Source organism: Symphalangus syndactylus, chromosome 19 (assembly GCF_028878055.3).
Source record: "Symphalangus syndactylus isolate Jambi chromosome 19, NHGRI_mSymSyn1-v2.1_pri, whole genome shotgun sequence".
Classification (NCBI taxonomy): Eukaryota; Metazoa; Chordata; class Mammalia; order Primates; family Hylobatidae; genus Symphalangus; species Symphalangus syndactylus.
In genome coordinates this window covers 12,012,459-12,957,742 of record NC_072434.2, presented here as the reverse complement: position 1 = coordinate 12,957,742, position 945,284 = coordinate 12,012,459, and the positions used below count along the sequence as shown (strand labels likewise).

Genomic DNA, 945,284 nt, shown 5'->3' with positions numbered 1-945,284 from the left:
GCTGGATTCTCTGTGAATCTGCTGTGATTCTGGGGGCTGCCGGATTCCTGAATTGTTCGTTGCTCAATTAAACTCCTTTAAATTTAATTCGGTTGAAATCTTTCTTTTATCAGCCTTCCTGACTCTCCCTAGACTGGTTCGTTAACCCTTTTTCCTGTCTTTTCTCTTGATATTAGGAGTTACTTTGTTTGTAAAAGGTTACATCTATAACATTTCTTTTTTTGGTAGAGACAGGGTTTCGCCATGTTGCCCAGGGTGGTCTCAAATTCTTGAGGTCAAGCAATCCGCCTGCCTCAGCCTCCCAAAGTGCTGGGATTACAGACATGGGCCACGGTGCTCAGCCAAACCTATGACATTTCTATATTGATTCAGTGTATTACTATGTATGGTTTACAATACTGACTGACTTGCAGAGTGGCTTGAGCCTCTGTGCCGCAGCTCTGACTACTGGATGAATGAAAAGTACTAAAAAAAAAATTGCCTTCTTAGGAACTCCATGTAACTGGTGACTTTTCTACTTAAAATAACATCAATGAAAATCTAGCATTATAAAAAGACAAGGTGGGTAGACCTGGTTTCCCCTAATATGGTAATGAGGCCTACCATTAACCAAGTAGAGAAGGCCTGCTGGGGCCTTTCTCAAGGATCTAGGGGTGTCTTCACCCTAGCCTTGCACCTCCAGAATCTTCCTCCTTCCCCTCCTCCATACGTCAGCTGTCTAAGTGCCATCCACTCCTCTCCAGGAACAGGGACATTAATCTATCACACTCCAAGAACCCCAAAATAAAAGCCTCAGAAGCAAGTTTTCCTTTGATCTTCTCTTGTCCTGTTGTCTCTCGGTTCCATTCTCCCCTGAACCTAGCCATAAAGCTGGAATCCCTCTTCCCCAAGGCAGGTCATAGAAACCAGAAACCCTCTTCCCCAAAGCTAGCCATAAAACCTAAATATATTACTCAGTTTTCCCTCCATCTTTCTATGTAAAGACTGACCACAAAGAAATTATCTGACCTACCTTGTTTAAGTATAGGTCATAAGACCCCATTTTTTTTTTTTTTTTTTTTTTGAGACGGAGTCTCGCTCTGTCGCCCAGGCTGGAGTGTAGTGGCGCGATCTCGGCTCACTGCAAGCTCCGCCTCCCGGGTTCACGCCATTCTCCTGCCTCAGCCTCTCCGAGTAGCTGGGACTACAGGCGCCCGCCACCGCGCCCGGCTAATTTTTTGTATTTTTAGTAGAGACGGGGTTTCACCGTGGTCTCGATCTCCTGACCTCGTGATCCGCCCGCCTCGGCCTCCCAAAGTGCTGGGATTACAAGCGTGAGACACCGCGCCCAACCAAGACCCCATTCTAGAGAGGGATCTGCCAAACACGCAGGAGGAGGAATGCATGATCAGGGAGATCAAGAAGAATCTAGACAGACAGGCCTTGCTGGGTTTCCCCAATCAGTCTATTAGCATTAGATCAGACCCTTTTTGTCCAATCATATTTCTACATGGCGGTTCATACTTTGTGAAATCTAAGCATAACCGTGGACAATTTCCCCTGTATCTTTGGGTCTTCAATCTGAAGGCCCCCATGTATTCACGTTAAATAAATGTGTACACGTTTTCTCCCATTAATCAGTCTGCCTCATATCAGTAATTTTCAGTGCACCCCCCACCCCCCCTCCAGGGGACCAAGGCCTTGGTGCCTACATCGCCAAGACTTGGTTTTGATAAGTGAAGAGAAGGTTTGACATTTTCTCCTTCAACAAAGCCTGGCTTTCCAGACTGTTCTCTCATTCAGGATGCCAAAATAAAATAAAAATTGACAGTCAGAACTGAGCAATGACTGTTGTTCTAGCTGTTATCTACCATCTCTATAAAGCAATGAAATACTGATTCAGTGAGTGAAGGCAATGAAGCTTTAAGAAAAATCTTAAACTGCATTGGCTTAAATTTTTAAAAATTATTATATTTGTTACAAATGTACAAAAAATTAATTTTAAATAAGAATTAAGGAATTTTAAATTATTTCCCACTACTGATAAGAGAGAAGAGAAAGACATTTTCATACATTGTGTTCACACACTGCTGGCGTTTGCATTAATTTACTAAGTATACTCAAAGGTCCAAGTAGATGTCTGCTTTAAGTTGTAACCTGCTCCTCTCTGCTCAGCTCTACCTAACCCCCTCCTCTCTTTTCCTGAAAATTAAAAGAAGTGACAATAGAAAGCAATTTCCTCAACACGGAGAATTTTTGAGAAAGAAGAAATCAATGAGCTGTTTTCTCCTCTCTAAATAAGTTAGATTATAAATGGATTTGGACATATCAAGGGCATAACTTTCTCTTTCCAACTATTATGTTTTGAGATTTAGGATAGCTTATTTATTGCATTTATATCAATCAATATGTTGTTACGAAATTTAGAGATTCCTTTTAAAGTTGGCAATCTTGGTAGTTTTTTTTTAACCTATTAATTCAGTGAATTTCTAACTTACTGTAAATGTTGATGCTTAAGGTCTTAAAGGTCTATATTTACATAGAATATCTTGATTCCAATTTTCTGTTCTTCTAGCAGAAGATTTGCATGTGGAAAATGTTGCATTTCCATCTAGATCTACCCTACATGCCTAGTGGAAGAAATTTTTTCCTTTCATACCTCTTACAATGAAATTTTAAGAAGCCAAAAAAGGGAGGCTTCTGATTAAATACAACAGATTGAATACACATGTTTGCCTCCATTTCCTTCCACAACCTCATTAACATGAAAGTAAAAAGATTACCTAAAAGACATAAACCCATAAAGGCAATGACAAAGAAAGAAGAGATGACAGCACAACATGATAGAATTTATAGATGCATACATAAGTGGGAAGTTACTTACTAGATAAAAGAAAGTTGCAACTTTAAGCTGACCGTAAGGCAAAGGGAGGTGGTCTAGAAACAAGAGGATTTTACAGAATCCCAGAAAAGCTCAAAAATCATAGGTATCACATACCTCGAGATGCTGATCAGGTGGGGTTAAAAACAGAAGGGTGGAGTGTAGTGGCTCACGCTTGTAATCCTAGAAATTTGGGAAGCCGAAAGCAGGCGGATCACCTCGCCTCAGGTCAGGAGTTTGAAACCAGCCTGGCCAACATGGTGAAACCCCATCTCTACTAAAAATACAAAGATTAGCTGGGCAAGGCCAGACACGGTTGTTCATGCCTGTAATCCTAGCACTTTGGGAAGCCAAGGCGGGCAGATTGCCTGAGCTCAGGAGATTGAGACCAGCCTAGGCAGCATGGCAAAACCCCACCTCTACTAAAACTACAAAAAATTAGCCAGGCATAGTGGTGTGCACCTGTAGTCCCAGCTACTCAGGAGGCTGAGGCAGGAGAATGACTTGAACCTGGGAGGCAGAGGTTGCAGTGAGCCGAGATCACGCCACAGTACTCCAGCCCGGGCGACAGAGCAAGACTCTGTCTCAAAATAAATAAATAAATAAATACAAACAGGATAGGGTCAATCTATATAGGAAATAGAATCCCCAGATCCCCTCTTTCACCCCAAATAATGACTACCCTTTTCCCACCCCAGTATAAGACTGGATTGCTCTCTGAAGAAGCTGCACCATAATGGCTCAGGTCATAGGACATCAGGAAGTGGAAGACAGGGATATCTTACTAAAAATGAAAATCTACATATGAAAGGTGAGAATATCATCGCCCTTTTTGACATAGCTCCCAAGAATGCTGGCATGCAGGCTGATACTAACATAGGAGTTAAAAATAAATTATTTAGGCAGATAGTGAGTGTACAGGGGTCCTCGGTAAGTTTTTTCTCTTAATAAAAAGCAGCCCCCAAACCATTTCTTTTCTAACAGAAAGCCGCCTAAAAAGCCAACCTGCAAGCATAAATAAGCAAGCTGGAAGCTTGCATAGATGAATGCCAGCAGCTATACTAAAAGCCAGGTACACCCAATATGGCAATTCCTCCTCCCTTCTCTTGGTCGCTATGCATGTGGGTGTCATGGAGCTGGCCACGTGAAGAACCCCATTTACATAATAAAAGATTAAGGTGGGATGGCTAGTTTCTTCTTGGGCTATGTAAATGGCACATCTGGTCAAACCAATCCCCTGGGCCCTATATAAATCAGATACCACCTCCTCAAGCCTCCCTATATAACCTACTGCTTCCTGCCAAGGGTGGGGTTTTTCCATTCAGAGCCCTTCCTCTGCACAGGGGAGCTGTTGTCTTCTTTCCTGCCTATTAAACTTTCCGCTCCTTAACCCACTCTATGTGTGTGTGTCTGTGTCATTAATCCTCTCGACACGAGATGATGAACCTCGGGTATTTCCCCAGACAACAAAGCAGCTTTGATACCTCCAAGTGGATTGGAAGATTTCTGTCTGGGTCAGTTGACCAACCCAAGAAGAAAGATTCACAGACACTCACGTCAGAGGGCACTATGACACTGTCCAGCCCAGCCACGCTGTGATGGTGGTCATCGCTCCATAAGCCCTCACCACTCACACAAATGTTCCATCCAGCTTTTTAGTGCCTCATTCTGAAATTAAATATGCAATAATGGAGAAAGATTGTGAAATAAAATTAAGTTAATCTCCTAGGGGGGACAAAAGACAGAGATGGAAAATGGGAGATAAAACTTAGAAAATTAGAGAATCATGGTAGACTATCCATATAACAGGAATTCCAGAAAGAAGGAGCAGGGAAAATGAAGGGAGGGTGTTTTTAAAGAAATAATTCAAGGGAATGTCCTAAATCCAGTGACATAAGTTTTCAGATTATGCCCAGCACGACACCAAAACACATATGAAAACCATGCCAAGACACATCATGAAATTTTGGAACCCCTAAAATAAAGAGAAGACCCTAAAGGCCTTGAAATTTTTTAAAATATCATGTACAATGGATTAGAACTCTGATTAGCATCAAATTACTCAATACCTAACAACGGAAACTAGAAAAAATTTAACAGTGTTCAAGATTCAGAGGGAAATTATTTTCAACCCAGAATTGTCTACCGGGCCAAGCATTCAATTAAACAAAGGGATAGAATAAAGACATTTTCAGATGTGCAAAGTATATCAGTGAGATTCCAGTTAGTATTCTGATACAGGGAAAATTTAATATGAAGAATTATTACTTAGTAAAAAAATGATTTTTTGAGAGAGGGTCTCACTCTGTTGCCCAAGCTGGAATGCAGTGGTGGGATCACAGGTCACTGCAGCCTCAACCTCCCAGGCTCAAGTGATCCTCCCACCTCAGCCTCCCAAGTAGCTTGGACTACAGTCATAAGCCACTGCACCTGGCTAATTTTTTTATTTTTTGTCAAGATGGGGTCTCCCTATGTTGGACAGGCTGGCCTCAAACTTCTGAGCTCAAGTGATGCTCCCACCTTGGCCTCCCAAAGGAGGCTGGAATTACAGGCATGAATCACCATGCTTAGCTAGTAAAAGATGATTAATTACTAAAAGATGTAAAATAAAGCCCTAAAGAAGACAGGAGGCCAGGTGCGGTGGCTCACGCTTGTAATCCCAGCACTTTGGGAGGCCGAGGCGGGCGGATCACGAGGTCAGGAGATCGAGACCACGGTGAAACCCCATCTCTACTAAAAAAAAAAATACAAAAAATTAGCCGGGCGTGGTGGCGGGCGCCTGTAGTCCCAGCTACTCGGAGAGGCTGAGGCAGGAGAATGGCGTGAACCCGGGAGGCGGAGCTTGCAGTGAGCCGAGATTGCGCCACTGCACTCCAGCCTGGGCGACAGAGCAAGACTCCGTCTCGAAAAAAAAAAAAAAAAAAGAAGACAGGAATACCAACTCTAGGGAATGACTACTTCCTTTAAGGCTGAGACAAAGTACCCATAATCAAGGAAGAAATAAGCTCAGGGGCCTGTAAAGGCTGAGATTCAGACCTCATTGTAGAGGGTGTGGCTGAGGTCCATGTAATAGTGGAGAAGTTCACTGGGGTACCATGGACCAAAGCTAGTCCATAGGAAGCTGTCCACTGGGGTGTGCCAACAAGAGCCAGTGTGCAGGAGCCCACCCGCTAAAGGAAGCTAGGGCTGGCTCATAAGAAGTAGCCTGCTGGAGAGCTGGAGGAACTTACTGGAAGTTGAGTGGAGAAACTTGTTTGAAGGCAAGTGCCACTGAGCCCCCTGCACATCTGTTGCAACTGCATATGAGAACTTGGAAGAGAAGCCCTTTTATCTGCCATGGCTTGCAGTGTTTTTCCAGGGCCCTCTGTTGACAAAGCCTAACATTGCTCCAGCTGGCAAAGGAGAAATGTTTATAGGGTCCAGTATCATAAAGAAGTACAATAGAGCTGAGATGCAATAAATCAATAACTGGTACACAAAGTCTCAGAAAATCTACTTCCTTTGTGCCTTTCCCTGGAAAGTAACTCAAAAATGATCCACCAAAAGGAAGTAAACTAGGAAAGAATAATATATGAGATCCAAGAAACGAGAGATAGAGGATCCCAAGAACGAGGAAGAGTGAATCCCAGGATGATGACAATGGAAGATCCAGGATGACAGTGGATGCAGCAGGACCAGTGAGCAACCAGTATCTCTGACTGGAGCAAGAAAAGAGATGACTCCAGGAGGGATGACTCAAAAGAGACTGTGTGTGTGTGTGCACGCACGTGTGTGTGCAGAAGGAAGAAATGGAGTAGGGAGGAGGAGGAGGGAAAAGAAGAAAGAGCAGGAGAAATAAAAAAGGAAGAAAAGAAAAAAGAATATGTTTGAACACGTTGAAAGGAGTTTTATGCTCTATCAGTGAATTAATGATAGATACCTAGAAAATGAAGTGAACAAGAAACTGACAATTATTAACCCCAGAAGAAAAAAGGGTTTTACAAAAAAATATATAATTGTAGTTCACTACATGTCTCATTGTGAAAAATATTTACACAGTGTTAAAAATTCGATGAATATTCAACTGATCAAAAATCATGATACAACTATATTAGGAAGATGAAGTGAGAATAGGAGAACAATCGGGAGGTAGAAGAGAACGGAAGCCTCATCTTACCTAGCAGGAAGACAATAATAGATGATAACCAACATGTAAAAATATAAGAAAGTAACATTACAAAAATGTTATTTAAAAACATGAAGGTGACTACCAAAAGAAAGACCAAAATGTGTCCTACGTGGTTGTTTCTGGATAGCAGTAATTGAGGGTAAGGTGAAGTGGGATGGAAATTGTTGGTTTAAGATATAAGAATTATAGAATTTAAACATTTTTAACTATGCATATGGATATCTTCAATAAAAATTGAGGAAAAATAAGAAGAGAATTTATTTCTTAAGTTTGAATTGGAACTTAGGTCTGCGTTAAACACATTTCTTTAATTTATTTCAATTAAAGATTGGTCCAAGGGCATACTTCCCTGCTTTGGACATATTCTCAGAAGCATAAAGTCTTTGGCAGTAAGGATGCTCCCCCCAAATTATGTGAGGAGCAAAATCACAGTGTGCCAGGGGGAGTGAGAAACTACAGTGTAAGCATGGCCTGTCTCTAGAGGAGAGAGTCAATTTTATCCAAGGGTAATCGCGGAAAGCTTCTTTTCTTGTCTTAGAAAACATATCAGGCCAGGTGCTGTGGTGCATGCCTGTAATCCCAGCATTTTGGGAAGTTGAGGTGGATGGATCGCTTGAGCCCAGGAGTTCAAACCAGCCTGGCCAACCTGGTGAAACCCTGTCTCTACCAAAACAAACTAACAAACAAACAAAAGAAAACCAAAAATTAGCTGGGAGTGGTGGTGCATGCCTGTAGTCCCAGCTACTCCAGAGGCTAAGGTGGGAGGATTGCTTGAGCCTGGGGAGGTTGAGGCTGCAATGAGCCATGATCATGCCACAGCACTCCAGCCTGGGCAACAGAGTGAGACTCTGTCTAAAAAAAAAAAAAAAAAGAAAGAAAGAAAAAGAAAAAGATAAAAAAGGATAAAAAAAAGAAAACGTATCTAGGTTATGGAAGACAGTGGGGCTTTAAAGAAGGAAAGAAATTTGGATTAATTTTGCTGCTAAATTAATGGTTACACTGACATCAGAACTTTTCAGATGTTGCTTCCTCTCAAGAAGTACAAGCCCCTCTAGCTTTTCACAGGTATATTACCTTCCAATTCGGTTCTTCAAGTATGTGTGGAACACTTAATGTATGTGTTATGGGTTGAATTGTGTTCCCCCAATATTTATATGTTAAAGTCTCAACCCCGAGTATCTCAGAATGCGACCTTCTTTAGAAATAAGTTCGTGGCAGATATAATTAGTTAAGATGAAGTCTTCAGGATGGACCCTAATTCAATAATACTGGTGTCTTTACAAAAAGGGAAAATTTGGACACACACACACGACAATGCTATGGGAAGTTGAAGACAAAGATGAAGGCAGGGATGGAGATGATGCTTCTACAAGCCAAGGAACACCAGGGATCGCCTGCAAATCACCGGAAACTAAGGGAATGGTAGGGAACAGCCTCTTCCTCACAGTCCTTGGAAGAAACCAACCCTGCCAACACCTTGCTCTCAGGCTTCTAGCCTCCAGACCATGAAACAATACATTTCTGTTATTTAAGCCACCTAGTTTGTAGTACTTCATTATAGCAGCCCCAGAAAACTAATACGATGTTTAATGTGCTTTTTCTATTAAGTGGTGGTCTAGTCCCCAGATTTTCTTTTTGTTGTAAATATTATCCAGAGAGTCAATGTACTTATAAATGTCTTCTCAACATATTTATATCATCAATTGAATTAAATTCTTCTTTTGAGCTACGTTTGTATAGTTATGAATGAAAAGTTGGGAGAGATAGCAGAGAAAGAAAATGTGATTATTGATTTCTTTAGACTGAATAAATAAATTTACTTTTCTGTCAGAGGGTGGAAGGGATCAGACTAAGACTTTCCAGTTGCATTCCTTATTTGATTTTCTAACTAATTCAAGTCCTTTCAGTTTAGATTTGGTTTGTGTGTTTTCTTAAAAGACGAGTGAATGCACATAGTTGTGTATGCATTCCTTAGATCTATATACTGTAAGGCAAGAACATTTCCATTTAAAACGTTCCTTGCAGTAGGGCCCAGTGGCTCACGCCTGTAATCACAGCACTTTGGGAGGCTGAGGTGGGCAGATTACTTGAGGCCAGGAGTTCGAGACCAACCTGGCCAACATGGTGAAACCTCACTTCTACTAAAAATAGAGAAATTAGCCAGGTGTAGTGGTGCTCACCTGTGATCCCAGCTACTTGGGAGGCTAAGGCATGAGAATCACTTGAACCTGGGAGGCAGAGATTGCAGTGAGTTGAGATCATGCCACTGTACTCCAACCTGGGCAACAGAGTGAGACTGTCTCAAAAAATAACAAGAAAAAGAAGAAAAAGCAAATTGTTCCCTGCTGGCAAACTACTGAAGGTCTGAACTAGATGACACTGTCCTAAAACCTATGTATTACACAGAAGTTCAATTGATTTAGGGATCTGTAAAAACAAATAGCATTGACAATTTTTACCTAACACAGATGTTTTAATCAATGGTGTGTATGTGTCTTGACGCACAATTAACCACAAATGTCTCCAGAAGATACATGCTATTTCAATATGCACATTGCAAGTATCTCTAGATAAGGACCTGAAAAAGTCCTATTGTTCTTCAACTTATTAAGAACTTCAATTCTGGCACTTCATGCATTCATAGTAGAATTGAGAATCGTGATATAGCTATGCTGATAATTCAAGTTAAAAACACATTTTCTTTGATTATCTGGATGTTGCAGGCAAATGTAAGAACTTATTAGCATGAATTATTATCCGGAGAATTGGCTCAATTTTCCATTTCACTTTGCTCATGCAAGCATGGTCTAAATCACTGAGTGAGAAATATTCTTAGCAATGAACTGCATTTAAAACTCTGGTTAAAAGTCATTTTTATCTAATGGCAAAACGTAACAAATAAAATAACAGTGATTTCTTATACTTACAGGGTTGACACTGGTGAGATGTCACCATCAGGGATTTGATGGAGATTACAAAATTTAGAACTCATGAGTCCTAGTTCAGTGTTCTTTCCACTACTTCAAGGTTCTTTTTTTTTTTTTTTTTTGAGACAGGGAGTACAGTGGTGCCATCAAAATTCATTGCAGCCTCGGCCTTCTGGGCTCAAGCGATCCTCCTACCTCAGCCTCACAAGTAGCTGGGACTACAGGCACACACCACCACTCCTGGCTAATTTTTTAAAATTAATTTTTTGTAGACACGGGGTCTCACTTTCTTGCCCAGGCTGTACTTCAGGGGTTCTTCCCCTTTTATGTGCCATGAGCCTCCTTAGGAATTGGCAGAAGCATTTTGACACCTTCTTAGAAAAATGTTTTCAAATGTATTTCTAAAACATCATATAGGATTATAAAGAAAACCAATTATATTAAAATGTAATTATCAAAATGTTTTAAAATTTGTGACACGTAGTACATGTGCCTCTTTATTAACATATTAAATATCAAGATACAGTAGCAAATCTAATAAATGTCATAATTTCAAAGTAGTGACAAGTATAAACAATAATTCAAGGTGTTTACAACAATTGTGATGTGCAAATAACTGTGATTTCTGTTGGTAACAAAGTCACTGATATTGCTACATATAAGACATTGGGAGTTACCAGTAACCAGTAATCCAAACAGGATGTGGCATTAGAGTTTTGAATTGAGATAATTATTTAATTAATTAACTAATTTTTTGAGACAGAGTCTTGCTCCTTTGCCCAGGCTGGAGTGCAGTGGCATGATCTTGGGTCACTGCAGCTCAGCCTCCCAGGTTCAAGTGATTCTCCTGCCTCAGCCTCCAGAGTAGCTGGGATTACAGGCATGTGCCACCATGCCCAGCTAATTTTTGTATTTTTAGTAGAGACAGGGTTTCACCCGGTCTGGAACTCCTGGCCTCAGGTGATCCCCCTGCCTTGGCCTCCCAAAGTGCTGGGATTACAGGTGTGAGCCACTGCCCCTGGCCGAGATAATTATTTAATCAGTTGTTGGGTTCTTATGAATGAGACTAAGACCTTGGAGTAGCTCGACATTAAACCAGGTGTAGGGGCAGAGGGGTGCTGTCATTGAAAGGTCTAAAACCCAATCTGAGTTATATGCATCCCAGAGCCAGGAAGTCTCTATAAGTTATATTGCAATGACATTCATTCATTCAACAATTACCTTCTGGGAACCAGGAATTGAGTGGACACTTACTCAGCAACTTGGTCCTATCTTCCGATATTCGAAAGCCAGTCATAAAAAATCCAGAGATCAATGGGAAACAAAATTGCATTAATTCGAGAAAAAGCTATTCATCTTGATTGGATTGGGTTTCAAGACAGGAACATATATCTTACATCTTGCCATTCCCCTGGTTCTCTCAGTAATCTTGGCCCATTCCCTTTTGTGTGTGTGTGCCAAAATATTTTTATAGACTTTATGTTTTTAGAACAGTTTTAAGTTTACAGAAAAATTGAGAAGATAGTACAGAGAGTTCTCATACCCCCTACACTCAATTTTCCTTATTAATATCTTACATTAGTATGGTACATTTGTTACACTTAATGAACTAATATTTATACATTATGATTGAAGTCCGTACTTTATCCAGATTTTTTAGTTTTCACTGAATGTCTTTTTTTCTGTCCCAGGGATGCCACATTACTGTCATCCTGCCTCGTTAGACTCTTAGACTTGACTGTGACAATTTCTCAGATTTTCCTTGTTTTTGTTGACCTTGACTGTTTGAAGGAGGACTGGTCAGGTATTTTGTAGAATGTCTCTCAATTGGGATTTGTTTGATGTTTTTGTCATGATTAGACTGAAGTTATGGGTTTTGGGGAGGACTATCGCAGAAGTAAGATTCTATTTTCAAGACCTCATATCAAGGATACAAGCTATCAACTTGAGTGTGGATGATGACCTTAAGTTATCACTGTTGATGATCAAGTGACTGAGGTAGTGTTTGTCTGGACCCCCTGCAAATTCACTTTTTACATTTATGTAATTAACTGTTAAAGAGAAAATAATTCTCAGTACACATGATAACCTCATCCTTTACAGAATCATAGGTCTAGAAGAGATTTTGACAGATTAGTTGGTCCAGTCTCTTGTCCCTGTATTCAAGCCACCCTGCACAGATGAGTTTGTGGTAGGCCTATTTTTAAAGATAAAAGTGGCTGGGCATGGTAACTCATGCCTGTAATCCTAATACTTTGGGAGGCTGAGGCAGGCAGATCACTCGAGCCCAGGAGTTTGAGACCAGTGTGGGCAACATAGTGAAACCCCGTCTCTACAAAAAATACAAAAATTGGCCGGGTGAGGTGGAGTGCAACTGTGGTCCTAAATACTCAGGAGACAGAAGTGGGAGGATGACCTGAGCCCAGGAGGTCAAGGCTGCGATGAGCTGTGATTGAGCCACTGCACTCCAGCCTGGGTGACAGTGAGACTCTGTCTCAAAATAATAATAATAATAATAAATATAGAAAGGGAAAGGGACTCCACAGTGAAAGAATTCTGAACTCTTGACAAATGAGGTTCTCTGGCTCAATCAATCAATAAATATGCAATGTAGAGTGTTGGAACCATATGCAAGCTGCTTCGATATCTGTGTAACTCCAAGGCACTTATACCATCTTAAATCATTTCTGAAACAAGGTGGTGTACGAGTGAAGATACAAATAATTGAAAAAAAGGCAGTATAACACAGTGGGAATCAGTACGAAAAAAAGGGCGGTTATAAGCACAGCTTTTGGACTCATAAGGTCTAAATTTACATCCCAGGTCCGCTGAATGAAGGCATGCCACTTTAGGCAAGTCACTAAGGCCTTTCTGAGCCTCAGTCTCCTTAGCTATAAAATGGGGATAATCGTACCCATTATTAAAAGTTGTGCAAGTCAAATAACATATCGAAAGCATCCGACACATAGTAGCTCCTCAATACATTGTAGCTATTGTTATTAAACAGGGAATAATTATATGACCCCGTAATCATTATATTACACGGTATCATAATAGTTATATGGCACTGTAAATTAAATGGAGTGCGTTTTAGAAGGGCTTTCTGCTGAAGGAATACACATTGTGGATCTTTCTCCTTAGTTTCTTCCTGCTTCCCAGCTTCCTCCACTCCCTACTTTCTCCCTTGTTTGGTCTCGGATTTCATTACCTCCTCCCTGTTCTCTTAGTGGCTGATGCCTTCAAACCATTCCCCACTGCCAAGCCGTTTTGTTACACTGGCATTTGTCAAGCAGCTGAGTTTCTTAGTGACTGATAAGAACCACTTCTCCCCCAGGTAGTCAGGGATAGGCAGCGAGCTGGCAAGAGTGGAGAAAACGTTTCTGTGTACAGGACTTGGATTCCTGCGTTTGTTTGTTTTGTTTTGAGTGGTTGCTTTGCTGATCCTATTACTGTGAAGGGTAATGATATTTGGGAATGAAAGTCTATGAATAAGTAATGATAATAGAAGTAAGACCCAGAACTGTGGGATAGAAAGCTTGCGTTAAAAATAGTCTGTCATTTTCCACTCTGCCTACTAAGACTTTCCCTAGACTGAAAGACACAGATCGTGCTTCCACGAGCTGAGCCAACACAGCATGGCGGGAGTCAATCCACAACGCAAAGAAAACCGTACTCCCAAGCAAAGCAACTTTCTGTTGTGGTCAAAGCTCATCCACTGGATTTCTCTGATGTAGGCAATGAAACTTTTTCCCCCAAAGCCTGGTAACCCGAGTTAAAAATGTAAAATGTATTGATTTTAGAATGGAAACTACAAAATGAGAACACATTAGGCTTTGCTCTGAGAACTTTATGGTTCTTGAGACAGTTATTCTTAGTTATTTGATTCAATTAAAACACAGATATAAGCAAGGTGAACCATAAGGAAATATGATAAGAGACTTCAGCTCAGGATGAAAGTGTAAACCATAGCATCAGAGGCATCATGCATGTCATTATCTAGAAGGCTGGTCAAACTGAGGTCCTGCAGCAGCCTCAGCACAAACGGCTGCCAAACCTCGATTCTAGTGAACTAAGAGAAAACAGACAGTGAGGCAAGCAAGGACTTTGTACTCAGAGTATTCTCCAGTTCAGGAAGCCCAGATCCTAGGAGTGCAAGCCAAGACATTACAACCGATATGAGGAATTGCTCTGGTGCCAATCGTGGCCTCAGATTTATTGCTTTAATGGCTAAGGTCACAGGCTAAAGCATTCTCTAGATTCTGCTGTTGAATACAGACACTACTGCCCCTCCTGTCTCCCCACCATCAAACACCAGGAGTCTGGTAGGGCAGAACTGCACAAATGGGAAACACCCATCAAATGCAGCAGGAATATTAACTTCACTAGGAAGCCTTTATATGCCATTACTTTAGAAAGGATTCCTTGTTAGTCCTACCATTAAACAATTAAATTGTCAGAGATGAATTCTGTGCATGTGTGTGCAGAGCTTGCCTCTGTGTGCAGGATGTGTAATTTCCCACTCAGGTGATGTCTGCTGCAGGTTGTCTTTCTGTCTTTCTCTCTCTCTCTCTCTCTCTCTCTGTCCCTCTCCCACCCCAATTGTATGCTTTTCCCTTTACATTGTTGAAAATAAATACATCTTCCTGATGGTATAAGCAGTTTTTGTTATGAACTTTGATATGCCTACACATTTTATACTACACAGAAAGTAGTAATATAAAATGAAATGTTCAGAAATTAATTTGTCTCCAGGTATTTCTCGGCCAGAACATGATTCCTTAGTTCCCCTCTCCTGACACTAGTTATTGATACAGCCAGTTTACCCTACATGCATTCTAAACACGGATGTTATATCAAAAAACTCTAAACCAAGTCAAGGCTAATGCCTACAAATAGGAAGAATGATGAGCAAATACTGTTTCCCTTATATTTTCATCCTAATTAGAAATTTATGCCTTCATAATACTGGCTTACTTATCCGAGTTCCCTATTGTAAAATGTTTGACCTAGGGAAATCAATGCTTGTGACAAGTACACACATTTCACTTAAACCCAGTAATAATTATTTTAGTCAAGAAAAAGCACACTACCTAAAATAAATTTAACTATATTTAATTCACATAATTAGGGCCACACTTAAATCTCTACACTTTCTTATATAGCTCGTATTTTTACTTAATTGGAATATATTCTTACCCTTGTCAATTACCAAAACTTTTCTTTGAGGTTTTATAATCTTTTAAAAATGCTAAAAAGAAAATAGACTAGCTATGCACTAAGATGAAAAGACTTTTAGAAATTCCATATGTATAAAGTGAAGGGGCCAGGTGCAGTGGCTCACATCTGTAATCCCAATTCTTTGGGAGTCCAAGGGAGTAGGATTACTTGAGTCCAGGAGTTTAAGGTTACAGTGAGCTGTGATCCCACTGTTACATTCCAGCCCAGGTGACAGAGTGAGACCCTGTCTCTAAAAAAATTAAAATAATTAATAATTAATAATTTAAAAAAATAAGGTGAAGAGTAAGCTTAAGAAAATACTCCAATATCTGCAAATCCTCCAGCTCCTAAGAAAACCATGTTGGATTAATTCTGTATGTGCCAGTGCAACTATTAGTCACTTAATAAATGCTCCTTGATTTTGATGACATCACAGTATCACGAATATATCCCATGAACGAATATTAAGCCTCATAAAATGTTTAGCTTATCTTTTTTATAATAATGTACAGAAGGGGCAAATAGAGAAGGAAAGGAGTCTTGAAATCAGATTATGAGTAGCTTCAGTTTCTCTCCAGACTGCCCGTTTTTTGGATCTCGTTTTCTTTGGCTTATGATACAGTTTGAATATACCCCCTCTGAATCTTATGATGAAATGTGACTCTCAATGTTGGGAGTGGGGCAGATTCCTCATGAATGACTTGGTGCCATCCTCATGGTAAAGAGTGAGTTCTCAGTCTGTGAATTCATGTGAGAGCTAGTTATTTAAAAGAGCCTGGCACCCCTCCCCTCTCTCTTGTTTCCTTTCTCTCTATGTGATACAGTTTCCTCCTTTGCCTTCCACCATGATTGTAAGCTCCCTGAGGCCCTCACCAGAAGCAGATGCTGGCACCATGCTTCTTGTATAGCCTGCAGAACTGTGAGCCAAATAAACCTCTCTTCTTCATAAGTTTGCCCAGCCACAGGTATCCTTTCATAGCAACACAAATAGACGAACACAGCTTATATCTGTTAGATGTTAGAACGACATCTCTTTACAAATAATTGGTATGGGCCAGGTGTGGTGACTCATACCTGTAATCCCAGCACTTTGGACCAGCACTTTGGGAGCGGGAGGATCACTGGAGGCCAGGAGTTTGAGACCAGCCTGGGAAACAAAGCAAGACCTCCATCTTTACAAAAAATAAAACAATAGCCAGGAGTTGTGGTGTGTGTGTGTGTGTGTGTAGTCCCAGCTACTCAGGAGGCTGAGGTGGGAGGATTGCTTGAGCCAAGGAGTTCAAAGCTGCAGTGAGTTTTGCTCACTCTATTGCACTCCAACCTGGGCAACAGAGTGACACCCTAATTCTAATTTTTTTCAATTAAAAAAGGATTGATATGTTTACTGAAACCACTCCTATCTATTTACTAATATAGGTTTTCCAAAATATTACCTTGAGCAAGGGACTCTCTCTCTATACATACACATACATATATAAATATATAGTGATTTCCATTCAGAAATAATACTCATTAGCTTGTATTACATCTGAAATCATGTCATTAGTTATTAATTGCTTTGATTAAAGTTTTTGTAGCATTGTGAGACTCCTATTAAAATACAAATGTCCCTGAGAGAGATAACACTCCAAGCTCACTGTCAATGATTTACATCTTTTCAGGAATTATTGCAGGATTATTTATGAAATATCAAATCTCTTTCCATCTGTGATGGCAAATAAGTAAATTCAGCCACATGAGGAAGTCCAGCACATAACTACTTCTGTGTCATGATATCAGGGTAGTTAGAAGAGACTGCCTGCTACCCAAACTCCACCATCCCTTCTCAAATTTTTTATTTTAAATTTTAGCCAAAAGGGTCTTTGTATACTATTAAATACAGATATTCCTGAAAGAAGTCACACATTAAGCCCAAAATGTTATTTTTTTCATCTCCGAACAAATGTATTTATCAGATTCTTCAAGATGCTGACCCAAATCCTTTACTGTTTAATTCTCTGAAATGTCTTCAATAATTTTATGAAGTCCTAAGACTTCAACTTTTATGTTTATTAAAATAATCACAAATTTTTGTAATTTGCTCCCATATTATGTCCACACCTACATTGGAGTATTCGCTAACTAGTGGACATCCCTGTCTACACTTCATACTCAAAATACCCAGAACCAACACATGCTATTCTCTTCATACCTGCTTCTCATTTGTTACGGGTTTACTTAGCCACACAGTAGTAGTAGCGTCACTCAAGTAGTAATGTCAGAGTCATCTTTCCTTCTTCTCTTCCCCACAGTCAGTGATTACATCCTGAGGATTCCAATTCAGTGATACCTCGCACTTGAAGGGGCTCTCATTCAGAGGCCCCCATCTCATGCAGACCTTCACTTTTCCTCCCTAGACTGCCAAAAGAGCTTCTTACTCATAATTCCCAGCACCGCTCCCCACTGCACATTACTCTTCCTAAAGCTTAGCTTCAATCATATCATTCTCCAGTTTGAAAACTTTAATGTTCCCCATTGCTTATTAAATTCAGATCAAACTCATCTTGCTTTTCAGTGTATATTATGATACACTGAATTATGTATATTCCTAATACAATATTAATAGCATATATTATGATACACTGTATTATGTAATATCATACACTGTATTATCATACACAATATTATGATACACTTTTACTTTCATGTACCCACTAGTAAAACCGGAACACTCACTCCTCTCAAAGATTCCCTTTGCTTTCCAGCCTACGTGCCTTTCCTCAAATTGTTTCCTCCACATTTCACCCATTCCCCATTTCCAGCCATTGAGAGCTACCTATCTTCAAGGTCAACTTCAGGTTTTACTTTCTTCACTACATCTTTCCGGCTCTCCCCTCTGGATGTGATCGTCTCATCGTGGAATTCCCGTGGCCACTGCTGTTTCCCGACTTACTAAATAGTGCCATCATGCCTATGCTTGTCTTATGCTACTCACTGTATTGACAACCCATAAGTCTAGGAATAGTGTCTTATTAATCTCTACTTCACCTGCAGTGCCTAGATCTATTCTTGCATGTAAAATGCACATTATTATTGAAGTATTTTTGAATGAGTTTTGAAGGAGGATAAGGAAGAAAGTGGAGGAACTCTGAAAGGGTAGCTATGCCAAGAAACGATATCCTAGGCTCCTGGAGAGCAATTTTACACACTTTGCTGTCTTGTATAAGACTGTGGCTTAGCACAAGCATCTTGACAATGAAGAAAATCTGTGTTGGGGGCAAGGCAGGCTGGTCCAGGGCACCAGCATCCACATGGATAAAATCTAGTACTGGGACTCTCAGGTAGGGAGGGCAGCATGAAACCACTGGGTCTGGGGAATCTTGGTAGTATCTTCAGGTCCTGGAAAGCTGCGGGGCAGATGGCAACTGTAGGCCAGAGGATTCTGGGAGGCAAATGAGGTAATAAAACTAACTGCCTGTTTAACCATTCTACATACACTAGATTAGACTAGCACTATTTTAGCCTTGTTTGGGTTCTGTATATATGTGAAACTGTCAGTCAGTTGTTCAATCGATCATTATATATTTATTGAGGGCTTTCAGTATGCCAAGGACTTGCACTGTGCTAGGTGCTGAAAATATGGGGGCTAACAAAAAAGACAAAAATCCCTCCCCTTGTGGACATTACTTTGTAGTGGAGGAAGAGAAGTGATAAATTGAACACATGCATAATAGATTAGAAGGTGATCTTTATTTTGGCGCGGTGGCTCACGCTTGTAATCCCAGCACTTTGGGAGGCTGAGGCGGGCGGATCACGAGGTCAGGAGATCGAGACCACGGTGAAACCCCGTCTCTACTAAAAAAATACAAAAAATTAGCCGGGCGTGGTGGCGGGCGCCTGTAGTCCCAGCTACTCGGAGAGGCTGAGGCAGGAGAATGGCGTGAACCCGGGAGGCGGAGCTTGCAGTGAGCCGAGATTGCGCCACTGCACTCCAGCCTGGGTGACAGAGCTAGACTCTGTCTCAAAAAAAAAAAAAAAAAAAAAAAAAAGGTGATCTTTATTTTATCCTCTGCATGAAAATCAAGCAGGCTACAAAGGTGAAGTGTTAGAATTTCAAGCATAGTGGTCAGGGCTTATTAAGAAGATGATACTTGAGCTGGGATGTGGAAGAGGTGAACATGTATCTGTGCAGCTATCTGAGGAAAGAGCACCAAAGGAAGAGGGAATAGCCCGTGCAAATGTCCCAAGGAGAGCAAGGCTGGCTGTTAGAGGAACAGAAAGGAGGCCAGAGTGGCTGGAGTTGTTGGAGGCAGAGTGAGATCAGAGAAATAAAGAAAGACTTCTAGTCTTTGTAGGCTATTACAAGAACATGGCTTTTACTTTGAAATGGGGAGCTCTAGGAAGAGCCTTGGCAAAAATGGACACCATTGCTGTTGACCTGAGATTGAACTAGAAAGAGGGCCAAAGATGTAAGCAGGGAGACCAGTTAGGAGGTCATTGTCATATCCTAGGCAGAAGATCATGATGAAAGCATGGACCAGAAAGGTGGTGGTAGAGATAATGAGAAGTGATCAGAGTCAAGAAATTTTTTTTTTTTTTTTTTGAGATGGAGTCTCGCTCTGTCACCCAGCCTGGAGTGCAGTGGTGCGATCTTGGCTCACTGCAACCTCCGCCTCCCAGGTTCAAGGGGTTCTCCTGACTCAGCCTCCCAAGTAGCTGGGACAACAGGCGCGTGCCACCACGCCTGACTACTTTTCTTTTTGTACTTTTAGTAGAGAGGGGGTTTCACCGTGTTAGCCAGGATGGTCTCAATCTCCTGACCTCGTGATTCACCCCCATTGGTCTCCCAAAGTGCTGGGATTACAGGCATGAGCCACCGAGCCTGGCCGAGTCAAGAAAAAATTTAAAGGTAGCCTCTCAAGGACTTTCTGATGTATTAGATAAAGGAGATGAAGGAAAAAAAAAATCAATGATGACTCTAAGGATTTTTGTCAGAGCAAGTAGAAAAATACTGTTGTTTATTGATGGAGACTATTAAAGATGGCATAGGTTGGGAAAGCAGAGATAATAGGGGTTGAGTTTTGGGTCTGTAAAGCTTGTGATACCCATTAGGCATCTACACGGAGTCTGGAAGTCAGGAGAGAGTCTGGGCTACAGATATGAATTTGGGAGTCATCAGAATATAGAGAGTTTTGAAGGCAAGAGACTAGATGAGATCCGCAAGAGAGTGGCTGTAGAGAAGAGACAAGGTGCAAGGACTGAGCTTGAGGAAACCCAGCATCCAGAGGTCCTAGATAAGAGAGGGAACCAGCAAAGGAGACTGAGAAGCAACAACCAGTGAGGCAGGAGGCAAACCAGGTGGATGTGTTGTCCCAGGAGCCAAGATAAAGGCGTTTGAAGGAGGAGGGAGTGGGCAGCTGGGTCAAATGCTGCTTAAGGGTCAAGTTAGATGCAAAACAGCCTTTGGATTTAACAATGTGGAGGTCACTGGTGACATTGACCAGAACAGTTTCAATGGAGTGATCAGATAAGAAAGCCTCAGTGGAAAAGGTTTGAGAATAGAAGAGGAATTGGGTGCAGATGCTTCTTTTTGCCATAAAAAAAATGTTTTTTTTTGTTGTTGTTGTTGTTTGTTTTTTTGATGGATTCTTGCTCTGTTGCAACCAGGCTGGAGTGCAGTGGTGCGATCTTGGCTCACTGCAACCTCTGCCTCCTGGGTTCAAGCTATTCTCCTGCCTCAGCCTCCTGAGTAGCTAGGATTACAGGCGCCTGCCACCATGCTCAGCTAATTTTTTGTATTTTTAGTAGAGGCGGGGCTTCACCGTGTTGGTCAGGCTGGTCTCAAACTCCTGACCTCAGGAGATCCACCCGCCTTGGCCGCCCAAAGTGCTGGGATTATAGGCGTGAGCCTCCGCGCCCGGCCAAAAATGGACTATTTTTTTAAGCCAGTAATTTTAACTTTCAATTAATCCAAATGGGTATTGTGTCCACAGCAATCCGAATAAGTCAAATTTTACTTGTGAAATCTCCCTATCAGACAAATGACAAAAAGGTTTTGTGAAATCGGTTTCAGCAATTTTAAGTCTGAAAGTCTCTTTGTTAAACAAAGGAAAACAACCACTGCCTTCAGCAGATTTGCAGCTCAAAGTATTATAAGTTTTATAATCAAACTTCTATTTGGAACTTCACACACACACCCCCCCCCCAAAATGATGACATCATAGTTCTCAATTAAATATTGTACCTCATTATAAATAACATTTACTCATTCCAAATTTTTCATTATTGATTTATAGTTAGTTCTTTTTTCATGCCATAGCTACCACATACTCACCTTAAATTTGTAATGAGGTTTCTCATTCCACAGACATTTGTCTGCCTCTTGTACTTGTAGACACAGGTTCATGTTGTCAACAGTTGGGTATTGAATCTCAAAAAACATTAAGCTTGGGATTAAAGGTAGGGCAGGGAAAGCTGTCAGTAAAACATGCTAACCTAATGTATCTGATGAGGACAGGGTCTAGTTCATACTCAGAACTGCAAGGATGCTGTGAAGTACAATGATTTGATACTTGTGATATCATTTTGTTGTAACATTAAAGCCAAGAGTCTTCTCCACCCAAGGGCAATGCCAGTTTCCCAGAAGCCTCATTTCTTAGAGCCAAAGCTCCAAAGATACCAGTGCACCCATGCTGATAACTTAGTCTCATGTTATTTCTCAATTTTATGCTTAATTTGCTTCTTTTGGTTTTATGTATTTTGACACAGCCAAGTGTACATGGGGATTTCCCCATAGTCCTTTAAATGCTATAAAACTTTAATATAGGGAGATAAAAACCATAATAAGCCGTGCCTCCTAGCCCTCACATTTAGTTCTTTGAGTTTGACAATAACCAGTTTTAGATATTTGGAAATTTGGATTTCTACGTACTTGCACTGCTTTAAACGCCCTTGTGCCTTTCCTAACCCTCCTCTCCCACCCAGATGAAAATTATACTCTACTCTTAACCTGGACATGCAACTTCCCTTGACTGCACAAAATGGCATCTTTACAATTCTTAAATTATCATCATAATGGCCTACATCATGCATGAGCCAATGCAATTTAATATGGTTCAGAATAAAGCTAAGATGGATGCCCAATTCCCAATTTTAGGCACGCAACCCTGGAATGTCTTTTGGAAAAAATGAAATAATGCTCTTGGTAGGCTGTTGGGTTCATCTGTTTTAAGCATAATTGCCATCTCTCAGCTTCCTAATACCCTTAAAACCTCTGAGAGTCTTTAACGTACAAAGTTCAACAAAAACACCTTCAAAACAGATTAGTTATAATTATGTTTAATATTGGTTTGCTGCTTTATTGAATAATCTACATTTGCTTTTAAAAAAAGGAAATTCACTTAACTGCATGTCAGTCACCCAAGTTTTAAGTGTACAAATGAAATGGAAAACATTTATTACACAAATTTAATTACAATTCTAAGAAATAAACATGCAAATTAGATAGGGTTCAATTTGCAGATGCTAATCCTCATCCTTGATCTTGTTCCTTCTTCCCTTGATTTTCAGTCTGTGCGTCTTCTTGATTCCTAGGGAGCCAGGCAGCCAGAGGTTTGGTTTTTCACAGTCGGAGGATCACTGTTTTAAAGAAGTGTTATATTTAGCACATCTGGCATAGTGGCAGTAAACAAACATTATATAGTCTTTGTAACACTTTTGTGCAGGTGCCTTCTCCCGATTTTGTTAGGTCTATGCCTTCCAAGCCTCTGCCTTCATTACACCTGAAATGACCCATCTCGACTATGGAGGGGTCCCTAGACAGAAGTTATGAATTAATGTTTTTAAAAACTAAACTCTGATTGAGGCCACTATAGGAGAAAATTACTATTTGCAACATATTCTGATTCCAAGGCTTAAATTACATTCTCTTGAGCAAGGACAATCTCTTGTATTACTTTTTATTTCCTGGAGGTTTTCCCTGGAGGCTCCCCACCCAGAAAGAGTTGCCAATTCAAGTTGCAGCAGGACCAAGGTTGCTTTTTTTTTTTTTTTTTTTTTTTAATACGTACGCAGCTCAGGAGGGAAACGGGCGGGGGCGGGCGGCGAGGGAGAATAACTGTTTGGTCCTGCAAAGACATCTGTTTCTCATCTCCGTTTGCTGTGGCAAAGGAGAAGAAAGTCTTTTGCAAAGGGTGGGAAAGGCACAGATTTTTTTTTTAATCACAGGCACACACAACAACAACAAAACTAAACCAAATTTAAAAAGACAAGATATCTCGGAAGGTTGCAGAGTGAATACATTATTCGGCTGGAGCCAAGCCCCCAGGGCTAGGGCGGGAGCCCGAGAGCGCGTGGGGTCTGGGCTGCGGGCTGGAACTGGGCCCGCGTGTCCCCGGGCACCGGGAGGGGAGGGGAGGAGAAGGAGGAGGGAGGGCGGGAAGGAGGGAAGGAGGCAGGGGGCGGGCTGGGGTGGGGGTGCGGGAAAGGCGCCCCGTGTGCAGCCTGAGGAGCGGCGGCGGCGGCGGGAGCAGAGGGAGGGAGGGAGAGCGGGCGCGCTTGTCATGTTCCCTCTCTCACCCTGGGGGCATCCTGCAGAACCTCTCCTCGGAAATCCACGGGGAAATGGCAAACAGGATTGACGGGTTTCACACGCTCCTCGCTAGACAGAGCCGCTCATTACCATAACCGTCTGCAGCGACGGCGGCGCAGCGCCCCAGTCGCGGCGGCGGGACCTGCCGGGACCCTCGCCCGCCGCGCACCCGCAGTCACCGCCGAGCGGGCGGCCGGGCCGGGACCGGCGAGTGTGCACCGGCGGCCAGGCTGGCGCCGAGCCCAGAGCGGACCAGCAGCAGCTCAAGCGCTGCGGCCGCCGCCTCCCCGCTGACCCCGCGGTAAGAGCCGGGCTGGGCGCGGGCCGCGGGGGCGGGAGGGCCAGGCCGGGTGGAGGGCGAGGGTCCCCCCCGGGGCTCCTGCCCTCGCAGACGGGCACCCACGCGGCCTCCCGCGCGCCCTCTTGGCACCAGGGCTGTGCCGAGTTCACCGAGTGGACTCGCAGCGGCCGGAGCGAGGTCGGGGCGGCGTAGGGACCAAGGCACAGCTGGGCGCGGAGGCGGCGCGGGCTTTTCCCTGGGCCAGCGTGCGCCGCGGCGCCTTCACCAGGGCGGGAACTGCCGCCTCCTCTAGGGCTGCTCGGGCTGCCACCCGCGCGCACCGAGACAACTCCAGGGGCGGGTGGGGTCAGAAGCTCTGGTGAGACCTCGTGGTCCTCGGTGGCCGCTTAGTCCCTCATCGTAGGGGACCGGGGTGAGTAGGAGGGGTGCCCCCAGGTCCGAATGCCGCGGCGCTTGGCAGGTGGGGAGAGAGGGGTTGTGGATGTCAGGAGCGCGCGTTTGCAAGAAAAAGGAATTGATGCAGTAGCTGACACCTTCTGTCCCCCGCCACCTCCACCCCCGCACCCTCCTCCCAGGCAGCAGAGCCGCGCTGCGGGCGGCGGCGGCTCCTCTGTCCTCAGCTCACCTCCCCGGCGGGCTGAGGCTGCTGCCCGCCTGGTCCACGCCTCCGCCTCTCTCTTCCCTTCCTCCCCTCCCGCCTCTTCGGCCCTAGCAACTTTCCGAGTGCCCAGCTGTGGTCGCAGAAGCAGGGAATAGGCGTCCTCGCCGCCAGGTCCCACGGGCGCAGGGCGCTCCCGCAACCGCGGGCTTCCAGCGGGTTTGGCCGGCAAGGGAGGGAGGGAGGGAGGGCCCGGCCGACATCTGCTGCGGGCTGGAGCGTGGGGGCCCGGGCCAGCCCCGCCAGAGCCCTGCCAGCCGCTGTGAGTCATTTCCTTGGAATCCTACCTTTGGTGTTTATTTCCCTTAGAAGGAAACTTGGTTTAAAAAAAAAAAAAAAAAAAAAAAAAGGATAAGACATAAAGAATAATAATAGCTCTTATTCTTCAGAAGAGGCACACGGCTCTGGCACCGTAGAAAGACAACTTGCCTTTGTTCCCGGACACTTGGGGTGTTGTTTACTTTCTCCTGCGGCCAGCGGCCGACAGAGCGCTACTGGCTGCCCCGGGAGGGGCTGAGGGCTGCGGCACCGACACCCCGGGGGTGTGTCTGTGCGGGAGCCAGGATGTGGTTGGTGGCAGCCGCCCGCCTTCAAGAGGTCGGCCCTCCAAACCTCGGACCCCACCCCTGCAACCGCCACACACACACACACCTTGGGCACCAGGGCTCGGACATCGGAGCACCCCTTCGTGCTCTTTAGGCCCAGCACCTGCAGCCCCAACCACAGAACCCAGCTTCAAGCTCTTGGCCTCGCGGGGCTGCAGCTGAGAAATGTACTTCCCAGGGCAGACAGGTGTACTGCAGGAAGGGCAGAAAAGCGACATCTGTTTGTTTAGAAGGGTTGAAGGATTTTGTTCCGCCCATCCAGTCCCTTCCACTACCACCACCAGGAGCCGGAGAAGCTATTGAGACAATTTGGGGACAATGTGGAGGTCAGGGGCTTGATGCCATTTAAGATTGGCAGCATCGATCGGGGGTGGAAATAGCCCTTTACTTCCCTGCTTTCCAGTGCTGGAATCAGACTGCTAACTGCTATAATGATCTTAATCAAATGCTCTCCAATTTTCAATGACAGATGGAAGAAGAGGTGAGCAAAGAATGACCTGGAGCCCCTTGTTAGATTCAAGGTGCCGCTGAATTCATAGCTACCCTGTTTTGTGTGCCAGCCACTCCTATTAGCATCATAATTGCTTCGAGGAAAGAACAAGCCCAACTCATCTGGAAAGAAACAAATTGTATAGAAATTCTGGTAACTTTACTACGAACATTTGCTGGAAAAGCTTGGCATTCTAGCCCTCAGCCTTCTGGGGATGCTGGACGTGTCATTCCACGACATCCACCTGGGTGTCAAAACAGACATTCAGGAGCCTGAGGATGAAGGGTTAGGGCTTTTTTTTTTTTTTTTTTTTTATCTTTTAAAGCCATGCATAGACAAAACACACTCTAACATCCTGCTGTTGAATCCATCACCTCTGATCTTAGAAAATAAATTTTGCCATAATTTATATCCTTTTCTTTATTTAATGTTAATAGAACATAAATTTGTGGACTTCAACTGCTGACGTCAGTAGCAGAATTATAAATCTCATCAGACAGAGAATTATGACAGTTTAGATCTCTACATATAGTATGAAGAAAGATTCATGTTAAGCATTTGTGCTTAACACTGCCCTGTCCAATTTTTCATGAACATTCAACTTGCCTTCTTAATTTGTTAACATCCAGTGTAAGTTTTAAATAGACGAGGAAGACTCAATTGCAAAATCTCCTCCCCGCTCCCAAATAATCCCAACTCATTCATGTTTTATTCAGATTTACATAAATCACTTGCAGAACTCAGCCTCTCTAGTTTAGGGTTTTGTGTGTAACAGTTCTCAATTTAAAAAAGAAAAAACTTACTAAAATTAGATATTGTGAACAAAATAATAGCCAAGATAAATACTGTTATGCCATGTTTCAAGTTCACGTGCATAATAGGATCTCATATGCTGGAAATAATACTGACAAATAGAAACACTGAAATCCCTCACAACCAAAAAAGCTACTACCAAAAAGTTATTAAAATATAAAGAAACTCTGACAAACATAAAACAGCACAGGGCCCATATAATGTCCTGTTAAACAAAAGTAATTGCTGCCAGGGGCCTGCAAATGTTTTTCTTTCTTAAGGGGCGTGAGTTTGTCAACCTGCTTTTGTTTACATGAAATAAAAGTCTGCATAGGCAAAAGGCTTGGATCTTATTTCCATGATCTAACACAAAAGTGAGTGTAAGCTTCAAACTAGAAAATGTTGATTCTCTCAATAAGAAAGGGCTGCTGACTGTTGAAAAGCTGTAATTCATGTGCTCTTGGCAATAGTATTTCCTGATATGATTGTCTCTTAGAATAGGTTAAGAAACTGGACCATTTCATGAGAGTCTTCCAGGGAATAAATCATCATGAAGTTTGATACCCTACTTGGATGAGGAGTTTGAGAAGTGACAGACAGAAGGGCTTAATTTGTTAAATCAATGTAGGCTAAATTTCTTTGCTGATGACTCAAAGAGAAAAATAAATGACATGTCCCATCGTTTCTTTATAAAGATTTAATCGAACCTTTCTTTTGCCCACTTGTCTTAAGGTTTACTAATACATCCTTACTGATGTCTCTTTGGAAAGCATCTTAAAAGAGAACGGGGAGGTGTTTTAGCAGCCCAAACCAGCTGAGTCCTAATTCTCTCCACTGACCTGTACACCTTCCCTGTCTGTCAAAAGGTCTTGCTTCATTATTCACTGTGGTTGGGACAGAATTTGAGACCTCAGAGAGAAGACTGGGTGAAAGGTAGAGTCACTGCTGCCAAGAGCTGCTCTTTTAGCCAGAAGGACATTGTCACTTTAATGATGCTACTTCGCCTTACCCTGGTGTTTTTCCTCCTTTTCCTTGGAAGTGGACCCTTGTTATAGCATGTAGGTAATACTAGTCTCCCACGAGACTATGGTAGATTCACTCTTTCCCAGAAACATTACAAGCTGTATAATTTGGAAAAGAAAGCAAGAACTGGGCCCTTAGTTTATATTTGAAAGACAATCAATCTTCAGAAAGCCTGACATCACTTGTGTGACAGTTCTTGAAGCCACAGAGTGAGATAGTGGGGGCTTGGGTCTCCTAAAGGGATTGGCAGTTAAGGAGGCACTGAGGTTGCGCTACTGTCACCACTGGTCTATGGCTGCTAGGTCTCTTTACCTTCGTATCAGACTCTCCTCTCCCTTGAACTTACTCTTGACCCTACCTTGAGACCTGCAAAGGGCCAGTGAAGACACAGAGCTCCCATGAAAGCGGCCCCACTGCCTGAGCTATGGAGGGGCCCAGGAAGCCTCACAGAGCAGAGAGGCTCCCGTCTCCCTGCAGGCCCAAGGGAGAAGGGCGTGAACTGGAGAGAAGGGCAGTGATGTGTTGCCTCTTGGAAAGTTCCTGCTCTGTGTCTGGGCTTTGCAGTGTAAAGAGTTGTTGGCTGCCTCTGGCCCCAGAGCCTGGCTCCTGTTTAATATTCTGCCTGCTCCGTTGATGTTGTGCTTGGCTCCTGTGGGACTGCAACTCACGGCTTGAAACTGGAGCCAATTTTCTGTCTTCATCTCGCAGTGTTTTGACTGGAGGCAGATCCAGTTCAGGCCGATCAGGGCTGGTGGAAACAACTACCAAGTGTCTCTCTGTCTGCTTTGCTTTGGGAGAAGAAAGTGGAGGGAGCCCCAGCATGTTGTAGAGGAACTGGCCTGCGGAAACGAGAGGAGGAGGGTGCAGGGGGCAGCGGAACAGACCGAACCTCAGAGCATCAGTTGGAATTACGGTGGATATTTCTGCTTCCCCTGCCCTTTTCTTTTGATTGATTAGTGGATTTCATCAAAGGAGACTCCCGGGGGATTGACTAGAGAATTGATTTTGCCTTATTAATAGAAAGGAAGCGCAAGGGTTTTGGCTTCTTAGCAGTACATTTTCTTTGGAAGGTCCGGAGGAAAATGTGTTTAGGAGGCAAAGCAGCTGTCTAGAAGAGGGCTGAGGGGAATCTGAGAACAATAAGAAATGGGGTTTTAAAGATCCGCCCATGAAATGCAGATTGCTGAACACAGAGGCTGAGCTAATAGCAGCTAGAGGGTTTGCTGAGGTTTTCTTTGAAAAAATAATAAAATGTTTCAGGGTGAAGGGGAGGGCCAAGAAATAAGTTTCCCAAAGCAAAGAAATGAAGATGCCAAGGCCGTCCCTTGGCTTGCTCTTGATTAGGGCTGTTTTCTTCATTCTTGTTTTTTTTTTTTTTTTTTTTTCTTTTCAGATCTGAGGCTGTCAGAGATGACTCTGGTTCTGTCCATGAATAGATTCTGCGAGCCCATTGTCTCGGAAGGAGCTGCTGAAATTGCTGGGTACCAAACACTATGGGAGGCTGACAGCTACGGAGGCCCAAGCCCCCCAGGGCCAGCACAGGCTTCTTTGCAGGGAGACCGGGGAGCTGGTCCCCCACTGGCAGGTATTGCCCTTGACCCGCGCCCACCCCCCCACCCCTCGCTGCCCTTTGCAGCCAGCCTGGTGGACAGGAGGTGGTGTCTGGGGTGCCCCTCTGAGCCAGGAGAGCTAAAGCTCCAGGGAATTCCCGGGCTGCCTGTGTGCCTCTCATAAGTGAGTCCAGAGCTCCAGAGAGAGGACCAGAGGTGATATTTAAATTGCATTCAAACCTGTGTCTACCCATGCTGCTTTTTGAATATAAGTCATGTGTCTGTATTTTTAAGAGAGCCAAACCAGATATTGAAACTCTGAGTTTGGGTTTTGGTTTTCTACCCTGTGGAACTGTATAGTTCTCTCACAACTATGAAAGCTCTGGTGGGCTCAACAATGACACCTTTATCCCATGAGATATAAAGGAATCTGCACTTTGGGCCAGCAGCTATGAGCCTCTTTTCTTTATTAACCCATTTATGCCCAGTGTTCCATTATTGGAACGCTAAGCTTGTGGAAGTTATTTATATCCTATTGCTCAAGGTCATCACCAAGGTCTGACTTTTCAAACACAAAAAAATTTGCAACCTATGGCATAAATGGGTAAAGCACATAATTGATTTTAGGATTGTAGGAAAAAAATTGAAAGCCAAGAAAATAGAAGTATGTTCTTCCTGATTCTTTCTTCTTATAGTTTAAGTTCCTTTGGATTTTTGTGCAGTATTAGCTATTTTTAAAAGAAACTAAAATATAAAACAAGTACTCAATGACGTCTGTTTTGCTAAAAAAGATTAAAAACCGTGGTCTTCATGGTTGGCATACTACATTTTGGAGAGTGAAAAGAACATTAGTTACCCAAAATTTTAATTCAAATTTTAAAAATTTGATTTTGTATTTTAAAAAAAAGTGATGTTATAATCCCAATGTGCAGATAACCATTTGTTCACTAACCTAAAGCCAATAATATTTTAAAGTTGTTTGGTTATCAGTGGTTACAGTTAAAAATGTATACATTTGAACAGTGTGCTATGTTGTCATGAATTTAATTAAACAATTTAAATAAATACTAATACATTTTAGAGAAATTACACTCCTCCCCTTTATGAATGTTGCAGTTTCCTTTTGCATAGAATTAAGATTCTGCATGTTTATTAAATGCTAAAATATGTGATTTTCCTCTATAATTGCCTAGAAATCTTTTCCTAGCTTGGGTCACAGGATTCCATATGATAGCAACTATTAAGACAAATGTTTATTTTTAATCACCACATGTACAGACAAATATGTAGCCAAGTTATCCTCTAGAAGGAAAGGAAACGAAAGTATTTTGTTTGGAGAACCTCTGGCAAACCGCATGTCATTTGTCATATCTGATTTATTACCACAGGATCACATTACAGGGGAATTTCAAATCCTATAACAACATCCAAGATCACATACTTTAAGAGGAAGTATGTGGAAGAAGAGGATTTTCATCCACCACTCAGCAGCTGTAGCCATAAAGTATGTTTTTTTAATAGTCATTATTTTTATTAAGAGTTTAAGATCCTTAGTAACAGTTGCTTGATCCACTTCCAGGAATTAAATTGTTTCACCCAAGCAATGAAAATGAGCCACTTCTCAGTGGAGCCTCATTAATTGTTGTCACTTTTTTGGGTCCTGTGTTATTTTTCACAAGTACTTGAAGAAAAAGCTGGCAAGAGCTCTTCTACCCAGAAATGTCAAAATTATGTAATCCAAGGAATTTTTTTTAACGTATGATTTAATATTTCTCAGACTGTGTTTCGGGTTATGGTTCTTCCGCACTTTTGTGTGTGGGGAAATGCACTTGTTCTTTCCTATCGTGTTCTCCCCAGTCTGAGTTCTGGCTCCTGCAGCCAATGCTACTTCCGTGTGTGTCCACATGGGGGTGGTTACACAGGGCTTTTCCTGACCTCTTATGGGTAGACTCATCATCCTTGAATGTGTGTATACAAGTAGAAATATGCACTTCACTGGACATTGGTTACATATAAGTTTGTTGAAACGTAGACTTCATTTCCAAGGAAAGACCAAAGCTAACTTTTTTGTAGGTATAGTTAAAAAAATAACAAGATGGGGAAATTGCATAGAGTTATGAATCTGGGCATCTAAGCTTTTGAAATATCAGTTCATTTTTCTTTAGAGTTACCTTCCTTCAATAACTATCTGCTGATTTAATCGAGGCAGGTATAACCACAGACCATAGTTGTCTGAAATGCAGAGAGGATTTTCAATTCATCTTCCTCTCTGTCTCCTCTTGCCTTCCCCGTCTGCCACCTCATCCTTTAGATGTTGCTTTTACCTTGCTCATGAAAAGATGTTGCTTTTACCTTGCTCACCAAAGCAGAATGCATTGGTAGGCACTGGGCTTTTCCCTGCATGTGTAGTCCCTGCCTTTGGTCAGTATGGGCTGGTTTAGTTCACAGCTCCTCAGGTTATGCTGCCAGTTTGCTTTTTTGATGACCTGGAATAACTGGTCCCCAGGACACAAGCAGTTTATTTCCTTTTTCGTTTCTGTGTTGTGGTTGTAGCAGTTTCCCAGTTGCTACTGGATTTGCACCAACCATCACATAGTGACAGTGCCACACAGCTCAGGAGTGAGCCCCTCATTTCCTCTCGGCATCTCGTCTCCCACTCAGCTCCACAAGGAAGCCTACTTTGGTCCTTCAACTGACAGATTCTGTCAGGGTCTGAGCCTCATTCATTAGTGTGTCCTCTTATCAAGCAAGAATAATTGGAAATATGAAACCCAAAGGATTAAAAGAGGGACAGCATTAAAAGCCAAATCTCATGCTCCTTGTTGGCTAGACCAGGGTTTGAAGTATATTCATTATGACTTGCATTTTGGCATCATTTTAAAAACATGTATTGATGTACAATATATGAGTTATGTGTCTGTGTGTGTGTATTTGTATAGACACACATAAAAAAGTACAAGTATCACAGTACAGCTTGATGAATTTAATGAGGTCAGCATACCCATGTAACTAACATCCAGGTCAAGAACCAAAACATAACCAGCAACCAGAATCTTCCTTCTGCCTGCTTCTAACACTACCCCTCGCCCCGCTCACCCCAACTCTGAAAGTACCTCCTCTCCTGACTTCTAATAGCTTAGATTAGTTTTGTGTTTCAGCATCTTCCTTACTGGGCCATAATAGATCAAACCACCTGAACTGTCCCTCCTGAGGTCTGCCCTGTGGCTCGATTTCCTAGTGCTTGACCACACCAGTGAGTCAGGAAGTGGGTGGGTGCTCCAGCCAAGTGAGGAAAGGGAATATCAGCAGAATGGGGGACAGCCTCTCTAAATGAACCCTGGGGAACAAGACCACAACCTGCCCAGACCCAGACAGTGCCAAGAAAGAAGTATGCTGTGATGATGTTTTCATATAGTCCATTTTCTAAGCTTTCTCTCTTCCTTTTTTTGTTTTTTTTTTTTCTTTTTTTTTTTTGGTTTGTAGACCATCTCAATTTTTGAGGAACGAGCCCACATCCTTTATATGTCCTTAGAAAAGCTAAAGTTTATCGATGATCCTGAAGTGTACCTCCGAAGATCTGTCCTTATAAACAATTTGATGAAAAGGATCCATGGAGAAATTATCATGCAGAATAACTGGTGCTTCCCTGCCTGCTCTTTCAATGGCACCTCCGCCCAAGAGTGGTTTATGGCTCAAGACTGCCCTTACCGAAAACGACCACGGATGGCCAAAGAGGAATGTGAAAAGTTTCATGCCTGCTGCTTTTACCAAGAATGTGGTGGCCACTACCTAAATTTACCCCTTTCTGTCAATGCTAATGTTGGAAGTGCCTCCACTGCTGCCTCCTCTCCCTCTGCCTCTTCTTCCTCATCCTCCTCTTCCTCTCCCCCTTTGCCTTTACCGAGTTGTTCCCACCACGTGGATTTTGATGTAGGTAATGCACCTATTTACAAGAGTGATGGCCAGATACCTGCCAATGAAATCTTTGTCACTAATGTCAGATCACTTGGTGTTCAGGAAAAGGCCAAATTAAATGATGAGAAAGCAAATAATGACACCAACAGAGATGGTGGCCCCCTCAGCCATGAACCCGTGGGAAATGACCTTGCTTTTGAGTGCAAAGGCCAATTTTATGATTATTTTGAGACTGGATATAACGAAAGAAACAGTGTAAATGAATCTTGGAAAAAGTCCTTACGGAAAAAGGAGGCTTCACCACCAAATAACAAACTGTGCTGCAGCAAAGGAAGTAAAATATGAGCCATCTTCTCACCGAACTTTGAAGCATGCACAGCATGATCAGTTAGCTCTCATAAATTTTATTTTGAATGGATTTTGTAGTTTTGTACAACAGATAAAGTTATGCCATGAACATGTCATGTCGTTTTAATGCCTGGAGAGCAGATTGCATAAAACATCTGTATGGTAGGCATCAGCGAGCTTCTTATAAATGTGGTGATTTTTATCAAGGAAATGATTGACTTAATGCTTAAAAGTATATCATAGTTTTCTTACAGAAAAGATCAGTAGATTAAATTGGGGGACAGTGTGCCCTTGCAATATTTCCATTGCCCCCCAAGGAGCCTGTCACTAGCTAAGAAATTTCTACATGTTTGCCAATTAATTAGGGAGTTATTTGGTAAGCAAATCAATATAACCAGCAAAGATACCTGCTTCTTCTATATGATACAATATTTTTTTTAAATAAAAGACTGAAGACAGGGAGCAAGATGAAATGGCTTAATGGTGCTGTTAAGTATTTGTACCTAACAGTCTTGTGTGACAGATGAAAATAGGATGTAACATAATGAAGCACACCTGTCTAGGGGCAGCAATCAACGGTCTTACACAGAGAGGGTATTCCCTGCAAGTTTCTGGCTTGCCTGTGATGGGTGATGAGGCTTTTAGAGGGGTGTTATACAGGGCGATTTTTGGTGCCTTACTTTATCTTAATTTTTGCCAATGTGAAAATTAAGGATAAATCAGAGTCACAGCAGGGATTTAACAAACAGGACAAAAAAAAAAAACACAGGGTGGATCAATATGGTTTGGAAACTGTTAACTTTGAACTATTGTGTTCAGCTTTTGATTCGACATCTCTATTCTTCCTTTATTTTTGATGCCCAATTGCTTTTGGATTCGGCGTTTTTTCAATAAGGATGGAGGAAATGAGAGAGAGAGCTGTTAGAAAGCAGCACGGGCTGCTCGAGCTTTTCTATGGCAACTGTATGTTGCTGGGGTTGGGGTTTTCTGGGTTTTGGGTTGTTTTGTTTTGTTTTCTTGTCCAATGAAGTTCACGAACCAGTGGCATGCATTATACTTTTCTCTGTTTTGCATCATTTCACTTGTTTAGATTATAAAAGCATGTGGGTTTTTATATATGAACTTTGCTGTTGATTAAGAAGCACAATGTTAATAAATGATGTGGTGATCAATAAGGTTTATCTTAAAGAATGTAAAGACTTTAGTTTTTTGAAAGTTATTTTGGAGAAATGGGACTTAATCTACAATAGTTATTATGTATTTGGTCTACATTTTCCAAATAATATCTTTAACTTGTACATTTGAAAAGTGTTCAGAGTGGCCCTCCTACCGTCCTTCCTTCCACTCCAACCAACTCTTCCTGCTAAACTGTATTCCAGTTTCCAAGTTTACTAATTGACTTGGGCCTGTTTAAATAATACTTCACAGAAACCAAATGCCAAATGGAGGAAATAAGTAAGCCCTCCCAGTTTCTCCAAGATAAAGCTTTTTTTTATTATTGCTATTAATATTAAATATAGGTCTCATTCATACAGTGTATGAGTAGGATCATTTGGACAATTGTCCACAAGGACCAGTTTTTAAAACATTTTCTTGTGTTATAGTTAAATAGTCTAGTAATGTTTTGTCCTTTATTTTCAGTATTTGATAAACATTTGATGTTCAAAATTTAGCTAATAGATGCTTGTATATGAATGTGTTGTAATAAAGTGAGGTTTTCTTGATATATATTTATTAAGATGATAAAAATTCGTTAAGTTTTTTTAAATTTTAATGGCTATTGGCTATGTTTCTCTGTTCCATTATTCTCTCTCCTTTAAAAAACTCAAAACATCTAGAAACTGTAGTGGATAGTGGCCACACAGGAGTTTTCTAAATTAAAGAGTATTTTAAAATGCCAATCTGACAGGTGTTTTAGAATGATCCTAGTTTGTAAGTTTAAGTTTCTATTGATTAAGAAGCACAATGTTAATAGATGATGTGGTGATCAAGAAGGTTATGTCTGAAAGAATGTAAAGATTTTCCTTTCTGGAGTGTCTCTGAAAAAAATTGTACAACATGAAGCCGTAAATACTGAGTCTTCGCTGATTGCATTATGAAATGTCAAACTGTGAAGATGACCCATATGTAAACGGTTATAACAGCTACAGATTATTGCTAGTAGCATTCCATACAATTCTGTATTAATGTTCTTAGGAGCTAATATTTGATAAAGGGGGAAAGCTAGTTAAAAACTAATTAATTTGTCAAATGTAGCATTCTTATTATGAGTGTAATACTCATGGAGATTTAAATATGAATGAAAGGACTTATCCTTCTGCTTTTTAAAAGCCCCAGCATTACTAGGTAGTGTTTTTCTTGATGGCCAAAGCTGTAAAATGACAAAGTTGGTGATTTTCAGCAGCACTCACCTAAGCTGTGAGCGCCTGCACCTGTTCGGTAGAACCCACTAGAATCACTTCTCTGCAGGATAAGTGATGCCTTTGAATCCAGCAGCATAAAAATCTGTTCTTTTTAGTCATCAAGTTTTTGTTTCCAAGATATTTCTAGCATTGCAAAAAAATTTTCTTCACCAAATACTAATTCCTAAACACCCATCCAAACTACAAAAATTCTCTTGTTAGTAGGCAAGAGTGCTAGGACTTCCTGTGTTCACCTCCCATGCACCCAGCATTGTCTTTTATGCATGAGATATTCCATTAGATTTTCCTAGAGTGGCCAGGACACCCTTCATAGTAAGTTAAATCTCTTAACTGGATTCTATAGTTTTATCTCGAGCAACTTGGAAGAGCTAAGACATCCTCCACCCACACTGCTGTCTACGCGCCTGGATGCCGCACCTTCTCTCATTGCTGTGCTCTGCTTTAAGGAAAATCTGATATGACAGAATCAAGACTATTAAAAGATAAATGAGGGGAAATCTTCATTTAAGAAAGTTGCCTTGCTCCCCAAGAGTGCCTTTAATTGCTATTCCCCTAGGCATCTGGCTGCATATCATTAATGAAATCATTAACCTTTGTCTCTGGTCCTTCCTTTCTAAAAATGGCAGATTATAGAAGGTGGTCTGGCGAAGGGATTTTCAAAGGGCAAAAGTCTCATCATCATCTTTCCACTCAAAATCCTATTATTCTACACTTCACTTTGCAGGGGTCCTAGGGACAGGATTGCAGGGACAGGATTGCAGGGACAGGGGACACGGGAGGAAGAGAGAAAAATTCAAAACCAGCAGATGCCACTATCTGGCAATGGATTGAAAATTAGGGGAAAGCATCTTCGGCATGATCTTTTATGAAGACAACAGAAATTTAGAACATTTCACATGCTACTTTGTTAAATGGTGAAGCAAGTGAATGAAAGTATTTATTTTTAGAGCTCATAGTTAACTCCATCAAGACACGGCCACCCACCCCTCCAGTTATGAACTTGTATTACAGCTCCACTTGGTGACTTCCTTTCTGTGTATCAGGAGCAGAGCAGAGGACAACTTGTAGAAGACATGATCATTAAGAGACATCCACTTCGCAACAAGTATGAGACAAGGATACAAGGATTCCTATGTGATGCAGCTAGGTTTTTATATCCTTCTAACCAATGGTGAGCAGGAGACTTTTTTGGAAATAATTAGTCATGAAATTCCATTTTTCTGACAGCCCCTTAAATCTGAAGTTATTTCATTTGTAGTTAAGGTTATCACATCCCTGCCAGTTTTACTAGATCTTTTCAGAGACAGGCATTCAGCATGGCATTAGTAATGATGGTTTAAACTAGATGCAGAACTGTCCCATGAAGAGAAGAATGATATCAGTGTTTAAATAATAAAAGAAGAGACAATGTGTGGTCTGTAGTGATTCATTTTAAGATTGCTGTATTTTGATTTTGTGGTTTAAAATAAATGCATTAAGGATCTTTTAAGTTACTACAAGATGCCTGTCTGTTGCTTTCTCACCTATAGTGCCTAAGCAAGCTATATTCTCTTGACATGGCTAAAATGTCTCAATTCTATGTGGTATAGCTACACAACCTGGGGTGAAAGAGTTACTAGCTTGGAGATTATTTCCCAGCCTTGGGTACCTGCCATATTTGAGCTGGGAGAACTCACTTAGGAAAAGCACTTGCAAAGATGTAAGTTATGAACACTTGAATCTCGCATCCTGCCATAAAGTGCATCAGCAAGTGAGTTTAATAAAACATGCTGTTTAAAATAGTCTGTAATTTCCTGTTTCTGCATTTCCCTTCAGTATCTGTGACAGGCTGAAGAACGATGACTAAACGAAGGGAATTTACACAAGCTAGTCTGGTGGTGTTTGCAAACCACCGCCATGAGCTTCATCTTCTTTGGTAAACAATCCGCTGGTGGGCTGTCTATGGTTGGTTTCTTTTCCTTGTTGTTGATCCGATTTGTTAACTTTGAAAATGCAAACTACTTATTCACAGTGTGGAAACACCTGCTTTTGACCACAATGAAACTGATAGAATGTATGGGGATGTATTAGTTGTTTCTCATGAAATTTCTTATATTTCTCAACCCCATTTCTATGACTCTTCTCTTGATTTAAAAATACAAAAATCTAATAAAATCTTGTGGGGAGGACCTACATATAAAAGAACTTGCAGAGATGTAAGTTATGATCTTGCTTTCTGCCAAGATCTCCAAGACAATAGGCAAATATCAGAACTTTGGGGGAAAGGGATCTAACATACCCTAGTCTTGTGCTGTGCAGACCAGCCTGGCCTTCAGCAGGCATTACCTCTTTCCAGATCTTTCCATGGAAGCAGCTGAGTCCAGGCATCAGGCATGTGATTCTCCACTGCCTCCTCTGGTCAGCACACACATGAACCCATCTTTGATACTTCTAGACACAGTGCTTTTTCTTCAGATACCCTCCAAAGTGACTGCAATGAACTAAGCTCATATGTGGTAAAACCCTGGTATCCTTTCAATCAAGAGATGAGTAAATGTCTCTGAAATACACTTGGCACAGCACTCAGATATCTATACCATCTTCAAAACTCACAACATCCCTGTGTGCACAATAAGGAAAAGATAAAGAATGACAGGCTATGCAAGGGATTTGGGCAAAAGGTTGGGGAGTTGATCTCTGGTCCAGTACACTGAAGGAAATCTGAGAAATATAGTGCTCCCTGGACACTGCAGAGTGAATCCACTCTCTTTAAGGAAAAGTCTAAAGACTGCAAGGGAAAGAAGACAGAATTTTTTGTTTCTTTGTCAAACCTCTTTAGGAAAACAGAAAAAAACATTTCAGGGACTAAAGGATTGTTTTAAATGTTTTTTGCAGAAAGAGAGAAATGGCTTGTCTGCCCTTTCTGGAGCTGGGAGGGGTTCTCCTTGTTCTCCATGTCCTTAGATGCTGTGCTTTTCAATAAACCCACCAAACAGTGTTTGTGAACAGGTATGGTCATCAGCCCAAGAAATCTCTCTCCTGTTCAGTTTAGGCACAGAGGTTGTGGGTTTCTCACAAGACTGGAGTATAGCAGAGGGTTAAGAGAAGGAGGTTTGGAGTTAGACTGCCTGGATGAAAATCTCAGCTCTGCCAGGGTAGCTGTGCAAGCTTGGCCTTGGCCAACAAACCACTTTACCTCCTAGTGCCTCAGTTTACTCATCTGTAAAATGGAGCAGCACACATTATCCACCTCATCAGGTTGTCAGGATTAAAGGTTTTAATATCAGGGAAGTGACTCAACATTGCCTGGGTGTACATTATGGGTTTGCAATAAACAAGCCTCCATGACTTCTCCATTACTGTCCTTGAATGCCCTGCAGGTGGAACCCAACCATGCCAGATCCTCTTTTGGTGGAAAGTATTCAGCCTCTTTGGTTCTGTACAGCAAGCTTGAAGTTAAACAGGGGGATGGTATGAAACCTGGGGTCCCAGGGCCGTTAGCTATGAAAGTCGTCATTGGTGTCCTTGAGATATGTTTAAATATTTAAAATACCAAATCATAAAATCTTCTGAAAGTGGTTGCACAGGCTAACCCCACATCAGATTTCCTTACCTTTGGCTGGAATTAAATCAGCTCCAGGCTATCACAAACTGAGAAGAAACTCTGACTGGGAAAACAAAGGCATTATCCTTAATAAATACAATTTCTTTGTCAGACAGAATCTTTCAGAACATTGGCTATGTGAAGGGAATAAGAGGTGTCCCTTACAAATGGAAAGATTAAAAACCACTAACCTCTGACTCATCTCCAGGATTTGCCAAAGTTCAAGTTTATTCGGTTGTTGTATTGAATAATTTTCTTAAACCTAGTTTTTACTCAGAAAAAGTACACTATTAAGTTAGGAAAAAAAAGAGGGGGGGCAGGCATGGCAGCTCATGCCTGCTGGTAATCCCAGCACTTTGGGAGGCCAAGGTGGATGGATCACTTGAGGTTAAGAGTTCAAGACCGGCCTGGTCAACATGGTGAAACCCCGTGTCTACTAAAAATACAAAAGTTAACCGGGCATGTGTGGTGGGGGGCACCTTTAATCCCAGCTACTTGGGAGGCCAATGTAGGAGAATTGCTTGAACCTGGGAGGCAGAGGTTGCAGTGAGCCTAGATTGATCCACTGCACTCCAGCCTGGATGAGGAAGTGAGACTGTCTCCAAAAAAAAAAAAAAAAAAAAAAGGCTGGAGGGGGGCAGGGGAGATAATTTAGACCAAACATTATTCCTTGTGCTCCTGTACCTGATAATTTTGGAGGCCAAAGCAGAATTGTCTGGATAACCATAACCAAGGACATAACCTATTATAAAAATAACTGGGATACAGTTTCCATGTGTAAGGTCAACTAGAGGTTGGTTATCCCTATTTCAAATTCTTGTCCCTTCTGTTTTGCCATTAAACTCAGAAACCAACTGATAATTTCAAAATAGAATTCCATTTACAAAATTACATTCCGTCTCTCTATTTTTGAAGAGTATATATTTTTCCATAAGGTGAGGTTCATTTGTAGTAGGCTTGCTGATGGGTAGGTCCTGAAATGAGAACAAAACTGAACCATATGGCTTGAGAATGAGAAATGGGCAACAGAGTATAATGAGAGCAAATGCAGTGTTGTACCATGGGGGGTCCCAGGACTTCTCTGCAAGTGGCTTCCCTCCTATCTGACTGGGCTAGGATCTCCTGATTGGCAACATTAGTTGCCATTTGAGCCAGCTGAGAGAGGCAGTGGGAAGCCAGGACACCTCAGCCTGCCCAGGGAGGTCTAGGCTGGCCATCTGTAAACCTTTGTCCTCTCAGAGTTTGGAAAACCAGCAGCTGGAGTAGATATTTTTATTTTCCAATCAGTAGGATTTTAACCAGTTAAGATGATCAATTAGAATTCTCAACCAGCCCAATCTTGACCTAGCTGGTTTTAGGCAAGATGACTTAATGCACAAGGGACATCTCTATCTAGAGATGGTATTGGTCCCTGCACAGAAAGAACTCTTAAAGAAATTCTGGGGCCATTTATCCATCTGGGTGTTTTAAGTGATGAATAAAGAAATACATACTAGGAAGAATCCTGGGATGGAATTTGTACAAATTAATTGATTTCTAACACTTATTATAGATCCAACAAAGCTTAACTCAGTCTTTTAAAAATATCCTGTTAGGCCAGGCATGATGGTGCACACCTTAATCCCAGCACTTTGGGAGGCTGAGGCAGGGGGATCGCTTGAAACCGGGAGGTGGAGGTTGCAGTGAGCCTGCAGTCCCAGCCGCTCTGGAATCGCTTGAACCCCAGAGGCAGAGGTTGCAGTGAGCTGAGATTGTGCCACTGCACTATAGCCTGGGTGACAGAGCAAAGAGCAAGAATCTGTCAAAAAAAAAAAAAAAAGAAGAGGAAAGCAAAAAGAAAGAAAGAAGAAGAAAAAGAAAAGGAAATTGTAACTCTTCATTTATTTGCTTAGAGTCAATCTATTGTATTGATTTCTGGTCAAATGACTGCTGTTTCTTAACCACAAGATTACAACCAACTCAGTGGAGAGAACTAGATTAGGAGTTAGGAAACAGATTCTTTCCCAGGTCTGCCACTCACTAGCAGTCTAACCATGAACAAGCCCCTTCACTTCTCTGGATCTTGATTTTCCATCTGTCAAATGATGAGGCTGGATTCAAAGGGCCTCTAAAAGATTGTTCCCTTCTGACCCTCTCTTCTGATTCTAACAATTCCTGATTCTAACAATCAGGGATCTTTCTGAAGATGTTCACTTGAGTTTTCTGCATGTCACCCTTTCCTTTCCTTCCCCAGAATGCCTTTTTTCCCTCCCAGTGAAACTGAGAAACTGCTTCTGGATCTTTCTTTAAGAATACATCTCTGAGTTTTCCTGTCCCAAATGATTGTTTTCTGCATATGGCGGCTAATCTATTGTCTTCTGTAATATACATTCCTCTAGATAGGCCATGCTTCCCCATTCTCACTGCAGTTCCTCTGCCCCTCCCCCTGGAGTGCTCCTGCCCCCGCTTCCTTTAGCCGATGAGCTCCACACACCCGGAGCCAGCCAGGCACAACGCGGCTCCCCCTGGCACAAGACTGTCCTCGCCTTCAAGCAACCAGCCTGCCTGCACCATGCAGGCAGGAGATCCGTGAACCCTCTTCTCTCTCATTCTTATGCGTAATAAAATAGCGGACTTTCCCCCTTCTTTTTATGAAGACAGTTCTTGCAGCTGTGACTATAACTGTTTTTTTTTTTAAATACCAGCCAAGATTATGGTCCCATAACCCAATTAGTGTCATTTGGTTGTGGTCCAAGGGCTTCCCCTGCGCGAGTTTTAATTTGGGGATCCCCGGAGGCTGCACTCCACATCTGTAGCCGGCCTGTTCTTCCTCTCCCCTTATTTGCTCGAGGTTTATGGGAGGATTAGCTGTGTGGTCTGGGAGGCGGCTGCTTCTCTTTCATCCTCTCGGCTCTCGAGCTGCGGAGGAGCCTTTTACTTTTCATCAAGCCCTGGCACCTGGAGGGCGGGCAGCCCGGGCGACTGGAATGAATCAGAGGATGCCCTGCAGGCCCCGGGGGGCGCGGCCCTGCAAGCATGGGGGAGGGGAGGACGGAGGAAAGGCTGCTTATTGGGCTGCTCAGCACCCGGCCAGGCTGTGCTGTGCTGTGCTGGGACGGCGAGGGGGTGGTGAGGAGGGCAGCCGCAGTGTGAGGTGGCCCCCCCCGCCCCGCCCCCACTCCCTGGCTGGCGAGGGCTGGCAAGGGCTCCGGGCGCTCATTGTGCAGGCAGCTGGCACCAGCTGGGAAGGGAAATTAGCATAACAAAGAGCCGGAGCGAGCGCGGCGCGGCCCGGCGGGGGCTCTGCCGAGCGCCCGGGGCTCGGAGGAGCCGCGCTGTCAGCGGCTGTGGCGCGCTTGGGCCTCCTGACCTGAGACCCTCGGAGCGGCGGGGCCCGGCCCCCAGCGGGCGCGCTCTGTCTGGGTTCCGGCCGCAGGACTCGCCCGGAGAATGCAGTGGGTGTGGGTGTGTCCGGGACAGCGTGAATGGGAGTGGGTGTGTGTGTTCGGGTGAGTGTGGGTGCCCCTGTGTCCCAGCGTGCGTGTAACCGTGTCCCTGGGCGTGGGAATGCGGGTGTGAAGGGGTCACCTGCACACGGGTGGGGACCCGGCAGTCCTCTTCCCTTCCACCCCAGGAAGGCCTCTTTGTTTATTTCTTTCCCGAGACCGCAGTCGTTCTTCAGTCACCGGTTCTCAATCCTGACTGCACCTCGGAGCCTCCTTCGGGAGCTTTTACAAAACCCTCAGGCCTGAGCCCTACCCCAGAGGCTCGCGACGAACTGGACTCTGCTGAGGCCCCCAGAGGATGTTTCTTCAAACGTCCGCGTGGATTCCGACATGCAGCTTGGTTGGGAACCGCTGAGTACCCCCCCCCACCCCCCACCGTCCCCAGCTCTGCTGCCGACCCTGGACGCCAGCGAGCGCCAAGGAAACCGGGGCCGGCTGGGCCTCGGGTTTAGGGCCTTGAAGCTTAGCCTTCGCCTTCACTGGTTAAGGTCAAGTGCACATTCCCCCGACACTGGCCCTGGGTCTTAGGCTACCGACTGGGCAACTTCACCTCCATTATTGCATCTAAGCCTTACAGCAGCCCCGTGGGAAAAAAAGCTGTCGTGAAACGAAGCTCAGTTGAGTGTCACAAAAGGTCACAAAGCTAGGTATTCGACCCACCGAATTGGAGTCCAGGGCTATGGGACTCCAAAGTCCACGTTTTTTCCATTGTAATATTTAAAAAATAAAAATTAAACAACTAAATCAAAAACCACCGCTGCTTTTCAAGTGCTGCCAAGACCTCAAGCTGACCAGGTCCCTGGAAAAACCCTGGGAGGACTCTGGAGGAGGAGGGGTTAGGGTGTAGCAAGACTCCTGACCCCAGAAGGTAGATACGGCCTAGACGACGTCACTGGAAAATGCCCGGGGCGTCTTCTCTCCAGCAACCTTCTGCACCGCCTTCCACCTGGGTAGTCTCCCTCCCCGTCCGGGCCCTTCCAGGCTCCAGCTCCCCACCCCCTCCCTACAGGAAGGAAATGTGACAGCACAAGCCCTTAGCCGTCACCCAGGAGCTGTCAGCAGCTGCGCAGCCCGGGGCGGGAGAGAGTACCGCGGTCAGAGACCCGCGGACCCAGGGACCCGGAGACCGGGGAGCTGCACCACCGCGTTCCGGGGCCCGCGCCTGGGCTTCGCCTCGCTGCACCGCGCCTGCTTGCTCCTAACGGGAGACCAGAGTCTCCGAGTCTCCTCAACAGCTTAGCGACAGGAGTCTCTTGCCTCAGCTGCCTAAGCAGTCCTCCTGGAGAGGGAGGAAAGGTAGATGAAATGAGCTCTGGGCTCTGCCAGCCCCAGACTCCCCCTCTGCCCAGAGGTGTGGGTTTCCACGAGTGCAGGCTCCAACCAGCGCCTTAGCATCACCAAGCTCCAGAGGGTCCTGGGCTTCTGAGGCCACCCAGGCCCACCCACCCTTCTCACAGCAGGGGAGATAAAGGTCCAGGGAGGTGAAGTGACTGGAGGTTTCATGGCCTCCTGACTGCCTGCCCAGCTTTACTCTGGCTGCCCCAGACGCTTTAACAGGCAAACCCGTCAGTGCTTACTTACCGGGGACATTTTCTACAGAGAGAACCTCAGTGCTGGGGAAAGGAGCAACTATAGGCTTGCAGGCAGCATTTGCCCACAAGGTGCCCTGGAGAGAGGGAGAAGTTGGAAACCCTGGGCCCCCAGCCTGAGCGCTACCCAGTTTGAGTTTCTGGGGCCTGATGGGGCTGGTGGTGGCTGCTGTTGTTATTATTAAGAGTTCAGAATTCTCGTAGTTTCTAACAACTGTGTTCATTCTCAATAAATGGTTTTCTTAATAATCGTTTTAATTAGCAAAAAGGCTGTCTTATTAAAGCTAATTAAAGGCAATTTGGGAACCTTATTTTCATACAATCATAAAATTAGAGAAACAAGAGTCAGGAGAAATGGGAAAAGTCTCAGCCTTTCTGCAGAGGGGGCAGGGAGGAGCTAGGGAGAACCTACCTCCAAGCCAGGCATGCAGAATGCCAGTGCCCAAGGGGGTGGACTGGAGCTCCTAAATTTGGGTGTGGCCTCAGGCAGTGCTGGCGACCACCTGCTGGGAGGGATACTCTGTTCACATCCTCCAACTGGAGTCTCAGAGTCACCTCAACTCCTCCCTCTGCTCTCACACAATTAGTCAATTCTCTCCCTCTAGCTATCTTTACATTGAAAAAGAAGGTGCCACTATTGCACCTCTGCCATTGCACCTGGCAGCCATAACCTAGGTGGTTTGGCATCCATCAGGTGCCTTAGCATCACCAAGCTCCAAAGGGGCCCAGGCTTCTGAGCACCCAGGGTTTAATCCACCCTTCTCACAGCAGGGGAGATTAAGGTCCATGGAGGTGAAGTCCACAGCCTCAGCCCTGCCCAGGGTGCCCCCTAAGTCCCCAAGCATTTCCACTCCATCCATTCTGTAGCTGATCATCCTAAATCACCAGGCAAACAGGAATACTTTACCTCCCAGGTTTCACTTTCAATGCCCTCCAGACCTCAGCCCAGGCTACATGCCCAGCCCCACCTTCTGCTCCCTGGGGGAAACCTTCTGCTCCAGCCACGTCTGTCCTCTCAATGTCCTCTCCTGCTGACCTGCAACTTTTCACCTCCCAGCCTTCACTCCTGCTTTTCCCTTAGCCTGGGATAACCTCTCCATGCCCCCACTTATACAAAGAGTAACTTGCCCTCAAGGCCAATTCAAGGTCCATATTTTGTGTGAAGCCTTCCAGGGCTACTATAGATCTGTTCTGTGATACATAAAATGTGATATTCCCCCTCTCTAGAATTACTTTTCAACTAGAATCATAGTTTTGGGGGAGATTTTTTTTTTTGAAGGCATTATAAAGTAGAAAGTAAACATGGGCTTTGGAATCAGAGAGCTTAGTTACAATCCTGGCTTCCTATAACTTTGTGACCTTGAGTAAATGTCTTGACTTCTCTAAGCGCAGGTTTCTTCATGATTAAAATGTGGCTAAAGACACCTATAACTAAGTTATTGGGATGGTGTATGTAAGTCACTTTACATAATGCCAAGCACACAATATGAATAGCTCTGGGATCCTTGTCCTTGCTGATGTGGGGGAATAGCTTAGGGTGACAATTTCTTGTTGTATGAGCAAGTCCTCCAGAAAAAGAGAGCACCCAGTCAAAGGATAGATTCCGTGGCTATCTGAACTTCCACCGCACTCATCCCTAGGATTCTAGTACCTCAGTACGCACCCCCATTCCTTCTCTCCAGGGTCCCTTCCAAATCCTAGGAAGGGGCTCTACCCTCAGGTCCATGGGATAGTGGTTTATGGGCACATACTTACTACAAGTGTCTAGTGTCAGAACTCTACACAAGAGAGACACTAAACATGGGGTTAGCTCCTTGCCTTCTTGTTTTAAGTTTCCCAATCTCCATCCTCAGTAGGCTTCCCTGTAAATCACCCATTCTGGCAGGAATCTAACAGTCTATAAGCGCTCTCCAATAAATTCTACCATAGCATCAGGAATTCTTGCCTGTCCTTAAAAATGCAGCTTTGTGCATACATAGATTTTTTTGTACAGCAGGCTTTGTCCCTCTCCTTATCTGTTGCTTAGGCCATGGGACAATGGGTGGCCATGAATCTGCAGGGGGCTCCCCTTCCATCCTCTCCTGAACATCCTCTGGATGAAACAACCATAGCAAAATTGACCTGGGAGGAAGAGCAATGAGCGCATTGACGAAATACTAGTGTTTAGCTGCCTAGTCTCAAAGCAATTGTTTAAGTAGGGGCCTCAGCCATGCTAATAGCTATTATCATAGGACTTTGTGTCTATTAATGTCTCCTCAGCAGAAAGAAATGCAAACTTATGACATTCTGATTGTGATAAGCAGCACACTTTCACCTATGAGGGGCTGTAATCGAAGCAAAAGTGCCTCACAAATTAACTAGCAGTCCCCCACACATCAAGCACAGAGTATATTGTATCTATCATAGGTAAGAAAGGGACTTAGTTCTCGTCCTGGAGCATCAGTGGCTGTGTCAGCCCCACCACAGCTTCTGATGGGACTGGAGCTACACTGACATGTATGATTAAAGCTCCATGTTACACCGCAGTGGCTGAGTTTTCAAGGAGATGGAGGAAACCTCACAGGACCCCTGGGGCAGGACACAACACTGCTCCTGAGAACATTCCTTTTAAAAAAGTTGTCACGAAATCCAATTAACCAGCTGGAAGGCCATCGTGGGCAGGCCTCCTCGGGGTTAATAAATAATAGAATATGCCCTACATTGGAAGGGGCATCTCTCTTTTCTAAGCTTGCAGGCTGTGACAAGGGCTCCTGGCAGGAAGAAACATGTACTACCACCACGTCCTGGTCCCTAAAACTTCAGTGAGTCCAGCAGTGAAGGTCCCCTAGACAGATGCCCAGAGTCCTGGGGGTACTTTTCCCCTTCCCTACACCATGAGCCACAAATTCATCAACCCAGCCCCAGGTGTGAGGGAATGAGGGGCCCTGTCTTGAGAGAACAGAGCATTAGAATGGGGTCAGGAGCTTTAGTTCTAGCTCCAGGTCAGTCTCATTGTCAGGCAAGCTGTTCAGAGGCTCCTGTTCCCAGCTGAACAAGACTGATGGTAGAGAAGACTTCAAAGTGGGCACAGCAGGCTCTCTCTCACTGGGCCCCTCTCCGTGGCTGATCCCCCTGTGGGGAACACTTTACTTTTGTTAGGCCAGCACTGCTCAATAAAAATACAATGCCAATCATGAATGCCATTTTCAATTTTCTAGTAGTCACATTAAAAAAAAATTCATTAAAAAAACAGTGACATTAATTTTAATAATAAAGGCTGGGCATGGTGGCTCACACCTATAATCCCAGCACTTTGGGAGGCTGAGGCTGGAGAATCACTTGAGCCCAGGAGTTCGAGACCAAACTGGGCAACACAGGGAGACCTTGTCTCTACTAAAAATTAAAAATTAGCCAGGTGTGGTGTTGCACATCTGTAGTTCCAGCTATGCAAGGAGGCTAAGCAGGGAGGACCTTTTGAGCCCAGGAGGTCGAGGCTGCAGTGAGTTATGATTGTACCACTGCACTTTTTTTTTAATTTTTTTTTTTAATAGAGACAAGGTCTCACTGTGTTGCCCAGGCTGGTCTTGAACTCCTGGACTCAAGCAATCCTCTTGCCTCAGCCTCCCAAAGTGCTGGAATTATAGGCATGAGCCACCACACCCAGTCCCTTAATTTTTAAAAAAGAAAGTTTTAAATTATAAAACATTTAAATAATATATTTTATTTAACCCAAATATATACAAATTATTGTCATTTCAACATGTAATCAATATAAACATTTTGAATGAGATATTTTACATTCTTTTTTGTCTTGTACTAAGTCTGAAATCTGGTGCCTAGTTTACAAGGACAACACATATCAATTAGGACAAGACACATTTCAGTGCTCAATAGCCACGTACTGCTAGTGGCAACCATATTGGACAAGTCAAGGCCTGGATCTCTGTGATCCCTTGTACAGGGAATCATGCAGCTCCCTTCTGGCTCACAACCACATCCCCTCTCCTCTGGGCCCTCTGGGCACCATTAGCCCATCCCCCTAGTTCAAGACTGTGGAAGGCCTGGGAAAGGCAATGGAAGCTGCCATCACTCCCAGGGACTGCTCAGTGAAAACTCCCCGGCACCAGGGGTCAACATTTTGGGGCTGGCTGGCTCTGGTCTACACCCTCCTGCATCATCCCCACGGCCCAGAGAGGGTTGTGTGGGGCTATCCTAGAGTGGCAGAGTCAAGGACGGGGCAGGCAGGTTGGGGGAGAGGAGGAGCTGCAGACAGTAGCTCCAGTAGTTCCTGGAGTGGTGAGGGCTTTAGTTAGAAGCAGATCGAGGAGCCTTTAATCCTCTCTGTTACCAGAGAGGAAAATGTGGGTGGCAAGTAAAGTCTTGTCAGGGAAAATACTGGCAGGAAGTTGAGCCACATGCCCGAGTAATCGCAGACTCCACCGCTCTCCTTTGATGTAGCACCTCGGTGCCATGCAGGCCAGGCCAGGCCTGTGACAGACAGGCCCTTCCTGGGCGATTGTGACTGTGTGTGTATGTGTGTGAGTGTGTATCCTGGCTCCTTCTCAAGCTGCAGGTGCCTGTCTCTGCATGCCCTCAATCTCACTGCATCCCAAGGCGAATGAGTCCTAGGTTCATGTTTTCTGAACCTCACATTTAGACATGTGGCCTAAGAAATTAGGAGTGTCACAGAGTGGACCACAGGCTTGGACAGATGACACTGTACTCACCATGCCCGTCCTACCTCCCTGACTGCTCTCTGCTACCTTGTGGAATAGCAGTGGATGAACGAGCACGTGACTGTTCCAAACACTGGGCAGGCTCGGTCAGCATGCTGAGTAGAAGAGGGCGCTGCAGAGAGCAAAGAGCTGCAGTGGAAGTGCTGTTTATGGGCCTGGAACAGTGGAACAGGATGAAGGCTCAAAGAGGTCCCATGGGAGGGTGAGAGTCACCCATTTGTAAGAGACAACATTACTAGGGTCCAGTTCTCAGGCCCATGTGTGGTACCAGGAACTCTGCCAGCTCTAGCCTGATGTTGCCACAATCCCTCAGGCTTTAGAAAGGGGAAAGGGAGCTGGCTGACTGATCACTCTTATACAACACTTTACAGTTTACAAAAAACTTTCACCTCAATTACGGTGTAATTCTCCCCACAATTCTATAGTGTTGGCAGGACAGGTATTGTTATCCTTATTTTATAGGTGAGAAAACTGTGGCTCAATGAAGGGAAACACTCTTTCCAGGAGCAGAGCCAAGATCAGCAGGCAGGCTTTTTCACAGAGCTCTCCAGAATCATTGCTCAAGCTGACCTTAGAGCAGGGCTCTTATAATTTGGGGGTCATAGATCCCTTTGGGAGTCTGATTAAAAAAAAAAAGCTTTGAATCCTCTTACTGAATAATAGATTTTAAACAGTCCATGACCCCCTTGAAATTTTACAGAGAATATTGTCTGTACAGTTTTTAGGGGGAGGGACTGGGGATGAAGGAAAAAGATCAGATTTTTTTTTTTTTTAAGGAGTCTTGCTCGTTGCCCAGGCTGGAGTGCAGTGGCACAATCTCAGTTCACCACAGCCTCTGCTTCCTGGGTTCAAGTGATTCTTCTGCCTCAGCCTCCCGAGTAGCTGGCATCACAGGCATGCACTGCCATGCCCGGCTAATTTTTATATTCTTAGTAGAGATGGGGTTTCGCCATGTTGGCCAGGCTGGTCTCAAACTCCTGACCTCAAGCAGTCCACCTGCCTCGGCCCTCCAAAGTGCTGGGATTACAGGTGTGTGCCACTACACCTGGCCAAAGAACAGATTTTTTTTTTTTTTTTCTAGTCAGAGTCTCACTTTGTCACCTGGACTGGAGTGCAGTGGAGTGATCTCAGCTCATTTCAACCTCTGCCTCCTGGGTTCAAGCAATTCTCCTGCCTCAGCCTCCCAAGCAGCTGGGACTACAGGCACCCACTGCCAGTCCTGGCTAATTTTATTTATTTATTCTTTTGTATTTTAGTAGAGACGGGGTTTCACTGTGTTGCCCAGGCTGGTCTCAAACTCCCGAGCTCAGGCAATCTGCCCGCCTCGGCCTCCCAAAGTGCTAGGATTACAGGCGTGAGCCCCCCCACCTGGCCCAAAGATCAGATTTTTAAGGAAGTCAATGACACCCAAAAGGTTAAGAATTTGTGATCTAGACCAACCTCTTCATTTGACAGATGAGGTAAATGAAGCCCAAAGATGGCCAGTGATTTGCCCAGGACTGCACTAGCCTCAGAGCAGAAGTGGGACTTCAAATCTGAGTCAGTCTGCCCTTTCACTATACACCAATTATAATGAGGTTTACAGATGCCTGAGCTGCTCCTGGCTCCAGGGAGCCCTAGCTTGGGAAACACCAAGCCCCTACACAATGAGATCCAGATTAAGAATGGATGTGTCATCCCAGCTCCACCGCTAGCCAGCTGCACAATAATCCCACACTCTCTGCACATCATTTTACCTTCCAGAGCAGCATTTTACCTTCCAGAGAGAAGCATTCGCTGACCTCCCACTTCTGAGGAACAATATGAGGAAGCAAGGACATGAAATGTGATGGAGCTCCAGAGATGGGGCAGGGGAAGGGAGGAAGAGGAAAGAACAGAAGACAGCAAGTGGATGTTCAAAGAGGCTGGGGCTGGGCACTGGATAGACAGGATGGCTTTGTTTTATGCAGCTGTTTCATCCTTTGGGGCTAAATTTCCCCATCCCTCACACTGTAGGTAACGGGTCTCCTCAAACTTTGCCCTTACATCCTCTGAATTGATCAGGGTCCTTCTTTGTAAAACAAAGCAAATATAAAAACCTGGAATCCTCCCCATCTGGTTTAAGCATGAGGGGATTCAGTAAGGATATTAAGAGGACTGAAAAACAGACTAGAGTCTGGGCTTCCAGGATGACTCCCAGAGCCACACTGCAGATCTGGCTGCCAGGGGAGCAGCTGCCTCCGTCAGGAGCAGGAAGTTGCCAGTTCTAACCCACTCTGTGCCTGCTGTGATCTGGTGCCAGCAAAAAGGGAGGACCCCTTCCTGCCATGTCCCTGTCCCTAGGTAACTCTGTTCGGAGACAAAGATTAGCTCAGATTGGTGCGACTAGCACCCCTAGCAGCAAAGGAAATGAAAAAATAAGGGCAGTTTTCTTTTGTTTTAATTTTCGTTGGAAAGGTAGAATGCATCCTTGAAAGACTATCAAAATATCAAGAGGGTGTTGAAAACATTTGGGCAGCCATGAATACGTCTATGATAGTGCCCCTTGAGATGCTGGGGACATAGTCCCAGGACACTTGCTATAACAACTGTATTTTGAGGTCTCTCATTTTAACTTAATTTTTTTTTTGAGACGGTGTCTCACTCTGTCACCCAGGCTGGAGTGCAGTGGTGTGATCATGGCTCACTGCAGCCTGGACCTCCTAGGCTCAAGCAATCCTCCTACCTCAGCCTCCCAAGTAGCTGGGACTGCAGGCATATGCCACGACACTTGGCTAATTTTAAAATTTTTTTTGTAGAGATGGGGTTTCACCATGTTACCCAGGCTAGTTTCAAACTCCCAGTCTCAAGGGATCCTCCTGCCTCAGCCCCCTAAAGTGCTGGGATTACAGGCATGAGCCCCACACCTGGCCTAATTTCAACAAATTTTTTAAAAATTCATTGACTTCTGTATTGTATGTGTATATATCTCTTATCATCTATCTAGAAATATATATATACACATACACATATATACTATTTATAAGCACACATTGTATACATACATGTTTTATTTACCTTAATAATCACAGTTCTCTAAAAATCAAGTAGAATAGGGGTGTTGAGGAGAATATTTGAAGCTAATCCTTCAGTTTCTCATAACCCTCAGCTACACACACACACACACACAGGCCCTTAAAGATCTTAGAAGGGAGGGAGGCAAAATGTCCTGGTTTATCTGGAACAGGCCTGGTTTATGCCTATGAGCCCAGCATAATGATTAATAACACACCTACCCTCTCCAAAGTCCTCATTTAAATGATAAATTATATAGTCGTCTAAATCTTGAGGGACACCTGACAGTCCCTGGCTTCTGGGATGTGCTGACAGAAACGAAATTGCAACCTGACTCAGCCAGCCCTTGGGGAAAACTAGGTGGTCAGCTGATTTGTCTTTATCCTCCTATTTTGAGAGGTCGGACCTCCAGGCCCTACCTCACCACCCCCAGCCAGTTGAACTGGGGCCTCTGGGGACATGGGCTCCTAAGTCCTGTCCCCTAAGAATCAAGAATGCATAATCACAGATGCTCACACACAGGCTATGGTCCTAGCCAAGCCACAGCCATCTTATTGCTCAAAACTTTCCTCCTCTAGGAACCATCCCTAACACTGATCCACTGTAAATATAAGTCCTTTAGTATATGATGTCCCCACATTGCATAAAACTCACTGAACCTGCTTACATGCCAATTCTGTATGAGTTTGATTATTTCGTTTACTACAGTCCTGCCTTTCCCACCAGACTAGGGATCCCAGGGTTAGGGGCTATCTACTAGGTATCCCCAAGTGCAGGACTGAGTTCTTCCCCCTCAAACCAGGGGTCTCTAATGGCAGGAACCAGTCTCCCCTATCAGATGAAGCTCCCAAGGACAGGAGTCCTGTAACCTGGAAGACAATCATGTCATCTTCTCCTTACTTCTGCCTTTGCCTTCAGTGCCCAACTTAGGTCCAAGGGAAAGTGTAGGTATGGATCTTGTTCTCCTAACTACCCTGCACCTGGGCTGGGTGAAGGGGTGAGATTTGTTCCTGTGACTCCCTTTCAGAGCAGTTCTGATTTTTCCAGTCAGCCTGGGCCTCCAGGCTGCAGAGCGGACTGACTTATGCTTAATGAAGCGCATTCTCCATCTGTGGTCTGCCCCTCCTGGCAGGTCCAGCTGCCTGGGGCCTGGCTTTGGGGGAAGCAGTAAAGAAGTTCCCTCATCTCAGGCCGCCCCCCACTACAGACACACCAGGGGATCCACTCCCCCAGGCCAGCCCCACCCCACCCATGTTAGGCTAATGAGATCCAGACCCCACACCAGAGCTGTCCTGATTGGGTTGACCTATTTAATTAAAACAGCAGCTTCCAAAAACGGAGGTTCTGCTCCAAGGCTCTGCCCGTGGCCTCAAAGACAGACTCTGGCTGTCTCTGGCCAGCTTGGACTTTGGCACTTCTTCTCAGACCCTGACTTTCTTCTCTCCCTCCCTCCTTCCTTCTCCTCATTTTTCCAACATCTGTGTCCAGAAAGGAAGAAAAACCGTGTTTGGACTGGCCTCCTTCCATCCGTCATTTTTTTCCGCTTTCAAACGTCTTGTCTAAAGCGGAGTCAGTTACATAAACATTCCACCTCTTTCCATAAATTGGCCGCAGTTACCGAACAATAGCGTTACTGTGCAGGGGAAGAGGGAGCTCAAGGCCACACCCCACAAGTGCTGGTCCCCCAGCCAAATAGAACCAGAGACTCATTCTTTGAAAGAACCAAAGAGGAAATCCAGAATCTTCAGGCGAGACCTTTTCTGTTGTGCTTGGAGTGTTTCCTTTACCAAAGCCCCTCTCTGCTCTGCCCTCCCGGCAGCCATCTTCCATCTCTTAACTTCAAGCTGTTTGAACGGATGCCCAATTTCTGATTTTTCCTTAACTGCCTGAGAGTGTGTGTCACTGTGTGTCCCTGTCCTGAGGGCAGAGTATGCGGATGATGGAGTTGGTGGTGGTGCTGATGTGTGCCTGTGTATGTGTGCATGTGTGTGCATGTGTGTCTTTTGGCAAGATTTTTGGAGGCACGCCCTCAAGATTTTGTTGCCTTTTCTTAAATAGAAACAGTTAGACCTCACTAATTCAGACCAGTTGGAGAAAAGTCCACAGGGGAAAAAAAGTCTGACTTAACAGAACACAGTTCTTCTTAGGCCCTCTCCCTTCTCCCAAGTGCATCCAGTTACTGGAACTGGACTAACCACATTGGCAGATACAGTTTTGCCAGACTTGCTCCATGAATAGGTAAAGACCACTTTTTCCATTATCTTGAGCACCTAATTAAATGTGTGGGCCACTCAAGGTGTGAAAATGCGTTGTTGTTTTTTCTCTTAGTAGGTCAGATATCTTCAACATTTATATAGTACTTCTCATTGGCTTAGTGAACTGTCTTCTTAGCCAGACTGTATGCTCTTTAAGGACAAGTTCTATATCTGAATCCATTCACTATCCAGTGCCTATTGTAGCTCCAAGCACATAGTAAGTGTGCAAAATAAATGTTGAATAGCAGATGGATGGATGAATGGATGGATAAATGGATGGATAGATGAAATTAGTGAAGTGGGAATAGAGGGGTGGAGAAAGAGCCTTGGCAGGGGAAGTTTGAAGGAAGCTTCTATTGACCTCCTTCTGATGAGGAGCAGAAGTAGCAGAGAGCAATGTTAGAGCAAGAGCAAGTAACTGACAGCATTGCCATCAGCTCTCACAGCAAGTGGCAGGAGAAGGGGGAGGCAGAGATGGTTGGAGCTGGGGCTGTGAGAAGTGGGGCTGGGAAGTGAGTGGTAAAGCAGGAGTAGGAAGGCTGTGATTGAATGGGGTTGGTGGGAAGATGTAATTGTGTGAATGGGTCTGTGAGCAGCTCTGGCGCTGGAGGCAGATGTGGGTGTGGTAAAAAGAGATTCGTCTGCTATGGGTAAACTAAGTTGAAAAGGTACTGTATCAGTTAAGCTGCTTTTGGCTGCAAGTAATAGAAAATTTAGTTCAGTTGGCTTATACTAGTCATTCTCAACTGGGGGCAATTTTACTCCCCCAGGGACATTTCACAAGGTCTGAAGACATTTGTGGTTGTCACAACTGGGATGCAGGGGGTGGTCGTACTGCTATCTAGTGGGTAGTGGCCAGCGAAGCTTCTCAACCTACTGCAATGCACAGGACCACACGCAATGCACAGCTGCCCACAACAAAGTATTATGTGGCCCAAAGTGTCAGTGGTGATGTTGAGAAACCCCGGCTTAAACCAATAAGAAACAATTTATTGTTCCATACAACAAGCCGTTTCAAGGGTGGTCATTTTATGTGTTCATTGAGGAGGTGGGTTCTCCCCACCAGTAGCCTTTGCCTCTGCCATGTATTGGGACTTTGTTCCCTCAGGGCCACGAGAGGCTACAGTGGCTCCAAGTATCACATCCTCACCCAAGAGCATCTTCCTGTCCCTTTATAAAACTCAAATTCCCTTCATGTCTCACTAGCCTTGTGTTCCATACCTATTCCTCAATCAATCCTGGGCGAGGGGATTGCCATGATTAATTTAATTGACATCCCTCACCCGTTATCCCCACAGTGACACTGGGGTGTGGAATGTGAAACATGAAGAAAATTCATATTCTGTTAAAAAGAAAATGTATCTTCTGGAGAAAGAAGAGGGTGCTGTGTAGTTCACAACGGCTCTCCCCAGCGTATTGGGTTCATGAAACTGAGAAATGCGGTCCTGGGCCTCAAGGCTGGAACTTGCTGCTCTGTTACTCACTTTGGATTCACACCTTCGTTCATTCATTCCATAAGCAATAGATATTTATGGAATGCCTCTGCATGGTGCAAGGGACATAACAGACGTGTGGTTCCTGCCAACCTGGAGCTTTCAGTCTTGTAAGGGAGACACTAATCAAATAGTCTCATGGATGATGTGCAATTAAAGACAGAGATAGGCTGGGATTTAAAAGCACATGGAACAGTGACAGTATATTACAGAAGACTTTACAAAGAAGGTGAGGGAGAGTCAGGAAGGGTTTCCTTGGTTGAGCTAAGATCTGAAGAATGTATGAAAATTAGCTTGGTAAAAGACAGGGGGCAGAGGAGATTTCCCGAGGATAGTGACCATGTCTGCACATCCCTCTGTGGGGAGGAGCTCAATGCAATCCAGGAACTGTCACAGTGGAGTGCAGAGCAGAGGTCCAGGGGAGGACAGCAGGGATTTTGAGAGATTAGGCAAGGGCCGAATCTCACAGGGTTTGCTCATGTTAAGGATTTTTGTCTTGGTCTTACGAGCAAGGAAAATTCATTCAGGTGTCCCAAACAAGGATCTTTTTTTTTTTTTTTAAGTGTTTAAAGTTTGTAATTCCTAGTAGAAAAACATTATCTGAACGAATACCCTAATGGCAAACCACTGTTACATGCTTCAGCTGTATTGGGGGAGAGGGGTAGGGATTATCTTCAAAGCACCCCAGCTCTCTTGATGAGAAGGTCAGCAGTACACTGGTTTGTATCATCGCGACATCCATAAGGTGATGTAGGTTGCTTTCCCTTCAGCAAGGGCTTTATTTATCAGAAGGGCATTAAGCTTGACCTCCAAATTTGGCTGACAATTTACTGATGAGATTCATAAACTTTGGGTTGTTCTGGTATTGTGACATATTTGCTGGGTGCCAAGCCACATCCTGGAAGGCTGCCACAACTTCTGGATCCTGCATGGCTGCAAGAACCTCTGGATCACCAAGAATTTCATTAATTCCAGGCATTCTGGCCATTCATTCCAGGCGTGCCCCCTCCCATTCCAGGCATTCCTCTGGGAAAATTACCAGGCATTCCCCCAGGAAAGCCACCTGGAAAAGAGACATACTGAGCTCCTGACTGTCGTCTGGCTTCTTCCTCCCTCTGGGCGCTCTCTTGCTCTTCTGGAGCCTTCTTAACTCTGTATTCTTTCTTTGCTCTCTCGCTCTTCACGTTTTCGCTCATACTTTCTCCAATGTTCTGCAATTGTCGGTGCCCTAGGTTGAACTTTTAGCATTGCACTAACATCTTCATCATAATCCAAATTACAGGCAAGAGCAAGATCATGGGCTGCTTCTTCCCAGTGGCCTAGAAGTCTGTGTGCTTTCCGGCCGGGCGCGGTGGCTCACGCCTGTAATCCCAGCACTTAGGGAGGCCGAGTAGGGCGGATCACGAGGTGAGGAGATCGAGACCATCCTGGCTAACACGGTGAAACCCCGTCTCTACTTAAAATACAAAAAATTAGCCGGGCATGGTGGCGGGTGCCTGTAGTCCCAGCTACTTGGGAGGCTGAGGCAGGAGAATGGCATGAACCCGAGAGGCGGAGCTTGCAACGAACAGAGATTGCGCCACTGCACTCCAGCCTGGGTGACAGAGCGAGACTCCGTCTCAAAAAAAAAAAAAAAAAAAAAAAATTAGCCCGGCCTGGTGGCAGGCGCCTGTAGTCTCAGCTATTCCGGAGGCTCAGGCAGGAGAATGGCGTGAACCCGGGAGGCGGAGCTTGCAGTGAGCCGAGATTGCGCCACTGCACTCCAGCCTGGGCTACAAAGCAAGACTCCGTCTCAAAAAAAAAAAAAAAAAGAAGTTTGTGTGCTTTCCCTCGCCAGTTGTAAGGCTGAGCTGAATCAGGATTTATTTCAATGGCTGTGTCACAGTCTCAGATGGCAGCATTTGGCTTCTGTAATTTGACGAAGACACTGGCCCTCTTGGCATACAAAATGGCCAAGCAAGGATTCAGCTTGATGGCATCTGTGAATAAGTGAATGGCTTTCTGCAGTTTACCATCATTTAGGGCTCAATAGCAGCCGCTTTCTTATCATTTGCCTGATCCATCATCTCCTCTGTTATCTCTGCATTTTCATCTCCCATTTCTTGAGGGGCATCAGTGTCTGGTTCAATCACACCTTCATTATCAATTTCTAGATCACTTTCCTCACTTGATGGTTCATCTGCCTTTAAGTCTTTCTCCGCCTTCTTACTATCAGGTTTTTCTTCCTTGGTATTTTCTTCTGATTTAGCTTTCTGAGTAGCAGGTGGTACTTTACCCCCCATGCTCTCCACCCACTCCCTCAGGAAGCGCATTTCCTTGGTGTATGGAACATTCGAATCCTGCTTACACATTTTCACAAAGGCTCAAAGTTCATTCACTTTGTGGGGGTCCATGGTCAGGAGGTGGTGGGTGAAGCTGAGGGGCTGCAGCCTGGTTCCAGGCTCTGGCTCCGCGTGACCGCGCAGAAAGGGCTTTTTTTTTTTTTTTTTGAGACAGAGTCTCGCTCTATCACTCAGGCTGGAGTACAATGGCGTGATCTCGGCTCACTGCAGCCTCCACCTCTCAGGTTCAAGCAATTCTCCTGCCTTAGCCTCTCGAGTAGCTGGGATTACACGCACATGCCACCACTTCCAACTAATTTCCAAATAAGGATCATTTTGATTGCAGTGTGAAGAACAAAGTGGAGAGAAGCAGACTAGATTTGGGAAGACAAGAAACTACTACAGCGGTGCAGGCAGGTGAGGTGTGATGGTGGGTTGGATCAGGGCGATGGTGGGGATGTAGAAAGGTTGTGAGATTTAAGATACATTTCGCCAGACACGGTGGCTCAGGCCTGTAGTCCCAGCACTTTAGGAGGCCATGGTAGGTAGACTGCTTGAGGCCAGGAGTTTGAGACCAGCCTGGCCAACATGGCAAAACCCTGTCTCTACTAAAAATACAAAAATTAGCCAGGTGTGGTGGCACGTACCTGTAATCCCAGCTACTGGGGAGGCTGAGGCAGGAGAATTGCTTGAACCTGGGAGGTGAAGGTTGCAGTGAGCTGAGATCATGCCACTGCACTCCAGCCTGGGTGACATAGCGAGATCCTGTCTCAATTAAAAAAAAAAAAAAAAAAAAAAGAGGCCAGGTGCGGTGGCTCACGCCTGTAATCCCAGCACTTTAGGAGGCCGAGGTGGGTGGATCACGAGGTCAGGAGACAGAGACTATACTGGCTAACACCGTGAAACCCCGCCTCTACTAAAAATACAAAAAAATTAGCTGGGCTTGGTGGCGGGCGCCTGTAATCCCAGCTACTTGGGAGGCTAAGGCAGGAGAATGGCAAACCCGGGAGGCGGAGCTTGCAGTGAGCTGAGATCATGCCGCTCCAGCCTGGGCAACAGAGCGAGACTCTGTCTCAAATAAAAAAAAAGAGAGAGACATTTAAAAGGTAAAATTGACCAAATTTATTGATGGATTTCTTGTGGACCAGTGGGGAAAAGAAAGGATTAAGGACAGATTCCTAAATTTCTGGATTCAGAAAATGGTTGGAAGGTAGAGCCATTTATTAAGAAAGAAAACAGTGGAAAAGGATCACACCTCTGGGAAAATTAGGGTTTCGCGATGGTGAGATCACAGCTCCTTTGAGGCATCCAAGTGGAGATGCTGAGCAGGCAATTGGATATATGGATCCAGAGATCAAAGGAGAAGAGTGTGTTGGAAATATACATTTAGAGAATATCGGCATACAGATGGTATAGTGGGTGTCCATCACCAAGTAACAAATTACCTCAACACTTGGTGACTTCAAACAACAGCCATTTATTATCTCTTATGGTTTTGTTATATTGAGACTTGGGACAGTGCATGGAGGGGATGACTTTGTTCTACAGTGTCTGAGGTCTTAGCTGGGAGACTCAATGGCTGGGATCTGAAACTATATATTTTTTTCTTTCTTTTATTTTATTTATTTTTTTATTTTTTTGAGACAGAGTCTCGCTCTGTCGCCCAGGCTGGAGTGCAGTGGTGCAATCTCGGCTCACTGCAAGCTCTGTCTCCTGGGTTCAAGTGATTGGTTCTTCAGCCTCAGCCTCCCAAGTAGCTGGGACTACAGGTGCCTGCCAGCATGCCCAGCTAATTTTCTGTGTTTTTAGTAGAGATGGGGTTTCACCATATTGGCCAGGCTGGTCTTGAACTCCTGACCTCGTGATCTGCCCGCCTTGGCCTCCCAAACTGCTGGGATTACAGGCACGAGCCACTGCACCTGGCCTATATGATATTAATGTTGGCTGCTGGCTGAGAGCTTAGCTGGAGTCGTTGGCTGCCAACACCCACATGTGGCCTCTCTACATGGCCTGGGCTTCCTTACCACAGGATGGATTGCTTCTAAAATCAAGAAACCCAAGAGAGAGATCCAGGTGGGAGCTGAATTCTTCATATGACCTAACCTCCAAAGTCATACAGCGTTACTTCCATTTGACCAAAGAAGTCATAAGCTGCCAGGAAGATTCAAGGAGAGGAAACTTAGACCCTACTTCTTGGTGGAAGAGTGTCAGTTATGTTTTAAGAAGAGTATGTGGGATGGGATAAATATATAGGTGTGGCCACTCTTGGACAATACTATGAGCCACAGATGCTACTTAAAGGTAATGAATAAGGTGTCCCAAAGAAAAACAATATGGATGAGAAGAGGAGAGTGCCTAGGATGGAGGTTTGGAGTCATCTTACATGTCAGGATAAAGAAGAAGAGTCTAAAAAAAAAAAGGCAGAGAAGAAGCAGACAGGGAGTAGAAGGGAAACCAGAGTGCATGGCGTCACAGAAGCCGTGGAAAGAAAGTTCACTCATTTATCCACTGAGTATTTATCAGGCACTTATACCAGACTGTTCTAGGTTCTAGGACTGTAGTAATGAATGCAAAGTTCCTTGACTTCATGATTTTCACAGTCTAGAAGGGAACTAGCCAATTAGTTGAAGACTGAAACAAAATGTGCCTTGGACATAGTCATGTGAAGGTCAATGGTGATCTTCATGAAAATGGCTTTTATAAGAAATGGGGACTAAGCATGATGGCTCATGCCTATAATCCCAGCACTTTGGGAGGCTGAGGCAGGAGGATTGCTTGAGCCCAGGAGTTTGAGATCAGCCTGGGCAACATAGCAAGACCACATCTCTACAAAAAGTAACAAAAAATTAGCCAGGCATGGTGATGTGTGCCTGTGGTCCCAGCTAGTTGGGAGTCTGAAGCAGGAGGACAGCTTGAGCCTTGGAGGTTGAGGCCATAGTGAGCAGAGATCACGCCACTGCACTCCAGCCTGGATGACAAAGTGAGACCCTGTCTCAAAAAAAGAAAAGAAAAGAAATGGAACAGAAGCCAGATTGGGTGAGTTGAGGAATCAGTTGGAGCTGGGGAGTATAAAAAATGGATTGGGGAAGTAAAGGCAGCTGTGGGGCTCTGAGGATAAAGATAAAACCCCTGACAGGGCATTTCCTCTTCTCTGTAGCATGTCCTATTATCAGGCTGCATTGGAAGGGGCTAAAGCCCCACTGTGACTGGCAAGGGACCCGCATCATTTTTTTCTGCTGCTCCACTCAGCATTGTTCAGGAGTAACCAAGAATGTGCTGCCTTGTGCAGTTCCAGCCTCCAACCCTTAGTCACAGCTCTGTCATCTCCCGTATCTTCATGGATTCTTTCCTGGATTGTTTCTTCATTGCTGCTAAACTCCATCCTGAGCTTGCAGCCCAGATTCTAGCCACATTGATCTCCTCCCAAGCTATGCCTGAAGTCCCCTCCTTCCTTCCATCTATCTCTTTCACTATTTGAGTTCCACTTCAAAACTCCTTCTCCATGAAGAAGGACCCACGCCAGCCCTCATGGATGCTCTTACCCACTGAAGGCTGTGCTGAGCTCAGCTGTGCACCATGCACGGTTCTGGCTGGCCTGTGACGTTTGTGTCTTAATCTCCCACACCACAGGTAACTTATTTGAAAGCAGACCAGGGTGGAGATGTTTCCTATGTCTTCACAGTGTCCCCGAGGCAAGCTCGATATTGGACTAAGTAAATAGCAGGGGCCCAATATCTGTTGCATCTGTTGAATGACTTGATGCAGAGCCTACCTGAGCCCTCCCGCACTTGCCCCAGACGACCTGCCCTGTGAGCCTGTAGCAGTAGCTGAATCCAGGATAGGAATGGGGGCTGCTTTTCTCAAGACTCTGCTTGCAGAGCTCCTGGGGAATAAACAGCAGGAGAGGCCCTCTCTCTACTCAAGAATCTGAGTTCAATCTGGAGATAGAGGAAGAGGGTTATAGTTCCCCGTCCCCATAAGCACCCCCAGATAAATCAAAGAGAACACACCAGCCCATAGGAGTAGCTGAACAAGCCCATGTAGGTATGGCAAATAGATACAGAATAAAAGACTGACTGAGGCAGGATGATCTTCTCTGGTAGAGTTTTCTCCAAGTGAAAGGTCTTAAGCTTGATGTGGGAGACATACAAATGCCACCTGTTAGCCATACCACCTTGTACAAATCACATAAACCCCTCTGAGCCTCCGTTTTCCAACTTTTTTTTTTTTAGAAACTGAGTCTCGCTGTGTTACCTTGGCTGGACTACAGTGGTGGACTCACTGCAGCCTCAAAATCCTAGGCTAAAGGGATCCTCCTGCTCAGCCTCCTGAGTTGCTGGATTACAGATGAGCCACCGTGTCCAGCTCCCAAGTTTTCTTTAAAATTGGAATAATAATACCCACCACAGGCTGGACATGGCAGCTCACACCTGTAATCCCAGCACATTGGGAGGCTGAGGAGAGAGGATTGCTTGAACCCAAGAGTTTGAGATCAGCCCAGGGAACAAAGTGAGACTCTGTCTTTACAAATAATAATAACAATCATCATAATGATAATAATAATACCTACCACATAGAATTGCTAGGAGAAGTAAATGGGATAATGTACAGTTGGTCCTGTTAGTTGTGACCTCTGTATTTGCAAATTTGCCTACTCACTAAAATGTATTTGTAACCCTCAAATCAATATTTACAGCGTTTTGGGGGTCATTTGCAGACATGCACAGAGCAGCGGAAATTCTAATCACGTTCCCATCTGAGGCTGGACAAGGCATGCTCTTCCTTCTTCTTTCAGCCCTCATGCTGTAAACAAATGCCCTTTTTGCAGTCTATTTAGTGCCATGGTTTTGGCATTTTTTTGTGCTTTTTCTTGGTGATTTCACTGTTTAAAATGGTCCCCAGGCATAGTGCTGAAGTGGTGTCTCCCGCTGCTAAGCACAAGAAGACTATGATGAGATTTACTGAGGAAAGAAGTGTGTTAGATAAGCTTTGTTCAGGCTGAAATGATAGTGTTGTGGGCTGTGAGTTCAATGTTAATGAATCAATGGTACATACTTCATGGAAACTCATTAAACCAGGCTAGGTATTGATTGGTTAATGAAAATGTTCTGAGCAGAGGTTCGAGGTCTGCAGTGATTTTGTAGGGCATAAGTACCCTAAGTAATGAGAATGGACGGTATGTAGAGGTGCCTATGCAGTGCACGGTGTAGATGAGGCGCATTCAGAAGTGCTGACTCCTGATCTCGCTGAGAAGGTGGCAGAAAGCACTCCAGGCAGTTTCTTGCCATGGTTGTTCGTGCTTTGCCGGGAATTTGGATCCTGTAAGAGTCAAACAATTTTTGCTCATAAGTTTCTGTCCCTTTGCATCCATTGAGGTACAGAGGTAAAAAAAAAAAAAAGTTTCTGTCTTATTTTTCTTGTGTCCTGTGGGCACCTCATGTTTCTGCCCCAGACAGGGAGCTTAGGCAGGGGCTGAGGCTCCAAAAGGACTATGTCTCTTGCCTTCTGTGTGTTTTCTACCCTCCTTCTTGTTTGACACCCAGAGGTCCCAACTATCTTGTGTTTCAGTGGTTACTTTCACTGTGGTTGGTCCTGGGGTGGGTGGAGGAGCAAAAGCCCTGTCTGGATCCATGTTCCCCTGCAGGGTGACAGAGAGGTCTCTAAGCCCCAGCCATGGGGGAAAATGTGGGGGCGGGGGAAGGGGGACCCTGACCACCAGCTTTCCCCCCATAGGAAAGGCCCTCCCTATTGGGCTACTGTCTTTTCCCAGGTGGGGACGAAAGCAGCAAGAACTAAGAAAAAGGACGAGAGGTTTTCTCCACACGTGGGTCTGATTAGATTCTCATTCCTGAGGCTCTCTGGGCTTGAACACTTTCTCTCCAGGAAGCCACACAGCCAGTTAGAGAAAATCTGCAAAACTTCACTGAGGCCAGGCTTCAGGAGGCAGCCCCGGGTGGGATGGAAGAGACGGGAGGGCTGTGGGCACTTGATCTTTATCACAGCCCTCAGCCTCCCGGCCTCCTGCCAGCTCCCATAGCCCCTGGCCAGGATCCTCCAAGAATTCAGAGGCTGAGGATTGTGTTACCTTCTGAATTCTATTAGCATAGGCCAGCTGGGGGTGGGGACGGGGGGGGGGGGCTGGCTAGGGCTTACCTGGGGAGTCGTTTGGTGCCAAGCAGGCGCCTTGGGTCGCTTGTTTCTGCCTTTCCAGCTTTGATTCCCCCTTTGCCCTCATTCTCTCACGTTCTCTGCAGGGAAGGACATGAATTGTGTATATGTTAATATAAACAAAAAAAGATAGGGGTTTTTCAGATGTTCATAGGGAAGAGAAGTTAACGATGATACTAATAACAGCAAAACTATGTGCCAGACACTGTTCTAATTGCTTATATGTATACAGTCCTGCATTGTTTAACAAAGGGGGTATGTTCTGAGAAATGTGTCATTAGGCGATTTCATTGTTAAGCGATTTCACCATTGTGTAAACATCACAGAGTGTACTTGCACAAACCTAGACGGTAGAGCCTACTACACACCTAGGCTGCATGGTATAGCCTATCTCTCTTAGGCTACAAACCTGTACAGAATGTTACTGTACTGAATACCATAGGCAATTGTAACACAGGTAATGGTAAGTTCTAGAATGCCACAGGCAATGGTAAGTGTTTTTTGTATGTAAACTTATCTAAACATAGAAAAGGTATAGTAAAAATACGGTATAAAAGATGAAAGATGGTAGACCTGTATAGGGCACTCACTGTGAAAGGAGCTTGCAGGCCTGGAAGTTGCTCTGGGTGGGTCAGTGAGTGAGTGGTGAGTGAATGTGAGGGCCTAAGACTGTGCACTACTGTTGACTTTATAACACTGTACACCTAGGTTGCAATAAATTTATAAACAATATTTTTCTTTCATCAATAACAAATTAACCTTAGCTTACTGTACTTTTTTACCTAATAAACTTTGAAAAATTTTAAAACATTTTTGACTCCTTTGTATTAACAAAGGACACAGCAAGAAGGTGTCATCTATGGTGAAAGGGACCTCACTGGACACTGAATTTTCTGGAGACTTGATCATGGACTTCCTACCCTCCAGAACTGTGAGAAATAAATATTTGGTCTCGATAAGCCACCCAGCTTGTGGTGTTTTGTTATAGCAGCCCAAACAGACTGAGACAGTGTCTGTGTCCTAATCTCCTTTTATTATAAGGACACCTGTCATGTTGCATTAGGGCCTACCCATATGATCTCATTTTAAATGACCCTTTTAAAGACCCTGTCTCCAAATGGTGCCATTCTAAGGTACTAGGGGACAGGGCCATAACACATAAATTTCTGGGGAATACGAGTCAACCCACAACAATCCCATTTACAGAAAAGATAACAGAGACACTGAGAGGCCAAGTAATTGGCCCATGGTCACACAGCAATTTGATTGCCTGACTTCAAAGCCCATGTTGCTGCATGTATTAGTAGTTCATTCCTGTTTATTGTTGAATAGTATTCTATTGGATGCATACAGTGTTTTCTTCTTATGCGTTAATTTTTAAATTTTTTTTATTTTTTGGAAATGGAGTTTCACTCTTATCATCCAGGCTGGAGTGCAATGGTGTGATCTCAGCTCACTGCAACCTCTACCTCCCAGGTTCAAGCAATTCTTCTGCCTCAGCCTCCCAAATACCTGGGATTATAGGTATGTACCACCACATCCGGATAATTTTTGTATCATTAGTAGAGATGGGGTTTCACCATGTTGGCCAGGCTGGTCTTGCACTCCTAACCTCAGGTGATCTACCCACCTCAGCCTCCCAAAGTTCTGGGATTACTGGTGTGCACCACCTCACGCCCAGCCATGCATTTTTAAATTGATGAACATTTGTGTTATTTCCAGGCTATTAGGAATAAAGTCACTGTGAGCATTATTATACCAGTCTTTTTGTGGCTGTAACTCTAATTTCTCTTGCCTAAATACCTAGGAGTCTAATTGCTGAGTGATAGAATAGGTGAAACATTTAACTTTGTAAGAAACCGCCAAACAGTTTTCCAAAGTGCTTATTCTATTTTCACTTGTATCAGCAATGTATGAGATATCTGGTTGTTCCTTGTCATCATCAACATGGAGTTGTTTTTCCCTTTGCTATTGAGTTGTATGAGTTCGTGTGTGTGTGTGTGTGTGTGTGTGTGTGTGATCCTTTGTTGAAGAGATTGATTTCCGGTATGATGATTTGGGAAGCTCCAGTGAAAATGATGAAAATCATTTTTTTAAAACCCCAAACAGTTAAAGGCTCTGGAAACATGCCTAAGGGCATACAGCAAAAGAAAAAATATCTATTAAAGAAAATCTACTAAATCTGGTAAGAAAAATGATAATCTATTGTATATGAACAACTGTTTCTTTGCAGAAATTGACAAGTGAATTCTCAAATTCATAAGGATTTGCAGAGGACCCAGAATAGCTATAACAATCTTGAGAAAGAATCTTGGCTGGGTGTGGTGGCTCACACCTGTAATCCCAGCACTTTGAGAGACTGAGGTGGCAGGTCAAAAAAAAAATACAGGTCACAAAGACTTTGCTGCTAAAACAGGCTGTGGTAAAGAAGCCAGGCAAAACCCACCAAAACCAAGATGGCAATAAAAGTGACCTCTGGTCATCCTCATTGCTCATTATACGCTAATTATAATGCATTTTAATGCTAAAAGACACTCCTCCCAGCACCATAACAGTTTACAAATGCCATGGCAACATCAGGAAGTTACCCTATATGGTCTAAAAAGGGTAGAAACCTTCAGTTTTGGGACTTGCCTACCCCTTTCCCTGAAAACTCATGAATAATCCACCCCTTGTTTAGCATATAATCAAGAAATAACCATAAAAATAGCCAACCAGCAGCTCTCAGGGCTTCTCTGCCTATGGAGTAGCCATTCTTTATTCCTTTAATTTCCTAATCAACTTGCTTTCATTTTACTCTATGGATTTGCCTCAAATTGTTTCTTGCACAAGATCCAAGAATGCTCTCTTGGGGTCTAGATCAGGACCCCTTTCCTGTAACACAGGATGAGTGTTCTCCCCTCTCTCTGTGGGACGAGGGCCCAGCTGAGTACTGTTCCTAGAGGGAAGTAAGGAAACCAAGGATTTTCCTTAGGGAAATGGCCCAAACACCTTGTGGACCATAACCAAATGTTGCTAAGTACAGTCTGATGGTACTTACAGAACCTGATAAAGGGTTTCACTAGCTAAGGAATTATTTTGGTTCCACCCATGGTGGATACAATAGAAGTAACCCTGTTGTGATTGGCAGTCCCAAGGGGGCCTTGTGTCTTTGGATGGAATTTATAGATGGCTCTTTGCTGACCAGAGTTCATCATAATGGGTAGGGGAGGGGCTTAGTGCATAAGACTGGCGTTGGTTGAGTCTTTGAACCAGTGAAATTGCTTCCTTTAGATGTGGGAGCCTGACAACGAAAATTAGTGACTGAAGCATAAGTTTCAAATCATCAAGGCTTATTAAGCCAGCTTGAGGGTGCGCCCAGGAAAAATGAGAGTCACAGACACATCTGCAGCTCTTTTTTTCCAAAGAGGTTCTCAGGAGGTTTGATATTTATACATTTTCCTTAAAAAAGGAATGGGAGCAGTGAGAGGAATGACTACATATTTGTCAGACTTTAGTTAGTGCCCAGGAAATCTACATTTTACATAATTAAATGTGAACATTTGAAGAGAAGAGGAATAGAGGAAGCAGATGTCTCAGAGAAGGGTGAAGAAGTGACTAATCTCATCTTGTCTTTGTTCTATACCTGGGAAGATAAGTTAGTCATTGACATTATCAGCGTGGAGTCTTTTGAAAGGGCTGGTTTCTGTGTAGCCCTTAGGGAAGAAAGCCTAATGGCAGTTATCAAGGGAGCAGATGTAATGAGATATGTCCAACCTTCTATAGCATCATGGCCAGGACTCAGCTTCCAAGGTTTCTCTGGGGTCCCCTTGGCCAAGAGGGGATCACTTCAGTCAGTTAGGGCCTTGGAATTTTATTTTTTATTTTTCAGGTCTCAGTAAGGCAACCTGGGGAAGAGTCATTCCCCACCTGGAGATTCCCGAAGACACATGTTAGATATAAGTGAGGCTTGGTGAGAAGGGAGGATGACAGGAGTCTTGGGGACATGCCTGACATCATTTTTCCTACTCTGAACTTGTCCATGTGAGGAAGCACCCAAGGACCAACACTGAGATGATATCTGCCTTTAGGTCCCTCAGCTCAGATCCACGGCGGAGGCAGAATTAATTAAGGTGTGAGTTGGTGACTCCCTCCCCACATTTCCCCATCATCCTGTCTCTCCTTTGCCCAAAACAAAGCCCTCTTTTAAAGGCTAGGAGCTTCTGCTACTATGAGAATGCAAGAGAAGAAAGGAAGAAACCAGTCAGGCAGGCAGTTAGGGTGGGTCCTCAGTTAAATTCTTTCAAACAAAAGAACAGCCTGAAAAATCAAGCTGCAGGCACAGATAAGGAAATTTGCACAGGAGGTCTTGCCTAAGACATTCCCACAGCTGCACAGATAAGAACAACAGCACAGGTGACTTGCCCAGATGTGCTTGCAGTGGAAAATTCCGTCCTTTAACACATGCATGTAAGGGGAACAAAACAATATGGAGTAACTCAAGCTAAGGGCCCCCATGCGCATTAGGAGAATGAGGTGGAGCTACCAGAAATTTGCATCTTATGTAAATGAGATGCCTAGCCCTTATCGGTTTCTTATAAAAGGCTTTGTATTCAACTATAAAAATGGCAACCCATTCGGGACCCCTCTCTGCTGTGGAGAGCTTTCTTCTTTCTCTTATTAAACTTTCACTCCAACCTCATCCTTTGTGTTCATGCTCCTTAATTCTCTTGGTTGTGAGACAAAGAACTTGGGGTGATACCTCACAATGAGAGACTGCTACATTGTGGTATATTGCTGAGACTGTAACAAAAGCAGCCTTTGCTTACTACATATTTCATCAAGAGGAACGTACATATTTATTATAAGGTTTTTACTTTTAAGGACTGAATCCCAGTATCATGTCTCTGCTCAGTGCTACAGGAAAGCAAGTGGCATCCAGGCAGAGCCTGTGGAGATCTATCACTGTGGGGCCAATTTAACCTGCAGTAAAGAGGCTTGTGCATTTGAGCTTTATAGTAACAGCCTTCAAATGCTAGTTCCATGTCCATGGAACACAAATGACCATGTGTCTGAGAAAGAGTTTGGGCATGCAATGTAGCAGCTTCATGTGAGGGATTGTATTTGTCAAACTAAGGCAGCCTAAACCGTTGGAACTTACGCTTGATGTAAGGGAGTTGATGATGTAGGCAGGGGAGACAACCCAGAGAGTTCATCTGTAGTCCACAGACCTCCTAAAGCATCCATAAGTGGAGCTCTGTCTCAATATAATTGTTTTCCTAGGTAATCCTATACATTTTATTTTAGGTATTTAAAGACACTATTCAGAGAAGGGGTCCATAGGCTTCACTAGTTTGTCAAAGTCATCTATGGCACCAAAAAGACTCAAAGAATAAGAACCTAGTACCTCTTTCTCCTTTCTCCTCTCTTTTCCCTTTTCTTTTCTCCATCTCCTTTCTCAGTTTTTATAGCAGGGCAATTATAAGACAAAAAAGCCCACTGTTACTAACACTGATCCCTCTTCACAGCATACTTTTGATATGTTTGTTTAAAAATCTACATTCCTATCAGGAGAGGAATGGGGAAAGACAAAGGAGATGACCTAATTTTTAGTTTCTAGTGAGGAAGGGATCCATTGTGTGGTTTATTTATACCCAGTTCCCTCCAGAAAAGCCTTGGGACAAATATAAACATTTCAACGTATGTAAACCTATGTTTTAGGCATTAAACAGCAGGAGAGAGAGCAGGGAGTGATCCTGGGGTGCTTGCACAGACCTTGCTCAGCTGTGGAAATCAGCATTAGCATTTGGCTCTATTCCAAAAAGCTCCTTCATCACCTTCAGAGCATATCTCAGAATCTAATAATAATTTAAGTGAGTATTTTTGTCAAATTTTAAAAGCGTGGCACGTTCTGTCCTTTAATATCTTCCCTCAGAAAAGGTAAGCTGCTAATAAGTCTCAATGGTAATGGATGGAATCATTAATCAAGAGGAAGAAAGTTTTTTAATAGTCATTTGACTTAATTCGTCTTAATTTGTCTCCAAAATATTTTCCTGGAGAGGAATTGGACAATTCAAGTCTTTTTTTGATCATCAGCATTGATAAGGCTTTGGTACTCAGGTAGTAGTGGGGTCATTGTAGGAAACTTCCAGCTTCCAATTCTTTACGTAGTTTTGTTTTTTTGAATGTTGGTCAAAAACAAGATGGTGCAACTTTATCAGACATTTTCAGAAATCAATAGGAATCAAAATTCCATTACAATCCCCAAATATGTATTAGTCCTACAGCAGACACAATTCATTGCCCACTCCCCATAGCCATTTTTCCTTCCCTTTCCCTCCATTCCTTTCCCTGGGCACATGATTACCCAGCTAAAGACCACGTTTCCAGCCTCTTTTGCAGCACGAGATGGACACATAACTAAGTCTTGGCCAGTGAGATGTGAGCAGAAGTGGTATGTGTACTTTCTAGGTCATTCCTTTAGCAAAAGAATGTGTCCACTCTCACCTTTCTTCCCTTCCCATGAGCTGGAAGGTAGGAGTTATGGCAGGAGCTGGAGTAGACTGGGAGGTGAAGCCCCATGCTGAGAATGGCATGGCAACAAGGTAGAAGAAACCTGGCTGTCCTACAAGATAGAAGAAGCCTGAATCTCCAACACTACAGAACCACCATACCAACCCTAAACCATCTACTCATTCTTTTATGTAAGAGAAATATGCTTTGTTAGAGACACCCTTATTTTGGCCTTTGGTATAGTAGCTAAATCTGTACCTAACCCATGTTGGTCTCAGTCACACTTCTTCTTACCCCTAGTTACTCTTATTCTCTTCTGGGCTCCATTTCATTTTGTTGGCCAACCTCTGATATTTTGCTATCATGATCCGTTGCCAAAGCTGTTGCAGGCGAGCGAGGAGTACCTGGGCCAGTGGTGCAGGGTTAAAATAATTTACCAAGACAGTTGTAGATAATAACAAAAGACAGATTTATTAGAGAAAGTAGGAAAATACGTTGCAAGGAGGCAATGGGCAGCCAGCAGAAGAGAAGCTAACCGCCAGGAAACAGGCTTGCTGGAGATTCTATACAAGAGTGTTTATGCTGTCTGTTGAAGAGGGCTTTGTGCAGTTCTGATAACACCAAGGTTGCAGTGAGCTATAATAGCTTGCAGGTGTCTGGTGATAGTTGGACGCAGGAAGATTGTGAGTTATTTGCGCAGGATGGCTATGTGTCCTGGACCATGAAGAAATGAAGACTTATAGTTTATCTGCTTCTTTTCTTTTTTCTTTTTTTTTGAGATGCAGCCTCGCTCTGTTGCCCAGGCTGGAGTGCAGTGGCATGATCTCAGCTCACTGCAACCTCTGCCTCCCAGGTTCAAGCAATTCTCCTGTCTCAGCCTCCCGAGTAGCTGGGATTGCAGGCACACACCATGACGCCCGGCTGATTTTTGTATTTTTAGTAGAGACGGGGTTCACCATATTGGCCAGGCTGGTCTCGAACTCCTGACCTCAGGTGATCCACCCGCCTCAGACTCCCACAGTGCTGGAATTACAGGTGTGAGTCACCACACCCGGCCGTTTATCTGCTTTCTCTCTTTGCTTTCCCTTGGTCCTGCCAGCCTAACTCTGTTTCTCTAATTAGGACTCCACAAAAGCTTCCTCAGTCACTTGCCCTTCCTGCAGCTTATATGACTTCCTCATCCAATCGCTGCTCCACATCTCATTCTCAATTCTCCACCATGGCCTACCTCTAGATAATCTGTGATCTCTGACTTCTGCAAAGGATTCATAGAGATAAAGCAACAAAAGCTGCCAATATTTATTTTAACACTTAACACATGCCAGTTTCTATTCTAAACTAATTATGTGTTAATGTAATGTCTAAACTAATTACATCTCATTTTAACCTTTCACCAGCCCTTCGAGGTAAGTAGTTTTATTCCCTCCATTTTGAAGATGAAGAATCTGAGGCACAGACAGGTGAGGGGATGCCCTTCCCACTCATCCTGACAGCGGTCCTGACTCCAGAAACCCTAAACAGAGAAAAGCAAGATCAGAAAAGTCTGTGAACGAGGCAGGTGAATTGCTTGAGGCCAGGAGTTTGAGAGCAGCCTGTGCAACATGATAGCACTATGTTTCCACAATAAATTTAAAATCTAGCCTGGCATGGTGGGCACGCCTGTAGTCCCAGCTACTCAGGAGGCTGAGGTTGGGAGGATCCCCTGGGCCCAGCAGTTTGGAGCTACTATGAGCTATAATCACACCATTGCACTCCAGCCTGAGTGACCCTGTCTCAGAAACAACAAAAGAAGAAAGAAGGAAGGAAGGAAGGAAGGAAGGAAGGAAGGAAGGAAGGAAGGATGGGAGGGAGGGAGGGAGGGAGGGAGGGAAGAGAGGAAGAAAGAAAAGTCTTTGAGGTCACTGAAGAGTATGACGGCCTGGCTATCTATGACCAGCAGCAGCTGCTGGGTGGTGGAGACAGGCTGAGCAGTTTTGGGGGACTCCTGCATCTCTAGTTCTCAAGAAACGGCACAACTTTTGTTGGGGTTCTGCTCTCTCTCCCTCGCTCCCAAACACACAGAATTCCATGGTTGTTTTAAATGGTGTTCTCCCCAGTGATTCCCTCAGAATCCTCCAATTCCTATCCTTGGGCTCTCTCCATTTTATGTTTGTTTGTTTGTTTTTTCCTTTGTCGAGCTTTCTGCTTAATTAGAACCACATAATAGCAGAAAGCGACTTACCAAGCCAGACCCCAGAGAACCCTACAAGTTGGAACTGGGTCTCTCCTCTCAGCCTGGGGACGACTGTGTCTCTCTTCCCCATCAGGCACACTGACCAACTGAAAGAAACTCAGTGTGGTCACAGAGAAGGCAATCTGGAGTAAAAGATGCTTATTTAAAATGGAAAATTCTTTCTCTCTCATCCTTCCTTTTTTTTACTGAAAATGTCTCTCTCTGTCCCTTGCTCCCTCCTGCAGCTTCAGAAAGGGTGACATGTGATCACGTTAATTGAGTTGTAATTCCTCCTCCTGTTAAAGTGGGTTGTTAATTGTTCATGGGAGAGTTTAATGCTATTGTACTAGGGATGTCACAGATAGTTCTTCCTTCTTCACACCAGTATGTAGTCCATGCTACATGTCAGCTGTATTGTCATTATTCTGCCAAATGGATGAAAAGGTTGCAGTGGTTATGGTCAATTGGCACTCAGCATCTAGTCCGCCTTCCCAGATAGCATTTCCTCCTGAGGTCAGGAGTTCAAGACCAGCCTGGCCAACATGGTGAAACCCCGTCTCTACTAAAAAACACAAAAATTAGTCGGTGGTGGTGTGGTTGAGGATGCCTGTAATCCCAGCTACTCCGGAGGCTGAGGCAGGGAGAATTGCTTGAATCCGGGAGGTAGAGGTCGCAGTGAACCAAGGTCACACCACTGCACTCCAGCCTGGGTGACAATGAGACTCTGTCTCAAAAAAAAAAAAAAAAAAAGTAATGGGAAAAACCGCAATTACTTTTGCACCAACCTAATATATTGACTGTTTATTTTAACCTCTTTAAAACAAAAACATAACTCGTCTTCATTTTCCTCCCCAAACATTTGTTTCCATGAGGGCAAGAGCCTTTTCGATTTTGCTTACTGCTGTATTTCCAGCAACTAAAATAGACTCTTGCACATAGCTGGGCTCAATCATTATTATTTGAATGTTGAATATACCTTTTTAAAAGATTTTCTGGGCTGGGCATGGTGGCTCATGCCTGTAATCCCAGCACTCTGGGAGGCTGAGGCAGGCGGATCACGAGATCAAGATATCTGCAGCAGCCTGGCCAACATGGTGAAACCCCGTCTCTACTAAAAATACAAAAATTAGCTGGGCATGGTGGCAGGTGCCTGTAATCCCAGCTACTTGGGAGGCTGAGGCAGGAGAATCACTTGAACCCAGGAGGCAAAAGTTGCAGTGAGCCAAGATCGTGCCCTTGCACTCCAGCCTGGGAGACAAGAGCGAGACTTCGTCTCAAAAAAAAAAAAGAGATTTTCTTAGCCAAGCCCAGTGGCTCATGTCTGCGATCCCAGCATTTTGGGAGGCTGGGGCAGGAGGATTGCTTGAGGCCAGGCATTTGAGACCAGCCTGAGCAACATAGTAAGACCCCTATCTCTACAAATTTTTTTTTTTAAAATTAACCAGGCATGTTGGCATGTGCCTGTAGTCCTAGCTACTCAAGAGACTGAGGCAGGAGGATAGCTTGAGCCCAGTGGTTCAAGGTTGTAGTGAGCTATGATTGCACCACTGCCCTCCATCCAGCCTGAGTGACACAGCAAGACTCTGTCTCTAAAAAATAAAAAAAGATCCTTCTGGCTAACGTGTGAAGGATAGGCTATGGGGTGCAAGATGGCAAGCAAGGTGGCTACAGTAATCCAGGTGGGCAGGTGAGAGATGGTGGTGGCTTGGATTAAGGGTCTTTGGTGGAAGTGATAAGAAGTAGTCTGATTTGGGATCTCCTTAGAATGGAAACCAGTCAAGACCTGCCAATGGATAGGCCATGGAGTGTGAGGGGAAAAAAAGGAATCAAGAATGACTCCTAAATCTACTGCTAGAGCAATTGGAGGAATCATGGTCCATTTACGGGAACTCTCGGCATAGGGACAGCCCAGGCAGCAGCCTAGGCAGGTGTGTACATGGCCGGTTCAAGGAAGAGCAAGGAGGCCAGTGAGCAGTGAGCCAGAAAAGGCAGGAGCTGAGGACAGAGAGGTGTTTGGCACAGATCATGAGGATCTCATCAAGGAAGGTGAAGACAGTTGATGTTCTGAGTGATGGGAAGCTCTTGGAGGTACAAACGGCAAGTGTTCTAACATACGATCACATTTGCATTTTTAAAGGATGACTCGGGCTGCTTGTGTAGAAAATCGACCACAGAAATGAAGAAATAAAAATGGAGAGACTGGTTAGAGCTATAGCAGGGGAGCAGGTAAGTGACAGTGGTGGCTTGGACCAGGTTGGTGGCTGGGGCGGGGATGAGACCAGTGAGATCATGTCTGCTTTGGAAACATGCCAAGCTCATTCCCTCCTCCTGGACCCTTCCGCGGTTGTTCTTACCAACTGGGCTGCACTTCACTCACTATTCCAGCTCATGCAGGTCTCTCTCCAGTTATCACCTCCTCAGAGGCCTTCCGTGAGGAAGCTCCCCTTTAACGTGGTACCTGGTGCCTCCTCTCTCACTCCCCTTTCTTTGCTTTATTTTACTCATACTCTGTATCATCCACTGTTTTTATATTTTATTGATGTATTTTTATCATCAACTTCCCTGACTAAAAGGTCAACTCCATGAGGACAGAGGCTTTGTTGTACCCACTGCTGCATCACCAGCCTCTAGGTCCGTGTCTGCAAACAGGTATTTGTTGAATATAAACGAAGCACTTAGGTAGGTGCTGGGAAGATTTTCTTTATATGACAAAGGGTTTCATATGGAAATATTCAGTGTAAACATGACTAAAGGACAGGGAATAGTCAAACTATGTTAAGGAACATGCTATGTTAGGGAACTTTCTACATAGAAAAACTTTTTTTTTTTTTTTTTTTTTGGAGACAGGGTCTCACTCTGTCACCCAGGCTAAAGTGCAGTGATGCGATCGTGGCTCACTGCAGCCTCCACCTCCAGGGCTCAAGTGATCCTCTTGCCTCAGCCTCCTGAGTACTGGGATTACAGGCATGCACCACTACGCCCAGCTAATTTTGTTCATTTTTGATAGAGACAATGTCTCACTATGTTGCCTAGGCTGGTCTCAAACTCCTGGCCTCAAGCGATTCTCCCACTTTGGCATCCCAAAGTGCTGGGATTACAGGCATGAGCCACTGGGCCCAGCCTACACAGGGGAACTTCTCATTGACATACAGTCAACGGGTGAGGGGCATAGCAGCAGGTCGATTCTTATGTGTGTGAGTACTCTCTTGCACCAAGATACAGGTCTAAATAAAAAAAAATTAGTTATTTTTAATAAAAATCCTGGTTCATCATTTAAAAAATAGAACTTCTGGGGGGTGTAATTCCTGTTAAAAAAAAAAAAAAGGAGCACGTATTCACAATATAGATCTTTACACAAACACACGCATTGAGCAAATACATGTTGTCTTATTAATTTGAATGCAGCCTTTTCTCCCTATTTCCTTTTCTGTGGTCAGCCCTAGCCCCATTTTCTTCCCACCATAACATCTTGAATATGGAGTATACTTTTCCCTTTTTTATGTAATTCTGTATAGAATATATACCTATACACATACCCAGGGGGAATGCTGTTTATTGTTTTACAATGTGGGATCATTTATACACCTTTTCTCTCCTCATCTCAACACCACCTCATAGAAACTCCTCCAAGCTATCTGGCATACTCTGATTTTCCATGTTCATTGGTAACATACTATGCCATGGTGTGGACGTGTAATAATGTGTTCAGCTTTTCCCTCTTGGAAGGCAATCCTCTGTTTCCTGGCTTTTGCTCCAATGAACTATGCCATAACACCCATCTTTGAAATGCACAGTTTCAGAGCAGGAGGTGAAGTTGGATGCTCTTTCATTCAATCCCACAGTTTTACAGTTAAGATAAATAAGGATCAGAAAAGTAAAAGAACATGTCCAAGGTCACACAGCTATTTGCTTGGTGCTTTGTAAAAATTTGAATAGCTATTATTTCACATGGTCTTCACAAGCAGGGCAAGTATTATCATGTCAACCTTAAAAGTGGAGAAACTGAAGTCAAAGAGACCAATTGCTTTGATTTTATTGCCAGTGAGGGCTAAAGCTAGGGCTTAAAGCCAGGACTTTCTGATTCCTGATCCTCAGTAGCTTCTTTCGCTCCTATGTTGATGGAAACCATTAACTCAAACTTCTACAGGGCAGCCTTCTGTTAATATATTCTAGACATCAACTGTACACCAAGCCTGAAAAAAAAAAGTCATTAAGAGAATGACACAGTGTGGAAGTGTGGATTTGCCCATAATTCACAGCATACTTTCCTTACCTATTAGAATAAATGATAGTTGAGGTTGTTAAAAACAGTCTCTAAAATTAAATAGATTAAATTGTGAGTGCTGGCTCTGCCACTAACTCTGCAACCTTCAGCAGATTACCCAGCATCCCTAAAACCCAGTTTCCTCATCTATAACCAAGGATATAATTGCACTGCACCTACCTTCTCGGGTATTGTTAGAATTAGATGCCACAGGTGTAATAGCAATTAGGATAGTAGGCTCTTGATAAAGATTAGCTATTATTTTGGATGCTGTAATTCTTAGGTCTCACCCAACTGAACCGGTAGATATCTTTGATATCTTTCCTTCTTCACTCTTGTCTAGGACAGGGAAAGCCTTTCTTATCTTCAGGTCCAGGGCAGTTCGATATCCTTGCTGGTTACTTTGTTATTTCCTCATACGTGTAGGGTTAGAGTGGGGAAGACCTTGAGAGTTGTCTCTCTTAGCATTGTACATCGGCTACAGTGGAGGGGAATCTGTCCCCAAAAACGGCAGAGTGGGAATATTCTGACCCTTCTGAGCACGCCTGACAGTGTGAGCCATGGAGAATGCAGACATTTTTCAGCAACAGAACATAACTGTCAATGGATGTGTTACAGCTATTTTAGTGATTTCTCCCCTCCTGGAGAAAAGCCATTTTCAAGCCCATTGCTTGCAATGCATCAAGTGATGAAATACAGATAACAAATTGTGCATTTGTTTGGCTTCATGCTTATTACACCCCCGGTTCTGGAAAGCATTGCACTTAGCCCCTTAATAATCCCTCTCCTGAGATCAATTACTAGGATTTATCTGGTTCCTCAAGCATAAAAGTGTTTTATTGTTTTTACTTTTGCTCCAAGTGAAGTGTGAGTGGGTAGGCCAGGTTTAAAGGGACTGTCCCAGGCAAGAATGTGAAGCTGGGATCATTGGCCCTGCTTTTACTGTCTACCAGGTCCTCATGACCAGGAAAGGGGGGAATATTTGGAAGCCACTTCCCTGGGGAGGCACCAGGTCCAGATGTCCTCATCTCTGGCTATTTGCACGTACATAGAACACAGGTCTGCAGGTGCCTAGGAAGGTGGGTGCTGCTCCAGGGGAGAGGCTGGAAAGCAGAACCAAGTTACCCTCTCAGACAAAATCGTTTTTCCTCTAGAGTTTCACTGTAATCCAAACCAGTTGAACATTTGAGAAGAACTGGGTACCATGAAAAGGGGTAATGGAATTAGCTTTCATGTTTTTCCAGGACTCTAAACCATATTTCCTGTCACAACTGTACATTATTAATACAAGGCATCTGTTAGCGCAGAACTGCCTGAAAATGTGCACCCAAAAACCTTACATCTGGTTTCAATAATTTATTTCTGACATTTGTAGTTGGTGGTGGTGGGGAGTGGGGGGAGGATGGGAAAAAAGGGGGAATTAAAGCAAGATGTTGCCTTTAACCCATCAGAAGCTCCTGTTGGAGCCGAAAGCTGGAGTTCTTAACGTGGTTTCTGCATTAGGTAATATAATTATATTAATTTAGCAGCAAATAGCAAGACTCCAGGCCTGGTGGGTGTGGGTGTCCGCTCGCTTTTATCCTGCCTTCTCTGGCTGCAGCAATTAGCTTCCTCTTGCGAAGGGGATTAGGAGGACCACCCCTCAGCAGTGGGGGTTGGGGGGCTCTCTCAGAGCTGTCAGGTGTCATTCGGCTTACCCAGCCCCCCCTCCCCACCATTCCCCGCCCCTGCAATTAACTCCCTCTCCTGCTTTGCCAGCCCCTCACCCGCGCAGAGACAAAGAGGCCTGTTCCCGAGGTGTCCGACCTCCTGCCCCCTTGGCGGGCCCCGCCCGGGTTCCTCCAGCAGGAATCGCCCCAGGCGCTGGGAGCCAGAGCTGGCGGGGTCTGACACCCGCCCCAGACTTTCCACGATCAGGTTTCAGCTCGACTAACGAGGGGGAAAGAAAGAACGCGCGACTTACGCGGGCCGGAGCCGCGCGGGGGCCGGGGGGGAAACGCCGGCCTGGTCTGGGTGGGAGGGGACGCGAAGAGGCTCCGGGCTCGGCCAGTGTCTGCCCCGGGACTGGGCCCTGGGACTAGGCGGGGCACAGGTGTCCCAGGAGGGGGCGCCCTGACGTAACGCGAACGGGCCACCTGTCCCTCCCACGCCTGCGCTGCCACCCGCCCTGCTCCGCCATCGCCTCCGCCATCGCCTCCCCCAAAGTGCCCCGGGTCCTCCGAGACGTCGTCGTCCGAGATGTTCTGCGGGAGGAACGTCTGCTAAAGCCGGTCCTCGAGTCCCGCCCCGCCTCAGGAGGGGCAGCGCCCGGATTGTCTTAAGTGCAACACTTGCCAAAAGGGGCTCTTTGGGATTGGGGACTTTTTTTCCTAAGCAACGGACGTACCTTTCTAGACTCACCAACTTAGAAACACAGGTTTTCTGTTTGTTTCATTATTAGACCTTCAAAGATCATCACGTCCCACAGCCTCCTCCTTTTCCAGATGAGGGGACTGAAAATCAGAAAGATTTTGCCTTTTGCTCAAGGTCACACAGCTCAAGTTCACTGTGCGGCTGGGACTAGAGGGTCCGAATATTCTGCAGCTATGAAATGAAAAAAATAAGTTTGGCTGGAGGGTGGAGGGCATCCAGGTCTGTCCTGGCCAGCCGGCGGGGAGGCTCAGCCCAGGGTTCAGATTTTCCTGGAGCCAGTCCACCAGCGGTCAGGCCACATGTGAGTAATAAAGAATTGAGTGTTGTGTACTTTAGGCTGGTCTCCCTCTTCCTGGCCCCCTTCCCCGGCCTTAACTTCCTTTTGGAGTCCCTACTGACTTCTGGGTGTCCACCATGGGCCCTGTTGGAAAAATTTCAGCTCCATCCCAGAATAAAAGGAATGAAAACCTGGGGAAAGGAGCCAAGGAGGAAAAGCCACAAATACGCATCTGGCCGAGGTAGAGGGAGCAGCTCCAAGAGCCTGCAGAGATGCACTGTGACTGCTGTTTGCAGAGGTTCAGCTTCCAGAGGCTCCAATGCCCTCCTGGGTCCTGCTCCTGAGAAATCAGAGCAGGCAAGAGAGAAGACCCATGTTCCCCACCGAATTTTTCCTGCCGCCAAGTCCTTCAGGTTTCTGCAGACCGTGGGGAAGAGCAAGAACTATGCAGTCAGACAAGAGGTAGATGGAATTCCAACTCCCCAACCCATTAGATGGGGCCTTGAGTAAGTGACTCAACCTCTCTAAGCCTCAGTTTCTTTGCCTGTTACATGAGGGGAACAACAGGACCATTATGAGGACTTATATAACGTGTACTATATAAAGCACTTAACACAGTTCTTGTACCTAGGGCTACATTGTAACTTTTATGGGTTTTAGGCATTTTGGCCTTTGTGGCCATGAGCCCTTCATCAAAAACAAAAATTAAAAAATACAAAAATATTTTATGGCTGCATTTGTATAAAGATGAACATAATAATATTATGTAGTAAAGCATTTTTTTTTTTTTTTTTGAAATGGAGTCTTGCTCTGTGACCCAGGCTGGAATGCAGTGGCACGATCTTGGCTCACTGAAACCTCTGCCTACTGGGTTCAAGCGATTCTCCTGCCTCAGCCTCCTGAGTAGCTGGGATTACAGGCGCCTGCCACCATGCCTGGCTAATTTTTGTGTTTTTAGTAGAGACGGGGTTTCACCATGTTGGCCAGGCTGCTCTCGAACTCCTGGCCTGAAGTGATCTACCTGCCTTGGCTTCCCAAAGTGCTGGGATTACAGGCTTGAGCCACCGTGCCCGGCCAGTACTAAAGCATTTTTTAATCTAAAAATATTATATATTGTTTTGTTTCTACAAAGAAATTAAAACATTTTCACGGGCCCCCAAAAGCACTGTGGGCCCTTGGCACTGTGCCTAATGGATGTCAGCCCTGCTTGTCTCCCAGCTCAGGATCTGCTTTTAGGGTAGCCCAAACAAAGACATAGGGGCATGTCTATGATGTGTGAGGAGCCACAGCAAAGAGACAACTGAGAGAAGAGTGTAATGAGTGAGGGTGAGGGGAAGGAGGAGAGAAATAGCTTTCATAAACTCAGCCTCCTCCCAATCCTCTCGCCATCACATGCGGTTGCTGTTGCAGCCCTCCCTGCAGGATCTGTCAGGACCGCGCTTCCCGTATGTTAGGTCTGCCCTCTGCACCATGGGCCCTCTATCTCCACTCCCTCTGCTCATACCCAGGCAGGTAGGTAGTGTAAAGCCTACCTTCCTCTATAGGCTCCTCTCAGTAGTTCCTCTTCACAAATGGGCATTTGTCCAGCCAGGATTCTAGTCCCTCTTGCCAGGGGGGAGATCCCAGGCTTTGGGGCAACATTGCCGTAGCCTCCTGAGCCCCACGTGTGGAATATCTGGCCATGCCTTCCCACCCACTTTTCTCCTCAGGGCAGGCCCACCTCTGGGGTACTTTTCAACTGCAGAGAGCCTCAGAAAGAGTGGACATGAGAGAAAAAGGCGCTCTCCTGCAAGATATGAGCTTTTCTTTCATCTGAAGTCACAGGGCTGGGTCATACAGTCAGTCCCTGGGGGCACATAGCTCTTAGGATTCGCTCCTAGCTACCAGGCAACTGGCAGAGACTAAACAGCTTATGTTTCTAAAGAGGGATTGGCTGGTGTTTATCAAAGACTGATGTGTGGGCTCCAGCGGCCTCTCCAGACAGTGGCTGAGGCCTGTCCTGTGCTCTGGGAAAGCAGGAAGTCCCCGGCTGGGCTGGGGCTTGCTGGCTTTGCAGGAGCACTGGCAGGATCTGAGGAAAGCATTCCTCACAAATGTCTCCTTCAGAGGCTGGTGGATTCCTTAACAGCTAATTAGTGAGAAGTCGCTACCGTGATGGGGGCTGACCTAGGCCTTCCTCCACCTCCTCCTTGGGGTCGAGACCCCAGGAGAGACCAGCAATGCTTTACCATGGCCGTATTTCCTCCCCGAAGTCAATGCTTTCTTTAGGAATCATCTCTTCAGTTTAAGCCTTTTCTCAGAAACCAGCTTTTCTCTGACAAGTTTGCAGCTCAAAAGGAACTGGCTCCTCTTACTGTTGAAATCGGGCACATCTGGAAGCAGTAAACTTTTCAACAGGCTGAGGGGGAAGAAAAGATGTCTTGTAGGGGACGGATTCACCTCTGGGACTAATTATTCTTTGTATATCACCCGTCACATTTACCATCTTCGTCAGAGCAAAAAGACAATAAGTGATCTCATTAAATCCCAGAAAGATGCTTCTCCCCTTCAAGGAGAACCTCCTCTCAACACCCTGTCCTCTGACAAGGGCCATGTCACTGAGGTTGGCACAGGGGCCTGGGAATCAGGGATGGGTGGGGCAGAGGCGCTTCCAAATGCTTTTCCTCATTTGAATATAGTGTCTGTGTTTTCTATTGCTGGAAATATCCTTGTGGGTCTGAAATCAAAGTCTTCTCTGGCCACGTTTTCCCCAGACGTAGGCTCCCTCTGGAAAGATAGAAATGAGGGGGGATCGGTTGTGGGGTTAAAAAAAAATCATTTTGGGGGAATTCTGAACCAGCTCTTCTTCTCCCTTCTTCCTATCAAAAACTCATCCTGTGGCCAGCTGCGTTGGCTCACACCTGTAATCCCAGCACTTTCAGAGGCTGACGCAAGAGGATTGCTTGAGCTCAAGAGTTCAAGACTAGCCTGGGCAACATGGTGAAACCCTGTCTCTCCAAAAAAATACAAAAATTAGCCAGGCATGTTGCACATGCCTGTAGTCTGAGCTACTTGGGAGGCTGAAGTGGAAGCATTGCTTGAGCCTAGGAGGTTGAGGCTGCAGTGAGGCGAGATTGTGCCACTGCACTCCAGACTGGGTGACAGAGTGAGACCCTGTCTCAAAAACAAACAAATGAAACATCCTGGTAAAAAGACCAGAGAAAACACTGAGTCAGATTCTTCCAGGGCTGGGTGACAGTTGTATGAACCCCCTATTAACCCCAGTGAGTAAGGCATCAAGTTCAAGAGGCTGAAGATGAGACCCAGAGGCAGCAAGTGAGACACGGGGTTTTATTAGAAGCTTCCATACAGGGGGGCATTGGGCTCGACAACATAATCAAGTGGCCTAGTGGCAGTGGGCTGGGCAGGAAAACAGCAGCGTCTGGGGGTGTTACAATGCTCTTTTAGCCCTGCCATATGGGGATGGCTTAACTGTTAAACAGCTGAGTGAAGAGTCAGTATGACAGCCTTTTTGGCTTCCTGCATCCAGTGCATCCCGAATTCTCGTCCAGTGTCCAGGAAGAATCAGGTCACACAGACTTGAAGGATGGTGAATGTGGGGATTTTACTGAGTGATAGAGATGGCACTCAGTGGGATGGGGAGCTGGGGAGGGGATGGAATGGGAAGATGACCTTCCTCTGGAGTTTAGGCATCCTGCGGCCAGTCTCCTCTCCAACTGCTCCCAGCTGAGCTCTCGACATTCAGACGCTTTGTCTGTTCTCCCCTTCTCTGCCGTGCTGCCCTGCTGCTCTTCTGCTTGTGGAGCCTGGCGTTTGAGGTTTTTAAGGGTACAGAATGGGGGATGTAGTGGGCCAGGGTGGTTTTGGAAAACACTTGGGCAGGAGAACAGGGATAACTATTCTCATTTAGGGCCATGGTTTCCAGGCTTGAGGGTGGGGCCTTTGCCAGGTAACCACCCTCTTCTACCCAGTATTTCCCTGCCTCCTGTCTGTATCAGTAACACTTTTATAAGTAATATTCCATTTACTCTTTGGAATGAAGAATCTTCTTACAAGTAAGGAGGTAGCTCAGGCTCTGAGAGGTTAAGCAATTTATCTAATATTTCTTAGTGAGTAAGCCAAGATTTGAACCCAAGAATTCCAAAGCCACAACCTAAACTTTTCCATCTCATCATAGCCTGTTACAAAATCATTGTAAAGACTGAGTCTATTTCAAGTATTTTTAATTTCTTGATCACATTTGAGGTAACTGTTCATAGGGTTTTTCAGAGGCAGTTTTATGGTTTTGTGGAATCTGGTTAATGAACAGATAAGACTGTTTTGTACAGAGCAACATCTATTTCCATGCTGGTAATATCCTTGGGTACTTAGAAGCATGCCACATAGATTGAACGTGCCTTCTCTGGTCTTAACTACCCTTTCAATTACCTTTTTTTTAAAACAAGTTTAAAAAAAAGTGGGCCGGGCGCGGTGGCTCACGCTTGTAATCCCAGCACTTTGGGAGGCCGAGGCGGGCGGATCACGAGGTCAGGAGATCGAGACCACGGTGAAACCCCGTCTCTACTAAAAATACAAAAAATTAGCCGGGCGTGGTGGTGGGCGCCTGTAGTCCCAGCTACTCGGAGAGGCTGAGGCAGGAGAATGGCATGAACCCGGGAGGCGGAGCTTGCAGTGAGCCGAGATTGCGCCACTGCACTCCAGCCTGGGCGACAGAGCGAGACTCCGTCTCAAAAAAAAGAAAAAAAAAAAAGTAAAAAGACCCAACCCTTTCTTCAAAGGTCAAACTGATTGAGTTTTGATTTAGCTGAGCCTGAATCAATGAGTTTACTGTGTGTGCAGATTCCCAGTCCACATCACTGCCATAATGCCCAACTAAGCTTTTTCAGTCAAAGAAAAGGCATCTGCTTGCATTGTAAGTACTAGTTGTTGATGACAAAAAAAAAAAAACATTGTATGCCTCAGGCCGTATCTATGAAAAAAAAAAAAAAAAAAAAAACTCTTCCCCGAATCTGTCCTCAGATCCTTTTTAAATGCAAGTTGAGACGAGAGGTTTCCAAGCTGGCTGGGACCAAGAACAATGCCCTGTAGCTGTGGGTGTGGGAGTGGGTGCGGCTTGTCATCCGGCAGCTTTTGAAGAGGTGTCAAAAAAAGGCCATTTTGAAATAAGTGCTCCAGTTACTTAAAAGAGGGCAGCGCCTAGGTCAGAAATGTCCAGAGATCTCCTTGAAAAAAGAAAAGGGGGGAAAACAGCTTTCCTAGCTGGGAAGCAGAGCTGATATTCTCCCATGCGTGAACCCCTTTCCCAGAGGTGTTTCTGGGAGCACCGAGATCAAATTACAAAACCATTTTCTGCCTCACAATTACTCAGTTTTTTTTTTCTTTCTTTCTTTTTTGAAATACGGTCTAACTCTGTCACCCAGGCTGGAGTGCAGTGGCGTGATCTTAGCTCACCGCAGCCTCCACCTCCAGGGCTCAAGCGATCCTCCCACCTCAGCCTCCCCAGTAGCTGGGACCACAGGCACAGGCCATTATGCCTGGCTACTTTTTGTATTTTTGGTAGAAATGGGGTTTTACCATGTTGGCCAGGCTAGTCTTGAACTCTGGGGCTCAAGTGATCCACCTGCCTCGGCCTCCCAAAGTGCTGGGAGTATGGGCGTGAGCCACCATGCCTGGCCTTAGTTGGGGTTTTAACTGGCAAAACTTTCTTCTTTCAAAGTCCAGTGCTCGACTGATTTTCCCCTTTCCTCGTTGTCTGGCAGGGATGGCAGTGGGGAATTTGAGGTGCTGCAGAAGAGTGAGCCGAGGGTGCTTGTATCTTAGATCACATGCCATAACCAGGAAATATTTTTAGAAATCCAGAAAAAAAAAATCTCCTGGGCGAATGGTTTCGATTTTGTGCTGTTTGGGGAAAGTGGCTCATCAGAGTAAATGCCTCTTTCTCTGATGCCTTAAGTATCCTCCCTGCCTCAGATGAGCAGGTTATTAAGGTAATGTTACCCTTTATTGCTGAAAAGCAGTGTAAATAGACACCCAGACTACAGAGATTACCTGCTTTCAAACTGCAGAAATGAGACACTTTCTCTTACAATTTCCGTTTTCACCAAATAGCATACCTTGTTTACTTGGGGGAAATAGTCGCCTTCTTATAATGACCACACCCATTTGCTCAGATGGAAGAAGCTGGCAAAGTAAGTGCTGTTATTATCTGGGCAAATCTTTGAGAGTTTTCTTCCTCATCCTGTGTTGTTCTGCTGTGAGCTTACTGCCTTCCCTTCATTCAGTCACATGCAGAAGGTACTGCCCCTTCTGCTCCCCACAAGGGTCAAGGAACTCCCAGTCCTAGGATGGAGGGTGTCTCTTGACTGATGGGGATAGGGGTAGGGGTGAGAATCATTTCAGGACCATCTGATACTGACAGAGGAGACCCATCCTGCTGCCCTTGGAGAGCTCTCAGCTGATGAAGGAACAGCCCTGACTTGAGGAAATTTACACACACACATGCACGCATAGACACATACGTATATACATTTACACATGTACATATGTGCACATATATACACATACATTTCCACCAAATATTATATATTAATATATTTTTTCTCAGAACACATAGAGAAAACTAGCATTTGATGAATAACACTGAGACTAAGAGACAGCATAATTAGTATTTGTTGACCCAAACTATGGAGTTAGTGCTGGGGAAAAGAGATCTTAAAAGGAGGGGGTGCAGTGAGCCGAGATTGCGCCACTGCACTCCAGCCCGGGCGACAGAGCGAGACTCTGTCTCAAAAAAAAAAAAAAAAAAAAAAAAAGGAGGGGGTGTCCCTCCATGTAGAGTGAGTCAGTGTGACCTAGGTATACTCCGAGTGCTTAATATTAGCCTAGGAAAGAATAGCAGAGACTCCTCCTGCTGCTTCCCGACAGGGATTTCTTTATAACCAAAGCACAATAGCTTTACCCAGCCCACTGTAACAGGATAAACAAGTTTGATGTAACTTCCAAATCTATTTTCTATTGTAAGTTCGTTTATTGAATAAAATAGCAATTCAACATGTTTGCAAATCATGGTGTTGTTAGATGCCAACGCTGGCAGAGATTCATGTGTTTACTATACAGCTCGCCCAGTTAGGCTGTGCTACTCAGCAGAGCAGCAATGTGGAATTCCAAACAGCTGCAAGTAGTAAGTGGAAAGCGATTCTCGCTAATCATCCAGGAGGTTATGTGGCATGGTGGAAACTGGTTCCAGACAACAACTTGAGTGTAGAGTCAGGACTTGGAAGCGGCTCCTGGATATTTGCTTTTTGGACTGATACAAAGAGCGAAGTGGTGACGTGATCTTGCACACTTGCATTTAGTATTCTCTAAATGTGAACCTGAATTTGTTTTACATTAGAAAACCCCTTTTCAACCGTTTTTGGGCCTGGTTCCCAGCATCTGAGGAAAATGCACAAAAGCAAAGATGTGGTTCACTTATGGGGGAAAATGGGAAAGCTACCTCCTCACACTTCTCCAAAGGATTTAAAAATTCTTCTGAGGGTGTGTGTGTTTTTTTAAAATCTATGTTGAATGTAGAATTAACTTATATCCATTCAGCAAAAGAAAAGTTGATCTTGGTTTCTCAGTAAAAGCACATTTTCAAGATATCGATGTGGAATCAGGGGCTTTGGAAGTGGTCTACCAAGAAGTATACCTCATCTGTGAGTATCCCTGCCCAAGCTGGCCACTCTAAAACTCAAGATTTCCTAGGTCTACCATCACCTTTTGCCGTGCAATGATCCCCAGCCCTGTTCCTCCCTGTCCTGGCTAGAGCTTAGAATGGGCTTTGGAAGCCCAGGCTAGAGGCTGCATTTCTCTCCCATCAAGAATGGGAGATGAAGACCCTCTGCTGCTGCTTTTTGCCTACGGCTAGAGCACTAAGAACATGGCCTCCAAGCTGGCTGCCAGGTACACAAGTAGCCAGGATCTCTGCTAGGTCCCTTCTTTCCTGGTCTTTGGCATCCGAGGTAGACCTGGCCTGTGTTCCAGCCGCCTAGCTGCTTGCTGCCAGCTCAGTTTCCCAGGACCTGGGCCTGATCCCAGTCTCACGCCTCACATGGAGCTGGCTGGTTCCTGTTAGCATTTCAGTCTACCCCTAATGGCGAACATCGTTGCTGCCAAGAACTCATGAAACTGGATTCGCATTTGGCCCCTTCTGATCAGACTCTTCTGGACCACTTTGCCTGCTTGGAAACAGGCGGCAGTTATGCCACGTCCCTTGGACTTGTCTATGGCTGCTCAGGGAAGGGCTGCGTCTGGTCCGTATGTTCTGATTCGTGATATTCCCTCCCCCCAGCCTGTAGTGCAACTGGCTTCAATCTGGAATTCTAGGTAATGCTAACCCCTCTTTTGGAGTAGCTCCTTATAGCTATGATCCGTGCTGAACAAAATAATCTTATCAAGTGCAGAGGCTTTCAGAGAATGTTATCTACCTTTCAAAGTAAAGTTCTCAAGAACATTCTAGAAGATCACATGTTTTGTTTTTTCTCCACAGCCTAGCTCAAGGAATAGGAGATTTGACAGATTTATGATAAGGCCTTTTTCAAATGCATTGATCTGGCTAGCTTTGGTCTTCAAAAGAATGTTCTGAGGCCGGTCTTATCAGACACGGCTACACAAATGGGTTAGTTGTTGCAAATGGTCCACCAGCTGACCATAGAGGAAAATAATTAGCCAAGTCTTTAGTTATGCCTCAGAGTGAACTTTTTTTTTTCTTTTTTAAGATAGGTTCTCATGCCTGTCGCCCAGGCTGGAGTGCAGTGGCACAACCTGGGCTCACTGCAGCCTCGACCTCCCGGGCTCAGGTGATTCTCCCACCTCAGCCTCCACAGGTGCAGGCCACCATGCTTGGCTAATTTTTTGTAATCTTCTTAGTAGAGATGGGGGTTTCGCTATGTTCCCCAGGCTGGTCTCGAACTCCTGGACTCAGGCGACCCACCCGCCTCCACCCGCTACAGTGCTGGAATTACAGGCATGAGCCACTGTGTCCGGCCTCAGAGTGTACTTTTACTGAAGCTATTTTCAGTGGGCACTGTTGGGGTCACACTGGTGTGAGGCGAGAGTGAGCCATGTGCCAGCCTCTGTCCCTGGCCCACAGAGTCACCCTGATAGCTGTGTGCTGCCACAGGGACTGCTGCAGCCTCAGGATGGTCTATGCTGTGGGGAGGGCCTGCAGGACTGGGGTCTTTCTGACCTGGAATGAATGTAGAGCATAGGTGGACCTATTTCCTGCTGCCAGATTTAAGAAGTTTGCCACAGAAAATGAGGCCTTGGCCTTTGTCAGGAAATCTGCAAGCCCAGAAGGTTCAGAAGGGCAGAAAAATAAACATGTACAAGAATCACAAACGAAAGCCGGCAAGGGACTCCGTGAGCCACTGAATGGAGATGGAGATGAAAGTGCAGAGTCTTGTGCAAAGCCTGTGAAGCAAATCACAGAGCCGGCGCCTCGAGTGAGCAGAGACATTTTCTTACATCGGAGGCTTTGTCGTCGTCTACACTGATGGCTGCTGCTCCAGTAACAGGTGGAGGAGAGCACTAGTGGGAACTGACGTTTACTGGGGGCCAGGCCATCCTTTAAATGTAGGCATTAGACTTCCTGGGTGACAGACAAACCAAAGAGCAGAAAATCATGCAGCCTGCAGCACCATTGAACAAGCAAAGGCTGAAAACATCAATAAATTGGTTCTGTACACAGATAGTATGTTTGCTATAAATGGTATAACTAACTGGGTTCAAGGTAGGAAGAGGAACAGGTGGAAGACAAGTACAGGGAAAGAGGTGACAAACAAAGAGGACTTTGCGGCACTGGAGAAGCTCAGTCAAGGCATGGACATTCAGTGGATATTTGTTCCTGGTCATCCAGGGTTTATTGGCAATGAAGAAGCTGATAGATTAGCAAGAGGAGCTAAACATTCTGAAGACTAAGCAAAGGGACTTTATTACTTGGGAACAGTTGAGCCAGTGGCAGTTTTGCTACTTTTGCTTACTGGTACGGAAAAGAGACTGCAGGCTGGACCATTGCAGTGGATGGGCAGATGTGGCTTTCACACTGAATCATGGTGGCACGGTGGCATTCTGTGATACATTTTGATAAAAAGTGGTTAAATATATAATAAATTGAACATCTCCTGAGATTTAAGAATTATGTGAGATTTCAGCATTATGCTTACTAGGTTTGACACTTTTCTTGCTTATTTAATTGCAATCTGGTTTAAAATGCTACAGGTTTGATTTTTTTTTTTTTTGAGACGGAGTCTTGCTCTGTTGCCCGGGCTGGAATGCAGTGGCACAATCTCAGCTCACTGCAACCTCCGCCTACCTCAGCCTCTCAAGTAGCTGCGACTACAGGCACGTGCCACCACGCCCGACTAATTTTTGTATTTTTAGTAGAGATGGGGTTTCACCATGTTGGCCAGACTGGTCTCAAACTCCTGACCTCAAGTGATCCACCCACCTCAGCCTCCCAAAGTGCTGGGATTATAGGTGTGAGCCACCATGCCCGGCCCACAGCTTTGATTTTGATAAGAAATAAAAAAAACATTGGTTAAAAGATGCAGGTCAGAAGTCTAGAAATATTCTGAAAGCATCCATTTATCTTCCAGTTCACAGACTTGAGTCTCCTGCTTTTACAGGCGACTTGTGCCTGTGGGCACATTAGAGACAGATGCAGCCCAGGACCTGGCAGGGCTGCTCAGCAGAGAGGATGTGAGCTGGTCTCAGCCTCACGTGCCTGCCTGCTGGGCACTGACATAATAGGTGAAGCCTGCACACAGGCGACCCTGGCTGCTAGGCCACCCTCTAGGAACAGTTACAACTTGTAAAGACCAAGATGAATAAATAAATCTTTCCAAAATTTCTTTGGCTCTTTTGTTGAAAACTGTGCACTTAAAAAAAGTTTGACATGATCATTTATTTAGTTTTAAACCTTTTTATCATAAAATAAAAACATACAGGAAGACAGACACACAGACATAGACATACACACACACATACACACACACACTATTTTCGTTGCGACTTCTACCTAGAAGAAAATCCTTATTGATCTGTATGTTATGAAGGCTAGTGGCATTCAAAACTGTTAGCCGCTAATTTTTATTTATTAATGGAAACTTAATTTTTAAAAACATCCCATATTATTTTTTTCTTTTTCTTTTTCTTTTTTTTTTTTGAGACGGAGTCTCGCTCTGTTGCCCAGGCTGGAGTGCAGTGGCATAATTTTGGCTCACTGAAACCTCCGTCTCCCAGGTTCAAGCGATTCTCCTGCCTCAGCCTCCAGAGTAGCTGGGATTATAGATGTGTGCCACCACGCCGAGCTAATTTTTGTACTTTTAGTAGCGGAATTTCACCGTGTTGGCCAGGCAAACTCCTGGCCTCATGTGATCCATCCGCCTCAGCCTCTCATAGTGCTGGGATTACAGGCGTGAGCCACCGCACCTGGCCAAAACCTCCCTTTTTAAAAAACCAATAATAATCTGTTAATCTAAATGCATACAGAAACACAACTTACGAGTTGGCCATTTTTTTCTTGCTATGGAAAATTAGATAACAACTACTGAACAAGCTCACAAATAGTAACTTGGAAATATACTTAAAACAGAGGTACATATGATCGTTTACTACTATTTTGCTTATTTCCAATAGATAGAATCACTATAAATGTCCCACATTAAGATTTGTGTTTGTTCATTTCCGGTGTGTCCAAAAGGAATAAAACAGTATTCCCAAACATTTAATATTTTAATTGTTTTGTTATTTTCAATGGGTTTTAGAAATAAATCACTTACTCTAGCCTCATCCGTTAGTAAAAACTTATTACTGCTTCAAATCATCTTTTGGCTAGATTGTATATACAAATAAATAGGTAATTCATTGAAAATCTACTCGGTACATGTTGCCAGGCTTAGTCAAGGGAGCCCTAAAGCAGAGGTGTTTGAGACCTCTCCATTAAGCTATGAAGACCTTTTTGTTAGTTACAAAACTCCTCTTATTGTAGGTAAAACAGGTGAAATAGTGGCTGATGTTGAGTCGGTGGTAGAAGGCCCAGACCCTGCTGTGAGCCACTCCTCCGGTCTCAAGGGTCTCCTCAGAATACCTAGACCACTATGGAGCACAGTTTGAAAACATGGCCTATTAGATGAGGTGTAATTTCAACCTTAGTGTTTCTTGGGTACCAAAGGGGGTCACCTTAGTAGTGGTAACCCATGCCAGGCACCGTGGTGGAACCTGTAATCCCAGCACTTTAGGAGGCTGAAGTGGGTGAATCTCTTGAGTCTAGGAGTTTGAGACCAGCCTGGGAAACATGGCAAAATCTCATCTCTACAAAAAATACAAAATTAAATAAATAGTAATAACCCAAGTTTTATTGACTCTTCTTACCACATGCTCAACTAGGACCTTCTATTTGTTTCAACAAAGTTCCATCCAGACTTCATAGAGGATGTCTCACATGTCCTTATGAATGGTGACCATGTTATTATAGTCAACACACAGATTCCTCTAGGCTCATCCCTCTTCTCTGGCCTCAGCCCCATCCAAGTTTGCTGTCCACAAAACCTCTTGAGATGACTCTCCATTGCCCCAGCTTCTGGCCACCACAATCAGAATTTCAACATCCAAGCCAACTAAATCCAGAGGCCAAAGTTTCTAATCCATGAGGGCCAGAACAGCACTATGTCCTGGCCCATCTGTCCGGCAACCTGTGTCATGCGGGTCCCTCAGGAAAGTAAGAATGATACTCTTGCCTCAGGCCTCACTGAGTCCCTCACAAAGACCAATAGTATAGCTTTAGCTCACAGCCCCTTTTCTACCAGGCTCAGACACCAAACTGAGGTGCCAGGTATGGAACAAATCTGACTTTGGCCTTTCATTTTTACCTCCAACCAGATGGCCACCAAACCTCCTCCCTTCTGTTTCTACTCCATATAGCAAACCTACAAACTGACTATTCTTGTCCATCCACCAGTTTAGGTCCATTCTCTGACATGTTTAAATCTCCATTTGGGCTTAAAGTGGAATTAATTCATCAGATGACATTATTCTAAGCAAGTTTGATATCAGCTGTCTTGTTTGCCTTAGATTGACACCATTGACTGCTTTATGCCGTGGCTCTGAGCCCAGCCCTGGAGTGCCATGGGCTTAATGGAGAGATTTGCTCAGGACATGAGACAGCTTCAGCATATGCACCAATATCTTTGGCCCTCGGAATGAATGTGTTATCCAAAGGGTGGCTACTGTCTTTACTAGATTTCCTGGAAAATTACGAAGAAAAACAAACAAACAAACCACAAAAACTATTTCCTGATTTTTCCAGCAACTCTGACTAGTTTTGAGTAGGTTGTTTTTATTTCTTCCTTTGGGGAACAAATTAAAGTTGTGTGTTTATTTCTGCAACATTGAGAAACACAAAAAGAAAGTCTCCCAAAAGGATGATCCTCTTTCCCATTCCAGATATTTGCCAACAACCACATGAAAGGAAAAATATGCTTGAAGACATTGCATTATGCAACAGATTTGGGTTATAATATTACTTATAATTCCAATTCTATTTTAAATTCATTTAAGTTGTGACTCCCCAGTCCCCTGCACCATCCAAAGTCATTTAAAGACCTAGGTGGGCTGGGCATGGTGGCTCATGCCTGTAATCCCAGCACTTTGGGAGGCCAAGGTGGGTGGATTGCTTGAACCCAGGAGTTTGAGACTAGCCTGGGCAACCTGGGGAGAAACCCTGTCTCTAAAAAAATGATAAAATTAGCCAGGTATGGTGGCATGCACCTGTAGTCTCAGCTACTCAGGAGGCTAAGGTGGGTGAATTACTTGAGCCCAAGAGGTCAAGGCTTCTGCGAACCGAGACTGCGCCACTGTAATCCAGCCTCGGCAACAGAACGAGACCCTGTCTCAAAAAACAAACAAACAAACAAAAAACAAAAAAAAACCTAGATGATAAATAAATAATCATACTGATAACAGCCTCTCATATTACCAGAGAGAACACGATTCTAATAAAAGCCAGTCATGACCACACTCAACATCTAGGATGGGGAAAAACTGTTGTGTTCTTTTCCCATTGGTTCTCCTTTTGGTCATATGAAGATAGCTTTAGGGCATTTGGAAGGCCTGTCTTGAGAACTTCTCAAGGCTGGTTTTAGTTAGAGGCACTTAGAGTACAACATTTTTAGATTTTTCCAAGAGGACCATCTCTAAGCAATCTTTCGCCTGCCAATAGCAACAGCATCTCATAACCATGATGTACTACTGTGCTCAAAGAATGCTTCCCTCTTCAAGGTAACAAAAGAATAGAACAAAGGCAGTTGAAGGAATTGAGACATATAAATGTATTGGTTTCCTACAGCTGCAGTAACAAAGTACCAAAAACTTAGTAGCTTAAAACAACAGAAATTTATTCTCTCACAGTTCTGGAGTCACACGTCCAAAATCAAGGTGCTAGCAGAGTTTGTTCTTTCTGGAGGCACTGAGGGAAAAGCTGTTCCGTGCCTCTCTCCTGGCTTCTGGTGGCTGCAGGCACTCCTTGGGTTTCCTTGGTTTGTACATATATCACCCCAATCTCTGTCTTCACATTGTCTTCTTCTCCATGTGTCTTCTTCCTCCACTCTTCGCCCCTCGCTTTCCCTCCCCTCTCCTCTTCTCCCCTCCCTTCCTCTCCTTTCCTTTCCTCTCTTCTTCACTCCTCTTCTTCTCAAGACACTTGCCATTGGATATAGGCTGATCCTAAAAAACATAATCTCATCTCAAGATCCTTAATTAATTACATCTGCAGAGATCCATTTGAAAAATAAGGGGATTCGAGACCAGCCTGGGCAACATGGTGAAACCCCATCTCTACAAAAAATACAAAAAATTAGCCAGGTGTGGTGGCGTGCACCTGTAGTCCCAGCTACCCAGGAGGCTGTGGTGGGAGAATCACCTGAGCCTAGGAGGTTGAGGCTGCAGTGAGCCATGATTGTGCTACTGCACTCCAGCCTGGGTGATAGAGTGAGACCCTGTCTCAAAAAAATAAATAAATAAATAACATTTAAAAATAAATATAAAAGTAAGGGCATATTCACAGATTCTATATCTTTTTTGGGAGGGGGATGGTGGCACCATTCAACCACCATAACATGTAAAGGTAAAGTCAAGTAAATCCAAGTGAAAAAGGCAACAAACATGTCTATAATCCTTTAAGAAGAGATAAAATGACTGGAATTATGAACTGGGGATCAAGATATTGCGTTATATAGTCTTAGTTCTGTCAATGGTGACTCTGGGATACTGGGCAAGACCTTCTCCTTTGCAGGCCTGGTATCTGCATTTATAAAATGAGAGGATGGATTAAATTAGCTTGAAAGTATGTTCCAGCTCTGGTGTTCCATGATTCCATATGAACACCCATTCTCCCAGTTCTCACATGTGCTTATGTGCACACATGGGTGCAAGTCATACCCCACCCTCTTGCAGATCAAGCCAGCCACCTCCCAAACCCAAATGTGATTTCCACACTGAATCTATAATCTATGCTTTCTTATGTGGGGCATCTGGGAGCTGGCTTCCATTGTGTCATGTTTGACTTGGCTGGAGAAATAAATTTGGCAGTGCTTAGAAATGCCACACCTTTATATTATGAGTTTTTCCACAATCTTCTTGGTGTCCAGGACTTGTGATCACTTTTCTTTCTCATTTTCCAATTGCGTATTTCAGCTTGTGGTCTTCAGCCTGCCCACCGCTGTTTCTGCTGCAGGACCGGCCCCCGTGTCAGATGATTGTCCTGGCACTGGCAGATGACCTAAGTAGGTAATAAACAGATAAAGAAGAGAGACTTGGAAATTCTATGGCATCAGTTCGTATGGAACTTTTGATGGTAAAATGACCACATGCCGGAAATTACACTGCAACTCTACTCCAGAAAATCTGTGTGGCATCTAATTTCGGTGGATTAATTGAGTCTTACTATCCCATACTTCATGTGAGGGCTGTGCAAAGGAAGGGTATAGTCATGGAATCGTAGAATGACAGAGCTGGAGAAACTGTACACTTTTTTTTCTGTGTACAGTGTATATGCATTTTTCTACTTAGGTTCCATGAGAGTACGGAGTGTTGTTCACAGTTCTCTCCTCAGCACCTAGCCCAGGGTGTGGCAGGTAGTAGGCACTCGTCAAATTTCTGATTATGAATGAAAATGAATGCAAATCAGATTCTTAGAAGGGTTCAGATCTCATGCAACGTCCTCATTTCTGATTCATTTTCAGTAGCCAGAAACGTTAGTAGGCTAACACTTCAGTTTCTCTGCTAAATAATTGATGAATTAAAAAGGACTAAAAATATCAAGAGAATTCTCCTATAAGGTGGAGCTCTGCACTCCTTCCACTGTGGGCATTAAAGATAGCCCTTCAACTTACCTGCTTTGTAAATTTAGGCATTTTTAACATTGGGTTTTCTTAAACTTCTGTCTCTGCCTCCCCATTCTCCCCACTGGGCACCTCCCCACCGCCCCCCATCCCTGCCATGTGGGCGCGCGCAAACACACACACACACACACACACACAGCCACACACACACACACACACACACACACACACACACACACACACACAGTGGCGGGGGGGTGGTCTCATCTCTCCTTGCCACCAGCCTGGCACCTATGGAAACAAACGAGGTCTTGTGCAGCCACCTAGTGGTGTCTCTTCACCCCTGCAGTTCCCCATGGCTTCTAAAGGAAATAACAGAGGGCACTGGGAGGCACTGAGATACTTTGAAGACAGCCCATTTCTCAAGGCATCTGGGACCGCACCCAGAGGTGAGCCGCAGGGAAACAAGGAGAGCGAGCTCAGGGCGTGCCCGGCTCCGGCCGCTGCCTCACTTCCTCGGGGGGTCAGCGGCCAAAGGCGGTGGGCGTGAGGCCAGACGACCCTGCACCACCCGAAGGAAGTGATGTCATGGTCTCCTTCTCCGAGAAGCCTTTGACACGGAGGGCGGGGACGGGGGGATAGGAATGAGTGCCAGGGTAGGACAGACAGTCCTTGTTCCATGGGAAGCGTCGGGCTTTGAGAGACTTGTTTCATAAACATGCCTTGCCTCAGTGTTGAACCCTCCATTCGAGTTCCTTCACAGAATTGTCCCTTGGGACCAAGAAACTGTTGTGATTGCGGAGGACACAGAAAAGGGTCAGCCAAGCAGTGATCAGAGAACAGGGGCAGGCAGAACTCAACAGCCGCTGGGCAGTGGGGTTTAAATGAACAGCCATAACATTGAACGAGGCTCCTAGGAACTCCTAAGGACTCTGGAACCTTTCCACGGGGCCTTCAACCTTCACAGGTCCCGGGGTGCTGAGCCCAAGAAGGAGATGGAAGTCAAAGACCAGCACGATCAGACACACACCTTTCTTCTCATTCCATACACCACCCTGCAGTACCACCGTGAGTGCTATCATCCCGCGAGCACCTTGCCTTTGAGGATTTGACCAGTTTTCATCTGAGTAGTAATGTATCCGATGTCCACTGGCTCCTTCCTTTACCCATGGACAGTTCTGTGTAAGCCTTTCTCATCTGCCTACAACGTCTGCCTATAAATTATTAGGTTTCTCCATTTAAAATAAACGGAATTTTCCCTCAAGCCTGCGATCCATACTCACCCACAGCCACACTCCTCACTGGTGTCTCCAAAGAGCAGTTTATCCTGACCACTCTGTTCTGACCCCATTCCCATCTGGCTTCTGTCCTAACCGTGACGGAAATTGCCCTTTTGGAGGTTGCTCATGACTTTCTAGTTGCCAAATCCAAAGGCTTCATTAATAATAGCATGTCAGTTTTGATATTTTATACAGTCACAGCTCCTGGTGTTTGAGGATGTAACTTAATTTTCCTAGAACTGACTTCAAATCAGTAACTCAACCTCCAATGTCTGTGGTCTTCCTAATTCAAGATAAATGCAGCCCTATCTGTTTTTTATCTTTTGTTTTACAGAGATGGAATCTTGCTCTGTCACCCAGGCGGGAGTGCAGTGGCACGATCATAGCTCACTGTAGCCTCCTGGGCACAAGGGATCCTCCTGCCTCAGCCTCCCAAGTAGTTGGGATTACAGATGTATGCCACCACACTTGGATAATTTTTAAATTTTTTTTGTAGAGACAGGAGTCTCGCCTTGTTGCCCAGACTGCTCTCAAACTCCTCGGCTCAAGCAATCCTCCCACCTCAGCCTCCCAAGTGCTGGGACTACAGGTGTGAGCCACCACACCAGGCACCCATTCTGTTTTTATTTTTATTTTAAATCTTTATTTTCATCTAACTTGTTTTTGAAATGTACCATCAGACCCATTCTGATTTTTTTTTTTTTTTTTTTTGAGACAGGCTCTTGCCCTGTGACCCATGCTAGAGTACAGTGGCTTGATCTCAGCTCACTGCAACCTCTGCCTCCTGGGCTCAAACAATTATCCCTTCTAAGCCTCCCGAGTAGCTGAGACTACAGGCGCACACCACGAAACCTGGCTAATTTTTTGTATTTTTAGTAGAGACAGGGTTTCGGCATGTTGCCCAGGCTGGTCTTGAAGTCCTGGACTCAAGCAACCCACTCAGCCTCCCAAAATGCTGGGGTTAAAGGTGTGAGCCACCACACCCAGCCCCATTCTGTTTTAAAACAGAATTAAAACATAATCTTTGAGTAGCGAATCGGAAGTTCCCTCCCCTTATTCCCCGATATTTTTTCAGTCTTTGTAGCTGCAGGGGGCATGTGTCTGTGGGGCAGGGTTCATGCATCATGTTGGTGTGGGGAGAAAAGCAGCATCTGGCCCATCATGACATTCTGTCTACAACAGTTTCCACTGATTGGTGACTCTTGCAACTTGGTCTCATTGTCCTGAGCCAGCACTAGTTTCTGATGGCCAAGTTTCCACTGTCACCTCCCTTTGCCTACATCCTTATGGTCCAGACTGCAGCTCCTTTGGATCATTTTGGCTTGTCCAGGGCCTCGTCTGCGTCCCTTTTGGTGGCCATAGAAACTTTTCAGAATTTTCCCCAGCCTTGCCAAGATGCAAGGGGTTTCTGTGCGGCCACCCTAGATCATGGCTGCTCTGTTCTTCTGATGCCATTCTGGATGTGGAAATTCTCCCAGGAACTATGATTCTCCCTGGTACATTCTGAGAGGAGAGACACATGTGTCCTCTGCTATGGAGAATCTCTGGTGATGTACGAATTTCTTTGACTATGACCATAATAGAAAATGCGTTTTATATCACGGCTGAGCACATGTACACATCACACATGAAACAACAACTTCACGAAACAACGTTGCCTTTACCTCGCAACAAACTCTGGGATTTCCTAGTCCATTGTATTTTGTTTCTTTTAATGCTGGTTTTATCCCGATAAACCAATTTTATGATGCAAGAGGTCTCAGCCCACAGTTTAAAAAATATTGCCTTGATAGTGGGTTTACTTGGTTTCAGAGGGTGGGCTCTGGGCTCCATACCAAAACTTAGGAAGCAGCTACACACTTGTTTTGTTCTTTCTCAAAATGCACAGCTTTCAGAATCAAAGAAAGTCCTGCCTCTCAAGCTGTTGTCTCTACTATGGGTTTAAAATAAATCCATTCAGACATTCAACAGATTTTTTCTTCTCAGCTTTATCTACTTTCTGTCTGAGAACAATGTGTATGGAATATGACAGAATGATAAAGAAAAGAGTAATGGCTATAAAGAAGCACAAGGGAAAAAAACCTCAGTTAATATTCCCAAATATACCTGTAATCCCAGCACTTTGGGAGGCCGAGGTAGGTGGATCATTTGAAGTCAGGAGCTGGAGACCAGCCTGGCCAGCGTGGTGAAACGCCATTTCTACTAAAAATACAAAAATTAGCCGGGCATGGTGGGAGGTACCTGTAATCCTGGCTACTTGGGAGGCTGAGGCATGAGAATCACTTGAACCTGGGAGGTGGAGGTTGCAGTGAGCTGAGCTTGCACCAGTGCACTCCAGCCTGGGCGACAGAGCAAGACTTAGTCTCAAAAAAAGAAATAAAGATAAATAAAATAAAAAACCAAGCATTACATATTCTATTGGTAATAGTAATAGTAACTAATTACGATTGAGTATGTATTATGGGCCAGGCATGATGCTTAGCATTTCATGTTTATTATTTCAGTTAATCCTTATACCATCCCTATGATATGGTACAAATATTATCCCCATTTTATAAAAAGGAAGTTAAGGCTAACTAAATTTGACTCTTTCTCTGCCCTTTACATCCAGAGACCATTTCTCATGTCTGTTAGTTTCTTTGTTCTAGCCCTACCTCTATAAAATTAGGGATGAAAACTAGACCATCTCTCTCAGCTCAGAAAGAGTCCAGCAACCTTTCAAAGGCAAGGCTGCTTTCTACTAAGTTGGAAAAGTGATGGTCTTGCTGCACAGGCCTGCAGCTTGACCTGCACCCATCCCTCCTGCTGCTCTTAGCCATTCTCTATCTAGGGCTTTCTATGGCCTAAAACTCAAGATCATCCAGAATCTTCTTCCATCCAGAAGGGATTAGGAGTCCTTCCTTCTTCTTAGCAACCTGCAGATCCTCAGAGGAAATGACCACGGTAACTTCCCTTTATCTTTTCTAAAACCCACATCTATAAAAGGGAGAAAGATGTCTCAAGAATGCAAACAAAACATAACTATAAACTTGAATTTTCTCTTTTGATTTGGTGAGTTCCTTCTTTATCCAGCAAATATTAATATTTATTGAAGATGTACTAGGCACAGTTCTAGGTGCTACTGGAGATCTGGTGATGAACAAGACAGATCAAATTCTTCCCCTTCTGAAATTTACACTCTATAGGGGCTGGTTTCTGGGGAGGGCAGACACTGACTGGAGGTTTTCAGCTTTCTTTTAAGTCACATTTCCTAGTAAGAAATGTGTCTTGCACAGCAATGTAGTATATTCCTTCTCCCTTCTGCCCCCACACAATAGAATCAAAGTTTTGTAGAACACTTGCTCTTATTAAATATAAAAACTAAAAACATAAAGTTAATATTGCCTTATTAATACTTGAATGCAGCCGGGTGTGGCGACTCATATCTGTAATCCTAGGACTGTGGGAGGCTAAGTCAGGCGGATTGCTTGAGCCAAGGAGTTTGACACCAGCCTGGGCAACATAATGAGACCCTGTCTCTAAAAAAAATTAAACAAAGTTAGCCAGGCTTGGTGGCATGTGCCTGTGGTCCCAGCTACTCAGGTGGCTGAGGTAGGAGGAGTGCTTGAACCTGGGAGGTTAAGGCTGCAGTGAGGTATGATGTTGCTACTGCACTCCAGCCTGGGCGACAGAGTGAGACCTCATCTCAAAACAAAAAAACAAAAAACAAAAAACTTGAATGTAGCATAAGAAAAATTTCCCAAACAAGCAATACAAAAATAAGAGTCAGGCAAGATTGTATTTAATGCACTAGGAGTACTTGTCTGCTTCTAAGTTTATTCCAGTCCAGAACATACAAGGATAATTCTCACTGTGCATACATTCATGCGCCTGTTTCTTTCTCTCCTTTGTTTTAATTGGTTTTAAAAGTTGGAAATCTTTGTTCATACAAATAGGTAATTGTGAATGGTGATAATAAAGACGCATTCTTTTTGCCTAGGAATGGAGATTCTTCTTTAATCTTACCCTATAATTATGATTCATTTAATGTCTTGTGATTTCATTTCTTGTTTCACCATGTTGGCCAGGTTGGTCTCGAACTCCTGGCCTCAAGTGATCCACCTGCCTCGGCCTCTGTAAATTTTGGGATTACAGGTGTGAGCCATTGTGCTTGGCCCATCATAGTCTTTTATTAGCTGTCTTAATCTTGCTCATAACAATTGGATGCAGTATTTCTTACAGTGTTCACAATTCCTAATAAAAGTCCAGTGATGTGTTCTCATGTTTTCTATTTTATTCTAATTGTTTATTATACTCTGTTTCATTTTGTTAAAAAATAAGTAAAAAAAATTAAATGTAGTTGTGACCCATTAAGTTTATTTTACAACCTACTAGGCTATTATGTCTTCCAAATAGTCTGAATAATGCTGACATAAATAATAAATATATAAACAAATGAGGGAAGTTCAGAGAGTGGCAAGTGCTATAGGAAAATAGAAAAGAGGCCAGGCGCGGTGGCTCACGCTTGTAATCCCAGCACTTTGGGAGCCTGAGGCGGGCGGATCACGTGGTCAGGAGATCGAGACCATGGTGAAACCCCGTCTCTACTAAAAATACAAAAAATTAGCCGGGCCTGGTGGCGGACGCCTGTGGTCCCAGCTACTCGGAGAGGCTGAGGCAGGAGAATGGCGTGAACCCAGGAGGCGGAGCTTGCAGTGAGCCGAGATCGCGCCACTGCACTCCAGCCTGGGTGACAGAGCGAGACTCAGTCTCAATAAAAAAAAAAAAAAAAAAAAAAAAGGAAAATAGAAAAGAATAATGTGATAGAAGAGTGAGTAACTGGGCAGAGATTAATTTTGCCAGGGATTGAATTTACCCTAGATAGGAAAGGTTCTCGGAGGAGATGATAATGAACTGCACTCTGCATAGTTTAGGGTACTGATATGAGTCTGTTCTTTGGCATTTATGAGTAGTTTGAACTATATCATTTTAATTGTACTTGTGATTTGCCTGTTGTTTTGTGTATATCTGGTGAATCCCCAGCTAGACTGCAACTTCCTGCAGGAGAAATCTTTTCTCCCGTTTTTTAAAATCTCCCCCAATACTCAGTTTTGTGCTGTGTGTAAAGTTGGTGCTAGACAAATGCTAGTTCAATGTTGATTATTGAAAATCACAATAAACCAGGGTGGATATTCTTATAGGTGGAGAAGACAAAAGCCTGTGCCAGGTGGTCAGGGTTGGGTAGATCCCTGAATCCTTCAAAATAGCTCGTGATTGCTCCTTGAGTGTGCATCTTCATAATTAGAAATTCACTCCTTTGTCTTAAAGCCTTTATCAAGGAAGTCTTAGCAACCATTTATGCCTCTGTTGAATAAGTATAATTCTATGGCTGAGTCATGGCTGAACTTAAAAGGAGGATTGGCCTGGTTAATCCCTCCTAAGCACCAGTTTTGCTGTCTAGAGAGTTGCTACCAGGTACTCAGGTCTGCCTGTCTGGATGGGAGGCCCGAGTGGAATACTTAGATTCCACTAACTGAGAGAGTCGGAGAGAAAACACACCCAGTGCAGGTGCCTGATTAATGACTTATGATTAAAATAATAGTATAGAGAGGGACTGACCATTAATTACTCACATTTACATACTAATTTTGGTATTTTTGCTTTTAAGGAAATACAATACCAAGGCACAAGTTGGTTCCCTCCTTTAAACCTCAATTATCATAATTTTGCTCTATTTATTCTATTTCTGGTTTGCTTCTAAACGCCAGGGAGGACTCTCTTTGGCTTTGCTTGTAGTCAGAACTGAAGCGTTTCAAGCCAAGGCATGTCCGGTCATGTCTCGCCTCAGGGCTGGCTGCTCTGGCTCCAAGTCGGGAAGATCCAGAGGCCTTACTGCTCCAAGACAAGCAGAGATCTTCAAAGTTCAGACACTTCTGCCTGTGTGTGAAGCATTAAAGGTGGGGGAGAATCTCCCTCTTCTCCCTCTCCTCCCATCTACACTCTCCCCAACCCAACTTTTCTCCTAGTGTTTAGACTTTGACGTTGGTTTACTCCATTGATCTTATTTCTCATTTCCAAAAGGAACTTAGTTTCCTACCATCCATTCCTTTTACTCCAATTCCTGGCATTTAAAAGATGTTTATGCTTTTTAACAAGTGATATTGGGAAAGTTGGATCACCATATGCAAAAGATTGAAGCTGGACCCTTACCTAACACCAAATACAAAAATTAACTTGAAATGGATGAAACCCCTATCATAAGAATTAAATTTATAAAATTTTCAGAGGAAAATATAGGAAAAAAGCTTCATGACATTGGTTTCTTGGATATGACATTAAAAATACCAGCAACTGGCCAGGCATGATGGCTCATGCCTGTAATCTCAGCACTTTGGGAGGCCAAGGTGGGAGGATCACTTGAGCTCAGTAGTTCGAGACCAGCCTGGGCAACATAGTGAGGCCTCCTCTCTACTAAAGATAAAAACAATTAGCCAGGCGTGGTGGCACATCCTGATAGTCCCAGGTACTTGGGAGGCTAAGGCAGGAGGACACTTGAGCCCTGGAGATGGAGGCTGCAGTGAGCTATGAATGGGCCATTGCATTACAGCCTTGGTGACAGAGTGAGGCCCTGTTTCAAAAAACAAAATAAAAACAAAAACAAAAAACCAGCAACAAAAGAAAAAATGGTTAAATTAGACTTCACCAAAACTAAAATGTCTGTGCATGAAGGGACACAATCAGCAGAATGAAAAGACAACCCACAGGATGGGAGAACGTATTTGCAAATCATATATTTGATGAGGGATTAATATCCAGAATGTACAAAGAACTCCTACAACTTAACAAGAAAACAAAAAATACAGTTTAAAAAATGGGCATAGGACTTGATTAGACAGTTCTCCAGAGAAGGTACCTAAATGACCAGTAAGCATATGAAAAGATGATCAACATCACTAATCATTAGGGAAATGCAAATTAAAACTATAAGGAGATGCTACCTCATACTGATTAGAATGGCTAGTATAAAAACAAATAAAAAAAACAAGTGTTGGTGAGGATATGGATTGCACTGCTGATGGGAATGTAAAATGGCACAGCCTCTATGGAAAATAGTATGGCAATTCTTCGTAAAATTAAAAACAGAATTACCATATGATTCAGCAATTTCACTTCTGGGTATATACTCAAAAGAATCGAATGCAGGGTCTTAAAGAGATGTTTGTATATCCGTGTTCATGGCAGCATTATTCACAACAGCCAAAAGAAGAAAGCAACTCAAGATTCCATATATAGATAAATGGAAAAAATGTGTGACATACATACAATGGAATATTATCAGTTTTAAAAAGGAAGGAAATTCTGACATGTGTTGGCTTAAAAAAATCACACATTTTTTATACATTTAGAAAGGAGACTTTATTTCTTATAAAGGGTTACATCCTGCAGGGTGGCTATCTGACAGGCTGAGAAGTGTATCCTCTGGTTTTTTAAAGCCATTCAGCCACTCTTATGTCTTTTGATTGGAGAATTTAGTTCATTTACATTCAATGTTGTAATTGATAAGTAAGGACTTACTCCTGCTATTTTGTTATTTGTTTATGGTTGTTTTGTGGTCTTCTCTTCCTTCTTTCCTTCCTTCCTTCCTGTCTTCCTTTTAGTGAAGGTGATTTTCTCTGGTGGTTATGTTTTAATTTCTTGCTTTTTATTTTTTGTGTATCTGTTGTATGTTTTTGATTCGAGGCTACCATGAGGCTTGAAAATTACATCTTATAACCCATTATTTTAAACTGATGACAACTTAACACTGAGTGCGTAAACAAACAAGCAAACAAAGAGAAAACTAATGAAAACTACATTTTAACTTGCTTACCCCACTTTTTAACTTTTTTGTTGTTTCTATTTATATCTTATTGTATTGTTTATGTCTTGAAAAGTTGTGGTAGCTATTATTTTTAATTGCTTCCTCTTTTAGTTTTTTTACTCAAGATATGAGTAGTTTACACACCACAATTACTGTGTTAAAATATGCTGTGTTTTTCTGTGTATGTGCTATTACCAGTGAGTTCTGCACCTTCAGATGATTTCTTATTGCTCATTAATGTCCTTTTCTTTCAGATTGAAGAACTCCCTTTGGCATTTCTTGTACACGGCTGGTGTTGATGAAATCCTTCAGCTTCTGTTTGTCTGGAAATGTCTTTATTTCTCTTTTATGTTTGAAGGATATGGTTTGCTGAATAGACTATTCTAAGATAAATTTTTTTTCCTTCAGCACTTTAAACATGTCATGCCACTGTCTCTTGGCCTGTAAGGTTTCCCCTGAAAAGTCTGCTGCCAGACGTGTTGGTGCTCCATTGTACGGCTTTTTTTTTTTTTTTTTTTTTTTTTTTTTTTTTTTTTTTTGAGACATAGTCTCATTCTGTTGCCCAGGCTGGAGTGATGCAATCTCAGCTCACTGCAACCTCTGCCAACCAGGTTTAAGTGATTCTCCTGCCTCAGCCTCCCGAGTAGCTGGGATTACAGGCACCCACTACCACACCTGGCTAATTTTGTATTTTTAGTAGAGACAGGGTTTCACCATGTTGGTCAGGCTAGTCTCAAACTCCTGACCTCAGGTGATCCACCTGCCTCAGCCTCCCAAACTGTTGGGATTACAGGCGTGAGCCACTGTGCCCGGCCGGGATCCTTTCTTTATCCTTGACCCTTGGGAGTTTGATTATTTAATGTCTTGAGGTAGTCTTATTTAGGTTAAATCTGCTTGGTGTTTTATAACCTTCTTCTACTTAGATATTGATATATTTCTCTAGGTTTGGGAAGTTCTCTGTTATTATCCCTTTGAATAAAATTTCTACCCCTATCTCTTTCTCAACCTCCTCTTTAAGGCCAATAACTCTCAGATTTGCCTTTTGAGGCTATTTTCTAGATCTTGTAGGTGTACTTCATTTTTTAAAATTATTTTTTCTTTTGTCTCCTCCCACTGTGTATTTTCAAATAGCCTGCCTTCAAGCTCACTAATTCTTTCTTCTACTTGATCAATTCTGCTGTTAAAGGACTCAGATGCATTCTTCAGCATATCAATTGCATTTTTCAGCTCCAGAATTTCGGGCTTAATTCTTTTCAATTATTTCAATTGCTTCATTAAATTTACCTGATAGGATTCTGAATTCCTTCTCCTGTTTTCTTGAATTTCATTGAGTTTCTTCAAAAGAGCTATTTTGAATTCTCTGTCTGAAAGGTCACTCTGGGATTGATGCCTTATTTAGTTTGTTTGGTGATGTCATGTTTTCCTGGATGGTCTTGATGTTTGTGAATGTGTGTCAGTGTCTGGGCATTGAAGAGTTAGGTATTGATTGTAGTCTTCACAGTGTGGGTTTGTTTGTACTCATCCTTCTTGGGAAGGCTTTCCAGGCATTCAAAGGGACTTAGGTGTTGTGATCTTAGTTTTGGGTCACTGCCATCATATCTGCATTAGGGGGCACCCCAAGCCCAGGAATGCTATGGCTCTTGCAGACTCAGAGGTACCACCTTAGTGGTCTTGCATAAGATCTGAAAGAATCTTTCCCCAGCTGCTGCTGGAGGATGAGGGAGGGTTAGCGTCTGCAATCCAAGACTGTCTTCTCTACGCTTTTCAGTGCCTCTTTCAGTGATATGAAGTTAAAACCTGGTACTGCAATGGCCCACTTGATCTTTGGTTCTTATTAAGGTGTTTTTTGTTGATAGTTGTTCATTTTGTTGTTCTTGAAGGGAGGACAATTGGTGGAGGTTTCTATTTGGCCATCTTGCCCTACCTCCCTTAGATTTTGATAAATTTTAAGGGTTTTCATATTGCCAAATTGCTTACCCAACTAAACATTGTGTGTGAGTGCTATCACATAGCACCCATGCCAGGCTGTAATGTTATTTATTAATTTTTTGCCAACTTAATGTGTGAAAATTGTGTGTTCTTGTTTCTTTTTTTTTTTTTTTGAGATGGAGTTTTTTGAGGCTGGAGTGCAGTGGCACGATCTCGGATCACTGCAACCTCTGCCTCCCGGGTTCATGCCATTCTCCTGCCTCAGCCTCCCGAGTAGCTGGGACTACAGATGCCCGCCACGACGCCCAGCTAATTTTGTTTTTGTATTTTTAGTAGAGACGGGGTTTCACCACGTTAGCCAGGATGGTCTCGATCTCCTGACCTTGTGATCCACCCGCCTTGGCCTCCCAAAGTGCTGGTACAGGCATGAGCCACTGTGCCTGGCCATGTTCTTGTTTTACTATGCATTTCATTGAGCTTTTTGCAATATATTTTTGTTTTCTAATTTTATTTCCCTCCTCCTTTTTCTAGTGGGTTGTCTATAAATGTGTCTTGCTCATCTATAATTGATTTCTAATGTTTTCTTATTGATTGTATTAACTCTATATATAATTTTAAAATTAACACTTTGCAAATTTCTTGCAAATACCCCAGTCTATTGCTTATCTTTAAATTTTGGCTATTATGGCCAAGCGGGGTGGCTCACGCCTGTAATCCCAGCCCTTTGGGAGGCTGAGGCAGGTGCATCACTTGAGGCCAGGAGTTCGAGACCAGCCTGGCCAACAAGGCAAAACCCTGTCTCTACTAAATAGCCAGGTGTGGTGGCTGGTGCATGCCTGTAATCCCAGCCACTCAGGTGGCTAAGGGACGAGAATTGCTTGAATCTGCAGCGAGCTGAGATCATGCCACTGTGCTCAGCCTGGATGACAGACTGAGACTGTCTCTAATATATATATATACACACACATAAATTTTTGCTATTTTTATTTGATGTTTCTGATTGCCTGTGTTTAAATCTACCTTTATCTCCTTTGTGTTCGCCGGTGAATTTAAAGTGCATATATAGATAGGGGTTAAATGTAAATTACACTAAACCTATATTAACAACAGCGTCTTTTAGAAATAATGTAGGAGCTGTTATCACATCCCTGTCCCTGAGTTTGACACTACCTGAGTTGAGTTCTTATTCAGCCACTCCCTCTGCCAAACCCTTGGATCTAGAGTTGCCAGATAAAATACCCAGTTAAGTTTGATTTTCAGATACCCAGGATGTAAATTTGAATTTCAAATATACAATTTTTTTTTTTTTTGGTAGAGATGGAGTTTCATCATGTTGGCCATGCTGGTCTTGAACTCCTGGATTCAAGTTATCTGCTCACCTTGACCTCCCCAAGTGCTGGGATTACAAGCTTCCTGTAAGTACTTAAAAAAAAAAATAAGTATATCCCAAATATTGCATGGGTCATAGTGATACTATAAAGTTACATATTGTTCACCTGAAATTATTTACTTATTTTTTTGAGACAGAGTCCGGCTCAGTCACCCAGGTTGGAGTACAGTGGTGCAATCTGAGCTCACTGCAACCTCTGCCGCCCGGGTTCAAGCGATTCTCTGCCTCAGCCTCCCAAGTGGCCGGGATTACAGGCGCAGGCCACCACACCCGGCTAATTTTTGTATTTTTAGTAGAGACGGGGTCTCACCATGTTGGCCAGGCTGGTCTCAAACTCCTGGCCTCAAGTGATCCTCCTGCTACGACTCCTAAAGTGCTGAGATTACAGGCGTGGGCCACTGCGCCCAGCCTGAAATTCAATTTTAATTGAGTATGCTGTATTTTTTTATTTGCTAAATCTGGCATTCCTATTTGGGGCTAGTTTACTAACACCTGCTTACTGAACACTATCCAGCACTAGGTTTTGGGGTGAGTGGGTTGGGGGGAAGCAGAAAGAAAAGATAGCTCCGACTCTTGGAGAGTTCATACTCTGGTTTCCTGGAGAATTCTACAATCGTTAAAATAATCCTCTCGACCATTACAATGACTGCTAGATGAAATTTCTGAGAGCACAGGCTTCCGAGTTTCCCTGCTGCCTAGGGCAGAGTTATCCACCTTCACCTTATCATAGAATCACCTGAGACGCCCCTGCCATGGACAGTCTGATTCATTTGGTTTGGGGAGGGATCCAGAAGCCCGAGGTTTTAACGAGAGCCAGGTGATTCTGCTGAGATAAGTCTGGAGAACTCTGGCAAGCCTGTCTCTTGGCTCAGGCTTGGAGGCCTCCGAGCAGCAACATCGTCCCAGTTACACCCGGTTGGCGCATCTCCAGATCTTCCACTCTTTTGACAACGCAATCAAAATCTTCGTACCCATTTTGCGGTAGTGATCTCTGTAAGTTGCTTTACATTTCATGAAGTTTATTCTATTTGATCTTCACTCTAATTTACAAAGAAAAGCAGGGAAGTTTACTTCTGTTTTACAGAGGTGTACAGGAGCCTCACAGGGGCTAAGTTCACATAGTAAGCCCTCGAAGCTGCCAGGGCTGCAAAGCCCTCCCTCTTTCCACCGCACCGAACTACCTCCTTTCGCCTACAAAACGTAGGTGGGGACCACTGGTGTTGGAATGACGGCCCACCTCGAGTTTCAGGTGACTTCCACTCTGCAATTAACTTGCAGGCAGCCCCAGACCTGCAATGAACACACGGGTGGGGGAGAGATATGCACGCCAGGGTCAGTGGGAACCAACAGCCGCGGGGTGAGCGGGGCTAGTGGCCCCGGGCCGCCGGCGGGGCAAATGCAGTTCAGAAAGGCAGGCCGCGCTCTGGCCCGTCTTCCTGCAGCAGCACGGCCTGCTCGCCACCGCCCCGGGAGCGCCGCGGGTTCCCGAGTCCGGGCGCGGAGGGCGCGCGGGCACGGTGGCAGGGGCGTGCTCGGAGGACGCGCGCTGGGCTGCTCCTCCAAAGGGCAGCTCCGGGGGAAAGAGGGTGGCGTCCCGGGGAAGCCCGCAGCCGCCGCCGATGTCGCTGGGACTCGGAAGTGCCGAAAGAGGGGTGTTGGGAACTCGCGGCGCGCGTGAACGTTGCCGTCGCCGCCGCCCGGGACAGCCCGGAGGTTGGTAACTGGTGACCGTAGGGGGTCCTGGGGAGGTTAGATGCTGAATTTTCTGCGTCAGTTTACTCTGTTAAAAAAAAAAAAAAAAATGCACAAAACGCTTTCCGTTTCCTACCCAGTTCCCGTGTGCGCGCCCGAGGGCGGGACAGAGGAAGTTCCCGGTCGGGCGAAGGAGACAAAAGCGGCGGGGGCCGCGCGTGCAGTGCGCCCGGGCAAAGGCGGGGATCTAGGCGCCGAGACAAGTCCGCGCACGGCCCTGCCCGCGTCCTCTCTCCTTGGCTTCGTCCCCAGCTTCCGGCACTGCTGCGGGGAGTTGCGAACTCTGGTCCTCTTGGCAGTATCGGCGGTGCGCCTGCCTGCCTGCTGTGACTCCAGGGACTCTAAAGTTAGAGACTTCCTTTGCGTTCTATCTTCAGGACTCAGTTTCCTTCCTCTATTCTGAGTCTAACCTTCAGGTGGCAGGTCTTCATGCGGAAAAACCCTCCCCCTAATCCTCACCAGAGGTACTTTACGGGTAGCATTGGTATTAAGAAATGTGCTGCTACCTGTGTACATTGCTCTTGGATCAGGGTTGTAGGGCTGGGGCATTTGGCATCCTCAGAGGTTTGCATTATGTGGGAGTGAGACATTGCTTCTCTCTGTTTTTGTTGTTGTTTGTGTTTTTGAGGCGGAGTTTCGCTCTGGTCGCCCAGGCTGGAGTGCAATGGCACAATCTCAGCTCACTGCAACCTCAGCATCCCGGTTTCAAGCGATTCTCCAGCCTTGCCTCCTGAATAGCTGGGATTACAGGCATGCGCCACCACGCCCAGCTGATTTTGTATTTTTAGTAGAGACGGGGGTCTCACCATGTTGGCCAGGCTGGTCTCGAATTCCTGACCTCGGGTGATCTGTCCGCCTCGGCCTCCCAAAGTGCTGGGATTACAGGCGTGAGCCACCGCGCCTGGCATCTCATTCATTCTCAAAGGTAAGGACCTATTTCAATGTGATTAAGTGCTATGGGAACGCAAGGAGAGGAGAGGGAAGGCTTCATTGAAGAGGCGGTAGTTCATTGAAGGAGACTTTGAGGAATGATTTTTTTCCCCCTTCCATTCCTCATGTTCCATTTTCCCTGTGATTTTTCTCCCTCCTTTCTCGTTGCCAGTCAGTCCCTAATTGTGATTAAGTGTTTGATAAGGACAGCTCTGACCTGAGAGATTCAATTAATGTTAATTTAAGGAGACTATGTGCTTGTTAGGTGCTTTAGATACATTATTTCTAAACCTGACAGTAACTGGGAAAGATAAGTGTTGTTATCTCTCTTCACAGTGGGATAGAGAAAGCCTTGGAGGGGAGCCAAAGCCACAAACTAGTACATGTCAGGGCCGGGTTTTGGACTCCTCTTTTGGATCAACGCCTGTGCTTTATCTACTGTTTGCTTTGCCCCCTCCTTGGAAGTAGGTTAGATGGATGAACTTAGGGTGAAAGTCAATTCTCTGGAGGGAGCAGCCATTTTTGTGGGTGGCCAGATGTTGGTGGGAGCTCTGTAGGTAGCATCAGGAACTTGCGAGCATGGGCCTTACCTGCACCCGCTGCTTCCAGCTCAGGACCTGGCCCAGGGGGAAGTGTTCCCTAAAGCAGTGGTCCCCAGCCTTTTTGGCACCAAGGACCGGTTTCACGGAAAATAATTTTTTCATGGACTGGGGGAGGGGGGATGGTTTTGGGATAATTCAAGCACGTTACATTTATTTTATTTATTTGTTTTGAGACAGAGTCTCGCTGGGTCACCCAGGCTGGAGTGCAGTGGCACGATACCGGCTCACTGCAACCTCCACCTCCCGGAATCAAGCAATTCTCGTGCCTCAGCCTCCAGAGTAGCTTACAGGAGTGCGACACCACATCTGGCTAACTTTCGTATTTTTAGTAGAGACAGGATTTCACCATGTCAACCAGGCTGGTCTCAAATTCCTGAGCCCGAACTCCTGAGCTCAAGCCATCCTCTCCTTGGCCTCCCAAAGTGCTGGGATTACAGGTGTGAATCACCATGCCCCACCTGCATTACATTTATTGTGGACTTTATTTCTATGATTATTACATTGTAATATATAATGAATACAACTCACCGTAGAGTGGAATCAGTGGGACCCCCGAGCTTGTTTTCCTGTAACTAGGCAGTCCCATCTAGGGGTGTTGGTAGACATTGACACCCAAAGTGTGTGTGCTTATGTCCAGTCTACTTCATAGTCTCATTTTGGTTGCTGTCACTGCAGAAGACCCTGCTTCACAAAGATAGGATGTTTGAAACGGAAGCAGGCTTTCTGGTGCTTTTGTGGCAATTTCAGGATATTTTGCAAGTTGGTCCCCTTCTAGCATAGACAAAGTCAATTCACGTGGCTTATTCACAAATGGGTCTAGGATCCTTCCCAGTTCGGGGGTCTTTTGTAGTTGGCAAGTAATGCTCAAACTCTTTTGAAAGTTGACACAGGTGATCATGCACCAGCTGGGAGAGAGAAGGCCCTGGCTTAGTCTCTTTCAAAATCTCTGCTAATGTTTGAAACGCGTCAGAAATCCCAGTGTTCACTTGTCGCCGCAATAACTCCAGTTTGGTTTTGAGTGCAGCCACTTATCTGCTGACTTGAACACAGTTCTCACCTGAAGGGACAGATGGAGTTTGTTGAGGAGGTAAGCAAGTAAGCAAGTTTTGCAACCCCTTCTGTGAAATGTGCTGCCAGTGGTGACTATTTTTCTAGAAGAAATCTCTGGAGTGGCCCTTATAACTCAAACTCCGGCCAGTGATCTATCTTTAGAAAGCCATACCACTTCTATGTATAAAAGATGTGTGTGCTCTATGTCCATCTCACAGAGCTGTGTGAACAGATGTGAGTTAAGGGCATGTACTTTAATGTAGTTGATAATTTTCATCACATCCTGCAAAATGTTAAGTTCAGGTGACATTTTTTGGCTAGCCAACACTTCTCTATGGATGTCACAGTGCATAGACTCACATTCAGAAGTGATCTCTTTGACCCGAGTAGTGAAACCAGTCGTAGCAGTCACTTTGCCCAAGCACATACTACCCAAAATGACCAATTCGGTTTTTCTGATAGGTAATCATTCAAAGACTTGAATAGTTGTGCAGCTGTGTGTTGGTTAGCAACAAAAGTGCAAGTGACATATCCTCGTGCACCTAACATCCTCATGTATATCCTCCTGAAAACTGTATCACACAGAAACAAGCATTGTTGCCTTGTCAACACTGGTAGACTAGTCAACCCGGATTGCATACTGCGGTGACTCATTAATCCTCTCTAACAATTGTGCCTCAATGTCCTCTGCTATTTCAATTCGCCTAGTTATGCTGCTAGAGAAGAACACATGCCACCTTTTGAACTGCAGCCTCTCCTAAAAGTTCAGAACAAATGTCCTTAGGAGGAGGCAGGACGAACTCTTCACCAATAGTAAAGGGCTTCTTAGCTTTAGTAATATGGTTAGCCACTAAGAATGATACTCTCATTGCAGACACATTTGATGAAATGGTAGCCTTCAATAATTGCTTCTGTTATTTCTGCTTATGTTTTTTCTTTTGATAAACTCCAAAGGCTTGTCTTTTAATGCAGGGTGCTTGGTCTCCATGTAGTGAAGCAGTTTTGAAGGTTTCATGCCTTCATTGGATAGCCAGTAGCTCGTATTATACAAAGTGGGCTTGGAGAATGTAAATACAGCTTTCTTTTTGTTGGCAGTCTTAGAGTCTTCTGTCTCATCATTGGGTCTTTCCCCCTTTTCAAAGAAGCTTACCAGTGATATTTGTTTTTTACTCATTTCGGCTAGGGTTAGCTTGTGGGCTTACTAAAACTGTGACTGAGACAAATGTGCAGTGCAGGAAACAGGCACACCTGGAAGTGGTAAATAATGGGTGGGCCATGAGTGGACTAAAATAAGTGTTGGATTCTGACTTAAAGCCTGCCCACAGATGCAGCTGTACAGTGGAAGTACATCAACTCACTTGCCACTATAAAGCCTGCCACCAGGCAGCATTAAGCTACTTGTTATTTGACACTCACTGATAGGATTTTGATATGAGTCTGCAAGCAATTGATTTATTATGGTCTCTGTATAGTCAAACCTGTCTGTGAATGCTAATTTGTATTTGCAGCCACTCCCCAGTGCTAGCATCACTTGTAGTCCCAACTACTTGGGAGGCTGAGGAGGAAGGATCACTTGAGCCCAGGAGGTCAAGGCTGCAGTGAGCTATGATCAGGCCACTGCACTCTAGCCTGCATGACAGAGTGAGACCCTGTCTCTTAAACAATAAAAATAAAATGAAAAAACTAAAAAAGCTCCAAATGTATGAGTATATGTACTTTATTAATGCAGTAAGTAACAAAATTCAGTACAGTAGCAAGTAACTCCTGTAATTTCAAAGTAGTGATGCCCATGTAAATGGTATTTTGTAGTATTTTCAAAAGCTACACAGTATTATGAAAGTATCTGACTTTTATTGGTGACAGTCATCAGAGCTGCTCTTGTTACTATGATTTTTTTTTTCGAGACAGTGTCTCACTGTGTCACACAGGATAGAGTGCAGTGGCATGATCTCGGCTCACTGCAACCTTCACCTCCCGAGTTCAAGCAATTCTCATGCCTCACCCACCCCAGTAGCTGGGATTACAGATGTTCACCACCGTGCCTGGCTAATTTTGTAGTTTTAGTAGAGACAGGGTTTCGCCATGTTGGCCAGGCTGGTCTTGAACTCCTGGCCTGAAGTGATCTGCCCACCTCGGCTTCCCAAAGTGCTGGAATTACAGGTGTGAGCCATTACATCTGGCTGGAACTGCTCTTACTACTGTGACTCGTTGTCCACATCTATAATCCAATGAAATGCTAATTTTCAGCCAGAAATTCATGAAAATAAAGATATTTGAGCTCATGTCCCCCTGAATTCTCTCTATGGACACCTTGGGAGTGGAGGGCTGGGGATCCTGGGTTACATACAACCCTACTTCGTGGTTGTTTTTCATCTAAGTACTTGCTGGCCACCTTAGCGTATCACTTTTTTTTTTTTTTTTGAGAAAGGGTCTTGCTCTGTCTCCCAGGCTGGATCACAGCTCACTGCAGCCTCAACTTCCCAGGCTCCCACCTCAGCCTGCTGAGCAGCTGGGACTACTGGCATGCAACACCATTCCTGGCTAATTTTTGTATTTTTAGTAGAGAAGGGATTTTGCCATGTTGCCCAGGCTGGTCTCAAACTCCTGGGCTCAAGTGATCTGCCCACGTCAGCCTCCCAAAGTGGTGGGATTACAGGCATCAGCCACCACACCTGGCCTGTTAGTGCATTACTGATAGCAGTTTCCTTCTCCTTCAGTTAGTGTTCCCCTTAGCCCGGGTTCACAGTTGTTTCTGTTTGATGAAAGCTTTTGAGAGGGGATTGCTGGATTATTTATATAATCTACCTGCCCTGCTCCTTCTGTAGGTAATATGGTTGGAGAATATTCCTGAAATAGTGGATGTATGTCATGTAGTGTATACACCCTACCTTTTTTTTTTTTTTTTTTTTTTTTTTGGCGAATAGAAATGAACCTTAGTGGTAAATGATGTTATTAGTGTCAGGGGAGAAAAATGAACTACTATCACATATCCCACAGACAGAAGCTCTTAAGATGTTATGAACAATTTCATGGTAATACATTTGAAAATTTAGATGAAATTGACAAGTTTTTCCAATAAAATGTATTACCAAAGAGACAAAAACTAGAAAAAATGAGTAGTCGTATACCTACCAAAGACATTGAATTTGTAGTTGAAAACCTTTCCATAGCAAAATTTTCAGGCCCAGATGGCTTTCCTAGTGAAACTTCCAAACATTTAAGAAAATTAAAGGGGAACCACGTTCCGGTTGCATTTATGAGGCCAGCACAACTTGTTACTAAAAATTGATAAGGATATTACAAGAAAATTATAGGCCAAATGCTCATACAGACACGTAAGTCTTAAATATGGTAAGTCAAATCTAGCAATCTATAAAAAGGATAATAAATCATGACCAAGTTGGATTTATTTCAGGAATGTAAACTTTGGCTAACACTACAAAAGTCAACAAATGCAATTTAACACCATACATGAAGTAAAGGAGAAAAAGCATTTGATACAATTCAGCACCCATTCATGATAAAAAAAAAAAAAAAAACTCTTTGCAAGCTGGAGCATTGAGAGAAATTAGATTTAAAATAACAGAGGGTACGGTATTGCTCTGCAAATCTATAGATTAGGGCCAATCCCAATCAAAATCCTGGCAAATTGTTTTCTTCAAAAATAGGTGATAAGCTGATTGTAAAATTTATTTGAAAATTCTAGACAGTCTTAAGAGCAAAATTGGAGGACCTAAGCTACTAGATCAATATGTAGTCATGTTAGTGTGGTATTGCATAAAGCTACACAGATTATGGAACTGAGAATCCATAAACAGGCTTATACATCTGTGGTCTTTTGATTTATGACAGAGGCAACACTGCAGGGCAGTGGAGAGAAGATGGTCTTCTCAGTAAATGACGCTGGGTCGATTGACTATCCACATGGACAGAACGAATCTAGATCATGTACCTCATCTCATATACAAAAATTAATCAAGATAACAACATACACCTAAATGTGAACGCTAAAACAAAGCACCTGGAAGAAAGCAAAGTAAAATATCTTTATGACCTAGGGACAAGGTTTTTTGAATAGGCCACAAAAAGCGCTAATTGGTACAGTAATAAGAATGAACAAATTATTGCCTCACATAACAACATGGATGAATCTTGTGACACAAAGCTGAGCAAAACCAAGATAGATGTAAAAGAGTCAATGCAATGTGATTCCATTGATGTGAAGTTCAAAACCAGACAACTAAATAAACCGTGATGGTAGAGGTTAGGCTAGTGGTCATCTTTGATGGAGTTAGTGACTAGGAAAGGGCAGAAGGGGCTTCTGAGGCATTCTTTTGTTTTTTGGAGACAGGATCTCGCTCTGTCACCCAGGCTGGAGTGCAGTGGTGTGATCTCAGCTCACTGCAACCTCCCTGACCCGGGCTCAAGCGAGCCTGTCACCGCAGCCCACCTGAGTAGCTGGGACTACAGGCATGCACCCACCACCATGCCTGGCTAATTTTTTTTTTTTTTTTTAGAGACGGGGTCTTACCATGTTGCCCAGGCTGGTCTTGAACCCCTAGGCTCAAGCAGTCTGCCCATCTCCTCCTCTCAAAGTGCTAGACTTACAGATGTGAGCCACTGCCTCTGGCCTGGCATGCAGTTTTTATCTCAGTGACAATTACTTGGTAATTACATAAGGCTTTCCACTTCTTGAAAGCCCCAAGGGCTGGGCATGATGGCTCATTCCTGTAATCCCAGCACTTTGGGAGGCTGAGGAGGGAGGATCCCTTGAGGCCAGGAGTTTGAGATCAGCCTGGACAACATAGCAAGATCCTGTCTCTAAACAAAACAAGACTAAAAAATTAGCAGGGTGTGGTGATGCGAGCCTGCAATCCCAGCTACTCCTGAAGCTAAGGCAGGAGGATCTCTTGAGCCCAGGAATTTGAGGCTGCAATGAGCTATGATCATGCATGCCATGCACTGCAGTCTGGGTGACAGAGTGAGACCCTGTTTAAGAAAAAAATAAGAAAAAGGAAGCCTTAAGGTTTTTTCTTCATTTAAGTATATTTTAATAAAGTTTACTTAAAATCTTGTAAAAAGTTAGGTTTGTTCTGATGCTCCCAGGCTGGGGAGTGTAAGATGTGGTGGGCACGAGCCTCGCTGATTAAAAAGGCTTAAAATAGGTTGAGAATTTTCAGGGGAAAGAATGCAATATCACATCAGTAGCTTTTTTTTTGAATTAGGAACTTATATAATTGACTCCCTTTTGCCAATCTTTAATGGCAGAGATCTGGCTTAAGGGAATTTCATATAAAAAGACTTAGAGTTATGTTTGATTATAAGATTGATATCAGTGTGGGGGGAAATTTAAAAAGCTAAGGGAGTATTAAGTAGAAATTTTTGTTTTCAGATTGAATTTTCTTCCAATTTAAGTTTTGAAAGTTTATGACCACTGGATTAACTTTTCTTCCAATTTATTTTAAAAGTTTATGACCACTGGATTAAAAAACAATCTGTTTTCTATAAATCCTTTCAGTTAGACACTTTCCTCCCATAAGGCCATGAACTAACTGAGGGCAGGGATGGCATATGAGTTTCCTATTGGACCTGTACTAAATTAACACAAAATCAGTGGCTTAAAACAACACACATTTGTTACCTTATGTCAGAAGTCCAAAATGGGTCAGCAAGGTTCATTTGTTCTGGAGGTTCTAGGGAAGAATCTTTTTGTTGTCTTGCCTTTTCCAGCCTCTAGATGCCTCTTAGATTCCTTCATCCAGGAGCCCTTCCTCCATCTTCCAAGCATACCACGCTAACCTCTGCCTCCACCATCACCTCACATTTCCTCTCTGTCTCTGACCCTTCTGTCTCCCTCCTGTAAGGAACTTTGTGATTACTTTGGGCCCACCCAGATAATCCAGGCTAATCTCTCAATCAAAAAATCCTTAATCACATTGGCAAAATCCCTTTTGCTGTGTAAGGCAACATATTCACGGTTCCAGGGATCAGGACATGGACACTTCTAGGGGACCCATCTTTGGTGGACCCCACAGAGGGGATCCTTATATTTTGTCTTCACAAAGAGCACAGTTCCTGGTTGTCAGTAGAAGTTCATTTGTATTTGTTGAATGAAGACATGGGTCTAAGATTTCATTATTTGAGTGCAGTTTCTGAAAGAAAAGTGATGGTCTTGTCCTCCTCTCACTGACACAACTGGAGCTTTGGGTTCAATTTTAGGTAAATGTACTATACAGAGACAACTGACAGAAAGGCAGAGGATCTGGGGACAGGCCTGGTGGCTCACGCTTGTAATCCCAGCACTTTGGAAGGCGTAGGTGGGAAAATCACTTGAGCCCAAGAGTTCGAGACCAGCCTGGGCAACATAGTGAGACCACCCCCATTTCTTAAAAAAAGAAAAGGGTGTGGTGGCTTTTGTCTACAGTCCCAGCTACTCGGGAGGCTGAGATGGAAGGACTGCTTGAGCCCGGGAAGTTGAGGCTGCAGTGAGCCAAGATTGTGCCACTGCATTCCAGCCTGAACAACAGAGAGTGAGACCTTGTTTCAAAAAGGAACCTGGAACCAAGTCATTGAAGTAATGTTTGAAGGAATCACAGATGTTGGTCTGGAAGAGGGTTTGGATGGAGTAGATGGCATTAATTATCTTTAAACATTTGAAGCAGTATTATTGGAAAGAATAAAAAAGCCTTTTTAAGCATACTCAATAATAGTAATAGCATTAAAAACAACAAAGATAAGCATTTCAGAGTTTACTATGCCTAAGGCACTGTTTTATTATTTTATAAATTCACTTAATCCTCATATCAGTCTTCTGAGGTTTGCTATTACTGTGTTTTACAGATAAGGAAATTGAGGCTCAGAGAGGTTATGCACCTTGTCCTAGGTCACACAACCATGAAGCAGCAAAGCTGGAATTCAATCTTTGGCATTCTGACTCCAGAGCCACCCGTGAAACCATATCACACTATGCTGTCTCCATGCCTTTAGTTCCAAAAGGTAGAAAGGACTGGTGGCAGAAGAAATCCACCCCTGTATTTTTTAGAAATACAGGGGTAGATTTCAAGGGAAACACAACAATCAGAACTGCTAGCCAGGCATAGTGGTGTGCACCTGGGAGGCTGAGGCAGGAGGATCACTTGAGCCCAGGAGTTAGAGCTGTTTGGAGCTGCAGTGAGCTATGATCATGCCACTGCATTCCAGCCTGGGTGACAGAGTGGGACCCTGTCTCAAAACAAAAACAACAACAAAAGCAAGAACTGCTTAGGAACAGAGTTTCTCTGCCTTGTAATGTTACTGGAAATGGTCAAGTAGGCTGTTATAAAAGGAATTCCCAAACTGGCTGGAGATGAGACCAAATGGCAACAGAGACCCCACTGATTTTGAAATTCTGATTTGGGAACATAATTTTTTTTCATTACATATGTAAGAAGGTAGGGAACAACCTTTGTGACATTTTATGTAATAAAGATCCATTGTGAAAGGTAGCTTTTCAACTAATTTTCCAGATTTTATTGATTAGTAACTATTTATAATATACCTGGTATGCTAGATGTGTCCCCACCCCTTTCTAAGGTACCCTTGCTGCTCCTCCCATAAAGAAGTATGGTCTGTTTTCTCCTCCTCCTTGAATCCGGGCTGGTCTTTGGACTTGCTTTGACCAATAAAGTGTTCTGTGAACTCTGGAGCCTGGTCCTTAAGGGATGTTGCACCTCTTGCTTCTGTTCTTTTGGAACTCCGAAGCCCCACTGCTGTGAAAAAGCCAAGTCTAGCCTACCAGAGGAGGAGCCCTGGCCTGGAGGAGAAGGGAGGTGACTTGTGTGAGCTGGTGCCAAATGCCAGACATGTGCATGAGGTCATCGTGGCCCCCTCCAGCCCCAATGGAGTTGTGGGATGACAAAAGTCACATGAGTGACCCCAGGAGGGACATGAACAGAACTGTCCAGACTGTCATCCCACAAAATCCTTAAAAAGAATAAATGTTCATTGTTCTAAGGCACCACATGTTGTGATGGTTTCTTATACAGCAGTACATAACTGAGACATAATATGTTGGTGTGGATGTGGAAGTAGTGGGTATATATTTTAAAGTATTCTGTAATTAGACTTTTCTCCCCACTCCAGTGCACCTCTTCCAGTCTATCTAGTCATTCTTCTGTGTTGGTGAAACCTTTCTGGGTTTGGAGAAGTGTTTTCCTCTTAGTATTATGTGGGTTGAAGAATAAGTCTTTGTAAGACTCTTAAATGGGGACCGGGCACAGTGGCTCACGCCTGTAATTCCAGCAGTTTGGGAGGCTGAGGCGGGAGAATCACTTGAGGCCAGGAGTTCAAGACCAGCCTGGGCAACATGGCAAAACCCAGTCTCTACTAAAAACACAAAAATTAGTGGGGCAGCACACTTTGGCCTGGGGAACAGAGCAAGACTCTGTCTCAGAAAAAAAAAAGAAGACTCAAGTGGGGTTTGGAGAGAATTGTGATATGGGAATCTGGACTTGGTGGTTTTCTTGGAGAAAATCATGTAATTTAGAGTGTACAAAATGGAGTTCAGTTTCATGAAAATTGGACCCTGGAAAAGGCACAAGTCTCATACCACTTTTTTGAATATGCTAGAATATGGCACTACTATTTCATTTTCTTTAAAGCCGTTGTCATTTCAGTGGGTGTGTGCTTCTTTCACTTTTATTACTTGTGGTTTCCAGAGTGCTCATTTCTTCCTAAATTTAGAGCTATTTCAATTTTACTCTTATCTCTGCAAAACTGCTAACTTTCCCCTCTTATTTCCAAGGTAAATCGGTTTGGTTTAGTTTGCCTTTTTCAGTAAATCTTTTAAGGAATGTGTACGTGAGTTAGATGTTTCATGTGTTTTTTCATTGCATTTCATTGATTTAAATTTTTTTCATCATAGAGAGTGTCTAATGTTATGCATAACGTTTAAAAATTCTATTACATTTAGACCACTTATATTACCTTCTAGCTTACCTAATGGATTGATTTCATTATAGATTTTGGAAAAAATGAATCCAGTACACTCTGTAAGAATAGCGAGGTGGCCGAGGGAAGGCTCTGGAGTTAGACTTAGTGGGTTTGAATCTAAGCTTTGCCGCTTACCAGCTGTGTGATTTAGGGCAGGTTTCTTATCCTTTCTGGGTCTTGGTTTCCTCTTGTGTTAAGTGAGGTTATCAGACGCACCAACCTCAAAAGTTTGTTATGAAGATTAAGTGAGATAGTACTTGCAAAGTGCCTTTCAGCACAGGAAATCTGTAAATAGTACTTGTTATAGTACAGCTATTACTGAAGCATAAGAAAACTCAGTAGAGGGAAATCTTCATTTAGGACATTAAGCAGTGAGTCAGTAGAAGTGATGATGGTGATGCTGGTATGGAGGGATTGTTCGCTTAATTATGAGAGCTGTCTTGTTAAAGTCCTCTGGTGCATGTGAGTATTGGGTTATAGCCCCGTTAGTGCTTGATATCAAGATTTAAAAGCAGAAAAAATTTAAAATGGAAGTGTTGGAATCCATTAGTTGCCTGCATCAGAAGTAAAGCTAAAGTACTTTTGAAATGGTGTTGGAAGTTGCTGGGGGAAAAGCATCTTGCAGCCGTTATGTTTATGTATGTTTCAGGCTTTGGCAAGGTGAGCTGTACTTTTCTTCCAAGATCGAGGTACAGGATTTCTGCCTGTATGACAGCGGGGGTTGGGAATTTTGGTTCTAATTTTTGCTCCATTGCTGGCTTCTCTGTCCGTGGGCAGATCGCTGCTTCTTCCTGAGCAGGATTCTGATTCCTGAAAGAGACCTAAAAACTTAGCCCTCCTGAGAGGATCAGAGTAGATGGCATCTTTGAAAGCGGGTGGGGTGTTAAATCCCAAAGTAAATGCAAATGTAAGTAGCTCCAGTATAGAAAAAGTTCTGTTAGCTGAGAGATTCTTGCCATTTTACGGCTAAGATTTTATTCTGTGGCCCTCTTGAGTTCTATAATTCCCAGATAAATATATTTTTTGAAATATTCAACTTCGGGGTGTTTGTACCCAATTTGGAGGTGGAGAAAGCTCCCTATTACTCCAGTCTGAATTCCCTCCCTCTGATTCCAGAGAAAACTTTGCTATGATTTCCTTTAACATCTAGTATTAAATGCATGTTCTATCACTTTGTCCTCACTTGCCTCAAAATTCTCACTCTTTTCAACAACATTTAGCTTCAAGATCCTGTTGTTTTAAAGCTTTGGAGTTGCTGTTTTATCTTCTTCATCTTCCTCTTTTTTCCCCCTACCAACTTCTGGACTAGTTTGATGCCAGGGACAACTTAATTTTTCCCCATCTGTGTGGCTTGGTTCCAGCACTCTCTCCACTTTCACTAAGTGCCTAAATCATCAACCTCCCTGCCTCTTGGGTCTACCACAGCATCAAGGGGCTGCTTTGTAGAGCTTCATTCGAATAATTTTATGTACTGGCTTGCGAGCCTGAGGTTTCTGCAGGAAATAAAATTTAAACATGAAATCATATGTTTTAAGACGCCTTACCACTTAGCTCCTGTTCTCCCTTCCCTGAACCATCCACACTTTCTCTTCTTTACAGTTCTGACCAGTATTCCCACACTGGGGAAGTGTTCTTAGACACATCTCACCATCACACATCCCTACAACCCGCCTTCACTCTTACATATCTATAGTGCAGTCTCGTTTGTGTAGATTAATCAGGTAGACTGCTACTGAAACCCAGGCTGTGTCCCTATAAATTGGCTGTTTTCTATAGAAACGATGCCGTAAGTGGTGATGACTTTTCTAGGTTATCTCACAGCTACCCACTTAGCTGATAATGTTGGTGCAGGACTGACTGCATGAAAACAGAAGAGAAGCATCACTTACACATTTGAGTAAGAACCTCCTTGATTTCAGCCTGACAGCTCTGCCTAAAGAGGGACATGCTTGTTTGGAGCATGAGAAATGGGAACTTGATAATTTTCTGAGAGAGTTTTTGGGAACCTCTAAGGGCCTGGACATTTTAAACAGGTTCCAGTTATATTCCCAAATATACAGTTTTCCTTTTCTTTTACATCGTGTCATAAATCCCTTAAGACATGTCTACTCTGATTTACTTTCTGGCTGCACAGCTGAAATAAACAGGGAAAACAAAGTAGGGAAATAATCTTCCTGAGATAAGGGGCAAGTGTTGAAGGCCAAAAGAATGAGGGTCGTAATCAACTCAGCATACCACTAGAGGCTGTATGAGTAAACAGCAAACTTTCTCATGAAAGCAGGTTGTTGGCAAACTGACAAACTGTGTCTGCCTCTCAGAAGGAATGCTGGGGGCAGTCACAACCCAGGCACAGTGTTTCTTGTGATTAGGCAACTCTGAAGCCTGTTAGCAATAACGTGAACCTGTGATCAATCAAGCAGCTGACCAATCATTACCACCTCCTCCCTGCTCTTTCTACCCAATAAAAACAAAGGGCTGTAGAAGCTCGAGGTTGCTGCCTTGGCTTGCTAGAAGCAGGGAGCTCTCTTCTTCTTCCCCTGGCCTCTTCCTTTAAAATAGTTACTTCTGTTTTAAGTTTTCATTTCTGCCTTCATCCTCTTTCGTTTAGTCTCCTAATGACGGTCTCAAATAGTAACCATGGCAGTCAGCTACAGGCAAGAGTTGAAAAGAGAGGTGTGAGGAAGACAGGTCTGTTAAGGAGGATGGGTGAGTGTCTGTGTGGTGGTGGTGTTTCGAGGTGGCATTCGTGTAATGGAGAGGTGAAAATGAAAGTGGAAAGTACTGCCTATCATTCCCTTGGGAGTAACAGCTAGGTGGTGAGGAAGAGGCACCAGCCTGAAAGCTTGCAGGTGGCCCCCGGTGATACTTGGCTTGCTGTCCAGGGTGGCTTTGGATTGGGCGTCAGAAGAGGAATGAGACATTAATGAAATCCCTGGGGATGCCAACCTCCTGAAAGAGGTCCATAGGCAGGTAGGATGGGCACACCCCAGGAAGGTCAGCCAGATTTCTTTGATTCAGGGAGAATATCAGGTTCAGGGCTAGGTAGGCTCCTCGTGAATGAAATTCACTAACTAGTAACTGCTAATGTTTGTTGAGTGCTTATTCACTGCCAGGCCCTGGGCTAAGCATTTTACATTTAACCTCTTCAACAACCCTATGAGAAAACATCTGGGAGGCTGTTATCTACCCAAGTTCCTCAACCAATAAATGACAGAGCCTGGGACCCTCCCTGCACCCGCCCACCCCTCCTCCCCGAACCCCACAGGTGGGTTTGGTGCCAGAATGTATCGCTGTGCTGTCAGGTGGAGACTATTTGGTTCAATCCCTAAATTTTGGGGGTGAGAGGACAGCTAGTTTCGCTGCTTAGTTATCTGCTGTTTCGCTGCTAGTTACTATGTATCTTTGTGTATATATCTACAAAACATAGAGCATTGTTGAAACTATGTTATTGTCTCTTTATACCACTGAGTAGAAGAAAATGGAGTTTCTGCTGGGGCCACTGTCTGTGGAGTTGGCACATTCTCGCAATGTCTGCAGGGGTTTTCTCTGGGTACGCGGTTTCCTCCCACATCCCACAGCTGTGCGCGTTAGGTGAACTGGCGTGTCTAAATGGTCCCAGTGTGTGAGTGTAACCAAGTACCCTATTAAGTTTTTCTGTGATGGCATCGAATGCCTGTTGATGTTCATCTGTCCAAGGCAGGGGGCTCTGAATCTAGTCCCTTTTAAAGGCCTCATAAAGTGGCTTAGCCATCAACCCCAAATTTGGAATTCAAATTCAACAAAAGCCAGACATTCCTAGGAATCCCTGCAATTGCCTCCCATTTTGGGGAGCCTTTGGGGCCACTGTTATCTGCTTTCAGTAGGGCCTTTAGGGCTCCTTCAGCCTGAAGTCGAGGTTCAGAGACTAGACCTTGAAACAGTACAGGCACCTGTGAAAATCTCCCCTACCAGGAGATGGCTTCGAGGCTACAGTTAATTTACAACCCAGCTGAGCCCCAGCTGTTGCCAGCCCTTTCACAGGATGGAGCAACAATTCAAGACGAGTCATCAGAACAAGTCATGCCGGCCTGCACTGCCTCACCCCATGCCACAACTTGCTTCCCCTTCTTAAACCTTTGCTTGGAAATTTGAAGTGGTTCCATTAAGGCAAGAGTATAGACCGTCTTCCCCATTGCTAGCTTTGGTCTGTAATAAAGTCACTTTCTTTCTACCATACCTCTATCTTGCTAATTTGTTTTGCAAGTGGTGAGCAGCTGAACCTGTGTTTGGTAACGAGTGTGGGGTGTGAGTATGAGTGGGTTCTGCGCTGGGATGGCATCCTGTCCAGGGCTGGTTCCTGCCTTGCATCCTGAGCTGCTGGAATGGGCTCCAGCTACCGGAGACCCTAAATTGGAACAAGTGGGGTGGAAAATGAATGAATGAATACAAATTAATAAAAATTTGTAAAGTCTACGATAATCATACAAATGCATGACAAAAAAAATGTGGTATGAAAGCGCTCAGTGAGCCTACCCTAATTGTAAATGTTTTGAACTGCATGGTGGCAGGAGGTGCTCCTTATAATTTTTGCTTTGCAAACATTTTATTCCTTGGTTTAACCCACCACCACTACAACTGCCATCACTTGCTGATTCACCATACTTGGGTAAATAATGATCTCACCTGTGCTTATTAATCTTTAAGTGTATGTATAGCTCATGTTTATTTCAGTGTTTACTATTAGAAGTGTTTTGGTCTTTATTTAGATGTTTGATGTTTTTGTGACCAGAAATATGCAGTAGGAACTTACTTTTTGCTTATATCAATTAGCCTATGGTAAAATTAGTAGCATTATACATTGTTTTGTTTAAAGTTACAATTTTCAAGACCCTACTGGTGATGTTCAATAAGGACTCACTGTACAATCCAGCTAAGAGCAGCACTAAGCTGGGTGCAGTGGCTCACACCTGTAATCCCAGCACTTTGGGAGGCCACGGTGGGCAGATCTCCTGAGCTCAGGAGTTTGAGACCAACATGGGCAACAACAACAACAACAAACTAGCCTGGCATTGTGGTGCATGCCTGTAATCCCAGCTACTTAGGAGGCTGAGGCAGGAGAATTGCTTGAGCCTGGGAAGTTGAGACTGCAGCGAGCTGAGATCATGCCACTGTACTCCTGCTTGGGCAACAGAGCAAGACCCTGTCTCCAGGAAGAAGAAGAAAAAAAGCAGCACCAAAATGAAAAATTATTAAACTGAATTTTCTAGTTCCCTTAGGATTAAATCCTTAATGCAGGAGGATTGTCTCAGATAGAATGTCCCTGAAAAGCATCTAATGGCAGGCCTTCTAAAACTTTCATTCAGTCCACAAGATCATTTGTGTTCAAATTTGTCACCCATTTAGGAGATCAGCTTTTTGCTAATCGGATTCTTCATGAGGCAAAGAGGTCATCCGATGTAATACCAACATCTTTTGACAGGCGAGACATTAAATTATAACCAAGAAGTTAAAATTACCTTCCCACCAAAGGGAAGACTACCAAATTCCTGAAAAGTTCCAGAAAGGAGTCTTGTTATTCTAAAGATGAAAGTATTTAAAAATAAATTGTGAGTAGAAATGGATAAAGCTAGAAGTAGTTCTGAAAAATAGTAAGGAACTTGAGAAAGTGTTGTTGAAATACTAGGGCTTAGGCTTGCGTTTTAAAGCATGATTGATTGCTTCTGATCTCTTAGGTTGCAGGAAAAGTCCAGACCAAACTTTCTGGGTGACTTTTAGGTAATGAAATGGGGCACTCTGGGTGCAAGACCGCTTATTTCTGAAATCGTGGTTTATCAAGGCTGAAGTTTATTTCCCTTCCTGCTCTGTCTCTCAGTGACCTGAAGAAAGGAGTTTGTGTGTGCGGCAGATTCTAAGCCAGGCTCTAAGTCTGAGTAACTGTACACTGGCGTTAATGGGATTGGCCATGGCAGAGTGGAGGGGCAGGGGCCTGGGTCCAAAGACTTGGCTTGGAGCCTTGGCTCAGTTGTTTACTTATTTGTTTACTCATTTATTTAGACAAAAATTGTACATATTTATGGTGTACAATGTGATGTCTAGCTATACATTGTGAGATGATTAAATCAAGGTAATTAACATACCCATCACCTTACCTGCTTATCATTTTATGGTGGGAACATTTAAGATCTACTCTTAGCACTTTTCAAGAATATAATACATTATTGTTAACTATAATCGCCATGCTGTATAATAGATCCTTAGAATTTATTCATCCTGTCCAACATCTTTTAACATCTTCCTGCCTTCTCCTCGAGCCCCTGGCAACCACCACTTCTGTGCGTTTGACTTTTTTTAGATTTCACATATAAGTGAAATCATGCAGTATTTGCTTTTTTGCTCTGGCTTAGTTATTTCTGGCTCTGTGACCTCATCACATTTGTCATCTATAAAATGCCTGCCTCCCCTGTTCCACTTCCACCTACTTCACCAGGCTGTTGTGAAAACAAAATGAGATAATGTGTGAATTCTGGGTTTTGGCATTACTGTCACATGTTAGAAATAGTTGGTGGGGTTGGTGGGGGGATGCTACTTAAAGTTTTGCTCTTATTTTGGCATCCACAATGAGACATACTTGAGAGGTTTAAGTAAAGCAGTAAAGGCCATAAATGGGTTTAAATTTAGTGAACTCCTTGTTACTTGGAACATTTGGAATAATTTAATTTGCTGAATTTTAGGACCTAACTTTCCCATACCTTCTCTATTACTTAGAATATGGTCATGGCTGCCATGATGGAGAGATCTAGAATAGGAGAGGCTTAAACAACCTAGAAATGCATTTCTCTTTCTTGTAACAGTCTAGATCTAAGTAGTCTGGGGCACTTTGGGGCTTGGGGGTGGTACGTGGATTTGGGGACTGAGAGGCCTCTGTCTTGTCCATGTGGCTTTCACCTCTTCATCCACAGAGGCTGTTCCAATTCTGTTCAACGGGAAACGGAGGGAAAGAAAGAGATGGCCACAGCCATGTCCCTTCACTCGCACCCTTTTGAATGGAGCTATTCAGGTGTCCACACTTAGCTACAGTATAGTGTTGGTGTCCAGAGGAAATTTTAATTGACGTGTAAGAAGAGAGACTGAATTCTGAAAAGGGGTAGTGAGGGGTGGTGGGTAACAAGCAGTGTCTGTCACAGATGCCTGTGGTTATGTCATTAACTGCCCTTTAAGAAATGTACAGATGAGGCCTGGCACAGTGGCTTGTGCCTATAAACCCAGCTACTCAGGAAGCTGAGGTGGGAGGATCATTTGAGGCCAGGAAATCAAGATCAGCCTGGGCAACATAGACCCTGTCTCCAAAAATACATAAAGTAAGTGCATAGATGCATGGCAGACAGACAGGTTTATAGTATTCCATTATGATAATCAACTACAGGATGGCACTTGATTTCTTATATATATTTTTTGAGGCAAGGTCTCACTCTGTCACCCAGGTTGGAGTGCAGTGAGACAATCTCGGCTCACTGCAACCTCAACCTCTTGGATTCGAGCAATTCTCCTGCCTCAGCCTCCTGAGTAGCTGGGATTACAGGCAAGCGCCACCATGCCTGGCTAATTCTTTTATTTTTAGTGGAGATGGGTTTTGCTGTGTCGGCCAGGCTGGTCTCGAACTCCTGGCCCCAAGTGATCCACCTGCCTTGGCCTCCCAAAGTGATGGGGTAACAGGTGTGTGCCACCATGCCCAGCTGATTTTAAGTTTTTATTTTATTATTACTTTTAGAGAGGGGATCTGGCTATGTTGCCCAGGCTGGTCTCGAACTCCTGGCCTCAAGTGATCCTCCCATCTTGGCCTCCCGAATTGTTGGGATTACAGGCATGAGCCACCATGCCTGGCCTATAGTATGATACTTGAAAGGGACAACAAGGATGGTGAACCTGTTGATTTAGAGGTTTGGATACTCTTTGTGCTTTTCAGACTTTTTGAAGCCATTTATTATTCACAGAGCACCTGGTAGTCCCTTCTTGCTACATCCCAGGCACTGTGCTAGGGGCTGGTGAGTCAGAGATCATGGTCCCTGCTATCTGAGGGTCCACTCCATGGAAGAGACAGGTATATTATGCGATGGGTAGAGAACTGCCTGATGTATACTCTGATGGGAGGCTGTGGGAACTCCTAGGAAAAGACCTGACCCCTTTGACAGGCAGGATGCACGTGTGTGGTTTATGTATGCGTGTGTGTGTGTGTGTGTCTTGGATGCAGGATGGAGTAAGGTCACAGGGAGGAGGGGGCTTGATTGGGGTTACATCTGTATCACCTTGAATAGTGATGGGTCTCCGGGAGTGTGAACTAACTGAATTGATGTTTAGATGCTGTCCTCTAGTGTCATGTTCGTGGCTTAATGTTTTGTCTCTGTTTCTCAGAAACTCTCAGCGTAGGCATCGGGAACCTTCGTGCCAAGGAGCCATGCTGCCCCGATGGGAACTGGCACTTTACCTACTTGCCTCACTAGGCTTCCACTTCTATTCCTTCTATGAAGTTTACAAAGTCTCCAGAGGTAAGGCCCCAAGCTTTTCAGACCTGCTATCAAACAAGGAAACTCCTGTCAAAAAGAGGAGCAGAGGTGGAAGATTCAAGATGATCATCCAATAGTGTCAAGATGATGTGGGCCTTTATTTGCTTCCCCCTGTCTTGGATAGTTTGAATCAGTGACCTGAGTCCATGAAGTTTTCTACCCTAATCCTAGGTCTTTTAGGTGATGCTGTGGCTTGACTTCTATAATTGGTGGGTTTGATTCAAAGGCTATTGAAGGCCGTGGAGGGGATTTGCATTCCGAATTCAAAGTAAACTCTTAAATTTCTCTTTCGTCATTACTCCTCTCAGACATATTAGACCTGGGCTCGTTTTGTCTTCTTGTTCTGTCATTTTTAGTGTGTTGCCTTTGTCTGAGTGTTGGAGATAAATCATCATCAGGTCACATTCCAGCCCAAAGGAAGGGGAATGGGGGCCCTCCTTTATTTTAGCGGCAGTTTGGCAAGGAGCACTAGTCACTCCTGCTCACACCCAATTGGCCAGCACTGAGTCCCACGGGCACAGCTGGGAGGCTGGGAAATAATCTTTAGTTTGGTGGCTATGTGCGACCTAAAACTATTTTTTTTTTTTTTTTGAGACCTAGTTTCGCTCTTGTCGTCCAGGCTAGAGTGCAATGGCACAATCTCGGCTCACTGCAAGCTCTGCCTCCTGGATTCAAGCAATTGTCCTACCTCAGCCTCCTGAGTAGCTGAGATTTCAGGTGCCCACCACCATGCCCGGCTAATTTTTGTATTTTTAGTGGAGACGTGGTTTCACCATGTTGGCCAGGCTGGTCTCAAACTCCTGACCTCAGGTGATCCTCCTGCCTCAGCCTCCCAAAGTGCTGGGATTACAGGCATGAGCCACTGCACCCTGCAGCTGGGACTGCAGGAGTGCACCACCATGCCTGGCTTTAAAACTACTTTTAAAAAATAAAGTATATTCAAAATGGGAGGTGTCTGTTCTTACACCAATATCATAATGTCTTCATTACCGTAGCTTTACAGTAAGTCTGAAAGTTGGATAGGAGTCTTCTGTTATTTGTGTTGTCTATTCTGGGTCTTTTGCCTGTCTGTATAAACTTTAGAGTCAATTTGTTGATATCTACAAAATAACTTTAGCCGTAAAATAAAGATGTTTATAGCAGCTTTATTCATAATTACTAACAATTGGAAGCAATCAAGATGTCATTAAGCAGGCAAATGGATTAATAAGCTGTGGTACAGTCAGACAATGGAATTTGCCAGGATTTTCATTGTGGTTGCATTGAATCTATAGATTAAGTTGGGAAGAACTGACATCTTGACAATATTGAGTCTTCCTATCCATGAACATGGACTATCTCTCCATTTATTTAGTTCTTTGATTTCTTTCATTAGAGTTTTATTGTTTTCCTGATATAGATCTTATACATATTTTGTTAGATTTATAGCTGAGTATTTCATTTTTTGGGTGACAATGTAAATGATACTGTTTTAAATTTCAAATTCTACTTATTTCGTTGCTGATATATAGGAAAGCAATTGACTTTGGTATAGCAATGTTGTTATTATTGCTTATTAATTCCAGGAGTTTTTCTGTCAGTTCTTTCAGATTTTCTACGTAGGTAATCATGGCGTCTGCAAAGATGATTTTATTTCTTCCTTCTCAATCTTATATACCTTTTCTTTTTTGTTGTTATTGTATTGCATTAATTAGGGTTTCCAGTACAATGTTGAAAAAGAGATGAGAGGGAATATCCTTGCCTTATTCCTAATTTAACTGGGGAAACTTCTAGTTTCTCACCATTAAGCATGACATTAGCTGTGGGTTTTTTATGGATGCTTTTTATCTAGTTAAGGAAGTTCCCCTCTATTCCTAGTTTCTTGAGAGCTTTTGTTATGAATGACTGTATTAGTTAGGGTTCTCCAGGGAAATAGAATCAACAGGCTACATATAGATATAAAAGGAAGTTTATTACAAGGAATTGGCCCACACAATTAAAGAGGCTGAGAAGTTCCATGATATTCTGTCTGCAAGCTGTAGACCTGTGAAAGCCAGTGGTGCAATTCAGTTCAAGTCCAAAGGCCTGAGAACTGGATTAGCTTATGATGTAAATCCCAGTCTGAGGGCAGGAGAAGATGAGCCGAGATGGTCTAGCTCAAGCAGTAGCCAGAAATAAGAGTGAATTCTTCCTTCCTCCTCCTTTTGTTCTATTTAGACCCTCAATGGATTGGATGGTGCCCACCTGCATTAAAGAGGTCAATCTACTGTATCTGATTCAAATGCTTCTCTCATCAAGAAACACCCTCACAGACACCTAGAAATAGTGTTTAATCTAGGCACTCTTTGGCCTGGTCAAGTTGACACATAGCGCTAACCAACACAATGGATGTTGAATTTTGTCAAGTGTTCTTTCTGCATCTCTTGATCAGTTTATTCTTCTTTAGCCTGTTGATGTGTTGGATTACATGATTTTTGTGTTCTGTGAGATTTTGACTTTAATATACCTGGACTGGACTCAGCTGGCATTTCTCCTGTTTCATGTATTGTCAGCTGAGGCTGCAGTCATCTGGTGGCTTGACTGGGCCCACTCATCCAGGGTAGCTCACTCACATGGCTGGCAGTTGGTGCTGGCTTTCAGCTGAGAGCTCAGCTAGGGACTGTCAAGTGGAGTACTATGGTCCTCTCTAAATGGCTTCATGTGGCTTACATTTCTTACATTTATAACAGGGCAGCTGGGTTCCAGCTGTTGCACGTGCAGCCTGGGAAGTTATACAGGTCACTTCTGCCTCATTTATTGGTCAAAGCAAATCACAGGGCCAGTCCAGATTGAAGGGGAGGAAAGACTGCAACTTTTTACAGGTGGAACAGCCTGTAGAGGAAGAGTCTGATGGCAGCCACCTCTGGAGTTTCTCTTCTATAATGGGTGTTATACTTCTTTACCCACATGAGGACACTGAGGCTTAAAAGTATTACTTGTCCAAGGTCATATATTTAATAATAGAAATAATAGAGCTGAAGCTTAAACCTAGGACTGTACAACTCTACTTCTTGTGTTGTGGTAGCTTCTGGGAACAGGGCGAGGGGTTCCTTTGTGGATGGTACAAAACTTTTCTGCACCTTAACCTGTCCAAATGCTGTCATGCTGTGCGTCTTGCTGACCACTCCCTAGCCTGAAGCTTCTTTAATCCTTAATGACTTTCCTTTTATTGTCAGTGCTGAAGTGTTTCTCAGGCCATTCCCAAGAAATATCTTCCTCAAATGCTTTTGCCAGTTTAGCTCACGGGAGCCAGATCCCCATGCCATGCCTAAGTGTGTTCAACTGATGCAATGTTGAGCCTTCTTGGTTGCACATCTCACTTTCTAATTCAGGAAAAAGTGCTACTTACCCACATTGTAGAAGTAGGTCACTGGAAAAATTGTCTCTACTCTGAACTTTTTTTAGGGCATTTGTGTCTGGGCAAACGTGCTGCCTAGAATAGACTAGAGGCTCCAAGTGTATTTGTTAAGTGAAATGTCTCTGGTGGGCATCTGCGTGGCTACTCTCCTTGGGCACAGAGCAGGCATCTCATTCACTGCTGTCTCTATCAGCAGTAGTGGGGTTGTCATGTGGTTGGGGACAGCAGACTGATTTTAACAGCCTTAGTCAAATGGAATCTCTCAGCAAATCCACAGCAGGGACTCAACAGAATACCCCTTCTTCCCCCCAACTCTACCAAATTAGAATATCTTGAAGTCATATGGAAATATTTGGGGTGGTGATAGTGATCCGCTATGCTGACTGACCTCGCCCCTAGTGCTCTGCAGTACTGTGGCTAATCCACAGCTATTGCATTAGGTTGGTGTCTTATGGTTTAGTAGACATAAAACTTTTTATGTCTCTGTTTACTTTTCTTTTTTTTTTTTTTTTAAATAAGTGATGGAGTCTTGCTCTGTCGCCCAGGCTGGAGTACAGTGGCGCAATCTCAGCTCACTGCAACCTCTGCCTCCCGGGTTGAAGCAATTCTCCTGTCTCAGCCTCCTGAGTAGCTGGGACTACAGGTGCATGCCACCATGCCTGGCTAATTTTTGTATTTTTAGTAAAGACAGGGTTTCACCATGTTAGCCAGGCTGGTCTCGAATTCCTGACCTGGGGTAATCCACTCCCCCCAGCCTCTCAAAGTGCTGGGATTACAGGCATGAGCCACCATGCCCGGCCCCTCTCTGTTTACATTTAATGTGAAAATGCAATGTGCCATGCATCAGAAGGCTTGTGTGATAGGCCTTGAACGAATTGATGCCTCTGCCTAAGAGAATGCCATATATTTTTCTGGCCATGTCAATTTAATACAGTATTCAGAATAAAAACTATTGAATTCCCATCATTGAAAATCCTGGTGATAGAAGGAAGTCACCTATTTTTTTTTTTTTTTTTTTTTTAAAGCACTTGGGAGGGGAAGTCTTTGACTCTTTCAGTTTACCACCTATTTGTTCTTATTTAAATGTTTTATTTCTTCTTGTACCCATTTTGACATTTTATAGCTTTCTAGGAATCTATATACTTTATGTAGGTTTTCAGTTTGATTGGTATATTGTGGTTCTTAACTCTTATTAAAATATTTTTTGTTGTTTCATTATTTTATATTTTATCTGCATCATCTTCACTCCCTTCATTTCCTCTTTCCACTTCTCCCTCTCTTCTATTTTTTTTTTCTTTCTTTGATCAACGGTGCCAGAGATCTTATTAATCTTTTCAGCATTTGGCTTTATTTTCTCAGTTGTTTCTTTTTGTTTTCTAACTCATTGATTTTTGCCCTTATCTCATTATTTCCTTCCTTATTGTTTCTTTAGGTTTGGTCTGTTCCTTTTTATTTCAATGTCACGAGATGAATGCTTAGCTCATTTACTTTGTAAAGAATGTGTTTGGATTGTTGATTGTTTTTCTCAGAAAGATTTCTAGAAGAGGAATTATAGAGTAAAACCACACAACCATTTTTCAGGTGCTTAATAGACATACCCAGGCTGCTCTCAGGAAGGCTGTGCCAGTTAACGCTTCCAAAGGAGGAGATCCATTTTTCTCTACTACTCTCAGCAAGTTGAGTGCTCTTCAATCCATCTCAAGTGTATTTAGTATATGATGTGATATTTTTTCACAAATAGATAACTAAACATTGTGTCTTTTTTTTGGAGACAGAATCTTGCTCTGTTATCCAGGCTGGAGTGCAGTGGCACGATCTCTGCTCACTGTAACCTCCGCCTCCTGGATTCAAGCAATTCTCATGCCTCTCCTTCCCGAGTAGCTGGGATTACAGGTGTGCACCACCACACCCTGCTAATTTTTGTATTTTTAGTAGAGATGGGGTTTCGCCATGTTAGGCTGGTCTCCAACTCCTTGGCCTCCCAAAGTGCTGGGATTACTGGTGATTATGATAATTATAATGCAATCTTGATCATGTACTGAATTCTGTTGTTAAAATTTAAAATTTATTTTTTATTTTATAAAAAGAGAGACAAGATCTCTCTATGTTGCTCAGACTGGTCTCAAACTCCTGGACTCAAGCAATCTTCCTGCCTTGGCCTCCCAAAGTGCTGAGATAACAGATATGAACAAGGGTGCCTGGCCTCACATATTAAATTCTTATATTCTATTTAATTGATTTCTCAATCAATTCTTACATCAATATTGTGCTGTTTTAATTATTTTTGATTTATAAAATGCTTAAGTATCTGGAGTAAGTTATTAGTTATTGGTTCTTTGTTTTCAGATCTTTCTTAGGCTATTCTTACTGGCTTATTCTTCCAGATATATATTTGAAATTGGCTACTTTCAAAAAATCATTAGGGTTTTAATTAGAATTGTAATAAACTTATAAATTACTTTGTAAATAATTGATATTTTTATAATGTGTCTTTCTATCCAAGAATATATTTTTTCTTTGCTTACTCAAAATCTTTCATCACTTCCCTTAATGAAGGTTTGTGATTGTCTTCATAATAGATTCTGCTAAAACTTAAGATTATTTCTGAGTCTTTTCCTTTCTCCTTTTGTGACTGGGATATTTTCCAAATTTTCCAGCTGATTATTTCTGATTTACACTAAAGGTATTTATTTTGGTTTATTTTATATTTCAGCAATTTATTGAATTCTCTTATGTTCCATTGGCTTCATTTTCCTTGTTCTTCTATTTAGATAATACCATCCACAGATAATGATAGTAGTTTTGCTTCATTTGTTTTTGCTTTGCTAGGACATCTAGAACAATACAATAGTTGAATGTTATCCTGTTTTAATTCTGACTTTAATGGAAATCTCTGTATAGTGAAAGGTTGAATAAGCTTTACTTACTTGTTTTTAAAAACTCATGTTAAGGAATCCTAGCCCCTTTAAATTGGCAATAAGTGTTGAATTTTATTTGTTTTTAAAGTACCTATTCCTTTTTTGACCTATTGATATGATATTTTAAAATCATCAGTTTTCCAGAGGCAAGCCATATGGATTCATTCCTACTACAAACCTACCATGACCATGGTGTTTTTAAACATACTGCTTTTTTCCCTAGGGTTAAAAAAAATATGGATTTCTAAATGAGAGTGATTGGCCTGTAATTTTGTTTTGTCACATCCCCAAATTTCAATCTTAATATTCTGTTAGCTTTATAAAACAACTGGAGATGATTCAATTTTTAAACATATTATGGAACTGTTAAAGTAGTATATGAAATGTTTGCATCAGTGTCTGATGTTATTCACTTCTAAGTTTGTCCAGGCATGAAGTCTCTTTGGGAGTAGATTCATTGAAAACTTTTCAGTACCTTTCAGGGTTATTGGTATGTTTTCATTCTTAAGTCAGTTTGAGCAATTCATATTTTTCTATGTCATTATTATTTTTGAGACAGTGTCTCATTCTGTTGCTCAGGCTGGAGTGTAGTGGCTCAATCCTAGCTCACTGCAAACTCAAGTGCCTGGGCTCAGGTGATCCCCCAATCTCAGCCTTCTAAGTAGCTAGGACTACAGGCACACACTACCACATACTTGCACACTTGCTTGGCCTTTTTTTTTTTTTTTTTTTTTTTTTTTTTTTTTGGAGACAGGGTCTTGCTATGTTGCTCAGGCTGGTCTTAAACCCCTGGCCTCAAGCCAAATCCCAAAGTCCTGGGATTATAGGCATGAGCCACTATGCCTGGCCTGTGAAAATTATTTTCTAATGAAAAGCAGCTACCCTAGAACCTTCTGATTTTATAGAGCCCAGGCACATCTTCTTTTATGAAGCAGCTATGTTCCTGAAAAGTTTCATATTAATAACGTTTTTATAAATGAAATTGTGCTTCCCGTTGATTTGCGTTTTCATGTCACAGGCTTTTTTTTTCATTTTTTAAATATTCAGTGATATATCTATATTTAATGTTTCTTTAAATAAACTCTAGCACCAGGGAGCCCTCATATTTAAAGAGCCTTTGCTTTTTATGGTGCAAAGTATTTATTTGAATCACTACTCCCTATTTCTTTGTTTTTATATAGTTGTTCTTAAAGTGGGATACAGCTAGTATAGCTGAACACATTCATCTTCTACCTTTTGTTTATTTCTGTATAAACCTGTGGCCTTCATTATTACTAAGCTCGATTTATGAAGAAAGGATACAGAACCTCATTTATAGATTAGTTCTCTTTTACATTCTTCATGCAACGTGCTAACCTCTCATGGGCCATGGGCTTTGTTAGGAAGTAATTTTTCCCACTGACTTTTGTGATTAGAGGAACGTGGTTGCAAGATGATCAGTAACTCTGGAGAACCCAGTCCAGGGTGGGAAAACAAAGGCCACTGGTCCTGTCCTTGAACAGGTGTCCTTGCTCTTGGAACCAGGTGAGCTGACTGAGTATGGCTGGGGCCACCAGGGCCCCTTCAGTTAACAGGGCTTTGTGAAAAGACCCAATTGCACTTCTCCTGTAGGAGCCAGGAACTGAACAGCCTGTCTTGAAGCATTAACAGTGAGTGTTATGGAACAGCCAAGGCTCCAAACATTCTGTCTGGTGATGCTTCACATTATATTTGGCTGTGGTTTCCATTGTTATCTATGGCCAGGGTCTTAGGAAACAGTTGAATCACTGTCTTCCTATTGGAATGGATTCCCAAGTCTTGTAGCCTATCCCTTCCTCCTTGCACTGGCATTTTCCTCCTGGGTTAACACTGGTCCTTCAGGTAGGTGTTGGGGGTTCAGGAGCACTACCTCAAAACATGGCACCTTGGCATTTGAGAAAACAGCAGAAGCAGGAAAGTTACTCCCAACCTTTCTCCCCTGAAGCAGGTCATAAAACCCTCATGTGAGAGGTGCCTTCTCTATACACAAAAGAAGGGAACATCCTTATCTCAGAAGATGAAGGATCACACAGAAGAAATAGGTCTTGCTAAGTTCCCCTCAGTTTATTACCATTAGAACATACTCACTTTCTCCAAATCTATTTCTCCATGACTGTCCAATCTTCATCAAACCTAGCATTAAAATATACAAATTTGGCTGGGCACGGTGGCTCATGCCTGTAATCCCAGCACTTTGGGAGGCCGAGGCGGGTGGATAATGAGGTCAGGAGATCGAGACCATTCTGGCTAACACGGTGAAACCCCGTCTCTACTAAAAATACAAAAATTAGCCAGGTGTGGTGGCGGGCACCTGTAGTCCCAGCTACTCGGGAGGCTGAGGCAGGAGAATGGCTTGAACCCGGGAGGTGGAGCTTGCAGGGAGCCGAGATCACACCACTGCACTCCAGCCTGGGTGACAGAGCGAGACTCCGTCTCAAAAAATAAAATACAATAAAAATTTAGCCGTTTCTTTGAGTCTTCATTTCCTTATGAAGGCTCCTGTATCATGTAAAACTTACATTAAATGCATTTGTATGCTCTTCTCTTGTTAATGTGCCTTTTGTTATAGGGGCCTCAGTCATGAACCTAAGAAAGTTAGAGGAAAAATATTTTCTTATCCTTACATAGGAGAGTGTTGGCTTCCAGATAATCTGCTTTCTTAAGACTTCTAATAAGCCTCCCACAATGACATGGGGCAGAGCCTGGGCTAGAGGGCATTTTGTGGGCAAACCCTAGTGTTAGACTCCATAGCTCTTCATTCCTTCTGCTTCTCACCTGGTGCTCCATGTCAGACCCCTGAACATGCACAGAGCTTATGGCTTACTCTTGGCTTGAGAGTTTCCATTTCAGTCCAGGCTGCTTCTACTTCTCCCAGAAGCTCTAAAGTTTTCCATGCAAATTACACTCCTGGTGGTCTGCCCCTGCAGACTCAGAATTTCTCAGGTGAGTGGCAGCTGAGCAGCCCCATTTGGGAGTTTTGAAGCACATTTATGCAGTGTCTTCTTTTAAATCCATTGACATATCTGATTTGCTTTTCCTTGGGTTATTTCTAAGTCACTTTTTTATTCCTCAAGTGGAAATTGGAAGAGGAAAGAAGGAGCCCCTAGGCCTCCAGAGTGTCATGAAAAGCCGCCCCCTTTCTGCAGGATAGTCTGCAGATGAATATTTGAGAGTTGCTTACTGCTAAATTCTCCTATCATTAGAAGCCCGTCTTTTCTGTGCCCCCCTTCCCATTCTCAATGACTACCACAGTCTATTGTACTCATGGCTTCCTGGAGAAATAATCAGTAGGAGCTGATTGGAGTTTTGCCAGTGCATAGAAACAGCGGGGCACGTGCCCCGTGACTGGGTGTGCTGCTCCCTGGCAGTGGCTTGTGTAAGACTAGAGTGTGTGTGTGTATGTTTTCTTCTGATTATTGCCCTCTTACTACACACACACCAGAATTAATTTCCCATCAAAATGCTGAGAGTGAAAAGAGGTAGGTTAGTTAGAGGTTTTAAGTAAATGGTTTACCACCACAGCTCATTGGCAGCGATTAAAATGCAAATCCTCTCACTCAGTAGGTAGGATGGAGCTTTGATGTATCCTTTTGTGGAAGGGAAGAATCAACAGCTGACGTGGTAATCAGGACTCATCAGCAGAAATTGCTTCATTTCTACGCTCTCAGGCAGTTTTGTGGAGCACTGAATTTGGGGAAATAGAACCAGGGCACTGGAAGAAAGAGCGGGTTCTGCCAGTCAGTCCTATGTGATGGGGAGAGAATTCCCAGGCACAGAAGGCTTCTTTTCTGTTTGTAGCAGCCTCTTGCTTGACTGTATTTGACTTAGGATAAAAACTCCAGTTCTGCTCAAAGAATGAAGGTCTGAGGTCTCTCCATAAGAATCAAACTGCCTGTGCAAAAATTATAAATATAACTGCCTTTGTAGGAGTAACAAATTAGTCATAAGATTAGAAATTATGGCTTAGGAGTTATGTAGCTAGAGGCCACAAGATTCCAAACTATCCCAATTGCTCCTAGGAATAACATCACTATTGTAAAACCTAAGATTGGTGCTTGAGATATTCTGCAGACCCTGTACTGGAGAGATCAGCTGGTGCCACCCAGATCGATGAACTGGCTCATTTGGTCTTGTGGCTCCCACTCAGGAACAGACTCAGTACAGCAGGACAGCTTTGACTCCCTATGATTTCATCTCCGACCTGACCAATCAGCCCTGGCCCTCTACCTGCCAAATTATCCTTAAAAAACCCCAGTCTCACAAGGTCAGGAGTTCGAGACCAGCCTGACCAACATGGTGAAACCCCGTCTCTACTAAAAATACGAAAATTAGCTGGGCGTAGTGGTGCACAACTGTGATCCCAGCTACTTGAGAGTCTGAGGCAGAAGAATCACTTGCACCCAGGAGGCGGAGGTTGTAGTGAGCCGAGATCGCACCACTGTACTCCAACCTGGGTGACAGAGTGAGACTTCTGTGGGGGGAAAAAAAAACCCAGTCTCCGAATTTTCAGGAGACTGATTTCGGTAATAATAAAACTCCCATCTGACATTTAGGCAGCTCTGCATGAATTAAATTTGTCTATTGCAATTCCTCTGTCTTGATAAATCCGCTGTATCTGGGCAGTGGGCCGAATGAACCCAAAGGGCGGTTACCAGAAGGTATAATCAGAAATTCTGACGGTTATTGCAGCTTGTGGAAAGATGTCCTGCCACAGGTTCTCCTGTATCAACTACATTCTGCAGCTGGGATTTTCAGCTAACTTAAGACAATTTGAAAACAGTGAGTTCCAAACAGGTCATGAATGGATTTAAGTTACAATTTAAAATTTATGTCAGGGAGCATTTGTGTCAAGAAATGAGACAAAGATGATTTATATGAATTCTCCAAAACATGAGGAAAGGTTTTTTTTTTTTGATATGAAGTTTCACTCTTGTTGCCCAGGCTGGAGTGCAATGGTATGATCTAGGCTCACCGCAACTTCTGCCTCCCAGGTTCAAGCGATTCTCCTGCCTCAGCCTCCTGAGTAGCTGGGATTACAGGCGCCTGCCACCATGCCCAGCTAATTTTGTATTTTTAGTAGAGATGGGGTTTTTCCATATTGGCCAGGATGGTCTTGAACTCCTGACCTCAGGTGATCTGCCCGCCTTGGCCTCCCAAAGTGCTGGGATTACAGGCGTGAGCCGCCACGCCTGGCCGAGGACAGATTTTTGGTCTAGAACTATGCTGTCCAATGTTGTACTCGTGGGCCACATCTGGATAGGGAGCATTTGAAATGTGGCCAGGCCAAATTGAGGTGTGCTATAAAGATGACATGTAAATAGGATTATAAAGAAAAAGGGAATGTAAAATAACTCATATAACTGTTTAATGTTGATTCTTATATTGAAATACAATTTTGGATATATTGGAATAAATAATATAGCAAAATTAACTTCACTTTTTTTTTTTCTACTTTGTGGCTATTAGAAACGTTAAAATTTTAAGTGTGGTTCGTGTTCTATTTCTGTTGGACAGCACTAGGCAAGATTTCATTATAATTGTCTTGTCTGCTGTGGGGTTCCTTTCTCCCACTAGAGGGAGATATGTTCCTGCCCCAGGAAATCTGAGGCTAGTGTGTAAATGCCGCTGCTTTTGAATGAACTCTTAAGCTGTTTTTTTTTTGGTGCTTCTTAAGTTTTTGCTTTGTTTTAATCCCACGTAACTCTGATGTTTCTAAAGGTTGCAGTTTGTGTGAAGGTAAAGCCAAAACAGAAGAGGGAAGAGGCAGAAAGTTTTTCTACCCTCTTTGCCTTAATGAATTCAGAGGTTTCTGTTACTTCTTTGTTGGATCACAGTAACTTGTCATTTGCTTGCCAATTGTTCCTTTGGACTTGAGTCTGTGTGTCTGTGTGCAGTGCAACACGCAAATAGGTGCATGCACACACACACAATGTGGTCTTGCGTGCAGCTGTCACAGAGAGGACCAGTGCCCTACTGCAATCACACACCTCCGTGGCACGCCCAGATCACTTGGAGTGCACTGTGGCTGGGGCTCCTGGAGGTGTGCCGTGTGTACCCTGGGCCGATGTGCAAGCCCGTCTCTTTTCTGTTGTTCCTAAATGTTGCCTGTGGTCTAATGCTTGGCTTACTGTTTGCATCTAGTGTTTGTGAATCTGCCCCTTGATCTTACTCTGAAACCAGCATTATTTCATGATTATATTTTAGTGACAGCACTCTCTCCTGGGTTTCCTTCTGGATAGCTCCTTTTCGGTTTCTTGAGGTTTTTATACTTTTGTTGATCTGATAAGCGTTAATATTTCCCTGTTCTTGTCTATGTACTCTTTGTCCTTTTTTGGGGGGGGAATCTCAGCCATTCTGGTGGTTTTGTCCCACCCTTATACTGAGAACTTGTAAGTCTTTATCTCCAGCTTAGAGCATTCCTTTGAGCTCCACCCACACCCATGCAGCTGCCTACAGGACATCGCACAGACCTCAGCATCGGCCCCCACAGCATTCCTTCCTGCATCATGGCACTCATCAGCACCATCATAGTTTCTTATTCTGTGTTTGTCTATCTTCGCCAGTATGCAGTAAGCCCCAGGAAGACAAAAGCCACGCCAGTCTGGTTCCATTTCGTTCCTAGTATCTTGTACTGTGTCTGGTTACTGTACATCGTCAAGAAGTGTTTGCAGATTTTATCTTTTGTTTCAAATCAACTGTATTGTTTACTTATAAACATGCTCACTACCATTATATGACTATTTTATTATATTTTGTTAGCATTATATCATGGTGGATCCAATCACCATAGTTTTGTGGCATAGTCTGTGTCAGAATTTCTTTTTCTTTTCTTTTTTTTTTTTTTGAGATGGAGTCTTGCTCTTGTTCCCAGGCTGGAGTGCGATGGCGCAATCTTGGCTCACTGCAACCTCTGCCTCCCGGTTGAAGCAATTCTCCTGCCTCATTCTCCTGACTGTGCCACCACACCTGGCTAATTTTTGTTATTTTTAGTAGAGACGGGGTTTCACCATGTTGGTCAGGCTGATCTCAAACTCCTGAACCTGTAATCTGCCCGCCTCGGCCTCCCAAAGTGTTGGGATTACAGGCGTGAGCCACCATGCCCGGCCCAAAATTTCTAACAGCGTGTGCACGTGGGCTATTTGCAGTAACCCTTCCCATGTTTTCCTGTGTTGGAAACTCTTCTCCCTTGCTGTCTCCTTTTGTGACCCTTATTACAAGCCAAGTTTCCATCAGTGGCTCTACATATTTCCAGGAACTTAGGTCACAGAACACTGGAAAGCAAGGTCAAGGAGTGTGGTATGTTTCCGTGCCTGCAGCTTAGTCCACTGGCTGCTTTTCCAGGACATAGTCCAATTCTTTCAGTGCTTCAGCTCTTCAGCCAACTCAGTTTTGTTTAGATTTGTGACTAACGAAGACTTTTTTTTTTTTTTTTTTTGGTCAGAACATGAAGAGGAGCTGGACCAGGAATTTGAGCTGGAGACTGACACTTTATTTGGAGGATTAAAGAAGGTACAAAGTGGGTGGATAATAAATCTCAGTTTTCAAACCTGATTTCAATATTTCACATCACATTTGTATTTGGAGTCGATCCAGGTATCGGATTCAGCAATCTGGAATGAAGCGCCCCTTCTGCTGTAAAGGTGTGAGTGTGCTGTGTTGGGGAAGGCATTCCCAGGGTCTCTATCTTCTTGTCCCCTGTTCTCTTCTGAAGATACCAGAAATGTGATTAACCTTATCATTTAGGACAGTTTTCACTTTTGTAAAGCTCAGAAACTTCCTTCTTGACCTAGCCAGATCCATCAGAATCACATGCAGCCCCTGGACACTCCTATACCGACTGCTGGCAGCTGTAGGAACATCTTCCTTCCGGCCTCTGAGTGTCCCTGGCTGTCCACGCTGCTGCAGAGTGTGCTGGGAATTCACATCCCTTGTCCCTCTGGTAGGGCGGTGCCAGGGGGCTGGCTCACTTGTCTTCAGCAGCAGCTCATTTTGTCTACTTTGGTAGCAGGCAGAGTGGCCACTGTTCTTTCACATACCCATGTCTTTCTAGATGTGACCAGTAGCACTTTGTGCTAGCGTATATATTCTGGGTAGGTACCAGACCCTTCTGTTCCAGTTGAGAGATGCCTGACTACTTTCTTCTCCCACCAGAACCCCTGTCCCTTTGAGGCTGGGGTTCTTCTCATTCTTCTCCATTCAGTTTCTCAGGACTCCATTTCAGCTACGACTTGGACCGTAGGGGGTCCAGGGCCCAGCTCATGGTGTGGGCTTCGGGTCAAGGCTAATTATGGGCTGCATATTTGTTTTTCTAAGTATTTTTATATGTTTTTTAAAATGTTATCAGAGCATTTTTTTTGTTTTGTTTTCTATTTTTACTTTATGTAATATACCAAATAGATTATAAATTCAATCAGCCTTTTGTGGGCTGGCTTGGGACATAAAAGACACCTTGCGTTCCAGGTTCTGAACACTCTGCTTGCAAATGAACTTTTGCAAAACAGTTCATTTCCATGTTGGGTATTGCCTGTACTAATATTTTTCTACTATTGAAAGTTGCAGATCTTGCTTGAATTGTAACAAATGTAGCTCAATTTCCATTTTGATTTGCTAGGGTAGCCGTTCCTCTCTCCCAACTCTGTACAGAGCCATGTGTAAGATACAAGGCCCATGTTTGTGTGGAACTGGGAAGAGCATCCTGCCCTGCATGGGGTGCCATTCTTGGCTTTTGTTGCTCTACCCACCAGATACTTCCATGAAAACTTAGATGTAAATTGAATTTTCATCCATGGCATCCATTTCTAGATGTTTCTTATTTAAATAAACCCTTTTTAGGATTGTTAGTAAGAATGTAATGTGGGTAGTATTGTGCCCACTTCAGAGATAGGAAATTTGGGAAGCTTTGTTACAAAGTGGAATTTGAGATGAAATAGGAGGTCGCCTTTCTGAGTGTTTTGAATCTACTCTTTACGAATGTAACACTAGCGGATGTCTTACAGCAGAAAAAAAGATGATTTTTTTTTTCCTTTTAGAGTTAAAATTCAAGCATTTTAGATAATATTGGAAATAGAGAATTATTTGCCGGGGCAAAAATAAGCAGACACATTTGAAAGACTTTTAGCTGCAGAGGAACAATGGTGAGGCAGCGTGAGAAAGTGAACACAGGGTCAGGCCCCAACAAGTTTTGGAGCTGCCACAGATTTCATTATCAAGGGCAGCCTCAGCCCAGCCATGCGTTGCTACTTCTAGACAAAGGGGCTTTGTCTTCACTGACTTCCCGGCTCCTGTCACTTCACTGAGTCAAGCCCAGCTGCTTGACTCCCTGTAGAGGCTCCAGAGCCCTGGAGAGATGACCCCTTCTCAGTGCTCTCCACAACAGCTCTCATAACAGGGCTGCGCTCGGGAGTGTTGTTGCTCAGGCCAGTTCTGCCTTCACAGAAAAGTCCACGTGGCGCAGACACACATACTCTGGGAGCTCCGAGGATTCCGTCTTTTGCCATCCCGACAAATCTGTCTGTCCATCCCTCTGTCTGACTATCCATTCATCTACCAGTGCTCTGAGCACCTCTCATCTTCTCATCTCTCTACTTCTCATCACCTTGCATGTGGGGTGGGTGGTTTGGAGCCTTAGAATTTATGGAGGAAATGATGAGTCCTGGTGGATATCCGGCAGATGAAGGACATTGATATGGGTCCTTAGGATCAAGACATTCCTTGCTGAATATTTCTTTTCTCAGAGGCTGTAGGAAGTGGCAAGCACATGCTATTTTGGTCCAAATTCTAATCAAAAGAAGATATTAGGTGTGACTAGAAATCATGACCTTTAGAAGAAAGCTTATGTTTTCTGACCAGCCCATCCCTTGAATGTTAGTCTGCAGATGGGTTGGTAAACCTCAGTACTGCTGACTTTTTTTTTTTTTTTTTTTTTTTGGAGACAGAGTCTCCCTCTGTTGCCCAGGCTGGAGTGCAGTGGTGTGATTTTGGCTCACTGCAATCTCTGCCTCCTGGGTTCAAGTGATTCTCCCGCCTCAGCTTCCTGAGTAGCTGGGATTACAGGTGCCTGCCACCACACCCAGCTAATTTTTTTTTATTTTTAGTAGAGATGGGGTTTCGCCATGTTAGCCATGCTGGTCTCAAACTGCCGACCTCAGGTGATCCACCAGCGTTGGCCTCCCAAAATACTGGGATTACAGGTGTGGGCCACCATGCCCAGCTGACATTTTATTTTGTTGAGATAGGGTCTCGCTCTGTAACCCAGGCTGGAGTACAGTGGCACAATCTTGGCTCACTGCAACCTGCATTTCTCAGGTTGCCTCAGTCTCTCGAGTAGCTGGGATTACAGGCACACACCACCACGCCTGGCCAATTTTTGTATTTTTAATAGAGATGAGGTTTCACCACGTTGGCTAGGCTGGTCTCCAACTCCTGACTTCAAGTGATCCACCTGCATCGCCCTCTCAAAGTGCTGGCATTACAAGCGTGAGCCACCATGCCTGGCCACACATTTTATTAAAAAAAAAATTTTTTTTTTTAAGAGATGGGATCCCGCTCTGTCACCCAGGCTGGAGAACAGTGGTTGTAATCATAGCTCACTGGAGACTTGAACTCCTGGGGTCAAACGATCCTTCTGCCTCAGCCTCTTGAGTAGCTGGGACTACAGACATGCACCACCATACCTGGCTGATTTTTAATATTTTGTAGAGATGGGATCTCACTATATTACCCCGGTTGGTCTTGAACTCCTAGCCTCATCCTTCCAAAGCACTGGGGTTACAGGTGTGAGCTATGCTGCCTGGCCACTACTGACATTGTAGATCAGATGGCTGTTGTGGGGAGCTGCTCTGGACATTGTACCATGCTTAGCAGAGTCCCTGGACTCTACCTAGTAGATGCTAGCAGCATTTCCTGCCCTAAGCCTTAACAATTTCAAAAAGTGGGCTGGGTGTGGTGGCTCACTCCTGTAATCCCAGCACTTTGGAAGGCTACGACCAGCAGATCACTTGAGGTCAGGAGTAGCCTGGCCAACATGATGAAACCCCACGTCTACTAAAAATACAAAAATTACAGCCAGGTGTGTGCCTGTAATCCCAGCTACTCCAGGGACTGAGGCATGAGAATTGCTTGAACCCGGGAGGTGGAGGTTGCAGTGAGCTGAGATCGTGCCACTGTACTCTGCACTCCAGCCTGGGTGTCAGAGTGAGACCCTGTCTCTAAAAATAAAAACAAAAACAAACAATTAAAAAAGTCTCCATGCATTGCCAAATGCCCCCAGGAGGCAAAAATCATCCCCTTTTAAGAGCAGCTGGTCTATAGCAATATTTAAGGGCTCTTAAATGACCACTGCCTTGATCATGCCGATTTGCCATTCTTACCTTTGCTCATCCTGTTCCTCTTCTGGATTGGGGCTCACACCTTCCCTGTCCAGCCCTCACTCAGACTTCAGATCATAGCTGGCTCCCTGTCACGGAAGCATTGCCTGAACCTCAAGCTGGGCTTTGGTGCTCATAGTTCCTGACACTTCCCTGCCTCTCTCTTAAGTAATACTTCCTTCCACAAATACAGCTTTCAATGAGAGTGTCTCTGTGCTCAAGTCCATATAGAGTGCTGGGGATAGTGGTGAACCAGACAGACAACGTTCCTATGCTAGTTTCTCCTACTAGGGACAGGCTGACTGCAAACAAATGAACAGTGGCCACAGATTGAGCTAAATGCCATGAAGGCAGTAAACAGGGTGATAGGATAGCACTGTTCTGGATGAAATCGTGCACCCTATTATGACAAATTTATTTGTAGAATTTTATTTGGTGTTGTCCTTTCTCACTTAGATTGTGGGTCCCACAAAAGCAGGGCTGGGGTTTAATCATTTATGTATCTTCAATGCCTGGGGCAGAGTCAGTATTTTATTGAATTTAACTGCAGGAAAGAGTGAAGTGCCAGGTTGCAGCATGGAGGTGTGAAATACATTGGTCCTACGTGCCTCTAGATAGCTGTGTAGGTAAGTGGGCTAAGTGGGACAGTGTGTAGAGTCAGAGTAGGGAGACACCATTCTGGGCACAAAAAAATCACAAACTGCTTCTGGGAGAAGGGGGCTGACCTTCACCTGAGCTCCAGAGAATGGGTAGGATTTGGCGAGATCATCAGTAGAGGAGACGCTGTTCCAGTGGTGTTGCTATGGTTAGAAAAGGGAAGAACATATTAGGGAAATGGTGACTCAAAGTGAAGCTTCACTTAGGCCAGTGAAAGGGAGCTGGACCTGACTGTAGTCCTCCAATTTTTGATGATGTTCAGGTTTGGAGGATTACAGCCCCAATGAAGAATGCTTTTGAGCTTTGTCATTTCTTTGAGGGTAACGCTGATTGCACTTGCCGAGACAACAGATGTGGTGTGGGTGCTTGTGTAGGTGCGGCTGTCAAGGGCTGTTCAGACTCCATATGCTTTGGTTTTTGCATCCTTTTTTGTAATGTTTGCTCTTCCAGGCTGTCAGGGTGAAAGCGCCCCTGCACCCCCGACCCCCCACAGGCTCCAGTGTGCTGTGCTAGAATGGGGCGAACACAGCCTTGCTGGGTTCTGGAGTGATCTGTCGTTGTATTTGCCAGTCCCTTTCTCTTTCTTCTTGCTGATCTTCTCTCTAGTGATGCCAGGGCAATAGGGGAAATATTTCAGTGCCCACGTTGCTTGCTCGATGAAGTAAACATGTTTCTAGACAGTAGTATCTGAACCAAACTGATACAAATGAAGTTCTATGTCAGGTATATTGTCATTAATTCTTTTCCTTTAGGATTCAAGATCATAAATACTTGGCATAATGGAAAGAGCACAGGTTTGGAGTTAGATGGGCTTGAGTTCAAGTTTGGCTTTGCTACCTCTGAGAAAATAATTTACCTCCTTTTTAAAAAAATGTATGTATTTTTTTGAGATAGGCTAAAGTACAGTGGCATGATCTTGGCTGTAACCTCTGCCTCCCAGGTTCAAGTGATTCTCTTGCCTCAGCCTCCTGAGTAGCTGGGGTTACAGGCGTGTGCCACCACACTCAGCTAGTTTTTGTATTTTTAGTAGAGATGGTGTTTCGCCATGTCGGCCAGGCTGGTCTCGAACTCCTGGCCTCAAGTGATCCACCCATCTCGGCCTTCCAAAGTGCAGGGATTACAGGCATGAGCCACTGTGCCTGGCTTCATTTACCTCCTTTTAGCCTCAGTTTTATTACCTGGAACGTGGGAATACAAGGTTATGGAGAAAGAGGGTGATGGACAGAAAACACCCAGCATGCTTGTACTTAGTACAGAATAGATGCACAATACCTGTTATTGTGGTTATTGTTAATTTTTTCTTCCATGGATGAATAATTCCTTGCTTTAGCATTAAGAATTATTGATTCTCGGTCAGGTGCGGTGGCTCATGCCTGTAATCCCAGCACTTTGGGAGGCTGAGGTGGGCGGATCACCTGAGGTCAGGAGTTCGCAACCAGTCTGGCCAACGTGGTGAAACTCTGTCTCTACTAAAAATACAAAAATTAGCTGGGTGTGGTGGCGGGTGCCTATAATCCCAGCTACTTGGGAGGCTGAGGCAAGAGAATCGCTTGAACCCGGGAGGTGGAGGTTGCAGTGAGCCGAGCCTGCGCCGTTGCACTCCAGCCTGGGCAACAAGAGAGAAACTCTGTTTCAAAAAAAAAAAAGAATTGCTGATTCTCCCTCTGTAGCAAGGAGATAATGTTCTACAGAGAGACATTTACATGTAGAGGGGGACTGCTGTTGAAAAGAGCTCTCAAAATCCTAATGCATTATGAAGAGTGTTACAAGTAATCAATTCTGTTCTTTCCTGAGGACACATTTTCCCATGACAGGTTTCTGAAATTGGGGCAGACCTCTAAATAAGCTGTTCTTTCAGAAGTAAAATCAGAGAGGACTTTCCATTGCCTGTGAGGAGGCTTAGGAAGAAGAGACAGAGGCAGACAGGGGAGCTTAAATATGAATGACTGTGAACATAGAGAAAGAGGTACTTCTATAAAGACACAGTTCTTAGCTACTCATGCTTTGCCCATGAAGATTTTTAAGATTTGGCTTATTTATAAATGCCTCTGTATTTTAATACTTCAACAACATTCCATTTTGACTCATTTAACAAATGAGTTAAATGCGCACCTGCTGTATAAGCAGCTTTCAGGCCACGTACCAGGGATGCTGTGACATTCCAGGCTCAGTCTCTGTCCTAAGTGGGCTCTGAAGTTTGGGGGAAGGTGATGATGTGACAGTGAGCTGGTGGTGCAACAGCCACTGGGGCTTGTAGAGACAGAGGGTGCAGAGAACCCGACCGGCAGGGACTGAAGGGAGGTGATGACTGGGAGACGGGAAAGGTAGGTGAAGGGAATAGCATGCTTGACGACCTGGATTTGAGTGAAATAAATTTGGCTTGGCTGGAAGGTTGAGTTGTGAGGAGGGCAAATGACTCAAGATAGGCAGGGGATAGATCATAAAAGCCATGAAGTGCCATATGCGGAGTCTGGACTTTATCCAGAGGGTAGTGGTCAGTCATTGAAGGGTTTCAGGTGCCATTTCTTCTGTGGACTTTCTGGAGCCCTCTGACTGATTTTCCTGCCTTGCCCTGTCTCTCTCTTCTTTCTCTTTTCTCTCTCCACACACACATATACACACACACTCTTGATCTGTTAGTTTGGCAGAGCTAAACCCTTGATTCTACCTTCACCTTATTTTTCTCCTAGCTTCTTCAATGACTTTTCTTTTTTTTTCTCCATGCAGAGTCTCACTGTGTCACCCAGGCTGGAGTGCAGTGCATGATCTTGGCTCACTGCAACCTCTGCCTCCTGGGTTCAAGCGATTCTCCTGCCTCAGCCTCCCAAGTAGCTGGGACTACAGGTGCCCGTCACCATGCCTGGCTAATTTTTATATTTTTAGTAGAGATGGAGTTTTACTATGTTGGCTAGGCTGGTCTTGAACTCCTGACCTCATGATCCACCCATCTTGGCCCCTCAAAGTGCTGGGATTACAGGCGTGAGCCACTGCATCTGGCCTTCAAGGACCTTTTTAATGAAACAAATAATATTTCCCATGAACTACTAGATAGAAGAGAGAGAACAGAGCAGGATAGCTGGTGGCTAAGAATTAATAAGCAAATTTGATGTTCATCCATTCACATTGCAGATGCTATTTTTTTTTTTTTTTTGGAGACGGAGTCTCACTCTGTCACTCAGGCTGGAGTGCAGTGACGTGATCTCAGCTCACTGCAACCTCCGCCTCCCGGGTTCAAGTGATTCTCTTGCCTCAGCCTCCTAAGTAGCTGGGACTACAGGTGCGTGCCACCACGCCCAGCTAAGTTTTTGTATTTTTAGTAGAGACAGGGTTTCACCATGTTGGCTAGGATGGTCTTGATCTGACCTTGTGATCCACCCGCCTTGGCCTCCCAAAGTGCTGGGATTACAGGCATGAGCCACCACACCTGGTTGCAGATCCTATTTTTACATGAGGCAGAGAGCTACAATTCCTATTCCTGTTCTCCCCAGGAAATCACTAGCATCTTACGTTTTTCCTACCTGTCCGCAAATTTACATGTCAGGAAGAAAATCTAGCATGGATGAGACTATACCAAAGGTCATGTACTGATGGGTAAAGAGCCGGCATTCTTTGTGTTCACAAGAAGGAAGCAAACCTGACCTTCCATCGCTAATCATGGGTATTTTTTCTTATTTATTTTTTTGAGACAGAGTCTCACTCTGTTGCCTGCGTTAGAGTGGGGTGGCACAACCACAGTTCACTGTAACCTCTGCCTCCCAAGTTCAAGCGATTCTCGTGCCTCAGCCTCCCAAGTAGCAGGGCCTACAGGCATGTGCCACCATACTTGGCTAACTTTTTGTATTTTTAGTAGAGACAGGTTTTCAACATGATGGCTAGGCTGGCCTCAAACTCCTGGCCTCAAGTGATCCACCTGCCTTGGCTTCCCAAAGTGCTGGGATTACAGGTGTGAGCCACCCCGCCTGGCCTAATCCATAGGTTTCTTGCTCCTGCCATTTTGGAGACTCTTCAACCCACATTCTTTGTCTGGAGGGGCTGGCATGGAACACAGGAATCTGTCTCTGCTAAGCAAGCCTCTCTGGGAAGGGGAAAAACTGTATAAAATCTAATTTTCTGTTAAGACAGGCTGAACATTCACACACACAGCCAAATCACTTATTAATCTGCTCCCATCAGATGGAGGGAGGCAGAGAGATGACAGACATGCTGGAATAATCTTTGAGGGGCTGCGGCTTAATGAAAATGAGTTAAGGCCTAACCTCTGTAAACTCACCAGAGTTTACACACATGAAACAAAGCAAACATTGCCAAGAGATCAGTGTTCCTTCATAAGAAGTCCCCAACCCCAGTGGGCATATTCACCTCAATTCAGCAAACATTATCAAGAGTCTACTAATGTTTGAGGGAGTTCGATGCAAAGATGAAGACATTCCCACTGTGGAGAATGGTGAGAAATTTCTCAGTCACAAACCAGTCAGTTTACAAGTCAGTGGTTACTACCTGCTTTCTGATCTGGGTTGTGATAATGCTGTGGGTTAAGGAAGTAAGAGGCATTATTTCTCTACTCAACAAGTTTATACTCTATTTGAGAATTCCAGGAGGACACCCCTCACTTTGATATGGCTGATGTGTGAAGTATTTAACAAGGGCCAGGGCTGTACACAGCCAGGACAATTGGCCCTGCTCGTGGGTCCTGCCTGAAAGCTGGCCCCGGCATGCCATTTAACAAAGTGTTTCCATATGTATGATTGTCCCTAGTCGGTGTAGCCAAAAATTACTGGGAGAGTTTCTAGCCTTGGAATGATCAGAGAAGACTCTCTGGAATAGGTGGATTGGAGCTGAGTCTTGAATAGAAGTACTATGTTTTGAACTGACCCAAGCCTATTTTGTTGTTTGACAAAAATAAAGTTCTTTGGTTTTACTCTTGGTAACTTCTGTCATTTGGAGGTGGATAGGAGTTAAATGACTTCTCTCCTACAACCTTGCCACCAAGTGGTATGTTAAACAGTGAAGGTGTCTAACTCTGAATTCTCCTACAAGTACAAACATTCATTAGGTAGGGAGGTACAAAACCCATCATTGAACTTGTTCCTGAAAGCTTGTGAAGCCTCTACGGTCTGTCTTTAGGTACTCCAACTTGCATCTTGCATGAAAGTTCCTTCTGAGGCTGGTGCAATTCTATTCTGCTGGCTGAAGCAGTTACCCTTCTAGTCTGATTAGAGGATAGAGCCTTATTAAAGCAAAGGACACAGACCAAGAGAGTGTTAGACTTTCAGTGCTTTGGGTGCTGGGCTCAAGGGAAGTGTTTTTTGTTTTTTGTTTTTTTTTTAGATGGGGTCTCTCTCTTGGCCAGGCTGGAGTGTAGTGGTGCCAGCACCGTAGCCCCCAGAATAGCTGGGACTGTGAGCATGTGCCACCATATCCAGCTAAGTTTTAAAATTTTTGTACAGACAGGGTCTTGCCCAGGCTTGTCTCAAACTCCTGGCCTTAAGCAGTCCTCCTGTCACGGCCCCCCAAACTGTTAGGATTACAGGTGTGAGCCACCACACCCAGACTAATTTATTTATTTATTTTTTAAAGACAGGGTCCTGCTCTGTCATCCAGGCTGGAGTGCAGTGGCATGATCATAGCTCACTGTAACCTCTAACTCCTGGGCTCAAGTGATCCTTCTGGCTCAGCCTCCCAAAGTGTTGGGATTACAGGCGTGAGCCACTGTACCTGGCCTCAAGGGATTCTTACATGCTTCATTATTACAAGGGTATCAGAGCCTGAAAAAAATTTCAATCCATCACATATTGAGCACCATGCTTTTCATTACTAAAATATTTATTTCTAACATTCCTTGTGCTAGTAAACTTTCAGGTGCAGCTTTAGGTACCATGTTGGAATTATTTGAATTGTAGTCATGTCTGGGAGTAGATTTCTGATTAGAATCCTTCAAATGCTAACTCACTCTTTCTGGACTCCTCATTTGGATACTTTCAATGTCAAGAACTGTCCTGAGAGGTGGATTAAAGTTAATTTACATACAAACATATAAGGGCTGTAACAGGATTCAGAATTATATAAGTGCCATAACAAGACTCAGAGAGAAAGGGGGACGGGATTATTCCAGCCTAGGGCAGGTTGAATAGTGGCGGGATCTGAAATTTGGGGGGAGGTATGGGGAAGTGGGAAGGAGGGAAAACATTTCCTTCTCTCAGTACATTTCCTAAAAGTGGTGCCTGTCAGCATTCTTAAAAAGGTTATTACCTTTTAAAATCATGACATGACAGTTGATAAGCCTTTGTTAAAAAGAAATTAAGCAGCAGCAGCAAGGTAAGAGCGAGATCACAGGGGCACGTGGGAGATGTAAAGTGGGGTGTCTTTGTGTGGGGAACTGACTGATGCCACTTTCAGGGATGACAATACCTGCCGAAAAGTTCGAGATGGGTGAAGGTTTGTTGTTCCATCATGATTTTGCTCCCAGGTTTGATGAAAGCAAATCTCAGGTCAAATTCTATCTGGCATGTGTACATTTATTAAACACTTACTAGGCAAGCAGTGGAAACCAGTTTACACCAAGCTGATCAGTGGAATTGGTGGAGTCCTTTAAGGAGCTTGCATCACCACCTTGCATTGAATTTTTTACTCGGTAGATAATAGAACATTATCTAGGGGAGGATGGATTTGGGGCTTTTTTGCAGACAGGCAACCAGAAATTTTCCAACCATGTGACTGAATTTAGGATTTTAAAAGGCCATCACTTAAGGGGGAGTCTCTCTAAACTGTCTAGCCAGTCTTGTGTCTTCAATGTTAAAGTTGCTAATTAACAAGTCAGATATCACCAGGGAAAGTTACGCAGACTTTTATCGTGCAAATATTTGTTGCTTTGAAATAGAAAACAAGAGTTAACCGTGGGCTTGAAAAAGCTATTTTACGCGTTTAATAAACAGCAATAATGATATGAACACCAACGATGAAACAGTAGAACTTTCACTACGAAGTTTCCTCATGAAATCTCTCTTTGTAAAACATAGAGCACCTTGCTAAAGCAAGGTATCAAAAAATTAGGTGAAAACTGATTTGTTTTTCTCCACGGAAATCTTTAGTAAAAGGCGAAAGATTTGTTCGATCTGAAGAGAAACCAGTTGAATGCTGTGCAGTAGTTTAACTCATTATTGTAGTAACTGCACCTCCTAGTACACCGATGGTGCCTACAGTTCGCACCAAAAGAATTACTGCCTACAGTTTGCACAAAAAGAGTTCTTTAATATTCCCATAGCTAGAAATGTTCAGTCAAAAGAAATATTCTTTTAAGCTTTAAAGAATTTACTATGTGCAGGGTACTATGGGTATGCAAATGAGATGTTGAGTCATCACCTTGAGATTCCACACCTTGTTATTCACCGGGTGCCTTTGGTGCTACCACTAGGGGGCGAAGTAGAGGACATGCTAGCTGGGTTCTAAATCCCATCCTGGGTTAGCCACAGAAACTCGTTTTAGCCCTTTTTCTATAATGGGACTTGGAGTACGATTTGTTATCTTTAGCATCATCTTATTTTGAAACAATTACACATTTACAGGAAGTTGCAGCAATAGGACAGAGAGGCCTTGTGTACCTCTACCCAGCTTCCCCAGTGGGGAATCTTTTTTTTTTTTTTCCCTCAACTTTTAATTTTAGATTCCAGGGGTACATGTGCAAGTTTATTACCTGGGTATATTGTGTGACGCTGAGGTTGAGGGTATGAATGATCTTGTCACCCAGGTACTGAGCACAGTACCCAATAGTTAGTGTTTCAGCCCTTGCCAGTCCTCCCTCCCACCCCCCAGCAGCTCCTGGTGTCTGTTGTTGCCAACAGGAGGACCTGATGGTTAGCTCCCCAGTGCGGACTCCTCCACAGTGAACTCAAACTCAGGAACTTGACATTAGTACAACCCACAGACTTTAATCAGATTTCACCTGTTTTGCAGGCACTTATTTGTGTATATGTATATAGTTATATGTGGTTTTATCACATGTGTAGATTCTTGTAAACACCAACATGATAAAGATACAGAACCTTGAAGAGCTACTCTGTGCTGCCTCTTTGATGGCCATACTCACCCTCCTCTTCTTCATCTCTAATTCCTGAAAAACCACAATGCTTTTTAATATATATGTATATGTGTATATACATACACACATTTAGGATTCTTGTATCTTATTGGTGAGAAGATATTTTTATCATTCTGCAATGACCCTTTTTGACCCTGGTGATTTTCTTTCTCTGAAGTCTACTTTATCTGCCATTGATAGAGCCACTCCCACTTTCTTTTGATTCATATACGTATGCCATAACATTTTTCATGTTTTAACTTTCCACCTCCCCATTTCATTATATTTAAAGTGAATTCCTGTGGACAGTCTAGAGTTGGGTCATTTTTCTAGCAATCGATTCTGCCAAACTCTGTCTTCTAATTGCTGTATTTAATTTATTGGGGTTTATTCAGCTTCCTGAATTTGTAAGTTGATGCTTTTTGCCAAATTTGGGGATTTTTTTTTTTTGCCATTATTTCTTTGAACATATTTTTAACCTCATTTTTTTTTCTTCTTTCCTTCTGGAAAATTTAATGACACCAATGTCAGATCTTTTGTTCTTATATCAAGGGTCTCTGAGGCTGTATTTTTTGTCAGTTTTCTCTCTTGTTCAGATTGGGTGATTTTTATTGACCTATCCTTAGGTTCAATAATTAAAAAAATAAAAACAACTCACTGTCATCCAGGCTGGAGTGCAGCGGCACAATCTTGGCTCACTGCAATCTCTGCCTCCCAAGTTCAAACGATTCTTCTCAGCCTCCTAAGAAGCTGGGATTACAGGCATGTACCACCATGCCCAGCTAATTTTTTTTGTGTATTTTTACTAGATAGGGGGTTTTGCCATGTTGGCCAGGCTGGCCTGGAACTCCTGGCCTCAAGTGATCTGCCTGCCTCGGCCTCCCAAAGTTCTGGGATTACAGGCATGAGCCACCATGCCCGGCTCAATAATTCTTATGTAATCTACTTTTGCTATTAAGCCCATCTAGTAAGTTATATTAAGTATAATATTGCATTAATGTAAATATTATTTATATCAACATTTACTTAATACTTAATTTTGTTTTGCTTATTGTCGTTCCTTAGGCCCTGAGCTCTGTAGCCAGTCTGCTCTTTTCACCATTCACAATCTCCTTACATTTATTTTATATATTACATCCAAGGATTTTAGCTGTCGTTAGTGGAGGGATAGGGATAAATGTGTGTACTATATCTTGCCTGAAAGCAGAAGTCTCTGTGTTTTAGTTTGTGTTTTAAAGTAAGTCTTAGGTATCATAAATAAGATGAGTTATTTTATTAATACACAAATCGGTTTCTGAAGAGAGATGGTGGAAGCAATGGACAGTGGGGGAAGGACGGGGCAGTGTGCCCTAAGGATGTGGTGATCCTTGGTGTCGTTCTTGTCTGTCACTATTCCCAGTCTCCCAGGCCCCTGGGCTGCCTGTGATGGCTGGTGGGTTCAGGGGTGCTCTGGGTGGGGAGGTGTCTCTTGGACAGCTTGGGCAGCTAATGGGCAAAGGGGACAGATGTAAAGATGTATGGGGGAACTCTTCAACATAGCTCTGCTCACCTGTTTCCCTGGTCTTTCAGGCAGTGTGTAAAGTAGAAAGGTGGTAGCTGGGATTATGGAGGGTTCCCTTCTTCTTCCCCTAGATAGATGGCAAAAGTGTTAGTTCTCCCTTTTTCTCTCTGAGATCACACTTTCTTTAATTGGCCTTCTGCCCTGGGGGCCTCCAACGTTTTGGGACTCCATGTGGAGTTCCAGTTTGCTATGTTTGCCCACTGCAGAGATGTTCTGTACAAATCAGTTTTCTTGCGTATGTGAAGACTTCCGAAGTAGAAAGTAAGTTCTCTGAGTGTGAGGATCATTTTAGGGGCTGTGGCCCCCAACAGGCTGGGGATCTTTTTTCCTTCCACGTTATTGTGACTCACTTTGTCTTTTTGATATTCTGAGAAAGTGACACTAATGGTATGTGTGATTTATTAGCATAGTTTGAAGTTGAGGAATCATGATTCTGTGTAATTTGTTCTCTAGTCATCTCATTCTATTACTTTTTTTTTTATCATGATCTCCAATTTGTTTATCACCTATTTTCATTGTTTATAGCTCTTTTTTCCCTATACCGTGTAGAAAATAGTGTTTTTCCAATTTGAGAGATGTGGGGAAAATAATACAGTTTTGTGCCTTCAACTTCACCCTGAAATTTAATGTTTCTTTTTAAGCATTTGATTCCTTCTTTGCTGGCTTCAGGAGGAAAGGAAAGGTGGGAATATGGCATAGACAGAGCAGGGAGACAGAATCTATTCAAGTTAGACCGAATAAACTCTGCAGTGTTGCTCTCCTGCGTAATCCAAAGTGACTTCTGAGAAACAGGTCGGTAGGTAGAGTTGTGACCGGAGGATGTTACTGAGTTTAGGTTGGCAGTTGGGCTGAAGATACGCAAAATAACTTACCCATGTTAATTAGGTCCTCTTGATGTAATTAAACCCTCTTAAGAGGCTTTCTCTTTTCTTCTTCCACAAAACACCTCCCCTTTACCATTTTACACTGGACCAACTTGCCTGGCTTCTGTGGCAAGGGGCAATGAAGAGGCTGGGAATGGTACGCGGTAGAACAGGGCAGCCTGTGCCTGTTCTGTTGGCAGTGTCCCTGCCCTTGCAAGCATCTTCACCTGTGCAGGAGGGTGAAGATGTTTCAGCAGGGACTTTGTTATTTACAGAAAAAAAAGGTTTTATTAGTGGAAGCATTTTATCTTTAAGAAAGTATTGATTGAGAGAGAGTGTTGTCTCTGGAAATTGTAAGCAGTAAAATGATTTAGTTCAAATTCTTTTAGAAATAGAAAAGCAGCTGTTGAAGGAAAAAGAAAACTCTTCCAGTAATTGCTCAATGAATCATTAGCCTGAGTTCATTCGGAGAGCAGTGCCTCTTTTGTGCAGAATTCTTACAAAATTAGACCCCTTTTGTGTTTCTTGTCTGGAGATTTACGGGCCATTAAGGTCAGTTTGCTGCCTTTGAATGTGCAGGGAAACATTTATGATTTCAAGAACCTTATAAAGGTTTTCCCTGATCTCAGATAAGTCTCACTCAGTGTAATTAGATATTATATATAGTCTCAAAGTAAACAATAAGCAAATAATGCTATTTAGGAAATAGGTACACAAACATGTATAGTATTTCTGTAGTATTTTATTTTTACAACTTGCTAGATATGAGGATAAGGAAAATAGTAAATATATTCAGCTCTATACTGTTTGCTCTGAAGGAAAAAGAGGTATAATAATGAAAAATGTAAACTGGTTGGTAAGGTAGGTCATTTCCTTGTTTTTCTTTAAAAATCGATATACAATAGTTGTATAAATTTTTGGAGTACATGTCATACTTTGATACCTCTATACAATGTGTAATGATTAAATAAAAGTAATTGGGATATCTATCACCTGAAACATTTATCTTTATTTTTTTGTATAGAGAACATTACATATCTTTTGGTTTTGAAATACATAAATGCATTTGTGACTGTATTCTAACAGTCACTGCCTTCATTACCTAGTTCTTGAGCATTCATGGGGTTGACCTAGCTGGTGTTTTCTTCCATTTAATTTTCCTCCGTTGAATAGGCTTATTTCAGACTAGTTTTCTTCAAAGTGAACTGTTTTCATAATGCTTTTGTTATAAAGTTAGAGCTGGATTCCAATCAGAGGAAACATTTCTTCCGTAGTACGTTAGTCATGGTTCCATTGCAGACAACAGAATCTATTGCAGTTATTCTGAAGAGAGAATTATTGCAGGGATTTAAAGACATTTGAGAATAATAGGAAGCCTGTAGGAGCAGGCACTAAGTGAGCTACCAGAAACAGTTCCAAGAGCCACTGTACACAACATCTGCTGCCACATAGCTCCTGGGCTTGAGAACCTGGGGTTCTGGTGCCACATCTGACAGCTTCAGCATCTCTGAACTGACTGGACCCCAGAATCTCCAGCATGGCTGCTGCAGAACAGCCAAAGGGCCTCTGCCACCATTTTCTTCAGAAGTCTCACAGACCATACATTGTTTCTTTACTCTTAGAGTCATAGTGTTTGTATTTGTTCATCAGAAGCTCAGCCATTTTTAGACCTGCCAGCTACAGGGAATTCTGGGATATGTAGTTTTCAACCTTCTAACCTGTAATGTGTAGGAAGTCATGCTAGAGAGGAGTAAATAGTCGTGGTTGAATTAATCGGCAGTACCTGCTGTACAAGCAGATGTTTTCTTCTTAGGAATAGGTTAAGATGGTTGCTTTCCCGAATGCTGAAGTTCCTTTTTGTTAAACATGGGCTCACTTCTTTTCAGTCCACAGTCTCTAGAACTTTCTTCTTTCCTTTTTTTGGACTGGGTTTGGGATCTTGAACAGCTGAACTCTTATATTTTAACTATGAGTGCTTCTAGCTGTTTCAGGATATGCAGCTTGAAAACTCCTGGAGTTGTGTTTCTGGGCCTATCAAAGTAAAATCGAGTTTGTTGTTTGTTCGTTTATTTATATATTTACTGAACAAACAAGGACATAGTACTTCATACATTCTTGGCTGTATTCCAAGTGTTCTCCATACTTTAGTTTATGTGTTTCTTATAAATATGAAATGGGTGCTCTATTGTAATACTGCTGTACTTTGGCCATGTGTTGAGAGTCAGTAATTGATTTTTCAGAGAGTGGGCCTTGAGTTGGTCAGGATAATCTGCAGAGCAGATCATCCACTGGAACTATTCTGTGAGCTTATATTTTCTCCCTGCCTGGGGTTATAAAGGCATTCTAAGGCAGATACCAGGTTCTCCACTTTTGGTGTCTCTTCTTCCCCTTTCCCAGTAGACTGTGCTGATACCAGGTTCCTAAAAATAGTTTGACTCATTGTATAATCATTCAAATTTTTCAAATTTTTATTGAGCATCTAATATGTTCTGTTTATTGAAGAATACAATGCTTAATATATATGTAGACCCTGTCGGAAAGGGTCACAGTATAGTGGAGAGACAGCTTTCCCTGTCGGAAAGCTCACAGTATAGTGGAGAGACAGCTCAGTAACCTGTAATTAAAGCACAGTGGGGGCTGGGCCTGGTGGCTCACGCCTGTAATCCCAGCACTTTGGGAGGCTGAGGAGGGTGGATCACTTGCAGTCAGGAGTTCAAGATCAGCCTGGCCAACGTGGTGAAACCCTGTCTCTACTAAAAATACAAAAATTAGTTGGGCGTGGCAGTGTGCACCCGTAGTTCCAACTTCTTGGGAGCTGAAGCAGGAGAATCACTTGGACTCAGGAGGTGGAGGTTGCAGTGAGCCGAGATCGTGCCACTGCACTCCAGCCTGGGCAACAGAGCAAGACTCTGTCTCAAAAAATAAATAAATAAAATGAAATTTAAAAAAGCACAATGGGATAAGTTGCTTTGATACAGGTAACCATAGTGGCATATTGTGGAAGCATAGGCAAGGGACACTGAGTCCAGGCTGAATGGATGGATTAGGAAAGGCTTCCTGGGAGAAGGCTTGCCTGAGCTGAGACCCGAAAGGTATGTCCTCATTCACATGATGCTTCAGTGATGGTTTTTCCAAATAGAGGGAGCAAAGTGTGGGAGGCCTAGCTGCATGAATGTGGTGCTGTGGGGTCAGAGGGGTCAATGCAGTTGTAATGTGGGATGGTGGGGGCAGTGAAGGTTAGGTACAATGATGGAAGGGTAGACAGGGGGACAGGGCCATTTTATGAAGAACTGCATGAGTCTCACTGAGAAGTTTCTCTGGAATGCTAAGGGGAGCACATGAAGAATATTAAGTGGGGGAAATAACATGATCAAATATGCTTTTAAAAATATTACTTTGGTGCTGTGTAGGGGGCATGGAATGGAAGGAATAAAGCTAAATGGGTAGAAGTGAGTAGAGAACAGTCTGCAGAATTGAAGTAGGTCTAGCATATAGTACGGGGAGGAAAACGATTTTGCAGTAACTCCAAGACTTTCCTGGATAACAAAGCCTAATTGATGTGCTGTGATATAGTATATGAAGCAGCATATACTAGATGCTTAATAAAATTTCTTGAAAGATTTGAATGATTATACATGGGTCATTTAAAAAAAATTTTTACTTTTATTTTTTTGAGACAGAGTCTTGCTCTGTTACCTTGGTTGGAGTGCAGTGACATATCTCGGTTCACTGCAACCTCCACCTCCCAGGTTCAAATGATTTTCATGTCTCAGCCTCCTGAGTAGCTGAGATTGTAAGTATGCACCAGCACTCCCAGCTAACATTTGCATTTTTAGTAGAGACGGGGTTTCACTATGTTGGCCAGGCTGGTCGCGAGCTCCTGGCCTCAAGCTATCCACCCACCTTAGCTTTCCAAAGTGCTGGGATTACAGGCATGAGCCACTGCACCTGGCCTCAAATCGTTTTTAAGCCTCATCCATGGCCTTTCTTAGACTGTGCTTCATTTGTAGACGTAAACTTCTGAGCCGATAGCAAACTATCTGCAAATACCATCCATAGGCATAATAAAACAGTGCTCCTGACCCCCATCTCACTAGGAGATAAACAGCGGAATTATTCAGCAGGTCTTGGACTGATTACAAAAAAATCCAAAAAGACTCCAAAAACAGTGGGACCTGGGATCTGGGTTGAAGAACTAGCGGACTGAGCTAACTGATGTGGCTATAGGGTGAATTTCTCTCATTCACTTAGGGCGTCTCGGTGAGTACCTTGGCACTTGGCTTGGTACTTTACATTTTAGTCTGTTGACCAGGCCTTATTAGCTATGTGTTTGTGTTGTTTTCAGCTGGAGAATAGTCCTCAGTTTTCTGGAGAATGCAAGAGAAAGCACAGAACCAGAATTTTAGCCATCTCTTGTGATAACAACACAGTACTCCAGCTAAGAGGCTGAGAGTGAGTTGTGATCTGGCAAGGTTTAAGGGCGATGAGAATTCAAGGCTAGAAGGAGGAAAGATTTGCTCAGTGGTGAGTTGCTAGGGCAAGTCCTCATTTGCCAGGAATTTTTTCTTATAACTTTCTTCCCTAGCGACATAGGGGTGTGAGAAGAGGGGACGACCCCGTCTCCACGGGTGGTTGACAAGCACTTTCTTAGTATTTCTTTCCTTCAGCCTGGAAAATAACTGTCTTTCCCATTTTCTGAAAGGAATCTTAGACATTGTGCTAGTGGAGCCCTTCATTTTACACACAAGGATATTCAATCCCAGATAGTTAAGTGACTTTTCCAAGTTTAAACAGAGGGAGGAATGTGACAAGTACTAGATGGGCTGATTTTTTGGCTCCGTTCCTGCTCCCCGCCATTTTAAAGGCTTACTGAATGTTGGGCATCTAGGAGACGGATTTAAGTCAAAGTTCTTGCTCTCAGAGAGCTCTATTTTTCCCTCCAGAGAGAAAATACGTGAATAAAAGTGATATAATAAATATGCCATAATAAAAGTTCTAGAATTGAGATGTGGATGACAGAGAAGGGAGTGCAATGAGGTCCACCTGGGAGGTAGGGATGGGAAAGCTTCACTTTGGAGCTGACATTTGAATTGTATCATTTAGTGAGTATTCTGTGCAAGTCACTGGGCTGGCTTTGTGGTTATGGGGCATTAATGAGGTGCACTCTAGGTTGGAGATTGTCTAGTCAAATAGTGTTGTAGGGCAAAGGGGTGGAAAGGGCAGAAAGTCCAGGTACAGGGACAGGCATGAGTAGAAACATCTCAGAAAAGGGTTTCCTCCTTGGCTTCAGACAGGCCTAGGTTTGAAACCCGGCTCTGCCCCTTACTAGGTTTGGACAAATAATCTGCTTTCTCTGACCTCCAGTTAACTCATTTGTAACACGGAGTTAAAAAACAGAACTACTCAAAAAAGAAAAAAGAAAAAATGAGCTTCAGGCCGGGCATGGTGGCTTATGCCTGTAATCCCAGCACTTTGGGAGGCTGAGGCTGGTGGATCTCTTGAGGTCAGAAGTTCGAGACCAGCCTGGCCAATGTGGTGAAACCCCATCTCTACTAAAACTACAAAAATTAGCCAGGTGTGGTGGTATGCACCTGTAGTCCCAGCTATTTGGGAGGCTGAGGCACGAGAATCACTTGAGCCTGGGAGGCAGAGATTGCAGTGAGCCGAGGTTGTGCCACTGCACTCCAGCCTGGGCAACAGAGCAAGACTGTCTCAAAAAGAGCTTCGAATCACTGACGAAATAAAAAGAAAAAGCCCCAAAACTTATTTATTTCAACTACTTGACATTCTGGAAAAAGTAAAATATGGAGACAGTAAAAAGATCATTGTTTGCCAGGGATTGAGGGGGCAGGGTCAGGGTGGGAGGGATGAAGAGGTAGAGTACAGAGGATTTTTAGGGCAGTGAAACTATTTCATATGATATGATAATGGTGGATATGTGTTTTTATACATTTGTCCAAACCCATAGAATATGCAACATCAAGAGTGAACCCAAATGTAAACTATGGACTTTGGGGTATCAATGTAGGTTCACCAATTGGAACAAATATATTACTGTGGTGGGGGATGCTGATGGAGAGGGGTTAAGGGGTCTATGGGAACTCTCTGTACATTGCGCTTAATTCTTCTGTGAACTGAAAACTCTCTAAAAGATAAGGTCTATTAAACAAATGAGCTACTTTAAAGATTGTTATGAGGTTGTAATTAGAAAACACATACTCGAATGTTCATCAGTGACTGGGAAGAAAGGACAGGTCTGTCAGTTTCACTGACATATGAAGTTGAGTTGCAGCACTGTTACCCCTCTCACTTTGCAGTGGGTTTTTAGTGTGTTTTCATTATGGGGTGTGGTGGTCTTGGTGCTGGGGGTCTTCCCATTTAGACTTTGAGCCCCTCTTGGTGCCTAGAGTAGAACTCCGCTGTGGGTAGGAAAAGAGGCAGTTACAAACACTAGGCCCAGACCCTTTCCTTTGTTAAGAAAGGAAAAAGTGTTTTGCTAGGAAGTTAGAGTTACTATTTAAGAAACCCAGAACAATCATGTCTCTCAGAGTCCTTAGTATTGCCTGGTAGCAGAATGCAAGCCTTGGAATAAACAACCACAGTTGTTAACTTGTTCAGTGAATTCCGAACTCTGGGTGCCCAGAGCTTTGAATGGTGAACAGGAGGATGACTGCTTTGTTGGTGAGTGTTAGGTAGCAGCTTTGGAGTGTGTGCCCTCCCTGCCTGGGAATGGTACGGGGTGGGCTGAGCTGTTAAGGATTCTGTGAGTTTATGAACATTCAGCTGTAGGAAGGCATAATCAGTCATGTAGACTGGTCCCCAGGCTGGTAGTGTCACATCACCTGGAAGCTTGTTAGAAATGCAGAATCCCAGGTCCCACCCTTGATTGACTGCATCAGAATCTGCATTTTAGCAAGATACATAGGTGGCTTGTGTCCACCTTGAGGTTGGCTGTGGGTGACTTCTCCTTGGAGTACAGCCTCCCTGCTTCCATGGAGAAGCCTGCCTAGTTCTGCCTGGCTGGGATTTAGCCCCAGTTTATATCTGACCCCCCCTTAGAGTGCCAAAGAAGAGGTTCCTAATTGACTAATAACCATGGAGTCAAGAAAGAAGATGGGGGAAGGGACAGAACATGATGTTGTTCCTGATTTCAGGCTTTCGTGTGTGCCTTGAAATGTGTGACTGAGCTCAGAGTCTATAAAGCTTTTGCTTCAAGAAGCAGTGAGTCAATATTTTTCTTACCCAAATCATTAAACATCATCTTGACCTATTCATTGGCCCAGCTTTTCTGTTTGGTCATTTCCCTTAGGTAACTTTTTTAAATAGGGAAGAATAGACATGAGAGAGACATTTTTATTTCCTTTAAATGAATGTTTTCTGTAATAATTAGCGGTGAAAGGCCATGTGTAATTTTTGTTGATGGGATTTTACCAGCAGAGTTTTCAGGAGTCCTGGACTTTCTAGTGGAATAGAAAGTCTTCTATGTTTTGTTGTATTATATCCTTTTTTCCCCCCTAAAAAATGAAACTTGGAGAAGTTTTGAGGCATAGGTAAGCTTGGGGTCATGAATTCTAAATGTAATTCTAAGTGTTCAAAAATGTTATATTTAAAAAGCTCAAAATTTTTTTTTTTTTTGAGTTTGTATTAAAAAATGTCTTGGCTTTTGGTGTCTTTTTAGCTGTATCCCTGTTATATAAAAGTGGTATTTTACTAGCATGGCCTCATCACATGACCTTTGAACTTATTTATGTTTAGTTAATTGACTCTGGCTAATTTGGAAATCTCTAGCTGGGGAAATAAGCTGTGGATCAGGGATCAGGAGCCAGGTTAAAGCTTTGAGTTCTCTTCTGTGCTGCCTGGCTGTGTGTTGGTGGGCATGTCCCAGACTCTGGTGTAGTCATCTCTAAATGGAAACAATTCAACTAGATACATGATTTCCAGCAAGGGACAGGGGCTTTATGAGCAGGTCATGTATCAGGATCTGGGGTGTGGGGAGCATGTGTAATTTGAGAATGCACAGTATTGTATTTCCCTATTTGAAGAAATGGGAAAACTTTTTTTAAATGAGTGGCACAAAGTAAAGCACGATACAGTCTTGGTTGGTGGTTTACAAGGGATGGGAAGCACATGGGTCTAGCAGTTAGTAGCGGGTACTGCTGTTTAATGAGTACTGTGTGCTGTTATAAACTTTTAATGTACGTGTGCTCTTATTTAAGCCTCAAAAATCCCTGTAAGGTAAGTACTATTGTCATATGAAGAAACAGAACAGAAAGGTTAAGAATCATGTTCAAGGTCATCACAGCAAGTGTGTGAGTAGATCTGGGCTCTGGACCCAAACCAAACCTCCAGTCTTAGCTACCTTGCGCTCCTAGTCTGTTATGAATCAAGATCAATTTTATGTGTATCTTACCTTCTGCAAAAAAAAGTTTTATTTGTATGCAACTGGTATGACATTACCCCACAATCTTAGGTACACCAAAAAAATCACACTTTTCTTCAAATCCAATTAAGAGAGGCTTCAAGTTCCACTTGCAGAGATTGGTAAGGGGTTCGATATCAGTGGTCATTGCAGGAGTCCTTTTCCAGGCACACATTTTGGTTAGAAAATTCTGAGACCTCAAATCCCCCTCCATCCTCGTGGTGCTGAGCTGTTCACTGGCCAAGCCTGCATTGCCTGTTTCAGGGTGACTGATGACAGTGTGCATCTCTCCATGCTCCTCTTGGCCTCCGTGGTCCCTTCTGGGGCTCCTAAGGCCATGATTTTGAGGCGCTGGTTCCTAAGCATCCACATATCCACTCTTGTCCGAGGTTTCTACCTACTCCTGCTGGGGAGCTTCATAGATGTGGAATCTGGTACCGATGCAGACACAGAATGCCACATGGACACAGAGCTTCTTGGGGGGAAGGGAAATGTACGTTTCATTCTTTTATTATAAATTTATATGAAATTAATTTCTCTGACAAATTACTCTGTGTGTAAATGGCAACAAGACTCAGAATGACTGACTTTAAGCCATTTTATTAGTGTCCAATTTACATTTCTCTTCTTAGTGAAAACATTTAGTTGTCTAAACTGGGATAGCCTCAATTCATTACTTGTACTATCCCTGTGACCTTGGGTAAATGAATTGAGTTCCTTAAGTCTCTGTTTCATCTTTTGCAAAATGGAAATAATAATAGCATCTATACTTTAGAAGGCCCTGGGAGATCAGCTATAACAAAGACACTGAGTTGTAGAAAGTCCGAGGTGCATTTGAGGAATGGCAATGACAATGATTCTGTTAGGTTGGTGCAAAAGTAATTGCAGTTTTTGCCATTACTAATAGCAAGCTGGAGGGGAGTGTACAGGAAGGTGGGGAAAGGCTAGAAGTGTGTAAATCCTGTTTTACAGAGTTTGGACTCACACTGGCCTTCTTTCCAGTTTTATTACCTGGAGTTTGTGTTCTGACTCAGACGTGTACTGAAATCCCTCTGATAAACTATTTTGTCCTATTTAGGATGCGACCGACTTTGAGTGGAGCTTCTGGATGGAATGGGGGAAGCAGTGGCTGGTGTGGCTTCTCCTTGGCCACATGGTAGTGTCTCAAATGGCCACACTGCTGGCAAGAAAGGTATGATTATATGTGTTGTTACTTTTTAAGTGTGTTTTTCCTTTGCTTCTTGTGAAGAAAGAATCCAAGCTAGGAATCAGAAGACATGGATATTAGCACTGGGAGCCTGGAAAAAATGATAAAGTTGTTAACAATCAATATAACATTTAAGATAAAAGTTCATAGTTCATATCCTGCACTTACTTTCTCCAACTTATTTTCAGACATTGAACATAAAGGTTGTAGTGTAAAGCTAACCATGGAGGGTGGTGGTGGTCTTTAAGATCACTTCTAATCAAATGATCAAAAAGTTGCCTGTGGTTGAGAATCTAGATGAGTTCACTTTCAAATTCAGAAGAAAGGTGATGATTTACTTAAGAAGTGGGAATAATTTTAGTGTCAAGTAGTTTATGCTGCTGTCGCTGTTTTAGATGGGAAGTCCAGTAGCATTTTGCTCTTGCCTTGGGCTGGCTTAGAGAATGAGAGATTCTTCAACGTGGTTATTTGAAAACTACTTTTATATGAGGCAGGATTGAGACCCTCTTCACAGGTCTAGCTACCAAGGGACCTGATATACTGCCAGGAGGATCTTTCTGTCACCTGGGGGCCAGGGGATTGCCCAGAGGCCTCTGATAAATACTTCTTGCTTGCTATAGATTCCTGATGGAGGAAAAAGTCTGTGCTTGGAAATTTACCGAATAAAGGCAAGGCACAACCAAAATCTGATCTGGAAGTCAACTAGGAAAAATGTTTTGGTTCTCAGAGGTTCCTGCAGGTGATAAAACTGAAGTAGAAGAGAAACAGAAACCTCTGGAGATTGAGACCAGAAAGTGAGATGCAGAAACAGGATGTCCTGTGGTTAGAGACGTGCACCTAACTTGTGCCAGTTCTGACTCTTTCCTGAAAAGTGGTGTTTCCTGGGCTTGCTTCTCACCCTGGAAGATAGGAAATCCCAACAGCATATTAACTTCCTCTTAAATATGTACTGATTTTTTTTTTGTACTCAAGTGGCTGCTGAACTGGCAAAATCCAAAATATTAGACGTTGTCATATCTGAATATATCTTAAAATTTCATATAACTTTATGAGCAGACCTAATAATTTTTTTTGTTCCTAAGCTAGTAATAAACATATCTACCTCAGCCCTCATTAATGGTTTTCTTTTCTCCCACAAATTTCTGTTTAGTTTTTTTATCCCCAAGAATTCAAAATTTCTGGAAATTTAACATTTTAATTCATAACAAAGTTTTCCCATCCATGTGTAAATGACTTACTACCATAAGTCTCAGTTTCCCCGTATGTAAAATGAATAGCTTCATACCTGTTTTTCTTTACCTCTGTGAGGGGAAGATGATATACTTTGAGGATTGTACTAAGTTAATTGCGTAGTGGAAGAGTGCTAGACATTGTATTACTCATGTTTGGTCCTTGGTTTGATTAGCTTTCTAACCTGAGCAAAAGTTTTCACTGCATCTTCATTTATGGTCTTAGTGCATTTTTGTTGCTTATAACAGAATACATAAAACTGAATAATTTTATAAAGAAGATGAACTTATTTAGTAATTTATAAAGAAAAGGAATTTATACAGTTATAGAGGCTGGGAAGTCCAGGTCACCACATCTGGTGAGGGCCTTCTTGCTGACATCTCTGCAGTCCTGAGGCAGTGCAGGAGATCACGTGGTGAGCATGATAGCTCAGGTCTCTTTTCCTCTTCTTATAAAGCCACCAGTCCCACTCCCGTGATAACTCATTAATTCATGATATGGTTTGGCTCTGTGTCCCTACCCAAATCTCATGTCAAATTGTAATCCCCACGTCTTGCAGGAGGAGCCTGGTGGGAGGTGACTGAATCATAGGGGCAGACTTCCCCCTTATTGTTCTCCTGATAGAGTTCTTATGAGAGCTGGTTGTTTGAAAGTCTAGCACTCCCCGCTTTGCTCATTCTGTCTTCTGCTCTGCCGTGGTAAGATATGCTTGCTTCCCCTTTGCTTTCTGGCATGATTGTAAGTTTTCTGAGGCCTTCTAGTCATGCTTCCTGTTAAGTCTGTGGAAGTGTGAGTTAATGAAACCTTTTCTTCATAACTTACCTAGTCTCAGGTAGTTCTTTATAGCAGTGTGTAAACAGACTAATACAACCTATGAATGAATTAATCCATTAATGAGGGCAGAGCCCTCATGATCCAATTGCCTATTAAAGGCTGTACCTCACAATATTGCCACATTGGGGATTAAATTTCAGCACCAGTTTTGGAGGGGACAAACATTCAAACCATAGCAGTTGTCCTCTGTAAAATAGGATCAATAAGATAGTATTAGTTTTTTTTCTCCCTTTAAAATATGATGAGCTTCATTGGTTAGACATTTCATCCTTAAAAGTAAAGATGAAACATGGAAAAGTGGGACAAAGAGAAAGCATAAAAGAAATGGTTGAAGTAAGTTTAAATATGTCAGTCATTACAATCAACATAAGTGGATTCTCAAAAAAGATGAAGATTGTCAGACTAGATGAAAAAAAGAAAGAGAAATAAAGGAAAACAATAACCAAAACAGAGCTCAGAGAGGCTCTTCTTAGCTAGATATCCTTAAAACAGAAGGACACATAATTTGAAAGTAAAAGGTATGAAAAGATATTCCAGGCAAATATTAAACCCCCTCTCCCTCTGACAAACTACTGGTGCAGTTTTATTGATAGTGGCAAAGAGCATTACTAGTGACAAAGAGGGCTGCTGTTTAATGATAAAGAATTCATTTCCTATTAGGAAGATATTAAAACTCTGTTTATTTGCTTCAAAATATATAGAGCAAAAAGTGATCATAAACATAAAGATAGGTCTATTATTGTAGGGGGAGATTTTTTTCTTTCAATAGTTTTTGGGGTACAGGTGGTTTTTGGTTACATGGATAAATCTTCAGTGGTGATTTATGAAATTTTAGTGTACCTGTCACCCAAGCAGTGTATACTGTAGCCAATATGTAGTCTTTTATTCCTCACCCCCACAACCTTTCCCTCCAAAGCCCCAAAGTCTTTTCATTCTTATGAGTTTTATACATTCTTATACATTCTTATGCCTTTGCATCTTCATAGCTTAGCTCCTACTTATAAATGAGAACATAGGCTGTTTGGTTTTCCATTCCTGAGTTACTTCACTTAGAACAACAGCCTCCAGCTCCAACCAAGTTGCTGCAAACGACATTATTTCATTCCTCTTTATGACTGGGTAGTATTCCATGGTGTATATATACCACATTTTCTTTATCCACTCATTGGTTGATGGGCACTTAGATTGGTTCCATATCTTTGCAATTGCAAATTGTGCTGCTATAAACATGCAAGTGCATGTGCCTTTTTCATGTAATGACTTCTTTTCCTTTGGGTAGATACCCAGTAGTGGGATTGCTGGATCAAATGGTAGATCCACTTTTAGTTCCTTAAGGAATTCCTATACTGTTTTCTATAGTGGTTGTACTAATTTACACTTCTACTGGTAGTGTGAAAGTGTTCCCTTTTTACCACATTTACACCAATATCTATTGTTTTTTGACTTTTAATTATGGATTAATAATTATGGAAATTAAGTTGAAAAGCAAAAACAAGAACTACTTTTGTGAAACTAGAAAGTATACATATACTTACCTCATAATAATTTTCAAGATGAATTAAGGAGTTAAAATGAAAATCAAAAGTATTAAACTTTTAGAAAATATGACATAGAATATTGATGTTGGCACAGAGAAAGATTTTTTTATACAAGACACAAAGTGCATATTATAGAGGAAAACACTGATAAATTTAACTACATTAAAATTAAAAACTTTTTATCTAATGACACAATAGAAAAGTGGAAAGGCAAGTCACTAGTGAAGAAGTAATTTGCAAACTGACAAAGGATTGGCATATGGAATAAAGAGATTTCATAAAAAAGGCAAAATCACTCAATAGAAAAATGGTACAAGATATGAAGAGGAATTTGTAGAAGAGGAAACATAAATGATGAATAAACATATGAAAAGATGTTAAATTCATTAGTAATCAAACAAATGCATTTTAAAACTACAATAAGATAACATTTTATGCTTTCTAGTTTGGCAAAAACAAAACAAAAATCCCCTGATGATATCAGTGTTAGCTGCCTGAACTCATACAGAAAGGGTGTTGAATATACATTGGTATAACTACTTAGTAACACATTATGTAGTAAAGCCAAAGAGGGGCCTACCCTACAGCCACCAGTGCTATGTGACTTTTTTTTTCCCTTTACAGACACGATCTCATTGTGTTGCCCAGGCTGGAGTGCAGTGGTGTAATCATGGCTCACTGTAACCTCCAACTCCTGGGTTCAAGCAATCCTCCTGCCTCAGCTCCTGAGTAGCTTGGACTATAATAGGCTGTGACACCACACCTGGCTAATTTTAAAAACTTTTTGTAGAGACGAGATCTAGCTGTATTGCCCAGACTGGTCTTGAACTCTTGGCCTCAACTGATCCTCCCATTTCAGCGTCCCAAAGTGCTGGGATTACAGGCATGAGCTACTGCACCTGGCCAGATATTTCATATATTTTTAACTGAACACCTGGAAGAATGAAATGATGGGCAGAAGGAACGGTGGGAGTTGCCCTGGGGACACTGTGTTTTTCATCTGTCCTCCCCACGTCTCTGGGCCATACACATCAGGACCCACATGGCCTCCTCTGATGGGTCTCCTTTGCCTCTCACCCTTGTTCTTGTTCCTCCTTGTTTGCTTCCTGTAGATCAGTGTTTCTTAAATTTTTTTCAGTATTGTCCCCAAGGCACCTTTCTAGATAATTTCTTTCCCTGATCATCTCTCCTCCTCTGTGAAATTTTAATACTACAGATATCCTGTATATATCTCTTCATGTACTGTGCGTATGTCTGTGCTTTACGCATAAGGAGTAAGGTTTTCTTGCCCCCAATAACCAACAAGTAACCTAAAACTTAGATAAAATATAGTACTAATCTTCTACAAATGTTAAATTATTAAAAAATAATAGAGATGGAATCTTGCTGGTCTCAAACTCCTAGCTTCAAGCGATCCTCCCACCTCTGCTTTACAAAGTGCTGGGATTACAGGCGTGAGCCACCATGCCCAGTCATCCCTAATTTTAATTTCCATTCTATCCTTAGGTCTAGCCTACAAAATCTGCCCCACCCCACCTCGTTTGGAGGAGATACAACCCTTGTTGAGAATGTGTGATTGAGATTAATAACCTGTTCCTGATTAGATGCCCCTCCCTCTTTCCAAAACTCCTCCACGTTCAGCTCCTGTTTTCCATCTGACATTGGCAGAAATCTAGCTATATTAGGATATAGATGTCCCTTCATTTAATTTGCTTGTACTTTTGAGTTCTTGCTCCTCCTCTCATGGGAGGCAGCATTTGGTGTGGTTAAGAGCACTAGGGTCAATCCCTGCATTGCCACTCTCAAGCTGTGTAACCTTAAACAAGTTCCTGAATATCTCTAAGGCTATTTCCACAGTTGTGCAAGCAGGATGGCACTGCTGGCTTCGTGGAGTTGTGGAGAGGGTCTGATAATCAAATGTTTTTCAGGGTTATGCTTGCACATGAGGACAGCCGGATAGATGGTGTCTGCTGCTGTCATCTGCTGGCATTTGCTCCTGGGAGCAGTTTATGGTGTTCAAGAATGGAGGTGACTGTCTTGAGATTCTAAAATCCTCAAGGGCATAGGCCATGTCTAGCATCCGTACCAATGTTCCCATACTGATGGTCTTTTCAAGCTTGTCTTGGGTCCTGGGGGAAAGGATTGAGAAGCACAGCCCCTTCCCTTGGGGAGTCACAGTTGAGTGGGAAGTTAGGAAAGCAAATACGGCTCACTCTTCTGTACCTGATGTGGTTGGCTGGGCACGTTACGATGGGAGAAGGTGTGGGCCTCACCTACCATTCTGGTTTCAGGGCAGGCCTCTGAGAAGGTGGCTTTTGAGCTGTGGCTTGAAGGAAATGGAGTTTACTTATTTCAGCTTCCCACACCTTGTCACCAGGCAGGGGTGGACAGGTGGACTAGTCTTTTTCTCTGCAGAGCACATCTTATCCAATGTCAGTAGGAGGTATTCTTTTGCATTTTTCTTGGAATGAGGCAGAGTGAGCACTGAGTCATCTCCCTCTGTATGTGCCTCTCTCATCCTCTGGGTGACCACAGGTTTGATTTGTGAGACAGCTGGTGGGCCGGGTTCTGCCTGTGGCTGGGGCACAGTGCTTTCTTTGTCTGAGTTTGCTTGGCCCTTACATAAGTATGAACCACAGCGTTGGCCTCATTAGCTCTCTGCTTTCACCACCTGGACTAAGTGTTCCAGATGGCCTTAATTCGGGTAGTTGTTTTTGGTACTTACTCGGGGTGGAAGATTTAGGCTGCACTTGTCCTTTTTTTTTTCTCCCCATTCTCTGAGGCATCCTAAACTATAGGCAACACTACGCAGGGACAGGCTTTAGCAATTCTTGCTGTTATAGCCTTAAGCCCTGAAGGATTCTAGCCTTCTCCTTTATCTACTATCTAATCTCGTCTCTTCCTTGGCTCATTCCACCTCCTCCCATGGAGAAGTGACAGGTTATTTTTATTTTCAAAAGCATGATCTATCTTTTTTTGCCATGGTAAGAAATAAAACTTTCCACTGAGTTCCTTGGCTCAGTTAAACACCCTTTCCCTGGATAAGGCTCTCTCTTTGGGTTTTGGTGAGACTTCATCAGGAGCCAGTGCCCTTGGAGGGAAGGCTGAATCATGGCTCTGAGCTTTGCCTGTGCCTTTGTTATGATTGGATTGGATGTCGCGGGTCAGACAGTTGCCTCCTTTCATGAACGCCAACTGTGGCCTCACCACCACCTGAGACATTGTGTTCTCTGCCCTCAGAACCAAAAAATACCCCTGTGTGAACTTTTTGAGAAGACTGGCCTGGTGTAGGGCTGAGGGTGGGTGCTGTTGCTAACCACAGAGCCGGGTTCTCACTGTGCCTCTCACGGGAGAACCCACATCATTAGCAACTGGCTGACAGGCTGAGCTCATCAGGCGCAGGATACGCAAAGGGCCGAGAAGCCTGACCCATGGAGCTGAGTGAGATGAGTTAACCAACCTCTGGAAGGCTGCAGGGAGCAGGGCTCTTTTCCAGGACATTCCCAAATCCATGCACCGAATAGAAATCTCATGTGCTAATGATTTTCCTGGAATCAGCCCCTTCTACCTCCATCAGTGCATGTCTAAGGAGGGATGAAATTCCTTTTATATGGGCCTGCTGGCCTTTGCTCCCAGGAAATGGGATGCAGTTGTTCAGACTCTGGGATGGGTGGGTTGTATTTTTCTGTTTGGGGAGATTATATATACATATGTATGTATATATAATACATATATATTTCAGTGGCAGCTGCTATTGATTATGTAGTATGAAATAAATTATGTCATACATAAGATTATTGATTGATTCCCTTTCTTATTTCCCAAATAATGCTCCCATTGAGTGGTTTCTTGGCAGATGTGCAAAAAGAATTAATAGGCAGGGACGTCTGATAATGTTGCCAACAGGAATTCTGACCAAGGCTCTACACTTTCACTCCTCCCTACAGAGGTAAACTCTAAGGAGGGAACGCACTCAGGCACATCCTGTTATCACTTGGCACCCTTGGCACAGAATGAGCTGAAGTAGAAACAGATGGTGTGAGAAGGGGCATTGTCTGGCAGTTTTTCCTGACTCCTTATGAAGAAGGTTTTAAGAGTATGCATTTCAAAAGAAAGGAGGGCAAATCTGTAGTCTTTTCTTAGGGGCATTGATTCCATCCTTGGAGCTCTGCCAGCTCAACTGGTTATTCTCCCGGGAGACGGCTGGGGTGATGGATAGAAACCTCTATAACAGGAATCCACTTTCCTGGATTGGTACCTATGCCCCATCAGTTGTTAACTGTTGGAGATTTTCCCCCAACAGCAGTGGAGTTGTTAAGAGATGCTGTGAGTGGCAAACAGGTGATAGGCAGTGAGATGTGAAATGTCTCTCTTCCATTCTACCTACATTAGCAAAACAGCCATTGTTTCTAAGGGGTTAAGTAGGACAAGTAGAGACTTTGGAAGACAGTAGGTTTTCACATTATTGGGCTCCAAAGCCCACATTTTAGTGCTGTTTTCTTGTTTATTCTTAGTCATGATCACAAGGTTAAATCCCAAGACTTGGGAAAGCGTATCCATCTACCCAGCTATCCATCCATGCAGCTGTTCTCTCCATCCTTCCATCCGATAGTTATGAAACACGTGATAATATGCTAGGCACTGTGCTAGCTTCTGGGCTCACATTACTATAATCTAAACAAGGCGGGAGTTTAGCCTGTTAAGGAGACTATCAAGTAGAGTCAGACTCCATTTTGAGAGTGGTTCAGTGCAGACCCAGGGAGCAGAGGGGAAGGATGCCTGCTTAAGTCAACCAGGGTTAGTAAGATCTATGTCTCATCAAAAAGGCCGTAGCGTTCAGTCTGGCTTTGTCTCCACTGCTATAAAAATAGAGTATACTTTCTTATTTTTCATCAGACTTTTAAACACTTGCCCTCTTCCCCTGCTTTCTGTTTCATCTCCTATTAGAAATGGAAGAACCTGGAATAAAGAGCATTAAGGGAGGGTCAGAGTAGTTCGGTGGGGCTGTCATCCTGTGCTCCAGCAAACTCATCTCAAGGTTCAGGTCACTCGTGCTTTGATACCTTTTAAAAGAACATGATAAATTCAAATTAAAACCACAATGAGATGTCATTACACACTTACCAGAATGGCTCAGATAGAACATAGTAACAGCATCAAATGCTGGCAAGGATGTGAATAAACTGGATCACACATGCATTGCTGGCAGGAAAGTATAATGCTACAGCCATACTAGAAAACTGTTTTATAGTTTAATATAGAACTAAATATGCAACTACCTTGCACCCCAGCAAGTGTGCTCTTGGGCATTTATCCGAGATAAACGAAAACTTATTTTATTTATTTATTTATTTTTTTGAGATGGAGTCTCGCTCTGTCACCCAGGCTGGAGTGCAGTGGCGCGATCTCGGCTCACTGCAAGCTCCGCCTCCCGAGTTCACGCCATTCTTCTGCCTCAGCCTCTCCGAGTAGCTGGGACTACAGGCGCCCACCACCACGCCTGGCTAATTTTTTGTGTTTTTAGTAGAGATGGGGTTTCACCGTGGTCTTGATCTCCTGACCTCGTGATCCGCCCGCCTTGGCCTCCCAAAGTGCTGGGATTACAAGCGTGAGCCACCGCGCCCAGTCGAAAACTTATTTTTACACAAAAATCTATACATGTATGTTTGCATAAGTTTTATTTGTACTAGCCCCAAATTGCAAGCATTCCAGATAGCCTCCAGTAGGTAAATGGCTAACAAGCTGTGGTATACCCACATCATGGAACACTACTCAGCAGTGAAAAGGAGCAAACCATTGATACAGCAACTTGGATGAATCTGCAGGAAATTACGCTGAGTGAAAAAAGCCAATCTTTGAAATGGAGAAGAGGTTACTCGTTGTCAAGATTAGGGATGGGGGCGATCAGAGGAGTGGGAAGGAGGTAAATGTGGTATAAAATGGCAACACGAGGAATCCTTGTGGTGATGGAGCTGTTCTGCGTTTTTACTGTGGTAGATACCAAACCTATACGTGTGATAAAATTGTATAGAACTAAACACACACATAAATTAATACAAGTGAAACTAGGGAAATCTGAATAAGTTTGGTGCATTGCAGCAACATCAATATCCTGGTTGTGATATTTGTGGTTTTAAAAACTGTGCCATAGGAAGAAACTGGGTAAAGTATACAAGGGATGTCTCTTGTATGTATATGTGAATACAACTATCTCAAAAATCTGAGAACATTATATAAAAGTTGTATGCAATTGGAATCTATAAATCAGAAACATCACAATCCAATATTGAGGCCATGTTTTACTTATACACTTTATGTAATCAATGTGATTCTTTGTGTCTTCTTTCAAATAACAAGTAATTCCCAATCATCTTCATAATTTGAACCTTGTAATTTAAATGAATTGGGCTATTTTGGTGTTTTAGGTGGGTTTTTAAACGTGAGTTTGATGTACAGTACGTGTGTGACCAAATCTTGTATGTCTGCTCTTATTACCCTGAGAACTTGGGGAAAACAAATCTGAAAGCCTTTCTAGTGATGAGTCAGAAGTGTTGTTTTGGAACAAAATGCAACACATTTTATTTTTTTATTTTTGAAAAGTTAAAAAAAATTCTGGCCTGGTTGATGTCAGAGGCTTAATACTGATAGTTAAGCATTTTTACTTAAGAGAGAAAAAAGTTGATAAATACATAAGCACATTTGGAGTAGAGATGGATGGGACAAGGCTATTCTTAGGCCTTTGCTTATGAAACCGGCCTTTGAAATGCTTAGAAAAAGCTCTTCTGCTGCCCAGAGAAGCAGGCCGTCCATGCTGCTGCTCACCCTGCTGGGCCATGTCACCCTTTTGTCTTAGAACCCTCTTCATAGTGCTTGAGATCTAGGTATGTGCATGGGAGGGATCGTGGTTGGGCAGCTGTGCCCTAAGGGCTATCTCTATAATGGGGACCGCCCTGCCGTGATGCCAGCTGGATTGCAAGACGTGGGAGGCTGATTCTGCTCTAGCAGGATTTTATTTATTTGTTTATTACTTATTTTGAGATGGAGTTTTACTCTTGTCTCCCAGGCTGGAGCGCAATGGCGCGATCTTGGCTCACCGTAACCTCTACCTCCCAGGTTCAAGTGATTCTCCTCTTGCAGGATTTTAATGGTGTTTTGGGGATAGGATTCATTCCAATGGCATTTTTATAGACAAAGTATGAAAATCAACATTTTAGTGGGATTCTAATCTATACAACAGTTTTGTGTAGGTGATTCTTTTTGCGTTATTCACGTCTTTTCATTGCCTGTGCATCATGAATGTATATAGTAGAGCTGCTTGTACTTGGGGAGAATCAGTGGGTAATATTAAGATGGGTAGATAACATGAGGCTCATGTGAGAGCGTGTCCTGTGATGTCTTAGAACAGTATTAAGTGTCGTCTGCCTGTACTGTTTAGCAGTAGGGAAACAGTGGGGGATGAATATGGGACGAATTTGTCTGCTCCAAGGTGGCTTTGGAGACCACTGTTAAATTCATCATAGCCTCTCAAGTAAAGGGGGTTTACACAGCACTATCAAGTATTTCCTGAAGGTTCTTTCAGCATTTTCCAAGTTGAAGCAGCTTCAGTCTGTGGTAAGTTCCCAAATGAATCCCAGCAAACAGGCTTTTTCCAAATGGATCAAACAGCACTTAATAAAAACTTAACTGTGTCTATGTATGTAGCCACACATGCACAAAAAAGAATTCCATTGGTAAATGCTGTAGGTCATGTTGGAAAAGAACCCCCTTTTTTTCATTTGTTAAAACTACCTCTTAAAATAGTCTTTGGCGATGTATTCCTTATAATTGGACTCTGCCCAGAGGTGAGGGTTTGAAGCAAATTTATGTGGCTGTTTTCCGTGGGTAGTAGGATGGAAAAATAGTAAAAATGAACTTCACATTTCTCTAGTTTTCTTGGAACTTAAAAATGGCTGATCTAGTCTCATATTTAAAATGTTCTCTTGAGCTAGAGTATAGGTTTGGGAAAGAATGGTAGGTAGGCAATATTTGGAAAGAGTTAGCATCAAAGCACGGGATTTGCAATTTACACTCCACACCTGTCTTGCCCTGAAAAAAGTCTTTGTTTCCACAAGAAGACCTAAGGTCAGGCACTTCTCACTTTTCAATTCGGTGTGTTCCAGGGATCCACATTTTAAAAGGCATGCCCGTGAGACATCACATTTCTCTATGGGAATAACAACTGTATTTGTAGAGTCCTTCCGGTGTATCCACCCCATGAAGGAGATACTGTTATTATTCCAGTTTTGTTTTGTTTTTGAGATGGAGTCTTGCTCTGTTGCCCAGGCTGGAGTGCAATGGTGAGATCTCGGCTCACAGCAACCTCTGCCTCCTGAGTTCCAGGGATTCTCCTGCCTCAACCTCTAGGGTATTGGGATTACAGTCACCTATCGTACCTGGCTAATTTTTGTATTTTTAGTAGAGATGGGGTTTTGCCATGTTGGTCAGGCTGGTCTTGAACTCCTGACCTCAGGTGATGCACCCGCCTCGGCCTCCCAAAGTGCTGGGATATCCCAGTTTTATATATGAAGAAATGAATCCACAGAGATGGAGTCATTTGCCTCAGGTCACACAGATAGTTATGAGACACAAGCATTTGAATTTAAGCAGTTAGACTTCAAAGCTTGAATCATTAAACCACAATAATACCTTGCATCTCAAAGTTAAAACGTTGTGGTTTTTAAGGATTTCCCCATCAGGTCTGACCCAGGTTATATCACAAGGCAAAGACATGTTAATTCATCTACTTATTCAATGTGATAACTATAAATTACTTGATGATTAGATACAAATCTGTGATTCTCCTAAAATGGGAATAAATGTATCAATCAGGTAGACTATGCAAAGTCCTCAATAGCTCATAAAGCAGGTAAGATGCAATTTTTCTATGACATAAATTTGACTAATCAATATGCAAAAAATAAAAAATGTAAAAAAACCCTACATATTTAAAATCTCTGGCTTAGACTTTGGAAAGTCTTTTGTGGTTTGGATGGCCCAGTTTTCTTCATAAGTCTTACTGGAAATGTGTACTAATACTTTCTCTCACCTTCAGTTCTGAAGGATGGTGTATGTAGGATGTGGTCCAGTTGGCAGTTTTCCAGCTGTCTTCTGGCTTCCATTGTGTCTGTTGAAAGTCAATCCAATATCTTATTGTTGTGTGACCCAGGGGTCTGGGTGGCTTTGGTTGAAGGCAGGAGAGTGGTTACTTGCTTCTGAGTGGAGCTGATGGGACTTTGGGGGTTAATGTGGAAAGTCCCTCTGAATTTTGTTTGTCTGTGTTGTACCAAAGTTCCCAGGGCAGTGATAAGAGTTTCTTTATTGGGTAATTAAACGTGATCCTCTTACATGTAGAACCTTCGATATCAATTCCATGAGCTCACTTCTCTTTATTTTCCTCCCTCCCCTCTCCCTCCCTGTCTCTCTCTGGATGGGCCCCACCCTGTCTGCAGCACAGACCGTGGATTCTCATGCTGTATGGGATGTGGGCCTGCTGGTGTGTGCTGGGGACCCCTGGTGTGGCCATGGTTTTGCTCCATACCACCATCTCTTTCTGCGTGGCCCAGTTCCGGTCTCAGCTCCTGACGTGGCTCTGTTCTCTCCTCCTCCTCTCCACACTGAGGCTGCAGGGTGTGGAGGAAGTTAAGGTAAGTGTTTTCTGGTTACCATTGGGAATCCAGAGAAGGCCCCTTTGGCTTTGCCTTGATCCCAGTAGACACCTTGGTTTTTAGACAAGAGATGATTTTAGAACCGTGATGGGGCTCCCCATAGTGGCCGTACAGGGTTGCTACATGTGAACCCTAGTGGTGCACTCTGCAATCCTATCATTTCTGGCTGTGTTAGCCCTGTGAGATTGCCCAGGGCTGGCCCTGTACCATCTCTCCCAGTTTGGGTGGGCATGTGGGGTGCCAGATGTCACAGGGCCAGAGGGTCAGGAACAAAGAGAGAAGAAACAAACAGATGGTTTACTAAAAATCGTCTGGAGAGTGCCCTACAATTTATAGGGAACGCACATGTCACTCAACTCATCTGATGGCCACAATGGCCCTGTGGTGGTAAGTCAGGTCTTTTTCTTCTTCCTAGTTGATGGAACAGATTTATTTATTCATTTATTGAGACGGAGTCTTGCTCTGTCACCCAGGGCTGAAGTGCAGTGGGGCGATCTTGGCTCACTGCAACCTCCACCTCCTGGGTTCAAGCGATTCTTGTGCCTCAGTCAACCGAGTAGCTGGGATTACAGGTACCTGCCACCATACCCAGTTAATTTTTATATTTTTAATAGAGATGGGGTTTCACCATGTTGGCCGGGCTGGCCTCAAACTCCTGGCTTCATGTGATCTGCCCGCATTGGCCTCCCAAAGTGCTGGGATTACAGGTGTGAGCCATTGTGCCCGGCCAGGAACAGATTTATTATCTACTCATGTGACCCGGTGGAAGCTCTTTCAATTTAGATAGTGAAAACAAAGTGTTTAGCCCCAAAGGGCACAGACCCAGCTTTCATTTTTGTAAACCCAGAGGCACTTTGACAGACTCAACCACCTATCCATTGTTTGTGCTAATAGAGGAGGACACTGGGCTCAAACCACGCTGCTTTCTGGCTTTTGTTTGCATTAGTAAAATCTTATTTTGTAGGCACTTACCTTTTAGCTTTATTTTTTTCTTAGTCACAGTAACAATGCATTTTTACTTTGAGTGCCCATCAGACTTGACCCAGAGAATGGTGAATGACAGAGAGACTGCCTTCCAAGTTGAGGAGTTGTGCTGTGCCTTGCTGAGGCGATGATACCTATCAGCAAATTCTTCTTGCACTGATTTTCCGATTTCTGTTGTGTGTTCCCTGAGCATCCCCTGGACAGCTCTGGACTATCTGTTTATGTCTTTGCTAACTGGAATGACCTAGCCCTGCTTATGCAAATGAAGCTTAGGCCCCTCAGGCTATCTCAGGCCCACTCAGGCTCTGTGAGGTTCCTTCTCTCACTTGTCTGTTGAATACACCCTTTACATGTTCAATTTGGAGCTGCCAAGGTCTGTGGCTGCAGGGGAGTAAAGGCAGAGTCTGTGTGGAACTCTCAACCATCCAGAAGTGGGAGCTTTCTTTTAAGGGGAAATGCATGGCAAGAAGAACACAAGTCCAAGGCCCCAGCTCCAGGGTCTGGTTCTGGGCACTCAGCTTCAGAGCCCTTCACCTTCGGGGTCAGTCGACTCTGAGAACAGCCAGCCTGAGAGATGCGCAGCTTGGAAAACATAGGGGGTCATATGCCCAGGGCAGGACCGTTGGTGTTTCCCACCTTCATCGACCTTCTCCTTCCTAGCCGGGTTCCCAAACACTGCCCAACTGGCAGGAGCTGTTATTTTGAGTCAGGCCTATCTGCTTACCTTTGCCCTTTGCACATTTACATATGTTTATGCCGTCTCTTGGAACCAACCTTCTCATTATCCCTGTCCATCGGATTCTCTTTCAAAGTACAGCTTAGACGTCAGTCTCTAAAGGTAAGAAATAAGAGGGCCACAGAAAAACAGATCAGTTAGTGTCCCATACTGCTCTGAGAGCTGCTGGCTCTTACAAACTGGGACACAATAAAACGGTAGCATGTAAGTGACCAGGCGTCACATAGAGCTTTGGGGACACTGCACACACCTATCCCTTTCTCTAACCCCCTAGGATCTCCATAGGCACATTCAAAATCTTGGACAGTGTTGGATATTCTTTCTTCAATGATTGTGGGACTGGAACTCCCGTGGTATCTTTTTTTATTCATTCATTCAGTCACTCATTCATTGATCCAGGTGACGGCACTTAGCATTCACATGCCCTGCATCAACACAGCGATGGGAAGGAACATGATGGGAAATGTGAGATGGATGACCTGGTTCCTAGTCTCTTCTATTCCCCATCTCTTCCTACTCTGAAGCTGGAGCAGTCGTTTAACCTCTGAGCCTCAATCTCATCATTTGGAAAATGGAATAATAAATCCTCTTCCTTCCTCATGGGATTGTTCTGAGAGTCAAACCGGATAATCTATGTTAAGTGATTTTGTGAAAATTGTAGCATTTTGAAAGTTCAAGTATTTTTTGCTGTTTTTAGTCTGCCTTAATTTTTCTCACTCTCATTAATGATGTGGAGCTGATATTTTAAGCACATATGTGAAAATCTGGACTTACGAGAGTATATCAGATAATCACTCCATTTTAATGAAAGATACTTCCCAGAATGATTAGGCAACCATTTAAGCAAGTGTGCTTAAAAACAGATTTACAGTAAAAATAGAAACAAGCTCATACCTAACTTTTTGGGGACCTGGCAAGTGTACAAACAGAATCTAATTTCATTTATCATTTATTTGGGGACAATTAGCATCAGTTATGGATGTTGGAGGTGAATAAATATTCATTTGTTCTGCAAATTTTACAGTGATGTGAAAAACACTGAGGAAGGAGATCATATGATTAGAAACTAGCTGGGTTTCCATGCTTTTGCACATGTGGTTCTCCTGATATGATTATCCTCTTTCCCCTTGGTGGCTGCTAAAGTCTTGTACAAGACGTAGAAACTGTGTTCAGTGGTTGGTTTTTCTGTGTACAGCTTTAAGAGACCCTGATGGATCAAATTAATTACTTTCTCCTTTGACCTAAGTTCTATTTCTTGTATGTATTTCCATAAATAGTTTTTCTCACTAAATGTGTTTTTGGAACACATGGAAAATACAGAAAAATATAGAAATTAGAAAATACTTCATGATTTTACTCCCCGATATTAACATTTTATTGTATTTCCTTCTCATTTTTTGTTCCATGCATATTTTTGCACAGGTTGTTTCTTGTTTCATGCTCTATTATAATTGCATTTTTACACATCTATGTCCTGTATGAGAATTTAACATATTGATGGCAGGGACTGTTGTTTTTTCTTTTGAATATTTCTCTGTAAAGCTTATTTGACAAATGCTACTCAACTAAATGTAGAGCCAGACTGATAACAAAAGAGCAAAAAGAAAAATACATTGAAGACAGAAATCCCATGGGACATTTTAAGCCCCTCTTTGTTATCTGAATTGTTGAAGAAGCTGTCAAAGTATCCACTGGATGTAGCTAATCTGCACCTTATGTCCTGGATGGATCTGATACATGCGTAACTGGGAAAACCTTCGTTATGTTGTGTCAGACCTAATGCTAAGTTTACATTAGAGATGTCCTTTTTCCTACTGCTCGTTAACTGCTTGCTTTGATTACCAATGAGATTTACCTGGTGTTCATTGGTTCTCGATTGCCTTTTATGGCACAGCCGCTCTGCCTGAAGAAGAGGTCGCCTTCCCAGAGTCCCCTGGGATTCTCAGATGAAGGTGGCCCTGCTGGCCAGCACCTGCGGTGGGACTGGATGATGTCCCTGCTGGCCACTCAAAGGTTGTTCTCTCCTTTTGATTTTGTAGAGAAGGTGGTACAAGACAGAAAACGAGTACTACCTGCTGCAGTTCACGCTGACCGTTCGCTGCCTCTACTACACCAGCTTCAGCCTGGAGCTCTGCTGGCAGCAGCTGCCTGCTGCATCGACCTCCTATTCCTTTCCCTGGATGCTGGCCTATGTCTTTTATTATCCAGTCTTACACAACGGGCCCATCCTCAGTTGCCCGGATTTCATCAAACAGGTAGAGCCTGCTGGGGATGGGATTGGGATTCTGTAGCTTAAGCCTTTGTCGCTGTTGCTCTGATCTTCTCTGACTCTTGAGCCATTTCGTTCAGAGGTGCCCACAGATTTACAACACATACTATTAGTTCTCATGAGGTGTTTTTGTAATAGATGAAATAGATATGAGAAATAAGCCTTTAAAATAAAGTTTGACCCATCAGATATGTCACCTCTAGGGGGTCCCACCTTGATTTTCAGTGAACTCTGGCAACCAGGATTAATGAGTGGGGCACAATGAGGAGTCTGGGAGTTGGTATCCACTGTGGCGAAGTCCCAAGGAAAGGAAAGGAAAAATGTGATTATGATGCTATTACTTGAAGGAATAGAAAAGGAAACTGTCGAAGCTGTTGCTTGGCAAGCAATATGTTTCCTTTTATATTCACGAGCTGCTGAAGAAATAGTCTTGCCATAGCCTGGGAGCTGTTCAGGGTGACCTAGATGTGAAAACAGTGGCGTTGACTTCAAGTTCGAAGGCAATGGTGTGTGTTCAGGTCTGGACCCCGCCTTTGTGCCCAGGCCCCTCGCCTGCCTTCCTCGGACGGCATCCTTGTCTGAAATGCCATGTTAAGCTACCTTTGTTGTTCCCCCCACTTCACTTTTCCCCCTTGTTTAGAACTTCCTTTTTTTTCCTGCCTCCTCAACCTACATCTAGTTTCGTGGAACATAATTGTTAAGTTAATTCACCTAAGGAATTAGTCATTGACAATGCCTAAAACCGTGTTTCTCAAGGGATATTCTATCCCCCACCAACAAAACAATCCTCATAGAGAAGAGAATAACATGTATGTGCATACACACACGTGCATGCACACGCAGGACACATACCCACACATCCACACACCTGGAAGGGCAGGGCAAGCAGCAGTGTTGCACATTTCTGGGCAGCAACATGAAAGTTGCTCCCTGAAAAAGGAGGGTTCTTAGAAATCTTATTTTGTCCTCAAAGTTCCACTGAATTATGCATTGTATTCAAGAATATATTTTTGCTTTATAACAATAACATAATGTTCTAAAATTTCCAGTGAAAGTATGTAACTTTTTATATCTCTAGAAATCTGTAAGTGAAATTGATATTCTAGACATATGTTTAGTCTATGGTTTCTCATACCTCGGTTTGGGATCATTCTTTTGTCATGAAGGAATTTAAAATCTGCATTTAAAATTGTGTTTAAAATTATTGTGTAAAAGAGATGGTTTAATGACGGCAGCTGATCTTCTAACTCGATGATTTGCAAAGTGTGGTTCCCGGACCAGCAGCATCAGTATTGCCAGAGAACTTGTTAGAAATACAAATTCTCAGGTCCTCTCCAACCTCCTGAATCAGAACCTCTAGGGATAAAGCCCAGGAAGGTGGTTTAACAGGCCCTCCAGGAAGAGGGTGCGAGTAAAGGTAGCGTGGGCACAGCATAGGGTGGGTTCCTCTCTTTTACAATCTGCTTACCTTTGTGAACTTTTGAATTCTTCTCAGTTTGCCAGCCACTAACTTTTGGACCAAACATCCACGCACAGACATCCCCTCTCCTGAGGATGGCTGGTAATTTTCAGGGAAACATAAACTAAATCCATTAGGAGGAAACAGATTATTTTCCTAACTTCCTCTTATATATAAGTTTTGCCCTGTATGCTCTGTACTTTGTTATTATGCAAAATAATTGTTTCTGTTATTTCTCATCTCCTTTTTCTTCTTTTTTTGAGACAGTCTTACTCTGTCACCCAGGCTGGAGTGCAGTGGTGCAATCTCAGCTTACTGCAACCTCCACCTCCTGGGTTCAAGTGATTCCTGTGTCTGAGCCTCCTGAGTAGCTGGATTACAGGCATGCGCCAGCAAGTCCAGCTAAATTTTTGTATTTTTAGTAGAGACCGGATTTTGCTGTGTTTCCCAGGCCTGTCTCTGACTCCTGAGGTCAGGCAATCTGCCCTCAGCCTCCCAAAGTGCTAGGATTACGGGCTCGAGCCTGGCCTCCCTTTTCAAATTGTGCCTTTTAGGGTCTAGTAAGAATATTAGAGGCCTCTAGCAGGGTCCTGTGTCACACAGAGGCATGCTTGAAGATTATTTCCCACCTAAATCCTTAGCCAAGGGCTCTCATTCTCTTGAGTCTCAGTCTGGGGAAGTGAAGGGGCAGGTTGCTTCCTACAGGGGCTAGGTATAGACACTCTGGGTTTTATCCATCTCTTTTCCTTCCTCTCTCTCTCTCTCTTTTTTAACCCCTTCCAAAACAATAGCAGTTGCTGACAGCGGGGAACTCGAAAGGGCAAATTAAAACCTCTATGTTTGGGGGAGTATTCATAGAATAGTCATTCTAGAAAAGGATAAGTGTTCAGTAAGATATAGGGCAAATTTAAAAAGCCAGGAGTTTTCTGCACTTGCTGAAGGTGGCTGTGGGAAACTTCCCTTCTGTCAGGGAGGGGGCTTTAAAGGGGGCTTGTAGTGAAAGGGTTCTTTCAGAGAAGCCAAGAAGGAAAAGGCTGGGAGGTGGGGAAAGAAAGCTAGTTGGAAGAACTTGTAAGTAAGATTTGCTTTGAATGAATGCTTGAATGAATGCATGCATGAAATGCCTTCAGCTATAAGGATTGGAAATATTGAAATGCATGGTTCTTAGACTGGCAGGTCAATGCTTAAAAATAACGTAGAGCAGGAGAATGACGCTGTACCACCAGGGGGCAGCAGTGCCCCATTGTGGAAACCAACCCCAGCGGGAAATCTTCACCCAGTGTCTGCAAACTCCAAAAGATCAAATGACAATGTTAGTTTTAGGCATACCCCTGGAGAATGTGTCTTCCACCCAATTTACATACACAAAATGAGGGAGGTATAGAAGAGGTGTCTTCTGCAATGTAAAGCATGTGAAATTTGCATAATTAGTCACGAACAGGTAAAAATTTTCCTCTGTGCCTTAACTTGAAAGCTATTTCTGGTGGCATTTAGAGTTTTAGGAACATGGGCTTGATTTGTTTTTCTCTCATGCTTCTGTGCAACTCGGATACCAAGTCAGCGGTGAGGCAGGGATCCTGGGGGACTTAGGGAAGGGAAGGACATGGTGTTTACTTGCTTAGCCTGGAGGCTGGGGCCACGACGTCTTGAAGAGGTTGACTGGTGTGGTGTGCACACTGGGGAGAAGAGCAGCCTTAGTGTGGTGGGCCAGGGACTCTTCCTTGCTGGGCACTGTGCTCTCCCACCTTAGAGAAGCCAGTGGTCAAATAGGGAATTTGGCATGGAGGTTAAGAGCAAAAGTCCTGGAGCCCACCCTCCAGGGTTCGAATCCCTGCTGTGCTTCGGTTTGAGAGTGCTTGCTGAGTTATTTACCTTACTTATGCCTCAGTCTTATCAGTGAAATGGGAAGAATAATAGTGCCTCCCTCAGGATTGCTGTGAGGATTAAATGATTGTGTATAGGTAATGTGGTTTGACAGGTTAATACTATAAAGTGTTAATTCCTACTCCTATTATTATTATTATTATTATTTGAGACAGTGTCTGGCTCAGTTGCCCAGGCTGGAGTGCAGTGGCACAACTTTAGCTCACTGCAACCTCCACCTCCTGGTATCAAGTGATTCTTGTGCCTCAGCCTCCCAAGTAGCTGGAATTATAGGCGTACACCAACACATCCAGCTAATTTTTGTATTTTTAGTGGAGATGGGGTTTCACCATGTTGGCCAGGCTGGTCTCGAACTCCTGACCTCAGGTGATCTGCCCACCTCGGCCTCCTAAAGTGCTGGGGTTACAGGTGTGAGCCACCATGCTTGGCCTCTTACTTTTATTATTGTGATGATTGGCCAGAAAGCAAGTGTAATTCTAGGGTAGTTAAGGTCAGAAGTGAGATCCTGGGTATCCAGTCTGGTAGGCAGGCACAGCAGCAGAGGACTCTGGGCCATGGCCATGCTTGGGCTCAGAAGAGGCCAGTGTGCTGGTTCCATCTGTTTGAAGAGAGACCCAGGCAGTTGCTGCAGGAAAGGGATGGGGGCAGTCCAAGAGTTGCTGGGACTGGCAAGAGCTATGTAAGGCAGTCAATGTCCCAGAGGCTTTGTTTAGTACTTGGCATGGGCTCTGGTTCTCAGAGTACCTGGAATCATGCTAATTGTAATAAAATATACTAGCTGATCATTTAGTCTGAGCCACGCTTTATATATTCTAACTTAAAATGTTTGAGATGGTCTCACTCTGACACCCAGGTTGGAGTGCAATGGTGCAATCATAGCTCACTGTAGCTTTGGCCTCCTGAGCTCAAGTGATCCTCCCACCTCAGCCTCCTGAGTAGCTAGGACTATAGGTATGCATCACCACACCTGGCTAATTTTTTAAAAATACATTTCTAGAGATGAGGTCTCGCTATGTTGCCCAGGCTGGTCTCAAACTCCTGGCCTCAAGTGATCCTCTTGCTTCGGCCTCCCAAAGTGCTGGGATTACAGGCACACACCATTGTGCCTGGCCATTCTAGCTTGTTTAATCCTCACAACCTATGAGAGAGATACTGTCATGACCACTTTACAGACAGGGAAACAGAGGCAAAGAGAGGCTGTTACAATGCAGATAGAGTGAAGGGAATCAAGACATGAGCCTTGTTGCGCTGACTTGGTGTGTGAGAGGAGTTAGAGGGGGATGGAGTGTGGCCTAGTGGACATGAGGGTCTGGAGGCTCAAGCAGGCTGGACAAGTACCAGCCTTGGTGGCAGCAACACCTGCAGGCCCCACTTGCTGTTCTGGGAGAGCTCACTGGATGTCACTGGCCTTGGTCTGGATGGCTAGGGGGTGGGAGTATTGTGGGTCTGATTAGGGAATGATTTGTTAGGAGTAGGCGTATGGTCTCTGACCAGTATAAAGGAATACAACAACTGCCACAAGGCCTGCTAGACCCAAGCAGAGAGAAGCCAATAAGTTAGTGGCCCAGGTGGCCCAGTTGAATATCTGCCTCTGGGGAGGGCTTTTGTTTGGTGCTCACAAACATACGTATTATTCGTGTGTGAAGAAAAAGAACCTTTCATCTTTGAGAACTGTCATCTTTAATCATCAGAATATATTTGGAAGAAAGAGAAAGGCATAGCTATTCCTTTTTATGCAATTTGCATGAAATGAGGTTTTAAAATATGATGCATTTTGAAGTGCACTTTGCAGGTGAGTTAATGTGTATTTTTTAGTGATGCCTGAACTTCACAATTTCCATGGTGGCAGTTTCCAGTGGTCTAAAGGTTTGGCAGTCCCCAAGGTTTGAAATGTCTTAAATGAAGTACTTCGCATGCAGGCAAGAGAGCCGCCCTGCACATTAGATAGTCTATATATGGTTTGTCTGTTCTTCCTGCTGTGTCGACAAGGGACAAATTTTGGATTATTTTATTTATTTATTTTTTTTGAGACAGAGTCTCACTCTGTCGCCCGGGCTGGAGTGCAGTGCTGCAATCTCGGCTCACTGCAACCTCCACCTCCCGGGTTCACGTCATTCTCCTGCCTCAGCCTCCCAAGTAGCTGGGACTACAGGTGCCTGCCACCACGCCCAGCTAATTTTTTTGCATTTTTTAGTAGAGACGAGGTTTCACCGTGTTAGCCAGAATGGTCTCGATCTCCTGACCTCGTGATCCACCTGCCTTGGCCTCCCAAAGTGCTGGGATTACAGACGTGAGCCACCATGCCCGGCCGGATTTTTTAAACAAAAGACAGTCAACTAGATTGCAGGTGTAAATGGACTGTAATAATGATATGACTCTAAAGAAAGATGAAAAACCTTTTGTTATTTTTTTTTTAAGTAAAAGCAAATAGAAGGAAAGTTGGATTGTTTTTCTTTTGCTGTGTTGTTTACTTGTAAAGTATTTTTTTTTTTTAGATGGAGTCTTGCTCTGTCACCCAGGCTAGAGTGCGGTGGCTCGATCTCAGCTCACTGCAACCTCCACCTCCCAGGTTCAAGTGATTTTCTTGCCTCAGCCTCCTGAGTAGCTGAGATTACAGGTGCGTGCCACCACACATGGCTAATTTTTGTATTTTTAGTAGAGACAGGGTTTGACAATGTTGGCCAGGCTGGTCTTGAACTCCTGACCTCAAGTGATCCGCCTGCCTTGGCCTCCGTAAGTGCTGGGATTACAGGCATGAGCCACCATGCCCGGCTTATTTGTGCAATTAATAAACATTTCCGTTGCTTGGAGCAAGGAGGCAGTTAGCACCAGAAAAGGAATATTGCAGAGAAAAGTCTAGCCCTTTTGGTCCTGTAGTGACATGTAATTATGCCTTATTAAACCTGGTAGGGAAGTTTTAGCTTGTGAAAAGTAGGTAAGTCATTATTAGGAAGCCAATGCATGACAAAATGTACCTCATGATTTTTCTTAATTACAGATATTTGTGTCATTTTAGAATGCACATGTTTGAGGAGGGAAAGGAGGCCTTTGAATTGACCTTGAAACGTGATTGCCTGGAGCTGAGAGGTGATTGGGTGTCAGCGGTATTTTCTTGATTATCTTGGGGGCTGTTGGTTCTGGCCTCCTCCTGGCTCCCTTCCAGTCCGGCTGCTGTCTCTCCACTCCCTGGGATGGGGCTCCATACCAACCGCTGCTTGGAGGCCCGAGGTACAGTCCTGGCCTTCAGGGAACCTGAGCTTGGGATAGGTTATGCTGAAGAGCCTGTAGGCCATATGCACAGTTGGACTTATATAGAAACTGTAGACATTTGCCTGTATGAAGATTATCTGCTGTCAACACTACTTTTGAGGCCATTACCACATTCAGCTAGAAGACTTGCTTCTCTCCAAGAGTTTGAGCAGGTTGGGCCCAGTGATTTACACCTATAATCCCAGTGCTTTGGGAGGCTGAGGTAGGAGGATCACTTGAGGCCAGGAGTTCGAGACCAGCCTGGGCAACATGGTGAAACTCAGCTCTACAAAAAATAAAAAAAAAATCAGCCAGGCGTGGTGGTACATGCCTGTTGTCCCAGCTACTGGGGAAGCTGAGGCAGGAGGATCGCTTGAGCCCAGGAGATCAAGGCTACCATGAGGGAGGGTCACATCATTGCATTCTAGCCTCGGCAATAGAGTGACACCCTGGGTCATAAGAGAGTCTGGGTGCCAGGAAGGACCTGTCCATTGGTCTAGAGTGATTTTGCTGCCTCTACATGTCTTAATCTTGGTGTGAACTCCTCTAGCCTCTACAGACTAATGGATAGTATGTGTCTTAGTCCATTCAGACTGCTATAACAAAATACCATAAACTGGATGGCTTCTAAGCATCAGAAATTTATTTCTCACAGTTCTAGAGGCTGGGAAGTCCAAGATCAAGACACTGGCAGATTTGATGTCTGGTAAGGGCCTGCTTCCTGGTTCACAGGATCGTACCTGTCACTGTGTGCTTTTGTGGTGGAAGGGGTCTGACTCTTCGGTGTCTCTTTTATAAGGGTGCTATTCCCAACCATGAAGAATGCCCTCATGACCTAATTACTTCCTAAAGGCACCATCTCCTAGTACCATTACCTTGGGGGTTAGGATTTCAACATAGGAATTTTTGGAGGGATGTAAACATTCAGTTAATAACATTCTGCCCCTGCCCCCTGAAAATTAATGTCCTCCTTACATGCAAAATACACTCATTCCATCCTAATAGCCCCAATAGTATTAACTTGTTCCAGTACCAACTCAAGTGTCTGAAATCCAAAGTCTTATTTAAATATCATCTAAGTCAGATAGATGTGTGTGATACTCAAGGTATGATTCGTCCTTACCCAAATTCCCCTTCAGCTGTGAGCCTGTGAAATCAAGCTCTGTGCACCCAAATACAATGGCGAGATGGGCATAGGATGGACACTCCAATTCCAAAAGGTAGAAGTCGGAGAGAAGAAAGGAGTAAAAGCTCCTGAGGAAGTCCAAAACCTTAAGGCTCAGGAATCATCATTTTTGGCTCATTACTCTGCCTTCCAGGCCCACTAGGGTGGAAGTTTCACCTTCTAGACACACTGGGGTGCCTTCTGGACACATGGTGGCAGGGAGGGAGTTGCGCCTCCTGTAGATCACCTAGGCCAGAATCTTTTTTTTTTGAGATGAAGTCTCGCTGTGTCGCCCAGGCTGGAGTGCAGTGGCGCAATCTTGGCTCACTGCAAGCTCCGCCTCCCAGGTTCACGCCATTCTCCTGCCTCAGCCTCTCCGAGTAGCTGGGACTACAGGCGCCCGCCACCACACCAGCTAATTTTTTCTATTTTTAGTAGAGACGGGGTTTCACCGTGGTCTCGATCTCCTGACCTCGTGATCCGCCCGCCTCGGCCTCCCAAAGTGCTGGGATTACAAGCGTGAGCCACAGCGCCTGGCCAGGGCCAGAATCTTGAGCTGGTGGCTCTACTGGTCTGGGGTCATCACAGCAGTGCTACTCTCATGGCTCTGCTGGGCCCTGCCTCTGTGCAGTTCTTTGTCTGGGCCCCATGGCTCTCTAGGCATTGTTAGAAATCAAGGCGGAGGCAGCCACACCCTCTCACAGTTTTGCTGGTTGCAGTGCCAACTACACTGCACTGGGGCCCACAGTAGCCACCCTTGGGGCAGCCAAGGAGTGTGGTGACAGGGAGTGGGGAGCAGAGCCCACAATGTGAGGCAGGACTGGGCAGTGACAGCCCCTCCTTTGCATCTGCAATTGCTCTGTCCCCCAGGCCTTTGCACTCTGGCCTGTGATGATGGTGGCAGCAGAGAGGGTCAAAATATTCACAATATTTAATATTACATTACTTTTTCTCTGACTGAAAAGAACCAATTTTAACTGTAAAATGTTAAACTAAAATCTCACCATCCAAAGATTACCACTGTTGACATTTGGTGTATATCTTTCCAGCCTTTCATTATTTGATGCACATTGAACAAAAATAGTTTTCATGACTGAATTCCCTTTGTGATCACTCTTCTATTGCCTTGGACAGGAGGTCCTGGCTTCTGTTTAAACAGCTGACTAACCTTATCAGGTGGTTGTTTGGCCACATTCTCGATGTTCTCTCCTGAACAGGCTTTCTCATTCTTGACAGTATGGAAAGGCTGAGAGTTTTCCAAATCTTTAAGTTCTGCTTCCCTTTTGATTAACAATTTTGTCTTTAACTCACTTTTCTCCTCTGCTGTTTTACTATAAACAGTCAAGAGGAGCCAAGTTGCACCTTCAACACTTTGGTTAGAAATGGCTTTAGCTAAATATCCAATTTCATTACTCACAAATTCTGCCTTCCACAAAACACTAGGATATGAGCACAATTCAGCCAAGTTCTTTGCTGGTTCATAACAGGATTGCTTTTCATTCAGTTTTCAATACCATGTTTCTCTTGTCTAAGAAATCATCAGATTGGCCTTTACCATGCATATTTCCACCAACATTCTGTTCACTGCTGCTCAGCTATTCTCTAAGAATATTGAGGCTTTCTCTACAGCTCTTCTCCTTTCCTTCTGAGCCCTCGCCAAAATTTCCCTTAAAGATCCATTTACAGCAATGTATACTTCTTAAAGCATGCACCTGCAAACTCTTCCAGCTTCTATCCATTACCCCTTCCACACTACTTGCATATTTTTGGATATTTGTTACAGCAGCACTCCCACTCTTGGTACTGATTTTCTGCCGTAGTCCATTTGAGCTGCTGTAACAAAATACTATAAACTGGTTGGCTTATAAGCAACATAAACGTATTGCTTACAGTTCTGGAGTCTGGGAATTCCATGATCAGTGAGCTGGCAGATTCAGTGTCTGGTGAGGGCCTGCTTCCTTGTTCATAGATTGGCACCTTCTCACTGTCTTCACGTGGTAGAAGGAACTAGCTAACTCTCTGAGGTTTCCTTGATGACAGCACTAATCCTAATCATGAAGGCTCTGCTCTCATGACCTAATCTCTTCTCAAAGACCCCACCTCCTAGTACCATCTCCTTGGGGGTTAGGATTTCAACATGTGAATTTCAGGGGGGCACAAACATGCAGACCTTAGCAGTGTGTTTGTAATTGTGTCTTTTGCTAGTGGTTATTAGGTCAAAATGAACTTGCTGGACCTAATGAGAGCTGGAAAAGGGTTGAGAATGAACCAAGAATAACTCAGTACATAGCTACCAAAAAAAAAAAAAATCTAAGAGTGAAGGGGGAAGGAAAGGAGAAATAAAAGTCTAGCATGAAACATGGAGAAGAATACTCACTGATAGAGGATGCTGGGCTTCCTGGCAGAAGTTCTGATGCCAGGCATTTGGAGAAGCAGGATGAAGAAACAGAGGTCTTGAGTACATTTTCCTCACTAACAGAGAGGGCCCAAATATTCGCAATATTGTAAGGTCACATTACTTTTTCTCTGATTTAAAAAAGAACCAATTTGGCTGGGCACGGTGGCTCACACCTGTAATCTCAGCGCTTTGGGAGGCTGAGGTGGGCGGATCACTGGAGGTCAGGAGTTTGAGACCAGACTGGCCAATGTGGAGAAACCCCGTCTCTACTACAAATACAAAAAATAGCCAGGGTGGTGGTACGTGCCTGTAATCCCAGCTACTTGGGAGGCTAAGGCACAGGAATCGCTTGAACCCAGGAGGCAGAGGTTGGGGTGAGCTGAGATTGTGCCACTGCACTCCAACCTAGGTGACAGACTGAAACTGTGTCTTAAAAAAATTTTTTTTTTAATTGTCAAAAATAACTAAACTCTCACCATCCAAAGATGACCACTTTTGACATTTGGTGTATATCTTTCCAGCCTTGGATTATTTTATGCACATTGAATAAAAATAGTTTTCATGACTATATAATATTGAGGTACACACATGCATTTAACCAACACCCTAGTGTTGGACATTTGGGTTATTTCCTTTTAACTTCTCATCTATTAACATAAATGTGAATGATCTGGCAGGTAGGTGTTTCTGCACTGAGGATTTAGTGATTGACTGGCTTGTAACAGATCTGCTGCCATAGACTTCGTAGGGTCTCTCAGAGCATGCATGCTTGAGGTAAGGATTCAAATGAAAACCATCCTCAGTTTATGCCCAGAAAGGGGTCTGCCTGGAGTCACTAGTGCATCTGTAATTGCAGTTAGGTGTGATCAATACAAGTCTGCAAATACCCAAGGATACCCAATCTTCCTTCTTGGAGAACTCAAGTTCTGCTTCCTGTCAACACTAACCAGATGAATTATCCAAAGCAGTTACTGTTGTTTCTTAACAATGCAGATTGGTATGGCTGCATAAAATATCTTCCTGAAGTGAACTGAGGGAAACAAAAGGCAAAAGGGAAAATCCTGTTAGTTTTACCAATTTTTTCCTTTTTTTTTTTTTGAGATAGAGTCTCTCTTTGTCACCCAGGGTGGAGTGCAGTGGTACAGTCTTGGCTCATTGCAATTTCTGCCTCCCGGGTTAAAATGATTCTCCTGCCTCAGCCTCCTGAGTAGCTGGGATAACAGGTGTGTGCCACCACATTCAGCTAATTTTTGTATTTTTAATAGAGACAGGGTTTCACCATGTCGGCCAGGCTGGTCTCGAACTCCTGACCTCAGGTAATCCACCTGCCTCCGCCTCCCAAAGTACTGGGATTATAGATGTGAGCCACTGTACCCAGCCTAATTTACATTTTAAAAGTTAAACCAACAAGCTTTCCTGGGCATAGTTAACCAAGCAGATGGCAAAAGGGAGAAAGCTGTTTGTGTAGATGATTGTAATGCCAATGAGCCGACCAAAATTTCTTAGCCTGGCTTCTTGTTGTGGGAGGACAGTTTGAGAGACTGGAAGAATGTATGTTAGAAAATGGAATAAAAATAAATCCCCTGCTGTGTAGCTCTCTCTTCCCCGCTGGGGGCAGTGCCTGCCACTCTCCTGGCTGCAGCACCCTGATGATGGAGGAGAGGGAAGCTAAGGAGGTACCTCACAGAATGGGCCTTTATGTCATGAGCCCTGATAGTCAAATGCTAAATCAAGCTCATTTCCTCTACCGGCTAATGTGTGCAGATGCAGCTTGACATTTAGCGTTAGTCTGTCCTCTGCATTTCAAGGGAGCTTTCAGTTTAATAAAATCTTGTCATTGTGAGATCCAGAAAACTTACTGCTCTCTCTCGTTTTTCTGTATTTGTTTAGTGGTATAAGGCTGAATGAAATTGAATTCACTTCAAATTTTCCAGCATGTTTACGAATTCTAGAATCTATGTGTTTTAAGTTATTGTGCATCTCTAAACAACAGGCAGTGAGGTGAGACCACAGAACTGGGCTTTAAAAATTTTCGTCTGTGTTATCCACTGTATTGAGTATGCCCTCAGTAGCTTCTATCTGTATCTATGAATAATCAAAACATCCCTCTCTTGCCTTTGGTGTTTGGTTCTGAGCTGTCTCCTAATGCTGCCCTGTAGCTGGTTGTCTGGGATGCCACATGGGAAGGATGGGAAGACACACATGGAGGCGGTTAATGATAGATATTAACTACCAAGTATCCAGTGCTTCTTGTATGCCTGTTGCTGTACTTAGTACTTCACATACTTCATCATATTTAATCATCACAACAATGTTTTTTACTTTAGGAGGAAACCCAGACTCTGAAAGGTTAAGTAACTTGCTCAGGGTCACACAGCTGTGTAGTTTGTGGTAGAATTTGATCTTGATCCTCTGACTCTAAAGTCCATTTTTTAAAGAAGAAAATTCCGTTTACAACAGCATCAAAAAGAACAAAATATTTAGGACTAACTTTAATCAAAGAAGTACATGACTTGTACACTGAACACTATACACATTGCTGAAAGAAATTTAAAGAAGACCTGATAAATGGAAAAACAGCCTGAGTTTATGGAGTGAAACTCAATATTGTTTTGGTGGCAAAACTACCCAAAGTGACTTATTTTAGTTTAGTTTAGTTTTGTTTTTTAGACAGTCTTGCTGTGTCGCCCAGGCTAGAATGCAGTGGCGTGATCTTGGCTCACTGCAACCTCCGCCTCCCAGGTTCAAGCCATTCTCCTGCCTCAGCCTCTTGAGTAGCTGGGATTACAGGCATGTGCCACACCATGCCCAGCTAATTTTTGTAGTTTTAGTAGAGATGGGGTTTCACCATATTGGCCAGGCTGGTCTCAAACTCCTGACCTCAGGTGATCCGCCCACCTGGGCCTCCCAAAGTCCTGGGATTATAGGTGTGAGCCACCATGCCCCACCTTATTTTACGTTTTCTAAAGTCTGTATTCTTAACTATTATGCTCTGCTGCCTACTAAGCAAGAGACTGTTCCGCATACTGTCTGCTATGTTTCAAAAAACAACTCAGAAAATGACATGCCCACACATCATTCTCCCTTGCTCTCAGCCCATCTTTTTCTCTTTCTCTTCTACCAGTCCTGTGTCTCCTGTGACTGGGACCTGCTTTTGCCAGCCTCAGACATGCGTAGGTGATGGAGGAATTCAGGCAGGGTGGCACCTGTAGCCCAAAGAAACTCCAAATTCCCAGTAGGGAAAATACACCGAGTGCTGCCCTCCCTGCTTGGGTTTTTCCAGGGCTGATGCTGGAGTGGAGGGATCAGTGCAGAACGTGTCTTTGGTTCTTGGCACTAGGCTAGCTTGTTGACCCCCATCCCCCTTTCTTATTTTGAGACAGTGTTCAAGCTGAAATATGATTCTTCCACCCAAGAACATTGAGTGTTCCCAAGACAAACCAAACCAACCGTCTGTCAGCTGGCATAGCAATAATATTTGTGGGAAGTTTATGAAAAAATCTTATCTAGGGGACTGTTTTAGAAATCAAGGCACCATCTAATGACCTCTTTTTGTTTCCACTTTAGATGCAGCAGCAGCAGCATGACTCCCTGAAGGCCAGCCTGTGTGTCCTGGCCCTGGGGCTGGGCCGCCTTCTTTGCTGGTGGTGGCTGGCCGAGCTGATGGCTCACCTGATGTACGTGCACGCCATCTACAGCAGCATCCCCCTCCTGGAGACTGTCTCTTGTTGGACCTTAGGTAATTGTGGGAATCACCAACAGTGGGATGAGCCCCAATAGTCCAACAGTTAGCATCAGAGTGTAGCTGGAGTGGGGGTGAGCAGGGGTGCAGGTGCCTAGAGCAAACCCTCTTTATTATTATTTTTTAACCTACTCCTCTTGTGGCCAAGATTATGCATGTGAGAAGTGGTTGACGTAGTTGATGGAAGTGAGGGCTGTGCTTGTCGTCTAGGAACCAAGAATGGTGGCATTCTCCTCTGTAAGGGGATCCTACTGTGAGCTTAGCTGGGTCCACATCTTCACAGTGTGGCCAACACTGTGTTTAGCAGTAGAAGGCAGGAGTTGCTGGGGGCAGCTTTGAGTTCATTCTAAGAAGGAATGCTGCTCCAAGATTGAGTTGTTCCACAGTCTTCCTTGTTCTTTGTGCATAAGATATTAAAGAATATGAGGCTGGATGTGGTGGCTCATGTCTGTAATCCAGGCACTTTGGGAAGCTGAAGCAGGCAGATCACTTGAGGTCAGGAGTTTGAGACCAGCCTGGCCAAGATGGTGAAATCATGTCTCTACTAAAAATACAAAAATTAGCTGGGTGTGGTGAGAGACACCTGTAATCCCAGCTACTCGAGAGGCTGAGGCAGGAGAATCACTTGAATCTGGGAGGCAGAGTTTGCAGTAAGCCAAGATCATGCCACCACACTCCAGTCTGGGTGACAAAGCGTGACTCTGTCTCAAAAAAAGAATGAGTTTCAGGATCACACAGCCGTAGGTTTGAGTTTCAGCTTCACCAATGACTGGTGGGTAACCTTGGCAGTTTACTTAACCTCTGAGCTCCAGCACCCTCATCTGTAAAATAGAGAGACTTAGCTTTGTGGAATAATAGGAGGATATTAGGCAGTGCTGCACATTGAGGGTGTACCTCATACAGTGTCTGGGGGATAGAATAAGTGGCGTGTGTATATTTCCCTCTGTAGATCCCCTTTTCTTATCGACCCTTTCCTGTGTGTCTGCCAGGGAGGTGGCATGGAAGTCTTACTTCCTCAGCAGGGCTAGTCTCCAGTATAGGGTTTGTCTGTGGAGAAACCACTGTTCTTTATTCCTCTGGCCAAAACAGTAGAGCCCACGCCCTTTTCTGAATAAAATCTCTTCACTTCCTTGTTCTCTGTCCTTTTGAGGACTCCCGCAGTGGCTGACTTCTGCCTGTGCTCTGACCTCCAGCTCTGTACTCCAGCAAGAGTACAAGCCCGACTCCCTCCTTATCTGTTTAACATTTCATAGATCTCCTTAAACAAATCTTGATTGTTCTTGGTGTCACACGTACTTAATCAGAATGTTTCCAAGGAAGAAACCTTTAAGATTGAAAAAATGCTAAGCTAGTTTAATGATAGTCTCTTTCTTCCAAACAAAATTTTTTATAGTTTGGGGTTGCTAATATTGTAAGGTTTTAATGATACAATTAGACAAGCAGAATATGATTAAATGATAGCTTATACTAAGTCAGATCCCAGTTGTAAGTGATATAAACTAAGGGACTGTTTCAGCTTGAGGGTTTTTAAACTAAAAGCAATGGAAGACACAACTCAAAATGGGGCTTAAACAATAAGGAAGTTACTCCGTATAACAATGATACTTAAGATCAGCACTAGGGGTAGTAAATTATGTGACTCTGATGTCACCAACACACCTTTTGTATGTCTACCATTCAGCTTAAGAACTAACCAGAATCGTAGAAGCCCTTAGTTTGTACTGCTAATCCCATCAGCCTCTATTACCCTCTCTGAAAAGATAACCTGAATATTGTATTTATCCTTTTCTTCTTTTTCGTTGTACTTTTACCACAGTTAAATCCTTAAAATTGCATATATTAACACCTCTTCGTAGGCATAGATTCATACTTGGTATGTATGTTCTGTGACTTGGTTTTCTTGTTTAACATTATGTTTTTGAGAAGCATTCACGTTAATACATGTAACTAGGTACCACTTATTTTCACCACTGTATAGCATTCCAGTGTATCCATATACAAGAAGTTATTTGTCTATTCTACATATATGAGGACATTTGAGTTTTTTACAGGGTTTTGCTATTCCATATGATGCCATTTCTGTGTCTCTTGGAGCTCATGTTTAAGGGTTTCCCTGTAGGGCCGTAACTTTCAAACTCTTTGGCACATTACCCACAGTAAGAAATACATTTTGCGTTACAGGTGTGTGCATGAGTGTATGCATGTCTGTGTGTGTGTGTAAACTCTCACAAAGCCATACTTTATCTTGAACCACCTGCAATGAATACTGACTGATATTTTCGGTTCCATATTATTCTGTTTTAAAATATTGGTTCGAAATCTCTGAATTGGGTGAGTCACTATCCAGAGTTTGTCAAACATTGCTCAAATATATATGTATTTTGAAATAAGTGTTGTGGATAGTATATTTGTTCAGATTTATAAGAATTATTTTTTAATTTGGCTAAACCAATTTATGCTCTTCTTGGCAGTGTGTTTCCATTGTCTGAAATTCTCACCAACACTTGATACTACTCAAAGCAATTTATAGATTTAATACAATCCCTATCAAAATACCAGTGACATTCTTCACAGAAATAGAAAAAAGAAAACCTAAAATTTGTGTGGAACCACAAAAGATCCTGAATAGCCAAAGCAATCTGAGCAAAAAGAACAAAGCTAGAGTCAGAACACTGCCAGACCTCAAAATATACTACAAAGCTATAGTAACCAAAACATCATGGTACTGGCATAAAAACAGGCACATAGATCAATATAAAAGAATAGAGAACCCAGAAATTAATTCACATATCCTTTAATTTTGACAATCTGGTGGGTGTGAATTTTATCTCATAGTTTTAATTTGCCTTTCCTTGGTTACTAATAAATTTGAGCATCTTTTCATAGGCTTAAAGGACTTTGGTATATCATTTCTTAATTATTTTTGAGACAGTCCCACTCTGTCACCCAGGCTGAAGTACAGTGGGGCGATCTCAACTCACTGCAACCTCCACTTCCTGAGTTGAAGCAATTCTATGCCTCAGCCTCCCAAGTAGCTGGGATTACAGGCATGCACCACCATGCCCAGCTAATTTTTGTATTTTTAGTAGAGACAGGGTTTCACTGTGTTGGCCAGGCTGGTCTCCAACTCCTGACCTCAAGTGATCCACCCACCTTGGCCTCCCAAATTGCTGGGATTACAGGTATGAGCCACTGTGCCTGGCCTGGTATATAATTTCTAATGAAATAACTGTTAACTTTTGCCTATTTTTCTAATGGGATTTCTATCTTTTTCTTATGGATTCATAAAATTTATATTATTTAAAAAAGTCATGTGTAGTTGCAAATATTGACATCTTTTGGTTTGTGGTTTGACTTCTAATGTTTTTATGTTGTTTTTTGACAACATAAAAGGCTTTATTTTAATGTAGTTGCGTTTAGTCATTTTTATTTATCATTTTTACTTTTTTGGGTCTTTCAAAAATAATTATCTCCTACTCCAAGATGATAAAAATATTCTCCATTTTCTTCTAAAGCTTTTAAAGTTAAAAAAAATCTTTGGTTATTGTGTACATTTGCATCATATACTGATAAAATATAAACCATCCAAAATAATTTTTTAAATTGACAAATAATAATTGTACATACTATGGGGTACATAGTGATGTTTTGATACATACAATGTGTGGTGATCAGATCAGGGTAATTAGCATATCCATCATCACAAATAGTTATCATTTCTTTGTGTTGGGAACATTCAGTATTTTCCTTCTAGCTATTTGAAACTATGTGATATATTATTAACTCTAGTCATCCTACAGTGCTATAGAACATGAGAACTTATTCCTTCTACCTACTGTAATTTTGTATCTCTTAACAAATCTCTCCCTATCCCTCCGTTTCCAGCTTCTAGTATTTTCTCTTCTGGTTTTTCACTTCTGTATGAACATTTATTAGCTTCCACCTATGAGTGAGAACATGTGGTGTTAACTCTCTGTTTCTAGCTTATTTCTGTTAACAGAATGTCCCCCAGTTCCATCTTCGTTGCCTCAAACGACGAAATTTCATTCTTTTTTATGGTGGCATGGTATTCCATGGTGTAAAAATACCACATTTTCTTTTTTTTTTTTGAGACAGAGTCTCGCTCCATCGCCCAGGCTGGAGTGCAGTGGCATGACCTCAGCTTACTGCAACCTCCACCTCTTGGTTTCAAGTGATTCTCTTGCTTCAGTCTCCTGAGTAGCTGGGATTACAGGTGCCCGCCACCCCACCTAGTTAATTTTTATATTTTTAGTAGAGACGGGGTTTCACCATGTTGGCCAGGCTGGTCTCGAACTCCTGACCTAAAGTGATCTGCTTGCCTCGGCCTCCCAAAGTGCTGGGATTACAGGCACAAGCCACCGCGCCCGGCTTTAAATACCACATTTTCTTTATCCATTTATCTGTTGTTGGACACCTAGGTTGATTACATATCTTGGCTGTTGTGAATAGTGCTACAGTAAACATGGGGTATAGATGTCTCTTGAATACAGCGATCTCCTTTTTGTTGGATAAATTCACAGTAGTGGGATTGCTGGATCATATGGTAGTTCCATTTGTAGTTTTTTGAAGGACTTCCATACTGTTCCCCATAGTGGCTATACTAGTTTGCATTCCCACCAACAATGTGTAAGAATTCACTTTTCTCTGCATCCTCATCACCATTTGTTTTTTTTTTTTTTGGCCATTTTCATAATAGTCATCCTAACTCTGGGGTGAGATGATATCTCATTGTGGTTCTGATTTGCATTTCCCTGATGATTAGTGATATTGAGCTTTTCACATATTTGTTGACCATTTCTTTTGAGAAAATATCTGTTCAGATCATTAGCCCATTTTAAAATCAGATTGTTTTGTTTGCTGTTAAGATGTCTGAGTTCCTTGTATATTCTGGATATTAATCCCCTGTTGGATAAGTAGTTTGCAAATATTTTCTCCTATTCTGTAAGTTGTCTTTTCACTCTGTTGTTTCCTTTGCTTTGCAGAAGCTTTTTAGTTTGATATATCCCATTTGTTTGTTTTTGTTTTTGTTGCCTGTGCTTTAGAAGTCTTATTTATAAAATCTTTCCCTGATCAGTGTCCTGATGGATTCTCCCAATGCTTTCTTCTAGTATTTTTATTGCTTCAGGCATACACGTAGGTCTTTGATCCCTTTTGAGGGTGAGAGGTGGGGGTCTGGTTCCATTCTTCTGCATATGGGTATCCAGTTTTCTCAGTACCATTTGTTGAACAAACTGTCCTTTCCTTAATGAGTGTTTTTGGCATCTTTGTCAAAAATCAATTGGCTGTAGATATGTGGATTAATTCTGGGTTCTCTATTCTTTTGTATTGATCTACATGCCTGTTTCTATGCAAGTACCATGCTGTTTTGGTTACTACAGTTTTGTAGTATGTTTTGAGGTCTGGCAGTGTTCTGACTCCAGCTTTGTTCTTTTTGCTCAGAATTGCTTTGGCTAGTCAGGATCTTTTGCGGTTCCACACAAATTTTAGGTTTTTGTTTTTTTTTTTTCTATTTCTGTGAAGAATGTTACTGGTATTTTGATAGGAATTGTATCAAATCTATAAATTGCATTGAGTAGTATTGTCATTTTAACAATATTCTTTCAATCCATGAGCATGGGATGTTTTTCCATTTGTTTGTATCCTCTTCAATGTTCGTATTTCTTTCGTCAGCATTTTGCAGTTTTCCTTGTGAAGGTCTTCACCTCCTTAGTTAAATTTACTCCTAGTTATTTTACCTTTTTGTAGCTATTGGAAATGGGATTGCCTTCTTGATTTCTTTAGTTCACTGTTTGTGTATACTGATCTTTGTATAATTGTACCCTGCACCTTTACTGAATTTGTTTATCAATTCAAATAGTTTTTTTGGTAGAGTCTTTAGGTTTTTCTTTTTCTTTTTTTTTAACTCTTTAAGTTCAGGGGTATGTGTGCAGGTTTATTACATAGGTAAATTTGTGCCATGGGTTTTTTTTTTGTACAGATTATTTCATCACCCAGCTATTAAGCCGAGTACTCATTAGTTATTTTTCCTGATCTTCTCCCTCCTCCCACCCTCCACCCCATGATAGGCCCCAGTGCATGTTGTTCCCTTCTATGCCTCCAGCTCCAACCATGTCCCTGCAAAGGACATTATATTGTTCTTTTTTACAGCTGCTTAGTGTTCCATGGTGTATATGTACCACATTTTCTTTATCCAGGCTATCATTGATGGGCATTTAGGTTGATTCCATGTTTTTGCTATTGTGAATAGTGTTGCAATGAACATACACGAGTGTGTCTTTGTAATAGCACTATTTATATTCCTCTCAGTATATACTCAGTAATGGGATTGCTGGGTCAAATGGTATTTCTGTCTTTAGGTCTTTCAGGAATTGCCACACTGTCTTCTATAATGGTTGACCTAATTTACACTCTTACCAACAGTGTATAAGTGTCCCTTTTTCTCCACAACCTAGCCAGCATCTGTTATTTTTGGACTTTTTAATAACAGCCATTCTGACAGGTATGAGATGGGATCTCATTGTGGTTTTGATTTGCATTTCTCTAATGATCAGTGATGCTGAGCTTTTTTTTCGCATGATTTTTGGCCACATGTATGTCTTCTTTTGAAAAGTCTGTTTATGTCCTTTGCCCATTACTTAATGAGATTGTTTATTTTTTCTTGTAAATTTGTTTAAGTTCTTTGAGATGCTAGACATTAGACCTTTGCCAAATGCATAGTTTGCAAAAGTTTTCTCCCATTTTGTAGGTTGTCTGTTTACTCTGTTGATAGTTTGTTTTGCTGTGCAGAAGCTCTTTAATTAGATCCCATTTGTCAATTTTGCTTTTGTTGCAATTGCTTTTGGCCTCTTCGTCATGAAGTCTTTGCCCTGCCTGTGTCCCAAATGGTATTGCCTAGATTGTCTTCCAGGGTTTTTATAGTTTTGGGTTTTACATTTATGTCTTTAATTGATCTTGGGTTAATTTTTGTATGTGCTATAAAGAAGGGGTCCAGTTTTAGTCTTCTGCATATGGCTAGCCAGGTACCCAGCACCATTTATTGAATAGGGAATTATTTCCCCATTGCTTGTTTTTGCCAGATGTGTTGAAGTTCATATAGTTGTACGTGTGTGGCCTTATTTCTGGGTTCTCTATTCTGTTTCATCAGTCTGTGTGTCGGTTTCTGTATCAGTATCATGCTGTTTTGGTTAATATAGCCCTTTAGTGTTGTTTGAAGTTGGGTAGGGTGATGCCTCCAGCTTTGTTCTTTTTGCTTAGGATTGCCTTGGATATATGGGCTCTTCTTTGGTTCCATATGAATTTTAAAATAGTTTTTTCTAGTTCTGTGAGAAGAATGTCAATGGTAGTTTAATAGGAATAGCACTGAATCTATAAATTGCTTTGAGCAGTATGGCCATTTTCACAATATTGATTCTTCCCATCCATGAGCATGGAATGTTCTTCCATTTGTTTTGTATCATCTCTGGTTTCTTTGAGCAGTGGGTTGTAGTTATCCTTGTAGCTATCTTTCACTTCTCTAGTTAGCTGCATTGCTAGGTATTTTATTCTTTTTGTGGCAGTTGTGAATGGTAGTTTGTTGCTGATTTGGCTCTCAGCTTGACTGTTGTTGGTATATAGGTATGCTAATGATTTTTGCACATTGATTTTGTATCCTGAGACTTTGCTGAAGTTGCTTATCAGCTTATGAAGCTTTCGGGCTGAGACGATGGCATTCTCTCAACATGGATCATGTCACCTACAAACAGGGGTAGTTTTACTTCTTCTCTTCCCATTTGGATACACTTTATTTCTTTCTCTTGCTTAATTGCCCCAGCCAGAACTTCCAATACTATGTTGAATAGGAGTGGTAAGAGAGGGCATCCTTATCTTATACCAGTTTTCAAGGGGATGCTTCCAGCATTCGCCCGTTCAGTGTGATGTTGGCTGTAGGTTTGTCATAGATGGCTTTTATTCTTTTGAGGTATGTTCCTTTAATACCTCATTTATTGAGAGTTTTTAACCATGAATGGATGTTGTATTTTATTGAAAGCTTTTTCTGCATCTATTGAGATAATCATGTGGTTTTTGTCTTTATTTCTGTTTTTGTAATTAATTACATTTATTGATTTGCACATGTTGAGTCAACCTTGCATCCCAGGGATAAAGCCTACTTGATTGTGGTGAATAAGCTTTTTAGTGTGGTGGTGGATTCAGTTTGCCAGTATTTTGTTGAGTATTTTTGCACTGATGTGCACAAGGATATTGGCCTGAAGTTTTCTTTTTTGTATTTCTGCCAGGTTTTGGTATCAGGATGATGCTGGCCTCATAGAATGAGTTAGGTAGGAATCTCTCCTCCTCAATTTTTTGGAATAGTTTCAGTAGGAATGATACCAGCTCTTTTTTGTACATCTGGTAGAATTCAGCTGTGAATCCATCTGGTCCTGGGCTTTTTTTGGTTGGTGAGTTATTTATTACTGCCTCAATTTCAGAGCTTCTTATTGTTCTGTTTAGGAATTCAGTTCTTTTCCTGGTTCAGTCTTGGGAGGGTGTATGTGTCCTGGAAATGATAACTGTCTTCTAGATTTTCTAGTTTGACATATTAATAATATTCTCTGATGGTTGTTTGTACTTCTGTGGGGTCAGTGGTTATATCCGCCTTGTTTCTTATTGTGTTCATTTGAATCTTCTCTCTTTATTAGTCTAGCTAGTGGTCTATTTTATTAATTTTTTTTAAAACCAGTTCCTGGATTCACTGACCTTTCAAGTCTCTAATCCCTTCAATGCAGCTCTGATTTTGGCTATTTCTTGTCTTCTGCTACCTTTGGGATTGGTTTGTTCTTGATTCTCTAGTTCTTTTAGTTTTGGTGTTAGGTTATTAACTTGAGATCTTTCTAACTTTTTTGTGGGCATTTAGTGCTATAACTTTACCTCTTAACATTGCCTTAGCCATGTCCCAGAGACTCTGGTATGTTGTATTTTTATTCTGGTTAGTTTGAAAGAACTTGCTAATTTTTGCCTTAATTTCATCATTTACCCAAAAGTCATTCAGGAGCAGGTCATTCAATTTCCATGTAATTATATGGTTTTGAGTGAATTTCTTAGCCTTGATTTGTAATTTGATAGTGCTGTGGTCCAAGAGACTGTGTTATGATTTCAGTTCTTTTGCATTTGCTGAGGAGTGTTTTCCGATTATGTGATTGATTTTAGAGTATGTGCCATGTGGTGATGAGAAGAATGTATATTCTGTTGTTTTTGGGTGGAAAGTTCTGCAGATATCTATCAGGTCCGTTTGATCTAGTGCTGAGTTCAGGTCCTAAATATCTTTAATTTTCTGTCTAGATGATCTGTCTAATATTGTCAGCGGTGTGTTAGTCTCCCACTATTATGGGGAAGTCTAAGTCTCTCTGAAGGTCTCTAAGAACTTGTTTTATGAATCTGGGTGCTCCTGTGTTGGGTGCATATATATTTAGGACAGTTAGATTTTCTTGTTGAGTTGAATCCCTTACCATAATGTAATGCCCATCATTGTCTTTTTTGAACTTCGTTGGTTTAAAGTCTGTTTTGTCAGAAATGAGGATTACAATCCTTGCTTTTTTCTGTTTTTCATTTCCGTCCATCCACAGTTTTACAGTGGAAGCATTGTATTGTCTACCCAGAGATCACTACTGATAAACTCTTAATGCTTGTCCTTCCATATCGTTTTTTCCTATAGTTCTTTATACACACATTTATGTTTTCCTCCAAATGAGCTTATACTATATGTATATATACATATATATAATTTTGTAGTCTAAGATTCATTTTAGTTAAATGATCTCTATCCTTTCACATTACTAAATTTTCATTCTTGTTTGATACCCAGACAGTAATCAAATTTTACTAAGGTCCTTTATATCTGCTTTGGCCAAGCTGGTATCCAATCTAGGACTACACATTGGATCTAGTTGTTTTGTTCCTTAAGTCTGTCTTATTTAGCACCATCCCTTTTTATGACACCAGCTTGTTGAAGGGACCAGGCCAGTTGTCTTACAGAATGTTCTGCCACCTGGCTTCTTATAATGTCATGTAGCATATTCCTTTATCCCTTCTGTTTCTTATAAACTAAAAGTTAAATAAAAAAGCTTCATGGGCCAGGTGTGGTGACTCATGCCTATAATCCCAGCACTTTGGGGAGGCTAAGGCGAGTGGATGGCCTGAGTCCAGGAGTTTGAGACCAGCCTGGGCAAGATGGCAAAACCCCATTTCTACGGAAAATACAAAAATTAGCCAGGGTGGTAGTGTGTGCCAGTAGTGCCAGCTACTCAGGAGGCTGAGATGGGTGAATCACTTGAGCCCAAGGCTGCAGTGAGCTATGATCGCACCACTGCACTCCAGCAGCCTGGGCAACAGAGTGAGACTCTGTCCCCCGCTCCTCCCCACCCACCCTTCCTCCCCCTGGCAAAAGAAAAAGCTTCATAGATTTAAGAGGTTAATTATTTTTAGCTACAATACCTATCATATCACCTATGAAGTCATAAGGTGATACTTAAACTTTTCCCCAATTCTTATGAGAAATTTTAAATATCTAGAATGTTTGAAGGAATTATATAACAAGCACAATGGATCCACCATGTAGATCCAACAGTTGTTAATTTTTGCCCCCAAGTAACATTCTCCTACCTAACTACAATTACATATCACACTTGATAATAGTACTTTTCTAATATCTAGTCTATCTTCACATTTTCCTAGTTGTCTCCAAATATATTTTAAAGCTATTTTGTCAACCCAGAATCAGCCAAATGCATCATTTGGTTTCATGTCTATTAGTCTACTTTGATCTAGAATAGTTCAACCATGTTTTAAAATGATATGACTTTTTGAGGAGTCCAGACCTATTGTCTTATAGAATGTCCCACACACTGGATTTGACTTTTTAAAATTGTGTTATTCTTAAATTTGTTCTTCTATCCCATCTGTTTCTGTAAATTGAAAGTTAGATCTAGATCCTCTAGAGTCCTGATTTAATAAAACAATTTTTTTTTCAAAAATAACTTCATATAGAATGCCGTATGCTTTATATTGTATCTGTGGGATGTTTATAATGTCAGGTGGTCCCCTCTGTTTGCATCGCTAAGTCAAATCACTTGCGTATGGTGGTGGTGCCCGATCTCTCCCTTGTAAAGGTACATTTATCACTTTGCAATTAGCAAGCAACATGTGAGGTGTTAATTCAGTGCTATCTGAATATCTTCTTCCCCAATAACCTGGAAAATAGTGAATAGTTTTAACATTTTTTGGTGAAACTTGCTTGAATCAGTTTTTTGAGTGGGAGTTTGAAATGCTGATTTTCCAAATCTATCATTATGCTTGCATTTGATAGCTGGCATTCTTCTGTAAAGAAGACTTTTCCATCATAAACTGGAGCTGAATACAGTTTCTCATAAAAAGCCAGGGCGAATGTGTAATCGTTCCTCTTTAAACATCATTTTATAGAATAAGGAGTTCAGTGAAATATTCTCCTTCAATAGTAGTGTCAAATAATTTCATATTTTACAATTCAATGTAGTAATTTTCCTTTTGGATGCTAAAATTGTCCCAAATTTGGTCAAGCTGGCTTCTGTGTTCTCTTGATTAGCCTTTATTTGCCTCTGTTTCCTTAGTTTCTGGAACTGAAAGATATCCCAGTGCTCACCTTTTATTTTCTTTAGCCCTGTATTGGAATCAGCCAAATCCTCAAAGGATCCTTGGTTCCTTTTAGTGGGGGAATTATATTTAGGAACCAAGATCCGAGTCTGTCCATTACTATGGGGGTGTTATTGTTCGGAGGCTTGAAAACTTCCAGGGAGTAGACCTGGGGAATATGGTTTTATAAAAACATGAGTTTTATAAAATGTGAGTTCATACTGAGATTTTAAATTCAGATTTAACATTACTATGTTTTTTCTTAGCAACTTTGATTTTATACTTGTACCTTTTCTCTTTATTAATGAAGATCATAGTTTCTAATTACATGAGCATATTATTTGTGGTGACACTATGAGTAGTTTCAAAATTATAATGCTCAACATTTTGACAAAAAATCACTGACATTTAAGAATCATTTCAGTTCTTTTTTCTCTTAGAATAGAGGTATACTGAGTGCTCTGTATTCAAAAGCCATTTGAAATAATGCTTTTTAATGTGTGTTCATATTACTGATTTGATATTTGGTTAAATTCTTCTAATTTTGAATTTGCTTTTTGTCTTTTTGATTTATCAGTCCTATTTTTTATATTTATAAGTTCTCTTTGATGCTTTTTTGTATCTGTGAGGTCTTATAGTTTCTTTTCCTTGCATATTCTTTCAAGTTTACTTCTTATGTTTTCAAACATGATAAACATATTTATCTTATATTCTATAGCTGGTAATTCTACATCTGCAATCTTTGTTAGTCTGATTATCCATTTTACTTCTGTCAGTTCTCACCCATATTTTGGGATGTTTGATTGTGAGCCCATGTTAATTGCTGCTTTGTCCTTGGGAATTCTTTGGTGTCTGTGTTTGGAATACATTCATCCAGAGAACATTTAGGTTTATTTCTGCCAGGTGCTTGAAGTTATTACCAACATAGTGCCACTTAAATTTCTGGCTTGGGGTTTTGAGGGGACACACAGGCAATGGGAATTTGGGGTTTTGGAAATCTGGATTTATGTGGGCTGTCACTCTAACCTCCTGCGTGTATGGGCTCCCAGGACTGCCACCTGTCCCCACATGTGGCTTGTGGAAAGCAAAGCCTAGGTCTTTGCAGCCTGGCAGTTTCTACCAGGGTAAAGACATGCACGACCACTCACCTATTTTTCTGCTCTTGCTTCATATATATATTTTTGGTCTCCAAGGACTTTTCCAAACAGCTCAAGTATATATTTGAAAAAGATGCTTTCACATATTTCATTTAGCATTTCTTAGGTGTTCTCCACTGGCATGATTTTCAAGATGGGACAGTCTGTTATATTGCCAGAAATGGAAATTCCACTATCCCTGTTTTTAAGAAGGAAGAAATCTCACAAGAAGCATCTCCAGCAGCTTCCCCCTTTATGTACCTTGTAGCCATAACTGCATCATCTGGGTCATATGGCCATATTATAATCATCCCATGATTAGTTGTAACCAGGAATTTCTTCCAGGTTACTATGGGGAAGAGGTTGGACACTGGAATGAAATTCCCTTTCCAATGGCAAGGATTGGGGGAAGAGAGTTGTTTGGGAGGCAGCCAGTACTTTGTATTAGAGCAACTACTTCTGAATACAAAGTAGCAGTGTAGTGTTTCAAATTGGAAAATTTGAAAAGTAGTATAATAGGCAGCCAAGAAAATAGAAGACTTAAATGTTATAATTGTTTTATTCCACTCTTAATTAATTTGAGGCTTATGATTTGTAGAGTGACCAAATATCCCATTTTGCAGTCCTATATCTGTTCTCCCGATACCATTATTAATAGTTCCTTTCATTCTCAAAAGTGTCCCTGAAAAGTGAGCATCCATGGATTTTGGTATCTGTAGGGGTTCTGGGAACCAATTCCCCAGGGATACAGAGAACAACTATATAGTTAGATGCGACTGGAGCTCAGGAATGGGATTGGCGATGGAGACAGGTACATGGAAACTGTTGCACACATGTGATAACTGAGGCCACAAAAGTGAAAGGACTTCTTTGAAAAATGTGTAGAATGAGAATAAACGAGGCCAAATATAGAACTTTAGGGAATGCTAAAGTTTAAGAGGTGAGCCGAAAAAAAGGAGTCAGTAACGAATGAGAAGGAATGTTAATAAACAAAGGAGGAAGCCAATGGTTTTGTGAAGGTTGCAAGAAGAAAGCTCAATTTATCAGAGGTTGAAAAGAGGCTGCATAAGAGCGGATTTAAGGGAGTCTTTCATTTTGGCAAATGAGAGGTCATAGTTGACTTTGATCGTGGTTGATGTTGTTCATTTTGGGGGACTAAAGACCAGGGTTACAGAATAAATCAAAGGTGAAAAAATAGAGGCAGAAGCTAATATGCTGCTTTAGTTGTGTTAAGTGATGACTTAACTGCCATGTAGTCTCAGATGGCCTTGCTGTCACATAGCCCAGTGGGTCCTGACTGCATCTTTTTTCCTTCTGGTGGACTTGCCATCTCCAGGCTGCTCCTCAGGGTCTCCGTCTCTCCAGGCTGCCATGGTGCGGAGTATAGCATGGCAAACACCCCCTTTCTTTCCAGCACATGGGCACCTTCAGCTTCGAGGTTTTGGTGCTAATCCTTCTTGAGATGTTCAGAAAGATAAAATAAGCATAAAGGCATGTGGGCTTTGGGCCCTGGTGGCAGCCTCTGATTTCCTTCTGAACTCATACAGAGATACTGTAATTTTTTTATTCTGTCACTTTTAACCTCTCGATGGTAGGGCTCTCCTTCCACGATGGCCCTTTTTTCCATCCAAAAGTTGTAGTTAAGTGTGAGGCAGCAGCACAGACAGTAAAAGATGCCTCTTTGTCTTACATGGAAGAAGAAATACAACAGATCCTTCATCTCTAAATCTCAGGACTGGGTAGCATTCCACCCTGTCCAGGAATGACCGCCTCTGAACACCACAAGCTGAGTGAGAGCTGCTTTAGAGATGCGCCTATGCCACTGCCTCTGGGGTCGTTCTCCTGCAACACTCACAGCACAGGTGCTTAATGTGTACTTCACGTGCAGGTTCAGGTGAAGTAAAATTTCACAGGGATTCTGCCTGGCAATTGATGTCAGATTGGTGTTAGTGTGAGCAGCCAGATATCCAGATGAGTGATTGATGCAAGATTTTGCATAAGGCAGCAAAGGGAAATCATGCATCGTACATTATTGTTCCGAAAAGGGATCGCTGCAAAATTAACAGAAATAGAGAATATAAATAGAGGTTGTTTCTCGTGGGATTGATTTGATGTGGTTAATCAAAGGAGAGAGATATTCACATACTCCATGGAAGGTGTTCAATCCTCTCCTGGTGGGGGTGGAAAAAGCAGTGGTGGCTGCTTGTCTGTCAGGGCTCCGTTGCTACTCACTGTGATTGAGAGGACATTGGGAGCTCCATGGCAACAGGGCGACATTTGTCTTTCTTTCATTTCCCTTAATCCTCTCCTGGAGATATCAAAGTAAAATTTTCTTCCCATTTATTTTTCTCTCTTTTCAGGGTGATGTTGATGATGATTATTAATTTTAACCTTCTCCTTCAATTTCTAGTGAGGGTTAGAGCTGCTGTAATCAGGCTCTCAGGTGGAGGCCAGGCTCCAGGAAGATCTGCTCCCTGAGCACTGCCCGGGCAGGGCATTGGGCTGTGGATGTTGTCCACACCGGCGTTGTGCCAGTCTACATGGGGTTACCTCTGCCTCTGCTGTGGCTGGCCCAGCACCTGCATTAGACATATCTTACTGGAAGGATAGAACTTTAGAGAACACTAATATTTGACAGGTAGATAGAAAAAGAGGGCCATCAATGAATCAGAAGGAATATTAATGAGGAAGTAAACAAGTGTCTTGTGAAGGTTTAAAAAAGAAGGAGGTGCCCAATTTATCAGAAATTGAAGAGAGGCCAAGTAAGAGGGGACTGAAGAGAGTCTGTTGCAGTTTTGGCAAATGAGTCATGATTGACTTTGGTCATGGTTGCCACTGTTCATTTTGGGGAATATAGACCAGGGTTGAAGAATAATCAGACGTGAGAAAATAGATGTAGTTTGGGGGAAATTTTAAATGTTTCTGCTTTCAGTAACTAAAAGCAATCAGAAACTAGTGGGAAATGTGATAATGATTATAGCTTTCTGAAGGCCAGTGGGAGGCTGAATTCTCTTAATACGCAGGAATGTTCAGGAAGACGATACTGAGCAGCTCCTTTCCATGTCTGCTGAGTTCAAACAAGGTTTAAGTTTAAGCAAGGAAATGTTATTAGATATAGTCCTCAAGTGGTATACCACAGACTGAACACCTTCAGGAAGACACACACTATCTCTTATACAGCTGAAAATACACACATCTCTTTCCCCAAGTAGCTATTCAAGTCCAGGCTCTCAGCGGGCTCAAGGGAGTGTCCACATCTCCTGAAGTTTGGTCATAATGTTAATATCCTACAACTGTGGGCTCAGTTGTAGAGTTAGCTACCATTGACACACTTTATATTAAATAGAAGGGGAAAGAGATGGGAATGAAGAGAAATATTAGTTAAAATTTACATGTAAATGCATTACACAGAAAATAAGAAAATATAGGTAATGGTTTAGAGCTAATTTTTGTTTTTCATTAAGGAAACTTTTTAACTTTTAAAATGGATATATAATGTACATATTTTGGGGGTATATGTGATAATTTGATAGATTCATATAATCAGAGTAATTGAGATCTCCATTGCCTTATTTACCTTTTTAAATGCTAGGAACGTTTGAATTATTTTCTTGCTGTTTTGAAATGTACAGTCAATTAATGTTAACTATAGTTACCTTGTTGATCTATTGAACAGCAGGTCTTCTGTCTTCTAAGTGTATATGTGTACCCATTAATCGACCTATCTTCATCCTCTCCTCCTGCTTACCCTTCCCAGCCTCTGGTAAATCACCAATCTACTCTATCTTGATGAGATTCACTTTTATATCTCTGACATGTGAATGAGAACATGGAATGTTTATCTTTTTGTGCTTGGCTTATTTCGCTTAACATAATGACCTCCAGTTCCATTCATATTTCTATAAATGATAGAATTTCATTCTTTTTTATGGCTGAATAATATTCCACTGTGTATATATTTCAATTTTTTAACTCCATTAATGGACATTTAGGTTGATTTCATATTTTGGTTATTGTGAATAATGCTGCAATATACATGGGGAGTACAGATATTGCTTTGACCTGTTGATTTCCTTTCTATGGGGTGTATATCTAGTAGTGGAATTGCTGAATCATATGGTGGTTCTATTTTTGTTTTTTGGGGGGAGTTTTTATACTGTTTTTCATAGTGGCTGTAGTAATTTACATTCCCACCAGCAGTGTATGAGGTTTCCCCTTTCTTTACATCTTCACCAGCATCTGTTATTTTTTTGATAAAAGCCGTCCTAACTGGGGTGAGACGATATCGCATTGTGGCTTTGATTTGCATTTCTGTAATGATTAGTTGCGTTGAGCACTTTTTCATATATTTTTTGGCCATTTATGTCATTTTTTGAGAAATTTCTTTTAGGTGTTTTGTCCATTTTTAAATTGGATTCTTTCTTTTTTTGCTGTCAAGTTGTTTGAGCTCCTTGTATATTCTGGTTATTAATCTTTTGTTAGATAGTCCGTAAATATTTTCTCCCATTCTGTGGGGTGTCTCTTCACTTTGTTGATTGTTTCTTTTGCTGTGCAGAAACTTTTTAGCTTGATGTAATCCATTTATCTATTTTTCGTTTTGTTGCCTGTGGTTTTGAGGCCTCTCCTAGAATCTTTGCCCTGGAGTATTTTCCCAATGTTTTCTTCTAGCAGTTTCATAGTTTCAGGTCTTGGATGTAAGTCTTTAGTGTGATTTGAATTAATTTTTGTATATGGTGAGAGGTAGAGGTCTAATTTTGTTCTTCTGCATGTGGTTATCCAGTTTTCCCAGCACCATTTATTGAAGAGAGTGCCCTTTGCCTATTGTATGTTCTTGGCACCCTTGCTGAAAATGAGTTCACTGTGTATGCATGGATTTATATCTGGGTTCTCTATCCTATTGCATTGATCTGTATTTCTTTTTTTAAATGCCAGTACCATATTGATTTGGTTTCTATAGCTTTGCAGTATATTTTGAAGTCAGATAGTGTGCTACCTTCAACTTCGTTCTTTTTGCTCAGGGTTGCTTTGGCTATTCGGGGTCTTCTGTAGTTCCATGTGAGTTTTAGGATTGTTTTTTCTGTTTCTGTGAAGACTGTCATTGGTATTTTGATGGGGATAGAGCAATTACTGTGCCTGATCAGGGGGTTTGTGACTTTCCCCTTCATTCCGTGTTCTTTTTGTCTTCAGTTAGTACTTCTGCTGTTGGGGTTCTTAACTCTGGTGTGATCCAAATTTTAATTCTTCACAGGTCTAAGCCATCGCAAGTCCTGCTGTTGTCTTCCATTAACCAGTAGACATGGCAATACTAGGTGATACCCCACAAAATCCCCCAAGTTTCATTTATATTCCTCCTGCCTCCATTGTGTAGGAGTAACTCAATTTCCCTTTGACAGTAAGGGTTAGGCCTCCCAGCTTGTACTATAACTCCTCTTTCACTTGTTCTTCTAGTTCCATGAGGAACCCCGAATGGCTGGGTGATAGTAGGTTTTGATTTGATAGAATCATTGTTTTGTCCCCTGGTGGAAGCACTTCTTTGCTGTGTGATAAGACCTCTAACCAAGCACATCACAGAGTTGCAGGGATGGGAAGAGGATATCTTAGGAGTAGGTTAAGAGGTGTAATAGTGAGGTGCCACTCCCTCTTCCATTCTTTGAATACTGACTCTACATATTTAGGTTATGGGTAAGAGCACCATATGGAGTTTGCTGGCTCAGAGCACGTTCTATATCCCATGGGATAGAATCACAACATCACATGATGATGTATATGGGAATCTTTGATAGACTATTCTGTAAGGCTAACTGCTTTCGAATGATGGGATAAGACTAGTGAATCCCATAGCCCATCATCTGACTTCATTTGCTACGAAGTGAGGTCATTAGACAAAAGTGATGTTATGTCTGATAACATGACAGTGACTAAGATTGTCAGTACGTCCATGGATGGTGAAACTGGCAGACACGTCGGTGAATTTGGAAAGTAGATTCACATCGAGAATAAGGAACGACTCTGTGGCCCCTCCAAAACAGAAGCGGTCTAGTGTAATCAGCCTGATACCAGAATATGGAAGGTCATAGAAAACCGGCAAATTAGGGACTCAGCTGTGCTAGTAGCCAGGTTAATCTTGGTGAGAGGCTGTCCACATTGTTGATCCTGTGCAAAGCTTTCATTGCTGGCATTGCGGCTACTTTGGTCATGAGCCCATTGGAACGGCTGTGGAAAGAGGCTGGCTGATGTGCAGAGGCTGTGCCACCTTGTTTTTTAGACTGCCGGGCCCTTTTGTTGAGTATTTACGTGGGTCACAAATATCTCCACTGGGCTCATTTTGAGGTGTTCATTTATATGCCTCTTCCCTGATTTAAATGCCTCCTTATTAACATTTATCCAATAGAATTCCTTCCACAATCCTAACTATCCCAGGAAACTATTGGACACTCCCATGAATCAGTTTTAGATTCTTACAGACGAATTGGCCAGTGGCATGTACCACTTGAAATTCCACCCATTGTGAGGCTTTTTCCTTGTTTGCTCTCCTTTGGGGCCATCTCACATGTAAGGTTGCAGCTGTTCATTTCTAGCAGATTGCATCATAACATGGGGAGCCATCAGTGAACAGAGCTCAGTTTCCCCTCCTCTACCAAGTCCTCTTGGGACTTTAGGTGTGGGATGAGAGAAGGATAGCCATATAGCAGGAGTCAGCATATTGGGAGGAAGAGTTCTCTTTTCCTGCGACTTATTTGTGACTTCAGGATTCTCCGTGTTTGTGTGTGTGTGTGTGTGTGTGTATACACATGTGTATGTATCCATTGATAATGGAATGCTTCCTGATATTGTGGCTAGGTGGATCAGATAACTCTAGTTGATAATGGACCACTCAGGTAACATGGTTCTCTGGTGTCCTGTGGTCAGGGATAGCTCACCTGGTGAATGAGTTAGAGTGGCATGCACAGTTACGTATATATAACCTCCAAATTCCGAAGAGGTCTACCAAAGCTGTGCCTCTTTCTTGTGGAGGAGTGGCATAAGGTAGACCAGCTTGTCCTTTACTTGTATCTTGAACTCCCAGAAACTGCTCTGAAGTGATATACCCATGTATATATATGTATGTTTATTTCTGATATGCTCATACTTATTAAGGCATCTGGTATACCTGCCACTCCTAATTTTGTAGGTCCTATTGGCATGCTGTATTCATGATTTTTCTTATGGTTATTTGGCTTTCTATTTTAGAGTCTTTAGATCTGTGAACTGACTCAGGTCTGGAAATTGGGTAAATGATCATAGTGGCTTAAGTTAAGCCTTGTTCACTGAGACTAGATTATTTGCCAGTTATATAATGACAATAAAAATAACAGTAGTGGAAATGATAGCTAGCATATATTGAGCACTTAATCTGTGCCAAACACTGCTTTAAGAGCTTTATATTAGCCTATGTAATTCTCACAGCAGCCCTATGAGCAGATAGAGTCGTATCGCTATTTTACAGTGAGGAAATGGAGACACAGAGAGGTTCAACTTGAGTATCTGTCTAAGGTCTGTGGACCTCATGATCAGTTGCCCTTCTCCAAAAATCCCAGTGAATCAGAGCATCTGACCACCAGGAAGGCCATGTGGCTTACTCTGGTCATCATGCCCATGTCACCTTGGGGTTAAGTGGCATTATTTAGTCTATTACTTAAGGGGTTTGGTGTCCGCATTGAAATAAAGAATTTCATTGTCTCTTAACAGCATCTTCAGCCCACAGAGAATGGCCTTGGCAACACATTTCTGAGATGCTTGTGCTCCCCTCACTAATGTATTTATTTCTCAAATTCTCAGTGAAGGGAGTGTCTTCTGAGCTCTCTTGGGGGCATAATTAGGGAGTGGGCTAGCAGGTCACACATGATAAATCCACTCTGACATTCTTATCTCCTGAAATCATTCTATTACTTCCTCTATTGACTTCCCAAAGAATTTCTGGCATCTCAGCCCCATACATATGGGCAGCTGTGGTGTCTGGGTTTCCAAACTCATACAGTCAGCTCCACTCCCAGCTGTTGCAGCTGGCATGTGGAATCCTGACTTGCTGGTAAGTGTGCTCATATCGATCATTACACCCCATCTATTTAGTCTTCTCCTCTCCATCTAGATTCCTGAGAACCCATTCCCACATATATAGGTCAGAGTTTTGCCAATGCAAAGTAGAAAAACCTTGCGGTTCTTTTGGAGTGAAAGCCTTGTAACAGGCCTCTTGGGCATGCTGGGGCTCATTTCTAGACAGTGAGGCATGATGAGCAGGAGAGATGAAGAAAATCTGCTTCTCTTGCAAAGTAATTCCTTCATGAGACTTCATTAAAAGAGTCTTCAGGTAAGGCCAGATCAGCCTCACCTGAAAGCCTTACACAGGGAAAAAGGGGCTGTCGCTGCTGATAAGTGATGCTCCCTGAGGTTTGGGGACTTGGGCTTTTCTTAATCACCTTAAATCTCCGTTTTAGATTTTAGGAGTTTCACTCTTTGTAGATTGGTAGCCCAGTCTATAGATACCTTGCAAGGGTGAGAATGCAGCTGACATTGTAATTTAATAAAGCTAAGGATAAAACTTCTTAAGGGGTTTTTTGTTTATTGAGCCTGCTGACTACAAGAGATAAGAGATGGTTTTTAGCAGAGGCCGAGAAGGTCCCTGGGTTTCAGTCCATACCCTAAGCTGAGAATTTAGGAATTGGAGCCTGTCATTCTCCTCTTACTCTCATTCTTTAAGCTCTCCTTGGCAGCCTACACCATATTTCTTGGAATTAAAGACATCATGCCTTTAGTAGTTGTAAGTTGGGTTCCCCAGGGAGGCTAGTTTGCAGGTGTTTATTAGGGTGTTCTCTCGAGATTAATTCCTGTGGGAGGAAAGGTTCGGAAGGAGGGCCTGGCAGAGGGAGGAGCCAATTGTGACGCAGTCTTCATGGAAGCTCCAGTCGATTCTGTAGGGAGTTCTGCAGGTTGGGTCATTCTTCGGAGTGGTCCCAAGCAGAGTGAGGAGGCTAAGCCTTTCTACCCCCATGGCAATCAGTCCTTGGATGTAGCCCGCCCCAGAAAGGCTTGGGCGAGGTAGCTTTCCTGAGTGGACACAATCCCCAGTGGAGGTCATCCCCAGCTGAGAGTTTCTGCTGGTCACTTCCCATCAGCTGGGACAGTGAGTCCTTCATTGCTTAAGGAAATCTGGGCAGTGCATCATAGTATTCCCCATTCTAGTGTTTTGTGGAAGTGTCTACTCGGTCACCTAGTCTTGGCTTCAGTGGTTGCTTCTTTCCAGGTGACTCCAGACAGTCATTTGATGAACAATTTCAACACTGTGTACCTGGAGCTTCCAGAGTCTCACTGTTGATTAGTAGCTGGATTTTCACTGCCTTCAGCTCCAAAGCATCAAGACAGCCAAATCTAGGTTCCCTAGTTTTTCCTGAGTGTCTGATGCCGACAGGTACTGAGTATCAGTTTCTTGAACCTATTAGTTTCTTCCTTGGAAGTAGGAGAAACAAACTTTGGATGATTTATGCAGAAAATAAGATTCATTAAAAGGAAAACGAGTAGCTCATACAATCACAGGGCTCTGAACTCAGAGGACTGAATCCAGGCTATGCAGCCAGGACTCAAACCCGACAATATGCCACAGTCTGTGAGGATGCCACCCCCGCCTAGTGTAACTTGAACTAGCCACTGCATGCTGCCACTAATGTCACTGCCACTAGAGTGTGCTTGTCTAGTGGACAGGGCCTATTCAAAGTGCAGAGGAACCTGCGGGGGCTGTGTGATCTGGATGGAGGGTAAGGAATGAGGAACAGGAGAGGGACTGTGGTCAAGTTTCACAAATGCCCATGTTGATTTTAGACAGCAGCAGCTTGTTGAATGGCTTGAGAATCTGAGTTGCAAATGAGGCCTCTTGGGAGTTACATAGGAAATCTGAAGCCTGCTAGGCCCAGAGGGACAGAAAGCTCAGTAATTGTTTTTATAGAGGTACTGGTCTGAATGTCAAGTGTCTTTGCCAAAAGAGACCTTGCTCGCTTTTCCAATCAATCTTTCTCTGCACCCTCTGGCTGTCAAGTTGTTACCTAAGTGAGTTTTTTGGTGGTTATTCTGTAAATATGATACTTTTTCAAATTATTTGCATTTTAATGTCAGTGAAAGTCAAGCTTGTCTTTAGATTTTGACAAAGATAGCCCCATGGCTCACCAAAGATATTAGTTCAAATTGTTCTTTTTAATAGTATAGTGATAATAGTAACATATTTTCGTCACCATGAAAGTGGAAATGATTGGTCATTGGAAAAAGTATTTGTTCATTGACATCTTCTCAAATTTGTAATTAAGGGCAACAAATAATCTGCTAAACATTTTAACGTGCAATAAATATATAAACAGATATACACATGTAAACATATGTGTATATGTATACATATGTACACACACACACACACACACACACACATTTTTAAATAGAGACTGGGTGTCACTATTTTGCCCAGGCTGGCCTCAAACTCCTGGATTTGAGCAATCCTTCCACCTCAGCCTCCCAAAGTGCTGAGATTACAGACGTGAACCACCGTGCCCAGCCGATATATAACACACAAACGAGGTGTTTTTTTTTTTTTCTTCTGAGAGAGAGTCTCACTCTGTTGCCCAGGCTGGAGTGCAATGGCACGATCTCGGCTCACTGCAACCTCCATCTCCTGGGTTCAAGTGATTCTCCTGCCTTAGCCTCCTGAGTAGCTGGGATTATAGGCATGCACCACCACACCCAGCTAAGTTTTGTATTTTTAGTAGAGACGGGGTTTCACCATGTTGGTCAGGCTGGTCTTGAACTCCTGACTGTGTGATCCGCCTGCCTCGGCCTCCCAAAGTGCTGGGATTACAGGCGTGAGCTACTGTGCCCAACCAACACACAAATGAGTTTTAAACAATGGTCACTTGTTGACTAGTGAGCATAATAGTGCAGAGAATATAAAATAGAATTGTGCTAGTATCTCTCCCTAACCTCCTCTGCCTTTACTGTTTGCCTTCTGCATTTTGTCCAGATAATTTACAAGGATTTGCAAGCCCTGTGTTCTTTACAGACTATTTTTTTTTTTCCTTTTAAAAGGTCACCTTGGCTTCAGAGCTTACAACCTACTTTGAAAGCTTACTGTATTATGAACTTTTCCTCTTGTGGTGAAATAATCTTTTAAATTTCATTCTTTTAGAGTATATTTTTTACTAGTTTTAAGGTATTCCTTTCTATGGCTTTACTGTAATTTAGTTAACCAATTCTCTGTTGTTGATTATTTAAAATTTTGCCTCATTATAAATAATGCTTTAGTGAACATATTTACATAACCCTTTTTAAATTCACCTGGGATGATTTCCTCAGGGTAATTTCCTAGGTCAAAGGCTTTTGCAACTCATTGCCAAACCAGACTTTAGGAGGGTAGTGTCGTTTTTCTTTCTTGACATCAGCAGTGTTTGAGAGAGGTTGTTGGTGGTGGACTGATATTTGTTAATGCAATTGATTTCTATTTAGAAGGCTAGACATCTCCTGCCACCTGCCCCAGCCTTCTCTATTTTCTGGATTCTCCTTCCCTGCTATCCTCTTAGGGTGCTCGTGAACATTCCTTTGCTCTTGGGCAGTTACAGGCTCTGTCTGTGAGTATGGAGCAAGCTGCGGTCAGGGGCCATCTAAGCAGCCAACTGTGGGAAGAGCACAAAGGGCGGAGCCTGTGGGAGATGCTCTTGTCGGGTGTGCGAGGCATGGAACTCTGGCCCCGTCCCCAGCCTTTTGGAACTGAGCTTTCCCAAAAGACAACTGGGGCCTCAGGGGAGCATTGCAGGGCTTCTTGGACGTCAGATTGCCTGAATATTGAGGTTATGAACCTACCGCTTATATATATGAGTTTTTAGATAGGACAAACTTTTCTTCTTGCAAGACTATTGTGTTTGAAGTCTTTCAAATGTGTCCTTCCCATTTATGGAAAAAATACTGTATTAATCAAGACACCCATCACTGGATGCTAGGAATAATGGGACGATCGGGACTTAGGGATTGTGGGGTGTAAAACTTGTTCTGCAATGGTGTAACCTTGTTAAAAAGCAGAATATTTCTGCAGTTGTGTGCTGGCTTTTCACTGAGCTTAGAATAAAGCCAGTCTGATCCTCCTTAACACCATGTGGTCCGGCACCTTCCTCCGTGACTCATCTCCTCCCAGCTTTGCCCCGGCCTCTGTGCTCCAGCACTCTGAGCTTCCTGCCCATCTTCAGACACAGCAAGCATGGTGCCACCACAGGGCGCTTTTATGAGCTGTTCCTTCATATTAGAATACTCTTGCCTTTCGTCATCATATGACTTCCTGTCATTCCCATCTCTGCTTAAATGTCATTGCCCCAAAGAAGCTGTCCTTAGTGACCCAAACAGAAACAGACAACCACCGTTCTACATCACCGGATTTTCTTCTCTGCGTAGGACTCATTGCCATCTGAAATTTTCCTCATTTGTCTGCCTTCCCTCCCTGAGTCTATGTTCCATGGACGTAGGGACCATAGTGAACTTGTTCGTCATGGTGTCCCCACTGCCTGAAACAGTAGATAGCTAATAATTGACACTCCATAAATATTTGTTGAATATATGAGTAGTGCAGTTGGTCAGGCTAAACCCCTTTATAGGTTGTTAAAAACAAGTATCTTCAATAGACTCATTTGGGGTCTGAAGGTCTGAACTTTAGTCTTAACCCGATATCCACTAATTCTGTGACATTGGAAAAACCACTTGTCATCTCTGAATCTCAGTGTCCTTATCTGTAAAATAAGAATCATAGTACTTACACAGAGAACCTCATACGGTGGTTGAGAGGAATAGCTGTGACAGTAGATGTGCAAGCTGTCTGTAAGCTTTTCAACAAATGGACATTGTCTCTACCTGTTTATTAGAAGTAATTACAGGAGACTACCATAGGGTGCTTCTAAAGCTTGGGAAAAGAGAAAATACAGCCCACTACAGAGAGAAGACTTTTATATCAGTGCACGATGGATTAGAAACATGTATTTTGGTGGGCACTTGATTGAGGATAATTTAATTGGAGGCTTTAATCATACCCTTGGAAAGATTCTGCCGATCAGAAAGGGAGTTGGTTTAGTCAGAATTAGACAAGGAAACATCCAGAAGGAAAATCCTGACAATTCCCAGTGAAGCATTGGCTGGGGAAAGATGCCCTGGTTCAGCAATTTGCTTTGTCGTGTCAGGTGGCAGAATATGCCTGCGGAGGAGACAGATGCCTCTATCTTTCAGAGCTTGAAGTCGCTGAAGGTCCAGGTTCTTGAACCAGGGCCAGTGCCCTGGCCCTGATTTCTTTCTCACCAAGCACTCTCTGAGTGCATAATTTGACTTCTTATGTGGCTGACTTAGAGAAGATACGAGGCCCCACATTCTGGTAACATAGATCTGTCTCCATGAGCTGGGTTAACGTGTGTCTACCCCTGGACACAGATCTGTCTCAGGGTGCTGACAGATGAGGCTCCTGACCCACAAAGCGGAGGACCCAGACCCTGGCTGAGGTGACTGTCAGTGTATAGCCACCTTGAAGGGGATGTGGCTGGGTGACCAGCTGCCTCGATCAGGGACTCCCACTCAGTAGCATAACTTTCCATCTGCAGTGTGGTCATAGTTTAATTTGACAGTTTATTGGTTAGAGGTTTTTTTTTTTTTTTTTTTTTTTTGAGATGGAGTCTCGCTCTGTCACTCAGCCTGTAATGCAGTGGCTCAATCTCAGTGCAGCCTCTGCCTTCCTGGTTCAAGTGATTCTTCTGGCTCAGCTGCCTGAGTAGCTGGGACTACAGGCGCCTGCCACCATGCCCGGCTAATTTTCGTATTTTTAGTAGAAATAGGGTTTCACCATGTTGGCCAGGCTGGTCTTGAACTCCTGACCTCAGGTGATCTGCCCACCTCAGTCTCCCAAAGTGTTGGGATTACAGACGTGAGCCACTGCACCCAGCAATTAAGAGATTCTTAAATGTAATTGATATTTTGTGTGTGCATATGAGGGTTTATCAGTCTTAGTTTAATAGTTTAGGGTAGACATACTAGAAGGGGCCAGGAGGGGGCAGTAAAAGATAGCTAGTCATTTAAACAATTCAAATTAGACCAAATTAGCCTAATATTCAGCCTCTCCAGGGCAATTTACAAAGTATTGAGATTGGAGGAGGCAGGATGGGTGTTGGTTCTAGACCAGAGAGAGACAGTCTACCAAAGTAGCCGTTCTCATCCCAGCTTTCATGATTTCCATGAATCTTACTTTAAACTGTTTTTCATTAAATTTTCCTGTGAAATTAAAAAAATTCTCAACTTACTCTAGTTTTCAGATTTTATGTAGAACATGTTTTTATATATAGGCTGTAGGTTGGATTGTCAGTGGATTTCAGCAGTGAGGGTCTCCCAGCCCCTTAATTTCTAGATAAGGTGGATCTGACTCTCTATTCCCTAGATGAAGCGGGGCTCAGTGCTGTCCTGACACATTTACTCCTACGCTGCTTCCGTCTCTCATCTCGTGCATACATGGAATTGGTTCTGTTTGGGGATCATATCGCTGTCCCCACTGAACATCACCCTGGCTATCATGTGGCATTTGGCTATTTTTCTTAATTTGTACACACACACCATGCATGACACACACAACCATCAACAAAAATCTATTTAGATGCAGCATGTGTTAGAGGACTTTAATAAAGGTGTGGGAGACAATTCCACAGGCAGCTTAAAATTGGTGGTCGGACCTCCCGGGTCCCTCTGCCATGTCTGAAACTCAGACTCTGGCCTCTGGCCATGCTGTTCTGTCTTCTCTGTCTAGCTCCTTTTTCTGCCTTTTCCCCCTTTAGGAACAAAGCTCATCCTCTACTTTTTTTTTTTCTTTTTTTCTAAACAGACCAATCTTTCTAAAACACAAAATAAATCATATAATTTTCTTATTTGATTTCCCAGGTCTTCTACTATAAAGTTGTGCTTCGTAGCTGACGAGTGTGACCCTTTCTGATCATGCCTTTCCCGTCGCTGCAGTTGCATCACCATTCCTGTCTACGCTTTTTCCTCCCCAGCTGCGCTGGGTGGTTCACTGCTTCATGCTTTTTCTATGCCATTGCTTCAGGTGTTCTTTACCTAGTTAATTCCTCTAAAACATCTCACTTCTGAGCGGCTTCCCCTGAGCCCTCAGGTTTAGAGGGCGCCTCCCTCTGCTCCTTCATGACTGTAATGAATTAGTTTTCATTGGGAGAGAGAAGCTGAGTGTTCCAGTCCTGAACTGTCACTAATTTTGTGACACAGGGCATATTAAGGGAGGCTAGACATGCTAGATGATTGTGAGTTAAGTGCTAACCTTCCTCAAATGTAACTGTGATCATTGAAAAAGTGATGGTCATTTAATTCACATCAGTTCATCAAAGTTTCATTAGGTCTCCATAAAGAAATTTCTACTCACTAATTCGCTGTCTAAATGTTGGGTGCCAGGTACTGTGTGGGGCCACAGGTACAGAGAGGAAGTGGAGATTTCCAGAGGGAGGATGAATCCACAGTTCTGGGATTTGGGGGAAATAATCAAAGTTAGCGATACGTATTTGGGATTCAACAGTGAGAATATGGGCTTGGCGTGGTGGCTCACGCCTGTTATCCCTGCACTTTGGGAGGCCGAGGTGGGTGGATCACAAGGTCAGGAGTTCAAAGCCAGCCTGGCCAACATGGTGAAGCCCCATCTCTACTAAAAATACAAAAATTAGCAGGGCATGATGGTGGATGCCTGTAATTCCAGCTACTTGGGAGGCTGAGGGAGGAGAATTGCTTCAACTCAGGAGGCAGAGGTTGCAGTGAGCCAAGATCGCACCACTGCACTCCAGCCTGGGCGACAGAGCAAGACTGCGTCTCGGGTGGGCAGGAAACAGTGAGAATATGGCCATTAAAGCTATTGGGAATGGTGCCACCTGGGGAAAATGTATGGAAGCTCTGCATAGATCACTGGAGCCTTGGATACATCCTGCTTTTCAAACATTTCTTCTGTGAAAGGGAAGATGTTCTGAGTGCAACTTTCCTATTCTGAAGGATTAAAAAATTATTTTATATCTTTTTTAAATTTTTTTTGAGAAGCAGTCTTGCTCTGTTGCCCAGGCTGTAGTGCAGTGGCATGAGCTACCGCACCTGGCCATATCTTTTATAATTGGTACGTTGTAAATCATTTTTTTTTACATAGCCCAAGGAGTGTAACAATAGCAGAGGGCACATTTTATAGTGAATCTACATATTAAATAAATATATAGATAAAATGTACAAACAGCTTTCCCCTGGAATGCTAGCAAATTTGAAAATTAGCTGAGGATTTATCTTTTGAGGGAGCTTTGATAACTGGCAGTAACGTTTTTTCTCTTCTACTCCTTACACTATGGAATAGGGTGGTGGTAAGTTTTGTCAAAAGTGCGGGCAGATCACAAGATCAGGAGATCGAGACCATCCTGGCTAACACGGTGAAACCTCATCTCTACTAAAAATACAAAAAAAATTAGCCGGGCGTGGTGGCGGGCACCTGTAGTCCCAGCTACTTGGGAGGCTGAGGCAGGAGAATGGCGTGAACCCGGGAGGTGGAGCTTGTAGTGATCCGAGATCATGCCACTGTGCTCCAGCCTGGGGGACAGAGCGAGACTCCATCTCCAAAAAAAAAAAAAAAAAAGTTGTTGCATTATTTGTGGAAGTATTTTTAGCAGAACTCTGCAGAGCAGCTTGGAGCTTGGTTTCTCTGGTAGGGAGTATGAGATTGGGTCTGGGTGACCGCTGATCTTCGCTCTCAGACTAGCAGAGCATTGTTTCTTCACAGTTAAGTTGTGCTTATCAAAATGATAGCAGTCTTTAGCTAATAAAATGAAAGGTCACTTCTGTGGCACAAGATTTCTCTTTGAAATTCCCTGCATGTTCTTTTTTGGATAACTCAGTGATGAATGTCAGAATGAATTTGGAACATTACCTTTGAAATTCTGCCACAGAACAAACTGAGCGAGAAAGGTGACTTTTTTCTTTTCTATACCTGAAAATCGGAAAATATTAATGAAATTAGTATTTGGAAAATTAAAACAACAGAAAGGTAATCCCTATTTTTCCCAGAAAGCTGCTATTTACACTTTGAAATACCTTTTTATATTTATATTTGTTTGTTTAGAGACAGGGTTTCACCCTGTTACCTAGGCTGAGGTGCAGTGGTACGATCATAGCTCACTACAGCCTTGAACTCTTGGGATCAGGTGATCCTCCCACCTCAGCCTCCCAAGTAGCTGTGACTATGGGCATGCATTACCATGCCTGGCTAATTTTTAAATTTTTTATAGAGACACAGTTTTGCTTTGTTGCCCAGGCTGGTCTCCAACTCTTGGTCTCCAGTGATCTTCCTGGCTCAGCCTCCCGAAACATGATACATCTTTTAAAACATGGGTAAACAAAGTAGGGTGTGGAACTTGTAACTCAGATCTCTAAAACTTGACTGGGCATAATTTTCTAGTACTTGTTTTATATAGAGATTTCAGGTCTCTGGCTCAGATACTAAACAGAATCTTTCAAGGAGAGGCTAGGATTCTCTGTGATTATTATCCCAGAAGGTGTTTAGGACCAGACAAATTTCAGAAGCGCTGTTGTAATTGCTAAAGATCACCATGGGGCATCTTGTTACAGAACGATATTCTTCTTCATAGGCTGCCAATTCCCAGCGATCTAAGGACTGATAAGCTAATTCATTATTCTGATCCTTGGCATTCTCCCCCTTCTCCCTCCCATAATTCCCTCTCCATTTTTCTATTTTTCATGCTTTCTATGCTCAAAGGCTGAGCAAGAAGGTGGGATTGTGCTGAGATAAGCCCATTTTGCTCATTGCCCCCTGCACAAGCATTCAATTGGTGGTGAGGAGGAAGTTGAATATTCAGTGTTCAGGTGGGGGCTCTCAATGCCTCCCCTTTTAGAATATTGCATTCTGGAAAGTTAAAAGCATAATGTAGAATTAACCCTAATGTATTCATCAACCAGGTTCAACAATTATCAACTCCTGGCCAGTTTTCTTTCATCTGTACTCTCGTATTGTTTTGAAGCAAATCCCAGATATCTTATTATCTATGAATATTTCAGTAGTATTTCTAAAAGATAAGAACTGTTACATTCTTTTGAACTTCAGAATCTTCTAAGAAAACAGAACATGGCAGAGTGGAGCTATACCCTAACTAGGCAGAGCCTAGGATTAAGGGGAGCAAAGACAGTGACTTGAGGTTTTTCTTTAAAAGAGCTCCAAGAGGTAACATTTCTTCAATTCATTATTGAATGGTGCTTCTCTATGGTAAATCCATGGTAAATCCAGGTATATGAGTTTATGGGAGAAAAGAGAGCTTTGGCAAGGGATTTGAAAGTGAGCGAGGAGATAGAAAAGTGAAAATAATTGAAAGTTGGTTGTTCTTACATGGCAAAGTTTATAATAAAGCTTTGTGGAATGTACATTAGAGTCCTTTTTGAAAGACTTAATTGTTCGCTGGTTGGAGATTAAAAACCTGTCTAAGTAATCAGAGTTTTTTAGCTCAGTGTTTAAGTACCAACTGTTGTTGAAATAATGCCTGTGCACCTATGTAAATGGTAATGAAATGCCAGCAAAGTTATCCATTTGCTTTTTCTCATTCTACAACATAACAGTGAGAGGAAAGGGATAAGACATTTGACATCTGATCTTTGTTTTGAAAGCTGGGGAGACAAACATATATCAGTTAGCATAAGATTCCCTTCTTTTTCCACTCTTTTGAGGCATTAAACATTCTAAGGTTTGTTAAGATACAGTAGAAAAATTTTTTTATAAATTTACTCCTTGGATTAGAATCCTGAGGTTATTTAAAATTAATGCAGTGTGAACCTAAAGCTACTCTGGGATTTACTACTCTGGAACTTGACTGTTCAATTACAGATATTCTATGTAGTGTGAAGATAATTTCATGGTGCATGCTTGCAGAATGGAAGAGATGTCTGCTTCGTGTGCTGTTATAAATATGTACTGAAATGTAGCAAGTTGCAGCACAGTTATTTAAAATACCACCTATTCCCTGCCTTCCCTTTCCCCCTTTCTCGCCTTCCCCCATAGTCCCCTCAGAATACCATGATCTTTGTTCATTCTTAACTAACTCATTATTGTGCTGAGGTAACTTGGTGTACAGAGAACTTCTTAGATGCAGAAAATAGTTGTATGTTTCTTTTAAGCCAAGTTGACATATGGAAATCTGAATTTGCTGGATACTTGAGGGGGGCAATTATTTGCTTTCTAAAGGGATTCTTTACTTTTTTGAAGGATTTGCAATAGAATCCTTTAATTAGCAGTTAATTTCCAATTCATTCTACACATAGATTTTACAGAGCACTTCTTTTAGGCAAAGTGAGTGATGGACTGTATTAGTTTGTTTTCACGCAGCTGATAAAGACATACCCGAAACTGGCAACAAAAAGAAGTTTAATTGGACTTACAGTTTCACATGGCTGGGGAGGCCTCAGAATCACAGTGGGAGGTGAAAGGTACTTCTTATGTGGAGGTGACAAGAGAGAAATGAGTAAGAAGCAAAAGCAGAAACCTCTGATAAACCCATCAGATCTCGTGAGACTTACTGTCACCGAGAATAGCATGGGAAAGACTGGCCCCCATAACTGGGTGTAACTGGGCAGGATGTCCAAGTGGTTTTCTCACATGGCTGGCCATTGAGGCTGCTGTCAGCTGGGAGCTCAGCTGATGCTGTTCACCAGAACATCTTCATTTGGCCACTCTGTGTGGCTGGGGCTTCTTTATATAACAGCTGGGTTCTAAGAGGTAGTGTTCAAAGATTGAGCATTCCAAGGGGTGGTGGAAGGTGCCAGGCCAATGGCAGACCACGCTTGGAATTAGAACAGCATCACTTCTTCTGTATCTGTTGGTCCTAGGACCTGCCCAGATTTACTCTTGATGGGGGAGTGGCAAGGTCACATTGCAGAAGACCATATGGGATGAAAGATACAGTTGCAGCCGTTGTTGGGAAGTCATTCTGTCATACTTCCTAAGTTAATATAAAGTTTATTTTTATGCCTATTTTTTGTTGACTCTTGCTAGGGCATAAGCCCCATGAAAGCAGGAGTACCCACTGATGCATTCCAAGCACCTAGAACCATGCTTGGCACATATGTACGCAATGAATGTTTGTTAAATGTTCAATGAATGGTGTCTGTTCCTCTGTGTTTAGGTTGTTGCCTGTCCTCGGGGTGTGGGTATTAATCTCATTCCTAATTTACATTCTTTTCTCTTTTAACAGACCGTAACACTCTATAAGGGCTGTTATCATGCCTTTTTATTCACCACCATATTGCTCAGTGCCTGGCAAGGAGCTGATGTTCAATAACTGTATGTTAATGAATGAGATGAGACCATATTTGAGCTGGGATCTGAAGGATACGTAGTATTTTGCCAACAAAAGAAGGAGGGGTAGAGCACAAAGGCAGAAGAAAATACTGTGTGGCAAAAGAGAAGGATAAATGAGACTGCAGTGAAACTATGAGTCCCGTGAAGCTAGGTCCCACCCGATTTGACCTCTAGTCTATTTCTCATAGGACATAACTGGTGATTCCATTAGTCATACCCTCTGCACATGCTTGTTGAATGAATGAATGTCAAAGGAGTGTGTAGTACATGAACTCATATATGGCTTTCTTTGTGGGGAAGCAGTTGGGTTAGATAAAATCAATCATAACTCTTGCTAATTGAGAAAATCTTATACATACAAACCCAGAAATATTTGTTAAAGTATTGAAAAATAGTAAAATGTAATATTTTTGAGCATAATGAAAGCTAGTTCAATTTGTCATATAACTTGTAATCAGAGTAGAGTCATTTATAGTCTTATGTTGCCTTCCTGCCCATTGTATGCCCAAGGGAATGCAGCAAAATATTTAGGGTCAACTCTGAAACTTAGACCAAATCTTAAAAGGGAAAGAAACTAATTTTTTGGTCAAGGGGAAAGAAGAATGAGCCATGCATTTTTCTTTTTTCTTTTTTGAGACAGAGTCTCACCCTGTCAGCAGGCTGGAGTGCAGTGGCACGATCTTGGCTCGCTGCAATCTCCGCCTCCCAGGTTCAAGCGATTCCCCTGCCTCAGCCTCCTGAGTAGCTGGGACTACAAGCATGCGCCACCACACCCGACGAATTTTTTGTGTTTACTTAGTAGAGATGGGGCTTCACCATGTTGGCCAGGATGGTCTCGATCTCCTGGCCTCGTGGTCTGCCCGCCTCAGCCTCCCAAAGTGCTGGGACTACAGGCGTGAGCCACCGCACCTGGCCGAGCCATGCATTTTTCAAAGGGATAATGAAAATCAACAGCAAGACAGCAGAGTAGTGAAATCCATGGTACAAACACAATTTTTAAAGAAAATTAACACAAATTATTATTTGTAATTTAATCTTTAAATTTAATAATCCTTTAAAAATCATGTGTCTTTTCTATAAGCTTGTAAACCAGATATTAAAATTTCAAGGAAAAAAATCTATTTAAGCCTTTCATATCTTAAGCCATAAGAAATAGTCAGTGACAGGAAAATAGAGCACTTGTATGACTTCTTGCGCTTTCCATTCACGTAGCGGTTAAAAAAAAAACCCAAAATCAAGCCCAATTACCTTATCTTTAGTTATATTTAGCAGTAGAGTTTATTAAACATCTATGCAAGATCAATCTTTTCCTTCGCCCAGTTCTGTATGAAAGTACTAACAAATAGTGAATATTTTGTGCAAATAGTGACTCATAAAAACGTAGACTCAGCCATAGATTTTAATTTATATGCCTTGGATCTGACAACTGTACAAAAATAATGTGAAAAATAAAGCAATACTTGAGACATGAAGCAAGCCATTTCTCCTGATCTGGCATCGTGTTAGCAGGGAGGAGAAGTCTGTGATGCTTCCTCTACACAAGAGCTTGGCACGGCCTTAACCATGCATAGTCTTCCATAGGTCCATTGATGCCTTCAGTTCTTCAGGTGGATCATTCTCAGCTCGGGAAGCATTGTGCCCTTTAATCAGTCATTCTTACTTATATGTCCTGCCATCTCTAGTTGTGGAATTTTTCTGGCTAGAGCCTAGTGGTTCATTTTGCATGAGTTGTGAGCCTCCCTCATTGCCATCTCAGCCAGTGAAACTGATTTATCACCCAGAGTGATCACATGCCCTTCAAGTATTTTATGATAGTATTGCTAGGACATATGTCTGACTTCTTGCTGAACATGTGTTGTATACCTATATTCATGTGTATATATACATATATATTAACACACACACATATCAGATTTTTTCCTGACTCTTATCAGGCACATCCAAGAATGCTGAAAGTTTATTCCCAGCCCTTCCAGCAGGTATGACTGTAGTCTGATTTCCAAAAGTCTGAAGAACCTGTTTGATCACTTCTGAATGGGAAAGAGACCCAGCGGTTCCTGGGGGTTTCTCCTTGTAGGATGTATGGCTTTCACATTTGAACCACCATCTGCCATCACCCAAACTGTATATTCAGAAAGTGGCTTATGTTTTTCTTCTGGCACCAGGGTTACCATTTATAGCCACACACTCAATAATAGTGACATTCTTTCAAAGATCCTAGTGTATCATCAAGTAGGTCAGACAGTGGTATTTTCTGCTAGCACTTCTCTGAAGCTTGGTTATTTCCTTCAGAATATCCCAGAAGATAACCTGGTCTGCCACACCAACATGTCCTGCAGTAATTTTCTGCACAGTGGTGAGGGCAGTCTTGAGGTGAGAGAGCATGTGGCCATTTATCATCTTCCCTGGAGGTTCCTTCTGGGCTTGGCCTGTGGCCTTCTCCTTGTGGGCACTGCTCTGGTGGACCCACTGCCTCCTTACCCCACTAGACTTCAGGCCTTCATGTGAGTTTTCCTTTTTTTTTTTTTTTTTTTAAAGAGCTTTATTGGAAGATAGCTCACATGCCATAAAATCCACCCATTTAAAGTGTATATAGTTCAGTGACTTTTAGTATATTCACAGATAAGATTCACCTATCACCACCACCAGTTTTAGAATATTTTCATTGCCTTCAAAAGAAATCCTGCCTTTCATTCATTGCTGCCCTGTCTCCCCAAGAAACCGCTAATCTATTTTGTCTCTATAGATTTCCCTATTCTGGGCTTTCATATGAATGGAATAATACAATATGTGGTATTTTGTGACTGGCTTGTTTCACTTAGCTTCATGTTTTCAGGGTTCATCCACATTGTGGCATTTGTCAGTATTTCATTCCTTTTTATGGTGGGAAGTTACTCTGTTGTACGGACAGACCACATTGTGTCTATCCATTCATCTGTTGACGGATGTTTAGGTGGTCTCCTCTTTTGGCTGTTGCGAATAATGCTGCTGTGTACACTGGGGTACAAGTTTTTGTGTGAACATTTCATTTCTCTTGGGTGTATAACAAGGAGTGGGATTGCTGGGTCATATGTAACGCTGCTTAATCATTTGGGGAACCACCAGATTGTTTTCCAAAGCAGCTGCCTAGCTCTACACTCCCAGCAGCTGTGCCTGGTGGTTCCAGTTTCTCCATATCTTCATCAACACTTGCTGATCTGACTTTTCGATTCTAGTTATCCTAATGGGTGTAGACTCATGTAGGTTTTCTTTTTTAACTGTTAAATTTTGTGGGTGCATAGTAGATGTATATATGTATGAGGTACGTGAGATACAGCAAACAGGCATATGATGCATAATAATTGATACAGGCATTCAGTGTATAATAATCACATCAGGGTAAATAGGGTATCTGTTACCTCAAGCATTTATCTTTTGTGTTACAAATAACCCAATTGTATTCTTCTAGTTATTTTAAAATGTGTAATTAATTATTGACTAAAGTTACCCTGTTATTCGGTCAAATACTAGATCTTATTCTTTTTTTTTTTTTTGTACCCATTATCACATAGATTTCAAAAGATTTTGGGAAGGATTTTCCCCTTTGTAATAGTTTTTTAATGCAATGTACACATTTTGGGCATTCTCTTTCCTAGCATCTGCAAAAGCATGACTCCTAAGAGGTCCTCTTGCCTGTCACAATAATGAAATTTCATTATTTGTTAACCAAAAAATTTCATTGAATAAAACCAATGTGGGATACTTTTGTAAAATGTGTGTGTTGAAGGGAGGAAGGGGTGGGGGGAGAAGCGGGGCAGTTGGCATAGCTCCTGGGGTGTTGGTCTCCTCCAGGAAACTGCTGTGACTCTCATCCGTGTGTCTGGCCTGTTTGCCTTTCAGGAGGACTGGCGTTAGCCCAGGTGCTCTTTTTCTACGTGAAGTACTTGGTGCTCTTTGGCGTGCCGGCTCTGCTCATGCGCCTGGATGGACTGACTCCGCCCGCCCTCCCTCGCTGCGTGAGCACCATGTTCAGTTTCACCGGGATGTGGAGGTCAGGCGCTGGGATTGCTAAAGTTGGTCAGGCGTGTCCAGTGGGAGGAGCAAGGCTGGGCCGGCCTCAAAGGGTTCGGGCTACTATCCTCTCCCTGTCTCTCGCTCAAGCTGCTTTTGGCATCCATTTCTTCATCCTAGTAACAGGATGACTAACCACGCTTTCTGGGTCTCTCACAATTACGATTAGTCTATGTAGATAGGTGAGATAAGAAAGTTTCTGAGTCTGTGTACCGATGCGCAAAGGGTTATGTTTGAAGTGGTTTCTTACTAACTTGGGAAAGGCTACTGTAACTTGATTTTTTAATTGCTTTCTCTTTTTCTTGAAAATGACATCAGTATATGTGAAACTGTTAAGAAAAATAGACTCAGGGCCGGGCGTGGTGGCTCACGCCTGTAATCCCAGCACTTTCGGAGGCTGAGGTGGGCGGATCACAAGGTCATGAGATCGAGACCATGGTGAAACCCCGTCTCTACTAAAAATACAAAAAATTAGCCGGGCGTGATGGCGGTCGCCTGTAGTCCCAGCTACTCGGGAGGCTGAGGCAGGAGAATGGCGTGAACCCGGGAGGCGGAGCTTGCAGTGAGCCGAGATTGAGCCACTGCACTCAGACCTGGGCAACAGAGCCAGACTCCGTCTCAAAAAAAAAAAAAAAAAAAAATAGACTCAGGATAATAGTATTGCAGTATGCTATTTACTAAATCTCTCTGTTTCATTTTTCTTATCTCTTAAACAGTAGTAAAGATAATCCCTGTCTCCAGGAGTTGTTTTGAAGATTAAATAACCTAATGCATGTAGAGCAGGTGGTATATAATAGATATTTACCAACGTTAGCTTTAACGCTTGTGTTATTCCTGTGCTCAGTGGACATGATAGACACTTTTTTTCTGAACTTTTCTTACTTTTCTAGATTTTGACCGATAGGCTTATGGTTGGTGTGGAGTCTTTTTTTCCTTAGTTCTCCTGCCATTTCAGATTGTTGTTTTCAACGTGATAGACTTGTTGCTGTGTTCCTCTTATCACTTCCAGAGTGTAACAAGTGACAGGATTGAGTTTGCAGTTGAAAACCTAAGGGAAGAACCTCAGGGTCAGCACTGGCACAACCATGGGAGTCGGTGCCTTATTCATGTGGCTCGTTCCTTTTTATTTTTTAATTTTTGAGACAAGTTCTCGCTATGTTTCCCAGGCTAGTCTCAAACTCTGGGCTAGATCCTTCTGCCTCAGCCCCCCAGTAGCTGGGATCACAGGCTTATTCATTCTTAAATTTCATTTCTGTAGACAAAAAAACCAAGACACAGGTAGGGGAAGAGCTCAATAAATACTGCCATATCTAATGTTGCCATTCAAAAGGAGGTAGGTAGCACTCAACCTCCTGATTTTTCATAGTAACTTATTACAGATGCTGAATTTATCAAAGCCTCTCTAAATACATTTTATTTTTGGTCCAGTTTGCTTCTTGGAGTAAGAAATTTCATATGGTGATTGCAAGGAATGTTGAGTAGTTACTCTGATTTGTCCTTACTTCATCAAATATCACAGGTTGCCCTGTTTTCATGGCAAGATTGGGGAATGTTGGCAAAGAGGTGCTCTCTAACTAGAAGGCCAGGGAGTGGTTTTTGTTGAAAAGGTGACCCTGGTTGGAAGGCTCTGTTAACTTTTGATGTACTCATCAAAGTCACTTACTGAGTCAATGGGTTGGGACCCAGCATGATTTGGGAACATGTCACAAGTGTCTGGTGTGAACCTTGCACAGTCCCTCTGCCTACTCAGTGTGAATGCTTGTACTCTTGAATTTCTTGGGAAGCACATACCCCTAAAAGGCTTCTCCCTTATTGGCTGGCATGATAAAACCATAACTCCCTGGCGTGCTTACTGGTTTCTGGGTCCATGTCCATAAATACCAACCCATTGTGTCACCAGAGGCTGTTTCGGCAGTTGACTATATTTCATACTCAAAATGGTTGTCTTGTCCTTTATTTTAATAATTTTTTTTTGTCCAAGGAAGACCTTCAGTTCTATATCAACCACAGAGGTGGAGAGAACATGTCTGTCAAGACCTTTGTCACTGTCTTGATTACAACTAGACTCATATAGTTGAGACCCCAGGCTGCTGAAACAGTCTCTCCTCTACCTCATTTAAGACAAATGTGGACAAAACAGTAGTAATGAAAAGTTAATCTGAGGAGGAAGCTCTGGGGTGACCCCTTGGAGTGATGTCATTCTAAAAAGAAGTGTTTCTGAGGGCATGTGACAAAGTAACGAAGAGGGCCTTTCCTGGGAGTGACCTAGACTTTTATCCTAGCTTCTTTAGCATGCATAGATGTAGGTTTTCCTCTCCACATTTTTAGGTTTCTTGAAGGATTTTCCAGGCTACTAATTATACTTAGAAACACACGGGTCTTTGTACAGAATGGCCATTCCATACTAAGAAGTTAAATTTAGGTATGGAGATGAACTTTTTCTGAGGCAGTGTACAATGTAAGACTCAAGTAGTTTTTTAATTGAAAAAAAATAGAATAACAATTAGAGTGTCTCTTTTGTGTGATTTGCAGATGCTCCTTTACTAGTAGGAGGTGGTTGACCATGTTTCATGTTCAGTATCTGGTGGCATAACCCTGACACTGGTCCTGGTCTCATTCTCTGACTTCTCTCTTTAAGAATGCTTGTTAAAGGAAACTAGGTTTTGAACTTGTAATTTCTATTAACAGCTAACCTTACTTTTTCTGGGCCATCTGTTGAAGTATCGCTGCAGACAGGGAATGGCTCTCTTCCTAGATTTAGGTTTGAGACTAATTTAATCATGAGCAGATGTGAACGCTGGTGATGCAAATTATTCTGCTGGGTCATGTCAGCTATTCACATGGTGACATAAAGGGCGTGGTGGATGGGAAGTAGAGGGAAGAAACGTAAAAACAATCTCCAGAGATGACTTAATGGTTACCTGAACTTCTCAAAGATCTACGCTGAATGAGGTTTAGAACTGCTGACAGAGGAATATTTAGCCCCCCCTCCCCCACCATTTTAATGGAGCCATACCCTCCTGAACACTGTGCTGACTGATTGCATCATCTTTCAGCCTACTTAGCATTGAGAGACTTGAAGTCAGCAGCCTGCCATATCAGAGGAATATGAGCTCTACATCATAGAACAGATAAAATTGGCCATTACCCAGAGAGATAATCTTCCGTGCCATGCTAGTTCAAATTGACTGTGAAAAATTGCAATTCACCAAGAAGGCCCAAAGCTGAAAGTTAGGACCTGATGGGTTTGTTTTTCTTTCCTCTTAAGTCTTCTCTTTCATATAATTTCTGCTCAGATTATTTACAGATATAACAAGACTCCAAGGAGTATATGTATTCCTGCTTGCATGATTTTTCTGGGGTCTTATGGACCTGAGGAATTGATAATTTTCTGCTTAATTTTTGGATTTCACATTTTAATTTAGATGGGCTGAGATCTGTAATGAGCATTTTTTGCCAGGAGTCATTAAAGATGACGTTGCATGCCTAAGGCTCCAAATTAGAGATCTGATCCTATTTTCGTGATTTGATTTCTAGCTGTGGAAGCCAAGCGATAGAATTTCCCATGGTGGCTGGTGAGTTATGGGTCAGTGTCAATTATTTCAGGAATCCTGCACAGCTTGCCCTCTGCATTTCTTGAATTATGATGCTTTCAGGTGTTCGGAGGCAAACTCATGTATCATTGGTTATCCCAGGGGGATGTGGGTGCTGTTGGTGGCTGCTAGACCTTAATATATAGGAGTATCTTTAGGCTGAGAATGAGGAGGAATCTGAGCACTTTCTTTTAGTGAGGCATTGATTGCATGGGCTTTTAGGTCAATAGAAGAATTTAGGTCCCTAGGTAGAGAGTTGGTCCAGCATGTTAGATGATAAATCAGCTCTACAAACTGCTGGCTTTGCATTAGTACTGCCTTTGAATCATGCTTAGCCACCAGTTGCAGGGCAGGATGGTGGGCCTGGAGTTGGTAAAGTATATTATCATGTCTACTGGCATTGTTGGGTAGAAAGCTGGAATAGGGTGAGCATAAAGAAGAAAAGGTCAAATAGGTGCTGTTAATAAAAGACTGCTTTTTTTGGCAGCAGTCTAGTGACTGAGAGCTGGCTACCTACTAGTTATGTGACTTTGGACAAATAATTTAAATTCTCTGGGCCAATCTTTTCATCTCTAATACGAGGAGAATACTACTACTTTGCCTCATAGGCATGCTGTGAGGATTGAGCGAGCCTGGCGTATAGGTCCTCAGGAAGTGGTAGTTTCTTAGCACTTTTTTTTTTTGCTTGAAAATCAAACAAAGCTAGAGGTGACTGAGAGGTCCTCCTGCTAATGGGCCGGGTAGGGAGGCAGTGAGCAGTGATGGGACTGGCTGATGAAAGGCTCAATTTCAGCTCTGCACCGGAGATGTGATGATTCAGAGATAAGAGACTATGGTGGAAGCAGTATGGGCTGGACCTTCAGAGGAGGGGCCTTGGTCTTGTCATTTTTGTCTGTTTCCTTATGTGAGAGGAGGACTGAGGAGTCGGATGAAAAGACTAGGAACAGCATCTTGTCACTAGACGATGCCTGTGTTCCCCTGTCCTTGTCTATTAGCCCCAGCCACAGTGAAGGGAGATGACCACCAGGATCCCTGTGCTAAAGTACATCCACCCCCACAAATCTCCTTATTCCTCAGTTTCTTGAGGCGTTAAAATGGGGCTGATCATAGTACTCATCTCACTGGATTGTTGTAAGGGTTAGGTAAGATCATGTACTAAAGCACTCGTCACACTGCAGGCATGCCGCAGAGATACCAAAATATAAATGATTAACGGATCATTACATAATTATATAAATAATGATTAATAATCATTACAAATAGAGTAAAATTTATACCATTTGTTCGTTTGTGGTTTTATTTATGAGACAGTGTCTCACTCTGTCACCCAGGCTGGAATGCAGTTGTGTGATTATAGCTCATAGCAGCCTCTACCTCCTGGTCTCAGGTGATCCTCCTGCCTCAGCTTCCCAAGTAGCTGTGACCACAGGCACACACCACCATACACAGCTAATGTTTTTTTTAAAGTTCTGGGATACATGTGCTGAATGTGCAGGGTTGTTATATAGGTATACATGTGCCGTGGTGGGTTCCTGCACCTATCAACCCGTCATCTAGGTTTTAAGCTCCACATGCATTAGGTATTTGTCCTAATACTCTCCCTCCCCTTTCCCCCCACACCTGGCTAATTTTTAAATTTTTTGTAGAGGAAGGGTCTCTACTGTTTTGGCCAGACTGGTCTTGAACTCCTGGCCTCAAGCAATCCTCTCACCTTGGCCTTCCAAAGTGCTGGGATTACAGGCATGAGACACTGTGCCCAGCCCCACCATTCGTTTTTTTTTTTAATTTCTCAGAGAAGAAAGACCTGATAGGGTGCTAAGTGTTGAAGTAGATGGAAGGCAGAAGAGGTGAGTGACAAAAGGTGAAAGCCATGGATTTCAAATTAGACGCATGGGAGTGCCCTGAATCTGCCCCAGTATGACCTCTCCCTCACCCCTCACAGAGCTCTTATTCATTCACATAGCTTTGCAAGCAGTTTCCAGCCACTAGACATTTATATTACCTCATATTTTGGGTACCTACCTTATTCAACCCCTCTCTCATAGTCCCATCTCAACAAACCCAAACATATTTTCTTTCCTGTAATATTCATATTTTAAAATCCCCTTACCTTTTCCTTCAAACATAGACTTCCATAGATCAAAGTGGAAAGGGACTATCAAGTTAAAGCAAATTTTACAAACCATCATTATGTTTTGCTTCCTGGATTTATTTGTGCTTCACAGATAGTGTGTCCTCTCCATTTTCTCCCTGTGTGGAAGATTTTTTTTGGGTGCCTTTGCTACTGACAAGCTCTTGGATGACTTTTAGAGTAAGAAGCAATCTGCTGTAAGAAGCACCAGACATTTTCAGATGGAAGGTGTTGATCACCAGTCACCAGGACATAGTGTTTGAGGCCACAGATCTAGTGCCTGAACTGCCTGGGTTTGAATCCTGGCTTCACTACTTATTAACTGATGACCTCTCTGTGCCTTCATTTCCTTCTCTGTAAGATGGAGATACTATAAAGGGTATCCAATTCCTAATGGAGCTGGAACCCTGTACCTTTCATGGTAATAGTCACACTCTACTTGGTTGCAACCTACCAGCCTATAAGCCCTTTGAAGGCAGTGATCATGTCTTATTCTTGTTTAATGCTGTAACCCTATCACCCTCCTCAGTGCCCCGTATTCAGTGGAAAGCTATGCTGAGTGGACAGGTGGTCACTCTTCTGAAATGTTGATCACCAGGTCTTAAGAGCAAGATTTCCAAGTATTTAGGTCTGGCAGCTGAGCGGCTTCTCTCTGCAGCATGCGGTGACATGTGGCTGTAGGTATACCATACCATGACTGCTGTTGATACTCCACTGTCATCTCCCTGTGTTTCTCATTAAGTATGAATACATGACATGCCAACATATCACATCTGCCACAATTTCTTTGAGAATGACTTTGCCTTGTAAGGAATCTAGAAAGAAGAATGTTTGCCTTTCTTACTTTATTACTGTCATTATTTTATCAGATGTTGTGCCACATCCTAGACAAGAGATGAGGGAGAAAGTTACAAATGTAAAGGAAGAAAAAGGGATTCAATTCAGACTTGGCTAGGAGAGAGAAGTTTGGCAACTGTTTATCTTTAGGGGTAGGATTTTTCTGAGGGAGGTGCTGAAAGGATATATCCTAATGCCTTACAGAGGAAGATGAGGAACTGGATGCAAGACTGGGAGAGAAGCCCTTCTAAAACACATCCTCAGAATAGCCCAAACTCTAATAATAATAATCGTAGTAATAACAGCAATAGCAGCAGCAGCAGTGCGAAGAACACATAATGCTTACATTCTGCCAGGACAGTTATTTTTAAACAGTGTTTTAAATTCATTTAAAATAACATTAAGCCCATTAGATGTTAATATAACTTTTTTTCTGATAAAGTGACTGTTTTCCAATATCAAATAATTTAGTGAGAAGTTTTTTTGCAGATTTAAACAAAATTCTCCTAGCAATTTTCAATGCATCGTTGTTTACTTTGGTCACCGTATCGTATGACAGATCTCTTGAGTTTACTCCTCTCCTTCTAACTGAAATTTTGTATCCTATGAAGTAGTTACTATAATTACAGGTAATCTAGAGAAATGGACAAATATTAAGAACAAGTTTAATTCATCTAAAATATTCACCGCCTTTGGAAAGTAAAATGATCTGATTCTGTAATAAGATCAGATAACATCTCAAAATCAATTAGAAGGTACTTGAGCTATTACAGCTTTGAAAATGTGTGTCCCTGCGTTTGTGCACGCACACACACTCAAGTATAATTTATTCAGAAAAAAATTCCTCCCACACGGCTTGTTCGCACTTCTGCAAGGACAGTTCTAATTTCTTTTATCTATTCAATGTATTTAATCTTTACAAAACCCCTGTGAAGTAGGTGCTATTATTTTTGCCACTCTACAGATGATGAAACTGAGGCATAGAGAGGTTGAGTAACTCTCTTTAGATCACACAGCAAGTGAGTGGTGGAGCTGGGATTTGAATCCAAGCACACGGCTCTTGAGTCTGTGCTCTTGAACACTCCCTCTTACTGTCTCTCTAGTGAAATGGAACTGAAGCAGATTTCTCCTTTCGTGGTCTGGAGTGTGGGGCTTGTGGGACAGGATCTGGAATTTCGGGGTACCTGAGAATGACTATGGCTTACGTACTGACTCCCTAGAAAGGGAAATGGTTCAGGGAGTGATGGGAGGGGTTCAGTCTGTGTCACAGTTGATGAAAATAAACTTTGTAAAATATTTAAAGAGGTTTATTCTGAGCCAAATATGAATGACCAGCACCCAAGACACAGTCTCAAGAGGTCCTGAGAACCTGTGTTCATTAGGTTATAGCTTGGTTTTATACCTCAAGGAGATATAACACATCAGTGAATGCACGTGAGTTATACATTGGTTTGGTCTGGAAAGGGAGGACAACTTGAAGTGGGGGCTTACAGGTCGCAGGTGGATTTCAAGATTTTCTGATTAACAATTGGGAAAAGAGTTATTATCTAAAGACCTAGAATCGATAGAAAGGAATGTCTGGGTTAAGAGAAGGGGTTGTAGAGACCAAGGTTCTTATTATGTAGATGAAGTGGCTGCTCTTAGAGGCAATAGATGGCAAATATTTCCTCTTCAGACCTTTAAAAGGTGCTCAACTCTCAGCCAATCTCTTCAAGATCAGAAAAGGACCTGGAAAGGGAAGGGATTCTCTACAGAATGTAAATTTCCCCCGCAACAGACAGCTTTGCAGGGTCATTTCAAACTATGTCAAAGAGATATATTCTAGGGTAAAATACTTTAGTTTCCTTCAGGGCCTGCTATCCGTCATGTAATGCTATACTGGAGTCGGGTTGGAATTTGGTATCTTATTGCCACAAAGAGTCTGTTTTGTCTTAAGATCTCTGTTTTAATGTTAATGCTGGTCAGTTGTGCCTGAATTTTGAAGGGAAGAGAGTATAATGAGGCATGTTCAACCCCTTCTTCCCATGATGGCCTGAACTAGTTTTTCAGGTCTGCTTTTGTAATCCCCTTAGCCAAGAGGAGGGGTCCATGGTCCATTCACTTGGTTGGGGTGCTCAGAGTTTTGTTTTCGGTTTACAGCACCGAGAGGGAAGGGATGGGGAGAAAGGGAGTCACCAGTTTAACCTGAGTCACTGACTGGGTGAATGGTATGGGGCCGCTGGGGGCTTCTGTTCTTACCTTACATCCTTGTATTACAAAGAGCAATCCAGAAACAGCTGCCCTGATGGAGGAAGGAAGTGGAGGCTTTACCTGGTGCCCACAAAGACTTAATTTGACTTAATTTCTCCTGCCAGTTTCTCTTCCTGCATCTCCTTTCCCACAGCCACCTTGATGACTGTCCTCTTCTTCTCTTCCTTTATCTCACTTCATGCTGGGTCAGGTCTTCTTTGCCAATGAAAAAGGAGAATTGTCTGTCCTACATCTGCTGGTCTTCAAGCCTCTGGGTCTCCTACCTCTACCTTATTTCTAATTCAGACATCCCTTCAGCAAAGTAGTGTTGCTTTTTGCCCCCACCTCAGTTCTGAGGACTGAGTGCAACCTTCTATTTCTCTTAAATATTTACAGAATATTTGGATATGTGAATTTCACATTTATATGCAATTAAGTCTCATTCTTTTCCTGTATAATTTCTGCCTTTAGTCATCAGCTGAGAATGACCTACACTCCATCTAAAATTTATTTTTACATAGGGCAGAAATTCCTAATATGGGGATCCACAAGCCACTGAATCAGTTTTTCTTTAGCTTTTAGAAAGACTACCCCCCATAGAATCCCTGCCTCCTAGCATGGGGGCTGGCACATAGTAGGCACTTAACAAACCGATATTTTCTAAGTGAAAGAATGCATGATCCTTCACTATTCCCACTCCTTTGAGAAAGAGATAAATAATAGTTATTTATTTTCCGAGACAGGCTCTCTCTCTGTTGCCCAGGCTAGAGTGCAGTGGTGCCACCACGGCTCACAGCAACCGCCACCTTCTGGGCTCAGGTGGTCTTCCTGCCTCAGCCGCCTGAGTAGCTGGGACTATAGATGTGCACCACCACGCTTGGCAAATTGAATTTTTGAAATATAGGTTTAACTTAATTTTTTATTTCCAGTGGTTAACCTACCAGCCTAAGTGCATTCATGGTGATCATAAAATGCCATCTTTTGCCGTAGTCTGTACTTCCTGTGTTGACGTGAGACTTTCTGGGCCCATCCTCCAGCAGCATGCATTCCAGGTTTCGTGTTTCTTCAAAATGTAAACGTTTCCATTTTTGTGTGTATTGAAAGACTCAGCATTAGAATCCAAGAAGGAGTTTGTGTTTCTTTATTGAGTCAAGTGGATAAGAGTGCGTCTGACGAAGAAGGAAAGGTGGTCAACTTGGCCCGGTTGGAGTCCAGACTTCTTTTCTTCCTAACCTGGCCTCACCCCAGGTGTTTTTTGTTTGTTTGTTTGTTTTTGAGACAGGGTCTTGCTCTGTCACTAAGGTTGGAGTGCAGTGGCTCAATCAGGGATTACTGCAGCCTCAACTTCCCAGGCTCAAGTGATCTTCCTGCCTCAGCCCCCTAAGTAGTTGGGATTACAGGTGTGGACCACCACACCTAGCTATTTTTTTTTTTTTTTTTAATTTTAGTAGAGACGAGGTCTCACTGTGTTGCCCACACTAGTCTCGAACTCCTGAGTGCAAGCAATCCACCTGCCTTAGCCTCCCAAAGTGTTGGGATTACAGGTGTGAGCCACTGTGCCGAGCTCACCCCAGTTCTTATTAACTAGGCAGACCCTTTTGAGTCCTGACCAGGCCCTGGCAAGGCTGTGTACTTTGTGATAAGCTTACCTTGCCATCCATCATGGTGTACCTTATCCTGGTTTTCTGGCCTTCATCCCTCTACCTTTAATGCAGGAACTTCTGGATCTCTTCTTGCACAGGGGTTGCTGAGGAAGACTTAGCAGTGCCAGCCAAGCCACGTCCTTCACTCTGCCTAACTACATTTATTGTGATATGATCATCCTGTGTTTTTGTGGGATGCATCTTGCAAGAGTGGTCTACCAGAGTCCTAACCAGGAAGTAAAGCCAAAGCCTCTCTGATTGGGTTTTTCCCTCCACCTACATGACAGACTTCCCTTTCAGGATGCCATGGGGTGACCTGAGGGCAGGGGAAGCTACAACATGGGACTGAATAATTTCATCCTCTTCTTTCTCTTTCTTTTTCTTCCCATGGTTCACTGTGTCACAAGGGATTGGTTTTTTGTTTCCTCTCCCTATTCTCTCTTGATGACATATTCTTCTTTAGGGAAGGAAGCCTTGTGGCCCAGCCCTTGTAGGGCGAATGGTGTATTCTTTTTTTATGGAGGAAAATAAGTTTTGACTCATTAGATTTGATTCTGAATTTGTGAGCAGCCAGACAACCACTAGGAATGAGGGATGGCTGAGAACAAAATTCATTGTTTTAGTTAAAAAAAAAAAAATCCCTGTTAGAATTAACTTATTTATTCTTGTGTAATTATATTGTTAAGTAAGGATTTAGATATTATCATCAATGAGAATCAGAGACACTGACATGTCCCAGATCACAGAGCTAGTATGTGCTAACTGCGTTTAAATCCTAATCCTCTTAATAAGGTTTTGAACCATAAGTGTGTTTGCTCATAGAGGAGCGTGTGAAAATTTGCATATTCTGTAGCACTGTGGGTGAATAGGTTTCTTCTTCCTGTTATACCAAGAAGAAAGGCAGAAGTTTTCTTATCCATTTTGTGAGTCCTGAGATTGCAGACGATTACAGCTACAGACAACATTTGTTTTGTGTTGCTGTGCAGACCTACTCTCATCTTTATTCTAATCCACCTGTCTGTACAGACATTCAAAGACTTTCTCTTGGTATACTAACAAATTCTCTGATACTGTCTAACTTCTTACCTAATGAACAAGATGAATACTTTGTCTTCTGCTAAGAACCATAAACTGTAATTACCTGCAGGGTAAAAGTTAAGACAAATTCTCTGGTTGTCATGCTTGCAAACAATGCTTTATTCTTTAGCATGGTATGTAAGCCTGGCTTCAACCTTCTATTCGAAATTCCTCTCACTCACCTTACTGGCAGTAGTGCAGAACAAGTCTTCATTCCTCAGTCCAGCCTGTGCAGCTCTCTTACAAACCTCCATGACTTGGGTGCTGGCTTTTTAGTACCATAGGGCACACTCTCTGGACCCTTCTTATATCAGGCAAAATACCACTGAACTTCCGGAGGCCGGGGACTGCTATACCTTACTGTTTTGTATTTGATATTTTGCTTTAACACAGCCAGTGTTTTGGCATTTTAGCAAGAGCCTTGCATTAGATTCTTGGGGTCCTAAGTAGGATCTGAGGAACAGCCACATCAGTTTCTCCTGAGAGATTGTTAGAAATTTACGATCTTGGCTGCCAACTAAAACCCATGGAATCAGAATCTGCTTTTCAGCAAGATCTCCTATGAACAGTGTATGCATATTAACATTTGAGAGTCACTGGGCCAGATGACTTCTCAGGACTTCTCCTCCCTGACATGCCACGGCTCTATAGACTGCCTGGATGATGGCCATGAGTAACTGTAAATATGTTTGAATATTCAACATCTTACATTCACATGGGTCACAGGGACCAGGACCCTGAAGAACTTAAATGGGAGTTTTTACTGACTTTACCAGGGGATGGGACCACAAAAGGACTGAAGAGATAGGTGACAACAAACTTGTTGACCAGCTCTAAGGCAGGGAGGGTGCTGGAGGGCAGTTCTTTGGAGGAGGTAAGGAATCAGGGAAGCTCGACTTACAGGTGCTCAAACCATATAAAGGCAACTGATCTACAGCCACAAAAACTTGGGAAGAATGAGTTGCCCCATTTGTTGTCACAGGATGCATTTGGCCTCCAATTCATTTTCCCATATATGACTTCTCCCCTTCTCTGCCCTCTTCCCACTGTTTCCCTAGAGTTGCTTTTTGTGTGTAAGAAGCCCACAGGGGAGGGACTCTGCCATTCAGGAAGAAATGCCCAGTTCCTGGTTTCTGCCTGAGTCCTGTAGGCATCCTTCTGTGGATTTTAGAGGATTGCCTACCTGATCTCCATTGCAGGGAGGGATCTAGTTTCCTGTGAGACTATTTACGTAGGAGAGCTGACCCACCAGACTTCTGGAAAGCATCATCAGGGGCATGCCCTTACTGTTGAAATAGAGATGACAAGTTCAAGTAGGCATTCCATTTCTGGGAAATTTGCTAGCTGCAGACTACAGAGGATTTGCTAAGAAGTTAGTTAAAATATACATCATGGGTATCCTACAGGTGGCGCCTGGGTTGTGATTAGTGAGTGATTGGGAGGCAGTCAGGCAAGGTTGCTTGCTGCATTATTTTAATCGAGGTTCTTCAGCTGGGAGTGGGGAACAGGGTTGTCATTAGGAGACTAAGGGAAATGGACTTGCAGAGGCTTGGTAATAGGGGCAGTAGCTCAGATCTTATGACACATTGTCATCATAACGTAAATCTGCAAATAATACTTGTCTAGTTGGCGGCTGACTTAATTGGTAGCAGTAATTGTCATAGCAATATATTTCCAAGATTACTTATATTTATGTCGCAGTTGGGATTAGGTACCCTTCTTGCAGTCTGGTTTTAATGAAAAAACTGAGAGCTAAGATCTTAGGTTCCCCAGGATTTCTCAAGTGAGTTCCTACTAGAGTGGGATGTGGTGTATTTGAGACAGATGTATTTCCTCCTGAGTTGTGTGGTCACTCACTCCAATGGGATTGGTCCAGAGGGAAATTCAAGGGACTGGTTTTATATGTTATGTTTTTTGTGTGTTTCATTTTCTATTAGATAGCAGATTTAATTTTCCAAAAGTTTTTAGCAAGATCGTCTGCCAATATTTGCCTTTGGCTCAAACATGATCGACTAAAATGTGGCCTAGGTACCTCCCTTCCTCAAGGTTGTTGGTTGCGAGAGTCCTATCAGTAGAACCAAGAAACTGGACTAGCCCCTTTCCTGGTTTGAGTAAAGACTTCAGTTAGAGTTATATGTGGAATTTGGCTGTGGTCCTTGGCTCTTGGGATGGTGAAATAGGAGGGTGAGGGGCCGAATCTCTGGAATCTGAGAAAATCTTTAGCAGCCTAAGGGTTCTAGGTCTCTTGCCTGTGCTTCAGAGGAGAGGGAAGGATGTTAGGTGAGGTGGAGAGTGATTCTCTCCCACTCTGTGAAAGCATCTTCCTAGTGGAGCCTTGACCACAAGGGACTCTTTGGCCCTTTTCCAGAATAATGTAGGCAGAAAGGAATTTTCCTTATGACAAGTAGGGACAGGACCTGCCCTCGAGAAATCTATGCAGGCTGTTCTTGTGTGAGTTTGTCATATATGCACCTCAAAAGTGCTGTTTATCCAATCTTAGATGGATACTCTGGAACTGCTGGCCCCGAGGAATGTGTCATGAAATATTTTTCTGGTGCTGGGAAGCATTTTTCTGGACCCCTTCCCCCCATAATGAGAGACAAGCATCTGGGAGAGGGTTTGCAGAGTGGTAGCATCTGTGTCATGCCATCTGACCCGTGTGGGCTTAAAGTGTGATCTGTTGGCTGTGTATTCTGACCACTGAGTAGCTGGTGGAGGTGCCAGCAGCAGGAGTAGCAAACAATTTGTCAGCTGTTCCCGGGCAAGTTTTATCAGCGTCGCACTGAATAGAGTGTCCGCTATCATATGACCTTTCCCCAAATTATTCTGTAACTTCATATTTGATTCTTGAATGGTCTAGATTATTCTCACCAATACTTTGCTTACAGACTATTTAGACTTGTTCTAGAGCCTCTCTGAATGAATTGTACCTGAAAGTCCAAATTCTCTTTGGTCAAGGAGTATTTATTGAGCACCTACTATGGGCCAACCATTGACAAATGGATATGATACAGAGCTGAATAGAGGAGTCCCTGCCCTCAGGGAGTTAATACTGACAAGTAATGTGTCGCAAGACAGGCATTGACCATCACTGAGTCTCTATAGCCCCTGAATGTTTAAAAACATTTCCACATCTATTGTCTCATTTGTTGCTTCAATAGATTAGTCAGAGAAGACCTTGTTTTTGTTATCTCCATTTTATTGATGAGAAAAATAAAAGCTTAGGTTAAATGATTTGCCCTGAGAGGAGAGTGGCAGACCTGAGACAACACCATGTCACCTCCCAATAGCATGTCCTAGTTTCCTTGATGTTGGTTTCTGTAACAGTTTACCAGTGATTAGCTTTAAACTGTCATGTCTTTAAAATGTAAATATTGTGGTCAGTGGACACCTTGAAAACTAAATGAAATTACACTAATTCCCTGAAAGTAAGTGAAATAAATTGTTTTGTTTGAATAATTGTATGTCACTTCGACATAAAGTTGTTGGAAAAGCAGAGCAACATTTTAATTCATTTAAAAAGCATTTAAGGGAGTTATGTAATGATGCAGTGTAGAGAATAGAGCATGAGCTTTGGGGTCCGGCAGACTTGGAGTCACATCCTGTCCTTACTAGATCTGTCACCTTGGTCAAGGTATTTAACTTATCTAAGCCTTAGTTTCTCTACCTGTTAATGGGCTAATGATGCCTACCTGCTGGGGCGAAGGTGAGAATTTAATCTTTCTGTATAAATTAAGGTTCATGTTCTGTTTGTTACTGGACATTCAGGCATTAAAGGTGTGTGTGGGTATGTGTGTCTTTTGACTAAACGGACACAATATGAATTACATAGCTATTGGAAGTTCATCTGGGGTAGAACAAGGGGTAGTCACCCTCCAGGGTTACTGACACCAAGGTCCAAAGTGTGCTGGAGGTGAATCAGGATTGAGAGAGACCTCACCTCTGTATTGAAATCCCATGGACAGACTGCAAGCTGAGGAGTCAAAGTTGAGCCAGCAATTAACCCATTTATGCCTGAGGTTGCAATTTTTTGAATATTTGCAATCAGACCTCGGCGATGACATTGAGCAGTAGGATATAAGTAACTCCCACATGCTTTGCATTCCAGTAATGGAACACTAGGCATAAATAGTTGCCAGGGAAGACCTGGAGCTGCAGCTATTGATACGTAATGAAGCTGCTGCTTACATGGGCAACTCTATGGAGCTTATTCCAGGAGGCACAACACCAGGGATTTTAGTTACTAAGGATTAATGCAAATATGATGGTGCTTGGCACCCCCCATTTCTGTTTGGAGCCCGTTATATCCTGCACCCCTTGCTGTCTTGTACTTTCCATCTACAGTCTGCCTCTAGAAACCTGGCAGCTCTCTACCTGGGTTCAGTTTCAGAGCCTGCAGATAAACTTTGTTCCCCATCCAGCCTCTGCTTCCCTTTAGGCTCAGCTGACCTCTCCCTGATAGCTCCCCTCCAGGACAGAGTCCCCACCTTATTCCTTTATTTTCCTGGATACACTCATGTGGGACTTATCCTCTAGGAAGGCACTTGTCAGATCTCTGCTTCAGGGGAGGCTGTGACTCCATGCATCTATTCATTCACTGATCGAACAAATATTTGTTGAGTGCCTATTATGTGCCAGCAACTGTGCTTTGTGCTGGGGATATAGCAGTGAACAAAACAGGCAAAAGCACATACGCTCACATAGCTTACTCTCCAGCTGGCAAGACAGATAATTAACCTAATAAATAAGCGAATGATATGGTGTGTTAGGACGTGATAAATGCTATGGCAAAAATAGAGCAGGGTGAGGGGGACTTGGAGTTCTGGGGGAAGGGTTGCAGTATACAGTCAATATCACTTTAGGAACACTGAATTAGTGACCACTGGGCCATTGCTTCTAGGGGAAATACAGGGTTAGGTTCCTGCTAGCCTCTGGTTACAACCTTCTCATCAACTGATAATACATAACTTTGTTTTTTTTAGTGTTTCTGCTTAAAAGATGCCTTCTTTACCATATGTAGTCAATTCATTCACATTGAACTCACAGCCAACAGCACCATAACTTGTGCTTGAATAAAGCTTTTCTAACACTTGTGTTTCCTCCCTAAGACTCATTACAGCCTTCCAGTACTTAGCAACGCTAGACAGCACTTCATTACTGTGCTTGGGGGTCACTTTTAGCAATGAAATCGCCAAAAACCCAAAAATGTGAAAAACATGGCACTCAATAGGTGGCAGAAAGGATACTCGTAGTATGAGAGCTAAAGCATGGAGGCGGCATGGGCCTTGTCGGATCTCATCCAGCTGAGGTCCTCAGCAGCACTTCAGACCTCACTGGGTGATGTACATATTTTGCTGCACGGAACTTGTCTGTGAATGGCCACAAAAGTGCCTCAAGTATTGATTTTGAGGTTACAAATAAATTTTAGTGAGGTGAATTTGCAAATACACAATTTTGTGAATAACGAGGATCGAGTGTCAATGAATGATCAGCGTAGGCCTCATTGAGAAGGTGATATCTGATGAAGACTTGGAGGAGATTATGGGAGTCATGTGGGTATTTGGAGAAGTGTTCCAGGAAGAAGGTACAGCCCAGTGCCAGAGGTGTGCCCAAAGTGCTCAAGGAATAGCAAGAAGGCCAGTGTGGCTGTCATGGAATGTGGAGTGACCAGGAGAGTGGCAGGAGATGAGGGTGGGGGAGTGGACTTTGTAAACGATAGTGCATCCTTTGGTTTGTATCTGAGTTAGATGGGGAGATGTGGAAGGGTTTTGAGATAAGAAGTTTTACAGCACTGTACTGTGTTGAGGCAGAAGCAGTAAACCAGTTAAGAGAGTGCCGGCAGTAATCTATAGCCAAGCCTAGATGTCATCATCTGCTCACCACTAAAAAGAACTCTTTCGCACCTCCCAGTCCCCAAATCACTCCCAGATCACAAATAGAGCACAGTTCTTATAACTCAGCCACCTTTTTGGAGCATCTCAAGGAGAGTTAAACTGTGGGATTACAGTACCTGCTGCTGCTGGTGTCTATCTGAAAATGTGCTGCCACTGGAAAATGAACTAATTGAAGCTTTAGTTTCTCTAATGCAATTTTGCACTTTGCACTATTGGCCTTACAAGTTCAAATTATTTAAACACAGGGTGCCAGTAATTAGATAGAAGAATACTCCCTTCATTGTTTGCCTGGATAAAAGGTACGTATGCTTCCTTGCTAAGTTTCAGCTTTCTTTTTTAAAACCATGATCCCAGCCCTTGAAAGCCACATCTCACTCACCTTCACTGGGAAGGGGAATGTGGCTAAATAGATTGCCTGCATGAAGATATTTGTATCCAAAGTATAGAGTGGAAATAATTCATGTCACGTTGCTGTACTGCTATAATGAATACAGAATATACTTTCGGTAATGCATTATTAAAGGCATGCACAGCAGAGCTTCCGTGTATACAGTTTGAGTGTGAGCTTATTAGCATTTCAGGTTGATACCTCTTTAAGATTTAATTAGATTCCAGGCTTCAATCGATTTATTAAATGAATTTCTGGCTGCTTAAAAAGTGTAATGTGTTCATGACAGTAGCTTTTCATCACTCTCTTCTCATTTCCTCATGCACTCAAGCAAATCTCAGCTTCCGTCTTGGATTCAAAGCCAGAGATTATTTTCCAAAGATACTATGCTGTATAAACGTAGCCTCTTTTGTGCTTGGGGATATTAGGGCCTTGGAGAGAGTTATTTTTTATCCACATTGTCTGACATGAATGCATCTCTTGTAGATTTACCACCAGTAAATGTAACTAATGCATAATAATAGCACTATCTTCTGTTTCAGTGGCCCTTTGTCACTGTGACTCTTTCTACTATTCTTTTGGCACAAAATTCACAAACTTTTATTTCTGTTGCCATGGGGAGAGTGTTGGGACTATTCAAATAGTGGGAAATTAAATGGCATGCATCAAATCATGGTAGTGATTTGCAAGACAAGCTAGAGAGCTAGACCATAAAGTGCATAATTTCATGATGTTCTGCATTTGTTTAGAAGAGTAGAGAGAACACTTCTCTGAGCCCAGCAAGCATCCTAACCTTGCCTCTGTCATTGCGTGCATGCACACCCTTAAGTCAGCCCCTGGCTATGATTGCCTCATCTTTGAAATGGGGCCCCTGGTATCTTGTCATTGGAAGGCAGGGGAGAGGTCTGATCTAGTTTCAGCAGTTCCTTCCAGCTTTAGGTTCTGTGTATTTGTGGGGTAAGGGAGGGTGATGTGAAAATAGATTAGTTTCTATTTATGTCTAATAGCTATCATCTAAATAAATAAAGCCTGAAATGCAAAGTGGAAGAAGTGATATAATTTATTTGATATATTTTTAATTTTTGAATGAACTAGGGCCTCAGATTAAGGTCAGTTGTGTCCAGCTCAGTTAAGGAAGTTATTTTTATTATATGGACTGTTTATCTCCTCACGGGTTACATTTTTGAAAGTTCAGTTGGAAAGGAAATTAAAGACCTATCAACCAAGGTAGAATAATATAAGTATAAATCCATTTCTATACTATAAATCTTTCTATAAGGATAAATTGATTTTTGCCACAGAGCAAAAGCTGTGGTCAAAATGCTGTGAATTCGCAATTCAGGGAAAAAAATACTGGTTAAGAAGCAGAGCCCAGAGGCAAAGTGGGATTGTGACTGATTGACAGGCACAACTTCAAGGACAATGCTGGTTTCATTTTTTGCAAGCCTCAACATGGGCTAGGTTATGTAAGAGGCCTGTGAAATTTTAAAAACTGATTTTCCACCTGCAGATTATTCATGTAAGGAATTCTAAACCCTGTTATTAACCCCAAGCCTGATTTCTCACATAGAAGAGAGTGGAAAAATGCCTGACTGACATGTAGTTGGAGTTCTAGGATCTTCTTTAATCTGGAAAATGTCCGTAGCCTTTTTTTGTCTTTTATGACATTAAAGAGTATAGTTATCCCTTATTTAATAGAACACTCATAATTTTGAAGTATCCTCATGATGAGATTGATATTATGCATTCTGAGCAGGAATACTACATAAGAAGTATTATATCCTTGTCAGGGTATGTCATCTGGAGGGACACCTTGTCCAGCGCTGCCCATTAGAGATGTTAATTTTCATCATCCTGAAGAATGAATTTTGTCTGATTTATCCACTGTTACCATAGCTACTTTTTTTTTTTTGGCCTTGCAGCTAATAAGCAATATATGGAAGATACTTGAAGACCATGCAAATACTCTGATCTTTGTCAAAATGTCCCCTTAGACTTAGTGTTATGGGTTATTTTTGCCTGAGCCAGTTTTACCCTGATGGTTGCAGAATGATTTTCTGACTTTGGCACTTACCAGTGGCACTAGGCATTCTTTTGAAAACATGAGCTCCTTCCCCCAATTCGTTTCTATATTTATTTTCTATATGGATGTGCTACTTCCCTGTGTTTCAGTAGTTTACAATTCATTACTTAGTTATGTATTTATTTTTCGGTGCTCACATTGTCTCAGTCTTAGCCAATGGCAGCCCCATCAACCTGCTTCTCAGTCCTTGGACATGCCCAAATGGGATTTGAGAAGCATACCTTATATTAATAAACTCTGCCCTGCCAATCACCTTTTTTCCCTCTGTGGTCCCTAAAGTATCCATACATAAATTCAGGGTCATTGCTGGCTATGTGCAGAGTAAGACGAGGTATGGGCTAGAGGTTTATGGGGTCTCTTTGCTCCTCACTGAACCTAAACTTGAACCTCAGTGTCTTGCCTCGTGTTGAGTGGCTACCAGAAGAACAAGAGAGAGAAGACAGTACATGAGAATATGAATGAGGAAAGAGAAAGAACAAAGAGCTCAGGCCTCCCCTTCCCCCATGTAGGAGTGGGCTCAAGACCTAGATGGGAGTGAGAATAAGAACACATCTGTATACCTGACTTTTTAACACGCCAGCTCCTCCTCCTAGGATATGCAGCACACAGTGCTACAGTCGGATCACTCTGAGGCAAGTCCTCCTCTCTGTAGACTCAGGGTCAGCCGCCATGGACTTCTTCACTAGTCAGCCCTGGTCAGAGCTATAGCCTTCTTTTTTGTTCTTCACAGTTGCTTAAGAACAGGACCCATTTCATCTCTTCCTTGGGTGCTCCCAGCAGAACTGACACACAGACCTCTCCCACCAGCAACTCCACAGGTCCTGGGGCTGCTTGGATCATGAGGTCTCTATATTAGTCAGTTTTCACACTGCTGATAAAGACATACCTGAGACTGGGTAAATTATGAAGAAAGAGGTTTAAGGACGTAAGTTCCATGTGGGTGGGGAGGCCTCACAATCATGGTGGAAGGTAAGGAGGAGCAAGTCATGTCTTACATGGATGGCAGCAAACAAAGAGAGAATGAGAACCAAGCAAAACAGCCTCCCCTTATCAAACCATCAGATCTCGTGAGACTCAGTCACCACCATAAGAACAGTATAGGGGAAACTGCCCTCATGATTCAATTTTCTCCCACCGGGTCCCTCCCACAATATGTGGGAATTATGGGAGTACTGAGATTTGGGTGGAGACACAGCTAAACCATGTCGGTCTCAGACTGTATGCCCTGTGTTGTCTTGTGTTTCCAAAGGGCATCTGATAGGTTGTAATATTGGGCCTCAATTTCCTTTAAGCTAAGAGAAGGAATAGGATTAGGATCTTTAAGATCGTCTTCAACTTCAAAACTCTCTAATTCTGAAAATTGAGGCAGGAATTGTACGTGCTTGAGTTAGTATTCTCATATATTTGCCCTTATCACCCTAAAGTTCTGCTATTGTGTCTAGCAAAATAGGCACTTTTCATAGGTTTTCTTCTTTAATAACTTCTTACCACTTCCCTAAATGATCCCTTTTGATGGAAGTGTAATCAGGGTGTTAATTAATATATTTGCTAGCTATAATATATGGACATAAAAACAAAGTATTCTTACAAAAAGGAAATGAATTTCTGTAACAGCCTAGTAAAGGGCATATTTTTGAATTCCTCCTAAGACTACATTAAGCGAATGCTTACCCATAATGAAGCCACTCCAATCAGCTTCTCATTTCTTTTTCATTCATTTTGAAGGATTGTTCTTGAGCTGCTGAAAGTGCTACTCACATTATTAATAATTAGAGCTTTTGTCTAGATGCTGGGTCCCCTTTTCAAGTATTCTGACCATCTGCAGCTCTGTGTACTTACCTGCTAGCCACAGGTAGGACTGATCAAGCTTGTGTTCTTTTGAGTGGACAGAGTCCACACCCAGACCTTCAGTGTAGGGGGAAGCACAGTGTTTCCTATACATCAAGCTAACTTCTAAGGTGGTTTATTAATAAGGGACTTGCCCCCAGTATTGACAGTTCATGTCTAATAGTACCTTTTCTGTAGTTTGTATACTTACAAAGTCAGGGGCTTCTAAAAACTCAACAATCGAGCCTTCATCTCAGGAATCACTGTCATCTAAGATCAAGCCTCTTGATTATCTTCTTATTGGCTTGGGCAATAGGCAGGCAAGTGTCCTCTCCCCTCTGTCAATAAATCCTGCACAGGCTGTTAGCCTAAGGGAAAGCTTGATTTGCTGATTATACTGTGGCTTTGAAAGCTGCTTCTGCTCTCTGAAGAATGTGAAAAGGAGGGATAATGAAGTCCCCAGTCACTCTCAACTTAGAGCCATATAATTATTTTAAATTGTTTTCATTGTCTGTTCTTCATACCTGTGATGTGGTTTTTCAGATTTCACTCCTAAGATGTCCAGATCTTGTTGTAGAGGCGTAGGCAGTAGGAGAGGACGGGCAGGAACGAGTGCTGCCAGGCCACGCATCTGTGTGGCTGTGCAAAGAGCTTAGGATTAGCTCAGATAGCAGAGCAGCAGATATGTGGGCACAGTGAGGAGCTCACGAGCAAAGGTGAGGACAAAGGGATTGCAGAACCATAAGGATATGGTTTAAGGGAGGCTATTCTCAGAATAAGTCAATACTCAAAAATAATAAAAGTAACTAAGAGGTTTTTCTTTTAGCTATGGAAGAGCATAAACATGGTCTCCTGCAGAGCCCCACAATATCTATTTGAGCTCCTCCGTGGACTTCACAGAGAATGGTCTTCAGAGGCATCCAGTTGAAAGACAAGGGTTAGTAGTATTCTGAAGGGAAGTTCACAGTGGTTGCTTCAGAGTCCCATTCTCTTCCATTTGTTTTGACAGCCAGGAAGCACATGCATGTTTTAATAAGTGTTGCTGGTATGACACTGAGAGGTATGGATAATGAATGGCTTGGAAGAATGATCCAGAGATGCTGGTGAAGGGGTTTAGAAGATGTTGCTCCAAAATATGCCACTTTGGCATATTATTTTAAGCTAAAAGAAACTGTGAGGACCAGCCAACATAGGAAATGCTCTTTTACCTTTCCCTCAGCTGCCTAAAATAAAGTATAAATTTCCCCTTTTATAAAGAAAATTTACATTTATGAAGGAAATGCTCATTAATGTTCATTAGTAAAGGCATCTGTAGCAGGAAGAAAGCTACCAAGAGACAGCTTTTATCACCTAAGGGACTTTAATCTGCATACCAAGGCAACCTTTATTCACCATCCATTTCCTCTTCTCACCTTCCCATAATTTGCCTTCACCACCCCTCAGAAGCACCAAACCCCTATTCTTCTCTGTAGCTCAGATGATATATTAGTTTCAGTCATCTGGCTGCTTCCTCGTGGGATTCCCATGCATCTGTACGTAATTAAAATTATTTTTCCTCTGTTAATCTGTCTTATGTCAATTTGTAGACCAAAGATCCAGAAGGGTGGAAGGAAGCAATTTTTTTTTCCCTCTACACTGGAGAATTTGATGCACAGCACAGCAATTTATAACACAGAAGGAAAACCTATAAAGGTCACGTGGCTCTTCTTTCCCCTGCATATTTGCATCACAGATTCCCTCATCTCCTTCAAGTCTTGATTCACATATCACCTTCAAAGTGAGGCTTACCTGTACCATTCTGTTTAAAACTTCAACTGACATCCCCACTCACCCCCTCACTCTCCACTTTTTAGTTTTTGCTCTAGCACTTGACCATCCCCTAACACATGATATGCTCTAGTTATTTATTATACACATAATGGGGGTGAATTGTTGATTGTCTGCCTTTCCCTGTTGGAACAGAAGTTCCATGAGAATGAAGATGTTTTCCCGTTTTATTCACTGATGTACATCAACAGCTCAAACAATGCCTAGCACCTAGTGGCTGTTCAATGATTATTCATTCGATGAATAAATGAATGAAATAAGAGGTAAAATATGGCCAGGAATGGTGGCTAATGCCTATAATCCTAGCACTTTGGGAGGCCAAGGTGGGAGGATCGCTTGAGCCTGGAAGTTTGAGAGCAGCCTGGGCAATACAGTGAGACCTTGTCTCTACAGAAAATTTAAAAATGAGTAGAGCCTGGTGGTACACACCTGTAGTCCTAGCTACTCAGGAGGCTGAGGTGGGAGGATCATTTGAGCCTCTGAGGCAGAGATCACAGTGAGCTAACTGTGGCACTGCACTCCAGCCTGGACAACAGAGTGAGACCTCGTCTCACAAAAAGAAAAATAAGGTAAAACATTCACAGACATAGCAAAGAAGCCAAAATGGGGACCTGGAGGGAACTCATTCTTCAGGTTTTGCTTAAGTGAAAAAGGAACTTTCCATACTAAAAAGTGGACAACAGAAGCAATGCTTTGCTGAATGGTTCATGACAAATTCTATTAATTGAAAAGTCTTAAGTAATGTTCTTTCTACCTGTATGTGTTCATTCAAGATTCCAGCTCATTGATACAAAGTCATTATTTTGATATCATTCATTTAGGGTACAACTTTATTTAAATGCAGTGCACGTTATTTCTTTAAAATGTGCTGATTTGTAAAATATCGTGTTGTTAGTAAATAGTTCTCTGCTGTCCCTAAAGAGCTAGGAAGTGGGGATTAGGGAGTGGGGAGATTAAATTGGAGGGAAGAGAGTTGAAGAAAGTAACTGGAGACAGGGCTAAGCTGGGATTCTTTAGGAGGAGTGACAGAAAAGTCATTCTGAGGCTGTCAGCTTAATGCCATAATTGCCTTACATAATTTAATACATAAATGCTGAATAAACACCAGTTAAAGCCTTTATGAGAGAGAAGCAGGCTAATCCGAGGATCTTACTTTGTGCACCTTGACTTGTGGTCATAATTGTCCCCACGTTGTTATTATTTTTGCAGCCTCCTCCGAGTAGCTTGTCAGTTGCCCTTGACCAGGGCCTCTTTTGGTCATGTTCTCTTTCTATTCTATAGCAACTGGCATTTGGTGTTGTCCTGGTAACCATCAACTTCTATGTTTGCACTTCTTATTTGGAGCTTGAAAAGCTGAGGTTGTAGGTTAGGCTTCCTACAAGCTGACCATCTGTGAATCTGGGAAAACGGCCCATGACCTTCTTAAGCAGAGCACCTACCTTTGGATACATGCCTTTAGTGAAAGAGGAGCTCAGGAGAATCTGCAGATGCTCACTCTGTATCACTTCCAGGTATGCATCCCCCACGGCCCACAGTCCCAGTCCTTTGTGAAGGCCATAACATCATTTATGATTATTTCAGATCAGTTGAGTGGGCTTGTCTGTGGGAGGCATAGTCCTCAATGATTCTTTTACATCTTGACATAGAGCAGCTATTGACTGCTGAGATATAGAAGGAAGCAAAGAATTTAGTGAGCCCATTTGAGTAAAAAAGAAAAAGTAACTGTAAAATTCCTCAATTGTTTTTAGATCTGTTAACCAGTAGTACCATGGCCTCTGGATTAGCCCAAGTTTGGCATCTGAGCTTTGCTCCCTGATGTCTGATGAAGTGGTCTGGACTCCAGGCTCATAGGCTGCCAAGGCCTTCAAGTCATGGAGGGGGACCAAGTAATGGTGTAGAAGAGGGGAGAGAAAGACGTTTGATAAATCATGGAATAACTCTGGCCTTTAACACATTCTAAAGAGAGGAAAGGTATTTCTGAGTGTCTCATACATTTCTGCCACCAGCTATCTTCTCTACCAGAAATAACGACCACACATGGATATGAATGGAGTGATGTCTCTACTGATTTCCTTGGTTCTCCCCATTTGAAGTTGAAATGCCCTTACTTAGACTTGGTTCCTGGGAGAATTCTCTAGGGGAGAGGGACAGGAAAGCTGAAGCTCAAAAATCAAACCTAAACATTTTCATGTTCACCCAAGAGGTGATATTGATATTCTGGCCAAATCAAACACCTTAGCAAACTTCCCAGGTTTGAAATCCCCGTGTGTCCTCAGGCAAATGAGATTATTGAGATTATTAATCAAAACTAATGTTTTCACAAAGGGAACAAAAGACATACCTGCTGACCTGGTGGTGGCATCACACCAGAACTTGAAATTGAAGCCTGCGGCATTTAACCTGGGTGTCATGTCTTACTTTTCGTCAAATGTAAACTCAGTAATAGGAAAAGAGACTTTCACTCAAGTGAAAGTTTTCTGCTAAGAAAAACATTCCAAAGTAGAGATTTTTACTTACGATGTAGAAAAATGTTTCAACTGTGAAATTGCAAAAACATTCTTTTACACCAGAAGACAAAAATAACACATTGTAAGGAGCATAGGAAAAAAAATCCATATGGAAAAAGTTGAAACAGCCAATATGTGTTTAAGAGTCTCCATTATGCAGCCATCTCACATAAACTGTCTGAAGACACCATTTTTGTGAGACACACACATGGAGAGAGAGAGAGAGAGAGGGAGTGTGTGTGTGTGTGTGTGTGTGTGTGTGTCTATCTGTCTCCTGGATTGAAAGTGGGAAGAAATGGTGGAGGGGCAGTGATTTATGTGCTGCTAAGTCCTCTGAGACCCTAGTCAGTGTGGTTCAAGCCTGATTCAGGCCTCTCAGGCTGACCTTTGTAGGCCCATCACCATCTCTCGGAACTGGCCTCCCACCTCACTCTTGAGCCCTCTCCCTCTGTGCTGTCACAAATGCCAGAGTGAAATTTTTCTAGAAGGTAAATAAGTCTCTATGCAGTCATTGCTCTGCCTAACACCGGTGGCTCCCTAGTGCCTTAGGATAAACTGCAAACTCCTATGAGGAGCAAGTTCAGAGAGCTGGTGGGAAGGCAGTGGTTACGGCTTTGAGCCATGAAACTGTACTTCCTGGGTTAGGACCTTGTTCATCTACTTACCAGCGGAGAACCCTTGGGCAAGTTATTTATTTCTTTGGTTTTCAGCTTAATAGTACAACCTTGATAGTGTTGTTGAGAGGATTAAATGAGTTCTAACACATACTAAACACCTAATAAAGATTCACTTTTATTGTGATTACTTATATTGTGCTCCCAGTTTGCTTCTGCCCCTATTCCTTCAGTCATACCCAGCTACTTGCAGAGCTCTTCCCTACTGGCATTCAACTAATGGACCATATTTCTTTCTGTCTGTATTAGTTTTTTTGTTTGTTTGTTTTTTTGAGTCTCACTCTGTCGTTTTTTTTGGAGTGTCACTCTGTCGTCCATGGTGGAGGGCAGTGGCCCGATCTCAGCTCACTGCAACCTCCGCCTCCTGGGTTCAAGCAATTCTCCTGCCTCAGCCTACCAAGTAGCTGGGACTACAGATGCACACCATCACGCTTGGATAATTTTTGTATTTTTAGTAGAGACAGGATTTTACCATGTTGGCTACACTGGTCCTGAACTCCTTACCTCAGGCAATCTGCCCGCCTTGGCCTCCCAAAGTGCTGGGATTACAGGAGTGAGCCACTGCACCTGGCCCTGTATTTAGTTCCTATAGGCTACTTTCTCTGCCTAGAATGTCATCACACACACGTACCCACCTGCATCCTCTACATTCATCTTCTACATCCTCCCACTAACTCTTCCTTAACCTTCAAAGTTCAGCTTAGGTCAAGACTCTTTTACTCTGAACAGCCTACCAGATACCACTCTATCTTAGAGGCTCCTGTAGCTCCAGTTCATCTTTCTCTCCTACCATTTATGACACAGCACAATAATGGTCTGTTTATTTGTAGTTCTTCTTCCAGTAAACATTCTCTCACTCCCCAAGCCCCATGAAAGAGGGATTATATCTTGATCATTTCTATATGTCTCCTACCTGTATATTGTGCGCTCGTAAATGCTGCATGCATGAATGGATGGTTAGATAGGGGGAGGCATGGATGAGTGAAGACACTTTGAGAGATACTACCAAATTAGAATGTGTCTAATGTGGTTGTCATGGTTAGGGGTTTGGAAACCTATTTGATTAAGAAATAGGTCAAATATTTGAGAAATACCCATGCTCTGTGAAAGAAGGCATGGGTAGGAGAGGGTTTACAGAGCTGTCTTTGGATATATAAATGGCTAGAGTGTACATTTACTTACTCTGTATTGTTTAACATGGCAGAACCATGACCAAGACTGGGATGAAAGATACAGGCCAGTCTCAGCTCAAAATAAGGAATATAATTTTAATAAAGGGATTTCGTTTTAGTAGCAACTAGCTAGGTTATAGCAAAACTGTGCACCGAAAGAAAGCTAGACTAAATGATCTCTGAATTCTACTCTGTGCATTAGTTTTTGTCTTCTTCCTGTCAGTGGATGGGTTGAGATGCCAAAGGTCTTATCACCCTTTTGGGATCTAATTTCTTAGAGGGCTACTGGGCTCCAATTCTTAAATAGTTCCCTTTTCCCTTTTCAGCCTGTGCACCCTCATTTTTCTACAAATGCCTTCAAAGTTTACAGAATATCAGCAGTTGAAAGGATCAAGTACCTTGATTCTAGTTCAGCCAACCATCTGAATATTTGGTTTCCTTTATAACACCCTACACAATGCTAAGTTTGCAACTTCTAGTCATCCAAGCAGAGACAGTAAAAAAGCAGGGAGATCTATGGGTCTTATGGTAGTCAAGATTTTCCAGAGAAACAGAATCAATAGGTTGCACTCACATGTATGTATGTGCATGTATATATACATACATTTTTATATATTTATTCATTTTAAATAGTTGGCAAATCCAAACTCTGCAGGGCAGGCTGGCAGACTAAAGAGCCAGGGAAGAGTTGATGTTCTACTTTTGAGTCAAAGGTGGTTTGCAGACAGAATCTCTTCCTCCTTGGGGCCCTCGGTCTTTTCTCTTAAGGCCTTCAACTGATTGAATAAGGCCCACCCACATTATGGAGGGTAATCTGCTTTATTCTAGGTCTACTGATTTAAATGTTCATCATATTTTGAAAATACCTTACCTGCAACATTTATACTGGTGTTTGACCAAACAACTGGTACCATAGCCTAGACTAGTTGACACATAAAATTAATCATCCCAGGTCTGGAGTATGAGAGAGAGGTCAAAGCTAGAAATACAAATTTGGGAGTCTTGAGCATATAGGTAGCAGTTAAAACCTTGAGACTGGGTTCTGAGGTTGCCAAAATGATCTAGTGACAGGAAACTTCTCAAGGCGGCCCATTTGGTTACAGTCATAATTGAACTGAAATCCACCTGAAAACCCTGTTTTCTGGTTCATTACTTACCCATATTAAACTTACCAGTTCCTTGCATCACCCCCTCAAATGGTATTCTTTCACATCCCCACCTCAGCCTGGTTGTTATCATCAGACATGTCTTTCTTTGTCAATCTGTCTTTAAAGTAGGCACCTTGAAATTGAGGGTGACCTTCCAGGTGTGGTCTGATGAACACAAGACATGCTCAATTCTTTGTTCTTCTAATGAAGCAGATAAATATTAGAATTTGGTTGGAGGGAGAGGGGTTAGAATACTGTTGGTTCATTGAGCTCACTCTTGGCTTAAAGGCTAAATCTCAATCTGCTTCTGCAACATCACCTTGCCTCTATCCTACATGTGCAGTGCTTTATAGTACATAGTAAAGACTTGGGCTGCTCCTCTGAGTGAAGTGGGGAACAATTTGTAGCATTAAGTAGAGGAGTGATGTGTCTTGGGTCTTTAAAGGATCATTCTGGCTGCTCTGTTGAGAATGGCTTTTTGGGAGCAAGGGGAACCTTTTAGGAGGCTATTGAAGTGGAAGTGGTGAGAAGTCATCAGATTCTGGATATATCTCAAAGTAGAGCTAACAGGCTGTGCTGATGGATTGGACGTCAGGGTTACAGAGTCAAGTATGACTGCAGGGTTTTTAGCCTCAGCTGCTGATAGGATGGAGTTGCCATCAACTGAGATAGGGAAGGCTACCAGAGGAGGAGATGCAAGTGGGGAGATCAGGAGTTCAGTCTGAAATAGCTTTTTTTTTTTTTTTTTTTTGAGGCAGAGTTTGCTCTTTTAAATCTTGGCTCACTGCAACCTCTGCCTTCCAGGTTCAAGTGATTCTCCTGCCTCAGCCTTCCGAGTAGCTGGGATTACAGGTGTGTACACCACCATGCCTGGCTAATTTTTTATTTTTGGTAGAGAAAGGGTCTCACCATGTTGGCCAGGCTGGTCTCGAACTCCTGACCTCAGGTGATCTGCCTGCCTCGGCCTCCCAAAGTGCTGGGATTACAGGCATGAGCCACGGTGCCTGGTGTGAAATTGCTTTTTGACATCCGAGTAGAGTTATTTACAAAGTAAGGAGATGTATGGCTCTGGACTGCAGGAAAGAGGCCTGAGCTGGAACTCCCAATTTGGGAGCCTTTAGCATAGGTAGCACTTAAAACCCAGAGACTGGGTGATACGACTGTCAAGGGCATGAGTACACAGAGGAGAGAAGAGGACCAAGGACCAGTGAGCCCTGGCTCTCCAGCAGTGAGAGGCTGGAATCAGCAAAGGCACCTGAGAAGGAGCAGCCAGTGAGTTACCAGGAAAACCAAGAGAACGTGGGGTCCTGGGGACTCAGTGAAAATCAAGGAGGATATCTATGTAATAGATTACAAACTTTATATATAGTATAGAATATTTTATACATCTGTAATGTATAATACATGCTTAATATGTATTTTCCATAAGGATTTTATATAAATTATAATATATTACAAATTTATATAGTAGATGACTTCTGGGGAAATACGGCAAAGGTGGCTTAGTGGAAAGGGCACCAGGAATCAGAAGGCCTGAGGGCTGAGCTCAGTTCTGTTGGTCTTAGTTCTTTAACTTTAGGCATGTTAAATAGCCTTTTTCAAGTAACATTTTTGACTCATCGGGAAAGCAGAGATTTTAATCCTTTCTTTACTCTCAGTTATTGCAAGAATCAATTGAAGTAACAGATATGGATATGGTTTGTTAGCAATAAAGATCCTGTCCTCCCTCCTTCTCCCTCTCTTTCTCTATGTATGTGTAAATGTATATGTATGTGTATAAGGAATTCCAGATATTTGTTATATTATTAATGCCTACTGGACCATTCAGATTATGACCTATTGTAGGTCATAATCATTTTAGTGGGTTTCAGGCAACATTTGAAAATGGAATAAGACCGAGCGTGGTGGCTCACGCCTGTAATCCCAGTGCTTTGGGTGGCCCTGGCGGGCAGATCGCCTGATGTCAGGAGTTCAAGACCAGCCTGGCCAACATGGTGAAACCCCATCTCTGCTAAAGATACAAAAGCCAGACGGGTATGGTGGTGCATGCCTGTAATCCCAGCTACTTGGGAGTCTGAGGCAGGAGAATCACTTGAACCTAGGAGGCAGAGGTTGCAGTGAACCGAGATCACATCGCGGCATTCCAGCCTGGGCAACAGAGTCAGACTCTGTCTCAAAAAAGAAAATGGAATACAAAATATCAGTATTCATGGGTTAGAGAGAGTAAAGGTAATTACAGTTTTTTTTTAAAGAATATTTTTAGCTTTAAACTTGTGTTAGTTATCAAATTACTCCCACACTTAGTAGTTTAAAACAATAAGCATTTGTTATTTAGAGGGGTGAGGTATCTGTGAGCTGCTTAGCTGGGTGGTTTGATTCAGGTGGAAGACAAGCTGTCAGCCAGGGCCACAGTCATCTGAAGGCCTCGCTGGGCAGATCCTCTTCCAGGCCTATGCTTGTGGCTGTTGGCAGGAGGCCTCAGCATCTTACCACATAGGCCTTTCCTTAGGGCTACTCACGACGTCTTTGCTGGTTTCTACCAGAACACATGACCTAAGACAGAGAACAAGAGAGTGCCCCCAAGACAGAAGATGCAGTATCAGATCAAAAGTAATCAACTCTGTTATGATTCTCTTCTCTTCTGTTAGTCACATCTAGCGATCCTGGTACAGTGCGAGAGGGACTTTACAAGAGTGTAAAGGTCGAGAGGTGAGGATTGTCCAGGGCCACCATGGAGACTGGTCATCACAACTTCTATAACTGGGTTGAGTTATACATCTTTAAATGTAGGTCATGTGAGAAAGTGTTTAAGAAACAGTGCTGTACAGTGTCTAATACTGTGCACCATTAGGCAGAGGTGTACGTTAGCTAGCAGAAGCCCATTTAGGAAGCTCTGCTGTTGATGCTCCCTACACCCATGGTTAATTACCTGTGACTTTAAGATCATGGATATGAACACCAGTGACTTTTACAGTGAAGCAAGATAATGGAAGTCTTATGGGGCTATGGGGGACTGTCCTTAAGTAAATTGAGCCTGTACTAATGTCCTTTCAGAATCCTTCTGTTTGATTTCTGTAGTTCTACACCTTTTACCTATCTGGTCATCTGCCAAGTATATCTGTTGGTGGTGGGTTCTCACTTCAAATCTGTGGCCATATTTTATGCACAACTGTGTGGCTTGTTTCTTATAGAATACATTACAGGGGTTTGTGATAGCAGTTATACTTTCAGCTGATCTTTCTGCCTGTTTATTCTTCTTATGAGTGTGGTCTGAGTAATGAGCTTATGGAAAATTCTACCTGGAGATAAATGGGGTATAATTAAACTTTTATATTTTGAGAATAGGGATTATTAGAAACATAAAGGTATGCCCTACTTAAAGGAATCTTGTAGAATAATTACAGACATGATTTGTATAATTTGATATATTCCCTGGTGTGAAAACAAATCTGTTTTAGCTCTCCTAGCCAATATTTTTTGTGTTGACTAGTGTAAATGACTGAAAAAGAACAAATTATTTTCGAAGTGCTAATAGATCCTAAGCAGGCTAGAAGTCTCTAGTTAAACAGTTAAAAGACCAGTAGAAAACACAACACAAAGTAAAAACATATGGCCTCGGGTTCTTAACTTGAAACTGTGACAGTTCAAACTGGAGTCATTGCTTGATATAAAGTGAGCCCTACTAATTAATTGGAAAGGAACTATTCTACAAGAAAGTTTGTTGGTTTGATGTTGACCGTTTGCTCTTCAACACACTCCTACTACTTGTCAGCCCTGCAGCCACAGGTCTTCTCTGGCTTAAGATTTTACACCTGAGGGCTTCTCTCCATCTTCCAGTCACAGTGGAGGATTGGAGGATGTGCTGTTTTCGGTGGGCTCGCAGGTCTGTAGAGGCCCATTCGTTCTCGAAGAGTTGCTACTGCTAGAATGCTGGGCTGACTCTAATTTTTTTTTTTTTTTTTTTTTTTGAGATGGAGTCTCGCTCTGTTGCCCAGGCTGGAGTGCAGTGGCACAATCTCGGCTCACTGCAACCTCCACCTCCCTCGTTCAAGCAATTCTCCTGCCTCAGCCTCCAGAGTAGCTGGGACTACAGGCGTGCACCATCACTCCCAGCTAATTTTTATATTTTTAGTAGAGACTAATGTTGGCCAGGATGGTCTCGATCTCTTGATCTTGTGATCTGCCTGCCTCAGCCTCCCAAAATGCTGGGATTACAGGCATGAGCCACTGAGCCTGGCCATAATTTTTTATTTATGTACCAGTTGACCCCCTAAGCTATCAGCTTCTGTGGTCAGGGACTGTCCATCCCTGTACCTGACAGCATTTGGCTCATGGGAGAAGCTCAGTAAATGTAAAGAAATTACATTTTTTATTCTCTTGCATGGATTTATGTCCAGAAGAACAAGGTTTGGGGTACAATATGCAAATGATACTACTTTTCTTAGTGTTTCTATTAAATGTAGTAGATTTTAATTTTCCTTGAAGTATGTGAAACGTAAAAATTTAAATGTTGAGACAACAATATGATTCTTACTTCTTGAATTAAGATTGATTTTTAAAAATCTATTAAAAATCCCTATAGCATTTTTGGTAACATTCAGTGGGAGAGGAATTTAGTTTTTATAACACAGATAGGGACTACTGGTAGCTTGAGTGAGCAGGTTGAGAACTACTCAGCTAGAGAACACTGAAGGCCCTTTTATGTTCTCACCTGTGCATATCCCTGAAGACCTGGCAACATTATCAGTCAGCTTTATGAAGTGACTTCTTCTCTGTCCAGAATGCTGTCTGAGCAATGGGTGGCTATGAAGGTGCTGTAGGCCTGGCCCACTCACCCAGCTTTAGTATTAATTATAACTAGGAAAAACAAAAGCAACTGTTGGCATAGTGGATTATGAAAGGCCAGACACTCTTTTGTATGTATTGCTTCTTGGCCTTGCAGTCTGTTTTTTTTTTGAGACAGAGTCTTGCTCTGTGGCCAGGCTAGAGTGCAGTGGCGTGATCTCAGCTCACTGCAAACTCCATCTCCTGGGTTCAAGTGATTCTCCTGCCTCAGCCTCCTGAGTATCTGGGATTATAGGTGCCCACCACCATGCCTGGCTAATTTTGTATTTTTAGTAGAGACCAGGTTTCACCATGTTGGCCAGGATGGTCTCAATCTCTTGACCTCGTGATCTGCCCGTCTCAGCCTCTCGAAGTGCTGGGATTACAGGCATGAACCACCATGCCCAGCCCTTGAAGTTTATTTTTATTTTTCCTTGCTGCCTCTGCTGTGCGAATCAGCCCATGTCCTGCTTAGTCCTGAGAAGACTATCTGTGTCATGCTGCCTTGAACCTCAAGCCTTTGTTCCAGATTCATTGCATCACTTATATTTCCTCCACCAGACTGAATGCTGTGACAGAGCACTGCAGAACTCCATCCTCATCCGTGTCCGTCTGGTCTCTGCTTCCCATTCCCCACACCTGCCTATGCTGCATTGTGATGTTGACGGTTGAAAAATTGTGGCTCCTTAATTTTTTTCTTCTGGACTTCAATAAAAATAATTTGATGGAAAGCTATGGAAGTGTCCGGGTGTCATGGCTCACGCCTGTAATCCCAGCACTTTGGGAGGCCAAGGTGGGCAGATCACTTGAGGCCAGGAATTCCAGACCAGCCTGGCCAACATGGTGAAACCCCATCTCTACTACAAATATAAAAAAATTAGCTGGGCATGGTGGTGCATGCCTGTAGTCCCAGCTACTCGGGAGGCTGAAGCATGAGGATCCATGGAACCCAGGAGTTGAGGGTTGCAGTGGGCTGGGATTGTGCTACTGCACTCCAACCTGGGTGACAAAGCGAGACTCTGTCTCAAAAAAAAAAAAAAAAAAGAGAAATTTATGGAAGGGAAAATAGTCATATTCACTTAGATTAGCTCAGCCACTTAAGTGAAAGAGATGCCCAAGGAGACACTTAGACCTTTTGCTGGTAATTAGTAAGTCTAGGAGAGGCAGCTGCAAAGACTAGGAGAGCTTGTTGTTTTAAAACCCTGAAACTCTACTTATATCTTAGTCAAGTAGGGAATAAATAACCAAATAGGAATTCTTAAGGCTCTGATATATCATGAGCATGAGAATAAAACTGAGAAAGGAAAGGACACAAATTAGTGAGAATGAGAATGACAATAGTGTCAAATATATTTTCAAAATTTGTAAGTATCATTTTTAGATATAATGACTTGTCTTTTGAGTCTTGGTTATGGCAAAAAGACTTTTGTTTCAATATAAAAAGAGGGAAAGCCTGTGTACCTCATTCCAGTCAAGCAACTTTTCAAAGCAGCTGGCTTTGGGTTACTAATAGGTGAAAGGCCAAATGTTCAACTATTCTAAGAAGTGAAACTAGATCCTTGAAGGGATCATGCGATGGCAATTTTTCAAACCATAATGAACAGATTCATCAAACACATCATGAATAATCACTTGTTGTGATGATGTATTCACAAACTGCTGAAGGGTAGAATGAGGTTTTAATAAGATAACTGATTATAAAAATATACATGCAGGGAAGATGCTCAGCTTTTAAGATTGTATTAATAATAGCCTTATATTAGTTTTGTGTTGAATTCTTGTGACCTGCTGGCACCTTTTTGGTAAGTATTGACTCATTTAATTACCCAGCTCCCCGAAGTCAACCCTTAGAAGCCTAACCTAATTTCTTTTGTTTCTTGAAGCTCTGGGTATCTTGGGTTCAGTTTACTCTATAAGCAGATGCTGAAGCTGGTGTCTGTATGTAAGTTTTGGGGCATCATGGAGAGGAGGTGTAAGTCATATATCCTTGTTCTCTGTTTGGCGATACTCAGTAGTGTGGTTGTCAAGGGCAACCTGGGCAGAAAGATCAGCAGGGCTCTGTGGTTCCATTAGGGATGTAGACTTCTCTCCTCTTAATCTTGCTGCTTTTGGTTGCCTTCTGGGCATCATTACTGAAGTGCTGCTTGGAAGAAAGAAGAGAACATTTGTCACCATCTCCTGTGGCCCTGGAGCCAGCTCCCCTTATCAGTCACCAACTCAAGTGATGTTCTGTGGGGACTGTTGCCAGTTGGCTTCCACAGTGAGGATCCCGAACACTATGGAATTGACATGTTACCGGGAAGGACCTCCCACACCAGGCTGTCCAACTTCTTGTGCTTCAAAGCCCAGCTAGAGCATCAGCTCCTCTGGGAAGCCCTTCCTGCACCCCTCTCCTGCCCTCCCCCATGCTGGTAAAATGTAAACACCCGCTCAAGAGCTCTCACAGCACCTCATGCTTATCTCTTCTTTGGCATTTGTCCCTTTGTTCCAGATTCATTGCATCACTTATATTTCCTCCACCAGACTGAATGCTGGAGGACCACACTCTGCTTTGTTCAGTTTTATTTTTCTAGCCTCTAATGCCATGCCTGGCACATAGTAGGCACTCTAAATATTCACTAAATGGAATTCTTTGCCATTCTTATTTTGGCCCGTAGACTCTGTTGCCCCAACCTCTGCCCTTTGCAGATGCTTGATCTCTCCTGGCACATCTGTTTCTGTCCTATCTCCTGCCCTTTCTCCCTTTTGCCCCAGCCGCTTTGCCCTGTTTCATCGGTTGCATTGGAGTTTGGGCAGGAAAATAGAAACCACTCAAGATATTTTTGGTGGCAAGGGTTAACTACAGGGAAGTGGAGGCACACAAAATTCATAGAGGGGTGGTGGAGTGGAGGGTCAGAAGGCTGTTGGAAGCTGCTGCTGCTGATCTTGGCTGCCTGCAGCACCAAAGTGGGGTCTCGAGTCCCTCACTGCAGAAGCAGCTAGCGAAACCCATGTCTGCGGTCTGCTGACGTCCACAGTCCTGTCCCCAGCTGCTCCTGGGGAAAAATGGCTTTTCTTGCTTTTTTCCCTTCAGTTTTTATGAGAGTGACTCTCATTGGGAGAACTGAATCAGAAGTCAGCTGAAAAGGGAATCTGGGAAGTGCTAGTTTATAGGCATTTCACCTCTGAGGTACAGGCCAGTGCTTAGAAGGAAGGAAAATCCACACACAGAAACTGGCCTATCGAGAACACTGCCTTGCTTCATCTGAGACCTTCTCCCTGAGCTGCCCACCCCCACCCTTTCTCTTAAACAAAGCTCTGCCCATCTTATTGGATGCTTTAATTTTGTTAATATGTGGGAACCCTCATCCTTAGTCCTATTCCAGCAATTAGCAACCCCTCTGCCTATATTTTAGATATCCTCTATTCTTCTTAAGAATTAAATCCTTCCAGCCAGGCACGGTGGCTCACGCCTGTAATCCCAGCACTTTGGGAGGCCGAGGCGGGTGGATCACGAGGTCAGGAGATAGAGACCATCCTGGCTAACACGGTAAAACCCCATTTCTACTAAAAATACAAAAAATTAGCCGGGAGTGGTGGTGGGCGCCTGTAGTCCCAGCTACTTGGGAGGCTGAGGCAGGAGAATGGCGTGAACCCAGGAGGCAGAGCTCGCAGTGAGCCGAGATCGTGCCACTGCCCTCCAGCCTGGGTGAAAGAGCAAGACTCTGTGTCAAAAAAAAAAAAAAACAAAAAACAAAAAAAAAAAAAAAAGAAATCTCTCCTAGTCCAGAAATTATAAGCATAATCTTTTGAAAAGTATATCTCATTTAATTTATAGTACATATGTCATTTGAAAATCGCTGAATTTTTAGTGAGGCAATCTGAGTTTAAGTTAAAATCAGGTCCCTTATTGGCCACATAATTGTAGGAAAATCCTTGAATCATGCATTCATGTATTTACATATTTATCAGGCTTGTACTAAGTGCTAAGAGCCAGGCTCTGTTAGGTACCATTGGCTGTTAAATGCTTGTAATATACGAGCCCTATTTTCCTTATAGTTTGTTAAGAAATGTTTGTGATGGTGCTTTGTAAATTTAAAGTTCTGCTGAAGTACTAATTATTATTTTCTTAATAGATAACAACTTATAAATTCATGTTTAGAATTACTTCTTTAACAGAATTTATTGTAGTTATAATATGTCAGCAAAGTGGTATCATGGTCATATTAAGGCACAACACCTGGAGTGAATCAGCCTCAATTTTTTTTTTCTTTCTTGCTGTCTATATACTTAAGATTTAATTTAGCTTATACTGTATACTCAATATACTATCTATATACTGAAGATTTTTTTTTTTTTTTTGAGACAGTCTCCCTCTGTCACCCAGGCTGGAGTGCAGTGGCACAATCCTGGCCCACTGCAACCTCCGCCTCCTGGGTTCAGGTGATTCTCCTGCCTCAGCCTCCCGAGTAGCTAGGACTACAGGCATGTGCCGTGACACCCAGCTAATTTTTGTATTTTTGGTAGAGACAGGGTTTCGCCATGTTGGCCAGGCTGGTCTCGAACTCCTGGCCTAAAGTGATTTGCCCACTTTGGCCTCCCAAAGTGCTGGGATTACAGGCATGAGCCACTGTGTATTCAAGATTTAATTTTACTTAGACTGACTGCCTTGCCCATGCTCCTAGCAAGGCAGGGATGAGGTTTAATTGCCCTACTAGAACAGGACACAGTAGGTGAGAGGTAAGTCCCCAAAGGAAGCCAGGCTTTCCCTCAGAACCAACAAGCAAAGAAGCAAAACCAACAAATGTCCACATGAAACTCCTATCTACTTTTCTCTCATCTGATGACTTTGCTTTATACTCTTGAAAATTTTCCCTCCACCAAATCACTGCCATTTGCATTCATCTTCTTCTGAATTTTCCGTACCTATCACCTGGTACAATGGAAGACTTTCCCCCAAATGAACAAAAACGACCTTGTTTGTTTCATCTTTGTTTGGTGACTATGGTTCCTCTTTTCCTTCAGGATATAACTCTTCCTCATTAGAGTTATCCATACCGGGTAGTGTCCTCCTCTCCTTCTCATCCTCACTTCACTTGGCTCTAGTCTGGCTTCCATTTCCACCACTCAGTGAAACTACTCCTCAAAGTTGCCAGTGACCTTTCATTTGACAAATGTGTCTAATAGACATGTTTACATGAAATAAAAAGCAAGATGAATTTAGACCCTTATACTCACCCCACGCACAAAAATTAACTCAAAATAGATCATGAACTTTAAGTGCTAAACTATGAAACTTCTAGAAGAAAACATAGAAAAATGTCAAGATCTTGGGTTAAGCAAAGATGTCTTAGATATAACACCAAAAGCATGATCCACAATAGGAAAAAAATCAGTTGGATTTTTGAAATTCAAAACTTTTGTGCTTCAAAGATATTTTCAGAAAATGAAAAGATAAGCTATAGGTTGAGAGAAAATATTTGCAAATTACACATCCAATAAAGGACTTGTTTCCAGAATACTCACAAGGGTAGGAACTTTCTCGTTCATTGCTGTATCCTAAGCTTCTCTTGTAGCTCTATTGAACATCTAGAAAGTACTCGATAAGCATTTCCTGGATAATTATAGCATTAACATAGTTTGGAGAATACTCTGTTAGGATTCGTAATGACGTCTAAGGAGGAGAGAAAACCATCTTGAAAATTCGTAGAATGTTTTTGAAGCATTTGTACCTACTACATTTATTCCCTTTTCTGCTCTTGGTATCATTGTATCCATGCCACAGTTAAGAAAACAGAGCTATGGAGGGATTAACTTTTTGCCTGTGGTCAAATGCTGTTACGTGGTGGAGCCAGAATCCAGGTCTCGAATTTCTAATTCTACATTCAGTGCATCATGATTTCCACTGCTGTTGGGGAAATGTCTTCACTCCTGAGCTGATGATGCCTGGGACTGGTGCCTTCTCACCTTTCCTTCAGCAGTGTGAAATGCCCAGATCTCAAGCTTGTGGGCTATTTTCCCAGACCCTCCTTCCTGATGATCTGATGGCAGACACACTTGTCTGATCCATAAGAGCATGTCATGTGATAACTCAGGACTGTTACCACATTTTCACCCTGTTTGTTCTGAGGAGTTTGTCCTCCCAGGGCTTGTTTTCTACTTTTCCATCAGACCTTGGTATTTCACAAAACGTGTTTGACTGCCAACTGTGATCGTGCTAGTCTAAGTGTCTAAGTTTATTTTCACTTCACTTCTCACTATGTTCCCAGCGTAGCTTTTTATTCTTTTTTTGAGATGGAGTCTCGCTCTGTTGCCTAGGCTGGAGTGCAGCTGTGTGATCTCGACTCCAACAACCACCTCCTGGGTCGAAGCGATTGTCCTGCCTCAGTCTCCCAAGTAGCTGGGATTGCAGGTACCCACCACTACACCTGGCTAATTTTTGTATTTTTAGTAGAGACGGGGTTTCACCATGTTGGCCAGGCTGTTCTTGAACTCCTGACCTCAGGTGATTCACCCGCCTCGGCCTCCCAAAGTGCTGGGATTACAGGCATGAACCACCATGCCTGGCCCAGCTTTTTATTCTTGACTGTGAGCAGGTTGAGACATAGGTTAACAGATGGAGCTGAAGATGGTATGATATGGTGCCAGTTACTATATGATGTCATCAGGAAGCCTATTCTAAGAATTGTGCCTCGGGCATCCTTAGAAAATAAAGATGTTGCTTGAGACTGAGAGGAGGGCAGCACTGGGACACTTTGAACAAAAAGCTGGGGTCTAGGGGGCCTGGTCGATCAGCCTCAACTCCGCTGTTTGTTGTATTTCAATTATTTCATATTCCTTATTTTCTGCTTCCGAATTAGTCAAGTGAGGAGGAGGTTAGGGCAGTACACTTTCAGGTCTTGTCTGCTCTCCAAAATTGGGTTAGGTAGGCCAGCTGGAACTAATCAGGGCTTCTTGAGTCTAGGTATAAACTGTATCACCCTAGCTATGTGCTTTGGTTTTTACCCCCAGCTGTGCAAATTAGTTTTCAAACTTCCCATGCAGGAATGTAAAGGCTGAACTCAGGCAGCCTATTAATAGGATAAACAAGTCTAGCGATAAAAGACTGAAGATTGAAAATGGAAGAGGTGGAGGCAAGGATTGACAGCTAAATTTTGGTACATTGTCTACATGCTGCCCTGCCTGTGTCATGCTAAGTGGCCATGACAACAGTGGTTCTAAAACATACCTCAGTTGTATGGTATTTGCCACTCCTGGCCATAGTCTGTTGCTGTTTTTATCCCTAGCTCCCACCCAGCCAAGATTAGCCTGGGAGGAAGGACAGGACCCCAAAGGGCAGGCAGCCTGTTAGAGCAGAACAAGTCCTGGAACCGGCCATGGGTTCTGGTCTGAGTTCTGCCATGGACACGGTATGTGGGCCCCACCCCTCCTCCATCAAAGGAGCAGTTCTAAGCTAGGTGATATATAAACCTCTGTGCTCTGTGAGTAAACATGGGCAGCACCACTTTGTCAGGCCCAACAAGCCTAATTTTGATGCACTGTGAGGCTCTAATGAGTACAGCAGTCATAATCATCATAAATAAACCGCCAGGGCTGCCACGGATGTGTTAGCCCAGGCACAGTCTACTAATTTGCTGATGGTAATCAGACAGGAGCTGCTGCTGTGGGAGGGAGCATTCATACTTAGAGATGCTGCCTGAAAGTGTCTGAAACACGAACTTGGAAGCTTGAGGCTTAAAGGAATCTTAAAGGTCATCCATTCCAATTTTTTTATCTCAAGCTGAAATCTGCCTCCCCATGACTGCTATCAGTTGATGTGCAGACAGCAAAACTTGCATATCATACACACAAGATTTTCTATTTTTAATTTCTGGAAGGAGCTAAGAATAATATGTACAGGATCCATGTTCCTTATGTCTCATGAGGAAATCCTGGTTTTCTGTGGGCTGGTTAGCTGTGAGACTATTTCCTTAAAAGGTGATAAGAATGATTGTGCTACAGTTTCATCACTATCTTATTTCAGAAGAGAACCCCTATTTTTATCTGTGGGTATTTATTTTATGCACTCACATAAAATAATCAGTGTATTAAATAACTACTTTTGAGCCTCTTCTGTCTGCAGTGTATGATGCTAAGTGCCAGAGCAGACAGAAGCATTGGTACCTTATTACAGGCCTGTCATTCACACATTGCTTCACTCAATGACATTTATTGCTTTCCGGCAGGCTCTGGTTCTTGTCCTTATGAAGTTTTTGGTCTGTTGTGGGAGAGAATGATTGATTAGTTATCAATCACAGTGCATTGAAATTATTGTTGACTTTGCCATCCCTTTGGGCTCTATTCTCCCTGAAGCAGAGGTTACGTGCTGTGCATTACTGAATTTCCAGTATCTAGCACAGAATGGGCACATAGTCAATATTTGTTAAGTGAGTCTATGGTTGAATATATGAAGGAAAAAGCACAGGCATTGGTGTCTGCTCTGAGCTAGATCCTGACTCAGCATTTACTAGCCATGAGACTGGGAATAAAGACACAAGCCTTCATAAAATAGGACCTATTTCACAGAGTTGTTGTGAAGATTAAAAGTTGAGAATATACAGAGTGCTTAGCCCAGTGTTTGGCATCTACTTCTAAGAAAACAATGTGTATTCTTTCCTACTGTAGCTCCTTAAGGTGCTTTTCCCATCTGTATACAAAAACTAAGAAAACATTTTTTTCTTTATCTTTTTTTTTTTTTTTTTTTTGAGACGGAGTCTCGCTCTGTCGCCCAGGCTGGAGTGCAGTGGTGCAGTCTTGGCTTACTGTAACCTCCGCCTCCCTGGTTCAAGTGATTCTCCTGCCTCAGCCTCCCTAGCAGCTGGGATTACAGGCGCCCACCACCATGCCTGGCTAATTTTTGTATTTTTAGTAGAAATAGGGTTTCACCATTTTGGCCGGGCTGGTCTTGAACTCTTGACCTTGTGATCTACCTGCCTTGGCCTCCCAAAGTGCTGGGATTACAGGCGTGAGCCACCGCACCTGGCCATGAGACTATATTTCTAGAGTTCATTGGATTGCTAGTGTTTTGAAATTAAAGATGGCCCCACAGGGGAGGCCCCAGCCCTGAACTCTTTGGAAGGAGCATGAGTTAGGTTTACCATAGTAAAGAGGAAATCCATACTGTACATTTCAAAATCACTGGTGGAGTAAATTTCATATATTCTCATGACAAAAAAATTTGAGGTGATGGATATGTTAATTAGCTTGATTTAATCATTCCACATTATGTTCAAAAATCATAGCATGGCCGGGCATGGTGGCTCACGCCTGTAATCCCAGCACTTTGGGAGGCCGAGGCCAGTTGATCACAAGGTCAGGAGATCAAGACCATTCTGGCTAACACGGTGAAACCCCGTCTCTACTAAAAATACGAAAAATTAGCCAGGTATAGTGGCATGCACCTGTAATCCCAGCTGCTCGGGAGGCTGAGGCAGGAGAATTGCTTGAACCTGGGAGGTGGAGGTTGTAGCAAGCCAAGATCATGCCACTGCACTCCAGCCTGGGTGACAGAGTGAGACTCCTTCTCAAAAAAAAAAAAAAAAAAAAAAAAAAAAATCCTAGCATCACTTTGTACCCCATAAATATATACAACTATAATTTGTCAATATGTAATAATAATGATAATGAAAGAATGATCTCATGATTCTGAAGAAGCTGCAAAAGGCCACAAATTCTGGTAACATGGGGCTAGACCTCTGGTTGGGTGGACCACAGTTTTCTTTTGGATACAGTCACTTTCTCATATGATACTTAAAATTACTAAGGTAATGATGAAATAGCTTATTTTTAAAATATCACATAAATTTAAATAACAGTTTATAGTTTTAAATATGTTTGGTTTACTTTTTTCTAATGGGAACAGGATGAAAGGTATATACATTCCTTAAGCCAAACCTTTAGCGTCGTATTAAATATGTTGCCTGACTTATTGGTGGTGGAGTTGGTAAGGTTATAATGGCTCTTATGAAGAGCAGCTTTATGGACCACTTCATTCTCCAGCCAGTAAGATAGCTATCATTGGTTTTATCATGTGGTCTTGATTTTCATTTTATATAGCTTACTCATTTACAGCTCAAAAACAAAATATGAGGAAAAACTAATCAGAGTTATAGAAATTAGATTCTGATTTTAGGATGCACTGTTAATTTCTCTCTATATACAGAAAACATGAACTTGTTTATTTTTCTTTTGCAAGGAGTGTGCTTTTTGTCTTTCGTTTTTAAAATGTTGAAATAATCTTAAATTCATAAACATTAGAAGCACAGTACATGTAACGTTTTCCCCCTGAATTATTTGAGATTAGGTTGTGGACATGAAGCATCATCACCCTGAATACTTCAGCGTATGCTTCTAAGGACACTTTTCTATGTATTAGGTTAGTGCAAAAGTAATTGCAGGTTTTGTCATTACTTTTAAAGGCAAAGACCACATGCAATTATTTGTTGCACCAACTGAATAACTGCACTATGCAGACTGAATATCCCTTACTTGAAATGCTGGGGACCAGAAATCAGTGTTTTGGATTTTGAGCTTTACAGATTTTGGAATATTTGCAATTATACTAGATGAGCATCTCAAATTTAAAAATCCAAAATCCGAAGGTGCTCCCATGAGCATTTTTATGAGTGTCTCATTGGTGCTCAAAAAGTTTTAGATTTTGGAGCATTTCAGATTTCAGATTTCAGATTTTTGGATTTGGGATACTCAGCCCTCTAATAACCAAACTCAGGAAGTTAAGCTTGGTGCATTCCTACCATTTATTCCTCAAAACCAAGGTACTGTTCCCTGGGTGGGGGCGGGTGGGGGGGTCTTCTGGCTAATGGAGACTGTCTGGGCTTAGGTGTTAGCTTTACCCCTAACTAACAATCACTTAACCTCTCTATGCTTCTGTTTCTTCCTCTGTGGTGCAGATGATAATAGTATCTATCTACCTCATAGGGTTATTGCAAAAATAATTGTGTGTATGTGTGTAGAATGGAAGAGTGCCTGGCACATGCTAAGCACTGTGTGTGTGTGTGCTGGCTTTTACTATTAACATCCCCCCTTCTCCACTCTGTGTGCGCTGCACTGGGCCTGCATGTTGAGAAACTATAACCCTTTACTCTCCCCTAGCCTCGCCTTTCTTTCTCACGTGATCCAAGGAAGGTGAGAGGCAGCATTAAATTAAAGCTTGCGTATATTCTACCCATATCTTGTAGTCATTGCAAAGGCTCTTATATTAGAGGTGATTTTTTAAAAACCTGCTCTTTGTCCCTGCTCTTTAAAAAACCTGCTCTTTGTCTGGAGCTAGAATTAGTTCTTAGATACATTCATCCTTTCATGCATTGGGTATCTACACAGAATTGTCACTGGAAAGTATTTTCAAAGCCCTAAGATGTGCTTTGCAATGGAAATCTTTCAGGGCTATAAGAATGGATAATTTCCTGGCTATTAGTTGAATAAGAAAGACACATTTTGCCTTTCAGAGATTGTTATATTTTATAATGCAAAAATGGTTTCAAATATATTTAGTTTTTAAATATTCAGTAGGTGGTATGCTAAAGCTTAGTGTCCTTAGCTAGGCCTCATGTTACAAGTAGAGGAGGAGATGGGAGAGGGAATTGGTTGGCTGGCCACCCTTTCTATGAGGAAGGGCACCTGGAAATGGAAAGAAATGAATTGACTACCACATCATCCCCTGGAGGCAATGGCTAGGTTGAATGAGAATGATAGTGTTGGCAAGAGTTGGGTGAACCTTATTTTTTAAAACTGATAGCCATCTAGACACAAAAGGACTAATACCATACAACTCCGCTTATGTGAACTTCCATCACTTTCCAGAGCCTGGCTAGCTGAGACCGAGGAGGTGGGCGGCACCTGGGGAGAAGAAGCAGGTGGGCTTCCCTGGAGCAGGGCAGCCATGCTGGGAGAAGCAGAAATGAGGTGGAAGCTTTTAACATGAGCAGTCATTTTCAATTTGTAATAATGAAAGGCAGTGAGAACGCTGCTTTTAGTGGGGTGCTTGGGAAGAGCAAGTAATTAATGTGTTTTAGGGTTCAGTTTGATTTCCAGCTTTGTTTTCTACTGGCTGTCAACTCCGGGGATACCAGTACCTGCCTCACTGGCATGTATATATGAGCACAAAACACAGTACTTGCCACATTCTAAACAATAAATATAATTTCTCATTGTTACCAGGTTTTTCATTACTGTTTCAGCATCTTCCTCCTACCCCACTATATACTGTGGATCTCTTCCATGTCTTCCATGATTTCTTCCATGTCTGCTTTGTCCTGTGATTCCTGGAATAGAGTCTATTGCTCTGTGTCGCTAATGTAATTGAAAAGGCTCTACAAGCTTTGGATGAGTGAAGGAAGCTGACATCTTTGTTTTAATCTACACATACTTCTACCTCCCATGTTATAGATCTGGCAACCTTAAAATTGCTGTCTGTGGTGTGGATATTTATTTATGGGGCTGAGCAAAGTAGCCTTGGCTTTGGTTGAGAGAAGGGATTGTTTCTATTTTTTAAAAATTTGTGTTAAATATAATTTTAGGAAGAACTTAGCATCTTATCCAGGTCAGTGTAAAATCAAATGAAACACGTCAGCTCTCCCTATAGGTAGATCTCTCCTTAGAGAAGAGCTCTGTGCAGAAGACTTATGAATAAATGGAATTTATATATCTCGAATCCCGTTTTTCCTGAATTATGTAATTATTTTAGGTCAGTGCTGTAGTAAATGAGGTCTGTCATGTTTTGGCTTTGAGTTTCTTTATTCTCACCTATGCTGTGTCCATTGTCTGTAAACAGATACTTAATCACATAAAAGAATCTTGCCATTTAAAGGTGTCCCACAGGGAATCTTAGTGTCAGTAATCACCTGTCGAATGTCAGGTGGCGAAGTACCAGGCATGATGGGATGTTCCAGGGATGAGTCAAGGGTGGAGCTGGAAGCTAGGGACAGGCAGGGTCTGGACAGTCAGACCCTCCTCGAGGGTGAATTCCCGTGTCCATTACCCCTTGTCTGAAAGGGACAGAATTAACTCAGGCCCTACTCAGTCAGATGGCCAACCCAAGAGGCGAGACTGGTGGGTGGGATGCAACCACCACCCTTTAGGTGTTGGGAGCAGTGATTCTGCCTGGGGGACTATATCATCATGATTCTGGCCGCCTGGTCTTTTTTTTTTTTTTTTTTTTTTTTTTTTTTTTTTTTTTTAAGATGGAATCTCGCTCTGTCGCCCAGGCTGGAGTGCAGTGGCGCGATCTCGGCTCACTACAAGCTCCGCCTCCTGGGTTCATGCCATTCTCCTGCCTCAGCCTCCCGAGTGACTGGGACTTCACTGGCCGCCTGGTCTTTTTACTCACAGTCCAACCCAAAGGGAGAGAAGGGCACTAGCTACATGATCAGAGGTTCAGGTGGAACAAGCATGCTAGTTAGAGAAACCAAGGCAGTGTCATTTATATGGACTGTACCAGTTTGGTGGTGTCAGGAAAAGGCTGTGACTTAAAGGTTCTGCCATAGCCCAGCGCTATGGGATGCCTGGTGTGAGGCTCAAGCACAATGTCAGGCTCCCCAGGTAGTGCATGGAGTTGCAGCTCTTCCAATCCCCTGCTCAGGGCAGACCCAGAGATGGGACAGGGTTCTCTCAGGTGGAAAGCTCCAGGGACTACAACAAGGTGGGGCTTGGAAGGCCAAGGTTGACGCTCCACTGACTGCCACACCAGCCTCTCCCCGCCCCACCCCCTCACCTTCTTCGCTTTGGCTTGTGTGGTGTTGTGCTTTTGAAACATATTTCAGGCTGAGTGCAGTGGCTCACACCTGTAATCCCAGCACTTTGGGAGGCTGAGGTGGGAGGATTGCTTGAGCCCATGAGTTTGAGACCACCCTGGGCAATACAGACCATGTCTCTACTAAAAAAGTTAAATATTAGCCAGGCGTGGTGATGCATACCTGTAGTCACAGCTACTCTGGGGGCTGAGGTGGGAGGGTTGGTTTAACCCAGGGGGTCGAGGCTGCAGTAAGTGTGATCGCACCGCTGCACTTCAGCCTGGGTGACAAAGCAAGACCTTGTCTCAAAAAAAAAAAAAAAAAACCCACATATATGTGTGTGTGTGTGTGTGTGTGTGTGTGTATACATATATATATTTTAAGTGAACATCTGAGACACGAATATTACAAACAGACTCCTATATTGGAAAAGTGGAAGGTACCTGGGAGATCCACTCTCATGGCATATATTTCTAGAGAGAGCTTACACTTGCTGAGACACTTACGCTACTAGAGAGCAGTGTTTCTGCACCAGAATTTCCTGGAGAGCTTGTTAAGTTTAATTGCTGGGCTCCATCCCCAGAATTTTGGAATTGGTATGTCTGAGGTGGGGCCTGAGAAGCTGCGATTCCAACAAGTTCCCAGGAATGCTGCTGTTCCAGCAGCCACATCTTGAGAACTACTGTGGTGGAGCAACCCATTTAGTCACACTATGAATTTAAATTATAAATGTAGTTGTCTAGTCTACCATTACTATAAATATCTTTTATTGATATGCTTGTCTATGTCTCCTTTGAACAGGTATTTTGATGTTGGACTGCATAATTTCTTAATCAGGTAAGCCAATAATTTTTATTCTCGGTAACATTGAATAACGTGTCTATTACGAAAGACTGAAATGGAAAATCCTTGCTAAATATCTTGATAAATAATGCACTTATGTATATATATACTTGTCAAGAAAACATTGTTAACACTGTGGTTTTTTGTGTTTCCCAGAATCACACAGTTAAACAATTAAAGAAATCAATGTTTAAAGAGGCTTATTTCTGAAGTGATAGTTACCTAAGATCTCGACAAGTATAATACCAACTACTAGGCTGCTGGGAAAACTAATTGAAAAATTAGGAGTGCCAGCTCATATTCAGACATTAAACAACCCCCTTAACCAATTTTCTCTCCACTGAATTTAATCTTTTTAAGTGGAATCTTCCAGTTGCTTTATAGTTGTGAAGATACAACCTTGTTCATAATTGAAAGAGATTACAGATGGCAGTTTATATCCTAGTTTATTGATGACTTTTACCAGAGTTGGCTTATGGGACATATTAATTTCAAATATCCGTTAAACCTAACAGAGGTTAAATGGAAATAGACCAGCATATTAATCATAGTTTTAACAATATGCATATTTTGTCTGCTATCAACTTTGCTGTGTTTTCTAAATGTATTAATATTGAGCAAGTATTACTCTAATACTGGTAAATAATGATCCTTAAAATGCTTGTCAAAAATATTGAGGGAAGCAGAAATGGTTGCCGAAAGACTGCAGGCTAAAGATGACAAGGAAACCAGAAATTATGTAGAGCGATTTGCTTTCTGCAAGTATGTATCTCTAAATGCGAGTTAATTCTGACTAATAGCCTGATAATGAACAGTCTGTAGACTCCATGTGACTTTTGGGTAAGTGTTATGGTGGTTCTGTTCTCTACAATGCATGGCCATCTCCCTATTGGTAAGATGCTCTTTGAGAGGAAGGGTACATAATTGACATCACCTTTATCCCCACCAAAAACCACATTTCCTCCACACTGGATATGGTGATGTTCTGAGTGAGGCCACGCATACCTTGTCCTCTTTGACCTCTTTTCCAAGGATCATCCAAGTCTGCACAGTGAAATCTCCTTGGCCTCCCCCATACTCTAGGAATATGGATGGTCCTGGCTTTCTCCAGGATCCAGACACAGATAGTAGTGTGTGAACTGCTGTCTTTGACACAGCAAGGATAAATACATTTCAGCGGGAAGGACAAAGAACCGGCAGTCATGGGAAAGCAGGCATGAACATTCCATATTTGAACTGATCAGAAGAATCTGTCTGGATGTATTAATACTTCAGGGAGTAGTTCGAGTTTTTTATTTAATGTCTTTGGTGCTTTGTACAACTCCCATTGTACTGTTCCCTGAATGCCTTGTAGTGGATGCAAGTTTGTACTCTTCTTATTTTTTCTAGTAAATTTCTTGAGGTCAGGGATCATGTCTTAGTCACCTATCAATGATTAGATTCAGAAACTTGTATAGGATCAACCTTCAACAAACATTGGGGCTAGGAGGGAATGAATGGGATGAGACAGAAAGGACAAGGGAGGTGAGGCAGGTTGAGAGAAAGCTGTACAGTCATTTATTCAGCAAATAACTTAAGCCTACCATGTGCCACTTACTTGGATATGTCTGGGAATGCTGTCACTTGCAAAAACAGACATTTGATTTGAAGCTTTCCATGTGTTTATCCCTTGCCAGGCTTGTAGTTAGAGCGAGCAGTGGTCTGCCTCTGCGATCTCTCCTCTCTTTCCTTCTTCTGGGCTCCAAACATTCCTCCTATGTTTGGGTTTGGAGGAAGGAGAGGGAGTGGTCAAGTGTCTCTAATGTGACTGAGACTGGGATCCCCTTGCTCTGGCAGGAGGCCCTTTTGGGCAGGTGCTGGAAGATGCTCTAACTGGTCACCTTAACCAGTGTTCTGTGAAGCGAGCGGAACTGGGAGGGTAAGGCTTCTCTCTACCCTGCCGTGCTGTCTTCTGTGTTTCCTTTCCCTCATTCAGGTAGAGGGCAAAGCAAATCAGCAGGTTTATTGCTTATCCAAATGGGGAATGAGAAGTCAGTTTTGCAGGCATCTCTAGCCTTTGGGAGTAGGTCTCTTTCTCTCCCATCACATGACAGTGTGCCCCAATAAGCAAGCATCTTAATGACTCCAAGTTGTCTCTTCATCTTTCCTCTTCCCAGCTTGGGAGTAAGGGGTAGAGTTGTTAAAGACGGTGGCTGGGAGCAGAGTCAGTTCTCCATCTCACAGTAATCCCAGAATGGGGTGGATCTCACCTCTTTATTTGCAGCTCTCTTCAGAAAGTGAGTATTTTCAGGCCGGGCACAGTGGCTCACGCCTGTAATCCCAGCACTTTGGGAGGCCGAGGCAGGTGGATCATGAGGTCAGGAGATCGAGACCATCCTGGCTAACACAGTGAAACCCTGTCTCTACTAAAAATACAAAAAATTAGCCGGGTATGGTAGCGGGCTCCTGTAGTCCCAGCTACTCGGGAGGCTGAGGCAGGAGAATGGCATGAACCTGGGAGGCAGAGCTTGCAATGAGCTGAGATTGCGCCATTGCACTCCAGCCTGGGCAATACAGCGAGACTAGGTCTCAAAAAAAAAAAAAAGTATTTTCATATTTTCAGCCAGGTGCAGTGGCTTATGCCTGTAATCCCAGAACTTTGGGAGGCCAAGGAAGGCAGATCACTTGAAGCCAAGAGTTCGAGGCCAGCCTGGGCATATGAGAAAAAAAATCCTGCCTCTACTAAAAATACAAAAATTAGCCAGGCGTGGTGACACACACCTGTAATCACAGCTACTTGGGTGGCTAAGGCATGAGGATCACTTGAACCCAGAAGGCCAAAGCTGCAGTGAGCCGAGATGGGGCCACTATACTCCAGCCTGGGTGACAGAGTGAGACTCTGTCTCAAAAGAAAAAGAAAAAGAATAAAAAAAGATATTTTCTGCTCCCAGCTTGGGAGGGAAGTCAAACCTGATGGGACCCAGCACCATTTATGACTGGACACCTTAGTAAGAACTGTTTCCCTTGTATAATGACCCTGAAGCTAGGTTGAAGAGGGTGGGGGCATGGTGGGGTTAGCAGTGAGGGAATGGCAGCAACAGCTCCTTTAAGAAGATAAGCTGTGAAGGGGAGGAAAGAAAGACAGGGCAGCTGGTGGAGAGGGTGGGTAGAGTGGGTATTTTTTTCTTTTTAATGGGATGAACTCTTGTATTTAGCCACCAGAAGGTCTTAAGTGTCCTTTAGACTTAGAGAAAGCAGTTTCATTTAGGTGGAGAGAAGTAGAGCTTGATTCCTAGGGGGAGTGAGTGGTCCCTTAGTAACCTCAGAGAGCAATGGCATTTTCTTGTAAATATATCATTAGAGAAGACCTTAGAGGGTTGGAAGTGTGAGAGGGATGGTACTTAAGGAATCCTTCTCACTCTACAATGGCCAAGAGAAGAAAATATACTTCCCTTTGTAAAAGAGCAAATGTGGGAGAAATTGTCATACGTTCCCCACACCCCCTCAAGATTAACTACGTTTATTAGCTCCAACAAGCTCTTAATGTGCAGTTTGGTTTGTCAGACTGTATTGAATGCTTAGTGTTTGGCGTTAAAAAAAAAAAAAAAGCTGCAGCATGCCTGAAATTAATCAGCTGCATCTTTTAAATTGATGGAAGTCATGTCAACTTCTCTGGAATGACGTAGATTTCCACAAAGCTAAGGGCCCTATCTTTGATCTCAGACTAGGCATTTGCAAGGAGGGACATGCTTCCTTTTAAGCCTTGGAGTGCTCCACTGAGCCATGGGGCAGGAAAGAGCTGTCACATTTAATGAAATGTGGGTATTTTTGGTATTAGTGTTTTGTGATGACTGTGGGAAAATTCAGTGAGCTCAGTCCTGCATCTTATAGAAATCATGGACAGAAGCAGCAATCACAACTCACCTAGGAATGGCCTCAGAAGAGGCCTACTGGCTGGAGTTCTTAATGTGACACTGCACAAGAAAAGGTGACCAACCTGGGGAAAGAGATTACAGAATAAAAATCTCTGTTTCATTATAGATAACAGGGCGGCTTGTTTAAATTTAGCTTAGTTTAGCTTTGGCAAGAAAGTAAGTGATTTTGGTTTGATTCTTGCTGACTGAGGCATTTTTCTTTCCTTTTTCTTTCTTCTTTTATCTTTGAATAGATATGGGGTTTTGCCATGTTTCCCAGACTGGTCTTGAACTCGTGAGCTCAAGCGATCCTCCCACCTTGGCCTCCCACGGTGCTGGGATTACAGGCATGAGCTACTGCACCTGGCCAGCACTTTTCATCTTACTCAGAATTGTAGCCAACACTGTCTCTTTTAAGACAAAGGTGTACATGTGGTCTCACTTATATGTGGAATCTAAAAAAAATGAACTCATAGAAACAGTAGAATGGTAGCTACCAAGGTCTGGGAGTGGGGACTGAAGAAATGTCAAGGAATACACAATTTCAATTAGAGAGGAGAAGGAAGTTCAAGAGCTCTGTTGTATAATAGGGTGACAATAGCTAATAATGATGTATTCTTGAAAATTGCTAAGAGAGGAGATTTTAGCCTTTCTCACCACAAAAAGTATATGAAGAAATGCATGTCTTAATTAGCTTGATTTATCCATTTCGCAGTGTAAACGTATTTCAAAACATGTTGTACACCATAAATATATACCATTTTTGTCAGTTAAAAAATAATATTTTAAAAAAGATGAATGACACTTGTTTTGTTGCCTCCCCCACCTCTGACTGCTCCTGTCTGACCTCCTCAGATGGGGCAGTAGTTTTCAGTGGAGCAGGATAACGTCATGACTTTAAAAAAAATTGACACACTGTATTTATATTTATGGGGTACAATTTGATGTTTTGATGTATATATGTTGTATAACGATCAAATCAGGATAGTTAACATATCTGTCATCTCATACATTTATTATTTGTGGTGAGAACATCCAAAAGCCTCTCTTCTAACTATTTGGTAATATACAATACCTTACTGTTAACCATTGTCACTCTACTGTGCAATTGAACACCAGAACTTACTCTTCCTATCTAATTGAAACTTTGTACCCCTTGACCAGCCTCTCCCTATCCTCCTCTCTCTACCCATCTATGGTAGCGACTGTTTTATTCTCTGTTACTGTGTTATGAATTTTTTTAAGCTTCCACATATCAGTGAGATCATGTGGTATTTGTCTTTGTATGTCTGGATCTTCTCAGTTAACATGACGTCCTCTAGATCCATCCATGTTGTCATAAATAACAGGATTTCATTCTTTTTTATGGCTGCGTAATACTCCATTGTGTTGCCAAAATCAAATAAAATATAGAGATGAATCTCTAAATTTAAAACATTTTATTTGGCCCCAGGCACAGTGGCTTACACCTGTAATCCCAGCACTTTGGGAGGCCAAAGTAGATAGATCAATTGAGGCCAGGAGTTTGAGACCAGCCTGGCCAACATGGCGAAATCCCATCTCTACTGAAAATACAAATATTAGCCAGGTGTGGTAGTGCATGCCTATAATCCTAGCTACTTGAGAGGCTGAGGCATGAGAATCTTTTGAACCTGGGAGGCAGAGGTTGCAGTGAGCTGAGATCATACTACTGCACTCCAGCCCTGGGTGGCAGAGCAAGACACTGTCTCAAAAACAAACATTTGGGAAGCAAGAAGTTTCAATTCAGGGCATACATACAGACCAGGTGGTCTTCGGTATGTCCAGAGAACAAATAGAAAGTTGGGAGTTTTATTAGAAAGAGAAATGTTATGTATTGTTTTGAAAGAAAGCTCGTTGGCACTAGAGAGGCTTTTGAGAGTTGGTAAGCTCTGATTGGTGACTGATGATGGTAAATAAAACCAGTGTTAGAGTCTTGGGAGGTCATTTCAGCAGCTACTGGGTAAAACTGGTCTTAGGGTTACAGCAGGCTGTTTCAGCACCTGAGCTTGTGGAACATTTAACTCTTGGAGCAGGTGCTATGTGTCCCAAGTGCTTTTCTTCCCTGGCCCCTCAACTCTGATTTAGTTGGGTATGACAAGAGTGACCCAATTTGTATAATTAACTTTCACAGTGTGTACATGCCACATTTTCTCTGTGCATCTGTTGTTGGACACTTGAGTTGATTCCATCTCTTGGCTGTTGTCAATAGTGCTGCAGTAAACATGGGAGTGCAGATATTTCTTCAATATACTGATGTTCTTTCCTCTGGACATACACCCAGTAGTGGGATTGCAGGATCATACAATAGTTTGGTTCTGAAGTTTTTGAGGAACCTCCAAACTGTTTTCCAAAGTGGCTGTACTAATTTACATTGTCACCAACAGTGTGCGGTGTAAAGGGTTCCTTTATCTGCACATCCTTGCCAATAATTTTGTTTGCATTTTTTTTTTTTTTTTTTTTTTTTTGAGGCAGGGTCTCCCTCTGTCACCCAGGCTGGAGTGCAGTGGCATGATCATGGCTTACTGCAGCCTCAACCTCCTGGACTCAAGCAGTCTGCCTACCTTAGCCTCCTGGTAGCTGGGGCTACAGGCATGTACCACCATGCCCAGCAATTTTTTTTTTTTTTTTTTTTTGTAGAGACAGGGTCCTACTGTGTTGTCCAGGCTGCTTTTGAACTCCTGAGCTGAAGCAATTCTCCTGCCTTGGCCTCCCAAAGTGATGGGATTAAAGGTGTGAGCCACTACACTTGGCTTTTTTTTTTTTTTTTTTTTTTTTTTTGTCTTTGGTAATAGCTATTCCAATTGAGGTGAGGTGGTATCTCATTGTGGTTTTGATTTGCATTTCCCTGATGATAGGTGATGTTGAGTATTTTTCACATGCCTGTTGGCTATTTGTATATCTTCTTTTGAGAAATGTCTATTAAGGTCTTCAGCTCATTTTAAAACCCTTTGTTTTTTTGTTTTTTGTTTTTTTGAGACAGAGTCTCACTCTGTCGCCCAGACTGGAGTGCAATGGTGCGATCTCAGCTCACTGTAACCTCTGCCTCCCGGGTTCAAATGATTCTCCTGCCTCACTCTCCTGAGTAGCTGGGATTACAGGCACCCACCACCACGCCCAGCTAATTTTTTGTATTTTTAGTAGAGACAGCGTTTCACTATGTTGGCCAGGCTAGTCTTGAACTCCTGACCTCGTGATCCACCCGCCTCAGCCTCCCAAAGTGCTGGGATTGTAGGCATGAGCCACTGCGCCTGACCCATTCTGTCTTTTAATTAGGGAATTTAATCCATTTACGTTCAGGATTACTATTGATAAGTAAGGACTTACTCCTGCCATTTTGTTAATTCTTTTTTGGTGGTTTTGTAGATCTTTTTTTCCTTTTTTCCTCTCATTTTTTTTCGCTCTGGTTTGGTGGTTTTCTGTGTTGCTAAGCTTTGTTTGTTTTTTTTATCTTCCTCATTTGTGTATCTGCTGTAATTTCTTTGTGGTTACTATGGGACTAACATAAATAGTGCTGTAGTTATAATAGAATTTTTAAAGCTGATAACAACTTAACTTTGGACATATGACTTTTAAAGGAGTACCTGATACCATCCTCCTCCCAGTGTCTCTGAAACATTAAATTTGTCATTTTATAATTTTTATTGCTCTTTAGCTTACAGATTTAAAATCAGAAGAGTATTCACCTGAATTTTGTTTTCTATATTATTTATATGTATCTCTTTAATTAATTTCAAATACATATTTCAAATAAGAATCTAGCTTTTAAGAAATAGCAAGATAAATTTTCTTTATCATCACTTTTCATATTTACTCCAGAGACCATGTGTGAATTCATCAGAGCCACTACTTTTGTCCTAAGGAGAATGTCTTGATATCCTCTCGGGTCTAGTGGAAATGCAAAGCATGGAAATCATTCCACTGATACTTCTTAGGCAAATATAACAAGGCAGTGAACCTCTGGTATGACCCTGAAGCTATTTGAGAAGATCTCTGGAGATCTGAATGTAGTTCTTAATATAGTCCTTAGAAGATGATTTTTTTCCACAAATAGAGTTTGCATATTAGAATGGTGTTCAGTATAGTACATATTCAGTTCATACAAATGCCAACATTTATATGAAATAGGGTGTGCCCTTTTGAAGCATGACTTTGTTCTGATGAGAGAGAAGGTAGAACATGACACCTGTTCACTGCTTGTAGTGTCTTTTATTCTTCTGGAGGTTGGTGCAGGTTTTCCATGAAGTCTCAAGTATCTTTGAATGGCCAGAAGGGCAGCAAATTTCTGCAATATGGGAGTTGGTGGCTTACTGAATTCTGAAATGATTATAAATGATATTACCTGCTTTTGGGTTTTCCTTGTTGATACCCTATACCTGACCCTTTCATAAAATTAGCCCTACAGGGGGCCGGGCGTAGTGGCTCACGCCTGTAATCCCAGCACTTTGGGAGGCCGAGGCGGGCGGATCACGAGGTCAGGAGATCGAGACCATCCTGGCTAACACGGTGAAATCCCATCTCTACTAAAAATACAAAAAAATTAGCCGGGCGAGGTGGCGGGCGCCTGTAGTCCCACCTACGCAGGAGGCTGAGGCAGGAGAATGGCGTGAACCCTGGGGGTCGGAGCCTGCAGTGAGCCCAGATCGCGCCACTGCACTCCAGCCTGGGTGAAAGAGCGAGACTCCTTCTCAAAAAAAAAAAAAAAAAAAAAAAAATTAGCCCTACAGTAGAACAGAATTATTATTTGGGCTAAAAATCATTGGAATTTTGAGTTTTATGAATGACAGGGTAATTTTTAGCTTTCTTTATATTGGATACCACAAGTCTATCACCACATCTGCTGTAGTTAATTGTAGCATTCCTGGCATTGATGATGAAGTCTGCTCACCATCATTTGAAGTGTTTCTTGGATTGTGTGGTGTGTGAAATGTTCAAAAAATCTGCCTTGCCTCTTTAAGAAGCAAGGTGGTCCAATGAAGGATTAATTGAGGCTTATGCACTCCCTCTGAGAAGGAAGAGAGCTGGAGATGAGCCACTCGCTTTTTGGTGTCCCCTTAGGACTGTTTACACCTTTTTGGTCTCTGAGCTGCACTGGAAACAGAAGTTAAGGAGAGAGGTGCACATTTGATCCTGGAAGTAAGACCCAGATGGTAATGGGAAGTTAATTAGCGTCTGTATTCAGTCTTGCAGTTTAGAACCAGCTAAAACATGTGCATGTTCTGTGTCCACCAGGAAAGAAAGATGAAGCCATTATGTATGTATTTTTAAACACAGAGGTGATAACTCAGAGGCAAAAATACTTGCTTTGTTACATAGGATTTTAAACTTTGTATTTTGTAAATGTAACATAAAGGTTGATTTCTGTTTAAACAGTTTTTAATAGTGATATAAAAAGTGAATGAGCTTATTAAAACACTGCTTCCACCGGAGGTGAGTCTAAAGTGTGTGTCTTTGCGGCCCTAATTAGGCATTGTCGATCATCTTTTAGTGGCATCCAGAGGGGAGAAATGACACCTGGGAGGAGTCCCCAGGTCTCTTTTATCCCTGCCTGATGAAAACTCATCTCCTTTGAAGTGACTGCAGTATCAGTTTCTTTTAAACTTTTCTTTGGTTTCACCAGAAAGAAGCTAAGGATCTGTGTGGTGTTCTTGTACTAAAGTGTTTTCAATAAAAAGTGAAGAACGTGTAAGTGAAGAGATCTGGATAACCAAAATAGGCCCCAAAGAGGCAATTAATGAAAATGCAGGCAGGGTGCTGGAGAGAAGTCCACTAGCTCCCATGGGGCTGGGTCCTCCCTTCCATCATTGCTCCTGCACCCAGTCATTTTCCAAATTGCACTGGCTTTGTCTTCTTGACATCTCTCACATCCACCCCTTCCTTTCTGTTTCTGGAGGAAAAGAGTAATATGCACAGTTGTCTGTGAACTGGGCTTCTTATCTCACAGAGATGTGATGAGGTTTAATAGTATGCGCTAATCACTCAGCCCTGTGCCTGGAAATGATGGAAACTCAAGGCTAGTTTTATTTCCTTGCCCTGCACTCCCCAATCCCACTATACCTCTGGAATCAGAGTAACAGGATTCGAATCCTGACATGCTCTCTTTCTACCCATGACTGTAGATAACTCACGTAACCTTTCTAAGACCTTGACTACTTATCTGTAAATTGGAAATCACAATTTCTGGCTCAAGAAATTGCTTGCCAGGCTTGAATGGGATGAAGTGTGTCAAAAGTGTTTTAGGGGCCATAACACTCCATGCAGATGTTAGTTATTACTCAGGTCGTCATTTTCTTTCTGACCGGGTTGTCTGAGCCTCTTCCCAGTCCCCTCACCTTTCATGGCTTTTCTTTGACTTTGCTTATGGCCATCCATCAGTCTCACAGAAACCCAGCCCTGATGCTTCCCCTCCCTCCTCAGAACCAGACTTTATACAACCCCGTGTCCCGGGCCCACCACAGTGGGTCTTCAGGCTACCTTTCCATCTCATCTCACCGTTTTTCCCCTTGTGCCACTGCCACTTGGGACCAAATGCTGTTTTCTGCCCCTACCTCACCATCTCCCAGCATCTTTGTTCCCTATATCAGAAGTGCCTGAGCTTCCCCCATTAGTGCATATCCAAATCCCACCCATCTCAGTCCATCTCAGATGCTGCCTTCTCTGTGCAGCCTTCTTCTTTAGATCCCCAAGCTCTACTTCTGGGGATTGGGCTAAGTGGATTTGGGTAGAGTCCAGGAATCAGTATAATTGTAAATTACGTTTTATATATATATATATATATATATATATATATGTATAATATATACAGATATATATAATATACAGTTATATATTATATAATTATATATTATATATAATGTATATTATATCTTATATAATATATATTATACATTATAATATATATTAATTTATATTTTATATATTATATATAATATATCTTATTATATAATATATCTTATATAATATATATTATATATATCTTATATAATTATATTATAATATATAATATATCTTATTATATATAATTATATATAATATATATTTAATATATAATACGTATCTGTATAATATAATATATAATATATATCTGTATTATATATAATATATATTGTATGTATATTATATATATTATATATATTGTATACATATTATATATAGGATATATAATATATATATTATATATAGGATATATAATATATATATTATATATAGGATATATAATATATATATTATATATAGGATATATAATATATATATTATATATAGGATATATAATATATAATATATAATATGTGTATTGTATATATACTATATATAATATATTATATGTATTGTATATATATTATGTATAATATATTATATGTATTGTATATGTATTATGTATGATATATGTATTGTATATATATTATGTATAATATATGTATTGTATATATATGTATTGTATATACATTATATATAATATATGTATTGTATATATATTATATATAATATATGTATTGTATATATATTATATATAACATATATGTATTGTATATATTATATATAATATATATGTATTGTATATATATTATATATAATATATTATGTGTATTGTATATATATTATATATGTATTGTATATATTATATATAATATATGTATTGTATATATGTTATATATAATATATGTATTGTATATATGTTACATACATATATGTATTCTATATATGTACATACATATATCTATTGTATATATGTTACATATATCACATGCATATATGTTACATACATATAATATATCGCATGTATATATATTACATACATATAATATATCGCATGTATATATGTTACATACATATAATATATCGCATGTATATATGTTACATACATATAATATATTGCATGTATTGTATATATGTTTGTTATATACATATAATATATAAACAGAGTCACTCCCAGTGACTCTGATGCTCAGGGGACTTTAGGACCCCTGCTTTAAATATAGTGTGTGTGTGTGTGTGTGTGTGTGTGTGTGTGCGTGCGCATGCGCGCGTTGCAGCCCCCTCCCAGATAGTGAGCAGGGTCTGACTCATCTGGATCTTCCACGTAGTGTTCCACAACGTCTAATGTCTAGTGGGCTCCTAAACATGTTTAGATAAAGTTTATTTTCAAAAATGTAAAAGGACTTAGTAACCATCTAATTTTCTTTTCATTTACCCCATTTATTTTTATACCAAATTAAGTGACCTAAGTACTATTCTAGGTGCCAGGATCAAAGCAGTAACAGGATAGACAATGTCCCTGTTCTCTCTTAGCTCACATCCCAGTGAGTAAATGAGAAAACAAGTAAGCAGTGTGTGATGACATGGGTGAGCGTGGAGGACGTTAGCTAAATGAAATCAACTGCTCACAGAAGAACGAGAACTGCATGAATCCACTTTTATGAGGTATCTAAAATAAACTCATAGAAACAAAACCAAAAATGGAATGATGGTTTCCAGGGGGTGGGGGAAGGGAGAGTTGCTAATCAGGTATAAAGTTTCAGGTAGGCAAGATGCATAAGCTCTGGAGATCCACTATACAGCGTGTGCCTGTACTTATGAGTACTGTATGGTGTACTTAGAAACCTATTAACAGATTAGATCTCACATTAAGTGTTTCTATGATAAAATTTTTTTAAATGAAAGAACAAAAAGAACCCAAGTAAGCAAGCACTACTATTCCCTTGATGTGATGGAGGGTGCAGGTGTGAGTGCCGTGTTTGAGGGGCTGGGCAGGAAGGCCCTCTTTGAGGCAGTGGGCAACACAGAGATGAGTGAGGAGGAAGGGGTTACTGGGGAAAGGGTCAGGGCTGGACTATTCGAGCCAGAGGGAAGTGCAAGCCCCCAGCCCCTGAGTTGCAAAGGAACATGCTTGAGGAACAGAAGGGGAGCCTGGGGCTGGCCAGTAGAAGAGCAAGGAGTCCTCCGTGAGGCTGGAGGAAGAGGGAACAGCCAGACTGTGATGAAGATTGGGCTCCATTTTGAATGTGATAGGAGCCCTTGAAGGGTTTTAAGTAGGGGAGTGACAGGATCTGATTTACATTTTCAAAAGTCACTCTGATAGACTTAGGTGGGAATCTAGAGAAACTGGGATTTTTGAACCTCAACCATGACTGCGCTTCTGCACCATGAGCTGGAGCCTGCAGGTCCAGGTCTGTCCTGCTACTCGGGGGTTTCTCAAACAGACAGCTGCTGTGAAAGCTTCTCTGTGTTGAGCAACAATAGACCTAAAATACCTCTTAATTTCTTCCTGCTTGCCTGGTGTGTTCTAAAATATGTAATTATGCATGTGAACATTAACTTGGAGGCAGTTAAGTGAGGGTGGGTTGTGGCAGTGGGCTCTCTCCAGAAGCAGGGGCAGCTGAGTGGAGTTGGGGTCAGGGCCAGGAAATGTACTTGGGATAGAGGTTTGCAGTTTTCCCAGGGTGATAAGTACCCATCTTGTCTTCTGGCCACTCAGCAAACCAGGGCTTCGGCGCCTTCACTGGTTCATCTCTCTTGCTTGGCCATTAGTTAGTGAGGTCTCTGAAGGCCTAGTTCTTAGCCCTCAGCACCCTTGTGTTGATACCCACTCCCCATGGGTGTCAGCCCCTCTTAGGACACAGAGACCCTCTAAATCCACAAGGCTGGCTCCTTCTCTGGGGCTGCCAGTGAAATCTGTCACATAATGTGTTGGTGTGTTCTCCCGTTTGTTGTCAAAAATTAAATCCCCTTCCAGGCTTTCCCCATCACAGTCATGTCAGTGTCCAAGACAACATTCCTCGTCCTTCAGATGCAAACACTTAGAGTGCTTTGGAGTCCTTTGCTTATGTTCACAGAATGTTAGAATGGAAGGGCCTTAATGATTATGTTCCACATTTCACTAATATTTCATTTTTAGAAGATTTCTCAGATTCACTCCTCACCCTGATCTTGCTGTTACCACTTTTGAGGAAAAACTTGTTAGAATTATTTGTCTTCCTGGCTGTGCTATATTTGAGTTTATTAATGAGAAAATCCAGATTTAAAAAGAAAAAACTAAGAGAAACTCTCCACACTTGAGAATTGAGATGCATAATTTAGTTCCCACCATATATAGCTTTATCAATACAGATGTTCCTGTGAATAAATGTATGTTTTGAAAAAATTAAAAAGAGCCCCTGGTGACTTACTCGAGATATTTGCAATGTAGAGACATAGTTTTAAATGTAAAAAGCTCTGAGTCAGCGATGCTGCTTAGAAAGATGGGCTGTGAGATCCATGGTCTTAGGCCACTGCAGATGGATTATTTACTTGACAGGCCATTTGTTAAGTGTTGTCGCTGCCTTCTTTTGAATTCTTTTCCTAATGCGTGGGGATCTTTCTGCCTTATGCAGTTGCTGCATCTGGTAGAAGCCATAATGTTTTTTTCTTCCTTGCAGGAAGAGTCTCAGATCCCTCATGCCTGAGATTAGATTCCAAAGAAAATGGGAGGTGGGAAGAGGTGGGACCTGGAATGCATTCTGGTGAGCGTGGTAGTGGTGACACCCAGCTTGGAGGAGCAGAGGTTCTGGGGTGGAGTCCTACGCCCAGCACTGGAGATGGGGAACTCCTTTCCCTAAGTCCAGTGGCAGACATGGTTGAGTCCCCACTGGAGCAGTGGTGGTGTAATTTGTCAACAGTTCCTGACTGCATCACCTCTGAGCCTGGCTCTCAGGCCCTGTCAGAGATTGTGCAAACTGCCTAACCTTCCTTAATAAACTAACCAGGGTGGGTTCTGTTTTTTTTTTTTTTTTTTTTTTTGCCACTGAGATAACTAATATACTTACCTGATGGACATTGGAGATGCCTGGCTCAACAGGGGGAGCGCATGATCTTTAGTTAGCTTTGCCTATGAGCTGCGTCAGTTCCACATACCAGAATTAAACAAAATTAGAGCTATTTTTGCATCAGTAACAGAAGCAGCCTGTGGAATGGAAAAGGCATTGGATCAGATGCAGAAGACCAACACTCTAGACTGCCGTACCTCTCTTGCTGCAATGGTTTTGTGTGAGTCGCTTCTGTTTGGGCCTTAGTTTTCTTATTTGTGAGATGAGAGAATTATACCAGATAAACTCTAAGGTCTCTTCCAATCTCAACAGCCTCTGCTAAGCAGGCTTGCTGTTTCTAATATTAGAGAGCAGCTTCTGTTGTCTAGATATGTGCCAGCCAATACAGTAGCTATTAATCACTCATGGCTATTTAAATTTAAACTACTGAAATTCCACAAAATTACTGTGATGTTGTGATATAATATGAAATATATATTTGGTCTCTGCCTCCCAGTTTCTAGCACAGAGCTCCTAAAACGCTTAGATGGGGGCACTAGGATAATATTTTGTCCTGATATTTGATCTTTGACCCCAGTTCCTGATGCAGAGTTCTTAAATCCCTTGGAATTTCCTGAGTGATCAGAGCATCTTTTGTTCTAATGAGGCAACTCTTGGTGGGCTTCTGCATAGCATCAGGATGGGGGCTGGGTGCCAGGGTAACCAACCATTTGATAAGAGGATTGGAACTTTTAGCCTCACCCTCATCACCACCTCGCAAGAATGAAGAGGCTCCTTCATTCTCTTCTTTAGTGCATGTGTCTAGGCTGGCTCAGCACCCAGCTCAGACTCCCCTGGAAGCGTCAGGTACTCCCTTGCAGCATGCTGTGTGGTCTGTCATGGTTCTGCAGCTCAGGCTCCCATGGCTGATTGCCTGGGTTTGTGTGCCGGATGCGTTACTCTTGACTGTGTGACCAGCTTAACAGCTCCATGCTTCACTTTCCTCATCTGTAAAATGAAGATTAATAGTAATACCTGTTTCACAGGAGGTTTTCGAGGACCAAATAAGTAGTACACTTACAGCGCTTAGAATAGAATAGTGCTCAGCAGTAATACAATGGCTGTTAGCCATCACCATTATCAGCATCATCAATTCCCTGGATATCTTGTCATTCTTTGGGATCTTAGCAGACTGAGTGGCAACACCTTTAAAAAAATAATAAAGGAAATGGGTGATTCTGCTTTTGCTTAAGGTTTGGCGATTCACAAGCTCCCTGAGGGCCAGAATTGTGGGCTTGCTTTCTTCTGCAATTTCCTTTGAGCACGTGGCAGAGGATGGTGCACCAACCGGGTGGCCCTAATGAGTGGAGTTGCCCTAGGCCAAACCCAGGCCATCTCTAGTATGTACTAGCCATGTGACTTTATTAGCAAACATTTAATAGCACTGCTTCAATCTCCCCATCTGTGAAATGGAGACATTGTCACCTTTGAGAGAAAAGTCAGATACTTTGAAACTCTGAGTTAAATTAAGCAAATAAATAAACAAATGGGTGAAGTCAATCACTCTAAACGCGTGAACCCATTCATTTGTGCATCAGATGATTTTTAGCATCTACCATGGGCAAGAAACCCTACTCATTCTTGGAACACAGCAGTGAGCAAAAAGACATGCAATTCCTACACTCTGGGAGCTTATTATGCTTTAGGAGCAGAAAGGCATTCATCAGATGATTATATGCATATCTGCATAAGTATAGCAACCAGTAATGCCGAGGGAGAGAGATACATGGTCCTATAAGTGTGTGTCACAATTTACCTGACCCAGGGGTAGTGCAGGGGCTGGTCATGGGGAAGGTTCTCCCAAGATCTTTGGGGTGGAAGGTGGAGGGAAAAGCATATCAAACCCCTGTGGTAGAAGGAGCAGGGTGCATCATAGGAGGAAAAAGAGAAAGAAGTTTCTTGTGTTCCGGGCACTAAGAGTGATCGGCACGGTGAGGCTGGTAGATTGTCCATGGCTGGGCCATGTAAGACCTTGAATCAAAGATCAAAGTCAGTTTTAGGTGCTAAGCAATAGACTGGAAATGAATGACTAAGGAGTTTCCTGGGGAAATGTAACTGTAGCTAAAAATTATGTATGCAAATGTATCCTAGCATGTCTAAAGTTCTCATTCAGATGATGTAATTAACATATTGAAGGGAGAAACTTTCACTAGAAAATGAATAGTGTAGCCTATTAATATGCTAAAGTGGAAGGATCTGTTGTGAGGAATATTATCACTAATCTGTTACCAATCATAATACCAATGTTTGCAATGATGTACATTTTTATATTAATTAGGACAGATTCATTTGCATTCAGATACGCTTTCCTGAATAAGAAAAATGTGATAGTACCATCAGGGACCTGGAAATTGGGCATACCCTGTGGTCTGTAGAAATCTGTGATGCAGGCCGGGCGCGGTGGCTCACGCTTGTAATCCCAGCACTTTGGGAGGCCGAGGCGGGCGGATCACGAGGTCAGGAGATCGAGACCAGGTGAAACCCCGTCTCTACTAAAAATACAAAAAAATTAGCCGGGCGTGGTGGCGGGCGCCTGTAGTCCCAGCTACTCAGAGAGGCTGAGGCAGGAGAATGGCGTGAACCCGGGAGGCGGAGCTTGCAGTGAGCCGAGATTGCGCCACTGCACTCCAGCCTGGGCGACAGAGCGAGACTCTGTCTCAAAAAAAAAAAAAAAAAAAAAAAAAAAAGAAATCTGTGATGCACATATGTCCTGGTTTATCAGCAAGTCAAAATCCCCACGTGCTCATACGAATTGTTACCCCTGGGATATCACCCATTGACAAGTGCAGCATTGGAACCTTGGGGATAGTTTCAAATGTTGATCACCATATAAGATCAAATTTTGTTAGAAAATGGGGGCCGGGTGCGGTGGCTAAGGCCGGGCACGGTGGCTCACGCCGGTAATCCCAGCACTTTGGGAGGCTGAGGCAGGCGGATCCCCTGATATCAGGAGTTCGAGACCAGCCTGGCCAAGATAGCGAAACCCCGTTTCTACTGAAAAAACAGAAATTAGCCAGGTGTGGTGGCAGGTGCCTGTAATCCCAGCTACTTGGGAGGTTGAGGCACGAGAATTGCTTGAATCCAGGAGGTAGAGGTTGCAGTGAGCAGAGATGGTGCCACTGCACTCTAGCCTGGGCAACAGAGCAAGACTTCATTTCAAAAAAAAAAAAAAGAAAAAAAGAAAATGGGCATATTTATTTTTAAGCTGATGTACATCAGACAGAATCCTGAATTAAGCAAGCTGTGAGGAGCAGGGACATCAACCTGGTACTGAGAGATCAGTATTTGTTGTGACTTGTGTAAAATTTAATCCCTACTCTAGCTATGTGGTACCTTTTGAACATTCTTCTGGCTTTTAGGGAATTTCTAGCCTTATGTAGTCTGCCTCCTCAAAGTACAAGTCAAAAAGTCACTCTCTGGGCCTCCCTTGCAGCTTGTACCCCACTGTATCCCAGGCCCAACTTCTCAGGGACATCAAAGGGCTAACTGTGATTCAGAAGAGGGTCATGGGAACGAGAGGGCCTCCCACAGAACTGTTTCCAGCAAGGATGGCAGAGAGACATGCAGCTTTCCCTGCAGCATAAACAGGGTTCTGCAGCACAGGCGTCTGCTGTACAAGCCATAGTGCTGCTGGCGGTGTCACCAGAAGCGGGGTGAGCTGGAGTGGCCTCGGGGAGCAGTGGCCTCGGGGAGCAATGGTCTCCCAGCCTGATTTGCTGGCCCACCCAGGTATTCTGTGAGCACATGTCGTTTAATAAATTCCTTTTCTGCTTAGTTACAGTCTGTTGTTTGCAACTAAAATCTGGGTTATATATCAGACTATATAAATAAGCACGGTAAATGCAGTAATTCGTTCTGTTCTGACAGCGACTCAGTGTTGAAGAGGGACCGTGTGAGTCTTAAGGTAACTGGATAAAGTTTAATCCTTTGGTTGTGCTGCCAGTTCAAATGTTTCTGCTATGATGCAGGGTATACAAACTTGGAAAAGCTCAGGTTATGTAAAATTGCACACAAAAATCATAGGATTTATGGGAAAAATAGAGTTGAGTAAATCACTCAAAACCTACGCAACTTTGTCCAGAGCACCAAGAAAAACAGTAACAGTCCTAATAAGGATCTTAGCACATTTGAAATACCATGTTGAATTCCTAGGAAATACATATTCTAGTAAGTACATATTAGCCTTTACCTTAAAAGGTGAAGGTAACATGATGAAAGGGGTATAAACAAGGGTCGGGGCTGTCAGGGCTAATTTGTTATGAATCATAATATTAATACCGATGTTTGCAATGATGTGCGTATTTGTATTAATTAGAGGAGATTCATTTGCATTCAAATACTCTTTCCTGAATGAGAAAAATGTGTGACAGTACTAGCAGGGACTTGGAAATCAGGCGTACCCTGCAGCCTGAGGAAATGAGGAGTACTGAATAAGGAGTTAACGGAGCAACTTGTTCTGGAGGCAAAGGCAGGGAGAGATGGAGAAGCATTTGCAGACTTTGTACAGGCTTGAGTGATGTCTGAGAGAGATGGCCCTGGATCCTTGTTCTGGGTTGTTCTTTTACACAAGAACCTAGGAGAACTGGGTGGGCCCTATGTGCTTCTAAGACAGCATGTTGACCGAACTAAGCCAATAGGAAAAAGAGGCAGGATTAGTGGATATCTGGTACAATAATCTAGTCAATTCTGTTAGTGAATTCTATGTTCAGATGCCCAAAGTATTGACAGGCTAAGAAAAAAAAATGCATATAAACAGTCACAATTTCTATTTTATAAGGGTATTATTTTCCTGTGTACCAGTTAGTCGTACATCAATTAACGACAAGGATACATTCTGAGAAATGCATCGTTTGGCAATTTCATCATTGTGCAACATCATAGAGTGTACTTCCACAGACCTATATGGTATAGCCTACTGCACACATAGGCTATATGGTGGAGCCTGTTGCTCCTAGGCTACAAACCTGTGCACTGTGTTACTGTACTGAATACTACAGGCAGTGGTAATATGATGGTAAGTACTCATGTATCTAAACATAGAAGAGGTACAGTAAAAATACACTATTACAATCTTATGAGACCACTGTCGTATCTGCAGTCTGTTGTTGACTGAATCATTATGTAATGCATGACTGTACATATGAACTATGGTAATTAAAGTGTGTGAGTGTGTGTTATAGAACAGTCTGTATTTGAAAGTGCTGTGTAAACCTGAAAAGCTGGTGGACCTCTGGCCTGTAAATAAAGGGACTGTGGGCTTCAGATAGTCTCTAACATTGTTGAAGAGGAAGAAGAGGAACCTAGGCAGAGGACTAGAATCTCTTGTCAGTACAGGCTGCAGAGAGGTGGAATAGCTTAACAGTTAGAAGCTAAGTTGTGGAATTAAACCACCTGGGTTTGAATCCCTACTCTACCGCATACTAAGTCTGAGCCTCGGTTTTTTCATCTGTAAGTTGGAAATGATAAATTTGCTAATGTATGTAAAATACTTAGGACAGTTCCCTAAGTGGTAGATATTGTTATCTCTTACCTGTCCATCAGTCCACAATACCATCTGTTTCAAGGCTAAGGAGAGAAAACCCATATGAAAATGCCTCTCACAGGGTCTAAAACTTAGTAGGCACTCAGTACATATTTGTGGAATTTGAATCTGATGAGAAGTATCGACATAACTGCAACTCACACTGTTTCTTTTCCTCTCACCAAGTCTATGTGAAACGGCTTGCTTGTGGCAAGGGTGGGATAATCTTTATTGACAAGACAGATACAAGAGCATATTCTACACCAACAGGCGATGATTCCTGGGTGCTTGCAAGCAACATGTGATCCCGGGGGAAGGTCCGACCTTCAAAATGTGTGTGGACTAGAAAGAAAGAGCAACCTGGTTTCAGCTGTGAAAAGGCCATTTAAAATAAAAACACTTTAGAATCTGAAAGCCCATAGCATCTGTTTCTAATTGAAAGGTTATTTGCAGACAATGTGTTTTTCACAGAGTGACATTTATATGTGTTTATTAATATACTGAGTCTACTGCAGTGAAATCCATTTTGGAAATGGAAATAGATTTTTGAACATTTTAATCAATTTTTAAGCAAAATAATGAACTGGAAAACATTTAGCTGAGAAAGTGCATCTGATTACACAGGCCAATTTTTCAGTTGTAATAAAATGCAGATATGTATTGTTTCTCCCTGTGCTACTGAGAGGAGGTTCCTTATTTTATCTCTGGACTCTATAACATTTTTCACTTTCATCTGATGCTTCAGAGGCCCAAGATTCCAGTCCTGGCTTTTCCATTTATTTCATGGCCTTAGGAAAGTCACTTCCCATTTCTGGACATCAGCTACTCATTGGTAAAAACATCTTATGATTTAAAAGGTCTCTTCTAGCCCTAAACTTATGTAACTGTAGAATCCTGTGACTTGACTAAAGCAGGCAAATTCCTATAAGCAAGTGAGCAATCCAAGAACCATGACATTCTCCAGACTCCATATTGGAGTTTTAGATACTGGATTTTATGTTTCCGTCAGCACCATGTACAGAGCTCCTACCATATGCAGAATACTCTTAAGGCCAATGATGGGACAGAAAGGTGAGCGACTACCTGAGTTTTCTGTGGTCTTGTTGGAGAGGGAAAACAAACATTTATGACGTAATTAGAATGATTAAACCAGTTAGAAATGCCAGAGCACAAGCCTTTGATAATTGTAGAATACGAAAGGAAGAAAGAGTCCTAGGGGGCAATGTGGAGAAAGGGACACATTCTTAAGGACAATATTTATAATTGAAAAATGACTTGGGTTCATATTCTATTTACTGAGCCAAATCTGCACTACTTATTTTCTTTCCATATGGGTTTTCTGGAATATACCCTAGTTGAGTCTTGCTCTCTCACTAGATTTGTGAGCATCTCGGAAGCCTCTCCTTGTTTTTTGGTGTGAAATCCCTGTGGCATCTAGCATGGCACTTTGTTCAGTATAAATGTCTTGAATGGTGGAACGCCCCTGATCCTCACCCTCCAGCCCTATCATTGCTCACTGGCACCTGAATTTGGGTATTGCCAGGAGTGATAATTGGGTGAGATGGAGGTGAATGGTACAGAAAAGCTGGCTCTTTGGTTGGTAGCTCTGCTGTTTCAGAAGTACAGGTGGCAGCTGGCTGCTTCGGAAGACAGCATCTTTGGGGACTGTCAACTCCAAGGGAAATGGGTATGCCTGAGAAAACTGCATCCCCAGATGCTGCTCTTGGGCTTATGTCTGGAGCTGGTCTTTTCATGACTAAATATGTTTGTAATCACCTCTGAGACTCACAACCTGCAGCTTTCTGTCTGTAAGAGCTTCTCCATCCTGTCCTTGATGCATCATGCTGGAACAGGCAAGAGAGCAGCAGCATTTGTATATAGTGCACCCATAGGTGTATTTTCAGAGGGAAAAAATCAAGCTATGTCATCATTGCTTTAAATTGGGGATCTTTAAACGGGTTCTGTAGACCTGCTAAGGAAGCTACTGGTTAAACTGAGATTTAGGGATTTCCAATGATTTTGATCTTCCTGGCTTTCTCTCTAATAAAGAAATCAAAGGTTTGATAATTTGGTCCTACCAAACTTTTTAAAATTTCTGAGAAATCAATCCTGACTCCAAAAACAAAAAAGGCCCAGCTCGAATGAGTTTGTGCTGGCACCTGGCAGCTTCATGAAGCAGAATACTCAGGGGCCCCCAAACTCACTGTGGGAGATGGCGTTAGGCAGGAGGCTGGAAGAGAAAGTGGATGGGGAGCCGGTGGGGAAGTGAGGAGTCTCAGGCTACTGCATAGAGTGGAAGGACATCTTTCCATACTGGCTAGCTGCCATGCACTGGGGTAATTATACCTTTTTTTGTTTTTCCCGAGTTTCCTAGGTGCTGTTCTGGGCACTGCTGAGCAGGCACCTATGGTCTGTGAGGGGCATCCATTCTTTTCCTGGCTCTGATGGCTCACGTGGAGCCTGTTGAGTTTCCTTTTCAAACTTGATACTGTGTCACTGCACTGCTACCATGGTGGATTTGTACACTCCTGTTATATTTAACTTTGGCTTCCTGAGGATGTGGGGAGATGATTGTTCACACTACATGTGGTAAAGATTTATACATTTTTTTTCTGTAGGGTTTTGTTATATTTTGTTTATTTCATTAATGTTCTTTTTATATAACAATCCCCCCCCCCTCCACGTCCTGTACGTTTACAGAAATACAGGTGGAGTACCCCTTATCTGAAATGCTTGGGACTAGAAGTGTTGAATTTTAAACTTTTTCAGAATTTGGAATATTTGCATATACATAATGAGATATCTAGGGGATGATACTGAAGTCTAAACATGAAATTCATTTATGTTTAATGTATACCTTATATACATAGCCTGAAGGTAATTTTATACCATACTTTAAATAATTTTGTGCATGAAACAAAGTGTTGACTGCATTTGGACAGTGGCCTGTCACATGAGACCACATGTGGCATTTTCTACTTGTGGCATCATCACGGAGCTCAAACGTTTCAAATTTTAGAGTTTTGAATTGTGGATTTTCTGTAATACAATTCCCAGAGAAAGGTCAAATATATAGGGTCTAGATTTACCCCTCACATTAGTGCTAAGATACCTATAGAATTGTACCTCCTGTGTCTAACTTTCTGGCCTTCAACAAGGACCTTCTGGATTGGGTTGGTCTCTCTTTGCCTTCCATGGGAGTGCTGCTAGCAGGACGCGCTGCTGAAGTCACTCCTTGATAAACGGTTGGCTTTGCATCCACATTTTCTTAACCAGGCTTCCTGACCAGCCTCTGGCTTTTTGTAGGATTGTTTAGCTATGTTGAGCACCAGGGAGGAGCAGAGAGGCCTCTCTGGGGCAAAGACAACGAATCCCAGCCCTGAGGAAGGCCACTGTTATGCATGGAGCTCTGGGTTATAGGACCTCCATTGCCAGCACTACTTCTCCCTGGCCATGTGAACATGCCCATATCAGGCTCTAGTTCCTCATCTGCCAAATAGAAGACAGTGACTATGTCACAGGGTTTTGTGAAGATTGGGTTAGATGATTTATGTGGAAGAACTTGGTGGCACTGTACAGTATTGTGAGGTTGATTACTGGCCTGTTGCTCTAACCTACTGAGCTGTAATACTGTGGGGGAAGGGGACTGGGAAACATTGTGTGTTTGTGTCTGTGTGTGTGTGGTAAAATAATATAAATAATCTGTCTTTCTTAGGTAGTGATTCTCTAGAATCCCTTTGGATGGGGGAGAGAGATCAGTGGGAGGGGGTAGGCCAGTCTGCTCTGTGTGCAAATAGCTCTGTTCACACATCAGATGTCAGATTGGCTTGGCCTTTTATGACAGAAGCTACTTTGAGCGACACTCTTGCTGGTGTGTGTGTGTGTATGTGTGTGTGCGTGCATGCATGCGTGCATCCCTTCTTGTGCTGTATCTGCATAGAAAACATAGCAAAGGTTTTGAATGAAAATTTGGGGGTGGGGGAGAATCCCTGTGAATAGCATATCAACAAATAAACACACTCACAAAATTAACAGTGTTCCAAACCAAACCCACTACAACACAAACATGCAAATATGCTAAAAGCTGTGTAACCAATAGCATGGCCCCCTTAGCTCTGAATTACAGAGCCTGGAAGAGCAGCTTGCGGATGCTCAAGATCCCAGTAATTACTCAACTAGCAGCCAGCTCCATAACTCTCAGCCGCTCCTGGGGAGATTAGGGCATATGCATATCAAGTCCAGCTCCGAGCTGTCGCTGGCCGTCAGAGTGCTAATGACCAACTGATTTGGCTGCCTTAATGTGGTGGAATTCCTTTTGAAAATATTTTCTTTTTAATGGGGGAAAATACGTTTAGAGCTTTAGTAAGCACCTCATCACTGAAGCCACTGCAGTAAAATATATAAATAGCCTATGTGAAAGTTCTGGGACATTTGTATGAATTTAGCCCGTTCTAGCACACAGAACTTTACCATCCTTCATCCACCTAACCTAGAGTCTGTGATGCCTGTTGTTCCCTGAAGACTCATAGCTACTGCTGGTATTTTGAGAATGAGTTTCAGAGCATCTTTTCAGTACTCAACTTTGTCTGAACAGAATGCACCCAGTTCCCTCCAGTTTCCTGCTGGGGAACCCAGCTGTCTGCTGTTTTCATGTGTGTCCAGCCCAGGCATGCTGGGCTCAGCACCACATTACTGCTTGTGGACTGAAGACTTTACAGCCTCTGCCTGTTAGTGATTGTATCTCTCCTCTGCTGTATCATTTACAGTGGAAGTGGAAGAACAATGTGGGAGAATCTGTCTTTTCTTGAGTTGGAGAAGGATTTGTGTCTCCTAATCAGCAGAAAGTTAATGTAACTGGGGCGTTCAGATAATGAATAGGGTGCTAATACAGGTGATCAGGCGAGTAGCAAAGACACCCCTCAGATAATTCCCCCATAGGGCTTCTGTTTGAGTTGGACCTTTGCCGTACAGCAGGATTTGGCGATGTTGGCACTATTGACATTTTGGACTGGTTAATTCTTTGTTGTGGGAGCTCTTCTGCATACTTAGATGTTTAACAGCATCTCGGGTCTCTTATCTGCTAAATGTCAGTAGCACCCCCTAGAAATGACAATAAAAAATATCACCAGATAGTGCCAACTAGCCCCGGGGTATGGAGAGAGGGGGGAATTGCACTTGGTTGAAAACCACTGTTAAAGATAAAATGTCATGTCGGGTTTTGAACTGCACATAAAGGAAGGTGTAAAAAAAAAAAAAGGTGGCTATAGGGCTTCAAGTTTAAAATAATGTCTATTGCCTCTGATACATCCTCACCCAACTGCTACTGTAATGTAATGTCTAGAAAACACTGAGAAAAGGTGAACAAAATAAACATGGAAAAGTAGGGCTGGACTTCAGTCTGTTGTCAGAATCAATGAGAAATTTCTCTTACTTTGGCACAGAAAGCTCACTTGTCTGAAAATGCTGTCAGTGGCCTGTGCATGCTGTGCTACGAAGCCCCTCACCCTTCTTCTGCTGTCTGCCTGTCCCACCAGTTCAGAAACACAGTCTGTTCCAAGCAGAAAGGTGGGCTGCCCTTCCTTGTACAAATACAGTGTCATTGTTGCATTCCGTCCCAGCGCAATTATTGTATCCCTCTTCTCACTTCATATACACTCCCCTTTCCACACCAATGTGGAGACTCCAATAGTAATAAAATGAGTAGACAGGAAGTGGGGAACACCGAATTGGGCCATTGGGGTTCATTTCTGTGTTCCGTCTTCCGTCTTCTGCAGGTCAGCTGCAGTAGGTGAAAATGGAGACAGGAAGGGCCCTGCTGACACATTGGGAAGGGCCATTTTAATGTGTCATGTTGGTTAATTGATCAGACAAGCAAGGAACGGGATAGAGGAAAATGTACCCTGAAGGAAGAAGCAGGATAGCAGAGAATACCTGTTGGAAACTTGAAATTGGACTAGGGACTGGCACCTCATTTTGTTCTTTGAGTGTGTTGCTTGAGGAGATTTGACTGTTGTTTAAGGAGAAACAGAACAAAGTGAAAAGCAATAAACTGTTTCCTTTACGCTTTTCAATTGAAAGAAGAACAGTTTGAGAAACTCGAGTCATTTGAAGTTCTCCTTTATTAATTTTATAGAGAATTTTATGATTCTGGGTTTTATTGTTGTTATTGGTAATTGGATGCTATAAAAATTTTTCAGTGATTTTGTCTTCTTGATAATTAGAAATAGTGATGAAAGTGTCTTTTTGTATTACAAGGCTTTTTTTTCCTTTAAACAATTGTACACATTTTGTATTTTTTTTTTTTTTGCTTTTCTCCATACAGACTTTTATGAGAATGGATTCATCGTATCCCATAATTTGCTATTATAATGTGTAATGAAAATGAGATATTCATCATTGAAAATCACAGCAAAAGGCAATGTATTCCTCACTGATAGATAGCAGTTGTTGATAAATGCTAAATATGAATACATTTTACTTCATCTAAGGATTTATGTAGAGAAAATAAATAATATTTAGCCATTGAAAAAAGTTTCCACTGTAATGTAAGGGACTCATCACTCCAAGTCTCAGAGGAAAAGCAGGCCTTTGAGATGATTTATTATAAATATAAAAAACAGGAAAAATATTTTAAAACTTTAGTCTCATGTGGCATATATGAAATAGGAGTAATAAGCCTTAAATAGAGGATAAGAAGAGAAGGAAAATGGAGTTAAGGGAAATAAGAAAGCATTTCTGGAAAAACAAGGATGCAATCACATAATTAAAGTTCTCTTTGGAGAACATGAAGATCAAAACTGACACTTGAAAATACTCCTATGAGGAAGACAGTATTGAGATTATCTTCCACATTGTAGAAAAGGAGATACAAATATTGAGAGAAAATAATAAATACTAGAGATAAGTGTAAAACCTGAACAATGAGAGCAGAAGCATTAAAGCAGACAACATAAAGAAGAAAACTGTCCTGGATTTAAAAGGACTAACCATATTACAAGCAAAATACATAGAAGGGGCTGGGCACAGTGGCTCATGCCTGTAATCCCAGCACTTTGGGAGGCCGAGGCAGGTGAATCACCTGAGGTCAGGAGTTTGAGACCAGCTTGGCCAACATGGTGAAACCCTGTCTCTACCAAAAATACAAAAATTAGCCGGGTGGGGTGGTGGACTCCTGTAATCCCAGCTACTCAGGAGGCTGAGGCAGGAGAATTGCTTGAACCTGGGAGGCAGAGGCCATAGTGAGCCAAGATTGCACCACTGCACTCCAGCCTGGGTAAAAGAGGGGGACCCTGTCTGGAAAAAAAAAATCACAGAAAGAGAGCCATGTGGAGGCACATTTTGCTGTAATTTTTGAATTATGGAACAAAAGAAAAAGGTACATAAGGATCCTTAGGAAGAGAAAAAGGTGTAGGACATCTGCCTGGCAATACCTCAGGCCAAAAAGCAGTGGAACAAGGGCCTATTGAGTACTGAGAGGGAAAGACTATGGTTCAAGAATTTTATATCCAGTTAAATTGTTTCAGTGTTTGAAGCCAACTGAACAACTTCTCTAAAAATGCTTTAGGGTGCCTGCCCTGGACAAGCCCTCTTCTCACAGAATAGTCTTGATCTGGAAGGACCTATGGAGTAGGAAGGCCTTTGAGCCCGGGTGGCCTTGCCATCTCCTGCTAAAGTGGTAGGAGTAGGAGTGGCCATCCTTCAGAAGTAACCTGCGATTTAAGATCTGGTAAACAGGGATAAGGTGGGCCAGCTAGATTCTTCTTCGAGGATTTTGGGATAGAGAAAATGTTGCAGTTGGTTTTGAGGACTCAAGGTAGAGAGTCACAGAGATGAGGGTGTTGTCAGCAGCTCCCCAGTCTGGCAGTGTGTAAGGTGATATTGCAGAGGGCCAGAAGCTGTGAGGAGGCAGGGATGCTGAGTGGGGTCAGAGAGGAGCAGAGAAGCCACACACAGAGACAGGGCAGCTGTTTCAGTGCCTTTCTTGTGCTCACGAAGCTCTGTCATCCTTTGAATTGTGTCCTGTGTCCTTCCAGGAAATCCTCCTGGATATGAGAGAGTGTATCTGTTCCTTCTGCTCAAGAAAAGTTCTTCCTACAAGGGCATTCTCAGATCATCAAGGGCTTATGAAGCATGCCACCTGGCAACCTTTAATTGAAAACATTGCTTGAAGTACACTAAAAATTATAAATCAAATAATAAAGAAGTGTGAAGTGATTGGATTGCTCTCTGGGACTCTCAGTAGGCTTAATACCTAATTTCTGCCTAAAGTCCTGAGGAGACTGGTCACCCAATAGGCCACCCTGATGACTTGGTTACTCTAGTGACATAGAAGATGACCGAGGCCTTGGTATTTCTTTTCACAATAGCATCTGGATGAAACTAAAAAGTAAAGAATGTTGTTGGGGATTGTTATTCTCAATTTAGGCAATAATCCTGTAATCTGACATAAAAGATGTTCCGAAACAGCCTTTCTCCCAGGTAGCATTTATCATCGGAATTATAATTGTAGTTTAATATAATGACAACAATGTAGCAAATATGAACATTCATACAGTGTTGCCTGTATTTTATATTATATATATAATATATAATATAAAATATATATATATTATATTTTATATATATATAAAATACACACTATGTGTATGTTTGCTTCAATGAGCAGTTATTGATTTTTTTTTTAAGACATGAGATCTTGCTACATTGTCCAGGTTGGAGTGCAGTGGCTATTCACAGGTGCAATAATAGCACACTACAGCTTAGAACTCCTGGGCTCAAGTTATCCTCCCCTGCTTAGGTTCCCAAGTAGCTGGAACTATAGGTGTGCCTCACCACACCCAGCTTAAGTATTGCTTTATTTAATTTTTTTTTTGGAGACAGAGTGTCTTGCTCTGTCTCCCAGGCTGGAGTGCGGTGGTGCGATCTCGGCTCGCTGCAACCTCCACCTCCTGGGTCCAAGAAATTCTCCTGCCTCAACCTCCTGAGTAGCTGCGACTACAGGTCGCCATGCCCGGCTAATTTTTTGTATTTTAGTAGAGATGAGGTTTCACCGTGTTGCCCAGGCTGGTCTTGAACTCCTGAGCTCAGGCAATCCGCCTGCCTTGGTCTCCCAAAGTGCTAGGATTACAGGCGTGAGCCACTGCGCCTAGCCAAGTATTGCTTTTTAAATGAAAAAATATAAGCTTTATATTAAAAAAAGAGACAAAACTGAGCAATGTTTCTGAATAAAACCACAATAATGACTTACTAAGAACCTCCTGTGCATGGAGTATCATGTTTAGCCACTTGACCAGCATTGTCTTCCCAAATCTTCCTGTGAAGCCAATAGAGTGTGGGTTTTTGCCATTTTCTAAATGAGGGGAAACAAGCTCTTTGAGGGTAAAGGCTTAACAAAGTCTCACAGGCAGACATAAAGTTTGACTGTTCTAGAAAAGAACACCAGCCAGCCGCGGTGGCTCACGCGTGTAATCCTAGCACTTTGGGAGGCTGAGGTGGCAGATCACTTGAGTTCAGGAGTTTGAGACTAACCTGGCCAACATGATGAAACCCTGTCTCTACTAAAAATACAAAAATTAGCTGGGTGTGGCGGTGTGTGCCTGTAATCCCAGCTCCTTGGGAGGCTGAGGCAGGAGAATCACTTGAATCTGGGAGGCGGAGGTTGAAGTGAGCTGAGATTGTGCCACTGCACTACAGCCTGGGTGACAGAGTGAGACTCCATCTCAGAAAACAAACAAAAAACAAAACAACAGAAAGAAAAGAATGTCTACATTCACAGGGAACTTTAGAGGTTTAGGTAGAATGTTGGCATCCTCCCCCCAACCCCGGTCTCCTGCTCTGAATGACTCAGCTGAGGGCCTGGGAAGGATTTGCTGTCTGCCCAGTGCCCCAGGCCAACAATGTGAGTGTGGCTCTCCCTTGGAGAATGTTTCTGCACTGACCAGGGAGTTCATCAGCATCAGCGCTTATTCCAGGGAATGCCTCTGTGCCAAGTGTCTGAATGGGGGATAACTGGCCAGTTGATGGATTCATCTCCTCGTTCCTCCTGCTTTCTCTTTTCCTCTCCCTTGATGTCCCTTTGGCTGTTTCCCCCATCTCCAGCCCTGCTTTTTGAATGGCAAAGGAAAGTGAAATTCAAACTGTTTCAAGATGAGACAGACAGGAAGTTGTCACTATTGACAGACGACAACCTACATATCCCTATAGATCTTGATTACTCTTTCTCTGTCTGCCTGCCTCTCCCACCTCTGGGCAGGGAATAAACAGGTAGGGGTGGGAGGTTGGCCTCCAACTGCCCAAATTTCTTGCTGTCACCTAAACTGTTACCCCTGGCTTACCAGGGACATGGTCATCCCTCTGGTGTATTTCAAAACCCATTTTGATTTCTTTACAATTCAGCAAATGCCTTAGTTTCGTTTCCTGTTTCTGTCATATCAGTGTTAGGTTTAGGAGATAAATAAAATTCGGACAGTTTTTGCCGCATCAGTGTTTTAGTAAAAAAAAAACCAAAAAAACAAAACAAAAAAAAACAATATTGGTTGGATACAGTGGCTTGCCCCTGTAATCCCAGCACTCGGGAGGCTGAGTTGGGAGGATTGCTGGAGGCCAGGAGTTGAAGACTGGCCTGGGCAATATAGTGAGACTCCGTCTCATAAAATGAAATAAAATATAAAATAAATAAAATAAAATAAAATAAAATATTAGCCAGTCATGGTGGTGTGCACCTGTAGTTCCAGCCACTCAGGAGGCTGAGGTGGGAGGATCGCTTGAGCCCAGGAGCTCAAGGCTGTAGTGAGCTAGGATCACACCACTGCACTCCAGTCTGGTTGACAGAGTGAGACCCTGTCTCTGAAAAAACAAAAATAATATTGTCTTAAATCATATTAGATATACATGTTGTATATATATTCATATATGGATATATTTATGTGTATATATATATTTTGATTGTTTGATTGTTTTATGTTTGCAAAAGGTTTAGGGGCTGATCTCAGAGCTGTTTGCCAACAGAGGTAGATTAATATGGCACCGTTGTTCACAGACAGGCATCATGGGGAGAAGTGCATTTGCTTCATTGTAATGACCACAGTTAAGCAAAGCTTTCGATTTTATTTTTCTAAAGCCTTTATGGAATGTTAGTCCTGCCAAGAAAGAGAAAACATATTTAGTGAGTTTGTAATCAGGAGCTGATGAAATAGCCTTTAATAAAGCAGACATTTTTAAAAAAAATTCAGCTAATTTCATAAATACGGGTTAACAGGGGCAGGGAAGTTAGGGGAGGATATAGCAAGGGTAAATTTCATCAGTAGGATGGTTTGGCATGCTTTCTCTGAATTTTTTTTTTCTCTAATTTTTCTCTGAAAAGTTAATAAGGCTCCAGGGTGTTTTTCTTTTTTTTCCTTCTTTTTCTGTGAAAAATTAAGGGAATTGTTCAAATAATCTCTCTTCACTCTTTAAAAAAACTCATGTCTGGCTGAGCATGGTGACTTGCACCTGTAATCCCAGCACTCTGGGAGGCTGAGCCAAGAGAATTGCTTGAAGCCAGGAGTTTGAGACCAGGAGTTCAAGCCTGCAGTGAGCTGTGATTGTGCCACTGCACTCCAGTCTGGGCCGTAGAGTGAGACCCTGCCTCAACCCTCCCCACCCCTTCAAAAGACTTCATGTGTTTTGAATTTTAATTTTTCCAAATTTTTCTTTGAATTCATTTTTGGGGCTCTCATTGTTTCTTCATAGGACCCTTCCAAAGGCCTTCCTACTATGCTCTGTATTATTGCCTGCATTCTTTTGCCTCTAAGTCCATTCTTTCCATGACCTCCTTATCTTAACAGATCATGGATTAGAGTCTAGCAACATCCTCAGAAACCTTGGTAGCTCCTCTCTGCCCATAGGGATAAATTCATCGAGTCCTCATATCCAATCCCAGCTCACCTTTCCAGCCCTATTTTTCTTTTTTTTTTTTTTTTTTTTTATTATACTTTAGGGTTTTAGGGTACATGTGCACAATGTGCAGGTTTGTTACATATGTATCCATGTGCCATGTTGATTTCCTGCACCCATTAATTCGTCATTTAGCATTAGGTGTATCTCCTAATGCTGTCCCTCCCCCCTCCCCCCACCCCACAACAGTCCCCGGAGCGTGATGTTCCCCTTCCTGTGTCCATGAGTTCTCATTGTTCAATTCCCACCTATGAGTGAGAACATGCGGTGTTTGGTTTTTTGTCCTTGCGATAGTTTACTGAGAATGATGTTTTCCAGTTTCATCCATGTCCCTACAAAGGACACGAACTCATCATTTTTTATGGCTGCATAGTATTCCATGGTGTATATGTGCCACATTTTCTTAATCCAGTCTATCGTTGTTGGACATTTGGGTTGGTTCCAACTCTTTGCTATTGTGAATAGTGCCGCAATAAACATACGTGTGCATGTGTCTTTATAGCAGCATGATTTATAGTCCTTTGGGTATATACCCAGTAATGGGATGTCCAGCCCTATTTTTCTACACTCACTGTTTCCACCTTTCACATAATCTAGACAGCTGAAGCAGTTCTTGGTCCCAGAACACATTGTTGACTTTTCTCTTCTCTGCCCTTCGGTTGCAGGTAGCCTGTGAGCTGTCTATAAGATCCAAGATCTGTCTGTTTCGGGGTCTTTGGCCCTCTCAAACACTAGACCCTAAGAAAAGACTCTTTATATTCTGCAACAGGTAGAGAAGGAAATAGTATGCACTGCCTGTGCCCTCTATTCACCCACTGCTTGTCCTGAGGTGTGGGAATCTCTCAAGTTCTAGGCATCGCCACTGGGAGGGGATGTAGCTGGTGATACATACAGTTTTAGTGACTTTTGACTATGTGGATTCCTGTCAAGGGAGCTTGTCAAGTATCTTTACTCAGAGAAAGTTAGAAGGGTTTAATAAGTCCCCAGGGTGTTTTTCTTTTTTCTTTTCTTTTCTTTTCTTTTCTTTTCTTTTCTTTTCTTTTCTTTTCTTTTCTTTTCTTTTCTTTTCTTTTCTTTTCTTTTCTTTTCTTTTCTTTTCTTTCTTTCTTTCTTTCTTTCTTTCTTTCTTTCTTTCTTTCTTTCTTCTTTCTTTCTCCTTTCTTCCTTCCTTTTCTTTCTTTCTTTCTTTCTCTCTCTCTCTTTCTTTCTTTCTTTCTTTCTTTCTTTCTTTCTTTCTTTCTTTCTTTCTTTCTTTCTTTCTCCTTTCTCCCTTCTTTCTCCTTTCTTTCTTCTTTCTTTCTTTCTCTCTTTCTTTCTTTCTCTCTTTCTCTCTTTCCTTTTTTTGACAGACTTTTGCTCTTGTTGCCCAAACAGGAGTACAAGGGCATGATCTCAGCTCACTGCAACCTCTGCCTCCCAGGTTCAAGTGATTCTCCTGCCTCAGCCTCCCGAGTAGCTGGGATTACAGGCATGCGCCACCATGCCTAGCTACTTTTTGTATTTTTAGTAGAAACAAGCTTTCACCATGTTGGCCAGTCTGTCGAACTCCTGACCTCAGGTGATCCGCCCTCCTCAGCCTCCCAAAATGCTGGGATTACAGGCACGAGCCACCATGCCCAGCCCAGGGTGTTTTTCAGAGAAGATCTACCAGCTATTCCTAATCTAGTTCATACATGGGTTTGGTTCTCTTATAGGTGTCCTTCTGCTCCCAGTTCATTCAAAACATTTGGTAGCCACAATTCATGATCTTACCTGAATATCTTATCTCTTCAGTAGTTGTTATCTCAGTAAATGGTGCCTTCACTTCTTCCATTATATGCACCAGATGGCAGGAGTCATCTCTGATACCTCCTTCGTCCTCACCCCTAAATTCCCAGGTCTGTCGATTCTACATACCTATGTCTCCCAAATGTTCCCACTGTCTCTAAATATCCATGGCTACTGTCACCTCTTATCTGGGCGACTGAAGTAGTTTCCCATCTAGTCAACATCCACGTGTTCTCTTCCTCCTACCCATTCTCCATATTGTAATGAGAATGGCTTTAAAAACACACACACACACACACAATTCTGATCAAGGTACCCTTTGCTTAAAATACTCCAGTGATTCCCAATGCTTTGAAGATTTGAAGACAAAATTCTTAAACTGAACTATAAAACTCTCCTCGTTAAGGCCTCTTCTCTTACCTCTCATACCTCTGCAGCTTCGTCATGCATTAGGCATCCCTCACTGTCAGCATTCAGCCTCATGAGTTTTCTTTTGGTCCCTTGAATGCTCATTTTCTCTTGCTGCCACAAGGCATTTGCACAAGCTATTCCATCTGCTTAGAATAGTATCCTTCTCTCACTTGCTTAATAAGCTTTCCCTTCACAACTCAGTTTAGTCATGACTTCTTTCTTTTCCTTTTTTTTTTCTTTTTGAGATCAGAGTCATACTCTGTTGCCCAGACTGGAGTGCAGTGGCACAGTCTTGGCTCACTGCAACCTCCACCTCCTGGGCTCAAGTGATTCTCCTGCCTCAGCCTCCTAAGTAGCTAGGATTACAGGTATGTGCCACCATGCTTAGTAATTTTTGTATTTTTTGTAGAGATGGGGTTTCACTACATTGTCCAGGCTGGCCTCAAACTCGTGGGAACAAGAGATCCACCCACCTTGGCCTCCAAAAGTGCTGGGATTACAGGCGCGAGCCACTGCACCAGGCCTTAGTCATCACTTCTTCCGGAGACCTTCTCTCCTAAGTAAAATTGTGTTGTTTCTCCCTGAATAGTATGTTTTATCTCTCCAGAGCCTCATGACAGCTTTTCATTTATTTGTGAAATGATTTGGCTGCTTTTCTTCCCTGTTGGACTGTAAGCTCCATTAAAACAGGGATCATGTATAATTTTGCTTGTATCATCAACACTTAGCGCAACACCTGGCACTTAATAGGTTCCTTTAACTATTTGTTGAAGGTCATGAGGAAGGGCATTTACTTTGTTTGTGCTATTTTCATACTATAGCTTTTTTCCTCCTTCTACTTAACATTTAGTCTAAGCATCCCTTTAGATGACACTATGCTGTTTCTCACCAGCCAGAATTAATTACTCTGTGCTTCAGCTGGTCGATTCAGCTAACATTCTCTGTCTACTACATGCCAGGCAACACGCTGGGCCTTGGAGACATAAAAATGGGAAAGACATTGTCCCGGATACAAAGTGGCCCATAGTTTACCTGAATGTGATGTATTTGAATGCCATACTAGGAATCTGAATAAAGTGATGGGAAAATACACAAGCAGGACCGTCCACTTGGCCTGCGGAAGCCACGAAACATTTCAGGGAACGTGATCCAGGGGCTGGACTTCAAGGTTGGAATGTGATTCCACCAGGCATGGCAGATGGAGGAGGAGGGAACTGCTGAGGAGGAAGCAGCTGGCGCAGAGGTGCAGAGGTGGAAGATAAGTGCATGCTTAGAAAGGTGGTGGTCCAGTGTGGCTGGGATGGTTAGGTCCACTGGGAGGTAAGAGGAGACACTGGGTTGTGAAGAGGCCAGGAAGGTGGGACCTTATCCTGTCTGGCATGAGGAACCTCCACATGGCTTTAAGCACGGGCTTAACAGCATCAGATTTCATTTTTAAAATGATAACCCAGCATTGGTGTGGAAAAGGTGTGGCAGCTGGTGGTGGTGAGGATGGAGGCACAGAGAAAAGCAAAGCAGTGGTTGCAGCAACCTGGGCTATGAAGGAGCAGGGCCTGAAGCTTCACCATGAAAGTGGGAAAGGGGAGGGTGGGATGATTTGAGAGAAAGCTTGAAAGTCCAAGTGACAGACTTGATAATGAAGCCTGGGTGGGGAAGAATGTGGGGAGAGTGGAGACAGAACAGCTTGGGGTTTTTGGTTGGGTGAAGTGACAGATTGTGATGAACTGGGGCCATCACCAGGGCCTCTCTGGACCCTTTCAAATGGTCTCAGATGGCGTTAGTGGTTAGCAGATGAGCTGAAATGGAATAGAGAGAATTAATAGGTTAGGCCGGGCGTGGTGGCTCACACCTGTAATCCCAGCACTTTGGGAGGGTGAGGTGGGTGGATCTCCTGAGGTTAGGAGTTCGAGACCAGCCTGACCAACATGGCAGAATCCCATTCCTACTAAAAATACAAAATTATCTGGGCGTGGTGGTGAGCGCCTGTAATCCCAGCTACTCAGGAGGCTGAGGCAGAGGTTGCAGTGAGCCGAGATTGTGCCATTGCACTCCAGCCTGGGCAACAAGAGAAAAACTCCATCTCAAAAAATTTAATAGGTTACAAGACAAAAACTTTTCGATTCATAATTTGGATAGAAATTGAGCAGAAATTTAAGTTGGTTCTCCATGAAGAAGGAAATCACTGGACTTGTTAATAGTATTAATAGAAAAATTACAGAAGCGTATGGAATCCTGTTAAGAAAGTAGATCCTGGTCCCTCAGTAGTAGTCATCCTGGTTGTGATGAGGGCATATTTATTTTATCTGCTTATTAAGGCAGGTCCCAAAGGGCCTCTATTTGGCAGTTTTCCGATAATCTAGTTACTATTTTTAGTCTCTAAAACGTATTGGACACCATTTTGTGCATAACACTGAGTTGGGAGCTGTGAGGAAGATGATTAAATGAGTCATGAAAATCTCATTTCTTCCAAAGCCTCTGGGAATTCAGACTTCCGAGTTTCCCTCCAAATAGCTTTAATTTATACACTTGACCAAGTCCTCTTGTGACTCCAGAACCTCACCCAAGGACCTATTTCTATCTGCCTGTACTGAATCTGGAGTATCTGAGCAGGTGTGTTACCCCAGCCAGGTGGGCATCTTAAGCGTGTGTACACAGCAGAGCAGATTAACTTTGGAACAATGAATGGCATTAAAAAGTCAAAACAACAATTTTCATGTAGAGTGGGTATAAACAACTGTATAATAAGGTGATGTTTATAGGAAACAGAGTCCAAGAAGGTCTTGGGGAAAACTCTGAGATAATTGCATGATTTCCTCTCTTATTTCATACCCTACTATACTCACCGACCCAGCAGTGATGGATCAGCCTCAGAGTCGCCATTGTCTTATGGAGCATTTCTGTTCTGCTGTCAGTGCTCACCGTGGGCAACAAGGCAGAGGAAAATTGGGGAAAGCACCCAAGAACACCTAGGAAAAGGGCCAGACCCAATTATCAAGGCTGAGCCAACAACTGTCTCGTCTGACCTTGGCCTATGTTAATGTCCTGGACAAGGCCCAGTGCTTTAAGGGAGTTTTGTTGGAGGTGATACAAGGACTAACTAAAACAGTAGCTGCTTTAAAATGTTGTATCCCCAGAGCCTACAAGGCCTGGAAAATAGTAGGTGTTTAATAAGTGTTTGTAAGTTGTTTGAATGAATTAATGAAGAACAAATTGATGAATGGATGAATCAGGTTCCAAGCCACAGATCTGGAGTAGGAACCGGGGGACTTAGGGGAGCTCATGAGGCAGGTGGTACAGAAGGTGGGGACAGGCATCCAGATGTGGCTTGATGCTCCTGCTATGCCAGGGCTCTGGCCCTCCTTGGTGCATGGAGAATTAGGTAACAGGCTAGTTACCTAATTATTTGATTCATAATCTGATTAGAACTTGAGCAGAAGTTTAAGTTGGATCTCCATGAAGAAGGAAATCACTGGACTTGTTAATGGTATTAATTGAAAATTACAGAAGCGTATGGAATTCCTGTTAAGAAAGTAGATCCCGGTCCCTCAGCAGTAGTCATGCTGGTTGTGATGAGGGCATATTTATTTTATCTGCCTATTAAGGCAGGTCCCGAAGTGCCTGTATTTGGCATTATTCCAATTGCTGTTACCTAATGCCTAATTAGACCCTGCTCACTGGGGGAAAAGTATTCTGAAGTTTACTGCCAGGCTCATGGGTTCAGCCAGGGCAGGGCTTCTCCGATGGCAGTGCAGTGCAGCAGTTCTTAAGAACACAGATTCTGGAGCCTGGCTCCCAGCTGCCATTCTCGGCTCTGCCACTTAGTACTTTGGGCAAGTTGCCGAATCTCTCTGTGCCACCGTTTGCTCACCTGTAAAATCGGGATAATAACGGCATTTACCTTGTAGGGTTGTTGGGAGGAGCAAATGGCATAACACATGTAAAGCACTAAGGTAGGCATGATTGTTGTTTTTGTTATTTGTAATTGTTTTTATTACTGTGGGTGAGGAAAGAATGATCAGATGTTGTCTGTTTTTCAGTTTAGGTTTCTATAATGAAGGGTTGGTATTGAGCCATTGGCAATCAAGCCCTTTAGGACATGCACTTTTTCAGTTAATATGAAGGATGGATTGGCAGAGTGTGGTATTGTGGGGAGGTTTATATTCAGAGTCCATGGTTCTCTGAAGTCCAGGGTAAGCTGGCAGGACTCTCTGAATTCCTGAAATTACAAGGAGAAAAGTGTGCAAAGGGGTGAGAATCCATAGTTCTAGTCAGTCAGTGCTCGAAGGCCATTTGATGGGAAGACATCTATATGCCTTCAGGGTCTGGTAATAAGGAGACCTGAGTTTCAGGTTCACCATTTATTTGGAAGAGTTGTGGGCAATTTAGACTTCATTTTTTCCTCTTCATAAAGTGAGCAGAATAATACATCTCTGTTTCCCATATGGCATTATGATAGGATAAAAATAAAGAAGCTGGATACAGTGGTGTACACCTGTAGTCGCAGCTACTTGGGAGGCTGTGGTAGGAGGATGGCTTGAGCCTGGGAGTTTAAGGCCAGCCTGGGCAACATAGCAAGAACCCATCTCAAAGCAGTTTGAGAAGATTAAGATATCCATAAATAGAATAAATTCTGTTGTTCAGTTGAATCATACTAACTTGCATTCTGCCTTTCTAAAAAAAACAGAGTTGTCATCTGTCCTGGGACACGTACCAGGGGCTCATCAGAGCCACAGAAGAGAATGTTTACTGTCTCTACTCACCCCCTTATCCACTACCCTCCCCAGGCACCGTGCTGATTTTCAACTGCAAGCCTTTGTGCTGTTTCCTGAAGTATTTGTTCTTTCTACTTCTGATCATCTAAACTCCACTCATCCTTTCATGCCTAGCTTATGTCTCACCTCTTCCCGAAAGCTGTTTGATTATTCCAGCCACATAGACTTCTCTCTTTTCTGAAATGGGCAGATCAGCACTGACTTATTCTTCAGCTGGCTGAGATTTCTAACTCCTTCGTAAATGCCTCGGATATAAGAGCCATGGTTAGTTAATATGTGTACATCCAAAAGTGCATGAAAGAGAAGAAGTCTGTCTGTACAGTAGAAAAAGCACAATGGAGAATGTCTCCTTCTCTCTGCCTTTTACCCTGGGTGTGTCCTTGGGTAAGTTATTTAAACTCTTTTGAGCTTCAGTTTCCTAAACTGTAAAATGGTGATAATACCTACTTCAGGAGTGCTATGCAGCTTAAATGATATAAAGCTGTGAGCACGGTAACAAGCACATAGTAGGTATTCAGTTAATGTTGTTTTGACCCCCTTCTCTCCTGCAGGGGAAGCCTAGGGATGAGGGAGAGAGGTGGAAAGGAGATACTGTTAACCCCACCAAAACTCAACATTGAATTATCAGTGGCTTGCCTAGTCTACAGAAGTGATGCCTTTTTTGTTTTTGAGACAGAGTCTCACTGTTGCCCAGGCTGGAGTGCAGTGGCATGATCTCAGCCCACTGCACCCTCTGCCTCCTGGGTTCAAGTGATTCTCCTGCCTCAGCCTCCCAAGTAGCTGAGACTATAGGCATACGCTACCACCTCCAGATAATTTGTATTTTTAGTAGAGACAGGGTTTCACCATGTTGGCCAGGCTGGTCTTGAACTCTTGACCTTCAGTGATCCACCCAGCTTGGCCTCCCAAAGCTCTAGGATTACAGGTGTGAGTGACCACTCCTGGCCCAGAAGTGATGACTTTTTAAGCAGGAGTGAGAACTTCTCCTAAAGACTGATACAGAGCTAAAGGACAAAGGGGATATAAGAATCCTGACATCAGCTGGAGTCTGAGTTTCAATAGTAAGTTAGCCCAGATCTGTGGGTTTTTATAAAAGAACTCCATGTGGCTGGAATAATCAAATGTCTTTGTTCTTCTCTGAAGCCCTGGGTTCCTTGTAGGATGTGATGTGTACTCCAGCGACCGAATTAAAGGGCCTTCAGAGGTTCTTAGTGCAGCCTGCTGCAAAGCCCAGGGAGAGAGGGGACATCCCAGTGGCGAGCAGAATCCTTAGCACCCCCGACCCATGAGGAACTGGAAGGTGGGGATCAGTGTGACTCATCACAGTTCTGAAGATTCTGCACCATTTAGAGACAGTGCAGATTTAGCAATTATTCTGAAAACTCTAACCCTCCTAGAAGATTCGTGGGTTTATTTTTGTTTTTTAAATTGTGTTTCTGAGTAACCCCCTAGGACGGCCTGCTGGGCTGTTGGCTCCAGAGACCAGGCAACAATGACTTTAAAGTGATTAATGCTTTCCCCCTTCATTATTCAAGATAAAACTTTATCATCACAAGGAACTACTTAATCAAAATGCCAGGAATCTTCTCAGTTATATGAAATTTATTGGAATGGTTCTTTTTTAATCTCAAGTCATAAAACCATTTTAAGCTGTAAATGTCATAGCAACATTTATGAACGATTTATTGAAGGGAAAACAAATTGGTTTATCAGCTCCCAGCCTGCTTTGGTAACCAAGGTACTTTAGAGAAGCTTTTGCCTTTGTAAATAGACATGCAAGCCTTGCAGAGAGGCAGAGCTCCTGAAAAGTTCTGTGATGTTGAAGTCTTGGAAAGTGAACCCAAGATTTTTATTCACCTTCAAGGCCATCTCAGTTGTGCCTCAGTGATGATTTTCTGCCAAGTGGCTAAAATAGAATCAGATTGGAACATGAGCTTTCCTTACTGACCATCAGCTACAATACAATGCTAGGAGTTGAGTTTCCTTTCTTTGTTCTTCATAATCTATGACCCGCAGAGTGCTGCAGTTGCTTCGTCTCCAGCATTATTGATTGGCTCGAGGGTGGCTTTCTCCCCATTTGTATTCCTGGTGACGGCTCTAGCATTTTGTGTCTATGGATAAACAGACTTGTGGAGAGTGAGGATTATATGCAGGGAAGCAGGTGGCAGGAATACATTTTGAGAAAGCTCCTCGGGGCAATGGAATTTTCCAGGTAGATTCTTCAGGGACTCACACAACTTTCAGAGGGCTCTGGGAGAAAGCTTGCATCTTTGACAAATAATCAGTGCTTTGCTTGTTTAAAATGCAGGTAACTTACATGTCCGATTTGTGTCCTTCTGAGATGCTGTTCTTGAAAACCTCTGGCCTGTGCCTTGTGCCTGGCTGAGGTGGTGGAAATATGGGAAATGGACTTGGAGATGGAAATTTGTGAACAGGTAGTTCCATGGCAAGTGCTCGTGGGCTGGACAGCTTTGAGGGAATTAGGCAAACAAGATTAAGCAAGGGGGAAATTGGACTGCTGGGCATTTGTGGCAGAGGCATCATCTAGTTGGTCCCATGTTGCTCTCGAATTGAGACACCCTTCACGGTTGTCCTGCCTTGAGTCAAGGGAACTGGACATTTATAACCTTCTCCCTCTTGACCAGTTATTGACGTGGGCTGCCTCCAAGGTGGGGCCATGTCGTTGGGTGAGGCAGCTCTCTTGGACTAAAAGCAATTCCTGGAGAGGGCTCAGCTGCCAGGAGAGCAAATGGGGCTACCCTTGGTTTGCCTGGTGATTATGTATTAATGGACCTCCTCATTCCCTTTGAGAAGCACTCCTTGGCTTTCTACCCTCACAGAATGATTCCTGCCCTCCTTTGAGTCCGACCTCTGTGTTCTTGTAGCTGTCTCTCTCTTTGCTGGTTTGTGAAGGCAGGGAGCAGGTCTCCTTCATCTCACATCCCCAGCCTTTAGTGCAGTGCCCGTGTTGAAGAGTTAAATGTCTTTATTCTCCCATTCAGGTGACTCTACCCCATCTTTGCCTGTTCCACTCCATCTCTCTGTCCTAAGATGTCAGCATCTTCTTGATGTCATTCCAACCCAAGGGCCTTTGAGGGGAGAGGAAAATGGGAGATAGAACCTATGTCTTGGATCCAGTGGCTCTACTGCTGCCCAGAAAGATAGAACCAAGGCTGGCTTCCTGGCCCACAGCAGGAATAGCCAAGCCCTGTGATATTGGACCCCAAGCTGAATTTTCGGTTTGTGTGCATTTGCTCTTCTTCAGCTGTCAACTTGGCTCCCCACTTCGTACCCTGCCTTTAGAGGATTTGAAAGGGTTGGGGTCAGAGAGGCTACAGAGCTTCCCTAGATTCAGGAGCCTTCCAGATGGAGGGGAGGACATTCTTCTGCTGAGGCCCTTCTAGGATCACGGGGAAGATAGACATACACATTGGAAGGCAGAAGAGAAACTTTAGAAACATGAGTGAAGTGCAGAGTAATAAGACCTAAATTTACCCGTGTGGGTATCGGAGTTACAGTTCACCTAGCAATGGGGTTTCATAGTCTCCTGAAGGTTTCAACCCTAGCCCTGCTCAGTGCCCACAGGGCATCAGACAATACTCTTCTCTGAGGCCAGAGTGAACCATCTTGGTGTTCAGGGCTGGCTTAGACCCCTGCAGTGTGAGCTTCCCAAATCATTTCTCCGTGGACCTCAGCCTCTTTCCCTGGAAATGGGGATATAGGCTCAGAGCTGCTCAGGCCACCCAGGGCTCTGCCTCCTTCTCTCCCTCTCCCCCTCTCCCCCTCTCCCCCTCTCCCCACCTCCCCACCTCCCCACCTCTTCCTCTCCCTGTATCGTTTGCCTGGCCGTGGCTCCACCCCGAGCATATCCACTTCGTTACTGTCTAGCTCCCTTCCACTCCTGCCTGGGGCTGACATATTACTAGAAATGGCCCTGAAATTGTTCTCTTCCCTGATGAAATATTCATCACTGGGATCTGTATTTTTATTGAAAACTTAAAGTGGACAGGCTACATTTCTGTTGTCATACATCATGGGCATGCAAAGCCCGCAGTGAGCAAGCGGAACCAGGGCTGCTGGGTTATGAACACTGCATGTGGAGGGGCAGGGAGGGGATGCATTTTAAGAAAGAGAGTAATAATACTGGTAATGATGATAAACCAGATAGGTTAATGATTTTAGCCTGAGGGTGCACATTGTCATAATTGTATAATGAAAGTTTTGTTCACTGCTGCATCCTCAGTGCTCCTTGTAATGTCTGTCATTGTGTAGGGGTTCAAAAATATTTGTTGAACTAATTACTTTCAGGAAAACCCTGACCCTTTCCTAATTCAGCTAGGGTTGTAACCTCAGTTTGATGCTTTGTCCTGGCTTTTGAAGATGAACTTTGGTGGGATGCTGTACTCTGAGGACTAAGGGCGTTTTGCCCTTTGGTGCTGGTCAAAGCTCAGTGCAGGGTTTGTGCCTTGAAGGTTGAGATTTGGGTTTGGAGACAAAGGCACCTTTCTCTACCCAGAGACCAGGCCACCCTCCCTGTGCATGAGTTGTGGATGTGAGTCCATGGAGGTGCTGTGAAAATGTGCATGAGTGTGCAATGTGTGGGAATATACTAGCGAGGAGGCGGGGAGGCATCAGCTTAAGCCCATAAAAGTGCTAAGATCCTTTGAATGAGAAGGTGCCATCTCTAAACCAGGAAAGTGGGGTTTCCTTGACTTTCTTTCTTTCATGATGGATTTATGTGGCACCATCTAGTCTTTCTCAAGGTGTGCCTTGTGGTTCATTGGAGATCTGAGGGTCAGGAGAGAGAAGGAGGCACTGAAAGAGAGGGTGCCATCTAGCTGTCTGCTCTCAGGCCATTTGGCAAGGCTGGAATACACAAGGTTCGTGTTTGTTGAGTGGGTCCCCTGGAATATGATTGGGTGTGAGCCATCCTGCTGGTGTTTTCTCTTCTGCCTACCTCCGTCTCCTGCAAAGAAGGCTGCCCACCAGATAAAGGGGGTCCCAGAAGCAAGAGGCTGTATATTGGGCCTCCTGTGATAGAGGCCAGAGGAAGGAAAGAATATATTGAACTTGAGTGTGATATTTCACACCCAGGGACTTGAAGGGGGATCCCCTCAAGGAACCAATAAAAGTTTTCCACAAAAGCCTGGCATTTAGAAACATTTGCCACAAAGAAAAACTAACAACCAACCAATTTGAACAAGCAGAAACAGCCTACAGAAAGAGGCTACCTCCTTGCCATAAGCACTCACTTGAGAAGACCCCTCTTTCTGCCTGTAGTTCTACTCACCCCAACCCCTCGCTGTGACACCAGAGTGAAGCCCAGATCAGCAGGAAGAGAAAGCGTCAGCCTCCAGAACCCCTTCTCTCCAAGCTGAGAGAAGAAGCAACAGATCTCGCCAGTGCTGGGGACAGGAAGAATTTTAATTCGTGCACAAGACTGGAATTGTGAGATGAACAAGACTGGGAAGTCCTAGAATTGGGCCCTAGTCCTGTTAAGGGAGTGGCTGCCCATCAGTGGGAGTCTGTGGAGAGTGGGCATGACATAGAATGGTTGGGGGCAATTAGGAAATTGTGAGAAGAAGAGATTCTCTGGACTTAGATTTTCAGAGAGGAGTTTATGCTATTTCAGAGCAGCCAGGCTTTGACTCACTCTCCCTCATAACTGTTAGATAACAGGCTGGAACCTGTTGGGTATTACCAACAAATCACTGAATTAATGGCTGAAGACCATATATATTGGTTGACAGACATCTGGGACAGAAATGGTGCCCATCAAACCCTCTTAGAAGCCTAGTGGTAAATTCTGCACTGGTGGCCTCATTAGTATGCATGTGTTGGACTCCAATCAGATCAGGGCTGGGAAATGTTATTAAGCCCTGTGTGGAGAAGTGGGCCAGCTGAGCCTGATTAGTACTGATTGGAATTTCTTCCTACCAATAAATTTGCTTATTAATGTCGATGTTTGGAGGCCCTGTTTTTGAAGGCATAGCCATGTTTGTTCTTTTCTCTTTCACATGTCCTTCCCCAATTTTTAAGACAATTTTCATTTGAGAAAGTATTTTGTGAGGAGCCAGAACCTTAGTGTGCAGGGAGTTTAGTCTATACTCCCATTTCTTTTCTTTTCCTCCCCTTCTTGTGGTCTTTTTCTCATCTAGTCTCCAGCAGCAGGGGGCATGGAGGGCGTGTAAATTGCAGCCCTACCAGCCTCCTTCCATATTGTCTCATGTTGCCTGACCTCTGGAGAGAGTTTTCCCTCAAGTGGTATCTTTCCCCTGATTTTCTTAAAGATGCAAACAAACAGAACCTTCCATCATTTGAGTCCATTCTTGTGAAAGGTCAGTTCTCCCAGGGCAAGGGCTATGTCTCTTCTGTTTATCGCTATGTCCTCTAGCTGTGGTCAGCCCCCAGATATTTGTTAGGTGCATGAATATATGATATAAATGCACATATGTCCACCCTGGTTCCTGCTGCTCACCTGAACCCCAGGGGGCTGCCCTCCCTGCTGATCTGCCAACCCATACTGCCTCCTTTCCTCTCCTTGCCTTTGGGCCTCCAAACATCCTTCCTCCTGCTGACACACACATATACCATCTTTTGGGCCCAGAGTGGCCTCCAAGAGGGGAACTGATATGACAGCTTCACTCTCTTGCCATGTTTGATTGATTGTAGTTTGGCAGATGTTGTTGATTAGCTCTTTGAGCTGGAGACTGGTACTGATGAGACCGAGATGATGGAATTTAACTTCATGTAATTTGCCCAAGAATAACAACGCATGGACCACAGATTTCACCCCTAACCTAGCCAGCCACTCATGAATGGGTGTGATTTGTTCTGGTAAAGTAAGGATATAAGAGTCAGCATAATCCAATACCACTGGAAAAACAGCTCAAAGCCACTGAACCCCTGAAGGGCTAGATAAGCAGTTTCCTCTTTTAAATGAAGGACAGCGTAGGATTGTGGCTGTAGAAATAGGGGATGCGACCCAGATGTGAGGCTTCCTGCAGACAGTGCTGATTGTCACCCATACTCACAGCAGGGCTCAAGATCAGCCCTTGCCCCTGAATGAGCTGGGGGAGCATGGGGAGGACCCAGTTGTGCCAAAGGCTAACAGGTGAGAAAGAGACCCTAGGAGGGAGACAGAATGTGACTGGGACCAACTTTGAGCAATGAAAGAAATGCATTGAGGTATGAAATGCATGTGTTATTAACCGACACTTGCTAAACTGCTGGATATGTGATAGAGAAAGAATGCCTTCATTGTGCATGGAGGACCCATAATAAATGCCCCCATGAACCTCAAAGTGTCCTTGGAAGGCAGATGAGTCCAAGATAAGCCAACACCCTCCACTGCTTTCCAACTCCTGAAACCCCTGGTTTAGAGAGTTGAAATTTTGGAATCTTCCCCAGTCTGATGATCAGAACCTAAGTTGCACTTACTTGTACACGAATGTCTCCTGTTTGGGTGGTGGATCAGGCCAGTTACTTGTTGGCTACTGTATTCGTCTGTTTTCACACTGCTGATAAAACATGCCTGAGATTGGGAATAAAAAGAGGTGTAATTGGACTTAGTTCCACGTGGCTGGGGAGGCCTCAGAATCATGGCGGGAGGTGAAAGGCACTTCTTACATGGCAGCAGCAAGAGAAAATGAGGAAGTAAAAGCGGAAACCCCTGATAAACTATCAGATCCCATGAGACTTATTCACTATCACGAGAACAGCATGGGAAAGACCAGCCCCTGTGATTCAATTATTTCCCACTGGATCCCTCCCACAACACGTGGGAATTCTGGGAGATGTGATTCAAGTTGAAATTTGGGTGGGAACACAGCCAAACCATATCACCTGTCAAGGAAGAACTGGGCAAGGCACTTGGCTGGTTATGTGGGAGGCCAGGAGTATGTGGGTGGAGCAGGCCAGAAGACACTGTCCACATGGGTATTTGGGCTCATTTCCTAGAAGGTCGGAAGAGCATTCTTCTTGCTTGGCCTTCAGTGGTATCCTGGGAAAGTGGCTACACTTTAAAAAGAACTGGATCACTAGGGATTTTTCCTTCCACTTGAGCAGTGAGAATGATTCAACCTTGTATTTGAGGATAATGCTGTATTGGGAGTTCCTTGGTGGCAGCAAGTTTTTTGTTACTCGGGTTTGAATTTCCCATAACACCTAACACAGAGCCTTCTGCCAGAAGATATCCAGCAAATGGTGGGTGGATAAAAGCCGAGTGAATAGAAAACGTGTTTCACAAAACCTGGTGGTCTCAGTGTCCCTCATAGTTCCAGAAGGAATCAGGCTAGTGGGAGCTTTCAAATGAAGGCTGGTAACTCTTTTGCAAAGCAGTGCTGCAGTAGAGTTCTACCTGGCTAAGGTAAGAGGGGCACCCTGTGCTGCTTTCTCTTGTTACTTTATTTAGAAAGAAAGGATGCAGTTGTCCCTAAGAGCAGATGCTGGCCACCTGCCAGGACTTGCCTTTGGGTCTTATCTGTTTGTGTTGGCTTGAGCAGTTTGTAATGATTGTAGAGGGAGCTTAAGGGGGAAGGGATAGGGAAGAATAAATATGATTTCCAGGGGCAGGAAATTGATTAGGTAACTTTTTTCTTGCTGCTTTCTGGTCCATTTTGAGGGGCTTCTAGTAGACAGAGCTTACAGGCTTTGGTGAAGTGAGGAAGAGAAACGTTTTATTTCCAAATGGGTAAACAGTCTCTGCCACTTTCTTTGAACCTCCAAAATAGCTCTATTGGAAAAAGGCTGTTGAGCCATTCAGAATTTTGCCAGTTATTCTTGAGGCCAGGCATACATGGGTTGGGGTCATATGGCTGGGATGATGGGGCATCCTTGGGAAAGGTGCAAAGAGAAATTAAAAAGGAAGGTGCGGGGCTGTCTTGGGTCACCTTAGTGCTAATGATGAGGTCCTGTCTGGAGTAGTGAGGAGACTGTGCTTCTAAAGTTTCTGTTTATTTCATAGTGATATCAATTAGTGACTCATGGAATCAGATCGTATCTAACTTGGTAGAATCGTCTTCGGTCAGTTCATTGTCAGTTGATAGAAATTTGCTGAGCATTTGTTATGTGCTTGGCATTCCCATAGATATCACAGAGCATGAAGACTTACAAGGCAGAATCCATATGCCTAAGAAGTTTCAGCCTAGTTCAGATTATAGTCAGACAGTAGCCTCTTATTGTGCTTTATTGTATTTTTAAAATAGTAGTCTAAAAGTATTTACCTATTCATTTGCTTTTCTGTTTAAGTCTTCCCCTACTAGAATATTTCATGAGGGCAGGGACCTTCTCTGTACTCTTCATGATTTTAAATAAACAGTTTAATCTCTGTCTACTTGGCCCACAGTAGGTACTCAGTAAATATCTGTTGAATAAGTGGAGTGGATAAGTGCTACAGGAGAGGTTAGTTGGTAAAGGTTAATGTGAAGCAGGATATAGTAGTGAATCTAGTTTTAAATTCCATTCAGCATTTATTATTCAGCACCCCCTATACATAGATCGTAGCTCACTTTGCAGAGTCGCGCTGTTGATTGGAAGTGGTGGAGCTAGGATTTGGACACAGGCCTGTCTGACTCGTAAACCTTCATCTTTCCACCATACAATGCTGCCATTCACAAAAATGGCCAGGTTTTCCCACTAAATGTCCTGGAGACCATAGGTCAGAGACAGAAATCCAGGTCTGGTCTCTGTGTGCTCGGAACAGGATTTTATTGTGGCAATATGCTGGCTGCTATATGGATGAGTGACTTACACAGATGTGGTGGTTCCTTCTTTTGACCATCCAGTCGTTGATGTCACCCAGGAAAGTGTAGGTATTTTTTGTTTGTGTGACATTATTGAAACAAAGTGTATCAGACTCTATTATCTGAGAAATTATGGCAGTTCCTTCCCAAAGACATTTCTAATGAGGTTGAAAGCCTGCTCAGTCAGGGAATTTGGGAGCAGCTTCCTCTGGTAGTGCCAGGGGATTGGAGGCTTTCATCCGCTGTAATCGTAGAAGGCCCTTTAAGCCCTGGGATCCTGTGTCTTTCTCCTGAGTTGGCCGCCTCTTAGCTCTGCCACTTGGTAAAGTTTTCCTGTGTGCTCCTTTCCCATGAACTCTTAGGATCACATGAAAACCCTCAGTCCTGAGGCATTCAGTCCTCCAATTTCCCTCTTGTACGCTTCTAAGGACTAGGCCTGACCTTTGAATTGGTATTTAGTTCCTAAAGATGGTCCTTTATTTCTTTGCTTATTACTTCTTAGAATTGTGAACAAAAACAAGGAAAACAACACAGTGAGAATATGTGTGACTTCCTCAGAGTCAAAGGTTTTTTTTCCCCCCCACTTAAAAACAATGGGAATGTCCATATCTCACCTCTCTCATGCTTTGTTGGTTTTCCCCTAGTTGTTCTGAGACTTGTTTATAATGGGAAGTTATTCCCTGAGGAGACCTCTGGCTTCTTGGGGGCTCACCCTGCCCAGGGCACTTACCTGTAAGTTAAAAAGAACCTTGTAAAGGGATGACAGCTATGACATCATTCAAGATAAACAGAAGAGGCTGGCCAAGGTGGCTCACACCTGTGGTCCTAGCACTTTGGGAGGCTAAGGCAGGAGAATTGCTTGAATCCAGCAGCTCAAGACCAGCCTGGGCAACATAGACCCCATCTCTACCAGAAAAAAAAAAAAAAAAAGCCAGGTGTGATGGCAACACCTGTAGTCCCAGTTACTCAGAATGCTGAGGCAAGAGAATGGATCACTTGAGATCAGGAGTTTGAGGCTACAGTGAGCTATGATCGTGCCACTGCACTGCAGCCTGGGTGACAAAGTGAGACCCTGTGTCTTAAAAAAATAAACAAAAAAACAAAACAGAGTAGAATCTGGTGGATCCGTTTTTTTTACCTTTTTCTTTTTGACTTTAAAGACCTTTCAGATTAAGAAATGCCAAGTCCTGAGCTGCACTGACCATGGAGAGTGAAGGAAGGTAATGATCACTGAGGCCAGTATCTATGAGGTTCTTTGATACATCTTTTCTCAAAGAAAGAAGGGGAAGATGTGGTGAAAATGGTCATCTCCTTTCCAGGTTTAAAACAGAATCCTTTGCCACATTCCAGTTTCTAGCTGAGGTGTGGGGTAAATCCCATGGAACTAGGTGATTTCTTCACTGGCCTGTACCCTTGACCTTCTTCATGGCCTCAAGGTGATCTTGGGTCACTTGTTTGGACAGATGAAAGGCCCTTTGGTTTCATCATAAAGAGTCTGTAGGATTAAAAGACTGAGAACTTTTGAAAATAAATTTATTCATAGTGTTTAAATATGAGCAGCGTACTTAACCATTCTGCACCTCATTTTGCATAAATGTTGTATAAATAAGTCTAAATGTATAAATAGGTCTAAATGAAGAGGTTGGGCAAAGAGAGTTAGCATGGCATGGTGACAGGATGCCAGTTTCAGAGATAGATGTGAGTCCAAATCTGTTTCCTCATCTGAAAAGTGGGGGTTTTCTACCTCATACCATAGGTTTACATGTGGCAAGTGCCCAGCCATCTGCCTGGTGCCTAGAAGGTGCTCAGTAAGTGTTCATTCTTACCCTTGTTTTACTGCTACTCTGTATGCTACTCACATTACCTTAAACTGCTGTCATTTTCTCTTTTCTCTGCATTTATTTTATTTCTAAATGGCAAATAATAATTGTATATATTTATGGGGTACAATGTGATGTTTTGATATATGTACACATTGTGAAGTAATTGTCACAGTAATTAACATATTTGTTGCCTCACATATTTATCATTTTTTTGTGGTGAGGACATTTAAAATCAATTCTTCTGGCTGTCACTCTCAATGTTTGTTTTGTCTGTCAGACAGAGGATACACTCCCTGAAGGTGGGGACTGTGTCTCTGGCATCTTCATTTTCCTCAACGTGTCCAGCACAGTGCCTGACACCTGACAGTCACTTACTAACTCCTTCCAGTGCATAGTGGCTGCTCATAGTAGATGTTGAGTTAAATGAATGAATGAATATGATGGAGACTAACCAAATACAATGTAAACTTACACCCTGTTATATCAACCACTACAGAGCACTGGTGTCATGGGCACTGATGAAACCTTAATTATAAGATTACAACTTATAGATATCATTCAGTAAACCAGCTCAGTTTTAAGTAGCTGTTGAACACTTAGGAGATAGAGTTGACTGCTGTTTCGAGAGCACCCTTTAGCGTAAACAATATTAGCAGCACGAATCATACAAGCACTAATTAGAGAAGGTAATTGGAAAGGATATATATTTTTCTAATCTGCATCGTTGACGTTGGGGGCTTCCACTTAAACAACTTATTAAGGAATATCGCACTCATGAAGAAAAGAGTATTTAGCAGACATTCTTTTCAATCCAATCACCAAGGGCCAAGGGGTGGGGGATGGGTAAAGAATTTTGAATTTGCTGCAGATGTCCTGAGGCCATTCATGATTTGGAGAGAGGAGCAGGGCTCCTTGCTTGCCCTACCCTTTTGCTTCTTTGAGATGTTTCTTTCTGCTGAGGTGCGTCTTTGTCACAGCTAACATCCAACATCTATTGAGTGCTTGCTGTATGCCAGGCATGCTTCGAGCTCTTTGTGTTCAATGTCTTGGTTAAGCTTTACGACATTCCTGTGGTGGGTTGTTTTTTTTTTCTTTCTTTTTTTTTTTTATTATACTATAAGTTTTAGGGTACATGTGCACAATGCGCAGGTTAGTTACATATGTATACGTGTGCCATGTTGGTGTGCTGCACCCAGTAACTCGTCATTTAACATTAGGTATATCTCCAAATACTATCCGTCCCCCCTCCCCCCACCCCACAACAGTCCCTGGTGTGTGATGTTCCCCTTCCTGTGTCCATGTGTTCTCATTGTTCAATTCCCACCTATGAGTGAGAACATGTGGTGTTTTGTTTTTTTGTCCTTGCAATAGTTTGCTGAAAATGATGGTTTCCAGCTTCATCCATGTCCCTACAAAGGTGGGTTTTATTGCCTCCACTAAGGATCAGGAGCCTGAGGCTCAGAACGGATAAACTTGGCTCAGAGCCTCGCAACTAGTAAGTGAAGGTAGGATTAGAATCCAAGGGTGAATCCATGCCTTAACCACTATACTTTGAGGCCTCTCCTTGGTTTTAATGCTTCTGGGTCAAGTGATTCCACCTGTGGCAAGTACCTAGAGGGAATACAGAAGGGTACTTACTGGGCATGTGGGGTATAGATTCTGGAACAGATGAGGTCTCAGCCCTGTGGGGTCCCAATATAGCTAAGAAAATGAAGCAACTGAGCAACAGTATAATTATCCAAACTGTAAGAATTTAGAAATAGCAGAAAAGATCGTGTTAGGGGCCGGGGATCATAATTTGGGTTTGGAAGATGGAAGATGTTAATCTGAGAAGGCTTCCAGAAGGAGCCTAAAGGTGAAATCAGAGTAGAGTGGGGTGGAAGGCAGTTTATGGGATAGTGGGTGGGAAGCACGATGGGGAGGGTTCTTCAACGTTGCGGTGGAGTGAAGTCCAGGGAGAGCCTCTTCAGATCCCCTTCACAAGGGCACTCTTGCACAGTGATTCCTGGAGGCTGATCATGGGAGAGCAGGGAGTTGGGAACCACTTCTTATCTATTCAGTGGTGCTCTCAGCAACTGCATGACAGATCCAACTCTCAGCATAGGTGTGAAGGAGAGAGTTTGGTTTTGATACTTCTCTGATATTTTCCCTTCAGTCCATTGCTATTCTTTTCCATAACTTCATATTGGGTCTTCACCATGCCAAGTTACTTGGGCTGGCCTCCCCCAGGGTATACCCCTCACTTCAGCTCTTCTCTCTTCCTCCTTGCCTTCCAATTCATTTGGAAGATATTTCTTGAGCATCTACTGTATATTAGCATCAATGTATTATTAGCCTCAGTGAGTGGTTGACTAGCTGGTTAATGTGATAGATGAACTCATACTACATTGTTTTTGTTTCTTTGTTTGTTTGTTTTGAGATGGAGTCTTACTCTGTCATCCAGGCTGGAGTGCAGTGGTACAATCTCAGCTCACTGCAACCTCTGCCTCCTGGGTTCAAGTGATTCTCCTGCCTCAGCCTCCGGAGTAGCTGGGGTTACAGGAACGTACCACCACGCCCAGCTAATTTTTTTTTTTTTTTTTTTGTATTTTTAGTAGAGATGGGGTTTCACCATGTTGGCCAGGCTGATTTGGAACTCCTGACCTCAGGTGATCCGCTCACCTCAGCCTCCCAAAGTGCTGGGATTATAGGCGTGAGCCACCGCGCCTGGCTTCACTACATTGTTAATGTGCTGATGTGGTCTCCCAGTGTGAGCACATAGAAGTTAAGGGACAGAACCATGAGTGGTTGCTAATACTTTTAGAACTAGGCAGAGAATAAGTAGCCTGAGAAGGGAGCATGAGGAGCAGTGGCTCTAAAGATGAAAACAGAGAGCTCCATTGGAGCCACAGAAGCAAAAATATGAAAAAGGAAAGTCATGTGGAAGGATGCTCGTGATTAGGTGAACAGAACAGTTTCCTAAAGTGGAATGTATGCCATCCTATTCTTATAAGAAGTATGTGTCTATGTGTATTTATAGAAAAATGTCATAGAGGACATACACAAAAAGGTCATTGGTAGTTCTGGATTTTAAAAAGTACTTCTAAAGGTAAGGAGTACAGTAGTGGTAAGACATGAAGCAGACATTATCTAAAGAGGAAAGTGGTGGGCACTGTCAATGCACAATGTAGTAGATAGGACAAATAAGAGAGAGACACAGATTTAGCCATTAGCTGTGACAATATGGAGGTCTTTGATGACCTTGACAAAAGCTGATGGAATGGGGAGGGGAGGGGAGGGGCAGAAGTCAGAGTGCAACAGGTTAAGGAAGAAATGAGATGGGGAGTGACTTAGAGACTGTGTATAGACTACTCTTTCAAGGACCTTAAATACCTGCTTTTAAAAAAAGCCATTAGGATTGAGGCTGGAAGAAGTTGTGGATGAAAGAAAGACATTATGAAATGGGAAAGACTGGAGTGCATCTTTAGGCTAAGGAAAGAACCAGTCAGATAAGTTGGATAGAGATACTGGGGATGGGAGGTGGGAAGGGGAAGCATGGTTCCTCAGGAGGCAAAAGGAGATGGAGCTAACAAGCAGAGTTAGCCTTAGTCGTGGAAAGGACATCTCTTTTACTATGGGAGAAGGGACAAATCGTGAACGGACATGTGCTGATGGTGATAAAGATGATGTATATGGTTAGGGAAGAAGGAGAGGGTGCTCATATGATGGTCTTGACTTTCTCAGAAAAAAGTGGTAGATGCAAGCTCTGCTGTGAATTAAGTCTGCCCTGAAACAAATATCACCACAGGCATCCTCCGTATTAGGTTGGATGTAAGCTCTTAGTCTGATCTGGCACGTTCCTGTACATCTCTGATGCATAGCACAGTATCAGCATGTAGTAGCTGCTTAGAAAATATTTGGTGATGATGCAAATATATGGTTGGGAAAAGAATGTGGCATTCCTAGTCTGTTGTTCATTATTCCTGTAATTCCATGAATTATCCTTCTATTTCTGGCTCCATAATCCCAGAGGAACACAAACAAGGAAATATCTAAAAAAACAGAAACCATGACAGTGAGAGAGTTTGGAATCACACAGAATGGACAAAGAAGCTGAGAATCTGTAGCAGGCAAAAGCAAGCTTTTGGAGAGAGCTGAAGCCCTTGTCAGCTATTTTGCAGGCTGCCAGTTGGTGGGTTGGTACTTGCACCGTGTTTCTTTGAAGAGGAGAGTGAGGACCAACTAGTGAAAAGCACCAGGAAGCACGTTTTCTTCAACCTAAGTTGTCTAAAAGTAGAAAGACTGTTTCACAAGCTGAGATCTCCTGGCTGCTAAGAGTGTGGTGGTATAGGCTGGATGGCTGTTGGTGTGGGTGTAGCTCAGGGGTCCCTGGGCAAGATGGCCTCTCGGGTCCCTTCCAGCTCTAGTGTCCTCTGTGCCAACTATAAGGGGTCATTCTTGGCCTCTAGACTTCATGCTGTCATCAGGAGTTTCTACCAGATTTGAGTAGAAATGCATTGAATTTTTTTTATCACCTCATAGTTAGTTGGATACTTTATCTACATCTGCCATGTTTTGCTGCTACAATGATGATTTAGGTTCACAAACATGACTCTGAACACTTAAAGATGCCAAAAAAGCATCAAACAAAATATGGTGGAAAGCCCAGAACATGGTGATTGACATTTACTAGGGGCTCAGTAGATATTAAAAAGCTAGAAAATATTAAATTAAACATTGTCTTTTTAGTGTTAAGCATATAGGTTATCTATATTCAATATTTGTAGTAATCATGGGGAAACAACTTGGTCTAGTGATGATATGGACAGGAGACAGGGAAATACTGGGCAGAAGAGGGTGGTTCCCCAGCAAAAGCCCCATCCTCAAGCCTGGATACCCATGACCCTAAATGAGAACACGCATTCTTGTTTTTGCACCCAAAAGTTGCCTTTTGGCCCATTGCACTCCTATCCTGTACCCATATAAACCTCAAACCCCAGGCTCCATAAACAGATGAGGAGACAAGGAGATGAGACAAAGAGATGAGCTGATGAATGGCAGAACAGCACGGCAGAGAAGGAGAGAAGAGAAGGAATGTCTGAATGCTGAGAGGAGTTCAGCTGGTGATGATCAGAGGGGAGATCGGCCACTAGATGGCCAGACTCCAGGGGAAGACCATCTTTCCACTCCATTCCGCTTCCGGCTCCCTATCCATCCCACTGAGAGCCACCTCCACCACTCAGTAAAACCCCTGCATTCATCCTTCAAGTCTGTGTGTGACCCAATTCTTCAGGGATGCTGGACAAGAGCTCGGGATACAGAAAGCTGTCACACTGGCCCCCTGCCCTTGCAAAAAGGAAGTGGGTCCACTGAGCTGGTTAACACTTAAGCCATTCACAGATGGCAAGGCTAAAAGAATGCACTGTAACACATGCCCATTTGGGCTTTGGGAGTCGCAGCCTCCCACCCCTTAATGCTGCCATGGGGCTGGAGCCCAGGAATGCTTGCTCCAGCTCCTGCACCTCTCTGTCTCTGTGCTCCCCCTCCAATAAGGGGTTACAGCAATGGCGGCAACCAAACAGAGGACTCACATCCCTGTTGCACGTCCCGCGAGGGGTGTCGGAACTCTGCCATTTCATCAAGAAGAGTGCACATTTTGAAATCAGACAAACCCAAGTCTCAATTTCTCCTCCACCATTAGCTGTGTAGCTTTCTTACTCTTAGACATTTCAGATCGAAGAGAACATGCATCACTGTAATTTTCATCAGTGGATGAAAAGTTCTGCTCTTTGATGCAACATGGAACAAACTGATCAGTTCCTCAAGTAGGGAAGTAAGTAACCTCTCTGAGCTTTATTTTCCTCATCTGGAAATTGGGGGAGGTGGAAATTGCCCAGAGTAGTTTTATAAATTGAGTAATACCTGTAAAATGTTCAGCGTAGCACCTGGTTCACAGTGAGCAGTCTTTATTTATCTCTTTTCTTTATTTACCAAAATATTTAACTCAATGGAAATCCTTTTCTGATTATCAGTAGTAGTGTCCCTAATACACTATTGTTTATATACTGTCAGTGTAGTGATCATTTGTTTTACATTATTTCTCCATTCCTTTCCATCCCTTTTGCCTTATTAGATCATCATGTACAATCTTATGAGGTGAGCTGGGCATAGATTACAAATTTATGTCTTAGATGGAGATGCTGTGGCCCAGCATAGGTCATAGCTGTTAGGGTTATAGAGATGGAAACAGAGCCTTGCTTATACCCAGGGACCTGCTTACTGAGCCAGCCTCATTCTTGGGGAACAACTAACATCCAGATTTTATAGCTGGGTGCCCTTGGTTCTCAGGTAACTTGTTAAGTGTGAAATTATGAAATATATATTTGATCTTCCTCCCAGTTTCCTGACATACAACTCCTAAAATCCTTGTAATCTCTAAAGTTATGTGTCTTTTTGTATGTTAAGGAGTTGACTGATGGCTGGCAGCCCCTTAGTAGCTTCAGGATGAGGCTTATCACTAGAAAGACCAACGCCTGATGAGACGGATGGGACTTTCAGCCCCATCCCTCAACCTGTGGGAACGGGAGAGCTGATCACCAATTATTTAATCAATTATTCCTACATAATGAAGTCTCCATAGAAGTCCAAAAGGACAGAGTAATGATGAACTTGCAGATAGCTAAACATGTGAAGGCTCTTCGAGGGTGGTACACCTGGGGAGGGCATGTACGTTCTGAGCCCCTTCCACCATATTTCACTTTATGCATCTCTTCCTCTCTATCTTTTGTGATAATCTTTATAATAACAATTTAGGGTAGATGTAAGTAAGTTTCCCTGAGTCCTGTGAGCTGCTCTAACAAATTAATCAAACCCAAGGAGGGAGGGTCGTGGGAGCCTCAATTTATGGCTGGTTATGTTACCGATGGAGGGTATCCAGGTTGTTGGCATTTTGAACAAAGAATTGGGCAAAATGCACAAAGCAGGGAAAGAATGAAGCAACAAAGGCAGAGATTTATTGAAAATGAAAGTATCCTCTACGGGGTGGGAACAGACCCAAGCATAGGGGCTCAAGAGCCCCGTTAGAGAATTTTCTGGGGTTTAAATACCCTCTAGAGGTTTCCATTGGTTACTTGGCTTATGCTCTATGTAAATGAACAGGATCAAGTAGAGTTACAAAGTCATTTACTCAGTGTAGGCCCTGTGTAAATGAAGAGGATATTTCCTGTCATAGCTGAAGTGTTTCCATTTGATTTAGTTCTAGGAAGTCAGCATGAATCAGCCTTATTTTTCTGACCACCAGACCCATGCTCCTGCCTCAGTTGGTCAAAAGCACAGGTAAAACAACTTGGGGCCTGTGATTGGCATCAGAAGTGGGGCTCTGTTTTGTGGGGACAAGTCCCCAACCTGTGTGTGATCTGACCCTATCTCCAGGTAGATAGTATCAGAATTAAATTGAGTTAGAGGACACCTAGCTCATGTCACTCTAGAATTGCTTGCTTGCTTGGTATGTGAGAGAAAACCCCCACACATGAGGTATCAGAAGTATAGCAGCAGAGGCCAGGCGCGATGGCTCAGGCCTGTAATCCCATCACTTTGGGAGACCGAGGCGGGCAGATCACCTGAGGTCAGGAGTTTGAGACCAGCCTGGCCAACATGGAGAAACTCCATCTCTACTAAAAATACAAAAATTAGCCGGGTGCAGTGGTGGGCACCTGTAACCCCAGCGACTCGGGAGGCTGAGGCAGGAGAATCGCTTGAACCCGGGAGGCGGAGGTTGCAGTGAGCCGAGATTGTGCCACTGTACTTCAGCTCGGGTGACAGAGCCGGAGTCTGTCTCAAAAAAAAAAAAAAAAAAAAAAAAAAAAAAAGTATAGCAGCAGAATCTGAGTTTGTGTTTTCTACTCATTGAGAAAGGCTCATTTCATTTCTTTATAATGTACCCACATGTCTTTTTGTAGTCTACCTTTTGGATTTTCCATTGTAATGTACAATTACATTTTTTTAATTTGTCAACTTTTAGGATTTTTTCCCTTGATTCAGGAAGGCAAGGATAATCTTTTTCCTCTACACTGACTTTACAAGAGCTTGTCAGTGATATTAGGGATACATTGGGATTGATGTCAGGTAGCCAGTAAAGACAAAATTCAAACCATCTCCTGCTTCTTTATCTTAGATGTGGCTTTCTCTATGAACCTGTCCCTGGGAGCCACACCTCAGAATCAACCCCTTCATCCCCCAGCACATGCAAGCTGTCTATAGATCCAGGCTATATTTATTTCATTCTGCTTCAATTTGTTTTTTTAACTGTACCTTTAGATGTTTAACATACCTATAGACTGTTTGCCCCAGGCAAGCACAGATGTTTCAATCCCTCTTTATATTATCCCTATGCCTAGCCTGTAATTGATACTCAGCCTATTTTTTATAGGCATATTCCTTTCACAAACACAAATACACACAAAAATGATTGGGGAGCCAAGAGAGGCTTGGTTTGATTCTAGCGGATGGTCACTATACAGTTCATGTGATACCAGGTTATATAGGTGCAACCCTGAGCCACCGTTAGAGTTTATGTGCTTTGTTCCTAGAAACTTGCACCCTGAAAGGGAGACATTTTTCCTTAGCACTGTGAGAAGGGAGTCATGATTCTAGCTCACATTCTGCTCTGGAATTACACCCCTAGGAAGTATTTGAGCTCATCCAGAGCCATGGGGAGGGGTCTCGGTCCTTTGCCAAATCCCATACCCTGCCCAGACCATGTTCCTGGGAGATGTCTTACTCCCAAGGGGACTTTGGATGAGGGTCCTCTAGAGAGCTATGCAGCCCTGTGAGGCTCAGCAGAGACCCTGATGCGAGCTTTAAGAGTGGTGTTGGGCATGACAATGTACAGTGTAGTCCCTGGGAACTAGGGACTCCTGGAGGGTGTGAGAGATGCTGGAAAGAACACGGAGGACTCTGCAGCTGTGCCAGAGTCTGCCGTGTGCCCAGGGGCTGGTGCTGCTGAAGAAGACAGCGAGCCACAGACCCACCACCCAGGAGTGCGTGTGGAGTGGAGCAGAAGGATAGGCATCAGGCTAAAAAGACCTTTGCGCTGATGAAATTTGCGGGTCACCCTTGGCATACACTCTAATATAGAGACTTTCATTCTCCAAGCAAGCTCCTCACTGAGGAGCTAGAATAGTGTGATTTGAAGTGACTGAGCTGCAGGAGAGGTCACTTAAGGCAGTGCTGTCAAGTCATAAGGTGACGCAGCAGGAAAGTGGTGCTAACTAGATGGGCTAGGAATATTGGCCCCGCAGGTGAACTCTGAAGAGTAGCTTGGTTGCCCCGATCAGTCCAGCCCATTCTAGCATCCCTCTGGATGGTTCTAGGCTCCTGGTGCCATAAGAGGGGTAAGTGTTAAAGCCCACAACTTCACCTTAACCCCTGTGCTTTGCAGCATGGACAGTCAGCCTTCTCTCCTGGCCTTCTCATTTAGGTAAATACGGAATGCTCTTGAAGGAGGCTCTCCCAGTCTCCTGGCCTCGGCTGTTGAATTGAAAAAGGGTCTGCTTCTTAACCTCTGAAAATAAACTGTCTGATCTGTGCTACCTAAGGCAAAGTTGGTGAGCTCTGGATCAGCTACTTCTGCCCTTTACCTTGTCTTTGGGCATGAACCAGATACATAGCATCTCCTCTGTGCCTTTCCCTTTCTTATCAGGAAAGCTAATGGTGTTGGAGACCCAGATCTGCTGATTTGGTTACTGGCTGTTAGATTCAAGTCAACACATGCAGCCTGGGTAAATGAGGCTCTACAGGCACGCGGGCGCTTGGAGGGCATCTCTTTGTTCTTTGGCTCCATGAAATGGCTTTGCTTGGCAGCTGCCCCTTGCCTGCAATTTCTCCTGTCGTAGTCTTGGAAGGCAGGACCATGGTGTGGGTGGGAAGAGCTTGGAACAGCACATCTTTCATTTGGACCCAGCTGCTTCTCTGTATCCCCACACTCAGGACCTGGCTTCTCTCTGCAGCAACATTAGCTGCCTGTACTGGGGAGTGACTAATAACTCATCTTCTCTGCCTGTCTTTCTCAGGGGTAAGGTAAAGTCAAGCTCAGTACTCTCCAAGCCATGAAACTTCTTTTCTTATCTTGACTCCACTTGAGAGGGAGCCTTCCAAGCAAGTGAAATGCCATCAGTACGGTGCACTTCTTTCCCCAACCCTTGGGAAGTGGCTGTTTCCTAGCCTGGATCACGATGTTAATATCCACATCTACAGCTGACATCTTTGGATTTCTTATGACTTTATTGCATGAACAGAAGCATTTTTAATCTGCAGAAGACTCTGCCTTGTGTGACACACGTTTAATGTCATCCTTAGACTGCCTCTGTCTGTAAAATGCCAGCTCTTAAAATATTAATCTCTAATGTGCACTCAAGAGTTTACTCAATTACCATGGGATTTTTCAAATAAGCATCATCATCCCCGCAGCCCTGACTGCATTAAGAGAAAAATGCTTACCGGGCCATTGTTTCCTGAGCATGGGATGATGGTCTTGCTTTGTTTCCGTAAATGTTACACTGACACGGCTGTGTTGGCTACTGCAGGTTTATTGTCATTCATGCCCAAGCTGAAGCATTATCAGTTTTCCCTTCCAGTGCCAAACTTTAAAAGGTGCCATCTCTGATAGGGATCGTGAATCATAATTACGGTAAATGAGAGGCAGTTGAAACAGTTCTGTCAAAGCTGATTTGTCAGAGTGCGGATTTCAGTCCGGAGAGGGAGCAGCCTTCTCATTACCACCAGCAGTCATTCCACTTTGATTATTTTTTGAAAATCACATCAGTTTCAAAGACCTTTATTTTCCCTACCCCTGAAGACAGTCTTGAGTGTCAGTGTTTTGCGAGGGGTACCCATATAATACGTGCTGGCATTTTCTCCCACTTTTATCCCTTTCTGGGCATTGAAACCCACCTGTGGCCACCCTAGATGACCATTTTCATTTCCAGTGTGTGTTTAAGAAAGCCCAGGATACAACAGAAATGTGCCACTAGGAAATAATTTGTAACCTTGAGTCAAGATTCATCTCAGGCTTCCTACAAGTAACCTCCTTTGGCTGGGTTTTGTGGCTCGTGCCTGTAATCCCAGTGACTTGGGAGGCCAAGGTGGGAGGATCACTTGAGGCCAGGAGTTTGAAACCAGCCTGGGCAACATAGTGAGACCTGGTCTCTAAAATATAAAAAAAATGTAGCCGGGCATGGTGGTGTGTACTCGCAGTCCCAGCTACTCAGAAGGCTGGGGTGGGAGGATCCCTTGAGCCCAAGAGTTTGAGGCTGTAGTGAGGCATGATTGCACCAGTACATTCCAGCTTGGGCAACAGAGTGAGACCCCCCCCGCTCAAACTCTCCCCTGTGCATTTTGCAGTTGCCTGTACGTTTTAATTTTGGTTAAAAGACCAGAGTTAACTTCATGGCAGCAGAGGGGTAAGGAAAATGGGGAACTCAAAAGCATAAGCTAATATTTCAGGAGCTCTGTGTTCTGAAACCCAATTAGGGAAGACAGATCCCCTCTGCTTTGATAGAAACCAGTAGCAAACAGCACACTATTGTGATATTTTGTAACTCTTCAAGAGCATTTATGCTTATGTCCCAAATGTTCCGAGACCTTTATAGACCTTTCGAGAGGCCTCATTCCCTGGTTCTCTCCTAGTCCTTGAGCTTTCCCAGTTGTAAATCAAAAACCAGGAAAGTGACTGCCACTGAAATCTGTGACCCTGACTTACTCATCTCTACATCTGCTCTGCCCTACTCTGTGCTCCAAGGTGCTTTTTAAGGGTCCTGATCCCACACTACTCTTTTTGTGACCCTCAAACATGCTGGAATTGAAGTGATGTGCCTGGCCAAGGAAGAGGTATTGTCAGGAAAGTTAACCCAAGTAATCCAGCAAAGGCCAACTCTCATTGGCCCCCTGGACCCCATCCCCTCACAGATATCAAATACTGATGGGCACAGCCATGGTTTTATTTGAGGCTTTTAAAGTTAAGGTCACATATGTTAAATATCACAACTTGAGTACTTTAATTTTAAAAACATGTAACCCTGGAGTTTTGCTTTGTGGTTAAATCTCCCTTTTCTTTTGGTAGTTCCAGCAGCTTTCTTGGAGAGGTTGGCATTGGCATGTGTCCCACCATCAGTCCCCACCAGCTGTCCCTTTTGCTTAGGGTATCTCCTGTTGGTATCTGTGATTTAGTCTGACTTTGTAAATATTCCCTCCAAACCCCACAGCACTTCAGAGGAGAAAACAGTGCTGGCAGACATAAACAATGACACTTACTTATGAAGCTACAGTTTCTAGCTGGAGAATCATCTTTTGTTTACAGGGAGTGACAGTCAAAGAAAAGAAGAGGCAAGAGAGATGAATCAGGGAAAGAGAAGGATGAAGGAAAGAGCAGGAGACAAAGGAAATTCGCCAGGATTTATTGAGCGTCCTCCTGAATTCGGAGTCTAAATTAGACTCTGGTGGAGTAAGAAGGGAAATGTTATAATTCTGTGTTGCAGATATTGATGTAAGGTGAGGAATCCTGCATGCTCTCAGGCCTGGTGAGGTAGCTCAGAAGTACTAAAGAGCAGCACATCAGCAAGTTGAAAGAAATCATCTAGATTGAGATGAATGCATGAATCTTTTTTTTAAAATTTTATTATTATTATAAAGTTTTAGGGTACATGTGCATAATGTGCAGATTTGTTACATATGTATACATGTGCCATGTTGGTGTGGTGCACCCATTAACTCGTCATTTAGCATTAGGTAAATCTCCTAATGCTATCCTTCCACCCTCCCCCAACCCCACAACAGTCCCCGATGTGTGATGTTCCCCTTCCTGTGTCCATGTGTTCTCATTGTTCAATTCCCACCTATGAGTGAGAACATGCGGTGTTTGGTTTTTTGTCCTTGCGATAGCTTACTGAGAATGATGGTTTCCAGTTTCATCCATGTCCCTACAAAGGACATGAACTCATCATTTTTTATGGCTGCATAGTATTCCATGGTGTATATGTGCCACATTTTCTTAATCCAGTCTATCGTTGTTGGACATTTGGGTTGGTTCCAAGTCTTTGCTATTGTGAATAGTGCCACAATAAACATACGTGTGCATGTGTCTTTATAGCAGCATGATTTTTAATCCTTTGGGTATATACCAGGTAATGGGATGGCTGGGTCAAATGGTATTTCTAGTTCTAGATCCCTGAGGAATGCATGAATCTTAAAAAGGTAAAGAATGAAAGGGTGAGATTGGCTGGGGAAATTTTCCTGGAAGTGAATGTTAAACCTATTTTGAAAGATCAAATGATGGAAAAGACTGGCCAGGAGCCTTCTGTGGTTGGGGGATGGGATGGCATAATTACAAGGCCCAGGTTTGGGCAGGAATGAAGTTAATGACTGGGGTGGAGAATCTATTTTGGAGACTGATAAGATGAAATTAGTGGCATAAGAGGCAGTTGGAGAATGACGTCGAAGAAGCCAAGCTGAGGGGTTTAATTTAGGCCATAATACAATGGGAATCCACTGTAAGTGGGACCCCCTGAAGGTAGAGACTTGCCCACCCTTATTAGACTAAATGCTTCCTGACAATAAGGAACTTGCCTTTTCTTTTCCTTTATGTTACACAAGTCAGCTGTTGATTTTTGTTTTTGCTGACTGACCAACCGACCAGACTTTGTATGTGTAGTACTGGGTTGCTTTGAAAACCTGGAGTATACACTTATCAGGGCCATGGGCCCTGCCTCTGAGGCCCTCTCCAGCAAGACTGCCACAAAAGCATCACACCACAAACCCAGATGAGGAATGAAATGCTTCGGGAACCAGCTAGGCATTTCTTTATTGCACTTGTCCTCAGAGCACTTTCTTCTAGAGACTCCAAGGCATTGTACCAGCACAGTAACCTTTAAGTTGTACAGGTTTATTTTATAGTGAACATTTTCCTAACAGCCATGATAAATGAGTTTGAAGATTAGGACCGACAGGAGTGGCACTGAATAGGATGTGAGTGAGAGGCAGGAATGGAAAGGAAACATCCAGGAGAAACCCATAGTTCACATGCTGATTAGAGGAGGTATATGTCCAGGATGTTGGTAATTTTGATCCCTGGATTTGGGATCTGCTGATGGAGCAAAGGTTGGGAAATTCCTTAGAGGCAAGGGAGGGTGGGCTCTTTCCCCTACCTCTTCTCTTCCTGACTGTGGTGGGAGAAATCATGCATCCCTTCATCATATGGACATCCTTATTTGCCTAACTTCTGGCTTTTCGTACCCCCTACCCCACCCCCACCTTTTCCTCTGGCCTAGGGGAGCTTATAAATGCTTTTAGCATCATCTTGGGAGAAAGGTGGGAAGACAGGCAGGCAGCCAGAAAATCTTGGTGGTTATTAAACTGAGGCTTCAAGGACCTTTTTATTAGCAATTAGACTCAGCTCTGCAGCACTAAAGAGTGTAAATTCCCACTCTGTCTCCTTTGCTCAAACCTCCAAAGAATCTGTTTTATATGGTGTTTATTTATAACCCAGAATAGACCTGGGCCTGGGAGCCCTGGGGATGCTGAGGCTTCAATGTGCTCTCAAGCAGAAGAAGAGGGTTAGAAACCCCAGGAAGGGAAATGGTACATACGCCTTTCTGGTATACACCTCCCCTGGGCCTTGGCATGTCCCTGTTTGTGACTGGGAGCTAGTTTTGATGCATGACATCTTAAAAAGTGCTTTTGGTGCTTTGCTTGTTTGTTTTGCAGTCTCTGGTGTGAAGATTGTAATACCACAAAGACACATGTGTCATCAGGACTTTGATCTTCCAGGACATCATGAGGTCACTTAAACTGATAAAATGTGTCAACCTGTATTAAGGACTTTCTTTAGACAGTTACTGCAGTAACTCATTATAAGAAAAGGGGGGAGGGGGGAGGGATAGCATTAGGAGATATATCTAATGCTAAATGACGAGTTAATGGGTGCAGCACACCAACATGGCACATGTATACATATGTAACAAACCTGTACATTGTGCACATGTATCCTAAAGCTTAAAGTATAATAATAATAAAAAAATTTTAAAAAAGGATTTGGTCAGGTGACTTTTCTACTTGGCAGATAAACGGGGAACCTGAGGGGAAGGGTGACAGTTACTTGATGGCAAAATGTTGGAGATAGACAAAAGTGTAGTAGGTACTGACTTACCCTGACACACCCACATACCCTCTGTAGGCTTCTCTGCAGCCAGTGTTAGGTGTGTGGAGAACAGCTGGCTGTCATCTGGATTAAGCATAATCAACAGGTATATGTGGGTGCTGAATCCATAGCTTTGACCCCTTAGCATTAAGTGACCTGGATCTGATGGTGACATTTTTAGGACTAATGGTTTTAGGTAAAGAACATCCCTGAGCAAGGAGTTCAGTGTTCTTGGTGTCTTCAAATGCTGATGAAAGATATAGGAATGCTACTCATTATGATAATGGCTTTTTAAAACCCCAGCTTTATTGGAGTATAACTGATACACAAAAACTGCACATATTAATGTGTACAATTTGATGAGTTTGGACATATGCATGCACCCATGAAACCATCAACATAATCAAAGTAATAAGCATATCCATCACCTCCAAAAGCTTCCTTGTACCCCTTTGGGGTGTGTGTGTGTGTGTGTGTGTGTGTGTGTGTGTGTTAAGAACACTTAACATGATTTTCCTTGAATGAAGTATGCTGCTGCTGGCCCATTATTAGTAAGTATAAACCTTTCATGTGTATGCAGTGTTAAAATCTCCGAAGTCCTATCCATGGGCACAGCATATCTTTCCATTTTTTTGTGTTTACTTTCTTTCATCAATGTTTTATGGTTTTCGGTGTACAAATCTTTTGCCTTCTTGGCTAAATTTATTCCTAAGTATTCTTTGTCATTCTATTGTATTCTTTTTTTTTGTTCTTTTAAAAATGATATTTTTCTTAATTTTCTTTTTGGATCATTTATTGTTTACAGGAAAGCAACTGATTTTTATGTTACTTTCGTATCCTCCAATTTTACTGAATTTGTTTAACGGGTTTTTTTTTTTGTAGTCTTTAGGGTTTTTTACATATAAGATCATGTCATCTATAAACAGACATAATGTTATTTCTTTCTTTCCAATTCATATGCCTTTTATTTATTTTTCTTGTCTGATTACTCTGGCTAGTATTTCCAATACTATGTTGAAAAGATGTGGTGAGAGTGGGCATTCTTGCTTGTTTCTGATCTTAGCAAAAAGACTTTCAGTTTTTCAGTGTCAAACATGTTAACTGTGGCTTGTCATATATGGACTTTATTGTATTGAAATAAATTTACTCCGTACCTAGTGTGTTGAGAGTTTTTATCATAAAAGTTTAACTTTGTCACAAATGCTTTTTCTCCATCTGTTAAGATGATAATGAAGGCATTTGTCCTTCATTCTGTTAATGTGATGTATCATGCTAACTGATTTGTGTAAGTTGAGACGTCCTTGCACCTTAGGGGTAGATCCCAGTTAATCATGGTGAACAATTCTTTCAATGTACTGTTGAATTTGATTTGCTAGTATTTTGTTGAGTATTCTTGCATCTATATGCATCAGGGATATTGGCCTGTAGGGTTTTTTTTTTTTTTTTTCTCGAAATGGAGTCTCAGTCTGTCACCCAGGGTGAAGTACAGTAGTGAAATCTCAGCTCACTGCAACCTCTGCCTCCTGAGTTCAAGCAATTCTCCTGTCTCAGTCTTACAAGTAGTGGGATTACAGGCATGTACTACCATACTGGGCTAATTTTTGTATTTTTAGTAGAGACAGGGTTTCACCATGTTGGCCAGGCTGGTCTTGAACTCCTGACCTCATGTGATCTGCCTGCCTCAGCCTCTCAAAGTTCTGGGATTACAGATATGAGCCACTGCACCCAGCCGGCCTGAAGTTTTTTAATGATGTCTTTGTCTGGCTTTGGTATCAGGGTAATGATGACCTCATAAAATGAGTTCAGAAGTGTTCTTTTTCTTCAGTTCTTTTGACGAGTTGGAGAAGGATTTATATTACTTTTTCTTTAAATGTTTGGTAGAATCCACCAGCAAAGCCATCAGGTCCTGGGCTTTTCTTTGTTGTGAGGTTTTAAATTACTGATTCAATCTCTTTGTTATTAGTCTGTTTAGATTTTCCTGATTCATTCTTGGTAGGTTGTATGTTTCAAGATATATGTGAAAAGATGCTCAATATTACCAGTCATCATGGAAATGAAAATCAAAATCACAATGAGATATCACTTCATATGTGTTAGGATGGCTATTACTTTCTAGAAAAAAAAAGATAACAGGTGTTGGTGAGGATGTGGAAAAATAGAACTCTTATACATTGTTGGTACAGCCACTGTGGAAAACAGTATGGAGATTCATCAAAAAAATAAAAAAGAGCTACTATGTGATTCAGTGATCACACTTCTGAGTATACAAAATAATTGAAATCAGTATCTAGAAGAGATATCTATACTTCCATATTCATTTCAGCATTATTCACAACAGCTAAGATACGGAAATAACCTAAATATCTATTGATATATGAATTGATAAAGAAAATGTGGTATATACATACAATGTAATATTATTCAGCCTCAAAAAAGAAGAAATTCCTGCCAGTTGCAACATCATGGATGAACATGGAGAATATTGTATTCAGTGAGATAAGCCCATAACAGAAGGACAAAGACTGTATGATTCCAGTTATATATATAAGGCTATGAAGGCGAAATAAGCCCATAACAGAAAGAGAAATACTGTATGATTCCACTTATATGAGGGATCTAAAAATAGTCAAACTCCACATGCATGTAGATGTTCACTGTAGCACTATTCACAATAGCAAAGACATGGAATCAACCTAAAAGCCCATCAATGGCAGATTGGATAAAGAAAATGTGGTACATATCCACCATGGAATATTGTGCAGCCATGGAAAACAATGAGATCATGTCCTTTGCAAGAACATGGATGGAGCTGGAGGCCATTATCTTTAGCAGAAACAGAAAACCACATACTGCATGTTCTCACTTATAAGTGGGAGCTAAAAGATGAGGACACATGGACACACAGAGGGGAATGACAGATACCGGGGATGGAGGGTGGGAGGAGGGAGAGAATCAGGGAAAATAACTAATGGATACTAGGCTTAATACCTAGGTGATGAAATTGTCTGTATAACAAACCCCCATGACATGAGTTTACCTATCTAACAACCAGCACATGTACCCCTAAACTTAAAGGTTAAAAAATAGTCAAACTCATAGAAGTGAAGAATAGAATGGTGGTTGCCAGGTGCCAGGGGTGAGAAGAAGGGGGTCTTGCTAATCAATGGGTATAAAATATTAGTTATGCAAGATGAAGAATTTCTAGAGATCCACTGGCTAGCATTATGCCTATAATTAACGATACTGTATTATGCACTTAAACAATTGTTAGCAGTGTAGATTTCATGCTAAGTGTTCTTGCCATAATTAAAAAAAAATAAATCTCCAGAGTCTTTATATATTGTCTCATCTGATCTTCACAGCAACTCATACTCAAAGAAGGTTTTAGTGTTGCTAGTGCATACTAAGTGTGTATACTTAAGCTGAGCAGGTTTACTTGACAAGTTCGAGGTTACAGAAGTTGGTGAGTGGCAGAGCAGGGCCAAGGTCACATCTAGCTCTCAAGCACTGCCCTCTTTCTCGTCCGGCACTTCGCCACTGTTGCTGCTTGGGCTGTTTTCTAGTGGCAAATGTGCTTGGACTGAGCCATTCAGACTCTCGCAGCCTCTCTTTCTGTGAGAAAGATAGAGCTTTTGTGAAGCCAGAGTTTGGGTTTTGAACTGTGAAGGTGTGGTTGAATCTTTCTGTAAGATGGAAGCTACAAGCTTAGGTTCATCAGCACAATACTTCAACTCACTGAACTACCAGCTTTATGGAGTGAAAAGGAAGATTATTATTTTTTTAAATGTTGGCATCTAATTACATTTACCTAGAAGCTGAAGTGTAGGCTAAATATAGCTTGAATGTAATTTCTATTTTATAAATTCTAAGATGTTCTGTTGCCAAAGAGGGCATAGAATTTTTAATAGATAATTTTCAGAATTGCATATGAAGCTTATACATAACATCTTTTAGTAAAGGAGCTGAGAATTAGCCCAGCTCAAAATATTTTCTCTGCTTTGAAAATAGACTCCTCTTAGCCTTCTGGAGGATGACAAAGCCTATGGTTGCCCATTAACCAACTGCTGGTTATTACTTATTAAAATGCTGTTATTATCTCTACTGGACAGAAAGATAATAAAAGCAAATTATATTCCTTTTTGTGTATATCTTTGAAAACTTTTTTTTCTTTCTTTAAAAAAAAAAAAGGGGATACGTGTACAGAACGTGCAGGTTTGCTACATAGGTATACGCGTGCCGTGGTGGTTTGCTGCACCTATTGACCTGTCCTCTAAGTTCCCTCCCCTCCATCCCCCACCCCCTACCCCCCACCCCACAACAGGCCCTGGTGTGTGTTGTTCTCTTCTCTGCGTCCATGTGTTCTCATTGTACAATTCCCACTTATGAGTGAGAACATGTGGTGTTTGGTTTTCTGTTCCTGTGTTGGTTTGCTGAGGATGATGGTTTCCAGCTTCATCCATGTCCCTTAAGTCTTTGCTTTGTGAATAGTGCTGCAAAAAACATACGTGTGCCTGTGTCTTTATAATAGAATGATTTATATTCCTTTGGTTATATAAATCCCAGTAATGGGATTGCTGGGTCAAATAGTATTTCTGGTCCTTAAAGAATTTCCATACTGTCTTCCACAATGGTTGAACTAATTTACATTCCCACCAACAGCGTGAAAGCGTTCCTCTTTCTCCACAGCCTCACCAGCATCTATTGTTTCCTGACTTTTTAATAATCACCATTCTGACTGGTGTGAGATGCTACCTCATTGTGGTTTTGATTTGCATTTCTCTGATGCTGAGTGATGTTGAGCTTTCTTTCATATGTTTATTGGTTACATAAATGTCTTCTTTTGAGAAGTGTCTCTTCATATCCTTTTCCCACTTTTTGATGGGATTATTTTTTTCTTATAAATATGTTTAAGTTCCTTGTAAATTCTGGATATTAGACCTTTGTCAGATGGGTAGATTGTGAAAACGTTTTATAAGTAGATGTGTAGCTTCCTTTCTGAGAACTACCTAGAAGATGGAGATTTGACTGGAGGGTCATCACTGGCTATGAGAAAGAACACTAAAATGTGGGCCAAGGCCAAAGCCAGAGCCAGGGTTGGGTCAGGGGAGCTACTGCCCATGAGAGCTGGGCTCAGGACAGCACAGCCAGCTCTGTAGAGAAACCTGAGCAGGGGCTGGTCTCAGGGCCCACATGAAGCCAAGGTGAGGTCACCTCACCACCAGTGTAACATGGACAAAAGTCTTGCCTTTCCTAGCCACTAAAGGCTCTGTTCTTTAAAGGACTAGTACTTTTACTTTGGGTGGTAAATCTTAGGGTTGGAGTAGTTCCAGAGGTGTGACACATACTTTTGACTTTAATAGGGTAATTAGGATTACAAAGTATGGAGAAACTTCAGGGTCTTTCAATGGTCTGTATTCTTTAGGAATAGGTGTCTTCCAGTCTCCCCACTACCTGGTACAGGACCTTATATTCAATCATCTCTTCGTTTCTGTTGTTTATAATGGGTCCATGACAATGGTGACAGTTTTTAACAAGTTTAAAAGCCATTCGAGGCTATCAGCAGTAAATGGAAATTATGTTACATATATAAGTACTGTTGACTAGTAGCTGTGTAACACACACACTCATACACATACACACATCACATATCTAGTGCTGTCTGAATGAATCTTACAATTGAGGTAAAATGACACCCATAATAGACACATTTTGGTAAAAAGCTGTTCAATCAGTGGAACAGACAGTACACACAGTAGGTTCTTGGGTTAAATTGCAAGTTGGAAAATGCAAAAGAGACTTCCTAGAGTTGGAAAATCAACTGGATTTTGTAGACTGAGTAGGTGTTGGAAAATCAGGGAGGATGGAGGAGTGTCTTCTAGATGTGAAAATGGTATGACCAAAGGCACGGAACTATCAAATCCTCCTTTATTCAGGATTTTAGGATTTGTCACCAGAACCAAGTGGGGAGAAGGGAAATGAGGGTGGAAAGTTAAGGTGGAGCTAGAGTAGGATGTCAGGAACTGCCTGCCCCAGCGCGGCCGAGGAATAGGTAAGTGATCATAAGAAACCAGCAAGCCCACCTTGGCTCAGTGCAGGAGACAGTAAAAGCCACATCTGTCAGTGTCTGGTGCTTCATCTTCATAGCTTGTTGAGGTCTGGGATTAGTCTGTCGTAGAGTTAAGTGATAATGTAGCAAGCCAAGGAGATATTGTATAGGTCCTTGGAAAAAGGAAGTGTTGCGATTTTAAGATTAATGCGTTTACCACATGGATTGTTACCACCTCTGTCTCCCACTGTAGGGCGTATATTTGTGTTGTTTTTCATAGTAGGTATGAGGGAGCTAGATACTTTCTTCTCCCTTTGTGTACCTCTACTCAGCATCACCTTAGCCTCCAACTTTTTATGCCTCACTTCTGGCATAGGCAGACGTCTGCAGGATGTCAGGCAGTTGAGATAGCAGGTGTTATCTCTGCTTGTGGGACAGAGGGTAACTACTTAGTCTGTTCAAAAGTGGAAGTTATTCCTCGTGTCTTCTGACACTGAACAGTGGCTAACAGAGCTCATTGGCCCAAATCCCTTTGTAAATGATAATCATTATTCTCTTGAGCAAGAATTCTTTCCTAGAAAGGACACTTTTCAGTTAATAAAACATCAGTGGATGTTTCTGTGGAAACTGCTTTGAAGATTTGGTTAAACAAGAAATGTATCAGCAAAAGCACCCAGCCCGGGGGATTCTGGAACCACAACATTCTAGGTGCAGATTTCACCTCTCCTGTGTAAGATAGGCCTAGTTATTTCCTTGGAGGTTTGTTTTAATGATTAGAAATAGTATGCATAAACCACCTGGTGCATGGGCACTGAGTAAAGGGTGGAAGTCATCAATACTGTCTACATTTTATATAGATTCCTCCTCCTGAGTTGGAGGTTTGCTATGGTGCATTGATTCGGTGAGATGCTTTTAAATTAAGAAGGTGGCTGCAGCATTTTCTATAAGCAGTGACCACATGAAACCGGCCAGACAGAGGCAGGCTTCGTGAAGACTCAACCTGACGTAGTCACTGACGAGAAGCAATCTTTTTAGTTTTGCTTTGCTGAGAAGGTGGTGCTGATTGCTTTCTTCCATTGGGAAATCAATTTACTGTGCAGCGAATCTTAGTAAGCAGTTTCATACTATTGCTTTTCTAAAAAAAGAGACGTGTTTCTGTTTTTTATTAATCATGGAACTGATAGAAGATGGTAGAATTTGTAAAAATAACCTGTTTGCTCTCCTTTTTTACCACACGTACTGTCTTCTATAAATTAAGAATAAAGAAGGGATTTTTATCTTCCAGTCTTGAAGCTATACCCTCTTCTGGTTTGAAACAAACAGTCTCATGTCTTTGGAGACCTGCCATATATGAATTTCTGGAATAAAAGGAATTTTCAGAGATTTTTGTCTGCTGTCATTTTGAAGGCAAAGTAACAGAGCCATGATTCCAGGAGATGCCCAAAATAGCTGGGCATGTAATTTTGGGGCTAGATGCTTCCTGATCACAAGCTTGAAAACATGTCCTTGGAGTTGAATCCAAGTACCATTGGTGTGGAGAATGAGAGGTTTTTATGCTATGGTTTTCTGACATATACAGTGCAGCTAATTTTTTTTTTTTTTGTGATGGAGTCTCACTCTGTTGCCCAGGCAGGAGGGCAGTGGTGCTCACTGCAACCTCCGTCTCCCAGGTTCAAGCAATTCTCCTGGCTCAGCCTCCCGAGTAGCTGAGACTACAGGTGTGCACCACCATGCCTGGCTAATTTTTGTATTTTTAGTGGAGACAGGGTTCACCATGTTGGCCAGGCTGGTCTCAAACTCTTGACCTCAAGTGACCCCCCACCTCGGCCTCCCAAAGTGCTGGGATTATAGGCGTGAGCCACTGTCCCCAGCTGCAGCTCACTTTTATATAGTGAGATCCGATTTAAAAAAAAAATCTCTTCTCTTGGGTGAAGAGAGCATTTGATAATCTGTTTTTATAAAACAGCCATCTGCACAGTTTCCTTAAAGAGAAGTCATTCTTCATCCTTTTGCAATAGGTTTGATCACCCTATTTTATTTTTACATACAACACTGGTTATGTAAAGTTAAGGGCAGCCTCATGATGGGCCAGCGGTTACCTCCATGCAGGTAGGAGGCAGCGGATTGTGGCCCATTTTTTGCCTCTGCTGGGTATTCTACACCAATGACCAAGCAGCCTCTGGGGGGCAGCAGAACACCGGATAAGACCACTGTGCCCTGGGCTTGTCAGGCTTTTCTGACTTGTCATCCAACCCCTCATTTGTGTCCTTGGCTCAGTGCCCAACCTTCTCTTTGCCTAGCAAAACTCATCCTCTTGGCCTTGTCAGAATGAGAGCCTTCGGCCTTCAGCCTCCTTTGCCCTACTGTCTTCACTCACACCCTTCTCCCCTGCACTCTGAAACCTTCCTGGTCTACTTTGTACCATGTCACATAGCTTAATGATGGGAATTGTTTGCTGTTGTTTCACAAGCAGGTTTGCCTATCCTTATAGCAAGAACAAAGTCATGTCTGTTTCCCATAATGCCAGGAATTCCCTGAAGGCCTAAAGACATGCTCAACAGCAGGTGGAATATCCCTTAATCTGTAGTGAGTGCCTGATGCCTATTTGCTAATTTGATTGTCAAGATGGTCCTGTTTTTGCACAAATGAAGGTATTGGCTTTGCTTTACTTATTTCTGAAACTGCTACATTCTCACATGCCTTCCAGTTTAATTGTTCTTGATTGGGGTGAAATATAGAGGAATTTAAAAATTAGCCCAGGGTTGTAATGGAAGCAGTAAGTTGGCTGTACAGATGCAGATTTGCATCTTGGCCTTTCTCCTTCCCAGCTGTGTACCTTGGGCAAATTAATTTCTCAATCTCAGTTTCCTCACCCATAAAATGGGGTTATCTAAGGTGATCAAATAGTTTATTATCTAAACTGGAAACTGGAACTTATTTGAGAGTGGAAGATGTTAAAGAAAAACCAGAGATAGGTAGTAGTTGAAGCAGTAAAAAAAAATTATTTGGGAACTGTTGTAATAGGGGAAAAGAGACCTCAGTATGGAACTGGACTCAGTTTTTTTTTTTTTTTTTTTTTTTTTTTTGAGACGGAGTCTTGCTCTGTCTCCCGGACTGGAGTGCAGTGGCATGTTTTCAGCTCACTGCAACCTCCACCTCCTCCTCCCGGGTTCAAACGATTCTTCTGCCTCAGCCTTCCAAGTAGCTGTGACTACAGGCCCACACCACCATGACTGGCTGATTTTTGTATTTTTGGTCGAGACAGTGTTTTGCCGTGTTAGCCAGGCTGGTCTCGAACTCCTGGCCTCAGGTGATCCACCCACCTCGGCCTCTCAAAGTGCTGGGATTACAGGCAAGAGCCACTGCACCCGGCCAGAACTGGGCTTAATTCTGAATACAGCTTGGACAAGGGGGATATAGCCAAGGAGCAAGGTGGGGGTCATTGAGTGGAATATTAAGAGGAAACATTGGGAAATAGGGGGATTCTGGCTAAACAGATCTAACAGGATTCCTCCTGAAGGCAGCCAGGGTGATCAGACACCAAGAGTAGGTGATGAAGAATTTGGCCAGATAATGGAGCATGATCAGATATTGCAGGTGGGGGGTTCGTTCTAAACCGACTTAGCAGGATTCTTGCTACAGTAAAGATGGACACCAAGGTCGAGGCCTAGAGAGCTTAGAAGAGCTTGACTAAAGTTTAGTCAAGGAGAGAGTCTTTGTCCAGTGGCACAGTTTTATCATATAGACTTTTAAAAGATTTATTACCTGATAAGTTGTTTTTATTTTCAGCTTACCTACCTATATACTTGTTCTATTAAGCCAGGTATAGTGGCTCACACCTGTAATCCTTGCACTTTGGGAGGCTGAGGCAGGAGGATCACTCGAGGCTAGGAGTTCGAGACCAGCCTAGGCAACTTTTATCATCTCTACAAAAAAGTTTTAAATTAGCTGGGTGTGGTGGTGCATGCCTGTAGTCCCAGTTACTTGGGGGGCTAAAGTGGGAGGATTATCTGAGTTCAGGAATTTGAGGTTGTGGTAAGCTATGATTGCACCACTCCACTCCTGCCTGGGTAACATCTAGAGATGCTATCTCTAAAAATAAAGTAGTCCTGCTGAAAACATTTTGACTAGAACAATTTCCTCTCAAAAAACAATTTTATTTCCTCCTCAAAAACAAGTTTGATCTCCTCCCCCAAATTAATATATAAACAGGACAAATGCCAAATTGTTTAAAATGCTGGGCCAGTGGGTATAAACTATACATAGGGTGCTTTAAAGAATCAAAGTGGTACATGTAAAGTGTCTAGTACTTGGAACATACTATGTATTCAGAAAAGGATTTTTTCATTTTTCCCTCCTGGAGGAAGGTTGGACAAAGAAGCACTGATCAGCAATAAACAAAGGCCTATGGGCTTTTTAAAAAGGCTATTGCAAGAAGGGTATGCTCCTAGCTTTCCAGGTCCTAACAACTCAAGGTGTGAGTTTTGTCCAACTCAAGCAGGAAAATACTGATTGAAGAACATAGTACTGTCTCTACATACTCAGGCAGCTGTCTCGGCAATGGAGAACATACCCAGGGGACAGCTATGCATTTTGTCTGGTACTTTGGCTGCCCTGTGAGCACAGAGCCCTTTTCTTTATTGTGAATTCACGACTGCTTCTGGGCAACCTGCCTAGAAAGCTGGAGAACCGTCTCTGGCACCCATCTGCTGCACCCAGCTCCTGCCTGTTTAGGAACGTGATCTTACCAATTGCATTTAAATAATGGGTTTACCATAAACTTAATAGTTTGAGCTGTAAAATCCACACTTGCTGTATTAGTCCATTTTCATACTGCTATGAAGAAATACCCAAGACTGGGTAATTTATAAAGAAAAAACAGTTTAATGGGTTCACAGTTCCACATGGCTGAGGAGGCCTCACAATCATGGCAGAAGGTGAAGGAGAAGCAAAGGCACATCTTACATGGCGCCAGGCCAGAGAGCATGTGCAGGGGAACTGCCCTTTATACAACCATCAGATCCCATGTGAGACTTATTTGCTATCTCAAGGACAGCATAGGAGAAACCCACCCCCATGATTCAATTACCTCGCACTGGGTCCCTCCCATGACACGTGGGGATTATGGGAGCTACAATTCAAGATGAGATTTGGGTGGGGTCACAGCCAAACCGTATCACCTGCCTTGAAGGTTGCTGGCCCCATGTAGCCAGAAGCTTGACTGCCATTCTGTGATTGGATTTCCAGGGTTGGGCCCATCCCTTTCAGAAACTCTAAATTCATGACTTCTTGCCCTGACTCTTGTAAGTGCTATTTTGCTCTAGTAATGAGAGCTCTTGAGCCTGTGTGTCCATTTAACCTAACAGCCTGCAGAGCTGAGGCTTGGGTTTTTGCCAATTCCTTGTGAGATGGAGAATCCAAGGAATCTGGCCTCCTGGAAGTGAGGAAGGATGTGCATATGTGAACATCAGTGCGTGACAAGAGAGTCAAGCTGGGGAGCAGGTAGAGTTGCAGGGCAGCCCTCTGTATGACTCCTAACAGCCTCTTCTTTCTCTAGGTATGTGTACATTCCAGTGGGCGGGTCCCAGCATGGCCTGCTGGGGACACTGTTGTCCACGGCGATGACATTTGCGTTTGTGAGCTACTGGCATGGCAGCTACGACTACCTCTGGTGCTGGGCAGCGCTCAACTGGCTGGGAGTCACTGTGGAGAATGGAGTCCGGAGGCTGGTGGAGACTCCCTGCATCCAGGACAGTCTGGTGAGCAGGATCTTTGCTCCTGTGTTAGCGGACAGTGGAACTAGGCAGATCAGGTTTATTAGGGATGGGGCCATCAGATTCCCTGCCCCCACTATGGGCCCTTTCTACTAGGTTGGTTCAAAGTCCATATGCCTAGAGGCAAGACAGCTGGAAAAGAAGCTTCTGTAGTGCATATATGTGTGTTTGTGCCTGTGTGTGTATGTGTATATATAACTATAAAAAATGTATTATGTAAAAATTAGAACATTTAAACAAGAAAAAGACCTCTCTTCAACAGAAACCGTGCTAAGATCCATTCTTCTAAGTTTTTTCTATGTGTATATATAAACAGATATATGTATATAACATTAAAACAAATGCTATTACAGAGAGATGATTGTATCGGGACCACCTTTTTAAGTCACCGAGTCCATACTTAACCACCCTTTTAATGGCTACATAGAATTCCCTTATGTGGATATGCCATAATTTATTTTAGTCTCCTATTATTAGTAATCATATTATTCTAAAGGTTTTTTGCAACTATCAACTGTATTAAGATGAATATCATCACCAGGATGAATTCTCGTAAGTGAAATTTCCAGGTTCAAGGTTTTTCTCATCTTTAATGTTCATTATGTATATTGCTTATTAACTCTTAACTGCCCTATAGAAAAAAGTACACTGATTTATATTTCTACCAATGGTGCATAAGAATGACCTTGCTAATATTGAGTATAACTGGAATTTTAAATCCTTGATAGGTATTGTATATAGTAGTATAAAAAACAGCTAAGATTTTTAAGAAGCAGTTCAACTTTACAGGAAAATGACTTGGAAAATCAATTAAGCATTTCTCTTTACACATACATTTTAAGTGATTTTAAACTACGGGCATAGCTTTTATCTTGCGAATGTGGTATATGATATATTACAATATTGTAGGAAATCTTCAGTTCTGAAGATGTAGCAATATTCCTCTAACCCCGAAAAAAGTAGCTAAAAAGAAATGAGCTGGCATCAGTGTTCATGGCAGGTAATCACACACAGAAAATTTGAAAAATGATTAATGTGGCTAAATTCCACCCAGTATGAATAACTAAAGCAAATGCACTTTAAAAAGCCCTGTCAAAACAGAATACATTTACATATGTCTTTATAAAGATAGCCATAGTACAAGTGGACAGTTATTTCAATAAAAACTGAAATAAACCGAGTAGTCAAACAACACATTGGAGGGGATTTAAATATGCTCATGTATGTATAAAGATAAATATTTTTCCAGCCACCAGCAGGAAAGAAATGCCAGTGGATTCTAACAGAAAATGGCATTTCAGTGAAAGCCATGGCTATGTAACACACAGGAAAACCAAAAAGGATGGTATCATAAAGATTTTAATCTTCGTCCTCAAATCTGAGCATTCTGCTCCAAAGCCTGAAAACACAGTTATCACCTTTGAAAGTCAGAAGGTTCTTTTCAGCCCAGTCTGTGGCCCTGCAACACATTTTCTGTGCTCTTTCATGGAGCAACTAACATTAACCTTGAAACTTAATGTTAAGCAGTGCTCTTTGGCCTTTAAGCCGTAGCTTATGCTAGTAATAATTTTAGAAATCTAAAACATTAGAGTAACCCAACTGTGCCATGTAGCCTGTGGCCTGTTCATTTTGGTTCAGAATAAATCAAGGCATCAAGCACACTTACTCACGGGATGAAGCTCTTGCCTGTCTACCTTGCTCCATCACAGCTTGCTCCCGGACTCACTCATTCACCTCACTTGGCCTTCCATCTACAATTCAGGTACCTTGGTACATAGTAATTTTTGATAGGCATTTTTTTGGCAAAATATTTGTCTTATATGTTGCAAATATGATGTTTGGCTTGCATATTTATTGAGCAAGAATATATGAAACCTATTTTTATCACCTACAAGCCTGGTAGGCCGTTACAGCTATTTAGACGATGCACTCGTTGAGTACATGACCAGGTTCCCATTACTCTGTTTATCCTCATTACTCTGTTTATCCCCATTACTCTGTTTATCCCCATTGTCTGAGTGAGCCTCAGTGTTAAATCAGTGCGCAATTAGTGCTTTCATATCAGGTCGATTCTTTAGTTCTTCCTCCACTTGTCCAGACATAGAGTCTTCCTCCAGTACCCTGTTTCTTATGTAGTTCCACATAACATCCAAATGCACACAACTTTTTGAGTAAACTATTTCCCCACTTAGGTTACCCTTCTTCCCTCTCTTTCCATGAATCAATTTCCTGTTCTTCTGTCAAAATCCAAATGAAGACTTACCGGCTTTGTGAGTTCATTCTGCATGCCCCTCACATCCTCAGTATTATTCAGAGTTCTCCAGAGAAACAGGTCAATAGGATGTGTGTGTGTTTGGGTAGGGGGATAGGGATGATGGTAAAGAAATTTAGTATGCAGAATTAGACCATGTGATTTTGTAGGCTGAGAAATTCAGACCCAGGAGAACTGATGGTGTAAGTTCCAGTCCAAAAAAAAAAAAGGGCAAGAGAAGACCAGTGTCCTAGCTCAAAGACCGTCAGGCTTGAAGACAGAAAAAAATATTGTGTTAGCTTTCTATTCTATTCAGAACTTCAACAGATTGGATGAGGCCCACTCACATTGGGGAAGGAAATCTGCCTTATTCATTCTATTGATTCAAATGTTAATCTCATCCAGAAACACCTTCACCAGAACACCCATGAATAATATTTAAGTGAATATTTGGGCCCAGTCAGGTTTACAAATAAAATTAACCATCACACCCTTTCTTCATGGTGTATATCCTTCATCTGTTTCATTAAGATAGATTAGCAGATCTCTAAATAACGAAAATCATTTTTTCTTTGTCATATCTTCTTTTCAAAAAATGTTTGTGGGTACATAGTAGGTGTTTGTATTTATGGGGTACATGAGATATTTTGATACAGGCATGCAATGTGTAATTATCACATGGGGGTAAATGGGGTATCCATCATCTCAAGCATGTATCCTTTCTTTGCATTACAGCCAATCCAGTTATACTCCTCCAGTCAGTTTTAAATATATAATAATTGTTGACTGCAGTCACCTTGTTGTGCTACCAAATACTACATCTTATTCTATATAACTATAGTTTTGTGCTCATTAACCATCCTTCCCCCCAATTACCCTTCCAAGCCTCATCATCCTTTTACTCTCTGTCTCCACAGTTCAGTTGTTTTAATTTTTAACTCCCACAAACAAGTGAGAACATGTGAAGTTTGTCTTTCTGTGCCTGGCTTATTTCCCTTAATTACTTCCAGTTCCATCCAGGTTGTTGCAAAAGATAGGCCCTCATCCTTTTTTATGGCTGAATAATACTCCATTGTGTATATGTACCACATTGTCTTTATTTGTCTTTTGATGGACACTTAGGTTGCTTCCAAATCTTGGCTATTGTGAATAGTACTACAGTAAACATGGGAGTGCAAATATCTCTTTAATTTACTCACATCCTTTCTTTTGAGTATATCCCAAGCCATAGAACTGCTGAATCATATGATAATTCTGTTTTTAGTTTTTTGAGGAACCTGTGAACTGTTTTCCATACCGTGGTCTTGTACTAATTTACCTTCCCACCAACAGTGTATAATGATGCCCTTTTCTCCACATCCTTACCAGCTTTTTAGATACAAGCCATTTTAACTGGGGGACACATAATATCTTATTGTAGTTTTGATTTGAATTTTTCTGACTTTAGTGTTGAGCACCTTTTTCATATACCTGTTTGCCATTCGTAGGTCGTCTTTTTAGAAATGTCTATTCAGATCTTTGCCCATTTCTTAATCAGATTATTAGGTTTTTTCCCTGTAGAGTTGTTTGAGCTCCTTATATATCCTAATTATTAATCCCTTGTCAGATGGACAGTTGACAAATATTTTCTCCCATTCTGTGGGTTGTCTCTTCACTTTGTTGATTGTTTCCTTTACTGTGCAAAAAACTTTTAACTTGATGTGATCCCATTTGTCTATTTTTGCTTGGTTGCTTGTGCCTATGGGGTATTACTAAAGAATTATTTGCTAACTCCAGTATCCTGGCAAGTGTCTCCAATGTTTTCTTTTAGTAGTTTCATATTGTGAGACCTTAAATTTAAGTCTGTAGTTCATTTCGATTTGATTTTTTTTAATATGGTGAGAGATAGGGGTCTAGTTTCATTCTTCTTTATATGGATATCCAGTTTTCCCAGCACCATTTTTTGAAGAGATTTTCCTTCCCCCAGTGTATGTTCCTCGCACTTTTGTTGAAAATGAGTTCACTGTTGATGTGTGGATTTGTTCCTGGGTTCTCTATTCTGTTCCATTGATTGATGTGTCTGTTTTTGCACAATACTATACTATTTTGGTTACTAGAGCTTTGTCATATATTTTGAAGTTAAGTAATGTGATTCCTCCAGTTTTGTTATTTTTCCTCAGAATAGCTTTGGCTATTCTGTGTCTTTTGTGGTTCCATATAAGTTTTAGGATTTTTTTTTTTAATTTCTGTGAAGAATGTCATTAGTATTTTGATAGAGATTGCATTGAATCTGTAGATTACTTTAGGCAATATGGATGTTTTAACAATATTGATTATTTCAATCCATGAACATGGAATATCTTTCCATTTTTTGTGTCCTCTTCGATTTCTTTCATCAGTGTTTTATAGCTTTCATTGTGGAGATCTTTCACTTCTTTGGTTAATTCCTAGGTATTTAATTTTATTCATAGCTATTATAATTGGGATTACTTTCTTGATTTCTTTCTCTTAGTCTGGCTAAAGACTTGTCAATTATATGCATCTTTTCAGAAAACCAACTTTTCTTTTTTTTTTTTTTAATTATACTTTAAGTTCTAGGGTACATATGCACAACGTGCAGGTTTGTTACATATGTAAACATGTGCCATGTTGGTGTGCTGCACCCATTAACTCATCATTTACATTAGGTATATGTCCTAATGCTATCCCTCCCCACTCCCCCTACCCCACGACAGGCGTGGGTGTGTGATGTTCCCCTTCCTGTGTCCAGGTGTTCTCATTGTTCAATTCCCACCTATGAGTGAGAACATGCGGTGTTTGGAAAAAACCAACTTTTCATTTCATTGATTTTTGTATTTTCATTGTATCCATTTTATGTATTTCTTCCATGATCTTTGTTTCCTTTGTTCTAATTTTGGGTTTTGTTGCTCTTTTCTAATTCTTTAAGGTGCATCATTAGGTTATTTTTAGTTTTTCTACTTTTCTGATGTAGGTGCCTATAGCTATAACTTTCCTCTTAGTATTTCTTTCGCTATATCCCATCAGTTTTGGCATGTTGTGTATCCATTATCATTTGTTTCAAGGAGTGTTTCAATTTCTTAAGTTCTTTATTGACCCTCTGTCATTCAGGAGCATATTGTTTAATTTCCCTGTGTTTGTATAGTTTCCAAAATTCCTCGTTATTGATTTCTGCTTTTATTCCATTGTTCAGAGAAAATAATGGATATAATTTCATTTTTAAAAATGTTTTAAGACTTATTTTGTGGCCTAACATATGGTCTATCCTTGATAATGATCCATATATGGAGGAGAAGAATGTGTATTCTGCAGCCATTGGATGAAATGTTCTATAAATGTCGATTAGGTCCATTTGACCTGTGCTGCAGGTTAAAGCTGATATTTCTTTGTTGATTTTCTGTTTGGATGATCTGTCTAATTCTGAAAGCGGGATGTGTAATTTCTTCAGCTGTTATTGGGGTATCTCTCTTTAGCTCTAATAATATTTGCTTTGTACATCTGGGTGCTCCAATATTGGTTGCATATGTTATTTACAACTGTTATATCTTCTTGCTGAATCGATCCCTTTATCATTATATAATGATGATATGTGTCTTTGTCTCTTTTTATAGTTTTTGTCTTGAAATCTATTTTGTCTGATTTAAGTATAGCTGCTGATGTTCTTTTATGGTTTCCATTGGCATGGAATATCTTTTTCCATTTCTTTACTTTCAGTCTGTGTGTCTTTATAGGTTAAGTGTGTTTCTTGTAGCCAACAGATCATGGGGTCCTGTTTTTTAATCTATTTAGCCACTCTGTCTTTTGATTGGAGAGTTTAGTCTATTTACATTCAATGTTATTATTTATAAATAAGGATTTCCTCTTGCCATTTTACTATTTGTTTTCTGTTTTGTGGTCTTATCCTTATTTCCTTCCTTTCTGTCTTTTAGTGAAAGTGATTTTCTCTGGTGGTGTGTTTTAATTTGTTGTTTTTTGTGTATCTGTAGTGTGTTTTTTGATTTGAAATTACCACGAGTCTTGCAAATAATCTTATCACCCATTATTTTAAACTGACATCTTAACAGTGATTGCATAAACAAATTAATAAGCAAAGAGAAAACTAATAAAAACTCTACACTTTAACTTTGTTTGCACTGCTTTTAACTTTTTGTTGTTTTTATTTATGTCTCATTGTACTATCTATGTCTTTAAAAGTTGTTGTTATTTGTTATTGGTTTGTGTTTTAGTCTTTCTACTCAATATATGAGTAGTTTGTAGGCCACAATTACATTGTTATAGTATACTGTGTTTTCCTGTGTACTTGATATTGCCAATGAGTTCTGCACCTTCAGATGATTTCTTACTGCTTATTAACATCCTTTTCTTTCATATTGAAGAACTACTCTTGGCATTTCTTGTTCTGGTGTTGATGAAATTCCTCAGCTTGTTTGTCTGGGCAAGTCTATTTCTCCTTCACGTTTGAAGGATATTTTTGCTGAATATACTATTTTAGGATAAAAGTTTTTTTTTGTTCACTTTATATCTTGCTACCCTCCCTGAACTGTAAGGTTTCCATTGAAAAATCTTCTGCCAGATGTGTTGGAGCTCCAGTGTATGATATTTGTTTCTTTGCTCTTGTTGCTTTTCAGATTCTTTTTTTTAAAATTTATTTATTTAAGTTTTAGGGTACATAAGCACAACGTGCAGGTTTGTTACATATGTATACATGTGCCATGTTGGTGTGCTGCACCCATTAACTCATCATTTAGCATTAGATATATCTCCTAATGCTATCCCTCCCCCCACCTCACAACAGGCCCCAGTGTGTGATGTTCCCCTTCCTGTGTCCATGTGTTCTCATTGTTCAATTCCCACCTATGAGTGAGAACATGCGGTGTTCGGTTTTTTGTCCTTGTGATAGTTTGCTGAGAATGATGGCTTCCAGCTTCATCCATGTCCCTACAAAGGACATGAACTCATCCTTTTTTATGGCTGCATAGTATTCCATAGTGTATATGTGCCACATTTTCTTAATCCAGTCTATCATTGGTGGACATTTGGGTTGGTTCCAAGACTTGGCTATTGTGAATAGTGCTGCAATAAACATATGTGTGCATGTGTCTTTATAGCAGCATGATTTATAGTCCTTTGGGTATATACCAAGTAATGGGATTGCCGGGTCAAATGGTATTTCTAGTTCTAGATCCCTGAGGAATCGCCACACTGTCTTCCACAATGGTTGAACTAGTTTACAGTCCCACCAACAGTGTATAAGTGTTCCTATTTCTCTACATCCTCTCCAGCACCTGTTGTTTCCTGACTTTTTAATGATGGCCATTCTCACTGGTGTGAGATAGTATCTCACTGTGGTTTTGATTTGCATTTCTCTGATGGCCGGTGATGATGAGCATTTTTTCATGTGTTTTTTGGCTGCATAAATGTCTTCTTTTGAGAAGTGTCTGTTCATGTCCTTCGCCCACTTTTTGATGGGATTGTTTGTTTTTTTCTTGTAAATTTGTTTGAGTTCATTGTAGATTCTGGATATTAGCCCTTTGTCAGATGAGTAGGTTGCAAAAATTTTCTCCTATTCTGTAGGTTGCCTGTTCACTCTGATGGTAGTTTCTTTTGCTGTGCAGAAGCTCTTTAGTTTAATTAGATCCCATTAGTCAATTTTGGCTTTTGTTGCCATTGCTTTTGGTGTTTTAGACATGAAGTCCTTGCCCACGCCTATGTCCTGAATGGTATTGCCTAGGTTTTCTTGTAGGATTTTAATGGTTTTAGGTCTAACATGTAAGTCTTTAATCCATCTTGAATTAATTTTTGTACAAGGTGTAAGGAAGGGATCCAGTTTCAGCTTTCTACATATGGCTAGCCAGTTTTCCCAGCACCATTTATTAAATAGGGAATCCTTTCCCCATTGCTTCTTTTTGTCAGGTTTGTCAAAGATCAGATAGTTGTAGATATGTGGCATTATTTCTGAGGACTCTGTTCTGTTCCATTGATCTATGTCTCTGTTGTGGTACCAGTACCAGGCTGTTTTGGTTACTGTAGCCTTGTAGTATAGTTTGAAGTCAGGTAGCGTGATGCCTCCAGCTTTGTTCTTTTGGCTTAGGATTGACTTGGTGATGCGGGCTCTTTTTTGGTTTCATATGAACTTTAAAGTAGTTTTTTTCCAATTCTGTGAAGAAAGTCATTGGTAGCTTGATGGGGATGGCATTGAATCTATAAATTACCTTGGGCAGTATGGCCATTTTCACGATATTGATTCTTCCAACCCATGAGCATGGAATGTTCTTCCATTTGTTTGTATCCTCTTTTATTTCATTGAGCAGTGGTTTGTAGTTCTCCTTGAAGAGGTCCTTCACATCCCTTGTAAGTTGGATTCCTAGGTATTTTATTCTCTTTGAAGCAATTGTGAATGGGAGTTCCCTCATGATTTGGCTCTCTGTTTGTCTGTGATTGGTGTACAAGAATGCTTGTGATTTTTGTAGGTTGATTTTGTATCCTGAGACTTTGCTGAAGTTGCTAATCAGCTTAAGGAGATTTTGGGCTGAGACAATGGGGTTTTCTAGATATACAATCATGTCATCTGCAAACAGGGACAATTTGACTCCCTCTTTTCCTAATTGAATACCCTTTATTTCCTTCTCCTGCCTGATTGCCCTGGCCAGAACTTCCAGCACTATGTAGAATAGGAGTGGTGAGAGAGGGCATCCCTGTCTTGTGCCAGTTTTCAAAGGGAATGCTTCCAGTTTTTGCCCATTCAGTATGATATTGGCTGTGGGCTTGTCATAGGTAGCTCTTATTATTTTGAGATACATCCCATCAATACCTAATTTATTGAGAGTTTTTAGCATGAAGGATTGTTGAATTTTGTCAAAGGCCTTTTCTACATCTATTGAGATAATCATTTGGTTTTTGTCTTTGGTTCTGTTTATATGCTGGATTACATTTATTGATTTGCGTATGTTGAACCAGCCTTGCATCCCAGGGATGAAGCTCACTTGATCATGGTGTATAAGCTTTTTGGTGTGCTGCTGGATTCGATTTGCCAGTATTTTATTGAGGATTTTTGCATCAATGTTCATCAAGGATATTGGTCTGAAATTCTCTTTTTTGGTTATGTCTCTGCCAGGCTTTGGTATCAGGACGATGCTGGCCTCATAAAATGTGTTAGGGAGGATTCCCTCTTTTTCTATCAATTGGAATAGTTTCAGAAGGAATGGTACCACTTCCTCCTTGTACCTCTGGTAGAATTCGGCTGTGAATCCATCAGGTCCTGGACTCTTTTTGGTTGGTAAGCTATTGATTATTGCCACAATTTCAGAACCTGTTATTGGTCTATTCAGAGATTCAACTTCTTCCTGGTTTAGTCTTGGGAGGGTGTATTTGTCAAGGAATTTATCCATTTCTTCTAGATTTTCTAGTTTATTTGCATAGAGGTGTTTGTAGTATTCTCTGATGGTAGATTGTATTTCTGTGGGATCGGTGGTGATATCCCCTTTTTCATTTTTTATTGCATCTATTTGATTCTTCTCTCTTTTCCTCTTTATTAGTCTTGCTGGCGGTCTATCAATTTTGTTGATCTTTTCAAAAAACCAGCTCCTGGATTCATTAATTTTTTGAAGGGTTTTTTGTGTCTCTATTTCCTTCAGTTCTGCTCTGATTTTAGTTATTTCTAGCCTTCTGCTAGCTTTTGAATGTGTTTGCTCTTGCTTTTCTAGTTCTTTTAATTGTGATGTTAGGGTGTCAATTTTGGATCTTTCCTGCTTTCTCTTGTGGGCATTTAGTGCTATAAATTTCTCTCTACACACTGCTTTGAATGTGTCCCAGAGATTCTGGTATGTTGTGTCTTTGTTCTCATTGGTTTCAAAGAACATCTTGATTTCTGCCTTCATTTCATTATGTACCCAATAGTCATTCAGGAGCAGGTTGTTCAGTTTCCATGTAGTTGAGCGGTTTTGAGTGAGTTTCTTAATCCTGAGTTCTAGTTTGATTGCACTGTGTTCTGAGAGACAGTTTGTTATAATTTCTGTTCTTTTACATTTGCTGAGGAGAGCTTTACTTCCAACTATGTGGTCAATTTTGTAATAGGTGTGGTGTGGTGCTGAGAAGAATGTATATTCTGTTGATTTGGGGTGGAGAGTTCTGTAGATGTCTATTAGGTCCACTTTGTGCAGAGCTGAGTTCAATTCCTGGATATCCTTGTTAACTTTCTGTCTTGTTGATCTGTCTAATGTTGACAGTGGGGTGTTAAAATCTCCCATTATTATTGTGTGGGAGTTTAAGTCCCTTTGTAGGTCACTCAGGACTTGCTTTATGAATCTGGGTGCTCCTGTATTGGGTGCATATATATTTAGGATAGTTAGCTCTTCTTGTTGAATTGATCCCTTTACCATTATGTAATGGCCTTCTTTGGCTCTTTTGATCTTTGTTGGTTTAAAGTCTGTTTTATCAGAGACTAGGATTGCAACCCCTGCCTTTTTTTGTTTTCCATTTGCTTGATAGATCTTCCTCCATCCCTTTATTTTGAGACATTTAAGTCTGCAGAGATTCCTGCTGAATTTTTGTTTGTCTCTGCCCTGCCCCCAGAGGTGGAGCCTACAGAGGCAGGCAGGCCTCCTTGAGCTGTGGTGGGCTCCACCCAGTTGGAGCTTCCTGGCTGCTTTGTTTATGGAAGCAAGCCCAGGCAATGGCGGGCGCCCCTCCCCCAGCCTCGCTGCTGCCTTGCAGTTTGATCTCAGACTGCTGTGCTAGCAATCAGCGAGACTCCGTGGGCATAGGACCCTCTGAGCCAGGTGCGGGACACAATCTCCTGGTGTGCAATTTTCCAGGCCCGTTGGAAAAGTGCAGTATTAGGGTGGGATTGACCTGATTTTCCAGGTGCCGTCTGTTACCCCTTTCTTTGACTAGGAAAGGGAATTCCCTGACCCCTTGCGCTTCCCGAGTGAGGCAATGCCTCGCCCTGCTTTGGCTCGTGCAGGGTGCGCTGCACCGACTGTCCTGCACCCACTGTTTGGCACTCCCTAGTGAGATGAACCCATTACCTCAAACAGAAATGCAGAAATCACCCGTCTTCTGTGTCGCTCAGGCTGGGAGCTGTAGACCGGAGCTGTTCCTATTCGGCCATCTTGGCTCCACCCAGATTCTTTCTTTATACTTGACTTTGGGAGTTTGGTTATCTTGAGGTAGTCTTATTTGGGTTAAATCTATTTGATGTTCAGTAACCTTCCTGTACTTGAATATTGATATCATTCTCTAGTTTGGGGAAGTTCTCTGATATTATCTCTTTGGATAAATGTTCTACCCCTGTCTTTTCCTTTCTTTACCTCCCTTTTAAGGCCAGTAACTCTTAGATTTGCCTTTTTGAGGCTATTTTCTAGATCTTACAGGCATGCTTCATTCTCTTATATTCTGTCTCCTCTGACTGTATTTTCATATAGCTCATCTTCAAGTGTGCTAATTCTTTCTTCTGCTTGATCAATTCTACTAAGAGTCTCTGAGGCATTCTTCAGTATGTCAGTTGCATTTTTCGTCTCCAGAATTCCTGCCTGATTCTTTTTAATTATTTCAGTGTCTATTAAATTTATCTGATAGGGTTCTGAATTCCTTCTCTGTTTTGTCTTGAGCTTCATTTAGTTTCCTCAAAGTAGCTATTTTGAATTATCTGCCTGAAAGGTCACATATCTTTGTGTCTCAGTGATTTACTTCTGGTGCCTTCTTTAGTTCGTTCAGTGAGGTCATATTTTCATGGATGGTTGTCATGCTTGTGGATGGTGCATTTGTATTTGGCCATTGAAGAGTTAGGTATTTATTGTAGTCTTCACAGTTTGGGCTTCTTTGTGCCTATCCTTCTTGGGAAGGCTTTCCATGTATTTGAAGGGACTTGGACATTGTGATCTAAGTTTTTGGTTGCTCTAACTGTATTTGCATTATGGGGCACCCCATGTCCAGTAATGCTGTGAGTCTTACAGACTCATAGAAGTACCACCTTGGTTATCTTAGAGAAGATCCAGAAGAATTATCTGGATTGCCAGGCAAAGACTCTTGTTCTCTTCCCTTACTTTCTCACAGACAAATGGAGTCTGTGTGCTCAACTGCCTAGAGCTGGAGGTGGAGTGACACAAAAACTCCTATGGGCCACGACTGCACTGGGTCAGACTTGAAGCCAAGACAGTACTGGGTCTTGCCCATGACCTACAATAACTACTGCCTGGCTACCACCTATGTTCGCTCAAGGCCCTAGGGTTCTATAATCAGCAGGTGGCAAAGCCAGCCAGACTTGTATCCTTCCCTTCAGGGTTATGGGTTCTTCCTGGTCCTGGGTGGGTCCTAAGATGCCATCCAGGAGCCAGGTCCTGGAGTCAGAAACCTTAGGAATCTACTTGGTGCATTATTCTACTACAGCTGAGCTGGCACCCAGGCTGCAACACAAAGTCCTTGCCACTCTTCCTTCTCCTTTCCACAAGCGGAGGAGTCTTTTCCCATGGCTACCACCACCCCAGACCTGTGGCAAGTACTGCTTGGCTATTGCCAGTGTTCATTCAGGGTCCAAGGGCTCTTCATTCAGCTTGTGATGAATGCTGCCAAGCCTGGATCCTTCCTTTCAGGACAGTAGGCTCCCTTCTAGCCCAAGACAGGTACAGAAATGTCTGAGCCAAAACCTGGAACTGGGGACCCCAAAAGCCTACTAGGTGGTCTACCCCACTGTGGGTGAGCTGGTACCTTGGCTGCAAAACAAAGTCCTCTTTCCTCTTCCCTCTTCCTTCTTCTTTTTTCAAGCAGAAGGAGTTCCCCATAGCTACCACAACAAGGAATGTGCTGTGTCGTGCCTGAAACCAGCAAGTCTCTGAGTCATACCAAAGGCCCACAGCAAGCACTGCCTGGCTACTGCTGTTGATTATTCAGGGCCTAAGGGCTCTTTTGTCAACAGGTGATTTATTTTGCCAGGACTGCATCCTTCGCTTCAAAGCAGTGGGTTCCCTTTTGGCCCAGGGTGTGTCTAGAAATGTCTGGGAGGTAGGGGTTGGGATGGGGGCCTCAGAACTCTGCCTGGCCCCCTATCTTAGTGTGGCTGAGCAGGTGTCCAAATTGCAAGACAAAGTTGTCTTTACGCTTCTGTCTCCTCTTCTCAAGCAGAAGTTTGGAAGGAATCTGTCTTGGAGCTGTGAGCTGTGCTGCCTGGGGTTGGGGGAGGGGTGATACAAGCACTCCCTTGGATGCCCTGGCTGGTGTCTCACTAGGTCACATGTCCCCGAAATCAACTGGCTTGAAGTTCCGCAAAGTATGAGGACTTGCTAAGGAATGAGTCCTTGGTGCCTAGGCTACCTTTCAAGTTTATTTATGACCTTAGAGCCCCTTAGCCCTTGGGGACAAGGGTTGCTGGAATCCAAGTTCTGACCACTGGGATGGATGCTTCCCCTCTGACTAGGGCTGTTCTAAGTGTCCCCTCCACGGGCACTGGGCTGAGTTCTGCCCAGTGTCGCTTTCTGCTGTGACAGGGCAGCCCTGAGTTCCAGTGCCAAGTCCCACACTCACTGTGATCTTTCTCCCCCAAGGGCACAAGTTGTCACTCAGTGCCATGTGGCTGCTGTGGGAGGATGGAGGAGAGGTGGCATTGCAGTTTAAGACTGTCTTTCCTACCCTCTACAGAGCCACTTTCAGTTATACAAAGTTAAAATCAGGTACTGTGATTGCTCATCCAATTTTTGGTTCTTATAAAGGTGGGTTTTTATGTTTAGGTAGTTGTTTAATTGGGTGTTCCTGCAGGGAGAATGATTGGTGAAGGCTTCTATTTGGCCATGTTGCTTCACCTCCCACTTCTTTCATATCTTCATCTTCAACCCCAAGGCCTTATTTGGGGATCAAAATGTAGAAGAATTCTATTTCTTGGTGTTGGTAGACTGAGAGCTAAACATTCACCCAAATACTTGTCAGAACTGAGTGCTGTAAATAGGAAGCCCTCTGATCATCTACAACGGGGTTGTCTGATAGAACTCCTATGGTGACAGAAATGTTAATTGCACTGTCCAGTACAGTAGCTACTAGCCCCATTGAGCACTTGAAATGTGGCTAGTGCCTATTTAAACTCTGAATTTTAAATATATTTAATTTTAACTAATTTAGATCCCAGTATCTCCCATATGGCTAATGGCCAACATTTTAAACAGTGCAGCTCTAGAACATACCCCCCCTTCTAGAAAACATTAAAGGCATATAGTGTGTCTGGCCCTGCTGTTATTTGGAATGATCTTCATTAATGCTGTTGGCACCTCATATATACAACTGGCTGCTGAACCTCTTGACTTGGAAATCTACCAGGTTTCTCAGACTTTGCATGTGTAATACGGAGCTCATGCACCCCTACCTCCCAGTAATTCCAGCATGCTCTCTTTCCCCAAATGACACCACCATCTATCTAGCTACTCAAGGCCAAAGCCATTATGTTATCCTTTGTACCTCTCTCCCTCTCAGATTCATCTGCATATACTGTACGTTCTACCTCCTAAGTAGATCTTGAATTTTTTTGTTTGTTTCTATTTCTGCTGAAATCCTAATCCAAGCTGCTCTCATTTCTTTACTGGTCTACCAAATAGCTTCTAACTAAACCCTTGCTTCCACTTTCTACCCCTTCCATTTATTATCCTCATAGTCCTGAGTGATATTTCTCCATAAAAACCTAACCATGTTGCTGTCTTTTAAATCCTATAGTGACTCCCATTTTCTTAGAACCAGGTCCACGACATTTAAGATGACCTATGACACCCTATCTGATCTTTCACTTACTGCCTCTTCCCACTTCTCCCCCCTCACCTCTCTGTTCTTCTTTCTTTTCATTACATACCTGATTCCTCTAGCCTCAGCTCCCCAACACAGGTATTTCCATCTCCTAGGATGCTCTCTTTCCTTCCCCTCCACCTCTACTCATCCTTCAGATTTCAGCTCAAGTGATATCTAGTTTGGAAACCCTTCACTGGCCCTCCTAACTCAATTAGATCCTATTTGATAATTTATTTTGGGTACCTTGTATATGTTCTCTTCTGCTATATTTATCGCAGTTGAAATGAAATTTTTGACATAATTTATTCCCTCACTGAACTGTAAGCCTCATAACATCAGAAATACTGTATTCTTGACCCTTATCCCAATTCCTGGCACAATGCCTTTTTGAATAAAAGAAAGAATGAATGATATTTTCTGACTTCATTCACTGAGGGAGTTTAAGATGAAATAAGCTTATGCAGCAACATGAAGAATATAGATTGAACACTGAAAAAAACTAAGACTGAGAGTTATTGAGTATTGGGAGATTATCTTACTAAGCAGCAGCATAGATACAAATAGGTCTAGCAATAGCAAAATGCTGTTATAATGCTCAGTGCACAAAATATATATACAGGAAAGAAATGGGGTAAGGAAGAATTAGTCTTCCTGGTAGCCTGCTGCTTTATGAGATGAGGGATCGTTGGTTGTGACTCACTGAGGCACAGAGCTGTAGGAAGCTGACAAAAGGCATTTTCACAAAGCACCCAAGCTGGGTGGACGTAGAGGAGTTACTGCTGGAGCACTATGCTTTTTCTCTGTACAAGTACTCTCCAGGGAGTGAGGATTTCTGTTTAGCATTGAAATATTTTAATCAGAGGAAACATTTTGAAGTGACACCACTTCTTGCCAATTCTCGATTTGATCTCTCCTTTGAAGGAAGGCTCCTTCAGTCTGCTTGTCGATTATTCCTACCCAAAGAAGAATCTATATCTCAAATAGTTCACCTACTCCCACCCCTGATTTCCATTTCATTGAATAATTTAAATACGTTCTCCTCTCCCAGCCTTGCCTCCTCCTCTTTGCCCCTAGAGTGTCCTGCTGAAGTGATTTATATCCTTTCTGAAGCAGTATAATTTCTGTTTATACACTTAATGGAGGAAACATGCCTCCAGTGAAAACCACCGAGAATCAGTCTGATGGTCATGGCAGGGATTTGATGTTCTGGGGCATCAGGGAGAACCCAAAGACTCTATGGTGGTGGTAATTCAATTTATTGGCCATGTTGATTAGTTTGGTTTTGAAGATCGAGAATTCCAAATTGGGTTTAAGAAATGAACCAATTTAAAAGTATTGTTGATTGTAAATTGATCAACATGATCCAAACTATGGTTATTTGATTCTGTGGAATCCTAACTCACTGCTTGGCAAGACGTACATATCTAGTTGGTCCAATTAGAAAACCTTTTCGTTAGGGGTCAGTAGTCCAAGCCCCAGCTAAGCCTCTGAGGGAGTATAAAGCAAATTTGAGAAGAGCTGTGGTGTTTGATAATGGCTCATGGCCTTCTATTCCTCCACCATTTGGATTTCTTTCAACAAACTGAAATCAAGCACTTACTGGACATAAGCCATTTTCTCTAGAAAATGGTACCCTTTCTCAACTGAGCCCACTTACGCATAGTCAATGTGGCTATTCATTTCTTAACTTACTCATTTAGGAAAAAAGTTCTCAGCACCTTATGTAGAAGACACTTTGCACATTACTGAAGGACTCTAAACTGAATAAGACATGATCCCTGCCATGAATGAAGGTGTCTTGCCTGGCCTCCTATCAGAGTACTCATATTATGATGACTGCTTTGGATTAAAGACATAATAAAACCATGAAATGGGAGCTTCTCTGTATGAAGAGCTACAAGATCTATATGACAAATGAACTTGCCTTTATAAACATAATAAAATACTGAATGACCTAGCCTTCCTAGGCATTGCTTAGAAGAAAGGTCCAGGCTAGAGATAGAAATTTGGGAGCATATAGATGATATTTTGGAGCCATGAGAATATTTGAGACTCAGAGAGAGAGAGAGAGAGAGAGAGTGTGTGTGTGTGTGTGTGTGCGTGCGTGCATGCGCACACGCAAAGAGAAGAAAAGGCAGCCAAGGAACACCAACATTGAGAAGTTGGATGGAGGAGGAGCTGAGGAGGAGGAAAATCTAGAGGGTGATTTCACAGAAACAAAGAAGAGGGGAGATTTCATGGAGGGGAAGTGGTCCACAGTGGTGATGCTACTCAGGGGTCGAGTAAAATGAGAGTGCTGGCAGTGAGAAAAGAAAGCTGTGAGAGTTCATCCCTGCCCCCCAGGGGTTTATGATCCAGATGGAGAGGCGAGATGTGCACAGACTAGTTGAGGACCACTGTAAAGCATTACGTGCGAGTGGCCAGAATGAGGCACAGAGGCAGCTGATGTTCATGGTGGTCAATGTGAGCTAAGCTTTTGGGAAAGGTTCATTAAAGAGCCAAGGCTTGAATAGCACCCTGGAGAATCAACAGTAGGATTTGGCTAGGGTCAGGAGGGAGAAGAAGGCTAGCATTGCAGGCTGGGAGAACAGTGCACGCGCTGCCTGAAGTCAGGCATGGGCATGCTGTATCCAGGTCATGAGACTGCCAAGACAAATGGAAGAAGGGCAGTTAGAGAGGCCACATGGTTCCCATATAAAGGGATTTGAATGCCATGCTTAGAAATTTAGGAACACAAACCACTTAACCAAACAGGAGAGCATTAAATTAACATATTAATCCCACACATCAAATTAGCCTGTTGTGCCAGCTTATTAGTTAGTGCTCACCCGGGCCTCTGGGTCTGGAAAAAGCAATGCGTGTTGTTATGAACAGTGTGTTCCTTGGTGGATTATGACCCATTGGCACCCCCACAGCATTGTCTCCCACTCCTAAGGATCATTAGCAATGCAGGAAACACACTATGCAATTTGCTGGTTATACATTTTCTTCTCTGTGGGAATTGGAAGCCTGAATCTTAACCTCTCTGGTCTAAGAGGTAGAATTCTGAAAGTAATTCCACATTAGTTCAAATATGTTTAGTATGGCAAAAGCATTTTCAAGGGTTCTTTTTAGCTTTCCATGACTGAGTCGGCTATCTGACACATAGAAGGCTTTGAAATAGAACCCATTTTCAGTTATTCCTGGACTGATGAGCGCCAGGACTGGCCAGTGCTTGGCCTTCTGCTGCCTTTCCTCGGCTGCTCAGTTTCTGCTGGAGCAAGACAGGTGTCCTGCTTTAATCATCGGCTGCTATCATGGCATTCTTATACCTTCTCCCTGCTTAATGCAAAGTCTCACCTGAGAAACCATAATCTCAGGAACGAGTACTGAGCCAAAGTTGAGATCCACAGTGTGAATGTCAGTGGTTAAAACTGGCTTTTCTCAGTGGTTTGTGGAGTTCGATTCTTCATCTGTGAGTCTCTGGTCTCTGTTTCTGCAGCACAGATGAATGGTGGTTGCTCTAATCGCAGTCTAGTGCCTAGCAGCTTTCCATAGATGAACTTGGGAAAAATAAATAATCTTAGTATGTATATGTTGAAGCTTTGGCTGTGTCTTTCCAATTCTGGGTATCTTTTTCTCTCCTAAATCCAAATTACCCACTGGAAGTGACAAAGCTTGAATTTCCAGTGTTCCTGTTATTGATGGAAAGAAAAATAGCCCCCTTGTTTCTTCCTAAAATAATATGCACATACTCACTGCAATATATTTTTACAATGTATATTTATATATGTACATATGCTGTGACTATATGTGTGCAATGAGTGTGTGTGCATGCATATGTACTCATTTTTAAAGATCTAAAGCAGAGATGTGCAGGACTTCCAAAATAAAATTCTTCTAAAGTATCTCACATTCCTTCCAAGACCTAGAAATAAACTCTGCTTTAAAAAGCCTTTTGAGCAGCTGCTGGCCTTGTTAGAGATAAGCTGGGTTGGTATCAATATACTTGTGATTACTGACATGTATTGAAACACAATTTAAGTCGGATCTTGCTTTTTCTTCTGGTGTCAAACTTGTAGTTTACCTAATAGGCTGGAGTAATTGCTGGAACAGACACTGACTGTCCACGGAAGGGTGGGAAGCAAGGGTATAATATAAAAGGTGAAGTTCATCCGTCAAACTGACTGCAGCTATTAACAGTGATGTTAAGACAGTTTTTTTGTTTTGTTTTGTTTTGTTTTGTTTTGAGACAGAGTCTCACTAGCCTGGAGTGCAGTGGTGCAATCTAGGCTCACTGCAACCTCCACCTCCCAGGTTCAAGTGATGCTTCTGCCTCAGCCTCCCAAGTAGCTAGGACTACAGGTGCATGCCACCATGCCCGGCTATTTTTTTTTTTTTTTTTTTTTTTGAGACGGAGTCTCGCTCTTTCACCCATGCCGGACTGCAGTGGTGCGCTCTCGGCTCACTGCAAGCTCCGCCTCCCGGGTTCACGCCATTCTCCTGCCTCAGCCTCTCCGAGTAGCTGGGACTACAGGAGCCCGCCACCACGCCTGGCTAATTTTTTGTATTTTTAGTAGAGACGGGGTTTCACCATGGTCTCGATCTCCTAACCTCGTGATCCGCCCGCCTCGGCCTCCCAAAGTGCTGGGATTACAAGCGTGAGCCACCGCGCCCGGCCTATTTTTTTTTTTTTTTTTTTTTTTTTTTGTATTTTTAGTAGAGATGGGGTTTCACCATGTTAGCCAGGATGGTCTTGATCTCCTGACCTCGTGATCTGCCCACCTCGGCCTCCCAAAGTGCTGGGATTACAGGCCTGAGTCACTGCGCCCAGCCTAAAATAGTTTTATTGAGAGGGAATATGTTCTTGACATATTAGTTTAAAATGATCACCAAAGAATGATAGATTTAATAAAACCTTATTTTTATTTAAAAATACACATAAACAGAAAAGTATGTGAAAGGTTATACACTAAAATAATTGTGGGTGGTTAACTATTACTGGTGGTATTATTTGTGATACATAGTTTCTTGTTTTTGCTTATTTATATTTTCAACTTTTGCTACAGTAAATGCATACTGTTGTCTAACTAAAAATTATTGAGAGAGGTGAGCAGGACGGGTTCACCCTAGGGAGGCTTTGATTAGCTGATCCTGGATGCCTGATTTATGTTAAAAGTTGAAAGTTAGATGTAGTGGCTCATACCTATAATCCCAACACTTTGAGGCGCCAAGGTGGGAGAACCCTTTGAAGCCAGGAGTTCGACACCAGCCTGGGAAACACAGACCTACTTGCTACAAAAACAAATAAAAATCAGCCTGTTGTGATAGCATGTGCCTGTTGTCCCAGCTACTCAGGAGACTGAGGCGGAAGATCGCTTGAGGCCAGGAGTTCTGTGCTATAGCACGCTATGGTTGTACTTGGCAAATAGCTAGTATGCTCCACCCTGAGCAAGACTCAACCACAAAAACAACAACAACAACAACAACAAAAAGAAATTGAAAGTTAGAGTTGTCATTCTCCAGAACAAACTGGGGCTGTTGTAGTTGCCACCCTTTGCCAAAGAGGAAATGGTACCAGATACTGTACAAGAATCTTTCACATTTGTTATTTGCTGTAATCACTGTAGCAAACCTCCGGGGTAGGTGTTACTACCTCCAGTGTTACAGATGTTACAGATAGGGAAACTGGAGACTGGGGAAGGTAAATAATTTATCTAAGAACAGAGTTAGTTAAATGAGGGAGGGAGTCAAACCCAGTTATACATGATCTAAGCTTCCTGGATTTCAGACTAGAAGAATCTTCTTTTTGATAAACCCCTCCTACTTAGATCACCCCATTCACTTCATGTCTCTTTGCTGTTTATGCATACTGGGCATTGGATTGATTAATATTCCAGCCCTCAGTACTTGGACAACATGGGTTTCGATTGTGTCTCCTCTCAACCGGTTTATTAAATAACTACTCTGAAAAATTGGTCCAACTAAAAAGGGAATGTTCACAGAAGGAATTTTACCACGTTATCTCACGTGATGTTAACAGTAGCCTTATAGGCATGTATTATCATTATTCCCATTTTACCAGGAGAAAAACTGAAACCTGAAAGTTTAAGTAAGATACGTCCATGGCTCACACATCAAGTATGAATGCAATAAGTAAATAAGCAAACAAGCAGCCTCCATTCATCCCATTCTTGGGTCCCTTTCCCCAGCAACAGCAACAGCAACGTTCAGTTCTCTTAGTTGTTTGATTTTTACTTCTTTCCAAAGTGTACACTAATTTTATTAATTTCTTCATTTATGTTTCTTTTTTTTTTTTTTTCTTTTTTGAGGCAGAATTTTGCTCTTGTTGCCCAGGCTGGAGTGCAGTGGCTTGATCTTGGCTCACTACAACCTCCACCTCCCGGGTTCAAGCGATTCTCCTGCCTCAGCCTCCTGAGTAGCTGGGACTACAGGTATGTGCCACCACACCTGGCTAATTTTTTTATTTTTAGTAGAGGTGGAATTTCACCATGTTGTCCAGGCTGGTCTCAAACTCCTGACCTCAGGTCAGGTCCACCTGCCTTGGCCTCCCAAAGTGCTGGTATTACAGGCATGAGCCACCGTGCCCAGGCTATTTCTTCATTTATGAATTGTAACTATTAACTGCTTTCTTCATGAAATGTTAGCATCTGAGACCTACTCCCTATTTTTCCTCCTAATATAATAACTCCATTTTTTTTTTTTGTTAATTCAGCACTCAGCACACCATGGTAAGTGTGGCTCACTGCCAAACTGTTTAATATAAGTACATTTCCTTTCTTACACAACTATTTCCTCCACTTAAATGAAGAATTGCCTTGCCGTTTTTTTCTTTCATTAGTTTACTGTCACTCCTTCTTCCCAGATTTTCCAATAGAACTGGAAAATCTCTCAGATAGAATTTTCCACATGGTCAGAGGTATCTGCTCATCTGTCTATTCTCTTCCTTTCCTGGAGAATCTCTCTTGAAGCCCTTCCATCCTCTTTTCCTACCTGACTCACTGCTCTTTAGATGCTCTGTTTAGCTGTTGTACTGATGCTTCCCTTCTCCTCTCTCCTTTAACAAATCCCTGTTTCTTTGTGCTGGGTCTTCTTGTTTTTTCTTTTTCTCCCTTGATTTGGTGGAGCGCATCCTTTAGTAGCTTTTTTAAGAAAAAGGCCATAGGAAATAGTGTTTTGAGACCTTGTATTTTCAAAAATGTCTTATTTTTACTCTCACACTTGATTGATTAGGCACTGGATTTCAGGTTGAAAAGTAATTTGTCCTAAGAATTTTGAAGATATTATCTGTCTTCTAGCTTTTAGCTTTTCTGTTGAGAAATGCCATTTTCATTATTGTATGTATTCTGTTTTTTGCTCTGGAAGCATTACTGCAAACAGCTTCGGTATATATCTAAAATTTTACTGTGCCCGTTGTCCCTGCCTTTAAATTCTCTTTGATGCAATTTATCTGTGAAAGAACTTTTATCCTGGGGGTGAAGGAGGAAGAGGGAAACCTCGGGCTGTATATGTTTATTACCCAGATTTTTAACTAATCTTCCTGTTTTTTTTTTTTTTCTTCTTCATGGGTTACTCTTGCCATCTGTTGTACCAGTGCCTCTATGCCTGGGCCTTATGGGTGTTTGGTGTATAAATGGCTTTCATCTCTTTGGCATCTAGTATTCGGGTATCTCAAATCTGGTAATTCTTTAATCTGCTCTATCTTATTAAAATGGGTTGACTTTGCTCACCCTGCTCTTCATTTTTTATCTGTGGACGTATACCCTTTTCAAATGTTTACTTGCATTTTAATGAGGCTTGTGAAGGCATCAGAGATGTTTATGTTGTTTAGTTGGATATTGCTAGAGGAGTTTTGTGTCCTATCACTTGGTGAATCATTCTTAGATTTTAAAATATTAAGGTTACTTAAAAAGGAGGCCTTGCTTTAAGCTGTTGTTTTTGTGGTTTAACAGAATATAGCTGAGGCCACAGCTGTCACATCCTGGGCTTATTCAGTAGTCCCAAGGGACCTAAGTGTAGCCTGGAGAGGGAGGCCCCCAGTACCATGAGCAGCTATCACTTGGGTGTGATGGTCGACAGACTTTCATCTTCCCACCCATGTGCCTTGACTCTTTATGCTCAAGGGAGATGGCCAGTGTCTAAGGTCATTTAGTGGAAAGATTCCTAGGTTTTCTTTTTTTTTTTTTCCCCCGTTACTTCTTTTTAACTTAATGAAGTCATTCACGACCATATGCTTTAAAAAATATATATAGAGAGAGATGAGGCTGAAAGTCCTCTGGGATACCCACCCCCCAACAACCACACCCTGCTCATTTTCCTCCCCAAGGGGTAACCATTATTATCAGTTCGAACATAGTCTCCCATACCTTTGCTGCTTTGTGTTGTTTAAGAAATATTCTAAAATTTGCATTTCTTTTCTTACTCACTGATATGTTGTGAAGATGTTTCTATGATAGTGTATGCAGATCTGTGTAATCAGGAATGATATGGATGGTATGGATATATAATTTAGCCATTCTCCTGTTGAAAATTCAGGTTGTTTCTATTTTTTTCTCTTGCAAATAATGCGTCTGCAGTGAAGACTCCATTTCGAGCTTCCTTGTACATGTGTGTACGTGGTTCTTTAGGGCAGTTACCAAGAACAAAATAGGATAGAGGAGTTGGCAAACTAAGGCCCATGAGCCAGGTTTGGTCAACTGATTATTTTTGTATGGCCTGCAGTTATGAATCATTTTTACATTTTAAAATTGTATTATTGAATACTCTATGCTTTCCGCAGTTATTTAAAAGATCACCTTTAATATATAGTAAGTATCAAAATAGACTTGGATTCAATTTTTGGCTGTCTATTCTATTGCATTGATCTAGTTGATTATTTCAGTTTTAAATACTAGAGTTTTATATTGTGTCCTGATTTCTGCTAGGGAAAGCCCCTACCTTTTTTGGCATTTTTTTCAGAATTGCATTGGCTAGTTTTGCCTGTTGACTCTTCCATCTGAATCTTAGAACTGGTGAAGTTCCCCAAAACTCTGTTTGGTATTTTTATCGGAATTTGTTAGATGTGCATTGAATTATAGTATGATTTGAGTAGAGTTGACATTGTCTTAGTCCATTTGCGCAGCTGTAATGAAATGCCTGAGACAGGATATTTATGAAGAACAGAAATTTATTTCCTAGAGTCCTGGAGGCTGGGAGTCAAAGATCAAGACACTGGCCATTTAAGTGTCTGGTGAGGGCCCAGTCTCTCCCTCCAAGATGGCATCTTGTTGCTGCATCCTCCAGAGGGGACAAATGTTGTGTCCTCACATGGCAGAAGGAAGAAGGATGAAGGGGTAGAGAGAGTGAATCCACTCCGACAAGCCCTTTTAAAAGAGCCCAAATCCATTTATGGGGTGGAGCTCTCATGAATTAACCACTCCCCTAAAGGCCCCATCTCTTAATACCACCACAATGAGGATTAAGTTTCAAACCATAGCAAACTTTATTCAAATCTTCCCTTATGGTCTTACATAAAGTTTCATCATTTCTTTTTAGAAGTCTTGCATACTTCTTTTTGTATCATTGCTGTGGTATAGGAAAAGTACTGATTTTTGTACTGAGTTAACCTTTTGCATTCACATTGTCTAAATCGTTTGTTAGCTCTGGTAATTTGCCAGTTGTTTCTTTTGAATTTTCTATATCGATGGTCACATCACCCACAAATAATGACAGTTTTGTCTTTGCCAACAATTGTAACTCTTACTGCATCTAATTATCTCATTGTACTGACTAGGATATTTTGTACAGCTTTGGATAATAGAGGATAAAATGTCTTTATCTTGAAGTTTATGGGAATGCTTGCTCTGGGATGTTGGTATATCATCTTTTTCAACTTAAAGATGCTTTCTCTTTTTCTAGTCCTCTAGGGTTTTTATTGTGAATGAATGTACAATTTTACCCAATGTGTTATCGTCATTTATTGAGTGATCATAAGATTATTCTCCGTGAATTACATAGATTATCTATGTTTTTTTTATTATTGTACTTTAAGTTTTAGGGTACATGTGCACAATGTGCAGGTTTGTTACATATGTATCCATGTGCCATGTTGGTGTGCTGCATCCATTAACTTGTCATTTAGCATTAGGTGTATCTCCTAATGCTATCTCTCCCCCCTCCCCCCACCCCACAACAGTCTCCGGAGTGTGATGTTCCCCTTACTGTGTCCATGTGTTCTCATTGTTCAATTCCCACCTATGAGTGAGAACATGCGGTGTTTGGTTTTTTGACCTTGTGATAGTTTACTGAGAATGATGGTTTCCAGTTTCATCCATGTCCCTACAAAGGACATGAAATCATCATTTTTTATGGCTGCATAGTATTCCATGGTGTATATGTGTCACATTTTCTTAATCCAGTCTATCATTGTTGGACATTTGGGTCGGTTCCAAGTCTTTGCTATTGTGAATAGTGCCGCAATAAACATACGTGTGCATGTGTCTTTATAGCAGCATGATTTATAGTCCTTTGGGTATATACCCAGTAATGGGATGGCTGGGTCAAATGGTTATTTCTAGTTCTAGATCCCTGAGGAATCGCCACACTGTCTTCCACAATGGCTGAACTAGTTTACAGTCCCACCAACAGTGTAAAAGTGTTCCTATTTCTCCACATCCTCTCCAGCACCTGTTGTTTCCTGACTTTTTAATGATCGCCATTCTAACTGGTGTGAGATGGTATCTCATTGTGGTTTTGATTTGCATTTCGATGGCCAGTAATGATGAGCATTTTTTCATGTGTTTTTTGGCTGCATAAATGTCTTCTTTTGAGAAGTGTCTGTTCATGTCCTTTGCCCACTTTTTGATGGGGTTGTTTGTTTTTTTCTTGTAAATTTGTTTGAGTTCATTGTAGATTCTGGATATTAGCCCTTTGTCAGATGAGTAGGTTGCAAAAATTTTCTCCCATTCTGTAGGTTGCCTGTTCACTCTGATGGTAGTTTCTTTTGCTGTGCAGAAGCTCTTTAGTTTAATTAGAGCCCATTCGTCAATTTTGGCTTTTGTTGCCATTGCTTTTGGTGTTTTAGACATGAAGTCCTTGCCCATGCCTATGTCCTGAATGGTAATGCCTAGGTTTTCTTCTAGAGTTTTTATGGTCTTAGGTGTAACATGCAAGTCTTTAATCCATCTTGAATTAATTCTTGTATAAGGTGTAAGGAAGGGATCCAGTTTCAGCTTTCTACATATGGCTAGCCAGTTTTCCCAGCACCATTTATTAAATAGGGAATCCTTTCCCCATTGCTTCTTTTTGTCAGGTTTGTCAAAGATCAGATAGTTGTAGATATGTGGCGTTATTTCTGAGGGCTCTGTTCTGTTCCATTGATCTATGTCTCTGTTTTGGTACCAGTACCATGCTGTTTTAGTTACTGTAGCCTTGTAGTATAGTTTGAAGTCAGGTAGCGTGATGCCTCCAGCTTTGTTCTTTTGGCTTAGGATTGACTTGGTGATGCGGGCTCTTTTTTGGTTCCATCTGAACTTTAAAGTAGTTTTTTCCAGTTCTGTGAAGAAAGTCTTTGGTAGCTTGATGGGGATGGCATTGAATCTATAAATTACTTTGGGCAGTATGGCCATTTTCACGTTATTGATTCTTCCAACCCATGAGCATGAAATGTTCTTCCATTTGTTTGCATCCTCTTTTATTTCATTGAGCAGTGGTTTGTAGTTCTCCTTGAAGAGGTCCTTCACATCCCTTGTAAGTTGGATTCCTAGGTATTTTATTCTCTTTGAAGCAATTGTGAATGGGAGTTCACTCATGATTTGGCTCTCTGTTTGTCTGTTGTTGGTTTATAAGAATGCTTGTGATTTTTGCACATTGATTTTGTATCCTGAGAATTCGCTGAAGTTGCCTATCAGCTTAAGGAGATTTTGGGCTGAGACAGTGGGGTTTTCTAGATATACAATCATGTCATCTGCAAACAGGGACAATTTGACTTCCTCTTTTCTTAATTGAATACCCTTTATTTCCTTCTCCTGCCTAATTACCCTGGCCAGAACTTCCAACACTATGTTGAATAGAAGTGGTGAGAGAGGGCATCCCTGTCTTGTGCCAGTTTTCAAAGGGAATGCTTCCAGTTTTTGCCCATTCAGTATGATATTGGCTGTGAGTTTGTCATAGGTAGCTCTTATTCTTTTGAGATACGTCCCATCAATACCTAATTTATTGAGAGTTTTTAGCATGAAGAGTTGTTGGATTTTGTCAAAGGCCTTTTCTGCATCTATTGAGATAATCATTTGATTTTTGTCTTTGGTTCTGTTTATATGCTGGATTACATTTAATGATTTGCGTATGTTGAACCAGCCTTGCATCCCAGGGCTGAAGCCCACTTTATAACAGGCAGGGGTTGCAATCCTAGTCTCTGATAAAACAGACTTTAAACCAACAAAGATCAAAAGAGACAAAGAAGGCCATTACATAATGGTAAAGGGATCAATTCAACAAGAAGAGCTAACTATCCTAAATATATATGCACCCAATACAGGAGCTCCCAGACTCATAAAGCAAGTCCTGAGTGACCTACAAAGAGACTTAGACTCCCACACAATAATAATGGGAGACTTTAACACCCCACTGTCAACATTAGACAGATCAATGAGACAGAAAGTTAACAAGGATACCCAGGAATTGAACTCAGCTCTGCACCAAGTGGACCTAATAGACATCTACAGAACTCTCCACCCCAAATCAACAGAATATACATTTTTTTCAGCACCACACCACACCTATTCCAAAATTGACCACATAGTTGGAAGTAAAGCTCTCCTCAGCAAATGTAAAAGAACAGAAATTATAACAAACTGTCTCTCAGACGACAGTGCAATCAAACTAGACCTCAGGATTAAGAAACTCACTCAAAACCGCTCAACTACATGGAAACTGAACAACCTGCTTCTGAATGACTACTGGATACATAATTAAACGAAGGCGGAAATAAAGATGTTCTTTGAAACCAATGAGAACAAAGACACGACATACCAGAATCTCTGGGACACATTCAAAGCAGTGTGTAGAGAGAAATTTATAGCACTAAATGCACACAAGAGAAAGCAGGAAGGATCCAAAATTGACACCCTAACATCACAATTAAAAGAACTAGAAAAGCAAGAGCAAACACATTCAAAAACTAGCAGAAGGCTAGAAATAACTAAAATCAGAGCAGAACTGAAGGAAATAGAGACACAAAAACCCTCCAAAAAATTAATGAATCCAGGAGCTGGTTTTTTGAAAAGATCAACAAAATTGATAGACCATTAGCAAGACTAATAAAGAAGAAAAGAGAGAAGAATCAAATAGATGCAATAAAAAATGATAAAGGGGATATCACCACCGATCCCACAGAAATACAAACTACCATCAGAGAATACTACAAACACCTCTATGCAAATAAACTAGAAAATCTAGAAGAAATGGATAAATTCCTCGACACATACACCCTCCCAACACTAAACCAGGAAGAAGTTGAATCTCTGAATAGACCAATAACAGACTCTGAAATTGTGGCAGTAATCAATAGCTTACCAACCAAAAAGAGTCCAGGACCAGATGGATTCACAGCTGAATTCTACCAGAGGTACAAGGAGGAACTGGTACCATTCCTTCTGAAACTATTCCAATCAATAGAAAAAGAGGGAATACTCCTTAACTGATTTTATGAGGCCAGAATCATCCTGATACCAAAGCTGGGCAGAGACACAACCAAAAAAGAGAATTTTAGGCCAATATCCTTGATGAACATTGATGCAAAAATCCTCAATAAAATACTGGCAAACCCAATCCAGCATCACATCAAAAAGATTATCTATGTTTCTAATATTGAATCACCCTTCCATTCCTGAGATAAATCTTACTCCATGGAGAGTGTTTTTAAATTACTCTTGTATTTGACTTACTGCTATTTAATTTGTATTTTTTAAGGTAATAAAAATGAACAACAATAACAATTACTGATAATTAACACACCATTAAATTTGGAAAGAAATTTGATTAGTCATAAAAAGCTAACATAAGAGGCCGGGCGTGGTGGCTCATGCCTGTAATCCCAGCACTTTGGGAGGCTGAGGCAGGCAGATCACGAGGTCAGGAGATTGAGACCATCCTGGCTAACACAGTGAAACCCCCGTCTCTACTAAAAACACAAAATATTAGCCAGGCATGGTGGCAGGCACCTGTAGTCCCAGCTACTCGGGAGGCTGAGGCAGGAGAATGATGTGAACCTGGGAGGCAGAGCTTTCAGTGAGCTGAGATCGCCCCACTGCACTCCAGTCTGGGCAACAGAGCAAGACTTCGTCTCAAAAAAAAAAGCTAACATAAGAAAACCAGAAGCTAGCCTTTCTTCCACTATTAAAGTGGAAGCTTTTTATGACTTTGATATCAGGCCTGTGCTAATGTCATGAAATGAGTGGAAGTTTCCCATGGTTTTCTACTCTCAAAACAGTTTTTGTGAAATGGGATTTATCTCTTCCTTGACCATCTTGTAGACTTTGCTCATTAAAATCACCTGTGTAGGCCAGGCATGGTGGCTCAACCTGTTAATGCTAGCACTTTGGGAATCCAATGCAGAAGGACTGTTTGAGACTATGAGTTTGAGACAAGCCCAAGCAACATAGTGAGACCCCATCTCTACAAAAATAAAAAAAAAATTAGCCAGGCAATATGGCGGCACGTACCTGTACTCCCAGCTACTCAGGGAGCTAAGCAGCAGGAGGATCACATAAACCCAGGAGTTCAAGGCTCCAGTGAGCTATGATCGTGCCACTGAACTCTAGTCTGGGTGACAGAGTAAGGCACCATCTCTAAAAATAATTAAATAAAAGTCATGTAGGTGAATTTTCTTTGAACATAGGGCTTTAACCACTAATTCAGTTTTTCTATGTGTGTTAGTCCGTTTCCATACTGCTGTAAGGATCTTCCCACGACTGGGTAACTTATAAAGGAAAGAGACTTAATTGACTCACAGTTCAACATGGCTAGGGAGGCCTCAGGAAACTTACAATCATGGCGGAAGGTGAAGGGGATGCGAGGCACCTTCTTCACAAGGCTAAAAGAGGAAGTGCCAAGCGAAGGGGGAAGAGCCCCTTATAAAACCATCAGAGCTCATGAAAACCCACTATCATGAGAACAGCATGGGGGAAACTACCCCCATGACTCAATGACCTCCACTTGGTCTCTTCCTTGACCCATAGTGATTATGGGGATTACAATTCAAGATGAGATTTGTGTTGGGACACAAAGCCTGACAGTATCACTGTGGTTATGCTTTTTCAAACTTTCTACTCCTTTTATTTAGGTAATTTATATTTTCTAGATAATTTACCTTTTAAAGCTATGTCTGCAAATATATTGTTATATAATCTCCAAAGATTTAAAATTCTCTATATATCTTCTTATTTATTTTGCCTTATTTTCTTAATTGATAAAAATTGCTAAAGTTTACTCATTTTATTTTTCCTTAAATAAAAATTTTTGGTTTGAATGAGTGAAATTTTAAAAAATGTAATTGTGTGTTAATTCTTACAAATTGTTGTTATTCATTATTTTATTGCTGTGTTATCAGTGAGCATAGCTTTTATGGTAACTTTTTTCTTTATTTTTTCAACTTTTAAGTTTAGGGGTATATGTGCAGGATGTGCAGGTTTATTATATAGGTAGATGTGTGTGATGGTGGTATGCTGCACAGATCATCTCATCACCTAGGTATTAAGCCCGGCATCCATTGGCTGTTCTTCCTGATGCTTTCCCTCCCCCTAGCCCCTCAACAGGCCCCATTGTTTGTTGTTCCCCACCATGGGTCCATGTGTTCTCATTATTCAGTTCCCACTTATAAGTGAGAACATGTGGTGCTTGGTTTTCTGTTCCTGCGTTAGTTTGCTGAGGATAATGGCTTTCAACTCCATCCATGTCCCTTCAAAGGACGTGACCTCATTTCTTTTTTTGGCTACATAGTATTCCATGGTGTATATATACCACATTTTTCTTTGTCCAGTTTATCATTGATGGGCGTTTAGATTGACTCCATGTCTTTGCTATTGTGAATGGTGCTGCAATGAACATACGTGTGCATGTATCTTTATAATAGAATGATTTATATTCCTTTGGGTATATACCCAGTAATGGGATTCCTGGGCCAAATGGTATTTCTGCCTCTAGGTCTTTAAGGAATTGCCACAGTGTCTTCCACAATGGTTGAGCTAACTTACACTCCCACCAACAGTGTAAAAGTGTTTTGTTTTGTTTTTTTCTCTGCTACTTCGCCAGCATCTGTTGTTTTGATTGTTTTATAATTGCCATTCTGACTGGCATGAGATGCTATCTCATTGTGGTCTTGATTTGCATTTCTTTAATGATCAGTGATGTTGAGCTTTTTAAAAATATGTTGGCTACATGTGTGTCTTCTTTTGAGAAGTGTCTTTCATGTCCTTTCCCTCCTTTTTAATGGGGTTGCTTGTTTTTCTCTTGTAAATTTATTTAAGTTCCTTATAGATGCTGGATAGTAGACCTTTGTCATATGGATAGATTGCAAACATTTACTCCCATTCGGTAAGTTGTCTGTTCACTCTGATAGTTTATTTTGCTGTGCAGAAGCTCTTTAGTTTAATTAGATACCATTTGTCAATTTTTGCTTTCGTTGCAATTGCTTTTGGGGATTTTGTCATGAAATCTTTGCCCGTGCCTATGTCCTGAATAGTATTGCCTAGATTTTCTTCTAGGGTTTTTATAGTTTCAGATTTTATATTTAAGTCTTTAATCCATCTCGAATTAATTTTTTATATGGTATAAGGAAGGGGTCCAGTTTCAATTTTCTGCATATGGCTAGCCAGTTCTCCCAGCACCATTTTTTAAATGGGGAATCGTTTCCCCATTGCTTGTTTTTGTCAGGTTTGTTGAAGATCAGATGGTTCTAGGTATGCAGTCTCTATTCTGTTCCATCAGTCTATGTGTCTGTTCTTGTACCAGACACATAGTTTTGGTTACTGTAGCCTTGTACTATAGTTTGAAGTCAGGTAGCCTGATGCCTCCAGACTTGTTCTTTTTGCTTAGGACTTGCCTTGGCTATTTGGGCTCTTTTTTGGTTCCATATGAATTTTAAAATAGTTTTTTCTAATTCTGTAAATGATGTCAATGATAGTTTAATGGTAATAACACTGAATCTATGAATTACTTCAGGCAGTATAGCCATTTTCACAATATTGATTATTCCTATCCATGAGCGTGGAATGTTCTTCCATTTGTGTCCTCTCTGATTTATTTGAGCAGTAGTTTGTAGTTCTCCTTGAAGAGGTCCTTCACTTCCCTTGTTAGCTTTATTCCTAGGTATTTTTTTCTTTTTGTAGCAATTGTTAGTGGGACTTCATGATTTAGCCCTTTGCTTGCCTGTTGTTGGTGTATAGTAATGCTAGGGATTTTTGCACACTTTTTTATACCCTGAGACTTGGCTGAAGTTGCTTATCAGCTTAAGAAGCTTTTGGGCTGAGATGATGGGGTTTTCTAAAGATAGGATCATGTCATCTCCAAACAAAGATAATTTGACTTCCTCTCTTCCTATTTGAATGCACTTTATTTATTTCTCTTGCCTGATTTCCCTGGCTAGAGCTTCCAATACTATGTTGAATAGGAATGGTGAGAGAGAGCATCCTTGTCTAGCGCTGGTTTTCAAGGGGAACGGTTTCTGCTTTTGCCCATTTAGTATGATGTTGGCTATGGGTTTGTCATATATTACTCTTATATTTTGAGGTATGTTTCTTCAGTACCTAGTTTATTGAGAGTTTTTAACAAGGACGGATGTTGAATTTTCTTGAAGGCCTTTTCTGCATCTATTGCGATAATCATGTGGTTTTTTGTCTTTAGTTCTGTTTATGTGATGAATCACCTTTATTGATTTGTGTATGTTGAACCAACTTTGCATCCCAGGGACGAAGCCAACTTGATCGTGGTGCATAAGCTTTTTGATGTGCTGCTGGATTTGGTTTGCCAGTATTTTATTGAGGATTGCATCAGTGTTCAAGGATATTGACCTGAAGTATTCTTTTTTTGTTGTATCTCTGCCATGTTTTGGCATCAGGATGATGCTGGCCTTCATGATAACTTCTTAGAAAGTATTTAGGCTCCTTTCCTGGTTTAATACATGTTGAGTTTGATTATGGCCCACCTGTGTTTGAAAACTGCATATATTTACTCTTCCATATGTCTATTGGCAAAGGCCTATTAATATTTTCATTGTGAAAAAGTATACTTAACATATAATTTGCCATTTTAACCACATTTGGGTATACAATTCAGGGGTATTAAATACATTCATATTGTTTTACAACCATCACCACCTTCAATCTCCAGAACTTTTTCATCATCCTAATCTGAAACCCCTCATCCTCTCCTCTCTCAGTCCCTAGTAGCCACTATTCTACTTTCTGTCTCTATATATTTGACTGTTTTAGGTATCTTATATAAGTGCAACCATACAATGTTTGTCCCTATGTATCTGGCTTATTTCACTTAGCATAATGTCTTCAAAGTTCATTCATGTTGTGGCATATGTCAAAACTTCTTTCCTTTTTAAGGCTAAAATGCCATTTTACGTATATGTTACTCTATTTACTCACTCATCCATTGATAGGCATTTGGGTTGCTTCCACCTTTTCCCTATTGTGAATAATACTGCTGTGTACATTGGTGTACAAATATATGTTTGAGTCTCTTTCAATTCTTTTTTGTATATACCTAGAAATGAAATTGCTGGATCATATGGCAATTTTGTATTTAATTTTTTGAGAAACCTATATACTGTTTTCCACTGTGGCTGTACCATTTTACATTCTCACCAGCAAGACATAGGACTTCAGATTTCTTCACTACCTCATCAACAGTTGTTATTTTGTTTTTGATATAGCCACCCTAGAAGGCGTGAAGTGATAGCTCATGGTTTTGATTTGAATTTCCTTTATGATTTTTTATGTGCTTACTGGCCATTTGTATGTCTTCTTTGCATAAATGTCTATTCAAATTCTTTGTCCATTTTTAAAACTGGTTTTTTTTGGGTTGTTGAGTTGTAGGAGTTCTTGATATATTCTGGATATTAAGCTCTTATCAATATGTGATTGCAGATATTTTCTCCCATTCCTGGGTTGTCTTTTTACTCTGTTAATAGTATCATTTGATGCATAAAAGTTAATTTGGTAAGTAAGGTCAAGTTTATCTCTTTTTACTTTTGTTGACTGTGCTTTTTGTGTCATAGCCAAGAAATCATTGCTAAATCCAATGTCATGAAGGTCTCCCCCTGTTTTCCTTTAAGAGTTTTATGGTTTAATTCTTCTTTTCAGATAGTTGAACCCTTTTGAGTTAATTTTTGTATATGGTATAAGGGTCCAGTTTCGTTCTTTTGCATGTGTATATCCAGTTTTTCCAGAACCATTTGTTGGAAAGACTGTTCTTTCCTCATTAAATGCTCTTTCTGCCCTTGTTGAGAATCATTTGGCCTTGTTGAAAACTATTTAACTGCATATAAGGGTTTATTTCTGGTGCCTCTATTCTGTTCCATTGGTCTATATGTTTATCTTTATGTCAGTACCACACAGTTTTGATTATTGTAGCTTGAAGTGTTAAAATCAGGAAGTTTGTGTCCTGCAACTTTGTTCTGCTTTTTCAAGGTTGTTTTGGCCAGTTGGGACCATTTGAGATCTCAGGTGAATTTTAGGATGGGGTTTTCTATTTTCCCAAAGAATGTCATTGGGATTTTGATAGGGATTATATTGAATCTGTGGATCACTTTGGGTAGTATTGTTATTTTAATGGTATTCTTCTGGGTGCAGTGGCTCATGCCTATAATTTCAGCATTTTGTGAGGCTGAGGTGGGAGGATCACTTGAGCCCAGGAGTTTGAGACCTGCCTGGGCAGCATAGTCAGACTTTGACTCTACAAAAAAGCAAACAATTAGCCCATTGCAATTAGCCACACCAGTGGTCCCAGCTTCTTGGGAGGCTGAGGTGGGAGGATTGCTTGAGCCTAGGAAGTCGAAGCTGCGGTGAGTCATGATTGTTCCACTGCACTCCAGCCTGGAGACAGAGTGAGACCCTGCCTCAAAAAAAAAAAAAAAAAAAAAAAAATCCTCCCATCTATGAACGTGGGATATCTTTGTATTTATGTCTTCATTCAGCATTGTTTTGTAGTTTCATTATACAGATTTTTTGCCTCCCTAGTTAAGTTTATTCCGAAGTATTTTATTCTTTTTGATGCCATTATAAATAGAATTGCTTTCTTAATTTCCTTTTCAGGTTGCTCATTGTTAGTGCATAGAGATACACAACTGTTTTTTTGCACATTGATTTTTGTATCCTGCAACTTTGCTGAGTTTGTTTAAATTTTTGGGAGAATTTTTAGGGTTTTGTACATGTAATCTGTGAACAGAAATCATTTTACTTCTTTCTTTCTCATTTGGATGCTTGGCCTATTGCTTTCCTTTAAAAATTTTTTTATAAATATTTATTATATTTTATGTTCTAGGGTACATGTGCACAATGTGCAGGTTTGTTACATACGTATACATGTGCCATGTTCGTGTGCTGTACCCATTAACTCGTCATTTAGCATTAGGTATATCTCCTAATACTATCCCTCTCCCCTCCCCCCACCTCACAACAGGCCCTCATGTGTGATGTTCCCCTTCCTGTGTCCAGGTGTTCTCATTGTTCAATTTCCATCTATGAGTGAGAACATGCGGTGTTTGGTCTTTTGTCCTTGTGATAGTTTGCTGAGAATGATGGTTTCCAGCTTCATCTATGTCCCTACAAAGGACATGAACTCATCAATTTTTATGGCTGCCTAGTATTCCATGGTGTATATGTGCCACATTTTCTTAATCCAGTCTATCCTTGTTGGACATTTAGGTTGGTTCCAAATCCTTGCTGTTGTGAATAGTGCCACAATAAACATACATGTGCGTGTGTCTTTACAGCAGCATGATTTATATTCCTTTGGGTATATGCCTAGTAATGGGATGGCTGGGTCAAATGATATTTCTAGTTCTAGATCCCTGAGGTATCGCCACACTGTCTTCCACAATGGTTGAACTAGTTTACAGTCCCACCAACAGTGTAAAAGTGTTCCTATTTCTCCACATCCTCTCCAGCACCTGTTGTTTCCTGACTTTTAATAATGGCCATTCTAACTGGTGTGAGATGATAGCTCATTGTGGTTTTGATTTGCATTTCTCTGATGGCCAGTGATGATGAGCATTTTTTCATGTGTCTGTTGGCTGCATAAATGTCTTCTTTTGAGAAGTGTCTGTTCATATCCTTCACCCACTTTTTGATGGGGTTGTTTGTTTTTTTCTTGTAAATTTGTTTGGGTTCTTGTAAATTTGTTGAGCCATGGTTTTCAGCTCCATCATGTCGTTTAAGGACTTCTCTGCATTGGTTATTCTAGTTAGCCATTCGTCTAATCTTTTTTCAAGGTTTTTAACTTCTTTGCGATGGGTTCAAACTTCCTCCTTTAGCTTGGGGAAGTTTGATCCATCTGAAGCCTTCTTCTCTCAACTCATCAAATTCATTCTCCGTCCAGCTTTGTTCCAGCGCTGATGAGGAGCTGCGTTACTTTGGAGGAGGAGAGGTGCTCTGATTTTTAGAATTTTCAGTTTTTCTGTTCTGTTTTTTCCCCATCTTTGTGGTTTTATCTACCTTTGGTCTTTGATGATGGTGACGTACAGATGGGGTTTTGGTGTGGATGTCCTTTCTGTTTGTTAGTTTTCCTTCTGTGTTGGAGTTTGCTGGAGGTCCACCCCAGACTCTGTTTGCCTGGTTATCAGCAGCAGAGGCTGCAGAACAGTAAATATTGCTGAACAGCAAATGTTGCTGTCTGATCGTTCCTCTGGAGGTTTTGTCTCAGAGGGGTACCCGGCCATGTGAGGTATCAGTCTGCCCCTACTGGGGTGTTAGGCTACTGAGGGGTCAGGGACCCACTTGAGGAGGCAGTCTGTCCGTTCTCAGATCTCAAACTCCATGCTGGGAGAACCACTACTCTCTTCAAAGCTCAGTTGGAAATGCAGAAATCACCTGTCTTCTGCTTCGCTCATGCTGGGAGCTGTAGACTGGAGCTGTTCCTATTCGGCCATCTTGGAACTGCCCCCCCTTTAAAAATTTTTAAATGACTCACAAAGATGTATTGTGTAAAACATATTTTGAAATGTGTATACCTGTGGAATGGCTTAATTAAGCAAACTAACATGCACTACCTCACTTATTTTCTGTGGTGACAACACTTAAAATCTACTCTCTTAGTGGTTTTCAAGAATATGATATATTGTTATTAACTATATAGTCACTGTGTTGTACAATGGATTACTTCAACTTATTCCTCCTAATTGAAATTTTGAATCCTTTGACCAGCCAACATCTCTCCAACCCCCCCCTTTTCCCCCAGGGCCTATTAATTTTTATGCAGATATTTTATATTTTTATTTTGCTCTGTTAGATGTCACTTTCTGGGGAGATTTGCTAAATCTCCTACTACACTTGTGGATCCCAGTTACTTTTAAAAATTCCAGTGTCATTGTAAGCCATATGTTCTTGAAGACATATGGCATTTGAAATCGACAGTTGGTATCTGCCAGCCATTGTTAGTAGGATACATGCACGACATATTTGTTGAACAAACATTTCTTGAAAATTCACTTTGTGTGTGGCACTCAAGAGGCAAAGATCTTGAAGGCTGCAGTTGAGAGAAGGGAATCCACACTGCCACACAGATATGAAGTTGTGTAATGTAGTAGGAGCATGAAGATGTTCAATTAGAGAAACATATGTGAATTCTTGCACTGCACTTACCAGTATACAATCCGGGTAAGTTACTTAATCTCTCTGCTCTTATAGTTCTTCATTTGTAAAATATGAATAGTTTTTACCTACTTTATAGTATAAGTAAAGCTGCTCATGTAGTGAATTTTTTGCATCACAAACAGTATTTATCTAAAACATAGATAGATATTGTCTAGCCCATGGGTTATAGAAACACAGAAAATGGGTAACTGACTTTGCTAGGATTGGGATGATCTACATTTATCAAATACCAATTGTGAATTAGGCAAATGAAGAGCCTCAGCATGTCCTGGGCAACACAGATAGAAAGTGGAAATATAGAACCTAAACCCAAGTTGGGCTGGTCCAAAGCTGTTGCTCTCCTGAGCTGACATTAAGCTGGGGCTTGAAGAATAAGGAAGATGAATTCAAAGTAGAGAGAACAGCTTTTGCTAAGTCACAGAAATATGGAAGCACATGTTATGTTTGCGGAACACTGAACACAGCCATGTCATTGATAAAAAGTGGTGAGAGTTAAGATTAGGAAATAAAATGGGATCCAGTTTAAATTGCCTTCCCATTTTGGATTTCAGTCTCTAAGCAGTGAAGAAATATCAAAGCATTTTGCAGAGTAGAGACACATAATCTGCTTGATGAAGTAGAGGGAGGAAGGCTAGAGTATGACATGTCAGTTGAAATTGAGGCTTCTGGAAAACTTGAAGCAGAGATGTGCAGACTGGAGGTTGAGCCAAGGCAGTGGAAAAGTAAGAACTCGAGGTGAGGCAGTACTATTGCTCCATCTGGAACTTTTAGCAGGACCCCAGGCACCCCAAACATGGCTTAAGTTCTCTGACTAGACAGAGCCAGTTGTTTCCTTAGTTATTTGAAAGTACTCTGAAATTCTTTCATGTACTGCATGGATTTAAATGCTAAACTTTGGCCTCTGCAGTTTTTAAGCTAAGCTGGACATCTAAACTATGAGGAAGGTAACTTGTCCAGTTAAACAAAACTGGCTTTGCCTTCATTGCTGCAGGTATTTGATTCTCTCTCAGGAGCATGCACACAGAGTTTGGAAAATGTAACTGCATTGACCTGAAGTTGTTTGAAGCTCTGTACACTTGAAGGAAGGAGGAGGTATTGCTTTCAAAGGGTCTTCATGTATTCATTCAGCTTGGATATAGGGTGGGATAGAACATTAAGGAACTCAAGAGATTCCATAACTTATTTAGGGCAAAGAGCGAGATGGGTGATAGCTAATTATTGAGCACACATAGGATACGCGTGGCTCTTGGACGGTGCGTAGTTGAGAAACGGTCCTGCCCTATCCTTGAGGAACCTATTATGCCGGTAGGAACATGAGAGAGGGGAAACTGGTGAAACACAGACTTCTAGCTGAAAATGACTGAATATTTTGAGAAGGGGAAACATGTCCTACAGGTTGGCACAGAGATGGGACATGGGCCTTGGAGTGACTTTGGAATCTGAGTCCTCCTGACCTTCAGTGTGTCACTGTGGCCATTCTTCTCTTTCTTGAGAGTTATAATTGTGTCTCTTCTTGTCTCTGGCCTCATCTTTACAGTCTGTGGGGTGTTCACCCCTCATTTGCTCTCTCTGGTGTCCACCAACCCCTCCCTTGCCATTGCCTTTTTCATCCTCTCTTACCCTCTGTTTAGCATTTTTATTAGAAAATGGAAAACTTCAGTGATTATATGGAAGAACTGTGTCCAGCTGCTCAAACCCACCCAGTTTCTGTTTTTAGCTTCTCCACCACTTAAAAATAAGCAGCATCAGGTCCCACTTGCCAAGCCTTTGTCACAGTCTCCAGCAGCCATTCCTCGGGCCATCTGCTCCTCCAGATGCTCAGCCTGTCCCCACCTCCCGTCTCAGCCCCACATGCAGCCCCTCCGTGGATGAGTGAGGGGCTGGCAAGTCCACAGCCTCCAGCCCGACTACGTCATCTACCTCCCTTCCCCATGTATGTTTCTAGCTTTGCTTTTGACCCACATTCCTGCAGCCCCCCATCCCCGGCTTGTTTGCCCCTACCAATCCTTTGATTTCCAGGGAAAGGATGCCGCCTGGAAAAGAGGGATGAGTTGCCATGGAGATTTGAATATACACAGGAAGCCACGGACACCTCACACCTGGAAGTACAAACGAGTTTGACATAAGTTTAGTTTAGCCCTAAGGTTTAGTTGGTGTGGGTTGCAGTCCTTCCCTTTGGAAGTCAGTGTCTTAGATGGAAGTTTAAAGCCAAGTGTTGCCATAGCTGAGTGTTGTTGTGACATTCCCCCATCCCATCTCAGTCTCTTGGATCACAGGCAAACTACTCAGAGGAATTGGAGGTCTGCCCTAGGCCAGTGTTCTGAGGGGCTTGCTGTAACCAGGCCAAAAGTCTAGCACCTGCCCTTGCACCTGAGGAGTGGGTATATTCATATTCACAGGGAGAGAAACTGCCCCGACCCACCCCTCTGTCATGTACCATAGAGACCATGTGGAGAACTGGTCACCCCTGCCTGAGAACAAAGTGATTCCAATGTGTCCCACCTCCCATTCTTCCTCTTTCTTCTGGATTTCAGGAGTGTCAGGGGAGGAAGCTTGTAATTGGTGACTACACCTTGCCTGTCTGTGGCTGGGGACACAGGAGGCTCCTCCTCACTCTCCACGTGATGCCAGGTGGTGGGCAGGATAGGAGGGGCCTAGTGGTCGAATACTGTGAAGGAACATTCTCTGCCCTGGGATGCATTTCTCTGGGTCCCAGAGGAAAGGGGGCACATTTTTGGCATTACTCCTAATGCCCCCGTAGACCAAGTGAGAACTCTGCTCTGTGACGAATGTGGGGGAGAACAATTCGCCTTTTCTCAACAGGGCTCTGCTGACCTTTTGGGCAGGACGGCTCCATCCTGCACATTGCAGTGTGCTTATTATCCCTGGCCCCTGCCCACCAAACGCCACATTGCCTTGTAGTCATTGAGACAACCAAACATGCCCAGCAACTTTTCAAACATCTCCTGGGAGTAGTGCCACTCCCAGTTTTTTGCTGCCAGGAAATCTGATTGCTACAGACTAATCTACACTCTGAGAAGAGACCAGGACCAGACCAGAGCTCTCTTTTGTCCTGATAAATTCCTATTAATGAAAATCAAATTCTATTTGTCCATTATTGCCTTAGCTGATGAACTTGGCAACTCTCTTTGTCATACCTGATGGCTTTTCACTGTCTTCTGATGTTCCCCCATTTCGTTTACAATTCTTCAATATGAGTTCTCTTGTCAAGGGAGTTTTCAAGTACCTGAGCCGTGAGGATGGTGACTTCACACATGAGGCATGTCTCCCACTCGTGAGGCCTGCATCCTGGTGATGAAGGACCACAGGGGTAACTGCTGTAGGGCTATGGAAAGGAGAGTATAAGAGAAAAAGCCTTAAAGTGGAGGCTTTGACCCTGTGGCCCTAGAGATTCTGCAAGTTAGATTTATTGATGTAGCTGGCTGGTCAAAAGGAATATACCCTCTAATTTTGTCCATATGACCTGTTTCCTCCTGGGAACTTATCCCTAGAGCTCCTATAAACCAATGGCTGAGCCAGGAGGTTCCCAAGGTGGAGAGAGAGATCCCCGATGTCAAAACCATCACCTTCCAAAGTGTCCAGAGTATGCAAAGAGGAGAGATGGATTGCAGCTGAGACTCCTGTCCCCTTTGCTGTTAGTTATTACCTCTTGTGGGCGAACTGGACAGAACCTACCCCCTTTTCCTTTCCTGTGACCCATCATTCTTTTTCCCCACTGTTTCACCGTGAAAAGGAACAATGCTGTGTTCATTTTGCTGCTTATTGGCATGGCTAGTTTTGTCAGAGGATGAGGCTGTTGGTTAAAATTAGGTTTTTGGATTCCTTGATCATCGTCTATTTTGTCTCCTACCCACTCACTCTGGGGGATAATCAAGAATTGCCTACGGGCATCTTGATTTCTCCTTTAAATCCTTTTAGTTTGATTCTAACAGGCTGTGCTTTAACATTCTTGCTTACTTAAAAATTTTTTTATTTCTAAATTTTTAAAAAACGTTTATAAAAATTGAATTGTAGTCATTCATTTCAGATTTTAGCTGCCCCCACTTCGTATCTCTGAGATCAGCAGCTCCTTCACAATTGGTATGATTTTGACTTTTTTTTTTCCTAAGTAGATATAGGAATTTATGGAACCATGTAGCTTAGAATATGGGAGTAATCACAGAATCAAAGGAAGAACTGTAGGAGCTGGGGCCTCAGGGATGGACAGAGGAATCCTATGCCTCCAAGACACGCTGTCTGTTCTTACCTCCCTTGGCCCTCAGCTCCTCCTCCTGCTGTGTCCAGTCCTTACCCTGTGCCAAATATCAGCTCCGCAGTCCTGCGTAGCAGCCCCATGCAAAGAGATTCTTCCTCTCTCAGTACCTCTCTGTTAATTATTTAATAATGATTGTAATCACTTCCCACAAAAGAAGAGCCACTTAGCTTAACAAGCTATGTGCACTGTCGGTAGTTGACATTAACAAAGGAAAGATCACACGGGGCCTTTGTGTTCCCTTCTCAGGATGTGAGGCTGGGGGAGACTGATGGGGTTAGAACAGAAGTGGTGGAGTGTCAGACTCAGTGGATCCCTTAGGAATCAAATGTCTTGTTAGTAACTGCAGTATCTGGAGAGAATTACTTGGATGCATTTATGTCAATTAAGACAATTCATATTTTCTTAATCCATTTTGGATCTTCCCCTGTCTCCCAGCTTCCTCTCACCCTGCCTGCCTAGTTACTGCTAATTGAGTCAGTAATACCCAGGAAATATCTTCCTCTGCTTTAGAATGCAGAAAGTGGTAGATTAATGTCCCATTATTCTCAGAGGTGAAGAGTGCTGAATAATAAGCCTGCTCCTTCCCCATTTCTCTCTCATTAACAGTTTTCACACCATGTAGTTATCTCGTACCAGGTCTTGTCTGACAGTGGCCTCCTGTACGTGCCTGTGGCCTCCTAGAGCAGGGGCAAGACTAGAGGTAATCTTGCCTGGTGGCCTCTAAGTAGAGACACTCTACATCACTGGAGAGCATTCCAGAACAACCATGATCAGGCAGACATCTCACTGTCCACTGCACAGCTTCTCTGTGAGCAGGCCACACTCGCGTCTGGCAGCAGTAAAAGCACGTTCCACAGTGATGTTGGAGCAGAGAGCTGTGGGTGAGGAGATGGGGAGATAGAGGGTAGCAGCCAGATCTGAGAGTTAAGAACAGACCCTGGGGCTGGCAGGAGAGAACAGGAGGAGCCAGAAATTCATTTCTCTAGATGGAGAGGACACTGACCATGATTCCAAAGCAGTCACAGGAGATTCACAGCAGGGCCGCCATAATAAGTAAGCCTCTTGCTGAAGACTCGCCCTCCAATTTAGTCCTTTTTGCCTGTCATGAATTGCATCGGCTGCTGTCATTGAGTCATTCCAACTTCTGTCTGTAATTGGAACGCAGCTGAAATCAGGGTGCACGTGACCCTAGAGATGTGTGGGTTTCTGGAGGATATTTGGGAAATATCTCCAGGCCCTTTGCTCCCTCTTTCTCTGTGTCTGTGGATTAGGCAGAGGTGCTTATCAGATACCCTGGGCCCCTGCATGTCCAGCTGCTGTGCTGTACCTGGTTCTCATTCTGAACATGCAGTCCCTCGGGGTGGTCCCCGTGCACGTGCTGATAGGGCTCGTACACTCCAGCATGGTGACCTCACTCGGAGGGGCTCCCAGAACTGTCAGTGCTGAAGGGTAAAGGCTTCATTTGCTTTATGAAATCCCTGGGAAAATCTTAAAAGGAGAAGTGCAATAAAGAGCTAGGCAGGACAAGTGGAAATCTTTATTGTGATGCTGTAAAACATCCCTCCAGCCTTGAGTATTTCAGGCACTCCGATACACTTCATCCTCAGTGCCGACATGTGCCGCCGGTGAAGTGTGGGCCTGAGCTCGGATTCCAGCAGTAGGCTGGGCTCACACTGATGGTCCTACACCCTTATTATGAGATTGCTCTTAATAGCATGTCAGGTTTAGGGGGTGGTTGGCTGGCTTCCCAGGGTCAGTGTAACTGGCCCAGAGGATCATGCTGATCTTGACCTAATTCCATGGAGCTATATATGCTAGTTATCACAGACAGCAGTTTCAAGTTCTTGCACCTGTAGGTTTACATGCAGAAAGCAAGTGGAGGTGGGAGGGCTGCTAAATCCTAGCTGGCTTCAGTGCTTGTATTCCACATGTCTGAGGGTAGCCCTCACATTTTTTCCACCTCAAAGGAACAACTTGGGGTATGTCACTTCTTTCCTTAGGGTAGAATGAACATGGTGCAGGAGTACGGTTTTGTTTTGTTTTGAGACACAATCATGTTCTGTCACCCAGACTGGAGTCCTGTGGTGTGATCATGGCTCACTGCAGCCTCGAACTCCTGGGCTGAAGCAATCCTCCCACCTTAGCCTCCCGAGTAGCTGGGACTACAGGCACGTGCCACCATGCCCAGCTAATTTTTAAATTGTTTTTGTAGAGATGGTATATCACTATGTTGCCTAGGCTGGTCTTGAACTCCTGGGCCCAAGTGATCCTCCTACCTTCGCCTCCCAAAGTATGAGATTATACGCATGAGCCGCCACGCCCAGACAGGAATTGAAGTTTTGAGAGCTGTTTAAATAATGACCTGATTCAGGCTCTGTGGGGAGACATCCTGGGCTGGTGACAGAGAAAGCTGGATGATGTCTTAGCCCCATTTTTTCCACCCTTGTCATGAGATGCCTTCTTGCCATTTTTCCCGTAGGCCCGATACTTCTCCCCACAAGCTTGCCGTCGATTCCACGCTGCCTTTGCGTCTTGTTCCACCTCGATGCTGATCCTGTCCAACCTGGTATTTCTCGGGGGCAATGAGGTTGGGAAAACCTACTGGAATAGGATCTTCATACAAGGTAAGTGGCTTGACAGTGCTGTTTTCAGTGAGTTTCTTGTTTTCCATGTATGCAGATGGGATCACACATGGGATGGATGGGATTTGGGGGAAGTCATTCATTGTTATGTTCATGGTATGTGACATCTAAAGTACCAGCCAGGAATAACTTCCTAAGTTTGGCTATGACTTTAAGTGTCCCCTATTTTTGAGGTACCCCATATCTCCTGTATGTGATACTTATTTAACACCAAAAGGTATTATTCCAGCTCTCCCAAAGTGTATATTCCCTTCCATTACACTATGTTTCCAATTATTTGCTATTTCTTAATCTTTCCTACTGCTGTGGTTGAATATCCCCTTCAAAACTCACGTTGAAACTTAATCCCCAATTGGCATTATTGAGAGATGAGGCCTTTAAGAGGTGATTGGATCATGAGTGGTCTGCCCTCATGAATGGATTAACCCATTCATGGATTAATGGGTTATTATGGAAGTGGGACTGGTGACTTTACAAGAAGAGGAAGAAAAACCTGAGATAGGATGCTCAGCCTCCTCACCACGTGATGCCCTGGGCTACCTGTGGACTCTACAGAGAGTTCCCACCAGCAAGAAGGTCTTCACCAGATGCAGCCCCTTGAGCTTGGACTTCTCAGCTTCCATAACTGTAAGAAATAAATTCCATTTCTTTATAAATTATCCAGTTTTAGATATTCTGTTATAATCAACAGACAACAAAGACACCTACTGTCTATGAGTCCTAGCCTGCAATATACTGCAAAATCTAACCTTGTTTTGTTTATTGCTCTGAATGTCCTACTAGGAATCTGCCCTAGAAGCTTCCTTGTGCTCTCCTGAAGCTGTGGGCATGGCATCTGTGTTTGCCACAGCTCTTGGTTGTGGGTATTTTTGTGTGAATATTGGGGGCCAACCTTATGTTTAATGTACATTAAATAGATAATCTGAATATCCAAAGCAAAGCCATACCTGCAGCAGGTAAACTGCTACTATGTGGGAGTTGTCAAAATATTCTATTAATAATTGATCGTTGTTTATTTATGGTCACCATTTCCCTTGGGCTGGGACTGAGTTACATCATATCTATAAGAGAATTGGGAGATTTGGAACTACTCACAGTACATACTACTATAGCCAACTCGCTACATCTTAAAAGAGAAGATCCCTGCTCTGTTCCCTGCCCAGTGACATGGTCTTGTGCTTTTGCTTTGGGAAGCTTTGCCAAGTGGTGATGACATAACTCTGCACAGCTGGCCCATTATCTCCACATCTGGGTCCCTGAGGAGGCAGCAGTGCTTTTGCTGCAGCTCTTTTCACACCAGAAATAACAGCAACACAGCTGAAGTATTCCAGAATGGCAGCCTTGGGTGAGACAGGCTCAAAGGGCCAAGAGAGAGTCCTGTTCTACTTTAATCTTGTCACTAAAAGACCCCTCTTTGATCTTGTTTTCTGTGAGATGTTTTAGCTGATAGTTCCTGAAAAGACCATGTACTTTCTAAGTGAAAGCTGTCCTTTAATAAAGATGAGAGATAATAGGGTATAAAGGATCTAAAGACAAAAGTGGGTTACAGCATCCTTTACTTTTCTTGGGTCCTCTCACAGAACCTAGCACAATGATAAGAACATTGTGACTTATCATAAGAACAATGATAAGAAAGTGCTGACTTGGTTTCCTTGTCACATAATGAGGAGGCTCTGATTTTCGCTTCCCTAAATCAAATGCATTGGGTGTTTGCTACTTGCGAGGCACTGAGAACACAGAGATGAAAAAGGAAGCTCACACAAATGTGAGTGCCAAACACACAAAAGTGTGCAGTAGATTCAGGGAATTGCTCTGCCCGATGTGTGAATGAATTACTGGAGGTCACAGGATGGAGTAGCTGACTTTCCACAGAAGATGGGCTTTTCAGAAGAGGTGGCATTTGAATTGAAGTAATAATTTAGAAGTTTGCTAGGTAGAAAAGGCAAGCATATCAGGGAAATTAACACCGGCCGCTTTGTGTGAAACTCCAAAATCTCAGTAATTTCTCACCATAGAAGTTTGTTTCTCTGACAGTTCAATACAAATCCAGTGGCTTTTTCTAAGCAGTGACTCCAGGACCTAGAATCTTTGTTTTGATTCTCCACTGTCTTGTCCTGGCATTGTGGAGGGGAGGACAACATGGAGCTGGTGCACCAGGTGCTCAAACATGTGACATTTCTGCTTACATGTCATTGGCCAGAGCCAGTCACATGACCAATCCAAGTACAGGGCAGGGGTATGTAGGGAAGCATGCAGATATCGGTGTGCACCAGCTATCTATGGCACAGTAGGAGAGGCACATGGGCCTGGTCAGAAATGCCCAAGAGGCAATTGGAAATATGAGTTGGAGAAGACGGTGGGACCAGTGATTGAGATGTGTGGGGATCAAGGGCGTAAAGATTGTATGTGGGGCCAGGGGAGTAGATACCACAGAGCTGTGTAGAGTGAGAAGGGAACAGGGTGGGAGAAACCCCAGGGAATGCTGGCATTGAAGGGGGCAGAGAGAAAGGCAGGAAGATCAAAATGTGACTTGCCCGACATCCTATGGAGTTAACCTCAGTCACATGGGATTGGGCTCTGAAAACCCGGTCTGCTGCTGCCTCATGGGACCAGCTATGGTCTATGACTGAACACACTATTTGTGTCCTCCTTGGACTCAGGTGCCACAGCCCTGGGGAGTCTGATTCTATAAATGTGGAGGGCTCTGTGGAATCATCTCTCTTCTGGGTTCTGAGGCCAGAGAAGCTCAGCTTAGAAGGCTTTTTCTATGTCAGTGATTATCCAAATGAGCCTGTTTGCATCTCTGCTGGTCTGTCCCGTGGGCCTCCTGAGTCGGGGAATGTCTGCTGGGGTTTTGGCAGTTGCCCCTTCGTCTATTCCTTGCTGTGTGTTTTTGTCCCTGAAGGATTGGGTTTAGATATCTCTTGGAGGAAAGTGAACCAGATGGTGCCCAATCTCCCGTCCTGGAGAATTCTGGATTTCATTTCATAACTAATTTGACTTGATAGAAGATTAATATGAATATTCATGTTTTGGTGAAAAAAAAAATGAGTCTATAAGATGCTCCCTCAGTCTCTGCTGGGGTGTTCATATATGAACTTTCTAAAATTAAAAAAATCTGAATTCCGAAACTCATCTGACCTCAAAAAGTTTAGTTAACGGATTGTCAAACTGTATATAGAGTTGCTGACAAATGTGCCCCTTTGACAGCCTTGTAGTCTTGGCATCTTCCCTGGGACACATGATCAGTTCCTGTTGCTCCAGAGACCATCTTTACACACTGAGGAAATAGAGTGAAGCGAGTGAGAACGCTGACTTCAGGGATGGAGAGCATTTAAGCTCAGCGTCTAGATTTCCAGGTTTAAGGGAAAGGTGGCCCTTCCCTCTGCACCTTGATGGGTTGGGACCTGCTGCAGCAAGAGGGAGGAACCACTGACACCACATCCCTCTAACAGGTCTCGCCTCAGAGTCCCGGAGGAGCAGGAAGGGGCAGATGGGTATCTAGGAGATAGGGATTATTGAGGAGATTTGCAAACACCTCACAGCTAATGGGGCGTGGATACACCTGTGTCTTAAAAGATACACCTCGTTGTTTCCCAGGGAGCCCTCTCCTGGCATCACTGATGTCCCTAGAAGTATCTCATGATTTGCCTGGAAAAGTTATCTTAAAATTGGTATCTTCCTGTCTCCACTTCACTTGAATTTAGCCATAGATTTGTTTGCTCTAAACTACAAAGTTTGTTTTAGTGATTTCCATGAAAATCTCTGTCCTGGTCTCTGTGGGTCATATGGGTGATATGAGGCTGTAAAACCAGACCCTTCCCTTTCTGTTGTGCACCTGCCCTGCTGTCTAAAGAGTGGAAGACAGAGTCTGAAGGCAAGGGATAGAAATGCTCAGTGGCAAACCTAGGGCTCTGGTAATGTGTCATCCACAAAACAGTTTTGATCAGGAAGTGTTACCTCTGCTGCTGAGGTTGAAGAAGTAGTGTTCAGTTTATTCAGCAGAAAATAAGGAATCTATGTTTTTGCCTTAAAAAAAAAACTCCAAATTTTTACTATTGAAGTTTACTTCAAGCTGCTTGAGGAATATGCATATCTAGGCCTCACAAACTTTATTTAAAACACTTAGCTGGTCCATGGATTTAAGAAGGATATGGCTGGAGATTTGGTCCAAATGCTGTTCTAGGAGGAACTCTGCTGTGTCATGCTTTGCAGAGACCAATGCAGGTTGCTTTTTACAAGCCCTTTGGCTCTCAAAAGCATATGTTAATAGAAGGAGCTTTCTCATGCCTACCATAAAGCTTTGACATTGAAGCGTAATTTCTTCAACAAGCAGCTGAATAGGGCTCTGTAATTCAAAGGTATCAGTGAGTTGTAACTCCAGATCAGCAAGGCCAGTCCCCATAAACCAGCTGTGGCCTAAGCATCTTGGCAGTGATCTTTCCACCGTCCTGGGGTAATGAGGAGAAAAAGTATTCAAGGAGGGTGTTTATACACTGGGAATATATCTGGCCTTGAGAGGGCTGAGAGCCTTATAATGTTTGTACGGGTGCAGAATGGTGCTTCTTCTGAAAAGTCTGCCTGCTTTTGTCCAGGGAAGCCATGGACTTTGTTTTAAAAAAAGAAAAGAAAGAAAAAAAAGGAAAACCAAAACATTTCCCAAGTGGTGGGGCCTGGATCACTGGGGTGATCCAGTGATAATGTTGCAGTGACAAGAGCTTGGTAGAGATGTGGCATCCACCAAACATTGCCCTGTCTGATGCCTCATTACACACACACACCTGTACACACATGCACACGTACACACATGGATGTTTGTTTTTCCTTCTATTATCCGATCTATTTTGGCAAGCTCTGCCTTAACACTTAGATCCTGGAGTGACCCCATGCCAAGGCAAGGAGAATTTGGTTCTTTTTCCCTCTAGATTGCAATGAGAGAGGAGCTGGTAATTTTCTTATGCAGGTCCCCATATTTTCTTGCTATTTCTAGCTGAGAGAAGAGAAAGTATATTTTCTCCCTGATTACTAGCTTGTCTGAGCTGTTTATTTGTCTCCTAACTTAAATGGTTCTGGACAGGCATTTTATTTAAAGCTGAACTGGAGTATTGCACTAGAGATTCTGGAGGGTTGTGGTTAAATAGAAATTCATTCCCATCATATCTTCTTAAATTCTTGGGATTAAAAATTTCATTTCTGATGAAAGAGGACAGAGGGCAGGTGTCGGTGTCTCAGAGGTCATCCTTTCTGATGACTTTGTTTCACGGTCTTCCCTAGCCCTTTCCTCTAAGTGGAGTTTTCACTGCTATCATTGATTGTGTCTCTGCCTCACTGGATCCTCTGAAAGTTCTAGAAGAGTTTGAGAAGCAGGTGCTTCCTGTGCATCATACTTAAGGGTGATGAGGTTGACATGTAGATGTAGGTTAGACAGTCTATCTGTGTTTACATCATTGGTCCATTTATGACCATTCTTGGAATCTGAATGTCAAGACTTGCAGAAGCCTTGGTTTCTTTACTGTATGCCACACGGCCAGCCAGAGGCCTTGGGCATTAGTTTTCCTATAAGCAATCCCAGCCAAGTCACCAGGCATAGAATGTGAGGAATAGTGAGTGACAGTCCTTATTCAGAAGTGCATCTGGGGTTATGTTAAAGCTGAAACAAATTCTAAAACACCCAGGAAGTTTTCAACCAGAGAACACTTAAATCTTTTGTGCTAGGTTATGGAAACTTTTTCCTGCTAATCAGAGTTTCCAGGGCACTGAACCCTGACCACTTGCTGTGTTGCCACATTGGTTCCCTATGGCTACTGTAACAAGTTATTACAAACTTGTTGGCTTAAAACAACACAAGTTTATTTTTCTTACAGTTGCGAGGACCAGAAGTTTGAAATCAGTCTCACTGGGCTAAACTCAAGGTGTTGGAAAGGCTGGTTCCTTCTGGAGGCTATAGGGGAGAAGCTGTTTCCTTACCTTTTCCAATTTACAGAGATGGGTTTCTTTTGGCTCCTGCCTGCCTTCCTTCCTTCCTCTGTCTTCAAAGCCAGCAGTGTAGCGTCTTCAAACCATATTTCTTCATCTCTCTGCTTCTGTCACACATACCTGCCTCTAATCTTGCTGTCCCCTCCTGGTTTTTTTTTTTTTTTTTTTTTTTTTTGAGATGGAGTCTCTGTCACCCAGGTTGGAGTGCAGTGGCATGATCTCGGCTCACTGCAACCTCCGCCTCCGGGGTTCAAGGGATTCTCCTGCTTCAGCCTCCTGAGTAGCTGGGATTATAGGTGTGCGCCACCACACCCGGCTAATTTTTGTATATTTAGTAGAGATAGGGTTTCACCATGTTTGTCAGGCTGGTCTTGAACTCCCGACCTCATGATCTGCCCACCTCATCCTCCCAAAGTGCTAGGATTACAGGCATGAGCCACCGCGCCTGGCCTCCTCCTCCGTCTCTCTTATAATGACCTTTGTGATTCCACTGGTCCTGCCCAGATAGTCCAGAGGAATCTCCCATCTCAAAATCTCTCATTTTGATCACCTTAGCAAGGTCCCTATTGCTGCGTGAGGTGACTTTGTCAGGTCTGGGGGCTTAGAGGGTGGGCATCTCTAGAGGAGCCATTACTCAGCCTACTGCAGCACACTGACATGGGCAATTGCTATGGTGCAGAACACGCCTTGGTGATACCACTACCATAGCTTCTTTCTAAAGAGATTTGGTTATAATAGCAATTTGGATGTGCCACTAGCCTCCTTAAAATGTGAATCTGCCTGTCAAAAGAAATAATACTTAAATTTCACAAAAGGACACGTGAGATTTGTTATCTTCAGGGAATTTCAAGGGTGGTGTTGAGGACTGCTGCAGTTTTGCCTGCTCAGTGTTTGTTTCCCGTTCTTTGGTAACAATGCCCTGCTTTTCCTTTGGGAACAGATCTCTCCCCGCTCTCAATCTGTGTGATTCCGGTGGGGCACACCCCATATCTAAGATCTGCGAGCAACATGTGACCCAGGACTCGCCAGGCAGTAGGGTCCATCTCCCCGTGTGATACAATTCCAGAGCTTTTGCTGGAACTATTGGGAAGCAGAAGCAATCTCTTCTTTGGAGTGTGGAGTTGTCAGGATGCAGAGCTGGAGCTGCTGAGCCCTCTCGTCCTCCTAGTGGAAAGCCATGGAGGCGGGGGGCCAGCTCAGAGGAAGGCAGAGCTGCAGGATGGAAACTGAAGCCATATAATTTTGAGCCCCTAGATGGAGGAATGCCTGAAGCCAACATCTTTGTATTTTTCTGTTACAGGAGGTTTATTTTTATTTTTTTACTCAATCCATGTTGGGAGACAGTGTTCCAGGGCTTTCCTGTGTTTCTGCATTTCTTAGAAACAGAGGTACTGGCTACCTTTGTTCCCAACTATTTTTCCTGGAATATTTGTATAGAAAACACCTCCGAATTGTCCGGCTACTAAGCAGCACTATCAGGCGAGATTATAAGCCCTTTGACTCCAAATCCTACTCCTCTCTCTCTGCTCTGTGAGGCCTAAATCGTGACAGGCAACCACTGTTTACACCATGAACCATCCCTGGGTGTCACTATCAGAGACAGTCTAAAGTGCCAGGTTAATTGTTCTGATTCTTAGTACTTCTCCATTGAGCATGTTGGGAGGGTGACAAGAGTCAGATCTTCCAGCCTCTGGGGCTGATAGACCAGCCTGAGGCCTGCTAGCTGGATCGGCACTGACCAGTCTACACACCTACAACTCTTTTTATCCCAAGCCTGCTCAGTTGGTCAAGGACTCTGCCTTCCCTCTTTAGATTTACTCTGACATTGCATTAGATTGCTACCAAGCCCTGTTTCTAGTGTAATTACTCTTTTCCAGACCAAGAAAGCAGTGGAAAGAGGAGATCATTTTGTTTTGGCACACAATTTCAACGACCAGGGAAACAGAATTATCTCAGCGTGGCTGTCATAAGAGCCGAGGGCCTGTGACTGTCATATGTAAGGGCGGTGCTGGAAATGCAACAGAGGACAACAGCATGGCTGGCTGTGGTTCTTGTCTTTGCAGTGAAGATCAGAAAGTGGAATCCAGGGGACCTTTTCCTTGCCTCAGGAATTCTATCTGGCATGATGGTCATTTATCTTGAGTGTAATTAAGGCACTCAAGTCTTTCAATGAATATTCAACAAATGAGAGTGAAGACTATACAAAAAAACTTCTCATTATCTTGAAACAAAGACAGAAAAAAGCAAATCCTGTTTTGTCAGCACCTGTTTGGTATCACGTAAGATTGTTGAAGGGTCAGAGCTTCCAGCTGACACCTGTCAATTGGGCCTAGTTGGGCCATTTTCCTCTGTACTAACCTAACTCTCCCAGCTGCCGGTGGCTGCCCTGATCACATTAGCTGCTGCTGTGGAGTATTTTCTCTAAGGGGAAGCTACTGAAGGGGGAAAGCATGGGAAAGAGTGTGTTCCGGTTGAATTGTGCCCACCCGATGAAGTCCTAACCGCCAGTACCTCAAAATGTGACCTTATTTGGAAATAGGGTCTTTATAGAGGTGATAATGAAGCAGCGTCATTGTCTGGGGTAAATACCTGAGGTTTGTCATCTCACAGTAAGGAAATCAAGTACGTGGACACACAAGAAGTGGGTTTAGGAGCGGAGGTTTAATAGGCAAAAGAAAGAGAAAAGGGAACAGCTAGCTGTCTTGAGGAGGTGATGTCTGATTTACATAGGGCCCAAAGATTGGTTGGACCAGGTGTGACGTTTACATGGCATGAAGAAGCTAGCCTGGCTGGTGCCATGTCGCCTGCTCCTTACTGTACACATGGTTGGCAAAGAAAAGGGAAGATGGAGCCGCCATTTTGGACATGCCTAGTCCCCACATAGCCTCTTTCCTATTGGCACAACTGCTGGCATTCAAACTGCCATGCCGTTTCCAGCTTGCTTGTCTATGTCTGCAGTTCAATTTTACAAACTGCTGTTTGTTAGAAAATGGTTTGGGGGCTGCTTTTCATTAAAAGGAAAACCTTACCGAGGACTTCTTCACTATCTGCCTAAATAATTTCTTCTTAATTCCTATATCAATAAGTTAAAAATGAGATTATTAGGGTAGACTCTGGTGTCCTTATAAAAAGGGGAACTTTGGATACAGGGATAGACATGCACAGAGGAAGATGATGTAAAACCACAGGGACCTAGGTGGCCATGGAGAGATGGAGGCAGGGATTGGAGTGATGCTCCCACAAACAAAGGAACACCTGGAACCACCAAAAGCTGGGAAGAACAAGGAAGGTTCCTCCCCTCCAGGGTGTTGAGGGGAGCCTGTCCCTGCTGGCTCCTTGATTTCAGATTTCTAGCCTCCATAACTAACAGACACTAAATTTCTGTGGTTCTAAGCCACCTGGTTGGTAGAATTTGGTTCTGGCTGCTCTAGGGAATGAATATAGGGAGGATTCTGTTGTGTGGAGTATGGAGTTGGGGTAGGGAGAGGTACTGAGATGGGCTGCCAGTGACTCTTCCCCACTGTAAGAAACAGTTCATGAGTCCAGCAGCTGGATGGCCAGAAACGCCTACTCCAAGTGTTCAGGTCCACATGATGGTTAGACTTTGCTGTCTGGGCATGGGCCGTAGGACAGACATTCCAACAGTGCGAAGTGAGGATGGGAGTAGTCAAATGTCCAGTCATAGCAATGTCACATGGTTATCCAGAGGCACAGTGAAGGCCCTAGGAGGTGAGGAGCAAGGAAAGCCAGCCTTCTGGTTCCTGGAGAGCCGTTGTCTTTCACAGGTGATCCAGGTCAGGCAAGAGCAGGGATGTGGTAGGTGAAGGCAGGTGAGCAGAAACATGGCCCCACAGTGAGTGTCCCGGGATGCACCAATAAGCCACTTTTAAAACAAAGCCAAACTTCCAGCCCCCACCTGCCTTCATATTTATCTTCTCCTCTTCTGCCCTTCTCTAACCCCTGACATTGATTACACAGGAAGCAGCAGATAGGAATAACTAGCCTGGCAATGTATGTTACCCTGTGTCAGGCTGGCAGATTGAGGCTTCCAGGCAGGGCAGGCAGAGCTGATACTCCCCTTGAGAGCCGCCCTGCATCCCACCAACCCAGGGCCGAAGCCTTTGTCCCCTGGGCGCTTGCTGGCGCATGTGCCCGCAGAGCCTCTCTGTGCCCTTTTGTTCTCCTCTGGCTATTGTAGCGTGCCAGCTGCTGACCACTCTTGCCCAGAGAAGGAGGCAGCTGCTAATTTTAGCCCTACTTAGGTCTCCAGGCAGCACATCTCAGGACTTAAAAAAAATATTTTTTGGTTGCATTTTTTTTTATTATTATACTTTAGGTTTTAGGGTACATGTGCACAATGTGCAGGTTTGTTACATATGTATCCATGTGCATTTTTACATGACCTTGGGAAACAAAAAATTGGGAAGACTTCACCTGATGTTGGTAAAATGAAAAGGGAAATTTAACCTTTCGTTTTAAAAAAGTTATTGTATTTCTTTGCTGTTAGAAATCTCCTGGGGCCAGGGGCAATGTCTAGGAGAGTTAACTTGCAACCTGTGGCTTTTAGTGGGGTAAGAAGACAGACAACCGAATGCTAAGCCACGGTACAGAACATTCTGCCCAGAGAGCACTAGGAAGATGTTTCTGGCCTGCTTGGGGGAGGCCAAGCCACCCTGTTGATGACAAGGGAATGTGGATTTTTGCTTGGTAAACCTGATTTCCATTTTTCCCCATTGTTTACATGTTGGGTAGATGGGACCACGCTCATTTGTCTTGGTTCCAAGCTGGGTCGCCTCAGTGAGAAGCCCTTTGAAACACATCTGTTGAGTCATGCACAGCAGGGAGCCATTTGTGTTCTGAGGGTTGTCAATCATAGAAAATCTGAAAAATATCAGACAACATAATGGCACAGCAGCCAAACCATGCCTGGACATTTTCTGGTCACACAGGTCTGTCTGTGGAGCTGTGCTTTTTCTCAGAAAGTCATTTGGTTTCTTTTTAATAAGCTAGAAGAAACCAGCTAACTTTTAACTGAACAAAATTATTCATGATCTTGTTGTTTTTCTGTTTGTGTTCACAGTTATCCATAACTTACTTTAGTCATATTTGAAGCTAACCTCTTGATTACTCCTCTCACTTTATGACCATGCTTTAAGACTGCCGGAGGGTTGGCTCATGACTTTTGGATTGCAATACAAAATTTCTATCAGCCAGGGCTTTACTAAGAAAAGCAAAAGTACATGGCAAGGAAATAAGCAATGTGGGAAGCATCTCAGTTTATCTGAGGCAGGAGAAAGAGGGACAGTGGTCAGCTGAGTCTGGGTGCAAGGCTAAGTTATTTTTACAGAGAATACTGCTAGAAGGAGAGGGTTTTGGGGACATAGTGCTTTGATATATGCATTGGGGACAAAAAGGTGAATGGATCAGGGATGCACCAATAAGCTGATTTTAAAACAAAGCCAAACTTCTAGCTATCACTTGCCTTAATATCTGTCTTAATTTTGTCTTCTGGGTGAGAAAGTCACTATAGAGGAGGTGACATCAGAGGTGGGCTTAATGAATGAGTAAGTACCAGACTCGGGGGATGGAGCACAGCCTGTACAAAGGTATGGAGTCACAAATCATATATTCAGGAACTGCAAGCATCCTGGGATCATAGCTGGAGAGGATGCAAGGTGTGATACTGATGAGTAAGCTGTTTGCACCAACAAACACCAGGAAGGTAACCTGAGGATCAGAGAAGCCCATGCATGCCATGCTGAGGTGTGTGCACTTCATCTTTAGTAGGCTGAGAGAGGCAGGGACTACAAGGATTTTTGCAAGAGAGTGACATGATTTTCATTTTTGAAAGATCCATCTGGAGGTCACGTGAAGGGGAGCAGTACTAGGTGCAGGGCAATCAGGAGGAGGCAGTGGGAAAGATGATGAGGCCGTCAGCTATGGCTGTGGGGCATCAAAGGACAGAAAAGGTGGAAGGAGAAATCTTCAGAGTTCTCCCAGGGAGAATTTTAGGGAATCAGTTAAGTCTTCATAATTTGTACAATAATGGTTTTGGTACCTGAGATGGGCAAAAATACTTGAGGTTTATCCTTTTTATTTGGTAGTTCATTATAGATTAATTTCTGAAGTTTGGAGAAAGAGTGGTCACTCCAGATTTCCCCTCTGTTTCTTTGGCTTTGCCCCTAGAATTTGAAAGGATATGCAAGTGCCAAGGAGAATGTCAAAACAAAGAGGGGATGCTTTGCGGAGATAAGCCGCTTGCTCCACATACTGCATGAATTAATACTTTTTCTAAGGCTAAGTTCGTTCTAGAAGGGGGACGCCTTTTATAGAAAGTGTTTCTTCTCTGCAGATATTTTACAGATATTTCAGGTTCGTCTTCTGTTTCCTTAAACATCAATAAGCATAGCTGCTTTGTAATCTATGTTTGATACTATCTGTGTGAATCTGTGTCTGCTGTCTTCTTGTACTGCTGGGTTTTACCCCAACTTCTCTTTCCTTGGATACTTGGTTATCTTTGTCTATGTGCTGCTCATCATCTTGCAGAATTACATGTGAGGTATTCCTGAGGCCTAGTGCGAAGGTATCTTCCTCCAGACAAAATCTGTGCTTATATCTATCTGCCAGACCAATAGGGCTGACCCACTAGTTACATTTCCTTAGGGAGGGATTCACTTCCCTCCCCTTCTCCTTTGGAGGTGGGAACTAGGTTTACTTCTGGTTCACCCTTAACCTGAGGATGATTATGATTATTTTCTGGGCCCCAGCTTAATGTGTTTTTGAGGGCCACCTGTTAGACTTACTGCTTTTGTCAGGCTCTGGGATTTTTCTTTTGCTATCTTACCCCAAAGGCTGCAGCACAGTCTGGACACACAGATGTCTTCAGGAAAAAAACAACTTTAAGAACTTTCTTTGCCTCCTTTGATTCTCATTTTCTCTTAGATTCTGGCCTGGTTATTCCTTACTGTCTTTCTGGAATGTTGCTAGCTGTTTGGGGAAAAAAATTAAAATATTTATCTGACAATTTTAGGATTCTGTTTTCTCCCAGTGGAAGTATTGGTACAAATAATATACCTACCATTGCCAGAAACAGAAGTCTTAGATTCTGCAGAAATCCTGCTTTTCCTCTGAGTCAAACATCCCAATTGAAACATCTAAGGAATGGTAATATGCTTCAAATATAAATAGGAAGTGTTAGGTAAATGCCTTATTAGTGAATTCATATTGAATTGCTAAGAGAAGTTAGGTGTGTCTGAGATATCCCCTGATTTCTGAGGGCTGTTATAGAGTCAGTGTAGGTTGGTAGTGGAGGACTCTGGAGTCAGACACAATTGAGCCACTTACTAGTATGGGAACTTGGACAAGGGACCTAACCTCTCTAATACTCAAATTCCCACCTGTAAATTGAGAAAAACACCTACCTCATGGGGGTTGTAGAGATTAAATAAGATAATAAATATAACCTTACACAGTTCCTGGCACGTGATGACCCCTTACTAATGGTAGTTGGTTATTGGTACTTGTATTATATTAACATTATTCTGCCACATGGCCCCATTTTTCTTCTATCAAAATAATTTGGTGGATATGTACATGCAAAAGAATGAAGTTGGACCCATACCTCACATCATATACAAAAGTTAACTCAAAATGGATCAAAGACCAAAATGTAAGAGCCAAAACTATAAAACTCTTAAAAGAAGATAAATCTTCATGACTTTGGATTAAATAATAATTTCTCAGATATGACACCAAAGATACAAGTAACAGAAGAAAAAATAGATTAATTGGGTGTCATCAAAACTAAAAACTTTGGTGCTTCAAAGGACATCAAGAAAACGAAAATACATCCAGAATATGAGAAATTTTTGCAAATCATATAATGATGAGAAACTTGTATCTAGAATATATAACTGAATGATAAAAAAAACAAATCACCTAATTAAAAATGGGCAAAGGGGGCCAGGTGTGGTGGCTCACACCTGTAATCCCAGAACTTTGGGAGGCTGAGGCAGGAGGATAACGAGGTTAAGAGATCGAGACCATCCTGGCCAACATGGTGAAACCCCGTCTCTCCTAAAAATACAAAAATTAGCTGGGCATGCTGGCACACGCCTGTAGTCCCAGCTACTCGGGAGGCTGAGGCAGGAGAATTGCTTGAACCCAGGAGGCAGAGGTTGCAGTGAGCCGAGATTGTGCCACTGCACTCCAGCCTGGCCACAGAGTGACTCCGTCTCAAAAAAAAAAAAAAAAAAAAAAAAACGGGGGGCAAAGGACCTGAATAGATATTTATGCAAAGAAGATACACAAATGATTAATAAGCACATGAAAAGATATTCAGCATCGTTCAGGAAAATGCACATTAAAACCACAATAAGATACTACTTCGCAGCTACTCAGATGGCTATAATAACAAAAAATGAAAAATAACAACTGTTGGTAAGGATGTGGAGAAATTGGAACCTTTACTGCTGATGGGAGTGTAAAATGGAAAACAGTTTGGGCTACAGTCTGGTAGTTTCTTAAAAAGTTAAACTTAGAGTTACTATATGACATAGCAATTCTACTCCTGTATATGTGCCCAAGAAAAATGAAAACTTATGTTCACACAAAGCTTGTACGTGAATTTTCATACCAGCATTCTGTGTAATAGCCAAAAAGTAGAAACAATCCAAACATCTGTCAAATGATATGTGGCATACTCATACAATGGAGTATTATTCAGCAATAAAGAGAAATGAAGTACTGATTTATGCTACAACATGGATGAACCTTGGAAACACGGTAAATGAAAGAAGCCAGTCACAGAGGACCACATGTTGTTGATTCTATTTATAAAATGTCCAGAATACGCAAATCTGTAGAGACACAAATAAAATAGTAGTTGTCAGGAACTGGGAGGGATAGGGATTTGTAGGGTGACAGCTAATGGGCATGGGTTTCTTTTTAGGGGATAATTAAATATTCTAAAATCGAATATGGGGCTTGGTATGGTGGCCTATGCCCATAATCTTAGCACTTTGGCAGGTTGAGACAGGAAGATCACTTCCCTTCAGTCCAGGATTTCGAGACCAGCTTGAGCAACATAGGGAGACCCTGTATTTACAAAAAAAAAAAAAAAAAAAAAAAAAAATTCTTTTAAATAGCCAGGTGTGGTGGCATGTGCCTGTAGTCCCAGCTTCTATGGAGGCTGAGGTGGGAGGATTGCTTGAGCCTGGGAGGCCAGGGCTGCAGTGAGCTATGATCATATCACTGCACCCCAGCCTGGGTGACAGAATGAGACCCTCCCTCAAAAATAAAATACTTAAAAATTAAAAACAAAAATGATTGTGGTGATGCTTCAACAACTCTGTGAATATACTATGAGCCACTGAATTGTGTTCTTTAAATTGGTGATTTATGTGATATGCAAATCATATCTCAATAAGCTGTTAAAAACAGTTTAAGGTTAAAAGATAATTGATCCGATATGGCCCTGTCTGCTCCGTCCATCTGTCTATTTGTCCTCCCATCCATTTTATCCATTCATCCATGCACCCAACAGCCTGTCCATTCTTCCTTCCTTCAACGCATTCATTTGTCCATTTACCTTTCTTTCTGTCCTCCCATCTCATCCCATACCATTTTGCCTTCCTCCCTCACTCTGTCAGTCCCCCCCCAAAAAACAAAAAAACAAAAAAAAGTAAAACCAAAAACTTGATTTGCTGCTCATCTGCTAAAGTTTAGTCTATACTAGTCATCATGTAAGTCTCTGCTTTTCATCATGCTAGTTTGGCATTTCCAGTGTCCTTGTGACTTGCCACTTAGCATAAGATGAGTTTTCCAAGCTCTCCAGAGGAAATGCTCTTTATCAATCCATCCAGTAAACAGACGGATGCATAGATGTGGGGAGTTTGATACATAGCCAGCAGCTTGCTGAAATGGCAGGAACATCCAGGTTGCATCTCACCTGAGAGAAGTCCTCAAAATGGTGTGCAGAAAATTTTGGGTTTGTTGTTTGCTGTGACATCTCAATGTTAAATGTGCATGACACTCACTCTTTCCTCCTTTCAGTGGCACAGTGCAGGTTTGATGCCTGGTAGCTGCATTCCCCATTATTAACACAATGTTGAGTGATTTCAAAGTTGACCTGATTCAAATACAACTTTCTTAATGAGACCAATTCCCCTTTGTGTCATCGTTAGTATGATGTCAGTTCTTCCCTTGCCCAACCTCCAGTACAGTTGTTTCCTAACTTTATTGCCCATCAGAGTCACCTGGAAAGATTATTTAAAATGCAGAGTCCTGAGCTCCTGCCTCTAAGAGATTCTGATTCAGTGGATCTAGGGTAGCATCCAGGAACCAGTGTTTTAAGGAGCACCCCTAGTGACTCTGATTGGAATGCTCCTTGTACTACCCTGAGATAATCTACCATAATTGATCTGTTAATGCCAGCATTAGTTAACAGTATGGGAGACTTCTAATTTCCCTTCTAATGCCTGGCTAGTGCTCATTTCTTCAAGCCTGGAAGTGTTAATCCATGGCTAAGAAGAAGTCATTACTATTCTGTGTATCTCTGACTGAGTTAGTGGGTAGATTATAGTGCTTTGAGAGTTTTGAAGGTGGCAAGAACTCAGCAGCCCTAGGCAACTCTCATATATCCAGCGTTGTAGATACTACAAACTAACTTATCCAAATAATCAGCATCTGGGGTTAGAAACATACTGTTTGATATTAGATTTTTGCCCTTCTTCATTTTTCTTGGTTTAGTAAGAAAACTTAACTTTTTGGAGACAAGAGGGAGTGGCCTTAGGATGAGAATTGTTTGGGGCTAAGGGGTGAAATGAGATGTTAGTTGTAATGAAAACTCTTCTCTGACCACAGAATACTGAGTTCTGACTCCAATAAGCTGGGTAGTGGGCCTTAAAATGCCTCTAGATCTGCACATAACTCAAGATGCTATGTGGACACATTTTTTTTTTTTTTCTGATGAAGGTGTAAACCCATCAGAACACTAAATTCCTCACCATCAAAATGTCTTTGCCAAAGCCCTAACATGGAACTGTATTCAAAACATGCGTGCGTGCCACCCCCCCACTCCCCACATGCACCCCTTTAGGCTAATGTTAGCCAGCTTTGTTATTTGGGATTTTGAAGTACAAACAAGGAAATGGGAGGCTTAAACTAAATTTCAGCTGGACCTGAGGGAGAAAATACTGCAATAGCATCTTGCCTTAGGTGGACATGATTATGGTTTGCAAAGCACATTTATTTGCATTATAGTCCTATGATATAGATTGAACTAGAATTCAAGTTAAATGACCTGCCAAACCCACCTAGGTAGGAAATGGCAGAGCTGATTTTGAGCCCATGTCATCTAGCTGCTGCTTCAGTGCTATTTTCACTACATCACACTACTAAGAAAATGCTGGGGTTTTACGAGTTATCTGGCTGGATTTAATAACTGAAAGGAATCTTACCTTGTTCTTTAGGGTACGAATGATGAGCTACTGAATACTGTATGAAAAGAACTATGTAAATGTTTGTGACATGGTGTCAGTGATTAATGTATGTGTTTTCGGGAAGAATTGAATATCCATATAGGTGGGGGGGGAAAATCTCAGCACTTGTCTTCCTATCTATTAGTATCTCTTTTAGGAAGACTCCCAGGAACACATAACACACATATAGTAAAATGCACAAGTGTTAAATGTGCCGAATGATCAGTTTTTAAAATTGAAGACACCTGTTTAGTCAGTACCCAGCATCCTGGAAGTTACTCCTTGTGATCCCTTTTAGTTATAATCCCCTTTAGAGTAACCAATATCCTGTTATCTACTAGGTTGGTGCACAAGTAATTGCAGTTTTTGCCATTAATTTTAATAGCAAAAACAGCAGTTACTTGTGCACCAGCCTAATAACAATATAGATTAATTTTTGCCTACGTTTGAACTTTATTTAAATAGAATATTAAGGTACTAGCTGTTCTGCTATAATGCTTGTTTCGAAAATGCAAATTTCCATTATGATTGATGCATTAGAGAACAATTCAAGCATAACGCAATTTAGTGTTTGCTTATATGCAATTTTGTCCTCAAGAAATTCTAAGTGAAGACAGAAAACTTCACTCAGCGAAACTGAGCCCAGTAGGGACACACAGCATGCACATACGCATACCTCATATATCTACCAGCCACCTGGGTTGATTGTGTTATGAGACACACCCATCCACATCTAGTGTTACACATTCCATCCAATCATAGGCAATGCCGCTTCCACCACGTCACAATAACTTGCAAGCTGCAACCCTTCTTACACCCTCTTCCACAAGCAAACTTCAGGTCTTTTTCAACATAAAATGCTATTTATTCTAGTATGTATGCAGTTCTTAACAATTTTACATGTGTAAAACTGTGCTTCTATTTTTATTAGATTTCCTTATTTTTTTAAATTTGTCACTGCCAAAGTTTTGAATGTTTTTTTCCTAACCCTGTCTTTCTCATAAGCCCTATGATTTTAGTTGCATGTGTTTGCATGTTGTGTTACTTTTGAGGAACACATCCATCACATTAAAGCAGAAGGGACTGTATTTCTCTTTTGTGTCTGGCTCCTTTTGAGATTATGTTTGAGAGATGTATCATTGTTATGTGTAGCAATAGTTCATTCATTTTCATTGCTGTACAGTATTCCGTTGTGTGAACATACCACAATTCATATATCTATTCAACTGATGATAGACTTGTAGATTGTTTTTAGATTGAGACTGTTAAAAACCTTGTACATATTTCTGTTGAGTACATACTCAGGAAATTGCCGGGTCTTATAATATGTGTATGTTCAGCTTCAGTAGAAGTGACCAGTTTTCCAGTGGGGTTGCGCCAATTTATTGTCTCACAAGAGTGCATGAGGCACCTAGTGGCCTCAAATCCTTTCCAAAACTTGTAACTGTCTTTTTAATTTTAGCTATTCTGATAGGTGTGTTTGGCATCTCATCATGATTTTAATTGCATTCCTTGATGACTAAAGTTTAAGTATCCTTGCAATGTTTATTAGCCACTTGTATACTCTTTTCTGTGAAATGTCTTTAGAAGTCTTTTGGCCATTTAAAAATAATTGAGTTGATTGGCTTTTTCTTCTTGGTTTATAGGCATATATTCTGGGTAAGAATTTTCTGTTGGTTTTATATGTTGTAAATATGTTCTCCCACTCTGTGGCTTCCATTTTTTACTATTTTAATGATGTTTCCTGAGGGACAAGGTTTTTACTTTTCAAGTCCTATTTATCAGTGAGTTCCTTCATTGTTAGTACTTTCTATGTTCTGGTTAGGAAATACTTGCTTATCCCAAGCTCATGAAGATACTGCTCTGTATTATCTTCTGTTAGTAGAAGCTTCACTTTTTTACTTTCCCTATTTACATCTACAATATGTTTAGTGTTAATTTTGTGTATAATGTGAGATAGGGATCAATTTTTTTTGGTCTATTTGGATATTTAATTGACCCAGCAACATTCATTGAAAAGACCATTGTGGCCGGGTGCGGTGGCTCACGCTTGTAATCCCAGCACTTTGGGAGGCCGAGGCAGGCGGATCACGAGGTCAGGAGATTGAGACCACAGTGAAACCCCGTCTCTACTAAAAAAAATACAAAAAAATTAGCCGGGCGTGGTGGCGGGCGCCTGTAGTCCCAGCTGCTCAGAGAGGCTGAGGCGGGAGAATGGCGTGAACTCGGGAGGCGGAGCTTGCAGTGAGCCGAGATTGCGCCACTGCACTCCAGCCTGGGCGACAGAGCGAGACTCCGTCTCAAAAAAAAAAAAAAAAAAAAGAAAAGACCATTGTATCCCCCACAGATGTGTTCTACAGCCTTCGTCATAAATCCAATGTCCATGGTCTGTTTGCCTCTTGCTGGGACAGTACTGCACTATCTTAAATCTTGTTGCTGTGAATGTAATTCCTTAATCTTCATTCTTCAAAATTGTCTTGGATACACTTAAATTTTTTACTTCGGAAACATCTTGTCAGTTTCTACAAAAAAATTTAACTTGGTTGGCTTTAGATTGGAATTACATTGAATGTGTATATAAGTTTGTTGAGAATTGACATCTCTACAATATTGGTACATCCCTTGATTTATTTAGGCAACAAATATAAGACTCATAGTCAGTGTTTGTCTTTGATTAATCACAAATGAAATGATTATTTATATAGGTGGGGAAGTAGCTTATGTATTCGAAAATGTTCCGGAACATACCATGCGTCCAGAGGGTGAATCACTCCTTCATCTTTTGTAAGGCATCATGGTAATCATGTCAGTTGAAGCTGGAGATGCAGAGATGGAGGAGATCATGATTTAGCACTGGTCAATGAATCTTTTGCAGATTTTGTGTGAACAGCCTGGCTGCAGAGAGTGGCATTCGCGTTGTCTTTCAGTAGCTTCGTTTTTTTTTTTTTTTTTTTTTTTTAACCACCAGACAACTTTGTTGGAAGAGAAGAAGGAACATCTTATTCAATTTAATGGACAGAATTTAAATACAAAAGAGCTAATTGCAGAAGCATCTGGAAACATTACACAGATGAGCCAGTGGTGTTTAGAGGTGGTGGAAAATAGTATATTAATATGCCAAGAATAAGATGTGATATTTTTGAAATTTTTATTTTATGGAGAAATTTCTTTTTTTTTTCTGTTTTAAGATCTGTAGCTGAAAAGATGGATATTTTGAAGAATTATTTAGAAATTTGGAGGTCCTCTGGCCCACCTGTCTCCCAAAGCAGCACACTGATTCCAGTTTACTTTGCAGAAGCCATAGAATTGTGGACACTTAGATCCAAAAAGATGTTGGAGGAGAGACTCTGGCCTAACCCTCCCATTTTGGAAAAGACACTGAGGTCTAGAGAGGTAACATTACTTGTATACAACCAGGACTAGAGGCCAAGTCTCCTGACTCTCAGACCAATGCTCATTTCAAGAGTTCAGCATTTCCCAAAGTATTCTCAAAGTATAATCCAAAGAAATAGTAATTATTTTGGGAGAGTGAAGTGCTTCATCTAAGAAGGAGTCTTGGGCTGGACGCTGTGGCTCATGCCTGTAATCCCAGCACTTTGGGAGGCCAATGCAGGCGGATCACCTGAGGTCAGGAGTTCGAGACCAGCCTGGCCAACTTGGCGAAATCCCGTCTCTACTAAAAATACAAAAATTAGCTAGGCATGGTGGTGGGTGCCCGTAATCTCAGCTACTTGGGAGGCTGAGGCAGGATAATTGCTTGAACGTGGGAGGCAGAGGTTGTGGTAAGCTGAGATGACGCTGCTGCATTCCAGCCTGGGTGACAAAGCAAGACTCCGTCTCAAAGTGCTCAATCAAAAAGGGGATCCTTGGCAAAATTAGTTTGGGAACTTTTGCATAGCATGTCTTCTTTTGGAAATTCATGGTATACATTGGCACTTTTGCCATATAGTAAGGAGAGTTATTTAATTTTAATTCAGTCTTTTCTAAACATTTAACCATGGGCCACTTTTTGCACAGAACAACTTGTTATAAGACCTGGGGCACTCTGGGAAACCTGCAGTAGGTGATGTGGGTCTGTCTGACAGCCTTTGCTACTGGTAAGGGCTCTCCTTGTAACTTCCACTTCGCATGGCCGTGTCCTCTGGAGTGGTCATTTGGAGGCAGGGTTTTTCTCACATTTACTAATTGCACTTGCCTGGGCCTTTGCTTATGTTAATATATTTAGTCCTCACAAAATTTTCTAGAGGGGTGGTTAGTGTAATCTCTGCTTTATAGATGAGGAAACCAAGAATCCAAGAGGTAACACAACTTGTTCAAGGCCACCCAGCCTAGTGGAAGGGACGTGCTTGCTGTCACACCTGGCTGCCTCCCTACCAGATACTACCTTCCTTATTATGGAGACACCACCATTTGTCACTGTACTTTTTCAGAAATCCACTTTATTTAGGTATATATATTTTTTTGAGACGGAGTCTCGCTCTGTTGCCCAGGCTGAAGTTCAGTGGCGTGATCTCAGCTCACTGCAAGCTCTGCCTCCCGGGTTCACGCCATTCTCCTGCCTCAGCCTCTTGAGTAGCTGGGACTACAGGCGCCCGCCACCACGCCTGGCTAATTTGCATTTTTTAGTAGAGATGGGGTTTCACCATGTTAGCCAGGAAGGTATAATTTTTATACAATAAAATGCAGTCCCTTTATCGCAAGTACTGGATAGTATTCAACACATTTTGACAAGTTGATATACCTGTGCAGTTGCTGCCACCATCAAGCTATGAAACAATTAACATGGTTAGGTTCGCACTGCGAGGTGTATGCTTTCTTTCTCAGTTCTGTCCTCAAAGCTTTTGCTGTGTTGCTGTGGGTCTGCTTTGTGCCACTCAAGGTTTAGTCTGGGACTCGGTCATGCTTGAAATGTTAGTTCAGTTGCCCAGGCCTTCGTGATACCAGTTTGGGTCCCTCCTGTGCAGCTGAGGCCTGCATCTGAGACTTGTGGGGATTCATGCACTGGAAACCCCTTACCCAGCTCACTCTCTTTCAGGGTTCCCTATATGCTCTCCAGCACACGGGGCCCCCCCTTTTTTTGATCACTTTGGCCAGAAAGATCAGATTTCCATCAGGAGTTTAGCCTCCCTGTTGCTGCTTCACCCTCCAGTTCTGCAACTGGGACCTGCCCTCCCAGCTCAGCTGAGAGATAGAAGAGGAAAAAGATAATGGGAAACTCACCCCCGTGCTTCAGCAAGTTTTGAGTCCTCCAAAATCTACTGACTGCGTTTGCTTTTTTGAGTACTCTGGTAGTTGCTTTGTATACTTTGCACGGAGTTTTTCGTGTAAGTAGTGGGAGATCGTAGTGGAACCAGAAGTCTCTGTTTACTTTTAAATATGTTTGATTTTTGTTACAAGAGACTTCTAAGCAGCTGGACTTTAAGGCCTATTTTTAAAAACTCCTGAGAATAAAAGGAACTATGCATATTATATTACTAAAGCAGAAAAAAAATATTTACAAACTCCTAGCCTGAGCCTCTTGCGCTGGCAGGATAAGTTCCTGTTTTCTAATCTCCAAAGGAATGAATGAATGTTCTCACCACTGTGTGCTCTATTCTAATCCTTTTAGGCCTAATGAAGAGGCTGTGAACATATCCCTGAGCCCTAGGATTAAGTCAAGACAAAAGCTCATAAGAAAAGAAGACACTGAATCCTATTTCTTGCTTTTGTGAAAATTACAGTATCTCTTGGAAAGAAAAACTGTTTCTTTTGCCAGTATTTTTTATCACACTAAGGAAAATTTGAAAATCACAGAAATGGAAGAAAATAACCTATAATCCCATAACCCAGAAATAATCACTGCTAACATTTTCTCTTTGCTTACAGATCTTGCAGAAATACATCTTTATATTCTGTTTACAATTTTACTACAGTATTAACCATAGCGTATAAAAATGATTATGAACTGAAACTCTAGATATTTTATATAACAATCTTCTCATCGTATATTTAAAATAATTCTGAGAAATTAATGGCTAGTTGGCAATAAATGAAGATCCATAATTTGTTCATTATTTTAAAATAAAAAACATTAGCATCCCCAGCTATTCCAATTTTGAGTAAAATTATTCACTCAAATCTTTAAAGAAAAAAGAGATGCAAGTAATGGATGATTTCTTCCCACTGTATTAGCCTCCTTGAACTGCTATGGTAAAGACCACAAACTAGAGAGTTTAGGTAACAGAAATTTATTCTCTCTCAGTTCTGGAGGTTTGAAGTCCATAATCCAAGCGTCAGAAGTGCATTCTCTCTTCGAGACTCGGTAGAATCCTGCCTTGACCCTCCCTTGCTCTTTTCATGTTCCTTGGATTGTAGCTACATCGCTCCTGTCTGTCTCCTGTCTGTCTTTTCTCTTCTGATGAGAACACCAGTCTTAATTAGGTTTAGGGCCTATCCTCATTGAACGTGACCTCATTTAACTTCATTACATCTGCAGAGATCCCACTTCCAAATCATTGCATTCTGAGGTACTAAGAGTGATGACTTATACATACCTTTTGGGGGACACAATTCAACCCATAAGACCTACTATTTGGTCCTTTTCCCCATTCCACTGGGGCCGTTTTTCCTCCAGCCAGGATGCCTATCTCTCCACTATAACCAGCAGAGCTGCCTCAGACAGAAATGTCATGTGGCACATTAGGGGGAGTTGCCTTATGCGGCACCCTGGCCGCCATCCTCCCTGCTTCCCACCGCCCCCAGCCCTGTAAACCCGCCCACTCCTTTTCTACCCCCACCCCTTATCCCGATATCTCTGGCAAGGAGTTAGAACCTTACCAGAGCTGAGGGCATCTTTCTGGTTTTCAAAAGAACAAAAAGCCGAGGGTAAATGTGAAACTATGTGGAGGAAACAGATTTCTCTTCTTAAATTTCCAGATTCAGAAACAATTATTGAACATCTGTTATGTCTGGGCACTGGGCCAGTTTCCTTTAATCTGTGTAAAATCATTTACTTAAAATGCTATACAACTTTTATTGCTGAGGAGACAGTTTTAGGTAGGTCAAGTTACATAGTAGGTACATTTCAGAGTGGGGTTTTAAATCTGCAATGGCAGCCTGAAGGTAGAAAAATTGTAGTAAAGAGTCTGGCTCCGTTTTTGGTGCTTAACTACTGACAGCTTTCAAGCCCCACCCCTCCGTTTTCTTGTGTCCCACCTCTGGGTAAGCCTGTAAGAAAACAGACCTCGCCCTTTCCTGGGTGCTGGCAGGAAGTTCAAACCAAGCAAACCCAACCACTGGTCTGACCCTCACCACAGTTAAAACCAAAGCCACTTGCCCTTCCCTTTGTTTAAGCTGGTTTGGAATGGCTTGGATCTCTGCTATCTCCAGAAAGCCACGTTATGTGAGTAATAACCTTTTCAGACCCTCCTGGTGCAGTATGATGTAATCAGTCTCAATGTCTGAACCAATTTTGCATGGAGAATCTGTGGAACATCCACAGATAAAAATAAGGAAATTGAGTGCTGCCTCACTGATCCTCAGAGGCCTAATATGAACATATAGTCAGCATACGTTCAGCTGACGGAGACTTGAAGCCATGCATTTATTGTTGAGGTCCTTTCTCCCCAGCAGTGTACTTGGTGAGGATGGTGATGGAGACAAGGTTCTTTCCATCTTTGCAGTATTTGTTTCTTCTCTTCTGCTGTTGCACAGCTCTGAGTTCTTTACTCATTGGTGGAGGTCTTAAATTTTTTCCTCTGTATCCAATCTGCTTATTCAGTGCTATTTGGTTATTATCCCAAGACCCTAAATTTATATACACTTACTGTTAACGCCCCACAAGCTGATTGATTATGCACAACACACATTCTCCAGAACATGCATTTTCCAGCAGTTATTGTTTTCGCCCAGGTGAAGATTTTTTTGTCCTATAGAGAAATGAGTGGCTGTATGTATGCATGTGTGTTACTACATAATGCAGGATTAATTTGAAAATTGCATGGAGGTCTGAATGTGCATTATGCAAAATGCAAAAGCTGGTTGTATTATGAGCATTTGAGTTAACATGCCTGCATACAGAAATGTTCAGGGAATTTGTGGTTCAGTTCAAGTGACACCAGGATTGAGACTTTTAAAAACAGACCATTCCCAGAATAATGATTCTATAATTTATTCAGAGTCAGACATCTAGTACTGCTGAATTTTGTGTTAAATAACCCAATTGGTATATATGAAAACAGCTTCCAGTAATTCAAATCCTCGGAATCAGCCCAACTGTATAATCTTGGCCTCAGCAAATATTTAAAGAGGGTAGAGGGGATGTTTAGCATACATTTGGCTATGTATTCAACTCTGGTAAGTAATAGAGGGGAATTATTCTCAGATACATGGCTGTCTTCAGATGGGGTTTAGAAACTCATTCTGGCTCCCCTCTGACCACTCAGCACACCCAGGATCTCCTTTTACTTTCTTTGTCTAAGTGAGCTAGGAATAGAGACTCATTTTCATGGGTTTTCTAAGCATGGCATAATTGCCACGGGAAATTGGCATGGCTTCACAAAATAAGCCATGGCTTCACATTGGCTCCTAAAGAGTAAGCTGGAGGGGCCTGAGTGGGTCAGACCAAGGTATCCCTGGCACAGTGCTGGTCACACAGAATACAGCAGTGATTGGTAGTGTTGGGACCTAACATCACCATGACTGAGACAGACCTATATGACCCTCAGATAGCGGAGTAATGCAGTATTGCTCCCAGTGTGAGGATGGGCTGCCTGGAGCCATGACACCGTTCACACTGTGTCTCCCTAAACGTTTTATGTCATCTCTGGCAGCAGCCACATGGAGATCAGAGTCAAGAATGACCTTGACCTGTCCTATATGTTGTCAACTCTCATGTCCCACTTATGGGTAATGGGAAAGCAGAATGTTGGAGTGTTGGGTTTGGGGATCCAGGTCAGCATGACAGAAATCATGCTACCGACAGAGCCAGCAATGCTGAAGGGGCCATAGGTTTATAGGGCAGCAGCTTCTTTGGAAGTTAAAAGCAATAAAACCACAAGGCGTTTATGCAAGGAGAGTATCTTCAGGGTTTGTGTCTCCATACCTGCATATGCTACTCATATCATTTAGCATCAGAAATGTGCTTGTTCAGTGACAAGTGTTAGGCTTCAGGAAAGCTTTTTGGATTTATAGTTGTGAGATGTCAAAGAACATTCTTGTCAGAGTTTTCCCCCTACCTCCCCAGTAGAAAGGGGAAGAAACCTGTTCATCTTGCCTATGTGGCATGATGCTGAGGACTGGGATATTGAACACGACTCTGAAACAGCTCAAGTTTGCTGCTTGAGATTTGGGTTTTTTATTATTTCCCATTCTTGAATCCTGTTGAACAAATAGTCAGATGGCTCCTGTTCTCATAATGGTTTTTTTTCCCACAATTTATTATTATTTTTTTTTATTACTATACTTTAGGTTTTAGGGTACATGTGCACAATGTGCAGGTTTGTTACATATGTATCCATGTGCTGTGTTGGTTTGCTGCACCCATTAACTCGTCATTTAGCATTAGGTATATCTCCTAATGCTGTCCCTCCCCGCTCCCCCCAACCCACAACAGTCCCCGGAGTATGATGTTCCCCTTCCTGTGTCCATGAGTCCTCGTTGTTCAGTTCCCACCTATGAGTGAGAACATGCAGTGTTTGGTTTTTTGTCCTTGCGATAGTTTACTGAGAATGATGTTTTCCAGTTTCATCCATGTCCCTACAAAGGACATGAACTCATCATTTTTTATGGCTGCATAGTATTCCATGGTGTATACGTGCCACATTTTCTTAATCCAGTCTATCGTTGTTGGACATTTGGGTTGGTTCCAAGTCTTTGCTATTGTGAATAGTGCCACAACAAACATACGTGTGCATGTGTCTTTATAGCAGCATGATTTATAGTCCTTTGGGTATATACCCAGTAATGGGATGGCAGAATCTACAATGAACTCAAACAAATTTACAAGGAAAAAACAAACAACCCCATCAAAAAGTGGGCAAAGGACATGAACAGACACTTCTCAAAAGAAGACATTTATGCAGCCAAAAAACACATGAAAAAATACTCATCATCACTGGCCATCAGAGAAATGCAAATCAAAATCACAATGAGATACCATCTCACACCAGTTAGAATGGCCATCATTAAAAAGTCAGGAAACAACAGGTGCTGGAGAGGATGTGGAGAAATAGGAACAATTTTACACCGTTGGTGGGACTGTAAACTAGTTCAACCGTTGTGGAAGTCAGTGTGGTGATTCCTCAGGGATCTAGAACTAGAAATACCATTTGACTCATAATGGTTTTGTGAGTAGGGATTGATAATCCTGGTTTTAAAGATGAGAAAACAAGAGGCTCAGAGAAATTGGTGTACCGAGCTAACAAGTGATGTAGCTCAGGACTCCTGAGTCCAAGAGCAGGGCTCTTTTCTGTGGCTGGGAGTACTGGCTCCTAAAACTGGCCCCAACTATGGAGGGTAGGACATCTTACGCCTTTCTTCTTTGTGTTTCTGAATCCTAGAGAGTATGCTGAAATAGAATTTTCAAAAATTCATCTGTAAAGGTCACCCATAAAAAGGATTGAACTAGAGGTGCGTTCTTGGGAGCATAGTCTGATTATTTTTTCTTTTCATTAAAAGAGCAAACATAATACAAGGGCCTTTTGTTTGCAGCTTTGGAATTTAGCCAATTATAAATACATTTAAGGGGATTCGGATCCAACTCAAGCTCTTAATCAGAGCATTTGGAAGCTCTTGGATAGAAGGTATATTTAATCTCTTTCTAGGTCAGCTGGATATCCCTGCATAGCTACTAGTTTAGGCAAGACAAGCTTTGGAGCCCTTCTTTGCTTATAATGTGTTGTGGGGGTGATATTTGGGAGTGAGCTAGAAGCACATGGGCCTGAGGCAGGCCTATCATTTATGAATTTATTTGCTTCATGGCATACTCCTTCCTTAGTTTGTCCATGAGGGGCAAATATAATTTTTAACATATTCTCATATTATAAATTTAGAAAGGGAAAGAGAAGACTCATCAGCTATATGAAATTTCACTGATTAAATATATTGGAAAGCTGTAGATAATTGCCAGGAGCCACACAATCTCATCCCTAGGGGGAGAGAGGAACCAGCTCAGAATGGAGCCTGGAGTAATTGTGACACTGATCACAGGAGAAAAAGAACACTTGATAAGAATTCCTCTAGTTGAATCTCCATAAAGGCTGAAACCCCCAAAGTTCTGAGTCGGTATTCTGTGCATGGCAAATGCCCCTACTCATCTCTCCAGACTCAGCAGAATTTATTGCCTCTCCACAGGGGCCCTGATCAGCCTCTGGTCTACAATTGGGAGTTAGATGATATATCTGTCAAGATCCAGTCTGGAACACAGAGACTATACTAGGTATTTAAGCAGCAGGGATTTAATATGGGGAATTACACAAGTATTAGAAAGCTGAAAGAGCAAAAAGGGACACTGAGGCATCCCAGATATAAGTAACTGTAGAAAGCAGTTACTGTCCCTAGGGTTGGGAAACACAAGGGAAGAAGTGCATCACTAGAATCTAGGATCTCAGAGAAGAGGTCCCTGGCAGCTGTGCTTAGGCCTCTGAAGGGTACCCTGTGGCTTATGATTGAACCTCAGAGCAGGAGGACTGCGCAGCCAGCTCTCAGACCCCAAGGGAGGTGAGTGCTGCTGAGGTTGAGAGTGTCGGTAGAAGCTGGAGGCTGGATCCATTGCTGCCTTCTAGGGCTGGAGGGACATTGACAAGAACTGGAAACAGGAAGGAAGTTCAGTTGTCCTCTTCTCCTGCTACATTGCAATAGGAATTGCTTAGAATTGAGATGCAAAACAAGCATAGTCATAGGGCCTAGACCATCCCAGAGAGGATCATGGAAAACCTGAGCATCCCAGTAAGTAAAGCAGCCCTGTTGGCCTCTAGGCCAGGGCTTGGTTGTCAGTAAGGGCAACCCAGGAAAGGGGCTAATGGAGCTGGAGGTGGGGGGCCCACAGGAGCCCTGAGTCCTGACCTTGAGAGGCCCAGAAATGGCATGGCTGAGGCTAATACGTCATCCATCCTGACTGACTCTGAACTGAAGGAAAGCCTAGCTGTCAAGAGCTGGAGGAAGTAATTGGAATAGATGCTGGATAGACATCAGCCACTCAATCATGACATTTCCAACAGAGAAGTCTTAATGAGAAAAGCCTTGCCCACCCCAAGTAGTATTAAATGGGAGGGTGGATGGGATGGATGGATGGAATAGAGGGGATTGGAAGAGAGAGAGCAGGAAGTAGAGACAGGAATAAAGGAAGGAAAGAAAGAAAGAATGGAGGAATCAAAACAAATTCTTATCTTTAGCTCTCCAGCTGAAGGTCTTAACAGTGAAAACAGAAGTAGCATACAGCCTTTCCTGCAGATGGTGGCTCACGATGAACCCCTTGCAGAGATTATGATGCCAGTAGTAAGGAAGTTGGCTTTGATTTCCTCACTTAATAAAGATTCAGAAACAGTAAAATTTGAGCTGCTACAGAGGGCAGAACCCAGGGCCCACTCTGTTCTTTGAGCACAGAGCCCAGCGTGTGAGCACCTGGAGATATCAAGGTTTCCCCGCCATTGTAAACTGCTCCCAGCCAAGCGGCAGTCCCAGGCCTGGCCCTGCCTATGGAGGCTCCCCCGCAACTCAGTGCCCTTGCCTGTGCCCTCCAAGGGGGCTGCAGAACACCCTTCAGGCTGGTGCAGTATTAACAGCCTCACTCCTGTAGATCCATAAGAAAAAGGCACCAGCCTGTTAGAAGAATGGGGAAAGGGTGCAGAGAGTTCTCAGAAAAAGGAAATGCAAATGTCTCTGAAGCAAATGAGAAGACACTCAACCTCACTCTGCAAAAGAGAAATGCAAATTGAAAGTAGGACAAGGTACTACACCAGGTTGGCAAAGATCAAAAAGTTTCACCTCATAGATTCCTGTAGAAGTATAAAGTGCCAGCTCCTCTAGAGAGAGCAGTTTGGCAGTATCTCTCAAAAGTGACCTGGCAGTTCCACTTCTAGGACTTTGACATCCAGACATAATTTCACACATGTGAAATGAAATATACAAGGATATCCATTGTAATAGCAAAAGATTGGAATGGACATAAATGTCCACCGGAGGCCACCAGGTGAATCACTTATGGCATATCCATTCTGCAGAGTTCTTCTAAGCCATTAGAAAGATCAAAACGGCCTTATACGTACATACATGGGACAATTCCCAAGATATAGAACCTTAAAAAATAGGAAGGAACAGTGTATGTAGTACTTAGGTTCAAAAACAATACATATTTTAGAATGAAAAGTCAACTACCAGCTGGGTGCAGTGGCTCACGCCTGTAATCCCAGCACTTTGGGAGGCTGAGGTCAGCAGATAGCTTGAGCCCAGGAGTTTGAGACCAGCCTTGGCAACATGATGAAACCCTTTCTCTAAAAAAAATACAAAAATTATCTGGGTGTGATGGCACATCCCTGTGGTCCCAGCTACTTGGGGGAGGGGGGTGCTGAGGTGGGAGAATTGCTTGAGCCTAAGAAGTTGAGGCTGTAGTGAGCTGACATCGCACCACTGCACTCCAGCCTGGGTGACAGAGCGACACCCTGTCTCAAAAAAAAAGAAAAAAAAAAGTTAAATACCATTTAATGTGTATGTTTCTGTGTACATACAATATTTGTGGGAGGATAAACAAGGAAATGGGAACAGGAGATGCCTACAGGGAGAGGAACTGAGGGATTAGACAGAGGAGTGAGGGGAGATTTCCTTTTCCCTGCCTACCCTTTGGTACATTTTGTATTTTATATTGTGCATTATCTGGTCAAAAAGAAAGAGATTACATTTTTTGAAAAAAATCTTAGTCATGCTGGAGGCCAGAGCAGCTGAGGTGCTGGGGCAGGAGCTGGAGGGCAGGCCTTCTGCTTGTTGAGGGAGGGTCTTCATGGAGGATGGAAACCACCAGAAGGTGTGCCTCTGACAGTGGAATAGTGTGAAGGGAATAGTGTGACAGCAGAATAGTGTGACAGTGGAATAGTGTGACAGGGGAATAGTGTGATGGGAATAGTGTGACAGTGGAATAGTGTGACAGGGGAATAGTGTGACAGGGGAATAGTGTGACCGGGAATAGTGTGACAGGGGAATAGTGTGATGGGAATAGTGTGACAGTGGAATAGTGTGACAGGAATAGTGTGACAGTGGAATAGTGTGATGGGAATAGTGTGACAGCGAAATAGTGTGGCAGTGGAATAGTGTGGCAGCGGAATAGTGTGATAGCGGAATAGTGTGACACTGGAATAGTGTGACACCAGAATAGTGTGACAGCAGAATAGTGTGACAGGAATAGTGTGACAGCAGAATAGTGTGACGGGAATAGTGTGACGGGAATAGTGTGATGGGGAATAGTGTGACGGGAATAGTGTGACAGCAGAATAGTGTGACGGGAATAGCGTGACGGGAATAGTGTGACAGCGGAATAGTGTGACAGCAGAATAGTGTGACGGGAATAGTGTGACGGGAATAGTGTGACAGCGGAATAGTGTGACGGGAACAGCATGACAGCGGAATAGTGTGACGGGAATAATGTGACAGCGGAATAGTGTGACGGGAAGAGCGTGACAGCGGAACAGTGTGACGGGAATAGTGTAACAGCGGAATAGTGTGACGGGAATAGTGTGACAGCAGAATAGTGTGACGGGAATAGTGTGACAGCGGAATAGTGTGACGGGAGTAATGTGACAGCGGAATAGTGTGACGGGAGTAGTGTGACAGCGGAATAGTGTGACGGGAATACTGTGACAGTGGAATAGTGTGATGGGGAATAGTGTGACAGTGGAATAGTGTGACGGGAATAGTGTGACAGTGGAATAGTGTGACGGGAATAGTGTGACAGTGGAATAGTGTGACGGGAATAGTGTGACGTGGAATAATGTGACAGCAGAATAGTGTGATGGGAAGTGTTACAGGAATAGTGTGACGGGGAATAATGTGATGGGGAATAGTGTGATGGGAATAGTGTGACGGCAGAATAGTGTGATGGGAAGTGTGACAGGAATAGTGTGACGGGGAATAGTGTGACAGCAGAATAGTGTGATGGGAATAGTGTGACGGCGGAATAGTGTGACGGGAATAGTGTGACGGGACAGCGGAGTAGTGTGACGGGAATAGTGTGACGGCGGAATAGTGTGACAGTGGAATAATAGTGAGCCATGGTTGGCCTTTCCCGTTCATGCACTGGTGACCAATAGAATCAAGGCAGTCCCCATTTCCACATGTCCTTAGCCCTGTCTGTTCCTGTGTCCTCTCCACCGGCTCTCAGTGTTCTAGAACCCACACCATGAATGCCTGGGTCCCTCCCTCCACTAAACTGTAGCTCTCCAAGGGCAGAAGCCAGTTCTCTCATCCCACGTGCCCTGGCTCTTGGCATAGTGCCCAGCACACAGAAAAGGCATAATAAATGTTGAATGAATCATTCATTAACATCAGGAAACACCCTGGGGTTCTGATTTATTGTTTTACATTGGATTCTTTTCTCCCTACCCCAGCTGAAACGCAGCCTTTTAATCGCTGGTATCCCAGCACTTAGCCTACTGCTCTGTATATAGTAGGAGTTCAATAAGTGTTGAATGATGAGAGTCGCATGATGGTTAGTTTATCTTCAGATCAGATTGTTCCCAACCAAACGGCAAGAACAGAACCATATCCTCCCCATGGAATGAGTACACGGCAGGCCCTAGGAAGGAGGTGGGAGGCTCTGCAATGGGAAGGGTTCCAACAGCCTAGGTCAGTACTCCTCCCAAGGGCGACGTCAGAGAAGTACCAGGGGCACAGGGAGGGGACTGTCACAGTTCCTTCTTTGGACATCACCTCAAGCTCCAGTTTTCGGGACACAGATGGGAAGAAGTCCAGATCCAAGCCATAGGGCTGACCCTTGTAGACACTACCCCATCACTTTAGAGGAATCAGAGAAAGCCCATTGAAGGAGGCTGGTTCCACGTCCCGAACTGACCCAAAACCAAAGAAGCATCTGGAAACTCTACAAGGACTCCATCATGTAAATACTGTGCTCTGAGGTCACAAACATCACCAGCCAGAAGCTGCGGCAGCTGAGGCCCCTTCCCCGGAGGCCAACAATTAACCCCATGGAAAGATTACCAGGAAGAGAATAAATAGCTGGGAAAAGTTTCCCAAAGGATCCCAGCCTCCCTGCCACTCCAGCTGCCTGAACAGAAAGCATGGAGGAGGCAGGGAAGGTGCTAATGCCTCATTAGTGACTGTCGCAATCACTGAGCTCCTGGCTATCTTGACTGGCTTCTCTTCTGATCCACGCCAATGGCGCCCTGTCCTGTCTCCTCTGACCCTGTAGACAGTTGGTTACTGGTGTTTGATTCTGAGCAGATCAGCCAGTGAAGAGGAAATGCTTCCCTGTGAGCTCCTGCAACGTGTAGGAAATTTAGGCAACCCAGTGAGCAGGGCCGCTGCGAGAGGGACTCTTCCTGGGGGTGCAGGGGATACCCATCCCAGCCTGGGCTTGGAGCACCCACCAGGACTTGCTTGTTGTCCCAGGTAGACCTGCCGTTGATTGTGGGAACAGAGGTTCCTTCAGAGCAGGGTCTGTAAGGCACAAAAACGTCTTTCTCTGTAACCGCAGTGGAAAAAATGTATCTGAGTCACTTTATACGTCAGGTAAATATCCTTATGAGCACGTCATTAAAAAATTTGCCACTTCCCCTGACGTGTCCACAGCCTGCTAGAACACTGCCTTCTGCTCCAGTTACAGACAAATGCCCCTCCTCTCCCTGCTTCTGCAGTGGTCTTTTAGCTTATTCCTTGGACTGACTTTCTGGGGGGAGGGAAGGATGATTTGAAGACCTATATTTTATAGGACTGTAACCTCTTAGAATTAGAAGGGACCTTTGTAGGAGTCATCTGGTCCCGCCTTCTCTCAGAGGCAGATATCTGCAATGGATGCCTTCCTAACAGCTTCTCAAACTGCCCAGATGCTGAGTGATTCCAAACAAAGATGCCCACTTTCTGTTCGGAGGCTCTAAATGTTATATGTTCCTTTTGACAGTAGCCAAAATCCATCTCCTGTCACTTCCATCCATTGGTCTTGGTTCTGTCTTCTGGAGTGACATAGACTAAGTCCATTTCCCTTTCCAGGTGACCTCATGGTCTTTTTCTAGGCTACACTTTTATTTATCTTCATGTCCCCATGTGGAGCCCTTCTAGACCTCCCATAGAAGAGCCCTTCTAGACCTACATAGAGGAAGTGGCTTCTGTGTGACAGTGTCACTTGTACGGCATGGCACCTGGAGCTGGTCAGCCTAGCTGGAGTCCACAGTCATGCATGTGCTTTCTCTTACCCTCAGGCTGAGCACACATACCCCCCCATCCCCCCGCCCTTTGAGCCCCTTGTTTCCCATGTGGCCTGAGATGACAGCAGCAGTGACCATGGCTCCTCTCCAGGGCCAGGCAGCCGTGCTCATTCCCTGCTCCCCGGTGGCTCCATAGCCTTACACTCCTGCAGGGGAAGTGGGTCACACCAGGAAGAGCAGCTATAGCGTGAGACAGCCCAGTGCCTCTCTGCTCACTGCCAGCAGAGAGCCCTTGGTCGCCAGGGTTTCCACGTGGGTTTGATGGAGGAAGGGTAGAGATGTGGGGTCTTCTGTATTCCTTTTCTCTCCCCTGAACAGTGATATAAGAGTCCTTGCCCCATCCCCAGGCAGCTCTCATGCTTCTTTAGCAGAAAGGGCCCCCAGACTCCCTAACATCCCAGTGGGCCTCTCCCTGTGCTGCCTCTTCCTGGTGCCCAGGACCCCCTAAACACCCTGTGCTCCCAAGGCATGGCAAACTGCTTCCCCTCCAGGGGCTGGCTGCAGGGGGAGATGTGGACAGCGCCACCACTGTAGCATCTCTGAGCTTGGATGCCTCTACCTGTGTTCCCCACACCCCTCCTTGTACAGTACCTAGGAGATGAGATGCCTTTTCCAAATATCATTTGTAAATGTTGGAGCCACGTTTTTTTCCGAACTAATCTCAGAACTGTTCTGTGCTCCTGTCAAGTTCCTTTTCAAGAAGGCAGCTCAGGTGGTTAAAATGAGCACTAGTGAGACCAAATCTATGGCCTCAGGATCCTTCATGAGAAATGGCTCCACAGCCACCTACTGCATCACAGGCACAGCCCTGCCTGCTCTTAGGCAGGAGGAGCAGGAGAGACAGTGGGGATGCCTCTGGACAACCTAGTCCACTCCTGGATGAAGAGCAGCAGCTGCTGGAAGATTATGCACAGAAAAACTCTTGCTCCACGATACCTCCAGCTTTCAACCAGTCCCAATCTTCAGTGTGTTGATGAGCAAAATAGACTTTTGCAGACACAGTGGGAGCATGGAGGTGAGAACAAAGGCATCTTTGACAGGCAGGAACATTTCCTTCCCCTTCCAGAGCAGTGGCCGGCAATCCCAGCTCATCATCACTTCTGAGAGCTCTGGGAAGAGCTGCTGTGGCCATGGCTGCTGCCCCTGGGAACTTGGCTTTACCATTCTGTTCTTTGCTCAGAAATTCAAGTCAAGTAATTTAGAATTCTTTATCCAACAACTGCTCTAGGAAAAGAACATGTCAGAAGCATTTGCTGACATCAGCTTTGAGATGTTCACGTAGTTTAGGCATCGCTCTCTTTCCTTTCCCTTTCAGCTCTTTATGGCATTTTCATTTGGTGGTGGTAGGAGAGTGGGTGTGTGGAGTGCATTCCTGCCCTTCCCTCCCTTGGTAAGTCCAGGTGTTTAGGGCCAGTGCGAGCCAGGTGCCTCTTCTCCCAGGCACTTCCACAAGTGCAGAGGATGCCTAGACTGTGGGCACTTCCGTCAATTGACTTTATGTTGCACAGGCTTGGAAAGTGAGGGCCAAATGTACATAGAGGTTGTGGTCTTGATCAGAGGTTTTGCCACAACTATTATTTTTAATGGCCTGAAGCAGGGATCTGGCAGTCTTATGAATGGGTACTCCGAAGTCAACAACCCTGTGTTTCTTCAGTCTCGTCTTTATTTATTCATTGACCATTTTACCATGCATGCCCTGGTTCTAGGGATGTAGGAACAAAGAAGGCAAGTTCATAGGCTCTCGGACCGGGTTCTACCTCCCATCAAAGGAGGAATCTCCTCCCTTATGTTCCAGCCCACACGCTGTCCTGCCCCTGCCCAAGGAAGCTCAGTCTCTCTAGCTTTCGTTGGGTGCCCAACAGCCCAAGTGTCCCTTTTCCTCCCGGCATCTCCTCTTTCCTCCCAGCCCTGCCCCTGAGGGTGCTCAGACCTCTTGACATCACTCTTCTAAAGTAGACTTTTATATATTTGCAGCAACTGTCTTCTCTTCTGCAGAGTCTTATCGTTCCCAGGTAGATATAAGTTCATCCATCAACCGCTCCTTCCATATCATGTTCCCTCACTTCTGCCACTCCATATTTGTATAGTTGGATTAAAAAACAAAACGTGAGTTCAAGTCCTGGATATCCTTGTTAACCTTCTGTCTCGTTGATCTGTCTAATATTGACAGTGGGGGTGTTCTGCACCAAGCAGACCTAATAGACATCTACAGAACTCTCCACCCCAAATCAACAGAATATACATTCTTCTCAGCACCACACTGCAATTATTCCAAAACTGACCACATAGTTGGAAGTGAAGCACTCCTCAGCAAATGTAAAAGAAGAGAAATCACAACAACCTGTCTCTCAGACCACAGTGCAATCAAATTAGAACTCAGGATTAAGAAACTCACTCAAAACCACACAACTACATGGAAACTGAACAACCTGCTCCTGAATAACTACTGGGCAAATAACGAAATGAAGGCAGAAACAAAGATGTTCTTTGAAACCAGTGAGAACAAAGACACAATGTACCAGAATCTCTGGGACACATTCAAAGCAGCGTGTAGAGGGAAATTTATAGCACTAAATGCCCACAAGAGAAAGCAGGAAAGATCTAAAATCGACACCCTAACATCACAATTAAAAGAACTAGAGAAGCAAGAGCAAACAAATTCAAAAGCTAGCAGAAGGCAAGAAATAACTAAGATCAGAGCAGAACTGAAGGAGATAGAGACACAAAAAACCCTTCAAAACATTAATGAATCCAGGAGATGGTTTTTTGAAAAGATCAACAAAATTGATAGACCACTAGCAAGACTAATAAAGAAGAAAACAGAAGAATCAAATAGATGCAGTAACAAGTGATAAAGGGGATATCACCACTGATTCCACAGAAATACAAACTACCATCAGAGAATGCTATAAACACCTCTATGCAAATAAATGAGAAAATCTAGAAGAAATAAATTCTTGACACATACACTCTCCCAAGACTAAACCAGGAAGAAGTTGAATCTCTGAATAGACCAATAACCGGCTCTGAAATTGAGGCAATAATTAACAGCCTTCCCAACCAAAAAAAGTCCAGGACCAGACAGATTCACCAGAGGTACAAAGAGGAGCTGGTACCATTCCTTCTGAAATGATTCCAATCAATAGAAAAAGAGGGAATCCTCCCTAACTCATTTTATGAGGCCAGCATCATCCTGATATCAAAGCCTGGAAGAGACACAACACAAAAAAGAGAATTTTAGACCAATATCCCTGATGAACATTAATTTGAAAATCCCCAATAAAATACTGGCAAACCAAATCCAGCAGCACATCAAAAAGCTTCTCTACCACGATCAAGTTGGCTTCATCCCTGGGATGCAAGGCTGGTTCAACATATGCAAATCAATAAATGTAATCCATCTCATAAACAGAACCAAAGACAAAAACCACATGATTATCTCAATAGATGCAGAAAAGGACTTCAACAAAATTCAACAGCAGTTCATGCTAAAAACTCTCAATAAACTAGGTATTGATGGAACATATCTCAAAATAATAAGAGCTATCTATGACAAACCCACAGCCAATATCATACTGAATGGGCAAAAACTGGAAGCGTTTCCTTTGAAAACTGGCACAAGAAAGGAATGCCCTCTCTCACCACTCCTATTCAACATACTGTTGGAAGTTCTGGCCAGGGCAATCAGGAGAAAGAAATAAAGGGTATTCAATTAGGAAACGAGGAAGTCAAATTGTCCCTGTTTGCAGATGACATGATTGTATATTTAGAAAACCCCATCGTCTCAGCCCAAAATCTCCTTAAGCTGATAAGCAACTTCAGCAGTCTCAGGATACAAAATCAATGTGCAAAAATCACAAGCATTCTTATACATCAATAACAGACAAACAGAGAGACAAATCATGAGTGAACTCCCATTCACAATTGCTTCAAGAGAATAAAATACCTAGGAATCCAACTTACAAGGGATACGAAGGACCCTTTCAAGGAGAACTACAAACCACTGCTCAACGAAATAAAAAGGGACACAAACAAATGGAAGAACATTCCATGCTTATGGGTTAGAAGAATCAATATTGTGAAAATGGCCATACTGCCCAAGGTAATTTATAGATTCAGTGCCATCCCCATCAAGCTACCAATGACTTTCTTCACAGAATTGGAAAAAACTACTTTAAAGTTCATATGGAACCAAAAAAGAGTCCTCATTGCCAAGTCAATCCTAAGCCAAAAGAACAAAGCTGGAGGCATCACGCTACCTGACTTCAAACTATAAGACAAGACTACAGTAGCCAAAACAGCATGGTACTGGTACCAAAACAGAGAGAGAGACCAATGGAACAGAACAGAGCCCTCAGCAATAACACCACACATCTATAACCATCTGATGTTTGACAAACCTGACAAAAACAAGAAATGGGGAAAGGATTCCCTATTTAATAAATGGTGCTGGGAAAACTGGCTAGCCATATGTAGAAAGCTGAAACTGGATCCCTTCCTTACACCTTATACAAACATTAATTCAAGATGGATTAAAGACTTAAATGTTAGACCCAAAACCATAAAAACCCTAGAAGAAAACCTAGGCAATACCATTCAGGATATAGGCATGGGCAAGGACTTCATGTCTAAAACACCAAAAGCAATGGCAACAAAAGCCAAAATAGGCAAATGGGATCTAATCAAACTAAAGAGTTTCTGCACAGCAAAAGAAACTACCATCGGAGTGCGCAGGCAACCTACAGAATGGAAGAAAATTTTTGCAATCTACCCATCTGACAAAGGGCTAATATCCAGAATCTACAAAGAACTCAAACAAATTTATAAGAAAGAAAAAAAGAACCCCATCAAAAAGTGGGCAAAGGATAGGAACAGACACTTCTCAAAAGAAGACATTTATGCAGCCAACAGACACATGAAAAAATGCTCATCATCACTGGCCATCAGAGAAATGCAAATCAAAACCACAATGAGATACCATCTCACACCAGTTAGAATGACCATCACTGAAAAGTCAGGAAACAACAGGTGCTGGAGAGGATGTGGAGAAACAGGAACACTTTTACACTGTTGGTGGGACTGTAAACTAGTTCAACCATTGTGGAAGACAGTGTGGTGATTCCTCAAGGATCTCGAACTAGAAATACCATTTGACCCAGCCATCCCATTACTGGGTATATACCCAGAGGACTATAAATCATGCTGCTATAAAGACACATGCACACGTATGTTTACTGTGGCACTATTCACAATAGCAAAAACTTGGAACCAATCCAAATGTCCATCAGTGATAGACTGGATTAAGAAAACATGGCACATGTATACCATGGAATACTATGCAGCCATAAAAAGGATGAGTTCATGTCCTTTGTAGGGACATGGATGCAGCTGGAAACCATCATTCTGAGCAAACTATCACAGTAAACACCACATGTTCTCACACACAGGGGCCTGTTGGTGGGTGGGGGTGGCAGGGGGAGGGTAGCATTAGGAGAAATACCTAATTTAAATGATGAGTTAATGGGTGCAGCAAACCAACATGGCAGATGTATACATATGTAACAAAACCTGCATGTTGTGCACAGGTACCGTAGAACTTAAAGTATAATTTTAAAAAAGAATTAAAAAAATTAATAAAATCTGCTAAGTTTAGCTGTTTTTATCTTATTCAATTTTAACTTACTAGTGTTAGCTCATCCTCCAGCCTACCTAGTTTTTGGAAATCCTGTCTCTGTTATCTGTGTCGTCACTGAGCCTTTTGTCATCTGCACAATTGGATCCCAGAGCTGTGGAGCTGAACATAAGGTGTAGGGGAGGAGCGTGGTGGCCCCAGAGTTTGCCCTCAGCCTTCGGTGGCACCTTCACATAAGGCCTCAAATGAAGACGCAGACTGTGCCTATGGCAAGAATCCAGGCTGCCTGTCTGAATGCTAAGCACACAGTAGGTGCTTCATAAATATGGATGTGGCTGAGCGGTTGTCAGGGGTGTCTGACAAGAAGGCTGATTCGTGGTGTGCCATCCCTGTTTCAGGAAAGTGGCTTCCATAAGCTCATTTGCTAGGCAGCATCCACTGTGTTTTATAGTGTGGTCATGAATTAATAATGCACAACACTCCTAATTAGGCTGGAATAAAAACACAGGTTAAAGAAGAGAATCAGCTGGGGAAGTGTGTTCTGACTGTGCAGCCTCTGGCTCCAGGGGCCTGATTTGGGGGTATAGGAACCACTGCAGTGGACAGTTTTCTGGAAAGCAGGTCCCCTACCCAGTTGTCCCTGGAGAGAGAAAAGTTTTGTTTTTTCAGCACCCTTTCTGCTTGTGCTGTCAGAATAAGAAAAAGTGGCTCTGGCTGGTTCTCCCCACTCCCTGCATTTCAGGTGGAATGATTTTACTTCATGGAAGTGAGTGCTTTAGTAAGTGCCTGCCTGCAGGGCTTGCATCGGGAGTCAGGGAAGTATGAAAAATGTAGTAGAAGTTGGCCTCATCAGGATGTGAAATTGACTGTGAACAGCGTGCTTTATTAAAGACAACTGTTTGTGCTGGTTAAAATGTGCACTCAGCTCCCAGCAAGGATCTCTTGCTCAGAATGGAGGAAGCTCGCTGAGGGTGGTCCCAGCTGCCCCTTCCTCTGTCTCTCCTTGCCAAATCCTCCTTGCAGGCTCAGCCCTTAGCAGGGGCCATATAACTGTGGCTTTAACAGTTTTAATAAAGGGTCATGCAGGCACTGAGAACATGCTCTTCAATGCTCACAGTCTAAATTAGGCACTAACCAAGACAAAGGATATAAGCATGCTCATCTATGCTTTCTCTGTCTCCCACTACTTGTTGTTACAAGAAAGGGCGGCCGCAGGAGATGGGGTGACCAAGTGAGTGGGTGCTAGCTGAGGTCTGAAAACACCATCCTGAAGCTTCTCCCTCCCTGTTACCTTGAGCACCTGGAGTAGGGGGATGAAATGAGATTTGGAGGCCAAGGATTTAAAGGAAAAGAATCCGGCCAGCAGGATTCACCATGTGACCTGAAGCAAGCTGCCGCTGTCTGAGCTTCAATGGCCAAGTGTACTGTGGAGTCACACAGCCCTGAGTTCTAATGTCCAATGAGCGTTTAGACCTTGGGAAAGCTACTTCTCTGAGCCTTAGTTTCCGTATCTACTAAATGGGGCTGGTGACACCTGTCTGATAAGGTGGTTGTGAGAATGAGGGATGTACACAGCCAAGCCACATGTAATGCTCAGTAAATATCTGTCTCCTCTGCTCCATGCGTGAGCACGCAGTTTAGTAGAATGCCCTTCCCCCTGCAGATTCCCCTACAGCAGTAGTTCCCAAAGTGTGGTTCTCAGACCAGCAGCATCCACATCACCTGGGAACTTGCTAGAAATGCAGATTCTCAGGCCTACCCCAGATCTACTGGATCAGAAACTGGGGGGTGGGGCCCTGAAGTCTGTGTTTCAGCCTGTCCTCCAGGTGGTTCTGATGCAGACTTGCTGTTCTGGGATTTTCCGCTTCAATTTCAAACAGAAGACCACCATCTAGTCCTTTTTCCTGAGAGGATGTGAAAGTGACAGCTGACCATTTTTTGAAAAAACTGTGAGGCCTGAACACCGGGGTTTGAGTTCCAGGTATGTAAACTCTGTGAGGGTAAGGAATTATTATTAGAATCTTAAGGTAGCAAAAGCCTGTTCTTCAAAGCTTCTGTCCATCGCCCCGTGTGTGTGGAGTTAGATCCAGTGGTTTATAGGCTCAGAAGCCTGGGGCAGCTTTGCTGTTGCTGTGTATCTTTTGATAAGATAACCAGCCCTCTGACGGGAGAAGGCTCCTGCCTCATAGGCTTATTAAGATTAAAACTCTAAATTTAGCTCTGGAGGAAGGTCTGCAGGCTTAGGGCCATTTGATGAATGACTCCACGGTATCTACAGACTGCAACTGCTAGAGTAAATAAGATGTAAATACAGCTGCCAAGCCACCTTATCATTTCCCCCTATCAGATCTGAACATGGTTAAACTAAGTGCTGTCAGAGCCAGCTCATTGAATGAAGGCAGCAGTGCATAAAGTCATTCTGAATAATTAATGAAATGATGGTTGTGAAGCTGATGGGATGGTGCAGAGAGTGCCAGGGCAGGACCAGCGTGTTTCCAGATCTGGTGTCAGCACCCGAGGACTAGGGTCTGGTGCATGAGGCAGTTCTTTAAGGAAAGAAGCACTCATCCTCCAGTGGCCTCAAAATAGAAAATGCCACCAAAGCAGAGATATGTACATACAGTTGGGGGCTGATATTCAGGATATTTAACAAATGGCCGGGCACAGGCATGGACAAGTGGATCCAAAGAGATGGTGGCCAAGTGCAGAAGCAGGCCCTTTGGGCCCCTGCAGAACCACATGTGACTCCTCTTTTTGTAGCAGAAGACAAGTCATGAGGGAGAGGCCAGGACCGTGGCTTTTCCTCACTCTAGGGTAGCGTATTGTTCTTTTAATGTCAAGTATAGTCTCTCTGATGCACACCAGCTGAGTGTCATCCTTGAGGGCACATGCTGAGGCTATGCTCAGGGTCAGTGAGAGAGGCCTCCAAATTCATCAGCCACCAAGTCTTATAAATCCCTCTTTGGCAGCATCTCCCAGAGTCACCTCTTTCCCTTCATTCTACTTCCCCATTGGATATATCCTTCTCTGAGCCAGCCCATTAGCAAACCCTCTGGAGGTTGAAATTCATCAGTCTCACATTGGTCTTAACCAGGTTGGCTGTAATGGACTGTTACATGTGCACAGTGCACCCCACGGACATGGATGGATATGTTGGTGACATTTAAGAATCGTATTAGGTTGGTGCAAAAGTAATTGCAGTTTTACCATTGAAAGTAATGACAGAAACTACGATTACTTTTGCTCCAACCGAATATACCCTTCACATTTGCAGACTTACGTTTGACTAAGAAGAGTTTGTCTTGGGAGGTGAATCTTGTTTTCTTTACAACCTGGTAGTTCTTAGGAGTAATGGGAATCTCCTCTCTTTCCTTTCTTAGAATGGTTTTGAGTCACTGGGGGACATTGCTCTATGGGGCCAGAAAGTAAGAATATATCATTTTAGCTGTAAGTAATAGCGCTGTTCAACCCTCAGAACTGGGAGCCAGAAAGGTGATGACTGCACAGTGGATGAGCCAGAGGGACAGCAGGCAGTGAGGTGCTGGAGCCTCTAGCTAGAAAACTTGCCTTGGTGGAAGAAGGGAGAAAGTTAAGGTGGTATTAATGCTAGATAAATAGTGGATAATGGTAGATTTAAAAAAACTAAGGGACAGACATCTTTCAGACTGTTTTCCACATAGGACTCAACCTGACACCCTGGGCTTGGGATGTGGGCTCTGGGTCTTTGTGAGGCGATGTGGCTTCAAGCAAGAATATCACTGTTGGATTGAAATCAAAACCAAAGTTTGAGAATCTGCTAGCTGGGTGCTCTACAACAAGTTATTTACCTGAGCCTCAGTTTCTCCCTCTTAAAATGAGAATAGTAATTTCTACCTCAGAGTGTTATAAGAATTAACTAAGATTGTTTATTCTTTGTAAATGGTATAATAGATTGCATATTCTCTGTAGACCATTTGCACGTAGATGGAGACTATGGTGCTGGGTGGCTAGGAAGAAAGCCTCCCTGAAGTTTGTTCATGTGCTGGCCATCAGCCATTTTCTTCTAAAAATGGGTACCAGTAGGATGTGGTCTTTGAAAAAGCCCTGTTAGAGACAAGATGGCGGTCACAGGCTCAGGAATGCTGCCCAGCCTGACAGCCAAGTGAGCCTCTGGTAGAGTAATTGATAGCTCAGATAAAATTCAGCAACTCAATTAACTCGCCTCCCATTAGGATGGATTGATTTCTTCCTTGGGATAGGAATTTGTGCTGGTTCAGCAACAACAGCCTTCCCACTGCTGAATGCATCTGCGTGGTTAAGAAAGCTTTTCCAGTCCTGCTCCCCAGAGGCCTCAGCAGAAGAAGGTGTGATTAGGGGAGCCCAGTGTTCAGTCCTACACATGACACGTCCCCCTCCCCCTAGGAAGATGAAGGACTAAAGGTCCATCATTATTTTATTTTTATTTTTATTACTCTTTTTTTTTAGACAGAGGCTCACTCTGTTGCCCAGGCTAGAGGTGCAGTGGCACAATTTTGGCTCGCTGCAACCTTTGCCTCCTGGGTTCAAGTGATTCTCGTCCCTCAGCCTCCCGAGTAGCTGTGATCACGGGTGCATGCCACCATGCCCTGCTAATTTTTGTATTTTTAGTAGAGACCAAGTTTTGCCATGTTGGCCAAGCTGGTCTTGAACTCCTGGCCTCAAGTGATTTGACCGCCTCAGCCTCCCAAAGTGCTGGGATTATAGGCATGAGCCACTGTGCCTGGCCTACCATCATTTTAAAAATGAATTCTGGGCCAGGCATGGTGGCTCACACCTGTAATCCCACCACTTTGGGAGGCCAAGGCAGGCAGATCACCTGGGGTCAGGAGTTTGAGACCAGCCTGACCAACAAGGAGAAACTCTGTCTCTACTAAAAATACACAATTAGCTGGGCATGGTGGTGCATGCCTGTAAATGCAGCTACTCAGGAGGCTGAGGCAGGAGAATCACTTGAACCTGGGAGGCAGAGGTTGCGGTGAGCCGAGATCGTGCCATTGCACTCCAGCCTGGGCAACAAGAATGAAACTCCGTCAATCAATCAATCAATCAATACGTTTTCCCACATATTTTGTCTGAACACCCTGAGGCATAAAAAGCCCAAGACATTGCAATGCTTAATCTATGATTAATGCTGCAAGTCTATGATTTGCTAACATCCCAATGTTATCTTTAAAATTTTCAAATGTCAACTTCATTGAGACATAGTAAATGCATCATTCAAGGTATACAATTGGCTGAATTTTGCCAGTTTTGTACACCCTTGAAATCATTCTCACAATCAAGATATAAAACATCATCATCCCAAAAGATTCCTAGGGCCCCTGTACAACCTGTCCCCGCCCAGCCCCAGGCAACCCCCGATATGCTTTTTGTAACTATAAGTGTACATTTTATATAAATTATATAGACTGTATTATTTTGCCAAGGGCTTCTTCACTCAGCATAGTTTTGTTGTGGTGGTGGTAAATTACACAAAACATAAAATTTACCGTTTTAACCATTTTTAGGTGGCATTAAGTACATTCATACTGTTATGCAGTCATCACCATCCGTCTCGAGTTTTTTTCATCTTCCAAAACTGAAACTTTATACCCCTTAAACACTACCTTCTCATTTCCCCTCTCCCTTGAGCCCCTGGCAACCATCATTCTACTTTGTGTCTCTGTGAATTTGATTACTCTACATATTTTGTAGAAATTGAACCATATAGTATTCTTTTGTGTCCGGCTTATTTTACTTAATATGATGTCTTTAGGGTTCTTCCATGTTGTAGCATGTGTCAGAATTCCTTCCTTTTAAAGGCTAAATAATCTCTTGTATTTTTACACCATATTCTGCTTATCTGTTCATTTGTTGATGGATACTTGGGTTGCTCCCACCTTTTGGCCGTTGTGAATTATTCTGTGAACATGGCATACAAATACCTCTTCTAGTTCCTGCTTCATTTCCTTTGGATATTGGTATGGTTTGGCTGTGTCCCCACCCAAATCTCATTTTGAATTATAGCTCCTCAATCCCCATGGTCATGGAAGGGACCCGGTGGGAGGTAGTTGAATCATGGGGGTGGGTTTTCCTGTGCTGTTCTCAGGATAGTGAGTAAATCTCATGAGAACTGATGGTTTTATAAAGGGCAGTTCCCCTGCACATGCTTTCTTGCCTGCCACCATGTAAGATATGCCTTTGCTCTTTGCTCCTCCTTCGCCTTCTACCATGATTATGAGGCCTCCCCACCCATGTGGAACTGTGAGTCCATTAAACCGCTTTTTCTTTATAAATTACCCAGTCTTGCATATGTCTTTATTAGCAGTGTGAGAATGGACTAATACAGATATGTATGTGGTAATTCCAGGTTTAATTTTTGGAGGTGCCTCCATACTGTTTTCCCCAGTGGCCGTACCATTTCATATTACCTTTTATTTTTATTTTTATTTTTTATTTTTCTGAGATGGAGTCTCACACTGTCACCCGGGCTGGAGTGCAGTGGTGCAATCTCGGCTCACTGCAACCTCCTTCTCCCAGGTTCAAGCGATTCTCCTGTCTCAGCGTCCCCAGTAGCTGGGATTACAGGCGCCTACCACCACACCCCGCTAATTTTTTGTATTTTTAGTAGAGAAGGGGTTTCACTATGTTGACCAGGCTGGTTTCAAATGCTTGACCTCATGATCCACCCGCCTCAGCTTCCCAAAGTACTGGGATTACAGGTGTGAGCCACCGCGCCCGGCCACACGTTACCTTTTAAACAAGGTTTTTTACTGGACCTCTTATTCTGATTATCCTTTCTCTTTTCAGAAAACATACCCTTTGACTTCACATGGCCCTGTGTGATGATGCTCTTTTCTGTCAGTATCAAACCTCGGGCTTTCCATTCCTTTCAGACTGATGTAATTGCTCAGAGAATTGGTCAGCCATAATAACGCCAAGTAAAGTTATCACTTAGTTAATTAACCAAGTTATTACTTGGTTATTACAAGTTACTGCTGGCCTTCTCTTCGCTTCAGCCATTTCCCTCTGTGTCCTACCTGTTTCTCATTAGCTGTAGTTATTATACAGCTCACTGATATCCTATTAACAATGTCATTATACAACCACCTACATCCTATTAAGTCCACCTATTATGCCACCTACGTTGGTCCTCTTAATTGAATCTATTGTGCCATACATCCTAGTTATCTGCATTTAGCTATGTCTGTCAAATAATCTGTCCTATTAACTATATTATCCAATCTCTTGCAACTGTTGTCTGACTTTCTAGAAACCTGTTCATATATCTTTGATGCTGCCTAGCTGTGATCTTTTTAAAAACTGATCACCTGTTTAGATCTTGTTAGATCCAGATATCAAAAGCCCAGCAGGAAATTACACATTGATTCTGGGGACCCAGCCTTGAATGTGCAGAGTGTGTAGGGGGCTTCAGCCCTAAAGTATACTCTTAAGAAGGATCTTTTCCTTTGACCAATAGCATACTGCCCGCCAGGCAGTATGAGCCACATTGATGGGGAGAGAGACAGAGACAGAGAATGTGAGAGTGTGTATGTTGGGAGGATGCCTTGTGGGAAGAATGGGGTTGGCATGAAAGGAATGGGGGTTGGGAGTCTCACTCCTGATGGAGAAGGGAGAGCCTGGAAGGAGAATACCCAGTGGGGAGGGGTGCATGGGTGGGGGACAGTGGACTGCAGGGGGAGGAAGTCAGAGTTTGTCAGGGCAAAACCCTTTTTGACACCAACATTTTTTGTTAGTGACCAACAAGCCTGCATGACTGTGCACCATAGCAGCCCTCGGAATGTTGGCAGAGTGACAGCTTCTCCCATTTGCTTTCCAGCCTTACCATTCCACTGTTATTTGAGCTGCTGATGAAGATGAGGCTCTGCCCCAAGCCTGCCCCTGCCCCAAGCCTGCCCCTGCCCCCTTGGGCCACATCAGTGCTTGCTTAGCAGGCCCACAGTCAGAGACCTTGTGCCTACAGGCCACCAACAAGAGAGAGAGGTCAATGCCTAGGAAAGGGCCAGGCACATAGCAAGTGCTTGTGAAGTAGCTGGCTGAGTAGTGCTGAAGGGTGACATGTAGAATCTGTCTCTCCCTGAGGAGGTGTGGTGTTGACCTGTCCCCTTGCCTGTGTGTCTGAGCCACAGTGATGGGAGTTCTGAAGGCCTCCAGGGAGGATGGATCCATCTGGAAGCTCAGGGACAGTACCTAACTGCATTGGGATAGATGGTATTCCTCCCGGAATTCATGTGGACCTGGTACCTCAGCATGTGACTTCATTTGGAATCACCATTCATGATGATTCTGTCATCACAAATCTTACTCCTGAGGTCAGGAAAGGATAAGGAGCCCTTGACAGCTGTCTGGTACATGCCAGGTCTACTGTCTGTAGGAACGTGTGTGCTTTAAAAAGTCCAGTGAGCTGTGGGTATGTAACAGAATTATCAAGTGGCCCTATATTAATCTTTTGTATTTCTAAAACACTTTTTAAAAGCACTACCAAATCTGTGATCTTATTTTATTTGCAAGCCTTTAAAAAATTATTCTTGGCCGGGCGCGGCGGCTCACGCTTGTAATCCCAGCACTTTGGGAGGCCGAGGCGGGCGGATCACGAGGTCAGGAGATCAAGACCACGGTGAAACCCTGTCTCTACTAAAAATGCAAAAAATTAGCCGGGCGTGGTGGCGGGCACCTGTAGTCCCAGCTACTCGGAGAGGCTGAGGCAGGAGAATGGCGTGAACCCAGGAGGCGGAGCTTGCAGTGAGCCGAGATCGCGCCAGTGCACTCCAGCCTGGGCGACAGAGCGAGACTCCGTCTCAAAAAAAAAAAAAAAAAAAAAAAATTATTCTGAGCTCTCATTGTGTAGATGGGGAAACTGAGGCCCTAATAGGGTCTCATAGTACAGTCAGGATTGTAAGTCTCCTAAATGCTATCTAGCCACCTCTCTGGATGATGATATACAGTAAGAATGGGGAGAATTTTCAGAACCTAGCTATGGCCCATGCTAAACATATCTATGCCTCACCTCTGGGCAGTCTTGGGGACTGTCTTCCTTACAGCCCTGTGTGTAAGGCGGAAGCTTTCACAGGGTGTCACTTGATAGCCACGGGTGCCAAGCAGAGCTGTGCAATGCCCCAGGCCTAGCATTGTGTAAATGAAACATTCCCATTGGCCTATCTTCACAGCTGGCCTCTGGGCTCCATGTTTACCAAACACTGCTGATGCCTCACTCCAAACACAGCTGGAGTCCAGGAGTGCTTTCTGTGTCCAAAGCCCACTCCCCTCATCCTGCTCCCTGAACCCACTGAGGAGCAGGTGTTGGCCGGTCCCCTGGCATCTGTGCCTGAGCCACAGTAATGAGAGCTCTGAGGGCTTCCAGCAGGATGGGTCCATCTGGAAGTTCTGGGCAAGTACCTGGCTGTATTGAGCTAGTGTTCCCCTGCAAATTCATGTGTACCTGGCACCTCAGAATGTGACTTCATTTGGGAATAGGTTCTTTATGGGTATAATTTGTCAGGCATTTTGAGAGGAAATCCTCCTGGGTTTGGAGTAGCCTTTAAATCCAATGATTGGTGCCCTTATAAGAAGAGGAGAGGACAGAGGGAAGAAGGCTCTGTGAAAATGGAGGCAGTGATGCTGCCATAAGCCAAGGGATCCTAGGAGCCAGCAGAAGCTGGAAGAGGTAAGGAAGAGTTCCTGCCAACACCTCGATTTCACACTTCTGGCCTCCAGAACTAAGAATACATGTCTGTTGTTTTAATCCACTAAGTTTGGTAAGTTGTTATGGCAGCCACGAGACACATATGGCTGCCTAGCAGGAGGTGGAGCTGTGGGGCTGGTCCTGGAGCCAGGCTGCCAGGGGTCCTCTGCTGCCCTTGCCTCTCTTGCCTGCAGGGCCTGGGAGAACACTGTGGAAAGCCAGGCTAAGGTGCAAGGAAGGCCAGGGCTTGACTTCCCTGTCGTCACTCTAATCTTGGTGGAGAAAGACTTCTGTGCCCTCTCACCATTATTGTTATTACCTTTTTTTTAGTTCCCATGCTATGCCAGGTACCGTTCAAGTCTTTACATCATTTCCCTCCATCCTTGTAAGGACACTATTCAGTAAGTTGCTGTATCCCTAGTTTTTCATTTGAGATTCATTAACAGCTGGCAAGTGGCAGAGCCAGAATTTGAACTCATCCCACTTAAGAGCCTGCACGTATACCACTATGCTACAGTGACTTCCCTATGCCATATTAATAATCATGACAGCTAATAGTTGACATAGCAAGAAGACAACCTGTAATCACCCCCAGGGGCTTCCGGCAGCTTCCTTCCTATTCCTACCACTGTCTGCCTGCCTCCTCCCTATGCAGCAGCCACGTCACATGATCCCCGTTCCTTGGATGGCCTGTAAGGTTACACATCAGGTGGTCTTCCTCTAGTAGCTGGTCCCTGTCCCTTTCCATCTGACAAACTCTTGCTCAGCCCACGTGGCCCAGTTTAAATGTGCTCTGTGCATTCCATCATCTAGTGCTTACCACATGGATCATAAATCCCGCTGGTGTATGTGCGTGTCTTTCCCAAGTTGGAGTGGGAGTGCCTTTGACATGGGACTGGGTCTTTCCATTTCGGCATCTTGTATCTTCCCCAGCATCTCTGGCTCTCCAAAACCCCCAATAAATGTTTGAGTAAGTGAAACATGCAGAAGACATGAAGATTGTTAAGTAACAAATACTCAGCAGAAAGGGCTGTTAATTTTAAAAAAAGAAGAAAAAGAAAAGAACATCAGATATTCTAAGACAAGTATTTGTAGAGGGAATCACTAAAAGCTTTCAGTTTTGAAAGCAAATATTTAATTTAGGCTCCCCCTTCTGTGTGCTTACAAATGGCACTAAATTCAGTATAATGCTCAATCTACATTTTGAGATTTACTATGGGACTCATGGACTTTATGAAAAAAGTGTAGTTCATTGTAAATGCCTACATTTCACAGTCATTCTTTTCTTTTAACACACACAATTGGATTGACAAAGGTAATGACTTCCTAGCTAGTCATATTCAAAAGAAATGTCAAAAATTTAAACTTATAAAGCTCTCCGTGAAATGTTGTGATGCCCCATTCAAATGACGCTCCTGATCTTGCCCGGCACCCTTTCCCTTTTGGCTGCTGGCACCTTCCTGTCTCATTGCCAAGGACAAGCCATGTCTGCGTGTCTCTATCCCACCCCCCACCACTTAGAATTCTTGAAACCTCTGGGAAGGCTGACCACGAAGGACAGAGGACCCTATATTTGGGCTTCTGGAACCTAAATGCCCCAGGGCTCAGAGCTCCTATTAGTGCTATTTCACACTTACTGCAAGTTAAGAAAAAAAAAAACACAACGGTGATGATGATGGTGATTTTTGTGTCTCGTCCATGAATCACACAATATTATTCTAGGGGGAAACGTACCCTGATTTCAAACAACTCATCTAAAAAGTATAGATTTTGGAACATGACCTACGTGTTTACAGTGCCACATGAGACTATAATTTTTCTCACTCAGACTCATGGACTTTTTTCCTTTTTCAATTACTAACTGCTTTAGTCCTTTAAACATGGATTCTTTTTTTAACACCAATACTAGGTCTAACTCTGTGGCCCAAGCTGGACTGCAGTGGTGCATTCATAGCTCACTGTAACCTCTAAACTCCTGATCTCAAGTGATCCTTCCTCCTTGGCCTCTCAAGTAGCTAGGACTACAGAAACACGCCACCACAACTGGATGGCTGGCCTATTTATTTATTTATGGTAGAGATGAGGTTTCATTATGTTTCCCAGCTTGTCTCCAACTCTTGGACTCAAGTGATCCTCCCACCTCAGCCTTCCAAAATGCCGGGATTACAGGTGCCTGGCCCTAAACATGGATTCTTTAAAAGCTTGCCCTATTTCTAAACGTGGTTTGTGTTTGCAGTAGTGCACTCATTTTATGCTGACTCTGATGGGAATGTAGGACTCAATTACTGAAGTTGTTGTTACAGCATGCTTTCCAGGAGGCCTTTGTCGTTTCTCAGGTTGCCTTCTCCAAAGGGGGACAGTTTGCCCATGTGGGACGTCCTGCCCCAAGCATTTCTAACTGCTCTTCCATCTCTGTCCTCCCTCTGCAGGCTGGCCATGGGTGACCCTCTCTGTCCTGGGATTCTTGTACTGCTACTCCCACGTGGGCATTGCCTGGGCCCAGACCTACGCCATGGACTAATGCTGTTGGGCCCAGGCCAGTCCTTGCTGCTGGCCTCCAAGGCAAATAGTGTTTCACCCTGACCTCTCACTCCAGGACAGCCTCTAAGGGATTTGATCTGCTCATCTTCAGTTGAATGTCTTCACTCCAGGACTGGATGCTGGATCTCATAGAAAATTCACAGCCAGACAATCTTCTAATCTGGAGTCTTTGAGATCTTCTACCCCAACCCATCATTTTCCTATTGAGGAAGCTGGAGTCCAGGGCAGTCGTGTGTCTTGCCCAGCTACACAGGGTGACATTTTGGTCTAGAACCTAGTCTCATGAGCCCTTTGCATTCTTTCCTCTTAAGCAAGAATAGAATGTAGTGGACATTTACTGATTGAGACACAGAAATCCTGATTAGTGATAGGCCTTTCTTCTGGGCAGTATTTCTAAAATATTTGAGTGACATTGATGTTTAAGTGACCTCCTTCATCACATCCTGCAGTGTCTCTAGAAGCAGCACTAGGGTTTGAGCTTCACGCTTCAGCCCCTCTGTAGGAAGGAGACCAAGCCACAGCTGTCTTTTGAATTACCTAGTCCAAGAAGATGTAGCAGCCCTGTAGCATTCTAAGGCATCTATACCCAAGGAGTCCTGTGATTTGAGCTTCAGCAGAGTGATCTACGTTAGGTTGCTTGTTTCTGAGATTTGCAGAGAAGTATAACATGGTTGTTCCTCTACCTTACAGTTAATCGTTTCTTAATAAAGAAGCAGAATTTAGAAACCACAGGATAGTGTATCCACAGATGGGTGTTATCAAGGCTAGTCATGAGGATGGTGTCCTGGAGTCTTGTCCACCCTCTCCATACAAGTCTCAAAAGTCATCTTCCTGCTCAGTGATTCACGTTTAGTGGTTGATATTGTTATGGTTTGATTCAAACGGAGCCTTTTCCGTCATGTAGATAATCTACATGTTTGTAGAATTATTTTGAATATGTTTGAGGAAAATGTTTAAAATCTAAATATACTCACATAACTTGATTATTCACTCCTCTGAAAAGGCTACCAAAGTTCCCAAGTGGTAGATAATTCAGAAGACTTCTGTTTGAATTTGGATTTTTTTTTTTTTTTTGGAGTGGGGAGGGGTAAAGGAGACTTAAAATTTGAATCCATAATATATCTAATTACAGGAGAATTTACAACATCTCGAGTACGTAAATTAAGTTGTCATTGAGTGAAAGGTTCACTTGGACCTAGCGCTGCCTCCTGCTTATTACATAGCATGGCCCTTATGTCTTGAGTTGAGGTTATCAACTCAATGAGGCTTAAGCTCCTAGAGTACGGGACCATTTTGTTGATTGTCTTTCTTCATAGCTTCTCTGCTTGGCAAAGAGATAGGAGGGGGCCAGATACTGACTACCTGGGGTAGGCACATTATGTGTTAAAGCAAAAGACAGAGACCAGAGAGGGGCAGGTAGACCTGCACAGCAGCAGCCTCAGCAGCTGTCTTGGTAAAGGAGAGAGACAGACACGGGGCCGATAGTTCCAGGGTGCTCAGAAGTTTTAGGAGGGAATGAGCCTCAGGGAGGAGTGAGCACCTAAATGAACGCAGTAAACCTTCACGGACTAACAGTGATTCAGGATTTGTGGCCAGCCAGAGGGAGTTTGACTGAAGTTTACTTGGAAAGAAAGGGCTTGCTAAGAAAAAAAGGAGTAAAAATGATGATATGGAAGTGTCTAATATATGTGTACATATAAGTAATACAAAAGTTTTGAGCTCTTCCAAATATACCATTTATATAAAAACAAATAGGTTTATTCATTCATTAAACTATTTTGGAAGAGTCAGTGGATATATTTGAAAGTGGTAATCCTGAATCTCTTTTAAACTATTATATGATTCATAATGGTTCTCAGGAATTAATAAATGATTACTGTGTTTAGCTCTGTATTTGATGCTGATTAATTAATATGTGGATTATCTAGGACCATTGTTTTGCTTAACCTCTTCCTACTCCCCAGTTGTAATATGAAAATGATAATGCTTCTCTCCTCATGCATATTCACTAAAATCTTGTAGTTACTCTGAATGATGGTGCCTGGGCACACAGAAGAGTCCAGCCAAAGACACTGGACATGTCATCAGCCCTGGACAACTTCAGGCGCAGTGTTGGGAAAAGACTAGACAAGGTCCCAAGGTCAATTCCAGCCCCTGGATCCTCTGATCCCAGCCTTGCTCTGTGGGCAAGCCCAAGAGCTCCAAGCACAATTGCCAGAATGCTACCCAAGGAGGGAAGCAAGATACCTGAAGGACACCCAAACCTCAGTCATTCTAATTCTTGGGACCACACAAGAAGACTGAAAGGTCATTATTTTTTCAAATTAATTCGAAGTGTCAGCAGAAAACATTTTGTTTCATTAAAGACAGCAGGCCTCAAGGAAAAATAAATCAATGAACAAATAATTGTATTATAATCTATGTACTGGGAGAATAGCAATCTAGGTGGGGGAGGGGGCGGCTTCCTCTTACAGAAATTGAGACTGCTCACCTGCTTATTTAAAATAATAATATAACCATTGACTAAACATAGTAAGTTAGCCATAATATAATGAGTTTGGTTTTTAGCAGATGTATCAGAATATATCCATACAATAGGATTCCCTTCAGTGTGGACAACATGAGAAGCCAAATTATGATACTACTGGCCTCAGCGCATTTTGAGAAAGCCTCTCTGAGGCCTTTCTCAGGGAAATGGTTTTATTTTAAAACAAAAAACCCTCTTTTTAAAATCATTGAACTCCATTTGGCACCCAAAACATGGCATTCATTACTTAGCTCTATATTACTGGTCCTTTTGACTAATTACAAGAATCATATTCACAGAGATGTTTTGCAACATTGAAGAGATCTAGACAGAATGCTTTAGGCTGGGTGTGGTGGCTCACACCTGTAATCCCAGCACTTTTGGGAGGCTGAGGCAGGTGGATCACTTGAGGTCAGGAGTTTGAGACCAGCCTGGGCAACAGAGTGAGACCCTGTCTCAAATAAAAAGAAAAGAAAAGAAAAAAAAGAATACTTTAAGTTATTAGTGATAATTTTGAAACATCAGTAATTTGGAATTTTAAACAATATCACCCTTATATTATTTTTATAATGCTTTTGTGCAATTTGATTAAATCATGGGTAAGGAAACATTAAAAATACTGCACCCCTACTGTGATGCTATAAGGTCAAGTAGAGGCTTGTAGGTCAGATTCCTCATCCCCTAATTAAGTTATACTGTCTATAAGAGAAGCGCCATGTTTGTCATGTGGTCCACTGGATGGTAAATAAGAACTCAGGACGGCAGTACTGTGGAGCCTTGCCATGAGCAGGAAGCAATACCTATTAAAATAGCAAAGCTGAAGCCATGCTGATGTATGGGACTATTGCGATTAGAGGCAAGCTACCTAAATAGCTTCTGAGACTATCAATGAACTGTAGAGCACAGAGCTCCTATTGTAGACACTGAGTCATTAAAAAAGATTGTTATATTCTTCATACTGTGTTTTAAAAGGCAGGAGGAAAGCATTGATGTATTTTATACAAATTTCAATCCAAATTCTTCAAAATAAAAAAGTGTACATCTAAGTGGGGTGGGGGGGCGTCAGCTTTGGGTATCTCAGATCCATGTGTCATACAGTTTTCCATGATGCCAGGCATTGAAGTCAACATCTGTGCCCTTGTACAGCAGCTGCAGCTGTACTTTAAGATTGCATACCTTCATGTCCATTCTCTCACTGTTTGGTACTTTGACACACAATCTTGGTGAATCTTGGAATTAAAGTTCTCGTTCTCAAAAAACGATAAGTGCTGTCCAAATAAGAGCTTCCCAAACTCTTGAAGAGAAAATACCATCCTTGTTCTGTTATCTTAGGTCAGAACAGCCAATTAAGTGACTAAAATTAATGTAAGGAAAGGCAAAAGCAAGTATCATGTATAAAATAGTTTATTACCATAATAAATAAAACTTTTTTTTTTTTTTTTTTACAAATATCATTTGTGCTTGTTTAAAAATGTTGAGAAGGGAATATCATCAATGGAGGGGCCTGCACATTCCTCTTAACATTCCCAAGCCACAGATATACAGTGGTGTTCTTGGCAGCATCCTCAGCTGACCACAAAAATAGTATCAGCTCATTTACACTTTTGTTTATTCATGCTCATTTGGACAAAGTGACTGACAGATGCAAAGGAAAAAGAAAAACCCAATAAAGGATTTGGCAGGACTCAATGGAAAGAGTATTAATATAAAGAGAAGCCCCAGAATGATGAACTGCTCATAAGTAGAAGTATCCTTGAGGTGTCGGCGAAACGTCGGATGTGGACAGTCTCCAACTAATGCACAAATACAGCATTGGAATATTAAGAGAATACATTCATTAGGGGAGGGTGCATCCTTCAACATAAGATCAGTTTATATCCTGATACAAGATCTGTGAACTTCTCATTGAACAACTAATGGATCCGTCGGATGACTCAGAAGTCACAGATAAAGGGACAGTGGCTGTAAGAAAAGCTTAATGGCAGGCAGGGAGGGCACCCACCAGTCTGGTACCTGCAGGGAATTCAAGTCCAGTTCTAGAGGTTCCAGAATAAGTCTGATATGCTCGCATGAGAATGAAGTTTCACTTGAATTTAAGCTGCAGATGATAAATTCACATTGATTCTTTTGAGCTGTAGGGGGTAGAAATTAAAACTCAACATGAACACCTTTGGTGAGAAAATGGTTTTTTCTCTGATGTTTGCAGTCAGTGCTGAGAGGATCATGAAGTCTCCTCCGGGTGGAGGGCACAGGAGCTGGTGAAGGTAATTTCAATTGAAGCGAGTGAGAAGGCAGTATATAGAGCAATAACAATGATTTAGCAACAGAGGGAGGCTGTCTGGGGCATCAAGTTGCCCTCAATGGCCTCCTCTTTAAGCAATGCTAGGTGATAAGGGAGGAGAGAGGAAGGGGCATTGGCAGCTCTATCACAGCTGGAGTTCCATTCAAGGGTCTTAAGGCTAAACGTCTTTATTGCAAGACATAGTACAATCTATTAATCAAATGCACATCAGCAACGTGTATCTCCACCAGGGCTCCTAAAATTTCCCAGAGTATGCATATGAGACATAGTGGTCAGTGCAACAAGGGGAAATGAGAATCTTCCTATACCTAGTATTCCTAAAGAGTTCATTTAGTCCCCACAAGGGCCTGGACAAAGAGCTTGACAGTTGGCGTAATACTTCTACCTTCCATTTAAGGATTTGGAGAGGAAGCTTGCTGAATGGGATGGGGTGGTATAGTACATTTTTACCCCTGCCCAGCCCTCCCCACTTTTGAAAGAAGAGGATTCCTGGAGAGGAGCTGATGTTTGGCCAACAGCAGCACACTGGATCAAAGAGGTTGTGGGTGAAACACGCCCCAGGGATTGGATAACAAGAAGAAATCAAGTAAGAAATGCATTTCCAAAAGTTTGCTGGAAGGCTGCTAAATGGGCTCAGCTTTTTAAGTACTTGGGCTATCCTGTAGCATTAATGTTGTAACCTTATTATCATAATGTAGCATTGCATTAATTAATGCAATGAGTTGCATTAATTGTACACTAGACAATTTGGTTTCTCAACCAAATGGTCGTCTCTGTTTCTGTCCTTTGGCTATCTTTTGTTATGTCCAGTGGAGGAGCCCTTTGTAAGTATATGGGATGGCAGCACCCATTGCTGGAGTCAGTGCCCCCCCACCAAGAACAAACACCACCTCATTGACCATCTTAGCTCTTAGAGTTAACCCTAAACCCACCCCTCCATCAGCCGGGAGGAGCATGTTCAACCAGCAGCCAAGTGACAGGGACAGGACCTCCCCACTTCAAAGCAGCCTGTCAGGATATTCTCTGGGAAATGAAGCTTCAATATGAATGACATTCAAAGTAAAGAATTTAGTAGAAATCAAATAACCAGCACTTAACCAGACAATGTTGCCACATATCATGCCCTGACTCCTCAAAGAGGAAAAACATACATCCTGGGCAAACCTGTTCTCTCTTGGCATACTTTTTCTGAAGTCTAAATGTTCTGTCCCATACCTAGTAACTTTTTGTTTGCCTAATCTCTCTCCAGCCACCAGATAATGGTTTATACTGGAAGGCTCAGGTCAGTGGTGTCGGAGGCACATGGTCCTGGCTCGGGAACCCAGAGTGGCATCCTGGCATGGGAAGGCAGTCAGCACGAAGCAGCCTGCGGTCAAGTTCATGGTGCGAAAAGGAAGGGAGAAAGGTTTGGCTCATTTACACAATGTTTTTTCAAAGAAAACAATTACAGCAAAAAATCCCTCAAATCCTAGGGAGGATTACAGGAGAATAAAGCCCATGCACCCACACGTGCACCTGTGACCCCAAGATGAACAGATTCCTGCCACAGGAGCTGGCTTCTGGTCATGAGCCCAGTTTGCACTGATTCAGGAGTGCATTCCTAAAGCTACATTCCCCCCCAGAACATGTCTGGACTTCAAAGCCTTACACCATCTTTGCCCCTCATACCCAGAGGCCTGAGAGATTTCATGGACATCTATCTCCCTCAGGCAGAGCTGGAGGGAAGTGGCAGGGCCTCTTGACATTGACGTGGGGTGCCAGACAAGAAGCCTGTAATCAAGTCCCTGGAGAGCTGGGAGGCAAAAAAGTGTCTCCAGTGGCAGGTTCTTCTGAGGCTGGGTTTTGGGGGTGATTTGAGGCCTGCCCTGCCTTAAAAGTGGTGGGTCCTAAACTTCAGAAGCAGGTTGAGGAGCATGTTTAAGAAATGGCAGACTAGAATGTTAGGGGGCAGCCAACAGATGGGATTCCAGATATTTTATGGCCTCTTACCCAAGGACTGATTGGCAGTTTCTCAAGTGAAAGAGGCTGAAGGCCTCACAGCTTTATCCAAACTCACAGATAGTTGTGACTCAGCCTTAGGAAATTAGACTTCCTCTTATTTGTATGCCACCATCTGAAGCTAAATCTAATTATGTCGCAACCTGGAGAAGCCAGGGGCAGCCCCTGTAAGCCTGATGTGAGAAGCTACATATGAGGTTAGGGCTCATGGAGTAGGACTCGCCCTTGAGCTCGCAGGCCCTGTCTTCCCAGGGCCATCTGTGCCAACCCTGCGAACCAGGAGAGGTCAGCCCTGCCCTGCACAGACAACCGAGGGCCCAGCCCTGGGACTTGCCGTGAGCACTGGGCAGGACTAAGGAGGTGGGGTGGGGTGGGGTGGGCTGGGGTGGTGGGCAGGCTCGGACCGGAGGCTTTCAGAAACACTGAATATCTTTGGTAGGGCAGAGGTATCAGGGATGGGGTCACCGTCTAACACAGGCAAAGGTAAGCTCCCTGGATAAGTCCATGTTGTCACCTGTACTCCTAATTCCATTCCCTCCGAGTTGACTTTTCAGAGCTGAACTTCTAACCTTGCTTGTCAGTATTTGGTGTTCTGACACCTCTCTCTAGGGCATATGCCCCAGCCAGCTCCACTGTGCCTGGAAGAGACTTCTCCCCTTTCCTTTCTCAGATGCCCTTGAGAGAAGCCCAAGCACATGAATAACCTGACTTAGGTGACCACGAGGCAGTGAAGTATCCCCGAGCGTTGTGGCATAGGGGCTCGGATGGCCCATATGCAGCTCTGTGACCATCACTGAGAGCCACAGCTCCAAGGCCACTTATCTCCATCGCCTTACAGAGATAGCAGGAAACTCACTGCTTCATTCTCTTTCCAGCTCCTGAAGAGAGTACAATCATGATCCTGCAATCTTTTTCCATTTTCTCTTAAAATCCTACTGACTTTAGTAGGAAATAGACTGGCTTTAAAATAAGGCCCAGCATGGCTCCCAAGTGCCTATAATGACCCTGTGCGGTGAACAAAATACAAAGGTCTGCAGGGCAATCCCAATGAGAATCAAAGTATAAACATAGCACTTGCTGCAGTTCTGAGGTTGTGTGTGTCTGTGTGTCTGCTTTGTTAATAAAGCAACTCTGGGCTCATGACCCTTCCTGCCGATGCTCCATACCCTGAGGAATGCCACGGGGACACTTGGGAAGAGGCCAAGAAGGAAGAGAAGCAAGGGAGCCTGTGTGTGAGGCCAGCGGCATGGAGCAGGGCCAGAGGCTCAGCTAGGCACTCCAGAGCCCTCCCTGTCAACTGTCCCAGAGGAGCAGGCTATGGGCCGCACTGCAGAGAACCCCTGGATCCTAAGGGCCCCTCTCCAGCTCTTACCCTTGCCTCACCTCCTTTGGGAAAGGAGACCTGAGGATTCTCAGCTCCAAGTGTCTATGGGAGGCATGCACCACACCTGCAGCTGCTTTTCTGGCCTTAACCATGAGACAGAAAGTTTCTGGGCTCTACCCTCCTGTCCCTCAAGCTCCGCTTGTCCCGAGCTAGTTACAAATGACAACTACAGGAAAACATGGTGACGTCAGACACGGGCTGTACAAGGACGGGGATGCCGGGAAGTCCTTGGCCCACCGTAGTCCGTAGGGGGTCTTGGCAAAGGAGCCCAGCATGGTATATACATGAGAGGTTCTCGGCACTTTCCCACCAGTCCCCAGATGGCTGCTGCTCTGTTCTGGTAGTTTTAATCTTTTACAAATATCATGGCAGTAAAAAATTAAAAATGAAGGAAAATACCCTTTAGACAGCATGTCCCTTCTTCCAAAATTGTGCAAAGACGGTTCAGATGCAGCTGCCACCTTGCAGGGTAGGGGCACGCTACCCTTCCCATATCTTTTTCTAGATAGAGAAAGAGCGTGTCTAAGCCACTGGCCCCACTTTTTCTGTTAGGAAAAGCCTACTTGAAAATTGTTGGTCATGTGGACATATGTGGTAGGGGTGATGGTGACGGCAGGGTTGTAGGTGTCTGTTTCCGACTTTAATAGACCTCTCAGCTGGCTCCAAAAATGTCTCTCTCTGATTCTGGGGACTGTGGCCTCGATATTTCAAACAGCTCCTGAGGAGACTGAGAGGATCTTCTGGAAGTTAATATCCTGAGTATCTCAGAGAGCTGTTTCTCAATATTGGTCATTTTGGCGTTTAAGGCCTTGATGTCCTCCTTCAGCTCGTGCCTCACCTCCAGGACTGTGGCCTGCAGCGTCTGCTCAGGGATGGGGTAGAACGAATGCTTGACCTCTGCCAGGATGGGACTCCGATCCTGGGGACTCCTGGCCTCACCCACGTTGTCCAGGCGCAAGTCGCTCTTGGTGATGCCACTGTCACATGAGTCTGTCTTCTTCAGTGTGGCCTCGCCTGACGCTTTTGTCCTCTCGGGAAGTGTCTCCATCGACTCAGCCTTGGACACCTTGTTCCAGTCCTCACTCTTCCCGCATGCATCTTTGAAGCGGGCCCAGCCTTTGCGCTTGGCACAATCGCCCCCGCCCCCCTTGGGGCCCAGGCACTCGGACCCTGGCGCCTGTAGCTTTGCGTGGTCTGGCACCCCGGAGGTGGAGGCTGCCTGGAAGGATACGGGTGTGGCAGGACTCTCACGCACGGTGACCACGCTGGCCTTCACGAGGCTGTGGTTGGCGGAGGCATGCTCTGTGAGGACATTGCCCTTCTCCACATCTAGGTCATCCAGGTCCCGGCCCCCTCTCTCAGCCGCCAGCCGGGCCTCTTTCTGCTGTCGGAATCTCTGGAAGAGGCGCCGGACAGGGTGGTCTGGGGGCAAAATCAGGGGGGCCTCATTCTTTCGTTTCATGCGCTCTTCCTCCTCACGTTTCACGTCGCTGATCTTCCGGAACACAATCTGGAGAGAGAGAGAGAATGACACGCCATGTTAGCCACATGCTGGCTGCAGCAGCCCAGCTCAGCCCCTCTGCCTATCTTGGCCCTCTGCTTCCAGTCCACCTGCCACCAAGAGGCTGGGGCTCACAGCCTACAAGGCCCCATGAGGCTTTTCTCTATGACTGACATCACTCTCCTTTTCTTGACACTGGCTCCCAGCTTTCCAACAGCAGGGAATTGACTCCCTTTGTCATTCCCTTCAAGAGGAACAAATCCCATTTTTTTCCCTCTCCACATGCCAGGAGGCTGAAGAATCCAAAGAGCATCTTCCCAGGAGACTGTCCTAGCCTCTGAGCCTGGCCTCCCTTAAATCCATCCTTGTCTGCAATTCAGCATCATCTGATGAGCCTTTCAAATATCACTTTTCTGGCCCCACTTCAGACCTACTCCATTAGTATCTCTGCACAAAAGTTTGAGCATCTCTGGTCTAAACCACACTTCGGGGCAAGAAAGTCCCCAGGCAAGGCTACAGCTAAGGTTTCCAATGCCACCCACAGATCTGGACCCTAAGTGAATGTAGTTGGCTGTGAAAAGTAAAAGCCATTCTCACACGGAAGTCCTTGTCCTTGGGGAGCTTACAGTAGACTAACATCTGTAAAGTTGAACATAAACTTGTCCTAACAATAATACCCATCACTTGGACAGTGCTTTGCAGGTCACAAGGCACTTTAATGCTACTTCATGTATTCCTTTTGACAGCACTGTAAGGTCACTGGAACACCTGTTACTATCCCCATTTCAGAGATAAGGAAACCACAGCTCAGAGTGGCTAAATAGCACATAACAGGTAAGTTGCCTAGAAGGGACTTGTACCCAAGGTATCAAACCCCAGATCCATTAGGTGGCCAGCAGGTAATGATTAATGGTGACAATACTTCATGCAGAGGATGGACCATCAGCAAAACAGACTCATGAATTTGGCCCTCAGTGCAGCATAAGCCACAGCTTACAGGGCCATCCCCTGGGTCAGCATCTGACTATGGGAAAGCCCCAAAATTTCTAGCTTATATTGCATGTGGCAGTTAGACCCTGGGACATGTTTTGACCCATATCATGTTTGAATTTGTGAGAGGCAACCTGCAATAGGTTGTCTTTTTAGTGTAAATTTCTGATTTGAGGACTAGAAGTACTGAGATTGTGTAGAAGTAGAGCAGAGGCCTGCAGTAAGAGAGAACAGCAGCTTTCTCATCATCCCAATCTGGAGAACTCTGTGCCCTGGGCAGGCAACTTAGACCCACCCAGAACCTGTCCCAGGGACTTGCCACAGGACCGCCGGTCTTGGGGAGGCACACGTGGTGGCATGCCAGGAGCAGAGGTTTGGGGTCAGAAAGAACTAAGTTTAAGTCCCAACCCCATTACTTAACCGTGTAACCTCACACAGGTATCTTAACTTCTGAGTCTCAGCTTCCTCCTTAAGAAGTAAGGAAAATCTCTACTTTTCAGACGTGGTATAAAGCTGACACAAGATGACTTATATGAAGTCACTGGCCCACTGGAGATGCTTAAATGGCTTCTGTTGTCCTCGCCCTTTCAAGGCCCCCAGATGAAGATGACACGCAACTTACCCTACCTCCTCCAAGAGGCCCTGCCGCATGCTATCACCAGTAGGTTCTCAGGTATGATCAACAAGATGATTGTTTTATAGTGCCCAATACAGAGAAGCCAAATAAACGGTTAATTGCTTGATGCTAGGAATCCATCAGCAAATCGCTGGCAGACTAGAGGCCCACGTCTATGCTCTAACTTCTTGGTCAAAGTTTCTGTCACTGGATGACTTTATACTGAGGTCACCAATAAGTGGATGGGTTGTGAAATCTTCCAGCTATTACCTGGGTTCTGATATGTGGCTTTCTGACCTCCACTGGGCAGCATTTCTCCCATCCCTGCCTCCTCTGGTCCCCTCCTTAGCCGTACTCCAACTGCCTCTATAGTCTGGCTTGCAGACCCAAGAAATGGGACTCAGGAGAATCCTGTCCACCCTGAAGAGGGCCAGAGAAACCCAACTAAAGGCCTCATGGGGAGATGGGGAAGTGATAAGTAGAGTGACTGGGACGCTTTTCACTCTGTGCTGAGTTGGATGCCTCTGTACGTGCTGTGCTCTGTTCTGGGAATGGCCTCTTCTCTCCATTGAGCATCCAAATCCTCTTCATACCAAGACCCAGCGCAAATGCACCTCCTCCAGAAAGTCTTCCCTGATTCCAATGTGCTCTAAGTTATCCTCCTACCTCCCAACTCCAATGGCCCTTTCTATGGTCAGACTGCTCTTCTGTCCTAATTACTCTCTATCTTGTATCCATTTGTAGTAGAGAGGCCAACTCTCTTCTGCCTACTCACATGCCTTCTTAGGAGAGAAGAGAAGGGAATAGGAAGGAAGGTGGAATGGAGGGAAGGAACGCAGAAAAGAGGAAGGAGAAAATGGGTGAGAATGTGAATGTACCCAAGAGAGATGATGGCTTTTAGAGCTCATTGCTCTTTTCCTGCCCTTTATATCTGCAGGATATCTGATTCCTAACACTATCCCTGTTTTTCACTTGAGCAAGTTTGGGCGGGTCTATTCCTTGTAAGCAACAATTCCTGAACACAAACATATCTTATCCCCCTAAAAGGTCCCTGAGGGTTTAGAACAGTACTTTGGAGGTCACACTGTATTTTTTACTTTTTAAATTTTTGCTTATTATTTGCCCTAAAAGAGCAATGATTTTCCATTTTGTTCCAATTTCCAGCTGTTTGAAGTGCCCGGTACCTAGCAGGCCCTCAATAAATATCTGTGGAATGTAGAACACATAAATATTGGCTAATGAATCCGTGGGAGAATATCTTCTTCCTGGAAAGATGAAATCACAGAGGTCATAGTCAATGTTATAAAACGCAGGGTTTGGCCTGGACACACATCTCTCTCAACATCAAAGGTCAGGGGCAGCCTCTGAGACTTGAGATGTTCTAAGACTAATGAAAAGGAAGTTCTTCAGATACTGAGGAGTCAATGCAAAACGGATCCCAAGAGGCTGTACAGCAAAGGCTTAACAAAATTCATGGTGGACATTTGGGAGGGGAAGTGGGAGTTCCTCTTTGAGGGTGTGGCTACATTGTGCTTGTCACCCAGAGGCCCCATGGGTCAGAATCCTGGGCTGGACCAGCCAGCATATTCAGGTGTTCTGACTGAGTGGTCGATGTGGGCAGTTCAGACACTCAAAGACAGCGTCTGTTGGTGGAACCATGGGTCTCTGGATCTGTGCAGGCTTTTTTTCCAAAGTGTCATCCTAGGCTGCCCTCCATCATCCTGTGTGCTAGGCAGCCCCCCGAACATCACTGTCTCAACCAGTGGACAGGTGAGCCAGGCAAGAGCTTCCTACCCTGCAGAAATGCCTGGTTCTTCCTTTGGGAATCAGAGGGGTAAAACCAGCAACCCCCAGGGGACAAGGCAAAAGGAGTTTTTACAGAGCTGATGTGGGCTGACAGCTTTGCTGATCTGGAGTCAAGGGCTCTGCTTACTTCAACTGCTTTTCTGGAGAAGTTAGTCATGGAGTCTGTCTCAGAGGCAGCCATGACCATGCATTTTGCCAAGTACTTTAGATCTAAGTGGGCAGGAATGGTGGTATCACTCATGACAATGAGGTCTGTGCCACCAGCACCAGCCACAGCAGCTCTCCGTCTGCTTGGAGATGCTCCACAGCTCCCTATGGCAAGAGTGTATCCTGGGAATGATGGGCATGACTCCCAACTCCCTAACCCAGGATGCTCCCTGTACTGGATGGATGGAGGTGATGGATGGAGGTCTGGGGAGCAAGTGTGTCCAAAGTATTCCGTGATGCTCTAATAGGTACTATGAGGGGGAAAAGTTCCAAGGTTAGGTAAGTTTGAGTCACACTGCAATGTTAAATGGGTTGCTTTACTGCAGGACTTCTCAGAGCCTTAACATGCTAATGTGCCTTATGAATGTCTAAGAGGAAGACATTATATGCAGCATTTCTTAAGCCAGTTCCCCCAGATCCACTCTTTTGAATAAAAGAACCCCCTCTGGAAAACACTAAAATTATATCAATGTGTAGGGCATAGGATGCTCTCTGTATTTGTATATAGCCCTAACAGATGGGCAGTTGTTTCCTGTTCCAACGGAAGGGGACCTCCTGTCTCTAATTCACTCACTGAACCCCTGGAATTTGAGATTTGAGGACTCCATTGCAGATGCATTACCCCCTGGTGGACAGGCCGGGATCAATCCGAACTTTGTGGCTACAGCCATCCCCCTGTTTGTGAAGCCAAAAGAAGTGATGTGTACTGCCCTCCCTCCAAAAATCTGCTTCTAATGTTTGTGGTTTAATGGGGAGAGAGAAAAAGAGATCACAGGTAACTTCTCTATGCACCACACATAGGCTCCTGCAGGATGGTGTGAAAATAAAACCCTAAAGGACTTCCATTTTCACTCATCCTCATTGCGGGCTGACCTCATACTGATTTCATCATCTCTTCCTGGCTGATTTTATTTTTTGAACTCTTACATGAGCTCAGAGAGCTGACATTTAAAAGTACCCCTGAGACGAACATTTTTGCAATGAGGACAACTGCTCATTGGCTCTTGCCTTCTTTCTTCACATCACAGATCCTTAGTCAGGGACCACACCAGCAGAGAGCTGCTGGGGTCTGTCTGGAGAGGTTGTTCCACTGGAAAAGGCCCAGCCCTGGTGATAGAAAACTACTCTGTTCCTGGCATGGGTTCAAGGCACTGGTAATGGGATAAGTCCAGATCCTTCCTGGATCCAGCCAGAGTCCTGCCAGCCCACAGGGGCATGTATTTTTCTAGCCTGACATGTTGCTCAGAATGCTGAGCAGCTCATGACTTATTGCAACCTAGAGACAGAGGACGCCTGGAGGGCAGGGATGCTGCTGTGCCTTGCTCATCCAACTTGGCATCCCTCCAAGGGATGCCCATCCCTGAGGTCCCACCAAGCCAACAGCCCTGAGCCTGGGAAGACTTAAATGGTTGTTGAGCTGAATGGAATTGACACTCAGATCCTTAAGCTACAGGGATTTCTGAGTAATTATTTTCAACTTGGTTTGAAAAACCAATACCCCTGGAATCTGACGTGAGTCAGGATAGTCGACCACCTCTTCCGGGTTACATTAAAAGAAGGCCCAGCTCCTCTCAAGCCTAACCTGTTCTCCCCTTGGCCTGGTCCTGGCTACAGCTTGAGGAGTCATCCCCTTGGGGTCTCAGCAGCACGCATGGGGGAAAGGCAGGTCTAGGAGGGGAATGGACTTGCTGGAGTCCTGACAGCAAGAGGATGTGGGGAGGGCACCCAAGTGGGAGCACATTTACTTAAAAGAACACAGATTGTGGAATAAAAATGCATATGTAATGTCAATCCTCAGTGGTTTGCATAAATGAGCAGGGGCTGAGGTATGAGTCATCGAAATCTATGGATATATCAAAAAGGATTTAGATGATTTTCTCTTGGATTCAGACACATGTCCCCAGTCTGAAATGCTCAGCAGTAGAAAGAGCACTGGCTTGGAGTGGTCCTAGCTCTGCCACTGGCTAGTCACTGTGTGACCTTGGGAAAGTTATATCCTTCCTTGGTTGTATCAGATCAATGGTTCTGAAATCTGGCTACACTTCAGAACCCACTGAAGAGGTTCTCTAGTGAGTGAGAATTTCCTGTGGCAGGGCTAGAAACTGGCATTTGCAGCAAACTTCCAGGTGATTCTGACATGGGCAGCCTGACCCAGGTCTGCTGACCAGGCTCTCAGAACCCCTGGATGGATGGATGGTGAGGTCACTGCTACTCTGCTGTCCCCTGTGCATGGACTTGTGCTCACACATGAGCATGGCCACACACACCAGCCTCTTGTGCACCTCTCTGCCTGCACTCACACTTCCAGCCAGACTCAGCCCTCCTAGGTGCTGCCTGGGATTGGAGTGGGGGATGACCCTGGTGAGTCTCTCACTCAGCCTCTGGTCCCTGAAGGATGACTAAGAGGAAATGCGCAGGCCCTGCAACCATCTTCAACTCTTTCTTTCTTAGATCTGACAAACATGTCAGGCTAGACAAATATATGCCCCTGTGGGCTGGCAGGACTCTGGCTGGATCCAGGAAGGATCTGGACTTATCCCATTACCAGTGCCTTGAACCCATGCCAGGAACAGAGTAGTTTTCTATCACCAGGGCTGGGCCTTTTCCAGTGGAACAACCTCTCCAGACAGACCCCAGTAGCTCTCTGCTGGTGTGGTCCCTGACTAAGGATCTGTGATGTGAAGAAAGAAGGCACTCTGTCTAGAGTGGGGGGACACAAAGCCAAGCAAACATTTACTGAGCACCCACTGTCTGAGAGCACTCAGCAGGGCGCACACACTGTATAGCTTCTTGCTAGTAGGAGCCAGGCCTCTTCTCCCAGAGCTGGGGTCTATGTTGGTGCTGACTCAGGCACCTTGAGTGGCCCAGTGTCAGAAGGGCCATAATATCCCCACAGGCTCCCTTGACATAGTTTTCCTCACCCACCAGCCTCCTCCACCAGTCACCCTGCCTAGTTTTATGGCAGAGCATAAAACATGAAGATTAACAAACTGGGCCATTTAAGAAACTTAAAACACAGAAAAACAAACTGCAGATGGGCAGATAGGATGAGGCAGTTGGTTGGGTTTTACTTTTGGAAAAGGCCACTTCTCAACCCCCTCAGAAAGATCACTTCTGTTACTATGGAATCAAATGCTACATTTTCTCCTCAGTATCATGATGAATACATGACAGCCCAGAACATGGGGGGCCCTGAGCCTCGAGGAGGGGAGGGGGCCCCAGAGGGACCTACGCCTGTTCAGCTAAGGCTGTGTGGCACCCTGGCCTGATGCTGGAGGGAACAAAGCACAGCACTGTCCTCCAGGGGATGCCAGGCTCGGGAGATAGAGCAGTAAACTCACAGTGTGAGCACAAAGTGCTAAAGTGGGCCTGGGGTGGGAGAGTGAGGGCAGGAGCCTGTGGAGTCAGCGTGGGGTGATGGCATGTGCACATGCTTTGGAAGTCAGGGGGACTTGGATCGTGTTCCCCAAACCTCAGTTTCAGCACAGAATACAACTGCTTTCACAGAACTGTTATGAGGATTAAGTTGGCTAATGTAAGTAAGCCCTTAAGGAGAGTGCTTGACTTTAATAGTTGCTCAGTAAATGTATTATGTATTACTCTTTGTGGGGGCTTGAGATGATTCTAGAAGGATGAGCTAGAATTAGGTACAAAAGGTGAAGGATTTGGGCGAGGGTGTTCCAAACAGGGAACAGCCCACACCAAGACACAAAGGCAGAAATGCCAGCCAGGGAAGAACAGTGTCTTTGTGGTGGCAGTCCTGGTGAGAGGAGCTGACGCTGATGGAGAGCTCTAATGTGCCAGGCACTGCATTAAATGTTGGACTTGTGCCATCCTTAAGGAAACCCCAGCAGGTGGGTACATTATTATCCTCATTTTTCAAATAATGAAACCGAGTGTAGAAAGAGTAAGTGACTACCCAAGAGGACAAAGCTGTGGAGCTGTGAGCCAAACCTGGGCAACCTGAGTCCCTGCCCACACCATGTCTGAAGCCATTCTTCTAGGGAAAATGCCTTGGGTTTTAGTTCAAAGGACAGTTTCTCCCAGTATATGTTGATGACCTCCACTAGTGTCTTTGTCCATTGGCAACTTCTCTGAAGAATTCAGGGGCAGCACTAGGAAGTAGAATATCTGGCCAAGGGAAGGCAAGAGGCCAAGAAACCGAGATTCCCAGAGGATTTAAAGAGGGAATGCCTCTCTAGATGCATTAGGCTGTGTGGTCTTTTAACTTGTCAGGATGGACCAATGACTTAGGGTGAAACCCAGAGTTTGATTGATTAAGGTAAAAAAGAGGGCTAGCAATACATGAGCCCAGCTGTTTGGCTTATTGGAAAATCTTGCCTCCCTGGAGGATGCTGAGGTTACCAGTTACCCTGTTGGCCACTTGTGACCTCTGTGTCCAGCACTAGTTAGGAGGAGTAGGAATGCACAGATGTCCCAGTGGCCTTCATCCAGGAAAACCCTAGAGGCTAGAGCTGTTCTGTTCTCAGGGGACCTGGTCCACTGGCTCTCAGCACACTGCCAACAGGCAGGCCCCTCCCACCACCATGCAGCATCTGCACTTTCTTCTGGCGTTAATCAAGAATGACTTGTCTGACCCATTAGTGACATGCCATCATCTTATTAACTGGCATCTTATTCACTCTTATAAGGCCCCCCCTAGACTGGTGGGCATGGGCAGGAGGTGGATTGGACATATCTACTTTTGACAGACCAACTTGGGGCCTGAAAGACTCCCACAGATGCTCCTGTTCCTGTGTCTTCAGGAAGGTTCAAACCCAAGACAGATGAGTATCCTTCCTTCTCAGTGCCATCCAGAGAATGAGATGTGCCCCTGGGTTGCTACTTAGGGAAGAGATGGCACTGCTGTGCAAGAGTTGCTATCCTCCGGCATTTCACTAGGGGCCACATTTGTCACCTTCTCCTTGTTCTGTGCTCCCTCAGTGTAGTGGACTGAATTATGACCCTCAAAAGACACGTCCACCCAGAACTTCAGAAGGTGGCCTTATTTGGAATAGGGTTCTTTGCAGATGTAAGCAAGGTAAGGATCTCAAAATGAGATCATCTGCATTAGAGTGGGCTCTAGACCAGTGATGAATGTCGTTATAAGAGACAGGGAAAAATGCAGAACACAGAGAAAGGCCATGGGGAAGATGGAGGAGATACTGGAGTTATGTAGCTACAAGCCAAGGAATGCCAAGGATTGCTGACAGCAACCAGAAGCTAAGACAGGCCTGGAATGGATCCTCCTCCAAACCTCCAGAAGGAACCAAGGCAGTAGACAACTTTATTTCAGACTTCTGGCCTCCAGAACTGTGAAAGAGAAGCAATTCGTTTTAAGCCACCAAGTCTGTGGTCGTTTGTATGGCAGCCCTCAAACTAGAACACAAGGTCTGCTTCACCACTTCCTCCTCTCTCCCTCCCCTAACGGAGGCCCTGTCCACAGCCCTGCCCTTTGCGCTCAGGCCTCCACCAGCTGTTCTCCCTTCTGCTTCAGTATTCACCCTCATGCAGCTGAAGCCAACAAGACAATGGATGCAAGTGCCCACACCCGCTGTGTGCTGGTTTCAGACCCTGAGGAAATTACTTGATCTTTCGAAGCCTTAGTTGTCTTCTGTACAAAGTTCCTACTTCCTCTTCCTGTGGAGTTGCAATGAAATAACATTTGAGAGACGCCCCCCCCCCTTCACATTTATAAACCAATGCTGCTTTTCTTTCTAGTCCCAGCCTGAATATTCCCACACTAAGCATGGGTACATCAGTGTTTCAGAGACCCCTCAAACTCTACTGTCCTAGCCAGAGCAGTCTCCCTTCCCACCTAGTTCTTCAGTGCAGGTGAAGTAGATAATCAGGCCAGTAGGAATCAGAACCCCACTTGGGTGGGTGGGAGGAGCAACCGAAGAGAGGCCAGGTAGAAGACTGTGATGAAAGCTAATGACAGATATGGAGGGGATGGCCCAGGGAAGCAGAGGAGTGGGCAGATAAAACACAACATGGCCCGCTTCTAGACGTACACACCAGTTCATGATGTAAGGAGAAACAAATATGAGCTGCAGACTCTGCACCTCATTAATCTGAACCTGAATCAAGAATGACTTGTCTGATTCATCAGTGCCATCCCATGAAGACTGGCATCATCTTACATCGTCTTATTCACTCTTGTAAGGGTCCCCGCCTAGACTGGTGGCCATCTTCTTTTGACAGACCAACTTCAACCTGTGGCCTCACCTGCACTAGGTCCCTGAGGGGCATTTGCAGTCTTGTGAGTATCCCTGGGAAACACATGCTACTAACTCCTACAGGGCTTTGGCCCCTAATGTTGTCCCCCATCCTAGGAACGAGATGGAAGCATGTGCAAACCCCAAGCCTTCCCTTAGCCCTTCCAGAGGCAGTTTTAGGAGCCTGCTTGCCTGCTTTTGTCTCCACTCCCGGGAGGTTCTACTCTGATCCCTCAAAGGAGGACAAGTCTTAGAGACTGGAGCTTTGAACCTCTCCCTACTTCCATTAAAAGCTCCTTGAAGCATGTGGCCCCACTGGGCAGCCCTCAGGACTCCTGTCTTTGCCCCTTCACTCTGGCAGTGCATAATGGGGAAGCCTAGAACCCCTAGAATGAAGATCATGCTGGTAAAGACAGGGGAAATAGGGTAAGACTGCCACATAGGACATACTTCATTCTCATGTTTTGAGGACACCCACACACGTGGTCAGCAAACAAGATGCCCCTTCTCGGTGCCAGTGTACCAGCTGCACACGTAGCTCCTCTTACCAGCTACTCCCGGCCCTTGCTCCCCCTGCTTTTTTTTCCCTTAGTGACTGACAGGTATCCTATCCTGGGTAGAGGCCCGAGGCACTGGATCTGAAGCCAAAAACAGCTGAAGGGTGGTGGGAGTAGGCAATATTCCTATCTGTGCTGCCTGAGCCCCCTGTCTGCAGGGCATATGCCCAGTGGGGAGCAGAGCCACAGCCTGTCCCCCAGGTAGAGAAGAAACGCTCAGCCAGTGAGGGGTCTGCAGTCCAAAATTCCCAGGGAATCCCCCTGGAGCTGGGCAGTCCCTAGTCCCAGGCCCCTTGGGGAGAGCCTCTGTTTTGTGATGGATTTCACAGGACTTCACAGCTCTGGATGTCCATTCTTTGACCAAACCTAAATTCTTCACTGGGGTTTTAAGCCTCAGGTCCTTTCTTTATGGAGAGGTGACATTCTCTCCAAAACTTCATTACACAAGGAAACAGCTCTGATCAGCCATTCAAACACTCTTTATGCAGTGCCTACTCAATACAGAGCAATGTATGAGATAGTTGGTCCACACTTAAAGAAAGCTAAGACGCTTCCTCTCAGAAGCTGATGATCCAACAGCTTTCCCAGCCTGAGCTGATCTGGGAAACAGCTGCGTTTTACAGAAGGACCAACTGAGAATGAGAAAGGGAAGGGGGATGGGGGACAGCGCCCATATAGTGTTTGCTTCTCCTTGGAGTCCGGATGGTGGTTCAGAGGCTGTTCTAGAGCAATCCAACCTCTCTTTAGAATGCTGACACTGATTTATGGAGTTGGCACTGCTCTATTCTTAGCCATGGATGGGGCCACCAGGCCATGACGCCACTCTCCTAATGAGAGGGGGCAACGGAGAGTTCCTAAGCAGCTGCCACCAACAACTCAAGTCCTTTACTTTATCCAGCTTAGTCATGACAGCAGCTCTGGGGGATGCTCTGTTGAATGTGCTTTCATGAGGAACTTTTCCACTTGTGAGAGCATTATTCCCAGTTTACAGATGTGATGGTGACTCAGAATGGTAACTGGTCATTCACTTGAGTTCTTGGTATATAGTGCTGACATCAGTCCCTTAGGACCTGGACCATTTCTAACCTATCTCTCAATAACACCTAGTATATTTACACTGTTCAATTTTAGCACCTGAGACTATCAATATATTCACCTATCTTTTTGTGTGTTTGAATTATCTCCCTACTCCCATTGTCCCTCCCTCCCTCCCTCAATGATAAGTCTCCTTGCTAGAATAAACCCTGCCTTGTTCATTTTTGTGGCCCCAAAACCAGAAGGGTGCTTGTCACACAGCAAACATTCAGTGACTATCTGGGGACTGACAGATTGTGTGACTTGGGCAAGTCAATTAACTTCTCTGTCTTTGTCTATTATAATTTGGAAATAATATGCTTTACAAGAGAAACATCATGAGGATGAAGTGAGACAGTGAGCCCCAGGATGCGTGCATCAGCTCTTTATGTATTGCCAATTAGCACCAAGGCCACCCTCCACACTCTGCTGGCTGGGCACCGGCCAGTCAGTTACCCAGACTCCCTTGCCGGCTGGTTTCCTGTTAGGGTCCGCCAGTGGCAGCTCTGGCAGGAGACTGATAGGCGGGAGGAGGAGAGAAGGGGCTTCCTCCCTGCTTCCAGCTCCTGTAGTATGGCTCCAGCAGCAGTGGTCAGCTTTAGCCCCACTCTCCAGCAGTTTCTCTGGTCACTTCCTGCACAAGCTTTTTCAGCTCTCAGCTGTGTACCTGGGCAGTCAGGGTGCAGCTCCACAGCTCTCCCCGTTCTCCGGGACACCGGTCAAACCAAGCTCTCTTCCCAGAAGTCTGGGGAGTAGCTACACGTGCCTCTTCCTCAGAGGTCCTGGCACAAGATATGCAACACCCGCTTCTCAGAGGGCTGCATGGAGCACCCACTCACCAAAGCTAGGGCCCCTCCTCCAGCCTCTTAGGTTTTGGTAATACTGCCCTTTTGTGCTCCCAGCACTGGTAGAGAATGCTGTTTATTTCCATTATTTCCATTATTAATCCCTGGGTGTCCTCAGCATCTCCTTTTTGCTCTTTTAGCCTTTCAACTCCAACTCCATGATTTAAATCCTCTCTTAAAAAATTAGTATAGTTTCAGTTTCTGTTTTCCTGACTGGGTCCTGAGTGATTGTGTGCGGGAGGGAGCTCAGGTTGAAGCCTAGCCAGGGGGTAGATGCTCCCACTGAAACCGATAGTGGGAGCTGATACTTTTCTCTCAAAGAAACTAGTAGCATCAGAAGGAAAGACACTTGAACTCCCACCTGGTAACCCAGTCCTCGTTTTATGGGGGGCACTGGCTAATGTCACCCTTGCCACTGTCAGTAATCAAAGCTTTGAATTTCTCTTGGTTTCCTTGGTTACCAGGACTTGGGGAAAGGGCATGTTTCTTCCTTGCTACTCAGTCTGTTTTCCTCATTCAGAGGATCTGCTATTCCTAAAGCTTGCAGAGAACAGCCTGCATAGAGGCCTGTGCAAGGAAGGAGGCAGAGTTTTATCCAAGTCTGTCTTAGAAGTACTGTCTTTTGACGAATCATCACCTGCCCAACTGTGGTCTTGGGTGAAACTGTAATGCACAGCCATCTCCTGAGCAGGCTGATGCTAACCCATTTTACATACCTTATCTTCCAACTCTCAACCACAAGCCTGTGAAGCTGAAACTATTATTAGTCCTCTTTCAAAGTTGAAGAATTTCAGATTTAGAGAGGTCCTTTGCTGATGGTTTACTCAGTCAGTCAGTGGGTGACCAGAACCCAAGTCTGCTGATATCCAAACTTTGCCACCAGGGCTGGGAACCCACAGGTTCCAGAGCTTAAGGGGCCCTGGGAAGGGAAGAAATTCATGCTTCTTTGCTTGGGAAGCTTCCCTGGGAAGGTCATCAGAGCCCTGAGCACCTGAGGGCTATGAGGGTCTTCCTGCTGGGCCCAAGAAACATGGGCAGGATACCTGCTTATACCAGGCTCTGAGCTTGTGCTAGGACATGAACTGAACTCCCCTGAGGATTATGCTAAACTGTGACTGCTGATAACCCAGACCCCATGCTGCCTCCTGCAGGGGGACTGGGCTCCAGGCCTGGGGGTTGAGAGTTCAACTTTTCCCTCAGGAGTCTTCATCTATCTTTCTTGCAGGCCTGCAAGATGCTCTTGCCAAATGGAGACGTGAGATGCATTGATTTCAATCCCAGATCATGCACTGAGGTGCTCCTCTTTTCAAGGCAGCAAGGCAAGTAATTTGTCTCTCAAACTGCACATTCACACAAAATCCTTAGTCTGACCCTGGCAGACTGTACACGCATGTTATTGCCACTCATTGCCATGGCTGGTGGGGGAGGTTGTATCCTTCTGGCCCATGGCCAGGGCTCAGGGACTAGTGGCTCCTCACTCCTGGAGCCCAGTCCCCATGTGGAGCATGGCCATGCAGTTTGCCAAGGGCAATATTTCCAAGGCCCCTCCTCTGCTTCCATCAGCCACACATGCCCCGCAATCCTTGCTCCTGGTACGGTAATCCACATCAATTCATCTAGGAAAGTGGCATTTTAATTTTCAGGAAGCAGATAATGCAAAATTAGGGGACTTGTGGTGCATATCAAGCAATTGTATCATTTCTACATATTTTTTCACATGCTATCACTGTAGGTATATGGATAGACAGTTTGTGGATTGCTTTTCTCTCCTTCTTATACACAAATGGCAAAAGTTAGTCCTGAATCCAATATAGAATAGGAAGGCTGGGGTGTTCACTCCAGGAGTAACCTTAAGTATTTCAGTTGACCTAGAGGTTGAAAGCAGTTAAGGATCTGGACAGTTTAGCTTTCCCATTCCACACCTATAAGCTACCCAGCCCACAGACTTGAAGCAGGTATGCCCAAACTTGGCTTTCTTGGTTGGGGAGGAGGCAAAAGGAGCATAAACACTGCAGACTGGCCCCACCAAGATCCGTTCTGACCACCATGGGCTGGTAACTCCCACAGCTTACCCCGTGGGAAATCCCCAAGAGCCAAGGGGTCTGGAGAAAGCCAAAGTGGGTTCCTAGTCCAGGAGAACAGGGCATTTGAGATGGACAAAGGCCCTAAGAGAAGAACAGATACACCATAACCAGATGAAGAGAGGGTAAAAGAGAAAGAGAAGGATCTCTGGCTAAAGGATTTCACTGGGAAGGTGACATGAAATAAGAAACAGCAAGAGAAAGGGCAGAGAAGACGGCATAGAGCCATCAAAATGGCAAAGAAATGAGCCTTTATGTACCAGAATCACGGAGGGGAGGGAGCCCCACGTCACCTGATAATGATAGTGGCTGCCAGATGCTGGGCTCTCCTGTGTACTTGGTTCTGTTCTAAACACTTCACGTACATTATTTCCATGACCGTGTACAACAACCCTATGGGTAAGCCACTGTTACAAATCCCATTACGGAGAGGAGGAAGCTGGGACAAGACTGTACACAGTCAGCAAGAGGTTGAACCCAGGCTGGTCTGCCACCAGAGCCTGAGGGCTGCAGCTCCTGCCTGCCATCCAGCCTGCATCCTCCTGCAGAGGCCACGGGCAGCTGCCCCTTCCTCTTTGATACTAGAAGTAGAGAACAGGGACTCCCCACCTTTATTTGAAAATGAGACTCTCTTTCCTTTTCACCATTGTCATCTCCCAGCCTACTGTGCAACAGACCCAAGTAAAGCGTATTTCTCCAGCTGGGTCTCTACCTCACACTCTCTGTCCCCATATTTTGGACCTTCTGCTCCCCAAGTGAGTCTCTCTTTGCTCCAATCTTGTACCCACTGTAAAGAGAACAATAGGCTCTGTGGAGTAGGCATGTGGGTTAAATGAGACATAATGTACATAAAGCACATGGCATCCCCAGTGCTCAATAAATACTGTGCCTGCCTCTCCCCACCCTGGATTGAAGGTTTTGCCTTCCTTTTACTGAGAATGTGGCCCTCATGTGTCACTGATTCAACAGGAGGGACAGTCCTATGCTTGGCCAAAAGAGCTGTATTTGGTCAAACCTGGGCACAGCATGGACACAGATCTGTTCAGAGAAAGACTGGCAGAGCAATACCTTTGTAGCACGAGTACAGGAATGGCCAAGAGAGCCCCACTCTGCCAAGGAGGAGCTTTGAGAAGCCATCTTTGGAGCAGGAGTGGAATCTCTCAGGCCTAGGTAGGTGGATCCTCAGGCAGCAAGCACAGCCTCTCGGCATAAGCTAAGAACAGAGGGAACCAGAGAAGCTGGACAGAAGGTGGCTGAAGAGCTTCACTGCCCACCACTGGCAGGACCTACCTGTTCCTGTGTGCCTTCCTGTGCTCCACAGCCCCAATCCTGCCCCATCTCCAATTTTCAATGACATTTCAAAAATGTTTCACCAATGGACCCCATTCTACACATGACTTTTTCCTGGAGTAAAGAATAATAAAAAAATTAACCTAACCAGATGAGTATAGCTGGCAGCTGGGTTACTATTATTTATTTTGTGAATGTGGATACTGAGGCGCCAAGGTGTTTGCGGCTAGTAAGTGGTAGGGCCGGCTGGAATTTGAACCTAGGTTTGAGCCCACAAACCCAAGCTTATTTTGCCTTCTTCCTGACCAGCTGCCAAGGACTCAGCCACTCATCAGTGGCAACTCCCAGGGATTAAATTAAATTGGCTGGGACAGCAAGAGCCGGAGCTGATGGTCTCAGATCCCCCTCCCATCTCAGAAAGAATCCTCTGTCCTGCTACTGCCCCTTGAAAATCAGCCAAGTGAGGAAGGGACAAACCACCATGCAAGTCAGGAAGTGATGAGCCACCAAAGATGGTGTTCAAAAGACATCTCTTTATAGGTAATGGTGGCAACAATTAATTATACTGTCCTCCAAGGCCACCAGGAATGACAACACACTAAGAGCCTTACAGAAGCACTGAGCAGGGAATGAAACGCTGCTATCTTTGGTATAGGGAGCAGATACTTTACTGCCTACTGACACAACTCACAAGCTTCTGCCACATTCCTTGCTGCAGGTATGGGGTGTCCAAGCCAGCTTCATGATCTCATCTGGGCCCCTCTGGCCAGGAGTGTGAGGCCAAGGCTGGGGTATAGAGCACACCTGGGTCCAAGTACCTTCTGACTCCTTCAAAGTTGCTCTGCCTGGGTTTCAACAGCGTCACAATCTGCTGCCTTTCTTCCCACTTTAACCCTGTATTCTCTTTGTCTTTTTCTTATTGATTTGTCATCTTTCTGTATATATTTTAGGTCTTAATTTGTTGCTATTTACATCTGTGGAAAAAAATCTTTTCCTAATCCAGCAGTTGGCAAGCTGCTTCTGTAAAGGGCCAGATAGTAAATATTTTTGGCTTTGCAGGCTACTCAATTCTGCCACGATAGCACAAAAACAGACAAAATGTAAACAAATGGGCATGGATGTGTTCCAACAGAACTTCATTTCCAAAAGTAGGTGGTGGGCCAGGGTTGGCTCAGGTTATAGTTTGCTAACCACTGTCTTGGTCCATAGCTTATCTTTTAATCATTTTTTATGGACTTTTGTTGTCTCAAAGTTTTTCACTTTAATGATCAAATTTGTCTCTTTTCATTTATGGTTTGTATGTTTTAGTTTCTTTTTATTTATTTATTTTTCTATTTTTTGAGACGGAGTCTTGCTCTGTTGCCCAGGCTAGAGTGGAGTGGCGTGATCTCGGCTCACTGCAAGCTCCGCCTCCCAGGTTCACGCCATTCTCCTTCCTCAGCCTCCCGATTAGCTGGGACGACAGGCGCCTGCCACCACGCCTGGCTAATTTTTTGTATTTTTAGTAGAGACGGGGTTTCACCGTGTTAGCCAGGATGGTCTCAATCTCCTGACCTTGTGATCTGTCTGCCTCAGCCTCCCAAAGTGCTGGGATTATAGGCGTGAGCCACCATGCCCGGCCCTTTTTATTTTTTTTGGTAGGAGACAGGGGTCTCTTTATTTTGCCCAGGTTGGTCTTGAACTCCTAACCTTGAGCAATCCTCTCACCTCAGCCTCCCAAAGCACTGGGATTGCAGGTCTGAGCCACTATGCCTGGCTTGGTTTGTACTTTTTGTATAGACCAATCACTATATAGGTGAGGATACTGAGGCCCAGAGAGGGAGAGTGGCTTACTAACGTCATAAAGTTTCTCTGTAGCAGAGCTTTCTTCTAAGATTCTAAGGCACCAACTTGGGATCAGACAGCCTTGGCTTTGAATTTTGGCTGTTATTTATTAGCAATGCTTGGACAAGCTTTCTTTTTTTTCTTTAATATAACCTTCCTTCCTTCCATCTTTATTTGCCTGGCTGTCCAATAAACCCATCACTAATTTATTTCACGTTTGAATACTTCTATCATGTGCCCCCAAAAATATTTTGCATGTTTCTAAAAACATTAAAAAACATTTTTTTCCCCTGGAGACATCATTTCTGGGGCCGTCTGTCCCCTTGCTCAAATATCATCTGGCTGTTTTCCAGGCCTGGGATCTCCCTCCACTGCTGACCTATGGCTATTTTCTTTTTCTTAGTTTTCTCCTCATTTTGCTGGAGCACATCCTCTAGTGGTTCTTCAGGAAAAAACATGCCCCAAAAGCCACTGGAATTCCTGCATTCTTAAAAAATATTTTTTATCTTCACCCTTGAATAATAATTTGGGGCATGGAATTCTTGGCTGAAATTCATTTTTCTATCAGAATTTTCAAAGTATTTGTTTATTAGCTTCTGTAAGTCAGCATTGTGCTTAAGATAGATAGCCATTCTGATTACTAATCCTTTGAGTGTAACTTACTGTATCACTTTGGAAGATTTAAAGATTTTTTTTTAACCTCTTAAAGTTTCAGGATTTTACAACACTGTGCTTCAATGTGGGTCTTTTTTACTCAAAGAGCTGGACTCTTGGTGGCCCTGCAATCTGAGGATTCTTGTTCTTCAGCTCTGAAAAGTGTTCTTATATTATTTTCTTTGATAGTTTTTCTTCCCTCCATTTTCTGTTTTTCTTTGAACTCCTATCAATCAATCAGTTGAAATGTAGAGTTGATGTTTTAATTTTATTACCTTCCTCCTCCCCCTTTTCCTTATTCTTTAAACCTTTTTTATCTTCTATAAGGTTTCTTTGACTGCATTTTCCAGACTTTTATTATGTTTTAAATTTTCTGCTCTCTTATTTTTTAAAACTCAAAAGCTCTTTGCTTCTTTTGAATTTTTAAATAACATCCTGTTTTGTTTCATGGATATATGGACTTTATATGTCTTTATTGTAAGCATTTTTCTTTCGATCTTTGCATTATCTCTACAGTCACTGGGTTGCATGAGGTAGAGCTGTGGATGTGGAAATCTTACTATCCCATATAAGGACTTTAAGCCAACCCCCTGAATTTTAGGCTGCAGTTTACCTCCTCCTCACCCCATGGTGATTTGTGCTTCTAAGGCCAGAGCTTTCTTGGGCTTTGCAAGAGAAAAAAGAAAAGGCTCCTTTTCCATTTTAGCCCCGTCTGCATCTGTGCTGCAGCTTCCTCCACTTTACTAAATCAGTTACCTTTCCTCCGTCTGCCTTCCATCTTTCAAAATTACGTATCTGCTACTTTCTCTTCTCCCAAGTTTTAACAAATTAGTCCTTCTAGGTTTCTACAGTTTAAAAAATTGTTTTTTTTTGTATCATTTCATTGGGTTTTCTGGAAAGTAAAGAAACAGATGTTTGTGGCTAATCTCCCAAATTTAACACAATTTTATTATTTTAATTTTTAAAATGTATACCAGAAGCTCTTTCTAACTAACTTAGAATCCAGAAGTCATAAAATAAAAATAAATTTGGTTACATAAAAATCCCTTCTGCATGGCAAAAAACAACATGTGCAAGTTAAAAGACAAATGGCAAAATGGGAAAACACTTGTAATTTGTGACAAAAACTGCTCCTAAAAATAATAAAAGACCCCAATATTCCCATTTTTAAAATAGATAAGAGAGATCACAGAAAAGGAAGTTTAAATGACTGGTAAGCATATGAAAAAATGCCACTCTTGAAATTTATCAGATTGCTCAAAATCCAGAAGTCTCACCCCACACTTGGATAATAGGGTGTGGGGAAACAAGCCTTCTCATACGTCACTGGCAAGTTTAACCTTTTTGGATATCAGATTTCTCATCTATAAAATAGAGCTAGTAACAGTGCCTACCTGCTTTATACAGTAATTGTAAGGACAAAAAGACATAATACATGTAAAGTGCCTGACACACAACTAGTACACATTTAATAAATGCTACTTATTAACATATATTTGCTTGTGTCATTATGTTTTTCTTCAATGAATGATAATGCTACAAAAGACAAGATTAAATGCTGCCTTCCTAACTCTCCCATAAGATCTCTGAGGACAGAGACTATGTCTCATATTTCTGCGTCCCTTCCAGGGCCCTGCGTAGAGCAGGACACAAAGAAGTGTGTGGTCATGAAACACCTGATCTTTGAAGGACAGTATCCATTTTTATGTAAAATCTGTAATCTCCGGCTTGTGCTTAGTTTCTAATTATACTGTGAACCGGCCCAAAGCAGGAAGGCGTAGAAGGAACAGCTAGAATTCAGGCGCCAGCAAGGGGAATGTCAGTAGTCAAAGACGGTGCTCCATGTTAAAGTGCAGGGTGCGCCCCCATAGGCCAAGTGCTCTATGAGAGACAAGACACACCTCTCTGGGACTGTCACCAGTGCCCAGCTGTTTGTTAGTGTAAGAAAACAACGCCAGGGCAAGGAGAGGTGCCCTGGGCCAGAGCGGACATCACAATTCAATCTCCCTGGGTCAAGGGTGGGGAAAGCTTCTGATGCCACCTGAGAACATGTGTCAAAAAGGCAGCAGCTCTTCCTGCCCCTGCTGTGAAGTCTGAAGGAAGGGAGGGGGCTGAGGAGCAGCACAATGCTCTGCTGTCTCAATAGCAGGAGGGTCCTTGACTTCCTGGCCATTTCAGCATTTAGGTTATCAACCTCATTTCTAATAACAATCGCCACGCCTAGAAGATTAGTAGGCCTATCACAGCCTTTCCTTCAATTCACTCCTATTTCTCCTCCTTTGTTTCCTCTGATAACAAAGCAGAGGAGTCCAAGGGTGATGCTAAAACCAGAAGGGACCTGGTCTAGTGCACTGTCTTCAGGCCAGTGACTTTCTAAACTGTTCCATGAAGACAGCCATTACTTCTGCCATTATTAGCAATATGAAAATTGACGTTTGTTCCTACTTTGTGGTTGACAGAAAGCCAGCACACACATTATCTCATTTGGGATCATATATATGGGGCAAGTGTCCTTATTTTGTATAAATGAGATGACAGAGGCTGAGAGAGACAAGATCCATGGCTCTTCCAAACCTAAACGCTATTCTCCTTTTGAAGGTTTAAAGTTAAAAGTCCATATATATCTATCTCAGTAGCCAAACCTGTATCTAATCATCTAACAGTGAATTTATAAACCTACACATAATTTGGTCTTTTATTTGAACCCAGTTCCACTGGCTCACTCTTTCACACATATGGAGAGCAACTGGTCAATACCTTTCCTCCCTATGCACGCTTTGCAGAGCCAGGGACAGCAAATGATTCATCTAGAAACCTCGTTGCCAGACTGCAAGCCCAAGCTCTCCTTCCCTTCTCTGGGGTTTGTGGGGTTGGAGGTTGGGAGGGTTGGGTGGAGGTAGGGGGTCCTTGGTCTGAATTTTCCAGGGCAGGAAATGGGGAGAGGAAGGTAGGGAGGTAGGGCAGCCCCTGCGTAGGAGACAAGAATTGATCTCACTTGCATTACCAACTTTGAAGAAAGAAAGACACATTTCATCCTCCCTCCCCTCTACCACTCCCTACCAGGCGGAGGGTGGGGAAAAGAGCCGAGGGCAGCCACTGAGAAGTACCTGAAATAGGCAAGACCTGCCAGCTTCCCCAGAGGAGAAGGCCAGTTTGCAGGCCTGCAGATTTTCATTTGTCCACTTGCTCAAGCCCTTGAGTTGAGTTGCTGACAAAGCTGGCAGAGAAGAATTGCAGGCCTCACAAGTCTCTCCTCCCTGCGGGTTTAACATTCACCTAGTGTAACACATGGAGGTCAGACAGAGAAAACTAACTTCCAGAGAGGTGTAATTTTGGGCTAACCAAACGGCATCCATCCAAGCAACAGTGATAGGGTCTTGGGGCTGGCTGTCCCAGGAGCTGGGGAGCCGAATTCTGGTCCCACTGAAGCCAGAGGGTCGACCCTGGCCCAGAGGTCGAACCCATTTGGCTTTAGTTTCCACAGCCAAAAAAGAAAAGAGGCGAAAACCACTCTAAACCTGATGCCATTGCTTTGAAGATATAATAAAAGGAAAGTGCCCAGATGATGGATCTCAGGGCTTTCAACTCCGAGGCCTCCTGATCTCCCCCTTGGTCTTCCCTCCTCCTATGGGATCAGCATTTCCCCCATGCTCTGTAGCTCTAAGTCAGGGTGTCCTCTTGTGATCAGCCATCTCTCCTTCCTTACCTCCCCCACTGCCTAGTTATGCTGTGTGTCTCCCCAGTATCTGGGCATCTCGATCCTAATCCCACTCTGCTTCTACACCAGGCCAGCCCTAAACAGTGTTCCTCCGACTGTAATCATCAGCAGCAGCAGCACTGAATGCTAAGAGCCAGGCGATATTTGCGTATTGTATTTTACTTTACCCTTGCAATGATCCTAACGTAGGTGTTATCACTGGCCCCATTTGACAGATGAAGGAATTGAGACTTGGAGTGGTTAAGTGGAAGCAACAGGATTCGAACCCAGAGAGTTAGATTCCAGATCCTGTCCTTTTGCCAATTAGTTCTAATCCTCGTCACTAGTTTAATTCATTCTGAAACTTCCCCTCTTCCACAGAGACTTCTGTAGTAAACAGGAGGAGGATGTTCCCCTTTCAGATTCACTCAGCCTTTGCCACCATCAGCTCCATGGAATTTAGATACCAGCTCTTGCAGGGGCGGACTGTGCCTAGGTGGGGAGCATTCCACAGAGGGCTTGCTGTGCCCCTTCTGAGTCCCCAGTCATTGATATGTGCAGGGGATGCAAACAACCTTTAATATTTGCAGGAGCAAAATGCAGCGTGGAAAGTAAAATCTAACACAAAATAAGCAAAGCATTCGAAAGTCAAATAAAACTGACCTTTGCTTTAGCCACTGTTTGGGATTATGTGAGCCATGGCTGGTGACTCAGAACCTGTTTGACGGATACCTAATGATTTAATTAGAACCACAAACTGTCAGGGCTGGAAAGGACTGCACAAATCATTTTGTTTAACAACGCCTCTGTGTTACCGATGAGGAAACTGAGGCCCAGAGAAGGGTAATGATATCTTTGAGGCCTCCTGGCCAGGAAATACTGGGAGCCAATTCTCCTGAGTATCAGACCATGCCTTACTAAGTAAATAGAAGGCAATATAAACAGTTACTAGCAATTCGTGCTAAGAATAGTGGTTAATTCTCATCACATCACCCCAGTTGGATGCGTTATTTTCATTTTGCAGATGAGAAAACTAAGGCTCAAGGATATATCAGCAAGGAAGTGAAAGAACTCCAGTATTCGGAAGGGCCCTGGTGGGCATTTCCTACTTTCTCTCTGTCATCTCACATTTGCTAGACATGTACTGAACCCAAGTTCTATCATGCATCACACCGAAGGCTGGGTGCAGAAGAGAAAGCATAGTCCCTACTGTGTGGGAATTCACAGTCCAGGAAGTAAGCAGATATTTGTATGTGAGGGGTGTGTGTGTGTGTGTGTGTGGGTGGGCGTGCGTGTATGTGTGCAGGGATTGGCATAAGAATGCACTGAGGTCAGGTTTTCATATATATTGTTCGTTGACCAATATCTGAGAGGAGTCTGGTAGGCGTGAGCAAGTGCATCCATGTCCAGGATGGGTGGGAGCAGGTGCCAGGTAATTGGTGGATGCGCGGGACCCCCCACCCTGGGAATGCACCCTACCCAACCCCAGCTCTGCAATGAGGTCCCTGTCCCCATCTCCCCCAGCACTGAGAAGCACCAGGCCTTTTCTCCTGTCAAGCACACAGTCTGCCTGTAATAAGGCAGGCAATCATTTACCCTGGCTTGACCCAGAGTCTCCTCCCAGATAGAGCTATTTACATCAAGAACTGCTCAAGGACAGGGACAGTACAAGCAATTACTGGTAGTAAAAACCCAAGCCCTGCTCTGCCGTACTCCCCCCACGCTGTTTTTTATATGGTCAATAAAGTGGCTGCCTGATTCGTGCTCTTGGCAGGCAGAGCTTAGGTGTAAGTGTTCAGCCAGGAAGCCAGCTGGCCACACAGAGGGAATATGGAACATCTTCACCACGTTGCTGGTTTAATGCTCCAGCCCAGTGGCAGGCTGTGGGCTCCAGATGTGGCCTGTCTGCAGGAGCATTTTCTAAAAAGTCCCTCAGCACTAACAGAGATGAAACTCCTACAGCCAGGCCATTCCCTCCTCTTAGGAACCTATAAAAGGGCCATCAATGTGTCTTGTTCTGGGGACAGAACACATAAAAGGAGGCCTCCGTGCCCTCCCTCCCTCCCAGTTCATCTGAGATTGAATCTATTCAGGCAGACGTACTTTTCACAGAACGGCAAATGAGGTCTTTTTTGTCTACCACTCACTCTTAAGTGTGTTCTAGCTGTGATACTGGTATATTCAGGCACATGGCAAGGCTGGACACAATAATGCAAACACAGGTATAATAGCATGTTGTGCAGATACTATACACAGCTCATCACACGGAGCATCTTGTGTGTTTGTAACAGCCCTTCACTGTCTCATTCTCCAAGCAAAGTAGGAATCCACTGTCTTATTCTCCAGGCAAAGAAGGGGTGTCCACCATTCACCCTTTCTGGAGCTCATTTATGCTGCTTTTACTCTGGATTGCTCTTCCCTTCCCCCACTCCCATTGTTGGTTCAAATACTTTCTCTATTGCAAAGGACTGAGGAATTCCACTTCTTCCATTGAAGCCTTCGTTGATCCTCCCAGCCAGAAGTGCACAACCCTTTTCTGAACATAGCATGATCTCTATTCCTCTCTAATAATTAAGAACAGGCTTCTGCTTTAAATTCGTCTTTGATGTAAATATGCTTTTTAATGAAATAGTAAACACCATTAGATCTTATATTTACATAGAGTCCATAAACAGATTTTACAGTCATAGTCTCCATAAATTGACCCCACGTAAACTTGCTGATCACTCGAATTATATTCAGTTCCTTTACCCTTGCAGGGTTATTGGACTGACCCATCAAAGGGTAAGGATTACCTTAACCATTCTTGTATCCGCTCACCCATTCAGGCACAAGCACTGAGCCTGCAGTCTGAAATAACTAGTAATTTTAACTGGATTGGGTTAGTTTCTGGGAGGATTTCCTGCTAGGACAGTAAGTGTTCAATGGGTCTTGTTGTAATATTCAGATTCCCAATTCCAAAATGGAAAGTCTCTGTTGGGTTACTTTAACAGACTCTAACTAACTCCTCCAACCAGCACAATTCCATTTCCCTGGAAAGCGAATAGGGCAGGGAGGACAAGGGTGGAAGAGGCATTTGGATTTGAGGCTCAAGACCAGGGAATCCTTAATCCAAAATGACAGCTGTCCTTATAAAAAGGGAAAAATTTGGGCTGGGTGTGGTGGCTTATCCCAGCACTTTGGGAGGCTGAGGCGGGTGGATCACTTGAGGCCAGTAGCTCGAGACCAGCCTGACCAACATGGTGAAACCCCACCTCTACTAAAAATACAAAAATTAGCCAGGCAAGGTGGCACACCCGTGGTCCCAGCTATTCGGGAGGCTGAAGCAAAATAATTACTTAAACCCAGGAGGCAGAGGTTGTAGTTAGCTGAGATTGCGCTACTGCACTCCAGCCTGGGCGACAGTGCCAGACCCTGTCTCAAAGGTGGGGGAGATTTTGACATGGAGACACGGATATGCATACACAGATGTGATGATGAGTGCAGAGATTGGGGTGATGCGGCAGAAGCCAAGGAGCGCTGGATTGCCAGCAAACCAGCAGGAGGTGGGAGAGAGGCATGGAACAGATTCTTCCTCACAAGCTTCAGAGGGAACCAACCCTACAGACACCTTGGTCTTGGACTTCTAGCCTCCAGAACTGTGAGACAATACATTTCTGTTATTTAAGCTGCTCAATTGGTGGTACTTTTTTACAGCAGCCCTAGAAAACTAGCACAGACTTAAGACAGACGATGGTGACATCATGAAGCTAAGTTAAGAGTCAGACCCACAATTCTATTAGTTTAAAAACCATATGTAGATACATACAGGGAAGTAGAAATGGGTGGGTGGATTGACAGATGGAAAGAAAGAGATATACAAAGAGAGAAAGAGAGAAGAAAGAAAAAAGAAAGAAAGAGAGAGAGAGAAAGAGAGAGATAGAGAGAGAGAGAAATGATAGCTCTGACTGCTGTGTAGGCACTGTGTCTGGGTCTTCCCAAGCCCAGGAGCTCTTCCATACAGTGCTGGGGAGATACTATTAGTCTGTACCATTGAGTCTTGGGAAAAACATCCCACAAGCAGACAATGTGATGTACATTGCACAATCACTATGCTAATTAGTCCTCATGAGCAACCTGTGATATAGATACAGTCATGTGTCACTTAACAGGAGGAATACATTCTGATAAATGTGTCACAAGGCAATTTTGTCATTGTGTGAACATCTTAGAGTATACTTAAACCAAGATGGGATGGCCTACTATACTTCTAGGTTATATGGTATACCCTGTTGCTCCTAGGCTACAAACCTGTACAGCATGTTACTGTACTGAATACTATAGGTAATTGTATTTGTCTATCTAAACATATTTAAACATAGAAAAGGTACAGTAAAAACACAATATAAAAGATAAAAAAAAAAAAAGCACACCTGTATAGGGCACTTAGCAAAAATGGAACTTGCAGGACTGGGAGTTGCTCTGGGTAAGTCAGTGGTAAGTGAATGTGAAGGCCTAGGACATTACTGTACACTACTATAGACTAGAAACACTATATGTGGATACATACAGGGAAGTAGAAATGGGTGGGTGGATTGACAGAAAGAAAGAGAGAAAGAAAGAGAGAGATATACAAAGAGATGTGCATTTAGGCTACACTAAAGTTATATATATATATATAATATATATATATAAATTAAGTGTGCTACAATGTTACAATGGCTATGATGTCACTAGGTGACAGAAATTTTTCAGCTCCATTATAATCTTATGGAACCACTACCACTGACGGCATTAGGCAGTGCCTGACTATCTTCTTATCCCTATTTTACAGAATGAAGAGATGAAGCTCAGAGAAGCCTAATGCCACATGGCTGGTAAGTGGTGTGGCAGGCATGGAGTCATACTTGGGTCTGCTTGCCCTCCAACGCTGGCTCCTTTTACCACACCCGCTGCTCTGCACACCCCTGCCTGCACAGACCCTGTGCTCAAATAGTGAATTCAACAGTCCCAACCTTGTGACCCACACCAATTTTGAAGGTGACATGTTATGTCTTCACTCCATCTAATCCAGGCCAGCCCACTGCACTCTACAGCAAACAGAGGACAATTAAGGGTCATCACAAGGCCCATGCCCTTTGCCCCATAATCCCCACCAGCTTCCCTTGAAAATGCTGACTCTCAGAGCCAGCCTCATGCTGTTCACCTGGCCGCTTCTGGATTCTGCTCTTCCGCAGAGGTCTGGTTCAGTCCACCTCTCTGGCTCCCAAATCTCCCTTTATTTTGGCTGCTACAGATCTTGGCCCATGAAATTCACCCTTAGTCTATTGCTAGCCAAGCCAGCCTCTCTGTAGACAGCCCCAGACCCATGGGGGAAGGAGAGGAAGCCAGATACTATTGCTAATATAAATGCCATCATACCTGGCCTGCCAGAAATCTTGTGGGAAATCACACTGGGGACCACCACCTGGGCCTCTGCTAAGATGTGTGTAAATCTTAAAGTCCTGGGGAGTTCAGGGGGCTGTTACTCTCTTCAGGCGCTCAAGTCAGGTTCTCCTTCATCTCTCTAAATTGTACTCCCATTCCCAGGCATTGGGACATCAGGGGAAGGTTAGCCTTAGCCCGGGGCCTATGGAATCTGGCTCATTTCTCACTAGGACCCTTCTCATGCTCCTCAGAGATGCCAGCCTCTCTAGAGCCTCTGAGGTGTCTTACATGCTGTTCCTTTGGCCTGAGTTGCCTTTCCTCCTCCTCTTTGCCTAGCCAGCTCTTACTTCCTTCAGGTCGTCACTCAAATGTCACCTCTCTGGGACTTACCCTTCACCTTGGTTTGGGTGTCCCTCTCTTCTACCCCTTTATCATACCATGATACAAGAGTATCCCTGATAACACCCCTCAAGCGTTATGGTCGTCGACTTTCTGAAGTCCTTGGCAGCGTAAGAGTCCACTGTGGGCAGGGACTTTGCCTGCCTTGCTCACACTCTATCCCTGGGGCCTGCACACAGTAGGGGCAGGATGAACAACTGGTGAAGGAGTATATGATGAAGGCCACAGTGGGGAACTTGTGGCTCTCAGAGGCTGGTTAGTTTCTCTGGAGGAAGCCCCTGGACCCCAGGCTTAGACAGTTTCCCTCACCTAGGTGGCCACAGTCCCACATATGTTATTGTCCACAGTGGCAGGAAGACAGCTAGCTGCTCAGGGCCACATTGGCCACCAAGTGGAATCACAACCCACAGTGCCCATTCCTGACAGCGAGCCAGGAGTGTACTCTCTGAGTACAACGCTCAGCCATTAGCACGATGAAGTCTAGCATAGAACATAGATGAGATGAAGTGGCCAGAAAAAAAGCCCTATATTCAGAATAGTAATCGTACATCTCTAGAATCCATAAAAGGAACATGGTAATGCTGCACCAACCATGAGTGATATTTGCCTTTCCTTAAAACAACTCAAAAATAATACTTCTATGAACTAAACATAAAACAAGGCAAGGGTCATTGAGCCCATGTGTGAAGTTTTCACATCAAATCAACACCTCCTAGGGGGCTGTTTTCTGACACTTCCTGGTACTTGAAATAAAAACTTCTCTGCCTGGTTCAGGGCTGGCAGGGAGAGTGGGAATAGAGCCCAGGACACTGCCTGGAGGCTCACAGCAGAAGGAAGAGGCTGAGAGAAAGAAAAATGCCTTCAGGCTGTTTCCTAAGTCTTTCTGGCCCAGAATCTGTTCTTTCCAGCATGAAAAGCAAAACTTCTGATGCTAGAGTGACTTTCCTTTAATCTTTCCTTCTGCTGGTATGACTGTCCATTCCTCCAAAAACAATGCTGTAGAAAGCAGAAAGTGACGGCAGAACTTGCTGCTGGTGTCACAGGTGGTTTGGCTCATACCTATTCAAGAGTTTCACCTTTGCTTGCCTGAAACATTCACTCCTAATGCCTGTGGCCCTTGCATTCCTGTTACAAGTTCATTAAAAGGGTTCTGAGAGCTGCATACCCACATTAACAGGAATCTGTACCTGCCTACAAGTCTTGGAATTTTAGTCTATCAATCCCAAGTCCAGTGCCAAGGCCTTGAAGAAGTTATGAACAGTTGCCTTTCCCCACCCCCAGTCCCCCAACGCCAGCAGTGGAGCCACCTGCCTTCCCTTGGCCTGGCTCCCCTGACACAATGCAGATGACTCGTGCACATCCTCCTCACTCTACCTTCTCCATCAGGAGGGGTGCTATTGTGTAGGCAATATTCCTTTAACTGGGGTTTGCTCCTGTGTTTTTCAATTTACTTTATTCACCTTTAAGAAGTTTTCTTTCCTCTACCTTGGTTTGAAAAACAACAACAAATTCAAAGATGCTCGCTTAGATGCATAAAACACAAGATAAATGATAACATAATAAGGACAGAAGGAAAATAAAGGTAAGAAATGCGATATAGCCAAGTACCGACCATGAGATTGACAGATGCCACCAATTTAGCTCTGAGTCTGGTAAAGGCCAAAGGAAAGATGGCAGTATCAGCAGACACAGATTGGGAGTACCTAGCCCTTAATTCCCAAAGAGATCAAGTGTCCAAATCATGCTTTCAGCACTGAAGATGCAGTTCTGCTCTGACTTTGGGGAATGTGGTCTGTTCTCTCCTTTCTTCCATCAATATTAAATGAGCATCTTCTAATTGCCAGGACTGTGGTAGGCTCTGGGGATAAAATAGATATCAAGATGTGATCTCTTTCCTTGCTCTCCATAAAGAAATAGACTGCCTTCCTAATTGTTCTTGGCTTTGGGTGGTGAGTTTTTTTGTATAGAGGTGTCAGGGATTAGGGAAGGGATGGGGGGAAGAATGACCCATCTGTCTTTGATTTTTTTCTTTCCTCAACCTGCAATTCATTATCCTTCATTCTCAGCCCCAATAAGTCCTTACACTTCACAGCCCAATTCAAATGCCACCTCCTCCTGGAAGCCGTTCCATATATTTACGGGCTGAATTATGTCTGCTCATGTTGTATTAAAGACAATATATTTTCATGGAGTGGGAAATTCAGAGGTCAAATACACAAAAGTTAATTTCATTGCAGACTGAGGCATCTCTGAGTGAGTGGAGCTAACAGGAATTCAGCACCAATAAATCAGACCTGTGTCCTGGGAGCCTAGGGTTCACATATTCTCCTGTCACTCCGGTGGGAGGCTTCTCCCGATTGTCCTAAACAAAAGGGTATGAATATCGACATTTTTTGCCAACCCACAGGGCTAATATGTTGCCTGCCCTGCTCCCACTGTGAGACGCATGTGAAGAAGAGGTCTTCTCCTGTCTAGAGTATATGGAGGGAGGCAACTGGGGTCACAGAAAGAGCTCTGGGCTGTAGACTTGCACGTGGACTCCAATCAACTTCTCTGTTTAATAGCTAATGGCTGTGTGTGCCTAGGGCAGATTACGTGACCTCTCCAAACTTCAGTTTCTACAGCTGTCAGTAAGTGGAGTAGAGTATAGTTCACAGAATTTTATAAAACATAAATGTTTCAAGGTGGACAAAAGGGTTTATAATGATACTTGGTTTGGGATAGGTGCCCGTGAAACATTTTCTTTCTTCCTGTTTTGTTTTTTGCCTTTACCTGGGGTTGGGGCCTCTGCTGCTTATTCATCATGCAACTTTAGGCAAGTTGTTAACCTGAAATTCAGTGCCCCTGTCAATGGATGGGTTGTGGAGGACTGAACACAATGATACATGCAATGAGCTTGTGACATCCACACAAGGGGTCAGAATATACATGTGCAGCATAATCATAAATTACAGTCTGAATTCATGCATTCACTCATTCTTCCAAACAGGTAGCCCATGGCTTTTGTGTGCCAGGCATTGTGCTATTGCTGGAGACATAAAGAGGATCATGATACCATCCCTGCCTTCAAAGGAAGGCAGTCTAGATCATTTTTGCCTTTATCTTTCATGCACTCCACACTCTGCGTGTACTTTGTCTCTCTAGGGGCATCTTCTCTGGAGGACACAACCAAGAAAGAAAGAAATGAGTCTTGTTGACTTGATTTATGCAGTGCCTCTGTGTGGCTGATGTATAACCTCATTTGCCCCTGGCCATTGCTCTGATGGTACTCTGGATGTTTAGGGATGTGCACTATCTCCTCCCAAACGGACCAATCCATGGTGATGTCTGGCTGGCACAGACTACCCATCAGAGACCTGTGTTGGTCCTAGTGGGTGCAGAGGGCATGCAGCCAGGCCTTCAGAGAAAGCTTCAGATCGAGTCCACAGGAAGCATCTGCCTCAATAGGGGGCCTGACAGCAGCAAAGACTCATGACAACTCAAAGTTCTGGGAATAGAAACCCCCAGCTTTCTCCCATCAGGGGCAGGGATAAGCTTCCACCCACTCTGACAGTCTGCAGGGCTAGTTCTGGAAGAACCAATGTGCTGCCTACACCAGATGACTCACACTCAGGCACTTGAGTGAGCCTCCTGTCACTCCCTGCAAGAGGGTAGGGAGGGACAAGGAGCCCAGTTCTCTTTGCCTTGAGCCTTAGCCTCAATAGTCAGACTTAAATAACACACAATATAAATCTTACCAGGGACAAGCACAGTAACTCACACATGTAATCCCAGCACTTTGGGAGGCCAAGGCAGGAGGGTTGCTTGAGGCCAGGAGTTCAAGACCAGCCTGCACAATATAGCAAGACCCTGTTTGTTTCTATTTTAAAAATAATTAAAAAAAAAAAAGAACGTAATGGGATTAGTTTGGCTTGGTTCAACTCTGCATTACTAATCTCTTTCATAAAAACATCCCCAGAAGTTTGCATCATAATCATTAGGTCATAATTTTCCCATCAAGAGCTAATTGTTATAAATAATCACGAGTTGCTATGATTTTTCAGGGCTAAGAAAGTGGGGCTAGAGGTTCTAGCCCAATTTTAGCAACAATAGTCATCAAAACAAACCCACGTGTGACCTTCTGTGGGGCCTGGAGGGGAAACGCTCTCTGAGGTATGTAGCTGAACCAACAACCTCTGGGAGTGACTGGGATAGGAGGCAACCTCGGTGGAAGGTTTCCTGCCTCAGCAAGGGCTCTGAGATCAGGGCAACAGGGCCATTCTCAGACAAAAGAACGAAGACTTCAGGAGAAGCTCCAGGGGACCTGCCACCCTGGCCTCAGGGATCCAAAGGAAAGTAGATCCTGGGACAATGGAAACAGTCCCTCAGAGAAGGCAACTAGGAAATTTATGTATCACATTCCCTTCTAAACACTGCCCTGCTCTCACCCCCTCCCCCGGCCATTTCTACTCAGTTATATTCCATTTGCAATACTTGGGTGGGTCTTGCTTTAAGAAAGCATGTTACACAGGCTGGGCGTGGTGGCTCATACCTATAATCCCAGCACTTTTGGAGGCTGAGGCAGGTGGATCACGAGGTCAGAAGATCGAGACCATCCTGGCCAACACGGTGAAACCCCCTCTCTACTAAAAATACAAACAAAAATTAGCCATGCATGGTGGTGCATGGAGGTGCATGCCTGTAATCCCAGTTACTCAGGAGGCTGAGGCAGGAGAATCACTCGAACCCGGAAGGCGGAGGTTGCAGTGAGCAGAGATTGTGCCACTGCACTATAGCCTGGGCGACAGAGCAAGACTCTGTCTCAAAAAAAAAAAAAAAAAAAAAAAAAAGCATGTTACACGACAATCTAGACTTTTCTGAAACACATCAATAACTGTATGCTATTACTAAAGGGTTTACTTTGAGGAATGATTTACTACAGGGTTCTTCAAATAGTGAAGTCTTCCTTACAGGCATTTAAAATGGAATTGGGTTATGTCCTTTAACTTGCACGGAACTTTAACTTCCTCCAGACATGTCTACTACATTCACTGAGGCCTCCTGTGCTCATCTTCTGTCGTTTACAGGCCCTACTGGTTGTGATGACCAAATTGTCTCTGATTACATGCCCTGTCTCTCCAACCAGGCTTCCCGAGGAGGCTTGCTCTCTCTGTTCCAACTATGGAGATCATTAGGGCTCTGCAAAGCGTAGGTGCTGGGCATACACTTATAGATACTCACGAGTTGCTATGATTTTTTGGGGCTAAGAAAGTGGGGCTAGAGGTTCTAGCCCAACGTTAGCAACAATCATCATCAAAACAAACCCATGTGTGACCCTCTGTGGGCCCTGGAAGAGGGCATACAGCACTAAGTTGACTGATCAACTTAGAGCAACAAAAATGATGAGTTTATATCTTCTGTTTGAGTTATATCTTCTATTTGACCACATACTGATTAATTTCTAAAATCACTTAGCTTTACAAGTAGCCCTTCTTTGCCTCCCAGGAAGCCTCTGGGGTCATGTGAGATACCATGAGAAGAAAAAGCTGCCCTTATTTGCCCAACTTGTGCTTCCCTGAGGGATTTTGAAGAGCTAGGCCCTCAGCTAGAGCCTGGGACAACAGAGAGGAGATCCCATTTCTGGCTTAGGGCTGAATGCATATAACTGACTGGCAGTTATCCCTGTGCTCAACATGTAGGGGCTATGAGGGGCATCAGCCAAACCTGGAGGTATCAGGACATGAATGCACCTTAGTCCCCAGACTGCACCTCAACATGGCCCCTGCTGCTCCCCAACTCCCAGGGATTCAGCTTTTGACCAATGAGACACGTCCTGTTCTAAGGCAGAGGCTGACCAGTGCTCTCCCTCCCTTTTTCCCTGGGCCTCATGTCACTCCTGAGCAGACTGTCTGTCTGTAAGAAGCCCTGGCTCCAGGTTCATAGATCCAAAGGGCTAGGAACACTCCTTGCACAGTTCATCAGAAAACCCAGTTGCTGGTGTGGTGAAGTAACATTTTGAATTATCCCCTTCTGGTATTTCTTGTTACCCCTTGACACTTTCTTTATTCTACAGACCGGATCTGAGGCAGTGGATGTACTCAGTAACAGCAGATTCCCTTGAGGAGTGCTGTCCAAGAGAAATATAACACAAGCACAAATGTGAGCCACATATGTGAATTTTCTAGTACCTACATTTAAAAAGTCAAAAGAAATAGGTAAAATTAGCTGAGCGCAGTCGCTCATGCCTGTAATCCCAGCACTTTGGGAGGTCGAGGTGGGAGGATCACTTGAGATCAAGAGTTTGAAACCAGCCTGACCAACATAGTGAAACCCCGTCTCTACTAAAAATATAAAAGTTAGCCAGGTGTGGTGGTGTGCACCTTTAATCCAAGCTACTGGGGAGGCTGAGGCCCGGGAATTGCTTGAACCCAGGAGGCGGTGGTTGCAGTGAACTGAGATTGCACTACTGCACTCCAGCCTGGGCGACAGAGTGAGACTCCATCTCGAAAAAGAAAAACAAAAACAAAAAACAAAGAAAAAAAAATAGGTGAAATTAATTTTAATGTTTTATTTAACATATGTCCAAAATATAATACTTAAATATGTAATCAGCAAAAAAAATTATATATATAAAAAGTACTGTCTTCTATAAATATGTGTATATAAATATTTGTACATATGTATATAAATATATATGTGTATATATGTATATATAAAATACCAAGTCTTATATAAATAAAAATATATGTGTCTATATAAATATATGTACATATATATGTATATCTATATAATACTAAGTCTTCTAAATCCCTTGTCTATTTTACACTGGCAGCACATCTCAGTTCTGACTAGCTACATTTCAAGTACTCAATAGGCACATGTGTCCAGTGGCTACCACATTAGACAATGTAGCCCCAGAACCAATGAAGTGTGAAGAGGTGGCTAAGAGGGAGGCACCCCTCAAGAGCCATGGGGTCAGGAACTGGAGAAGACTCAAGAGTCTGTGGGGATCAATGATATCTCAATGGAAACAAAAACCATTTTCAGATTTCCAGTGTGGTAGATGACAACTCCCAAGATTAGCCCCCAACCAAGGCACCAAAGGCCTTCACACCATGTAAAATTGCCCACAACTGCATTGTCCAGTATGGTAGCCATTGCTACGTGCGGCCATTTAAATTAAAATTAATTTAAAATTAAATAAAATTAAAAAGGCATTAGTTCAGTTGCATTAGCCACGTTTCAAGTGTTCATTAGCCATATATGGCTGGGGGCAACGGCATGGAGCAGTGCAAATATATTTCCATCATCACAGAAAGCTCTATCGGACAGCACCAGCTAGCACTCAGAATCAACCCCTGAGAAATGTGGGGACTGGCCCCAAATTTCCTGAGATAAAGATTCTGCTCTTTGTAGGTATGGGGACTTATAAGGAAACCTAAACTGAATCATAGAAAAATAAGGTCATTGTAGTATACACCCAGACAGGGATGAAACTGGAAACCATCATTCTCAGCAAACTAACACAGGAACAGAAAACCAAACACCACATGTTCTCACTCATAAGTGGGAGTTGAACAATGAGAACATATGGACACAGGGAGGGGAGCATCACACACCAGGGTCTGTTGGGGAGTGGGTGGCAAGGGGAGGGAGTGCATTAGGACAAATACCTAACGCATGCAGGACTTAAAACCTAGATGACAGGTTGATAGGTGCAGCAAACCACCATGGCACATGTATACCTGTGTAACAAACTGCACATTCTGCACATGTATCTCAGAACTTAAAATAAAAAAAAGAAAAATAAGGTCATTTTTCTTGTATAGCTCAATATGTGGAATAAGATGAATAATTTAACCTTTAATAGACATTCCTTTTAACTCATGGTGAACATTGATTGCTTCATTTGTAAATTTGGAAAACAATCCACATCACTGTACAAGGTGGCATGAGGATCAAGTGAGACAAAGAGGGTCAAACATCTGACTCAAGGCCTGGCCCACTGGGCTCCCTTCCCTCCCTTTTCTAGCGCTATGTGTGTAAATGTCTGTGTGTCCCTCCCCTCTTTCCTATATTCCTCTTAAATGCAGCGGCATGCAGATTTTCACCCTCTGAAAACAAGGGCCACATCATTACAGTACACTGGGAACACCTCTAAAGCAGATGGGACATTCTGTGGCCAAACAGGACTAGTGAGACAGCAGAATGCAAACTGCTGAATGGAGAGAATAGGAGAAAATGGCTTTGTGGAAGGTACAAACAGGATCAAGATTTTTCAGGAGAAATCGAATGAATATGGTCATCCAGAACTTACAGAGACAAAGAGAAAACAGGTGTATGGAAAGTGAGGGCTGGGAATGGGAATTGAGGACTTCATTGCATTATTTTGACCAGAAATATGAGCTAAGCCAAGGCAGGAGGTATAACCCAAATAGAATTTCAGTAAAGGTTTACATTGCATTGGCTTGTCAACAAAACTTTCTTATTTTATCTCCTTCTTATGGCAATGATATAAGAGTAAGAATAACCACATGCAATTAAGCAGTAAAAAATGTAAAGTCACTCAAGACCAAGTTCGCTTGGGGACAGTCTCAGGAAGAATGTGGAAGGGATCTGTGCTGAAGACAAAGGGTAAAATCATAAGGGATAGAATTTTAATTATATATAATGGGTTAACTTGACCTTGCTTGCCCCCAAAGAACTGGGACTAATATAGATCTATTGTTTGTTTCTACCAACCCTGGCCAAAAATGATGTGTGCCATTAATCATATAGTGGCATCACCACATTGCCTCACCTGTTCTCCTTGGCCAAATCCCTTTCTCAAGGGACTCTGGCCTAGGAAAAGGGGGTAGATCTCTTTCCTAACCAGGGATAGGAGCAATTATAGAAGCTGAGATTGTTTTCCATGCTCCTTTATGTCGTCCAGGAAAGTTGGGCCTCCTCACAGGGTAGTGGGAGTAGAAGAGTCAACAAAAACTACGTCATGCATGATATGACAATCACTCTGACATTGACGTTGTCTCTCCCCCGTATCTCTTTCTTTTATAACTTTAGCAACCAGTATTACTTCATCTGGGGCTTTGGAGCTAGAAGAACCCTACAATACCCAAGTACAACTCCTCATTTGATAGCTAGAACTCAGTGACCCAGAGAGTAGAAGGAAGTCCCATGTATAACAGCCCTGAGCACCTGGGAACTGAGGCTAGGAACCCAGGCCCAGACCTCCTGCTTCAGCTCAGGGTTCTCTTCATTGTGTCTAGGGGCCCTTCCACCTGGTGCTGGGTTTGCACACATAATAGGTACTTGATGCCCCTGGAGAATAAAGGTTCCTACAGTTAACCTGCATAACCCAGGCCCTACTGCTGTAGCTCTTGGCCACCTACCAGGAGCTAGCCTGATAATCAGAGTGGTTTTTAATGCCAATGAAAATTCTTCAATGCAAGAGTTCTGCTCACAAAGGCTTCCACTAGCTGCCAAAGCACTTGGTGGTTTGGGTTAATAAAATTTTTAGATCTTATGTATTTTCTCTTGAGGTATTTTTGCATTGTTTTTAGAATAATGAGATCCCAGATATAAACCTGAGACTTAACAGAAGACTGCATAGAAGTTGATGGCCGAAATAAAATGTAGATTCTCCCTCAATGGAGATTCTCCCTCAATAATTTCTCCCAGGCACAAGGCATGAAGTAGACTCTGTCCCAGCCCCTTGTTGCTTTTTTGAGACATGTCAGGAGCTACAGAAAGAGGCTGTCAGAAGCCAATGGCTAGGTTCCAGCTGTCCTCTTTCCTGTGGTTCCAGGAAGAGACTACAGACTAGGCCCAGTTATTTGACCTTCTGTTTCTAAATGGACTCAGGGTCTGCTGAAGATGACCCTCTCCCCCACTCACCCTGACACTTCCCTCCACTGCCAATCAATCCACCAGTAGGCATGTAGCAGGTTCCCCAATGGGTTCTAGCGCCATACTGAAAGCAGGCCAACGACTAGAGCTGGATTCTCACAAGGGATCATGAGCTTCATAAAGACATAAAAAAGAAAGTCTGCTCTAATGTTAAAAGATTACACATTAAACCTAGAAAGTCCCCCTATTCTATGAATAGGGATAAGAAGGATCTGTTCTGTGTTACTTTGTAGGGCTGGAGTGAAGCTCAAAGGTGAGAAGGGAAAGGTATTTCGTAAAAGGGCTGTTTTGGCTTCAGTGTTTCTTGTTATATGTGCTTATATAGTCACACATATTAATATTTTACTCTTATTTTCCGGGCAGTGACAACCTCCCCCCATTATCTGGCCACCACAGAGAGACTATGGCTTTTAAATTACATAGGCATACAGCAGGAGCCCACTGCACAGCCAGGGAATGAAGGAAACCAGAACTCATGAGAAGGGATCAGAAGTTCTGTGCCCCTGGGAGCAGGGGATAGAGAAGGGCCTGGAAGTGTTGATGGCACAGATGAGTCCTGCCCTCTACTGCTCCTGCCTCTGTATGGCTCTGCCCCATGTTCATTGCTGTTATCCCTCAGCATAATTAGAGATAATTTACACATGTGTTTTCTCACCTAGCCACCTAGGCTCCTCAGGATTTGATTTAACCTCTGTCCCCTAGCTTGGCACAGTGTATCGTCTCAATAAAAGTGGATGGAAGGGATGACTGTCCTCTATGAGTTTCTGAAATACCTTGGAATCAAGTCTAGTAAAATACGGCAATCTAAAGTCTAACAGATGGAAGAAGAGAAATTCAATTTATATAATGGGTGGAGAACAGCCTCCCAGAAATTTCCTTGTTTGTTTTAACTCCATTTGTGTAGGAACCTGAGGCATCTGGGGAAAATCTCACACTTGTCTTGCTGGGGTTAATGTGCTTCCCGTTCCTGACAGACCTCAGGGAAGACAACTTAACCTGATAAAAAATCAACACCAATTTATGGAAATATAAACAGACTTCTGAAGGGCACACAACCATAAGGGGAAAATTAATCAGTAAAGAGGTATGAGCAAAGTACTTAAATCAACAAGGCAATCAGACAGAAAACCCCAATGGGAAACCTGCCTTCCTGGCCTCACTCATAGCCAGTGTCTCTCATGGTCTCTCAAATTCCTTTCCTTCCTGAAAAGAATAAAAAGATACCTTACATTTTTTAACTTAAGATTTAAAAATATGTTATATAGAGTAAAATTGGGCTTCTCTCATCCTTTAGCCATGAGAAAAACATGTTCTTTTGTTAGGAGGACCATGGTCACCATGAAGGTCAGTCACGGGTCATCCATGGAGTCAATTGTGGCAGCCATGTCCCCCCAGCAGAGGATCCCTACTACTTAGATCCAGCCACTCCTCAAAGGTGGAGAAGCGGAAGTGGGAAAAGGTCCATCCTGGCCCCAAGGAAACTCTCCCCAAAGAAAAACCAAGAAGAAACACTTTCCAAATGTTTCTTCCCTTGAAAATATAGTTAGCAACCCCGATGCCTTCACCAAAACAAAGAAAGGCCTTCTGATGACAGAGTCTCAGGACAATCATCCAAAGTGCTGAATAAAGTGAAAAATGAAATCAAGATTTTTTCCATTCTCTTGGTTCTGCTGGCTTCAGGGTCCTGATTTCATTAAGCTGAAAGGGGAAAACAGACCAAAAAACCCCAACAATTCTCAAACAAAAAACAAGCAAGTTAACCATGGAGTAGAAAGGTCCAGCACTCAAAAGGTTAACAAAGGGACACGTGTGAGTTGAAGCACGGTTGGGCAGCATTGATGCTTTGATGGCAAACATGCTGTCCTCATGTGGACAGAAGGTCAAAGATCTGTTCTAGGAGTGAGATGAGCACCCCTCGTCATGGATCTGACATGGCCTTCACTGAGGTATCTATAGCTTCTCACATTTCCCACTGTGGCTGGGGAAAGAGTATGGCCTGTGTCATTCAAGGTTAGCAGCTTACATGGGCTATCTGTGGTCCTGTGTTTAGAAATGTGACAATAATAGTAGTCACCATTTACTGAACAGACTTTATCTGATTTTATCCTCACAATATGTGAGGATTATATTAATTCCCAATTTTCAGGCAAGAAAAAATAAGACCCAGAGAAGTCCAGTAACTTTTCCAAGGTGATTCTCTTAGTAGAGTAGTTCTTAGCATTTGCTGTACTTGGAATCCCAAACTACAGTGCCCAAGCTGTACATTAAGCCAATTAAATCAGAATTTCTGGTGTGGAGTATTTTTTTTAAAGCTCCTGGATGATTTCAATGTGCAGCCAAGGCTGGATAACCACTGATCCAGTAAGCAGTAGAGTTAGGATCTGAATCAGATTCCAGGCCTCTGCTCATTTTTCTCTGCAATATTGTCAGTCAAGAAGGAACAATCCAGAGATTTAAATAAATATTCATCAAATAGTGCTCCTACTGAAGATAGGACACAGATTCAGAAAAAGAAATCCATTTGGCATAATGTTTACTTTTCTTATAAATAGAAACAGGCTGAGGGTTAAATGTCTTTTCCCTACAGCAGAAGGCATGGGCTTTGCAAACAGGATTTTCAGACATTCAGAATCTTTGTACTTTATCAAGTTCTAGCTATGTGCTTGAGGGTTCAGTTGTAGTTTGACTTCAGGGTCTCATAATAGCTTCTGGGACCCACAGTGAGAATACTGACTCACAAAGGGCACTCATGGCCAATGTCACCCTCATACCTCATCTGTTCAGACAGATGCGTCCTGCTGCCAATTCCAATGAATGCTTCAGTTAATAGTCCTCATTTTCTAAGGCAACATCGTCAGTATTGAAACATCTTCCGCTGGCTGCTATGTGGAACAGAACCTCCCATCTCCCTGACTTCTCCTGTCATGAGGAAATTATAGAAAATAATTTTCCCTAATAAAATGCGTGTTTTCCTGAGGATAGGAGCCACTATGGACACTTTAGCTGAGACATCTGAGTTGAGACATAAAGGCTTGGCTAATCAGAACCATCAGCTTTTCACTGCCATTCAATTAACCCTTTCTTCTATGTCAGACTATGGCTTCTAACTGCATTAAGACCTTCCTGGCTAGCATTCCCCCTTGTGAAACTTCTGTTGCTAATGGCATCCCACTGCCCATAGCCCATAGCTGCACTACACAGACACATTTCACTGTCAGCATTACCTGTGAAAGTATTTCTGAACCCCTAGATGTGACACATTAGGCTCCATCTTACAAGGAGTTTTAAGGTATTCACTCAGTATTTTATACATTAATTCAAGATACATTTACTGAGCACTCTCTCTATTCTAGCTATTGCCCTATACACCAGACAAAAAACACCAAGTAATGTCCAGACCCAGATCTAAGAAAGCTTCCAGTCTTGTGTGAAAGCTTGAAACATGGAAGGCAATTATAACCCAATGGGTGGCTAAATGATGGACCTGCCTATGGCTCCCTTAACTCAGTCTGGGGGTAGAGGATGATCAGGGAAGGCCTCTTGGACAAGAAGCCTGAATGGAGGAAATCCGCACAGAGGTTTGAAAGATGAACAGACTCTTAATGCTGTAGAAGCTCATTTCTGCAGGGCAGCTAAGACTATACCTGTCTCATTCAAAGGTTTCAAGTGGCTCTCATGGCTCTTCAGAAAATGGCTTTCTAGCCCCTTCTCCTTCCCAGTCCCCTGTGCTGAGCCACTACTCTGTTTCCCAACCAGCCCTTACATATCCATATATTTCCATTCTTGTTAGGGCTGTGTTCTTTGTCAGGAATGTCCATTATCCTCTGTCTGTTGGGCTTCTCCTCACCCTTCAAGGCCCAGTACAAATGTCACTTTCTCTGCAAAGACTTCCCTACCTCTGACAATCACAGGACTTGTGACATTATATTATAGTTATTTGTGTGCCTATCTGAGCCATAAGCTTCTGGAGGACAAGACTGCATCTTAATCATATTCACATTCCCAGAGTTTGGCAGAGAGAAAGTGTATTATATGCCTTCTTTTTGACAAAGGAATGGAAGAACAAAGTAACACATCAAAAATTTATAAGAACATTTTCATCCATTTCAATGCAAAAGGAGGTAGAGTCTCCCTGGAAGAGGCTACAAATTGGGGTAAATGAACAGGATCCTGGTATCAGCTCCCAATAAGCCAAGGAACAGCACTTGCCCAGCTTCTGAAAAGGAAGTTATTTGGTGACTCGCTGATGTGCAATAACACCATAAGCAAGCAGAAACAAATGGGGAGACTTGGGAGCAAACTGATTATTCATGAATCCAATTACAACTAATAGCTCAAGAGAGGCCCCTCTCAGATGCCTATAATAATTCATGCAGAGGACAGAAGGAACCCTACCAGGTTGGCATCTGGACCCTGAAGTGCCAGAGAGCTTGGACAGGTATGTAGCAAATCATCTCAGGGAGGCAAGCTCAACTTCTTAGACTCAATGCTGACAGGACCAAGGTCATGCTCAGGTCCCCTTGGGCTAGTTCATGGCCCAGAGACAAACTTTTCTGTGGACAGAGCCTGTGCTCCCTTACATAAGCCAGTCACTCACAACATTTATCTTATTTTAAGGTCAGCAACCTCAGATGTGGGATCAGGTAATTAAGCAGAGGGATTTAATAAAAGGTCCTCCTGCTCACATACTGCAGTGAACCCCAAACAGGGTGAGTCAAAAACATGCCTAAGTGGTTCAGAACCATGGACAGTTTCCAGGGGGTTGGACTACTCTCCTCTATTCATTTAAAAGTGCAGGTTCCAGCTCAGAAGTGCCTGCCTATTCAACCCTCAGTAGAGAGGGGTGGATATGGAAACCCTTCCCATGTCTTTTATTATGAATGTAGTGAGAAACCAGAATGAGCTCAGGGAGGTGGAGGCCATCCCTCTGTCACCACTCTCAGTCTGGCCGACACTACTTGGGCATGGGTTAAAAAGTCAACAATTGCTAATGATGATGAATGATTACTTATGTCTTGATGGTGTGTGGGATTAGGAAGAGCACAAATGTCTTTTCTTACTCTATCATGAGTTCCTCATACTGTAGGAGAAACTATTCTGGCCACAAAGATGTATATTTCATAGGAGAAAAAGAGAAGTATGTAGAAGTATATACTTCAGTATTAAAGCCCTATATCTGATCAGCAAAACAAAGGCATATTCCCACTGTGTCTCCTTCATGGTAAGTATTTGACAGTTCTAATGTGCTCATAGAGGCTTATCTTACTCAATAAGCCCACAGGAGAAAGGCCTCTGCTTAAATATAAATATATATATATTTATAAATATATATCTTTATAAATATATATCTTTATAAATATATATTTATATATATTTATAAATATATATCTTTATATATTTATAATTTATAAATTTATATTTATAAATTATAAATATATTATATATATTTATATATTATATATATTTATATATAATATATAAATATATATACATATATATATGTAGAGATACAGTCTCCCTATGTTGCCTAGTCTGGTCTTGAACTCCTGGCCTCAAGAAATCCTCCACCTTGGCCTCCTAAAGAGCTTGGATTACAGGTGTGAGCCACCAAAGCCTGGTCCTCTGGTTAACTTTTCATTGTCCATGAGGAAATAGTGGGTAGGGTGTGTTTAACTATAGGCATAGGAGCAGGATGAGGTATTCATAATCTAAAAAAAATGTATCTAGATGTTTTGCCATTAGATACACAAAAGATTATCCTTCTCTCAAACAAAACAAGCTCCTTTTAATCAAGGAGTCAGGGAGTTTGGTCCTTTGGAAATAATTTAATAAGCTTTCTCTGGAATCCAGTTTCAGCTAACATGCAAGAACCAGGCACATTTTCATCCCCTTTCCAATATTCAAAACAGTCCACAAGGCACTCATGGAATAGGAAGCAGTAAAGCTTTAAAAGAAAAAACCCTGAAGCACATCTCCTGTCTCTGCATTGTCTGCACAGCTAATCTCAAGGGATCTCAATAATCCTCCAAACAAAAGAGACTGATCTAAACTACAAAGCAACTGTGAATGAACCACTGAATCAGGACAAATGAGACCAGGAGGTTCTAACCCTGTGTTCTCTATGGTCAGCAGACAACCTGCACCAGAATCAATTGATACTTGTTAAAATGCAGACTCCTAGGGAACATCAAATATCTACTGAATCTTAATCTCTCCGGGTTGTTATCAGAACCTACATTTTAAAATAGGCTCTTCCTGAAGGAAGGTTGGTAAACAACTGCTCTAAGCCATAATGAATGTAGACTTAGGAGTCTGAAGACTCTTGGACCCCTTGTCTGAGTTCTGATGAGTTGTGTGTTTTCAGAATGTCATTGTGCCCTCTTTAGTGACAATCTTGGAGCCTGAAACCACATGAAAGACGCTTTGAGTTACTTTCTTTTCCAGTGCCTGGCACATAAGGAATTCTTAATGAATGGTGAATAGTGAAATGAATAAATAGACGATAACGAGAGACCACACAGTAGGACAGGTGATAGAACGGATGGAGTAATGAACAAATGGAGACCAACGGTGAAATGATAGATTTCAGTATAACAATTAACCAAACATGACTTAGAATTAATGTTTGCCTTGATGACATGAAAACCTTAAACAAATTTCTCTCTGGTCATTCTATGTCATTTACTTAAAATGGGAAAAGACATGGGGGACTACTGGTTTGAGATATGTGTGCAGAGGTCCCATGTGCACCCAGCACACACACATGCGCTCACACACACACAGCCATCCAGGGATGCAGCTGCCACACTAAATATTGATTAGCAACAGGAGAAGCCAGTTTTAGGTGTGTTTACAAAGGAAAAGCAGGCTTGAATAGACAGACCCTTAGGTAGAAAGTACAGCTCTATATTTTGATGGCTTTGCCACTTCACCTGGCATAGATAGGGCCAGCAAATGTTTTGCTGGGAACCAGCTGTGCTGGGCGTGCTGCTATTCTCTGACCCCAAATCTGCATCCCAACCTGCTAAAGGGCCCTCATTAATAGGGCCTGAATTGCCTGGAACATTCAGATGTCCTTGCTGCCGGAATGCTCATAAGCCAAAGCAAATACTGTCAGGTAAGAACCAAAGGCTACCAAATGAAAAAGCAAGCTCACAGTGGACTATAATGTGGCTGAGGTTAGATTATACACGAAACTGTGAAGCTGGGCTTCTATTTGGGCAGAAAAGTGTTAGAAAAAGTAATCATTTCCCGTCAAGCCACTCTGCATTTTTAGATTCCTCAGCATGCAAGGGGGAAAAGGAAAGAAAATTTAGAGCACAGGATACATTTATGAGCCAAGAAACCAAATCAGATATAATAAGTGGCTTCTTTAGGTTTTCTTTTATGTCCTTATCCCTCCTCCTGCTGACTCAAACTTTGGTTAAGAAATTATCAAGAAAAATAATGCAGCTGTCCTTTCCCTGTGCTTCAAAACCAAAGGGAAGCTTCTGGTAGAAATACTCCAAGTCTAACTTTCAATACTTATGGCAATAATGTCCACCCTGACATGAGGCAGAGGAAGTTCAAGTATACCATGCATCGCCAGGTGGCCCTCCCAGCTTGTGAGCTGTGACACCACATTTCTCTTCACTCAAGAAAGCAAATTGAAACTCGTGAGTAGGAATGGCATTATTATAGGTATAATTTTGAATATGGTATAATTTTTAAAGTAAATCATATAAAAACATTTGCAATTGACTGTCATTAGTAATAAATTACTTGCAACGCACCTCACAACTTACTATGAAAAGTAAATCAATCTACCTTGTTCAATAACAGACAGATTCCTTGTTCCTCAGGCTGTCAGAGAAAAATCCTAGGAAACTGATAAAACCTTTCATCCTGGATGAAGACGATGACCCCTCTCAAAAATATGTTATCGGTACTTTAAAAATAGCTCTCAAAATTTTAAGCGCAGGGTTTAAGTCAACACCAGAGCCATGTAATGCTGCAGCTTTTGCCATATCAGCTTGCTTTGAGACTTACTGTATCAATATCCATTGTCTTTTTCTGCCCACCCCACCCTCTTTCATGGATAGAAACCACCCAGGGCTGATGAGGTCGGTCAAGAGAGTCCCCCAACTTCTGGCTGGGCCCTCTCTATTCATTCCTGCAGGCAGCTCTCAGTAAAGCCAATGTCTTACTCTAAAATAAAGGTCAGTGGTCTTGTTTTCCAGAGCAACTGTGATGACACAGGAGGAAGATTAAAACAGTTTCCTCAGCAAAGTGCTAAGGACAGTGCCTGGCCCACAGTAAATGCTATATAAATGTTTGCTATTATGATGATGATAACATCTCAAAGCTGCCAGCAGGAACTATTGCTGCCTAAGGCTAGGCAGGAAAATTACACTTCATATCCAAATTCCCTTCTTTTTAAAAGGCAGGTGCTACCAGTTTCCAAAGGGACAAGGTCAGGCCTTAGTTCCTGGGTGTCAAAACGTGGCTTATCTATGTCAGAAAGAGCTCTTGACAGGGGAGGTTAAACAAAAAAGGAGTGAAATAGCCCACACCATTCGCCAGATGATCTTTTTAAGGGTAGCAAATTAGTTTCGAACTGAGAGACAGCTGGATAATAATCCAGTCTCCTTCCCTACCTCTGACAATTTTGAGTGTACCTAGTAATTACTGACGAAACTTGCCAATTACCATTGCTTTTCCAGCTTTTCCCCAGGTAACCCTTCTGGAGTCTTACTATTTTGAGGGAAAGACGGGGTGGGTGGGGGTGGGAGTCTGAGCGCACGGGAGGTCAGATGTGGCAGCAAGCAAAAGTGAATGTAAGCTGTCTGGATTCCCTATCTGGCCCTGCAGAAAAGCTCTGCCCAGGCTAGAGCCAAGCACCTCCCCTCAGTGTTTTTGCTTTGTTCTTTTCAAATTACACTAATACCATTTGGAATGCCCATGTTGCCTACTCATGCCCAACCATAATCAAACCAAGTGGATTTTCTGTTTTCAACTGGGATCTGTAATACACTCAATGGCCGTTATAACCCTCTCCTCTGGACACCAACCAGGCAGGTATCTGGGCGTTAACTTTACTTGTCCTGTCTTTTTAATTCTCCTTTTCCTCGTTTAAGATGAGGTGTCTGTGGTTCACAAGACAGCTGAATCTATGACATGAAAGGGGCCAAGTGATCAGAGAATAGGAAGAAAAGGTTTGAGAGTTATCTCCCAGCTCTGTTATTTCCTTAGATTTTATCTATCCAATTAGGTGCAAGCCTTTAAAGCAGAAATGATGCTGAAATATTTCTGGCTTTCCCATCACCTTCCCTAACTTCCTAGGAAATGTTATTTGTTGTTACAGTGAGCATGTATCCATGTCGCTTTACATCTTATAAAAGCCCATATACTTGGAGTTAAAAAATGCTAGGTCTTAACTTCACAGAGAAGTTAAAAAATTGGCCCCACAGTACCAAACAGGAAGTAGCAGAGCTGCATGGCTTCACCCAGGCTGCATGGCTTCAGAGCTTGCACCCTTAACCACTACTTTACAGTCCCTCACACTGGTTGATCCATTTCTCTTTTTACTCTTTCACACGCCTTATCTCTCCATAGAAAAATTATTTACAGAGGCTTAAATAAGTGAGTTTAAGAAAGTAGATAGGGGAGTGTAATGGAAGCCAGGAAGGAGAGGAACTCAAGGGCTTATTTCCAGTTACTGGGGAAATTTTATGAAAGAGATGAGATCTCAAGAAATGCCAAAAGCCCTTTGAAAAATAATCAATGATATAAATCCAGATTAAATTACCTCTTTAAAAACACATATATTGCTGTTCAAATACACAACTGTCTTGGGGAGTCTCTGATAGAGTTCCCAGGTAAAGCAGCAGAGCTCTAGGTACATTTATTAAACCTACAAACCATTATCTGAGCAAACACTGAGCAAGTGAGAGAATCAATATATGAAGTTTGCCCTGTCTAATTCCTCCTCCCAGCTTGGCAGGGTGCTCTACCACACACACTGAGAAGGAGAGCTCATGCCTCTTACCTCAACCATTTCTGATTTTCTGTGCAAAGCTGACATGTCAGGTTGGAGCAAATGAAACAAATGAGTATTCTCAGGAAGCCTGAGGCCCAGTGTGCCACGGAGGCATGCAGGCTCCTGAGCATCTCAGAAAGTCATTTAGGAATTCATCAGATGGGAGGCAGCCCAGGCCAGCTGTGGCCATGAGAACATCCCAAATAACATTAGTTGCAACCCCACCATCAGGTCACAGCTCTGAGAGAAGCGAGGTGGCTAAGGATAAATTTCTCTTAGAGGAACTGCTCCCCAAATCTCACCCCCACAAGCAGAACCAGGCAGCCCAATGTGGCTCCTCTGGGGATACACCACCAGCTCGGGCATCAACTCAGCATCATCACATTCAGAAACTGAGTGGCCCACGGCGCGACCATGAGCAAAAGGCTGGTAGAGGTACCTGGGAGATAGTGGGTCAGACAAGAAAGGGATACAATTCATGCACAAGTTCCAGGTTCTTCTAACCACTGGAGTCCACAATGACTTCTCCCCTTGCAGGCTCCTCTAGCAGACATCCTTGCTTTGCCCAGTTTCACAAGCCAGCCATCTCATCTATTGTGTGTTCATGGCTCAAGGGCAGAGGCTGTGTCGTCTATCTGCCTTCTAAGACAGAACCTCATTTGATCTTCATCACAGAGGAGGCCTGTCTTAGTCCATTGGGGTGCTATAACAAGATAGCTTAGACTGGGTAATTTATAAATAACAGCAATATATTGCTCACACTTCTGGAGGCTGGGAAGTCCAAAAACCAAGGTGCTGGCAGACTCAGTGTCTGGCAAGGGCTCTGTCTGCTTCACAGACAGCATGTTCCTCACAATGTAGTAGAGGAAGGAAGTTCTCTGGGGCCTCTTTTATAAAGGCATTAATCCCATTTACGAGGGCAGAGCCCTCATGACCTAATCGCCTCTCAAAGGCCCTACCTACTAATACCATCACCTTGGTGGTTAGTTTTCAACATATGAATTTGGGGGAAACACAAACATTCGGACCACAGCGAGGCCCTTAACACTTTCTGGATTAGGTAATGGGTCATTGACAGCCCAGGGCACAGCAGCTCTCCAAGGTGAGTCTCTCAGATACCCTCTGGCGAGTCTCTCAGAGTTAAAGCAACAGGCCCCTTTCTCCTTGCTTTTGGTGACAGAAGAACCAGATGATCAAATTATCAATTAAGCAAAGCAAGCTAAATGGAAAACAAAGTATTCTTTCATATGGCCTATTTTTTTTCTTTCTTACTTCAAGTTCTTCGAGAGCATATACCTCTCAGAAAGCTGTGCACATTGGGTAATTTTCTGAATGGAACTCATTCAAATGAGCTTACATTTGGAAAATGCTCTGACTTGAGAAAGGAGAATCAAAGCGCATGGAAATTTGGCTAAAGGTTGGAGTTTACCTGAGGGTTAATCCAGACTATGGTAGCTACAAAGTTGCACAATGCTTGTCTGGGCATGTGCGGATGAAGTAGGAATTCTAAGCCCCCAGGAACCCCCTTCATCTCAATTACCTTCCAAACCAGTCTGTTACAATGCCTAAAATTACACCATAAACAATTAATTGATCTGGGTTAAGGCTCTGCATTAACATTTATGTTTTAATCTGAGGAAATTCCAGACATCACCATGGTCATTAAAGGCATTGCCCTCTGAGAAGGATAAGCTGCACCAGCTGTGGGCATTTACCAGGACACTCGTGAGATTTTTACTTTGTTTGCTAAGAGGAAGACCTCATGTGACTGACAGGGAGGCTGACTTTGGTGGGGAAGGGAGAACAGGTGCTTCTGAGCAGAGCTAGTCTGGGCAGGGCTGTGAAAAGAGAGGTGTGGGTAGAGAATATAAGCTCATCTGGGGTGCACAATAAAGAGGGGAAGGACACAGAAGGACAAGGAGAAGGGAAGGTCTTAGCCACTTCATTGTTCTTTCTTGTTCAAGGTCTGGTCACAAGTTCTCTTTCACCTTTAATCTCCAATAAGTTAATGCCTGGAGCATCTTCAATTAGTGTGTCTCTCTGTCACACACACACACACACACACACACACAGCCCTCAGAAGTCACACGCAGCTCCCCTAGAATCGATTTTAAAAGCCAGTCCTAATTCTGATGGCTCTGTCCATGGTTCTAGCAGGCAAGGTTCTGAAATCTTGCAATACAGAATCATAGACTTCAAAACTCAAAATTGACATATCTATCATTATTTATGCTACATTTAATTCCAAATGATTAAAGATGATTAACTCATAAAAGAGATAAATTAGGGGAGTGATGGCAATTGATTTCATGAAAGGATTTCCTACTGGACCCCTTTGAATAGGACTTCCCATTTCCCTCAACAAGTCCCAACTATTCCCATCCAGCCCCCAGCTGCAGGGACCTCATCAGAAGCCGTCTCTTCTTTGGGGGTCACAACATTGGTTGATTGTACTTCTTAAGCCTTCTCACCAAAATGTCCCAGAAGGTACAGGGAGCAAGAGATAAAATGGAGGCCCAGGTCAGGGCCCATAAAAAAAATAAAAAAGCAACGTTTCTTTCTTCAAGTCCTATATTTTACCTTACAGTTAGGTAAAGTTTGCATTCTACTACATAAAACACCTGTTTTTCTTCTAATATAATTCCTCCCCCCCCAACCCACCCTGCCAAAACCTCTGGGGAAAACAGATGCTCCAGGAAGCAGCATTTGGAAAGCATAGGCATGGCCTTCCTGGAGTGGCTCAGCCTTCTCTTCTGCCCCTCTGCACCATGTGTGGAAGATGCCACCCCCTGTGGCAGCAGGAAAAGAGTGAGCTGCAGGCCCCTGACTCTGATGGCTGACCTGCTCATGGGCCTTCCTAGGGCCTGGAGAGGGTACCCATTTGAACAAAAAACCTTAATAGCACCTACCCCATAAGGTTGTTTGAAGGACTAAAGGAAATAATCTCGTGTCAGATACTGAAGAATTGTAAGCTATTAATATTAGGATTTATTCTCCTTTTATCTAGTTAAGAAAGTGACCAAATTTTCCCCCTAGTTAAGGCCCTTTAGTAGTTCCTACAAGGACCTCTGCAACAGACCACTGCCTGACTCTCTAGCCTCATTCTCTTCTCTCTGCATTCAGTCATGCCTTGGACCCCACTATTTAGTCTTGGATGATTTAGAATGCTCCACACTTCCCATGCTCTTTTGCACCTCAGGGCCTTTGTGTGTGCTGACTGCTCTAGCTGGAATGCATGCCCCCCACAGCCTCCCCTCCAGTGGTGAAGCCCCCTGATCTGACTAGACACAGAAGGAGACAGAACCTTTTCTGTGAAGACTTCTCAGCCCTCCTGCCTCCATAGACCTAGTGTAGACCCCAGGTATCACCTTTCTTGTTCTAGTTCCAATATTTGTTGTCTGCCTGAGTCACTTTTCAGATGTCCAGCTCCTTGGGAATGGGAATTCATCTCTATATGTCTTGTCTACATTTAAAAGACTTTCAACAAATGTTTGATGAGTGTGTGTGTGTGTTTGTATGAGTGTGTGTGATGCTGGGATGGGGGTGGGGAAGTGTTGATAGGTGCCAGGGGAGATGGAAGATATCTTTGCCTAGCACATAGCCTGTAAAAATGGACTGTCATGCATCAGAGGGCAGAGATTCCATCTACAAAAGTCTGCTGATCAGTCCTTAACCTAGTGCTGCAAGACAAGAAGGCTGCCAAAAAAGTTTCTATATGTTGATCACAATGGATGCAGGGTTTTTACTTGCCTGTGAATCAATCTATACCATTCTCTCCCCACAGTTGAGTGCACAGGTCCAGGATACTACACCCTGTCCCTACACACACATGCACATGCATGCATGCATACACACACACACACACACACACACACAGAGAGAGAGAGAGAGCACACTTTAGCTATTTCCTGCCACTTCGGTTTGGCCAAAACTGTTGATTTGCCGCTGTATGCGTGTTTTGTTCAAGACTTTATATTTTTTCATTACAGTGCTTTTCATTATCTTATCCATTTTGCTTTCTGCTGGCTGTGCTTTAGCTTACTGTTCTTTTGCATTATTTTATTTTTATTTTTAATTTTTTTTTAGAGATAGGGTCTCATTAAGTTGCCCAGTTTGGAATGCAGCAGCTATTCACAGGCATAATCATAGTGTACTATAGCCTCGAACTCCTGGGCTCAAGCCATCCTTCTGCCTCAGCCTCCTGAGTAGCTGAGACTACAGGAATGTGCCACCTTGCCCAACATTGCGTTATTGTATCTCCTTTTTAAAACTTTAGATTTTTTAAAATGGGATGTTCCTGGGTAAAGAGTAGGCATTTATTAAGATTGCCCATGACTTGGGAGGCCAAGGCGGGTGGATCACCTAAGGTCGGGAGTTCGAGACCGCTCTGACCAACAAGGAGACACCCCATCGCTACTAAAAATGCAAAATTAGACAGGTGTGATGGTGCATGCCTGTAATCCCAGCTAGTCAGAGGCTGAGGCAGGAGAATTGCTTGAAACTTGGAGGCAGAGACTGCAGTAAGCCAAGATTGTGCCATTGCACTCCAGCCTGGGCGACAAGAGCGAAACTCAGTCTCAGGAAAAAAAAAAAAAAAAAAAACATTACCCATGACTAGAACACAGAGGTTCCATATCATCTGCCCTTGAAAACATCTAGATTAATGATAAGGATGGGAAACAAATACAGAGAAAAAAAACACAAACTCTTAAAATGTATACATAAATGCACCCCAAATAATCCTGAGCATCTAAATACCCAGGTTCCAGGAAGACAAGTGAAGGAAGAGGTTAGAGCAGCTGTGGGGAGCTGGAGGAATGGTTCTGGAGCTGTTCTGATTACCCTCCCAGATCATCAAGGCTCTAATTCTCACAGTACTTACACCTCTTTTTTGGGTTTTCTGAATAGCATGAGCAACTGCTAGGCATAATTACTTAGGCTGGGTGCCTGGGCTGCTTGCTTACCAAAGAGTGTTGACTAACCTCTCTTCCCCCTCCTCCCAAGCAACATCACCATTTATGCAGAATTACATGATTCAGCTCTTGCTAAAGGAGGTTGTAGCTGCTTTCTGGTAAAGGAACAAAGCAAAGAAGGAAAGGCAGTCTAGAAGTAGCCAAAGCCACGTGGTGATCAGATCTTTTATTTTCAATCTCATCATGCCCTAACTTCTGGATTTTCACTAGAATATTTCCAATGGAAAGTAAGGAGAGAGAAAGGGTAGTCACTGGGCAGCCAGATGACAGAGAAATGGTCTCAGAGGTAAGTGGTTCAGTCATAGAGTAACTATGAGGAAAGACACCCAAAGGGAAGAGACTGAGGGGGAATAGAAGAAAGTCATTTGGTGCATAATGAAAAGGTAGACTTTTGTAATCTGGGTGTATATTTGACCCTTTCTCTTCCGGTACAAAAATTGTTTGCTGTTTTACCTGTTGGCATTTCAAACTATAAACTTTTGTCCTTCAATCAATTAAGATTTTGAGTCAATTAATATCTATACTCTCTCTACTCAAGATTCAGACTCTGACCTCTTCCCTTGTCTATCTGTATTCATTTCTCAGATCACCTCACCCAGTCTCATGGATTTAAATACTATCAATAGGCTGATGGCTCCTGAATTTATATAGTTAGCCCAGAACTCCCCCTTGATCTCTCAATCTGGACTCTCAATTCCTACATGCCCCCTTCCCCTGCACATACCCCTCAAACTCCATCCTCCAAAAGTCTTCATCAACTCAGTAGCAACTTCATCCTTCCAGTTAATCAGGCCAAAGGCCTTGCAACTGTCCACTCTCAAACACCCACAGAAAGTCCTGTTGTAGCATCTGGCCATTTCTCCCCACAACCCCATTGCTACCAACTTAGACTAAGTCACCATTGTTTCTTAACTGGATTATTACAGTCTGCTCCTACTCATCTCCCTGCTTCTACCCTTGTCCCACTCTGTCCTCAACACAGTTACCAAATTTATCTTTCAAAATTTAAGACAGAACATATCACTCCCCTGCTCAAAACCCTCCAAAGATTCTATCTCCCTTAGAGTAAGAGCCAAAGTCCATGCATTGGCCTATAATATGTACCAGTTCTAGGCCCACAAGAATGAGTTTCCACCTCCACTTCTGATTTCATTTGCTACCACTCTCCTCTCATTCACTCCCACCCAACAATATTGGTCTCTTTACTTCCCCTCAGACACCTCAGGGCCTTTGCACCTGCTATTTCCTCTGCCTGGACCCTTTTCCTCAGATATCTACACAACCTTCTCCTTCAATGAATCTGAGCTTTTGCTCAAATGTCTCCTTACTTGTGAAGACTTCTCTGGCCACTCTACATCAAGTGATCCATGAAGGCAGTGACCGTGTTCACTGATGTATCTCTGATACACAGCACAGCCTGACACATCAGAAGCTCTCACTGCATATTTTGTAAACAAATGAGAAAATGTAGCTAAAGCTGGGAACATGACTCAAGCTAGGAAAATCGATGTTCTCTTCTGGGTCTATGGTTCCAGAGGGTTGGGAAAATCAGCTGGAATGGATCCATCCCAGCAGTAATGCCCTGATAACACTGAACCTATATTTCTGGCCTGCCTTTTTTGCTTTTTTTTTTTTTTTTTTTGAGGCAGGGTCTTGCTCTGTCACTAGGCTCCAGTGCAGTGGCACAATCAGAGCTCACTGCAGCCTCAAACTCCTGGGCTTAAGGACTCCTCCTCCTGTCTCAGCCTCCTCAGTAGTTAGGACCATAGGTGCATGCCCCCACACCCAGCTAATTTTTGTATTTTTTTGTAAAATGATCTTGCTATGTTTCCCAGGCTGATCTTGAACTCCTGGGCTCAAGTGATCTTCCTGCATCAGCCTCCCAAAGTGCTGGGATTATAGGCATGAGCCATTGCGCCTGACCTTGATTCTATTGTTTCTCAGCCTCATTCATCAGCTATACCTTCAATTCTGTGTGCAGCTTTACCTCCTTCCAATAAATTCCCCTTTTTCTTAAGTAGGTGGTGTCACTTTCTGATGCTTAAAATGTAATAACTCTAATTGATAAGCTGTTTCACTTCCAATTCCTATACTATCCTGTGCTGAATAAAAGTATTCCATGATCCATGAGAGTTCTAGTTAGATTGTCTTTCTACCAATATTCTAGGAACTACCCTCAATCTAGAGTTCTACAGGCTTATTAAAAATAATATTGACAGGTGCCCATATTACTTTGTATCTCTAAAATATGAGTTAACCCCTCATTTTACTGAAGAGGAAATAGAAGCCCAAGAAGTTGACGTAGGAGACTGTACGAAGAGTCCAGACGTTAGAGCTTGACTTGCCAATCCTGTACTCAATAATGCTCACTCCCCATCCTGACTAGAACTAGAACAGTAGGGTCAGTTATCTTGCTCATTGTCTTAGGACTGAGTCTTCATTCTGCATCATAGCTTCTGGAGTTATGGAGCCCCCCCAAGCAAGAGCTAGAGGCCCCCACTAGACTGCATGGTTTGCTTTCTTGCCTTTGAGAGGCCATACCTGGCCATGGAAAGTCCTCAGAGATGAAGCTAACTTGGCAGGACCCAAGGCCACCCTGAACATGCACTGCTGGGCTGGTGCTGCACTATTTTACCAGGCTTGTTATCATTGAAAAGAGACTAGCAGAGGTCAGGGATAAATAAGAGCTGATAAATCTTAGCAGTCCGGCATGAATGCTCACTGACAGCCTTTTTCAACTCCAACTTAAAAGTGCTTGTAGTTGTATTTGGAAATTGGCCATAGGGTCATAGCTAAACTGAATTTTCAGGCCATGATATCTGCAAGTTTAGAAGTCACCTTAACTGCATGACACACAGTTGATCAGCACCCAGGACAGCATCTCTTTGTGAGCTTGGGGAGGATGGACCTCGCAACACACCACAAACCCAGCTGAATTCAGGACTCTAGGCCTATATTCTGCAGGTAGAAAAGTTCAGCTGTTGCATTTTAGTCTCAGTCCTAAAGATCAATCCAAGATACCGGGGCGGTGGGGGGGAGGGGCGGCAGTTGGGGAGAAACAAACACAGGAGCACAAACAACAAAAACTTAATTTTGCAGGGACTCTATAGAGTTAAATGTAGAGTGGCTAGAGGGATAAGAGCTAAATAAAGATAGTAAACCTTCCTGGAAAAAGTGAAACCTACTCAGGGACTTGAAGGAAGGAAGAAAATGGATATGCTAGAGAGGAGGGCACACAAGGCAGGAGGGCATAGACAGATAAAGACGAACAAGACAATCCAACCCTACACATTTATTTCCATCAATACATTCAAAGTGTTCCCCAGAACATCAGGAAATACCATCTCTGAAAAGCATGTCCACCCCATTTTTCTTCAAATACAGTTACAGAATCAACTGTCCGATAAAGCTCTTTTCATTCCCTCCTATCTTTTTTTCAGAAATGGACTTTTACCTTCTAACAATGGTGACTATATTTAGACCCGAAGAAATGTTAGCCACGATATGAGGCTTCTATATTCGGTTCTGCTTCTTCCTTTCATGATTACCTAACTCTATTGTTTCTGGGTTTGTTTTTCCTTCTTTTATTCCTAGATTCTCAGTCTTATACTCTGCCAGAAGCTGGTCTCTTCTGTCATGCTTTTTAGAATTTTACTTACAGGCTGCCATGATCTTATTTCCCTCACTCTCTGTTATTTACCTGTTGGGTTTTAAAATAGTCATCTCCTATGTTAACTCTCTTCTCTTTCCCCCAACTTGGAGAAAAAGTCTCTGATTAAATTTTATGATTAATTTTTTTTTTTTTTTTTTTTTTTTTACTAAGAGACTTTGGAAGAATCAAACTCAGGCTTGTGACAGCTAAAACAACTTAACATGTCTTTTAAACGTAAAAACAGAGAGTGAGAAGGAAGAGGAGGGAGGGCGGGACAGAGAACATTTCTTCACAATCACCATGATGGTGGAATCACACATCATCAGGCAAAGCCAGCTCCAGAGGCTAAAATATGCCAAAGGTGACCTGTCTCAAAACCAAAAATTGAAACGTATCCCTTCAATCATTCCCCATCATACTGATCAAAGTACCTGCTTTCCCCTCATTAAAGAAAATTCAAGTCTCTAAAAGGACTAAATATCTTCCACCTAGGGAGACACATGCTCATTTAAATTGGCCCACTGTGGGCTGTGATAAAGTGGTCACTAGGATCCTTCAAATGGCTGGGGTACGTATTGTCGAGTGTAAGAAGTGCTTTCTGAATGATGCCATCACATGATCCATGACAGGGAAGACATAAAAAATAACAGAATATCGCAAACTTCTTTATTTTGGCTTGTGTAAACACAGATTTACCTACAACAGGATAAATGAATTCATATTATGAAACTGACACACACTGGTAAATATAACATGCTCCATATAAATGGTGCAAGAGAATCCCCAAAGGGAAGAGGATGTACAGGAGGACCCAGGCCAAACCATTCCTCCTTGGCAGTCTTGTTCCTCAGTCCTTCTGCTTATATGGGTGGGGAGGCGAAAGGAGAAAAGAATGAGGACAGGAAAAAAGCAACAGCTGTAAAAGATGGGGCCAAGCAGACATGAAAACTGAAGCTGTACTCAGGCCATTTTCCTTCTGGGGAATCTTAACACCAAGCTGCACCTAACAACTGTTCTACCCAAGCAACACTTCAAGAAAGCAGACATGAGGAGGATAGAGGCACAGGTGGTTAATGGAAGGCCCTCACAGAAAGCCCTGCCCCACAGGACGTGCCTCCCAAACTGTGCAAGACCTGCCAGCGTTCTGTGTACAAGGGACCAGCCCTGTCACAGGTACCAAGCGGAAACAGTCAATAGCCCGCCAACCTACAGGGGCAGCCTGGGGCACCTGCTGATTCTTGCAGTGATGATCTGTGTTACTTAACTTGACATCAGCGTGGGGATATTCTGAAGGACTACAGAAAGGAAGTGTGCTGGGGGATGGGCAGAAGAGCCCTGCTAGATTAAAGAGCATGGATGGGATTCCTGGCAGGCAAAATCTTGCTTAATTTGCCTGAAGTTAATTGATTAGAGATAGTGCTCTCATAACTATTGGAAGGAAAACAACTGGGTGAGCTGCCAGGCTGAGTCAGGAAGTCACCTGCTGGAGCTGAGGCCAAGAGGAGACAGTGCTGCATAACCAAAGGCCTTCTCAGAACTAGCAAGTTGAGTCACAGAAAGGCAGAGAACACAAAAAACAATAAATAAAAGGACAATAGGTCAAATCTAGTCACCATGAATTCTGAAGGAATTATTTTATTTCTGGGAATTTGGTCTGAACAAATCTCACTTTATTTCTGGGAATTTGGCTAGAATAAATCTTAGCAAAAGGGGACCATTCATTCAAGGTGATTTGTCCTCAAAGGATTTCCTTCATTCAACTGGAAGTCCTGGTGCACTGGAGCCCACGGCTTTTATCTTTAAGTCCCCAAGGGAACAATGCTGGGGTAACCATCCAGATGGGAAGTAGAACTCTTGGCTTGATAGTTTCATATCCCCCGCTTTCCTATGGGCTCAAGGAGGCATGCCCCAGACCTCTGCATCTCTGGGATTTCTCCTGGTACAGTGCTGGGCACTCAGTGGTTCTTACTGGATGGTGCTGAATTTGAATGAGAGCAGACAGTTTGGGTCTTAGACTACTGCCTCATGCACTTTCCCAGAAAAGAATGATAAATTCAAAAGGCCCTGCTATGTCCCTAGTGCCGCACCCTCCCAGCTCTCATCTCTAGACAAGGGCTCAGGGGCTCAAAGAGAAGCTGTCTGGAAGGCAATCATATCTGGGAATTAACTTGGAACTAACTGTCTAATGCAGAGCAAGAGGAAGAATAATGTGCCTGAGACATGCAAGTTATGAACAAGGAGGCTCAGTTCATGGTGCGTGTGTGTGTGTGTGTGTGTGCATGCGCACACGTGCATGTGTGTGTGTTTTCAAGTACGGGAGATACTACAAAAAGACTTCAAAGCATTATCAGTTGCATTATTTATTGGTCCAAAAACTGTATTCCAGTAGGAAGAGAGAAAAGAAAGAGGATAAAGATTAAAGCACCAGGAACAAATCAAGAATCAAGGAAGGGGGCCATTTGTAAATGTTTCATGTAATAAATTAAACAGGCTACTTCACAAAAGATGGAGGAGATAAGGTGAGTTCCTGGCCAAAGCAAGAGTCACGGGGAGTAGAAGAAAGAGGGAAGAAAGAGAGGAGATCCTGGAGCTAGACGGAGCTGTCCTTTCCTGTAGGTGTCAGGGGAGGCATTGTGTAACTGGTTTCCCTTCAGTTGCTCAGAGGCTACTACGTGCACAATCATAGCCAATCCGAGTGTCCTGAAAGAGGCCCTAGGGTGGGGGTGGTACAATGAAGGTGAGAGCAGCTTTCCCAGCAAGGCGAGGCAGCCTCACAGAAAGCCTTTGGAATCAGATCTCTAGTAGGCTCTTCCATTCAGGTAGAAAGAGGTATTCCCCATCACCACCTTAGCCTTGGCAGCCAGAAAGACTGGGATTCTCCATTGGCCTAGGAAGATCTGACAATCTAGGGGTCCTGGTTACAGCCTGAGCAGTGGGCTGAGGAACCCTCCATCCCTCGCAAGAAGCCAGGGTGACTGCATGGAAGTGAGGAATCTGGAAGTCTAGGACAAGAATGCCTACTTTTAGACTTGGGGACAGGACTGGGACTGACACAGCCTCTGGCCTGCCTATCGAGAGAAATCTTTACTGTTTAAATATTTCAGCAGCCACAAGTCTGCAGGTGATCCATCTAAACTGTGAAGCAGAATCAGCATCAGAGTTGGAAGTGACTCTACTCATTGACCCCCAAAATATCAAGTGCCTACTCTGTGTCAGGATTGTTAGCAGAGCTGTCCCATAATAACTCTGGGAGCCCGCTCTGCAACATCTGGGCACTGAGCTAGCTGGGACTGGGAGCTTCCCCTTCTCCCTGTGGAAGGGACTACACTCAAGCTCCACTTCCCAGGGGCTGGGGGCTTCTACTCTCCGTTGAGGTGGGTGGTTTACAGCTTCTCATGGGCCTTAGGGCTCTCTGGTGCCAGGCAGAAGGCTTTCCCAGACCACTCCTGTAAGCAGCTGGCATCCCAGATCCAGCCTGCCTGTGCCTTTCTATGGCCCTTCATTACTGTTTGCTCTCTCATTTTTCCTGTAGAGGGAGGATAAGCAAGGGGGATGTGGTCCCTCCACCAGAATGCAGGCTCAGAGTATGCCCAATTCCCAGCACCCGTGATGAGATAATGAGGAACCCACGTCTATCTTATCTTACTGACCATCGGCCCATGTAAGTCTATTCCTTAACCTGTGCAGCATTGTAGAATTTGTCCCAAATCCTAATACAGTGGTCCTCAAGATTCAAAGTGCACCAGAATCACATGCCGGCCTTGATAAAATACAGGTTGAGCCGGACACGGTGGCTCACGCCTGTAATCCCAGCACTTTGGGAGACCGAGGCAGGTGGATCACGAGGTCAGGAGTTCAAGACTAGCCTGACCAACACAGTGAAACCCCATCTCTATTAAAAATACAAAAATTAGCCAGGCATGGTGGTGTGTGCCTGTAGTCCCAGCTACTCGGGAGGCTGAGGCAGGAGAATCACTTGAACCTGGGAGGTGGAGGTTGCAGTGAGCAAAGATTGTGCCACTGCACTCCAGCTTGGGCAACAGAGTGAGACTTTGTCTCAAAAACAAAAACAAAATAAAACAAAAAAACCCCACAGGTTGTTGGGCCTTACCCCATAAGATTCTAATTCAGTTGATCTAGGGTGGGGTCATCAATTTACCTTTTTAATGAGGAACCATACATTGAAAAATATGCCTAGTGTCTGGGAGCCAAAGATCCATGGGACCCACCATACAAGACACAAGCGCCATTAGTTACTGGGGATAAAGCAGGGGGCAAAGCTACTCTGAGATGTAAATGTTAAACAAAGATTACATACGTAAAATTATAAATTGTTGGCCGGGCATGGTGGCTCACGCCTATAATCCCAGCACTTTGGGAGGCCAAGGCGGGTGGATCACCTGAGGTCAGGAATTCGAGACCAGCCTGGCCAACATAGCGAAACCCCGTCTCTACTAAAAATACAAAAATCAGGCGGGTGTGGTGGTGCGTGCCTGTAGTCCCAGCTGTTCTGGAGGCTGAGACACAAGAATCGCTTGAACGTGGGAGGCAGAAGTTGCAGTGAGTAGAGATCATGCCACTGCACTCCAGCCTGGGTAAGAGACTGAGACTCTGTCTCAATAATAATAATAATAAATTGTTTAAGTGCTATGAAGAAAAAAAAAATGCCATGAGCAAAAGCCAATGTGGGGACTAACCTGGATTGGGAGCATGAGAGCAAGGGAAGGTCTCTGAGGAAATGGTTTACGGGTGCCTTCCATCCCCTGGATTTTTCTAGGGTAGCCGGGATTCAACTATTCTGCTCCATTTTTTAACCTAGAAATTCTGGTATTTTTGCATCCACAGCTGTATTTTTCAGATGGCTGCCTGCTTCTGAAAGTAGCCAAAAAGACCTCTGTTTGACTGCATATGCCAATTAAGAAATGATGGTCACTAGACTTAAAAGCCATTTATCTGGTATAAAATGATACGAAGCAGGAGTCACATGATAGCAGGGGTCTCCTGGCATCTCCATACTGTTCTGGAAAGTAACACCACTTTACATGTTTCAAATCACACTGGGGAACTAGCTTTTTCTACTATCCCAAAGTTGGTCAGATAAACCCACTCCCACCCGCCCCCAAGCAGTGCTGGGCTGGCCCAGCCTCAGTGCCCAGTTGCTTTCTCTTCTCCAGCTATCAGTTCTAGAAGGCTTTTCAGGGGAGGCCTTAGGGGAAAGAGGTGGGGAGTCAGGAGGGCATCCACAGTGGCTGTATAGCCAAGCAGCCCTCTTCTGGGAGACGGACCCAGGCCTGAAGTGGGTGGTAGCCGAGTAACAAGGAGAAAGGTCACCCTGGCACTAGACTGGGGTGGTGCTTTTACTCACAGAATACTAGGCAGGCCAACATTTTAAGGGGAATGCCAGAAGAGGCCCAGTCTTCGAGAGCTGGGGCAGCCACACACACAGAGAGAGGCCGTGATATGCCAATGTCTTTTTGGCCGGCATCCTGGGATCTAGTTGACCCTGTTATTGATAAACATGGGGCAGTGACCCTCTAAAGAGGTTGATCTTCAGGAACTGTCATGGTGACCAGCTCCAGGGGCACCCTTCTCCTTTCCCTTCTTACTCTGTGAGTCATGCAGCCTGCCAGAGTCTGAGGCAAGGCCCCAGATGCACCTTATACTTGTGCAGAGTTTTATAGTGTAAAAACTACCTCTCATGCTCTTAGGTGAAACTCATAACAATTGTATGAGTAAAGCAGAGATGTCTCCCCTTTCATTTTACAGATGAGGAAATAGAGGCTCTGGAGGTGATGCAATTTGCTCAAGGTCATACAATTACTAAATGGTACCTGTAGAATGTGAGCCTTGACTTCAAGTCCAGCCCTCTTTTAATCCATCCCAGTGCCTCTCAAAGCCTCTCTTCTACTCCCCATAGCACCAGGACAGCACAGGGGCTGTAATATACAGATTATGATGTCACACAATCTTTTCCTTTTTTAAAAAAAAAAAAATAGTCTTGCTCTGTCACAGTGGTGTGATCTCAGCTCACTGCAACCTCCACCTCATGGGTTCAAGCGATTATCCTGCTTCAGCCTCCTGCATAGCTGGATTACAGGTGTCTGCCACAATGCCTGGCTAATTTTTGTATTTTTAGTAGAGACAGGGTTTCACCATGTTGGCCAGGCTGGTCTTGAACTCCTGACCTCAAGTGATCCACCCGCCTCGGCCTTCCAAAGTCCTGGGATTACAGGCATGAGCCACCATGCCCAGCTATTACAACCTTTTCTTAACTAACAGTCCCTTACGCCCTGGGTAGAGGGCACACCAAGGTTTTCTGCAGAATGGCACAGAGGAAGGGGGAAATTGTTGACTTCAGCACAGCCCTCTCTGGCTTTGGGAGTCTTCTGTCCAGTAATATAGTCAGAGTAGACTGTTCATTACCATTCATTAGAGAAACCCCAGAAATCTATAAGATTTCACACTGCAATAGGGGAAGAGAAGGCCAGAGAAACAACCACTTGTGGGTTGGAGGAAGGGACTAGGTTTTAAGTAGAAAGTGATGGATTTATTAAGCAGAGAGGAATTACTAAACTGATTTCTATAAAATGAGTCCACATCTATAGCTGCCCGATTCCTGTGTGCCTATCTCCCCTGACGTTACTGAGCTCAGGGCAGTCTTAGAGAGCCACAGGGAGGTATGACCACAGCACTGGCTTATGTCCCCCTGCCAACCTGGGTTGTGCAGCTGCTTGGCAACCGAGATAGAAATCAGGGTCTAAGGAGATGGGAATTCAGTGAGGGTCACACACTTCAGTCCTCCTCTGGGAGCTTTCATTTCATTCCCCAGTTTCTGAGTGTAAAGTGAGGAAGGGCAAGGGAAGGGTGCATAATATTAAAGTGTTTTAAATTCAGGTCCCATGAATTTATATTTATGTTGGAGAGGATGGGGCTGATGTATACCACTATATTTACTGGAAGATTTAATGAGCAGATTAATAAACAACAAAGACTTGGGAAGATGTTAAGGTCCTAGGGGCAAACTGTGTATTCCTTTATCTTTCACATGCAAAAAAAAAAAAATGCTTTACTAAGGAACAAACTATTTCACCTTTTTCTTAAAGTAGGCATGCTTGAATGGTTTGAATGTAATAGTATTCTACCGAGTTCTTTGCTATGATTTCACAGTTTCGGATTTCATTAGTTCTAATTTGGCTAGTCCACCAACTAGTTTATATTTGTGAAATTGGACATATTCATCATTATAAAAAATAACATTTTCCCCCTAACTGCACCATGTAATAAATACATAAAAAACATCACATAAATATAATTTAACTCCTGAGATGAGATCCTTTGACAGAGAACAAATGAGTAGAGCAGGTTCAGGAATGAGTGAGAGAGAGAGAGCCAGTACATGCCAATGCACGTGTGTGTGTTCAGGCACAATGGCACTGCCAGCCACGTGCCTTGGCTCTGCTCAGGGGCAGAGCTCTGGTTTCACTCTGTAGGGGGCACAGCTGCATGGGTGTGAAGGCCAGGTCCTAGGGTGATGCATCGTGTGTCAGGTGCAGGAGGTCGGCAGGAGCCAGCAGGTCCACGTGCTCCTGTGTCCAGGTGGCCTTCAGACCTCCCTAGCGGGTGAAGCAGGAGTGGGATAGTAGGTATCTGGGCTCTCTTATCCCATGCTGACCCCTTGATGCCCAACCCTGACCATCAGAAACAAAACACACACATCCCACACTCAATCTGCTTCACAGTCACTTTTAGAAACAGAAGGAGAAAGAAACCCTTAGTTAACGAAGCATTTACTGAGCAACTATTATGACGGAACTCCCAAACCATAATCCCTCTCCTCGAAATCCTTAAGATTTGTTTTAGAGATAATGCAGTGCCTAACACAGGGCTGCATGTCAGAGTGAAACTTAATGGCTGGGGAATGATAATAAAAAGAACCAATATTCAAATGTTATGGTACTATGGAAGCTACATAATCATAATAATAAGTCTATCAAAATGTGTTGCTCCCCTAGGAGATGGCAGGCCAAGATAAATAAGCACAGCCCCTTTCCAAGGAGATCTGACCCCTTACACCAAAGACCCTCCTGGCCCACGCCAGGCAGGCATCAGTTCTGAGGTGCTTTTCTAACTGGAAGGCTGGACATGGCTTTGTGGTGACTTGCCCATCCTCACTGGCTGGACTGTCTCACCCCACAGCCTCCTGTCACCCTTGAGTCTTCCCTGTATTAGCCCTCTTAAACCAGGCCTTCCACTCCCCAGATTTATTCAGAGCCTCAGGCCTGAAACCTCCACTTGGCCCTTCACAACCCACCTGTCCTACCTGCTCCCGCTGCCCCGGGCTTTGGCCTTCTGGCTGTTTCCTGTTCACAGACTCTCCTTGCCCTGTCCACTTGGCTCTGCTCCGGCTTCCTCCTTTTGCCTTCCTGTACTGTCCCAATTTGAATTCTCCCCAGGCTCTCCTGCTTTCGGTAGCCAGGTTTGGCCTCATTTTAGAGGCTTGGCTCTTGATACCCTGCAGTCTCTCATCTTGCTTAAATGCCACCAGGGTCCCACTATGTCCACCCAGCCCCTCAAGAAGAATCCTAATAAGAAAGTTCTTCAGTTCCCTTGGCTGGATGGGAAAGCTACCCCAGGCCACCTCAAAGCCCAGGCAGGCTCACTGCCTGCAAACAGAGAGGCAGAAACATACCGAACTCCCAAGACAGGCTTCTGGGAGAGCTTTTACCCAAGCTTTTAAGTAAAAGGAGATAATGGATGGCCAGATTTTCACTAGAGAGAGAAAATCTTGTATGGGGGAAACCTAACAGCAAAGAACAGATAGCATGAGCAATACCCACAGGGCCCTAGTGGTAAGGAACAGTTCTGTATCATGCCCAAGTCCTCAGTGTCAGGGTGTTCAATCAGCAACACAGCATCACCTGGGCGCTTATTAGAAATGCAGAATTTTGATCCCTCTCCTGACCTACTGAATTGGAACCTACTTGGAACCTGATTTTTAACAAGATCCCAGATGATTTGTGTGCAGATTACAGGTTAAGAGATACCAGTTTATAGAAATAACTTGGGACACAGGCAAATTCCCTTGGCCACCTCTGTCAGTGGAATGTTCCAAGGACCCCTGAGAGGAGCCAAGGCTGCTCGCTTTTTTTTTTTTTTTTTTGAGATGGAGTCTTGCTCTGTCATCCAGCCCAGAGTACAATGGTGTGATCTCATCTCATTGCAGCCTCCTCCTCCCAGGTTCAAGTGATTCTCATGCCTCAGCCTCCCGAGTAGCTGGGACTACAGGCACACACCACCATGCCTGGCTAATTTTTGTATTTTTAGTAGAGATGGGGTTTCACCATGCTGGCCAGGCTGGTCTCGAACTCCTGATCTCAGGTGATCTGCCCATCTCCGTCTCCCAAAGTGCTGGGATTACAGGCGTGAGCCGCCGTGTCCAGCTGGCTGCTTGCTATCTTACTGCAGGCATGTGGGCTGAAATGTGGGCAGCAGAAAGAGCATGGGATTTGGAATTGAGGATGTGACTTCAAGCTCCGGTTTGATCACACACTCCCACATACCACAGTTTGCTCCTTTGAGCCTCAGATTCCCCAAATGGAAAAATAGGGATAATAACAATAGTACCAAACTCACAAAGTTGTAGCAAGGATCGGAGAAGATAAAATATGTGAAAGTGCCTTGTCCAAAGTAAAGCAGAGTACAGACGCTAACTGTGCGGTTTGTGTTGTGTACACACACGAAGACTTGCACACATTTTAGAGTTCTAAGCCAGGAAGGTCACCCAGCCTGTTACTTCAATAGACTCGGCTGCACTGAAAACATTTAAGGGCAGCAACAAGTAAGTCCTGATGAGTTTATCTGGGGCACAAAGGGAAAAATCAGACATAATTTTGGGTCTGGTAGAAACTGAGCCCAGGACAAGCTTTAAGAATCTAACTGCTCATCCCAAATTTTCAGTTTCATAAGCCAAGTCACAGGAAGAAATCTTGGTCTTCTAATTATACTTTCAAATCTCTTAAGCTGTAGGTGGTAACTTTTTTGGCTGGGCCAGGATGGGATTATAGGGGAATCAAAAGATAAAGATAGGAATTACAAGTCAAGCAGGGACAGGTGGCAGGGGATGAACCAATGTAAGATGGGATTTCAGAAGCCTCTTTCCAATGCCACCTTGTTGAAGACATTTGTATCTTACACTCTCCAGAGCAAACTGGATGGGCAGATACTATTAGAATCCAACTTTGGGATGATTCTTAAAAATATGAGAGCTCATCTAATGTTCTCATTTTACAATGAACACAATTGAGGTTAAGAACTCGCCCTGGTGGCAAATTTGGAGTAGAATCCAAGTTCTGGCACCTAGTCCAGGGCAACAGGTACTTCCCTTAAGAGATACTGATCAATTCAGTCACTTAAGAGCCTCCAGAGGAAGAATAATGGACTGGTGCTAAGCTGGTAGGAGTTTCCTGGGCAGAGCTTTCTGGATGAGGCATCTTTGAGTTGTGGTTCTATATAGAGAGGAGAGTTATGCCTCAGGTTCCAGTACTCCCAGGCCCTCTTTGATGTGGTGTAGGAAACTGGGAGGGTCATCTACATAGACTGAGTTACAGTTTGGGCTGAGGTGGAGCAGAAGAGAGAGAAGGTCAGGAGGCTGATGAGCTGGATGAAAGCTCAGAAGTCACACTGATGAGGCTGCATTTGACAGAAGAGCTGGGAGGGCTGTGCAGGGACAGAGCCAGGACCAGATGCCCATCTTCACATGAAGAAAGCAGTTTTAGTGGCTGTATGACAAATGACTAGAAGAAGATAGAGCCTGGACATAAAATTCAATTTGTAAGAATTTTAGCAAGAGTCAGAAGAGGCTAAGTGTGGAGTAAGGCAACCAATGATCCCAGTTTGCCTGGGACTAAGGGGTTTCCCAGGATGCAGGGCTTTAAGTGCTAACGTTAGGACAGTTCCAGGCAAAGTAAGACAGCTAGTTACCCTGGTGTAGTGGGTAGGGGCCACTGGGGTAGCGGCCTGGCTGGACCTGAGGGTGCCTGCTACTGAGAGGTAGGAGAAGAGGGTGGCTGAAAATGTGAGGCTGAAATCCTCACCTACTAACTTTTGACTTGAAGTGCAAAGGCTGAGTGGAAATTTAGTTGTGGTTCCAGTAGCTTAAATTATTGTTTACAAAATTGTGGCACTGTATGAAGAAATGCAAGAAATAAAAATATGAATAAAGCCCCCAAATCCAGGGTAAATATTAGACATGTGCTGAACCATGTAAGAAACCATAGGTGATACCTGCTCTAAAGGACAAGCAGAACACCGTGGAAACACAAATTAGAGAAGAGAGAGATTCCAGCTGGATGTAGACTGAGGAAGGCTGCAAGCAGAAGATAGAATCTGAGCTGGATTTTGAAGGCCAGATTGGGTTTCGATGGGAGGAGGTAAGGTAGTGTGAAGACATTTCAAGAGAAGATATATGCAGAAGCGAGTACACTGCATGCTCTGTAACTGTTGTTGCCCAGTGGGGCAAAGGTATCAGGCAAAAGAATGAAGATACAATCTGAACTGCAACTGGAAATACAGGTTTATAGAAGATCCCTGGGTCTGGATTTTACTCTAAGGCTGTAAGGAATCATCGAAGATTTTAGAACAAGAAAAGGACAGAGATCAGAGCTTGAAAGTCAACAAAAGGTTGTTTTTAACCAGCTATAATGAAGGAGAGTCCATAACTCCTTGGGTATCACTTACCACCAGCTCATAACTCCTGGCAGCCGGAAGCTCTAATGTCTAACACAAATCTCTTTCCTGAGATCCTGATGTCCTCTGTGCTTTGTGAATCTCTCCGTCAAGTAGAGAGTTCCACTGGGTTCTACGTAGCTGCGCTCCACGAGAAGGCAAAGGAAACTGACATTTTACTCTGAGAGTCAAAGGAACTGTCAATTAACCAAATACTTGGACCTTCTTCCAAGAACTACTGGGGAGAAGAAACACAGTTAACATAAGAATATTCTCTGCATAAAAAGAAGATTCCTGTGCTGGCTTCAAGGTACTCAAGGAAGAGGAGGTGGAAAATGAGAAATAGGGAACAGAGGATGAGGAGGGAAAAAAGAAGGAGAAGGGAGGAAATAAGAAAGAGGAGGAGGAAAGGGGTGTGTAGTTGGTTAAATTATGTCTCCTCACCAAGCCCCTCCAAAGATATGTACCAGAGTCCTAAACCCTGGTACCTATGAATGTGACCTCATTTGGAAATAAGATCTTGGAAAATGTAATCAATTTAAGGAGCTCAAGATGAAATCATCTTGCATTTAGAGTGGGCCCTGAGTCCTGTGACTATGTTCTTATAAGAGAAAGGTGTGGGAGATTTGAACCCTAGAGACACAGGTGCAAAGGCCATATGAACACAGAGGCAGAGATTGGAATGATGTGGTCACAAGCCAAGGATCACCAGGAGCCACCAGAAGCTGAAAGAGGCAAAGAAGTGTTCTCCCCTATAGCCTTCAAAGGAAATGTGGCCGTACCAACACCTTGATTTCTGACCTCTGGCCCCTGGAAGTGTGAGAGAATAAATTTATGTTGTTTTAAGCCACCAAATTTATGATAATCTGCTATACCAGTCATAGGAAACTAATAATTAGGGGATCCCCCAAGTGTGTGGGGGACATCGGAGGGAGATATCACAGTATGTACCACTCTCAAGTAGCCACCAATATGATGATTTTCTTTTCCTCAGGAAGCTCAAGAATGATGAGTAAAATCTGAGACTTCTGGACAATACAGGATGCACACAAATCATGGAAAAGACACTCAAATAAAGCGGAAACTAAGTAAACAATCGAAATGTGGAGTCAGATGCCACTGACAGCCTACGAAAGCCAAGTAGCCCAGCTTCCCCATGGGGTTGTCCTTGGCTTTGGTGAGGGGAAGAAGCAGGGTCTGTCCTGGACACTTGTTCCTGGGCTCAGGGCCCAAGTGTTTGGATGCACAGCTTCCCACTCTTTCAATGGAGGTACACCTCTTGTCTCCTCAGCCAAAGACTCAGGATCATGAATAACTCACAGTAAACTCACTGGGGGGTTGTAGGCATGGATTATTTGTAAATACTGTAAAAGGTCCCTGATCCAAAAGGCTCTGCACTCGAAGTGCATTACATGTACCTTCTATTCTTCCTAGGCACTACCCCACCCCTACATCAGCCCATTATAATTCTTAAAGATTTTGTGCTCAAGCCAGGGGCCCAAGTGGGGGCATCTACCCTCCATATAGTGCAAACATACACAAATAACAATTGACCACCATATAACATAACACTTTGTAGGGTTTTCAAGCTTACAAATATCAGACTAATCATTTTTTTTTTTTTTTTTGGGATGGAGTCTCACTCTTTCGCCCAGGCCGGACTGCAGTGGTGCTATCTCGGCTCACTGCAAGCTCCGCCTCCTGGGTTCAGGCCATTCTCCTGCCTCAGCCTCCCAGGTAGCTGGGACTACAGGCACCCACCACCACGCCCCGCTAATTTTTTTTTGTATTTTCAGTAGAGACGGGGTTTCACTGTGTTAGCCAGGATGGTCTCGATCTCCTGGCCTCATGATCTGCCTGCCTCGGCCTCCCAAAGTGCTGGGATTACAGGCGTGAGCCACCGCGCCCGGCCCAGACTAATGTTTATATCTGACCCAAAGGGAAAAGAATACTTCCCCAGCCAAGTAGACCTGACTGAAAACAACACCATCTGGCCAAGAAACAGAACTTTTGGGATGATTGGATCCAAGGAATGGTTGTGTGGATTATCCAGCCTTCTTCTCCCTGGCTGCCACTCTTAGGACTAATCACTGATAGGAGGAAATGTTGCTAACACATTGATATAGTTTGGATATTTTTTTCCCTGCCCAAATTTCATGTTGAAATGTAATTCCCAATGTTGGAGGTAGGGGCTGGTAGGAGGTGTGTGGGTCATGGGGGCGGATCCCTCATGGATCGGTGCTGTTCTTATGATAGTGAGTTCTCGTGAGACCTGCTTCATTAAAAGTGTGTGGTACCTCCCTCAACTCTCTCTACTGTTCCTGCTTTTACCATGTGATGTGCCTGCTCCACACTTCACCTCTGCCCAAGCAAAAGCTTCCGAGGCCTCCCCAGACGCCAAGCAGATGCCGGCATCATGCTTGTATGGCCTGCAGAACCATGAGCCAATTAAAACTCTTTTTTTTATAAATTATCCAGTCTCAGGTATTTCTTTATAGCAACATAAGAATGGCCTGATACACAAGTACATACAGGCACACACACACACACACACACACACACAAAGACACACACACAGAGCAGCAGCAACATTGCTGGCAGACACAACAGTCCATGGGGAAAGCAAGCAAATTTCCAGCCATGGGTGTGGGAGCATGCACGCACACATACAAGTGCAAACGGGGCCTGCTTCTGCAGAAGGAGACATTAGTAGTCGAAGCTCATGCAGTGACAAAGGGGCAGCTGCTTATGCTTTAGTTCCCTCTGTGACCCCTGTGCATGCAAAGCAGTCACCGACAGGGGCAGAGAGGGAAGTAGGAAGCACAGAGAGGTCGGGGTGGGGGTGGGCTGCCCCTGCTCCTGGGCACAGAATGCAGCTTTGCTAACAGATTAGGTGGGGCTGGTGGAAATGGAAGAGCTGCTTAAAATGATTACTTATAGAGAGAATCCAAGGAGTTTTGTTGCTCATGACCACAGATAATTAGGAGCTGCCTCCAGCACCGGTCCAACAAGCTTGGAGCTGAAAGGACCCCTGTTCAGGTTCTAACCTGAGAGAAATGTCAGAGAAGAATTAGGAAGTGCTTTAACACAAAGCCCAGGATGAAAAACCTGGCAGCTCTCCAACTGTCTCAACATGCAGCAGAACAGCTAAACAAAGCCACTCTGCGGCTACATTCGTCCAGCCATGAGGCAGAAGGACTGGGAAAACTGGATTTGGCATGCCAGCCCTTCCCTGGGTTTTCTTCTAGCCCAGCTCACAGTTTGGGGTTTGCAAAGTCATCTGCCTCCCTGGGCAAGAAGTTCGGCTGTACAGAGCAGATACCAGGTTCCTCTTTTCCATAAATATTTCTGCAAAATCCATTCATCTTCCTGAAATCTCCAATTATGAGTACACTTTGCCTTTATTTCTCAGTGCGCCTTTCTTTCCCTTAGCCCAATTCTTTCCCCCAGATCCCCACTTTCCTAGGGCAAAAGAAAGTGGCTTCCACTCACAGCAAATTTTCTGAGTCCTCCCCACAGTGAAGTGAAAACCAAAGAGAGAACATTATCAGAGAAAAGCGGCACTATTCATACATCCTTAACTTTACATAATAACTTCATAATTGCTTTTTATGAAATCAAGTTAAATCACATTTCTGCTGCAAAAATGCTTGAAATCGTGACTTTAGGGAAGGAGAGGTTGCCAGCATACTGCACGGCACACTGCTAGCTATGGAACCCCTCGTGGTGTACTTTTGTTTGCTAAGATTTCCAATATTTTAAACTCCATTTCCTAACTCTACAGGTGCTCTCTTGTTTTTCATATATGATCCTTCCACGTACTGCCATCTGCCATAGGATTTGTCCCATAGCCTGGAGAAACCCTCCCCCTGCTTACAGTCTTTGGAACCCAGCTTCATATCTTGGTTCATCCAGATGGTTACAGAGATCTTCTGATAGAGTTAGGATGTAGTGTCACTTCATCAATAGGGGGTGTCCAGTGTATAATGTGCTCCATCCTGAGGAATGCAGGGTTTTAGATGCCATAACACAAACAAATGTCCTCCTTTAAAAATTCATACTTTGTCAACCAGAAGTTATTTTCATATCTGGTTTAAGCATTTGCAAGAATTGTGCTAGGAAATACAGCAGAATACAGAAGCTGTCTGCAAATAGATCTCCAAGTGATAAGGCACAATTTTCAGTATGCTGCCTGTTGCAAGAGGTTTTTTTAAAATTAAATCTGTCATGGAAAATACACTGGCCTTTGCTACTATAGGCAGCTCAGGGACAGTCAGATAGATGGAAAAGCCTGGGAAGTGAAAAGTTTGAGGAGCCACTGGGACCCTATAACATTGCCAGGTACAGTGGGAATTAGGATGGAAGGGATAGTGAATTCACCGGTGGCCCCCTGGGAATATTGCATCCCAGTCCATGCTGATCCACTTGTTCTTGGGGTCCCTAGACACTTCTAGAAAAGGCTAATCCTGAAGGTTGGCCTACCCTGAAAGTCTGAGACAATTCCCTTCTGGTGTCTTCAAGCAGCCTTCTCTTAGGTAAAACAAGGTCAGGAAGGAGCTAGAAACAAATTTGGGGGATGGAGAAGCTGGATAGTGATTTCTCTCAGGAGGCTCTCTTCCTAGGTTCTTACTGATTAGCAATTCAGATTCACTGTTCTCACATCAGCCCATCCTGGCAAAGGCACCTTCCTGATTGAGTATCAGCCATTTAATCAATCATCTTGCTTTTGTGCTGCACCTCTTCCAATTGGTGACTCTATTTCTCTGATCCTAGGAGTGCAGTCCTGGCCATTGGGCCCTTTGTACCCCTGGGGAGGCTGTCATCCCAATGATGAATCTGGGGGCTTCAGCATGCCCTGTCTATCTCATGTGTAATTCCATTAAAGCAGCAGGCCATTGGCTACCACCTATGGGCATCTGGGCCCTATGGAGCCACCATAGGACCTGATAAAGGATGGCATTTGAATCAACCATCTCTGTGCCCTGTCCATAATAAGGGACATAGGAGTACACAGAAGAGACTGGGCTTCTCTTCTAGTCAGGTAAATTCCTACCCCTCTATCAAGATCCAGTTCAAGAGTTACTTCCTCAAAGAGTTTCCTAACTATTCCTATGGCCAGAAAAGGCCTTAGATTCATGGTTATCATATTCCCACTCTTACTTTAAGGCTTCTTCCCAGCCCAGCTTTGGCCATATTCTAAGCCACTCCCTGACTCTTCAGGTTCTGCCCAGGTACAAATCTCCAGTCAAGCTGGCCACTCAACTGAGAGCTGAAGGTCATTCCTCTGGCCTCTCATGATGAACAGAAGCAAACTGCGGCTCTGAATATTCCTGTCACAGACCATCACCAGACTTTTATGCTACCTCAGTGGTACCATAGCAGAGCCACATGCCAAATAGCCACTTGTCAGGAGGATCATTCAGTCTCATTCTGCTCCATTGTTTAATTATGCAAACTCATTTGCATCTCCTTCCTCTATCTCTGAACAAACAGCAATCATGCAAATACCATCAGCTGTCAAGCCCTGTGGTGGCTCCATAGAGCCTGGATACCCTTAGGCAGTGGCCAGAGGCCTGCTGCTGTAATGGAATTACTGAAGAGCTACACAGGGCATGCTGCAGTCTCCAAAACCAATACTGGGCTGACAGCCTCCTCCAGGGGGTACTGAGAACTCATCAGCTAGGGAAGCTCTACTAGGACAGAGAAATGAGGTCACTATTTAGAAGAGGTGCAGCACAAAAGCAAGAGCATGGTCTTGAGACTCAAGAAGACCACACTCCCCACAGCTTCTTGCCCATGCTCCTCACCTATCCTATTTAGCCCAGAGATTGGAGTGCTTGCTCTGGACAGGACAAAGGCCCCCAAAGGCAGAATTGAGTGGCAAGTGTGGAGAGTGCACCAGCAGTAGGTGCTGGAATTAGACTCTCTCTCATCGCAGGACAGGAAAAGGAGAGTAGCTGAAGCCAAGGTTTCTCCCAGGCAGCAAGACTTGCAGCCAGAGACAGCTTTGTGACCTGGAACCAGTCTGTGTATGCCACTGCTGGATGCCCCAGCCTGCTCCCTTGGTCAGCTGGGGGACAGTGGCCTACCAGCTGAGGAGCAAGAGGGAGGTGGAACCCACTCCCCTGGAGATCTAACCTCAAGCACAGTCTACCCTTAAAGAAGGGAGAAGCACAGCCCATCAAAGTCCCCATTGAGTCAAAGAAAACGTGAGTGTGGTGCCAGCTGCTAAAGGGAGTACCACCAAAGCCTGGAAATGGACCTGGAGAGGGGATAATATATCACCCTCCACCAACCTCCTCAGTGCACTATTGTGGACTCATCAGTGGCTCTTTCTGTTGGGGCTCAGGGAGCATGGGCTGAAATAAACCACTTGTCAGGCTTCTCCAGTGAATCCATCCCCAGTGAAGGCAAATGCACACTGGGAGGTGGTGCTTTTCATGCTTCTCCCTTGCCTCTGTCCCTGCCCCTAACTGCAGGCTCTTACTCTTAAGCCACTTACTGGACTGTAGCCCGAATTCCATCACCAAACAAAAATTACATTGCTACAATAAGCAATGTGTGAGAAGCCATAGCATGAAACTATGTGCAACCATGGAACTCATACAGAGCCTTGGTGCCCTGAAAGCACCCAGAAATGAAGCAGTTGATTATGCACAATATATACCACAGTCATACCCCAAGGGGAAAAAAAAATTAAAAAATCAAGAAGCCCTATCCAAACCTATCCAAATGATAAACACACACACACACACACACACACACACTATATATATATATATATATATATATATATATATATATATATATATATATATAAAGGGGAAGTGCTGGCTCTCTCATATGAGAGGGAACCAGTGCAAGAAGCACTGCAATAAAAAATCCAGAGTGTTATGTCACCTCCGAGAGACCCCACTAGCTCCCAGGTAACAGATCTGAGCCAGAATGAAATGTCTGAAATGACAAACATAGAATTCAGAATATGGATGGCAAAAACCAGTACCCAACAACATCACAAGCAAGTTGAATTCCAATACAAAGAAGCCAGGAAAACAATCCAAGATTTGAAAAACAATATGGCTACATTAAGAAAAAATGAAACAGGACCCTGGAATTGAAAAATTCACAGCAGGAATTTCAAAACATAGTAGGAAGCCTTAACAATAGACTACACCAAGCAGAAGAAAGTATTTCAGAACTCTAAGATAGGTCCTTTGAATCAACCCAAATTTGTTTGTTTGAATCAACAAAAATAAAGAAAAAAGAATTTTAAAAAATGAACTAAGCCTTCAAGAAATACGGGATGATGTAATGTGACCAAATACCTGACTTATTAGCATTCTCAAGAGAGAAGAGACAGTAAGCAACTTGGAAAATATATTTGAGGATATCATTCAGGAAAATTTCCCCAATCTTGCTAGAGAGGTCAACAGGCAGATATAAGAAATCTAGAGAATTCCTGTGAGATACTATACAATAGGGCTTCCCAACCCCTGGAGCCATGACTGGTACCAGTCCATGGCCTGTTAAAAACTGGTCCATACAGCAGGAGATGAGCGGCAGGTGAGCAAGCACTGCCACCTGAGCTCCGTCTCCTGTCAGATCAGCAGTGGCATTGGATTCGCATAGGAGTCTGAATCCTATTGTGAGCTGTGCATGTGAGGAATCTAGGTTGCACACTCCTTACAAGATGAAACAGTTTCATCCTGAAACCATCCCTGCCACCCCAGTTCATGGGAAAATTGTCTTCCATAAAACTGGTCCCTGGTACCAAAACGGTTGAGGACTGCTGCTATACAAGACAACCATCTCCAAGGCACATAGTCATCAGACTATCCGAGGTCAATGTGAAAGAAAAAGAATCTTGAAGGCAGCTAGATAAAAAGGATCATATTACCTATAAAGGGTAATACTATAATATGACCCTTTCACAGTATTAGCGTGAAAACCATCAGACTAAGAACAGACTTCTCAGCAGAAACCTTGCCAGCCAGAAAAGACTGGGGACCATTTTTGGCATTCTTGAAGAAAAGACATGCCAGCCAAGAATTTCATTTCCTGCCAAAGAAAGCTTCACGAACAAAGGAGAAATAAAGTGTTTCCCAGACAAGCAATTGCTAAGGGAATTCATCACTGTCAGACCAGTCCTACAAAAAATGCTTAAAGGAGTTCTAAACATGGAAACAAAAGATTGTGTATTTGTCTGTTTTCATGCTTCTGATAAAGACATAACTGAGACTGGGCAATTTACAAAAGAAAGAGGTTTAATGGACTTACAGTTCCATATGGGGAGGCCTCACAATCATGGCAAAAGCCAAGGAGACGCAAGTCACATCTTACGTGGATGGTAGCAGGCAAAGAGAGAGGGCTTGTGCAGGGAGATTCCTCTTTATAAAACCATCAGATATCATGAGAACAGCAAGGGAAAGACCTGCCCCTATGATTCAATTACCTCCCTCCAGGTCCCTCCCAAAACACATGGGAACTTGAGATGAGATTTGGGTGAGGACACAGTCAAACCATATCAGAATGATACTTGCTACTACAAAAGTACTTGTAAGCACATAGCCCATGGACCCTATAAACCAATGGCAGAATTGAGACTAGTCAACTAGTTGTTGGCAACTAGCCAACAACACTACAACAGGAACAAAATCTCACAAAGCAACATTAACCTTGAGTGTAAATGGTCTAAATGCTCCATTTAAAATAGAGAGTGGCAAATTGGATTAAAAAAACAAGACTCATCCTTTTGCTATCTTCAAGAGACCCATCTCACATGTAATGACACCCACAGACTCAATGTAAAGAGATGGCAAAAGATCTACTGCACAAATGGAAAACATAAGACAGCAGGGGGTCGCTAGTCTTATATCACATAAAATAGGCTTCAAACCAACAAAAGTAAAAAAGGAAAAGGAATAACATTACATAATGATAAAGGTGTTCAACTCAGCAAGAACACTTAACTATCCCAAATATATATACAATTAAAATGGGAGCATTCCGATTTATAATACTATTATTTCTAGACCTGAGAAATGACTTTGACAGTCACAAAATAATAGTGGGGGACTTCAATATCCCACTGACAGCAATAGACAGGTAATCAATGCAGAAAAATAACAAAGAAATTCTGGACTTAAATTTGGTACTTGACCAATCAGACTTAATAGACAGCTACAGAATACTCTACCCAACAACCACATAGTATACATTCTTCTCATCTACGCATGGAACATACTCTAAGACTGACCAAGTGCTTGGTCATACAGCAAGTCTCAATAAATTCAAAAAAATAAAAATCATACAGTGGAATAAAAATAGAAATCAATTCCAAATGAACTCTTAAAACTACCCAAATACATGGAAACTAAACAACTTGCTCCTGAATGACTTTTAGGTATAAAACAAAATTAAGGCAGAAATTTAAAAAATTCTTTGAAATAAATGAAAATAGAGACACGACATACTAAAATCTCTGGGATGCATCAAAACAGTGTTAAGAGGAAAGTTTATAGTTCTAAATGCCTATATCAAGAAGATAGAAAGATCTGAAATTAACAACCTAAGATCAGAGCTAAAGGAACTAGAAAAAAAGAACAAGCTAAACCCAAGGCTAGCAGAAGAAAAGAAATAGCAAAAATCAGGGCAGAACTAAATGAAACTGAGACCAAAAACCATAGGGAGGATCAGCAAAACAAAAGGTTGGTTCTTTGAAAAGGATAAACAAGTTCGATAGACCATTAGCCAGATGAACAAAGGAGAGAGAAGCTCCAAATAAGCACAACCAGAAATGACAAAGACAATATCACAACCAATCCCACAGAAATATAAAAGATCCTCAGAAACTATTATGAACATCTCTATGTACACAAACTAGAAAATCTAGAAGAAATTGATAAATTCCTGGAAACACATAACCTCTCAGGATTGAATCAGGAAGAAAAAGAAATCCTGAAAAAACCAATAGTGAGTAATGGAATTGAACCAGTAATAAAAACCTGCCAACCAACAAAAGCCCTGGACCAGATGGATTCACAGCCAAATTCTACCAGACATACAAAGAAAAGCTGGTTCCAATCCTACTGAAACTATTTTTAAAAATCGAGGAGGAGGGACTCCTCCTTAACTCATTCTACTAAATCAGCATCATCATGATACCAAAATCTGGCAAAGACACAACAAAAAAAGAAAACTACAAATCAATATCTCTGATGAACATAGAATCCTCAGCAAAATACTAGGAAACTAAATGCAGCAGCACATCAAAAAGTTAATTCACTGTGATCAAGTGGGCTTTATTCCTGGGATGCAAGGATGGTTCAACATGTGCAAATCAAAAAATGTAATTCACCATATAAACAGAATGAAAAACAAAAACCATGTAATCATCTCAATAGATGCAGAAAAAGTAGTCAATACAATCCAACATCTCTTTATAATGAAAACCCTCAACAAACTGGCAATTGAAGGAACACACCTCAAAATAATAAAAGCCATCTATGACAGACCCACAGCCAACATCATACTGAATGGACAAAAGGCAGAAACATTCCCCCTAAGAACTAGGAACAAAACAAAAATGTTCATTCTCATCACTCCTATTCAACATAGTAATGGAAGTTCTAATCAGAGTAATCAGACAAGAGAAAGAAATAAAGGGCATCCAAACAGGAAAGGAAGAAGTCAAACTATCTCTTTGCTGATGATATTATTCTATATCTAAAAAACCGTAAAGACCAAAAGTCTCCTAAATTTGATGACTTCAGGAAAGTCTCAGGATACAAAATCAACATACAAAAATCAGTAGCATTTCTATACACCAATAATGTGCAAACTGAGAGCCAAATCAAGAATGCAATTTCATTTACAGGAGCCACACACACAAAAATAAAATACCTAGGAATACATCTAACCAAGCAGGTAAAAGAACTCTATGAGAAGAACTATTAAATACTACTTAAATAAATCATAGACAACACAAACAGAAAAGCATTCCATACTTATGAATTGGAAGAATCAGTATCATTAAAATGTGCATACTTCCCAAAGCAATATACAGATTCAACACTATTCCCATCAAGTTACCAATGTCATTTTTTTCACAGAATTAGAAAAAAAACTGTTCTAAAATTCATATGGAACCAAAAAACAGCCCAAATAGCCAAGGCAATCCTACACAAAAAGAATAGGGCTGGAGGCAATCACATTATCCAACTTCAAAGTACATTATGAGGTTACAGTAATCAAAACAGCATGGTACTGGTACAAAAACAGATAAATACACCAATGGAACAGAATAGGAAGTTTGAAATGAAGCCACACACCTAAAACTAACTGGTCTTTGACAAAGTCAACAAAAATAAACAATAGGGAAAGAATACCCTATTCAATAAATGATACGAGAAAATTGGCTAACTATATGCAGAAGAATGAAACTGGACCCCTACCTCTCACCACATACAAAAATTAACTTAAGATGAATTAAATATTTAAATGTAAGACCTCAAACTATAAAAATCCTAGAAGAAAACCTAGAAAATACCCTCCTAGATATTCACCTAGGCAAATAATTTATGTTAAGTCCTCAAAAGCAAATGCAACAAAAATAAAAATTGACAATTGGTTGGGGTCTAATTAAATGAAAGAGCTTCTGCACAGCAAAAGAAACTATGAACAGAGTAAACAGACAACCTACTGGATGGGAGAAAATTTTGCAAACCATGCATCTGATAAAGAACTAATATCCAGAATCTATGAGGAACTTAAATCAACAAGCAAAAACCAAATAACTTCATTAAAATGTGGGCTAATGACATGAACAGATGCTTCTCAAAGGAAGACATCCTAGTGGCCAAGAAACATGAAACAATGTTCAACATCACTATCATCAAAGAAATGCAAACCAAAACCACAAAGAAATACCATCTCACACCAGTCAGCATGGTTATTGTTAAAAAGTCACAAAATAACAGATGGTAAGGTTGGGGAGAAAAGGGAATGCTTACACACTGTTGGTGGGAATGCCAATTAGTTTAGCCCCTGTGGAAAACAGCTTGGAGATTCTCAAATAACTAAAAATAGAATTACCATTTGATCCAGAAATCCCATTACTGGTTATAAACCCAAAGGAAAATAAATTGTTCTACCAAAAAAGACACCTGCACTCATATGTTTATCACAGCACTATTCACAATAGCAAAGACATGGAATCAACCCAGGTGCCCATCAACAGTAGACTGGATAAAGAAACTATGGTACATATACACCATGGAATACTACAGAGCCATTAAAAAGAACAAAATCATGGCCTTTGCAGCAACATGAATGCAGCTGAAGGCCATTATCCTAAGTGAACTAATGCACAAACAGAAAACTATGTACCACATGTTCTCACTTACAAGTAGTAGCTCAACACTGAGTACACATGGACACAAAGATGGGAACAATACTTGGGATTCCAATACTGGGGATGGGGGGTATGGAAGGGTCCAAAACTGGGCAGGGGGTAATGGTTCCAGGTGGAAGGGTTGAAAAACTATCTACTACTGGGTAGTATGTTCACTACTTGGATAGTGGGATCACTAGAAACCCAAACCTCAGCATCATGTAATATACCCATGTAACAAACCTGCATACATAGTCCCAGAATTTAAAATTTAATAAAACAAACAACGACAAAAAGATTATGGGCTTGGTGATTGCCAGGCTTGAGCTACAATTCTAACTTCAATTAGCTTAATGGATCAGGAGCAAATTATTTAACCTATCTTGGCCTCAGCACCTAAGTGAGATACATGTAAAGGCGTTAGCACACACTTGGCAGATGAGACAATAAATTGGGATGGTTATTATATTTTATGCTGGCACCAGGGGTATCTGCAGAGGCTGAGAGACCTCTACAATCAGGGCCTGGGGGGGAGAAAAAAAGGGAAAAAGGGCTATGAAATATATAGGAAAAGCTTCAGAGGGACAAAGAAGGAAAGATGTCTCTGCCGATACCACCTTTTAGCCAAGGCTTTAAGAATATACAGCAACAGGCCAGGCACGGTGGCTCATGCCTGTAATCCCAGGACTTTGGGAGGCCGAAGCGGGCAGATCACTTGAGGTCAGGAGTTCGAGACCAGCGTGGCCGAGGTGGTGAAACCCTGTCTCCACTAAAAATACAAAAAATTAGCCGGGCGTGGTGGCAGGCACCTGTAATCCCAGCTACTCGGGAGGCTGAGGCAGGAGAATTGCTTGAACCCAGGAGGTGGAGGTTGCAGTGAGCCGAGATCGCGCCACTGCACTCCAGCCTGGGTGACAGAGGGAGACTCTGTCTCAAAAAAGAAGAAGAAAAAAAGAATGTATAGCAGTAATAAGATGGAGGGACATGCCCAATATTGGTTGGTAGATTTGTGTATTTGTGTTGGTTGGTTGGTTCACTGATTGACTCATTCAATTATTGAACATTTCCTTTGTACCAAGCTCTAAAAAAGCTGATCAAGAAAGAGAAGTGTGGCTGGGTAGGGTAGTTCACGCCTGTAATCCCAGCACTTTGGGAGGCCGAGGCAGGCGGATCACCTGAGGTCAGGAGTTTGAGGCCAGCCTGGCCAACATGGAGAAACCCTGTCTCTACTAAAAATACAATATTAGCCGGGCATAGTGGCACATGCCTGTAATTCCAGCTACTCAGAAGGCTGAGGTGGGAGAATCATTTGAAACTGGGAGGCAGAGGTTGCGGTGAGCCAAGATCACGCCATTGCACTCCAGCCTGGGCAACAAGAGTGAGACTCAAAAAAGTTAACTGGAAGTATAACGAGAGCTACAAAGAGGTGATTATTGCTAATTGAATTAAAAGACAAGGGGCTTCATCTAGACTAGAGAAATTAAAGAGAAGCTACATGGAGTCAGGGTCCCATTATGAATTCAAAATTTCAATCTAGAAATCTAAGTTAAGCACAGGCAGGGTAAAGACCATTAAGTGACATTAGTAAGAAGTAAATTGCCAACAACAAAGTTTGCAGAGAGATAAACCAAAACAGCGTGGACCTCTGACATACATTATACCAGATATGGTCTGCATGGACATTTGGTCTGGGATAGATTCTTTATGTGAGCTCATATGCAGGCATTCAAAGTCCACTTGGAAATGGGGAAGAACTAACATTTCTTTTTATTAATCTAACATCTTTTTTTTTTTTTTTTTTTTTGAGACGGAGTCTCGCTCTGTCGCCCAGGCTGGAGTGCAGTGGCGCAATCTCGGCTCACTGCAAGCTCCGCCTCCCGGGTTCACGCCATTCTCCTGCCTCAGCCTCCCGAGTAGCTGGGACTACAGGCGCCCGCCACTACGCCTGGCTAATTTTTTTGTATTTTTAGTAGAGACAGGGTTTCACCATGGTCTAGATCTCCTGCCCTCGTGATCCGCCCACCTCGGCCTCCCAAAGTGCTGGGATTACAGGCGTGAGCCACCGCGCCCGGCCTTAATCTAACATCTTATAAGGTAGTTATTGTTATCAGAGGAGAGGCAGCCTGGGTTCAAATCCTGACTCTGCTTACCAAAAGCAAAGGCTAGAATAAAAACCTCCTTGACTTACTGTCAAAATTTATAAAGACATACTCAAAACCATAGAGCACATTTTTAAGAGTAGAAGGAAGAATAAATAGGAAAAAGGAAGTCCAAAAAACATGGCAGATGGGTTCAAAATGTGAAATTTGGCTGAGCCAAAGAAAGAATGAGAAAGTAACTTGCAAGGAGGGACTTTGAAACTAGTTAGAAAACATCCTTTGACAGGTGAAATGCACTTTGAAAACATGACTAGCTGCTCACTAGAAAATGAGTGGGCCACTGGGCATTTGTAAGAGGTGGGAGGGGAGCTGAGTTGAGGAAGATGTTTAGAAATTAGGGAGACCCTGCCAGTAATCTCTGTTTGGGACTTTACTGAGGACCAGGTGATAGAGATTCCCTCTGCTAGAGTATATTTTGGCTTCTTGATGTTTCAGAGGCAAGACCTGTTCACTCCACAGGTCAGTGATCATTTGAGCTGGAAGAGATACTAAAGAGCATCTAGACCCTGCTTCCTAAATGTGCTCTGTAAAACACTAGCTCTGGTGGATTTTAACAGATATTTCATAATAGGTAATACTTACAGATATAATTCAAAATTTTAGAGAGCACATGAATGAGAAATCTTGGGTTAAACATCTAAGACATCAAGAAGCCAACTTGCTTGCTTGAGGATGAACTTCTGATCTAGGATCCATTAGCACTACCCTGATTATGCCTCAACTACACACACCTAAGAAAATATTATTAAGGATGCTACTCTCCTCCAGAAGACTGCACTAGCCTTATACTCTTCTAAACTAGGCCAGATCTTTTCTAATTTGTGGTAAACACTATATATAACAGTACATCAAGTAACTTGATGAGTATTAAAAGATAAATTACAACTTTCCTCCTCCTTCCTTTCTTCCACATCTGACTCTACCATTCCCTCCATTCATTCTGTTATAGGAGGAATCAGATCCATTTTGAATCCAACAGAGCCTTTCTTCACCAAACCTCACTGATGAACCACCTGGATCTCTGGGGCTACTTGAGAGGCCCAGGCTCAAATTTTAGAATTTTCTGTTCAGGAGATTTCTAGATGTTAAAATTCAGTCCATCACTTCTTTTTAAAAACTTTTAGCACTTGATGGGATCTAAGTCCCAGAAAAGCTAAGTAATACATTTGATGATTTTATTGTCATCATCCTTATGATTATCATCATCTTCTTTATCATAATTATAGCCATACAAACATTGAAAATTTGCTATGTCAAAGCATGCTTCTAAGGCCTCTATTTCATACCTGAATAAAGTAGGGCCTAGACAGGTTAGGTAACTGGCCTGAGGTCACTAAGTAGGGCCAGGATTTGAACTCAAATACTCTGACTGCAGGATCCACATTTTAAACCACCAGTCTAGTACCCCCATATGATTATTCTACCAGCCAAACTATTATGGCTCCTATTCTTCTTTGCTCTGCTGCCCCCATTGCTATGAATAATGGAAGGGAAATAACACAGCTATATACCTACCACATGTGAGGCAACGTGCCTGGCACTTTCTCACTCTTTCTCATCACTACCATTTGGGGTAGGCAGTGTAGATTCACGGAAGATGACAAGGTGTACTTGTTCAATGCCCACCCTTCCTGACCGCCCATCCCAGCTAGCAAATGGCAGAGCCTGGATGTGAAGATCTAGCTTTAAAGCTCATGTTCATTCCAGAACTTTATTACTTCCTTCAAAATAGCCAGACATAGCCTGACTACAGTTTAAGCTAATTCATACATAATGAAGCATGGAGCACTTTTATTATCTTCCACCTCCAGCATCATGATGGGGTTCTGCTAAATATTCTCGGGGTACTGGGGAACACCTGAGGACCCATGAAAGACTGCACAGGTCCCTAACATCATTCACTGATCCTCTTGAGGAAAACAGAACTTGATTTTGATTTATAGTTTGTTGTTCTAAAAGAATTATGGTCATGTCACTCACATCATCTCTCCCCCTCCCCCGACTCCTAATTCCAACACCATGATTTTATTATCTTTTTGGCTTGACAGACTAATAGATGATTTTAATTTCACAGAAGCCCACATATGGAGGGATGACAAGGAAAATATGGGCTACGCAGATATCATTTTTAAAACTCAGGCTATGATGATTCGGGGGGAAGCGGATGACATTTTTAAGTACCTAGCTTTATGGTCTTTCTTTCCATCTTACCAACCTTCCACAAGAATTTGTTCAGGGAGAAAATTGAAAAGCTTTCCAATGCCACTTACGAGCAGAGCTTTCTCCAAGCATTCAATGCTTTCATCTTCTCTTCTCCAGAATAAAATGTTCTTTGGTTAAAGTGGGCTAGAAATGTACAGATGGTATTCAAGGCAGTTCACTATGGCAACCTCAGTTTTAGAAAACAGGCATTAGGAGGGCCCAGCTTTGAGAACATCAGTAACTATAGTCCCAGCTCCCTCCGAAACTCACTAAGTTGGGGCTTCAATGAAACTAAAAAAAAAATTCATCCTGGAACAAATTAATATAAACAAACACTGCACAAAACAAACTCAATACACAACAATATTGGCTTTAAAAATAAAGCCCTACACACAGAATGAGAACCGCCCTCCCAATTACCTACATGCCAATTATCCCATGCACTGACTGCTGTTAATTACCTAATTGCTTGTCTGCAGTACATCATTTAATTGTGGTACATTGCTTCTACTGTCCTAATGATCAGCAGGAGAACGTAATTCCCTAGGACCTGGGGAGTGAAACCTTATCTCAGGTTGAAAGGAAAGTAGAGCCCAAGTGAAACATCGACTAAAGAAATAAGTCTGGTTATTAACCAAGGGCTACAAAGTGTGAATTCAGAACCTCTAAGACTGGAAGTGGAAGTAGGGGATGGGCAGTGGGGAGGAGAAAGGGAAAAATATGTATTGAGTGGTTCCTGCAGGTAATGTGTCACTTTTTCTTTTTGTTTGTTTTACTGTATGTAAACTTCTCAATAAACCTTATTAGGGCAGCCATAAAAAAGAATGAGTTCATGTCCTTTGCAGAGACATGGATGAAGCCGGAAACCATCATCCTCAGCAAACTAACACAGGAACAGAAAACCAAACACCACATGTTCTCACTCATAAGTGGGAGTAGAACAATGAGAACACATGGACACAGGGAGGGGAACATCACACACTGGGGCCTGTTTGGGATGTGGGGGGGCAAGGGGAGAGAGAGCATTTGGACAAAAACCTAATGCATGTGGGACTTAAAACCTAAATGATGGGTTGATAGGTGCAGCAAACCACCATGGCACATGTATACCTATGTACATTCTGCACATGTATCCCAGAACTTAAAATAAACAAAATGCAAAAAACCTAATTAGGAAGGACTTGTATCGGCCCCTTTTCACAAACAAGGAAACTGAGGCTCTGAATGGTTAAGTAATTTGCCCAAAGGCACATAGCTGGTCAACAGTCAAATCAGTATTCAAACCTAGTCCTTAAACTCAAAGCACTGCCCTTTCTAGTGAGTTACTAATAGCATGGCCGGGTTAACCCACTGCCTAACCAAAGCAAAATGTGTCATGCCTCCCACACCCAGCACACCCAGCTACCTGCTGTGTGCCTGTCACTATGAGGGGGAAATTTGTCACATCTCCCAACCTGGGGTATTACTGTGGTTCTACCATACATGTTTCTGAGTGTACTGGCGGTGGCAAAGGCCATTGGAGAAAGATACTTAGGGGACAACCCAAGCCACTCCTGAAAAGTTAACAGACTAGAAGAAAGCAGAAGCCAAAGAATGCCAATATGGGAACAGCTGAGAGCCACACTTCACTGAGGCTACCACAGAATGTGACACTGCTTAGCCAGAAGAGCACGTGCCAGGTTTGGAATCTGCCACTTATTAACCGGGTAACCTTGGAAAAGGGATTTTCTTCCTCACAGGGTCCTAGTTTATTCCATTGGGAAATGGGAATGATACAGTAATGTCATGAGGCTGTTCTGAAGAGGTAATAAGCTGACATACACATACTGATACTGTGACGTAGCTTGTACAATATCTGGAGTTGGTAATAATTTACTATTTATAGTCTGCAAAGCTCTGATTACAGACACAAGATGACTCTAGGCCTGGGGGAAAAAGCGCATAGACCTGGCACCCTACAGAGCCAAGGGTTTGATGAGGAAGGCTCTACTCCCCTTCTTTTCATGAATAGCCACAAGCCACCTCCCTCAGAAGAAACAAAAATGCTGTGCTTTTCTTTTGTGCTTCCCTCTAGACTTCCTGTTAACTGACCTAAGATCTCAAAATAGCCTGATTTTTCCCTCCAAGAATGGAACTGGCCAAAACAGTGGGCAAATGCTGACCTCTTCACTGTCAGGAGCTGAAGAGGCAGCAAGGCCAGCAATGGATTCCACTTCCCAGAGTGACTGATCCCTCCTTTGCTGCAAGAGGTGCAGAGAACCTGCGGATAACACCTACCCCACAGAATATTGTGCAGGGCAATAACCCTGCATGAACAAAGGCAGAGGAACTGCCTTCTTTTTACTTTTCAAAAGGCACAGGATGATAAAGAATAGGGTATCAATCAAGTGGAGGGAACAAAATAACAATAACACACAAATGAATTGAGCACTCGCTATGTAGTAGGCTTCATGTGAGCTTTGCAAATATTATCTTATTTAATGCTTGCAACTATCCTACAAGTTAGAAATTTTCATCATCTCCATATTTCAGAAAAGGAAGCTTTTATAGCTCATCCAGAATTATAGAAGCAATAAGTGGCAGAAGCAGGACCCAGACCAAAGTCTCACCTGGCTCAGACCTCACAAGCAAGAAAAACTAAAGGTCAAAATGCTGGATTTGCCCCCAGGTTCTGCCTCTTTCATCCCTGTCTGTGCCCTCATGTGGCTTTGGAGGAAATGGAGGAAGGCAAGAGTTTCTTCCTGAGTTGGGTTCCAAGAGCAGAGCTGAGAGCTAGGTGATGTTCATACCCTTGGATTTAGGGAAAAAGGGATGTGGTTTAGAATACAGAGGCTAGAGTAGAACAGGAAACTGTGATCAGGAAGGCTTTGGCCAAGGTGTCACTTCTGGCTCCAATTCTTTCATTCCAACCCAGCTCTGTGACCTTTCTATAAAATGTGAAATGAGGGTGTTAGGGAAGTAGGGAAGAGACTGAATGGTTACCAAGTCATCTTCCAGCTCAGAGTCTTTGCTGCACATTGGAGAAGATCTACAAGATCAAGAAACTCCCCAGACAGATGTCAAAGGCACAGTGTTGTCAAGAATCTTAGCAAATAAAACACTTAATTTTGCCAAGATAGAAACAGCCACAAAAATATACTTCACTTTACCAGGAAAAAAAAATAGCTAGGAGAATAATTCATGCATGTAATGTTCTTGTCTTCCATGCCCTACGTAACTATGAATTAATTCTCAGAAGGACACAACGAGAAACTACAATGGCAATAATAAAATGACAAGTCTTTTTTTTTTCCCAAAAAAGAATGGCTACCTCTTTACACAAAAGCTTTCACTAAAATTCCTTTGGATCCATACCAGACTCATACACAGTCACTTACAGTTGGAAGGAAATTTGAAGGTCAGTTAGTTTGACTCTCCAACAGTTGCCTAAGTCCCTTCCACAATGTTTCTGAGTATGGGTACCTAGAAGATGCCTAAGTACCTCATAATAACAAACTTGATACACTCAAAGCAGCCTATTTCGTTCTTTGGGGAGCTCTGATTTTTTTCAAAAGACTTTTTATACTGTGCCAAAATCTGTCTATAATTTTGGTTCTTCCTCTGTACCCTGTGGCTATAAAAAAACCTCCACAACAGCCCTTCAAAAATGTAGCCCCTGCGTCTTTTCTTCTGCAGAGCTATCACTCTGCACTTACAGAAAAAATCTGACCACTGAGGTGTCATGGTTTTTGTTGTCATTCTTGTTTTTTTTTTAAAGACAGATTTACTTGAGCCACAATTATTCCAAGAAGATTACTCCTCCAAATAACCCAAACTGCATATTTTTTCAACCTATATTATCAGCAACACTGAAAGCTGATTATAATCAACTTGCTTTCATAGAAAGAAGGAATACATCAAAAAATAGCTTATAAGAGAATCCACTTAGCTAAATGTATCACCAGCAAGCATCCCATGTTCCCAACCAACAGATCAACCAGGAAGAACATTGGATGCACATTTCTCCATCACTGCCCACCCTCCACTAGAATTTAAATGGCCAGGTTTCAAACCACAGAACTATAAAAACCATCTCGCCACAATCTTTCATTTTATAATGTGGAAGTTGAGGCCCAGAGATCCCATCTCTTTCTCCTTGCCATCCTCAAATATTTATTAATTCTAGGCATCCCACACTCGTTTATGCACTGAGGATACTAAGGCACCAAGCCCTTGCCTTCACAGGTCTCTGTGCAGGTACCCACAAGATAGTCCAAGGGATTTAAAACAGGTGGAGGAATATTGCTGGGGTAGACCCATGACAGGCATTGGAACCTTGTACAAAGGACTTAGAAGACAAAGGGTTGTTTCCTTTCTCCAGACTTTGCTCAAACTGCCCCTCCCAGTAGATCATCGGCCCCTTCTGTTCAGCAAACTCGTTCTTTGGACTCAGCTCAGGTATCACCCCTGACAATCAATCCTTGACTCCCTTTAGCTGTCCCCCTCCTTTATGCTCCCATAATACCTTGTTCAAATCACAATCACTGTACTTAGCATCTTCTATGCAATTATCTTTCTTGTGTTAATCTTTTCCATTAGACTTTAGGTTCCTGGAGATAGGGAACTGAGTATCATTGGGTTTTATATGTCTAGTCTAGTTCAGTTGGCACAATACTGGGTTTGATGAATGAAAAAGTAAACATTTCAGCAGCTTTTAGGGCTAACAGGGGTTTGTCACACACAGAAAAGAATTCCAGGTTGAGAAAGCAGCAGGCAGAGATACAGCACTCTGAATGGGTGTGGTGTGCTTGGAGTACTGTGTGGAACTCTCCTGGTGACAGTTCAGGATGGGAAAGGTAGGCATGGGGAGAAGTGGATGAGGTCAGGGCTCAGGGGTTAAGTTTGGGCCAGATGTGGACAATCACATACACCATGCTGAAATGTACAGATACTATCCTTTAGTCAGGTGGGAGAGTGACAGATCAGATTTTTAAGGTTAGTCAAGCAGCCATAAGAAGGAGGCACTCCATTGAAGGCAGACATGAGGCAGGAAGGTGAGTTTGGGGCCCATTGCATGATCCAGCAAGGGCACGAGGAAGATTTTTAATGAAGAGCTTTGTGTCCTGAGAATTCTGTGGGGGCCTTGAGGATGAAGGCAAAGTACTGACTTAGAGTTCAGAGCTTAGGCAGAACCAACAGGATCTGATGAGTAACACGAGGCCTCAGAGAGGGAGAAGCAGCATCAACGTTGATGCCAGGGTTTCTAACTTGGAACCCCAGGACAAATCAGACAATGTAAATAGGAACCATGAGACAACGAGCAGGTTGGGGGAAAGATTATGAGGTCATTTTAGGAAAGATTCCTATGACAACGTTTCCATATGATTTCTCCAGGTGCAGAGCTATCTTGTTATTGTTTTAACCAAAAGAGTTAGAGAGATGAAGCGCAAGAAAAATCCGTCATGAAAACCCCAAGAGTACTGGGTACCAAGACCAATACTTTAACCCTCACAGAGACAGATGGAGGAGTTCTGATGATTTGAGAGTGAAAGAAACAACTGCAGGTGAAAGATCTTCTGGTTCTTAAACCACCAATCATTTCTCAACCAGTTTAGTTGGCAGTTGAATGCAAAATATTCTCTAGACAAACAAATTCCATGTCTCTCTTATTCTCTGGACCCAACTAAATCATTTTCATATCTGTTAAAAAATTATCATTACTAGCTGGCAGGCTAATGACTTTATACTACTCAGCAAATCCCAGTCACCACAGAGAATTCAGTTTACATTAATTAAGTGGCCCCACAGAGCCATTTTGCTGACTAGCAACCTCACGTTTTACTCATCTTTTCAAAATGCTAGCAGGTCGAGATATTGATGGGGGGGAAAAAAGCCACCTCCCTGCCCCCTCCACACACATGAATAAATCCCTTCTGCACCAAAACAGATCCATCTTCTAATCTAGCAACATCCCCTCTCTCCTCCATTTTATAGCAAAAGCCCTGCAGAGCAAACAACAAACAGATCCTCTTTAGAACCAATTACTCTGCTTAAATAAACAGCAAAGGGACTTTTCTGGTCACAGTAATTATCCAAAGTTCACAGAGACTGTTCTTTGTAGAAAATAACTGAAACTTTTAGCTCACCCTCTTCCTCAAGTTGTACGTCAGAATCAGGTTCCGGGAGAAGGAATGGGAGAAGGCCGTGTAGAATTCCAGCACTTTCTGCAGGGCATCCCGCTTGATCACATGCAGATCACAGTAGGTCAAGGCCCTAACATTGGCACAGGACTGGGCAAGGGTGGCTTCCTTCCAGAACACATCTCCAAACACGTCTCCTTTTCCTAAGGAGAGAAGGTTGTCATGAGGAAAGTGTTGGCCAGGAGAGGTCTGCCCATCCAGCTGACTTCCCTCTATTCCCCAGAATTGCTGTCCATTCAGCATTCTGCAGATTGGGCTCAGAGAAGGCAAACACTATTTTAACGTGAACGTTAACAACATCCTTAACAACATGCAGTTTAAGAAATGTTAAAGTAACAGTTAACACATGCCAAAGTTTAATCACTTTGAGATCATTTATGTCACCTCCTCAAAGGGTTATCTTGATCATCCTATCCAAAATAGGACACACACACCCATTATTCTTTATCACACCCCCTTTTTCCCCTATAACACTAATCATAATCTTTCATTATATTACTTATTTACTGGTTTATTGCATGTATCTCAACTTCATAGCTCATGTGTATTATTCATCCACATAACACAGTGCCTGCACATGGTAGGAGCTCAAGCAATATTAATAGGCAGAAGGAAAGAATGGAGGTAGACTGTGGTGGGTCTATATTAGTGTGACTGAGAGGTGAATATTTAAGGGAGCATGTGGACTCTTCGTCAGAAATCTAATGAGCAAGAGAGGTTTCCTCTCTCTGGGATGATCCACATGGAAGAAGTCAGACAAGTGTAGAGTTCTTTCCTTACCACAGTATGTCCACCACCCTAAGGTTTATGTTTGTATGGTGCCTCTTTCTCATCCTCTCTCCCATACCTCCTTCCAGAGTATGTTCCTCACCCTTGCTAAATGTCCTCCTGGTGGTATAAAAATATAGGCCCTATATAAATGGCCTCTCCGGGATCCTCTCTATCCCTAGCATTCCACAAGAATACATTTAATAAGTTAATAGAATAATGCTATGGACTCAATGTTTGTGCCCCTCCCCCTTAATTCATATATTAAAATCCTAACCCTCAGTGCAATGATATCAGGAAGTGAAGCCTTTGGGAGGTAATTAAGTCATGGAGGTGGAGCCTTTCATAAATGGGATTAATGTCTTTATAAAAGGGACTCCTAAGAGCTCTCCTGTGCTCTTTCTATCATGTGAGGATACAATGAGAAGCAGGCAGTCTGCAAACCAGAAGGGGGGCCCTCACCAGAACCTGACAATGCTGGCCCCTGGTCTCAGACTTCCAGCTTCCAGAACTGAGAGAAATAAATTTCTGTTGTTTATAAGTTACCTAGACTATGCTATTTTGTTATAGAAGCCCAAATTAAGACAAGTACTAATCCCATATAGCCATATTCTGGGTCAAACCTTTATCAAATTGTCTCTAACCATCTGCTTTTCACACCTAGGGATATTATTCCTACCTTTGCCAGCAAGCAACATTTTAACACATGTCAAATGCAAAGCCTACTTCATTTCTGGCATGGCCTCTGGTTATAAATAGCTTAAAATGTTGTTTATCTTGCCTCTAAATTTTCAGCACGATAAACACAAATTTGAATCCCCAGGGAGCCAACGAGGAGTACGCAGGAGGAAGGAAAAAATGCTACAAAGGGTGAAAAGTAATGTATTCAAGGGAGTTGTCAGCCTGTACATCCAGATAGGCCAAGCTCCACAGCTGAAATCAAAGGACCTGTAGCTCAGTGTGTTTAATAGGCCAGCTGTTTTCCTGATTAAAGCTAAGGAGGTAATTATACTTCCAAGTACATGGATAGAACTTGACTTTACCTCAAACATCAAAAAGTATCCATTCTAAGCATGTAAGATATCTGTGGGCACAGCCTTCCCTAAGCATCTCCAAACTGTGAGCTGAAAAACATTTATACTAGACACATTACTTCACAATTCTCTATGTGTTTGTGGTTCTAATTTGCGAAGATGGTTTTACTGAGTCAATGTGAATAGGATACATGCTTGGGGTAGCTTCCAGGCAAATATGTCTTTAAAACTGTGCTACTTAGATTCCCTTACCAAGTTCTTTTTTCAACCATCTGTAACATGGGTGGCAAATTTAGGGCTGGGGTCAGTAGAGGGGAATGTTTCTCTCTGTAGGATGCTAACTGGCTTCCATGGAAATAGGCTCATTTATTGTGTACCCCCTAGTACTCAGTTCTAACCAACAAGGCTGGCCAATTCATTTGTAAATATTATATGTATTAAGCATTCTATAACCTCTGTACACTGCCCACAATGGCTCATGCACCCTTCATATTTGTGTCATCTTGTTCCTCTAGAGAATGTCCTTCCTCTGGAACATTATGGTAGGTAGTTAAAAAATAGGCCCCACCCATTCTTTTCCATACGTTACATACATGCTGCAACTCACATCAAGAGGTGAAGTCTAATCCCCTCCCCTTGAATCTGGGCTGGCCTTAGTCACTGACTGGCCTCAACCAATAGAATGTGGAAGAAGCGATGTTCTGGGATTTTGAGTCAAGGTCATAAGAAGCCTTGCAGGCTCTACCTGGATCTCTTAGAACACTCATTCTTGGGACTCTCCCTCTTGGAACCCAATCAACAAGTGAAAAGCATAAGCCACACAAGGGGTCACATGTATGTGCTGTGGCCCACAGCCCAGCTGAGCTCTCAGCTGACAGTCTCGACTGCCAGTCATGTCAAGAAGCCATCTTAGTTGTCCTGCTCAGTCCAGCCTTCAGATGACTACAGCCCCAGTCAATGCCTGACTGCAACCACATGTGGGAAGTGCAAGTGAGAACCAACCAGCTGAGCTAAACAGCCCACAGAATGGAAGAAACAATAATAAGTTTCTTAAGCCACTAAATTTAGGGGCGGTTTGCTACACAGCAATAGATAGCCAGAATACACAGAATCATGGAGCTTGAAACCAGCCTGGGCAACAAAGCGAGACCTTGCCTCTGCAAAAAATAAAAAATAGCTGGGCATGGTGGCATGCACCTGTACTTCCAACTACTCAGGAGGCTGAGATGGGAGGATTGCTTGAACCCAGGAGTCCAGGAGTTTGAGACTGCAGTGAGCTATAATCGGGCCACTGCACTCCAGCCTGGGCTACAGAGCAAGACCCTGTCTCAAAAAAAAAAAAAATTACTTGCTAGGTTATGTAATATTCCAGCAGAACATCACAAATCATCCCAACTCTGAGCTGGCATCCTCCACTTCCTTCCCTGAAAGAGTGATACAAGAGAGAGCAAGGGGTGGCTCTAAGAGGGGCAGATTTTCCTCTGGAAGTGTCTTGAATATCTGTGAGAAAATGTAGAATGTATAAAACCTGCAGTCTCCTATTGGGATGAAATGTGGTGTAAGCCAGAACTATTGAGAGTAGAAGTTAGTTGATAATCTTGCCTGATTTGAATTAAGATTACTTCATCTAAACAAGACCCAATATATGGTGTTACACTTTTCAAATGAATTTGGGAGTCGTTTTTCTAATTATAAAAGAAACTATTAGGTAAAATAGTAGTACTGCATGTGCATGTAATTATAAATATATCTATAAAAATTCAGTTTATAAGCTACTCTTCAGGGGCATACCTATTGCATAAAACAAGGGGCAACCATATTGTGGTTGGAATACACCATGAAATAAATAAGTGCATCTGTAGAAATGACAACATTCCCATTATGAAAGGTTTTCCAATCACAGGTTTTGACCGAAAAAATAAATGAAGGGTAGTTCCTACTACAAAGAGTATTTCACAGTAAGATAATCATGATTAATCTGTAGGGTCTAAGAGTCTTAGTACTGTCATAACTTGAGTTGATTTTCAACCCAAATTGAAAATCATATAACTTTACTTCCTGTCAAGGCAGTAGTTTTGGTATAAATTATCTGTTAGTGAGATTTAAGAATGTAGTATCAGAGGACCTGTCAGATCCAAAACAAACTCAGGACTATTCTGGCAAATGCGAAATGTTTTTATGACACACATAACTTGGGAGAACTGTCAAGGGAAAGGAGACAGAACATTTGGCAAGCTGGTTGTAAGTTACACACAACGCTGGAAATAATGACTTCCCAGGTCAGGGTTGCAAATCAGAAGCCCGGACAAGCACTACACCCACATTTGTTTCTTGTTTGCCAGTGTGTAAAATGACCTTTCACTCAAGAACAAAAGGTACCCCAATGCACTCAGCAATCAAACTACTGGAGGCAATCAGCCTATTGATTTATTTATTACACTGAGGCTCTGGGTGCAGAATGTTAAAACCTAATGTTCCAAATCTCTAAAATACTAACATTCTAAGAGGACATTCTGAGCTGGGAAAGAAAAAAAAAAGAGGGAAGTAAGGAAAGGCAGCCTAATTAAAACTCCAGGTAAACATCTCAGTAATAATTAATCCTCCTCCTCTTCCCCCCGATTATATGCAGCTGTCTTTACTGAACCTCCACTTCTGCAGTGGACATAAACATCCCTATGGGGTACCAACGTAGGACTGAAGAACATCCACAAAACATAGGTAGGAAGTGGGACACAGGGCTGAGGTGGCACAGGGCCAGGGAGGGGCACAGCACAGAAGAAAACCAAGCCGCTGCAGGCAATTTGGTTTAATGAAGGGCAAAGGCTAGAACAGCCAGCCACTTGACGAAGCTGAAGGGGTGAAATGGGATTACCAGGGTGAATTCAAGAGATGCTGGAACTCTGGGACCCTGGAAGGATCAATAGGCTTCCTGAGGTTAAAGAGTGGCAGGGAAGCAATTCTGATCTGAACCCTACAACTAAGTCTGGAACCCTCCAGAGAAGGTGCTGTTTATTCAAAGACAGGCTCTGAGTGAGCTTGGCAGATCTGGGAGATCAGAAAAAAATGAAATTTCTGGCTGCTTCTCTTCACTATTTCCTATATGCTCTGTTAAGGACTATCTCACAGTGTTATAATGTACTCCACAAAATATAATTCTAATGTTAAACTTACTACCTGCTGTTGAGATCATTATTTCTAGACCCAAACCAATTTAAAAAAAATTCATTCATGCAACTTTTGCCAGGCACTGTTCTAGGGGCTGAGGTGTAACAGTGGAACAGCAGACGCAGTGAGGGAAGGAGATGTAGGTGACTATAATGTGTTAGGGGCTATAAAAAGGGAGAGTCCAGGAGGGGTATCCAGCTCAAGCTCAAGGGATAAGGGAAGTCTTCCAAGATTAATGTCTGAGCTGCAACCTGAAGGATGAGTTCAAGTTAAGCAGCATAAAGCTGAAGCATGGAGATGATTCCAGGCAGAGGGATCAGCATGAGCAAAGGCCTCGAGGCACAAAGATCTGCCTCTTTAGCAAAACTGAAAAGCCATGGCTGGGCGCAGCGGCTCACGCCTGTAATCCCAGCACTTTGGGAGGCTGAGGCAAGCTGATCACAAGGTCAGGAGATCGAGACCATCCTGGCTAACATGGTGAAGCCCCGTCTCTACTAAAAATACAAAAAATTAGCCGGGCGTGGTGGCGGGTGCCTGTGGTCCCTGCTACTCGGGAGGCTGAGGCAGGAGAATGGCGTGAACCTGGGAGGCGGATCTTGCAGTGAGCCGAGATCGCGCCACTGCACTCCAGCCTGGATGACAGAGTGAGACTCCGTTTCAAACAAACAAACAAAAAAAACTGAAAAGCCATATAAGCCTCTGAACCACCCCATATTTTGAATTATCTGTTCCTTCATTCACCTGTAGAAATGAGAGTTATATTTTGTAATCCTTGGAGGAAAGTGCCTGGTTTCCTCATTTGGCAGCAAACTCACCTCAGCACCTTCCACACTCTGTACTCTGAGAGTGAGAAACACCAGCTTGTTGAGTGAGTAGCTGTTTAAAGGTTTAGATCCACTACTCCGTTGGCGGCTTCTCTGGGAGGCTGAGAGAGGTGCCAGAAACACCAAGTACAGTAAGGGTGGCCCTCCTCCCTCTACCCCACTGCCTTTATTCCTCTTCCCTAGGGTATCAGGAAGTCCTTTGTCCTCATGCCATTTCAGGACAAGAGGGGTTTCATCACTCACTTCATCAAGATGATGAAATGCAGCTGCAGAGTCCTGCCATAGCTGAGGGAAGCTCCAAGGAAGGGGCATCCTCTCTCCTGGCCCTAGAAAAAAACTCCTTATAAGACAGATAAAGGGAGCTGGATTAATCTTTCCAAGCAAGCCCTAAGCAGAATGTGTGTATACTCACTGAACTAGATCGCTGAGGGGGACAATGACAAGGGCTCAGTTCTCAGACCACCTGGATTATACCACCTATGTGAAATCCAGGCCCTCTCTTCAGTTCGTAAAGCCATGACTAAGACAAAAAGAGAATATGTCCAAATCTCCTCCTCCCCAGTACTGCCCTCAACACGTTTTCCAAGAACTTGATCATCTATTCTTTCAATATGAGTTTTGGGGCCAGACAAGCTGGCTGCAAGCCCAGGTTCAACCCATCGAGGGCTTGTGGTGGCTCCTGCTGGACTTCTCCTCCTACTCCCTGCCCTCCAGTCACACTGGGAGACTTGGAGTCCCTCTAAGTTTGGCTCCTGTCTCACATCAGGGCTTTCCCAGCACTGCCCCAGACACTTCACCCTACTCCTTGGCCGGGATGACTCCTGTTTATCCTTCAAAATATGCCCAAACCTCCTCTCTGATCCCTTGAGCAGAGCAGCTCCCTATTATTTATGTCCTCTTCACTCTTGTTTCCCTCTGGAAACGCCCATCGTACTTGGAACTGCTGCATACCCAGCATTGTCTCCAGTACATGGCAGGCACTCAATGGCTGTTGAATGTATACATAAATGAACAGCACTGGGCATCTTACTAAATCTCTCCCAGCCTCAGCTTACTTAACTATAAAATGTGGCTAATCATACCAACCTGCTATGGTCTGAATATTTGTGTCCCCACCCCCTCAAATTTATATGCTAAAACCCTAACTCCCGATACAGTGGTATTTGGAGGTGAGATCTCTAGATGGTAACTGGGTCATGAAGATGGAACCTTTATGATTAAGATTAGTGCCCTGGCCAGGCACAGTGTGGCTCACGCCTGTAATCCCAGCATTTTGGGAGGCCGAGGTGGGCAGATCACTTGAGGTCAGGAGTTTGAGACCAGCCTGGCCAATGTGGTGAAACCCCGTCTCTACTAAAAATGCAAAAATTAGCCAGGTGTGGCGGCAAGCACTTGTAATCGCAGCTACTCAGGAGGCTGAGGCAGGAGAATTGCTTGGACCCAGGAGGCGGAGGTTGCAGTAAGCCGAGATTGTGCCATTGCATTCTAGCCTGAGCAACAATAGTGAAACTCCGTCTCAAAAAAAAAAAAAGAAAAAAAGAAAAAAGGATTAGTGCCCTTATAAAAGAAGGCCAAGAGAATTCCCTCCCCATGTGAGGACACAGTAAGAAGGCACCATCTTTGAATCAGAAAGTGAACCCTCACAGGACACCAAATCTGCTGGCACCTTGATCTTGGACTTCCCAGCATCCAGAACTGTGAGGAATAAATTTCTGTTGTTTATAAGCTATGCAGTCTATGGTATTTTGTTATGGCAGCTGGAATAGACTAAGACACCATCTCATTGGGCTGTTGTGAAGTTTATGTGAATGAATGTCAACAGATAACTTAGCACCATGCTTAGAACATAGTAGGGGTTCAATAAGTAGTAGCCACCATAAAAGAAGAATCTTCCCAACAGCACTGTGAAGCAAATTCCACAGGGATTATCAGCCTCATTTTAAAGAGAGAAAAGTGAGTTCTGAAGAGGTTAAATGATTGCCTGTGACTGCCTCGTGGTCTCCATGCTGGCAAAGGAAACGCAAGTTTCCCAGGGTGTCATCCTCTGCATTCCCTCCCTCAAGCAGCCCTCCTCTTCAATCAACATTCAATGATACCTGCCTTGGGTGGGCATAATGCTAGGTGATGGAAAGAAGGATAAACTGGAGACAAAATTTTGACCTTACCGAGTGATGGCCTAGGTAGGTTTCCAGCTGTTTCCCCCAAATCAATTCTCTCCTCTTATGGTAATGAACTCACGACTTTTAGCTAGGCATAATGGCAACCAGAATAAAGACTAAATTGCAGGTAAGTGTGGCCATCTGTTCAAGTTCTCACTAAGGGGAGGTGTGTAGAAGGGATATGTGCAATTTCAGATCATTTCCTTAAACAGAAAGACCATGTTTGCCTTTCCCTATACCTTCTCCCCTTCTTCCTGGCAGGAATAAGGATGTAAGCTAACTTGGACCAGGAGGCCAAGGGCAACAACCTATTTAGGGTGAGGTATCACACTAGGAGGAGGATGGGTGCCTAATACCATGAGGTTGCCACACCAGCCCTCTTACACCTGGACTGCTATGTAAGAGGAGAATAAGCTTCCATCTTGTCTAAGCTTCCTTTCTTTTGGGTTTTTGTTGGAGCAGCTGAACCTGCAACCTAGCCAATTCAGGAGTCCATGGTCCAGTGGGTCAGTACAATATGCTGACCTCTGTGATAGAGGTATATACAAAGGTGCTTTTTTCACCTGCCCTAAGAAAAAGCATGAGCTTCCGTGTGTCTAATGGACCAAAGAGTAAAATGATGATGAAGACTCTGGCAGCACATTCAGAGCAAAAGCTCCAGCAACTTGAACCGAAACCTTTGTAATACCACTCACTTTCCAGCCCAGCCCTGACTGTGGACCAGAAAGCAAGGATTAGTGAGGACTCATAGTGTGCCAGGTTCAGGCACCCAGCACCCATTCTGTGCCTTACCCCAATGGTGCTGAAGTCCAGCCTTTCAAGTTGATTTTGAACACTTAATAACTCTCCCACATGGGAGAAGAGTAGGTAAACAAAGTTTTGACATCTTACAAATGTTGCCATCTCTTATCTGTAGTAAAGGTACAAAGCTCTGCTTTTTATTCTTACTGCAAAAAATAAATGCTGCTGGCAGTATGTGACCTTGTTTTATCTGCTACAGTTTACAGATGTTAGAACATACATCAAAGACAGGCAGACACAGTGGAAATCTCATCAACTTGTTTTGGCATGTGAGTAGTGAAAATACACTAGCAGGAATAAAGCCTTAGCTCTAAGGTCTTATCTGATTGTGTTGGGGTGTCAAGTGCTTAACCGACATGTTTTTTTGGATTTCTTACACCAACAAAGAAAGGAAGCAATGGAGTTGCTGAGGGGGCCTTGGCTGCAGGGACAGGCCTGTATTTCACTCTACTTCTCTAAAGGGTATCTATGCCTAGAAAAGTTTTATCTCATTCTAGGTTTTATGGGAGATCTCAGAGATATTCAAGAAACATTTGTTTCTGTTTTTGTTTTTTGATGTTGGTACAAAGGAGTGCAATGGTTATGCTCTTCTGCAAACCATCTCTATATTAGAGACGGGACACTGGAGTATGTCAGCCACAAATCTGGTCAATGAAACACACCCAAGAACCTGTGAGATTATATGCCAGGTTCCATGGGAAGTGCACTTGACTTTCTCTCCCAAGCAGTGAGTAGACTGAAAGTTTCCAAAGGTGGGGTTATGTCTTACCATCTCTCTCCACACAATTCAGCCCAGTTCAACAACCTGGCCTTACCTATTATGCATCAGGCAGAATTCCAGTGATTCAGGGGGATAAAACAGAAGGCTATGAGATCATCTCTATCTTCAAAGAGATAATACAGAGATGATGCTTATAATATAAGGAGACAAAACTTACATATGTGTGTAACAGTGAAGTATAAAACAACAGTAACAAAATGTAATACCAAGATATGGAAGAGGCAAGGTTAGGCAGGACTGCTGAGATTTCATAGAGAAGATGAGAATGCAGCTGGCCTTTATATGGTGAGGTGAGATAATTAAGATATACATGAAATAAATAGACAATTTTTCCAAAAAGCAGGAAAAAAAGTTGGATGGTTGGGAAGGCAGACACCTGGTTGAGCTGGGTTCACTTTCCTTTATCAACTAAACTTTTTGGTAGTCTTGTTTACATTATCTCTGCTCTCTTACGCCCTTTTTTTTTTTTTTTTTTGAGATGGAGTCTAGCTCTGTTGCCCAGGCTGGAGTGCAGTGGTGCAATCTTGGCTCACCGCAACCTCCGCCTCCTGGGTTCAAGCGGTTCTCCTGCCTAGCAGCTGGGATTACAGGCACCTGCCACCACACCTGGGTAATTTTTGTATATTTAGTAGAGACGGGGTGTTTCACTGTGTTGACCAGGCTGGTCTCAAACTCCTGATCTTGTGATCTGCCCGCCTCAGCTTGCATTCCTACTCTTAAGGAGAACTACTTTGTCCTCATTCCTGATATGTCTTTCCATGGTAAGGTGGTTCCAGCTGCATCATGTTCTGAACCTTCACCTGACTGATAGGTTTGCAGGGAGAACAAACTCATGTGTAGACCAGCCCTTTGCTCTCTCCTCAGGAATGAACTGCCTGTAGGAAGGATGTTCTCTCTGTCCTCCTCTGCCATAAGATTTATGGAGCAGACCCACATAGGAAGAGGGTTGTGCTGGTCATCATCACAAGGTGGGTCTAATTCTGGGTCTCAACATTAGGAAGCCTTCTTGGATGGAAATATAAAGCACATTCTCTAATATTAGGTTTATCTGGAAAATAAAAGGTGACGCCTTGACCTGTACGCGTCATACTTATTTTCTCTCTTGGTTCAGAGCTCTTGGGGGAATCTATGTAATTTATTAAGCACCCCTGAACCCAATACCCATCCCTCTTCATTTCTCAGGCTACTTTAATTTTGCCCTTCACCCCCATACTCCACTAATGCTACTCTCACCATAGTCAATAACTCCTTTGCTGATAAATCTAAAAGACACTTTGTAGTTCTCAATGAATCATACCTCTTTGATTCTAGCATACACTTACAGTGTTTAGCATTTTTATCTCTGAAATCGGAATGTGCCAGTTTACCTGGCAGCACTGATTCTTAATGGGCCATAAAATATTAGTGTGTCTTACAATCCATGACATTGTCTATTTTGTGAACTATAGTTCTGTAACACTTGAAAGTGACCATTTGTCACACTCCCCCACGAACCCTACCCCACCACACACCTTGACTTCTGTTATATCCCTCTCTCCTGGTCTCTCCTCCTTTTCTGTAAATCCATCTCAGGCTCCTACAAATTGGTATTCCTTGGGGCTGTGCTCTAGACTTTGTTGCTTCTTTCTCTCCCTTGTCTCCCTGGGTGTTCTCAGCCTCTCCCCTGGCTTCAGTTGCCACCTAGACCATGATGTTCCCTAGATTTTCACCTCAAGCCTTGATCTTTCTTCTGAGTCCAGAATCTCCCACTGGCTACTTTCACTCAGCTCAAACCCACAGATCTAAAAATGGAACTGGTCCTCCTTCCTGGGAAACCTGCCCATCCTCCAGTGTTGCCCATCCCAGTGAAGTCATCCAAGTCATTCCAGGCTTTTTTTCTCTTGCTCATCTTCATATCCAAAATAGATGGCCAAGCTCTGATAATTTCATACATAAAATACCTCTTGGATCTATTTTTCTTCATTTCCACAGCCATTTAAGTCAGGTTAGGCTACTGTCATCTCTCAGCATGCTCCCTGCCTTTTATCTTGATTTTTTCTACTCATTTCTCCACATAGCTGCCAGGATGATTTTTCTAAACACAAACAAGATTCTGTCATTCTTCTGCTTTAAAATCCTCACTGGCTCTCCATTACCCTCAGTCCAAATTCCCTAACAAGTCTCAAGGCCTTGCTAACCTATTCTACCCTCTTGAGAATGCTATGCTCCAGGTATCTTGAACTACTTTTTTTTTTTTTTTTCCCAGATGTGTCTCCAAAACCTTTGCGGATGCTTCTCCCTATTCCTGGAACACTCACTCTCTAATCTCCCTTTGCAACCCCCCATAGCCACTGCTGTCCCTGGTGGAATTCAGCTCAGACATCAGCTCTCTCAGGAAGCCATCCTTCACTTCTCATAGTTGCTGGATTAGATGCCTGTCATATAAGCTCCCACAGCATCCTGTTCTTAGTCCTATTACAGCTCTTGGCTCTATGTTATAAAATGCATATTTACTTGTCTGTTTCCTGGCTGAGAAGGTTGGCTTTATGAGAGGTGTATCTGTTTGGCCCACTGTTGTATTTCCAACCTCTAGCACTGTACCTGGCATGTTTATAATATGAACAAATCAATACATCAATGAAAGCATGGGTTTGAGCAGAACAATGTAAGTTAGTCTAAGATATGAAAGACAGAATGTCTGAGGCTGGATGACTTTGAGGAGAAGATAGGTCCCCAGTCCAAGTGCAAGAACCTGGGTATCCTTAGGCAGCTACAATGCCTCACTCAAGAGGAAGGAATTTGCTGACCTGCTCAGAAACACTCCTGTAATTCACTATAATTCAGTTTAATGAGAAGCTGAAAATTTACGGACTAATTTAAAAAGAATTAAAGATAATACATGTTAGAAATTACTCTGTGACATAAATCTGTCCCTAAAAGTATTAAAACTTCACCCAAATATGGGTCATCAGCCTTACTTGTGGGGACTATGCTGATCATGAGAAAAACAAGGCTGGCATCTCTGTCTGAATGGAGACTCAGCCATAAATGGTTAAGTTAAAGCAATGGTTTGGAAACTTCATGACAATTCTCCTTCTGTTCTTCATTACCGCAATTAGATAAAATTAAATTAGCCAAATCTCTCCACCAAGCAAACAGAACACAAATCTTCCACTGAAAGCAGGTGATAACTTTCCAAGATTGCTATGGATGAGAACTTTTTTTTCCCCTTCTGATTATTTATAAAAGAATATATGTGCGTTATAGAAAATAACTGGAATATGTTGAAAAATAGACAATAAAAATTACAAATAAGTCTACTGTCCAGAAAACTTCAGTTAACATTTTGATATACTTTCCATCTGTCTTTTACTCATATATGCATTTTGATCTAGTTAAGGTTACTCCATATATAGCTATATATTCTGCTTTTATCCCACTTAAAGTTATATTTGAAACATTTTGCATGCCAGTAAAACTTCTTCATATCATTATCATAACAACTGCCTTAATTTACCATAATTTAGGATTCAACCAATCCCTCTGTCTAGACACTATAAAGTTATGAAAATTTCCTTTAGAAAGATCAATAAACTTTCCTAGCTGCCAGTGTCTTCGGGGACTGTAAACCAATTTTTAAAATTACTTAAGCAAACACAGAATTAGGAAAGAGAACTGGTCTCCGCCTCCACCCTCTCTCAATCAGGTAATGTGTGCATTACCTGATACAAGTGGTTTTGCATTTCTGAAATTCTAGATTATTCATATTATAGCTTCTTTCTAAAAGTGTGGACTTAGTTTAATTGCTTCAGATGATGGAACAGCTGTATGAGTATTAATGCTTGGTTGGAGTGTTTAGGGTGACACTTACACATAGCCTCCTCCCTCTGTGCTAAGCATGAGCAAACAACATTATTATATGGCAAGTGGCAGCAATATTTACCTAGCAACTTCAAGTCCCTGGAGCAATGTGGAGCAATGCACCACAGTGATGGCAGTGCAGTGGGGGACCCACTCCTCTCCATACTCAGCTCACAAGAATCTTGGGAAGCATCTCTGTGAAGGATTTAGCTTCTCCAATCCTCTAAAATAATGAGGGTTTATAGAAAATTATTGTTGTTTTTGTTGTTGCTTTAGATCTTTGTCAGATAAGCCATTCTGTCTTCACTGCCTGGCCATCCTCCTTTTCAAGAATGCTTAGAGGGAGGGGTTGGGTACTAGATGCAAAAGTAAATGGCACTTTTTGTCTGATTGAATTGGTAAATAAAAATAATGCTGTCAAGACATCTATATGAAAAATTATATCATTCTTCTAAATTATATCCTAAGAACCAACAAATGTGAAATTCGAAATAATGTTGACTTTCTCAATATCCCCTTGAAAATTAAAACAACATTTTTTTCCACATATAGAAAGTAGCATATACTCTTAAAGACAACTTGAAAGACAAATATTTTAAAAAATTAAAATATCCTAAAGCCTCACAAACAAGACATGCACTATAACATGTTGGTGAAAACACTTATGGGCTTTTATCCATGAATGAATGTTCTTCCCTCACATAACTGAGATCATATTGCATTATAAAATTGTATTTTACTTAACTTTGCTTATCATAAGAATTTTTAGTATCCTTTAAAATTTCTTGTAAGTATTGTGAATGGCTATACTCCCATTTCTTTCTTTCTTTTTTTAGAGACAGGGTCTTGCTATTTTGCCTATGCTGGAGTGCAGTAGCTATTCACAGGTGTGATCACGGTGCACTACAGCCTCAAAGTCCTAGGCTCAAGTGATCCTCAGCCTTTTGAGGCCTCAGCCTCCTAGTAGCTGGGGCCATGGGCACAAGCCACCACACCTGGCTTTCCCAGTTCTTTTCAAATGCTCTGAAATACTTGGTCATTTAGAAAACTATTCCTATGTTCTATCTGTGTCTTTTAAAAATATACATTTCATATCTCTTCCTCTAAATCCTAAATTCCTGTCTTGAGCCCTGGTTTCTTTTCCTGATTCCAGACCCACTGGGTCCAAGTCCCGGCTGGACTCTCCACTTGGATACCCTACTGGCCATTAAATGCAACAATGTAACAAGTCAAAATGAAGCTCACCACTATCTTCCTCACCACCACTTCCTCCTGACTTGATCTTCTACCACTGATGCCTCCATTTCCCCACTCATCAGAATCGCCTCTCTTGATTCCCTCTCTTTGCTCCCCACATCCTGCTTACAACCTTACAGACTCTGCTTCATGATGTTTTATCCACCTTTCCCTCCCAAGTTGGCAGATTTAGCAAATAAAAATACAAGATACCCAGTTAAAATAGAACTTCAGATAAATGAATAATTTCACTCATGAGCATATCCCATGAAACATTTGAGTAAAATTTATACTAGAAACTATGTATTGTTTATGTGAAATTCAAATTAAACTGGGCATGTGGTATTGTATTTGGCAGCCCTACTCCTGTCTCCATTTTTACTGCCTGCATTTTAACACTCCTTACTTTTGCTATAAGCCATAGTTACCTGCCAGCCTCCTGGTCTCTCTGATCAATCCATAAGTCTTTACAAATCACAGCTGTAATACTGCCATGCTTTTCTCACCACCTTCAGTGGTTTCCACTGCTGAGTTCCTCATGCTGACCTTTAAAATCATCCGTAGACTAGCCCTGATATGCCTCCCCAGCCCCATATCCCACTGCTGCCCCGCAGGGCTCTCAGCTACAGCTCAAGTAGCTGTCTTGTGGTTATGAAACACCCCGACACTTTCCTTCCCTAGGCCTCAGCTCACATCATCTTTTCCATTTAGAATGCCTTACCTCAACTGTCCAAACCTTGACTCCATCCTCACAGAGCTACTATGCTAGGCCTCTTACAGAGACCACTGGGAAGTTGATCCTACCATGTGGTATGTCAGAAAAGTGGAGAATTGATCATTTCATGCAGTTTAGGTTAATGTAATAAAAGGTCTCCTACCCAGTGCATCCCTGCCTTAGTTGCTTCCTCACGTTCATCATCTCACCCCATTCCACAAAAAACATCAAGCAGTGACTGCCTAAAGCAATGTTTCTCAAAGCGCAGTCCTCCAACCACATGCGTGGAATCACCTCTGGGGTTAGGGCTATAGATTCAGAACCTGTGGGGAACAACTGGGGCTTGGCATGATGCACAAGTTTCCCAGCTAAGTTTTGTGTCCACCATAGTTGAGAACCATCGGCCTCATGGAAAGACTGCTCAGTCTACTTTCCTCACGCTGGTCCCTGAACATGCCACATGCATTTCCATGTATTCTCTAATACCTCTGGAGGCCCGTGCTGTACTTTCCACTTTCAGACTCCGACTATGAAACTCCTACTTGTCCTTCCAAGCCCAATTCAACTTCCACCTCCTCCATGAGCATTTCCCTGCTCACTCCAAGAAGTCTACAGAAAAAGGTACCCACATTATTTATTGTCACTAGCCATGCATTTGTCTCACCACATGTAACAGAACATTCCTCCAAGACAAGGATTTTCTCTATACCCCCAAAGAGATTAAGATCGTGTTATGCTGTGGTGATTGCTAAATAAATAGATGTTGCAGTAATATCCAAATAAGGCCCATGAACCCAAGGAAGCTAACTAAGCAAAAATGAGAGTACCTTCCAAATTAGGAACTGTGACAAGAAGGTGTTGTTCTAAAATAAATAAATAAAGCATATTTCATCCATGAACCAGCATTTATGCCTTTATGTACATATAAGTCCTAACTCAATAGTGACAGGACTGCAAGTAAGATCTGTGCCATGTGAACCGGGGCCTGCTCATCAATCTTCCCCATGGCTCTTCCCATTTCTTGGCAGGTTTGGCCCATCCACAAATCAAGAAGAGAGTTTCCTGTAGTGGAAAGCCATGCCTGGACCTATTCCAAAAAGACACTGCAAACTGAACAAAACAGACCCATCTTCTTTCCTCCTCCACTTCCTCCTCCTCTGGCCCTGTTGACTTCTCCAGTCACGTCCAGAAACTATTCCTTCTCCTCACCTCCCACATCCCAGAGGTTCTCCCTCCTCTGATATCTCTGGACTCTGGCTCTCCTTCTACTTCCTTATTCAGGGACTCACCAATTTTCCTGAGCCTCTCTGCTAGTCTCCATGCCTCTGTATTTGTGGAACCCAAATCTTCCTGTCAACCCCCTTTCTAAAACTCTCACTGGGTCCTTATCCCCACAAGATAAAGTCTTACTCTGGACTCTGAGGCTCTTCACAGCCTGACCTCTGCCTTCCTTTCAATTGCATTCCATTCAGAAAATAGCCTCTGGTGCTTTCCATGTGCTAGGTGCTGGAGATATGAAATCAAAGAGTCTGGGGCTCACAGAAGAGTGGGAAGTAAACACGCAATTGATGCAGTGTGATAGACTTAATAGAAACAGAGGAGGCCTTTGAAGACTCTTAACCAGCTAGTGGCAACTCCGGTAAGGAGTTAGAGCAGAACCAGGACTAGAGTTAAATCTCTAGCTTCAGGACTCTTTTCACTGTTTGATGCAGCCTGGCCAAAATACTTCTGTTCGCCCCAAGAAAATTAAAAAAAAAAAAAAAAAATCCACAAAACGGGAAAACACAAGATGATCCATAAAGAAAATATAAATTGAGTATTAAAATGCAAAACCCATAAACATTACAAAGGGGACACTAAATCACAGTGAAAGATCATATAAATACTGTACTTATAAGATAGAAATGCAGGGAGATACTTAACACACTTATGCACAGCCCTGATGCTAGTCCATGACTCATCTATGTTGGTGAGTCACACAGTAACACAGAATTCCAAGATAACTACTTATATGCAGATGCTACTAGTACTACTTGGATAGGGGAAAAATGGTATCTCTACCTTTTAATACTGATATCTATTAAAAAAATTAAAAGAAAATTACTTTTTAAAATCTAATGAATAAAATGCACATGTGAAAATCTCAAATTTATTTCAAGGAGCCAAGAAACTAGATTTGAGAAGCCATTAAGTGATTTCTAAGAGAATTCCAAAAGGATATAAGAAGGATTTCATGCAAAATTAAGGCAGAGGGAACAGTAAAGGGAAAGATCATAAGAGATTTCTGATATGTTCTCTGTCCTCAGAGAATATCATCTAGGTTTGTGGGACCACGTTTCAAACTGCAGACTGTGATCAGGTCAGGAAAACAATTTAATGGGTCACGATGGTCATTTTTTTAATGAAAGAGAACATTATCTAACAGAAAATACCAGGTTGCAACTCACATAGCAAGAGAAGTATCAAATTCTGTGTATAACTGTGTGTGTACTTGTATATGTATTCATTTGCAATGTAATATACATTTCATACGGCAGGTTCCAGTCACAAAAGTTTGAAAAACACTCTTCTTTAAAATACTTTCCTTGGAAGGGCTTTATTTTTAACACAAACTAAACACACTCAGTTGTAAGTACTGACCCTTTTCTTCGTTCTTGGCATCTGTACTAAAATTAAACAGAGAATGTGAGTGGAATATTAGAACTGGAAGGAAGAAGCCAATAAGCAGAATGTAAATGAGTGAACTGATAATAAGAGAACAAAGAGCAAGACAATGAGATGGATGAGCTCTGGCGTTTTTTTCTAAAGCCTCTTGCTTGTGATAACTAAGGATTACTTGGATATTTTCTGTCCTCTTTAAAGCAATGGATATACAGTAGCTGCTCAATAATTGCTCATCCAATGATCCTCTAGAATACCTGCATTCTTTCTAATCATGCAGAGTGATGGCTGTCTTTCCACTGTCAGCCCCCTCCACTTGCAGGAGGCTGGACTAATGTTTGGTCCACTGCTATATCCCCATCCCATGACAGTGCCTGGCAGATAGCAGGTGTTCAATGCATTTTGGTTGGATTGTACTGAAGGGCATTAACAGACAATATAGTTATAATACCCATTTGATGCTTGAACCCCCTTGCAAGAACAAACTGATTTCAGTCCATTGACCAAAAGATATGCTAATCATAGAAAAACAACAAGAACAAAACTCTAAATTTAAGTTTCCAGGGAGCAAACAGCTTAGAATCACTTATGCCTCTTTGTCCAGAGCTCAGGTTGATTCAAAGGACTTGTCTCAACCTTTTAGAGAATAAGAGCCCCTTGAAATCTGATAAGTTATTTAGAATATTGAGCTTGGACCTACTTTACAGACCCAATCTGGCTCCTAGAGACAAAGTGGAGAAGCTTTTTCTAGTGTAGACAGCTTGAAGGCAACAACCACTTTGAATCCAAAGCTGCTGAGCTATTTCAGAGATCCTGTCCACATTGCTAACTAGAGCAGGCAGAATGCCCAGGAGGGCCCAAAGTAGAGGCCTAGATTTAGAGACGCCGTCAACAAGGTCAAGTAATTCAACAATAAATCAAGCCCTTGTTTCTTCCTCACAAGAAGCCCAGGATGAAAGGAAATGAGAAGGGGCTAGGAAGCTGTTTGTCTTCCCCACCCCTCTTCAGCTCCATCATGCCTCTATGCCTAAGTCTAGGTGTTCAAACTAACTCCTAGTAATGCAGCTGTGTGTGGTGAGTCATGAAGGATGCCCTGAGCATGGAAAGGCATATGGTAAGTTATCAGCGAGAAGATGAGTGAAAAATGCCCTTATGAAAGGGTTAAGTCAAATTCAAATTGAAAGGATTGTTCACTAGTTAATAGGTGCTCATCTCAGCCAGGCAAACATAAAAACATGGCTATGACCACCAGTAGAAATTCCTCTTTATCAAGGAAACTGATGAGTATTAAAGGTAGAGAAAAATGCTGTTTCCTATCAGATATACTAAAGTAATGGTTTTTACCTTCATGAGTCCTATTTATACACAGTTGAATCTCACTTCTCTGTGATAAGGGGGCAAGGAACAGAGTAACTCTGGTCTGCAGAGTTCAGTGGATACCATGGAATCTAGAACACTTACTTTGGCAAACAGTTTCAGCCTCCATTCCCCACCCAATTTCATTTTGCTTGTTTTTGTTGTTGTTGTTTGTTTGTTTGTTTTTTGAGACAGGGTCTCCTTCTGTCACTCAGGCCTCAGGCTAGAGTGCAGTGATATGATCACGTCTCACTGCAACCTCCTATTCTGATCCTCCCACCTAAGCCTCCTGAGTAGCTGGGACCACAAGCACATACCACCATGCCCATCTAATTTTTGTATTTTTTGTGGACACAGGGTTTTGACATGTTGCCCAGGTTGGTCTCAAATTCCTGGACCCAAGAGATCCACCTGTCTCAGCCTCTTGAAGTGCTGGGATTACAGGTATGAGCCACTGCGCCCGACCACCCCACCCAATTTCTATCCCACTCTTCCTCTGACCATCTGCCAGTGTATGCTGAAGGAATATAAATCATCCTCGGGTTAACCTAAGCCAAATGTAATCAAGACAGCCAGTTGGCTTAGGACTAAAAAACAAGAAGGAAGCTACATATCGTGTGCTCCAAAGTCAAGCAGGAACAAAGCTGGGGCTTTTTTCTTTCTTTCTTTCTTCTTTAAAATAATACTATCTATGCCTCTATGTAGTTTGAATCTCAATTCTAGAGGGGCCTCCGTTTTCTAATAAATCATTTGTAAAAGATAAAACACATGTCTACAATCTCTACCAGTACCTGGCAACTTAATGGGCTAGCATACTACATTAATTATCATCAGAGGCCGGGTGCGGTGACTCATGCCTGTAATCCCAGCACTTTGGGAGGCCAAGGTGGGCGGATCACGAGGTCAGGAGATTGAGACCAACCTGGCTAACACGGTGAAACTCCATCTATACTAAAAAAAAAAAAAACCACACACACACAAATTAGCGGGGCATGGTGGTGGATGCCTGTAGTCCCAGCTACTTGGGAGGCTGAGGCAGGAGAATGACGTGAACCCAGGAGGCGGAGCTTGCAGTGAGCCGAGATCATGCCACTGCACTCCAGCCTGGGCAACAGAGCAAGATTCCATCTCAAAAAAAAATATATCGTCAGAATTGCAGTATTACAAAATGGATTGATGCAGAGGTTTTGGAGTCAGAGGGACTCTAGAATGATGGCTCCATGGACCTCATCAGTCATGAGGAAATTTCCTTAACCTCTCTGAACTTTAATTGTCTCATCTACAAAATGGGGATAATAAAACCATTTCATAGGGTTACTGTAAGGTTGAAACGAGTATGTGTGTCAAATGCTGTGTGTCAAATGGCACAGAGTAGATGACCATAAATGATAGCTATTATTATGATGATGGCTTGCCCCTTTATACCACCAATAAAGAGCTGTCCTCTAGCTAGCTCAGAAAACCAGACACATTTCCTAAAAGCTACTGATGCTCAATGTCCCAGTTACCAGCACGTTCCCCCGCGTCCCTGCTCCTCCTCCCACATTCTCTATTACTGTGGATGGTGTACCAGCTTCCCTGTTATCCATGTGAGAAAACCTATAGTCCTCGTTGACTCCTTCCCCGCCACAGCAAATCTGTCATTGGGTTCCAGTGAATCCACTTCTTAAATATCTCAACTCCATCTACTTCTCTCCATCTGCTCGCCACAGTATTAGTTCAGGCCACCATCAAGTTGCCTCTAGATAACATGCCTCCCACCTGGTCTCCTTACCCCAGCCTTCCCTATTCAATCCACTCCCCAAGCCGCAACTACCGTCATCTTTCTAAAGTACAAATCTCATCATGCCTCTCCCCTGCTTTCAGCTCTTCATTGGATCCCCCAAATAAAATCCCAGTCACCTAATGTGGCTTCCAGAGCCTGCCACGATCTGCCCAGTGCTTCGCTCCCTCCCTAGTCTGGTATCTTACCGTGTCCCCTCTTGTGTTCCAGCCACACTAAATAATTTGTAGGTCCCCAAATGAGTCATGGATTTCTCCCTCTGAAAGGATTTGACACATGCTATCCCCTCTTTTTAGGATACTTCATCCCTTCTCTTCTCCATGCTAACTCATTCTCAATTCTTAAGTTTTAGCATAGGTACAGGAAGCCTTCCCACTTGAATACTGGGTTAGACGTGCCTCCCACTGTACTGCAAATGTCTGCTTATTTGTTCATCTCCTACACTAGACTGGGAGCCCCTTGAGGATAAAACCCATTTTTCTTATTGAAATACTCCAGATATCAAACAGTGACTTGCTTTGTGCCAAACAGGCTCTCGCTGTTTGTTTGTTGGATAGTTAAGTGAATATTAGCAATTGGCCCTGCCCTATGAAGCAATCTCTAACTGAAGGTGGCAGTGGCACTGTGCTGCCCGGTAGCTAAGCCAGCCCCAGGTACCTTTGCCCGTCCAGCAAAGCCAACACCTACCTAGGATGGCCACCACCTCATCATCTTGGATCACCTCCAGGGAGCCAGAAACCACAAAGCAGAGGCTGTCAACGCTCTCTCCTGCATGGTAGATGAGGTCCCCTGGGGCACAGTGCACCGTCTGGAACTCCATGGCCAGTGCCCGGAGGCAGCCATCACTGGCCAGCCGGAAGGCCGGGTGCTCCTTGAACACCTTGCGGTTCAGGTGCACGCAGATGTCGGCTCTCATGTCCTTGGGGCAGATCTGCAGGACCTAGCCAGGTACAGAAAAAAACAGTGTGAGGGTCCTCACTGTGGCCTTCAGCCCACATCCTTCAGCACCCCAGGGGGAGGAGCAACATCCACTACACCAGACTGCACTCTTCTAACCAAAGTCCCTGCGCATATGGAGCTTATATTCTTATAGATGAGATAGGTAGCGTCTAAAAAAACCTGTGCTGAATGTTCAGGACAGGGGTCTGACAGTCAGCACTGGGAGTAAGTGGGACTCCTGTAGATCAGTGGTCAGAGAAGGCTTCTCTGGGAAGGTGACTTTTTTTTTTTCTAAGACAGAGTCTCGCTCTGTCGCCCAGGCTGGAGTGCAGTGGCATGATCTCCGCTCACTGCAAGCTCCGCCTCCCAGGTTCACGTCATTCTCCTGCCTCAGCCTCCCGAGTAGCTGGGACTACAGGCACCCGCCACCACACCTGGCTAATTTTTTGTTTTTTTAGTAGAGACAAGGTTTCATCATGTTAGGCAGGATGGTCTCAATCTCCTGACCTCGTGATCCACCTGCCTTGGCCTCCCAAAGTGCTGGGATTACAGGCGTGAGCCACCGCAACCGGCCGGGAAGGTGATATTTAAGCTGACTCCTGCATAAGTGCCAGAGTGAGCCATGCGAAAGAAGAACAATCCAGCAAGATAGTAAACACAAAGGCCCTAAGAGAGCCTGAGCAAAAGGAGTGAGGGCAAAGGGGCAGGAGATGAGGATCAGAGACAACGCCAAGTATGAGAGACTTTTAGGTATAACAAGCCTTGGGTTTTATTCCGAGTATGACAGAGAAATATTGGAGGATTTTTGAGCAGGAGAATGTCACGACCTGGCTTACATCTGAAGAAGATCATTGAAGCTACAGAGTGATGTTAGAGAGTGCTGACTATAGGGTGTCAAGAGTTTAGTCAAGGAATCTAGTTAGGTCCCTCCTGCAGCTGTCCAGGTGAGAGGTGAGGGAAACTTGGCGGGAGAGCCAGGGGGAAGCAGTTAAATTTAGAAAATATTTTTAATGTAGAACTGACATGATCTATTGATGGACTGAATATAGGGTGTTATTTAAAGACAGATATAAACAAACATTTACTAAGCACTTGCTGAGTGGCAGGCATTGCTAAGCACTTTAGAATCATTCATTCATTTAATACTTATCAAACACATTATGGCATGCCAGGCATCATCCTAGGCCCTGAGGATGAAGCAGTAAAAAAATAAAAATAAAAAAAGACAAAAATCCCTGCCCTCATATGAGTTACCATCTAATGGGAAGAGACAAACAGTAAGCAAAATAAATAAAATTCAGTGGTAAGTGCTTAAAGAAAACAATAAAAAAAAGGAAAAGGAAAGAAGGATAGGCAAAGTTGAACAGGGTTGTGATTTTACATTTTAAACTGTTATGTGCATTTGCTAATTTAATCCTCCCAGAAATCGTATGATATAAGTGCTATTATTATACAATCATTTTACAGATGAGAAAACTGAGGCACAAAGAAGATAAATAACTCGCCAAAAATTGCCAGGATATGGCACAGCTGGGGTTTCAAACTAGGTAGCTTGACATTAGAGCCTGGTTTAGATCCCAACCAATTCCTATACTAGGCAGCTGCCCCCCAAAAAAGGCTTGTAATTTTATTATCAACATCTCAGCAGCATCTTGGAATTCAAGCAAAAGGAAAACTGTAAGAGACTATGCAGATATCATCTTCTGAAAAGATTAAAAATTTACAGCTTTTCCTAGAGGGAGAAATATTTCTCTGGACTAAATGTTTGCAATAAAACATTGCATGGCCCCTTACATAGCAAGCATTAAGTATGGACACCTTCAAGCAAACTTTTCCAGAGAAATCAGAAGTGTTTCTAAAATAATCCATTCTCCCATCCTAGCTTATGAGCAAAGCTAGGGGCATAAAATCAAACGTGTTCAGTGATGACGTTTTCCTTGAAGTTCTGAGTACTTTCCCAACCCTGCTTCTCTGCCTTAGCACAAGCCGTTTGCCACTATATCTGCTGCTCATCCCCAAATTTGGAAGACTTTCAGCCTCCTTCAAAGTCCAGCTCAAATCTCACCTCACCACTGATGGCTTCGCTTATATCCCCACCCCCTCAGGTGCCCCTGTGCTCTCCTTGGAGGTACAGCAGTGGAAAGGGGTCAAAGAGTTGAAATCCCAGCTCCTTCCCCTCGAGGTGACACTTTTCGTTTCTCCTATAAAACGCAGACTGTTAACATTGACTTGTGAGAATTAAATGAAATTATATCTACCAGTACACAGCCTGGGACAAAGCCTGGCCCCAGTAGAGGATTCAGTAAGCACAGATGCCCTTGCTCTGTGTGCCTCTGCATTTTTTTTTTAACTTTTTTTTTTTGCCTCTGCATTCTTGATCTGGGGTTGCAGGATGCCCATCAAGTGAGCATGCCCTCTGGGAGTACAGACACAGGACAGACCAAGGCAGAGAGGAAAATTCAGAACGCCAATGCTTGGGCAGAGCACTTGCTAAGGACTTACTTCCATAAGGCTCATTAAAAACAAGACTCCTGCAGAAATGCAGATTTAATTTAGGTCCTCTGCTCTCCGAGCAGATCACTAGGTAATGAGGAGCACTCGCATGCCATGTCAAAACTGTGCCCAGTAGTCTGGAACCAAGATTTATTCTCCAGGTGAGTTCACCTTTAAATATGTCGTTTGCCCTGGGCTAGACTTTACTCTTCCCCTGGAAAAGGCTGCTAGTGAATAAGGCCTTGGCATGGAGACAATGTTTTATTCATGGGCACCGTTCCCAGAGCCGATGGAGAGTACAGTGTGAGCAGGTGAGGGAACCTGGAGAGGAGAAATTGCAGACTGTCACAGCCATCAGTCATTTCCATCATTCTTCCCACCTATTGGAGGTGGGTGGGGTGCCTGGAACTCCTCTCTCTGAGTGGAGTGGGGAGGTCTCAACTCTGAGATCCCACAGCCTGCTCCTGCCCCCACAACCGGCCACCTTTCCTACTGCTAGGTTTTGAGAAGAGACCATCCTTGCTCTTCCTTGAAGGTCTCAAAGGCCAAAGGGAGATATCAACGTGGAATCTCCTCCAAGCTAGGCAGGACAGGAGTCCTGAGTAAGAGAAGAGGCGTTAGGATCAGGTAGAACTGGATTCAAGTCCCAGTGTCAGCACTCACTAGATGCGTGAATGTGCAGCAATACTTAGCTCCTCTCCTCATGTCTTCATTTTTTTGAAATTGCATACAGAATTCTTCTGAGGATTCCCTGAGCTGTTGTGTGGAATGTCCTGGCATAATGCCTGACACATACAAGTGTTCAATGCCTGTAAGCTCTCATTTTTGATACTGTCATCACAGCAGCAGCAGCAATTTCAGGGAGGCTTTGAAGTCCAGAAGGTCGTATCCAAAAGGGCTTTAGAGGTCACCTAGTCTTAAAGTTCATGTTTCCATGTGCTACAGACATAAAAACAGGCTTGGAGAGAGACAAGTGATGTGCTCAAAGTCACCAGCTAATAGCTGGTCAAACTGGGGTATCCCAGCACTACCACCCACATGCCCTGGCTCCCTGGTTATCACTGACCATTCTGACCTAGATCGGAGGGGAGGGGCAGATGGGGAGAGGTATAGGATGACAGGACTGGTTCTCTCCCCAGCAGTTGCCTACCACAAGCTCCTGCCCAGAGGAGCAGCCAGCCCACTCTGGGCTCCAGAGTGAGTAGCCACAGCTGGGTCCGTGGCTATTCCCTCTTCCATCTGGACCAGGACCTGGCAAATCCCAAAGCCCTCCGGGAAAGTGAGGGCAGATCTGCAGGACAGATCTACAGGGAGAGGAAGAGAGGGCAAATGCTGACGGTGCTGTCTCCCATGGGCAGCCGCCCAGCCAGCTCTACAGTGAGGGTGGGGAAGGGCTTCTTTCCAGACAACCAGACTTACAAAGGCATCCTGGTGCCTGGGAAAAGGAGCCCTAGGGCAGAGAGATCAAAGTTCCTTTCTGCTCCATCAGTTGCCAGGAACCCACAGAACCTACAGGCATTGTTGAGAGAACATAGCAGAAACAACAGGCGTAGTTGGGGCAGGTGGTTGGCAAAAGCAGCGACTAAGTTCAGCTCCAGCCGATACCCTGCCCATCCAAGAAATTAGCATGACTCTGTTTGGACTCATCCTCCTTCTCTCTAGTACATGTTTTAAATTTTTTTAAGTAATAGTAGGGAAAGCACAAGCTTTGAAGTCAGACAAAATGGTGTTCAAATCCTGGCTTTGCCATTCTTTACACTGTGACCAGGGGCAGTTAGTAAAATGAATCGGGCCTCTTGTGCTTACCCCCTTCAAGAGGGATAACAGGGTTGCTGTGGAGGCTAAATGAGACACTAGTGCAAGACCAGGCATGTAGAAGCAGCACAACAAATATCTGTTCTTAATGCATGTTCAAGTAATGGTAGCTGAGGTTGTAGCAGTGGTGTTATGGTTATCATGGCAAATAACAAAACCAAAGTAATGTTCAAGTTGAGGATTAAATTCAGTTCAATTTTTCCTTTTAAACTGTCAACTCTCAACTGACAATTCTAATGAAGGAAGACTAGGAACATAAGTAGCTGATCCCAAAGCCAGTTGAATTTGGTTTGCAATGTGTCATTAGGTATTTTTGCAATCATGTTATCTTTCTGTTTTCCTCATTCTAACAGTTGAAAGAATCAGTATGTCCTGAGTACTTACGGACTGGAGAGAAAAAAGACTTGATAAAGACTGAGAAGCAGAGAATGAATCTTACTGAGAATGGATTTAATCTCAATGGATTTGAGATTAAATCTTTTTTATAGAAAATATGCAAAGAAAATTCATAGGTAAATAACAGGAAGTCCACTGTATGTTTTCTCTATTATTTCCAGTATCACCAAATTTTCATTACTCTATTGAAATGCATCTAGAATAATACAACTCTTAGAGAACAATAGGAATTTATTACCCTCTGCATTTTACAGGTGGGAAAACAAATACCTAAAGAGATGCCTAATTGATGTTCTGGTCAAGTAAACTGATGATTAAGGCACAAACTCTTGATCACTGTTTCCTGACCTTGTCTGATGAATAGGGTTGCCTGGGCACTTGCTAAAAATGCATGGCACACGTATACCTGTGTAACAAACCTGCACGTTCTGCACATGTACCCCAGAACTTAAATTAAAAAAAAAAGGAGTAACTCCTTAAAAAAAATGCTCCCTCACTTCCCCTAAATTCTCATTCCATAGATCTGGTGAAGGCTGGGATAGTTTTTAAGGGCACTTATTAAAAATGCTCCCTCACCTCCCCCAAGCTCTCATTCCACAGATCTGGGATGGAGGCTGGGATTGTTTTTAGTGATGACATCATGGGATTCTTTCTTTGAGACAGTCTCACTCTGTCGCACAGGCTGGAGTGCAGTGGCATTATCTTGGCTCACTGCAGCCTCTGCCTCCTGGATTCAAGCGATTCTCCTGCCTCAGCCTCCTGAGTAGTTGGAACTACAGGCGCATGCCACCATACCCAGCTAATTTTTTGTATTTTTAGTAGAGATGGGGTTTCCCCATGTTGCCAGGCTGGTCTCAAACTCCTGACCTCAAGTGATTCACCCACCTCAGCCTCCCAAATTGCTGGGATTACAGGCGTGAGCCACTGCATCTGGCCTGACATCATGGGATTCTTATCAGGGTCAAGATGAGGATGAGCTGAGTGAGGCAACAGCCTTGGGCACACAAATTAAGGGAATGCCAAAAAAGTCAGTAATCAAGATAAATCATGGTTTAATGCTAATTTTTTTAAAAAAAACAAGGTTAATGCAAAAAAATCCATGATGAACAAAATATCAAAAGTTTGAATAAAGACAAGATCAGTAACAGTGCTGTGCTATCTTCAAGTCTGGGTAAAAAGAAAATTGACAATACTGATCTCCCTCCTCTAGTCATGGCTCTGACTCTTATCATCATCCAAGTTTGGGAAATTCTACCCTGGACAGTTAGACTTCCAGCTCCTCTCTTCTCCAGGAAATACACCCTGCCTTTCTAATTTCTTAAGGATTTTTTATTGTTGGTCTTTGAGTAAGGCTGATCTAGAAGCAAACAACACCTCTGGAGGTAGGACATGGAATCCCAAAGTACTCAAGTGAATTCTGAGCACAGCCAGGTTTGAGATCCACTGTCCTAGGCAAGCCTCAACCCTCCTAGGGAAACCAAGAGACAAATGGTTTCCCTGAGCTCCTCATCCTCCTTACCTTCTCTGTGTCAATGCCTCTGGACATGGACCAAGTGGACACAATGTAATCCATTACTCGCTCACTCAATCCTTTTGGCACCTGGTAGAGCTTCAGGAAGTCCCGAACACTGTTGAGCATCTCATGGTATCTGTTGGTGTTGGCATACATCTGTTGGAAAATGGTCGTCACATTCCCGAAGATGGTGGCATAGAGAAGTGCTAGAGGTGAGGAGAAGGAGCAAAAGAAGAAATAACACGTTAGTGGTCCCTGAGCCAGGGTTCCAGAATGCTCAGCTTGCTCAGAGTAGGCCAATGGCCAGAGCTGCCCCTCCCCAGGGCAGACTGCCCTGACTATTCTCAGGAGACCCTCACACCTGGAGCTTCTGGGGCATGGATGCAATGAAGGAGCCTCTTAACACCAAGCTACTAGGAGAAATGTGTGGGAGACAGGGCTAGGGTGCATGGGAGCTGGCATGGCCGGGGCCAGAACTAAGACACAGCAATGAGGGCTAGGCAGTGGGTTGCGGGGGCGGGGGTGAGTTGTACTGCTTAATTTTACACTTCCTGTCACAAAAAGTTTGAGCCATGCCTGAGGTCACTGGTCAAATGTGTGCCTATGTGCTCCACACCAGTCAAAATCCAAACCCATCAGCGAATGAGCTTTATCAAGCTCTGCTACATGCCAAGCACTACGCTACCTGCCAAGGACAGGATGGTGAATAAACAGTCAGACCTGGTCCTCACAGAGCAAAAAACGGAGCAGGAATGACAGACCTTGAATAAATAATCACAAATGAATAAATAATAGCAAGTCTGCAGAGGGCAGTGAAGGATGTTATATCCTTGTTTTGCACTTATTGTTAGTGCAACAATCTGCTTCACTGTGATGTGGCTCCTGGGGAAAAACATAGCTTCAATATGGTAAGAATAAAATCAAGTCCCCTTTGAGACATAACGAGTATGTACTACGTGCTACTACAGCTCCCCCTACATTTGCATTAGGAAGAAGGACCACTATGTTATCACAAAACCCAACCTTCTACCTCTAACTTCCATTGCTCAATGCTGAGCTCAAGAGCCACTGCTTCCAGGAAGTCTTCCTATACACCTTCTGCCCTCCATCTGTCACCAGGAGTGTGACCATGATTTACCAGGCATATTTCTATAGAACTCATATTACACCATTTTGCAATCATGTGCTTCTTTCTTTGCCTGTTCCCTGACAGTGTGAGTTGCATGAAGGCTGAACCCATCTTTTCCTTGCCGTTGTATCCCTAGGATCTAACACTATACCAGTACTTAATAAATATTTGTCAAATTTCACACATTTTTGCTCTGGCTTTTTAAAAGATGAGTTATTATTGATATATAATGAACTGCACATGCATAAAGTATATGATTTGCTATGTTTTGACATATATACACCAATAAAATCATCACCACAATCAAAATAGTGAACATATCCATCACCACCAAAAGTTTTGTCATGCCTCTTTGTAATCCCTCCCCCCCATCCCCACCTGCTTTCCACCTGCCATCCCCAAACAACCACTGATCTCTCTTCTGGCACCACAGATTAACCTTCATCTTCTAGAATTTTGTATACATGGAATCATACAGTATGTACTCTTTTTAACATCTTTATTAAGATATAATTCATACACCATAAAATGTATCCATTTAAAGTACGAAATTCAATGGTCTTCAGTATATTTACAGAGTTGTGCAAACATCACTGCAATCTAAGTTTAGAATATGTTCCTCCCAAAATAAACCCCATACCCATTAACAATCATTCGCCATTGCCTCCCAAGCCCCTTGCCCTAGGCAACTGCTAACCTACTTTCTATCTCTATTGATTTCCATATAAGTTAAAATCACACAATATGCAGTCTTCCATGACTAGCTTTTCACTTAACATAATGTTTTCCAGCTTCATCCCATGTTGTAGCACGTATTAGTACTTCGTTCCGTTTTAATTTGAACACCACTCTATTGTGTGGCTATTCCACATTTCATTTATCCATTCATCAGTTCATGGGCATTTGGGTTGTTTCTGCTTTTCAGCTATTATAAACATTCATGTGCAAGTTTTTATGTGAACATATTTTCAATTCTTTTGTGTATATACCTAGGAGTGAAATTGCTGGGTCATACAGTTACTATATTTAACATGTTGGAGAAATTGCAGAATTGATTTCCAAAGTAACTGCAGCACTTTACATTCCTGCCAGCAGTATATGAGAGTTCCAGTGTCTCAATATCCTCATTAACATTTGTTATTGTGTCTTTTTCAATTATCTCCTTTCTAGTGAGTATTATGACTTGCCATCTCATTGTGGTTTTGATTTGCATTTCCATACAGCTAATGATGTTAAGCTTCTTTTCATGTGCTTATTGGTCATTTATATATCTTTGGAGAAATCAAATCTTTGCCCATTTTTCAATTTTCTTTTTATTGTTGAGTTCTAAGAACCTTTTATATAATCTGGATACAAGTCCCTTCTCAGATAAATGATTTGAAAATATTTTCTCATATCACATGGGTTATGGTATCATTTACAGCACAAAAGGTTTTAGCTTTGATGTAGCTCATTGTACTTATTTTTTTTCTTTTGTACTCTTCTTTGGTTTATTTGATTCAGCATATTTTGGGATTCATCCATGTTACTGTATGTATTGTTTAATAATAGTTCCTGTCTCTTTTTAAATAAGAAAAGCAAACATTTTACTTGAAATAATTAGAAATTTACAAGAAGCTTTGAGAGACTAAGGCAGGCGGATTACCTGAGGTCAGGAGTTCGAGACCAGCCTGGCCAATATGGTGAAACCCCATCTCTACTAAATATATATATATATATAAATTAGCCAGGCATGGTGGTGCACACCTGTAGTCCCAGCTATTTGGGAGGCTGAGGAAGGAGAATCGCTTGAACCCAGGAGGCAGAGGTTGCAGTGAGCCGAGATCACACCACTGCACTCCAGCCTGGGTGACAGAGCAAGACTCCATCTCAAAAAAAAAAAAAAAAAAAAAAAAAAAAATTCACAAGAAGTTGCCAAGATGGTACAGAAAAATTCTGTGTACCCTTCACCCAGTTTCCCCCATTAATTACATCTTACATGACTACAGCACAATATCAAGAACAGACTGACATTGCTATAAAGTATATGTATAGTTGTGTCATTTTATCACATGTGTAGATTCATCTAACCAACACTACATTCAAAATACAGAATTCTTCTATCACCGCAGAGATCTCCTTGTGCTTCCCCTTTATGGTCACGCTTCCCTTAGCAATCACAACTTTTTTCTCCTTTATTATAATTATGTCATTTTAAGAATGTTATAAAAGCCAGGCACAGTGGCTCATGCCTGTAATCCCAGCACTTTGGGAGGCCAAGGCAGGCAGATCATTTGAGGCCAGGAGTTTAAGACCAGCCTGGTCAACATGGCAAAGCCCTGTCTCTACTAAAAAAAAAACAAAAAAAAAATTTAGCCAGGCATGGTGGCACATGCCTGGAGTCCCAGCAACTTGGGAGGCTAAGGCACAAGAATCACTTGAACCTGGGAGGTGCATGTTGCGTGAGCCGAGATTGTGCCACTGCACTCCAGCCTGGGTGGGTGACAAAGCGAGACTCTGTCTCAAAAAGATAAATAAATAAATAATAATAATAATAATAATAATAACATTATAGAAATGGAATCACACAGTATGTGACCTTTTGAGATTGTCTTTTTTCACTCATCAAAATCTTCCAAGTTGTTGCATGTTTCAATAGTTCCTTTTAGTTGATGAATACTATCCCATTGTATGGATGTACCACAGCCATTTCTTCCAAGTAATCTTATTCAGGGTTAGCTGACATACTATGGGAGGCAAAAAATAAGAGAGAAATGCATGGATCTAGAGATAAGGGAAGGACTGAGGACACAAATCCACCAAAAGAGAGTTATAAACAAGGATCAAAGAGTTCTCTGGAAAAGTACCAGGGAGTGGTGTCAATCTGAACAAAAGGAGCCAGACAAAAAGCAGACACCAGCTCTTCTAAGCTCATAGATAGCCTCCTAATAATGCAGTTGAAGGTCCTGCCTCCTCCATGCCAATAGTGACATGAAGTGTGGTCAGAACTAACCATCCTCCCAGGAGATGGGCTAGTTGTCTTTCCAGTGAGTCTGACTGTAACTCAACAAGCCTATGTGGGCAGTCCTGCTTCAGCTTGGTTTTCTGATTCACAGTGAACCAGGGGTCACAGGAAAAGAGTAGATGTGTCTCTTTTTAGGATGGCTCCCAGAAAATTAATTTAATCTTGAGCCTAAAACAATAGTTACACCAAATTAATATAGTAAGAATAGCTCTCTTGTCCATGATCTGAGAGAACCAGGCAGCAGGTCAGACATCAAGCAGGGATGTACAACCATCATTTACAGCTCAGGGCTGCTCTTGTTCTAGGTTGCTTCTGAGGCATTCTAGAAGGTTCAGGGTCCTCAGGAGGCCCTTGCTCAATTATGATTACTATTATGAAATATTATTACATTAAAGGTGGATAATTCTTCTCTCAATGCCCCTTCCTTAATTTTTTTTTCCTTTTTCTTTTTTTAATAAAATAGCGACATGTTCTCACAATGTTGCCCAGGCTGGTCTTGAACTCCTGGCCTGAAGCAGTCCTCCCACCTCAGCCTCCCAAAGTGCTGGAATTACAGGTGTGAGCTACCATGCCCAGCCCCTAATTTTATATGAAGGGGGATTACATGTTTTTCATGCATGTAACATTTAATTTATATTGGTATCTTATATATAAAGCATTGCACCTTAAATACTAAAAACCTAACTGGGAGAGAAAACATGTAAGTCCAGTTGTCACCTGAATAGATATATGAGTGTGACATAGAGAGGAAGGGAGGGAGATTGTAACACCACTGTAAGGAAACTAAAAAAGCAAGAACGAACCTCCCAGTGTGCAAGGTGTTATGGATGGCTCCAAATGTGGATTCTGTGGGTCCTTCTATTTTCAGAAAGGAAGGAGGCCTCCCCTAACCTCAAGGCAAAGTGCTAATTTGGAGAAGAAGGGGTTTCTTTCATATTTCAGTGGTTTAGAGTTCATACTATATCACAGTGATTCCTACCCAGAAAGAAAGAAAAAAAAAAAGATAGTATTCTCCAGCCCTCAATTAGAAATAGCTGTATGGAATTTGGCGGGGGGGGGGGGGGGGGGGGGGGGTGGGAGGGAGGGTGCACCAAAAACACATATCTTTATCAATTTCATTTTCTTAAATTTTTCCTGGAAGCTTCTGAACTGTGCCATTGCCAGTTGTGTGAATCTTTCCTGTGAACTGAAAATGACAAGGTTCATAAATTTGGAAAGGAGAGCTTTACTTCTCATAAAGGATTGCAGCTTGCAGGGGGCTATTCTGACAGGCTGGGAAGCATAGCCTCCAGCCAGAAGCCAGAAGCAGACACTTCAAGAAGGAGAAGAATAAGACAAAGATGTATGGTGAATGGGGTGGCCAAATATATATATTAAATAAGCTATAGAAGGGACCATGAATATTCATAAAAAGAGAAACATGCATGTGAACAACTGAGTTTCATGCCTCTCCATGGGACCCATGTTCAAAAAATGGCAGCATTAGCATGAACCAAGGAAGGAGTTTTTAAAGCAGAGTACATGAAAACCCTCACTGTGCATCCTCCATAGACTAGCCAGAACCACTCTGTAGTGAGTGGTCTCTTATCAGGAAGGAATCCAGTTTAGCTGTTTTGTGAAAACACAAAAGGGAGGAGCAGCATCAGTGATTATCAGTGGTGGAGTCTTTCAAATGGGCTAGTTTCTGTTTAGTCTTCGGGAAGAAAGACTAAGGGCGTTTAGTGAGATAGGGGTCATAACAAGGCATGTTTAACCTCTCATCCTATTATGGCCAGGAACTCAGCTTCCAAGGCTTCTCCGAAGTCCCCTTGGCCAAGAGGAGGTCTGTTCAGTCAGTGAAGGGGTTTAGAATTTTATTTCTAGTTCTCACTCTTCATCAGCAACCTAGGAAGTTTCTTCACTTATTTAGGTTAGAGCCCCTTATTCCTGCATCTCCTGTCTTCCTCTTTCTTGGTTTACCCCTTTCTCTCTTTTTTATGAGACATCTTCTAATAGCTTTCTGAAAAAAGGATATATGGGAACAAAGTTTTTTGAGACCTAACATTCTAAGTCTTATCATTCTTCATTCCCCATTAGTCATTTGATTAGGATGAACTGCTCATTAAGTCAGGTAGCTGTGCTGTTGGCTATGCGGGGTGCAGGAGGGAGTGTCATTAACACATACATCATTGGCACTGAGCACTCAAAGTGGTCCAGAGACACTCTCTCACTTCCAAGTCAATAATGAGGCAGAGCAAATAGAGTCTAAAAAGGCAGAGAAGGAGCTCACAACTTAAATTTTCTGCTTTCTATGTTAAAGGAAGCCAAGCAAATCCCTATAGGTGACTTCTGCACCCACAACATTTCCCTTGATAAGGAAGGAAAGATGGGGTCTTCAGAGTTATACTCTTCTGGGTTCAAATTCCAGCTCAGCTGCTTAGAACTGTGTGCTCAGAGGCAAATAACTTTACTTATTTTCCCTCTGTTTCTGTCAATCTAATAAAAAGAGAAACGTCTGCTCACTTCCCCCTGGGTTGTTGGCAGAATTAAATGAGATACTGTGTGAAATATCCAGAATACTGAGCTGATACACAGAGACTCCTGATGTTATTTACTCTTTCAGTTAATCATCCTAGAGTCAACTGTCATGACAGTTGACACACATTGGACAGCAGGTCATGAAGACAGTAACCTAGAACACTAACCTGAATTGAATTAAAAGACTGCTGCCTTTTAATTGCACAGACCCAAAATTTATCATTGCCAAACAATATTGGGGTCCAAAAGAGAGATGTTTTAAACTAAGCTCATCGTGGACAGAGGCCTTCAAAGGAATCTCTAAAATCCATAAACACCGAGAACTTTGACGTATTAGCTGAAATACTGACTACATATTTAGTGATTTTGAATGAAGCTATTCATGGATGAGGAGGGGCTGAAGAGTAAGTGTAGACAAAGGGAGAGTGTGAGGGGGCAGGGAATAAGACCTGAGAACCAGCCTTAGTCCTTATTCAATTTCATCCAGCCCATGTAAGAGCAACACATCGAATTTTGTTAATGTAGTTTTTGGTCTTTACTGTTGTTATTGCTTTTGCTTCCTCTAATGTGATATTGGTGGAGTTAAGTGTGAGGAGAGTGTTTATATTGGCATGGTAACTGGCAACTAACTTTTAAATTATTTCCTGTAACTTAAAAGCCATAGCCAAGAAACTCACTGCCTGGGCAGAAATGGGTAGTGATATGGTTTGGCTGTGTCCTCACCCAAATCTCATCTTGAATTGTAGCTACCATAATTCCCACGTGTTGTGGGAGGGACCCGGTGGGGGTAACTGAATCACGGGAGTGGGTCTTTCCCACGTTGTTCTTGTGATAGTGAATAAGTCTCATGAGATCTGATGGTTTTATAAATGGGAGTTTCCCCACACAAGTTTTCTCTCTTGTCTGCCACCATGTAAGACGTGCCTTTTGCCTTCCACCATGATTGTGAGGCCTCCCCAGCCACACGGAACTGTGAGTGCATTAAACTACTTTTTTTCATAAATTACCCAGTCTCAGGTATGTCTTTATTGGCAGCATGAAAATGGACCAATACAAGTAGTAACAAGGGGAAGAAAAAGAAGTATCTACTCATTGCCATGCTAGCAGATCAATCCAGCATAGGAGGCGGATGCACAGGAGAATGCTGAGTCTATGCTTTGGAGACAAGAGCTGCAATTTGGAATACTGGCTCCACTACCCACTTCAGGATAATCATTTACGCTCTTTAAATTTCTTTGTATACAATAAATAATTACCTTATTTTTTTAATAAGTGGGATAATATATAAAATGCTTATCACAGTACCTTGCACATAATACATGCTCAATAAGTAATAATAATAATTAACAGCAGGATAATTAAAAACTAAAGAATTTTCTCTAAAGTTAATTATTTCCTGGAAATGTTACCTCACTAACTTTATCATCAGATGTCTTAATTCAACAAACATTAAATACTCACATATGTCATGTGCTGTTCTGGGAAGCAGCATGGTATAGTAAAAATAACTCAGGTTCTGATGAGAAAGCAGCACTGGAATGGAATTCATGGCCCTGCCACTAAGTCAAGTCATGAGAGCCTCAGTTTTCTCATTTATGAAAGGAGAAAGATAATCCTCACTTCTTAGGGTGGCTGGGAATATTCAATTAATTAACATGACAAATGTCAAACACAATGCTTGATGGAACAGATTCGCAGTAAATCTTAGTTTTCTTTCCTGAACCACCCAGTGTTCATATTTTTCCATCAATCATCTCTGGATTCTGGTTTCTTCAGCTCTTGACTTTGAATGATTATACTCCTACTGTGATAAGTTGGCCTGTGCTTTTCTTTAAATAGAAGACTTTCTGGAGTGTGGAAATTTTGGTGGAGTCACTTCAGAGGCCTCTTCCTCTGCATTCAGTGGGTGCATTCAATTTGTTAATGCTGTTGATAAGCTACTGAAGAGACTGTCTCAAAGAGGTAAGTTTGCTCTGGTTCAGTGATCCAAGGGCTTCTCAGAGTGTGATGCTGGAACAGCAGCATCACAACAGCTGGGCATTTGGTAGAAATGCAAATTCTCTGGCCTACCCCAGACCTACTGGATCAGAATTGCTGGGGATGAGACCAAGAAATTTGTTCTTTTCAAATTCTCCAGGTGGTTCTGAGGCATGTTAAAGTTTGAGAAACACTGGTTTATGCTATACCAATAAATACTCAGTACTTCCCTAATAAGGTTTTAGTATAACGCCCTCCCTCAAGCAGGGAGGATGGCCAGATGAACAAAAAAAGATACTGGGCCATATTGAGAATGCATAAGGAGACTGAAGGTAGGTAACCTTACTCCACTGGACAGGACAGTGGCCATAAAGCCAGGTGAGAATGAGGGAACCATCCCACAGAATAGCAACACCTTGATGGAAATAACTACGCTCGGCTCTGAATTTCCTGCCAGTGGAACCGAGTAGCCCCATTTTTCTAAGAGATGGTTTAATTATTTTTTTCTCTTTCCCCACTTCTTACTTAGCCCTTTACAAATGCAAAAATACCGTTCTATCACCACCACCCCACTCCACCAGATACTCTCTACAGGGCTAGTTCACTTAACTCCTCAAGAGTTAACAGTCAATTTACAGACTGAACCACGCCCACTATGGAACTTTCACCCACCAGGCCACCAGGAGGTTGCCTTGAGATAGTAGCTGATTTCTATGAACTCTCCCTACCAGGAGACTGCCTCAAGATATGAAACTCCATCCCACCTGGGGCGCTTTTGGCCTAGTCCTGCCCATGAAGGTGCCAGCAGTCACCAGCTAAACCACCCAGTAGATAAGGCACCGGAGGTAACACACAGATCCCACACCCTTGCTCACTTCCTCCCCTGCCTTTTAAAAGTGTCTGATTTCTGTTCCAAAAGCAAAGTGGTATATTTAAAGGCGGGACATCTGTGCTTCTTCCTCTAAGCCAGCTTTGGAAATAAGTCACTTTCTTTTTACCAGATCTCACTCTTGTTAATCAGACTCTGCAAGTGGCGAGCGATTAACCTGCATTTTGTTTACACCAGCACTATCCCCTCATTTGTCTTCAACTCATCAGCCATTGCCATAGGCACAGAAAGTAGCTCCCCGAAACAGAGAATATAAAACATAGATACATTCCCTATTTTATACAAGAAAAGCCTAAAAACTCTCATTTAATAACCTGCTAAGAATAGCATGAATTCCTACACCACATTCAAACTCGGCCGTGTTGGTGAATGTCACTTAACAAGCACAGTTCTTACAGGGGAGACAGAAGGTTATTTTCAGCTCCTTCTCATCTGTCGAATAAAACAACAGCTCCTGCTCCACGGTAACCCATTAACAATGCAGTCTGTGCCACCTCATTTCAACCAGTGTTTTAATAGCACCACAGATAAAAGCACAGCAATTTCCATAGGCAATTACTTCTGCAAATGAATCAAGAAGGTCAGAAACAGGTTGAAAAGGTCTTCAGATAATTTGCTACTTTTACTTATTTTGAGCTCATTGAGTTCTTGATTGCAAAGAGACAACCATTTAGTTACAACGCACATGGCTAAAGGTAGACTGGCTTGCAGGTTTGCAAACCCAGGTCTTGCTTTACTTCCTAATGAGAGCTCTAAGTTTATTTTTCTCCAGTATGAGTCCTCAAACGGAATCTAATTAACAAAGCCATTTAAAATAACACATAATTTTAAAAGTCATTTAAACAAGCATGTTAATCTTAACTAGGCTCATTTTCCAATAGTAGTTACATTTACTTTTAAGTTAGAAAGTCTCACAAAACTCGACGTTTATTTTTCTTCTAAATCTCAAAACAAAAATAAAAGTGAAAAACTTTTCAGAAGCCACTACTATCACCATGGCGAACTACCTTGAAACATCATAATAATTGGACAGACAGTGGCTTTTAAAGAAATACTTCTTTCAATAATAGAAATAAATTAAAATCACCTTGCTAATTTTTGCCAACTCTAATCTCAGTACCTCTAGCATTTGTTGATTTTCCAAACTGAATAACCATGAGTCTCTTGGTTTATCAAAGGTAGAACTGGAATCCTTTAGTTGCTAAGTGACACTGTAAGTTGTAGTGCCTCTTCTCCACATTGCCTCCAAAATAATAATTACCCAAAATAATAGATCCCCCAATCTTCTACCACACAGGATGCCAAGAAGTAGAGAGTTGTGAGCCTATCATATCTGACAAAACTATTCATCTTGTATAAGTCAGTGGTCCTAATCCTGCCTCTGTTGCTGAGGACAAGTGACAAGTGACTTTCACTCTTTGGACATAGAAGGCCCAAATGTTTGTTTAATCAATGAATAAATGAATAATATAACAACTGATGCTTATATAGCTCTTATCATGTATGAGTCATTGTTCTGACTACTTTGCATACATAATTTATCTTAATGGTAGATTCATGATATCCATTTCACTGATAAAGAATCTAGTCAAAAATGTTTAAGTGACTTCCCCAAAGTCACACAGCCAGTAACAGATGGAAGAAAACACCCAGGCAGGTTGGCTTTGAAACGAGTCAACCATTGCATCAAATGCCTCTCTAAACAATAAACACACATGTCAACTGTGTGCTAGATACTGTCCTAATGCTTACATATACTGACTCATTTAAATCTCCTAGCAGGCCTATGAGATAGGGACTATCATTAGTCTCATTTGCACACAGGACACAGAGACTTTAAGTAACTTGGCCAAAGTCACATAGTTAGTAAGCGTACATAGAGTGAGATTCAAACCTAGCAAGTTTGGATACAAAATCTACGCCCTGAGCCTTTGCACCAGTGCTTCTCAGCCTCGGCAGCATTGATATTTGCGGCCAATTCCTTGGTGTAGAACTCTGTCTTGTGCATTGCAGCATGTTTAGGGACATCCCTGGCCTCCATCTACTAGATGCCAGCAGCACATCCCAGTTGTGAAATGAAGGTGTCTCCAGACATTGATGGCCGTGCATTTCTTAGAAGGCAAATTTGCCCTGATTTGAGAACTACTGCTCTATGCTCTGCCGCTTTTCCTTGAGTAAACAAACTTGTCAAATGAGGAAGTCAGACAAGATGCAGGACTTCTTGGGGCTCAAAGGGGGCCTAAACTCCCTTTGAGCTCTAATATATGATTATGTAATTAGAAAACTTGAAATGGATGATATTATACAGGGTCTATTCATGATGATAAAAACTTGGCTTTTCTCATCTTCTTGGTGCTAGAAAGACAATTTCCAGCCTAATAGTGATGTCCATAACTGACTTTAAAGACGTCTTGTAAGCCTAGATATCTCTCATTCACAAAGATTTTAATCAGGTAGGAAATAATTCTCTTGCCATTACCCACATCATGAATCTCTGCTGTTTCCCTTCTACCAAATCTACTGCATCATAGTAACCAGAGCTTTGTAGTCACACTGACTATCCCGGCTCTGCTACTTACTTGCTGTGTGACTTGGAGCAAAACACTTAGTGTGAGCTCAGTTTTCCTCATCTGTAAAAAGAAGACAATACCATCTGCCTTATAGTAAGATTTTGGTGAGGATTAAATTTGATGATATATATAAAGTGCCCCATGTAGCATGTGTTCAACACATGTCAGTTTTTTTGCTATGTTATTACTATTCAAGATATAGCTCAAAACATAATTCTTCCAAAAGCTTCCCAGAACCAACACATACGACTTCCCCACTCTATCCCTAAATGTAGCTCATATGTGGTAACCAACAACACCCAGATGGGCCCTACCTACCTGGAACGACAATGACTATTGTTCTCAACCAGGGGAATATTAGAATCACCAGAAAAGCTTTCTAAAAATTATGTTTTCTCAGGTTTACCTACAGCCAGCAGTGTGGTGAGAAGTGAGTGAGCAAGTAGATTTTTTTAAACTTCTCATAACTCTTACAGGCACCATTACCTCATCCACGTCTGTGAGCCTCTAATTTAGTTTGCAAGTAACCACTGGTTGCCTTATTTTTTAAAAGTCTTGTTAAGTTAAAGTACTTTAATATGTTTAAGGAAAAGAGTGTAATGTCTTTATAAAACAGATTGTAAAACAATAGGCTTAGCCAAAGATGTGCTTAATGCTAACTGGGTACTAATGATTTTAAAAAAAAATAGGAGGGAGAGTTAATTGAAGAAATTAGTAACAAAGTTGATGCAGCAACTTTTTCCTAGTTGAGAGGAAATAATCATAGGCTAGAGTCAGATTTTGCAGAGTCTGGGAAAATATGACAGTCTTTATTTTTCCCTTTTTCTTACTTGAAAGAGAAAGGATAAAGGAAAAATGTGTAGAAAAAAAGGTGATTTTAAGCCTTGAAATCAGAAAGGTCATTATTCTTCAGGAAGAGAGATGGCTTAGGAAGACTGGCCAACTGTCAGGAGGAGGGAAGTGAGCCTTCACAAGGGCTCTGAACAGCCAAGCTTTGAGTGTCTGCCATGACACCTCAGACCAGCTTCCTGCCCTGAATTACTGGGGCTCCAAGGCAATCATGGCTATCCTGAGAGTAGAGAGAAACAGGAAAATTAAGCTAAGCAGTGACTAGTAGTTAGACAAAAAGTTTAGGAAAAAAAAAAAAACCAGCATTCAATTTGTATTTAGCTGCTTGATGGGGTATTTATACACTATGATAAACTCGTCAAAAAAATAACCATTAGAAATCATTGGCTTCTACTCTTCTGCTAATAGTGTTGCTGTTGATGAAATTCTCTGGGTTTTCCATTCACCACAGCACCACCACAGAACAGTTGACTTGGTGTAGCTACCAAGACTGTAATAGTGCTTAGGAAAAAAATAATCATCCTAGTCTAGTTCACAAAAAGGGATTTTGGCTTCTGAATCGTTCTTCTGGATTGCTTGCTCTGGGCGAAGCCAGTGGTCATGCCATGAAGACCCTCAAGCAGCCCCAAGGAGATGCACATCATGTGATGGAGCCATCTTGGAAGTGGCTCCTCCAGCCAAATCGTGCCTTCAGATGACAGAAGCAATAGCCAATATCTGATTGCAACTGGGCTGCTCCCAAATTCTTCATCCATGGAAGCTAGAAAGATAAATTATTGTTGTTGTTTTAAGCCTCTACATTTTGGGGTAGTTTTCACAGAGGAATAGATAGCTCATACAGAAATGTTGTGTCTGTTTCAACTTAAACATCAGCATTTTATTAACTTGAGAACTAGTTTGAGAAAACATTTTATAATTGCCTTAAGGAGCATGTAGTAGACAGAAAACAATGGATACCCAAAGATGTCCACATCCTTTTAATCATCCTAATTCCTAGAACCTATGAATATGTTACCTTACAGGGTAGAAGGAACTTTTTGGCCAGGCGTGGTGGGTCATGCCTATAATCCCAGCACTTTGGGAGGCTGAGGTGGGTGGATCACGAGGTCAGGAGTTCAAGACCAGCCTGCAACATGGTGAAACCCTGTCTCTACTAAAAATACAAAAATTAGCCAGGCATGGTGGCACACACCTGTAGTCTCAGCTACTCGGGAGCATGAGGCAGGAGAATTGCTTGAACCCAGGAGGCAGAGGTTGCAGTCAGCCAAGATCATGTCACTACACTCCAGCCTGGGCGACAGAGAGAGACTCTGTCTCAAAAAACAAAACAAAACAAAACAAAAGGAACTTTGAGGATTGATTAAGGATCTTGGGATGAGAAGATTACTGTGGATTATCCAGATGGATCAAAAGTAATCACAAAGGTCTTTACAATGGGGAGGGGAAAAAGGTCAAAGGCAGAAGTAGGAGATATGATGACTGAAGCAAGAGGCTGGAATGATATGAGGACGGTGACACAAGCCAAGGAATATAGGTGGCCTCTAGATGCTGAGAAAGGCCAGGGGACAGATTCTTCTCCTGGAGCCTCCAGTAGGAGCACAGCCCGGCTGACACTTTGATTTTAGACTTTTGACCTCCAGAACTATAAGGGAATAAATTTGTGTTGTTTTAAGCCACTAAGTTCATGTTAATCTATTATAGCAGCAATAGGAAACCAATGCAGAGCACTGAAATCATATCATCTTAAGTTTTTCAAATCATACTAATGGGTAATGAAAATGATCTGGGAGCTGTGAGATTTCAGGTGAATCACTAGAGTGCTTTGAACCTCACCTTGTTTTACCTATAAACTGATGTTTGATCACAATCATCTTGGTGGCCTACCAAAGGCCCCACCTTACGATACCATCACACTGGGGATTAGGGCTTTGACATATGAATTGGGGAAGGGAGATACATAGTGGAACTGATATCACCATTCAGTCCATAGCAAATAGTAATAATAAAAATTAGACCAACTTTCAGTTGGTATATTAATATTTTAAAATTCTCTGTAGAGAATCCACTCATGTAGACCATTCCCACCCCCTCCCTCACTTGGGATGCCCCGATCCTCCCTGGTTAGAACAACAGGTCAGGCTATGGTGTCAGAATAATAAAATAAAGTTTTTTCATTTCTAGACCTCAGCATGTATCACCTATAAACTGCAGTTTGACCACAATCATCTTGGTGGTCCATGCAGCAACATCTGTAGTGGGTGAGCACATACTTGCCACACAGGAGAGCCAGTAGGAGTGAAACTTAGGGGGAAACTGGAAGGAATGTGGAGAAGTGGGGCGGATTTCACAACTGGCTATTTAATCAGCAGCAGTACACTCCAGCTAAAAAATTGCAGATCATATGCCCTCTTTGGAAATTGAAGCTGTACAACTATTTAATTTGAAATGGAGTAGGCTTTTGGACAACCACTTGGTCCAATAAACTCCAGCTATTTATTTATTTATTTATTTATTTATTTATTTATTTAAAGAGATGGGGTCTTACTCTGTCACCCAGGCTGGAGTGTGGTGGCATGATCATAGCTCATTGCAGCCTCGAACTCCGTGGCTCAAGTAACCCTCCCACCTCAGCCTCCTGAGTTGCTGGGGCTACAGGTATAAGCCACTGTGCCCAGCTCTATCTCTTCATTTATTTCACAAACATATGCAAGCCTCTCCCTTGGGTGGGGAATGGCACTAGCTCTCAGATACAATGTCCAATAGGACCTCGTCCCAGATGAATAGACAAAGAGGTGTGGTATGGTCAGGGTGCTGTGAAGGGGTGCCCAGTCTAGACTAGGGAGATGGGGATGGGCAGGGCATGCAGTGGGCCCAGAGAAAAATTTTGAAAGGTAAATGGGAATTAGAGGTATGGCAGGGAAGTGGAGAAGTCAGACTCTCAAGCAAAAGCAACTGATTTAGAGCCCTGGGACGTGGGATATGGATGGAGAGTAGCGAGAGATGAGGATGGAGAGGCAGGCAGGGGCCAGGCAGGAAGCCTCATGCCAGGCTAAGACACTTAGATTTGCCCACGAAACCATTTTCAGAGCTTCATTAAATATAATGAGAGTACAGGGACTGGCTTTTGCTAAAGAATTTATACCTACTCAATTATTTCCACCATTTAACTCTTATTGCCTGGGTTAAATCCTGGCAGAGTAATGAAATCACTGTGGATAGTCAGCCAATTGGTCAAAGAACACACAGATTGAATGCCCAACGCTGTCACTTACCAGCTCTCCTTCAACATTTTTTATCAGTCCTGTCACTCAGGCTAAACATCTTGACATCATTTCTGCCTATCCCTTTCCTCACCGTTCTCAGTTCAATTAACTTAAAACTACTTCTGATGTCTCTGGATTCCATTTTCTCTATTCCATTCCTGCTGCTCCTTTTGAATTCAGAACCATTCTCTCTCAATGATCCACAGTTCAATAGCTTCCCAAGCCCTTGCCCTCTCTTCAGTTCCTCCCAGACCACCTTTAATCCTGCCTCTATTTCAGTAGCCACCTTCCCAAAACACTGTTTTGGTCATTCCCAGCTCCAAATTTCAGAAGTTCCCTCACTAAACTTAGCATCAAGTCTATCCTCCTAAGCATGGTGCCCAAACATATAGTTCCAACCTGCCTTTGCAAACTTGTCTGCAACTACTTTCTTTCACACAAGCTATGCTTCAGATAACCCTGAGGTCTCCCCTTTCCAGCATTCATAATTGGCTTCATAGGCATGTGACCTGGGCAGTCACATGGGCCCCTACCCTTAGAAGGTCCTATGCTTGGTTGAATGCTCCACTGTTGCTGTCTTAAAATTCCTAACAATCTTCAAGCAAGAGGACCCACATTTTTATTTTGCACTGGGTTTCACAAAATTACGCTGCTGATTCTGCATGCTTTTCACACCCCATCTGTACACAATGTTCATATGTTGTTCCCTCCACATAAAAACTCTCATCTGCCCATTTCTCTGTGCTAGAACCTGATCCCTCTTTCAAGACCCAGCTCAAATGCCATCAAGCCCTTGTCAGTCTCTCCAAGGTTCTCCTCTGGGCTCCCAAAGTACTTTGCTTTCACTTCTGTCTCAACACGTCACACAATACCTAATATGTAGTTATGTGCAAACATGCCTTATTCCCCCTACCAGAAGGGAAAACAAGCCACTCTAGGATCGGGGTGGGAGGATAGCTTTTCACTTCTGCTGTTCCTCAATGCCTGACACAGAGAAAACTCTCAATACATTATTGATGAACTGAATTTTACTCCCTGTATCATACAATTATTTCTTGGCCACCAGTGACTCCTCTCTGTGTGAGCTGCTCCTGGATCAGCTCCAGTCCTGCTGGCTATGTCCGTGGTAACTTTGGGCCACCTCAGAAACTATGCTAATGTAAAAATGGGTACCAGGCAGCCAATTACTTCAGGAGAGTGAAATGGCTTTGTAAGTGGTCATACATGTGAAGAGTTATCTGAGTGAAAAAAATCAACCCAAATTTGAAAGTCAATAGGTCAGTGAAATGTTCCACAAAAGAGAACTAATTCCCAGTGGCGTAGAAAATTGCTCTCAAAGTGAGTGGTACACTGTAAGAAGGCCCAAGAGCCTTCCTGAGGTTGAAGACTCACGGAAGTAGCCAGTGGAACTCAGCTGTAACTGTCTTTCCCTGAGGCCCATATTGCATTAAGGAAAGTCCCAAGTACAATGCACTCTCTCCCTGTGTTTTTCTTACAGTACATGTTAATCCATTTGGACCTCTTTCTTGCTTAAAACCCTCCAAATTCTCTCTTACTAGAGAACAGAGTCCAAATGTCTTGATACAAAATAGCAAACATGTATTGAGTGCCTTCTTTATGCCAAGCACTATGCCAAGTAATTTAAAAGAGATTATGTCATTAAATCCTCACAGCAACCCTATATAGAAGGTGCTATTATTATCATTCCTATTTTAAATATTTGGAAACTGAAATAGAGAGAGGTCAAGTAAATTCCCCCAAATCACACAGCAACCAAGTGGTAGAGCCAAGATTTGAACCCAGGCAGTCTGAGGCCTGAGCGCTTTATTACTGTACTGGCCCTTGCCTACCTAGACTGCCTCATTTTTCACACCTCTCCCCTGTCTCCCGCCATTCACTGAAGCCCATCTGAACTGTGCACCATGCTCCAAATGTGCCCCTTTTTCTTGCGCAGGCTTTTTTGCTTTTTGTTGTTGTTGTTGTAGAGACAAGCTCTGACTATATTGCTCAGTCTGGTCTTGAACTCCTGGCCTCAAGCAATCCTCCCACCTTGGCCTCCCAAAGTGTTGAGATTACACGCATGAGCCACTGCACCCCGACCTCTTGCTGAGGTTTCTAAACCTTTGTTCCCAGGATATCCATTATCCTAGTAAATGTGACCCCTTAAATCTGGGTCTCAAATTTATTGGTCTTAGGACTCTTTTCCACTTTTAAGAGATTGAGACCCTCAGGTTTAATTTCTAATATTATAAATATCAATAGATATAATCTTATGTGGATTATATATAGATGTAGACATCTATATAGATATAATCCACATAAGATTATGTCTACAGATATATATCTATTGATATTTGTAATATCAGGAATTAAACCTGAGAAATTTTTAGAATATGTGTTTATTCACTTAAAAATCCCCTCACTGCATGTTAATATAGATAACATAGTTTATGGAAATAATGATACTGTCCAAAATAGAAAGTAATTTGTAAAAGAAATGTTGTTGCTTTACATTGCCAAATCTTTTTAATGTCTGACTTAATAGATGACAACTAGATTCTTATACCTGCTTCTACACTCAATCTAATGTGACATGTTGTTTGGGTTGAAGTATATGAAGAAAACCCAGCCTTACACAGACATGTAGTTGGAAAAGGGAGGAGCATTTTAATAGCCTTTTCAGGTAACTAGGGACAGTCTTCTTTGGTACTATCCTAGAATTTAACAAGTTACCTTACAGTTTAGTTGTAGTGTGAAATCTGAAACCATATCAATGAACTTTTCATACTCTTATTTCATACTCATTGGTCTATCTCAGATTTTGAATGGCTCTTTTACCCAGCATTATTTTGTAATATCATGCATTGGTCATTTGGAAAATACGGATTTGTTGACTTTTACAGATCTTTTGAAAAGTCAATACATTTCATTAAACATTTTAAAAATCACATTTGTTAAAATCACCAATCTTATAAAAAGTCTTTGTATTGGAAACTATTGAACTCACAGCGGCAGATAACAGTTTTTCATCACTCTAATTTTTGCTTGAAAACTTTAATTTTATCATTGGCAACAAATACTTTCCATTGTTTTCCTTGAAGTGATGGGTTCACCTCATTCATTTTCAAGAAAATGTCCTGCCAAATACTCAAGTCTGAATAACCATAGTTTGACAGCCATTCTTTCGAGTAAAAATGGTGTTCCATGAAGACAACATCTACATCAGCTTGGAATACAACTGCAGAAATGCTTTTCCTTAAAACAACCTTGTATTTCAATATGCAGAAGTGCTGGTCTACAGTTCTCATTCTGTCCCACAGAATATTAAGCTATATTCAAGGATTGGGATTTCATAAATTAATAATTTATATTATGTTATTAAGTGAAACTGGCTTTAAAAAATATATGAGTACATGGCAGTGAAGAACACGGTGACTACTAATACGGTTTGAAACTGCCTTAATTCATGCTCAGTTGTCCACCATTTCACACACCTTTGCTTTTGTACTATCAGTGTAAATATCGATACAGTGAAACAGGCAAATATCTTAGTATTATAAAAATAGTTTTGACCTCATGAAGTCTCTGAAAAGGCCTGAGATCACCACAGACCCACAAATCACACTTTGAGAATGGCTGCCCTGCATTTCTCTTTAAAGACAATTCAAATGCCAGTTCCTCTTCTTCTGTGCCACCAATGTACCTTGTGTGAATTTCTGGTATTAGTACATACAATATTTTATTATAGACAATTGATTATATTCTCTTTCTTACAGCTATCACTAACTTCAGGGCAGAAACTCACATGGTGTTCATGCAAAGTGTGCATATAGGCATTTATTATGAGGAACTGGTATTTCACTTGTATCATTGTTTAATTATGATTATGGAAGACAAAAGTACAAGCATAATAGGAATACTCTATGTTAATCACTTGGGTGTACAATTCAAATAAAAAATGTGCATGGTGTTTGTATTCTTCACTTTTTTCTGTTTGTTCTAAATCTGTTTACTGAAATATAAATTTATGTCTGCTGAATCTAATAAAAAAGGGAGTTCTAGTTTCTTTTTAAATTTAATTTTTCTAATTTTAATTTGTTATATTTTCACAAAAGTATTAGTGTGAGATGGATTGAATTTTTTTTCAAAATTAAAACTAGTTCTTCCCCACAGATAGCCTGAGAAGTACTGAACTAGAGGACTAAGAAAAGGCCATATGCCGCTATTCTCATTTTTTTATTTAAGGATGATTCTCCAGACCCATCATCAGTATGTGAGCTCTGAGCTTCTTTCTACTTGCAACAATGCGTTTATGAGGAGCTATCTACACCTGTTCTCCTGGTTCTCTCCCATCCCCATACCCTTGACCTTACAAGATGATTCCCTATGGAATTAGTAATGCTGCCCAAAAAGAATAAGGTGAAAATAAGAAATATGGAACCTCAAATCAACTCAATATGTTTCAGATGATAAAACCAACTGTGTAAAGACTCAATAAAAAAGACCAAACAATGTAGGAAGCATGACACCTTACCCTTCATGTAAAGGACAACTTTACAATTATTTTTACTTTTCCTTTCCTTCTTTTGAAAGAGAGCACAGCCATCAGAAAAAAGCTAGCAACCCCCAGTTCAGCCTTCAGGATTTCATCTGAGAACATCCAAGAACTATTTTTCTTCTCTCCATGAAATTATCTGCTAAAGCAGTTCTGCAATTATTCTGAATACATAGAAACTAAAATGACTTACACTCTGAAAGTTACATTTCCAACTGACTATGTGTGAAAAGCAGCTTTGGAAAATGTGCCTTTGTGTGCAGAACCCAGTGAGCAATTACCTATCCCCACCTAACCAGGCTGTGCAGGCACAGAGCCTGGGTAGCACCTGTACCAAGGCTGCCAGTGCCTGCAGAGTTGGCACATAGACACCTGGAGTCTAATGGGAAGCACATTCACCGTCAAAGCCCTAGTTTCTTAAACCTGGACTGAATATAAATCGACCTTTTACAATTTCATAACTATAGTTCCAACCTCTTAGAAATACCAGCTTGTGGCCAAGCGCGGTGGCTCATGCCTGTAATCCCAGTATTTTGGGAGGCTGAGGCGGGTGAATCACCAGGTCAGGAGTTCGAGACCATCCTGACCAACATGGTGAAACCCCATCTCTATTAAAAATACAAAAATTAGCCAGGCGTGGTGGCAGGCACCTCTAATCCCAGCTACTCAGGAGGCCGAGGCAGGAGAATCGCTTGGACCCGGGAGGCGGAGGTTGCAGTGAGCAGAGATCGCACCATTGCACTCCAGCCTGGGTAACAGGGCGAGACTCCATCCCCTCGCCAAAAAAAAGAAAAAGAAAAAAGGAAATATCAGCTTGTAAAACCTCTTTATGACTATGTATTCTCTCCTTCTAATTTTATCACACAGCAAACATTAACATGTACTAACTACTACTTTTCAAGAACCTAGGCTGAGAATTGGTAAGATCAAAGATGACTAAGACAATTTCTATGCTAAAAGAGCTTTTACTATATGCTGAATAATTATTTTAATACTTTATATTTATTTATTACACTTTACATTCAAACAACACAATTGCCTTCATACCACTGAAATAGGCAGAGGAAGGATCATTCCCATTTGCTTGAAGAGGAACTGAAGACTAGGACGTATTACATTATCTCCTTATGTTAATACCACAAGGGGGCGAATCCAGAACATAACGGTAGTTAAGAGCATAGCTTTGGGGTCAGAGGGTTCGGTTCACAAACCAGTTCCAATAGTCATTGCCTTGGCTTCTTATTTTAGGCAAAATTGCCCTTCTGTGCCTCAGTCCTCTCTTGTTTTTCTTCTGTTTGTTTGTTTTTTGGAGACAAATCTCACTCTCACCCAGGCTAGAGTGCACTGGCATGATCTCGGCTGACGGCAACCTTCATCTCCCGGTAAGGTTGGTGGAGCGATTCTCGTGTCTCAGCCTCCTGAGTAGCTGGGATTACAGGTGTGCACCACCATGCCTGGCTAATTTTTGTATTTTTATTAGAGACGCGGTTTCACCATGTTGGCCAGGCTGGTCTCGAACTCCTGACCTCAGGTGATCCACTCGTCTCAGCCTCCCAGAGTGCTAGGATTACAGGCATGAGTCTGGGCTCAGTTTTCTTATGTATAAAATGGAGATAAATAACACCTGTCTCAATGGGTTACTGGAAAATTAATTGAGAAAATGTTCATGATGATGGAAGGAACTCAATAAATTATAGTAGCTACACTACTTTATCAAGGGTCCTTTACTAAGCTCCCACTTACATGTATTGCAATATTTAAAAAATAACAGACATATGAACTCATAATGTAATAAAAGGATAAATAAGCAAAGAATGTAACATAATAAAACAAAAATGTCATTATTGGGCATTGATAAGGACTGACTCCTCAACATTCCCATAGTAACATCTAGATCTCAGAACACTTATTTGATACGCTATCATTGTCAGGGTCTCTAACCATCCACCCATTCCAGCCCACGCCCACCCCAGCAGATTACGAGCTCCAGGTAATTTTTCCTCTTTTGCTAAATCCTTAGGTACTGTAGAAGCCTTGACAGACCACACAGCCCAGGAATGAGTGAGCCACGCACAAAAAGCGATAATTCTCACTCTTGGGACCTGCCATGTAGTAGGCACTCAACGACGTTGAGTTAAAGTAAGTTGTTGATGACTAGGTTGTCCTTTCCAAAAATGTGTTTTGGGGGCTACTCCTGCATGTAAAAGATCCCTGGAGCTCCGCTATCAGGTAGAGTCCACATCTTTTAGGATGGCAGCAGCTAATGCTCTGAGCCATCCCCAGCTAAACGTCACTGTTCAAAAGCAGGTCCTTTCAGAAATAATTTGCAACGACTTTCTGAATAACAATGAACAAAAATCATTATTACTGAAGTATAGAATAAGACTGCTTCCAGGCTAACAGATTAGAAGATTCTCCCACAAGTTGAGAAAGCAGGAAAGGAAGGCCATCATGGACGTGTGCATAGCTTATGTTTTCAAGTATGTTGTGTAGAGTATTCAGTGTTATTCAGGATCTGGCCCCTGCATCTCTCCTGAGGGCAGTGGGACTGACACACGGGGCGCTCCAAGTGATATAATTCAACAAGAACTCTGGTCTAAGAAGGAAACTGGAGTTCCCACTCAGCAAAACAAAACGCCTATCCTTTTGCTAACTAGCTTATCCTCCTAAGAAGGCATTCAATAGATATATTTGTTAACAAAGTAAACATCCCTGGGCTCTTTCCCTCCCTGTGTACAGTGCTTTCCCTATGGTAAGTTCTAGTACCAACAATGTCTTGTTTATTATATTCCCAGCGCTATTTTTAGGGTTCTTTACAGATTGGTACCCTGTATTGCAGGCAGGCTGGCTGCCTTTTCATGTGCCCCCCTACAGAGTCTATTATCAACAGAGCAGCCAGTGGCTCCTTAAAACCTAAGTCAAATCATGTCCCCTCGACTCCCCATGTCACTCAGAATGAAAGCCAAAGTCATGATCCAGAATTCCCTCTGACCTGTCCCCTGCTATCTCTCTAAGACCATCCTTCCACCCTGGCATCCTTGCTGTTGCCTAAAGACATCATCCTGCTTTTAGGGCCCTTGCACTGGCTGCTACCTGTACAGGAAGACTCTTCCCCCAAATAACTGTATTGCTAACTACATCTCTTTTAAGTCTTGGCTCAACTGAATTTTTTTAAAAGGCTTCTCAAAGAGGTGTAACATTATATTTCACTTTCAATGCCCCCTCTGGCACTTGCAATTTCCTTTATCAAGCTCTATGATCCCCAACTCCCCATAGCACTTATTACCTTCTAATGAACCATAAAATTATTCAGTTTATTAATCAGTCACGTAGGCCTTAGAATGTGGGAAGAATTGTTCTAAGCACTTTAGAAATAACTAATACAACTTTTATTATGTGTCTTATCTTCTGATTCCCTCCACTTGAGTATCTGTTCCACAAGAGAAAGTATCTTTGTTGTATTCACTAATGTAAATCTGGTGCCTAGACTACTGCCTAGCACCTCAAGAGTGCTTAATAAATATTTATTAATAAATAAATGATTCCCCTACTAGTTCCTTTCACAGAAATATCCTTAAGTTTCCCTTAACCATCTCAAGCTTTGGTGTCTCTCTGTCTTTGCATGGGCCACTCTATCTCCCTGAAATGCCTTCCCCGTCCTCTGCCTACAAACTCCTGCTCATCCATTAACTTCATTCGAACATCATCTCCCATGAGAAGCTTCCTTTCACCATATGCAGGCATAGTCAAGAGCTCCTTCCTCAGTGAAGCCACATCAAACCAAGGATGCCTTCCTAAAGAAGTCCAGCTCTGGCAAATAAAAGCATCTGTGTTTGCCTTGCAGGGCCATTTCCCCTGAGGGTCAATGTAAAGCTGACACCTGACCAGCAAGCACAGGGTGGGTTGGAAGATTTCAATAAGACACTTCCCTGGAGCATAATTTGCTCCATCAATCACACAGAATAAACCAGATTCTGTGTCAAATAAGGAGAAAGGAGAGGAAGAAGAAAAGAAACCAGCTGCTCCATCCAAAGGAGCAATTAAAAGATATTTGAAAATAAACAGCAAAGGCAAAAGAAAAATTTTAAGTAGACAATGACTTCTTATGGAGGGTATGAAAAATGACAAGGTCAGTCCAAGACAACTGAGTCATTTGGACCATAATCTATCTCCAGTGACTCCAAAGAACTACAAATTTTTCTCTGTTCTCACCTCTTGGAGGGACACAATCCTAATGCATTTAATTTATGTCATTTTTCTCCTCTGGTACTCCCAGGAGGTTTGAGAGTGCCATTTAAAAACTCTAAAAGATAATAAAACTGCCCCAGCTTGGCCAGAGTTGAGGTTCTTATACAAGGCAACACCATTAAGCTTCAATTAAGGAATGTATTTAGGTAACCAGCACTGGTTTTAGATTTCCAGAGATAATTATTTGAGTTTTCAGGCACACTGTCATTAAAAGCTGCTAAAAAGATTTATAAATACCTACTGATTATGGTCCCTCAATTCTAAGTCTGACCAAGCATTCGAGAAAGCATGACTTTGTCATAAAGACACCTGCAAACACAGACTTCTCCAAACATATAGGCCAATTACTTGCTTTGTGGCTTATCCAAGGAAAATACTGTTGCCAACTTCTGATGCTTTATTCTGTTTAAGTTAAAGTATCTTGGCTAACTCAAAACCTAAATAGGGGTTAAAATACAAAGCCTTTTAATTATCCTCATCAATCATCCATCCAAGTTTATATTCAGAAAATATATTCCCATTTTTAGGTTTCCAGAAATAAATTCTTTTACTAGGCATAATTTCATTGAAAGCTTTTAATGAGTTTTGTAAATTACCATCCTTCCCAAGGAGGGTTCAAATCAGATTAAGATAGACTGAGAAAGGGAGCTGAGATTAGCCTCTGCCAGGTCACCAGCTACTTCCTATCGCCAAACAATGGAGGAAGTTGCAAATAGCTATGAATAGATGCCTCAGTAGGCCATCTGGGCCATGGCATAGCACTAGACATGGGGTAAGCACATGAGGTCTAATAGCTGCAGAAATCATCTCCTTCTGTAGGAAGAAATCATACTTCCTCCTGCAGCATTCCTAATAGGGTAACCAAGAGTAAATATTTCACCTCTTAGACAGCCTTCTAACTCTGCTTCCTCTGTTACTGGCCAGCTCAGATGTTGGAAATATTTCCCCTCTAGGTCTTCTCCACTGAACATAACTGCACCTTCTGGAGATACACAGGATGAGTCTGTTTTTTCTCTTCATGAAATTCTTCAAGTACTTAGAGTAATGCTGCCTAATAGAACTTTCTGTGATGATTGAAATGTACTGTATCTATGTGCTGTCCAGTATGGTAACCACTAGCAACACATGGCTCTTGAGTCCTTGAAATGTGCTGGTACAACTGAGGAACAATTTTTTTTTATTTAACTTTAATTAATTTCCATTTAAATAGTTATGTGTGCTTAGTGGCTATTATATTGAACAGTTCAGATTTAGGGACATTTCTCATGACCTGTTTGCCAAAAATCTTCCCTTTTTCAGATAAACAGCCCTTGCTTTTAAATAGTTTCTCAAAAAAAAAGAAAGTCTTCTAGAATCTTCTCAATGCAATCAGTTCCTCTCTGAATATATCCCAATTTGCCAAATTCCTATAATGTACTAAAACAGAGAACTCCTAGTAAGGTCTGACCTAAAAGGTTATACTCTCTTATCTGAGCCTGCTTAGATGTTTGAGAGTCCTCTTCTTAGACCTAACCTAGCCAGTAAGTGGCATATACTGGGCACTCAGGAATATTTGAAGCTTATGTTAACATTGCAGATATTCTGGTATAACTTGATAAGTCTATTTTCCCAATTCTCCAGAGTCTTTTCAGATCTATTTTTTAAAACTGCTCTGTTCTGATTTGTTTTGTTGGCTTTGAGGATTTATGCCTCTCCAGAACATCAGTTATTCCTACATTAACGCTGTTAAATTCATTTTTAAAACTAAACACAAATATTTTAAAAGATAACCAGGATTATTTGGTGTCCATCAGGGAACAGATAACAAAAGGTAACCTCAAAAAAAAGTCAATGTTCTCTGCAGGAGAATAAAACTTCTAGGTAAACACCTTCTTTTAGAGATCACAAATGACATCAGTCAAAGTCAGAGAAAGTTAAATTCTTTATACTTAACAGAGCAGGACCCGTTTTTTTCACTCACTAGAAGTGTACTAGAAGCCACCTCACAGAGGGTTGCAGATAGTCTATGCACTGAAATGTCGTATATATTATACAATTAATCAAATATCAGCAAATTACAATGGCTGTACTCATCTAGATAAGTCATTAAACAGGTGTTGCATTTCTCAAATACATATATATATATATATATATATATTAAAAAGTTGAATTTGAGGAAGTTAAATAATGTTAGAGATGCTTTATCACTATTGCTGATTGTTCTTCAAAGAGCCAGCAGATCCCTAAACATTTAGCTTTAAGTTTTTCTTCTCCTCACACCAGATCATTAACAATCTGTAAACAGTCCCTGGGAAGAACTAAGAGAAGGCTATTTTCAGGAATTCGAGTAAATACACTTACGTATAAAGATGTTTTGCAAAGTGAATAATCACTACTAACAGATCTGAGAATTACTAAATATGATATATTTATAAATCAGGTTTCTTAAAGTAGGGCACACAACCTGAGAATTATTCTAATGCTAAGAATTCATTACAAAGCCACTGCTATAGACTAAAAGTCTGTGTCCCTTGAAAATTCACACATTGAAATCCTAATCCCCATTGTGATGGTATTAAGAGGCAGGGTCTTTGGTAGGTGATTAGGCCATGAGTGCAGAGCCCTTACCAATGGAAGTAGTGCCCTTTTAACAGAGACCCCAGAGAGTTCCCTTGTCCCTTTTGCCATGTGAGGACACAGAAAAAAGATGGTGTCCATGAGCCAGGAAGTAGGCCTTCACCAAATGCTGATTCTGATGGTGCCTAGATCTTGGGCTCCCTAGCTTCCAGAGCTGTGAGAAATAAATTTCTATTGTTTGTTATAGTAAACTATAGCTAAGATAGCTACCTTGTATGACTGACAGAGACACCCTCCCTGCCCCCCACTTGGTTGAGCTTCTGTATGTGAGTCATAAAGCCTTCTGAAGATAGGAGAGAACTGGACTGATGATCTTCAGTTGAGTGCCTAAAAACTCATAGAACGCCTTTTGTTCCTTCTAATAAGTAATTCTTTACCAAACTTAATGTATGCAAATCCTTTCTGTGTATGTTCAATAAAAATAAATGGCTACATGCTCACATGTAGGCACAAACAAGGTAAGGTCTCTTTGATCTCACTAAGCTTCTTATTCATCTTGAAAAATCTTTAGCCACAGAGTTCAGTCTCTTATTTTGTAAGAACAAGTATTAATTTTAACACAAAAAGTATAAAGGCCATTAAATATATTCATATGTGCCAGAACTCCTTGAGCTCTAATTAAATTTTAACCAGAACACAAACCTACATGGATTCAAGGGAAACATTATCTTCTTAACACTTATCCTTTCAAAGAAATATTTTATCTAAATTATGATTATTTTTGATTTAGAATCTTTGCAAGCCCCTACCGCTAGGTGCAAGAATGTCTTCCAGGCAGTCCTAGAGAATGTTATACCAGAATGTGGGAGAGAGGGAGGGAGGCAGAAGAGGAAGCCCAGAGTGGTGGAGTAATTTAGACCATAGCAACAGAACCACTGAGTGTCTGTGAAAACCTACATGTAATATAGTTAGACACTTCAGAGAAATTGGATCAAAGTGAAGAGTTAGGGGGAGATACTGATGATCTTAATTGGCTCATTACTCCTAATTTATTTAGAGGTAGGGATAGGATGGAGAAGAGGACAACTGAACAGGGCTTCAGTTCCCAACTGGTTTCTGGCCTCAATGAGAACAACTCCTTATAAAATTTGATTTCTAGGCCTGGCATGGTGGCTCAAGCCTGTAATCTCAGGACTTTGGGAGACCAAGGTAGGCAGATTACCTGAGATCAGGTGTTTGAGACCAGCATGGCCAACATAGTGAAACTCCATCTCTACTAAAAATACAAAAATTTAGGTGGGTGTGGTGGTGCACCCCTGTAGTCCCAGCTACTAGGGAGGCTGAGGCAGGAGAATCACTTGAACCTGGGAGGCGGAGGTTGCAGTGAGCCAAGATTGCACCACTGCACTCCAGCCTGGGCAGCAGAGCGAGTCTCCGTCTCAAAAAAGAAAAAAAAAAAAGATTTCTATATTGGGCTTCATGTAACCTTTTGTTTAATAAGATAAATACATTTTGAAAGCCTCTGAGCTAAAGGGCCATCCCCCACAGAATTTATGAGGAAGAGAGCAGGGTTTCAATGACAGTGAAGACGGTAGCTTTGTACTTAGGCATATAGGTAATAGAACTGGAAAGTGCTATTCCTACCTCCAATTATTTGTGCTGAAATCTAATTTAAGAGATTGCACAGAAGTTGTATAACATTATTGAAAGTAACCATTAAGCCTGCCAGGAAATTACCTTAAGTCTCAGAAGAATGCTGATGTACTTTGGCAGAGTCCAAGTGGAGTCATACAAACTTCTCATCTGTTAATGCCCCTCAATTTACTATAGAGCAAAATGATTCTCCTCCCTCATCTTCCCTGTCCACTTTCTAGCACTTTCCAAAAAAAGAGGTCTAGAATACAGCCATGCTAAACAGAGACTATTCCCATCAGGAACATGAAAACCATGTATAAGTCACAGCACTTCTGCAGTGAATACGAAGATAAAAAATATATGGCGTCTCTCCTCATGGAGCTGGGGTCTCATAGGAGAGAGAGGTACATGAATTGTATAGAAAGACAAAGAAAAGCAAATACTATAAAGATGAGGGAGCAAATGTTCAGCGGTGGCATGTATGGTAGGCAGAGGTATTGGCCGCTGAACCAATAAATAAATAAATTACGCGTATCCTGGAGAAGCAGGAAAAGCTGGAACCACTGCTTCAGATCAGGACCCTCATTTCTTTTCTAGACAATTCTAACACCCTCTAAATGTGTCTCTCTGCTTACTTCATCTATTCTAGCCCATTACTCTACATCTCCTTAAAATCCTTCAATGGCTCCCAACCAAATGCAGAAGTCAGCACTGCTTACCATGACTTACGATGTTCTTCATGATCTGAATCTTGCCCACCACTCTGGCTTCATTTCTAAAGAATATGGGGCCTTCCTCAAAGGCTCCATGCTCTCAAATATATCTGGGCCTTTGCACAAGGTGTTTCTTCTGTCCAGAACATCTTCCTATTCTCAGTCTGCAGTCTGGCTAACTCCCTTCATTCCTGGAGACTCAGCTCCTCTAAAAAGCTTTTCTGGACAGCATCTGGGCTAGGCTAGCCACCCTTCCCCTGTGTTCCCAGAGCTCCCTGTGCTTAGCTCTATTGTAGTATTTGGCACTCTGCTTGCATCTATCATGATATTTTTATCTGTATTAACTCCCCAAAATCAGATTGTGAATTCCTTAAGGGCAGAACGTTCATTATCTTTGTTATCATCAACAATTAGTGCAGTACCTGGCACATAATAGGGACTCAGCAAATGAGTTCAATAAAATAGCGACCTGATGATCCATGACAAAGAGAGAAAATCAATAAAAGTAAAGGGGAAAAATGTTAAAACTTCTTCTGTCATTTCTGGCTGGGAAACTAGAATCAAGTCACTTCATTACTCTGAAACGCAGGATTCTTACACGACAACAATGATTAACAGACCACACAAAGTAGTAGGAAGTACAAGAACCATGGAATTGGCCATCCCTAGAACTGAATCCTTCATCTAGGCAATTATAGGCTATATGATTTAGGGAAAGTCACTTAGCACCTGGATGCCTCAGTGTCCACATGAAAATGAGAATAATAACAGTACCTATCTGATAGAGTTATTTAGAGGGTTAAATGAATTATTGCCTTGAAAGCATTTAGAAAAGTGCCACATCGCAACTAATAAATGCTAGGTATTGTTGTTATTTTATGAAAATGCTTCGTACAATTTATAAATTCAATGCTATTCCTGTTCAACTACCACTGAAATTCTTCACAAAATTAGAAACAACTATTTTAAAATTCACATGGAATCAAAAAAGAGCCCTAATAGCCAAGAAAATCCGAAGCAAAAAGAACAAAGCTGGAAACATCACAGTACCTCACTTCAAACTCTACTATAGGGCTACAGTAACCAAAACAGCTTGGTAGAGGTACAAGAACAGACACATAGACCAGTAGAATAGAACAGAGAACCCAGAAATAGGACCTCACAGCTACAACCATCTGATCTTGGACAAACCTGACAAAAAACAAGCAATGGGGAAAGGATTCCCTATTTAATAAATGGTGCTGGGAGAACTGGCTAGGCATAGGCAGAAAATTAAAACTGGACCCTTTCCTTATACCTTATATAAAAATCAACTAAAGATGGATTAAAAACTTAAATATAAAACCCCAAACTATAAAAAGCCTAGAAGAAAACCTAGGCAATACCATTCAGGACACAGGCATGGGCAAAGATTTCATGATGAAGATACCAAAAGCAACTGCAACAAAAGCAAAAGTTGACAAATGGGGTCTAATTAAACTAAAGAGCTTCTGCACAGCAAAAGAAACTATCAACAGAGTAAACAGACAACCTACAGAATGGGAGAGCATTTTTGCAATATATCTATCTGATAAAGGTCTAATATCCAGCATCTATAAAAAACTTAAACAAATTTACAAGAGAAAAACAACCCCATTAAAAAGTGGGCAAAGGACATGAACAGACTCTTCTCAAAAGAAGACATTCATGTGGCCAAAAAATGCATGAGAAAAGCTCAACATCACTGATCATTAGAGAAATGCAAATCAAAACCACAATGAGATACCATCTCACACCAGTCAGCATGGCCATTAAAAAGTCAAACAACAACAGACGCTGGCAGGGTTGCAGAGAAAAAGGAATGCTTTTACATTGCTGGTGGGAGTGTAAATTAGTTCAACCATTGTGGAAGACAGTGTGGCAATTCCTCAAAGATCTAGAGGCAGAAATACCATTTGATCCAGTAATTCCATAACTAAGTGTATATCCAAAGGAATATAAGTCATTCTATTATAAAGTCAAGTGCACGCATATGTTCACTGCAGCAGAATTCACAATAACAAAGACATGGAATCAACCTGAATGTCCATCAGTGACAGACTGGATAAAGAAAATGTGGTACATATACACCATGGAATACTATGCAGCCATTAAAAGGAATGAGATTGTGTCCTTTGCAGGGACATGGATGGAGCTGGAAGTCATTATCCTTAGCAAACTAACACACAAACAGAAAACCAAATACTACATGTTATCACTTATAAGTGGGAGTGAAATGATGAGAACACATGGACACATGCTGGGGAACAACAAATACTAGGGCCTGTTGGAGGGTGAGGGGTGGGAAGAGGGAGAGAATCAGGAAGACTAGCTAATGGATGCTGGGCTTAATACCTGGGTGATGGGATGATCTGTGCAGTAAACCACCACGGCACACATGTAACTGTGTAACAGACCCACACATCCTACACGTGTACCCCTGAACTTAAAAGTTGGAAATTATTTAAAAAAAGAAAATGCTGTGTAAATTGCCATATAAATGTCTATTTTCTTAAAAATAAAATAGCCTTTTTGAAATTATAGTAAGGAAAGTTCCCTGAGGGCTATTGGACAGAAGAACTTTATATCAAATGTGACTGTAGTTTTTAAAGTGATACTCTACTCAATTTCATTTACGAGTATTCTGTGTATCTTTTAAAACTCAAAAGATAGACTTTTAAAGAAAAAACAATTTGTATTCATAGTGGGAAAATTTGCCTTAGCATTCTTAAGTTGGATTCTATCTTCTCTAGGACAAATGAAGAATCACCTGACTGCCTGTCTAAAGGGAGATCCATCTGGAACAAAGGAATGGCCCAGGACCAATAAGCAAGTTACTCAGTGCTGAGTGAGAGTGAGAGAGTGAGAGACAGAGACAGACAGACAGACAGAGACAGAGAGAGACAGTCCTGATGTTTTCTGAAATGTTTCTCTAGGAAGTCAGGAAACAACAGGTGCTGGAGAGGATGTGGAGAAATAGGAACAATTTTATACTGTTGGTGGGACTGTAAACTAGTTCAACCATTGTGGAAGTCAGTGTGGCGATTCCTCAGGGATCTCGAACTAGAAATACCATTTGACCCAGCCATCCCATTACTGGGTATATACCCAAAGGACTATAAATCATGCTGCTATAAAGACACATGCACACGTATGTTTATTGCAGCACTATTCACAATAGCAAAGACTTGGAACCAACCCAAATGTCCAACAACGATAGACTGGATTAAGAAAATGTGGCACATATACACCATGGAATACTATGCAGCCATAAAAAATGATGAGTTCATGTCCTTTGTGGGGACATGGATGAAACTGGAAATCATCATTCTCAGTAAACTATCGCAAGGACAAAAAACCAAACACCGCATGTTCTCACTCCTGGGTGGGAATTGAACAATGAGAACTCATGGACATAGGAAGGGGAACATCACACTCTGGGGACTGTTGTGGGGTGGGGGGAGGCGGGAAGGGGGAGGGACAGCATTAGGAGATACACCTAATGCTAAATGACAAGTTAATGGGTGCAGCACACCAACATGGCACATGGATGCATATGTAACAAACCTGCACATTGTGCACATGTACCCTAAAACTTAAAGTACAATAATAAAAAAAAGAAATGTTTCTCCAGGAAATATCTGATCATATATTTATTTTTCTCAGTCTATGACAACAGAGGTCAAAGAAAAAATGTCTCTCAACCACGGCATTAACTGCATTAGGGCATTTTTCTTTTGGTAAAGGCAATGTACACACCTCAGATAATAACTCTGGAGCTGTTTTGTCTGTTGCTGTTGTTGTTGCCTTTTGGGTGTTTTAATTTTTTTAACATGCTAGATCTAAAACAAAACAAAACAAAAAAAAACAAAACCAGCAGTTGTTCTCCTGAATGCCTTCAGTCTTTGAGGTGGTTAAATGAAGGGCCAAGAAAAGAAAATATATCATGAGGCAAAAGAAAGAAAAAAAACAAGGAAAGAAACCGTGAGGAACAGCTGACTGGGGCTGCTTCGCAACAGTTATTTGCATACATGCTTGCGGCAGACAGGAGGGGGGCATTTTTGTGAAGGGAACCTATGTGAACAGTGTCAAGCCTCTCCTCTGGATCCCATCAGGAGAGGGCAAAATGGAAATAATAACATCCCACCAGGTGGACCTGGAATTAAATACTTGGAAGAATGCACTTTGAGCATTTTGCAAAGCGGGGTTGCAAAAGCAAGCTTGGAGTCTTCTCTAGAGATGTTGAAGGGAAGCTAAATTTGTTTTCAAGGGATAGCCTGCATTAGTAGTTTTCAGCTTTCTGTGGAAGTTATCATTTCAGACTCAAAAAGGCCCCTCAAGTCACCCAAGCTACCATTGCTTCCCTGCTACCGTTAAAATAACAAAACTCAAACAAATCATAAGCTCACCAAAACTATCAGGAGGAATGATGGTGTAGTTTACACTGTTGGTGATCAGACTTCACTAACAAGGTCAAACTTATGGATCTGAATCTTGTATGGACCTGTTGCTTTTCTCCTCACAGACAGACACCTGGCCAGCTGTCCCACAAATGTGGGCCAGTAGACAGGACAGAGATGGGGCAAAACAGAGCAGTAGCCTCTGCAAAAACCTGTTCCTCCTATTTAAAAAAGCAACTCAAAACCTGGACCCCAAAAATGGTCAGTCAGTAATGGACAACACATGAAGCTGCTTCCTGTTAAATACCCTTTAACTATTTAAGGGAATCACTAGTTTATGCCTCTTCCTCTTCCAAAGTGGATACTCTCATCTCAGTTCCATGCTTTGTCATTTACACCTGTCTTCTTCTGAAAGGAAGCCATGGTGGTTCAATATCCTATTAATACCATAAAAGGCCAGGCTTCAAGGCCCCCTGTAAGATCCAGTGGACTATAAGCTGTCAACTAGTTCCTTCCAGCCTTGAGTTTCTGGGATCCTCTACATTTTCAAGAAAACCATCAGAGAATGGGAAGTTTATGTTACTCCCTGCACAGCAAATGCTGAATTTTAGCATATGATTCAGGCTGGGAAAAATAATTAATTGTGAAATAACTTCTACTCCTATATAGCTAGACTAAATGTAGATATTCCTAAAACTACTTAAGAAATTGACATGTTTCTCTCAGCCACCCATGGTGATAACTTTATAGGACTTGGGACATGGGAAAAAGTAACAGGCCCATGCAGATCCAAAATCTTGAATCTATATGGGAATAATCACTGCTATTATTATACCCCAAGGCTTCTATAATCTCTTATTTTAACGTGGGGAAAACTGTTCACTAGTAGGTTTTTCCCCTGTGTATATATATATAGGATCTGTCTTCTTTTCTAAGGACCAATGAAACCTAATAAATTATGATCCTAATGAATTGTTAATACTACTGGACTAAAGCAGTAGGGGACCAGGGACAGAGACTTGGTGTTGTCTTTCAATCCCATGCACACTCTGGAGGGGATTAAGAAACACTTATGGGATGACACAGTGTGAGAGAATCCTGAAAACTTCTGACAAGCAGGTTTTTAAGTGGCTATAACATGGGCGCCTTCTTCAACAACATTTCCCCAAATGAATACCCATTGAGTGCTCTCATTCCACTTACTATAGGCTCTGGTGATAAACACTGACCCAACAGGCACCTATTCAGTAAATCTGACGTACTTGCATATTTGGCTTTGTCCCCACCAGCTCTGGATTTTCCATTTGCTCTGTTAGCCAAAAATAGCACCAGGGCACAAGAACATGTTGCTTACCTCCCCTACCATGATCGTGGAAGCTCACCGACAATCACATAAGGTCTTAGTTATTTTAATAAGACATGAAATTATTCCTTTGAAATAAGAACACTCTGCAGCATAGAGTAATAAACCCCAAAATATAACAAGTGTTATCTTAAAAAATCAAACTCTTTATTTAGAGACACGAAGAGGGTTTTTCTAGGTTGGCAGATAGACAGGGAATACAGATGGTGAGAGACTGTGCTAACAAATGGACTAGATTAAAAAAAAAATTATATGCTAGTCAAAGGTACAATGATTTAATAAGCTGGGGATGTTAGGGGAATTTAAACTCAACTGACATCTACTGAGTGGTTACTAAGTGTGGGGCACAGGGTTGGATCCTTTAATCATGGCATAGCATTTATTACTCATACCCCTGTGTGGTGTTACTATTTTCAGATTTCAGGTGATAAAACGGCTGAGTTTTAAGGAAAGCAGGCTGAAAATCCCCTCAGTGGTGATGAGGTTGGCAACCCTAATAGATCCATATTCTAGATCATTAGTGCAAGAGCGGTCTCTAGCATCTTACCCACATGCAGTCCTTTTTACCACTGGCATTACTGGCCTTCTATAACAAGCCCTATAGCTAAAGTTGTTTTTTTTCTTCAGTGACGGAAGTTAATTTACACTGAGCAACCAGTACCATCTTCTCTGTCCCATCTTGTGAATAACAGCATACATCTGTGAGATAGTTGGCTGCAAGAACTCTAAGGAGGCTTTGTTTCTCATCTTGGAGATGGATGCCCCACCACCCACATTTCCTAATTCGTTACATGTATTAACAAGACAATAAGCCAAAGTTACAGAGAAAGTAGTCTTTCCTCTAAAATGTCCTCGGTGAAAGAAATAAGGAATGTGCCTGCAAATCATTCAAAGTCATCTAATTCGGATCCATTACAAGACCTGAGGAAGGTAGAGAAAGCTCTCTTAGTGGAAGCAGGAAAAAGGAATGATATTGCATTGGATCAACTAGTGCATAGCTCTGCTGCTTAGGTTGAGTTAATGTGCTTCCAAGAAATATGGGAGTGGCATTTCTAGACCACTGGACCATTCTGATAAACCATTAATGATACTAACAGTGATTGGTGCTCTATATGCTGAGCAATCACCCAGAAAATAGCCCCCCTGGAATATCCTATTGTATAATTTATTAAGAAGCTAACCACTAATATGCTTAGCTCTTCAGAAGGTGGAAGAAGCAGGCTATTTGACAAACGTTTGCACTCTCCCATTCTGGCTGAATGCTGATCTTTCTATGCTGTAACTCTACTCTGGTATCCGTTATCACTAGGGTTTTGGGTTGGAATTCTTTTCTCTTTGAAATCAAATCTCTCAACACCTGACATACTAGGGCTAAACTGCCCTAAGTGGACATTGAGGCAGGGAGGTCAAGGCTAATTAAAAACAACCAAATGGCACACAGTATTTACCAGAGGTCACAGGATCATGTCCTTTCAATGCATGTTTGTGTAGAAAGGAGCACAGCATTAATATTCACATTTACTGTCAGAGGTTGAGGGCAACTGTTTGTTATTTGTAATAACATTTTGTTTTAGAAACACAGCTACCAGTGTCATCTAGTTCATCTCCCCTTAGAGCACAGACAGACCAAGAAGATGACTTGTCTTTATCTCTACCTTACATACAACTCTGCTTCAGAAACAGTCAGCTGCCTCGTCCAGGTGAAGAGCAATTGACTCTGAGTAAGAAGGGCTTAGGAGTTGGTATGGCTTACTGTCAAAATATCAACTAATAGTTTTTTTCCCAAAGATGCTGATTTACTGATGAGACCACAAAGAAGGACTACTGTCATGGCCCATGTTTATCAATACCCTCCAGCAGCAACTGGTGCCCTTAGGGATTTCCAGCAAGCCAAGTTACAATTCCTTTTTTGGTTTAACTGAATTTTTGGTAAAAACAACCTGCTGGGGCAAGGGAAAAAACATCTTGGTGATAAATAAGATACTGTATGTAAAAGTTTCTAACACTATGCCTGGCATAAAACTGGCATTCAAATAGGTTTCTTCCGGCTGGGTGCAGTGGCTCATGCCTGTAATCCCAGCATTTTGGGAGGCCAAGGCAGGTGGATCACGAGGTCAAGAGATCGAGACCATCCTGGCCAACATGGTGAAACCCTGTCTCTACTAAAAATACAAAAAAAAATTAGCTGGGCACCACAATGCAATCATACTAGAACTCAGGATTAAGAAACTCACTCAAAACCGCTCAACCACTTGGAAACGGAACAATCTGCTTCTGAATGACTACTGGGTAAATAATGAAATGAGGGCAAAAATAACGATGTTCTAAACCAACGAGAACAAAGATACAACATACCAGAATCTCTGGGACACATTCAAAGCAGTGTGTAGAGGGAAATTTATAGCACTAAATGCCCACAAGAGAAAGCAGGGAAGATCTAAAATTGACACCCTAACATCACAATTAAAAGAACTAGAAAAGCAAGAGCAAACACATTCAAAAGCTAGCGATAGGCAAGAAATAACTAAGATCAGAGCAGAATTGAAGGAAATAGAGACACAAAAAACCCTTCAAAAAATTAATGAATCCAGGAGCTGGTTTGTTTAAAAGATCAACAAAATTGATAGAACGCTAGCAAGCCTAATAAAGAAGAAAAGAGAGAAGAATCAAATAGATGCAATAAAAAATGATAAAGGGGATATCACCACTGATCCCACAGAAATACAAACTACCATCAGAGAATACTATAAACACCTCTACACAAATAAACTAGAAAATCTAGAAGAAATAGATAAATTCCTGACACATACACTCTCCCAAGACTAAACCAGGAAGAAACTGAATCTCTGAATAGACCAATAACTGGCTCTGAAATTGAGGCAATAATTAATAGCCTCCCAACCAAAAAAAGTCCAAGACCAGACAGATTCACCAGAGGTACAAAGAGGAGCTGGTACCATTCCTTCTGAAACTATTCCAATCAATAGAAAAAGAGGGAATCCTCCCTAACTCATTTTATGAGGCCAGCATCATCCTGATACCAAAGCCTGGCAGAGACACAACAAAAAAAGAGAATTTTAGACCAATATCCTTCATGAACATCGATGCAAAAATCCTCCATAAAATACTGGCAAACCAAATCCAGCAGCACATCAAAAAGCTTATTCACCATGATCAAGTGGGCTTCATCCCTGGGATGCAAGGCTGGTTCAATATATGCAAATCAATAAATGTAATCCAGCATATAAACAGAACCAATGACAAAAAACACATGATTATCTCAATAGATGCAGAAAAGGCCTTTGACAAAATTCAACAACCCTTCATGCTAAAAACTCTCAATAAATTAGGTATTGATGGGACGTATCTCAAAATAATAAGAGCTATCCATGACAAACCCACAGCCAATATCATACCGGATGGGCAAAAACTGGAAGCATTCCCTTTGAAAATGGGCACATGACAGGGATGCCCTCTCTCACCACTCCTATTCAACATAGTGTTGGAAGTTCTGGCCAGGGCAATCAGGCAGGAGAAGGAAATAAAGGGTATTCAATTAGGAAAAGAGGAAGTCAAATTGTCCCTGTTTGCAGATGACATGATTGTATATCTAGAAAACCCCATCGTCTCAGCCCAAAATCTCGTCAAGCTGATAAGCAACTTCAGCAAAGTCTTAGGATACAAAATCAATGTACAAAAAACACAAGCATTCTTATACACCAATAACAGACAAATAGAGAGCCAAATCATGAATGAACTCCCATTCACAATTGCTTAAAAGAGAATAAAATACTAGGAATACAACTTACAAGGGATGTGAAGGACCTCTTCAAGGAGAACTATAAACCACTGCTCAATGAAATAAAAGAAGATACAAACAAATGGAAGAACATTCCATGCTCATGTGTAGGAAGAATCAATATCGTGAAAATGGCCATACTGCCCAAGGTAATTTATAGATTCAATGCCATCCGCATCAAGCTACCAATGACTTTCTTCACAGAATTGGAAAAAACTACTTTAAAGTTCATATGGAACCAAAAAAGAGCCCACATTGCCAAGTCAATCCTAAGCCAAAAGAACAAAACTGAAAGCATCACGCTACCTGACTTCAAACTATACTACAAGGCTACAGTAACCAAAACAGCATGGTACTGGTACCAAAACAGAGATATAGACCAATGGAACAGAACAGAGCCCTCAGAAATAAGGCCGCATGTCTACAACCATCTGATCTTTGACAAACCTGACAAAAACAAGCAATGGGGAAATGATTCCCTATTTAATAAATGGTGCTGGGAAAACTGGCTAGCCATATGTAGAAAGCTGAAACTGGATCCCTTCCTTTCACCTTATACAAAAATTAATTCAAGATGGATTAAAGACTTAAATGTTAGACCTAAAACCATAAAAGCCCTAGAAGAAAACCTAGGCAATACCATTCAGGACATGGGCATGGGCAAGGACTTCATGTCTAAAACACCAAAAGCAATGGCAACAAAAGCCTAAATTGACAAATGGGATCTAATTAAACTAAAGAGCTTCTGCACAGCAAAAGAAACTACCATCAGAGTGAACAGGCAACCTACAGAATGGGAGAAAATTTTTGCAACCTACTCATCTGACAAAGGGCTAATATCCAGAATCTACAATAAACTCAAACAAATTTACAAGAAAAAAACAAACAACCCCATCAAAAAGTGGGCAAAGGACATGAACAGACACTTCTCAAAAGAAGACATTTATGCAGCCAAAAAAACACATGAAGAAATGCTCATCATCACTGGCCATCAGAGAAATGCAAATCAAAACCACAATGACATACCATCTCACACCAGTTAGAATGGGAATCATTAAAAAGTCAGGAAACAACAGGCGCTGGAGAGGATGTGGAGAAATAGGAACACTTTTATACTGTTGGTGGGACTGTAAACTAGTTTAACCATTGTGGAAGTCAGTGTGGCGATTCCTCAGGGATCTAGAACTAGAAATACCATTTGACCCAGCCATCCCATTACTGGGTGTATACCCAAAGGATTATTAATCATGCCGCTATAAAGACACATGCACATGTATGTTTATTGCAGCACTATTCACAATAGCAAAGACTTGGAACCAACCGAAATGTCCAACAATGATAGACTGGATTAAGAAAATGTGGCACATATACACCATGGAATACTATGCAGCCATAAATAATGATGAGTTCATGTCCTTTGTAGGGACATGGATGAAGCTGGAAACCATCATTCTCAGCAAACTATCGCAAGGACAAAAAAGCGAACACCGCATGTTCTCACTCATAGGTGGGAATTGAACAATGAGAACACATGGACACAGGAAGGGGAACATCACACACCGGGGACTGTTGTGGGGTGAGGGGAGGGGGGAGGGATAGCATTAGGAGATATACCTAATGCTAAATGACCAGTTAATGGGGGCAGCACACCAACATGGCACATGTATACATATGTAACAAACCTGCACGTTGTACACATGTACCCTAAAACTTAAAGTATAATAATAAAATTTAAAAAACAAAAAAATAAAGATATAATTGACATGTTAAATCTTACAGAACAAAAAAGAATAAAATGTGGGAAAAAATACAGAAATTTTTTAGCATCTCCCCCGTGACCAAAATTACTATGAGCAAAACTAGATAGAATGTAACCATTCCCCTAGCTCTAAGTATGCAGGTCAGAGATGAAGAGTGGAAGACTGAAAGGGTGGGCCAGATCCTGGAACGCAACTGTCCTTTAAGATGAAAAACAGTGATAACTGCTGAGAAATCTCAGCCTTAAGTGTGGTGAAAGTTGATAATGTCCATCTATGTAGTGAACAATTTGTGAAACAGGACTGTCAGAGTCATAGGTTCTTGGAAGTAAGAGGCTACATCTTATGATTCTTAATACCTTCTAGATAATTAAAGATAGTGTCTTATAGATAGTAATACCTTATAGGTAGTAGACATTCAATAAATGTTGTCTGAATTATGTTACTCAACATACCATATCTCTTTCCTGTCATTTTACAATTTAGAAAATGATTTGACACTGAGAATTGGGCACGTGAACCATACAAATCTGCCAATGCTCACATTTCTCTTATTGACTGGTTGGTCACATGGCTACTTTCCCTGATCCTTGTCTTTATACATTCAATTCAATTTAATTTGCATTTGAGTTGAGTTCTGTCAAGACTCAATAGTCCATGTTAACAGCCCACGTTCTAGATCATTAGTGCAAGAGTGGACTCTAGCATCTCACCCACATGCAGTCCTTTACATCACTGACATTACTGGCCTTCTATAATAAGCCCTATAACTAAAGTTGGTTTTTTCAGTGATGAAAGTTAATTTGCACTGAGCCATAAGTACCATCTTCTCTGTCCCATCTTCTGAATAACAGCATAAATCTGTGAGATAGTTGGTCAAGATACAATCTTGGTCATGGGACATTTTTCTGTATGAAAAATAAATTAGGTTCTTATGAGGCCCAAGCATGAAATTTGGCTTCATAATAATATACTATATATTTGACTTCATAATAACATCTTACCAACTGGGCTCCCATTTCAATTTTTTTTCTACTTTATGATTCTTCACCAATAAACTACAGATTCCTTAATTGCATGTGTGGCAGAGCACATTATTAGGTGTTATAGAGGTTACAAAGGTAAAGAGTTAAGTGTCTTAGACCTTAAAAAGCTTAGAGTATAGCAGAGAAAGAAATGTACACAACTAATTACAATTCAAGGCAAAGTAAAATAACTTTAAGAGAAAAAAAAAGATTAAGTAGTACACTAAAAGGCAATGCAAGATTACTTCTAGATAGAAGGATATTAACTGCTTCTTTAAAGGTGTGAACATTGGAACCTGGCCTTACACATATACATACGTGTGTGTGTATTATGCGTACATATTAAAATATACATATACTTGTACAGAATCCTATAAACATTCTACTATATGGATACAACTCAGACAAAATTAAAAACAACAGAATTCCCTCTAAGAATTTCTGTAAGGATTCATTTGGATTACCATTGCCTCCTTGGAGGATATGAATTAGAATAGAGTTTGTCAAACCATGGTTTTAAGCCATGAGCCTTTTTTTGTTTTGTTTTTGAGACGGAGTTTTGCTCTTGTTTGCCCAGACTGGAGTTCAATGGCATGATCTCAGCTCACCGTAACCTCTGCCTCCCGGGTTCACGCGATTCTCATGCCTCAGCCTCCCGGGTAGCTGGGATTACAGGCATACACCACCACGCCCGGCTAATTTTGTATTTTTACCAGAGAAGGGGTTTCTCCATGTTGGTTAGGCTGGTCTCGAACTCCCGACCTCAGGTTATCCACCCACTTCAGCCTCCCAAAGTACTGGGATTACAGGCATCAGTCACTGCGCCAGGCTGCCATGAGCCTTTTAATCAAGCAACAATTCAAATAGAAGTTCAATATGTAAAATAAAGAAGAGCTACTCAGGTGGGAGAGGAAGGAGCTCCATCTACCCCACCCCTTTCCCAAACTTGCCCACAGCCCAGGGTGGAAACTCCTTGACATGATGACCAATAAATCCCTTCCTGCTGTGACTGTCTGTGATTTAAGTATAAGTCCACGGAGCACATGGTAAACCACAGCACTGTGTGTCTTAGAAGGAACAACATATTGTATGAGCCTTGGGATCTTCCCTGGGGAGCATTCCCTGTATTTAGGGGAGGAAGCTGAACATACGTGAGAAGAAGTAAAGCAAAGCACTTGTGTAAGTGCCTGTCCTAGGAAGAAAGCTTTCAAAAAAGGAAAAAAAGTCAAGGAAGACATCACAGAAGGAGAAAAGAGAACATGAGCTGTGAAAGACACTGATTAGCAGGAAGAGATAAAGCAAATAATTTTTATCTAAAAACATTTGGGGCCAGGTGCTGTGGCTCAGGCGTGTAATCCCATCCTTTTGGGAGGCTGAAGCAGGTGCATCACTTGAGGTCAGGATTTAAGACCAGCCTAGCCAACATGGTGAAACCCAGTCTCTACTAAAGAAAAAAAAATACCAAAAAAAAGTAGCTGGGCGTAGTGGCACGCACCTGTAGCTCCAGCTACTCGGGAGGCTGAGGCATGAGAATCGCTTGAACCCGGGAGGCGGAGGTTGCAGTGAGCCAAGATCCTGTCACCACACTCCAGCCTGGATGACAGAGTGAGACTCTGTCTCAAAAAGAAAAAATTTTTTTAAAAAAAGCATTTGGATCTGTGTTAAATGCAGAACCAGAAATTAACTGCTGAATGCAAAGGGGGCTTTGGAGATGTGCAGGCCTATCCCTCCTCCCACAGTTCTGCTAGCTTGGCCTTGGCAAAGCAAGAACTCTGGAGGGACTTTGGGGCACCAGCTCAGGCCTGACGCAGCAGTCTCAACAGCAAGCCAAGAGGCAGAACAATGCCACTCTAACATCATGATTCACAATGAGTGAAAGCCACAATAAAGCTTTTCATCAGAGGAAAGGGAAAACAGGCTTTGTTTATCAGCATCCTGGGGGAGATCAAAAGCCTACTTTCTAGAGCTTGTTCCAGATGTCTCTTCTACCTCTTTAGAGCCTACTGGCCTCCAACAGCCATGCTCAGTATCTCTCAGTTCATGCACAAAAAGGTCATTTCAGGCACAGCAAGAGAGCAGGCAGCTCTCTGCATTCTCATGCTGCCAAATCAACCTTCTCACTCACCTAAAGGGCTGTTCAATATTTGTCTTCATGGCCCACGTATCCTCAGAAGACAAAGCCATGTGCTGTCTGCTCTGGGACACAGAAAAAGGAGTCAATCCAGCTTTCTCTCTGAGTTGACTAAATCACGCTAAATGATTCTCTCTGGTTACAGCACTGCCAGCCTTTGGAAAGCGATGACTCCTGAGCCCAAGAAGCTCCCACTAATAGAGAACATGTTGTTGTCCCCCTCAAAGTGTTCTTGGTCTAGTGTGTCTGGGTACCCTGTTCTTTCACTTTCTCATTTCTTGAGCTAAGACATAACTATTACAGCCAAAATAACCTACTTCTATCATCCCAACAGTGTGGTAGGAAAGCTATGTTCTTAAAATAAAAGTCACATGACACTGTAAAGTGAAGCAACACTGGATTTGAGAGTCAGGAACTAGATTAGTGTCATACCTCTACCATTCTCTAGGTGGGTAACTTTGAGAAGTCACATTACCTCTCTAACCTTTAGTTTCATCAATTGGAGATATACCTATTCAAAAATCAATAAATACCGTCATGTGTCACTTAACAGTAAGATACAGTTTGAGAAATACATTTTTAGGTGATCCCATCCTTGTGTGAGCATCATAGAGTATACTCATATGAACCTAGATGGGATACCTACTATAATCTCAGGCTACATGGTATAGCCTGTTGCTCCTAGGCTACAAACCTGTACGCCTTGTTACTGTACTAAATGCTGTAAGCTATAATAACACGATGGTAAGTATCTGGGTATCTACAAATACCAAAACATAGAAAAGACACAGTAAAAATATGGTATTACAACATTTGGGAACCACCATCCTTTACGCAGTTTGTTGTTGAGTGAAATGTTATGTGGCACATGACTGGATTTACTGAGTCCCTGCCTACTACATGCCAGGAATCATGCTAAATGCTAAGGATATTTTGGTGAGCAAATCAGACTTGGCCTTTGCCCCTACGCAGTTTAAAGACTAATAGAAGAGAAAGAGAGTAAATAAGGAAACAAATATATATTTACAAATTAGAAGTGTTTGGAAGGATAAAAAAACAATGTGCTTAGAAAGAAAGCATGATGGAGAATGAGGCTTTTTCCCTCTGGAGGTACAGAAAGCATCTCTAAGGGGAGTATGTGTGAGGGAGGAGGAAAAGTCATCAGAGAAAACAGTGGAGAAGGGGGATTCCAGGCTGAAGGAACATCATAGGCAAAGGCCCAGAGGGAAGGAAGGGCTTGGCATGTTCAAAAGCTCAAAGAAGCTCAAGTGTTTGGAGCTGGGAGCTTGGGAAGCAAGAGGAGGTGGTGCGAGAGAAGGCTGGAGAGGGAGCAGCCAAGCAAAGTAACTAAGTCCTGCAAAGCTGCAGTGCTGTGCCTAGCACATAGTAGGCCCTCAATCAACATGGGATGCATGCAAAGGTTTTCTTCGACCGGGAGAGTAAATTTTAATTTATAACCTAAGTGTCTTCTAGGGAGCCTTCTATTTTAATGACTCTAGTCCCCAGATTGCTGAGGAAAAAAATTTCAAAGAGCCTCTTGTCCTTTGTGAACCACAAAATAAACAAAACCCCTGTGGAATGAGAATTTCACCCTTAGAGCCTCTACCTCATCCACCAAAGACAAGGATGCACTATTTAAATAATATTTAGCCAAACATGTTTGGCCCAAGGGAAACAATATGTGTTTCTAAAGCTATAAACATTATGTAGGTTACAGGTTAAAATCATTTCATGGTTCCCTTTCTTTCATGAACAAATACTAGCTTTACTAATCAAGAAAAGATGTTAGAATTTCTTAGATATCCCATTAAAAAGACCCATACAGCCAAAGGCAATGTGGAAATTCTAGGCACAACTATGCCATGTGTTTATGCTCAAAAGATGAGTTTCACATCACATCTTATCTGAGTAGTATGTCCTCTTTTGGGGCCCCTGTCTTCTATTCTTTCCCTAGTTCCAACATTTCCATCATGTGCTAGCTTTTCCAGTGGAAATCAAGCATGAATATAAGGCCACTCAAAAGCGCTACTGAAAAAACCACTAAAATGTTCATTTTTCCAAGGTAATGTTTGGCAGCTGTGGTAAAAAAGTGCAAGAGATCTGGAGTGAGACAGAGCTGGATTCAACCCCTAGCTCTGCCACTTACTGGCCATGTAAACTTCTGTTCCTTTTTGAGTCTGTTTCTTTTTCTGTCAAGCAGAGATAACACCTACCTGGTAGGGCCTCTGTGGCTTAAAAGAGATCACATCTAAAGCCCCTTGCCCACGGTATGGAGCATAGTAGGCACAAAATAACAGAAAGCCAGGTTTGGAAGGTGGCCCAAGTTTGAGATGCAGCAAAGTCCTTGCAGCCAGGACTGCTCCCCAGTGGCTTGGCCACTGAGGCAGATGATAAACAGAGAGAGCTGGAGCTTGTCATGAGAGGCCAACCCTGTTGACTCAACAGTGCCAGAAACTTTCCAATGGACCTGAAATCCCCCAGGGAACTCTGTCCTACAGGAGGACCCAGGGCTCCTGGTGGGCAAGTGCATTCCTACCCAGGGACAAGGGCACTCTACAGAGCCCAGGCCCAGCCTGATTGGGTGTAACTAACCAGAGAAGCATTTACCTTTAAGAGCTTCAAAAGCCACAATTGCCCCTAGCCCAGGGTCAGAGAAACACAATCCTTGCAAGATTTTTTTTTTTTTTTTTTTAATTATACTTTAGGGTTTTAGGGTACATGTGCACAATGTGCAGGTTTGTTACATATGTATCCATGTGCCATGTTGATTTCCTGCACCAATTAACTCGTCATTTAGCATTAGGTGTATCTCCTAATGCTGTCCCTCCCCCCTCCCCCCACCCCACAACAGTCCCCGGAGCGTGATGTTCCCCTTCCTGTGTCCATGAGTTCTCATTGTTCAATTCCCACCTATGAGTGAGAACATGCGGTGTTTGGTTTTTTGTCCTTGCGATAGTTTACTGAGAATGATGTTTTCCAGTTTCATCCATGTCCCTACAAAGGACACGAACTCATCATTTTTTATGGCTGCATAGTATTCCATGGTGTATATGTGCCACATTTTCTTAATCCAGTCTATCGTTGTTGGACATTTGGGTTGGTTCCAACTCTTTGCTATTGTGAATAGTGCTGCAATAAACATACGTGTGCATGTGTCTTTATAGCAGCCTGATTTATAGTCCTTTGGGTATATACCCAGTAATGGGATGGCTGGGTCAAATGGTATTTCTAGTTCTAGATCCCTGAGGAATCGCCACACTGACTTCCACAATGGTTGAACTAGTTTACAGTCCCACCAACAGTGTAAAAGTGTTCCTATTTCTCCACATCCTCTCCAGCACCTGTTGTTTCCTGATTTTTTAATGATGGCCATTCTAACTGGTGTGAGATGGTATCTCACTGTGGTTTTGATTTGCATTTCTCTGATGGCCAGTGATGAGGAGCATTTCTTCACCATCAAGCTACCAATGACTTTCTTCACAGAATTGGAAAAAACTACTTTAAAGTTCATATGGAACCAAAAAAGAGCCCGCATCGCCAAGTCAATCCTAAGCCAAAAGAACAAAGCTGGAGGCATCACGCTATCTGACTTTAAACTATACTACAAGGCTACAGTAACCAAAACAGCATGGTACTGGTACCACAACAGAGACATAGATCAATGGAACAGAACAGAGCCCTCAGAAATGATGCCGCATAGCTACAACTATCTGATCTTTGACAAACCTGACAAAAACAAGAAATGGGGAAAGGATTCCCTATTTAATAAATGGTGCTGGGAAAACTGGCTAGCCATATGTAGAAAGCTGCAACTGGATCCCTTCCTTACACCTTATACAAAAATTAATTCAAGATGGATTAAAGACTTATATGTTAGACCTAAAACCATTAAAATCCTACAAGAAAACCTAGGCAATACCATTCAGGACATAGGCGTGGGCAAGGACTTCATGTCTAAAACACCAAAAGCAATGGCAACAAAAGCCAAAATCGACAAATGGGATCTCATTAAACTAAAGAGCTTCTGCACAGCAAAAGAAACTACCATCAGAGTGAACAGGCAACCTACACAATGGGAGAAAATTTTTGCAACCTACTCATCTGACAAAGGGCTAATATCCAGAATCTACAATGAACTCAAACAAATTTACAAGTAAAAAACAAACAACCCCATCAAAAAGTGGGCAGAGGACATGAACAGACACTTCTCAAAAGAAGACATTTATGCAATCCTTGCAAGATTTATCAGGTCTTGCCAGGACCCTGGTTTGCATCTTTCTTGCCAAATGGATCCATTGTTAGTCCTGTCTTCCTGATCAATACCTTTGTCTAAATTCTGCCGACAGACCCAAACCGTCCTGGTTCAAGTCAGCCCAGTTCTCTTCTGCCTCTTGTAAATTCTTTGTTTAGCATTTCAATTCTTCTTCTAGGAGACTGATGACTCCAAATCAGGTGACATTTTAATACGCCTAGCAGTAAAAGCATTTATCTAAGCCAAACAAAAAAAACTGAAACCAAAGTCTTATCTACTGGCATAATGTGTTTATCTCGATGAGTTTTATCACATAAACGAAATAAAAGAGGGCCAAAAATCATGTTATTCCAGAAACATTCTTCTCCTAATATTTATAATGCTATGTTAAGTAGGAAAAATTCAGCAAATGATCAATTTAGAGAAAAGGAGCCTTTACATTTGGAACCTACCCATTAACTTAAAAACCACAAATCTTGTTTTATACAATAATGTATTCCTCCTCCCAATCTCAATATATTATCAAGTCATAATGAGAAAGTTTATATCTCATTTCACATAATAACAAAAATAGAAGGGGTATCCCCTCAATGTATAAATGAGGAAACTGGGACTCAGAGAACAAATTTCTTCAGATTAATTCAGCTAGTCCAAGAAAAGGGATGAATAATCAAAACCTAATTTCAATATGGTCAAAACTAAGAAAATAGAGAAAGGTACCTGGAAAATCTACAACCAAAGGCACAGCCTCCCGAAACCTGCATCTACAGAGCCAACTTTTACCCATGGCAGCTTTGGGAGCATCTCTGAAGAGCAGATTAAGAAATGTGGCAGAGCTTATGTCTGAAAGGTCTAGAGACCAGGCTGGCAAGTGGTAGCTGTCCACCAGTGACAACCAGTGACAACCAGGGGCATCATCCACCTGGGGCTGGCCCATCAAAGGTGTGGGCATTGTGGCCGTGGTTACAGGGACCACCTGAGGAGAAGGGAGAAGTCCAGACTCCAGGTGTCTGTCAATTTTTAGAATGTGGTCTTGACCATATTCTCCTCCTATAGGCTGAGAACTAAACATAAAAGCAAGCAGGTAAGTGTATCAAGAACACAGATTTAGCCAGAGAATGCAAATGTTCTGCTAGCACTATGGAGATCTCATATATGTAGATATAGAAAACCAGACAATTGACCTTAGTCCTGGCTTGAGCATCATGACAGCCCCTGGGCTGGGAAGTAATAATCCAGACAATAGATGTTTAGCTGGTGATAAGTGTCTGGGGCTCAATTCTTAGCCTACCCTTTGCAATTTCTTTTTATTCATTTTAACCCGATATCATCTGCATACAAATGTTTAGTGATGAAGGAGGGTAATGGTATGAGTGTGAGAAAGTTCTGGAAGTCTCCTCCCAAGAGCATCAGCTACAGTTTTATCCACTTCACAACAAGTCCATACCCCAGGCCTGAGACATCACCAGTTACAGGCAAAAACACTCATTGACTGCCAGAAGAAGAAACCACAATCAGAGAGGGGGATACTGCAGAAGGGGGATTAAGACACTCACTCTGTCACACAATTTTCTAAGCCGAGAATTTAAAAAGACAAGAGACATGAACCCAGCCTTTCTTAAATCCCTTATTATTGACTGTAAGCTTCTAAGCAAAGTTGATTTCCCCTGTTCCCAAATAATACTCCACCCACTCCGGTGGCCAATAGCTCCATCAAAGGTGTAGGCATTGTGGCCATGGCTACAGGGACCACCTGGGGAGAAGAGAGAAGTCCAGGCTGCAGATGTCTGTTGATTTTTAGGATGTGGCCTTGACCATATTCTCCTTCTTTAGGCTGGGAACTAAACATAAAACATAGAGCAGCTAAGTGTATTGAGAATATAGACTGAGCCAGAGAGCACAAAGCTGCTCTGCTAGCACCGTGGACAGCGAAACCCAGTCTCAGTAGGCTCATGTGCTATTTGGGGTCACCTGCCCTCCCCACTCACCTGCTGCCTTTCTATAGCAGAGTGTCACGACTCAGCTGGGAGTGCTGGTGATGGCTTCACACATAGTCAAGGGGGCTGGACACTGCTGTTAATATAGCCCACTTATCCCCTTAGTACTTTCTCCCTGCAGTGATTCGTTCCACCTGCAAGTACTTGAGCTGTACCTGGGTGGCTCATTTATTTGCAAAGAATAACTTCACAAGCATTAAAAAAGTAGGCAATTAGCTTACTCTTAATCTTAATATGCCACCTGGCTAGCAGGTGGTCTCCTGCCCCAAGCAATGATGCAGGCATTCTGGAGTCATCTCTGCCTTTTGCTGTACATGTTACTTTGTTTCCATCACCAAGACACTTTCAAATGTTCCTCCTTAGAAAACCTCAAGTTTTCAACTGAGCTTGTTATAGAAAAAGAGTTCCAAACCCTTTGGGCAGCTGCCATCTAAAAACTCTGTTTTCCATATTTAGCTAGAGTCCACAGTTTTCACTGAACTCATTCGTAATGTAAGTATCAATCACTCTTTAGAGAAATTTGCTGGGAGGGATGTTTCATGTAGCACTCTCAAACCAGAGCCCGCCTGGAATAATCCCCACTCACTTGACGCCAAAAGAACCAGAAACAGCCCCTGGAAAAAACTTGAACACCAGTTGCTCCTTGCTCTTCAAATGAGCATTAAGGGTAGATTTCTGCTGCTCCTCCCTAACCCCCACCCCAAAACTGTTTCTCCCACTGACTTCTAGGGCAGCTTACCTGAAGGGTGAGGTGATGAGAAAGTTGAACAAGATGAAACATTAAAGCTAAAGAACACAAATGAAGGCAAAGACATTTGTCCAGCCTCTTCATCCTCATTATCCAGCTCTGTCTCTGCCACATGCACAAAATTACCCATTTGGGCACATTTTTACCCCAGAAGTGTAACTCTTCTCTGTTCAAGCCTTTACAGTGACTGCCAGACAGTATCCCCTCGCCCCTACCCTCATGCTAGAACTTCCCATCAAGATAAACTAATCTTGGTAATGGTTCTCACCCAGAGGAACACATTGGAATCACCGGTAGAGGTGGTGTTATATATATATGTATATGTGTATATGTATGTTTTATACATATATAATATATATATTATATATATATAATATATATTATATATATATAATATATATATTTTATATAATATATATATTTTATATTATATAATATATATATTTTATATTATATATATATATATATAAAAAATACTCATGCCTGATGTTTACTCTGGAGGTGCTCATTTAGTAGCCTATAATGGAAGTCTTGAATCTAAACGTTTTAATAGCATCATGGATAAGTTGGATGCACTCTTAGTTGAGACGCTCTAGCTTAGAGCCTTCCTGGGGGCTTGTGAGAAATACAAAGCCATGAGCCTACCCCACGCCTACTGTGTTAGAATCTGCATGTTAACAAGACCCTCAAGTGATGTGTATGCACATTAAAATCTGAGAAGCACTGGCTTAGAGCACATACAGGTCAATAGGTTACTGTTCACCCAAGCAACTACATGTTTAGTGCTTTATATAATGAAGACTTTACCCTTGTTAAAGGAATTTCACATATCTGGGAGCTTGATCCTACAGAAGCAGAGAATAAATATGGGAGCCTGAGGCCTTACAGGCACTTTAAAAGTCACATCATGAGTCATGGGGACAGATGCCTATTTTGTTTATGCGTAAGGCCGGACCTTTGAATTTTCTTTTTTGAGACAGGTCTTATTCTGTTTCCCAGGCAACAACAGAAGTTTCCGTATGGGGGTGGGGGTGAGGGGAGACTGTCTGGTGGTCACTGTAAAGGCTTGAACAGAAAGAAGTCAGGGTAAAAATGTGCCCAAATGGGTGATTTGTCCACATGGCTGAGACAAAGTGCAGTGTTGCAATCTTTTTTTTTTCTTAATTATGCATTTTAAATATCAATATGTGAATTTGTTTTTACAGTTATAGATTTTCTCATCTGTTTTAGACAACAGCTTGTAATAGTTTTGAATCCATTAAGATGTTGCTTTCAATTTGAAACATTTTGTGTACACATGTATATAAAAAATAACCCAATGATGACTCATCTGACAGATGTTTAAGATCAATAAAGTCTTATTTTTCAACATGCAGTTGGGAAGAAAGGGAAGCAAGCCAACCTCTCTACACTGTCTTTTTGCTGGCTTGTTTTTGCAGTGGTATCAATAGTGGTTTCTGGAGGGAACCACATGACTTCAGCCTATCTAGTTAAGATCAAATACCACAATCAACAAGAGGGGTAGAAGAGATGCGGAAGGGGGCGTGGGTAAGTGTTAAATTTCAATTTTTTAAGTGTGCATTTTGTACTCTTTCTACGTACAGGATTAAAAACAGGCCAATGAGGAAAAAATTGTTATAATTGTTATAAATTGTTTATATTGTTATAAAACTGAAATCAAATCAAGACATAATAGCTGAATTAAGTTATTTTAATAGATTGCATATATAGATGTTTAGCCATACTCTTAGATCAACTCTTTAACAGTAGAACTTCATATCCAATTAACATGCTCTAGATACCACCTTTCTTATTTTTTATAGTAAGGTCTGGTATTTAAATACCGACTTCTACACTGACAGCTTTAAGAAAAACAGGACACAGAGGGAGTTATCATTTTTAGCAGCAATGAAATACCACTAACCCATTTTTACATACCGAATTCAAGTCCCTGTCAGAAGTGAGTGGACCACAAAGTCACCAGGTACAAAATTGCTAATTCATTTTTAAATTAATAACTTGAAATTACCCTTGCCCCCCACCCCATTACATCTTTTTATAAACAGCAAACATTTTGCTATTTTATGCATAGGCTAGCAGGCTTGTTTCAATATGAAAGTGCTAACTCATTTACAGAATTTTATAATCAGTTATGTAGTGCTACAATAAATGTCCAATAATCTACATAGGAACAATGATGAATAAAAATGATGAAGATTGAATAACGCTGTCAGATTACCTTATCTTATTTACATGTAGAGAATAGATACCCAATGGTGAGGAAGAGACAGAAATTGGACAAATTCTCACAGGTTTAAAAATTACATCTACCTTTGAGCTTTATACTGTAAATGAGACATTTTAAATAGTCCTGTAGCCCATGCCTATTTTTTCCTCAGAAAAAGAAAAGCTGCCTTCATGACATCCCCTCTTGTTTCAGATGTCCACAGTGTCTCACTTTGAAGCTTCACAGTCAGGATCTTACTTTCTTCAAAAAATAAAGAAAGTACACCCCCTAAGGTACCTCCAATCTCCCCCACCCCCAAAATCCCGCTGGTTTCTTTTCCAGTGCCAGGTTGCATGATCAGGTCCCATCTCCTGGGGTTGTTGCTGTGATTTTTTTTTTCTGTCTATCTATTGATCATTAGTTTAGAATAGACAAATGAACCAGTTCTGGAACCACTATGAGGAGGAACACAAGCTCTTCACTACAGTCACACAGTAGGAAAGAAAGAGATAACTCAATTCATACCTGGTGCTTGGCCTCCAAAATTGAAAGAACTTGGCACAACTGGAGCACTGAATTTGTATCCTCCATGCTTCTCAATCATTTTGGATTCATGAGCTGCTCTTCTTTGATCGGCCAGAGTTGCTATGTCTGTAACTGTTTTCTTTGTTCTTCATTAAGACCGTGAGTCAGAGCCTGATACCACACAGGATTATGATTTTGAACGGTTTGAAAGATAGTTTTAAATACCTGATACTCATCAACAGAGTTATCTTCATCATCAGTGATTGTGGAATAGCCTTCCAGAGCAGTCTCTTCAGCATCATCTTCTTCCCAATCTTCATCATCTCCATCTTCACCTGCCTGCTTGGCCAGACTCTCCAAATATTCTTTCCCATCTTCATCAATATCATCTTCATCACTCCCCAGTTCCTCAGTTTCATCATCTTCAGCTTCATCATCATCACTGTCATTCTTGTGTTCTGCATGGCAGGCATATGCTCTTTTTAATCCATTAAATAAAAGGATAAAAGCTGGCAAAATCTGTCCAGAAACCTGATTTAAACCTTGGGGTATCTGTTCCATATCAATAAGAGCACAGAGACTGAGAACACACATCTTTCTGTCATGAAGCCCCAAGAAACAGTCAACATCATTAAGCCACTAATAAAATGATTTGTAACTGGTTCAACATTATTAGGGAAGTGAAGATTTTCTAAGGTATTGAGTAATAGGTATGCATTATAATGTAAAGCTGCAGTTGCAACTTGCAGACCCATAGTTCGAAGTTCACTTGTCTTAACCTCTCTTGTCAGTCTTTCTAAGGCTGCTTCCACGAATAAGGGAATGCACTGGTCAATGTCATGCCCTTTGCACTGCAGAATGATGACCTCTAACAATTTTGCCACATGACACTCTGCATCTTCTCCTGCAACTCCTGTAAGAAGCTTTTTGCACATACTATATATCATTTCAAGATACTTGGTATCAAACAGAAGTGTCTTGGTATCAACTGTTACATAATTATAAAGGAGGGGCATCATATCTGTAAAGTAATCAAAGCCATCTTGCTGAAAGACTTGAAATGCAAGGGGTAGTAGCTGCCACACCGGTGGAGACACTTGCTGACATGTCAGGCTATGTGCTAAAGAGAAGATCTCATAGAATTCTGAGACATGCTATTGTCATCACTACCTTCTTCATCTGGCCCCATCTGGATTACTTGGCTAAATGTCATTGCCAACTGTTGTATCATTTCTACTGCAATAGGAGTAACTTCTTCACTATTTTCACAGATCATTTTTGAATTATATTGGTAAGGTCATCATTTTCTGTTTCTCTTATAATATGAAGAAGAGACTGCATTGCAAGTCTGATGAACGGTGTGATATATTCTTTAGATTTTTCTTGATTGCTGATCAATACTTGAAGGACAATGGCAGCTTCCACTTTCAAAGTCATGTCTCTATCATCAATCAGACATCTTCGTGTTAGCTCTAAAGCTGTTTGAAGGTTCTGATCACTTTTGAACTTTACTTCACAAAAATAGTGAAGTACCCAGCAAGCCCTTGCTCTCATGTAGCCTAGTTCACTGCTGAAGAGAGAATACATAATTCTGGAATATGTATTCCATCTGATCTTTACAGATCTTTTTCTTCAGAAGTGTTTCAGCTGAACAGCCAATCATGCAGAGCTCCATCTTTTTTTTGAAGGTCAGCATTTGGTTCTGTAAGAATCTGGTAACAAAATCCCATAGTCTTTTGAAGTACCTCTTTCCTCTTACTATGGGCTGTAAACAAAAGCTTCTGGGCAGCAGTGGCAAAAGAAATGAAGTCTTCAGACACATCAAACTTCATGCATATATATTCTAAGGGTCTTCTTCCCAAAGTTCCTCATCAGCATCTGTATAACACATCAATGGAAAAATAACATCTTGGATAATGCCTTGTATATGGGGCTTCAGATTCTTCCAGGTGAGAGCATGAGAAACTCCTTGATTAATAGAACTTCATGTCTGTTGTGAAACTTGAGGAGCCATATATTGCTTCTCCTTGTACTGTTATAACACTTTCAGTAAAACTTGCTGGACACCAACAACAAATTCCTTCAGAAACGCTTCAGCAAATTCATTATACTCCTAGGAAACATTGCCAGAGCTTCCATATCTTTCAAAAAGTCTTGCTAAAATATGTAAGGCCCACTTCTTGCATTTCCACTATGATAACTCAGGTCGATCATCTTCTTCAATTCGAAGTGTTTCAGTCTTTAAAATTTCTACCCATTCTGTCAGGTTCTGTTGGTTTATCAGTTCCAGTGGTAGTATATACTGAACAAGAGTGTAGAAGATCTTGAATATTTGTTTCTGGATGAAGACAGACTGATCAGACTGGTCAGAAAGAAGCTGGATGAAATGATCCTTTAGAACTGGCAGAAAATGCTGCATTGCTGCTACCAATGGACTCCACTCCTGTAGTTTTTTATACTCATAATTTTTCACAAGCTGATAAAGGCAAAGAAGAATTCTTAGCCAAAAAGCACTGTTATCATACTGAAGATAAAAGCCAATTTTGTCCACGATGGCAGTCCAGTGGCTTGGATAATCATGTTTGATGATGTGATGAATGCATGTAGTAAGCTGTACCCTGATGAGCTCAGGAGAATAGATAATGGCTTCTACAATATTTTCTCGAATACAATGGCAATCTTCTTCTGGAATAGTATAAGGGGATATATACCCTTGTACTGTTTCCTGACCAGGCCAATATTGTGTTATATTTTTCAAACAGATAACACCTGCCTGTCTCACATGTAAATCCAGCTGTTCTGACATAGTAATCTGGAGCAGCGTTGAGACAAAATTCAGAGACTTGTGTGCTTCATTGAGCTGGCACTCCATGGCCTCTCACAGGGCTGGGTCCATGGTGCCCCGCAGGGCCTCGATAATGGTGTTGGGATCCATTGCAGCATGGACTCGGTCAAACCTGGGGCTCAGGTGCTACTGGGCCAGGAATAGCGGTACTCACTGCAAACATGGACCTGCTGCAGCGGCAACTGGCGCAAAAGGGCAATGGTGCAATCTTAACTCACTGCAACCTTGAACTCCTGGGCTCAAAAGATCCTCCCACCTCAGCCTCCCAAGTAGCTGGCTCATGCTACCATGCCAAGCTGATTCTGTGTTGTTGTAGAGATAGGGTCTCACTATGTTGCCCAGGCTGGTCTCGAACTCCTGGTCTCAAGCAATCATCCTGCCTCAGCCTCCCAAAGTGCTGGATTTACAAGCCTGAGTCACCATGCCTGGCCAGTATTTTCAATAATTAGAGGCAGGATTGAAAAACAATTCCTTTTTGCTTTGCTCAAAATAAGTATTTGTGAGTATCCACTTAAGAGTGACTGTGCTAGATGCTGAACATACAAATAGAAATAAGACCCAGTTCCTGCTCTTGTAGAAAGGGCGACATTAGAGAAATGTTCAGGAAATGGAGAAAAGGCCCTTATCTCAGCTTAAGGAAGCCTTAGCTTACTATTGTTTGGCTGAATCTCAAAAATGTACAAACCAATAGGAGTGTCTCATTCTTCCCCAAAGATTCCCTGAAGCCAGTGGGCTGTCTGGCAGGAAAACCAAATACTAACTGTGATTTGCCCATCCTAGAAGGTAAGAGAAGGGATTCAAGGCATGCGTGTCAAGTTAGGCTTTGATGACTTGTGTTAGAAGGTTCAGGAAGAAAGCAGCATCACTTATCCCCTATGAAAAAAAGGAATGGCCAAGAGAACTTCCTTGAATCCATGAAGAGCTTCCAAAAAGAGCAATTTTAAGTTTAGGGATGATAAGGAGCAGAAAGGCTTGGTCTGCTTTACCTGGTGAGCCTATCGATGCACCCACCAAGCACATGCTCGTTACCCAGCAGAGTGTTGGGCACTAGGGGGTGGAGGGGGATAGAATCTAAGATTACTTTTAGCTCTGAAAATCTCAAGACCATTTAAGTTAGGCTGTTCATTTTACAAAAGACAAAGGGCAGACCCAGAAAAGGCCTTATCCAAAATCACATTACTAGCTCCTGAGTACAGGACTACTAGCAGGCTGCAATCTGGGAAGATGGCTGAAGTGGACTCGACATCATATTAAACTCCAGTATCAGTACTTTGGGCAACATGTAGTCACCAGAGGTTTCCGAGCTGGTGACCAGCTTAGTCAAAACCACTTTCCCCCTTGATAATAGTAAATGCCATTTCCAGTTAAGTTACAGATGACAGATTTTATGGAATGTTTCCACGTTTATGTGCAAGATCTGAATGGTACCTCCATCACTGGCATTACATTTTGTTTCTCAACCCTCCTCTTCACAGCTCTTATTAGGAAAGCAGGGAAAATCAGGTGCTGAGGCCGACAGGAGCTGTGCCTTGCCAGTGTTCCCTCATGAAAGGCTGCAGCCAGAACTGTGTCCTTCCTTCTCGATGCAGGTCTCTATGCTAAACTTGTTCACTCTCTGTTCCAGAGCATTAGGTGCTCCATATGAAGTACTCTTGAACTCTGTCAACCCTGACCTCTCCCCTGTCATGTAGAAAGGCCTCAAGTGGTCGTTTTTGGAGCTCCCGATCATACAAGCACATGCACCCTTCTCAGGAGAGGGCAATTAGAAAACTTGCTAACTAGAGGTGCCATGGCACGTGCCAACTGGATCAGTACAGGATAGAACAGCACATTCCAGAGAGCCTCATGAGTTCATTGCTAAAGGTAGAGCTAATTTACAAGAAACATGCAGAGGGTTTGACTGGATCCCCTCTGATACCAGCTGAGCCCAGCTCTCACATGCCTATGGCATGGAGTGGATAGTGCTGGGGCAGGCTTCCCTCAGCCTGGCAGCAGAGTAGCTGTCTCCACTATTGAACCAGGTATGACCCTAGAATGCCATCTCTACCCCCTCAGCATGGTAGCAATGCCACGGCAGTGAGGATGTGGGGAATGAGGAGCAGCTTAGGAGAGACTAAGGCATTGCAGGGCTGAGGTCCACTATGCAGTTCCAGGTTCCCCTACCATGCTCCTTCAAGAACAGTGTTGGTAGTAAGAGATTATCACCAAGTTCCTCTCAACTCAGTGGGGAAGTGAGAAAAGAAAGGAGAAGGAAGATAGCTTCCTGTGCTGTGAGGACTAATTGCAAACAAAACGTGTGTCAGCTGCCACTGCACACAGTAAACACTCAACGGATGGTAACCTTAAGGGTTTGGGCTGCAGCTTTAGTGCCCAAATCCTATCCCTATGGAGGGAGTGAGACACTTGGACAACAACAATCAAGGCAGGTGGAGAAAATTCTGGTTTTGATTGTTTCAAAACAAATCACTTCACCAGTAGCAGTGTAAGACAACTAGCATTTTACTATGTTCACAGATTCTGAACATGAGAAATTTAGAAAAGGCCCAGTAGGATGGCTTGTCTCTGTTTCTTGATATCTGGAGCCTCAGTCAGAAAGATTCAAAGACTGGGGTGACCTCTAACCTGCACGTTGTGCACATGTACCCTAAAACTTAATGTATAATTAAAAAAAAAAGAAGAAGAACATGTGGAATGGAAGGTAATATTAAAGCTATCTCTGGAATATACAATCTGCTTCATTTGTCAAGCTAAATATATGCCCCCATAGTCTCCCAATGCAGAGATATTATGTGCAATGTCTGGAACAAATATTTTCATATGAGAGCTCATTAATTCAGTCCTTACAATAATACTGCAAGGTAGTTTATTATTACTGCATGTTTTACCTGAAACTGAGCTCAAAAAGTTTAGATAACTTGACCAAGGTCATATAGTTTTTAAGCACCAAAGCAGTATGAAATCCAGATCTAAATCTGTTAACTACTTATTAAAACTCAACGCTCATAGCCTTTAGAGAACATTTTGGGTCAAACTAAATGATCTTAGGTTCTAGGGCAGTAGGAATATGGTAGCAAAGAAAAAAAAAAAGGCAGCTGTTCATTTGATGCCTAAATGTTCACAGTGTACACACAATGCTGAAGCTAAGCTTTGTAACTCTTAAGTGTTATTTCTTTTGCTAATAAATGCATTTTATGTAAGGAAAGACTTTGAAAAACAGTATCTCCAGATAGAATAGAAGCTGGGCCACCTTGCTAGCCTCTCCTACACCCCAATCGCATTTTCCTAAGTAGGGAGAAAGGTACAGTTCAGAACCTCTGTTTTTCAAACTGGAATAAGGCCTCTCTCTTACTTTTCCCCCAAGTCTTTAAGACAGATAGTTTTTATTTTGAAACTTAGCCTAGATTGTGGGGCAAAGCACAATCAAATGAAATGGGTGAATTCCCATTTTGATCCTTATCATCATTCTCTATCTCAGGTAGCTGATGGATCCAGGCTAAATGTGGGTCAAAAAGTATGTTACAGATCAGCTTTAGTTGAAAAAAACGCATATATACCAATACAACTCAATGGGGGAATAAAAACTTTTTCAACAAGTAGTGTTAAGACAACTGGATATCTGCATGCAAGTGAATGAAGTTGGACCCCTACCTCACACCATATGCAAAGTTTAACTCAAAATGGATCATAGTCTTAATTGTAAGAGCTAATGCTCTAAAACTCTTAGATGAAAATATAGGGGCAAATCTTCATGACCCTGAGTTAGGCAAAGCCTTCTTAATTGTGACACCAAAAGTACAGTCTACAGAAGAAAACTAGATAAATTGGACTATATGAAAACCTAAACTTTTGTACTGCAAAAGATACCATCAAGCAAGTAAAAAACAACCCACAGACTAGCAGAAAATATTTGCAAATAAAATACCTTATAAGAGATTTGTATCCAGAATATATTATAAAAAAGTCATAACTCAATAGTGAAAAAATAACCCAATTAAAAATAGGCAAAGAATCTAAATAGACATTTCTCCAAAGAAGATATAGAAATGGCCAAAAAGCACATGAAAAGATGTTCAACATCCCTAGTCATACGGGAAATGCAAATCAAAACCACAATGAGACATCACTTTACACCCATTAAAATGGCCATAATCAAAACGACAAGTGTTGGTGATGATGTAGAGACATTAGAACACTGAAATTGTTGGAAGAATGTAAAGTGGTGCAGATGCTTTGGAAAACAGTTTAGCAGTTCCTCAAGATGTTAAATGTGGAGTTACCAGATGACTCAGCAATTCCACTCCTAAGTCTATACCCAAAAAAGGCAGAAACAAATATCCATATGAAAACTTGTACCTGAATGTTCATAATGTTCATAGAAGCATTGTTCATAATGTCCAAAAAAGTGAAAACAGCCCATATACCTGTCAACTCATGAACAGATGAATTAGATGTGGTATAGCCATACAATAAAATATTATTCAGTAATAAAAAGGAATGAAGTACTGATAAATGCTACAAAATATTAGAACCTTGAAAATGTTATTTCAAGTGAAATAAGCCAGTCACAAAGGACCACATATTGTACAATTCAATTTATATAAAGTGTCCAGAACAGGTAAATCTACATTTAGAGAAAGTAGATTAGTGGTTGCCTAGGGCTAGGAAATGTGAGGAGAAATGGAAAGCAACTGAAAATGGGTATGGGGTTTCTTTGGGGAGTTATGAAAATGTTCTGAAATTGATAGTGGTGATGGCTGCACAACTCAATAATATACTTAAAACTATTGAATTGTACATTTTAATTGTGCAAATTGTATGGTAGGTGAATTTTATTTCAATATTTGTATCCACACACACATATACATAGAAATATATGTATATGTTTACACACACACACACATATATATGTGCAAAGCAAATTCATATTAAAGTGGGGGCAATGTCAAGAATAGAAAACCACCCACAGATACTCCTCTGCTTTAGCATGACATGTGGCTGTGTGACCAAAGCTTTTGTGAAAAGCAATTAGATGGTGCTTTCTGAAAAACAATTTTATTGAGGTATAATTTACATGTGACAAAGTACTCCCATTTCAGTTCATAGTTTGATGTATTTTCACAAATGTGACCACCATATAACCAACACATTCAAGATACAGAATATTTTTATTACCCCTAAAAAGTCCCTTGTGCCGCTCTGTCTCAAAATGCCCAACCCTAGGTAACAATTGATCTACTTTATGTCATTTTAAGTAAGTTTTGCCCTTTTCTATAATTCCAGATAAATCCTACAGCATGTACTATTTGGGATCTGGACTTTTTTATAACTCAGGATAATATATTTGAGATTCAACCATGTGTCATGCGTATCTCTAATACATTGCTTTTTTATTGCTGAGAGTATTCTCATATAAATAGACTAAAGTTTGCTTTGCATTCATCTGCTTAAGGACACTTGATATTTTTCCCTCGTTTTAGTTATTATGAACACTGATATACAAGTTTTTGTGCGAACATGTTTTCTTTTTCTTTTTTCTTTTTTTTTTTTTTTTTGAGATGCAGTCTCGCTCTGTCACCCAGGTTGGAGTGCAGTGGCACGATCTTGGCTCACTGCAAGCTCCGCCTCCCGGGTTCACGCCATTCTCCTGCCTCAGCCTCTCCGAGTAGCTGGGACTACAGGCGCCTGCCACCACGCCCAGCTAATTTTTTTTTGTATTTTTAGTAGAGACGGGGTTTCACCGTGGTCTCGATCTCCTGACCTCGTGACCCGCCCACCTCAGCCTCCCAAAGTGCTGGGATTACAAGCGTGAGCCACCGCGCCCGGCCTGTGCAAACATGTTTTCATTGCGCTTTGGTAAATGAACAGAAGTGGAAACACCAGGTCTTATAAGTGTATGCCTAACTTTGTAAGAAACTGCCAACCTGATTTCCAAAATGTTAATACTATTCTACATACCCACAAGCAATATATGTAAGTCTTTTTAATTTTATTCATCATAGTGGGTATCTCATGTAGTTTTCAATTGCCTTTCCTTGATGACTAATTAAATAGAGCATCTTTTCATGTGCTTTTGGCCATTCATGTGTGTGTGTGTGTGTGTGTGTGTGTGTGTGTGTGAAGTGTCTGTCCAAATCTTTTGCCTATTTAAAAAATTTATTTTTAATTGAGTTGTATGAGTTTTTTTAATACGTTCTGGACTCCAACCTTTATCAGCTTAGTCTGTGGCTAAAAATTTCATTTTCTTAATGGTGTCTTTCTTAATAGTGCCTTTGATAAAGTCCAATGTATCGTTTTTTTCTTTTATGTTTCAAATGTTTTGTGTCCTAAGAAATCTTTGCATATGCCAATGTTGAAAAACTTCTAGTTTTACAGTTTTAATTTTTATGTTTCAGAATACTACCTATTTCAAGTTAATTTTTGAGTCTAGAGTAAAGGGTTGAAGTCCATTTTTTGTATATGAATATCCAATTTTGTAGAACCATTTGTTGAAAGACTATTTCCCCACTAAAATATCTTCTTAACAACAGTTCATCACAAGATTCCTCATTCCCCTTTTATAGTCACACCCACTTCCTTCCAACTTTCTTTAATCCTCTTCTCATTAACTCCTACCAACCACTAATCTGTTTTCCATTTCTATAATTTGGTCATTTCAAGAATATTGAATATATGGAATCATAAAGTATATAACCTTTTGGGATTTGCTATTTATTCTTTGCATTTATCCATGTATGATGCTCTTCCTTCATTTGTATAGATCTAAGTTTCATTGATAGTATTTGCCTTCCATCTGAAGAATTTGCATTTTAAGTCCACTGGTGAATAATTCTGTCAGCTTTTGTTTGCCTGAAAAAGTTTTTATTTCATATTTATTTTTGAATGGTATTTTTATTGGATATAGAATTCTAGGTTGACAGTTTGCTGTTTTTGTTACAGCTCTTTAAAGATGTCATTTCATTTTCTTCTGATTTAAAAGTTTCTGAGAAGACATATGTGAGTATTGTTATCTTTGTTCCTCTGTATGTAATTTTTTTGTCAGCTCTTAAAACATTGTCAATTTTGTTCAGTAATTTGATTATGAACTCCTTTGGTGTGATTTTATTTTGTGTCTATCCTTCTTGGAGTTGTTGACCTGCTTGGATCTATGAGTTTATAATTTTCATAAAATATGAAAAGCTTTTAGCCACTACTTGATATTTTTTCTGCCCTTCATTCTTTCTGGGACTCCAGTGACATGCATATTTACAATAGCTGTTTAAAAGACCTTGTTTGTTAATTCCATTTTCTCTGTCATTTTAGGTCTATTTCTGTTAACTGATTTTTCTCCTAGTTACGGGTCATGTTTTGTGTGTGTGTGTGTGTGTGTTTTTAGGCATGCCTGGTAATTTTGGATTGGATGCTGGACATTGTGCCTTCATATTGTTGAATGCTGGATATTGTCCTTTTTAATGGATGTTGAACTGTGTTCTGACTGGCAGTTAATTACATATCAGCTTGATCCTTTTTCAGGCTTTATTAAACTTTATTAAGTAGACTTTACTCTAGGGCTTATTTAGTCCTATAACTAAGCTGTGACTTATTTTGGAATGCCCTCAATATTAAGCAAGGACCCTAAACCCTGGCTGGTCATAACTCAAACTTCTACTAGCCCTGTATTGCCTCTGGAAATATTCAGCTTACAGATACCTGGTAGTTCTTTGCCTGGCTTATGCAGTTTCAGCCTACAGATAGCAGTGAGCTGTAGTTGCAAGAGGAACTCTATAAAGATCCTCAGCATTTTCTGCACTGAGCACATTCCAACCACTCAGCCTCTTCAAATTCAAATTTTTGTCTTCTCAACTCTGTGATATCATATTCTTCTTGAGTGTGTATTGTGGTCCAGAAAGTATCTCCAGGCAGAAGGTTGGTATTATCATAGGGCTTATCTCATTTGTCTCCCTTCTCTGAGGAGTCACAGAACTATACTAATTACCAAAAGGAGCTTTTTTCATAGATTTTTGTCTGGTTTTCTAGTTGTTTACAGTAAGAGAATAAGCCCAACTCCATTCACTCTCTTGTGTCTGGAAGTAGAAGTCACTGATATTATCTATGTTAATACAGTGAAAAAAAAAATCCAGGGTTGTCCCTCTTTCCATCCTCACCCCCACACCTCCACCGCTAATACCGTCTCTGTGATGTGCAATATCCAAGGCTTGATTTAGGTCCAATGAATATCTCTCAACACAGAACACTTTGGGTTTCCCAGCACAAGAATTGAAAAAAGCACAGGGTACTCTCCCAGCTGAGATTCTCAGCCTCTTTTTTCCCCTACTGTGTGCAGTGTCACCCAGGTGCTCTCACTCATCTATTTTAAATACACTCACCATCTCTGCTAACAGCTTCAGCCTCTGTTAATCAGGTACCTTTTCATTAATGTTCTTATCCTTGTCCCAGCATCTTATTAGGCATGCTTTATCAGTAGACATGTTAAGTCATAAATCTTAGTTCCTCTTAGCTTCTTAGTATCTGTTGTCAAGTTGAAGATAACAGACAGAGGGAGATGAGAACTGGTTCATTACAGAGTGACTCTTTCTAATATCTCCTTGGTTCTCTATGATACTAATATATTCTTCCCACTGTAGTTGACTTTTTCTCTATTTAGCACCAATACAATTCATAGAAATGAGATCATTCGGCTTAAGGGTACATTATCTTCACCTCAACCCATCCTTCTTTAAGATGGACAATGTTGCCTTTAGATTCTGATGCTGGCTCTGCCCCTTATTTGCTGGATAGCTCCAGACAATTTACTGACTCTGAGTTTGTTTCCACACTTATGGAATAGGGAAAATATATTCTGCATATCTCATGGAGTTTTTTAAGGATTAAGCAAGATAATCTATGTTAAGTACTTTATATAGTGCCTGTACCATGGTAAATGCTTAATAAATGTTAGCTATGATGACGAAGATGATGATTAAAATGGTCTTTCCATACACTTTGCATACCATCCCTCTGCCTGACCTGAGGATTATAATTATTCCCTAACTACTAGCAAAGAAGCTTCAATCTCCCTTCACTTCTGCTTTTAAACAGTTTTCTCCTATTTTACAAAAAAGAGTGTGTTCTTTCCTTCCCTTTTCCAGCTCTTCATAAACACAGTGTATTAGTACATTCCTTCATTGCTATAAAGAAATACCTGAGACTGGGTAATTTATAAAGAAAGGAGGTTTAATTGTCTCATGGTTCTGCAGGCTGTACAGAAAGCATGATGCTGACATCTGCTCAGCTTCTGGGGAGTCCTCAAGAAACTTACAATCATGGCAGAAGGTGAAGGGGGAGCAAGGTGTCCTACATGGCAGAGTAGGAGCAAGGGAGAGAGTGGGGAGGTGTTACACACTTATAAATGACCAGATCTCATGATAACTCACTCACTCACTATCATGAGAACAGCACTGAGCAGGTGATGCTACGCCATTCATAAGAACTCTGCCCCCATGATCCAAATACCTCCCACCAGGTCCCACCACCAATAGTGGGGATTATCATTAAACATGGGATTTGGCTGGGGACACAGATCCAAACCGTATCACATGGTTTTTCATTTCTATGACTCTTCTACCCAATTTATTCTTAATTCTCTTTAATCAAGCTTTTATCCTCAATACTTTAATTTTCTGTAAAAGTTACCAATCACCTCTGAGCCACATGAAATATCATTTTCAAAGTCCTACTATTCCTTTCACATCCTACTGGGCTTTCTGTAGCTTTTGACAGAATTGTCCATTTTCTCATTTTTGGCTACCATGACCACTGAACCATCGTTTTTCATTTTCTACTGGTGGTAGATTAAATTACAGGTATTACTTCTTACTTCCCCTAAGCAATATTATCCATTCCCTTGCAATGGCCTTGTATGTAACAGAATCCCCTGCTTCTTGTGTTTCAACTTGACCATATGACTTTGAAAAATGAGATATTGGAAGGTGTATCATGAACAAAGATTTGAAATATGCTTGAATAGTTGGAGTTTACCTCTTTTAAAAAATTTTTGTATTTTTAAATCTTTATTTATTTTTTAGAGACATCTCACTCTGTTGTCCAGGCTGGTGCTCAGTAGGGCAATCATAGCTTACTGCAGCCTTCAACTCCTGGGCTCAAGTGATTCTCTCTCCTCAGCCTACCATGTAGCTGGGACTATAGGTGCATGCCACTGTACCCAGCTTATTTTTTTACTTTTTGTAGAGATGGAGAGGGTCTCACTGTGTTTGCCAGGCTGGTCTTGAACTCCTGACCTCAGCCATCCTCCTAACTCAGCCTCCCAAAGTTCTGGGATTACAGGCATGAGCCACCAGGTCCAGCCCTGGGGTTCCTGTCTTATGCCCCTGATTCAAAGACATAAAAGGAAAAGAAAATACAAAAATAATACATGAATCAAGAGAAGTTACTCTAGATACAGTTGATAGTAAATAATCATAAGGAGATTCATGAAAATAAAAGACTTAAAGAATTTCAAAAAGTCAGACCAATAATTACAATAGACAACAAGATAGTAGTGAAAAATAGATAAAATATTGTAAATATAATTCAGCTAAGTGAAATTGAGAGGCTCTAATTCAGTTCTTAAAGCTTCTAGGTGATTCTAATATGCAGCCAAGTTTGAGTCACTGGTCTAACTCAGTTTTGATAGTTTTAGTCCACGGCTAGGGATTAGTTTAGCCCTGAGCATGTGACATAATTCTGGTCAATGAAGCACAAAGAAAAGTCTACTGAGGTTGGAGAATAGAAGCTTCTTGGAAAAGTTTCTTCACTTTTAAAAGGAGTCAAAGAAAAGAAAAAGTCTTCTACATCTGCTGGGCACTGTAGCAGCTGCATGTAGCCCTGGAAATCTGGCAAAGGGCAATGCCCATGTGGAGGTGAAGGACAGGAACGACAGAAGAAACCTGATGCTGTCTTTGAGTCACTAAATTAAACAGTGCTGAAGAAGCTGTACATTAAGACATCTCAAAATGTAAGAGAATAAATTTTCCTGCTGTTTAAGACAATTGAAGTTAGATATTTCTATTATTCATAGCTGAAAAGCATCCTGATACTATGACTAAGCAGGACTTACCCTAGAAATATAAGAAGTGGCCAATATTAGAAAATCTGGCAAACATGCCATACTTTCTTCTGTATATACTCCAGAATAACTCTCTCAAAGGTCTCATGGAAACATGAACAGGGATATTCATCACAGCACTGTTTGTGGTACCAAGGCAACAGAGGAAACCTAAGTCCACCACAGGGAATTCGATAAGTAAAATGTAGTAGTTTTGCATAGCACTGAATATTGTGCAGAACCATGTCAGGCACAATACAATAGATTTTTATATTTTTTCATCAATATATATACACACATATTCATATACATATAGCAGCATACATACATATATATATCAGCATAGCTATAATGCCAAAGATCCTAGTGTTTAATGAAAAAAAAGAAATATATTCATAGCACAATATCTTTTAAGTAAATTAAACTCATATACCCCTACATATACACATACCCCACTGCATATTTCTCAAGGATACATGTATCTCCAAATATACAGATTGAAGGTAGAATGGTGGATTAAAGGGGTAAGAACAATAACAAAGAAACAAACCAAGGTTGATAGTGTTCCACACACTCAGGGGTATGATTAATTCAATTTCCTATACTTGAAGGGAAGGAAGGAAGGAGGAAATGAAAAAGGAAGGAGAAAGAAGAGAAATGGATACCTACCAATGTAATTTACCACATTAAGAATTGAAATGAAACATATGATTCTTCTCAAGAAATACAGAAACATTTGATAAAACTTTCATGAATTATTCTTAATAAACCAAGATTTAAAAAGCAATGCTTTAATCCGGAAAGAATATCTATCAGAAACCTAGAGTCAAAATTACCTTCAATGGTAAAATTTCAAAAGCTTTCCCATTGAAGTCTGGAACAAGCAAGAAAGCCTATAGGACCGCTGCTGTTGAATATTCCACTGAAGTTCCAAAAAAATACAGTAGGAATGAAGAGTCATAATGATTAGAAAATGAGTTAAAATTCTAAGCATAGGTTATATATTTGTCTATATAGTAAATGCAAGTGAATCATGAGTAAAACTTATTAGAACTATTAGGAGGGTTTAGGCAACTTGCTGGTTATAAAATCTATGCACAAAAATCAATAGCAATATTTTGGCTGGGCGTAGTGGCTCATGCCTGTAATCCCAGCACTTTGGGAGGCCAAGGCGGATGGATCACTTGAGATCAGGAGTTCGAGACCAGCCTGACCAACATGGTGAACCCCATCTCTACTAAAAATACAAAAAATTATCTGGGTGTGGTGGCAGGTGCCTGTAATCCCAGCTACTTGGGAGGCTGAGGTGGGAGGATCGCTTGAACCCGGGAGGTGGAGGTTGCAGTGAGCCGAGATCACGCCACTGCACTCCAGCCTGGGCTACAGAGCAAGACTCTTTCTCAGAAAAATAAAATCAATAGCATTACTTCGAGAAGCAATAATCAATTAGAACATCTAATAAGAAAACACAGATCATTCATGAAAGCAACAAACAATGTAAAACATCTAGGAATAAACAAAAATGTGCAGAGCATTTATGGAGAAAATTATCAGGACTACATCACAGGAAATGTTTAAAAATTCCTGAATAAATGGAGAAATAAATCATTAATTACAAAACCCAATATTATTAAAATATTAATTCTTCCAAAATTGTGTTAAAAATTTATGAAGGTTGCAAGCAAACGTCCAAGAGTTTTCAGAGCACTTAAACTTACTTGAAAATTCCAGCATAAGGACAATAATATATGAATAATTAAGACAATTTTTAAACGAACAGCAAAGAGAACTGACCCACCAGTTAAAATATATTAAATGTCTATATTAATTAAAACAGTAGATGTGGATACAGTGATATACAAATATTGGTAGATCAAAGAACCCTGGAAACATCTGTTTGGAATCTCAAATTTTACAATTCCAAACATGAATCCTTCCATCTACCTTCCTCCCATCCTAAATCTACTTGTCTCTCTGCTTTCTCCATTTCAGTTGACAGCCACTCATTAGAATTTGGTTGTTTAACAGTAGGAAAATTTCTTCTTCCCATTTCCCTAGGATTCAACTCCTCACTCTGCCATAATGGGACAGGTTATGATATATTCCCTGAAATTATAGTAGAGCCAGTGCTAACTAGGTCTATGGGAAAAATTGAAGTCTTTTAAATGCTCTTCTCCCCACATCTACAGAGGTCCCCTGAGATTCTCCTATCTCTGTGGGGTCTTTGCTTTTATAAGCTTCTCTTGAGAGGCATTGAAAATGGGACAGCATTTAACATAAACAAACTGAAGAGGAAACCAGTGCAATCCCCGTTCTTTCAAGGAGCCATAAAACGATGAGTAGCACAAAGCGCTCAGCTCTGTATGGGGCAGTGAAGGACATCTAGTTTTCTCATGGAAACCCTTAGCACCCTTAGCATCACTAAGTGCCATTATACCCCTCTAAGTGCATGGTCAAATGCAGGCATAATTTGTTCTGTCTCCAGAGGATTACAGTAAAAATTAATTCAAAATGGATTAAGTATACCAGATTGCCTTCTCCACCCTGCCTACCCAAGCATTTAACCTTACCGCTCAGCCTCAGAGATAATGAGCTCACAGGTACTTCTCTCTTGAGGGAAATCTAAGTCAATTTAGGATGACTTTAATCCTCTGGATTAAAAAAAAAAAGTCACCACAAAGCCTGAATCCCACAGTTCACCAATCCGGACAAACAATTTGTTTGCAAAAAATGCCACTTGCTTTTGCAGGTGGAAAAGTACTTTCTAGAAATTTACTAATTATAGCTGTAGTTGATGTGGTCATTCATATGAGCAAGAAGAGAGAGAGAGGAATAGAGCAGGGACGTAAGTGGAATGTGGAAGACTGGGCTGCAGGAGTCTGAAGCAGGACACTGACTGCAATCTCACAGAAAGTCTCATAGGTGTATAAAACAGCAAGGAAAGTGGCTCTGAGTCTCAGCTGCCCTGAGGGAGGATGGATGTTGCTGAAATCTCAGGAACCGGGCAGGTCATCAAAGCAGGTAGGGCAAAGAATCCATTTCCTTCACATTGAAGTCACATGATGCTCCATTTTCCACACTTGCATCAGGACCCATCTGCTTCATGAGCAACATTATTGACAATGATGGGACCCTCATCACTATCCAAAAGTTCCTCTCAAAATCTGCTCCCATTTTCACTGCACTATTCCATACAATTTATTCAATCCATTTATTTTGCAAATAACTGAACATGTCCTATGTATACACCATGGTACAACCTTCTGTAGAAAATATAAAGATATCTATAGCCTGTGTACTCAGAGCTCCCCTAACACTGGAAATAAATATTATTTAATTTTTTGTTTTCTACACTAGGTCATTAGCTCCAGATGGCAGGGACCTTGCCTATCTTGCTCATCATTGTATTTCCAGCATGATACCACCTGATACATAGGTGATAATGAATAAATGAATGATCTCTTTCCTTCTGTCATTAACAGTGTAAGTCAAACATAGATGCAAGAAATTGATTAAATGCATAAATAACAAAGTCACCTAATTCTCTTCCTGAATTATAAATCTTGTATATGAATTCAATATTATACTCATTTATGTGTGTTGGCCATATTTGAACTTATAAGTCTCCAGCTAAAAGAAGTCATTTAGATATTGTTTTTTTAAAAGGTGCCAAATTGCATAATAAAGGGATCAATTCTCCAAGAAGACATAATAATCCTTAATGAGTATGCACCCAAAAACTGATAGGACTGCAAGGAGAAAAAGATGAATCTACTATTACTGTTAGAGATTTCAATACCCTTCTATAATAAATAGACAGACCCAGGAGGCAGAGAATCAGTAAGGATACCATTGAACTCAACAGCATCATTAGTCAACTAGATAAAATGGACACGTAGAGACTAATTTGCCCAAGAACAGCAGAATACACATTCTTCTCAAGCTCACATGGAACATTCACCAAGATAGAACACATTCTGGGACACAAAAAACATCTTAACAAGTTTAAAAGAATACAAATGATGTAATGTCTGCTCTCAGATCACACAATAGAATTAAACTAGAAATCAACAGAAACATAGCTGGAAAATCTTGAAATACTTAGAGAATAAACATAACTCTAACACACGAGTCAAAGAAGGAATCTCCAGAGAATTTAAAAAATACTTCAAACTAAATTTAAAAAAACACACATCAAAATTTGTGGGATGCAGCAAATACAGTGCGTAGAGGAAAATTTATAGCATCGAGTACCTATATTAGAAAAGAAGAAAGATCTAAAATCAATCACCTAAGCTTCCGCCTTAGGAAAGTAGAAAAAGAAGAGGAAATTAAATGCAAAGTAAGTGGAAAAGAAAAGAAATTATAAAAAGTAGAGCAGAAATCAATACAATTTAAAAATCAATAGAGAAAATTAACAAAACCAAAAGCTGGTTTTTTGAAAATATCAATAAAATACATAAGCTTCTAGCCAGGCTAATTCTACAAAGGAGAGAGAGGACATAAATTACTAATATCAGAAATGAAGGTGAGTACATCACTACAGACATCATGAACATTAAAAGGATAATAAAGGAATACTTTGAACAACTCTATGCTCATAAATTTGATAACCTAGATGAAAATGACTAATTCCTTCAAAGAAACAATATGCCAAGAAGAAATAAACAATCTGAAGTGGTCTGTACTTATTCAAAAATTGGATCAATAATTAATAACTTCCTAAAACAGAAAGCACCAGACCCAGATAGGTCCACCGGTGAACTCTATCAAACATTTAAGAAATAAAATATAACAATTATCTATGATTGCTTTCAAAATATAGAAATAGAATACTTCCTAACTCATTCTAGGAGGCTAGGATTACACTAATGCCAAAACCTAACAAAGACATTACAGAAAAGTACACTTCTATATCTCTCATGAATAGAGATGCAAAAATCCTCAACATAATATTAGCAAATTAAATCCAACAATGAATAAAAATAATTATACAGCAAAAACAAGTTGAATTCCAGATATGCAAGGCCAGTTCAACATTCAAAAATTAATTAATTAATGCAATCCATTGCATCAACAAGCTAAAAGTGAAAAATCACATGATTATATCAATAGATGCAGAAAAAAGCATATGACAAAATCCAATACTTATTTCTGATAAAAACTCTCAGTAAACTAGGAATACAGGGGAACTTCCTCAACTTGACAAAGAATATCTACAAAAAACCTAAAGCTAACAAAATAGTTAATAGTGAGAAACTCAAAAATTTCCCACTAACATTAGGAACAAGGTAAGTATGTCTCTTCTCACTACTGTTTTTCAATATACTGAAGGTCCTAGCTAATGCAATAAGATAAGGAAATACAAGGTATAAAGATTGGGAAGAAAGAAATACGTTTTTTTGCAGATTACATAATTGTATATGCAGAAAATCTGAAAGAACTGACAAAAAATCTTTTGGAATTAATAATTATTGCAGAGTTGTAAGATATAAGGCTAATACATAAAAATTACTTTTCAATATGTCAGCAATGAACAGGTGGAATTTGAAATCAGAAGCGCAGTATCATTTACATTAGCACCCCTAAAAATGAAATACTTAGTTATAACTAACGAATGTGTATAAGATCTCTGTGAAGAAAACTATAAAACTCTTATGAAGGAAATCAAAGAACAAAATAAATAGAGATGTAGTCCACGTTCATGGTTAGGAAGGCTCAATATTGTCAAGATGTCAGTTCCTCCCAAATTGATCTGTAGATTTAATACAATTCCAATAAAAATTCCAAGCAAGTTATTTTGTGGACATCAACAAGCTGATTCTAAAGTTTATATGGATAGGCAAAGGACCAAGAATAGCCAATATAACATTGAAGGAGAAGAACAAAACTAGAGGAGTGACACTATCCAACTTCAAGACTTACTATTAAAAGCTACAGTAATCAACAATACAGTGTTGGTAAAAGAATAAACAAATAAATCCATGCAACACAATAGAAAGCCCAGAAATAGACATACAAATATAGTTAATTGATCTTTAATAAAGGAGTAAAAGCAACAATGGAGAAAAGAGAGTCTTTTCAACAAATGTTGCTCAGATAACTGGATATCCACATGCATAAGCATGAATCTAGACACAGACCATACACCTCTGACAAAAATTAACTCAAAATAGATTAAAGACTTACACATAAAATACAACCATACAACTTTCAGAAGAAAACTTAGGAGAAAATCTAGATCATCTTGGGTTTGGTGATGACTGTTTAGTTGCAGCACCAAAGGCACAAGAAAAGAAATAACGGATAAGGTGGACCTCACTAAAATTAAAATTTTCTCCTCTGTCAAAGACACTGTCAAGAGAATGAGAAGGCAAGCCGCAAAATGGGGAAAAAAATTACAAATGACATATTAGATAAAAGATTGTTTTCCACAATAAATAAAGAACTCTAAAACACAAAAATAAAAATAAAATCTGATTTTAAAATGGGCCAGATTTAATAGAGACCTTATGAAGGACAATAAACAGATGGTAAGTAACCATATAAAAAGATATTCCACATCATATATCATCAGGGTAATGCAAATTAAAACAGTAATATGATTTTTTTTTTTTTTTTTTTTTTGGAAACAGAGTCTCGCTCTGTCACCCAGGCTGGAGTGCGGTGGCTCAATCTCAGCTCACTGCAACCTCTGCCTCCCAGGTTCAAGCGATTCTCGTGCCTCAGCTTCCCAAGTGGCTGGGATTATAGGCATGCTCCACCATGCCTGGCTAATTTTTGTATATTTTGTTGAGATGGGCTTTCACTATATATTGCCCAGGCTGGTCTGAAGCCCCTGAGCTCAAGTAATCTGCCCACCTTGGCTTCCCAAAGTGCTGGGATTACAGGTGTGAGCCACCATGCCCAGCCAAAACAATAAGAAGACATCTTTACACACATATTAGAATGGCCCAAATCCAGAACACTAACTACATCAAATGTGGTAAGATTCTGGAACTATGGGAACTCTCATTCATTGCTGGTGGGAATGCAAAATGGTATAGCCACTTTGGAAGACAGTCTGGTGATTTCTTACAAAATTAAACATACTCTTACTATACAATCCAGCAGTCCTACTCCTTGTTATGATTGGTATCATACTACTTACTCAAATGAATTGAAAACGTATGCCCACACAAAAACCTGCACATAGATATTTACAGTAGCTTTATTCATAATTGACAAAACTTGGAAGCAAACAGGATGTCCTTCGGTAGATGAATGGATAAACTGTTGTACTGAATAATATTCCATTGTCTGGGTGTACTAAAAAGAAATGAGTTATGAAGCCATGAAAAGACATAGAGGAAACTTAAATGTATATTGCTATGTGAAAGAAGCCAACATGAAAAGGCTACTTACTGTATGATTCTAACCATATGACATTCTAGAAAAGGCTAAACTATAGAGACAGAAAAAAGATCAAATGTTTCCTGGAATTAGAAGGATGAGAGGGATGAACAGGTAGAGCGCAGATTTTTAGGACAGTAATCTATTCTGTATGATCCTATAATAGTGAATACATGTCGTTATACTTTTGACCAAACCCATAGAAGGTACAATACCAAGAGTGAACCCTAATGTAAACTATGGACTTTGAGTGACAATGATGTGTCAATGTAGTTTCATCAATTGTAACAAATATATCACTCAGGTGGGGGATATTGATAATGGTGGAGGCTGTGCATGGGTGGGGGTAAGAGATACATAGAAATCTCTGTACCTTCCACTCAATTTTGCCGTGAACCTAAAATCACTCTAAACAATAAAATTCTATTATAAATTTTTTAAAAAATTTAAAGAGGTGCCCAAAGGAAGTGGTTTTCACAGACACGTGTAGTCATGGGTACAGACACCAAGCAGGTAAGCAATATTCCTCAAATGGAGATTGAGCAAGGGTCATCCTCATCTGGGTGTGGGAGAAAAAAGTTAAATTCCCATCAAGGGACAAGAGAATATCAGGATATCTTCAGAGAAAGTCAGCTCTAGATAGAATCACCTTATCCCACCGCCATTGTATAACATCTAAATTCATTCCCCAGATTTCAGGATCAAAAATAGCCCTCGGAAATCAACAGTGCTCAGATAGACAGAGGCTTGCAGATGCCAGGACAGGCTCACATGACAAACCCACCTCCGCCCCCTTTACTTTAAAGTATGGAACTTTTAAGATTAGAAGAGGAACTTTCTGGTTCCTTTGCTATGAGTCAGAGATGCTTTTGGTGTACTTGTGAGCAGCCAAGAGGAGGAAGAAAGCACAAACATAAGGAGGATGAGGAGTAGGAGGGAAAAATCATTTTCTTTTCAGGCTGAATGTGCTCGCTTGAGGATTGCTGAGGTGTTTCTCTTTGTTTGGAAAGAAGAAATCAATGCTTGCATCTAAACTACATCCTAATTAGAAGCCACATCAGGCAACATCTCTAAACCTTTTCAGCCCTGAGAAGCAAAAGCGTCATCACATTATCACTCTGCAAAATTGAATCATTAATACACAGTAAAAACATAAAAACTGTGAAAAAGACTGTGAAGTATGCAGCCACAGGAATGCATTACGGAAGAATGAGTAATAACCTCCAGTAGCTGTGGTGGTGGTTATAATGAATAAATCCTACCCTAACAAATGAAGTCACCTGATTCTCTTCCTAAATTACAAATCCAATAGACCAGAGACAAGTGCTAGGTATGATGGTGGGGGAGGGAGCATTTAGAAAAACTTCCAATCCAGAGGTCTAGGCTTTTTCAGAGAAATGAATATAAATGAAGTCATAGGTGGAACGCTCAGTGCCTTAGAGCAGCAAATGTGTGTTAATGAAGGCAAAGGATGCCAACAGAGCTTTGCTTCTGATAGAGAAAAGCTCTTCTTTCCTGGCTAACACGTGTGAGGCTAACCTAGTCTCCCTGTCTTAGGCATGCTGGCCCTTGATCACCAGAGGGACCAGAATGGATCTGGGGGTGGAGGAGTTTCTCTATGAACACATTCTTGGCACTAGAACAATAACACAAAACATGTATCCTAACAATTGTTGGCCTTCTTCATGGACAAGGCACAATTTGCTTCATGTCCTGTTATGGGATGGCATGGGGATTCTAGAACCAGAGACTATGTTTAAATATTGACTCCACCATTTACTAGCTATGTGACCTTGAGCAGGTTGCTTACTCTCTTTGCATCCCAGCCGGCCTGGCTTAAAGTGCATATAAATTATATTTTATACTTCATAGTGTTATTGAGAGGATTAAGAAGAGCCATGCAAAAGGCTTTGTAATGTGTAAAGAAAGAGCTATACAAATTCACAGGATTGTGGTATTCTGTCTTGGACAGCCCATTTTCATTAATGCCAAGCAAGCTTGGTGGAGGTTGAACTGTCCAGGAAAAGAAACAGACAGCGTATCTGTAGACTCAGAAATACAAGATGTTCAACAGAAATTTATTACACTGATAAATGACTGAACAAGATTCATCAAATGATTAAACTTGGATGGTGAAACCAAGGGCCTAGATTACATCTGGTCTGAGGCAAACCTCTTCCTCCCAGCCCATGCTCTGGACAATGATTCATCAGCTTCTCGGTTCTACAGACACTAACAGCTCTAATCCATGTCTATGTCCTTGGATGCCTATGTCAGATCTAGTGAGAGGCATGCACAGAAAAAGAACTAGGGAGCAAAGAAAACATGGCAGAGAAATTGTTGCATCCATAGGCACGTGCATGCATAGAGCCATGGTCATTATCCTTTGAAAGGGACAGAGTTGTCAATATTCCTCACTCTAATGCCAAGTACAAACTAAGCCCCACCACAGGCATCTTTGGCTTCAATAGCATCAAGTCCAACAATGTGGTATCTACATCAAAGCAACCTCCTTCTCAAAAGAGCTTTGTTACTTGAGAGGATCCTCTCTTTCCTACACAACTAGCACCTGCAGCCTGTCTGGAGGTTTACAGAGCATTCCTGTATCTATTATCTCAGTGAGCCTGTGAGAATCCCACGAGGTAGGCAGATAAGTTCTTTTCAGCTCTATTTTATAGAGGAAGATCCCAAAGTTCAGAGAGCTTAAATGTCTTTGCCCAAAGGCACATAATTTATAAGTCATGGAGCTAGGCCCTCAAACTCAGACCGGACTTCAGATCCTAGAATGATCTTTCCTCAACCTCAGGATTACTCCCCATGTACTTTTGGTGAGAGAAGAGCAGCAGCACCCAAGAAATTTGTCTGCCATCCTCCTTGCCTGTTCACTCTCCCCAGGCCTGGCCTGGACCCATACTTGCTTCAGAGAGGCAGTCAGCCCCTAACAAAGCTGTGCTGGAAGAGCTGCTAGATATCTCTCCACAAATTGCCCTGCTCTCTGCCAGGCATTCATGCCAGTTTGTACCACAATTCTTGAGCTGATGGCCTAATGGCATATTCAGAAGACTGTCTTCCATCCCTTCTGGAGGAGACACCAGGCAGAGAGAAAGAAGTCAGTCATTGGCCTACTGTGAGTCAGCTTTACCCTTCCAGGACCACCTCAGGGCCGAAGTTCACTTACAGAGCCTTAGGCAGTTACTCAGACTTCTGAAGGGTGATTTCTCAATTTAACTAAGTATCTGAAGCCACACTTTTCCTATTTGCCTTCAGTCAGCACTACCAGTGCACACAGATCAGGACTGAGGCCAAGAATAGAATCTGACCATAAACCCCTTATATCAGGATCTTCTTAAGATGGCTGAATAGGAACAACTCCGGTCTGCAGCAAGATCAACGCAGAAGGTGGGTGATTTCTGCTTTCCAACTGAGGTACCTGGCTCATCTCACCGTGACTGGTTAGACAGTGAGTGCAGCCCATGGAGGGCGAGCAGAAGTAGGGTGGGGCATCACCTCACCCAGGAAGTGCAAGGGGTGGGGAACTCCCTCCTGTAGCCAAGGAAAGCCCTGAGGGACTATGCTGTGAGGAATGGTGCACTCTGGCCCAAATACTAAGCTTTTCCCATAGACTTCACAACCTGCAGACCAAGAGATTCCCTCAGGTGTCTATACCACCAGAGCCCTGGGTTTCAAGCACAAAACTGGGCTGCTATTTGGGCAGGAGTTTTTTTTTCATACCCCAGTGGCACCTGGAACACCAGCGAGACAGAACTATTCACTCCCCTGGGAAGGGGGCTGAAGCCAAGGAGCCAAGTGGTCTAGCTCAGTGGATCCCACCTCAATGGACCCCAGCAAGCTAAGATCCACTGGCTTGAAATTCTTGCTGCCAGCACAGCAGTCTGAAGTCCACCTGGGACGTTTGAGCTTGGTAGGGGGAGGGGTGTCCACCATTTCTGAGGCTTGAGTAGGCTATTTTCCCCTCACAGTATAAAAAAAGCTGCGGGGAAGTTCGAACTGGGCGAAGCACACCACAGCACCACAAAGCCATTGTAGCCAGACTGCCTCTCTAGATTCCTCCTCTCTGGGCACAGCATGTCTGAAAGAGAGGCAGCAGCCCCAGTCAGGGTCTTATAGATAAAACTTCCATATCCCTGGGACAGAGCACCTGAGGGAAGGGGTGGCTGTGGGCACAGGTTCAGCAGACTTAAACACTCCTGCCTGCTGGCTCAGAAGAGAGCAGCGGATCCCCCAGCACAGCACTTGAGCTCTGCTAAGGGACAGACTGCCTACTCAAGTGGGTCCCTGACCCCCCGTGCCTCCTGATGGGGAGACACCTCCCAGCAGGGGTCCACAGACACCTTATACAGGAGAATTCCAGCTGGCATCTGGTAGGTGACCCTCTGGGACAAAGCTTCCAGAGGAAGGAACAGGCAGAAATCTTTGCTGTTCTGCAGCCTCTGCTGGTGATACCCAGGCAAACAGGGTCTGGAGTGGACCTCCAGCAAACTCCAGCAGACCCGCAGCAGAGCAGCCTGACTGATGGAAGGAAAACTAACAAACAGAAAGGAATGGCAACAACACCAACAAAAACGAGTTCCATTCGAAGGTCACCAACATCAAAGACCAAAGATAGAAAAACCCACGGAGATGAGGAAAAACTAGTGCAAAAAGTCTGAAAATTCCAAAAACCAGAACACTTGTTCTCCTCCAAAGGATCACAGCTACTCACCAGCAAGGGAACAAAACTGGATGGAGAATGAATTTGACAAATTGACAGAAGTAGGCTTCAGAAGGTGTGTAATAACAAACTTTTCTGAGCTAAAGGAGCATGTTCTAACCCAATGCAAGGAAGCTAAGAGCCTTGAAAAAAGGTTAGATGAATTGCTAACTAGAATAACCAGTTTAGAGAAGAACATAAATGACCTGATGGAGCTGAAAGACACACCACGAGAACTTCGTGAATATACACAAGTATCAATAGCCGAATCGATCAAGTGGAAGAAAGGATATCAGAGATTGAAGATCAACTTAATGAAATAAAGCATGAAGCCAAAATTAGAGAAAAAAGAATGAAAATGAATGAACAAAGCCTATAAGAAAAATGGGACTATGTGAAAAGACCAAACCTATTTGATTGATGTACCTGAAATTGACAGAGAGAGTGGAACCAAGTTGGAAAACACTCTTCAGGATATTATACGAGAGAACTTCCCCAACATAGCAAGACAGGCCAACATTCAAATTCAGGAAATATAGAGAATACCAAAAAGATACTCCTCAAGAAGAGCAACCTCAAGACACATAATCGTCAGACTCACCAAGGTTGAAATGAAAAAATAATGTTAAGGGCAGCCAGAGGGAAAGGTCAGGTTACCCACAAAGGGAAGCCCATCAGACTAAGAGCGGATCTCTCAGCAGAAATCCTACAAGCCAGAAGAGAGTGGGGTACAATATTCAACATTCTTTTTTTTTTTTTTTGAGACGGAGTCTCGCTCTGTCGCCCGGGCTGGAGTGCAGCGGCGCGATCTCGGCTTGCTGCAAGCTCCACCTCCCGGGTTCATGCCATTCTCCTGCCTCAACCTCTCCGAGTAGCTGGGACTACAGGCGCCCACCACCACACCCGGCTAATTTTTTTATATTTTTAGTAGAGACGGGTTTCACCGTGGTCTCGATCTCCTGACCTCATGATCCGCCCGCCTCAGCCTCCCAAAGTGCTGGGATTACAAGCGTCAACATTCTTAAAGAAAATGATTTTCAACCCAGAATTTCATGTCTAGCCAAACTAAGCTTCACAAGCAAAGGAGAAATAAAATCCTTTACAGACAAGCAAATGCTGAGAGATTTTGTCACCACCAGGCCTGCCTTACAAGAGCTCCTGAAGGAAGTACTAAGTATGGAAAGGAACAACCGGGACCAGCCACTACAAAACATACTAAATTGTAAAGACCATAGATACTATGAAAAAACTGCATCAACTAACAGGCAAAATAACCAGCTAGCATTATAATGATAGGATCAAATTCACACATAACCATATTAACCGTAAATGTAAACAGGCTAAATGCCCCAATTAAAAGACACAGACTGGCAAATTGGATAAAGAGTCAAGACCCATCAGTGTGCTGTATTCAGGATACCCATCTCACATGCAAAGATGCCCATAGGCTCAAAATAAAGGGATGTAGGAATATTTACCAAGCAAATGAAGAGAAAAAAAAAAAAAAAGCAGGGGTGGCAATGCTAGTCTCTGATAAAACAGACTTTAAACCAACAAAGATCAAAAAAGACAAAGAAGGCCATTACATAATGGTAAAGGGATCAAAACAACAAGAAGAGCTAACTATCCTAAATATATATATGCACTCAACACAGAAGCACCCAGATTCATAAAGCAAGTTCTAAGAGACCTACAAAGAGACTCAGACTTCCACACAATAATAGTGGGAGACTTTAACACCCCACGGTCAGTATTAGACAGATCAATGAGACAGAAGATTAACAAGGATATTCAGGACGTGAACTCAGCTCTGGACCAAGTAGACCTAATAGACATCTACAGAACTCTCCAACCCAAATCAACAGAATATACATTCTTCTCAGCACCACATCACACTTATTCTAAAATTGACCACATAATTGGAAGTAAAATACTCCTCAGCAAATGCAAAAGGACAGATATCATAACAGTCTGTCAGACCACAGTGCAATCAAATTAGAACTCAAGATTAAGAAACTCACTCAAAACCACACAACAACATGGAAACTGAAAAACCTGCTCCTGAATGACTACTGGGTAAATAACAAAATTAAGGCAGAAATAAATAAGTTCCTTGAAACCAATGAGAACAAAGACACAAGGTACCAGAATCTCTGAGACATAGCTAAAGCAGTGTTTGCAGGGATATTTGTAGCACTAAACGCCCACAGGAGAAAGCAGGAAAGATCTAAAATTGATACCCTAACATCACAATTAAAAAAACTAGAGAAGCAAGAGCAAACAAATTCAAAAGCTAGCAGAAGACAAGAAATAACTAAGATGTGAACAGAACTGAAGGAGATGGAGACACAAAAACCCTTCAAAAAAATCAATGAATCCAGGAGCTGGTTTTTTGAAAAGTTTAACAAAATAGACCACTAGCCAGACTAATAAAGAAGAAAAGAGAGAAGAATCAAATAGACACAATAAAAAATGATAAAGGGGATATCACCACTGATCCCACGGAAATACAAACTACCATCAGAGAATACTATAAACACCTCTATGCAAATAAACTAGAAAATCTAGAAGAAGTGGATAAATTCCTGGATGCATACACCCTTCCAAGACTAAACCAGGAAGAAGTCAAATACCTGAACAGACCAATAACAAGTTCTGAAATTGAAGCAGTAATTAACAGCCTAACAACCAAAACAAAACCCAGGACCAGACAGATTCAAAGCCGAATTCTACCAGAAGTACAAAGAGGAGCTGGTACCATTCCTTCTGATACTATTCCAATTAACAGGAAAAGAGGGAATCCTCCCTAACTCATTTTATGAGGCCAGCATCATCATGATACCAAAACCTGGCAGAAACACAACAAACAAAGAAAATTTCAGGCCAATATCCCTGATGAACATCGATGCAAAAATCCTCAGTAAAATACTGGCAAATCGAATCCAGCAGCACATCAAAAAGCTTCTCCACCATGATCAAGTCAGTTTCATCCCTGGGATGCAAGGCTGATTCAACATACACAAATAAATAAGCGTAATCCATCTCATAAACAGAACCAATGACAAAAACCACATGATTATCTCCATAGATGTAAAAAAGGCCTTCGATAAGATTCAACAGACCTTCATGCTAAAAACTCTCAGTAAACTAGGTATTGATGGAACATATCTCAAAATAATGAGAGCTATTTATGACCACCCCACAGCCAATGTCCTACTGAATGGGCAGAAGCCGGAAACATTCCCTTTGAAAACCAGCACAAGACAAGGATGCCCTCTCTCACCACTCCTATTCAACATAGTGTTGGAAGTTTTTGCCAGGGCAATCAGGCAAGAGAAAGAAATAAAGTGTATTCAAATAGGAAGAGAGGAAGTCAAATTGTCTCTATTTGCAGACGACATGATTGTATATTTAGAAAACCCCATTGTCTCAGCCCAAAATCTCCTTAAGCTGATAAGCAACTTCAGCAAAGTCTCAGGATACAATATCAATGTGCAAAAATCACAAGCATTCTTATACACCAATAATAGCCAAATCATGAGTGAACTCCCATTCACAATTACGACAAAGAGAATAAAATACCTAGGAATACAACTTACCAGGGATGTGAAGGACCTCTTCAAAGAGAACTACAAATCACTGCTCAAGGAAATAAGAGAGGACACAAATAAATGGAAAAACATTCCATGCTCATGGATAGGAAGAATCAGTATTGTGAAAATGGCCGCACTGCCCAAAGTAATTTATAGATTCAATGCTATCCCCATCAAGCCACCATTGACTTTCTTCACAGAATTAGAAAAAAACTACTTTAAATTTCATATGGAACCAAAAAAGAGCCCATATGCCCAAGACAATCCTCAGCAAAAAGAACAAAGCTGGAGGCATCAGGCTACCTGACGTCAAACTATACTACAAGACTACAGTAACAAAAACAGCTTGGTACTGGTACCAAAACAGATATATAGACCAATGGAACAGAACAGAGGCCTCAGAAATAACACCACACATCTACAACCATCTGATCTTTGACACAACTGACAATAACAAGAAATGGGGAAAGGATTCCCTATTTAATAAATGGTGCTGGGAAAACTGGCTAGCCATATGCAGAAAACTGAAACTCAACCCCTTCTTTACACTTTATACAAAAATTAATTCTAGAAGGATTAAAGACTTAAATGTAAGACCTAAAACCATAAAAACCCTACAAGAAAACCTAGGCAATACCATTCAGGACATAGGCATGGGCAAACACTTCATGACTAAAACACCAAAAGCAATGGCAACAAAAGCCAAAATTGACAAATGGGATCTAATTAAACTAAAGAGCTTTTGCACAGCAAAAGAAACTATCATCAGAGTGAACTGGCACCCTACAGAATGGGAGAAAATTTCTGCAATCTATCCATCTGACAAAGGGCTAATACCCAGGATCTACAAGGAACTTAAACAAATTGACAAGAAAAAAACAACCCCATCAAAAAGTGGGTACAGTGAATGACAGAAACTTATAAAAGGAAGACATTTATGCAGCCAACAAACATATGAAAGAAAAGTTCATCATCAGTGGTCATTAGAGAAATGCAAATCAAAACCACAATGAGATACCATCCCACACCAGTTAGAATGACGATCATTTAAAAAGTCAGGAAACAACAGGTGCTGGAGAGATGTGGAGAATAGGATGGCTTTTACACTGTTGGTGGGAGTGTAAATTAGTTCAACCATTGTGGAAGATGCTGTGGCAATTCCTCAAGGATCTAGAACTAGAAATACCATTTGACCCAGCCATCCCATTACTGGGTATATACCCAAAGGATTATAAATCATGCTGCTATAAAGACACATGCACACGTATGTTTATTGCGACACTATTCACAATAGCAAAGACTTGGAACCAACCTAAATGTCCATCAATGATAGACTGGATTAAGAAAATGTGGCACATATACACCATGGAATACTATGCAGCCATAAAAAAGGATGAGTTCATGGATGAAGCTGGAAACTATCATTCTCAGCAAACTATTGCAAGGACAGAAAACCAAATACTGCATGTTCTCACTCATAGGTGGGAACTGAACAATGAGAATACTTGGACACAGGGTGAAGAACATCACACACCGGGGCCTGTCATGGGGTGGGGAGAAGGGGGAGGGATAGCATTAGGAGAAATACTTTATGTAAATGATGAGTTAATGGGTGCAGCACACCAACATGGCACATGTATACATATGTAACAAAACTGCACATTGTGCAAATGTACCCTAGAACTTAAAGTATAATAAAAAAAAGGAAACAACAGATGCTGGAGAGGATGTGGAGAATAGGAATGCTTTTACACTGTTGGTGGGAGTGTAAATTAGTTCAACTATCATGGAAAACAGTGTGGCGATTCTTTAAGAATCTAGAACCAAAAATACCATTTGACCCAGCAATCCTATTACTGGGTATATACCCAAAGGATTATAAATCATTCTACTATAAAGACTCATGCACATGTATGTTTATTGCAGCACTATTCACAATAGCAAAGACTTGGAACCAACCCAAATGCCTATCAGTGATAGACTGGATAAAGAAAATGTGGCACATATTCACTGTGGATACTATGCAGCCGTAAAAAAGGATCAGTTAATGTCCTTTGTAGGGACATGGATGAAGCTGGAAACCATCATTCTCAGCAAACTAACACAAGAACAGAAAACCAAACACAGCATGTTCTCACTCATAAGTGGGAGTTAAACAATGGGAACACATGGACACAGGGAGAGGAACATCACACACTGGGGCCTGTCAGGGGGTCAGGGGGCTAAGGGAGGGATAGCATTAGAAGAAATACCTAATGTAGATCACGGGTTGATGGGTGCATCAAACCACCATGGCACGTGTATACCTAGGTAACAAACCTGCACATTCAGCACATGTATCCCAGAACTTAAAGTATATATATATGAAAAATAAAAAAACCTTATATCCTGTCCCACAGTCACACCATTCCCTGGATGCCTGAAACTCATTTCTAAAACAGTCTCATTGCTTTTGCCTATCAGTACCTTCTTCCAGGTTTAGTCTTTCCCCCTTTTCTGCCTGAAGAAATGCCAGTTTCTCCTTTTAGAGCTATTAAAATTGCACCTCATTCCTTCTTTCAGTCACTCATTTATGCAAGCAACAGCAAGGCCTTCCTTGTCTCTCAGAGGCAGACAGTCACCACCCTCACTGACAGCTCCCCTACACATGCCTCCATCCCAGCGTAGGTCACACCATATTTTTTAAAAAAACACATTTATCTATGTAAAAATGTATGAGTTCATTTAAGAAGTAATGCTGAGTTAAAAAGTAATATAGGTTGAACTTTGGTAAAAATGGACCCAAAAATATGGACCCAAAAATGGCAAAAATGGACCCCCAAAAACTAAAGTTTGGACAATAATACAGTGGAATCTACTATCCCCAATCACCTTTGACAAGTTTTCATTGGTCTTGCCTCAAGAAGTGTTCCCAGACAAAACTCTTTCTGGCCACTTTCATGCCACTGCCATGCCTTAATTCAGAACACTGATCCACTCAATAAGCATTTGTTGATCATTGACTATGTGCCAGTTATCAGTATATATAGTCCCTGCCCTCAAGCTCATAAATTCCTAGAAGAGTTATACAAGTGGACAATTATATTATCATGATAAACGCAATGTAGGAGGTAATCACAGAGAGCCTTGGGAGGGATAGTGATTCCATTCTAAGGGGTTGGAGGAAAACTGGTGGTCATCTGAACTGAGTCATTAAGGACTCGCAGGAGTTAGCAAAAGAAGAGAAGAAAGTTCAGGCAGAAAGGCTAGTGCTCTTCATTCCTTTATAGAGATTCATATTTTCATTCAGTATCATTTTTGGTTTGTCTGAAAGACATCTGTTTATATTTTTTATAGTGCTGGTGTATTAATGACAAACTTTTTTCAGATTTTACATGTCTAAGATATCTTCATTTAAATTTTGGTTTTGAAAGATATTTTTGCTGGACATAGAATTCTAGGTTGAGAGTTTTCTTTCAGTACTTTAAAGATGGTGCTCTATTGTTTTCTACCTGCATTCTTTCTAGCATTCTTTCTAATGAGAAATCTGATGTCCACAATTAAAAGAACTAGAAAAGCAAGAGCAAACACATTCAAAAGCTAGCAGAAGGCTAGAAATAACTAAAATCAGAGCAGAACTGAAGGAAATAGAGACACAAAAAACCCTTCAAAAAATTAATGAATCCAGGAGCTGGTTTTTTGAAAAGATCAACAAAATTGATAGAACGCTAGCAAGCCTAATAAAGAAGAAAAGAGAGAAGAATCAAATAGATGCAATAAAAAATGATAAAGGGGATATCACCACTGATCCCACAGAAATACAAACTACCATCAGAGAATACTACAAACACCTCTATGCAAATAAACTAGAAAATCTAGAAGAAATGGATAAATTCCTCGACAAATACACCCTCCCAAGACTAAATCAGGAAGAAGTCGAATCTCTGAATAGACCAATAACAGGTTCTGAAATTGTGGCAATAATCAATAGCTTACCAACCAAAAAGAGTCCAGGACCTGATGGATTCACAGCTGAATTCTACCAGAGGTACAAGAAGGAACTGATACCATTCCTTCTGAAACTATTCCAATCGATACAAAAAGAGGGAATCCTCCCTAACACATTTTATGAAGCCAGCATCGTCCTGATACCAAAGCCAGGCAGAGACACAACCAAAAAAGAGAATTTTAGACCAATATCCTTGATGAACATTGATGCAAAAATCCTCAATAAAATACTGGCAAACCGAATCCAGCAGCACATCAAAAAGCTTATACACCATGATCAAGTGGGCTTCATCCCTGGGATGCAAGGCTGGTTCAACATACGCAAATCAATAAATGTAATCCAGCATATAAACAGAACCAAAGACAAAAACCACATGATTACCTCAATAGATGCAGAAAAGGCCTTTGACAAAATTCAACAACCCTTCATGCTAAAAACTCTCAATAAATTAGGTATTGATGGGACGTATCTCAAAATAATAAGAGCTATCTACAACAAACCCACAGCCAATATCATACTGAATGGGCAAAAACTGGAAGCATTCCCTTTGAAAACTGGCACAAGACAGGGATGCCCTCTCTCACCGCTCCAATTCAACATAGTGCTGGAAGTTCTGGCCAGAGCAATCAGGCAGGAGAAGGAAATAAAGGGTATTCAATTAGGAAAAGAGGAAGTCAAACTGTCCCTGTTTGCAGATGACATGATTGTATATCTAGAAAATCCCATTGTCTCAGCCCAAAATCTCCTTAAGCTGATTAGCAACTTCAGCAAAGTCTCAGGATACAAAATCAATGTACAAAAATCACAAGCATTCTTGTACACCAATCACAGACAAACAGAGAGCCAAATCATGAGTGAATCCCATTCACAATTGCTTCAAAGAGAATAAAATACCTAGGAATCCAACTTACAAGGGATGTGAAGGACCTCTTCAAGGAGAACTACAAACCACTGCTCAATGAAATAAAAGAGGATACAAACAAATGGAAGAACATTCCATGCTCATGGGTTGGAAGAATCAATATCGTGAAAATGGCCATACTGCCCAAAGTAATTTATAGATTCAATGCCATCCCCATCAAGCTACCAATGACTTTCTTCACAGAATTGGAAAAAACTACTTTAAAGTTCATATGGAACCAAAAAAGAGCCCACATCGCCAAGTCAATCCTAAGCCAAAAGAACAAAGCTGGAGGCATCACGCTACCTGACTTCAAACTATACTACAAGGCTACAGTAACCAAAACAGCATGGTACTGGTACCACAACAGAGATATAGATCAATGGAACAGAACAGAGCCCTCAGAAATGATGCCGCATATCTACAACTATCTGATCTTTGACAAACCTGACAAAAACAAGAAATGGGGAAAGGATTCCCTATTTAATAAATGGTGCTGGGAAAACTGGCTAGCCATATGTAGAAAGCTGAAACTGGATCCCTTCCTTACACCTTATACAAAAATTAATTCAAGATGGATTAAAGACTTAAATGTTAGACTTAAAACCATTAAAATCCTACAAGAAAACGTAGGCAATACCATTCAGGCCATAGGCGTGGGCAAGGACTTCATGTCTAAAACACCAAAAGCAATGGCAACAAAAGCCAAAATTGACAAATGGGATCTAATTAAACTAAAGAGCTTCTGCACAGCAAAAGAAACTACCATCAGAGTGAACAGGAAACCTACAGAATGGGAGAAAATTTTTGCAACCTACTCATCTGACAAAGGGCTAATATCCAGAATCTACAATGAACTCAAACAAATTTACAAGAAAAAAACAAACAACCCCATCAAAAAGTGGGCAAAGGACATGAACAGACACTTCTCAAAAGAAGACATTTATGCAGCCAAAAAACACATGAAGAAATGCTCCTCATCACTGGCCATCAGAGAAATGCAAATCAAAACCACAGTGAGATACCATCTCACACCAGTTAGAATGGACATCATTAAAAAAGCAGGAAACAACAGGTGCTGGAGAGGATGTGGAGAAATAGGAACACTTTTACACTGTTGGTGGGACTGTAAACTAGTTCAACCATTGTGGAAGTCAGTGTGGCGATTCCTCAGGGATCTAGAACTAGAAATACCATGTGACCCAGCCATCCCATTACTGGGTATATACCCAAAGGACTATAAATCATGCTGCTATAAAGACACATGCACACGTATGTTTATTGCGGCACTATTCACAATAGCAAAGAGTTGGAACCAACCCAAATGTCCAACAACGATAGACTGGATTAAGAAAATGTGGCACATATACACATGGAATACTATGCAGCCATAAAAAATGATGAGTTCGTGTCCTTTGTAGGGACATGGATGAAACTGGAAAACATCATTCTCAGTAAACTATCGCAAGGACAAAAAACCAAACACCGCATGTTCTCACTCATAGGTGGGAATTGAACAATGAGAACTCATGGACACAGGAAGGGGAACATCACATTCCGGGGACTGTTGTGGGGTGGGGGGAGGGGGGAGGGACAGCATTAGGAGATATACCTAATGCTAAATGACGAGTTAATGGGTGCAGGAAATCAACATGGCACATGGATACATATGTAACAAACCTGCACATTGTGCACATGTACCCTAAAACCTAAAGTATAATAAATAAAATAAAATTAAAAAAAAAAGAAATCTGATGTCTTTGTTCCTTGTTATGTATCATATATTTTTTCCTACGTTTGCTTTTAAGATTTTCTTTTTATCACGATTTTGAAATTTTTATGATGTACGTTGGCATAGGTTTTTTGTGTGTTTTCATGTTTCTTGTGCCTGGGGTTTGCTGGGCTCTTGGATTTGTGAATTCATGTTTTTCATCAAGTTTGAAGGTTTTTCAGCCATTATTTCTTCAAATATTGCTTCTACCTTCTCTTTCTCTCTCATCCTTTGCTTTTTATTTTTTAAATTATAAAAGCAGCCTCGCAAGCCAGACTAGGCTCAGAAAGATTTCCCTCTCTTGTCCTTTGCAGACTCCAATTATATGTATATTTGCCCTGTAAAGTTGTGTCATAGCTCCTTGATGCCTCTTTCATTTTTCTTAAATTCTTTTCTCTCTAGGTATTTTATTTGGATAGTGCATATTGCTGTGTCTTCAAGTGTATTAATCTTCCCTTCTGCAATGTCTAGTGTCAATTCTGCCATTAATCCTACCTAATGCATTTTTATCTTGGACAATGCTTTTTCATCTCTAGAAGCTTGATTTGAAAAAAAAATTTACCATGTCTTTACTTAAATATTGAAACATATGGAATATAGTTATAATAACTAATGTCTTTGCCTGCTAATTCTAAAAACCTGTAACAGTTGAGTCAATTTTGGTTGACTGATTTTTCTCCTCATCATGAGTACATTTTCTTCTTTCTTTGCTTAATTGGTCATTTTTATTGAATGTCAGACATTGTGAATAGGACTTTGGGAGTACTGGATATTTTTGTATTCCTACATGTATTTTTGAGCTTTATTCTGCAACACAGTTAAATTATTTGGAAACAACTTGATCCTTTGAGTCTTACCTTTAAGATTTGTTAAGTGGACCCAGAGCATTATTTAGTCTAGGGGTAATTATTTCCCACTGCCAAGGAAAGACCCTTCTGACTACTCAATCCAATGTCCCATGAATACAGCTGGCCTGGTGGGAACTGAACTTCTTCCCAACCTTGTGCAAGCACCAGTCACTGTTTTTTAATAATCCTTTTGGGTCATTCTTCTCCTAGCTTTGGGCAGTTTCTTCATTCACAAGTGTTGATTAGTTTTCTATTGAAGGCTTGAGGAAGATTCTCTGCTGTATCTTCCTAGTTTTCTCTTTGTGCAGCCCTCTCCTATTTGATACTTGCTATGGTCTGAATATGTCCCTCAAAAGTGCATGTGTTGAAAACATAATCCCTCTGCCCTCATGAATGGATTGATGTATCTTGAAAATGAGTTCGTTATTATTGGAGTAGCTTTATTATAAAAATGAGCTCTCTCTGGCTTTCTTGCCCACTCATCATGTAATGCCCTCTGCCATATTATGATGCACCATGAAGGCCCTAAGAAGATGCCAGCACCATGCTCTTGGGCTTCCCAGCTTTCTGGAGGAACGATGAGCTAAATAAATTCTTTTCTTTTTAAATTATCCAGTCTGTGTGGTATTCTGTTTTAGTAGCAGAAAACAGGCCAAGACAATACTCTCCTCTGTCATATCTAGCTGCCTTCATCAGATCCACACTCTCAGTTCCATTTCCTCAGATTCTGACTGAGTTCCCCAACCAGGTTGCAGAAATTCTCTGAAGGCAGTAAACTGGGGTAATCATAGGGCTAACTTCATTTATTTCCCGCATCTTAGGGATCACTGTCCTTTGTTGCTTGATGTCCAGTATCTTGAAAGCATTGTTTTATATATTTTGTTAAGCTTTCTGTTTATTTTCCTTTTTTTTTTTTCAGGCAAGAGGGTAAATCTGGTCTTTGTTATATAACCTTGGACAAATTAATCACAGTGTCTTTTAACACTGGATTTATGCATCTCTCTTTTTACTAGAGTCTGAGCTCCTTATCAGTAAGGTCTGTGCTTTATTCATTTTCACATCTTCATACATGTATGGCACACAATGTAGATGGAATAATAATTAACAAAGATTAATTCTATATCATAGATGTAGGCTACCTTTTTCCATTGCCTCAATTACAATGGGGATGGCAAGAATGGTCCATTGGATATTTACAGCGTCTCAGGATCTTGGCCCTCTCCTCTGGTTTATCCCTTTATAAAACATGGAATCCTCTAATACATTCCTAACAAGGCAGCAAAAGCTAAAATGGTGTTTAGGTGGAGGAGGAGGATGAGAGATGAAGTACCATGTCTCCCCTTTGCAATAGAAGGCCTCTCTGACCCGTAATTATCTTCCCACACATACCTATTACCAACAGGGCTCTACAGACAGAGACATCAGGAAACATAGGAAAGGGATAAAAGTTGAGAGCAGAAAACAGAATATAGTTTCACACAAGAGATATTTCTCAAACTAAAAAAAAAATACTCTTAGACGTGGCTACCAAAAAGATGGACCTAGATTGGCAGGACTGCCTCTCTGCTTTTGCTTTTCCAACAAAGCTATATCACATTCAGGCACATGCATTTACATAGACACATCCTAAACCACACTGCAGCTGAGATTAACATAGACAGATCATCAGATAAGCAATCCTACAGTAATATTGCAGACAACCACGAGAGATTCTGAGTAATTTAGGACGTCAACAATTGTTACTGGTATTTCTTATCAGAGTAGGGTATGTGAGAAGAAACTTAATAAGAGCTAAACATGTAGGAGGTTTTATACCAACAATCTCAGTTTTCATGCAAACAGTTTCAATCCTCCCCATTCTTGGATGTTAGCTGATATAGGACCATGCTCCCCAATTTTATGTAAGGGAACTAAAATTCACAATGATTAGATGTGAAGTACGAGTTGGTTTTCCTAGTCCTAAATTCTAAGACCTTGACCTGAACCACTCTAAACCATAGGTAAGTGATGAAGCTGGTGTCATCAATGTATGAGATCTTTAAAAAAAAAAATGTTACTGAGAAACCCCTACCATCAAAAATATAAACCCTAGAAAAAACCTGAGCAGTGACCAGGCTGTAGACAGTAGCCCTAAAACCATCTAAGCAGTTCAGGGCAAAGTTGTGATAGACATAACATCAAAGAATGCCTTTAAAAAGGAGACTGAAGGGTTTTCTTCCTTTGTTTTTTCTGTATCTACATTAGATAGACTGGCTGAGGAGAATAATAGAAACAGTAAGCAGACAGAGTAAGTAGAGTCCTGGCTGGACCCTAGACCCTCAGCTAAATCCCTGAAGAAGTGAGTATATTTTACATATACACCAATAATATCAGACTAAAAGTGGAGGCTCTTTCCAGAACATTCTGGGTTTCTGGTGTCTAGCAACTCAGTGGAAAGTTTAGCTTTTCTTTAGTATTCATGTCAATCTGATAAAGAAAGAAGAAAAGGTTGAAGAAAGAAAAGAGAGGGAGGAGCAAAGAACAAGGAACAAGTGAAGAAAATAAAACTAAGAAAAAAACCAGACTTTTCCTTCCTGTTACCCCATGGAGGAGGTTGTGTATGGCTGCACAGTTACAAAATGCCATCTTTTTCTGTCTTCCAGCAAACAGCTTTAGAATAGGAACCTCCTGATAGCACATCCCTACAGCATTTCTAAACAAGTGTATTTTGGTCTTGGCAGACAAATCCTTGCCTGTGAGTGGCTTCATACCTCTAAATGGGATGGTCTTCTCCTGGAAGGAGCACTCCATGGCCCAGGGGGCTTTAATCCACTCACAATGGGATCAGTAGTGAGCACTCACTAAGCCCATACTATGTGCAAGAACTCCTTGATAACTCAAAGGGCAATATAACCACAGTGATCTGGATGTAGCAGATGGTAAGAAGCTGGTCTTCAAATTAGTGAAGGACCATTATGAAAAAAAGGTTGGCCACTTGTGCTTCCTTCACCAGAAAAGAGAAGTAGAAATCCTCTTATCTAAGAGCAGAAGTTAGAACTGAATGGACTGAACATAAAACTAAGTAGGTGAGGGAGATAATGGAGTGTTTGGCTTAAAAATCTTTAAAACTAAGAAAAATAATTACCTCCTCTGACTGGGTTGGTTACAAACCCATCAGGAGCTTACATAGGATCTACTTTAGAGACTACCTTCACCTCAAACATCTGCACAGGTAGGGAAAGAGATTAACTGTGTTCTCCTAGACACAGTGATGAGAACACCCCTTCCCTCTGTTCCAGCAGCTCCTACAGGCTCCCCTGGATATGAAATCAGACAAGAGCCCTACTGTGATTTTTAAATAAGACAGGATAATTTACTGAGATCTTAATTTGGATTTGTATTGCTCTTGGTATGGTTTTCTCTCCCCTGCTCCAAGGAGGTACCAGGCCTTGCATGCTCACCTGCCTTTGGGGAACGTAGGGAGAGGGATAGTAGCGCTAGAAGAGTGAAAAGCAAAACCAACCTTCGGACAGCTTCTTTTGCATTGTCTCCTGCCATCTGGGGCACTTTTAAAGGGTATGGTACAGAGGAAGCTGAGAGGCAGAAGCAGGAAGAGAGCGAGCTGATGCTCCAAGACAAGAAAGAGACACAAGTCAATGGGCTCTAAGAAGAGTGGGCTAGGAAGCCTGTTGAGATGGCAAGACCCCTGGAGGGGTAAGTGGCAGTGGTTGTGTAGTGGCTGGCCAGGACCACCTTTCAGCTGCCTCCTCCAGGAACATCTGGCTTAGTCTAATGCCTTTCTAAACAACTCTAAGGCACTACATTCTTTTCTCTTTCCCTGTGGGTTGCATTATATTGAAAAATACTCAAAATATGTCTATCATTAACAAAGACTCGGAAATCTTCTTTGTTAAACAGTAGTGTTTGTGGCAGGTATCTCTGTTGTTTGTGGAGCTGACCTGCCTGCTGATTGTCACTTGTTTCATAATAATACTTTTTAAGTATGACTATATTGCCTTATACAAATGGAATACATCATCCCACCACACTGGGCATCTGTCAAGGGCAGAAAATATGCCCTTTAATTATTCTACTCAAAACAATAAATATTTATAAACCTCAGCCCCATGGAAGATACAGAAACCTTAACAGGCATGGTTTTGCCCTCTGGTGGCTTACAGTCTTGAGAAACAAGGCACAGAAGATAAGAAACATACAACCTGCAAGTGAGTGGTAAATGTGTATAATATTGGCTTTAGACACCTCAGGGATTCAGAAGTATGGGGCTTACTGACAGTCCAGAGAGTGAACTGGCTGGGACCGCCTAGGAAAGGAGCAGAACTCACTGCTGAGCACCCACTGTGAGCCAGACCTGTGTCAGGCATGTGGCATCATAATCTCACCTAGAACCGCAAGACCCCTTGGAGGGGGCAGGTGGGTCCTGTCAACCACCTTTTATAGATACACCTCACAGTAAATGAATCCAGAATTTGTAGCCAGGTCTAAGTGACTCCAAAATGCTCTTTCTCCTGTATCAAATTGCCACAACCAAGAGAAGCCTGGCTTGACGTTCAGGTGTGGGGTAATGAGGGCCTGGACTCAGGTGAAGACAGAACAAATAGGGAAGCTAAGCTGAAGAGAGCTATCCACCTGATTAGGTGTTGGGGAAGAAGCACAGAGTGAATTAAGGAAGCTCAGACTCAGATTCTAACAGTGCCTTCCAGGGCTGGGCTCACAATGGCTTTTAATCAGTCTCATTAGTCACTTGCTCAGGTTAACCCTAAATATCCAACTATGGCCCTATTTTATAGAACCCAGTATCTAGAAAGCAGTTCCCAAAGTGTGACTAGGAACTCTAGAGATTCCCTGAGACCCTTTCAGGGGTCCTTAAATTCAAAATTATTTCCCCAAAAAACTAAGACATTACTGACCTTTTTGACTCTCATTCTCTCACAAATGTACAGTGAGTAGAGTTTCCAGAAACCACACAGTATGTAATATTGCAGTGGGCTGAATACAGAGGTAGATATGAGATTCCAGCTTCATTCATTAAGGTAGGGTCAAAAAGATTTTCAAAGTCTAAAAGAACAGCACTCTTGACACAAAATTATTTCTAAAAATATGCTGATAGTCAACATGCAATAACTTTTATTACTCTTATTCTTAAATGAATAGATTTTTAAATTTCAGTTTTAATTTCTAAAACAGTATGTATTGAGATATATATCTCACTTATGAGATATATATATATATATATATATTTTATCATTATCTCATACAAACAAAAGCTCTTTCGGATTTGGGGATTTCTGATAATGTTTTAAGATTATAAAGGAGTCTTGAGACCAAAAAAATGAGAACCACTGATCTAAAAGAACAATGGTAAAGACAAGCTCTCAAAATGTATTTGTGTTTAACTTCCACTAACTGGTGGGCCAGGCATTCTACTAGGTGGTTTGTATTTGTGACTTCATGTGATCTTCTCAACACTTTAAGGTAAGCGTATTCCATTTTGCAGATGAGAAGAATGAGCCTCAGAGAGTTTGAACATCTTGCCCAAGGTCTCACAGCCATTAGCTAAGCAGAACAGAATTCAAGCCTATGTCTGTCAAATGCTAAGGCCCAGGCTGTTAATCATTATCTAGTTCTCCAAAAGTCAATACCACAAAGGTACATATTAAAGTCAGATTTTTAAAAAACTAAATCCATGATAATAGATAATAGAAAAGACCCATCGTGAGGGAAGAAACTTTAGGATAAAGGGGTAGTAAATGAGTATAATTCTTTAGTCCTAAATGCTTGTTGCCTCCTAGGCACTATACGGTGCCCTAAGAACACAGTGGTAAACAAGGTAAACTCAGTTCTTCCACTTAAGGAGCTTAACGAGAGAGATAGTGAAAGATCAGAGACAGATTTAAACAAATACACAATACAAAGCAGTTCAAAAACACAGCGATTCCTGGAAGGAAAGTAGTCTTGCTCAGAGCCATCCCCATTCACATACCAAGGGAGCTGGGAAGGGCAACAGAGTATCTGGCATAAATCATCCCCGGTGCTCCTATCAGAACTTGAACTGGGGCTGTTCAGACAGTTCATCTGAGCAGAAGGGTATTTACAAGTTCTTTTTGTTGGTTTCTTTATTTTTTCAGCTACATACATCTTTGAACTTTTGAATCTAGATAAGCCAAGATTACTGTTTCATTTGAAAGGACAAATATGTTTTGTGAGGCATGGTGGGCTAGGGAAGGCTGTGGGAGGTGTGAAGCACTTGGGTATGTTTAGCTTGTTTAGAGACTTTCTGGAACAGAAAGTCTTTCTGGGCAGAGGCAGGGATAATAACTAGACCAGTGGTAGTGCTGATGCAGATTCAGTGCAATTAGCCATCTTACTAATTCTGGTGCATAAACAGTGGGCCAAGGTCATGATGGAACTAGAAGAGCCTCTGCCCTGCTCACACAGCCCATCTCTTCTGCAGAGTGGCAGAAGAGCCACAGTAATCTTTGGACACAATGGTTACAGGAATAATAGGGTTCTCCTCACTGACAGGCTTTTTTCTTTAAATTCAGATAGTGCTTTGTTCTCCATTCTTCCCATCCTCCTTCTCCTCAACCTAGCCAGACAGAAAGAAGCCCAACTTTAGTACCGTGTTATAGTCACACACAGCTCACATTACCCTAGCAAAAATAAAACACAGACACTCCTCCCTCCAAGACCTTTGGTGGAAAAGCTGCATCTAATAGTACATATTCAATTAACATCTGGATCTAACAGATGCTACATGCCAACGGCTTCCAGATCTATATCTCTGACCAACCCTCTCTCTTTAGCCCCAGCCCCATAAGCCAACTCTCTACTTACATCTCTTGGATAGCTCAAACTCAACATATTTAAACTCAAATTCATGATCTACCCCTAAATGGCACCCCACCCCCACTTCCACACCTAGTACACCTCCATGAACCCAGGTCTCGCAATATCTCTCGATACTAGTCTCGCAAATGCTCTGCCCCCAAGCCTACCACAGCCAATTCACCACCTGGTCCTGTTGGTCCCACCTCCAAAATCCATCCTGGATTTTCCCCTTTCCGTCTGCACTGCCACCACCATCATCAGAGCTCACCTCAGCTCTCACCTGGGCAACTACAACATCCTCCTCACAGGACTCTGCCTCCAAGTGACTCTCCACATGGCAGTGGGTGGTCAGGTTGGATGGGGATGTGTGGGATGGTGTGGGCAGAGAGGAACACATGAAGTGGAGAGTCAAAATCAGGAGGCTCTGCACTGTTCCCATGAGGAGTGACGCGGACCAAGATTGGGGGTGTAATAATGGGAACCTAAAGAAGTGAAGGACACCAAGAGTCTTGTGGATGCTGACTTTTCAGGCAGAAAATGATGCAGAAATAAAAAGGGAAAAGGTCCAGGGGCTGGAGATGGGGCATGGTAGCTGGGAAGTCAGCTACCATGTAGCTTAACTTAACTACCATGGCAGCTGGCTACTAACAAAGTTAAGAAAGTTAGGAGGAAGAGCTGCTTTGGCAGTTCAAGACAAGCCTGTTGATCTTGAGAAAGAGAAGAACAGTTTCACACAGTGTCTTATATTCCATTTATCTGTTTTATGTAACAGAATCTAATAGTCACTTGGATACTGAGCTTCTTGGGGCAGGGACAGTATCTCCTACAGCTTGGAATCCTTGACCTCTGAAAACCACATCTCACTTTCAAAATACCTTTTCCTGGCTCTTCTGCACAGCTTCATTCATTGTATCATTCTGGCCCAGCTTTCCTGGACCCACTCATCCTGCATACTGGCATTCCTTCCTTGCTATGCATACTTGCTAGTCGTTTTCTTTAAATGTGTGTTCTAAGCCCACTAAATAATCAGCAATCCTACACAGGTTTGACCCCTGACTCCCCTTCTGGCTACTTAAGTGGGGTATCTCCAATGGCCAGATGGACAGATAAATGCTTATCCCCATATCCAAATTATATAGAGGCTTCTTTAAGATGCACATCAAATGCTACATGACCCACAAATCAATCCCTGCTTTACCAGTAATGATAATAATAAACCTTTGAGGAGCATGTTACCATTAACATAGTATTCTCAGTGGTCTGCTCATAAAACTACAGAAGACATGTCTTCCTGAAAGTCATTTCTCATTCTCCAAACTCCTATAGCCCTTTATCCAGAGACTTTTTTTTTTTTTTTTTTGAGACGGAGTCTCGCTCTGTTGCCCACTTTGATTTACAGTAATTTGTTAGACCATCAGATTATAAACTCCTTGAGGGCAGGCTCTGAGAACAATTCATCTCTGGAGACCCACAGCCTGGCACAGTGCCAAGAACTCAGGACATCAAATAAATATATGATCAATGAATAAATAAAGCACAGTCAACATAGACAGCGCCCTGTGTAAATTTTAAACCTAAGTAATGCTTAGAGGCTCAGAAGGAAAGCTGCCAGGTAATGACAAAAGGGTACTATAATACTAATACAAATAGTTAAAAGGAGCATGCCATAGGGTTACTACTCGATAGGTTTTATATTGCCCTTTGCTAAGGGTACCAGTGAGGCTGGCAAAGTCCTCAAAGGGCCTGGGTGCTCTCCCTCCACTCCTAACTCACGGAGAGAAGTGCCACTAATTTGACTTACTATACACTAGGGTAGAACCAACTCCAAAAAAAAAAAAAAAAAGCACCATAAGGACTTGGAAAAAAGAAACGAAGAGAAAAATGAAAGAGCAGAATGTTTGTGGTTGGAGGAACCAGGGAACCAAACCAGGCCTTCAGGAGCTGCTGTATCCACCATCTGTTAGAGTTCACAGTTAGGCCAGAGACTTCTGCACCTGACTGGCTCACAGCAGCTGGGCGTCAGTAGCCTGCAGAATAGGGGGTGATGCCAGAATGAATAAATCGAATTAATCCCTCCCTCTGTGGGTTCCTCAGCCTTGAAGTGCTGGAAGGCCATTTCTCTCACCATGATTGTTGAGTTTAGCAGGGGCAGGTCGACAGATACGCCCCACTCCATTGACTCTTCTCCACTTAGTCCTAGGCTCCAAGAGATAGTCCCAAAATAGACCTAACCATTTCTATTTCTAGTGAATTCAAGGAAGCTCCCAGTTTGGGGCAATGAGGTTAGAAGTAGGATGGGGCAGGAATGAGGTAAATGAAGAGTTTTACAAAAATTGTACCCACTGTGTACTTTCATCCATGTCAACAGCAGCCCCTGAATTGGATACAGCAGATCCAGAAGGGAGGGGCTCCTCTCCCCTGATGCAGTTTCCTCTACAACTAACAGGGATAAGGGGCTCCAGTGACAGCCTGATTTCAGAGTCAAAGATTTTAACACTGCTCTCCTTTCCCAAGTGAGACGCTTCGAGGCCCAGCAGCAGTCTCTGAGCGCACAGCCAGCCGCCCTGGAACCTGCCTTTACCTCTGAGGCCCAAAATCTGGCTGAGGGAAGAGGGAAAATCTCTCCTTCAAAACCCCTTGAGCTTCTGGAAAACAATTCTGCAGCTCAGAATCAAAGTCCCGGACTTGTGCAGGAAGAGGAAAGCAAGAGACAGAGTGGGGAAAGGGAGATGAAAAGACAGAAAGTGAGATGGCCATGCTTGGGGATCAGAGCAGGTTAAGTGTGGTGATTCCTAGGTAGGAAAAAAAGAGGCCACATGAGTAGGAGGAGGATGGAGAGAAGGTGGTGAGGAATAACACACAGATGGGTTTACCCTGGATCAAGCAGCCTGTGGCCCTGCGGCAAAGTCCTATAGCCCCAAGTAAGAAAAACAAATGCATAGTGATTTCAGGAGAATGAATATCTAAGCACTTGGGCCTCCAAACCTCAGGCATGCAGAGGACACAGGGAAGCCTTCCCTTTTCCAAATACCACAACTCACAGACAGTGCTAAAAGCTGGCCTCACTAAGGATGCTGGGCTACATGTGGGCAGCTCAGAAGAGTGGAGGGGCCACAGGAAGACCAGGATGAACAGACTCAAAGGAAACATCAAATGCCAGTAAGTGAACCAATGAGGGGAGGGAAGAGGAGAGGGCACCCGCCCCCACCCGCAACCCTCTCACGAGGAGCAGGTGGTTCCCAACTCTGCAGAGCAGACAAAACCAACATGTGCCAATAGCTGAGGAGTGATTCTCAGGATCTGACCAATTGTTCCTTTAGTAAAATAATTCCATCAAGACAGCATTTTTTCAATTTTAGCCCAGAGGGTCTCAAGCAAAGGACACTGCAGGAAAAAGAGAATAAATTAAGATGCTGCTCTGCTGCTGACCATGGTCTGTATCTGCATGAGCAGATGTGGCCAAAAACACCATCTAGTGACCCCGGGCCCTCACACCTCTGTGCACATGGTGGTGGTGGGAGGAAGATGGCTCTGTTTTGAGGCTAAAAGGGAAGTCTTGGCTTCGAGAGATGTGCCCATTCATCATTGCTGCCGGGCAGCCCGTCTGTTTCCCACTGCTGCTGCCCAGCCACCCACAGACCCGCCATATGGCTGAAAGTGGTGGTTTCAGGCATTGCTAAAATGCCGTTATCTACCTGCCCTGCTGAGAAGGAAGCCCGTGAAGTGGGCCCTCCATAGTACAGCGGTACACTCTGTCCCCAACCCCAGTCAGTGACACTGCCAAGAGCTATCCATCTACTTTCTTAAGATTTCTGGAATCCCTCCAGTTCTCTCCATTCCCGCTACCACTGCCTTTGCTCAGACAATCATTGTTTCTCCACTAAAATAATACAAAAACTTCCTGTCATATCTGCCTTTCATCTTGCTCCTCTTCAATCCAATCTCTAAAGTAATATTCCTTGCTTAAAGTCCTGGATACCTCCTCCTGCCTTCAGGAGAAAGTATAAGCTTTTTAGCACATAGATCCCTTCAAAACTAGCCCCTACTTTCTGCTTTTGCTTTGATTGTGGTTAGTTGCTCTCTTCCCCTACATTTCGGCTATGTGAACACATTTCATTCTCCTCAAATGCACTGGGTCCTCTGGTCTGCCTCCCTGCCCTGCCATCTCTCTTTTTTTTTTTTCATCTGGCTAACTTAGGTCACAGTAAATGTCCATTGTTCCTTGACTCCAAAGACTAGTTTAGGTCACTTCTACCCACTTCTTCCTTTGGAAGTCCATACTTAACTACAGCCACAGAATTTCTCATGCTGTATCAAATTGTCTATGTACTTGTCTGTCCCCTCTTAGACTGCTGCCTCTGTAAGTTTTGTTTTATTTATCTCAGCATCTATCAGCCCTACATTTTTTTAAATGAATGGATAAAATATACTTGTCAAAGACAGGCAGTAAATTAGCAACCTCTCTGGCAGGACTTTGGAAGGGCTCATAGCCTCTTAATGTCATTAAAAGTATTCCTACCACTCACTCTAAGCATGGATGGTGAATATAGTATGTATTTCGTTATATCAACAAATAGCAAAATTTTTTTCATGGTAAAAAATTGTCTATTTGCTGCCAAGAAATACCTATGATGTACCTGGTATAAAGCAGGCATTCATAATAAACAGAAAAAATGAAATATCAAAATCAAAAGATTAAGATCCTGTTCACTTTCCCACTGGAATAAGGGTTGACACCTCAAGTGACCTCTCAACGTTTTCTCCACTAAAGTCCTCTCTGGAAAGTCCTGGACCAATACTGCAGAGCAGATCTCAAATTTACTACCAACTCTCTGCCTCTCAGGAAGGGAGAGAGGAAGGTTACTTTACCATATTCAGGTAGTAAAACAGAGGCATAGAAAAGCAAAATTGCTCCTTGGGGACGCAAACAGAATTGGCCCCACTCCAGATGCTCGTTCTCTCCTTTCCCATCCTCACCCCTAAGAGAGAGCATAGCCAAGCCAAGGACACCTAATCTTGGAGAACAGTGAGCTGCAGTGGGCATAGAAAGGGCTACTGTATCTTAGTAGTTCTCCTGCTCTGCAATCTCTTTATGTACCTGACCAGGAAACATACTTATAAGCCTCTAAGGAACAGTGGAATGTCAGCAGGCAGTGCAATATAATGCCAAGTACTTTTCTCACTAATAAGCATAATTAAGGTCATTAAGTTATGAGTGTGAGAACATTCAACTGGAGGATATTTAAATGATGAGATAACTGCTTTGCAAAAAGCCTGATTAAAAGAAGAAAGCAGCAGCTGAGTGAATCTGCAAAGTGGTGAGCATATCAGAAGCCTCCACACCATGAAGAAGAACATCCTTCTTGGGCTCTGTCCTCACTGACCCCAAGAGCCTTCCCCCATGCTTCCCCACCCCCACTCCTCCAGGTCCTCCATCTCTGGTGGACTAGCAGTTGGAGAGGAGAGTTGATATACTCAGTGGAAGGTGTGAAGAAATTCTTTTTGAGGTAGTATTATTGAATTTATTCCAAAGGCCAGTGGTAAAAATAAATGAATAAATCCTGCCATTTCATAATGAAAGGGGAAGGCTCTGGAGCCCAGGCTGCATGGAGACTGGCCACCTTCTTGCACTTCATGGCTCTCTGAACCAATTTTGGAAGCGGGACTGGGGTTAGACAACTTCTAGACAATGTTCACTAGGCAACACCCACATCTCTGTCTAGGGTAGGAATAGAAAGGAAGAGGAAGAGGAAAGGAATAATAATAAAAGCAATAACTCCAGCAGTTATTTATTCAGCACTTGCTACCTGCCAGGCGCCATGCCAGGAATTCCACAGACATTACATCTAAGCCTGTCAATCACTCTGCCAATGAAATAGAGCCATTACCTCCTCCATTTTACAGATGAGGAAACGGAAGTTCAGAAAAGAACACCTAGCTTTAGGAACTTTTCAAAGCCACATAGAGAGTGAGTAACTAAGGGGATGTGACAGGGAGAACAAGAGACCACCTCCACCACCTATGCTCATCAGAAGGTTTACCGTCTTGACCTCCCTCATGACTACCCACACCATCAGCTCCTTAAGGAGGCGGAAGCAGAGGCAAAGTATCAGCATGAGAGGAAGGAGAGCCATCCCTGAAAGGTGACTGTAGGGATCTGGACATAGGACAGGTGTTCGATACACACAGAGTTGGTACCTGCAGTTGCAATTTATGAATCTCCCAGTTCCTCCACTTCCTAGCTGATTTTAGGCAAATAACTTATCACCTTTCTGTGCCTGTTTTCTTACCTGTAAAATGTGAATAATAGTCCCATCTCACAGGGTTATCAGGATTGAATTAGTCAATATGAGTTAAGAGTAGCCCATAGTAAGCGTCTAATAAATTTTAGCTCTTACTATCGTCAACATTGTCATTATCCTGACTGCTCCAAATATAAGAGCAAGGCATCCTGGTACTGTCAAGTACCATGGACTTGGGGTTAAATCTCCTCCCTTAGCCTGATCAGGATCCAAATGGTCAATATAGACACCTTCCCAAGTCAAGCATTGGTTCCAGAGAGTGAGTTTGTCACCCTTCAGTTCCTGACATGTAGCCCTGAGTCCAGTGGACTGAGACTATTGCCAACAATAAATCATTCACATTGACAGCTTAGAGCAAAAGAGTTCTTTGTGAGCATCATGTCTTTCATCTCGGGGGAAAAAAAAACAAAAAACGTCGTAAAACTGTCCTACCCTCTCTATGTTCCCAGTGGGGTTCACAAAAGGGCAGCTGTAGGGTGCTGAGGGAGCACTTCAGAAGACTCAAATGTAAGCTCTGTTTCTTCCTGTCAGCGACTGTGTCATGTCTGGAAAATTGATCCACTTTTCTGTGCCTCACTTCTTCAACTGTGTTACTATGATGATTAAGTGGCATAGTGTATGTAAAACACTGTTTGCTCAAAGCAATATATCAATATAGAGAACTAGAATTAATATTTTCATTCTTCCTAAATCAAATCCACTTAGTCCAGCGTAAAGCCCTTACTCCTCTCAAACCAAACCTCACCTGCATACTCCTACTTCCTCTTCTGGCTTGGTTTCAGGATCTCAAGGAAGCAGCTGATGGAGGGGACAAGGGGCGTGACACATGCCGTCAGGTCTGAACTCCCAGAAGTAAAAGTCATGGGTTCTATTTTCAGCAGGGCTGGCTGTAGAAAGGTCAGCATGTGACCTCATGTGAGTCTTCTCCCTGCCTCAAGCTTATAAGCCTGGGGATAAGAAACAGCCAGGTCTCTAGGGCCCAGATGACTGTGAAAAGCAGGTCAGTAATTTCATATGGAGAAAGCAGCAGCCATGTGTGGCTGCCAGGGAATGGTGGGAGACACAGTGCCGGGGAGGGGATGGCAAGATGCTGCTGGGGCAGATATCACAGTTCAACACCACATGACTCCTCCCAGACTCAGCTAATATCCTCTAACTCTCAGGATCAAGTACTGGAGAGAAGTGCTTATTGTCATTCCACACAGTGACCATCTTGGTTCCAGCTTTCAGCAGTATCCCAGAAAAATTGATTTCCATAACTATTTCGTATGCCTTCTTGACCACACAGGAATGAGACTTCCAGTGGGTGAAATTTTAAAAACAGTATGTCCAAATGGCCTGTCCATAAAAAAGTCAGGGATTTATGATCTACATGTGTCACTGATAATTCAGTGCTTTCTCTCACATTCACTCGGATTCTCTCACTGACAGATTTGAGAAGCTCCCCCTGCAAGTTTCTGAAGTGAGTGGGAGAAAAAGAGTGGCTCTAGAGCAGGTACTTCTTTTACATGATACAATGTGAAGAAGTAATTATATGGGCCAGAACACTCTCACACTGATGCCATGCTGATCAAATTCATGGATAGCTCGAGGCTAGGGAGGTAATAACCAAGTGGATAAATACCAGGATCCTTTAAAATGACACCAAAAGCACAAGCAACAAAAGAGAAAAAATAGAAAAATCAGAATTCATCAAAATGTTAAACTTCTGGCATCAAAGGACACCATCAAGAAGGTGAAAAGGCACTTTAACTTTCTTGCAAATTATGTATCCGACAGATAATCAACCATAAATTTAAAATTGTAACTTGGTTAAAGCTATATCCAATCGCATAGATGCAAAAAGGCTGAAACTTATTTATATGAGAGGTCCCAGGAAGCACTCAGATAAGGGTGGTAAATGGGAACTCAGGACCACTTCCCAGGGTTGTATCTCCAGGTAGTCAGGGTACAATGGCTCTTCTTAAGTGCCAAGAAATTGTACCCAGTGGGGAAGGACTCACTCTACTGGGAAGCATGAAGTTTGGTCCAAAAAGCCAATTGCCAAAGCAAAAGATGGTAGAAATATGATTTCTCCATATGTAGATGCTTGCCAAGAACAAGCTTTGTCTAGGAACATTGGTATAGGGTGAGATTCTGCATGAGGAGAAGGAAAGGGAGAATGCAGCCCCACCCAGTGTCTTCTGGCCCAAGCTCAAATCATGGTCTATGAAAAAGGACTGGGAAGAAAAAAAAAAAGCAAGCTGAATGGAAAAAGCATTCTATTATTGGCAGTATGATGTGATTCTGTTCTGTCCTAGTGCCAGGGCTGAGCACAGGTAGAGGAGGGCATTTCCCCACATTGGAGCAAACTACAGAGCTTCCGCATGTGTCTGTGGGTGACACAGAAGAAGTAACATCAGCACTTTGATGGAAAAAAAGATCCATCCTAGTGGGGGTGGGGGTTCACATAGCAATTGAGAAATGATGTGGTATGCGTCAGTAGTGGCCAGGGAAGGAGAGCAGATGCTACCAGGTGGAAGAACAAGCAGCTATGGTCACCCAGAGTTGCCATGAGACATTACTTTTACCCCTTAAGCCATAAGTTGGGTTCTAATGATCTTTCTGGTCAGCAACAGGAAAATAAACTGTGTTTTGTTCCTGCTACTGTGACTCTTTTCCATGTCTATGTTTCCACATTGGTGTAGCCAAGGAAAATGAGGAGACGCATTTGGATAAATGTCGAGTCATAGAATTTGGTGCAATAAAAAGCCCATCGCAAAGGCAGAGGATGGTAGAGACATGGTTCTTAGTACAACCGAGGAAATGAGTGTGAGGTTCTTCTTAATCTCAATCTCTGTGAGTGTCATCACTGGAGTGCTGGCTAATTACCTGAGAAAATGAATGGCTAATTATCCATCTGTTCTCACATCATTTCTAAGTGGCTGACACATAGTAGGGTTTTGATAAATATTTGTGGAGGGGAGAGAGAAAGAGAAGCAAAGATGGAAGGCTTAAATCATACATTCAACAATGTGTTCAGAAAGGCCTTTGCTCAGAAATCCTGCTTCCCTTCTACTTGTTAAGGTGCTGGATTCCATCCGAGGCTGCCAGTGCCTGCATGTGAGCACAGCTCAATATAATTAAACATCTGAGCTTCCCAGGAGGGATGGAATCAAAATGACAGCCAGGGGAGAACCTGTGGCTTCTGCCTGTGCCCCGCCTCGCTGCTTGCAAGACTGGGCCGGATGGGTAGTCCCCAACAGCCCCGATCACTTTGTGTTTTCACTGCAGGGCTGCTGTCAGTAAGTTCTCTGTTAATTTGAACATTTGGGCCAGGCTTCATAGGGACTTCTTAGAGTTTACTGTCATTTCCCCAATGGGTGCATTCTAACTTCCTCACACCAAACCCAGGGATCTTTAAGAAGGGGGCCCAGCCCTCATTTATGTGATCAGGAAGAGGGACACCCTATGCCCACCCCTGCTCTGGCTCAGCCACCTCCATTCCTGCCCAGACCAGTTCTGTTTCCCATCTCCTTCTGCAAAGGAGGAACAAAGGATCATCCTCTGACCAGGGCTGGCTCTGCAAGCAGGGCACCTGCAGCTCTGCAGAACTCACTGGTGATTTTTCACATATTAGATTTTGTTTTAAAGCCTTCTGCTCTTTTTGTTCTTCCTACCAAGACCTCGCTCCTTGCCAAGCTTTCTTGCAGTGGTGGTGGGTTTTTATCACCACGTAGCTATGACACAGAGCCAGACCTCTAGCTGATGAGAGCTGAAATTATTCTCTCCCATGCATGCAAAGAGGGTCACAATGGGGAAAAGCAAAAATGGAAACATTTTGTTAGTCTGCAAAATCCCTGTCAGGTGAGAATTTACAGAGTTGGCCCTAACAGCTTCTCATTCTGCAGTACCCTCATTGGAAGATTTTCTTCTTGATATTTAGTTCTACAAACAAACCCTTATCAAGCTCTTCTTATACAAAGCATTGGGCTGTCCCTATTCTCTGTTACCAGCTTTGCACGTAACACCTTCTCCCCCTTTACACACTCATCCAACACCTACCAAAGTCCCTGGTGGAATTGTTGAACCATTCATCCACATTAATGAACAAACAACACACACAAAGGGTAGTTAAAGAATGGCATTAACACCAACTAGCAGGCCATCTGTGGCCCTCAACTGAACACTAGGCAGAAACAAAGGTTCCGAAAGGGAAGAATCTTTACCTTCATTTATGCCATTTAATTTGCATCGTTTCCATTTTCAGAAGAAGGAACGGGCCCAGGACTTAAGTGCCTTGCTAACTATTAAGTAGTGCAGCCAAGATCCATACGCATGCTTGTCTCCTTTCGATCCCAGGGACTTTCTATGCTATACAATTTCAAAAATGGAACTTTTTCTCCTGACCTAATGGCAGCTGCACATGCAGCTTGACTGGTTTCATTGGCAGTGGAGATGACTTTCATAAATCATCCTTGCTGTCTAGTTAGTCTCCTTTCTGAGTAGTATCAATTCAAAGAGGGGCTGTCCTGGAGAAGGGGGCAATTTTTGATGCCAACAAGCTGACCACTATCATGAGCTGTAGCATCTTCTGTCCAAAGAAACTGAGTCATATAATCCAGAAATCCCTGGTGGAGTCCTCTAAGTAAAAAATCAAGTCTGCATCTCAGTGACTTTTCTAAATTGAAGACTACAGGATTGAGATCTGGATGTTAAAAAATTTTCATCAAATTGGCCTTACTGCAAAATATCGCAATCCCTGTCTTTTGACACATGGTAAACAGTCAGAAGTGGTCATTAGGCACCAAAAAAAAAAAATTTTTTTCATCAAATTGGCCTTACTGCAAAATGTTGCAATCCTTGTCTTTTGACACATGGTAAACAGTCAGAGGTGGTCATCAAGCACCAAAAAAAAATTTCATCCAATTGGCCTTACTGAAAAATGTTGCAATCCCTGTCTTTTGATGCATAGTAAACAGTCAGAGGTGGTCATTGAGCACAAAAAAAAAAAAAAAAAAAAAAAAAAAAAAAATCATCAAATTGGCCTTACTGCAAAATGTTGCAATCCCTGTCTTTCGATACATGGTAAACAGTCAGAGGTGGTCATCAAGCACTAGCCTACTGCAAAAAGGAGTCTGAGGGGCTGACGAGCCAGGAGACACAAAACAGGTGCTCAGCCCCTTTCTGATCAGCACATCTTTCTTTCTGCCCACTATTTGGCAGCAAGGGGTTGTGGCTGCTCTTTCTGCAGCATTCAGCTCCTAGGTCCCTGCACCAGTGCCCTGCTCATTGCTGTCAGTGACTAAGGTGGCAGCACAGACTGGTGGAAAGACAATGAGATTGGGAGTCAGAGATCTGGGTTTGCATTCTGCCTTCACCATTCGCAAGAAGGTTGACTGAGGGAAAGAGAATTGACCTCCCTGAGCCTCAGTTTCCTCACCTACAAAACTAGGATAATAACATCTGTGACATAAAAGTGTTGGGAGAGGTGAATAAAGAATGTGTATAACATGCCCTGCACACAGTATATGTTCAATCATTCATCATTATTAACACTGTCATTACTTACCTATCATTGTAAGTGATGCAAATCCTAACCATTATTCACTGGTCAAGTAAACTCTCTCCTCTTTTATGCCACATTCACGGCCATATTACACAAAAGATCATCATCTTCCTAGAAATTTGAAAGCTTATTCCATGAACACTTAGTGCTTTCCAGCTGCACATGGTTTTCCCACTTGCATTTGTGTAGATCGTAAGTTAATTGTGGAGAAAATATCATATTTTCTCTCTCTTCCTCCATTCATTCTACATTTATTGAGCCCACTGTGGACCGTGGATTGGCTCACACAGCCCCTGACCTAAGCAGCTTGAAGTCTGGTTGTGAAGACATCAGCACACAGATGCAATATGATAAATCTCAGAAAAACCTTAGGTTCCTCGCCCATGGCTCTTCCCAAATAAATGGGGTATATACTGCCTGACCCCTCCTTGACCTCCTCCCTGGGGAGACGCCCTGCACATGTGCCCATAACAAGCTGTCCTTTCCTTAGTGGAGACTCATTGACTCATCTGGCTCCCCTACCAGACTCCAAGCAACGGGAGGGCAGAGCTTCTCGGACGCATTAACTGCTTCATCCTCAGTATGCACACAGTGCTTGGCACACAGCAGGCACTCGGCTGAGCCCAGAGGTACTCAGCTACACTGTTGATTAATTGAGGTTCTGGAGAACAGCAGGTAAATACAACATTTGTTTTCTCAAGGACCATAGTTATTGATGTATTTTTAGAAACCATTTCCTGGTGGGCTTTCCTCCTCCCACTAATTTTAAAGAAGGAAAGGAAAATTCTTTTCTCCTCTGTGTGATTTCTCTCTAGCTGCCCGTAGTTGTCAGTCTAGCAGTTGAGAGCCACAATAAATGCTTGCCAAAAAGCAGCTGAAGTGCGAAATGTGATTAATCAAGTTCCCCTGCTTAAAGTAGAAGGGAGACTTTCACCACTCTTTGCCCACCTTCACCCCTTCTGCTCAAGCTTCAAGGACACCCTACAAAGGAACCAGCAACTGTGGCCTGGCCTGTGGCTACCAGTACCAACTGCTGTCATGGAGATCTGCAAGAGCAAGCATAGCACTGGCTGGGAGCGATGGGCCCGGCTCTGTTTCTCACTAGCTGGGTGACCTTTGACAAATTACTCCACAGATTCTTTATCCATAACATGGGGAGAACACTACTTGCCCCATGGAATATTGTGAGTTTCGAAGAAGACAACAGACATAGAAGCAAAATATTACTAGAAACAAAGGATTGGATGTTAGCAACATCTCCACATTATAATTCACATTTGAATTAAAATTATATTTTTAAAAAGAAGGAAAGGAATTTTTCAAATAATGTGGGTACCTATAAGATCAGAGACAATGACTCTTATCGGTTGGCATTCCATCATCAAAGTTTCTGAACATCTAAAACTTGTTGTAAATTCCTCTGCCCAGTGCAGTAATCCAGCTATGAACAAGGATGATGTCCTCCCACAATACACACAAGATATTTTGTCACCATAATTATAGTTCAAAATAATAGAGATATCTTCCACCCCTCTCCTGCAATCTCTCCACTGCCCTCTTTCCCTCCCCGATTCTTTACTCTGCATCCCCCGACCAAACACATATCACAAAGAACATTTTCTCCTGCCAAATCCCAAAATAATCAACAAGTAAAGCAACAAGACAAAGGGAATGACTTTGTCAGATGAAACTGAAGTTAAAACCCAGTCCAGCCACCTCTCAAACTGTGACCTTAAATAGGTTATTTCATGTCTCTGAACTCAGTTTTCTTATCTGCAAAACAGGGATAAGAAAGCCTATTTATAAGAGTTATTGGGTTGTGAAAACTTCCCAGCATGACCTGGCATGTCTTGGGCACTCGGGGCATGACTATTTGTAGTCTTCTCCCTTTCACCAAGGGGATCACTCCTGCTGCTCCTGGTACCATGTCCTGTACAGTGAAGATCCTGCCAGTCAAGCCTGAACAGTGAAGCCTGGGAGGACTTCCCAACCACACAAAATGACTTCCTACTTAAGGGCTTCCCTTAACTTGCTCTGCAGTCAGGCCAATTTTTTTTTTCTAAGAAGCTTTGTATCTAAGGAACATCATATCCAGATATACTTATATTTAATGACCTATACTTTAAACACTGTAATGTACCTGATATTTTATGCAAGTTCAATTCTCTTAAAGTAGAACATACCCAAAGGACTAACAAATAGTTGAGAAACGTCATTGTTTGTTGAGTCCTATTAATGTGTTGTAAGAGAGGAAACAGAGGGGCAGGGAGAGAGTTATCATTGTTTAAACACTCTGCATGGAAGCACTAGGCTAGGTACTTTCGTACTTCACATCATTTTGTTTTTGCATCCCCAAATGGTACCTCCATTTTCAGTTAAGGAACCTGCTGAAGGTCAAACCGTTAATCATGGGCAGAGGTGGGCCTGAAAGCCAGAACTGACTGGTTCCAAAATGTAGGCTTTTTCCCACATTACAGCAGCCTAGGAACAAAAGAGAAGAGAAAGAGCAAGAGGACCCACAGGTCCCACCCTCAGGAAGCTTAGAGCGTTACAAGAGCTGGACCAAATAGCAGGCAAAAAAGATAGCCATGATGTCACAAGAACGTTCACAGAGCAGTACCAAGTGAATCCAAGTGAATAAACCCAAAATAGGGTCCATCAGCCTAAGGGCATGAAGTGACAGAGGGTTATGAACAGGGTAGGAGTAACCAGAGTTTTCTGGAGGAGGGAAGAAAGTGAAGTGGAAGACAGAAAATAGTCTAAGGTTGTGTCCAAAATGGGGGCACCCAACTGAAATGCATAGTAGTAGGCAGAACTTTTTTTAAAAACCAGGTTATAGAGAAAAAATCAAGCTGATTGTTGGCTAGAAAAGAACTCTAATGATAAATTGGAAATGAAAGGCTATTTCTCCTGTAACATTCTGAACACTGCCCCATTCCCAAAATAAATATAAACCAAAAATGAAATTAAACAGCATTCTCACACTCCCGAGAAGGGAGTAGCGATTATTATTTTCTTTTTTTTTTCTAATTATGGAAAAGAAAAAGTTAACCAGGAAGAGCAAGAAACAAACACTGTTATTAACAACAACAAAATCATGACATCTGAGCGTTAAATTTTCAAATTTTTCCAAAAAGTTGTTATATATCATTATCTCATTTAGTTTTCACTTCGGCCAAGTGAGATTGTCAGGAGAGCCTCTTACCTCTAATCCACAAAAATAGAGGATACAGCCCAAAGCACAGAGCAGATCTAAGATTTGAATCAAAGTCTCTCAACTAGAAATATAAGGACAAAGCTCCAACAAGCTCTTCCTGCTGTGGAGGACTAATGTTTCCAAGTATCAATTGACGGAATAGGACTACGGGGAGAAGAAGGAAAGTTGAGGCTGACAATACTGGTCATCGCCCCATATCAGTTTTCCTTGCATATATTACTGTATTTCTACTCAGGCACATGACCACTCAGAATAAATACTATATTTCTATATTTCCCAGTTTCCCTTCCTAGTGTGGCTAGGTTACCAAGTTCCAGCCAATGTGATGTGAACAAAAGTGATAGACAACGTCCTAGTCTTCTTCTCAAAAGTAAGGAGTATGACCAGCTTTCCCCTTCCTTTTCTTTCTGCCTTCTGGAATAAGAACACATGGCTGGAAAAAAAAGCCATATGGGATCCCCATATGAAAGTCATGTGTTGAATACAGCAGAGAAACCTGGGTCTCTGATGACTGCAGAGTAGCCAGACCAACGCTAAACTTTTAGAAAATTTTGTTGATGCCACTTTGGGTCTCTGTCCAACAGCAGAACCCATATCTTACTTTTTAAAAAGTGTGGCCAACAGCACTGAAGACGCCTTCCAAAATGTTGGGGTCTTCTCAATTGCTCTAATTCAGACTAAGAAGTCAGTAAACATTTACTAAGAGCCCACTATGTGTTGGAAGTCTCCTAAGAATATCTTTACAGCCTCCTGGCAGTTGTGACCCACAACGTTTTAGAAAAATCAGTATGTTGGTACAGAATGCAAAAAGGGATACTCAGCGAAGGTGAAATGGAAAGAAACAAGAAATCTTTAAATAAGGTCATGAAGGAGGCAGGGGAAAAGCCCATATTTGAATGCAAGTGACAATCCAAGCTAAAGTGAGGCCACAAAGGATACTGCTGGGCTGCAAGTGGGTAAGGTAATGGGGTCAAGTGTTCAGCAGTGAATGTAAGTACTGTCTCTTCCTGCCAGGCAAGAAGGCAATAGAAGGAAACACTAGGGTGGGCCCAGTTGCTGTGTGGGAGTTTCCAGGCCTGAGGGAGAGGTTACCTAAAGCATTAATCAGGATGGTATCTGGCCCAGCAGAAGAACTAGAAGGAGAGAGGAGAACTGGACCAAGGAAACGCTCACAAGAGTCCCTTTAGCTGACACTCAGCTAGTATTTTAAGGACCTAAAGTGGGAGGAGGACCGGGAAGAAAGAAATGAATTCAAAGAGACAGGTGTTGTGCAGTGCTGAGGTAGGAGACCAAATATTAGGCTTGGGGGTGGAGAGTGTCTGGAGTAGGAGTACATTGTCTAGACCCCCTACCATTAGCAGAGAGAAAGGAAACAGATGTGGCTGACTTATAATGACAGGATGACAGCAGTGACATTATGAGAAGAGAATCAGAAAAATGCAAAGCCCATATTTAGAAAATGGAAACTGTCTCTTTGCCATCAAATTATCCCCAGAGAGCTCCCCTAAACAGGGTCAGGTCCCTAGCCGGAGACTTCCCAGATAAAAGGACTCTTCCCCTGACAATTTTTCTTCCTTTGAGGGATTCCTCAAAAGCCAGGGAAAGGCTCAGCCACAGTGAAGACTCCATCTCTAGGCCTTTGTTGCTGGTTGCTAGGCTGACAGGGTCTGTCTCTGTCCTTCCTATCCACCTCCACCACCCAGATTGTCAACCCCTTAAGAGCACCAACTACGGTGTTAGTCACCAAATCCTCAGCACTTAGCCTGGCATCTGTCAGGGCACAGGGGGACACTCAGTATGTGCCTGTTGAATGGGGGACATCCTCTCCTAGATGTCACACAGAGGGCTGGCATGGCCTTGTGCTTCTCTTGGCATTACCAATGCATAAGAGAGATTATATGGGAGAAAATGAGTCCACACACCTTACCTTATAGTCAGCCCCTGCCAGAGACTACCACAGATCCACACAGGGAAGGCAGGGAAACCAGGGCAGAAGCTAGCTTGCCCCTGATCCAGGCCAAGACCCCAGAACGGAAATTAGACATAAAACCAGGCACTTGGAGACATTGTAGATCACGTAAATCCGCAGCTAATCATAAAAACTCATTTTAATCAACTGTTTTCACCCCTTCTTAAAGACATTTCTTATCAGAACTGAAAAAAGGTACGCTAGCTTGAAAATATTTAGTTTTCCTGCTGCATGTCATCCTCTGGGGATTTAGCCAAGTTGTAATGAGATATTCAGAGCAGACAGGGGAGGTCATAGAAAGCTCGGATAATCTATATTATGGCTAATACACTGCAACAGGATAGCCAAGAAACACTATTACTAAGGTATATAAAATTCAATGCAAAGAGGAAAAAATCATAACATACCCAGCACTCCAAAAACCCACTGGCTTTTTGTCTCTTTTTACCCCTTAAGGAGTGCTAGGCCTGACTACCAGAGTGACCTGGGAGACAACACCGAGCCTTCGGTATAAGTGCAGGCTGTGGTCAATGCTCCCCATTACTATTGATCCTAAATCTGATGTCAGTCTAATCCCATGAGCCGTACAGGAAGAAGGTCAGTGTATACACAGGGAAATAAAGGTAAAAGAGAACCCTGTAAATCTAGTAAGACATCAGCAGTTGTCCTGAACAAACATTGTTTGGAGTATAAGTTTACAGGGATAATTACCAACGCATTACACCAAGTGCAGTAACTTTCTTGTTAGCACAATTTGCCAGATGGGTGTCACACGGAAAGTGGAACAGCTGAAACTGTGACAGGTTGCTGAAAAATGGCTGGTTTCCTAAGCACCCAGTCCCCTGAGTCTGTGCCATAATCTTGTTCTTAAAACGACTACAACAACAAACAAGCAAAGAAAAAGTTTCCACTGCAGAAACTGCCGGCTTGCTGAAGTTTATGAAGTGAATTTTCAGTGCCTAAGTGTGGAGAGACTGTTGGAGTCTGTGTTGTTAGACCACGCTACCACAGGAGAGAGATCCGGATCTGAATCCTATCTCTCCTGTCTACCAGTCCCAGGTTCTTGGGAAAGTGAGTTAATTTCCTTATAAAATGGAGATAATAATCTCTAACATATACTGTTGTCATGAGCAGAAAAAATGGTGTGTAGAGTATCTGGCACAGTGTCTGGCAAATAAGGAAATGGTGTTAAGTAGACTCGCTTAACTAAACATTGCCCTTGGCCACATAATGCAGAGGTGACTACCCATGTATTTTACATTTTTAAAAAAAGAAACAGGCTGGGCGCAGTGGCTCACGCATGTAATCCCAGCACTTTGGGAGGCCGAGGCAGGTGGATCACCTGAGGTCAGGAGTTCGAGACTAGCCTGGCCAACATGGTGAAACCCCATCTCTACTAAAAATACAAAAATTAGCCAGGTGTCATGCTGCGTGCCTATAAGGCCAGCTACTTGGGAGGCTAAGGCAGGAGAATCGCTTGAACCCAAGAGGCAGAGGTTGCAGTGAGCCTATCATACCATTGCACTGCAGCTTGGGCAACAGAGTGAGACTCTGTCTCAAAAAGAGAGAGAGAGAAGAGAGAAAGAAAGAGACAGAGAAAGAAAGGGAAAGAGAGAAAGAAAGAGAGAGAGAAAGAAAGAAAGAAAAAGAGAAACAGAGAGAGAGAGAAAGAAAGAAAGAAAGGGAGAGACAGAGACACAGAGAGAGACAGAGAGAGATAGAGAAAGAGAGAGAGAGACAGAGAGAGATCATCTGACTCTCAGAAGGTGGGAAGAGAAAAGAGCCGGTAAATAATTGAGGTTTTCCCTGGAGACTATACCCAAGAAATTGTGCTTTCCATAGATGACTCATTTTGGGGAAAACAAAACAAAAAAAAACCCAACTGTTTATCCTTATTATATGCCACCACAACTATTTTCTTTTCTTCCAGGTAAGAAGTTGCAGGGAAATCTCATATTTGAGAGGCTTTTGCGAGTCCATAAAATGGGACCCATTTTCTAAATGACCACTCTTAGCAAATTTTCTGTAATGGATATAATGAGGTATTTTGATTGACAAAGTGGCTCATCTCCCCCTCCCTCTAAGAGAAGGAAATCAAATCATGTCCTAAGCACAGTGCATCCGGTTGTTTATTGGGTGCCCCAAGGCTCACAAAAATGCTGTAAGTAAGCACTGCCTAGGAAATACGTGCAGTTAAGGCTGAAACAGTTCTAGAAGAGAAAAGATCTTAAATCCTTTTCTGTGACATGAGAAAGCACCTCAAATTCTAATTAAGATGAAGCAATTAGCCACCCACAGATCCTTAACACTGCTTCCCATGGCCAGGCAATTATCTCTATTAAAACCCATTTTAAAGTAAGGAACAAACCCAAAGCTCCATAGGCACACACTTCCCACAAATCAATTACCCCCTTAGACACATTCCTTAAATACTCTCAGGAAAACTCTGCCTGCAGAGGGGGCTTTTATGAAAGGACTTCATCAGACATGATGAGGCTGTTGCAAAAAACGAGGTACCAAGCAGCAAATGTGACAATTTGAGGTAACAAAATCCACTCACAAAGCGGGATGCTGAATCTCTGGTCAGTTGGACAAAGCAAGGCAAGCTGAAGCCTCAGGTTTCCCTGGTCAGTATAACAATTTGTCAACTCCATCCTAAAGGAGTACATCAAGCGAAACAGTTTCTACCTACTGAAACAAGAACCCAAGAGTCTTCGTGTTTGCTCAGACCTGTCTAAACTGAAGTTTCACCAGAGGACCGTCTTCTCGCATCTCAATTTGTCATTGAAGTGCCCACAGGGTGCACTTGGCAGTTTCACAATGAGTCCAATCCACTCAAACTTGTTTGCTTTTTCCATCCCGGTTAGGTCCCTTCCTACATAAGACTCCCTTTAATGAAGGGAATTCATTGTTGTCTACAGCCAAAAAAAGTTGCTTCTACACTCAGCAATAGAACAGCTATACAACAGTCAGTGGGTAAATCAATCAAATCTAAGTATCTTCCTCAAGAACTAAGGTTGTTTTTCAGTCCAATAAAGTTACTCCAATAACCTATTACTTCTCAACTCAACAACAGCCTTTCTTCCCTCTGCGTCTGTGGTTTTGTTTTTGAGTTGGAAAATTTCCCATCAAGCAAGACATCAAAAATGTTAATCTAGACCAGCACCATCCAAATGATCAAATTTAAATTTTTCCTAGGAGCTACTTTTCAAAGGAAAATGAAACAGATTAAATTAATTCTAAGAGAATATTTTACTTAACCGATACATCAGAAATATTACCATTTCAATATATAATCAATATAAAATATAAATAATGAGATGTTTTGCATTCATTTTTCAAACATTCTTTTTTTCATACTATATTAGACTATGCCAATCTAGAGCTATGTTCAAATTGACATGTAGCATGATGGCTATAGTTAATAATACTGTAATGCCTACAGGAAATTTGCTGAGAGAGCAGATTTCAAGTGCTTTCACCAAAAAAAAGGTAATGATGTAAAGGAATGGATATGTTAATTTGCTTTGCTGTCATAATCATTTCACTATATCAAAACATCTCATTGCATACTTTAAATATATATAATTTTTATTAAAAAGAAAAAAATTGACACAAAAAGACTTCCATAATTCACTGTTTTATGAATAGTTTACCAAAGTGCACATGCAGCAAGGTCTCATTTTAAGCTTATAAAAATCTATATGTATTCAGATATGCAAAGAAAACAGTCTGTAAGGGAAGACACCAACAGTATTAGTAGTTATCTCTGAGAGGCAGGATTATGGATAGTCTTTACTTTCTACTTTGCACTCTTTTGTATTTTCTAAATTTTTTTGCAGCAAGCATATACTGCTTTAATTATCAGGGTAACTGTAAGCCTAGTCTTAAAAAAAATCTCTTCTTTGTTTTAAGTTATTATTCTCCTGATCCTGCTGGCACCGTAGCCATTGACCTATTTCCAGCTAACAGAAGAGATGGCCACCCCCACCCCAGCACTGTCATACTTACAGCCAATCATCATGATGGCCACTGCAAAGATCTTCTCAATGTCTGTGGATGGGGCGATGTTCCCAAAGCCCACACTGGTGAGGCTGGTCATTGTGAAATACAACGAGGAGATGTAGACAGAATTCTTGCTGGGACCACCTTCCCACTTCCCTGAGCCAGACCCATTAAACTGGTAAGGGGTGCCAATGTCCATCGCTAGTTGGTACAGCCAGCTGTTGTTGCGGATTGTCTTGGTGTCCTCATCAAAGATCTCATAGTCCCCAATGCTGTACCAGATGCAGGCCATCCAGTGTGCAGCCAGCCCAAACACACACACCAGCAGGACCAGCACAGCAGCTCCATATTCAATGTAGTGGTCCAGCTTACGGGCCACTCGCCCAAGACGGAGCAGCCGGACAACTTTTAGAGAGCTGAACAGGCTGCTGATGCCCTGAGAGAAGAGGAACACAGCGTCAGGGCCAAAGAACCAAAGATACTACTCTCGTCCCCTCCGCCCCACTTGGGCCATTATTTTAAGCGTAGTGTATTTCCATGAGATGCAATATTATGCAACCCTTAAAAAAAGCAAAATTAGAATTTTATTCCAAGATGTATGGAATGGAAATTCCCATTAGCATTTTCTCCTTCCATTAAAAAGCAAATAGGCAAGCAGACAAAACAAATAGAATTAGAATTATATTGTACATAAGTAAACAAATACCTGTGGGCATCTTTCCATATCATTACTTACTTGAAAAAATTTTAAGGGTTGCATAATATTTCATCTCATGGAAATGAGATATTGCATAATATGAAAAATTTTAAGGGTTGCATAACATTTGTTTCATATTGCATAACATTTCATCCAAATTATATTGTGCATAAGTATGCAAACATATATGTGCTGAAAATGGTTGGGAAATACACCAAAATATTAATAGAGGTTATTGCTGCATTAGCAAGTTATGAAATTACAGGCAATTTTATATTTTGTATATATTTTTGTTATATTTACTTCATTTCTATATTACTTTTATAATTAAAAAATAAGTTTATAAATTTAAAAACAAATATAGTTTTTAAAAAGCTAAAAATAAATTAAGAAATAGCTGAGAAGAATAAAGAAATGAGATTCTGGTTCCTCAGAAACATTACAAATTCTTAGAAGGCCGTATCACTTCTGTCAGGCCAGGGATTATACAATCAGACACCACCTACTTAAATACAATCAATCAAGGAACCTAAAAGCTAGAGGGAAGCTTCTGATTTCACCTGATCAAGCCTCTTCCCTTCTGGCTGGCAACCACTGATCACACCAGGCCAGGTCTGTTCTCCAAATAGTAGTTATCTAGGGAACAGCATTGTGGTAGTGAAAAAAACACTTGAGTACAAACCTAGAAAATGGGGTCTGAGACAAACATAAACCACTAACTTGCTGTGAATTTGGATAATTCAGTTACCTCTTGGTTCCCTTCTCTAGACAATGGGAGGTGGATTGGGGATCTCTAAGTCTTCTCCATACACTAACATACTCTTATCACCAAAGATAGCTGAAACACATTGCAGAAGCCATATCATTTAAAACCCCAAACCTAAGGTGTTCTAAGGTGATTCCAAGATGTATGCAAGGGAAGTTTCCGTTAGCTTTTTTCTACTTCCATTACAAAGCAAATAAACAAGCAAACAAAACAGACATTTCTTTGGATCAAGACTTTGTCCTCCCTTATATAGCAAAAATCCAAGAAAGGATGATGTCCTTCACCAAGTAGATGGAATTACTTTTCGTTATTTTAAACACTAACAGTTTCAATGTCACTGCTATTCTCTCTTGTCCACTGTCCCTTTAATAACAACACTCCAAGGATCAAGTTATGTCACAGACAGGAGGAAAATGTACACATGGTTTTGATGAACCTATGCGAGAGATCCACCAAGGCTTTTCCTCTTCCTGGAGACACAGTTAAACTATATTTTGCAGCTTCTTCCATCGGGGTGGTTCCTGGGGTCTATTTCTTGCCAACGGAATGTGAGGTGAAATATGTCACTTCCAGGCCACAGCAGTTAATAATAAGTGTGCTTTCTCTACATGCTTCTCCTCCCCTAGCACATCTTCCAGGTGAGTCTAGCATGACTGTGAGGCCATGCATTGAAGGTGGACCCATAGCATGAAAAGAGCCTGGGTCCCGGAAGGACTATGTGGAACACCCCTTTCCCCAAAATCAATTTGAATTGTATTGTGATGTGAATGAGAAAGAAACCTCTGAATAAGCCACTGCAACTTTGGGGAACATCTGTTACAGCAGCTAGTATTTGCCTTCCCTAACAAATACAGAGCCCCTCTGTCATGTGAACACATAAACCATACGTAGCATAGCCTTGTCAATATAGACCATACATCGGGTTGCCACACAAATTACTTTTGTTGAGGTGAGGATGAAAGAGGTGAGATTTATTGCCCTTTAAAAAAAAAAACTGATGGGGCCAGGTGCGGTGGCTCATGCCTGTAATCCCAGCACTTTGGGAGGTCGAGGAGGGCAGATCACGAGGTCAGGAGATCAAGACCATCCTGGCTAACACGGTGAAACCCTGTCTCCACTACAAATACAAAAAACTTAGCCAGGCATGGTGGTAGGCGCCTGTGGTCCCAGCTACTCGGGAGGCTGAAGCAGGAGAATGGCGTGAACCTGGGAGGCAGAGCTTGCACAGTGAGCTGAGATCGTGCCACTGCACTCCAGCCTGGGCAACAGAGCGAGAATCCGTCTCAAAAAAAAAAAAAAAAAAACTGACAAGTTTGTAGCCATAAAACGTTCAACGGAAATGATAATTTCTTGTCCAACATACACCAGCAAATGGCAAGATGCAAGAATAAGAATAGATTTTTGTAGGCCAAGGGACTACATCTCCAGGGTCAGTCTCATCCAAACCGTTTTCAACAAACCTTACTATTGGCATGCCCAATATTCCTCCCCTGAGTCTTTTTCCCTTCCTGTGTTTTTCTCAAAAACCCGCTATGTAAAAAGGGCTGAGAAAATCCCTTATACTAAGGTACAAAAGACTAATGAGGGTAAATGGATATCCTCTCTTCATAGGCATTTACATTCTAAAAGAGGAGAAAACCTTGGGAAACCAACTTCCAACAGTGGAATTAAAAGTACCCATAGCCTGCATGGAGGAGATATTTTGGGAGGCAAAGGAGTGTTTTTGATGACTCAGAAATCAAACACCACATAAGCAGCCACCTACTCTCCACCTCCTCATAAGGAGGTCCCTGAAATCATCATTCAAACAGTTATACTCTGAAGCAGAACTTATTGCCCAGGGCAAAACTGCCTTGTCATTTTTTCCTTACTTGTATTCAGTTCAAAGCAACATTTATGTAGAACCTAGTATGTACTCTTTGTGCTAATGCTATAGAGAAGAGATTAAAATGACAGTGTCTTTTTCTTCTTGTTCACTATTGTACTCCAACACCTGGAATATGGAAGATGCTCAATAGGGAGAAAAGGAGGAAGAATCAAAAGCATAATAATAGTGAGAGATACAAGACATGATAACTGAAAATATATTTCTACCTAATAATTGCAGAATTGGAGAGCTAAGAGGGAGCATAGAAATCACCTAGGCCAATTCCTCTGAGTTCAGCAATGTCTTCTAGACCACCTTTAAGAAATGGTCATCCAGCCTCTCCTAGACCACTCCCACTCCTACTACCTCTGACCAGCAGACTTCTGTGGCGGTCATTCATAGAGATAAACTGCCATTAGGGGTCCCATCATCTTTCTTATCTCGCTCTTACTTCGTCCTTTCTCCATCCTTCCTCAGTGGCCACCACAATCCATGCAATTACTGCCCAAAAGCTATGCTATCCTCTAGCCATACACTCAAAGTGTTGCAAGCATCCCACATGGTGGAGGCACAACTGCACGACTGTGCCTGCTCAGACTGGTCCTTCAGTCCAGAATGCTCAGCATTCCTGTTTTGCATACTAGTGATTCTTCAGGCTTGTCACCAACTCCAACCAAGCACCAACTCCTCCATGTGTCCATAAGTATTCTATATCCATTATCACTTGAACACATTGCCTTGCATTAATTTCCTGTACCTATTTCCCCAACTACATCGGGAACTATACCTTTCTGAAGGTAGAAGCCACTTGTTATTCATTTTAGAAGCCCCATATATTCAACATGTATTGTGTTGAACAATGTCCCCACAAAAATCCATGTCCTTCCTAGAACCTCGGAATGTGACCTCATTTGGAAATAGGATCATTGCAGGTATAGTTAGTTAAGATGAAGTCATACTGGAATAGGGTAGATCTTTAATCCAGTATTACTGGTGTTCTCATAAGAAGAGATGGATACAGATGGAAAATAGTATGTAACAGAGGCAGATACAGGGACTGGAGTGATGCAGATACAGATTAGAGGGATGTATCTTCAAGTTAAGGAATGCCAAAAATTGCCAGCATCACTAGAGGCTAAGAGAAAGGCATGCAATAGATTCTCTCCATGGCCCTGCCAACACCTTGATTTTAGACTTCTAGCCTCCAGAACTGTGAGAGAATAAATTTCTGTTGTATTAAGCCACCTAGTTTGTAGTAACATGCTACATCAACCCTAGGGAATGAATACACCTACACAAGGTCTAGAGCACAGTGCCTTTGCAGAAAGGGTCTTGAATATTTTCCAAACTAAATTGAAGTTTGAATTATTATAAAATTCTTTCTTATTATAAAGAGCCTCTGAAACAATAAAAAAACAAGCATTTTTTCATTGTGTTATTTATCTATGTGCACACTGATACTCTATTACACGGTTGTTGTGTAAGTTCTCTTTTAATGCATTAGCAGCTGGAATTCTAGTTGTTTAATGCATTTTTAAGCTATTAATTTGAGATTTTTTTCCTTACTTGCCTGAGTTCAGTAGATGAGATAAATAAAAAAGAATACTCCAAACATTTTTATTTTATTTTAGTACACTAAAAACATGAGACTTCTTGCATCAGAAAACATACCTCATCCCTTGGCTGTCAGAGCTTCTGCACACTGTGGAACCAGGGACTGGCCTACCTGGCACATATCGCCACCAGCAATGCTATTTCCATGACCAGTGGAGCCACTGTACAAGATGTGCACTTCCAGGGTTGAGAACCAGCCTGTCAGACAGCCCCAACCCACAGAAAAGCCACATCACTGCCTCCACTAACAACTGTAGTCTAGGCCACTGAGGCACTCACAGATACCATTGACATTGATTATAGCCAAAAAACAAACAAACAAACAAAAATTTGGAGACTACACTCCTGCACTCACCCAGATTAAAGCCAAAGTACCCTACCCAACTGATGCTATAGGACATACTTACAGAAAAGAGTCCTTCCCTACAAAAGCCACTCCATAAAACTGGAAGAGGTAACAATTCCACCAGATGGACAGATATCAATGTAGGAACAAAGGAAACATGAAAAAGCAAGAATGCATGACACCTCTAAAGGAACACAATAATTCTCCAGTAACAGACCCAAAAGTAAAGGAAATCTATAAAATGTCTAAAAAGGAATTCAAAATAATGCTCTTAAAGAAACTCAGTGAGGATTGACTGGGATTAACACGGCAGATAGGAGGCAGGACTAGCTTGCAGCTCCCACTTGGATGGACAGAGCAGCATGTGGAGACTCATGCTGTGAACTTTTGCTCCAAGAACTACTGCAGGAATATACCAGGAAAGCCAAGAGAATCCACAGACCCTTTGAAGGAACTTGATCACTGCTACAGGCTCCTTGATATGCCAAAAACCTGTGAGTCGGCTTGCTTTCTCAGTAGGGAGGCTCATGGCCTCAGGCAGGTTCTTAGCCCTGGTCACCTGCTGCCTGGAAACAGACTCGGTGCTGTTGCGGGGGACATGGTGAGAGTGAGACCAGACTTTAGGACAGAGGGCTGCATGGGAGCAGGGTGAAGCCTGTGACTGCCAGCTTTCCCCTACTTCCCTGGTGACCTGTATGATTCAGCATGGGCAGCCATCATCCCCCCTGGGAATATAACTCCACTGGACTGGGAACCACACTCCCAACTCCCACAGCAACTGCAGCAAGCCCCACACAAGGAAAGACTGAACTCAGACATGCCTATCCCTGCCCCAAGCTGGTGGTCTTTCTCTACCAGCCCTGGTAACCAAAGGTCATAATCTCTGGGGAGCCCTATTGCACTGCCCACCACCTGAGAAACCTGAATGCTTAACCAGGTGTCCCTAGTGCAAGTTTCTATCCTCCCTAAAGGACCACAGCTGATGCACTCTTGAAAGTGCCATCTCCTGGCTGGAGGCCAACCAACACAAAAACAGCACACTCAACAAAAACACAACCTCACACCTGTAATCCCAACACTTTGGGAGGCCGAGGTGGGTGGATCACCTGAGGTCAGGAGTTTGAGACCAGCCAGGCCAACATGGTGAAACCCCATCTCTACTAAAAATACAAAATATTAGCCAGTCATGGTGGCAGGTGCCTGTAATGTTGGCTACTCCGGAGCCTGAGGCAGGAGAATTGCTTGAACCCAGGAGATGGAGGTTGCAGTGAGCCAAGATTGCACCATTGCCCTCCAGCCTGGACAACAAGAGCAAAACTCCACCTAAACACACACACACACACACACACACACACACACACACACAAAACCAAGGACCCTCAGAGTCCACTTCACTCCCCTGCTACCTCCACTGGAGCAGGCACTGGTATCCATGGCTACAAGACCTGAAGATGGATCACATCACAGGACTCTTTGCCGACACTCCCCAATATGATCCAGAGCCCCGTAGCTCCACTGGGTGGCCAGACCCAGAAGAGCAAAAACAATCCCTGCAGTTTGGCTCTCAGGAAGCTCCATTCCTAGGGGAAGAGGGAGAACAATATATCAAGGGAGCACCCTGTGGGACAAAAGAATCTGAACAATAGCCCTGGAATCCCAGAACTTCCCTCTGACATAGTAAACCCAAATGAGAAGGAACCAGAAAAACAATTCTGGTAATATGACAAAACAAGCTTCTTTAACACCCCCAAAAGACCATACTAGCTCACTAGCAATGGATCCAAACCAAGACAAAACCTCTGAATTGCCAGAAAAAGAATTCAGGAGGTTGATTATTAAGCTAATCAAGAAGGCAGCAGAGAAAGGTGAAGTCCAACTTAAAGAAATCAAAAACATGATACAGGATATGAAAGGAGAATTCTTCAGTGAAATAGATAGCATAAATTAAAAAACAATCACAACTTCTGGAAATGAAAGACACACTTAGAGAAATGCAAAATGCACTGGAAAGTCTCAGGACAGAATTGAACAAGCAGGAGAAAGAACTTCAGAGCTTGAAGACAAGGCTTTCAAATTAACCCAATCCAACAAAAACAGAGAAAAAAGAATTTTAAAAAATGAACAAAGCCTCCAAGAAATTTGGGTCTATGTTAAACATCCAAACCTAAGAATAATTGGTATTCCTGGGGAAGAAGATAAATCTAGAAGTTTGGAAAACATATTTGAGGGAATAATTGAGAAAAACTTCCCCAGCCTTGCTAGAGATCTAGACATCCAAATAAAAGAAGCTCAAAGAACACCAAGAGGAGTCACTGGAAAAAGGTCATCGCCTAGGCACACAGTCATCTAAAGCCAAGACAAAGGAAAGAATCTTAAGACCTGTGAGTCAAAAGCATCAGGTAACTTATAAAGGAAAATCTATCAGATTAACAGCAGATTTCTCAGCAGAAACCCTACAAGCTAGATGAAGTAGGGTCCTATTTTTAGCCTCCTTAAACAAAACAATTATCAGCCCAAAATTTTGTATCCAGCAAAACTAAACTTCATAAATGAAGGAAAGATGCAATCTTTTCCAGACAAACAAATGCTGAGAGAATTCACCACTACCAAGCCATCACTACAAGAACTGCTACAAGGAGCTCTAAATCTTGAAACAAATCCTTGAAATACACCAAAATAGGACCTCCTTAAAGCATAAATCTCACAGGACCTATATAACAACAACACAATGAAAAAAAGATATTCAGGCAACAAATACATGATGAATAGAATAATACCTCAAATATCAATACTAACATTGAATGTAAATGGCCTAAAGGCTCCACTTAAAAGATATGGAATGGCAGAATGGATAAGAATTCACCAACCAAGTTTCTGATGTCTTCAGGAGACTCACCTAACACATAGGGACTCACATAAACTTAAGATAAAGGGGTGGAAAAAGATATTCTACGCAAATGGACAACAAGAGTGAGCAGGAGTGGCTATTCTTATATCAGACAAAACAAACTTTAAAGAAACAGCAGCTAAAAAAAGACAAAAGGGGCACTATATAATGACAAAGGCCTTGTCCAACAGGAAAATATGACAATTCTAAATAAATACGCACCTAAAACTGCAGCTCCCAAATTTATAAAACAATTACTACTAGACCTAAGAAATGAGATAGGTGGCAACACAATAATACTGGGGGACTTTAATACTCCACTGACAACACTAGATAGGTCATCAAGACAGAAAGTCAGCAAAGAAACAAACTTAAACTATATGCTACCACAAATAAACTTAACAGATATTTACAGAATATTCTACTCAACAACTGCAGAATACACATTCAGCACATGGAACATCAGCACATGGAACATTCTCCAAGATAGACCATATGATAGGCCACAAAACAGGCCTCAGTAAAATTAAGAAAATCTAAATTACATAAAGTACTCTCTCAAACTACAGTGGAATAAAATTGGAAATGGACTCCAAAAGGAACCCTCAAAACAATCCAAATACATGGAAATTAAATAACCCACCCCAGAATGATCATTGGGTCAACAATGAAATCCAGAAGGAAGTTTAAAAATTCTTTGAACTGAACAACAATAGTGAAACAACCTCTGAGATACAGCAAAAGCAGTGTTAAGAGGAAAGTTCATAGCCTTAAGTGTCTACATCAAAAAGTCTGAAAGAGCAAAAATAGACACCTTACAGAACTGCACAAACAAGAACAATCCAAACCCAAACCCAGCAGAAGAAAAGAAATAACAAAGATAGAGCAGAACTAAATGAAACAAAAGAAAAAAGATGAAACGAAAAGATGGTTCTTTGAAAAGATAGATAAAATTGATAGACTATTAGCTAGATTAACCAAAAAAGAAAAGATCCAAATAAGCTCAATTACAAACAAAACGGGAGATACTACAACTAATACCACAGAAATACAAAAGATTATTCAAGGCTACAATGAAAACCTTTATGTGCATAAACTAGAAAACCTAGAGGAGATGAATAAATTCCTGGAAATATACAACCCTCCTAGATTTAACCAGGAAGATACAGAATCTCTGAACAGACCAATAACAAGTAGTGAGATTGAAATAATTTAAAAATTTCTAACAAGAAAAAGTCAAGGGCCAGATGGATTCACAGTTGAATTCTATCAGATATTCAGAGAAGAACTGGTATCAATCTACTGACACCATTCCAAAAGATAGAGAAAGAGGGAATCCTCCGTAAATCATTCTGTGAAGCCAGTATAACCCTACTACCAAAATCAGGGAAGGACATGACTAAAAAAGAAAACTACAGGCCAATATCCCTGATGAACATAGATTAAAAAATCCTTAACAAAATACTAGCAAACTGAATCCAACAGCATATTAAAAAGATAAACCACCATGATCAAGTGGGTTTCATACCAGGGATGCAGGGATGGTTTAACATATACAAGCCAATAAATGTGATACACCACATAAACAGAATTAAAAACAAAAATCACATGATCATCTCAATAGACACAGAAAAAGCATCTGACAAAATTCAGCATCCCTTTATGATTAAAACTCTCAGCAAAATCTGCATAGAAGGAACACACCTTAAGGTAATAAAAGCCATCTATGACAAACCCACAGCCAGCATCACACAGAACAGGGAAAAGTTGAAAGCATTCACCCATGAGAACTGGAACAAGACAAGGATGCCCACTTTCGCAACTTCTATGCAACATAGTACTGGAAGTCCTAGCCACAGCAATCAGAGAAGAGAGAAATCAAGGGCATCCAAATCAATAAAGAGGGACTCAAACTGTCACTGTTTGCTGATGATATAATTGTATACCTAGAAAACCCTAAAGACTCATCCAAAAAGCTCCTAGAACTGATAAAAGAATTCAGCAAAGTTTCCAGATGCAAAATTAATGTACACAAATCAGTAGCTCTTTTATTCACCAACAGCAACCAAGCTGAGAATTAAATCAAGAACTGAATCCTTTTCACAATAGCTGCAAAAAAATAAGTAAAATACATAGGAATATACCTAACCAAGGAGGTGAAAGACCTCTACAAGGAAAACTACAAAACACTGCTGAAAGAAATCATAGACCACACAAACAAATGGAAACACATCCCATGCTCATGGATGGGTAGAATCAATATCATGAAAATGACCATGCTGTCAAAAACAATCTACAAATTCAATGCAATTCCCATCAAAATACCACCATCATTCTTTACAGAACTAGAAAAAAAATCCTAAAATTCTTATGGAATCAAAAGAGAGCCCACATAGCCAAAGCAAGACTAAGCAAAAAGAACAATTCTGGAGGCATCAGATTAATTACCTAACTGCAAACTATATTATAAGGCCATAGTCACCAAAACAGCATGGTACTGGTATAAACATAAGCACATAGACCAATGGAATAGAATAAGGAACCCAGAAATAAACCCAAATACTTACAGCCAACTGATTTTTGACAAAGCAAACAAAAAATAAAGTGGGGAAAAGACACCGATTCAACAAATGGTGCTGGGATAACTGGCAAGCTACATGTAGAAGAATAAAACTGAATCCTCATCTCTCACCTTATACAAAAATCAACTCAAGATGGATCAAAGACTTAAAACTAAGACCCCAAACCATAAAAAGTCTAGAAGATAACATTGGAAAAAACCCTTCTAGACATTGACTTAGGCAAAGATTTCATCACCAAGAACCCAAAAGCAAATGCAATAAAAACAAAGATAAATAGGTGAGACTTAATTAAACTAAAAAACTTCTACACAGCAAAAGAAATAAGCAGCAGAGTTAACAGACAACCCACAGAGTGGGAGAAAATCTTCACAATCTATGCATCTGACAGGGAACTAATATCCAGAATCTACAAAGAACTCAAATCAGCAAGAAAAAACAAACAATCCCCTAAAAAAGTGGGCTAAGGACATGAATAGACAATTCTCAAAAGAAAATAAACAAATGGCCAACAAGCATATGGAAATATGCTAAACATTACTAATTATCAGGGAAACCACAATGTATACTTCACTCCTACAAGAATGGCCATAATCAAAAAGTCAATAATAATAAATATTGGCAGGGATACAGTGAAAAGGGAACACTTTTACACTGTTGGTGAGACTGTAAACTAGTACAACCACTATGGAAAACAGTGTGGAGATTCCTCAAAGAACTAAAAAGAGATCTACCATTTGATCCAGCAATCCCACTACTAGGTATCTACCCAGAGGAAAAGAAGTCATTATACAAAAAAGATACTTGCACACACATGTTTATCGCAGCACAATTTGTAATTGCAAAAATATGGAACCAGCCCAAATGTGCGTCAATCAACAAGTGGATAATGAAAATGTGGTGTATATATATACCATGGAATACTACTCAGCTATAAAAAAGAATAAAATACTGGCATTCACAGCAACCTGGATGGAATTGGAGACTATTATTCCAAATGAAGTAACTCAAGAATGGAAAAACATTGTATGTTCTCACTCATATGTGGGAGCTAAGCTATGAAGACACAAAGGCATAAGAATGATACATTGGACTTTGGGGACTCGGGAGAAAGGGTGAGGGTGGTAAGGGATAAAAGACTATACATTGGGTACACTGCTCTGGTGATGGATGCACCAAAATCTCAGAAATCACCACTAAAGAACTTCATGTAACCAAACAACAACTGTTCCCCAGAAACCTAATAAAATTAAATTTAAAAATAAAAATAAACTCAGTGAGATATAAAAGAATACAGACATACAATTCAGCAAAAATCAGAAAAACAACTCATGACCTAAATGAGAAATTCAACAAAGATAGATATCATACAAGAGAACCAAACAGAAATCTTGGAGGTGAAGTCAGTGAACGAAATAAAAAAAAAAAAAAACATCCAGGGTGTCAACAACAGACTAGTTCAAGGAGAAGAAACAATTTCTGAACTTGAGACAAGCCTCCTGAAGTAACCCAGAGGACAAAGTAATAAAAAATAATGAAGAAAGTCTATGGGACACCATTAAGTTAATAAATTTTTACACTATGTAAATTCAAGAAGGTGAAAAGACAGTAAAAGGAACAGAAAACCCACTTAATGAAATAATAGCTGGAAACTTCCCATATCTTGGGAGAGATATGGACATCCACCCACATCCAGGAAGTTTGAAGGTCCCCAAATAGATTCAACCCACTAAGGGTTATCTATGAGGCACATTATAGTCAAACTGTTAGAAGTCAAAGATAGAATTCTAAAAACAGCAAGAGAAAAAGCTTCAAGTCATATATGAGGGAATTGCTATTTCTTATGAGAAATGCTTAAGAGAGTCCAATATCTAGAAATGAAAGGATGATAACTACCACCATAAAAACATATGAAAGTATAAACCTCACTGGCTGAGCAGGTATACAAATGAGAATGAAAAAGAAATTAAACCTTGTCACTACAGAAAACCACCAAACCAAAAAGATAAACACTAAAAGAGGAAACAAAGAATATCCAAATCACCAGAAAACAACAAACAAAATTCAGGAGTAAGTACTAACCTATCAATAATAACCTTTAATGTAAATATATTATATTCCCCAATTAAAAGATATACATTAGATGAATGAATAAAAAACCAAGACCCAACTACATGCTACCTAAAAGAAACTCACTTCACCTGTAAAAACACACAGACTGAAAAAGAAGGAATGGAAAAAAAATTCCATGCAAACAGAAACCAAAACCAAGCAGGAGTAGCACACTTATGTCAGATAAAATAAACTTTAAGCCAAAAACTGTAAAAAGAGACCAAGAAGTTCATTATATAATGATCAAAGAATCAATTTAGCAAGATAATACAATAATTGTAAATATATATGCACCCAACACTGGAGCTCTCAGATATATAAAGCAAATATTATTAGATCTAAAGGAAAAGATAGACCCCAATAAAATACTAGTTGGTGACTTCAATATCCCACTCTCAGCATTAAATAAATCATTTAGACAGAAAATCAGCAAAGAAACATCAGATTTAAACTGTACTACAGACCAAACAGACCTCATAGACATCTACCCACATTTAATCCAACAGCTGCAGAATACATATTTCTCTTATCAGCAAAAGTAACATTGTCCAGGATAGATTGTATGTTAGGCCACAAAATAAGTCATGAGAAGTTTTTTAAAAATTAAATCATATAAAGTATCTTTTCATACCACAACTGAATAAAACTAGAAATCAATAAAAAGAGCAACTTTGGAAACTATACAAATACACAGAAATTAAACAACATGCCCCTAAATGACTAATGGATCAATAAAGAAATTAAGAAGGAAATTTAAAATTTTCTTAAATGAAAATAGAAACACAACATACCAAAAACAATGGGATATGGCAAAGGCAATACTAAGCAGGAAGTTTATAGCAATAAACAGCTACATCAAAAAAGCAGAAATACATCAAATAAGCAGCCTCACGATGCACTTCAAGGAACTGGAAAAGCAAGAACAAACCAAACAAAATTAGTACAAGGAAAGAAGCAACGAGAATCAGGACAAAAATAAATGAAATAGAGACTAAAAACATACAAAAAATCAATGAAATGAAAAGTTGGTTTTTTCAAAAGATAAACAAAATCAACAAAACCATTAGCTAAACCAACTAGGAAAAAAAGAGATAAGACCCAAGTAAATAAAATCAGAAATGAAAAAGGAGACATTACAATGGATAACACAGAAAGGATCATTAGAGACTATTATAAACAGGAACCATCACACTATCTGATTTCAAAATTTACTACAACGCTATAGTAACCAAAACAGCATAGTACTGGCATTAAAACAGACACATAGACCAATGGATAGAATAAAGAACCCACAAATAAACCCATGTATTTACACCCAATTTATTTTCAAAAAAGATCCCAAGGACATACATTGGGGAAAGGACAGTCTCTTCAATAAATGATGTTGGGGAAACTGGATATCCATATACAGAAGGATGAAATTAGACTCCTATCTCTCACCATATGCAAAAATCAACTCGAAGTGGATTAAAGACTTACATATAAGACTAGAAATTATGAAACTACTGTAAGAAAACATAGGGAAAATGCTTCAGTACATTAGTCTGGGAAAAGATTTTATGGGTAACACCTCAAAAGTACAGGTAGCAAAAGCCAGAATAGACAAATGAGATTATATAAAACTGCAAGGCTTCTGTAAAGCAAAGGAAACAATCCATAGAGTGAAAAGACAACCTAAAGAATGGATTTGTAAACTCTCCATCCAACAAGGATGAATATCCTTAAGTAATATCTAGAATATACAAGGAACTCAACAGCAAAATATTTAAAATAATCTGACTAAGAATTGGCAGATGGGCTGGGTGTGGTGGCTCACGCCTGTAATCCCAGCACTTTGGGAGGCCAAGGCGGGCAGATCATGAGGTCAGGAGTTCCAGACCAGCCTGGCCAATATGGTACGAAAAATACAAAAATTAGCTGGGCGTGGTGGCTTGCGCCTGTAGTCCCAGCTACTTGGGAAGCTGAGGCAGAAGAATCGCTTGAACCCAGGAGGCGGAGGTTGCAGTGAGCCGAGAGCGTGCCACTGCACTCCAGCCTGGGTGACAAAGCAAGACTCCATCTCAAAAAAAAAAAAAAATTGGCAGATGATCTGAAAAGTATATGAAAAAATGCTCAACATCATTAATCATTAGGGAAATGCAAGTCAAAACCGCAATGAGATACCATCTCGTTCCAGTTAGAATGGATACTATCAAAAAGATAAAAAATAACAATTGCTAGTGAGGATGAGATGAAAAAGGAACTCTTGTACACTATTGGTGTACAAGATAATGTAAATCAGTTATAAATAATATATTTTGCTTGTATATATACAAGCAATATAAGTTGGTTCAGCCACTATAGACAACAGTAAGGAAGTTCTTTAGAAAACTAAAAATAGAACCATCATATGATCTAGCAATCCCAATGCTGGGTTATGCCCAAAAGAAAGGGAATCAGCATGTCAAAGAGATAGCTGCACTCATGTTTACTATAGCACTGTTCACAATAATTAAGATACGGGATTTACCTCAGTGTCATCAACAGATAAATGGGCAAAGAAAATGTCACACACACATACACACACACACACACACACACACACACACACGAATAGTATTCAGCCATAAAAAAAATTAAATAAAATCCTGTCATTTGCAGGATGACAAATGGATGAGCCTGGAACATATCATGTTAAATAAAATGAACCAGGCACGAAAAGATAAATATTACATGTTCACACTCATATACGGAAGGTAACAAGGTTTTCTCACAGAGGTAGAGAGCAAAAATAATGGTTACTAGAGACTGAGAAGGGGAGAGGGAATAGGGAGAGTTCAGTTACTGGATACAAAATTACAACTTGAGAGGAGCAATAAATTCTAGTATCCTATAGCACTGCAGGGTGGCTACAATTAATAAGTTGTTATATGTTTTTAAATAGCTAAAAGAGTTCCTAGCACAAAGAAGTGATAAATGTTTGAGGTGATGGATATGCTAAATACACTGATTTGACCAGTACACATTATATTACATGTATTGAAAATCACACTGTACCCCATAAAAATGAACTGTTATGTGCCAATTAAAAATGTTAAAAGAAAACCTACCTCACATTTCAAATAATTCCCTAGAGTTCTTTAATACAAACTTGCAATTATGAACAATCAAGAATTTCAAGTTGGATCAACATGGATGAAGAGACAGTGAGAACCTATTTTAATGAGCTTTATCCCTGAAGGCCAACATCTATGACCGGAGAGAATGCGTTGGTAAATCTCAGTAACCTCTGTTATAGTTATACTCATGCAATTCAATTGAAATGGACATTCAGCAATTATTAGATTCATCTGTGTGCAAGCTAGCACATTTTAGCCATTCACTTGGCCTAAATAAAGCATTCCCTTAAATTGGGCTTTACATTGTCTTCTCATCTAACCAGGTTAACCAATTCTCTGCTCAATTTTATTTTTTCTGCCATAGACAGGGAAATAACAGTCACAGACTGATGACAATGTGTTGCTGAAAAGAACCACTCAGTCTTTCAGGTTGATAGATAGTTCTGACAGGCTTCCAGGTCTGTAAGGAGACACAATCGCATCCATAGCAAATTCCGCAGGTAATCTTTTTTTAAAGTTTCCTGATTGCTTTCAACCCCATATTACTCATCACTACTCTTTCCCTGCATCCTCCTCCAGCTAAAGACCTCCTTTTCAATGCTTCCCTCTGAGACCTCTGGAACCCATCTTCATGTGTAGAAAAATTCCCAGCCTCAGCATCTTCATAGGTTGTTCTCACTACCTTCTTGATTTAGTTGAAACCTGGCTTTCCCCCAGCACCCTGCTTTTTCCCTCTTCTCCCTTACATCATGGAGTTAATAGTAGAGAGTTTTCAAGCTCCACACTTGCATCTTCCAAAGAAGTGCTATTTGGCACTCAAAAACCAAAATTCTCCTCTCCCTTAACATTCATGCCATTGAGCAATACCACATCCTCATTACTGCTATCTAATTATGAATGGGTAACATCTGTTTAATGCTTACAAATATGCCAGAAATTAGACTTAGTATTTTCATTAATTATCTTGCATACCAATTTCTTGGCCCCTCCCTTACAGCCCCTGAATCTTTTCTCCTGGCTCCCCAGGCAATCTCCTGCCATCAGCATGGGAAACCTTAATGTCCATGAAGAAAAATAATTCAACATTCTATCCTTTGACCTCTTCATTCCCAATGATCTTTACCTTTACTCCACATCATCACTGGAAACCACTCCAACTCTGAAATCTTACACACTAGCATTCTACATGACGAGTGCGACTTTCCATTCCTCCCACACTTTTTCCCTTATCCCCATCCTACCTAATTTTTGGCTTCTCTTTGATATCCCTATTCCTCATTTCTTTTTATTTTTCCAGCTATCAAATCTGCAGATTCCACTTCCTTTTGTATCATACTAGACTGTGTTAATTACATCACTTTGAGTACTCTCTTCCCACCACTCTAACAACCTTGCTCCTTGCCCTCCTGCCACATTTGCCCTGCCAAACTTCCTAATATTCCTTCCTAAAACTATAATCAACACACAACGGCTCAATTTCTCATTTCCCACTCATTTTTCCATCCATCGCAATCAGATGTTCACTCCCACTGCTTCTCAGAATCTACCTTCCCAAGGGTTACCAATGACTTTCTAATTGTCGTACCTTCAGCACTTGACACTTGTAATGAACATCTGACATTCTGCATGGCCACACAGTGTCTCAACTGTCTTCCTGTGTTTGAGGAATCACCACCTTACAAGGTGCAGCCTGCCTCCTACCACACAAGCTGAGTATGCCAGAATACCTGCTTTTCCATGCAACTACAGTATGAGCACATGATCTAGAATAGGCCCATCAGAGGCACCCACTCCAGTAACTGAAGAGTACCTAATGGAGGAACTATTCAAGACCCTTTTGGTTAGAGCATGGCAGTATTGCTAGTTCTGGAAGTGGTCATGGTTCTGGAAGTGGTATTCAGTGTCACCTGATGGTTTTATCAGCTGTGTATGTTACAGGTCCATGTCCAGTAGCAGCAGCAGTGATATATTCCTGTTACTCCTTCTACAACATGATCTGGGGCATTGTTCCTGGCCACGTAGTCTCCAAATGTTTTCCTGGTCTTTCCAAAAGCTCTGTGAGTTCCTAACATCCTTTTAATAACCTTTTCTCCTCCTTATATTAACCAGATTTGAACGCTGACTACTACAACAATTTAGAAAAGGCTATACTCCCCTGGTTCCCAAAGCACTTCTCGTTACATCTAATTAAACCTAAGTCTTTTTCTAGACCTTCTTCTCTTCTCAATATAGCCCCTTTCCCTGGGAAGCTGCATCCATTTTTGTGGCTTTAACCACCATCTATTCACTAATGACCTGCAAATCTACCTTTTCAATCCAGGCATTCCTCCTGACCTCAAGACCTCTATGGGAATGTCCCTGGAATGACCCTTGGGCATGTCATTGGAATGTCCTGGGTTTGGCATGTCTAACCCTCAGTCTATCTCCTATCCCCTAACTTGGAGAATGTGCTCTGGGTCTATAATTTCTCAAGTACAAAACCAGGTATCATCATCTTAGTTGGTCATGCAAGCATTTCTTCACTGAATGTCCTTCTAAGAAGGGCAATGTTAAGCATATTGGTATTCCAATAGGTAATTTTTGCTGCCATTTGTATAAAAATAGGAAATTATTTTCTTATCTATACATATATCTCTAGGAACACATGTTAAATACTAGAAATATTGATTGTCCCCAAGAAGGAAGACTTTTTTACTGTATATGTTCTTTTGAACATTGTGCCACGTGAATTTACTTATTCAGTTTTTAAAATTAAGTTATAAAAATAATTAAATAAAAGTTTAGAAATACAACACAACCCCACTTAAACTAGGCAATATCTCCCTCTGTCTTCTAGATAAAATTCCTTTAGTTTAGCAAATGAGACTCTTTGTAATTTGATCCTTGGCAGCCTCATCTCTCACTCCTTCTCTCCCAGGAACCTCTCTTTAGTCATATCAGATTATTTGTGGTTCCACAATCACACTGTGCCTTCACTCATGCTGTTTCTTCTATCTCAAACACTGTCACACTGGTTATCTGCCTGGAAAACTCCCACCCATCCTCAAATACATTTCTCAATATCCCAGTGGGAAGATGAGTCACAACATCTTTATTATTAAAAAGTTATCACTGTATAAAGTATGCAAGTAGTTTATCTTTTAAAATAAACATTAGTGTGGATTTGACCTTATCTCCAGAATAGTATCACTCTCTGACTTGAATTCTAATTGGCTTTCTTGACTATAGAGAAAGGAGTACGAATATGGCAGTATCTTAGAAACTGTGAATCAGGTATCAATCATAGGAATATAACTTTCCATGTGTGTCTTTATGGATGAAAAATTGAGAACTGCTGTTCTAAGACTCAACACAAACAGTTGCCTCTCTGTGAAGCCCCCGATCCCCGTAGGCAGAGCCGGACATGCCCTCCTCTAGGCTCCCATGAATGGTCCTTCATTCATTCTTTCAACAAATACTTCCTGCCCACCTAACACAAGCCACACATAATTTCAAGCACTAATAAACCAGTGACAAACAAGACCAAAATCCTTGACCTTCTGGAACTTTCATTTGACCGCGGGGGGAGACAGAGAATAAACAGCATAAATAAGAAAAGTAATGTTTTGTTATATGGCAATAAGATGAATAATTAGGCAAGAAGTGAAAATATAGGGTGCCAAAAAGAGGGATGATGGTCATTGTTAAATAGGGTTGTGAAGGAAATCTCTTCACTGAGATGTTAGCATTTCAGGCCCAACAGAGGGGAGAGTGGAAGCCACAAAAGAATCCAAGTGAAGCATGTTCCAGACAGAAGGATCAGCAAGTGCAAGATGTCCTGAGGCAGGATTGGCATTTGTCACACTGTCTTTATATTAGGCTAACAGGTTTTGAGGTCAGGAAGCACATCTTTGGTGAGAATAATCAATATTTATTGAGTGGTTTCTGACTGCCCAGCACAGAAGGCATTTTACATGCATTAACTCACTTAATCATCATGACCTTTTGAGGTAAGGATATTATATACCCAACTTACTGTTGAAGAAACAGATACACAGTATCATTTGTCCAATACAGCATAGGTAGAAGGTAGCACAGCTAGAATTTGAACCCAGATCAACTGACTCCCAAGTATATGTTCTTAACCCTTTGCCCTATAGAGTCTACCTTTAAATTCTCATCTTTAGAATTCTAGCTCACATGGATGCCCAATAAATGTTTGTTGAAAGGAAATTCAAACTGTGACTTACAAGAAGTTTTGACAATGGAAAATCTAGTGGTCTGTCCACAGTGCAATCAAACTAGAACTCAGGATTAAGAAACTCACTCAAAACCACTCAACTACATGGAAACTGAACAACCTGCTCCTGAATGACTACTGGGTACATAATGAAATGAAGGCAGAAATAAAGATGTTCTTTGAAACCAACGAGAACAAAGACACAACATACCAGAATCTCTGGGACACATTCAAAGCAGTGTGTAGAGGGAAATTTATAGCACTAAATGTCCACAAGAGAAAGCAGGAAAGATCCAAAATTGACACCCTAACATCACAATTAAAAGAACTAGAAAAGCAAGAGCAAACACATTCAAAAGCTAGCAGAAGGCTAGAAATAACTAAAATCAGAGCAGAACTGAAGGAAATAGAGACACAAAAAACCCTTCAAAAAATTAATGAATCCAGGGGCTGGTTTTTTTAAAAGATCAACAAAATTGATAGGCTGCTAGCAAGACTAATAAAGAAGAAAAGAGAGAAGAATCAAATAGATGCAATAAAAAATGAAAAAGGGGATATCACCACTGATCCCACAGAAATACAATCTACCATCAGAGAATACTACAAACACTTCTACGCAAATGAACTAGAAAATCTAGAAGAAATGGATAAATTCCTTGACAAATACACCCTCCCAAGACTAAACCAGGAAGAAGTTGAATCTCTGAATAGACCAATAACAGGCTCTGAAATTGTGGCAATAATCAATAGCTTACCAACCAAAAAGAGTCCAGGACCTGATGGATTCACAGCTGAACTCTACCAGAGGTACAAGGAGGAACTGGTACCATTCCTTCTGAAACTATTCCAATCGATAGAAAAAGAGGGAATCCTCCCTAACACATTTTATGAGGCCAGCATCATCCTGATACCAAAGCCTGGCAGAGACATAACCAAAGAAGAGAATTTCAGACCAATATCCTTGATGAACATTGATGCAAAAATCCTCAATAAAATACTGGCAAACCGAATCCAGCAGCACATCAAAAAGCTTATCCACCATGTTCAAGTTGGTTTCATCTCTGGGAAGCAAGGCTGGTTCAACATACGCAAATCAATAAATGTAATCCAGCATATAAACAGAACCAAAGACAAAAACCACATGATTATCTCAATAGATGCAGAAAAGGCCTTTGACAAAATTCAACAACGCTTCATGCTAAAAACTCTCAATAAATTAGGTATTGATGGGATGCATCTCAAAAGAATAAGAGCTATCTATGACAAACCCACAGCCAATATCATACTGAATGGGCAAAAACTGGAAGCATTCCCTTTGAAAACTGGCACAAGACAGGGATGCCCTCTCTCACCACTCCTATTCAACATAGTGCTGGAAGTTCTGGCCAGGGCAATCAGGCAGGAGAAGGAAATAAAGGGTATTCAATTAGGAAAAGAGGAAGTCAAATTGTCCCTGTTTGCAGATGACATGATTGTATATCTAGAAAACCCCATTGTCTCAGCCAAAATCTCCTTAAGCTGATCAGCAACTTCAGCAAAGTCTCAGGATACAAAATCAACCTACAAAAATCACAAGCATTCTTGTACACCAATAACAGACAAACAGAGAGCCAAATCATGAGTGAACTCCCATTCACAATTGCTTCAAAGAGAATAAAATATCTAGGAATCTAACTTACAAGGGATGTGAAGGACCTCTTCAAGGAGAACTACAAACCACTGCTCAATGAAATAAAAGAGGATACAAACAAATGGAAGAACATTCCATGCTCATGGGTTGGAAGAATCAATATCGTGAGAATGGCCATACTGCCCAAGGTAATTTATAGATTTAATGCCATCCCCATCAAGCTACCAATGACTTTCTTCACAGAAGTGGAAAAAACTACTTTAAAGTTCATATGGAACCAAAAAAGAGCCCGCATCGCCAAGTCAATCCTAAGCCAAAAGAACAAAGCTGGAAGCATCACACTACCTGACTTCAAACTATACTACAAGGCTACAGTAACCAAAACAGCATGGTACTGGTACCACAACAGAGACATAGATCAATGGAACAGAACAGAGCCCTCAGAAATAATGCTGCATATCTACAACTATCTGATCTTTGACAAACCTGACAAAAACAAGCAATGGGGAAAGGATTCCCTATTTAACAAATGGTGCTGGGAAAACTGGCTAGCCATATGTAGAAAGCTGAAACTGGATCCCTTCCTTACACCTTGTACAAAAATTAATTCAAGATGGATTAAAGACTTAAATGTTAGACCTAAAACCATAAAAACCCTAGAAGAAAGCCTAGGCAATACCATTCAGGACATAGGCGTGGGCAAGGACTTCATGTCTAAAACACCAAAAGCAATGGCAACAAAAGCCAAAATTGACAAATGGGATCTAATTAAACTAAAGAGCTTCTGCACAGCAAAAGAAACTACCATCAGAGTGAACAGGAAACCTACAGAATGGGAGAAAATTTTTGCAACCTACTCATCTGACAAAGGGCTAATATCCAGAATCTACAATGAACTCAAACAAATTTACAAGAAAAAAACAAACAACCCCATCAAAAAGTGGGCGAAGGACATGAACAGACACTTCTCAAAAGAAGACATTTATGCAGCCAAAAAACACATGAAAAAATGCTCATCATCACTGGCCATCAGAGAAATGCAAATCAAAACCACAATGAGATACCATCTCACACCAGTTAGAATGGCCATCATTAAAAAGTCAGGAAACAACAGGTGCTGGAGAGGATGTGGAGAAATAGGAACACTTTTACACTGTTGGTGGGACTGTAAACTGGTTCAACCATTGTGGAAGTCAGTGTGGCAATTCCTCAGGGATCTCGAACTAGAAATACCATTTGACCAGCCATCCCATTACTGGGTATATACCCAAAGGACTATAAATCATGCTGCTATAAAGACACATGCACACATATGTTTATTGCGGCACTATTCACAATAGCAAAGACTTGGAACCAACCGAAATGTCCAACAACGATAGACTGGATTAAGAAAATGTGGCACATATACACCATGGAATACTATGCAGCCATAAATAATGATGAGTTCATGTCCTTTGTAGGGACATGGATGAAACTGGAAACCATCATTCTCAGTAAACTATAGCAAGGACAAAAAACCAAACACCACATGTTCTCACTCATAGGTGGGAATTGAACAGTGAGAACACATGGACACAGGAAGGGGAACGTCACACTCTGGGGACTATTGTGGGTTGGGGGGAGGGAGGAGGGACAGCATTAGGAGATATACCTAATGCTAAATGATGAGTTAATGGGTGCAGCAAACCAACACGGCACATGGATACATATGTAACAAACCTGCACATTGTGCACATGTACCCTAAAACCTAAAGTATAATAATAAAATTTAAAAAAAATAGCTTATGTAAATAAATAGGTAAGATAAAAAAACAACAAAAAAAAGAAAATCTAGTGGTCTAAGGACTTAATATGTTATTAACAGAGATAGACTTGTTTGTTGTCTTTATAAAACAGAGATGACTTCAAGAATAAATACTCCATGGTGATCCCACTACTCTGAGAACTACAGAGCCATTGCAACTGTATAATAGAATAAACTGGCTTACCAGATTCTATTGGAAGTTATTCAATGAAGCTTAAATATAATTTTCTTCCCTTCCATTGCTTCAACATTTTACTTTAGGCTGGTTTAATTCAATTTGGCAATCATTTCCTGAAAACCTAGGACAGGAAGACACAGCCAAGAGCTACCAGTGATACAAAAACTAGGAAGACACATGCCCTCATGTTGCCTACAATCAGCCACAGAGAAAACACAGCCTGTAAGCTGCAATGCAGCAGCAAGCACAAGTTAGCTGGCACCATAAAGACTGAATTAGCACAAAACCTCTGGGTGTGCATCAAGAAGATTTTCTTCTAGTTTATTTAACAGGTCTGTTGACTACATTCAGGGGAAGGATGTGGTTACTGAGTGTAAAGAGAGCTTTGAACTAAAAATGGGATAGCTTGCAACCTTCCATTTGTTTAATCCAATAATGTACCCAAAAGGCACATCTGCAGTCTCCATAGAAAACAATCATTGAAGGAAGTTTACAAATGTTGCTTAAAACCATCCACTTCCTTTCTGTTTACAATTCAAACCATGAAATAAACTGCGTATTCAGTTGTGATAATTTATGGCTCTTTTTCCTTCTAGAGGCCTGAAAACTGAAATCTTTTTCATTGGCCAAATAAAATCCAAAGGATACAGAAAAGAGAATCTGGTTTTATCAAACCATATCTCCATCTTCTCAGAATACAAATTTCAGGTTTTCTTCTCCCAAGGAAATTAATCCAAGTAGCCTAGAATCTATTTCTCTCATATTGAAGGAAGCAATACAATCCTGTCGTATCCTGACACTGATGCAGTTAGCCATGCCCTTAATTTGCTTTAGGCTAATTTGATTTAAATTCTCCAAGACGACAGTATGTCAGGGTCTGGTGGGGGTGAAAACCCCAATGACTTTCATGGGGGTTGCATCTATAGGCATATTTGGCACTGGGCCTGAGTATAGTACTGGTCCACTTATCAGTCCCCTGGGAAGAGCTCTGGATACAGAACAGCACAAACATTAGGAAAGCATCGCCTTGACTAGGAAGATTTGAGGAAGTAAGGAAGCGGCTGGGTCTCCTAACCACATGTGCTAACACTATCTACTTAATGCAGAGAGAAAACACAGGTAATTCCCTATGCAATCTAATTTGGCCTTTAAAAAGCACACATTCCCTCCACAAACATAATCCACTTCAGTGGCATCCTTGCCCAACACCAAGCTTCACGTAAGAAGCTGGATGCCTCCAAATGTGTAGCCTCCTGACAAGCACCAAGCATTTGTGGTATGATTGCCCTAGGCCTCCACTAGCAGGTTGGGGGCAAGGAGGCAAGGTTTTAAAAAGCTGGTTTAGATGTGCAAAAGGTTCCCTGGAGTTTGGGGAGCCTGGTATGCTGAAGTACAGGTCAGCAGCCCAAACACCTGGGTTGTATCTGTGAGAACTGGGCAGGGTGCTAAGGATTCCCAGTACTCAGGGACTACCTCACATGCTGGGCAAACCAAAGCTCTGCGAGGCAGAGCACCCTCAGAAAAAGAGCTTGGCAAGCCACTGGGCATACTTCTGAGGAGCCAAAGGAAGTCAAAGCAGGTTCCCAAAAGAGGTGCCATGAGGGTAGACTTGGCCCCATGATGCCTCTCAGTGTGACTGAAAAAGGGACAGGGAGAAACAGAGGACTCATAGGGAAACAGTGCAATCCTAACTCAAGGATGTTCTAGGTTTAAGGTAATAGGGGCTCCCTTCCAGCTAGAAGGAGGATCAGTATTTTGCCTTTATACTGTTTATGGTTTTGACTCTGTCCTATCTTCATAAATAGATTTAAAGCCCTTGAGAGCCATTTGTCTTTGCAGCTCAACAGAGAATGGTGATGAGACTACTAATCATTCTAGACTCTTCAATTCCATGAAGCAACTGAGAGACACAGAGCTCCACTCTACTGCCATTAGGCCTTCTGAGGATAAATCTCCATAGAGATTTGTAAAGAAAATTATGGCTTCTTTAAAAGGCTTCCAGTAAATATATAGATCCAAAGTTTCTGGAAGCAGGCAGAAGTAAGTAAACATACTTAATCATTCTGTGTGGATTAAAATAATCAATAACCAAAACTTTTGAGAATAAGAGAAGCCATAGACAAAATAAACTGCTTTCTTGTTAGGAAAACAACAACAAAAGGCCACCAAGAGGAGTCTCATGGATGGACCATATCACATGTAGGATTCAATGTAAGTTCGAGGCACAGGCTAAGACCAGGCCCCCTGTGACCCCAGTAGGTCACCCAGCCTCTCCGAGCTTCACATCTTCACCTATAAAATAGGAGAAATGCATGTAATACAGGGCTAATGACCATAAAAGTATTAGCGGTTGTTTTACAAGGGTACCACCTTGCTGTCTTCCAGCCGTAAAAAATCAAGCTAAAAAAGAAAAGAAAGTCACACAAAGCGGAGAAACTATTTCTCCACAGTGAAGAGAAAGAATCTGAATTATCAAAAGAAGTTACCCCTAGATGAGAGTTAATAAATAAGGAGAATAATGCCCCTTCTCTGAAAATTTGCAAACAAGCAGTCATATATACTGGACCAAACCAGCCGTGTAAGCTTCAGGAAAACGGGCAGGGATCCTAGACTTGTGCTTCAGGACACTCAGAGACCCATAGGGGAGCAAAGGTCAGTTTCACCTGATAAGGTTATAAAAAAAAAAAAAAAAAGGATATCTGAAATAATGAAAACTCATAGGATACAATTTATACCTAGGTATTGGTCTTTCTAAACTTGCTTTAAAAGATCTAGCACTTCTTTAATTATCAGAAATTACCAGAATAACAAACATGCCATTCAGAAGTTTATTTTTGTGGAAAAGTTGTATATAGACTTTGACCTGTCATCCCAATCCTGCTAAGTAATAGCAAATAACAATAATTTTAAAGAACTTGCAATGTACCAAGCAGTCCCAACTCTTAGTCTTACAGTCATTCATTCAATTCTCACAACTATCCTATGGAAAAAATGCTGCAATTTTCCCCATTTTATGTGAACGTAGTTTTCTTATGAATTAACTGTTGGACAAGCAGCCATGAGGATGAGTTCTATTTATTACAATCAGACTCTTGAAAACAAGCAATGAAGTAAGTCTCCATGGCTATTCCAAAGACACCAGCCAAACCAGCCTACTATTTTCCCCCACTCACTCAAAAAATTCTCCCCTGGCCGGGCGCAGTGGCTCAGGCCTGTAATCCCAGCACTTTGGGAGGCCGAGGCGGGCGGATCACAAGGTCAGGAGATCGAAACCATCCTGGCTAACACGGTGAAACCCCGTCTCTACTAAAAATACAAAAAATTAGCCAGGCGTGGTGGCGGGCGCCTGTAGTCCCAGCTACTCGGGAGGCTGAGGCAGGAGAATGGCGTGAACCCAGGAGGCGGAGCTTGCAGTGAGCCGAGATCACACCACTGTGCTCCAGCCTGGGTGACAGAGCGAGACTCCATTTCAAAAAAAAAAAAATTCTCCCGCAAAATCAACCCAACTATAAACTATAATGGAACTGATGAGTCTCCCCCGTACCCCTCCCCCTTTTTTTCTTTTTGAGACGGAATCTCTCTCTGTCGCCCAGGCTGGAGTGCAGTGGTGTGATCTCGGCTCACTGCAAGCTCTGCCTCGCGGGTTCAGGCCATTCTCCTGCCTCAGCCTCCTCAGCAGCTGGGACTACCGGCGCATGCCACCACGTCCGGCTAATTTTTGTATTTTTTTAGTAGACACGGAGTTTCATCGTGTTAGCCTGGATGGTCTGGATCTTCTGACCTTCTGATCAGCCCACCTTGGCCTCCCAAAGTGCTGGGATTACAGGCGTGAGCCACCGTGCCCGGCCTCTCCCCTTCTTTTTAAGCAGTGAGCAGGTTGCGTATAAGCACCAAGTGGTAGAATGAAAAATAAACAAAAGCAGTGGTAGAATAAAAAGATGCTCCTTGCATCCCCAAAAGACTAGTGTCAGAATAGATAAGATTTTGTTCCTGCTATATTCACAAAGACTGAGGACTCTGGGCTCTTACCAGGCAACCTGAAGACAGGCAGGATGGTGTCCTGGGACTACCCAGGGCAGTACCTGTGTATATTCCATGGGGACTCAGTAGATACCAGTTTCCCGCATATACTGGGCCCAGGGACTGGAAGCTGGTTTCAGTTCTTTAAGTACTGTGCATTATCCAAATCACTTCAGCTCAGAAATAAAACAAAGTAGGCACTAAAAGACTCCCAGGACTCTAAGTGCAGCCCCAGAGGAAGCCACTAATGCCCAGAGAGGTAAAGAAACTGACTCCAAAGTCACTGGCCTAGCTAGGGTCACTCTGCAGTTCCCCCAAATCTTACCTGGATCATAGAACTACTATGAGTCTACAACGTATCAATTCATAAGGGTGTTTTTTAGAAACTTAAAATCAAAACATCTAAAAATGAGTACTGGTGACAGTAGTGGTATTATTTAGAAATGGCTTTTAAAGTCATAATGCATTTATGAACAGTAATTTAAATCCCTTTCCTGGTGATACTAGGACACAATCCCATGTTTGTACAGAACACAGCCCTCCACTGCAAAGGCCCTCCAGGCAAGCAAACAGAGCCATAGCTCCCCAGGCCAGAAAGTAGATGGCCAAAGGAAGCTGCCAAAGGGCGGGACCACTTAACTGCCATATCTAAATGGAGAGCTAAGGACATAAGCCTCGCCTCAGGAGTTCTGGGATCACAGAACTTTGGATCAGGAGGGGACCCCAGGGGTCACTGAGCCACACCCCTTCTCTTACAGACAAGGAACCAGAAGTGCAGGGAAGGGTGCCTCATTTCAGGCACAGAGCAGCAATGACAAAGCTGAGACACAAACCCTGGTTTCCTGACTCCTCACATAATATACATTATTCCTTGTGGCCAAATCTAGAAAAGAAACGGGCTACTATATTTTTTTATTGCAGTAAAAAATATATAATATAAAATGTATCATTTCAACCCTCTTTAAGTGTACAGTTCAGTGCCATTAAGTACATTCACAAGGTTGTACAACCATCACCACTATTCATCTCCAGAAATTTTTCATGTTTCCAAACTGAAACTCTGCACCCGTTAAACACTAATTCCACATCCTCCCTTTTGCCAGCTCCTGATAACCTCCAATCTACTTTCTGTCTCTATGATTTTACCTATTCTAGAAACCTATATAAGTGGAATCATACAATGTTTGTCCTTTTGTGTCTGGCTTCTTTCATTTAGCACAATGTTTTCAGGCTCATTCATGTTATAGCATGTGTCAGAATTTCATTACTTTTTATGAATAAAGAATATCCTATTGTGTGTTTAACACATTTTGCTTACCCATTCATCTATTAATGGGCACTTGGGTTGTGTCTACCTTTTGGCTACGATGAATAATGCTGCTATAAGCATTGGTGCACAAATATCTATTTGAGGTCTCAGGATGCAGTACTTAACTTTTTTTGCTGTTTTAAACTAACTCTTACACAATGTTTACTATGTGCCAGGCACTGTATGTTATAAACATGACCTCATTTAATTCTCATAATTCCTGTAAGTTAGGAACTACACGTATCTCCATTTTACAAAGAAGGAAACTGAAGCACTGAAAGATTAAGTAACTTTCCCAAGATTATAAAGTGACTAAGTGGCAAAGCCAAATTTAAACCCAAGCCACCTGGTTCAGGATGTGTAGGAGGCCAGAGCAGAGGAGGAACAGTTACAATAAATGGGCCTTCCAAGGGCTTCCCCTCAGGATGAAGGCCAAAGTCTTCACAGTGGTCCCCAAGGTCCATACATGCTGCAGTGCTCTCTCTCCTAATTTAGGATGTCTCCTTACATCCTAAATTCTTACCACTGTCCCCTCAACTCAGTCACTCACTCCCACATAGTCACAGAGAACTTCCGTTGTTCCTCAGACACATTGGGTACCCTTCCACCACAGGGCCTTTGCACTTGTTTATCCTCTGCCAGAAAACTGGCACCCAATTGTCCTCACTCATCTCATTGGAGTTGTTGCTCAAATGTTACCTTCTCCAAAAAGGACTTCCCTCACACGCTTAAAATCACAACTCCCAGACCCCCTTCCCTGTTTCATTTTTCTCCAGAGCATCTATCACCATTTAGTATACTAGAGGCTTTACACTTATTGCTGATGCCTCACACACTAGAATGTACACACTGTCTTGGCAGGAACTGCTGTGTCCTCAGCACCCAGAACACTGCCAGTATAGCAGGCTCTCAATAAAGATTAGCTGGATGAATTAATACATAGCATCCATGTAGCACTTCACAGCTTACAAAACTTTTCCATGAATATTATCCCACTTGGTCTTCATAAAATAACTGCAAACGTCTCAGAGGAATCACACCATGAAGGTCAGACTTTATAGCTCCTGCTCGTCTGGAGAATATTCCTAGGGGTCTGAGGCATGGCTTGTACTTTCTGTGGGAACTTAGGGAGCACTGGGCCAGAAAACAGCCCCAGGATACCCAGTCAATGTCCTGGAAGCCTGGGAGCATATGTACCCAGGCTGCCTTAGGGAGGCAAGATGCCCTGCCCCTCCTTGGTGAAAGCCTGGAGGCAAAAACCATGTTTCAGAATCAGAAATCCTTTCCCATTTGCTTCACTCTGCAACAAAAACTAGGGCACTTATTTGTAAGGCAGTCACTGAGATAGTCCTGGTTCTAGAAACTCCTGTATTACTCATCCCACTTTTGATGCAGAAATGTACTGCACAGCCTTCTCTGAGGCATCAACAACAGCCCTAGAGACACATCTCACAATAAACAAGGGAAAAACATGGCCCAAATTTGTGTTTTATTCTACACCTGCACTATTCTCAGCACCTCACTGCCATCCATAAGGCCCTTGTGGCCTGGCCCCTGCCTGCTCCTCCTGCCTCTCTCCCACCATGTTCTCACACATCCACACTCAAGTCACGCTGAACAACTTGAATTCCTCAGATCTGCCGTGGTCTGTCTTACCACCTGTCCTTCACGTAGGCGGGTTTCCATGCCCGAAATGATGTCTCTTCTCACTGTCTTCCCCTTTCTGCTTTTCACCTAGCCAAGTCCCTACTTATCCTTCATTTTAGAACTCTTCCTTGACATCTCAGCCAGAGTGGCCCTACTCTCAAGCATCCGGCACACATTCCTGTTGTAAACTCACCACAGTACAATATCGCTGCCAACTTACCTGTCCCCTCACCATCCTATACATAACTATTAGACTCCTGAGGGCAGGGACCCTGTTAATTTCAAGACCAAAGCCCTAGAACCTACTGTTCTTGTGCCTGGTGCTAACAGGCACCATACAAATAATTGCTGAATGACTTTGGAAATTAGATCGACCTCTAAGGAGACAACTTTTGAACAAGGGTGAGACCACCTGCCCTAGAGTTATCTTCTTCCTTACAGATCAATCCTTACCCCATTCATACCACTGGGTCTCTCGGCTGAAAAGCAAATGTTAAAGCTCAATTCTTGGCCAGGTGCGGTGGCTCACGCCTGTAATCTCAGCGCTTTGGGAGGCTGAGGTGGGCAGATCACAAGGTCGGGAGATTGAGACCATCCTGGTGAACAGGGTGAGACCCTGTCTCTACTTAAAATACAAAAAAAAAAAAAATAAGCCAGGCATGGTGGCGGGCACCTGTAGTCCCAGCTACTCAGGAGGCTGAGGCAGGAGAACGGCATGAACCTGGGGGGCGGAGCTTGCAGTGAGCAGAGATCACGCCACTGCACTCCAGCCTGGGTGACAGAGCAAGACTCCGTCTCAAAAAAAAAAAAAAAAAAGCTCAATTCTTCACCCTAAAATAAATAAATAACATACATCAATCAGTCATATATATGATGTTCACTGAGATACACCACTGGTAAACAAGAAGAACTGGGAACAGCCTACATAACCAAAAATAGAAGAATTGTTAATTAAAGATAAATTAGCTTGGGAAAAAATTGTAAGTTATCAAAAAAGTAAAATGAATAAGAGAGTTGGGATCAGAAATCCTGGCTTTACTTGCTTGCTATCTGTGTGATCTTGAGCGTATCACTTAATCACTATGAAAGTTCCATGGAATGAGAACACTCCATCTTATCACATGAGTTTTTGTGATAACAAATCGAGATAATTGCCCTCCGTGGTGGCTGATGCCTGTAATCCCAGCACTTTGGGGTAGGAGTTGGGGGCAGATTGCTTGAGCCCAGGAGTTTGAGACCAGCCTGGGCCACATAGTGAGACCTCATCCCTATAAAAAAAAAAAAAAAAAGGGAAAAAATTAGCCGAGTATGGTGGTACATGCCTGTGGTCCCAGCTACTCAGGAGGCTGAGACGGGAGGATCACTTGAGCCCAGGAGTTCAAGGCTGCAGTAGCTGTGATACTCTAGCAACAGAGGAAGACCCTGTCTCTTTAAAAAAAAAAAAAAGACAATGGATTCAAAGCATTTTTTACATTATAAAGCAGTACAGAAATACATGCTCATTAAAATTAATTATGATGACTACTACAGCAGAATGTTTGACAAAGAAAAGCTGTAGACAAAAATGAATATGACTATGTAGATTATGTGCACATTTTAGATAAAGACAGGAATGAAATAAGCAGAAATGAAAAATCATTGAGTTAAGGCAGGGGTCAACAAACATTTTCTGTAGAGGGCCAGACATCAGGCTTTGCTGGCCATACAGTCTCTGTCACAACTACTCAATGCTGCCATTATAGCCCAAAAGCAGCCATAGAAAATATCTAGATGGAGGCGGGGCACGGTGGCTCACACCTGTAATCCCAGCACTTTGGGAGGCCGAGGTAGGCGGATCATGAGGTCAGGAGATAGAGACCATCCTGGCTAACACAGTGAAACCCCGTCTCTACTAAAAATATAAAAAAAATTTAGCCAGGCGTGGTGGTGGGCGCCTGTAGTCCCAGCTACTCGGGAGGCTAAGGCAGGAGAATAGCGTGAACCCAGGAGGCATGCAGTGAGCCGAGATCATGCCACTGCCCTCCAGCCTGGGCAACAGAGCAAGACTCCATCTCAAAAAAAAAAGAAAAAAATATCCAGATGAAGAAGCATGCCCGGGTTATAACAAAACTTTATTTATGGATGCTAAAACTTGAATTTCATATCATTTTCTCATGTCACAAAATATTATCCCTCTCTTTTGACTTTCATCAACTATTTAAAAAAGTAAAAACCATTCTTAGCTCATGGGGTGTCCAAAAACAAATGGTGGGCTAGATTTGCCCTGTAGTTTGCTAACTCCTGGGTTAGAGTGATATGTAATGAACAATTTTTTTATTATAATTTTCTTTAATGCTGTTATAGCCTTTTATACTTAAAGGGAAAAAAGATACCATGAACTCCCCAAGGACTGCCAGAGTAATTCAAAACTGACCAACCTCAGATTCAAACATGAGTCAGCTAGCCCTTCATGTCCCATATACCAAGGTGTCACAACCCTTCTCTCCTTGAAGAGCCCAGTACACGTCTCGCTTATTCCTCAGCTTTGGCATTTCAAGTTCCTTTCCGATGTCTTTAACCCTGTCAGCCCAAATCTTACCACTTTTCTCAGGAACAAACCCTAAGCTCACCTACTCCAAGAAGTCTTCCCTAATTAACTGCATCCAAAGAGATTACCCCTTTGCTTTATTAAGCAAAGTGAACATAGTTGTTGTTGTTTTAACACAGTCCTCAATTGTTACATCCCAGTCTATTTTCTCTCCCAACATGACAGTAACATCAAGGGCAGCACCCATGCCCTCTGCTACTTTTCCACCTCCTGCAGGTCCTGGCCCCTCCTAGAGGGGAACACACAAAACAGCACTTCATAAATGCAATGAATTGGTTGCACCAGCCAATGCCCAGGTTTCTGCTGTTGATTTTAGTGATATGATCAGTGTTCTCTGCTGATCTGCCACAATTAGCCATATCGCCCATTATAATTGTTCATCTGGTCATTATTTTGGCACATTCCAAGCTGCTGCAAAGTAATTATATTCTAAACATGGAGCCGCTCACCCCAATTCCAGGCCTTGGCAACAACATTATGAGATAACATTATACGAAGATGCTATGAATCAATCAGCTAGGTATAAGGAGGATATTTAAAAGAAAGAATGGAAAAACGGCGAATCAACCATGTGAAACCTGCTTTAATGAAACAGAGTATTCTTCTAAAACTAGAAGCCAGTGAGGAAAAGACTGCCAAGCCACACAGACACAAAGAGAACAAGAACAAAAACAGATGTATAAATAAGTCAGTTTCTCTCCCACCTTCATTCTTCTGTGAGCACCAGGTAACAGCCTCTTCTTGGTCTCCCTCCAGAGTGCCACCTACTGCCCAGGCAGGGGAGGGCAAGTGGGAAGCTGGCAGCTGCTGTCACTTCACTTCTCAGTTTAGATTTCTTAAAGACAGGCCCTGAACAAGGGCTCCAGAATGTGTCCAATTACCACCGGCCACTTATTGGGACTATTAACTCATGTGACAGATATATCATCTCATTTTATCATCACAATAACTCTATGAAGTATGTACTTTAATCTTCGATTTAATATAGGAACAACTGACAAATACTGGCTAAAAAGTGCTACTTATTGAGTGGCCTCAAGTGCCAGGCCCAGCCCTGGAGATTCAACATTAAGCAAAGCAGAGGATCTCTGCCTTCATGGAACTTACATTCTAGTGGGAGAAACAAAAATAAGCAAAAGAAAATAAAAGTTTAACAAGATTATATCTGAATGTATAACGTGCTATAAAGGACATTAAAAGGTTAAATGGGTAAAGAGTCATTCTTAATTAAAAGTCAGAGAGAAGGGGAGTATTTCCAGACAGACTCAACCTAAATGTGCAGTGAGAATCTCTGCAGACTCAAACAGCACAACTCAGGACATCCAAGAACCAGGGTGGACATGCTCTGTCCACAGGGCTACGACACAAACTCTACCAGGGGCAGAGCCCTCTACACAGGTGTGCTGTGCAAAGAGTAGCTTGGGGGTGGGGGGCATAGCCTGAGTGCATCCAGGAAAACTGAGAAAACATGAAGAGGAAGCTACAGATAGAGTTTGTAAAGCATAAGATCCAGGGGGAAAATGAGATGGAAATACTTATGCTAATATATGTCAAAGAGAACGTTCTTGATGCTTTAGGAGCATTTGAACCTGCTGTGCATGTAATTTATGTAACAAGCCAGAGCTGCTGTGATCGCGCTCCTCTGGCATTTAGCTAATGGAAGCTATGCAATCTGCTGGCAGTTTGTTGGTTTGAGTTTACAACGCTGCCTAGCAGAAGCATTTCTTTCTAGATACTCTTCTTGTCATGGTTCCAGGGGTTAACGGGATCAGCTTTCCTCAGGCACAGTAAAACGTATTGGTAATGGGATAAAATCCAGTAGATTATGCTTTTTCTGTAATGGTGTAATTTTATTAAAATATCAAACCCTTATTATGATTATTGACTATTTATTATATATAAAAAGAGATATGGTGTTCAGGGTAAGGACTAAATCAACACAACCACGTCAGTGCAAATAGAATAACCCCCTGACTGAACTCAGGCCACCTCTCCTTCACCCTCTTAAATGAAAACAGCTGTATGATGCACACTGTTGTCTTTTCTAGAACATTCTCCTTACTCCTTCATGCAAAAGGCTTCCTTCTTTGAGCTCTAAGCCATGCATTTCAGCCCCCTCTGGCCCTCCTTGTTATCTCTCTACCTTGTGGCCACTCTCTGTCACTCCCTGAGGACACTTGCGTGGGGTACACGGTCCTCCAAGTGTCCACATCTTCCTATGTGACATTTCTTCAGTCACCCAGACAAGCTGCCTAGCACCTGAGCACTTGGTCTTCCTCTCCGTCTCTTTACCTCCTCTCTCCCTCAGCACCTACTGCCCAGGCAATATCTAAGGAATTGTCACTTCACAGGGTTGTACTAATTCTAAAATATCAAACACCGATATACTCATCTCTGGCCATAAACCCCTTCCCTCCAGCTCATTCACACCCTTATTCCTACTTCACCAGCCCTTGAAACTCAAATATACACCATATCTTTCCTTTCTCCCTGGTGCATAACTCCTTGATGATGTAACTTCCTTCCCCATAAAGCCTCATCTTTCTATCAGTCTATCCAGCAGAGATTTATGGAGTCCTTACTATGTGCAGGTGCTGATCTAAGCACAGACATCAAGACTGGTCACTTTATGGAGCTTACAGCTTGTGGAAGCATCAGACAAACCAGTAATATTTGCAGTACAGCAACAGGAGGAGAACATACAGAGCGCTGAGCTAGAATAAAGATTAAAGTGTGTCATTTCTGTTGCCCTCTAACAATCATTTTCAACATTCAGCCCTCTTGTCTTACTACTCCATGACTCCCAAAAGTCCACTCTAACTTTGGATATTGTGGATCAACCCAAAGACTCACTCTTAGAGAAAAAAAAATCACATAAACCTGCCAGCTGTTCTTACTGCAAATTAATGGTTTCTAATTTCAGGCTAGCCTGTAGCTAAGGCTTCCATGTACAGTTGAGGTTGTAAACTTCACAACCCTTGGAATATCATTCAGGTAAACTATCATGAGAATATTATTGGTGTCTCTACTCTTGTGCATTACATAAGCTAGGCAACCATATGCAGTAGCTTCAACCACAGTAATATTTTTATGGAGGTTTTTATTTGGTTGGTTAATTGGTTGACTGGTTGGTTTTTGATTAGCTCCTTTTATAATGTGCTATTATAGCTGTTCCAACTTTTCATACTCAATTTCAAAAGGTACCCCAGCTTTTATTTGACCCAGATAATCAAAGCTATCAAATATCAACTCCCTCACAATCTTTCTCCCACACCTATTATTATTCCTATACCTACAGCTACCTTTCTATTTTCTTAGAGCAAAGGGTGAGCCTTTTCCATTTTAACGCTAAGCCCTCCAGCTCTGCTCTGGATTCCCTATCTTAAGGAACTCTATCACTGGAATATAAAGTATTTTGCTCCCTCCAGGCACAGACTATTTTCTGGAAATACAAGTTCACACTTGGCCTCAACCTCCTCACCACTCAGGTTGAACCCAGGGCAAGCTGGCATCCGCCCTCAGCACCCACATGGGCTGTTCTCACCGTAAGATTTCTATTAGATATACTGAAAGAAGCTTTTCAATCCTTGTGTATTTGCTGACAATTACCTTTCTCAAAATTCTGTCTTACCCTGGCTTCTATGAAAACTCTCTCTTGGTTTTGCTCCAACTTTTCTGGCAATCTGGATCTGTCCCTTTCTCTCCATTTCCATAGCCCTCGTCTTCTCTTGCACGGAATACTCCAAAGCATTTCAGTTGGTCTCCCTGGCTCAGGTGTAACCTCCTCCAATCTGTCTCCATAAATAGAAATTCAGGATTCTTTCTAAAATTTTAATCCAATCCTGTCTTTTCCTGGTAGGAAATCCTCCAGTGGCTTTCCAGTGCCTACAAGTAAAATTCACACCCTCTGGAATGGCATTCAAAACCCTCTCTTATCCAGAACCTTCAATTTCTTACTTCTACTCTGCCTCTCTCCCTACTGACCTCTTTCACTGCCAGCTCCAGATATATTGAACTACTTGCAGTTCTCCTTATTCTTTCTTTTGCCTTCATAACTTAGCATAAGAGGTTCTCTTTTAAATTATACTTTAAGTTCTAGGGTACATGTTCACAACATGCAGGATTGTTACATAGGTATCCATGTGCCATGCTGGTTTTCTGCACCCATCGACCCGTCATTCACATTAGGTACTTCTCCAAATGCTATCTCTCCTCCAGCCCCCCAGTTCCCCACCCCCCGACAGGCCCCGCTGTGTGATGTTCCCCACCTTGTGTCCAAGGGTTCTCATTGTTGAGTTCCCATCTATGACTGAGAACATGCGGCATTTGGTTTTCTGTCCTTGTGTTAGTTTGCTGAGAATGATGGTTTCCAGCTTCATCCATGTCCCTGCAAAGGGTATGAACTCATCCTTTTTTATGGCTGCATAGTATTCCATGGTATATATGTGCCACAGTTTCCTAATCCAGTCAATCACTGATGGACATTTGGGTTGGTTCCAAGAATTTGCTATTGTGAATAGTGCCGTAATAAACATACATGTGCATGTGTCTTTATAGCAGCATGATTAATAATCCTTTGGGTATATACCCAGTAATGGGATGGCTGGGTCAAATGTATTTCTAGTTCTAGATCCTTGAGGATTTGGCACACTGTCTTCCACAATGGTTGAACTAGTTTACAGTCCCACCAACAGTGTAAAAGTGTTCCTATTTCTCCACATCCTCTCCAGCATCTGTTGTTTCCTGACTTTTTAATGATCACCATTCTAACTGGTGTGAGATGGTATGTCATTGTGGTTTTGATTTGCATTTCTCTGATGGCCAGTGATGATGAGCATTTTTTCATGTGTCTGTTGGCTGCATAAATGTCTTCTTTTGAGAAGTGTCTGTTCGTATCCTTCACCCACTTTTTGATGGGGTTGTTTGTTTTTTTCTTGTAAGTTTGTTTGAGTTGTTTGTAGATTCTGGATATTAGCCCTTTGTCAGATGGGTAGATTGCAAAAATTTTCTCCCATTCTGTAGGTTGCCTGTTCACTCTGATGGTAGTTTCTTTTGCTGTGCAGAAGCTCTTAAGTTTAATTAGATCCCATTTGTCAATTTTGGCTTTTGTTGCCATTGCTTTTGGTGTTTTAGTCATGAAATCTTTGCCCATGCTTATGTCCTGAACGGTATTGCCTATGTTTTCTCCTAGGGTTTTTATGGTTTTAGGTCTAAAATTTAAGTCTTTAATCCATCTTGAATTAATGTTTGTGTAAGGTGTAAGGAAAGGATCCAGTTTCAGCTTTCTACATATGGCTAGCCAGTTTTCCCAGCACCATTTATTAAATAGGGAATCCTTTCCTCATTTCTTCTTTTTGTTAGATGTGTCAAAGATCAGATGGTTGTAGATGTGTGGTGTTATTACTGAGGCCTCTGTTCTGTACCATTGGTCTGTATATCTGTTTTGGTAACAGTACCATGCTGTTTTCGCTACTGTAGCCTCGTACTGTAGTTTGAAGTCAGGTAGCGTGATGCCTCCAGCTTTGTTGTTTTGGCTTAGGATTGTCTTGGCTATGCAGGCTTATTTTGGTTCCATATGAACTTTAAAGTAGTTTTTTCCAATTCTGTGAAGAAAGTCATTGGTAGCTTGATGGGGATGGCATTAAATCTGTAAATAACTCTGGGCAGTATGGCCATTTTCACGATATTGATTCTTTCTGTCCATGAGCATGGAATGTTCTTCCATTTGTTTGTGTCCTCTTTTATTTCAGTGAGCAATGGTTTGTAGTTCTCCTTGAAGAGGTCCTTCACATCCAAGTTGGATTCCTAGGTATTTTATTCTCTTTGAAGCAATTGTGAATGGGAATTCACTCATGATTTGGCTCTCTGTTTGTCTCTTATTGGTGTATAGGAATGCTTGTGATTTTTGCACATTGATTTTGTATCCTGAGACTTTGCTGAAGTTGCTTATCAGCTTAATAAGATTTTGGCCTGAGACAATGGGGTTTTCTAAATATACAATCATGTCATCTGCAAACAGGGACAATTTGACTTCCTCTTTTCCTAATTCAATACCCTTTATTTCTTTCTCTTTCCTGATTGCTCTGGCCACAACTTCCAACACTATGTTGAATAGGAGTGGTGAGAGAGGGCATCCTTGTCTTGTGCTGGTTTTCAAAGGGAATGTTTCCCGTTTTTGCCCATTCAGTATGATATTGGCTGTGGGTTTGTCATAAATAGCTCTTACTATTTTGAGATACATTCCATAAATACCCAGTTTTTTGAGAGTTTTTAGCATGAAGCATTGTTGAACTTTGTCGTAGGCATTTTCAGCATCTATGGAGATAATCATGTGGTTTTTGTCATTGGTTCTGTTTATGTGATGGGTTCCGTTTACTGATTTGAGTATGTTGAAACAGCCTTGCATCCTGGTGATGAAGCCAACTTGATCATGCTGGATAAGCTTTTTGACGTGCTGCTGGATTCGGTTTGCCAGTATTTTACTGAGAATTTTTGCATCAATGTTCATCAGGGATATTGGTCTAAAATTCTCTTTTTTTGTTGTGTCTCTGCCAGGCTTTGGTATCAGGATGATACTGGCCTCATAAAATGAGTTGGGGAAGATTCCTTCTTTTTCTATTGATTGGAATAGTTTCAGAAGGAATGGTACCAGCTCCTCCTTGTACCTCTGGTAGAATTTGGCTGTGAATCCGTCTGGTCCTGAACTTTTTTTGGTTGCTAGGCTATTAATTATTGCCTCACTTTCAAAGCCTGTTGTTCGTCTATTCAGAGACTCCACTTCTTCCTGGTTTAGTCTTAGGACAGTGTATGTGTCCAGGAATTTATCCATTTCTTCTAGATTTTCTAGTTTATTTGCACAGAGGTATTTGTAGTATTCTCTGATGGTAGTTCGTATTTCTGTGGGATTGGTGGTGATATCCCCTTTATCATTTTTTATTGTGTCTATTTGATTCTTCTCTGTTTTCTTCTTTATTAGTCTTGCTAGCGTCTATCAATTTTGTTGATCTTTTCAAAAAAACAGCTCCTGGATTCATTGATTGAAGGGTTTTTTGTGTCTCTATCTCCTTCAGTTCTGCTCAGATCTTAGTTATTTCTTGCCTTCTGCTAGGTTTTGTGTTTGCTCTTGCTTCTCTAGTTCTTTTAATTGTGATGTCAAGGTGTCAATTTTAGATATTTCCTGATTTCTCTTGTGGACATTTAGTGCTATAAATTTCCCTCTACACACTGCTTTAGCTGAGTCCCAGAGATTCTGGTATGTTGTGTCTTTGTTCTCACTGGTTTCTAAGAACTTGTTTCTTTCTGCCATAATTTTGTTATTTACCTAGTAGTCATTCAGGAGCAGGTTGTTCAGTTTCCCTGTAGTTGTGCGGTTTTGAGTGAGTTTCTTAATCCTGAGTTCTAATTTGATTGCACTGTGGTCTGAGAGTTTGTTGTGATTTCTGTTATTTTACATTTGCTGAGGAGTCCTTTACTTCCAATTATGTTGTCAATTTTAGAATAAGTGTGACGTGGTGCTGAGAAGAATATATATTCTGTTGATTTGGGGTGAAGAGTTCTGTAGATGTCTATTAGGTCCGCTTGGTGCAGAGCTGAGTTCAAGTCCTGGATATCCTTCTTAACCTTCTGTCTCATTGATCTAATATTGACATTGGGGTGTTAAAATCTCCCATTATTATCAGAGCGAACAGGCAACCTACAGAATGGGAGAAAATTTTTGCAATCCACTCATCTGACAAAGGGCTAATATCCAGAATCTACAAAGAACTCAAACAAACCTACAAGAAAAAAACAAACAACCCCTTCAAAAAGTAAGTGAAGGATATGAACAGACACTTCGCAAAAGAAGACACTTATGCAGCCAACAGACACATGAAAAAATGCTCATCATCACTGGCCATCAGAGAAACGCAAATGAAATTCATGATGAGATACCATCTCACACCAGTTAGAATGGCGATCATTAAAAAGTCAGGAAACAACAGGTGCTAGAGAGGATGTGGAGAAATAGGAACACTGTTACACTGTTGGTGGGATGGTAAACTAGTTCAACCATTGTGGAAGACAGTGTGGTGATTCCTCAGGGATTTAGAACTAGAAATACCATTTGACCCAGCCATCTCATTACTGGGTATATACCCAAAGGACTATAAATCATGCTGCTATAAAGACACATGCACATGTATGTTTATTGCAACACTACTCACAATAGCAAAGGCTTGGAACCAACCTAAATGTCCAACAATGACAGACTGGATTAAGAAAATGTGGCACATATACACCATGGAATACTATGCAGCCATAAAAAATGATGAGTTCATGTCCTTTGTAGGGACATGGATGAAGCTGGAAGCCATCATTCTCAGACTATCACAAGGACAAAAAACCAAACACCACACGTTCTCACTCATAGGTGGGAATTGAACAATGAGAACACTTGGACACAGGAAGGGGCCTGTTGTGGGGTGAGGGGAGGGATAGCATTAGGAGATATACCTAATGTAAATGACAAGTTAATGGGTGCAGCACACCAATATGGCACATGTATACATATGTAACAAACCTGCACATTGTGCACATGTACCCTAGAACTTAAAGTATAATAAAATACATATATATGTATATATATAAATCTCACATTATTATTGTGTGGAAGCCTAAGTCTCTTTGTAGGTCTCTAAGGACTTGCTTTATGAATCTGGGTGCTCCTGTATTGGTTGCATATATATTTAGGATAGTTAGCGCTTCTTGTTGAATTGTTCCCTTTACCATTATGTAATGGCCTTCTTTATCACTTTTGATCTTTGTTGGTTTAAAGTCTGCTTTATCAGAGACTAGGACTGCAACCCCTGCTTTTTTTGCTTTCCATTTGCTTGGTAGATCTTCCTCCATCTCTTTCTTTTGGGCCTATGTGTGTCTCTGTATGTGAGATGGGTCTCTTGAATATAGCACACTGATGGGTCTTGCCTCTTTATCCAATTTGCCAGTCTGTGTCTTTTAATTGGGGCGTTTAGCCCATTTACATTTAAGGTTAATATTGTTATGTGTGAATTTGATCCTGTCATTATGATGGTAGCTGGTTATCTTGCCCATTAATTGATGCAGTTTCTTCATAGCATCAATGGTCTTTACAATTTGGCATGTTTTTGTAGTGGCTGGTACCGTTGTTCCTTTCCATGTTTAGTGCTTCCTTCAGGAGCTCTTGTAAGGCAGGCCTGGTGGTGCCAAAATCTCTCAGCATTTGCTTGTCTGTAAAGGATTTTATTTCTCCTTCACTTACGAAGCTTAGTTTGGCTGGATATGAAATTCTGGGTTGAAAATTCTTTTAAGAAGGTTGAATATTGGCCCCCACTCTCTTCTGGCTTGTAGGGTTTCTGCTGAGAGATCTGCCGTTAGTCTGATGGGCTTCCCTTTGTGGGTAAGCTGACCTTTCTCTATGGCTGCCCTTAACATTTTTTCCTTCATTTCAACCTTGGTGAATCTGACAATTATGTGTCTTGGGGTTGCTCTTCTTGAGGAGTATCTTTGTGATGTTCTCTGTATTTCCTGAATTTGAATGTTGGCCTGCCTTGCTAGGTTGGGGAAGTTCTCCTGGATAATATCCTGAAGAGTGTTTTCCAACCTGGTTCCATTCTCCCCGTCACTTTCAGGTACACCAATCAAACGTAGATTTGGTCTTTTCACATAGTCCCATATTTCTTGGAGGCTTTCTTCACTTCTTTTTACTCTTTTCTCTTTAATCTTGTCTTCTCACTTTATTTCATTAATTTGATCTTCAATCACTGATATCCTTCTTCCACTTGATCGAATGGGCTATTGAAGCTTGGGCATGCATCACAAAGTTCTCTTACCATGGTTTTCAGCTCCATCAGGTCATTTAAGCTCTTGTCTACACTGTTTATTCTAGGTAGCCATTCATCTAACCTTTTTTCAAGGTTTTTAGCTTCCTTGCAATGGGTTAGAACATGTTCCTTTAGCTCAGAGAAGTTTGTTATTATCGACCTTCTAAAGCCTACTTCTGTCAACTCGTCAGTTATTCTCCATCCAGCTTTGTTCCATTTCTGGCGAGGAGCTGCGATCCTTTGGAGGAGAAGAGGCACTCTGGTTTTTAGAATTTTCAGGTTTTCTGCTCTGGCTTCTCCCCATCTTTGTGGTTTTTATCTACCTTTGGTCTTTGATGTTGGTGACCGACAAATGAGATTTTGTTGTGGATGTACTTTTTGTTGATGTTGATGCTATTCCTTTCTGTTTGTTAGTTTTCCTTCTAACAGTCAGGTCCCTCAGCTGCAGGACTATTGGAGCTTGCTGGAGGTCCACTCCAGACCCCATTTGCCTGAGTATCACCAGCGGAGGCTGCAGAACAGCAAATATTGCAGCCTGATCCTTCCTCTGGAAGCTTTGTCCCAGAGGGGCACCCGCCTGTATGAGGTGTCTGTCAGCCCCTACTGGGAGGTGTCTCCCTGTTAGGCTACATGGGGGTCAGGGACCCACTTGAGGAGGCAGTCTGTCCATTCTCAGAGCTCAAACACTGTGCTGGGAGAACCACTGCTCTCTTCATAGCTGACAGACAAGGATGTTTAAGTCTGCAGAAGTTGTCTGCTCCCTTTTGTTCAGCTATGCCCTGCCCACAGAGGTGGAGTCTAGAGGCAGTAAGCCTTGTTGAGCTGCAGTTCGAGCTTCCCAGACACTTTATTTACCTACTCAAGCCTCAGCAATGGCGGATGTCCCTACACCTCTCCAACAGGCTGCAGCCTTGCAGGTCAATCTCAGACTGCTGCACTAGCAGTGAGCAAGGCTCCATGGGTGTGGGACCCACTGAGCCAGGCATGAGAGAGAATCTCCTGGTCTGCTGGTTGCTAAGACCATGGGAAAAGTGCAGTAATTAGGTGGGAGTGTACCAATCATCCAGGTACAGTCTGTCACAGCTTCCCTTGGCTAGGAAAGGGAAATCCCCCGACACCTTGTTCTTCCCGGGTGAGGTGACGCCCCACCCTGCTTCAGCTCAGCCTCCGTAGTCCCAATGAGACGAACCAGGTACCTCAGTTGGAAATGCAGAAATCACCCGTCTTCTGCATCAATCACGCTGGGAGCTGCAGACCGAGCTGTTCCTATTCAGCCATCTTGGAATGGACAAGAGGCTCTCTTTGCCAGAAATGTTCTTTACCACCAGCAGCATTTTGTTAAATTTATTACTTAATGTTCACATGTATGAAATAATTATGAAATGTATATGTCACATCAAAACAATGAATCCACTATGCAGCCTAAGGACTAGAACATCACCAATTTTAATTGCATCTACCCATGTGCTCCTTCCCAGCCTCCTCTAAGAAGTAACTACTACCTATATCATAATTTTAGGTTTCCATTTCTCTTGCTTTACATAAAAATTTACTGAGGTATAGTAATTTTTGCACATCCATCAAACCATCACCACAATCAAGATAATGACATTTCATGACCACGAAAGTTCCCTTCAGCACTTTGTAATCTCCCATCCTTCAGCATGCTCTCTCCACCTCTTTCCCCAGGCAACCACAATGTGCTTTCTACCACTACAGATCAGTTTGCATTTTCTAGAATTTTTATTTAAATGGAATCATACAGTGTACACTCTGACTTCTTTTACTCAGAAAAAGTATTTTAGAATTCATCTACATTGTTGCATATGTCAACAGTTCATTCCTTTGTATTGCTGAGTAGTAGCCTATTGTATAAATGCATCACAATATACTTACCCATTACCTATTGAGGATGTGTGGATTTTTCCCTTAAAAAATATATAAAGCTGCTATGAAGATCTGTGTACAAGTCTTTATATAGTCACATGCTATATTTCTCTTCAATAAATAAAAGTCAAATAGCAGGGTCACATAATAGGTATATATTTGATTTTTAAAGAAACATCCAAACTGTTTTCTAAAATGATTATTCTATTTTATGTTCCTACCAGAAGTGTAGGAGAGTTCCAGTTCCTCCATATCAACACTTGGTATGGTCAGTTTTTAATTTTAACCATCCTAATAAGTACATAGTGGTTTCTTATAGTTTTAGTGTCATTTCTTGATAACTAATGATGCTGAGCTTTTTTCTTATCTCTTGAACACATATAATGCAGTTATAATTGTTTTAATGCCTTGTTTCCTAATTTTATCATGGGAGATTACAAAGTGCTGAAGGGAACTTTCGTGGTCATGAAATGTCATTATCTTGATTGTGGTGATGGTTTGATGGATGTGCAAAAATTACTATACCTCAGTAAATTTTTATGTAAAGCAAGAGAAATGGAAACCTAAAATTATGATATAGGTAGTAGTTACTTCTTAGAGGAGGCTGGGAAGGAGCACATGGGTAGATGCAATTTTATCATTTTATCATGTCTGGATCAGTTTTCATGTGCTTATTTGCCATCTTTATACCTGAAATGTCTGTTAAAATCTTCTGTCTATTTTTTATTGGGTGTTTGTCTTACTGAGTTTTAAGAGTTCTTTCCATGTTTTGGTTAAAAGTTTTCATTAGATACGTGACTTGCAAATATTTTTTTTTCCAGCATGAGGCTTATCTTTTTATTCTTGTAACAGCATCCTTCAAAAACAGCAGATTTTTTTCAGGCATTTTTTTCCTTTATTTCATTGGGACAGTTTATGCTTAAATGCCCTCAAGATTACTAATTTTTTCTTCTATATTTTCTAATCCAGTATTAAACCCATTCAACATGTTTTTTCCTTTGTAATAGTTTCATCTCTAGAAGTCTGATGAGTCTTTTTTATATCTTTCATGATTCCACTTATTATACTCAGTCTTTTCTCTTGTTTCTTGAATATACAGAATACAGTTATAGAGTCCGGGCACAGTGGCTCACGTCTTAATCCCAGCACTTTGGGAGACTGAGGCAGGTGGATCACCTGAGGTTAGGAGTTCAAGACCAGCCTGACCAACATGGAGAAACCCTGTCTCTACTAAAAATAAAAAATTAGCCAGGCATGGTGGTGCATGCCTATAATCCCAGCTACTCAGGAAGCTTAGGCAGGTGAATCGCTTGAACCTGGGAGGCGGAGGTTGCAAGGGAGCCAAGATCGCACCATTGCACTCCCACCTGGGAAACAAGAGAAAAACTGTCTCAAAAAAAAAAAAAAAAAAAAGAATATCGCTATAATAATTGTTTTAATGACTTGTCTGATAATTTTATCATCCATAGTTTTTCCATGCTAGTTGATGGGAACTATTTCCAGCCCTGTGTGTACTCCAAGTATTGCTCTCTCTAATCCTTTTGGGTGGCTCTTTCGTTGACTTCAAGTAGTTTTTACACAGGCCTGCAATGATCATTACACTCAGCTGAAGACTAAAGGGGGACCCTTTACAGCTCTCTGCAGCTTTCTCTCTGTGCAATTTTCTTCTTTCTGGTGCTACACTTTAGCCTACCTATACTCCTAGTTCCATCTCCTCACTCAGGAAGACTGCTGAGCTCTGCCTGGACTCCCCCTCCCTATGGCATGGCCTCTCCAGGCAGTAAGCCAGGGAATTATAAGGCTCAGATTGTTTTTCAGCCTTCAGAGATAATTTTCCTTGATTGTCTGATACCTGATGGTTTGAAAACTGTCATTTCATGTATCTTTTCCATTGTTTTCATCGTTTCAGGAGGATTGGTCCCTATTACTTCATCTTGGCAGAAACGGAGTCTCTTCTCCTCCTGTCCCCTGCTATCTCTCCATTTTTAACAAATGTATAGATCCTTAAATAATGTTATTCAGTTTTCATTGTTCTTAAGCTGTATAAACATACTATATGTTATGCAATCCCCTGGGTTTTATTTAATTTTATTCAACGTCATGTTGTTAATAATCTATCATGTTGTTGCAGATAACTATAGTTGATTCATTTTTAGCACTGGATAACATTCCATTGGGTGAATTTACCACCCAATGGAATTTTATTTTGCATCGATGGAGATCTGGGTTGTTTCCAGGTTTTTAGTCATAAAAACAATGCTGCTATGAGCATGCTTGAACATGCCCCTGATGTAACTCTGCATGAAACTCTAGGGATGAGTCTCATACCTACAAATGAGATTGCTAGATTTTATACTGTCTTGTCACATGTTTGCCATTTGAGGTTCTCAGACTTTTTAAATTTTGTGATCTATTGAGCATGTAACAGTATCTAGTTGCAGTCTTATTCCTGTTTCTCTGGTTTCATATGAGGTAAAGCATCATTTCCTATGTTGGTAGTCATTTGTGCCTCCTCTTCAGTGTGATGGCTGCTCATGTGTTTTGCCTATTAATTTACTGGATTCTTTGGCATTTTCTTATTGCTTTGTGGAAACTTTCTTTAAAAACTTATTCCCAAATGGTAACTTGTCTTTTCATTTTCTTCATGCTGTCTCTGCTGAATAGAAATTCATAATTTTAATGTGGTCTAATGCATCAAACTTACATTAGCTTTCTTTGGTAACTACCTGAAGAAACCCTCTACTGGGGCCTGACTTTTAGAAGTGAAACTAAAAAACAGAAAAAAAGAGCATCAACATCAACAAAAAGGACGTCCATGCAGAAATCCCATCTGAAGGTCACCAACATCAAAGTAGATCATCAAAGGTAGATAAATCCATGAAGATGGGGAGAAACTAGTGCAAAAAGGCTGAAAATTCCAAAAATCAGAATGTCTCCTCTCCTCCAAAGGATCACAACTCCTTGCCAGCAAGGGAACAAAACTGGATGGAGAATGAGTTTGACGAATTGACAGAAATAGGCTTCAGAAGGTCGGTAATAACAAACTCCTCTGAGCGAAAGGAGCATACTCTAACCCAATGCAAGGAAGCTAAGAACTTCGAAAAATGGTTAGAGGAATTGCTAACTAGAATAACCAGTTTATAGAAGAACATAAATGACCTCATGGAACTGAAAAACACAGCACAAGAACTTCATGAAGCATACACAACTATCAACAGCCGAATTGATCAAGTGGAAGGACATCAGAGATTGAAGATCAACTTAATGAAATAAAGCATGAAGACAAGATTTGAGAAAAAAGAATGAACAAAGGCTCCAAGAAATATGGGACTACGTGAAAAGACCAAACTTACATTTGATTGGTGTACCAGAAAGTGACTGGGAGAATGAAACCAAGTTGGAAAACACTCTTCAAGATACTATCCAGGAGAACTCCCCCAACAGAGCAAGACAGGCCAACATTCAAATTCAGGAAATATAGAGAACACCACAAAGATACTCCTCAAGAAGAGCAACCCCAAGACACATAATTGTCAGATTCATCGAGGTTGAAATGAAGGAAAAAATGTTAAAGGCAGCCAGGGAGAAAGGTTGGGTTTCCCACAAAGGGAAGCCCACCAGACTGACAGCGGATCTCTCAGCAGAAACCCCAGAAGCCAGAAGTGGGGGCCAATATTCAACATTCTTAAAGAAAAGAATTTTCAACCCAGAATTTTATATCCAACCAAACTAAGCTTCATAAGGAAAGAGGACTAAAATCCTTTACAGACAAGCAAATGCTGAGAGATTTTGGCACCACCAGGCCTGCCTTACAAGAGCTCCTGAAGGAAGCACTAAACACGGAATAGAACAACTAGTATCAGCCACTGCAAAAACATACCAAATTGTAAAGATCATCGACACTATGAAGAAACTACATCAATTAACGGGCAAAAAAACCAGCTAACAACATAATGACAGGATCAAATTCACACATAACAATATTAACCATAAATGTAAATGGGCTAAATTCCCCAATTAAAAGACACAGAGTGGCAAATTGGATAAAGAGTTAAGACTCATCAGTGTGCTGTATTCAGGAGACCTATCTCATGTGCAAAGACACACATAGGCTCAAAATAAAGGGATGGAAGAATATTTACCAAGCAAATGGAAAGCAAAAAAAAAAAAGCAGGTGTTGCAATCCTAGTCTGATAAAACAGACTTTAAACCAACAAAGATCGAAAGAGACAAAAAAGGCCATTACATAATGGTAAAGGGATCAATTCAACAAGAAGAGCTAACTATCCTAAATATACATGCACCCCACATAGGAGCACCCAGATTCATAAAGCAAGTCCTGAGAGACCTACAGAGACTTAGACTCACACATAATAACAGTGGGAGACTTTAACACTCCACTATTAGACAGATTGACAATAAAGAAAATCAACAAGGATATTCAGGATTTGAACTCAGTTCTGGACCAAACAGACCTAACAGACATCTACAGAACTCTTCACCACAAATCAACAGAATACACATTCTTCTCAGTACCACAACACACTTATTCTAAAATTGACAACATAATTGGAAGTGAAACACCCCTCAGCAAATGCAAAACAATGGAAATCCTAACAAACTGTCACTCAGATCACAGTGCAATCAAATTAGAACCCAGGATTAAGAAACTCACTCAAAACCGCACAACTACATGTAAACTGAACAACCTGCTCCTGAATGAATACTGGGTAAATAACAAAATTAAGGAAGAAAGAAACAAGTTCTTTGAAACGAATGAGAACAAAGACACAACATACCAGAATCTACAGGACACAGCTGAAGCAGTGTTAGAGGGAAATTTACAGCACTAAGTGCCCACAAGAGAAAGCAGGAAAGATCTAAAATTGGCACCCTAACATCACAATTCAAAAGCTAGCAGAAGACAAGAATGAACTAAGATCAGAGCAGAACTGAAGGAGATAGAGAAATGAAAAACCCTTCAAAAAAATCAATGAATCCAGGGTCTGATTTTTTTAAAAGATCAACAAAATAGATAGACTTTTAGCCAGACTAATAAAAAAGAAAAGAGAGAAGAATCAAACAGACGCAATAAAAAATGATAAAGGGGATATCACCACTGATCCTACAGAAATACAAACTACCATCAGAGAATAATATAAACACCTCTATGCAAATTAACTAGAAAATATAGAAGAAATGGACATATACACTCTCCCAAGTCTAAACCAGGAAGAAGTCGAATCCCTGAACAGACCAATAACCAGATCTGAAATTGGGACAGTAATTAATAGCCTACAAACCAAAAAAAGCCCAGGACCCGATGGATTCACAGCCAAATTCTACCAGAGGTACAAACAGGAGCTGGTACCAGTACTTCTGAGACTATTCCGATTAATAGAAAAGCAGGGACTCATCCCTAACTCATTTTATGAGGCCAGCATCATCCTGGTACCAAAACCTGGCAGAGACACAACAAAAAAAGAAAATTTCAGGCCGATATCCCTGATGAACATCAACACGAAAATCATCAATAAAATACTGGCAAACCGAACCCAGCAGCACATCAAAAAGATTCTCCATCACGATCAAGTCAGCTTCATCCTTGGGATGCAAGGCTGGTTCAATATACACAAATCAATAAACATAATCCATCCCAAACAGAACCAATAACAAAAACCACATGATTATCTCAATAGATGCAGAAAAGGCTTTCAATAAAATTCAACACCACTTCATGCTAAAAACCTCTCAGTAAACTAAGGTATTGATGGAACATATCTCAAAATAATAAGAACTATTTGTGACAAACCCACATCGAATCTCATACTGAATGGGCAAAAACTGGAAGCATTCCCTTTGAAAACCAGCACGAGACAAGGATGCCCTCTCTCACCACTCATATTTAACATTGTGTTGGAAGTTCTGGCCACAGCAATCAGGCAAGAGAAAGAAATAAAGGGTATTCAAATAGGAAAAGAGTAAGTCAAATTGTCCCTGTTTGCAGATGACATGATTGTATATTTAGAAAACCCCATCGTCTCAGCCCAAAATCTCCTTAAGCTGATAAGCAACTTCAGCAAAGTCTCATGGTAAAAAAATCAATGTGCAAAAATCACAAGCATTCTTTCTTCACAGAATTAGAAAAAAATACTCTAAGTTTCATATGGAACCAAAAGAGAGCCCACATAGCCAAGACAATCCTAAGCAAAAAGAACAAAGCTGGAGGCATCATACTACCTGACTTCAAACTATACTACAAACTATACACCAATAATTAGACAGAGAGCCAAATCATGAGAGAACTCCCATTCACAGTTGCTACAAAGAGAATGAAATACCTAGGAATACAACTTACAAGGGATGTGAAGGACCTCTTCGAGGAGAACTACAAACCACTGCTCAGGGAAATAAGAGAGGACATAAACAAATTGAAAAACATTCCATGCTCATGGATAGGAAGAATCAGTACCATGAAAACGGCCATACTGCCCAAAGTAATTGATAGATTCAACGCTATGCATATCAAGCTACCACTGACTTTCTTCACAGAATTGGAAAAAATTACTTTAAATTTCATATGGAACAAAAAAGAGCCCACACAGCCAAGACAATTCTAAGCAAAAAGAACAAAGCTGGAGGCATCATGCTACCTGACTTCCAACTATACTACAAGGCTACAGTAACCAATACAGCATGGTACTGGTACCAAAACAGATATACAGACCAATGGAACAGAATGGAGGCCTCAGAAATAATACCACACATCTACAACAATCTGATCTTTGACAAACCTGACAAAAACAAGAAATGGGGAAAGGGTTCCCTATTTAATAAATGGTGTTGGGAAAACTGGCTAGCCATATGCAGAAAACTGAAACTGAACCCCTTCCTTACACCTTATACAAAAATTAATACAAGATGGATTAAAGACTTAAACATAAGACCTAAAACCATAAAAACCCTACAAGAAAATCTAGGCAATACCATTCAGGACATAGGCATGGGCAAAGACTTCATGACCAAAACACCAAAAGCAATGGCAACAAAAGCCAAAATTGACAAATGGGATCTAATTAAACTAAAGAGCTTCTGCACAGCAAAAGAAACTACCATCAGAGTGAACAGGAAACCTACAGAATGGGAGAAAATTTTTGCAATCTACCCATCTGACAAAGGGCTAATATCCAGAATCTACGAAGAACTTATTTACAAGAAAAAAAAAAGCCATCAAAAAGTGGGCAAAGGGTATGAACAGACACTTCTCAAAAGAAGACATTTATGCAGCCAAAAAACACATGAGAAAATGCTCATCAACACTGGTCATTAGAGAAATGCAAACCAAAACCACAATGAGATACCATCTCACACCAGTTAGAATGGTAATCATTAAAAAGTCAGGAAACAACAGATGTTGGAGAGGATGTGGAGAAATAGGAATGCTTTTACACTGTTGGTGGGAGTGTAAATTAGTTCAACCATTGTGGAAGACAGTGCAGCAATTTCTCAGGGATCTTGAACTAGAAATACCATTTGACCTAGCAATCCCATTAATGGGTATATACCCAAAGGATTATAAATCATTCTACTATAAAGACACATGCACATGTATGTTTATTGCGGCACTGTTCACAATAGCAAAGACTTGGAACCAACAAAATGCCCATCAATGATAGACTGGATAAAGAAAATATGGCATATATACACCATGGAATACTATGCAGCCATGAAAAAGGATTGAGTTCATGTCAAACTAACACAAGAACAGGAAACCAAACACCACACGTTCTAACTCATAAGTGGGAGTTGAACAATGAGAACACATGGACACAGGGAGGTGAACATCACACACCGGGGACTGTCAGGGGTTGGGGAGCTAGGGGAGGGATAGCATTAGGATAAATACCTAATGTAGGTCATGGGCTGATGGGGGCAGCAACCCACCATGGCATGTGTATACCTATGTAACAAACCTGCATGTTCTGCACATGTACCCCAGAACTTAAAGTATAATAAAGTAAAATACAATCAAATGTAAAAAAAAATAGCAAAAAGACACCCTCTGCTATGCAAAAGATATAAGGGTTTTTCCTAAAAGTTTGAAAGTTTTGCCTTTCACACTTAAGTCAAATGACCTAAGCTTTTATTTTTTCTGAAGCTTCTTGTTTACATGTGGTATGAGGGAGAAAAAAAAATCACTTTATCTCTACAAATAATCAAATATCCCAGAACCACTTATTGAGTGGTCCTTCCTTACCCTAGTGACCTGTGATGCTACCTTTATTCTTCATATTTCCTGATATATGGGTCTGTTTCTATTCAGTTCCATCTGTGAATTTGTCTATCCTGCATCAATACCATATTGTCCCAATTATTAGGTTATAAGAAGTCTTAATATCTGTCAGAGAATATCCTCCCACTTAATTTTTCTTCATTCGTTTATTCCTTCCCAATCCTTACAACTATTTTTTTTTCTCTCTTACTGTATTGGTTAGGACTTTGAACAAAATATTGACTTGAAGCTATGACAGTGAACATTGTCTTGTTCTCAATTTTAAATAAAATGTTCTTAAAATATCCCCCCACTACAATGATGTTTTCCGAAGATTTTTAGTAGATATTCCTTATCAAATTAAGGACATCCCTTTTTATTCCTAATTTGCTAAGAGCTTTTATCAGGAAATGTTTTTGACTTTTTGCTTTCTCTGCATCTTTAATTATATGGATTATCTCCTTTCATCTGTTAATGTAATAAATCAGATTTATAAATTGTCTAATATTAAACCACCTATGTATCTTGGAATAAATTCAACTTAATTATGACACATTACCTTTTCTGTACATTATGAATTCTTATTTAATCTTTTTTGGTTATAAATTTTTCATCCATCCTCATGAGTGAGGTTAACCTATAATTTTACTTTTCTACACCATGCTTATGTGTTTTGGTTTTGTGATTTTACTGATCTTACAGAATGAATTGAGAGTATTCCTTCTATCTCTATTACCTGAAAAACTTTATAAAAACTTTTTATATAAAAAACTTTATATAAAACTAGAATAATATATATGTTGAAAATTTGGTAGCATTCATCTATAAAATCACCTGGTACTTACATTTTCTTCATTAGAAGTTACATGCCACTTCAATTATTAACAATTATAGGGCAATAAGATTTTCTATTATTTTAATTGAGTCAAGTTTATCTCCCCTAGGAGTTTTATTATTTGACCTAAGCTTTCAAACTTACTGCTCTAAATGCTTAATTTTCTCTTACTGTCTTCTAAATCTCTATTATATTTGTAGAACTGCCTTGATTTAAACCTAATGTTGTTTGGTCTGAGCCTTCTCACCAAAGTTTTATCATTTTTGTGAGTCTTTTCAAACAATCAACTTTTGATATTGCTAATCTTGCCTGCGTATTTTTTAAAATCTTTAATTTCTGCTTTCATCTTTATCTTCCTCCTACTTTTAAATAATTTGTTTTTTTAAACTATCGTTGAATGCTTATTTTTAAATCTTTCTTCTTTGATATCTTAAATTACCACCTAAGTAATGTCTTAGCCTCATTCCACAACTATTTTTCATTTTGTTTTTGAGACAGGGTTGCACTCTGTCATCCATGCTGGGGTACAGTGGCATGATCTCTGCCCACTGCAGCCTCGATATCCCAGGCTCAAGTGATCTTCCCACCTCAGCCTCCTGAGTAGCTGGGACTACAGGCACATGCCACTATACCAAACTAATTTTGTTTTGTTGTTTTTTTTTTTCTCCTGCTTTTATTTTTTTTCTTTTCCTAAGTTCCAGGATACATGTGCAAAATGTGCAGGTTTGTCACACAGGTATACATGTGCCATGGTGGTTTGCTGCACCTATTAACCCATCACCTAGGTTTTAAGCCTTGCACACATTAGCTATTTGTCCTGATATTCTCCTTCCCCTTGTCCCCTATCCCCGACAGGCCCCAGTATATGATGGTCCCCTCCCTGTGTCCATGTGTTCTCATTGTTCAACTCCCACTTATGAGTGAGAATATGCAGTGTTTGCTTCCTGTTCGTGTTTAGTTTCCCGTTCCTGTGTGGTTTCCTGTTCCTGTGTTAGTTTGCTGAGGATGATGGCTTCCAGCTTCATCCATGTCCCTGCAAAGGACATAAGACCATGTATCTACAATCATCTCATCTTCAACATACCTGACAAAAACAAGTAATGGGGAAAGGATTTCCTATTTAATAAATGGTGCTGGGAAAACTGGCTAGCCATATGCAGAAAACTAAAACTGGACCTCTTCCTCACACCTTATACAAAAATTAACTCAAAATGGATTAAAGACTTAGTAAAACCCAAAACCATAAAAATACTGGAAGAAAACTTAGGCAATACCATTCAGGACATAAGCATGGGCAAAGATTTTATGACGAAATCACCAAAAGCAACTGCAACAAATACTAAAATTGACAAATGGGATCTAACCAAACTAAAGAGCTTCTGCACAGCAAAAGAAACTACCATCAGAGAAAGCAGGCAACCTACAGAATGGGAGAAAATTTTTACAATCTACCCATCTGACAAAGGTCTAATATCCAGAATTTACAAAGAACTTAAATTTACAAAAAAAAAAAACCCACCACATCAAAAAGTGGGCAGAGGACATGAACAGACACTTCTCAAAAGAAGACATTCATGTGGCCAATAAACATGAAAGAAAGCTCAACATCACTGATCGTTACAGAAATGCAAATCAAAACCACAATGAGATACCATTTCATGCCAGTCAGAATGACGATTTTGTTTGTTTTTTAGCAGAGACAAGGTCTTATTATATTTTCCAAGCTGGTCTCAAACTCCTGAGGTCTAGCGATCCTCCCACTTCAGTCCCCCAAAGTGCTGAGATTATACTCATGAGCCACCACAGCCGACCCACGATGTTTTATATGTAGTATTTTCATCATCTTATAGGTCTAAATATTTTCTAATCCCTATTATTCTTCTGTGACCCATAAGTTATTTAGAGCATTGTATAGTTGAGTCCATTCACACCAGCTCAAGAAAGCAATTGTTAAATTTTCAGAAATTTTGAAACCTGGTTGTTAAACACAGTCATTATTAAAAATAAAATCATATGAACTTAAAATCAAATTAGTTACATCAAAATCCAAGGTAATAAATACTCAAAGCACATTACCTCCTATTTTACTGCATTTTACTATTATCGATGCTCAAGATTATTCTATCTATGTATCTGGATGGTGAAAATATTACACAATGTTGTGCTACTATGCATCTCTTCCTAACTCATTCATTGCAGTCTTGTGGGTTACCTGAAATCAGCGATGGAAAAAGTGTTTATGTCATAGAAATTAGCAAAATCTAAAAGTCAGGACATTTTTTTCCCTCTGGAGAATGATTTGTTCAATATTTGTACGTTTTTATATTATCTGAACTTATTTTCTAGTATACATTGTATATATTATAGGTGTACTTTATGTATATAGACTTCATACTTAAAGATGTATATACTTCATACTTAAGCCTTTAAAACGCTACATGCTGAGAGAAATGATGGATTTAGTGTGCATATCATCCATTATTATGTCTTTAACAAATACACGTGATGAGTAACATGTGGTAGTTCACCTCCAGGGGTCAAGGGAAGGTGCAGAAAAGACCCAACAGTCCTTAAAAATCCACTCAGATGCAAATGCCTGTGACCTTATGTGAGCACTCTAAGTTCTATTTATGCTACATTGGTGAATGCTTCCTACACAACTTTAAAATAGAGGGGTTTTTTTCCCCTATTATTTTTCCCAAAACACCACCCACCAAGTTCTAATTATAACACCATATATTTGAATCATGCTTTATGAGTTACAAAGCATTTTTTAATATAGTATCTCTTGATCCTTACAAGGACCCCATGAGGCAGGTATTAGCACCTAAAAGGCTGCCTCCCATTCTGGTTTCTAAGACTTGCAGACTGGATTGTGCTTCCTCATAATTTTTGTCAATTTAGACTTTAATTCTGTCCCACTCCACTTTCATAATTCCAGACTAAGGAGTTTTAATCCTTTTGTTGGTCTTCATCCAGAAACCTCTCACTCGCTTTAATGATTTCAGTTGCCCTAAAGTTCCTTTTTTAAAAAAAGCTTATTTATATATTGGGAAAGAAAAAAAGATAAAACCCTGCTTTTAACAAAGATGCAATCAAAATTGGCAAGCCAGTTTGTTTTCTGATGAAGACAAACATTGTAAAAGGCAGTAAAATGATAGATTTTAAAAATTCATTTCTCATTGCAACAGAAAATGTCATTAGGGCGACAGTCATTTCAGTGATAGAACACAATGAAATCATGCCTGCTTCACTGGAAAAGGTCTATATCTACCGGGCAAGTGTGTATTCAAGTCAGAGAAGGGCTTGCATGCATTCACAGCAGTAATGAATCTAGATGGTTCTTCAAGCAACAGGAAAATCTCAGCCCGAAGTCTTAAGAAAAACCTCTATAACAAATCCTTTCTACAATCTTGTTGAGTTTGAGTACTGACTTGAGTATTGTCTCATCTCTCTCCTTCCATTCACTGCCAAATAGCGCCCCCCCCAAAAAAAAAGTAAAACTGGCTGTTTGCTTCTCATCTACTCACTCTTCTACCCTTTGTCATGAGGCATCCATCATTCTATTTCATCTGCTATCTCAAAATTCATGACTCCTAATCATGAACTTCAATGACTTTTCCTCATTCTCTAGCACCCACATGCATATGATTCCCATAGCTACCCTTTTAGCCCAACTTCTCTCCAAAGTTCTATATGTTAATATCATTCTGACCTTTGGACGTTTCAACCTGAAAGTCACACTGGCACTTCAAATTCAACATATCCCAAAGTGAAATAACATTACTTAAATACTTACATTTGATGCTCAATAATGTAACAAAAAATGAGATCACCTTCCAAGCCTATACAGCCCCTAGACCCATTCTCTTTATATCTACACTGTCTTTCCATTAATGGAGTCAACAACTTCTAAGACAGAAATTCGTGGTCAACAAAGACTCTTTCTCTCAATTCCATACCTAATCAACCATCAAATCATGTCAACTGAACATTATAAACATGATTCCCATCCATATAGCTATCCTTTCTTTTCTAGTCAAACTTAAATGACTCCAATTCCATTTGTCACTTTTTTCCCTCTCAGAGTCATATTTATTTTGTGGCAAGAGTAATGAAATTTTTTAAAGGAAGGGAAAGTCAACTGTAATTTCATTGACCTTACCAGGTAATGTTTCCTTCCAGTGTAGGTATAGTATATATAATTTTATACAGTTTAATTATAGCAAACTTACAATTTTAAAGCTGGTTTTCTTTGATGAAAATAATATACATATTTGCCACCAATGTCATTAGACATTGCAGCTATTTTTAAGTGGAAACATCATCAAAATGATGTCTTAACCATTTCACTATTATGAGAATAGATTGTTTACAATGTTACATATTTAAAGATAATGCTGCAACAAATATTCCAGGCACATGGGATTTTTTTCCTTTGAATTATTTCAAATGAATATTTTTAAGACAGGTTCAACATTTTACATTAATTTATTAATGTATTTTTCTTGCCATCTATTACTGAGTTATTTTCCCAAAGGTTTGCAACAATTTTCAGAGTATGAGTTTGTCAGTTTCACCACAGCCTCCCCAGAAATATATGCAGTTCAATGATTACTTTCTCTCTCTCTTCCCTTGCCTCCTCTCTCTCTTACCCTTCTTAAGGATAAAGCATTCACTTTTTCACTATCATGTTGTTAGCTGTAGGTGTTTTGTTAAATGCTCCTTATCAGGTTGAGGAAGTTCCTTTCTATTTCTAGTAAGTTGAGCATTTTTATCACGAATGGGTGTTGGATATTATTTAATGATTTTTCTGTATCTATTAACATGAACTTGTGGATTTTGTCTTTTATCATAGTAATACAGTATATTACAGTAATTAATTTTTTGATATTAAAACAGCCACGTGTTCCTCAGATAAATCTCTTTTGGTCATGGTGAGTAATTCTTTTTACATGTTGCCGGATTTGGTTTGCTAATATTTTGTTTAGGAGCTCTGTGTCTTTGTTAATAAGAATATTGGCTTATTATCAGAGTACTACTAGCCTCAGATAGAATTTTTATGGGTTTCTTCATCCTTTTTTTTTTTTCTTTTTGAGATGGAGTCTTGCTCTGTCGCCCAGGCTGGAGTGCAGTGGCGTTTGCTAACTGCAAACTCCACCTCCCAAGTTCAAGTCATTCTCCTGCCTCAGCCTCCCAAGTAGCTGGGACTACAGGTGCCTGACACTATGCTCAGCTAATTTTTTGTATTTTTAGTAAAGATGAGGTTTCACTGTGTTATCCAGGATGGTTTTGATCTCCTGACCTCATGATCCACCCCCCTTGGCCTCCCAAAGTGCTGGGATTACAGGTGTGAGCCACCACGCCCGGCCCTTCCTTCTCTACTTTAAGAGTTTGTGCTATTATCGTACGTATCACATCTATAGATGTTTTGTACCCAATACATTATTATTATTATTGCTTTATACACACTTACATCCTTTAAAGAAGTTAGGAGAACAAATGGTAAAAAGATATATTTAAAAGTATTTTTTATTAACCTATGTACTTACCATTTCTGATGCCCTTTACTTCTTCCTTGGAATTTGAGTTAAAACTAATGTCATTTCCTTTCATTCTGAAAGACTTCACTTGGTATATTTTATAAGACATGTCTGCTAGCAACCAGTTTTACCAGTCTTTATTAGAAATATCTTTATTTTGCTGTCATTTATGAAGAATAGTTTTGATATATTAGAATTCTTGCTAGCGGTCTATCAATTTTATTGATCCTTTCAAAAAACCAGCTCCTGGATTCAGATAATGCTAAGCCAAAAGAACAAAGCTGGAGGCATCATCACTTCAAACTATACTACAAGCCTACAATAACCAAAACAGCATGGTACTGGTACCAAAACAGAGATATAGACCAATGGAACAGAACAGAGCCCTCAGAAATAATACCACCCATCTACAACCATCTGATCTTTGACAAACCTGACAAAAACAAGAAATGAGGAAAGGATTCCTTATTTAATAAATGGTGCTGGGAAAACTGGCTAGCCATATGTAGAAAGCTGAAACTGCATCCCTTTCTTACCCCTTATACAAAAATTAATTCAAGATGGATTAAAGACTTAAGTGTCAGACCTAAAACCATAAAAACCCTAAAAGAAAACCTAGGCAATACCATTCAGGACATAGGCATAGGCAAGGACTTCATGTCTAAAACACCAAAAGCAATGGCAACAAAAGCCAAAATTGACAAATGGGATCTAATTAAACTAAAGAGCTTCTGCACAGCAAAAGAAACTACCATCAGAGTGAACAGGCAACCTACAGAATGGGAGAAAATTTTTGCAATCTACCCATCTGACAAAGAGCTAATATCCAGAATCTACAAACAACTCAAACAAACTTACAAGAAAAAAACAAACAACCCCATCAAAAAGTGGGTGAAGGATACGAACAGACACTGCTCAAAAGAAGACATTTATGCAGCCAACAGACACATGAAAAAATGCTCATCATCACCGGCCATTAGAGAAATGCAAACCAAAACCACAATGACATACCATCTCACACCAGTTAGAATGGCCATGATTAAAAAGTCAGGAAACAACAGATGCTGGAGAGGATGTGGAGAAATAGGAACACTTTTACACTGTTGGTGGGACTGTAGACTAGTTCAACCATTGTGGAAGACAGTGTGGCAAATCCTCAAGGATCTAGAACTAGAAATACATTTGACCCAGCCATCCCATTACTGGGTATATACCCAAAGGATTATTAATCATGCTGCTATAAAGACACATGCACATGTATGTTTACTGCGGCACTATTCACTAGCAAAGACTTGGAACCAACCAAAATGTCCAACAATGATAGACTGGATTAAGAAAATGTGGCACATATACACCATGGAATACTATGCAGCCATAAAAAATGATGAGTTCATGTCCTTTGTAGGGACATGGATGAAGCTGGAAACCATCACTCTCAGTAAACTATCGCAAGGACAAAAAACCAAACACCGCATGTTCGCACTCATAGGTGGGAATTGAACAATGAGAACACTAGGACACAGGAAGGGGAACATCACACACTGGGGCCTGTCATGGGGTAGGGGGAGTGGGGAAGGATAGCATTAGGAGATATACCTAATGCTAAATGACGAGTTAATGGGTGCAGCACACCAACATGGCACATGTATACATATATAACAAACCTGCACGTTGTGCACATGTACCCTAGAACTTGAAGTATAATAAAAAAAAACTGTACACCTTTTGTCCAACAGTACCCCCATCACTCCACCCCCAGCTCCTGGTAACCACCATTCTACTCTCTGCTTCTGTAATTTCTACTATTTTGAATTTCTCAATAAATGAGATCATGCAGTATTTGTCTTCCTGTGCCTGACATTTTTTGGCATGAAATTGCATTTTTATTTTTATAGCCTTATATAGGTTGTTGTTCGTTGGGTGAGTAGATTCAAAGGGAAAAAAATACTCTTTGACCCAATGTTATACATAGTTAAGGTGACTGGGCTGAATCCTACCAACCTGAAAAAACTTATTTTTTGCTTTTATTAATATTTTTAATGGACACATAACAATCATACATATTTACAGGGTACAGTGTGATATTTCAGTACATGTATACAATGTGTAATGATCAAATCAGGATAAGTAGCATATCTATCACCTCAAACATTTATCGTTTGTGTTCAGAACATTCAAAATCTGCTCTTCTACCTATTTGATGAATTTATTTCAGTTTCTGTACTTTTCAACTTCAGAATTTGTTTTATAATTTCTAGCTCCTTACTTATTGAGTCATTGGTGTTACACTCTCCTTTAATTCTTTTTTTTTTTTTTTTTTTTGAGATGGAGTCTCGCTCTGTGCCTAGGCTGGAGTACAGTGGTGCGATCTCGGCTCACTGCAAGCTCCGCCTCCCGGGTTCATGCCATTCTCCTGCCTCAGCCTCCTGAGTAGCTGGGACTACGGGCACCTGCCACCACGCCCAGCTAATTTTTTGTATTTTTAGTAAAGACAGGGTTTCACTGTGTTAGCCAGGATGGTCTCTATCTCCTGACCTCGTGATCCACCCGCCACAGCCTCCCAAAGTGCTGGGATTACAGGCATAAGCCTCCACACCCGGCCTCCTTTAATTCTTTAAATATAGTTGCATTTAGTTTCTTGAACATGTTTATAATAATTTCTTTGAAGAACTGGTCTGCTAAACCCAATATCTGAGGACACTGAGAGGCAGTTTCGATTGACTGCTTTTTTTTCCTCTGAGTGTGAGTCACACATTACCGTTTCTTTGTAAGCCTCATCATGTTTTGTTGAAACCTGAACATTACAGGTAACATACTGTAGTAGCTCTAGATACTGATTTTTCCCCACTTGAAGGTTATTATTGTTTAATAACTTGCCTCAGCTAAATCTGTGAAATCTGTCTCCCTCAGTGTGTGTGGTTATGATATCCCTGTTGAGTTCCTGTTAAAAATGAAAAACAAGTGTAGTAATAGTTAAGCCTAAAGTCTTAAGAGTCACCTTTGTACCTACATAGGTTGGCAGTCAGTCAGCGATTAGACAGAGGATGTGATCTAACATCTCAAGCCCATAAGGCTTTAATCCTCTGCCAGTGAATCTGTATGTGGGTACGCACATGCACTCAAAGTCCAAGCTGTTTTACATCTGCCTAGACTTTCACTTGCTGTTGGGCCCTTTAGTGTCTCCTCTGCATATTCAAATAGCCTCAAAGTTGGTCAACAGTATATGGACAGTTTGAGCTCTCTACAGTATTTGCTGCACCTCAGGCAGGAATATGCTCACTTTAATCACTCCTGCAACCTCGGGCTTCTAGAGATGTTGGCCTTTCCCATTCACCCTATTTCTGAGATTGTCACTTCCACTGACAATGCTGGTGGGTGTGGACATCACCAGCCACTTCAATCAAGTCAATTCAGCAACACAGCTGCTAGTCCTCATAGCTTGCCTTGCCCTGGCCAAAACTCCATGCTAACAAAGCTGTAGTGGGAGGAGGAAAAATGAGAAGAATCTCAAGAAAAAACATCAGAGACTCCCACTGTCCTTACAGGAAGTCATACAGTTATTTAACTATAAATGCTTCTCAGATTGTTGTATAACTTTGGACAGTTTCTAGAACACTGAAATTGTTATTTGTATCAATTCTGTCCAGCTTTATAGTTGCTTTCTTAGGAGGAGGATTTGCCAACCTCACTGAGCCATAGCTAATCCATATTTTCAAATTCTCATTATTGTTTCATTTAGCATTTTAAATTATTAGTAAGGTTGAACATTCTCTGGTTTATATTTCCCATTGAGTGAATTTTCCATTCTCCTGTTTCACTTCTTCATATCTGGATATGTTTCTCATCTCTGTGAATTTATTATAGATGTATGTTTGATATAATAAACTCAATTATTTTTCTCATGTCATTTTTATAATTTTTCCTCAGGAGCTTTTTATTTCAAGCATTAGAGTGTTTTCTGGTCTTTGAAGCCTGAGAAAGTTCTCAGTTACTCTTTACCCAAACCAGTTATAGTGGCTTATCAATCAATTCCCCAGTTTCCCATCTTCAGCACACCCTATGTAATGCTTTTCTTATACAGGCAAGATAACCATTAAGTGCTAATGAATTCAATTATTTCTGACAGGAAATTCATGCTAACAGGAGGCAATATTAATTAGTGAAATCTAAATTTTGAAATATATGCAGTTTTATTGTATTAATTGTAATATCTTTAGCTTCTGACAAGGTAACACCAAGAGGTTCTGGACAAATATTTACTAATTATGACATTTGTAACTTGGCAACATTATTAACGTATCACAAAATGCTAAATTATTTCAGGTATTTAGATTAAATATGGTTTTTCCTTCTATGTTCATTTCTTCCATCTCATTTACCCTTGAAATGGCTTCCTTCATGGTTGGCAAGCTGTAGTCCAAGCTTTGTCTGAAACAATTGCCAAGTGAGTACAACATGAAATTGGAAACTGGACAAGGTAGATGAGCTCAGCCGCAAACCTGATCCCCAGAAGCAGGCTCAGACATGATGATGCAGCCATAATGAAGAGGAGCATGTAATGCCCATAATCAGAAAAGATCACCTGTGTAATGGGTGTTCACAAGAATCTACATGCTGATAACAGGATTTGCTGCCTTAAGTTACCTTCCCAGAACTAACTTGCCCTAACAAGAGATTTACAGGCAGCATGATGTTGAGAGCCTGATGTGTCTACCCTCCAATGCACTAACAGGAAACAATCAATCTAGGAGGTTATGGGGGTAAAAGTCTTTAAGCTAAGAAACTGCAATATTAATAAAAGTATGTTGATGAAAGATTATATAGAAATAGCATATGCCAATGAACTGGTGAGTCAGCAGAAAGCCCAGAGGAAAGAAAAGAATCATTTCCACTGCATTATATGATCCAAGGCTGAAAGAGATTGTTTGTTACACTTGAATTGTCATGAGAACAGTATGAGCAGTAATAGGGAGAGAGAGTCCATCCAGTTTTCTGGTTCTCCAGAGACGGGTGGCACTGGATATATATTGAGAAGCAACAAATAAGAAGCTATGAGATAGGACATCACAATGTATTAGGCAATGTGTGTGTGTGCGCGCACATTTATATACATACATATGACAAAGCACATATCTCTACCTACATTTTACATATAATGATACTGAGGCTTAGTTACAGATGTTACCTTGGTCCTGTAGCTCCAAAGCCTATGCATTTTCCACTTTGACAGCTTTAAAAACTTTCATTAGGTATCTTGAATATGGAGAGAAGGTTTCATAAACATCCCATGATAGGAACTCTTATATTCCTCTCTCTAAGCAATCCTTTGGCTTTCTAGAACAAAACCATTTCATGAAAGGGGATAACATGCACTAAAGTCACTCAGAGAAAGCCACTCACGATCTCGCCTGGCCCAGGCAGACAGGGCTTTCAGCATATTTAGGTCAGAGGGAAAAAGACACGGAGTTTAACTCATGTCTTATTCTATGCATTGGCCATGTTGGACTGAACAGTCAGGGAACTGATTGTCAAAAGGAAAACTGAGCATTAGAGACATGATTGCTTCAGCAACTACACCTAGTCCCAGGGGCTCCTCAGTCCATGAACGAGTCATTAGAGGTAACAACGACAAAAAAAAAAAAAAAAAAAAAAAAAAAAAGAATCATCCCTTATCACACCATGGCTATATGAAGAAAATCACCAGCATGAAAAAAGAAGGGCCAGTGTTTGGCTTTCTTATGACTGAGTAGGAGTAACTATGTAGCTGTCCTAAATGAATCAGATCATTAATATAGAGAAAATTTTTTCATATAAAAATGTCTTCATTTGCTAGCTATAAATACTATCTCTATAAATACTATCTCAATAAGGAATGACATAATCTGAAACCAGGTTCTCCTTCTCTATAATTATATTCAAATTGCCCAAAGTCCATCTGTACTGTCATATGAAACAGAAATGGGGCCAGAATTCCAGTGACTCAGGCAAAACGTCCTAGGAAACTTGCGGAGACTTTTTTCTACACCAGAATTGTTCCCTTTGCTCCAACTGCCTTCATTTTCCTCTTAGTTCTAGAAGTGAAGGCTATTTAAAAACAGAGTAAAGAGCTAAAATTTTCAAGGTTTCAAGGCAGGGTAAAGAGGGGCCAGGGGAATGTATATGTGTGGGCACATGTGTGTTAAGTTTGCTGCATAGGTTAGGGGGAAGTAGGTACGGTTTGAAAGAGGATACCAAAAGCAAAATTAATCTTAATCCTCCCCCTACCAAAAAAATGGCTCAGGAATCAATGAGGCAAGAACTAGAAAACTGGTCTGGGGGTCATGAAATCTAATCTTTAGTCCACCAGCAATAAGACTTTGAACAAGTCAATTGCTCCTGATTCTTGTCTTCTTTTTTCATAAAATTTTCAACATCCACACAGGAATATTGGGAATAAAATTAAATAACAGCTAGCAAAAGGATGCAAGAATACTTTTTTATTGTTATTATTATACTTTTTTAGGGTACATGTGCACAACGTGCAGGTTTGTTACATATGTATACATGTACCATGTTGGTGTGCTGCACCCATTAACTCGTCATTTAGCATTAGGTATATCTCCTAATGCTATCCCTCCCCCTTCCCCCAACTCCACACCAGTCCCCAGTATGTGATGTTCCCCTTTCTGTGACCATGTCTTCTCATTATTCAATTCCTACCTATCAGTGAGAACATGCGGTGTTTGGTTTTTCGTCCTTGCGATAGTTTGCTGAGAATGATGGTTTCCAGCTTCATCCATGTCCCTACAAAGGACATGAACTCATCATTTTTTATGGCTGCATAGTATTCCATGGTGTATATGTGCCACATTTTCTTAATCCAGTCTATCCTTGTTGGACATTTAGGTTGGTTCCAAATCCTTGCTGTTGTGAATAGTGCCACAATAAACATACATGTGCGTGTGTCTTTACAGCAGCATGATTTATATTCCTTTGGGTATATGCCTAGTAATGGGATGGCTGGGTCAAATGGTATCTCTAGTTCTAGATCCCTGAGGAATTGCCACACTGACTTCCACAATGGTTGAACCAGTTTACAGTCCCACCAACAGTGTAAAAGTGTTCCTATTTCTCCACATCCTCTCCAGCACCTGTTGTTTCCTGACTTTTTAATGATCGCCATTCTAACTGGTGTGAGATGGTATCTCATTGTGGTTTTGATTTGCATTTCTCTGATGGCCAGTGACGATGAGCATTTTTTCATGTGTTTTTTGGCTGCATAAATGTCTTCTTTTGAGAAGTGTCTGTTCATATCCTTTGCCCACTTTTTGATGGGGTTGTTTTTTTCTTGTAAGTTTGTTTGAGTTGTTTGTAGATTCTGGATATTAGCCCTTTGTCAGATGGGTAGATTGCAAAAATTTTCTCCCATTCTGTAGGTTGCCTGTTCACTCTGATGGTAGTTTCTTTTGCTGTGCAGAAGCTCTTTAGTTTAATTAGACCCCATTTGTCAATTTTGGCTTTTGTTGCCATTGCTTTTGCTGTTTTAGACATGAAGCCCTTGCCCATGCTTATGTCCTGAATGGTATAGCCTAGGTTTTCTTCTAGGGTTTTTATCGTTTTAGGTCTAACATTTAAGTCTTTAATCCATCTTGAATTAGTTTTTGTGTAAGGTGTAAGGAAGGGATCCAGTTTCAGCTTTCTACATATGGCTAGCCAGTTTTCCCAGCACCATTTATTAAATAGGGAATCCTTCCCCATTTCTTCTTTTTTGTCAGGTTTGTCAAAGATCAGATAGTTGCAGATATGCGGCATTACTTCTGAGGGTTCTGTTCTGTTCCATTGGTCTATACCTCTGTTTTGGTACCAGTACCATGCTGTTTTGGTTACTGTAGCCTTGTAGTATAGTTTGAAATCAGGTAGCATGATGCCTCCAGCTTTGTTCTTTTGGCTTAGGATTGATTTGGCAATGCCGGCTCTTTTTTGGTTCCATATGATCTTTAAAGTAATTTTTTCCAATTCGGTGAAGAAAGTCATTGGTAGCTTAATGGGGATGGCATTGAATCTATAAATTACCTTGAGCAGTATGGCCATTTTCACGATATTGATTCTTCCTACCCATGAGCATGGAATGTTCTTCCATTTGTTTATGTCCTCTTTTACTTCATTGAGCAGTGGTTTGTAGTTCTTCTTGAAGAGGTCCTTCACATCCCTTGTAAGTTGGATTCCTAGGTATTTTATTCTCTTTGAAGCAATTGTGAATGGGAGTTCACTCATGATTTGGCCCTCTGTTTGTCTGCTATTGGTGTTTAAGAATGCTTGTGATTTTTGCACATTGATTTTGTATCCTGAGACTTTGCTGAAGTTGCCTATCAGCTTAAGGAGATTTTCAGGTGAGAAGACGATGGGGTTTTCTAGATATACAATCATGTCATCTGCAAACAGGGACAATTTGACTTCCTCTTTTCCTAATTGAATACCCTTTATTTCCTTCTCCTGCCTGATTGCCCTGGCCAGAACTTCCAACACTATGTAGAATAGGAGTGGTGAGAGAGGGCATCCCTGTCTTGTGCCAGTTTTAAAAGGGAATGCTTCCAGTTTTTGTCCATTCAGTATGATATTGGCTGTGGGTTTGTCATAGATAGCTCTTATTATTTTGAGATATGTCCCATCAATACCTAATTTATTGAGAGTTTTTAGCATGAAGGTTGTTGAATTTTGTCAAAGGCCTTTTCCGCATCTATTGAGATAATCATGTGGTTTTTGTCTTTCGTTCTGTTTATATGCTGGATTACGTTTATTGATTTGCGTATGTTGAACCAGCCTTGCATCCCAGGGATGAAACCAACTCGATCATGGTGGATAAGCATTTTGATGTGCTGCTGGATTCGGTTTGCCAGTATTTTACTGAGGATTTCTGCATCAATGTTCATCAGGGATATTGGTCTAAAATTCTATTTTTTTGTTGTGTCTTTGCCAGGCTTTGGTACCAGGATGATGCTGGCCTCATAAAATGAGTTAGGGAGGATTCCCTCTTTTTCTATTGATTGGAATAGTTTCAGAAGGAATGGTACCAGTTCCTCCTTGTACCTCTGGTAGAATTCGGCTGTGAATCCATCTGGTCCTGGACTTTTTTTGGTTGGTAAGCTATTAATTATTGCCTTAATTTCAGAGCCTGTTATTGGTCTATTCAGAGATTCCACTTCTTCCTGGTTTAGTCTTGGGAGGGTGTATGTGTCCAGGAATTTATCCATTTCTTCTATATTTTCAAGTTTTTTTATGTAGAGATGTTTATAGTATTCTCTGATGGTAGTCTGTATTTCTGTGCAGTCGGTGGTGATATCCCCTTTATCATTTTTTACTGTGTCTATTTGATTCTTCTCTCTTTTCTTCTTTATTAGTCTTGCTAGTGGTCTATCAATTTTGTTGATCTTTTCAAAAAACCAGCTCCTGGATTCATTGATTTTTTGAAGGGTTTTTTGTGTCTCTATTTCCTTCAGTTCTGCTCTGATCTTAGTTATTTCTTGTCTTCTGCTAGCTTTTGAACGTGTTTGCTCTTGGTTCTCTAGTTCTTTTAATTGTGATGTTAGGGTGTCAATTTTAGATCTTTCCTGCTTTCTCTTGTGGGCATTTAGTGCTACAAATTTCCCTCTACACACTGCTTTAAATGGGTCCCAGAGATTCTGGTATATTGTGTCTTTGTTCTCATTGGTTTCAAAGAACATCTTTATTTCTGTATTCATTTTGTTATGTACCCAGTAGTCATTCAGGAGCGGGTTGTTCAGTTTCCAAGTAGTTGAGCAGTTTTGAGTGAGTTTCTTAATCCTAAGTTCTAGTTTGATTGCACTGGGGTCTGAGAGACAGTTTGTTATAATTTCTGTTCTTTTACATTAGCTGAGAAGTGCTTTACTTCCAACTATGTGGTCATCTTTGGAATAGGTGTGGTGTGGTGCTGAAAAGAATGTATATTCTGTTGATTTGGGGTGGAGAGTTCTATAGATGTCTATTAGGTCCACTTGGTCCAGAGCTGAGTTCAATTCCTGGATATCCTTGTTAACTTTCTGTCTCATTGATCTGTCTAATGTTGACAGTGGGGTGTTAAAGTCTCCCATTATTATTGTGTGGGAGTCTAAGTCTCTTTCTAGGTCTCTAAGGACTTGCTTTATGAATCTGGGTGCTCCTGTATTGGGTGCATATATATTTGGGATAGTTAGCTCTTCTTATTGAATTGATCCCTTTACCATTATGTAATGGCCTTCTTTGTCTCTTTTGATCTTTGTTGGTTTAAAGTCTGTTTTATCAGAGACTAGGATTGCAACCCCTGCCTTTTTTTGTTCTCCATTTGCTTGGTAGATCTTCCTCCATCCCTTTATTTTGAGCCTATGTGTGTCTCTGCACATGAGATGGGTTTCCTGAATACAGCACACTGATGGGTCTTGTCTCTTTATCCAATTTGCCAGTCTGTGTCTTTTAATTGGAGCATTTAGCCCATTTACATTTAAAGTTAATATTATTATCTGTGAATTTGATCCCGTCATTATGATGTTAGTTGGTTATTTTGCTCGTTAGTTGATGCAGTTTCTTCCTAGCCTCAATGGTCTTTACAATTTGGCATGTTTTTGCAGTGGCTGGTACCAGTTGTTCCTTTCCATGTTTAGTGCTTCCTTCAGGAGCTCTTTTAGGGCAGGCCTGGTGGTGACAAAATCTCTCAGCATTTGCTTGTCTGTAAAGGATTTTATTTCTCCTTCACTTATGAAGCTTAGTTTGGCTGGATATGAAATTCTGGGTTGAAAATTCTTTTAAGAATGTTGAATATTGGCCCCCACTCTCTTCTGGCTTGTAGAGTTTCTGCCAAGAGATCAGCAGTTAGTCTGATGGGCTTCCCTTTGTGGGTAACCCGACCTTTCTCTCTGGCTGCCCTTAACATTTTTTCCTTCATTTCAACTTTTTTGAATCTGACAATTATGTGTCTTGGAGTTGCTCTTCTCGAGGAGTATCTTTGTGGCGTTCTCTGTATTTCCTGAATTTGAATGTTGGCCTGCCTTGCTAGATTAGGGAAGTTCTCCTGGATTATATCCTGCAGAGTGTTTTCCAACTTGGTTCCATTCTCCTCATCACTTTCAGGTACACCAATCAGACATAGATTTGGTCTTTTCAAATAGTCCCATATTTCTTGGAGGCTTTTTTCATTTCTTTTTATTCTTTTTTCTCTAAACTTCTCGCTTCATTTCATTCATTTCATCTTCCATCGCTGATACCCTTTCTTCCAGTTGATCACATCGGCTACTGAGTCTTGGGCATTCATCACGTAGTTCTCGTGCCTTGGTTTTCAGCTCCATCAGGTCCTTTAAGGACTTCTCTGCATTGGTTATTCTAGTTAGCCATTTTTCTAATTTTTTTTTCAAGGTTTTTAACTTCTTTGCCATGGGTTTGAACTTCCTCCTTTAGCTTGGAGTAGTTTGATCATCTGAAGCCCTCTTCTCTCAACTCGTCAAAGTCATTCTCTGTCCAGCTTTGTTCCATTGCTGGTGAGGAGCTGCGTTCCTTTGGAGGGGGAGAGGCGCTCTGATTTTTAGAATTTTCAGTTTTTCTATTCTGTTTTTTCCCTATCTTTGTGGTTTTATCTGCCTTTGGTCTTTGATGATGGTGATGTACAGATGGGTTTTTGGTGTGGATGTCCTTTCTGTTTGTTAGTTTTCCTTCTAACAGTCAAGACCCTCAGCTGCAGGTCTGTTGGAGTTTGCTGGAGGTCCACTCCAGACCCTGTTTGCCTGGATATCAGCAGCGGTGGCTGCAGACCAGCGGATATTGGTGAACCGCAAATGCTGCTCCCTGATCGTTCTTCTGGAAGTTTTGTCTCAGAGGAGTACCCAGCCATGTGATGTGTCAGTCTGCCCCTACTGGGGGGTGCCTCCCAGTTAGGCTACTCGGGGGTCAGCGACCCGCTTGAGGAGGCAGTCTGCCCATTCTCAGATCTCAAGCTGCGTGCTGGGAGAACCATTACTCTCTTCAAAGCTGTCAGACAGGGACATTTAAGTCTCCGGAGGTTACTGCTGCCTTTTGATTGTCTCTGCCCTGCCCCCAGAGGTGGAGCCTACAGAGGCAGGCAAGCCTCCTTGAGCTGCGGTAGGCTCTACACAGTTAAAGGTTCCTGGCCACTTTGTTTACCTACTCAAGCCTCGGCAATGGCGGGCGCCCCTCCCCCAGCCTCGCTGCCACCTTGCAGTTTGATCTCAGACTGCTGTGCTAGCAACGAGCAAGACTCTGTGGGCGTAGGACCCTCTGACCCAGGTGTGGGATATAATCTCCTGGTGTGCCATTTGTTAAGCCCATTGGAAAAGCACAGTATTAGGGTGGGAATGATCGGATTTTCCAGGTGCCGTCTGTCATCCCTTTCTTTGACTAGGAAAGGGAATTCCCTGACCCCTTGTGCTTCCCAGGTGAGGCATGTGCCTGCTTCAGATCATGCACAGTGCGCTGCACCAACTGTCCTGCACCCACTGTCCGGTACTCCCCAGTGAGATGAACCCAGTACCTCAGTTGGAAATGCAGAAATCAACGGTCTTCTGTGTCACTCACACTGGGAGCTGTAGACTGGAGCTGTTCCTACTTGGCCATATTGGCTCCTCCCCCTATGCAAGAATACTTAAACCTTTATTATTGCAAGATATGCTGAGAACTGTTTACAAATTCAGATAAACCTAAAATAAATGAACCACAATAACACATGCCATGTCTATTGCAATAAGCCATCACCTAGGATTAATCTATCTCCTGATAGCAGGATAAATACTTAGAAGCAACATATTTGAAAGTGTTGCCCCAAGACATAATAAATGACCATGATGACTAACTTGGGGAAACAGAATTGGAATTGGATTATGTGAGACCAGAAGGCCTATAAACACTCTAAACAAATATTTCTGTTTAATATGTGAGGCCCAGCAGTGAAGCAGTGTTCATGTTGTAGTGGAGTGAAGACAAAGAAAACCAGATTCTCTCTAGAAGAAAAACAAAATGAAATGGAACCTGTGTTTTATGATTTGCTGCCTGCTTGAGATTAGACTTGACAATGTTCAATAAAGCAAATAAATTTCATTCACTGAAATTGTGGTGCTGACCAACTAGCTTTGTGTGTCTGTATCATGGCTTGGAAACCGACATGCTTATAATAGGATGAAAATAATAGATGTTCGGTGTAGCTCCTTAGCTAACATCTTTTTTCTTTTTGCAAAAATGGTGCTACTGTCACACATTTTAGGTTGCTTTTCCACATATGAGTTGAATCAAAGAGTGACATCTTCACATCCTCTGTAAGTACCTCCATAATCATGGGCTGGCCCACCAGTGGCAAAAGAAAGTACAGTGGGCCAAGTTTTGTGCTTTTTCAATGCATCTGCTCCACACAAGGATCACCCTCTCCTAAATTCAAGACTCAGAGATGTTAACTTGTGCTGTGGATAAAATTTTTTTAACAAACTTCCAATATGTTTATGAAGCAAAAACAAAGGTAAAAGACACAAAATACTACTTTTGTGAATAGAAATAGATATCAAAGCCAGCCTATGAATTTTCTTATTATAGCCACGAGCTGAGATTTGCTCCTCAGCTGGGATATACACAAACCAGTGTTAGAATCTATCAATTTCTATACTCAAATATTGAGCTGCTTCTGACATCTATGTAGCCAGCCACAACAGTGCTGTCTTCAAGGGCATACCCTCTAAAATAGGGAGTCTAAAGAGCCATACACCTGATATGACCTAGTGCTTCTTAACATCAGGCTCTTAATAAAGGGTCTTTGTTGTTGTTGTCAAGGAACAGAAATGAGAAAAAGCTGCCAAGCAGCTATAATTTGGAGTATCTTGAGTGTAGCACTTCAAGAGATTTAAAACTTCAAGAGATTCAAATGCAGTGAAAACCACTGGGGCTCTCAGGATAATCTATAGGTATGGAGATACCTGTGCCTAGAGAGAGTTCCATTCTTTCTGAAAAATATTTCATTATTACCTGATGAGTCACTTATTTCATTTTCCACTCTCCTAAATTACTGTTTGATTTTTATTTTTATAAGTGGCACTTTGTAACTAGCCCAATTTATTTTAAAAGCTTCTAAGTGTTTTCTCTTCCCTAGGCCCTACTATTTCTTCTGTGTGATTGCAGAAAAGCTATTGTGCTATGAACATGCTGCACTGCTCTGTATATTCACCTTCCCGGGCAAATACTCAGCTCATCTGATATTTAATGTGTCTTTCTTGCTGACCCTTCAGGGTACATATCTCCCCCACCACATCCAATAAGCATGATGGATTACCTTCAATTTAGCTAATGCCGACCTATAACTAATTACAGCAGCATTTCAAATCAGGCTGGAGTTACAGCCTTGCCAAAGTGCCCTTTATCAACAGCTTGTTTCCAGAGATTTATACAGCAAGGATGGTGAATTCAATTGTAAATAAGAGAAGAGGGTATAATGGCTAAGCTGCCAACACCAAGGGCTGTGAGTCCTAACTATTGAAGGAGATAGATCCATGGATCCTTGGAGCAAATGAAGAAAAATGTATATTGCAGCATCCCAGAGGGGCCTGCTGACCATTACTCATGTTACTTACTCACGTTACCCAGTATTATGCTAGGGGGATTTGGTGGCTAGCAGGGTGCCCAAAGGTCAAGAAAAGATTCACGATAATCTGGACAAGCTACTGTTTTGACATTTCAAGTGTGACCCTGAGCAAGGTACTCTCTCTTGATCTCAGGCTCCCCATCAGTAAGATGGAAAGGCAGCAGAGCCTGGTTTCTAAACCTAGCTGCATCCCTGAGGGGCTCTCTAAGTTGAGAGTAAGTTACTCAACCTTTCTAAACTTTAGTTTACTCAACAGCAAAACAGAAATAAGAATAACTACCTTGCACAACTGTGAGGATTTAATGTGATAATGTTTATAAAACATCAGCAGAATGTCTAGCACATATTAGGACCTCAATAAATAACCAATATTGGTTCCAAGATTAGTATTTCATCCATTTTGATTATAAGAATCAAAATGAAATTGCATATGGAAAAGAGCTATGAAAAAATATTAAGTGCTAAGGCATTATAATACAGAGTTTACCTAGAACCCCACAATAAAATGGACAATCCATGTTTTGCTTTACCAACATAGACTATGGGAAAACAGGCAAGAAGAAATCCTCTCTAAAGGCCCTTACTTTGCTCCTTACTGTATAAAATGATATAAAATGAATTGCAGAAAGAGTCCTCAAAAAAACTAAAAATAAAATTACCATATGTCCCAGAATCCCACTTCTGGATATATATCTAAAGGAAATGAAATCAGTATGTCAAAAAGATATCTGCACGCTCATGTTCACTGCAGGCATTACTATTCACAATAGCCAAGATACGGAATCAAGCTAAGTGTCCACGGTTGGATGAATGGACAAAGAAAATGTAGTATATACACACACTGGAAAATTATACAGCATTTTTTAAGAAGAAAATCTTGTCATTTGCAACACCACGGCTAAACCTGGAAGACATTATGCTAAATGAAATAAGCCAGACACAGAAAGACAAATACTGCATGATCTCACTTATGTTTGGTATCAAAAAAATTCAAACCCATAGAAGTATTGAGTAGAATGGTGGTTAACAGAGGCTGAGGAGGCAGGAGGAGTGGAGGAGATGTTGGTCAAAGGGTACAAAGTTTCAGTTAGACAGGAGGAATAAGTTTTAGTGATCTATTGCTCAACATGGTGACCATAGTTAATGTATTATACATCTGAAAATTGCCAGAAGAGGTTTTCTGTTCTTGCCACACACACACACACACACATAAAAGGTAAGGTGTTACATATGTTAATTAGCTTGATTTAATCATCCCACAATGATCAAAATATCCCATTGTTCCCCATAAATATAGATAATTATTTGTTAATAAAAATAAAGTAAGATTTAAAAATTTTTTAAAGGAGAAAACCAGAAAGCAGAAAGCAGAATTAGCCCTTAGCACTGCCAGTCTGGTCTGCCCTTTAGAGCTGGCTTTCATGTAAAATCTCTCCTGAGATTGGGGCCTTCCCTTTTAGTCAAGGCTCCAGCATGCAGAGAGTGGATGATCATCAAGAGGCTCAAGCTCAAATCCTCAGGAATAAACAGGAATAAATAAAGAGGAGTTTCCCAAAAGCAATACTTCCCAGGATCAAGTACCTTGGTGAGGTTAGTAATTGTTCTTTTGGATCATTTCCTAGGCTGGCAACAACACTAGCCACTAAATGCTAACAATGTGGGCACTGCAGTAATCTACATATGTATCTAATGTAATCCCTACAAGACCTCGCAGGTAGACACTGCCCTTATTAAAGATGAGAACACCGCGATTCAGAGGATAACCAATATCTCTAATCTGTAAGTACAAGCACGTATCTAATAAGAGACAGAGTCAAACAGGTGATTGTTATTTTGTCATGCCCTTCTATAAAACAGTGAAAGATACTGTTGTTTGACCACCTGATGATTCTATCTGCTAATCTCTGGTTATATCTTTCTTGCAGACCTAGCTCAAAATCTTCAACCTGAAGAAATTATATTTCCTCTAAAATTCCCAAGGCACTGAACAGAGCACTCATTTCTGGTGCTATTTAATCAATCACTGCTGAATAAATACAGGGGTAAGGCAGCATGTTTTTGTCATACCGTTTCCCAAAGACACAAAACACATTCGTATTTTTTATTTCATCCTGTTCTAATGGCTGCTTTTTTAACATATTTTTTGGATTGAGACATAAATAAGGGGTTCTATAAAACATTTTAAGTGGCATTATTTGCAAGCTCTCCTTGTTTCCTCTAAGTGTTACCATGCTATTTGTTGCTTTTTCTATTCAAATGGAATCTTTTCATTTCTATACATCCATTTCAAAAAAATCTGGTTATATAAAATGTAACTTAAAAAAGAAGTCTCCTATATTGCTTAGCATGTTTTTCTATTTTTTCTTTATGCTTTCCCTTAATGAGACTTCTCCTACCTTTTCTAAACAGCCCCAAATGGGTCTGCCAACTTGTTTACAACATGCTTAAACCTACACTCACCATTTGTACTACTTTCATGGGTCTGTCTTTGCACCAGCGGGGAGAGGACAAGCTGTCTCCAGCACCTCCACCCATGTCTCTGAGGCAGGTCATGCTCTCAGAAGTCTCCCTCTAGGCCCCCACCCACATCACTGTGATCTGACAGTGGAGCACACACTCCTTTCTCACTCACGGAAGCTTGCCCAACCCTCCCTGCTTACGTCAGCCCCCCACTGCTACTCTCACAATTATAATGATTAGAAATATGTACACTATTTTAAGTTACTTTGATTAATATGTAAACATATAACAAATAACATGTCATTAAATTTTAAGCAGCCTGGTGGGAGAGATGATGTTTCCAAGGGACTTTTCCTGACCATCTCATATCACCCACTAAGGAGTTTCTCATTCTACTGAAAAGGAATGATTTTCATGCACTTTAATTTCCAATATGTGTATAGTAACATTCATGTAGTCAATTACTTAGCACTGATTTCCATCTTCACCTTCAAAAACTTTCAAAATAGTAAAAAGGTAACAGTACACAAAGTTAAACTACTGCTTCCTACTCTAGTTCTTACAAAAGCCTCCATCGTTGATTGTCAATACTCTCTTCCCTCCTAACCAACACCCTGAGATACACTTCAGCTAATTTGAAAGCCTTATGTCTTAACAGAAATTTCCTGTGCTTGGAGAAACACATTTAACACTCATTCCCATGAAAAGTTTTAATACACAAAACCGTTTAGTATAGTTCCACATTCTTTGTGCTCCCTTTTCTATATACTGTGGCCGTAACGTGTTGTTGGCTATGAGCTGAATAGTTCCGAAGAAACCAGAATTATCTAGGCTAAATTTGATCCCTAATTGTAGCAAACCTAAGGTTAAACAAGACATCATCCAAATATTAAGTAATTCTGGGATCTCAAGTGAGAACAAGATTTGTTCTGTCACTAGCTGTGTGCTTCCTGACAAAGTCACCAACCTCTCTGTGTCTCTGACTTCATCAGTAGTCAGAAGGTAATATAAAAAAAAAATATGTGCTTATAGGGGTTTTATGAGGTTCAAAGAAAAGAAAAAATGTAAAAATAAACAGTATGATGCACTATATAAATATTTATTATCTCAGTATTCATAAAGAAAATACCTACAGTTTAAAATATAATAAAAAAAATTAAAGCATAATGTTAACTAACTCAAAACACAGAATTGCTGACATTCTGATATTCTCCTATAAACATACCAGACTTCCATTCATGAATAGTTGGTATTGATCACACTCAAATGATGATACCACTGATTGTTCAGCATTATAATTAAAATAAAGAGATAATTTCTGTAGACTTGTTTTTTCTTACTATCTCATGTGATCTTGATTCACCCATTCATTGTTTTCCTCATTCCATCAATATCTGAATGCCTATTGTGTGCCAGAAACTGTGCTAAGTGCCACAACTTGCAAAGGAACAAGACACAATCCCTTCTCACTAGTCAAATTGAGTTGAGTCATAATTAATCATGTAAGAAGATTATACAACATAAAAATATTTTGGTTTGTGTACAGAATGTTGTAGGAATGCAAAAAAGAAAGTGACCAAGCCAGCCTAAGAGTCTTCAAGGAGATGGTAGTCTGTGCAGGGTCTTAAAGGATGGGGCCCCTTCTAAGTTCTTGCTAGAGAAAAGCACCAGGTTCAACAAAAAGGGGAAGAACTTCATAGCGAGAAGACAATGGATCTGCTTAGCACAGAAACATAATTGCAATCGTTGAGAAAATTAATTATGTAGGCCAGGGTTTAGTCTAAACTCATTTTTTGCAGTCAACGCCCTTCAAAATCTGGCTTCTACCTCACCTTTCAATGTTATACCCCAGTAGATGTGCAGCACACTAGTTGAAAGTATATGCTAGAATCAAACAAGCCTATATTCAAATCCCACCCCAAGATGACTGTTAGTGTAGCCTTGGGCAAATGAAAACTTCTCTGAGCCTCTCTTTCCTCACGTATAAAAATGGAATGATGATATCCTAGATTCGTAAGATTCTTATGAGGAGTTCAGGAGTTGAGATGTATAAAGTATTTAGCACTTATTAAACACTTAAGTTCTCAAAAAACATTAGCCAAGACTTCTAATTGTCTACTCAATACCCATTTCCCATTCTTTCTTGCTAGACAATCTCTATTTTGGTGGGGCACCATCTACCAAGCTAAGAACTATATTCCTTCCATTCTCTTACACAGAAAGGTGAAAATATCACACAATTCTGACCACTGAGATATAAGCAGAAGTCACTGGACAGGCTTCCAAAAAATCTTCAAAAGATGAAAGATTCAGGAGGCTTATGTTCCTCTGCCTTTTGCCATTCTTCGTTTTTTCCCCTTGGAACAGAAACTTAATGACTAGAACTGGAGCAGCCATTCTGTGACTGCATGAAAGAGCAAGAGAATCACAGAAATCTCAGCCCAGATAAACTTAAGCCACTGAATTAACACAGCAATTGTCTGCCAATGGATTCTAGTGCTGTGAGAAAAAATAAACCCCTATTTCCAGGCCTGGAAAGCATGAGGATTAAGATGTGCTTCCTAAACTTACAGTACACACACACCTCTTAATATTTAAGCAGGCCCAAAACACCTTACCCAAGTGTCTTAGGCCCAGAAAGGCTGCAGAATTCAGACAGCTAATAGGGTCCATTTATCATATATGACCAAATACCTCTAAACAGAATTGGGCAGCACCCTGTCCTCAAGCATAGGAATATTTTTGCAGAGAAATGTATGAATATTCAGACTAAGTGAGATACGTCAAGACCCTAAGTAGTAAATATCAACTCAGGTCAGGTTTCTTCAAGTACATTCAGGCCAATAGAGATTTTGCCACTAGATAGGTTATATTCATTTTTCTCAGCTTTTGGGATTTGGGGATTGTGTATAATGGACCATGGATCTGTAGTAAAAGACAGAATGTATCTATAATCCAAGTGTAAGTACTATGCTGTAGGGGCTGAATAGAAAAATATATTATACCTGGCTCAGAGGAATCAGAAAAAGTATCTCGAGTAAAGGAACCCCTGAGCTTAAACCATAATGGATGATTAAGATTTTTGAGAGACAGCTAAGGCTTCTTCAGATATGGAAAGAACTACATGAGCAAAGCCCTCAATAACATTGTATTCTGACCACTAGTGAAGAAGAGATAAATATTAATAATAAAAATAACAATAAAACATTTACTGAGAGATACTGATACACCAGACACTGCTCTACCCATTTCACCTATATTAACTCATTTCATCCTCACCTCAATCCCATGAGGTGAGTATAATCATTATTCCAATATTTCAGATGAGCAACTGAGTACAGAGAAGTTAAATATAATTGCTAAAGGGCATATAGCTAGTAAGAGGACTCAAATTCAGACAGTCTAAATGATAGATAGCCCTAATAAAATCTCAGTGAGATTCCAATTTTGACCTACCTAACTGGCTATTTTTTTAATTACTATCCTGTGCTGGTGAGGTATAAGAAAACTAGCATGGACCTCTGTAAACCTGTACAATCTTATTGACAGGCAAGCAGACAGTATCAAAAGCCACTAAAATGTACATTCCCGCTTTCCCAATAATTCTACTTCTAATGATTTTTCTCAAAGAAATAATCAGGGTCTTCTGGTAATAGTGGACTGATAAATTCAGATGAACTCTCCTATTGAGAACAACTACAAACCCCGGACACACAACTTTATAAAATCAGTGTGGGTGCATCAGTAAGCTAGCAAGGCAGAGAAGAATTATGCGGCCAGGCATGGCAGTTCATGCATGTAATCCCAGCACTTTGGGAGGCCAAGGCAGAAGGATCACTTGAACCCAGTAGCTCGAAACCAGCCTAGGCAATATAGTGAGACTCCCATCTCTAGGGAAAGAAAAATAGCCAGGCATGGCAGTGGAGACATGTGGTCAGAGCTCTTCAAGAGGCTGAGGTAAGAGGATCACTTGAGCCTGGGAGTAGGAGGTTGAGGCTGCAGTGAGTCGTGATCATGCCACTGCACTCCAGCTGGGGCGATAGTGTGAGACCCTGTCTCAAAAAAAAAAAATATATATATATATATGGGCCAAAGGGGCCAAAATCCAGGAGATGATAGAAACCCAAGTCCAGTGTTTGGAGCAGCTTTTCCCCTAGAGTATTTGCTAGTTCCACAGAAGAAGCTAAGAGGCTAAAGATCCAAGCGTTGCTTCTGACAACTTCTTAGATTTAGGAAGACAAAAGTAAAAGGTCTGAAGCTATTAAAAAAAAGGGCTCTGTGCCGGGCGTGGTGTAATCCCACCTGTAATCCCAGCACTTTGGGAGGCCGAAGGGTAGGCCTCAAGGATTACAAGGTCAGTAGGATTACAAGGTCAGGAGATCGAGACCATCCTGGCTAACACGATGATACTCCATCTCTACTAAAAATGCAAAAAATTAGCTGCGTGTGGTGGCACGCTGTAGTTCCAACTACTTGGGAGGCTGAGGCAGGAGAATGGTGTGAGCCTGGGAGGCAGAGCTTGCAGTGAGCTGAGATCACGCCACTCCACCCTAGCCCAGGCCACAGAGCAAGACTCCCTCTCAAAAAAAAAAAAAAAAAAGAAAAAAGAAAAGAAAAGAAAGAGCTAAACTAGAAAAATTCTTGAAATACAGCTTCAAATCACCTCACTCCTTGAAACTGTATGCAGATGAGCCTGGCTGCTAGTGTTCTTAGCTACCTGTAAGAAGTATATTTAAATATTCTTAAAAAATATATACCATTGATGCTAGGAAGAAACTGCTTCAACTAACGAGCAAAATAACCAGCTAACATCATAATGAAAGGATCAAATTCACACATAACAATATTAACCTTAAATGTAAATGGGCTAAATGCTCCAATTAAAAGACACAGACTGGCAAATTGGATAAAGAGTCAATACCAATCAGTGTGCTGTATTCAGGAGACCCATCTCATGTGCAAAGACACACATAGGCTCAAAATAAAGGGATGGAGGAAGATCTACCAAGCAAATGGAAAACAAAAAAAGGCAGGGGTTGCAATCCTAGTCTCTGATAAAACAGACTTTAAACCAACAAAGATCAAAAGAGACAAAGAAGGCCATTACATAATGGTAAAGGGATCAATTCAACAAGAAGAGCTAACTATCCCAAATATATATGCACCCAATACAGGAGCACCCAGATTCATAAAGCAAGTCCTTAGAGACCTAGAAGGAGACTTAGACTCCCACACAATAATAGTGGGAGACTTTAACACCCCACTGTCAACATTAGACAGATCAACGAGACAGAAAGTTAACAAAGATATCCAGGAACTGAACTCAGCTCTGCACCAAGCAGACCTAATAGACATCTACAGAACTCTCCATCCCAAATCAACAGAATATACATTCTTCTCAGCACCACATCACACTTATTCCAAAATTGACCACATAGTTGGAAGTAAAGCACTCCTCAGCAAATGTAACAGAACAGAAATCACAACAAACTGTCTCTCAGACCACAGTGCAATCAAACTAGAACTCAGGATTAAGAAACTCACTTAAAACCGCTCAACTACATGGAAACTGAACAACCCGCTCCTGAATGACTACTGGGTACATAATGAAATGAAGGCAGAAATAAAGATGTTATTTGAAACCAATGAGAACAAAGGCACAACATACCAGAATCTCTCGGACCCGTTTAAAGCAGTGTGTAGAGGGAAATTTATAGCACTAAATGCCCACAAGAGAAAGCAGGAAAGATCTAAAATTGACACCCTAACATCACAATTAAAAGAACTAGAGAACCAAGAGCAAACACATTCAAAAGCTAGCAGAAGGCAAGAAATAACTAAGATACTGAAGGAAATAGAGACACAAAAAACCCTTCAAACAAATCAATGAATTCAGGAGCTGGTTTTTTGAAAAGATCAACAAAATTGATAGACCACTAGCAAGACTAATAAAGAAGAAAAAAGAGAAGAATCAAATAGACACAATAAAAAATGATAAAGGGGATATCACCACCGATCCCACAGAAATACAAACTACCATCAGAGAATACTATAACACCTCTATGCAAATGAACTAGAAAATCTAGAAGAAACAGATAAATTCCTCGACACATACACCCTCCCAAGGCTAAACCAGGAAGAAGTGGAATCTCTGAATAGACCAATAACAGGCTCTGAAATTGAGGCAATAATTAATAGCTTACCAACCAAAAAAAAGTACAGGACCAGATGGATTCACAGCCGAATTCTACCAGAGGTACAAGGAGGAGCTGGTACCATTCCTTCTGAAACTATTCCAATCAATAGAAAAAGAGGGAATCCTCCCTAACTCATTTTATGAGGCCAGCATCATCCTGATACCAAAGCCTGGCACAGACACAACAAAAAAAGAGAAATTTAGACCAATATCCCTGATGAACATTGATGCAGAAATCCTCAATACTGGCAAAACGAATCCAGCAGCACATCAAAAAGCTTATCCACTGTGATCAAGTGGGCTTCATCCCTGGGATGCAAGGCTGGTTCAACATATGCAAATCAATAAACGTAACCCAGCATATAAACAGAACCAATGACAAAAAATACATGATTATCTCAATAGATGCAGAAAAGGCTTTTGACAAAATTCAACAACACTTCATGCTAAAAACTCTCAATAAATTAGGTATTGATGGGACATATCTCAAAATAATAAGCGCCATTTATGACAAACCCACAGCCAATATTATACTGAATGGGCAAAAACTGGAAGCATTCCCTTTGAAAACTGGCACAAGACAGGGATGCCCTCTCTCACCACTCCTATTCAACATAGTGTTGGAAGTTCTGGCCAGGGCAATCAGGCAGGAGAAGGAAATAAAGGGTACTGAATTAGGAAAAGAGGAAGTAAAATTGTCCCTGTTTGCAGATGTCATGATTGTATATCTAGAAAACCCCATTGTCTCAGCCCCATCTCAAGCTGATAAGCAACATCAGCAAAGTCTCAGGATACAAAATCAATGTGCAAAAATCACAAGCATTCTTATACACCAATAACAGACAAACAGAGGGCCAAATCATGAGTGAACTCCCATTCACAGTTGCTTCAAAGAGAATAAAATACCTAGGAATCCAACTTACAAGGGATGTGAAGGACCTCTTCAAGGAGAACTACAAACCACTGCTCAACAAAATAAAAGAGGACACAAACAAATGGAAGAACATTTCATGCTCACGGATAGGAAGAATCAATATTGTGAAAATGGCCATACTGCCCAAGGTAATTTATAGATTCAATGCCATTCCCATCAAGCTACCAATGACTTTCTTCAGAAAATTGGAAAAAACTACTTTAAAGTTCATATGGAAGCAAAAGAGAGCGCACATCGCCAAGTCAATCCTAAGCCAAAAGAACAAAGCTGGAGGCAACACGCTACCTGACTTCAAACTATACTACAAGTTTACAGTAACCAAAACAGCATGGTACTGGTACCAAAACAGAGATATACACCAATGGAACAGAACAGAGCCCTCAGAAATAATATCACACATCTACAACCATCTTATCTTTGACAAACATGACAAAAACAAGAAATGGAGAAAGGATTCCCTATTTAATAAATGGTGCTGGGAAAACTGGCTAGCCATGTGTAGAAAGCTGAACCTGAATCCCTTCCTTACACCTTATACAAAAATTAAGTCAAGATGAGTTAAAGACTTAAATTTTAGACCTAAAACCATAAAAACCCTACAAGAAAACTTAGGCAATACCATTCAGGACATAGGCATGGGCAAGGACTTCACGTCTAAAACACCAAAAGCAATGGCAACAAAAGCCAAAAAATTGACAAATGGGATCTAATTGAACTAAAGAGCTTCTGCACAGCAAAAGAAACCACTATCAGAGTGAACAGGCAACCTACAGAATGGGAGAAAATTTTTGCAATCTACTCATCTGACAAAGGGCTAATATCCAGAATCTACAATGAACTCAAACAAACTTACAAGAAAAAAACAACCCCATCAAAAAGTGGGTGAAGGATATGAACAGACACTTCTCAAAAGAAGACATTTATGCAGCCAGCAGACACATGAATAAATGATCATCATCACTGGCCATCAGAGAAATGCAAATCAAAACCACAATGAGATACCATCTCACACCACTTAGAATGGTGATCATTAAAAAGTCAGGACACAACAGGTGCTGAAGACAGTGTGGAGAAATAGAAACATTTTACACTGTTGGTGGGACTGTAAACTAGTTCAACCATTGTGGAAGACAGCGTGGCGATTCCTCAGGCATCTAGAACTAGAAATACCATTTGACCCAGCCATCCCATTACTAGGTATATACCCAAACGTTTATAAATCATGCTGCTATAAAGACACATGCACACATATGTTTACTGCAGCACTATTCACAATAGCAAAGACTTGGAACCCACACAAATATCCATCAGTGATAGACTTGAATTAAGAAAATGTGCACATATACACCATGGAATACTATGCAGCCATAAAAAAGGATGAGTTCATGTCATTTGTAGGGATATGGATGAAGCTGGAAACCATCATTCTCAGCAAACTATCGCAAGGACAAAAAACCAAACACCGCATGTTCTCACTCATAGGTGGGAATTGAACAATGAGAACACTAGGACACAGGAAGGGGAACATCACACACTGGGGCCTGTCATGGGGTGGGGGGAGTGGGGAGGGATGGCATTAGGAGATTTATCTAATGTAAATGATGAGTTAATGGGTGCAGCACACCAACATGGCACATGTATACATATGTAACAAACCTGCACATTGTGCACATGTACCCTAGAACTTAAAGCATAATAATAATAATAAAAAAAGAATTTTTGCATCAATGTTCAAAAAAAAAGGATTATATATATATATATATATATATATATATATATATATATACCATCCTAGGGCCCAAAACAATTTTTTAAAATTTCATGTAGAATTTCCAGTACACAATCCAAAATAACTAGCACACGAAGAGATAAAACAATCTGTGGGAAACTAAGAGAAACAATAGAATACAATAGGATGAAACCCACGGAGACTTCAGATTATGGAGTTACTGAATGCAGACATTAAATAATTATCTTTAACATATTTTACAAGATAAAAGGAAAAATCAAGAATTTCAGCTGGAAACTTAAAACTATAAAATAAGCCGTTTGACAATTCTAACTCTGAAAAATACAATAACCAAAATTAAGAATGCACTGGATGAGTTTAGAAGTAATTAGCCAAAGCTGAAGAGTATCAGGAAACTGGGAGATGAGTCAGAAAAAAATATCCAGAGGGAAGCATGGGAAGAGAAAAGGTTAAAAAATACAAGAGACTATAAGATAGACACAGGGGATAGAGTGCAAAGAGTCAACCGGTGTGTCCTTGGAATTCCGGAGCAAAGAGAAAGTCAAGTTACAAGGAGATAAAGTTATAAAGAGATAGTAGCAGAAAATTCTCCAAAACTGATCCCGGCAGAAAATGAACCTTCCCACTACACCAGGGGTCAGCCAAATTTGGCCAGTGGCCTGTTTCGGTATGACTTGTGAGCTAAGAATTTTTTTTTTTTTTTACACCATTAAAGGGTCATGAAAGAAGAAGGGGAGAAGGAGGAGAGACCACATGTGGCACACACAGCCTAAAGTAGCAAATTATTTGCCCCTTTACAGAAAAGGTTTGCTGACACCTGAACCACAGATGTAAGGATTCCTACAAACCCCATATGCTCCTCTAGATCTACCCTTTGCTTGGTATCTCAGATCACCAATGAGGAGAACCAAGAGAAGTCTGGAAGGAGAAGAAAGGACAATGAGATTAGGGTATTTATTTCCCCAGCTGCGTCCAACAAGTCACCATAGGATGCCTGCATCCCTTGACCAAAATAAAAATTCCTATAAAGTAACTTTCTTCACACTATCTCTCTGCTTCTACTATTAGTAAAAGCTCCCCTTCCCTTTTGTGTTAGCGGTGATAAAGCCCGTAACTCTAATCCTGATCCAGGCTTCTGGTGTTACTAGCTCCCAGGTCTGCATTATCCCTTGATGTTTCATTGTATCTTGCCCAATGCATTAATTATCTATTATCTACAAGGTCTGACAGATGGTGGCCATATCTAGGTACACATAATAAAACTACTAGAAGAGATGAAAGAAGGAGGAAGAGGAGGAGAAAGGAAGAAAGAGAATAAATCTTAAAAGTACCAGAGAAAAAGAATTCCTATGACGGACAACAATTAAACCAAGAGCTAAATTATCAAAAGAAATAATATAAGTCTGATGAATTATGGAAAAATATATCCAAATTACCAAAAGAAAATAATTAGCAATCATGAATCCAATCACACTAGTGCAAATGTCTTTCAAGAATTAAAATGAAATAAATGTATTTTCAGACAAAAAAAATATGAGAATTGGTCACCAGCAGACTAAACAAATGCTAAAGGTTGTTCTTCAAGCAGAAAGAAAAGTTTACCAGATAGAAGGTAGAAGATGATTGAAGGGATGAAGAACAATGAAAGAGGAAATAGACATAAGTATCGATGCATAAGACAACAATGAAGATACATATAGTATATATATACTTGAAAATGATAACATATAACTAAGGCAAAAGAGTTTAAAGCATTCTAAAATCCTTGCAATATCTAGGAAGGGGTACAAGTACAAATTTATAATAGAATTGTATTTTTCAGAGTGCCCACCCAAAGTGTAGTAAAATAATATAGAAAGTTAACAGACCGGTGAATAATACAAAATAATCAATCCCAAAAGAAAATAAAAGAGGAGAGGAGAAAAAGAGAGAAGGCGAGACAACCAAGAGCAAATAGCAAGACAGAAGACAGAAACTAAGATATCACAACTAAGATATCACATCAAATGTAATAAAGGCGATGAATTAAATCCTTCAAATTAAAGGCAAGTGTGTCAGAGTGGATTTAAAAAATAGGCTTCTTAGAAGAGATATATCTAAAATACAAGAATATAGCAAGGTTTATGTTAAGGGATAGAAAAATATACCATGTAAACACTAAAAACAAATCAAAGCTGGTGTTGCTCTATTAACATCACACAAAGTAGACTTTAAAGAAAAATTATTACTAGATAGACACACTTCACAATGTTAAGGTTCAAATTAGCAGAAAGATTAAAAATTCTAAAATTCTAAAATAAAAGTTGTTTCTTTGGAAACATTTAATAATAAAGTTAGTAAATTGGCAATACTGATTGTAGAGGGGGAAGAAAGAGGGAATAAGAGAGATAATGAAGATGAGCAAATATAATCAGTATGAGGAATGAAAAAAACAAAACAGCATCACTACATATCTTACAGACATTAAAAGATAAAGAGACATTATTTATGAACAATTGTATATCAGTAACTCTGAAACTTTAAGTACAATAGAAATATTTCTATTGTACTTACAATATAGCTTACAGAAATTATACAATATAGCTTACAAATTCAGCTTACAGAAACTGATTCCAGAAGTAACAGAAAATTTGAATGGATCTTTGATTATTTAAATAATCAAATCCAAAATGGAAAATTCCAAGCCCAGATTGCCTCAGTTGGTGAATTCTTCCAAATATTTAAAGGAGAAATAAAAATGTTAAATTTCATTACAAAACTACATTGATTAACACAATGTGATATTGGTGCGGTAACCTACAAACAAATCAGTGAGAAAGAATTGAGTCCTGAAAAAGATCCAGGCCTATAAAGACACTAATTAAGTGAAAGACTGAACTGAAGACAAGTGAAGAAAGGATGGCATTTTCAAATAAATGATACTAGGTCAACTGGATACCCATCTGAGGAAAAAATAAAACTTGATCTCTATTTCATAGCATACAGGATAATCAGTCTAAGTGGATTTCAGATCTAAATGTGAATGGAAAACAATAAAACTAGCAGAAGATGATATGGGAAAATATCTTGAACTTGAGAGTACAAAATTTAAACAAGACACAAAAGCACATAAATGAAAAATTGATATATTGCTCTAAATTAAGAACTTTTGCTCATCAAAATGCGTCCTAAAAAGAGAAAATATGAAAAACACACAGTAGGGAAAAAAATATTTACAGCACATATAACCCATAAAGGGTTCATATCCAGACTATATAAAGAACTTCTACAAATCAATTTTTTAATAAAAAATGTATTATGTGTAGAAAAGGAGACCACACAAGCACTTCATAAAAGAGAGTAACCAAAGATATTCGCTCCCGGCAAAAATTTATGAAACAATGCTAAACCTCTTTAGTCATTCAAAAAATATATATCAAAACTAGAATGAGAAACAACTAAAAACTCATTGGATTAGGTAGAATTAAGCAAACTGGAAACATCGTGTTGGCAAGTGGAAAGTCTCATGTATTGCAACCACTTTGTGCAAAGCACTCAATGCAATCACTTTGGACAGCTGTTTGGCAGTATTTACTAAACAATACACATACACGTATAGCCCAGCAATTCTACTCTTTCTAACAGAAATCAGGGTACTAAGAGTATAAATAATATTCATTTAAAAAACAACCTAAATGAACATAACAGTAGATTGGATTAACAAATTGAAGTAGATTCATACAAGAGATTACAAACAATAACAATGAACTAACTACTGATGGACTCAAAAGCCTTCCTGAATCTCTCAAAAGCAGTACTGAACAAAATGAGATAACATAAAAGAATGCATCATTGTCCTATTTAAGTTATATGAAGATCAGAAATAGCCAAAATAAAAACAGTAGTGTTAGAAATCAGGTCGCTGTGGGGGAGAAGGAAGGGAGAAGTGACGAGGAGCGATGAGGGATGTCTGGGAGTTGGTTACATTCTATTTCTTGACCTGGATGATGGCTACATAGATGCTTGCTTTGTTGGAATTCATCAAAAAGCATATTTCTGTTTTCAACACTTTAAAAGAAATAATCAGAAATGTGACACAAATTTATTTACAAAGACATACAGTTTCATTATTATGATAAAAAAGTTAAAAAAAGGAAATAACCCAAATGCCAAATTTTGATATATCCATACAATGAACTACTGTATAATCATTTAAGTTTCTGCTATAAAAGAATTTTTAATGTTATAAAAAGGGAAAATCTATCGTTGAGATAATAAAATGGACAACTCACTACATACAATGTAATACCATTTTAATAAAATATACAAACATATATATGCTTTATATATGAAGAAAAAAAAGACAGACAATATAAGCCAAAATGTTAACAAGATAAAATCATGGGCAATCCTTATTTCTTTATTTCTACATCTATAATTTCTAAATTTTTTTAAAGGTAACATGAAAAACTGAAATGAAAAATTGGAATTAAAAAATTCTTTTTGTAGGCCGGGCGCGGTGGCTCACGCTTGTAATCCCGGCACTTTGGGAGGCCGAGGCGGGCGGATCACGAGGTCAGGAGATCGAGACCATGGTGAAACCCCGTCTCTACTAAAAATACAAAAAATTAGCCGGGCGTGGTGGCGGGCGCCTGTAGTCCCAGCTACTCGGAGAGGCTGAGGCAGGAGAATGGCGTGAACCCGGGAGGCGGAGCTTGCAGTGAGCCGAGATTGCGCCACTGCACTCCAGCCTGGGCGACAGAGCGAGACTCCGTCTCAAAAAAAAAAAAAAAAAAATTCTTTTTGTGAAGATTATCCAGAGGCTAACAGTAAGTCTGTCTTCACTTGGAAGCACATCCCTGAGGCACGATATTTCACCCATAAAGTCTAAAGCACTCTTCCTTGTAAGTTAACATTTATAGACTCCAGAGCTAAATATTGCATGATAACATAAGAAATCATAAGATGTCTGCATGGCTCTGACAGACTCCCGATCATTGTTCTCTTCTATCAGAGCCGGATCACAGAGCTCCTATTGCCCTTTCAATAGAGTTTAACTGGGTTAAGAGCTTCATGAACAACAAGCAAATGGCCAAGCTATTTTTCACTAACATTTGTCTTCCTTCACAAATGAAGATTAAACCAAAGAAAATCCCCTTCTCCCCCAGCCCCACATGCAATGCCTGTGACTAGCCTTTCCTGCCCTCATGTGGTCCTCCCGTTTCCCACTCAGCAAAGTTCCACCCCTCTTTCAACACCTTCCTAAACAGGTGTTTTTTGTTTTTTTCTGGAAGCCTCCTACAATTCTCCTAACCCAATTGTGCTCAGAAGTTTCCTCAGCATGCATGAGTCCTGCAGGACCCTTCAGCAGATCATTCCTCCTTTGCTGCAACTTTCTCTTCCAGCGGCTTCTATAACTTCCAGTGTCATTTTCCTACCTCTGAGTATGTGCCATTGCCTACATTTAGATGCATGAGGAAGAAGAAAAACTAATAAAATGATCTCAAAGTTCTCAGAATCTATTGTGTATAAAGAAACCAAATTACACATATTAGATGGCTACTCTCATCCATTAAGATGGCTATATACAGGAAATAACAAGTCTTAGCAAGGATGTGGAAAAAAGGGAACCCTTGAGCACTGTTGGTGGGAATGTAAAATGGTGCAGCTGCTATGCAAAACAGTATAGTAGTTCCCTAAAAAACTAAAAATAGAATTACCATATGACTCAGCAATTCTACTTCTAGATATATACCCAAAAGAATTAAAAGCAGAGACTTGAACAGAGATATTTGTACTCCAGTGTTCATAACAACATTATTCATAATCGCCAAAAGTAGAAGCAACTCATATCCACTGATGGGTGAATGGATAAACAAAATATGGTATATATACACACAATGAAATATTATTCATCCTTAAAAAGGAAGCAAATTCTGACACAACATGAATAAACCTTGATGACATTATGCTAAGTGAAATAAGCCAGTTACAAAAGGGCAAACATGGTAGAATTCCAATTATGAGGTACCTATGTTTTCAAGAGAAGAACTGCCCAGCTGAGCCAGGCCCAAATTTCAACAGAATAATTATGCAACAAAACGTTTATTTTATTAAACTGCTAAGTTTTAGGGTGGTTTCTTACGCAGCATTATACAACTGAAACAATTAATACTACACCCCAGTAAAAGTGAGCAAGCTACTGACACACTCAATATGGTTGATGCTTGCAGCCATTGTGCTGAGAGAAGCCAGGTACAAAAGATTACACACTGAATCATTCCACTTATCTGTACTTCAAGAATAGGTAAAACTAACCTATGGCGATAGAAGTCAGAATAATGGTTATTTCAGCGGAGGGTAGTCTAGGATAAAACAGAGGAGAACCTTCTAGGGTGCTGGAGAAATCCGATGTTTTAATCTAAGTAGTGGTTATGTGCAAGTATACATTTGTAAAAATTCACTAAGCTGTATACTTTAATGTATTTTTATCACACTTAACTGTATATATTTTGTACCTCAATTTTTTAAAGTTTCAAAAAATTCTACTGGAAGGAGATTAGCTATAACAAAGCCTACATCAGATTATGATTAGTGCTATGAAAAAAGTAAAAGGATATAAATTTGTAGTAGGGTTCTCAGGGAAAGCCACTCTAATCATGTAATGTTGAGCAAACACCTCAATGAAGTGAGAGGAAACGCCATTTAGGGGAAGAATATTCCAGGCAGAGGGAACAGCAAGTACCCCAAGGCCAGCAAGAGGCCATGACACCTGAAACAGAATAAGGCAGCCAAGGGACAGACTATGGAGTGCCTGATAGGCCACCATTGTGGATTTTATTGTGTGTGAGATGAGAGGCTGCTAGGTCTAACGCTGCCAACATGGAGAATAAGATGAGGACTGAGATCTGACCATTGGATTTGGCTACATGGACATCACTGGCACCTTTGACAAGAACAGTTACAGTTTCAATAGAGTGACAAGGTTGAAAACCTGGTCAGAATAAGTGCAAGAAAGAGAAGAGAAAAAGCAGAAACAACAAGTACAGAGAACTCTTTCTAGGAGTCTTTCAGTAAAAGAAGCAGGAAAATGGGGCAGCAGCTGGGGTATGTGGAGAGAGCTTTATAAAGAAGGGAAATATTCCTTGATCATATGAGAAAGGAAACAAGTGAGGAGTGGGCAAGAGGAAATGAATTCAGCACAGAACCTGACCCACAGGAAGGAGGGAAACAGTATGTGGGGTTGGTGCAGGCCACAAAGTGGATTTAGTTATGGGAGTACATGTAAGTTCTTTTCTTTTCTTTTCTTTTATTTCTTTTCTTTTCTTTTCTTTTTTGAGATAGAGTCACGCTCTGTCACCCAGGGTGGAGTGCAGTGGCGCGATCTTGGCTCTCTGCAACCTCCACCTCCCGGGTTCAAGCAATTCTCCTGCCTCAGCCTCCTGAGTAGCTGGGACTAGAGGTGCCTGCCACCATGCCCGGTTAATTTTTGTATTTTCAGTAGAGACCGAGTTTCACTATGTTGGCCAGGCTGGTCTGGAACTCCTGACCTCAGGTGACCGGCTCGCCTCAGCCTCCCAAAGTGCTGGGATTGCAGGCATGGGCCACTGTGCCCAGCCAAGTTCTCTTTTTATCACTCCTCTTTTGTCAATGGATAAGAAGCAAGAGGATCAGGGGAGAGTACAAGCTGGGTGTTGTCAGTCTGAGGAGAGAGGAGAAGCTATGAAGGTTTGCCTTGTTGGAGAACACAGCCTGGGAAAATTCAGGGGGAATTCCACGTGAGCTGAAGTGAATCTGCACAATGAGGGAGTTCTCCACTCACATTCTCCGGTCACATTCAGGGACTGGGGCACAGCCTGGAGGAGGCAGAAAATAGTCCAAGTGGGGTGGGGGTTTGGCCAGGTATTAGGACTGAGGGTCAGAGGAACAGGAGTTGGGGGAATGGGGTTCAGTGCACTAGTGGAGGTGACAGCCTAATTACAGTAGGTTCAAGGAATGGGAGGAGGGAAAGCAGGGACATGTTATTTCCCTAACTCATTCTCACCACTGCTTCCTAGGTACACCTTCAAAAACAAAAATCAGATGAGATCCCACCCTAATGGAAGCCCATGATGGCTTCTCTGTGCCCACATGATAAACTGTAAACTCTTGGCAAGACTCTAGGATTCTTTATCACTGGACTCGGCCTTCTTCCCTCCCCCAGTGCTAACTCTGATTTGGGCACAACGAATGTCTTGCTCATCCCTTATAGCACAGCCCTTTGCACGTGTTCTTTCCTCTCCCAGAAATGTCCTACTTCCTCCTTACCAGACTAAACCTAGTCATCTCTGCCAGGAAGCCTCTCTGGATTCTCCCACAAGGCTAAGTGCTCCCTGTTGTAGGCTGTAACACCTTGAAATGACCCTTAGAATGCCCCTCACATTCTTTGCCGAGGTCTATTATCTGTGGCCCCTACTAGACCAGGGGCTCCTTGGGGAGTTGTATCCCTATCCCTTGTCATCTAAGTCAATTACATTTCTTTGAAGAAGGACCAACCTGAAAGAGGAGCCAAGAAAAGTTGGTGGGGAATTAAAAGAGAAGTAGAACTTGGATTGGCCAGAGAGGGTCCTGGGAGAGAAGGATGGTGAGTCAACAGAGGGGAGTCAGACATAGCAGCTGAGTGAGTATATTCTGCTCCCCAGTGCTAAACTCTTTTTTTGTTTTATTCATACTTTAAGCTCTGGGATACACGTGCAGAACATGCAGGTTTGTTACATAGGTATACACGTGCCATAGTGGTTTGCTGCACCCATCAACCCATCATCTACATTAGGTATTTCTCCTAATGCTATCCCTCCCCTACCCCCAAAACCCCCAACGGGCCCTGGTGTGTGATGTTCCCCTCTGTGTCCACGTGTTTTCATTGTTCATCCCACTTATGAGTGAGAACATGCAGTGTTTGGTTTTCCTGTGTTAGTTTGCAGAGAATGATGGTTTCCAGCTTCATCCATGTCCCTGCAAAAGACATGAACTCATCCTTTTTTATGGCTGCATAGTATTCCATGGTGTATATGTGCCACATTTTCTTTATCCAGTCTATCATTGATGGGCATTTGGGTTGGTTGCAGGTCTTTACTATTGTGAACAGTGCTGCAATAAACATATGTGTGCATGTATCTTTATAGTAGAATGATGTATAATCCTTTGGGTACATACCCAGTAATGGGATTGCTGGGTCAAATAGTATTTCTGGTTCTAGATCCTTGAGGAATTGCCATGAGGAATCTTCTACAATGGTTGAACTCTTGCATTGCCTCAGAGCGATTTGTTTTTAGGTTTTACATTTTTTTTAACTCTAGCATCACAGTTTCACAGTTAATCACTGCTTCCTGGAAGCCATGCAGGATCGACTTCCTGCTGTTAGAAATGCTCCCCTAGCCACTCCCCAGCTCCCACACGTACACACCCCAGGCAGGATCATGACTCGGGTGCCTGTGCAGGGCACAGCACCTACAGCCCAGTCTCCCATGTGAAGCCTTTTGCTTTAACAAGAGGCATGTCTCCTCCACAATCCTTCACTCACTGTGAGCACAAGTCAGGAGGAAGACTGATAAATCAAAGGAAACGTTCTAGACAATGTTTCCAGCATGGGGGCAGCGGCAGCATCACAAACATCACTGAAAACAGACTCAGCCCCTGGCCACTACTGGCAAGTCACGCTCATCAAAAGAGAAATGCACTCATCCGCAGCACTTCCTGCTGCTAACAAGACACAGGAGTGAAAACTGCTGTGTGTCTGATTTTGTCCTCTTTTTTCCAAAATAATTGGATAGAAGAAATACTCAGCATAAACATGAAAGATAGAAATGCCAAGGAAAAAAGAATGAAATATGAGGACACTATGGTACAACTTAGTTTTTCTGTCCATTTTACTATCAAACATAATGACTTGTGAGAAATGTTGCTTTCACCCAGGTGCTACCACAGGCTGGTAAGACTGGCCAGCCTGCATCCTGGGGTATCATCTCCTCTCCACTCTCCAATCAAACCTACGGCAGAAGGAAATCCCAGAACAAGACCTGTGCTGATCAGAATTGAAATCGCCAGTGCTACAGAGTGATGGTTTTTAATTGCTATTGCTAAATAAATCATGCTACATCCATACAATAAGATATTATTCTGCAATTTTAAAAAAGTTATCATGAAAAAAATGGAAGAACCCTATATGCATGTTGCTAAGTGAAAGAAACCAATCTGAGAGACTACAGGCTGTGTGATTCCTATGTTACAACTTTCTGAAAATGCAAAACTATAAAGAGATCAGTGGTTGCTAGGAATTGGGGTAGGGGGATGAACACATGGAGCACAGGGGATGTTTAAGGCACTGAGACTTCTCTATGTGATACTGTAATGGTTGATATGCATCATTACACACTTGTCCAAACCCATAGAATATGTAATCCAAAGAATGAACCCTCATGTAAACTATAGGCTATATGCTATATGAACTTTGGCTAACAATAATGTATTAATATTGGCTCATCAATGATGACAAGTGTACCACAGTAATGCAAAATGTTAATAGAGAGGAAACTGTGTGCAAGGAGGGGAGGGGAGGGTGGTGTCTGTACATCCCACTGCATTTTTCTATAAACTAAAACAGCTCTAAAAAATAAAGTCTACTAATTTAAAAAAACCAAATTGCTATGATGAGCCACAAGGACTGCCTATACAGTATTGTTAGAACTCAAAGGGGAAGAAAAGCCCTGGTCATCTCATGACTTTCACCTGACAGCCTCCCACCTGCTTCCAGCTGGACAGCAAGAGGAGTCACCTGTGTGAAAACTGAAATGTTAGCCATCTACCTAAAAAGAACCACAGGTAAGGACTGACAGCCATAAATTAACAGGATAAGCAATGAACGTTGGTCCAACTTGCTTTCAGCATCAGTAATAAGGAAAGCCTGGAAGAGCAGGGAATAGTGAGCCTAGAAGAACATAGAGTGAGGCCATTCACCCGGGAGAGATAAGCAGGGTAGGCAATGAGACCTTGGAGTCGGTGCTGACCTCCACCCTCACCATCCATCCCCACACAGCTGCACCAGTGACCTCAGGTTAGGGTCACACAGGCTGACCACTCAAACCTCTCACCCCTCAGCTGTGAGAAAGGCCCACGAAAATGAGGGGAACAGCACGGGCCACGCCAGGGAATGATTCAGAGAAAGGGCCCCAAGTACTGAAATGCATAGTTTGATTCCCTCGGCTTCCAGATTCTCTGATGAGACAGCATGGCCTGAAGGAGAAAGCACAAGCCCAGGAGTCAGGAGACTAGAGTCCAGTTTCACTACCTCAAAACAGCTGCCATCAGGCAAAAGGACAAAGTGTCCCTTTCATCTGCAAAACCTGGATAATACCTGCTCCCAAGCCACAGAAGGTTAGAGCTGGGATGGGCTCATCACACAGGTGAGGCAAACCAAGTTGAGGGCAATGAAGTTACTTTCACAAGGTTGCACAGCTGGGTGACAAAGTCCCTCTTGGGTAACAAATTGCCATCCTCCCAGTTCAGAGGATCCTAACTGCCACACAGAGTTAGGATAAAGGTGAGTGTGTTTTGGAAAGTTAAAACCAGAAGATAAAGAAAACTTGTCATGCTGTTATCTTTTCATTGGCACATTTTGCTCCTGTTCTGCTAGAAGGTGAGTATCTCCCATGAGTGTGAGCTCTTAGCAAGTGTCAGCTGCATCACTGGCACTAGCTGGTTGTGCTGCTGTCTGAGGTTACAGAGCCAGGGACAGAAAAAAGCTCTTGGCCACCTTCAGGCTCCAGGGCATCAGCATTGTCACCTGGGAGATAACAGCCCCCTTTTCCCCTTTGCATTTTGACACTTCAATAGCAGTAAGCAATGAGTTTCCTCGGGAGAGTGAATCTGTTTTGTCAGTAATAATTCAATCTTTAACACACGAAGCACACTAGCCCAACAATCCACTCAGCACTTGAAAGAGACTTATTTAGCTTCTGCTTTGACATACCCATTCCAAGCTTTAGTTCGCTGTTTCCAGACCTTTTGTCCTCCAAACGTTTTAACTAATGTGCAAACATATTCTCAAACGGCCTCCAAAACAGATTATTACCAACAGACCAGAGAATGACGCAAATGTAGCCCATCTACATAAGTGAAACAAGTTTAGCCAAAGGGATCACTTGTGCGGCTTAAATCATGGAGATGGGCTATATCCACAGGGCTGAATTCATAATTGCAGGCTTTGACAATTTACCCCAGCTCTTTTTTGACCCAGGCTTTGGGTGGCTCCAATCTTTTCACTTCAAGAACTCCCCACCCCCACTGCACATATACACACAGATGACAAAGCCGACACAGCTCACATCCTTCTTTGGTGGTCTCCACTGGCACACAAGTCCACTGGCATAATTTTGAGAACACCAAAAATCATTCAGCTAGCTCCACATGTATTGTTTATGAGAAATGAGTCAATAATTTGTTTCTCTGCACACTCCCCCAGAGAAAGAACCTAGAGCACAAGGAGCTGTAATCTTAGATTCGTAACTCCACAGCAGATCACAGGTGAGAAGACAGCATGTGGTGAATAGGAAGCCGCTAGGCCATTAATCAGAATTCTCCAACCCAGCGGGTTTTCCTTCAGCCTGATCTGGGTTCAAAAGATGGGGTGCCCTCCTTCATGGGCTCTCCAACATCCTCTAACCAACATCAGCCATTCATTCTCACTAATTTAATGGTGTCGTTTCACTAAAGGACTATGCCTGGGAAACTGCTGGGTCTGTCCCTTGGCAAGCATCTTTAACTGCCCGTGTCATCCCCAACACAGATGCCTTGGGGAAAATGTAGCTGCCCACCTCCATCTACCACCACCAGACCCCGTGTCCAACTTCTCCACCACATTCAGCCAAGCCAAGGAGTGAGCCACACACATCAGAAACTTCCTGGTCAGTTTTGACTCAACTGTCCTTCATTAAGTGTTTTGCTCCTATTTTATAAAAATCTGTTGCTATTAGGAATAGAGAAGAGTCAGAAGGGAACTCATTATTACTGTGATTATATGATATGTTATTTCATCTTGAGTGAGTCATTTCCCCTGTCTTTTTTCTTACTTGTGAATTAAGAAGGTTGAACTATAAGACCTCCATGGTCCTGTCAGGCTGTGACCTCAAGTGGGTCTACTTATTACCTGCTAAGTGTTCCCACCCCCCACCTTGTTTTCCTTCCACCCCAATTACAAGAAAGAGGTCAGGGTGCTAGGCCTCTTGTTCTTACAGTAAGCTTCTGGAGGTGAGACTAATGCAGATAAGACTTAGCATTCACCAGACTTTAGCTCTTGGAGCTGGCAGGAAACTCAAATAATCCACCGCCCAAATGCTATGCCTTCAGGCAGGTTTAGTAGTATTATCCACAAGATGTAGATAGGAAAACCATGATCCAGAAAGGCTAAATGATATGCACAAGGATCCCAGCTGTTTTAGCAGGTGATACCAAGAGAACTAAAAGCCAAATCTTCCCATTCCTCACACTGATCTCCCTCCAACCACCAGAGTTGTTATGAAAGGGCATTATTTGAGGTGTTAGCCAAAGCTTTAAAAGAAATTACCAAATATAAAATTATGTCTTACAGAAGGAAACAATAGCTGTAGCCCGTAATATTTATACTATTATTTATGACCAGCAGGTGATAGAGCTTTGATACTAAGCCCTTTACCAATGAGAAAGCTACAGATAACTAATATTTTTCCTATTAATCAATCTATTTCATGAATCTATAAATCAGAAACCACCATCAGGAGTATTTAGAAATAATGACAAAGGAGTTCCAACCCAACATATACAGTTGGGTTGGAACTCTTTCCCAGGGGAGAAGAACTCTGGTCTGTTAACCTACCAGGTAACTGACACATTTTACATATGTGTTTATAGTTCTGCCAATTGTTAATAAGAATCTGTGGAAGCTGGAGAACTGTTCTATTTATCTGCAAAATTTCAGTGCCATTACTCTAAGTAGAAAATGGTTTATTTTAAAAACCAGTGTGTTTCTAAAGCTAAATTTCACTTTCCATATGTGTTTAAGAAGCTCTTTTAGATTCAGATAATGTATTTGAATTACCTAAGCCAAAATGATATTTTCCTAAGAAAAAATTTTCTAAAAATGTGCTCACAGAGAAAAATACGATTCCCAACATGAACTAAAATTCTCATTTGTGGGCCAGGAGTGGTGGCTCACACCTGTAATCCCAACTCTTTGGGAGGCCGAGGTGGGCGGATCACTTGAGGTCAGGAGTTCAAGACCAGCCTGGCCAACATGGTGAAACCCTGTCTCTACTAAAAATACAAAAATTAGCCGGGCACAGTGGCACGTGCCTATAATCCCAGCTACTCAGGAGGCTGAGGCAGGAGAATTGCTTGAACCTGGGAGGCAGAGGTTGTGATGAGCTGAGATCACACCACTATATTCCAGCCTGGGTGACAGAGCAAGACTCTGTCTCAAAAAAAAAAAAAAAAAATTAAAAAAAAATTCTCATTTAAGAACCCCAATATTCACGTTAGGTATGATTCTGCTCTTGTAAATATCAGTCTTGACTCATTTCATCCCCTACAAAATTCACACAAGCTACCCCAGAGGATTAGTCTTCTGGATTTTAAAGTATTTTAAAACCCACCACACAGATACAAGCATGGGTTGTTCTGAATCTAGAGCATCTGAGCATCCAAATTCTCTCCTTCCAGCTCTACGTTGGCAGTATTTTGTAGGAAGAGCTACCCTTCACTGGAAAGAGAAGTGGTAGTAGTTTTGTTTTCCCAGAGAAAAGCCTGCTGTCCCACCAACCGCTGGTACTGATCTGAAGGCAGAAAGGCATCATTATGCCACCAGTAAAACATGGAGTCACTGGCCAGGTCTTGATATCCCGGCAGGGAGTAAGCTGTTCCTTTCAACATTCTCAAGCCTGAGTCCTACGAGCCCTTTAGTTCTGAAATGTGTCTTGCGCCTCAACTTGTCTTCCTAGATTACCCACACAACCCATCCAGACTGAGACCTTGGGAGCCTCTGTAATCTGAAGCAATGAGGGCCCCGCTGAACAAGGCTGGAGACTTGCCAAATGAACTGCCTTATATTAATCCATCTGGAATGTCAACTAGGAGTAAGAAAACGGAAGGACAATTCCCATAGAACACAAACTAGATAAGAATCTGACATTTTTCTTTGCAATGACTTGACATCCTCACTGTTTCAAAGAAAATCACCTTAATCAGTCCAGTGGCCCTTCCTGCTACCACATGTCCCAGGCACTCATTCAGAAAATGACTTGGAGCATTTCCTAATTCCAACACATTTACAGAGAATTTAGCTTCCTTTAATTTCATCCATTGCCTGCAGGACTAACAATTTAAAACAGTTGCTATAGTTTGAATGTTTGTTTCCTCCAAACCTCATGTTGAAATTTGAGTCCCAGTGTTGGAAATAGGGCCTAATGGGAGGTGTTTGGGTCATAGGGGTGGATCCCTCTTAAATATATTAATGTCCTCTCTGCGGGAAGTGGGGTGGTAAGTGGATTCTCACTCCATTAGCTCCCACAAAAGCGGGTTGTTACAAAGAGCCTGGCACCTCCACTTCCTGTCTCTCACTTCCTCTTTCACCATCTGATCTCTGGACAAACTGGCTACCCCCTTCACCTTCCACCATGAGTGACCCGGACCTAAATCTTCCAGCCATCAGAATTTTGATTTATCTTTGTAAGTTACCCTGCCTCAGGTATTTCTCTATAGCAACACAAAATGGACTAAAACAGCAGTATAATCCAAAAACAATACGGCTTCTCTTAACCACAAGCTGGTGCCTGACTACCTCAGCACATGGTTGCCTCCAAACTCATTTTAGCAAAGAAATAACTCATCTCAAAATTTAACAGAAAAAAGGAAAAGCAAACTTTCAGGAAAATGGTATTCCTGTTACCAGGAGTTAATTGGCTATGAAACAGGCAAAAGTCAGCAGCAGATAAAAGAAAAGTCTGCATAACTAGAATAATCAATAGGTAGACATTCAGCAACTATATACTCAATAGAAGACTTGCCAGTGCAGCGGCCATGCATGCCTGCTGCTGCAGGCCCACCATTCCTGAACCAGTGGCTTACATTCCATGTGGAGTAGGAGTAAGCCTTTGGTCTCTTCCACACCCATTCACTGTCATGCAGGGCCTCCAAACCGCCAAAGGATGGGAACAGCAGGCAAGGGTATCTATCAAGCATGCTCCCTCTGTTCTAGACATCAGTCATGCTATTTCCCACCCATTTAATTATTCTTCTGTTGACCACCCACATTTAATTCAGTTTTAAAGACATGACAACAAGGTCTGAGATTTGAGGGATGTACCTGACTCTCTCTCCCCTCCAGTGGTGGTGGAATCTGATCAGCAAAACCAATCTTCCCTGGATCACCCATAAAGGCACTAACCTCATCCACGTTCTCAAAAGCGTTGATGACATCATATGGCAAACAGGACAGAAGGTCAATCACAAACCACGTCTTCAGGTAGTTCATGCGGATAAGTTTGGGGTCAGAAATCACCTCCCCTGCTGGTCCAACAAAGGTGGTATGAAAATTGAGCACAATATCCACCAAAAAGATAACATCCACGATGCTATCAACAACCAGCCAGGCCACATTGTTCTGCCTGGTTTTGAAGGAGACATTATAAGGGACCAAAATGGCTGTATAGAAGGTCAAGATCAAGATGATCCAATCCCACGTGGTCTTAAAAACACAATAATGTAAGATGATGTGAGGGGGAGTCTTTGGTGCCTCTTGCTTGTACTGGGGAAGGATGTCTGAGCCCAGCTGTAGGACCTGTACAGAAAAACATGACCAAGAGAGAACTAAGTTAGGATTTAATTGCAAGTAACTAACCAGTCAGCATCTGTGATTGGCAAATCATCACAATACTCTGGATAAATCGTTAGGTACAATAACAGGTATGAAAGGAGTATGGGAGAATGAAAGTGAACATTATAATAGAAATAATCACAAAGAAACAATTACAAACTACTATTTGGCTGTGAGCCAAGTGTTGTACTAAGCACTTTACACATATTTATTATCTCAATTCTAAATACACCTTTGTTCTATTAGCCAATTATTATTCCATAAGTTAGAAACTGGGGCTCAAAAAGATTAAGCAACTCTTTATTCAATAAATATTAATTGCTCCGATTTCATCCAACAGCTGCAGAATACACATTCTTCTCATCAGCACATGGAACATTCTCCAGGATAGACTATATGTGACATGACAAAACAAGTGTTAACAAATTTTTAAAAATCAAATTCATATCAAGAATCTTTCCTGACCACAGTGGAAGTAAACTAGAAATCAAAACATGTGGAACTTGGGAAACTTTATGAATACATGGAAATTAAACGTGCTCCTGAATGATCAGTGGGTCAATAGAGAAATTAAGAAGGAAATTTTTAAATATCTTGAAACAAATGAAAATGAAAACATAACATAACAAAAATTTACGGGATACAGCACAAGAAATACTAAGAGGGAAAATTACAGCAATAAATGCCTACAACAAAGAAGTAAAAAGGTTTTAAATAAACAACCTAACAATGCACCTCAAGGAACTAGAAAAGCAAGAACAAACCAAATCCAAAATTAGAAGAAGGAAAAAAATAATAAAATAAGAGCCAAAATAAATAAAATTGAGACAAAAAATACAAAAGAGCAATGAAATGACAAGCTGGGTTTTTAAAAACATAATTTTTAAAAAACCCAAACTTTTAACTAAGAAAAAGAAACTCCCAATAAAATTCAAGATGAAAAAGGAAATATTACAAGAAATACCACACAAATACAAAGGATCATTAGAAGCTATTATGAATAATCATATGCCAACAATTGGAAAACCTAGAGGAAATGGATAAATTCCTGGACACATACAACCTACCAAGATTGAAACAGGAAGAAATAGAAAACTCTAACAGACCAATAACAAGAAATAAGATTAATTGAATCAGTAATAAAAAAAAAAATCTCCCAACAAAGAAAAGCCCAGGACCAGATGGCTTCAATGCTGAATTTTACCAAAGTTTTAAAGAAGAACTAGTACCAGTTATTCTCAAACTATTTTTAAAAATTGAAGGGGAGGGCATTCTTACAAACTCAATCTATGAGGCCAGCATTACCCTGATACCAAAACCAGACAAGGGCAAAACAAAAAAAGAAAACTGCAAGCCAATATTCCTGATGAGCCTACATACAAAATCCTCAACAAAACACTAGCAAACTGAATCCAACAGAACATCAAAAAAAAGTATACTCTATAATCAACTGGAATTTATCCAGAGATGCGGGAATGACTCAACACTTGCAAATTAACAAACATGATGCATCACATCAGCAGTAGGGAAAAAAAAATTATTATCTCAATAGATGCAGAAAAAGCATTTGATAAAATTCGATATCCCTTCATGATAAAAAAAAAACTCAACAAATTAGGTATAGAAGAAATGTACTCAAATGCCTTACATTCACAGCAACCTGCATGAGATTGGAGACTGATTCTAAGTGAAGTAACTCAGAAATGGAAAACCAAACATCGTATGTCCTCACTCATGAGTGGGGACTAAGCTGTGAGGATGCAAAGGCATAAGAATGACACAACAGACTTTGGGGACTCAGGAGGAAAGGGTGGGAAGGGGGTAAGGGATAAAAGACTACAAATTGGGCACAGTGTATACTGCTTGGGTGATGGGTGCACCAAAATCTCACAGATCACCACTAAAGAACTTATTCGTATAAGCAAACACCCACCTGTTCCTCAATAACCTATGGAAATAAAAAAAATTAAAAATAAAAAAGATGTTACATGACAAACCCACAGCTAACATCATACTGAATAGGAAAAAGTTGAAAGCCTTCCCTTTAAGATCTGGAACAAGACAAGAATGCCCATTTTCACCACTGTTATTCAACATAGCACTGAAAATCCTAGACAGAACAATTAGGCAGGAGAAAGAAATAAAGGGCATCCAAATTGAAAAGGAGGAAGTCAAACTGTCCCTGTTTGCAGACATAATCGTATATTTAGAGAAACATAGACTACACACACACACACACACACACACACAAAACCTATTAGAACTGATAAACAAATTCGCTAAAGTTGCAGGATACAAAAATCAACATACAAAAGTCAGTAGCATTTCCATACACCAATAGCAAACAATCTGAAAATGAAATCAAAGGAGAAATTCCATTATCAATAGCTACAAAAAAAATTAAATGTCTAGGAATAAATCTAACCAAAGAGAAGAAAAACCTCTACAAATAAAGCTATAAAACTCTGATACAAGAAATTGAAGAGGACATAAAAAATGGAAAAGTATTCCATGGATTAGGAGAATTAATATTATTACAATGTCCAATTACCCAAAGCAATCTACAGATTCAATGCAATCCCTATTAAAATACCAATGACACTCTTCACAGAAATAGAAAAAATTAATCCTAAAATTTATGTGGAATCACAGAAGACCCAGAATAGCAAAAGCTATCCTGAGCAAAAAGAACAAAACTAGAAGAATCACATTACCTGACTTCAAATTATACTACAGAGTTATAGTAACCAAAACAACAGGGTAGTTGCATAAAAACAGACACATAGACCAATGGAACAGAACAGAGAACCCAGAAATCAATCCATGTATCTACAATGAACTCATTTTCAACAAAGGCCAAGAATATACATTGAGAAAAGGACAGTCTCTTCAACAAATGGTGCTGGGAAAACTGGATATCCATATGCAGAAGAATGAAATTAGACCCCTATCTCTTCTCATATTCAAAAATCAAATCAAATGGATTAAAAATTTAAATCTAAGACCTCAAACTATAGAATTGCTAAAATAAAACTTTGGGGAAACTCTCCAGGATGTTGGACTGGGCAAAGATTTTTAAGGTAAACCTCAAAAGTATAGGCAACCAAGGCAAAAATAGCCAAATAGGATTATATCAAGCTGAAAAGCTTCTGCACAGCAAAGGAAATAATCAACAGAATGAAGAGACAACCTACAGAATGGGAGAAAATATCTGCAAACTATTCATCTGACAAGGGATTAATATCTAGAATATACAAGGAATTCAACTCAACAGCAAAAATTGAATAATGTGATTTAAAAATGAGGAAGTAATCTGAATAGCTATTTATCAAAAGAACACATACAAATAAATGGCCAACAGGGATATCAAAAAATGTCAACATTACTAATCATCAGGAAAATGCAAATCAAAATGCAGTGAAATATAATCTCATTCCAGTTAAATGGCTATTATCAAAAAGACAAAAAAAATGCTGATGGCCAGGCATGGTGGCTCACACCTGTAATCCCAGCACTTTGGGAGGCCGAGGAGGGTGAATACCTGAGGTCAGGAGTTCGAGACCAGCCTAGCCAGCATGGTAAAACCCCATCTCTACTAAAAATACAAAATTAGCTGGGCATGGCGGTGGACACCTGTAATCCCAGCTACTCAGAAGGCTGAGGCAGGAGAAATAGTTGAACCCGGGAGGCAGAGGTTGTAGTGAGCCAAGATCATGCCACTGCACTCCAGCCTGGGCGACAGAGCTGGACTCTGTCTCAAAAAAAATAAAAATAAATAAATAAATAAATAATGCTGGTGAGGATCCAGATGAAGGGGAATTATTATATACTTTGGTGGAGATGTAAATTAATATAGCCATTATGCAAAACATATTGAGGTTCTTTGAATAAAAATAGAACTACGATATGATTCAGCAATCCCATTGGTGGGTATATATCCAAAGGAAAGGAAATCAGTATGTCAAAGAGCTATTGGCACTCCCATATTTATTGCAGCACTATTCACAGTAGCCAAGATATAGAATCAACCTAAGTGTCCATTGACGGATGAATGGAAAAACAAAATATTAATGGATATATATACCCAATAGAATATTATTTGGCCATAAAAAAAGAATGAAATCCTGTCATTTGCAGCTCCGTGGATAACCCTGGAGGATATTATGTTAAATAAAATAAGCCAGGCACAGAAGGACAAATACCACGTTCCACTCATATATGAGAGCTAAAAAAGCTGACCTCCTAGAAGTAGAGAGTAGAATAGTGGTTACCAGAGGTTGAGAATGGTACAGGAAGAGAGTGTGATAGGGAAGGGTTGGTTAATTGATACAAAATTTCAGCTAGAGTAAAAAAACAGGTAAGTATTTAAGGTGATGGATATCCCAACTACCCTGATTTGATTATATAAATTTATCATCCTATCACAAGTACCCCCAAAACATGTACATCTAATGTGCATCAATAAAAATCGTTTTTTAAAATTAGTATTTGATAGGAGGAATAAGTGTTCTATAGCACAGTAGAGTGAATAACAATTTACTATATATTTCAAAATCACTAGAAGAGAGGATCTTAAACGTTTCTAGCACAAAGAAATGAAAAATGTTTGAGGTGATGGAGACCTCAATTACCCCAATTTCATCATTACATACTGCATACATGTATCAAAATATCACGTGTAGTCCATAAACATATATAATTATGTATCAATTAAAAATGTTTAAATATATTTATTGCTCTGTGCCCGGAACTGTTCTAGGTACTGGACATGCAGCATTGAAGGAAACAGCATAATGCCTGCTCTCATGGAGCTCAGTCTAGCAGACAAATCAAAATCATTTCAAATTGTGATAACCACTAAATAACACTGGGGCAGGCAGAACACTGTGATTTGATAAAATGTGACTTGAGTAAGAGAGGGAAAGTGTTTGAATTGAAACCTGCGTGACAACAAAGAACCAGCCATTTAAGTTTGTATGGAAAAATTATCCTAGGCAGAGGGCGTAACTGGCATAATAACCCTAGGGTGAAATAAGCTTGATATTATCAGGAACCGAAAGAAGTCCAATGTGGCTGAAGCACAGTGAGTGGGAGGAGGCGAGGGAGAAGATGCTAGATGAGCTCTGAAAGGAAAGCGGAAGCTAGACCACACAGGACCCAGTGGGATATCGGGAGGTGTTAGATTTTATTCTATGTACGGCTGGGTGTAACCAGAGGGTTTTAGGTAAAAGAATAATAATCTGATGCATGTTTCTAAAAGATCACCCTGGCTGCTTTGTAGATAATGAGTTGGGACAAAGGATTGAGGGAAGAACAGAATCAGGGTACTTGTTATAACAGAGAAAAAGATGAGATGATAGAGAAAAGCAGTCCAATTTTGTACATATTAATATTTCTGCAGTATAGCCAGCTGGACTTGCTGATGGCGAGAAAGAAAAGAAAAAAAAAAAAGCAAGGAAGAGTACCAACTACTACATTCCATGAGCCCAGCATGCTGGCTGGCCCAAAGTAGGCACTACAGGACTGTTTTTAAGTGAATGAGTGAACTCTAAGGTCCTATCTAGCAAGAGATGGTGACAGGATCACAAAACAGATCTAACTAGATTCAAAACACATGCTGTTCCACATCATGGTTATATTTCCCTGAGTAATTTAGGCTTTTAAGGAAGCAGACTTAGTGCAGGAAGAAGTCCAGAGAAGGTTGGCTCCAGGAGAGAATCACCAATGGGTTTCATCCTCATTAGTCAAAGGCAAAAAGCTGTGCCTTCTCATACCAAGCCAAGCTGGAAGGGACTCCCAGCTGCTCCTCTGTGCCACTTGCAGGTTCTTATAAATCTCTAGGTAAAACTCCCCCTTGTGTCATGGGAACTTCTTGATACCCCTAGAGGTTGAAGACCCTTTAGTAAAGGTAAGATTAGCCGAATGCCCCTGTTTCCCCTATGGTTGATGCCAGCCCTTAAAAGGGGGCAAAGGAAAGCTAGAAATCCAGTGTCAGTGTGCATCTTTGGGTAGAGGAACACTTTCCACCCCTCTTACCAATGCACTCCTCCCTACTATGCTTGAGATTTTAATTTCTCTCTCCATGAAAAGGAAATTACCTGAGTGTGATTAAGGAAGCTTGGATTCTGAGACCTCAGCAACAAAGAAGTTTGGCCTTTAAGAATTGTCGGGAAAAGCTGAGTGTTGAGAGAAGCTGAGGCAGAGCTTGCATAATGTGAAAGAGTCTTGGAATATGTCCAGGGTCCAGGTTCTAAAACCCCTCACGGACTTTGGAACACCAAGCTCTGTGTTAAAGGGTGGAAGACTACCCTGCTGCACCATAATCTAAGCCCGGGACATAAAACCCTCCTGGCTTGGGTAGAATCCATGGCTCAGGGCATAAAACCTCTCCTGACCTCTGGCATGTGTCTAGACTTGCTGGCTCCTTGCTTCTAGCCCTCCCAGCCTCCTAGATCGATTGTGTCTTAGAATTGGCCATATAAATGTTAAACCATCAAAGCTGTAAATCATGTGCTTAATGCAATGCCCCCTTTCAACCCCACATTCTTGCCACCTGTATCTTTGTTTGATCACCAATAAATATTCTGGGCTTCTAGAGTTCAGGGCCTTTGCAGCCTCCATAACTAGCACTGGCCCCCTGGACCCACTTCCTCTCTCAAACTGTCTTTTCTCATTCCTTTGACTCTGCTGGACTTCGTCACCCTCACGACCTGGTATTGGGTCTGATCACCCCAACAAGAATACAGCAAATAAATGAACCGAATAAGATTTCCATTTCTGGAAAGATAGAGTAGACATATTTTTCCCTATTCCTCCCTCTAAGTGCAACTAAAAGCCTTGGTCGTTATATCTAAAACAAATATAAGATGACTCTGAAAGGTGGAGAAAAGAAAGCAAACTGGCTAGGAATGACACAGTGGTGAGCTCTCTGAGTTTTCTTTTTGCCTCATGTATTCCTGACTTGGAGCTGAAGAAGCCAGCAACCTGGAAACTCCAAGGAGTATAGACAAAAAAAAAAAAAGCCTATTCTTTCCAGCCAAAAGGAGTGGAAAATGGGCAGCCTCAAAAGACAGAAAGCTGTTAGATAATAACCACTCTACTACAACCACATAGCACAGAAAAATTGTGTGCCCCCACCCCGCCTCAGCTAAGCCAGCAGGGCCTACTAGAAAGCCTAGACTTCCCCTTTCTTGAAGCTGTAATGAAGCACCCAATCTCCCATCTCCTCTCCTACTGAGATATTCCAGCCAGAAAAGGCCCAGTAAGGAGCATGGACTTCCACACAATGCCACCTCTACCAACAGTAATGAGGTACCCCTTTCCCTCCTCAATGGGATGGTCAGAGGAAGCCTAGTGGAGAGTTGGGATTTCCACTACTGCCCAGCAGTCACGAGGTCACCTCCATCCCCCACAGCCCAGAGAGGTATCCATGTAAGCTTAGTGAGGAGCTGGAATTCCTGTCTCTACCCAGCAGTAACAAGGAGGAGCACCCCACTCAGGTGTCAGTGAGGCTGAGTGGGAAATCTGTATGTTTACCCCAACCTGGCAAAAGTGAGAGGATGCCTACCTCTTCTTCTGCCATATAAATATTAAACCTAAAATTCAAAATTTAAATAAGATCCAGAGACTACCCAAATGCCAAACTTTCAATAAAAAATTCATTCATTATACCAAGAACCAGGAAGACATCAAATGGAATGAAAAACAGGTAATCAATAGATGCCAACACCAAAATTATATATCAGAAATATCAGACAGAGATTTTTGAACAGCCATCATAAAAGTGCTTTAACAAGTAATTAGGGACAAGCTCGAAACAAATAGAAAGTCTCAGCAAAGAAGATATAAGGAACCCAATGGAAGTTTTAGAACCAGAAAATATAATAACGAATATAAAAAAAATCCAATGGATAGGCTCAAAAGCAAAATGAGGCCAGGCACAGTGGCTCATGTCTGTAATCCTAACATTTTGGAGGCCAATGTAGGAGGATCACTTGAACTCAGGAGTTCAAGGCCAGCCTGAGCAACATAGTGAGACCCCATCTCTAGAAAACATTTAAAAGTAGCCATGCCTGGTGGTACACGCCTGTAGTTCCAGCTACTCAGCAGGCTAAGGTGGGAGGAATGGTTGAACACAGGCGGTTGAGGCAGGAGTGAGCCATGATTACTCTAGTGTAGGCAACAAAATGGGCAACCCTATCTCAGGGAAAAAAAAAAGCAAAATGAAGAAGATGAAGGAAAAAATTAGTGAACTTGAACTTGAAGATAAAACAATAGAAATTGTCCTATAATTGTTGTTCTGTAATAGAAGGTATCTGAACAATAGAGACAGATAGGCAAATTACATAACGATAAAAGCATCACTCCACCAAGAAGACAGAACAATCCTGATGTATATGTACCAAACAAGAACTGCAAAATATGTAAAGTAAAAACCTGATAAAATCAAAAGGAGAAACAGACCCACAGTACACCTCTCTCAACAACTGATAGAGCAACTAGGTAGAAAACTAGCAAAGATATAGAAGAACTCAACAATACCATCAAACAGTAGGATTCAATCAATATTTATAGAATACTCTCCCCAACAGGAGCAAAATACAGCTTTTACAAGTGTACACGAAATAGTATTCAGGATAGATCATATGCTGGTCCATAAAATAAATCTTAATAAATACAACAATTAAAATCACCAGAGTGTATTCTCAACTACAATGGAATCACACTAGAAACCAATAAAGATAATGGGAAAATATCCAGACACTTGAAAACTATAAATATCACACTTCTAAATAATCTATGGGCCAAAGATAAAGTGACAAGGGAAACTTTTATTGAACTCAATGAAAATGAAAATAGAAGTGGGATACTGTTAAAGTAGTACAAAAAGGGAAACGTTTATCACTAAATGTTTACCTAAGACAAAAAGTCTTAAATCAATATTCTAAGCTCCCACCTCAAGAATCTATCAAAAAAGAACAAAAATAAAACTAAAGCAAGCAGAAGGAAGGAAATAATAATGAGCAGAAATCGATGAAATTAAAAATAGGAAAACGAGAAAATCAGTGGTCTTTGAAAAGATCAGTAACATAAAATAACATCCACAAACCTGTAGCAAGACTGAAAATAAAAAGAGAGAAGACAGAAATTACCAGTATTAAGAATGGAAAAGAGAATATCACTATAAACCCTGGAGACATAAAAATAAAAATAAGGGAATGTTACAAACAACTCTCCACACATAAATTTGACTAGTTAGAGGAAATGGACCTCAAAAACCACAAACTACCACACCAATAGGCACAAAATTATTGAGGGAATCAAATGCATAATTTTAAAAATCCCAGAAAAAAATCCCCAGGCTCAGATGGTTTTAATAAATAATGGTGTCAAAATTTAAAGAAGAATTAACAGCAATTCTACACAATCTCTAAAAGAAAATAGAATCAGAGGGAACACTTCTCAATTCATTTTGTGAAACTAATTTTACCTTGATTCCCAAAACCAAAGACAGTACAAAAAAGAAAACTACAGACTAATAGCTCTCATAAATATAGATGCAAATATTCTTAACAAATAGTAGCAAACAGAATTCAGCAATATATAAAAATGAGGCCAGGCGTGGTGGCTCAGGCCTGTGATCCCAGTGCTTTGAGAGGCTGAGGTAAGACGATGTTTGAGGCCAGAAGTTCAAGACCAGCCTCGGCAACATAGAGAGACCCCCATCTCTACAAAAAAAAAAAAAAAAAAAAAGATCAGGGATGGTGGTGCATGCCTATAGTCCTATCTGCTTGGGAGGCTGAGGCAGGAGGATCACTTGAGCTCAAGAGTTTGAGGCTGCAGTGAGCTAGCATCACAGCACCACACTCCAGCCTGAGTAACCAAGCAAAATCCTGTCACTTAAAAAAAAAAAAAAAAATATGGGGGTACATTTCAAGAGTGCAAGTCTGGCTCAATATTGAAAAAAAAAAGCCATGTAATGTACTATATTAATAGGCTAATGAAAAAAATCACTCTTATCCATTGATATACAAAAACATTCAATAAAATTCAACACCCAAAACCCATTCATAAAACTCTCAGAAAAAAAAAATAGAAATAGAGGAGAACTTCCTAAACTTAATAAAGAGCATCTACCAAAAAAACCTACAGCTAACATTACTCTTAAGGGTGAAAGAATGAAAATTTTCCCCCTACAACAAGGAACAAGGCAAAATATCAGCTCTCACAATTCTTAATCAACACAGTACTGCCATTACAATAATGCAAAAAAAGGTAATAAATGGCATCCAGATCAGAGAGGATGAAATAAAAATATCCCTATTTGCAAATGACATAATGCTACACAGAACATCCCAAAGAATTCACATAAAAACTTCTAGAACTAATAAGTGAGTTCAGCAAGGTCATGTGATACAAGATAAACATATAAAAATTACTGTATTTCTACACAATAGAAGTGAACACCAAAATTACATAATACCATTTATAATCATTCCAAAAATACTTAAACGTAAATATAACAAAACATGCAGGATTTCAATGCTGAAAACAACAAAATGTTGATGAAAGAGATTAAAGAAATGGAGAGACATACCATGTTCCTAAATTAGAAGACTAAACATACTAAAGATATCCATTCTTTCCAAATCGTTATACAAGTTTAGCACAATTTCTATCAAAATGCTGGCAAGAGTTTTTGTAGATGTGCACAAGATTACTTTAAAACTTATATGAAAGGCAAAGGAATTAAAATAGCTAAAACAATCTTGAATAAGAAAAATAAAGTGGTTCAAACTCATCAAATTATATACATTAAACATAACTGGGTTTTTACTTTTGGTTTTGGGTTAATATATCAATTATACTTCAATAAAGCTGTTTTTAAAAAGAAAGTAGGAGGAATCAGCCTAACCAATCACAAGACTTGATATATAGCACAGTAATAAAGACTATGTGGTATTGTTAAAAGAATAGATATATAGATTAATAGAACAGAATAGAGATTCCAGAAATAGACCCATACAAATATACTCAACTGATTTTTGACAATGGTGCAAAAGCAATTTGTGCAGGAAAGATGGCTTTTTAACAAATGGCATGGGAACAAGTGGACATCAATAAGCCAGAAAAGGAACCATGACCTAAGTCTCACATCTTATTTAAAAATTAACTCAAAATGGATTCCGGACTTAAATATAAAACATAAAACCAAAAAAGGTTTTTTTAGAAAAAAAAGAAAATCTTCAGAAACTAGGGCTAGGCAAACTGTTCTTAGATTTGACACCAAAAGCATAATCCATAAATGGGAAAACTGACAAGTTGGACTTCATCAAAATTTAAAACAAAAGACTGTGTTGAGGATGCAATGAAAATCTATGACTGAAAGGAATAACTGCAAAGCAAACATTGAATAAAGAAATAGTATCTAGAATATATAATCTATAATATATAACCTCAAAACTCAACTATAAAAAATCTAAAAGCTGAGTAAAAGGTATAAACAGACATTTACCCAAAAGGAGATACAGATAACCAATAAGCACATGAAAAAAATGTTCAACATCATTAGCCATTCAGGAAATGCAAATTAAAACTACACTGCGATACTACTACACACCTATCAAAATGGCTAAAATTTTTTCAAAAAGTGACAACAGCTTTCAGAGAATATTATAAACACCTCTACGCAAATAAACTAGAAAATTTAGAAGAAATGGATAAATTCTTCGACACATACACCCTCCCAAGACTAAACCAGGCAGAAGTTGAATCTCTGAATAGACCAGTAACAGGCTCTGAAATTGAGGCAATAATTAATAGCTTACCAACCAAAAAAGGTCCAGACCAGATGGATTCACAGCCAAATTATACCAGAGGTACAAGGAGGAGCTGGTACCATTCCTTCTGAAACTATTCCAATCAATAGAAAAAGAGGGAATCCTCCCTAACTCATTTTATGAGGCCAGCATCATCCTGATACCAAAGCCTGACAGAGACATAACCAAAAAAGAGAATTTTAGACCAATATCCCTGATGAGCATTAATGCAAAAATCCTCAATAAAATACTGGCAAACTGAATCCAGCAGCACATCAAAAAGCTTATCCACTGTGATCAAGTGGGCTTCATCCCTGGGATGCAAGGCTGGTTCAACATATGCAAATCAATAAATGTAATCCAGCATATAAACAGAACCAAAGACAAAAACCACATGATTATCTCAATAGATGCAGGAAAGGCCTTTGACAAAATTCAACAGCCCTTCATGCTAAAATCTCTCAATAAATTAGGTATACTGATGGGACGTACCTCATTTAATAAGAGCTATCTATGACAGACCCACAGCCAATATCATACTGAATGGACAAAAACTGGATGCATTCCCTTTGAAAACTGGCACAAGACAGGGATGCCCTCTCTCACCACTCCTATTCAACATAGTGTTGGAAGTTCTGGCCAGGGCAATCAGGCAGGAGAAGGAAATAAAGGGTATTCAGTTAGGAAAAGAGGAAGTCAAACTGTCCCTGTTTGCAGATGACATGATTGTATATCTAGAAAACCCCATCGTCTCAGCCCAAAATCTCCTTAAGCTGATAGGCAAATTCAGCAAAGTCTCAGGATACAAAATCAATGTGCAAAAATCACAAGCATTCTTATACACCAATAACAGACAAACAGAGAGCCAAATCATGAGTCAACTCCCATTCACAATTGCTTCAAAGAGAATAAAATACCTAGGAATCTAACTTACAAGGGATGTGAAGGACCTCTTCAAGGAGAACAACAAACCATTGCTCAATGAAATAAAAGAGGATACAAACAAATGGAAGAACATTCCATGCTCATGGGTAGGAAGAATCAATATCGTGAAAATGGCCATACTGCCCAAGGTAATTTATAGATTCAATGCCATCCCCATCAAGCTACCAATGACTTTCTTCACAGAATTGGAAAAAACTACTTTAAAGATCATATGGAACCAAAAAAGAGCCCTCATTGCCAAGTCCATCCTAAGCCAAAAGAACAAAGCTGGAGGCATCACACTACCTGACTTCAAACTATACTACAAGGCTACAGTAACCAAAACAGCATGGTACTGGTACCAAAACAGAGATATAGACCAATGGAACAGAACAGAGCCCTCGGAAATAATGCCACATATCTACAACTATCTGATCTTTGACAAACCTGACAAAAACAAGAAATGGGGAAAGGATTCCCTATCTAATAAATGGTGCTGGGAAAACTGGCTAGCCATATGTAGAAAGCTGAAACTGGATCCCTTCCTTACCCCTTACACAAAAATTAATTCAAGATGGTTTAAGACTTAAATGTTAGACCTAAAACCATAAAAACCCTACCTACAAGAAAACCTAGGCAATACCATTCAGGACATAGGTGTGGGCAAGGACTTCATGTCTAAAACACCAAAAGCAATGGCAACAAAACCAAAATTGACAAACGGGATCTAATTAAACTAAAGAGCTTCTGCACAGCAAAAGAAACTACCGTCAGAGTGAACAGGCAACCTACAGAATGGGAGAAAATTTTTGCAATCTACTCATCCGACAAAGGGCTAATATCCAGAATCTACAACGAACACAAACAAATTTACAAGAAAAAAAACAAACAACCCCATCAAAAAGTGGGCAAAGGATATGAACAGACACTTCTCAAAAGAAGACATTTATGCAACCAAAAGACACATGAAAAAATGCTCATCATCACTGGCCAGAGAAATGCAAATCAAAACCACAATGAGATACCATCTCACACCAGTTAGAATGGCCATCATTAAAAAAGCAGGAAACAACAGGTGCTGGAGAGGATGTGGAGAAATAGGAACACTTTTACACTGTTGGTGAGACTGTAAACTAGTTCAACCATTGTGGAAGACAGTGTGGCAATTCCTCAGGGATCTAGAACTAGAAATACCATTTGACCCAGCCATCCCATTACTGGGTATATACCCAAAGGATTATAAATCATGCTGCTATAAAGACACATGCACACATATGTTTATTGCAGCACTATTCACAATAGCAAAGACTTGGAACTGACCCAAATGTCCATCAATGATAGACTGGATTAAGAAAATGTGGCACATACACACCACAGAATACTATGCAGCCATAAAAAATAATAAGTTCATGTCCTTTGTAGGGACATGGATGAAGCTGGAAACCATCATTCTCAGCAAACTATCGCAAGGACAAAAAACCAAACACCACATGTTCTCACTCATAGACGGGAATTGAACAATGAGAACTCATGGACACAGGAAGGGGAACATCACACACTGGGGCCTGTTGTGGGGTGGGGGGAGAGGGGAGGGATAGCATTAGGAGATATACCTAATGCTAAATGATGAGTTAATTGGTACAGCAAACCAACATGGCACATAGATACATATGTAACAAACCTGCACGTTGTGCATATGTACCCTAAAACTTAAAGTATAATTAAAAAAAAAAAAAAGTGACAACACCAACTGCTGGTGAGAATGCAGATAAACTAGATCATTCATGTATTCTTAGTAGGAATGTAAAATGGTGCGGGCACTCCAGAAGAGTTTGGCAGTTTATTAACAACTAAATATGCAACCACCATATGACCCAGCAATTACACTCCTGGGCATTTATCCCAGAGGAATGAAAACTTATGTTCACATAAAAACTTGTACATGAATGTTTATAGCAGCTTTACTCATAATCGGCCAAAACTGGAAACAATCCAAATATCCTTCAACAGATAAATGGTTAAACCATGTTGCTTCTATATATATCATAGAGCTCTACTCAGTAATAAAAATATAAAAACTATTGATACATGCAACAATCTGGATGAATCTCGAGACTGAAAAAAAAACCTCAAAGATTATATACTTATGACTCCATATATATAATATTCTTGAAATGACAAAATTATAGAAGGAGACTTAGTAATTTACCAGGGCTTAAGGAAGGAGTAAGGGCAGGAAGGAAGGGGGTGGGGGGGTGCCCATAAAAAGGCAACATGAGGTATTCTTATGGTGATGAAAATATTCTGTACCTTGACTGTATCAATGTCAATATCCAGGTTGTGATATTGTACTGTAGCTTTGCGGGCAATTACCATCAGGAGAAGCTGCGTAAAGGGCCCATGGGATCACTTACATTGTTTCTTACAACTCTATATGAATCTAGTTATCTCAAAATAAAAACTTTAGTTTTTAAAATCAACTGAACGTAGATGACTTACAAATATTTTTAAGGGGTTCTGAGCATTCAGCTAAGGGAAAGGCAAGGTGAAAAGGGAGGCAAGTTATGCAGCAGCTTATTGCATGTTTTCAAGATACAGTCTGGGTGATAAGACTATTCAGCAAGAACTCAAAAGAATCCACAGTAAACAGACACCTGCTGTTTGCAAACCCGTCATCTAGAGCTCCATAGTTCTTGGTAACAAATCCTCAGGAGGAAATGCCCTTTCAAAGAAAAGTGGCTCTTCTGTGACAGTTTGATATAATCTATAATTATTTCTAGGTGGATTTCCCATTCTGATTCTTTCTAGGATGCTATTAGGCCCTGCCTGAGTGAGGCCTTAGTTCAATAGTGTCTTCATACCTCACCAAAATGCCAGGTTGACCACAGACTCTCCCCTGATGATATTCCTACAACATGTATTCAAAGAGGAATTGATGGCGGCACCAGGCTAGAGAGGGAGGGTTGATGGGGACTGTATTCAGTGCCTCTCTTCCCATCTCTAGGATGCAGCCTTTTACATTTAAACCACAGGGTACTGGCATTCTAAAATATTTTTATTGCTAGGACATTTTATCCGGATAAATGTGAGGCATTCTCTTTCCAAGTCTTTATGTAAAAGGCTATGAGTGATTCCAGTAAGATGAAGTTTTTACCATCCGACCTAGGATCCTACATATTTCACCCTGATATAAACTCTTTAGCAATTATCAGGACATTACTGAAAACAGAAGATGGAAATTCCATGGAGTGAGTTCTTTATTACAGAAAACCAATATGCTTGAGAGAAATTCCCTGACCAAAAGAGTATTTCATAGCTAGTTAACTATCTGGCTCCAATAGTCCTTTCAAAATACAGTACAAATGACTATTCATATTCCTCAGGAAGATTTCCCTGAGACTGACCACCTTCCTCCTCAGAAGTGTGTGTAGAAATGGATTCAGACTAAAAAGACAGGTGACAGCATTGCTCTGATTGTTACCAATGCACCAGGCGCTTGGTCTAGGTTCTGCTGCTTGCCACACATGAAGCCAATCACTGAGATGACAAGTACTACCAGGAAAGAAGGCTTTAATCGGGTGTTGCAGCTGAAGAGATAGGAGAGCAGTCTCAAATCCATCTCCCTGAGCAACTAAAATTGGGGGTTTATGTAGTGGTGAAGGAATGTAGCTACATGTGGGTAAACAGGAATTAGGGAGGGATAGGGAAGAAGAGTTGGCCATCAAAACGTAGGTGATTGGTTAGGCAATCATGATGGGTGAGAGGTGAGAGGTCTGGCATCTCATTGTCCAGATGCAGTGTTCTGGTGAGTTTCAGCTCCTTGATTACTATCTGGGAGCCCTGATGGTTGGTTTCCTGAGAAAGGGACTCAGATAGGACAAATGTAACTTTCTAAAGTTTTAAGACTGGGAGGGTCAATTTCTATGTTTCTTCAAAAGAAACCAAAAACGTAAGTTCTACAGGACAACTGGGCAAGTTTCACCAGGAGCCTGCGATCTCCACCCTCAGGACAAAAAGCTTTCTCAGGATCATTCAGGATATGACTATCTGGAAAGGGGTCAGTGTCCTCCAAAGGGAAGGAATCTCTGGGCACTGAGTCACAATGCATAGGATACAGACCTTGTCCAGTCATAGAAGCATGCCCTATGTTAGGCGCTCAATGAGATTTCAGAAGCTTTGCAGAGAAATTAGGCTTAATAACCTGGTCTTGGTGATCCCGGTGACTACAGTACAGTCAGTAACCTCCCTCACCTCTTTTCTGCCCTTGTCAGTATGAGCATGTGCTTCTATTGTCTTCCTTTGATTTGTACAATGGAAGCTTCCTAGGAGAGGCTTGTGTCTGTCCTATTCCGCCAGTCAGACTGGCAGTTCCCCAAAGGCAGATGCTACTTCTCCTAGGATAATGTCACTAGTCCACACTCTCCCTAATCCTCTCCTGCTACAACATCCAATGCCAGGCTTTGTCCAGAGGAAGTGCTCATTACAGGCCATTATTTATGGGGCCCAACAATGCTCATCTTGAAGATTGATTCTGGAAGGAAAAAAGGGTTTTTCTCTTGATGAAAAATAGGGAAATCAGACTGACTAATCTATCACATTTCTCTAGCATTTTTACTTCCAAAAGTCCTCTATTGTATTTTTAAATCCTTATAACCACCCTGTGAGGGAGTTCTACAGATGGGAAAATGAAGGCTTTGTATAATGGAGGTGACATGACTCACCCTGAGTCATGCAAGGGGTGAGTCCTCAGAGAAGCTGGGAGTAGCAGCGAGGCCGCCAGCCCCAAGCCTCCGAGTCTTTTCACTAATCCATCTGTACAGCGTGAAATATTTTTCATAGCACACTGACATACATCATCACATCTCATGCAATGGGAAGGCCGGTATTTTGCTTATTTTACAAATTGGGAAAATAGACCCAGAAGGTAAACTGTTTGTTCACAGTCACATTGCAGATGACAAAACAGGACCGTACACTCAAGTCCAGTTTCCTAATTCAGTGCTTTTTTTTTTCTACTGTACACAGACTCTTGATAACTTACTGTTTTTCTACAGAACCCCCGAAGGATAGCAACATGCCTTCCTGTCACCTTATACAACCAGCTCCTGGTCAAAGGGACCTTCTCCAGGACTTCCCAATTAAATCCAAAACCAGGCACGTCGGCCAGGGCCTGTCTCTCTTAAGAGTACCTACCCTAATCCCCAAACTACACCTAACTAGAGGAGGAGAGCAAGACCATACCTTGTGATATGGTTTGGCTGTGTCCCCATCCAAATCTCAACTTGAATTGTATCTCCCAGAATTTCTACATGTTGTGGGGGGACCCAGGGGAAGGTAAGTGAATCACGGGGCCAGTCTTTCCCCTGCTATTCTCATTAGAGTGAATAAGTCTCACGAGATTTGATTGATTTATCAGGGGTTTCCACTTTTGCTTCTCCCAATTTTTTTTTTTTTTTGAGATGGAGTCTCACACTGTTGCCCGGGAGTGCAGTGGCACGATCTCGGCTTACTGCAAGCTCCACCTCCTGGATTCATGCCATTCTCCTGCCTCAGCCTCCCGAGTAGCTGGGACTACTGGCACTCACCACCACACCTGGCTAATTTTTTGCATTTTTTAGTAGAGACAGGGTTTCACCATGTTAGCCAGGCTGGTCTCAATCTCCTGACCTCGTGATCCACCCGCCTCAGCCTCCCAAAGTGCTGGGATTACAGGCATGAGCCACCACACCCAGTTGCTTCTCCCTCATTTTCTCTTGCTGCATTTGCCTGCTACCATGATTCTGAGGCCTCCCCAGCCATGTGGAACTGTAAGTCTAATTAATCCTCTTTTTCTTCCCAGTCTCGGGGATGTCTTTATCAGCAGCATGAAAATGGACTAATACAGTAAATTGGTACCAGCAGAGTGGGGTGTTGCTGAAAAGATACCTGAAAATGTGGAAACAACTTTAGAACTGGGTAACAGGCAGAGGTTGGAACAGTTTGGAGGGCTCAGAAGAAGACAGGAAAATGTGGTAAAGTTTGGAACTTCCTAGAGACTTGATGAATGGCTTTGCCTAAAATGCTGATAGTGATATGGACAATAAGATCCAGGCTGAGGTGGTCTCAGGTGGAGATGAGGAACTTGTTGGGGACTGGAGCAAAGGTGACTCTTGTTATGTTTTAGCAAAGGGACTGGTGGTATATTGCCCCTGCCCTAGTGATTTGTGAAATTTTGAACTTGAGAGAGATGATTTAGGGTATCTGGGGGAAGAAATTTCCAAGCAGCAAAGCATTCAAGAGGTGACTTGGATACTGTTAAAGGCATTCAGTTTTAAAAGGAAAACAGCATAAAAGTTCAGAAAATTTGCAGCCTATGTGATAGAAAAGAAAACCCCATTTTCTGGGGATAAATTCAAGCTGGCTGCAGAAATTTGCATAAGTAGCAAGGAACCTAATATTAATCCCCAAGACCATGGGGAAAATGTCTCCGGGGAATGTCAGAAGTCTTCATAGCAGCCCCTCCCATCATAGGCCCAGTAGCCCAGGAGGAAAAAGTGGTTTCAGGGGCTGGGCCCAATGTCCCTGTGCTGTGTGCAGCCTAGGGACTTGGTGTCCTGTGTCCCAGCTGCTCCAGCTGAGGCTGAAAGAAGCCAACATACAGCTCAGACTGTGGCTTCAGAGGATGGACACCCCAAGCCTTAGCAGCTTCCACATGGTGTTGAGCCTGCAGGTACACAGAAATCAAGAATTGAAGTTTGGGAACTTCTGCCTAGATTTCAGAAGATATATGGCAATGCCTGGATGCCTAGGCAAAGGTTTGCTACAGGGGCAGGGCCCTCATGGAGAACTCCTTCTAAGGCAATGTGGAAGGGAAATGTGGGGTCAGACCCCACACAGAGTCCCTACTGGGGCACTGCCTAGTGGAGCTGTGAGAAGAGGGCCACCATCCTCCAGAGCCCAGAATGGTAGATCCGACAGCTTCCACTGTGCACCTGGAAAAGCCACAGACACTCAATGCCAGCCCGTTAAAGCTGCTGGGAGGGAGGCTGTCCTCTGCAAAGCCACAGGGGCGGAGCTGCCCAAGACCATGGGAACCCACCTCTTGCATCAGCGTGACCTGGATGTGAGACCTGGAATCAAAGGAGATCATTTTGGAGCTTTAAAATTTGACTGCCCTGCTGGATTTCAAACTTGTGTGGGCCCTGTAACCCCTTTGATTTGGCCAATTTCTCCCATTTGGAACAGCTGCATTTACCCAATACCTGTACCCCCATTGTGTCTAGGAAGTAACTAGCTTGCTTTGATTTTACAGGCTCATAGGTGGAAGGGACTTGCCTTGTCTCAGATGAGACTTTGGACTGTGGACTTTTGGGTTAATGCTGAAATGAGTTAAGACTTCGGGGCCAGGTGCAGTGGCTCATGCCTGTAATCCCAGCACTTTGGGAGGCCGAGGCAGGTGGATCACGAGGTCAGGAGATCGAGACCATCCTGGCTAACATGGTGAAACCCCATCTCTACTAAAAAAATACAAAAAATTAGCCGGGCATGGTGGCAGGCACCTGTAGTCCCAGCTACTCGGGAGGCTGAGGCAGGAGAATGGTGTGAACCTGGGAGGCGGAGCTTGCAGTGAGCCGAGATCATGCCACTGCACTCCAGTCTGGGCAACAGAGCGAGACTCCATCTAAAAAAAAAAAAAAAAGACTTTGGGGGACTGTTGGGAAGGCATGATTGGTTTTGAAATGTGAGGACATGAGACTTGGAGTGACCAGGGGCAGAATGATATGGTTTGGCTGTGTCCCCATCCAAATCTCAACTTGAATTGTATCTCCCAGAATTCCCAAGTGTGGGAGGGGTGGCTAATTGAATTGTGGGGACCAGTCTTTCATGAGCTATTCTCGTGATAGTGAATAAGTCTCATGAGATCTGATGATGGGTTTATTAGGGGTTTCCACTTTTGCTTCTTCCTCATTTTCTCTTGCTGCCACCACGGTAAGAAGTGCCTCTCACTTCCTGCCATGATTCTGAGGCCTCCCCAGCCATGTGGAACTGTAAGTCTAATTAAGTCTCTTTTTCTTCTCAGTCTGGGGTATGTCTTTATCAGCAGCATAAAAACAGACTAACACACCTTGAAAATTTTTTGTGCCCAGTAAATACCATCATGCAAAGTGATTTTTGCTGAGAATGGTCAGAGATCATAATATCTTATTCTAAGCTCTTAAGTCTTATTCCCTGCTACACCTCACTCTTAACTCATGTTTTTGCCTTAGGAATAATTGAAAAAACAGAACCAGAGAGAGACTCCTGCATCCTCCAATGGTCACATATCTACAAATCAGCCTCCATCCTCACCTACCTACTTCATCTTGTTTCAACAGAGGAAGTGCCCTCTTCTGTGAAAGGCCAATTCCTCCCAGGTGCTCTGAGCCTCATCTTCCCACCTCCTCAAATGCTTTAGCCCAGCCCTCAACCTGTGATTCTCTCCTTTTTCTTCCCATCAACCTCTCTTTGAGTACAGAATCAATTCATCAACATCTTTAGACAGAAATCAACTAAACTTTCTTGCTACAGCTCTTTTGCTATTTCCCTTTATAGCCAGATTTTTTGAAAGAGAAGTCTAAACACAATGTCTCCACTTTCTCACCTCAAATCACCTTCCAACACATCCCAATCTGACTACTGCCTCCACTCACTAAGGAAATAGCTGTTGTTAAGGTTAGTGTTGCTAAATCCAGTGTACTCTTCCATCCTGATCTACTTCATCCTCTCAGCAGCATGCACAGTTCTTCCTTCCCAAACACTCTCCTTGCTTGGCTTTCCTAATGCCACTCTCTCTTGCTCTGGTACCACAAAGGTGTGCAGCTTAGCTCCCCCTTCAAGCCAACCTCCAGAACTAATCTATCAGGGAGTTCTGTTGCTTCTACCACCAAATAAATATAACTCAGGAGCCATTCACTACCTCTCACTCACTTCTACAACTATATTCAATGTACCATCCTGTCTCACAACAGCATGGCAGCAGCTTCAGCTCTCTCTACTTTCATTCTTGCCCTCCTCAAATTCATATATCATACATCAACTTGTATTCCATCAGGTCACTTCCCTGATCAAAACCTTCCAGCTCTTTACATCAGATTCCAACAGACTTCAAATAAGATCTACATTCTTTCTGTGACCTACAATCCCCTGCCTATCTTTCCTACCTAATCTGAACCCTTCTGACTTCACCAAGCATACTCCACTCACTGGCTTTTTTTTTTTTTTTTGAGATGGAGTTCCACTCTGTGGCCCAGGCTGGAGTGCAGTGGCATGATCTTGGCTCACTGCAACCTCCGCCTCCCGGGTTCAAGCGATTCTCGTGCCTGAGCCTCCTGAGTAGCTGGGATTACAGGTGCACACCAACATGACCAGCTAATCTTTGTATTTTTAGTAGGGATGGGGTTTCATCATGTTAGCCAGGCTGGTCTGGAACTCCTGACCTCAAGTGATCCACCCACCTTGGCCTCCCAAAGTGCTAGGATTACAGGCATGAGCCAGTGCACTTGGCCCACCCACTGGCTTTCTGCAAAGACACCAACTCTTGCTATGTGGGAGCTCAGAATGCTCCTCTCCTACTTTCCATGTGGATGGATTCTTCTCAACCTTTAGGTCTCAAATTAAGTGTCATCTCCTTATAGAAGCCTTCCCTGATACCCTCTCTCAAATAGAATCTTCACCCACTTCCTTCTTCTGTTACTTTCTATTTATCAACAGGATTTTTATTATACTCATCAGGAATTGTAATACATGTATGTATCTGTTTTTTTACTTGTTTATAGATGTCTCTCTTACTAGATCATAAGCCCCATGAAAACAAAGTGCTTGTCTCTCTACTTACCATATATAATTGGTCCTTAACACAAGGCCTGGCATATAGTGTTAACAAAAATCACTTGAATGAAGAATTAGCTCAACAATTTATAAAACAATTAGTACTAGACCTAAGAAATGAGATATACAGCAACACAATAATAGTGGGGGACTTCAATACTCCACTGACAGCACTAGACAGTTCATCAAGACAGAAAGTCCACAAAGAAACAATGGATTTAAACTATACCCTGGAACAAATGGACTTAACAGATATTTACAGAACATTCTACCCAACAACCACAGAATTTACATTCTATTCATCAGCACGTGGAACTTTCTCCGAGATAGACCATATGATAGGCCACAAAATAAGCCTCAATAAATTTAAGAAAATTGAAATTATATCAAGCACTCTGTCAGACCACAGTGGAATAAAACTGGAAATCAACTCCGGAAGGAACTTTCAAAGCCATGCAAATACATGGAAATTAAACAACCTGCTCCTGAATGATCATTGGGTCAAAAATGAACTCAAGATAGAAATTTAAAACTTCAAGAGGAACAATAGTGACACAATCTATCAAAACCTCTGGGATACAGCAAAGGTGGTGCTAAGAGGGAAGTTCATAGCCCAAAATGCCTACATCAAAAAGTATGAAAGAGCGTAAGACAAGCTAAGGTCACACCTCAAGAAACTAGAGAAACAAGAACGAGCCAAACCCAAACCCAGCAGAAGAAAGGAAATAACCATAATCAGAGCAGAACTAAACGAAATTGAAACAAACGAACAAAAGATAAATGAAACAAAAAGCTAGTTCTTTGAAAAGATAAATAAAATGGATAGACCATTAGCAAGATTAACCAAGAAAAGAAGAGAGAAAATCCAAATAACCTCACTAAGAAATGAAACAGGAGATATTACAACTGAGACTACTGAAATACAAAAGATCATTCAAGGCTACTATGAACACCTTTACACAGATAAACTAGAAAACATAGAGGAGATGGATGAATTCCTGGAAAGACACAACCATCCTAGCCTAAATCAGGAAGAATTAGATACCCTAAACAGACCAATAACAAGCAGTGAGATTGAAATGGTAACAAAAAAATTACCAACAAAAAAAAGTTCAGGACCAGACAAATTCACAGCTGAATTCTACCAGACATTCAAAGTCCTATTGACACCACTCCACAAGATAGAGAAAGAGGGAATCCTCCCTAAATCATTCTATGAAGCCAGTATCACCCTAATACCAAAACCAGGAAAGGACATAACCAAAAAAGAATACTAAAGACCAATATCCCTGATGAACATATATGCAAAAATCCTTAACAAAATACTAGCTAATCAAATCCAACAACATATCAAGAAGATAATCCACCATTATCAAGTGGGTTTCACACCAGGGATGCAGGGATGGTTTAACATACACAAGTCAATAAATGTAATACACCACATTAACAGAATTAAAAACAAAAATCACACGACCATCTCAATAGACACAGAAAAAGCATTCGACAAAATCCAGCATCCCTTTATGATTAAAACTCTCAGCAAAATCGGCATACAAGGGGCATACCTTAATGTAATAAAAGCCCATCTATGACAAACCCACAGCCAACATAATACTGAATGGGGAAAAGTTGAAAGCATTCCCTCTGAAAACTGGAACAAGATAACGATGCCCATTCTTACCACTTCTATTGAACATAGTACTGGAATCCTAGCCAGAGCAATTAGACAAGAGAAAGAAATAAAGGGCAGCCAAATTGGTAAAGACTAATATCCAAAATCTACAACGTCTCAAACAAATTAGCAAGAAAAAAAATTAATCCCATCAAAAAGTGGGCTAAGGACATGAATAGACCATTCTCAAAAGAAGATATTCAAATGACCAACAAACATGAAAAAATGCTCAACATCACTAATGATCAGGGAAATGCAAATCAAAACCACAATGTGCCATACCACCTCACTCCTGCAAGAATAGCCATAATCAAAAAATTGTAGATGTTGGTGTGGATGTGGTGAAAAGGAAACACTTCTACACTGCTAGTGGGAATGTAAACTAGTACAACCACTATGGAAAACAGTGTGGAGATTTCTTAAAGAACCAAAGGTAGAATTACCATTTGATCCAGCAATCTCACTACTGGGAATCTACCCAGAGGAAAAGAAGTCATTATATGAAAAAGATGCTTGTACACACACATATTTATAGCAGCACAGTTCGCAATTGCAAAGATGTGGAACCAACCCAATGCCCAACAATCAATGTGTGGATAAACTGTGGGGGATATATATATATATATATATATATATATATATATATATATGTGTGAATAATGGAATAGTAGTTTCAGCAATAAAAAGGGAATGAATTAATGGCATTCACAGCAACCTGGATGAGATCGGAGACTGTTATTCTAACTAAAGTAACTCAAGAATGGAAAACCAAACATTGTATGCTCTCACTCATAAGTGGGAGCTAAGCTATGAGGATACAAGGGCACAAGAATGACACAATGAGCTCTGGAGACTCCAGGGAAAGGGTGAAAAGGGAGTGAGGAATAAAATACTACAAATTGGGTTCAGTGTATACTGCTCAGGTGACGGGTGCACCAAAATCTCACAAATCACCACTAAAGAACTGACTGATGAAACCAAACACCACTTGTTCCCCAATAACCTATGGAAATAAAAAAAATTAAAAAGAAAAAAAGAAATAGCTGAAGAACAAATTAAGCCAAAGAAGAAGTTAAATAAAAAGATCCAAATAATTATATAATTATTTTTAAACCACTTTATTGAGGTATGATTGTAATGGAAAAAGCTGTGCCTATTTAATGTATACAACTTGAGGAATTTGGAGATAAGTATACTCCTGGGAAACCACCACCACAATCTATGCCATAAACCTTTCCATTACTCCAAAAAAAGTTTCCTCTTGTCCTCTTTATTATTGTCTGATAAACACACTTAACATAAGTTCTACCCTCTTAGCAAATTTTTAAGTATTCAATATTATTAACTATAGTCACTATGCTATACTATATATCTCTAGGACTTATGTATCTTGTATAAGTGAAATTTTGTGCCCTTTGACTAATATCTCCCTGTTTTGCCCTCCCCGCAGTCCCTGGAAATCGCTGTTCTAGTCTCTGCTTCTCTAAGTTTGACTATTTTGGATTAATGATACAAGAGCTATCATGCAGCATTTGTCCTTCGGTGTCTGGCTTATTTCACTTAGCATAATGTCCTCCAGGTTCATCCATATCATCACAAATGGCAGGATTTAACTCTTTTGTAAGACTGAATAATATTCCATAGTGTTATACACACTATTTCTTTATTCACATAATATAACAAATATACAAAATAATGCATTTTCTTTATTCATCCATCAGTAGATATTTAGGTTTCTTCCATGTCTTGGCTATTGTGAATAATACTGCAATGAGCATGGGAGTGCAGCTATCTCTTCAAGAGCCTGATTTTAATTCCTCTGTATAATTCTTGACAAAAATATAATATCAAGAACATTCTTTTTTTTTTATTATACTTTAGGTTTTAGGGTACATGTGCACAATGTGCAGGTTTGTTACATATGTATCCATGTGCCATGTTGATTTCCTACACCCATTAACTCGTCATTTAGCATTAGGTATATCTCCTAATAAAATGCTATTATAATCATGATATAGACAAGAACAGATATGTTATGTCCTAGGTTCATATTCTAATTATATGTACCTTCCTTGAAGGAATAAAAATAAAAACAAGAGTCCATGTAGACCATTTAATAGCATGAAAGTTTCCAGCAGATGCCCTTCCCCAGGAGCGAGGGTGTTATGGCATTGGTTATCATTTACTGAGTACTTACTACATGCCCTACCCTGACCTCATAAGCCCTTTATATTTACTTCATTTCATTTTCACAACTCTATGAGGTACTTGCTATTATCATTCCTATTTTATAAGAAGCAACTAAGGCTTAGAAAAGTAACTCGTCCAAGGCCACAAAGGTTTTAAGGGTGCAGCCAAGTGTTGAAACCTTTGCCAAGTTTAACTCCAGGGTCCATGCTTTAAACCCCTCTGCTCTGATGCCGGGTTCCAGGCTGAGTACCTCACATACAAAATACAATTTCATCCTTATAACAACCATGTGAGGTAAATATTGGTCTCTATTTTATAGATGAGGAAAAGTTATTCAAGAGAGGTTAAGTTGCCCAAAACTTAAGTTGCACAAAGCTAATTAAGTGGTGAAGATGAAATTCAAACCCACGTCTAATTCAAAAACCCATAGTCTAAATTAATACTAACCAATGGAAATAAAATGCAAGCCACAAATGTCAGTCTTATATGATTTAGCAGCCACAAAAAAAGTAAAAGAAAACAAGTAAAATGTAATATTTTAATCCAATAATTTAATGTATCTAAAATGTCATTTCAACAGGTAATCAATACATAAAATCACTAGTGAGACGTTTCACATTCTTTATTTCATACTGAGTTTGAAATCTGATATGCATTTCACACCTAGTATGCCTCTCAATTCAGACAAGCCACATCTCAATTGCTTAATAGCTACATATTGCCAGTGGTTACCACACTGAACAGCACAGGTCTAAACCATGAAGTTATACTACACCACACGAATATCCTGTACTAGCTTAAACAAATATAGGCATTGGTCTCAGACATAGATTTGTAATGGATCAACTATATACATATTAGACAACAAAATAATGAAGTAAAAAATGTGAACACAGGCATGTGTGTCCATGCAAAAGCGTGAGACAGAGAGGTGGGGAACGGGTAGGCCATATCAGAAAATGAAGGAATGGTGGGGACACTATTACAGAGAGGGCTAAAAACACAGTAAGTTCATCAAAGTGCAGCTTTTGAAGGCTGAACCTGGCAAAGTCTCAGCCTGGAAACTCCAATCTTGGCTTCAGAGATGATCAACCTTGAGCAAGTCAAGATCTCCATGCCTCAGTTTCCTCACCTGAAAAATGAAGCTAATACCACATAGACCAGAGAGATACTATGAAGATCAAATCAGAATATAGATACAAGTGAGTGTGTGTGTGTACATTCTTGTGAATGGTTAAGCAGTATTCAAAAACTAATACTTTCGTCAGCAAAAGAAATAATTAGCAGGGTAAAAACAGACAACCCACAGAGTGGGAGAAAATATTCTCAAAATATGCATCTGTTAAATGACTAATATCCAAAATCTACAAGGAACTCAAATCAGCAAGGAAAAAAAAAAATCCTATCAAAAAGTGGGCTAAGGACATGAATAGACAACACTCAAAAGAGAATATACAAATGGCCAACAAACATATGAAAAAATATACAATGGCCAAAAAACGTGAAAAAAATGAAAACATATGAAAAAATAATCCTATCAAAGAGTGGGCTAAGCACATGGATAGACAGCTCTCAAAAGAATATACAAATGGCCAACAGACATATTAAAAAATGCTCAACATCACAAATTATCAGGGAAATGCAAATCAAAACCACCATGCAATACCACCTTACTCCTGCAAGAATGCCCAGAATTTAAAAATTAAAAATAATAGATGTTGGCATGGATGTGGTGAAAAGGGAACACTTTTACACTGCTGGTGTGAATGTTAACTAGTACAATCACTATGGAAAACAGTGTGGAGATTCCTTAAAGAACTAAAAGTAGATCTACCATTTGATCCAGCAGTCCCACTCCTGAGTATCTACCCAGAGGAAAGTAAGTCATTATATGAAAAAGACACTTGCACATGCGTGTTTACAGCAGCATAATTCGCAACTGCAAAAATATGGAACGAGCCCAAATGCCCATCAGTCAACAAATGGATAAAGAAAATGTGGTGTATATACATATATATATATATACCATGGAATACTACTCAGCCATAAAAAGGAACCAAATAACAGCATTTGCAGCAACCTGGATGGAGTTGGAGACCATTATTCTAAGTGAAGTGACTCAGGAACGGAAAACCAAACATCACATGTTCTCACTTATAAGTGGGAGCTAAGCTATGAGGATCCAAAGGCATGAGAATGATACATTGGACTTTGGGGACAAGTGGGGAATAATGGGGGAGTGAGGAATAAAAGACTGCACATTGGGCACAGTGTACACTGCTCAGGTGATGGGTGCACCAAACCTCAGAAATCACCACTAAAAAACTTATCCATGTAACCAAACACCACCTGTTCCCCGAAAACTATTGAAATTTTAAAAACTAATAGTTTTGTGCAAATAAAGAAAAATTACTTCAGGAGATTCCGGATGAGAATCAGGAAGTTTCAAGCCTAAAGTTGGGATGGTCCAGAAAGTACTTAGCTTCCTCAAGGATCAGAGACCAAGAAAAGCAGAACTGAAGTAGACTAAGAAGAAAGGGAGACTGATAAAGTTCATTTATTTGAAGAAAAAAAAGATAAAGTAGCCTCACAGACTCCATCAGTTCTATAAAACCTGGAGTCTAATAAAAACAGCCATTAACTGAATATCTGATGGAGAGCTGGACATGAAAATGTACCCACAAGGAACCCACAGTTTAGAACAGAAGAGAGATGTGTAAACAAATTATTAAAATATAATGCAACAAGCGGTAGGAAATGCATATGTAAAAGTACTTTAACAGCAAAGGAAAAGAGACAACAAATTGACTTAGGTGGTCAGAAAAGGCTTAGATATTAAAGCGATTGTCAAGATCTCCATTAAAGGATGAGCCACAAGGCAGACAACACTCATATGTGTCTGGCATTTTAGGCAAACCAACTGTGTGTGCAAAAGCTCAGATGTGCAAAGGAAGGCAGTACAAGAGCTTACTTGACAGGAATCTGGTGTGGCTGAAACATAGGGGTTTTTTGGTTTGTTGTTGTCATTGTGTTTTGGGGGACTAGAGAGGGCAATACTGGGTGATAAAGCTGAATTAAGGGAGAGCAGGACTTGATGTGCCCCGGATGCACAGGTAAGAACTTTTAAGTAAGACAGTTTCATAGTCAAAATGCTCTTGATGGAGGTAACTGGGCGGCAGTGTGGAGGAGGGCCTGGAAGGGGCCAGTATGGAGGCAGGGAGGCCTGCTACAAGACCACTGCAGGATTCCAGAAAGAAAAGACACAGGCTTGAACTGGGGAGTAACATTAGACAAAGTTGTGAACAAACTCCAAGTTTTCCTGAGAGCTTGAAGACCTGGCCAATCCACTATGGCCAGAATGGGCCCTAACAAGGGTCCCCGGTACCAGCAGCCTCGAGATCCCCATCTCTCAGGAGTATCAGCTGTCGTCTCCCTGGATGATGGCAGCAGAAGAAACCAGAGTCAAACACAGAGAACTTTCTCTTTGAGAATGGTCCCAGGGTACTCACCACTTGCCACCAAATTGGCTTCACTGGTCATTTAAGGACAGAAGTAGAGAACCCTCCATGAATACCACCATCACCATCATCTACAACTGCCTGAACATCTCCCTCTGAGGGTGATAAGAAACCTTGGTCCTCTAAACCCTTACTCTAGGTATACCCATCCCAGCACCTATATGTGTGTTTCTTTCCATTCCATAGAATTCCAAAAAGCTTCCCTGTTTAGAAATGACTTGGGTTTTTATGACTACAAAGTGAGGACAAACTCAGCCCACACATTCTAAAAAAAAAAAAAAAAAAAAAAAAGGGAGAGCTTGATGCTAACAAGGCTGGGGTGGTGCTCTAGTCACGAAATAAAGCCTGATTTGGGGTTTCAGACATCCCTAGCTAAACAACGGCTTAATTCCCGTCATAAACACCCTTCTCCATAAACTAGGCAGGTGCTATTTTTAGGACGTTTTCCATGATGCACTTGTTCTTTAATGGAAGAGGTAAGGGCAGCGGGAAGCAATTAAAAGTATTAACCATATACTTTACACTACAGCCCAGGACCAACCCACATGACACCATCACAAATACAATCCCATGCTGAAATGCAACTGGGTAACAATCTCGGTTTCTTCCTATGTTGTTGAGAAATACTTCAGTTGTATTCTTTTAACTTTTAATCTTGAAATCTTCAGTTGTATTTTTTTATTTCAATATGATGAAGAATTAGTGGTGAGGCTGAGTCACAGAAATGTTGTCATCATAATCAAGTCAGTCATGAATAGTTTTCCATTATCTATGATCAAGGTAGAAAGGTGACATGTGCAGAGGAAGGAGTTAATGTGAAAGGGAAATGACATTTACTGAGGTCCCTACCAAAGGTCTGCACTGAACCAATTGCTTGTTTCCTTTTCTCATTCATTCATTCAGTGAACATTTATCAAGTACTTACTACGTGTCAGAATTGTGTTCAATGGGAGAGAGAACAGTAAAGAACAGAGATATTAATTCTTTTTTTGGTTGTTGTTGTTGTTGTTGTTGTTTTGAGATAAGAGTCTTGCTCCATCACCCCAGCTGGAGTGCAGTGGCACAATCTCAGCTCACTGCAAGCCCCGCCTCCCGGGTTCAAGTGATTCTCATGCCTCAGTCTCCCAAGTAGCTAGGACTACAGGTGTGCACCACCACACCTGGCTAATGTTTATATTTTTAGTAGAGATGGGATTTCACCATGTTGGCCAGGCTGATCTTAAGCTCCCGACCTCAGGTGATCTGCCCACCTTGGCCTCCCAAAGTTCTGTGATTACAGGCATGAGCCACCATGCCTGGCTGGGAGACACTAATTCTGGCTGTGTGGGCCTTTCATCTAATGGAGGCGGCAAACCTGAAACCAAAGCTTTCCCAGTGTCATAAACACTCAAAGTAGAAAGTGCACATGGCAAGGACAGCTTCTAAGAGGAAGCCTACCTGGAGTGGGGTAGGAGCCGTTGGAAAGGCCTCAAAGAGGACGTGTGAGATCTACACTGAGTAGGAAGTAGCCCAGCCAACACATGGAGCAAGAGCTTCCAGGCAAATGGAGGGCATGTTCCAAGGCCCAGGATCAAGAGAGAGTGTTTGCCAGACGTAAGTGCCCCCTGGCTGATGCTGAGGTCAAAGGGGAGTGCAGCTAGTTGAGGCTAGAGAGGTGAGTTTGGTCTTGTAAGTCACCATGTAAAATTTAAATTTATCCAAAGAGGCAACAAAAAGACATTAAAGGATTTTTAAGAAGGGAGTAATAAAATCAGAGTTGTCTTTAAAAGCATCACAAATCCTCACGATAATCTTTTAGGATAAGTAGTATTATCCTTATTTCATGAGAATGAGGAAAGATTAGGGAGGCTAAGTAACTTTTACAAAGTCACACAGCTGGAATGTAGTGGAGCTTTGGAGGAGGATTCGGGGTCAGTCTGACTCCAAATCTCTTTCTCTTTGCACAACGTCATCCTGTCTCTAAAGAAAGAAAAAGAAAAAAAAATGCAGAAAATCCCTAAACCTGATTTCTGCTAATCATTTATTACTTTTTCACCAAAATCAAGTACAGAGTTGATCCCTGGCATCATTGAACAGTTGAGTTCTCCCCTGCCTGACTTAAGTAAACAAAGTTTATTAAAACATAATAAGAGGCCGGGCGCGGTGGCTCAAGCCTGTAATCCCAGCACTTTGGGAGGCTGAGGTGGGCGGATCACGAGGTCAGGAGATCCAGACCATCCTGGCTAACACGGTGAAACTCCGTCTCTACTAAAAATACAAAAAAAATTAGCCGGGCGTGTTGGCGGGCGCCTGTAGTCCCAGCTACTCGGGAGGCTGAGGCAGGAGAATGGCGTGAACCCAGGAAGTGGAGGTTGCGGTGAGCCGAGATCACGCCACTGCACTCCAGCCTGGGGGACAGAGAAAGACTCCATCTCAAAAAAAATAAATAAATAAAATACATAAATAAATAAATAAAAATAAAACATAATAAATACATACACAAAACAGCCCTCCTAGGGAAAAAGTAGAGAATACCCTTCCACAAAATCCCAGCCTCAGAAAAGAGAGAGCTGATCAGATGGAATTCCGTGGCCCCCATGTGCACAAGCCAGCCTTTAGGGCTGGAAGGCAACAGGAGGGCCATGCACTGGTTCCGCCACTACCCAAGCTCATTTTCAATGTACCATGAAGCGGTCGTCCGAAACACCTCCAGTAACAGCACACTTACAACCTACAGTCACAACCATATTGCCCACATTGAGATCACTGTGAGTATTTTTAAAGACTCTTTATGAGAGGCAACGTTGCTCAAAACCCCGGTACTTACAGTAGAAGCTCCTGTTGCCAAAGTGACTTTCTTCTCCAAAGCCACAGATCCACATAGTGAGGAATCATTTAAGCGTTATCACTTTTCCCCTAGTCTGAGGAGCCAAATGAAGCCAACACCCCAAAAAAGTTAAAGAGAAAAATAGGAAATCTCAATTTTAGAGATTGACAAACAAGGGAGCTTGTTTCTAGAAAAAGGGGTAACATTTTTTGCTCATGGAAATCCTAGCAGCTTCCACCAGTGCTACTGGATTTAGGATCAGGAAACTAAGAATTTGGGCATGGCCTCAGCTCTACTACAGCAGCATGCAGGTCACTCATCACCAGAAAATGTGTATAGCAAGCCTGACTGTGCATGTGTTCAATAAGTAAAGTTCATCACAGCTTTAATTCTCTGTGTATCTGTCCAGCTGCCTGTAGAGGTGACTGGCTCATGGCCATCTCTTGCTCCTCATGCACATCCTACAGACGGACGGCTGAAAGCTGTACTCTCAGGCACATAAGGAAAGCATCCTCTAGATTTACCAGACCAAATCTTTGTGAGTTCATAAAAAAAATAGATAATTTTCCTTTAAATTTTTATTTATATGTTAAAATTTAAGATTGAGTAAAACAATTAATAGTATTGCTAATGGTGAGGGAAGAAAGAAAATGGCTCTTGTGATTAGATAGGCAGTGTAAACTGGCCCAATCTTGTTTTTTCAACTTCAGCACTTTCTACCCAGTTTTAAATGTTCACATCCTGCCTCCTTACTTTCACTTCTAGTAATCTATCCTATTCATAAGAGCATGAGTGTTTAAAGAGTTATCAGTCAATAGAGCAGACTAAGTAAATGCAAGTAAACCGTCCATTTCTACCAAACACATTGAAACATAACAGCAATACAAACCAGGGCAGCCAATAAGAGCTGAAACCAAACAGACCAAGAGTTTTTCAGAAGCAGGGGTTATCAGAAGCAGTTACGCACTATAGGAGACATGAGGGGAGGCCACAAGCTCTTGCTGGAGTGACAAGGAGCTGCCCTGATGGAGAAACACAAAACAGAAAATCTCTGTTCCATATCTCAAAGATATAAAAAGGAAACTCATCATCTATCTAGAACTTTGGGTAGAAAAAAGGGTTATCTGTAAAAAATCAGAACCCCAAGTCTGTGCCATGCCTGGGTAGAGTCAGAATTTACACTGCTTTCATAGTTAGCAGCTCCAAGGCTAAAACTCTTACAGAAAAGTTGGCCTGAACCAGGCGAAACCATAGTTTGTGACATTGATAAACTCAACTTAACCACCACAATCAGATGCCTCATCAACTGGGGACCCAATGGACTCCCACCAAAAAACTCCAGGTGCAAATAAGCTTACCACAAGAGGAAATTAAACATCAAGAGAGGATTTAAGGTGTGCCTAAATTCTGAAGCAATAAAAAAGGAGCAATGTTAGTAGACATGAATAAGACATTATTTTTGAAGAACAGGAAGATTTGAAAAATAACTACATAGAATTTCCAGAAATAAAAAGATAGACATTTGGCTGGGCATGGTGGCTCACACCTGTAATCCCAGCACTTTGGGAGGCCAACGCAGGCAGACCACCTGAGGTCAGGAGTTCAAGACCAGCCTGGCCAACATGGTGAAACCCCATCTCTACTAAAAATAATACAAAAAAATTAGCTGGGCGTGGTGGTGCACACCTGTAATCCCAGCTACTCAGGAGTCTGAGGCAAGAGAATATCTTGAACCTGGGAACCAGAGGTTACAGTGAGCCAAGATGGCATCACTACACTAGCCTGAGTGGCAAAGTGAGACTCCATCTCAAAAAAGAAAAAAAAAAAATTTTAAATATAACAAAAATCTCAATGAACATATGATTCTAAAATATTCAGTTAAGCTATGATTTCAGAGAGAGGGAATAAATAATGACATACATAGAAATGAAAAGACTAAAAGAATTTATTATTCTCAGACTCTATGAAAGAGCTACTGAAGGATATACTTCAGCAAGAAGGAAACTAAAAGTTGTGAACTACAAAATCTATGATGACAAAACAAAATGGTAAAATATATATTGATAAATCAAATTAGGTATTAACTATAGAATAGAAAAATAATGGCCAATAAGGAAGTTAAAAATAAGAAAAAACTAAAATGCTAGATAACAGTATGTATGACAGTACTTTAGAGTTAAAATACTCTAAATACTGAGGTCCTTGTTTTGTGCTAGAAGCAGTTAAAGTTATTAGCTTCAAAATGAGTATATGCTGTTAAAAATATATAAATGTAATCTATAAAAGAACAAAAATAGAGTGTATACCTTTGAAACCAATAGAAAAAAAATAAAAATAACATTGAGTGGAAATTAAGGAAAGAGGGAAGGAGATAAAAAGGGAAAGAGGGAGGAGAGAGAAAGGAAGGGATGGTGGAAATGGAGGGGGAGAAAGCAGATAAACAAAACACAAAATTAGATACCAGAATAATAGCAGACATATTCCAAATATATCAGTAAGAATAAGAACCATAAAAATATTAGATTGGAAGGCACATCAAGATAGTAGAATAGAAGCCTCCAGCAATAACCCCCTCCACAAGAACACCAAATTGAACAACTATCCACACAAAAAAAGCACCTACGTAAGAGCCAAAAAAATCAACTGAGCAATCACAGTACCTGGTTTTAACGTCATATAAAAAGGCGCTGAAAAGGGTAGAAAAGACAGCTGTAAATTGCCTATACCACCCCGGCCCTATCCCCAGCAATGGCCACTTGGCATGGAGAGAGAATCCAGGGACTTAGGGGAGGAAGAACACAGTGATTGTGGGACTTTGCATTGGAACACAGTGCTGCCCTGTCAGTGGAAACTAACATGGGGCAGAGCTCAGCTGGTACCCATGGAGGGAGAATTCAGAACAGCCCTAACCAGAGGCTAATCATTCATCCCAGTGGTCAGAACCTAAGTTCCAACAAGCCATGCCACTGCAAGCCAAAGTCCTCCGTGATGCTAAATAAGCTTAAAAGGCAGTCTAGACCACAAGGACTATAATTCCTGGGCAAGTCCTGGTGCTGTGCTGGACTCAAAGATAGTGGGTGTGGGGTGAATGTGGCCTAGTAAGATACCAGCTGGGATGGCCAAGGAAGTACTTGAGTCACTCCTCCCTCAACCCCAGACAGCACAGCTCACGGCTCCAGGAAAGACTCTTTCCCTCAGCTTGAGGAGAGGGGAAAGTAAAAAGGACTTTGTCTTGCAACTAGGACACCAGCTCAGCCACAGCAGGATAGGGCACCAGGCAGAGTTCTGGCCCCATCCCCCCACCCCGCCCATTCTGGGCTCTAGCTCATGGACAACACTTCTAGACACACCATGGGCCAGAAGGGAACCTGATGCCTTGAACAAAAAGACCCAGTCCTGGCAGGTTTCACCATGTGCTGACTACAGAAGCCTTGGGCCCTGAATAATCAGGAATGGTAACCAGGCAGTGCTCACCCCAGGCCTTGGGTAAGAGTCAGAGCCACGCTGGCTTCAGGTGTGACCCAGAACATATCCAGCTGTGGTGGCTATGGGGAGAACCTCCTTTTGCTTGAGGAAAGGAGAGGGAAGAGGAAAGGAGAGGGAAGAGGAAAGGAGACTTCATCTTACAGTTTGGGTACCAGCTCAGCCACAGTAGAGAAGAGTGCCAAGAAGCCTCCTGGGATCCCCGATTCATGGCTTTGGCCCCTGGACCTGCCCTGAGCCAGAGGGGAGCCCACTGCCCTAAAGGAGAAACTCAGGATGGACAGTATTCACCATAAGTTGACTAAAGAGCCCTTGAGACTTGAATGAACATCGGCAGTAGCCAGGCAGTACTTACCAAGGGGCCTAGGGTGGTGGTGGCTACAAGCCTTGAGAAAAGGGGAGAGTGGGAAGGACTTTGTCTCATGGCTTGGGTGCCAGGTCAGCTACAGTAGAATAGAGCACCAGGTAGATACCTAAGGTTCATGACTCCAGGCCCTGGTTCCTGGACGGTATCTCTGGACCCATCCAAGGATGGGGGAAACTCACTGCCCTGAAGAGAAGGAAACAAGCCTGCCTGGATTTGCCACTTGCTGATTGTAGAGCCCTTGGGCCTTGAGTGAACATAAGCAGTAGCCAGGCAGGGAGTGGGAGCCAGTGTTGTGCTGGCTTGGGGTCTAACCTAGCACAGTATCAGTGGTGGTGGCCACAGGGATGCTTGCGTCACCCATCTGAAAGGGGCAGGTAGCTCGGCACAGAAAGAGACACTCCATTGGTTTGGGAGAAAATAAGGGAAGAGAATAAGTATATCTTCCTAGTAATTCAGAGAATTCTTCTGAAGTTCACTCAAGACCACCAAGGTGGTACCTCTACGAGTCTGCAAGAGCCACAGCTTGGGGCATGCCCTTATGCAGACACAGCTGCAGTAACCAAAAACTTAGTCAAAACACCCGACTCCCTTTGAATACATGGAAAGCCCTCCCAAGAAAGATGGGTTCAAACTGCAATACCAAACTCTTCAATCCCCAGACACTGATGAACATCCACCAGTATCGAGACCATCCAGTAAAATGTGACCTCACCCAAACAAACTAAATAAGGCACCCAATGACCAACCCCAGAGAGACAGAGATATGTGACCTTTCAAAGAAAGAATTCAAAATACCTACTGAGGAAACTCAACAAAATTCAAGATAACATAGAGAAGGAATTTAGAATTCTATCAGATAAACTTAATAGATTAAATAATTTAAAAGAATCAAGTAGAATTTCTGGAGCTGAAAAATGCAACTGACATACTAAAGAATGCATCAGTCTCTTAATAGTAGAACTGATCAAGCAAAAGAAGGAAACAGTGATCTTGAAGACAAGCTATTTGAAAATACACAAAGGAGACAAAAAGAAAAAGGAATTAAAAGCCAGGCACAGTGGGTCATGCCTGTGGTCCCAGTACTTTGGGAGGCCAAGGCAGGCAGATCGCTTGAGCCCAGGAGTTCGAGACCAGCCTGGGCAACATTCAAAACCCCATCTCTACAGAAAAAAAATTTTTTAATTAGCTGGGTATTATGGTGTTTGCTTGCAGTCCCAGTTACTTGGGAGGCTGAGGTGGAAGGATCGCTCGAGCCTGGGAGGTTAAGGTTGCAGTGAGCCATGATTGTGCCACTGCACTCTAGCCTGGGTGGCAGAGAAAGACCCTGTCCCAAAAAAATGAGAAAAAGAAGAAAAAAACAGAAAACAAAGAAGAGAGAGAGAGAGAAAGAGAGAAAGAAAGAAAGAAAGAACAGACAGACAGACACGAACTAGAAAATAGTCTCAAAAGTTATTGGCCTTAAAGAGGAGATGGGATGACAGATCAGAAAAAAAAGTTTATTAAAGGGATTATAACAGAGAACTTTCTAAATCAAGAGAAAGATATTAATATTCAAGTACAGGAAAGTTACAGAACACCAAGCAACCCAAATAAAACTACCTGGAGACATTTAATAATCAAACTCCCAAAAGTCAAGGATAAAGAAAGGATCCTAAAAGCAGCAACAGAAAAGAAACAACACACAAAGGAGCTCCAATACATCTGGCAGTAGACTTCTCAGTGGAATCCTTACAAGCCAGGAGAGACTGTCACAACATACTTAAAATACAGAAGGAAAAAATTTCTTATCCTATGATAGTATATCCAACAAAAATATTCTTCAAACATAAAGAAAAAATAAAGATTTTCCCAGACAAACAAAAGCTGAAGAATGTCATCGACACCAGAACTGTCCTACAAGAAACACTAAAAAGAGTCCTTCAGTCTGAAAGAAAAGGATATTAATGAGCAAAAAGAAATTATCTGAAGGTACAAAACTCACTGGTAATAGTAAGTACACAGAAAAGCACAGTATATTAAAACTGTAATTGTGGCGTATAAACTAGTATCTTGAGTAGAAAGACTAAAAGTTGAACCAATAAAAAAATAGTAGCTGTATTTTTTAAGACAGTACAATAAAATAAATAGAAACAACAAAAAGTTTAAAAGCAGGGGATGAAGTTAAAGTGCAGACTTTTTATCAGTTTTCTGTTTTCTTGATTGTTTATGCAATCAACATTAAGTTGTCATCAACTTAAAATAATGGCTGATATTATTCCCAAGCCTCATGGTAACTTCTAATCAAAAAACTTACAACACATCCACAAAAAAAAGGCAAGAAAATAAAACCCACCACCTGAGAAAATCACCTTCATGAAAAGATAGAAAGAAATGAAAGAAAGAAGACCACAAAACAACCAGAAAAACAACAAAATGGCAGAAGTCCTTACTTACCAATAATAACATTGAATGTAAATGGACTAAACTCTCGAATCAAAAGTCACAGAGTAACTAAATGGATTAAAAAATAAACACGACTCAAAGATCTGTTGCCTACAAGAAACACGCTTCACCTAGAAGGACATACACAGACTGAAAATAAAGGGATAGAAAAAGATATTCCATGCAAATGGAAACTAAAAACCAACAGGAATAGCAGCTATACTTATATCAGACTAAATAGATTTCAAGACAAAAACTATAAAAAGAGAAAAAGTCAGCCAGGTGCAGTGGCTCACGCCTGTAATCCCAGCACTTTGGGAGGCTGAGGTGGGTAGATCATGAGGTCAGGAGTTCAAGACCATCCTGGCTAACATGGTGAAACCCTGTCTCTACTGAAAATACAAAAAACTAGCTGGGTGTGGTGGCATGTGCCTGTAGTCCCAGCTACTCAGGAGGCTGAGGCAGGAGAATCATTTGAACCTAGGAGGCGGAGGTTGCAGTGAGCTGAGATCACGCCACTGTACTCCAGCCTGGGCAACACAGTGAGACTCCATCTCAAAAAAAAAAAAAAAAAGAGAGAGAGAGACAAAGTCATTAATGATGACAAATGAGTCAAATGATAAAAGTCAATTTAGCCAGAGGATATAACAATTGTAAATACATATGCACCCAACAGTAGTGCACCCATATATGTAAAGCAAATATTAGTGCTAAAGAGAGAGAGAGATTCCCGGGGCTGGGCACGGTGGCTCATGCCTGTAATCCCAGCACTTTGGGAGGCCAAGGCAGGTGGATCATGAGGTCAGGAGATAGAGACCATCCTGGCTAACACGGTGAAACTACGTCTCTAGTAAAAAATATAAAAAATTAGCTGGGCGTGGTGGTGGGCACCTGTAGTCCCAGCTACTCAGGAGGCTGAGGCCGGAGAATGGCATGAACCCAGGAGGTGGAGCTTGCAGTGAGCCGAGATCGTGCCACTGCACTCCAGCCTGGGCGACAGAGCGAGACTCCATTTCAAAAAAAAAAAAAAAAAAGTGAGAGAGAGAGAGAGAAAGAGAGAGAGAGAGATTCCCAATGCAATAATATCTAGAGACTTCTACACCTCACTTTCAGCACTGGACAGATCATCTGGACAGAAAATAAAGAAACATGGGATTTAATCTACACTACAGACCAAACAGACCTAACAAATGTTTACAAAACATTTCATCCAACACCTGCAAAATACACATTCTTCTCCTCAGAACATGAATAATTCTTAAGGAGAGACCATAAATTAGACCACAAATCAAGTCTTAAAATATTCAAAAAATTTAAATTATATCAAGTATCTTCTCTGACCACAAGAGAATAAAACTAGAAGTCAATAACAAGAGGAATTTTGGAAACTATACAAACACATGGAAATTTAAAAATATGCTCCTAAATGACCAGTGGGTCAATGAAGAAATTAAGAAGAAAATTGAAAAATTTCTTGAAACAAATGAAAATGGAAACATAACATACCAAAACCTATAGGATACAGCAAAAGCACTACTAAGAGAAAAGTTTTTACCAATAAATGCCTACATCAAAAGAACAGAAAAACTTCAAACAAATAACCTTATGATGCATCTTAAAGAAATAAAAAAGCAAGAGCAAACCAAGCCTAAAATTAGTAGAAGAAATAATAAAGATCAGAACAGAAATAAATGAAATTGAAACAGGAAAAACAATATAAAAGAGAAATGAAATAAAAGCTGGTTTTTTGAGAAGAAAAAAAATCAACAAAACTTTAGACTAAAAAAAGAAAGAAGACTCAAAATCAGATGTAAAAGGAGACATTACAACTGATATTGCTGAAATTGAAAGGATCATTAGAAGCTACTATGACAAATTATATGCCAATAAATTGGAAAACCTAGAAGAAATGGGTAAATTCCTAGACATATACAACCTACCAAGATTGAGCCATGAAGTAATCCAAAACCTGAACAGACCAGTAACAAGTAATGAGATCAAAGCCATAATAAAAAAAGTCTCCCAGCAAAGAAAAGCCTGGGATTCCATGGCTTCACTGCTGAATTTTACCAAACATAAAGAAGAACTAATACCAATGCTACTCAAACTATTCCAAAAAACAGAGGAGAAGGAAATACTTCCAAACTCATTATACAAGGACAGTATTACCCTGATACCAAAATCAGACAAAGATACCTCAAAAAAAGACAACTACAGGCCAATATCCCTGATGAACATTGATGCAAAAATCCTCAACAAAATACTAGCAAACTGAATTCAATAATACATTAAGAAGGTCATTCATCATGACCAAGAGAGATTTATGCCAGGGATGCAAGGGGTTCAACAAATTATGCAAATTAATCAGTGTGCTGCATCATATCAACAGAATGAAGAACAAAACATACAATCATTTCAACTGACACCTTAAAAACATTTGATAAAATTCAATATGCCTCATGATTAAAAATAAACACCTCAAGAAACTAGATAGAGAAGGAACATATATCAACACCATAAAAGCCATATAAAACAGACCCACAGCTAGTATAATACCAAATGGGGAAAAACTGAAAGCCTTTCTTCTAAAATCTGGAATGAGACAAGGATGCTCATTTTCACCACTGTTATTCAACATAGTACTGGAAGTCCTAACTAGAGCAATCAGATTCAATCCTCACCAGAGCAAAAGAAATAAAGGACATCCAAATTGAAAAGGAAGAAGTCATTGTTTGCAGATGACATGATCTTAAATTTGGAAAAAACTAAAGACTCCATTAAAAAAACTATTAGAACAGATAAACAAATTCAGTAAAGTTGCAGGATACAAAATCAACATACAAAAAACCAGTAGTATTTTATATACTAAGAGCAAACAATCTGAAAAAGAAATCAAGAAAGCGATTCCATTTGCAATAGCTACAAATAAAATACCCGGGAATTAATTTATCCAAACAAGTGAAATTTCTCTACAATGAAAGCTACAAAACATTGAGGCAAGAAATAGAAGAGGACACACAAAAAAAGGGAAAAGTATTCCATGTTCATGAATTAGAACAATCAATATTATTACAATATCCAACCACCCAAAGGAATCTACAAATTCAATGCAATCCCTATTAAAATACTAATGGCATGCTTCACCGAAATACAAAAATTAATCCTAAAATTTGTATGGAGCAACGGAAGACCCAGAATAGCCAAAGCTATTCTGAGCAAAAAGAACAGAACTGTAAGAATCACATTATCTGACTTCAAATTATATTACAGAGCTGTAACAACCAAAATAGCATGGTACTCACATAAAAACAGACACATAGAAAGGAGAGCCCAGAAATAAATCCATACTTCCATACTTCTAGAGTGAACTCATTTTTGACAAAGGTGTGAAAAACATACATTGGGGAAAGAACAGTCTCTTCAACAAATGGTGCCAGGAAAACTGGATTATCCATATGCAGAAGGATGAAATTAGACCCCTATCTTGAACCAACACAAAAATCAAATCAAAATGGATTAAAAACTTAAATCTAATACCTAACCATGAAACCACTAAAAGAAACATTGGGAAACTCTCCAATACATTGGACTGGACAAAGATATCTTGAGTAATACCACACAAGTACAGGCAACCAAAGCAAAAATGGACAAATAGCATCATATCAAGTTAAAAATCTTCTGCATGGCAAAGGAAACAGTCAACAAAGAAACAATCTACAGAATAGGAGAAAATATTTGCAAACTATCCATCTGACAAGGGATTAATAACCATAGTAATATAAGGAACTCAAACAATTCCATATGTTAAAAGCTAATAATCTCATTTAAAATGGGCAAAAGATCTAAACAGACATTTCTTAAAAGACGACATACAAATAGCAAAGAGGTACGTGAAAGGTACTAAACATCACTGATCAGAGAAATGCAAATCAAAATTACAATGAGATATCATGTAACCCCAGTTAAAATGGCTTTGATCCAAAGGACAAGCAATAACAAATCCTGGTGAGGATGTGGAGGAAAGGGAATCCTCACAAACTCTTGTTAGAAATGTAAATTAGTACAACCTCTGTGGAGAACGATTTGGAGATTCATCAAAAAACTAAAAATAGAGCTACCATACGATCCAGCAATCCCACCTGCTAGGTATATTCCCAAAAGAAATAAATCAGTATATCAAAGAGATATCTGTACTTCCATATTTATTGCAGCACTATTCACAATAGCCAGCATATGGAATCAACCTAAGTGTGCATTGATGGATGAATGGGTAAACAAAATGTGGTACACATACACAATGGAATATTATTCAACCATAAAAAAGAATGAAATCCTGTCCTTTGCAACAACATGGATGGAAGTGGAGGCTATTAAGTGAAATAAGTCAAGCGCAGAAAGATAAAGATCTCATCTCATGTTATTAATCATGTGGGGGCCCAAAAAAATAATTAAACTCATGAAGATAGGGTAGAATTACGGTTACCAGAGTCTAGGAATGATAGTGGTGGTGGCAGGCTGGGTGGAATAAAGAGGAGATGGTTAATGGATAAAGAGGATTTGGGGGTATATAATGGCTGAAGAGGAGATGGTAGTGGAGGGAGAAATAAAGAGGAAGGGGGCGATAAAGAAGAGATGGTTCGGCCCAGTGCAGTGGCTCACACCTGTAATCCTAGCACTTTGAGAGGCCAAGGTGAGCAGATCACTTGAAGTCGGGAGTTTGAGACCACCCTGGCCAACATAATGAAAACCCTTCTCTACTAAAAATACAAAAATGAGCCTGGTGTAGCAGTGCATGCCTGTAGTTCTGGCTACTCAGGAGGCTGAGGCAGGAGAATCCCTTGAACCTGGGAGGCAGAGGTTGCATTGAGCCAAGATCACGCCACTGCGCTCCAGCCTGGGTGACAGACCAAGACTCCATCTCGGGAGAAAAAAAAAAAGAGAGAGATGGTTAATGGGTAAAAAAATTACAGTTAGATAGGAAGAATAGATCTACTATATATTTCAAAATAACTGAAAAATAGAATTTTTTAACACAAAGAAATGATAAATGCTTGAGGTGATGGATACCCCAATTACCCTTATCTGATCATTACACATTGTATGCTTGTATCAAAATATCACATGTATCCCATAAATATGTAAATCTATTATGTACCCATAATAATTAAAAATAAAACATTTTTAAGTGGATATTTGTTAAATTACTCCATACTACTCTGAAGGAAAAGTTTCTGAATTAAAACTAAAAATAGGCATACAAGGAAGTTCACTGAAGCATTATCCGTAATTACCAAAAATTGGTAACAATCCAAATATCTATCAACAGGGGATAGCTGAATAGGTTTGGATATAGTAATGCACTGGAATATAATGCAACCATTAAAAAGAATGAAGGAGACAAATGCTCTTAGGAAAATATACCTATTATATTGATGAGTGGACTAAAAAAATCAAGTGAATTGGCCAGGCGCGGTGGCTCACGCCTGCAATCCCAGCACTTTGGGAGGCCGAGGCGGGTGGATCACAAGGTCAGGAGATCGAGACCATCCTGGCTAATACGGTGAAACCCTGTATCTACTAAAAAATACAAAAAAATTGCCGGGCGTGGTGGTGGGCACCTGTAGTCCCAGCTACTCGGGAGGCTGAGGCAGGAGAATGGCGTGAACCTGGGAGGCGGAGCTTGCAGTGAGCCAAGGTTGTGCCACTGCACTCCAGCCTGGGCAACAAAGCGAGACTCCATCTCAAAAAAAAAAAAAAAAAAAAATCAAGCGAATTTTAAAATAATAGTATGACCACTTTTTTTTTTAATGTATAAGTATATACAATTATATCAAGCTAAAAGCCTTCTGCATAGCCAAGGAAACAATCATGAAAGTGAAGCAACAACCTACAGAATGGAAGATCATATTTGCAAATCATAAATCTGTTAAAGAGTTAATATCCAAAATAAATAAGGCACTCAAAAAGCTGAATAGTAAGACAACAAAAAACCTAATTTTTAAAAAGGCAAAGGATCTGAACAAACATTTCTCAAAAGAAGACATGCAAATGGACAATAGGTATATGAAAAAATGCTCAAAATCACCAATCATCAGAGAAATGCAAATTTAAATCACAATGAGATACCACATCTCACATTTGTTAAAACGACTATTATCAAAAAGATTAAAGATAAGCATTGGAGAAGATGTGGAGAAAATGAAGCCCTTGCACACTGTTGGGAGTGTAAATTACTACAGCCCTTATGAAAAAACAGTATAGAGGTTCCTCAAAATATTTAAAATACAACGACCATATGATTCACCAATCTCACTACAGGGTATATCGTCAAAGGAAATGAAATCAATATGTCAAAGAAATATCTATACTCCTATGTCTATTGCAACATTATTCACAATAACCAAGATATGCAATCAACCTAAGTGTCCAACAACAGATGAACAGATAAACAAAATGTGGCACATATACTACAATGGAATATTCAGCCATAAAAAAGAATGAAATCCTGTCATTTGCAACAACATAAATGGAACTGGAGGACATTGTGTTAAGTGAAATAAGTCAAGCCCAGAAAGACAAATATTGCATGATCTCGCTTGTTTGTGGAACCTAAAAAAGTTGAATAGAAATAGAGAGTAGAATGGTGGTTACCAGGGCCTGGGAGAAAGAGGGAAGGTTGGGGAAGATGTTGGTCAAAGGATACAAAATTTCATTTAGATAGGAAGAATAAGTGCAAGAGATCTATTGTATAACTGATGACTATAGTTAATAACAAAGTATTGTATCCTTAAACATTGCTGAGAGTAGATTTTAAATGTTCTCACCACACTCAAAAATATAAGTATGTGAGGTGATATATGTTAGTTTGATTTAGCCATTCTACAATATACATATATTTCAAGACATGTTATACGTAATAAATATATACAATTTTTATCAATTAAAAAAGTTTTTAAGGCCAGGTACAGTGGCTCACACCTGTATTCCCAGAACTTTAGGAGGCTGAGGTAGGAAGACTGCTTGAGCCCAGGAGTTTGAGACCAGCCTGGACAACACAGTGAGACCCCTGTCTCTACAAAAAAAATGGAAAAATTAGGCATGGTGGCATGCACCTGTAGTCCCCACCTACTTGGGAGGCTGAGGTGAGAGGATCTCTTGAGCCTGGGAGGTCAAGGCTCCAGTGAGTCATGACCACACTACTGAGCTCTAGCCTGGGCAGCAGAGTGAGCTTGTCTTAAAAAAAATTTTTTTAATGTGGAAGAAGTATACAAATGCTTATAATAAAACACATAAACTTTAAAAAATGGTTACTTCCAAGAAACTATGGGTATTTCATGTTTTACTTCATACACATCTTTAGTTTTAAAATCTGATTTTTAAAACCTGATTTCTGAAAATTGAGAAAGCTTCTAGAAAGTGATATAAAGAGCCAAACATCAAAATCTAATATTAAACTAATATTTGTTGAAGATTTATTGCAAATTGAGTATGCTTTATCCAAAATGCTCGGGACCAAAAATTCTGGATGTTTTTGGATTTTGGAATATTTGCATGTAATATCTTGGGAATGGAACCCAAGTCTAAACACAAAATTCATTTTTGTTTCATGTATACTTTATATTCATAGCCTAAAGGTAATATCATACAATATTTTTGATAATATTGTGCATGAAACAGAGTTTGTGTACACTGAACCATCAGAAAGCAAAAGTGTCACTACCTCATTCCAGTGTTCAAAAAGTTTTGGATTTTCACATTAGGGCTGCTCAACCTGTACATGCCATAGGGTTCATACTAAGAATCTCTGTCACTCTTCACAGATCTATGAGTACATATTATCCGCATTTCAAATTACTATTGCTATTTCAAGAGAAGAAAGAGGAGGAAATAGAAGCTTTTAGGAAATGACTCGCCTGACAGCACACAGGTAAAATAAGTTGCCAAATAGGCTGTAACCTTTAATGCTGTTTCAGCACACTATCCCTGTAACTGAGGGGAAAACTGCAGAACATACATATGGCATTTACCAGATGTACCATCTAATTCTACTTATAATGAGATGGTATCATGAGCTTTGAGCTGGAATACCCACCCCCCAGGACATGCCTACATGGTCGTGCCTACACTCTAGCTATCACATTTGCATATCTCAGATTACATCTTGACCTGGCTTCCTCACAGGGAAGGTTTCAGAGATGATGTGATGGGGAAAGATGGTGTCCCTTCCACATCTTCCCCGCAGTAATCCCATGGAGAGAGAGGCCAGGCTGGCAGCATGGAGTGATCCCAGGCAGACCAAACCCAGCAGAGTCACTCCTGCATGGAAGCCACACAGCAAATCCTGCTGAGCAGGACTGCTGCTCTCTCCTACAGACTGAGACTTTCCTCTTTATAAGGGCACCAGGAATTACAGCAGCAAAAATCTCAGAAGTGTGTCCCTCAGATCCCCCTTTAAGAAGGATTCTCTGCCCAGCTTCAGGGACTGCAGTTAGCTGACAGCCTCCAGCTGCTGGTTCCTAAGGGACAGAAAGCTGACCTTCCAGTGAGCACCCACCCATGACAAATCAAGAAGGAGGCTAAGGTCCTGATCATTTTTGCCCTATATAGGACTTCTCTAGCTGGCAATATTTGCTGGTGGCCTCCGTGTCAAGCTGGTAGAGCCTCTGTGGATCTGTACTGTGTCCTGATACTATCCCTGCCCAGTGCTGCTTCCTCCCTGTTTTCACAGGTGTTAGCTCCGTGTCTGCATCTCAGAGAATCCAACCTGTGACAAAGGTCCTCCAGCCTAACTTATGCACTGACATAAGGTATTTTTAAGATCAGAGATTAACTGGATTTCCTTTGCTGAGAAGGGGGAGATTTCAGCATCCTCTACCCAGTCTAAAGCCAGAAAGCCTGGTCGCCCTCATATCAGCAGTAGCAGAGGACTAGGAAGAAGAAACAATGTCCAGAAGGAATTGCCCCAAATGAAAAACAGGCTAGGTCCAGAGTCAGGTAAACCTGATTCTCATTCCAGAGTCCACCACTTACCACCAGGTGACCTCGAACAAGTCGGTGAACTACCGTATGCCTCTGTTTCCTCCTCTGTAAAACCGCTCCAGGTTTAGAGGATTATAGGAGGAGACAAGAAGCACAGAATGTGGTACACAGTACTTGCTTCCTTCTTTTCTTGAATCAGTCCAGAAAGGAGATACGAGTTCTACAGTAAGAACTAAGGCCAGATTGCCTTAGCTCAGGAAAGAGGAACAGCCTAACAAGGAGATAAACTGGCTTTGAAAACAACATGTGCAATCTATTTAAATGCAAAATTGCTATTCTCAGTCCACCTGTGCTTTGTGTCAATTTTTCCCTAGTGGTGGAAGAGGTTTCACTGAGGTCTCCATACTCTTATTCAGTCTCCATTTGATCAATGAGAAAACCGGACAAAATATCAGCTATGAGCTACGGATGGAGAACACATTTTTCTGTTTAGAACTTCCTACCAACTTCCAATTTCCAATACATCATGTAAATGCCTTAGAAGCCATCACTCTCTCCTAATAACAAAGTAAAAAGCTGAACAATCTGAAAAATCAAGTTTTTTTTTTTTTTTTTTGAGACGGAGTCTCGCTCTGTCACCCAGGCTGGAGTGCAGTGGCACAATCTTGGCTCACTGCAACCTCCGCCTCCCGGCTAATTTTTGTATTTTTAGTAGAGATGGGGTTTCACCATATTGGCCAGGCTGGTCTTGAACCCCTGACCTTGTGATCCACCCGCCTCGGCATCACAAAGTGCTGGGATTACAGGCGTGAGCCACTGCGCCTGGCAACAACTCTTCTTAGATCCATTAGAGAAGTGAGTGCACAGGGCAAAATGATACCTCCAAAGCTGGAAAGACAGACTGGTGAATACAGAGAATCACAACTGGCCAGAGCAGACAGGCATGAACAGAAACCTCCACAGGAACCAGTGCTGGGTAGGAAAATCTAAACTGTAACTGAAAAATTGCTGTAGGCTGTGTGGACAAGTCTGAGCATTAAAAACTCCAAGGAGGACCCATTCATAGGAAGTCCCTTACACTTTGTGAATTTTACCTCCGGGAACTATCCAGGTTCTCACAGTGAAGACAGAAGAAAAATCCCCTTGTGGTTCTGGCAGCCGGAGGAGAAAGGGAACCATTTTTAAATACACCAGAGCATTCTGTTCTTCTTAACAAGGCCTGACCTCAGGAGAAACTATTTAACCAGAGCCTAACTAACTGATTGGAGGAAAGGAAATACCCATCTCCAGCCAGCTCTAGCCACCCTGTCCCTGCCAAGGGGTGAGGGGAGGAATGAAAAGAACTTGTGAAATTCATAGCCCAGGGGCACAGACTCACTAAAAACTGAGACCTAATCACAGAACTGTAGAACATTCCTCCCCCACCCCCCACCCTACATCACATTACTAAATGGCCTATTTACCTAGCACATGACAGCTGACTTTCAACAAAAAGTCACAAGGCATATTGAAAGGCAAAAACACAGTTTGAAGAGACAGAGTAAGCATCAGAACCAGACCCAGGTATGGTAGGGATGTTGGAATTATCAGACTGGGAATTTAAAACAACTATGATTATTTTTTTAAGGGCTCTAATAGATAAAAGTGGACAATATGCAAGAACAGATAGGCAATGTAAGCAGAGAGATGAGAACTCTACGAACCGAAACAAAATGCTGGAGATAAGAAACACTGTAATTGAAATAAAGAATGTCTTTGATGGATTCATTAGTAAACTGAACACAGCTGAGGAAAGAATCTCTGTGCTTGAGGACATGTCAATAGAGACCTCCAAAACTGAAAAGCAAAGAGAACAAAAAAAGACTGGAAAAAAAATTTGTGGCTACAAAATTACTACAGTACTACAGTATATACAACAGTTAATGTTATGCAGTTATGATTTAATATTGCATCTTTACATCTGTAAGTGTTCTGTGCTTATGTGTATAAGTTTTGATAAATTTTAACTTTTTATAATGGATTTGTTTATATTTTATGGTAGTAAGTGATAAAATAGGCTATTTTAGAGAATATGATAAAATGTTCTCGAAAACATTTTAGAGAACAGAATATTCAAGAATTGTGGGACAACTACAAAAGGTATAACATACACATAATGAGAATACCAGAAGGAAAAGTAAGACAGGAACGGAAGAAATATTCAAAGCAATAATCACTGAGAATTTTCCCAAATTAATGTCACCCACCAAACCTCAGATCACAGAAGTACAGAAAACACCAACTCAGATAAATACCACAAAAACGGCCGGGCGCAGTGGCTCACATCTGTAATCCCAGCACTTTGGGAGGCCGAGGCTGGCGGATCATGAGGTCAGGAGATTGAGACCATCCTGGCTAACACAGTGAAACCCCGTATCTACTAAAAATACAAAAAATAAGCCCGGCGTGGTGGTGGGCACCTGTAGTCCCAGCTACTCGGGAGGCTGAGGCAGGAGAATGGCGTGAACCCAGGAGGTGAAGCTTACAGTGAGCCAAGATCGTGCCACCACACTCCAGCCTGGGCGACAGAGCGAGACTCCGCCTTAAACACACACACACACACAAATCCAGTCATATCATATTCAAACTGCAGAATATCTAAGATAACCAAAAAATTCCTTTAAAAACTCCGAGGGGAGGCGAGGTGTGGTGGCTCACATCTGTAATCCCAGCACTTTGGGAGGCCAAGGCAGGAAGTTCACTTCAGGTCAGGAGTTGGAGACCAGCCTGGCCAACATGGCGAAACCCCCGTCTCTACTAAAAATACAAAAATTAGCCAGGCGTGGTGACAGGTGCCTGTAATCCCAGCTACAGGAGGCTGAGACAGGAGAATTGCTTGAACCCAGGAAGTGGAGGTTGCAGTGAGCCAAGATCATGCAATTGTACTCCAGCCTGGGGGACAGAGCGAGACTCCATCTCAAAAAAAAAAAAAAAAAATCGGGAAAAAAAAATCACCTAGCCTAAAAAGAAGGAAAGATAAGAATTACAGTTGGCCCTTGAACAATGCAGGAGTTAGGGACACCGATGCCCCCACACAGTCAAATCTACATATAACTTTTGACTCCAAAAATTTACTAATAGCCTACTATTGACCAGAAGCCTTACCAATAATATGAAGTCAATTAACATATCTTTTGTATGTTATTTTGTATTACATACTGTATTCTTACAACAAAGCTACAGAAAATAAAATGTTACTAACAAAATCATAAGGAAGGAAAATACATTCACAGTAATGTACTGTATTTATCAATACCATAAATTTATATCATCTGTTTCCAATATGAATAGTCTGTCTGAAATGGCAGGCAACCACAGCTGCAGACCCCAATCTATGATACATATGAAGCAATCCAACCTTTTCTTGTAACTAGTGCCACTTTGTATGGGTCCCCTAGTGTTATCAAGGTTTATGGTGTTCTACTAAAAACGATAATATGCTAGAGATTGATGATGAGAACCTTGAGAGATCACTTTTTACCGCTATATAAAATTTACTAGAGAGAAGAACTGTTCAGGACGAGAGGATTAGCATCACAACATTTAAGTGGATACTCAAAACACTTGAGTTCACAGCAAGAACAACAGGAAGTGGCTACAAAATTGTTACAGTAGTAAAGTACTTTAGTTAATGTTATGCACTTATGATTTAATACTGCATCTTTATGTCTGTAAATGTTCTGTTTGTGTGCATACGTTTTTATAAATTTTAACTTTTTATAATAGATATGTTTATATTTTATGGTAATAATAAAATAGACTAGTATCTACATATATTTTATGCATTCATGACATACCTAATTTTTTCAATATTTCTAGGCTATGCAGTTGGTCTGCATGTTTTTCAAGTCATGTAAATCTCCAAAAAATTTTCAGTATACTTATTGAAAAACAATCCACATTATTAGTGGACTCGCACAGTTCAAACCTATGTTATTCAAGGGTCAACCGTACATCCAACTTCTCAGAAACCAGGCAAGCAAGAAGATAAGTGGAGTGAGGTATTTAAAGAGTTGGGAGGAAAAAAAAAAAACCCACCAACCTAGAATTTTGGGCCCTGTGAAATTATCCTTCAAAAGTGAAGGAAAAGGCCAGGCAGAGTGGCTCACACCTGTAATCCCAGCACTTTGGGAGGCCGAGGTGGGAGGATCACCTGAGGTCAGGAGTTCAAGACCAGCCTGGCCAACATGGGGAAACCCCATCTCTACTAAAATTACAAAAATTAGCCAGGCGTGGTGGCACGCACCTGTAATCCCAGCTACTCAGGAGGCCAAGGCAGGAGAATCACTTGAACCTGGGAGGTAGAGATTGCAGTGAGCCAAGATCATGCTACTGCACTCCAGCCTGGGTGGCAGAGGGAGAATCCATCTCCAAAAAAAAAAAGGAAAAATAGACTTTCTCGGACAAAAATGGAGTGAATTTGTTGCCAGTAGACTTGCCTTGCAAGAAATGTCAAAAGAAGTCCTTCAGAGAGAATGAGAATGATATAGGTCAGACACTCAGAGGTACATCAAGAAAGAAAGAGCATCAGAGAAGGAATAAGTGAAGGTAAAATGAAATCTTTATTTTACTTATTTTTAACTAATCTAACAGATGACAGTTTAATGAAAAATAGCAACATGTATTCAAGTATGCATGTATATGTGTGTTTGTGTTTATGTATACATGAAATGAGTTAAAGCAATGATACGAGGAATGAGAGGAATTAGGAATGTCGTCTTCCTATTATAAAGTACTTAGTATAGTATTATTTGAAAGGGGCTTGGATTAGTTGTAAATGTATTTTGCAAACTCTCGGGCAACCACTGAAAAAAATTTTTTTTGCGTTTTGATTGCTGTTAAAGAAGGAGAAAAAGTTGAATCACATAAAATGCTCAATTAAAACCAAAAAAGCAGAAAAAGAATGGAAGACAAAATAAGAGAAAAAGGGCAATGAATAGAAAAAAGCAACAAATACCAGAGATACTAATCCAAATATATCAATAATCACTTTAAACTTCAGTGGTCTAAATATACAAAAGACACAGACTGTCAGACTGGATGAAAAAACAAGACCCAACTATATGTCGTCTACAGAAAGTCACTTTAAATATGAAGACACATATTGATTAAAAAGTAAAGAGATGGAGAAAGATGTATCAGACTAACAGTAATCAAAGGAAAGCAGGAGTAACTGTATTAATTTCAGACAGAACAGACTTCAAAGCAAGAAAAGTTATCAGAGACAAAGAGGGGCATTATAATGATAAAAGAGTCAACTCTCAAAAAAGACATAATCTTTAACATCTGCACATCTAACAATAGAGCATCAAAAAATGTCAGGAAAAAATTGATACAACTGCAAGGAAAAATAGATGAATTTGTTATTATAGTTGAAGACTTCAATGCCTCTCTATCAGATATGGACAGATTTAGCAGGCAGAAAATCAGTAAGGACATAGTTGAACTCAATAATACCATCAATCAACTGGATATAATGAACATATATAGACTACTTTGTCCAACAATAGTAGAAATCACATTCTCTCAAGGTCACATGGAACATTCACTAAGATAGGCCACATTCTGGGCCATGTAACACACCTTAACAAACAAATTGAAATCATACAATGTCTGCTCTCAGGCCACAGTGGAATTAAACTAGAAATCAGTTAGAGAAAACAGCTAGAAAATCCAAAAATACTTGGAGACTAAACAACACACTTCTAAATAATACATAGGCCAAAGAATATATCTCAAGAGAAAATAAAATATATTTTAACTAAATGAAAAAGAGAATACAAATTAAAATTCGTGGCATGCAGCAAAAGCAGTGTTTAGAGGGAAATTTTTAGCATTAAATGCATATACTAGAAAAGCAAAAAAATCAAAAATCAATAAGCTTCTGCTTTAGGAAACTAAAAAATTAAAGCAAATTAAATCCAAAGTAAGCAGAAGAAAAGAACAAAAATTGGAGCAGAAAGCAATGAAATTGAAAGCAAAAAATCAATAGAAAAAAATCAACAAAACCAAAAGCTCATTCTTTGAAAAAATCAATAAAAATCAGTAAGCCTCTAGCCAGGCTAACTAAAACATACTAGCCCCTGAGATGAGACCCAGATGTTTGCCTTATATTGGCAATCAATGTGCAACCACTTATGCCAGACTGGTAGACTAAAACTCATTAACATTGTTTCCTTTCTTTCATTCATTCCACCAATTAAAAAAAAAAAAACCTTAATACTGAGTACCTACTATGTGCCAAACACCATTCTAAGTGCTTGAGATTTATCACTGAATAAACACAATAAGTAAGTAAACTGTATGTTACATTAGAAGGTATCAAGTGGAAGAAAACATAGATCAGATTAAAAAGAGGACTAGGAGTTGTAATTTTTCCTTAATTTGGTATAAATTGATATATATATAAAATACTATTATTTTCATCCCTTTCTTATCGTCTTATATAACATAAATATATTAATAATAGTTAATTTTATATCACAGTATTTGAATTACAGGATAGGAAGAAGAAAAATGAACATCATCAATGACTTTGCATCCTCTTTTGGGGAAAAGGCTCGCATATTTTCCATTGTACACAGAGTAATTGTATCATGTTAGATGGAAGTATGATTTTCTTATTGACTTATTTGGAGATTAAATATGGATTATAAAAATGTATATGGCTATCAAGTTGACAAGAGGTGAACTATAATAGTTCTATGTATCAACTTGGCTATGCCGTGGCACTCAGGTATTTAAGCCAACACTAAAATAAGTGTTGCTGTAAAAGTATTATGTAGATGTGATTAACATCTATAATCAGTCAACTTTCAGGAAAAGATATAATCCTCTGTAATCTGAGTGGGCCTCATCCAGTCAGTCAAAAGGCATTAAAAGCAGAACTGAGTTTTCATAAGGAAGAAAGAATTTGCTTGTGAACTTCAGCATCAGCTCTTCCCGAGGGTTTCCAGTCTGCCAACCTGCCCTGTGAATTTTGGACACAAGTAGCCAATCACCACAATCACATAAGCCAATTCTTTGCAATAAATCTCTTAATATTAAGTATCCTACCAGCTCTGTTTCTCTGGTAGAACTCTGACTGATACAGTTAGCTACATAGAGAAAATGACATTTGGGCAAAGACTTGCAGTTAAGCATGGTGTGTACAAGGAACAGCAAAAAGGCCAGTGTGGCCGAATAAGAGTGAGCAAGGGGAGAGACGTAGGAGAGGAGGTTATTCTATTAACCATAAGATGCAGCAGAGAAAGTACAGGCTATGAGCTGAAAGGTCTCCTTCAGTATCCTTTCTATCATAAGCCAAGCCCACATCATGAGAAAAAATGATGCTACCATCATCCAAATATCTGTCCTTGTCCAAAATGGTACAAATGAATGCTCCCCATCTCCACTGTTGACAACAGCTTCTGGTTACTACAAGGAGATCTTCTGTAGCTAACTCATTTGACATTACTGCATATATTCAGAACACTCTTTGTGAGCTGTGTCATGTTGGTAGTGTCTCCACTAAGGGTATGGAACTCTGGAGCCAGGTTAGAAAGGGTTGCACCATCCAAATGTGCATCAAGAACTGACGAGCCATCTACAGGCAATGGGACAGTTTACCTGTTATCCTTGGGTAAGGAGATTTGGAGTCAAGAAGGTATAATGCTTCTAACTGGTCCCACCCAGGTGTAGTTGAAAAAATAAAGACCAGGATTCCGGATCCAAGATGACTGAATAGGAAGAGCTCTGGTCTGCAGCTCCCAGCATGATCAATGCAGAAGACAGGTGATTTCTGCATTTCCAACTCAGGTACCTGGTTCATCTCATTGGGACTAGTTGGACAGTGGGCACAGCCCACAGAGGGTGAGCTGAAGCAGGGCAGGGCATTGCCTCACCTGGGAAGTGCAAGGGATCAGGGGATTTCCCTTTCCTAGACAAGGGAAGCCGTGACAGACAGCACCTGGAAAAATGGGACACTCCCACCCAAATACTGTGCTTTTCCAACAGTATTAGCAAACCGCACACCAGGAGATTATATCCCGCACCTGGCTCAGCTGATCCCAAGCCCGTGGAGCCTTGCTTACTGTTAGCACAGCAGTCTGAGATTGACCTGCAAGGCAGCAGCCTGGCAGGGGGAGGGGTGTCCACCATTACTGAGGCTTGAGTAGATAAACAAAGCAGCTGGAGAAGCTTGAACTGGGCGGAGCCCACCACAGTTCAGCAAGGCCTACTGCCTCTGTAGTCTCCACCTCTGCAGGCAGGGCATAGCTGAACAAAGGGCAGCAGACAACTTCTGCAGACTTAAACATCCCTATCTGACAGCTCTGAAGAGAGCAGTGGTTCTCCCAGCACAGTGTTTGAGCTCTGAGAATGGACAGACTGCCTCCTCAAGTGGGTCCTTGATCTCCACGTAGCCTAACTTGGGGACACCTCCCAGTAGGGTCCGACTAACACCTCATACAGGAGGGTGCCCCTTGGGGACGAAGCCTCCAAAGGAAGGATCAGGCAGCAATATTTGCTGTTCTGCAATATTTGCTGTTCTGCAGCCTCCACTGGTGATACCCAGGCAAACAAGATCTGGAGTGGACCTCCAGCAAACTCCAACAGACCTGCAGCCGAGGGACCTGACTGTTAGAAGGAAAGCTAACAAACAGAAAGGAATAGCATCAACATCAACAAAAAGGACATCCACACCAAAACCCCATCTGTAGACCACCAACATCAAAGATCAAAGGTAGATAAAACCACAAAGATAAGGAGAAAACAGAGCAGGAAAGCTGAAAATTCCAAAAACCCAAGCACCTCTTCTCCTCCAAAGGATCACAGTTCCTCACCAGCAATGGAACAAAGCTGGATGGAGAATGACTTTGATGAGCTGACAGAAGTAGGCTTCAGAAGGTCAGTAATAACAAACTTCTCCAAGCTAAAGAACGATGTTCGAACCCATCGCAAGGAAGCTAAAACCTTGAAAAAAGATTAGACGAATGGCTACCTAGAATAAATAGTGTAGAGTAGACCTTAAATGACCTGATGAAGCTGAAAACCATGGCACAAGAACTATGTGACACATGCACAAGCTTCAATAGCCAATTCGATCAAGTGGAAGAAAGGGTATCGGTGATTGAAGATTAAATTAATAAAATAAAGTGAGAGGAGAAGTTTAGAGAAAAAAGAGTAAAAAGAAATGAACAAAGCCTCCAAGAAATATGGGACTATGTGAAAAGACCAAATCTACATTTGATTGGTGTACCTGAAACTGATGGGGAGAATGGAACCAAGTTGGAAAACACTCTGCAGGATATTATCCAGGAGAACTTCCCCAACCTAGTGAGGCAGGCCAACATTCAAATTCAGGAAATACAGAGAACTCCACAAAGCAACCCTAAGACACATGATTGTCAGATTCACCAAGGTTGAAATGAAGGAAAAAATACTAAGGGCAGCCAGAGAGAAAGACTGAGTTACCCACAAAGGGAAGCCCATCAGACTAACAGCTGATCTCTCGGCAGAAACTCTACAAGCCAGAAGAGAGTGGAGGCCAATATTCAACATTCTTAAAGAAAAGAATTTTCAACCCAGAAGTTCATATCCAGCCAAACTAAGCTTCATAAGCAAAGGAGAAATAAAATACTTTACAGACAAGCAAACCCTGAGAGATTTTGTCACCACCAGGCCTGCCTTACAGGAGCTCCTGAAGGAAGCACTAAACATGGAAAGGAACAACCGCTACCAGGAACTGCAAAAACATACCAAATTGTAAAGACTGTCAATGCTAGGAAGAAACTGCATCAACTAACGGACAAAATAACCAGCTAACATCATAATGACAGGATCAAATTCACACATAACAATATTAACCTTAAATGTAAATGGGCAAAATGCCCCAATTAAAAGACACAGACTGGCAAATCAGATAAAGGGTCAAGACCCATCAGTGTGCTATATTCAGGAGACCCATCTCACATGCAGAGACATACATAGGCTCAAAATAAAGGGATAGAGGAAGATCTACCAAGCAAATGGAAAGCAAAAAAAAAAAAAAAAGCAGGGTTGCAATGCTAGTCTCTGATAAAACAGACTTTAAACCAACAAAGATCAAAAGAGACAAAGAAGGCCATTACATAATGGTAAAGGGATCAATTCAATAAGAAGAGCTAACTATTCTAAATATATATGCACCCAATACAGGAGCACCCAGATTCATAAAGCAAGTCCTTAGAGACCTTAAAAGAGACTTAGACTCCAACCCAGTAATCATACGAGAGGTTAATAACCCACTGTCAATATTAGACAGATCAACGAGACAGAAGGTTAACAAGGATATTCAGGACTTGAACTCAGCTCTGCACCAATAGACATCTACAGAACTCTCCACCCCAAATCAACAGAATATACATTCTTCTCAGCACCACATCACACTTATTCCAAAATTGACCACACAGTTGAAAGTAAAGCACTCCTCAGCAAATGTAAAGAACAGAAATCACAACAATCTGTCCCTTAGACCACAGTGCAATCAAATTAGAACTCAGGATTAAGAAACTCACTCAGAACCACACAATTACATGGAAACTGAACAACCTGTTCCTGAATGACTACTAGGTACATAACGAAATGAAAGTAGAAATAAAGATGTTCTTTGAAACCAATGAGAACAAAGACACAACGTACCAGAATCTTTGGGACACATTTAAAGCAGTGTGTGGAGGGAAATTTATAGCACTAAATGCCCACAAGAGGAATCAGGAAAGATCTAAAATCGACACCCTAACATCACAATTAAAAGAACTAAAGAAGCAAGACCAAACAAATTCAAAAGCTAGCAGAAGGCAAGAAATAACTAAGATCATAGATGGGCATGGTGGTGGGCGCCTGTAGTCCCAGCTACTCTGGAGGCTGAGGCAGTAGAATGGCGTGAACCCGGGAGGCGGAGCTCACGGTGAGCCCAGATCAAACCACTGCACTCCAGCCTGGGTGACAGAGCGAGACTCCGTCTCAAAAAAAATAAATAAATAATAAAATAAATAAATAAATAAATAACTAAGACGAGAGCACAACTGAAGGAGATAGAGACACAAAAAAAAACCTTCAAAAAATCAATGAATCCAGGAGCTGGTTTTTTGAAAAGATCAACAAAATTGATAGACCGCTAGCAAGACTAATAAAGAAGGAAAGAGAGAAGAATCAAATAGACACAATAAAAAGTGATAAAGGGGATATCACCACCGATCCCACAGAAATACAAACTACCATCTGAGAATACTATAAACACCTCTATCCAAATAAACTAGAAAATCTAGAAGAAGTGGATAGATTCCTGGACACATACACCCTCCCAAGACTAAACCAGGAAGAAGTGGAATCTCTGAATAGACCAATAACAGGCTCTGAAATTGACGCAATAATTAATAGCCTACCAACCAAAAAAAGTCCAGGACCAGATGGATTCACAGCCAGATTCTACCAGAGCTACAAAGAGGAGCTGGTACCATTCCTTCTGAAATTATTCCAATCAATAGAAAAAGAGGGAATCCTCCCTAACTCATTTTATGAGGCCAGCATCATCCTGATACCAAAGCCTGGCAGAGACACAACAAAAAAAGAGAATTTTAGACCAATATCCCTGACGAACATCGATGTGAAAATCCTCAATAAAATACTGGCAAACTGAATCCAGCAGCACATCAAAAAGTTTATCCAGCACGATCAAGTTGGCTTCATCCCTGGGATGCAAGGCTGGCTCAACATATGCAAATGAATAAACATAATCCATCATATAAACACAACCAATGACAAAAACCACATGATTATTCCCATAGATGCACAAAAGGCCTTCAACAAAATTCAACAGCCCTTCATGCTAAAAACTCCCAATAAACTAGGTACTGATGGAGTGTATCTCAAAATAATAGGAGCTATTTATGACAAACCCACAGCCAATATCATACTGAATGGGCAGAAACTGGAAGCATTCCCTTTGAAAACTGGCACAACACAGGGATGCCCTCTCTCACCACTCCTATTCAACATAGTGTTACAAGTTCTGGCCAGGGCAATCAAGGAAGAGAAAGAAATAAAAGGTATTTAATTAGGAAAAGAGGAAGTCAAATTGTCCCTGTTTGCAGATGACATGACTGCATATTTAGAAAACCCCATCATCTCAGCCCAAATCTCCTTAAGCTGATAAGCAACTTCAGCAAAGTCTCAGGATACAAAATCAATGTGCAAAAATCACAAGCATTCTTATACACCAATAACAGACAAACAGAGAGCCAAATCATGAGTCAACTCCCATTCACAATTGCTACAAAGAGAATAAAATACCTAGGAATCCAACTTACAAGGGATGTGAAGGACCTCTTCAAGGAGAACTACAAACCACTGCTCAACAAAATAAAAGAGGACACAAACAAATGGAAGAACATTCCATCCTCATGGATAGGAAGAATCAATATCATGAAAATGGCCATACTGCCCAAAGTAATTTATAGATTCAATGCCATCCCCATCAAGCTACCAACAACTTTCTTCACAGAATTGGAAAAAAACTACTTTAAAGTTCATGTGGAACCAAAAAGAGCCCATATTGCCAAGACAATCCTAAGCAAAAAGAACAAAGCTGGAGGCATCATGCTACCTGACTTCCAACTATACTACAAGGCTACAGTAACCGAAACAGCATGATAATGGTACCAAAACAGATATATAGGCTAATGGAACAGAACAGAGGCCTTAGAAATAACACCACACATCTACAACCATCTGATCTTTGACAGACCAGACAAAAACAAGAAATGGGGAAAGGATTCTCTATTTAATAAATGGTGCTGGGAAAACTGGCTAGCCATATTGGAAAGCTGAAACTGAACCCCTTCCTTACACCTTATACAAAAATTAATTCAAGATGGATTAAGGACTTAAATATGAGACCTAAAACCATAAAAACCCGAGAAGAAAACCTAGGCAATACCATTCAGGACATAGGCATGGGCAAGGACTTCATGACTAGAACACCAAAAGCAATGGCAACAAAAGCCAAAATAGACAAATGAGATCTAATTAAACTAAAGAGCTTCTGCACAGCAAAAGAAACTACCATCAGAGTGAACAGGCAACCTACAGAATGGGAGAAAATTTTTGCAATCTACCCATCTGACAAAGGGCTAATATCCAGAATCTACGAAGAACTTAAACAAATTTACAAGAAAAAAACAACCCCATCAAAAAGTGGGCGAAGGATATGAGCAGACACTTCTCAAACAAAGACATTTATGCAGCCAACAGACACATGAAAAAATGCTCATCATCACTGGCCATCAGAGAAATGCAAATCAAAACCACGATGAGATACCATGTCACACCAGTTAGAATGGCGATCATTAAAAAGTCAGGAAACAACAGATGCTGGAGAGGATATGGAGAAATAGGAACACTTCTACACTGTTGGTGGGACTGTAAACTAGCTCAACCATTGTGGAAGACAGTGTGGTGATTCCTCAAGGATCTAGAACTAGAAATACCATTTGACCCAGCCATCCAATTATTGGGTATATACCCAAAGGATTATAAATCATGCTACTGTAAAGACACATGCACACATATGTTTATCACGGCACTATTCACAATAGCAAAGACTTGGAACTGACCCAAATGTCCATCAATGATAGACTGGATTAAGAAAATGTGGCACATATACACCAGGGAATACTATGCAGCCATAAAAAAGGATGAGTTCATGTCCTTTGCCAGGGACATGGATGCAGCTGGAAACCATCATTCCGAGCAAACTATCACAAGGCAGAAAACCAAACACCACATGTTCTCACTGATAGTTGGGAACTGAACAATGAGAACACTTGGATACAGGGCGGGGAACATCACACCCCGGGACCTGTCATGGGATGGGGGACAGGGGGAGGGACAGCATTAGGAGAAATACCTAATGTAAATGAGTTAATGGATGCAGCAAACCAACATGGCACATGTATACCTATGTAATAAGCCTGCATATTGTGCACATGTACCCTAGAACTTAAAGTATAATAAAAAGAAGTTAAAAATTAAAAAAATGAAAAATAAAATTAAAATAAAGACCAGGCAGTATCAAAGGCAGATAATGACAAGTTGGGTGCATGAAGCCTAATAAGATACCTTGTCAAGGCTTCCTAGCCTCTTACTTGCCCCAGCAAAAAGAAGAATGCCAAATTTTCCTAACTACAAAGATTATCAAAATAATAATAATTTTAAGTATATTTATTAACATGTAAAAATGTTCATGATTATATAAAGTGAAGAAAAGGCAACATAATCATATTTAATGTATACACTATTCCCAGATGTATCTGAATTTCATAAACATTAACATTTGAAAAAATGAATTTCTTAGCGTTTAGGAAATAGGATATCTACAAAGAAACAAGTTAAATGCACACACCAAAAAAACTGTAAAATGCCATTTGGTTGTTGTGGTTACAGGTAATTTTTATTTTCTTCTTTTCACTTCCTGTATCTTCTTTGCCTATAACAGTATGTATTGCTCTAATAACAAAATTGTTTAAAAACTCCTTCATGTACATGAAGCACTCCTAGCTCCTCAAAAAAGTGATTTGACACTTTTAATCTCAAGCAAGCTGAAACAGAGCTTTTCCAGCCTGCTTTTGCACATGGGAAAGTATAAAGCTCAAAGGAGTTAGGTCACTTACGCAGTGTCATACATCGTGGTGTGTAAGCCCAGCCAAGACAGGCGTCTGGGGGTCCCGAAGGTCCTCTCCTTGATAGCACACTAGTTTTGTGCCATTGCCTCAGCCCATGCACCCCCTAAAAGTGAGGCTCAGCTAACCCCTTGCCCTTACCTCTGCCAGGCGGGAGTGCTTGTGGACATTCTCGCCTTTTTGCACGCTTGGAGCCAGCTGCTGCAGGACACCCCTGCTGCTTGTCAGTGCTCTCGTCAGCCGGGCAAACTTCCCCCAGCCTGAAGCAAGTGGAAGAGTGAAAAGACAGGGTCAACCACATCCCAAACGTGCACAGACATTCACATTACAAGTTATAGTGTCAGAAACAGACACCCCCAATGCCCTCCTAAGCTCCCATGAGTCACTCTGCATCCCTGCAAGCAAGACTCACTGCTCAGAAAAGCACCTTGTGTGTCACAATTTGCTTTTCCCCTGCACTTTCACTTCATCCTAATCATAGTTTGTGAAATTGGTAGAGCACGTTTTAGTACCATTTTACAAGTCGGGAGACTAAGACACAGAGTGCCTGGACAATGAGAAAGAGTCTAGAACATCTCTCCACTCTGGCCCAAGCCTTCTTCAGAAGATAATATCGGGTAATTGAGATGTTTCTCTGACTTGGTAACTTGGCTCAGGCTGTTCCCAGTCCCCAGGCTATCTGATCTTGCAGAAACAGCTGGTTCTGCATTTTAAATGGACAAGCTAGTCAAATGGCCATTCTAGGCATTACCTTCTCCAAGGCCAGAGGAATAAGAAATGATTTCTACCCCTGGGTAGGTGGGGAAAAAGCAGTGGTAGATTTTAGTCTGCTTTAGGATGGGAGAAAGATGGTTGGTGACAGGTCTTTACTGAGAATTGAAGATGTCTGAGTGATCTTGACACCTTTTAAAGGCCCCCAAAGACAATTGTCCATTTCAACACTCAACTACCCATCCGTATCAAGGTTATGACCATGGCAGTTGCCCCATGAGACCCTTGAAGTCCTGTCAGTATTCTCAAGACCAGGCTTGGGTTTTAGGAGCTCCAAAAACCCAGATGTGGGGTATACAGCAAATAAACAGAGCACGCAACTATTTTTACATTACAGCTAAAAGCAGGACTAGGTGATTTTATTTTTTTATATCCTTTAGGGTTTAGAAGCATTCAGCACCTTCCAGTAGAAATCTCATCTGCCAAATTTTACCCTGGAGCAACTTTCCAAGATAGACTTGTAGAATCCAGAGGACAATGGAGTTAAACAGAAAAATGTCCATATTTTATTTTTCTACACAACCTATGAGAATAATAAACTGGATAAATTTTTGTCAATATAATAAGAATAGCAAATCAGCTCCTTTTTATCTCATTCCAGAAGTGCCAGGCTTTAATAAAAAGCCAGTAGTGCTTTCATCCACCCTAATGCCACAAAGCAGAAACGTGGAACTGCTGGGGTTGGCTTGAAAAGATACACATAGTTGTTTGACTGTGTGTGTGGGGGTGTCCCATTAATGTTAACAGGAGGGGACAGCATGGACTCTGGGGTGTTTGACATCTCCCCCAGTGTCAATGAATGTGCTATGGGAACTATGAACTAAGATTTTTTAAAAGTTACTTTCAGAGGCAGGCTCTACTTCAGCTTAAAATAAAGCTGAAACTGGATTCCAAAAAGCTTTTCGAGAAGAGCAGAGAGTTTATTTTTCAGTCAGTTGTGTATGTAAACATCAGCAAGGGCTCTGCACCCACCCTACCACCACCACCAGCAGGATCTATATACTGTGAGAACAATGATGAGAGGGAGCTGGCAGGGCGGGTGCCCCAAACCCCTTGGTTCATCACCTAATATAACATAAAAGAATAAAAAGGAATATCCCTGGACCTCTGGGCATTTCCCTAGACTCAGGATAGCCCCTCACTCTCTGGCCTAGCTCTGATTCTCTTCGCAAGAGTGGGCTCTTAAAAGAATGGGCTCTCAGCTGGCTGAGCAAGGGCATGGGAAGGTGAGTGGGTGTTGAAAAGGAAATGGATGAACAGTGTGAAATTTGCATTATACTTCTACCCAGCATGGGCAGGAAGGAAGGAAATAAGTTTTCTCCCAAGTTCCCAAACCCATATTTTCCTCCCTGCTCTATAGATACTTTATAATGGCAATCGTGCCTCACCAGATGAAAAAATAGATTCATTCACTCATGTGTCAATTTTATAAACATAACTACTATGTACCAGGCATGGTACTAGATACTAGAGATACTAACATGAGTAAGACACAGATTCTGGCCTCAGAGAGCACACACTCTAGCAGGGAAGACTGACAATTAAGAAATCATGACATAGTGAGCTAAGTTCTATGACAGGCATGAGTACAGAATGCTGTGGCCAAGACTGTCAAAAGGAGGCATATCTAATCCAGGCTGGGGAGTAAAAGCAGGTTTCCTGGAGGAGATGGCACTAGAGCAAAGTTTTGAACAATGAGTAAGAATTAGGTAGACTTAAGGAAAGAAAGATATCCCACACAGAAGGAACAGCACCTACAAAGGCAGAAAATTATAAAACAGGGTAATATGACAGTGAAGAACAAGACATTCTGAATGGCTGGATAAAGGGCCATGGCTTATAAGTGGGAAGGGGATGCCAGGTGTGTCCTGAGATGATGCTAAACAGGTTGGTAGGGGCCCAACCAAGAAGAGCCTGGACAGTAAAAACCTAGAAGGTAAGTTAAGAAATTTGAACTTCATCCTGAAACCCACTGAGAGCCACTGAAGGACTTTACATTTGGTGAGGAGGGAGATACACATGCCAATTTGCATTTTAAATGAACAGAACAACAAAGTGGATAGTGGGCTGGAAAAAAAAAAAGACTGACAGATAGAAGATACGTCAGGACAACAGGCAAGAGACCATGTAGGCCTGGACCAATGCTGTGGCCCGGGCCAGGGGTCAAGGGGAGACTTGAGGGCAGCTACAGAGTCAGGACTTTGAAAAAAATAGCTACAGAGGAAAAGAAGAAGCAACCTAGGAGGCTCCTGAGTTTCTGGTTTGGGTGACGACTGGGGGTGACAGCTATTCAATGAGATTAAAGACATAGGAAGAACAAACCAGTTTGGTGGAAGATAATACGTACAATTTGGACCAACAATGTCCCTTGTAGCAGACCCATCAGAAGAATCAGTCCTGGAGAAAGTGAAACTCCTATTGTCCAAAAGGCCAAGTGGGAGGGGACAACCCAAATTGAACTTAGCTCAAAATGGTCTTGCTCAGGGGAAACCAGATAGTCATTTTCCGCGTGATTCATCGTCATCCTTCAAGGAAGGATACTGGCCTACCCCAGCAGACTTACCTGCTCCCTGTATTGAACCCCCACTTGCTTTAGGCAGGCATATATTAGATCATTGACTGTGCTTTACTGTTTTATTTGCTTACCTGTCTATCCCTTCTCCCAAATAGACTCAGAGGCTCTATCGCAGGTGTTTCCTTGTGTCCAGCACTTAGCATGAGGCCAGGCACCCAACAGGTGAATACAATAGGTATATTGGACAAATAAAGAACAAATTTTTTTTTCTCTCATCACCCTACTTCTGTCTGGGTTTCCAATAGATATAAAGTCCCAAAGGATAGGCAGCCCATTTCACAAACACTCTTCACTTTCAGGGGATATTTCTGTGCCTCTCTTTTGCCAGGCATTTTTCTGCACCCACTCCTCCAATTATATCCCACTTGGAAGTTCAACACTGAATTGAGCTCAAATGAAGAAACCCCTGGCCCAGGATTCTTCCAGTTCTACCACAAATGTCACCAGCAAGTTAGGCATAACAGGGCTGTGGAGGCCATGAGAAAATTGAAACCATACCATGATTAGGAAAATGAGAGGGGAAGTAGGCAAGAGCAGAAGAGGAAGAGTATAGAGAGAAAAAAGACCAAGGAGGGGAACACAGTACACAATCTAGCAATCAGCTAAAAGGTATTTACTGGATCTTTTCTCCATTCTCAGGAATAGAGAAATGGCTTTTCCCCTGTCTTGATCCCACAATGCCTAGTGGATGTCAACTTAGCTGAGCCACCGATGAGCCTGAATCTTTCTTTTTCAGGCCAGAAGAGATGGTGCTGGGATGAGTTAGAATTCCAACTCCTCTGAGAATAAGTCCAGGGGTACCAAAAAGGACAGAGGCCAGCCTTGTCCTGAGATACAGGGTCAGAAATTCAGAGTTGCTGATAGCATAATCCAAACACCCAGCAAAGAATAGTGGACACAGATTACAGCATGGAGAGTCAGTGAGGACCACTGCCTAAGCATCCTCAAGTCTCCTCCCACAATCTTTTCCTTACCAATGTATAAAGAACCAAAAATCTAGAATAGCTTCCTCAAGTAGCAGTCACTAAATCATCACTTTCCCGTCAACCTAAGGGCAGAGACATAAAATATTAACATTGAAGAGGGCTGGGGCCTGCAACTTGTGTCTATTACTATTTCTCCCATGTCCAACGTGAAGACACATGGAGAAGGGTCAACAGTTACAACAGTTTGCCGGAGCCTTCATCCTTCAATATTCTACATCTCTGGCTCTTAGAAACCTACTCCGAAGTTTTGCATTCCTTTTGTTGTCTGTATTTGGCTCAAGTTTAACTCTGCATTTAGAAGTAAACATGTGAATCTTTGAAAATGAATTTGCTCCTTTAATATGAGATTAGTTGGTGGGATAATAGAGAAAACAAGAGGATTGACTCATCCTTTGGTGAGCAATGTAAAGAGAGAAAATTCTGAGCTTTACACTCTAATTCTATACTCATTTGCCCAACCCTGCTGGCTCAGAAGACAGAATGCAACAGAAACATATCCCACAGCCTACTCCCAATTATTTATAACAAAAGAAAAAGCAAGAGAAGGAACAAATGAAATCACTGGAGCATCAGAGATTCTCATTTTAGGCAGGAATTCCTACCTACTCCCTCATTCAGCCTTTACGCGCGCGCACACACACACACACACACCCCAGAGCTGTTAGCAAACGGCAAACCTAACTTGACTTTCATTCCCTTCTCCCTGCCATCCGTGGGCACTATTTGTCAGAGAGTAAGAGAATTACTGTCAAAAGACAGAGAGGAAAGTGAAGATGAGGAAGTCAGAGGCCTAACTAGCTCATAAAAAGGATGGTGAGAACTGGTACACCAAATGACAGAGGGGGCTCGAAGCATTTGCAGGACCTATCCCCTGTGCCTGAGGCTCTGGGTAGAAGAGAAGTTACTTTGTGTCAGATCCTGAAATAGGCTACTGTCAATTATCCCATGTGTTGGATCCTTTGTGGGTGATTTGTGGGAAAACTAGGGGCACAAACTGGCTTCTTGCATCACTATCAGGACGCACCCACCCCAGCCCCAAGTCCCCAAATTAGGTACTACATGATCTGAGAAAACAAAGTAATTTTAAAGACAATTTGAACACAACTGATTTAAAAGGCTAATATGGTGGTGGGAAAACATCCCATGGGACAATGCCAAAGCGCAATTATCTGGGAATTTTCTGGGATTTTAGATTATCCACATTTCCATTCCATCTCCAAAGTGAATTCTAAACAAGCCTAAGTCAGCAAGACTCTTAATGGTGACTGAGGTGCTGTACTGAAAACCCAGCTGGTCTCCTGGAAACAAGCTGCTGAGAGTACATCCAAGAAGAAATGTCAAGCCAGGAGAACAACCCAGCCACATGGCAGCATACTTTCTAGGCTCTAGATTTGATCCCTGGAGCCAAAACTGCAGTTTATAAACTTAAAATAACAAGGCCTAGAGAATTATCATGCGCTTCCATCATAAACACACTAATATAAAGTTTGACTTGTCCTAAGCCAACCACCAAACCACAGTGGGCCAGGGGCGTGATGACATGGCAAGTGGGGAGGTCTGAACATATCTGCCATGGCATTTGAAATGGATAGACTTATAAAGCCATGTCTTTCAGGAGCATTAAGTGTGGTCTACTAGCGGGATTCCTACATCGAGGACTAACGTGTGTGTGTGTATGTGTCAAATTTTTATGAATCAAGCCACAAGTTACTCCTATTTATTTCGCTGACAAAAACAATTAATATCTGGTCCCCTCAGCCAAGAAGAAACGGAGTAAATGTGTGTGTATGTCCTCATGAGTGTCTGTAAGTATGTATGTGTGTGTACCAAAACTCTTATCAGCAAAGAAATGCATCACTGAGGCAGGTTAAATGAAGCGGAGCATTTTATTCCTGGAAAATAAACCTAAGTAAGTCCCACTACATCACTCTGATTTATCCCTCTTCAGGTTTCATGAGCATCAAATGCAGGCACCTACATGCCAGGTACGGAGCATTCTGTTAGGTATGCTTTTCCTACTAAATAACACCAGCACATCACCTGCGAATGTTCCAGTGGTAATAAAAACAAAACATTTTGATTCAGCCAAATCACATATCTTAAGTTTTTAAGAGAAAAATTCCAAAAATAAGTGTCAAAATATTCAATTGCCTTCAAAATATTACTTATGAGTTTATTAGATTAAAAAAGCAACTGGCCTTTCTATATGGTAACAAGATGGTACTTAACCATGAGTGAACCCACTGCTGCGAAATAGCTACTGCACTGAGAAATCTTCAAATTAGAAACTAGAAATCAGGCAATCATGAATCTGTAAGAAAAGGGAGACTTCAGGTGGCTGAAACACTGGTTGAGAGACTTTGCATCTGCTGCAGTCTTAAAACCAAAAGGCAGGCTGAAATTGATTTATTGAGCTATCAGACAGTTTTAAAAAATAGGATGTGCTGGTATTAGCAGTACCATGCTCTGAATTCCATAAATGTGAGTGTCTAAATGTGCCAGGATTTTAAATACCCTCAGAGGACACAGCCCTTGAGAGAGCATCTACATAATGCTTTTTATTTCTTAACAACAAAAATTTTGTCACATCAAAAATAATATGTCTCAGTTTAACTCTCCCCTGGACTCCACTCTCATCTCTTTGCTACATCTCAGAAAACCACAAGGAGTGGAGGTCTCCAGCAGAGCTGAAAAATCAACCACAGAGCCAGGTAGCACTGCAACATGAAAAAGCTCCTAGCCTCTTGGTTATCTTGAGTGTAATCTATGAACGAGGGATGTGAAAGAGGTGCTATGTCACCCCCTAATCCCAAACCTCTGGGACTAACATGCCATCTTTTTTATATCCTGATGAGCTGGACCTCTTCGGGGATACAGTTGTTCCAGAAATCCTGAGCCATCTCCTTTCCTGGGTCCCCCATGTTATGCAAACAATACATGCATGTGATATGGCTGAGGTGAGTGCTAAAATCTGTGATCACACAACTGTTTAAATGACCCATATAGAAATGTTACTCAGGACCCTGGCTTCATTAATGTCATGTTCCAAATGAATTAACCAGTCACAGACTTAATCAACCACAGATGCAAAGACGTGTTAAAGTCTGCTTTAACAATCTTGAAGTGCTAGAATTCAGTCAAATCTAAGAAAGTTTATATATAAAGCATATATATGTAGCATATATATGTAGCCATAGACCATCTCATTGGTATGACTGACATTTGTTATGTGAAAACTTGAAAAGATTCTGATGATACTAGTTGCCAAACTATCTTCTTCTGCCTAACTAATATCAGAAAGCGTTAATTATTAAAGGTACGAAATTGATTCAAATGCTTTCCTAAACAAAGTGTTTTTTTCTCTCCTTCTCCTACCCCGATACACTCCAGAATAACAGTGCTTTGCTCTATACAAATTAAAGTTAGAATCTTGAGGCTTCTAAAGTGATTGCCTTGACAACCTTAAATGCTCTGTAACGAGAGCCACAATAAAGACAAAAAAGGCATAAATGTATTTGTACAAGTCAGAATTACAAACCTTTACATGAATCATCCTCAATTGGCTGTTTGAAAGCTGTTATGTCACTGAAAGTGCAAAGAAATAAAACCACTTTATCCTGTTCGTTTCGAATTGGAGCAATTTTCACAAAGAACCACACAGGTGTCCCTGAAAGGAATATCAAAAGGTTGGTCAGTAATTTGCATTCTCATTTGAAGGGCTATGGAAGCAAAGACTTGGGAATGAATAGGTACAAATATTAATTCATTTTTTAAATAGTCTTATTCCTTCAAGTGCTGGGTTATCACACCATAAATTTTTTTTCTTGCTGGAATAAAAACTTTCACAGTGACTATTCAGTGAGGGATTTCTCCTGTTCAACTAAGTTTCTAAGTGCAGATCTCTTAAACTGTAAAACAGTTAGGAAATAGGTTGAAAATCCCACCTGATCTTATGGAAGAAACTTAGGTACAAAGACCTAGAGACTTACCTTAGACCACATAATGGACAGTAAATAGTAGGGGCCAAGACAGGCCCTGCCAACCATGGCCAGCAGACCATGCCAACTCAAATTTCAAACCTCATCCATTGCTAAAGGATCCCAGGGTCAAAATCCAGTTTAGGAATCCACCAATTTGACTCACATGACCAATCACACATGGGCCAGAAACCATATTTCTTCTTTTTTTTTAGACTCCCAGGCTGGAGTACAATGGTGCAATCTCGGCTCACTGCAACCTCTGCCTCCTGGGTTCAAGTGATTCTCTCGCCTCAGCCTCCCGAGGTAGCTGGGATTACAGGCACCCACCACCATGCCCGAGTAATTTTTGTATTTTTAGTAGAGGCGGCCAGGGTGCTCTCGAACTCTCAACCTCCAGTGATCTGCCCACCTTGGCCTCCCACAGTGCTGGGATTACAGGCATGAGCCACTGTGTCCAGGCCAGAAATTATATTTCTACATCCCTCTCCTTAAAATAAAAATCTACAAAATCCAGTACAATGGTAAATGACAAGGCATTGAAGAAGGAAAGGAACACCACAATGATTCCCCCATACAAAGCTCTCCAGAAAAGGAGGATTCCAAGCAGGTTTGGGCTTCGATCACATTAGTGCCATAGGAGGCTCAGTGAATGTGTTTCAATATCAACCCTTGTTCCTGGGCTAGAGTGGAGGATAAACAAGCTCTTCCTAAGCACTGTCTTCATCCATGGAAGGAGATAGGCAGGGCTATTCTGACTGGCTTCTCAGAGAGGGTACTCACTCAGGTATCAACAGTCAAATATCTGCACAGTCACTTGCTGGCTTCCCAAAAATAATAAGGAAAATAAATAAACATTTTCTAGCCATAGAGAAGATATCACAGCAAGAAGCACCAATTTATTCTATGATACGAAATTAAAAGAGACACAAAGCAATCCTATGTTCTTTTCTTCCTAGTTCTTATATTCTGGTTCCTACAACAGCATCTAGAAGAACTGAATAACTATTTGTTGAATTTTGCATAACTGGAATAATACTTAGCAAACTATTTTATAACCATTTGCAAATCAAAATAAAGTAGCTATTTCCCCATGCTAAGTAATAGTTTCCTATGTAGCCGGCACTGTGCTCAGCATTTTACATATATTATTTTGTGAGATAGAGAGCAGACAACTCACTGAATCTTGGAGATGAAAATAGATCCTCAAGATCACCTGGCTTTCTCTGTCCACAATCACATCAAACTCTGTACTATATACCAGGGACAGACAGACATCTCTAATTAACATTAGGCTTAGTTATCCAATCTAGCTTGACAACAGCTACTTTACAGATTTGGCTATACCACCTATTCACGTGTCAGTAGTGATAACCCTGAAATGTACAAACAGGCAGCAAGTAGATACAATGGAAATGTGTTCTCCTTAAATCTTGATTATCTACGTATTCCTCTATAGTTAATTTTAACCTTCTTTCCATTCTCTTTGCATAATTTTCAGCTGCCAGTTTCTACGAGTTCTGCAAATACCAACAGATTATAATGTCACCTTAAGAAGTGTTTTGAAAGAAAATTCTACCATATAAAAATCATAAATAGCATTTCAAAGTCAAGAATATGACCTTTGAATTGTTCACTGTTTTTGGAAGTATATATTACTATTCCTCCCAGTCTTTTCCTCAGAATCTACAGGACTTTAAACCATTTTCAATTAAGCAACAGAAAACTCAAAGTGAAGTGTCATAGCAATTAAGCTTATATCCTCACAGCTCTCAATTGTACCCTATCTGTTAAGGCAAAAACACACAAATCAAAAAAACCATTTTGGGGGGGCTCTAAAAAAATTTAAGCATTTTTTCAGATGATAAACCAGAAAATACTGCTAATTACTCCCCACTTAACAGGTGAATTTGTTTAAACTGTGTCTCTCTGTTGCCCAGGCTGGAGTACATCGTGAGTGGGTTCCTGTCATCTGATTTATTACTAATTTGACAAATGTATTACTAATTTGACCAATTAGTAATAAATCAGGTGACAGGAACCCACTCATGATGTCTACTCCTAGAATCTCCAGAACCCTCCCCTCCCAGCTGCAGTCCTGCAGCCCATCACTGCACTGCACCGGCTGGGCCTGATGCCTGGGAACTTGCTCATTCTTCATGTTTCATTTATGACTACAAGGGTGGATGACACTAAGCCACATCTTCAAGATCATGAAAACCATTTTATTAGTCATACTGGAAGGCCTTTTTCATTTGTCCACAGTTCAAGCTCATCATGAATGAACTGTCCCCTCTTAACAGGTCCATTTGTTTAAAGTATGTCTCTCTGTCACCCAGGCCGCACGATCTCGGCTCACTGCAACCTCCACGCCCTGGATTCAAGCGATTCCCCTGCCTCAGCCTCCTGGGTAGCTGGGACTACAGGTGCATGCCACCACACCTGGCTAATTTTTGTATTTTTGGTAGAGGTGGTGTTTCACTATGTTGGCCAGGCTGGTCTCGAACTCCTGACCTCAGGTGATTCTCCTGCCTCAGCCTCCCAAAGTGCTGGGATTACAGGTGTGAGCCACTGCACCTGGCCATGTTCCCTGATTAAACACATACTACTCTGACCATTCCTTTGCAGTATCTAAATATATATCTTGTAACAAAAATTCATACAATCAAGAAATACTGCCTTAGAGTTCATTTTGAGCTAAACATAGGGGCTTTTTGAGGGAAAGGACCTCCTTTTTTCCTGATCTGGTGTTTCTCTGTGGAAGAACATCTTTCAATGTAACTTTTCCTGGGTTGGTTGGTAATCTGGGAGACAAGAGCTGGATATGTGTAGCTTGGCCCCTTCTCTGCTTTGCTCCCCTACCCTATAAAGGGGGAAAGGCAAAAGGCAGGAAGGATGGCTGGTAGGAGGAGAAGCCTGCAGTTCTCCAGTACTACCTGTGACTTGCAGGTAACTCTGTCTGATTCTAGGGTTCACTTTTAGAAACTCACTTGCCCACAGGTATAAACTGTATTCCCTAGGATCAGCTTTATTAGTCATAAAAGTAATAACTTATCCTCTATTGCAGCAGTCCCCAACCTTTTTTGGCACCAGGGACTGGTTTCATGGAAGACAATTTTTCCATGGACTAGGGTGGGGGGATGATTTCAGGATTAAACTGTTCCATCTCAGATCATCAGGCCATTAGATTCTCATAAGGAGCAGGCAACCTTGCATACACAGTTCACAATAGGGTTCGTGCTTCTATGAGAATCTAATGCCACTGCTGATCTGACAGAAGGTGGAGCTCAGGTGGTAATGCTCGCTCAGCTGCCGCTCACCTCCTGCTATGTGGCCCAGTTCCTAACAGGCCATGGACTAGTAGCAGTCTGTGGCCTGGGAGCTGGGGACCCCTGCTATATTGGCCTGATTCCTTTATCTCTCTCAATTGGTTCTGATCATGGACAGGGAAGTTAAGTGTTATGTACTGGCTGCCTTAAAGCTTAACAGCTAACGACTGTTTCTTTAAATAGATCATAATACACTCCAAGGGCAAGAGAACTGATCTACTTTCTCTGTCTTACCACCAGGCACCCCTACTTCCTGGCATTCAGTGTAGTATTATGCACAGGGTCATGTGAAGCCATTGCATCACTCCACTCCAGGGAGTGCTGTCATGGAGTTGCACAACAGCCTTGGTGCGTTAGATGCTCTAGGAGTGCTAAATTTAAAAAAATAAATCCTACATCCAGTGTTTTCAGTCCCAAACTATCACTACCCAAACAGTCTAGGAAAGCGAGTAGAATGGGCTTAAATTTTCATTTCTGGAATTCTTTCAGAAGAGAACATAAGTCCCTCCTAGGTGGTACAGACCAGTATTTCAACCTTTCCCACTTAAGAGCAAAGGATTTTTATTTAATGAAATATGACTTAAAGATTCAATATATGAAACAGTTGCTTCAAGTGAATGTGAACCATCTGGAACCTGAAGCCCCATCCAAGCCAGTTTCCCTCCTACCCTCCAAGGATATTCAGGAATCCTTTGGCCCCATTCAGACATTGACTTTCCTGCAGACAGAACTCGGGGCAAGTAGCCTACAGGGGTCTCTCCTAGAACCCAAATTCTGCAGCAGGATCCATTCCATCAAGATGCTAGAGAGGCAATAAATGCAAATATTCATATACATACAAAGAAAATCAGGAAGAAGTTAAATTTCTGCCTCCTTACCCAAGTGCCTACATGGAAAAACTGAGAAAAGTAAGCATTTGATGTCCTACTGCAAAAAGGACAAAGGGTCAATGTTAAATCCTTTATTAAAGAAAGATCTATGTACACACCCAGGAACAACATAGCACTTGATAACCCTACTGATGGCAGAGGCTGCTGCTGCTGGGAGGGAGGCTCTTTCCAGGATGAGGATGTCCAATAGGAGGGCAGTTCCAGGTCAGCCTTTTTAGATCACTCTGATTTTCATCCCTTATGTAGCTCCCTTAGGTCATGTAGTAATGAATCTGACAATCTAACCTGGCTTTGAGGTTCCTCAGCCTTGGCAGCCAGATAACAAAACAGCAAGGCTCAGATGTACGAGAGAATTTTTGGCCTCCATCAATCTTCTTTCTACCCTGGACTTCCTCCCAAGTACTCTCTGTAATCAGGCATCTGGGCATCCAGACCATATTCGACAGCAGTGGAACAGACCAAGCCACTGTGATTGGCTTTTGGGAAGGGTTGACCTCTAATAGGTCCAGAAACTAGACTTGAGGATGGTAGCCTGCCCCAGGAAATAGAACAATTGGTCTGGGGTCAACTTTATGGAGATGAATGACAAGTACAGAGAGGATGAGACAGCACCAGAGGGATATAATAGCCACTAGCCATTAGAACATCTGACACTTAGTCCCAAGCCCTGAGTTTGAGCCCTTTATCTTGAGTTATTGGGAGCCTTGGCCTCATCAGTTTAACTTCTCTCACCATCAGCCTCTTCATTTGTAAAATGGGGTAACAGAGTTACTTAAAGTAAAAATACCCATATGTCTGATACATAGGTGTTTAAAACTGTCTCTTTCTTTCTTTCTTTCTTCCTTTTCTTTCTTTCTTTCTTAGATGGAGTCTCACTCTATTGCCTAGGCTGGGGTGCAGTGGCGCAATCTCGGCTCACTGCAACTTCTGCCACCCAGACTCAAGTGATTTTCCTGCCTCAGCCTCCTGAGTAGCTGGGATTATAGGTTCCCACCACTACACCCGGCTAATTTTTGTATTTTTAGTAGAGATGGGGTTTTGCCATGTTGGCCAAACTGGTCTTGAACTCCTGACCTCAGGTGATCTGCCCGCCTCCGCCTCCCAAAGTGCTGTGATTACAGGTGTGAGCCACTGCGCCTGGCCCCAAAACTATCACTTTCCTTTCTTCCTTCCTTTTAAATTTCTCACCTGTAAAACGGAAATGCCCAAGCTCATTTCACATGGCTGTTTGAATGACTTAAAAACAGGAAGTATTTCAAAGTGTTTAACAAAACTCTGAAACTGCCTCTGCCTGTTTTGAGGCAAGAGGGCCAGTCTCAAATATAACAAGGGCAAAACTAGAAAAACCAACACTTAACCCTCCACATAATTAAAATTGCATTGATGAGTATAAAACAGGACCTAAATAAATGGAGAGAGTTGAATTGTTTGTAGGTAAGATTCCATTTTATAAGATGTCAAACCTCTCCCTCTAATATATATATCTAATGTAATTTCAATCAGTCTCAGCTGTTTTTGTATTTGTTTTTCCTCTAACTCGATGAATTAAAATTCAATTCAAACAGAAAAATTAAGGTGCAAGCATGGCCAATAAATCTTTGAAATTATTAGAAAGAAAAATAATAACAGGGACTGACTACTACAGTAATTAAGAGTCACTGGCACAGGCCTTAAAAGAAAAACAATAAAAATAATATCATTCATTGAGTACTTACAATGGGGTCAGACCCTGAAACATCGTGGTTTACTTCTCACAATGACTCTATAATGTAGAATAGCTACTATTATTCCCATTTCAAATGTGGGGAACCCAAGTGGGCAAGTATCCTAATCAAACTCACATAGCTAATAAATTACTAGAGGGTTCCTAGAGAAGAAGACAGAAACAAACCCACATATGTGTGAGAACTTAGCATCTAAAGAAAAGGGCATTTCAAATCAGAAAGGAAAAACTGGATTATTAAGTAAATAGTAATGGGACAGCTGAATAAGCAATGTGGAAAATAAGATAGATTATTGCTTCACATAATATATAAAAATAAATTCCAAATGGTTTAATATTCTAAATATTTTAACACAACTATAAAGTTACCAAAAGGAAAAACGGAAGCGTATTTTTATTATTTAGGTAAGGAGAAGAACTTCCTAAGCATTATATAAAACTCAGAACCATAAAGGAGAACACGGACATAAAACTCGTTCACTTCTAAATGGTTTAAAAAAAAAAGTTTAAAAAGTTAAAAGAAAAAATGTTTAAATAGAGAAAAATGTTTTTCAATATGTCTATGATTTATGATCAATATTCATTACATATAAGCAGCTCCTATCACTGAATAAATAAAAGATAACCCATTCAGCAAATAAGCAAAATATGATTGCTTTGCCTACTAGATTTGTCTCCACAACTAGACTGTAACCTCCTCAAAGGCAGAGTCAGTTTCTTACATCTATATCTCTGTGACCCACCGGGTCTGGCATAGTGCTGAGCCTACAGTAGGTAATCAATATGTACGTGACCAGCAGCTTCTCCTTGCTGGCTCAGCAGAAATGCTGTCAGATGCCTTTCCCCGGGCTTCTCTGACTGGGAAGCTGATCCAGAGCTCCCAGATTCCAAGCCGCCAGCCACACCACAAACTGTGGAGTCACACTCTGGGGAGTGTTGTCCAGAGGATGTACTGACTGCTTTTATTCAGGGTTAATACTTCTTGATTTTCTTGTTTGAAAAATTGAAAAATTGAGTAGCACAGGAGTGAACACATGATTATTTACTGAATGACTTCATTAATGACAACTGTCATTGATGTAAGAAAATCAGGCCAGGCGTAGTGGCTCATGCCTGTAATCTCAACCTGGGAGGTAGAGATGGGTGGATGGCTTGAGCTAAGGAGGTGAAGACCAGCCTGGCCAACATGGTGAAACCCCAACTCTACAAAAATACAAAAAAAAATTAGCTGAGCATGACGGTGTATGCATATAGTCCCAAGTACTTAGGTGGCTGAGATGGGAGGATGGCTGGAGCCTGGGATGCAGAGGTTGCAGTGAGCTGAGATCGTGCCACTGCACTCCAGCTTGGGTGACATAGGCAGACCCTGTCTCGAAAAAAAAAAGAAAAAAAAAGAAAGAAAAGAAAATCATACAGCATACTAAACATTAGGCAAGTAACAATACGAAATATATAGCACTCCAGAAATGCCAGGTTTTCCGAATGGCCAATAGATAGAAATTTTTCAAATAATCCATCCTTCAACATATGTAATGGTATCCCAAACACTCATTCCAAACCACATCATGAAGCCTTCTGCTAATGACTCTCAACTCCCCAAAAGATAAGACAAATATTAATGCTTATCAATAGAAGATCCTTTCTACAAAGTTGTCCTTGCAAACCCTAGAGAATGAGACTGGGAAAAAAAGAACTAAAACAATGTATTAAAAGCTTGTAAAAATGAGTGGGAAAATCCCTATAATTAAATAGGATATATAGGCAAAGAATCTGAACAATTAACACTTAAAAGGGTAATTTTAAATGGATAATAAATAGGAAAAAAAACACTTCGATCTCACTAGCATTAAAGAGCTCATTAAACAAAAATAATTGTGGGCAATTTGACAATTTAAAAGTTATACTATTCAATGCTGGTGAGGCATAATGAGTCAGACACTCACATTCTGTATAAGGACTTGGAAATGGGTTCAGTTCTTCTGGAAAGCTATTTGGCAAAATGTCTCAGAAACCTTAGTTCACATTCCTTGACACAGCAATTCTCAACTTCTAGGAAATATTTCATAATGTCAACAAAATATATTTGTATAACAATTTTTACCTCAGCATTGTTTTTAATAATGAAAATTGAGCCTCAAAAATATCTAATAATAGAGGAAACATTAATAAAATTCTAAATTATATTTATGAGGAATTTTAATAATGGGGATATTTTTGTGATAAAGACTAAATAAACATATGATTTTTAAATTGTATACAAGTCGAAATCTCCATTATGTAAAATGTACACAGACAAAAACAAAAAGGAAACACACCAAAAAGTTAATAGTATAATAGTACTTCTCTGAGTCTGTTGGGTGTTTTTTTCTTTATATTTTTTGCATGCATTCATCATGGTAAAAATGCATTAATTTAAAAATCAGATAAAAAATATGCTTCAAGATAGTGATATTTCACTTTTTAAAATCTCAGCAAGAACTTTTCCCTCACAGAACTCTATGCTGCTTTAAAATGCTGAATGTTTTACTCTATTGAACAGCGAAGTTTGAAAGTAGAAGCAAACTCTACCTCCACAGATGTGAAAAGAAACATGAACCCTCCTTCCTCCCCTCCGCCCCATTTCCGTTCCCGGTGGACTCCTCTCCTCCTGTTCACTCCCTGGCTCTGATGCCCTCACTTTGCATCACAACATGTTGTTTCTCTCTTGTTTCTTGGTAAATATCAGGTTCCTTTCAAAATCACTCAGCAAACATTCACCGCCTCACTCCTCAATGTCAGCTCCCAGCCAGACACTAGCAAGTTTTACTTCAGGTTAAACGATGAGTTCCTGACTGGAACGTGGGGCTTCCTACTTCCTGGGCTCTGCATGGGGCTCTCAAACTAAGGGAGGAGCCCATCACTGGACACCACTGAAAAAGGCCCTGCGCTCCGTCTCCTCCATAGCCCCCTGGACACCTGTCAGTTTGAATGCCTCTTCCCCTGACCAGGCCACTATCATTTTGTTGTCAGAGGGATTCCTAACAGCCCCTCTACCTCCTGCTCACTAAGCTCTATTCCATCTCCATGCTCTAGCTGGAGCCATATTTCTTTTCATTTCTTTTTTAGAAGGATATTTCTGTTTCCCAGGCCAGATTCAAACTCCTGGACTCAAACAATCCTCCTCCCTCAGCCTCCGAGTAGCTGGGATTACAGGCGTGAGCCACCACCCCTCGGCTTAGAGCCATCTTTCTAAAATGAAATCTGATGACATACTTACCCTGCTTAAAATCCCTCAACGCCCCTCACCTCCACTGCCTTCTCCACCACTGATGCTTTTAAGACAGATTCTAAACTATTTAACTTGGCTATGTGACTGGCCCTTCCTAGTCTCTCCAACCTCATATTACTTCTCATGTATTTATATATTTATACACACACACACACACACACATTTTGGAGACAGAGTATTTCTCTCACCCAGGCTGAAGAGCAGTGGCACAATCTCAGCTCAATGCAACCTCTGCCTCTGGAGTTCGACAATTCTCCTGCCTCACCCTCCTGAGTAGCTGGGATTACAGGCACCCACCACCACACCCAGCTAATTTTTGTACTTTTAGTAGATGGGGGTTTCACCATGTTGGCCAGGCTGGTCTCGAACTCCTGACCTCAAGTGATCCACCCACCTCAGCCTCCCAAAGTGCCAGGATTAAAGGCAGGAGCCACTGCACCCGGCCCCTCATGTGTTTATATATTTATTTACTCCATGAGTTTGGGTGGAGCACTTTCTATGTGTCAGGCACTGGGCTGGGTGCAAGGGGTAGAGCTCTGAAAGAGACCCACCCTGTTAGCATGGAAGTCAGTCTTCACTACAACTGCTTTCTGTCCTTGCTATTCCGAGTGTGATCTGTGGACTAGCAGCATCGGCATCACCTGGAAGCAGAACCTCAGATCCTTTGCTAGACCCTCTGCATAGGAATACACATTTCCATTCACTGGTGAGTTCTTATGCATGTCAAAGTTTAAGAAGCATTGGTTTGTGTCTCTTGAACTCTCAATGCTCTCTCTCTGCTGCAGCCCTCTTCACATGCATTCAGCCTGGGATACTCTTGGCCCTTATCTTTGTCTAACTCCCCTCTATCCTTCCAGTTTCTGCATGGCACTTATGCCTGTTAGGAAGATTTCCTTCCCTGACCCCCTAAGTTGGAGTCGTGAGCCACCTACGTGGTGTCACCATCAAAGCACTTATGGCTCTGTTCCATGGATGCTGCCTGTTCCCCTACAGATGCTATAAGAGCAGATACTGTGTCTATCTCTTCATACTTGCATCCCTAGCAGCAAGCCTACTGTCTGCCATAGGGTAGTAGGTCAATAAAAACCTATTGGAAACACACACACACACAAACACACACACACACACACACACAGAGAGAGAGAGAGAGAGAGAAAGAGAGAGAGAGAGAATCCAGTGCAACTGTATAATTTTCAGGCTTAACAAATAAGTTCAAGTTTCTTAATTCCTCAAGAGAGGGTGGGATTTGGAGGTAGTGAGCAGGTCCTAGGAAGAAAACAACATTATCTGCATTATTTCCTTAGTTTCATTGTTCATGTTGTATGTACAAGTTTAGCCTTGTCCAGAGCCCCTGCTGGCCCACTAGACATCTTTGTGTGAATTAGAAAGAGAAACTCCTTCCTCAGCACAGATGCAATTCCAGACCATGGTCCATGGAGGACTCAGCAAGCATATCACAAGCTGGTTTCCACTTCCCCCTAAGCAGGGTATAGCCTGCACGACCTCATGTGGTAGCCCTGCCTTGTACCCACAATAAAACTGAGAATGGCCATGGAGCAAACACTGGAAACTAGTCCTGGCGCTACATGACCTCGGATGAGGAATTAACTTTCAGCTGTGCCTATTTCACAGCGCTTAGAGAATCCACATTTTAAAATACAGTCATGCCTCACACAAAGCTTATTTTCTAAAGGTAAAAGCTAGAGTAAAAATTGTATATGACCATAATTACTCTTGAAAATGCTTTAGTATCACCCATAAAGTAGAGCCTGATGCCCAGGTTGATATGCCACTTTGGAGACTCTCAATAAGCCTACCACAACCTTCAGGGAGGGAAGAAATGCTGATTCTTTGGTAGCCCATCATTTGATCTAGTTGGTTTACCTGGGTAGTTCATGTCTACCTACAGTACAGATCTTCAAATATCAGAATCAATCACTTTCAGCAGAGTAAGATACTCATAATACAGGATCTTCAGCCCCAGAGACAGCTAGGAAAAGACAGATTGCCCTCTCGCATCTCAAATTCAGTCTGGGGCATATGCTCACTGAAACCAATGGCAAGTGAATCCTTAGTGCTGCCAGCATGGAACTTTGGCACATTTTAACTTTTAACTTATTCCATTGGCTTATGACACATGTGCAGACCATGTCTTTCCCATAAGAAAGCCACGGCTGGTATGCTTCTGGTACGAACTGTTGCTTTGAGTCGTGTTCCCCCATAGTGGAAAGACTGGCATACAGCCCTTCACAGTCTTTCCCTTCGTTCCTCTCCTAGCTAATAGTGGGGTAGGAACTAGATCTGCTGGCAGAGGGAGTGAACTGGAGCAAGGCAACAACTCCAGTGTGAAAGCTTTGGTAACAACCCTCCTGGGCTTGTGGATGACCAGTGCTAATCTCTCAGACCAGTATCGGCACAGACCACCAAGCAAACAGTAATCTCAGTCACCTACTCCAATACCCCAGACCTGAAAAAAAAATCCTAGCCCCTCCCAGATAAAAACAACACATGCCCTTTACTTTCCAGGGCAAAACATATCACTCAAACCTGAATGCCACCAAATTAAACAGTTATCCTCATGTGCCATAAGGACCACCCCGGAATTGTTCAGTTGAATCAATTTCCTACCAGTCAATCCTACCTATGAAGAACAGGACTTCTTACAAAACTAGTGTTTTTAAAAAACAGAAACAAATCACTCTTAACACCCATGCAGGCTTGCTAGGCCCATATGCCCCACTTTCCATACTTCTAATACAGCTAATCTCCAATAGGAAACCTCCTAAGGGAAGAGCAAGTTTTCTTCTATATGGCTACTGTATGGCTTCTGTAGGGCTACTGACCTAAAACCTCATTAACATACTTTGTGGAAGTAATTGTAGCCAAAAACAAATACAAATTAACAATGCATTGTTGTTAATACTGGGGACAAACTTATTTAGAAACTCTTAATTAGGCATCCACTGTGTTACTTGTGCTAAGTGCTGTGGAAGACAGATACAAAGATGAACTGGGCAGAATTTCTGTCCCATCTTCTCCCTCCCTTGTTAAAAAGTCTACAAGTGCCTTAAGCCAGCAACTCACCATATGTAAACCAATAGGAAAAATCACCAACTCTTAGCAACAACAATACAGATGAAGAAGTCTTAATTAGTTAATGACAAGAACCTCATCAAATGTTCCTGTGAGAAACAGTGTAACTGATCAATCTATATCATTCATCCCAACATACACAATGGCTTCATGTAACAGCATTTAGCTGATGGGAGAGAAGAAAAACCAAGACAGCAACAGAGGAAGAGGAGATATTTTACTATTTCAAACACATAAAGGTATGGTTCAGAATGGTCTCAATACTCACTGTTCTTCTTGTACATCAAAATTTCAAAGGAATTCATCTCATAGTTCTCAAATGTTTGCCGCACTTTTTCAATCGTGTCTTTATCAGTCAGCTCCCCATACATAAAACTGCAAACAACCAAAGAACTCCAGTTAGATTAACAAGTATTCGTTATTCTACAAGCATATGTTAAATATCTGTTCTATATTCAGCACTGTGCTATGTACTGTGGAACACACACACACACAGAGACACACACACAGAGACACACACACACAATGAAAACATTCATTGACTCAAAATTTACTGATTCAACTGTGAACAAGACTTTTTCATTGCCTCCAAAAAACTAACAGTCTAATGAAAGACACACACCATAAAACAGTAGATCAGAAAACAGTGGATTAGAGAACAATGTGATCACTGCCACAATGGCAGCACACATAATGAATTACAGAACACACAGAATAGGCACAGTGCACTCCCTGGTTGATCAGAGAATGCTTCCCACAAGTAAAGACAAATTAGGTGTAAGGGGCAGGAAGGAGGGGAAATGGCTGAGAGAAAGAAGGAGAAAAACATTCCAAACAAAAGACAAGCAACTGCAAAGGCACAGAGGTGACAGATTAATTCCAGATCCTGATTATAGTTCATTTCAGTATGATTGAAATATAGACAATGAGAGAGAAATTTGCAACAGATAATATAGAGAAGTAAACAGAGGCAAGATCATGGAGGAGACCACGGCATTATAAGCCATGGGAAGTAATTTAATCTTTTTCTTGAAAGCAATGGGAGCACATGGGAGGGTTTTAAGCAAAGGAGAAACATAATCAGATTTCATTTTAGAAATACAACTCTGGGCGACTTCCTTGTAAAGATGGCTGAGTAAGTTTAGACCATAGATTTTTTCCTTTTCTAGTTCTCAGCAAAATTTATTTAAACGTACATGTAATTTATTAGAGAAAACCTCGGGATAGCAGAAGGTCTACTTACTAATACTAGTTCTCACCAGAAGCAAGAAAAATGCCAGGACTGTCTATTTTCCTGGGCCCCGCACTGAATCTGGTCTAAAAATCATGGTTTGTCCCTCTGGGAACAGGATAAACTTCCAATTAAGTAGAATGAATAATGGCACAGGAGACTAACAAAATGCCAGAGGAGGGAGAAAACAACATCTTCCAATGGGGCTGGAATGTCCAGTTCTCTGACAAAGGCTGCCCACGGGCCCAGCAAGCATTTCCCCTGCCCACCCAAGGCCTTCAGACTGCAATAACAAGAAAGAGCAGCAATGATCACTCCTCAAGTCTTAGGTAATGCACAAACTGCCATGGGTTCCTGAATGTTTCTGTAAAGTAAATATAATATAACCTTTTTTTATGACTTGAATCACAAAAACACAGAATTTCAGAGCTACAAAGAACCTCAGAGGTTATCAAGTGTAATTTCTGATCTAAAACTGAACCACCAAGTACCATGCTTAGCTTGATACCGGAACAGCCTTGGGCATACTACAGGCATCCAATTCTGGTAGCCAATAAGAAAAGAGTCCTAGCTGTTGACTTTGTGAATTCTGTATCACAGTTGTTATCTTATGTCCCTTCCCAGCCCTCTGAGGAATGTGATTATCTGTGGTTGTCCTTATGCACTCATGTAGTTCTCTGCTTTGGGGCTGTACTCTTTGTCTATAAGCCAGGAAATGGAAAATTGAGCTTGTTGAATTATCTCTAGAAAGAAGAATAGATCAAACTGAACTTGTTGAATTATCTCTAGAAAGAAGAATGGATCAAGACTAATTTAGCCCTGCCTGAGAATAAGAGGATTTTTCCTCTTTCTCTTTGTGAGTTAATTTTCTAGATAAGTGACCTCCATTTAAACGAATTGATGGTATATATGCTAGCAATTTCCTTAACAAGGTAAAAGAAATCCCTGTAAAGTTGAATCTTCCAAATAAATGAAGTGTCATAATCACACCTAGTCTTCACTCGTCTTATGCACTTTTTCAAGCTGTAGATTACCAGTAGTTGTAAGTTTCCGTTACCTGGATCTTAGATTGCAAATGCTTGCAATGTACAAAATAAATAAAAGAGACTCCCGAGCTATCAGGAACATAGCTAGCACAAAGGTATGTTTATTTATAGAGAAGGGATACCTTTGGGTAATTCAATAAGTTGCTAAAAACTGTGCATAAAAGAAAAGTTAGCTAAATTAGCAAGTTATTTTATCTGATTTCCTTAAAAGGTTTGATTATAGCCAATAAGGAAGGTAAAGAAAGGCTGTTCAAATCACACTAAAAGTGAAGCTACATCTCTCAAATTGTTCTGATTATATATGTGCAATACAGATAGAGATGTACATGCAGATAAATAGATCTATAAATACTTAAGAGGATAACAGCACACAAAGAATATAAGATAATTCTATTGCAGTAAGAACTATAATTTCTAAACCTTTGAACAGTTAGGTGGAAGAATCTTCAATTTTCCATTTATCAGTCCCCAAAATCTAAGATTTAAGAAAGTGGAAATATTTTCAAAACATTTGATACTTCCTTCTTATGAGCTCAGATATTTATTTTATTTTAGAAAAGTATTTTATTTTAAAATAATGTAAAGTGACATGGCTGACTTAGTAAGTAAAAATGCAACTTCTGAAAACAGAAGACTATGCTTGGTCAGACAGTTTTCTCCACTCTTCATAGATGAGTTTGTTTCTTGATTTGTCATGAATGATTCCACTTCATGCAAACACCACTGAAGACAGAAGACTCAAGAGGGCAGAGACTGAAAGGAGCCAAAAGGCTATGGTGGGCCAAGAACTTGCCAGGGCACAGCAGGGGAATGTGTGGCAGGATCCAGGCTACATGTTTGGCTCAACACCTGGAAGATGCTTTAAAAGAGCTTTTCTAACACCACGGCCTAAGGACACTGCTTGGTTAGAAACCCTGTAAAAATATACCAGCTGCACTGTTAGTGCAATTTGCTAAGAGTTCAGAGAGAGAGAGAAATGTAACAGCATGAATTAGAAGGCAACAAAATATTGGTTCTCTCATCTTTTTCTGAAGTAAAAAATTTTGGCCAAGGCCAGGCGTGGTGGCTCAAGCCTGTAATCCAGCACTTTGGGAGGCCGAGGCAGGCAGATCACCTAAGGTCAGGAGTTCGAGACCAGCCTAGCCAACATGGTGAAACCCTGTCTCTACTAAAAATACAAAAAAAAAAAAAAAATTAGCCAGGTGTGGTGGCACATGCCTGTAATCCTAGCTACTCAGGAGGCTGCATCAGTAGAATTGCTCGAACCCAGGAGGCAGAGGCTGCAGTGAGCCAAGATCACGCCACGGCACTCCAGTCTGGGCAACAAAGCAAGAAGCCATCTCAAAACAAAAAAGAATTTTGACTGAGGAAAAGCTCTATGAACAAGGCCCTTGTCTCCAACATTGTAGTTACTCTTCTAAAATGCTCATAAATTTGTAAAAATTGTTTTAATCATCTAAAATTTCATTTCACTGTATTTGAGCTTCTAACTTTCACATTTAACTTAACCTAAAATGTTGTAACTTTTGAGTTCACGTTTTATAGACAGAATGGTTTTCCTGAGTTCTTCTGAGTTTTCTCCCATCTTAGTGACTGCAAGTTTGTCAGTTGTGGGAACTATGTTTTACATCTGCTTTGATTTTCCCTGTACAGTACATGAACTGGACATGATATGGCAATAAATTTTCCTCTGAATACACACTGAATGAGGTAAAGGCAATTCCCAAATGCAGTAAGCCATTTTCTTTTTCCAAAAGATACCATAATAGATTGTTCACCAGAACAATCCCAAACATAAATACCTGCAGGTGCTGCTTTTTTGCATCACTTCTGCCCTGTGATAGCCAGACAGCTTGCAAAATCCATCATTGCTGTACACAATAGGCCAGTCCACTATCTGAGCATTCCCCAACACAAAATTAGTATCTGTTAAAAAAAAAAGGGGGGGAAGGGCACATGAGGCAACACATTAGTTGAGATTCAATGAGGACATAAATAATGTCAAGCAATCCAGATATTTCTGTTTCCCTCCAAAACATAGACTCTTGAACAGGAATGTGGCCCTGTAAGGAATATAAAACAACATTGTTTTAGAAGTGAATATTTTGAATGCAAGTGCTAACTTAGGTCACTGTACTCTAAGAAGAAGTTAGAAAAGAAAGCATACTTAACCAACCAACCAACAAATCCTGCAGAAATCCAGTGGATTCCCATGAGACATATTTAAGTCTCAGTTTTTCATCCCAGTGAAGGTATACCAATAATAGCAAGACAGAGGCCAAAAGTAATTCATTCTGAGCTTTGTCCAGCATCTTAGCCTTTTCAGTCTTTTGGCCAGAAGCTAAAAATTTGCCTTCTTGACCCTAACTAGGATTTGCCCAACCTAGGAGGGTATCTCAGGAAGGCACAGGAAGGAGGCTGAGCACTGCCTCATGGACACTCACAGCACCATGGAACCCTCCCCTTGGTAAGGAATAGTAACTAGACTCTCCTAATACTAGAGCTTTGTAGAGGCTGATCAAGATGCTCACACAACAGGACCTTCTTGCTAATTTTGAAATTCTTGCTGATTTTGAAATGCAGCCACAGAGCTGCATTTTGGGGCTCTGTCACAGAGCAGCAGCCTATCACACACTCATGACGCAGGGTTTAGGTAGGCTAGTTGTGTTTGGCCAGCTTAGTGTATTCTCACTACTTCCCACATTTTTGAAAATCAGTCGTCAATACTTTTTATACTCAGGAAATCAACTGTCCTTCCTTTCTTTTCAAGCATTTCAATTAAGCAAATAACATCCAGAACTTAAATGTAATCATTATTTTAGTTTGGCCCTTCCTTTCCACAGAAGACCCACCCAATTCCCCCACCCTCCAAAAAAAGAAAGAATACAAACACCCTTCTTTAGTTGTAAACTGGAGAGGGTATTGTATGTGTATGTGTGTGTGTGTGTGTATACACATACTACATAGAGTGAAATAATAGTGATATATCACCATTTAATCGAAAGCATTTACAGTTTTTTCACAATATGGATAACCATCCCTTCAGATAGGCTTCTCCACCCTCCTTAGATGAGTTTATTCTTGATTTGGCAGGCTTGGGAAAATGATTCCACTTCATGCAGACACCACTGAAGACAAAAGACTTGGAAGAAGACAGGGCCTGAGAGGAGATAAGGGTTGTGGTGAGCCAAGACCTTATAGAGGAGGGCGAGGGAGGAGGAATTACTAAATACGGCAATCTATTCTTGAGAATGCTTTGATATATTTAAAAGGAACAGAAAATACAACATTTATGATGTGAATCTATAAAGCTACTATTTTTATAAATATGCTTTTAATGAAAATCTACAACCAGTCCTTCCCTCCATCTGTCCCATATATACATAAATTGTTCTTGAGTGCCAACAGGTGCCAAGCACAATGCAAGACCCTGAGGGTCTCCAGATTGATAAGAAATGGTCCCTGCACTCAAGGAACTTAGCAAGACAAATAGATGTGTCCACAACTAACTAAAGAAACAGGTAAGAAAACAATGAACTCAGAGAGGTAAAGGGCTGCGTCTCAGAGGGGATAATATTTGAACTTGCTCTAGTCTAAAAGGATGAGTAAGATTTATTTAAACTTTTTGAATGCCTAATAGGTAACTGGCACAGATAATACAAAAACAATACATATAGAAATCAAAATATGATCACTGTCTTCATGAACTCAAGAGGGTGTGAGAGGAAGGGAACATTCCAGGCAGAGGATCCAGCATGGGCAAAGGCATGGCAGCACGGAACACAGTGCAGGCTAGGGTAGACAAAAGGCAGCCAGGAAGAGCGGCAGGATGAGTAACTGAAGACTAGGCTGGGAAGGGTCTGGAATGAATAAAGTCAGAGAGCTTTGATTTTATCCTAGGGGCAGAATAATCCTTCACATTGGTCTTCTCTCCCTGAATAAACTCACATTTCCTGAACTGAATAGCTTAGACTTAAAAGTAGTACAGTATTTACTAAATTACTCCCAAGTGTATATGAAGCCCAGTCGGTTTCACCATCTCTTTTGTTAACTCCTGAAACAGTAGTTAATTTCCCTCAAAACACCTAGCGCAGGAGGCAAAACTGAGTGTGCTTTATCATGGCTAGTGCTCCACTGAGATTATCTATGCGGAAAGGGGGAAGAATAGCCAGTTATAGACAATAAGTTGACCACATATATTTATTTTCTTTTGTATACCAGACCCCAGTAAAATAAAAGTAAACAAATTAAAAATGTAAAAATCCACAAAAATGAAAATTAGGTAAAAAAGAATGAACAAAAAAATAACTGGGGAAGAAGCAGCAATATTATAGGAAACAGAGAAGAACTTTAAAAAAAAAATCTAATTGGTATCCTTAGAGAGATTGAAGAAGTATTACATTCACAAAACAAAAACAGAATGCTATGAGGAAAAAAAAATAAGGGAACAAGAACTCTTATAAATTAAAAATGAATAGCAATTAAATATTCAACATGAATTTTAGAAGATAAAGTCTTACAGAAAGTAGTATAGAAAGAGAAAGAGACAAGAAACATGGAGAAGAAAAAAAAAAGACATAAGGATCAGTCCAAGAGGAAAAACATGCACCCTAAGAGGAATAGCAGAAAAAACAACATGAGAAAAGGCCAGAAGACATTCTTTTTAAAATTAAAACAATCAAATATGAGTGTATAATGAAGATATTTTCATATATGCAAAGATTAAGGGAAATTATTTACCACATATTCTTTCTTCGGCAGTTACTTGAGGATGTGTACCAGCAAGATGAGGGAATAAAGCAAAAAGGAGGACAACATGGAAATGAGGGAAAAACAGCTCCAAATGTAGAAAGCAAGGAAGAGAGCTAGTAGACAGTATTCAATACTAAACAATTCAGAGACTAGAAGTTCCAAAAGAGAATTATCTGGGGGTAAAGGAGGTCAGGATTTGATGATATTCTTGATCATTTAGAACAACATTGTCAATAAAGGTATGGCAGGAAAGGGAATTAGAAATATCAAAGAAAACAAAAACCAAAATCTCGTGGTCACATCATTGTAGGAATAAGGTAAGCACCTTATTAATTTCAAATTTTAAAACTAATACATAATAAAGGATGGAATATTTAATTATCATAAGTATCTGAATGTAATCTCATTGATTCTGACACTAAAAATACAGGTGATAAAAGTTTAGGGAGAGAGGCCGGGCGCGGTGGCTCACGCTTGTAATCCCAGCACTTTGGGAGGCCGAGGCGGGCGGATCACGAGGTCAGGAGATCGAGACCACGGTGAAACCCCGTCTCTACCAAAAATACAAAAAATTAGCCGGGCGTGGTGGCGGGCGCCTGTAGTCCCAGCTACTCGGAGAGGCTGAGGCAGGAGAATGGCGTGAACCCGGGAGGCGGAGCTTGCAGTGAGCCGAGACCGCGCCACTGCACTTCAGCCTGGGCGACAGAGCGAGACTCAGTCTCAAAAAAAAAGTTTAGGGAGAGAAAAGAGAACAATGATGAAGAGAATAAGAGATGGTGTGTACAGCTGATTAAAAAATGGTATAAATATTTTACTTAAAGTTGCAGAGATAGGAGAGTAATATAATTATATTAGGAGGAGGGGTAGGGAGTATGATTAAGTGAGCTAAAACCTCAACTAATTAACAGAAGTCAACAGATAATATCTAAAATGGATAAATCTATAAATAGCTGTAATAATGCATGTTATTTAGAGACATGGCAGAAACTATAAGAAGAAAGCTAAAATTAGAAGACACGGCCTCTGGTGAGTAGGATGGGAGGAGGGACAAGGCATAGAATGGTTATTTACATTACATTACAAGCTCTTCTGCTTGATTTTTGTAAACATGAACTTACTGACTTCGATAAAAATAACTACGTACTTAATTTTAATTAATTTAATCATAAAAGATTAATTTATTGATTAATTTTTTACTTACTGAAAAATGAGAGCAAGATCGATTTCAAGCTCCAGATATCACTGCAAGTGCTCACAAAAGTGTTCTGATAACCTTTTAAAGTTGTTCATCCTTTCGTAAGCATACCCTCAGTCCCTGGTGTGCATATTACACCCCCATCTAAGAAAAACCAAACCCACCACCTCTGCCCAGCGGTCCCACCGTCTGGGAAGTGAGGAGCGCCTCTGTCCGGCCCCGGACCCATCTAGGAAGTGAGGAGCACCTCTGCCTGGCTGCCCCAGGGTCTGGGAAGTGAGGAGCGCCTCTGCCCAGTTGCCGCACTGTCTAGGAAGTGAGGAGCGCCTCTGCCCGGCACCCCACCCAACTCCCCACTGTCTGGGAAGTGATGAGCGCTTCTGCCTGGCCCCAGCCCTTCGCCACCGTCTGGGAAGTGAGGAGCCCCTCTGCCTGGCCGCTGCCCACTGTCTGGGAAGTGAGAACGACCTCTCCCAGCCGCCACACCGCTGGGAAGTGAGGAGCGCCTCTGCCCGGCCCCCGCCCCGTCTGGGAAGTTGGAGCGCCTCTGCCCGGCCCCCGCCCCGTCTGGGTAGGAAGTTGGAGCGCCTCTGCCCGGCCACTGCACCGTCTGGGAAGTGAGGAGTGTCTCTGGCCTGCTGCCGCCCCGTCTGGGAAGTGAGGAGCCCCTAACCTGGCCACTGCACCGTCTAGGAAGTGAGATGCCCCTCTGCCTGGCCGCTGCACTGTCTGGGAAGTGAGGATCTCCTCTGTCTGGTCCCCCACCGCCCACCCTCCCCCACCACCTCCCACCCCACAGCCTCCCGGTCTGGGAAGTGAGGAGCGCCTCTGCCCGCCCCCCTCCACCCCACCCAGCCCCAGTCTGGGAAGTGCGGAGCGCCTCTGCTTGGTAGCCCCACCGTCTGGGAAGTGAGGTACCCCTCTGCCTGGCCGCTGCACTGTCTGGGAAGTGAGGAGCGCCTCTGCTCAGCCACCTCACCGTCTGGGAAGTTGGAGCGCCTCTGCCTGGCCACTGCACCGTCTGGGAAGTGAGGAGTGTCTCTGGCCTGCCTCCGCCCCGTCTGGGAAGTGAAGAGCCTCTAACCTGGCCGCTGCACTGTCTGGGAAGTGAGGAGCTACTCTGCCCGGTCCCCCACCGCCCACCCCCTCCCCCCCTCCCACGGGGCCCGGGTCTGGGAAGTGAGGAGTGCTTCTGCTTGGCCGCCCCACCGTCTGGGAAGCAAGGAGCTCCTCTGCCCCGCCGCTGTGCAACCCTCTAAGTATGAAGTGACAGCCTTGTGTGTGATCTTTCTGCCCTCCCCAAGTTTGCATTTTCGACATTAAGATTTACTTTTTATTAAATAAAAAAAAAAAACAAGCCCACTAGCATCTTCTCTGACTTTAGTAAGGGAAACAGAAAAATAGGAAGTGCAGTAGGAATAGAATCATCAGCCTATCACCCACTCAGAAGATTCTCACCATAGAATTTAAAATTCCAAAACAGTTTCCTCTCTCTGCTAATCCAAGCAAGCAATTCTAACTCTAGGGAGCAAGATTCCCTTGTCACTCCATGATAGAAGGTCTAGGAATTCCCTCTTTACCCACGGAGTTAGAGAGAATGGAAGAAAGATTTCTAGTCCCAGCCACAAAGCTGTTTGCCTCCAACAGTATAGAAATTCTTCCCCCATCCCGTCCCCATTCCTCCACGCACCTTCTCTTCTATTCTAAACCATAAATAATCGACCTGTAAATTACCTTCCAGAACACAATCTGTTTATAAGTTAGGGGCTACCCATACAAATACCATAACACCACATATATCATCAGGAATTAAGGGATTCCACATAAGTGAGATTTTAGGTATTAATAATAATGCATACCATTTATTGATAATTACTCTTTACCAGGTACTGTTTTAAGTACTTTACCGTATATCATGGTTTTTTTTCAACTTTTACATGAATCTTTGTGAAGTGATATTACTTTACTGAAGGAAGTCTCAGGGATTTCATCATTTTACTCATGAGGAACCTGAGTCTCTGAGGATGCACAATAACCATTTATACCAGGGTAAAGTTGAGATTTGAACCTAGGTCTATGTGACTTCAAAATTTATGCTTTTAATCATTATATTATATGGTCTCCTTATGCCATTAGGTGCTAAAATCAGACCATTTCTATGAATATTGTTATTGTAGTCATACATTGTTATTCTGCCTTCTGATATACAATGATGCCCTCTGGAAATTTTGATGTGAGTAGAAGCCATTGTCCCACTTCTAAATGCTTGGGTTCTCCTGTCTATCTTTTCAATGTTTTGTCTCTTCCTTGAAGACTACCATCTTTTACTTCTTAAAACTTAGTGTGCTGGCCAATTTCTATAACACTCCTGCTCCCATACAATAGAAGAGGAGAAGGAACAGGAGAGAAAAGGGTAAACTTTGTGCCTGGCTCCCCATTTGACACTCAGGGGTGAGGAAGAACACCACACTGGGTGACCCAAAGCAGCTGCACAGGAAAGTTGGCCATGTTAGCACTCCTGAGCCTCCCTCAGTTCCCACGGAGTCTGGAAAGAATCCAGAAGTCCCCAAATGCCCGTGGCTGCTGAAGTTGAATAAGCAAATGGTTATCACAGTGGAATGAGCTGACCTTATAGCCAAGGGCTGCATGTCAACCTACCCAATCCTAGGATCAACTGGGGTGGGTGGGGGTGTTTGGGGGAGGACAGTGAGTCAGGCAAATATCAGACATGAGTTGGAGGCCAGTAATAGCCTACATTAGATCAAGTCTCTCTCTCTCTCTCTCTCTCTCTCTGTCTCTCTTACACACACACACAGAGAGAGAGAGAGAGAGAGAGAGAGAGAGAGAATATGTGTGTTGGATTGGGGCAGAGGTACCAAGTTTTATTCAATCCAAGAGAATGGAACATAAGTTCGCCAGCTGTGGACTAGAGCCCCACATATCAGCTGAGCACCCAGTGACCAGCAGAGCAGGGACCGTTGCCAGAGACCCAAGGAACAAGAGGGGAAAAATAGAGCTCTGCATCCAGGGCTCTGAGGCTCCAGAGGCTATGCAAGTGCCACTTGTTTCCACCCCACACACCATCTCAGAAGCAATGAGGTGGGTAGAAGTGCGATCTGAACCCACCCAGAAGAGACTGAGTTACCCAAAAGACTATTTAAAATGGAAGAGCTTGAGATACCACTTTAGAGTCCCCTCAACCACATTCCCTTTGCTATTCAGTAAGATGGGAGGAAATAGCAAAGGGGAAGATTAGACCTGTTAAATAAAATAAATAAGCCTATGTATGTCTGAGTAAATTTGCCAGCATGCCTCTAGAAGTACATCTGCCATAGGAATAAACAGGCTCAGAAAATGGGAATCTCCTGAATAAAGTACATAAATTCCAGTATGAGGACACTATGACAGCAACTTTGCTTAGCCAAGGCTTCTTAATTCCTCCAGGTGGTTGGCCATATTCCCCATGGTTGAGAATGCCAAATAAGAGAGCTAAAGTGAAGCGACAGAGTTTCTAGCCAAATACACAGATGGGCATTCTACATCCAAACACAAATGACTCTGGGATTATTTACTATTTTTCACACTCAGTAAACAGAAAACTAATTTTAAGCTAAGCAAAACGTAATCAGCAAAGTAACCCACTGCTTGGAAAAAATATCAAATAATATATAATCTCCCACATAAATAAATGGAAATATATCCCATGTGCATGTACTGGAAGAATTAATAATTCTTTTTGGGGGGGTGTGGGAGTTGGTTTTCTTCTTGTTTTTTTTTTTTTTTTTTTTTTTTGAGACAGGGTCTTGCTCTGTCGCCCAGGCTGAAGTGCAGTGGTGCAATCTCAGCTCTCTGCAACCTCTGCATCCCGGGTTCAACCTCTGACTCCCGGATTCAAGCAATTCTCCTGCCTCAGCCTCCTGAGTAGCTGGGACTATAGGCACACACCACCATAACCAGCTAATTTTTGTATTTTTAGTAGAGATGGGGATTCACCATGTTGGTGAGGCAGGTCTCGAACTCCTGCCCTCAAGTGATCCACCCGCCTTGGCCTCCCAAAGTGCTGGGATTACAGGCGTGAGTCACTGCACCTAGCAAGAATTAATATTGTTAACATGTTCAGACTACCTGTGATGGTTAATACTGCGTGTCAAATTGATTGGATTTAAGGATGCAAAGTATTAATCTTCGGTGTGTCTGTGAGGGTGTTGCCAAAGGAGATTAACATTTGAGTCAGTGGGCTGGGGAAGGCAGACCCATCCTTAATCTGGTAGACACCATGTAATCAGCTTCCAGCAAATATAAAGCAGGCAGAAAAATGTAAAAAGGCAAGGCTGCTCTAGCCTTCCAGACTACATCTTTGTCCTGTGCTGGATGCTTCCTGCCCTCAAACATCGGTCTCCAAGTTCTTCAGTTTTGGGACTCGGACTGGCACTCCTTGCTCCTCAGCTTGCAGACAGCCTATTGTGGGACCTTGTGATTGTGTAAGTTAATACTTAATAAATTCCCATATATATATATATAAATATAGATGTGTATATATATATACCCACATATATATGTATATACATATATATGTATATGTATATACACATATATATGTACACACACACACACACATACACATCCTATTAGTCCTGTCCCTCTAGAGAACCCTGACTAATACACTACCCAAAGTGATCTACAGATTAAATGCAATCCTTATCAGAATGCCAAGGACATTTCAGCCAGGCATGGTGGCTCGCATGTGTAATCCCAATACTTTAAGAGGCCAAGGTGGGAGAATTGCTTGAGCTCAGGAGTTTAAGACTAGCCTGGGCACCACAGTCAGTTCTTGTCTCCAATAAAAACTTTGAAAATTAGCCGGGCACAATGGCATGTGCCCATAGTCCCAGCTACTCAGGAGGCTGAGGTGGGAGGATCACTTGAGCAAAAGAGGTCAAGGCTGCAGCGAGCTATGAGCATGCCGCTGCAATCCAGCCTGGGCAACAGAGCAAGACTGTCTCTATAAAAACAAACGAATCAATGACACTTTTCACATAAATGGAAAAAATATCCTAAAGTTTGTATGGAATGCTAAACTCATTCAAAAACACCCTCTCAGAAACACTGAGAATAATGTTAGACTAAATATCTGGGCACCCCATGGCCCACTGATAAAATTAACTACCACAAACACTAAAGCCAAGGCTCCTAGCAATAACTTCTGCAATAGTCTTTAATGGACTCAGCAGAGTCACATCTTGCAAATTTTCAATGTCCTCACAGTCCTAGTAGTACTCTGAGTTTGGGAGGATTGAGCACCATTTCAAAGCTCTGTTTTGATAAAGAGTTTTTATGCAGGCAACACTTACCTTTCCACATCTGGGGTTTCCACTGAGAGAAAGGAGTGTCCACCCACCCCTAGATAGAAGAAGTATTGGGGTGAATACTTTTGTCCCCTTTTTTATCCCCACTACTTATACCTTCATAATCAGACTGACCAAACTGTTGGTAGCTACCTCAAGAGCAAGAGGAATCGATCTGTTTGTCTTGGCCTCTCATACTTGCCTATGCTCCAGCCTGGTGGGGAAAGAGAAGGTTTGAGCAACTCGTCTCCTTGTGGTACTCAGAACCTATAATACTTGTGACAGGCCCTGCCAGACCTGTGCTCAACTTCAGCTTCTTAGTCTAGGAGTAGGTCAGTAACTCATGGTCTAGAAGCCAGGGTATAAGCTTGAGGAGGGAGACAAATGGCACCACTATCTTCTCTAATCCAATATAATAGTAATAGAGCTGATTCCGTATTTTGACCCTAATTTGGCTCCTTCAGACAGTCTTCAGTTGAGTAAAAATCTGAAGGGAGTGAGAGTAAAATGGGCTCCAATACATTAATAAGCATCAAACCTCCAAGATTCCAAGGGTATTGAGAGGTCACCCACTTTCCTGATTCCTAGCACTGCTGAATCACACTGGTGAGACCCTTTATGAATACCTCCAGAAGAAGAGGCAATATGGCCACTTTTAGAACACTGCTTATGCTGTGTAAGTCCTTTTCACTGTCTTTATTTTGTGTGTGTGTGGAAAAGACCAGACCCTTATATATCTCATTTCTCCTACTCTGTGAGGTAGAACAGTCAAAGCCTCATTATAACCAGTTAAGATTATATTGGTAGCCCCTAATAAGCCCTGCCTCCTTGCATTCATGCCTTGTGTAGTTCTCTCCCCCTTGCATCTGGGCGGCCTATGCTTTGCTTCAACCAACAGAATGCAGTAGAGTTGGTGCTATGCCCATTGCAGGCGTAAGCCTTAAGATCTGGCGACTTCTGCTACTGCGCTCTTGGGAGCCCTGAGCTTCCATGTGAGAACTCTGGCCATGCTACAGGAGAGGCCATAAGGAGACTGTGCACCCAGAGCCAACCTAGAGAGAAAGAGGTCCTGAGACTACGTGGAGAAGAGCTGAGGAATCTAGTCAACAATGAAAACCAATAGAAGAATGAGGAGTAAAGGACACTCTATTAATCTACTCTTCCCCTTCCCCAGCAATCCCTAGGCTTCCCAGAGCACTGTTTATGAGAAGAAAGGGGATGACAACAAGTTGAATTCTAGTCACAGTGTTGTCCCTAATGAGCTGTAGGTGAGTCACTTCAGCTCTATGGATCTGGTGGGGGACAGGGTCAACTAAATCTCCATGCTTCTGGCAGCAATAAAATATGACACTCTAAGTAATCAGATGCATAACAAAGAACAAATCAGATGTCCCGCAACCTGCAAGCCATGTATCTATATGGAGTAATCAAACCAGTCATCACCATGAAATATCACTTCTCTAAATGTTGGACTCTGTGCAGCCTGGGTCACTTCAAAAACAGCAGAAACACCGTCTAAACTTAATACCCTCATTCCAGGTGAATCATGTTGTATCAGGCTTTTGCTCAGTGGAATTGTTTGGATTTGGGATATGATGTGATGTGCAGTATTAATATTAAAATGTACCATGTTGTCAAAGGAGTCAACAGTAGAAATAAATCACATATTGGTGGGTCCATTTATATACGAAGAAAATGCCTAAATGTGTCTTTGAAAACAAATATGCGATTGATGCACGCATACACACACACGTATATGTATATATGTGTCTTTTACAAGTAGAATATGTAACTTCCAATCAGCCGACAGCCCATTCTGAAGCATCAAACCTGCCTCCAAATTTGTATTTTCTGAACTTATCAAGTCCTTCCTACATTGTTCATTAAAACGTGTAGGTTCAACCTGGCTGCCCTTGCCGTGATTTATTCATTGGCTCTCATCTGAAAGTTCCCCTACGTCCCAGGTCTTTGATGCAAATTAGCCAGATTCTACTGCTGCCTTCTGATGCCTTTTTACCCCCTAAGGGTCTATAGCTGCAAGAGTGTGTGCAATTAAGTGTAAGGTTTCCTAAATTCAACCTTCCTCAGCCCACACACTTTTCCTCTGGTTCATAGCATAAAACAAACATTCTCTAAAAATTTAAAAGACTCCCTTCTTCCCCCTACTGTGTAAAGTTTCTCCAACTGATGAGGCATGAGCCAAACTACACTGCGGTAGTCAGAAGTGTCAAAATCATTCCAAGCCTTCCATTTGCCCATAAAGCATAACACAGAGATATTCTCAAGAGAAATTATTAAAAATTGCTTTTCATCAAAATTAACACAAATAACTAAGGCAAAACTAACTAAGGAAAAACTAACTAAAGCAATGACTTAGAAAAGTGACTCAGTTTGGCAATTACGCAGGTAAAAGCTACATTCAGCAAGCAGTTCACACAAGCGTACTGTTCCCTGCCAACACTGGTTATTTGGAGGGCTACAGTAAATATTTCACAATACACGTCTAATAACTTGAGATATTTTACTTAGAAGAGCACATGTCTTTCTGACATTTTGGAATTAGAATTATAGATTTCTAAGGATATCAGTACTCATACAAAAAGCAAGTCTGAGGCCGGGCGCAGTGGCTCACGCCTGTAATCCCAGCACTTTGGGAGGCCAAGGCGGGCGGATCACGAGGTCAGGAGATCGAGACCATTCTGGCTAACATGGTGAAACCCCACCTCTGCTAAAAATACAAAAAATTAGCTGGGCGTGGTGGCGGGCACCTGTAGTCCCAGCTACTTGAGAGGCTAAGGCAGGAGAATGGCATGAACCCGGGAGACAGAGCTTGCAGGGAGCCGAGATCGTGCCACTGCACTCCAGCCTGGGTGACAGAGTGAGACTCCATCTCAAAAAAATTTAAAAAAGCAAGTTTGAGAAAAAATATACTTTCTTTCTTTTAGAATAATTAAAGAATTGAAAGATAATGATTGAGATAAATGATAAGAATAAGTGCTACGTATTTTCACTAGACAAAGACCAGAAAACAATAGTTTGATTTACCTGAACCTAAATAAAATCCATACCAGAAATTACTTCAAAAAAAAAAGACAGATCAAGGTTATTTAGGAGAATGGAGAGGATGGAATTAGAAACAAGAAATTAAATCAGTATGATATACCCAAATAAAACATCTAAAATCTTAACATCAGCAAAAGTCATCTTGTGGCTCTATTGTGATTTTCAACAATAAAGTCTCATGAAAATGACCCTTCTCAATTGTCAAAAGCCTAATCTTTGCACAAAACAAACTGAACTCTCAAGAGATTCAACAGTTATTTGCTTTCTCTGATTTTAATATCCTACAGAAATACATTTTTTATTAAGTCAGTAAATTACAATGGAGAGAGAGATTTCAATTTCAAAAGCAAACTCAAATACTTCATTTACTGGGTAGTTACCCCTAAGTACATGATTCAAAAGCGTGACCTCCATCTTCATTCAACATCAAATTAATTTTAAAATAATAAAAACAGATGAACCAGTTTCACAAGAAGTATGGAAGAGAATGAAAATGTGTTGAAATATAGAGACTTTTATTACTGAATGATACTTTACTTAAGAAATAAGAGATAAATGATATCTTGAATTATTGCTAAGAAATATTTGTGTAATCAATTGTTTAAAAGTGTTTCAATACATTAACCAATCTATTGAATTGATTCTATATATATATAATTGATTCTATATATATATACATATATTTTTTTTTTTTGAGACAGGGTTTTGCTCTTGTCAGCCAGGATGGAGTGCAATGGCGCAATCTCAGCTCACTGCAACCTCTGTCTCCTGGGTTCAAGCAATTCTCCTGCCTTAGCCTCCTGACTAGCTGGAATTACAGGTGTGTGCCACTCTGCCCAGCTAATTTTTGTATTTTTAGTAGAGACGGGATTTCACCATGTTGGCCAGGCTGGTCTCAAACTCCTGACCTCAATTGATCCACCTACCTCAGCCTCCCAAAATGCTGAGATTACAAGTGTGAGCCACCGTGCCTGGCCTGATTCAATAGATTTTATTCTCATTTTTACAGTCTTAATAATTTCTTAATGCACATCTATATATATATTATAGACAATTTGAACAAAAAATCAGACCATAATTGAATAACACAAAAAAATTCACTCTCAGAACTCAAAAAAAGTGACTTAAAGTAAGCAATATAAAAATATTAATGAGTACTAGAAAAAGAGGGTTTTTTTGGTAAGTTGGCTTTACATTTGTCTATTGTGTTATTTTAAGGAAGTCAAGTTGTCTTTGTTTGCAGACGACATGATTTTATGTTTAAAAAACACCATCATCTCAGCTCAAAAACTTCTTGAATTGATTAGCAACTTAAGCAAAGTCTCAGGATACAAAATCAATGTGCAAAAATCACAAGCATTCCTTTACACCAACAATAGGCAAGCAGAAAGCCAAATCATGAATGAACTCCCATTCACAATCACTGCAAAGAGAATAAAATACCTAGGAATACAGCTAACAAGGGATGTGAAGGACCTCTTCAAGGAGAACTACAAACCACTGCTCAGGGAAATAAGAGAGGACACAAACAAATGGAAAAAAATTCCATCCTCATGGATAGCAAGAATCAATATCATGAAAATGGCCATACTGCCCAAAGTAATTCATAGATTCAATGCTATTCCCATCAAACTACCATTGACATTATTCACAGAATTAGAAAACACTATTTTAAATTTCATATAGAATCAAAGAAGACCCTATATAGCCAAGACAATCCTAAGCAAAAAGAACAAAACTGGAGGCATCATGCTACCTGACTCCAAACTACACTACAAGGCTATAATAACCAAAACAGCATGGTACTGGTACCAAAACAGACATATAGACCAATGGAGCAGAACAGAGACCTCAGAAATAAAACCACACATCTACAACCATCTGCTCTTTGACAAATCTGACAAAAACAAGCAATGAGGAAAGGATCTCCTATTCAGTAAATGTTGCTGGGAAAACTGGCTAGCCATATGCAGAAAACTGAAATCAGACCCCTTCCTTACACCTTATACAAAAATTAACTCAAGATGGATTAACGACTTAAATGTAAAACCCAAAACCATAAAAACCCTAGAAGAAAACCTAAGTAATACCATTCAGGACTGGGCATGGGCAAAGACTTCATGACAAAAACGCCAAAAGCAATGGCAACAAAAGCCATAATTGACAAATGGGATCTAATTAAACTAAAGAGCTTCTGCACAGCAAAAGAAACTATCATCAGAGTGGAGAAAAATTTTGCAATCTACTCATCTGATAAAGGTCTAATATCCAGAATTTACAAGGAAATCAAACATATTTACAAGAGAAAAACAAACAACCCTGGCCAGGTGTGGTGGCTCACGCCTGTAATCCCAGCACTTTGGGAGGCCAAGGCGGGCAGATCACGAGGTCAGGAGATCCAGACCATCCTGGCTAACACGGTGAAACCCATCTCTACTAAAAAAATACAAAAAAAAAATTAGCTGGGCATAGTGGCGAGCGCCTGTAGTCCCAGCTACTCGGGAGGCTGAGGCAGGAGAATGGCGTAAACCTGGGAGGCAGAGCTTGCAGTGAGCCCAGATCGTGCCACTGCACTCCAGCCTGGGTGACAGAGCAAGACTCCGTCTCAAAAAAAAAAAAAACCCCATCAAAAAGTGGACAAAGGATATGAACAGACGCTTCTCAAAATAAGACATTTATGCAGCCAACAAACATATGAAAAAAGCTGAACATCACCGATCATCAGAGAAATGCAAATCAAAACCACAATGAGATACCATCTCACACCAGTCAGAATGGTGGTTACTAAATAGTCAGGAAACAATAGATGCTGGCCAGGCTGTGGAGAAATAGGAACGCTTTTACACTGTTGGTGGGAATGTAAACTAGTTCAACCATTGTGGAAGACAGTGTGGCAATTCCTCAAGGATCTAGAACCAGAAATACTATTTGACCCAGCAATCCCATTACTGGGTATATGCCCAAAGGAATATAAATCATTCTACTGTAAAGACACATGCACATGCATGTTTATTGCAGCACTATTTACAATAGCAAAGACATGGAACCAACCAAAATGCCCATCAATGATAGACTGGATAAAGAAAATGTGGTACATATACACCATGGAATACTATCCAGCCATAAAAAGCAATGAGATCATGTCCTTTGCAGGGACATGGATGAAGCTGGAAGCCATCATCCTCAGCAAACTAACCTGGGGACAGAAAACCAGACACTGCATGTTTTCACTCATAAGTGGGAGATGAACAATGAGAACACATGGACACAGAGAAGGGAACAACACACGCCAGGTCCTGTTGCGGGTGGGGGTAGAGGGGAGAGAGCTTAGAGAATGGGTCGATAGGTGCAGCAAACCACCATGGCACATGTATATGTATGTAACAAACCTGCACGTTCTGCGTATGTATCCCATTTTATTTTTTAGAAGAAATAAAAAAAAAAAAGAAACATTAAAAAAAAAGTCTTGGACAGGGTATAGCACCAGAGTGAATGGGAGGAATCTCAGAGCAGCTCTGTTTATTACAACAAATATTTGAGTATCTACTCTGTCCCAGGCATGGCAGGAGTGTAGGGGACACACTTGTCCATTTTTAAGCTATGCCCAGTTTTCCTATATGGCTTTATCTGCCCCACTCTACATATCACAAAACTCCATGTCCTACCCCCTCCACCCAGGCCCCAGTCACAGAAAACTAGGCCTGGAGTGGACCGCTGGCCAAACAACCAATAGTCAGGGCTGGGCCAATAAGATTCTCTCCCCAGAACAAACCCAGACACTAAAGCTGAGAGATCTGTAGAGTTGAGCAGGTATCTTTGACCACATGCATGCTGGTGAGTAAATGGAGAAAAGTGGTCTTGAGAGAGCAACAGGGGGCTCAGATACACAGAGGAGCATCTATGAGGCCATTTGAAGGGAGAACTGGATGGACAGAAAGATGGGCAGATGGGCAGAGATGGATAGATGGAGGCAGAGACAGCAAAACCAGAGACAGTGATGAAGACAGATGGTAGACAGTGACAGACGGTGACACAGACTAAAGGTAGACAGTGACAGAGACAGGCAGGAAGACAGACAGATGGAGAAAGGAGAGGAGAGAGCGAGGGAATGAAGGGACATAGGGCATGGGGCAGAGGCCAGGCCCACAGAGTACAAAAGCATGAGCCGAGAGCAAGAGACCAATAATAGCAAGACCGAGGGAGTGAGCCGCGGGAGTGAAAGACAAAGAGAGGGGAGGACGTGAGAGACTGAGGGGAGATAATGAGACCAAAGGCCAGAGGGAGATACAAAAAGAGAAGAAGAAAACCAGGAAACCCGGAGATACGGTGTTACTAGAGACATGTGAGAGGCAGGGATTGAGAAGCTGGAGGGGAGGAGACATTTTAAATGAAGGAAAGTGGCCACTCAGTGAAGTCAGCCTGGAGCACTGTCCCGGACTGTTCCAGCCAGGTGGGAAAGCATAAAGGAGAATTTCATCTGACAGGAGAGTGACTAAAATTTAGGAGCTCTTTTTTCTTTAAAAAGTTATCAGCTATCATTTCAAAATGGCAAATGCAGTATACACACTTATTTCCTCACTCTTGAATGATGAAAAAAGATGGAAATGGAACGTGAAAGTATTTTACCGAGCTTGTAGGTAACCAACTCACTGAACTGAAAAGCAAAGGCAGGCACATACTGCCTTCTTCAGACAGAACACAGGTGTTTTTGTGTGTTGAAAGGAGTACCTAAGTGCACATCCCCTCACCAAATTCACCCCCATGACTGAATGGTCTGCACAAAACATTCAGAAACCACTTTTGGCTCATGCCTATAATCCCAGCACTTTGGGAGGCCGAGGCGGGTGGACCACAAGGTCAGAAGATCGAGACCATCCTGGCCAACACAGTGAAACCCCGTCTCTACTAAAATACAAAAAATTAACTGGGCGTAGTGGCGAGCGCCTATAGTCCCAGCTGCTCAGGAGGCTAAGCCAGGGGAATCGCTTGAGCCGAGATCATGCCACTGCACTCCAGCCTGGCAACAGAGCAAGACTCCATGAAAAGAAAGAAAGAGAGAGAGAGACCACTTTATCCAAAGAACAAGTAATTGTCTCTCTCAGCCAAGGTCTTGGCAGCAAAATATGACATACTCAGTGGGTAATTTGAGGAATGTTTAATAAAGGAACTATTTACAAAGGTGTGGGAGAGGTATAGGCAGTAGTGTGTTAGCAAGCTGACTCTGGGAAGAAAAAAGTCCTGATTTAGAACATTGGCCAATTTCTAAGGTGTAAATACCTTACACCTTGGTATAAGCAGTTTTCAAGCTTCCAAAGTGAAGTCACTGAACCACGAATAAGGAACAGATGCACATAATCAGCTCTTAAGAGGTAGAACCAGCCAATTGCAGCCTGCTCCAGCACACCACTTAGGAAAACCCCAAGACATCGTGCAGTACCCCAGGGTTAGTAACAGCTGGAAGCTTTAAGTCTCCAACCCTACCCAAACCCAAAGAGGGCAAGCTAGAGACATAACCTTTAATCAGGGGAAAACAACTAGGCTAAGATGACCTTGCAGGAGAGAATAACGAGAATAAGGACTATAACCTCTCTCTCGCTTCCCATTTCATGTGGTGTACCCCACAAGCTGAAGGCAGCCAAAAGCCAGAAAGCAAGGGAGCCTACAGGTGTACTCTATACAGGTCAGCCTCCCAGCCTCCAACAAGAGACAGGCTGGTAACGAAGAGTGTGGTTCTAGGGAGGCAAACAGAAATTATTCAGTACCTTGGCCCACACAGAGGCTTAAAGCACAGCCTTAATGATGACGGCATAGAAGTCTAACATATGCAGTCCCGACAGTGCTGAGAGGAAAAGAAGGCAAATAAAATAAAAACTTAAATATCAATTTAATGGAAATAAACATAGTCTTATCACTCAAATTAACTCCATTTTCTTTGCATGGCCCTGAAGTTCTAGTCTAAAACATATTTTCCAACTTCACTCTTAATACAAATCAAAGTTAAGCCATAGATAAATATCAGTAAAATTTGCCAATATGGTATTGTCTTTCAAATGCTGACTCCAACACTCTGAGAATGCCAGTGGAGGATGTCTGCATCATTGCTTTAAGGGAAGAAAAAGGAGATGGAAGACCATTTCTCTTCTTTACAGAAGCACATGTTGTGATTGCAGAACCTTTAAAAGGCTATGGGAAATGATGGTTTTTAGTCACTCTCAATTAATAATTACATTAATAATTATAGGATTGACTCAGTTAATTTCAGAACATCAGTTTTATGCAACATAGGACTGATCAAAAGAGTTGTCATTTTACTTTACATAATGAACAATCAGTATGAGTAAGCAAATTGACTATTGGCATAACTCTGTAATACCTAATCAGGAGAATTTTAAGTAGTTTTGTCATTAACAGGAGTGTTTCACTGTTAGAGCAGAAACTGTGAGAATCAAGGGAGATGCTGAAGTTGGCCAGACTGTGATCTGTTCAGCAAGACCACACTTGCAGCAGGGCCCGGTGGCTCACGCCTGTAATCCCAGCACTTCGGGAGGCTGAGGCAGATGGATCGCTTGAGCCCAGGAGTTCAAGACCCCCCTGGACAACATGGCAAAACCCCATTTCTACAAAAAATACAAAAATTAGCTGGGTGTGGGGCCGGGCGTGGTAGCTCACGCCTGTAATCCCAGCACTTTGGGAGGCCGAGGCGGGCAGATCACAAGGTCAGGAGATCAAGACCATCTTGGCTAACATGGTGAAGCCCCATCTCTACTAAAAATACAAAAAATTAGCCAGGCATGGTGGCGGGCTCCTGTAGTCCCAGCAACTCGGGAGGCTGAGGCAGGAGAATGGCATGAACCCGGGAGGCGGAGCTTGCAGTGAGCCAAGATTGCGCCACTGCACTCCAGCCTGGGAGACAGAGCGAGACTCTGTCTCAAAAAAAAAAAAAAAAAATTAGCTGAGTGTGGTGGCACGTGCCTGTAGTCCCAGCTACTCAGGAGGCTGAGGTGGGAGGATGGAAGGATTGCTTGAGCCTGGGAGGCAGACGCTGCAGTGAGCTGACATCGCACCACTCCAATCCAGCCTGGGAGACAGAGTGAGATCCTGTAATATCTCAAAAAAAAAAAAAAAAAAAGACTGCACTTGCCTACAGAACAGCCAGAGCATCAGACAAATTCCAGTATCTAGGATGTGCTAAAAACTCATACCAATGGATGAGCAACCCAAGACAGCATGCCAAAGAAGACAGCAATGGGATATCCCAGAGGAATGAGGTTTGTTTAAAGAAACCTCAACTGCATCAGAACAAAATGTCACACATTCTGCAATCTTCTTTTAATTCACTTACGGGATCTGGTCATCCCACACCCAACCTCACAAAAAAATAAATAGCTATAAAATCTAAGAATAATTTTGGGTGAGGTGTTTATAAAGGAAAAATATGTAGTAAGTGTTGAATCAGTATAACATCCCTTAAATCTTTGGAGAGGTTTACAAAGCATGTTGGCCTCCGTCATAGATTCCTCTGTTAGACCCAGCATCACAAAAGCTGTACTCATTTTGGTATTCCTACTTGTTAGCACAGTATTGGGCACATAGGAAGTCCATCGTGCTTATAAAACTGAACCATAAGCTAGCCTTTGCTTTTTGTTTTAAATTTCCATTGAGTTTTGATTCCTCCACTAAATCTGTGCCTTTCCTTCAGTCATTTTGTTTTCATTTCAGTGAAACAAATATAAATCATTCACTTCCTAGTTCCTTCTCCCTTCCAGCTCTAATTCTTGCATAATCTCTGTCCCCAGGGTTTACTGCTTCTCAAATTAAGAAAATGAATATCCCAAACACACACACACCAAAAAAAAAAAAAAATCCCACCACACTTGCATGTACCCTTTGCACATAATTCAAAGTGTACAAGTCTTTCACGTCATTTACAATTGTGTGTGGGGGAGCTCCCCAGAGAGAATACTTCAACCCACAGTGGATACTGATGTCTCCCAAAGGGCAAGAGCAAGTTTTGTTTTCATTTCATTTTGGTCATGTGCTTCTATTAACATAACTGTCAATGACCCTGTTTTATTAGGTACTAGATTGTTTGGGCAACGTCACTATTAAAGACAAAAGAAGAAAATACCAAATGCTGGCAAGGATGTGCTGCAGTGATGGAAATGCTCATACACGGCTGGTGGGAGTGTATATTAATATAAACCCTTTGGAAAACTGTTTGACAGCATCTACTGCAGTTAAACATGTGCGTCCTAGGTATATACCCCAGAGAAATGTGTGCCCACATGCCCCAAAAGACATACTAAGAATGTTTGTAGCAGCATTAACGGCACAAAACTGGAAACAATCCATCAATGGCAGATCGGATACAATGTGTGGTACAGTCATACTATAAAGCATGATGCAGCAGTGAAAATGCATCAACAGGCCAGGCACGGTGGCTAATGCCTGTAATCCCAACACTTTGGAAGGCCAAGGCGGGCGGATCACAAGGTCAGGAGTTCAAGACCAGCCTGACCAACATGGTGAAACCCTGTATCTACTAAAACTACAAAAATCAGCCAGGCGTGGTGGCACACGCCTGTAATCCCAGCTACTCAGGAGGCTGAGGCAGGAGAATTGCTTGAACCCGGGAAGCGGAGGTTGCAGTGAGCCGAAATCGCACCACTGCACTCCAGCGACAAAGTGAGATTCCGTCTCAAAAAAAAAAAAAAAAAGAAAGAAGAAAAGAAAATGAAGCAGTACATGCAACAACACAGAGGAATTGCCACCCGACAAAAGAATACATGTTATATGATCTCATGCATATAAAGCTCCAAAACAGATAAAAATAAACAGTAGTGTTTATTAACTATAGTGGGTTTTTTAAGGAATGCAAAACAAACTGGTAAAATGAGGAAAAGCAAGAAAGTGATCACCATAAAATCAGGAGATGTCACCTTTTGGGAGGAGAGTGAGGGACTTAGGAGCAGGAAGGCTTTAGGGGCTTCTAGAGGGCTGGCAAGACCCTATTTCTTGACACAGGTGGTGATGACATACAGTATCACTTTATAGAAATATGTTAAGCTGTACAAAATTGTTTTGTGTGCTTTTCTATTTGTGGTACTGAACAATTAAAAAGGTTAAAAGGGGAGAAGAATACAATGCAAAACTTATCAAAAGTTTTTTAAAGGTTTGTAGCTGGAAAATACAATGGGCTAAGTCAGTTTTGTTCCATGGAGCAGCCTGCAAATAAGTGGTAGCTGTAAGAAGACAGATTTTGGTAAGACCAAATGACAGCAACAAAGGGAGGAGGAAGAGGCAGAGAGAAGAGAAGAAGAGAAAAACAAGGAGAGGAGGCAAAAAGAAACACAATTATACTTGCTTACAAAGAGAATATTCCTCATGAGAAAGTGAGGGTCCCATCACTGAAGCTGGTCAAACACAGGCTGGAGAACCATCGGGAGGGAGGTCCTGGAGAGGATTCAGTAGGACAGTGGAAAACGAATTGTATAGCATGTCCCCCCAGAACTAAGATTCTGTGATTCTATTTCTCTTTCTCAACAGTTATAGGTGTGGCCACTTAGAGAAACAAAAAAAATAAAAAACAAGAGAAGTATGGTCCAAATATCCTAAATGTATAAAGCAGATACTCTAGTAGATTTTAAAATGTTTGTTTACAAGCCATTAACTAATCAAAAATAAAGGGAAGGGAAGAATTGAAGAGCTTCAAGGTAATGCTCAAGGAACCACTCCCAAATGAGGTCCAACCATAAATGCAGAGCTGGCATCGGAAACAATAAAGCCAAGGATTCAGTTGACCCACAGTGTTCCTCAAATGCGTCTATTCTTTTAAGACAGATTATTAAAATAAATGGGTTGCATAAAAGTCATGGAATTTGGAAGCTTTATTTCCTTAACATTAAATCACAAGGCTTCAGCCTCTCAATCCCCCATTTAACATCAGCCAACAGATTTAACTTTTTGACACTTTCAGAGAAAGATAGCTGAGCCTTGGCTGAAGATTGTCTTAGAATATTTTGCAAGAAAAAACAAGCTCTGCTGAGCTGGTAGTAATCCAGATTATCATCCATTCCCCCTTTTAGAGGCACAATGGATTTTAACCAGTTTTCTGTTTTATGAATATTACCATGGCTCAAAACATCCATGAGGAGACACAACATTACTCGTGGCTCTCATCCTGTTTGCTAACTAATTATATCAACAACCTGAACCAACTTACACTATACAAAAACACAGCTGATTTAGCAATCTGTAAATTATACATGTACATAAATCTGTACCAAAATGTGCTGTGTTTCACTCCTGCTAATGTGCATGGATTCTTACTGGCACCTACAATTGTTTGATATAGGTTCCCGAACACTAAAACATATGTTTTGCCCAGAATGGGACCATTTAGAGTAATATTTTTGTAGTTTCCTGGCACCAAGGTCTGCCAGCCTTTCTAAGACAGATCTCCTATTTGCTTCAGCGAACATTCTGACAACAAGTGCCTGCAGATTTAAGCAACTATCAAAAAATATTCTGTAACAACAGTTTCCAACCATGAATATAAAGAGAAACAGGCTGGTTTTGCCTATGTGGCAACAAAGCCAGTAGGATTTAAAATGATCACTGACATGACCATAAGCAAAATCAAATAAAATATGGAGTATTAATTATTTCTGCTGCCTACTTACGGCAATTAAAAAAAACAGATAATTATTAAATCTTTCCTTCAAATGGGATTCAATATGTACCAAAGAAAGTTAAAGTCGATTTTAGTACCAGCAAGACCCAGTAAACACCTTAGAAATGTTTTTTAAATACAGTGACAGGCCTAAACAGTTGCAGCCAGTCAACACTGTAAAATATGGTCAAGAACCTTGGACCAAGATTCACTAGAATGTAACTTACTAATCACAAGGAGGGTTTCTTGTTTACCACTGTATCCTCAGTGTTCCATAAATACATTCAATAAATCTTTGTTGAATGACTAAACCAAAAACAACTGCTGGCTAGTCCCTGATCTGTCTCTAATTGCCTTTTCCTAAGTCTGCCTCTTACGAACTGTAGGTAAATCATTTAACCTGAGGATTCTTAGGTGAGTTTAAGGATTTTAGTTCCTTAAACTCTAAAATGGAGACACTGCACCTCCTCTACTAGCTTATGAGGATCAAAGGTGATATTCTGTGAAAAGTGACTTGGTACTTTATAATGGGGCACACAGATGTTAAGTGCCCATTATCCCCGCCTTTGCCTTGAGCTAAACCACTGACAAAGGTGAACAGACTGCATTTCCTTGAAATATAATTAGCCTTTCCTTTGCCCTATTATTCTGTTGAGATGTGGTAGTGTGGCTGTTAGCCAAGATGGATGTTGTTCTTGTTGTTATAACATTTTATTTAATCTCCACTGGGAAATTATGCTTCTTGAGAGAATATAATGGTAACATGAGGAAAGGGTTTTTGCATGGTGTACTATAAAGAATTTGACATTGGACTCAAATGGTTTGGGGCCTCATCAGTTCTGCCCTTAAATATTTGAGGAAAGCCTCTTGCATCAATTTCCTTATTTATATAATGATGGGGAAGGAGAGGCAGACTAGATAATATTTAAGATCTGTCTCTTCCTACAGCTCTATGATATTCCAGGCATCAGATATTCAAATAACCCAAAATGAAGTCAGTACTATTATTCATTACCATATGAGAAGTTTTTGAAGGATGATAAAAATAGTTCCACAGACTAAGTCATAAAAGCTGGAGAAATAATAATGCTGACAAAGGATATATGATAGATGTCCTCTAAGGAATACCAGCCTCAGGCATTGTTTGCTCTGCCACTTTGAATAAGGCACTTAATATTCCTAGGACTCAGTTTTCTGATCTGTAAAAGAGGAACATTAATACTGCACAGGACCACTGGGAGAAAATATCTAATAAAATGATCATAAAATATTGCTATTCAAAGATAAAATGCTATTTTAATACCGTAATGTCCAAAAAAGGGCTCATGGATTTTAGAACGAGACGATCAATATCTTTAAATAGACTTTTTCCACCACAGTAAAATAACATAATGCATGCAGATATTGTGATATTTCTAGGAGTTCACATTTTTTCTTCCATTTGTGTTCAGGAAATATTATAAAAGGGATCACCTTTTAAACATTAAGTCCCATATTTCAAGATGAGAACCATTTATTCTGAAATAATAATTTTAAAAATTCATCCAACTCTCCCAAGATGCTTCATTTTTGTTGATGCTATTCGTTTGATTGGTTAATTGAAATCAACCTGCTGAAACTGATGTTGAAATGACAATGCCCATCCTAAAAATATTCCCAGTGACTTATTCTATTCATATTCTATGATTACAGAGGGCAAGTGGCTCTAATAAGATCAACTAAAATAGACAGTATTCTGCCTTCACAGCTCCAAGATTCTTAAGGTTCTCTTAAAACCCAAGGCATCTTGTGACTTTTACATGTAAGTTTCTCTTCTTGCTCCCTCCACTCAAAAACATACACAGTATACATTAGATACCGGGTTTCCCCTCTGACTTACAGGGCACTGCCTCTTTACTGAAAAATAGAATTGTCATTGATATTTATGAGAAAGTTGGTGTCACTGACAATGGGATAACCAAATTTGAAGATTGTCTCCATTCCCCTTAATAATCCAATAAAAATAGCAATAATAGCACAGTAACTGTTAATTTATTTAAAAATAAATGAACAACTCCAGTTTTTTTATGGCAAAACAGTTCATTGTGGCTGTTCACACAGCAATTATCATCCCCTTGCATCCCCAGGTAATGACTGTGACCTTGACCTAAAAGCCACCTTAGTTTGAATAAGGAAGACCTTGAAAGGAAAGGTGACTGACCAGAAACACTCTTAAAAGGCACACAATAAAGAAATGATCATTTCTAAGAAAGTACTTAAATAGTACATGATTATTTGCTATGCTAGTTGATGTGTTTTATTATAAGATAAACTTAAATCACTGTTTAATTAAAGAGTGTTTATTAGTAGCATAAGTCACTTTTCATGCCCTTCCCCTGAAACCCTAACTAAATCCAAACAGAAGCTCATCATTTTACACAGAAGCTCCTTAGGCTCTGAAATCGTGATATTTACACATTATTAAAACCCATTTCCTAAGTGAGCTCCTCATGTCTCCCTGGTTGAAGAATGTCATCTGTTTCTGGAAGGGGTGGGGTGGGGGGTCTAGGAGTCTGCAAAGAGCATCTTATGCTTGGCTGTCTTTCAATATAGCCATTTGATGAACTCGTGCGCTGCGCCTTCCAACTGTCAGGACTCCTAGTCGCTGTGCAAGTGCTTAGCTGGGGTCTCTCCGCTGTGAAGTCCGAAAGGCGTTTGGAATTCTTCCTTTCCATCTCTGCTGCTAGAACTCTCGCCTCTCAAGGCTTCATGCTACCGTCGATCTTAATGCCACAAGGAAAGAGATGAGTGCTGACGATCAGCTTACTGGGTAATGGGTCTATTTATAAGTTTGGTGAGATTGGGAATTTAAAGGTGAGCAACACTTAAGGGTGGCATAAAACCGTTGTGGGTTTGGAAGAGGGGAAATATAACAGGTTTGTACCTGTGACCATTTAGTTCGCTCTGCACCTGTGCCCTCCACTTCCCACCTGACGCCAGGAAAACCATCTGCCCCTCACTTCGAAGGTGAGCCTTAACTTCACCTGGAAAGGGGTGGGTGGGTGAAGGGGTGGAATCAGGCCGCCGACAGCACGTCCGCACACCTCGGACTTTTCAGTTGCAGGGATGGAAGGTGGAGGCAGCCGGATCCTCCCATTCTGAAGCAGCGGGGACCTGGAGTTGCCCGTCTCTACTCCCTGGGGAGAGGCGGCTCCTCCGGGAGCAGCCTGGGAGCCCCAGAGCCTTCGCGGAAGGGTGGGCAGTGCCGATGGGGCGCGCGCTGCCGCTCCGGCTGCGGCTAGCTTTCCATCACTTTTCCCAGTACTTTGCTCAGCAGCTGTCACGCATCCTTGGAGACAAGACCGAGAGGGCGCGAGAAAGGCCCAAAAGGCGTCCCCAGAAGAGCTCTCCTGTTAGGATGGAGACCCATCAGACCCCGCCCCGCCCTGCCCACCTTTCTCTGCCTCGGGGAGGCTGCCTTGGGTGCCCGCGCCGCGGCTCCTTAGCAGAGCTCGCGGGTTCTGCTGCATCTGCTGGCTCCGAGCGGCGAGAGGTTCTGCAATAAAGGCACGGATAAAACGCCCGGGTAATCGAAATCCGAATGCACCTCTTACCATTGGACCGCCGGACAATATTCTCCAGAAACGTGTTTTGAGGGGCCACCAGTCCCCTCCTGCCCCCAGCCATGGTCATCCTCCCAGCAGCTCGGGGTCCGGGGGGCGTCCTGGCGCGGCTTCTTACGACAGCAGGAAACTGGCCTCGGGGCCCACACGCAGTCCCGGCTCGAAGCGCCCCATGCGCCCCGCGGGGATCCGCAGGCAGGGCTGGCGGCTCCCTCTGGCTGCTACCCTCGCGCCCTCTTCGCGCCTCCCTCCCTGCGGCCCGCCTCGCAGTGCACTCGCGCCGGCCTCGGCTCGCTGCAGCCGCCTCCGGGTGGGCGGAGGGAGCAGCGGAGCCTGGGCCGGCGGCGCCCCCTACCGGGCTCGTTCCCCCGAGCCGGCCTGCGGGAGACCAAGCTGGGGGGCTCTCGCAGAGGCCGGGAAGTGGCAGGCGGCCGTGGACCAAGGCTGGGACGGCAGCGCCACCCTCTGGGTTCAGCCGGGAAATGTGTTCAGGATGTGCCATGGGCTGGGTGGAGAGGAGGGCATTGTGAGCAGCTTTCAGGGAGGATTCACCCCGACAAGTCTTGGGGGAGCGTGCTGATGTAACTCTCTTCCTTTGCTCTGTTTCAGGCCGGGGCCCCCGGGACCTCTGAGGCTCTGGGAACACCTTCTTGCCTTCCTGTAAGGTTAGCCTGACTAGTGAAATTTGCCCCACCTTGATTCTAGGCCAGTGTTTGAGCAGTAATTAATGAAGTCGTATTGCAATAGTGCAGATTTAGAGTTACTGGCAGATTCAGCTTCAGAAGAGTTGTCTTGGGTTGTTTTTACCGTAGACACAAATGCAGGCTCCTGATATTTGGTATGATCAGTGTCAAACTGCCTGACAAACATCAAAGGGGTGGACTTGTCTTTAAGGGCGAATACTCAGGGGAGGGGCAGCATTAATTAAGCAACCGTGGCTTTGGCTTGAAGCGTAGTCTGTAGTGCAGAGGATACAGTTAGTTTTTACAGCTGACCCCTGGTATACGCAAGAACCACATACAACACCCAAGGTTTCTGGACAGGGGCTAAGACAACGGTCGTTTGTTCACTTATTTTGGGGGATTTCGACCCACGCATACTCTGTACCTGCCTTTTTACTATATATCCCCAGGCGGTGCGGTGGGAGACTAAGCCTATGTCCCACAGGAGAAATGAATGGAGAGTTTACTAGTTTCAGACTGAGTCAACAGTCAACACAAAAATGGAAGAGAAAAAAAAACTAACCCTGGAAATTAATTGTCTGGGTTAGCCATCCTGACATATCCTAATGTATTGCAAAGACATCCTGTCTCAGTTAATTAATTTCAAAAACAGAAGAACTAATTCTTGCCCAGAAATCTCTGAGTTGCTGTGAAGATCAAGCAAGAATTATGTATGGGGACAGCACCTTAAATTGTAAAGTGCTGTGCCAAGATCAGACATCATTATTGGAGTGACTAAATAAATTGGGCCATTACGAGTATCACCCTTTATCTCATCTTGTGTAGAGACAAAGTAAACAGATTGCTGTTAGCAGAGAGTTAGATAAGACTGTCATAGGATTTGACATGCAAGTAATGATACACTTTTTCCTTAAGACAGCCTTCTACCCATCGCCTGTTACCTAGTCTAGAACAGTGATTTCTTAAACCTTAGCTCCGTCTAGTGGTTCTTTGTTCTATTACAAATGAGATAACAGTGGTTGAAGAGAAATTGACTCTCAAATGTATTTGGTGCTGAGCTGAGCCAGTCTGGTGCCTATCCACTTCATTTGAATAAGTTCATTTAAGGTTTTTAAAGTTGTGTTATCGCACAAACATGCCAAGGGAAGATTTTTCATGACAATATTAAAAACCCATCAAGAAACCTCATAATCCTGCTTGTGAAAGGAAGATAAAGAAAACAATGTGGAGGGGAAAACTATCATAGAGAGTTAATAAAATTTCTAAGGTTTTAATGAGCTCTCATGTTCTGTGGCTTAGATTAAAAAAGGAAACAGATGATATTAGTCTTGAGATCAGAGATATTAAAGCCTTGGTGGGCTACCTGATAAGAAAAAGAATTAAGATGTCTTCCATTTTAAATGTACTACTGAAATGGATCTCAACATGGGCTGTGCGTGCGTGTGTCTGTGTATGTGTGTGTGTATTGGCACCTTTTTGAATACTACAATTTTTGGTGGCACACTCGAAGAAATTAAAAGACCTAAAACAAAGTAGTGCTACTACAAAGTGGTTCTTTTTTTTTAAGTTTTAAACCTCCAGATTGTGTGCCATAACACGATCACATTATTTTATGTCTTTTTGCTTAAATAAGACTGGATGCTTATAAAAGCACTGTTATACTGTGTTATGGCACTTTAAGTACTTGCTTAGAAATGATCATTTCTTCATTGTGTGCTTCTTAAGAGTGTTTCTGGTCAGTCACCTTTCCTTTCAAGGTCTTCCTTATTCAAACTAACTAAGGTGGCTTTTAAGTCAAGATCACAGTCATTACCTGGGGATGCAAGAGGAAGATAATTACTACGTGAACAGCTACAATGAACTGTTTTGTCATTTAAAAAAAAGCTGGAGGTGTTCATGGATTTTAAAATAAAATAAATATTTAAGAGTTAAATTGTTAAAAAGTCAGCAGTCTTTCATCACAATGTAAGTGTCTCATGGTGTCTGTGGAGGTACATCCAGTTTTTCCCCCATTCCCTTGGTTCACTCACAACGCATCTGACTGTAGGAATAAAATCATGTTCTGCCCTGTCCACAGCCACATTCTCAATATTCCAGTAAACACTCCCTCTTTCTTGGTGCTAGTTGACAGGATACTGTGCTTCTTACCTTTTACTTGCCACCTTCTGTTCCCTCCTTGACATTCAGTTCCAGCACCTGCTCAACTTAAAGTTCTGTCTGAGATCTACCTCTGTAATATAGGAATCTCAGTTAGAGTAAACTTTAATCTTACAGATTTGTCAAAACTTGGTAACAGATTTGTAAAGGATTCACAATATACCAATGTACCATGGCAAACCAGTTGAGAACACTTATATTTTTGCATAACAGACAAAGCCACTTCTTCATTTAAAGGGACAACTTTAAATAACTGTGACCAGAGTTCCAATTCAGTTGCCTCTATCCTTCCGTGCAGAAAATGTAGCCCATTTTCTGCAGGGATACAGAGTTCAGATACAGAGTCTGAAATAAATTCTAAAATGTGAGTCTACTGTTTCTAGGCTTCTTTCCTCCTGTATCCCTCAGCATTCTGTTTACCCCTTAGCTATAAGATGTATTTATGTCTGTATCACACCGTAGATTGTGAGCTCCTTGAAACAAAGACACACTATAACGATCTTTGTTCTCATAAATGCTATTAAGCTACACTGTAATTAGTGAGTTCACAAAAGTAATAGATATTGATGGAGGCCTAATGCTATAGGAAGAATATGGAGATGGTGGTCTGCAGATTGGCTGGGAAAAGAGTCCAGGAGATGACAGAAAAATCTCTCCCAACAACCACAACAACAAGTCTATCAAATGAAGAGGATGACAATGCCACACATCAGAAGGGGCAAATGGTATCATATAAAGACAGGAACTTCATTTTTCCTTCCATTAAGACTACAAGGTGTGGGTGACAGATTTTAGGAAGCCAGGAGCCTCTCTAACATAGGAAAGTTGCCTGTGAGTCCTAGAAGGTCTGAGAGCTGGAAGGGGACAGGCCACAGATGCATCGTCATTAGCAACTTAAGCGGAGGAGAAACTGAACATAGAGGCGACTTCACTACTCAGCCACCATGAGTGAAATATCTAAATATCTAAAAGTGGAGGAATTTGCAGCTGGGTGTGGTGGCCTAAGCCCAAGTAATCCTCCCACCTCAGCCTCCCAAAGTTCTGGGATTAAATGCATGTGGTGGCTCATGAATTTGCAGCATGAGAAATTTCCAGGAGGATCACTTGAGCCCAGGAGGTTGAGGCTTCAGTGAGCTATGATTGAGCTACTGCATTCCAACCTGGGTGACAGAGTGAGACCCTGTCTCTAAAAATTAAATAAAAATAAAAATAAAATAGAAAAAAAGAAAAGAGGCCACGCATGGTGGCTCACACCTGTAATCCCAGCACTTTGGGAGGCCGAGGCAGGCAGATCACCTGAGGTCAGGAGTTCAAGACCAGCCTGGCCAATATGGTGAAACCCCCATCTCTATAAAAATACAAAAATTAGCTGTGCATGGTGGTGGGCACCATGTGTAATCCTAGCTACCTACCTAGCTAGGTGTAATCCTAGCTACTCGAGAGGCTGAGGCTGGAAAATCACTTGAACCCAGAAGGCAGAGGTTGCAGTAAGCCAAGATCGCGCCATTGCACTCCAGCCTGGGCAACAAGAGCAAGACTCTACCTCCCAAAAAAAAGAAAAAGAAAGAAAGAAAAAAAGAAAGAAAGAAAAGGATATAGCAGGACTTTAGATTCAGGCAATATTTCAAATTAGAAAACTTTAAAACCCTCCTACTACAAATATCAAAAAATTCTGGAGATATGTGTGTGTGTGTGTGTGTGTGTACACAACCTTTTAAATAAATTGCTGAACTCCAGTGAAATCAAGTAAATTCCTCAGGAATGAAAAACAAAGACAACTGAAAACCAAAGCAATGAGCACAAGCACAGTGATCTGAAACTGTGACTGCCCAAGCAATTTGGGGAGGAGAGGGTGGAAACCCAGATTAAGGCCATGTCAAGAAAAGTTTTATTGTCATGCTGAATTCAGGCTTTATTCTATGAATAATCTAGTGTAATAAAAGTTTAGGCAAGTGCATGACATGATTTGTATTTTATAAAAATATCTCTGATGGCAATGGCATAAATGGGCATGTAGAGAAACAGAGAAGGAAAGTTGAGTAAGGAAGACAAGGGCTATGCTATGACAATGGTAAGGGAAATAGAGAAGACTGCATGGATATAAGAGCTGTGTGTGAAGTAGAATCCTCAAAACTTGGTGAATCTGTGGATATAAGAGTTTGAGTCAGAATGTCAAAAGTCACAGCCAGTATTCTGCCTGGACAAGGAAGTATAGAATGGAGCCACTCCTTCAAAGGGGAGCACAAAAAATTTCAAAAGGAGGATCTTCCTCCTCCTTTTGAGGAGGCTGAAAAACAACAAAACATCTCTGACCTTAAATACCTAAATTCTGGTTGAGTGAGACTGGCAAAAATAAATACATTTTTCATGTCTTAAAACATAGATATCTTTCACTCACCTTTAATCATTTCATTTTGGAGCTAAAGGAGAATGCTTTAGAGCAGGTATAATAATTATAGAAAATTTAAACTATCAGAATTATTTTACAGCATGGGACTTTGGAGATAAGTGCCATTATGTTAAGGTAAGGGGTACATCAGTTGTTGCTCAGACTTTCAAAAGATCCTTTGACATTTTCATTTCTAGTTGACTTCCTCAGCACATTCATGAGATTGGAACCTTTAAAATGTTACTGCAATCCAATTCTAACATGACTGTTGTTAAAAAAAAAAAATCTTATTTTATCTTTTAACAAAACATTGGAGTATCTAACTAGTACTTTGATAACCCCACAATATTAGTTACCTATTGCTGAAAAAAAATACTGCATAATTTAACAGCTTAAAACAACAAATATTTATTATCTCACAGTTTACTGGGGTCAGGAATCCAAGTGCAGCTTTGGTGGGGGTGCCTTTGTTACAAGGTGTCTCATAAGGCTGCAATCAGACTGCTAGCTGGGATTGCAGTCTCATCTGAAGGCTCAGCTGGGCAAGGGATCATCTAACTTTCCTCACATGGATTTTGGCAAACTTTAATTCCTCACAGGCTCTTAGACGAAAGCCTCCTTCAGTTCTTTGCCATCTGGACCTCCCCATTGGGCAGCTCACAACATAGCATTTGGCTTTCCACAGAGTGAGCAAGTGACAGAGCAGAAGAGTGACTGTCTAATATAAAAGCCACAGCCACATAGTCTTTTTTTTTTTTTTTTTTCGGAGAAGGAGTCTCTCTCTGTTACCCAGGCTGGAATGCAGTAGCACAATTTCAACTCACTGCCACCTCTGCCTCCCAGGTTCAAGCGATTCTCCTGCCTCAGCCTCCCAAGTAGCTGGGATTACAGGCATGCCCCACCATACCCGGCTAATTTGTGTATTTTTAGTAGAGACAGGGTTTCACCATGTTGGCCAGGCTGGTCTCAAACTCCTGACCTCAAGTGATCTACCCACCTCAGCCTCCCAAAGTGTTGCGATTACAGGCATGAGCCACCATGCCCGGCCCAACACACTCTTTTTGTGACCTAATCTCAGAAGTAACCTTCCATCCCCATCACTTCTACTATATTCTGTTTATTAAAAATCAAGCTCACACTCAAGGGGAAGGGATGACACAACGGTATGAATACCAGGAGGCTGGGACCACTTTCTTAGAGGCTGCTTACCGCATCTACTTTTGACCTTAAACATCTATCAACCATTGTCTACTACATTCTTCCATATCTTTGGGATATTCAGGTAACTTAACTCATTAACCACTACCATACCACCACAACCTTTACTTCCTAAGTTATTCAGCTTGGATGGCATGATCTGTCATTTTAGTAACTTTCTCACTACTATCTTACCTGGCCTCTCTATCTTTTCATAATACCTTACTCGGGATAAAAACACTATCTATTCTCTCTTGGCGTGCATCCAGGCAGCTAAGCCATGCTGGATAAAGTTGCAAAACAGGCCAGGTTGGCATCACTATCCCTTAATGATTTCCTCTTCCACTGGAGCCTTCAATACTGTCTGGCAGTCATGTTATACTGCCCTAAATAAGCTTGCTTTCTACTCTTCACCCTTTTAAACCTTTTTCCTTCCTTCTCACTCCCAATTTCAATTTTGCACCCCACTTCCCAAAACTAAAAGCCAATGGTATGAGTTCCCTTGTGCTTCTACCACAGACACCTGTTTATAATTGCTAGCTACCATCCCCTCATCTTTTCTACCTTTTGAAATAGTAGTGTGCTCTGAATGTCATCCCCTGTCACTCTCTCTCTACTGAATCCTTCATATTAGTATTAAAAAGTAAAATCCCCTGACAGCATTTCTGACTACCAGCTCCTCTCCTATATTTCTCCTCCTCTTCTTCACTGTCAATCTTTAAAGAATTGCCTGGACTATTTCCATTCCCTTACATCCTATTCTTTCTTCAACTCAATACATCTGATTTCCCTCCCATCACTCTAATGAAATGGTTCTCACTAAGGTGATTAATGGCCTCCACATCACTAAAGCCAGGAGACATTTTTCAGCCTACATATTACCAGACCTCTTGGTGGCATTTATAGCATACTTTTCCCTTGGCTTCTGTGATTCCATATTTTTTTATTTTTTTCTTCTGTGTCTTTGTAGTGGCATTATTGATATTATGGTTTTCCAACATCTTTTAGGTGCATTTCTATATTGTGTTCATTTCCTTGATTATGAATCCCACCCCTTACCCGCCCAAGTCAAAGACCAGGACCTATATTGCCAGCCCCTCCCACAATCAAGTTTAACCACGTGATCTAGGGTCCTCTACTCAGTTGCATCCACATGAGACTTGGACTTAGAAAAAAATAAGGAAACAAGTCAAATTCATTTAGCTTGCATAGGGTATTGTGAGGGTTAAATTTTATAAATGTATAGAGTAATTAGAACAGTGCCTGGGACAACACAAGCACTGTATCTGCATTAGCTGTTATTATTCATACAGGAACAGTGATAGTGCTGACGGCTTTTGCAGATAGCAGGAAACATCCTCAGTAATCACAAAAAACAAGGTTAAGTTTCATTACCCTGATGTATAAGTTTCAAATAATCAAAAAAAATATTTAAAAGGGCCCTATTACCACCCTATATAAGCCAAAGATTGTCATCAAACATAAGACACTCAAAGCCATCTAAGGACCTTCTACCGTGGCTGTATGCCAGGTAAGATGATAGATAGATCAACAAATAAGCAAATAGATCAAGGTGTGTTAAACATAATCTATAGGAGGTTGGAAGATTCAGTGTGATTTCAATAGTGGTGTCAAATGCTTAATCCACATTTCTAGGTGTGGCCAGCTGTAGAAGGACATGGTCAACCTTCATATATGGAATTTATTTTTTCAGAAATTAAAAGAGGATCGGGGAAAAAATGTCTTGGTCTAGAGGGCAAAACTTGACTCAATTAACCTGAAACAAGGACTATTTCCCCTAATTCTCATCAATGTTTGGGATTAGCTATGACTGTAAATTGTATAAAATGAGAAAAGTCTTTTTTTTTTAATGGATTACTGCTTTGCAAGACTGCATACCTGAATAATATGGGATAATATGTGTAATTTCATATAATCAACACATCTGAATAATGAGAATAATATATTATCTACTTCACTTGGTTGTAACAAGGAGTGATTAAATAAATTAATAAATATAAAGCAATAAAAGCAATGTCTGGCATACCATCATTTGCTTGGTTTTATTCATACACTTCATGCTGTGCCATTCCCTTTTACTGTTCTAAAAACAGTATATGCAGCTAAACTGCCTGCAATTCAGGGGCTCTTTGAGGGGAAGGTCACTCACTGCATGAGAGGAGAAGGAAGAAAACCCATGAATTGTAAGAGTTTATCTTGGAAGCTAAAGTCCTCCCATCCCACCTTAATCTTTCCAGGATGTTGTAGCAGAGGTCTCCTAAGAAAAGAGGTGGGCAGAGGCCTTAAGGGTTTCTATTGCATGACAATGCTTAAGGCTACACCTGCCTGCCCCAGACTGGCTTTCCACTCACTACAGTGCCTACCTCAGGCAGTGCCTTCCTCTCCTTCCCCAGGCCAGCAATGCTAACTCCCCCAGAGCCTTGTAAGCAGCAGTTTTTATAATCTGAACCACACAAATGATTGTCCAACTATAGCCAGAGAGTCCAGGAGAGCAACACAAAAGGATCGCGCTCTCTGCATAACACTGGGCAAGATTCAGAATTTAAAATTCTGAATCCCGCTGAATAACTACTCCTCTTTGTGCTTTTAAGTCACTGGGGAATCGTTGGTGTGTTTGGATAGCTTTGGTTTATTTACACTACACATGTTCTTGTTATCACAGATTTTCTCTTCACCAGCATGGGGTCTACTTGCCTCTGCTCTTTAAATGCCACTTTGTTTACTCACTATGGTCATCCTTTTCTGTAAATACTGTGTCAGCATTAACAGCCTCCTCTATGGCTACCTAGCAGGTCACTTAGTAAACTATCTTTTAGTAAGAACTACATAGAATGAATACTCAGGAGTCTTAATTCAATTTACCTGCATAAAGAAACTATTCACTATTACAACACAGTTCTAAAAGTACTCTGATAAATCATCCTGATAAGGAAGAAAGTGAAGAGGAACATAAAGAAACCAGAGCATCTACAGCTCTTCAAATAGTTCCTCTTTTGAAGAACGTGTAAGTACAGAAATAACAAAAGATAAATGCCAGCCAGGTGCAGTGGCTCATGCCTGTAATCCCAGCACTTTGGGAGGCCGAGGTGGGCGGATCATTTGAGGTCAGGAGTTCTAGACCAGCCTGGCCAACATGGTGAAACCCCATCTCTACTAAAAATAAAAAAATTAGCCAGGCGTGGTGGCACACACATGTAGTCCCAGCTACTTGGGATGCTGAGGCAGGAGAATCACTTGAACCTGGGAGGCAGAGGTTGCAGTGAGCCAAGATCACACCACTGCACTCCAGCCTGGCAACACAGCCAGATTCCGTCTCAAAAAAAAAAAAAAAAAAAAAAATAGATAAATGCCAACAGCTGTATCAACCTGGGGAACAAATGCCAGAGACTAATTCCTTTAATATTCTGAGAACCTGTGGAAAATGCTATAGGTAACCAAAATCTTATTCTTAGAACAAGAAAATGAATATGTAAAGCAGAGGACCACCTTTTGGAGTATATGCATGCATATAAATGTAACAGACTACAGAAAATATGGCATTCCTCAAGATCCTTTTTGCTCTTACCTACTTTGTTAAAGAGAATAATATTTGAACTGTAGTCAACTTTTTACCATCATAAAGAAGAAATTGAAGTCTAAAATATGGAAAAAATATCTTAGGAAACTGTAGCTAAAGTTAGTTCAAGTTTCCAAGCACCACTGAATTAAAAACTAGAGGAACTAAAAGCCTAAACTCAAGAAAATGTTTTCTTGATTTTGTTCAAGAGGGATAAGAAGTGAATTATTTTGAAAAACCACACTTTAACTAAATACTTATTCTGGACAAATTGCTGATAGATTATTAAACAGACGAGTTGGGAGTATGTATTAATACTTTCTTGCATTGCTATAAAGAAATACCTGAGACTGGGTAATTTATAAAGAAAGGGCGTTTAATTGGCTAATTGTTCTGTGGGCTTTACAGGAAGCATGGTTTTGGCATCTGCTGGGCTTCTAGTGAAGCTTCAGGGAGGTTTCAATCATGGCAGAAGGTGAAGGGGGGACAGAGTCTCACATGGCGAGAATGGGAGCAACTGAGAGAGAGTAGGGGGAAGGTACCACACACTTTTAAGACCAGATTTCATGAGAACTCAATATCACACAGACAGCACCAAGTGGATGGGGCTAAACTATTCGTAAGAAATCCACCCCCATGATTTAAATACCTCCCACCATGCCCACCTCCAACACTGGAAATTATATAAGATTTAGAGGGGACATCCAAACTATATCAGAGTACCTACAAGAAAAGAAGGTTAATTGCTGAGAAGCAGAATAGGTAAATCAAATGGGGAAAGAGAGAGGAGCGTAAGGTGGTAGAAGGAGGGAGAGTACCAAAAGTTCTTTGCAATATGGACCAAAAAGATTACTCAAGGAAGCTTTCAATGAAAAGCAGGCAGTACAGGCAGTGGTTACCATGAGCCTTGAGTGAGACTCAGTGCTGTCCCAGTGGTGGTGGTCACAGGGGTTCTTGTGTCACCCCACCTCAGCTTTATTTGGAAGAAAATAAGGGAGAGAACAAGAGTCTTCCTGGTAGTCCAGAGAATTCTTCTGGATCTTATCCAAGACCACCAAGGAGGTACCTCAAAATGTCTGCAAGAGACACAGAAATACTGAGCTTGGGGTGCCCCCTAATGCAGATACAGCTACAGTGGCCAAAAACTTAGATCACAACATCCAAGTCCCTTCAAATACCTGGAGAGCCCTCCTAAGAAGGATGGGTACAAAGAAGCCCAAACTATGAAGATTTCAATAAATACTTAACTATTCAATGCCCATACACTGACAAACATTGAGAAGCATCAAGAACATTCAGGAAAACGTGACCTCACCAAACATACTAAATAAGGTACTAGTGACTTGGCCTGGCGTGGTGGCTCACACCTGTAATCCCAGCACTTTGGGAGGCCAAGGTGGGTGGATCACAAGGTCAGGAGTTCAAGACCAGCCTGGCCAAGATGGTGAAACCCGTCTCTACTAAAAATACAAAAAATTACCTGGGCATGGTGGCAGGCACCTGTAATCCCAGCTACTTGGGAGGCTGAGGCAGGAGAATGGCTTGAACTCAGAGGGCAGAGGTTGCAGTGATCCGAGATCATGCCACTGCATTCCAGTCTGGGTGAAAGAGTGAGACTCCACCTCAAATAAATAAATAAATAAATAAATAAATAAATAAATAAAAATAAGGTACTAGTGACCAATCACAGAGACACAGAGATATGTGACCTTACAGACAGAGAATTCAAAATAGCCGTTTTGAGGAAATACAATGAAATTCAAGATAACACAAAGAAGGAATTCAGAATCCTAACAGATAGGATTTAACAAAGAGATTAAAATAATTTAAAAGAATCCAGAAGACATTCTGGAGTTGAAAATGCAATTGAGGCCAGATGCAGTGGCTCACACCTGTAATCCCAACACTTTAGGAGGCTTAGGCAGGTGAATCACCTGAAGTCAGGAGTTCAAGACCAGCCTGGCCAACATGATGAAACCACATCTCTACCAAAAATACAAAAATTAGTAGAGCGTGATGGCACATGCCTGTATTCCCAGCTACTCAGAAGGCTGAGGCAGGAGAATTGCTTGAACCAGGGAGGTGGAGGTTCCAGTGAGCCGAGATCGCATGACTGCACTCTAGCCTGGGTGACAGAGACCCTGTCTCAAAAAAAAAAAAAAAAGCAATTGATATACTGCAGAAAGTATCAGAGTCTCATAACAGCAGAATTGATCAAACAGAAGAAAGACATAGTGAGCTCAAAGGTAGACTATTAGAAAATATACAGAGTATACAAAATAAATAAATAAAAAAGAAAAAGAATGAAGCACACCTATAAGGTCAAAAACATAGCCTCAAAAGGGCAAATCTAAGAGTTATTGGCCTTTAAGAGGAGATTGAGACAGATAGGAGTAGAAAGTTTATTCAAAGGGATAATATCAGAGAACTTCCCAAACCTATAGAAAGACATCAACATTCAAGTACAAGAAGGTTACTGAACGCTAAGCAGATTTAACCCAAAGAAGACTACCTCAAAGCATTTAATAAACTACCAAAGGTCAAGGATAAAGAAAGGATCCTAAAAGCCACAAGAGAAAAGAAACAAATAACCACACAATGGAGTACCAATATGTCCGACAGAAGACTTTTCAGTGGAAACCTTACAGGCCAGAAGTAGGTGGCATGACATATTAAAGTGATGAAGGACTATAGTCTCAGCATTTTGGGAGGCTGAGGCAGGTGTATCACCTGATGTCAGGAGTTCAAGACCAGCCTGGCCAATATGGGGAAACCCCATCTCTACTAAAAATATAAAAAAATCAGCCAGGTGTGGCAGCACGTGCCTGGAGTCCCAGCTACTTGGGAGGCTGAGGCAGGAAAATCTCTTGAACCCAGGAGGCAGAGGTTGCAGTGAGCTGAGATTGTGCCACTGCACTCCAGCCTGGGAAACAGAGTGAGATTCTGTTTCAAAAAAAATTTTTTAATAAAATAAATAAAGTGATGAAGGAAAGACTTTTATCCACAATAGTGTATCTGGAGAAAATATCCTTCCCACATGAAAAAGAAATAAAGACTTTCCCAGACAAACAAAAGCTGAGGGATCTCATAAACACCAGATCTGTCCTACAAGAAATACTAACAGAGTTCTTTAATCTGAAAGAAAGGAGTGTTAATGAGCTAGAAGACATCACCTGAAGGTACAAAACTCACTGGTAATCCTAAATACACAGAATATTATAACACTGTAATTGTGTGTAAAGTACTCAGATCTCGAGTAGAAAGACTAAAAGATGAACTGATCAAAAATAATAATTATTATCAAATTTTCAAGACAGTACAATAAGATATAAATGGAAACAAACAGTTAAAAAGCAGGGAGATTAATTAATTAATTTATTTATTTATTTTGAGATGGAGTCTTGCTTTGTCACTGAGGCTGGAGTTCAGTGGCATGATCTTGGCTCACTGCAACCCCCGCCTCCTGGATTCAAAGGCTCCTCCCACCTCCATCTCCCAAGTAGCTGGGATTACAAGCATTTGCATAACACCCAGCTAATATTTGTATTTTTTAGTAGAGGCAGGGTTTCACCATGTTGGCTGGGCTGGTCTCAAACTACTGACCTTAAGTGATCCACCCACCTCAGCCTCCCAAAGTGCTGGGATTACAGGCATGAGCCTCCATGCCCAGCCAAAGCAGGGGGATGAATTTAAACTGTAGAGTATTTATTAGCTGTCTCTTTGCTCATTAGTTTGTTTATGCGATCATCGTTAAGTTGTCATCAGCTTAAAAATGGGTTTTTAAATATTATTTGTAATACTTGGAGTAACCTCAAATCAAAAAACATACAACAGATACACAAAAAATAAAAAGCAAGAAATTAAAATGTACCATCTGAGAAAATCACCATCAGCAAATGGAAGACAGGAAAAAAGGAAAGGAGGAGAAGACTACAAAACAACAAAAAAATAAATAACTAAAATGGCAGAAGTAAGTACTTACTTATCAATAATAATATTGAATGTAAATGGATTAAACTCTCCAGTTAAAAAATATAGAGTGGCTGTATAGATTAGAAAATAAGACCTAATGATCTGTTGCCTACAAGAAACACACTTCACCTATAAAGACACATATAAACTGAAAATAAAGGAATTGAAAAAGATATTCCATGCAAATGGAAACCAAAAAAGAACAGGAGTAGCTACACTTGTATCAAACAAAATAAGTTTTAAGACAAGTACTATAAAAACAAAGAATGTCATTATATAATAATAAAGGAGTCATTTCAACAAGAAGACATAAGAATGGTAAATGTGCATACACCCAACACTGGAGCACCCTGATATATAAAGCAAATATTATTATAGCTTACAGAGAGAGTTAGACCCCAGTACAGTAATAGCTGGAGACTTTAATACCCCACTTTCAGCACTGGACAGATCTTCCAGACAGAAAATCAGCAAAGACATTGGACTTAATCTGCACTATAGACTAAATGCACCTAACAGATGTTTACAGAATATTTCATCCAATGGCTCTAGAATACACGTTCTCCTCAGCACGTGGATCATTCTCAAAGATAGACCATATGATAGGCCACAAAACAAGTCTTAAAACATTCAAAAATTTGAAATAATATCAAATATCTTCTCTGACCACAGTGGAATAAAACTAGAAGTCAGTAACAAGAGGAATTTTGGAAACTATCCAAACACATGGAAATCAAACAATACACTCCTTTATGACCAATATAACAATGATGAGACTAAGAAGAAAATTGATAAATTTATTGAAACAAATAATGGAAACACAATATACCAAAACCTATGGGATACAGTGAAAGCAGTACTAAAAGAAAATATTTATAGCTATAAGTGTCTACATCAAAAAAGTAGAAACACTTCAAATAAACAACCGAATGATGCATCTTTTTAAATTTACTTTTTTTTTTTTTTTTTGAGACAGAGGCTCACTGTATCACCCAGACTGGATTGCAGTGGTGTGATCTCGACTCACTGCAACCTCTGCCTCCCAGATTCAAGTGATTCTTGTACCTCACCCTCCCAAGTAACTGGGATTACAGGCAGGCATCACCACACCCAGCTAATTTCTGTATTTTCCGTAGAAATGGGGTTTCACCATGTTGGCCAGACTGGTGTTGAACTCCTGACCTCAGGTGATCTACTCACCTTGGCCTCCCAAAGTGCTAGGATTACAGGCATGAGCCACCTCACCCAGCCTATTTTAATTTTTTTTATATTTTTAACTTTTATTTTAGGTTCTGGGGTACATGTGATGTTTTGTTACATAGGTAAATCTGTGTCATGGAGGTTTGTTGTACAGATTATTTCATCACACAGATATTAAGCCCAGTACCCAACAGTTATCTTTTCTGTTCCTCTCCCTCCTCCCACTCTCTACCCTCAGTTAGACCCCAGTGTCTGTTGTTTCCTTCTTTACATTCATAAGTTCTCATCATTTAGCTCCCACTTATAAGTGAAAACATGTGGCATTTGGTTTTCTGTTCCTGCATTCATTTGCTACAGATAATGGCTTCCGGCTCCATTCATATATATGCGAAAGACATAATCTCTTTCTTTTTATTGCTGCATAGTATTCCATAGTGTATGTGTACCACATGTTCTTTATCCAATCTGTCATTGATGGGCAGTTGAGTTGATTCCATGTCTTTGCTATTGTGAATAGTGCTGCAATGAACATTTGTGTGCATGTGTCTTTATGGCAGAATAATTTATATTCCTCTGGGTATATGCTCAGGAGTAGGATTACTGGGTCAAATAGTAGTTCTGCTTTTAGCTCTTTGAAGAATCACCATACTGCTTTCCAAAATATTTGAACAAATTTACACTCCCACCAACAATGTATAAGTGTTTACTTTTCTCTGCAATCTTGCAAGCATCTGTTATTTTTTGACTTTTTAATGATAGCCATTCTGACTGCTGTGAGATGGTACCTCATTATGGTTTCTGATTTGCACTTCTCTAATGATCAGTGGTATTGAGCTTTTTCTCAAATGTTTGTTAGCTGTATGTATGTCTCCATTTGAAAAGTGTCTGTTCATATCCTTCGCCCATTTTTAAATAGGATTGTTAGTTTTTCTCTTCTACATTTGTTTAAGTTACTTATAGATGTTGGATATTAGACCTTTGTCAGATGTATAGTTTGCAAATATTTTCTCCCATTCTGTAGGCTGTCTGTTCAACCTGTTGATAGTTTATTTTGCTGTGCAGAAGTTCTTATGCTTTTAGATCCCATTTGTCGATTTTTGCTTTTGTTGCTATTGTTTTTGTTGTCTTTGTCATGAAATCTTTGCCTGTTCCTATGTCTAGAATGGTATTGCTTAGGTTGTGTTCCAGGGTTTTTATAGTTTTGGACTTTACATTTGAGTCTTTAAACCATCTTGAGTTGATTTTGTGTATGGTATAAAGAAGGGGTCCAGGCCGGGTGTGGTGGCTCATGCCTGTAATCCCAGCACTTTGGGAGGCTGAGGTGGGTAGATCACAAGGTCAGGAGTTCAAGACCAGCCTGACCAAGATGGTGAAACTCTGTCTCTACTAAAAATACAAAAATTAGCTGGGCATGGTGGTAGCCATCTGTAATCCCAGCTACTCAGGAGGCTGAGGCAGAGAATTGCTTGAACCCAGGAAGCAGAGATTGCAGTGAGCCAAGATGATGCCACTGCACTCCAGCCTGGGCAACAGAGCAAGACTCTGTCTCAAAAAAAATAAAAGAAGGGGTCCAGCTTCAATCTTCTGCATATGGCTAGCCAGTTATCCCAGCACTGTTTATTGAATAGGGAGTCTTTTCCCCATTGCTTGTTTTTGTCACCTTTGTCAAAGATCAGATGGTCACAGGTGTGCAGCCTTGTTTCTGAGTTCTCTATTCTGTTCCATTGGCCTAGCTGTCTGTTTTTGTACCAGTGCTACGCTGTTTTGGTTACTGTAGCTCTGTAACATAGTTTGAAGTTTGCTAATGTGATGCCTCCAACTTTGTTCTTTTTACTTAGGATTGCCTTGGCTATTCAGGCTCTTTTTTTGGTTCCATATGAAATCTAAAATAGTTTTTCCTAGTTCTGTGAATAAAGTCCTCGGTAGTTTGATAGGAGTCACATTGAATCTGTACATTGCTTTGGGCAGTGTGACCATTTTTATGATATTGATTCTTCCTATCCATGAGTATGGAACATTTTTCCATTTGTTTGTGTTTTCTCTGATTTCTTTGAGCAGTGTTTTGTAATTCTCTTTGTAGCGACCTTTCACTTCCCTAGTTAACTGTATTCCTAGCTATTTTATTTTTTTGTGGCAATTGTGAATGAAATTGCCATTCTGATTTGGCTCTCAGTTTGGCTGTTGTTGGTGTATAGGAATGCTAGTGATTTTTGTACATTGATTTTGTATCCTGAAACTTTGATGAAGTTGTTTATCAGCTGAAGAAGCTTTTCGGCTGAGACTAGATATAGAATTATGTCATCTGCAAACAAAGATAGTTTTACTTTCTCTCTTCATATTTGGATGCTCTTTATTTCTTTCTCTGGCATGATTGCTCTGTCTAGGATTTCCAATACTAGGAAATGTTGAATAGGAGTGGTGAGAGAGGGCATCCTTGTGTTGATTTTCAAGGGGAATGCTTCCAGCTTTTGCTCATTTGGTATGATGTTAGCTGTGGGTTTGTCATAGATGGCTCTTATTATTTTGAAGTATGTTCCTTCAATACCTAGTTTATTAAGAGTTTATAACATGAAGAGTGTTTAATTTTATCAGAAGTCTTTTCTGCATCTATTGAGATAATAATGTGGTTTTTGTCTTCAGTTCTGTTTATGTGATGAATCACATTTATTAATTTTCATATAATGAACCAACCTTGCATCCTTAGGATGAAGCCTACTTGATCATGGTGTATTCGTTTTTGATGTGCTGCTGAATTTGGTTTTCCAGTATTTTGTTGAAGATTTTTGCATCGATGTTCATCAAGGATATTGGCCTGAAGTTTCCTTTTACTGTTGTGTCTCTGACAGGTTTTTGTTTCAAGGTGATGCTGACCTCATAAAATGAGTTAGGGGATGGGCACAGTGGCTCACGTCTGCAATCCCATCATTTTAAGGGGCTGAGGCAGGTGAATTGCTTGAGGTTAGGAGTTCAAGACCAGCCTGGCGAACATGGCAAAACCCCATCTCTACTAAAAATACAAAAATTAGCTGGGTGTGGTGGCGTGCACCTGTAATCCCAGCTACTCGGGAAGCTGAGGCATGAGAATTGCTTGAACTCGGGAGGCAGAGGTTGCAGTGAGCTGAGATCGCACCACTGCACTCCAGCCTGGGTGACAGAGCAAGACTCCATCCGAAAAAAAAAAAAAAAAAAAAAAAGAGCTAGGGAGGATTCCCTCCTTCTCAAATTTTGGAATAGTTTCTGTAGAAATGTACCAGCTCTTCTTTGTACATCCGGTAACATTCAGCTGTGAATCCGTTAGGTCCTGGCCTTTTTATGGTTGGTAGGCTATTTATTACTGAATCAATTTCAGAGCTCATTATTGGTCTGTTCAGGGAATCAGTTTCTTCCTGGTTCAGTCTTGGATGAATGTATTTGTCCAGGAATTTTTGCATCTCTTCTAGGTTTTCTAGTTTGTGTGCATAGAGGTGTTTGTAGTAGTTTCCAATGGTTATTTTTATTTCTGTGGCATCAGTTGTAACACTCCCTTTGTCATTTTTAATTGTGTTTATTTGGATCTTCTCTCTTTTCTTCTTGATGAGTCTAGCTGGCAGCCTATCTATCTTAATAATTGTTTCAAAAAACCAACTTCTGGATTCGTTGATCTTTTGAATGGTTTTTTGTCTTAATTTCCTTCAGCTTAGCTCTGATTTTTATAATTTCTTGTTGTCTTCTAGCTTTGGGGTTGATTTGTTCTTGCTTCTCTAATTATCTCAGTTGTGATGTTAGGTTGTTAAATTGAGATCTTTCTAACTGTTTGATGTAGGCATTTTAGTGCAATGAATTTCCCTCTTAACACTGCCTTAGCTGTGTCCCAGAGATTTTGGTATGTTGTATCTTTGTTGTCATTATTTTCAAAGAA

At 41.9% G+C, this 945,284-nt stretch overlaps 4 protein-coding genes, 1 long non-coding RNA gene, 1 other non-coding gene and 3 pseudogenes across 19 annotated transcripts; 4 read left to right on the top strand and 5 right to left on the bottom strand.

Annotated features, from left to right (window-relative positions):
• Positions 1-23,710: 23,710 nt before the first annotated feature.
• On the top strand, positions 23,711-37,721 carry SERTAD4 (SERTA domain containing 4). Of its 3 annotated transcripts, none has more exons than XM_055234448.2 (5): positions 23,711-24,042; positions 29,004-29,195; positions 30,549-30,664; positions 36,890-37,017; positions 37,662-37,721. In XM_055234448.2, the coding sequence occupies exons 2-5, from the start codon at positions 29,021-29,023 to the stop codon at positions 37,690-37,692; spliced, it is 450 nt and encodes a 149-aa protein (XP_055090423.1). In that variant the 5' UTR covers positions 23,711-24,042; positions 29,004-29,020; the 3' UTR covers positions 37,693-37,721. The 3 variants fall into 3 exon arrangements, with proteins under 3 accessions (XP_055090423.1, XP_063469673.1, XP_055090421.1); XM_063613603.1 differs by lacking the exon at positions 37,662-37,721 and adding an exon at positions 28,319-28,523 and having other exon boundaries at positions 32,644-37,339; XM_055234446.2 differs by lacking the exon at positions 37,662-37,721 and having other exon boundaries at positions 32,644-37,339.
• A 19,015-nt stretch (positions 37,722-56,736) lies between these two features.
• LOC129458544 (hsc70-interacting protein-like) lies at positions 56,737-58,392 on the bottom strand (annotated as a pseudogene).
• A 21,089-nt stretch (positions 58,393-79,481) lies between these two features.
• Positions 79,482-81,914, top strand: LOC129458810 (uncharacterized). Its single transcript, XM_055235078.1, has 2 exons — positions 79,482-80,607; positions 81,855-81,914. Exons 1-2 carry the CDS (start codon positions 80,047-80,049, stop codon positions 81,912-81,914), a joined length of 621 nt encoding a protein of 206 aa, XP_055091053.1. The 5' UTR covers positions 79,482-80,046.
• A 7,335-nt stretch (positions 81,915-89,249) lies between these two features.
• On the top strand, positions 89,250-90,105 carry LOC129458477 (ribonuclease H1-like; annotated as a pseudogene).
• Positions 90,106-109,823: 19,718 nt separating this feature from the next.
• On the top strand, positions 109,824-467,611 carry HHAT (hedgehog acyltransferase). 11 transcript variants are annotated; one of them, XM_063613148.1, is made up of 12 exons: positions 109,824-109,956; positions 130,656-130,789; positions 144,561-144,628; positions 169,138-169,251; positions 182,357-182,551; positions 186,332-186,547; positions 200,284-200,455; positions 237,548-237,698; positions 286,140-286,175; positions 363,677-363,878; positions 408,512-408,656; positions 461,297-463,291. In XM_063613148.1, exons 2-12 carry the CDS (start codon positions 130,699-130,701, stop codon positions 461,386-461,388), a joined length of 1,482 nt encoding a protein of 493 aa, XP_063469218.1. In that variant the 5' UTR covers positions 109,824-109,956; positions 130,656-130,698; the 3' UTR covers positions 461,389-463,291. The 11 variants fall into 11 exon arrangements, with proteins under 11 accessions (XP_063469218.1, XP_063469224.1, XP_063469217.1 ...); XM_063613147.1 differs by lacking the exon at positions 109,824-109,956 and adding an exon at positions 110,170-110,212; XM_063613146.1 differs by lacking the exon at positions 109,824-109,956 and adding an exon at positions 110,531-110,676.
• LOC129459013 (U5 spliceosomal RNA) lies at positions 156,161-156,272 on the bottom strand. The gene has a single exon (XR_008649832.1). It is a non-coding gene; the product is annotated as a U5 spliceosomal RNA (small nuclear RNA).
• Positions 259,730-262,489, bottom strand: LOC134731881 (uncharacterized). Its single transcript, XR_010114564.1, has 3 exons — positions 262,401-262,489; positions 259,945-260,059; positions 259,730-259,845 (listed from the first exon to the last, which is right to left on the bottom strand). It is a non-coding gene; the product is annotated as an uncharacterized lncRNA (long non-coding RNA).
• On the bottom strand, positions 465,324-926,654 carry KCNH1 (potassium voltage-gated channel subfamily H member 1). 2 transcript variants are annotated; one of them, XM_055233917.2, is made up of 11 exons: positions 926,203-926,654; positions 899,385-899,508; positions 895,574-895,680; positions 882,564-882,692; positions 874,835-874,953; positions 811,421-811,894; positions 709,401-709,830; positions 590,253-590,452; positions 583,778-584,030; positions 561,914-562,110; positions 465,324-471,129 (listed from the first exon to the last, which is right to left on the bottom strand). In XM_055233917.2, exons 1-11 carry the CDS (start codon positions 926,279-926,281, stop codon positions 470,272-470,274), a joined length of 2,970 nt encoding a protein of 989 aa, XP_055089892.1. In that variant the 5' UTR covers positions 926,282-926,654; the 3' UTR covers positions 465,324-470,271. The 2 variants fall into 2 exon arrangements, with proteins under 2 accessions (XP_055089892.1, XP_055089893.1); XM_055233918.2 differs by having other exon boundaries at positions 811,502-811,894; positions 926,203-926,546.
• Positions 642,131-648,397, bottom strand: LOC129458208 (importin-7-like; annotated as a pseudogene).
• Positions 926,655-945,284: the final 18,630 nt, after the last annotated feature.

What these genes read in the sequence shown, in the direction of transcription:
- SERTAD4 (XM_055234446.2), top strand. Translation starts at nt 29,021, where the DNA reads ATGACTCTGGTTCTGTCCATGAATAGATTCTGCGAGCCCATTGTCTCG. An exon ending in AGCTGGTCCCCCACTGGCAG is followed by an intron (nt 29,196 to 30,548) that starts GTATTGCCCTTG and finishes TTATTACCACAG; the next exon opens with GATCACATTACAGGGGAATT. An exon ending in TCAGCAGCTGTAGCCATAAA is followed by an intron (nt 30,665 to 32,643) that starts GTATGTTTTTTT and finishes TTTGGTTTGTAG; the next exon opens with ACCATCTCAATTTTTGAGGA.
- LOC129458810 (XM_055235078.1), top strand. Translation starts at nt 80,047, where the DNA reads ATGAAAAAAATAAGTTTGGCTGGAGGGTGGAGGGCATCCAGGTCTGTC. An exon ending in ACTATGCAGTCAGACAAGAG is followed by an intron (nt 80,608 to 81,854) that starts GTAGATGGAATT and finishes TTTTCTCCTCAG; the next exon opens with GGCAGGCCCACCTCTGGGGT.
- HHAT (XM_055233927.2), top strand. Translation starts at nt 110,583, where the DNA reads ATGTCGCTGGGACTCGGAAGTGCCGAAAGAGGGGTGTTGGGAACTCGC. An exon ending in TATTTGGAGGATTAAAGAAG is followed by an intron (nt 144,629 to 169,137) that starts GTACAAAGTGGG and finishes TGTCCTATTTAG; the next exon opens with GATGCGACCGACTTTGAGTG. An exon ending in CCTGCATCCAGGACAGTCTG is followed by an intron (nt 363,879 to 408,511) that starts GTGAGCAGGATC and finishes TTTTTCCCGTAG; the next exon opens with GCCCGATACTTCTCCCCACA.
- KCNH1 (XM_055233917.2), bottom strand. Translation starts at nt 926,281, where the DNA reads ATGACCATGGCTGGGGGCAGGAGGGGACTGGTGGCCCCTCAAAACACG. An exon ending in TATTGTCCGGCGGTCCAATG is followed by an intron (nt 899,509 to 926,202) that starts GTAAGAGGTGCA and finishes TTTTTTTAACAG; the next exon opens with ATACTAATTTTGTGTTGGGG. An exon ending in TGGAGGGGAGAGAGAGTCAG is followed by an intron (nt 709,831 to 811,420) that starts GTACATCCCTCA and finishes CTCTTCTCTCAG; the next exon opens with GGCATCAGCAGCCTGTTCAG.